Source organism: Triturus cristatus, chromosome 7, assembly GCF_964204655.1.
Source record: "Triturus cristatus chromosome 7, aTriCri1.1, whole genome shotgun sequence".
Classification (NCBI taxonomy): Eukaryota; Metazoa; Chordata; class Amphibia; order Caudata; family Salamandridae; genus Triturus; species Triturus cristatus.
This window is the reverse complement of record NC_140590.1, coordinates 1503490842-1504644274: the sequence shown is the minus strand read 5'-3', so window position 1 is coordinate 1504644274 and position 1153433 is coordinate 1503490842. Positions and strand designations below refer to the sequence as shown.

General features: G+C 44.6%; 1 protein-coding gene across 1 annotated transcript; it reads left to right on the top strand.

Annotated features, from left to right (window-relative positions):
• Window positions 1-504230: 504230 nt before the first annotated feature.
• On the top strand, window positions 504231-1141787 carry LOC146812254 (formin-H-like). Its single transcript, XM_085614569.1, has 16 exons — window positions 504231-504393; window positions 716370-716453; window positions 729900-730073; window positions 734539-734702; window positions 860358-860531; window positions 862909-863332; window positions 910048-910216; window positions 999583-999694; window positions 1061206-1061296; window positions 1080842-1080928; window positions 1081721-1081873; window positions 1106259-1106388; window positions 1106494-1106526; window positions 1125619-1125713; window positions 1130201-1130284; window positions 1141518-1141787. The coding sequence occupies exons 1-16, from the start codon at window positions 504364-504366 to the stop codon at window positions 1141632-1141634; spliced, it is 2121 nt and encodes a 706-aa protein (XP_085470695.1). The 5' UTR covers window positions 504231-504363; the 3' UTR covers window positions 1141635-1141787.
• The last annotated feature ends 11646 nt before the right edge of the window (window positions 1141788-1153433 follow it).

Genomic DNA, 1153433 nt, shown 5'->3' with positions numbered 1-1153433 from the left:
AGTGGGTCAGATAAGGACACGCCCTGGTTTTCGAGACTTCTTAGGCCGAGAGTGGCCAGAGCAATAATGCTCTTCTCCATCTCGAGTAGATTGTTTTCTATCCTAGACAATCTTAAGTCGAGTGGTGAAAGAAGTTTTTTTAATGTTTCCCAGACTTGATCTATAAATTCCTTATCATTCCTTCCCTGGTCTTGTACCTGCGCCCCCTCGTCTACTGGGGTGGTGTTGGCTGGACCCTCTCCCATACTTTGGCATACTGATTGTGTGCTCAAGGAACCCTCAGGTAAAGCATTACATGCCTGAGTGTTGGTCATTGTGAGCTGGTGGGAGACTGCGACCTTTGCCTTTTTACGAGAGTAGGCTGAGCGTAATTGGCGTTTTCTTTTGGGTTGTGCACCACTAACACGGGAAGTAGTTGGGAATGCTTGGGAAAGGGGATTAAGGGTGGGGGTCTGGGCGTGAGAAGGTGCAGCGAAACTTAGCTCTTCTGTAATGCGTGATTGTTCTAAGGGCGGAGTGAGGGTGGAAGTAATCGGGGGCTGGTGTAAATCAACCTGGGCGGTAATACTATTTGGGCGGGCAGGGCGTGCTGGAGTGACAGCAGAGGCTATATGTCCTAGGGATGATTTTTTCGAGAGGGCAATTACCTCGGACAGCCTACGTGCAGCTACCAATTCTAGGGATACCCGGGTTTGAAGTTTAGATATTTCTTCATCGATGGCTATATTTGTGCGGGTGATGAAGTCGTCCATAGGGCCACAGATTTGTGAACCACCTTTGGAGGCTTTGCTACGTGTCATCCTAGTACTCATGGTGCTTACGATGAGATCAGGGTCGTCATTCGACTTACTAACTAGGGAGCTTCAGTTTAAGCTAACCTGTCTCAGCACGATGATACAATAACAAGCAAGGTTAGGAGCAATAAGGGGGGTGGGCCTGGGCCGTCCTCTGCCGTCCTCGAACGGCCTCAAACGGCCCGCTCTTAGCCCGGTCTTCGCCCCGGCCGTTGCCCCGCGCGCGTCCCGCGTGCGCGTTGTCTACACAAGCTATGAAGGAAAAACAAGAGGAAGGGGCGGGAAGAGGACCAGCTGCGGCCGATCCACGCCGCTAGGAATGCTGGTCCTCGCAGTCCCGCCTCTACCCCTGTTGACCAGATGACAGCTTGCAAGGGGCGCGTTGGTGCTCAAAGCACGTGAAGGGAGGCAAAAAGGATGTCCCCAGAGAGAGTCTAAGCCTACGAGCGGCTCCCGCGAAGCGGGGGGCGCGAGGCGTGGCGAAGTGGCCAGACAGCAACAACACAGGAGCAGCGCTTCTTTGCAGGAAGGGTCCCAAGGCTCACTCACTCCACACAGATTTTAAAGAGGAGGAGGAGGGGGCGGGAAGAGGACCAGCTGCGGCCGATCCACGCCGCTAGGAATGCTGGTCCTCGCAGTCCCGCCTCTACCCCTGTTGACCAGATGACAGCTTGCAAGGGGCGCGTTGGTGCTCAAAGCACGTGAAGGGAGGCAAAAAGGATGTCCCCAGAGAGAGTCTAAGTCTACGAGCGGCTCCCGCGAAGCGGGGGCCGCGAGGCGTGGCGAAGTGGCCAGACAGCAACAACACAGGAGCAGCGCTTCTTTGCAGGAAGGGTCCCAAGGCTCACTCACTCCACACAGATTTTAAAGAGGAGGAGGAGGGGGCGGGAAGAGGACCAGCTGCGGCCGATCCACGCCGCTAGGAATGCTGGTCCTCGCAGTCCCGCCTCTACCCCTGTTGACCAGATGACAGCTTGCAAGGGGCGCGTTGGTGCTCAAAGCACGTGAAGGGAGGCAAAAAGGATGTCCCCAGAGAGAGTCTAAGCCTACGAGCGGCTCCCGCGAAGCGGGGGCCGCGAGGCGTGGCGAAGTGGCCAGACAGCAACAACACAGGAGCAGCGCTTCTTTGCAGGAAGGGTCCCAAGGCTCACTCACTCCACACAGATTTTAAAGAGGAGGAGGAGGGGGCGGGAAGAGGACCAGCTGCGGCCGATCCACGCCGCTAGGAATGCTGGTCCTCGCAGTCCCGCCTCTACCCCTGTTGACCAGATGACAGCTTGCAAGGGGCGCGTTGGTGCTCAAAGCACGTGAAGGGAGGCAAAAAGGATGTCCCCAGAGAGAGTCTAAGCCTACGAGCGGCTCCCGCGAAGCGGGGGCCGCGAGGCGTGGCGAAGTGGCCAGACAGCAACAACACAGGAGCAGCGCTTCTTTGCAGGAAGGGTCCCAAGGCTCACTCACTCCACACAGATTTTAAAGAGGAGGAGGAGGGGGCGGGAAGAGGACCAGCTGCGGCCGATCCACGCCGCTAGGAATGCTGGTCCTCGCAGTCCCGCCTCTACCCCTGTTGACCAGATGACAGCTTGCAAGGGGCGCGTTGGTGCTCAAAGCACGTGAAGGGAGGCAAAAAGGATGTCCCCAGAGAGAGTCTAAGCCTACGAGCGGCTCCCGCGAAGCGGGGGCCGCGAGGCGTGGCGAAGTGGCCAGACAGCAACAACACAGGAGCAGCGCTTCTTTGCAGGAAGGGTCCCAAGGCTCACTCACTCCACACAGATTTTAAAGAGGAGGAGGAGGGGGCGGGAAGAGGACCAGCTGCGGCCGATCCACGCCGCTAGGAATGCTGGTCCTCGCAGTCCCGCCTCTACCCCTGTTGACCAGATGACAGCTTGCAAGGGGCGCGTTGGTGCTCAAAGCACGTGAAGGGAGGCAAAAAGGATGTCCCCAGAGAGAGTCTAAGCCTACGAGCGGCTCCCGCGAAGCGGGGGCCGCGAGGCGTGGCGAAGTGGCCAGACAGCAACAACACAGGAGCAGCGCTTCTTTGCAGGAAGGGTCCCCTTACTCATAGTGATACTAACATATACTTATTCTCTTATACAATCACTGATACAAGTACACACTCATCCATACAGCACTCTCACAATCACTGACTCTCACGCATAGTCATTTATATACTCCAACTCTCTCATCCACTGCATTTTACATACGTAGTTACTTAGACATGTAGCACTGAGATATCCATTCACTCACCAACACACCCATACACACACTCACCCACCCATACAACTGTTTCCACATGCAGTCTTAAACCCATGCACCCAGTGAATAAAGAACTCATACATTTATGTGCAAAGTCACACACCTCCCACCCACCCACACAAACACTCAGGCACCCATACAAATACTCAGACAACCAATCACTGACCCATATAGACACTCATGTAGCTACTCATCAACCAATGCAGCAGCTTACACAGCAATAGACAGACTGATACAGACATTCCCACAGTTTTGTCACTAACCCATGAATTCAGTAAGACACATTTATTCACTCACTTATACAGTCAATCACGCACCTAAAAAATCCTCCATCCACACACTTATACACCCACTCATTCTTCAATATACCTTGGCCAATATATTTATAAGTATGTAGAAAACACAGGAGAGAGAAAGGGATTTTGCAAGTTGTAAGGGAATACTCCTGGTCCCCTTTAAGGTAAAGTACACAAACAACTGGAGGAGTACACCCAAGAGACAATGCAATGTCTCCGCAGTGTTGGGAGTGATGCACAAGAAGGGAAATTTTCCTTAAGAAGACCCCTCACTCACCAACCTAGTTGGTGACATGCTTCATCATTGGGGTCCCACCCGAATGGCCTAATGCCATCCAGGTGTGCTTTGACACCTGATTACAGTGAAGCAGGTTAATTCTTATTGTGCAAGCGAGTGAAAGGTGGTTTAAACATGGGCCAGATATAACTCACTAAAAATGCTTTATTCTGGAGCAACTGGACAATACTAAAAATGTTGGTGAGATGCCATTCTTGGTTAAATTGACCGTCGGTATTCTTAAAGTGAAAAAATGTGCAGAAAAAGTGCAGAAAAAGGTCTACATGTTTCAACCTGAAAGTTGATAGTACCAGGTTTTCATCAGGACCAGTGAACGTGACCCGGGCGGTATACACTCGCTAGGGTGTACCCTGCCCTTGATCACTGTAACCTAACCGAGTATTCACGGTCAGGCATCCTTAAGTCTGATTTGTTGAAAAGAGAAAATCTGTAAAGACAAACATATAATGACAAACAAACCCAATAAGTAGCTGTTATGTAGTCTCTAGATTGTAAAGTGCTCCTTCAGTTCCCAATTGTGTGTATACAGAACGTGCAAAATACACATATCACAACATGTGCCTCATAATGTACGAGGGGGTAGAATTCACACAATTACTTGAGTGACAATATCAGTCTAACCCTGGGCGTAGTTTGCGAAGTAGCACTACGCGAAGCTACGCAAAGTGCACTTCGCACTACATGAGCTACGCGTAGCACTTCGCGACCTGCGTAGTACCCTGTTCGCACTGTGCAAGATGCCGTTTTCAATGATTGCACAGTGCGGACAAGCATCCGGCACTGTGCAATCATTGAAAACGACATCTTGCACAGTGCGAGCTGTAGTTTTCTGCCGCTCGAGTAGATTTTTACTCGAACTGCAGCTTTCTCAACGCGGACTGGTATTTTCTCATCGCGAGCGGTCGCGCGCATACGCGATCACTCGCAATGAAAAACCTGACCTCCTCGCGTTGAGAATCTCGCTAGGATGTTTATTTTCCACGCTCGCGATCGGCAACTTGATGTTGCTGATCGCGAACAAGGAAAAAGTCTCGCCGGGATGTCATTTTGCTTGCTCGCGGTCGCCAATTTGATGTTGAGGACCACGAGCAAGCAAAAAATGACCGCTGCACTACGCTACGCTACACTACGCATGTTTGCAGTGTGCTACGTGCAATTCGCGTAGTGCGAAGTAGCGCAAACTTCGCAAACTACGCAAGCGTAGTGTAGTGCTTTGCCCAGGCTTATATCAGTCATCAAGGAATAAAGAACAAACACCCACTGCTGGCATTCAATATGGTGGGTGTCTATGCACTCCGTGACATTTTCAAGTGCATATGCATCGATGCATTAAATGAGTATAACAATCGGGCCCGTAGGTCAGTATTACAGCACCACTTATATCATTCTTTTAGGTGGGTCTCTACGCTCTCATTCCGTTGGTGAGGGCACCAACTTAAATTCATGCGCGCCCGGAAAGAAACGTTGTGCTCATGATGCCTCGGGTCATAGGGTGGAGGAAAAATGGGTTGCTTACTAAAAACGCGGTGTTGCATGCCTCATGGGAGTCAAGGCTGTGGTGCTTGCTTGGTTACATGATCTAAATAGAACAAGCAAAACGAGTAAAAGGAATGCAAAACTTGCTTGGCGATTATTATCAAAAGGGATATACTGTGGAGCCTATCCGCGTCATGTTTAGATACTCACTGTGTGGAGCCAGACACCGGCTGCTGCGCCTACCCTCAGGACCCGCCGTAGCTCCCCGAGGATCACCGCCGTGGAGTGACCTCGCTGGTATAATGCAAGTCGCTTCCAGGTGTGAGATTACGGGGCATAGTGACGTTGTCACATGACCTACGTCGGTGACTAAGAGGGGCGTGGTGTATGTGTTCCAAAACATGGAAACAAACTGTGGGTATCACTAAATGTCCGTCTCAGGGGAATATGAGGAAAATAAAGATATGGACAATAAAGATATGTGATGCAAGGGCCCCCTTCAAACAAGGCAAAGTGCATATCTGATGCCTAGGGGAAGGATTGCATAGGACTGGGGAGCGCCGGTCCCTGTGAGTAGACTGATCACCATTGAATGGAATTGCACAGAATCTTCGTAAATAATGAGCAGTTAACATAAAGAATATGCAACCAAAATTAAAAACCAATTACGTTCCATCATTTTACGCGCTGACAGCTTACTCGCCATGAGTCATTGTGGTGCGTTGTATATAATAAAGTTTGGATTGTCTAAGGAGTCGATGGATAATACAGATATGTGTTATAAGCACCCCTACAGTATTATATGTGCTGACAAAAAACTTGCCATGATTATTTGGAGTGTGATGTATATAGTAAAAATAGACATAGTTATTGTACAGCCCCTTATTATGTGAATAATAAGCAACGACTCAAGGGGTCAACAGACCAAGTGGGATGAACTCTATAGGCTGCGATATTACTCTTGAAGATAGATATAGGGTTGTGCTATTCTCTATAGTGTATTCATAGTTATCTCTATGCCAATATCTAGTAGACCAGGTGCGATTCAGGGGGTTGTCTGGCCGACTGTCACTTCATTTCAGTAGCACTGAGTTCCACGGGATATTTTCATTCAACCCCTCTTTGTGGGTGGATAGCCTATAAATCCACCGTTGTTCCTTCTCAAAAAGGCGTTGTTGAATCTTTGCTCCTGTTCTTATCTGTTCTTATCTGTTCGATGATGGTCCATCTCATGTCATTGGTTGTGTGTTTTTTTTGGGAGAAAATGCTCAGTGAGTTTAGTTGTAGATCTTTTACACCAGATTGTGCTGCAGTGCTCACATATTCTCTGTTTAATTTTTCTGCAGGTCATACCCACATATTGTAGGTTGCAGGGCACTTTATTAAGTTGGTGCTGTTACAGTTTGTATGAGCTTATTGGCTCCACACTTTCCCTGGTTCAAGTGGTAATGTTTTTGTGTTGCTGGTCAAATGGCAAACACTACAGTTGCCACACTGATAGTGTCCTACGATGTTAGGTAGACCCCATGCGTTCAGTACAGTTGCTTTTGTTCCTTGTCTGGGTTCTTTGGGGCATGTATTCACTAGGGAGTCCTTCAAGCTCCTTGATTTATTGAAGGAGAACAATGGTTTCTCCCAATGTAGACTGCCTGTATTGATAATGGAACAGTGTTTGTTGATGGATCTTGTCATTTGATTGGAGGCAATACTGTATGTTGCTACACATGTAAGTGGAATTTCCTCATCCTTCTGTATTTTGTTCTCCAGAAGGGCCTCCTTAGGTTGGTTTTGTGCTCTTTTTTGGCATTTGTTGAGGATTCTTTTGGGATAACCTCTGTTTGAAAGCTTTTTGGTGAGGTCCGTCGCTTGGCTGCGATAGTCTGTGGTTTTACTACAATTTCGACGCAATCTCAAGTATTGTCCATAGGGCAAGTTCCCCCTGAGAGGTCTGAGGTGAAAGCTATCGAATCTGAGTAGGTTGTTCTTTGCACTGGGTTTTTGGTGTGTTTTTGTCTCTAGATAGCCATTTTCTTTGGTGAATACCACATCCAGAAATATCATATTGTCAGGGTCCATAGTATGAGTGAACCTCAAGTTTTGATCACAGGTGTTGAACCAGCCAACGAAGTCTGCCAAGGTCTCGATCGGTCCCTGCCAGATAGCAAGGACTTCGTCGATGTACCTTTTCCAGAACATAATGTTGGAGGGGAATGAGTTCTGTTTGTTCAGCATGAACCTTTTTTCAAAGTCAAAGACATATTATCCTGCCACACTAGGGGTGAATGTGCTCCCCATCAAAGTGCCCCCTGTCTGGAGATAGATGGCTCCCTCGAATTCAAAGTAATTTCTCTTTAAGGCCAGTCTGGCACATTCTAGAATGAAGCCCTTAGGTGTCCTATGGGTCCAGGGTGTTTCGTTCAGGGCTTTCTTCAGTACTTCCAGGGTATCATCTTGTGGGATGCTGGTGTAGAGGCTTTCTATGTCAAGGCTTACCAGAATTGTGCTTTCATCCACTACGATGTCCTTGAGTAGTTTCAGGAGATATTTAGTATTCTGTAAGTAGGTGGTAGTGTTTTGTACCAGAGTTTTTGGGAAGAAGTCACAGAAATGTGACAAAGGTTCGAGTAGAGAACCTATACCCGACACAATGGGTCTGCCTGGTGGGGGAATCTTGTTCTTATGTATTTTGGGCAAGTTATAAAAATATGGAATTTTGCACTCACTGTTGCAAAGAAAATCCTCTTCCTGTATTGAAATGTGCCCCAACGAGTCTGCATGTTCCACAAGGGATCTGATTCCTTCTTTGATTTCATTTGTGGGGTCAGTTTGTAATAGCTGGTAATTTCTATCATCTGACAGAAGCCTCTGACATTCTGCTTGGTATGCATCTCTGTCCTGCACTACCACACCACCCCCTTTGTCCGCTTGCTTTATTACAATGGTGTCACATGTTTTTAGGCTTTTCAGGGCAAGGTTCTCCTCTTTGCTCATGTTCTGGAACTGTTGTTTGAGATGTAGTTGTTCAATGTCTTTAAAGACCGCTTGTTCGAATGTTGCTATCTCTACCGGGGTGGTATGTGTTGGAGGAGTGAAGGTGGATTTAATTTGCAGTCCAATTTCATTAGGATCTTCTGTGGGTGTTGTCTCACACAGTTTTTCAAAGAAAGCTTTGAGTCTCAGTTTCCAAAAAAACAGCTAATTCGCAATGAAGTTGTAATCTATCAAGACGTGCAGTCGGCATGAATTCTAAACCTTTATTTAGGACTCTTCCTTCCACAATTGACAGGGGTCTTGTAGCAAGGTTGGTGTCTAAGCCCTGCTGTTGCTTGCCCCTGCCTGGGGTTCCCGTGCCTTGCTCCGTTTATGACTGCCTACCAGATCTTCCTCTTCCCAGTACACTTGATTTGTGCCCTTCCTTCTTCCTCTTCCTCTCCTGCCCCTGCCTAAAAAAGGCAGCCTTAAAGTGTTGGGAGGGAATAGTGGTTGAGGGATCGGTGGTTGCCACCAATACATCGGATAAGGTTATTGTGGATTGTTTGGACCTTGAAATCCCGGTGGTAAGTGTGTGTTGTAGGTGGGCCAGTTGTTCTGGGCTTTAATTCTTCCTCTTAGTCTCTGTCTCCTACTCCCTGTACTGGAGCTACTACTCCCAGTGGAGTCAGTACTGGAGGCATCCGAATCACGATCAGATTTTGGTGGTGGTTTGTATTCAGGATCAGAGTAGGGATAGGTCTTCACGTAAGAGAAGCGTTTGAGGTCTTTTTGGAATTTCTGTACCTTCTGTTGCGATTGATTGTCCTTATATAAATATATCTTCTTGTTAAGTTTGTCAAGTCTTTTTCTGTATCCAGTGATAGTTGTTTTTATATGGCTTTCCGATAATTGAATTTCAACTAACATTGCCTGAGGCGTAGGGCAGTCTTGATGATCAGCACAATCCAGCCGCGTGTGCAGTGCCACGCGATCTGGGCCCAGTCCTTTCTGAAAACTGGATCCTCTTAGATAATCTGTGGGGCATTCGAGACCAAAAGACCCTTGGGTGCCATGTTATTTCTCAGATACTCTTTCAAGATTGTCCCATGCAATATTGTTCTAATTCGGTTTCTTTTCATTCCAGTAAGTTTTTCCCAGTCAGTGGACGGATCACCCAGAATTGCATCCAGTTTCTCGCTGGAGTAAGATAACCCTTGATTTTCCCCCACGGTCCTAAAGCCACCAGAAAAGCGTTCTATACAAGAAATTGCTCCCACAGCTGTCCACTGCCAAGGTATGTAGAAAACACAGGAAAGAGAAAGGAATTTTGCAAGTTGTAAGGGAATACTCCTGGTCCCCTTTAAGGTACACAAACAACTGGAGGAGTACACTCAAAAGACAACGCAAAGTCTCCGCAGTGTTGGGAGTGGTGCACAAGAAGGGAAATTTTCCTTTCTTAAGAAGACCCCTCACTCACCATGCCTCGTACATTATGAGGCACATGTCGTGATATGTATATTTTCCACGTTCTGTATACACACAATTGGGAGCTGAAGGAGCACTTTACAATCTAGAGACTACATAACAGCTACTTATTGTGTTTGTTTGTCATTATATGTTTGTCTTTACTGATTTTCTCTTTTCAACAAATCAAACTAAAGGATGCCTGACCGTGAGTACTCGGTTAGGTTACAGTGATCAAGGGCAGGGTACACCCTAGCGAGTGTATACCGCCCAGGTCACGTTCACTGGTCCTGACGAAAACCTGGTGCTATCAACTTTCAGGTTGAAACATGTAGACCTTTTTCTGCACTTTTTCTGAAAATGTTTTCACTTTAAAGATAGCGACGGTCAATTTAACCAAGAACAGCATCTCACCAACATTTTTAATATTGTCTAGTTGCTCCAGAATAAAGCATTTTTAGTGAGTTATAACTGGCCAATTTTTAAACCACCTTTCACTCACTTGCACAACAAGAATTACCCTGCTCCACTGTAATCAGGTGTCGAAGCACACCCGGATGACATTCGGCCATTCGGATAGGACCCCAATGATGAAGCATGTCACCAACTAGGTTGGTGAGTGAGGGGTCTTCTTAAGAAAGGAACATTTTCCTTCTTGTGCAGCACTCCCAACACTGCGGAGACATTGCGTTGTCTCTTGGGTGTACTCCTCCAGTTGTTTGTGTGCAATATATTTATAAAACATATTTAAACTTTCAGAAACACACAGTCACTGGATGATGTCACCAGTGATGTCATCAGTGATGTCATTTGAGATGTCATCAGTGATGTCATCAGTGATGTCACTGACCTTGTCATGAATGATGTAATATGTGACGTCATCAACAGTGCATTGCGGGGGCGTGAGTTATAGTTAGCTCAACTAACTATAACGGCCGAATTTCTATGGTTTTGTATGAGCAAAATGTGCAACTAACTATAACGTCCCTGAAACCTATGTTTTTTTCAGTGAATATCTAAATACATATATATGAATGTTTGTATGTATTTATAGAAATATATATATCACCTACTGGCGGTCGCCAGAAGGAAGTTTAGGGCCCGAATATGAAGCCAGACAGAAAAGGCTTCCGTCCGCCGTGCTCTTTGCAAAAATCCACCCGCATTACCCATGGCATCTCCGTCGGTCAAATTATGATGCAATACATTGAAAATCCTACCACTGCGGACGAGACTCACAAATGACCGTCTGCCATGCTCAGAAAAATTGCAAATCTGACCGCGGTAGATGGGGAAAGCAGGTCAAGGGACTGAAAAGGCGCTCCTGCCGCAGAATGACTGTGCGGCCAATTACGATTAGGGCTCCCGGTTTTATGGTATTTATTTTTTTGTCATTTCCGTCTGTATTTATCCATATTTATTTTTTGTCATCTTTATCTGTATTTATCCATATTTATTATGGGTTTTGAGAAAAAAAAGCTGAAACTGGTATATTTCCACATTTATTTAACCAATAAATATGCAGTCATGCTTGAATGCCTGCCAGATTTCAGTGATATGACCACTCGCAGAAGATAAATCAATGCACTTATATGAAAATATGCACATTTCAGTATCAGCCTTGTGCATAGCTACTGCTGTTTAAGCCTCTTTACTAAAATTGCTTTCTTTTTAACCCCCTTACCTATCAATCAACACAATTATTGGCCTGGCAGTCATGGCAAATTGTGCTTAGAATCACTCAAAAAGCACCCTATTTCCATTTGTATCCATATTTAAAAATAAATACAGACAGGAAAATAAATTGTTTTCTGTCTGTATTTATCTGTAGAAATCAGTAAAAACGTAAAACAGGGAGCCTTAATTACGATGAAACTGCGGAGCTGGCGGATGGAGCATTGCGATCCGATTCTCTTGCTCTCGCATATGCCAAATTAGTGGCGGTAGTAGCAAACTGAACAGCGATGAAAAAAAGTGTGCCTGCCCTCTACGCTGCCCACAATCACATCACACACTCCACAATGATACATCACAAATGTCCATTGGCAATGTAAGCCATGCCCAGCATGGAAGAAACACCTGGAGGACATCACTCATGTGGACACACCCACATAAAACCAACCCCTTCATGGACCAACATCCTTTGCACACCAGAAGCTGACACAGAGAGACAGGACACCATTATTCACACAGCACAACATCACATACACCCATCTCCACACAACAGCACTTCCCAACCACACACCTGACACACTCCACACAACTCCACCTCCCCTTGCACCCTGCACTCTCTTACCTGTGCACCATAGGCAAATAGAAAATGCCCAAATTCACAGACACAGAGTTGAAAGTGATGGTAGATGAGATAATAAGGGTAGAACAATGTTTGTATGGGAACCTGGTCCAACAGACCCCAATTGTGTGCAAAAACCAGATGTGGACAAGGATCTACAACAAAGTCAATGCTGTAGTGACCACCCTATGCACACTGCGTGACATCAAAAGGCGGTGGGTCGACCTCAAGGCCCGGGTCAAGCATCGGGCCCAGAGGCACCACGAGGCGGCCCAAAGAACTGGTAGCAGCCCTCCCATTCCACCACTAACCTTCACTGAATAGGAGGAGAAGGTGCTTGACATACTGCATCCTGAGAGTCTCACAAAAATTGAGGGGGGAGTCGAGGCTGTAAAGTACAAATATAATGATCACATCCCATTGTAATGTACTGTTGTGCACAAGAGAGCCTTGATTGCCAGACCAAATCAAACTCTTCTTGAATGCACGCTTTCAATATGAATGTCTCACAAAGCTAGCATTTCCTCACACTGACTCACCAAACAGGTAGGTAGTCAGCTCATGCACCCTGGCATCCCTACCAAACAGAATGGAGCACACTCCCCACCCCACAGCCATGTGGCAGCCATCAACATTCACTGCTAACAGGTAGTTAGCCATCTCACTGTGGAGGGGTTTGTCGAAACCTGACAGCAAGACCACAACTCCCACAAGGCCCTCTGTCTCCCCTCCCAAACAGCATGGAGCACCCTCCCCTCCCCCCAACCATGTTGCAGCCATCACCCTCCTCTGCTTCACTTACCAGGTAGGTAGCAATCTTAATGGGGCGTTGTTGGGACCTGACAGTAAGACCACTACTCCCACAAGGCCCTCTGTCTTCCCTCTCAAACAGCAGGGAGCCATCTGACCACCACATCCGGCACTTGTGAGCCAACTCCGTCAAGCTGCATAAGTTGCAGCCAGTGCACACACAGATAAGACCATTGAGAGTTCACATGAATCACAGTATCATTAATGAAGTCACATGTAACTGCTAAGCAAAACACAAGAACGCAGTGGACAAAATCCAATGTGCAAGTACCATTATCCCAAAGCATAAAAGCTCACATCAACACAACATCTGCATGTAGACTCATTCATCACAAACTACACGAGGAAAGTACAAAAAGCACAACCAAAATCAGGAAGTTGTGGCATAGTAGACAAACTTTCATATAAAAGTCACAAATATCCTAGCATTAACAGAAGTGGATGAGCAAAAAGTTGGTACCAGAGGAGATGCACTTGGAAATATAATAAACGTATATATGAAATTGTTGCTACAGCCATGTTACATCGCTAATGAGCAATGTATTTACCTCTACATCATGTTCCACTACTGACAAACTGTTGTGAATGACAAGTAATGCCAAGGTGAAAAGTCATGTCGTCTCAATCGAAATGTATCAAACAGGACCATCAAAGTAGTGCTGTGTACTGAACATGCTCACAATCCAACCTTTGTTCAACAGGTGACTCGCCAACAACAGCAGGCGCCTGTGCCATGGACGAGCCCTGCCAGTCTCCCACCCAAAAGCGGAACCCTCGGAGGCAGACTCCCTGGGTTTTTACAGATGAGGAAGACTGACCTTGCCCCTCAGGCGGGCCCAGGCAAGCTCAGTCTCCGGCCCTCACTGTTCCCACCACCACCACTCCCACAACAGCTGAAACAACAACGTTGACCCCTGCAGCACTGACTTGTGTGGCAGCCACCTCCACCTCCACCATCACCACCGCTGCCTCCAACACTGTCCCTGTGCCAGTTGTAGCCAATACTACCAGGCAGCCTCGGGATGCTGGGGGCAGTGTGCTGCGGCAGCACCAGGTGCTGCATCAGGGCAGGTGGGAGGCCATATGGGGGACAGTCACAGGAGGACAATGCGACTGAGGCTCAGGCCACCATGCAAACTGTCCTTGGGGCATACCAGCAGAAACAGGGACAGATGGGCCATGTCCTTGATGAACTGCGTGAACTCCTGCTGCAGAGGTCCATGGACACACGTTTGGGACAAGTAGTGGAGTACATGGGCCAGCTTGTGGGTGTTCTGAGGGAAATGCATGCAGCACAAATAGCTTCCTACCCCCTCGTGGCCAGCCGGATGATAGTCACAACACCTCAGCAGCGGCCACAGGGAGGGGTGAGTCTCATCTCAGCGAATTCTTAGACACCTTTGAAGCATGCAGCAGGTCCCGCCGGCAAACAGCAGAGAGGGCATATGAAAAAGAACCCAGGGAGGATTACGTGGCAAATCACCATGCCGTACCAGTTTTCGGAGCCACCATTGATGTCACCAGTGTCACACCGAACATTGACCTTGTTGTAAATCAACACACAGCGCAGATCAATGAATCACACAAGAGCCAGCATCAAAACACATCCTGTCATGCGGCCAAATGTGGCATTGTCACATTCACAAACTCAATAACAGTTACACAGGGCTTTTCATGGGTCATGTCCAGTCTTTTTGCATTCGTTCCCACATGAACAACAGTCCCTGATGACATACCCATGCCAAATATCCTTCTCCACTGAAGTTATCTTATCCTGAATGCCCACAACTGCTGCGGTTTACGGGCAGGCGTCCCGTAAATAGGAACACTTGCAGTATGTGTTCCTTGCTGTAGCAATGTTCTCTTTACTCCGCCATATGTGCTTGTAGATAGCCAGTTGTAGCCGCACATTCCCACAAGGAAAGTCGATTTCAATTAGTGATGCCGGATCAATGGGCTTTTGTTTTAACAAGTAGTTGCTCTCACATCAGGCGGTGAGACCTTCGGATACCAGGTGCCTTGACCCTCCTGTACGATTCAGTGTCAATCAATCAATCAATCAATCACATAATTTGTAAAGCGCAGTACATACCCGGTGGGGTTTCAAGGCTCCGGGGGGGGGGAGGGGAGGGGGGTGCTGTTACTGGTAGAAGAGCCAGGTCTTGAATTGTCTACTGAAGGTCAGCAGGTCTTCGGTTTGTCGGGGGCGTGATGGGAGAAGGACCTGCCTCCGGAAGTGGTTCTCCGGATGCATGGGACTGTGGCCAGGGCGTGGTCAGCGGAGCGGAGATTCCTGTAGGAGAGTCGACTGTTGAGATAGGCTGAGCCGGTTTTGTGGAGTGCTTTGTGTGCGTGGATCAGGAGATTGAAGGAGATTCTTTTGTCGACGGGGAGCCAGTGCAGGTTCCTCAGGTGGGGGGTGATGTGGTCGCGGCGCGGGATGTCGAGAATCAGGCGTGCGGAGGCATCGTCTGTGAGACACGACTCTCCCACTTTTTTTTGGCTACTGACACACCAAATATTATTTGCGTCTGAGACTGAAGACCTTGTACATTTCTTCTACTTGTAGGCTCTGGCCTTGTCACTTCGTTGCACACTATTTTTGGAGCCCTACCCGGTGTCACTCCTCCTATTTAGCAACTGCATTGGGCGGTTTCACATCAACCCTTTGCCAGTACAGCAGATTGCCGGTTTTCCAACTCCTCTCACGCAATGGCAGCCCGTCCTGTGGTCCAGGCCAACCCCGGTCACTTGCAACTGTACCGTGAACAGATGCAGCTCGTGTTTGGATGTATACCATTGGCTGTGCTCCGCATCAGTTATAGGCTGACCTTCCGCTATGCCTATTTCACCTGCATGCAACCTGTGTTCTACTGTCGCGGATGCCCCTTTCAATGGGACATGGATGACTGCCTTTCAAACACATCCCTTGCTGATCCTGATTATGACCTGTGTGTGAGACCTTTGTTGCCCACAACCAGGACTGTTTTGGGGATAGCCGTTTACGTGATGTCTTTCAAACGTGTCAGACAGGCAGCCTGCTGCACTTGTGCGTTTTCACCATGCCTATAACTATCCACTCCCAGGTTGCCTTGAAATGCTCCGTTCGTCCTCGTGGCGAGAGGAGCACATCTGTCCCTTCATGCTAATGTATTGGATGGCGGTACGTTTTGCTGAAGCTGATTTGGACCATCTTTTGGAATTGGTTGCCTTTGAAGCTGCATGTGCCTTCTTGGATCCATAACTACTTACCAGCATCCGGAACTGTTGAGAACTAATTCAATATTTTCTTAACATTTCTCACCTTCTTCTGACAAAGATTGTCAGTCATCTCTGACTTTGGCCACATCTGCATTAGCTTTGACTTCGCTGACCTTTGCGGTGTGTATTGCTTGGTACCACAGAACTGAGGAGGGGGAGGCTGTCATAAATCCGTCGGGGTCATAATCGCATAGTATGAGCCCGGCTTCCATCATGCAGCTGATGCACACGTAAATCCCTGACTTTGTAGTTTTGCAAGTAGCTTCGTTTATGTCTGTCAGATGGGAACTGTCCGCAGGGCTTGATCGCTCCGTGCTCCTGGAGTACTGGCTGCACATTCTGCCCGTGGTCGAGGAACAATATCCCTTGTCATTATGTTCCCATCAGGCCCTATCACCACGAGTCAACAACGTCTCGCAGCTGCGAGTGACCATGGGTGCCCTCTTAGATATCAGGGTGCAGCAGGTTAAGTGCACCACAATTGGGGAGGTGACTATCCAGAGAGAAGAGCGACACAGTACATGTGATGAACATTTCACCATATATGGGCTGAGGAGTGGGTTCTGCTGACAAAGCCCATAGTTTAGGGACATTTGATTAGGCCTGGGCCAAAATTCCGTTGCGGAAATTGCGATAATTTGGCATTTTTGTGTTCCACAGAAAGCGCGAAAATGTCAAAATTGCCGCAATCCGCAGCTTAGTGATAATTTGTTTCTTGCTCGCGCTGTAAAAAAATACATTCTCTCGTGCGCGCGATCGCCTTACCTGAATCCCCACGCACGCTGACAAGTTTTCCCGACCTGGTCGCGTTCTCCACGAGATATTGGATTGTTGGTAGCCATTTTGCGCTGTCTCACAACAGTTCGTGCTCGCATTATTGTCACTTGTCGCGCGATAACGTCATTTGTCGCGCGATCACGTCATTCTTCTCGCGATCATGCACCGCGCGAGTATGAGAAGATTGAGATCTCGAACACGTCATTCTCCACCGTGAGCGAAAGAGTGAGGACGCGGGCATGTCTAATCGAACTCGAAAAGTTGAAAGAGACCCCGAACACGTCATATCCAACGCGACAGGGAGCGAGAGAACGCGATCAACTCATTTTGGACACGCCATCGACATCCGGCGGAAGTATTGTGAAGCTCGAGAAATCGAACATGTAAAATTTTCAATTTGGAGAAGAATATCAGCTCTAGCAGCATGAAACCTTCTGCAAATGATGATTTTGGTTGAAAACAACTCCTCAGTTTGACATTTGGCTGTCATTTTTTGTGCAAGGAGTCCTTTTTTAAAAAGGTGGGGAGAGGGAGGAAGTGACACAGAATCTCCAACTTCCTGTTCCTGTCCAGCAGGCTCCTCCCAGTGCTTTGTCCATCACCTGCTCATTCTGCCTTTGGATTTTGAGCTGGAAAGAGCACTCTTTTTGTCTGCTGCATCATTGCAATTCGATTTGAGGATTTTTTGATTTGAATATTTTACAAGTAAGTGGTTGTTGTGTCTGTTTGATTGTGGGCATTGCAGTTGTTGTAACTACAATTTATTTTTGGTAACTATCATCATTCCTTTTTTTGTTAAATGTTGTGGGTAGTAGTAGTCAGTAGTAGGCCCGAGCTAGTCATGGGCATGGCCTCATGGGTGTGTGCATGATGAAGTAACTGTTCCTTTGGTGTTTTTTTAATGTATTTCATTTTCAAGCATCATTTAGGGCATGGATGGCATTGGATGGAGTTGGGGAAGTGTGTTTTTTTGGGGTGGGCTTTCTGATATTGTTGGGCCTGGCCTTGTGGCTGGTGGCAATTTTGAAGCCTAGGCCTGCAAGCTTGCCTGGCCTTGTCTACCAACAGGCCTGCTTTTTCATCCACTAGGATCAGAGCAGGTAGCCACAGCTTTATTAATCAAGTGTTTTCTGTGTGGTCTGTTGAATTTAGACATCATTTATGGCATGCATGGAGTGCTTTGTGTGCGTGGATCAGGAGATTGAAGGAGATTCTTTTGTCGACGGGGAGCCAGTGCAGGTTCCTCAGGTGGGGGGTGATGTGGTCGCGGCGCGGGATGTCGAGAATCAGGCGTGCGGAGGCATCGTCTGTGAGACACGACTCTCCCACTTTTTTTTGGCTACTGGCACACCAAATATTATTTGCGTCTGAGACTGAAGACCTTGTACATTTCTTCTACTTGTAGGCTCTGGCCTTGTCACTTCGTTGCACACTATTTTTGGAGCCCTACCCGGTGTCACTCCTCCTATTTAGCAACTGCATTGGGCGGTTTCACATCAACCCTTTGCCAGTACAGCAGATTGCCGGTTTTCCAACTCCTCTCACGCAATGGCAGCCCGTCCTGTGGTCCAGGCCAACCCCGGTCACTTGCAACTGTACCGTGAACAGATGCAGCTCGTGTTTGGATGTATACCATTGGCTGTGCTCCGCATCAGTTATAGGCTGACCTTCCGCTATGCCTATTTCACCTGCATGCAACCTGTGTTCTACTGTCGCGGATGCCCCTTTCAATGGGACATGGATGACTGCCTTTCAAACACATCCCTTGCTGATCCTGATTATGACCTGTGTGTGAGACCTTTGTTGCCCACAACCAGGACTGTTTTGGGGATAGCCGTTTACGTGATGTCTTTCAAACGTGTCAGACAGGCAGCCTGCTGCACTTGTGCGTTTTCACCATGCCTACAACTATCCACTCCCAGGTTGCCTTGAAATGCTCCGTTCGTCCTCGTGGCGAGAGGAGCACATCTGTTCCTTCATGCTAATGTATTGGATGGCGGTACGTTTTGCTGAAGCTGATTTGGACCATCTTTTGGAATTGGTTGCCTTTGAAGCTGCATGTGCCTTCTTGGATCCATAACTACTTACCAGCATCCGGAACTGTTGAGAACTAATTCAATATTTTCTTAACATTTCTCACCTTCTTCTGACAAAGATTGTCAGTCATCTCTGACTTTGGCCACATCTGCATTAGCTTTGACTTCGCTGACCTCTGCGGTCTGTATTGCTTGGTACCACAGAACTGAGGAGGGGGAGGCTGTCATAAATCCGTCGGGGTCATAATCGCATAGTATGAGCCCGGCTTCCATCATGCAGCTGATGCACACGTAAATCCCTGACTTTGTAGTTTTGCAAGTAGCTTCGTTTATGTCTGTCAGATGGGAACTGTCCGCAGGGCTTGATCGCTCCGTGCTCCTGGAGTACTGGCTGCACATTCTGCCCGTGGTCGAGGAACAATATCCCTTGTCATTATGCTCCCATCAGGCCCTATCACCACGAGTCAACAACGTCTCGCAGCTGCGAGTGACCATGGGTGCCCTCTTAGATATCAGGGTGCAGCAGGTTAAGTGCACCACAATTGGGGAGGTGACTATCCAGAGAGAAGAGCGACACAGTACATGTGATGAACATTTCACCATATATGGGCTGAGGAGTGGGTTCTGCTGACAAAGCCCATAGTTTAGGGACATTTGATTAGGCCTGGGCCAAAATTCCGTTGCGGAAATTGCGATAATTTGGCATTTTTGCGTTCCACAGAAAGCGCGAAAATGTCAAAATTGCCGCAATCCGCAGCTTAGTGATAATTTGTTTCTTGCTCGCGCTGTAAAAAAATACATTCTCTCGTGCGCGCGATCGCCTTACCTGAATCCCCACGCACGCTGACAAGTTTTCCCGACCTGGTCGCGTTCTCCACGAGATATTGGATTGTTGGTAGCCATTTTGCGCTGTCTCGCAACAGTTCGTGCTCGCATTATTGTCACTTGTCGCGCGATAACGTCATTTGTCGCGCGATCACGTCATTCTTCTCGCAATCATGCACCGCGCGAGTATGAGAAGATTGAGATCTCGAACACGTCATTCTCCACCGTGAGCGAAAGAGTGAGGACGCGGGCATGTCTAATCGAACGCGAAAAGTTGAAAGAGACCCCGAACACGTCATATCCAACGCGACAGGGAGCGAGAGAACGCGATCAACTCATTTTGGACACGCCATCGACATCCGGCGGAAGTATTGTGAAGCTCGAGAAATCGAACATGTAAAATTTTCAATTTGGAGAAGAATATCAGCTCTAGCAGCATGAAACCTTCTGCAAATGATGATTTTGGTTGAAAACAACTCCTCAGATTGACATTTGGCTGTCATTTTTTGTGCAAGGAGTCCTTTTTTAAAAAGGTGGGGAGAGGGAGGAAGTGACACAGAATCTCCAACTTCCTGTTCCTGTCCAGCAGGCTCCTCCCAGTGCTTTGTCCATCTCCTGCTCATTCTGCCTTTGGATTTTGAGCTGGAAAGAGCACTCTTTTTGTCTGCTGCATCATTGCAATTCGATTTGAGGATTTTTTGATTTGAATATTTTACAAGTAAGTGGTTGTTGTGTCTGTTTGATTGTGGGCATTGCAGTTGTTGTAACTACAATTTATTTTTGGTAACTATCATCATTCCTTTTTTTGTTAAATGTTGTGGGTAGTAGTAGTCAGTAGTAGGCCCGAGCTAGTCATGGGCATGGCCTCATGGGTGTGTGCATGATGAAGTAACTGTTCCTTTGGTGTTTTTTGAATGTATTTCATTTTCAAGCATCATTTAGGGCATGGATGGCATTGGATGGAGTTGGGGAAGTGTGTTTTTTTGGGGTGGGCTTTCTGATATTGTTGGGCCTGGCCTTGTGGCTGGTGGCAATTTTGAAGCCTAGGCCTGCAAGCTTGCCTGGCCTTGTCTGCCAACAGGCCTGCTTTTTCATCCACTAGGATCAGAGCAGGTAGCCACAGCTTTATTAATCAAGTGTTTTCTGTGTGGTCTGTTGAATTTAGACATCATTTATGGCATGCATGGCATTGGATTGAGTTGGGGAAGTGTGTTGTTTTGGGGTGGGGTTTCTGATGTTGTTGGGCCTGGCCATGTGGCTGGTGGCCATTTTGAATCCTAGGCCTGCAAGCTTGCCTGGCCTTGTCTGCCAACAGGCCTGCTTTTTCATCCACTAGGATCAGAGCAGGTAGCCACAGTTTTATGAATCAAGTGTTTTCTGTGTGGTCTGTTGAATTTAGACATCATTTAGGGCAAGGATGGCATTGGATTGAATTGGGGAAGTGTGTTTTTTTGGGGTGGGCTTTCTGATGTTGTTGGGCCTGGCCATGTGGCTGGTGGCCATTTTGAAGCCTAGGCCTGCAAGCTTGCCTGGCCTTGTCTGCCAACAGGCCTGCTTTTTCATCCACTAGGATCAGAGCAGGTAGCCACAGATTTATTAATCAAGGGTTTTCTGTGTGGTCTGTTGAATTTAGACATCATTTATGGCATGGATGGCATTGGATTGAGTTGGGGAAGTGTGTTTTTTGGGGTGGGCTTTCTGATGTTGTTGGGCCTGGCTATGTGGCTGCTGGCCATTTTGAAGCCTAGGCCTGCAAGCTTGCCTGGCCTTGTCTGCCAACAGGCCTACTTTTTCATCCACTAGGATCAGAGAAGGTAGCCACAGCTTTATTAATCAAGTGTTTTCTGTGTGGTCTGTTGAATTTAGACATCTTTTAGGGCATGGATGGCATTGGATTGAGTTGGGGAAGTGTGTTTTTTTGGGGTGGGCTCTCTGATGTTGTTGGGCCTGGCCATGAGGCTGGTGGCCATTTTGAAGCCTAGGCCTGCAAGCTTGCCTGGCCTTGTCTGCCAACAGGCCTGCTTTTTCATCCACTAGGATCAGAGCAGGTTGCCACAGCTTTATTAATCAAGTGTTTTATGTGTGGTCTGTTGAATTTAGACATCATTTAGGGCATGGATGGCATTGGATTGAGTTGGGGAAGTATGTTTTTTTAGTGTGGGCTTTCTGATGTTGTTGGGCCTGGCCATGTGGCTGGTGGCCATTTTGAAGCCTAGGCCTGCAAGCTTGCCTGGCCTTGTCTGCCAACAGGCCTGCTTTCATCCACTAGGATCAGAGCAGGTAGCCACAGCTTTATTAATCAAGTGTTTTCTGTGTGTTCTGTTGAATTTAGACATCATTTATGGCATGGATGGCATTGGATTGAGTTGGGGAAGTGTGTTTTTTTTGGGGTGGGCTTTCTGATGTTGTTGGGCCTGGCCATGTGGCTGGTGGCCATTTTGAAGCCTAGGCCTGCAAGCTTGCCTGTCCTTGTCTGCCAACAGGCCTGCTTTCATCCACTAGGATCAGAGCAGGTAGCCACAGCTTTATTAATCAAGTGTTTTCTGTGTGATCTGTTGAATTTAGACATAATTTATGGCATGGATGGCATTGGATTGAGTTGGGGAAGTGTGTTTTTTTTGGGGTGGGCTTTCTGATGTTGTTGGGCCTGGCCATGTGGCTGGTGGCCATTTTGAAGCCTAGGCCTGCAAGCTTGCCTGGCCTTGTCTGCCAACAGGCCTGCTTTTTTATCCACTAGGATCAGAGCAGGTAGCCACAGCTTTATTAATCAAGTGTTTTCTGTGTGGTCTGTTGAATTTAGACATCATTTATGGCATGGATGGCATTGGATTCAGTTGGGGAAGTGTGTTTTTTTTGGGGTGGGCTTTCTGATGTTGTTGGGCCTGGCCATGTGGCTGGTGGCCATTTTGAAGCCTAGGACTGCAAGCTTGCCTGGCGTTGTCTGCCAACAGGCCTGCTTTTTCATCCACTAGGATCAGAGCAGGTAGCCACAGCTTTGTTAATCAAGTGTTTTCTGTGTGGTCTGTTGAATTTAGACATCATTTAGGGCATGGATGGCATTGGATTGAGTTGAGAAGTGTGTTTTTTTGGGGTGGGCTTTCTGATGTTGTTTGGCCTGGCCATGTGGCTGGTGGCCATTTTGAAGCCTAGGCCTGCAAGCTTGCCTGTCCTTGTCTGCCAACAGGCCTGCTTTCATCCACTAGGATCAGAGCAGGTAGCCACAGCTTTATTAATCAAGTGTTTTCTGTGTGGTCTGTTGAATTTAGACATCATTTATGGCATGGATGGCATTGGATTGAGTTGGGGAAGTGTGTTTTTTTTGGGGTGGGCTTTCTGATGTTGTTGGGCCTGGCCATGTGGCTGGTGGCCATTTTGAAGCCTAGGCCTGCAAGCTTGCCTGGCTTTGTCTGCCAACAGGCCTGCTTTTTCATCCACTAGGATCAGAGCAGGTAGCCACAGCTTTATTAATCAAGTGTTTTCTGTGTGGTCTGTTGAATTTAGACATCATTTATGGCATGGATGGCATTGGATTGAGTTGGGGAAGTGTGTTTTTTTGGGGTGGGCTTTCTGATGTTGTTGGACCTGGCCATGTGGCTGGTGGACATTTTGAAGCCTAGGCCTGCAAGCTTGCCTGGCCTTGTCTGCCAACAGGCCTACTTTTTCATCCACTAGGATCAGAGAAGGTAGCCACAGCTTTATTAATCAAGTGTTTTCTGTGTGGTCTGGTGAATTTAGACATCATTTAGGGCATGGATGGCATTGGATTGAGTTGGGGAAGTGTGTTTTTGTGGGGTGGGCTCTCTGATGTTGTTGGGCCTGGCCATGTGGCTGGTGGCCATTTTGAAGCCTAGGCCTGCCAGCTTGCCTGGCCTTGTCTGCCAACAGGCCTGCTTTTTCATCCACTAGGATCAGAGCAGGTAGCCACAGCTTTATAAATCAAGTGTTTTATGTGTGGTCTGTTGAATTTAGATATCATTTAGGGCATGGATGGCATTGGATTGAGTTGGGGAAGTATGTTTTTTTGGGGTGGGCTTTCTGATGTTGTTGGGCCTGGCCATGTGGCTGGTGGCCATTTTGAAGCCTAGGCCTGCAAGCTTGCCTGGTCTTGTCTGCCAACAGGCCTGCTTTCATCCACTAGGATCAGAGCAGGTAGCCACAGCTTTATTAATCAAGTGTTTTCTGTGTGTTCTGTTGAATTTAGACATCATTTATGGCATGGATGGCATTGGATTGAGTTGGGGAAGTGTGTTTTTTTTGGGGTGGGCTTTCTGATGTTGTTGGGCCTGGCCATGTGGCTGGTGGCCATTTTGAAGCCTAGGCCTGCAAGCTTGCCTGTCCTTGTCTGCCAACAGGCCTGCTTTCATCCACTAGGATCAGAGCAGGTAGCCACAGCTTTATTAATCAAGTGTTTTCTGTGTGGTCTGTTGAATTTAGACATCATTTATGGCATGGATGGCATTGGATTGAGTTGGGGAAGTGTGTTTTTTTGGGGTGGGCTTTCTGATGTTGTTCGGCCTGGCCATGTGGCTGGTGGCCATTTTGAAGCCTAGGCCTGCAAGCTTGCCTGGCCTTGTCTGCCAACAGGCCTGCTTTTTCATCCACTAGGATCAGAGCAGGTAGCCACAGCTTTATTAATCAAGTGTTTTCTGTGTGGTCTGTTGAATTTAGACATCATTTATCGCATGGATGGCATTGGATTGAGTTGGGGAAGTGTGTTTTTTTTGGGGTGGGCTTTCTGATGTTGTCGGGCCTGGCCATGTGGCTGGTGGCCATTTTGAAGCCTAGGCCTGCAAGCTTGCCTGGCCTTGTCTGCCAACAGGCCTGCTTTTTCATCCACTAGGATCAGAGCAGGTAGCCACAGCTTTGTTAATCAAGTGTTTTCTGTGTGGTCTGTTGAATTTAGACATCATTTAGGGCATGGATGGCATTGGATTGAGTTGGGAAGTGTGTTTTTTTGGGGTGGGCTTTCTGATGTTGTTGGACCTGGCCATGTGGCTGGTGGCCATTTTGAAGCCTAGGCCTGCAAGCTTGCCTGGCCTTGTCTGCCAACAGGCCTGCTTTCATCCACTGGGATCAGAGCAGGTAGCCACAGCTTTATTAATCAAGTGTTTTCGGTGTGATCTGTTGAATTTAGACATCATTTATGGCATGGATGGCATTGGATTGAGTTGGGGAAGTGTGTTTTTTTGGGGTGGGCTTTCTGATGTTGTTGGGCCTGGCCATGTGGCTGGTGGCCATTTTGAAGCCTAGGCCTGCAAGCTTGCCTGGCCTTGTCTGCCAACAGGCCTGCTTTCATCCACTAGGATCAGAGCAGGTAGCCACAGCTTTATTAATCAAGTGTTCTCTGTGTGGTCTGTTGAATTTAGACATCATTTATGGCATGGATGGCATTGGATTGAGTTGGGGAAGTGTGTTTTTTTGGGGGTGGGCTTTCTGATGTTGTTGGGCCTGGCCATGTGGCTGGTGGCCATTTTGAAACCTAGGCCTGCAAGCTTGCCTGGCCTTGTCTGCCAACAGGCCTGCTTTTTCATCCACTAGGATCAGAGCAGGTAGCCACAGCTTTGTTAATCAAGTGTTTTCTGTGTGGTCTGTTGAATTTAGACATCATTTAGGGCATGGATGGCATTGGATTGAGTTGGGAAGTGTGTTTTTTTGGGGTGGGCTTTCTGATGTTGTTGGACCTGGCCATGTGGCTGGTGGCCATTTTGAAGCCTAGGCCTGCAAGCTTGCCTGGCCTTGTCTGCCAACAGGCCTGCTTTCATCCACTGGGATCAGAGCAGGTAGCCACAGCTTTATTAATCAAGTGTTTTCTGTGTGGTCTGGTGAATTTAGACATCATTTAGGGCATGGATGGCATTGGATTGAGTTGGGGAAGTGTGTTTTTGTGGGGTGGGCTCTCTGATGTTGTTGGGCCTGGCCATGTGGCTGGTGGCCATTTTGAAGCCTAGGCCTGCCAGCTTGCCTGGCCTTGTCTGCCAACAGGCCTGCTTTTTCATCCACTAGGATCAGAGCAGGTAGCCACAGCTTTATAAATCAAGTGTTTTATGTGTGGTCTGTTGAATTTAGATATCATTTAGGGCATGGATGGCATTGGATTGAGTTGGGGAAGTATGTTTTTTTGGGGTGGGCTTTCTGATGTTGTTGGGCCTGGCCATGTGGCTGGTGGCCATTTTGAAGCCTAGGCCTGCAAGCTTGCCTGGTCTTGTCTGCCAACAGGCCTGCTTTCATCCACTAGGATCAGAGCAGGTAGCCACAGCTTTATTAATCAAGTGTTTTCTGTGTGTTCTGTTGAATTTAGACATCATTTATGGCATGGATGGCATTGGATTGAGTTGGGGAAGTGTGTTTTTTTTGGGGTGGGCTTTCTGATGTTGTTGGGCCTGGCCATGTGGCTGGTGGCCATTTTGAAGCCTAGGCCTGCAAGCTTGCCTGTCCTTGTCTGCCAACAGGCCTGCTTTCATCCACTAGGATCAGAGCAGGTAGCCACAGCTTTATTAATCAAGTGTTTTCTGTGTGGTCTGTTGAATTTAGACATCATTTATGGCATGGATGGCATTGGATTGAGTTGGGGAAGTGTGTTTTTTTGGGGTGGGCTTTCTGATGTTGTTCGGCCTGGCCATGTGGCTGGTGGCCATTTTGAAGCCTAGGCCTGCAAGCTTGCCTGGCCTTGTCTGCCAACAGGCCTGCTTTTTCATCCACTAGGATCAGAGCAGGTAGCCACAGCTTTATTAATCAAGTGTTTTCTGTGTGGTCTGTTGAATTTAGACATCATTTATCGCATGGATGGCATTGGATTGAGTTGGGGAAGTGTGTTTTTTTTGGGGTGGGCTTTCTGATGTTGTCGGGCCTGGCCATGTGGCTGGTGGCCATTTTGAAGCCTAGGCCTGCAAGCTTGCCTGGCCTTGTCTGCCAACAGGCCTGCTTTTTCATCCACTAGGATCAGAGCAGGTAGCCACAGCTTTGTTAATCAAGTGTTTTCTGTGTGGTCTGTTGAATTTAGACATCATTTAGGGCATGGATGGCATTGGATTGAGTTGGGAAGTGTGTTTTTTTGGGGTGGGCTTTCTGATGTTGTTGGACCTGGCCATGTGGCTGGTGGCCATTTTGAAGACTAGGCCTGCAAGCTTGCCTGGCCTTGTCTGCCAACAGGCCTGCTTTCATCCACTGGGATCAGAGCAGGTAGCCACAGCTTTATTAATCAAGTGTTTTCGGTGTGATCTGTTGAATTTAGACATCATTTATGGCATGGATGGCATTGGATTGAGTTGGGGAAGTGTGTTTTTTTGGGGTGGGCTTTCTGATGTTGTTGGGCCTGGCCATGTGGCTGGTGGCCATTTTGAAGCCTAGGCCTGCAAGCTTGCCTGGCCTTGTCTGCCAACAGGCCTGCTTTCATCCACTAGGATCAGAGCAGGTAGCCACAGCTTTATTAATCAAGTGTTCTCTGTGTGGTCTGTTGAATTTAGACATCATTTATGGCATGGATGGCATTGGATTGAGTTGGGGAAGTGTGTTTTTTTGGGGATGGGCTTTCTGATGTTGTTGGGCCTGGCCATGTGGCTGGTGGCCATTTTGAAACCTAGGCCTGCAAGCTTGCCTGGCCTTGTCTGCCAACAGGCCTGCTTTTTCATCCACTAGGATCAGAGCAGGTAGCCACTGCTTTATTAATCAAGTGTTTTCTGCGTGGTCTATTGAATTTAGACATCATTTAGGGCATAGATGGCATTGGATTGAGTTTGGGAAGTGTGTTTTTTTGGGGAGGCCTTTCTGATGTTGGTTGTCTAAAGACATGCTTTTCTTGTATGTGTCTGGTGTGCACTGTGTTGGTGTGCAATGCATGCACCCTGCAGGCCTTTTTGTAGCCTGTGAATGTTCGTATTTCCATTTTGTTGCATTAAAAAGGCAGAGCAGTGTGCTTTAGCATGCATCCTTTACCTGGCTTTTATAGTCCTTTTGTTAGCTCCTGGTGTTTCCCAGGCCCCCTGCTTGTTTGTGATTTGTGAGTGTCCATGTGGCTGGTGGCCTTATTTTTTTTGTGTTTGGACTGGGAGTTATTAGTGTCCTGCTTTTGCCATAGGCCTGCATGGTTTTCCTATTGGCTATTTGGCTTACTGCTTCCATCCATCCACCCCCTTTGCCAGCAGCAGCTCCATGGATGCTGAGATGCTCAAATAATTTAATGGCAAATAGGGTCCACCCCACTTCCATTACATTTTTATTTTGGTGGTTATTATTAACTTTCCTATCCTTCCTGACAGTGTAGTGTGTGACTGTACACAGTAGTATAACATAGCCCTTGTTAAAAAAAAAGTCATAAATGGCTAGACTATACCTTTTGTTTGCACTAGTACAGTACTAAGTAACAACCACAACAACCAATGCAACATTTCACTGATGTTCTTCTCCTGGCTTATTTGCTTTTAGGTGCGCAAAAGACAGAGGAGGAGGTGTTATCAGCATCACCCGGCTACCCGTTGTACTGCCAGCCAGACAGAAGTCCTGCTGCGCATCACGTCCACGTGTGACCAGAACTTGTCGTGCATCTGCATCCTGCCTGACATCTGAAGAAGATGGCCCCAAAGAAAGGTACCAGGTCCAGTACCAAGAAAGTTGCCGGTGAGAAGAAGGAACAGAAAAAGGAAGTGCAATTAACCACGACTGGTGGTGTGCCGGCCAATGTTCTTTTTGGCACCAAAAAAGTTACGCCTGCAGCAGCATTGTCCGGGAACCAAGCTGGGAGCAGCACAGCGGTCCAACCCCACCAACCTAGGCCCAAGGGCTTTAGTGTCGCAGAGGTAGCCAGTCTACTAACGAGCAGCGCTGTTGAAGAAATGTCATTACCGCAAAGGAGTACACAATCAAGTTCAACGCAGGCGCAAACTCAGCAGATAAGTGTGCAGCCACAACAAGAACAGCAGCAGTCGCAACAAGAACAGCAGCAGCCGCAACAAGAACAGCAGCAGCCACAACAAGAACAGCAGCGGCTGCAACAAGAACAGCAGCGGCCGCAACAAGAACAGCAGCGGCCGCAACAGCCCACCATATTAGTTGTTGCTCCTGACGTAGGGGCATTTCAGGAAATCGAGCTTCCTGCAGACAAAGTGGAGCAAAGTCAAACCACTGTTTCAGAAGATCTATTGTCTTCCAGACCACCAGCAAGGAAAAGGGGCTTAGTCCATCATCTTCTTCTTCAAGCCCCACTTCTGATGATCGTGATGCCACTTGGCTCCCACCAGCTCAGTCTGAGAGTGATATACGCCACAAGATAATGCTTCTGAAAAGGAAGGTCCCAGAAAAACTTAGAGTTATGGAGGGAGATGTAGAAGAGGGGGGTGATGATGTTGATGAAGACAAGCCAGTCATCACGCATATTACTCCCGCCCCAAAGGGATTGGATACCAACATTCTCACCCTATCCAGAAAGGCTGCTACTGAGCGGGATGTAGCACGGATATCACTAACACAGGTTACACCACCACTACCTCCAGCTGCCATATTTCCCAGGGCCGGCAGGGACCTACATCCAGATAAACCATCTCATTAGGTAGTGGTAGTAAAAGTCACAGTCTATGTGCACAGGGTCACATTTCAAGCACAGTCTCCAGTTCATCTGGTATTGAAAGTGGTACATCCAGCAGTGCCAGAAAGTTCTCCTCCCCAGTTTGGGACTTCTTTTCTGTTAGCACCAAGGAGGAGAACGTTGCTATATGCTCAATTTGTCGTCAAGGTGTTCGGTGTGGTAAGCTTGGTACAAACTATGGTACCGGAGGACAAGCAAGTCATCTCAGAAAACACCACACTATCGTCTGGGAGAATCACCTACTTCAGTTAAAAGAAAGTAGAAAAACTCAACCCATTGAAGTTGGTCAGGAAGAATCAGGGAGCGATATTATTGCGGTGGAAGGTGAAGAAGAGGAAGGCATTTCTAGCCCTGTCCCCAGTAGTGCAGTGGTACTGCCCACATCCTCCTCAGTAACATCAGAGTGGCACCGCAGTAAGAGCCATACTCAGAGTCAGGCTGAGACACCAAGGCGACTGAGTACCGCAATGAGGCAAACTGTGTGGTTGAGCCTAAGTGGGTTAATGAAAACAGCACCACAAAGGAAAGAAATCCAGCCTACCATTGAGAGCATGTTTAGGTTGGAGGGGCAGTTCCAACGCAACCACCCAACGGCACGATTGTACAATGCGAAGCTGGCTAAAATGTTAGCGCTGGACCTTCTTCCTTTTTCATTTGTGAAAGGGGTGGGTTTCCTTGAATTTGTGTCTGCCATCTGCCCTAAATGGAAGGTTCCCAGCCGGTCCTATTTCGCAAGAATTGCTGTTCCGGCACTACAACATGATGTGCTGGAATTGGTTGGACAAGCTTTGCAGCAGAGTGCTGTTCACAATATCCACCTGACAACAGACATGTGGACCAGTTGCCAAGCCACAGATTACATGTGCATCACTGCACACTGGATCTCTTTTGTGGGGGTTAGAGATGAGCTATCTGCACGAGGTGCTGTTGACACAGCTGCGATTTTTGAAGGTACTCGGAAACATGCAACTGTAGCCATGTTCGCCATGGAGAAATCTCATACGGCTGAAAACATTTTACACGGGTTTCGCAGCAAGGTTTTGGAATGGCTGCGGCCAAGAGGGCTTGGTATTGGTTTTGTTGCCACAGACAATGGCAGTAATGTACTTAAGGCCATGGAACTTGGTTCCTATTTCAGGGTTCCGTGTTTGGCGCACTGCATAAACATTATAGTTCAAGACTTTCTGAAAAAAGAACCCATAGTCAGCAATTTACTGGCCATCTGAAGAAGAATATGCACTAATTTCAGCCATTCTTTTAAAGCTCGGAAGCAGCTGAGAATCATCCAACGTGAACATAGGATGCCAGTAAAGGCACTCATAAAGGAGGTGGCAACACGTTGGAACTCAACGTATTACATGCTTGATCGTCTGTATGAGCAGTACAGGTCACTCCATGAATATGTCTGGAAAAGAAGAGGGGATGCTACTGTTAAAGGCATGAACCTTGACATGGAGCAATGGATCCTAATTAAATGCCTGACTGAGATGATTTGTCCTTTTGAGGTCTTCACACGTGAAGTCAGCAAGGAGGACTGTACAATGGGCCAAGCTATCCCATTATTGCAAATGCTAGAGCATCAGCTGAATAATGTGTCTGAATCATACAAAGGTGTAGAGGACAAAAGGCAAGCCCATGACTTGGTGGAGAGCTTATCCCGTCGCTTAGCTGAAAATGTAAGGATAGAAAATAAAATTTTGTCACAAGAACATTACATTTGTGCCACAATTCTGGATCCACGTGCAAAATTTGGACTGAAGACATTCTTTGCTTTTTCCGAGATTGATGTTAACGGCTACAAAACTTGTATAGCTGAAGCAGCCAGTAAGTTGGAAAACGAACAGCTTCTAAATAAAAGCCCGCAAGATCAACCCACAAGAAGTACTGCAGCAGGCCATGCAGGATCAAGTGCAACTTCGTCGGCTGAGGGCAGTGCGTTTGGATCACAACACTCACCATCACTATTGACCACAGAAATAATACCTGGATCATTAGGCCGAGAACAATCATTACACGATTGGTATGTAAAGTTAGGCATTAATAAGCACAGTGCTGATGCACAGAAAAAAGAGCACGAAAGCTTACCAGCAGCAACCCTGAACATTGAGCGGATGGTCCAGGCCTATCTGGACGACCCAACAGAGGTGTACATTGATCAAAACCCATTGCAGTATTGGTATAGGAAAAGGTCTGAATGGCCACAGCTCAGCAGGCTGGCGATAAGCTATCTGGCTTGCCTTGTCGCAAGTGTCTCTTCCGAACGTGTTTTCAGTGCTGCTGGTTCCATTGTAACATTGAGAAGGACCAGTCTCTCGCCCAAAAACGTGGAGAGGTTTACAATGATCAAAGTGAATCAGCACTTCATACCACCGAATTATACAATACATGAAGCAATGGAGGAAGATGAGGACAGCGGCTCAGGTGACTGAAGTAGTGTGTCACATGATGATTACCTACTACTGGCTGACCCCCCAGAGTTTGAGGACGAGCTATTCTTCCCTGACAATTAGGCTTGCACTTACTGTCTTCCTCCCTTTTTTCCCACCGTTATTTGTGTGTCTGTCGTTCCGGTTACAAACTTGTGAATCACAACAAATCCATTACCACCGTCTTCTACTCTTCTTATTTAATATACAATTTTCAGGTGTCTGCAATTTGACAGTACAGTCCTCCGAATCCAGCTCCTCCGCTCCTTCATACTGAATCTCCAGCCCAAATCCATTGCCCTCATGAATGATGATTGGATGATGGTAAAATACTACAAGAAAACATTCAAACTTTCCTAGTCCTGCCAAAAGAAGTGGAGCATGAATCAGATGACTGCTATAGCTATCCTCCTTTCAGAGCCGAGAGAGACTGGCCATTAACTGAAAATAAGATGGAACAGGTAATGATTGATGCCATGCATTGGACGCAGAGTCGCAGACTGAATGATTTTGTTGTGTTTGTTGTGCATGAATTTATGTAATTGTGCACTGCCACTAATCAACTTTCTACAGAACACACTAAACTTAACTCAAGGTGAATTCAATTTTCCCCTTCTTGCAAATAAGAAATTTGTACTTCTCCTGCAGCTTGGTGATACATTGATTTTAATTCAATACAGGAAGGGGACTCACTCTATCTGCGCAATGAGTATGATTGACCCAACAGCACCGTCCATCATGATGGCGAAATAGACGGCCCGTTAACTTAAAATGAGAAGGAACATGTAATGACAATTAATGGCATGCATTGGACACCTGACTCTGAGCGATTGGTCTTTGTGTTTTCGTTGTTTGTTTGTTGTGCACAAAGTGAAGTCAAAGTGTACTAGTAATCTATCTTTCTGTGCACACTAAAGACTGACTCAAGTCAATAATATTTCTACTCTTGTTGTGTAATAACAATTTTACTTCAACTGCAGGCCGATCTTCACAGTCAGTCAGTAAAAGTATCGGAGATGATGATGAAGTCAGGAGGATGTTTCATGAGTGGCATAAACTTAAAAACCTAAAGGTAAACACGTCAACAACAACCACAGCAGACCCAAATGTCTGTAGAAGTGGAATAGAGTGTAGCGGTGGGATGACTGCGGTGCATTGATTTACTAACTTAAACTATAAAATGCTATGTTTGGAATGGATAATGTGCTTTGCCTTTGTACTCTAAAGTCTTAACGTAGGATGTGCTACTGCTAAGCACTGTGGGCCTGCTCTCTCCTGTTATTGTTGAAGGTCAATGCTGGAAACAGACTAGAGTAGAGATGATGCATACATGCCACCTCGGAAGGTGTTCTTGTTGCACTACACCATAACTTGTGCATTTGTTTCAACTTTGTTTCTCAATATCCCCTTTGGTTTTCCATCTACAATTACAGGCCGGGCCTTGCCCTATACTTTGGAAAACATTACAATGCACACTTACCTTACCAATAAATCATCATTTTTTTCCAGCCGGGCAGTGGCGAGGCGACCCACCCAAGATTGATGGAAGAGAGGAGGACCAAGAGGAATTCCGAGATGCAAATCCAGTCCACATTTTTTACCAGAATAACACAGTAACAGTATCCACTTTTATCTTCTTTTAAATAATTTGATTAATATTTTGTATACAATCTTTACAACAGTGTGTTCTTGGAGTTGTTATTATCATCATTAGGTTTGCTCTCTGTTTACGATTCTTCCCTACCAATATTTAAAATTTCTATTTGCTATCTGTAAAAGTATTAAGGCCGGAACAACAGAACAAGAACTAGAAGTGTATGTAATCCGGGTCTCTCATCATCATGCATGCATATTCTTTTTCTCCCTTAACATATGGATACGGTAGTCTTCAATGATTGTCGTATGTTTGTACATGCATACTGTTTTTCTATGTCAAACCTTTCCCAAAAACTCCCTTCCCATCCATTCAACAAATCCTAACCCTCTTCCCCCGGGCTGTGTGACTTATTGTCGAGGTGTGACTAAATTAAATGTACACCAATACTTAATCACACACTTGCTGGGGCGGATGTGGCGAAAGCAACAGTACTTCAATTTCATGGCAGAGCGATGATCTTCTTCTGCTTGCGCACCCATGAGTAGGATATTTTAGAGGTTATTTTATATAACAAAGGAACATCTACCTCAGCATTAATTGCCGGCATTGATTGGATTTGTTTGTTGTCATTCCTCATATACAGCACTAACTGTTAGGCTGTAGGCCTAGTCAAGTGACTCGACACAACTGTAGTTTGTAACTCTGTCTAGTAGGCTATCCCAACCACCATTATGTTTTGTTGTAAAATATTTTAGTATATTATTGTTGCTCGGTAAGTTCTGTACTGTACTTCATTCTAATACTCCTCTAACAGTCTCTCAAAGGCGATTGACTGTCTCCTTTTCTTTTTTGCAAATGCTTCCGCCCTGCCAGTGTCTACTACTACTACTATACTACCACCACCACCACCCCAATCATGGCATGTTAGAAAAAGGAAACCATCTTCACCATGTAGCCATTGCTGTGCCAAAGTTAAACATAAACATCAAGCACAGGTAAGAGAGAAGTTTGGGGGAGGCAGAATTAATAATGGACATGTTGTCAATGATTTCAATTTCACACACCAGTCCAGATAAAGAATGCATAGACTAGAGGACAGACTGAAAGTACTAGAAGGACAAGTCAATCAGTGAGGTGTGTTGCATCTATCTGTTTGTGTCTTACACAGTCAGCCAATTATTTAAATCAAACACAGGCTATGGGCGGCCCTGCACCAGCAAGGAAACAGTGTGATGTAAAACAGTTACCCCACCTATAAAACATTAACAACATTGCATGTAACATAGAAAAATATATTTAATTTACTCTAACAAAAATAAACTAAACCCACAAAAGCTGACCCACCCCCCTCCCTAACCTCAACCAATGTCCATAGGAAAGTCCAGGAGAAAAAGTCCGTAAAGCAAAAACCCAAACCCAACGCCCAAACCAGTTCCCACCCACCCGAACAAGAATTAAAAAAGGGGCAGAACTTGATGACAGGGACTACGGTGTGGGGCGGGACTCAAGGAGGACACGCATCTGCTCCTCTAAACGGGCGACGTGGCGTGTGAGGGCGTGGCAGTTGCAGCCACAGTGGGGGGGGCATGAGAGATGGCACTAAGGTGGCAGCGGGCAGCCGCCAGACGGTGGCGCCGCACCGCTGGAGGGCGGTGGCTGGGGCTCAGGGCACTGGAGGAGGCTTCAATTGCTGCCGCAGTCTCCTCCTCCTCCTCTGCTAAGACCACCAGCCGCCAGTATTCCCGCTGGATTGCCTCCAGCTTCCGGCGCCGTGCCTTGGCGGCCAACTCCTTTCGGTTGAGTTTAGGAGTAGCTCTGTATCAAAAAGAAAAAAACAAGACAATTGTAAAATATACTCTTAGAAAAACAGTAAGACAAGTTAATTATTTACACACATAGTGGCATGGTAGAGTAGCACTATAAAGCACAGTAGTACATAACATTTTAACTCTCGCCCGTCCTTCTTCCTTCCAACCGTCTTTCCCTTTTTAGTTGAACAGTGCACCAGGTGCCCTTCTCCATAAAACTTTCAAAGCGGAGTTGAAATCAGATAGATGAGGCCATTGGTTACTCAACACTCCCGCTCCTATGCCAATTAAAGGGATTCTAGTCTTCTAGTTCACTCTTCAAACGTTCCCAACAACTCATACTTACTTATGACTTCAGATGGCGGGCAGACTTTGTCCACCCGCCATCCTCATGCTAAAAAGGGTGGGGGTCCCATGGGGACAATTAATTAGCATGATGCGCCCGGCACAGTGGCAGGCGCATCCTGTTTTTTTTACATTTTGGTTGGCGGTGCCGAAAGCAGTGCTAAAAATACATGTTGCGCTGCTTTTCCAAGCACAACATGACGGGCCCCGCACGGAACCTGTCACGTTTTGCTTTGAAAGGCAGGGGGGTACCATAGCATAGGTAGGTAGTACCCTCCATGGGGGCCCTCAAGCATACTCTGCAATGTCTGCATGCCTTTCCGTGGCGGACGACAATGCCGCCACGCAAAGGCATTCCAAAATGCAGATTATATGGCTGGCGGTGTGTTCAGAGAGACATCACCGCCATATTGAACCCTTTTCCGCCTGGTCGACATGTGGGGGTCTGACTCTTTTCTACAGGGATGGCAGGAGGTTTGCCCCTGCGGTGTCGGCGGGGCCCTAAGTCTCAACAGTACAGTATACATATACATACAGTACACCCTTGCAGTGAGTGTACTGTCAAGTTTAACAATAGTTAAGGATTATGAATCTAACTTACCACTGCCCGCCACTGGTGCTGCCACTCCCCCTACCGCTCCGTTGGTATCTGCTGCAACTGCCGCATCTTCTCCCTCCACGTCGCCTTCGCTGGCCCCGGCACTGGTGGTCGGTAGTGCGCCTAGAAAACATTACACATTTATTAGGCGTCATATACACCTCCCCCCTATTGATCAGTAGCAAGGTTGAAAAATGAGTTAATACTAACATACATCACTAGTACAAACCAGGTAGTAATAGAGTAGACACTATTAGTTATATATGGTCATTCTAGCCTTTGCTTAGTTAGCCCAAGCCATGAAACCCTTTTACCTTTGTCTCTTTTATTTTTGCACATGTGACGTTACCTTGCAGCTTTTTGTATAAGACACCTTTGAGCCCACATGACCTGCCTCACACTGCTACTGTCTAGTCTACGCGCTGCGTACAAGCGGTCAACAAAAACATTAACAAGCCACTTTTTTTAGGAAGTACTGGTGTACTGTTAGTCTATATTGCTTACAAATAAATGCTACACTTTATGGCACGGCTGAGAAATGCTTGCAAGTTGCAATATACTAACGCGCACCATTTCATTTTTCGCATTACAGACGGATGATTCCCTTCTACGAACCAGAGCTTTGCAGAGCTTCTGAATGATGCAACAACTACCAGTACTAGGTTCTTCTAAGGTGAGGGGTCCCTTCACTCACATCTTCATTTATAAATTTATATAAACTAAATTCCTAGGGGATGGTGGTGCTGCCTTCCACCACTGTTCAGTTATCATGATTTAATTCCCAACTGTAAGTAAGTGTAACAATGTTTATTGTTTTAATGTTATTGATTTTCCGGTTGATGCTGCATTTTATAATAGAACAATGTACAGAGCTTCTCAATTCAAAATAAACATTTTGAACGTACATAGACTTGGTGGTATTTGGTGTGGAGTAACTTACACGAGTGAACAAATTAAAGTAAGGGTGTGTATGTGCATTGCTTCCACGATTGAGAGGTTGGGTGTGTTATGTTCTGGTTTGTGTACTTGTTGGGTATATTGGGGGGAGGGTTTGGAGACCTAATAGTTATGACAAGACAGTACTATAGTCGAGCAGGGGATTGTGGTGGGTTCTGAATTTCTGATTGAGGTGTGTGAGGAAGGTCCAACCTACCATCACCAACATCCTATTTTCTTGTGCAAAGGTCTGTGTTTGTGCAAGTTCCCTACAAAAGTAGTAGTATGTCCTATAGGCTATCCTATCAAAATAGTAATAAATCTGGTTGGGCTTTTGTTGCTGTCAATTTTCAAAGCCTCAAGATTAACAAAGACTCAAGATCAATAAGACTAGAAGTAGTACAAGCGGACAACCCAAAGGCTTGGACTCAGTGGCTAGAGCTACTGGTGAATATGAGTTTTATATTACAACCTTTCACATAAAGAGTGGCACTGGCCAACTGGGCAAGCTTAACTACTACAGTACAGACAGACTGATAGTAGTAGTAGTACTGAGAGTCATCATAGCAGAGGCAGGGATAAGATTTTTGAAACCGTACAGATCGAAGGATAATTGTTGGTAAAAAAATAGCATTTGGAAACAAACAATAGTTTGTGAAAAATATGGTGCAGTAAAAGTTATGAAATAAGAAATATTTTTAAAAACAAGAAGACTTACTGGGGCCAGCAGAGGAGCCCTCATTGGTGTCCTCCTGGTGGTGCTGTTCGGACTGTTGTCCTGCCGACTCTCCACTCCCTGTCTGTCTGCCCCTGGGTGCTGATGAACAGGAAAGATATAATAAAGAGACAAACATTGATGGATGGTGTCAAACAAATACAATATTTTTCAACAACGGTCAAAAAACACTTATGTAAACAACAATTGCAATAACTAAATTGACCGATCTCATCTGGTCAACAAGTAGTATCGGGGGATTCGCGGATCGACTACTTAAGTTACTATTTATCAACAGTAATCCAGTCTTCCATTCTGATTCCACAATACTAAGTTACAAGCAACTAAGCCTAAGTACGACGTAGCCCACCTATTCCAGGCATGCCAATTGTACATTAAGTATGCATTTCCACTTCTTTTATTCCTCAACAATGCATATGGTCAAATGGAGGACACATAACTACATTTTTTGTATACACCAAATTCTGGGTTGATTGATTGATGCTGATGTTCTGCTAGTGCTAAGCCAATTACCACCACTCATTGAACAAATTAGAAAAGGTTCTAATAAAGACTGCCGTACTAGCAGCACGTCACGTAACTGAGGGGGCATCACGCAGACCACTAACAAATTAGAAACTCATACAAAGTACCTAAACCTAAGTATCAATCCGCCCCTATCTATTAGTGACAGGACAAAGTAAGGAGTGGACTAGAGTCACTGTAGCATTACGTAACTTAATTTCTCTAAAATAAACTCGTACAGAATGAATCACGCTAAGCGAGCGCAAACGCAAAGTTGCAAACAAGTAAGATTAGTAGTAGCGCAGAAGAGCACCTGTGTCATAATCACAGAAGACTTTTAAACGTAATTAACCTGGAATGTAAGCAGCAACATTCTAGCTGGTTGGAAGAAAAAAAAGATATTCGCAATATATAACACAGAGCAGAAGAACAGACAAAAAGTAGTAATAATTAAATAGTTACTCACCAAGCCCCGGGACCTCCACTCCTAGCAGGTCCAGCAGGTCCTGCTCACGGTCCAGGATGTCGGACCACCGGTGCGTCATCTGCGCCTGGGTGCGCCGGACCCCAGAGAAGCGTGACACTGCCCGGCGCACCTTCCCCCACCGCTGCCGACGCTCCCGGAGGCCGTACCCGGACCCATGCCTGCCACCTGCTGCCAGGGTTGACGGGAGGTGGCGCTGCACAAAGAAAATCAGTGCAGCCAACTCCACCTCCCCAAATAAGGTCCGTGCCTGCACCCCTTGTGGGCGCCGCCTTCCACAAGGAAGGCGGTCGCTGCTCTGGCTGCGACGGCGACCAGCCCTACCCTTAGACATGGTTCTGGGGTAAGAAAAGGTAATAAAATTAAAGAAGTAAAGGAAATAAATAATAGCAGGCAATAGAAAGAGAAAAAGTAGCTAAAAAACAAAAAAAAAGGAGACAAAAAACAAAAATATAAAAGCAGGAAAATAGTTAGAGAAATCATAAATAAGAAAGATAAAAAAAAGTGGGTTTAAACAAAGGATTGAAAAGATGTAGGGAGGATTCAAAATAGGGCCCCAGAACCATGCAATAGAGTTACAAACAAGATGGCCGCGCGCATTGCGACCACGTGCGCAAGTTCGCGTGATATTTTCTCCCCGAGCAAGCAAAAAGCAACGCGATCAAGTAAAAGCAGTCGCGAACAGGAAATATCTACCGCGAACGGGCACGAACATGCATTGCGCAACCCGGAACAGGAAGTAAGCATCTCGAGAGGGCGGGACAAGTGAAAACAAGATGGCCGCGCCCGTGAGCAACCGCATGGGTAAGATGGCGACCCGCGATCATGCAAAAATTACTGCGAACAGGCGGGAATAAAACTTCCGTGCCTTCGCGATATTTCCGTCGTGTTTGTGGAGATTTTTAGCATTTTTGCGATAATTTGCCAAAGTTAATTTCGCAAATTCCACCCACCCCTACATTTGATACAGGTTCTTCCAGCAGGGGTAGGGGGATTCAGCCAGAGGGCTTATTGATATGCTGTCTTACTTACTGCTATGTGGACATGTTGCTCTGCTAAATGTTTTTGTGCAAAAGGCATTTCTCAAAACTTTTGTGATGTATACTGCATGTTCTTACACAGTAGTTAAAATAAAACTTATGAACCGTTTCTTGTCTTCAAATGAACCCATTGGGGCCATGTATAAGAGTCAGAATGACAGGGTGTGTCTTCTTAACTCTATTCCTGAGAGATCTGAGAGTGTTGTTTCCTGGGGTGCCTGTGTGCTTGTATCACTGACAGTGAGTAAGAGAGCTAGTGAGGCACTATGGCTTTTGGGTCCAGTGCTTCAGTGTGCTCAGGTGGTAGGATGACTCGGTCCCGGCTGCACAAGTCCTCTTATCCTGCATATACTTCTTTGTGTGGACAGAATCCCTGCAACAATCCTCAAAGTTTGGGAAACAACAGCATAGCACACAGACATAGCCATAGTCGCTAATTGTTAACTTACACTCAATGGAAGCAGTTGGCGATGAGATGTTGATGCACATCAAAGCCTACTTCCTCACCACTGTCATTGTCGCTAGGTATGTGTGGGTTTGGAGCAGGGGGCTGCTTGCTGGTCATCATCGTCCAGAATCAGGGAGATCTTCTTGCGCAAGGCCAGGTTGTGTAGCATGCAGCAGATGACTACAATCTGGCACACCTTCTGTGGGAAGTAGAGTAGTGCACCACCACTCTTGTCTAGACACCTAAATCTAGACTTGAGCAGTCACAAAGTGCGTTCCACCACATGACGTGTCCTCCCATGGGCATCGTTGCAGTGGACTTCCCCGGGCGTGGTCAGATTCCTCAGTGGGGGTCATCAACCACGGACGATTGGGATACCTTGAGTCACCTACTTGTGAGGAACACAGACAAACATTGCAATCAGAATATGTGAGGAGAGCAGCATGTCACACATACACCACAGTCATTGACACAGCCCACTCATCTACACATACACACATTGTTGTAAATGACGGTGAGGTCATCCAGGAGATGATCTTTTGTTACACATGTGCAGTCCTTGACATGTGTGAGACATTTTCAGGCAATGGCAGCTAGGTGTTGCAGAGAATGGACACCTCGAATTGTCAGCCTACATCACTGGCCCTTCAGAGGACGGCCCATGGCCAAGGATTTGCTAAGCACATAGCAAAACATATACAGGCTGTGTTAACAGGTTGTGTGTTTCATTACATAACATTGGTACAGTGCGAGAGGCCTTTGGTCTTCTTGACTCCTTGACTCATTTAAGGCCATGCTGGCCACGAGACATGACAAATAATGTATTTTCACTCTCCTTTTCTTGGACAAGCCATGTGTGTGCAGACTTGAATCAAAGGTCACACTCTAAGATACCTTCACTGGGTGCACAAATCACTTTAGGCTGATGTTTTGGGGTGTGTGATGCAATTTGCAAGGCAACAATGCAAATGCATGATGTTTTTACAGGAACGGTAGCTGGCGTCCACAGCGAAAACATGCATTGGCCCCAAATGAGTGATGTAGGATTGAGGACGGCGCTTCCTGGGGAACTCGGTGTGGCACCACCTATGCGAATGCGCAATCTGCCAACTGGAGCCGCCAGTGGATTACATTTTTGAATGTCACGTGGTGTGTGCTCTGCATCTGTGGGGCACGGCATTGGCCCAACTTGCCTTCAGGAGCCCTGAGGGTGTCACTCATGTGAATTGGGTGGGCCTCGCACATTGCAGTTGGCAGGTTTCCACATACTTTGTGGGGCTGGCCTGGCCTGCACGCTTGCTGAGATTTGTAGTTGTACAGGGGTTGCAAGCGTGGAGTTGTTTTAGATGTACCTCTGCTGTAGAGCGCAGTGACGTCTTATCTGCCGGAGGTGCACCAGGTAGAGCAGCAGAAAGGCCTGTAGCATAGGATCCATGGCGGCTTAGCTGGTCTGGATGTGTTCTGGGTCGGCTTTTCCTTTCTGGAGTTGTGCTTCCGCCATCCATGATGAGGTGTTTTTTAAGCCACGGTGGGATGGGTTGTTTGTTGCATCATAATCTGGTTGGTGGGCGGAACGTGATTCCGAGAAAACGTGCGGAGCTGGAAAAACCGTGTCGGAAGGAAAATGGCCTCTGTTGGACCATTGTAATATGGTGGTCCCAATATCCGCATCAGTGGCCGATTTAAAGACCTTTTCCGCCACCGCCAGCACTGCGGATGAGCTTCAGTCCGGCATCGTAATGAACCCCTTAGGACCTAGTTTCCACAGGAAAAGCGTTTTTTGACTTGCTTATCATTTTGGGGCCGTTTGACATATCTAAATGATATTTTACTAAAAAATGTCTTCCTGATTCTTGTTGTGCATGGAAATTTCAGGGTGATCCATCAAGTGGGGGCCGAGAAAAAGTGGGGGGTCAAAAAAAGTGCGTTTTCCATTTTAATTCTCACGGAGATTTTAGACACGACAACAGCCCGAACCGCTGAACAGAATCAAACCAAATTTGTCAGAAAGCTAGCTCTTGGATACAGAAAGAGCCGTTTTAGGTGTAAATCCATTCAGTAGTTTCAGAGATATTAAAGTAAAACTAAACATGTCTATATGGGTGGAGCCTAAGCTCAGATCTCATTGTGGGAACTGATTGGCTGCCAACCCTTCAACCAGAAAGTGTTGGCAGCCATCTTGGGACCAATATACATGATAGCACACCATTGAAATGCATTGTGGTGAACGGCAAGTTTTAAGGATCACAAAAAGGAGAACATCTAAAGGTAACAGATTTTATTTACAATATAAAACATTTGTGATGTCTCATACTAGTTTTAGCAATTGTGGTGTGTACTAAGGTGATTTTACCCTGTGAAAAAGCCTTCGGCTGTGATTTCATGAATCATGTTTGAGATAAAACTGTTTTCTCATGATTTTTCCAGAAAGGTTATGGAAGGGGCTCCAGTAGGGCTGCAGAAGTTAAAATGAGAACATATTTTCTGTGAATTAACACTATCATTCTCAGCCATATGAGAATGATGTCTGACAAGTCTGAAAATGTTCAGCCTCTCATTATTGGGGAAAATAAGATCATGAGAATGCTCATGCGTATGCCCAAAAATACCCCGATGATCCCTCTTACATATGACATTGGGATAAAAAGAATAGGGTTTTTTGCTGTATGGAGGTTATTGGCCTTTTGGATTAGAATTTGGACTAGGGAGGAATTAGAGACTTACAGGCAGACCCTGAGGGAGCTACTGCATTTGGATACATGTGTCACTCTTCCCTGGATTGCCCACATCCGCAAATGGCTCTCCGATTTAGGTCGTAGCCGATACTGGGCAACCCCGAGTTTGCTGACCCCTGATTCAAAGAGAGAGATCAAATCTATATATTGGGAATTTATAACGCACAAAGTCATTTTAAATCCTGAGTTGGGGAGATTGACTACTCAATTCTTGTCTTTTAATCTGACTCCGAGCTTTGAGCCCTTTTTAGATGAGATTGAACCACAACTGGCAAAGTCCCTCTATATAAAATTCAGGTATGAGACACTACAAGTTAATGCTTTTACAGCTAAATGGGAAAAAGTTCAACTGAGGGCTAGTGATCCTAAATGCTCACTGTGTACATCAGGTGCTAATGAGTATATTGCGCATGTTTTATTCTTTTGTGTTGTATATGCTATACCCAGACAAAAGTGGACCAAGCCCCTGTGCAGAAGTCTGAATATCAGGAGCTACTTAGAGTCCCTTAAAATTTTAAAAACTGACAGTGCCCAACTTATTGTATTTGGCATTAGTAAATATTTGTTAGCTGTCAGCCATATAAGATATAGGAAAGGGCTTAAATTTAAAAAAGTTAAAAAAAAAATGCATTTCAAAATTTTTGTATGCATTTTAATTGCTTAAAGGTTTTAGTCGGAATCATCTGTAAATTTTAGTAGCAGTAGAGCCCAACTGGGTCCGCTCGTGCCAATTGAATTGTTATCCTTGGACTGTATCGTGAATACATTTTAATCAAATCAAGCGTAAGAGGGGTCAAGACCAAAAGGATAAATCTTAACAGTATATAACCTTGCTACTTAGGCTCTTGTAAATATAATCCGTGTTTATGTTTAGATGAATGTAAACTATAACATGTATGAAAAGTTGTTTTATAAGCTTTGATGATTCTTTGAATCGAATAAAGATTTTAATGATGATGAAATCTGACATTCTCAGCACACCATTTACTTCCAACAGGAGCAGCCTTTCGGTTGATTCCCTTGTGTTCTACTGCAGCCTCCCAGAGTGTTCTAAAGAACAACTAGAAAGATAGCAGTCTTACTTATGACAAATGTATGGCACACTTAAAGCCAACTTAATTCAATCAAACTGGTAAAACGTAAGAAATTTAATTCAGAAAGTAACAAAACGAGGGGTTGAGTTTGTCATAGAAATGATGGTTAGTGCTTTAGAAAGAAAAATTAGGACACATTTTAAGTGAGTTCTCAAATATCATCCTCTTCTTTTTCAATAAAACATTCTGGAATGCAGACTGAAACATGCACTTTCAACACCAGCAGCAGACTGACAGTTAACTCCCTGGTGATCATCAGCTTTACTACAGTGTTATCATGAGTAACTAGAGTGCTAACATACTGAATGTGTGCCAAAAGTGTGGCACATCTGAACACCATCTTGATGGAGCCAAAGTGTAAATCTAAAATCATTTTCTACAGAGGATACTGCAGTAAATGAGGAAATTAGGGAGATTCATGACAAATAAGTCTCTCAAGATGGCCACCTGAGAAAAAAGAGCCCAAAAGTAGCGCAAAAATAGTCACCTAAAATAGTTGCCTAAATGTAGACTGAGTATAGACCAATGACAGAAGTGTGCAAAGCACTTAGGGTCTCATTTATGAGGTTTTGCTGTAGGGCAGTGCCACAGGCCTTCCCGCTGTCTTGCCCTACGACAAAAGAAAAGGGCAGGAATGCGCCCTATCTATCAGATACTGCTCATTCCTGTCCCTTTCCTCGGCGCACAATGGACTGCTGTGCACCAGTGCAGGCAACCTTTGCACTATGGTGCATTGTGCAGCACACATAGAAAGTGGAAGAAGCCTCTTATGATTGTTTTTGTGCAGGAAATGTCCCTGTGTCCCTGTGAGTAATGTCCTTTAGCTGCTATACCTGACCATCTTTCCATTGATTATTATTTTTGCATTTGTCACCCCGAGTGGTATGGGGATGCCCAGATGTGGATCCCATACTCTCTATGCCACTACAGTCAAGCTAGCCGGCTGGTGAGGGTTGAAACCCAGAAACTGGTCCCAGGAATTCCTGTTCCAGTCCGGGAAAGACCTGGCCTGGCAGTTCGGGCTGGACTGTTCCCATGGGGAACAGGGTTAAGACTGATATGGCTAGGTTTAAACTGGAATAACATGGGAAGCAAGAAAACAATGGATTTAGGCCCAGATCTCTGTAGTGGGGTGAATGTTTGACATTGCTCAGCATTCAGTCTATCAATTGTTCTTTTCGCATTTGTCATCACAAGTAGAACGTGATGCCCAGGCATGTGTCCTTTGCTCTCCATGCCACTTGAGTCAAGCTAACCTGGCTAATGAGGCGTGAAACCCTGAAACCGGTCCCATGATGCTTGTTCCAGTCCAGGCAGTTCAGGCTGGACTGTTGCAATGGGGAAAAGGGTCAAGATTGATTTGCATATGGCTGGGTTTAAACTGGAATTGCATGGGGAGCATGAAAACAATGGATTTAGGCCCAGATTGCTGTTCTGGCGTGAATGTTTGACATTGGTCAGCATTCTGTCCAGCAATTGTTCTTTTTGCATTTACCATAACTGACTGCACAATCGCATAGGTAGACTTCGAAGCTCAGATTTACTAACAGTTCATGGAACTCGATGCAGCAAGGTAAGTTGCTGGACTGAGTTGCGTGACTGAGAAAGAGCTGAATTGTGCTATATTTACAGTGATACAGTGATGCACTCTCTTTCTGTGCCTGCACACGTGTGGCTTTGTACCACCAAAGCAGACAGCCTTGCATGATGGTGTAAGGATGTCTGCATTGTGGGTAAGATAGCTTTTGTGCAGGAAGGAGTACCATCCTGCACAAAACCTATCCTTAGGGGCATATACCTCTTTGTATGTGTGCTACTGATTGCATCACACATGCAGACTGAAAATAACAAGGAAAAATAAAGCCTTGGGTAGGCTCATAATTTTAGTGCAAACCAAGGTTTACAGACTTTATTAAATAAGAGTTTGTGTCACAATCTATGGATAAATGGATAAATGCATAGGAATAGTCAAGCTCCACAACTCCACCAATCTTATGCCTTCTTGAAGCAGGGTAACGCAAGGCATAGCTATATGCTGCACAGCCGCGGTCCGTGCAGGTAACAGTGGTGGGGGTGAATTCGAGGGACGATGCCAAGGGAAAATTAAATATTTAATTATTTTTCCCTCAGCATCGTTCCTTAAAATCCGCCCTCACATGGCCCCACCACCCCACCACTGTTACCTGCACGGACCGTGGCTGATGCTGCGTTGCGCTACTTTTTTTTGTAACAAAGTCACACAATATTATACAAATCGGGCTTTGCGTGGCTTTGTAAATACCAAAATTGATTTTGCATTTGGGCTGCACCAAAAAAGTGATGCATCCCTGATGCTACATCCTAGGAATCTGACCTTAAATATTAAAGGCCTCATTTATGAGGCCCCTTTCACCGCCAGAACATCACTTTTTGTGACATTCTGTGGCGCAGGAGCCTGCTCCATATTTACGAGGCAGCACTAAGCCACTTTTTGGGCTTACTGCTGCCTTGTAAGTATCATTCCCTTTAACACTGTTTTATGCGTTGAGCAAGCGTGCAATGGGTGTTGCTGGGGGGGGGGGGGGGTGTTTCCCAGCAACATTCATGGCTTATTGGCACTGCCCCAGATTTACGAGGAATCGTAACTCTGAGGCAGTGCCACAAATGTAAACCTTCACAGGGAAGGAGAAAGGGAGGCACATAGAAAAATGAAAAAGCTTCTTGTAATTGTTTTTGTGCAGGAAGTTTTTCCTTCCTGCACAAAAATAATCATCCTTGCAGCGCAGGCACCCTTGCATCATGGTGCATAGGTGCCTGCGTTGGCGCAGGGCAGCCAGTTGTGCACCAGCGCATAGGAAAAGGACAAGAATGCGCCATATCAGATGGATACAGGCCATTCCTGCCCTTTTCCTTTGGCGTAGGGCAACGCAGCTAGAAGGCCTGCGGCACTGCCCTATGGCAAAAGCTGATAAATGAGGCCCTAAGGGCCTTATTTGTGAGGCCTTACGCCTCCGTTGCTTCATTTTTTGTTGACACTGTGGTGGCTCAAACAATGCGCAGCCTTGTGCCATATTTACAAAGTGACGCATCTAGGCAGATGCCTCACTTTGTGAACCCCTGCGCTACATTATACCTGGATCAGGTATAATTTATGCAGGGTGGGCATTCCCGCATAAAAAAGGCTTGGAAAAGTTGCGCAGTGAAATCTATGATATTTCACTGCACCACTTGTACAAGTTCACTGCGTCAAATCCTTATGCCTGCTTCACCACAGGCTTAAGGACTGATGCAAGCTCTTTTACATGGGACTCGCCCATGTGTAATGACACACTGCTGGAGTTGCGTCAGTTTTCCAACACACTCCAGCAATGCGTCAATACTGCACCACCGGATACATCAGGATTCCTGACCTATCTGGTCAATCCTTGTGACATGGGACGCCCTATTGGAAATACAGTGCATACAAGGTGTCGCAAGGAGAGCACAATGAAAAGTGTTGCATTGCTGTTTTCAACCAGTGATGCAACACTTTTTAATAATGAGGCCCTAAGTGTTATATCACCTATAACAGGAAAGCCTAAATGTAAATTCTAGTCTGTCGTATCCTCTATTGGCATTGGGATTGCTTCAAATAATTTAAGACACTAATTTAAAGTAGATGTATTTTCTTGCTAGTTGTAATTATTTTTGTTATTGGGGGCCCCTTGCCTGATTATTTTCCAATCATGACCACTGAGTCACACTGGCAGATTAAGACAAGGTGGAACCCAACAATCATTGATGAAAATGTCTGAAAGATGTATGATCTCTGTTGATGTTTAAAGCAAAACTGGTAAAGACATTACATGTTGCTTAACCAACTGACAATGCATCTGGTCCAGGGGAAGTTGGCTGCCCTTTGTAGTTTTGCCAAGGGCTGCATGGTTGTGTATCTGTGTGTCTTCTGGTTTGGAAAAGATGCCTGTAAAACCTATGGCTTTTCCAAAATGTTTTAGAAAAATTATCCATAAAAAGCAATTTTTGGCCCTTTTGAGTGGTGAACCTTCAGCCATATCCCCGCCCAGAATCTTCTTTATCACATATGGAAGTATTTAACTATTTTTACAAGTGCTTTTCCGGAGGGCCTCCATCCAGAAGCAATCAAATAGGACTTTGGGCTTGTCTACGCCTGTTCACTTGGTACAATTTTGTCACCTACTTACGCTTCAGCAGTTTTAAAGTTTACCAGCTACAGCTGTTCTGAACAAGAATCTTTCCACCCCACTGCTATGGTCTTTTGTATGCTGAAATGCTTTTGTGATAGTTACAAATGCATTCACCTTGGGGTGCTGAAGAGACTCATGACACACAGGCCTTGAAAAAGGGCCCCCTTTGAAACACTGAGTGGTGATGACAGTACAGGACACCGCAGAGTTAGAAGCTCCAGGAAAGCACCACACACCAACAATTTCACATTAAAACTGCTGCTGAAAGCAAAATAAATCCCCTGGTGAAATATTGGGTATGGAATCAGGTACCAGGGAAATTCAAACTCATAAATCCTCATTTCTGAGGCCCCCTGATGTTGCTGCTCCATGCAGAATCTGTAACTGGAAGGGTGAGGGGGCAGAGATACCCAGTGCTACATTAGGAAACTCAAAACGAGTCCCAGATGCTTAATCTTTGGTACAGACAATATTTACCATACAGCACTAAGAATGCTCTGGGTCTCTTCTTACAATTCAACTCTGGTCGACCTTTGTAGTAGCATGAGAGGAAGAGGGGTTAACAACAACTTAAATCTTAAAGTATAGTGTGATCATGAAAACCACAAAATGAAAGTCTGCATCAATAACTTTTTGTTAAAAGGTTTATTACAAACTCATAGCCCAGAACGATATAAATCAATCTCAAAAACATAGTATAAAAGTATAGAATAACCAAAGGGAGAGCAAAGCATCTGACAATATTGGTCCTCAACAGTAAACAACATATAAGTATCTTAGTCACCGCGATACAGAAAATAAGAAAAAGAATTTAGTGACTCGTCAAATGGTTTCGATCCTTCTTTCAATATATGGACAAGATTTGCAGCATCTATTAAACCCTTCACTAACCTGAGGATAGGGAAAATCCTATTGAAGCAAGGTAGCGATAAAGGTGTCTGCATCAAAACCTCTGTAGAAGTTCTATAAGTCAATCAATCAATCAATCAGGGGTTGGTGAATCGTGCAACTCACCCGTGAGGGTCTTAAGGCACTGGGGGAGGGGTAGGTCTAGCAGCTCCGATCAGTTGAAAAGCCAGCTCTTGATTGCCCGTCTGAAGGTGAGTAGGGTAGTCGAGCGTCTTATTTCAACAGGGAGAGCGTTCCATGCTGTGGCGGCAGTTTAGGAGAAGGCTCTCCCTCCGGCTCTGCTTCGGTGGATGCGGGGGACCTCTTGGGTTTGTGGAACCTCATTCGGTCGTTGAGGTATATGGGTCCGATGTTGTTCAGGGATTTGTACGCGTGCGTGAGTAGTTTGTAGGTGACCCTCTACTCAATGGGGAGCCAGTGGAGCTCTCATAGGTGCAGCATCATGTGTTCCCGGCGTGGTAGTCCTAGGACGAGCCTGGCGGCGGCATAAGTAAAGAACCATGTATAGAATAAAGTCTCAAAATCAGAATTGTCAAGAAATGTCTTTACCTCTACAAGTGTCAAAGCAATCTGACTAAACCTAAGGTGGTTCACTAATTAAAATGCACAAAGAACATTCTAGAAAAGTTGATTTCATGCACATCATAATATGTTTTCCAGTTCCCAGTTGGCAGATGGTGCCTTGAACACTACTCCCATATTCCAGTCTCCACTTCCAAAGCTCCCTCCATCTGATAGTACTAACTGGTAACACTTTCTGTGTTCTTCATTAAAATCGTTTGACCTTGCCTGCTCTTCCTTTACTCTCTACCTCTGAAATAAAATGTGCTGTTTGCTAACTAACGAATGCCTATGGTTTGCACCTGTCTCGACTGTAAGCTTTAGTCTCACAATCATGCTAACTTAACATTTCCCTTTCAAATCTATCAGTCCTACAATCTACATATAACCTAATAAATGAAATCATTAATAAGGAATCAAGTTACATCGTGCAGTAGTCTTATATGTGACACAAAACCAATACATGTAATTTTAAGCAAAAAAGTATAACAGGTCACAATTTATATAGAAAGATTAACACACATATGATTCATTCTCACTAATCCCTAGTGAATACACTGCATTAAATGCATTTTAGCTCACCGCCTTACAATCTAAACCTACAAAAGTTTAATATCAGCAGTCCAGATGTTTCTGAAAAGTAAAACGCTAATATGAACACATATATATATATATCAAAACACACAATCGAGGCAATTCTATACCTTCAGTGCACCATATCTCTTTAGTATGTGATACACGAGTACATAAGGCCAAGTGTAAATACATATATATGTGGCTTAGACAAATGTAGAAGGATGGAGCCAAAAGTATGCTACTTAAATCCCCCCACTGATGACTATCCAGCCATCAAAGATTGCAATAATATCATTATCGGATCGGACACCTCAAAAACTAGTGGTCTTGAGCATCTTATGTCTAGACTCCTCTAGATGCTTCCTATTATTATTATATCTGCTCTGACCTCCTTCTAATTCTACATCTGCTCTCTTTCTCTTCACTCCTGTCTCACTTGTGCATGCTGATATCCCTTAAAGATTAAATATAGCAATATCGAGCAAAGGGAGATTATCAAAAGGGGTTTCAAAATGGCGCCCAAAATTTCACTTCCCAAGTTTCCAAACCATCTGACTATTGAAGCAAACCCATTACCAATAGCGTCCCAAGCACCTGTCACTTACAGCTCCTACAAATCATTTGTCAACCTGGATATCGTCTTAATATATTTCTCCAGGTCCTTACTTTCCTCCTGAATATAAGTACACCTTTGATGAACTTCAATGTCTGGCTGACAACACCTTCTTTTTCAAGCAAGGTCTAGATCAAGTCAGTTCTGCAAGACCAAAAACCGTATTGCAACCATCTCAGTATTTACAAGTTAAAAAAGAATTTACCTTACTAATAGCCACTTTGTCCACTATTCTAGATATCTTTCTATTTTCAACCTGTTCAGAATCACTCTCACAGACAGGATTATGGCACCAAAAATATCTCCTAGCACTTCTGCTGCACTAACACCTCATTTATTTCTGGATTAATCTTCCCATACAGGTTCATCAAAATGTTTTACATGATAAATCGTTGGGAAACCTATGCCAAGATAACAAGTACTGTGTCATCCATGTGGCAATTTGAAATATGCATTTTGTCCAGAAATGAAATGGACTCTAAGAATCGCAGGAATGTGTCCCTCCAGGAAACAAGAATTTCTCCCTCTTGCTTCAAAAGTGTGTTCACATTCGCTCTCCCCTAGAAACAACAAAGCTATATAACTCTAATCACTATGCATACACAATTTTCCTTTGTGTTTCCAATCTAATACTAAGGCAGGTAAATTTCCTTTTTCCTCATGTTCAATTTTTTCCCTACTCCACTTGTGATTTTTTGAAATCCTTATCAGTTTCAGTTTAAGATTTTAGGTCTCTCCATCTATCCTCCACCAAATCCAAAAATGTATTTTCCACATCTGACATCAAACAAGCCAAACAAGCCAAATTATGTTTGCGTGCATAGTGGGTAACTGAGTACAACCATATTAACTTCTAACATTCATCATGTCTATATACTCATAAAGCAATCTACATTAAACATTTGAGGTATAATCCCCTCTTACTACATCTGTGTGTAATTTCTTAACCCCTGACAAATGTATGTTACTATCAGAAGAATGAGGAGTGGTAGGGAAAAAAGTAGACTTAGATTATACAGAGCTATCTGTAGATGAATATAACCCTATAAGTACTATCACAAACTGCTACAACTAAAGCCCTTAGTGTGCCTACTATGATGTATCTAAGCCTACTGATATTTTGGATCTGCATCCATTACTTCATTGAAATCTAAACTTGGGTGAAAGTAGCAGCTGCAGAGACTTCTCTTTGGTTTCCACCTGTGAAAGCAGCAAAACCAAATTTGAATGATTGAGCAACTATACTATTCACAAAGTGTTTAGGAATATTCTTTTGCCGCTACAAAATCTATGAAATGTCTTAGATAATAAACAGTTCTAACTCATTCACTATTAGTCTAAATATGAAAAGCTTCAGTTCATCAACTAGCAGAAGACAATCGCTTGCATCCTAAAAGTAAAATTCAGCCATTTCTAAAGAAAGATGTCACAAGTCACTTAGGGGTCCATTAGGATGTAGAGCGGTAGAACCACCGCGGCGCTGGCGGTGCGGAAAATATGCCTTTTTCCACCCGCCAGCAGCGGACATCACACCCGCCATATTAGTATGGTCAAACATAGACCATTTTCTAACCACCGTGGTGCGACGCACACCACCATCAAAGTGTGCCTGCCACAGCAGCGGTGGGAGCCAATGGAGACCCTCCGCCGTGCAGAATGACGTCTGTCCCACTCCACACATTAGGATGACTCATGCAAGCAGACGCACCGCAGCGGAGACACCGCTCAACCAGAGATGGCAGAAGCTCGACAGCGGAGCGTGAAACCAGAGTCCCGGTCACAACCGCCATGGACCCAGCTCTACATGTCTTTCCGGTGCAGTATCTGCTACATCACCAGGAACTCATGGACCGCCGCGGATGCCGTCGCAGGTATGCAATAACATAACACACAACACACAACCCAAGGCCTGACATAGGGTCCAAATCCACATCAGACACCCTAGGGGGGACAGGGACACATCCACAAGGGCACCCACATATCACCTACCTGCCACAAAGTCACCCCGCTGCATCCTGGACACACAGCTAACGCCACCATGAAGCAATGTCCCGGTCACGTCACCGCAGCGGCGAACACAAGCAAATACATGCACACAATGCAGAAGGCAGGGACAGTGCCAGGCATGGGCAGGGCACAAAGACCACAGGGCCACACCCACTCCCACCACACACCAACACACCCCATGAAGGCACATGCCATGTGCCCCCCCAGTGCGCCCCATGCACAACAACAAGCCAGGGCAATGCATACGCTGCACCACACAACAAACAATCATGGAGACACACAATGCAGGAGTGGCTGCACAGGAACACACAACACACAGCACATTAGCACAGGGCCAGGGAAACACACACAACACCACACTCAGGAAAAAAAAAAGAGGACAAGTAACAAATGAACAAACACAAGGAATCAACATCCAAATGGACACACAGCCTGCACACATACATATCACAGACTGACACACACACACACCCCACATGCCAACAGCAATTGAGCACAACAAATAGGGAAACCAAAGTGGGCTGCACACAAATGGAAGGCCATGGAGACATAGAACAAGCATGTGTGCGTCATATCAACACAAGGAACAGAGCACAACACCCTCACACCATCAAAGCACACATGGCTGGAACAGTCAGTAAAATCAAACCACAGACAGCTCAGTGCAACAACACAGGGAGACAGCAAGGCAAACCATGTATAGGCACAAGGATGAAAGGATGAAAGGAAGGCCCTGAAGTCAAACTAGGAACAGCCACACATCCATACAACTACTTCACAGGAGTACACCAGCAGTACTACACACAGGGACCATCTACACACCTCAGGACTGACAAACACCAGTAAGAATCTACACACATACCCCCTTCACACCAGCAGCACACAACACCAGTCCCAAACACACTAAAGGCTAGCAATACTTAACAGGCAATATACACACAAACAACCACACACCCTGGGCTCAGCCACAAACATCACACACACACACACACAGGGTTGCCACCACAAATGTGGAAACTAATACAACAGACAAACACATAACCCAACAGAAACACACACAGAGTCACAACAACAGACATGCCCTGTGCAGCTAAACTGGGGAAAGGTAATGGGAGCACAGACACAACAGGAGTGCACAACCTCATCACTCAGGAACAATGCACAGACAACATACCACAACGCACACAAGAAGTGCACCATCACAGAACAACACAGCCACAGCAAACAAACAACAGATGCACAGGCAGAACAATCACATAGCAAACATAGCATGACATCAGTGCACACCAGGCAATCGCAAGGCAACATACACACAGCACTACATGCACAACAAGCTGTGTGTGCACACCAAGCATACCAGACACACACAGACATCAGTGACAGAACAGCAACCCACACAACACCATACTGCACAGCATAAAGACAACAGCACACCCAGGAAGTGAAGCAATAACACAAACAACACACATACACCCAACACAACACCCAATAGATGCACAAGTCTGGGACACAAAGGTGGAAACAACTTGACCACAGAACTGGGCGGCAGCACACACAGTTGAACTGCATATCAGCAACCATGACTGACAAACAGCACCAGAACATCACACATGACCCATTGGGGAAATGCACTGAGTGACACATTGACCCTGGACAAAGAACTGCACCACAAAGCACAGTGGCACAAATGAAGTCATGGGGAGGCACACACACATAAAACCAAGGGGACACCTCACACCAAAGTGAAGTGTACTGCATGTCAGGAGTGTACCATAAACAAAGAGAGGGAGTGCAGACCCACAATGGGTAGGAAGCTGAAGCACAGATAGGGGATGGCATGACAACACACACAACATGCCACACTGGAGGCAAGAAGGCACCATCGGACAGCAAGGCATGTGAAAACACAACCACAATGGCAGTGTGGAGCAGCAGGTCTGCACAGACCCCACAAACAGCCACCAGACACATGGATGTGCAACAAAACACAACACTGGATTGCCAGTAACACCCTCTGCATACTCACAAGTGACAAAAACAACAAGTAGGAGTCAGACGGAACTGCAAGGACACACCAACACACTGCACAATGCACAACATACAACTCACACATGGGCATACAACTACATCCACAGGGATGAACAATCAAAACAACAGACACACAACTCCTGGGTGACACATGTGTGTAGTTGACATTGCATAGGCATGCACACATCAACTCACCCCTTCACACTGCACACTACCTGGCCATCCAAGAGCACAAATGGAATGTAAGCCATGGGACTAGGATGACTGCTATTATAAGATGACCACACACATACACCAATGGGCACACATATAGGAAGAACACACACAAGATGACCCTGGACAGCCTGCCTGCAATACTGTGTGCAGAAACACACCCTGTGCTGGCAGTGCCCCCCAACCTGGAATGTGTACAATAGAGCCAACATGAACTAATCAAGTAAATGACTACTGCTAACCATTTGAATTTGACACCATCGCCACCACAAGTATCTGGGCAAAGAAGAACTGAAGACCCTGTCACCCCTGAAAAAAAGAGAGCAAGTGAGCCCAAACATTGGCCATGTGGAAGTGCCACACAGACCATGTGGCACAGTAAACCATTTACACACAGCAAAAGAGCTTTATTCAGTAAGGACACTGACAAAATAGACAACTGGAGCAACTGTCTTTATTCACACATTGCACAGATAGGCACCATGAGAAGAGAAGAGTAAGGCACAAAATGCAGAGTATGTCCATGCGAAGCTGCACAGGCAAGGGCAAAGCAACAAGGCCAGTGGCCAGGGCAGAGTGCAGAGTATGTCCATGAGAAGCTGCACAGGCAAGGGCAAAACAGCAGTGAACAACAAGGCCAGTGGCCAGGGCAGAGTGCAGAGTATGTCCATGAGAAGCTGCACAGGCAAGGGAAAAACAACAAGGCCAGTGGCCAGGCCAGAGTGCAGAGTATGTCCATGAGAAGCTGCACAGGCAAGGGCAAAACAGCAGTCAACAACAAGGCCAGTGGCCAGGGCAGAGTGCAGAGTATGTCCATGAGAAGCTGCACAGGCAAGGGCAAAACAGCAGTGAACAACAAGGCCAGTGGCCAGGGCAGAGTGCAGAGTATGTCCATGAGAAGCTGCACAGGCAAGGGCAAAAGAACAAGGCCAGTGGCCAGGGCAGAGTGCAGAGTATGTCCATGAGAAGCTGCACAGGCAAGGGCAGAACAACAAGGCCAGTGGCCAGGGCAGAGTGCAGAGTATTTACATGAGAAGCTGCACAGGCAAGGGCAAAACAGCAGTGGACAACAAGGCCAGTGGCCAGGGCAGAGTGCAGAGTATGTCCATGAGAAGCTGCACAGGCAAGGGCAAAACAGCAGTGAACAACAAGGCCAGTGGCCAGGGCCGAGTGCAGAGTATGTCCATGAGAAGCTGCACAGGCAAGGGCATAACAGCAGTGAACGACAAGGCCAGTGGGCATGACAAACTGCAGACTGAGTCCATGAGAAGCTGCACAGGGAATGTGTGTGACTGTACCTTTCCATGGTCAGCAACACAGTCAGGGGGCAACAATGTGCAGTACAGGCCAACCCGTGTGAGACACAGGTGTGTGAGGGTGACTACCACTCAGACTTGGCTGTCAGGCAGACTGGGAGCTGGCTGTGTCTCGGGGACTGTCGGGGCACTTGACGGGGGAGAGAGTGGAACAGCTTAGGTAGAGCTATCAGTGGCTTGGCAAGCTGGAGGGCTGTTTGGACCAGGTGATGTAGTGGCACGTGGCGGTGCAGTCATGCAGACGGGAGTCACGGTGTGGCTGGGAGATTGTGGAGGGGTGCACATTCACTTCTTGGGGATCCTAAATGGCTTGACTGACTGTGGATCAATGGGAAGTGGTGTGGGCACAACAGGCACACTCACCACCACTGCTGCAGCAGGTGCAGGCGCTGGCAGCCCCTCTGGTGATGTGCTGGACCCAGCAGAACGCTTTTCCTTGCTTTGCCTCTGTCCCCCTTTCCCCTGTTTACTAGGTGTTACCACTACAGTGCCCTCCAGCCCCTGCTTCACTGGGCTTGGAAGGGGAGTCGAGGTGGTTGGTGATACTGCCTTTGAGCCCTTCCTAGGTGTACCTTGGTGGGCACAGACACTGTACAATTATCTTTGCACGATGCTTTAGGGGCAGGAGAGTCCTTGGATGGGGATGCCACGGAGGCATGTGTGCCTGAGGTCTGCTGCTTTGCTAATTGTCCTCTAGTGTTGCCTGATGGGCTTTTCTCCCTGCGCTCTGGGGTGCCTTTGGACTTCTGTGGGGATGATGTCTGCACCCAGGACCGCTTGGGTTGCTGCTGCTGTGTGCTCCGTGTGCTGTATCATGACTTTGATGTATGTGGACCGTGGTCACTATCGTCAGACGTGGCCACTGCCCAGGGGGTGGACAAAGGGACTGGAGATGGACGGTCAGAATGTGCCTGTTGCAGGGCAGACGTCACAGTTGATGACAAAGCCTGGACGGTCACCTACCCACTTCGGAATGTATGCCCTCCATGAAAGCAACCAACTGGGCCAATTTCTTGTTGTGGTCAATGAAGGCATTGAGGAGAGCTGTCTGGCCTACACACAGCTGGCGCAACAGGTCCACAGACTCAGCACTGATGGCAGCAGGGGGGAAAGGGGCAGGGGCAGCGGTGCCAGGGGTGAAGGACACTCTTCCCCTCTTACTGAGGCGGACACGGGCAGCACCAGAGGAAGTGGCTATGAGGGTGGGCAATGGCCGCTGTGTGGTGGAAGTCGATGCAGAGTCCCCGTTCCCTGTGCCCTCCAACATGGATGCATCCCCACTGGCATTGGACGATATGGTGCTTTGCGTCTCAGGCTGGGACTCCTCCAGCAGACTTCTGTCCCCGTCTGAGGCGCTGGTGACATCTGTGTCACTGGGCTCCTGGGCAGCTGTGGTGCTAGTTTCATCCCCACTGGTGTCCGTCTTCTGTCCCTCCGTAACCACGGTTGATGCTGCATGGGAGAGAGAGATGTAGGGTCAGGTCAGTAGCAAAAACAGAACAAACATATGCAAGCAATGCATGACAAAAGTTGAGCAAATCTACATGTTGCACACCACCCTGTGCAATCACATCGTGCCAACTCACTACATAGACTCAAGCTGTGCGTGGAAACTGGAAACTCAGGCATGAGTGAGCCATGTGATGGCCACACAGCACAACTGCTTGTGGCTCCGTTCAAACTGATACACAACTAGTTCTGAGCACACCTAGGGACATGATGGGGGCACACTACTTGTTGCCAATGAGAGAACTGGATGGAACAGGAGGGGACAACACAGATCCAGACTACAACATGACAGTCCACAATGGACATTAGCCCATGCCACCCACCATGTCGTACCTTGGGGACAATAGAATGCTGCACATTGCTGTAAGATGTCTAGCCCTCCCCAATATGGGTGCATGCAATGGACGCATTGATGTACGCACAGTCAGATTGGGCACACTGCCATTCCCTCCCATGGGATTCCCAAGACTACACCAATGCAGAAGAAACCTGCAGAATACAACTCAGAATGTAATGTGGCACAGCATCGAAATCACCTTTGTAAGTACAGGTAGTGCAAATGCATGCCACAGGAACCCAGGCCAGCAGCCACTTACATGCCACAGCATCACACTACAAACATCACATAGGCCAGTTCTGGCACAGGCTCTGTACACATGCAGCCACTCCCAGCCAAAGTCAGACTCCCCAAATGCTCACCCCTGGCTTGCTGCTGATGCTCCTTCAAACGTGCATCCAGCTCAGGCTGTGTCACCACCAAGATGCGCCGTACCAGACGCCCAGTGTGAGGAAGCAGCCCCAGGGTCATCTCTGCCACATTCTTTGCCAGCCGGCTGATGTCATCCCATCTCTTCTGGCAGTGGGTGGGCCGTCGGTTTGAGACCCCCAGGGCTCGAACCTTCGCTGCAATGACCCTCCACACGGCCTTACACTGGTGTACCTTGAGCTGCAGGCATGGGAGACAACAGGGAGAAATGATCAAGGACACAGTTTCATGTACCGACATCTATCAGTATATCAGCAAGATACAAAATCATCACATATCCAACGATAGGTCAATCAGAGACTATAGTACAGCCCACATGAGACCCCTGCATGGGAAAAGCTGATGTTAAAGCATACAGGTGTGAGGGGGATCACAGTCCCTGCACATCTCACAGACATGCAGGATGCCAGCACTGAAACACCCATATAGCCTGCCCACATCTCTAGTCCATTGTTGGCTTGAGCAACATATACATCATATGTCAATCGGTGTTTGGGGGTGGACTCGCTGTGTCCAAGACTGCCCAGCCATCAATGTCCCTGTCCTGTGCATATTTTTATGTGTCATGGTGGTCACATGGATGGACATGATATCACAAATACAAAATGCCAATCGCAAGAGCAGTTGTGTGCAAACCACAGTGCTGAGATGGACCATAGCTGGAGTGCAATGTGACAAGACTGATGTCATACTCTGTAAGTTCAGTGAGTTGTCCTTGTCTTTGTAGGCGGGGACTGTGCAGGCCAGCTGGGCCACACTGAGATGGACTACAGGGGCACACACAGCCATCCAGCCAAGCAATCACTGTCCTGACTACAACATGAACCACCTTATGTGTCACTGTAGGGCTGACAACACAACACAGGTCACTCATACATACATGTGCAGGGAGGGGAAGCTGTGGCATTGGGTACACACACCCTCCCACTAGAGACAGCATGTCAGGCAGTGCATGACACTACCCCACACTCCCAGGCACATACTGCATCAGTCCAACTACATGTGTGGCTCCCCTGCCCTACCCCACCACTGTTGAAGACTTATCATGACATTTGGGGCACCATATAGCCTTGGGTACAGTGTGAGCACCTCGTCCACCAGGACCTCCAGCTCCTCACTTGTGAAGGGACTGGCACGGATCTTCTCTGTCCTTGCCATCACTGTGGACGTGAGACAACAGCAGGGGATTTTGGTGGTGAGGGGTCTCAGGCAGCAGTCCCTGGAGGCAGCAGAAGGTGAGGGGTCTCAGGCAGCAGTCCCTGGAGGCAGCAGCAGGTGAGGGATCCCAGGCAGCAGTCCCTGGAGGCAGCAGCAAGTGAGGGATCCCAGGCAGCAGTCCCTGGAGGCAGCAGCAGGTGAGGGGTCTCAGGCAGCAGTCCTTGGAGTCAGCAGCAGGTGAAGGATCCCAGGCAGCAGTCCCTGGAGGCAGCAGTAGGCGAGGGATCCCAGGCAGCAGTCCCTGCAGGTGAGGGGTCTCAGGCAGCAGTCCCTGGAGGCAGCAGCAGGCGAGAGGTCTCAGGCAGCGGTCCCTGGAGGCAGCAGCAGGCAAGGGGTCTCAGGTAGTGGTCCCTGGAGGTAGCAGCAGGTGAGGGGTCTCAGGCAGCAGGTCCTGGAGGCAGCAGCAGGTGAGGGGTCTCAGGCAGCAGTCTTCTCTGTCCTTGCCATCACTGTGGACGTGAGACAACAGCAGGGGATTTTGGTGGTGAGGGGTCTCAGGCAGCAGTCCCTGGAGGCAGCAGCAGGTGAGGGATCCCAGGCAGCAGTCCCTGGAGGCAGCAGCAGGTGAGGGGTCTCAGGCAGCAGTCCCTGGAGGCAGCAGCAGGTGATGGGTCTCAGGCAACAGTCCCTGGAGGCAGTAGCAGGCGAGGGATCCCAGGCAGCAGCCCCTGGAGTCAGCATCAGGTGAGGGATCCCAGGCAGCAGTCCCTGGAGGCAGCAGCAGGTGAGGGGTCTCAGGCAGCAGTCCCTGGAGGCAGCTGCAGTTGAGGGGTTTCAGGCAGCAGTCCCTGGAGGCAGCAGCAGGTGAGGGGTCTCAGGCAGCAGTCCCTGGAGGAAGCAACAGGTGAGGGGCCACAGGCAGCAGTCCCTGGAGGCAGCAGCAGGTTAGGGGTCTCAGGCAGCAGTCCCTGGAGGCAGCTGCAGTTGAGGGGTTCAGGCAGCAGGCTCTGTGAGCAGTGGCAATGTGAGGCTCACTCCCACATATATATCCTCCTGGAGTCGTTTCATAGGTGGCAAGCTGCAGCAATTGATGGTCCAGGTCTGCCTCTTTCAAATGCATCCAATGACCGCCTCCGCGGTGGCAGAGCACGCCTACCGCAATCTTCAAAATTGCATCATGTCACCACAATCATGGCTCCCATTAGCTGTAAGGGCATGCTCCATGGTGGTGATACAACACTGGTCACAATCAAGCGAAGGAAATAAAACCGGGTGGGCTATGTTTAACGAGGTCCAGCATACAAGCCCTGAGGTAATTATGAAAGAAGGGTATACCGTTCCTCCTAGTCAGGGGAGTTAGTGTGAAATGTACACTTGCCCCGAGGTTGAGACAAAGTGGGGGATAATGTCTAGACAGCCTGGAAACTAATAGCATGTGATGGGTGGGGGAACCCACACTGGTGGAACTAAAACCCTCACACACCCAGCAAGCTAGGTGTCATGCTTCATCATCTGGGTTTTGCTCCTCGTCGGGTCGGCGCTGCAATTCCCAACGGGCACCCAAAGATGGGACTCTTTAACGGAGATCTTTTGTTCCTTGCCGAAGGTTGAGTGCAGGTGAGGGCCAGGTAAGTGTAGACGTTGGTGAGTGTATTCTAAAACAGGGTCGGTTAGTCTGAATAATGAGTTTATTGGGTCAGTAAACCACCCTATTAAAAACAAGATGAGTGGCGGTAGTCTGGACACAATGAGTCAAGGACTAACTCCGCTCTACTCAGATGGTCAACATGTTTCTCGCCTCATGGTCAGGAGGATCCAGCGGCAATTCATCAGGACCAGTGAAAAGTGAACTATCTACAAAATGTGAGGGTGTAAAACAGGATATTAAAATATTGTGTTAGTGCCTGGATAAAACTACCCTAAGGAAGTGTATAGAAAACTTAACACTTCCGCATTGGATTGGCCTAAAGGAAAAGGAGAGAAGAAGCATAACAGGCCAACACAGAACATTAAAATACACATTGTCGTTTATATACACAGTAATCTGGAGCCAAGGACTCCTCGTCTGCATGTCCAATACACGAAGCAATTGCGCTCGAAAGGAGTGATCATGCATAAGTGGATGCAGTGTGAAAAAACGTGTCAAGTGATCCAAAAATCTAATACAATCTGAATTAACGTCACGAGGTCTGACAATGCTCACCTAAGGTTTGAACTAGTGCCGCTCCAATCGGTGCCTGGCGAGCCTCTTGGGATGGCGTGATAGCCTACTATAGATAGTATTATAAAACAAGAGACTCAACCAGGTAGGTGTATACATATAATACACCTGCTTAGTGCTAGGGGTTGTCAAAAGGAACTGGTATGCAAGGTCCCCCGGTACCCCGGTCACCGGGAACCACCGCTCGAGGAGCGACCCAACCCCAAGCCAGGAGTACCGCCCAAGGAGGAACCGGCACAAGACAGCGTAGGGGTCGGCCAGCCACAACAGCAGTGGTCAGCCGTCCACCGGCGTCTAGGGAATCCCAGACCATTCGATCTTAGTGATGCTAACCGGGTGGTAATTACTTACGGTTCTGTTGCCCAAGGGTGGTTTGCAGACCTACCCCGCTCCGCCGAAACCGGGAAGTGTGATTCACTTTCCAATGTTCCAATAAGAACTGGTCCGGTCAAGTGTAGGCGAGCTCTAATTGGGCGTCTACAATCTGACGACTGGTGTCGGAAGCCCCGCCCAAGCAGAGTAACTACGGGCGCCATCTTGGAATGGGGTGCTAATGCAGCATCAGGTCGTGATTAGTGTATCTCAGTGGCCAGAAAAGGTCCCCAGGAGGAGTAATGATCTCCATTATGCCCTAGTCCTATGTTATGTAGTTAATCGGGTCAATGTCTGCTTGAGAGACTATAAGACTGAGTTGTATGCATCGTGCACAGGACCAGGTAATGCGGGTTGAACCAGGCTACCCACGGGGTTACTGTTGTGTTAGTCACGTGTCAGTGGTGTCCAGATAATGGTGTAAGATATTAGGGGATCGCTGTCGTATCAGTAAGTAACTAAGTCCGCCCCTTGTCTCCCAGGGGTGGTAAGGTTATTGACCATAATGGGGAGGGTATAGGGATATCAGTGTGTTAAAGTACCCCACGGTATATCGTCATTTAAACCTCTCGTGTCAGATGACAGTCTGTGCACCCATCTTTGTTCGAGTCTAAACAGAGCTTGTGTTGTAATTCTTGGATGTGACTCCAAAACGACCCATCTCAGGGAGTCTGGTGTATGGTGAAGACTCTTAAAGTGAGAATATAGTTTTGTGGTCTCTTTCAAGCATCTTATGTTACTTTTATGCTCCGTGATGCGTGTTTTTATGGCCCGTGTCGTCATCCCTATGTAGTTTAATGTACAAGGGCACTGTAATAGATAAATGCAGTTGGTGGAATTGCAATTAGTATGGCGTGCCAGTGACCAAGTTAGGGTGTCAGACAAAATCACCTCCTTGGTAGTAATCGTCTGTTTACAGGACGTGCAATTACCACAGGGAAAATGTCCAATAACTGGTGGGAGCCCCCATAGTGTACCCTGGGGGTTCTGTGTTTCTTTTCTGGCAGGTCTGGTATGGATCAAAATATCTTTCAGATTCTGAGTCCTTTTAAAGGCGAATCTGGGTTGAGGAAAAGAGAGGTTACCGGCAGCTAGGATACCCCAATGTTTTTTTATCACTTTTTTCATTGTATTTGAAGAGGGGGTGAACGAGGTAACACAGGTCAGGATATCAGTTTGTTCCCTGGTCCTGGTCTCGAGTAATGCCTCTCTGGGGTTATTCCTAGCACGTTTCATAGCTTTTGTAATAGTGTTGGTCGGATACCCTCTTTCTTTTAGATTGTTTGCTAGGATATCGGCCTCTTTTTTGTAGTCCATCACTGAGCTACAATTTCTCCTCACACGGAGAAACTGACCGAAAGGTAAGTTATCCCTCAATGCATTGGGATGGTGACTACTGTACAGCAAGAGGCTATTCCTGTCGGTTGGTTTTTTGTAAAGGCTGGTTGTCAAAGCCCCAGAAGCCAATCTAATGTCTAGGTCCAGGAAAGCTATGTGTGACGGAGAGATGTGATTGGTAAATTTCAAATAAGGGTTCTGTGCATTAATCCATTGACAGAACTCTTCACATCTACTCCACGATCCTTTCCAAAGGATGAGGACATCATCTATAAAGCGTCTCCACATGATCAGATTATCGCCAAAGGGATTGGTGGGGCTCTGGATGATCTCTTCCTCAAAAGCTGCCATGTAAAGACAGGCCAGACTAGGGGCAAAAGTACTGCCCATAGAAGTCCCTTGGCATTGGTGGAACAGTTCATTCCGGAATTCTAAGAAATTCTCCGTTAATGCCAGGGACGCTAGGTCCATGATGAAAGACACAGGTGTAGGTGATGTCCAATCCTCATTGCGAAGGGCCACTTCGATCACTGTGAGGGTTGCTTGTTGTGGGATATTAGTGTACAACGCCTCCACATCTAAAGTGACCAGTAGGGTAATCTCCCCATTCGGTTCAAACCCTTCAATAGTTCTTAGGATGTCACTGGTGTCTTTGATGTAGGACGGTATTCTTTGGACCAAGGGTTGTAAAAAGTGATCTACAAATCTGGACAACGGCTCAAGAACAGAGCCAATCCCGGACACGATGGGCCTGCCTGGGGTTGGTGAAGTTCCTTTATGGACTTTGGGCAACGTGTAAAAATATGGTATTACAGGATCACGCACATTAAGATAATCTGCTTCTTTCTTGGTGATCCAACCATTAGTCTCTGCCTCAAGGGTGAGACTGTTGATGGCGTTCTTCAATCTTGGCGTGGGATCTATTGTGATAGGTGTATAATATTTCCGATCACATAGTTGCCGTCGACATTCTCTCTCATAGTCAAAGGTGGACTGGATGACTGTAGCACCACCTTTGTCTGCTTGTTTGATTGTGATCGAGTGGTCGTCAGCCAGAGCCCTGGCTGCATTCATTTCCTCTTTAGAGAGGTTGTAAAAAGTTGACCTATCTTGTGCCGCGGCTAGATCTTTGAGAATGGCCTTTTCAAAAGTCAAGACCTCAGGGGGAACCATGCCCGCACTGGGGGTGAAGGTGGAAGGTCTATGTAGCCCAGTGTCTGTATTGTCTGCATCCGTAGAAGATTCATTATGAAAAAAGGCTTTTAGGCGAATCTTTCTAAAGAAACTGTGAAGTTCGCATGCTTCCCTGAATTTGTCTACCCTGGGGGTGGGTACAAAACCCAGTCCTTTGCGAATCACTCGTAGCTCAACGCTATTGAGTGGTCTATCCGACAGATTGATGACTAAGGGCCTCATGTAGGTAGCATTCCAGTTACCACTTCTAAAATACCGAACGATACCGAATCGGTATTTTAGAAGTGGTAACTCGTATGTAGGTAATGAGTCGGTATTTTTTACCGATTCGTTACAAGTCGGTAATTACCGAATCGGTATTTACCGATTCGGTAATGAGGCATACCTTCCCATTGATGGGAAGGTATGCCTCATTACCGAATCGGTAAATACCGATTCGGTAATGGGGGGAACACATGAAAGGGTGGCAGGGTGTCACATTGACACCCTGTTGCACCCCTGAGTCGGCCATGTGTGCACATGTGGCACACATACATGCCCTAAGGGCATGTATGTATGCCACATTGCACACTGCTACGCGCGTAAAAATGCTTAAACACACACATTAATTATTTACCACCAACTATAAGTTGGTGGTAAATACCGACTCTAAAACACACCCACACACTCCCCCTACATCTCGATTTTGGCTTCGGAATTTACCGAATCGGTAAAATTACCGATTCGGAATAGTTACCGATTCGGTAACATTACCGATTCGGTATTATTACCGAATCGGTAATTTTACCGATTCGGTAAATTCCGAAGCCAAAACTTGTCCCCCTACATACCAATAGCCAAAATACCGGTCGGTAACGGTATAATTACCGAAAATCGGCCGTTACCGACCGGTATTTGGCTACCTACATGAGGCCCTAAGTCCTCTTGCCCCTGCGTTGGCTCCGGGTCTCCATCGGGGGCTGGGCTTGGTCCTGCCACTGGACATGCTGTGTTCCTCGTCTTCGCCCTCTTCCTCTGCCCCAGCCTCTGCCTAAAAAAGGTTGGGGGTTAGCCCCTGGGTAGAATTGGGGAGGGCACGGTGGAAACAATTGATATTGCCAAAACTGGGGTTGTGGTGGGCCAGGGAACATTGATTCCCCTCGATTGTAGAAAGTCCGGTTGTTCTTTCTTCTCTGGTTAGGGATGTCCCAACTACCAGAGCTCGAGTTGCTATTGTTGGAGTCCCTCCTGCTGTTGTTACTCGATTCATCATCACTGGAGTAGTTGCTCCTACTAGGTGCGAAATCAGGTTTCAGGTAGGGGAAGATTTTTTCTTTATCGAACCTCGAGATATCTTTCTGCAGTTTGGCAATCTTTTGTTTTAGAAGGTACTCTCTATTCTCTGCTATTTCTGAGTTAATCTCTGCCAACTTGGTTTTAAAGGTACTATTAGGTACTGTAGATTTCATGGTTGACTCAGCGGCTTGTATACGTATTAACAGGGCATCAGCAAGTCTCTTGGCAGTATTGATTATCAGGACCAGGAGATCCCGGGTACACTTCCAAGAAACTGAGGACCAATCCTTCTTAAATGGGGGATCCTCCAGAAAAAATCTGGGGAAAATATTGACAATCAGGCCATTAGGGGCGATGTTAGCCCTGAGGTATTCAGTCATTACTGCTCCATGCATTGTTATTCTGAGCCATTCTTTCTTGAGGGAGACTAAGTTGGACCAGTCATCCGAATAGGACACGCTTGCTGTATTCCCGTCTGCTCCTAGGAGTGACGGTGTTCTGAGAATATCACTGACTGCATCTTCGCCATAACTAATCCCTAATTCCCCATCCATTATGTGGAGTATAGGGAAAATGGCCACTAATCCAAAGTTTAGTGATTAGTGTGTATAGGAGTGGGCCTACCAGCGTCAATTGATACTGTAGGTAACCTCAATACGTTCCTGCGGTTGTCAGCCGCGCTATAAATCACAATCAAGCGAAGGAAATAAAACCGGGTGGGCTATGTTTAACGAGGTCCAGCATACAAGCCCTGAGGTAATTATGAAAGAAGGGTATACCGTTCCTCCTAGTCAGGGGAGTTAGTGTGAAATGTACACTTGCCCCCGAGGTTGAGACAAAGTGGGGGATAATGTCTAGACAGCCTGGAAACTAATAGCATGTGATGGGTGGGGGAACCCACACTGGTGGAACTAAAACCCTCACACACCCAGCAAGCTAGGTGTCATGCTTCATCATCTGGGTTTTGCTCCTCGTCGGGTCGGCGCTGCAATTCCCAACGGGCACCCAAAGATGGGGCTCTTTAACGGAGATCTTTTGTTCCTTGCCGAAGGTTGAGTGCAGGTGAGGGCCAGGTAAGTGTAGACGTTGGTGAGTGTATTCTAAAACAGGGTCGGTTAGTCTGAATAATGAGTTTATTGGGTCAGTAAACCACCCTATTAAAAACAAGATGAGTGGCGGTAGTCTGGACACAATGAGTCAAGGACTAACTCCGCTCTACTCAGATGGTCAACATGTTTCTCGCCTCATGGTCAGGAGGATCCAGCGGCAATTCATCAGGACCAGTGAAAAGTGAACTATCTACAAAATGTGAGGGTGTAAAACAGGATATTAAAATATTGTGTTAGTGCCTGGATAAAACTACCCTAAGGAAGTGTATAGAAAACTTAACACTTCCGCATTGGATTGGCCTAAAGGAAAAGGAGAGAAGAAGCATAACAGGCCAACACAGAACATTAAAATACACATTGTCGTTTATATACACAGTAATCTGGAGCCAAGGACTCCTCGTCTGCATGTCCAATACACGAAGCAATTGCGCTCGAAAGGAGTGATCATGCATAAGTGGATGCAGTGTGAAAAAACGTGTCAAGTGATCCAAAAATCCAATACAATCTGAATTAACGTCAGGAGGTCTGACAATGCTCACCTAAGGTTTGAACTAGTGCCGCTCCAATCGGTGCCTGGCGAGCCTCTTGGGATGGCGTGATAGCCTACTATAGATAGTATTATAAAACAAGAGACTCAACCAGGTAGGTGTATACATATAATACACCTGCTTAGTGCTAGGTGTTGTCAAAAGGAACTGGTATGCAAGGTCCCCCGGTACCCCGGTCACCGGGAACCACCGCTCGAGGAGCGACCCAACCCCAAGCCAGGAGTACCGCCCAAGGAGGAACCGGCACAAGACAGCGTAGGGGTCGGCCAGCCACAACAGCAGTGGTCAGCCGTCCACCGGCGTCTAGGGAATCCCAGACCGTTCGATCTTAGTGATGCTAACCGGGTGGTAATTACTTACGGTTCTGTTGCCCAAGGGTGGTTTGCAGACCTACCCCGCTCCGCCGAAACCGGGAAGTGTGATTCACTTTCCAATGTTCCAATAAGAACTGGTCCGGTCAAGTGTAGGCGAGCTCTAATTGGGCGTCTACAATCTGACGACTGGTGTCGGAAGCCCCGCCCAAGCAGAGTAACTACGGGCGCCATCTTGGAATGGGGTGCTAATGCAGCATCAGGTCGTGATTAGTGTATCTCAGTGGCCAGAAAAGGTCCCCAGGAGGAGTAATGATCTCCATTATGCCCTAGTCCTATGTTATGTAGTTAATCGGGTCAATGTCTGCTTGAGAGACTATAAGACTGAGTTGTATGCATCGTGCACAGGACCAGGTAATGCGGGTTGAACCAGGCTACCCACGGGGTTACTGTTGTGTTAGTCACGTGTCAGTGGTGTCCAGATAATGGTGTAAGATATTAGGGGATCGCTGTCGTATCAGTAAGTAACTAAGTCCGCCCCTTGTCTCCCAGGGGTGGTAAGGTTATTGATAATAATGGGGAGGGTATAGGGATATCAGTGTGTTAAAGTACCCCACGGTATATCGTCATTTAAACCTCTCGTGTCAGATGACAGTCTGTGCACCCATCTTTGTTCGAGTCTAAACAGAGCTTGTGTTGTAATTCTTGGATGTGACTCCAAAACGACCCATCTCAGGGAGTCTGGTGTATGGTGAAGACTCTTAAAGTGAGAATATAGTTTTGTGGTCTCTTTCAAGCATCTTATGTTACTTTTATGCTCCGTGATGCTTGTTTTTATGGCCCGTGTCGTCATCCCTATGTAGTTTAATGTACAAGGGCACTGTAATAGATAAATGCAGTTGGTGGAATTGCAATTAGTATGGCGTGCCAGTGACCAAGTTAGGGTGTCAGACAAAATCACCTCCTTGGTAGTAATCGTCTGTTTACAGGACGTGCAATTACCACAGGGAAAAAGTCCGATAACTGGTGGGAGCCCCCATAGAGTACCCTGGGGGTTCTGTGTTTCTTTTCTGGCAGGTCTGGTATGGATCAAAATATCTTTCAGATTCTGAGTCCTTTTAAAGGCGAATCTGGGTTGAGGAAAAGAGAGGTTACCGGCAGCTAGGATACCCCAATGTTTTTTGATCACTTTTTTCATTGTATTTGAAGAGGGGGTGAACGAGGTAACACAGGTCAGGATATCAGTTTGTTCCCTGGTCCTGGTCTCGAGTAATGCCTCTCTGGGGTTATTCCTAGCACGTTTCATAGCTTTTGTAATAGTGTTGGTCGGATACCCTCTTTCTTTTAGATTGTTTGCTAGGATATCGGCCTCTTTTTTGTAGTCCATCACTGAGCTACAATTTCTCCTCACACGGAGAAACTGACCGAAAGGTAAGTTATCCCTCAATGCCTTGGGATGGTGACTACTGTACAGCAAGAGGCTATTCCTGTCGGTTGGTTTTTTGTAAAGGCTGGTTGTCAAAGCCCCAGAAGCCAATCTAATGTCTAGGTCCAGGAAAGCTATGTGTGACGGAGAGATGTGATTGGTAAATTTCAAATAAGGGTTCTGTGCATTAATCCATTGACAGAACTCTTCACATCTACTCCACGATCCTTTCCAAAGGATGAGGACATCATCTATAAAGCGTCTCCACATGATCAGATTATCGCCAAAGGGATTGGTGGGGCTCTGGATGATCTCTTCCTCAAAAGCTGCCATGTAAAGACAGGCCAGACTAGGGGCAAAAGTACTGCCCATAGAAGTCCCTTGGCATTGGTGGAACAGTTCATTCCGGAATTCGAAGAAATTCTCTGTTAATGCCAGGGACGCTAGGTCCATGATGAAAGACACAGGTGTAGGTGATGTCCAATCCTCATTGCGAAGCGCCACTTCGATCACTGTGAGGGTTGCTTGTTGTGGGATATTAGTGTACAACGCCTCCACATCTAAAGTGACCAGTAGGGTAATCTCCCCATTCGGTTCAAACCCTTCAATAGTTCTTAGGATGTCACTGGTGTCTTTGATGTAGGACGGTATTCTTTGGACCAAGGGTTGTAAAAAGTGATCTACAAATCTGGACAACGGCTCAAGAACAGAGCCAATCCCGGACACGATGGGCCTGCCTGGGGTTGGTGAAGTTCCTTTATGGACTTTGGGCAATGTGTAAAAATATGGTATTACAGGATCACGCACATTAAGATAATCTGCTTCTTTCTTGGTGATCCAACCATTAGTCTCTGCCTCAAGGGTGAGACTGTTGATGGCGTTCTTCAATCTTGGCGTGGGATCTATTGTGATAGGTGTATAATATTTCCGATCACATAGTTGCCGTCGACATTCTCTCTCGTAGTCAAAGGTGGACTGGATGACTGTAGCACCACCTTTGTCTGCTTGTTTGATTGTGATCGAGTGGTCGTCAGCCAGAGCCCTGGCTGCATTCATTTCCTCTTTAGAGAGGTTGTAAAAAGTTGACCTATCTTGTGCCGCGGCTAGATCTTTGAGAATGGCCTTTTCAAAAGTCAAGACCTCAGGGGGAACCATGCCCGCACTGGGGGTGAAGGTGGAAGGTCTATGTAGCCCAGTGTCTGTATTGTCTGCATCCGTAGAAGATTCATTATGAAAAAAGGCTTTTAGGCGAATCTTTCTAAAGAAACTGTGAAGTTCGCATGCTTCCCTGAATTTGTCTACCCTGGGGGTGGGTACAAAACCCAGTCCTTTGCGAATCACTCGTAGCTCAACGCTATTGAGTGGTCTATCCGACAGATTGATGACTAAGTCCTCTTGCCCCTGCGTTGGCTCCGGGTCTCCATCGGGGGCTGGGCTTGGTCCTGCCACTGGACATGCTGTGTTCCTCGTCTTCGCCCTCTTCCTCTGCCCCAGCCTCTGCCTAAAAAAGGTTGGGGGTTAGCCCCTGGGTAGAATTGGGGAGGGCACGGTGGAAACAATGGATATTGCCAAAACTGGGGTTGTGGTGGGCCAGGGAACATTGATTCCCCTCGATTGTAGAAAGTCCGGTTGTTCTTTCTTCTCTGGTTAGGGATGTCCCAACTACCAGAGCTCGAGTTGCTATTGTTGGAGTCCCTCCTGCTGTTGTTACTCGATTCCTCATCACTGGAGTAGTTGCTCCTACTAGGTGCGAAATCAGGTTTCAGGTAGGGGAAGATTTTTTCTTTATCGAACCTCGAGATATCTTTCTGCAGTTTGGCAATCTTTTGTTTTAGAAGGTACTCTCTATTCTCTGCTATTTCTAAGTTAATCTCTGCCAACTTGGTTTTAAAGGTACTATTAGGTACTGTAGATTTCATGGTTGACTCAGCGGCTTGTATACGTATTAACAGGGCATCAGCAAGTCTCTTGGCAGTATTGATTATCAGGACCAGGAGATCCCGGGTACACTTCCAAGAAACTGAGGACCAATCCTTCTTAAATGGGGGATCCTCCAGAAATAATCTGTGGAAAATATTGACAATCAGGCCATTAGGGGCGATGTTAGCCCTGAGGTATTCAGTCATTACTGCTCCATGCATTGTTATTCTGAGCCATTCTTTCTTGAGGGAGACTAAATTGGACCAGTCATCCGAATAGGACACGCTTGCTGTATTCCCGTCTGCTCCTAGGAGTGACGGTGTTCTGAGAATATCACTGACTGCATCTTCGCCATAACTAATCCCTAATTCCCCATCCATTATGTGGAGTATAGGGAAGCATGACACCTAGCTTGCTGGGTGTGTGAGGGTTTTAGTTCCACCAGTGTGGGTTCCCCCACCCATCACATGCTATTAGTTTCCAGGCTGTCTAGACATTATCCCCCACTTTGTCTCAACCTCGGGGGCAAGTGTACATTTCACACTAACTCCCCTGACTAGGAGGAACGGTATACCCTTCTTTCATAGATACAACACTGGTGCCCGGGGTGCGCTAAAGCGATGGTGCATCTTTCAAATCCAGCTAATGTATGCCTCCATGGTGGCGGAGCACCCCTACCGCCATCTTCAAAATTGCATCATGTCACCACAATCATGGCTCCCATTGGCTGTAAGGGCATGCTCCATGGCAGTGATACAACACTGGCGCCCGGGGTGCGCTATCGCGATGGTGCATCTTTCAAATCCAGCCAAGTCCGCCTACGCGGTGGTGGAGCGCACCGCTATCGAGCTTTGCATTGGCTCTAGGGTGGGCTCCATGGCGGTGAAACACCGCAGGGGCCCGGTGTGCGCTACCACGATTTTAGTGGCAGAACATGCCAACCGCCATTTCTACATGTCTCCATGCCTATGACTACCGCACTTGTGTGAATGGGGGTGCTGGTGACACACCGCCGGGACCAGGCGGTAGCTACCGCGATATGTGTGCCATGCATTGACACGAGGCACCATCATTCAGGCGGCGGAGCATGCCAACCGCCATATGGGCATGTCTCCATGCCTATGACTACCGCACTTGTGTGAATGGGGGTGCTGGTGACACACCGCTGTGGCCAGGCGGTAGCTACTGCGATATGTGTGCCATGCATTGACACGAGGTACCGTCATTCAGGCAGCAGAGCATGCCAACCGCCATATGGGCATGTCTCCATGCCTATGACTACCGCACTTGTGTGAATGGGGGTGCTGGTGACACACCGCCAGGGCCAGGCGGTAGCTACCGCGATATGTGTGCCATGCATTGACACGAGGCACCACCATTCAGGCAGCGGAGCATGCCAACCGCCATATGGGCATGTCTCCATGCCTATGACTACCGCACTTGTGTGAATGGGGGTGCTGGTGACACACCGCCGGGGTCAGGCGGTAGATACCGCAATCTGGGTGCCATACAATGGCGATGGCCATCTGTCAAACATCACCAGTGCATAGTGCCAACATGTTCAATGGCACATCATTGTGCACATGATGCCAATGTTCAATTTACTCCACTGATGGCTACACATGCCATGTTTGTGTGTGTGTAATGTAAATTTGCCCCTACCCACTCACATGTCACTTAAGGATTTGATGTTGGTTTAGGCAGGACAGTGTAGTCCTGGACTGTACAATGTGTACACATGTCAATGTGTTGAGGTCCAGTGACAATCACAGCAATGCTCGTCTCGATGAATGATGATGTATTTAGCATTGCCTCTCATGTCTGCTCATGAACAAATTCGTCATTCCAGCGCCGACTGGTCATTGTGTGGTAGATGTGTGCCAGCTTGTAACGACGCATTAAGGTGTGACTGGTACAGCAGCTAGGTATGAGACAGTGGTTTTGATTAGTTACACATATGCTGGATGCTAGACTCCCAGGCATGCACGTGTACTGTGGCCATATCCCTATGTGCATTCATATTGCCCAAGTTGGTGTTTGAGGTACTTGTCTTGTGTAAGTTGACACGTGTGCCCTTTGTGTAGCTGAAGGTGTCTCTCCATGTAAGCTGGTCTGTTAGTCACTATAGATGTCAGTCATTGTTGTTGTGTCATCCGGAACGTGATATGCTGTGCACATCTCATGATGTATTGCATTGACATGTGTCCACTATCATCTCCAAAAGGAGGAGGCCAAATTTGACTCGTCACTTGACGGTGCTGGAGGATATGTAGGATGTTGCGATCATACAGAAATGCCGCCTGGACAGAGCCACCCTGAAAACCCTTTGTGATCTGTTGGAGCCCCACCTGCAACACGCAGGACATATCCAACAGCTTTCACCCCTACTTATAAGGTGATGGCAGTCCTGCATTTTTTTGCCACTGGATCGTTCCAGGAGACTGTGGCCAGCACTGGTGGGCTTTCACAACCGATGTTCAGCATGGTGCTGCATGATGTACTGTCTGCCATGATGCTATACAAGGACAGATACATCCATTTCCCCAGGGGTGCTGAATTGCCAGCTGTGAAGGGAGACTTCTATCCCCTTGGACACATCCCCAATGTTGTTGGGGCCATTGATTGCACCCATGTCGGTCTTGTGCCACCACAGGCAAGTGAGCACATTTACCGCAATTGCAAACATTACCACTCCATCAATGTGCAGGTGGTGTGCCTGGCAGATATGACCATCTCGCAGGTGTGTGCCAAATTCCCAGGGTCAGCCCACAACTCCTACATCCTGCGGAACAGCATAGTGCCCCAGCTGATGGCTAATCTTCTTCTCAAGCGTGCATGGATTGTGGATGAGTAAGCCTAGTCATGCGGGGTGCTGTGTGTGTGACCTGCTGCCCTGAGCCTCTGCGACGTTGCAATGTCTATTTGTGTTTGTCATATCTAGGTGACTCTGTATATCCCAACCAGGTCCCTGGCTGAAGTCCGCTACAATGAGGCCCATGGGACTACACGTCGTGTGGTGGAGCGTACGTTTTGGCCTGCTCAAGTCACATTTAGGGTGCCTGGACAAGACCGGAGGTGCACTGGCATACTCGCCCAGGAAGGTGTGTCAGATTGTTGTAGCATGCTGCATGCTCCACAACCTAGCCATTTGCAAGGAGATTCCCCTGCTCCTGGATGATGGTGAGGACCCAAGGGCCCAGCCTGCAAACCAAGCCGTATCCAGTGATGAGGACAGTGGAGAGGAGGAAGGTATTGACCTGCGTGACCAGCTCATCACTCGCTACTTCACTTGACGGTGGGTGTCAATGTGCAACATACCCATTGTCTGATGATATTGCTGTTGTCGTGAAGGGGCATGTGAGAACTGTAGCATCAGCCAGTTGTAGACTTAGTGGTGATTGAAATGTTTCTAGGACATGTCATTTGGGAACATCAACAGAACATGTATGTTGACACTTGGTGACCATTGTGACATGTGCATGTTGGGTTATCCAGGTGTTAGGGCTTGTGTGATGTCTGTGATGCCACACCTAGACCAGTGACAGTTGTTCTGTTGTGTTTCTCTAGGTGCCTTCGACTTCTCGTTGTCTACATACAGCCCATGCTCCTGGTACATTGTGATCATGTTGAAGACTGTACACCCTGCAATAAGGACGGAGCAGACACAACAACATGTATGTGAGGATGTTTTATTTACTATGGTGATATGCGAGGGGGGTGCATATTTCCATTGGCTGGTGGGGTGGAGCAGTGAGTTGACAGTCATGGTAGATGAGATAGTCGAGTAGTCACCACATTGCTGTGGTGACCCAGTCCAACAGACAGATGCCATTCACAAGGTGTGGGGAAGGACAGTCCAAAGAGTCAATGCAGTGGTTGAGATGGTTGCCATCATGGCTGGCTCCGTGACTGGCGTCTGGCAGGTGCTTAGCCTCCAGATACTCCCAGGGTCTTCTTGGGATGGCCCCTTCATCGTTTGGCAGGGGGGGCCCTGCTGCAGGGACAGTGGGGTCTGAGGACTCACCCCTCTCTGTGGGCACAGGGGAGGATGGTGAACTGTCATTGTGCAGCCCACCAGAGGGAGGTGGAGGTGTTGTCTGTGGCGCATGCCTGTCCCTCAGTCCCGCCGCTTGCTGGCCCAAGAGGTCCTACCTGCCCTTCTGCCACGGACCGCATCCTCTCCCTGCCCTCCTCCATCGGTGGTGTGTGATGGGCATCCTCTGGGACAGGGAGGGTGTTGCAGGCAGCACTGGTGGTGGTGGTGGTAGCCGCACAGGCCATGACAGCAGGGGTCAGCTGTGGAGTTGTTGTTGCCGTAGATGTGGTGGGGGGGACGATGGGGTCCTGGAACCTGTTGCACACCAGATGGGCCGGCCTCAAGTTCATGAAATCCTGGGAGTCAAAATCCGAGAGTCCTTGTACCGGGGGTGGAGACTGGCTCTACAGGTTGCTGGTGTTGTCCTCGGCAGTGAGTACTTGGTCACCTGTGGGTCAGATGTGAAATGGTTGTTGGAGTGCACCCGGCAAGCTTTGTGTTAGCTGTGCGTCATTCACTTTTTGTACACTGCACAATTGACATATCATCACATTGTTGACTATGTGCACTACTGTGCTTCCTGACATGATGCAGTGGTACAAGCATTACTTGTCTATGGTGTGAGGTGTCAAGGCATACCATGCGAACCGTGCACAATTGAGGTTTACATGAATTTGTTGCCATCTACGGCCTGGCACAACATGTGTTTAATTGAGGAATCATAATTAATTTGTCTGACCTAGCAGACGTCACATCTGGCCAAGGACTGGCCATTGTGATCTCCTGCATCCTTTTGTCCTGTCATGTGCATATTTTGATTTGTGCCACCACACATGCTTTCATATTTTTCGAATGGTCCTTGTTGCACTTGCCCCATGGTGATGCACATGTAACTAGTTGCTGTGCATGATTGTGCCCTGACTTTCTTCTACCTGTGCATTGTTGTGTCACACTTTGGTGGTTGTGACAGTTTCCTTAGCTTACCTGTGTGCACACTGTGCTTGGCAATGGGGTAGGTATGCCTCTTTGTGCAATGAAAGGGCTGGTTTTGTCATATGGCACCATTTAATTTGTGAAAAATGAGTGGGTGCACGTACTGGCTACCTACCTGTATGTTTGTTTGGTGTACTGCAATGGCTTCCAACAGCTCCTAGATGGGGTGGGGGAGGGCTCCATCCTGCTGAGGTGTGGAACAGAGGGAATATTGGGAGTAGTAGTGCAGACCTCCCACCCCCAAACACCCTCCCAGGGAAGATGGCTATCTACCTGTAAGTTTGATAAGGGTTGTGTAATGGCTGACCCATGCTTCTGGGTGGGGTGGTGGGAGGGATCCATCTTGCTAGGCTGTGGGACTGGGGGAATGGTGGGAGTAGTGGTGCAGGCCCCCCGCCCCCAGACACCCTCATTGTGAAGATGCCTACCTACCTGTAAGTTTGTTTGGTGTACTGCAATGGCTTCCAACTGCTCCTGGGTGGGGTGGGGAGGGCTCCATTCTGCTGAGGTGTGGGGCAGAGGAAATGTTGGGAGTAGTAGTGCAGGCCTCCCACCCCCAAACACCCTTCGAGGGAAGATGGCTACCTACCTGTAAGTTTGATGAGGGTTGTGTAATGGCTGACACATGCTTCAGGGTGGGGTGGTGGGGGGGATCCATCTTGCTAGGCTGTGGGACAGGGGGCATGGAGGGAGTAGTGGTGCAGGCCCCCCACCCCAGACAACCTTATTGTGAAGATGGCTACCTACCTGTAAGTTTGCTTGGTGTACTGCAATGGCTTCCAACTGCTCCTGGGTGGGGTGGGGGAGGGTTCCATCCTGCTCAGGTGTGGGAAAGGGAGCATGGTGGGAGTGGTGGTTCAAGCCCCCCACCCCCAGACACCCTCATTGTGAAGATGGCTACCTACCTGTACGTTTGATGAGGGTTGTGTAATGGCTGACACATGCTTCTGGGTGGGGTGGTGGGAGGGATACATCTTGCTAGGCTATGGGCTAGGGGGTCTGGTGTGAGTTGTAGTGCTGTCTGCCTGTACACATGCCCCCATGGTTATGTTGTTAGCTATATTTGGGGAGAATGGGAGTGGGTGAATGTTGGATCTGTGAGCCATGTTTTTGTGATTGTGTGGTGCAGATGGATGGTATGTGTCCTAGGTGGTGTAGCTTTGTAGTTGTTTGAGGCAGTACATTGCAGAGTGGCAGTAGTCATTTGTTTGTACTTACCAGCCTCCACTCCACTGGCTACTCATGTGAGACTCTCTGGATGCAGTATGGCAAGCACCTTCTCCTCTTTTTGGGGGAATGGGAGGGCCACCGCCAGTCCTCTGAGCCAGCTCACGGTTCTTGCTCCTCCTCTCCTTGACCACCCTCTTCAGATCATGCCAACGCTTCATGATCTCCTTTTTGGATCTTGGGGTGGTCCCTACTACATTGACCCTTTGGACTATCCTAGCCCACATTTGTGTCCTTGTGGCTAATGGTGTCTGTTGGACCAGGGTACCAAAAAGCTGTGGTTCCACTCTGACTATCTCATCTACCATGACCTTCAACTCACTCTCAGTGAATTTGGGCATTTTCTGTGTGGCCATGGTGTGTGGTGTGCAAAGTGATTGTGGGTGCAGGAGTGTGAGTGGTGGTTGTGCTGTGTATGGTGTGTGTTGTGCAGGGGGGTTAGTTGTGCTGGTGTGGAGGTAGTGGTGGTGCTGTGTGTGGTGTGGCTAGAGATGTTGTGTCCTTTGCCTCTCCTGTCAGCTGGGGTATGTGTCCCTTCTCTCCTGGATTTTTGCAAGGGATTGTGGTCAGGGAAGGGGCTAGTTGTATACTCAGCTATGTGGGTGTGTCCAATTGGGTTGTTGCTGACATGTGTGTTGTCCTGGGATTTGTATTTTTCATTTTGCCATGTGGTTGTGTCATTGGGGTGTGTTTTGTGTATTTGGGAGACATGGCTAGTTTTCTGTGTGCAATTTTTGGCCTTCGTGTGGGGTTTTGGCTTCGTCTGCAGTATTTTTGACGGTTCGTCCGCCGCGGTGGCTGTGCTTCAGCTCTTCCACTGGCTCTCCCATTCATCCCATTGTGCGACCCTGGCGGTCGGAGACAGCGGTACGTACCGCGGGACGGTCGGGGATATACTAATTTCCGGTGTGGTGTCTCCACTATACTTGCGGGGGGTTGTTGTTTTTCCGCCGCTATTCCGACCACCGTGGGCGGATTTTGGCCATCTCCGCCCGCTACGGGCGGTTTTTCTTGGCCTCGCACCGCCACGGTCGGATTTTTTTGGGTGGTTAATCCTAATTTGGCCGCCAGTTTTCACACAGTACAGGTGGGCAGTTGTTTTCCGCTTCCATGGCGATCGGGGTTCTTTTCGGCCCGCCATCCTAATGGACCTCTTAGTCTTCTCAACAAAGGAAGTTCAAAGGTGAGATCAAACCTAAGATCAAATTCCCAAAGTTTCATTCAAACTTTTACATTCATCCCAAAACTCCCAGAACTCGTTCTTCCAGTTATTTACAGCAATGTTTATCTAGGGGATGAGTACCTTTGACAGGGCACTCTCACTCACTTTGCCTCCTGAGTGTTGTCTCTTCTCTTCCTTCACTCAGGTCTGTATCCTCTATATCCTCTGGGATATCTGGAAGATGACTTTCTGCCTGCCGGGCTCGTCTCCCTTTCTCTTGTGTTCTCGGCCAACATTCCTCTGCTGCCTCTCGTGGTTCTCTAGCACTAGGCCCTTTGTCAGGGTCCGAGTCTATCTCTGTTACGATCAGTAGATTAGTCTCTCCTTTACCAGTTTTCATCATTCAACTCTCCGGAACCCTCCTCAGTCGGATCAAGTACTATTTCAGTTTCTGACTGTTCCACTACAGCTTGAATAACCTGCTCCCATGATCTCTCGACCAGCACTGGCTCTTCTGAGAGAGGTGTTGTTATTTCATCAAGAGGATATGGAACTCTGCAAGTATGGACAGCATGGATCCAATTGAGCAGACTTCTATACTTCACAGAAGTGTAGTTACCAGTATGATTTGGTATGGCCCATGCCAATGAGGCTCCAGGCACTGCATCCATACATGCTTCTTCACCACCACCTAGTCTCTGGGACTTAGGCCGTGGCACTGCTCCTGATGGGGCAGGGCTGTAGCAGCTTCCACCAAATGAGACACAGACTGCACCGCATCAGCCTATCCTTTGCAATGATCTAGCATCAGACCATCAGTTATATTCACCAGGGTATTTAAGGTATGTCTGGCAGTATCATTGTCCTTCCCATGATGATCTCATGGGGAGACAGTTCTGTCCTACAATCGGGTGTGCTGCGCAGACTCATCAACACCAACAGCAAAGCATTCAGCCATTTCAAAGACTTAGCAGCAAGTCTTGATTTCAGCATCCCATTGACTTGCTCCACCAGACATGAACTCTCAGGCTGGTAACTACAATGCAGTCTATGTTCAACCTACAAGCCAGCACACAGAATCCTCAGCGCTTTGTTATTGAATTGTGTGCCTCAAGCCAATTCCAAAGAAGCTGGGAAACCAAACCTTGGTATTTCTTCCTCAACAGCAACTTTGCTACTGTGAGACTATCATTTCTTCTTGTGGGATATGCCTAAACCCATTGTGAAAAGATGCACACAACAACCAATACAAATTTGACTCATTTGCACACTGGCATCTCAATAAAGTACATCTGTACCTGTTGTCAGGACGTCCTGACCTCCCTATGTGGCTTAATGTCACTGCAGTTCTTTTCCCTACATTATTCTGTTGGCACACAACACATCTGTGGCTTAACACTTCTGCCATCAATCTGGACTCTGGAATAAACCATGGGGCTTATTTACAAGTTCCTTGCGATGCCAGTGCATCACTTTTTGTCAGCCATTGTCAGAGCATGGCAGCTAATTACGCACCAGTGCAGGGGAGAGCAAAGGGACCCATCACATCATTGTAGATATGATGCATCCCTTTGCTTCAGAAACTAAAGCAGCGTGGTGTAGCCAAATGGCTTGCGGCACCGTGCTGTGTTAATTCTTTTTACATAAGGGCCCATGTGTGACAAAACAATCTGACAATGGTACCACTCCCTACATGAGTCAGACAATGGTAGTGTCTAGACATTGGTGGCAACTAACTATTTGGCAAAACAGGTCTCCCATCTGCTGAAACCCATTTGTCATCCTCATCTCTTTTAACACATCCTGCTTTTCCACATCTTTGCTGTTTTGCTTCTGACACCTCTTACTGTAACCTCTGAACTTCCTCCCAAGTATCAGCTACTGTGAAGAAAAGGTTGTAATTGGTCTCATCTGTTCCTTTGTTTACATACTCTCCATTAAATGTACAAGCATTGCAATCACAGTACCTTGCAACTTCATCAACATATCTATTACCAACTGTCACATAGTCACCTCCCTTGCAATGTGCAGAACATTTTACGACTGCAACTTTTGAAGGGAATTGCACGGCCACTAATAGTTTTTTCACCAGCTTATAGTTATGTATAGGGGAACCTGATGATCATAATTCCCCTCTGGTACCATAACTGTCCGAAGTTGTGCACCACACTGAAGCCACACTGATTGTAAATATAGTCACCTGCAACGATCTGAAGCATGGCATGCTTGGGTAAGAGCAATCAATTCAGCCACATATACGGAGGCTACTCCTTGAAGCCATGCAGCTTCCAGTAATCCTGAAATGTTACAGACTGCATAAGCAGCTCTCAAATTTCCTTTGTGATCTCATAAACACAAGCCATCCACAAACAATACCTAATTCGATTGAAGAAGTGGTTCATCTTGTATATCTGGTCACGTCTTGTTGAATTGTTCAGTAACATCGAGATAGTCATGCCCCACTTCACCATCATCATTGTCATTATCAGGAATGGGTCGCAAAGTGGCAGGATTCCAAACAGAACATCTTTTTAGGAACAAGTTTGCAGCCGCCAGTATGATCTGCTCATACCAGGTCAAGCGACTGTTCGTAAGGTGCTGTAGTTAACAAAATCTCAACAGAATGAGGAACGATCACAGTCAAAGGATGACCCTTTACAATACTTTGACAACTTTCAAAGCTGACACCTGTTGCCACCACTGCTTTAAGTCATCCAGACAGATCGGCGGGAATTGGATCTAGCGTGGCTGAGAAGTAAGTAACTGGTCTTCAGGCTCTGGTGTGATTTTGTGTTAGCAATGAAAGAGCGCAGCCCTTTCACTGCAGAAAAGCGAAAACGCTTTGCTGTAATCAGGCATTCCTAGTGCTGGGTCGTGGCAGAGACTTTCTTTCAATTCTAGGAAAGCAACCAAACAGCCATTGTCCAAGGCACCAGATCCGACACATCCTTATATGTCAGCATTTGTAAACGGCTTGGCCGCAAGGGAAAAGTTAGAAATCCACTGACGACAGTAGCCCGCTATTTCCAAAAACATCCTGACTTCTTTCTGTGGTGTTTGCGAGTTCATTTGCATGATCACCAAAATTCTCTGTGGTGGCAACCTTCTTGCACCGTTCTCAAAGGGATGACCAAGATATATAAATTCCCAGACAATACTGCAACTTATTAGAGGATACCTGTTAGAGATGGGGGGTCTCTAGTTGGCAAGGGTTTGCACCTTTTTCCAAGTAGGGACCATTCATTTTAGTCAGGATAATGGAGATACACTCCTAAAATAACCCCTGCTCACTCCCTTGGAAGCTTGGCACAAGCAGTCAGGCTAATCTTAGAGGCAGTGTGTAAAGCATTTGCACATAACCAACATTAATACAGTGTAAGCACTACAAAAGAACACTCGGTCTACACCAGTTTAGAAAAATATCCAATATTTTTATATACTTAAGACGAGACCAAAACAATAACAATCCACAATACAGTACTTAGAAATCTTCAGTTATCAAAATAAACTTTAAATAAAGTTCCTTGATGTCGATAGCTCCATCCGGAGCTATCACGGTGTCTTGAACAACAAATCCAAACAGTTCTGGCTGACCGCAGCATTGCGGGTCAGCTACGGTGTCAGGAAGACCCGCAGAAAAGTACCTTTAGAAATGCAGGGCATTGGCGACCTCTAGTTGAGCTCCATAAGCATGGCGTCCGAAGGCGTCGGTTGCGGAGGTCAGTGTAGGAGTCGTCGGGTCCTTTAAGTCACAGGGGTTGCAGATCGAACTCCTCACGGTTGAAGTCAGGATCGCCGGGTTTGGCAGGCATCAGGTGCTGTGGTGCGAAGTGCAGCAGTGCGGCATGCGGTGCCCTCATTTTGCGGTGCAGGCAGCGACTCAGTGATGGTCATCTAGCTGTGTCAATGAGACCAGGGCTGTGGTTCGAAGTGATATGATGCTCATTGAGGAAATCCGATTTTCGATCACGATCGCATTGAGCCGCCATTTTGTGCTCTGCCGCCATTTTGTGTTGCCCTCACTCAGGCAGCACGACGAACGAAGTCTTTTCTGCTTTTCCTGCAATATAGTGTCAAAATAGCCTTGTGCCTCTGTTTGCGAAGCTGGGGCTAGAGAGCACACTAATCCCTGTCTGGTTCCTCTAATCCCTGTCTTAACTATCTGTTGGTTCACATTATTCTCTCCTGACTTTATCTTATCTTCTGGCCTTCGCTGTCCTCCGCTCGTATTCTCTTGTTTCACAACTGTCCTCCAAAACACACAAACGTATCTCGCCACCTGCAAACCAGTTACAAACATGTTAATACCTTAAACTGTGGGAGGGATAGCAAACACCGTTGGAGGAGAGGCTTCTTCGAGTTACTCGATATCTTTGTTTTTCAACCTTTTCTATTGGACATGTTCTGTCTTTAACCCTACCTTATTGGTCCTCCATGTATGTTTTAGGTGTGTTCTGTGTTAATGTATATGTTATCTATGTACTATATAAGACTGTGCGCCACGGAGTGAAGTGGCAGTCTCCTGAGAACATACCGTGTGTACTTCTAGGACAACTGTACTAGCTGCAGCTAATAAAATCTGATCTTTTACGCCGACAGAGTGTTCCCGTGTCTCTGTTAGCTGAAGCAGGAGAACCCAGGAGATTAAGGCGTACCCTGCGCGACCAGGTCCAAAAAGGTTCTGGTTCTTCAACTGGCGCCCAAAGTGGGGCGGCTTCAGAGGTAGTGGTTCTGCCTGAAGGTCGTGAGGAGCCCTGCAAGAAAATTCTGGAGGAATCGCGAGCCACGTCAAGCGACCCCTGTATGTCAAAAGTGGTCCGAAGGTCTTTTGCAGCGCGGTTACTCCTTCCTGACGGCTACTGACGACTGCTGCCCTGACTGCTGCCCTGCCTTGGCCCTCTTTTCGATGATGTATGGTAAAGCGAGACGATAGACGGAGCCTCTGTTGGTGTAAGAAGACATCTTAGTTAATTATTGGTGGGTTGCTCCCACATTTGGTTCTTTGGTTCTTTGGTTCTTTGGTTCTTTGGTTCTTAGGTTCTTAGGTTCTTTGATTCGGGTATTGCAATAACCGAAGCCGAGTGGTAAGTACATTTGTGCTGTGTTAATTGAGTTTACCCCCTTGATGTTTGTGAACAGTCCAGTGAAATAACGATGTCTGGTATGACTAAGTTTGAGAAACTTTGTTGTTTTGGTTGTAATAGGGATTCCCGGCTGGAGGACTCTTGTCCGATTCCTTTGGTTGGAACTCCCACTTATGAGCTCTATTCTAAACATGGTGTTGGCCCCATTGCCTTTAACGAGGCATGGATCCGATACACGAAGAATGATGGTGTTTTAAAATGGCCAGAAAATGGTAGCTTTGAGCTCGACATACTAGATAATTTGGAAACTATTTTATTTAAAAGAAAAGCCCGGCCGGCAATGTTTGACTCTTTCCGCCTTTGGCGTAAGGAAGCCAAACAGAGAAAAATTAAGCAAGAAAAACAAGATAAGAAAGCACAGGGTATGACAATCATACAGGCTGCTCGGCAATTTAAAGATGATGAAGTTGCTAATACGAAGGAAATTTCAGAGAGACAGCATCGTATGGCGATAGATAAATGCTATCCGATGTTGGCAGCTTCCCCCTCTGAAAAAAGAAAGGATTTAGAAGAAGACTCCTTGATGTCTCACCTATTGAGATTGCCTCCGCCCTATGTACAAGGTGCTAATGCACCCCCATTGTTACAGCCTGTTCAGCCGCCAGTTGTGCCTCCGCCTGCTCCGGCTCTTCCACATTTGCCCCCTCAAGTATTGCCGCCTTTGCCAGCTTTGCCTTCGACTCCTTTACCTTCATCTTCTTCGCCTTCCGCTCCTTCATTGGTAATTACTGATTTCCCTTCCGTTAGTTCGCCTAATACCTTGTCCCCTATTCTTATGTCCAATTCTCCGTCTATGCGTAAACGACTCACAGATACGGTCTCTGGTCTTTTATCACCTTTCTTTGAGGCGTTAAATGTGTCTCCGGCTTTTTTTCTAAGACAGTCTCGTAGTCAGTTCCCAGCTTCCGAAGAACGAGAAAAGTTGGACTCTCTCGCACGCAAATGGATTGAGAAGGGTCCTCGGTATAGTGTACCCGACATTTTGCCTACCTTCTCACAGTGGAATGCGCCTACGCAGAGATATGTTTTCAATGCTATGTGTGATACTCTTATTAAAGGATGGGAGGATATGGACTTGGGTTTCGGTTCCTCACGGTCTGTTAGATATTCAGGCTGATTTTGATAAGGGACTCATTGTGGGTTCTAAGGTTGAGGACGCTGTAAAGACACTTGTTTCCTTTAGAACCTTATTTACCTCACAGACTTTTCTAGATTCCGATCCCTCAGTTAGGTTGACACTGAAAAATTATCCAATGAGAGAGGTTCCTCCGGTATGGAGAGAAGAGGTTCCAGGAGCATGTGGTAATCCACCTATTCCTGCTCACTTCCAGCAAATATGGGTACATGTCCCCTGGAAAAGGTCTGAAGTTTTAGCCCTTAAACAGTCTCTACCGGATCCACGTAAAAACCCTGCAGGACATTATAAAGTATTGTCACAGACTGTTGAAGCCTGCATCATGAATTTAGTAGATATTGATATGTTGATGGGGAATGTAGTTCCACAGGCATTATGGGCTAGGATTCGTAAAGTGAATCATGCCCAAGAATTAGGTGGAGACTGGGATGCTATAATTGCTGCAGATAGAAACCAAGTGGGTGGTGTGAAGCCTGAGGCTTTGATTTCAGAACTCCCTGGTAGGATTATTACACTAATGAAAACGATGATGCCTGCCTTGAGAGTTAACTGGCATAAACTAGCCGCATGTAAACAGAAGAAAGATGAGAGTGTCTCTGATTTCTTCACTCGTTTTGAGGAGACATTCATTGATCACAGTGGTCAGGATATGACTACGGAGGGTGGACAGCGGTTATTTGTAGATAAATTCGTATTTAATTTACTTCCCGAGCTGTTGCATAAGTTAAAATACTCCAAAAGTTCATGGGCTGTTTCTTCTTCAGCCCAGATATTGGCTACTGCTCAATATTATGAAAATAGAGATAAAGAAGAAAAAGATAAGCAAGAGAAAAAGACTAAAGAATTGAAAACTAAGGTTCTCTTGCAACAGGCTTATCCACCTCGTTATGCTCAGCCCCAGTTTCAACAGCCTCCACAGTCTCAGAAGGTGTATCAAAAGCCTGAGCCATATATTCCGCGACCTTTGCTGGGTCCTAATCAATGTGCCTATTGTAGAGAGGAAGGTCATTTTAAGAATAGTTGTCCGGTTTTATTGCAGCGCAATGGTACACTATCTGCTCCACGAGGTCGTGCTGGCCTCCAGTCAGCAAACAAAGGTAGAGGTCGAGGTATATTGACCCAAGAACAGCGTTCCCTTCCTCCCTCTAGTTCTGTGAACTACTTTGATCAGCAAAACGCTCGGTCAACACAGTATTACAATGAGGATTGTTATATTGAAGACGGGAATGAAAGTCTTCATGCTAACTAGGACAGCCATGGACAAAGTAAGGGAGTTGTGTCGATTCCAGTAGATCAGAATGGACCTTATGTTAATGTCACTACAATGGGTGTTTCAGAGCCATTTCTTTTAGATACTGGTGCGATGAGAAGTTCTATCATGCATTCAAAACTCCCTGGGGCACCTTTGTCTGGCTTAACAAATGTATCTGTAGGTTTTTCTGGCGCTCCAGTTCGTAATCCGGTTTCTTGCCCTTTGCCTATTTCAATTGGCCCTTATGATTTAGAAGTTCCGCTTCTCTTAACGAATGGTTGCGGCGATAATCTACTGGGCTTGGATCTATTGAAAAGATTGCATGCAACAATATATTGTTCTCCTTCTGGTGTATATCTCACTTTAGGACAGAAACTGACTTCTCCAATGTACTTGTCTAAAGATCAATTTCCTCCTGAATTGCTCTCTCTTCTTACAACGCTTTGGGCTACGGGTCCACATGATGTTGGTTGTCTTGAAATTCCATCATATGTTGTCACTCTCAAGTCCAATGCTGAATTGCCACGTGTTCCTCAATATAGAATTTCCACTGAAGGTGAAAGAGCGCTTATGAAAATCATTCATGACTTGATTCAGAAAGATGTGGTTGAGGAAACGAGAGGTAACATATGTAATAGCCCTATTCTTCCTGTTCTTAAACGCACTGATCCTTCTCAGCCTCCTGTTTATCATTTTGTAATTGATCTTCGGGAGGTAAACAAAATTGTTGTACCACAGTTTCCTGTTGTCCCAGATATCACTGCGCTGTTGACGATGATACCTTCTACAGCGGTTTGGTTTTCTGTTATTGATCTGAAAAATGCTTTCTTTAGTATTCCCATTGCCGAAGAAAGTAGGGATATTTTTGGCTTCTCTCTTGGAGGCCGAAGCTTCCGGTTTAAGCGCGCACCTCAAGGCTATTGTGAAAGTCCCTCTATTTACAGTCAAGCTTTGAAATGTCATCTTGATGCTTTCTCTTTGCCGTCTGATGCTGCTCTCATTCAGTACATGAACGATTTGCTAATAGCTGCTGATTCAGAGGATATATGTAAGAATGTGACAGTTGCATTGTTGCGACACTTATCCGATCTTAATCATAACGTTTCACCTTCTAAGCTACAATATGTTCGCCGAGAGGTTACCTACTTGGGTCATCTCTTATCAAAGGAGGGAAGACGATTAACCCCAGAACGTATCCAAGCTATTGCGCAAATGTCTGTGCCATCCACACAAAGAGAGGTACGTGCCTTTCTGGGCATTACTTCCTATTGTAGGCAGTGGATCCGTAACTTCTCTCTGTTGGACAAAATTTTGTTGGCACTCACTTTGAAAGATACGCCTCAGCCCCTTCCATGGACTGACGAGTGTCAGAGGAGTTTTACTGACTTACGTGCTGCTCTGTGTTCCGCTCCTGCACTAGGTACTCCTGATTACAGTAAGCCTTTTACGCTCTATGTTCATGAAAGAGAAGGTTGTGCGTTGTCAGTTTTAACGCAGCGATTTGGAGATAAACAGCGGCCATGTGCCTATTTCTCGGCTACGTTAGATCCAGTAGCTAAAGCATTGCCAAGTTGTCTTAAAGCGACAGCAGCAGCAGCAATTTCTATTCGACAGTCTGCTGGAGTGGTGCTAGATAATACTCTCATTGTTATGGTGCCACATGCAGTGGATACTTTGCTAAACAGAACAAAAACACAGCATTTTATGAGACTCGTTTGACTGGATACGATCTGACGCTTTTGGCTAGTCACGTGCACATCAAACGATGTAATACTTTAAATCCAGCTACTTTGTTGCCTCTACCAGAAGAGAAAGGTGTTCAGGAGCAACATGATTGTTTCTTTCATACTGGGGAAGAGACAAAGGGTAGAATTGACTTAACAGATACGCCATTAGTGAATCCGTATAGAACGCTATGGGTAGATGGTTCTAGTTTTAAGCTTCCTAATGGAGAAGCAACTTCAGCCTATGCTGTTACTACCTTCCATACAGTCGTGGAAACAGCACGCATCAGACATAACTCAGCTCAGGCAGCTGAACTGATAGCCTTAACCCTAACGTGTGTGTTATCCAAAGGAAAAAGAGTGAACGTGTACACCGACAGTCAGTATGCTTTTGGTGTAGCGTTCAATTTTGGACGTTTGTGGAAAGAACGGGGATTCCTTACTTCCCACGGCACTAAGATACAACATGGTCAGTTGGTGACTGATCTTCTTGAGTCACTTGTTTTGCCTACCCAAATAGCAATTGTGAAGTGTAGTGCGCACAGGAAGATTACTGACGATGTTCGTCGCGGGAATGTATTTGCGGATGAGGTAGCGAAAAAGACTGCTAGAGATGCTACAAGGCACATGTATGTTGCAGGCCCTGCAAATTGGGTCAGAGAAAGAGGAATGTATGAGGATACAGTAGAAAGTGTGAAATCAATTCAAGAAGAGGCTACAGAGAAAGAATTGAGTAGGTGGACAGAAAGTACAGGAATGTTAGATGAGATGGGATGTTGGGTGGAATTGTCCGAGCACCAACGTTGGCTGTCACCAAATGCCTATGTACTACCTGTAGTTACTATGGCGCATGGTCCAGCCCACCTAAGTGCGAAAGGAATATGCAAGCTTCTGGCTCCAGTATGGCAAAACGAAGGAATACCGAAGTGTGCAGACAATGTAGTGAAACATAGCATTGTTTGCTTAATGTAAAATCCGGGAAAGGGAACCCCAACTCCAGCAGGTCACTTTGCTCCTCCGACCTATCCATTTGAGGTGTTGCAAATTGATTACATTCACATGGAACGATGCAACAATCTCAAATATGTTCTAGTGGTGGTATATGCCTTTTCCCGATGGATAGAGGCTTACCCCCTGAAAGACAATACTGCTTTATCTACAGCCAAAGTACTTCTAAAAGAGTTTTTCCCTATATTTGGTTTGCCGCGCATTGTCTGGAGTGACAATGGGAGAGAATTTGTGGGCCAAGTCATGCAAAATGTTTGTGCAGGTCTTGGTATAAGACAAAAATTCCATGCGGCAAACCATCCACAATCAGCGGGTCTAGTGGAGTGCTATAATGGCACCCTCAAACTCAAGCTTGCTAAAGTACAGGCTAGTACAGGCCTTAGTTGGCCCGATGCACTACCTTTGGCTCTTTTATCTACCAGAACGGCTGTGCATTCTCGTTTGGGACTTAGCCCTTATGAAGTAGTTTTTGGACGCCCATCTAATATATGGGGAGTCCCTCACCCTAAAAAGTATTCAGACTTGCCATACCCAATGTTGATTGATTACTTGCATGACTTCACAACTAAATTCCGTGTTCTCCATCAACAGGTTCAGGGCGCTTTGCCAGAGGCCTCCACAGACTCAGGTCATTCCATCCGACCAGGTGACTGGGTTTGTGTGAAGAATTTTCAAAGGACGAAGAATTTGGAGCCTCAACCCGTACAGCAGTGAAGGTTGAAGGAAAGAAAAACTGGATTCACGGCGTGCACTGCAAAAAGGTTCCTTTGCCTTTGCCCTTTGATCAGTGGGTCCGTAACGCTATAAGTGACTCTGAGAGTGAGAAGGTTCCCCGATTTGTACCCTTTAGTGATGCACGTTTGACTGGACCATTGTCGGAAAAAGAAAACAACAACTTTGGGCCAAATCCCAACCTGGACAGAGTAGCAAACACATATGGCCATTCTATACTGCTATCAAATGCCATTGTGGCATCCAGGGCCATCTTTGCTGATTGGGGTGATCTCGGCCCGCATCCAGGTATAGAACGCCATGTAGCCTAGGTAAGTTGAGTCGAGTACTTCTGTGTGGCATAAAGCCAGACTGGTCCACGTGGATGACCGAGGCCAGAAAAGGGCGAGACAAAGCACTAATATCTTGGCCAGAACCTTTGCTTTGACATTGAGAAGGGATATTGGCATGTAGGAGCTATATTCTTCTGGGAGGTTTGCCTGTTTTGTGGATCACCACAATTGTGGCAGTGCGTAGATCCTTGGGCAGACAGCTGGTCTCATTAGCCATCCAAAACATATGCAGAATCGGTGGGGCTAGTTTGCTTGACATGCTTTTAAAAAGCTCCACAAGGAGTCCATTAGGCCCCATTGCTTTCCCGGATTGCAGAGCTCTCAAAGCTGACCCTATTTCCTCTATTGTACTCCAGATTATTCTTAAGAATTTGGTTGAAAATGAAAGGGCTCTCCATATACCCTTATGGGACTCGGCACCATGCCAAAACATGGTTCCCGCATCTAAATACAAAGAGGCTGTAGTCATGCAAGGGAATGGAAATGAACGCCTTACACAAATCAATGACGGTTAACCACTTAGCCTCACACAGAATCTGAAACAAAATCACAGAAGAATTCAATACCACGCAGCAGTAAGGGACCACAATATCATTGATCTTTTGCAAATCCTGAATTAAGCAGTATTTTCCGCTAGGCTTCTGCGTTCCCATAATTGGGGAATTACATGGACTCCCCATGGTTTCCATCAGTATACCTTGTTGAATCATTGTTTTGATCACCGGATTGATTCCAGCAATCGTTTTAGGAGTCAAATTATATTGCAGTGTTGAGTGATAATCTGCATTCGGCTTTATCTGCATACGGACAGGCCAACTCCTATAATGAGTCCAATGTCCTTCCTGAAAAATCCCAAGCTTCTAGGCTCACTGAATCTGTGAGATCTAAAGGCAAGTCTATAGTCATCATCATTGGACACATTCCGATAATTGGATTCTGATTTGTCAATTTAAAAGCAGTGTCCTCTTCATGAGTTTGTAGCTCTAATTCTTTCTGGGTACACTTTATGGTGAACTTTAGTTTGCACAACAAATTGTGTCCTATAAACTCACAGGACTTGAAACACAAGCTACAAATTGATGATTATCCTAAAAACTCCCTATCTTCACAGGGATATCCTCAGTTATGGGAATTTTCATTTGTTGATTAGCAACTCCAACGACTTGGATAGTTTTTCCCAGGATGGGTAGGTTTGGATCTTCCACTGATCTCACCAGTATCAACCAAAAATGATACATCATATCCATTTACCTCAGCATCCATAAACGGGCAACTCTGGACTACCTCCAAGACTGTGCCAAGCATGCAATCTTTCTTCCCCCTCAGGCTCAGTTGAGAGGATTGATAGATGCCAAGATTTTCACTTGTCTCAAACATAAGAAACTGTTGGTAAGAATTAGTATTTTAGAAAGCATTCTGCTTCAAATTTGACACCTGGTTTGAAGAAAATCTGGGTACACTTGCATCTTGTGTTCAGCATCACAAGTGCCCAGCATCACTGGGGCTTGTGGCACATTAAAATTCTGAGATCTAGGTCTTGGTACATTCTGTTGCCGCATGAAATTATTGTTCCGAGGTGGTACAAACCCTGGATTTTGACCCTGATTTGTGGAATTAAAACAACATTCTTGCTTCCGAAGTCCCAGCCTGCTTCAGTAGTGGCATGCATTAGACTTTTTCAATGTCACTATATAAATTCAAGTACTTGGATCAATAGGGACACCCGACATCTACCCTGTGACTTTTAAATCTACCTCCACCCTGCTTCGCCGAAGCTCCCTGTTGATACACTCCCTGCATTGGAGGGGCATTCCCTACAAATGGTGCATTTAGAATTGCTGTCTGAACAGCCTTCATTTGTACCACCATTCGTTTTTCCTTTTGCCAACTTATTCTGCCAACAAATCCGATGCTGTTGAATCTTCATACTAATCGCAGGCCTCAATCTTGTCAAAAACCTGGACACATAATGTACCATATCTTTAGGCTCCAATGCTTTCATTTCACTATACTATTTCAATGCCTGTAACAATCTCTCATGATATGCATGAATCGGTTCTTGGGTTGTTCAATCACTCTTGACCCAGTCAATGTCTTGGGGTGGAAACATGGCCTTCAACCACATCATTACTTGATCTTACTTCCTCCTCACTATAGCTGAAAGGCAATTAGTCAAAGGATCTCTTGTCGGCTCTCTCTCAGGCCACTCTATGGCTATTTTGCACAATTTCCACAAATAACTTGGGACCACAATGTCAAACAAGGTATTCAGATCAGTCCACAAAACCTTTGAAATTTTCACAAACCGCTCAACGTGTTTGTAACACTTCACAGGCTTATCTCTTAATTTAGGGAATTCATTTGCAAATGACGCAAAATCATTCCTACTCCAATGTACATATATATAACCTCCAATAGGTACCTCCTGTAAAGGAAAGCTTGTAGCCGCTCCCCGACCCCCAGGAAGAAGCTTCTCTCCTGTGGTTTTCTTGGGAGTCATTCTTTTTGTACATTTATCTTCCCATTTCTTGAATTCACTACAGAATTTGGATGCTATGGATTAATTCCAGAATTTCGATCTTCATCTCTGGTATTCTCATATGTTCAATGTTCTGATCTCTAAAAGCGAGTTTGTGGCTGTTCTGTAAAGCTTTGTCCACTCCAGACCTACCTTATATTTGTGGGCTAATTCTGATCATTTGTCATGGGCTTGTCTCACTTTCCTAGTAACATCCTTACTCATGAGCAAAAGTTCACTCTGCTGATAAGTTTTGATTTGATCCAATGAAAGACAACCACTTATCATTTCATCCAATTCCAACTTCAATTTTCCCACATCCGCCAAGTTTACTTTCAAAGATTCCTGACTCATTTCCGTACTCTAAATCTCATTCGATGTGTCACTAAGGGCTTTCAACAATTCTTCTAATTTCTGGACATTAAGACCAGGATGTTCCTTAGAAGCTTTGGATATTGTCTTTACTTCACCTGCTTTGCATATTTAAATGTGGTTCCCAAGTAAGTAAGCCAGGATCTGGTAACCCTGGTAATGACATTAAAGGTCTAAATCTAGTTTTATGCACAGATGGGTTTGCACTTCCACCGCAAGGAGAACTTGCATTAATCAGACTTAAAGGAACAAATTCTCTTACCCTTTGACTCATAGTATAATTTCTGATGCGTATTGTTGAGGTGGAACAGCTGAGTTTTCAATCCTGTTTTTCCCAGAACCAGGTTTATATATAGAAACCACTTGTCCAATGGTAACAGGAACTTTTAGTGCATCTGGGACTGTACATCCAGTAGAGGTCCCAGGAATGCAAGTCCATGAATTTCCTCCTATCATGTTATGTTTCACTGTAATAGTCCCCATCGTGCTCTGGTCCTTCTGCACAGGAGAATTCCCTGTTATACCAGGACTTATATTTACTGGTACAGTACACAATACAGTTTTCCCACCTGCAGCCACGCTCCCATCTCCCTCCATTCGAATCTCATTAGACGGAGGTGGCCGCCCAGACATTAATACATCTAAAAGGCTATCACTAGTATCAGTATCACTATTTTCATCTTTCTCTCCAGATTCTTTCTCTTTTTGGCCCATCTTTCCACATCTCCAGTTTGCAATATTGGGTATAATTTCTCCCCCTCTATCATGACAGTTCTCCACCTCTTCTTTTCCGCATCCCACCTCATATCTGCAAAAGTATGCACTGCCTTTTTCATTGGGCCCTCATACCTCTCTTTCTCTCATGCATAAGCCGCATGCTCCCAAGTGTTCAGCACTTTGAATTATCTAGGTTGTGGTTTCATCTCATATAAATTCCTCCTCAAATTCTTAATATTTATCAAATTAAAAGTACCATAACATGGATATGCCAGTGCACCTTCTTTCTCAGGGATCTTGTGCCATTGTTCTAGCCAAATACATTTGAGTAACCCGTTCATTTATTGCCATATAATGACCTGCAGTTTCTTCAGGTGCGGCTTCTCTCCCTCCAAGAGGTATCTGAGAATCTCCTCTAAACAAATCTCATACAACTTTAAAACATTCAATTTTCCCCTAAAATGTGTTCATTTTGACACAAAAATCTATATTTTGCTTAAAATCTCATTCCAGATCATCAACCAATAACAGTGCGGCACACGTGACGTAGACAGCCAATAGCACTGCAGCTTCACACCAACCGACCTATCGCAGCGCAGCAGGCTGTAATGACAATTTCACTCCTCACAGCAGCTCACCCCCTTACAGTTTTCACCCATGCACTTTTTTCAACAACATGCTTGCAGCTAAATACGAAGCAATAACAAAAAATAACAATTGTCTGCTTCACTAAAGGATCAACAGAAATCAATTATACATAGTAACATAAACACACATTAAAATTAAAACTCATCCTGCAGGGAATCACTCTGGTCAGTACGGCTTTCCTCTGCGCAAGTGGTAAGCCACACTAATCATACTTCACTTTCACAAAACAAATAAATGTCCCTAACTCGATTGGACTGTTGAAGACTACTCATGACAAACCTCACAAATCCTCTACACTTTTTATTATCATCTCAGGATCTTCGGCTGTGTCAGGCCCGATAACAACTTCTCCACAATAAGCGCTGCCCTCACACAATCATCTAAAATGTTACAACATCATATCAAACAATCTCTGCTAGACACTACACAATTGCCACAAACACCACAATCTAGACAAGACGTAATCTCTGGTCATTAGGGACTGAGATTGGATCTAGACATATCTAAAGTAACAGTTTTCTAATCCCTTTACTTCAGGTACAAACCATCCTCGGTATGCTACCACCTGAGAACACTCTGGGCTGCTTCTTCCAATTCAACTCTTGTTTATCTTTGTAGTAGCATGAGATGAATAGGGTTTTAAGACAACTTTAATCTTAAAGTACAGTGTGATCATTAGGACCACACAATGAAAGTCTGAGTCAATAACTTTTCGTTAAAAAGTTTATTACAAACTCAAAGCCCAGAATAATATAAATCAATCTCAAAAGCATAGTGTAAAAGTACAGAATAACCACAGGGAGACCAACGAGTCTTATAATATTGGTCCTCAACAGTAAAATAAGACAAATAATTTGGTGGCTTATCAAATGGTTTTGATCCTTCTCCCATACATGAAAAAGATTTGCAGCATACATTAAACCCTAAACTATCCTAATGAAGGACAAAGCCTACTGAAGCAAAGTAGCAAGAAAGTTGTCAGCATCAGAACATCTGTAGAAGTTCTATAAGTAAAGAATCGTGTATAGCATAAAGCCACACAATCAGAAATGTCAAGAGAGGTCTGTACTTATCCAAGTCTCATGGGAATCTGACTAAACCCATGGTGGGTTCGCTAATTAAAATGCACAAAGAACATGACCTCATACACATCCAAACATGTTTTCCAGTTCCCAGAAAATACCTTGGTACCTTGAACACTACTCCTAAATCCCAGTCTCCACTTCCAAGCGCTTCCATTTGCCTGCTAGTACCAACTGGTAATACTCCCTTTGTTCTTTGTTAAACTCATTTGACCTTGTCAGCTCTTCCTCACCTCTATGTCTGAAATACAATTACATTTTCATTAACTAACAAATGCCTTTGGTCTGCACCTGCAAAGGAATAAAACATGCTGAAAAACAACCTTCACGTTAGTATTAACTGTCTCGACTGTAACCTTAAGGTCCACAATCACACTAACTCTTCAAAACATATTAGTTCCACAACCTACACATAATCCAATAAATGCAATCTTTAATAATGAATCAAACTGTATCATGCAGTACTCTTATATGTTGCACAATAACCAATATTTGTAAATTTAAGCAAACAATGACAACGGGTCACAATTTTAAAGAAAACATTAACAAACATGTGATTCATTCTCACTAATCCCTGACAAATGCACTGCATTAAATGCATTTTAGAGCACCACCTTACAATCTAAACCTATAAAAGACTAATATCAGCAATCTAGATGTTTCTGAAAAGGAAAACGATGATATGCGCACACACACACATAAATATTAAAACACACAATAGATGCACTTCTATACCTTTAGTGCGCCATATCTCTTTAGTATTATTATGACCTGAAACTGGATTTACCCCCAGGCATCTCAAAACTGTCTTATGTTTAGTGCATTCAAGAATAAACTTTGAGACCACTGACCTGTCTAGAAATACTTTCAGCGCAGTGATTACAATGATCTGCTTGTCCTCGATAGATAATCTACTATTCCATTCTCAGCTTTGTTTATTTTTCCAATAAAATATGTCATAAGCTTCAAGTATAAAAGACTTTCCTGGTATGAGCATGTGAAAACAGGTATTTCATCACCTAGAGTAGAAGGAGTTAATTTGTTGTATTAAGAAATATATGATGAAAATGGTTGTTCAAACATAGCAGTCTCTTTTTTAGATTTAGTTCCCTTTAATTTGAAGGCACTGATTTAGAGTACAGTGGAAAGGATATTCCATTGCAAAGGTGAGAGAGTATCCTTTTGCCATAATGAGGGCCCGCACACGTCATTTAGAGTTCTGTAGACCTCCAGTATATCAGGTACCAAGACCTCTCTGTCACTGACATATTCCTCTGACAGCATCAGAAGTTTTGCCATTTATCAGTCCGACCTATTTAGAATGGGTGAGCAAATATGGCATGTTTTTACTTATCACCATCCTAATCATAGTGGTAAGTTTTAATGACCCCCCATGCCTTTGGAGAAAACTTCCATGGGGAAGGGGGTCATCGCTAGTTTTACACTCAAAAAGTAAATCCCGTATTGAGATTTTCTTTTTGAAAATAAAAAAAGAAATTTAAAGTGTGGCATACTGCGCAGTCATTTTGGTAGAGCTGTATGCCACACATTTTTAATGCATTGACAGGAACTGCTGTGACAGTGGTTTCTGACAATTTAAGAGGTGTCTGTTAGGCTGGAATACATCTCTAAATTTGGAGTGAAGTTACTCCATCAATTTGATGATGTAAAATACTCCGTGGCCCTGATGGATTAACCACCTGTAAATCGCCCTGAGGCATCATCTAATACACTACGAGGGCTCTTAAAGCAATAGATGATTTATCATTCGTGGAGTCATAGAGACTGGCAGAATCAGACACAAGCTAGGCCACGTGTTTCTGTCAAAAACATGACAATTAGACTTCTACTGATGTCTTAAGCATCTCAGTATCAATACAACTAAACCGTGGAAGGTCAAATTGCATTATTCTAACATCAGTTTGACGTAAGGGATCATTTTTATCCAGATGTATATGCCCACAAGTGAAACTGCCAAACTACTCCCCAAGTTGAATTTTAGAAAAAAATTGATTTTGCACTGCTGATCGAGCTCAATACACCCACAGGCCCATCTTTGAAAACCATGCAGGCGTTGTTTAGAAAAGCATTAAGAGCAAAATCTATTTATAATACAGGCTGCTCGAAACCTTTCAAGCACTCCAGTTCTCTTCTAGAGGCAAAGGATTGCTGTGAATCATTTCGAAAGTTTATGAAATAGACCCACCAAAATAATTAGGGCCTCATTTATGAAGTTTTGACGTGGACAGCGTCACAAGGAATCTTGCTGCGCTGTCCTACGTGGAACACAAAAGGGCAGGAATGAGCCATATCTATGTAATACAGCGCTTTCCTGTCCTTTTCGCCAGCGCCGTCTCACAATGGGCTGCTATGCGTCAACGCAGGCACCCTTGCATCATGGTTCAAGGGTGCCTGCGTTGCGGGGCTGATGGATTTTGTGCAGGAAGAGACACCTTCCTGCACAAAATCCATCACAAGAGGCGATTTCCTTTTTCTATGTGTGCTACAGAATACAGCACACATAGAAAAAGGAAATCAAGAGGAGAAATAAAAACATTGCTCTTTGTTGCGCCTCCCTAACGCCCGGTTCTTACGTATTCCCAGGTTTACGATTTCTAGTAAATCTGGCAATGTGTCAGCTTGCATGGGTGTTGCATGTGATTACCCACAGCAAAAGCCATGGACCGCCCCTTTCATGCAGCATTCTGCGTGAAAGGGGCACATATTTATAAGGCCATAAAAAAAGCCATGTGAAGTGGCTTTATGTGGCCTTATAAATATGCTGTGTCCAAATTGCGCCACTGGAACGCCAAAAAAGTGACATTCCTAGTGGCGCAAAAGTGCCGGTCGGGCCTAATAAATGAGACCCCTTAGTCTGGTGATGAATAGCAGGAAAACCGCTCCTCTCAACAGGTCAAGGGGTTTTAAGACTCCTTTGTCAAATGTCTTGAGATGGAAAAAAGTTCCAAACTGATTACGTTTACCATGACCAAGGGGGCATTGCTTGTACACCTTTTCAATTTACAAGCAACAGGAAGTAGGTAGCTCGAGCCACCAAACTCTGATATGAATTTTGATATGTAAAACAAATAAATATCAGATTTGTTAGCTTGTGACTTCTATTTTCTTAAAATGTAGATATGATTGACTTTAAATTCTGCTGAACAAGAAGACATTGCTTCAGTAAAATGTCAAATGCTAATGCAAATAGGTGCTAGGTGAATCTGGTTTAACTTTTAAACCAATAGGGTCTAAGTTCCCACTGTCTTATATGAGAGAAATGGAAAAAAAAGCGGTTGTCCCTTTCGCTTTGAAGAGGAATAGAGAAGATGGTGGCAGGAGGGGTTCAAACGTTTTCTACTCATGAAGGTTTGAAACATAGAGAATTGTACAGCATTACTTTTACAGAAGTTGGCTAAAAAGTCATGTCTGAGGATAGTTCTGAACAAAAACTCTGGAAATATCCTTGCAAGGCGAAATGTAGGAAAAAAAGGGGAAACTGTGTATTTCTAATATGATTATCTTAAAAACGGATAAAGGACCTAGGCCAATATTTATCAATTTTTCACGCAGTGCAAGGCAGCAAGCTACCTAGCTGCACTGCGCTGCGTGAAAGGGAAAGGGCATGTATGTGCCGTATTTAACATTATACGACAAATTCCTGTCCTTTTGGCTCCCTAGCACCGACGCAGGCACCCGTGAGTCGTGGTGCAAGGGGGACTGCGTTATAGGCAGGATTGTGTTTGTGCAGGAAGGGACACCTTCCTGCACAAAAACAGGTTTCAGAGGCATTTTCCACTTTCTACCTGTGCTGCAGAAAGCAGCACACGTATAAAGAGGAACAAACAAGGAGAAATAATGATATTTTTCGTCCGTATACCTCACCAGGGAGGCATAGCGTTTAGAGCATTCCTAGATCTACCACTAATTGTAAATCTGGGTAGGCACCAAAATCCATGGTTGGGTGGGTGGGAAAACTCATGCTCCACCCATGAAACGCCTCCCTGGGTCAGAGTAATCCAAGGCAGCGATTTGATCTGCCTTGCATTACACCAGATTTATCAAGCAATGCCAGGCAAGGTGGCCTTGCAGGGCCTAATTAATCTCACTTAGGTTTTGTGTCGCCCTTGGGCCCCTTCCATGGTGCAAGGGTGTGACAAAGGTGATGCAACTTGATGCAAAATCTTTTTTACCTACTTACTTCAGTCAGTCAGACAAATTCACTTCATTCGGTTAATTAAAACCATAAAAGCATACTGCAAAAAACACATAAAATATTACAACTACACAACACCAACAAGATACAGAGAAAATATGTTGTGATCATATTAAAGACAAGTCATGATAGAAAAGTTAAAATTTATCAACGTTAAAATGATCTAATTCATAGTAATCCTTCTTTTTTTCTTTATTCTGACCACTGCTGTCAGAAAACTAGCAATGTTAAAAATTTCCCACACATTAGTCAACATCTGTAGATACATAAAGGCAGGTCTAGCCTGTAAAAATCCTTTGCCCCTTAAAATAGGTAAAATGAATTGCTTCCGAATATGGATAAAATGTTCACAAAATAAAGTAAAGTGCATTGAGTCCTGGGTTGTAAAATTATAACAGGAACAAGCACTCAGGTCCTCAATCTTTTTCCATCCCTTCGGTTCAACAAGAAGTAGATGTAGTTGATTGAATCTAAATCTCACTAAAAGGAAACGATGATGCTGATTTGTTACTAAATTTAAATAGGGTTCCATGGTGCTTGAAGTGGACAATAATTGATGTGTCCGCACCAATGGGTTTTTAATTTCCCTGGCCACCCTATCCATCTGTGCAACCTGCAAAAACATATTTTTAGCTCAATTCAAATCCGCTTTAATCAGGTTCTCTGGGGAATGAAACATTTCTGGCCTTCCTAGATTGGTAGCGAGCTTTTTTACGTGGCTCAGCCAAGGAATACTGCTTGCATAGTCAAGAGCTGAACAATCACAAATAATTTCACGATTCTTCCCTAGCTCTGGGCTTGTGCAAATGCCTATCCACTTTAATAAGGGTGCAATGCTGATTAGGTCAGATATAAAACCTGACTCAGTTTCTTGATGGATTATAAAAGAGGATGTTGACTGTGGGACAGACAACACATTTCTAAGAAATGTATTTTCGACTATTTGGATGTCCCTCGATTCCCTGTATCCCCATATGTCAGTTCCATAACATGCTATGGTAATACATTTGGCCCTATAGATGTTTAACATTGCTTGCATAGGTTTTGCCCCCAATCTGCGGGCAAAGTCAAGAACAGCTAAGGTGAATCTTGCCATAACATTTCTTTTAGCTTTCGTCAAATAAAAGTCCCTAAATAAGTAAACAAATTAACCCGTGACATCACATCGTTTCCACAAACAAGAGTCTTTAGTTTCCTTGGATTACGCTCTAAAATCATTGTGTGTGATTTAGAAATTTTAAAATCCAGGTCTAATGACTTCATAAAATCGGCAAAGGAAACTAAAAGGTGCTGGAGGCCAATTGCAGTTCTAGCTATCAAGGCGGCATCATCCGGGTATAGGAGAGCCGGAATTAACCGCTCTCCCACACGTGGGATGTCCTTGCTTGCTCCCATTAAAACCAAATCCAAATTATTAATATATAAAGTGAATAGGAGTGGTGCTCAAATGCATCCCTGTCTCACACCTTTAACAATACGGATGCTACTAGTAAGGTGGCCTTTTTGGTCATATCTAACTGTGGCAGTTAGGTCTTTGTGTAAATCGGCCAGAAAATTTACAATGTTCTTATCTAGGCCAAGTTTTAATAACAAATGCCAAAGTTTTGATCTATTTACTGTATCGAAGGCAGAACAAAGGTCCATAAAGGCCAGATAAAGTGAACCTTTCTTCGCAATCGTATATTTCCCGGCCAGTAAAAATAAATTTAAACACTGGTCCATGGTTCCTCTCCCTTTCCTAAACCCATACTGTAGGTTTGAGAGGATATTAGAATCATTTAACCAATCAGTGAGTTTACCAAGGACAACTCTACCTAAAACTTTCACAGCAGAGTCTATCAGTGAGATAGGCCTATAACATTGAGGGTCTCCTCTATTTCCCTTTTTAAAGACCGGGACTATAATTGACCTAGACCAAGATTGTGGCAGGCCAAACTTACAGGCCGCGGAAAAAACATTTGCAAGTATATTAGACCATAATGGAACATTGGTTTTAAAAAGATCCACAGGGACACCATCCGGGCCAGGTGCTTTATTACTTAACATCTGGTCAATGGCCGCAACTACTTCCTCAGCAGTAAACACTAGGGTATAGTTCTCCACGACATATGATGTAGTTTGGGGCCCCTGATCCCCTTGATCCCCGTAAATATGTTTAAAATGGTTGAGCCACTCCTCTTCTGGGATGTTGCAATCCAAGAGGCCGTTGTTATTATTTGAAAAGAACGGTTTTTTGACAACATGCCAGAACTTGGCACTATTTTTAATTGCATCAATGGAAAGTAACTCGTTCCAAGCTTCCTCTTTAATTTCTTTTTTATGAATATGTACCGCTAATTTATAATTTTTCCTGAGGTTGGCTATAAGGGGTTTGTAATGTGGTGTTTGTTTCAGAGCAACCATCAGCTTTTGCTGAGCGTTAGTGCACTTGTGGTCAAACCATTTTTGACCTCTATTTGGGTATTCCTTACAGGCAAATGTTAAAGCACCAGCCACTTGGTTGCATATTTCAACATAGGCCATGAGGGTCTTACTATCCAAAGTCCGAGAGTCACGGCAGGGCTGTAAGTCCGATCCCACTTTAGCAACTAGCTCATTACAAAACTCTTCAGGGATATTTGACTCTAGATTAAGCCCTATTCCTCCAGCAAAAATCAAATGCAACCTAGTCACTTGTTTAGCGCTGGAAAATCTGTTGAAAGAAATGAGAGGCAATGCATAGCGCCACTTTGCTTTGCTTTACTTAGCACCAAGGATGCTTACCACGGGCATTCCCATGCAACCACCCAAGCTTTCTGACTCTAAGCCCTATTTACTTGTAGACAGGGTTTAGCATCAGAAAATGACACCCATTTCAAGTAGGTGCTATGAAGGAGAAATGCTTTCATTTCTCCTTCCTTTTTTGACATTGTATGTGTGCTGCACTGTACAGCACATCAACAAAGTGGAAAATGGATTACGGTTAGTCTGAGCACAGTATTTTGTTCTGGAAGGCTTACCTTCCAGTACAAAATCTATGCTAGACTCACACAGACACCCTTGATCTATGGTGCAAAGGTGTGGGCATAGCTCACGAGAGCTAATTTCAGCGCCGGCCCCAGGGAGAGGGGAGGACAGTGCCATATTTCTGTAAATATGGCTCTCTCCTTCTCTCTTCTCGCACAACGCAGAACTGCTTTTTTGTCTGTTGCACTACGTTGCGTCAGATTTTAGTAATTTGGCCCCAAGTCTCGGTTTGCAATTTGACATGGTCGTGTTTCATTTTCAAAAATGTGCATAGCACATTTCCTAACTTTACTTCCAGAGGTCTTTTTATTTTTCCATTCAGTCACTGTTGATTATCTGGCATATAATTTTACTGAGAAGCTGCTTGGGCGGTAGAGGAACAAAAACGGAAAATTAGACAAATGTAACAGATTCAGACTGTAGACAGATGAGTTATCCTTTCTGTTAGAAATAACTTATAGGCTCAGGAAGTAGAGCATTTTTTCAGGTTGTAGCGACCAACAGCTTCAGTCAAAGCTCTCAGAAACAAGCATTTGCAATGCAATCGGTCTCGCTTTTTGGACCTTCTATGTATTTAGCTAAGCAGCACATTAGCCTGGGTGCTGAAATATCTACTGTTCTTTAACATGGAGGGAAAGTAAGCACGAAACTGAGGAACACGCCAGGTATGGGAACACATATGTTTTGAGATCATCATGACTCATGATGAGTAAGCAACAATTGAGTCAATATTCACTGCAGTTTTGCCCCTTTACAGAAACCAAATTTGAGTTCAGATTACTACATAACATTAGATCACAGCAATGGTGTTAAGATCAATTGTTTAAGTATTCTCTGAAATTGGAAACTGCTTTTGCTTTCAGTTGGGGAGGGATACATGGGTCAATTAGGTCCATCTCTCATAGAACCTGCATCTTTGGAATGAGTAGACATTAAACAGGGGTGACTTTGTTAACTCAGAGGTTGGTCACTGGAACTTGTGAGTCATAACCCATTGGGGCAGCTGCATTTGCCTCTAACATTGCATACATTGAGTAGCTTCTGTATACTATTATTGGTGAAATTTGCCGCATATCAGCTGTTGAAGCTTGTTGGCCAATAAAAACATGTGATGTAGGCAGCCTGTTGCAAACGTAATTTCCAACACAGGCAATGATTTTTGTGCAATCAAATTTAAGAGTATCTGATCACTGCAGGCAGATTTCAAATCAATTGCATCCTACCACTGTGGAAATTTAGCTTGCAAACTGAACATTATCTGCGCCATCTTGCCTCTCCCCAGCGCCACGCATAGCAAATGTACGGTCGCCATTTTAGGCACCCCACTCTCTCTCCCCGCTCACTCTCGATCGCCAGCGCTTTCCCCCGGCGCTGCGAGCATCCCCCCGCGCGCCGGCCACCCCCGCTCTCTCATACAGGCCATAAACCCTCTCCTTCTGCGCGACCCTGCTACGGAACCACTTCCGACCAACAACCCATACATGGTCATGCCTCTCCTTTGATAATCCCCCTTCCTCTGCGCCCCCTTGTCCGAACTGGTCCCAGGCCTTCACCTAGCCCTGCGGATGCAGTTTATTGCCCCTACTGTAAGGGAAACACCCCACATCAAAGGGATTACAGTAGATCAAAGCCCCTACCCCCTGAGACCCGGCCGGTTGCACACACCCCCGGGAATTAGCGGAATTCCCTGCTGCGCGATAGCCATCTCCTACTGTGGATGGGGTGGGAACCTCTACTGTAACCATGTGTGGGATCGGATCTGAGCCGGGGCTTCAGGGGATATTTCCCCGCACATCAAGGGAATCTCAAGAATGTACTATGTATAATAAAGCAATAAACCAGTGTATAAGAGACCAGGTCTCAGAGATGCAGTTAGAGCACCTCGTGACGATACCTTGCTGTCTGATCTGATGTGTTCTGCTCCGACGGAATAAAACCTTGTTTCCTGCCTTCCAGTCTCCGGCGCCTGCCTCTTTTATTGGTAAATTATCGAGTGGTATGAGAGGCGATTACCGCCGGGCAAATACTTGAAAGGATACCGACTGAAACTGCCGCTACCATTTAACAATTGGCGTCCCAAACGTGGGGCCCATCAGCGACACGTGGATCCAGTGGGAGAGGTCCCGACGACAGAGTGAACGACTGCAACGATCGGGAGAGCTCCTGCCCAATAGACCCTCGTCTGGCAGCCGATCATCCGAACTTCACTGGTTCCGAGCAGACCTCTCTCGAGTGATCTACGGTCCTGACTGGGAACCATCAGGAGTGCCGCGGCAAATACGGAGAGTAGAGGACGATCGGGCGCTGGAGGCGGAAGACAAGAAACTGTCCACACGGTCCGGGTAAGGTCGTGATACACGACAAATTGAGAAATAATTGATTGATTGTTTGACGCTTTTGAAATACTAGTATTGCTCATTGATTGTGCTCATTGATTGTTCTCTTTGAGATATTCGCTGTCTACAAACGGGGAGGAGTAGAAATACTCTCTCTCTCTCCCTTTGTAGATAGTGAAGGGTAGGTAACGCAGACTTTTGTCCCCGTTGAAACCCGTCGTGCCTATCTTTATCTCCCCATTGATTGATTGTCCGAACATTGATTGTTTTGGAGAATAGTGCTTTTTGAGATATTCTCTGTTTGCAAATAACGTAGAATAGGAATATTCTGTCTAGTCTTTGCAAATAGTGAAGGGTAGGTAATGCTGACTTTTGTCCCCGTTGAAACCCGTCATGCCTATTTTTATCTCCCATTGATTGATTGATTGATTGATTGTCCGAACACTAGTTGTTCGATATTGGTTCTTTGGAGGTATTCTCTGCTTGCAAATAACGAAGAATAGAGATATTCTGTCTAGTCTTTGCAAGCAGTGAAAAGATAGGTAGTGCTGACTTTTGTCCCCGTTGAAACCCGTCATGCCTATCTTCTCCCCACTGATTGGTAGTTGGTTCTGCCCGGACCGCTTATTAGAGGTGAACCATCCGGCTCCACTGGAGGGCACCCCTAATAAGGACATGTTCACTAAATATGGACTAGTCGCCGTAGCTTATACCAAGCTATGGCATAAATATACAAAGAAGGACCCCGAGAGTCAGTGGCCACTGATGGGATCCTTCGACGACCATAAGATAGAAGCGCTAGAAATAGCTCTGCGTAGCAATAAGACGACGCCTACTATGCTTGACAGTATCGGCATGTGGCGCAAAGAAGCAACGCAACGGAAAAAGAGGGAAGAAGTAAAAGCAGAAAAGGAATTACGAAAGGCAGCTCACCTTGCCGCTAGAAAGTTAGAAGAAGACATAAAAGAGAGAAGGGAAACTAAACTAAGACAGGAGCCCGAAACCTCAGGCCAGTACGCTGTTAGGACCCCTTCTCTGCTCTACCCTGAGTTGTCCTCCAAGCAGCGAACGAATGACGAATTACTGTTAGGTCCTCCGATCATTTACATGCCCCCTCCGTATGCACCCTCCCAATCAATAGTGCAACACCCACAACCCCCGAACACGAGCGAAAGCAGTACAGGGGCCTCGGCCCTCACGGCCTCCGCGCCGGCTGAGCCTCTTGTGCCGAACCCAACGTCGACTACAACGCTAGACGACCATGAGATAGGAAAGAAAGAGTCCACCAGAATGAATCGATTAACTAAGGATGAACGAACAGGAATCGACAAGATAGTAAAGGCACTGGTAGGATCCTTTTTGACCTTACAAAAACTAAAATAACGCTAGGAGTTAGCCCTTTGTGGGACATATGAAACCAAGGGAAGGAGTCAAGCTCACGGTCGAGACGACCGCGAGGTAGCCCGACTCCATTACTCTCGCTACCTAAACATGTCTGCCCTACTGCCCACCCCGCCCAATAAGCATGACAAAATCCCACACAAACGGAAGCCTGCTGACACCCACCATCGACGTCACCAAACTAGGGCTAGATCGCGCACAATTGGGCTATGTTATTTTTTCCGATTGCACAGTAACCTCCTTGTGCTCGTCATCAGACTGCAAATATGTACAAACACTCCAACGAAGTAATGTAGTTATAACATTTTAATAACTTATAGGATATAACAAACACACCAACAGGGTAAACAGGTTAAAACACGTTTTAAAACAACTATTTACATGACAGTCTGCTGCAACCTCCATCCCAAAGCCTTAACGTCCACGTGACACCGTCCTCGCCTCTCCTTCCTCGAAATCGCAACATTGGCCTGTTTTGGGCGGTCCCTCTTAGTTGACTTTGGGCTATAAAAGCCATGCAAAATTCCCTTGACATCAGTGGCGGGCGATTGTGCGAATAGGCCGGAGGCTATACGAAGCGCCGAAAGTTCTGGCAACACCAAGGCGGAGCCCGCCACGCTGTGCGGGCCTTTCCGCCTTCTCTTCTTCTTTCTTTAATGAGGGCTGGTGCCCTGGCGGGGGGAGGCGACGCGGACGGGCCTTCCCACCTCCCCGGGTGGAGGCTCGCCGGGCACCCCAACCGTCTTTGACTCACCGGCCAGCTAAGCTGCACCCCAACCGTCTTTAATTCGCCGGCCAGCTAAGCTGCACCCAACCGTCTTTAACTCGCCGACCAGCTAAGCTGCACCCAGCCATCTTTTTCATCGGCCTGCTGAATTTCACCCTGGCACGCTGTGCGGATCTTCCCAGTCACTTCTTCCTTCAATAACGGAGGGTGCCCTGGCGGGGGGAGGCGACGCGGACGGGCCTCCCCCACCTCCCCAGGTGGAGGCTCGCCAGCAGATGAGGGCACCCCAAACCGCATCTTTCACACGTCAGCCAGCTGAGTTGCGCCCTGCCACTTCATTCGCCGTTCGGCTGAGCCGGCACCCCTGCACGCGGCCGCCAGGCAACCACCCAAGCACCGGGTTCACCAGGACTGCCGCTAGCACCCGACGTGAGGAGTGGGCCCCCGCAGCAAGGTAATCGGGGACCCACCCCGGTGGTGATACTATCCAAACTGCTGTCGTCTCTGCTACTGGAATCACCCCGGTGGCAGTACCATCCGGACTGCCGCTGTTACTGCTGCTGGCTCCTCTCCGGTGACTGTACCGAAGAGCTGCTGCTACTGCTGCCCTTGAACTCCGGCGGTTGACCCCTCCGGTTCCAGGCCTGTCCCACCGTGAGACTATTCTGGACTCGAAAGCTTGTTTGCTAGGGCATGGGCCCCACCCTTGACAGAACGCTCCCCTCAGCCTTGCAGAATTGGTTGGAGTCATTTGACATTCGACTCCTGCGGACTTCCGATAAGGACAAAACCACCACCATTGCTCTTTTTGCCCCCGGGCGGCAGCCACCTTGCCTCCGCTTGGTGCAGTGAGACAGTAAAGCGTCGGCGGAAGAACCCGCCTGCTGCCCCGCCCTAAGAACAAACCGTGGCATTGCTACAGGGTTGCAGTGACGCCATGCTGACGCAAAGTTGACGCTAACGAAAGTTCTCGAACTACCAAAAGGAATTCTGGTTCAACAGCTAATTCATGGAAAGACTTAGACTGTGCACTGGCCCGACCCCGCCCCAAGATGGCGTTGATGTAGGAGTGGCCTACAACTCCTTGTGGCGTTCCAGCCACGTGACATTTGTGTTAAAAAGAGATATATAAATATATGTATGCGATGCTTTCACACATGATGGTGGGGGAGAGGGGGGGGGGAACCGATTTTTATGTTAATCTAGTGTTGCTCATGTTGCTCGACGCCTCTCGCACCGTGGCCGGCCTATAGCGGCTGTAGGCCCGTATTTCTACACTGACATTGTTTTAAATAAAGGGCTTCTTAAAAAGGAATTAAGGAATCAGTGTCATGACTAATCATCTGGGTTGTTGAAGGTTTCTCTTTTAAATAAAAGATTGTCACTCCTAAGCGAAAGCATACAGATAATACGGACTCAATTTGCCTAAAATATTTTTGTTTAACGGAATTTGTACCCATCACGCCTGCCCCCCTTTTTCCAAGAATTGTCAAATCAATAATGAACTATAACTTAAGGTATATGTCGCACGCAAGGTATGGTATCCTGCACCATAATACACGACCAATTGAGAAATACATGCACGACCAGGGAACCCGAATTGAGGAGATGAATGAACTAGAGCATCTTTGCCTCGAACTAAAGAATAATAGGTCCGTGGTATTACCCACCCCTGCGGCTAGCCTGGTACATGGTAGGTAGAACCTTTCGTGTCTGCGCGCGCTGGGGTATTTTGAATACTGCACCTCCCCTCCCCACTTATTTTCCCCTCTATAGGTCACGACGAAGTTCCGACTGAAAAGTGGAGTGGACACGGACCGCACCAAGTTCAATATCAGGGAAAACATAGACAAATGTTGCGAGATAGTGCGAAAAATTACAGACCATCATTGGGAACATGAAAAACTGTATGATATGATTGTGCGTGTGTACTACGATTATACGATATGAATGTGTATGCATTTCATGTTTGGGTCACTTGAAGAGAGCGTCATTGTATGATTGAAGTGCTCGTCCACCGATCAAAGGGAGGAGAATAAAGGGTCAGACAACCCATAAGATAAACTACAAAATACTAAAGGTACGCAGCATTGCATAGGAATAGAGGACAGGAAAGGAGAGATCCCCGTGCTCAACGCAGCCCTGAGTCCCCGTCTTGATGCATGTACTGTCACACCCTATCCGGCATTTGTGTGTGCGTGACCACCGAATTTATGTCTTTTCCCCGCTTGTGTTTTCTTACATGGAACAGACCCATGCTACTCCATGTTGTATGTGCACCAAGTGGCCTATTATCTTACCCATCTCTCTCTCTCTCTCTCGCTCTCTCTCTCTCTCTCTCTCTCTCTCTCACTCTCTCCCCCCCTCCCTCGCAAAAGGCTCTTTCTTGTCCTCTTTCATCTTGAATAAATTAACGACATACACCTCTTTGGTAAGTGTATAATTGGCCCGAACACGGTGGTGTTCGAACAAAATTGACAGAAACAAAAACGACCATACTTTACCACGTTACTACCTCTCCTTTCTGCGAACGTTAAGCCTAATCGGCTGAGAAGGAAAGGACAGGTAAGACGACTGATGTCTCCCAATCTGACCCTCAACACGGGGACTATATGTCAGTGGTTTTTGTTCTTAAAGGACACCATCTCCACCACCCAGAATTACCCCTGACCAATTAGCCCGAAATAGAATGTCTAAAGCACCCTGTTCTCCCAGAGATAACTCCAGCCCTATACTAGCCGTCTCAGAGTATCCCGAACGAAACAGCTGATGGCCCTGTTTTAAACTGATAAAGGGTCACCTACTGTATGAAAAGGATACTCATGAACACATGACAGTAGCACCTCGCACTTACGGGTATTACCAAACCTTGTATTATAAGGCGCAGAAACCGACACCTAGAAGGCCAGACGATGGACAGGGACACCCACAGAACCCTGCACCACAGCAGTAATTAATAGATTAGTAACACGCACATTAACATCAGAGTTAATAGGCACCAATCATGTAGTAACAGATAAGAGCATTTCCGCAACTACTCAGTGGTTGGGAGAGAGAATGAAGTATGTAAATGTCTTCCCTGCCAAGATCTCTAAGACTTTCGTTTCGTATAACCTATTCAAGGATAACCTGCAGCCATCGGAAGAGAGGGGTCGGACGTGACGCACAGTCTGGCTGCGGATCATAAAGCATCTATGACATCGACCAAGGGGGAAGCGACGAAGCAACAAGGGTGTGAGACGAGACACCATTATCAGAACAATGATCGCGAAGGGCTACATCGAGGCCCCTGCTCACTGACCAGCGTGCCTGAAGTCTCAACCCATCGGGCCCGATTGATGGGCTCAGTGCTGAAAAGATTCTGCTCTCCTTGGTCCGCATTTTTGATCCGATCCCATGCCACCCCATTCTCTCTTCCTCTTTCATTTGGACTATGACTTTGACCTACTACCGAGGAACAAAAGGCCGGCACCCTGTCTCAAAGTGCCTGTGGTGAACTGTGTTAAGGAACAGGACTGTGATCAAAGAACAGTGAGTGATCACACCCTGCCACGTGAGAAATCGGATTTGAGCTGGACCTTAGCTCCACCGCCGGTGCTCAACAGTGCCAACAAAAGAAGACCAACAATGAGAGCTTACCAGTGATAGCTCTTTATAAAACAAGGACACTGGAAAGAAGGACCCATGTCAAAGTTGAAAATCCTCTCCCAACCACCTTATTATATTAACTATCTTCTTCATGATGTTGCATCGATCACTTCCGACTGTACACTGAGAAGTTAAGAAAATGTAATTTTGTATAGTAACATTCATACAACACCAGCCATGTACACGACTATACTGCAACTTTGAATGTACTTCCTCCTCGCCTACTTTATCAAACTGTATGAGACAATGTACAAATGTGTCAGATTACTCCTGCCTACCCTTAAGACTCTGTATCTTTAAATGTATGACGAACATTGACGATACTGTAACTGAAAGGCTAACAAAGGTGAATATTGGCCGGACAAGCTGGCGAGATATGTTAAAAGGGAGGACTGTGGAAATTTAGCTTGCAAACTGAACATTATCTGCGCCATCTTGCCTCTCCCCAGCGCCACGCATAGCAAATGTACGGTCGCCATTTTAGGCACCCCACTCTCTCTCCCCGCTCACTCTCGATCGCCAGCGCTTTCCCCCGGCGCTGCGAGCATCCCCCCGCGCGTCGGCCACCCCCGCTCTCTCATACAGGCCATAAACCCTCTCCTTCTGCGCGACCCTGCTACGGAACCACTTCCGACCAACAACCCATACATGGTCATGCCTCTCCTTTGATAACCCCCCTTCCTCTGCACCCCCTTGTCCGAACTGGTCCCAGGCCTTCACCTAGCCCTGCGGATGCAGTTTATTGCCCCTACTGTAAGGGAAACACCCCACATCAAAGGGATTACAGTAGATCAAAGCCCCTACCCCCTGAGACCCGGCCGGTTGCACACACCCCCGGGAATTAGCGGAATTCCCTGCTGCGCGATAGCCATCTCCTACTGTGGATGGGGTGGGAACCTCTACTGTAACCATGTGTGGGATCGGATCTGAGCCGGGGCTTCAGGGGATATTTCCCCGCACATCAAGGGAATCTCAAGAATGTACTATGTATAATAAAGCAATAAACCAGTGTATAAGAGACCAGGTCTCAGAGATGCAGTTAGAGCACCTCGTGACGATACCTTGCTGTCTGATCTGATGTGTTCTGCTCCGACGGAATAAAACCTTGTTTCCTGCCTTCCAGTCTCCGGCGCCTGCCTCTTTTATTGGTAAATTATCGAGTGGTATGAGAGGCGATTACCGCCGGGCAAATACTTGAAAGGATACCGACTGAAACTGCCGCTACCATTTAACACCACCACATGCTTGCCTCGAATGGAGAATACTGCTTGGTAGGATCAGCAATGCAGAAACAGTGGGCATCTTGACTGACAGCAGTATCTCTCTGCTGAACAATCATGGCTGTCAAAAGGGTGAACTGTAGGGAGAAAAACAATAATATGGTGCAGCCATGTCTGACTTTGATATGATGAGCTCCTGATCTATGTATTCAGCTACAGGTGGATCTCTAAAACAGTGAAGGATCAGGAGGAAATGTGGGGTGCCAAATAGCATATTCCCTAAAAGTGCTGTGGTTATTAGGTATATAAAACAATGTTCCTAGACTAATTGCCTTAGGAAGGTATTCATTAAGTCAAAATCTATGAACATGATACACATAGATCTCAAGTTACATCATAAGTGTAACCCAGTAGTTACTCAATTCAATCAGGTATATCCTCAAAAAGACACACAAGCACCATAAACAGCTTCAATAGTGACTGTTTAATCTCACAGTTACTATAACAGATGACTGAAGGGAACATTTCAAAACAGAAAAGAGGGTTGCTCCAGGGGGAGTGTGGGAACAGGAGTGTGCTCATGAGGATAGAACAGATGTATAGGGAGGGAAATCAGAGAGTAGTTAAAACAATCAATTACACATAGTAATGTCCTTAGTAAAGTGGTCGTGGTTTACAGTAGCACCAGTTTTACAATGGGGCCTGTCTCTCATGGATTAGAAAGTACTTTTCTGGTTCTTGATGTTGTACAGAGTATAATCTTCTGTAAAGAGGTAGGGATGGAGTGAAGTAGGGTACAGGCCCACTAGGTGAAAATGTCGACGTTTCGACCCTGGCGTATACAGGGTGGTTTGTATCCTCTGCAGGCGGGTCTTCCTCAGGACGGGGATGGGGGGGAACAACCTGTATCAAGGCAAAGTCAGGGTTACAGCCCCTCAGGTGGTGGTCCACATAATTGTAGCAATGAATTATAATAGGTATTGAAATACAATGTGTAATTTTTAGGACAGCAGTGTCGATTGGATCCTAACACTGGTGGATTAAGGCATCTTAGTAAGCCTCCATAGCGCAGTCCCGGTGATCAGCGCTGTACTCCTCCAGTCAAGCGAAACTTCAATGATTGGGATCTGCAGTGTGTTGCACAGCCATATCTCAAGACTGCTGTAATCCTAAAGCAGCATTGGTTCTTGTCTCTTGATACAAGGGAGCCCAGCATTTCCACCAGATTTCCCTTCTCTTTTTGAAACGCAGGAGCAGCAAAATTGCGGTGTCACCAGGGCTTTAAGTGGCAGCTTTTTCAATAATATATACAACAAGCCATAGTTACTGCTTATTTATCTTATGCAACTACCAAACACTGACAAAGCCAATAGTCCTGACTTGTTGTAAGGATGATGTTACTTGTTGTATCTGGATACAATGACAGAAACAGCAAAGTAGAAGTCGGGCAGCACACCATGCTAAGCGCCGATTTTTAGCTTAGGTGTTTTTAAGCCACACCTTTAATTACATCGGCCACGCCGCTTTGAGAGACCCCCCAGTTTTTTCATCCCACTTAAAGCCCTGGAAAATGGTAAAGGGTGCCAGCCCTCCCGTTTTACCCTGTACCCCACCTCCTTTAACCATCTCTGTTTATGCCAAGGTAACGCTCTAAGAAGCTATTTGCACGCTGCCGTTCCATGCACAAAGCAACTTTACATACACAATAAACAACATGTAAAAGCTAAACTGCAAGCGGCTGAAATCACACTACACACCTGCAGCCTTCCCAGTACAACCACTACAGTTGGTCATACACAGCAGCGTCAACGAGCTGACACAGACGTGCCTTCTGGAAGGGCACCCGTGTATGTAGGATGGGGAGTAGTAAAGTAGGGCGAGGCGTAACGTGTGTGGTGTTCTGTTGGAGAGACAGTGTGCAGTAACAATTCCTTCAATATCCAGACATGCAACATGGCAGACAAAAGAACAGGGCTAGGATCAAAACACAGAAAACCAATATACACAAAGAAACACGCATTGTAAAGAAGAATGTAAAACCCTATCAGAAACGTGATCCTGGCAATTTTCACTCCTACATATCCATGTATACAACTGAATCAATTTCACACATACTGGCACCCCTCCATCTCTTGTCAGTGTGATGTGGGCTCATTCATTGGTTTCATGTTGCCATAGGAAGTAGGCAGCATGGTGACATGTTAGCCAAGCTGCAGGGTTCTCGCACTATCTGGTGAACAAATGTCTCTATTTTACACGGTGCCCCAGAGTATGCTTTTATGTACACAGCTGTTTTTAAGCCAGTGCTCTGCAGGTACAGCAACATTCAATAAGAAAATAAAATTAAAAAAAACCTCCACTCATGAAGATTCTACGGGTGCTGTGGACATATATCAAGAACAAGCATTGGCAAGGTCATCAAGTCATGCGAGTGCCTGTTGAAATATTAAGCATGGCACCCGTGTTGCTGCTAATGTTGAAAGTTGAGTGTGCACCCAGGGGGTAGGATGGCATAGAGGCGCAAGCTGCATTGCTGTTAAAAAAAAGAAAACAGCGGAAGGTGTGCGGCCGCTAAAATGAAAGCGCGCCGTGCCTGTTAGAAAAATAAAATAAATACGTAAAAATTGAAAGAAGCAAGTTTCAAGGAAAATAAAGGTGCGAAACAGCTATAAGGAGCAAGCTGCTACGCTGCCTACAAAAAAACAAGCATTTTTAATGCAATGGGACTCGCATTTACGCAAATGGAACAGCCAGTATGTCTGCCGTTATCTTGCCAAAGTTTAAAAGTTCAACAGTAATCCAATGTCCTTGAGTTATGTTTCAAGATGCATGCACTCAGAATAGAGGTAAAAAGGACACACATCTCAGAGAGGAGGAGGAAGAAGAAAAACATTTTCTGGTTCAATTCTAACCTTGTAAAGTCTCGAGAATCAGTACAGGATAAGTAGGGTTGTCTAATTTATCAAGAGAGTACCCGCAGCACTCAAGGCCCGCATCTCATCTCCACCGAGATTTTTTTGCCATTGACGTTAACCCATTATTCAGACACTGCAGCACTATATGTGGGTGTATTTGAAAGTGGGATGCAATGATGAAAAGATAATGTGTGTGTTGGGGTCAGAGAACCATGCGCTTCTGCTGTAAGTATGTGTCCTTTGTGTGATTATATATATATATGTATATATATATATATTATCTACTGGCGGTCACCAGTAGATAGTTATAGTTAGGACCGTGTTTCCATAGGAAATCTCAAAATTCTATTTTGAATAACTTTGGCGCCGGTTGACGAATCTTCGCGAACTTTTCAAAACTAATGGGACACTCCGCTCAGCTCCTACCCTGAAAGTCTCAGGGTGATTCGTCAAGCGGGGGCCGAGAAAAAAGGGGGTCCCAAAACGCGTTTTCCCCATGCATTTTTTCATAGGACCTTTAGTCGAAGGTACAGCCCGAACGGCTGAACAGAATTACTTGAAATTTGGCAGAGAGGTAGTCCTCAGGTCAGGGAAGTGCCTTTTGCATGTCTGGTGTCAATCTGTTCAGTATTTCCTGAGAAAATAGTATTTAAAAGCATATAAATATCTATACGCGCGCACCGTGCGCGCACTGTGCGTGCACGGTGTGCGCACGTGCGCACACGGTGCCGTGTGCGAGCGAAATTCTGATTGGTTGTTAGATGTCAGTCAACATTCGAATCGGTCGAAATCAGGAAGTGTCGGCCGCCATTTTGTCTCTCGCACTGAAAAGGAAAGGGGAAAAAAGGTGGAAAACGTGAAAAGGGGGCAGGGAAGAGAGTTCCTGACCCCCTAGCCTTTGTCAGGGGGTCACAGAAGGACCCCCATGGGTGAAATAAACCTTTTTTTTTTTTTTATAAAAATCGCGGGGTGCGCGGACGGTGCACGGTGCATCCAACGCGTGCGCACAGTGCGCGAAGAGCATCGTGCGCCCAAAGCGCGCGCACGGTGCGCGCACGGTGAAAAACCTTAAAAAAGATATATATATTAATAAATACATAACTTAGCATTTAAAAAACCGTACAAATTCACTTAAAAAACCATAGGTTTCACACACGTTATAGTTAGGAATTAGCATTTAAAAAACCTTGCAAATTCACTTAAAAAACCATAGGTTTCACACAGGTTACAGTTAGGTGGACATTTCACTCGTAAAAAACCAATGAAATTCCCCCGTTATAGTTAGTTCAGATAACTATAACTCGCGCGACCGCCACTCTATCACAAGGATGATGTCATCAGTGATGTCATGAGTGATGCCACTGACCATGTCATGAGTGATGTAATATGTGACGTCATGAGCAGTGGATGGCGGCCGCGCGAGTTATAGTTATCTGAACTAACTATAACGAGGGAATTTCATTGGTTTTTTACGAGTGAAATGTCCACCTAATTATAACCTGTGTGAAACCTATGGTTTTTTAAGTGAATTTGCAAGGTTTTTTAAATGCTAATTCCTAACTATAACGTGTGTGAAACCTATGGTTTTTTAAGTGAATATATATATATATATATATATATATATATATATATATATATATATATATATATATAATCTACTGGCGGTTGCCAGTAGATAGTTATAGTTAGGACCACGTTTCCATAGGAAAAACATTTTTTCCTGTGCTTATAACTTTGGCGTCGTTTGAGGGATTTTAAGAAATTTTCCAAAATGTTTCTCTTTTTTGATCAGCTCCTCTCTTGGGGGTTTGGGGGTGATTGGTCAAGGGGGGGCTGAGAAAAAAGGGGGGTCGCAAAGCATGTTTTCTAAATGCATTTTCCACAGGAATCTTTAGACAAGGCTTCAGGTCAAACTGCTGAACGGAATTACGCCAAATTTGGCAGGGAGAAAAGTCTTGATCCAGAAAGCACGCTTTTGTTGAAATGGTGTAAATCCGTTCAGTAGTGTTTGAGAAATGTCAAATTTTACAGATATCGATATTTGGGAATTTTAACATCTGTTTGGCTGAGGGGTTACGAGCACAAGCTTGCGGCTGAATGGCTTTGAACAGTTGAAACGAGGAAGTGTTGGCAGCCATTTTGTGGTTCAGTCTGTCAGCTCGCATCTCTCTGTCTACAAGCCATCGGGTCCGTAGTTCTACCTCTGTGAGACAACACTGAAAATATACCGCAGCTTTGTCTCTGCGAGATACCCCTTTCACGTTCCCTCTCCCCACATCACAGGTTCGCTCCCCACATCACCGGCTCGCGGCTATGCCTTTAGAAGCCAGTGCGTCAGCTCACAGCTCTGCATCTGCGAGCTGTCGGGCCCACAGCTCTACATCTGCGAGCCACCCCGTTAGGTTGTAGGTGTGTCTGTGCTAGCAGGCCCGTCGGACCGTTACTCTCCCACTGCGAGTCAGGTCGCAGCTCGGACTCGCAGCAGTACGTCTGCGATCCAGCCTGTTAGCGCGTAAAGGTGTCTCTGCTAGCAGGCCTGTTGGCCCGTTCGTCTCCCTGTGTGAGTGAGACCACAGGTCTCCCTCTGCGAGCCAGTACGCTGCTGTGCTTTTGTGAGCCGATGGCCTGTAGCTCTCCCTCTGCGAGCCGAGCCCACGGGCCGCAGGTCTCCCTCTGCTAGCCACAGCTGTCACTCTGTGAGCCGATATTGGGAATAAAAGGCGGCTCTAAAAAGAGGCCTTGTGTTTATTAGTTGGAGCTACATGTAAGTGCATATGCACAGCTTCAGCTTAATCAATAAAACTCAGTTTCCCTCATTTGTGAAGTGTACTCTAGCACTTCTGTAGATATCAGTCATATCAAAACGTATGTTTTTCTTGTAGATCGACTACATATATATATATATATATATATATATATATATATATATATAGTCACTGAAAAAAACATAGGTTTTACAGACGTTATAGTTAGAAATTAGCATTTAAAAAACCTTTGAAGTTCACTAAAAAACCATAGGTTTCATGCATGTTATAGTTAGAAATTAGCATTTAAAAAAACCTTTGAAATTCATTGAAAAAACCATAGGTTTTTGGGACGTTATAGTTAGCTGGACATTTCACTCATACAAAACCAGAGAAATTCCAACGTTATAGTTAGTTCAGCTAAGTTCTCCTTACTGCAGCGCAGGGGAGGTGATGTATTGGTTCCTTACCGGACAGGAGGTGATGCGTCGTTTTCTTAATGCGTGGGGAGTTGATACATCCGTTACTTACTGCGTCCCCCAACGATGCGGAAGTCTTGGCGCCTTGATGCGATGTGTCGATCCGGTATGATGCGTGGCTTCGCGCTGCCGATTAGAGTTAATGGGGCGACCCTGTGTCCCCCAGCACCTGGGTATTAGTGATATAGAAAACAGTTGGTCCTGTTGGGTAATACAATTACTGTGATTTGTGTATTAAATACAAAAGCAACGATGCATCTCAATTTGTTATCAATGAATGAAAAACAATGTTTGGATAAGAACACACCAGGAGAAGGAGAACAGACAAAAACAGAGTTGCTTTACTCTTTTGTTATTTCAAAAAGATAACAAATATAAATATGGCTCTCACAAACACAGATGTATTGCGGCGATACATAGGTGACTGTCGTGAAGAAGTGGCATGTGGTGACAAGTGAAATTAGTTGTGCACTATGTACATTACATACATTGGTAGCATGGATAAGTACAATTAAGAAACCCAGTCCTGCCCTCTGATTTTTAACATGAATGCAAGAACCAATGGTGATTTTAGCCGGTTTAGATCAAGCACACTGTATGGACATGTATGACAATAACGTCGATGTTTCGACCCTAGAAACAGCGTAGAGTGATGTGCGTCAAAAACGGGTCTTATCTTCATGACTGTAAAGAGGCGGAGTGGACAGCCACGAGGCCGATAATCCAATGAATGCAATTAGAGGAAGTCTGTGATCCAATCAGTGAACTTAGCGCAAAGCTGTGATCCTAATAAAAGATCAAAAAGTCAGGACATTGTGGGGATCCAGTAAAGGTATCCACGGTAATAAAGCTGATCAATTCAAAAAGAAGGAGACATTCGCAATCCCATCAAATTCTTATTGTGAAAACAACATACTAGGAGCGTTGGAGATCTCCACCAGCAGGTTGGAGTCTTAAATGTGGGTAGTGGCTCATATACTTGACTCCCACCTGCCGATTTGAGTCACATGCAGCCGAATTAGCTTGTTAAATAATGCCGCCAAAAAAGGTCAGGTACTTTAGGGGTCACGCAGTCATCCGTCGTCTGACTCGAACTCTCAAGTGCAATGCGTTGATCCGGTGCGATGTGTGGCTTCGTGCAGCCGCACAGCAGGCTTGCGTCGGGATCGGTGCGGTGATCACGGACTTTGGAGATCGTTGCACCCGATGCGTCGTGCGGGGATTTCTCAAGCCGTGGCAGGCGCTGTGACGGTTTCTTCGGCAATGTGTTGGAAACAGGTGCGGATGCAACACTCTTCTTTGAGGTTGCGTCGATTTTCCAGCTCCCAGTGAAAAACAGTCTCTAGAGGTCCTAAACAGCAGCAGGCACCTCTTTGAAGGCTGGAATTCCCAGCAAGGAAATTCAGGGGAGCTGGTGGGGAAGTCTTTGTGTCCCTGAGACATCAGAACAGGAGGCAAGCTCAGTTTCAAGCCCTTGGAGATCTTTTCTTCAAACAGGTGACAAAGCAAACAGCAAAGTCCTTTTTCTCCTTAGCTCGGCAGCAAGCAGCCACTGCAGGCCAACCCCAGACAGCAAACACCACAGGTGCAGTATTCCTCCTCAGCTTATCCAGCTCTTCTCCTTGGCAAAGGTTCCTCTTGATTTCCCAGAATTGATCTAAAAGTCTGGGGTCTGGGACCCTCTTTTTATACACCAAAATCCATTGTTCTCTGAAGGCACAGAGTGTCTGTACCCAGCCAAAACCAGTTCGGTTTGGCACTTTGCAAGTGCACAACAACCTCCACTGTCATTTTGAGCCCTGGCAACGGACATACCACATGGGGGCAGAGCCGTCATTGTGGAAGGCAGGCACAGCCCTTTTCAGGTGAAGGTGCTACTCCTCTTACAACTCCAAATGCAGACCAGGCCTAGTCTGCCCAGCCCTGACTCATCTGACTTCTGGAGCCACTGCCCTTCTCCAGCCCCTGTCATCCAAAAGCCATACGTGCAATACACAAACCTAGCAGAGGCACAGTGGATGGTTAGGCTAGAAAATACCTACTTTCTAAAAGTGGTATTTTCAAACACAGAATGTAAAATTCACCCTCACTAAAAGATGCATCTTAACATTCTGAGTTCAGGCATACTAAACTTTATTTTCCCATCTTGTTCCCAGGGTCAGTTATGTTTATAAGATGTTATAAACAAACTCCCCATTCTGGCCAATGGGAACAGATAGCCTTGCAGTAGTGAAAAATGCAATTGGCAGTATTTTACTATCAGGACATGTCACACACATCAGGGCATGCCCTACCTTTCACATGCAATGCACCTTGCCCACAGGGGTACCTTGGGCCTACCTTGGGGTGACTAACATGTAGAAAAGGGAAGGTTTAGGGACTGGCAAGTGTGTGCACTTACCAAGTCGACATGGCAGTCCCAGACTACACACAGGCTCTGCAATGGTAGGGCAGAGTCACATTTTACAAGCTGCTTCTGTGGGTGGCACAATCGGTGCTGCAAGTCTACCAGCAGCATTTGATTTACAGGCCCTGGGCACCCATAGTGCACTGTACTAGGGTCTGACAAGTAAATCAAACATGCCAATCATGGAATCACTAATCCATAACAATACTTTACAAAGGGAGCGCTTGCACTTTGACACTGAACAGCAGTGGCAAAGTGCCCAAAGCATTTAGACCAGCAAAAATGGAGTCCGATACACAGCGAAACACAGGAAGTAGAGGTAAAAAATCGAAGGGAGACCCACGCCAATGGTGCCAGGTCTAATACCCAAGCATTCAGTAAGGCATGTTTTATCACTCACTTATATAGCCAGTCATGTACCTACTAAATCATCCATTCAGGCACTCATGCACTCACTCATTCTTTAAAAAACCTTGACCTATATATATAAAACATATTTAAACTTTACAGAAAGGCCAAGTCCCTGGATGATGTCATCAGTTATGTCATTTGAGATGTCATCAGTGATGTCATCAGTGATATCACTGACCATGCCATAATGTGCGAATTTCTCTGGTTTTGTATGAGTGAAATGTCCAACTAAATCTAATGTCCCTGAAACCTGTGTTTTTTTCAGTGAATTTCAATGGTTTTTTAAATGCTAATTTCTAACTATAACGTCCCTAAAACCCATGTTTTTTTCAGTGAACTTCAAAGGTTTTTTAAATGATAATTTCTAACTATAAAGTCCCGGAAACCTATGTTTTTTTCAATGAATTTCAAAGATTTTTAAATGCTAATTTCTATCTATAACGTCCCTAAAAGCTAAGTTTTTTTCAGTGAATTTCTATGGTTTTGTAAATGCTGATTCCTAACTATAACATCCCTAAAACCTATGTTTTTTTCAGTGAATTTCAAAGGTTTTTTAAATGCTAATTCCTGACTATAAAGTCCTTGAAACCTATGTTTTTTTCAGTGAATTTCTAATGTTTTTTTAGATGCTAATTTCTAACTATGCCTACAGACGTAGGACATGTGCATAAAGATAAAGAAAAGCACAGAAAGAGGCAAGAAAATGCAGAAACAGGCAACAACAGGCCAGAAAAATGGAGAAAGGTGCAGAAAGAAATATGCAGAAAGAACCAACAGAGGAGCAGAAAGAGGCCTTGTTGCAAAGTCATACTGTGCCCCCAACTTTTTGCTGACTTTTACTGGTGGTAACTGACTCTGACTAACCAGGCCCGGAGCTACACTATGGGTAGGGGTACCACTGTGATTTGCATGACCTCCCCTGTAAGGCCCTATTACATAATAGGGCAGGAGGATTAAAGCTACCTCTAAGTCAGAAGTGCATAAAGAGGCAAGAGAAGTGCAGAAAGAAGCAACAGAGGTGCCAAAACAGGCAAAAGAGGTGCAGAAAGAAGCAAGTGAAGTGCAGAAAGAGGTAAGAGAGATGTACAAAGAGGCAAGAGAGGTGCTGAAAGAGTCACGAAGGGTGCAGAAAGAAGCAAGAGTAGTGCAGATAGAAGCAACAGAGATACAGAAAGAGTGGTGTAGAAAAAGGGAAGAGAAGTGTAGAAAGAAGCAAGAGAGTTGCACAAAGAGGGAAGAGGGGTGCAGAAACAGGTAAGAGGGGTGCAGAAGGAAGCAAGTGAGGTGCAGAAAGAGGCAAGAGATGTGCAGAAAGAGGCAAGTGATGTGCAGAAAAAAGCAAGAGAGGTGCAGAAACAGGCAAGAGAAGTGTAGAAATCTGCAAGAGATATTTCAGAAAGAACCAACTGAGGTGCAGAAAGAGGCAAGAGGGGTGCAGAAGTGTGCACAAGAGTAGAAGATAGCAGCTAGAGAAGTGAGGAAAGAACCAACAGAGGTGCATAAAGAGGCAAGAGGGATGCATAAAGAGGCAAGAGAAGTGCAGAAAAAAGCAAAAGAGGAGCAAAAATTTGCAGATTAGGGAGCAGATGATGGATTATGTGGCTAATGCAGAAAATATATAATTGTACAAAGGTCGGTGCAGCCAAACAGTCACATAATTCCGGTGGCCCTGCTCATACCTCTGACTAGGTCCACAAGTGCTCCTCAGTGATTCCTTCTTGTTTTTGTCTCACTGAGCTCATAGTTGAGCGTCTATGGAAACGAGCAAGACTAAACCTGAGGTTACCTCTCCACAACACAGACTACCATACCACATAATTACTCTCCATAACACATAATACCACTCTACATAATTCCTATACATAAATACCACATACTTTGTATCCACATAACTTCACTGAACAACATACCACATAATTCCACTACACACAACGTACATCCACGCCACTCCAAAAAAACAGTAGTAAAAAACATTTACATTTAAAACGCCAATAGCTCTAACTCTCACGAATGCAAAGCCTATTACATTGCAAATGCGCCTTTAACTAGTAGTTGTATTTTGCAGAGTGGTGGAGAAAGGGTGGTGTGACTCCAACCAGCATTCAGAAATTCCGCTGGATAAAACTTACAGGAGGTACCAGGAGGGCGTCTTGGCACCCAAAGTCCCTCAGGAGTAAAGTTGACTTTATTCCCATCCCGTAGTCTGCGAGGAGGTGTGTTTGCCGAGTGGTGGAGAAAGGGGGTGTGGCCTCCAAATACATCTTTGCAATCCCACTGTTTGGGACTTACTGGAGGTAACAAGAGGGGTAGTTGGCCCCTAGGGGCATCTTTGGGGGCCAACTACCCCTCCTATTACCTCCAGTAGGTCCCACACAGCAGGATTGCTAAGTGCTCATAGGAGGCCACGCCCCCTTTGCCCACCACTCTGCAAACGCTCTCCCTGGCATGCTATTGGATGTAGACTGAAGTCCCCTTTGCTGCTGGGGTCCTTAGGGGCCAACTAGCCTACCTCTTAACTCCAGTAAGCCCGACACAGTGGGATTGCTGAGAGGTGGACAAAGGCCATGCCCCCTTTCTCCACCACTCTGCAAATGCACCTCCTGGCATGCTCTTGGTTGGGGAAGGAAGTCCCCTTGCCTCTTGAAGGTCCCTGGGGGCCAACTAGCCCTCCTGTTATCTCTAGTTAGCCCCACATAGCTGGATTTCTGAGAGGTGGTCCAAGGCCATACCCCCTTTTTACACCACTCTGCAAACGTGCCTCCTGGTGCACTGCTGCTCGGGGAATGAGGTCCTCAGGACACAAGAGGACCTCATCGCCCCACCAGCAGTATGCCAAGAGGTGCGTTTGCAGAGTGGTGTAAAAAGGGGCATGGCTTCGGACCACCTCTCAGCAATCCCACTGTGTGGGGCTTACTGGAGGTACCTGGTGGGCTAGTTGGCCCCTAGGGATCCTCAGGATTCAAGGGGACTTAATCCCCCAACTTAGAACGCGCCAGGAGGTGCTGGAAAGGGGCAGGATGCTGGCTTTTATTTTTTTTGTTTTGTTAGAATGGGGGCGTGTGGCCCCCTTTCTTTCACAATTTTTGTGGCCATAGGGACCCCATACTCAGGGCCTGGCCAGCTTTTTGGGGAGAGGAAGGGGGCCGCGCGGACCTCCTCCTGAGGCCTTTATTGGCCTTGGGAATACCATCCACTGGGGCAGTGCTTCATTTAAAAAATAATAATAATGAAGGAAGCCCCGGGGAGGTGGTGGTCCCCGGTGCTTGGGTGGCCTCTGAGGCCCCCCGCCTCTAATAAATTAAAGTCCTGGGGAGGTGGCGGCTCCAGGGCACCCTGGGGGGGTTGGAGCCCCCTACATATTTTTTTCAAGCCCCGGGGAGGTGGCGGTCCCATGGGCTGCATATAGTTTCATCATTGCCCCCGGACCTGGCCCACCCGGGGGCTCAAAGAAACGAAGCGCAGGAGCCGGTGCTTTATTTTAAAAAAAATTCTCTGCAGGATTCGCGCACCCATCGCAAATTCTGCTGATAAAAATTTTGTGTAATGCTTTTTTTAGTCCTGTGGGTCCCTGTGGGACCCCCTGAACAGGCCTAGGGGGTCAGGGTGTTTCTACCCTTCCCCCTTTTCTTGTTTTTAATCTTTTTTTTAACTGTTTTCTTGTGACTCAGTTACCAAGTCACAAGCTGGCTGCCAACACTTTCTGGTTTGGAGTGTTGGCAGCCAATCAAAATAAAGCTTGTGCTTGGGAGAATTCGTGGCTCCTTCTCGGTGCTCAGATATCAATATTTTTTTATTTTCTCAGGTACTACTGAATAGATTTACACCATTTTAAAAAGGTTGCTTTCTGAACAAGAGCTAACATTTTGCCAAATTTGGTGTAGTTCTGTTTAGCAGGTTGGGCTGTAGACTATTCCGAAAATTCCTATGGAAATTAACATGGGTAAAATGCATTTTGGGACCCCCCTTATCCTTGGCACCGTCTTGACGAATCATTCCGGAACTTTCAAGACACGAGCTGACCTGAGCGCCCCATAAGATTTGAAAATTTCGCGAAGATATATATATAGTTTCCACATCTGTCCAAAAAGAAGACGCACTCCACAACACAAAACTCTTCCAGAATTCATTATTTGCAGAGCAAAACATGAATATGTGTTCAGACGTTCATTCTGCCTAACATGTTTAGGGCCCTTGTTCACAGGCTAAGATGAAAACTCCACACAGCATGCTGTGGCAAATTTTTTCTTTCCCACACGCTGAATATCTTTGTTACCCTTCAGTGGGGCCTCTCAGGAGAGTAAACTTTTATTACTGACGAGCACCGCGTCTCGGGACCAGAGAGGAAGGCGGGCAGCCACGCGTACCAACTGCAGTTACCAGAGAGGCGCCGCAGGCAATAGATCCCAACCAAGGTCTGGAAAGGAAGCGTCGATCGACTGGGCCACCATGGCGGCAAAGCCAGGCCTCCACAGAGATGCAGCGAACTAGCGACCGGCAGATACGCAGGAGCTCGCTAGGAGGTGAAGGAAGAAAGGAGAGCCAGCGGAGTGAAGACAAGCACTGTGCCCGATGTCCAGCCGAGGTAATAAACCAGAGCCCATCTCCTTAATAGCTGTCGGGCAGCACCACCAGACATCGGGCATGTTGTTCAGGATCCGCCGCCAGTTGCATCAATCACAATTCCATGGGAGGTCTCAAGTCCAAGAGAGGAAGACCATGGAGGCGAGAACCGCCGCACAAGACCCCAGGTAAGCAGGGAGGGTCGATGGAGGGAGGATTTCAGGGGAACTGCCATCACATCTTCTTTCCAATTCCAGTTATTTAGTTGCAGACCAAAACGTGCATTTGTGTTCAGACGATGGTTCTGCCTAACTCGTTCTGGGCATCCTGGCCCTTGTTCACAGGCTTAGATGAAAACACCACACAGCATACTGCGGCAATATTTTTTCTTTCCCACACGCTTATTACCTTTATTGCCCTTCAGTGGGGCCTCTCAGGTGAGTACACTTCACTGCATAAATTCTGGAACTTATAGTGTCTCTATGCGATTCATACCCTCCAGAGGGTGTGCTTTGTTTTCCTCTAAAGCATGAAGTAGGAAGTTTGATTTAACATCGGTTGTTTCCGCAACGGGGTTGTGAGCACTTCTGTGCCCCTGAGGCTCCACTATTTTCTATGGCGGTGCAGTCTTCACTGCAGGACTGCCATCACATCTTGTTTCAATTTCTGTCCAAAAGGAAGACGCACTCTACAACAAATAACTCTTCTAGAGTTCTTTATTTGCAGAGTAAAACATGGATTTGTGTTCAGATGCTCTTTCTGCCTAACGCGTTTCGGGCCTCCTGGCCCTTGTTCACAGGCTTAGGTGAACACTCCACACAGCATACTGCGGCAATATTTTTCTCCCACATGCCGATTGCCATTATTGCCCTTTGGTGGAGCCTCCCAGGTGAGTAAACTTCACCGCGTGAATTCTGGGACTTGAAGTGTCTCCATGTGATTCATACCCTCCAGTGGGTGTGCTTTGTTTTTCTCTAAATTATAATTTTAGGTTAGTGCCCTCCAGTGGGCCTCTGAGCACGAAGTAGCAAGTTTGATTTAACATCTGTTGTTTCTGTGACGGGCTGTGAGCAGTTCTGTGCCCCTGCGGCTCCACTAATTTCCATGGTTGTGCATTCTTGACAGCACTACTGCCATCACATCTTTTTTCCAATTCCAGTTATTTATTTGCAGAGCAAAACGTGCATTTGTGTTCAGACGATCGTTCTGCCTAACACGTTTTGGGCCTCCCGGCCCTTGTTCACAGGCTTAGATGAAAACTCCACACAGCCTACTGCGGCACATTTTTTTCTTTCCCACATGCTTATTACCTTTATTGCCCTTCAGTGGGGCCTCTCAGGTGAGTACACTTCACTGCATGAGTTCTGGGACTTGTAGTGTCTCTATGCGATTCATAACCTCCAGTGGGTGTGCTTTGTTTTCCTCTAAATTAAATGTTTTATTTAATTCCCTCCAGTGGGCCTCCGAGCATGAAGTAGCAAGTTTGATTTAACATCTGTTGTTTCCGTGGCAGGGCTGTGAGCAGTTCTGTGCCCCTGGGGCTCCACTAATTTCCATGGTGGTGCTGTCTTCACGGCAGACAGTGTTGTTCCAATGGAACAGCCAGCAAGTTGACTGTTATCTTGCAAAGTTTAAATGTTGAGCAGCATTTTCTTTCAGTGTAATCCAATGTCCTTAGGTTGTTTTTCAAGATGCATGCACTCAGAATAAAGGTAAAAAGGACAGACACATCTCAGAGAGGAGGACAAGGAAAAAAGGCATTTGCTGGTTCAATGCTCAACCCATTATTCAGACATTGCAGCACTATATGTGGGTGTATTTGTTTAGCAAAGTGGGATGAAATGCGATAATATGTGTGTTGGGGTCCGAGAACCATGCACTTCTGCTGTAAGTATGTGTCCTTTCTGTGAGTGTATATATATATATATATATATATATATATATATATATATATATATTCACTTAAAAAACCATAGGTTTCACACATGTTATAGTTAGCTGGACATTTCACTCGTAAAAAAACCAATGAAATTCCCCCGTTATAGTTAGTGCAGGCAACTATAACTCACGCGACCGCAATCCTCTGCTGATGACATCAGATATTACATCACTGATGACGTATGTGTCTTTATGAAAAATAAATATTTGTAATATATGTATAGCTAAAGATTAATGGAAGAAGACATGGGTAAATAAGTGTCTAAATACAGTGATGTAATATCTGACGTCATCAGCAGAGGATTGCGGTCGCGTGAGTTATAGTTGCCTGCACTAATTATAACGGGGGAATTTCATTGTTTTTTTACGAGTGAAATGTCCAGCTAACTATAACATGTGTGAAACCTATGGTTTTTTAAGTGAATATATATATACATATATATATTCACAGAAAAAACCATAGGTTTCAGGCACGTTATAGTTAGGAATTAGCATTTAAAAAACCTCAGAAATTCACTGAAAAAACCATAGGTTTCAGGGGTGTTATAGTTAGCTGGACTTTTCACTTGTACAAAACCATTGAAATTCCCCCGTTATAGTTAGTTCAGCTAACTATAACTCGCGCGCCCGCAATGCACTGCTGACGACGTCACATATTACATCACTCATGACATGGTCAGTGACATCACTGATGACATCACTGATGACATCTCAAATGACATCACTGATGACATCATCCAGTGAATGTGTGTTTTTCTGAAAATTAAATATGTTTTATATATGTATATCTCAAGGTCGATGGAAGAATAAATGGGTATATAAGTGTCTAAATGGATGATTTGTTTTTGAAAAATTGATTGTGTAACTGACTGATTAAGTGTATCATAGTGAATACATGGCTTAGTGAGTAATGTTTAAATATGTAAATATCTGTATCAGTCTCTCACATTGTGTATAAGTGGCTGCATGGGTTGGTGAGTAGCTACATGGGTGTCTATATAGGTTATTAGTTGGTTTTTTGAGTATCAGTCTGAGTGTCTGCATGGTTCGGTGGGGGTATTACGTAGTGCATAGGTGCATGAATGAGTGACTCACTCTTTGTATGTGTTGAAGACAGCATGTGTGCAGGACTGTATGGGTGGATGAGTGTGTGTATGGGTGTGTTAGTGAGTGAATGACTGTCTCAATAGTGTCTTTATGAGTAACTACATATGTTTTAAACTAGTATATGTGACTATTGGTGTATATATGTGAGTATATGTGAGAGTGAGAGATTGAAAGAGTTCCTGTATGAATAAGTATGTGTTTCTATAAGTGATTGTTTAAAAGACTAAGTATGTGTAAGTTTCCGTAGAAGTAAGTGTGGTGGTGTGTGTATAACTGTATATGCAAGTAAATGTATGTTTGATTCTTTATTAGCATGAGTGACTATGTGTGTGAGTAACTCTATGGATGAGTGGCATTGTGTAACAGGATGTATAGGTGTATGAGTACATATGATGAGTGAGTACATGTATGAGTGACTGTATAGGACTGTTGGTGAATGAGTGGATGTGTATGTGGATCTTAGAATTACTGAAGAGGTTGTTGTAACTGGTATTGGTATGTCCATTGTTTTGAAAATTTTTGTCTCTATTTTTAAATGTGTGTATCAAAGGTTATATTAGGGTGAGAGGAGGTCTGCCACTCTATCACAAGGATGATGTCATCAGTGATGTCATGAGTGATGTCATGAGTGATGTCACTGACCATGTCATGAGTGATGTAATATGTGACGTCATCAGCAGTGCATTGCGGGCGCGCGAGTTATAGTTAGCTGAACTAACTATAACGGGGGAATTTCAATGGTTTTGTACAAGTGAAAAGTCCAGCTAACTATAACACCCCTGAAACCTCTGGTTTTTTCAGTGAATTTCTGAGGTTTTTTAAATGCTAATTCCTAACTATAACGTGCCTGAAACCTATGGTTTTTTCTGTGAATTTCAAAGGTTTTTTAAATGCTAATTTCTAACTAACGCTACAGAGATAGGACATGTGAAGAAAGAAGAAAAAATGCACAGAAAGAAACAAAAGAAGTGCAGAAAGAAGCAACAGAAGTCCTCAAATACGAAGATAAGTGCAGGAAGAAGGATAACGTGCAGAAAGAACAAAAAGAAGAGCAGAAAGAAGCCTTGTTGCAAAATCATCCTGTACCCTCAACTTTTTCAGACGGATACTGGTGGTAACTGAGTCTGACTAACCAGTCCTAGAGCCAGTGCTATATTAAAAGACACTTAGAATACAGTGAAAACACCTACATACACTAGGGAACATTATGCATTGGGGTCCCCCTGTGATTAGCATGACCTCCTCTGTAAGCCCCTAGTATATAATAGGGCATGGGGATTAAAACTACCTCTTAAAACAGGCCACAGGGCGTTTTTGCACACGTTAACTCAGGCCCCGTCCCCTCCCTTCACCACTGTGTAAACACGCCCTGTGTCCATTTTTAGTTGGGAGATTAAGTTCATTTGAATCCTGAGGGTCCCTAGGGTCCAACTAGCCCACTAGGTACCTCCAGTAAGTGCCACAGAGCTGCGTTGCAGAGAGGTGTAAAAAGTGGCACGGCCTGGACCACCTCTCTGCAATGCAGCTCAGTGGCGCTTACTGGAAGCACTTGGTGGGCTAGTTAGCCCCCAGGGGCCCTCAGTATTGAAGGGAAATTATATCCCCAATTTAAAACGTGCCATAGTGCGTGTTTGCACACGTCACCTCAGGCCCCGTCCCCTCCCTTCACCACTGTGTAAACGCGCCCTGTGGCTGTTCTAAGTTGAGAGATTAAGTCCCCTTGAATCCTAAGGGTCCCTAGGGTCAAACTAGACCACTAGGTACCTCCAGTAAGCGCCACAGAGCTGCGTTGCAGAGAGGTGTAAAAAGGGGCTTGGCCTCAGAACACCTGTCTGCAGCGCAGCTCCCTGGCGCATACTGGAGATGCCTGTTGGGGGCGCGTTTGCAGAGTGCTGCACGGAGGGGGCATGGCCTCCGGCACGATGCCAGTCTTTTATTTATTTTAATTTTTTAAGAAGGGGGGCTGTGTGGTTCCCCTTCTTATTCTAATTTATTGGCCCTGATGACCCCATCCCCAGGGCCTGTCTCCTAATTATATATTTTTGACCCCAATCCCCAGGGCCGGCCACTGTTTTTTATTATTTTAAAAAAAAATATATTTATAGACACACCTAGGACATGCTGGACAAACCGTACGTACCTATCACCATGACGATTTGCGTGATATTGATTAAAAGGCGACTATGCATGCAATGAATCCATGTGGAATGTATTTACACCACTAGTGAAGCTCTGACATGTCTGATGCCCTACCGTGCCTAATCCCGGTAGACACCCTTGTCGTTTATTTATACAAACATGGGTAGCTATTGACGGGCACATTTAATACACATGCACACCAAGCCATTCAAAGGGGATTCGACAAAAATTCGACCAAAACTATGCAAGAAACCCCCCTCACGGTTAATAAAACACACATCCACTGCCGGATGTGTAATACTTTTTATTTTACTCTCTGGAAAGGGGACGAACATCACTTGAGAGTCACAGCGCGCTCCTGACAGAGCCCAATGCTGTGTTACACCCACCATTGCCTGCCGAGTGCCACACTCCTCTGTGTTGTATTCCACTAGCTTGTGCATATGCTATGACACTCTTTAGCCCATGTGCACTGTAACACCACCCCGTGAATATGTCATGCCACACTTGTCTTCGCACGGATTATATTGCTCCATCTAACGTGCCTTCCTCGATGCCTATGTTATAACGCACAGTGCTATGCCATACATATTACAATCTGGGATCCATATCTTTGTCACAGTGCATATGCAACGTTACACTCCCCAGCACATATTTTATATTACAACTTTAGAGACTAGTTAGGTTACACAACACTGCCCTGTGCATATTACACTCCAAGGCGCATATCGCATAGCACGCGCTAGTGCCTGTGCTATCTCGCGCTCTCCAATCAATCTGTCATTGTGCACAATGTATTGCATATTATATTTCACGCCCGGTTCATCTTATATCACACTTTTTGGTGCATAGTTTATACCATACACTATATCTAGTTTTCATTTTCAATCGTGCTCTCAGGACTATGTTCTATATAACACTGTGTTCACCTACCCTTTTCACGGGCATTACATTTTGCGATAGGGGGTGGAGGGTCAGTGGGTGTTTCTGCCAAGTGAGCCCGGAGTCACAGTCACAAACGTCCTCTTCTTGTTCATATTTTAAGTAGTTCGCACAGACACAATGTTTTAAAAACAATAAAGTTCCTAATACCCGCCTTCTCTGAACAGTTAGCTTGCTGCCCCATCCCCCTCCTCCCTATCCTCTGTTGTGTGAATCCATGGACTAGCCTCCTCCCTCCTGCCATGCATGGTCTGATGTGCTGCCACTGCCCTCAATTTAGTATGATGTACCAGTCCACTCCTCCTGCCCTCCATTGCCCAATTCTATGCCCCATCATTGACCTCCTGCTTAAACTCTGTGCTTAGCTTGCTGCCCCTATTCTCCTTCCCCCTGCCCTCCGATGTCTTTGTGCATGCCCCTACTCCATCCTTTTTGCCCACCATGTCCCATGGACCTGCCACTCCTATCTACTCTGAGTGTTCTGTTGAGATGCCACTCCGCTCTCACCTGCCTAGCATTGTCAGATGACTGTAACCTGTCCCTGCCACCTCCACCCTGCCTGTCCATATGCCATGCCCCTATCCTCTTCCTCCTGTCCTACATGGTCCATTGTACTGCCACACCCTTCTGCCCTTCCTGGTCTGTTGTGCTGCAACTGCTCCTCCTGCCTGCCCAGTGGTGTCTGTTGTGAGGTCCCTTCTCCTGAACTTTCTTGTCTGTGCACAGGTCCTGACCCTCCCTTCTATCCTCCATCGTCCTTTGTGCATGCCCCTGCACCCTCCTTCTAGCCCATCATAGCCATTGTGCTGCCACTAACCCTCCCACTTGCCATGCATGGTCTTCTGTGCTGCCATGGCCCCTCCCACCTTCCCTGTGTGGTCAGTTAGCTGCCCCTGACCCCCTCCCACCTTCCCTCCATGGTCTGTGTCTATGCCATCATAGTCTCACTGTTGTTCTTCATGGTGTGTCTTGCTTCTAGTGCCCATCCTGCCTGACCTCCATGGCTATCTTGCTGCTCCTGCCCTGCCCCCTTGCCCCCAGCCCTCTGTTTACATGTGCAGACCCCTACTCCCTCCCTCCTGGCTTGTCTGTTCCATTGTAATGCCCCTGATCCGTCCCTCCTGCCTTTTATGGTCTGTTATGCTGCAGCTTTCTCTCCTGTCTGTCCATTATGGTCAGCTGGCTACCATTGCCTCTTGCCCCTCTGTTCTCTGTTGTCCATGTGCATGGTCCTGTCCCCTCCCTCTTGCTTTCTATGGATTGTTGTGCTGCACTCCCGTCCTGCATGCCCTGTGTGGTGTATTGTGCTGCTGCAAACCCTGATGCCTGCCCTGCAGGGTCAGTTTGGTGCACCTCTCCATGTCCCTCCTGTCCTCTGTTATCCAAGTCCATGTCCCTATCCCATTTCCTTCCATGATCCAATGTACCATACTTGCGAACATTTTGAACTTGGTAAGAGGGAGATTTTGAAAAAAAACTGGGGTATTGATTTTCCCCTTTGAGTTACATTGAAAAAGAGGATATTGTAGACATGAGACAGTCAAATAAAGCCCATTTGAGCTTAAAAACATTGGACGTTTCCTGGCTGAATCGGGTCTGTTGGCATGTATGGTTGTACTACCATTGCCTCTTCCTTCTGCCCACAATGGTCTATTACATTGCTACAGCCTTGAAGGAGAGTAGATTTTGTATCACAGGGGGCCCCTGGCCCGTTCTGTCCACAACTGAAGTATGAGACCCTTGTCCTTGCCCTGCCAGCCGCATTTGTAGGCCGTATTAAATTGACCAGCGGGTCCTGTGTTGCTATATAATTATCCTGAGACATCCTTACCACTCAGCCAGCATAAAACCCCTGTGTAGGCCCTTCTGTTCAATATGTAGGCCTCTTTGTTAGATTGACCATAGCTCTGCAATTTTAGCGTATAGCAGTCTGAAGGCAGGTCTGCGAGGCCTTCTGCTCCAAACTAGTAGCCCCCACCCTACCCGAGTGCTCCGTGCTCGGTATCAAAGTTCAACATCCCCCTGAAGCTGTCGACATACAGTAGGCTGCATCCTGGACTGGTACTTGCTTCCTGGGCAGGTTTCCCGCTTTTAAGGAAGTGGCAACCGCAGAGCGTCAAGTTAGGAGAACTGAGGAGATTTTATACATGAATATATTGAATTCCCGTACAATACCCATTATTTTCTGCTTTCTCTATGGAACTTACGATAAGCGATTGGCCTGAGAGACTGACCTTTTCACCCAGTCCATTGTCAGCATTAAGTGGGTAAATGACGAAATGTCTGGTAAAATCTAAAGACAAAGCTTTTGGGTAGCATACGTAGGTAGATGTAGCGTGCAAAGGAGCCCACAAAATGATATAAAAAGTGAGCACCCACAGATATCGACGGACTACCTCGCCGTCTGTATGTAGGTTAACAGGCTGTGCAGGTTTTCCCCAAGAGCTGGGAGCTCTTGTCTTCCTTTGCTTAAAATGTCTTGCTCTGCTTTGCTTGAAGTATCTTATTCTATTTTACCTATATGAAATGTCATGTTATGTTTAACCATTGTTCTCTTTACTTTTGCATTTAAAAGATTTTGTATTGTAATTGCAGGAATGCTTGCTCTAAGAGTAAACGTGAGAGTTCCTAGGTAACATTTTCCTTTGTGTAACTTGTTTCTCATGATGCATTTATAGATGTGTTTTCTCTCTCTCTCTCTGTCAGTACATTAATTGAGATACAGAGAATATCATGACAGCTGTATGATTATCTGGATTCTGTATTTTGTACTTTATGTCTCTATTCTGCGGTTTCTTTGAAGTTGCATCTTCTCATTAAACTGCCATTGTATTCTGCCTCCAATTCCATGTCTCATATGTCTGTTTTCTTCATTTTTGGAGCAAGCGTTCCTAGGCACCCCGGCTCAAATTAAGGTGCCCCTTTTGTCCCTGACTCACTCTCCTGCTCAATTCTGTGGTGGCTCTCGGGGCTCTGGGGACCGCCCCTAGCTTCCTTGACCCGTAATAGATCTTCCCTCCAACAGCCTCTCTTGCAAGTCCTGTATTGTTGGTTTGTTGCCCCTGCCCCCCTTTCCACTGCCCTCCATAGTCTGTTGTGCTTCCACGGCCCTTCCTGCCTGGTCAGTGTGGTTAAATTGTTGCCTTTGCACCCTCCTACCTGCCTTCAATTTTCAGAGTCCGTGCCCCTGGCCTCTGCCTCTCAACAGTATCCTAATGAACAACTAGATTGCTAACATTCTATATTTATTACAAAAGTGTGGAACGCCTGACATCATCTTGATGTAATCAAAACTGTAATACCTAGAGCATTTCCTTTAGAAATTACATACATGAGAGGGTCTTATTGGCATCAAAATTATGGTTAGTGCTCTAAAAGACTAAAATAAGGACATATTTTCTGAGTTTTCAAATAGCGACAAAGCACTTTTAAATTATTTGTTATCTTTATGTTTTTTTATCCAGTTGACCACTTGATTAAATGTTGCACTTAGGGGAGAGGATGTGGTGTTACTTCCAGAACTGCAGACTTTGCAACTGGGGAACCAGGCTGAAGTTTCTGCTTCAGCTCGACATTCTGTGATTCTGGTCAAATCACTTAGTCTCCCCATGTCTACAACCAAAATGAATTTGTTCTTGTGTGATGTAACCAATGCTCATGTAAAGCACTCCAATACCTGACAAGTCTGCACTATATAACACTGCAAAAACACAAAATAATAAGTGTTTTGCACACTTCTGTCATTGGGCTATATTTAGGCTACATCTGGGTGATTTTGGGCTACATTTGGGCTCTTTTGTCTCCGGTGGCCATCTTGGGAGATTTATTTGTTATGAAGTTTCCTAATTTCCTCATGTACTGCAGTCTCCTCAGTAGGAAATGCTTTCAGTTTTTTACTTTGATTCCATCATGAAGGTATTCAGATATGTCACACATTTGCCATAAATTCTGAATGTTAGCACTCTAGTTGCTCATTAGATCACTGTAGTAAAACTACTGTTCACCATGGAAGTCTGCTCCTGGTATTAAAAGTGCATGTTTCAGTCTGCATGTCAGAATTATTTAATGAAATAGAAGAGGATTTGAGAAGTCACTCAAAATGTGCCCTCATTTTCTTTCTTCAGCATTAATCATAATTTCTATGGCAAAATGAACCCCCTCATTGTGTTCCTTTTTAAATTAAATGTTTTAAGTGTTACCAGTTTATTCCAATCAAGAGGGCTTCAGGTGTGCCCTACTTTTGTCATAATGAAGACAGTAAGCGCTCTAGTTGTTTTTAAGAACATTCTGGGACATTCTGTCATTGGGCTATACTTGGGCTACATCTGGGTGATATTTGGGCTACATTTGGGCTATTTTGTCTCTGGTGGCCATCTTGGGAGACTTATTTGTTATGAAGTTTCCTAATTTCCTCATTTACTGCAGTCTCCTCAGTAGGAAATACTTTCAGTTTTTTACTTTGATTCCATCAAGAAGGCATTCAGATGTGTCACACATTTGCCATAAATTCAGAATGTTAGCACTCTTTTTGCTCATTAGATCACTGTAGTAAAGCTACTGCTCACCAGGGAAAACTGCTGCTGGTATTGAAGTGCATGTTTCAGTCTGCATGTCAGAATGTTTTAATGAAATAGAAGAGGATTTGAGAAGTCACTCAAAATGTGCCCTAATTTTTCTTTCTGCAGCACTAATCATACTTTTTATGGAAAAATGAACCCCCTCATTTTGTTCCTTTTTAAATTAAATGTTTTAAGAGTTACCACTTATATCCAAGCAAGATGGCTTCAGGTGTGCCATACGTTTATCATAAGTAGGACTGTTAGCGCTCTAGTAGTTCTTTGGAACACTCTGGGAAGCTGCAGTAGAACACAAAGGAATCAACTGACAGTCTCTGCCCTTGTTGGATGTACATGTTTTACTGAGAATGTCAGACTTCATTCTCACATGACTGAGAAAGATAATGTGAATTTACAGAAAATAAGCTCTCAGTTTAGCTTATAGATCACCTTCCAAACCTCTGTGGTAAAAGCATGAGAAAATATTTTTCTCTCAATCATGATATCCCAGCAGAAGGCTTTTTCACATGGTGAAATCACCTTAGAACATACCACAATTCCTAAAATAAGTATGGTACCATCAACAAATGATTTATAATGTAACTAAAGTCTTAAAACCTTCTATTAACTGCAATGCTTTTTAATGAGGTGCTATCATGTATATTGGTCCCAAGATGGCTGCCAACACTTCTTGGATGAAGTGCTGACAGCCAATCAGATCTCAGGATGAGATGTGTGGTTAGGCTCCGCCCACATATATATATGCTTTTAAATGCTATTTTCTCAGGAAATACTGAACAGATTTACACCAGACCTGCAAAAGGCACTTCCTTGACCTTATGGCTACCTCTCTGCCACATTTCAAGTAATTCTGTTCAGCCGTTCAGGCTGTAGCTGTGTCTAAAGGTCCTATGGAAAAATGCATGGGGAAAACGTGTTTTGGGACCCCCCTTTTTTCTCGGCCCCTGCTTGACGAATCACCCCGAGACTTTCAGGATAGGAGCTGAACGGAGCGCCCCATTAGTTTTGAAAATTTCGCGAGGATTCGTCAACCGGCGCCAAAGTTATTCAAAATAGAATTTTGAGATTTCCTATGGAAACTAGGTTGTAACTATAACTACCTACTGGCGACCGCCAGTAGGTAATATATATATATATATATATATATATATATATATATATATATATATATTCACTGAAAAAATCATAGGTTTCAGGCATATTATAGTTAGAAATTAGCATTTAAAAAACCTTAGAAATTCAGTGATGTCATCAGTGATGTCACTGACCATGTCATGAGTGATGTAATGTGTGACGTCATCAGCAGTGCATTGGGGGTTGTGCGAGTTGTAGTTAGCTGAAATAACTGTAACGGGGGAATTTCTCTGGTTTTCTACAAGTGAAATGTCCAACTTACTATAACTTTCCCTAAAACCTATGGTTTTTTAAGTGAATTTCAAAGGTTTTTTAAATGCTAGTTGCTAACTATGCCTTCAGAGGTAGGATATGTGAAGAAAGAAGACAAAACGCACAGAAAGAAGCAAATGAAATGCAGAAAGAAGCAACACAAGTCCACAAAGAGGAAGAAAAGTGCAGGAAGAAGCAAGACATGTGCAGAAAGAACCAACAGAGGAGCAAAAAGAGGTCTTGTTGCAAAATCATCCTGTGCCCACAACTTTTTCCAACGGGTGCTGGTGGTAACTGACTCTGACTAACCAGGCCTAGAGCCAGTGCTATGCGAAAAGACACTTAGAATACAGTGAAAACACTAACATACACTAGGGAACACTATGCGTTGGAGTACCCCTGTGTTTAGCATGACCTACTCTGTAAGGCCCTAGTACATAATAGGGCAGGGGGGTTAAAACTACCTCTAAGTCAGAGGTGCAGAAATATGCTACTTTAACTAGTAGTTGTGTTTGCAGAGTGGTGGAGAAAGGGTGCTGGGCGTGCAACCAACACTCAGGAATTCCGCTGCATAGGACTTACAGGAGGTACCAGGAGGGATTCTCGGCCCCCAAACTCCCTCAGGACTAAATTGGACTTCATCCCCCATCCCGTAGTCTGCCATGAGACACGTTTGCAGTGTGGAAGAGAAAGAGGGCCATGGCCTCCAAAGACGTCTTAGCAATCCCACTGTGTGGGACTTACTAGAGGTAACAAGAGGGGTAGTTGGCCCCCATGGACATCCTTGGGGGCCAACTTCCCAAACTATTACCTCCATTCAGTCCACACAGCAGCACTTGTAAGTACTTGTACCAGGCCATGCCCACTTTGCCCACCACTCTACAAACGCTAACCCTGAGCGTAGTTCGCGTAGTCGGGCTTCGCAAAGCTACATGAAGATGTACTTGCACTACGCGAGCTACGCGTAGCTTCGCGAGCCTGCGTAGTTGCTTGGGGCTCCCGTTCGCGATGGCTTTTTCTTGTTCGGGAGCGCGGTGAGCGTGTTCGGGCAGCTGTTTGCATGCTCGGGGGATAATATCTCGCGATCTTACCCATGCGGTCGCCAATGGGCACAGCCATCTTGTTTTTCAATTGTCCCGTCCGCTCGCGATGCCTTATTTCCTGTTCCGGGTCGTGGATAGCGTGCTCGCGATGCGCATTGTTGTGTTCGGGAGTGCATTTTACTTGTTCGCGATGAATAGTGCATGGTCGCGAGAAATATCGCGCAAACTTACCCACGCGGTCGCGAGTGGGCGCGGCCATCTTGTTTTTCACTCTATGCTATGGTTCTGGGCCTACTTTTCTATCCTCCCTGAATCTTTGTAATCCTTTGTATTTAAAACATTTTTTCTGACTTTTTTTAGTTATCAACTATCTCTCTCTTTCCCTAAGTTTATATTTTGCATTTTATTTCTACTTTTACTGTGTTTTTTTTACTTTTATAAAGTTCTTTCTTTCTTCTTCCCCCTAACTTTTTTTATCCCTTCTAATTTTTCTTTTACGCCTCCCACCCACCCCAGAACCATGGATAAGGGCACACCTAGTGCCAAGGACAAGGGACCTGCAGGAGCAGACAAGGGCCACCTGCCTTGCGGCAGAATGCGTCCTGCAGGGGTGCAGACCCGGCAACCTTTTGGGGAGGCGGAGGTGGCCACCCTTGTTTTTTTCATTCAGCGCCACCTCCCCTTGACCTTGGCAGCAGGCAGCAGGCCCGGCTCCAGGTACGCTACCCAGGAGCGTCACCGTTGTTGGGCGAAGGTGCGCCGGGCAGTGTTCCGGTGCTCTGGGTTCCGGCGCACCCATAATCAGCTGTTCCACCGGTGGTCCGACTTCCTGGACCGGGAGCAGGACCTGTTGGACCTGCTAGGTGTCGAGGTCGTCGGGCTTGGTGAGTAACTTATTGTGTATAATTAAATTTGACGAATAACAAGATTACTGCTGCGTGCTATGCGTTGCTGGTAAATTACATTCCAAAAACCAAAATCTTCTGTGATTGTAGGACCCCGGTGCTCGGTGGTACTCCTACTTGTTTGCAACTTAGTTTGCGCTAGCTTGTGCTGATTATGTAAGAGTTTATTTGAGAGAACTGAAGTTAGGTAATGCAATTTGCTAGAGAGACTCTAGTCCTTCTATTGTCTTACTGTGAAATAGTGGTGGATGGATATTGGATACTAGGTTTAGTTTGTTAGTATTACTTAATATTTGTTTTATGCGGTCTGCGTGACACCTCCTCTGTCACTGAGTGCTGCTTCTTACCCCAGTCCTCCATAGAACCTTTTGTACTTTGTTTAGTGAGTGGTAGGCTTAGCATGGTCAGTCAGTAGCAGAACTAGATCAGAATCATGCAACCATCCCACAATTTGTTGTATGTATGCACAAATTTATGCATGTGTCTTCCATCTCATCTATGCATTTGATGGCTGAAAAAAGTGGAGACTTAGTGAACAATTGGCCCGTCTGGAATAGGTGGTATAGGTCAGGTGGTACTTACTAGGCTTCGTTAGTATTTGTAATCAGAATGATTATGGAACACTGGAGTGTTCATAAATCAGTAGACGATCCGTGAATGCAGGAAGCAGCCAGTAGTCGATTCATCTGATTATATAGGTCAATTTTATTGCAATTGTTGTTTCCTAAAATGTTGTTTGACTTATTTTTCCAAATGATTTATTATTATTTGTTTCACAGCACTCCTTAATGTTTGTCTCTTTCTTTATTATATTTTACATGATCATCAGCACCACCCAGGGGCAAGAAGACGGGGTCGGAGTTGGCAGGGGAACCACAGGACCGCTCCTCTACCGAGGCTCCTGCTGCTGGCCCCAGTAAGTCCTCCAGTGGTTATATTGACAGTTATATTTCCCTAACTTTTTACTGCATCTTTTTTTCCCGAACTATAAATTATGGTTCCACTTTCTAATTCTATTTTTCACAAAAGCTTCTTTGACCTTGACTATCTGTTTCCAAATTCTGTTTATCCCTGCCTCTAACTAAGTTCCTTCTAACTGCCACTGCTATGACTCTCTGTACTACTACTATTATTATGTCTGTAGCGAAGCTTGCACAGTTGCCAACTCATTGTTGAAGGTTTTCTTTGGAATAATAAAACCCTGATTGACCAATAGCTCTAGCCACTGTGTCCTGTCCTTTGGGTTGTCCTTTTATAGTCTTCTTAATGTTGAGGCATTGACAATTACCACAAACAAAATGGCCACCCAGATATTTGACTAGTATTTGGATCGGATAGTACATGATACTACTATTGTTGTAGTGATTCTGCAGAGCCACATACAGAACTATGCACAAAAAAATAGGATGTTGGTGATGGGAGGTTGGACCTTATTGATCACACCTCAGTACGAAGAACCCACGATCCCCTGATGGGCTAGCTATAGTGTCTCACATTAGGGTCCCACTCCCGACCCCCCCCCCCACGAAGAAGATACACAATGTTGATGATGACTGAGACAGACAACCCAGAACATAACACCATTTTGCTCAATCACTTGTGTAAGTCCACCCCACCACACCAAATACCACAGAGTCTATGTGTAAGTTCAAAAGGTTTATTTGAAACAAGTTCTGTACGTCGCTATATGAAATTTAATTTACTACAGCCATCGTCAATAAGCCAGCAAGAAAAATGCATAAGATTAAAACAGTAAACTTTTACAAGTGCATGACAACAAGAACAAGAGACAAGAGACAAGATCTTTTCAATTCTGGAAGACCCCTCACCGTAGAACGTAGAAATACTGGTTACATCATGCATCATAAGCTCTGTAAATCTCTGGTTTGTAGAATGGAATCTTCCGCCTATTATATGAGAAAAATGCTGCTCGATAGCCATTGGATAGTATACTGGTGAATGCAAGTATTTTGCAGTCATGGCAAAAAGTGTAACATGTATGTGATGGCTAAGCAATACGGACTAACCAAACTCAATAACAAAGTGCATTAGTTGTTTTTCAACCTCTTCACTTGTACGCAACAATCATGTGGCCTCAAAGGCGTCTACTGCACATGTCAATAGGCTGCCAGGTATAATTAAATATGCGTCAAAGAGTATTAGTCGACATGATGAATCTAAAAGGGTTACACATGGCTTAGGTTAACTTTCAAAAGAGTAGAGTAGGACTAGATGACCCTAGGAACCATATCACTACTAGTGTCTGTCTACTGACTGTACTTACTACTCTATTGCTGATGTATGTTGTATTAACTTTTTTTTCAATGTTCCAATTGAACACTAATAAAATAGAGGGAGGTTTCCAGGAATCTAAAAATGTGTAATGTTTTTTCTAGGCACACTACCAACCACCAGTGCCGGCGGGGCCAGCGGCGATGGCGATGCGGCCATCCCGGAGGGAGCGGGAGAACTTGCGGCACCTGCAGTAGCGACAGGGGGGGAGCCAGCAGCAGTAGCCAGCGGTGGTAAGTTATCTTCATTACTTCTTGACATTACTACTAGATGTAAGTGTGTTCACTTCTTCACTGTACTGTGCAACTTATTAAGTTGTGGTGAACATTATACAATGTTTGAAGAAGACACCCTTTACTTAGCATTAGCAGCGTGAGTTAAGTAACCAATGGCCTCTTCTATTTGACTCCAAAATCAGCTGTGAAGGTTTTATGGAGAAGACAAACTCAGATCAGATGACCTTGATGGATGTGTTGAACAAAGAGGGAAAGAAGGGTGGAAGGACGGGCGAGATAAATAATATGACTGACTGGCAGAGAAGGATATATTGGAAGCATGCATAGGTGGCTGATAGTAATCAGATCAGATGCATGGGTTGTTGAAGGATGGGTGGAAGGTGAAAGAGAATGCCTGCCTGGGTGGACGAAACAGTATGGGTGGATAGTACTAGATAGCAAGAAGCAGCGGTGTTTGGTTCAAACTCAAAGCCAAGTCAAGCAAGGAAGGAGCGGAAGCATGGGTGGTTGTTGGTGAAACCAACTAAGGTTTGTTATGAGATATATAAAAAAAGAAGGATAAACGTTTACTTTAATGGATGTATGCCTGGATGTACTCTCATCAATAGACAGGATAGGTGGAAAGTGTCACTGGAGAGTCTTACTTTGAAGAAAATGTAAAAGAAACTGCGCCATAGTAGCAAAGCGTAGGGGAATATAGGTATTATTATCACAGAATACAGTTGACTTGCAGTAGTTTGCAAGCACGTCATATTAATATATATATATATATATATATATCCACTCGATACCGCTGCGTCTCACTTTCCCCTCACGGGACGAAAGAACACTGGAGCCGAGGCCACAATAGAATGCGTGTTTATTAACACCAGGTCCGACGCGTTTCGGAGTTACAAATCACTCCTTTCTCACGGGCAACAGACTGTGTTATTTTTTTGTATTTAAAACGCAAGTGCCGGTCACGTGCCATAGACATAGATAACATACTTAAATTCATCATCATTCATTGCGTTTTTCAAAATTACAATTATAATCATATGGCAATTGATTCAAGCGATATTTCATCACCAGACAAATAATTATATGCACGGAACTTAAAGCAACTTCATCCTTTGCATAAAGTAATTCAACATACAAAAAACTTTATCAAGGCGCAAGTGCGCACGCGAACAAAATGGGAAGCTTAAACCTTCATAGTGCCGTATCATTGCAAACAATAATTTTAGACATATTACCGCCCTCGTGGGCATAGATTCCAAATAACATCAAGGAACCAAATTGGTCCCCAATACGCACCAGGTGAGTACTCACTGTTAGATTCACAATAATACTCAATGGGTTACGTAAATCAAGTACCCTAAACCAATGTCAATCTCTATACTATCGGTACTATCCATTCTAACAGTGCGTTGCAGAGAGGTGTAAAAAGTGGCACGGCCTGGACCACCGCTCTGCAACGCAGCTCAGTGGCGCTTACTGGAAGCACCTGGTGGCCTAGTTAGCCCCCAGGGACCCTCAGGATTGAAGGGGAATTATTTCCCCAACTTAAAACGCGCCATAGGGCGTGTTTGCACACGTCACCTCAGGCCCCATCCACTCCCTTCCCCACTGTGTAAATACGCCCTGTGGCAGTTTTTTAAGTTGGGAGATTAAGTCCCCTTGAATCCTGAGAGTCCCTAGGGGCAAAATAGCCCACTAGGTACGTCCAGCAAGCGCCATTACAGAGAGGTGTAAAAAGGGGCACGGCCTGCACCACCTGTCTGCAACGCAGAGCAGTGGCGCTTACTGGAAGCACCTGGTGGGCTAGTTGGCCCCCAGGGTCCCTCAGGATTGAAAGGGAATTATTTCCCCAACTTAAAATGCGCCACAGGGTGTGTTTGCACACGTCACCTCAGGCCCCGTCCCCTCCCTTCACCACTGTGTAAACGCGCCCTGTGGCTGTTCTAAGTTGAGAGATTAAGTCCCCTTGAATCCTAAGGGTTCCTAGGGTCAAACTAGCCCACTAGGTACATCCAGTAAGCGCCACAAAGCTGCGTTGCATAGAGGTGTAAAAAGGGGCGTGGCCTCAGAACACCGGTCTTCAACGCAGCTCCCTGGTGCATACTGGAGATACCTGTTGGGCTAGTTGACCCTCAGGGACCCTCAGGGACCCTCAGTATTGAAGGGGAATTAATTCCACAACTTACAACTGGCCAGGGGGCACGTTTGCAGAGTGCTGCAAGGAGGGGGCGTGGCCTCCGGCGCGATGCCGGTCTTTTATTTATTTTATTTTTTAAGAAGGAGGGCTGTGTGGTCCCCCTTCTTTTTCTAATTCATTGGCCCTGGGGATCCCATCCCTTAGGGCCTGCTCCCTAATTTGTTTTTGTTGAAAAAAAATTAATTTGGCCCTCCCAAGGTCTTAAACGGCCCCGGGGACCCCAACCCCCGGCTCATGGGCTTTTCTTTTTTTTATTCTTTAGGAGGGGGGCTACGTTGCCCCCTCCTCAGGCCACTTATGGTCCCGGGGACACCATTCCCCGGGGCCGGCCTTTGTTATTTTTGTTTTTTTTAAAAAATATATTTATAGAAACACCTAGGACATGCTGGACAAACCGTATGTACCTATCACCATGACGATTTGCATGATATTCATTTAAAGTCGACTATGCATACAATGAATCCAAGTGGAATGTATTTACACTGCTAGTGAAGCTCTGACGTGTCTGACGCCCTACCGTGCATAATCCCGGCACCCCCGTCGGTGGGTACTCTCCAAGTAGACATCCTTATCGTTTATTTATACAAACATGGGTAGCTATTGGCGGGCACATTTAATACACACGCACACCAAGCCATTCAAAGGGGATTCGACAAAAATTCGACCAACTATGTAATAAACCCCCTCGCGGTTAATAAAACACACATCCACCGCCGGATGTGTAATACTTTTTATTTTATTCTCTGGAAATGAGACGAACCTCACTTGAGAGTCACAGCGTGCTCCTGGCTGAGCCCAATGCTGTGTTACACCCACCAGTGCCAGCCGAGTGCCACACACCTCTGTGTTGTATTCCACCAGCTAGTGCTTATGCTATGACACTCTCTAGCCCATGTGCACTGTAACACCACCCCGTGAATATGTCATGCCACACTTGCCTTCGCACGGGTTATATTGCCCCATCTAACGTGCCTTTCTCGATGCCTATGTTATAACGCACAGCGCTATGCCATACATATTACAATCTGGGATCCATATCTTTGTCACAGTGCATATGCAACGTTACACTCCCCAGCACATATTTTATATTACAACTTTAGAGACTAGTTAGGTTACACAACACTGCCCTGTGCATATTACACTCCAAGGCGCATATCGCATAGCACGCGCTAGTGCTATCTCGCGCTCTCCAATGAATCTGTCATTGTGCACAATGTATTGCATATTATATTTCAGCCCCGGTTCATCTTATATCACACTTTTTGGTGCATAGTTTATACCATATACTATATCTAGTTTTCATTTTCAATCGTGCTCTCAGGACTATGTTCTATATAACACTGTGTCCACCTATCCTTTTCACGGGCATTATATTTTGCGATGGGAGGTGGAGGGTCAGGGGGTGTTTCTGCCAAGTGAGCTCACAGTCACAGTCACAAACGTTCTCTTCTTCCGGAATAAAAGTGAGATTATGCTGCATACTTGTTCATATTTTAGGTAGTTCGCACAGACACACATTTTAAAAACAATAACGTTCCTAATACCCACCGTCTCTGAATAGTTAGCTTGCTGCCCCATCCATCTCCTCCCTATCCTCTGTTGTCTGAACCCATGGACTAGCCTCCTCCCTCCTGCCATGAATGGTCTGATGTGCTGCCACTGCCCTCCATTTAGCATGATGTACCAGTCCACTCCTCCTGCCCTCCATTGCCCAATTCTATGGCCCATCATTGACCTCCTGCTTAACCTCTGTGCTTAGCTTGCTGCCCCTATTCTCCTTCCCCCTGCCCTCCGATGTCTTTGTGCATGCCCCTGCTCCATCCTTTTTGACCACCATGTTCCATGGACCTGCCACTCCTATCTACTCTGAGTGTTCTGTTGAGCTGCCACTCCCCTCCCACCTGCCTAGCATTGTCAGATGACTGTAACCTGTCCCTGCCACCTCCAACCTGCCTGTCCACCTTCTATGCCCCTATCCCCTTCCTCCTGTCCTCCATGGTCCATTTTACTGCCACACCCTTCTGCCCTCCCTGGTCCTTTGTGCATGCCCTGCACCCTCCTTCTTGCCCATCATAGCCATTGTGCTGCCACTAACCCTCCCGCTTGCCATGCATGGTCTTCTGTGCTGCCACAGCCCCTCCCACCTTCCCTGTGTGGTCAGCTAGCTGCCCCTGACCCCCTCCCACCTTCCCTCTATGGTCAGTGTGTATGTCATCATAGTCTCATTGTTGCTCTCCATGGTGTGTCTTTTTTCTAGTGCCCATCCTGCCTGACCTCCATGGTCATCTTGCTGCTCCTGCCCTGCCCCTTGCCCCCAGCCCTCTGTTTCCATGTGCAGACCCCTATTCCCTCCCTCCTGGCTTGTCTGTTCCATTGCAATGCCCCTGATCCGTCCCTCCTGCCCTTTATGGTCTGTTATGCTGCAGCTTTCTCTCATGTCTGTCCATTATGGTCAGCTTGCCTCTTTCCCCTCTGTTCTCTGTAGTCCATGTGCACGGTCCTGTCCCCTCCCTATTGCTTTATATGGATTGTTGTGCTGCACTCCTGTCCCGCATGCCCTGTGTGGTGTATTGTGCTGTTGCAAACCCTAATGCCTGCCCTGTAGGGTCAGTTTGGTGCACCTCTCCATGTCCCTCCTGTCCTCTGTTATCCGAGTCCATGTCCCTACCTCAATTCCTCCTGCCTACCATGATCCATTGTACCATACTTGCGAACATTTTGAACATGGTAAGAGGGAGATTTTGAAAAAAAGCTGGGGTATTGATTTTCCACTTTGAGTTACATTGAAAAAGAGGAGATTGTAGACAGGAGACAGATCAAATAAAGCCCATTTGAGTTTAAAAACATTGGACGTTTCCTGGCTGAAACGGGTCTGTTGGCATGTATGGTTGTACTACCACTGCCTCTTCCTTCTACCCACAATAGTCTATTATATTGCCACAGCCTCTCTTGACAGTCCTGTATTGTTGGTTTGTTGCCTCTGCCCCCCTTTCCACTGCCCTCCATAGTCTGCTGCGCTGCCACTGCCCTTCCTGCCTGCCCAGTGTGGTCAAATTGTTGCCTCTGCACTCTCCTACCTGCCTTCAATTTTCAGAGTCCGTGCTCCTGGCCTCTGCCTCTCAACAGTATCCCAATGAACAACCAGATTGCTAACATTCTATATTTATTAGAAAAGTGTGGAACGCCTGACGTCATCTTGATGTAATCAAAACTGTAATACTGTCAGGGCTCACGGGAGGATTCCTCCTCGCAGCCCGGTTGTGGCTAGTTCCTCCACTTCCTTCTCCCAGCAGTCTTGTCCAAAGATTGGTCTTGCCCGGAGTTGGACAGTGTGCTGGCGGCGTTGGACATCCAAGATGGCCACCAGCACTAGTTGTTTAGCAGTCTAGTTCTTTCCTCGTGCTTCTAAGGAGCTCAGGTGAAGCGCGCGCCAACGTTCCAAGGCGCACTTCACCGAGAGCTTCACCCGAGTTAGACCTACCTTGTTCTCGTCGGAATTTAGTTTAGTCAGGGAGCGTTGCAGAGGCCGTCGGTCAACCTGCATCGGTTCCGTTTGTGGAAGTCTTCAGGTTAGTGTTCTACCGTGCATGTCTTAGAAATAAAGTAGGCAGAAATAGTTAAAAGTGACGTGACTAGAAATTCATGAGGGGCAAGCTGCGCATGATCTAAGAGGTTGTGTTAGTAAAGGCGCAGAGCGAGAAGATTAGTGTCTGACCCTGTCTAGTGGTAACGTTATAGGACAAGCACGCAAAAAGAAAGTAATCTCCTCAGAAGCATTAAATTAGCCTTAGTGTGAGTCTAAGAGAAGCGCTTCAGTTAATTCCCCGCTTCTCGAATAAGCAAGCAGTAAAGGCTGGTTAAGCTTGAAATTAAAAGGCTAAGAATAATTACGCAAGCAATACAATAGAATTCCCCCCCGTACTCATACCTACAGAACTCGCCTGACTAGGAAAGGTCCGAAAAAAGGTTGGGCAAATCGTTGTAGAGTAGAGTGGGCAGGGATACAGAAAGAGAGAAAAAAAAAAACTTCTCCACGACATAATTAATGAGACCTAATTACCCGGAATTGAATTCAATCATTAAGAGCCAGAGAGTCCTAAAATAAAACATAACAAGTAAGTTAGCAAGAAGGGAACACCAAAAAACTCTTAAGTTAATTCATATAGTATGTGCACTTACCTTTGACCTCTCTCCCGGAGAAACAGAATCACGACAACCAGTACAGCCTGATAAAAGAAACAAGAAAAATCATTCTACCAATCAACATACATAACAGAAGAGAGGCAAGCCCTTAGAAGACATATGGTAAGATAAAACTTCCTTAATAAGTTGTGCATTAAAAAACTTGAGTGAAGAAAAAGATCTAGGTTGGTAAACAATTGTATTTAGTAAAGTTTTTACTTGCAGCCAACAAGAAGAAAGAAGATTGAGGCAGAGGCACAGATCTCAAGAAGAAAGCAGGGCAGTCTCTTCTTTATCCAACTCCCCTCTTCCCCCTTGGTACTTACCTGCGAAGGATTGTGAAAGAACCTGGCGGGAACGTATTGAGGGGAGAGTTGGGAATAGGCTTCATTCTGCTCCTGTGTGGTTACGAGAGAATTGAGTCCTGACAGAGTGAAGTGCCCAAGTAGGCATCAGCACCCGAGCAGAATGACTGAAGAATTTGACTCAAAAAATTTAGGAGACATTCTGGGAAATATCCAAAGAAGCTTAGACGCAGTTAGAGAAGAAAACCAGATTCTTAGACAGGAAGTAATTAACCTTAAATTGGGAGAAACAGGTCCAAGAACTAGCGAAAAACCTTTCACATTCGAGAATCCCAGCCCAAACATCACTTCCTCAACCTTGACTCCCACACAAGTGATTCATTCATTGTCTCCTGTCATTCCTCTAGCCCCACCAGAACAATTTCATGGGGACCCACAAAAGGCGCAAACCTTTTTGACTCAGTGTTCCTTGCACTTCATGTGTAGACCAACAATTTGTCCCAATGCACAGACTCGTGTCGCATTCATACTGTCATATCTAAGCGGAGATGCGGCCTCCTGGTCCATGCCCTTAATCACCACCGACGATCCAATTCTATACAATCTAGAAGATTTCAAAAAAGAATTTCTACGGATATTCGACAGAAGAAGAGCTTCGCAGGCCACAGATAACGAACTATTAGAATTAAAGCAAGGGAATCGAGAATTAGTTACCTATCTTGCCCAGTTCAATAAGTTAGTGGTGGAGACAAACTGCCCGGAGAACAAAAGAGCGGCAGTATTTTATAGAGGTCTACGTGATGAGTTAAAGGATGCCCTATCACAGATCCCAAATCGTCCCGCGGAAATATCTGCATTAGTGGACTTAGTGCTAGAAATAGATTTCCGACAGAATAAACGAAAAGGTGAAAGAAAGAGAGAGTTCAGACCAAGTGTCCCACGATTTGATAGAATCAAAACGGAAGCGGCAAGAGTTGCTGAAGGATCGGCGGGGGTGGAACCCATGCAAATTGGTGCAGTACGTGGCCCTTTGTCTAAAGAAGAGAAAGAAAAGAGACGACAGAATAAACTCTGTATGTATTGTGGTGGGAGCGGACATTATGTTAAAAATTGTCAAAAGAGACCGAAGACTCCAATTAAGGAGAAGGAAAACTTGCAGCACCACCAGTAATGGGAGTTGGGCTGGTGGATGCAAATAATAAGACAACTCCAGTGAATCATCAATTAGCTAACACTTTGCAAGTCTCCTCGCCACATCTTACCTTATCAGTAACATTAAAGTTCAGAAATGTGGTGATAACAGAAGTTATGATAATGGTGGATTCTGGGGCGACTGGCAACTTCTGTGACCTGAAATTTGCCACACACATCGGATAACTAGCAATCAAGAAAGACAAAATTGAAAGAGTACGAGCAGTGGATGGTACGGAGCTAACTTCGGGTCCAATCACTAATCATACTGAACCGGTATGTTTAAGAACTTTGGATGGACACCAAGAGATCTTGCAATTCAATCTCATAGATGCTCCGCAATTTCAGTTAATCCTTGGATTGCCCTGGCTAACTGAACACAATCCGTTAATAGATTGGGCCGCCAGAACGATTCAGCTGAATTCAGAATATTGTATTGAGCATTGTTTTGAAGAAAAAGCATCCCAATCCGAGCCCAACGTGGCTTCTCAACTTTGTGAAGATGGAGTCTCAGTTTGCTTAATTCAGACGAATGAGTTGCCAGAAGAATTACAAGATTTCGCAGATGTATTTGACGAGGTTCAAGCAGAAAAATTACCTCCACACAGATCGTACGATTGTCGAATAGATCTGGAACCAGGGGTGAATCTGCCGTATAGCAGAGTTTATGCTTTGACTGAAAAAGAAAACTTACATCTAAAAGAATATATTAAGAAAAATTTGGAGAATGGTTTCATTAGGCCATCGCAGTCCCCAGTGTCGTCTCCACTTTTCTTTGTTCCTAAGAAGAGTGGAGATCTCAGGACATGTATAGATTACAGATGAATCAACAAAATGACGGTTTGAAACCGTTACCCATTGCCTCTTCTTTCAGTGCTCATCGACCAAGTCAAAGAAGCCGAGGTCTACACCCGATTGGATTTACATGGGGCTTACCACCTAGTTCGTCTCAGAGAAGGTGACGAATGGAAAACCGCATTTAGAACTAGGTACGGGTTGTATGAATATTTAGTGATGCCTTATGGGCTGTGCAATGCCCCAGCTGCGTTCCAATACTTTATTAATGATGTGCTGAATGATTTCATCGACCAATGTGTAATAGTATACATTGATGACATCTTGATCTATTCCAACAACGAAGAAGAACATTTAACGCAGGTTCGAGCTGTCTTGCAACGTTTAAGAGAGAATTCCCTCTATGTAAAATTGGAGAAATGCCTGTTCAAGACAGACACAGTAGAGTTCCTTGGGTTTGTCCTATCGCCTGCTGGAATCAAAATGGATCGACAGAAAGTACAAGCAGTGATGGATTGGAAATCTCCCACAACCATAAAAGAGGTGCAAAGTTTCATTGGGTTTTCCAATTTCTATCGACGGTTTATTCATGATTTTTCTCAGAAAATCCTCCCCCTCACACGACTATTGAAAAAAGGAGTATCATTCAACTGGTCGGAAGAAGCTGAGGCAGCATTCAAATTACTCAAGAAGAGCTTCACCTCTGCTCCAGTTTTGTTACATGCAGATCCTACTGAACCGTTTTATGTTGAAACTGATGCTTCGGACTCAGCTATTGGCGGTATTCTATCCCAACGACACAAGGATACTGGACAATTACATCCAGTAGCCTATAGATCACGCAAATTGAACCCAGCTGAATGTAATTACACCATCACCGAAAAAGAGCTTTTGGCTATCAAGGATGCTTTTAAAGATTGGCGTCACTACCTGATGGGTGCTAAACATACTGTGACAGTTTTCACGGACCATCGCAATTTAAAATTTTTACGCTCAGCTCGCACCCTCACTCCACGTCAATTGCGTTGGTCGCTTTACTTTGCAGACTTCGATTTTGTTATCACCTTTCGCCCGGGTGCAAAGAATGGAAAAGCGGATACCCTCTCCAGATTGGATACAGACAACCACAGAGTGATCATTGATAATCAACCCATAATTCCCCAAGAGAAATTCGTTTGAGCCATTACCCAAAATTCCTTTGAAGCTCAAATTCGAAAGAGTATGACTACCACTGAAATGGAAACTTGGGCTGCAGAAAACTCACAACATACCATTCAGGATGGCTTGCCGTATCAAGATTCCGCCCTGTTTTTGCCTACTAATGATCTTCAAGTACTGGCGATGAAAGAATGTCATGACCATCTGATGGCAGGTCATAAAGGAATATTGAAGACCGAAGAATTACTCAAGTGCCGGTTTTGGTGGCCCAACATGTGTCGAGACATTCGTCAGTACATTTTGGGGTGCGAGATCTGTGCACAGGGAAAATCCGATAGGCAGACTCCTAAGGGGCTTTTACAACCCTTGCCAACACCCCCATACCCTTGGCACACAGTGTCCTTAGACCTCATAGTGGACCTGCCCTCCTCTCAGGGATTTGATACTATCTTGGTGTGTGTGGACACCTTTAGCAAAATGACACATTTCTTACCCCATAAGGGTACACCTACAGCAAAACAACTTTCCCAGCTTTTTAATCATAACATTATTCGCCTCCATGGTATTCCCAAAGTTTTGATTACCGATAGGGGTTCGCAATTCCTGTCTCATTTCTGGAAAGCCTACACTAAAGGTCTGGGTATCGACCATCGCTATTCCACTAGTTTCCATCCTCAAACCGATGGTCAAACTGAGAGAACCAACCAAGAGTTGGAGCAATACCTCAGACTTTATCTTCTGGATGAAGAAGGTGATTGGCCTGATTTCCTTTGGACGGCTGAGTACGCTCACAATAATGCCCAAAATGTGTCCACTGGTTATTCGCCTTTCTTTATGAATTATGGTAGACATCCCAATTCTCAGATAGATTTTGGAAACGTGAACGTTTCAGCAGTTCAGGACCTCGCCCAACACCTAACTAGAATTCATCACACAGCAACACAAAATTTGACCTTAGCTAAACATAAGTACAAACACTTTGCAGATTTAAAACGTAGACAACACCCGGACCTCAAAGTGGGGGATAAAGTCTGGCTCTGTACGAGACATTTACGACTGAAAGGTACTCGCAAATTCCAACCATGTTTTATTGGTCCATATCCCATAGCAGAGATTATTAATCCAGTTACCTTTCGGTTACTCCTCCCAAACACTGCCAAATTCCACCCAGTTTTCCACATCTCTTTACTGAAAAAGGTCCATCCGAACCTACGACAGACAAACCCACCTCCTCCTCTGGTTCTTGATGGTGGAATTGAATACGAAGTCAAAGGAATCTTAGACTCTAAAAAGATTCACAAAGATCTCTTTTATCTCATTGATTGGAAAGGTTATGGTCCTGAAGAACGCTCTTGGGAACTCAGTTCTAATGTTCATGCCCCCCGGTTGATCAAAGCCTTCCATGCTAAATTTCCTTCTAAACCACAATTGGAGGAAACCCCGTTGGGAGGGGGTACTGTCAGGGCTCACGGGAGGTTTCCTCCTCGCAGCCCGGTTGTGGCTAGTTCCTCCACTTCCTTCTCCCAGCAGTCTTGTCCAAAGATTGGTTGTGCCCGGAGTTGGACAGTGTGCTGGCGGCGTTGGACATCCAAGATGGCCGCCAGCACTAGTTGTTTAGCAGTCTAGTTCTTTCCTCGTGCTTCTAAGGAGCTCAGGTGAAGCGCGCGCCAACGTTCCAAGGCGCACTTCACCGAGAGCTTCACCCGAGTTAGACCTACCTTGTTCTCGTCGGAATTTAGTTTAGTCAGGGAGCGTTGCGGAGGCCGTCGGTCAACCTGCGTCGGTTCCGTTTGTGGAAGTCTTCAGGTTAGTGTTCTACCGCGCATGTCTTAGAACTAAAGTAGGCGGAAATAGTTAAAAGTGACGTGACTAGAAATTCATGAGGGGCAATCTGCGCATGATCTAAGAGGTTGTGTTAGTAAAGGCGCAGAGCGAAAAGATTAGTGTCTGACCCTGTCTAGTGGTAACGTTATAGGACAAGCACGCAAAAAGAAAGTAATCTCCTCAGAAGCATTAAATTAGCCTTATTGTGAGTCTAAGAGAAGCGCTTCAGTTAAATCCCCGCTTCTTGAATCAGCAAGCAGTAAAGGCTGGTTAAGCTTGAAATTAAAAGGCTAAGAATAATTACGCAAGCAATACAATAGAATTCCCCCCCGTACTCATACCTACAGAACTCGCCTGACTAGGAAAGGTCCGAAAAGAGGTTGGGCAAATCGTTGTAGAGTAGAGTGGGCAGGGATACAGTAAGAGAGAAAAAAAAAAAACTTCTTCACGACATAATTAATGAGACCTAATTACCCGGAATTGAATTCAATCATTAAGAGCCAGAGAGTCCTAAAATAAAACATGTTTATGTTTATGTTTATGTTTGTGCAATTTTTAAAGCGCGCAACTACCCAAAGGTGTCTCGGCGCTCAAGGGACGGAAATGGTGCTAACAGCAAGTAAATCAAGGTGAAAAAAGCCAGGTTTTCAGTTTCTTCCTAAAACTCAAGAGGGTGGGAGCAGTTTTGACATGACTAGGCAGTGTGTTCCAAATTTTTGCTGTGGAGACCGTCTGTCACCCCATCTGTCACCCCAATTGACCTTCCTGGTTCGTGCCACTTTGAGTAGGTGAGCTGAAGAGGAACGGAGTGTTCTGGAGTGTTCAAGAGGGCGAAAAGCACTTCTGAGAAACTGTGGGCCAACGTTATTAACTGCTTTGTACGCGATGCATAGTGCCTTAAACTTTGTCCGGCTTCTGACTGGGAGCCAGTGTAGTTGTCTGATGTGTGGTGTAATAGATTTAAACTTCGGGATTCCCAGTAAAATTCGGGCTGACGCATTTTGAACTAATTGTAGTCTGTTTAGGACCTTTTCTTGGCATTCATCAAGAGGGCGTTGCAGTAATCCGTTTTCGAAAAAACCAAGATACTGATTAAAGTTTTGCCAGCTGAAGGTGGGAGGTATGGCAATAACTTTTTGATCATTTTTAAAATGAAGAAGGATGAGGAAACCACAGAGTTGACGTGGTGGACAAACGTCAGTTTGTTGTCAAAAATAACCCCAAGGTTGCGAACCCTAGTAACTGGTTCAGGGGGGGCTCCCATCTCCGGTGGCCACCATTGAGGGGACCAGACAGGCTGCAGTTTCCCGAATGTCATCACCTCTGTTTTATCAGAATTTAATTTGAGAGAGTTTGATGACATCCAGGAACTGATGGCCCGCATACCCTCTTGAAAATTTGCAGCAACCGCTTGGCCGTCGTTATGTATCAACAACACGAGTTGAGTGTCGTCCGCGTATGTGGTAAGGGCGATTCCGTAAGATTTTATTACCCTCGCCAAGTCCGAAACATAAATGTTAAATAGTGTCGGACTTAGCGATGATCCTTGTGGAACACCACATGGGAGGGTGAAGGAGTGGGAGATGAAATGGCCCATTTTTACTTTTTGCGAACGATCGGCAAGAAAAGCTGTAAGAAGTTGTTTAGCTTTATTTTGAATTCCAAAGGCTGAGACACGGTCAATCAAAATTGCATGATTGACCGTGTCAAAAGCTGCAGAAAGATCCAATAGAATTAGTACAGCCGCTCCTCCAGTGTCAAGTATCATCCTAATTTCATCTGCAGCTTTTAATAATGCAGTCTCTGTACCATGACCCTGTCGAAACCCAAATTGGGTGTCGTCCAGTAGGTTGTTGTTATCAATGAATTTTGATAGTTGAGTGTTCATGATATTTTCAAAAATTTTTGCAGGGAATGGAAGACATGCAATGGGTTGGTAGCTAGCAGGAAGGAGGGGATCAAGGGTGGGCTTTTTAAGTAGCGGTTTGATAATGGCCTTTTTCCAGACTGACGGATAGATGCCCGTCGTAAACATAGCGTTACAGATGTTTGTCAAGGCAGGCGAAACAGCTTCCGGGATTAAATTGAGGATAGCAGGGGGGCAGGGATCTAGGGGTGATCCTGATTTGGTAGCCAAGACAAGTCGATGGACTTGTTCCTCCGTAACAGCTTCAAAAACCGGGAAGCTAGGTGTATGGATATTTGAGGGTGAACTCATGGTGGTTGTGGAAGAAGCGTGAGTGAAGGCTGAAAAGATGGCCATAACTTTGTCTGTGAAAAAATTAGCAAGGGAATCACAAAGTGATTGGGTTCCTTCGAAGTGAGAGGCAGAAGGGTTGGAGAGGTGGGTAACTACCTGAAACAGTTTTTTTGATGAATTTTTGGCTAGGTTGATTTGAGAAGTGAAATAGAGCGTTTTTTCGGCAGCTATCAGCTCTTTGTAATTGGAGAGGGCGCATTTGTACACTAATTTGTCAGTAAGGTTGTAATGACGGCGCCAGTGCCTTTCCAAATTTCTGCAGTGTTGTCTCTGCAATCGCAGAGATTCCGTAAACCAGGGAGCCGAGGGGCATTTTCTGTTACGGTTAAAGGTTTTTAGAGGAGCTGCGTTGTGACAAGCCGTATTTAGACTGTTGAGATAATTGATGGAGGCTAGTGAGGGATCATTGTCAGTGATGATGATATTATCAGACAGTGAAGCCGCGAGAAGGGAAGGGTTGACATTTTTCCAGTTTCGGTAAGTGATAGGAGAAAAAGAAGTGGACGAGGATGGAGGGGAAGTTAATTTTATAGAAAAAATGACAGCCGCGTGGTCAGTCCATATAAGCGGAATCACTTTGGAAACAGAAATATGGGGGTTGCTGGTAAATAACCCATCTAGAGTGTGTCCCGCTTTGTGAGTTGGCTGATTAACTATTTGATGAAGGCCGGCCGCTGCTAGGTCGTTAATTAGTGCCAGGGTATCGGGGTCAGAGATGGATTCCAGATGGAAATTGAAGTCGCCCAGTATGATAAAGTGAGGGGCTCCTGCTGAGGCTTCAATTAGGTTGTTTAAGTTATTGAGGAATTTGGGTCTGGACCCTGGGGGGCGGTAGAGTAGAATACCTGTAAGTGATTGTTTAACTGATAGACTAATGGTGAAGGAAAATGCCTCGCACTCGGTGTGATTGGCGTCTGTTGCTTTAACTTTGTAAAGATTTTTGTAGATAATGGCTATTCCACCACCCTTTTTATTAGTTCTGTCAAGCTTATAGACGCAATAGTTTTCCGGGGTGGCTGCTTTGAAGTCTGGGCCTGAAGAGTCGTCACCCCAGGTTTCAGTGATGAATAACAGATCTAAATTGTGAGTCTCTATAAGTTCTAGGATTTCGAATTTGTGCTTGGAAACTGAACGCACGTTGGTAAGTGCTGCTAGAACATGAGGAGAGGAAATAATAGGGAGGGTAGTAGCGGTGCAAAGAGAACATTTGTGAGGACCGATACTAGGGTTAGAGTATAATAAATGAGGTACACAATGAGGTGCATCTGTAGACATATTTCTTGCACAGAGTTGGTTGCCAGTATATTTGCATGTGCTTACGTTTTGGGCGGTAGCTGGCCTCTCCGGGGCCGGGGGAATGAGCCTCGCCCCGGTCTCGACGCAATCGGCGCGCCCGCTGCGCTCGTCCGCTGCGCTTCCGGTAGTGAAGCATGTTATATCCTGGGTGATGGGGGGGGCGTGGCCAGCGCGAGTGGGTGTGTCCCACCACAACCAGCGGCAGCGAGTGTCAGCTGAGCTGGAGGTCGCTGTGTCATGTCAGGCCATGGGTGAGTGCAGATTTAAAATAAACAATAAGCAATCAGTCACACCAAATTTTTAAAAATTGCTGTAAGCTCCCGGCTTCCGCCTCAGGAGGAGTTCGAAGAACGCGGGGCAAAGACAGCGCGCATTTAAGTAAGGGAGGGGGGGGCGTGGCCAGCGCGAGTGGGCGTGTCCCACCACAACCAGCGGCAGCGAGTGTCAGCTGAGCTGGAGGTCGCTGTGTCCACGTCAGGCCGTGGGTGAGTGCAGATTTAAAATAAACAATAAGCAATCAGTCACACCAAATTTTTAAAAATTGCTGTAAGCTCCCGGCTTCCGCCTCAGGAGGAGTTCGAAGATAACAAGTAAGTTAGAAAGAAGGGAACACCAAAAAACTCTTAGGTTAATTCATATAGTATGTGCACTTACCTTTGACCTCTCTAACGGAGAAACAGAATCACGACAACCAGTACAGCCTGATAAAAGAAACAAGAAAAATCATTCTACCAATCAACATACATAACAGAAGAGAGGCAAGCCCTTAGAAGACGTATGGTAAGATAAAACTTCCTTAATAAGTTGTGCATTAAAAAACTTGAGTGAAGAAAAAGATCTAGGTTGGTAAACAATTGTATTTAGTAAAGTTTTTACTTGCAGCCAACAAGAAGAAAGAAGATTGAGGCAGAGGCACAGATCTCAAGAAGAAAGCAGGGCAGTCTCTTCTTTATCCAACTCCCCTTTCCCCCCTTGGTACTTAGCTGCGAAGGATTGTGAAAGAACCTGGCGGGAACGTATTGAGGGGAGAGTTGGGAATAGGCTTCATTCTGCTCTTGTGTGGTTACGAGAGAATTGAGTCCTGACAAATACCTAGAGCATTTCCTTTAGAAATTACATATATGAGAGGGTCTTATTTGCATCAAAATTATGGTTAGTGCTCTAAAAACTAAAATGAGGACACATTTTCTGAGTTTTCAAATAGCTTTTTAAATTATTTGTAATCTTTATGTTTTTTTATCCAGTTGACCACTTGATTAAATGTTGCACCTAGGGGAGAGGATGTGGTGTTACTTCCAGAGCTGCAGACTTTGCAACTGGGGAACCAGGTTGGAGTTTCTGCTTCAGCTCAACATTCTGTGATTCTGGTCAAATCACTTATTCTCCCCATGTCTACAACCAAAATGAATTTGATCTTGTGTGATGTAACCAATGCTCATGTAAAGCACTCCAATACCTGACAGGTCTGCACTATATAAAACTGCAAATACACTAAAAATACGAGTTTTGCACACTTCTGTCATTGGGCTACATATGAGCTACATCTGGGTGATATTTGTGCTGCATTTGGGCTCTTATGTCTCTGGTGGCCATCTTGGGAGATTTATTTGTTATGAAGTTTCCTAAATTCCTCATTTACTGCAGTCTCCTTAGTAGGAAATGCTTTCAGTTTTTAACTTTTGTCCCATCAAGACGGTATTCAGATGTGTCACACATTTGCCTTAAATTCAGAATGTTAGCACTCTAGTTGCTCATTAGATCACTGTAGTAAAGCTACTGCTCACCACGGAAGTCTGCTGCTGGTATTAAAAGTGCATGTTTCAGTCTGCATGTCAGATTTTTTTAATGAAATAGAAGAGGATTTGAGAAGTCAAAATGTGCCCTAATTTTTCTTTCTGCAGCACTAATCATAATTTCTATGGCAAAATGAACCCCCTCATTTTGATCCTTTGTAAATTAAATGTTTTAAGTGTTACCACTTTATTCCAATCAAGATGGCTTCGGGTGTGCCATACTTTTGTCATAAGTCAGACTGTTAGCGCTCTAGTTGTTCGTTAGAACACTCTGGGCCATTCTGTCATTGGGCTATACTTGGGCTACATCTGGGTGATATTTGGGCTACTTTTGGGCTCTTTTGTCTCTGGTGGCCATTTTGGGAGACTTATTTGTTATGAAGTTTCCTAATTTCCTCATTTACTACAGTCTCCTCAGTAGGAAATACTTTTAGTTTTTTACTTTGATTCCATCAAGAAGGCATTCAGATGTGTCACACATTTGCCATAAATTCATATTGTTAGCACTCTAGTTGTGTAAAGCTACTGCTCAACAGGGAAGTCTGCTGCTGGTATTGAAAGTGCATGTTTCTGTCTGCATGTCAGAATTTTTTTATGAAATAGAAGAGGATTTGAGAACTCACTCAAAATGTGCCCTAATTTTTCTTTCTGCAGCACTAATCATACTTTCTATGGCAAAATGAACACCCTCATGTTGTTCCTTTTTAAATTAAATGTTTCAAGAGTTACCACTTTATTCCAATCAAGATGGCTTCAGGTGTGCAGTACGTTTGTCATAAGTAGGACTGTTAGCGCTCTAGTTGTTCTTTAGAACACTCTGGGAAGCTGCAGTAGAACACAAAAGATCAACTGACAGTCTCTGCCCTTGATGGATGGAACCCCTTTTTTCTCGGCCCCCCCTTGACGAATCACCGTGAAATTTGCAGGATAGGAGCGGACCGGAGCTGGCCAAAAGTTTCGAAAATTTCGCAAAGATTCGTCAATCGGCGCCAACGTTATTCCAAATAGAATGTTGCGGATTTCCTATGGAAAATAGGTCCTAACTATAACTACCTACTGGCAACTGCCAGTAGGTAATATATATATATATATATATATATATATATATATATATATATATATATATATATATATATATATATATATATATATATTCACAGAAAAAAACATAGGTTTCAGGCACGTTATTGTTAGGAATTAGCATTTAAAAAACCTCAGAAATTCACTGAAAAAACCATAGGTTTCAGGGGTGTTATAGTTAGCTGGACTTTTCACTTGTACAAAACCATCGAAATTCCCCCGTTATAGTTAGTTCAGCTAACTACAACTCGCGCGCCCGCAATGCACTGCTGATGACGTCACATATTACATCACTCATGACATGGTCAGTGACATCACTCATGACATCACTGATGACATCTCAAATGACATCACTGATGACATCATCCAGTGAATGTGTGTTTTTCTGAAAATTAAATATGTTTTATATATGTATATCTCAAGGTCGATGGAAGAATAAATGGGTATATAAGTGTCTAAATGGATGATTTGTTTTTGAAAAATTGATTGTGTAACTGACTGATTAAGTGTATCATAGTGAATACATGGCTTAGTGAGTAATGTTTAAATATGTAAATATCTGTATCAGTCTCTCACTTTGTGTATAAGTGGCTGCATGGGTTGGTGAGTAGCTACATGGGTGTCTATATAGGTTATTAGTTGGTTTTTTGAGTATCAGTCTGAGTGTCTGCATGGTTCGGTGGGGGGTATTACGTAGTGCATAGGTGCATGAATGAGTGACTCACTCTTTGTATGTGTTGAAGACAGCATGTGTGCAGGACTGTATGGGTGGATGAGTGTGTGTATGGGTGTGTTAGTGAGTGAATGACTGTCTCAATAGTGTCTTTATGAGTGACTACATATGTTTTAAACTAGTATATGTGACTATTGGTGTATATAAGTGAGTATATGTGAGAGTGAGAGATTGAAAGAGTTCCTGTATGAATAAGTGTGTGTTTCTATAAGTGATTGTTTAAAAGACTAAGTATGTGTAAGTTTCCGTAGAAGTAAGTGTGGTGGTGTGTGTATAACTGTATATGCAAATAAATGTATGTTTGATTCTTTATTAGCATGAGTGACTATGTGTGTGAGTAACTCTATGGATGAGTGGCATTGTGTAACAGGATGTATAGGTGTATGAGTACATATGATGAGTGAATACATGTATGAGTGACTGTATAGGACTGTTGGTGAATAAGTGGATGCGTATGTGGATCTTAGAATTACTGAAGAGGTTGTTGTAACTGGTATTGGTATGTCCATTGTTTTGAAAAGTTTAGTCTCTATTTTTGAATGTGTGTATCAAAGGTTATATTAGGGTGAGAGGAGGTCTGCCACTCTATCACACGGATGATGTCATCAGTGATGTCATCAGTGATGTCATTTGAGATGTCATGAGTGATGTCATGAGTGATGTCACTGACCATGTCATGAGTGATGTAATATGTGACGTCATCAGCAGTGCATTGCGGGCGCGCGAGTTATAGTTAGCTGAACTAACTATAACGGGGGAATTTCGATGGTTTTGTACAACTGAAAAGTCCAGCTAACTATAACACCCCTGAAACCTATGTTTTTTTCAGTGAATTTCTGAGGTTTTTTAAATGCTAATTCCTAACTATAACGTGCCTGAAACCTATGGTTTTTTCTGTGAATTTCAAAGGTTTTTTAAATGCTAAATTCTAACTATGCCTACAGAGATAGGACATGTGAAGAAAGAAGAAAAAATGCACAGAAAGAAAAAAAAGAAGTGCAGAAAGAAGCAACAGAAGTCCTCAAAGACGAAGAAAAGTGCAAGAAGAAGGATAACGTGCAGAAAGAACAAAAAGAAGAGCAGAAAGAAGCCTTGTTGCAAAATCATCCTGTACCCTCAACTTTTTCAGACGGATACTGGTGGTAACTGAGTCTGACTAACCAGTCCTAGAGCCAGTGCTATGTTAAAAGACACTTAGAATACAGTGAAAACACCTACATACACTAGGGAACATTATGCATTGGGGTCCCCCTGTGATTAGCATGACCTCCTCTGTAAGCCCCTAGTATATAATAGGGCAGGGGGATTAAAACTACCTCTTAAAACAGGCCACAGGGCATTTTTGCACACGTTAACTCAGGCCCCGTCCCCTCCCTTCACCACTGTGTAAACACGCCCTGTGTCCGTTTTTAGTTGGGAGATTAAGTTCATTTGAATCCTGAGGGTCCCTAGGGTCCAACTAGCCCACTAGGTACCTCCAGTAAGTGCCACAGAGCTGTGTTGCAGAGAGGTGTAAAAAGTGGCACGGCCTGGACCACCTCTCTGCAATGCAGCTCAGTGGCGCTAACTGGAAGCACTTGGTGGGCTAGTTAGCCCCCAGGGGCCCTCAGTATTGAAGGAAAATGATATCCCCAATTTAAAACGTGCCATAGTGCGTGTTTGCACACGTCACCTCAGGCCCCGTCCCCTCCCTTCACCACTGTGTAAACGCGCCCTGTGGCTGTTCTAAGTTGAGAGATTAAGACCCCTTGAATCCTAAGGGTCCCTAGGGTCAAACTAGACCACTAGGTACCTCCAGTAAGCGCCACAGAGCTGCGTTGCAGAGAGGTGTAAAAAGGGGCTTGGCCTCAGAACACCTGTCTGCAGCGCAGCTCCCTGGTGCATACTGGAGATGCCTGTTGGGCTAGTTGGCCCTCAGGGACCCTCAGTATTGAAGAGAAATTAATTCCCCAAATTACAACTCGCCAGGGGCGCGTTTGCAGAGTGCAGCAAGGAGGGGGCGTGGCCTGCGGCACGATGCCAGTCTTTTATTTATTTTAATTTTTTAAGAAGGGGGGCTGTGTGGTTCCCCTTCTTATTCTAATTTATTGGCCCTGATGAACCCATCCCCCAGGGCCTGTCTCCTAATTATATTTTTTTACCCCAATCCCCAGGGCCGGCCACTGTTTTTTATTATTTTTAAAAAATATATATTTATAGACACACCTAGGACATGCTGGACAAACCGTACGTACCTATCACCATGACGATTTGCGTGATATTCATTAAAAGGCGACTATGCATACAATGAATCCACGTGGAATGTATTTACACCACTAGTGAAGCTCTGACATGTCTGATGCCCTACCGTGCCTAATCCCGGTAGACACCCTCCACTGCCGGATGTGTAATACTTTTTATTTTACTCTCTGGAAAGGGGACGAACATCACTTGAGAGTCACAGCGCGCTCCTGGCAGAGCCCAATGCTGTGTTACACACATTTCCTGAGGCTTGAGCCGGGAGATCGAGACTGCCGCGCTGTGCAAGTTGTACTGTATTCGGTCATTGTGATTTTTGAGGGCTTTTAACTGTTTTTAATTGCTCATACTTTTTAACCTGTTCTCATCTGCCTTTTTATGTTTTGAGTTTTATGCTGAATATATCATATTTAAACCAATTTTAGCACTCTGCACTTTTTGGGCGACTCTTACCCTTTAAGCCTGCTTACGTTACCGATTCCGCGTTTGGGATCGGCATCTCCCGCCTGGCTGCCCGCCATCTTGGGGGTATACGAGAAGCAGTCTAGCGTCTGCTCCTCGCACACTATTTAGGGGGCCATGGCGCAAGCGCGCAGTGTCGACATCTCCTCAGGCTTGAGCCGGGAGATCGAGACTGCCGCGCTGTGCAAGTTGTACTGTATTCGGTCATTGTGATTTTTGAGGGCTTTTAACTGTTTTTAATTGCTCATACTTTTTAACCTGTTCTCATCTGCCTTTTTATGTTTTGAGTTTTATGCTGAATATATCAAATTTAAACCAATTTTAGCACTCTGCACTTTTTGGGCGACTCTTACCCTTTAAGCCTGCTTACGTTACCGATTCCGCGTTTGGGATCGGCATCTCCCGCCTGGCTGCCCGCCATCTTGGGGGTATACGAGGAGCAGTCTAGCGTCTGCTCCTCGCACACTATTTAGGAGGCCATGGCGCAAGCGCGCAGCGGGCGCGCCGGCGGCGCGCCGGCGGCGCGCCAAAGGCAAGCCCGTCTGCGCCCGTCCGCGCCAGGACGAAGCCTGGTGCCACGGACCCTGTTTTGGTGATAGACAACCCTAGTAAGTGCTTATTAACATATAGTGGCGCCGCTCTGAGATCTATTTGGGATAGGTCAAAGGGAACTAGTTTGTCCTGCCATAACACGATACCATATTCTCTTGAAGGACCCTTCTCTTGTATTCACTGTAGATTTCAGAGCAGTTGGGCAGCAGAGACTCCCATAGATACTCTTCTAGGACTTTTCCCTAGGCAGCACCATACCAGGCCTCCAGTGTCCCCTGCTATAAACACGATCAGTAATTGTTGCAGTTCACCCCTGAACAATTCACGGCTCAACCACTGGAAGGGTTTCCTCAGTAACGTGAGATTGCTCCCTAAACATTCATCTGAGATTTGGGATCTAATCACGACTGACATGCCTGATGTGGGGTTCTTGACTGAAACCTGGCTGAAACCCACCAGTGGTCCGGACATTAAGCTTGCTATTCCGGATGGTTATAGGTTTTTGCGCCTTGATAGGCTGTTAAAAACGGGGGGGGGGGGTTGCAATTCTTCACAATGATCGTGTAAAACTTTCTATCTTGGATCAATACTCCAATGCACAAACTGAGGTCTTGATCTTTAAGATGGAAATGGTCACTCATGACTCCTGGAGGGGGGCATTGGTCTATCGCCCCCCGGGTCCCATAAAGGACTTTTCCACTAAATTAATGGAATTGATCGCCCCTCATATGATCGCGACGGAAAATTTCCTATTACTAGGCGACTTCAACATACATAGTGAGAACCTTTTGTTGCCTGAAACAGCAACCTTCTCTTCTGATATGGCTTCCCTGCACCTTATTAAAAAGAACGAGGGTCCCACACATACGGCCGGACATACCATTGATATTATTTTCTCTAATTCAGATCGGCTTATCTGCAATACCCCTCGCCCTCTGTGCTGGACCGACCATGCCCTCATTAATTTTCAAGTGCAGTACCCCTCTACATCTTTGAAGACGGCTGCACATATTCAATTCCCTTATAGACAATGGGCGAAAATAAATCCTGAGTCTTTTGCATCAGCCTTTATACCTCCTAAGTTTCCTCCGAGTAATAATATAGAAGACAATCTCACTCTTTTTAATACTACTGTTTCATCAGCCATTAACTTAATCGCCCCCGAAAAGATTTGCTCCAAAGCCCCTAGGAAAAATTTGGCGGTGTGGTTTACCCCTGAATTGCGAATAATGAAAAGTAAATGTAAACATCTTGAAAGAAAGTGGCGACGGACTAACTTAGACACTGAGAAAGGAAATTTTAGAGCAGTGCTTTTGCTCTATCACAAAGAAATTAAACAAGCACGTAGACTATACAAAGCTGCTCAACTGAGATCAGCAGGTAATGCGCCGAAAATCCTGCATCAAATCCTGAAGGATTTTACTTGCCCTAAAGCCTGCGAGTTGGACAACCTGCACTCTCAATCCCTGTGTAATAAAATTAGCTCTTTCCTTGTTCAAAAAATTGACATTATCTATGATAAATTTCCTAATATCCGCCACCCCTCAATGTCGAATGACACTGTTAAATCTTCCATTGTTAATCCAGCACCATTGATGTCCTTTCCCCCTATCCTTCGAGAGGAGACTATTACATTATTACATAATGTTACCTCTGGCTCTCCTGTTGATGTTATGCCGGCAAAATTAGGAGCATCTCTGGCACACGCACTTGCGGATTCTGTTTCCACGCTGTTTAACGCGTCCTTAAGTACGGGCTTAGTTCCCCTCTCTTGGAAAGCTGCTCAGGTTATACCTCTACGAAAAAATAATAAGCTTCCCATGGAGGATCTTACGAACCTTCGACCCATCTCCCTCCTTCCTGATTTGAGCAAGGTCCTAGAGAAATATGTGAAGAAACATATCTCTAACCACATTGAATCCACCGGCTATCTGGATCCGTCACAATCAGGATTCCATGCTAACTATAGCACTGAGACGGCCTTGGTTGCAGTAACCGACTGTATCAGAAGGACGTTAGATCGGGGACAGTCTGCTATCTTGGTCCTTTTAGATCTCTCTGCCGCATTTGATACGGTAGACCATCGGACCTTGCTCGAAAGATTAAATGGGGCAGGACTTGGAGGTACGGCGTTTAGCTGGGTAGCCAGCTTTCTCACTGACCATACTCAAACGCTGAACTTTGGCCCTTTTCGTTCGCCTATCGAGTGTCTGTCCAAGGGTGTCCCACAGGGCTCATGCTTGAGCCCTACACTGTTTAATATTTATGTGGCTCCCCTTGCCTCTCTTCTAAGATCTCTTGGGTTCATCCCCATTTCTTATGCGGATGATACTCAACTAATTTTTCCATTTGACAAATTCTCATCTTCTGCTCAAACCCGTTTCTCACATGGTATGCTTGCCATCTCTGAGTGGATGTGCAGTAATTTTTTACAGCTCAACACCAGTAAAACAGAAATTATTCTCTTTGGAGACGCTACCATTTCGTGGTCTCCCACCTGGTGGCCTACTGAGTTGGGGCCTGTTCCATTACCTAAGCAGACAGCAAAAAATCTGGGCATCCGTCTGGATCAGGCCATGTCTATGAAGGAGCATGTTTCTCATACCGTCAGCACATGTTTCTTCACCTTGCGCCTTCTGAAGAAAGCCTTGCCATTTCTTCCAGACCCTTTTCGTAGGACTCTGGTCCAGGCCTTGGTATTGAACAGGCTGGATTATTGTAATGCATTAATGGTTGCTGCCAATGAATCTGCTTTTAACCGTCTGCAAGTGGTGCAAAACACCGCTGCACGACTGGTTATGAAAGCTCCTAGCAGATCTGCTTCTATTCCGCTACTCCGGCAACTGCATTGGCTGCCAGTGAGGAAGCGTGTGAAGTTCAAACTTTGCTGCTTGACCCACAAAGCACTGTGGGGTCCCGGCCCTCCCTACCTGACTGACAGGCTCCATAGGTATATTCCAAACCTTGATTTGAGGTCTGGATCCAAAGCGCTGCTTCTTGTTCCGAGGATTAAGAGAATACGTTTGGGAGGAAGATCTTTTTCCTACCAAGCTCCTTTGGTATGGAATCAATTGCCTCTCCCACTCAGACAATGTCTCGATTATCTCGGTTTCAGAAAGGCTCTTAAGACCACTCTCTTCTCAGAATGACCATACTTTACCACTTTTTGCACTCGGTGGCCAGCGCTGAGAGACCCCTGCGGGGGTGAGTCACGCACTTTATAAACCATAAACTAAACTAAACTAAACTAAACTAAACTAAACTAAACCACCACTTCGGAAGGTCTTTGCCCCTGGTGAAGGGATGATGTCTTGAAGTGCTAAAAGTTCCAACAAACGTAAAAGTTTCTTCTTTGAGATTTGATTCTCTCTCTATGATGAGGGCAGTTTTTTAGGGGTAGGGGAACAGGGAGGGAGAACACGTTTTTGGTAGTGTGCGTCTTGTTACGTGCATAGAAAGCCTTTTATTGAAGTCTCAACTGAGTGGGAGTGATTTGGCGGGCCCTGTTACACTGGCAAGTGGGAGTTCGACTTCTGTGCTTTTGATTGTAGGTGACTGTGAAGTTAAGTTCGAGTATGTTGCCATGTGTGGGTGATAGTTTGTTGTCATTCACAACTTAGGGGGGGCGGGGGCGGGGGTGGGGGGGTTTCCAGAGTGCGCTAGGTATGTTGGTGTGTTGTTTGTTTGAGGCATTTTGGTAGGAGATGTGGTGCTTGCTTTCTGGTTCCTCCACAGTACGTGACTGTATTGTTAATTCAGAGATTTGTGGTGTTTAGTGTTCTGCGTCCTGTGGATGTTAAGGTGATTTGCATTTTCTGTGAGTCTCCTTGATCAAGTGCGGAGTATGTGACGAAAATTTAATCTACCTGGAGTAGTCCACTGTGTAGGATTGGGACGGAGCAGAGGGAACTTGTTGTGGGTCAAGGTGGAGTGCTGTGGGGACCCTGGTATAGGGACAATTTGGGAGGATGTGGGTTAGAGAGAGACAGGGAAGATGACATGCACCACCTGAGACTTGTACTCATTCAGCGGGGGAGATTAACAGACTGAGCAGAACAGAAGTTGGGGGTAGACGTGGGGTTGTGGTGAGGCCAACTTCTACGTGTCGATTGGATGAGAACATAGAAAAAGCATTGGCCGCGCAGCTGTAAAAGTAATGGCCGTGAAACCGAAAGTGATCGCGATCACGGTGAAAGCGAAAGAGATCGTGAGGACATGCTCTGTGGTAAGCAAGCAAGTGGTGCTCGCGAAGCAGTGATCATGCTGGAAGGGAGGCAGATGGCGGCTGCGCGCGTGCATGCACGCATGAACGTAAGCTTTAGGCCAGGGAGGTCTGGCAGCACTTTAAAAACCCCAATACTAAATGTCTAGCAGGGCAGCGCATGTGCTGGCTCAGGCTAGACCTAAAAATGACATTTTGTAACTTTCATGTGTGCTGCATTAAGCAGCACACATTGAAGTGACAGAATGCCATTTCTGGATTGTTTATGTGCAGGAAAGGAGACCTTCCTCTACATGAACAATCTTCCCTTGTATGCAGACACCCTTGAACTATGGTGCGAGGGTGCCTGCAATCTTATTTTAATACTGCACGAGAAGAGGATTGACGGTGGATCTAGGACACGCTAAGAAAACTACTGCTATAAACTATTTTTTATTGTTAGAGAGAGGAATCTAGGCTGAGCGATTGGATTACTTACCACTCCCAAAATGTAATTAATTTGAATAATCTGCGATGATTTAAGTTTCCTGTGGAAACGGATCTTTTCATGTATTTTATGTCATTCTAAACTTACGATATTCTGTTTTGGATATACTTGGACATCAACTTCCTTTGAGTCAACTTACTTAGAGGACTTTTAAAAAAAATCTAAATTTCCATAGTGATTGGTGGGCCTTATCCATGGTCAAAACAATTTTTCTACCCAGGACACGCATTCACTAATCCTAACCTTTGGATAAGAATGTTGGTGATATAATCTACATCTATGATCTATAGCACCCCATGTTTACAACGTTTGGGTTGACAAATGCTATTGACGAAGCTTCGATTAATATTTTAATTTGAACCTTTGAGTATATTAAAATCAGTTATTATGAAGTATTGATTCTTTATACCATCAGGGCCCTGAGGAAGGACGGCTCATTGGATTCCGAAACGGGCGTCGGCGCAATTGTCTTTTTTTTTTCTGTTTACTGTTTTTTAATTATATTATTGTTATATGTATTTTGCACAATAACTGGTTTTGTCTTGTTCTGATTAATTGTCCATATATTTATTTTTTGTATGTCAATTGTTGTTGAATCATGTCTTTTGGATTTACTTTGTTACTTTGTCTTGTTTTGAGATATTCTGTATTTGAATTAAAAGTATAGCGATATGTATTTATTGATTTAGTGATGTATATTTTTGTATGAAAAAGAAATATCGTTTTTGAAAATAAAATATGAATTTGTGAGAATATTGTTTAGCTTCTTTGTGGGACAGTTTTTCGCCATTACTGAAGGGGGTTTGTGTTGTTTATTTGATTGTATTTCCCTGGTTCTCTCCCCTTCCTTATGGATTTTACAGGGACCCTCTGATGTATAATTAGTGCCTGCATTGGTGATACACTGCTTGGTGGCAATATATCAGCGTGAACACTGCGTAGTTTGAGGATTTGAAAGCAAGAGAAGTTTAGGAACAGAAGAATCCAAAGGCTCCCACACTGAATCTCCAGAAAGGTCCTCCGTCCACTGTTTAGAAAAGGGTCTGCCCCCAGAGCATGAGCCAATACTAGGATGTACCCAAGAAAATGGACACCATGCTTTTACGCAAAGAAAGGCTACGCCTATTAAAAATGGAAAATGTGTCCTTTTAATTATCAGACCTGAAGAAGACCTTCCCTCCAACACCTTTACATGCCCACCCCAAAAGGTCGAAATGTGTCGGCGCAAACACCACTAAGGTCAAGAGCGAGCATAGGTTGAAGCATCTAGTGCACAATGGCAGTCCACCGTGCACGACGTAATTTGCGACTCCACTCTGATACATCATTTCTGCTCTGACGCCATTAGGGCCAACCAGTAGTGAAATACACTACCATTAGGGAGGAACCTAACCCTGCGTGGTTAACTATGCTACGCTCATGGAGTTTGCAGAGTTTTGGCAACTTCGCAGTTCACGTAGAATGCGTAGTTGCCGAACACTACGCAATCTGCAACATAGCGTAGTTGTTTTTCTTGTTCACGGGCTCAATATGCGTTCTCGCATTCGTGGACATGATTTCCTATACGTTCACGTGCGTCACGAGATTTGATATCTGGCCGCACGATCCCGCGAGAGTGTGCGAATGCGAACACGTCATTCAGACGTGCCATCTGACTTCTGGCAGCAGTGTTGGTAAGATCGTGATCTCGAACATGAAGAAATTGCAATCTGGCAAAGAATATCTCTCGAGCATCATAAAACCTTCTTGAAAATGAACATTTTGCTCAAAAAAACTCCTCAGATTGTGATTTGGCTGTCGTTTTTTGTGCAAGGAGTCCTTTTTCTTTTATTACTTTTTTTGTCAAGAGAAAAGAAGTACCCCTTATTCTCCACCTTCCTGTTCCTGTCCAGCAGGCTCCTCCCAGTGCTTTGTCCATGTGCAGTTCACTTTCATTAGGATTTGGAGCTGGAAGGATCACTTTTTGTGTCTGTCTTCTGCATCATATCATTGGATTGAATTTGAGGACTATTGGATTTGAGATTTTAAAAGTAAGTTGGAGAATTGGTGTACTTGTTTGTTAGATGTGGGCATTGTTTTGGATTTTCATCGTTTTTAAATTATATTGTTTTGGGTGGCTTGTAGTTTCATTAGGGGCCTAGTTGTTTTTCTTTGATTGTAATTTCAGCTAGTAGGCCCAGAGGTAATCATGGGTGCATGTTTCTGTGGTGTATGTTAAATTTAAACATCATTTAGGGCATGGATGGCATTGGATTGAATTGCTGAATGTGGTTTTTGGGGTGTGTGTTAATAAATAAATACCTTTGATGGATGTGTGTGTGTGCTTGTTGTGTAACTTTCCAACCTTTCTTAGCCCTGTGGATTTTCGTTTTTGCATTTTTGTAGTAAAGATGTGTTGTTTAGCACGCCTCCTTTGTCTGGCCATATATAGGCCTGCTTGAGTTCATTGTTTTCCATGGCCTGTTGTGAATGTGAGTGACCATGTGGCTTGGGGCCATTTTGTGGTGGCAGTTAATTAGTGTGCTGCTTTTTCCATATAGGCCTGCATGTCTTTCCTTTGTTCCCTTTGGCTTATGCTTCTTGATGTTGTGGCCTGGCCATGTGGGTGGTGGCCATTTTGTGAAGGCAGGCTGTGTGCTTTTGCCATAGGCTTGCATTGTCTGTCTTCAGTTTCTTTTTGTTGTGCGTGGCAAGCGGCCATTTTGTGGAGCCATCCAGGCAGTGTGCTTTTGCTATAGGCCTGCATTGTCTGTCTTCACTTTCTTGTAATTGTGGGTGGCCTGGCCATGAGGGTGGCAGCCATTTTGTGGAGCAAGGCAGTGTGCTTTTACCATAGGCTTCCAAGCTTGTGGCCTAGTCTGCCAGCAGGCTCAGAGGTACTCATCATGGGTGCATGAAAAAACAGTTTCTGTGTTGTCTGTTGAATTTAAACATCATTGAGGGCATGGATGGCATTGGATTGAATTGCAAAATGTGGTTTTTGTGGTGGTATTTCAGTTTGTTGGTGTGTGTTAAATAAATAGGTCTTTTCAGCCAGTAGGTAACCCTGGTCGTTTAGCTCGTGGAGTTTTGGCAACTCCGCACTGCGCGACAACACGAACGTACACTTTTTGTTCTTCTTCGTGCGCTCAATATGCGTTTTCGCTCGCGCGGTAACGATTTTTTGTGAAGATCGTGATGCCGATCACGCAGAATTTCAATCTGGCAAAGAATATCTCTCGAGCAGCATAAAACCTTCTAGAAAATGATGATTTTGGTCATTTTGCTCAAAAAACTCCTTAGGTTGTCATTTGGCTGTAGTTTTTTGAGCAAAGAGTAATTTTTCTTTTTTTACAATATTTTTAAAGAGGAAGGAAGTTCCCCAGATTCTCCAACTTCCTGGTCTTCTCCTTTGTCTTCTCTTTCTTGTTAATGTGGGTGGCCTGGCCATGTGGGTGGTGGCCATTTTGTGAAGCCAGGCATTGTGCTTTTGCCATAGGCCTGCATTGTCTGTCTTGTCTTCCTTTTCTTGTTGTTGTGGGTGGCCTGGCCATGTAGTGGTAGCCATTTTGTGGGGCCAGCCACTGTGCTTTTGCTATAGGCCTCCAAGCTTGTGGCCTAGTCTGCCAGTAGGCCCAGAGGTACTCATCATGGGTGCATGAAACAACTGTTTCTGTGTTGTCTGTTGAATTTAAACATCATTTTGGGCAGGGATGGCATTGGATTGAATTGTAAAATGTGGTTTTTGGGGAGGGTTCAGTTTTTGGGTGTATGCTAGGCCTTTCAGCCAGTAGGCCCAGAGGAACTCATGGGTGCATGAAACAACTGTTTCTGTGGTGTCTGTTGAATTTAAACATCATTTAGGGCATAGAAGGCATTCGATTGAATGGCAAAATGTGGTTTTTGGGGTGTATTTCACGTTTTGGGTGTGTGTTAAATAAATGCCTTTGTTGCATGTGTATGTGTTGTTGTTGTGGTTTTTGTGTAACTTTCCAACCTTTTTAGCCATGTGGATTTTCGTTTATGCATTAAAGCTGTGTTGTTTATCAGGCATCCTTTGTCTGGCCATATAGGCCTGCTTGAGTTCATTGTTTTCTTTGCCTTGTGTTTGTGAGTGACCATGTGGCTGGGGCCCATTTTGTGGTGGTAGTTAGTAGTGTGCTGTTTTTGCCACATAGGCCTGGTGTCTTTCCATTGTTCCTCTTGGCTTACTGCTTCCATCCCCATTGCCAGCTGCAGCTCCTGATGCTGACTCCATCCCACGTGATGCACAAATTAAGGCCAGACACATTCCACTACATTTGTATTTTTGTTTTTGTTCTTTGCTATTCTTATTCTTCATGATTGTACACAGTAAACCAGGAACGCCCTTGTTGTCAAAGTCTCATAAATGGCTACACTGTTGTTGTTCACTGAGTTACTAACATTTAATAATTGTGACTACCACACACTAAGTTATATATTATATATTATATTTGTTTGATTTTACTATTAGTAATTTAAGCACAACAAATTCCATGTTTGACTGATTTTCTTCTGTCTTTTTTGCTTTTAGGTGCACAAATGACTGAGGAGGAGGTGTCATCATCGCCCGTTGTACTGCCAGACAGACGTCCTGCTGCTGTACACGACGTGTGACCTGACCAGACATCTCTGCAACTTGTTCAACTGAGTGCTGCTGACATCTGAAGAAGATGGCCCCAAAGAAAGCAGGTTCCAGGTCCTCCAGTACCAAGAAAGTTGCTATTGAGAAGAAGGAACAGAAGAAGGAAGAGACACTTAAGTCTGGTGTCCCGCCCAAAACCTTTTTTGGGAAACCAAAAATTACACCTGCAGCAGCGGTGTCCAGGGGCAAGCTGCGGGCAGCACCTCTGCATCAGTGGGTCCAACCCACCAACCCAGGCCCAAGCACATGAGTGTGGAAGAGGTAGCCAGTCTAATGGAGGAAACACAGTAGATAAGTGGTCAACAACAGCCGCAACCACCACCCACAATAGTAGTTGTTCCTCTCGAAGTAGGGGCAGTTCAGTAAATTGAGCCTCATGCAGAGGAAGAAGAAGAGGAAGCCACTCATTCAGAAGATCCATTGTCTGCCACATCCCGAGCAAGGAAAAGGAGGGTTAGTCCATCGAGTTCTTCGCCAAGCACCCCTTCTTATGATCTAGATGCCACTTGGGAGCCACAAAATGAGTCTGAGAGGGAGACACATCCCAAGACCAGGCTAGGGAAAAGGAAAGTTCCAGAAAGCCTTACAATTATGGAGGTCTATGTAGAACAGCAGGATGATGATGAGCCAGTCATCATGGACATTACTCCCACCCCAGTGGAGACCGACATTACCACATCCCAAATTTCTGTGAGGGATGTGGCACGGATAACACCAACACAGGTAACACCAACACCACCTATAGCTTCCATATTTGCATTAGCAAAGGCCCGGCAGTGACCTACATCCAGCAAAACCACCACCTCAGTAGAAGTAGGTAGTGGTACTGCACAGAGTCAAATTCAACGCACACCTTCCAGTTCATCCGGCATTGGAAGTGGCCCTTCCAGCAGGAGAAAAAAGTTAAGCTCCCCAGTTTGGGACTTGTTTACGGTTAGCCAAAGGAGGAGAACATTGCTATATGCTCCAGTTGTAATACCTCCGTTAGTCGGGGTAAGCTTGATACAAACTATAGTACCGGAGGCCAAATAACCCATCCGAAAAAACACCACTTGATCGACTGGGAGGACCACCTTCGCGGCATAAAAAGTGCAACCATTGCTGTTGGTGGGGATAAATGAGTAGAAGATTCGATCTCGGTGGAAGAGGAAGGAAAGGGATGCATTCTCTCTGGTAGTGGTACACAAAGTCTCCAGAAGTGCAGTGGTATCGCCCACATCCTCAGCAACATCTCAGTGGCACAAGAGTAAGAGTCAGCCTGAGAAAGCAAGGAGTACCGCAATTAAAAAAAGTGCGTCGTTGAGCCTAGCAGAAAGGAAAACCATGCAGCCTACCATTATCAGCATGTTTAGGGTGGAGAGGCAGTACGAACGCAACCACCCAATAGCACATTTATACAATGCGAAGCTGGCTAAAATGTTAGCACTGGACCTTCTCCCTTCTTCTTTTGTTGAAGTGGTGGGTTTTCTGGAATTTGTGACAGCCATCTGCCCAAAATGGCATGGTTCGCAGCCGCTACTACTTCGCCAGAGTTGCTGTTCCAGCACTACATCACGACGTGCTGGAATTTCTTGGAAAAGCCTTGAAGCAGAGTTTTGTTCAGAGTATCCACCTGACAACAGACATGTGGACCAGTTGTCAAGCCACTGAGTACAAGTGCATCACTGCACACTGGATCTCTTTTGTGGGGGTTAGAGAAAAGATATCTGCTGGTGTTGACGCTGCTGAGATTTTTCATGCCACTCGCAAACACGCAACTGTAGCCATGTTTGCCATGGAGAATTCTCATACTGCTACAAACATTTTGGATGAGTTTAACAGCAAGGTCTTTGAGTGGCTGCGCCCAAGAGGGCTTAACATTGGTTTTGTTGCCATGGACAATGGCAGTAATGTAGTTAGGGCCATGAAAGATGGTGGCTATTTCAGGGTCCCGTTTTGACACACTGCATCAAAGACCGGAAGCAGCTGAGGGTCATTCAACGTGAGCATAAAATACCAGTCAAAGCACTCATCCAGGAGGTGCCAACACATTGAAACTCAACTTATTACATGCTTGATCGTCTGTTTGAGCAGTACATACCACTCAATGCTTATGTCATGCAAAGATTATGGGATCCTACTGTGAGAGGCATGACCATTGAGATGGGCCAATGGGACCTCGTTAAATGCCTGACCAAGATGTTACTTCCTTTTGAGGTCTTCACACGTGAAGTCAGCAGGGAGGACTATACTATGGGCCAAGATATCCCATTGTTGCACATGCTAGAGTAACAGCTGAAGGAGGTGTCTGAAACGTACGCAGGTGTGGATGACAAACAAGACGCATATTATTTGGCGGACTCCTTAGCCGTTCGCTTATCTGAAAATACGAGGATTCAAAATAACATTGTGTCACATCAACATTACATTACTGCCACAATTTTTGATCCACGGTACAAAGTATCTCTGAACAGTAAGGCAGTAGTTCCTTTTTCAGAAGGGGATGTTGCCAAGTACAAAACTGTGATAGCTGAGGAAGCCACTGACTTCAAAAACGAACGACTGGTAATTAGAGTCCCACCGCCCCAGGGCAGAACAAGTACTACAGGACATCCAGAGTCCAGTTCTACTTCAGAGCCTGAGGGCAGTGTGTTTGCCTCCCAGCAGTCACCAACACTACCAATAACATCAACAACAGCAAGAACAGGATCATCAGCCACAGTACAATCGGCAACTGATTGGTTTCTATGGCATGGGTATGGTAAGTCCAGTGCTGATGCAAAGGCAAAAGAGGCCGAGCACATCCGAGTACCCCTGAGCATGGAGCGGACGGTCCAGGCCTATCTGGATGACCCAATAGAGGTCTTTATGGATCGAAAACCATTGGTGTATTTGGTATGGGAAAAGAAGCCAATGGACAGTGCTCAGCAGGTTGGTGATAAAGTATCTGGCTTCCCCTGTCGCAAGTGTCTCTTCTGAGTGTGTTTTCAGTGCTGCTGGTGCCATTGTAACTGTGAAAAGGACCAGTCTCTCACCCAACAGCGTGGAGAGGTTAACCATGATCAAAATGAATCAGCACTTTATACCACCAGAGTACAAAATACCTGAATGACAGCAGGAAGAGGAGAGCGACTTAGGTGACAGAAGTAGTGTGTTAGATGACCTACTTCTGATCGAACCACCAGAGTTTGAGGACAAGCTCCTCTTCCCTGACAACTAGGCTTTCAAATTGTTATTTCTTCCTTCCTTTATTACTGTGTCTCTGTCTTTCTGGATCGAATCACAACAAATCCATCACCACCATCTTCTCTTTTTATTTCCATAATGGAGATGCACCTCTATGCATTTAACTGTTCACTCCTCAGAGTCCTACTCCATCTTCCTGACTCGCCCTAAATACTTTTCCCTCAGGCCAGACATTGGATGGAGAATACTACAAGAAATGTTGCCTCTAACAGTCCCTCCAGAAGAAGTGGAACATGAATATAGCTATCCTCCTTTTGTTTCTGAGCCAAAACTTATCACTGTCAGAAGGCTACATCCTCTGCAGGCATCCAAAACTCATCCCTGTCAGAAGGCTACAGCCTCGGCAGGTATCAAAAGCTCATCAATGTCAGAACAGAAGGTACTTGGAAGAGAAGACAAGACTCTTCGAAGAAACTTGCTGACGTGTCACATTTCTGCAAACTCAATTGACAAATGACCACTACCCAGGCCGCGGCCCATCTCACAAACCGACCATGTGAACCAACTTCAACTGCGACAAAGTGCCACAGATGAATAAGGAAACCGAAACAGCGACTAACACTCAAAATGAATGTGGAGTAATAATGAGGCCACTGCCTCGGTAAAAAAACACACACCTGTCAGAACTAGGCATGATCTGACAGCCAAAGAGAAGAGCAAGACAGGTAATGATGGCATGCGTTGGATGTTGACTGTTTTTTGTGTTGATGACGTTGTGCATGAAGTCGAACTGTACTAGTGATTAATCTACCAACTAAAAGTGACTCAAGTGACAGTCAATGTTTCCCTTCTTGTTGTTTAATAAACAAACGGTACTAATGCAGGCCAATATCCGTTGCATTTTTTAATATGGACTTACTCATAGTCGGTACACTACAGACTGACTTGGAGTTGGACCACACGTACAACACCATGATGATGATGACCATACTATCTTCGCAGTCAGTCAGTTGGATCGGAGATGATTGATGGAATAACTCGGGAAGTTTCAAATCAAGTGGCATAAAAGGTAAATAAGTCAACAACCGCAGCAGACCTACATGTCTGAGTAGTGGTGGAGTCGAGTAGTCACAAGTGTAGTAGTGGAGGTATGACTGGAAGCCGTGTGTCGATTTAGTCACTTTATTTTGAAATTGCTAGGTTGATGTATATGTGCTTTGTCTGGCTCTGTCAAAATTTAAGATAAATGGAGGTTTGTGCTATACTTGTTAAAACAATGCACACTTACCTTACCAATCAATCTACATCTGCCAGGCAGGCAGGGCGTCACCCAAGATTGATGGACGGAGCATCCATGGAAGGGAGGACCAAGAGGAATACCGAGAGGCAACTCCCCATTTTGACCAGGATAACACAGTAACAGTATCAACTTTAATCATCTTTTAAATAATTTGATTCATTTTTTGTCTTCAATCATTACTACCGTTTGTTGTTGTAATTATTATTAATTATGTTTGCTCTCCGCTTATAATTCATCCCTACAGCTATTTTTGAATTATATTTGCAATCTTTAAAAGTAAGCCCGGTACAATAGAACACAAACTGTATGTAATCCGGGTCTCTATGAGGGCAGACAGGCAAGGCAAATTGCATAATATTAATATACTGCTGAACTGTACTGTCTAATTGTCTAGCAGTAGTTAATATGTACTACTTATCATTAACCATCATCTTGCATGAATTTCCTTTTTCTCCCTTAACAGATTTATGGATATGGTAGTCTACAAAGATTATGTTTTGTTGTTTGTCAATGCGTACTGTTTGTATGAAGTTGGCCTGATATATGCTGTCCATGAGTTCTAGTGGGTACCTTGTATCAGTCCAGACAACCCCTTATTGGTTATAGGTTAAAGACAACTTTTATTGAAAGGAAAGCTATCCTAGTGGTAGCTATGGAGAGCAGCCTGAAGGCTAAGTCTTGAAGGAATGTAAAGCAGCTTGTTTTACCAGTCTATAATCACTTGAGTCACTAAATGAAAGATATTCGCACCAGGTATATATATAAAATATGTGTATTTATTACTAAACACACCCTCCTAGTCTCTTTATGAGACTAGGGGTCAAAACACATAAGTTAAACTTCAATAATTACAGTAAAATAGCACAAATACACGTCAGGCCCTAGGGGCGAGCCAAACCATATACTAAAATAGTGGTATAAGAACCACGACTTAACTAGACACAAGGCCTAGAGCCTGTAGAATCGTTGGGACCCCACGGAACCACCCAAGGTAGTGACACAGGGGACCCACGGGGGTCATGTGCAGTGTGTGAACATAGCCGCGAGGTCCCGTTAGCTTCTATGGGGAAAGTCGCGGTTATATTTTTAAAGATTAGTGACACTTAGAAATGAGTCATGGCCAAATCCTTTTGGACTTACGAAGTTCTAGGGCTAGCACCCACGAGAGCACTGGAGTACTCATGTTACCTCACCCAGGGAAGCCGGGTGCATAGGTGTCTTTTGGTTTCGGGTCGCGTCATCGATTTCAATAGGAGCTGGCGAAGAAGTGCTGCTGCCGTGAAGATGCGAAGTGTCCGAAGAGATCCAAGCCTGGATCGAAGATGAGAAGAACCTGAAAGCAGAGGGGACAGAGTCTGGGTCACTTGCCAGTGACCAGGAAGGCGATGAGCAGATGCCCACCGATGTCAGGTGATTTCAAGTAAAAGAGGTGAAGCTTGACTCTTCAGCCACGAGGTCCGGCAGGTGTCAAGGACAACCAGGAGCTGGATTGGAGCTGTACCGCAAAGGATGTCGAGTGCTACAGTGTCGGTGCCTGGATTGGACACAACAAGCCTTGGCAACAGCAACCCACGCAGAAATGAGAAAGATGCTTTGGTGCAGACCAGCAAGGTCTGTGGGACTAACCAATTGGTTGGGAGTCAGGGCACATTTGGAGCAACCAGGAAAGGCCAAGGAAATGCAAAGTTACCCCCTCAGAGACCCACCAGTCAACGGACCAGGGATCGCGAACAGACCTCAAGACGAAACACAAAATGGCGGCCCATGGATCACTCAGAATGACCAGGCTGACAATCTTTGGTGGACTAAATGCTCGAGGTAGGGGCTACAAGTCAGCCCAAGCATGACTTCAAGAGATGTTGAGAAGTCAATGCACTTGCAGAAATGCATGGTGACCAGGAGTTCTGGTTCCACGCTACTCACAAGGGTTGCGGGTCTCAGCTTTGCTGGGGACTCGGGTTGGCCTCTGAGATGTCTGGAAATCCTCTTCCTGGGCTGCAAATGCTTCAGAATCCAGCGGGAGCTTTAGAGATGCAGACCGGCAAATTGCTTCGTTGGTGCCTGCCAAGCAGGAGAGTCACTCCTTGACCCCAAGGGAGATTTCTTCAGTCCTCTCGTATTCAGAAGAGCATCAAATGTCCAGGATTCAGCCTCAGAGTTTCATCCAGGGTAATCTAAAGTCCTAAGGACAGGGGTCCCATACTTATACTAAGGTAGGGGGTTGGACATACTCTGGGGACCCACCTATGGGAGGGTTTGGAAAGAGGGGTGGCTACACCCATTTCCTTTGTCCAGTTTCATGCCACAGCAGGGGCTGGATGCCCCCCTGAACCAGTTTGAGCTGGACTATGCACAGGGACACCTAATGTGCCCCCAGTGCAGGACTTCAAAGCACTCAGAAAGTGTTCTAACCCAGCCCCAATACACATCAGCCTGTCTGGGAGGTGGTTAGACCTCCCTGTGACAGGAAACCTATTGTCCAGGCCTCCCCTACCGGAGTTTCAATCAGCAGCAGGAGGCCAGACCCGTGTCTGTGGCTGCAGCATCCATTTTGTGATGCCAGGGCTCTATTAAGTTTCTAGGGGGTATACCAGTGCTGTCATGTCTCCCCCTTTAGAAGGGTGGGATCATACTCCCACACCAGTTACTGGTGTGGGGGTATGATTCCAAGGTGTTTGACACAAAACACGACATGTTTCCGTGCAGCCAGTCCAAAGTTAGCATTTACTGTTTGGTTACAATGCACTTAAGAGTATATGGTCAGGCTGCACTACCAACAGCATCAGAGAAGGGTCTCCGAACGCTGCAGAGGGGCTCTGCTCATGCAGGGGCACCCTCTCAAATAGGAACCAAGCACTCTGCCTTCAGGATCGATAAGGCCTGCCTTAGGAGTGACTTATAGGTTTATATGTGGGTATATGGTGAGATATAGTGAACCTATATCTCAGTAAGGGGTGCATGCACCACCTTACCCAGGCTGCAGTAGCAGACCTGTGGTGTCATTTTGGGTGGCTTTCCAGGGGTGGCATAATACATGCTTCAGCCCATGGTAGGCCTCTGTGGTACCTATGCCCTGGGTACATAGTATACCATATACTAGGGACTTATAAGGGCACCTCAGATCCAATCTGAACTGTACCTAACGTACATGGAATCATTTTAGAGTGGAAGCAGCTAGGCTGGGGCCCTGATTAGCAGAGTCCCAGCCAGACTAAAGTCAAAAAACAGTTAAACATCAGTCAAAAAGTGGGGGTAAACATGTGAAGCAGATCCTACTCTCCCACACAACCCCCCCAAATGCAGGAACATTAAAGTAACCTTGACCAGTTGAGTCTTCATGTTCTAAGTGGAAATATCTGGAGAGTCCATCTGGCTGGCATGGTTACTGCCAGGTCTATGTTCCACTGTATAGTCCATCCCCTGTAGGGAAATGGACCAACTGAGCAATTTGGGATTTTCACCCTTCATCTGTTTTAGCCATAAGAGGGGCTTATGGTCTGTCTGAACAATGAAGTGAGTACCAAATAAGTATGGCCTCAACGTCTTCAGAGCCCAAACCACAGCAAAGGCCTCCCTCTCAATGGCTGACCAACGTTTCTCTCTGGGGGTCAACCTTCTGCTTATGAAAGCTACTGGTTGATCCTGACCTTCATCATTTAACTGTGACAATACAGCCCCTACCCCCAACTCATATGCATCTGTTTGGACAATGAACTTTTTGGAGTAATCAGGACTTTGCAGAATGGGAGCAATGCACATGGTCTGCTTCAGGTCATCAACTGCCTTTTGATAGCTAGCTGTCCACTGAACCTTTTTGGGCATTTTCCTAGAGGTTAAGTCATTCAGGGATGTCACTATTGATCCATACCCTTTGTCAAATCTCCTATAGTACCCAGTCAGGCCTAAGAAGGCTCTCACCTGAGTCTGGGTAGTTGGAACAATCCAGTCCATTATGGTCTGGATCTTGCTCTGTAATGGTTGAACCTACAAGGTGGCCCAGGTACACAACCTGACTCTGCCCTATCTGGCACTTAGTAGCCTTGATAGTTAGGCCTGCGTTTTGCAGGGCCTCCAAAATATTCCTCAGGTGGACCAGGTGATCCTCCCAGGTGGAGCTAAAGACAGCAATATCATCTAGATATGCTGCACTATAGTTTTCCAGGCCTGTAAGGACTTGATTCACCAACCTTTGGAAAGTGTCAGGTGCATTCTTCAAACCAAAGGGCATTACCACAAATTGAGAGTGCCCACTAGGGGTAGAAAATGCTGTCTTTGGCTTTGCATCATCAGCTAGTCTGATCTGCCAGTAGCCAGCTGTCAGGTCAAATGTGCTTAGAAACTTGGCTGAGGCCAAAGTATCTATTAGCTCATCTGCCCTGGGGATGGGATGGGAATAGTCCTAGTGACTGCATTGAGACCCCTGTAGTCTACACAAAACCTAATTTCTCTCTTGCCATCTGTGGTGTGAGGTTTAGGTACCAGGACTACTAGACTAGCCCAAGGGCTAACTGAGGGTTCAATCACTCCCGAATCCAACATCTTTTGGACTTCTGTCCTTATACAGTCCCTGACATGGTCAGGTTGCCTGTAGATCTTATTCTTCAAAGGCAGACTGTCCCCAGTGTCCACTTCATGAGTGCACCAGGTGGTCTAACTTGGAAGTCAGAGAAAACAGATGTCTGAACTGGCTGAGAAGTTTTCTGCAGTCAGTTTGCTGCTGGGCAGTGAGGCTGCCTGCTAAGGCTACACCATCAACTGACCCATCATCAGGGTACTGAGAAAGCAGGTCAGGAAGTGGGTCACTCTCTTCCTCCTGTCCTTCATCAGTAGCCATGAGCAAGCCCATGTCTGCCCTGTCAACATATGGTTTTAGTCTGTTGACATGAAGTACCCTGTGGGGACTCCTAGGGGTTCCAAGGTCTACGAAGTAGGTGACCTCCCCTTTCTGCTCAACAATTGTATGGGGGCCACTCCATTCATCCTGGATGGCTGCTGGGGCCACAGGCTCCAACACCCACACTTTCTGTCCTGGCTGGTAGACAGTCAGTACAGCCTTTTGGTCATGCCAGGCTTTTTGTAATTCCTGGCTAGCCTCAAGATTTTTGGTTGCCTTTTTCATGTATTCAGCCATCCTGGAGGGGAGACCAAGTACATAGTCCACTATGTCCTGTTTGGGGGGCTTGAGAGGTAACTCCCATCCTTCCTTAACCAGACACAATGGACCCCTGACAGGGTACCCAAACAAAAGTTCAAAAGGGCTGTAACCAACCCCCTTTTGAGGCACCTCCCTGTATGCAAATAAAAGGCAGGGCAAGTGTATGTCCCATCTTCGCCTAAGCTTTTCTGGGAGTCCTTTAATCATGCCCTTTAAGGTTTTCTTGAACCTTTCAACTAAACCATTGCATTGTGGGTGATAGGGTGTGGTGAACTTGTAGTTCACTCTACACTCCTTCCACATAGCAGTCAAGTAACTAGACATGAAGTTTGTATCCCTGTCAGATACTACCGCCTTAGGAAATCCTACTCTTGAGAATACACCCAAGAGAGCTCTTGCCACCATAGGTGCTGTAGTGGTCCTTAGGGGAATTGCTTCTGGGTACCTGGTGGCATGATCTACCACCACCAGTATAAACCTGTGCCCAGATGCTGACTGAGTATCCATGGGACCAACAATGTCAATCCCCACCCTCTCAAAGGGAACCCCCACCACAGGTAGTGGTATCAAGGGGGCCTTTGTGGTTCCACCTGCCTTGCCACTGGCTTGGCAGATAACACAGGAGCAATAAAACTCCTTAGTGTCTTCAGACATGTGGGGCCAGTGAAAGTGAGGGACAATTCTGTCCCAAGTCTTGTTCTGGCCCAGGTGTCCTGCTATGGGAATATCATGGGCTAGTGTCAATAGGAAGCCTCAAAACTTCAGGTGTATAACCAACCTCCTGAATGCACCAGGCTTTTGGTCTCTACACTCTGAATAAAGGAGTCCATCATCCCAATAAACTTTATGGGTGCCACTAGCATTCCCAGCAGCCTCATCAGAAATTTGCTTTCTGAGGGGTTCAAGAGAGGGGCAGGTTTTCTGCTCCTGGCTCAGATCAGACCTGGAAGGGCCCCCTGTCCCCAAGAACTCAACCTGGTCAGGTTCAAGCTTCTCTGGGATAGTTCCTTCTTCAGGCTCAAGGTCATCTCCCTGAGGAGACTGATCAGCATTCCGAGTCAGGGGGGAAGGCACTGCCTTAACCCTACTACTGCTCCTCCTCTTGGGAGGCACCTGGTCCATTATTCCAGAATCCAGGGCCTGTCCAGCTTTAGACATTTTAGCCTGTGACCTAGTCACAGCAAAGAAATGAGCAGGGATCCCTAACATTTCTGCATATGTCCTGAGCTCCACTTCAGCCCATGCTGAAGTTTCTAGATCATTGCCAAGCAAGCACTGTACTGGTAGGTCTGCACTTACCAAAACCTTCTCAAGGCCAGTAACCCCTCGTCAGGAGAAGTTAACAACTGCCAGAGAATGGTCTGTTCTGACATTGCTGGCATTGGTCACTTGGTACATTTTACCAAGTATAATCTGCCCAGGATCCGCACGATCTTTTGTCACCATTGTGACACTTGCTCCTGTGTCCCTGAATGCCCAAGTCTCTACTCCATTTATTAAAGGCTGTTTTCTGTATTTGCCCAGATTACTGGGACTCACAAAGGGGGTCCATCTCAGAACCCAGGGTGAACCCTACTACACCCTTATTCTGGACATTGCCACCACCTATTGTAGCTGTACTACGGGGAACAGTTGCCTTAGGGGAAATGGTGGCTGGAGTAGACTCTTTGGACTTGGTGCAGTCACTGGTCCAGTGAGTTTTCTGTTTACAGATTTTGCACCAAGGTTTCTTTTGGCCTTTTCCCTTGTTAGACTGTGAATCCCCACCTGAAGAAGATTTTTGGGGGCCTTGTGAAGACTTCTGGTCTTTACCCTTATCCTCACCCTTATCAGAGTTTTTAGGATCTTGCTTCTTGGGTTCACCACCTTGGTTCTGTACCTTCTGCCTCACCCTGGTTCTGACCCACTTGTCTGCCTTTTTTCCCAATTCTTGGGGAGAGGTCAGATCTGAGTCTACCAGGTACTGGTGCAACAGCTGATTCTGACAATTATTAAGGATGTGTTCCCTCATAATCAAATTGTACAATCCTTGATAGTCATGCACTTTACTGTCAAGTAACCAACCTTCCAGAGCCTTAGTAGCACAATCTACAAAGTCTACCCAGTCCTGAGTCTGTGCCTTTTGGGTATCCCTGAACTTCAACCTGTATTGCTCAGTGGTTAGGGCAAATCCATCAATTTAGGCACTCTTCAGACTGTTGTAATCATCTGACTCCTCTTCTCTAACAGTGAGGAGTTTATCTCTACCTTTATCTTCAAAGGAGAGCCATAAGATTGCTGCCCACTGCTCCTGGGGGACCCTTTGTACTTTACAGGCCCTTTCCAATGCAGTTATCCATTTTATGGATGTCACCCCCACTCTGGTAGGGAGGGACAATCTTATTCAGGTTTCTATGGTCATGAGACCTCTCCCTATCTCTAGGGATGTTGCTGCCACCATGGGACTCTAGTCCCAACTTTTTTCTAGCTCTGTAAAGCTCTAGGGCCTCCTTATCTAGGGCTACCTGTTTTCTTCTCATTTCAAGCTGAGCTTCCGCATACTTGAGCAGTATTTCCCTTCTCTCCTGAGAGGTTCCCCTCCTATGAGAGAGATTGAGGTCCCTATAGATGAGTTATAATGGTTAGACTCCACTGAGGGAGATCTTGACCTTCTTGGCCCACCACCAACTCTCTCAGGAGGGACAAAGAGGGGTCCATTTTGGTCCTCTCCATCACTGTCTAGGGGAACTGGATTTTCCAGGTCCAGATCATTGTTATCTGCCGGGCCAGCCTCAGAAGTCAGGTCATGGGGAATTTCACCCCTAGGCCTTTCCTTAGGTGCTGTCCCACACACTCTACCTAGCCCTTCAGATCCTAAAGATCTGATAAGGTCATCCAGCCTGAGTACCTCTATGAGATGCTGGGTGGTTTTCAGTTAGTTACCCAATTGAGATTATCTGGTAAAACAATAGCAAGCTGGAATCCCACTCGCTGCTCACCAATGTGAGAAGTTGGCCTAAGATATGATGTCCACTAGTTCTAGTGGGCACCTTGTACCTGTCCAAACAACCCCTTATTGGTTATAGGTTAAAGACAACCTCTATTGAAAGCTATCCTAGGGGTAGCTATGGAGAGCAGCCTCAAGGATAAGTCTTGAAGGAATGTAAAGCAGCTTGTTTTACCAGTCTATAATCTCTTGAGTCACTAAATGAAAGATATCCACACCAGGTATATATATAAAATATATGTATTTATTACTAAACACACCCTCCTAGTCTCTTTATGAGACTAGAGGTCAAAACACATAAGTTACACTTTAATAATCACAGTAAACTAGCGCAAATACACGTCAGGCCCTAGGGGCGAGCCAAACCATATACTAAAATAGTGGTATAAGAACCACGACTTAACTAGACACAAGGCCTAGAGCCTGTAGAATCGCTGGGACCCCAAGTAACCACCCAAGGTTGTGACAAAGGGGACCCACGGGGGCCGTGTGCAGTGTGTGAACACAGCCGCGAGCTCCCATTAGCTTCTATGGGGAAAGTCGCAGTTATATTTTTAAAGATTAGGGACACTTAGAAATGAGTCAGGACCAAACCCTTTTGGACTTAGGAAGTTATAGGGCTAGCACCCACGGGCGCACCGGAGTACTTGTGTTACCTCACCCAGGGAAGCTGGGTGCATAGGTGTCTTTTGGTGTCGGGTTGCGTCATAGATTTCAATGGGAGCTGGCGAAGAAGTGCTGCTGCCGTGAAGATGCGAAATGTCCAAAGAGATCCAAGCCTGTATCAAAGATGAGAAGGACCTGAAAGTAGAGGGGACGGAGTTTGGGTCCCTTTCCAGTGACCAGGAAGGCGATGAGCAGATGCCCAGCGATGTCGGGTGATTTCAGGTGAAGGAGATGAAGGTTGACTCTTCAGCCATGAGGTCCAGGAGGCTTCGAGGACAACCAGGCGCTGGATTCGAGTTGTCCCACAAAGGATGTCGAGTGCTGCAGTGTTGGTGCCCAGATTGAACACAACAAGCCTTGGCAACAGCAACCCACGCAGAAAAAGGTGCTTCGATGCAGACCCGCAAGGTCTGTGGGACTCATCACTTGGTTGGGAGTCAGGGCATGTCTGGAGCAATCAGGAAAGCCCAATGAAACGCAACGTTACCCTCTCAGGGACCCACCAGTCAACGGACCAGGGATTGCAAAGGGACCTCAAGACGAAACACAAAATGGTGGCCCATGGGTCACTCGGAATGATCAGGCCAACAATCTTTGGTGGATTATGTGCGCGAGGTAGGGGCTACAAGTCAGCCCAAGCACGACTTCAAGAGATGTTGAGAAGTCAATGCACTTGCAGAAATGCATGGTGAGCAGGAGTTCCAATTACACGCTACTCACGAGGGCTGCGGGTCTCAGCTTTGCTGGGGACTCGGGCCACCCTCTGAGATGTCTGGAAATCTTCTTCCTGGGCTGCAAATACTTCGGAGTCCGGCGGGAGCTTCTGAGATGGAGACCGGCAAATTGCTTCGTTGGTGCCTGCCAAGCAGGGGAGTCACTCCTTGACCCCAAGGGAGATTTCTTCAGTCCTGTGGTCTTGAGCAGAGCATCGAAGGTCCAGGATCCAGCTTCAGAGTTTTGTCCAGGGTAATCTAAAGTCCTAAGGACACAGGTCCCAAAGTTATACTAAGGTACGGGGTTGGACGCACTCAGGGGACCCACCAATGGGAGGGTTTGGAAAGAGGGGTGGCTAAACCCACTCACATAGGAACCAAGCACTCTGCCTTCAGGATTGATAAGGCCTGCCATAGGAGTGACTTATAGGTTTATCGGTTTATCTGTGGGTATATGGTGAGATATAGTGAACCTGTATCTCAGTAAGGGGTGCATGCACCACCTTACCCAGGCTGCAGTAGCAGAACTGTGGTGTCATTTTGGGTGGCTTTCCAGGGGTGGCATAATACATGCTTCAGCCCCTGGTAGGCCTCTGGGGTACCTATGTCCTGGGTACATTGTATACCATATACTAGGGACTTATAAGGGCTCCTCAGATCCAATCTGAACTGTACCTAAAGTACATGGAATAATTTTAGAGAGGAAGCAGCTAGGCTGGGGCCTTGATAAGCAGGGTCCCAGCCAGACTAAAGTCATGAAACACCAGCAAAAAGTGGGGGTAAACATGTGAAGCAGATCCTACTCTCCTACACTGTTTTTCTTTGTCAAACCTTTCCCCAAACCCCCCTTCCCAACCATTCATCAAACCCTAAACCTCTTCCCCAGGGCTGTGTGATTTATTGAGGTGTGACTAAATAAAATGTACACCAATAATTGATCACACGCTTGTTGGGGCGGATGTGGCGAAAGCAACACTAATTCAATTTCAAGGCAGGGCTTGGATCTTCTTCTGCTTGCCCACCCATGATCAGTATATTTGTGAGATAACTTTTTTACCAAAGGAACCTAATCCATCATCATTAATTGCCAGCATTGATTGGATTTGTCATCCTATTACACACAGCACTAAAGGTTACGCTTGTGTCGAGTGTAAGCCTAGTTGAGTGACTCGACACAACTACAGTTTGTAACTTGTTGTACTAGGCTATCCCCTCCACCATTATGTTTTATTTACTTTGCTCTACTACTCCTCCCAGAGTCTCATTTTCTTTTTTAGTAAATGCTACTGCCAGTGTCAACTACTACCACCACAACCATGGCATCTCCATTCTCTTTGGAAACCCAACCTGCATCGTCATGCAGCCATCGCTGTGCCTAACTTAAACATCAGTCACAGGTAAGAAAAGATGTTTGGGGGAGGTATAATAATGTACTAGGAGGAGAGACTGACAGAACTAGTAGGACAAGTCACTCAGTGAGGGGTACCGCATCTATCTGTTTGTTTCTTACAAAGTCAGGCAATTATTTAAATCAAACACTGGCTTTGGCCCTGCAGCAGCAAGGAAACATATGTAAAGTATAAATGTATAATTTAATCCCCTAACAAAAATAAACTGTGTAAAAAATCCCACAACAACACCTAACCCACCCCTCTCCCTAACCCCAACCAATGTCCGAAACGAAAAAGTCCCAAAAATTAAACGTCCAATTGTCCATAAATAAAGTGCAAACCCCAACGCCCGTTTCCCACCCACCAAAAGAAGCTATAAAAAAGGGGCAATCAAACAGGGTCTTTAGTGGCGGGCTCTTCGGATGTTGATCTCCAGGACTTTGACCCTCTTCTTAAACTCTTCTACCTCCTCCTCCAGTCGCGCAGATGCCCTGCAGTGGTATCCACAGGGGGGCAGCAGTGCTGGATGTTGCTGGTGTGCATCGGCGGGTGGCTGCCTGACTGTGGTGCCGTGGCACTGGAGGAGCGTGGCTGTGGCCCAAGGCATTGGGGGAGGCTGCGGCTGCTGCCACCTCCTACCCCTCTGCCAGAACCACCAGCCGCCGGTACTCTTTACATAGTGGCATAGTAGCACTAGCAAGTACAGTACATAACATTTGTGGTATGTATCTGTCCTCCCACTTCCTCGGCCTCTAAAATTTGTGGGTGTTTCAGGCCTTATACTAGCACAATGGACTCCAGTATACAGTACACCAGCCTTCTTCTTATCTCTAGTTTAGCGAAATTACATAACCTTGTTGTAGCCGGCATGCCAGCTCAGTCAGCTTGCGCCCAAGACAAACATACTCGACTCATGACGCATACTAACGTTAGTTTTATTTACTAATGTCTGCAGGTGAGGAAGCTTGTATTTTTCTATTGGGGTGACACTGGCCATACTCTCTCTGTTACATCAAGGGCAATTGATTAATTTCACTTTCACCCTGCCCTAACTACTACAAAAAGGCAGATTACATATCTGATCCAATGATCATTGCTTCTATATGGGATAACATGAGGTACTTTGTTTTGATTGATTGTGTAACCAACAGATAGGCCACCCTTTGCAGGCTGGCTGACACAGTCGAAAAAAATTAACATAGGTAGGGAATGGTCCTCGGAGTCGGAGGAAGGTGCTTGATAACTACATACATACACAATATATATATATGATGTACTTGCAAACTACTGTGAGTCAAGGGGGTATTCTGAAAATACAACTTATATTGCCCTCGGATTTGCTACTCTGGCGCGGTTTCATTTACATTCTCTTCAAACTAAGATTCTCCATCCAGTGACAGTCTCCACCTATGCTATCTATGATGAATACATCCAGGCACCCATCCATTCAAGGTAAACATCTATCATTCTTCTTGATCTCTCAACAAACCTTAGTTTGTTTCACCAACAACCACCTATGTGTCCTTCCTTGCTTGCCTTGGCTTTGAGTTTGACCCAAACACCGCTGACGATTCTTGCTATCCTATCCACCCATACTGTGTCGCCCACCCAGGCAGGCATGTTTTCTTTCACCTTCCACCCATCCTTCAACAACCCAGGCAACTGATTCCTATCAGCCACCTATGCATGCTTCCAATGTATCCTTCTCTGACAGTCATATTGCATCTCGCCCGTTCTTCCTCCTTCCACCCTTCTTTCCCTTTTTGTTCAACACATCCATCAAGGTCATCTGATCTGACTTTTAGTCTTCTCCATAAAACTTTCACAGCTGAGTTGTAGTCAGATAGAAGAGGCCATTGGTTACTCAACTCATGCTGCTAATGCTATTGCCAATGCTAAGTAAAGGGGGTCTTCTTCAACCGTTGTATAATGATCACTACAACTTCATACATACTAAGGGCCAGATTTATGAAAAGTGACGCATTGCTGCCGCACCGCAGCGATGCGTCGGAAATCCTGCGTCGCCACCTGTACAACGCAAGTCACAGGTGATGCGCCATATTAACAAGGCGTCGGAGCCTGGCGCAACGCGGCAACCTGCGTCAGAAAAACTGACGCAGGTGCCACAAAAGTGCCGAAAGTCAATCTGACGCAACCACCTGAAAAGTCACGCAAGACTGATTTACGGCACGCAACGCCATTCCAAAGACTCTGCGTGAACTCACACTGCATGAAGCGTCAAGAATAAACCGGGAAAGCGACGCAAATAGGCAGAAACACATTTTTGATAATAGAGGAGCCCAAAATGGAACCTGAAGGTCACACCAGCACCCAGGACCCACAGGCAAACACCGCCAGCAGAAGTCCTGATGCCCAGGCTGAACCTGTGGCCAAACGAAAGCGTAAGTCAAACTTCAGCCATGAGGAAAACGAAATCCTGGTGACGGAGGCCACCAACCACCAGCACCAGCTGTTTGTCAATTCAAAGCTGCCCATATCCAAAAAAGAGGCAATATGGCAGCGAATTGTCATGAAGATCAACAGCTTGGGCCAGGCCAAGCGGACTCTGCTTGACTGCAAAAAAAGGTGGCATGACTGCAAGCGTCGCACTAAAGAAAAACTTACAGCAAACCGCAAGGCTGCCTTACAAACTGGAGGAGGCAGCCCAGCACATCAAGAGGTCCTTGATGACTTGGAGGAGCGGGTGGCACGAGTCATCCCCGAGGAAATAGTGACCGGAATCTCCGGACAGGACAGTGCCGCAAGAGAAACTGAAGAGCAGACAACGGGTAAGTAACAATAAATGCACAAATGTCATGAAGGGGTCATGTTGGGCATAGCAGCTTGAAATTTCACTGTGCCGTAGTCTGACATGTGCATATTGTTGTCCTGATATTTGTCCACAATTACAAAACTCCACAATGTAAGTCCAACACATATGTCAATCACACATTTAAAATGTCAGAAAAGCACCACGATGTCCATATCTGATTGAGCAGTCATACCGGACATCATTTATGTAGGGACTTGCACCACCGGTACCTCACCTTTCACAATGTCCAAAGTGAAGATCTGTCAGTGCAAGGAGTACATAAAAGATGTGCACAAGGTCATGCATATGCATACTTGCGTAATGTAGTCAATAAGGTGCAAACTGGTGCTACATCTTGCCTGTATGTCCTTGAGGTGTGCCAGGAGGTTTGGGCAGGTTATGAACAGTGGGTGGAGGACGTGTGCAGCGGGGCCATACAGTGTAAGTGTAGGCGTAGTGCTGTGGCCAAGGGACTCCATGATAACCGATCAGATGTCCATAAGACCTTTGGGATGTGTATCAATGATGGTGGTGCTGTATGGTGGGCATGGTGAATATGTGACACACACAATGAGGGTTGGTCCATGTCAATATGGTGGTGTGGCTGAAGTTCAATCTGTCCACTGTGGAGGAGATGTGCCTGTCAATGTCTCCAGCAATGTGGCTTGGTGTTGCCAATAGCTCTCTCAGTCTGATGCCAGAAATTTCACCAAGGAGGCAATGGTGTCCTGGTCACGGGTGTTGTGCATGTGGAACCAGAGTCCCTGAAGTAGGAAAGGGGGGTGAGCCTGGTGTGTAATGATGTCTACAATGGCATTGTTGAATGGGTGTACATGTCCCGGGTGGCCTGCAAATGAAGGGGGCAATGTGGATGTTGCCTTGCCAGGTCTGGCCGTGTTAGGTTGATTAGTACCATGGTTAATGCTGGGTCATTTAAGTGTATGTAAATATTTATGGTCCACCTTCCTTGTAGGATATGGCAATGCATCATCCTTGATGGACGTGGTGGACCTTGGGGGGGGAATGAAGTAGCTGTCGCTGATGTTGATGGTGATTTCAAGTCTAGAATGAAGGTTGGTGCATGTGTATGTGAAGCATGTGACCTATGAAGAGTCATCAGCAAGGTTGTGTGACATCTTCGTAGTGGGCATGTGTAGTACCAGCAGTTTAAGGAGGATGTATTTGAGCTGGTTGTGTGTAGTGTTGTGTTGCTGGCTGGCAGAAGGCACTGGTGTCCTGATGTGTAAGAAGGTCTGTCCTGAGAGTAGACTTGCGCAGGGGGCAAGATAAGCATACTGTAATGCAAGATGGCAGGTGTGGTTGTGTACAGGGTAAATGTCGAGGCGGGTGCCTGTGTTGCAGCTGAGGAGTGTAGAAGAGGAATTTTCCGAGCTGGTGTGTGTGCTCCTGGGGCAAATGACTGCATATGGTTTTAGCCATGGCTTCCCTCCATCATGCTAGTTGTACATTACAACACAGTCATCACATTTGAATGTCAATTCCAAGTAACCACAGGCCTGCAGTTGCCTGCTCATGTCATGTTAAATCAATGCATTGGGATGCGACTAATGGAGTTCCATCCATCAAAGCCGAGTAAAAGTTTTCCGTTATGACATAGCAATGTATGCATATTATTCTTGAGAAACATTCATCAATATTGGTAGTCTTGTTGAGAAATAAGGGACAATAGCCCCTTCTCTGTGTGGTCAAAAGAAAAACAGCATGCCTTTACTGGACATACAAATTATACCAGTGTGTTTTCTAGGGTCAAACATTGCAATTTGTGTTTTGAATGTGGGCTAAATTTGAATATAGGGGGTCTATGGTGTACAGAATATGAACATAGGGTGCCACTTGGGGGCAAGACATTTACAAATGGCATTATTTGTGGTTAAAAATATAAAACTGGGTGACATATGGGGGCAATGCATGAAAAAAATGTGTCTTTTGGGCACAATCCATAACAATAGGGTGCTGTATGCACCAAATGTGCTATCTACTGTTGGTAGGGTGGGTCTGAGATGGATCTCAGGTATCTTGTGTTATGTGTAACAAGTGTCCCTTTGAGGGTTGAAATCACTTTAGTAGTAACTGTAATTCACAAGGCTATCCTAGCCAGCTCTCACCACACTGTTGTAACATGAGACCCATTGCTATGCATCATATCTGTAAGAAATGGAATAGTATGCCTTGCAACAAAAGATATCTTTTGTTAGTTCACAACAGGTCTGCATGATGCACAGGGCTGCACAGCATGTGGCAGTGAGAAATTATGTAGGGGGCACTGGACATCTGCCTGGAGAAATAATGTTTAAAATACACTGGAGGGTGCATGGATGTGGGGGTGGGTGTAAGTGTGGGCCTTACATCACATTAAAAATGAAAATGTGTAACAAGGCCTGGGCATGTGTAATCTGTGCACCTGGGCCTATGTGTCTGCCTCAAGGGACAGTAACCAGCCATGCTCCCTCACCCAAGTCAATCACAGGGCTGCAATGTGGTTTTGTGATTGCTCATGCATGCAGGGACATTGCGTTCTGACAGGGGCTTGATGGGTGGGCATGTACTTAATGCACACTGTAATGCTGTCTGCATTGTGAACATGGAAGTGCACATGAATGTTTGTGCCGGACTGAGAGGACAAATGACCAGACATTGTGCACTTCAGTAGGCATACTACTTAGTGATGGGCCTAAATCTGAGTCGAGCAGCCCTAATCCCCCTCACACCCATAAAGGAAATGTAGCAGCAGTACAACGATAAATGACCATCATGGTATTTGCTTCACTGTTTAGCACTGCTCAAATTCATGGGCCCAAATCTCAAGCCCCATAAAGGATTTTCCACCATTGGGTGTCCGGCACCCACAGGCATTATCCCTGCGCACTACCATATCATGTCCATCCCACACTACACATCACACCTTGGACTAACTTGGACATCCACACAGTGGTGATATCTGAAGCACATTCATAACGTCGGTGAATCAGCCAGCAGGATCCTCTGCTAAGTGGACTTACACAGGCCTGGGTATAGCATTCCTGCAAATACAGCTGTCCAAGGACATGATGAAGGGGATGCTACATGCATCCCTCATGTGTGTAACTTGAGTGCCAATGCTTCTTACATTAGATCCAGCTCAGGGTCAAAAGCCTCCACAGCGTCTGGACATTGACCCATCCTGTGGCCTAGGGTGCAGATATGCATTGAACACCATTGGCAATATACCTTGTGTAGCTCAGTGCACTGTTGTGGCATGGTATGCAATGTGTCCCTCCACTGGTAGTTACCCCTGAGAACAGGTAACATTCACAAATACATGGGGGTACTGTATTTGCACACAAGTCTGCTGCATGCAACCATGCTGGCTCCAACACCAGGTACAGGTGATCACCAATGCCTCAGTTACCAACAACAGAGCCCAGCAATTAGACTGCACATACGTATCCCAGGTTGACTCACTAATAGCAGGCCAGAAATGGCACAATGAGCCATTGTTAGAATCTGGGTTCTCTGGTTGGCACAGGTAGTTACTTGTGACAAGCAGGGAACCTTTCCTCTAGTCAGGGTAAGGGGTTACACTACTAAAATAACCCCTGCTCACCCTCTAGGTAGCTTGGCGCGAGCAGACAAGACTTATCTCAGAGCCTTATAGGTTAAGCATTTGTGAACACATACAGTAACCAAGTGACAACACTACAAATGGACACCACACAGGTAGTTATATTAAAAATAAGGATTCTTTATATAGGATTATCACAAGACCATTAAACGATTAAAAATACACAACACGGTTGCTTAGTTGGTAGAAGATTGCTTAGATTCTCTTAAGTTCTTAAATGCGACACTTTAAGTCAATGTACTTTAGATGCGACACGCAGGGCAACAAAAGTGTTGCAGCGATGCAGATGCGTTGAAGTTCTTGGTGCAAAAGAAATAAATACGGGACCTTCTAGATGCGTTCCGCTTCTCTGATGTTGCGAGAAGGCTCGACTCGATGCGTCAGCTACAGCGGCGTCACCCTTGACGAGATGAGACGACAGCGGCCTTGGCAGCGGCACTCTTCTCCGACGTTGCGAGACGCTTCCGCTCGATGCGATGCTGCAGCGGCGACACCCCTTCTGCGAGATGCGACGATAGCGGCTCAGACGGCGGCACGCTTCTCCGTGGATGCGAGGCGCTATTCTGGTTGTGGTGCAATGCGACAACTACGATGGCTGCGATGGCGACACGCTTCCTCCTCGATGCGAGACTCTTCTCTCGATGCAGTGCAATGCGACAGCTACGATGGCTGCGATGACGACACGCTTCTTCGGCGTTGCGAGACACTTCTGGAATGATGCGAGATGCTTCCGTTCGATGCGATGCTGCAGCGGCGACACTCTCTGCGAGATGCGACGGCAACAGCTCCGACGGCGGCACGCTTCTCTTCCTTGCGTCGCGCTTCCAGCTTCTTGCGAAACGCAGTCCCTCAGAAGGCCCAACAACAGCAGCAGGCACTTCCAAAAGACTCTGGGGAGCTGGGGGTGAAGTCCACTGGTCCTGGGACTTCGTTCAGGGAGCAAGCTCAGTTCAAGCCCTTGGAGATCTTTTCAAAGCACAAGTTGAAGCAAAGTCTTTAGTAGTTTTTCTCCTCTCCTTCAGCAGCAAGGCAACCACTGCAGGCCAATCCCCCAGGTCAGGGACAGTTACTCCTCCTACAGCTTACCCAGTTCCTTCTCTTCTGGCAGAGGTTCTTCTTGTTTCAGCAGGATCTAATTTCTTGGGAGCAGGGTCCCAATACTTATACCCCTAATTCCTTTGTTCCTCTGGGGTTGAGGGGCCTTTGCCCAGTCCAAACCAGTTCTTAAGCACTCTGTTGACATGACTCTGCCTTTCTATTCAGGGTGCAGGGCAGAGACATCAGCCGCTCCGCAGGAGGTGGAGCCAGCATTGTGGTAGCAGAGCACAACCCTATTCAGAGCCCAGGTGTACTCCTCCCACCCATCTGACTCCCAAGGCTACCTAGCCCTGCCCCTCTGGGTTTCCCCAGCCCTGTTACTCACACAACCAGACAGGCAGATACACATCATAGCAGAGGCGGGCTGAAATGGTCAAGCAAGCAAATACCAACTTTCTAAAAGTGGTATTTGCAAACACAGAATATTAAAATAAACTTTACTAAAAGATGTATTTTATTATTCTGCGTTCAGGCATACTAAACTCGAATTTCTACCATGTTCCCTGGGTCTGTTAGGATCATAGAATGTAACAATTCTAACAGCCCATTCTGGCCTATGGAGAACAGGTAGACTTACAATAGTGAAAAACGAAAATGGCTGTAATTCACTATTAGGACATGCCACACACGTCAGGGCTTGTCCTACCTTATGCTTACAATGCACCCTGCCCTTGGGCCTACCATAGGGGTGACTGATATCAAGTTAAGGGAAGGTTTAGGGACTGTCAAGTGTGTGCACTTACCCAGTCAGCATGACAGTACCAGACTGCACGCAGGCTCTGCAATGGCAGACCTTAGATACATTTTACCAGGCTGCTTCTGTAGGTGGCACAACCAGTGCTGCAAGCCCACCAGCAGCATTTGTATTTATAAGCCCTGGGCACTCCTGGTGCACTTTACTGGGGTCTGACAGTAAACCAAATAAGCCAATCATGGAATCCAACCAACATACACATTTTAAATAGGGAGCACTTGCACTGTGGCACTGGTTGGCAGTGGCACAGTGCTCTGAGCAGCTAACACCAGCAAAACACATGAGGCACAGCAACAAAAAAGTGGAAGGGAGACTCACGCCAAGGTGCCAGGTCTAACACGTGTCCCCTCCAGCTGAAAAGTGGGGAGAACTACCCTAACCCAGGGAGTTCTTCATCACTAAGGCGGAAAAATCTGGACAGACCGTCAGCATTAGCGTGATCTGTACCAGGGCGATGTTCCACCGTGAAATCCATACCCTGAAGGGAAATGGACCACCTCAACAGCTTTGGATTCTCACCCCTCATATGCATCAACCATCTGAGGGGCCTGTGGTCTGTCTGAACCTGGAAGTGAGACCCAAACAGGTAGGGTCTTAGCTTCTTCAGCGCCCAGACCACAGCAAATGCCTCACGCTCAATAGCCCTCCATCTCTGTTTCCGTGGAAGTAACCTCCTGCTAATAAAGGCTACAGGTTGATCTAGGCCCTCTTCATTAATCTGTGAAAGAACAGCCCACACACCATGCTCTGAAGCGTCTGTCTGAACGATAAACTCTTTGGAGAAGTTGGGAGCCAAAAGCACGGGCGCCGTGCACATAGCAGCTTTCAGGGCCTCAAAAGATTTCTGACAGGTGTCAGTCCAGATCACATTTCTGGGCTGCTTCCTTGAAGTCAGCACTGTCAAGGGGGCAACAATGTTGCCATACCCCTTGACAAACCTCCTGTAGTACCCGGTGAGACCTAGGAAGGCTCTCACCTCCGTCTGGGTTTTGGGCGACTCCCAATTCAGGATGGTTTCTATCTTGGTTTGAAGGGATGCCACCTGGCCACTCCCAACTTGGTGCCCCAAGTACACCACTGAACCCTGCCCGATCTGGCACTTACTCGCCGTGCTCGTGAGGCCTGCCCTCCGCAGCGCCATCAACACTTCCCAGAGGTGGCGCAGGTGTTCCTCCCACGTGGAGCTGAACACTGCGATGTCATCCAGGTAAGCTGCACTGAACGAATCCAGCCCAACCAACACCTGGTTGACCAACCTCTGGAAGGTGGCAGGGGCATTTTTCATCCCAAAGGGAATAACCCGGAACTGGTAATGCCCATCAAGGGTGGAAAATGCTGACCTCTCTTTGGCCCCATCGGTCAAGGCCATCTACCAATACCCAGACGTTAAATCAAACGTGCTGAGGTAGTTGGCAGCCCCTAGCCGATCTATGAGCTCATCAGCTCTGGGGATGGGGTGTGCGTCAGTCCTGATGACCGAATTGAGTCCTCTGTAGTCCACACAGAACCGGAGTTCGGGTGTGTCTCCCGGCGCTGCAGCCTTTGGGACCAAGACCACTGGGCTGGCCCAAGGACTGCTTGAGGACTCAATACCCCAAGGGCAAACATCTTGGAGACCTCCTCCTTGATGCAGGCCCTTACCCTGTCAGTCACCCTGTAGGCCTTGTGCCTCACAGGTGTACTATCCCCAGTGTCCACATCATGGACGCACCAATCAGTGACACCGGGAACCAGGGAAAACAGGTCAGAAAATTGTCCCAGCAGCTGGCGACAATCATTCTGTTGCTCAGGGGTCAGGGTGGAAGAGAGGATGACACCATCCACTGACCCATCTTGCTCCTTGACCGACAGGAGGTCAGGAAGATGCTCGGTCTCCTCCTCCATCCCAGCATCTGTCTCTAAGAGCATGCCCACTTGGGACCTCTCCAAGTGGGGCTTGAGGCGGTTGACATGTAGGACCCTTAAGGGGTTCCTAGGAGACTTCAGGTCCACCAAGTAGGTAACCGGACTCTTGCGCTCCACCACCTCAAAGGGACCGGTCCACTTATCCGGGAGCACACAGGGCTCCACGGGGGCCAAGACACATACCTTCTGTCCAGGCTGAAGCTCTAACAGAGTGGCATTCTGGTCGTACCACCGCTTCATCTCCTCCTGGCTGGCTTCCAGGTTTGCCTCAGCAAGTTCCCTGAAACGCCTAGTCTGGTTTCTGAAGGCCAGCATGTAACTATATACATTCTGGGGAGGTTTCCTGGGACATTGCTCCCAGCCTTCCTTGACCAGACTTAGAGGTCCTCTCACTGGGTGTCCGTACAGAAGCTCAAAGGGACTGAACCCTAGAGACTTCTGTGGCACCTCTCTGTAAGCAAAGAGGAAGCATGGTAAGAGGACGTCCCACTTACGCCTCATGGGTCCTTCCAGGCCCATTATCATGCCTTTGAGGGTTCGGTTGAATCTCTCAACCAGCCCGTTTCCTTGGGGGTGGTAAGGTGTGGTGAACTTGTAGGTTACACCACACTCTTGCCAAAGGGATTTCATATATTTAGATATGAAATTGGTACCTCGGTCAGACACCACCTCTAGAGGGGATCCCACTCGGGAGAAAATTCCCATCAGCGCACCTCCCACCACGGGGGCCGTCACTGTCCTCAGAGGGATGGCTTCCGGGTACCGGGTGGCATGGTCCACCAGGACCAGGATTAACCTATTACCCATCGCTGTCCTGGGGTCCAGTGGCCCTACAATGTCAATCCCCACTCGCTGGAATGGGGTACCGACCACCGGGAATGGTTGGAGTGGAGTCTTCTGCTTCCTTCCACTCTTTCCACTTGCCTGGCAAGTTTGGCATGTTCTGCAGTGAGTATCTGAACTACTGCTCATTTGGGGCAAAAAGAAGTGGATGACAAGCCTTTCAAAGGTCTTGTCCTGCCCCAAATGTCCTGCTAAGGGTACATCGTGAGCCAGCCCCAGTAGGAAGGCTCTGAAGCGCTGGGGTACCACAAGCACACGGGCTGACCCAGACTCAGCAACCTTAGGCTCAGAATACAGGAGGTCGTTCTCCCAGTAAATGAAATGTGTTCCGGACTGATCACCGTTGGCCTGGTCTGCAGCCTGCTGCCGCATACCCACAAGAGAAGGGCATTCTTTCTGCTCCCTGCAGAACTCTTCCCTGGAGGGTCCTCCTTCCTGCTGCCAATGGGTCAGCTCAGGCAGGTCCCCCAGTTCAGCTATCTGTTCCCCTGTAGGTTCCAGGGCATCCCCCTCAAGGTCTGCTCCCTCCTGGACCGTGGGAACTTCAGGGGCCGGTTTCCCGCACTCCCTGCTCCTTCTCTTTAAGGCCGGTCCCTGGACCTCCCTCTCAGGCTCCAGGACCTCTTGAGTACCTCTACTCGCTGCCATGGACCGTGTGGTGACACACGCCCAATCCGGCATACCCAGCATCTCCAGGTGAGCACTCCGCTCCACCTTAGCCCAAGGTGAGCTCTCCAAGTCGTTCCCTAACAGACAGTCTCCAGGCATGGCGGGCCTCACAGCTACCTGAAGAGTACCAGAGACCCCCCCCCCTCTGAAAGGGAACCTGAGCCACTGGGCAGTGACTCTCGGTGTTGTCGGCGGCAGCAACCGGATAGAATGCTCCTGGGACAACCTGCTCCTGAGACACCAGGTGGCGCTTGACAGCCATCACACTGGCTCATGTGTCTCTGAGAGCTTCAACCCTATGGCCATTTATGGTCACCCACTGCCTGTATTTTTTAGTGTTCTCAGGCAGCTGGGTTTGGGGGACCACTTCACGGTCTCCTAATGAGACCAGGGACATCTCTGTGGGATCCCACCCACCTTGGACACCCATCTCCTCCCCCAGGGCTACACTAGTCACCTGCCGGGATGGAGCACCAGTGGGTGCTGGTTTACCAAATAATGGACACTTCACATCAGAGGCAAAATGCCCCAGGTTACCATACTTGTAACATCTGATGGGCCCCTTCTGAACAGGTGTACCTGTCGGGGCCACGGTCGGTTTCTGTGGTGGGGGAGGCTGAGAACCTTTCCCTTGGGGATTACTTTGGGGCCTCTTCTGGAACTCCCTCTGTTTACCCTTGTCCCCCCACTCTTCTGCTGGGGACCCTGCCCACCTTTGGCGGAATCTCCCACTTGACCCTTATGGACCCTGGTACTGACCCAGCGGTCCGCCTCCTCAGCAAGCTTCCTAGGGTTAGTCAGCCTACTATCAATCAGGTGCTGGCGTAGCTCAGGAAAACGATTACTAGACAAGTGCTCCCATGCCATTAAATCCAGAAGCCCTTCAAAATCATTCACTTTGCTACCCTTCACCCAACCATCCAGTGCTCTGCAAAAAAAAGTCACATACTCAACATACGTACTGTTTGGAATCTTGGTACAACCCCTGAACCTTTGCCTATACAACTCAGGGGTCAACCCATACCTAGACATCAAAGCAGCCTTCATATGGGGATAGGAATTATAATCATCTGAAGGCAAATCCAGCAGTGTATCCCGCCCCTCACTAAGGAACCGTCCCCACAACCCCGCTCCCCAATCTTTCTTAGGGACCCGGTGGGAAGACATGGCTACCTCATAGGCCTTAAACCACTGCCCTATGTCATCATTCTTGAAGAATTCCTTAACCACATCCTTGGGTATGTACACCCTTGATTCTGTCTGCACTGACGGTGTGCTGCAACCAGAGGGAGTATATTCTAAACTCTTTGGGGCCGATTCACAGAACTAACTTAAGACAAAATCCTAAACTTACTACTTTTGGTATTCACAGAAGTTAGGATTTTGTCTTAAGTTTGTCTTAAGACAAACTTAAGACAGACTTAAGACAGTCTTAAGACAGACTTAAGACAGTCTTAAGACAGACTTAAGACAAACTTAAGACAAACTTAAGACAGACTTAAGACAGACTTAAGACAAACTTAAGACAAAATCCTAACTTAAGTCTATCTTAAGTCTGTCTTAAGTCTGTCTTAAGTTTGTCTTAAGACTGTCTTAAGTCTGTCTTAAGACTGTCTTAAGTTTGTCTTAAGTTTATCTTAAGACAAACTTAAGACAAAATCCTAACTTCTGTGAATACCAAAAGTAGTAAGTTTAGGATTTTGTCTTAAGTTAGTTCTGTGAATCGGGCCCTTAGCTTTCAGATCTAATTCCCTCAACTTTGTTTCATGCTCCATTTGTATTCTTCTCTCTTCCAGAGCCAGCTTTTTGCTCTCTAGCTCCATCTGCCCATTCAATTTGAGTTTTGCTATTTCCATTTCGTGCATCCTACTCTCTCTTCTATCTGCCAGCTCCGCTGGAGATATACTCTTACTGGACACACTGCTACCAGCAGAGGAAGGGCTTCTCCTTCCTCTTGAGCCCACTGGCCCATCCAGTTGTTCATCTGCATTATCATCATCAGTAGCCTTCCTTGCGTCTACCCAGGCCCTCAGCGCCTTGTAGAGCTGTGTTTTGTTTGTACATCCAGTTGTAGAAACTTTAAACTTCTGGCAAAAGAACTTTAGCTGCTTTGCAGTGTAACTATCCATTTCCTCTTCTTTCCATTCCAATTCAGTATCAACAGAGACTATGGATGCTGCTTTCTCCACCATGGTAAAGCTTGGCAGTGCTCAAAAGTAGACAGTCTCAAAAAGAAATCTACCAACAAGTATTGGTTGCGTTTAAAGTCTGCACTCACTAAGTAGTGTTCACCAATCACTGTACATGAGTCACAAATGCAAGTCCAGAATCCTCACCGCTGCCCACCAATGTTAGAATCCGGGTTCTCTGGTTGGCACAGGTAGGTACTTGTGACAAGCAGGGAACCTTTCCTCTAGTCAGGGTAAGGGGTTACACTACTAAAATAAGCCCTGCTCACCCTCTGGGTAGCTTGGCGCGAGCAGACAAGGCTTATCTCAGAGCGTTATAGGTTAAGCATTTGTGAACACATACAGTAACCAAGTGACAACACTTCAAATGGACACCACACAGGTAGTTATATTAAAAATAAGGATTCTTTATATAGGATTATCACAAGACCATTAAACGATTAAAAATACACAATACGGTTGCTTAGTTGGTAGAAGATTGCTTAGATTCTCTTAAGTTTTTAAATGCGACACTTTAAGTCAATGTACCTTAGATGCGACACGCAGGGCAACGAAAGTGTTGCAGCGATGCAGATGCGTTGAAGTTCTTGGTGCAAAAGAAATAAAGACGGGATCTTCCAGATGCGTTACGCTTCTCCGATGTTGCGAGAAGGCTCGACTCGATGTGTCAGCTACAGCGGCGTCCCCCTTGACGAGATGCGACGACAGCGGCCTTGGCAGCGGCACTCTTCTCCGACGTTGCGAGACGCTTCCGCTCGATGCGATGCTGCAGCGGCGACACCCCTTCTGCGAGATGCGACGACAGCGGCTCTGACAGCGGCACGCTTCTCCGTGGATGCGAGGCGCTTTTCTGGTTGCGGTGCAATGCGACAACTACGATGGCTGCGATGGCGACACGTGTCCTCCTCGATGCGAGACTCTTCTCTCGATGCGGTGCAATGCGACAGCTATGATGGCGACACGCTTCTTCGGCGTTGCGAGACACTTCCGGAATGGTGCGAGACGCTTCCGCTCGATGCGATGCTGCAGTGGGGACGCTCTCTGCGAGATGCGACGGCAACAGCTCCGACGGCGGCACGCTTCTCTTCCTTGCGTCGCACTTCCAGCTCCTTGCGACACGCAGTCCCTCAGAAGGCCCAACAACAGCAGTAGGCACTTCCAAAAGACTCTGGAGAGCTGGGGGTGAAGTCCACTGGTCCTGGGACTTCGTTCAGGGGGCAAGCTCTGTTCAAGCCCTTGGAGATCTTTTCAAAGCACAAGTTGAAGCAAAGTCTTTAGTAGTCTTTCTCCTCTCCTTCAGCAGCAAGGCAACCACTGCAGGCCAATCCCCCAGGTCAGGGACAGTTACTCCTCCTACAGCTTTCCCAGTTCCTTCTCTCCTGGCAGAGGTTCTTCTTGTTTCAGCAGGATCTAATTTCTTGGGAGCAGGGTCCCAATACTTATACTCCTAATTCCGTTGTTCCTCTGGGGTTGAGGGGCCTTTGCCCAGTCCAAACCAGTTCTTGAGCACTCTGTTGACATGACTCTGCCTTTCTATTCAGGGTGCAGGGCAGAGACATCAGCCGCTCCGCAGGAGGTGGAGCCAGCATTGTGGTAGCAGAGCACAACCCTATTCAGAGCCAGGTGTACTCCTCCCACCCATCTGACTCCCAAGGCTACCTAGCCCTGCCCCTCTGGGTTTCCCCAGCCCTGTCACTCACACAACCAGACAGGCAGATACACATCATAGCAGAGGCGGGCTGAAATGGTCAAGCAAGCAAATACCAACTTTCTAAAAGTGGTATTTGCAAACGCAGAATATTAAAATAAACTTTACTAAAAGATGTATTTTATTATTCTGAGTTCAGGCATACTAAACTCGAATTTCTACCATGTTCCCTGGGTCTGTTAAGATCATAGAATGTAACAATTCTAACAGCCCATTCTGGCCTATGGAGAACAGGTAGCCTTACAATAGTGAAAAACAAAAATGCCTGTAATTCACTATTAGGACATGCCACACACATCAGGGCTTGTCCTACCTTATGCTTACAATGCACCATGCCCTTGGGCCTACCATAGGGGTGACTGATATGAAGTTAAGGGAAGGTTTAGGGACTGGCAAGTGTGTGCACTTACCCAGTCAGCATGACAGTACCAGACTGCACGCAGGCTCTGCAATGGCAGACCTTAGATACATTTTACCAGGCCGCTTCTGTGGGTGGCACAACCAGTGCTGCAAGCCCACCAGCAGCATTTGTATTTACAAGCCCTGGGCACTCCTGGTGCACTTTACTGGGGTCTGACAGTAAACCAAATAAGCCAATCATGGAATCCAACCAACATATACATTTTGAATAGGGAGCACTTGCACTGTGGCACTGGTTGGCAGTGGCACAGTGCTCTGAGCAACTAACACCAGCAAAACACATGGGGCACAGCGACAAAAAAGTGGAAGGGAGACTCACGCCAAGGTGCCAGGTCTAACAGCCATGAACTCATTGTTGCCTACATGGGTTTGTATGCCATTGTGTAGTAGGATTGCCCAATGAGATGTGATGCACACTGGTTGTGCCCATCAAACTGCATGTACTCAGTGGTGTACCTCAGACTTCGACATTTTCCTTGCTTCATGGATTGCCATGGCATTTGGCGGGGTGTAGGAGAGTAGGATCTGCTTCACATGGGTACCCCCACTTTTTGCTGGTGTTTCACTGTTTTTCAAGCCTTAGTCTGGCTGTGTCCCTGAGAATCCGAACCAATGCTTAGTTGCTTCCTCTATCCCCTAGTATATGGTATACTATGTACCTGGGGCATAGGTACCTCATAGGCCTACCAAGGGCTGAAGCATGTATCATGACTCCCCTGGGAAGCACTCACAAATGGCCCCACATGTAGGCTAATGCAGCCTGGCTAAGGGTGTGCTTGCACCTCTTACTGTGGTATAGGCTACCTATATCAATACTATCATACAGACGCATATAAACCTATAAGCCTTTCCTATGACAGGACTTGACAATCCAGAAGGTAGATGGCTTGGTTTTATGTGAGAGGGTGCACAAGCGTGAGCTGAGCCCCTCGGCAGCTTTGTGAAATACTTCCTTACGGCTGTTATGTGATACAGCCATACCATATACACTTAAGTGCATTATTACCTTGCGGGAAATGCTAACTTTGGAATGTCTGCCTCAAAACATGTTGGGTTTTGTGTCCTGGACATCTAACAGTTATTTGGTCAAGCTGTTTATGCACTGTTTTTGGAGTGACACCAAGACAGTGCTCAAATAAATTTGTTTGTGTCTTGGTATTCATTTTTATTAGCACTTTTTTACTCACTATCACCAGCACTGCAACCATCACCCTTTAAATAGTCACCATACTTTGTATGAGATAAGAAGTATACTGGTACTCACTTCTGGGACCACTGTCCAACCACCACATTCATTCCTCAATAGGTGAGTGGTGTAATGTTAGTTCACATTGTTCACAGATGATGAAGCAAGCCACCTTTGGTGGGTGATGGGAACTTATTTTCTTTTCTGTAGTCTAGACCCCATTACTTTCTAGTTTTGCATTTCTGTTGCGTCAGTGCCTGAGCCATATAGAAGGTTAGACCGACAGTATTTTTTGTATATTATATGTTGATTGGTGGATTATATACTGTCTAGGTCTTTAAATGTATCCCTCGTACCCCCCTTCAGTAAAAGATTTGTGAGCGGTGGGGGTAGCATTCCACCATTCGAGAGGGAGAGACATGTTTACCCTGGCATCACAAAATGGATTTCTCTGCCACAGACACGGGTCTGGCCTCCTCCTGCTGACCAAAAGTCCTGCAGGAGATGGCTGGACAATAGCTCTCCTTTTGAGGGGAGGTGTGTCCACCTCCCCAGACAGGCAGGTGTGTATTGGTTCTGAGCGGGGACCACTCTCTGGTGCTTTGAAGTCCTGGTCTGGGTGCATGTTTGCTGTCCATGTGCATAGCCCAATTCAAAACGGTTGCAGGGGTTACCTGCCCCTGCTCTTGCATGAAACAGGACAAAGGAAATGGGTGTAACCACCTCTCTCTCAAAGACCAACCATAGGTGGGTCCTTACAGTTAGTCCATCCCCTAAAATCATTATAAGTATAGGAATCTGGTCCCTAGGACTTTAGATTACCCTTGATGAAACTCTGCTATATATATATATTGGACCTTCGAATTTCTATCACAACTAGAATACGGAAGAAATCTCCCTTGGGGTCAAGGAGTGACTCCCCAGCTTGTCACGCACCCAAAAAGCAAATGAACGGTCTGCTTCGCTGAAGCTCCCGCCAGACGCCAAAGTCTTTGCATCACCAGAGGTGGATTTCCAGACTTCCCACAGGCTACCCAGAGTCCACAGCAAAGCTGAGGCCCGTGGGTGATGTGAAACTGTGACCCCTGGACCCCATTATCTTTTGCAGCAACAGCAACTTCCTGATCCTCCTCGAAGATGTGCTTTGGTCTCCCAGTAGCCCCAGCCTTGAGCACCTCCTGCACCGAAGATTGCTGGCCTCCACTTCACGAGGGACCAATGTCCCAGCTTAAAGTGCACCTGGTTGATGCTCCTTCGCAAACACTAGCCTGTTGGCTAGCAGGTGCCCACAAAGGCAAATCCTCTTCTACTTGTGCTTTCCTGGTTGCTCCAGATGTGCCCTGACTCACCCTTGCTGGGTGAGTCCCTCAGATGTTGCAGGTCTGCACCACAGTCCCTCCTCTAAATTACATTGACTTGCCGTTGCCAAGGCTTGTTGGGTCCTTTCTGACCACCAAAAATGCAGCACCCGACAGACTTTGTGGGACAGCTCGAATCTGGCTCGTGGACTTCTTCAACACATCCAGGACATCGTGGATGAAGAGTCAAGACACACATCAACTCACATGAAGCACACCACATCTGTGGGCATTGTTCCATCTTGCCCTAGGTCACTGGCAAGTGACCCAGACTCTGTCCCCTCTGCTTTCCGGTTCCTTACATCATAGAACCAGGTTTGGATCTCTCCAGACACTTCTCCTCTTCACGGCAGATGAAGTTCTTTGCTGGCTCCAATTGAAATGGATGAACCGACACAACACCAAAAGACACCTATGCACCCGGATTCCCTGGGTGACTAAACTCAAGTACCCTGGTACTCATGTGTGTGCTAGCCCCAGAACTTCTTAAGTCCAAAAGGCTTAGGTCCTGACTTGATGAGAAGCTCCCCTAATCTTCAAATTTACAAGCACGACATCGCCCATAGAAGATTATGGGAACCTGTGGTTGTGTTCTCACACTGCATACAGTCCCCGTGTGTCCCATGTGTCACTACCTTGGGTGGTCCCTTGGGGTCCCAGAGATTATACAGGCTATAGGCCTTGTGTCTAGTTCATTTGTGGTTGAAATATCACTGTATTGGTATATGTTTTGGTACTCCCCTAGGGCCCAAACGTGTATTTGTGCTATCACTGATGATTGTTATCTTGTAACTTAAGTACTTTCAACTGCAGGCCCATAAATAGACTAGAGGGGTGTGTGTTAACCTAAATACATATATATAAAATATATACCTGGTGCGGTTGTCCTTCCATGTGATCATTCCAGACATCATACACTGGTTAAAAAATCGGCTTTACAGTCCTTCTAAAATTTGCATGAAGTCTACTCTCCATACCTACCACTAGGATAGCTTTCAATAAAGGCTGTCTTTATACTTTCATCAGAAGGTGTTGTTTGGACTGGTACAAGGTGCACAGTTCAACTAGTGGACAGAATATATCAGGCCACCGTCTCACAGGGGGCCTTGGGGATTTGATGCCCTGTGAGGTACAGGGGCCAGGCTAATACATTTTGCATTATAACCAATGTTAGCTTAATATCCCACATTGTAGGTTGACTCATAGGCTAAGTTACACACAGTTGATGCAAGAATACTTCTCGCTGAATACATTTTTCACATTTTTCTAGAATCTTTATTCTTGTTCACTTATTGCTTGCCAATGGTTTGATTAGTAATGCTTTCGTAGCAGTATTCCTGGCAGTCTTTATTGAGGACAACTGCAAATTTTGCCACGTCACACTGTATTGTAAGAACTTGAGGAACAGTGTGTTCTTAGTGGGTGAAAGGCTGACACAAAACCAACTCATGCTAACTAGTGTGTGTTGTAGATGGCACCCATGGTCCGTAATGTTGCAGAAATGTGCAGTTTATGAAGGAGGACAACACACTTGAATCACACACAAATGTACACTTGCAGTGTTGCCCTGCAATGTTAACTACCACTAAGAGCAACATGACCATTGTGGTGTAAGTACACAGGTCAGCATCAATGCATACCTGTTGAAAACTAAAACAGCGATATGATTAAGCATTCACTAAAGACATTAACTCTCCTGCCTTAGAAAATGTCTGTTGTCTTATGTTGACTAATGTCTGGACTCCATTTTGTATTGTCATGTCTCCACGTGCTGTGCACGAGAAGAGTCCTTCCTTCTCGCTAGTTGCTTTTGTAATCTGCCTAGTAACAGTCTATAAATAGCTCCTTTGTCCGTCTGGCGCATGCCCAGACTTGACCACATCTGTTATCAGTTAGTCCTTGCTTGACCATGTTTTCGCGGGCTCAGGAAATTGGTTACTCCACCCACATATTGGTTCTGTATCGAAAATGTCCTTAAAAGGTAAAGAACTTTGCCTCATGATGTATCCACCCACTTATGAGCCCCTCTGTTGTGTATAAAAGGGGACCGTGTACGCAAGTTCTTTGTACTACTCTGTGCAATGCTGAAGAGTGTTGTATAGGTTGTAGGACCACCCTTAAGGGTTAATAAACTTTGTCTTTGTATTTGCAGCTTCCGTGCCAACTTCCTTCTAACCTTTGTTACAGGAGAGCGAACCCTTGTATTCTGCGGGCCTAGCTGGGGCTTGTATTCTTCAATTGGCGCCCGTCACGTGGGGCTCATCGGCGACTCGGATGCTCGAAGGATTGGTCGTGGTGAAGGTGAGGAATTTGACCGGGGATGTGATCACTGCCAGCGGCGTCTTTTAGCCCTGGCATCCCGAGGTTTTTCTTCCTCCCCTTCCGAACTGACCTTCTAGGTGGCGCCGGTCCTCGACTGAGACCTCTTCTGTCGGTTTGCTGTGATAGCCGTTTGGGCGAATTTTGGAACTTGGCAGTTGGAATCTGGACACTCTTGATTGGTAAGAACCGTTGAACGGTACTTGCTCCGAGTTTTGAAGCCTGAGTTGGCTATTTGAGTTTGATTTGTGATGATCGGTCATATTTTGTATTGATTACTGTGAGAATATATGCGTTGCAACACATATAGGCAGGTAATGTGGAGATATTTCTCCGGAACTGTGACAATTTGAGCGGCACAAAGTTTAAGTGCCATTTTTTTCGATAATACTGCATATTCTGCATTATTTTTGAGCATGCCTGCTTTCAGCGCACTCCGTAAGTGGTGCTGCTGTTTTGGAAACCGGTTAAATCTCGAGGAATCTGCTCCAGCCCCCCCAGAGGGGACTCCTAATAGGGATATGTATGTGAAGCATGGTCTTTCCTCTATAATGTACAGCACAGTGTGGAGGAAATACACCAAAAAGGATCCTGAGTTACGATGGCCTTTGTATGGATCGTTTGATATGCGTAAGATTGAGTATGTGGAACAGTGTATGTGTAAACGGCGTGCTCGGCAAGACATGTTTGAATGTGTACGGTTATGGGTGAAGGAAGTGCGTGAACGAGAGAAACGTGAGAAAGCGCTGTTTGATAAAGAGCAACGGAAAAATGATCATGTGAGAGTACAGGAAGCGAAGCGTCGGGAGGAAAGGGAACTGGCGGAGAGACAAGAGAAAGAGCGTAGGTTGCAAGTCTCAGGTCAATATGCTGTCCGCCAGCCACTTTATCCTGTCCTTACTAATCTTGAAGATGATTTTTATTTATTAGATCGTTCTCCGCCTCCTTATGCTGGCGCGTCCGCCCCGAGATCGCAGGATTCTGGAGTGGTTTCGGATAAGGTAGACACGCGGTCCATGTTATCAATTGAGCGTATGGGTGAGCTTCGGAAAATTTCTCTTCGTGCATTTAAGGGCAAGGTATCCCTTGCTGAGTTATTGACTTCTTTGGAACAGTGGCAGGACAGGGAGAAGTTGTATTTTTTGGGTGCCTTTTCTGATGAAGTGATTTCTGCCTTTCGGAAATATTCAGCAGTTTTTGAGCCTGATGATGTAGTATTAGATGCTAAGGCATTGCGTAACGGTGTTTTTTCTCCCTCTAAGGCACCTGATGCGGTTCGACGGCTGTTTGCATTACGGGACGCTGCGAATGACCTTAAAGAGAGAGCGCGCCTAGAGGCAGGGGAACAGGAGCAGTCGAATCCACGTATCGGCGATGACCAGTCATCTACCTCCCACTCAGATAAGAGCGAAATAGTGCATGCTAAACCGATGCGAGAGGCAGCACCTTTGTATGTTCCTCCTAAAGGAGCGGGAACTAGTTCGGATATTACTTCTGCCGATGCTAAGGGATATTTTGTGTATAATTGGGTCTATACTCCCTGGCATAGGGCTGATGTCATGGCATTAAAGAATGCATTGTCTGACCCCCGCAAGAACCCAGCGGCCTTCTATAAAGAGGTCGAAGGGGCCTTGAATTCTTGTACTATGACTTTAGCAGATATAGATTTGTTCTTTGGACTCATATTACCACCTGATATGTGGCGATCTGTGCGAAAGGTGGATGATGTTCCCACTTTTCAGGCTAGGTGGTCTGAGATTGAGGATGAGGATAGGGAACGAAAACCCGCGCAAAAACCACCGCGGATTATTTTAGATCTTCCTGCTGCTATCTTGACTAAGTTGAAAACGATTATTCCCCCTAAAAAGATTGACTGGAATATGTTAGCGTCGTGTAAACAGAAGGTGGATGAATCAGTCTCAGATTTCTTTACGCGTTTTGAGGAGACATTTCATGATTTCAGTGGTCAGTCACTTACCGATGATACGGGTCGCCATCTTTTTGTGGATAAATATGTGGCAAATTTATTACCGGGAATAGCAGCTCGTTTAAAGGTGAGTGAAAGTTCTTGGTCCACCTCGTCTCCGGCATCCCTCTTGACTATGGCTCAGTATTATGAGCGTCAGGAACAAGAAGCGAAGGGGCAGGAGGAGAAGAAATCGAAAGATTTGAAAACAAAGGTGATGTTAGCACAATTGTATGGTCCGCCTCGTCGGGGTGTCGACAGAGGTAGGGGAGGATTTTATGGTCCCCCTTCGGGTCGGTCAGATGTAAATAGGAATCAATGTGCGTATTGTAAACAGTCGGGCCATTGGGCCAGAGATTGTCCGGCGTTGTATGCATCTCGTCAGGGGCGTGGTCAGGGACCACCGAGAGGTAGAGGGGGCTTTTCGAACTTCAGGGGGCATTCCAGTGATCGTGCTCGGTTTGAGCCTAGCGTGCAGCAACGGGATAGACCTAACGTATTTGATCGGCAAAACCAGTATCAGATGACTGGGAATGACCGCCCTGGGTACTATGATTCACAGCATGCATAGGATTGCGTTGGATGGGGGTTGGAATCAGCTGAAGTACCGATTGATCAGCAGGGTCCTTATGTTTCAGCAAGTGTTTTGGGGTCTACTGATCGGTTCCTAGTTGATACCGGAGCTACTCGTAGTGCACTATCTAAACAATTGGTTCCGAGGGCTCCCCCATCTGGCTTAATGGTTACATCGGTAGGGTTTGATGGTACACTCTCTCGAAGCCCTCTTTCTCGACCCCTTCCCTTCCATGTTGATCACTTTTCTGCACCCTGTCCGTTTTTGCTCGCCCCGAACACACCTGATAACATTATGGGTCTCGATATGCTTAAGCACTTCAGAGCTACGATCCGCTGCTCCCCTACTGGAGTACGAGTGATCTTGAACCATAATCACCCCCTGACAGACCGGATGTGTGTGGTTGTGGAGGACACTGCATTAGCCTCTCTTCCCCATTCTTTGTGGGCCGTTTCAGATACTGATGTGGGACGGATGGTGAACCCGCCTGTCCACGTCCGTGTCCAGGAGGGTGCGGTATTACCGCACCTTCCTCAGTATCGTATTTCCCAAGAGGGGGAGGAGGCACTCATACAGATTGTGCAGGATTTGATTAAGGTGGGAGTAGTGGAGGAAGTTCCCTATACTGTCTGCAACAGTCCTATTTTGCCCATTTTGAAGAAAGATACTGACTCCAGGGTTTATCGTTTTATCATTGATTTAAGAGAGGTGAATAAGATAGTGATACCTCAGTATCCAGTGGTTTCTGATATCACGACATTACTCACTTTGGTCCCGCCAACGGCGACTGTGTTTTCAGTCATTGATTTGAAAAATGCCTTCTTTTCGATCCCTATTCACCCTGATAGCCGATATCTCTTCGGTTTCACTTTGAATAATAGGTCTTATAGGTTTTGCAGAGTCCCCCAGGGCTACACAGAAAGCCCTAGCATTTACAGTCAAGCATTGAAAAGGCAATTGGATTCCTTTGTTCTGCCCGAGGGTGTCGCCCTCATACAATATGTCGATGACATCTTGTTGGCGGCTGACACTTCTGAGCTGTCTGAGCAGACTACGTTATCCTTGCTTTCCTTTTTGGCATCTCACAATCACAAAGTGTCGAGGAAGAAATTGCAATTCTGTAGACCAAAGGTGACTTATTTGGGTCACCTTTTGTCTAAGGAGGGGCGTGCACTTACACCAGATCGTATTCAAGCAATTTTGGACACACCAGCACCTTCCACACAGAAGGATGTGCGTGCATTTTTGGGTTTGGCCTCTTTCTGTAGGCAATGGATATTGGGGTTCTCACACATAGCTAAGCCATTGTTAGCACTTTTGACAAAAGACACTCCGATTCCTCTTCCCTGGTCGAATGAGTGTGAAATTGCCTTTCAGCAATTACTGCAAGCCCTTTGTTCAGCACCAGTGTTAGGTACCCCTGATTATACGAAGCCTTTTTCACTGTATGTGCATGAGAAAGATGGATGTGCATTATCAGTTCTATTACAGATGCACGGCGACAAGCAGCGCCCGTGTGCGTATTTTTCGGCTGTACTTGATCCTGTTGCCTGAGCATTACCTGGGTGTTTTCGCTCGGTTGCGGCGGCAGCTGTGTCAATACACCAAACCAAAGGAATTGTGTTATCTCACAAGCTGCTGGTATTATTTCCCCATGCTGTGGATGCCCTGCTTAATCAGACAAAGACGCAGCATCTGACCAGTGCCCGTTTAACGGGATATGAGTTGACGCTTTTGGCTCCTCATATTACGTTAAAGAGGTGTGTAACGTTAAACCCAGCCACATTGTTGCCATTTCCGGAAACTCAGCCTGAAGCACGAGAAACACATGACTGTATTCTTGTGACTGAGGAACAGACAAAGGGTCGTATTGATCTCCAGGATACGCCCTTTACAGATGTAGATGGAGAACTGTGGGTGGACGGATCATGCCTGAAGCTACCAGATGGTACGACTTCAGCAGCGTATGCAATTACCACATTAAAACAATAGTGGAGACAGCACGCATACCGCAGAAATCAGCTCAAGCAGCGGAACTGATAGCATTAACACGAGCGTGTGAGCTCAGTGCAGGATTGCGTGTGAATGTTTATACAGATAGCCGCTATGCCTTCGGAGTAGCGCACGATTTCGGCTTACTCTGGAAGGAGAGAGGGTTTCTAACGTCACATGGAACCCAGATAATGTATGGGGAGTTAGTTCACAACCTCTTGACTGCACTAACATATCCAAAGAAGATTGCTATAGTTAAATGCAGTGCCCACAAGAAGGTGGTTGATAAAGTTGGAGAAGGGAATGCTTTAGCAGACCGGGTGGCGCGAGAGACTGCAATGCAGCCTGGTGCTACTGCAATGTATGTTGTGGAGTCACAGACAGAAAGATGGCACAATGCCAGGAGAGAAGTGCTGGAGATACAGAGGACCGCTTCCGATAAGGAACGGGAACAATGGTCCAATGATGGAGAATTAGATGATGAAGGGTGTTGGAGAAGTAAGCAGATGGATAAATGGAAGTTACCCACTGCTTTCGTCCAACCTATGGTCCAGATGGCACATGGACTAGCGCATGTCGGAGCTTCCGCAATTGTCAAATTACTCACACGAGTTTGGGAGCATCCGGAGATCGCTAGTACGGCAAAAAGGGTAGTGCAGACCTGTATGATTTGCCTGAGGTATAACCCAGGAAAGGGTACACGAACTCCAGCAGGAGGGTTTGCGACACCCACTGCACCCTTTGAGGTTCTGCAGATGGATTACATTCAGCTTGAACGCTGTAACAATCTGAAGTATGTTCTAGTAGTGGTTTGTGCCTTCAGTAAATGGGTGGAGGCCTACCCTACGAAAGACAATACTGCAATGACTACAGCAAAGATGCTATTGAAGGAATTTTTCCCTCGATATGGGGTTTGCAGATTGCTGTGGAGTGATAACGGGCCCCATTTTGTAGCAGATGTCATTAAGTATGTCCTGAAAGGACTAGGCATAACGCAGAAGTTCCATGCGGTGTTTCACCCGCAGTCTGCGGGACTGGTTGAGAAATATAACGGTACACTGAAGCTAAAAATTGCTAAGATTCAAGCTTCAACTTCTTTGACTTGGCCAGATGCTTTACCGCTGGCATTATTGTCAATCAGATCGATACCGCATTCTCGGACCGGTCTCACGCCCTATGAGACTGTGTTTGGGCGCCCAATGAATATTTGGGGCCCACCAAAACCACAGTCAATGTATGATGTACCTTGTGTAATGATGAGTGATTACCTGGCACAGTTAACAGATAATTTGGTTTCTATTCATCAAAAGGTTCGAGAAGCGCTCCCTGATCGGTCCACAGGTGAAGGCCATAACCTCCGACCCGGTGACTTGGTGATGGTGAAAGCTTTCCAAAGGACGAACAGTCTGGAGCCAAGATGGGTCGGCCCTGAGCAAGTTCTGCTCGCAACAAGGACAGCTGTGCGAGTTTCCAATCGGAAGAACTGGATCCACTCCTTGCACTGTCGTAAAGTGCCGTCTGGAATGGTGGATCCTGCTGTTGACCGACCATCGAGAAATCCTGACTGCGGAGAAAGGCCGTGCCGTGGAACCAAACGACGCTGCGGAGCTCTTCCCAGACCAAGTGATCCCCGGAGGAGGGAGATATCATCTTCGACCGAGGAAGTGATTTTTCTTTTCTGTATCCAGATACGTTGTCAGAACGGCCCTTAGGTTAGTGAAACGGAGAGCCAATGAGGCAAGGGGAGGGGATCAGCCCTGCATTAGTGTAGCGACACCCGTCTTGGCCCGCTGGTGAAGAAATCAACCGCTGCCTAAGGGGAAGAGTTCTGACAACCTTTTAGTTTCAGGAAGATATTGACTTTTTACTCTAAGATGGAAAAGAAGAAGATTCTTTGCGCAACAGGCTTTATTATTACAGTAGCTATTGTTGGTATAGCTACATGGTTTGTTGAGGATGTGACTCCTGCCCGGGAGTTGCTTGTTTTGACTACTCCAGTGCCTGAGGAGCATTACTTTTATACACTTCCGTATCAAGAACTGAAGCATCGTCAGTCTTATTTGAATAACACTTTCATTCAGATGTTGCATCATACCCACGTTGCCACGAATGCTACGAACTGTTGGATATGTGGTATGATGCCAGCTCATCAGAAGAAAGGAGGAATGCCATTCATACCTCTCCCTTTTTCTCATAATGGCTCCTGTAGAGCATGGTACACTTTGCTTTTTGCCACACGGAAACCTACAGTGGGACGATTACTTTTCAGACTTAATAAGGAATGTCATCAAGATAAGGATGGCTATCCACAAGCGAATGGGACAATATGGGAATGGGAAGAATATCGACCGGACAATGAATCGATTCCCTACATCTTCACGAACACCAGAGACACTACAGGACAAGAGCGCTTTGTGATTCAAGTGGCGCAAGCTCAAGCGGACCTGTGTGTCCAGAGTGTGGGTCATATTCCTGTCGGTGTTAGTGACTGTATCATCATCCTGAATATTGATGGATTGAATAACAGTACTTTCTTTGCATCCCATAACACATACTTTGTATGTGGGAATAAAGGTTATTATTGCTTACCGGCCGGTTGGTCCGGAGTATGTTATGTAGCGTTTTTATTACCTCCTGTATTCTTAGCACCTGCATCTTATCATAAGGATTTAAAGCTGATGAACAATGTAACTGTAAATAGGTATAAACGCACTCTATCTATTGATGATGTTGATCAAACTGATACGAGTTTGCAACAGTATATTGATTTTAACTTAGGATTGTTTTTCTTTGTTGGAGCTGCCCTAAATAGTAGGAAGGTTCGAAGATTGACAAGAGTCGTAGAAGCTGTGACGAATCAGACCGCTGCTGCTCTTGGGAATCTTACGGAAGAATTGCAAATTACTAGAATTGTCGCATTACAGAATCGCATGGTATTAGATGTTATGTTAGCTGATAGAGGTGGAGCATGTAAAATTATCGGAAGTAGTTGTTGTGTGTTTATTCCTGATCATACGCCATCAGTTTTTAGCGCTATTAATAAACTACATAAAATCGCGGCTGAGATCCATACAGAAAATGGCACTTGGTCCTTTTCCGGATGGTTTTGGGCATTGATTACTACATGGGGATGGAAGGTTTTAACTGGTCTCTGTATTATTGTAGCAGTTCTGTTTTCCTGTTGCATCTGTGTCCAATGTGGTCCTTTACTCTGTTCTTTATGTGTGTCATTTTGTATTCCTGATAAGAAAACTATCGCCAATGTCACCCATCAGAAACATTTAACCAAAGAGGTGGAAGAGATGATGAAAATTGACATATTTGATGATTATCCTAATATGCCGAATGTCTTCAGTAAATGCTGAAAGGGTCGTCTGTTGAAAACTAAAACAGCGATATGATTAAGCATTCACTAAAGACATTAACTCTCCTGCCTTAGAAAATGTCTGTTGTCTTATGTTGACTAATGTCTGGACTCCATTTTGTATTGTCATGTCTCCACGTGCTGTGCACGAGAAGAGTCCTTCCTTCTCGCTAGTTGCTTTTGTAATCTGCCTAGTAACAGTCTATAAATAGCTCCTTTGTCCGTCTGGCGCATGCCCAGACTTGACCACATCTGTTATCAGTTAGTCCTTGCTTGACCATGTTTTCGCGGGCTCAGGAAATTGGTTACTCCGCCCACATATTGGTTCTGTATAGAAAATGTCCTTAAAAGGTAAAGAACTTTGCCTCATGATGTATCCACCCACTTATGAGCCCCTCTGTTGTGTATAAAAGGGGACCGTGTACGCAAGTTCTTTGTACTACTCTGTGCAATGCTGAAGAGTGTTGTATAGGTTGTAGGACCACCCTTAAGGGTTAATAAACTTTGTCTTTGTATTTGCAGCTTCCGTGCCAACTTCCTTCTAACCTTTGTTACAGGAGAGCGAACCCTTGTATTCTGCGGGCCTAGCTGGGGCTTGTATTCTTCATACCGATTAACAGAAAGACTAATATAACAATAAGTGGTGCTTAGTCCATTCAAGTGGCTCTGAGTCTAAAGTATCAGTCTGCCTAAGGATATAGATCGCTTGAATGTGCCAAAAAGATCACCTTTAAAAAGACACATGTGATGCCTCTCACAAAACATCGATACTATTGAGCACGCAAACCCTACTAACAGATTTGCATCTTACTTTTACAGAGAATGCTGCTTCCACATCTCAACAGGTGGATGACAGCAATCTGTTGGATGATCTGGATGACAACCCTCCCTCCATTGACAATGGCACACTTGAGGAGCTAATAGCAACTCTCCGGTCACCTACACCACCTCCAGAGCGTGACAACCGTGGGATTGCTGATCAAGCGGAACCCCCAGCCCCTGCCCCACCAGAATCGGGACCCACAAACATGAGCACAGATTGGGAGAACACACAGCGCGAGTTCCAAAGAACAGCTGTATCTCTACCGCGGGAGCTCCTCAACGAGGTACATGTTGCAGTGGTGAGTATGGGTGGCACAATGCAAGCCATCCTACAAAGCCTAAATCCTGATTTGGCGAACATCAGCCCTGAGCAAGCCAGCTCAACCCAAACACCGGGGATAGCTCAATCACTGGCAAACATTTCTAATATTATGAGTCTGAGGCATGTGCAAATGCCACCACAAAGTGCCACCAGGGATATAGCCCAGCACCTACAAAGCATTGATAACTGAATGAGAGACATGCAGCAACGTCAAGAACACTACATGTCAACATTCACAGCCTTTCATGGTGAGTTGATGACTGTGATCAAAAATCAGCAACTGATGCTGAATGCTCTGATGGTTAAATTTATCTCACCTGAACATGTGTTCCCACACACATCCTCTGCCACAGTTGGTGGTAGCAGTGGGACAACATGCCCTGCAGATAACCAAGACAACAAGCCACACTCTGAAGACTCCGACGATGAATTTGCTACCCACGTACAGAGGAAGACTGGAAAATAAATGACAGTACGTTACAGGTGTCGTATGACAACCCCCAACCAGTCACTGCTATGAGAACAATGTCCTTCACACAAGAGTCTCCCGAAAAATTGTAAAACCGTGCCACCCTACATATTTTCGTTGTTCTAAAAATGAAGTAAAATACATTGTGACTTAAACAATGTATCAATAAACAATCTCCGTTAAAAATAAAAGATCTTGTTCCCAACACTCTCAAACATGTCAACGAGTGCTGTTTCTTCACTTGATTGTCAAGGACAATGTGCCCTTGTGTCCGGTTTGTACCATTCAACATTACCAGTGTGTATAATGTATGATGTCAAATACAGACACACATGGAATAGTGGCTAAGTACAAGCTAAAGACTTGTAAGTATGAATAATTAAATGTGAAAATACATGCTGTCACATGGAGCAATTAATGAATGTTACTCATGAATGTGCTGCAGCGCATCACCACAAGCCCCTCCCGAACACAGAAATGCCACACATATTCAATGTAAAATCTGCATTCCTGTGCTTTCCCCTGTGCTGGTGCTGAAACCTCTGCCATGTGCCGGTGTATGCACCCTAGCAGCATGCCTGCGTCATGTTTGGGTGATTTATTGGGCATGAATGTGCACCTCTACACACACAAATTATCTCTAATGGCTCATTTGTGAAATTAATGCATGCTGTACACTGCACCAAAACTTCTACATCACTAAAACGTGGATAAAGTCAAAGCATGGGCATCAATGTGCCACTATCTGCCACACCTAGTGAGGTGTAGCATGCGGATGCATTAGCAGGAATAGGATTCCTTGTAAAGCTTGAATGCCGTCTCCTTCCACTGTTTTGAGGTGTGAACACCCACAGTAACCCACATGGGAGACAACTTTCACAAATACAGCTTAGCAAAAAATGGATGGAGTGAAAAGTGCAGCATTGGATGATGTACGTATTTTGGCACTGGTCCCATGTGATCTTTGTGCTGCTTTTGACAGGGTGTCCAAACAGATCTCACTGCAAAGGTTGTAGTAGGCAGCCAAAGGGTCCATTACAATGGACTGGTTCACCTCTTGACCTTCGGAGAGGAGCTTCCATGTAATGGAACCCCCTAACATCTCCATGCCTCACACTATTAAAGAGGGTGCTCCGACCCCAACACTTCTTGAGCCATTCTCCAACCATTAACTGCGCTGTCCATGTTGTGAGAGTTCACAGCAGTAGCACATGCTGATGATATGCACTTGAAAGTTACACTTTCCAATAACTGGGTGCCGGATGTTCCCAATTTCGGGATTACATTTGCAGATGTTGCTGGGTGGATGACTGCCAAGTGCCTCTAGCTTCATGCCAGCAAGTCAGAGGTGTTGCTGGTGAGTAAAGATCATAAGCTGTGGAGTGAATGCTGGTGGCATTCAAGCTTTTTTGTGCACTCACACATAAGCAGGTGCTGAAAGACCTGTGTGTCTGGGTTGACTCTGCTCGCATCCTCCAGGCCTAGACTAACAAAGTGGATGGAACGTGTCTTGGTATATTAAGGGGGTTCACACTGCTGTTGTTAGTTATTTTTGTCAAGCCATACATCACTCAGGTTATTGTCCAGGAATCTATTTTTCCCGAAAAAGTATTACTGCACCTTTCTCCAGCTGGGGGCAAACAATTCTGAGATTGTGAGACTGGTGAGGGTCACAAACACAGCTGCCAGGACTCCACTTGGTCCCTATAGACCCTGCTCCAACACCAGCACCAGTTGTTTGCTTCACTGGCTGGCGGTAGCCAGAGTAGTGAGTACAAGCCTCTCTGAATTGCGTCTAACGTTTTTAAATCATCCTCTCCTGCCATCTTGCCCTACATGCTGTCACAATACACCACCACTCGCCAAATCAGAGCAATAGGTCAACAGCTAATGGTTGTCGCACGGGTAAGGAGTGTGTGAGCTGTTGTGTGCTCCTTCTTCACAATAGCAGCTCAAGTCTTGAACTTATTTACTACACACATTTGCAGCATGGAGTATTCTCTGTGCTTTTGTGAGGTTATCAAGATTCACCTCTTCACTTAAAATTCGGCCTCCTTCTGTCACCGGTCACCTGTTGTGTTTGCTACCAGTGCTGGGAGGGACCTTTGCTGGGGAAGCTGTGCGCAACATGAGACGTCTACACAGAACAGAACATAACGTAACAAAGTCTCCACATGGTGGATGGTTGAATCTCTGTAAAAATGGGGCTGAGAAAAGCTCTGCCAGTGTGTCACAAAAAGTCACTTCCTGGCTGCACAAGATGATTTGGATTCAGCACATACACCATTGATGACGTTGTGTCTAAAAATATTATTGTCATGCCTCAACAATATGGGCTGGATTTTTAACCTGGTTACTTCATACACCATCCATAAAATGTAAATACGTCTGTATTCAGACACTGTGTCGTACAGTCATATGAACTAGCCACTTGTAACACAATGACTACTTGTACATTAACATGGTGTAGCTATTACAACAAAGAGGGATAAGATGTGTGGTACGTACATTCTGTACATCTGTGTAAGAGACAAGCACTATTTTACTTACATATATCAACATCGTACCCAGCAGAGACTGAATATTTATAGATACACATGCAGAGGTTGGCAGAAAACTCATGATTAGAATCCAAAACGTATGTATGTGTCAGACCACTATTGGCTACCAAAAAAGCAAAGCACAGATGTTGCATTAACATGTACTTCCAGTCAGACATGTAGCACAAACCTACCAGAATCATCTAATATGATGCACTCAAACAGGAACCGGTGGTCACAGTCCATGTGCCCACTAACTCACACATACAACATTTTAAATGCGGAATATTAAAGAATATAGTCCAATGTATGTAATTAAAGTTTTTATATATAAAAAAAGGGTGACTACAAATTCACATAACTACCACACAATCTAAAATACCTTAACAACTAATCTAATATCCTACACCTATCTAAACTAACTATCTTACACTACCTAACTTAACTTAACGTACCTAAGCTAAACTATGATCACACAGACAAGTAAACATCACCCCCCACCTCCCTTAAAACATCAATGCACAATAGACATACACATACTTAACCTACACATAAATTAACTATAATAGTATAGAAAAACAAATATATATTTTTGTGTTTGTTTTATTTTTTTATAAACTATTAACACACATAACATGACCCCCCACCCCTAAAAGTTATTAAAATCCCCTATGATAAAAAAGAATTTAAAACTAATACTAAATCTACATCTAACAAACCTAACTAATCTAACATATACTAACTATACAAACACAATAAATGTAACAATCTATTTACAGTAGCCCTTAGATGAGGCTTATTAAATGTTCAAGACTCTTCTGGACCGTATCCAATTTTCTTTCTAAATTTTCCATTTTCTGATCCATAGAATCAAGTCTGGCCATCAGTGTGTCCATGTCTTTATTATTAATGCCCTGTCCGCCTGACGGTCCAGATGTTGGGGGTGTGGGGCCAACAGATGCAGTAGATGTTGCTTGGTCCATGGGAGTCAGAGGATGCTGCTGTGGCTGCATGCCATCCTTTGCGGCGGGGTTGGTGACCCATTTATTGGCAGCCCGCTGCTTTTCATACTGGCGGGAGGTCCACCGGAAGCCCTTTGCCACGGACAAAATGTGGTTGTATCGGACCTTCCTTATGCGGAAAGCCCGTTCTTCTTCCGCATTCATGTTATCTGTATGGAAAGGGGGACATGTGTCAGTTCACCAGAACAAGCCGGACATATATTCATAGGAAATGCATGCTATCATGTGTCATGTAACCAACATTTGGGCAAATCATCTTGTAAAATTGTGGCCCACACACACCAATACAGAACTACTGATTTTGCTCGGCACATACTGTGCAGTCAACTGAATGTCATGGTTGCACGTTAATCATTGCCACACTTGACATAGTAACTAATTAATGAGGAGACATATGAATGTAAGAACCAGTCAACAGGCATCATGGCATTTGATCATTTTCACACAAAAATTACATCTGGCTAGCCTTGTATAAGTCATGAAGTCATGTGGACATTAATCTGCAATGGATGCTAAGTTCTGACAGTGTCACAGTTTGTCATGGATGAAGAACTTCTTCCCTAGAATATTTACCACTAGCCCGTTCATTTCACACTCTAACAGAGGAATGCACTGTAGTGGCAATTTCCTTTTGGAACACAGAGATATGCTTGCTGTCTCAACACCAAGGAGACTCATAATTGATTACAATACTAAAGTTGGATGGCATGCAGCATGCCACGTCGTACTAGCAGGGTGAAATTAACGTCTGGTTGGTTTTTACAGCATACATGCAACGAGCACTAAAATGTAGACTATAGTTTTAGTGTGTATTGTCTAATCTCCAACACACAAAAACAGATCTACTATAGCTTGCAGCTACTTGGTCATCATGACATAGGATCAAGGATGCGTCACAGCATCATGACATAAGTCTTATGTTGTCATGAATGTGAATCTAAATTTTTAATTCAGGATGTGCCACACTAGTGTGTTGACATACTTTCATAGTGTCACCTACCGTATGCACCAAAGCACATCACAGCAATGTCAACATCATCCCTCATCTGTCCCATGGGGTAAAAGGGACAATCAAGTTGTACAGTTCCAAGGATCACATCTGAAGGACCCATGCCTAGCTGTCGAAGTGTTTGGACTGCAGAAATGCGCACCTGCAGTCCATGCATTAATTGTGAACGCAACAATGCTGTCCAGGGTCATCATGGCAATCGGGCATCTGATTGATTGTTCCATACACATCCAATAATCTGTGGGAACCCCATTGTAAGTCCAGTACCAACCTAAATTGTGAAAGTGGGTCTGTGATATGTCTAGACATAAGATGAGGCTGTCAGCCAAATAATCAACTAGGAGGGTGATTCCTGTCTCACAAACAAATGGCTCTGGACATTGAAATTCAAAAAGCCAGCATATTCTTGAAAGAAGCCTTGTGGAATTCCATGAGGACGAACCGAGCATGGGCTGCCATCTGCTGTGTTACATGTAGGAAAAGTCTATGCATGGACACTACACCAGCTGTGGTACACATATATTAACATCATCCTGGAAACTGAGCGGATTGTTTAAGCCATTTTTTCTACATTATGAAAGACATGCATACTAGTCACATTGCTTTGCTGTTATTCAGTGCATATGGTACATAGTGTCATCTATACTCCGTTGTAGGAATATTGGATACCTATCCAAGGTGGGCGGGTCTTCTAGTACAATGGAACCACATGATAAATGTGATGAGCGACAGATTGAATGCCAACTACGTGACTCACAGACATATTTATGTGCAGATCGCAAGGCATATCCACTGGACTGTTCTATACATTACAAAATGACACTTTCATTGACCCAGCACAAGGATTACCGCTATCAAATACACAATATGCTATACACAGTACGCAAACACACCATCCAACTCGTGGACCCAATCCACACATCTTCCACGGACGTTGCCTTCCTGAGGGAGACATGTTTGAACGCCTCCTTTGTGCCCAACATTGCCCTAGCCATCCTGGACGGCTACAAGATCACTGGCAGGGACCACAACAACGGAGTAGGAGGTGGACTTGCCATCGTCATCGTCAACAATAACACCCTCCGGGGCTCAAACATCAATGACCACACCCTCAGCACCGTCGTACTCCTGCACTTCAATATCCACACATACCACAACACCATTCTCAGAGGAACCCTCGTCTACAAAACCCCTGGACCCTGGCCTCAATTCTGTGACACCATCGCCAATTTGGTCAGCACGCATGCCATGGCCTCCATTGACTACATCCTCCTCGTAGACCTGAACCTCCACCTCAAGAACAACAAAGACAGCAACTCCGCCACCCTGATAGACAGCCTTGGACTCAGTCAGCTCGTCAGAACGCCCACCCACTCTGCCAGCCACACGCTTGACCCCAGATCCTCGGCTACCTACCATGTCACTTTCAGCCACACCACCAAACTGGACTGGCCATTGGTGCATCAACTTCACCTTCAAGAAACCCACCACACCCCACCACACTCAACAGATCACATGCCGCAGCCGGATCTAAGTCAACGATGAACAGCTTAACAACACCCTTGCTCAGAGCCCCCACGCCAACCCAAACAACACTGACTCTGCCACATGCAACCGCAGGCTATGGATCAATGACTGCACCAACACTCTCACCCCGATCAAAAGACTCTCCAACAGATACATTGACAAGAATGCTGGCTGGTTCACTGTGGACATACGGGCCTCTATACAAACATGCCAGAAGGTAAATAAAAAATGGCACCACAATCAGACACCAGACAGTATGTGGGCCACAAGAACGCCATCCTCAGACACCATCACCTCATCTGAACTGTTAAAAGGGCCACCTCCAAGGACCGCATAGACAACAGCGCCCCCAAAAACAAAGAGCTCTTCAATATCGTGAAGGTACTCTCCAACCCCGGCTCCAACACCAATGACATCCCACCATCGCCAGACCTGTGAGATTCCCTTGCCACACTCTTCCATTGCAAGATCGCAGACAGCTTCAACAACCCGAACACCTTGACAGCCACCGACAACTCGGACACCCCGGCCACCATCCACACTGACCCCCCTGCTCACCTGGATCAATGTGAATGACGACGACAACATCAAAATCATGAACACCATCCACTCCGTCTCTCCGTCTGACCCATGGCCGCACCACATGTGCAACAAAGCTAGCCCCACCATCGCAACCCATCTCCTCAAGCTCATCAACATCTCTTTCGAGAGTGCGACCTTCCCAGCGATTTTGAAGCACGCTGAGATCAACGCCTCACTCCTGAAATCCAAGGTGGATGCAAGAGCCCTCAAGAACTTCCAGACCATCTCCCTGCTCACATTCCTGGCAAAGGGCATGCAGAAGATTGCCAACAAACTACTGACCGGCTACCTCGAGGAGTACAACATCCTGGACCTGTCACAGTCTGATATCTGCAGTAATCACAGTATTGCTAATGGCCTCATTGCCGCCACCAATGGCATCCGGACCCTGATGTTCAACGGCGAAAAGTCGGCACCCATCCTCCAGGACCTCTCAACCGCCTTCAACAATGTCTGTCAACGCACCCTACGCACATGCCTCAACAACGCAGAAATCCAAGACAAGGCTCTGGAATGGACCACCTCCTTCCTCTCCGGCACAACCCAGAGCGTCCACCTACCCTCATTCCACTCCCAAGCCTCCAAGACCATCAGCGGCATAACACAAAGATCATCCCTCCGCACAACATTGTTAAACATCTCCATGGCACCGCTTGCACACGTTGCACAACTGCACAACCTCCACATCATCTCCTACGCTGAAAACACACAGCTGATCCTATCCCTCACCAAGGACAACCTCAACATCAAAACCAACAGCCACAAAGGAATGAATGCCGTTGCCGAGTGGATGAAGAACAGCTGACTGAAGCTGAACTCCGCCAAGACGGAGGTCCTCTTCTTCGGATCCACCCCCTCAGCCAGGGATGGCTCCTGGTGGACTACTACACTGAGAGCAGCACCGCCAGCCACCAACCATGCAAGCAACCTCGGTGTCAGCACTCACCATCACCAAGCAGGTCAACGCTGTCTCATACTCCTGCTACAACACCTTCCGCATGCTCAGCAAGATCTACAGGTGGATCCCCACCGAAACAAAAAGAAGCTTCACCCTGGCACTCGTCAGCATCAGGCTGCACCATTGACACGGCGGCAATGCGGGAGCCACTGCAAATATCCTGAAACGTCCGCAACACATACAGAACGCTTCTGCATGCCTTGTCTTTGACATCTCTTGCCACAGCCACATCACACCCCATCTGGGATCCCTGCATTGGCTCACCGTCAACAAGAGGATCGCTTGCAAGCTTCTCACCCATGCACACAAAGCACTCCCCCACACCGGTCAAACATACCTCAACAGAATACTCTCCTTCTACAACCCGAATTGCCAGGGCCCTTTCAACGAACTCGCCCTTGACACCGTCCCCCTCATCCAAAGAACTACCAGCGGCGGTAGATTGTTCTCCCAACATGCTGCAAAGACCTGGAACACCCTCCTACAGCTGACACTGGACCTCCTTACCTTCATGAGGGTACTCAAGACCAGGCTGTTCGAGCAATAGCAGCACACCTCCCCCGCACCTTGAGACCCTCACGTGTGAGTAGAGCACTTTACAAAAGTAATGATTGATTGATTAATAAGTCCGACTGCCATTCCTATGGCTCATCTATATACAAATGATTTGGGGCTAGGCATGTTGATGGTAATTGCACTGACAATGTATTCCTAGCATGATTACATTGTCTAATTTATGCAAGGATGACATTAAACTCTCACTACAATATACTTGATCTTGTCTAAATTGTTCACTGACGTGAAGGATCAAATGTAAATTTTGGGGATGAGCGCAGACTTATATGATATGACACATAAATCAGTGCTTTGCGGTACGCATGCACTGTTGCAAATGTGCCAGCGGGGCATGTATGTTGTAAGTATGGAGTGGCCTAGACCGTGAAAGTTGACTAGGAGTGCAACCTGCTGATAGGATGAGTGAATTGTATCCTTTGACCTATTAGGTTACGTGTGCGTATTTTCAGAATCAGGGCTGGCTTGGAATTTTTGCAAATGACGAAGATATTATCAATGCATCAACGTAAGCATAGCAATACTTCTTGCCACGTAGTGTGTGAAAGAATGTAATCATTGTACATTTGGCCATGTATGTGTTAGCATAAGATGTTGCTCCCAGGAAACCCATGGAAGTTCCGTTTAACTGTATGTAAACATTCTCATTCCAGTTAAAATTGCTATTGTGTAAATAGAATTAAAAGTGTTGTGGAATGAAACATTTAGATGCATTCAAATGTTCTTTTTAAAAACAAAGCCCATTCCACTGCTTCAAGTCCATTGGCATGTGGTATTTAAGCCTAAAGTACCCACACATCAATGGTGCACAAAATCCAAATCTCAGTAAATTCATCATTGACTGTCTTCAGGCTTCATAAGACATCCGTTGTATCTTCAACGTAAGTTCTCAAAGATCTCTAGATCATTCAGTGGTTCTGGTGTGCCACAGATTGCTTCCATAGCATTAGGTCTATTTCCATAGTGCTTGGAACTATTGGAATGTAGATTTTAATCCTCGTGAAACTCATGGATTTGTTTTCACTTTCATTTGTTTCAATCACCGTGGTGAGGGGAGCACGGTGTATTCACATACCATACTAGTGTTCAACACCATATCTGATCACAGGTGTGCTTCCTTTGAAATAGGAATTCTTTTCTTAACACAGAATACCCCTGACGAAGGGACCCAGCCTCACAAATTTGCATTGGGTGTCACAATAATCTCGTTTTGAACATAAAATATGTAATTTGGATAAGCTCGGCTTGTTAATGGAAACAATAGTAAAGCATGAAATTGCATGAATATTGAAATGTATATGTTGTCTATCTTTCCTTGGAAATTATTAGATTTTAAAAATTGATTAACACGTAAGAGCATTCATTTTCTGTGCAGGTTTAAGTCCTAGTCACCTTTCAGGCTCTAGGGCAATCAGTACACTGACGTGAAGAGCCATAAGACAATCATGGACACTGAGCATGGGCAGTTATTGCCTGGTTGTTCTCTGTGTCACCACATGGAATCAATATTGAAAGACATATCAAGCCATGTACATCCATAGACCAGATGACTCTGACCTTGCACCCCCACTGCAACCCTGGAATCACGCCCTGTACAACGATTGGTGACAACACCACTCCCAAAATATAGTGAGCACTGTGTCCAGCATGCTCTCCTCTCCTTATGGCAGAGTTCTGATGCTGTTGTCTCAACTTGGCTTCGGCTACTCCAGTCCTAGTGGCACTGGCCACTCCATTTTGCCTTGTGGATAGTGGCAAGGCCTGTCTGACAGTGTTGTGGCGTTTGATCTGTCCACACATGTCTACACGTAGTACAACGGTCACAACATGTTACATCATGGTCTTTGGAAATTTAATGCGAAAGCAAAGTTCAGACTGCAGCAGGAAGTTGTGATTGTACCATAGTTGCCCACATACAGAGTCTAGCTTCCATCCTCACACATCAAATTATATGAACAAAGATACTCACTGGTGGCGTTGGGGTCTTCAAAACTGTCGACCTCCCCCTGTGTATATGGCAGTGGGCCACCTAAAAGAAGAGTAACAGATGTACAATTCGGTATGGAATCACATCATATGTACATGCAATTATTACTAAAAATTCTTTAGCGTGACACATGCATGGAATTAACAGGACGTGTCACTACTTTTACATTGAGTGCAGCCATATTTGTCCTAACACACCTGGACACTGTAAACACTTGATTAATTCTACATCAATGTTCACTGAGTGTGGAACACACATGTGTGGCATCCCTGTGATTTGGCACGTGCATCAACAGATTCATCATACATGCCCTTATGCAGACACTGTTGCTGACTGCTGTAAGGATGTGTGTTTCAAAAATGTGTATGCACATGCACATGTGTACGCATTTATTAGCCTCAGACACTGACAACACTTCTTCGACTCTCAACATTCCCGCAGCATGTAACACTCTATCTTGTTCTCAGATTGCACACTGATATGAGCTTGCAGATGAATGTTGCATTGTGGCTCACACATGACTAGGGTTACATTTGGCTGCATGCTTCACACTCCGTTCGGGATGCTTATTCACCTGAAGTGCATCCACCCTGACGAATACAGAGTTCAAGGTGTACATCCATGATACATTCAAAAGAACATGTAGTTTGATGCATGTACACACTGCAGATGCACAGTATCAGCCCATCAGCCAAATCCATCTTTACCCAGCAACAAGCCAAACTCAATCATTGGACATGCATATACACAGTCCATCAGCTCAAACTTGGATCACTTTGTATGGACTGTATCAGTGGCAAATCTATACGATACACATATTACACACCCAGAAACCCCCATGGACAGTAATACAGACTACAATGCACCCTGGCGTTCACCACCAAGTACACGCACACTACGTACACACAAAACTACACCAACTCTGGATCATGAAATGCATCGCCCTCAAAGTGTCCACCCTTTGAAGAATAGCCATGGAGATCTGTATCATCCGCAAAAACACTAGCAACAGATGGAGCGTTACTCACACAATCATGAAAAACACTACCTTTCCATCCCAAATTAGCAGATGCCTCACCAATTAATCATCCCATTTCATGAATAGTCTGCAACAACTGTCTGGTATGTGGACATGCCATTGCACTCTATAGGTACCTCAAAATCACAAAGTTAAGCTCAAGCCATAGCACGCTCAACAGCAAACAACTAAGTGCACAGATCCAGGTCAGAACAAGGACAACACCCCTGTGGGAACCTCGTCCAAATACCTTCATGCCCCTGAGGTGTGTACACAACCTACATCACATACATCATTGCCCAACATGCAATCGCATACATGTACCACAGACTTGTGACATAGCTCAAATCACATCTTGACTACAGCCATGCCAACAGATTTGCAAAATGCATTGACAAGCTTGTAGAGATCAGACAGTAACAACTTCTCACAAGCCACAGCCACAAGGATGGTGCCAACATCAACATATCCACCACACCAAGACCACATACCCCCATGGACTGACCTGTCTGACCTACACCTCCATGTCAACTAAACAGCTGCATCCATATGAAACAATTAGCACCCCACACAGGAAATTACAGAATATTGACATGTCAACACTATAATGAGCCACAAACCAAAATGCCAACAACACCTTGCATTACACAAGCTTGGTTCTCAATGGACCACACAGATGGTTATCATAATGTGTAGATGATTTTGCACCAGTCTCCAACACCGACACACAGCAGCACAGGAAGTCCACACGGTTCACAAGCAGACCAAATCATTTGTGGGACACATGCAGACACCATTTTGCAAAGATGAATGACGGCGAGGCTGAGACACAGGAAATCCCCTTAAGAAGGATCCAAAGCAAGAACACCATATCAACAATCCACCCACACATCATATTTTTTAATGGGCAAATGAATCACCCAATCAATCCTCACCAACTCCGGAAATGCAAAGGTAATAATCCACTTCACGAGTTACATTGGCAGAACTTGCATTGTGCATGCGGACATCTCCCCCTCACAGGTACACTACAACAAGCTCTGCTCATACTTCCACACAGATGTCATGTGCCTCCAGGATCATTGACATTTTCAGACATAGGTCAATGGAAACAAATATCTTTATGCAAACCCTGCTACCCCTCCATCTCATCTTTGACAACATTAAGCACCACAGACAACGCATCTACCATGAGACTCATCTTTTGATGATCACAAATGTACCTCTGTCACCAACCTCTCCTACCAATCTGCCACACACGTCACTCCAGCATTCAGCGTTTACAATGAAGCCGGGTGTGTAATAGTGAGATTTGGCACCTTAAGTGGACCAGCGCCTACTTACGACCCACATTCAATGAGCTGACAACAATCATCCTGCGCAGACCACACCATGCACCTCTCCTTTTCAAATGTATGTAACAGACTCTGCAACTGCAGCTGGATTGCGACCCTCACATGTGAGTAGGCTAATAATGATGATGATGCCTGCTTGATTCATCTATTGATGCCTCATGCTTACATACACAACCAGAGTCATGTATATCTTGAAATATGCACAGGGTATGGACTGAAATACAAGAGTGTGCAGCAATGATGCAACACCAGACCTTTGTCTGCACCACACTGTTTAACTTTCCAAGCAATGGAATATAACATGGACATTTTCAAGATTCCTTGTGCCAGCAGTACTTCACTATATTCTACATCCTTGTGGTGCTGGTTCATGCTCTACATTGACAATGACCTGCAAATCCAGGCAGCGTGTCTTACCATGCCCTTGTGATCATGCAACATTTCACTCATTTGTTTGCAAGCTAGCTATGTTGCATGTTGGTAGCTGTGGATGTTCACACACAACACCCATAGCCACTGATGCATTGACAGACTTACAAAGGAGCAATAAACTGTGAAAGCATCAGGATGGCACTCCACCCTAGGGCTGGCCTACTGTGTCACAAAAAAGGGATTATTTATTCTTTTCCTTTTCCATTGCTCAATGCATGCTGCATTTGACTACACACATTGGAGGAGATAATCATATCTATTGTAACCTTAGGGTGCATGAAGGTGCCCCTTCCTGAACAGACACTAGTGCCCCATGACGCAGGCAGCCATGTACCTGTTTGCAAGTTTGCCTGCACCTGCACATGGTGGCAGGTTGTGTGCCAGCACAGGGCTTGGCACAGAGATTACACATGATGTGTAAAAGATGTTTGAGGCGTGCAACTTGAAGGGAATTCTGCTTTGTATAGTCAAATGTCTTGCAGCACCGCGCAGACTTTGTATCCTAATAATCCTCCCCCTTGTTTAAAGCATCACAATAATAGTCCAATTTTTGGCACTGGTGCCTGTGTGTGTGAATAGCGACAATTTCTATGTCCACATCATATATATTGTTTACAACATATGTGTCTGTGACCATACAACATTCCCTTTTATTGAATGAGGTCATATGTAAATCATAACAGACCATTGCAACGCTAATTGATCGGTCATACGATTTGTACAGAGGGAGATATGGCATAGCTTGGCCCCTCTGAAGAGAACAATATGAGTAACAACAAACATTTACTTACCAACTGGACCACCGACCTCCAGGCCAAGATGGTCTAGCAGGTCAGCCTCCCTGGTGATCACGTCGTGCCAGCGGTGCTTGATCTGGTGGGGTGTCCGGTGAATGTCAAAGAGACGCCCCAGATGTTGCTGCACCATGGTCCACCACCATGAGCCATATCAATCCACCAAACTCATGATTGCTCAAATATCTTGACCTTCCCGACATGATGTGTGTGTTTTGTATTTTGGAAAGGAAACTTACAAGAAATAACAAAGGAAACTTATTCAAAATATTAACCGATATATAGATAAAATTACCCCACCCGTATATGAAATCTAAAACTAACTACCCCAAAATACAAATCTTACAGACACACACAAGACTGACAAATGACTAAAGACAGACAAACACACTTCAAAAGACACAGGGGACAGACAAAAAACACTTGCAAAGACAAATCAGAACAGCATAGACTCTAACAAACTCCTCCACCAAGCACACACCTAGAGCTAATGAGTGGAATTGAAAGTAACTGTGCACTTCCTGGTTTGGGAGGTTCTGGAATCATTGCATCATTTCCTGCTTCGAAGCGTCACGTTTTGACGTGTTGCGTCACGCTTCCGTCGATGCGTAGATTTCCACGTCTTGCTGTGCAGCTCACGTATGCATGCGTGGCGCTTCTTTGTTTAGCGTGTTGCATCTTGCATTAATTATTAAAAAGCGTGACGTATTTCACAGTGCGTCACGTGTTATTGAGATGCTACCCGTTTTTGTGATGTAGCGAGACTTTACGGGTAGATGCGACATGTTTCAGGGGGGATGAGTAGAAAATGCAAGACTTTACATGGGATGCGACACTTTTCATGGGGCTTATTGATGCAGAATGTAAAAAGATCCACGATTGGCTAATTGCGTCACTTTACATTGAGATGCAACACTCATCTGTAGTGTGAGTGACTCAATCCTGATTTGTCACTATATAGATGTGTATGTGTGGGGGAAGAACTACCAGGAAGTGTTGCATCATAGCATCATAGCACCGTGTGCATTTGGCCTGCGCAATGCTGCGGCACTCCTGAATGCACAGGTATGCCACGTATTCACAGAAATATGTTGCATCTCCATGCTTCACCCTGCACTGGTGCAATAACTTCAGGCATGCAGTGGCCCAGGACCCTTGAACCCTGGTGCATGGATGCGTGCGTCATGGGATATTATCTGTGTGCATGAAGAGTCACCTTCCTGACCATGAACAATCAATACAGGCATTATCCCCATGAAATGAGTGCTGTTGACTGCAGCACAGATATGAAGCCGGAGAAGGCAAGCCGTAAATACGAAGATGCAAATTTACAATCCCATTACGCCATATTAGCAGCACCATTGCATCACTTTTGTGAGGCAGTGGTGGTGCAAAGACAGCGCCATGCTTTTGGCTATTTACAACGTGACACATCTAGTGAGATGTGTCACGTTGTAAAGCCCTGCGCAACATGTTGGTGTTCCTGGCCGGGAGGAGGGGGGGAGGGGGGGGCCTTCCGGTGCAGGAACGCCTCAGAAAAGTGGCTGAGTGAAATGTACAAGATTCCACTCAGTCACTTTTACGTCCATGCTGCGTCAAAAGCCTGCGCCTTCTTGAAGCATGCATAAGGATTGTTGCAGCATGTTAGGGATAGGGGCAACACCAGCCTTACTCGAGCTACGTTTCACTTGCAACGCAACTCCAGCAATGCACCGCATTTCCTCTGGGGCATGCGACACGCATCTGCACATCTGTGCGCCACGGTGCGCAACATTGTCAATGCGGCACATCTGTGTTTGCGCACGGGTGGGCAGATGCATCGAAACTCTTAAGGTGCATCCCTGTTGATTAACAGAGATGCGCCAGAAGTCCGAAATCTGGCCCAGGATGTCTCCTTTTTGCAAATCATTACGCCACCTCTAGAGTGGTTTAGTATTCAGATGCATCTCCAGGCTTTCAATCGTTTGGTCAATCTTGATATGTATCTTGTTACATGTGTGATGTGTGTGAACTACCACAGCAACGTACATGGAACTCTACTTCTACGCTAAGTTCTGCGTGTAAAGGGGATGTATTTAGAAGGAGATGTAAAGTCACACAGGGTGGGTTTTCCTCTCCCTGTACATATGGATGGTCCCCATGCACCCCCAGTCCGTCAGACAAAGTGATGTTCTGGTGGCACAGGGGGCTTGTCATTCTACCCAGAGTTGTTGTGCAAGGGATGTATCACGTATGGTACATGTGTGTATTCTGTCTCAACATGTTGCCTTATTGAATGTTGACTTGTGTGGTTTCTTCTCACCAACATTTCCATCTATAAAGTAATATGCGTCTATATTCAGAGTGAATTATGATTGGTCTGTGAGTGGTACTTCCAACTTGCACTTGCACAGCAGGTGACTAACATTACATCACACATTTTTGGCACTGCCTGCATGTCATTGCTTAACCTGTGACTCTGCGCAGACATGTTGCTTTTTTTCTACTCCACGGCAGAACTGCTGCATCACTTTTCACATGTCCATACGTGACACATCAGCATCCAAAGGAGGTTTTGCTTTAGCACATGTTTTTCATGCGTGATATTCGGGGCCACTTTCAGCAGCTATGCTTGTCAGGCCCACCACACACACATCATTAACTCATGGTGCAAGTGTGCATGATTCACTGCATGTCATCTATTTGTGCAAAATGGGGTTGCACACGACAATGAAACATGTTTTGGAGAGGATGTTGCATTCCTGTGCTACTCCAGTGCCACAGCTTGTCACAACCAAGGTGCTTGGACTGGCATACAGCGACAGTTTCATGTACATCTGCACATGTATATATCTATCATATGAACTTGAAAGTTAATGGACACAAAGTTGATGATGCAACTTTAAATTGTGAAATTTAATTTATTGAACATTGTAACTAACTTAAATTTTCAAAATCATGTGAAGAATTGTGTCACTATGTGTGTGCGTCGTCGTAACCCTGCTGCCGTGTGGTGGATGTCTTGGACTTCGGGTTGCACATGATCAACATCCTCCACATGTCCAGGCTGCTGTTCCTCCTCCTCCCAGGGCACATTTGTTTTGACACAGATGTTGTGTAGTATTGCACATGTCAGAATAATTTTGCAGACAGTTTCCGGGGAATAAAGTAGTCTTCCGCCTGATACATCGAGGCAACGGAACCTTGACTTCAGAATTCCAAAGCTTCGTTCGATGATGTTCCTTGTCCAGCAATGGGCATGGTTGTATGTAGGCCTGGGCCAAAATTCCGTTCCGTTAGCGGAAATTGCGATATTTTGGCATTTTCGCGTTCCGCGGAAAGCGCGAAAATGTCAAAATTTCCGCATTCCGCAGCTTAGCGATAATTTGTTTCTTGGTCGCGCTGTAAAAAACATACATTCTTGCGTTCGCGCGATCGCCTTACCTGAAACCCCGCGTTCGCCGACAAGTTTTCTTGACCCTGTCGCGTTCTCCACGAGATGTTGGATTTTGGTAGCCATTTTGCGCTGTCTCGCGAAAGTTCGCGGCCGCATTAACGTCATTTGTCATGCGATCACGTCATTTGTCGCGCGATCACGTCTTTCTTCTCGCGATCATGCACCGCGCGAGTATGAGAAGATTGAGATCTCGAACATGTCATTCTACATCGCGAGCCAGAGGATGAGGACACGGGCACGTGTAATCGAACGCGAACAGGAGAAAGAGACCCCGAACACGTCATATCCAACGCGACAGGGACAAAGAAGAGAACGCGATCATGTCGTTTTCGACACGCCGGCGGAAGTAATGTGAAGCTCGAGAACTCAACAACGTAAAATTTTCAATTTGGAGAGGAATATCGGCTCTAGCAGCATGAAACCATCTGCAAATGCTGATTTTGGATGAAAAGAACTCCTTACATTGACATTTGGCTTTCCTTTTTTGTGCAAGGAGTCATTTTTTTAAAAGGTGGAGAGAGGGAGGAAGTGACACTGAATCTACAACTTCCTGTTCCTGTCCAGCAGGCTCCTCCCAGTGCTTTGTCCATCTCCTGCTCATTCTGCCTTTGGATTTGGAGCTGGAAAGATCACTCTTTTTGTCTGCTGCATCATTGAAATTGGATTTCAGGATTTTTGGAATAGGATATTTTACAAGTAAGTGGTTGTTGTGTTTGTTTGATTGTGGGCATTGCAGTTGTTGTAACTACAATTTATTTTTGATAATTAATTATCATCATTCCTTTTTTTATTTTTTTATTTTGTGGGTAGTAGTAGTAGGCCCGAGCTAGCCATGGGCATGGCCTCATGGGTGTGTGTGTGCATGATGAAGCAAATGTTCCTTTTGTTGTTTTTTGAATGTATTTCATTTTCAAGCACATTTAGGGCATGGATGGCATTGGATTGAGTTGGGGAAGTGTGTTTTTTGGGGGTGGCCTTTGTGATGTTGCTGGGCCTGGCCATGTGGCTGGTGGCCATTTTGAGGCCTAGGCCTGCAAGCTTGCCTGGCCTTGTCTGCCAACAGGCCTGCTTTTTCATCCACTAGGATCAGAGCAGGTAGCCACAGCTTTATTAATCAAGTGTTTTCTGTGTGATCTGTTGAATTTAGACATCATTTAGGGCATGGATGGCATTGGATTGAGTTGGGGAAGTGTGTTTTTTGGGGGTGGCCTTTGTGATGTTGTTGGGCCTGGCCATGTGGCTGGTGGCCATTTTGAGGCCTAGGCCTGCAAGCTTGCCTGGCCTTGTCTGCCAACAGGCCTGCTTTTTCATCCACTAGGATCAGAGCAGGTAGCCACAGCTTTATTAATCATGTGTTTTCTGTGTGATCTGCTGAATTTAGACATCATTTAGGGCATGGATGGCATTGGATTGAGTTGGGGAAGTGTGTTTTTTGGGGGTGGCCTTTGTGATGTTGTTGGGCCTGGCCATGTGGCTGGTGGCCATTTTGAGGCCTAGGCCTGCAAGCTTGCCTGGCCTTGTCTGCCAACATGCCTGCTTTTTCATCCACTAGGATCAGAGCAGGTAGCCACAGCTTTATTGATCAAGTGTTTTCTGTGTGATCTGCTGAATTTAGACATCATTTAGGGCATGGATGGCATTGGATTGAGTTGGGGAAGTGTGTTTTTTGGGGTGGCCTTTGTGATGTTGTTGGGCCTGGCCATGTGGCTGGTGGCCATTTTGAGGCCTAGGCCTGCAAGCTTGCCTGGCCTTGTCTGCCAACAGGCCTGCTTTTTCATCCACTAGGATCAGAGCAGGTAGCCACAGCTTTATTAATCAAGCGTTTTCTGTGTGATCTGCTGAATTTAGACATCATTTAGGGCATGGATGGCATTGGATTGAGTTGGGGAAGTGTGTTTTTTTGGGGGTGGCCTTTGTGATGTTGTTGGGCCTGGCCATGTGGCTGGTGGCCATTTTGAGGCCTAGGCCTGCAAGCTTGCCTGGCCTTGTCTGCCAACAGGCCTGCTATTTCATCCACCAGGATCAGAGCAGGTAGCCACAGCTTTATTAATCAAGTGTTTTCTGTGTGATCTGCTGAATTTAGACATCATTTAGGGCATGGATGGCATTGGATTGAGTTGGGGGAGTGTGTTTTTTGGGGGTGGCCTTTGTGATGTTGTTGGGCCTGGCCATGTGGCTGGTGGCCATTTTGAGGCCTAGGCCTGCAAGCTTGCCTGGCCTTGTCTGCCAACAGGCCTGCTTTTTCATCCACTATGATCAGAGCAGGTAGCCACAGCTTTATTAATCAAGTGTTTTCTGTGTGATCTGCTGAATTTAGACATCATTTAGGGCATGGATGGCATTGGATTGAGTTGGGGAAGTGTGTTTTTTGGGGTGGCCTTTCTGATGTTGGTTGTCTTAAAGGCATGCTTTTGTTGTATGTGTCTGGTGTGTTGGTGTGCAATGCATGCACCCTGCAGAGCTTTTTGGGGCCTGTGAATGTTCCTATTTACATTTTGTTGCATTAAAAAGGCAGAGCAGTGTGCTTTAGCAGGCATCTTTTACCTGGCTTTTATAGGCCTTTTGTCAGCTCCTGGTGTTTCCCAGGCCCCCGGCTTGTTTGTGATTTGTGTGTGTCCATGTGGGTGGTGGCCTTTTTTGGTGTTTTGACTGTGAGTTATTAGTGTCCTGCTTTTGCAATAGGCCTGCATGATTTTCCTATTGGCTCTTTGGCTTACTGCTTCCATCCATCCACCCCCTTTGCCAGCAGCAGCTCCATGGATGCTGAGATGCTCAAATAATGCAATGGTCCACCCCACTTCCATTACATTTTTATTTTGTTGTTTATTATTAACTTTCCTATCCTTCCTGAGAGTGTAGTGTGTGGCTGTACACAGTACTAGTAGTATAACATAGCTCTAGTTAAAAAAAAAAGTCATAAATGGCTAGACTATCTTTTGTTTGCACTAGTACAGTACTAAGTAACTGAACCACAACAACAAATGCAACATTTCACTGATGTTCTTCTCCTGTCTTATTTGCTTTTAGGTTCACAAAAGACAGAGTAGGAGGTGTCATCAGCATCACCCGGCTACCCGTTGTACTGCCAGCCAGACAGAAGTCCTGCTGCGCATCACATCCACGTGAGACCAGAACTTGTTGTGCATCTGCATCCTGCCTGACATCTGAAGAAGATGGCCCCAAAGAAAGGTACCAGGTCCAGTACCAAGAAAGTTGCCGGTGAGAAGAAGGAACAGAAAAAGCAAGTGCCATTAACCACGACTGGTGGTGTGCCGGCCAATGTTTTTTTTGGCACCAAAGCGTTGTCCGGGAACCAAGCTGGGAGCAGCACAGCGGTCCAACCCCACCAACCTAGGCCCAAGGGCTTTAGTGTCGCAGAGATAGCCAGTCTACTAACGAGCAGCGATGTTGAAGAAATGTCATTACCGCAAAGTAGTACACAATCAAGTTCAACGCAGGCGCAAACTCAGCAGATCAGTGTGCAGCCACCGCAACAAGAACAGCAGCAGCCGCCGCAACAAGAACAGCAGCAGCCGCCGCAACAAGAACAGCAGCAGCCGCCGCCGCAACAAGAACAGCAGCTGCAGCCGCCGCAACAAGAACAGCAGCAGCAGCCGCCGCAACAGCCCACCATAGTAGTTGTTGCTCCTGACGTAGGGGCATTTCAGGAAATCAAGCTTCCTGCAGACAAAGTGGAGCAAAGTCAAACCACTGTTTCAGAAGATCTATTGTCTTCCAGACCACCAGCAAGGAAAAGGAGGCTTAGTCCATCATCTTCTTCTTCAAGCCCCGCTTCTGATGATCGTGATGACACTTGGGTCCCACCAGCTCGGTCTGAGAGTGATATACGCCACAAGACAATGCTTCTGAAAAGGAAGGTCCCAGAAAAACTTAGAGTTATGGAGGTAGATGTAGAAGAGGGGGGTGATGATGTTGATGAAGACGAGCCAGTCATCACGCATATTACTCCCGCCCCAAAGGGATTGGAGACCGACATTCTCACCCTATCCAGAAAGGCTGCTACTGAGCGGGATGTAGCACGGATCTCACCAACACAGGTTACACCACCATTACCTCCAGCTGCCATATTTTCCAAGGCCCGGCAGGGACCTACATCCAGCTCAACCATCTCAGTAGGAAGTGGTAGTAAAAGTCACAGTGTAGGTGGACAGAGTCACATATTTTCAAGCACCCCCTCAAGTTCATCTGGTGTTGAAAGTGGCACATCCAGCAGTGCCATAAAGTTCTCCTCCCCAGTTTGGGACTTCTTTTCTGTTAGCGCCAAGGAGGAGAACGTTGCTATATGCTCAATTTGTCGGCAAGGTGTAGGGTGTGGTAAGCTTGGTACAAACTATGGTACCGGAGGACAAGCAAGTCATCTCAGAATACACCACACTATCGTGTGGGAGGATCACCTACTTAAGTTAAAAGAAAGTAGAAAAACTAAACCCATTGAAGTTGCTCAGGATTCAGAATCAGGGAGCGATATTATTGTGGTGGCAGGTGAAGAACAGGAAGGCATTTCTAGCCCTGTCTCCAGTAGTGCAGTCACTGCAGTGGTAACGCACACATCCTCCTCAGTAACATCAGAGTGGCACCGCAGTAAGAGCCATACTCAGAGTGTGGGTGAGACACCAAGGCGACCGGCGAGCACCTCAATGAGACAATCTGTGTCGTTGAGCCTTAGTGGGTTAATGAAAACAGCACCACTAAGGAAAGTAAGCCAGCCTACCATTGACAGCATGTTTAGGTTGGCAACCACCCAACGGCACGATTGTACAATGCGAAGCTGGCTAAAATGTTAGCGCTGGACCTTCTTCCTTTTTCATTTGTGGAAGGGGTGGGTTTCCTTCAATTTGTGTATGCCATCTGCCTGAAATGGAAAGTTCCCAGCCGGTCCTATTTCGCAAGAATTGCTGTTCCGGCACTACATCATGATGTGCTGGAATTGGTTGGACAAGCTTTGGAGAAGAGTGCTGTGCACAATATCCACCTGAAAACAGACATGTGGAGCAGTTGCCAAGCCACAGATTACATGTGCATCACTGCACACTGGATCGCTTTTGTGGGGGTTAGAGATAAACTATCTGCAAGAGGTGTTGTTGACACAGCTGCGATTTTTGAAGGTACTCGGAAACATGCAACTGTAGCCATGTTTGCCATGGAGAAATCTCATACGGCTGAAAACATTTTAGAAGAGTTTCGCACCAAGGTTTTGGAATGGCTGCGGCCCAGAGGGCTTGGTATTGGTTTTGTTGCCACAGACAATGGCAGTAATGTACTTAAGGCCATGGAACTTGGTTCCTATTTCAGGGTTCCGTGTTTGGCACACTGCATACACATTATAGTGCAAGACTTTCTGAAAAAAGAACCCATAGTCAGCAATTTACTGGCCATCTGCCGAAGAATATGCACTAATTTCAGCCATTCTTTTAAAGCTCGGAAGCAGCTGAGGATCATCCAACGTGAATTTAGGATGCCAGTCAAGGCACTCATCCAGGAGGTGGCAACACGTTGGAACTCAACGTATTACATGCTTGATCATCTGTACGAACAGCACAGGTCCCTCCATGAATATGTCTGGCACAGAAGCAGTGATGCTAGTGTTAAAGGCATGACCCTTCAGAGGGAGCAATGGAGCCTAATTAAATGCCTGACTGAGATGCTGTCTCCTTTTGAGGTCTTCACACGTGAAGTCAGCAAGGAGGACTGTACAATGGGCCAAGCTATCCCATTGTTGCAAATGCTAGAGCATGAGCTGAATAATGTGTCTGAATCCTACAAAGGTGTAGAGGACAGAAGGCAAGCCCATGACTTGGTGGAGAGCTTATCCAGGCGCTTATCTGAAAATGTAAGGATACAAAATAAAATTTTGTCACAAGAACATTACATTTGTGCAACAATTCTGGATCCACGTGCAAAATTAGGACTATTCCTTGCTTTTTCCGACAATGATGTTGCCCGCTACAAAAGTTGTATAGCTGAAGCAGCCATTAAGTTTGAAAACGAAGGGCTGCTAATTAAAAGCCAGCCACATCAACCCACAACAAGTACTGATACTGAAGCAGGCCATGCAGAATCAAGTGCAACTTCGTCGGCTGAGGGCAGTGCGGTTGGCTCACAATCACAACACTCACCATCACTATCGACTACAGAAACAAAAACTGGATCATTAGGCCGAGTACAATCATCATCATTACAGGATTGGTATGTAAAGATGGGCTATTGTAAGCACAGTGCTGATGCACAGAAAAAACAGCACAAAAGCTTACCATCAGCAACCCTGAACATTGAGCGGATGGTCCAGGCCTATCTGGACGACCCAACAGAGGTGTACGTTGATCAAAACCCATTGCAGTATTGGTATAGGAAAAGGTCTGAATGGCCACAGCTCAGCAGGCTGGCGATAAGCTATCTGGCTTGCCCTGTCGCAAGTGTCTCTTCCGAACGTGTTTTCAGTGCTGCTGGTTCCATTGTAACATTGAGAAGGACCAGTCTATCTCCAAAAAACGTGGAGAGGTTAACAATGATCAAAATGAATCAGCACTTCATACCACCAAATTACACAATGCATGAATCAACAGAGGAAGATGAGGACAGCGGCTCAGGTGACGGAAATATTGTGTCAGATGATTACCTACTACTGGAAGAACCCCCAGAGTTTGAGGACGAGCTATACTTCCCTGACAATTAGGCTCGCACTTACTGTCTTCCTCCCTTTTTTCCCCCTTTGTTTATGTGTCTGTCGTTCCGGTTATAAACTTGTGAATCACCACAAATCCATTATCACCGTCTTCTACTCTTCTAATTTAATATACAAGTTTCAGGTGTCTGCCATTTGACAGTACAGTCCCCTGAATCCAGCTCCTCCGCTCGATCATTCTGAATCTCCTGCTCAATTCCATTTCCCTCATGAATGATGATTGGATGATGGTAACAACAAATTCAAAGTTTCCTCGTCCTTCCAAAACAAGTGGACCATGAATCAGATGACTACTATAGCTATCCTCCTTTCAGAGCCGAGAGAGACTGGCCATGAACTGAAAATAAGATGGAACAGGTAATGATTGATGCCATGCATTGGACGCAGAGTGCAGACTGAATGATTTAGATTTTGTTGTGTTTGTTGCGCATGAATTTATGTAATTGTGCACTGCCACTAATCAACTTTCTACAGAACACACTAATTTTCCCCTTCTTGCAAATAAGAAATGTGTACTTCTCCTGCATCTTGGTGATACATTGCTTTTAATTCAATACAGGAAGGGGACTCACTCAATCTGCGCAATGCAAATGACTGTGACACAACAGCACCGTCCATGATGATGATGGCGAAATAGACGGCCCGTTAACAAGGTGAGATGGAACAGGTAATGATTGATGCCATGCATTGGCCGCAGAATCGCAGACTGAATGATGTAGATTTTGTTGTGTTTGTTGTGCATGAATTTATCTAATTGTGCACTGCCACTAATCAACTTTCTACAGAACACACTAATTTTCCCCTTCTTGCAAATAAGAAATGTGTACTTCTCCTGCATCTTGGTGATACATTGCTTTTAATTCAATACAGGAAGGGGACTCACTCAATCTGTGCAATGCAAATGACTGTGACACAACAGCACCGTCCATGATGATGATGGCGGAATAGACGGCCCGTTAACAAGATGAGATGGAACAGGTAATGATTGATGCCATGCATTGGCCGCAGAATCGCAGACTGAATGATGTAGATTTTGTTGTGTTTGTTGCGCATGAATTTATGTAATTGTGCACTGCCACTAATCAACTTTCTACAGAACACACTAATTTTCCCCTTCTTGCAAATAAGAAATGTGTACTTCTCCTGCATCTTGGTGATACATTGCTTTTAATTCAATACAGGAAGGGACTCACTCAATCTGCGCAATGCAAATGACTGTGACACAACAGCACCGTCCATGATGATGATGGCGGAATAGTCGGCCCGTTAACAAGATGAGATGGAACAGGTAATGATTAATGCCATGCATTGGCCGCAGAATCGCAGACTGAATGATGTAGATTTTGTTGTGTTTGTTGCGCATGAATTTATGTAATTGTGCACTGCCACTAATCAACTTTCTACAGAACACACTAATTTTCCCCTTCTTGCAAATAAGAAATGTGTACTTCTCCTGCATCTTGGTGATACATTGCTTATAATTCAATACAGGAAGGGGACTCACTCAATCTGCGCAATGCAAATGACTGTGACACAACAGCACCGTCCATGATGATGATGGCGAAATAGATGGCCCGTTAACAAGATGAGATGGAACAGGTAATGATTGATGCCATGCATTGGCCGCAGAATCGCAGACTGAATGATGTAGATTTTGTTGTGTTTGTTGCGCATGAATTTATGTAATTGTGCACTGCCACTAATCAACTTTCTACAGAACACACTAATTTTCCCCTTCTTGCAAATAAGAAATGTGTACTTCTCCTGCATCTTGGTGATACATTGCTTTTAATTCAATACAGGAAGGGGACTCACTCAATCTGCGCAATGCAAATGACTGTGACACAACAGCACCGTCCATCATGATGATGGCGAAAGAGATGGCCCGTTAACTTAAGATGAGAAGGAACAGGTAATGAATGATGACAATTATTGGCATGCATTGGACACCTGACTCTGAGCTATTGGTCTTTGTGTTTGCGTTGTTTGTTGTGCACAAAGTGATGTCAAAGTGTACTAGTAGTAATCTATCTTTCTGTACACAATAAAGAATGACTCAAGTCAGTAATATTTATATTTCTACTCTTGTTGTGTCATAAAAATTATACTTATACTGCAGGCCGATCTTCAGTCAGTCAGTAAAAGTATCAGAGATGATGATGAAGTCAGGAGGATGTTTCAGGAGTGGCATAAAACGGAAAAGCCTAAAGGTAAACACGTCAACAACAACCACAGCAGACCCAAATGTCTGTGTAGAAGTTGAATAGAGTGTAGCGGTGGGATGACTGCTGCGCATTGATTTTACTAACTTAAACTGTAAAATGCTATGTTTGGAATGGATAATGTGCTTTGCGTTTGTCCAACTCTTTGAGAGAAAAAAAAAGGACTCTAAAGTGTTAACGTAGGATGTGCTAATGCTAAGCACTGTGGCCCTGCTCTCTCCTGTTACTGTTGAAGGTCAATCCTTGGAAAAAAACTAGAGTAGAGATGATGCATATGCATACATGCCACCTTGGAAAGTGTTCTTGTTGCACTACACCATCACTTGTGCATTTGTTTTCACTTTCTTTCTAAATATACCCTTTGCTTTTCCATCTAAAATTACAGGCCGGGCCTTGCCCAAAACTTTGTAAAACATTACAATGCATATTAATTACCTTACCAATCAATCACCTTTTTTTTTCCAGCCGGGCAGTGGAGAGTGGTGAGGCGACACACCCAAGATCGATGGACGAGACGAGAGGAGCAAGAGGACTGCCGAGATGCAAAATTCCAGTCCACATTTTTGACCAGGATAAGACAGTAACAGTATCCACTTTTAACTTCTTTTAAATAATTTGATTAATATCTTGTATACAATCTTTACATCAGTGTGTTCTTGGAGTTGTTATTATCAATCATCATTATGTTTGCTCTGTGTTTACGATTCTTCCCTACCAATATTTAAAATTTCTATTTGCTATCTGTTAAAGTCTTAAGGCCGGAACAACAGAACGAGAACTAGAGGTGTATGTAATCCGGGTCTCTCATCATCATGCATGCATTGCCTTTTTCTCCCTTAACATATGGATATGGAAGTCTTCAATGATTGTCGTTTGTTTGTCTATGTATGCATACTGTTTTTCTATGTCAAACCTTTCCCAAAAACCCCCTTCCCATCCATTCAACAAACCCTAACCCTCTTCCCCCGGGCTGTGTGACTTATTGTCGAGGTGTAACTAAATTAAATGTACACCAATACTTAATCACACACTTGCTGGGGCGGATGTGGTGAAAGCAACACTACTTCAATTTGAAGGCAGAGCGATGATCTTCTTCTGCTTGGCCACCCATGAGTAGGATATTTCAGAGGTTATTTTATTTAACAAAGGAACATATACCTCAGCATGAATTGCCGGCATTGATTGGATTTGTTTGTTGTCATTCCTCATATACAGCACTAACTGTTAGACTGTAGGCATAGTCAAGTGACTCGACACAACTATAGTTTGTAACTCTGTCTAGTAGGCTATCCTCCTAACCGCCATTCAGTTTTTTTGTCAAATATTTGAGCATATTATTGTTGCTCGATAAGTTCTGTACTGTACTTCATTCAACTACTCCTCTAACAGTCTCTCAAAGGCGATTGACTGTCTCCTTTTCTTCTTTTGGAAATGCTGCCGCCCTGCCAGTGTCTACTACTACTACTATACTACCACCACCACCACCACCACCACCCCAATCATGGCATGTATGAAAAAGGAAACCATCTTCACCATGCAGCCAGTGCTGTGCCACAGTTGGACATAAACATCAAGCACCGGTAAGAGAGAAGTTTGGGGGAGGCAGAATTAATAATGGACATGTTGTCAATGATTTCATTTTCACACACCACTCCAAAGAATGCATAGACTAGAGGACAGACTGAAAGTACTAGAAGGACCAGTCAATGAGTGAGGTGTGTCGCATCTATCTGTTTGTGTCTTATACAGTCAGCAAATTATTGAAATCAAACACAGGCTATGGGCGGCCATGCACCAGCAAGGAAACAGTGTGATGTAAAACAGTTACCCCACCTACAAAACATTAACAACATTGCATGTAACATAGAAAAATATATTTAATTTACCCTAACAAAAATAAACTAAACCCACAAAAGCTGACCCACCCCCCTCCCTAACCCCAACCACTGTCTATAGTAGAAAAAAGTCTGTAACGCCCAAACGAGTTAAGAACAAGAATTAAAAAAGGGGCAGTGACAGGGACTAACTGGTGGGGCGGGACTGGAGGAGGACACGCATCTGGCGCATCTCGTCCTCTAAACGGGCGACGCGGCGTCTAAGGCCGCGGCAGTTGCAGCCACAGTGGGGGGGGCACCGGAGATGGCACGGTGGCGGCGGGCAGCCGCCAGACGGTGGCGCCGTACCGCTGGAGGGCGGTGGCTGGGGCCCGGGGCACTGGAGGAGGCTTGAACAATTGCTGCCGCAGTCTCCTCCTCCTCCTCGGCTAGGACCACCAGCCGCCGGTATTCCCGCTGGATTGCCTCCAGCTTCCGGCGCCGTGCCTTGGCGGCCAACTCCTTCCGGTTGAGTTTCGGAGTAGCTGTGTATCAAAAAGAAAAAAACAAGACAATTGTAAAATATAGTCTTAATAAAACAGTAGGACAAGGTAATTATTTATACACATAGTGGCATGGTAGAGTAGCACTATAAAATAAAGCACAGTAGTACATAACATTTTAAATGTCGCCCGTCCTTCTTCCTTCCACCTGTCTTACACTTTTTAGTTGAACAGTGCACCAGGTGCTCTTCCCCATAAAACTTTCAAAGCGGAGTTGAAATCAGATAGATGAGGCCATTGGTTACTCAATACTCCGGCTCCTAGTCCTATAACCAATTAAAGGGAATTCTAGTCTTCTAGTTCACTCTTCAAACGTCCCCAACAACTCATACTTACTTACGACATCGGATAGCGGGCGGGCTTTGTCCGCCCGCCATCTAACTGCTAAAAAGGGTGGGGGTCCCATGGGGACAATTAATTAGGATGATGGCGGGCGCACCCTGTTTTTTTTTTTTATATTCTGGTTGGCTTTGCTGAAAGCAATGCTAAAATGTTGTGCTGCTTTGTCAAGCACAACATGAAGGGCCCCGCACGGAGCCTGTCACGTTTTGCTTTGAAAGGCGGGGGAGTACCATAGCATAGGTAGGTACCCTCCATGGGGGCCCCCAAGCATACTCTGCAATGTCTGCATGCCTTTCCGTGGCGGACGGCAATGCCGCCATGCAAAGGCATTCCAAAATGCAGATTATATGGCTGGCGGTGTGGTGAGAGAGACACCACCGCCATATTGAACCCTTTTCCGCCTGGTCGACATGTCTGAATATTTTCTACAGGGATGGCGGGAGGTTTGCCCCTGTGGTGTCGGCAGTGAATTCCAGCCGGCCCGGCGGGGGCAATACGTGTCGCCCACCATCCTAATGGGGCCATAAGTCACAACTGTACAGTATACATATATGCATATAGTACACCCTTGCAGTGAGTGTGCTGTCAAGTTCAACAATAGTTAAGGATTATGAATCTAACTTACCACCGCCTGCCACTGGTGCTGCCACTCCCCCTACCACTCCATCGTCGGTATCGGCAGCAACTGCCGCATCCTCTCCCTCCGCGTCGCCTTGTTCACTGGCCCCGGCACTGGTGGTCGGTAGTGCGCCTAGAAAACATTACACATTTATTAGGCGTCATATACACCTCCCCCCTATTGATCAGTTGCAAGGTTGAAAAATGAGTTAATACTAATATACATCACTACTAATACAAATCAGGTAGTAGTAGAGTAGACACTAATAGTTATATATGGTCATTGTAGCCTTTGCTTAATTAGCCCTAGCCATGCTACCATTTTACCTTTGTGGCTTTTATTTTTGCACATGTGACGTTACCTTTACCTTGCAGCTTCTTAAGACACCTTTGAGCCCACATGACCTGCCTCACACTGCTACTGTCTAGTCTACGCGCTGCGTACAAGCGGTCCACAAACATTAACAAGCCACTTTTTTAGGAAGTACTGGTGTACTACTGTTACTGTTAGTCCATATTGCTTATCCATAGATGCTACACTTTTTGGCACGGCTGAGAAATGCTTGCGAGTTGCAATATACTAACACACACCATTTCTTTTTTCGCATTACAGACGCAAGATTCCCTTCTACGAACCAGAGCTTCTGAATGATGCAACAACTACCAGTACTAGGTTCTTCTAAGGTGAGGGGTGCCTTCACTCACATCTTCTTTTATAAATTTATATAAACTAAATTGCTATGGGATGGTGGTGCTGCCTTCCACCACTGTTCAGTTATCATGATTTAATTCCCAACTGTATAAGTGTAACAACAATGTATATTGTTTTAATTTTATTGATTTTCCGGTTGGTGCTGTAAGAAAACAGTGTACAGACCTTCTCAAATTGAAATAAACATTTTGAACTTACATAGACTTGGTGGTATTTTGGTGTGGACTAACTTACACGAGTGAGCAAATTAAAGTAAGGGTGTGCATGTGGATTGATTCCATGACTGAGAGGTTGGGTGTGTTATGTTCTGGTTTGTCTACTTGTTGGGTATCTTGGGGGGAGGGTTCCGAGACCTAATAGTTATGACAAGACAGTACTATAGTCAAGCAGTGGAATTGTGGTGGGTGCGGAATTTCTGATTGAGGTGTGCAAGGAAGGTCCAACCTACCATCACCAACATCCTATTTTCTGGTGCAAATGTATGTGCAAGATCCCTACAACAGTAGTATGTTCTATAGGGTATCATATCAAAATAGTAATAAATTTGGTAGGGCTGTTGTTGCTGTCAATTTTCAAAGCCTCAAGATCAATAAGAGTAAAAGTAGTACAAGACGACGACCCAACGGATTGGACTCAATGGCTCGAGCAACTGGTGAATATGAGTTTTATATCACAACCTTTCACAAAGAGTGGCACTGGCCAACTGGGCAAGACTAGCTACTACAGTACAGACAGACTGATAGTATGTAGTAGTAGTAGTCATCATAGCGGAGGCAGGGATAAGATTTTTGAAACCGTACAGATCGAAGGATAATTGGTGGTAAAAAAATAGCATTTGGAAACCAACAATAGTTCAGGAAAAATATGGGGCAGTAAAAGTTATGGAATAAGAAATATTATTAAAAACAAGAAGACTTACTGGGGCCAGCAGAGGAGCCCTCAGCGGTGTCCTCCTGGTGGTGTTGTCCCTGTCCCGCCGACTGCCCAGTCCCTGTCGGTCTGCCCCTGGGTGCTGATGAACAGGAAAGATATAAGAAAGAGACAAACATTGATGGATGGTGTCAAACAAATACAATATTTTTCAACAACGGTCAAAAAACACTTATGTAAACAACAATTGCAATAACTACATTGACCGATCTCATCTGGTCAACATGTAATATCGGGGGATTCGCAGTTCGACTACTTAAGTTACTATTTATCAACAGTAATCCAGTCTTCCATTCTGATTCCAGAAAACTAAGTTACAACTAAGCCTAAGTACAACGTACCACCCAACCTAGCCCACCTATTCCAGGCATGCCAATTGTACATTAAGTATGCATTTCCACTGTATTCCTCAACAATGCATATGGTCAAATCATGGAGGACACATGAACATGACTACATTTTTTGTATACACCAAATTTTGGTTTGATTGATGCTGGTCTGCTACTGCTAAGTAACTGCTAAGCCTACCACCACTCATTGAACAAACTAGAAAAGGTTCTAAAGACTGCCGTACTAGCAGCACGTCACGTAACTGAGTGAGGGGGCATCACGCATACAACTAACAAATTAGAAGCTCATACAAAGTAGTGTACCTAAACATCAATCCACCCCTATCTATTAGTGACGGTCACGGGACAAAGTAAGGGGTGGACTAGAGTCACTGTAGCATTACGTAACTTAATTTCTCTAAAATAAACTCGTAAAGAATCACGCTAAGCAAGCGCAAACGCAAAGCTGCAAACAAGTAAGATTAGTAGTAGCGCAGAAGAGCACCATAATCACAGAAGAATTTTAAACGTTATTAACCTGGAATGTATTGATTTGTAAGCAGCAACATTCTAGCTGGTTGGAAGGGAAAAAAATATTCGCAATATATAACACAGAGCAGAAGAACAGACACAAATTGTAGTAATTAAATATGTACTCACCAAGCCCCGGGACCTCCACTCCTAGCAGGTCCAGCAGGTCCTGCTCACGGTCCAGGATGTCGGACCACCGGTGCGTCAGCTGTGCCTGGGTGCGCCGGACCCCAGAGATGCGCGACACTGCCCAGCGCACCTTCCCCCACTGCTGCCGACGCTCCCAGAGGCCGTACCCGGACCCAGGCCTGCCACCTGCTGCCAGGGTTGAGGGGAGGTGGCGCTGCACAAAGAAAATTAGTGCAGCCAACTCCTCCTCCCCAAATAAGGCCCGTGCCTGCATCCCTTGTGGGCGCCGCCTTCCGCAAGGAAGGCGGTCGCGGCTCTGGCTGCGCCGGCGGACAGCCCTACCCTTGGACATGGTTCTGGGGACGGGGCGGGAAAGAAAAGGTAAAATAAATAAAGGAGTAAAGGAAATAAATAGCAGGCAATAGAAAGAGGAAAAAGTAGCTAAAAAACAAAAAGAAAAATAGACAAAAACCAAAAATATAGAAGCAGGAAAATAGTTAGAGAAATAATAAGTAATAAAGATCCAAAAAAAGTGGCTATAAACAAAGGATTGAAAGGATTTTGGGAGGATTAAAAATCAGGCCCCAGAACCATGCAATAGAGTGAAAAACAAGATGGCCGCGGCCATTGCGACCACGTGCGCAAGTTCGCGCGATATTTTCTCCCCGAGCAAGCAAAAAGCAACGCGATCAAGTAAAAGCGGTCGCGAACAGGAAATTTCGACCGCGATCGGGCGCGAACATGCATTGCGCGACCCGGAACAGGAAGTAAGCATCGCGAGAGGGCGGGACAAGTGAAAACAAGATGGCCGCGCCCTTGAGCAACCGCATGGGTAAGTTGGCGACCCGCAGGAAAAAAACTTCTGCGTCTTCGCGATATTTCCGGCGTGTTTGCGGAGATTTTTTGCATTTTCACGATAATTTGCGAAAGTTAATTTTGCAAATTCCGCCCACCCCTAGTTGTATGCCTTCTGTTGTTCAGTGGTTGGATTGCCAAATGGTGTCATCGCCCACATCTGTACTCCATATCCTTGATCAGCTGTAACTGGAAGGTAATAGATACGTGTTAATTTAGGCTGACATCAGTATACATGGCATGTGTCCTATGTCTACTATGGCTACCTGCGCTAACTTTGAAACTACTCAAGTCCATGTTTATAGTATTCCTGTGTGGGGTGGGTGCTCTGATGTGTGCACACTAAGCGAGGGTATGGGCAGTTGCTTATTTGAACTCATGTCATCTAGCAGCCCAATTTAAAGGGTTCATGCAGAACATGGGTGATTGTTTGCCGGACACTGTGGAACAGGGGGAGAGGGCCGTGGAGTTCAAAAACTCTCTGAAATTGTACTGTACCTCCATATTCCAACAGTCAGCCTCCCAGGGGAACTCAAAACAGCATGGTGTGTTTGAATGGGGAGCTTGACAGGGGCAAACATTGATGTCCCATATGCACGTGACATTGCATTATCCATGTGTGAGGTATCAGTTCACTGTGGGACCAGGGGCGACTGTCTGCTTTGCAGACAAACGGTATGACTGATATTGTGGATCGGTATGAGGATGGCGTGCTCCTTCCCTTTGCTGACCTACATGAGCAATCTGGGCGATCATGGGGCAACTTTTAGTTGCACACAACACTTGCTATGGCTCTTTGTCAACACTGGGAGGAGGGCCTCATGGCAGACTAAACAGGCCTGGGATGTCAATACATAGTAACAGTGTTGTGAACCTTCCATGCGGTTACATGCCGATTCTGCCACATGGCTCAAGATATGCTGTTGCCCCGAACAGAACTGCGGCACAAATGGCAACTAGCCAGGGGTGAGGATATAACGGATGTAACATGCGACAATATTGTCGGGTGGTCATGGAAAGGCACTAGGGACACACACTTTCATTGGGTACACTTTGGCATCTTGCATTGGGCTTACCTCACACCAGCAAGACGACATAAATAATATTTTACATGCCGGCTCAGCATCCACGTTGCTGGGGGGAGGGAGCAGAATTGTGCCTCATTGACAGGGTCTTCCCAAAATTGACTGCATTTAGGATGGCAATATTGACCTAAATTGGACATACTTAATGTATGAGACTTGGCGTTGGATAAGGGACCTTGCATATTACATTGGTTCCCCCACACAGCTCAGAATGAAATCACTAGTACATTTATTGATATGGTTCTCCTGTTGGCTGAGGCAAAAATCACTTTACATTGAAATGCAACAAGGTGCCCCACCACAAGTAGATGTGAGCCAGAATTCATCATATGTGCTGAATGTAAGTGGGTGGTTACTTTGCAATAGGCAAGGTGAGTGGGAACTGAGAATGCGGTAGATGTGTCTAAGCATGGGACACATTAGTGTTGCTCTTGAATGTTCCGGACAGTGATAGCGATGAGTATCCCGTAGGTAATGCTCCAAGTGGGGATGACTAGGCACACTCTACCAGGAACTGCAACAGTGCAAAGTGAACAGGGCCTATGAGCAGTGTAAACTCACAGCCATGGTGAGGTTCCCATTGCATTGTTCTCAATGCCTGATTTGCAAAGCTTCAGCACTAGTAACTCACACTGTGACACTTCATAAGAGCTGAGAGTGACATGTCTGGGTGATGGGATGGTAGGGGAGTAGTTGTGGGGGATTACATTAGAATTGATTGCTGAGTATAGTTGGAACAGATGCTTGTGTATTGCAACACACTATCAGACTTTGCTTTATCTGTGCTACTCATTTATGATTTCGTGAGGAATGGATTTAGAAAGTGCAGGATGCTTATCACCCAATGGTTTTCAAGTGTTTCCACTGTTCCTTCTGTACTATGTTGGTATGCAGGCAATATTACACAGATGTATGTATTTGCAATTGTTCAATTCAATCTATTATGTCTGTAATTAATAAGGATTAAAATGAGGGAGGTTGCTGTTGGTGTTCTCACACGACACACATGGCACAAGACACAATTTCAAATTTGGTGTGATTCGTGAATATGACAATGCGTCTGAATGCTACAACACCATAGCACTGGAGTAGCGTGGCGCAACAAGGGGAAATTTTTGTGGTCTCCTTGTAATTTATCTTTCAATGCATGCTGCATTCTACAGTACACATTTGAAGAAGCTAATGCCTGTGAAGATTAAATTGGGTGCAGCATTGTTCCACTTTGTAGACATTGCCAATCTCACCATGACACAGGCATCTGTTTTTGCACATGCACAGGGGAGAGCACAGGCATGCTACATGTCATTGTAAATATGTGGCATTCCTGCGCTTTGGTAGTGCGACAACATGCCAATGCTTAAAGGCTTGCATTGCTGCGCTGCAGCACTTCCTTGTGACTCTTCCCCATTATGTTTTGCTATATTGCACACTTTCAAACGTTGTGCATTGCACATCTGGGCACTTTACAATGTGTGGGTACAGATGACGTTTAGTCTGTGCAATGGAGAGTCAGTAGCCTGGCATTGTGGTCCCACACATTTTTTTGATACACAGTTTTGATGTTTTTGGGCCTGCATTGTCACTCATTATGCTTGACATGCCCCTGAACAGGTTAGTTTATCAGATGGTGCACCAATACATGCTTACGGGGTCTAATTGCTATGTGTACTTGTATACACATTGTTGGCCATTCTAATAGTATTATTTTGCTATTTACATGCATTTCTTACTGCACCTTATAGTTAATTTGAGTTAGATGCCATGTGGGCATATGTCGTCAGTGTGACTTGGTGATCAACAAAGTTTTATGTGTCATATTTCCATGCATTCCTATCTGGTGTCCCTTGAGACTTTAAGTTATGCTGCTATTTGTGTATGCAGGTTTGTCCGGTATGTTATGTGATTATAGTGTATATGTGGCAATGCATTTTCTCATTGATGTATTGCATCATTTGGACCTAAGGGCATGTAATGTGGCTGTAATGTGGCATAGTAGAAGCTACTGTTACAGAATATACTTGTATATACATTAATTTGTGCTTACCTACAAGAAGCCCGTTGCCATATTGTCCATTTTCGAAACGTTCCTTGATGATGCTGTTTCTGAAGATATAGGAGTCATGCACACTGCCAGGGTATTTTGCAAGGACGTTGACAAATTGTCCCTGATGGTCCACAATGGCCTGGACATTGATGGAGTGTGTGTGCTTTCGGTTGCGGTAATTATGTTCCGTAGCTGCAGGTGGTACAAGCTGCACATGCGTGCAGTCCATTGCTCCAAGCACATGGAGGAATCCAGCAATGGCATAGAAGCCTTGTTTAACGTCCATCTGCTGCTGGTGTGTGTTGGGAAAATGTATGTACTGTGTTGTGAGATGAAGAATGGCATCCAAGAACGAAGGGAGGAAGCTCGAGAAAGATGACTGTGGCACCCCTGCCACTTGTGCAGCTGTTATTTGGAAGGATCCAGAGGCCAACATATGTAATACCGCCAGGAGCTTTGTCAGGGGTGGGATATTGTTGCCCCTTTCAGTTGGAGCCTGGAGCTGTGGTGTGATCTGTCGCTACAGACTCAGAATGGACGCTTTCCTGATCCGATACAGTTTTATGACTTGTTCGTCCCGGAGTCCTTTGAGGGTGGTCCTTGGACGGAAGATGCGCTCCTTTCTCTTGCGCTGCCTTTGTGGTAATGGTGGAGGGTGAGGTAGTGGGATTGGTTGTGGTGGTGGTTGTTGTCTTCTTTGTGCAACTCCCAGCTGCAGGATCAACAGGTCCATGTTGCTTGCTGTGCTTCCAAAATGCTCTGCGGCACTTAAATCAAGTTCTGGTGTACTTGCGTCATTTCTTGCGCGTGGGTTTATGAGGCGCAGGTTTTCTGACGCATTATCTTATTTGCGTGATGCATTGCATAGATACGTCGATGCGGGGAAATGACATAAATATGCCTGAGTTGTAAATGCGTCGCTTTTTGGTTGGGAACGCCTACCTTGCATATATTAAAAATTACGCGACGCAGCCGATTCTCACGCAGCTGACTTCCGTCGTATCTTCGATTACGTGATGCATCTCCATAGATGCGTCACCTTACAAATTTTGCGTAAAAAAAACCCCGCCGCTGCGTCACAAAAGTGACGCAACGGCGGCGTAATAGTGGCGCACGTCCAACATAAATCTGCCCCTAAGTCTCAACAGTACAGTGAGTGTACACCCTTCCAGCTAGTGTCAATAGGTAAGGAATATAACTTACCACCACTGCTGCTGGCTTACTCCCTGTAGCTCCTGAAGGTGCCGCATCTCTTGCTCCCTCCGAAATGACCTCATCGCCATCACCGCTGGCCCTGGCAGTGATGGTCAGTAGTACGCCTAGAAAAAACATTACACATTTTTAGATGCCATATATACACCTCCCCCTAATAATTCTTTTTCACTAGCAAGATTGAAAAAAAAGTTAATACATACATATTCAACATACATCACTAGTCCAAATCGGGTACTAGAGTAGAGTAGACACTAGCAGTGTTATGGTCCTTAGGGTCATTCTAGTCTACTCTGCTCTTTGCAAAGTTAGCCTGAGCCATGCAACCATTTTAGCTTCATGTCTTTTGCGCACATTACCTCGCAGCTTGTTTTGTAAGATGCCTTTGAGCCACATGAGCTCATACAGCTACTGTCTGAGCATTGCATACAAGAGGTCAGTGCGTATTGCTTAGCCATAGCATGCTACACTTTTTGGCATGACTGAGAAATGCTTGCATTATACTATCTAACGCGCACCATTTTTCTCATAACAGGCGGAAGATTCCCTTCTACGAACCAGAGCTTTGCAGAGCTTATGATGTAACCAGTACTTCTACGTTCTAAGGTGAGGGGTCCCCCAGAAAGATCTTTTGTCTTCTATGGATTTGTATCAATGTTTATTGTTTTAATCTTATGCATTTTGTTGTTAAAGCTGGCTCGTATAGTATACTGAATTGTAGATCAATGAACAGAGCTTGTTAGTTGAAAATAAACCTTTTGAACTTACACATAGACTCTGTGGTATTTGGTGTGGTCGACTTACACGAGTGAGTGAGCGAAAGGGTGTTATGTTCTGGGTTGTCTAATCATTGAGTATCTTTGGGGGGTTCGGGGTGGGCGGAATTTGCGAAAATCACTTTTGCAAACTATCACGACAGTGTTAAAAATCTCCGCAAACACGTGGATATATCGCGAAGACGCGGAAGTCTTTTTCCCGCCAGTTCGCGGTATCTTCTGCGTGATCGTGGCTCGCCAACTTATCCATGCGGTTGCTCACGGGCGCGAGATCTCAATCATCTCATACTCTCGCGGTGCATGATCACGAGAAGAAAGACGTGATTGCGCGACGAATTACGTGATCGCGCGACAAATGACGTTAATGCGGGCGCGAACTGTCGCGAGACAGCGCAAATGGCTACCAACAATCCAACATCTCATGGAGAACGCGACCGGATCGGGAAAACTTGTCGGCGAACGCGGGGATTCAGGTAAAGCAATCGCGCACACACGAGAATGTATTTTTTTACAGCGCGACCAAGAAAAAAATTTCCGGTAAGATGCGGATTGCGGAAATTTTGACATTTTCGCGCTCTCCGCGGAACGCAAAAATGTCAAATTATCGCAATTTCCGCGAGCGTAACAGAATTTTGGCCCAGGCCTAGGTTCGGGGACCTAATGAGACACTATAGCTAGTCGGTCAGGGGATTGTGGGTTCTGACTGAGGTGTGAGGAAGGTCCAACCTCCCATCACCCACATCCTTTTTTTCTTGTGCATAGTTATGTATGTGGCTGTGCAGAATCCCCACAATAGTAGTATCATGTACTATATCCTATCAAAAATAGTCAAATATCTGGTTGGGCATTTTGTTGGTGGGAATTGTCGAAAAGCCTCAAGAGTAAGAAGACTTAAAGAGGACAACCCAAAAGACTGGACTTATTGGCTAGAGCTATTGGTCAATCTGAGTTTTATTTAAAACCTTGTAAATAAAGAGTGGCCAACTGGGCAAGCTTATCTACAGACAGACTAATAGTAGTAGTACAGAGAGTTATAGCAGAGGCAGTTAGAGGCAGGGACTTTAGAAACAGATAGTCAAGATAAGGTGCAGTAAAAGTTAGGGAAATATAATTATTAATATTAACCACTGGAGGCCTCAGTAGAGGAGTGGTCCTGGCCCTGGGAGGCATCTTGTTCTTGATCTTGTCCCGCCAACTCTGAACCCGTCTTCTTGCCCCTGGGTGCTGATCATGTAAGATATAATAAAGAAAGAGACAAACATTAATGACTGGTGTGAAACAAATAAAATATTTTAGAAAACGCTCAAAAAACATTTTAGGAAACAACAATTGCAATAAAATTGACCTATGTAATCAGATCGACTAGTAGTATTAATTAACCCTGGGCGTAGTTTGCGTAGTAGCGCTACGCGTAGCTACGCGAAGTGCACTTCGCAGTACGCACGCTACGTGTAGCTACGCGAACTGCGTAGTGCAGTAGGGAAATGCTGTTCGCACTGATTGCACAGTGCCGGATGCATGTACGCACTGTGCAATCATTGTAAACGGCATCTTGCACAGGGCAAGCAGTTGTTTTCTGACGCTCAAATAGATTTGTACTCGAGCTGCAGCTTTCTCAATGCGGACTGGTAGTTTCTCATTGCGAGCATACTCGACCACTTGCAATTAGAAACCTAACCTCCCCGCGTTGAGAATCTCGCCGGGAGGTTATTTTCCACGCTCGTGATCGGCAACTTGATGTTGCTGATCGCGAGCGAGGAAAAAGTCTCACCGCGATGTTGATTTTGCTCGCTCGCGGTTGCCAACTTGACATTGAGGACCGCGAGCAAGCAAAAAATGCCCGCTATGCTACGCTACACGTTTTTGCTCTATGCTACGTGTAATTCATGTAGTGCGTAGTAGCGCAAACTACGCATGCTCCGCGAGCATAGCGTAGTACTACGCCCAGGGTTAGTATTATTGCAGGATTCACGGACCGTCTACTTATTATTTATGAACACTAATCCAATGTTCCGTTCTGATTCCAGAATGCTAAATAAGCCTAAGTACCACCTGACCTAGCCCACCTATTCCGATGGGCCAATTGTTCACTAAGCCTATATTTCCATTTATTTTAGCCCTCAAAAATGCATAGATGTAGGACACATGCATACATTTGTGCAAACACCAAATTGTTGGTTGGTTGTGTCTGATGTTCTGCTACTGACACTGCTAAGCCTTACCACTCACTAAACAAACTACAAAAGATTCTACTAAGGACTGGGGGTAAGCAGCACTCAGTGACAGAGGATGCGTCACGCAGACCGCTAAAAAATTACCAACTAATACTAACTAAACCTATCAATCCATCCACCACTATCTCTTCTTAGTGACAGGAGGACAATGGAATGACTAGAGTCTCTCTAGCAATAGCAATACCTAACTTAAGTTCTGTAAAGTAAACTCCTACAAAATCAGCCCAAGCGTTCGCAAAGTTGCAAACTAGTAAGAGTAGCACCGAGCACCTGTGTCCTACAATCACAGAAGATTTTGAAATGTAACTTACCTGCAATGTAAGCAGCAGTATTCTTGGTATTCGGAAAACAATTATACACAAAACTTATACTACTAGTATATTAGCTATTCACCAATCCCCACGACCTCGACACCTAGCAGGTCCAGCTGGTCCTGCCCCCGGTCCGAGATGTCTGACCACCGGTGGGCCAGCTGGTTATGGGTGCGCCGGACCCCTGAGCAGTGAAACACTGCCCGGCGCACCTTCGCCCACCACCGGTGATGCTCCTGGGTAGGGTACCTGGAGACAGGCCTGCCGCCTGCTGCCAAGGTCAAGGGGAGGTGGCGCTGCACAAAAAAAACAAGGGCGGCCACCTCCACCTCGCAGAAAAGCTCCCGGGCCTGTACCCCTGCAGGGCGCAGTCTGCCGCAAGGCAAGCGGCTCTTGGGCGCAGGCGCCTTGCCCTTGGAGCCGGTAGTGGTACCCTTAGCCATGGTTCTGGGGTTTGCGGGAGGAAGAAAAGAAAATTTAGAAGGAAAAAATAAAGTTAAGGGAAGAAGTAGGAGCTTAAAGAAGGAAGTAATATAAAACAGTAGAAATGTGAAAAAAACGCAGTAAAAGTTGAAATAAAATGCAAAATATAGACTTAGGGGCAGAGTGGGATAGATAATAAATTTAAAAAATCAGGAAAACAGCGTTAAAACCTAGGGATTGCAAAGATAGAGGAAGGATAGAAAAGCAGGACCAGAATCATAGCATAGAGTGAAAAACAAGATGGCCGCGCCCATCGCGACCGCGTGGGTAAGTTCACGCAATATTTCCCCCGAGCACGCAAAAAACATCGCAAACACGTAAAATGGGTTCTCGAACATAAAATGCGCATCACGAACATGCCAGTCATGACCCGGAACAGGAAATAAGGCATCGCTAATGGGCGGGACAAGTTAAAAACAAGATGGCCGCGCCCATAGGCGACTGCATGGGCAAGTTCGCAAGATACTATCCCCCGAGCACACAAACAGCGTCCTGAACACGCAATATGCGTTACCGAACAAGAAAAACACATCGCGAACGGGCAGGACAAGCAACTGTGCACGCTTGCATTGCTAAGCGTAGCTCGCGTAGTGCTTTTACAACTTCACGTAGCCTAGCGTAGCGCGACTACGTGAACTACGCCCAGGGTTAGAGGAACTAAGTAGCCAAGGTCCCCACAAAAACAAACTTTAGGACACTCTTTTGGCTAAGTGATCCCATTTATGTCTTTTTTGATTTATTCTGAAACGAGATGAGGAAGCAACATTTGTGTGAAAAGTTGTTTTGTATGCACTGAAGAATTGTTGTAATGTCAGTCCTCTTAGTTTTACCAAATCTTTTACATGTGTTTGTGTAATGTTGTCATGTAATGTTTTCATGTGAGACATATTTACGCATTGTTTCTGTCTTTATGTTTTCAATTGTACAAAATATTGTGAACAACAACAAAAACATTTTTTCTCAAAAAACTGTTTGTACTAATTAACAAGTAAAAAGCATAAAGTTGCAATTGATACTAAAACCCATGTGAAATTCTTTCAAATATATAAGAATAATGTCCGGGGGTGCACGCCATAATTGAAATTGATGAAAGAAAGGCAAGTCAATTTATAGACTGTACGAGGAACAATACTAAGGTTCCATTTTTGTCCAAATCACTTTTAATTTATGGTCTGGTAGGCATTTGCATTGTTTGTAGTTCATTCTTGATTCCAACTTCCACAGCCCCAATTGAATCAATCCCCATCCTAGGAGATACGCTGCTAAGTGTAGCGCCAGCGCATAGAGAAACCAAATGGTGCACCATATCCTTGTAAATATGGTACAGCCTTGCATTTCTGAAGTGGCAAAGTGAGACGTTAAGCCATGATGGCTAACGCACCACTCCGCCACTTCTTTGTAAATATCCCCCTATGTTTGTTGTAGTCTTCTAGAAAATAACGTGTTTTGTATTGATGTAGTCTCTTCATTTTTCTGAATATGTAGTCCCCATTGCGTTTCATATGTTTCATATATTGATATATTTAAGTATTGTATTGTAATTGCATTTATATAGAGCTTACTACCCCTGATGAGTGTTGAATCACATTTTCGGCGAGTAGCACGCTACTCTGGAACCCATAAAGGGATAGTTGTGAATTAGTATAGTGAAATATGAAAGTAATTTGAGTGGTAGAAATGTTAGCCAGTTATTTGGATTGAGAACACTAGTGGAGAGATAGTAGAGGGAAAAATGTTTTGCATTTATATAGCGCTTGCTACACCTGATGGGGTGTTCAAGCGCTTTTTTTGGTGCAAGTAGTACGCAACTCCGGACCCCATATAGGATTAGTGGTGAATTATATGAAAGTAATTTGAGTGGTGGATATGTTAGTCAGTTATTTGGATTGAAAAGGATAGTGGAGGGTAGAAGTGCATATTTCTTCTTCATGAATGCATGTTACTTTTAGATTTGTTTGCACTTGTATTCCGTATAACATTTACTTTGTGTATTTTGATAATTCAGCAATAGTTCATATATGTAATTATATGCTTTTAATGCTTTATAATTTAGAGTAAAGGTGAAACAGAATTAATATGCATATGTTTACGTTTCATATGATTTGATGTGAGGCAAGAGTGGAAGACGTGTATTTAAGGTGGGTACAGACAAGAAGAAGACAGAGAGAAAATCTTCAACTTCCTGCGAGAGTCTGAGATGGAGCAATCAGAAGCTGTAAACATTTCTCATGATGGCCTCAGGCAGGTATCTTGGAGCCAGTCCAACATTATTTGCCTGCTGGGACACCATAGCTACCAAGCAGCGACAACACTTTTATTGTTTCATTAAGATATGCGGGCGGGAGCCACCTAGGAATGAACAAAAGCCCTTTGGAGCTAAGACAGCTTAGCCAGAGCCAAGAAGGGAGGGGTTGGAGGATAGAGAGAGAGCCTCCATTTTTTCATGCACAAAATTTGTGAACCATCATTACGATGTAGTACTTCGTGGTAACATAATGTTTATTAATCATTTTCATTGCACCCATTTTGTTCAATATTGTAGTTACAGCCATACATATTGTATGCACCAAGATAGGACATAGAATTTAATACATTCATAGAACATGTCTTTATTGTGCATTCTTAAATGTGGCTGTTCATGGAGAAAAGAGATGTGATGTATTACAGGTATCAATGACATAATATCGACTACCAAAATATAGACCTACAAAAATATCGATGCCAAAATATCGACTACAAAAATATCGACTTCCTATCTACAAACAGGTAAGTACAAAAATATCGAGTCTAAAATATCGTTGTAAAAAATATAATCAGTCAAAATATCGTTTTTTTTTAAATGTATTAAAAGTAAAGTAAAAGTAATTAAATAATAAATATAATTAACTAAAACATATTTAAAAATACTTAAATAACCTTAAAAATAATAAATAATTAATGTAACTTCAAAAAAATAAACTTAAATTTTTATTTCTTAACAGATATATATAAACGTAATATTAATACAAAATAATCAATATTTGTACCGTAGGATAGCGGCTGGGTAAAACAGTAGGGAAAGCGTCAGATAGCGTGGGGGTAAAAATTACTATTCCCATTCCAAAGAGTGCAACAGTCGGGAAAGCGTTGGATAGCGGGAGGGTAAAATTTACTATTCCCACTCCAGTGAGTGCAACAATAGGGAAAGTGTCAGATAGCGTAGGGGTAAAAATTACTATACCCACTCCAAAGAGTGCAACAGTAGGGAAAACGTTGGATAGCGTAGGGGTAAAAATTACTATTCCCACTCCAAAGAGTGCAGTAGTAGGGAAAATAATAATTTCATATTTTTATTAAAATAATTTAATTATTAACACCAATACACAAATTATTAAAATTAATTACCAATCACAAAATATTTCATAATCAAATAATTATAAATACCAATATATATTGTTTATTTAATTAATTACCTATTAATAAGTAATTAACAAACAATTAATTTTCAATACCACAAATGATTAAATACAAATAATATCAATTAGTAATTAATTAATAGTAAATTAATTATCAATATACAAAATTAATTTCAATAATTAATTATTTAAAATTAAATTACTTCTCACCATATTCCCCTATAAACCCACAACCCACTACAAATAATAAATTAAAACAATTAACATAATTATCAATTAAACAATTAATACAAATGAATTACCAGTTAATAAAAATTAATTACCAATTAATAATTAATCAACAACCAATTACCAATTAATACAAATTAATTACCAATTAATAATTAATCAACAACCAATTAATTTTAAATACCAAAAATTGATAAATAATCAAAAATGCAAATTAATAATTAATTAACAGTAAATTAATTATCTATACCAATAAATAAAAATAAATATTTACTTAATTATTATTAAATTACTTCCCACCCTATTCCCCTATAAACCCACAACCCGCTACGGAATTAAATTACGCAAAAATGTAATAACATAAAATTCATTACTTTAAAAAAATTAAACATACATTCCAAAAAATAATATACACTTTTAACACATATACTAACGTGCAAAAAACTTTAAAAAATCGATATTAATAAATATTCGATATTTTTTCATGCCTATATTATGACATTCGATATTACTTACCTGCAATTCGATATTTTTAACGACTATATTATGTCCATTCGATATTGTGTCCATTCTATATTTTAGACTCGATATTATGTCCATTCGATATTTTTTTTTCGATGTTATGTCTAGTTACCGTATTACAGGACTGATCAATATCCAGGCCCTCGTATACGGGGGTTTGGCATAGGGCAGTGCAGCAAGTCAGCTTGCTGTGCTGCACTACGCTAATACACAATATTTATGCAATACAGTCCATTTCAGCAGCCTAGCGCCAATACAGCCAACCATGCGTCATGGTGCAAGGGTGTCTGTAATTTCGACAGGATTGTTTTTGTGCAGGAAAGGGTACCTTTCTGCACAGAAACAAAGTAAGAGGTGTTTTGCAGCACACATAGAAAGAGGAAACAACAAAGAAAAATAAACATGGGGCATATTATCAAGAAACGGTGTTAAAATTATCGCCGCTTTAGCGGCAGTTTTAGGGCTTGTTAATATGCCCGTGAGAATTTCCTGCGGCATATTATCAAGCCCATTGTTGCCGCTTTATCGGCAGTTTTCTGCCGCTAAAGCGGCGATAATTTTAACGCCGTGCTTGATAATTTGCCGCAAACATATTTCTCCTCGTTACGCCTCACCTCAGGAGGCGTAAGGATTCCCAAGGTTTACATGCTATTGTATATCTGGAGCTGCGTCAAAATCCATGGGTGTTGCGTGGGAAAACCCACCGCAATGTCCATGTAGTGCATCCCGAGCGCAGAGTAAGGCAACACAGCGATTGGCACCGCCTTGCCTTTCTCCATATCTATGAGGCCATTCAAAGCCATGCTTAGTGGCTTTGTGTGGCCTCACAGATATTAATGTGTCATTTGCGCCACCAGAGCGTCTAAAAATGTGACGCTGGGCTCGTAAATGTGTCCCTCAATGTGGAATTTAAAAAAAGCACATCACAATACATTGCTCTAGTGCTATACCTTTGGTATATCAAATGCTCAAAAAATGAATTTTCTCTTTTTTTTTGTGCTTCACATTGTAATGCTGTTATGCTCTATATTTTGTTATGTCTCTCTGAATATTCTTTCTTGCGAAAATGGCCCCATCAGCCTTAAGTTGAGAGCCACATGCGTATAGTCAGAATTGGTGAAGAGCGAGTTAGGAAAATATATATTTACCTTCTGAAACGTTCGACAATTAGATTAGCCATTATGTGGTGTCTGGTACCATCTGCTGTTTACTTTAGTGTATGACAGGCAGAGCAGTCTTAGTAAAAATCGTAGTTAATTGTAATTTATCAGTCACGAAAGATTTAGCATGATGTTTTTCCTGATATAAAATAATTATTTGCTTAAGTAGTGATAATATAGATTCGATTCCTCTCTAAGACTAAATTTGTACTTTAAATCTAATTTCTAAGTGCTTATTTTTTTGCATATTGCTATTTCTAAAATTAAGTTTACTGTTATTAGATATGAGAAGCTGGTGCGAAAGGATGACAATTGCAAACTATTTTCTAGTCAACCAAGAATTTTGACAACTAGAGGAGTATAGAGCCAATAATATTTTCGATGTACATACTTGCAAAGCATATTCAGTGTCGTATAGCATGTCATTTGCAATAGTAAAACTTTGATAACTTTATAAACACATTGGTGTAGATTTACAAACATTTCACACAACGCAGCATGGCAAAGACACTTGCTGAGCCAGGATTGCATGAAAGGGAGACATCAGAAATGTTCCATATTTACAAAGAGATGGCGCATTTCTGCCGCCTCTTTGGGCTTTCGCACCGTGACCGCATAGTGCCAAGCAGACTCCCTTGCACCATAAGATATCATCTTGCACAAAAACACTCCTTAAAGGCATTTTCCTTTTACTATGTGTGTTGTGGAATGGACTATACACATAGAAAAAGGAAGTAGCAAGGAAAAATTAAGATATTTCGCCTGGGTCTGGAAGGCATAACATTAGGACGCATTTCCTGGTTGACAACTCTTTTTAAATCTGGGATTGAGCCAAAATCCATGGGTGGATGTGCGGGAACTCCCACACTCCACCCACAGAACGCCCCCCTGCCACAAGGTGAGACAAGGCAGAGAAATCCACTGCCTTACGTTACCATGGATTACCTGCCGGTTTCACAGTAGACCAACAGTATCTCACTAGAATTAATTACTCCTCGTCAGAATTTGCATAACAGTCCCTCCCTCCATAGAGCTCATGCCCCTTATGATACTGCCTGTTGCAGGTCCTTCACAATACTTCTGGACGTTATGGTAGCTTGTGCACAGTAGAGATTCCAATGTTCACAGGAAGGGTTAAAAGATAAGAGTAATCCTATCTGGATTACAGATACCCTTGGTAACCACCAATCTGCCCCATCTCCTTCTGCCAAACTTCCTGTTCCCCCGGGTTTGGATGGGTTCATCCTTAATGTTAGGTCTCTATGTAAACATACGATGGAACTTTGGGATTTGCTCTCTTCAAGACTTCCAGAAGTAGGCTTCCTCACTGAAACCTGGTTTGACCCCAGCTTCCTCCTCAGCTATAATAATGGCCCTCCCAACAAAGTATTCCATGTTTAGGTTGGATAGGAAGCCCATGATAGGGTGAGGTATTGCGATTATTTTAAAAAAACTCAATTAAAATGTCTATTATAGATGCTAACCCGGTAGTTTGGGCAGAAATGTGTATATTCAAACTAAAACTTTCACCCAGAGATCACTGGAGAGGTGCCTTAGTATATTGACCGCCAGGGCCTAAAAAGGAGTTTACTCAGCACCTAATTGAATATATCACTCCCCATGACCAGGCTGCAAAACAATTTCTTTTATTAGAAGACTTTAATTATTACGCGGAAGACCTTGACAATGAGGAGGTGAGCCAGTTCATTGCTGACTTGGCCACTCTTGGACTGCATCAAAGAGTAATCAGGCCCACTCATGCCACAGGGCACACATTAGAGCTAGCCTTCACTAACTCTATTCCTCTGGGGCGTGAACAGCCACAACCTTTACTTTGGACAGACCACTCCTTGATCAGCTTTAATATTCCCATGATAAGAGGAACACATATATGATTTAAAGTAGGTAAAAACCCATTTAGACACTGGTGCAAAATGACTCCAGTCCTTTCTGAAGTATTTAATCATTCCATCCCAGCTGGTGCCCGAGATGTGGGCCAAACTCTTTCAGAATATCAAAATGCTCTGTACTACCCCTGTATCTCCCTCCCACGCTGGCCACATGGCACTAAACCCTCTCATAAGAGCGCCTTGGTGGTGCGCCCCGAATCCCATGACCCCCGAGTTCCCACCTGCACCCCCCACCCCCTAATTAAAATATACGAGTACCCATCTAGACAAATCAAAACATATTCCAACTTTAGCCTAACCCTGAGCCAGCTTATCAAGCATCTCCCGAGCCTCATCAACATCTGTAAACAAATAGAATTTGCCCTTGATCAAAACTTTTAACTTTGATTGCTGTGCAATCGATGCTTGAGCTCCTTTGTCCTTAAATAACTGAAGAATCTTTACAAAGTCCTTTCTCCGTCTAGCAGCAGCAGCCGACATATCGGAAAAAATCCGGCACTTAGTGGTAGGATTAACCTGAAATTGTCTTTGCTTAAAGGCCTGGGATAGGATTATTTCTTTAACCCGAACATCGGCAAAGTTAACAATGATAGTCCGAGGAAACGGAGAGTTAGGGAATGGACGAGCTGGTACTCGATGCGCCCTGGTAATTGTTAAGTCTCCCTTAAACTCAGGGATGACCTCTTGAGAAAAAAAGGAAGTGATCCATTTTATCATGTCCGATCCCTCGATATTTTCAGGTACACCTACTATTCGAAGGTTTGACCTTCTATTATAATTCTCTAACTCATCCAGTTTAGATTCGAAGGCCTTTGAAAATTTAGAACCAGTGATGATCTCTTTCTGTGCGGTGATAAGAGAGATACAGGGGTAATACAGGGCCACGGGACTAGGGTTAGGGGGGGGGAGCACTTGGGTAGAGGGAAGAGCACTTGGGTGGAGGGGGATGCGGGGTAAAAATGGAAAAATGAAATTCTTGTGGTTCACGATGCAAAATTTTGTTGGCAAGAAGTTATTCTTAACAATTAGGTGCCGATCACGATCCTGCAAAAACCGGGTACGAACCGTCGGACGGAGCACAATCTCCGCCCGACGCGTACCCGGTCTCCAATTTTCACAAACAAGGAATTACGATTCGCACGGGTACACCATTACCGTACGAATCGTAAAAAAGCCCGACCGAACAAAAAAACACCTACCAATGCGATCCGGGAAAGCGCCGACCTGACGTCGGGACGCTCGCAGCCAGCCATTCACGACCCAGGAATCACGATTCGCACCGACGTCACCCCGCACGGTGAATATTTTGCGGCAGCCAAAAACTGCCGGGAAATCAGGACGACGCGAACAAGGACCACCAGTACGCGACGGACAGACGACGACGCGAACAAGGAGGACCAGTACGTGACGGACACACAGGACGACGCCACCAAGGAGGACCCGTACGCGACAGGACGACGCGATCAAGGAGGACCCGTACGCGACAGGACGACGCGAGCAAGGAGTACCAGTACGCGACGGACAGACATGGACCCGAACCTACGAGTCATCCCTGCCCTCATAGCAGTACACCTCCTCTACAGGTTACGACGCAGACGCCGCAGAAGGTCAGAATAACTAAGGGAGGGGGGAAAGTGGGGTGGGGTGGGGGTGGCACGACCAGGGCAGGCCACAAAACAACCACATAAGTCACACACCACACATGGCCTGGACATACCTGACTCCCATGCCCTGGTCACCACGAGGGGGTGGGGGCGTGTCCTGATAAGCCAGCGACCGCCACAACGGAAGTCCGTCACCACGCGGACCGGCAACACAACCAGACAGGTACGTCCCGTACCCACGCCTGAAGAGCGTGGGTACGAGTCGGACCACGCCCACACACGTCACCCCAACAATGGCGGGACGGATCGCACCCACGTGGCAAAGGCCTGGGTACGGGCCGCACAAACATCACATAGCGTGGGGACGGATATGTACGGACCCTACCCCCACCCCGTATGCAAGGAGCGTACCCCCCAGCCCAACAGTGCAAGTACGACCCGTACCCCCACCCGCGTATGCATGGAGCGTACCCCCCATGCCAACAGTGCAAGTACGACGCGAACCCTCACCCGCGTATGCAAGGAGCGTACCCCCCAGCCCAACAGTGTAAGTACGACCCGTACCCCCACCCGCGCATGCAAGGAGCGTACCCCCCATGCCAACAGTGTTAGTACGACCCGTAACCCCACCCGCGGACGTACGGACCGTACCCCCACCCCAACAGTGTAAGTTCGACCCGTACCCTCACCCGCGTATGCATGGAGCGTACCCCCCATGCCAACAGTGTAAGTACGACTCGAACCCCCACCCGCTGACTCACGGACCGTACCCCCACCCCAACAGTGTAAGTTCGACCCGTACCCTCACCCGCGTATGCATGGAGCGTACCCCCCATGCCAACAGTGTAAGTACGACTCGAACCCCCACCCGCGGACTCACGGACCGTACCCCCACCCCAACAGTGTAAGTACGACCCGTACCCCCACCCGCGAATGCAAGGAGCGTACCCCCCAGCCCAACAGTGTAAGTACGACCCGTACCCCCACCCGCGAATGCAAGGAGCGTACCCCCCAGCCCAACAGCGTAAGTACGACCCATACCCCCACCCGCGAATGCAAGGAGCGTACCCCCCAGCCCAACAGTGTAAGTACGACCCGTACCCCCACCCGCGTATGCAAGGAGCGTACCCCCCATGCCAACAGTGTAAGTACGACCCGTACCCCCACCCGCGAATGCAAGGAGCGTACCCCCCAGCCCAACAGTGTAAGTACGACCCGTACCCCCACCCGCGTATGCAAGGAGCGTACCCCCCATGCCAACAGTGTAAGTACGACCCGTACCCCCACCCGCGAATGCAAGGAGCGTACCCCCCAGCCCAACAGTGTAAGTATGACCCGTACCCCCACCCGCGTATGCAAGGAGCGTACCCCCATGCCAACAGTGTAAGTACGACCCGTACCCCCACCCGCGGACGTACGGAGCGTACCCCCACCCCAACAGTGTAAGTTCGACCCGTACCCTCACTCGCATATGCATGGAGCGTACCCCCACCACACCAGTGTAAGTAGACTCGTACCCTCACCTCGAATGCATTGAGCGTACCCCCACCGTGTATGTGCCAAGCGTACATATCCTGAAATCGGAGGTGTGTGTGCAGAGTCCACCCAGCAGTGCCCTGAGACAGGAGGGGTGGTTGCCTATCACTCCCAGCAGTGCCCTGAGACAGGAGGGGTGGGTACCTATCACTCCCAGCAGTGCCCTGAGACAGGAGGGGTGTGTGCAGAGTCCTCCCAGCAGTGCCCTGCGACAGGAGGGGTGTGTGCAGAGTCCTCCCAGCAGTGCCCTGCGACAGGAGGGGTGGGTGCCTATCACTCCCAGCAGTGCCCTGAGACAGGAGGGGTGTGTGTAGAGTCCTCCCAGCAGTGCCCTGAGACAGGAGGGGTGGGGGCCTATCACTCCCAGCAGTGCCCTGAGACAGGAGGGGTGGGTGTGGAGTCCTCCCAGCAGTGCCCTGCGACAGGAGGGGTGTGTGCAGAGTCCTCTCAACAGTGCCCTGAGACAGGAGGGGTGGGTGCCTATCACTCCCAGCAGTGCCCTGAGACAGGAGGGGTGTGTGTAGAGTCCTCCCAGCAGTGCCCTGAGACAGGAGGGGTGGGGGTCTATCACTCCCAGCAGTGCCCTGAGACAGGAGGGGTGGGTGTGGAGTCCTCCCAGCTGTGCCCAGAGACAGGAGGGGTGGGTGCAGAGTCCTCCCAGCAGTGCCCTGAGACAGGAGGGGTGGGTGCCTATCACTCCCAGCAGTGCCCTGAGACAGGAGGGGTGTGTGCAGAGTCCTCCCAGCAGTGCCCTGAGACAGGAGGGGTGGGTGCCTATCACTCCCAGCAGTGCCCTGAGACAGGAGGGGTGGGTGTGGAGTCCTCCCAGCAGTGCCCTGAGACAGGAGGGGTGGGGGCCTATCACTCCCAGCACTGCCCTGAGACAGGAGGGGTGGGTGTGGAGTCCTCCCAGCAGTGCCCTGAGACAGGAGGGGTGGGGGCCTATCACTCCCAGCAGTGCCATGAGACAGGAGGGGTGGGTGTGGAGTCCTCCCAGCTGTGCCCTGAGACAGGAGGGGTGTAACACATGTGTGTGAGGCCATAATTATCCACATGCATACTGGCTACAAGGGAACATGTCCCCATGAACTCATGTCAACAGACTCCACACACAAGTACAGTGATCATCAAGGATGCCACGATTGTTGCAGGTGGAGACATGGCCCTGCATGCATGGCCAAAGTAGAAGGGCTCCGTCACACACAGCTCATGTAGACACAGCTCTGCGCTAAACATTGGGAACACCCTGCAGGGAAGAAAGCTGGGTACACAGAGGAAGGAATACACCCTGGGACAAGTGCACCATGCAGTAACGGCTTACATGAACAAAGAAAGTTAGCCAACACCTTGTGATGGCACACAGATCCCAGGGTCCCACCAATGAGCAGTACACTACTACATATCCCACACACCCAAACCCTTACACACCACCCAAAACCATGTAGCAGCCCCACCAACACCAATACCAGCATAGCAGTAGTGTGATAATGAAAACAAAATTAAGCTTTATTCAGCATGAGCACAATGTCCGTGGATCGCAGGCAGTTCAATCTTCACAAAGCCCATAGGGCAGTCAATGATTCTCAGCTGGATGGGGGACACAGTGGGATGCGTGTCCCCTACCTTGCCTGCACAGTCAAATGGCATCGTCTTCCACACTGGTGAGGGCATCAGGGGGGGGGAAGCAACAGGCACCGCAGGGACATCAGGGCAAAGGGGCGGCGTTGTGGGTGCAGGGATGGAGGACTCCACCACAGGGGGTGGGTCAGTGCCAAAGGCGGAGGCCAGGATGGCACTACACACCTTTGCAAGGTCCTCCAGGGAGTCCCCTGCACCCGAAGGGACCTCAGGCCCCAAGGAGGGGGGGGGGTCAGAGGGATGGGTTGCAGCGCCACCGGGGGAGGGTGGAGACAGGGGGGGAGACTCAACCACCCTGACCGGGGACCTCCTTGACCGCTTGCGTGGTGGTGTAACTGTGGGGCTCAGGGACAGAGCGGCCATGAAGGAGTCCTTGGGGGAGATGTGGCCAGGAGAGCTGAGGGGAGGGGATTTGGAGGGAGTGGACTGGGTGGAATGCGGACTCCCACTATGGCTGCGTGTCACACGTTTGCCCCCTGACCCAGTGGGTGTGCCTACCTCACCCTGTGTGTGCGTGTCAGGAGGAGTGCGGTGGACCTTCCCTGCTGGTGTGGTGCCCGTGTCCGTTGATGTGGGTGCATGCCGACGTCTGGGTGTACGTGGGACAGGCATGTGAGTGGGAAGTGTGGATGGGGCAGGGGTAGGTGGGGGGAGGTCGCGCTGCAGGAGACCCACTGCTGCAGTCAGTGTGGAGTCGATGGACCTCAGCAAGTTGCGTTGATCAGCCTGCGATGAATGAATGCCCTCCAAGAAAGCCTTGATGTTGGTGAGGGTTTTGCCGTGGGCATGGAGGACATTAAGGATCGTAGCCTGACCAACCTGCAGTTGCCGCTGGATGTCCACAGACTCTGCATTGGCGGCAGCAGTGGAGACAGGGGCAGGGGGTGCGGTGCCTGGCAGGAAGGAGACATGCTGTGACCGGGCACACTGGGAAGGGACACGAGCAAGTGGGAGGCGGCTGGTGGGAACTGAGGGGGCGGTGCGAGGTGTTGTTCCGCTCTCAGCTGCTGGTGCAGCCACCGCCCACTCGGAGACATCCTCCTCGGACCTGTCAGCTTCGTATTCTGACGTGCCAGTCGACAGGTCCTCGGCCGCACTATCCTCCACCTCTGTCCCACTCGATGTGCCAGCCCCGATGTCACGGCTGGCACTGGTGCTCGGTCCCTCCGCCTTGCCTGTGTCCATGTCTCCCTCTGTGTCCCCCGACGATGCTGTGGGCAGGGTGGAGAGACATAAATTAATCAGACAGCTGTACACATCAGTCACATGAGTACAATCGACATAGGTAACACTGCATAGCCTTAAAAGGAAGATCCCTAACATCTACTAAACAAGGTACCGATGTAGGGCATGAAACACACAGTTGGTTGAGCCACCATGCCACTGAAATACCATGGAGAGCATGAGACAATAGCTAAACACAGGAAACGGAGTCTGACAGAGCACCCAGGCCCTGGGGACAATCCAGCACTGCATCTGCACCACACAGCGTTGGCGAAAATACCGATGACCAGGGACCATATCCATGAACTTGAGACACATGCTGCATAGGTAATGCTGAAAACATGCCCAACATGACACGGTCACTGCACATTGCGTGTGTGTCCAGACACATCACACACTGCCCAGACCCAGCAAGTAGAAATCAGGATTTGACACATAGGCATTGCCCGCACCAACAAGACCCTACACGAGGCAAATTGTTGAGACACAGGTGGCACCAACATCTCATAGTCTGGCTGATACACACAGGGGCAGGCAAAAAGCAAGAGTGTACGCCAAACAGCCAAGGTGCGCCTGTACCAATAATGAGGTACCAGTGCCCATCCTCAGATGAGTATAACAAGACACACAGGCACTGGCAACTGTGAGTATGAAGAAGGACAATCAGGTCAGGCTGCACAGTGGACACCTGTACAAAATAGCACGTCTATATACATGGTGACAGGGGACAATGGCACAGAGCACAACCTACGCTGTAGACACTGAGATTGTCCACGTTTATGATGACACATACACCACTGAGGAAAAGGTGCCCCAGGGGACAGTAGTGGGCACGCAACTACATGCTACTGAATGTTAATGACTGCAACACACGTCACCATCCCTGCACTATGTGTATCGCACACTCATGCACATCATGTCAAAGGCCACTACATAGGACATGCGCGCTGTAAGGCATGACACATGAGAGACCAACTCCCATGTCTGGAGTCAGCATCAGTGCCAACTGACATGGAACCCACATGCAGTGAACTTGACAGTGCACAGGCAAGGTCCCACAACCTGTTACACACCACCCCCACACATGATGCTACAGTCATTGTTCTCGTGGACAAAGCGCCAGCCTACATCACCTTGTGAAGGAGTGACTACACACAGACCAGGGAACACATTGCAAGGAGGGGAAGGGTGGCAGGGGCACAGCGCTATACTGGGGCAAACAGGATCAGCACAGCACCTTTAAACCCTGCCAGTGAATTCATGCTACTGTGCCCTTACAAATGCCGGTGACACACAACAAACACACATGTACCTACCCCCTTCCGGCTGCTGCATCGCCTGTAAGCGCCTCTCCAGGTCTGGAAAGACCACCGGCAGCACACGCCTGTGGAGGTGGCTCAGACGGCGGCGGCCGCGGTTCTTGTGGCTCTCAGGTGAGTCCCCCAGCAGGAGCCGTGCAATCCTCCGCGTCCAGCACCGGATATCCTGCCAGCGTTTTCTCACCTGGGGCAGGCTCCGCCTCCGACCATCCACACCCCTCACGGCACAGACGGCGGTCAGCCAGATCTGCTCCTTGGCAGTGGCGCATACCTGTGAGGAGGAACAAGTGACACCACATCAATACACCAGCCACATGTCACAGAGAGACATATGGGTACAAATTAGCTGGTTACAACAAGGCATGTCATGCAGCCAACGCATTGCACCTTTGTCATAGGGACATCATCCCCTGGTGAGGGAAAAAGCTGTACGTGCCACAGTGGGTACACAGGTGGAATGATGGCAATGTCACAATCAATGATCAAGGCTCACACTGTGCATCACACCCACCCCTCCTGTCTCAGGGCACTGCTGTGAGTGATAGGCCCCCACCCCTCCTGTCTCAGGGCACTGCTGTGAGTGATAGGCCCCCACCCCTCCTGTCTCAGGGCACTGCTGTGAGTGATAGGCCCCCACCCCTCCTGTCTCAGGGCACTGCTGTGAGTGATAGGCCCCCACCCCTCCTGTCTCAGGGCACTGCTGTGAGTGATAGGCCCCCACCCCTCCGGTCTCAGGGCACTGCTGTGAGTGATAGGCCCCCACCCCTCCTGTCTCAGGGCACTGCTGTGAGTGATAGGCCCCCACCCCTCCTGTCTCAGGGCACTGCTGTGAGTGATAGGCCCCCACCCCTCCTGTCACAGGGCACTGCTGGGAGTGATAGGCCCCCACCCCTCCTGTCTCAGGGCACTGCTGGGAGTGATAGGCCCCCACCCCTCCTGTCTCAGGGCACTGCTGGGAGTGATAGGCCCCCACCCCTCCTGTCTCAGGGCACTGCTGGGAGACATCAGGCACCCCCCCCCTGGGACCCCCCCGACAGTACATGGCATGCGTGTTACACCTGGACGCAATGGCAGAAGTCACAGTCACAACATAGGGACAGTCTGTGGCAGTGGCCTATGCACTCACCTGATACCCTGGTCGCCCATACAGCATGGAGTACTGTGGGAGGATCACATCCAGCAGAGCCATGTTCTCCTCCAGGGTGAATGGCTGTGTCCTCTCCACAGCCCTTGACATGGTTCCAGGGAATCAGTAGCAGCAGCTGGGTCGACGAATGCAAAGATGTGCAGGCAAGTGCTCCCTCATGGGACCTGGCTGCCTTATATGTGCCCTTCTGCCCAGTCTCATGCACAGGAGTAGAGAGTGATTGGTCACTCACATTTGCATCCTATGTTTCCACCAATCCCTTCAAACCTAGCAGTCTGTGGGTTCTCTATCGGTTTCATTCTCCTGCATGATGTCAGCCCCACAAACACATTGCAACAAAGTAGAAGAATTCCAACTGACTTCTGCTGTGCACCTTCCAGAACAATTTCGAATTTTGAACTTGGTCTCCATGACAACCAGCATGCATGTAGGCCTTAATACTTGTCCCCTATGTAATTTGGAGCATCACACACAGGTACGGTGCGTTTCGGGGCCCTAGGGCACCCCAAATGCATGGCAACGGCCCGTACATGCATGCCTACGCTCTCCATCACTATGGGTCTGCACGCGTATGCGTACTCGTAGTGGTACGGGCCGTACACTCGCATGTACGCTCACTATCACTACGAGTACGCATACGCGTGCAGACCCATAGTGATAGTGAGCGTACATGCGTGTGTACGGTCCGTACCACTACGGGTACGCATACGCGTGCAGACCCATAGTGATAGTGAGCGTACATGCGTGTGTACGGTCCGTACCACTACGGGTACGCATACGCGTGCAGACCCATAGTGATAGTGAGCGTACATGCGAGTGTACGGTCCGTACCACTATGGGTACGCATACGCATGCAGACCCATAGTGATAGGGCCGTACACACGCATCTACGCTCACTATCACTATGGGTCTGCACGCGTATGCGTACCCGTAGTGGTACGGACCGTACACACGCATCTACGCTCTCTATCACTATGGGTCTGCACGCGTATGCGTACCCGTAGTGTTACGGACCGTACACACGCATGTACGCTCTCTATCACTATGGGTCTGCACGCGTATGCGTACCCGTAGTGTTACGGACCGTACACACGCATGTACGCTCTATATCACTATGGGTCTGCACGCGTATGCGTACCCGTAGTGTTACGGACCGTACACACGCATGTACGCTCTCTATCACTATGGGTCTGCACGCGTATGCGTACCCGTAGTGTTACGGACCGTACACACGCATGTACGCTCTATATCACTATGGGTCTGCACGCGTATGCGTACTCCTAGTGATAGTGAGCGTACATGCGAGTGTACGGTCCGTACCACTACGGGTACGCATACGCGTGCAGACCCATAGTGATAGTGAGCGTACATGCGAGTGTACGGTCCGTACCACTACGGGTACGCATACGCGTGCAGACCCATAGTGATAGGGCCGTACACACGCATCTACGCTCACTATCACTATGGGTCTGCACGCGTATGCGTACCCGTAGTGGTACGGACCGTACACACGCATCTACGCTCTCTATCACTATGGGTCTGCACGCGTATGCGTACCCGTAGTGCTACGGACCGTACAAATGCCTGTACGCTCGCCATCACGATGGGTACACATACGGCAGCACTCCCACAGTGATTTGGGAACATGCACAGGCCCTCTCAGCAGCAGTACGGCGGTTTTTACACATCACTGTGGTGATAGGCGACACACATGTAGGAATAGGGCGGACATACTTGTCCATGGATGGACATACTTGTCCAGGAATGGACATCAAGGCATCGTCTGTGCATTACTACATGTGTGGGGCACAGGTGTCACAGGCTGTGATGTGGAACATGCCTCCTGAGTGGAGAAGGCACCAGATGTATGATGAGATGTGTACATGTGTACTGTGTGAGGGTGCAATGTGTGCCAGGCATGCCCTTGACTCCTTTGACATGTGTGCATGTGGGACTGCGCACTTGGGGTGAGCGTCACTGGCATGGCACGGACACCAACACACGGAAGTGTCCCATGATGCCCGGTACAGGGGTCATGACACATGACTTGTCACTACCCACAGTGCACAATGTGACTATGTCATATATGTGTCCGGGATTTACATCAGGTTTATGTTGTAGCACCCTCAAAAGCTGCAGCCGTTGCAGCAACCAACATGTGGCTGTGTGTAGATTGTCATTGCACACTGTTCCCAACACCATGCCACATGTGTTATCGGATGTGAGGTGCACATGTATGCATGGGACACGGAGTAGCGTGACAAGGCCATGTCAGCAAACTCACAAGGAATGTGTGGTGAGTCATGACATGTGCACCTTCATGGCAAGGTGTGTGGGCTGGACTAGTGTAATGTCATGTGACCTGTGGCTCCAGTGTTCCGCTACCAGTCTCTGCAATCGGCATCACACTTCTGCTGATGTGTGGGTGTATGTCACTCCTGTCTTGCGTCGGGCAGTGCACTTGCACTGGGACACAGCTATTTCCATGGCGTGGCATGGGGAGGTTCTCAATCACCGTGTGTAGCTGGGTCTTGGAAGGAGTGTCACCTTGCATCCATACGTGTCCTGGGCATGTGGCACATGCCTGACTCCCTATGTGGCATGTGTGTATTGCCAGATTTACATGTGCTCAGTAGACATGAGTTGTTCTCGTAGTGCACTCACTCTTCCTTGTCACTTCCAAATTACTGCAGAGCGCCTCCTGTTGCCCGAAGAATTCCAGACTTGGCTACCATGCAGGAGAATGACAGGATCCGGCTCTACCGCTTCACCCAACCGTTGATTCTGGAGCTGACGGCGAGACTGGAACCACACCTGCAACCGCAGCACAGGTATCCTACGGCACTGACACCCCAGCTGAAGGTAATGGCTGCCCTACATTTTCTGGCCACGGGTACCTTCCAAAATACCATAGCTCATGTTGGTGGCATGTCCCAGAGCATGTTCAGCGGTGTGCTGCATGATTTCTTGGAGGCCATGTTGATTCACCTGGATGACTTCATCAAGTTCCCAACCCCTGAACAGATGACTGAGGTCAAGCGTGGATTCTATGCCCTGGGAGGGATGCCCCATGTCATTGGGTCCATAGATGGGACACATGTAGGTTTGGTACCACCACATGCACGGGAGGTGGCGTACCGCAATCGGAAGCACTACCACTCCATCAATGCCCTTGTGGTGTGTCTGTCCAATATGGTGATTTCACATGTCAGTGCTCGTTTCCCAGGATCAGCACACGATGCCTACATCATGAGGCGTAGCGGGATGCCTGATATGATGATGCAGCTGCGCAACGAACGGGCGGGCATGTGTTGTTGGTGGGTACAGTCTGTCTGTCCTGTATTCTGTATAGCCGACCAGCACGACCGCTACACCAGTTCTAATGATGTCCATGTGCTTCCCATGTAGGGGACGCTGGCTATCCCAACATGCCTTGGCTGCTGACACCTCTCCGCAACCCCATCACGCCGGCCCAGCTCCGCTATAACACCGCCCATGGCCGGACAAGGCGAGTGATAGAGAGGACGTTTGGCATGCTGAAGAGCCGATTCCGGTGCCTCCGGTGCCTCCACAAGACCGGCGGTGCACTCCCTTATGCCCCGGCGAAGGTCTGCAAGATCTTCATGGTCTGCTGCATGCTGCACAACATGGCAGTTGAAAGAGCTGTGCCACTCATTCCCTTGGCGGGAAACAAGTTTAGATTCACACGAGACTTCGAATACAAACACGGAAGCTCATTCCCTCCGAGTTTGAAGCATGAGAAGAAACGAAAAAAGTGATTTGATCGCGACGCATGACAATTGACGAAAGCAATAGATTTTTGCCTACAACCCGGAGATTCAAGATTAATTCTGTCCCATCATCTATACACATTTTACACGGCAAAAGATCTGGTGGACACACCATCCACAGCTCCCAGGTCCTGATGAGAGCCCCAGCACTAGAAGGGGCTTGAAACGCGTCGACCTCTATCTTTTGGCCTAATGAATTCAAAGAATCTTTTGGAACCCTCAATATTGTTCCCTACAGAATACATCATTCTCTATGGCCAAATTGTAAATTGTGTCTTTAAAGAGAATTCAGATTGTCTGTTTATACATAGTATGTTTGGTTCTGGACTGTCCAGTGTGGTATGGGAATGAATGTTGATATGACTGTGGTTGAATGTGTCTATCTATGTACAGTAAATATTTTGTGTTATTAGTTCAATGTTAATTGTGGAAATACACAAAAAAAGTTTTTGTGGAATTCAAAACAAAACGCATAAATAGATTGATTAAATCGACTAAACAAAAGGTCCCCCGTTCATTTTGTTTTCTTTCGAAATGTTCCCACATAAGAAAGTGGAGTCAAAAAGTCCATCAGTACTGGCATTGTTATTGTTACTTCACTCATCCTGAATCAACATGACGAGGACCATCCACCCGTGGAGGACGAAGGGCTTGGCAATGGGGCTAGTGATGTGGAGGATGTGGAGCCGCAAGAGGACATCCGGACTCGGCTCATACGCGACTTCTTTGCTTAGTGGTGAGTACCAGGGTCTGAGTGTGCACGCATTGGTCCCCGTGTGGCATGCGTTGTGATGTGTGTCTCCACCTGCATGTATGGCACGTGGGTCAGAGGTGTGTGTGGGTGTGTCACTGGAGTGATGGTGGCAGTGATGGTAGTATTTCCCCAGTCATAATTGTGACCTAGCATGTTGTCATCCATACATGTGTCGAGTAACTGCACATGCAAGTGGCTGTGCTTTTTGTGGCTGACTTCTTGTGTGTCTCTCTTCCCCAGGTACCTGCGCATGCCGTTTGCTGGTTGCATTGTTGTGGCACTGCTATTCCTCATGGACATGACATCGTGGGCTGACTCAGCGTTACAGGCACGGACACGTTTGGAAGTCTCCATGGGGTAAGGGATGCATCTGGGGTGTATTGGGTGTGGCAGTTGTTCACGATGTGTGCACACTGCCCCGGTCGGGGTTTGGTTCCTCTGCAGACATGTGGCATCCCCATGGGACACGACATGCAGCTGGGTACACCTGAATAGATGGGCTGCCTGGTTGTCAGTCATCAGTGATGGGATAGTGGATTGTGATGATGGCATCAATGTGTGTGACACTGCCCTCGGACACATACGGTTAACATTGTCTTGACATGGCGTGGGACTTCCACATCAGCGGATGTATGGTGTATGGCAGGCTCTCCGTGAGCAGCTGTGGGTGTTTAGCTGTTAGCCGACGCTTGTGTGCCAGTTCCATGGCTATCACGCATTTGTGCTGCAGAAGGGGGGGTGCCAGTGTTGGAGCCACATGTTACTCCACATGATGTGTTCATGTGTACTTCAAGTTGCCTCTGCAATCCCAAAAACATGACTAATAAAGGTGTCCCTATGCCTCCAAGGTGCCTCTTCTCAGTCAATGCTGGTGTGTTGGCACGGTGCATCCTGCATGTCTGGCATGGTATTCCCTGATTGTGGCTCTGTGTCAATGTGTCGAGTGGCAAGATGCAAGCTGTGTGTGTGTGCTGAGACTGTGTATTGGGCATGATGTCCATGACTGTGTGGGTATTGTGACATGTGCCATCCCCATGCATCCAACGTTGTCCATGACCCCATTCTCTGCATCCACCGGACTCAAGCTTGCAGGACATGGTTCTGCCACCTGTCTACACATACCTGGGTGCCCCCCAGGACACGGGCCAGGATCCCTGACCTCTGCACATGACTGTTGCTGTACTCAATGTGTCTGTCAGCACGGTTGTTCGGCCACCCCCTCAGCTGGTTGTGCCCATCACGGGTGTGTATGGTGCTCCATGTCTGTCTTGCCTAATAAACTGTGACCCATGTGTCCTGTGCCAGACTCAGGCCCCAGGGTGTGGATGGTTGAAGTGAACAGATGACTCAGGCATGTTTAGACTGTACAAGACACATGTTAGGTAATAATGCTACCAGCAGGCATCTACTCTTAATAGTGTGATTTATTATTGGGGGGGGGGGACAAAGTGAGGGGCTTTCCGGGATTAGGGAATCCAAAGTTCAGTAGGGGAGTTGGTGTCCTTGCCATTGGAAATCCTCAGAGTCCATGCCACAGTCTTTGTCAACATTGGTCAGCCAGTGACCAGCAGGGCCATGTGGCAGAGAATGTCTCTTGATGCTGTGATGCTGTTGCTCCAGTGGGCCAGGTGCCAGGCCAGGTGTCCTGGGAGATGTTGATGTAGCAGCCACCCTCACGGTCCTTTCCGTGGACGACCCGGCTTCCTGCGGGGAACCTCAGCAGCAGGCCGTGACGACGTCTGGGATGCTCCGTCGGATGTTTCCTCCTCCTCCTCATGATCCCTCCCTGTGGGTGGTGATGTTCTCCGCCTTCTGGCACAGGGAGGGTCGGCCATGGTGTCGGCCATCTGACGGAGTTCAGCGTGAATCCCCTGGGACGCCGTCACTTGCTCAGCCTGTCTGTCCTCCATCCTCCGTTGGTGTACCTGTAGACAGGCTATTAGCTCCGCATGTTGCTGGGCCTGCTGGACCTTGATCCCCTCGAGGACGGACACAACCTGGGCCATGCCCGTGGTGTCCTGCCGGTATGAGTCCAGGATGTTACGGACATGGGAAAATACCGGATCCCCAGCCAACTGGTCAGGCTCGCGCCTCCGCCGTCCTCCTTTCCCACCACCCCTGCCCACTTGCGTCTGGCCTGCACTTGTGGGAACATCGGGTCTCTGGGACCCCTGAGGGGTGGCATTGTCGTTGTCGCCTGCCTCCTCCTGGGTGCCCGGGACACCGTGTCCCTCCTGGCGAGCCTGGCTGCATTGTGGTGTTGGGGCAGGGATCCTGGGTGTCTCCTGGGATGTGGCAGGAGTGGGGGTGGTGGTTGGCACGGTTGTACCTGACGCAGGTGCTGCAGGTGGTTGGACACCAGAGGGGCCAGGTCGGTCGGGGTCGTCCGCAGAGTGGTGAGAGTGGTCGCTGCCGGTGGGATCGGTCTCCTGCAGATCCGGGTCCTGTGAGTGTTCCCCCCCAGTGTTGGGGGGTGCAGCACGACGTTGACCTGTGTGTGAGAGAGAAAATGTTAATTTTGGTCCATGCAACATCCATGTTTCATCCGTTACAAAGTTGGCACATTTCCTCTTGGAATTAGGATCTGTCTTGCATTCCACTCACAGTGCACTTGTGCATGGGTGTGTCCCTTGGGCACCAATTTGGCCCCTTTACCTATGTGTGGCACAGTCTTACTTGCTGCGTCAAGTGTGACTGCAGTCAGCAGTGGAGTGTGCATGTGTGGCGAGCCATGCATTTGCGCCTTCCTTGTAGCACTGTACATGTGCACATGGAGTGGATCCACACACTTATATGATGCAGGTGGCTGTCCTTGTGCTCGTGTACAGGTTGTGACATGGCCCTGATGAAGAGGGGGGGTTCTGGCACTGGCCACCCTTGTCTACATGCACGCAGTCCACCTGCTGACGAGCAGACATTCCCACACACCAAAGGACTGATTTGCTCTCCCTGTGTCTCCCTCCTTCTCTGTCCCCCTCTCCCTCCCTCTCTGTCCCCCTCTCCCTCCCTCTGTGTGTCAGCCTCCTCCCTCTGTCCATCATCCTGTGTCTCCCTCCCTCTCTGTCCCCCTCTCCCTCCCTCTCTGTCCCCCTCTCCCTCCATCTCTGTCCCCCTCTCCCTCCCTCTCAGTCCCCCTCTCCCTCCCTCTGTGTCCCCCTCTCCCTACCTCTCTGTCCCCCTCTCCCTCCCTCTCTGTCCCCCTCTCCCTCCATCTCTGTCCCCCTCTCCCTCCCTCTGTCCCCCTCTCCCTCCCTCTCTGTCCCCCTCTCCCTCCCTCCGTGTGTCACCCTCTGTCACCTTGGCCCAGCTTCCTGGGCACACACTGTTGGCAGATCTTTGAGTGGCCCTTGGCCTGTTGATGTGAGTTTGTTTCTGATCTCCAGGCACCCATTTTGTCAGCTGTGTGTCTGTGCGCTGCTGCTGTGGTGGTGTGTGCTGCCACTCTTTCACAATGTTGGCTGTTCATTAGCTGCTGTCATGTGCAAAACAGTGCCTTCACCCCCATGTGTTGATGCAAGGCGTCCGCCATTTGCTTGCAAGTCATTCCTGTGTTGGGACACAGTGTTTGTCTGGCTGTGACCTAGGCCATATGGGCAGAGGGCATTGTTGTCTGCTTTGGAGTCGCACTATGTGATTTTTGGTGCCCAGCCTCCCGCCATCCGGGTTACCGTGTCATGTGTTGTTGTCTTCTGTGGCCTGTGACTTGACATTGTCCAGCTGGGTGCATGGGGCATGGTGGCAGCAGTGGCATGTGCCTGCTCATGGAGTGTGGTTGAGTCATGCTATGGCTTGTGGTGGTTGCGTGCCTGTTAGTAATTTTGGTTGTGGTTGCAGTTCCCCCCATGTGAGGTGCGTTGTTTGTGTACTCACCCGGGTCTCGGAGTCCTTCTACTCCTTCAACTGCCTCCACCCGCAGTATGGCCATCACCCTCTCCTCCCAGGGATGGTACTGTACGGGTCTGCGGGAGGGCCCTCCTCCGGTGGCGTTGGCCTGGTCGTGTTCCTCCTGCCTCTTGGCTCTGACCCTCCTCCACAGATCGTACCACCTGTTCTGGCAATCCTGCTTGGTCCTCCTGGTGTCCGCAACGGCATTCACAGCATCGACGATGGTCTGCCACATGGCTGTTTTGGCTGCCTGGCTGGTGCTTCTGACCAATGTTCCAAAGATCTGTGGCTCAACTCTGAGGATTTGATCAACAAGGACCTCCAACTCTCGGTGACTGAACTTTGGATTCTTGGTAGTGGGCATGGTGAGGGGTGTGGGTGGGGATGGTGTGGGTGTGGGGGGTGTGTGGATGTTGGGGGGGGGTGTGGATGGTTGTGTGTGTGTGTGAATGTGATGAGAGGGTGTTTGTGAGGGTGGTCGTGTGAAGGTGTGCAAGTGTAAGGTGTGGTGTAGCTTGTAGTCTGGTTCTGTGGTGTCTGGCAGCAGTGAGTCTGTTGCAAAGGCTCATGGTTTGTGTGTGTGGGCCCTTTTTATTGGTCCATGGGTGGGTGTGGCAGTGTTTGAATTTTGGGTGGGTGTGTTATAAGGAGTGGTGGTGTATTGGGCCTCTGTTTGTTTTTGACAGTTGCAGGTCAGTGATTGTGTTATTTTAGTGGTTGTTGGCCATGTTTAGTGGCTGTGTGCCTTTCGAATGGTGTATTCTTGTGTTGTGTTGTTTTGTTTTGTCCTTGTTGTGTACGTGCGTTTTGAGCGTGTGTACGGTGTGTACATGGGCCATTTGGTTGTACGATTATGTCCTTGTGTGTGGCTTTGTACGACTCGTACATGCGGTTGTGATGTTGGGGCATGGGGTGCGCTCCGTACTTAGGAGGTTGTGTTGGGGGTGCGCCAGGAACGTACTGGGGTGTAGGTACACGGGGGGTATGACACGTACTGGGGTGGGGGTGTGGCTCGAACGTACTGGGGTGTAGGTACACGGGGGGTATGACACGTACTGGGGTGGGGGTGTGGCTCGAACGTACTGGGGTGTAGGTTCATGGTGGTACGACACGTACTGGGGTGGGGGTACGACTCGAACGTACTGGGGTGTAGGTTCACGGTGGTACGACACGTCCAGGGGTGGGGGTACGACTGGAACATACTGGGGTGTGGGTAGACGGGGCTATGACACGTACTGGGGTGGGGGTGGGGCTCGAACGTACTGGGGTGTAGGTTCACGGTGGTACGACACGTACTGGGGTGGGGGTACGACTGGAACGTACTGGGGTGTACATAGACGGTGGTACGACACGTACAGGGGTGGGGGGGTGTACATTGACGGTGGTACGACACGTACTGGGGTGGGGGTACGACTGGAACGTACTGGGGTGTACATAGACGGGTGGGGGTATACATATACGGTGGGTACGTGTCGGACGTACGGGGGCTGGGGGGAGTGTTGGGCGCGTATGCGGGCACATGTCTCCATGGTTGCTGTAGGAGTTCGGTGCGGACGGTGTTTTTTCCATACGGTTGTAACCTCGGACGCACGGGATGGATCGTGATTCCTCGGTCGGACTTGGCTTTTCACGTTTGTAAGGTAAATCGTCCGAGGACGTGTCGGACACATTTTCCGACCCGAGGACGTGTGGGGAATGATTCCCAGTGCGGTTCGTATGGACTTTTTACCATGCGAATCGTGATTGCCAGTTCGTACGGCACTTGTACGATTCGTACGGTAAAAAGACCCGATACGAGTCGCACGGGGGAATTTTTTACCGGATCGTGATCGGCACCTTAATGTCTATTGGAGGGGTTAGAGTTGTCTCTTTCAATGTCAATGGATTGAATAATAAAAAAAAAATGCGTCCTATTGAGCTCTGGATTAAAACAGAGCGGCCAGCAGTTGTGATGCTGCAAGAAACCCATATTTCTGTGGAGAAAATTAACTCTTTTTCAATGTTTAAAAATTGGTCTTCATATCGTGGGTTTTCATGTGCTCAACAATCTCAAAGGGGAGTCGCGCTGTTTATTAATCGTAATTTAGATGCAGAAATTATTCAGTTTGAAGATGGAGGAGCAGGGCGGTGGTGTTGGGCTACTTGTGTAATTAAAAACAGGAATAGGCCAATTACCTTTGTTAGTTATTATGCCCCTGTGGAAGATAGTGCCGCCATTTATGAGGAGTTATTTCAATCATTACTATTGGTCAGAGGAGATATAGTTATAGGCGGGGATTTTAATATCCTTATCGATATAAAACTTGATTCCACGGGTCTTTTGAAGAAACAATCTAAACCAAAGTCATTAAGGTCCATTATGAAGCACTCCGCATTACTTGATCTGTGTGACCCATGGCGATTAAAATTTCCTCATAAACAAGAATTTACTTATTGGTCGGGAAGACATAGATCCTCCTCTCGTATTGATTTTTTTTTGGCCTCTAATTCATTAGAATTTTCATATCAGAAATTTTTGCATAATGGCTTTTCAGACCACGCAATGTTGGTAATTGAGTTTAAAGTAGGGGAAGAAATTAAGTCCCCTAAGAGATGGATATTTAATAAAATGTACCTACAAGATAGCAATTGGGTTTCCTTTTTAAAATCCGAAATTGTTGACTTCATTGCTCGTAATTCACACACGGCCCCATTACATATTATCTGGGACTCACTAAAAGCCTTTGTTCGTGGTATTATTATCGCCAAAGACGCAGAAGAATGGCGTACTATTAAACAGACTAGGACCTTACTCTATCAAAGAATCTGTTCTCTGACTCAGCTTCGACAATCTAATTTCTCTAGTCTTGCGCAAAAAAAATTAAACGAGGCCAAACGTGAATTAAGTACGCTTTTTGCTACACAGAGTGAACAGCAATTCCTTATACAATCTCAAAGGAGTTATGAGGAGAGTAATTTTTCTGGCAAACTCCTTGCTTGGCAGGCTAAGGAGCAAGCCGCTGCAAATTCAATTCATACTTTGAAGTCTCCTATCACTCTGTTAGACACATCACAGTCTGATGTTATTGGTACTATAATGCTTTCTCACTATAAACAGATATATAGCCATCATCAGGAAATAGACCATTCTAGGCTTTTAAATTTCTTAGCAAGATATGATATGCCTTCTCTATCTCAGGCAGATAGTGGAGCTATGATGAGTTTATTTTCAAAGTCAGAGCTGGAATTAGTGGTAAAGAACCTCCCAATTGGTAAGGCCTGCGGCCCGGATGGCCTCCCCGCTGAATTTTTTAAGGTTTTCTTCTGCGCCTTTTCGGATTTGCTGCTACAATTAGTTAATTATATGTTAATGGGTGGGCAAGTTCCAGATTCTTTTGGGGAGGGCACAGTTGTGAGTTTTCCTAAAAAAGGCAAAGATCCCAAAGATCCCAATTCATATAGGCCTATTACATTACTTAACACTGATTATAAGATCCTTACCAAATTATTATCAATACGTTTTAATCATATTGCTAAGGATCTTATTCACCCGGATCAGAATGGCTTTGTGGCAGGTCGACAATTAGCCACAAATACACATTTTCTCGTTGAGGCTTTAGATTATTTTCAGACAAATAAAATTTCCGCTTTAATTTTATTATTAGACGCGGAAAAAGCTTTTGACTTAGTGGTATGGACAACTTTATTTGTTATTTTAAATCACTTTGGAATTCCTCCACAGATTATTAGCTTGATTCAAAATTTGTACACGGGTGCCAAAGCCAATATAATCATTAATTCAGTTATGGTTGGTAAAGTATCGGTTCAGCGGGGCACCAGGCAAGGCTGCCCCTTGTCCCCTATTCTTTTTGCTTTTTTTATTGAACCATTAGCCACAGCTATTCGGGAATCCGTAAATATCTCTCCTCCTATTCCCTCCATGGCAAAAATCAAACTATATGCCGACGATATTTTATTACTGATTAAGTCGGATATTCAATCTCAAACTGCCGTTCTTCAGCTTTTTGAGGAATTCGAACATCTGGGTGGTTATCGAATTAATAAAAAAAAAACTGAAATACTAGTCTGTGGTGGGGGTGAGGTTGAGCTACACACTGATTTATCCGGTTGTATTAATCCTAGACCGAAGAGGTATTTAGGAGTTATGTACTCTGTTTTGGTTTCCGATTTAGTTATGTTAAATTTTGATCCTCTTCTACGCAAGGTTCAATCTTTATTTAAGAGATGGGAATCGTTGCCATTTTCCATCCTAGGGCGAGTGGCACTTATAAAAATGTCTATTCTTCCGCTATTTAATTTTTTAATTTCTGCCATTCCCTGTTTTTTGCCCAGTAGTTTTTTCTCAAAAGTACAATCACTATTCACAGGGTTTATATGGGCAAAAAAAAGTCCCAGGATCGCAATGCGGATCCTTTACGCCGATACAGAATTGGGAGGTTTAGCCGTACCCAATATTAAAGATTACTATAGCGCATATTTTGCCCAATATTTAGAGCGGTTTAAATCCGGAACGCAGACCCCAACTGTGTTTATTAATTTCTTTATTAATAGAATTTGTCATGAGGTTCAGATTCCTTCTCCGTTACATATTTCTAAATTACCGAAACTTACTCGTTATAAGACGATGCTTTGGTTTTTTAAGCGTCAGGATGTCTTTCTTAAAAGATATTCTCTCCCGCAATTTAATCTTAGAACTCCCTTAAGGAATGCTCTCCTTTTTTTAGGAATAAAAATTGGAGTTGACACTGTACTACAATGGGCACTTTTGGGATTTCACTCTTTGTTAGATTTCTTGAGGGAAGGGACATGGTTGTTACCTGGAGAGATGCAGCTTATTATTCCTGGGAACTTTATGTTACTTGGTTCGTATGCTTTTATTTTTAAAACGTTGGTACAAGTTGAACCAATTAGCATTGGTTCCTCCACTCAACTATGGGACGATTTGTTTACGACTTGTAGGACGAGGAAGCCAGGGGTATGGAAACGTGTTCTAGCAGAATATACTGCGGATGATCTTAGCCAAAAAGCAATGAAAAAATGGCAAGAACAGGAGAATCATGTACTTACTATTAATACTTGGAAAATGATAAATAAACTGAATTTCAGTGTTCTTCGAGGATCTAATTGGAGAAGAATGCTGTTTTTCAGTAAATGGCTTCTGTACCGTACCCCTGCTGCCATTGCTAAAATGTTTCCCAATACTACCGCCACCTGTTTTAGATGCCAGCAATATACTCCTGCAAACTGGTCCCACACTATAGCTAACTGTGTTAAAATAATGCCTTTTTGGAACGAGATATTCGAATATTTGCAAAAGTATTGTGGGATTCTGATTACTTATAATGTTAAATTAATATTGTATGGTTACGATTCCGATCTTGGTTTGACAGAACAGAGGGTTAAACTATTATTTATTGCAATGGCAGTTGCAAGGTCATTAGTCCTGCAGAACTGGAAGTCAGTTCATGTCCCTCTCTTTAGTGCCTGGCTGCAAAAAATTAGGAATGTTAGAAAGTCTGAAATGCGATATGCACAGCGAATCGGCGGGATTATGAAGTTTGATAGAATTTGGAATCTTTACTTTGTGTAATGGTTGATTTCCGTATTGTGTAAATTATTTTCTTCATGTAATTCTGTATTTTTTCTTTCTGCTTGCCAATTTATATTTTTTCTCTGTGTGCCAACTTATGGTAGTATCAATTGTATTTCTGACACAAGATTTTCAATAAAAGAAAAAAAAGAAAAAAAAAAAAAAAAAGAATATCAAAATGCTCTAAACAGGGCCTGTGATAAGATCACCCCTTTTCAAAGGAATCATAACTTCACTCATGGAACCCACGCCCCTTGGTGTACATTGGCTATTAGAACGAAATATCAATATGTAAAAAATTAGAAAGACAGTGGAGGTGTTCTAAAAATACTTATGACAGGGAGCTGTATAGAGCAATACTTACATGATACTATTGTAATATAAAGATAGCTCGTAAACCATACATCTCATTTCAAAATTTCTCAGTTGAAAAACTCTTCAAAAATGTTATTTAAAGTCCTAAATGATTTTGTAAATCCTAGAGCGTGTTCTCCTGTCGTCCAACCATCCCAGTCCCTTTGTGATTCTTTGGTTAATCATTTTGAGGAAAAAGTAAACATTAGCTATCAAAATTTCCCCAGACACCCAGAGGAGACTAGATGTTCCTTACCTCTCCCAGCCTATGGTGTCCCCAACTTGTGAAAGTTCAAAGAATTCTCCTTGGAGGAAATCCAGATGGCTCCTCTGGATATTTGTCCCATCAAGATCACCTTTGCTCTCGCCTATCACTTGGCTTCTGCCATACATTTGATATTCAATCTTATGGTTAGCTCTGAAAACATCCCTGCCATTTGGAAGGTGGCCCAGGTTAGTCTGATTCAAAAAAGGCTAATCTAGCACCTTCTGACCTCTCTAATTATTGTCCAATCTCATTGCTTCCTTTCTTGGGTAAGCTCTTGGAAGGACTAATTAACAACAACGTTTCGAGTACCTTGAGCTTAATCACATCTTAGACCCATCACATTCGTGTTTCAGACCATCTCAGAGCATTGAGACTGCCTTGGTAGTGGTGACTGACCATACTAAAAGTTTTTTAGATGCCAATATACCATCTATGCTAGCATTGCTTGACTTACTGACCGCGTTCGATACAGTGTCCCATTCCAAACTAAAATAGGCTACAAGAGAGTGGCATTCATGGGATAGCATTAAACTGGCTTGGTGATTTTCTGTCCAACAGAACCCAAACCATTATTTTTGGCTCTTTTAAATCTCGCACCATATTACTGAACAAAGGGGTACCCCAGGGCTCTGCTCTTCAACATATATATGGCACCACTTGTGAAGTTTGTAAGAGCCTTCGGTTTCGAGATCATTAAGTATGCAGATGATACACAGCTAATTATCGACTTTGAGAAAGACCTAAACAAAAACTAAACAATGTTTTTTAGATGGCTTGATAGCAATTGCCACATGGATGACAGAAAACTGTCTCCAGCTGAATGCGGAAAAAACTGATATTATGCTGTTTGGCAAGGTGCAACAAATATGGACTGCTGACTGGTGGCCAGCGAACATATGACGTTACAACGCATGCAATTCGAACGCATGCTTTTACAACACAGTCTTTACATCACAACTACCATTACATTGCATGATTTTACAACGCATGCCATTACAACGCATTTTTAAAAACTACCATTACAATGCATTCCATTACAACGCATACCAATACAATGCATACCATTACAATGCATAATACTTTTAGGGCAACAGTAGGGTGTTGGATAGTATAGGGGTAAAAAGTACTATTCCCACTCCAGTGAGTGCAACAATAGGGTAAGTGTTGGATAGTGTAGGGGTAAAAAATACTATTCCCACTCCAGTAAGTGCAACCGTAGAGAAAGTGTTTGATGGTGTAGGGGCAAAAATTACTATTCCCATGTACCCCAAAACCCAAACCCACCCTTATACTAAAATAATCTCCATTACTTACCTTATAATGCATTGTAATGGCATGCGTTTTACTGGTATGCGTTGTAATGGCATGCGTTGTAGTGACAAGCGTTGTAATGACACGCATTGTAATGGCATGCAATGTAAATGCAGTTGCTTTGTAACAGTTGCGTTTTAAAGGTAGGTCGTTGTAATAACTGCGTTGTAATGGATGTTTCCGTGGCCAGCAGAACATGGTATTCCTCCCACACCTGGTCGGAGTCACTGCTCTACCCCCACGCAGCTCCACCATTAAAGCACTGCCCTTAGCGCCAACTTGAGCTTCTGGTAAGTGTTCGAGGCCCTCCTTTACCCGCAGGCTCCTGCCTGCACCTCATCCCTGGTGGTCTAGTGGAAGAACCTGCTCCTCTGCTAGTCCGCTCTGTGCGTCATCTTTTTCTGTTTTGCCTTTTCTGTTTTCCCTTTTTCTGTTCTGCCTTTCTCTGTCTTGCCTTTTTTTGTTTTGCCTTTTATCTATTTTCCCTTTTCTGGTTGTCTTTTCTCTTTTCCCCGCCGCTGCTGCCCCGTGCCCCCACAACGTGTTCCCACTCCCACCTCAAAGCTGCTCACCCTCCTCCCAACCCCTACTTAATGGCGGCTGCTGCGCACCAAGGAGAGAAGACCTTTGACCTCCTGGTCAGAGTCATTGCTCTCCTCTGCGCAGCTCCACCATTATGGCACTGCCGTTAGTGTCAACTTGAGCTTCAGATAGGTTGTTCAAGGCCCTCCTCCACACGTAGGCTCCTGCCTGCACCTCATCCCCGGTGGTCTATTGGAAGAGCCTGCTCTTCTGCAAGTCCGCTGTGTGTGTGTCATCATTTCCTGTTTTGCCTTTTCTGTTTTGTCTTTTGCTGTTCTGCTTTTTGCTGTCTTGCCTTTTTTTGTTTTGCCTTTTTTCTGATTGCCCTTTTCTGTTGCATTTTCAGTTTTACCCACCGCTGCTGCCCCTGCAGCGCCTCCCCCAGCGCAATCCTGCTCCCACCTCCTGCCTTCCAGCTCTACGGAAACCTCACCTACAGACCTCCAGGGCCCTGTATCCCCTTCACCAACATCATCACAGACCACATTACTCTCCACATCCTTGCCTCCATGGACTACATACTACTCAGAGACCAGAACTTCCACCTAGACAACCACAGTGATCCCAACACCACCGTCCTCCTGGAGAACCTCAACAACATAGGACTGAAGCAACTTATCTCCACCCCCACTTACACAGCAGGACAGACACAAGACCCCGTCTTCGCCAGAGGAAACAACATTCATTTCAGCCACAACACATAACAGTTCTGGACAGACCACCACTGATTCCATTTCTCTTTCTCGATATCCACTGCACACAAGCTCATGACCCACCCCCAGGCAGAACCTCGAACAAAGTCTCTAAAGAACACCTCACCTCTGCCCTCAACTGCACTCCTCCCCCAAATTCGACAGAGGTCAACATAGCAGCGACCAACCTTCACTAATGGATCCCCAACTGCACCAATACTCTCGCCCCCCCCCCTAGAACACCACAAGACAACACAACAAGAAAGACAACTAGTTCACATTGGACCTCCAAGAATCCAAGCGCTCTTGCCAACGACTGGAGAAGATGTGGAGAAACAGCAAAACCCCAGAAGCACGCTCCGCCTACAAGGCAGCCACCACGGCACACCATCAACTCATCAAATCAACAAAGAGAAACTTAATCCAAGACAGAATCCTCTCCAAGTTCCACAATTCCAAGGAACTCTTTGCCATCATACAAGAAATTGGCAGATCCAACAGCCAAACAACCAACTTCCCTCCCTCCCAAGACCTCTGCAACAAACTCAGCTCCTTCCTCCACCTCAAGATCAAGACAACTTTGATGACACAGACCTCACCACTGCCTCAACTCCCACCATTAATGATGGCAACCAACAGACCCTCCTCAACTGAACCCCACTCACGACAGAACACACCATAAAGACAATGAAAAGCATCCACTCCGGAGCACCTACTGACCCCTGCCCGCCACACATCTTCCACAGGGCAGCCACTGCCATCTCACCTGAACTACACAGAACTATCATCTGCTCCCTCAACACCGCCACATTACCTGATGCCTGGAAACATACCAAAGATAACCCCCTCCTAAAAAAGCCCTCTGTAGACTCGACAGATCTCAAGAACTTCAGGCCCATTTCACTGCTCCCTTTTGCCACAAAAGTCATTGAAAAAGCCATTCACTCCCAGCTAGCACACTTCATAGAAACCAACAACATTCTTGACACCTCACAAACTGGATTCCGCAGCAACCACAGCACCGAGACCCCCCTCAAAGCCGCCTCCGACAACATCCGCACCCTCCTCAACCAAGGTCACACAGCAGCCCTCATCCTCCTGGACATTTCAGCAGCCTTCGACACCATCTGCCACCGCACACCAGCCTCCAGTCTCCACGACAGAGGCATCCAAGGAACAGCCTGAAACTGGATTTGATCTTTCCTCTCAGGCTGAACACAAAAATAAAACTCCCGCCCTTTCTCTCCAAACCAACAGAGAACAGATGCGGAGTACCCGAAGGATCCTCCCTCAGACCCACACTCTTCAACATCTACATGGCCATCACAACCATCATCAGAAACCACAGACTCAAGATAGTTGAACATGCCAACAACACCCAGCTCATCCTCACCCTCGCCAAGGAACTCAACATCACCCGGCGCGATTTCGAAGAAGGGATGAAAGACTTCACAACCTGGATGAGCAACAGTTGACTGAAGCTTACATCAGAGAAAACAGAAGTCCTCATCCTCGGCTCCACCTTCTCCACATGGAACGACACCTGCTGGCCCCCTGCCCTTGGAATCCCACCCACCCCAACGGACCACGCCCTCAACCTCGGCATCATACTTGACTCTTCATTCACCATGAACTGCCAGATCAATGCTGTGTCCTCCACTTGCTTCAACACCCTCCCCATACTTCGCAAGACCTTCAAATGGCTCCCCCCTACTCACGGAAGTCCGTCTCCCACGTACTCTACACCAGCAGACTGGACTACGGAAACCCTCTCTATGCCGGAATCCACAAAAAACTCCTCTGCGAACTCCAGACCATCCAGAACACTGCAGTGAGACTCATCCTCGACATTCCACGACACGACCACATCACCCAACACCTCCGGAACCTCCACTGGCTCCCTGTTAAAAGAAGAATAACTTTAGAACTGCTCACACATGCATACAAAGCCCTCCATAACACCAGACCCCAGTACCAGAATCCTCCGCTCTGCTGACCTCATCCTAGCCACGGTACTGCACATCCATAGGGCAGAGCAGGTGGCAGATCCTTCTCCTACCTCGCAGCCAAGACCTGGGACGAACTCCCCCCTCGTATCCAATGAAGCCAGAAACTGCACCAGTTCAGAAAGGACCTCAAGACCTTGCTCTTTGAATGACACAACGGAGCTGCTCACAACACCCCCAGCACCTTGAGACCCTCATGCATGAGTAGTGCACTCTAAAACCCCTGAATCATTGATTGATTGTTTGATTGATTGACTCAAGCAGGTGGTTTAGAACTTGAGAGTTCACCTTGACAAACCCCTTACTAGGAAAGAGCAGGCAATGTCTACTTCATGTTCCTGTTTCCATATCATAAGCTTGTTGAGAAGAGCCCTAACCTTCCTTCCACTTTCAGCAAGGAAAACAGTGGTCCAGGCCCTTGTGATTAGTCGCTTGGATTACTGCAACGTGTTGCTGGCTTCGGCAAATGAGACGTTGCTATCAAAATTGCAGGTGGTTCAGAACACCGTAGGTCACCTCATTTGCAATTTGCCAACTGGACCCGCCTCAGCCCCCCTTCTGCAGACCTTGCATTGGCTCCCAATTCAGAAGAAAATTGTTTGTAAAATGTGTTGTCTTACACATAAAGCCTCAACTGGTACAGGCCCTGCTTACTTGGGTATCAAACTTAGACACTACTGCCAGCTAAGAGGCTCATTAGGATGGCGGGCGGATTTGATCTGCCTGCCACAGTAGCGATGATTGGGTCCGACCCATATGCGTGCGCGGTCCCGCCCATCCAATTATGATGGGACCACTGCGGTCAGCTTCCGCATCTTTAACATTGCGGCAGTGGCTGCTGACAGCACCACCGCCGTGATGTTGAAAGGAGTATGTTGTGCATTTCACTGCACTACGTGGAAGACACTACACTGTGCCTGCCACTTGGTGCTAATAAATGTAGAGGGGTACCATGGGTACTCCCTAGTGCACCCACACCTCCCCCAACACAAGTGGGGCCCGTAAAGGGCCCCAGAAAACATTCTCTGCCAGCCTTTCAATGGCGGTTCAACCACCACGGAAAGTCTGGCTTCCGCCGGCATCATGATTGTGCCGGAGGAGCCGCTAGGCTCCACCGCCATTGTGAGCATGCTGATCGCTCTCCCGGGCAATCGTGACAATTGCTACTGGCAGAAAAGCGGCGGATGTACTTTCCCTCTGCCGCGATACCCACCGCCATCCTAATTAGGTGGTGGGGAACTCCTGTGCGGCAGCGGTGGTGGTCCTTCCACCATCCTGATCGACCCCTAAGACTTTTGAGATCGAGTAACAAAGCCCTGTTAATCATTCCTCATCTCACGAGGGCCCGTTCAGGTGGCAGGTCTGTCAGGTACTTAAGACAATTTTGTTCTTAGCTAGCTACGCTTGTGCCCTGCTGCCTGGTTGCACCGAGTTACCCTTCTGGGTGATTTGTGCGTGTTATAAATTATAGTAACATAACATCTTCTAAACCATGCAGAGCCATGCAAGGTGGCTTTGCCTAAACTGGAAAATATCAGTTAAGGACTTGCATTGCCTTGCATCACCGTGCGTGACGCAGGGGAAAGATAAGCCTTTAGTAAATCTGGCCCATTGTACCTGGATTTGACCTATCCACCACCCCCCAGGCCTCCCTGAGAATGTGATGGAGATTGTGCATTGGAAATCAGAGTTTGCCAGTAAAAATGGCTTTATATTTCAAAAAGAAAGAGGTTGGTTGGTTCAGCCGGCAAAAATATCAGTCAAATCTAACATAGGACATACTGGTTCTTATCCCGTGATCTTATCTCAAGAATAACGGCAAATTGACCCGAATGGGCTTGCACCAGTGGCACCAAGGCAGCATTTGCAGCTTAATGGCACCAGCCCCTTAACCCACATCATGTCAATCTCACACGTGGATCTTATTACTGTTTCCTACTCCCAGATGCTACTTGCAATTCTCCTCTCTTTTGCGCATTTCAACTTTCACAACATTATCTATCTGCAACCCATGTCCCGGCAACATTTTCTTTCTCTCATCATCCTATCTCTCATATCCTCTTTTACCCTAGGCTCAAGTTTCTCCCAATCTGAGCTTTTCCTGTCAAAGGTGAAGGCCTCAGCCAGATCCTAAGGGCCTCATTTACAAGGAATTAACGCAATTTGGCTGCGCTGCATTAATTCCGGAGCACTGGGATGCTTCATGTCTACAATGATATGACGGATCTCTTTGCTCTCCCGTGCGCTGGTGCACAATTTGCTGCCATGCGCCGACGCAGGCACCCTTGCTCCATAGTGCAAGGGTGCCTGCGTTGAGGGGTATTATTGTTTATGTGCAGGAAGGTGTCACTTCCTGCACATAAACAATCTAAAATGGTGTTTTGAAACTTAATGCAGCAATTAATTTAATTTTTTCAGTGATTGTTTATGTGCTGGAAGGGACACCTTCCTCCTCATAAACAATCACAAGATGTGGTTTCCTCGTTCTATGTGTGCTGCAGAATGCAGCACGCATAGAAAGCAGAAAAAACGATGAAAAATTAAAACATTTCTCTTTGTTGCGCCTCCCTACGCCTCTCCTGACGCATTTCCAGGTTTACGATTTCTTGTAAATCTGGAAATGTGGCAGAAACCATGGATGTTGCATCAGAACACCCCCAGCAACACCCAGGGCACGCCCCTTTCATGCAAAGTGTTGCGTGTCAAGGGGCCATATTTATAAGGACACGAAACTCCACGCAGGTTGGTTTTACGTGTCCTTGTAAATATGGGGCAGCAGGTGGCGCCGCCAGTGCATCACAAAAAGAGACGCACCAGTGGTGCGAGGGGTTTGTAAATAAGCCTCTAAATTAAAAAAGTAATGCAAACCCAATGTAAAGTGTTAGTAAATCTTGACCTTGGTTTGGGGGGTTTATCTGTCTGATTTCTTTACTTTAATGCTTTTTTGGTGCTACAAAAATAATTCAAACTATTTTATTTGAGGGTAACCTTCTACCCTAAACCACACCTACCTGGAGTAAGCAAATGGGCCCAAATTTACTAACACTTTGCAACAAAGCATTGTGGTGGGATTTAATGTCAAACACATATCAGAATTTGCATTGTAAAAGTTTCCTAAGTCACATAAAGTAGTACTCTGAGCAAATGGACTCTACTTTATATGTAAGGGGCATTCAAAGAGTGGTACACGGACATTCCCATGCACCCAGAATGGATTTGAACACAATCCCTATTTACAAACAATTGTAGATAAGGGTTTTCACTGAATCGTTACCCCCTCCTCTAAACAAGTGTAAAAGAGAGGAAATGTATTTTTTCCATACTTTTTAAACTTTGCTTGTGCACTGCATTTTACAGGCCACAATAGAAAGTAAGTAAAGTATTAAAGAAAAGTATATGTACCAGAAGGCACCCCTTTTACTGCAAAATATATGAGTGACAGAACACACACACACTGGCACTATGGACAAGGATGTGTGAGTTGGCACAGGCAACCTACAGAGCACCAGCTCTGAAGGAGAGATAAACAGCGCAGCATCTTAATGCAACTTTGGTTGCTATGCTGGCATTGTGCCACATCTTAGTAGATTTCCCCTAGGATTACTTTATTGTAGCTCATACATTGATCTCCTCTTTAGTTAATAACCCTCTCACACCTCAGCAGCTAAATAATTGGGAGTTGATAAAGTTGTAACAATATAAAAAACGATTTTTGAAGTGCACGCTAAGATTGTAGCCGTTTATATTGTGTATTGGACATTTAATGGAGACAATCCCTTGTTGCTGTTGATGGCGGTGTTCTCCAATGAAAATGCTCAAAAAGCGCAATTTAAATCAAAGGGAATTGTGGTGCAACTGCAGCTGAGCACTGAAGAAGGCATCACGCCGAAATGCATTTGCTCATTAAAATTAATAGTGTCCCGTGAGTTCTCCGTGCATGAGCCTTTATGCATACATATATTATCTACTGGCGGTCGCCAGTAGATAGTTATAGTTAGGACCGTGTTTCCATAGGAAATCTCAAAATTCAATTTTGAATAACTTTGGCGCCGGTTGACGAATCCTCGCGAAATTTTCAAAACTAATGGGGCGCTCCGCTCCTACCCTGGAAGTCTCGGGGGGATTCGTCAAGCGGGGACCGAGAAAAAAGGGGGTCCCAAAACGCGTTTTCCCCATGCATTTTCCCATAGGACCTTTAGTCGAAGGTACAGCCCGAACGGCTGAACAGAATTACTTGAAATTTGGCAAAGAGGTAGTCCTCAGGTCAGGGATGTGCCTTTTGCATATATGGAGTCAATCTGTTCAGTAGTTCCTGAGAAAATTGCAGTTAAAGTACATAAATATCTATAGCCGCGCACCGTGCGCGCACCGTGCGTGCACCCTAACGTGCGCAAGCGTAATTCTGATTGATGGTTACATGTCAGTCAACGTTCGAATCGGTCGAAATCAGGAAGTGTCGGCCCGCCATTTTGTTTGTTTTGAGTGCGAGAGTGAAAAAGGAAGGTGGCGAACGTGAAAAGGGGGCAGGGTAGAGAGTTCCTGACCCCCTAGCCTTTGTCAGGGGGTCCCTGAAGGACCACGAAGGCAGAAAAAAACATTTAATTTTTATTTTTTTTAAATCGCACGGTGAAAAACCATAAAAAAAAAAAGTTTAATACATAGTTTATTGTAAAATAAATATATAAAAAATATAATAATAAATACATAACTTAGCATTTAAAAAAACGTACAAATTCACTTAAAAACCATAGGTTTCACACATGTTATAGTTAGGTGGACATTTCACTCGTAAAAAACCAATGAAATTCCCCCGTTATAGTTAGTTCAGATAACTATAACTCGCGCGACCGCTACTCTATCAAAAGGATGATGTCATCAGTGATGTCATGAGTGATGCCACTGACCATGTCATGAGTGATGTAATATGTGACGTCATGAGCAGTGGATTGCGGGCGCGCAAGTTATAGTTATCTGAACTCACTATAACGGGGGAATTTCATTGGTTTTTTACAAGTGAAATGTCCACCTAACTATAACATGTGTGAAACCTATGGTTTTTTAAGTGAATATATATATATATATATATATATATATTCACTGAAAAAAACATAGGTTTCAGAGACGTTATAGTTGGAGATTTGACTCATATAAAACCAGAGATATTCACCTGTTATAGTTAGTTGAGCTAACTATAACTCACACGCTCACAATGCACTGCTGATGACGTCACATATTACATCACTCATGACATGGTCAGTGACATCACTCATGACATCACTGATGACATCTCAAATGACATCACTGATGACATCACTGATGACATCATCCAGTGAATGTGTTTTTCTGTACACTGCAAATATTTTTTTTGTTATATATCTATGCCAAGGTCTATTGAAGAATGAGTCAATGTATAAGTGCCTGAATGGATTATTTAGTAGATGCATGACTGACTCTATAAGTCACTGATTGAACGTATGGTACTGAATGCATGGATTAGTGACTTAACTGTGTGAATGTCTCTATTAGTCTCTCGGTCGGTGTGTAAGCAGGTGCATGGGTTGGTGAGTAGCTACATCAGTGTCTATATGGGTTATTGATTGTTTGTATGAGTATCTGTATGGGTGTCTGAGTGTCTATCTGAGTGGGTGGGGGGTGTCTGACTCTGTGCATACATGTCTGAATAGCTGTTTCACTGGTTCTATACATTCAAAACTGCATCTCAGAAGGGCTGTATGGGTAGCTAACTGTGTATACAGGTGTGTTGATTAGTGAATTGATGTCTCAGTTGTATGTATGTGAGTAACTCTATATGTGTTTTCAGACAGTATATGTGAGTGTAGGGGTGTATAATTGACTATATGTGAGAGAGAGTGATTGCAAGAGTGTCTACATACATGAATGTGTACTTGTATTAGTGATTGTATAAGAGAGTAAGTATGTGATAGTATCTATATAAATAAGGGAAGTGGTGTGTGTATAAATAAGTCAGATGGTGTGTATATATCTGCATAGGTGAGTACATGGGTGTGTGATTGATTTTTGGCATGACTGAGTAGATGTGTGAGTAACTCTATAGATCAGTAGCACTTTGTGAATGTATGTATAGGTGTATGAGTGGATATTATACTGATGTAATGATGAGTGACAGCATGTATGAGTGACTGTATCAGTGTATGTCCGGCTCACAATATATAGATAGGAATCAGTGGATAAGTATCTGGTATTGGTGTGTCTATGGTTTCGAAAATGGTAGTCTGTATTTTAGAGTGGGTGTGTTAAAGGTTATATTAGAGTGTGAAGAGGTGTGTCAGACTATCACATGGATGATGTCATTTGAGATGTCATCAGTGATGTCATGAGTGATGTCACTGACCATGTCATGAGTGATGTAATATGTAACGTCATCAGCAGTGCATTGCGGGCGCGCGAGTTATAGTTAGCTCAACTAACTATAACAGGCGACTTTCTCTGGTTTTATATGAGTCAAATGTCCAACTAACTATAACGTCTCTGAAAAATATGGTTTATTCAGTGAATTTCTAAGGTTTTTTAAATGCAAATTTCTAACTATAACGTCTGTAAAACGTATGTTTTTTTTAGTGAATTTCTAAGGTTTTTTAAATACAAATTTCTAACTATAACGTCTGTAAAACCTATGTTTTTTCAGTGAATTTCAAAGGTTTTTTAAATATCGAACTACTATTGTGCTATTTATCATTACTACTGTTTTTTCTAACTTTTCAACTACATAAAATAAACTGCAAAACAACTATGTAATTAATATATTTCACAAATTACAGTGAGTTTTTAAATAATACAAAATAATTTAACATTCAGATCACAATTTTTCTCCCTTTTTTTGCTGTCATCAGCTACTACTTAACTTCTACTTTAACTTCACTATTAACAGTGATGTCAGAGTAGTTTCATCATAAACAGCAGGGTAAAAAAAAAACAATCAACTAGATTGTTAAAAAACAAATCCCTAATTCTCACAAATATAATACACAATCAACACAAATAACACATCCAAAACTATTTCCAATCTTCAAATCTTACCTTTACTTCATAGTTTCTGTGAACATTTTCTCAATACACCAAATAATGTATCAAAAAGTTTGCTTTGAAAGCATCCAGTATGAATTCCTTAAAGTATCTTTACACCTTCCCACAAAGCCGAATGGTGTATCTAAAATCTTTGTTTCAGAAATATCAAGTATGAGTTGGGTAATTCATAAGGCAATCTCGGTTTGTATCGCTGCAGTGACTCCAACCATTATTACACTTTAAAAAAACTGTATAATGTCCACTTGTGGTAGTACTTCCAGCATGGAAAACAATAGCAACTGTTTCAAAAGTTCTTCCAGAAATAGATACTTGACTAGCTACAACATTTAAATTGTGGTTTCCACTTTTCTTCCATTTGGTCTACAGCGTTGTAGCATTATTATCAAATATTTTCCATATCTTTGTAGGCATAATGTAGATAGCATTGTTGATTTACAATGAGAACAGATCTCGTTATCTGCTTCTTTTAGTAATTTGGAAAACGGTACAGATTTGCAGTCAGGTATTGTCAAATATAGAAATCGTTCTCTGTCAACTATAGTGCTTGAAGTTAATGAACACTGTTTACATTTATGTTCCCATTTGTAACTGAGTCCAAATAAACTCTCAATCTGAATTCCTTCATCTTCTAGTACTCCAAGCATAACCATCAGAAATTCTTGTGCATCTTGTTGTATATTAGCACTGAACGTTAAAGATCCAGTACATGTATCCAACAGTTGGCGAATATAATCTTTTTTCCTGACTTTTCATAATTTCGCCATAATCATCTTCAAGATAAAATATAATGTTTAGAATAACATTACCATAGCAGTTGACACCAGAAGCATTTTCTAATTGGAATCCGACAACATCATCACTTGTTTGTATTTTCCGCTTCTTTACATCTTTTCTTTTCTCTTGATTTTATTTCTGCTTTCCAACCATAGTTGATTCTTCACCATGTTTGTGTTTTGAACACACAACACGCTTCTCATAAATAGGATATTCACCTAAACTTGGAGCATAAAGCCTCTTCAAACAATTATATTCTCTTACACAATTAACATCAGCACTAACCTTTTTCTCATCAAAATCAATTAAATATAAACCAGACAATGTTCTCACTCGAGATAATGCACCATATACCATTCCTTCTTTAAATACAGTTCTTCCTACATTTATCAAAGCATTATCTACACTTAAACCTTGGGATTTATGAATAGTTATTGCATATGCTAAACAGAAGGGAAATAGTTTTCTACGAACATACAAGTCTTTTACAAGCAAAAAACATACAGCACAACACACAATCTGTCTTACCTCTGTAATTTGATCAAATTTAACTTTCAAGAATTCAATTCCATTTCTATTTTGATATTTCACAAAATCAACAACTTTCCCCATTGCTCCATTCACTAAACGATAAAATCGATAAAGAAGATAAAAAGAATTGACACGCAAATGCTGAGTGTATCAGCGTTGAGATTCGAGATAGTAGCAATGGTTCAGTAAAAGAAAATATTGAAGCGTGAGAAATGTGTTCCAGCCGTGCGTTCCACGAAAGTACTACGTGTGACGATTAGCGCCGAACGTTCCAACTGCGTCTAACGTCACTGAAGCTGAACAACTTCCGAAGAATTCTCCCGTTGATGTATTGTCTGCCGTGGAGTGACGACGAGCATCAACGTCACAATAAACACAGCGCACACGGAATGCCAGGCTCGTGAAAGAAAAGGCGCGCACCAAGTCTCGAGAGGTGAGAGAAATATTACGCTCAAGCAAGTTTGCCGGTTACTTGCAGACACAACAAATCAAGTTTTTCGTTAAAAATCTTTGGCAACTTTGAAATTACGAATCTTCCTTCTGTTCCATTACATTTCTGATACGCAGTTTTAATTAAAAGTAATACGCTTTCCTTCTAGTCATTTGTCACGCGTTAGCCAATAAACTATGCGTAGTGAATCACACGGGTACGGCTCTCTTATCTTATTACTTTTAGGATATTGCTTCGACGAGACGCTTTATTAATCCAATAATGAATGAAAAACGTACTCCCAGTGATGTTGGCTGAGAAGTTGGTAGTGAGACTTGAAAATACCTTCGATCCAATTTCCCCCCAAAAAAATTGTGGTCACGCAATGTCACCAGACTATATCGGATCCCATCTCCTGTCGCCAATGAAAAGATGGTGACACGCAGCTTGGATTTCTTCAATGAAGTTTATTTAACAGTAAAGAGAGCCGTCCCAAAAGCGGACCAGGGCGAAGTCAAAAGTAACTGTCACTCGTTCATACAGTCAGAACAAAACCATAGCTGACATATGACATAGAGTAATTCCACTAAATCCACTAACTGTATGACATCACCAGACCTTTTTCCACATTGATATTATGCCTCAAAATTACCCAACAGTTTAAACATACATCTACATTTTTTTCTAAGCCAGCAGTTTTTGATACAGACTTTTCCAAAGAATCCAATTTAGTCTGTAGTTTTTTCTGAAAGAAGAATTGTTATTCCTTGATGCTCGAATTTATCTATAGCTCCAATGTGAACTATTTCTTCATTTTCCAATTTCATAAGCTCTCTATTAAATGTATAACACGCTTCCACTGTAGGCATTAAGCAAACTATAGACTTTTTTTCTTTCATTTTCTTGTACATTACTTCTGCTGGTGTAAACAAGTTCTTTAGTAGACGACTTTGAAAAGCTTCTTTACCATGTTTGCTTAGAACACCAATTCTTACATCTTTTAGAATATTTCCATAATCTTCATCTCTTGCTTGTCGCATATTCTGAGTGAGTTCTTTATATTCAAAATGTAACCACAGATTCACATTTCCAACACTTCCCAGAGATTTATTTGTGTCTTCATGTAGAATAGTTTTAAACATCGGTTCTCCTTTTATAGGTGTTAGTTGTAGCAGATCTCCAAATACAATTAAATGTTTTCCTCCAAAGAGAATGTCATAATCTGTTTTTAAAACCTGCTGCAATCTTAAGTGTACAAAAGCAAGCATTAAGTTTGAGACCAAGCTCACCTCTTTATTAATTAATAGTTTCATTTTCTTCAGCACTCTTGACAGTTCATGAGAAGCTTCTCCAGACAACTTTTGATATTGTAATTTACTATCATGCTCAAATGGTAACATCAGTAATCTATGCACAGTAATTCCTTTAACATTGTGTGCAGCTAATCCAGTTGGAGCTGTTACGACAGAACATAAATGTGAACCAGTAGTTTTTTGAAGATAACTGGACAAAACTTTAATTAAAAAACATTTACCTGTCCCAGCTTGACCACAGATGTACATCAGAAGATGTTTAAAACATGAACACACACATTCTTTTTTTTCATGCAACAAACCATGTTCTATCTGTTCTCTCACTTGTACATATATTTCTTTCTGTTCAACATTTAGTTGTTCTTCTAACTTTTCCAATGTAATATTCTCCTTGTGTGCTTGTTGCATTGCAATTTCGACTTCATGCATAGGAATCGCTGCTTCATTTTCCAGTATTGGTTGTCCAAGAGGATCTTGACTACATTGACCCCTACTTTGACTATCTTGAGAACTTTCATTAGCTATTTCAGCTGTAATAGTCTTTTCCTGTTTAACTTCATCATTCAACATTTTTAAATATGTAGGGAAAATTGTACATGCAATGCTATCTTTACATGCATTAAAAGAATCTTCGTAGCAGTCAAAGTCTCCAAGTAATTCACTTTCGCTAAGCCATGGTTTAAAGAGTTGGAGAAGTGCTAAATAGTAAAATTCTCGCTTATCTGGAGTTTCACAAATGAGTTTCTTGTGGTTTATAAGATTACCCTTTGCATGTTTTACTAAACAACCATGACATCCATTTCAACATTTTTAATATTGGAATTCACTTCTCTTAGAAACTCAAGCAATTCTTCCCATGTATACTCTGCACAGCTAAATGTGACAAACCATGTTGGTGAACCTAAGTTCCGTAACATACACTTGAGTTCTCTATGACGACGATACCAATACTCATTTGTTCTACGTTGACATGCCATCAAATTGATTAACTGTGCTTCTAAATTTTCATCTGTTTTTTCAACTTTCTCCACAAATTCTTTCGCAGACAGAAGTGACCGATGAACTCCAGTTTTAAGTATGTGGCTCACTGCATACGACAGAGAAGATAAATCACTTTCAAACAAAAGGTGAAATATGTATGGAATGCACTGTCGAAATCTAGGATCTTCAGAATATAATCTTTTTGACCGATATTCTGAAGCTGGAATATGTACAGGTCGGTCATCATATCGTCCACCTTCTCCAGTAGGAAACAGCTGTGGAAAACAACGAGCTTCCAAGCTCTTCTCCCATACACTCATTGGAGTTCCCGGTGCTTTTTTCATTTGAAATAACTCAATGCTGCTTCCTATTAATTCTTTTGAATGCAAAGGACATATTGTCTAATGTTCATAAATCTCTTCAGTCCTTGACTTGTCCACTTTCTCTATTTGACCACTTGAAATTTCACATTCATCTTCTAAACTTATTACCTGTTCATCCACATTTACAGTTTTGTAATAAATATTGTTCTCTATAAGATATAAGGTAGCATTTTCAACTTTTTTAAGATCCACAAATTCTTGCCATATTTTCCGACTCTTTGTTGGTACACCATTTACTAGAATGACTACTGCCTCATTTTCCTCTATCTCTCCAGCAATAATTTCAATATTTTTCTTAAAATCCAAAGGAAGGTACACCACTCTTCCTTTCAGCCCTCTTTGCAAGTCTGTTGGTGGCAGTTTACCTGTTTTAGGCTCCATACGAATTATAGTTTGAAAAGGATGAACAGTTTGAATTAGAACCGACTCATATGTATTCAATTCTGCCAGTTCCTCCGGAATAGCTACTAATTCTAAGTTATTATGTACTGCTCTAGAAGGCATTTTGTTCTCTTCTAATTTGTTGTAACAATATTTACATATACGTTGATCACTACCTAACTCAAATCGACCTTCTACCAACAAGTAAGTTGCAAATTCTTCCCACTTACTCTTGTTCTCCTTTTCACTTTTCAAATACAAATCAACATTCCTAGTTTGACTTTTATAATGACTACGTCGACAACAAACACAAACATAGTTTGGTATTTCAGAGCACACTACATTAAACCTTCCAATTTATTCTTCAAACTGATCAGTGCTAATCACTTTCCCATCTCCTTCAACATCTGTAATTGTCAAACTTTCACTTTCTATTGACTGCTCTTCTGAACCAAAATATTTCATTTCAATATCATCACACTTTTTTTGAACATCTGAGAAAGAACCATATAAAAGAGCTGTATTCAGTTCACTTAAACATAATGCAGGACTTTTTACATAGTACAGTTTCCTTACAAACTTCCGCATTTCTGAATGGGGTACTGCTAACATCCTGAAGTGATGAAAAACACTTTTACACACTTTTCTTGAAAGACAAGCCAGAGAATGCCTATGTTTCTCAGTATATTTTCTTACATTACATGGATCTAGTCCTTGCAACAACTTAATCTTCTGTTTAATACTTTTCTGTGTATATTCTCGTAGCAAATGTTGCATTATATCAATAGATTCCTGTTGAATACTACAAATACTGCTACAACCCCACTTATACACAGGAGCTTGTGTACCTTTCCCTTGCACTTCTTCAACTATTAACTCTTCTGCACTTTTACCAACCAATTCCTCTTTTGGAAGGGGACATCCGTTCTGAACTTCGTAGCAACAACCACCAGTATCAACTGCACATGGTAAACTATTTTCCTGGAAGTAACATTCCTCATTAAAAAAAGGCTCACTACTAGAAGTATGTTTCCAATGTCCACTAAAGATTTTGCAAAAGTTGGTTCTGCTCACAAGCCTTTTTCTTCTACTTTTCTCTTTCAACACTTTGATTACTTTATCTAATACTTTGATCCTCTTCAAAATCACAATGAATAACTTCTGTTTTAAAGTAAAAGCAGTATCCACTATACTTTCGATACGCTGCTTCTGTTTGAATTGCAGCACTTTCTTTTTTTATTTGCAGCATGTTCTCATTAAATTCTGAATCACTCTAGTTCGAAAAAGTCTCTGACAAATTTCTTGAAATTGTTTTTGTCTCCGGATAACAGATACTGTTTCTTTATCATGTTTTCTTTTCCTTGTATTTGAAATTGAAGTCTCCTTCTCCTTACTTGAAAAATTCTTCTTTTTCCTTTGTGTGATGTTATTTTTATTAAATATTCGTAATATTTTTTCAAAAATTGTCTAGTGTTTTTACCAGAAGAAACTGTTTGTGTAGGGCTCTCATTTATTTGTAATTCAAAATCTTTTCTTTTCTGCAAATATAAATGCTTCTTTTCTTGTCTTTTTTTCTCAGTTCTTCTAGGCATTTTCAAATTTTTATCCAAACGAAATAATATTCTGAAATAAAATAAAAAATAGATTCAATAATTTTTTACATCAGTTCAATATATTACAATAATAACATACAATTACATAAATTCTACTGACGGCTTCCAGAGGCAGTGCTGCAACGTGATGGAGCACGGCAGGGGAGCAATAGGATAACGGGTAGTGCCCTAGAATATAAGGCAAGTATTTATTTAATTATTTACATACACCATTACAATTTACATGTAACTGCACTACCTTGTACTTTTCACCTCTCCACCGCACCCCACCACCCTACACACTCCCTCTGCAACCCACCGCAGACAACTTTATAGATAATATTTTAAAAATGTTTAATCTATATACTTAGGATGATATTACCAACCAAACGGCACACAGAAAAATGATCCTTATTAGCCTAACAATTTTATCTACAACTTCGCAAACATAACACTGCACCCAAAGTTTTAATTGTAGGGGATGGAGTCTGAGCACTGGCAGTTTATTTTTGGGGGCCTCAAAACGGATCTCTATGGGGCTCTATTTTCGGGTCTTGCAAAGGTAGTCCGTTGTTTTTTTTTTATTGGACTGTAGTGAGACAGTGAGACCATGCACATTGCTCACTACTAAAAAGTGGAGACATCATGCCAGGTGAGTCGCGTTGTAGAAGAAAAGAAATCCTTTAAAGAGAGCCATTTTCTCTCATGATTTCCCTTCTCTTTTTGCAGTGCAGGAGCAACATCATCGTGGCGTGATTAGCAGAGAGACCACCAGGTGCACAACGTCCATTGCCCCGGACTCCCTGAGACAGCTTCCCAATAGCACACACAGAGCCACACCGAGTACTTCACAGGTCTTCAAAAGACCATTTGCTTGTAAATGATGCTCTATTTTTTTTCACCCCTTTTTAGAGCCCCTACATCCCCACTCTGCCTATTGCTGAAAGAACTAGCCTCCCCCGAAATTTCGCTCTGGTTGCACCTTTGGAGACGACCACATGCAGCCAACTCCAACACAACCCTGCTCTCACCTTTCACAGGGTGTTGTTGTAGAGCTACGAAAACACACGCTTTGCCTGGCTCACTTAGGGGCATATTATCAAGAACAGCGTTAAAATTATGGCTGATTCAGTGGCAGGAAACTGCAGCTAAAGCTGCTATAATGAGCCTGATAATATGCCCTTGTGAATTTCCATAGCAGCCCAGCTTCACACCACAACCTGGCCAGCTATAGGAATTGTCAAGGGCATATTATCAAGCCCATTATCGCTGCCTTAGCGACAGTTTCCTGCCGCTAAAGCGGTAATAATTTTAACGCCGTTCTTGATAATATGCCTCGTTATCTTTCTAAATTAACATCTTACACTGAAAAACTGCTTTACATTTCTTTCCCTACACCAACCTTTGTTTAAACCACCAGTGAAGGGTGGTGAACTCTGGTCCACAAAGAGCAACTGAAAGCTTTCTTGTTCTTTATCAGAAACTTCATCTGCCTCTCAATGACTATCGCCAGCCTTTTTGGCCCCTTAAGAGGCTGGGGGGATGAGTATAATATGCAGTATTTAGGATCGACAGCGGAGAGTGCACAAAAATAAGGACGGATAGTTGAATAAAGGGTGACTGGATGGATGGCCAGATGGATGAATGGATAGCTAGATGGATGGATGGATGGATATATGGATGAATGGAAGGATAAATGGATGCATGGACCAGTACTTAGGACACATGGGTGGGCTGATAGACATGTAGGATTGGTTCTGGGACAGATGTATGTATGAATATATGGGCGCATAACTGGATGGATGGCACAGTGTTTACCATAGGCGAGTGGGCTTAGATACTTAGAATAACTGCAGGGACAGATGTATGTATGTATGTAGGTAGGAATGTCTGAATGAATTGAAAGATGGTTGGATGGCACAGTGCTTAGGATGAATGGATGCAGGGCTTTAAGTTGGCCGGCTCCGAGCACCGGCAGTTATTTTGAGAAAAACTCGAAACAGGTCTCTATCGGGCTCTATTTTCGGCCCTCGCAAACGTAGTAAAGTTTTCTTTTTTTTATTGCACTGCAGTCAGAGCATGCACATCAATGTGCGCATGCTCATTTTGCTCACTACTGAGAAGTGGAGACATCATGCTGTGTGAGCCACGTTGTAGGAGGAAGAGCCATCCTTTATAGAGCATGTTTCCCAAACGTAGGATAATTTGAGGGGATTTTCTTAAGCACACAATGCTAGTTATCTTCATGTAGACCACGCCTCTACTTGGAAATCCCACACCCCTTTAACAGGTTTGCCCCGCCCCTTTTAGTGCACCCACAGTTTTTTTCCCACTTAAAACCCTCACTGCACCATAGTAACAAAGAAATTATCCAAGCTTCCATTTAAATGTACAATGGCACCAAGTTTCATAATTTGCCATCAACGCTGGCAGCCTTCTACCACAGTGCAAGAGTGTCTATCAGCACGAAGATTTGTTATCCACAGAAATGTTGTGTGATTTGCGTAGCTGTCTGATGCAACACTCATCACCAAAAAGTATTAGAACATGCAAATTTGCGAGAAAAACGTATACAATACCATAAACCGCTTCATAAATGGGCCCAGTGCCCATTCAAAGAAAAACCCAAGAAAACCTGGTAGAGCCACTATAGCAATACAGGGACTTAATTTGAACAAGTCTCTGCCGGAACGCCCAGCAACAAAAAGTATTAAAACATGCAACTTTCTGGATAAAACATGTACCATGCCATAGCGCGCTTAATAAATTGACCCAGTGTCACTACATCACCTCTACAAGCGACATATATGCACGTTACAAATGTCCATGTTATAATCAGCAACATATCCACCTCTCCTACCCCCACCCCTTCCCTTGCTTAACCTTACGAAATCACAACAACAAGCCCCAGCACTCCTGTTAGCGCCACTATAGACATACATAGCCTCAATTTCAACAAGTGTCTGCCGGAACGCTCATCAGCAAAAGGTATTGAAACCTGCAACTTTCAAAGTAAAGCATACACCATACCATAAGGCGGTGTATAAATAGTCACAGTACCACTACACAACCCCCACACCCGCCTTTGCTTAACTTTACGCAATAAAGCAAAGAGCCCCAGCAAACCTGGAAGTGCCACTATAGCCATACAGAGGCTTAATTTCAACAGATATCTCCCGAAACACTCATCAGCAAAACGAATTAAAACATGCAAATTTGCGGGTAAAACATATACCATGCCATTGGGCGCTTTATAAATGGTCCCAGTGGTACTACATCACCTTAGGTAGCTAGACATCTGCACGTTACTAAAGTCTGTGTTTTAATCACCAACATACCCACCTCCCCCACCCCACCCCCGCCATTGCTTAACCGTACGAAATCAAAGAGAAACTGCCACCATTTCTAGTAGCGGCACTATACCCATACTCAGGCTTCATTTTTAAAGGTGTCTTCCGTAATGCTTATCATCCAAAAGTATTAAAACATGCAAATTGGCGGGTAAAACATAAACCATCCCATAGCACGGTTTATAAATGGGCCCAGTGGCACTACACCACCTCTACTAGCTATACATCTGTATGTTAATAAAGTTGTTTAAACACTCTGTAGAGTGTATAGCAGAGGATGGGGAAAGTAAACAAAGTTGTAATTCCGAAACTTTTGATATATCGTCCCTTTACTGTATGTATATTAAGGACATTAAATTGAATGAAAAAATTGACGAGTGTCTCAAAAGAGATAGTAAAACTGAGCACCGGTTAAACCCGGATCACTTAAACACCTACGTATATTCAGCACAGAAACACAGCCTGACAATTACTATCACTTGTAATGACATGTACTTTACTAATGTCAAGAAAGTCATTCAGATAATATACCGAACATTTTCATTTCTTTTTTATCTCTCACATATTTATAAAACATCTCTTCTAAAGAAACACCCCCCAACCACTTCTCTTTCATAAGAACAGACAATAATTAATACGTTTACTACCATATATTTTAGTATATCTACCTTTTTATTATTCACTAGTCACAAACTACTAAAACTATTAACTATACCCAAATGCAAACCAGAAACCATGTTCATATTATATCTCAACCGATATTCAAATGATTCAAACTATGCGTACATATAAAAGGAACGTATCACTTTTACTATCTCCATCTTCCCTCCATGTAATCTCCAAACACTGTAGACGGCCTCACAGTACAACAACCTACCTACACTTATATTCAAATCTACCTCTCACTGTCAAAAATGAGACCACAACCTGTCCACATAACATTTCTGGCTTTGGTTTTATCGCTTTTAACTTAATAACACATACATCTCCTACCACCCCCCCCTTCCCCACTACTTCCACAAAAAGTATAATTTGCAAACGTGGGACATTTTGTTTATCTCGCCTGAATACATTAACAAACCCAAATTAATGTTGTACCTCATTTTCAAAACCATACAGTCCTTTAAAGATGAAAAACTACATTTCTTCTTTGTGAAAAATTCCTAAACATATATAAAGTACTTATATAACAACAGGTCAAACTTTATGCATGTTTTATAACCAATATGAAACACCACACTTTACTAACAGGATATTATTTTGAAATAAAAAATACTTTCAAACTTAAAAATATCACCTCAAATACTTAATCACTACTACAGAACACATTACATACCTTGTTCATTTCTACCTCACCTTTGTAGTTGGTATGCAAATCTCAAATGTCACACATGCATGCAATTCTTTCTTTGTCACACAGAATATGTAATGCACCGCTTTCATCAAGAATGGATCCAGTAATGGCACACTTTCTCTGCTGCTCCTCATATAAATACATGTAAAGAACAAATCAGAATACTTTATTCCTTCATCGACATTCCAAAACTTATCTCCATTGGTTATTTTTGAATTTTCCATCTGAAAAGCTACTTAATATTTCGCGCCACATACAGGTCAGAAGTTTAATCTATTTTATCACCACACTTTCTGGAACATTCTACGACACATGCAGGTTAAAAGTTCCCGATTTATTTTAATGCAACGTTTTTTTTTTCAGCATATTCTCGAACATTTAACAGCAACTACGGGTTAAAAGTTCACCATTGTTTTAAGTTCCAAATGTACGTTCCAAATGCAAGTAGCACGTCTGGTTGAGCTTTGCACATTTCATCCTATCGAATGTACTCCACGTTTAGACTGCTCTTTATTAACCAATGACAAACATGCTTTTTCACGCAACTAATATGCACCCTAGTTTTTAGTACCCAATGCTTCTTATCTTCCAATCCGTCATCGTTTTCTGTGTAGTTTGCACTTTACAAATACCGTATTGATTTACCTTTGCACTCCCTGTATAACACCACCTAAGCACCATATACAAATTACCGTGTTCCAAACAAAACTTCCTCCTACTACGTATAAAATATTACTGACACTACTTAGACAGGTGTTGGACAGCGGCCAGGGCACATGACTTCACACCATAAGACACACAGTTTAGGATCACGCTTTCATCCCCGACTCCCACACCAGCTCAACTTAGCAGCATCAGACTCTATGTAATACCTCACTTAATTTCTGTACCCAGCACTTTCAGATGAGTAGTTTGCTTCGCACCCCCTCTATAGCACACTCTAAACACCCCCACAAAGGTTACAGTGCTCCTACCATCTACTTTCCTACTTTTTCTCCCTTTTTTCGCCTTACTCGCTTCGACGGAATCACAAAATGGGGGCCATCACTTCCTAGTTGCAACCGCTCGCAGCATTCCCAACCAATAAGCAGCAAGCTTGTGCTCATAACGCCTCAGCCAATCAGATGGCAGAATTCCCAAATATCGATATCTGTAAATTTCGATATTTCTCAAAAACTACTAAATGGATTTACACCAAATAAACAAAAGCGTGCTTTCTAGACCAAGACCCTTCTCCCTGCCAAATTTGGGGTAATTCCGTTCACCCGTTCGACCTGTAGCCTTGTCTAAAGTTTGATATGGAAATTAACATGGAGAAAACAAGTTTTGGGACCCCGTTTTTGTCTCGGCCCCCCCTTGACGAATCACCCCCAAACTTCCCACATAGGAGCTGATGATATGAACAAAGAATCAGTTTGGAACATTTCATGAAGATTCATCAAACGACGCCAAAGTTATAAGCAAAACAAAAATGCTCTTCCTATGGAAACTTGGTAACTTGGTCCTAACTATAACTACCTACCGGCGACCGCCAGTAGGTAATATATATATATATATATATATATGCATTTGTGTATATATATATATATATATATATTCACTGAAAAAACCATAGTTTTCACACACGTTATAGTTACGAATTAGTATTTAAGAAACCTTGCAAATTCACTTTAAAAACCCTAGGTTTCACACATGTTATAGTTAGCTGGACATTTCACTCGTAAAAAACCAATGAAATTCCCCCGTTATAGTTAGTGCAGGCAACTATAACTCACGCGACCGCAATCCTCTGCTGATGACGTCAGATATTACATCACTGTATTTAGACACTTATTTACCCATGTCTTCTTCCATTAATCTTTAGCTATACATATATTACAAATATTTATTTTTCATAAAGACACATATGTCATCAGTGATGTAATATCTGACGTCATCAGCAGAGGATTGCGGTCGCGTGAGTTATAGTTGCCTGCACTAACTATAACGGGGGAATTTCATTGGTTTTTTACGAGTGAAATGTCCAGCTAACTATAACATGTGTGAAACCTATGGTTTTTTAAGTGAATTTGCAAGGTTTTTTAAATGCAAATTCGTAACTATAACGTGTGTGAAACCTATGGTTTTTTCAGTGAATTTGTACGGTTTTTTAAATGCTAAGTTACGTATTTATAAATTTATTTTTTTTCAGGTTTTTCACCATGCGCGCACTGTGGGCACTCGGTGTGCATCGCGCACCGAGCACCCACGGTTCGGCGTGCGCGCTCCGTGCGCGCACCTCGCGATTTAAAAAAAAAAACCAATTTTTTTTTTTCCCTTGGGGGTCCTTCTGTTACCCCCTGACCAAGGCTAGGGGGTCGGGAACTGTCCACTCTGCCCCCTTTTCACGTTCTCCACCTTTGTTTTTTCACCCCCTCAGACTGCGAGAGACGAAATGGCGGCCGACACTTCCTGGTTTCGACCGATTTGAATGTTTACCGACATCTAACAACCAATCAGAATTGCGCTCGCGCACGGCAGGGTGCGCGCGTATAGATATTGATATGCTTTTAAATGCTATTTTCTCAGGAAATACTGAACAGATTTACACCAGACCTGCAAAAGGCACTTCCTTGACCTTATGGCTACCTCTCTGCCAAATTTCAAGTAATTCTGTTCAGCCGTTCGGGCTGTAGCTGTCTAAAGGTCCTATGGAAAAATGCATGGGGAAAACGCGTTTTGGGACCCCCCCTTTTTCTCGGCCCCCGCTGACGAATCACCCCGAGACTTTCAGGGTAGGAGCTGAACGGAGCGCCCCATTGGTTTTGAAAATTTCGCGAGGATTCGTCAACCGGCGCCAAAGTTATTCAAAATAGAATTTTGAGATTTCCTATGGAAACTAGGTTGTAACTATAACTATCTACTAACTATCGACCGCCAGTAGATTATATATATATATATATATATATATATATATATATATATATATATATATATATATATATATATATATATATATATATATATATATATATATAAGATTACGGGTTACTCTGTTGGAAAACAGGATACATCCACAAACGGACACGGACCCAGGTTCAGTGCAAAACGATTTTTATTCCTCTATCTTTGCCATTACGCGTTTTGGCTCATCCGAGCCTTGATCACATGACAATGGTGAGTTGAAAATGTGCAATATTTAAAGTGACAGTGCTTGATTACCCCTAGTATCACGTGATTTCATCTTCATGAACATAGACAAAATACATATAATTTTAAAATATGTCGACCTTTCACAAATGATCTAATATTGTCTAAATGTTGTAACTTAAATTCATTTGCATATGATAGTATTGTTAATCTCATTTAACATTTATCTCTCTCAACAATGCCTGTAAAATACATTATACTGTTAAACTATCGAGTTTGCAATCTTTTCAACAATTTTTCAAAATTCAGGGATCAATCCTCAATATTATTCTTTTTAATCATGAGTTCATGTAGTTTGATTTTTTAAACCATTAACACGTGGTACATCACCCCAAGGTTATCAATACTTTCCATTTTTTGCCACAATTTGAAGAATCCTATACCATAACACATTGACAATTCAATTTAATTCAAGGGGTAGAAATGTTGTGCAAAATTATGCTGATGTGTATAAATACATGATATGTTCAAACAGATAAAAATAGCTATTAAAACCATTAAACATTCGTTAATAAATATGTGAAATAAATATATAAATACATCCATACAAATTCCTAATTGTTTTACCCTTGTATAAAAATTATCTAAAATTGCCATAGAATAAATAGATTAATAAAAATTGTATATCAAAGAATTAAAACTTTAGATAGCTGTATATTATTTCCTTCTTGTCCATAGATCTGTAATACATTGTTTTATGTTAGGCATGTGTGCAAATCCTCTGTGGCATTCAGTCCCCCAGGATGTTTGGAATCTAGCTGTAATATATACCTAGTTTCCAGCTTTCTTAATTTGTTCTCTCTATTACCCCCTCTCCTACTCGGGGGGACTGTGTCTATTACATAATACTTTAGGTGCAAAATGTTGGATTCTTGTTTTTCCTAAAAGTGACGTTGCACAGGATAAGTATTGTCCTGGTTTGTGATGGCTCTAAGATGTTGCAACACTCGCTAGTGTACCGGCAATTTTGTGCTGCCTATGTACTGCAGACCACATGGACACAACAGCACATAGACAGCAAACTCCGTTTTGCATGTTAACAGTTGAGACATTTTACAGACCTTATCACTGAACAGTGTATTATATGTACGTTTATTGATGCCATGAGAACATGCTTTGCAGGTTTTGCATCTGTAGAACCCTTTGTTTGATTGTATCCAGCTGCTGTTGTCTATGACCTCCGGGCTAGTTTTTACTAAAATGTCCCTTATTGATGGCGCTTTACTGTAGGTGATGGACACCCTCTGCGGTAGCAGGGGTGCTATTACCGGGTCATTTCGTACCAGAGGCCAAGTTTGCTGGATAATTCTATTCAATGACTTTTGCTAAAATCTTCACTGCCTTTATCTCTTGTGTTGCCATTACTGTTGGTATCTGCATTTGAGTCTTTAGTTCTCTCTTGTAATGCTTTCTCTCTTGTCATTGACATCAATTTAGCAATGGCCTTCTCAATTACTTTAACTGAGTAGCCTCTCTGTTCAAATCGTCTTTTACTCTTCTGTTGAGCTACCCTCAAATCATCACTGTTGCTACATATGCATCATAGGCGAAGCATTTCCCCATAGGGGATGCTGTTGATGAGGTGTTTGGGGTGCGAACTACTCGCATGGAGAGTAGAATTGCCTGCCGTTTTCTTCCTGAATAAACGGGTTTCAATTTTATTATTGTTAATGTAAATCTGAGTATATTAAAACTCAACACTGATTTGGCTAATTGTGGCAGTGAAATTCAGATTGATACTGTTGTCATTGATGCTATCGACATGTTGGCCTGTTCTGGGGTTCCTTGCCATACCACAAACAAGTCATCTATGTAGCGTAGCCACATTTTGAGATTGTTATTCATGCTTTGGGAATGTTTTTCCATGAGGACCAGCTCCTCCCACATACCCATATGTAGGCAGGCATAACTGGGTGAGAAGCTGACCCCCATGGCTACACCTCTGGTTTGCTGATATAATTGACTATTAAACATAAAGATGTTGTTGAATAAAAAAAATCTAATCATCTCAATAAGCATATTACTGTGCTCCTTGTATTGTACAGACCTACGAGACAAATAATATTCAATTGCTGAGATTCCGTCAGTATGTTCAATACTCGTGTACAATTCAGTTACATCCAAAGCAATAAAAACATATCGTCCTGCCAAACAAACTCGGATATCTTTTTTAAAAAGTCACTAGTATCCTTGACATATGATTTAAGGTCCTGGACAAAACTTTGCAAAAAATATTCAATATATTTTGTAGTATGCTCTAATAATCCATCCCTGGCCGAGATAATAGGTCGCCCTGGACGGTTTATGGCATCCTTATGGACTTTTGGGATAAAATACATAGTCGGTGTAGTAGGATTGTCATTTCTCAAAAATGTATACTCATCAATGCTTATTAAATTTGCACTTTTCCATCTGGACAGTTTGGTATAGAACACTTTATACATGATTTTCAAATTGGCTGTATTGGTGCGATTGTAGCATGATTTATCATTTAACTGGTTGAAGGCTTCTTTGTTGTAATCTGTCAGTGGCCAAATCACTATGTGTCCACTCTTGTCACCGTTGCGTATGGTAATATTTTTATCTTTTGCAATTTAGTGACCAAATTCCTGTATTGCTGATTTGTTTTGTTAAAGTTTTTGTCTTTCATTTGTACAGTTTTGTTCAACGTTTTAATTTGCGAGATTATTGTCTCATGAAAAATGTCAATAGCGTCCCGCACAGCGATAGGATAATATGAGGACCTAGGTTTAAATGGAGTTGGTTGTCTTGGATTCTGCATATCATTGGACATATCGTTGTTAACTGCCATATTGTTTCGACTAGTTTGACCATCATTTTCATCACACAAATCTTGCATTACTCGTAATAAAGCTATATCCGATTGTGACAGGTCTAAGCCAATAGCCCCCACTGACGTTGTTGTTTGGCTTTGAATTTGGTCTTTTGGTGCTTTGTTGAGTAAAAAATGCTTTTTCAATTTTAATTTACGCACTCCTTTATACACATCTAATCTGGTTGATGCGTAATCAAAATCAGTTTGTGAGGCATATGATAATCCAAGGCTTAATATATTTACCTTCTGTTTGGTTAGTTTTATGTTGGTTAAATTGACAATTGTTTTATTTGTTTCATCTTTATTTCCTATTTGTTCTACCAATATCCCCGTCCTCTTTTTCTGTTCTGATTTGGCTCACCTGGCATTTGCCTTGCGCCTCTACCGCCACTTGTGGTTTGTACTTCTAGTTTTCTCGGGGGCCTTGGCCTTAATGTTTGGCGTCTTTCGCATCATAAAAAATTAAGATCCTCTCCAGGCGATGTTTTCGGTTTTTGTCCGCTTGTGGCTATACTTTGCATCTCTGATTCAGATTCACTGCCTCCTCCTGAACTAGCATCAGATTGAGAGGTATTGGATGTTCCACCAGACTGACTTGTAGATGCAGCTAGTGTTGCTGTTAACCCCTCCACAGGGTGGAATTTAGATTTCCTTATAGCATCATAACATTTCGCAAACGTAAAAATCTGCCCCAGTTCATAATTGTTCTTGTCCCTCTGGAACTTGAATGCCTTACATGCTTTAATTTTGTCTTCTTCTTTTTTAAGACGAACCATCATGTCATTACGCAATTTCGTCTGTTCCTCTTTTCGATTTAATGACTCAAGCTCTTCATTCATCTATTTCTTTTAACAATTTTGCCCTGTCAATATCAGCATATTTTATTAGGATGAGTGTTAATCTTCTGTATGATTCAAGGATACACTCAGCCCATTCTTTCATTAACGCCGGATTTGGATCGTCATAACTTGGCGCTGTTAAGATTCTCAAACCTCTAGGAATCCTTTCTACATCAATGTAGCACTGTAATGACCTAGACTCCCACCATTTATTTTGTTCCAATCTCATCTTCTTTCATTTTTTAAATAAATCTTTGATTGAGTTATTAATTTGTGGACTTTCCTTAGTTTGTTCTCTAGTTCCACTAGTCAAAAGGAGGGTATCAGAGAACATCTCCATGACTGCCGCCTCCCGCACTCTCACCACGTCGGCCGACATGAGGAAATTCGGATAAATGATGTTGCACATCGCATCACAATTTAATAAATCGCTGTGCAAATCCTAGCACACCTCCTCACCCTGTGTCCCTTGGCTTACTCCTACCTGCTTCGCTCTGTTTTCACCGAACCCTCCGGTTCGGTGTCCGTAGGCTCCCACAGGTTTCAATCGGCTTCTCCGGGTTGCAGGGGGTCAGACACTGAGTATCCTCGACAGATCGGAATGCTTCCTGGTTTCTCCGGAAGTGGCATCTCACTGACAGCGTTGACCTGGATGAGGAGGGGGTCCGTGAATGACCGCGTGAAACAAGCCGGTCAATTACATTACAGGTTACTGTGTTGGAAAACAGGATACATCCATAAACGGACACGGACCCAGGTTCAGTGCAAAACTTTTTTTATTTCTCTGTCTTTGCCATTACGCATTTCGGCTCGTCCGAGCCTTGATCACATGACAATGGTGAGTTGAAAAGGTGCAATATTTAAAGTGACAGTGCTTGATTACCCCTACTATCACGTGATTTCATCTTCATGAACATAGACAAAATACATATAATTTTAAAATATGCCGACCTTTCACAAGTGATCTAATATTGTCTAAATGTTGTAACTTAAATTCATTTGCATTTGAAAGTATTGTTAATCTCATTTAACATTTATCTCGCTCAACAAAGCCTGTAAAATATATCATACTGTCAAACTACTGAGTATGCAATCTTTTCAACAATTTTTCAAAATTCAGGGATCAATCCTCAATATTATTCTTTTTAATCATGAGTTCATGTAGTTTGATTTTTTAAACCATTAACACATGGTACATCCCCCTAAAGTGCTTAGTGCTATAAAGTGCATGTCAATTATGTGCAAAAAAGACCTCTGATAAGATTGATGTGCTGTTACAAATATTTTATACATATTTTAAATGGTGGCTTGGAATGTCTTGGTTTAATTTCATAAGGTAGAGGCAGAAGTCCTCCAGACTTAAATCACATATTGATTAAAGATGCTATGACAAACTATCAAGGTTATCAATACTTTCTATGTTTTGCCACAATTTGAAGAATCCTATACCATAGCAAACTGACAATTCAATTTAATTCAATGGGTAGGAATATTGTGCATAAGTATGCTGTTATATATATAAAAAAAAATCCCTGGGGCCTAGTGGGCTTTCTATGCTCCCCCCCGGGGGGGCAGATCAGGGGCTATTGCCCCATCTGTCTCTTTCCCCATCTGCCTCTTGGGGAGGCAGAGAGTCTCATTGCTTCTTTGGGGGTTGGGTGGGGCATTGGCATGCCCATTCTGGGAAGCCCCCACCCCTGGCCTATAAAAAGAAAATCCCTGCCGTCTAGGGTGCTTTCTGCCCCCTGGGGGGCAGATTGGTGGCTACTGCCCCCATCTGCCCTGGCAGAAAGGCCGCCAGGTAAAATTGTATGGGGGAGCAAAGATCCTTGCCCAAGCGGCCTCTCCCCCTCCTTGGTGGCTAGTGGGTGGATCCCTGCTTGGGGATCACCTGGGGCACTCCCCAAGCATGGATCCACTAGGGTACCATTGGAGATTCTCTCCTTTCCAACGATCTCTCTCCCATGTTTTTTGGTGCTCGGGGGGCTGAGATAGCTCCACAAGCACTGAAACTGTGAAACTAAAACTTTGTTTCAGTTTTGTTTTCATTGTAATGATGACAGTGTGCCATGCGCTCGATCGACATTGCAATGAAAACCCTAACCATACTTTGGGAGGTTGGGGAAGCTCTTCCCCATCTCTCAAACCCCCTAAAAAAATGGGAAATCCCTCTGCTGTTTACAGCAGAGGAAGTTTATGAAACTGTGCTCATGACGGAAAGGTTCCTTCACAAGCACACTGGAACTTGTGCTCATGACGGAACCATTCCTTCATGAGAATGGAAGGGGTTAAATATGTTTACTGCATTTGTCAGCACTGGCTCCATTACACGTTAACCTGTTCAGGAACTAAGCTAAGATTTACTAAACATTCATTCAGCGAACTTGCTGCATTTTTTGAGAGGAAGACGGCCGAAATGCAACATAATGACTTACATATAGTGCACTTCTGCTCTCTTAGGGCTGGTGCACTTGTGGCAGGCTAGCCCCAATTCGGGAACCCTTGCGCCATTACACAAGGGTGCCTGCATTCTGGTCAGAGTAGTTTGATGCAGGAAAGGATACCTTCCTGCACAAGAACTATCTTTAGAGCTGTAGTCCTCATTGTATGTGTTCTACAGAATTAATGAATAGAGAATGTAGAAAGGAGAAATGAAGATATTTCTCCTTGTTACGCCAACCTCATGTAGATGCACCATTTTGGTGGAAACCCAGGGTTACATTCTTTACTAAATCTGGGTTTGTGGCAAAATACATGGGTGTATGCAGGGGTATGCCCATGTCCACACATGTTACACCTTACCGACACAGGGTAACATAAGCCAATACTATGCACAAATCTGGCTGTGCAAAGCTTTTTAAATACCAAAAAAAGGCTTTGTGCCAGTGCTGTGCCAATAAAGTGCCAGTTCTAGATCATGTAGATAAGAGATGAGAACTATTTTCATTTGCATTTACACAGTGCGGTTTAGAAAAGTTTCTAAAACTGCTTTGTCAAGTAGTCCGGATCCCACTTCGGTACTCAGTGAGCTATATTTCTTTCTTTCAAATCTGTATTCCTCACAGACAGATGATATAGAAACAAGGCATAGTGATCTGTGAGGTGCGACTGAAATGAGTCTTCCGTTAGATTTTGGCTATGTTTTACCCTGGTAGATACAGTCCTTCTAAAAGGTGATCATAATGCAGCAAAAGGTATCCTTTCCTTCCCAAAAACTATTCAGACCACAGTGTATTCGGTATGACCAGTCAGCTTGTTGGGTAATTCTAAATTAGGCATAATCAGGAGGGTAGTAAATGTGGGATCATTGTAATTCTGATTCAGGTTTATACTTCTATTGTCACTCAAATCAGGACTGAAAGCTTAATGCTTGTTTATATACATTCAGCCATATGCACTTGTGAACATTGTGGTGGTTTACAAACCAGGAGAAATATTTTTGTGGACATGGCTTTTAATGCTCAAATATTCGTTTGATTTCCTCTGCCCTACAATCATCAACATTAAATAATAACCCTGATAATTAGTATATAACAACATTTACATTTTTCAAAATATGTTGTAATTCATAAACTAACTTTGAATGTATTCATTTTTTATCATAGAGAAAATATTGGCCGGAGTTAGGCACTGGTTACTATGGCACCAGATAGGAAATGTCTCAAACAACACTAAGGGCAAATTTACCTAGAGATTCATTCAGGGGACATGCCAATTGTTTAAAAAAAATGCATTCTGATATGAGATGTAGAGATAGCAACTCATTTAGAGTTCTGACGACCCATTTCAGTACAAAATATTTTGATATTGTAGCAAATCCACCTTTTCTGCACGGTTGTTCACTACAGAGTTTTCACCTGTTTCAGGTTACAATTTTGGCTGGATTTAGGACTCTTTGGGCTTTACCACTGCATATATACTTCTGATTGGCCCTTTACCGTTTCGTGATGCTTTTAGCATGAAAACCTTAGAAATCGTATCGCCAGTTCCTCATAACCTATCTTGATGATGCTGGGGCTTTTGTTGATTAAATATTTATGGAATTTCTAAATTGGTTTAGGAATTTTATTGAATTGTATTCTTTTTTTTAAATGTTGTGGTACTGCTTAAACTAATCACTCAGGGCCTCATTTATAAGGCTACTACGCCATAGGTGCATCAGTGTTTTTTGATGCACCGGCAGCGCAGTGTGCATGGCCATGTTTACAAGGCCATGGAAGTCAACCTGCATGACCTTTCATGGCTTTGTAAGTATGGTCCCCTTTTACACGTTACTCTGTGTGAAAGGGGCATTCCATGAGTATTGCTGTGGGTGTTCCCACACAACATCCATGGAACCTGACATATTCCCAGATTTACAAAGTTTTGTAAAGCTGGGAATGTGTCAGAATCCTATGCCTCCCCAGTAGAGGTATAGGAGTGGCGCGAGGAGAAGTACGTTATTTTTCCTTGCTTTTTCCTCTTTTCATGCGTGCTGAATTCTTTAGCTTACATAGATGAAAATGCTATCAGTTATTGTTTTTGTGCAGGAAGGTGTCCTTTCCTACACATAAACAATTGTCTCCGCAACACAGGCACCGTTTCAAAATGAAGCAAGGGTGCCTGTTCTGGCAAAAGGCAGCCAATTGTGCACCAGCACAGGGGAAAGTACACAGATGCATCATATTGTTGTTAATACGATGCATCCTTGTGCCTTTCAAATGATTCAGCTTGGTGCAGAAAAAAGGCTTGCGGTGCTGTGCTGAGTCATTTTATTTGTAAATCAGGCCCTTACTTCTTTAAGGATTGCCTTCTGCTTGTTCCACAGCTATCAGATGTTGAGCAGAGATTCAGTAAAAACTGTAGTTTGACCTCACCCTAGTAAGTTTGTTGAGTTGTTAAGCGTAAACCCATTTTAAACTAAAAGCCCTATTTCCTTGTGCAGAGACTAGAGACTAGACAGTGAGCGGGGTGATCTGCCACACTGTTGGAAAGTGCCCATTTTTGTATGATCACCCCCATTTTTTTGCTCCAAATGCTGATCGATATGTCTCTGATAGTGCACTGGAGTCTGTGGCCCTGACCCCAGTGCCGGTGCTCTCTCCCAAAACTGTTATTTTCAACTTGGTAATCCCAAATTGGTGAATACTTTGCCCCCTGCTAAGTCACTAGTATATGGAACCAGGAGTACCAAGGACATAGTGGGTAAAGGGGTCCCCAGGGCTGTGTCATGGTTTTGTAACACCATGGATGACCCAAGCAAACTGACAGCAGGCCTGCCATAGTAGGCTGCAGAAGCAGTGCAAACTGCTTAAACTTGACTGTGTAACCTCACCCTGTGGTGCACAGTCAAATTCACTACCCCTGAGGTAGTCCTGCTCAGCCCAGGAGGCAGGGTGCATTATATTAAAGGTGAGGAAATTTAAGTGCAAGCCTATATGTCCCAATATTGACGTTCCCCATTGGAAACTACTATAAGGGTTATCAGTGCATAGGCTATCATGGGCTGCCACCTGGGCATTCTCAAGGTTGACAGTACCATTATGGTACTTCCGAAATATGTCATGTTTGGTATCAAACAATGTACCTTCTTACCCCTGAAATAAATTTAGTGCCCTGGATGACGTGGCGTGCACCCAGGTAGTGACCTTAGAGGTTGCGCACCTGGGGGCAGATTTATGTTTCCTGGCGCATCCCTGCAAATCAGCAGGGATGCGCCAGGAAAGATGCGTCACGCAAGTTTACCCTTGCGCCACCACAGATGCGCTGCATTTACAATGCAGCGCATCATGGCACAAGGATAAACAGATGCATGACGCATCTGATGGCATAAGGGCGGCGCATTGCTGGAGTCGTGTCGCAAGCACGACGCAACTCCAGCAATGCTCAGGGGCTGCCCATACCGAACATGCTGCGTCATGCCTTATGACTGCTTCAAGCAGGCGCAGGGTTTTTACGCAGCAGCGTCGGAAAAGTGACTCAGTGAAATCTTGTAGATTTCACTGCGTCACTTTTCCGAGGCTTTTTCTGACGGAACGCCCACCCTGCATACATTAAACCTGACGCAGGTTTAATGTAGCGCAGGGCTTTACAACGTGACACATCTCCCTAGATGCGTCACGTTGTAAATAAGGCGCATCATGGCGCATGGTTTACGCCGCTGCTGCGTCACAGAAGTGACGCAACGGCGGCGTAAATGTCTCACAAGGGGCTTGTAAATCTGCCCCCTGGTTTCTCTAGCTTCACTGTGCTGTGGCTGACCAGGCTGCGCTTTCCTGTGCCTGTTGCTGCCAAGACAGGATTCTGACCTCCTGCCAGGAAGTCTGTACTCCTAGGAGTCAGGAACAAAGGCTTGTGCAGTATGTAGGTCACACCTCCCTCCTCCCAAGCAGGCTAGTGAAGTGGCACATCAAGGATGTGAGCTTCAAAGAGTCCACAGCATTCTGATATGCATTAGGGCTGACTCCCAGTGGAGGAAACAGCTTTCCTCCTGCCTCAGACAGTTTTACCTGGGCAATCAGAAAATTAGCTATGAAGGGAGATGTACACCCCCAGAAGGTTAGCCACACCTCCAGGGTGAGCAACCTGAGCTCTACACCATAACTTGATTTCTGCCATTTAAGAAGTGGCAGAATAGAGGGCTACTGGGTAGAAAAGGTTATATACACTGTCGGATTGGGTCCCCTCAGGGGCAGACTATCTGCCGGGACAAGCTCCCCATTGGCCACTTCCTCCCACACTCCTTACTCCCCTACTTTTAGGATTTAAGGGAACCCCTGTTACTAGAACCTCAGATCTGAACAACGTGTATCAAGGAAGGACCGACCCGAGTTGCTGACAACAGGACTTTGCCCACAGCACCAAAGCAAAAGAGAGATTCTTTGTCCCTGTGGAAACAGACTTGGAATTGAGTGAACGGCCCATATTGTTAGCTAAAACTTGGCACCCCTGAATATAAGGACCCCTTTGGAAGCCAGAAGCACCTTCAAACTTCCCTGGACTAGTGGCACTTGTCCCCTGCAAACTGCAAGTGAAAACATTCACTGGAATCAAAGAATCACTGGCCATCGAACCATCCGTGGGATCAGCCAAATGAAGGTGGTGCAGTTCATTGTGGGAGTTGTAGTCTCACCTGCCCAGAAATTTCATTCAGCTACCTCGGTCCCTCAGACCCAGTGAAGTTCTAGTACCTTTTTGATGTGTTTACTGCTGCCAAGGCTTGTTGGTCACCAATCCAGTAACTGACCCTCACATTCGACACTGCATCTACAGGGAACACCATGCAACTTTCATGCGACATCAGCAGGTGTGTGTCTGTTCTGTTTTTGCACTGTTTCTTGCAGCACCGTGTAAGCGGTAAAATCAGCACCCTCGCATCTCCCGGTCAGCACCAAGGACAGCCAGGACAACTCCGCACCCAGACTCCACAGGCTAGGTAAAATTGATCTGACTATTGTGGGCTGATCTGAGACCCACATAACTTCAACCGTGTAAGGGTTCCACATAACTCAACCTGTAAGTGACCGATTGTCGCTCTTGGTTTTTCCCATTACCACAATGTAATCCTATTTTAGGTCTCGCTGAGTCAGCGCGCATGCACTGCTCGGAGAGACATTTAGTAGATAGGTTTTCAAAGTGCTGCTGGCTGGCCTAGCGCTTGCGTTCGGCCGCCAGCAGTCTTTCACGGGTCATTAGAACCGTGATGACTTTCACTTTCTCAAAAGTAAAGAAATAGAAAAAAACATCTATTTCGTTACTTTTGGTATAATCGCGGCACCCGCGCTTTACTTTTAATGTTCAAGGTAAAGCGCCGGTGCCGCAATGCTTGTTCTCGCGCGCGTGGCCAATGCTTGTTTTATTAAGGATCACGTGGCTGACCATCTGGATAGACAGGGACCAATTAGCTTTAGTTAGTACTGATACTGGCACACTAGATCCGAACAAACAAGGGCAATCTAGAAAATAAGCAAAAATGCAACCTTGTGAAATAAATACGTTGTATGCTGTATCGCTGGGGTTTGCAGAAGCATTTGTCAAAGCCTAGCACAAAGCGTACCTTTTTAACATGGCTGCAGAAAAGTGCGAATCATTGATTCTGCAAATTGATTGTCTGCTGTTCGAAAGGGAGGCAAAGCCGACTGACTACTCGGCCTTCTTTGGCGCATTGAGTGATACAGTTGAGTTTTATACAAGTCTTTTTGTTTCCAAGCTTTTTAACCTCCTTTAAATTGATTTAGAGATTGGCGTGAGAAGGAAAGCATTAGTACTCACTGGTGCCGCAACATTGAGCATTAAAACGCATGTGTACAGTTCGGCGACCTGGTACTAAGGGATTTGGCCACACTTGGGAAATAGGTCGGCAAGTGTCACATAAGGGTAACGTGGATGGCAGCTGGTCGATGCACACAGGCCACTAACAACTTGCACACAACGCGAACAAACCAGAAGCGGAAATGCCTGAGAGCGCGCGCCAAGTGAGACATCCGGTGAAGCACGATGACAACAAACAAATCTTGAGAGCGCAACGGGCGCTGCTTCCTTCAATGCTGTGGGCATTCAGTCCTCCATTAAGGGCCATTTAACTTGTGCCGTACATGAAAAGGGTGATTACACAACTGACTAAGGTTCAAGCGCGAGCCCCAACCCTGATTAACCACAGAACAGCGGACAAAAAGCGCAGCCTGCTACAAAGCCAAGCTGGAAACCGCTTGAACGACTGACAGGCAAACAGTTGGACTTCGCTGTAAACTTACTTCATATAGGTTGTTACAAGACTCCCCATTGACTTTCTTACCTCTGTTTTGGATGGCTTCTCAGTGAGGTGGTCCTTGTGGGAACAGTTTTTCCTAATATCACTTAACACACACTAACTGTGTAACTGTTCCACCCCAACCCCTCACTCCTCGATTTCTTTCTCGCTAACTATTCCCAAGGGCCACTGAAATTATGTGTCAGGAGAAGGGCAAATTATCCGGCAGGGTTGCGCAAATTATGCGGCAAGAAAAGACACATTAAGCCGCATAATGCGGCCCATTTTGTAATAGTATTACTTCATCATGTCGTCATTTTCAAACTTGGTGACCCTGTCTGGGTATTGGTTACACCTTAGTAGTACCCGTTTAGCGCCCAGATATAGCTGTAAACAACAGAAAGGTAGCCAGTCCAGCTTTGATAAAGGGCCTTCTACTGTGCGGCAACATGTGTTGCTGCATTTTTTTAACTTTTGAACCGCTGGAGCTAGAAACAATTTTTTTAAAGTCTGCAGATTATACGGCAAATGATGGAAATTGTGGCAAATGCATCAAATCTGTAATAATGTGAAAATTTCCATGGCCACTCAATCACATATTTCCAGTGGTCCTGACTACTCCATTTGAGTCTTTTACTCTCTTGCATCTTATTCTTTCTCTGTCCTCAGTTCTCTTGCCTGTGCTGCTCTCTTTCTAATCCCTCCATCTAATGTTCTCCTCTCTTACATTCTGTCTCTTCTGTCTTTCTTTGTCCCGTCATCCTGTGCACCTAAATATCTGTATTTCTCAGTTTGTCCTTTCTTGCTTTTCTCTTCAATTCTATTTCCTCATATTTGGTACTTTTCTCACCCGTTCTCTGCTTTCCCTACTCTGTTTTTCTTCCCCCTCCACCCACCCCTACTTCTGTTTTGTCTTCCTTTACAGCACCTCTGTGTTCTTTATGTCTCCCCACACTCCTTTCCTTCTTTGCTTTTCGACCCTTCTCCTTTCTTTGTCACCCTTTTCTCTCATCTACCTTATCCTGCCAACCCCTATGCATTTCCTCTCTTTTTGTCGAATTCTCCTCTCTCTTTCTTCGGCTCATTCTTCTTACTCTTCCCTCTCCGTCTCCATCCCTTGTCCCCGTCGCATCTCTTCCTTCCACTCCCCACCCCCATGAAGGGTAGCAGGTGCCTTATCCCCTTTTCAATACGTGAGTCGGAAGCTGTGAGAGGACTCCGGGCTCCCCAAGCAGATATGACCCTGGCCTAAGCTGTAAGAACGGGGATGCCCCCATTTGCCCCCACACACATCTGTGTGAGGCAGTAATCAGTGCTTTGTGATTGAAAATCGAATGTTTGTTCAGACGTCAGGGGGTTGGTTTGTCAGACCAGTGGGGTCTCTTCTCCTTTATCAGAGTTACGAAGTCCTCCTCCCTACCCTGCGTGAACCGCCAAGCTCCCCACAGTCTGCTCACCTCCATAATCGCATCCCTAATCCATTCTAGGAGAACGTGGTGGCAAAGGGGAGGGAAACTGCTCCCTGGGTGTAATGTGGTAATTGATGTCTGTTGCATGTTGGAAGGGACTTGGTACTGAGTGTGAGCCCTTGCTGGGTGGAAGGGCCTAGTCCACTGGTTGGACTCGCGGTACTTCTAATGGTCAATAATACATACAGGGCTACTACTTAGACTGCTGGACCTGCAATAAGCAGAATGTATAGGAGGTGGCGCCTTGCATAGTTGTCTGCTTTCAGTTGGGCTCTCAAGAGTATCAGCGGTTAGTGGACGCTGAAAAGGCTAGCATATTATTCTAACGCCACACGATGAAAATATTAGGAAAGAGCAACTTTCCTCACGATATGCCAGGTGACTTATTTACTATTTTAAATCAATTCCTGGAATATTTTAAGAGAAGATAAAATTCCTCATATATTTTTTAATGGTTCAATTTTTGTAATTTAGCAAATGATGGCGGCGTGCCCTGAGAGCTCAGCTGAAGGTAATAAGCATTTACAAAGTCAATAGCTCTCGCCTTTGTGGAGTTTTAGCTTTTGCTGTGCAGCATGGCTAAAGTAAAAAAAACAATAAAGCCTTTGAAGCCCGCTTAATGATGTAGATGTGCCTACAAAATTACACTATGCTTTTCTAGGTTTCGCCTGCACAGGGCTTGCGCCGTGCTTGTGAAATCTCTTGTATTTAATACATCTTAAAAGAGGGCAGTTATCAGTTCCCATAGCTGAATTACTGTGTTCATTCGCTTTTGTGTGGATTTTTTTTGTTAACTTCCCCAGGCTGCTCTCATATACAAAACTTCTACTTAACCTGTTTAAGCCCCATTCACTGTCAAAATAAGATCTCTTCTCGTTGATAAGGCAGACAGATTCTAACAGTATGCTGAAGTGCTTGCTTTTTATTACTTAGTTATGTAAAGCAGATGCCTTAGCCTTAGGATTACCGGTTTGATTTTGTCAACCTCATCTATTTGGTCATTATGATCAAATTCTAAATGTTGTAATAAACATTGCACGTTAAAATATAGTTAATATATAAGAGCTATGCTATATCTTACTACTAAACAGGCAGCCACCACAAGTGCAGTTCCCTTGTAGACAACAGGTCATGATTTGAATGATGCAGCAGGTGCAGTAGCATTGGGCCAAAAAGTTGTCAGAATTCCTCTAAACACACACTATTGCCATATATACCCTACTAAACAGGCAGTCACAATTCCAGTTGCCTTGCAGTTAAAAGGGACTTGATGCAGCGGCACCGGGGCCAAAAGCTCTAGGGACCCCACTAAACCCAGATTATTGCTAAAATGTAAAACTAAACAGGCAGTCACAAGTGCAGTTCCCTTGCAGACAACAGGGTCATGATTTGAATGGTGTAGCAGGTGCAGTGGCACAGAGCCCAAAAGTTGTCGGAACTCCTCTAAACACCTAACATTGCTATACTTTACATCTATACAAGCAGACACAATTGCAGTTACCTTGCAGTTAAAAGAGGCTTGATTTATTTAAATGGTGCATCAGGTGCAGTGGCACCAGGGCCAAAAGTTGTCATAACTCCACTACACAGCACATATTTGTATATCTTACTACTAAACAGGCAGTCACAAGTACAGTTATCTTGCAGGCAACGGGGTTATTATTTGAATGGTGCAGCAAGTGCAGTGGCACAAGGCCCAAAATGTGTCAGAACTCATCTAAACACCTAATATTGCTATATTTTACAACTCAACAGGCAGCCAAAAGTGTAGTTATCTAGCAAGCGCAAGGGTCTTGATTTCAATAGTGCAGTAGGTGCAGTGGCACCAGGACCAATAGCTCCAGGCACCCCACTAAACACCTCATTTTGCAATATTTTATTCCTAAACAGGCAAACACAAGTGCAGTTACCTTGCAGACAACAGGGTCATCATTTGACTGGTGCAGCAGATGCAGTAGCACCGGGCCCAAAAGTTGTCAGAACTCCTCTAAACACATAATATTTCTATATTTGACAACTAAACAGACAGTCACAATTGCAGTTACCTTTCAGTTAAAGGGACTTGATTTGAATGGTGCAGTAGGTGCAGTGGCACTGGGGCCAAACGCTTTAGGGACCCCTCTACACCCAGATTATTGCAAAATGTTACTACTAAACACGACAGTCTCAAGTGCATTTATCTACCAGGCAATGGGGTCATGATTTGAATGGTGCAGCAGGTGCAGTAGCACCAGGACCAAAATCTCTAGACACCCCAATAAACACCTAATACTGCTATTTTTTACTACCAAACAGGCAGTCACAAGTGCAGTTACCTTGCAGACAACAGAGTCATGATTTGAATGGGGCAGCAGGTGCCGTGGCACCGGGACCAAAAGTTGTCAGAACTCATTTAAACACCTACTATTTCTATATTTTACTACTATACATGTAGACACAATTGCAGATATCGTTCAGTTTAAAGGGGCATGATTTGAATGGTGCAGCAGGTGCAGTGGCACCGGTGCAAAAAGCACTAGGGACCACACTAAATGCAGAATATTGCTAAATTTTACTACTTAACAGGCAGTCACAGGTACAGTTATCTAGCAGGCATCTGGGCCATGAATCAATAGTGCTGGAAGTGCAATGGCACCAGGGCAAAAAGTTGTCAGAACTCCTCTAAACACCAAATATTGCTATATTTAACTACTAAATAAGCAGCCAATAGTGCAGTTATCTTGCAGGCACCAGGGACATAATTTCAAGGTTGCAGCAGGTGCAATGGCACCAGGCCCAAACGTTGTCAGAACTCCCATAAAGACATTATATTACTATTGCATCAATTAATTCAATGTTTTCCCTCTTTTGTTTAATTTTTTTAATTGTTGCTATTACCTACCCACACTACACCACTAGTAACAGCACAATATATTGCCTTTTTGTACATAAACACGTAATAACACTCTAACTGACTTTCTGTAACTTATATTGTACAACTACTCAGCAAGCTGCAACTTACAACAAAAACAGCTTATCATTAATCACATAGGCGAAACCTAATGCATATACTAATGCTTGTTTTCTTTTAGTTACTGATCCAATTTGAATTGGTGACTAAAAAGAAAAGAAAACATTTTTTGTTAAAGGAGGCGGTGGGTAGAGTGGAAGCAACATGGGGGAGTGTATGGGGAACAGTGAAGCAACACTGCGAAGAGTAGGTAGAGAACACTGAAGCAACAGGGGGAGGTGGAAGTGACGAAACATGGGATTCGCAAAAACTACACGGAACTATAAGAAGAAGCATATGGATGAGTGCAAGGGAGCGAGGAGGGCGTGGACAAGCAGTTGGGCAACAGAGAGCAGCACGTAGTACAGTGGGAGAGGAGTACAGGAGGGTAACCGTTCGAAAACGCACGCCCTCTAATGCATGGAGTATTTCACACAAAATTAAAAAGTACTGCTTGAAATGCAAGCAATAGAAGCAGTGATGCCAGCCAATCAAAACGGTTAAAAAGAGGCAATGCTGCATGGGAGGGATAAACACAAGATTTGCAATCTGGGACACAAAAAAGATACAGGCAAATGAGAGTGAGAAAGAAAACCAACCAATGGTAAGAGATGGCTGGGCTCCAAGTCCTTTTATCTTCTTGGGAAGCTGCAAAATGCTTTGCAACAGATGCCCAGGCTCAGTCTTGTAGGCTAAATTGAGCAAGCATTGGCATAGCCAATAGGTCTCGCCTTTGGGACCTTATAAGTATTTAGTTATGCAGCACAATATCCTTACTGCAACATTAACTGTTGCATGGCTAAACACTTATAAGGTCCCAAAGGCGTGACCTATTGGCTATGCCAATGCTTATTTATGTATTATTATGTCTGATTTAATATTGCTTTAAATATCTATAACCATGGTTATATGTTTGCTATGCCATTTGTTTTGATGTCTACATTAAGATAAAAATACATATAAATTGTACATTACTTATCGTCCATGTTGGTACTCTGAAATGCTTAACACATGCTTCTCTAGTAAAGCCTGATTGCTCTTTGCCACTCTACCAGGACTGAGCTAAGGATTTATTAGTGTGAATCCAAGGACCATCTTTGGGGTACTGTGATAGTATGACATGATGAGGTCTAACCCCCACACCACATAATACTTCACTTTCCTACACACACCCACTAGACACTCTTTTTTATTCCAAGGAAAAGACAAACTGTTTAACTGAGTTGCATACTTAAAACAGCGAGAACATGTGAGCTAACTACACTGGTGTTTACTCCTACTAAGCCCACAGAGGGTAATAGCACGAATCATGGGCTTAGCAAAAAAGAGTATGACTAAGGAAGGGAAGGAGTTGCATCACCCCACTGCTAGAGTTTAGCACTCTGCAACCCTTTATATGATATTCATTGAATTGTGCAGTATTCAGTTTTGATGTGAGATTAGAAAGACTTTCTTGTTCAAAAAGATAAGCACGGAACTGGACATTACCTTATTGTATCTTTTGGACAATTGTTGGGTCCTGAGCTCTTGCCTACCACACTAACTCCCTGAGAAGCCTGTGACTGCTCACCCTCGCTACCCTGAGTGAAGTGTGAAAAGCATTGTACTAGACCTGGCTTGCAGAGTCATAGACCAAGGACACCAGTGGCAAATGGTCCACAAACACCACTGCGAGTCCCTAACTGGGGTCTGAAAGGCCTCATTTCAGCTCTCAGAACTACTGTCCTTGATTAGCATGAAAAATTCAGGAGAGAAAACTGTTTTATCTCAAAGAATCATAAGGGATCAACATTTTAAAGTCTCCTTAACTGCAGAAAAAATCCTTCAGATAAGTGTGACACCACCCATAAAATTTTTGAATTTTGACAAAAATGTGTTACACCCTTTTCATGGGCTTATTTGTGCTGAGTGTCAAAGTAGGCATTCAGTCCAGATCCTTTCAACACCAAGCTCATGGTGAGCCTATTAAAAACAAATTCTTCATTTATATCCGGTGTACCTATGAAGTATAAAATAACCCTCCCAGGTAGGTATTGACAGTGGTGGAGCCAGAGCATCCAAAGCTCATTGCCCATGTCTCAATTGCATCCTAATTTCTCTAAACTGTGATTTTTATTCACATAGCACGATTAATACAATCTGATCCTAGTGATCTTGGCCTCTCTCATATTATCTGTCATGTGCTCACAAAGGAGAGCATGCATTTCTTGCTCACAATGTGATAAATACTATACTCCTCTTCCTAAAAACACCTAATAGCATCGAACTTAGGGGCATGTTTATGAGCCCCTTGCGCTGCTGGAGAGTCACTCTTTGAGATGCTTAGGTGCTGCAAACTACAAAATCATTTTTATGAGATTACACAAAGGTACTTTGCATGATTACTTTCAATGGCCTCATAGATATGGAGTAAAGCAGGGCAGCGCAAATTACTGTGTTGCCTTACTCTGCTCTGGGGAGCTATTCCATGGGCGTTGCGGTGGGTGTTACCACACAACACCCATGGATTTTGATGCTTCCTCAGATTTACAAAACCATGTAAATCTGGGGATGCCCAAAACCTAACGCCTCCGCAGGGGGGGCGCAATGAGGAGAAATAACTTTATTTCTCGTAATATGTTCTGCTTTCCATGTACGCTGCATTCTACAGAACACATAGAAAGATTAAAGAATAAAAATGCTTTCCAGGATTGTTTTTGTGCTGGAAGATGCCCCTTCCTGCACAAAAACAATCCTGCCGACAACACTGGCACCTTTGCACCGTGGTGTCTGTTCATGCTTGTTTCAGTTACTTTTTGGACAATCACTTTCAGTTTGCCACTCTTCCTTCTAATTCATGAGGCACAAGTATTCTGATATGGGGTCTGCCCCATATTCCTAATTGTTGACTAGCTTGTTCCATTGCTTTTAAACCTAAGTGGAACATCTAGCATTAATTTAAATATTTGTTTTTTGGTGAGACCAATAGACCTGCACAGACATGGCCAACAGCTATATGTAAATGATCCAGCAGTGGATCCTGACTATAACACTACTCAATGAAAAACACAACAAATGGAGAGGAGAAGGGTATGAAACCAGACAATCCTTCACGGATTCAAACCAATGACAAACAAGAGTATGGTACAATTGGAAAAAGGAAAGTAGTGTACTTTATACCAGAACTATGGTCCAGTACAAGAATCCAGATTATGGAAGTAACTCGAATGATGTCTCCTTTTTAGGAAAAGTCATCCTTCATGGAAGAGGAAACTCACACACATAATAGTGTTGTGCTTCATCATCGGTATCCTCTCCTCACCCTGGTAGGACAATGCCACCAGGAGCAACTCAACCTCCTCAAAAACTGTCCCGGATGGAGGTCGTTGTTAGAACAAAGCAAAAAAAGAAGGATCCAGACTGAATTAAAAATCCCTTAGTGTTCCTAGCTTATTACTATTATTCAGCAGGACACTAGGTATGAGGAAAAGTCAAACATGGTGGGTATGTTGAGTGTAATGGCTCGATCCCATCTAATATCTGCCAACATGCTTCTGCCAAGATCCATTAGCCTAAAGGTTCTAGGACATTCTTCAGGGCCTATGGATCCCTAAGACAAGATATTGTGCCTCTATTGTTCACTAACATGGTATAAAGTGTGAGCTACCTTTTTAACCCAGGTGAATCCTACCTGGAACTGGACATGGGTAAACTTGATTCCTATTGGAAATATAATAACAAGTGATTGCACTTAAAAACATATACTAAACAGAGGCAATTTTAATTCTAAAATTCATGGATAGATGAGGGAGACATCAAAACATAAGATTTGTTGTGGTAGTAAAGCTCTGGCCATGCAAGCGCTTTTCCTCTGCAGTCTCCTACCTGTGAAGAAACACATTAAAAGTATAGTGATGGGGCAATAGAGCCCTAATGAGCCTATCAATAGACCATAGCATTTGAACCTCTGATGAATTCTCATTCATCATGACAAAACCCAAACTGCTTCTTACTCACAATTTTAGGGGATATCGGCATCCTGGTCACGGAGGGAGTGGTGTCCTCTGTTGAAAAGGTGATACCACATTAATACTGTCATGAGGTATGGTGTGCATTTTTGTCCTTTATTCATGCTGCCCTCTTTAGGGCCAAAGATACCTTTAAGTAGGAACTTGTGATGGTCTAGACACACTTTTTAGCATTGTGTTTTAGTGACTAATAGAGTCACAATATCTAATCTTATAGATCCATAAACCCTGAAGAATGATGCAGACCGTTTAGACTAATAGAAATGGGCAGAAACATATTGGCAGATATTAGCTGGGTTTGAGCCATTACTCTCAACATACCCATCCACCTTTGGTTTTCATTCATACCTTGTGTCCTGCTGAATAAATGTAATAACCTAGAAACACAATGGTATTTTTAATGTAATCTTGATCACTCTTTCTTTGCTTTGTCCAGTAGTATTTATCTAAGCACTCTCTCCTTCTGGTACAGTCTTCGAGGAGGTTGAGGCTGCCCAGGTGGCTTTGCCCTACCAGGGTGGGGAGAGGATACCCAAGGTGAAGCATGACAATATTATGTGTGTGAGGTTTCCTCTTCCATAAAGGATAACATTTCCTCTCTAGGAGACAACAGTTAGGTTACTTCCATAATCTGGATTCTTGTATTGGACCATAGTTCTGGTATACAGTATAACACTTGTTTTTCCCTTTGCCACCATACTCTTGCTTGTGATTGATTTATAACACTAGTCAAGACAACCTTGAATGGTGATGGTGGGTAACAGTGAGGTAAACAGGAGATCCTCTTGGCTAGCTGACGTAGAATAGGTGCCAATCCTTACACTATGGTTCAAAGCAATGAGTTTAAGGATGGATACTGAGCTCTAAGACAGAGGAATTTGCAGTCCCTTCCTGTTTGTTTTCTAGATTAGGCAATCAAAGATTCTCACTTTGTTCTCCGTCATCGTGGAATATATTAGCCTTATCATCATCTCTTGTTTCATGGCTCGATTAAGGCAATTCTCTTAATTTGGGCTTGGCAAAATCATTACACAATCCACGTGCTGACAAATGCCTTGTTCCTCACGCCAAGAAAGGGTAGTCACTGTGTAGTATCCTGCATTTGGTAATGTTATGTATTTTACTCCTCCTGCTCTGCCAGTGTCTGTGCAGTAGGCCCAATAGAACGTTGGTGTCATGATGTGCCTCAGAATGTTGGGACACTGAGAGGTAACGCGACAGTTATACATGGGCTGAGCAGCATACAGGCTGCTCCTGGTGGAGCTCTGATTCACGACTTACTTATTTGATGTTCTGGTCTTTACTACTTGTTAACTACTTGAATAAAACATCCTGAATTACAACCTCCTGTGTGGACCTTCATCACTACACACTGTTTCTCAGTGCCCGCACCCACATTATGGAAGTGCAGCCATTAGCACAGTACTGCAATGTGCAGCTACGCATGCCAACTTTTGCAAATGACCGGAAGCATGGATGCATACAGCTCAGAATGCCTAAAGTTTAAGTCTTCTTCTTCTACCATTTCAGCACTAAGAAATGCATGTTTTTTTAATTTGCAGCTTAATTATATCACGTTGTGTTATGCCTGGCATCCTTCGCTTGGTTTCCCCAGACTTTTTGTCTTCTGATCTGTTTTACTAACTTTATTTTTGCTGGCTTGAGGATTCTGGGCACTTAACCACTACTAACCACAGCATATGCTCTGTACTCAAAACATGGTGACATTGATTTATCCACGATTGGCATACTTAATTTACTTACAAGTCCCCAGTAAAGCACACTATATGTGCCTAGCACCTATAAATTAAATAATACTAGTGGGCCTGCAGCACTGTTTGTGCCACCCACTTTAGTAGTACTTTAAACATGGCTCAGGTCTGTCATTGCAGAGCCTGTGTGTGCAGTTTAAACTCCCATTTCGACCTGGCAAGTTTACCTACTTCAAAAAAGGAACAAAATGGGGAGTAGAGAGGTACCACTCAACATGAGTAGTGGAGGTGGATACATCCTCCCAAGCTTAAGTCAATAAACATAGTGATCCACCCACAAGTATGTATGTATATCAGGTCCTCCCAGAATAGGTATGTATCCCCACAATGGTGGAAAGAACACACTAGTTGTTAAAATACCCCTCACACACCAAAAGGGCCTTTGGTGTCATGCTACATCATAGGGGTCTTCCCGCCCCTCTACGGGACGGCGTGCTGCGACCTACGTTTGCGTGGGATCACTGTTGTTGTGAGACAACTATGTGTTGTGTAGGGGTGTGAGAGGAAGGGTCAGGGGTCTGATGCCATCATTTTTAATCATTTTTTATTGCGCTCTTTGCACATGTAATCGATGAATTTAGAATCTGGGACACTCTGAGTAGTTTTACCTTTCCGTTGCTGGAGCTTCCTCCTCACTTCCGGTGTGCCAGAGCAAGGCGCCATTTTGTTTTGAAGGCGTTATAGACTCCTGGCCACCGTCATTACTTAAATGCACGCTGCGCGTTCGCAGGTGCTTGGAGGCTGACACATTTTAACCTGATTTGTGCATTTTAATCGCTGTTCTCCTGCTGCTATACCGCTTATGTATTGTGTCTGATACCATAATTTTTAATCATTTTTTATTGCGCTCTTTGCACATGTAATCGATGAATTTAGAATCTGGGACACTCTGAATAGTTTTACCTTTCCGGCGCTGGAGCTTCCTCCTCACTTCCGGTGTGCCAGAGCGAGGTGCCATTTTGTTCTGAAGGCGTTCTAGACTCCTGGCCACCGTCATTACTTAAATGCACGCTGCGCGTTCGCAGGTGCTTGGGGGCTGACACATTTTAACCTGCTTTGTACATTTCAATCGCTGTTCTCCTGCTGCTATACCGCTTATGTATTGTGTCTGATACCATCATTTGTAATCATTTTTTATTGCGCTCTTTGCACATGTAATCGATGAATTTAGAATCTGGGACACTCTGAGTAATTTTACCTTTCCGTTGCTGGAGCTTCCTTCTCACTTCCGGTGTGCCAGAGCGAGGCGCCATTTTGTTTTGAAGGCGTTCTAGACTCCTGGCCACCGTCATTACTTAAATGCACGCTGCGCGTTCGCAGGTGCTTTGGGGGCTGACACATTTTAACCTGCTTTGTGCATTTTAATCGCTGTTCTCCTGCTGCTATACCGCTTATGTATTGTGTCTGATACCATCATTTTTAATCATTTTTTATTGCGCTCTTTGTACATGTAATCGATGAATTTAGAATCTGGGACACTCTGAGTAGTTTTACCTTTTTGTTGCTGGAGCTTCCTCCTCACTTCCGGTGTGCCAGAGCTAGGCGCCATTTTGTTTTGAAGGCGTTCTAGACTCCTGGCCACCGTCATTACTTAATTGCACGGTGCGCGTTCGCGCCACTGGCGAGCTGAAGGCGCGCCTAACGCAAGCCAGTCTGCGCCCGTCCGCGGCTTGTCGGTGGCCGGGGCCAGTCATGCTGCTCCCCTTAGGACAGAGAGACCAGGTCTTCGATCCTTCACGAGTGAGTCGCTGAAACAGTTACGAGGATTCTGTTGTAACTCCCAGACCTTCCCCAACTTAAGGGGGACGCAAGACTTTGTGTGTGGGGCTTGTGGTTTTCCTCTTGGTCAGGGGGCTACTGTTTCGAATAAGTCCCCTAGTGCTCCTTCTATTTTAGCGGCACTGCTTAACGTGCGCTCTTTGAAGAAGCATCATTTGGAGGTGTTCCAGCTATTGGATGACAATTTTCTGGACTTCTTATTTATCACTGAGACCTGGTTGGACAGCTCTTCTGACCCGATAGTGTCAATGGCCATTCCTGCGGGCTACAAAATTAGCAGGTTAGACCGGACTACAGGGAGAGGCGGGGGGGTGGCTGTCAAAGAGAAATGGGAGTTTGTTAAGTGCATTCTTAGCAATTGGGGTGGATGTGAAGTCCTGGATTTCAGTATTCACTTCTCTGCCCATTTCTCCCTTTGCGGGTCCTTGATTTATCGCCTGCCGGGAGCGGCTCAAGCTAGCCTTCAGGCCGTTGTGGATGCGGTTTCCATTAGGGCTCTGCGGTTCTCCCACTATTTGATTCTTGGCGACCTTAATATCCACCTAGACCAAAAAGACTCAAGGAACACACTAGAGCTCCTTGATATTTGTCAATTAGCACAGCTCTCCCAATGGGTCGGTCAGGCGACCCATCAAGGGGGTCACATTCTTGATTCCATTCTTTCGAACTTTCCCATTAAAACTAAAACTAAGGTTCCTCTTCCTGTTCTGTGGTCAGATCACTATTTAATCTGCTTCTCATGGGAAGTGTCCTCTCCCAGTGTTAGACCTACGGTTTGTCACAAACCGGCGTTTAAGAAGATTGATCCCACCGAATTTGCCACGGTATTGGAGGACAATAGGCCGTCCTTGCCGCAGGATTTGGACAAGAGCCTTGCTGCCTTTTACAATTGGTTGCAGCGTTCCATGGCTGCCATTGCTACGCCAACCTCTTTTAGGCGGACGAGGGATTCGCCCTCTAAACCGTGGTTTACAGCGGAGCTGCTACATTTAAAACAGGACTGTAAGAAATTGGAGCGTTCTTGGCGCCTTAGCAATTATTGTCAGGCGGTTAAGGCTCGTCTCAGGCAGGTACAGAAAATTTACTATAAGGCTATCTCCTTAGCAAAAAGGGTGTTCTTTGCCACTCGGATTGATCAGGCTCAGATAACTCAAAGGAGATTTTCGCCATCGTTCAGAGCTTTATGTCCCCCTTAGCTCAGAGCAGCATTTTGCCAGCAACGGTAGACTGGTGCGAGACGCTAGCCAAATTCTTTTGGGATAAAATTCTAAAGATACAAGGTAGCTTCTCATGCTCTGCTGACCTAGATGGCTCGTTAGTATTGCTGGGGTCACCTGCTTCCGTTCCCGTGGCAATTTCTTCCAATCACTCCTTGGTTAATTTTGCCGCGGTTGATTTGTCTTGCACGTTGAGAATTTTGCAGGGTCTGAAGTCCGGGTTGCCGGATGACCCGTGCTCAGCAAGATTATTGGCCTCAGTGGCAGAGACTGTGAATGCTGAAGTCAACTACATTATTAATCTGTCTTTGCATGATGCTAGGGTTCCCAGTGTTTGGAAGCAGGCCAAAATTCTCCCTCTCTTGAAGAAACCTACTCTCGATCCCTCGATTCCGGAGAATTATAGGCCTATCTCTCTCCTCCCTAGCCTCTCTAAAGTCTGTGAGAAGATAGTAAACAGACAGTTGTCGAATTATGTTGAGAGTGCGGGGCTTTTACACCCAGCTCAGTCGGGCTTCCACCCTTCCTTTAGTACGGAAGGAGCTCTTTTGGAAGTGTCAGAAGCAATTTGGGAGTGTCTTGACGCCGGCGGGAGAGCAGCCTTAGTGCTGTTCGACTTGTCGGCTGCCTTCGACACGGTCCCTCACTCATTATTGTTAGATAGACTGACTGAGATTGGGGTGGCTGGCTCTGCTTGGGGATGGATTAAGTCCTTTCTGGAAGGCCGGGTTCAGCAAGTATGGCTACCCCCGGCGGCCTCTTCACCCCAACGGGCTGGCACGGGGGTTCCCCAGGGTTCTTCCCTTAGCCCCTTCTTCTTCAATATTTATCTTACCCCTTTAGTTTTTCTAGCGGAAAGTTTGGGGGCTAAGGTGATTGCCTATGCTGACAACACGCAGCTATTGTTTAGCTGGGCTAAGCATGTGACTACGGTGGCCCTCGTGCAAACGTGTCTTTCCTCGGTCTTCAAGTGGCTGGCGACGGCCCAATTAAAATGTAACGAGGACAAATCTGAGGTCTTGCTGTTTGGTGACTTTCCGACTGGGTTCAGAGACACGTTCTGGCCAGCTGAGTTTCCTCCGCCAGTGTCTAATAGTCAGACCGTGATGAATCTGGGAATTTATTTTGACGGTAACCTTTCTTTTTCCAGCCAAGTAAAGCGACTGGCTTGGCAATGCCATACACAGGTGCAGCCCCTTGCTTTTCACGCCACTGTAATTAAGGTGGAAGCTCTAATTAGGGACTATACCTAAACTGAACCTCGTACCAGACTCAGTTAACCAACGGAGCCAATCGGGGAGGTTATACTTAGCAGGGCAGTGCACCCGGGAGTCGTAAGTACGGCATAGCCGATAGAAGTTTTACTTTTTACCAGGTTGATTCCATGGACTTCTGATCAACCTTTTCTGGTGAAAATTTGTTTTTCCTCTTCTAGATAGCCTATCAGGCACTCCCACCACCTGTTCAAAGGCTCATGAAGCTTTAATCTTACAAATTTCAAGTAGGTTGATTTCTGATGTCCTGCCATAAACTAAAGCTACAATATAGATTCTTGGATTCTATGGACTTACAAACTGAAGTCCGTTTTACATAGAGTGTGTGCTTTATGTTTTGTGTGTGTTTTGTCTTTTGTTATTGTCCTTCACTTACTTTCCTCATGCCAGGACACGTTATTGCGTAAAATTAATGATAATGGAATTTATCACTTTTTTACAGGTCACCGAATGCTCACGATGGATTAAGCATCTAGCAACAAATATACGTTCTTCTCTCCCTTCGTTTTTTACAGGTGTATTGACTACAAAGACCTATTGAGGCATTACAATTTCATGCAGCCATTTCTCCTGCATAACAACATTTTTCTTCTACACAATAAATTTATCACAATATAACACATCACTGTGAGTATAGGAAGGGATCCTTAAGGTCCTGAAGAAGAAGCCTGGGGAGCTTCGAAACATGTCAGCAGACAGAGGAGGCGTAGTTCATTGAAGCATACACACCTCCTCCCCCCACCTTTTACTAAGACCAACGAGCCAGGTATTTTTTATCTCACTCTCCTATTCACCCCTGACCCTTCCTCTCACACCCCTACACAACACATAGTTGTGTCACTACAACAGTGCTCCCACGCAAACGTAGGTCGCAGCACGCCCGTCCCGTAGAGGGGTGGGAAGACCCCTATGATGAAGCATGACACCAAGGGCCCTTTTGGTGTGTGAGGGGTATTTTAACAACTAGTGTGTACTTTCCACCATTGTTATGTTATGTTATGTTATTGAGTTTTATATAGCACTGAAATTACCCGGAGGTGTCCTGGCGCTGTCTAGAAAGACCTGAGGGACCTCAGTCAGGGGCAATATATGGATGAATGGACCGTGATTAATCATTACGGAACAGCCAGGTCTTGAGCTCCTTTCTGAATAACAGAAGATCCGTCATGGTCCTAAGATACGGAGGAAGTTCATTCCAAGCTTTGGCGGCCCCGTAGATAAAGCTCCTGCCTCCCCAGCGAGCTTTCCTAATGCGTGGGACCTGAGCCAGATTGGTATCTTTTGATCGAAGGCTCCTACCCGTTACATACCAATGCAAACTGTCCTTTAGAAATTCTGGGCCTAAGCCATGCAGTGCCTTGAAGGTCATGGTCAACGCCTTGAACCGGATTCGGCTATTGACAGGGAGCCAATGCAAGGCTTTTCTTCCCAAGGACGCGGAAGCGAATCTAGAAGCGCCCGTAAGAAGACGGACTGCGGCATTCTGCAGAATCTGGAGTTTACCCAGTGCCCTGCATTGTGCATTTAAGCACAGCCCATTGCAATAATCCAGTCTAGCAAGTACCAACCCCCTGACCACCATGTGTCTGCTGTCCTGGGGCAGCAGGGGTAGCACTTTCCTCAGCATCCTAATGGTGTACATGATTTTGGATGTCACCTCCTTGATGTGATAATCTAAAGTCAGTCTATCATCCAGGATTATGCCGAGATTTTTAGCTTTTACAACCGGAACTGGAAGCGTGCCCATAGAGTCAGGCCAGCAGGCCGGGGTCCAGAAATTAGAGATATTTCCAAACAAAATGACCTCTGTTTTGTCTGAATTCAATTTAAGGCAGTTCTTGGCCATCCAGCTCCCTACTGCTAACATACACTCCCGCAGATGGTTTTCCGTGTCACTCTCCCCCCCTGGAGTCAGAGAGTCAGAGAGACCACGATTTGAGTATCGTCTGCGTAAGAAGTGATACCAAATCCATAGGCGCTAATAACCGGTGCCAGTACGCTCACTTAAATATTAAAAAGGGTGCAGCTAAGTGATGACCCCTGAGGGACACCACAAGGTGTGGAGTAAGGTATAGACTGGAATTCCCCCAAGGTAACCACTTGTCTCCTGTCTGTAAGAAAGGATCTGATAAGGTCCCAGGCTTTACCGCCAATACCACACGTTTTTAGGCGATTCAGAAGTATGGAGTGATGGACCGTATCGAATGCTGCCGACAGGTCGAGCAGGATCAGCGCTGCTTTCCCTCCCTGATCCACTGCCTCTCTGATTTCTTCCATGGCTTTAATCAAGGCAGACTCCGTACTGTGACCTGGCCTAAAGCCATATTGCATGGGGTCAAATGCTTGGGTATCGGCCAGGAAGAGGCTAAGTTGCTTATTATGAATTTTTCGACCAACTTAGCAGGAATTGTGGGGATGCATACCTATTCTGGGAGGACCTGATATACATACATACTTGTGGGTGAAGTTTACCTACTTGCCAGGCCCTAATGTTTTCTCTTATTACATGATATAAGACACCTCTAAGGTAGGCCCTAGGCAGCCGTATGGGTAGGGTGCAGTATATTTAAAAGGTAGGACATGAACTTTAGAGTTTCACATATCTTGGTAGTGAAAACCTGTTAAATTCATTTTTACTAATGCTAGGCCTATCCCTCCCATAGGTGAACATTGAGATTGTGTTAAAACATCTTCTAAGTGTAATTTCCAATTGAGTAGAGATAGAAATTTGGAGTTTGGTGTCTTTAAAGTCACAATTTAAAATCACAACTTATTGTGAAGTCGGAGTTTAAATTGCAAGTCTAAAAATGCCACATTTACAAAGTTACATACACGAAATAACATCAGGTGGTTGTGAGATTTATACACATCTTTACTTATGCATGAGGTACATTTTACTCAATAATCATGACCTTTGGACCTTTTATACGTTCCAGCACTAAGAGCACTTTCTGTGAATGTAATGTTCTGGTCTAGTAAAATCTTGGATTGGTGAAGATGCAAACTTAGCCTAGTTCATGTATAAATTTTGGGTTATCACAATGTATATTTGATTTATCTTTCCAAATTTCACATGTTTTTCAAATATTTTTCACTGTATGCCCATCACGTTGAATGTGGATTTTCCTTTCTTTTATCTCACCAAATGTGAAAGTTTAAAAAACTATGTGTTCAATCATTACTAAAATAAATTTGAGGTCATAATTATTGAGTAAAATGTACCTCATGCATAAGTAAAGATGTGTTTAAATCTCACAACCACTTGATGTTGTTTTGTGTATACAAATGTCTAAGGCCCATGGTGGTTGTAGGTAAGGGCCAAAGCCCCCATTCACACACTTTTACAAAGTTGGCATTTTCTTAGTTAACCATTCTGTGCCTCTGCCTGTCTCTGAATACAGGTCTGGGTTGGGTGACAACTGTGCTTTTCCTTCAGACAGGCACACAAAGGGAGCAGAGGTGTTACATTTGCATTCTGATGGCCCATCACCAGGCGGATGGGCCTTCCTAAGGTAGATTGGGAAGGAGGAGCTGACACTTGAACATGAATAGAGATGTGCCTGTCCCTACCCAAAAGAGTTGAATACCCACCTGTAATGAGTCTAGAGCCAGGGCAGGAAAAGCAGCAACCTTGTGATCTTCAAACAGCTCTTTGAAGACTCCCCCACTTGAAAGGCACAACTGGGCATGAGTATTGGACCCCTGACACCACCAGATCAAAAGTTTGCTGGATCCAAGGAAATTTTGCCAGGAAGAAGAGCTTCTGTGCTACAGGAGGGACTACCCCTTTGTATAACTGCTTTGCTGTGTTAGCCAGCTGCCTGCTTATTGCTGTCCTGTAAGAGGGACTGACACTTTGCTACCTGCTCTGCTGTGTTGGCCTGCTGCCTGCTGCGTCTTACCTGGGAGTGAAAAGGACTGGACCTGCTCTCTATGTTCCTGCAGCCAGGTTCTCCAAGGGCTTGCTACCTTGCCTCCTGTTCTTGAAGTCTCAGGGCCATCAAAGACTTCTTTCAACTCTGCTTCAGCTGCTGGACTATGCCAACTGTAAGTACTGCTCTGCCAAGAGGTGCCAATCCAGTCCTGGGCCTTGAAAGTGGGTTCTGGAGATGTGTTCCTGCAAAAAGCGATGCAGCAACAACTTTGCGTCAATCAGAGCGGACGCACTGCCGAACCAAAGACAATTCTAAGATATTCCTGAATGACTCATCGATGACAAAGGACCCGATCATGAGGTTTGATGATGATGCAGCCCCGATCTGAAGTCCTGACTGCGAGGCTTGACAACAGCATAGCGTCTGCATCATAAAGGGTTCTGACGTGGGACCTGAATGCAAGGCTCAACTTTGACACATCGACCAGACTGCGTGAATCGAAACTGACACATCAAGCCTTCAATGCAGATGCTTGCTCCATCCAAGGTACTTTTTCAGCAAGCCCTGTGTGGGTCCTGTAGCCAGCCATTATGCTTCTGTAATTTAAGTGTTACACAAATACTTTACCCATTGACTCTTAAGTTAAGCCTGACTGCTCTGTGCCAAGCCTCCAGACGGTGAGCACAGGTTAATTTAGGTTGTGTATCTAACTTACCCGGACTAGGATTGTGGTCCCTACATAGACAGGGTGCAAACTTCTGCCAACTAGGGACCCAGAGGCATATTTACAAGAAAATGGTGCTGCGTGGTGCTGCAATCTATTTTTCCATTAGATTTAATGGGGTAACCCAGTAACCCTCAGAACCTGGGTACGTATATGAAAAGGAAAAATTGGTTCTATCTATTTTTCTGCACCTAGCTGAGTCTTTTCCCAAAGTATAGCAAAACGCTGTATTTATAACAGTACGGTGCATTCCTGTGCTCACACCTGCGCTGGTGCAACAAAAAACAGCCCAGCGCCAGAGCAGGCACTCTTAAACCATGGTGCAAGGGTGTTTGCTTTCCAAGGATGATTGTTGTTGTGCAGGAAGGGGTACCTTCCTGCACAAAAACAACCATCAAAGGCATTTTGCTCCTTCTATGTGTGCTGCAGATTGCGGCACTTATCCCAAGAGCAAAAAACGAGAAGAAATATAAGTATTCCTCCTTGTTGCACCACTCTTATGGCTCCCCTCTGAAGGTGTAAGTTTTTGGCACTGCCTCAGATTTTTTGTAAATCTGGAGCAGTGTCAAAAAGCAATGAGTGTTGTGTGGGAAAGCCCACAACATCAACCATGGCACGCCCCTTTGTCACAGAAAACTGCATCAAGGATCACCATATTTACAAGGCAGTTTTAAGCCAGGCAAAGTGGCTTAGCACCACCTTGTAAATATGAGCAGGGCACAGCACCACCAGAGCATCACAAAAAGTGATGCTCAGCAATGCAATGCCCTGGTAAATATGCCCTGTAATTTCTAACACATCTAATTCCTTTTTCATCCTCCTTTCTTATTAATACCAGGATTGACTATGATTATCTGTTTCTTTCTACACTTGGGACCTCATGTAGGTAGCCAAATACCGGTCGGTAACGGCCGATTTTCGGTAATTATACCGTTACCGACCGGTATTTTGGCCATTGGTATGTAGGGGTACAAATTTTGCTTTCGGAATTTACCGAATCGATAAAATTACCGATTCGGTAAAAATACCGAATCGGTAATGTTACCGAATCGGTAACTTTTCCGAATCGGTAATTTTACCGATTCGGTAAATTCCGAAAGCAAAATCGAGATGTAGGGGGAGTGTGTGTGTGTGTTTAGGAGTCGGTATTTACCACCAACTTATAGTTGGTGGTAAATAATGAATGTATGTGTAAATGCATTTTTACGCGCGTAGCAGTGTGCAATGTGGCATACATACATGCCCTTAGGGCATGTATGTGTGCCACATGTGCACACATGGCCGAATCAGGGGTGCAACAGGGTGTCAATGTGACACCCTGCCACCCTTGTATGTGTTCCCCCCATTACCGAATCGGTATTTACCGATTCGGTAATGAGGCATACCTTCCCCTCAATGGGAAGGTATGCCTCATTACCGAATCGGTAAATACCGATTCGGTAATTACCGACTAGTAACGATTCGGTAAAAAATACCGACTCATTACCTACATACCAGTTACCACTTCTAAAATACCGATTCGGTATGGTTCGGTATTTTAGAAGTGGTAACTGGTATGCTACCTACATGAGGCCCTTGGTCTTTTGTTCAGACTTTCTAATAATCTTTTGTTGGCATTAGGTTCAAGAGTTATTGCTGTATGAAGGCATCCCAGAGTGACTGATGTATGATGCTATCCCTCTGGTCTCATTCCCTTGTATTGTATTGATTTCTCTAGCCGCCTCCGCAGGGCTGTCTCCTGAATTCAGTCTGGTTCAAGCTCAATATCCTTTCCTCATGCATATCTGTCTATCTCCTATGTCTGAGCTCTGCATCACATTCAACTCGGATTCAGTTGCTCAACAGTTCCTGGTATTCTGTATGCTTTGTGCTGTTACAGCAGAATGGTAAACATACCTCATCATTTATCACTCAGTTACTTATTGTTATTTGTAAATATTTATGAATAGATTATCATTATCAGTTTTTAATTAAAGTAGTCATGTCATACCTAATTGCATGTTCATATAACCTAAATGTATTTCATTCTGTTATTAATGTTACGAAGAATACCATTTTATGCAAGTATGTTTTGTTATATGTACGCATGAGTGTATGTATGTATGCATTCATGTATGTATGTGTGTATGTATATATGTATTATTATTATTATTGTTATTATTATCATTATTATTACTATTCCTGTTGCTCTTTTTCCCCAGTGCTGAACCCTTTTTGGATATGACGTTTGGGAGAAATAGAAGCTCAGCTTTTTTGATTTTTTCCACAAATGATATCGATGAAAAACGTGTGTTCTTTTTTCCCATATGTTGGAAATTGTAAAGATACTGAGGGTTTGTGATTTACAATGGAGGGGCTGAGAAAGTATCATAAATATAGCGATGCTTTAGAAAAATGACAAAAACTTTCTGTGCAAAAAAGTTTTTTTAAAAAGAAAAAAAAAGGTCCCATAAAACGTTTTTTGTGCTTTGACTGTCTTCTTCCCATAATGTCAGAAAAAGGCATAGAGGAAGAAACTTTGTTTTCACCACTGTCTTTGTACATTACCAAAGGATGGTCAAATTTCCCTATCGTTGTGCTTTTTATCCACTTGCAATTTGTGGGAGAAATAGGTGTAAAACCCATAAGTGAATACAGAAAACTATATACTTTTGAATTGAGGAAATAGTCAATTGTATAGATTGCTCAAGATTTTACCAAAGAAAAGTATCTTTGAAAGGAAATATAAGTGGCAAAATAAAATTTGTGACAATGCTTGCATCTGTAGTCTTTTGCTTTGAATGTTGATACACAAACCTAATTTACTGTTACATCTATCAGACTCTGCCATTTGCAAAGATGTGTGTTTGCAGATTTCCCGAACACAGGGAATACCCAGACCTAAAAGCTGAGCAGCGACCTACAATTACTGTTCATTGTGCAACAACTATGCATCAGTTGATAATGAAAAATCAAATGAATTTTAAATTGTTTGACGATATGCATTGTTTAAACTTACCCAAAGAGGCACTACCTCCATGATTATGCATTATTGTGAGGGCTGCGGGGAGATGCAGCAGCCACCCCAGAAATGTTTTGCAAATCTACCCTACCTTTGAGGAAAGTTTTAATTCATGACCCAGTGAGACTTGTTCATTCATTAAAGTATTCCCAACGCTGGAGCTTTTGATCTTTAGCCCTGGAGTTCAAGGACTCCTAATGGTTACTTCTAGAGCTATCTTATGTGGCATAAGAAGTGTAAAAAAAACTTTAGCACATATGTTTGTCTTTGTTTTTAACAACAATGATTTATTGGTGGAGTACTGACAAACACCGCAATGCACACATTTTTAATGATTAAGTGGAGTATTGTTTGTGTTGTGTTTAATAGTGCTCTTATGGTTGTGCATTGTTAAATTATGCGAAACTACCATTAAAATATGGTTGTAACAACGTGTTACTATTACAACACAGTTGTCACAACGTGAATGCTTTTACATCGCATGGCCATTACATCACAATTTTTTACAACGCATATGCCTTGACAACTAATTTACTTGTAAAGACATGAGTGGTAAATGCATATGCGTTTCAAATGTTAGTATTGGGTAAGTATGGGTTTTTAGGGTTTAGGGTGGGTATGGATTTTGCGGTGTCAGGGGTAATTTTAGGGTTCAGGGTGGCTTTGGGGTTTGGGGTATTGGTAATTTTGGGGTTCAGGGTGGGCATGGGTTTTGGGGTGCCAGGGGTAATTTTAGGATTTAGGGTAGGTTTGGATTTTGGAGTGCCAAGGGAAATTTTAGAGTTCAGTGGGTCCCAGGGGTAATTTTAGGGTTCAGGGTGGGTTTAGGTTTTGGGTTGCTAGGGGTAATTTTAGGGTTAAGGGTGGGTTTGGGTTTTGGGAGTACCAAGGGTAATTTTAGGGTTCGTGGTGGGTATGGGGTTTAGGGTGTCAGGGGTAATTTTGGGGTTCAGGGTGGGTTTGGGTTTTGGGGTGCTAGTATTATTTTGGTGTTCAGGGTGGGTATATATGTTGGGGTGCTATGGGTAATTTTAGGGTTCAGAGTGTGTAAGGGGTTTTGGGTTGCCAGGGGTACATTTAGGGTTTAGGGTGTGTTTGGTTTTTGGGGTGCCAGTGTTATTTTTGGGGTTAAGGTTGGTTATGGATTTTAGGGTGTCAGGGTTAATTTTGGGATTCAGGGTCGTTTTGGGGTATCAGGGGTAATTTTAGGGTTCAGGGTGGGTTTGGATTTTGGGGTACCAGGGGTCATTTAAGGGTTCAGGGTGGGTTTGGGTGTTGGGGTGCCAAGGGTAATTTTACGATTAAGGGTAGGTATGGGTTTTTTTGGTGCCAGGGGTTATTTTAGGGTTCAGGGTGCAGTTGGGTTTTGGGTTTTGGGGTGCCAGGGGTAATTTTAGGGTTCAGGGTGTGTTTGGATTTTGGGGTGCCAGGGTTGTTTTTGGGGTTTAGGGTGGGTATGGGTTTTGGGGTGGCAGGATAATTTTAGGATTTAGGGGGAATGGGTATTGAGGTAGTAATGATAGTTTAAGGGTTTTTGTGGGGTATAAAAAAATATATATATATATACTTGTGACACTTGAACAGGAGGGGTAGGCAGAATAAGAAAACATGAAATGTGTATATACAGTTAAAATCTATAAAAAGACCGCATTGCAGCAGGATCTTTAACAAAAAGCTCACCCATGTCTTCACCCTGCCGCACAGTAACTTTGAATGTGACGAGCCCCGATTGAGCGGTCTGTATTTAAATGTAAACGATGTAATTGTTTACGGATTGCATCTGAGAATGTTTACCCAGTGAGAGAAAAATGTATACTCTTTAGACAATTGTCAGTGAAACACTGCGGAAGGGCTTGGTTGTAGGAGTAATAAAGTTCATTGAATAGAAAAAATACTTAGAAAAAAAGCAAGGAGAGCGATTTTATATGCTAAAGTATATCGAATGAAATATCTCACGGGAAAAAGCAATATCACTATTGGATGCATTAATATACTCTTGCTTGTTTTATTTGAAGAATTGATTTTTAGCAATGAGCTTTTAAGTCTGTGTTTAGTGTTTTGTCTATGTTTTTTGGACCACGTGTCGGTAGCAAAATATTTAAATTTATGTTGGGAGTTTGGATTTACATGTGATCAAGGATCCTGCCGATATATATAGATAGCTAGATAGATAGATAGATAGATAGATAGATAGATAGATAGATAGATAGATAGATAGATAGATAGATAGATAGATAGATAGATAGATAGATAGATAGATAGATATGTATATATGTACATTTATTTACCTTAACAACTTTTACCAAGAATATGCCTTTATCACGCATGCATTTGCGTTGTAATTGCATGCGTTGTAAAGGTATATGTGTGGTAGAACTTTGCCTTGTAATGGCAATGCATTGCAACATCACTTGCGTTGTAACAACCGCATTGTAATGCCATGCGATGTAATATATTTCGATCTGGTGACTTCTTGACAAAGCAATAGGCCAGTCTTATAACTGATGACATCCCCTAAAACAGTAATGTTGTATCTGGTATGAGTAGGGCATTGTGCTGTTGAGGTTGAGGACCCACTAAGTGTGTAATGTGACATGAAGGTGTCACCAAAGCTATTTCCATCGACCTACATTTGCAATTAAATGTCTAATATATATTAGTGTGTGCATAATAAATGTAATTTCTTATTTAAAAGAAAAAGCCTTGACTTGACAATCATTTAATGACGGTTGGGATTGCTAACTCAGCCCACCTCCCCTGAGTAAGCTTAGACTGCTCTGCTTCAGTGCCCTGCAAAAGCCAAGTCCTACAATGGAGAACTTAGTTCCCACTAAAAAGACAATTGCAGAATTATTACTTGTGCAGGATTCATATTGCTCACAACTAATAACAGTTTCTTACAGAAAACATAAAGGAGTAAGAGAAATAGTAAAGAGAAGAAGATCAATAAGAAGAAATCTTAAGTGTGGAATGAGAGCAGAGAGAACAAAGTTTAACGGAGGAAACTAAAACTGTTCAGTGTTCAGTTTTTGTTTTCCGGAAAATTATTAGGAACTCTGCAAGTGTGATGTCAACTGGTAGGGCATTCAATAGACAATTATGCAGTCTCCTCAAGATTTTGTTGGTGTCTGCATCTTTCATGGCAAAACACAGAGATTCTGGTTTGTGCCGGTGTAAAGGTTTCTAAGTAATGTATGTCAATTTAAACTTTATTTTCTTCTCCAAATGAAACCAGCAAATATCTTGGAACATCAAGGCAATGCTCTCATATTCATTAGAGCTGGAAATAAATGTTGCTGCTGAATGAATAATTGCATTGATGGGTGTTATGGCAAATGCAGGAGGTCAGTTAAGACAAAGTTGCAGCAGTCAGTTTTGGAGAGTACCTTGGCCTCAACAAGAAGATCAATGTGAACAGTCGTGAAATTAATTGAACAAATCAGCATCCCTAGGGATTTAAACTCATTAGCCAGTAAAGGAATTCATTAAGCTAATCCCCATATGGTTTTGACCAGTGTGGACTCATAATCTGTTTTACAGATTCTGTTTTAATAAGCTTGCAGCCTTCAGTTTTCAGATGAAGGAGGAGCTTTTTAAAGTATAATGTCTTTTATGGAGAATATCCATCATGAGCTTCACTTTCTCTAATAGGTCTGTTCTGCTGTGGCTCCTTTCCTCAAAACTTGGCCTGCAAAAAAGTCAACTGTAGTCGAATACTGTTTATCTGCTGTGCTTCTGCTTGTTACATGTCAGTAGAGAGGAAAGCAACTGAGTGAACTGTGACATCTAAGTTATCAGTGTTCTGATCATAGGTCCACATGGCAATGTTGCATTTGACCTCTCCCTAATCCTCAGCCATCCAATGTCTTCAACATCGCCAGACGTTCTAGGTGGCATTCCAGTGCACCTGTCCTTGAAAGTCACAGTAGACTAGGAATCTATAAATGTTACTCAGCATTTGCCATCAGCTCCTTAAATCTTTTCTTCAATTAATGGAGCATGACAGGTGGCATAGTAGTCATTAATACCTTTGATTATGAACATAAAATGTCTACTATGCTTAATGACAATAAGTTTTACTCTAAAATACTGTCTAATCCTTCAACTTTGGTATCTAAAAAAATCCAAACTCTAATTCATCAAGCTTTAGTCGCTGGTGAAATTACTAATAAAGAATACGATTTTCTAAATTTTAACAAGAATAAAACAGCATGAATCTATGGGTTGCCAAAAATCCATAAGAACACCAAAGATCCTCCTTATAGACCAATAGTTTCTACAATTGGAACGATTACTGAACCTCTATCTAAATTTGTTGATTTTAAACTACGTCCTTATATTCCAAGAATCATTTCCTATATCAAAGATACTGGGGAAATGATTAATAAAATAGAAAACATTCGATTCAACCCTCAAAAGGACATCTTAGTGACTCTTGACATAGAGTCACTATATAGCAATATTCCTTTAGATGGAGCATTGAAAGCCACAGACTGGTTCATTGATGAATTTAACATACCTTGTCCTAAAACATTTATACTTGCATGTCTTGACATAGTACTCAGGGAAAACATTTTTGAATTTGGTGACACCCTATTTAGACAAGTGAAAGGCGTAAGTATGGGTGCTTCAGTCGCACCATCTATAGCCAATATTTATATGGCTGCCTTCGAGACTAAAAATATACATAATGAAATCGCACCATTTTTTGAGTCTATCTCCGTCTGGTCCAGATATATAGATGATATCTTTTTTATCTGGACCGATGGAGAAGACTCATTGTCTGAATTTTTGATATGGCTTAACGCTGCAGATAAAAATCTAAAATTCACAGCCCAGAAAAGTATTGATAAAGTGGAATTTTTGGATATTGTAATAAGACACGCACAAGGTAAGTTAGAAGTAGACCTTTTTATAAAACCAACAGCAAGAAATACTTTGCTACACTTTAAAAGTTTTCATCCTCGAAACCAAAAGCAAAGTATTCCTTTTTCGCAATTCCTGCGAGTTCGTAGAAACTGTACTAACTTGAGTGATTTTGATATACAGGCAGCTGACATGAGGAAAAAATTCCTAGATAGAGGATATCCCCATCGTTTAGTAAGGGATTCTTACAAACGAGCTAGATTTTATGACCGTGACCATCTCCTCAAATCAAAAGATACCATTGAAAAAACACAACTGGTATGTATCACGAGACACTCTACCCTGGACTATAAAGTAAAACAAATCATCAATGCTAATTGGCATATTCTTAATAGTAATCCTGAACAGCAAAAATTAGTAAAACCTCTGTTTGCTCATAGACGCAATAAAAATATTAAAGACCTTATTGTCCATTCTAGGTTTGATAAAAAAATATTAAACCCTGCGTTTATTCAGAAATCTATTGATGGTAATCTGCCAATTAAAGGAACAGTTAAATGTTCCTCGTGCAAATCTTGTGATTCGATTCTAAGTGGAGAAATATTTACCCATAATGGGTTTACCATACAAGCATCAGAAATGTGGAATTGTAGAACTCAAAATATAATATATTTTATTCTCTGTCCATGTCAACTAGGATATGTTGGCGAAACATCTCGAGCCATTCATACCAGGATTACTGAACATCGTTCTGCCATTAGGACTGCTAAACTCATTGCGCCTTTAGTTAAGCATTTCATTGAAATGAATCACAAACCGGAAGATCTCCGTTGGAGAATTCTGGCAAAAATCAGAACCCCCAACAATAAAGGTGGTGAGAAAATATGAAAAAAACGCGAGGTCTTTTGGATTTTTTCACTTAACACTTTTAAAAAGGGATTAAACAATGAAATACCGTGGGAAAATGCTATTGTATGACGGATTCAGCAATTACCTTGTATGTTATAATTCAAGGTATAAATATCTTGTTTTATCTTTATTCCTCTCCGTAATTATAAAAATTCATGTATGGACTTCTAAATTGAATTGATCTTGAGGTTAAGGCTTTTTACGAGCTCTACCATTATTCGTATGTACCAATAAAGTTGAGTCAATACGGACGCATTGAGTCGAAGAGTCCGTTTTTGCTTTTGCCTGCTTTTTTGTACCACAACAAAGCAACGAACTATATGTGACCCGTCACTTGATTTGGTTACTAATAAAGTAGGGATAGACATAAAAGGAAAAAAAGAAAAAAACAGATGTCACATGACTCGTCACATGATCAACCAACGAGTATTTAGTAGTGTGGTTAGTTTGTATTTCTCGCTATCTCATTTTCTTCTGTGAGCACGCGAGACGCCGGAGGCCATTCTCAGCCCCGCGAAAACAAAATTAAGGTAAATTTAGCCCTCCTGAATTGCTCTTTATATTAGATCGAGCGAATATAAATAGTAGATTGATTCTATACTTGAAATATGTTTTCTTCCAGAAAAATCATTCGTGGAACTTACCCTTTAAATAGATGACATCGCGATGTGTGCGTAGGTTAGTCAAGTATTCCTTCTGGCTAATTGTTATTCACATGAAGGTTTACTAGTTTGCCTCTTTTGGATAACTCCTCTGTTTTTTCTTTAGAACCCGTTTTTATATCAACTCTATTTAGGCAATTAAACCACGTGAATCTGCAGATTACTGCTCAGTTGGGACTAATAATTTCCTCTTAAACCAGAAGAGAAATAAAAGGTAGTTTTTCTACGCATACTTCAATGATTTGTATTATCACTATAATTATGATTGATATGAAATTAAAATATGGTGTTTCCATTTTAGATTCTGTATCAAAGCCTATATAAAAATAAGATTTATCCTTAGACGTACTTGTCAATCCTCTTACCTGTTGAAAGTAAGTTACATCGGATTAATACAGAATAATATTTAAATTCTTGAATACAATATGGAACATTCTGTTCCATTTATGCTAACATTAGGTGAATCTATACACGGTTATATATAACATGTTGCATTTTGTGATTGGTTTATTGTCAGCAATCCTCCATACCAGATAGACAACATTGGTTAATGCAAATTTTACTCCATAAAAGATCGATTTTTGATATTTTAAGTAAGTCTATTTTCACTATATAGTTTGTCTTGTTCTATCTTTCTGTTTTTCATCTTTCTCTCTTGGCTATGTACATTTCATAATAGAGAAGAAAACTGCTCTAAATATGTGTAAATTAGTTTGTTCTAGCATTCTATTATCACAGTACTTATATCAGAATATTAATTTTACTGTTTAGGTTGGGAACTTGAGAATGTATTCACAATAATGATTTAGAAAAAATATTGATGTAAATATAAACATTAGTCTGTTTTCTGATTATACGTTTTTTATTATTGTAGATACTTTTGTGGCTACTCCTGATGAAGGCGTTGTGAACGCCGAAACGCGCGTCGATAACGATTATTCATTACAAGCTGCCACTTATTTTATATTGTATTGTACTGTATATTTTTTATTGTTGTTGATCTATTTTTTAATTTATATCGTATGTATTAGATGATATGAAATTCCTTTTTCTTTTTGAAAAAATGAAAAAATGAATAAGACGAAGAAATAACATTTATTATCCTTGAAAATAAATTGATGTTTTTATCATTTCTCGCGTTTCCCAACAACAATCTTGATAGATGGTCTTTTTATTACATAGAGACTGCCTAGGAGTTTATTTTTACTATACGTATATTACCCTGTCCTAGGAGTAGAACTATTTACTGTTCAGGGGGTCCTTGTTTTCTTCATCTATATTAGTGCCAGTCTATCACTAATGAGATATGTTCTAAGAGGGCTCTGGGGATATTTCCAAATGCACTCAAATGGCTCCTGATGCTGCATGTCCTAAGCTGCTGGAAGTGTTAAAAAGTATATGTAAATTTAATTTCTGGGAGCAATCCCTGAGGTGCTCATAAATGGAAGCGACTAAATGCTTCTCCGCCCTCTCTGGCCGGTGTCAGGCTGCTGTGTGTTGTGTTACTGATTTTGTTCACAATCAATCAATCTATCAATCAGGGGGTTTATAAAGCTCACTATTCACCTGTGAGGGTCTCAAGGTGCTCGGGTGGGGGGGTTGCAGCTCCGGATCAGTTGAAGAGCCAGGTCTTGAGTTCCTTCCTGAATGTTTGCAGGGTAGGGGAGCATCGGATGTTCACCGGGAGCTCGTTCCATGTCTTGGCCGCGATGTCGGAGAAGGCTCTCCTGCCTGCTCTGTTTCTGCGAATGCAGGGGCCATCTGCCAAGGCGAGGTCGGTGGAGTGGAGGTTCCTCTTGGGTACGTGGAAGGAAACTCTCTTGTTGAGGTATTTGGGTTCGATTTTGTTGAGGGATTTGTAGGCGTGGGTGAGGAGTTTGAAGGTGACCCTCTTCTCGAAGGGGAGCCGATTTCATTTAGTCCGGCCGAGCCATATAACTAGAGAGGACAAGGCTTTCCATGAGCAGCAGCTTTATGGAACAGTTTGTAGATGGTAAAAAGCACCCAAAAATCCTGAGCACAAAAAACTCTGGCACAAAAATCTCCACATAGTCTACATGATGCAATGAGGTGGCGATGGCGCAGTATAAGAAGTCACATATTTCTATACTGCACTGTACAAAGATGCGTTATGTGTGCTATCTGGTTATTGCAGTGTTGACCTTGTTGGTGCTTCTGAGAGCTCAGGACACAGGGCCTTATTTACAATGAGGCTGCGCAACTGGAGCGTCACTTTTTACGACGCTCCGGTGGCGCTGGGACCTGCTCCTTATTTACCAGGCAACACTAAGCCACTTTGCGTGGCTTAATGCAGCCTTGTAAGTATTGTTCCCTTTAATGAAGTTTTCTGCATTAAAGGGGTGTGCAATGGGTGTTGCTGGGGATGTTCCCAGCAACACCCATGGCTTTTTGACACTGCCCCAGATTTGCAAGGAATTGTAACCCTTAGGCAGTGCCAAAGGCGCAATGTGGAGAAATACCTTTATTTCTCCTTGTTTTCCCTTTTGCTACGTGTGCTGCATTCTGCATATAGAAAGAGGAAAAAGCCTCTTGAGATTGCTTTTGTGCAGGAAGGTGTTCAATCTACCCCAAGAACAGCAATCCTTGCTATGCAGGCACCCTTGCCCCATGGTGCAAAGGTGCCTGAATTGGAGCATGGTAGCCCATTGTTCACCAGCGCAGGGAAAAAGACAGAAATGCACTGTATCTCATAGATATGACGCATTTCTATCCTTTTCTTTTGCCTTAGGGTAGCGCAGCAGGCAGTCTTAGCACTGCCATATGGCAAAATCTTGTAAATATGCCCCAAAGTGAGTTAGCTCCCACCTCAACTAGAGCAGGTGTTGTAGTTGGTAATCAAGGTGTGTCTGTTCATTTGTCTCTTTAAGCTCTGTGTCACTGTAGTTGGACTAATTTTCTGTGGTGCAATTGCAGACCCCTGAGAACGTTCACTTAAGATCACAAAGGAAAAAAAGTTGTGGTTTTCTAGGTGTCAACACTGTAAAAACTAACTCTAAAGACTGAAAGTGATGGAAGATGCAATCAAAATACAAGCTGGTGAGATAGTGACAGACACTGCACTCCATGCAAGCTGACAATTCTCGCTGTTCCTCAATGCTCCTAAGAGCTCTACGTCTGAGACACATCTGTTGCTTGTCCACTTTCTGTGAACTGTCTACTTTGAATCTGAACAGAGATACCTTTAGAACTAGAATAGGTGCCGTGCTCTTCAGAGACACAGAATGAGATGAACATTTTCTCTTGTGCTGGGGGCGAAGTAATGGCAGGTGCGCTTTCTGATGACAGTGAAGTTCCATTGTAGATGGTGCTAAACACTGCAACATGTGTTTTGGTGTTTAAAGCGCTCATAGCAGTGGTGAAAATCCGATTTTAGGTTGCTCCAGATCAAATACTTTGCATCTTATGCTATGTTATGTTAATCGGATTTATGTGCGTATGGTTCCTGTGAAGGGGCATACTAGCAGAGATTTGAAGAACTAGTTTTCTTGAACTTACGGAGACGTTCCAAGGAGGCGACCGCTCGAAGAGAAATCCACTTTCCATCTATTACCTGCACAGTCTAAAACATCTACTTCTTTCTAAACCTCTCCGTTTTCAGACTCAGGATTTTGGGATTCTTTTTATCTCCCCAACGTCTGTGGTTTGTCCCTCACCTACCATCAGATCCTGCTGCCATCTGCTTTTCTCTGAATCTCTGTGGGTGCACAGTCTGTGCAACCAACAATGGGAGGTAACTCCAGCCATGGGTGTGAGGCCCTTTACCAGTTACCCACAGTAAAGATCCACAAAAGCAACCCCACACCTGGCAATTTTTGTATTCTTTGTTCCTTGATCTCTTTGTCCCTGCCTTCTATTGAGCTGGAAATATTATCCATCCATAGGCATTTAAGATAGAATTATTCGGAGAGCCTCCTGCTTCAAAGGTACCATTATGACCAGATATGATACTGGAAAATATCAGACACCATTCTATGCTCAGATTCAGAGGTGGTCAGCACAGATGTTGCTCTCCTAATGTCTTGTTGCTGAACTTAATTTTTTGATGCCTCATTCCCTCCCTACATGTGTGAATGTTACACTTGTGGAATGCACAACTATGGGCCGATTACAATATTGTGCAGAAACCTTTCGCCCGACACTACCTCGGATTCGGGACCCACCAACTTGTTGTCGGCAGTTCTGCTCGACTGATTCCGATACAACCAAGCACTGTTCGGTCGGAGTCTCAACCGGCTGTAACACAGGCTCCTATGGGGAAGTGCCATTCACACAGTGCAGGGTTTTACAGGGGGGTCCCTTTGGTACCCTCTCAGCCCCCAACTGGAGGCAGCAGGATGAAGGGGACCTTCTAGTGGCCCACATGTCGGTCAGGCTGACTCAGAAAGGCTGTTGGACATCGGCATCGTAATTGCGAGGTTGAGAACACTGTCCATAGAGGTGTACGGTGCAGTTCCGACCAACACAAATTCTCAAAGATCCAGTCGGAACCGATTTTGAATGACAGTGCGCTTTACCTTCCGACCGCAAACATTGTAATCAGTCGGGTGGATTTTAAACTGACCACGTCGATCGGATGGGTTCCGACACTGTCGAGGAGATTCTCACTGTCGGGAGGAGGCTTTCCGCCCGACATCGTAATCGGCCCCCATGTGTTTCACATTGAAGAAATCCCGAATTTGCAAACTATAGGCCATATTTATCGGCAAGTCACACAGTGCATCACAATAAGTCACCTTCCTGTGCTGCACTGAGTGACAGTGAAAGGGCAGGAATGAGATTAGACATGGCATCTTTTGTCATGTTTCCACTGTCTTTTTGCTTTCTGAACTCCTCTTTTTGATCGTGTGCTGACTTTGTTTTTGCTGGTTTAGTGTCTCTGTGCACCCCTGCACTGCTGTTCAGTGCTAAAGTGCAAGCTCTCCTACTTTAAATTGTGTTATGCTTGGTCTTCCATGATTGGCATACTTGGTTTACTAGTAAGTCCCTAGTACAGTGCACTGTGTGTGCCCAGGGCCTGTAAATCAAATACTACTAGTTGACCTGCAGCACTAGTTGTGCCACCCAAACAAGTAACCTTTCAAAGGTGTCTCAGACCTGCCACTTCAGTGCCTGTGTGCAGTTTTAACTGTCATGTCGACCTGGCAAGTGCACCCACTGACTTTCCATCTTACTACATGTAAGGCAAACTTACGGTAGGCCCAAGGTACCCCCCTGGCCAGGGTGCAGTGTATGTGAAAGGTACGACATGCAGTTGTTTGTTTTAAATGTCCTGATAGTGAAATACAACCAATTTAGTTTTTCACCATTGAAAGGCTGTTTTTCCCATAGGTGATTATTGGAGCTGCCTTGTAACATTTTATAACTATAACTTTCAATTGGGAGAGGATAGATAAATGGAACTTAGGCTCCCTGAGCTCAGAATTTAATAAAACATATTTTGGTAAAGGTGGTTTTTAAATTGTGTGTTCTAGAAAGTGGGCATTTTCTTGTTTAGTCATCCTTTGTGCCTCTGCCTGTTTGTGTATTCACCGTCTGGTTTTGGAGGTACAGGAGCTGGGGATGTGCATTCACACTAGCCAGTCACAAGGGGGGTTGAGGCGTGTCCTGCCTTTCCTGCGTGACTCATAGCCAGTCTGAATAGACCTTTCTGCATTTAGAGTGGTGGGAGGCATTTTCACTAGCACCTGAATAGGCTGTGGCTGCTCTGCACAATGATGACTCCACCTCCTGTGGCGAAGCTGGACTAGAGAGTACAGAACTGGTTTCTACTGAGCAATCGGAGCTTGCTGCCTAAAACTTCAACGGGAAGCGTAGTATAAATATTGGGGCCCTGACCCCAGAACTTTAGAACACTTTTGGGCTAAGGATCCTGCCAAGAAGAGGACCTGGAAGAGCTGAAAGGAGTACTGCCCCTTTGCTGGTTATTGCTTAGTTGGGTTGGCCTGCAGTTGCTGCTTCTGTCTTGGGCAGTTAAAGCACTGGACTGCACTTTCTTGCATCCTTCTGATAAAGTTTCTCCAAAGGTTTGAATTAGAGCTTGCCTCCTGTTGGAAGTCTCAGGCACACCAAAGACTTCACCATCCTCTGGGAACTTGTATCTGGAACTGCGTGTTTCAGCTGTCATAAAGGAAAAAGCTACCCAACGCTGTTGCTGGCTTCATGACCCATTGGCACCGCAGAGTGTACTGCCCTGCTACACACTGCAACCCCGGTTTCACCGAAGAGGCCACCCAATGCTGCCACTGAGCTGCTCCTTGCACCGTGACCTGAGGGCACTCCACTTTCACCGCTGAGCATTGCCGCCCTGGTATCCCTGATGATACGCCTCCATGCCAACATTGATGCCGCTGCCTGCACCGTTGCCTGGGGGCACCACTCATAAGTTACTCAAGGCTCCGCCCCATCCCTCTCCACAGCTTTGGCCCAGCGATGCCAGCGCCTTTGACTCTAGATCATCTACCAATGACAGCGCTTCAGCAATGGCAATGACATTGCTTGCACTATGACCTGCCAGCACCGGGACAAGCACTGCCCCACTTTGCACTGCAACCCTGTTCTCACCGATGCCACTGGAAGCTGTCACCAAGCAGCTGCCTATACTGCAAACTGAAGGCACCACACACCACACTGCTCCTCTTCACACTACAGCCCCGATGCCTGCAGATGCTGGTGCTCCTGACTTCAACTTCACACAGTTCGATCTGCAACGTATGTGACTTCAAGGGCCCGATGACTCCTGCACCAAACTCCTGGACCAACACCTGCCAATGCTGCCTCTTCTAAGCTCATCACAAGGTCCACGATGCCCTGCATTTCCAAGGCACTGTTTCTTCACGACTCCGTGATAGCCCCGACAGAGCTATCGACTTCAAGGAACTGTATTCTAAGTCTATTTTTGCAATAGTCATATCTTGATCACTGTATGTTGGATTTTTTTAGTTTTGGTCTTGTTTTACACAGATAAATATATTTCCTATTTTTCCATAACTAGTATGGTGTCCTTTTGTAGTGTTTTCACTTTATTACGGTGTGTTATGTGCAAATGCTTTACACATTGCCTCTGAGATAAGCCTGACTTATCTTGCCAAGCTACCAAGGGAGTTAGCATGGAGCATACTCCTCCTTACCCAGACTAAAAGGAAGGGTCCCCACTTCGACAGGGTAAAATCCTGCCATCCAGAGACCCCAATTTCCGTATTTAAAGCAATATGGCACATTTTTGTAATTTTCTCTGCGCTGGTGCACAACGGGCTGCATAGCGCCAACGCAGGCACCGTTGCACGAATAGGACACGTTACAATGAAAACCTTTACAACGCATGCCTTTACAACATGGTTTTTACATCGCAACATCCAATACAATGCATGATTTTACAACGCATGCCATCGCAACGCATTTTTTGAAACTACACTTACAATGCATTCAATTACAATGCATACCATTAAAACGCATACCATTACAACGCATAATACTTTTAGGGCAACAGTAGTGTAAGTGTTGGACAGTGTAGGGGCTATACATTACTATTCCCACTCCAGTGAGTGCAACAGTAGGGTAAGTGTTGGACAGTGTAGGGGTAAATATTACTATTCCCACTCCAGTGAGTGCAACAGTAGGGTAAGTGTTGGATAGTGTAGGGGTAAAACTTACTATTCCCACTCCAGTGAGTGCAACAGTAGTGTAAGTGTTGGATAGTGTAGGGGTAAAAATTACTGTTTCCCATTACTTACCTTATAATGCATTGTAATGCCATGCTTTGTAGTGGCATGCGTTGTAATGGCATGCGTTGTGGAGACATGCGTTGTAATGCCTGCATTGTAATGGCATGCGATGTAAAGGATGTTGCGTTATAATGACTGCATTGTAAAGGTAGTGCGTTGTAATGACTGTGTTGTAATGGTTGTTACCATGGTGCAAGGGTGCCTGCATTGCATGCAGGGTTGTTTTCTTGTAGGATGGGGGCACCTTTCCGCATAAAAACAACCATGAGAGGCTTTTTCCTCTTTCTATGTGTGCTGAAGAATGCAGCACACATAGAATGAGGAAAACATGAGGTGAAATAAATACATTTCTCCTTGTTGCACCTCTCTAGGAGAGGTGTATCATTTTGTCCCATTCCCATTATTACTTGTCCTTGTAAATCTTGGAATGTATCACTGTCCATGTATGTTGATTGGGTACACCCACACAAGATCCTTGGAAATACCTCCCTGACGCAGAGTAATGCAACACAGCGATTTGCGCTGCATTACATTACTCAAGATTTATGAAGCCACAAAGGGCCACACAGTGTGGCCTTGCTCGGCTTCATAAATGCCCCATTTGTGTTGCTCTTGCACCACGTTGCATGGTGCAAGAGTGACGCAAACGTGCTCATAAATGCCCCATAATTTGGCCATGCCAGTGACACAGATTTATTACTATATCAAAAAAGGGGGGGGGACCAGGAGCTAGATGATGGTCCAGTGCCTATGCTCCAAAAATTTTTAAATCTTGTAATCACAAAAGAGGCACTGTTCCAAGGGGAATCAGGTCAAGAAGCGACCGTCATCCGCAAATAGAGGTGAGAGAAAAGAAGAAGAGGATTGGGTCAGGGTTTAGGTACTGTGGGTGACAGGGGAGACACGTTATTGTCTCTTGTTGCCCTCACACACCCCGAAGGATGTCATGCTTCATCATCGGGCGTTTGCTCCTCGTCGGGCCGGCGGTGCAATGCCCTACGGGTCCCCCGAAGGGTCTCTTTGGCGGAGATCTTTTAGAGAACTGCCGATGGATGCATGCGGGTATGTGGAAGGGAAGTACCAAAGTGAGCAGTGCAAAGAGTGTGTGCTATGTGAATTTAAAAATGCCTAAGGATACCAAACAGGTTATCATTTAATAAAGAGATATCCTTGGTATAGTAAAAAACCCGTAGGTTAGGAGTTATCTGTCGGGACGTTATGTGTCTGGATAACTTAGATGATGGTCGACATGTTTCACGCCTTGGGTGGTCACAGTGATCCTTGGCGTTTCATCAGGACCCGTGGTGGTGGTGAGATGTGAATAGTGCACAGACTAAGAAATGCGGGTAGGGTGATATTAGCCCTCTCGCTATTAAAGGGAAGGGGGGAAAATTACGGTTTTGATTACCTCCATAGGTAGTGTATGTAAAAACCAGTATGTTATGCCCCCTTTGGAACTGACCTAAAAGAGGAGTAAGTGTTTCTCCATGAGTCTACGGCGTAGGATGCCCACACCATCTAGGGGGGTTACTCAGGTGACGGCACTGGAAACCTGCCCAGTCCAGGCGCCAGTCTTAGTCTGTGCACTATTCACATCTCACCACCACCACGGGTCCTGATGAAACGCCAAGGATCACTGTGACCACCCAAGGCGTGAAACATGTCGACCATCATCTAAGTTATCCAGACACATAACGTCCCGACAGATAACTCCTAACCTACGGGTTTTTTACTATACCAAGGATATCTCTTTATTAAATGATAACCTGTTTGGTATCCTTAGGCATTTTTAAATTCACATAGCACACACTCTTTGCACTGCTCACTTTGGTACTTCCCTTCCACATACCCGCATGCATCCATTGGCAGTTCTCTAAAAGATCTCCGCCAAAGAGACCCTTCGGGGGACCCGTAGGGCATTGCACCGCCGGCCCGACGAGGAGCAAACGCCCGATGATGAAGCATGACATCCTTCGGGGTGTGTGAGGGCAACAAGAGACAATAACGTGTCTCCCCTGTCACCCACAGTACCTAAACCCTGACCCAATCCTCTTCTTCTTTTCTCTCACCTCTATTTGCGGATGACGGTCGCTTCTTGACCTGATTCCCCTTGGAACAGTGCCTCTTTTGTGATTAACAGATTTATTACTGCCATTAATTACCAAATTGGACAAATCTATTCAATTTGTTTCACAATTGAACAGTAAGAGATTCCACAGAATTGGCAATAGTCATTGAAGAGCATATTTATGGGGATTGGGCTCAGGGCAGCGTAGCAAGTCACCTTGCAGCACTGCCCTGCGTTAAAGTGAAAGGACAGGAATGCACCGCATCTATGGCACATAGAACATTCTTGTCCTTTCCTCCTTTGCTGGCCCCATTTCTGCAGCCAGGGGGTTAGCAGGGAGTATAATCCTCCTTACCCAGACTAAAAGGAAGGGTCCCCACTTGGACAGGGTAAAATCCTGCCATCCAGAGACCCCAATTTCCGTATTTAAAGCAATATGGCACATTTTTGTAATTTTCTCTGCGCTGGTGCACAACGGGCTGCATAGCGCCAACGCAGGCACCGTTGCACGAATAGGACACGTTACAACACAAACTTTTACAACGCATGCCTTTACAACATGGTTTTTACATCGCAACATCCATTACAATGTATGATTTTACAACGCATGCCATCACAACACATTTTTTGAAACTACACTTACAACGCATTCTATTACAATGCATACCATTAAAAAACATACCATTACAACGCATAATACTTTTAGGGCAACAGTAGTGTAAGTGTTGGACAGTGTAGGGGTAAAAATTACTATTCCCACTCCAATGAGTGCAACAGTAGGGTAAGTGTTGGACAGTGTAGGGGTAAATATTACTATTCCCACTCCAGTGAGTGCAACAGTAGGGTAAGTGTTGGATAGTGTAGGGGTAAAACTTAATATTCCCACTCCAATGAGTGCAACAGTAGGGTAAGTGCTGTATAGTGTAGGGGTAGAAATTACTGTTTCCCATTACTTACCTTATAATGCATTATAATGCCATGCGTTGTAGTGGCATGCGTTGTAATGGCATGCGTTGTAGTGACATGTGTTGTAATGCCTGCATTGTAATGGCATGAGAGGTAAAGGATGTTGCGTTGTAATGACTTCATTGTAAAGGTAGTGCGTTGTAATGACTGTGTAGTAATGGTTGTTACCATGGTGCAAGGGTGCCTGCATTGCATGCAGGGTTGTTTTCTTGTAGGATGGGGGCACCTTTCCGCATAAAAACAACCATGAGAGGCTTTTTCCTCTTTCTATGTGTGCTGCATTCTGCAGCACACATAGAAAGAGGAAAACATGAGGTGAAATAAATACATTTCTCCTTGTTGCACCTCTCTAGGAGAGGTGTATCATTTTGTCCCATTCCCATTATTACTTGTCCTTGTAAATCTTGGAATGTATCAAACTCCATGGATGTTGATTGGGCACCCACACAAGATCCTTAGAAATGCCTCCCTGACGCAGAGTAATGCAACACAGCGATTTGCGCTGCATTACATTACTCAAGATTTATGAAGCCACAAAGGGCCACACAGTGTGGCCTTGCTCGGTTTCATAAATGCCCCCTTTGTGTTGCTCTTGCACCACGTTGCATGGTGCAAGAGTGACGCAAACGTGCTCATAAATGCCCCATAATTTGGCCATGCCAGTGACACAGATTTATTACTGCCATTAATTACCAAATTATACAAATCTATTCAATTTGTTTCACAATTGAACGGTAAGAGATTCCACAGAATTGGCAATAGTCATTGAAGGGCATATTTATGGGGATTTGGCTCCGGGCAGCATAGCAAGTCACCTTGCAGCACTGTCCTGCGTTAAAGTGAAAGGACAGGAATGCACCGCATCTATGGCACATAGAACATTCTTGTCCTTTCCTCCTTTGCTGGCCCCATTTCTGCAGCCTAGCGCCAATGCAGGCACCTTGCACCATGGGACAAGGGTGCCTGCATTGCAAGCATGATTGTTTTTGTGTCGGAAGAGACATGTTTCTGCACAAAGACAATCCTGGGAGGCGTTTTCCACTTTCTATGTCTGCTGGAAAATGCACCACACATAGAAAGAGAAATCAACTAGGAGAAATAACGTTATTTCTCCTCATTTCACCTCCTCTGGGAGGCCTAATGTTTTGGTGCATCCTCAGGTTTACATGGTCTTGTAAATCTAGGGATGCGTCAAATCCATGGGTGTTGCACAGAAACACCCATCGTAACACCCATAGAACGCCTCCCTAGTGCAGAGTAAGGCAACACAACGATTTGTGCTGCCTTGCCTTACTCCCTACCTATGAGGCATTCAAAGCCACACAAAGTGTCTTTGCATGGTCTCATAATTATGATTTGGTGGTTTGCGCCACCATTGTATCACAATAAAGTGACGCAGCAGCGGTACAAGTGGCTCATAAATATGCCCCTAAGAGCAGTATATTAAAGGAAATGAGAACATATCGTGAAGTGATATAGTAGTCAAACGGATGTGAGTCCCAAAAGACAAGGGAGCATATTTACAGGCCCCGATCGCCACCACAGCTTCACTTTTAATCACCTTGTGGTGGCCATAGGGACTTTGAATTATTTACAAAGCAGCGTCAATCTACTTAACATGCCTTAACACTGCCTTGTAAATAAGGCACCCTTTCACGCTGTACTTAGCGTGAAAGGGTAGGGCAATGGGTGTTGTGCTGGGCATTCCACCGCAACACCCATTGATTTTGATGCTGACTCCTATTTACAAGGTTGGCTTAAACCTGGTCTTAAACAGGCAAAACGAGGAGAAATGCTTTATTTCTCCTCGTTTTTGCTGTTTCCATGTGTGCTGCATTGTGCAGCACACATAAAAACAGCAAATTACGATTGTTATTTATGTAGAGGAAGGTGGCCCTTCCTGCACAAGAACAATTTTTTTTAAATTACGTTTTGCAACTTCTTTGTGTTCTGCATTAGGCAGCACACATACAGGTTACAAAATGCCATTTAAAGATTGTTTATGGGCAGGAAGGGAGACCTTCCTGCACATAAACAATCTTCCCCTCACGTCGCTCTCCACCACTTCGTTGTAAATATGCTCCAATGAGTCTTGAGAAATGAAGAAATGTAAATAGGAAGCCATCAATAAATTTGTTATCTTTTACCAAAAGGTTATAAGTGACTTTGAATAGAGAGCAAGAGCATAGCTCATGTTATCTATCATGTAATTTGATACTCTGAAGTGGAAAGCTCTACATTATTGAGATACACGCACCTATGATTTTAGTCTATGTTTGCACCCACCGGGGCACCATCAGAGGAGCGAGCACAAGCGCGAGAGCCTGCCATCAAGCAGGTCATTGAGCCTGCCGGTCACCCCAAGGAAGCCATACGCTGGCACTATTCAGTTACAGGTACCACTGACGGGTGACTCAGAAGAAGGGTGAGTTAATTACCTACCCTTGAAGGGTTCTTACCTAATTAGCAACCTAATAATTCTTACTAGGTCCTGAAGAAAGCCCTCCGACCCCTCCTGGGCAATAAAATGGGGCTGAAACATGTCGACCTGACCTTTCACTTGTACTCCACGGTGCTATAGAATAGTAGCATTTCTATATACGTACCACCATTTTTTTTAACCTTGCCACCTCTTCTTCTGAATAAAGTGTGTTTAGGAGGGAGAGCGAAGCAATTTTAACTCACTTCATTTTCTATTTTTTCACCTAATCTCTGATCACTACTGTCAAAACCAGTGGGTCAACCTCCAGGTGGAGGGAAGCATTTTACCAAAAAAACCCGATGATGATGCTTTCACGTTCTAAGAGAAGCAGAGAATCAAGATATACCATTCTGAAGGCTCCTGTACGTGAATGAGGGTTTTTAAAGTTGGTTATCATATCTGACCCTGGGATTACAGGTACAAGTGATCCATTCCCGCATTAATTATCTATGTATGCACCCAAACATCTTCCCTCTGCCCCCGATCCTATTATTGTGCTGCACGGGGAAAGGAGAATCATATGGAAGTTATCCACAGCATGTCCTCTCCTCCTTCCAACCCTTCCTCCTAAATGAAAGGCCGAGCAGACCTATAGGGCAATCAAGCAGTGCCCCACGGCCTAGTCTGACAGGTCAGTGTGTGGGTGACTTTTTGGCTGTTTGTCCACCTGTTTGATAGTCTTCTGGGCCTGTTTCTACTGTTGATTTATTTCCCTGATATTAAAAAATTGCCTGCAGCAAGCTTAAATCACTGCAGTCTTCCATATTGTGCAAACCACTTATAAAACATTTTTTTACAAGTTCAAAGCTATCTCTTTTTCCAAAAATGGTCCACTTTTTTAGATTAGTATTTCTCTAATAGGGCCACCTTTATTTTGGTGCCTGGGCCTACTTTCAGTCCCAGTCCGACCCTGTCTAACTGCACCTTAACAAAACATTTCAATGTTATCTTGTCATATATTCTCATCACCATCATTAGGGGTCATCCCCTCCCCAAATACACGGAGTAAATCTGGACACCAAAGAGAGGCAGATGTGACAGTATATCCCGACTCAGCATTTCACTACCTTCCTCAGGTCTCTGGAGATGCAGGGAAGGTTCAGCTGAGAATCTGCCTGAACATGTGTTTCAGTGCTAAGTTTATCTTTCCTCTGACATCAGAGTAGTCAATTTACTGGGGGTAAATGTACTGTTATTCAATGCAGCACAGCAATTAAATTGGAGTGCTGCATTACTTGAGAAGAAAATAGAAAGCAGGACAGCATCCTATCTACTAGGAAACAGTGCTCCTACTCTCTTCCCAAACTCTGTCACATAATTGTGCTGCCATGGACCATTAATACCACTTTGCATCATATTTAAAAGGCATGTGCATGAGTTTAGCATAGGTTTTGTAGTGTAAGAGCCCAATACAAGACACTATGCTTAGACTTACTTTAAAGCTTTTCTCACTTTGTGTGTGTGCAGCATGCATGCAATCTGGGAAAGAAAATGTTTGGAGAAAAAAGGTTTCTCCTACTTTGCATATTCCTCAAGTAGGCATATTTTCATGCAAAGCCTTGTCTGCAAATGTTAGTAGATAAGGCTTTGCATCCAAAAACATAAGTGATAGCATGGGAATGCCCATGTCCCGACAAATATGCCTAGTGAGCTCTCCCAGGCAATTTCGGTGTCTGGTAGTCCAAGTCTTAGTCTGCCAGAGTTATGGGATATTCCTTTCAGTAGCCATGTTACTGCTGACATTAGTGAGTGCCAATCAGGAAAGTGCCCTCGAAATGGAGCCCCAAGGATGAAAAATCCACAAGACAAACATGCTCCAGGAGATGCTGGAGGTCCCAGGTTTGTATCAATGTGCAAGGTAGAGTAGACTGTAGGACTGGAAACAAAGGAAACTGGAGCAGGAAACATGGAGAAAACGATGGGTTAAGATGAAAGGGCTGGGGCTGGAACTTAGAGGAGCTTGGAAAACAAAGTGCTCCAAATCCCCCCTGAACCAGTTGCATCTGGTTCACCCAAATGCTACACTACAGACAATGGACTGTGGAGTATACGTATAGGGGCTGTGACCCCATGTGTTCTATTTTGTGCTTGTGTGCTTGTTCCTGACCTTTGCTGGGGTGTGCTGCTGCCGGGGCCCAGGAGGAATCACCATGAGGGCTTGCCCCCATGGGCCAAGCCTTGCCCCCTTGATCTCTCAGGACTTTTGCTAGTGGAGCTAGGGCTCCTATCACCTCAAGAGCGCTATATTTTGATTTCCCAAAGAGAGGGGGGTTGGCTTCGCAGCGCAGAGCTGCAGCCCTTATGGAGGGAATCTCAAAATGGTGATTCCCCCGCATTTTGTGGATCCAAGCGGGAGCCCACCCCGCTTTATGCATTCCTGATGGCGGGTGCCCACCCCGCATTTGGTGCTGATGGCGAGTGCCCACTCCGCATGTGGTGTTACATTTATTTATGGCGGGTGCCCACCTTGAGGTTGCCAAAGAGAGTCACCACTGCGGCCTGAGCCGCCGAGAGGAGAGCGTGAGAAACAGGAAGTCAGTCACCCGCGCTTGACTGTGGGCGGAGTCAGCTGAAGGAAGTGCGGCCGGAAGCCAGGGGAAGCTTGGCTGCGCGCGACAGGATGGGAGCCTACCCCTTCTCCACAAGCTCTGAGGAGAAGTCCCGACCCCAGGAGAGGGACTGGGTGAAGAGGGACGAGTGCGTCTGCCCAGAAAAAACCTGGAGAAATGATGCTTCTGGGCCCGACCGGAAGCAGAGAGGTGCGGCTGTGGTTGGCGGGGCTCCCGGAAGAACGAGGAGAGCCCGCTTGTGCCAGCCAGCAGGAGAGTGTGGGCCCAGCGGGAGCCCACACCGCCTTTGTGGTCCTGTCCCACGGGCCTCCTGTAGAAGTCCCAGGTCCCAGGAGGGGGCCCGGGTGAATTCAGGAGAGCCTCCCCCAAACAGCCCGGTGAATGGGGGGGCTGCAGAGGGCACATGGGGGAACCGAGTGAAGGTCCCAGGAGGAGCCCAGTGAAGGGGGCTCCTCAGGCACTATGAGTGCCAGCGTGAAGTTCGTTTTGGACCACATCTGTCTTAGGGCCGCAGTGGGGGTCCAGAGGTCGCCGAGGTGCCCGTGCTTGTCTTGTGGAGTCACAGCTGCACCACCGTAGCGGGCACCTGAAACATTGGCCGCATTTTTGGGTGATAAGAAGCCCCTGAGTGGGACAAGAGAGGCACAGTGGTGCCAGGCCTCTTTGGTTTTTTTCCCAGCTGCACCGCACCAGAGCGGGCAGCTGCGACGATGGTGCATATTGTTCAAGAGAGTCCTAGTGGGGACCCACCCAGAGGGCCCTGTGAGTGTCCAGGTCTACAATTCATCACAGCACAGCAATTAGAGGCAGCTGCAACGTTTAGGCCATCATTTCCCTGGGGGCATTGTGGATGAGATAGGAGTGAGATACTCTCCTGTGTTCAGCGCAATTGTGCGCATTAGGATTGTGATGCATTGGCAGCCACCCTGACATTTGGGGACATAGGGCATTTGAGCCCTCTGAGAAGGCCAGTTGGCCAGGGGGATTGTGAGGTTTGTGGGGCACCAGGCTGTAATGTGATTTATGTAGTGCTAGGATATGTGATTGATGCACTGTGATTTATGCCTCTAGTATTTAAGTTTAGGAGGTTATTCCCTAATATGAGATTTATGCTTATGAGGTTACTGCATAATGTATTTATGCTGGTGAGGTTTATTGCATAATGTGTTTATACTTGTGGGGTTATGGTCTAATGTGTTTAGGCTTATGCGGTTGGCGCAGAATGTATTTCACGCCTAATGTGATGCTGATTGCATAATATGATTTATGTTGCAGGAAATAATGCTGAGTACAGTGTTTGGCCAGTAATCACTGGTTGTGTTCCACATTTAATATTTGTGCTTGTGATAGGTTCTGCCAGTCGCCCAATTGGCCCTGTCAGGTGTATATAATCCCATGTAAATATTGTCTAGTGCCAGTTGGCACAGTGTATATGGAGTGATTACTTTTCAAATGTGTTTATGATAATACAAAGGCTATTTTTATATATAACCTTGTGTGGAGTTCCTTTTGTGGTGTGCCTAGTATGTTGCTGCTGTGTGTGTTGCGCAAACGCTTTACACATTGCCTCCAGGATAAGCCTGACTGGTCGTGCCAAGATACCAAAGGGTTGAGCAGGGGTTATCTTCGGAATGTAGCTCCCTTGCCTTGCCCTGACCGGATTGGTGGTTTCTGCCTGGCTTTGGCGCAAGACTTAGCCTACCAGAAATCCCATTTCTAACAAAGGTCTTTTCCAATTTGTACCCAAAACCTGACATCCCATGCCAGCCCTTCTGGACTTCTCCAGCCTTTGCCTGCTCCTCCTGAGCCATAGCATATTATTTCCACAGACTTCATCATGGAATTACCTCCTTCATAAGGTCACAAAGAATGCATGGTTCCTGTTGATTCTTTTCCTAAGATAACTCATTGTACAGCTTTAAAATCGCTACCCTCAGCCAAGACCTTAGGAGATATCTTCTTGCAGGAAATGTTTTGCTTACATAGTTTACCATAATTTATTATTTCAGATTGTGGCCTTCAATATATTTCTCGCTTATGGAAATCTTTTTGTGAATCTCTTCAGATTTAGGTTGTCTTATATTCTGGCTTCCATCCCCAGATCAACCACCAAACTGAGACGCTTAGTGAAGGCCTTGAGCAATCTCTGCAATGTTTCTATAATGCCACCGAAAGTGATTGGGTTTCTTTAATGGCCTTAGCTGCATTCTCCTATAATAATGCAGTCCATAGTGTCAACCAAAGATCTAAATTCTTCTGCCTTCAAGGTTTTCATCCCAGGATCTTACTTCCCGCATCCCCTTCACCAGCCGAGGTGCCTGTCATTGCCAGTTTTCTCTGACAACTGCACTCTGTTAGACGAAAAATCTCCTCCATCCTCCAAGATTCAAAATGGAGGATGGAATATTCTGCTAATGGTCATTGGAACCCTCCACCCAATTTTAAGATGGCAAAACGTTTTGGAATTTTTCTAAGTTTTTACCTTTTCATCTTTCTGTCAGGTGGGGGCTAGGTGATCAGACACACCACAGGGGGCGAAGCCAGCATTGTACAAGCTGGGCACAGTCCTATTCAGAGGCACAGGATTACTCCTCTCATTACTCCCAACGCAGATGTCCCATTCAGCCTAGTGCTGACTCACCCTGCCCCTCCTAGAGCTATACACACCTCTCAACCCCTGTCATTCAAAAGCCAGACATGCAATTCACGTCAGGCAGGCAGACACATAGCACACAGAAATGTCAACTTTTAAAAGTGTCATTTCTCAAATAGTCATAATAAATCCGCGCACACCATTGCGCACACCATTGCGCAACATTTATTCTTACAATTTCGTACATACTAAACTCGACCACGCTGCTCCTATCATACCAGGAATTACCACTGACACACTGATCAGGGAATCCCCAATGCATTCCTATGGGAGGGCAGGCTAACCTTACCAAATGTAACACAGAGAGCGCATGCACTTTACACAGAGGCCTAAAACCACCAACACCATATCAGAATTAAGGCAGGGAGAAAGGCAAAAAGTTTAGGGATGAACCTGCCAAAAGGGCCAAGTCCAACAAGTTTACATAGAGTCCTGAATCATGCTAAACAGAAGGACACTAAAAGGATTGACTAAGTAGCTCATGACACATCCCCTAGTGTTTGCCACATTTTTAGTACATCAATCCTCAGTTCTTCTCTAGGGATATGCAAAGCTTTACACGTAAGGAATAAAGCTCCTTGTTTCTGAATGATTCTTTGCAGCCTTTTTGGCATATCCGGATTGTAACTTATCCAAAAAGACTGCACTACTCCAATATTCATTTGAGAGGAAAGTACTGTCTGATCATTAGTCATTGGGGTTTTGGCTATCCACGAGAGAGAGAGACAGAGAGACCATCAGCAAGGACTTTCTGCGAACCTGACTTGCCAGCTGTTTTTACACTGCAACTTTCTGAGACACTGTAAATTCCTGTTGGTAATTTGAATCTCAAACGACTGTCAGGCACCATTCAGCAGATGTCTCCATTCAAAACATGCTAATTTCATGGTGTGAAGATCTCTTTCCAGAACTGATTAGTACCTCTCAGAGTCTAATAAGGTGTGGGAGAGATAGAAGACTGGATTTTCTAATCCATCATCTTGTTGTAGTTGCAGTAGAACAGAGCCTATACCTGTATCTGAGGCAGCAAATTCAACAATGAACTTCTGGGCTGGATGCTGAAAAATTGAGTTTTGGTAAATGCTTGTTTTAATTTCCTAAAGGCGTTTGTCGGCCTGAGCATCCCAATAAAACCCTTGACGCAGCACATCCTTCCACAGGATCCTTGTGATGTTACTGGTGAGTAGGGCATAATTATCATTCAATTGGCAATAAAAGTTGGCCAAACCAAGAAATTGTTGGGTCTCCTTGCAGCTGGAAGCTGTAGGCCAATCTAATAGTACAGTTACTTTTTTAAGATCCATTGATATTCTTTGACTATTCAATTGAAATCGATATTACATTTCAGGGAGACTGAATTTAGATTTTTCAGGATTACAGAACAATGATTCCAGCAAAATCTGTCAGGTACTTGACATATATAAAATTAATGAATAATAGGATCATTGGCATACTCAAAAATGTCATCCAAGTAAATGACAAATTGGTTTCGAATATTAGAAACAATTAATCGCTGAAACATTGCTGGGGTGTTTCTCAACACAAAGAGCATGACCAGGTATTCAAAGTGACCTAGTGGTTCCCTGAAGGGGGTCTACCATTCATAAACCTTTCTAATATGTAAGAGATTATAGTCTTCACACAGGTTAAATTGGCAAATATTTTAGATCCTTTTACAGACTCTTACATGTCTTTAATTAAAAGGAGATGATAACAACACTTGATGCTCATTTTATTAAGCCCTCAGTAGTCAATACAGAGTCTTAGTTCATGACCATGCAAGCCGCCCATGCACCACATACAGGACGGTCTTTTGATGCAAAGTAGTGTACTGCACTACTTGCATTATTTTTAGGCAAGGTTCCAGCACCCTTGTGCTGGAAAGTAATTCTCGAATCAACTCTTGGACCCTAGTTACATCACTTTTAGTGAATTTGCACTGGTGCAAAATGTTGATAAATCTAGTCTTCTGTTTTGAGATGGTTGTTGTATTTCATGGCTTGACGTATTATGCAACTCTACTTTATATATAATTATTATCCTGTTGCCTCTGGCAGCTCTTGGTTACAAGAACATTTCACAGTATTATGAAATCATGTCTTGGATGATAAAGATTGTATTGTCTGTCATGCAGAATTCTATAATTAAAGATATACCAGTTTTTACTGTCTAACATCATTAACGTGCCCCAATGCTTCAGACAATACAGTATATTAATCAATGTACTTCCAACGAATGGAAGGATATAGGAATCACCAAGGTACTGGTCCCTGGAACAACAAATGTATACTGTTTAATGGATTCATATTTGATACACATGATCATAGAGACAGATATCTGATAATTGAAGAATTCATATGGTCATAAATACAGATTTTGTGTCAGCCTTTATCTTGCCCATCCTACTTCCCTTCATCTCTTGCCTAATTCAAAGGAAGCAAAAAAACGTGGGCCCGAATCTCTAAGTTATTTACCTGTGAGTTTCACTTGTGTGTACATAGCTTAATCATCAAACCCAGTTTTATGCACGAGTTTGACTTACTGGTGAAATGTACTTTTCACGACTACAAATCCAGTTGTGGCATTCCTTAGTTATTTTCAACTATGAAGGAATATTGCATATGTGTACTTTTACTCCTGGGCACGGAACTGGGCATTATATGGATGGGATGGGATGGAAAGTAGGGTAAAGTCCACAAACTCATGAGTTTTTGTGTATATATATGTTACAGACAGATTAACACTCAGAAAACTGACAGTGAGCCTCTCCCGATGAGAACCAGACCTAACTCCTTTCAAAGCTTGGAATTACCAGTGTACACCACCAAAATTGTTTTGCATTGGAAAGAGTTTCCGCAAAGGGAAAATATTTTCCATGAAGAAAAAAAGTGCAATTTCACACATAAATTGGTGTTTTCACATTAGATTCCCTATATACATGTGTGCATGGTGAAATTCCTCGGCATGAACATAACTAGGAATTCAGAAAACTTTCCTCTTGAATTTTCCACCGGTAATCAGGGACATTTTATGAATTCCTATAATTCAGATATGTAGTAAACCTTCTGAGTTTATATTTTCAAATTTACTTGTGATTCAGGCTCCTTGGGTCCTCCATTCTAGTATGCAGTTAACAGTTAACTAATGCTCCCAATTATAGTCAAAAAATATTCTCTCACTGTGAGGCCTATGTACAGGGGAAGTGGCGGAGCATGTTGTTAGCCTCCTTGGCTTAATGACATGCTCCGCCACTTCTGAAATGCAGAGCACCACCATATTTACAAGAATATGGTGCAGCCCAGCTGCGGCCGCTGCAGGTAAGAGCGGTGGGGTGGTGGGCCAGCTGGGGGGGGTGGGTGAGATTTCGGGAGATGATTAAAAGGGAAAATTTTAAAAATAAATCATTTTCCCTTGTGGTCGTCTCTCGAAGTCAACCTCCAGCTGGCCCCACTGCCACACCACTCTTACCTGCAGCAGCAGGTGCAGCCCTGCATTTCCCCCGGTGCTGGCACTAAGTTTAGCATCTTAGCACTAAGCTGCTAAGTTTAGCAGCTTAGCACCATAGTGCAAGGGTGTCTGGGTGCAGGGGTAGATTGTTTATGCAGAGGAAGGTCCCCCTTCCTGCACATAGACCATCTTAAAATGCAGTTTTGTAACTCCTTTGTGTGCTGCTTAATGCAGCACACAAAGAAGTTGTAAAACGGCATTTTAAAAAAATTATTGTTTATGTGCAGGGAGTGGGACCTTCCTGTACATAAAAAATCACTGGCCTTTTGCTATTTTCATGTGTGCTGCACAACGCAGCACACATGAAAACAGCAAAATCGAGGAGAAATTAAACATTTCTCCTCGCTTCGCCAGGATAAGACCAGGTTTTCCCTGCTCTTAATTCTGGTGCTGCCTCCTATTTATGCCTCCCTCATAAATAGGAGGCAGCATCAGAATCAATGGGTGTTGCTGTGGAATGCCCACCGCATCACCCATTGCCCTCCCCTTTCACGTTAAGTATAGCGTGAAAGGGGGCCTTATTTACAAGGCAGCGTTAAGCCACATTAAGTGACTTAATCCTGCCTTGTAAATAAGGCGAAGCCCCTATCGCCATAGGAACGTTACAAAAAGGGACGTTCCTGTGGCGATAGGGGCTTGTACATATGCGCCTGTATTTGATGTGAAAATAGGAGGAAGAAGCTTCTGAACAAGGGATTGCTTTCTTCTACTTGCACTGCTCTTTTTAACATGCTAAGGGACAGATTCAATCAAGGCTTTTTACTAGTGAAAAATCATGCAAAGTGACGCACACAAACAGGTGTAAAGACTTGATAAAGTGGTTACTTTACTGTGTTAAAATATTGTCCTGAAAGGATCGCAAATTGAGATTTCCTCCCCTTTGTGGTCCTTTGTTTCCAGAGAGGCATCCCATGAATGGCACATGGGCATTATCATGCTACCACCCATGGTTTTGATAAAAAACCCTCTCTACTAAAATTGTTAGACCAAAAATAATGCCTCCTTGAACCAAACATTAACACTGAGAAATGTTTTCATTTCCCCTATATTTTTTACAAATTGGATGTGTACTGCACTGTACAGCATGCATCCAATGTTTGAAAATGTTTAAAGTTAGTCTAAGCATTGCATTTTGTACTGCAACAGTATCCTTCCTGCCTTCCTTTCCAATGCTAACACACTTGAGGCAAAGTTGTATTAACCCCTTCCATGCTCAGGACGGCTCCCGGCCGTCATGAGTCACAGTAGTCGTGTGCTCATGACGGCCGGGAGCCGTCCGACCGTTGCCGCTCCACCCACGCGCGGCAAATTCCCCGCCTGTGCGGGCGAATTAATTAGTGGGCGGAGTTCACTAATTAATTCGCCCGCACAGGCGGGGAATTTGCCGCGCGTGGGCGGAGCGGCAACGGTCGGACGGCTCCCGGCCGTCATGAGCACACGCCCACCGTGATTTATGACGGCCGGGAGCCGTCCTGAGCACCTGAGTGCCACGCCCAGCCCCGCCCCCCCTCGCACCATGGCGGAATTTGCCCCGCATGGAAGGGGTTAACTAACAATAGTAAACAAGGCACTAAAACAAAACAAAAATCCTTCTTTAGGCAGGTGCAAAACTGGAGAAAAGTTTTTTTCTCAAAACTTTTCAAAGTTTTCATCTGTGCTGCACTGTATAGAACACATACAAAGTGGGAGACGTTTTAAAGAAATGTCTGAGACTAGTTGTTTGTACTGGAAGGATACCATTGCTGTGCAACGCTTGTTTCAGACATCATACGCACACACACCGTTGGACTATGGTGCAAAGATTTGTGCGTAGCACTTAGTAGCCTGAAAGTGCACAAACACTTGCGCAGAGAGCAGCAGCACCATCATTTAGTAGGTGTTGCTCTTCCCCGTTCTCTCGTGCGACACATTGCAGCTACTTTTGCTGCTGAGCTACGTGAAATATTAGGAAATCTGCCCCTTTATTTTTGTTACCTGATTTTGCAAATCAAACTGTGCCACAGAAGTGCCATGAGATATGGGGAACTTTTCAAATCCGTCCAATTATTTTCCCAATGTGTGCAAAGGAAAATTCATCAATTTCGCACCAGCTAACGAAAATGTCTCATTATTATGAACAGTTACGTAAAAAATTATGTTTGTTACAAGGTTAACGTGCAGATTTTGTTTTAAATTTGTAATGAGATAATCAGGATATGACATCTGACAGAAATCGATACAACTGCTTAGTTAACACGTCCTAAAGAGAACATACTGGTGTGATAATTTGCCAAAAATATGTTTGTTTCTTAATTCCACTTCTTGAACATAGCAGAATAATGGATAAAGGCAGTATTCTTTTGATCACCCACTGGGTGGCAGTGTTGATTTTTTCTAAATTCTGCCTGAACTGAGCTTCTGGTGATGCTCCGCATGTGGTAAACTACTTGGAATAAAGGATAGAAGAAAACCTAAGCAGTTAGGTGCGAAGGTATAGCTACCCTAATTTTAGTGAACCAGTTTTGTGGCTACAACTGGTATGAAACGTGTCTGTTCCTCCCATCTCTAGTATCTCTTTCTCGCTCGCGCTCTCAACACAATATTTATTTAAAAAACATGGGCAGAATGGGGGCTCAAATCTGCCATGTATGCAAAATGTTATTTAGGGCACCTTCAACAATAATAGGGTCGGGTGGGGGTCAGGAGGTCGGTCGGAGAAATTACCGTTTTTTGTGCAGCCCTATCTGTAATAAGGATTAGGCAGGCACACATTCTTCACTCATGCAATCCCATGAGGCATTTCCTCATTTGCATAGGGACGCCTTTGTGCTTATTGAAAGTGTGCTTGAGGGGAACATTGGCATATGCTGGATTAGTGTAATCCGGTCTCCGATTGTGCGTGGAATCTTCCAAAGTGCGCATGACCAACCATTACTGCAATCGGGTACACATTGTGTACCCAATAATTGTAGAATGCGCACTAACGCAGATTGACAGGAGAGCAATGTTGGTACTTGAGGCCTATCATGATTTGTATGATAGTTTAGAACAATTGACTGGCATGAATACCTTGGGGCAGATTTATGTTTCCTGGCGCATCCCTGCAAATCAGCAGGGATGCGCCAGGAATGATGCGTCACGAAAGTTTACCCTTGCGCCATCACCAATGCGCCGCATTTACAATGCTGCGCATCGTGGCGCAAGGATGAACAGATGCGTGACGCATCTGATGGCATAAGGGCGGCGCATTGCTGGAGTTGTGTCGCAAGCACGACGCAACTCCAGCAATGCTCAGGTGCTGCCCATACCTAACATGCTGCGTCATGCCTTACGCCTGCTTCAAGCAGGCGCAGGGTTTTGACGCAGCAGCGTCGGAAAAGTGACTCAGTGAAATCTTGTAGATTTCACTGCATCACTTTTCCGAGGCTTTTTCTGATGGAACGCCCACCCTGCATACATTAAACCTGACGCAGGTTTAATGTAGCGCAGGGCTTTACAACGTGACGCATCTCCCTAGATGCGTCACGTTGTAAATAAGGCGCAACATGGCGCATGGTTTACGCCGCCGCTGCGTCACAGAAGTGATGCAACGGCGGCGTAAATGTCTCGCAAGGGGCTTGTAAATCTGCCCGATGTTTTCTGCTTGCCACCAATGGCGCAACATTCAGTGCCAAGAATGAAAGACAAATTATTAATATGTGATGCAAAACAGGAAAACGAGATAGCCATCTAGTGGCTAACTTCCAGGGCTGGCTTTAGGGCAGTGTGACCGGTGTCAACACAGCTTGTGAAGAGAGATGTTTAGAAACATCCTATGGATCTAAGAGCACCTGCTTCAGAGTTCGTTGTTTGTCCAACAATTTCAGGCAACAACAAAAATGTTGAGATAACTTTGGTGATTAATGTACCAGTGCAGAGGTCTGACATGCCTGCTGCAAAGCATGTGTACCATGCAGATCACATAATTGCATTTTATGTAGAAAGTCCAATGAGTTACTGCTTTAGTCAAAGATTCTTTTGTTTCTTGCAGTTCATAAGATACAATCCTAATATAGCACAGCAAGTTATGAACTATCATCAAAGAGCTGCAAGAAAACTGCAAGGTATAGGTTAGAAGTTGTGTTTTCCCCAAGATTTTAATTATCCTAATGTTGCTAAAAAGAGTTCGTTTTGGTAGAAATGAATTCTTTTTTAGTAATGCCAACCTCAACCATTGTGTTATGTTTTAAATCTTGTGTTCATGCTCCTCCGGATCAAGCATTCAGGGGTGTACTTCAGGCCCCTGTAGCCATTGCGGTGCAAAGGGGCTACCAACCCTTTTTATCCCCAGACCCTTTAATGGCCTCATTCAGCTCAAAGCCAATGGATAACTGTCAGATATGGGAGTCTCAGGGCCCCTATTCACAGGTGCGGGGGTCCCCATTATTTGGTTTTATGAAACTGCAAGCACTATATACTGCCTACCAGTATTAAGGGTGGGCGTAGTGGGCGTAGTGTGGCTACGTGAAGCAGCGCGTAGTGTGCCCAAATCTACGCACACTACGCACTCCGCGTAGCCCCACTACGTGCCACCTGCCTCCCGCCCGCCCTCCTTTTAAATCATACCCGCATGTAAAATAAATACAAATTAAAGAGACTTACCTGAAGCGCGGCGTCTCCGGCGCTCCCTCTTCCTCATTTCCAACTTCTTCTGACAAATGCGCATGCGCGGACGCCCGCGCATGCGCATTTCTTGCAGTTTTTAGGTCTCGGCTACAGACAGCTTTAATGTTAGCTGTGCGAAGGAAGACCTATTGTTTCCATTGCATAACATATACTTAGATGGGCTTTGGGTCTGTCCCTTGCACACAGTGGTCAAAGTGTATTTAAAACAAGCATTTGCAATGCAATAGGTCTCGCAGTTATACGAGTTTGAGCTATTGGCATTATAAATGATAGTGCCTTTTATTTATGTTTTAAAAAAAACAAACTTAAATAAAAAGCATTGTCATTTACAATGCCAATAGCTCAAACTCCTATAAATGCGAGACCTATTGCATTGCAAATGCTTGTTTCTTATATAACATTTCCTATGCACTGATTTACACCTGTATGATTCATTGTCTCTGCATAATGAATGTGTGGTGTGAAGTGCTCTGAAAGTAGTGCTATAAATCAAATGGAATATATATGGAAAAGAGGGGCTAAGGTGAGATGAGGGGCACCATTGAAGGGTGGTAGCAAGGGGAATTCATGGAGGACAAGGCCACTGGGGGTGGGCCCAAAAATAGATTCTCGCACTGGGTGCCACCAGCGCTGAAATTGGCTCTGCTGACTTTCGCAAAGTAAAACAAGAAAACCATTGATCAATCCCGGCTTCCCTGCTTGAGCAAATTGTGGGATCCTAGCCACATATTTGATTTCACTGAAACCCTTTTTTCATTGCCACATAAGAGAGCCATTAAAAAAGCAGGTGATTTTAGGATGTGTGCTTTACAAAAACGTCTTGCAATTGATTTAATAATCTATAATGTTGCCACAGCACTTAAACGAATCTAGGTCGAATGTAGGGCACTAATAACAACAAACTTATCTATGAGCTTTCTAATAGCATTGTCATCAGGGTATGGAAGGCTTTATTAATGTCTCTAAGTTCATGTTTAAAAACTGTTGTTTTTAACATGCAGTAGCATCACATTTATTACACTGACAACAAATGCATCTCAATATAGTGATATAAACTGATGTACTAGGGGGAAATGCTCACATGTTAAGGTCCTAAAACGCTTTTGTGTGAACACTTAGGGCCAAGCCAGACCTCCTGCACCCTTCAAATGTAGTACCTCAGAAACAGTTACAGCACAGGATTTGGGGTTCATTTTTGACAGTGTGCAAAGGTGACATGTGCACCAGATGCCATCCCAAATAAGCAAGCCACACAAGTGTAATTCCTACCATGAGTCCAAGGGAAAGAAAAGCACTCTGTGAGGCAACTTTAACCCTTTGCTGCAGTAACTAAAAAAACAGGAGCAGTCATCGCACAATGTGCAGGATTTGGAAAGCCCATCTTTGGATAGCAGAATATGAGGAAACACTTTTCAAAGAGGGAATGCGTGCCACCCGAATATCAAAGCCTAATGCTCATGCACCATACGATTGCATTTCATTTCTGTATACATGATTAACATAAGATTTGATATTCTAGTGACATGCATTTCAACTTATCGTCTTCGTTTTTAGTAGCCTGCCTGTAATTCGTTCTCCATCTACTTCACTGTGCATGATGTCTGTGTGTCCAATCTACTCAGAGGTGGAATTTTGACGTCAGGTCACATGCTCGCTCTCATTCCCTTCAGAGGCTGCAAGCAACACCCATTTCCAACTCGTCACAAGGGGTCCTGCTTGCAGCCTTTGAAGTGATTGACATTCCTAGGAATACAGAGCTTAAGCCCTGGATGCCCGGCTTGCCTGAAAATATGATGCTGCTGCTGAACTGGAGGTCTCTTCGACCCCCCCGTAAATTGCAGGACAGGGCTGTTGCTAGGTCAGCCCTTAGCGTGCTTAGGAATAAAAACTGAAAAGAAAAGAAATTCTGGATGTTTGGCACATGATCTAGTGAGCATGTGTCCCTCTCGAGAGCGCCTGGCTTCCTGACTCATCTCTGCAAGGACAAAGAGAGGCAACCAGGCATTAAGGGCAGCACCCAGCATGGGCTTAAAGCCCTTATTTGATTAAAAAGCAACTTATGGCTAGGGGTGGGTGGAATTTGTGTAGTCGCATTACGCAAAGTTCTGCGAAACGGTAAAAAATCTCAGCGAGCTATGCTGAATTCTGTGAGCACGCAGAATTGCTTGTTCCACCCGTTCGCGATGTGTTTTTCCTGTTCAGGGGACGCTGTTTGTGTGCTCGCAGAGAAATATCTCTCAAACTTGCCCATGCGGTCTCTAATGGGCACGGCCATCTTGTCTTTCACTTGTCCCGCCTGTTCGTGATGCTTATTTCCTGTTGCGGGTCACGCATTGTGTGCTCCCGCCCATTCGCAATGAGTATTTCCTTTTCAGGAACGCATATTACGTGTTCGCGCAAACTTGCCCATGCGGTCGCAATGGGCGCGGCCTGCTTGTTTTTTACTCTATTGCTATGTTTCTGGGCCTGCTTTTTTATACTCGCTCTATTTTTGCAATCCTTTCTTTCAGTACACCTTTTTTTATTCTTTTTTATTTATTATCTATCTCTCTATTTTTCTGATTCTAGATTTTGAGTTTTTTCTACTTTCTGTATAACTTGCCTTTTTTCATTTCTTTTACTTACTTTTCTAATTCCTCCCTTTTCTTTTCCTCCCCCCCGAGTCCTAGAACCATGGCCAAGGGAGAGGGCAAGGGTAAGGGAAAGTGCAAGGCTACCCGTAGCCGCAGTCGCAACCGCCTTCCCTGCTGAAGGCGGAGCCCACATGGGGTGCAGGCTAGGGACATCTTTAGCGAGTCGGAGGTGGCCACACTTGTTTGTTTTGTGCAGCGCCACCTCCCCTTAACCCGAGCAGCAGGCGGCAGGCCTGGGTCCGGGTACGGGCTCCAGGAGCTTCACCAGCGGTGGGGAAAGGTGCGCCGGGCAGTGTTTCGCTGCTCTGGTGTCCGGCGCACCGATACCCAGCTGACGCACCGGTGGTCCGATAGCCTGGACCGGCAGCCGGACCTGCTGGAACTGCTAGGAGTGGAGGTCCCAGGGCTTGGTGAGAAGCTATTTAATATTACTACTTTGTGTTCTTCTGCTCTGTGTTATATATTGAGAATATATATTTTTCCGGACAGCAAGAATGCTGCTGCTTACATTGCATGTAAATAGCGTTTAAAAATCTTCTGTGATTGTTATTACACAGGTGCTCGGCGCTACAAATCTTATTTGTTTGCAACTTTGAGCTCACTTGGCCTGATTATGTAAGAGTTTACTTTAGAAAACTTAAGTTAGGTAATGCTAGAGAGACTCTTGTCCTTCCTTTGTCCTCCTGCCACTAAGAAGAGATAGTTGTGGATTGATAGGTTTAGTTACTTATTAGTATTAGTTGGTAATTTTTTAGTGGTCTGCGTGACGCATCCTCTGTCACGTCACGTGCTGCTGAGTGCTGCTTACCCCAGTCCTTAGTAGAACCTTTTGTAGTTTGTTTAGTGATTGGTAATAGGCTTATCACTAGCAGAACATCAGCAGCAACCACCCAACAATCTGGTGTATGCAAAAATGAATGCATGTGTCCTCCATCTATGCATTTTTGAGGACTAAAATAAATGGAAATGCAGACTTAGTAAACAATTGGCCCATCTGGAATAGGTGGGCTAGGTCAGGTAATACTTAGGCTTAGTTAGTATTCTGGAATCAGAATGGAACACTGGATTAGTGTTCATAAATAATAACTAGACGTTCTGTGAATCCCGCAATACTAGTCGACCAGATTAGATAGGTCAATTTTATTGCAATTGTTGTTTCCATAAATATTTTTTTGAGCGTTTTTAAAAATATTTTATTTGTTTCACACCAATCATCCATGTTTGTCTATTTCTTTCTTACATCTTTCATGATCAACACCCAGGGGCAAGAAGACGGGGTCGGCGGGGGCAGCTGATGGCCAGGACCGCTCCTCTACCGAGGGCTCTGCTGCTGGCCCTAGTAAATCTTCCTGTTGTTAAAATTAATAATTATATTTGCCTAACTTTTACTGCACCTTATCTTTTCCGAACTATTATTTTGGTTTCCTAATTCTATTTTTTACAAAATCTTCTTCGATCTAGACTATCTGATTCTAAATGTTTGTTATCCCTGCTTCTAACTGCCTCTGCTATGACTCTCTGTACTACTACTATTAGTGTGTCTGTAGCTAAGCTTGCACAGTTGGCCACTCTTTATTTAAAAGGTTTTAAATAAAACTCAGATTCACCAATAGCTCTAGCCACTGCGTCCAGTCCTTTGGGTTGTCCTCTTCTAGTCTTCTTAATCTTGAGGCTTTTCGACAATTCCCACCAACAAAATGGCCAACCAGATATTTTACTATTTTTGATAGGATAGGACATACTACTACTGTTGTAGGGATTATGCAGATACAGAACTATGCACAAGAAAATAGGACACTGGTGATAGGAGGTTGTACCTTCCTCACACCTCAGAACCCACAATCCCCTGACCGACTAGCTATAGTGTATCCCGACCTCTCAGAGTTGCAGAAGCAATGCACACCCTTTCGCTCACTCACTCGTGTAAGTCCACACCAAATACCACAGAGTCTATGTAAGTTCAAAAGGTTTATTTTATAATGCAGTATACGAGCCAGCACCAACAGCAAAATGCATAAGATTAAAACAATAAACATTGTTACAGCTACAAGTCCATAGAAGACAAAAGGGGAAATCATGATAACTGAATAGTGGTGGAAGAACCACCCTCCCCTTGGTAGGAATATAGTTTATGTAAATGAAGATCTCTGAGCGAATTCTGGGGGATCGCTCACCTTAGAACCTAGACGTACTGGGTACATCATAAACTCTGCAAAGGTTTGGTTCGTAGAAGGGAATCTTCTGTCTGTTATGAGAATAATGGAGCATGTTAGTATAATGCAAGCATTTCTCAGTCGTGCCAAAAAGTGTAGCATGTTATGGCTAAGCAATACGGACTGACCAGAACTCCATAACAATGTGGCTTGTTTTTCAACCTTGTACGCAGCGCTCAGATAGTAGCAGTATGAGCTCATGTGTGCTCAAAGGCGTCTTACACAACAAGCTGTGCGGTAACGTGCGCAAAAATAAAAGACACGAAGCTAAACTGGTTGCATGGCTCAGGCTAACTTAGCAAAGACTAGAATGACCCTAGGGACCATATAACACTATTAGTGTCTACTCTACTCTAGTACCCAATTTGTACTAGTGATGTATATGTATGTATTAACTTTTTTTTCAATCTTGCTAGTGAAAAAGAATAAATAGGGGGAGGTGTATATGGCATCTAAAAAATGTGTAATGTTTTTTCTAGGCGTACTACTGACCACCAGTGCCGGGGCCAGCAGCAATGGCGACGCGGCCACTTCGGAGCCTCAGGTAGCAGGAGATGCAGTAGTTGCAGGAGCTGCAGGGGGTGAGCCAGCAGCAGTGGTGGGCGGTGGTAAGTTATATTCCTTGCTTATTGACATTACACTCGCTGCAAGTGTGTACACTGTACTGTTGACTTGAGACTTAGTAATTAAGAAGTTGTTGTGAACAACAGTTGAAGACACCCTTTACTTAGCATTCGCAATAGCATTAGCAGCGGGAGTGTTGTGGAGTAACCAATGGCCCTTTCTATCTGACTTAAACTCAGCTGTGAAAGTTTATGGAGAAGACTAAAAGTTTGATCAGATTACCTTAATAGACGAGTTGAACGAAAAGGGAAAGAAGGGTGGAAGGAGGAAGGATGGGCGAGATGTAATATTTATGACTGGTAGAGAAGGATACGTGGGATGCATGCATAGGTGGCTGATAGGAATCAGGTGCATGGGTGGTTGAATGCCTAAAACTCCCATAAATATTAGAGGTCTAGGGATTGGGAGGATAGATATATACTACAAATGTTATGTACTGTGATTGCTAGTGCTACTGTGCCACTATGTGTAGAATTAATTTGTCTTACTGTTTTGCTAAGAGCATATTGTTCCAATAGTCTTTTTTCTTCTTGATATAGCTACTACTTCGAAAGGGAAACCAAACAGGAAGAAGTCCTACTAGTACTGTCAGTCTCTCCTCCTAGTCTATGCATTCTGCAACTGGAATCAAGGGGTATGTGAATTAATGAATTATTTTCCATTATTAATTATGCCTCCCCCAAACTTCTTCTCTTACCTCTGCTTGATGTTTAACTTAGGCACAGCGATGGCTGCATGGTGATGATGGTTTGGTTTCCCAATATGCCATAGTTGTGGTGGTAGTAGTAGACACTGGCAGTAGCATTTGCAGAAAAAGAAAATGAGACAGTCAGTCGCCTGAGAGAGACTGTGGGTGGAGTAGTAGAACGAAGTACAGTACAGTACACAAGAAGACTTCCAAACCATATTAATAATAATAGCCTAGTACAACAAGTTACAAACTGTAGTTGTGTCGAGTCACTCGACTAGGCCTACACTCGACACAAGCATAACCTTTAGTGCTGTGTAGGAGGATGACAAATCCAATCGATGCCGGCAATTAATGATGATGGAATAGGTTCCTTTGGTAAAAAAAATTACCTTGCAAATACACTGATCATGGGTGGGCAAGCAAAAGAAGATCCTCAGCCTGCCTTGAAATTGAATTAGTGTTGCTTTTGCCACATCCGCCCTAGCAAGCGTGTGATCATTATTGGTGAACATTTAATTTAGTCACACCTCAATAAATCACACAGCCCGGGGAAGAGGGTTAGGGTTTGATAAATGGTTGGGAAGGGGGGTTTGGGGAAAGGTTTGACAAAGAAAAACACTACGCATGGACACACAACAAAACACAATCTTTACAGACCACCATCATATCCATAAATCTGTTAAGGTAGAAAAAGGAAATGCATGCATGATGATGATGACTTGATGGTTAATCAGAAGTAGTACTTACTAACTAGACTAGTAGACAGTACAGGGCAGCAGTATATTATTAATTATTATGCAATTTGCCTTGCCTGTCTGCCCTCAGAGAGACCAAATTACATACATTCTGATCTTCTGTTGTACTGGGGTTACTTTTTAAAGCTAGCAAAGAAAATTAAAAAATAGTTGTAGGGATCAATTATAAGCAGAGAGCAAACAACAAGAACACACTGTCGCATCCACAAGAATTCCTCAGGATCTGGGCGATGCTCAAAGGGGTCCACCTTCTGACACCCTCAACTCTGACTGAAACAAACCGAGAGTATTGAGGTGATCAAGCGAGGGATAGGGATTAGGGTAGGTGCAGCGGGGGAAAAGGGAGACCTGTAGCAAAATAAACACACTATTAGTAAAATATGCAATCCTGACTACTCTCAATATATCTCACTAGTGAACCTCCAATACCTGTCATGAATCTCCTCTGGGCCCGGTAAGATACCTTCTCTCACCACCGGAGAAATAAACACCTATTTTCAAAACACAACCCAATTAGAAACCTGAAATCTTTTTCTACTCTGAAAAGACAGAAGCATCTAGAACACATGCATACCCTTTCGCATAATCCCATAAAGCAAGAAGAAAACCAAAGGACATCCAGAAGACAGATAAATAACCCTGGGCGTAGTTTGCGCTACGCAAAGCTATGCGAAGATGTTCTTGCACCACGCGAGCATGCGTAGTTGCTTGGGGTGCCTGTTCACGATGCGATTTTCTTGTTCGGGAGCGCGTTGTGCGTGTTCGGGGCGCTGTTTGCGTGCTCGGGGGATAATATCTCACAAACTTACCCATGCGGTCGCCTATGGGCACGGCCATCTTGTTTTTCAATTGTCCCGCCTGCTTGAGATGCCTTATTTCCTGTCCGAGTCGCATATAGCGTGTTCGCGATGCGCATGTCATGTTCGGGAGCGCATTTTACTTGTTTGCGACAATTATTGCGTGTTCGCGAGAAATATCACGCAAACTTACCCATGCGGCCATCTTGTTTTTCACTCTATGCTATGGTTCTGGGCCTACTTTTCTATCCTCCCTTAATCTTTGGAATCCTTAGTTTTTTACACAGTTTTTCTGACTTTTTATATTTATCATCTATCTCTCTCTGTCCCTAAGTTTATATTTTGCATTTTATTTCTACTTTTACTGTGTTTTTTTACTTTTTATTACTTCTTTCTTTAAGCTACTACTTCTTCCCCCTTACTTTCTTTTTTCCCTTCTAACTTTTCTTTTCCACCTCCCACCCACCCCAGAACCATGGCCAAGGGCACTGCCACTAACGGCTCAAAGGGCAAGGCTCCTGCGCCCAAGAGCCGCCTGCCTTGTGGCAGAATGCGCCCTGCAGGGGTGCAGGCCTGGCAGCCTTTTGGCGGGGAGGAGGTGTCCGCCCTTGTTTTTTTTTATCCATCGCCACCTCCCCTTGACCTTTGCAGCAGGCGGCAGGCCCGGCTCCGGGTACCCTACCCAGGAGCGTCACCGTCGGTGGGCGAAGGTATGCCGGGCAGTGTTTCGGTGCTCAGGGGTCCGGCGCATCCATAACCAGCTGGCCCACCGGTGGTCTGACATCCTGGACCGGGAGCAGGACCTGTTGGACCTGCTAGGTGTCGAGGTCGTTGGGCTTAGTGAGTAACTAATATATAGTAGTATAAGTATTGTTGTGTATACATTTTTGACAAATAACAAGATTACTGCTGCTAACGTTGCTGGTAAATTACGTTTCAAAATCTTCTGTGATTGTAGGACCCAGGTGCTCGGCGCTACTCTTACTTGTTTGCAACTTTGCGCTAGCTTGGGCTGATTAATGTAAGAGTTTATTTTAGAGAACTGAAGTTAGGTAATGCTATTGCTAGAGAGACTCTACTCCTTCCATTGTCCTCCTGTGAAATAGTGGTGGATGGATACTAGGTTTATTTAGTATTAGTTCATAATCTTTTTACGGTCTGCATGACACCTCCTCTGTCTCTGAGTGCTGCTTACCCCAGTCCTCCGTAGAACCTTTTGTAGTTTGTTTAGTGAGTGGTAGGGTTAGCAGGGTCAGTCAGTAGCAGAACAAGATCAGATGCAACCAACCCACAATTTGGTGTATGCATGTGTCCTCTATCTCATCTATACATTTTTGATGGCTTAAAAAAATGGAGATGCAGACTTAGTGAACAATTGGCCCATCTGGAATAGGTGGTCTAGGTCAGGTGGTACTTAGGCTTGGTTAGTATTTGGAATCAGAATGATTATGGAACACTGGAGTGTTCATAAATAAGTAGACGATCCGTGAATCCAGCAAGCAGCCCAGTAGTCGATCCATCTGATTAGATAGGTCAATTTTATTGCAATTGTTGTTTCCTAAAATGTTTTTTGACTTTTTAAAAAATTATTTATTTGTTTCACAGCACTCCTTAATGTTTGTCTCTTTCTTTATTATATCTTACATGAACATTAGCACCACCCAGGGGCAAGAAGACGGGGTCCGAGTCGGCGGGACAACAACCAGAGGACCGCTCCTCTACCGAGGCTCCTGCTGCTGGCCCCAGTAAGTCCTCCAGTGGTTAATATTAACAATTATATTTCCCTAACTTTTACTGCATCTTTTTTTTCCGAACTAATTATGGTTCCACTTTCTAATTCTATTTTTCACAAAAGCTTCTTTGACCTTGACTATCTGTTTCCAAATTCTGGTTATCCCTGCCTCTAAGTTCCTTCTAACTGCCTCTGCTATGACTCTCTGTACAACTACTACTATTAGTCTGTCTGTAGCTAAGCTTGCCCAGTTGGCCACTCTTTATTGAAGGTTTTCTTTGGAATAAAACTCCGATTGACCAATAGCTCTAGCCACTGTGTCCTGTCCTTTGGCTTGTCCTCTTCTAGTCTTCTTAATCTTGAGGCTTTGACAATTCCCACCAACAAAATGCCCAACCAGATATTTGACTAGTATTTTGGATAGGATAGTGCATACTACTACTGTTGTAGGGATTCTGCAGAGCCACATACAGAACTATGCACAAGAAAATAGGATGTTGGTGATGGGAGGTTGGACCTTACTCACACCTCAGTCAGAACAACCTGCAATCGCCTGACCGACTAGCTATAGTGTCTCGTTAGATCCCAACCCCCACACGAAGATACACAATGATGATGAGACAACCCAGAACATAACACCCTTTTGCTCACTCACTTGTGTAAGTCCACCCCACCACACCAAATACCACAGAGTCTATGTGTAAGTTCAAAGTGTTTATTTTCAAATAAGTAACAAGCTCTGTACGTCGTTCTATGAAATTATTACTACAGCCAGCTTCAAAAGCAAAAAGCATAAGATTAAAAGATACAAGTGCATGATACAAGACAAAAGATCTGTGTGAATTCTGGAAGACCCCTCACCGTAAAACGTAGAAATACTGGTTACATCATGCATCATAAGCTCTGCAAATCTCTGGTTTGTAGAAGGGAATCTTCCGCCTATTATGAGAAAAATGGTGCACGTTAGATAGTTTACTGCAATAATGCAAGCATTTCGCAGTCATGGCAAAAAGTGTAACATGTACATGTGATGGCTAAGCAATACGGACTAACCGAACTCCATAGCAAAGTGGCATGTTTTTCGACCTCTACACTTGTACGCAACCGTCATGTGGCCTCAAAGGCGTCTCCTGCACAACAAGGTGCAAGGTATAATATGCACAGAAAGTGTAGTAGACATGATAAATCTAAAAGGGTTACATGGCTCAGGCTAACTTTCCAAAGAGTAGAGTAGGACTACATGACCCTAGGGACCATATAACACTATTAGTGCCTGTCTACTGACTCTACTCTAGTACCCGATTTGGACTAGTGATGATGTATGTTGTATTAAGTTTTTTTCTTCAATCTTCCAAGTGAAAACTAATAAATTAGGGGGAGGTGTACAGGCATCTAAAAATGTGTAATGTTTTTTCTAGGCATACTACCAACCACCAGTGCCGGCGGGGCCAGCAGTGATGGCGGTGCGGCCATTCCAGAGGGGGCGGGAGACCAGGCGACACCTGCAGGAGCTACAGGGGGGAGCCAGCAACAGTGGCGGGCGGTGGTAAGTTATATTCATTACTTCTTGACATTACTACTAGATGGAAGTGTGTTCACTTCACTCACTGTACTGTGAGACTTATTAAGTTGTAGTGAACATTATACAACGGTTGAAGAAGACACCCTTTACTTAGCATTAGCAATAGCATTAGCAGCGTGAGTTGAGTAAGCAATGGCCTCTTCTATCTGACTCCAACTCAGCTGTGAAGGTTTTATGGAGAAGACTAAAACTCAGATCAGATGACCTTGATGAATGTGTTGAACAAAGAGGGAAAGAAGGGTGGAAGGAGGAAGGACAGGCGAGATGTAATATGACTGGCAGAGAAGGATTTGTTGGAAGCATGCATAGGTGGCTGATAGGAATCAGATTAGATGCATGGGTTGTTGAAGGATGGGTGGAAGGTGAAAGAGGATGCCTGCCTGGGTGGGCGACACAGTATGGGTGGATACTAGATAGCAAGAATCATCAGCGGTGTTTGGTTCAAACTCAAAGCCAAGGAAAACAAGGAAGGAGCAGACGCATGGCTGATTGTTGGTGAAACCAACTAAGGTTTGTTAAGAGATATATAAAAAAGAATGATAGACATTTACTTTAATGGATGTATGCCTGGATGTACTATCATCAATAGGTGGAGACTGTCACTGGAGTGTCTTACTTTGTAGAGAATGTAAAAGAAACTGCGCCAGAGTAGCAAAGCGGAGGGGATTATAAGTAGTATTTTCAGAATACAGTTGACTCACAGTAGTTTGCAAGCACATCTTATATATATATTATCAAACGCCTTCCTCCGACTCCGAGGACCACTCCCTACCTATGTTAATGTATTTTCGATTGTGTCAGCCAGCCTGCAAAGGGTGGCGTATCTGTTGGTTACACAATCAATGAAAACAAAGTACCCTATGCAGTAGCGGTCGGTAGTGGGAGTGCTGGCGGGCGGTGACATGGGGGGGCAGGGTGGGGGGGTAGTAAACTATGTATTACAGCCAAATACAGGTAAGTAAATATAAAAATAAATAAAACGATTTTCATTGTGCGCACTGCACCGCCAAATGCGATGCAGTGCGTGCAACGAAATGTGTTTTATTTATTTATATGAATTGTATACTTACCTGTGATTGTCCGTAATCCATAGTTTACTACCCCCACCCTGCCCCTCCCCACGTCACCGCCTGGAAGCACTCCCACCACCGACCGCTACTGACCTGATGTTGTGTTCCCATCTATAATATAAGCAATGAACATTGGATCCGATAAATAATCTGCCTTTTTGTAGTACCCAGGGCAGGGTGAAAGTGAAATTGAGCAATTGCCCTCATGTAACAGAGAGAGTATGGCCAGTGCCACCCGTAATACAAAAATATGAGCTTCCCCACCTGCAGACAGTAGTAGTAAATAAAACTAACGTGAGTCTGCATCATGTGACTCGTATCTGTTTCTCTTGGGTGCAAGCTTAGCTGACTGAGCTGGCATGCCGGCTACAACAAGGTTATGTAATTTCGCTAAACTAGAGATAAGAACAAGATGCCTGGTGTGTACTGGAGTACATAGTGCTAGTATAATGCCTGAAACTCCCACAAATGTTAGAGTCTGAGGAAGTAGGAGGATAGATACTTAACACAAATGGTATGTACTGTGCTTGCTAGTGATACTGTGCCACTATGTGTTGAATGAATTTTGTGTTACTGTTTTGCTAAGAGTATCGGTTACAACAATGTTCTTTTTCTTTCTTGATATAGATCCTCCTTCCCAACCAAAACCTACGCGGAAGGAGTTGGCAGCCAGGGCCCGCGCCGTAAACTGGAGGCCATTTGTGAGGAATACCAGCGGCTGGTGGCTCAGGCGGAGGAGGAGGAGGAGGCGGCTGCAGCCTCCTCCAATGCCCCGGGCCCCAGTCAGGCCCGCCTCTAGTTTTATGGCACCGTGGTCAGGCAGCCGCCCGCCGCCGTGCTTCAATATCAAGCACTGCTGCCCCTCACCCTGGATGTAACTGCAGGGCATTTTGCCACCAGATGCTCCTCCGGATGGTACGCTCGGAGGAGCACCTAGAGGAGCAGGTGAAGATCCTGGTAGACAAACATCTGAAAGCCCGCCGAATTTAGGACCTTGTTGAACTGCCCCTTTTTTTATTCCTTTTGTTGGTGGGTGGGCTTTGGGGTTCTTTCTGGACATTTGGGATTTTTGGACATTGGTTGGGGTTAGGGAGGGGGGTGGGTCAGGTCAGAGTGGGATAGTTTATTTTTGTTAGGGTAATAAATTATATATTATTTACTTAAACATACGATGTTAATGTTTTGTGGGTGGGTTACTGTTTTATGAATTTACATCACATGGTTGGTTTCCTTGTTGCTGCAGGCCAGCAGCCAGTGTTTGATTTAAAAGATCTGCCGATTTTGTAACACACAAACAGATAGATGCGGTACCCCTCACTGAGTTATTTTATTGGTCCTACTAGTACTGTCAGTCTCTCCTCCTAGTCCATTATAACACCCACCAAACCTATCTTACCTGTGATTGATGATGATGAGGTTCTGCACAGTGATGGCTGCATGGTTGGTTTCCCAAGTGAATGGAGAAGATGCCATGGTTGTGGTGGTAGTAGTAGACACTGGCACTAGCATTTGTAAAAAAAAAAAAAGAGACAGTCACTTGCCTGAGAGAGACTGTGGGAGGAGTAGTAGAACGAAGTAAAGTACAGCATGGGTGGGTAAGCAGAAGAAGATCCTTGCCCTGCCTTGAAATTCAATTAGTGTTGCTTTCACCACATCCTTCCCCAGCAAACGTGTGATCAATTGTTGGTGTACATTTAATGTAGTCACATCACACCTATAAATCGCACAGCCCGGGGGAAGAGGGTTAGGGATTGATGAATAGATGTGAAGGGGTGTTTGGGGAAAGGTTTGACAAAGAAAAACAGACAGTATGTATGGACACAACAAAAGTAAAACACAATCTTGGAAGACGACCATGATCCATTATCCAAGAAATCTATAAAGGGAGAAAAAGGAAATGCATGCATGATGATGAAGAGAACTTGATGGTTAATGAGTTGTACTTACTAACTACTACTACACAATTAGACAGTATAGGGCAGAAATTATTAATATGAAATTTGCCTTGCCTGTCTGCCCTCAGAGCAAACCAAATCACATGCTTTACCGGGCTTACTTTTATTTTTAAAGCTAGCAAAGAAAATGAAAAAATAGTTGTAGGGATCAATTACCAAACAAACCACCACACACAGTCGTAATAATTGAAGAGAAAAAACGGAATCAAATAAATGAAAGACAAATGATGAATGATACTAAAGTTACTGTATTATCCTGGTCCAATTGTGGAGTTGCATCATTCTCGTCATTCATCTTGGCCCTCCCTTCCATGGACACTCCGCACATCAATCTTGGGTACCACTGCCTGCCTGATGCGGATTGGTAAGGTAAGTGTGAGTTGTTTCTCCCACTATAGCACAGGGTAAAGGCCGGCCTGTAAGTTTAGATGGAAAAACAAAAGGGGCATTGAATAATAACTGAATAAAAAAAATTAAAAAACTCAATTACAGTGGAGTGCAAGAAGAGAAGACAAGACTCTTGAGAGAAAACTTTCAGACTGAGGTGGCTTAGATACATCGTGTCTACTCTACAGCATTAAGCTACAACAACAACAGGGCAGGAGCCAGCACAGAACAGGCCCACCACGGCACAGGCCCGGCCCGGCACCCAACCTCCATTTACCTTAAATTTTGACAGAGCCAGACAAACGGCATATGCAGCAACCTAGCATTTTCCAAATCAAGTGACAAAATCAATGTGCCACTGTCACTCATACCACTACACTCTACTCCAGTCCACACCACTACACGGACATGTAGCCCAGGTCTGCTGTGGTTCTTGTTGAATTTTTGTGTTTACCTTTTATGCCAGTCCATGAAACGCGGTTATTCCATCAATTATCTCCGATCCAACTGACTGACTGTGTGCAAAGATAGTATGGTCATCATCATGACCGTGTGGTACGTGTTCTCCAACACCAACTCAGTCTGTAGTGACTCCGATTAAGTTTATAATATATTCCATATTACAAAATTGCAACGGATATTGGCCTGCACCTGCAGTAGTAGGAGTACAATGTGGTTATTAAACAACAAGGAAACATTGACTGTCACTTGAGTCACTTTTACTTTGTAGATAAACTAGTATAGTTCGACTTCATGCACATTCACTCGTAGTCAGCAAGCAACCAATGCAATGCATGCCATCATTCATAATAATCATTACCTGTCTTGCTCTTCTCTTTGGCTGTCAGATCAGATGAATAGCCTTCTGACAGTGATGAGTTTCGGCTCGGAAACAAAACGGAAGATAGCTGTAGTCACGTTTCACTTCTTATGGAGGGACTGTTAGAGGCAACATATATTGTACTATTCAGGACTTTGAGGAGTGGAGTGGACAGTTATGCACAGACGTGCAACTCCAATAGGGAAATAAAAAGAGGAGACGGTGTTGATGGATTTGTTGTGATTAGATTTGAACCAGAAAAACAGATACAGACACAAATAAAGGAAAGAAGAACAATTGGAAAGCCTAGTTGTCAGGGAAGAGGAGCTCGTCCTCAAACTCTGGCGGTTCGGACAGAAGTACGTCATGTAACCCACTACTTATGTCATCGAAGTCGCTCTCCTCTTCCTGCTGTGATTCACGTATTTTGTACTCCGGTGGTATAAAGTGCTGATTCATTTTGATCATGGTTAACCTCTCCACGCTTTTGGGCGAGAGACTGGTCCTTTTCACAGTAACAATGGCACCAGCAGCACTGAAAACATGCTCAGATGAGACACTTGCAACAGGGCAAGCCACATACTTTATTGCTAGCCTACTGAGCACTGGCCATTGGCTTCTTTTCCCATACCAATACATCAATGGGCTTTGCTCCATGAAGACCTCTGTTGTGTCATCCAGATAGGCCTGGACCATCTGCTCAATGTTCAGGGGTGCTCCGATTTGCTTGGCCTCTTATGCCTTTGCATCAGCAAGGGATGTACAAAACCCTTTCCGTAGAAACCAATCACTTGCCGTTTTTTTAAATGTGGCTGATGATCCTGTTCTCAGGCTCAGAGTAGAACTTGACTCTGGGTGCCCTGTAGTACTTTTTCTGGCCTGGGGTGGCGGGTCTCTAATTGAGAGCCGTTCATTTTCAAAGTCAGTGGCTTCCTCAGCTATCAAAGTTTTGTACTTGGCAACATCCACTTCTGAAAAAGGAATTACTCCATTACTGCTCAGCAATAATTTGTAACGTGGATCCAAAATTGAGGCAATAATGTAATGTTGATGTGACACAATGTTATTTTGAATCATTGTATTTTCAGATAAGCGAACGGCTAAGGTGTACACCAAATAATATGCATCTACTTTGTCATCCACACCGGCGTACGTTTCAGACACCTCCTTCAGCTCTTACTCTAGCATGTACAACAATGGGATAGCTTGGCCCATAGTACAGTCCTCCCTGCTGACTTCACGTGTGAAGACCTCAAAAGGAAGTAGCATCTCTGTCAGGCATTTAACAAGCTCTCAACGGTCATTCCTTTCACAGTAGGATCTCCTGACCTTTTCATGACATAAGCATTGAGTGGTATGTACTGCTCAAACAGATGCTCAAGCATGTAATAAGTTGAGTTCCAATGTGTTGGCACCTCCTGGATGAGTGCTTTGACTGGCATTTTATGCTCACGTTGAATGACCCTCAGCTGCTTCCGGGCTTTAAAAGAATGGTTGAAAGGTGTGCATATTCTTCTGCAGGTGGTCAGTAAGTTGCTGACTTTGCTTTCATTTTTCAGAAAGTCTTAAACAACAATGTTAATGCAGTGTGCCAAACACGGGACCCTGAAATAGCCACCATCTTTCATGGCCCTAACTACATTACTACCATTGTCACTGGCAACAAAACCAATGTTAAGCCCTCTTGGTCGTAGCCACTCAAACACCTTGCTGTTAAACTCATCCAAAATGTTTGCAGCAGTATGAGATTTCTCCACAGCATACATGGCTACAGTTGCATGTTTGTGAGTGTCATTAAAAATCTCAGCAGTGTCAACAACACCTGCAGATATCTTGGCTTGGCAACTGGCCCACATGTCTGTTGTCAGGTGGATACTCTGAACAGCACTCTGTTTTAAGGTTTTTCCAAGCAATTCCAGCACGTCGTGATGTAGTGCTGGAACAGCAACTCTGGCAAAATAGTAGCGGCTGGGAACCTTCCATTTTGGGCAGATGGTTGTCACAAATTCCAGAAAACCCACCCCTTCAACAAAAGAAAAAGGGAGAAGGTCCAGTGCTAACATGTTAGCCAGCTTCGCATTGTACAAAAGTGCTATTGGGTGGTTGCGTTCGTACTGCCCCTCTGGCCTAGTAAGCATGCTAAGAATGGTAGGCTGCGTGGTATTCCTTCCTGTTATGCTCAACGTCGCACTTTTTTTAAAAGCAGTACTCCTTGGTGTCTCAGACTGACTCTTACTCTTGTGCCACTGAGATGTTGCTGAGGATGTGGGCGTTACCACTGCAGTGCTGGGGACAGGGCTACTTTGTGTACCACTACCACAGAGAATTTCTCCCTCTGCTTCTTCTTCCTGTTCCACCGTGAGCGGACCTTCTACTCGTTTATCCCCACCAACAGCAATGGTTCCAGTTTTTATGCAACGAAGGTGCTCCTCCCACTGGATTGCGTGGTGTTTTTCCAGATGGGTCATTTGGGCTCTGGTACCATAGTTTGTACCAAGCTTACCACGACTAACAGAGGTATGACAAATGGATAATATAGCAATGTTCTCCTTCTTTTCGCTAACCGTAAAGAAGTCCCACACTGGGAGCTTAACTTCTGTCTCCTGCTGGAGGTGCCACTTCCAAAGCCGGATGAACTGGAGGGTGTGCGTTGAATTTGACTCTGTGCAGTACCACTACCTACTTCTGCTGAGGTGATGCTTGTGCTTGATGTAGGACGCTGCCGGCCCTTTGCTAATGTAAATATGGAAGCTGGAGGTCATGTTGGTGTTACCTGTGTTGGAGATATGCGTGCTACATCCCTCGCAGCCATTTTGGATAGGGTAAAAATGTTGGTCTCCATCTCCTCTGGGCCGGGAGTGATGTTCATGATGACTGGCTCATCATCATCATCATCATCAGCATCCTGCTCTTCTACATCAACCTCCATAAGTGTAAGGCTTTCAGGAAACTTCCTTTTCCCCTGCCTGACCTTGGGACGTGTCTCCCTCTCAGACTCAGTTTGTGGCTTCCAAGTGGCATCTAGATCATCAGAAGGAGGGCTTGGCGAAGAACTTGATGGACTAACCCTTTTCCTTGCTGGGGATTTGGAAGACAATGGAACTTCTGAAAGAGTGGCTTCCTCTTCTTCCTCTGCATGAGGCTCAATTTCCTGAACTGCCCCTACTTCGGGAGGAACAACAACTACTATTGCGGGCGGTGGTTGCGGCTGTTGTTGTTGACCACTTATCTGCTGTGTTCCCTCCTGCGTTGATTGTGTACTACTTTGAGATAGCGATAAGTTTACTTCAGGCTCAGCATCACTGCTTTCCACCATTATGCTGGCTACTCATCTGCTTGGGCCTAGGTTGGTGGGTTGGGCCCACTGATGCGGAGGTGCTGCCCCCAGCTTTGCCCCCGGACACCACTGTTGCAGGCGTCATTTTTGGTGTCCCAAAAAAGTTTTTGGGTGGCACACCAGACTTAAGTGACACTTCCTTCTTCTTCTGTTCCTTATTCTCAAATGCAACTTTCTTGGTACTGGAGGACCTGCTACCTGCTTTCTTAGGGGGCATCTTCTTCAGATGTCAACAGTACTCAGTTGCACAAGTTGCAGAGATGGCTGGTCAGGTCACTCACATGTCACGTCATATACAGCAGCAGGACGTCGGTCTGGCACCACAACGGGCGATGATGACACACCTCCTCCTTAGTCTTTTGTGCACCTAAAAGCAAAGAAGCCAGAGGAACATCAGTCAAAAGATAGTACAATCAAACTAATATAATATATAACTTCTTAGTGTGTGGTGGGTGGTCATAATTATTAAATTTTATTAAGTCAATGAACAACAACAGTGTAGTCATTTATGAGACTTTGACAACAAGGCCAGAGCTCCTGGTGTACTACTGTACTGTGTATAGCAAAGAACAAAAACATAAATGTAGTGTAGCCTGTTTGCCCTAAATAAATATGTGTGCATCACATGGAATGGATGCAGCATCAGGGAGCAACAACATCAAACACATACACATAATAAGGCATTTATTTACAACACCCAAAAAGTGAAATATACCCCAGAAAAAAAGTAAAACCCACATTTTGCAATTCAATCCAAAGCCATCCATGCCATACATGATGTTGAAATTCAACACACAACACAAAAACAGTTGTTTAACTTCCATGCACCCGTGAAGATTGATGAGTAGTACCCCTGGGCCTACTGGCAGACTAGGCCACAAGCTTGGAGGCCTATGGAAAAAGCACAGTGGCTGGTCCCCCATAATGGCCACCACCACATGGCCAGGCCACTCACAAAAACAAGACAAGGTCAGGAATACAAGACAGACAATGCAGGCCTATGGCAAAAGCACAATGCCTGGCTTAAAAAAAGTGCCGCCACACACATGGTCAGGCCACCCACCACGATAATAACAAAAAAGTGAATACAAAGGACAGGAACAGGAAGTTGGAGTCTCTGTGGAACTTACTTCCTCTTTTAAAAAAAAAAAAAAAAAAAAAAAAAGTGACTCCGTGCTCCAAACTACAGCCAAATGACAACCTGAGGAGTTTTTTTAGCAAAATGCACAAAATCATCGTTTTAAAAAAGGTTTTATGTTGCTCGCGAGATATTGTTTGCCAGATTGCAAATTTGCGTGTTCGGCATCGGGAACTGTACAAAAAGTTGTTATCGCGTGCGCGAACACGCATATTGAGAGCGCGAAAAAGGCAAAAACTGTAAGTCCGCGCTGTCGCGCTGTGCAGAGTTGCCAAAGTACACGAGCTGAATTCCTAGGGTTACCTATTGGCTGAAATCCCTATTTATTTAACACACATCCAAAAACTGCAATTCCACCTCAAAAACCACCTTTTGCAATTCAATCCAAAGCCATCCATGCCATACATGATGGTGAAATTCAACACACAACAAAAAAAACAGCTGTTTAACTTCCATGCACCCGTGATGATTGATGAGTAGTACCCCTGGGCCTACTGGCAGACAGGGCCACAAGCTTGGAGGCCTATGGAAAAAGCACAGTGGCTGGTCCCACAAAATGGCAGCCACCACATGGACAGGCCACTCACAAAAACAAGAAAAGGTCAGGAATACAAGACAGACAATGCAGGCCTATGGCAAAAACACAATGTCTAGCTTCACAAAATGGCCGCCACACACATGGTCAGGCCACCCACCACAATATTAACAAAAAAGTGAATACAAAGGACAGGAACAGGAAGTTGGAGTCTCTGTGGAACTTACTTCCTCTTTTAAATTAAAAACAAAAAAAAAAGTGACTTTGTGCTCTAAACTACAGCCAAATGACAACCTGAGGAGTTTTTTTAGAAAAATGCACAAAATCATCGTTTTCGAGAAGGTTTTATGTTGCTCGCGTGATATTGTTTGTCAGATTGCAAATTCTGCGTGTTCTGCAGCGCAAACTGTACAAAAAGTCGTTATCGCGTGCGCGAACACGCATATTGAGAGTGCGAAAAAGACAAAAACTGTAAGTCCACGTTGTCGCACTGTGCAGAGTTGCCAAAAGTACGCAAGCTGAATTCCGAGGGTTACCTACTGGCTGAAAGCCCTATTTATTTTACACACATCCAAAAACTGCAATTCCACCCCAAAAACCACCTTTTGCAATTCAATCCAAAGCCATCCATGCCATACATGATGTTGAAATTCAACACACAACACAAAAACAATTGTTTAACTTCCATGCACCCATGATGATTGATGAGTAGTACCCCTGGGCCTACTGGCAGACTAGGCCACAAGCTTGGAGGCCTATGGAAAAAGCACAGTGGCTGGTCCAACAAAATGGCCGCCACCATATGGCCAGGCCACTCACAAAAACAAGAAAAGGTCAGGAATACAAGACAGACAATGCAGGCCTATGACAAAAGCACAATGTCTAGCTTCACAAAATGGCCGCCACACACATGGTCAGGCCACCCACCACAATATTAACAAAAAAGTGAATACAAAGGACAGGAACAGGAAGTTGGAGTCTCTGTGGAACTTACTTCCTCTTTTAAATTAAAAACAAAAAAAAAAGTGACTTTGTGCTCTAAACTACAGCCAAATGACAAACTGAGGAGTTTTTTTAGCAAAATGCACAAAATCATCGTTTTCGAGAAGGTTTTATGTTGCTCGTGAGATATTGTTTGCCAGAGTGCAAATTCTGTGTGTTCGGCATCCCGAACTGTACAAAAAGTCGTTATCGCGTGCGTGAACACGCATATTGAGAGCGCGGAAAAGACAAAAACTGTAAGTCCGCGTTGTCGCGCTGTGCAGAGTTGCCAAAAGTACGCGAGCTGAATTCCTAGGTTTACCTACTGGCTGAAAGCCCTATTTATTTAACACACCCAAAAACTGCAATTCCACCTCAAAAACCACCTTTTGCAATCCAATTCAAAGCCATCCATGCCATACATGATATTGAAATTCAACACACAACACAAAAACAGTTGTTTAACTTCCATACACCTGTGATGATTGATGAGCAGTACCCCTGGGCCTACTGGCAGACTAAGCCACAAGCTTGGAGGCCTATGGAAAAAGCACAGTGGCTGGTCCCACAAAATGGCCGCCACCACATGGCCAGGCCACTCACAAAAACAAGAAAAGGTCAGAAACACAAGACAGACAATGCAGGCCTATGGCAAAAGCACAATGCCTGGTTTCACAAAATAGCCGCCACCCACATGGTCAGGTCACCCATCACAATAATAACAAAAAAGTGAATACAAAGGACAGGAACAGGAAGTTGGAGTCTCTGTGGAACTTACTTCCTCTTTTAACATTTTTAAAAAAAAATAAAAGTGACTCCATGCTCCAAACTACAGCAAAATGACAACCTGAGGAGTTTTTTTTAGCAAAATGCACAAAATAATAGTTTTCGAGAAGGTTTTATGTTGCTCGTGAGATATTGTTTGCCAGATTGCAAATTCTGCAGGTTCGGCATCGCGAACTGTAAAGTCGTTTTCGCGTGCGCGAAGACGCATATTGAGAGCGCGAAAAAGACAAAAACTGTAAGTCTGCGTTGTCGCGCTGTGCAGAGTTGCCAAAAGTACGCGAGCTGAATTCCTAGGGTCACCTACTGGCTGAAAATGTCCTATCTCATTAACACACACCCAAAAACTGAAATTCCACTTCAAAAACCACATTTTGCAATTCAATCCAATGCCATCCATGATGTTAAAATTCAACAGACAACACAAACAGTTTTTATGCACCCATGATTTGATGATGACTACCTCTGGGCCTACTGGCAGACTAGGCCGCAAGCTTGGAACAGAATGGCAAAAGCAAACACACTGCCTGGATGGCTCCACAAAATGGCCGCTAGCCACCCACAACAACAAGAAATAGAAGACAGACAATGTAAGCCTATGCCAAAAGCACACTACCTGTCTTCACAAAATGGCCACCACACACATGGCCAGGACACAACAACAACAAGCATAAGCCAAGGGGAACAAAGAAAAGACATGCAGGCCTATGTGGAAAAAGAAGCACACTACTAAACTACCACCACAAAATTGCCACAAGCCACATGGGCACTCACAGTCACAACAGGCCATGGAAAACAATGAACTGATGCAGGCCTATATATGACCAGACAAAGGAGGCCTGCTAAACAACACAGCATTAATACAAAAATGAAAATCAACAGGGCTATGAAAGGATTGGAAAGAGGTTACACATCAAGCACACATCCAACAAAGGTATTTAACACACACACCCAAACAGTGAAATACACCACAACCACATTTAGCAATTCAATCCTATGCCATCCATGCCCTACATGATGTTTAAATTCAACAGACACCACAGAAACATGGACCCATGGGTACCCTACTGGATGAAATTGCAAAGAAAAGCAACTAGGCCCCTATTGAAAGTACAGGCCACCCACAACAATATTTTTTCAAAACAATGAAAATCCCAGAAAAATGTAGGTACAAACAAGCCCCAATGAAACAAACATGTACACCAATTCTCCAACTTACTTGTAAAATTAAATCTCAAATCAAAAAGTCCTCAAATAAATCCAATCCAATGATATGATGCGGCAGACAGACACAAAAAGTGATCCTTCCAGATCCAAATCCAAATGAAAGTGAACAGCACATGGACAAAGTACTGGGAGGAGTCTGCTGGACAGGAACAGGAAGTTGGAGACTCAGTGGCACATCCTTCCTCTTGAAAAAAAGAGTAAAAAAAAAAGGACTCCTTAAGATGTTACCGCTTGCGCAAGAATGCATATTGAGCGCGCAAGGAAGCAAAACAACTACGCTACGCTGTAGATTGCATAGCAATCAGCAACTTCGCGCTCTACGCGAATCGCGAAGTTACCTAGACTTTGCAAACTCCGCGAGCGGAGCGTAGTTCACCGCCCAGGCTTACAGATAAGGAGAAATGTCAAGGTTCTGAGAAATGGATATCAGTTGCAAATTCCTGCTTCCTTTTCTCCTCCGTGAAATGGGTTGCAGAGTACACAAAACCAAAGAAAACACAAAGGCCAAGCTAAAAGAAAGTTCCCCACGGTCACAGTACACATGTCTCTGTTAAATGCGATACCTCATACTCCATCACGAGGTTCCTCAAATCTGGGGAGGATAACAACAGCCTGTAAGACTGCACTTTAATGCGGTAGTGAAAACCCTTTGAACTTCTCCCGCCGCAGCTGCGAAGCGGGGACAAAATCCAAGCGTTCACGCTCGTCTGAGCGGAATGGAATTAGCGCCGATTCGAAACTCCCCCTCAGCGATCTCAGTCCCAGGAGGTAAGGAGAAGCCCACAACTCGGGTGGCGTGTGCCAAGACCTACGCTACCAAGAACAGCAACAATAGCGAGTGCAGAGCAGCCGTTCTGCACCTGGAACGTCCGGGTAACTGTGAATCACGTACAGCGCTCCGTGCGCTGTACGTGACTAAAAGAGAGGTGTTCCCTCCCAGAAGGACGGCCTTCTGGGAGGTGTAGTTCGGTGGAACTACTCCCTATGCTACACATGTGGTAGGCGCAGCCTGCTGAAACCTGACACACACAGTATTAATGATTGAAGAGAAAAAATGAATAAAATTATTTAAAAGATGATGAATGTGGATACTAAAGTGTTACTGTATGTTATCCTGGTCAAAGTGGGAAGTTGCAACTCGGCGTTCCTCTTGGTAATCCTATCCACGCTGCGGCCGTCAATCTTGGGTGCCACTGCCTGCCTAGCGGATGTGGATTCGTAGGTGAGTGTGAGTTATTTTTCCCAGTATAGCACAGGGTAAAGGCCGCTTGTAAGTATAGATGGAAAAACAAAAGGGATATTTAAAGATCAAGGAGAAAAAAAAGCATGAATTACGGAGGAGTACAAACACTTTCAGAGTGGCATGGCTAAATCATGTCCAATCTGTTGTCTGTTTCCAGCATTTTCCTACAACAGCAACAGGACAGAATAGGCCCACGACACCCACCCAACCTCCACTTAGCTTAGATTTTGACTGAGCCAGACAGAGCACACATGTCACATATAGAGCAAAATAGCATTTTCCAAAGTAGGTAACTAAATCAATGGCATGCACAGCTGTCAGAAATACCACCACTACTACACTCGTGACTCGACTCCACCACTACATAGACATATAGGTCTGCTGTGGTTGTTGTTGACTTGTTTACCTTTTATGCCACTCATGAAACGCCCTGAGTTATTCCATCAATAATCTCCGATCCTACTGAGTGACTGAAAAGGTATTATGTCACCGTGGTCATCATGGTGTTGTTGTCCAACTCAGTGTGCAGTGTACATAGTGAGTCCAGATTCCATATTAAAAAATGCAATGGATCGGCCTGCAGTAGAAATACAATTTTGTTATTAAACAACAAGAAGGGAAACATTGACCTGAGTTACTTTTAGTGTGTAGATTGAATAATAATAGTACACAATGAATTCTCCTCATGCACAACAAACAACAACAACACAAACACCAATCACTCTCAGAGTCAGTGTCCAAAGCATGCCATCATTCATTACCTGTTCCTTCTCGTCTTGAGTTAAGGGGCAGCCTCTCTCGGCTCGGAAAGTAGGATGGCTATAGTAATCATCATGTTCCACCTCTTTTGGAGGGACTCGACGAGGCAACATTTTCTTGCTTGTACTATTATTATTCTACATCCAATCATCATCGGGCTTGAGGGAAATGGATTTAGGGTGAGTCAGGAGGATGGAGGAGCAGGACTTCGAGTAGTGGACTTCAGTTAAATGCAGACAGCTGCACCTCCAATATGGCAATTAAAAGACTAGAAGACGGTGGTGATGGATTTGTTGTGATTAAAAGTTTCGAACCAGAAAGACAAACACACACAAATAAAAGTAAAGAAGGAAGGAAGAAAGTAAGAAGTTCAAGCCTAGTTGTCAGGGAAGAATAGCTCGTCCTCAAACTCTGGGGGTTCAACCAGAAGTAGGTAATCATCATCTAACACACTACTTTCGTCACCTAAGGCGCTGTCCTCTTCTTCCTGCATTGATTCATGTATTGTCTAATTCGGTGGTATAAAGTGCTGATTCATTTGGATCATAGTTAACCTCTCCATGTTTTTCGGCGAGAGACTGGTCCTTTTCACTGTTACAGTGGCACCAGCAGCACTGAAAACACGCTCAGAAGAGATACATGCAACAGGGCAAGCCAGATAGTTTATCGCCAGCCTGCTGAGCACTGGCCATTGCCCCCTTTTCCCATACCAATACTGCAATGGGTTTTGATCAATGTAGACCTCTGTTGGGTCATTTTGATTGGCCCGGACCGTCCGCTCAATGTTCAGGGGTGCTACACTTTGCTTGTCCTCTTTTGTCTTTGCATCAGCACTGGACCTAGCAAGCCCTTGCTGTAAATACCAATCCTGTGCCGATTTAACTGGGGCTGATGATCCAGTTCTTACTGTTGTCAATAGTGTTGGTGACCGCTCTGAGCCAAACGCACTGCCCTCAGACTCTGAAGTGGAACTTCACTAGGGGTGGGCGGAATTTGCGGAATTAACCTTCGCAAATTATCGCGAGAATGTTTAAAATTATCGCAAACAAGCAGAAATATCGCGAAGATGCGGAAGTTTTTTTCCGGCATGTTCGCGAGATTTTCTGCATGGTTGCGGGTCGCCAACTTACCCATGTGGTTGCTTGCGGGCGCGGCCATCTTGTTTTGAGTTGTTCTCGCGGTGCATGATCGCGAGAAGAAAGACGTGATCGCGCGACGCATGACGTCACTGCGGGCGCGAACTGTCGCGAGACAGCGCAAATGGCTAAAAACAATACAACATCTCATGGAGAACGCGACCAGATCAAGAAAACTTGTCGGCGAACGCAGGGATTCAGGTAAGGCGATCGCGCGCGCGTGAGAATGTATTATTTTACAGCGCGAGCAAGAAACAAATTATCGCCAAGCTGCGGAAACCGGAATTTTTGACATTTTCGCGCTCTCCGCGGAACGCAAAAATGTCAAATTATCGCAATTTCCGCGAACGGAACAAAATTTTTGCCCAGGCCTAAACTTCACGCCGGATGCCCTGCTGCAGTACTTGCTGTGGGTTTGAGTAGCGGGCCTTTAATTACCAGTTGTTCATTTTCAAAATCACTGGCTGCCTCAGCTATTCAAGTTTTGTACCGGGCAACATCCAGTTCTGAAAAAGGAATTAATGTCTTACTGTTCAGTGCCGATTTGTACCGTGGATCCAGAATTGTGGCACAAATGTAATTCTTTTCTGAAACAATGCGAGTTTGTACCCTAGTATTTTGAGATAAGAGACTGGATAAGCTCTCCACCAACTCAAATGCTTCATTTCTTTCCTCCACACTTCTGTACGCTTCAGGCACCTCCTTCAACTGGTGCTCTAGCATGTGCAACAATGGTATAGCTTGGCCCATACTACAGTCCTCCTTGCTGACTTCACATGTGAAGACCTCGAAAGGAAGAAGCATCTCTGTCAGGCATTTAACTAGGCACCATTGGTCCATCTGAAGGGTCCTGCCTTTCACAGTAGTATCCCCTCTTTGGCATGACATATTCATTGATTGGTCTGTACTGCTCAAACAGACGGTCAAGCATGTAATAAGCTGAGTTCCAACGTGTTGCCACCTCCTGGATGAGTGCTTTGACTGGCATTCTATACTCACGTTGAGTGATCCTTAGCTGCTTACGAGATTTAAAAGAATGGCTGAAATGTGTGCATATTCTTCTGCAGGTGGTCAGTAAGTTGCTGACTATGGCTTCTTTTCTCAGAAAGTCTTGAACAATAATGTTATTGCAGTGCGCCAAACACGGGACCCTGAAATAGGCACCATCCTCCATGGCCTTAAGTACATTACTGCCATTATCCGTGGCAACAAAACCAATTTTAAGCCCTCTTGGGCACAGCCATTCAAAGACCTTGCTGTTAAACTCTTCCAAAATGTTTGCAGCAGTATGAGATTTCTCCATGGCGAACATGGCTACAGTTGCATGTTTCCAAGTAGCATTAAAAATCTCAGCAGTGTCAACAATACCTGCTTCAGATATATTTTCTCTAACCCCCACAAAAGCGATCCAGTGGGCAGTGATGCACATGTAATCAGTGGCTTGGCAACTGGTCCACATGTCTATTGTCAGATGGATAGTGTGAACAGCACTCTGCTGCAAAGCTTGTCCAAGCAATTCCAGTACATTGTGATGTAGTGCTGGAACAGCAACTCTGGCAAAATAGGACCGGCTGGGAACCTTCCATTTAGGGCAGATGGCTGACACAAATTCAAAGAAACCCACCCCTCCCACAAAAGAAAAAGGGAGAAGGTCCAGCGCTAACATTTTAGCCAGCTTCGCATTGTACAAACATGCCGTTGGGTGGTTGCGTTCGTACTGCCCCACCAACCTAAGCATGCTGTCAATGGTAGGCTGGATTATTTTCCTTTGTGGTGCAGCTGATGCAGGTGGCTTCTTGAACCCAGTTAGGTGCAATAACGCACTTTTTTTCATTGCAGTACTCTGTTGCTTTGGTGTCTCAGTCTGACTATTAGTCTTCTTACTACGGTGCCACTGAGATGTTGCTGAGGATTTGGGTGGTACCACTACACTGCTGGGGACAGGGCTAGAAATGTCTCCCTCTTGTTCACCTTCCAACATGATCATATCTTCTTCTACTTCTTCATCCTCACCAACAGGAATGGGTGCAGTTTTACTTTTTTGTACGCTAAGTAGGTGCGCCTCACAATAGATCATGTGGTGTTTTTTGAGATTACTTGTTTGGCCTCCGGTACCATAGTTTGTACCAAGCTTACCCCGACTAGCAGCGTGTCAACAAATTGAGCATATAGCAACGTTTTCCTCCTTACTGCTAACCGAAAAGAAGTCCCAAACTGGGGAGGTGTACTTTCTGGCGCTGCTGGAGGTGCCACTTTCAAAGCCAGATAAACTGGAGGGTGGGCGTGGAATTTGATTCCGTGCACTTACAGTACTACTACCTACTGAGGTGGTGGTTGAGCTGGATGTAGGACCCTGCGGGCCTTAGCAAATGCAAATATGGAAGCTGATGGTCGTGTTGGTGTTACCTGTGTTGGTGGTATCCGTGCCACATCCCTCACAGCAATTTGGAATGGGGTGATAATAATGTCAGTCTCCATCTCCACTGGGGAGGGAGTAATCTTCATGATGACTGGCTCGTCATCATCCTCCTCTTCTACATCTTCCTCCATAACTCTAAGGCTTTCTGGAACCTTCCTTTTCCTCAGCCTTGTCACATGGCATGCCTCTCAGGCTGAGCTGGTGGGTTCCAAGTGGTATCTAGATCATCAGAAGGGGGGCTTGAAGAAGAAGTTGATGGACTAACCCTCCTTTTCCCTGCTGGGAATCTGGAAGACAATGGATCTTCTGTAAGAGTGGCTTGCTCTTCTTCCTCAGCATGAAGCTCAAGTTCCTGAACTGCCCCTACTTCGGGTGGAAAAACTACTATTATGGGCTGTTCTTGTGGCTGTTGTTGTGGCTGTTGTTGAGGCTGTTGTTCCGGCTGTTGTTCCGGCTGTTCTGGCTGTTGTTGCCCACTTATCTGCTGAGTTTCCACCTGCGTCGATTGGGTACTACTTTGCGATAATGATATTTCAACATCACTGCTCGTTGGCATTTGCGCAAGTAGACTGGCTACCTCTGCGACACTCATGGGCTTGGGCCTAGGTTGGTGGGGTGGGCCCACTGATGTGGAGGTGCTGCTCCTAGCTTGGTCCCAGGACACTGCTGATGCAGGCGTAATTTTTGTTTTCCCAAAAAACATCGTGGGTGGCACACCAGTCTTGGTAAGTGCCTTCTTCTGTTCTTTCTTCTCACTGGCAACTTTGTTGGTACTGGAGGACCTGGTGACTTTCTTTGGGCCCATCTTCTTCAGATGTCAGCAGGACACAGTTGTACAAGTTACAGAGATGTCTGTGGCCACACGTCACATGACTTTGTGCACAGCAGGACTTGTGTCTGGCAGTACAAAGGGTGATGATAATGACATTGACACCTCTTCCTCAGTCTTTTGTGCACCTAAAAGAAAAAAAGCCAGAGGAATATCAGTGAAATGTTGCATTTGTTGTTGTGGTCCAATTAATGGGAGTACAAATAAAAAATGTTTTTAACTCAGTTTGTTATTCATTTTTTTAACAGTGTAGTCATTTGTGAGACTTTGACAACAAGGGCTTTCATGGTATACTGTTTACAGTCAGGAAGGATAGGAAAGAAGAACAAAAACAAAAATACAAATGGAATGGAAGTGGAACCTGTTTGGCATTAATTTGCGCATCACGTCATTCAGGGAGCTGCAGCTGGCAAAGGGGATGGAAGCAGTAAGCCAAGAGGAACAAAGGAACAAAGGAAACACATGCAGGCCTATATGGCAAAAGCAGCACACTTATAACGACCATGCCACCAGCCACATGAACACTCACAGTCACAAGCACCAAGCAGGAGGCCTGGAAAATAATGAACTGAAACAGGCCTATAATAGCCAGGCAAAGGAGGCATGCTAAACAGCACAGCTTTAATGCAATAAAATGCAAAAACGAAAATCCACAGGGCTAAACAAGGTGTGCAAGTTACACAGCAACCACACACACACAACAAAGGCATTTATTTAACACACACCCAAAGAGTGAAAAACTCCAAAAAAACACATTTAGCAATTCAATCCAATGCCATCCATGCCCTAAATGATGTTTATCATCAGACCGCAGAGAAACAGTTGTTTCATCATGCACCCATGACTACCTCTTGGCCTACTGGATGAAAGGCCTATTGGCAGACTAGGCCACAAGCTTGCAGGCCTATGGCAAATGCACACTGCCTGGCTTCAAAATGGCCGAAATCCACATGGCTAGGCCCACGACGACAAGAAAAGGAAGACAGACAATGAAGGCCTATGGCAAAAGCACACTGGCTGGCTTCAAAATGGCCGCCAGCCACATGGCCAGGCCCACAACAACAACAAGCCTGGAAAACAATGAACTGAAACAGGCTTATAATAGCCAGGCAAAAGATGCATGCTAAAGAACACAGCTTTAATGCAATAAAAAGCAAAACAAAAATCCACAGTGCTAAACAAGGTGTACAAGTTACACAACAACCACACCTCACAGACACACACAACAAAGGCATTTATTTAACACACACCAAAAAAGTTAAATACTCCCAAAAAACTAATTTTGCAATTTAATCCAATGCCATCCATGCCATAAATGATGTTTATCAACAGACCCCTCAGAAACAGTTGTTTCATCATGCACCCATGACTAGCTCTTGGCCTACTGGAGGAAAGGCCTATTGGCAGACTAGGCCTCAAGCTTGCAGGCCTATGGCAAACGCACACTGCCTGGCTTCAAAATGGCCACCAGCCACATGGCCAGGCCCAAAACAACAAGAAGCCTGGAAAACAATGAACTGAAACAGGCCTATAATAGCCAGGCAAAGGAGGCATGCTAAACAACACAGCTTTCATGCAATAAAATGCAAAAACGAAAATCCACAGTGCTAAACAAGGTGTGCAAGTTACACAACAAACAAACCACACACACACAACAAAGACATTTATTTAACACACACCCAAAACTGATATACCCCCAAAAATACACATTTTGCAATTCAATCCAATGCCATCCATGCCCTAAATGATGTTTAAAATAAATTCAACACCCACCAAAGGAACAGTTGTTTCATCATGCACCCATGACTAGCTCTGGGCCTACTGGCTACCGACAATATATATATATATTTTTTAAATGATGAATAGTACAAAATTGTAGCTGCAGCAACTGCAATGCCCCAATCAAACAAACAAAACCAACTTACTTGTAAAATCTCTAATCCAAAAGTCCTCAAATCCAAAAGTCCTCAAATCCAAAAGTCCTCAAATCCAAAAGTCCTCAAATCCAATGATATATGATGCAGCAGACACAAATAGTGATCCTTCCAGCTCCAAATCCAAATGAAAGTGAACAGGACAGGGACAAAGCACTGGGAGGAGCCTGCTGGACAGAAACAAGAAGTTGGAGACTCTGGGGCACTTCCTTCCTCTCCAAAAAAAGGTTTTAAAAAAGACTCCTTGCACAAAAAAGTACAGCCAAATGTCAATCTGAGGAGCTTTTTTCATCCAAATCATCATTTTCGAGAAGGTTTTATGCTGCTCGAGATATTCTTCTTCTCCAGATTGCAAATTTTGCGTGTTCGGCATTGCGAGCCTCATCAAACTTCCGCCGGATGGCCGATGGCACGTCCGAATGATGTGTTCGCGATCGCACACTCTCGCGGGATCGCGAGGCCGCTACCACAATCTCGTGGCGCACGCGAACGGATAGGAAAACTCATTGGCGAACGCAGGGATCCCGGTAAGTCACTACCGCATGCGTGAAAATGCATTTTTAAAGCGCGAACAAGGAGAAAATTCCACTACGCCATGGATCGCGGAATTTCCAGTCATTCCGTGTTCTCCGCGGAACGTGGAATTTCCAAACATCCGCAAATTTCGCGTGCGGAGCGGATTTTACCGCCCAGGCCTACTTATGGCAGGCCTGCTTTCAGTAGGTTATGGGGTTACCCAGTGTTGCACAAAACCAAGCTGAAGCACTGGGGACCCCTTTGCCACCTATGCCCTGGGTACCCCTGATACCATAAGCTAAAGACCTATAAGGGGGTAAAGTCTCTCTCGATTAAGATTGCCAATTCACCTATAACAGTTTTAGGGAAAGAGCACTGGCACTGGAGTCTGGTTACCAGGCTTCAGAGCACTGTCAGAGTCAAAAGTCAGCATCTAGTAGTCCACATGGGGGCCAAAAGTGGGAGTACAACTGCAAAAAGCTCAGTTTTTGTACACTTGGGATCATAATTTTCATGCTATATTCCTTTCACCTATATTACCCCCCTTGTAGTACTTCTGTTTCATCCTGAGAAGCGCATTTTCAGCTTGCTTGTGCCTAATACCTTTAGCTGAGTGTGTGCAGCCTGTAGTGTCTGTGATGTTTTAGCTGCCTCCATATGATGGAGTTTCCTTTAAAGTGTGCTTGCTAGGTCTTCAGCTCTATCTTTGTTAATGGGCCCTGCAATTGAAATCATTTTGCCTGATATACTAACTTTAAGAGTTTCCCAAAGTGATTGAGGCTCTCCCACTCTGTACTGATCTCTTTGAAGAATAATGAGATACCAGTCCTTATTGAGTCAATCATTGTTGAGTCTGGTATCCCTCAGGTGCCAAGAGCTGAACTGCTAGCTTGCTGGATTATTAAGGAAACCTAGATCTGTGCATGGTCATACAGAGCCAGCACCTCTACCAATCTCAGCTATCTCAATCTGGATTGAGAATTGTAGAGGACACTAGGAAGTGATATAGCCATGCATACATTTTATTCAGCAGCCGAGCAGTGTGTGTAGTCGCACTCTGAGGGGTGGAGATGTTGCCACACATCCTGCAACCTGACTCATCACAGCCAGTACCTCCCATCTTGAAGAAATTACCCCAGCTGCCCCACCCTATGGGCCTATCTATCCATCTCATTATTCATAACAATATTAAAGTCACCTCCAACCAGCACATAATTCTCAGGTGAGTCTAAAATGTGACTGATTGCTGTTCTAAGGAATTGCTTCTGACCTGAATTGGGGGCGTAAACTGAAGCAACTGCAAATGAGTTGTCCCCTAATGTCAACTCTTTGCCAGTGCCCTCCCACTAATGTGAGTTAGTTACAAAACAATGGGTATGACCTAGAAGCGTCACTAGGACCTGGGTGAAATATGGTAGAAGAAGGGCTGGTCCCAGTGGAGGCAGAATTCTTTTGGGGACCGGGAGCCAATGGAGTTTATTCAAGGCGGCGGAAGCTGAGGACTTTCTGGGGAGTTTAAGTACCAGGCGGGCTGCAGCATGTTGTACCACCTGAAACTTCTTTAAGACTGATCTATTAACTCCAGCCAGTAGCCCATTACAATAGTCCATACGAGAGAGTATCAGGGCCACTGCTACGGATTTTCTAGCAGACAGAGGGAGAAACCTAAAGAATTTTTTTAGGGTTTTGATTAAACCGAAACACATTCCTGCGACCGCTTTGGTATGGGGAAGAAAAGAGAGGGAGTTATCAAATTGGACTCCTAGGTTCCTGGCTACCTTCACAACCTCAGGAGGTGGGGTTGCTCCATCGGGCCACCAATTAGACGTGTGGAAAGAAGTGTCCATCCCTATGGGAAGAATCTCTGTTTTGTCCGTATTACACTTCAAATGATTAGTCGACATCCATTGAAGGACCGCAGTCAAACAAACTTTAAAATTCATTTCAGCTTGCGTAGAGTCGTTCTCCAAAGAGATAATCATTTGAGTGTCATCTGCATATGACAGAACCTCAATCCCGAAGGAACTAATCAGGGTAATGAGGGGAGCCATATAGACATTGAAAAGTAGTGGACTTAGGGAAGATCCCTGAGGGACTCCTGCTGTAATGGGTCGTTCGGAAGAGAGGAAGGGACCCAGGGTAACAGCCTGTCTCCGAGAGACCAGGGAGGATTTAATCCATCTCAACACCATACCTGAAATGCCGCTGCATTCGAGACGCCTCAAAAGAATGTCATGAGAGATCGTGTCGAATGCAGCTGACAAATCCAACAGAATCAAAACCCCCTTCCTGCCTCTATCTGCAATCATTTTCAGGGAATCGGAAACTTCAATAAGGGCTGACTCTGTAGAATGTTTAGGCCGGAATCCAGCTTGGCATGGATGAAGAATATGTTGCTCTTCAAGAAATTTTGTGAGCTCCTTTAAAACAAAGGTTTCTGTGATTTTACCCAAAATTGGAAGAAGTGAGATAGGGCGAAGATTTGAGAGCACTGCCGAATCAATATGTTGTTTTTTTTTAAGTGGTTTAACCAGTGCCAACTTCCAGTCAGCTGGGACAACGCCCGTACTGAGAGACGAATTGACAATCTGATTAATCATGGGATTTGCTACCTCTGACAGTTTGTGAAGGACTGATGGAGGACAGGCATCCAATGGAGACCCTGATTTACATTTTTCCATGGCCATAAGAGTCATATCTAGCGATACAGGTGCAAATATAGAAATTGAGTCTAAGCTACTTGTCAGAGGGGGATCGGGGTGGAATTGCCGCCTGGAAAGTCTTTCTGAATTTTGAGGATTTTTTCTTTGAAGAACAGGGAGATCTGATCACATAATGACTGAGAGGCAGGAAGCTCTCTTTGTTCCGCCATCGGTGTAGTAAAAGACTTCACAATTTGAAAAATCAACTTCTGATTGTCTTTAGCTGTGTTGATTTTTTTTGTAAATAATTCCTTTTTTGCCAGTTGAATCTGGGAAAAATATGCTTTCCTACCTTCCCTAAATATTTTTTTTTGTTTCTCCATATATCCCTTTCTCCACTGCCGCTCCAGTTGCCTGCAATGCAGCCATGCTTGAGCCAATTGGGGCGTAAACCAGGGAGTATTTCGATTTTTAGGTTTTAACGTCTTGCTCTTTATGTCCAAGGGCATAATAGCCTTGCCGATATTGGTAAGCCAGGACTGAAAAAGGCGAGAGTCTATCTCTGTTTTGCCTGTTAAAATAGGGGCAAGATTTTTGGCCACCATCAATAAATTAGGATTTTTAGCAATCTGTGTCCATGACGGCCCCTGCTGAGGTTTATTAAAAAGTTTCACAATCTATGTCATCGGGGGCATTGTAATTCTGAGGGGAATAAAAGAGTGGTCAGACCAGATTAAGGGGACGGGGGTGTCTGCGGCAAGCCAAGGCAAATTCGAGCAGACCCCATCAAGGGTATGACCTGCCAGATGGGTAGGGCCATTCACTATTTGCTGTAGTGAAAATAAGTCTAGGATTTGAGAAAAATTATCTGTTCCAGGTTCAGAGTTATCCTCTAAGTGAAAATTAAAATCACCTAAAAGCGTAAAATTGGCATATTTGAGCATGAGGTAACTTAAGGAGTCATTAAGTGAATTAATACATTTAGTACTTTGACCAGGAGGCCGGTAGATAAGTGCACCTGAAAAGCATGAGGTGGCATTCAAAGAAAGACAGAAACCTAAACTTTCCACTTCTAACATCGCATCCAGTTAAAAAAAAGTGCAAACAAATGAGTCGCGTAAAATGATGGCCAGCCCTCCACCCCTACCCACCGGTTGGTCCTTCCTATGTATAAGATAACTTGGTGGGACGGCGTCCGCAATATCCGGGCTGCTCCAGTCCTTAAGCCAGGTCTCTGTTACGAATAGAATATCTAGTTGAGAGTCTAAAATGAGGTCTCTGATGTCTTGACTATGTTTGCCCATGGATCGTGCATTAATAAGACCTCCAATAAGTAGACCCCCGTTCTTAACATTGCCAGACCTGGGATATACATTCTGATTAGAAACTCCAGTTGAAAGTACAAACGGGAGGTCTGACAGGCATCTACAACAAGAGCAGGCTCCATAAGTAAAATCAGGGGATATAAAATGTTGGCAAGAAGAGTTCGAATTTAGACTCTTTAAGACCTCAACCTGGTAGGTTCTCCCACCAGGTAGAGCAGTACGTCCCGTCTTTGTCACATCCTTGGCGCGGATGGGCGCAGACGGGCTTGCCTTTGGCGCACCTTCGGCGCGCCCACTGCGCGCGTCCGCTGCGCGCGTCCGGCCCAGCTTGGATTAAAATAGCTGGCCGGCGCGTAAATCCACCGTCTCCGCCCTTCCTGGAGGGGCGAACTACAAAGACACTGGTTGGCTAAGGCGTGGGAGGGAATATATGCTTCCCTCCAATCAAACGGCCGCAAGGCCGGCGTTGGACCGGGGAAGCGGAGGCAAGGTAAACTAAGCGGTGATTAGTAGCAGATTCGTCAATTCATTAACATCAAAACATTTAAAAGTAGTTAAAAATGATAACAATCCGATTAAAAACAGCAGCTGTATGAGGTTTTTGATCAAGAAAAGTGCAAATGTGCAAGTGCAAATGAACAGCCCAATAAGTGCAAACAGCAAAACGAACAGTATTTCCTCAAAAAATTGTTCCCCCCTGATCGGCAACAAATAGCAAGCACAGTATTCAATTTTAAAACAAGATGAGGGGTTTCCTCACCGTATACAACGCACATGTTAGCATGTTCAAAACACAACACATGTGTTATAATGAAGACAAAGCATAGGAATGTAGAGAACTCTCCTTTATTCGTCTTCACACCACCACAGGTTCCAGTCAGCTGGAGGGCACTGTGGAATGTTGGCAAACAGTGACAGGAGGGAACCAACTAGGACCGAGATGAGGGGGGTCCAGAATGTACCATGAGATGGAGATTACAACACACGTCCTTGCATAGGGTGGAGAAAGGAAAAAAAAGATAATGAGAGAGAGAGAAAGAGGCAGAACCCCAACGAGGGGAGACAGCAGAGGAAAGAACAGCGGGAGAAAGAGAGAGCGAGCGAAAAACTGAACGGGGGAAAAGGTAGAGAATAAAGATACAATGCATGAACAATACAAATGCAAGAACAATCACTTTACACAATAGTCTCTAACCCACACAGGAGTGGACTTGGCTCTCAGAAATCTCCTTGGCTTGTGTAACTCTGACACGCTGTCTAGATTAGAACTGTGATCATTGTCACCCCCTTGATAGTGAGGAATGATTCAGGTTTGTCCATTCTCTAGTTGGACAACATTTTTCCCCACACTGGATATTCTGCAAGGCTCAGAGAACCTGGACGCTTCTCTTCTGTGTGGTTTGGGCAGGTCCACGCGGACCCATTCTCCTTCTTTGAACACTTGGGATTTGACGTGCTTGGTTTGGTCATATCTGTCTTTGTATTTGATCTGGTGTTCGTCCACCCTTCTGGAAATTTCACTGCGGTTGACAACACATGTATTATTCCTTTTCAAACCTGGAGGAGAAAGTCTTGTTTTAGGAACCCTTCCTTTGAGGGAGCTGAATGGGGAAATTCCTGTTACACTATTGGGGGTGGAGCGATAAGCCCAAGGTGTCTCCATTAAGACAGAATCGGCCGGTGTCCCCATAACTTCTGCCTTCTGAAGGCATTCTTTGAACATACGGTTGATACGCTCCACTAGTCCATTGGCACGGGGATAATACAAAGCTGTCTTGTGATGATTGATGCCCCTGTAAGACAGAAACTCTTTCATATTTTCAGGGGTGAATTGCACCCCATTGTCTGTAACCAGGATGTCAGGCATACCCTTATCACAAAAAACACGTTCCAAGAACTGTGTGAGAACGTTTGTGTCGATTTGATGGACACATATATATACCACCCAATGAGTGTGGTAGTCCACTAATACTAAGATGAAGTGTTCTTTTCAACTTTTTAGGTTGAGGGGACCTATAATGTCAGGGACCAACTCGGACCATGGCCAGTCCGGAACCTCTACTGGAGACAGTGGAGGTTTGCGGGTTTCGTGAATCTTGTCACTGCGGCTACAATCCAAACAATTTTTCACAATGTTCTCAGTCATAGCATGCATGTCTGGCAACCAGTAGTCCAAGCGGAATTTGTTCTTGGTGAGACTGCGCCCTAAATGTCCCATGTGAGCCAGCTCAAGGGTTTTCTCTCTTAGATTCTCAGGTGGGACCACTTTCTCCCCCCGGCAAACAATACCTTCTTGTATATTTAATTCTAGTCTTACATCCTAGTATTTACACAGGGTTGCCGGAACGTCACTTTTAGTAGCAGGCCACCCATTTCTGATTAATTCTTTGATAGAACACATTTCAGCATCAGCTTGCACAGAATTGTCCCATTCCTCCTTGTTCAAACAAGTAAGTTGGAGTATGACATCATCACAATCACAAGAAACAGTTTTACATTTGTCCACCGGTGGGGAACAGGATAAGAAATCGGCAACAATGTTTTGAGAAACTGGCACATACTTAACACTGAAATTGTACCCCTCAAGCCCTAGGATCCATCTGGCAATCCTGGGGATGGTTCTAATTGACCATTTTATGGTAAATGCAAACAAGAGGGGTTTGTGGTCAGTCTTTACTTTACATGGAATGCCATATAGAAAGAACCAGAAGTGTTTGATCGCCCAAAAGCAGGCAAGTGCCTCTTTTTCCACTACTGAGTAGTTAAATTCTGCGCCCTTAAGGGCACGAGAGGCAAACGTGACGATCTGTTCCTTACCGTCAGCAATTTGGGTGAGACTAGCTCCCAGGCCTTTGTTGCTGGCATCGGTGCAAAGGATCGTAGGTTTGGTGGGGCTGAACCTACCCAGGGATGGGGCAGAAATGATATATTCTTTTACCGTTACAAAGGCATCATGACAGCTGTCAGACCAGGCGAAGGGAGTTCTGGATTTGAGCAAACTCCGTAGGGGTTCAACTATGGAGGCATAATTGTTTACGAACTTAGAGTAATATTCGGACAGGCCCAAGAATGATTTGAGATCTTGAACGCAAGTGGGGGCAGCAGTGTTACGAATAGCCTCCACTAGGTCCAATTTGGGTCTGATGCCATCCTGAGAAATGGTGTGCCCAAGATACTCAATCGATCCCACGCCAATGCAACATTTTTCCTTTTTGAGAGTGAGACCAGCTTTTCCCATGTTGGTTAACACCATTCTGAGGGTGGAATTGTGTTCCTCCAGATCCTTCCCATAGATGAGCATGTCATCCTGGAAGCAAAGGGTTCTGGGAAGCTCTTTTAGAACATGTTGCATGATTCTCTGGAAGGCAGAAGTCGCAGAGTCCAAACCAAATGGCATTCGTAGGAATTGGAATGCCCCCAGAGGAGTAACAAAAGAGGTGATGTGACTTGAGTTTGGGTGCAGCTCTACCTGATGGTAGGCTGAGGACAAGTCCAGGATGCTGAAACAGCTGGAGCCTTTGATAAGGGTGAGGACCTTGTGTATTTGGGAAAAGGGGTGCCTGTCCACCCAGATGTTATCATTGAGGTCCCTGAGGTCCACTTACAGCCTGATGTCTTTACTGAATGCTTTGGTGGTGAGAACAATGGGGGCCAGCCACTGTGAGCATTCGATGGGCTCAATTACGCCTAAGGACAATAATCTGTTGAGTTGACTACGAAGGGGGGCTTGCATCATGTGTGGTATGGGTCTGACCTTGTGTGCCACAGGCTTGGTGTTAGATTTTAACTTAATGGAGTGTTGGTAACCCTTGAGTAAACCCAGCTCATCGGAAAAGACTTTGGGGAAATCGTTGCATACCTCCATCCCACCAACTGAGGTATCCACCAATAAAACCTGATCAGAACTGTTGGGATCTAGTTTGATGCCCAGTTCCCTTTGGTGTTTCCACCCTAACAAGTTAGATCCCTTCTGGGTGATGTAAATCCTTCCCACCGTATTCCCGCCCTTAAACCCAATCTCCATGGTGGTCATGCCCAGTAAGGTTATGGGATCCCCATTGTAACCCCCCGGTTGGATGTCAGGGGGCAGTATGGCCTCTTGCCAGGAGGGAAAAAAGTTGGGAGAATACCTTAGCATCAACTAGGGTGTATGAGGAAATGAAATCTGCGAAAAAAGTTACAGGTTTATTGTCTAGGGTGATATTGCAAGAAGGAAATTTGGCAGTATCATCAGTATCTTTAAGTTGAAAGATTAACTTAGTCTCAGGGGACGATTCCTGCTCAATTGACAACACAGATTTAGAGCGCTGATCTCTACAAACCCTGGTTAAATTTCCCCATTTTCCACATTTATGGCAAATGACAGAACGGTCTTGGAATATAGGATTGTTAGCAAGATGGCTCAGGCTTCCGCACCTATAACACTTGAGTTTGGTTCCCGGAGGTAAAGTATTAGCAGACTTACTTTTAGTATCTTTACCTGTATCATGTTTGCTTATGGCATTAACCTCTGTGGATGTATCCCCCTATCCTTTCATAGCAACCATGCAATCTGCTGTATGCTCATCCCCACAGCTATGTCAACGGCCTCCTTGAGATCTGGGTTAGCAGCAAAGTCTTTCCTGAATCTTAGGATTGTTTGTGCACCTAACCAACTGATCCCTAATTAGAGACTCTTGAAGAGATTCAAACTTGCATGTGTTCGCTAGGCCCTTTAAAGCAGCATTGAACGGTTTACATTTTTAATTTTTCCCTTGTGTCCTTGAAAAGAACTTATGCCTCTCTAACACCACATTTATTTTGTTGCTGAAGTGTTTTTCTACTTTGTTGACTGCTACCACATACATATTTTCATCATCATCACTATCACTTTCCCCATCAGCTGAAACAGAGATATCATCATAAACATAAGGGGCAGATTTACAAGCCCCTTGCGCCACTTTTGCGTCACTTTTAACATGGGAAAAGTGACGCAAAAGTGGCGCAAGGGGCTTGTAAATCTGCCCCTATGGCCCTCAATACCTAAGTTGTGCAGTAGGGTATGCAGTTTGCATAGAGGAGAACATTTCTCCCCACCAAAGACTCTAATAATCCAAACCATTGCTTCCATGGCAGCAAAGGTTCTCTCCCCTCGTTACGGAAAGGTGGAGGTTGTGACATGTTAGCCGCTGCCATGTTAGACCCTAACAAAATAAAAGCACTTAAGGAAGCTGAGAGTTAACAAAGTGATGAACAGCAAATATACTTCTTTAAAAAATACAATTGTCCCATAGAAGTGAAAGGTACCCCAGTCTTGAATCAGATCAAGATTAGTAAGCTGTACCCGTCAGCATGAAGTACCAGGCAAAGCGCACAAGTAAGGTACCTAGAACATAGAATTCAGGTTCCCTCACGCTGGGTATGAAGTGAATAGCTGTGCCCACCAGTGTAAGGCAGGCAAGATAGAGGAATTCTGTGAGGATAAGGTTGAGTAGTGCGGAGCAAAGAGAAGGCTTAGAAGAAGCTGTGCCTGTCAGCGTGAAGTGACACGTAGGGCAACTGTGCGAGTGAACCGGTGGAGTAACCTCCCACATCGGCTTGTGTGCTGCAAATAGCTGTGCCCCTTAGGGTTAAAAATAATTGAGAAGGATAGAGGACTCCTCCAGCAGAGTCAGGTTCTTACGTGGTGAAGATAAATTAAGAGAAGCTGTGCTCGTCAGCCTGAGGAGACAAGCCGGGGATAGACGGGAACCCAGGAAAGGGTTAACTTATTCACAACCACAATGGAGGAGTGGTTGAGAGCCAGCAAGCAACGCCTTTTTCCACTGTGGAAGGAGCCCCACCCGGGGAGATGGGGCCGGAGACGTCCATTCATGAAGCAGCTCTGCCGAATGGAAAGCAGGAGCTGAGGACAGCAGTAGTCTGTGGACGAAGGAGATATGCCAGCCAGAGTTCCGACAACCAGGCGCTCAAAGATGGTGAGGCGGGCAGAGATAGCAGACGCTCGCTGAAGGGCCAAAGGTGAAAACTCCTGCAGAGCTGACGAGTGCAGTGGTCACATCAGAGGATGAAGAGAAATTCGATGAATGTATGGCACTCTACCAGCAGTTCTAGGAGCAAAGTCTTTCAAAAGGTGGCACAACCGCACTGCATTGTGAAGGAACGTAGCATCTGGATCAAGAGGCTTGTAATGAAGTGAGTACTCACTTTAAGTTTCTTAGGATCATGACAGCTGACCTGTAGTATGCGTTGGGGGTGGTGGTGAACCGTCCCCACCTGGTGAATCATCGCCAGTGTTATAATGAAAACAAAGCGTAGGTATGTAGAGAACTCTTCTTTATTCGTCTTCACACCACCACAGGTTTCAGTCAGCTGGAGGGCACTGTGGAATGTTGGCAAACAGTGACAGGAGGGAACCAACTGGGACAGAGAGGAGGGCGGTCCAGAATGTACCATGAGATGGAGATTACAACAACATGTCTCAGTAAAATTGTGCAGAGGTGCCTCAGATAAGGGAAGGGAGGGATTAATGCGCAATGTGCGAAAGTGAGGATAAGTGAGGAAGGGAGGGCAGTGGCCAATATCTACATCAAAACATGAATGGCCTGTCCAGCCTTAATCAAGGCTTAAAAACTATTTACAAACCCATAATGTTAGATTTGACTCAGTGTAACTATCACTGTCTTCCACATTTGGCGCACAGAGTGGAGCGGTTGATGTTTCGACCAAATGGTAGTGTAGGAAAATATAATCCTTACAGGAGGGTCTTCACCAGGACTGTGTGGGGCACCTAAGAGCAATTAAAATCACCTTTCGTGTACTCAGGCAATTGATAAAGAACAGTTAAAACATCAATTGCTACAAGATAATGGGTATGCAAAATGACCCTGTTCCCACCAATGTCTGCGGTGAAAAAATGGCTACACAAGGCCCGTGGGCTCCAGAGACATAGAGGGATTCTTAATGGCAGTCTGAAACAAGCATTTGCAATGCAATCGGTCTGACCTTTGGGACCTTATATGTATTTAGCTATGCAGCACGTTAGCCTGGGTGCTGAAACATCTACTGTTCTTTAACATGGAGGGAAAGTAAGTACCAAACTGTGTGACACACCAGATATGGGAACACATGGAGAGAAATATTGCCTTTCAGCTGGAAATGGTATAGCCCAAAGCTCTGTTTTTAATATAAAATCAGGACCTTTAGTGGTCATATCACTGAAAATACAGGATTTGAAAAAAACATTATTGTCTTCAGGTGCTCGTAGAAGACAATTTCTATGGACTGGACTCTAGAGAATGCTAAAGTGATTCTGGTATTTTACTGATCTCTGCTGGTCGTTTTCTATTAGGAAACTTAAATAGAGGCAGTTGACAGAATTTTTTATTTTTTAAAGTCCCTCAGCACGAAAGCAATTCTGGTATTTCACTAAATTCTGCTGGTCATTTTCTATCAAGACATGTAAATAGAGGCAGTTTAACAGAAAAAAAGTCCCTAAGCGGAAGCAGACAAGTCCTAGTGTTGATTTCCAGAGCCCACGAAGTGCATACACATCTAAGTATATACTAAAGTATATACAAGACGTCTCAAATGCTCAACCTAAAAATTAATATCAAGCCATCAGTAATAAGGAAAAATAGGGTGTGTAATTTAGACTCTTGTCATCAATAACGTCCCCAGTTAAAGTGAAAAAACACTTACTCATCTTATAGGCTTATTTACATTCCTATAGTGGTTAGGACATAGTTAAATCAAGATGCTCCATGTATCTATTAATAAAAGTAAATTTGGAGAATAATTAGCCTCTCCACCAATATAGAAATAGACTGAAGTCTGATGGTAAATGTTGTGTCTAAGAGCGGGGAGAAAAAAACACATACCTCCAAGTGAACAGCACCTCTGTTTGCTGGTTTTCAGATGGGGCATTGAGCACATTCAGACTAAATACTGGCTGTCAAGGCCGGAAATGTGCATGTGCTACGTTCGGCAGACAGCACTAAGTGCTGTCTCGCCTGGCTAGGCATGATAAGGTACTCACTGGGGGAGCCGAGTGCTTTCCCGATTACGGGGACCGCCACTATCACCACAATGGGATGATATCCCTCCATGCCCAATGCGAACCCACTTAGAGGCTTTGTATATATGTACTTTCTGTCAGGAGTTATTCTTTATATTTTCTCTCTCAAATGTTCACATGTAGAATTATTGACGTACTGATACTAATTCACGGCCGAACAGCACTCGACAGGCGTTTTTTCTTTATCGGGAGAGGCTAATTATTCTCCAATTTTACTTTTATTATTAGATACATGGGGTATCTTGATTTAACTATGCCCTAACCATAAAGGAATGTAAATAAGCCTATCACACCAGCCCATAGGCACCCATTGCCCTGGTTCTCTCTGTTTCAGAGCTTAGTCTTGGTCTCTGGGGACAGGCTGCCAGTAAGTTGTGCAAGGCGCAGTCTGAAAGAGCTGCATGTGTATACTGCTTAGAAACCAGTGCTCTCCAATGATCCTGTGTATTGTTTTTCTGGATACGTTCCTGGGTCATGGTGTCCTAAGGGAACCGCCCTATGCATGGTCTACAGCCTAATTTCCACAGGGTCCCACTAGAGAGCAAAAAATCCACTAATAGGTCACCCCTGCATGCCCAGCTCGTTGCACAGCTTGTGCTGTAAATGAGGGAGGTGCACACCAGGGTCCCTCACCAGTTGGAGTGCCATCCCATTGGCTCCCAGGACCCATGACCACAGGATTTGTTAAGCCCACCACGTCGCCGACCCTCCTCTTTGAGCAGGTTGTTGGGGAGATGTTCAGGTTCACGCGTGCAGCACTCAGTAACCACAAGCCTCCCAAGCAGGCCAATAGTTAATTCCACAGAAGACTATCTGTGAGACTCTCCAGGCTCCCTTTGAATCGTTCCTGCCTGTGTAGCTTTGGGGCCAATCTTGTGTGCTGGGTGGTGTGGCAGGTAGACATCTACTCTCTACTAGCTCAACAGCTAACTTGGACCTGAGTCCACCATCTGCGCTCCCAGCCTGGTCTACTTAATTCGCTTGCAGGGGCTCTACATGCAAGGCAGTTCTCTGTGCTTCCCAGCACATTTCCCAGGGTTATCAGCAATTCAGATGATAAGAAACCAAGCCTGGGGCTGAAGCAGCGATGTGTAGAAACAAATCCTACCTCGCTGCCATTTTGACTACACCCCTGAAAAAGAATTTAGAATTATATAGGTAATTCATGTGTAATAGGTGGAGATTGAAAAACCTTGTCAAAATTAAGTCTGGCCAGAGTTCATGTAGCGGCACTATGTGGAACCCCGGAAAGTTACAAAAAGACTCTGCGGAGTTCTGCGAGAGCGCGGAGTTGCTTGTCCTGCCTGTTCATGTGACGTTTTCCGCAGCACGTGAATGCGGATTGCGTGTTCAGGTGGAAATATTGCACAAACTGCACCACGTGGTTGCACATAGGCATGGCCATCTTGTTTCTTACTCTGTTTGTGGTGCTGGGCCTGCTACTTGCAAAAAAGAGCTTTGATGCCTCGTCAGGGTTAGTAAGCGCTATATAAATGCAATTACTACACAATACTTTTTCATCCTTCCTTAATCTCTGTAATCCTTGGCTTTTAAAACATAATCTCTGTAATCCTTGGCTTTTAAGGCCTTGGCTTTTGGCTTTTAAAAGCCTTGGCTTTTGACTTTTAAAAGGTTTTTTCCCATCATTTTTATTTATTATCTTACCCTTTGTCTTTCTACGTGTGTATTTGTGTTTTTTTTCTACTTTACTGTGTGTTTTTGGTGAGTTTTGTACTTTATTTTTTAGGTTTCCTACTTCCTTATTACTATCCAGTCCTTCCTTTTTTTCCTCATTTCTTTTTCTCTGCTTCCCCCAGCCCCATTGCAGATAGTGGAGCACCAAGGCATGGCCGCCTTCCTTGTGGAAGGCGGCGCAAGGCAGGGGTGCAGCCCCGTGCCGTTTTCCAAGGTGGAGGTGGCAGCACTGTTTTTTTATATACAGCGCCACCTCCCCTCCACCCTGGCAGCAGGCGGCAGGCCTGGGTCTGGGTATGGGATGTGGGAGTGCCAGCAGAGCTGGGCAAGGGTGTGCAGGGCAGTTTACCGCTGCTCTGGGGTCTGGTGCACCCAGTAGCACTTGGCACACCACTGGTCCGGCATCCTGGACCGAGAGCAGGACCTGCTGGACCTGCTAGTAGGTGAGGTTGCGGGGCTAGGTGAGTAATTATTAACATTATACATTTTTATTATAACCTGTGTTCTATGCTATATCTAATATTTGTTTCCCATATAATCGCAAGCATGCTGCTTACATGCAGGGAAATTAAGTTTTCAAATATTATGTAATAATCTGTTATTTTAGACAGGTGCTTAGCTTAATTGGTGCTACCCACCTAACCTAGTTATTGAATCGTACTTGATGCCACTCTCTTGGGCTGATGTGATTAGTGATGATTATTTTAGATGTTCCGTGATTAGTTATTTGTAATGTCGTAACAGCATGGTAGACCAATCGCAATGGACCGCACTCCGCTAGCCCCTCCTCCGGGTCGCCCCTGGGGAAGCTGGTACATGAAGTTCTTGAGTGGTTCACCCCAATGGGTGCAAGTAAGTACTTGTTGAACTGATTTCTTGAGTGGTTCACCCCAGTGGGTGCAAGTAAGTACTTGTTGAACTAATAATCTCTAGACCCGATAAATGTCCCGGGTTTTGGAATATCGCCCGAGACATGGCTCGGGTTTCGGGATAACTTCCCTCCTCAGTAGAGAAAATAGTTAGGGGTGGAGAAGAGGGCCGCCAAACAACCGTCAAAGGCCTCGTTGCCCGCACAGGCACGCACGTAACAGCATGGTGCATGCCAATGCCACACGGACGGTGCAGGGATGTTTGTGAACAACAACATCCATTTTTCAATGGAAGCTTGTGCTGCAGGCCTTTTTCGCCTACCACACAAGCTTCCATTGACAAATGGAGGTTTGGGACCGCCCTATGGCCTATGTGCGATCTCATCGATTTGTAGTAGACTAGTGCGGTCGTAGTGACCGCGGTGCCGAGCTAAGGCTGGGCGGTCCAGAACTGCAATGACGTCTGCCCAACATCAATGTAATCATTATAAGGCCCTTAGTGATTAGTACTTTGGTCCGTCAAAGGGAGTTGCATTGAGACTGAGAGATTGTGAATCAGATTTCAGAAGAAGCAAACATCATGATTTGTTGCAATTTATTATTAGTAATTCCAAAATGCAGTTTACTAAATTTGGAATAGGAGTGGACTATGTAGGTAGGTTTTGTAAATGTTGAACACGATAGGATGGTCCGCGATGTACTACTACTAGTTGATCTGATTTAGAAAAGTACAATGTTTTTGCGATTGCCTTTACCTGTCAAATATATTTTTGGGGAGATATTATTTATTATACCACTAATCTTTTTTTGTCTTTATGTTTTACATCAGCATCCAGGGGCAAGAAGAAGGCTGAAGCGGGTGAGAGTCCGGGAGCTAGAGCTGGAGGTGCGTCCCAGAGTTCCTCTGCTGAAGGGTCTGCTGGCCCTAGTAAGTCCTCCTGCTGTTAACATTAATATATTTATTCCCCTCATTCTCCTGCTCCTTTTTAGGTCTCACCTACGCAGCAGGCATGCGCTGCATAGGCAAAAAGACCTTTAGCTATCGCTACTACTTTTCAGCCAAAAACGTGCATGCGTTCCATTGCCTTCAATGGCAACGTGTGCACATCTGGCGATTGCCTTGTGGGAGTGAGCTTGACACCATATGTTTGTAATTAACTTACAGACACATGGTGCCCCTGGCTTGCTCCCGCAAGGGAAACGCTTTGTGTGCTCTTGCACTCCCCCCACCCCTCCCACTTTTAGCGCGAGGCACGCGCGCACTTGTTTTATCTTCAGTTTAGGCGTCGTACTTACTTGCGGTTTGCAGTTATATGCTGGCAGCGTGTGTTCATGGCTCCCGCTATTATAAGATTAGTTTTTTAGACATTTGTGTTTTTATCCATGATTATTTTTTATCTCATACATCAACATTGATACATAGTTATTCACAGTACTGATATAAAATCGAGTTGCAACAAATATACTTCAAATATTTAAATAATTTACACTCGAGTCCTAGATATGTGTAGTGCTATTATCAACTTTATATCTTTTAACTTTATCTGAAAACATTATTGTGGTGTTAACGTGCCCATTTTCAGAAATGTATGCTTCTGAAAGGAAAATAATTTTAACTCCTCATGCTGAGTCTGTAATGAGATTGTTTTTGCAGTTATGATTTACATATTAAAATGTAGGCAAGACCTAATAGCTTTTATTCTAGCAGTAGTAGTTAAAGGAGAAATGCCTGAATTCTGGCTGTATTTCTACGTAAAAATCAGCCAAAGTGAAAAATTGGTGCACTTTGTTTTGTCTCTTGAACATGCTGCAGTTTTGAATTTGAGAAGTGGCGCATGGGGGGGGGAGGTTGTCTTGGTTGTTTTTCAGCCTTTCATCTCTTTAACCAGATGTGCATTGTCTAGGGTTTTTCCTATCCTTCCGACCGGCTAGGTGTAGCCCACTCGTATAGCAAACCATATTCCACATTAGAAACCATTAAGATACTGTTATCGCTGCAAGCATCTCTACAAATTCTTCGTCAGCTTTCATTTTCTAACGCTAAGCTGTCAACTGTCTCTTCTGACTTGTGAGTTGTCACTTTAGACCTACTTCACTATACAGCAGCACTCTGTCACTTGCCATACTTTACACATGATAGATTGCGCAGTTTCAACCTGGCATTTCTTAAGTCCACTAACTAACCATTGCTTTTTCATGCACCTTACAGCTTTGATACCCAGGCTTTGAGAGCTCTACTCCTGCACAGGAACCTAGACTTGTGACCACTGAGAGTGTAAAACTGCTTCTCGTTTTTCAAGGCTGTGTGTGTAGGCGTGCTCATAAGTGGGTTTGTGTTAGGGATAGGGGTTTGTGGATATTCCGGGATTGGGGCATAGTAATGCAGGCATCTTTTGACCGTTAACCTGGCGGTTTCTCCAACGGAAGAGGCAGTTCAAAAGTGTTCTAGAAGTCGAATCTTTCTTTAACATTCTTATCAGTGTCTTTTCCAAACCACGCTGGGGAGGAGCACTGTCCTTGCTTGCTACCAAAAATGGACCAGCGGCCCGAGACTATTTATGATATCTTGTTAAAAATAGGAGTCATCAGTTATTCCACTCAGGTTGCCAGGACAGAACTGTTAGCAGCAGTGTTAAATTCTTGGTGCAAAATAGATCTGGTAGGTATTTATATATGTCAACTGGGACTCCATCTGGTACTGCTACTTTCCCACTTGAACTTTCCTCTATAGCCCTTGTGAGAGATGATTAGTGAGGGGTTCCCACTATGGGATGCATTTGTTTGACTTAGGGCCTTGTCTGAGTGGGCTGGTTTAGATGATAGGCTGAATATATTAGAAGCAAGATCAACTCAAGTTTGTACCAGTACATGTGAAGCTAGATCGGGAGCTGTGCTGTTCTTCAGAAAGGGAGAATTGATTGACTGCGAGAATAAAACAATTATTTGTCAACGCAGTTTCTTTGAGCTTTGACCAGGCCTCCCCTTGTACTTCCTTTTTCCCGGCAGCCAGTGCCTTCTTGTATTGCCTCCTAAGTAGTGCATCCAGGGAATCATCTCTTGGAGATGTGTTTAAGGCATGTCGTAGCTTTCATCAGCCAAATCCCTCCTTCTGGAAGAGCCAAATCAAGCAGGGGTGGGAGGGGTTGCAGCGACCAAACCACAGCATAATTCCTCCACTCAGTCCAAAGCTCAGGTCCCTAGTAATTTGTCAGGTGGTATTATTCCCAATGGGGCCCCACCGGTGAAGTGAAAAAGGCATGCTTTACTTCCAAATGTAAAATCTACAGCACCCACCAATTCTCTTTCTTACCCATGTGTCCAACACAATGCTGTACCTCCAACGGCCTTGCAAGGCCCGAGTGCAATGACACATTCTCTGCCAAGCATATAGATAAAATAGTGGATAGGCTCAATGAGACTGTGAAGTCACTTCTGTCGCCAGTCCTCAAACGCTTAGGAACTATAGAGCTGAGGTTTTCTTCCTACAAGGAAGGTACCCACCCTTCAACTGCACCGCACTCGGGCCACCTGGCCACTCATCCACTGCTAGCAATTCGGTAGAAGAGTCAGGTGGAGCAAGACCCTCTAACTCTGCCGCCAGGACAGCAATAGGCACAAGGTCTTTGGGTTGCTCCACACTGTCAAATCATACCACCCTTAAAACCATCCAGCGGCCACGTGGTTGGGGTGAGCAGCAGGAGGGACACGGACTGTGGTGCCAGGACTTTCACCGCTTATCCCGGCATATGAGTTGTTCCTAGGGGAAGGAGAGGTGGGCACATAGATACTGTCAGGGATTCTGACCCTCACTATGTTACACTAAAATCCCCCCAGCTGCTGGCCCATATGTGGTGGTCATGGTGAATGCCCAATCCCTTTCCATAAATATCAACAAATCCTATGGCCAACTGAAAAACAAGGTAATTCACTGGCTAAACTATAAAATGTACTTTTCCCTCTCCAGAGCCGATAACATTCTAATGGGTTGCAGGGTAAAATGGGTTGGCCCGTCCAAAAAGAACTTTGAAGGCGACTGTGTGGTAATTATCTTTAGTTACGAAAGTCTGGTCAATGATCTATTATCCAAATAGTAACATGATATGTGCTCCTCAGAGCTCCATCAAGCTACTTCGACTTTACTTTTTTTTACAAGTGCCTATAGAGCAACATCAGATTTGTTAGTCAATTCCCATGCCCAAATCACTTTTTCATCCTAATTTTTGCCCCTATTTACACGACGCAGTTTTGTCTGACCTTCCAGAAAACGACTAACAATACTCAACCCAATCCATCTTCACCACACCTAGCTCTTATATCTGTGACACTCCACCCGGATGGCGAGTCTCGAAAACTAGGTGTGCTCAAATGAACTTGTCATGACTCCTCGGAGTAGCTCCTTTTTTGGCAAGGTTGATATTGGCCTTGACCCAAAACTCACAAACACTATGGACTATCTGGTCATATTAACGCAGACTCATAATTTGCCATTGGTCTCTGCTACTATTGTCACAGGTTTAGAAGAATTTTCAGGTTGGTCAGATCCCCCTTTGCTTGATTCCATCAACCAATACTAAATGTCCACTGCGCCTTCTTGTCATAAATGCTCTGAAGCAGGAAATATCAGAGCTCAGGGTCGTAATAATCACCCACACAGGGCTAACCATATTCAAATTATTTCATGGAATGTGGCGGGCCTCCAGAGCAGGTGAACATCCCTTGATTAGCAAACCTTAGTGACATCTGCTTAGATCATTTTCACGCAAGAAACGTGGGTTATGGACGAAGCTACCATTGCGGGGTTTGTTATAGTGGCCACAGCAGCAACACCTTCTAGTTCTGGGAGGCCTAAAGGAGGTTATCAAGACCATTCCTGGATCTCCTCACTACCAATTTTTGCTCATTTATGTTAAAAATAATTGTCCTCTACTTATTGTTGATTTTCATAGCAACATCTTTGAATCTGCATGTTGTGCAGTATTCACTAAAATGGAAAAAGACTTGATTTTATTTATTCCTATTTATATACCCAACACACTCTTTTGGGTTAGCGATTTTAATATTTCTAAGTGTTCCCTGCCGTCCAAGGGAGTGTGTGGTGTTACAGATGCCCTTGGTGCGGCACAGTTACAATATCCTCATAAAACATATGGGAACGCCTTCAATAGCATTTTATTTAAATTTAATGGATCTCTTTTGGAAGGCGAAGACAACCCCAAGTCTGGTCATTATCACAGGTTTATTGGCAGGGGAGCAATCACCAATATTGTTTATACTATACTATCAACAAATGGAATTATAAATCTGGTCAATCTTGCAATCAAACCTAACACTGTTAATGATCATATTCCGCTGGTCCTTACAATGCGGTTTCAAAACAATAAGCATGTTGACTATAACGTCATACATAACATTTGGAGTAGTAAGACAAAATGAGCCACACCTTATGTGGACCGGCATTGTACCAAGCCAGTTCACTAAAAGTACCAATGATACTATTAAGTAGTACTTTGAACCCTGTGTTTCCGAAGTAGCCATCTATAGGGACATTCAAACGGCATGTGAGAGGATTAATTACTCTATTAATGACCTTCTAACACTGAATGCCCGGACCCGTAAGACAGGCTGGTGGGGTTAGTTCGATCACTCTTGCTCACTCGCATGAAATCTATTAATACAATATTGCGAACTGATCACAAAAAGTCAATGTGCAAATTTCAACCACTATTTACATCCTGTCTGTACATATACCTGGCCCTTAATTAGAATAACAAGGAAACGTTTTGCACTCTGATTTCCTCACTTTACTCTTTGGCACTACTAGTTCCCTTTTTCTATCATTCAATGAGATAAACATGACTGTCTCAACCAGTGCAATAAAAGATTGCATAAGATGGGCTATGCTCTCGATACAAGTGAATTCAATTAAACTCTTCTTCTAGATAAGCCACTGAATCCCTTTGATTTGTTGTGGTAACATGCATGTTTTTATTTACGATCTGCGCCTATGACGACTACACAGTAATGTGGCCCAATTCAGAGATGGGCACTATTTCACAATGACAACAGAGTCTGGCAGACTGCCAGGTTTTGCCAATGGAGTAAAATCCACTCTTGTTAGGAACAATAAACATTTCTTCAAAGTTTGGTGTATACGTTGGTCATTGGTGACCAACACTTACACCAAACATTTAAAAAAAAAACAATGGTGGATGGAATCCAAACTTTTAAATGGCTTTGTATAAACCGCTGTGAAGTCAGTTCATAAAAACTCAGAGTTCAGTGCATGGCTGGCAGTGAATTCTAAATGTGGTAGGTAGAGTAAAGGCAGTAAAGGCAGAATGGCGGACTTAAAGTCCTCAGTCACCCTCAATGCCTTTACTCCATTGCCAAACTCTATATCAGCCCCTTAGTCTTTGCTTCCCTAGATTATGTTTCCATCTCTATTGTCTGTGTATGCAATACTTTAAAATGAATTACTAAATTGGAGGGTGTTTTTGGTACTGCCCCAGAGATGTACCGACATACACCCAAAACTAACCTTGCAATAATCTCTATTTATATTTCAAATTAATGGGGGGGATGTTAATTCCATCCAATTAAGGTATTTTTTTTATGTTTGTAATTTTTAGACAACTGTCTAGCTGTCCTCAGTCCACTTCTTTTTGCAAGCTGGAAGAAACTGTGTATGATTTGCCCCTGTAACTTTGACCTTCAGACTACATTTGCCCAGTACTTTGGAAATATTGGCACTTGCATAATGAATAGGTGCTTAAGCAATTGATAAACAATAGTTTGCCTTGCCTTTACAAAATACTGTATCAATTGAATAGATTTTTGTATTCTCACTTGGAACATTGCCACATCTGTGATTATACATAGATATATTTAATTCATAAAAAGCATTTTGAGTCGGCACACTGCTTCCTTTCTGGGGGAGCATTTACTGTGCTACTTTGAAGTTGTTAACTAGAGTTGGCTAATTGAATCTCTCTACTCCATGTTCCAAACACTTTACTTCAATATATCTTCTCTTATCATAGACATCCTAATAGATTATTATTTGGATGTTTTTATGACTGCATTAAAGATAACCCTGTGTATATGGCGAACACTTTTAAGGTGCAATTGTTCTGTATGTATACTACTGAGAAACCCTACTACATAGTGAGCCTTTTGAAGGTCATATAGGTGTAATATGCACTTTTTTACTTACATATACCATGATACAACCTAGATCATTGCCTCATTTCATGTGTGTGTTGTGGTTCGGCTACAGATCATATGTATATGATTAGTAATTAGATCAAGCCTTCAAAACATTTTTGCTCTGAGCTCGACCCCCCCTTGTAAAAGTTATGGCAAGGATTGGGAAGGACAGACGTTCAGGGGGTGGGGCTTATGAGATTATGTCAGGGTACTTTTTCTATAGCTCACAATCCATATAAAATGTGAGACTTATGAAAGAGAAAATGTATTAAACCAAAACAGAAACTGGTTAACATACACCGCTCCCCATAACTGAGATAATGTAACCCACCCTTACACTCCTGGGTCTAAATGCAACTGCACCAGCTGCACTAATAAGCAGCAGCTCTGAGTAGCAGAGCAGGCTGTGTCTTGTGCCTCTTTCACCCTTTCACCACCATGCCTGATCAACACTTTTATCTTGAAACAGGCTCACTTTTCCTTTTCAGAAAAAAATGATCTCCCACATGCCACCCTCCTATGTGCAGCAAGGATGGCCTCAGCCCTAATGCTAGAAAGGAAAATGAATGTGCTGTGAAGCTGAGTGGGACAGAGAGCTAAAGAAACAGGCCTTCTCACCCAGTGCCTGCTACCTGAAAGCAATGTAAATGTGTGCAACTGGTTAATAAACATCCAAAGGCTGCTGGGAAGTCTGTATAGTCCTTAATTGATGGAGTCACTTAAAGTTTCAAGGTGACAAATATTTATGAATTTTGAGAGGTAATGTAAATGGACCATCAGCTATGTTCTGCAATGCATTGTTTTAATAGAAATGTATAAAACAAGCATTGGCATAGCCAATAGGTCTCGCCTTTTGGACCTTATAAGTGTTTAGTTATGCAGCACAATGTCCTTGGTGCAACAACATCAACTGTTGCATGGCCAAACACTTATAAGGTCCCAAATGCGAGACCTATTGGCTATGCCAATGCTTGTTTAAGATTCTGATGTCTACCCATTTTTGTTTTTCCAAATCCTCTTCTATGTATCCATTTCTAAATTCTTGTTATCCCTGCATTATCTTATTTACTTATTTTCTATATTTCAAGTTTCTCTACTTTACGTCATACTGTCTCTAGTTAGTATTCTGTCTGTAGCTTCCTTTCCTCTGCTTTTTCAGTCAGCCTTTCCTCTACCCTTTTGTGAACTGCTTAGTGGTGGTACTCTAAGACTCAGAGAACCCATTGGTGACATAGTACTACCACTCCTCTGCCATGCAGATTGCATGCCCATTGCCCAAGTAAGGTATTCCACACATGTAATAGATGACACGGCTTATAATCACTAAAACAAGAGAGTGGCAAAGGTCACGTTAGACACTCCAAAGTTGTGTCTTCTTATTAGCTAGGCCTAGTATTATTATCAGCAGTTGGTGAACTGAAGACTGTGCACCATGTGTGGGAGGAAGTACGAGGAAGAAAGCCCCATTGCATTAGCCAACCATGGCCATATGGCTATTTGTTTCTCAAACCGCAGATTCATCAATCAATAGCTCCAGTCACTCCTTAACAGCCTGTCTCTTGACTTGACTTCATGCTGTTTTTAAACTTTCCAACAACAAAATGCCCATACTGATATTTTTTGTAAAAGATACTGTCTGTAATGTATTCAAATAGTAGTGAATGATGTGTTTGCTGTTTTTTTTATTTTGCTATAAAACAATTAATAGGGGGAGGTTTATCTGGCATCTAAGCAATGTGTAAACTTTTTTTTCTAGCCACACCGACCACCAGTGCTGGGGCCTGCACAGATGGCTCTAGCCAGACTACAGATGCGCCAGCAGAAGGGAGTGAGCCAGCGGCAGTGGCGGGCTGTGGTATGTCACATTGCTTGCTTATCATTGGCAAGTAATTATAATTATAAGCTCACTGTAAAGGTGTTGACTTGTGAACAACAGGTGAAAACAGCAGGAGTTGAAGTTGAGCTGAGTGACTAATGGCCACTCCTATCTTCAACTCAGCAGAAAACGTTTCATGAACAAGACCTTGAACTATGGGTTGCTGGAAAAGGGAAGGATAGAACGAGAAAGGTTGGATGAAATATATTATATATGACTGAAAGCGAAGGATGCGTGGGTGAAAGAAAGTGGCGGATGCATAAATAGTACCACAGGTGGCTGATAGCTAGGATGCATGGGTGGGTGAAGGATGGATAAAAGGTTGGTATACGAGTAGGAACAAAGCTTGCCTGGGTGGGTGAAAATATATGCGTGAAAGGATGCCTGCCGGGGTAGGTGATTAGAATCCTGTGGTGGTTTATTTTGATTGAAATAAACTTAAGGACACATGGGTGGGTAAATGTCAAATGACAAATGTATGTTGCTGAAAGGTTTGTACTTAGGATCATAAGACTAGAGTGGGACACAGAGCCATTTTTGGAACTTTATGTAAAAAAACTTAAATGGTGGTGAGTAGCAAAGCTGAGGGTGAAGAATAAAAAATAAAATACTCGAAGAACAATGCAATGATAAATTTAAAAATCCTTGGGAAGGAGAATAAGGAACGATGGTGATCCTCTGGAGCGGTGTTTGCCTCACCTTCGCTTGCCTGGAATGTTTTTTCAAGGGTTTTTTATTCAAATGGTTGAGGAGGTGGTATTTCAAACTCCTCCCTGGACTCACAGTAGTTTTCAAGTGCAACATTATGTATCCTTCCTACCCACCCATTATCAATCACCTCCCTTCATTCCCATGGCATAATTTTCTATGTCTTTTGCTAAGAGCAATGTTTACAATTTGACTTTTTTGTTTCTTGAAATGTAGCTACTCCTGCTGCGGAAAATGGAGGCCATCAGAGCTGAGTTCCAGGGGCTGGTGGCCAAGGAGGATGAGGCAGAAGGTGCTGCAGATGCCCCGGCACCCAGCCAGGACCCAACAACCACCCAATCACCGCACAGTCGCCACGGTCTAATGGGTACCCATCAGCGCTGCCACCATTCCACCAGCACTGCTGCTCCCCCTTATTTCAGTCATTATGAGTGCCGCATCAAACAAAGGCTGGCGGATATTGAAGTCAGGCAGGAGCGGGTGGACAGGCACCTCCTGAAGCTCCTAATCCACCATTAGTGCTCTCTTCAGCCCCTTTTTTAATCTGTTTTTAGGTGGGTGGGTGGAAGTTGGGGGATTGTTGGGTTTGTTTTTATTTATGGACATTCATTGAACACTACATGGACATTGGCTGGGGTTAGGGAGAGGGGTGGGCCAGTTCTGGGTTTTGTATTTTGTTTAGGGAATAATAAACTTTTCATACTTTTACATTTTATGATTATGAATGATTTTAAAAAAAATGTGGTGGGGTTATTGATTGTTTGTTTTACTTCTCAGTGATGCCTTTGCGGCAGCCAGTTTTAGAAGTCTTCTGATATTGTAAACAAAAAAGTGATGGGTACCCTGCCTTGTCCTACTACTCTCTCCTCCTAGTCTCTGCATTCTACTCTGCTACTACTATATGATATTATTAACCCCTAAGCACTCGGAGGGGGAGGGGGGAATTACCATTGTATAGAATGATTGCCGTTCAACAATGATCAATCAACCACAGTTCACTTCTCCTACCTGATTAGATGAAGCGAGGGCTCCATGATGGGGGTAGTAGCAGTAGCATGCATTGCTAGCATTTCTTTTGATATTGAAGGCAAACTCATAAGAACTGAAGTGAGGTTCCACTAACTCCTAAGTGAACTAGAACTGTAGGATAAGGACTTGGAGAAGGGAGGCTATTCATCGAACGGGAAGTTAAAAAAATGAAAATAAAAAAACTAGGTTAATGTCGTTATTATCATATGCAAGCTTAATGACAGTCACCAAAGACTAGACTACTAGAACAGACTTAGTCTCATACACAAGAAGAGAGTATGATAAGCAGTGAAAAACTGAATTAATCAAAACAATGTTGAGCTACTACGAACTATACAAAGTGGACAAGCTTAACCGGCTTAGACACAAATTAATACAGTGACTGAATGATTATACTGGCAATGAGATGTTCCTCTGGAAAAAGATGCAACAGACTGTGCTGACAGGGGTGGATATTGTATAATATATACTGCCAGTGTGTGCTATATGAGCTTAGTTAGGAATAAGATCCTCCTTACCCTGAGTTGTTGTGTTGGTTTCACCACATCTGCCCCACCAAGTGTGTGAGCAATTAATGGTCTAAAAACTGTTAAGTCACACCTCAATAAATTACACAGCCTGTGGGAAGAGGATTAGGGGTTTGATGAATGGTTAGGGGGGGATTGAAGGAAAGGTTTGAAAAGGCAAACACTATACATGGACAACACTCATCTTGGCAGCCAACCATCCTACATCTGTTATGGGAAGAAAAGGAAATGCACACGTGATGATGAGTGGTACTAGACAAGTACAGGGAAGTATATTAATTATGCAATTACCTGTCTGCCCCCAGAGAGACCCAAGTTACATACATTATATTTACGTTCTGTTGTACCGGGCTTAGAAAGATAGCAAATATAATTAAATGATCTGTAGGAGTAAAAAGCAAACATAAACACAACACACACAGTCGTATTGATTGAAGAGAAAAAAAATATATTGTATAAATTGGGAGTTGCATCTCCGCATTCCTATTGGACTGTCTGCCCGTTAATCTTGGGTGCCAGGCGGATGCTGTTTGGTATGGTAAGTGTGAGTTGTTTTTCTAGTATGGCTCAGAATAAAGGGCCTGAAGATGGAAAAACAAAAAAAAGTTTAAAAATCAAGGATAAAACAAAAAGTTAAACTGAATAAGGAGGAGTGCGACAAGAAGACTCTCAGAGGCAGCATGGCTAAATCAGACTCTGTTTATGGCAGTTACCTCCAACAACAGGCCACCCCCACCCAAACTCCACTTAGCTTCAGATTTGAGCCAGACAGCACTGAGTACACATGCATAATATACGCACAGCAACATAGCATTTTCCAAATGAAGTAAAAAATCAATGCACCACTGTCAGTCACACCACAATCACCTCCCACCACCACTACACAGACATGTAGGTCTGATCTCTGTTGTTGTTTACATTTAGGCCACTTCAAAGTCATCATCAATCATCCAAATCGGTTGGTTTCGGTTAATGTGAAAAAATCCATCTTCTTCTGTTGGCACGCCCTGAGTTATTCCATCAGTGATCTCTGATCCTCCTGACCTGACCTGACTCTGACTGCGAGTACGGTGGTCATAGTGTCCAACTCCGAATCTGCACCAGCAGTGTCCGATTCTCGAGTGAGTCCTCCAGACTCGTCCACTCCCGACTCAAAAAATGCAAGGGATCAGCCTGTAGTAGTACAATTTAGTTATTGAACAACAAGAAGGGAAATATTTACTTGTGTCACTTTGTAGAATAGACATTCACAACAAACAACAATCACTCATTGTGCAATGCATGCCATCATTTACCTGTTCTTCCGTGGCAGTACCTCTAGGTTAGGAAAGGATTGATAGATAGTCAGGCCCAGGGTTGGAGGTAGGCACACATTTGTTTGAATTTTCTATCCAATGTCTGGCTTTAGAAAAATCGTTTTTGGGTGAGTCAGGAGTGGACTTTACTTCTTCATTGACTGCACACAGTTGCAACTCTGATCCGGCAATAAAAAGAGCAAGACGGTGGGGATGGATTTGTGAACCAGAAAGACAGTCACACACACAAAAAATATTAAAGTAAATAATGTTCCTTAGCTATATCTTTTTTGGGGGGGTATCAAAGAAAGAAAGAAAGTAACTGGAAATTGAAAGAGCCTAGTTGTCAGGGAAGTAGAGCTAATCCTCAAACTTTGGTGGCTCACCCAGAAGTAGGTCACCTAACACACTACTTTCATGGCCTGAGTCGCCGTCATCATCTTCCTGCTGTGCTACTTCAGGTATGATGCAATCCGATGGTATGATTTATGGTTAACCTCTCAACGTTTTGGGGCAAGAGACTGGTCCTTCTCACCGCCAGAATGGCACCAGGAGCATTGAAAACACACTCAAAAGAGACATTTGCGATAGAGCAAGCCAGATAGTTTATTGCCAGCCTGCTGAGCAGTGGCCATTGGTGCTTTTTCCTATACCAATACAGCAATGGGTTTTGATCAATGTAGACCTCTGTTGGGTCATCCAGGTAGGCCTGGACCATCTGCTCAATGCTCAGGGGTGCTCCACTTTGCACTTTTGCCTTTGCCTCAGCACTGGACCTACCAAGCCCTTGCTGTAGAAACCATTCATGTGCCAATTTTGGGGCTGATGCTCCTGTTCTTGTTGATGTTGTTCTTGGTGTTGTTGGTGGTTTTGGCTGCTGTGAGCCAACCACACTGCCCTCAGGCTCTGAAGTTGAACTTGAAGCCGGCTGCCCTGCAGTACTTGTTGTGCCCTGGAGTAGCGGGCCTCTAATTCCCAGCCGTTCTTTTTCTAAGTGACTGGCTTCCACAGCTATCTAAGTTTTGTAGTTGGCAACATCCCCTTCTGAAAAAGGAATGAAAGTGTGTAGTAATGGTTTGTAATGTGGATCCAGAATTGTGGCACAAATGTAATGATGGATGACATATTGCCTCTTTGCACCATTTTATTTTCAGATAAGCGAAGAGTTAACCTCTTAACCAACTCATATGCTTCTTATTTTCCCTACACACCTGCGTGCATTGCAGCCACCCGATTCAGCTGTTCCTGTACCATGTGCAACAATGGGAAAGCTTGGCCCATGGTATAGTCCTCCTTGCTGACTTCACGTGTGAAGAGCTTAAAAGGAAGTAGCATCTCTGTCAGGCATTAAACTAGGCCCCATTGGTCCATCTTAATGATCATGCCTTTCACGGTAGCATCCCCTCTTTGCATGACATATTCATTGATTGGTCTGTGCTGCTCATACAGACGTTCAAGCATGTAATAAGTTGAGTTCCAATGTGTTGGCACCTCCTGTATGAGTGCTTTAACTGGCATTCTATTACCATGTTGAATGATCCTCAGCTGCTTCTGGGCTTTAAAAGAATGGCTGAAATGTGTGCAGCTTCTTCTGCAGGTGGTCAGTAAGTTGCTGGCTCAGTCTTCTTGTTTCAAAAAGTCTTGAACAATACTGTTAATGCAGAGTGCCAAACATAGGACCCTGAAAAAGCCAACATCGACTATGGCCTTAACAATATTACTGCATTGTCCGTGGCAACAAAACCAATGGTAAGCCCTTTTGGTTGCAGCCATTCAAAGACCTTGCTGTCAAAGTCCTCCGAAGTGCTTGCAGCAGTATGAGATTTCTCCATGGCGAATATGGCTACAGTTGCATGTTTCCGAGTGGCATTAAAAATCTCAGCAGTATAAACAACACCTGCTGCAGATATCTTTTCTCTAACCCCCACGAAAGAGATCCTGTGTGCAGTGATGCACATGTAATCAGTGGCTTGGCAACTGGTCCACACGTCTGTTGTCAGGTGGATAGTGTCAACAGCACTCTGCTGCAAAGCTTGTCCAACAATTCCAGCAAGTTGTGATGTAGTGCTAGAACAGCACTGGCAAACTAGTACCGGCTGGGAACCTTCCATTTTGGGCAGATGGCTGTCACAAAGTCAAGAAAACCCACCCCTTCCACAAAAGAAAAGGGGAGGAGGTCCAGTGCTAACATTTTAGCCAGCTTTACGTTGTACAAATGTGCCGTTGGGTGGTTTCGTTCGTACTGCCCCTCTGACCTAAACAGGCTGAGAATGGTAGATTGGATTTTTTTTCTTTTCCGGTGCCACCAATGCAGGTGACTTCTTGACACCATATGTTGTTAGGCTCAACACATGTTTTTTCGTTGCGGTACTCTCTTGCCTGGGACCCCTTGGTGTCTCAGCCTGACTCTTGTGCCACTGCGATGTTCCTGATGAGGATGTGAGTGGTACCACTGCACTGCTGGAGACATGGCTACTTTGTATACCAGATAAAATGTCTCCCTCTTGTTCACCTTCCACCGTGATCGGATCTTCTACTTCTTCATCCCCACCTACAACAATGGGTGCAGTTTTTTGGCCTCTAAGGTAAGCCTCCCACCGGATTACGTGGTGTTTTTTCAGATGGGTTATTTGGCCTCCGATATCATAGTTTGTCCCAAGTTTACCCCGACTAACACCTTGTCCGCAAATGGAGCATATAGCAATGTTCACCTCCTTCCTGCTAACCAAAAAGAAGTCCCAAACTGGGGAAGTCAACTTTCTAGCAATGCTGGTGCCATTTGCAATGCTGGATGAACTGGTAAGTGGGCGTGAAGTTTGACTCTCTGCAGTACCTACTTCTACTGAGGTGGTTGTGGTGAATGTAGATCGCTGCCGGAGAAATATGGAAGTTGGAGGTGGTGCTGGTGGTATCATCTGTGTTGGTTGTATCAGTGCCACATCCCTCACAGCAATTTGGGGCGGGACTAATGTCCATAATGACTGGCTTGTCATCATCATCCTCCTCTTCTACATCTACCTCCATAACTCTAAGGCTTTCTGGAACCTTCCATTTCCCTAGCCTTGTCTCGTGGATGAGGCGTGTCTCCAACTGAGACGGAGGCGGGATCCAAGTGGTGTCTAGATTACCAGAAGGGGAAGAAGTTGATGGACTAAACCACCTTTTCCTTGCTGGGGATCGGAAAGACAATGAATCCTATGAAAGAGTGGCTTGCTCTTCTTCATCCCCTGCAGGAAGCTCGATCTCCTGAACTGCCCCTACTTCGGGAGGAACAACTACTATTGGGGGTGGTTGCAGCTTTTGTTACCTACCTGCATTAATTGAGTACTACTTTGCGATAACGAAGTCAATTTCAACATCACTGTTTGTTGGACTCGTGATTAGACTGGCTGCCTCTGCAACAGACATGGGCTTGGACCCAGATTGGTGGGGTGAGTCCACTGATGCAGGAGTGCAGCTCCAAGCTTGCTCCCTGGACACTGCTGCTGCAGGCGCAATTTTTGGTTTCCCAAAAAAGGACTTGGGTGACATACTGGTCTTAGTAAGTGGCAGTGCCTTCTTCTCACTGACAACTCTCTTGGTACTGGACCTGGTGCCTTTCTTTGGGGCCATTTTGAAGGTGTCAGCAGCATGCAGTGGCACAAGTTGCAGAGATGTGTGTGGTCATACGTCACATGACGTCATGCACAGCAGGAATTCTGTCCAGCAGTTCAATGGGTGATGACGTCTCCTCCTCTTTTGTGCACCTAAAAGCAAAGAAGTAACAAGAACATCAGTGAAACATTGCATTCATTGTTGTGGTTCAATTACTACTAGTACAAACAAACAAATATAATATATAACTTTGTGTGTGGTGACACTTGTTAGTGTTACTAATATTATTAAATGTATTACATCAGTTATGAAAAAAACATAACAATACAGAGTAGACATTTGTGAGACTTTGACAAAAACAAGGGCTTTCAAGGTTAGTGTACTAGTATACAGTACACTCAGGAAGGATAGGAAAGAAGAAGAAAAACAGCAAAAATACAAATGGAGCAGACCCAGTTTGGCATTGTGCATCACGTGGGATTCAGCATTCAGGGAGCTGCAGCTTAAAATGGATAGAAGCAATAAGTCAAGCGGAACAAAGGAAAGATATGCAGGCCTAATGCAGAGGCACACTGACTGCCTTCACAAAATGGCCACCAGTAACATGGCCAGGCTACCACAACAAGAAGCAATAAGCCAAAAGCCAAGAGGAAAAAAGGAAAGAAGACATGCAGGTCTATGGCAAAAGCACTACCACCACCACAAAATGGCCACCAGCCACATGGTCAGTCATTCACAACAACAACAAGCAGAAGGTCTGGAAAACAATGAACTTAAGCAGGCCTATATGGACACAGACTTTACAAAATGGCTCCTGGCCACACAGGGAGGCTCAGCCAAGGCAAATGCTGGCCCTCTAGTAAAAACACACTCACACACTGGCCAGACAATGGAGGCATGCTAAACAACACAGCTTTATTACAACAATGTCAAAAAGGTTTGCAAGTTACACAACAACCACACACATCCAACAAAGGCATTTATTTAACACACATGAAAAAAGTGAACTACCCAAATAAAAACATATTTTGCATTTTAATCCAATGCCATCCATGCCCTAAATGATGTTTAAATTCAACAGACACCACAGACACAGTTGTTTCATGCACCCATGAGTAGCTCTGGGCCTACTGGCTGAAAGGCCTATTGGCAGACTACTGGCCGGCTAGTGAATTAAATAAATATTGCAAATTGATTTCAAAAGTTGTAGTGAACTGTGCACCATGTTTCCTTTATAAAAGAAGAACAATTAATTACAAACAAACAACTAGGCCCCAAGTGAAACTACAGGCCACCTACCACAATAACTTTTTAAAAAACAATGAAATGTACTACAAACTGGAGGGTTCAATGCCGCGATCAAACAAACAACACCAATTTTCAAACTTACTTGTGAAATCTCAAATTCAAAAGTCCTCAAATCCAATGATATATGATGCAGTAGGCACAAAGAGGGATCCTTCCAGCTCCAAATCCAAATGAAAAGTGAACAGGAGATGGACATACCACTGGAAGGAGCCTGCTGGACAGGAACAGGAAGTTGGAGACTCAGGGGCACTTCCTTCCTCTTCAAAAAAAAGTAAAAAAAACAAAAAAGGAGTACTTTCACAAAAAAGTACAGCCAAATGTCAATCTGAGGAGTCTTTTAAATCCAAGTCATCATTTCGAGAAGGTTTTGATGCTGCTCGAGAGAAATTCTTCTCCAGATTGCAAATTCTGCGTGTTCGGGATCGCAATCGTCACAAAACGTCCTCTGGAAGTCCGATGGCGCGCCCGAATGATGTGTTGTTGATCTCAAACTCTCGCGGGACCATGCGGCCACCTGATAAATCTTGTGGCACTTGCAAACGGATGGGAAACCTTGTCAGCGATCGCAGGCGCTCCCACGTGCACAAAAACACATTTTGGGTGCGCAAACACAAAAATAACTCTGATCCAGTGTAGAGCGTGGAGTTTGCGGCAACTCCGTGTACTACGTGGAACACGGAGTTGCCAAAAATCTGCAAACTCCACAAGCGCAACTGAGTTTTACGCCTAGGGTTAGTCAAAATAGCCTTTAAATGTAACTTCTATTTACCTCTTTTCTTCCTCTAGTGTCCAGTACTATAAACACTATGGGGCCTATTACGAGGCTGGTGGTCCGAGGACTGCCAGACTCAGGTTGGCACAGCGCTGGGAGATCTGGCTACCACTGCACTGGAGGTCCGACCACCCGATTATGACTTGGGCAGTCGGACCACCCTTGTACCGCCGGTTCTGCCAGGGAACCGCCATTCCCTGGAGTAGGAGCGGCAGTCAGATGCCGCAATATGCTTGGCTGGACTGCAATGGTCCTGCCAAGCATATTACGAGTTTCCTCTTCGCCAGGGTTTTCATGGCGGTTCCACCACCATGAAAAGCCTGGCAGAGAGGAAACAAATGAGGCCCTACAGGCCCCCCCTGTGCCTCAAACATATGTGGATACACACGGGGGGATAACATGTGCCCCCCAGTGTGCATGCACATAGGTTTCTGCATGGCATGGACTTTCAAGCCCATGCTGTGCAGGAACCTTGCAGTGCCTTTTGTAATGGCACCACCGCCTTGAAAAGAGGCACTCCCATGGGACCACCACACAGCCCGCCTGCCAGACTACAAAAAAGTCTTAATCTAGGGGACTGGTGGTGCTCGCTTTGGCGGAGCAGTGGCATGGCAGTTTGTGCCACTGCTCGGCCAAAAACCCGTAATCAGGGCCTAAGTGTGCCTTCCAGTTAATCACTCCAGAACCCCTGCAAAACTTCCACATGTACTAAAACTACATGGTTTAATTGCCTCAGTTCCCAGCCATAGGCCCCTCTAGTCGCCTGGCATTAAAGTTGTGCTTTAGGATACATTAACCTATATTGGTTAAGTGCCTGTGAAAGTATATGGGAATAATATATTTAGGCCTGGTAAGAGGCAAGAACATATTAAGGCGGTAAGTATTTTAAAAAAAAATCATTATCACAGTCATTAGTCATTTGGGGGATGTTCTGATGGGAATTGACTGTTCGATTTTAAAATATATAAGCATGTGGCTAATAGATTCTTTCATTAGTATAAGATTAACTAAATGGGATGAATCTCATTATTCGTGAACATATCTTGATGAAACGACTCCAAAGTGCTGCAACATATATCTTCAATGGGAGCGTAAGCAGTCTTACTCATGAACTCCTGGCAGGTGCTTTACTTGACACAATTGCCCGCAACAAAGATATTATTTTTGCCCATGCACCCCAATCTGTGATGGATTTCATTTAAATTAATGTTTTTCTTTTGTTTTTATTATTTGTATTTGACACAAAGGACGAAGAGTTTTGTTGGGCAATGCACTTTATGAGATATAATATTATATGATTAGTAACACTTTTGAGTGGTTTACTATAGCGGAAAATTGGCATCCAACATATAAAACCTTGTATTATTCCTTGTAAATTGCCGTTTAAGTTTTGAAGTTACCTTCAAGCGTGTTCCTAATGATCTGTCACTTCTTTGTAAACACTTGCGATTTCAGTAATGACATTTTATCAAGTTCCTGCCTATTTTGGGATATGTTTATTTCTTCTTTCCTAATGGAATATAAAGAAGAAGGAAGTCCCTAACTCAATTTTCAGCTATTATAACCACCATTTATTTTCAGCCTCTCAGTTACCCCTGCAATGTCCTCTTTTTTCTAGGTTGAGAGCCTCTTAATCCCAAAGCACACCAAAGTAAGGTATTCAAATGTTCTTTGGAAACACTTAGATGTACCATAGGAAAGAGAAGACCTTAAACTTGTCACCCCAAATCACGTTTTCGATGGGGTAGATTTATCAGGGTTATAGAAGTTGACAGTCTTTGTGTACTAATGTTGTGCGGTGGCTGACACCTGTGAGGGTGCCCGTTGTCCAACCAGAGTCAATTATGTCAAGGGAACTGTTGTAAATGGTGTGTGTACCTTTGTGTGTGTTTTTTTTTTTTTTTAAATGGATGGGAACGTTAACAAACATTATGCTGATTTCATTGGTGAAAAGGATTGTGAGCAGTAGAACTGGTGTGATTGCAACATGGTCACCCTAAAAAATTGATTTTAGAAATCTTAATATTTAAAGGTTTTGATTGGAAGTGGGCTACTTCCCAATAGAAAGGACCAAGCATAAAAACTATCTCCCACCTCCAGAAAACCACCTGTATCCTGAATCACAGATCCCGGAAACAGTGCAAGAGGGTTCATGCAAGACTGTGATGAGATCTGTCCTCATGCATGAGGGTCCACAGCAGATTTTCTGATGATCTCCATCATCACACAGTCTTGCATGGACCCTTGTACACTGCTTCAGGTATCCGTGAAGCTGCACAAGTTTTCCATGTTAAAAGTGACGCAAGAGTGGTGCAAGGGGCTTGTACATCTGCCCCTACATGTTTCTCCTAGGGATCATTTAGCCTGATTCTGTGGTGAACTTCTGATAACCTTCCCATCTACTCCTGAAGACGCTGCTGTGTCAAAGAGCTTGGCAAGCCCAAGAGTCCAAAGACATGGGCATTGAGCACTCTATCGAGAGACTGGAGGAGGGATGACCACAGCCCTGATCTACATACAAGTGAGTTAACTGATCATTCTGCACACTAATCCCCTTGATCAATATTTGTTTTATGTATTCAGTTTAGTGGTAACTCTCACTCACTTGCCATTTCCCTCCCAATCACTTCCACACAAAGCGCTCCTACGGAATAGTGTGCTACCCGCCTCACTGCACTTCGGCTTCCCATCAAAAGAGTGATACATAAATGCAACTACAAACAATACAATATGTAAATTTGAGGTAATGCAAAGGGTGACTTTGTTCTAGATATCAGAGAACTCTCACCCATATTTTCTATTCTGTACACTAGATCAGAACTGTAATATAGGCTGTCATACATGAGTGAAAGACTGATGGACCAATGATGCGTTTCTCTGTCTTTCTTAAACACTTACCCTTTCAACTTTGGTGTAATTAGGAATGCTCAAAATGTAACCTGCAGCAGGAAACACATGAAATTCAGTTCATGGTAACTATGGTGACACCACAATGCAGGCTACTGCTTGCTACTTGTGTCCCTCCACGAGCAGGGGCGTAACACAAGCCCCCGCATCCCCCACAGTGCGGGGGCCCCCAAGCTCCAGGGGGCCCCCACTGCACTGGACTTCGGCCGGGGAGCTCCTGATAGAGTTTGCAGGGGGCCCCTTCACATACCTTGCAGGGGGGCCCCCTCAATTATCGTTACGCCACTGCAGCAGTCACTAAACCAGCTTCTTTGCGAGCTGCCTCTGAACCACTACTTTTTTTTCGACCTTTTTTTGATTTTTTCCTATAGGTAAGAGTGTGAGCCCAGCCGGGGTCATTGCACAGATTGTTTAAATAAGTCCTTTCATGCCTTTACATCATCTCCCTCTGTCTAATCAGCTGAACGTTTTCAGATAATTCTTTTTCACGTGGCCACTTTTACTCACATTTCTTGCATGTATTTTTTTTAAATGTATATAAAGAATACCCCTTGATATCACCGGTAAATTTAATTAATGAGCACGAGGCTCGAATATGTTGTACCTTTGCTAATCATTAAGTGTACTGCAGTAGGAGTGTGCCCTTTGGTTTAGCAGGTGTCAAGGCACCTTATATGGCCTTTTGGAATGTGCAGCGTCAGCTCAGAACCGTTCACAAGCGTGTCACCAGGCAACGGAGGGGAGGGGGCATCGGGGAGATGTTTTCCTTCCTTTAAATTGCTACTAATTATCACTTCTGTCAACATGACATATTGGACTGCAGCGTGATGCGCCATATGTTTTTCAAGCTGAGAAGTCAAATTTGTGAGCTTGCGAGATTTGCGCGAGAATAATGAAGGGTTTACAAGCTTCATATAAGAAAGTTTAAGAGTTTGGCAGACTGGATTTCATATACTATGGGGGCTTATTTACAATCCAATTGCGCGGCCTGTGCATCACTTTTATTGGCAGCACAATGGGCTTTCTCATATTTACAAGGCCATGAAAAGTCACCCTGCTTGACTTTTCATGACCCTGTAAATATGTTTCCCTTGCACGCATAACTCTGTGTGAAAGGGGCGTTCTGTGGGTATTGCTGTGGGTGTTCTCACACAACATCCATTTAACTTGACGCATTTCCAGATTTACATCATTTTGTAAACCTAGGAATGTGTCAAAATCCTACGCCTCCTCACGTAGAGGCACAAGGAGGCACAAAAAGGAGAAATACTTTTATTTCTCCTCATTTTTCCTCTTTCTATGCGTGCTGCATTCAGTAGTGGTTGCTATGGGGAAGTAGCAGTGGAGCTGCGGAGAGGGGGTTAAAAACCAAATAAAAAAAATAAAAGGAAAATAAAAAAATAAACGTACCTGCCAGCAGTCGCATCTCCTCTGTCCTCTTCTTCTTTCGTTGACGCAGGAAGCACCCAGGCTACCAGACTCCCCTAGCCAATCATGACACTGCTGATAGCAGTGTCATGATTGGTCTGAGCGCCGTGGTTGGTTGCTCAGGTGGGGACTGGGAGCCTGGGAATGTTCTCCACCTAGGCTGTGCAACACAGCCCAGTTGGAGAACATGCCAAGTGCGCATGACGATTTGGTTGGCCCAAGACGGCCGGCAAAACCGACATGCGCACTTAGAGAGTGCCCACCGCTCCTTCCCCTGCTCTGTGGACAGTGCAGCCTGCCCCACCCCAAAAGTACCAAAAAAATAAAATGATAATACTATGCTGTTATTGTCATTTTATTTTTCCTGTAGGGCGACGCTCCTCTGGCTTGGTGAAGGAGCCGTCCCGGCTGCATTCTGCAGCACGCATAGAAAGAGGAAAATGCATTTAATGATTATTTTTGTGCAGGAAGGTACCCCTGTACTCCTGTACAAAAACAATCATCCCCTCAGAGCAGGCACCCTTGCAAAATGATGCAAGGGTGTCTGTGCTGTCACACAGCTTCTGGTTGTGCACCAGCGCAGGATCGAAGGACAGGAATGCACTGTATCTTGTAGATACAGCACATTCCTTCCCTCCTATTTTGATGCATGCTGTGCATCAAAATATTGTAAATGAGGCACCAAATCTACAGTTTCGCTACATCCTTCAAGTGCATTCTGGGACATTAAGTTCTATGCAGAACAAAGTAACGTCAGAAGGATGTTTATTTACATCACCTTTTTCTCTGCTGCCCCAGTTGCTTCAGAGTGTCATTAGATGAATGGTCGCTTTCACCTAAATTCTGATGGTTAGGTGCAGCTACCTTGTGGTTGGTATTTTAAAAAGTTGTTTTTTATTTTTTTGCTCATTTCAGCATTCTTTACAAGGGCTCTCCAGTCAATGCTTAAAGGACACATCGTGTACTAAAAACTAAAAATGCATTGCATAACAGAACCTTTTGTCAGTTATGCAAACAGCTCCTGAAGGAAGAGATCTATGCGAAAAATGTAAACACGCCTTGGTGTTTAAGAAGTGGCTGCTGTTAAAAGAGAGGCGAAGACACTTGTCTTACATGAGAGCCACTCTCAGATTATTGGATGCCTTGGAAAGTAGGCACGGATATGAGGAAACAATGGCCGCTTTGTATGGGACGGATAAACTGACAAATCTGGTTTGGTTTATCAGCTTTGCTCGATTTGTGAATCTCTTTAGAGTAACGGTTCTTAGCATTGTTTGTATGGCCGCATCTGCTCAGCACTTCATAACCACGAGTAGGAGGGAAAGTGCCCGCTTTTTATCTGGCACCTGGGCATCTTTTCAGTACGTATTTGGTTCAAAGGGTGTTGGTTGTAGTATGTCCTATGCGGCAAGTGTAGAATTCAGAAACCTTTCATGGTGACCCTGTTTGCCCAACTCTGCCTGTAGGTAAAATGGCAATGTCCTGTGAATGAGCATTAAGGGCATTTTGAAATGGGACTTTTCAGTGAGTCAACCCTCTTTGTCTATCATTGTAGCACGCGTGCACTGTTTTCCAGTGGGATACTCTTTGCTCGCACCCCTTGACTGTGACTGGGACTGCACAGTCTAGACTTTTTTTCTGGTATTGGAGGTGAGAGGAAGGAGAGCACTTCCTGTGCACAGTGCTGCATAAAGTGCCAGCCCTCCGCGCATCATGGGACACATTGGTTGGAGTCCTTGACTCTAACTGTGATTCGCACTCCACGGTCTAAAGTTCTTTGCTGGTGGTGGAGCTGGGATGAAGTAGACCCCTTCCCATGCACATTGCTGCATAAAGTGCGTGCTCTGCTCATGGCGTGGGACATGCCCAGGCCATGCTGGAACCAAGCCGGGTCAAGGGTGGGCCTGTCTAGGACTGTCATGTGGCTGAGAGAAGCTGGGGTGGGCCCCTTCTTTTTCATTTGACCTAATTTCTACAACCTGCCTTTCCAACAAATGTCCTGCTGTACCCCTTTTCGGTGTTGGGTACTGGGAAGAAGCAAAGATCTTCATTACTGCACAATCTTTTGGCAAAAACAGTTGCGACCCTTAACCTCTTCAGTGCCCCGCCCTTTCCCCCTTCTGTGCCGGGCATTGTATTAGCGGGCGGGGTCCATGACGAGATAGTCTCGTCATGGGCACAGCGCAACCGCGCTCCATGACGAGACTATCTCGTCATGGGCATAGAAGAGGTTAATGTTGTGCTAGCCAGCCTTTAGCAGCTCTTATGTGTATCTGCCATTACTCCCAAAGTTCTTACCTCACCACAAGATATTTCGGTAGTAGAAGCAGATATGCATAATGACGGTAGCGTTAACCCTGTCTCAGATTGCCATTCTGTCCCAGTGCCTAAGAGTGACAAGGAAGGTGTGCACGAGATTCAATCCCTAGAAGCCAACAGTAGTTGCCTCTTTAACCACCCCCCACCCCTTCTACATTGACTCTTTGGAGGATAAACTGCATGGAAGTTTGGAAAAGTTGTTAATTAGGACCTTAGACCTAGTGAAAGTAGACTACCATCTATCAAACTTAAGAGTCAAACGAGTGCGTCCATATTACCGATCATCCATTATCCTTCCGCAAGCAGCTCCTAATGTTTTGGTATTAAAAAATGTCCCTCCCCTGAGAACAAGCCAAATGGAGGATGCATCACAGCTCAAGAATAAAACTATATACTGGTGTCATAACAATTTTGGTAGCATCCCTTAGGTGTTTGAGGATGTTTCTTGTGACCAGGCAAGTGTTTTGGTTGAATGTGAAAGTGATTGTGCTATCATTAATTTTAAAAACGTAATCTCATGACAAAACTGTCTGCATCTACATGCACTGTGTCAAAATGTGAGTTGTTCTACTGGGGTATATCTATAAGCCATCTGTGTATATCACTTTGCAAGCGGTATCCCATATCAATTGTCAGAGCACCAAATTTTTAGTACTCACACCAAACAGATTTTCACCTTCAAATGATCTGGAGTGCAATGACTGGCTTTCACCAGAAATCACAGGCAATCACCATTGGCCCTACTCTAGAATGTCAATCAGCCTAAACCAAGCCAAGCAGCCGAGTCAGCCTAAGACTTTATCCATAGCGCCTGCTGTTGGACCTGGCCCTTTTTGCAGGGTCATCCCAAAATGTTTGCCTTCCTCCTGTATTTTTTCTGACCTGTTTTTGTTGGTTTTATGATTCTGAGCATTTCACCACTGCTGATCAGTGCTAAAGTGCACGTGCTCTCTCCTGCAAACTCGAAATGATTGGTCTACACCTTTTTGGCATGTTTCATTTACCTGTAAGTCCCTTGTACAGTGGTATACCAAATACACAGGGCTTGTAAATGAAATTCTACTAGTAGGCCTGAAGTGCTGCTTGCGTCACCCACCAAAGTAGCCTTTCAAACCTGTCTCGGGCCTTTGCCGATGCAGGGCCTGCACACGCAGTTTACTGCTCAAATACATGGCATTCAAAGTGGTTGCCACGTCCGAAACTCCCCTTTTTAGGTCTCACCTGATCCAGCGCATGCGCTGATCTGGCGAGACTTTTTGTGAGGGCTCAAAAAAATGCTACCATGGCCAGCCTAGAGCTACAGTGCATGTGCGGGGGCGCGCGCTTAGGAGCAGAGGCTGGCAAACCTCGTCATGCTCATTAAGCGCCCGCGATCACTTTCACTTTCGCTTTCACTTCTATGGTACTGACTCCAGGGCACCTGCCGCGCCGTGAATCTAAATCGAATGCAGAATTTATCCTGCCAGCTTCTCTTCTGTTCCAGCAATGTTTGACCAAATGCTTAGTTTGTTTACTGTCTTTATTTTCTGCACCTGAACGCGCGAGGCAACATTTTGAAGGTGCAGAAAATGAATGAATTACACAGAACCGATATTTTAAATCTAAAGTGACAGAAAGGTGAGGGACTTGGAGGGAAAAAGAAGCACTGGTGTGTATTAGTGTTGTTCTATTTCACTGTAGCGCCTAACTTATAACTACAGCTACTCAAATGCATTTAACTTGTTGGGATTTTTAAGATTAGCTATATAATTTAAAAAGCGACATTAAAAATCGCAGATTTAGTGATGCGAAGACGCGGAGTGGCGACCTTCCGGCAATTCTCGCGAGGAGTTCGCTTACTAACCATAAGCTGCAAAGTTCTAGTCACTTCTGTTTTCATGTGAAAATTGGAACTTATTGTTAGAAAAGGACATGAGTGACAGATACTGTAACACAGACCACGGATAAATGGACACAGACAGGGCTTGCAACAAAAAACAATACATTCCCGAGGTGCCACTCTCATCAGTAGTCGCACTCTTTGGGTGCTGGTGTCCAATCAATGTAGTAAACCATTGATACCTTGCATTGCGGCTCTTGAAAGAGGAGGGGGCGCCCTTTCACGCCCCTCTTTTCCCAAATCTCGAGGAATCGCAGTGCTCCCAACATTTATTCATTTATTCAAATATTTATTTAAGCACGCATTTTTATGTAGCGCAAAGTTACCCAAAGGTGCCAGAGCGCTTTACAGTAGATATGTGTTGTTACATTAATAGGTACAAAGGGTTTAAGAATTATCACTTATTACCAAATTAACAGCCTCATGCATCAAGCCAAAATCCAGTCGGTAAAATACCGAATCGCTAATAACACCCGTTAGCGAGTAAATAAAACCTAATCCCAATGCATCAACCCAAATACAAAAATCGCTATTTAAGGAATCCTTAAATAGCGATTCCTTAAATTGCGATTGCATTTAAGGAATCCCAAATTGAGATTCCTTAAATGCAATGCATGAAAGTTAAAAAATTAGCGATTTCGCTAATAGGGGGAGCAAATTACCATGAAGTTGAACTGCATGGTAATTTGCTAAAAGTTTGAAAAATGCACTTTTGTGCATTTTTCAAAGTTTCATGTTGCGCACACACATGCCCTTAGAGCATGTGTGTGTGCAACATATGTGCACATATCAATTTCAGGGGTGCAAATTGTGTCATTTTGACACCCTTGCACCCTTGAAATTGCATGAGCAATTTGCGAGAACCTACTGGTACTCGCAATTTGCTCATGCAATCTCCAATCCATTCCTATGGGCCTGGAGGCCCATAGGAATGATTGGGACGGCATTCCTTAATTGCTACTCGCAATTTGCTAGTCGCAATTAAGGAAAGTTAAGGAATCGCTATTTGAATAGCGATTCCTACATGCATAGCCTTTTGCTATTCCTTATTAGCGATTCCTTATTTTTCTCTAATAAGGAATCGCAAATGGCATTGTTGATGCATGTGCCCCATAGTTATATAAGCCCTAGAATTACAAAAATTGTAAATTATTTTAAAAAAGGAATCAAGTTATACAATAGACATATAAAGTGATGAAAAATTCGTAAGCACCTGATGAAGTAGAGGTATTGTAGTTCTGTGCTAGGAGGCGAGACAACATGTTCTCAGTGGAAAGCATTAGCTGCAATGACTTACCTAAAGTATTGTGTAAGGTGGAGGGCTTTCAGTTCCGTTTAGAAGGTGAGCAAACGTTCTCCATGGAGAGGATTGGCTGCCATGGCTTAGCTAAAGTATCGCTGAAGGAGGAGGGCTCGAGGGTTTTCAGCTCCACTATGAAGGTCGTCATCGAGGCGGTAGGGCGAAGGTTTGGAGGTAGTGAGGTCCAAATTCTGGGTGCACTACCTGAGAAGGATTGTGCCAGTAGTCGTTCCTTCTTAATTGTCCGGGGTTCTGGCAGCAATGCTGCAGTATTTTGCGATGGCCCATAACCTCCTCGAAGCTTGAGTTTGCCTGCCAAGTAATGGGAAGTGGTTGTGTGTAGGGCGTTACGGGTTATGCAAGCAGTCTATTATACAGTCCTGGCTTCCATGGGCAACCAGTGGAGAGAAAACAGTTTAGGTGTGATGTGGCCATTCACTTTGGCCCTGTAAACAAAGCTGCTGCAGAGCAACTAAGTAGCCAGAAAATTAAAATACCCCACACTTTAAGCCAAAGCTCTGATGGAAGAAAGGGGCAGGGTGGGGGGTAGTAAACTCCGGCATATGGCGAAACGGAGTTAAGTAAATAAATAAATAAATAAAATAAATTACATTGCGCGCGCTGCAACGCTAAATGGCGATGCAGCGCACGCAATGTATTTTGTTTTATTTATTTATTTATTTACTTAACCACTTGCATGCGGCGCACCTTTCTATGCGTGCACAAATCGGATGGCCCCCGGCCGTCCGATGCACACGCCCACTGTGATGTCAGACGGCCAGGGGCCATCCGACACATGGAAGAGGTTAACTCCGTTCGGCCATATGCCAGAGTTTACTACCCCACTCCCTGCCCCTCCCCTGCCCCACCGTCCTGCAGCACTCCCTTGAGGAGCCCCCACTGCACCCAAGCATCCTTTCACCCATTAACCCACCAACACATCCTTTCACATATTGCTTCACCTCTACATCCTTTCATCCACCCATGCATTCTTTGACCCATCCACCTTTTCACCCATCCTTTCACCCATCCACCCTTTCACCAATACTTTCACTCACCCATACATCTCTTCACCCATCCACTCTTTCACCAATCTTTTCACCCACCCACGCATCCTTTCAGCCATCCACCCATTATTTCATCCACCCATGAATCCTTTCTCCCATCCACCCTTTCACTCACTCATCCTTTCTCCCATCCTTTAATGCATCCACCCTTTCACTCATGTTTTCACTCACCCATGCATCCTTTCACCCATCTTTTCACTCACCCATCCACCCTTTCACCCATTCTTACACCCCTGCATCCTTTCACCAATACATCCACCCATGCATCTTTTCACCCATTCACCCATGCATCCTTTCACCCATTCACCTACCCTTGCATCCTTCCACTCACCCATGCATCCTTTAACCTATCCACCATTTCACCCATCCTTTCACCCACGCATCCTTTCACCCAGCCACCCTTTCATCAATCCTTTCATTCACCCACACATCCCTTCACCCATTCACTCTCTGACCAATCCTTTCAGCTATCCACCCATCATTTCACCCATGACTTAACCTACCCAAACATTGTTTCTCCCATCTACCCTTTCACTCACGCATCTTTTCACTCATGCATCATTTCACTCTTGCATCCTTTCACCCATCCACCCTTTCACCCATGCTTTCTTGCATTCACCCTTACACCCATGTTTTTACTCACCCATGCATCCTTTCACTCACCCAACCTGTACTTTTTCCCAATCACAGATCCTTTCACCATCCACCCATTCTTTCGCCCACTCATGCATCCTTCTATCCATCCACCCTTACACCCACTCATGCAACCTTTCATCCTACCTCGCTTTCACCTACCCATGCATCCTTTTACCCATCTACGCATCCCCCATCCTTTCACCTACAAATGCATTGTTTCATCCTTTTAATCATCTACCCTTTCACCCATGCATCCTTTCATCCATTCACCCTTACAACCATCCTTTCGTACATCCACCCTTTCATCCATCCTTTCACTCACTGATCTACCCATTCACCCATCCACCCTTTCACCCATCCTTTCTCCCATGTACAAATCCATTCCCACATCCTTTCACCCACCCATGCATCCTTTCAACCATCAACCCATGCACCCCCTCATGCATCCTTTTATCCACCACCCTTTCAACCGTTATTTCACTTCACTCACAAATCCTTTCACCCCTCCACTCTTTTGCATATCCTTTCACTCACCCACATATCCATTCACCCAACCACCCTTTCACCTATGCTTTCCCCCACACCTGCATCATTTCGGTCATCCTTTTTCCCATGGTTTCACCCACCCATTTATACTTTCACTCACCCTTCCTTTCAACCTTTCATCCTACTTTCCCTTTTCTATCAACCCATCTTTCTTTGGTTAATTATGAGCTTTTGTTTGCCATTTGCAGAAAGGAGAAGCCCATAGCAAGCATAAAGGTCTCGCCTTTGGGACCTTAGAAGTGTTTAGGTATCCAGCACAATAACCTTGGTGCCACAACATCAAGTGTTGCATGGCTAAACACTTCTAAGGTAACAAAGGCGAGACCTATTGGCGAATAGGTCTCGCCTTTCATTAAGTTAAAGCCATTTGCTTCGCTATACAATACCATTAGCAAAGCAAATGGCTTTAACTTAATCAAAGACGAGACGTAATGCATTTTCAATGCTTGTTACTACATGTAAGTCACACCTAAGGGAGGCCCTAGCTAGTCCTATGGGCAGGGTGCTGTGTAGGTAAAAGGTAGGACATGTGCCTTAACTGGGTGGCATGTCCTGGTAGTAACAAACAGCCTATTTGGTTTCTCACTGCAGTGAGGCTAACCTCTCATAGGTTTGCATTGGGAATTCCCTGATATGTACTTCAGTAGTAATTTCTGTAATGAAAGGGGTAGTGTGGCCATGTTTGGTATGTTTGGAATAGTAGTAATAAATCCTGACTATTTGTGAAAGCGGGTTTGTTATTACTATTTTAGAAATGCCACTTTTAGAAGTGGGCATTTCTGTGTGCTTACGACTCTTTGTGGCCTGCCTGGTTGTGTATTCACTGTCTGGTTTAGACTGGCAAGAGAAAGGAATGTGCATTCACTCTAGACAGTCACAAGGGGGATTGAGGTGTGTCCTGCCTTTTCTGGGTAACTCAGCCCTGGGATGAATAGACCTTGGCTGCATTTAGAGTGGTGGAAGGAGTTTCCCTAGCACCTGAATAGGCGTGGTCTGAATTTAGAGTGGTGGAGGAGTTGCACCTGAACCTGAATAGGGCTGTACCTGACTTTCACAATGCTGTCTCCACCCCCTGTAGTGTGTCTGGAACCAGGGCTTGGGTTTGAATGGGGGTGTCGGGCACTTCTAAGGTTGCTTGAAGTGCCCCCAGAACAAAGACTTTTGGACTATAAGTACAAGGGATGTGGCCATGGATTTTAGACACTGCATGGATATGTAACCAGACACTGCTGGCTCTACAAACTACACCTGGCCAGAAGGAACTGTTATGCTGTCATGAGGAACCGCTATTGAATTCCCATGTCTGTTGTGCTGACCTGTGCCCTGCTGAGCTACAGGAAGGACTGCCTGTTTCCCTAAAAGGACTCCATGTGTGGGACTGCTGCACCCATTCCTGCTCAGTGCCCCCAGTGATCTCCCAGGGCTTCGCGGCTTGTTCTTTGTGATTTGAAACTGCGGGTGTTGAGCGATGTGTTCTTCACCCTGTTTATCTTGAAGCATGTATGGAGCACTGTTCAGGGTCGGGGAAGTGCTTTCTCCTTAAGTAACCGTTTGCAAGGAGGTAGGCACATGGTAAGCGCTTTGGTTTCTGGCGCCCGAGAGGTTCGCCGCGGAATTCGAACAAGCCGCTCGTCAGCTGAGCCAGAGCCGCAGGAGCACCAGGAGTGGTCCTGAGAGGCAACCGGAAGAGAAACCGCTAATCAACGCGGCCCACCCCAAGCGCAATGCCGCATCGAGTGCCCCAGCGCCTTTTCATCAAATGCCGAACTGCAAAGTAGAGTGGGGACACTCCCGACGAAAAGGGGGGCCGGAACCTCGCAGCCGACCTGGGTCAGCGTGCTGCAGACCCGCGTAAGGGGAGTCCCCCATGCAGCGGGAGAGGCCAGGCTGCAAATTGCCAGTTGACCACGTGAGGTATTGCTTGTTCCCTCTCCCCTGGGAAGCCTTGGGTGCTTCTTTGTACAGTTAGTCGAGCTGGTTAGAATACTCAACGGAGGTCCCGCTCTTCCCCTTTTAATTTTTGCCCACCTCTCCGTGCTCACTGCACATGCGGGAAGTGGCCTGGCAGCTGCCCTTTCCATTCTGGGACACATGGGTGACCCAGTGAGGTATCCCAGCAGGAATTGGCATTGTGCGCCCCCGTGTAGGTGCATTCTTGGGGGGGGGGCACTTGGTTGCCATGTTGGAGGCAGCACCGGATTTTGGGAGTAAGGACGGGGTGAGACCTCGACGGAGGCCCCTGATTTCTGAATTGGAAGGAATTCCCGGAAAATGACCGCATTCCCTGTTGTAGGTGGGCAGGTGGCCCAACGCCTACCAGGAAGAGAACAGAGTTACCGTATAACCTATAATAAGAGCGCAGGTGCCGCTCTTGGTGTTGTTTGTTGTTATACATGGTAATGTGAAAATACTGGGAGAAATTCTTATGTGTTATGCCCCACTGTTGGACTTGGCCCTTTTTGCATGGTCATCCCTGAACTTTTTGCCTTCCTCCTATATTTTTTCTGACCTGTTGTTGGCTGTTTTATGACTCTGGGCACTTTACCACTGCTGATCAGTGCTAAAGTGCATATGCTCTCCCTATTGTAAATTATTGTACGAATTAGTGATTCCATGATTGGTTGGTTTGGTTTACCTGTCAGACCCTAGTACAGTGCACCAGGAGTGCCCAGGGCTTGTAAATTCAAATGCTGCTGGTGGGCTTGCAGCACTGGTTGTGTCACCCACAGAAGCTGCCTGTAAAAATGTTTCTAAGGTCTGCCATTGCAGAGCCTGCGTGCAGTCTGGTACTGTCATGCTGACTGGGCAAGTGCACCCACTTGCCAGTCCCTAAACCTTCCCTTTTCTTCATATTAGACACCCCTATGGTAGGTCCAAGGGCAGGGTTCATTGTAAGGATAAGGTAGGACATGCCCTGGTGTGTGTGGCATGTTCTAATAGTGAATTACAGCCATTTTCGTTTTTCACAATTGCAAGGCTACCTGCTCTCCATAGGCCAGAATGGGCAGTTTGGTTATCACCTCTTATAATCCTAACTGACTCGGAGTACACGGTATAAATTCGAATTTAGTATGCCTGAACTCAGAATGATAAAATACATCTTTTAGTGAAGTTGGTTTTAACATTCTGTGTTTGAAAATACCACTTTTAAAAAGTAGGTATTTTCTTGTCTAACCATTCAAACCTGCCTCTGCTAGGCTGTGTATTCCCTGTCTGGAGTTTGAGTGACAGGGCTGGGGAATTCCAGGAGACAGGGTGAGTCCGCCCAGTGGTGAATAGAGAGATCTGCATCTAGATGGAAGGTAGGAGTTGCACCTAGGACCTGAATAGGACAGTGCCTGCCCCCCACAGTGCTGGCTCCACCCCCTGTGGTGCGTCTGATGTCTCTGCCCTGCACTGTGAAAGAAGAGAAGGAATCCTGTCAACAAAGTGCTCCAGGGCTGTACTTGCCTTCCACAATGCTGGCTCCACCTCCTGTGGGGCGTCTGATGTTTCTGCCCTGCACTGTGAAAGGAAAGAAGGAGTAATGTAAACAGAGTGCTCCAGAACTGGTTTGGACTGGGCAAAGGCCCCTCTGCCCTCAGAGGACAAAGGATTTTGTGGTATAACTATTGGGACCCTGATCCCAAGAAATTAGATCACTTTGGGAAAACAAGAAGAACCTCTGCTGAGGGAGGAAGAAGAAGCTGAGGAGGAAACTATCCCTGAACCTGGGGGATTAGCCTGCAGTGGTTGCCTTACAGCCAAAGAGAGGAGAAAGGAACTTTGTGTGTACTTTTGCTCAACTTGTGAAGATCTCCAAGGATTTGGAAAAAAGCTTGCCTCCTGCTGAAGTCTCAGGATCAACAGACTTCACCCCCCAGCTCCCCAGAGTTCTTTGGAAGTGCCTGCTGCTGTTGTTGGGCATTCTGAGGGACTGCGTGTCGCAAGGAGCTGGAAGCGCGACTCAAGAAGGAGAAGCGTGCCGCCGTCGGAGCTGTTGTCGTCGCATCTCATAAAGTGAGTCGCCGCTGCAGCATCGCATTGAGTGGAAGTGTCTTGCATCATCCAGGAAGTTTCTCACTACGCCGAAGAAGCGTGTCGCAAATGTCGGAGAAGAGTGCCGCTGCCAAGGCCTCTGTCGTCGCATCGCGTAAAGTGTGGTGCCACTACAGCTGAAGTATCGAGTCGAGACTTCTCGCAACATCAGAGAAGCGCGCCGCATCTGGAAGATCTTCACGTCTTTATTTCTTTGCACCAAAAACTTCATCGCATCAACATCGTTGCAACAATTTCGTTGCCCTGCGTGTCGTATCTAAAAGGTACATTGACTTAAAGTGTCGCATTTAAAAGCTTAAGAGAACTAAGCAAAATTCTACCATCTAAAGTAACAGTATTGTGTGTTTTTGTCGTTTAATGGTCTTGTGGTAAATCTATATAAAGAATACTTATTTTTTATATAAAACCTGTGTGGTGTCCATCTGTAGTGTTGTCACTTGATTACTGTATGTGTTCACAAATGCTTTACACACTGCCTCCGAGATAAGCCTGTCTGCTCGTGCCAAGCTACCAAGGGGGTGAGCAGGGGTTATTTTAGGAGTGTACCCCCTTACCCTGACTAGAGGGGAGGGTCACTATTTGTCACAAGTGCATACCTGTGCCAACTAGAGACCCCCAAGTCTAACACCCATTCTAACTGCTTTATATTCCTGCCTGATGTGTTATGTTTTGCTTATGCCTTACAGTATCAGGATACAGATTAGAATTTCAGAAAGTAGCCTTTAGATGCCCAGTGGTAATTTTTTTATGAAGTGCGCAACTCATAGGGAATTACTGGATTGCACTAACTTGTAATGTTATGACAATTCCCTAGTTGGCAAAGTGATTTATGATCTATGTGACCTCAAGACAAGTGCCAAGTGGCACTGTGATTTATGTGATTGTGGTCTAATATGTTTTATGAACAATACAAAGGGTATTTTTTTATAAGCTTGTGTGGAGTCTCTTTTTGTGTTGTGCCTAGTGTTTCACTACTGTGTGTGTGTGTTTTGTGGAAACCCTTTACACATTGCCTCTGGGACAAGCTTGACTGCTCGGCCAAGCTACCAAGGGGGTGAGCAGGTGTTATCTTGGGTGTGTACCTTAGGTACATACCCTAGCCAACCAGAAACCCAATTTATTGTTCATGATCACCTGCATATTCTATGAGACTAATTACCTGGAACGTAGCCAGTATTGCGCACTCTTGAAAAATCAAGAGTGGTGACATTTTATCATGGATCTTGACATCACGGGCCATTAACCCACCTCATATGGATGGTTGTTTCGCACTTGCTAGTTGTGCAACATAAAAATGCCACCCCCTGCCGAATATGAAGAGTGGCTCCTGATTCTCCCATATTTCAAAAATATGAATTGGTCTGGGGCGGAATGAGGCTCCTCTGATGGCATTGGGCCCCCTGAAGGGTGCCTCCCCCCCCCCCCCCCCCCCCCACCACCACCACATCCACCACTGTGGCACATAGGCTGCAGGAGCCTGTGTTATGCCCTCTGTCTTCCAGGGGAGGAGCGTGAGGAGGGGTAATTATCTGGAGATCCCTATTTTAGAAACGTCATATCCTGGATTTGCCCAGAGAAATGGCCAACATACAAGCTGTCAAGCTATCGTTTGCAAATTATCCTTTTTAAAAACATGCATAGCGATTAATTCAACAGCACAGATTTCTCTGATATCATTGCGTGGTCGAAAGCAATTAAAACCAAAAAATCCGCACGTTTCACTCAGGAGTCCTTCCTGTTAGTGGCAGGCGATTTCAACATTAAGTTGAGGTCTATGATTTTTAATTCTGCTCATGGGGAAGCACCATATATAAGAAGACACTTATCATACTGGAAACAAATACGGCCAGGGTTTTTTGGGATTTTTGACTGAAAATAACCTGTAACGACTGTAACATTTTCCCAAAGTCAGACTATATTCCAATTTGGATGCGAAGGGAAAGCAGAGAACAAGTTATTACTTTTCTCATTTTGTCAATATGCAGGATCGTTTGAAGTTGTTCAACCTTGATTGGTCAATTTACTGATCCAATAACCTTTTGCACCTGACTTTAATAGGCCCCAGAAACTGAATCAACAGGGCTGACAGTGTGTTTTGCAGGGACACAGCTATTGAAAACAGGAGAAGATGAAACGGGCTTTGATTAATCCTGACAATTTATTATGGGAAGGTACTTTGTGGAGATATGCAGCATCCCACTATAATGCATGCTGCATTATTTTTTTGCAAGACAGCATCTGGGATTACAGTACAGAAACTCTGCATTGGTGAAAAGCAGATTGATGGTGTTTGCACCATTTAACCTGCTTGTGTAATGCGGAGTGGGGAAAATATGTGGTGCTCCTTTCCAAAATACAGACATATTTTTCATCGTGGCAAAAATAGACGTAGAAAATGTGAAGACAATTGTAACACATCTGTTGTTTATTGGTAGTGTAGTAGTTATGAGTATTCGTTTAAAAAAAACTACACTTATTTTGCACCGTTTTGCCACTTGTTTTATAATAAATCGAGCAAACCGATTTTGCCTCAAACATAGTCCCATATTTCATGTTTGAACGAGTAGTAAATTCGCTTTGTACGCTTATTAGTAAATAAACGGGAATGTCAAAAACGTTTTGCTATGTATCTATGCCATGGTCCAAATAGTGTTTGTTCAGTCTGGCAATACATAAGCAACACAAATGGTGCACATTTATTTTTTGTCAGTTTTTTCAACATTGCACATTTTCTGCAGTGTGCTCTCCATTAACTATCATGGGCAGAGTACCTCATTCGAAGCTGTGATTTATAATCCTGATTTGTATATGATTTGGTGCAATTGTACTGTCCTATGGTGTGCTGCAAACGAAAACATTTTTTATACGAGTTGCATGTATTCATTGTGCACGTTGTTGTCTGCACTGTATGAATCCGCATGCACTCCATTGCTTTTCTTCCTCCGGCCCCACCCACCCATTGTTTGTTTTTTCCCCAGCCCCTCCTGCCTGCTCTTTATTATCCGTCTGCTTCCCAAGCCATTCCGACCCAACCCTCTATTGTCCTGTGTTTCCTCACATTCTCTCACCTCACCTGCATCCTTCTTTCCCACCGCATCTCCCTCTGTGATGTCTCATTCACTACCCATTCCACCATTTTTTTTTTTTATTTGAAAAAGTGCTTTAGTACTGGTTGGGTCATGGAATTTTTATGTTTAAAACTATGTTTTGCCATGTGCAGCATGGCAAAAAAAATCATTGCCAAAGCCAATATCTCCCATAGTGATACCTATTGACTTTGCCTATGCTTGTTAGTACTTTGATGAATGAAGATACACAAATGTGGAAACAATAGTAGGAATCAGAATAGTGGAAAGCAGAGCTAAGAGCTGATATGTTAATAGGCCATTTCTAGGCGAGAATTGAATAATGCCGCCCCTCCCTTTTTCTCAAAATTTGCTCAATTTTTTCGCTGTTTGATTTCAAATAAAAAAAATGTCCCCCTTTTTGCCACCTTCGGCAGCCGCCTAGTCTTGCCTAATGGTAGAAACGGCCCTGGTCAGAACAAGCCTGTATGGCCTCTATATCCTGTCTGGTTAGGGATCATACTGTTTTCTGGTGATGGAGGTGCTTGTGCTTTGAAGCGTGCACACTTCTACAGGTGTGCCCTCAGCATAGTGAAGTTTGGTGTCAAGGTTCTGAGTCCCCTGCTTTCCTTCTGTGCTGAGGAGTTTCCTGTTTTACCATGTGCAGACTTTGGTGTGTGGCACCCGTGGTCCGTAGAGGGAGTTCCGTGGGGCAGAAAGGCGGGGCGGGGGAGGGGCAGGGTGGGGGGAACTAAGCACCGGAATATGGATAATTGGAGGTAAGTAAACAATTAAATAAATACAACGAATTTCGTAGAGTGCGCGGCATCACAAAATGGTCTTTCGTCGCAGCTCCGTCCTACTTCTAGGAGAAGCTGGGCCGATGAATGACGACATGAGATACGTTGCAATTGGTGGCCTGAAATATCAAACAAAGAATTGAAACTGCAGCAGTCAGCAGAAAATTGGGAGAAAGGGCCTCTGATGCTTCAGAAGCTGCTGGGTTGACTTAGCCTATGCATCCCATTAGCACCAGTGATCTAGTAATAGGCAGGGACACTGGAATTATGCGGCAGGGGAGGCCCAAATTATGTGGCAGGATTGAGTGAATTATGTGTCAAGAAAACGTAAAATCATGCAGCGTAATGAGGCACATTTTTGATAGTATTAATTCGTTATTTAGTACGTTTTACTCTTGTTACCAGTATCTGGGCATTGGGCATACCTCCTTAGTACCAGTTTAGCACCCAAATAAAGCAATAAGCAACAGAAAGCTAACCAGTCAAGCTTTGCAAAGGGCCTCCATCCTGCGGCAACACATGTCCCTGCGTTTTTAGCAACTTTTGAACCGTTTGTGCTAGAAACAATTATTTGTGTTAAAATCTGTTGATTAAACAACAGATGATGAATCATGTGGCAAATCTATAATTATGCGAAAATCGCCACGCACTCGTATAATTCCAGTGGACCTGTTAATAAGAATGAAGCAAGACATTTTTCCTAGCAGTGACGCTCCTTGCTTTATTACACTGACCACCCTCATTCAACCTATCAGAAATACTTTCTGCTGGTATTTTGCATGACGTTTACTATGTGCTTATGCCTTGAAAGTGCTTACATCGTGTTTATATGTAATAGAGGTATAGGGAAGCCTAAAAATCCTCACAGAAAGGTAAATAATTGGAATTATCTTCCAGATTACTGGGTATAGATGTATAATCAGAGATAGCAGGAGGGAATTCATAAGGGTATTTGAAGGAGCAGTGAAAAGAGTGCTGCTATAGTATTCAGGGTATTTCTAAAATATTAGAATATTGGATAGCATATACGGACTCCACAGGTGCCATGCTGTTCACTCCCATTTCTATCCACCAGAACCCTGTTACACAGCTGATGTAGCAAATTTACCCTGGCCAATGTCAAGCACCTGCAGACAGTTCTAACAATCCTTGAGAGAAGTCAATGAAGGAGAAGGAGACTGGAAACTGAAAGGGAAAGGAAGAGGGAGAGGACAGGAGCCCTGGATATGATGACCTCTGCCCTTAACTCAAGGCCCTTGACACATTCAGTGCGAAAATTCAAAAATGCAGCTCCACGTTCTCAAAATGTATTTTGTATAGTTACAATATACCAATTGCATTAATAGGAAACCAATGTTTGTGTAATCATCAACATGTGAGAACTATTTAAATCACATTTATCATTATTCTTTGAGTACCATTACATGTATTAATTTTATTTAGAAAGAAACAATCTTGTACATAAATCATGAAATGAACAAACAAAAACACAGCCAACACATGTTTTGCAACACCATCACCTTTTTAAGGTCATGATGAAAAAGGGCAAGAATTAAAATATGTAATTTCACTAAAGTTCGTTTATCACCAAAAGGAAATACTAAACTAACATCAAAGTAATCAGACCCAACAAAACACCAATATTCATTACGGAAATACAAAAATAACTTTTCAGAGTTCTAAAATAGACTATTTAGAATGTTAATTACAATTCCTTTGTTAAGTAGACAGTATTTATGCATTGATTACATCATAACAAAATCAGAATCTGGGTCTGAAGCCGGGCACAAAGTCCATCAAGAATCAGATTCTGCAGTTCGACCAGCAGCCATTTCCTCAAGCCCACTTCTTAGCCAGAGATGAAGTCTGCACCAACAACAACAGTAGCAGTAATCAGTCCCAATGGAGGAGCTAGTCCTCAAAATAAACCCACATCTAAGTTTGAAACGCCATTGGTGCACAAACCTGTAAATATCTGCCAATCTTGGAGTACAATCAAAGTAAAGACATGCTTACGGGTTTTAAGGCTAATAGCAAACAAGAATTTCAGGACAAATTGCATAAACTAAATAGATATTACTCGATAGTCAACATTACAGATTACAAATAGAACAAAATCACTAGGAGAGTCAGCATCCAGGACAACGACTCTTTTCACGCATCTTCGGTATGGCCCAAAAATCCTATTACTTTATCGCAATCAGCAATGGTCCATACTTCCTTGTCCGTTCTATATCCAGCTCAGCAAAATACTGGACGTCTGAAAGCTAGTAAGACACTGAACAAGTCACTGAATGCTTTGGTTTCATTCTTGCAACCCATGCCAAAGATAACTCTGAAACCCTTATGTAATTTGAAAGGACTAAACTGATGAAAGCAAATGAATAACTCAGGGTTCAAATCACGATAAATGTAATATTATCATTACCAATATTCTAATATCCTTTGAGGAAGACCCTTGTTAGACACTCCAAAATTAAGTTCTGGCATGGTTTAGGGAAAAACCTGGACCAAATATAGCCTGGCATTAGAACTTGAAGAGCTTTCACTAGTTCAGTACTGGAATGCCCCCAAAATTACAGCATCGTTTGCGGTTGTGGAACAGGGTATTTACCTGAAAATGTAAGGAGAAGTAGACATTTTTAATAAGGCCTTCAATCTTAAAACGCATTGTAGGACATATTTCTTGTTTTCCTCAAGTCATCCACAATTATAATTAAACAATTACATCACATACAGACAAGATAAGAAGTTTATTCTGTTTACAATTCACTTTTTTCTTTGATTGAACGTTACCCAGCTTGCACGTTCTGCTATAACATATGTTTCACTTGTATGTCTTGCTCCATCACCTATTAAGAGACTGTGTTTGGCAAAATCACTATGAAAGCTTTTAGACGAGGAATAGACCTTGTCGTATTTTTGTGGTAAGACTACCCGATAGTATGGCTGTCTGATAACAAAATACCTATTGCAATCACACAGTGCGCTTGAAGCTCACCATTGCTTATCATTGGTTGGCATTACTGTCACTCTTATTCACTTGCTTCTTATTTGATGGCTTGCCATGCCATCTTGTTTCTGTCCCTACCCTGGAGCATAGTTCCTTTATTTGGGTACTTCCACTGCTCACTTTTAGAGAACTACCTGGATTTGTTGTGCTTAAGTACTACATGATAGTGAATATGTTATGCAAGTCCTTTGTGTGCTTCTCTACCCACACCCATGCTCATGATGTACTCTCATGCACATGCGTGCCTCTACCCCATGTTGTTCTTTGTCACTCTTATGCTTGTTGCCCACCATCTCCAAAATATTTTCTTTCACCTGTGTGCTCATCCCCACTTCCATTTTGCTTCCCCACTCTCTGTTGCTTTCACCCCTGCCATTATTGTTGCTACCCCACCGGCAGTCTCTGTATTGTTTCCTCTCACCTGCACCCTCCATGTTGTTTCCGGCTTCCTCTGTGTTGCTTCTCCACCCTTTTGTTGAAAAAACATGCTTTTGCACTATTTTTGTATTTACTGGTCCAAGTTAAAAAGTTGTCTGCATAATTTTGTATGTGCATGCGTATGTGGTGATATATGCACTCGGCTACAAAATGACGCAGCCAGAGTGTCTGTATTATATTTACTTTTTTTCTCTCTAGCTATGAAGGAGACCATTATGGATGCTGTACAGCATTGGTAAAAAACATTAGCAAAGCCAAGCCAATCTATCCCTAGTGAGACCTTGTTTTGCATTTCTTCACTTCCACCTCAGCAGTTGTGCCAATGGCTCAATATAAATGTTAAACAAGAGAGGGGACAAGGGGACCCCTTTGAATTGTAAAACTCCTGATCAAAGAGCCGTTGAAGAGAACTCTAGCTGGTGAGTGTTCATACAGAATCCGAAGTATGGAGATACAATCTGGACTGAATCCCATTAAATCCAGGACCATGCATAGGTAAGCCCAACATAATTGATCAAATGCCTTAGCAGCATCAATTGTGACCATGGCCATTGCAATCGAACGAGCGGTGGTGAGATTGATAGTTCCTATTAGTAGCTGCATAAGTTCTTGAATTTGCCTCTGGCAAAAATCCTTTCTGATCCGGATGCAACAACTGGGAGGGTAGCTTGGCCAATCTCCCTGCCAAAATACTAGTAAAGATTTTATAGTCTGCGTTTAACAAGGAGATTCGACAGTAGGAATCTGCCTTTCGAGGGTCCTTGGATGGTTTTAAAACCAATATAATTGTTGCATCTTTCCATGAATTTGGGATCCGTCCCCAGCAAGTAAATTGAAATAATAATAGTTCCCAATCTGAAATGGTTTCTCTCATTAGGATGTTATAGAGCTCGGAAGGTATTGCATTGGGACCGGCAGCCTTTCTGTTCTTTGTTCGTAGGAAGTGCGTCCTAATTTACCCCTCGCTTATTGGGGCGTCCAAGCATTTCCTACCTTTCCTTGTGAGCCCTTTAAACCCTACACTTTCTAGACACGCTCTAAGCCTCTCCAGGTCAGGATGGACCTCTATCATGTACAACTCAGTAAACAGGGATACCAAGAGGCCATGCATTTCCATTTCCACAAGCTTGTTCGTAACATCTCCCTGCGAATTGAGAACCAATTCCTTAATGAAGTTCCCAGCCCTCTCAACCCTAGACTTCCATGCTAGCAGCGCCCCGGCTTTCTCCCCATATTCAAATTGTTTCATATATCACATTTGCCAATGCTCTCTTCACTTTGCTTCCAATTTGATCTTATAAATTAACCTAGCCTCATCCAGCTGGCTTGATAGTCCCTCCCTGTCACTATTGGAATTTGCATTTTGCTGCTTCATCTCGGCTTCCAATGTCCTCACTCTTTCCTCCAATCTTCTAAGTTCAACTCTTTCAGCCCAATTTTTACCATATGCCAATCTTTTCAACACCACTCTAATGTAAGCTTTAACAGTATCCCAGATTATATCCAATGGGGCAGATCCAGCATTGTCTAAAAAGAAATCAGCACTAGCTTTTTTCAGAGTTTCCACTACCCCCCCGTATCCAGGAGGATTGCCCTTTTTAATGTCTACTTTGCATTACTTTGACCTCCAAAACACTTAAACATCATGCTGAATGCTGCATGATCTAAGATATGCCCTGGCAGCAGATTGTCTTATTTTATTTTCCCGGCTATATCTTTATCCACAAAAATATAGTCCAGTAAGGAGAAGGTGCCATACTTGTTGCTATTTCTTTAACTATCGCCATGTATCTACTAAGCGTATGTCCTGCGACATATTTTAAAGGGCTTGTCTCGCCCAAGTGCGTGGCCATAGTACTTCCTGGTAGATCTATCTAAAAGAGGGTCCAGGAGGGTATTAAAATCTCCCCCTATAATTAGCGGGATTGTGACCTCCAGTGAGTTCCACTCAAGATTTCTTATATATTGGGGGTGGTCGAGGTTCATCCCATGAAAACCAACACACATAAACTCAGAGTCATCACATCTCAGGGTTGCCAGGAACCACCTACCAGAGCCGTCAGTTTTTGAAGACATCACCTCGACCTACCTCCCCTCCTTGTCAAGCTAGCAACCCTCTTACAATGCACTGTCTGAAATGAAACAACATAAGTTTCTATCCATCTAAATTTAGAGAAGATGGCTCTGCTCTCACTGGCCATTAAATGGGTCTCTTGTAATATAATGATGTGGGCCAAGCTGTCTTCTAAACATCTCATTGCCAGTCTCTGCTAACTTTTAGTTCTGCGGTCATTTACATTCCACGTTAAAACTGATAGCTCTCTGCTATTCCCCATCATCTTCTGAGAATACGAGCCCCTTGTTTAAATACATTATCCTTGGCCGAGCGGCTAACCAGATTTTACTAGATGACATCGAGGATGTAGTTTTTTCCTTTTCTCCACTGCTCCCCACCCTGAAGACTTATCTTGGAGGGGTGTTTGTGATATCTTGTCTCATAAGACCTACCTCCTCTTCTAATGCTCCGGTCCGAGCAGCTACTTCTTTTAGCTATAGAGCGAGGGCAGCAGAGGAGGCTTGGATGTCTGCCTGATTGGACTCAGATATCTTGAACCTGTTCTTCATCTCCTCCTTTAATACTAAGAGGATAGAATCCAATGGCTTGTCCGGTTGCTCCATGCTTGTCTCCCCACCCTCGGTCGCCTCTTGGCGATCCCCTGCCTCTAATCTTAACTCATTTGGTGCTGCGAGTGCCTCAAACCTATTATGCCTAGAGATCTGGACTGTGCTTCTTAGGTCTTCCCGGGAGCCACAGCCACTTCAGTGATCATGTTTTTGTTTTTAGGGGTGTCCTCGCCAGTCACAGGCACTTTACAGGCAACATTCATGTTCGCTGTCCTCTGGGTTACCCCCCTTCCACTTCTCTCTCTTTGTTTTGTGAGTTTGGTAGAGTCAGAACCTTATAAAAGGATTCAAGGGAAGGGGTCACCTTAATCTGGAGGGGCTGGACACTTTTACTCCTTCCACGCGGGCTCTTCCCTGTCAGTTTTGCAGACTTTCCCAGTATCCCAGGTATTGCCAAATAAACTCAATTTCCGCTGTCTTACTGGGTAAAATAATTCTGCCCCCTCCCAAACTCCTTAGCACCAGGGGCAACATAGACTGAGGGACATTCAAGCCCAGGACTTACTCTTGATACTGCCTTTACTGCTCTATTGCGCAGAGAGTACCTTGAGACCTTACCATTGAGCTTAATTGCCTTCTCTGAGGGCCAGCTGCTCCTCTCTGTAGGTGCGGGGCATTGCGCCCACTGGACTTCTATTGCTGTGTGCAAAATACTCCTCCAGTTCTTTTGCTGGAGCTGCAGACTGCCAAGTGCCTCCAAGAACACTGCTGCAGCCTGTGGAAAGTTTTCCTGCCCTTCCTGTCGGCTTGTGCTCTCTCTGGCGCTAATGACCCGGGTCTGCACCCTGGCTGCCTGGCACCACTGCAGCTCCCTCGCAGCTGCTTCCCAGCATGTGATTTCCCCAACCTTGCTACTGACTTTGGATGAAGATGTGCTGGGGCCGCAGGAGCAGGCACATCGAACATGGAGGGCAGGACGTGGTATCCAGGTAAGTTTTGGGGAGGGAGAGGGGGGTAACAGACCACAGCATGGAAAGAGACACTTTCCTCCTGGGAGCACGTGGCAGTTTAGCTAGCGGCCGCCATGTTCCCCTGCCAAAACCCCAGGATACCTTTTGTAACGCGGGCCATGCACCAAACAGGGAAAGTGTGTCCTGTCAGTAATATGCCCCCGGGTATCCAAGTATTAATATAGATCAATTGGTTATATACTTGTAGAAATGTACTAGCTACATCTTCATTATTTCATAAGCAACACATTACATATAGATAAATATGGATAAAAATGTGCTAAAAATAAATATGTGTAACTAGAGATGGAAATATCAAACCAATGCCATAAAAACGTCATAGAACTAAGATTTCTAATGAGATCTCAATGAAGGTTTAGTGTGTGTGTATCATGGGCTGCCTTTTTGTCTTTGTGCTCTATGCTTCATTGGTTGCTGGCCATGCAGCAACAGCCATTTTGTAGAGCTAATATGTGTATATCATAGACAGCCATGATACTGCTGAAAAAGACCACTTGGGACAAAAGATGTATTTGTTGGTGTTTCATGCTAGAATGCAGAACTGCGAATAGAGTATCCAGCAGTGTGCACCCATTCTTTCTGGGACAAGGACCTTTGAGAAATCTATCTATCTATCTATCTATCTATCTATCTATCTATCTATCTATCTATCTATCTATCTATCTATCTATCTATCTATCTATCTATCTATCTATCTATCTATCTATCTATCTATCTATCTATCTATCTATCTATCTATCTATCTATCTATCTATCTATCTATCTATCTATCTATCTATCTATCTATCTATCTATCTATCTATCTATCTATCTATCTATTGTATTCACTAAAAAAACAAAGGTTAAGGTAATGTTATAGTTAGGCATAGCAAACTATAACTTGTGCCCCCACCATGCACTGCTTATGACCTCACATATTGCATCATTCATGACATGTTCTATGACATCATTTATGACATCACTCATGATATCTCTAATGACATAATTGATAACAACACTGATGACATCATACAAGCTTCTTTTGTACACATTGCGCTAAAATGTGTATGGCATTAGAGCTATGAAATTACATGCAAAATATCACAGAATAATATAAAGCATCAATTATACTATAATACAAACAAACCCTATAGGCGAAGCAAGCTTCTGTTATGTGCAACATTGCTCCTATACCATAGACTTCAGGGGTAGCCGAGTTTATGTTGACTAACAACCACAGATAAAAGGGTAACCCCTACTGCACATGGTGTTCAATCTGTATACAACAGTTCAGAGAAACTCAAGTTCCTCTAGATACTGAGGCGCTGTTACATAGCGAATTCCATACCATGGACAGTCTTTAACTGTATCAAAACCCCTCACAGTCACTGAACCTACAGTGAGAAATAAAGTGCCTATCATCAGAAACCTGGGTACTGTGAACAGTGTTCACACTATGGAGACAGTTTACTCTGTACCATCCTGTTTGAAGACAGTGAAACTCTCATATAACAAATACACCAACGAGTATCAAAAAGTATCTACTAAGAACAGTGTACACTCTATTCAAACATGTCCAAAGAGACACTATTCACTTAAAATACATTCTCACGGTTCTAAAGACCATACTCCTTGCAGCCTTGCATGCTCTGGTAAAAGTTTAGAGATAGCCCATCTTTTGAAGCAAAACAAACACATGTACAGAGATTACTACATGGTGCTCACAGTCTTCTATGTTATGTAGAAATTGTCATGCTGAGACACTTTTCTCTAACAACTCAAGTCTGCTTAAAATAATTAGGATGTAGTGCGTGGAATCTTTACCCTGTTGGAAACTTTTTCTGTAAACGAAAAAAATGTAAGAGGAAAATGCTGTTACCTTCACAAAGAGTTGCTATTCAATACAAAGATTTATAACATGTTCAATACTTCAACACACCTATGAACACATACACCCATTAGCTGAACACAGGCTGTACAAAATTAGGTAGAAAAGTAATATGGTAGTTACCCACCACTATGTAAACTAGAAAAATAAACTAACACACTCATTGGATGATGCAATCATTTACTTCATCAATGATGTCATAAAACAAGTAATGCGTTATATAATATGTGAGTTCATAAGCAGTGCATGGGATGAGAAAGTTATAGTTAGCACTGCTGACTATAACTGGTGTATTTCTGAACTTTTTTAAGTTCAAAGCATTAAAGTTGATACTGACATATTCACCTAACTGTAATGTCACTCTAAACTTTGTTTCTTTCAGTGAATTTCTTAAATATTTTCATACAAAAACAAATCTTTTAAGCATACCTAACTATAAGGTTACTTTAACCTTTGTTTCTTAAGTGATTTCTATGTTTTTGTTAACGTAAAATAATATTTTATTACCATACATAAAACCAATCCGCCATCACACATGGCATTTGTCAATGTGTGGTAGGGGATTTGGCCACAAATTCTGGCAGCGGCAACCCCCCATAGACAGCCGACCCCATGCTGCGTGCTGTCTTTGACCATGAAGAGCAGGGAATTTACTATCAGGCTTGGGTTGCCACCAGGACCTGTAGCCAAACCCCCAAGAAGCTTCTAATTCCAGGCTGTGCACAGCCTTTAGCATGTGCCATTTAGGGTTTGCCTTTGGGTCCTGGAACACCATCCCCTGGGGCCAAAGCATACATATTAGGTAGAGGGGGCATGCAGCCCACTCCCTGAGCTTTAAGTAGCCCCAGGAACCCAACTCCTTAGGGGCCAGTTGCAATAAAAAGGGGAGTGGGCTGTGCTACCCCCCAGGCCTTCAAAGGCCCCAAGAACTCATCCCCCAAAGCCAAATACAATATAACATCACAGGGGAGCACACAGTCTCATCCTTGAGCCTTCTTGGGCCCTGGAGACCCAACCCTGTTGCTCAAATCTAGGGGGAGGAGGGCGTGCAGTTCCTCTCCCGAGCCATAATGGAACCCAGGGCCAAATACAGTAAAAAAGGGCAGGAGCTTTGCTACTCCCTCTCTGAACCTTCTTAAGGCACCCTCATCAACAGGGGCCAAAGTGAATAAAAAAGAGGAGGGGGCCCTTATCGGAGCCTTTTTTGGCCCTAGGAACCCATCACCTGAGCCTTAATAGACCCCAGGGACCCCAACCTCATGGCCAAATACAATAAAAACAATAAAGCAGGCTGTACAGCCTACCTCCCTGAGACTTATTAGGCCCCAGGGAGACCCTTTCCCAAGGCCAAATATAATAGCAAAGGGAAGGGAGACCCACATTAAATTATAAGTGAGAGAAGGGGCATGAGGCCCCCTCCCGAGCCTTAGTAGGACCAAGAGATACCATCCTCCGGGGCCAAATTACTTTATAGAGGGTAGGTGGACTGTGTGGCCAAATCTCCCACCAGCTTGTAGCAAACTTAGTTTTTTCTCCCGTCTTGTGGGAGAGTTAAAAATGCTCCTGCCAGACAGGAGCAAACACGTTACCCTACCCGTGATAGTTTGGGCAGTACTGGGCCTCTGAGGTAGTTTCCTGGGATGGGTTTCCCAGGGCCTTTTTAAGGCAGCCGCCCCCCTCCTTTTAACAAATACATTAGGCCCTAGGGGATGGGGTCCCCGGGGCTGAAAATGGTTCAGGGAGTAAGACTGCACACCTCTCCTATCAATAATAAATTGGACCCTGGGCATGGAGTCCCCGGGGCCAGAAATGTGTCAGTGTGAGGAGCCATGTGCACACACCATTTCAAAAATAGATCTGGCCCCGGGAGATGGGGCCCCTGGGGCACTAAATTTCTGGGAAGGGGGCTTTTACAAAATGGCACCCAAGGAAGCATGGCCAGGCTCCAGGGGATGGGTTCCCCATGGCCAAAATCAGCCCAATGAGGAGGGTTACGTGGCCCCCTCCCCTATTCAATGAAGGCACAGCCCCAGAGACTGGGGTCCTCAATACTAAAATTGGCCTGTGGAGGGGGCCACGTGACCCCCTCCTCTTTTGGCATCAAACATATTAAAGCCAGGCACTGGGGGAGTGGGTCACTGGGGCCAAAATCAGCCCACAGAGGGGGGCTACACGGACTCCTCCTTCATTTAATTAAGGCAAAAAATAGGGCAGAAACACAAGCAGAAAAGGTAAAAACAGAGGAGAGAAAAAGAAGCAGAAAAGGCAAAAGAGAGGGTAGAAAAAGAAGCAGAAAAGGCAAAACAGAGCAGAAGAGGGCATGGCAAAGAGCACATAGAAACATGCACATCCGCTCACAGACCCATTCGGGGAATCATGTACCCACTCACAGAGCTACCTTGATACACCAGCACCCACTCAGAAATCCAGTCAAAGACTGATGCACCCTCTCACAGACCCACTCAGAGACTCATGCATTCACAGACCCACTTAGAGACTCATGCACTCACTCATAGACCCACTGAGAAACTCATGCACCCACTCACACACACACTTTGAAACACATGCAGTTACACACAGATCTACTTAGACACTCACACACCCACTCAGAGACTCACTTAGACTCATGCACTCACTCACAGACTCACTAAGAGATGCAAACACAGACCCACTAAGAGACTCATGTACTCACTCACAGACCCACTCAAAAACATGTACCGACTCAGACTCATGCACCCACTCTCAGACCAACTCAGAGACTCATGCACTCACAGACCCACTCAGAGACTCATGCACTCACTCACAGACCCACTCAGAGACTCATGCACTTACACACAGACACACTCACAGACTCATATTCTCACTCACTCACACACCCACTCAGACTCACACACCCAAAAACCAGAGAGCCAACAGAAAGTAACCCACCTACTCAAACACCCACTCAGAGAATCATGCACCCACCACAGAACCACCCTGACACTTATGCACCAATTAACAGATTTAGTCAGAGACTCATGCACCCACTCACAGACCCACTCGGACACTCATGCACTCATTCATATACCTACTCAGACACTCAGACACTCACTCACAGACCCACTCAGACACTCAGAGACCCACCTACTCACAGACCCGCTTATACTCTTACACACTCACTCACAGGCCTACTCAGACACTATTGCATCGACTCCCATACCCACTCAGATACTCACACACCCACAGACACACTGAGACACTTATGCACTCACTCACAGACTGAATAAGACACTCATGCGCTCACTCACAGACCCATCCAGACATTGACATACCCACTTATAGACCCACTCACTCACACACCCACTCACAGATCCACTGAGACACTTATGTACCCACTCACAGACCCAGTCAGACACTCACACACACCCACTCACTGATCCACTGAGACTCTCATGCACCCACTCACAGACCCACTCAGACACTCACACACCCACTCACTGACCCCCACACACACTCACACATCCATTCAGACACTGACACATCCACTCACAGACCCACTGAGAGACTCATACACACACACTCATAGACCCACTCAGATACTCGCACACACTTGTAGACTCACTTAGATACAAGCACCTTCTTGCATACCCACTGAGATACTCACACACCCACTCATAGATCCACTCAGGCACTCATGCACCCACTCACAGAACCACTCAGACTTTTACATACCCACTCAGAGACCCACACAGGTACTGGAACACCCAATCACAGTCCCACTGAGACACTGATACACCCATTCACAGACCCACTGAGACACTCATGCACCGACTCACTCACCCACTCAGAAACTGATGAACTTACTCTGAGATACACTCTGACACTCAGGCAGCTAATCACAGATCCACTCAGACATCTACACTCCCACTCACAGACCCAGACACTCATGCACCCACTCACTCATCCAGTCAGAGACTCATGCATCCTCTGACAGACCAACTCAGATGCTCACAAACCCACTCGGAGATCTACTCAGACACTCATGCACATACTCACAGACCCACTCAAACACTTATACACCCACACATTGATACTCTCATACACACAAACACCTACACACATACCTACTAAGACACACACCCACTTACAGACCCACTCAGATACTCACTCACTCACTCAAAGAGTTACTCAGAAACTAACATACCCACTCACAAACCCACACAGACACTCCCACTGATTAACTCACTCAGACACTGATGTACCTACTCACAGACTCACTCATACACCTACTCAAAAATCCACTCAGATACTCACTCACTTACTAAGAGATCTACTCTGACAGACATGCAGCCACTCACAGATCTACTCAGATGTACACCCACTCACAGACCCACTCAGACACTCATGCATACACTCACTCATCCACTCAGCAACTCATGCATTCCCTCATACAACCATTCAGACACTCATGTACCCACTGAGAGACCCAATCATTCATACACCCATTCACAGATCCAATCATGCACTCAAGCACCCACTTACAGACCCACTGAGGCAATCACATACCCACATGCAGACTCACTGAGACACTCATGTACACACTGACAACTCCAATGAGAGACACACTCTCCCACTCACAAAGCCACACAGATATGTATGCACCCACTCACAAACTCAGACACTCATGAACCCACTTATAGACCCATTCAGACACTGAAACACCCACTGAGAGACCCAATCAGTCACTCATGCACCCATTCACAGACCCACTCATACACTCAAGCACCCACTCACAGACCTACTCGGACACTCACACACCCGCTCACATATCTACTCACAGACCCACTGAGGCTCTCACATACCAACTCACAGACCCTCTCACACACTTAGGCACCCATTCACAGATCCTCACAGACACTCATGCACCCAGTAACTCACCCACTCAGAGACACATACATACACTCATAGACACATTCAGGCACTGATGCCCCAGTCAGATGCACTGACAGCCTTTTATAGTTTAAGTTTAAAATGTGCTGGTGTCTACTGAATGCCTGCTTTCGTTTTACATATTTGCAACCTAATGGCAAACGTCAAAACAGCCTTTTTGCTTAGTGTGTGTAGATGATAACTACACATGAAACAGGATACAGCGTTTCAAGTCGTTGAGGAACACCCTGTTGCCTTTCTCTATGAAATTAACGCCATCGCTTCTATAGAAACCATCCATGTCAAAGCACAAGTTGTTGTTGTAAATAGAGCCCATGTTATGGTCTTTGAGGACTGCAGAAACAGTTTTATTGACATATTTCATCGTGTTGTCTATCTGTGGACAGTATTTATTTGAGCACTCCAATTTCTGCCTTTGGCATATGTTGAAGAATACCAAGGCAGTCTGAGGTAAAAGTACTATTGACTGAGCAAAGGTATCTTTCATTAGGTTTTCCATTCGTACCCCAGTAAGTGTCCCAAGTTAATTGCCACCACAGTGCACAATCATGAGGTCTGGATGTTGGCAATCCATAATGCTTGCAACCAAAGGTAGCAATTGATTATTGGTGGATGGCAAACTCTACTCCACCAGCAGGGTTTACAGAGTTTTGTTATTCCACACTTTGCTTTGATAATGGAGTTCAGCAAAGATTCCACCCTCTGCCACGTGGAGGAGTTTACCAAAGCAAATTGGCTGTACTTTAATGCAGTGTCATAAGCAATGCAAAACTGCATACCCGAGTATCTGCATTCCTCTCAAATGGAACCTTGGTGCTTGTGAATTCATCCTTTCTCTATGTCTATCGACATGGTTGCTGAGCTCCGAAGTAGCAGTCCTAAATTCCAACTTCCTACATGAGCAGCATGTGGAGTAGCCCTTCCTTTGTGGCTATGGAGGTACCACAGTTCCAGGGGATTTGCAGCCGGGGCCTGAGGTGAATGAAGTTCCCAGGTAATTAATGGAGGCTAAGCCCGGGAGAAGCCGCTCATGGCCAGGTACAGCTACTCCACTACCTCCCTTGGCTTGGGGGCAGAGCTGCTCCTGAATGTGTTTCCGTGAAATACCATAATAATGTCAGTGTCTGCTGGAAGAACCCACATTAAACATTAGCCTCTGCAGGGTACTAAACTGCTCTTCGCAGATTACTTTCTGTGATGCCACATGTGTCTGCAAATTAAACATTGATACTGTGCTCCGTATCCCTTTAAATAGATCTCTCCCCATCTTAGAACACACTAAGCCATGTGATCAACTGGATAGTCCTCTTACTGATAGGTGCACGTGCCAATATTTATATTTAATACAAATTGTTTCAAAGCGTGCACACTACAGGCCCAATGGTGCACTGAACTCTTTGATCCATCTGCATTACCTTATTTGGCATGCAAACCACACATTTATTGTCCCCCTTGCACCATAAGTCCTTGAGCTAAGCATCTGCATCTCCCTTGACTCCTGGCAGTCTCTGCAGCTCATGGGCAGGCACTGGCTCCTCTCCAAGAGACACTAGTTGAAGGTCGCCCTCTCTTCCCTAGAAGGTTCACCATTCTCCTGACAGTCATCCAGATCCATCTCTTGCAGCCTGTGAACACAAGGCGCTATGGGCTCACTTCAACCGTGAGTGACAGGAGCAAAGCTTTGTAAAGGTGAAGGGACAACACAGAGTCTTCCCTACTTAGCTAGAACAGGGCGTATGAAGTGGAGCAGCAACCTCAGCTGCCAACGTCCCACCACAACCGTGGAAGGTCACCTTCGTGGACTCCACGGGGATTGTATCCGTGAGGCCACTGTCAAGAACATTCAGTAATTCATATCATAACACATGGACATCAAACCACTGAGCTATCTTGTCCCTTGTGTGGGCTGCAAACAGCACAAGCACATGTAATTTCCAAGAGGCAGCGACACAATCAATAATTTGTTTTATGTTAAATATGGTAGGATTAGGTGACAAGATCTTAATCACACTTACTGTAAGGACACAGTTGAAACAAGAATAAAATGCAGCACTTAGTGGATTAGGCATTGGTATTGGTGACACTGAAAGAGGGCACCTTTCAAAAGAAAGATTGTGGTGCATTTACCAACCAAAAATGTATTGCCAGACATGGAGTCAGCGAATACCAACGTAAATCAGAAGCACCTCATTATCAATAAAGTACATTAATACAAAAGCTTTTTTGTACCAAGAGCAACTGGAATTGTGAGAATCCCTTCACAGGAGTCAGTTTTATGTGTGTCATAATAACAGAGCACTGCTTCTTTCAGCAAACACTTTTATAAGAGGCTGACTTCAGAAAAGTGTTTATTACACCTTTGTCCGCCAGCTTGCTGACCTCTGCGGAATTTCACAGATTTTTCGACAACTCAGCTGAATTTCGCGAATTGAAACTCCATGAGCTCCACCCAGGTCAACAATTAATCCCACTTTAACCTTCTCTGGCCAACCCAAGTATTGTCCCCACTAGGCAGGCCCAAATCCCTGTCAATGCAACTCTTTCTAGCACACTCTCTTTACCAAGAAAATGCAAAGGTTACAAGGACATTATAGTTATGTTATGTTATGTTATGTTAGTTAGGTATTTATAAAATGCACGGCTACTCCCAAGAGTGTCCCGGTGCTGAGCAAAGAACCACATAACGGTCATAGTGTGAGGAACGAGAAGACAGTAAACGGAAAAAAAAATGGATTAGAGTTGGAAAACCCATGTCTTGAGCCTTTTCCTGAAGGTAAGGAGATCCTGAACCTGTTTAAGGTCCAAGTGAAGGCCGTTCCATAGACGGGAGGCAATTACCTGTAAGGAGCGACCACCGATCCTGGCAAATGAGACCTTAGGAACAGGGATCAGAAGTTGAGTTGAAGATCTCAGAGTACGTTGGGTAATGTAGCGGGGAAATCTTAGGCTAAGGTTGAAGAACCAGAACCTTTTGGACCTGGTGGCGCAGGGTACGCCTTAATCTCCTGGGTTCTCCTGCTTAGCTACACAGAGACACGAGGACACTCTGTCGGCGTAAAAGATCAGATTTATTAGCTGCAGCTAGTACAGTTGTCCCAGAAGTACACAAGGTAGGTTCTCAGGAGACTGCCACTTCACTCCGTGGCGCACAATCTTTTATAGCACACATGAAAAATATACATTAACCAAATACACACCCAGAACACATAAGAAAGAGCCAATAAGGAAAGTTGGAAAACAGGATAGAACCAATAGGAAAGGTTTAAAAACAAAGTATCAGATGACTCGAAGAAGCCTTTCCTTCAACAGCAGCTTTGCAAATGGAGGCAGAAGGTTAAATTTGACACAAAGCTGCAGAAAAAGCAGAAAAAGACTTCGATCGTCGTGCTGCCTGAGTGAGGGCAACACAAGATGGCGGCGGAGCACAAAATGGCAGGTTGATACGATCATAATCGAAAATCGAAGTTCCTCAGACCCTCCTTTTGCCAGAACTCAGGCAAGATACTCAGGCTTATATTAATCTGAGTCAATGTTGATGGCCATAAGGTCATTGAGCTGTTGCTGTAGCATCATTCTGATATTCTCTGTTCTTTGCACATAGTAGCACAGAGGTCGCAGATGGCGGGGCCGCAGTGCATACAAAAGCAACAAGAGAATATGAAGGCTAAAACTACTCCAAGGAACGTCAATATTTTCCAACCCCGTTTGGACAGTGGTCCCCAAAACCACTCCAATAATGACCAATCTCCTTCGTCCTGATGAATCGACTCAGGGATCATGTGTAACTTAGAGATAGCTTGGTATACTGTCGGAGCGTCATTTAGTATGAAAATACAGCAACTTGACCCGATCAATTTGCATACTCCACCACGGTCTGCAAGAACAAAGTCTAAGGCAACTCGGTTTTGTAAAGTCATGAGACGATCTGCCTGTAGTTCTGCCGTGATATTACCTAAGGCTCCTACAGTGATGTCTATGGTGGTTTCTACGACACGAACCAATTGCCTTATATTTCTGCTGTTGGCCATTGGACCCCAAAAAGGAAGAAATCCTTTGAGGAAATCTCCTCCCTCTTGTCCTGCTGTGTCCTTGGAATTAATAATCCCTCTGCCATATCTGTTTCGATGATGATTTGCAGAAGCGGTGTATGTAGGGGGAAGAAGGAAAGCTATATAGCAAGTACCAGAGAAACCTGTTGGCAACCACGTGTAAGCCCTATTATAACAAATGAAATATGTGCCTTGAGACGGCACTAGAGGAGGCGAGTTTTGAGAGGAGTAGACATATGTGTGGGAACAGCTATTTCTTTGTATAGTGTCAGCAGACTGACCATTTATCTGTAAACAGAAATTGCCCTGATGTGGTATAGTCCAAATCGGTGAAGACTTTCCTTTTTTAACTTTATCACTAAGGCTAGTGACATAATGGGTGACGTTCCAGTTAGTGTACGCTTTTCTTTCGTCAATGGAGATCTTCCTATTTTCCATGATTTTAGCCATAGCTACCATTCCCTTTATCAACGAACTATGACTAAAATCCGGATCACTAATACGTGAACTAACGGATCGTCTGAATTTGCTTTGATAGGCATTGGAGAAGATAACAAAATAAGCCCAAGCAGAACCTTCATAGGAGAACGGGAGAACTAAATACGGCATTCCTTTTTCTACGGTATGTGGCATGAGTCCACACACCCAACAGTCAGTTGTATTGATCACTAATTGATGTTGATGTAACATCTGGACAAAGGAATTGTTGTAATATTCAGTTCTTCTAATGAGTTCATGTTGAAGAAGGGTATGAAATAGATGTGGAGAGACAGTAGAAGAAGACGAAGAGGTAGAAGGAGAGACAGCTTTTTGCTGCAGGGTAATAACAATCCAATTTATACATGCCAAAAGAATACACAATAATATAATAATACATAAAGCAATACCACAACGACTATACATTTCTTTGCAATGTCTCTTTTTATCTTTACTTTCTCTTTTGCCTAATGTAGTCCCCATCTTTCTAAGTGGATGCTCACAGCAATCTTCCTCAATCACTTAGTCACGATTGTCTGCCGTCCTATGACACTGCAAGTCCTGCAGGCCTATTGCCACTACTCAGGTCGCAACTAAGACTCCTACCGTGACCTTGCAACCAGGACAGAATACTACATAGGAGAGAGAAATCTTAAGAGTTCTTTGGTCTGGGTCTCAAATTATAATGTTCTTTATCAGGTGTAATTTGGTCTTGGAACAATGTTCGTGGATTGGTCGTATTCAAGCGACGATGTGATGGTATTGCTTCCTGAAGAATGTCGTCGTCCTCTTTCTCAGACAATGTTCCATTCAGGTGTGCATCACTAAAAGGTACGAATCGTGGAACTTTTTCACTTTCTGAGTCACCAACACCCCTACGAACCCACTGATCGAAGGGTAGAGGCAAAGGCACTTTCTTACAATGCACACCGTGAATCCAATTTTTCTTTCCTTCAACTTTGACTGCTGTTCTCGTTGTCAAAAGTACTAAGCGAGGCTCCTTCCACCTGGGCTCCAAATTTTTCGTCCTTTGGAAATTCATTGTACAGACCCAGTCACCTGGTCGGATGGAATGACCTGGGTCTGTGGAAACCTCCGGCAAAGCACTCTGAACCTGTTGATGGAGAACACGCAATTTAGTCGTAAGGTCATGCAAGTAGTCAATCAACATTGGATATGGCAAGTCTGAGTATTTCTTAGGGCGAGGGACTCCCCATACGTTAGCCAGGCATCCAAAAACCACTTCGTAAGGGCTAAGTCCCAAACGAGAGTGTACTGCAGTTCTGGTGGACAGAAGAGCTAATGGTAAAGCATCGGGCCAATTGAGTCCTGTACTAGCCTTAACTTTTGCTAGTTTTAACTTTAAGGTTCCGTTGTAGCATTCTACTAAACCCGCTGACTGTGGATGATTTGCCGCATGGAACTTTTGCTTGATACCAAGACCCGCACAAACTTTTTGCATGACTTGGCCCACAAATTCGCTCCCATTGTCCCTCCAGACAATGCGCGGCAAACCAAACCTAGGGAAAAATTCTTTTAGTAGAACTTTAGCTGTGGATAAGGCTGTGTTGTCTTTTAGAGGGTATGCTTCTATCCATCTTGGAAAGGCGCATACTACCACCAGAACATATTTTGAGGTTGTTGCATCACTCCATATGAATATAATCGATCTGCAACACCTCAAATGGATATGTCGGAGGAGCAAAGTGACCTGCTGGAGTTGGGGTTCCTTTTCCCGGATTGTACATCAAACAAACAATACAATGTTTCACTACATTGTCTGCACACTTCGGGATTCCTTCATTTTGCCACACTGGAGCTAGAAGCTTGCATTTACCTTTAGCACTTAGGTGAGCTGGACCATGCGCCATAGTGACTACTGGGAGTACATAGGCATCTGGTAACAGCCAACGTTGGTGCTCAGATAATTCCACCCAACATTCCATCTCATCCAACATTCCTGTACTTTCTTTCCACTTGCTCAACTCTTTCTCTGTAGCCTCTTTCTGAATCGCTCTTACACTTTCCACTGTATCCTCGTATATTCCTCTCTCTATTTTTTTTCTATTTCTAGGTTTGGTAAAGCGCAACAGCTACCCCAGCAATGGGGTGTCCCGGCGCTAGCAACAAGCAAGCTCCTACTGAACGGGGGAGGGAAGGCCAAGAACACTAGAGAGCGGGGAAGAGGTGGGTCTTGATAGCTTTGCGAAAGACTGGGAGACAGTCTATGGAGCGGATGCTGGGGGGGAGATCGTTCCATAGTTTGGGCCCTAGGACACTAAAGGAGCGGCCACCAATGCCACTAAGTCTGACTCTGGGGACTGTCAGAAGAAGTTGATTAGAGGAGCGAAGGTCACGGCCAGGGACATAGAGTCGGGCCAGCTTTCGCAACAGTGGGGGATTTCCCTGTTTGACGATCTTGAAGATCGTGATAAGAGCTTTGAATTTCACTCTCTGTTCTACGGGCAGCCAGTGCAGTTTGCGGATGGTGGCTCTGGCTGAGCATCTACGTGGGAGACCGACCAGAGTTCTGGCCGCCGTGTTCTGGATACGTTGGAACCTGGCCGTTTCAGCTTTATTTGCTCCCAATAGAAGGACGTTGGCATAGTCCAGGCGAGACAAGATGGTTGCCTGGATAATTAGCTGGCGAGCTTTAGAGTCAAATAGCCCGAGTATAGGCCGGAGGTTTCTTAGGAGCCCTATGCAGGTGGCTGCCACCTTTTTAGTATGTGACTGGAAGCTGAGGTTGGCATCCATCCAAACTCCCAAATTTTTTACACAGTTTTTAGGGGATGGAATGGTGCCAAGGGATGACGGCCACCAAGGTCCCGCCACATACATTCGACTTGTAGCGTCTCTCGCTGTCTCTTTCGCTACTTCATCTGCAAATGCATTTCCTCGACCGACATCATCTGTAATCTTTTTGTGTGCACTACACTTCACTATTGCTATTTGGGCAGGCAAAGAAAGTGACTCAAGAAGATCAGTCACTAATTGACCATGTTGTATTTTAGTGCCATGAGAAGTAAAGAAACCCCTTTCTTTCCAAAGACGCCCAAAATTAAACGCTACACCAAAGGCATACTGACTGTCGGTGTACACGTTTACTCTCTTTCCTTTTGACAACACACATGCTCTCGTTAAAGCTATCAATTCTGCTGCTTGAGCTGAATTGTGTCTGATACGTGCGGTTTCCACAACTGTATATAAAGTAGTAACAGCATAGGCTGAAACTGTATCTCCATTAGGAAGCTTAAAACAAGAACCATCCACCCATAGAATTCCATCCGGATTCTCTAGCGGCGTATCTTTCAGATCAATTCTTCCTTTTGTCTCTTCCTCGGTACGGAGGAAACAATCATGTTGTTCTTGGTCATCTTTGTCTACTGGAGGAGCAAACAAAGTAGCTGGATTTAAAGTATTACATCGTTTGATGTGCACATGACTAGCCAAAAGCGTCAACTCATATCCAGACATACGAGCACTCGTAAGATGCTGCGTTTTTGTTCGGTTTAGTAAAGTGTCCACTGGATGCGGCACCATAACAATAAGTGTGTTATCTAACACTATTCCAGCAGACTGTCTAATAGAAATCGCTGCTGCTGCTGTTGCTTTGAGACAACTAGGCAATGCTTTAGCTACTGGGTCTAACGTAGCCGAAAAATATGCACATGGTCGTTGTTTGTCTCCAAATCGCTGCGTTAAAACTGACAACGCACAACCCTCTTTTTCATAAGCGTAGAGCGTGAAGGGCTTACTGTAATCGAGAGTACCCAATACAGGAGCGGAACATAGAGCAGTATGTAAGTCAGTAAAACTTCTCTGACATTCGTCAGTCCATGGAAGGGGCTGGGGCGTATCTTTCAAAGTGAGTGCCAACAAAGGCTTGGCCAAAGGAGAGAAGCTAGGGATCCACTGCCTACAATAAGAAGTAATACCCAGAAATGCACGTACCTCCCTTTGTGTGGATGGCACAGACATTTGCGCAATTGCCTGAATTCGTTCTGGGGTTAATCGTCGTCCCTCCTTTGATAGGAGATGACCCAAATAGGTAACCTCTCTACGAATGTATTGTAATTTTGAAGGTGAAACCTTATGATTTAGATCAAACAGATGGCGTAACAATGCAACAGTCACATCTTTGCAAATATCTTCTGAATCAGCAGCAATCAACAAGTCATCCATGTATTCGATCAGAGCAGCACCAGACGGTAAATGAAAAGCATCAAGATGACTTTTTAAAGCTTGACTGTAAATAGAGGGACTTTCACTATAGCCCTGAGGTGCGCGCTTAAACCGGAAGCTTCGGCCTCCAAGAGAGAAGCCAAAAATACCCCTACTCTCTTCAGCAATGGGAATACTAAAGAAGGCATTCTTTAGATCGATAACAGAAAACCAAGTCGCTGTGGAAGGTATCATTGTCAACAAAGCAGTGATATCTGGGACTACGGGAAATTGTGGTACAACAATTTTATTTACCTCCCGGAGATCAATCACGAAACGATATACAGGAGGCTGAGAAGGATCAGTACGTTTAAGAACAGGAAGAATAGGACTATTGCATATGTTACCTCTCGTTTCCTCAACCACACCCTTCTGAATCAAATCATGAATGATTTCCAAAAGCGCTTTTTCACCTTCAGTAGAAATTCTATACTGCGGAATACGTGGCAATTCAACATTAGGCTTAAGAGTGACAACATAAGGTGGAATCTCAAGACAACCCACATCGTTCGGACCTGTGGCCCAAAGCGTTGCTGGAAGAGAAAGCAATTCAGGTGGAAACTGATCTTTGGACAAATACATTGGAGAGATCAGTTTATGTCCTAAAGTAAGATGTACACCAGAAGGAGAACAATATATCATAGCATGCATTCTTTTCAATAAGTCCAGACCCAACAGATTCTCACCGCAACCATTCGTCAAGAGAAGTGGAGCTTCCAAATCATAAGGGACAATTGAAATAGGCAAAGGGCAAGAAACTGGGTTACGAACAGGGGCGCCAGAAAATCCTACAGATACATTCGTTAAGCCAGACAAAGGTGCCCCAGGGAGTTTGGAATGAATGATAGAACTTCTCATCACACCAGTATCTAGGAGAAATGGCTCTAAAACACCCATTGTAGTGACGTTAACATAAGGTCCATTCTGGTCTACTGGAACCGACACAACTCCCTTACTTTGTCCATGGCTGTCCTAGTTAGTGTGAAGATTTTCATTCTCGCTTTCAACATAACAATCCTCATTATAATACTGCGTAGACCTAACATTTTTCTGATCAAAATAGTTCACAGAATTGGGAGGAAGAAGGGAACGTTGTTCTTGAGTTGACATACCTCGACCTCTACCTCTGTTTGCTGACTGGAGGCCAGCACGAACTCGTGGAGCAGATGATGCTCCATTGCGTTGCAATAAAACCGGACAACTACTTTTAAAATGACCTTCTTCTCTACAATAGGCACATTGATTAGGACCTAACAAAGGTCGCGAAGTATATGGCTCAGGTTTTTGATACAACCTCTGAAACTCAGGAGGCTGTTGAAACTGAGGCTGAACATAGCGAGGAGGATAAGCTTGTTGCAAAAGAACCTTTGTTTTCAGTTCTTTCGTCTTTTTCTCTTGCTTTTCTTTTTCTTCTTTATCTCTGTTTTCATAATATTGTGCAGTAGCCAATATCTGGGCAGAAGAAGAAACAGCCCATGAACTTTCAGAATCTTTCAATTTGTGTGATAACTCGGGAAGCAAATTAAATACAAATTTGTCCACAAATAAACGCTGACCACCCTCTGTAGCCATATCTTGACCACTGTGATCAATAAATGTCTCCTCGAAACGAGTGAAGAAATCAGAGACACTCTCATCTTTCTTCTGTTTGCATGCTGCTAATTTATCCGAGTTAACTCTCAATGCAGGCATCATCGTTTTCATTAATGTAATAATCCTACCAGGGAATTCCGAAATAAAAGTGTCAGGCTTTGCACCACCCACTTGGTCTCTATCTGTGGCAGTTATAACATCCCAATTAGCACCTAATTCCTGTGCGTGATTCTCTTTACGAATCTTAGCCCATATTGTCTGTGGGACTACATTTCCCATCAACATATCGATATCAGCTAGATTAATTGATGCAATCATCAACTGTCTGTGATAATTCTTTATAATAACCTGCAGGGTTCTTACGAGGATCCGGTAGAGTCTGCTTAAGAGCCAAAACTTCAGATCGTTTCCATGGAACATGTACCCATATACGTTGAAAGTTAGCAGGAATAGCTGGAATATTACCTACTGCTGCAACTTCCTCCTTCCATACTGGAGGGACCTCTCTCATGGGATAGTTTTTCAATGTCAGTCTAACCGACGGATCGGAATCAAGGAAAACCTGAGAGGACAATAAGGATCTATAAGAAATAAGTGTCCTTACAGCTTTCTCAACCTTAGAACCCACAACAAGTCCTTTATCAAAATCAGCCTGAACATCTAACAGATCTTGTGGGATCGGACTCGAATTCACATCTTCCCATTCTTTAATGAGAGTATCACACATTGCATTAAAAACATATCTTTGCGTAGGCGCATTCCATTGTGAGAAAGTAGGCATAATATCAGGCATACTATACTGAGGACCCTTCTTGATCCATTTACCTGCGAGAGAGTCCAACCTTTCTCGTTCTTCGAAATCTGGGAACTGACTGCGAGATTGTCTTCGAGCAAAAGCCGGTGACACATTTAAAGCTTCAAAGAAAGGAGATAGAATACCAGTGACAGTGTCCGTAAGACGCTTACGCACAGACGGAGAATTAGACATAAGAATAGGGGACAAGGTATTAGGCGAACTAGTGGAAGGAGAACCGATAATTGCAGGAGGAGCAGAAGGCAAAGGAGATCGAAGATCAGAAGATGAGGGCAAAGAAGTTGAAGTTAAAGGCAAAACTGGCAGAGGCGGTAATATTGGAGGAGGCAAATGCGGAAGAGCCGGAACAGGCAGAGGTACCACTGGCAGCTGAACAGGCTGTAACAACTGGGGTGCATTAGTACCTTGTACATAGGGCGGAGGCAACCTCAATAAATGGGACATTAGGGGATCTTCTTCTAAATCTTTCTTGTTATCGGAAGGGGAAACAGGCAATACCGGATAACATTTATCTATCGCCATACGATGCTGTCTTTCTGAAATTTCCATCGCTTTATTAATTTCATCATCTTTGAATTGTTGGGCAGCCTGTATAATTGTCATACCCTGTGCTTTCCTATCTCGTTTTGCTTGCTTAATTTCTCTCTGTTTGGCTTCCTTATGCCAAAAGCGGAAAGAGTCAAACATTGCCGGCCGGGCTTTTCTTTTGAATAGAACTGCTTCCAAATTATCTAGCACGCCAGAATCGAAATTACCATTTTCTGGCCATTTTAAAACACCATCTTTCTTCGTGTATCGGGTCCATGCCTCGTTAAAGGCAATGGGGCCAACACCATGTTCTGAATAGAGCTCATATGTGGGAGTTCCAACCGAAGGAATCGGACAAGAGTCCTCAAGTCAGGAATCCCTATTACAACCAAAGCAACAAATTTTCCAAACTTAGTCAGACCAGGCATCTCGTGATTTCACCTGACTGTTCACAAACTTCTAGGGGGTAAAACTCAGTTTACGCAGCACAAATGCACTTACCCTCGGCTTCGGCTATTGCAATAGTAAGGACCAGAGGTACTAAGAAGCAAAGGACAAAAATTGTGGGCGCGACCCACGAAATACTTAACTAAGGACGTCTTCTTACACCAACAGAGACCCGTCTATCATCTCGCCTTACCATACATCACCAAAGGAAGGGCCAAGGCAGGGTGGCAGTCAGGGCAGCAGTCGTTAGTAGCCGTCAGGAAGGAGTAACCGCGCTGCAAAAGACCTTCGGACCACTTTCGACATACAGGAGTCGCTTGATGTGGCTCGCGATTCCTCCACAATTTTCTTGAGGGGTTCCTCACAACCTTCGGGCAGAACCGGTACCACTGAAGCCGCCCTACGTTGGGCGCCAGTTGAAGAACCAGAACCTTTTGGACCTGGCGGCGCAGGGTACGCCTTAATCTCCTGGGTTCTCCTGCTTAGCTACACAGAGACACGGGGACACTCTGTCGGCGTAAAAGATCAGATTTATTAGCTGCAGCTAGTACAGTTGTCCTAGAAGTACACAAGGTAGGTTCTCAGGAGACTGCCACTTCACTCCGTGGCACACAATCTTTTATAGCACACATGAAAAATATACATTAACCAAATACACACCCAGAACACATAAGAAAGAGATAATAAGGAAAGTTGGAAAACAGGACAGAACCAATAGGAAAGGTTTAAAAACAAAGTATCAGATGACTCGAAGAAGCCTTTCCTTCAACTGTGTTTGTCACCCCTCCTTTAAACTAATTCATTAACAGATCCACAACTAACTTGCAGGTGGCGAGATACGTTTGTGTGTATTGGAGGACAGTTGTGAAACGAGAGAATGCTAGCAGAGGACAGCGAAGGCCAGACGATAAGATAAAGTCAGAGGAGAATAGCGTGAACCAACAGATAGTTGAGACAGGGATTAGAAAAACCAGACAGGGATTAGTGTACTCGGCCAAACCTAACACCAGCTTTGCAAATAGAGGCAGAAGGTTAATTTTGACACAAAGCTGCAGAAAAAGCAGAAAAAGACTTCGATCGTCGTGCTGCCTGAGTGAGGGCAACACAAGATGGCGGCGGAGCACAATATGGCGGGTTCGAAAATTGAAGTTCCTCCAGGTAAGGCGCTCCAATCTGATTAAAAGCCTTAAAAACCAGAGTCAAAGCTTTACATTGAATTCTCCTCTGAAAAGGAAGCCAATGTAGGGAAGACAGCAGAGGGAAAACATGAGTCCTGGGGGCTGCCAGAAAGATCGCCCTGGCCGCCGTATTTTGAATCACCTGCAGGCGAGCAATTAAGTAGCTGGGAAGTCCCAGGTACAAAGAATTGGCATAGTCCAGACGCGAGGTAACCAAGGCTTGGACAATGGTTTTTCTGTGAGGGACAGATAGCAGGGGCAAAAAGTTACGTACCATTCTTAAAATCACGAAACAAGTCCCAGCTACTGATTGAATCTGGGATTTCATAGAAAGTGTAGCATCAAGTCTGACTCCGAGGTTCTTAACCGTAGTCATGGAAGAACTAGGGGGCGGACAGATTCTGCGGCCACCAGCTGTTCCATGTCTCACAGGGGCGGTGGCCAAAAAAGATTATCTCGGACTTAACAGGATTACATTTCATTTGATTGTTTTTTAGCCATGAGAAGACCTCTGAGAGACAAGCATTAATCGCATGACCATCAAACTTAGGAAATAACATTAAAAATCTGTAGAAATTCTTGGAAAAATCCAAAGGTTAAAGGGATATTAAAGTTAGGAAACAGAATTAAACAAACCTTAGCAGTTCACTGAAAAAAACAAAAGGTTACAAGGATGGTATAGTTAGGAAAAAAATTTTTTTAAACTGTAGAAATTCACTGGAAAAAAACAAAGGTTACAGGGACATTATAGTTAGGAAATAGAATTGAAAAAATCCTTAGAAATTTACTGAAAAAACAAAGGTTACTGGGACATTATAGTTAGGCACAGATTTCACTCGTACAAAACTATCGAAATTCAGCACTTATTGTTCTCTTTTCTAACAATAATTTATGCACCAGCAGTGCACAGCTTATGACCTCACATATGACATCACTCATGACATGATCAGTGACATCAAGACATCACCGATGTCATCTCAAAAGACATCTCAAATGACATTACTGATTTGCCCATAAAGCCACTGACACAGCCACTCACTCAGCCATAAAATCACTCACACTGCCATACAACCACTTATATAACCATTCACACACCCATACAGCTACTCACACACCCAATAACTTACCTATACACACACTCAGCTACTAACTCACCCTTACCGCCACTCATACAGACAATCAGTCACCCATACAGACACTTGCACACCCAATCAAACACTTATGCAGCCACTCACACAGCCACTGACTCACACATACGTCCACTCACTCTCCAATACAGCCACTCGCTCACCCATACAGCTACTCACACACCCACTAAGACATCCATACAGCCACTAACACACCCACAAAGCTGCTCAGATCAGATATATTAGAAATAGTATGACTAATTACTAGTACAGTAACAATACTAATTTTATATACACAGTTGCTTAGGATATATCTTCAAGCCTCAAAAGCATTCATGAAACACTAACACTCACTGGATGCTGTCATCAGAGATGTAATTTGAGATGTCATCATTGATGCCATGAGTGATGTCACTGGCCATGTCATGAGTGATGTAATATCTTCATCTTCACAATTAAGTGCTGGGTCTCCTTCAACTCCATTATCCACAGATAAATTGGACTCTAATCACATCGCTACTTCCATTGATATCCATACGGCTCCATTGCCAAGTAAAATCCCATCGCCCTCTTCTGCATCCAAGAGATGAAGCAAGATCCTCCTTCATCTGAAAAAGCTATGTCTCCTATTTCTTTCGAATTGTTGTTGGAGGAAATTCCGGCACTACACTCTTTTGTGGAAGAGACTAATAACCGGAAACTTCATTTAGATGATAAATTGCCAGCAATTATTGTCTTTCTGTGGTGGAGCAGCAGCTTGTACACTTGCATGAAGAGACTAATAACATTTCTTGTCTGGAAAAAGAAGTCTTTGGACTTTAACAGCACACACAGTATTTAGAAAATAGGTCGCAATAATCTATGACTTTATGGTGTTCCGGAGTCATTGGAAGGGAATTATCCTCTTTCCTTTTTCACCTCCTTCCTTTAAAATTCCTTGACATGCCATTCTCAATCTCGCTGAATATTCAGAGAGCTCATATGCTTGGCCCTCGTTCTACTTTGTCTACAGCTCCTGTCAAACCCAGAGGAGTCATCACTCTTTTTTTTAAATGTTCCAACCTACTGTACTTTCTGGGGCGAAGGCAAAACAGCAAGTTACTAGGATGGGTCAATGAATTTTCTTGTCTCGTGATTTCTCCAATGCTTCTGCAGTCAGAAGGAAGGAGTTCCTTAATCTTTGAGCTCCTCTGCGCTCTTTGGGTGCCAGATATGGTCTTTTTCATCCCTGCCTCTTTAAAGTGACCTTGCAGAATAATACTACCACTTTCAAAGACCCGGCTGAGCTAAAAAAGTTTATTCAATCACATATGTTGGTCAACATGGTCACAGCTGGTCTACTGGTTGATTCTCCTTTCTTTTTCCTGGAGTTTTTCACATAGTTCACAGGGATTGTCTTGCATTGTTTAATATAGCCTTTCGGCCATCATTGGTAATGTTTTAATATGATATTTTATTTGTTGTTTCTCCTTACAGATCCTTCTTGTATGTTTCCATTGTGCGGTTCTTCCTCCTGAGTGTATTTGGCCAGGATGTGCGGTGGATAACATCCCTATCCAGTGTGTCATTGTTTCATGTATCTTCTTCACCCCAAATATCTTTTTTTGTGACTTATTCAGGAATGTTTTTGCAGTTGTCCTTCTTGGATATGTACTATCTCTTCTTTTTGTTTTTCATCTTTCTTTTCCCCTTTTTTCTCCTTATATATCTCTACTTCTTTCTCCTTGGTCTTCATCTTGCCTTTTCCTATTTATTTCAATGTTATAAAGAAATATATTTCTGATTTCTCATATATAATTTCGGGTAATATCTTAGAACATTAAAGGATCTATTAATCTGGTGAAATGACAGAGAATTTTATCGTAAGTTGGCAAATCTAGTCCAGATCTAGTTCTCCTTCTTGAAACTCACTTCTCTGAATTGAAAGATTTAAAGTTTAAAAGAACCTGGGTGAGAAATGTGTTTGTTTCTCCTTCACTGAAAAAAAAGAATGGGGTTGTTATATTGTCTAACAAATCACCTAATGTTACTCTGACCTCAGAGGAAATAGATGATATGGATTCTTGTTCACCTTCTCATTGATAATGTACCACTTACTGTGTTAAACGTATATGCTCTTGCATGCCACAATCATCATTTTAGGACCATTATAGCCAGGAAATGTACACAATATCAAAATTCACATTTTATTTTGGGTGGTGATTGCAATAAAATCATAGATCCTTATTTAGATAGATGCACTTCTATCCGATTTTTGTCCTAGTTAATGCATAGACAATTCTTTTCTACACTTAATAATAGTGCCCTAGTGGACTCATGGCGACTTTGTAACTCTACACCAGGGAATATTACTTGCAATACGTCCTCTAATGGTCCACTTTCACAATTAGACCACGTTTTCCTTTCAAAATCTCTTTCCCAACATCTTATACAATTTTATATTTATCCTATTATGATTTCTGATCCTGCTACAATGTTTGCGGACTTGGATTTTGTTCCTCCCTGTTCCTCTTCTCATAGATGGAGGTTTAATAACTCTGTTCTACAAAATGTTCAATTTTCTAGTTCCTTTATTTTTTTTACTTCTGAACATTTTTCTTTTAATTATGAACCTACTATTTCTTCTTCTTCACTTTGGGATACTTTTAAAGCATCGGCAAGGGACTTTAATTCAAATTATGTTTCGCAGTTGAAAAACAGTTGTGCTAAGGAGCATACTGCTTTGCTTTCGCCCATTAAATCCTTAGACAAAATTTTTCTTCTGAATTGCCTTCTGATCTTCATAATTTAGTACAAACAAAACAAAAATGTAACTCTATTTCTACTAATGAAGCTGCTTCTTAACTTCTTTGGAAGAAGTACAAGGTATTACGGGCAGGAGGGATAAAGCAGTTAAATTATTAGCGAATTATCTCAAAATTCGAAAAGAGAGATGAGTTATTGAATCTGTGCTGAATGCGCAGGGTAGTTCACTTACTAGTCATAAGGATATTTTAGAGTAATTTGTTAACTTCTATCAATCCTTATATACATCTGAGCTGTCGGCTCAATCTTCTACTGTTTCAGACTACCTAAGCCAAATTTCTCATCATATTTCAACTCATTTTGATTTTCTTTCCTTAGAGAAAGATCTTACTTTAGATGAAGTTTCTTAAACATTCAGAGTATTGAAATTGGGGAAAACTCTTGGAACCTGAGGATTTTATAGTGGAGTTTTATCTCCACTTTTCTACTACTCTTATTCTCTATTTATTTAGCTTTTTCAATCATTTTGCCAATTTCTCTTCTACAGCCGGAACCTTCCAGGAGGATATAATATGTCTCATTCACAAGGATGGTCTAGAGATCCCCATGATTGCAAAAACTATAGGCCTATTTATTTGTTTAGCATACATTATAAGATTATTGCTAAGCTCCTTGCTCTACGTTTAGAATCACTCCTCATCTATCTTATAGTGGGAACAATTTTGTTTCATTAAGAGTAGGCTGATATCAGATAATTCTTGTTTATTAATTAATGTTCTTAGTAAAGCCTCTTTATTTGTATCCTTGCTTGTGGCTGTCACAATAGATGCATAAAGAGCATTTTATAGGATTAGTTGGGAATGTGTGCTTCAGTTATTAAATTGGCATGGTTTTGGACGTACTGTTATAGCTAATGTTTCTCTCTTGAATCAAGCTCCTCGAGCGGCGATCTTAGTAAATAGAACGTTTCTTCCTATTTTCCTCTAGTCTATATAGAAGTGTGAGGCAGGGCTGTCTGTTATTTCCTTCATTGTTTGTTTTGGCACTTGAACCCTTTCTTTCCTGGATTCATCTTAACCCTTCTATTTCTGGTTTCATTTCTGAGGATCATCACTTAAAATTCACTGCATATGTGAATGATATTCTTTTGTTTATTTCCTCTCCGGAAAGATCTTTACCTGCTCTTTTGGAAGAATTTTCTTTACTTTCAGAGGTCTCTGGATATAAAATTAATAAAAGCAAAACAGAAATTCTTCCTCTTACTTAATACACCTTTAGTCAGCCCTACTTTATTACAGGTTTTCAATAGTTTGCCTCTGTTAAAATTAAATATTTAGATAATTGGGTTACAAATTCTATTTTCAGACACTATACGACTTAATTTCAAAGAATTAACAATGAAAGTTAACAATATTTTGTCCTCTTGGAATCCTTTATTATTTATTGTTTTGGGGTCGTTTAGATGCTATTAAAATAATGATCTCTCCTATCTTTTTATTTCTTCCTTCTATGTTACCAATTCATACCCCCAAGTCCTTTTTTAAACAGTTTAACTCATTACTACAAAAGTTTTTATGGAATCATAAAAAAACACAAATTGCTCTGACTACTTTGCAATGTCCTAAAACGGCTGGTGGAGTTAATTTTCCAGATTTCTTTTCTTATCATAGAGCTTTTATTTTGCGGCACCCTGGTCATTTGACTTCTCAAGGGATTCCCCTTTTTCTCTATTATGATTGGAACTTGAACAAACTTTCCTTCTGCCCTTTACTTATAATTCAGTCTTGTCCCTTTCTTCTTTAAAGTAATTTTTTCATTCTCCCATCTTAAAGCATACAGTTTATTAGATTAGGTCCACTTTTCTTCTTATTCAATTGTCTACCTCCATATTTCTTCACATGCCGCTATGGTACAATTTTTTTATCCAAATTAACAATAGACCTATTTTTGGGCATGCTTGCATTAATAAAGGCCTTATGCTCATGTATCAATTCTTTCAGGATAATGCTCCTCTTTCTTTTCCTCAATTATGTCATATTTCTCATTGTCCAAAGTCTTTCTACTCTCGTTTTAGTTTATTGATGAATGTGATCTTGGACCAGAATTTCTCCATTGAATCCTCTCCATCTCGGTTAGGACCTTTCTCCTTTCTTCTCTTTACTGAGCTCCTTAGTTCAGGCCCTAGAGCATATGTTATTTATATATATATTTTGAAGCCTGACCCCTCTAGAACCAAATCCAAGGTCAAACTTTAATGAGAGAAAGGCCTAAGGGTCTGTTGGGATGTTTTTGGGGGGATAAAATATGGGCACATATTTCTAAAAATGTCTAGATCAGCTAGTGTTACTTAATCCTCATTCTTAATTTATCACAGATGTTACTTCACTCCTGTACAATGTTTTAAGTTCTCCGCTGATGGTTCTGCTTAAATGTTGGTTGTATGATTTTATTCAGGCAGATTTTATGCATATGTTATTTCAGTGTTTTAAGACACTTTCATTTTGGCATAGGCTTTGGTCCCAAATTTAACGAATTTTTAATATACAACCTTCTTTCAAAATCCTTTATTTATTTGTGGTACTTTACTTCAGTCCCTTGTTCTTTTGTTTCCCAGTGATAAGTTGTTAGACATTTTATTGACACTTGCATTTCAGAAAATTGTTCTAAATCGGAAATCATCAGACTAATTATCATACAAAATGTGGTGGGATTCTGTATGTTTACATCATAAAATGGATACTTGTTAAGGTTACCTCTTGCTCTTTTTCTTAATCTAGTTAGTGGTACTGTGTGCGACACTACTTCTATATTAACTGAGAATTTTTATCCTGCAAAATTATTTTATTCTCTGTCTTCTATTGCACTTAAATGTATTTTTATATCTATTAAAGCTAATTGTTTTATAGTTTTCTCCTATGTTGTGAAGTAGATGAGGACATGTTAATATGGCGTGGTTATACTTATTTATATTTTATATCTCAGAATTGTTCTTTCCCTCTCCCCTCTCCTATTCCCCCCTATTTAAATATATAAATACTTTGAAGTTTTAATGTTTCATGCATTTAGCAAATACTGGTTTCTTCTTATATTTTTTCCTTTTCATGTGTTGATGTATACTATAGTGCTAAATAAAGTCTATCGAACAGCAAAAGCACAGGGGTACGAAAAGGAGACATAAAAGTTTTTAAAAAGTTGAAAAGAGGGGAAGGATAGGCAGGAATGGGATGGATGGAGTTGGTTTAATGAGAACACAAGTGGAACACAGCTAGTAAGTAGCATGCTAGAGTGCCACTTTCTGATCAGATTTGGCACACACGTCATGCCATTTCGAATTACTTTTTAATGCTAAATGTGTCTTCCTATTATTGTTTGAGCAAGTAGTCACATTTCATGTAATTCACTGACATTTCGTGTTATAATGTTAGCAGTAATTATGCAAATTTCGCACACCCCCAATGTCAAGTCAGAAAAAAGAAAAATGCCACAAAACTCTCTGACTCCTGTAAACCTTTAATGGTATTTTTCCTGTGATTGGTTACCATCATCATTGAAGGTACTACTCATTGAAGGTATGCGTGCCCTCTCCTCGCCAGGTAAGAGCCCTTTTCCTCGCTTTTAATCATTTTCAAAGTGTACTCGGAGAGAGAGAGACGTTAGGGAAGTGAACTGGAAGCCAAAACTAGGCGCGCCCCGGGATAAACCAAGAGAAAACATACCGTGTACCAGACATACCTGCCTCTCCTGCTCCCCCCACTTTGCTTTGTTACTCGTGTTTATGAAGGCAGTTTCAGATTTCTATTCTGCCGCCGCGTATGAGGAAGTGACCGTTGTTTTTTTTTTTTTTCATCTACAACCTCTGCTGTCCCTTGCGCTACGAACGTGCACGGTTTAATGAAACAGGTGTGGCTGCATAACACTCGTAAAAATAACTACAGAGACATCCTGAAGAAAAATAGTTGATGAATAGTTCGTACATTTTTCCCTCATGGACATCACAGGAAGTTCCATTTGCCAGGTAAGGTGCGGTGCTACTTTCTGCTTTTACTCACGCCCGTCCTATTTCAACTAGTTTCATATCTCGGAAAGTGCAGAGCTCAGAGCGGGCTGCTGACGGAAGACAGTTACGTTGTCCTCTTTAACGTTATCCTCTTTAATGAATAATATATACCACGTGTTGGAAAACAAACCACGATTTTGAATGTTAGTATTGTTAACCACGTGCCCGTCTAAAAGAGTTCATTATTTGCAAGTAATACTTGTTGAGTCGTTTTTTTTTTTAATGTGCACTGTGAAGGTAAATGTGGTTAAAGGTAGGACGATTCTGCGCACTGCCTTCCGTAAGCTGGTGGTCTCAATTGCCACGTTTTATGGCTTAGGTAGCTTGTATTTAATGTGTCCAAATGTGCCATCTTTGATTTTGGTTTTGAATTTTTACTTTGGTTCATCGATTTATTTTTCTACTAAATGATGCGATGGTTACATTTTCTAGCAGAATATTACCGATGCATAAATGTGATATAATTGTGTAAAGTGCCACAGTGTATGTTAATGCATTGGATGCAATGCATGGGTTATATGCCTGGCGCATTAATATGTTGTGCATCATCTAAACGATGGAGCCGCAGGAGCACTGGCGTTCTGCAGGGTTTTACGCAGGATGAAAAAACTGGGGGCTCTAAAAGGGGCGTGACAAACATGTTAAAGAGGAGTGGCCAATCCAATTAGGGGTGTGGCCAAAACGTGGGTACTAGCACTATGTGCTTAAGAAAATCATGAGGTCTCACTCTGCAAAGGATAATAAAATAGCGGAAAATTATCTTTATTAATCATACGAAATTATAACAAACACTTTAGAAAAACATATACAAATGATTTACATTAATTAGAAATCTATTGCAAGGTTTCCAAAAACCCTTGAAGATAACCATTGTAGCTATTTTGCTGGGGTTTCTCACAGCAGTTGAGGAGATGAAATAAGCAAAACTAGGGAGAAGAATGGTGAGGGCATGTGAAGCAGAGAAAAAGGCCAAAGGGAGAAGAGGCGAGGCTGAAGAAGATTGGATGTGATGAAAGGAGTGAAGCGGGGCTTTAAGTGGGAAGAAAAAACTGGGGGTCTCTCTAAGGGGCGTGGCCAATTGTAATTAAGGGAGTGGCTTATAAACACCTAAGCTAAAAATCTGTGCCACCAAACTTGTATTTTGCTGTTTCTGTCATTGCATCCAGATATATCATTCAACAAGTAACATCATACCTACAAGTCAGGACTATAGGCTTTTTCAATCGCTAGTTGTATAAGATAAATAAGCAGCAACTATGGCTTGTATATAGTATTGAAAAAGCTTCCACTTAAAGCCCTGGTGACACCACAACGATATTGCTGCTCATTAGTTTAAAAAAGGGAAGGGAAATCCAGAGAGAAAGTTACTCTCTTTAAAGGATTTCCCGTCCCCTACACCGCTCACCTGGCATGACCGCATGCCGTAACTTCTCCACTAGTGAGAAGTGAGCAGTGTGAGCACACGCACATCGATGTGCCTGCTGTCACTGCATTCCTGAAAATAACTGACCGCCTGTGCCCAGGGCACAAAAAGGAGCCAGATAGAGACCTGTTTTGAGGCCCTCTTTAAACAAGCATTTGCAATGCAATAGGTCTCGCAGTTACAGGAGTTAAAGCTATTTGCATTGTAAATGACAATGTCAATAGGCATTGTCATTTGCAATGTCAATAGCTCAAACTCGCGTAAATGCGAGACCTAATGCATTGCAAATGCTTGTTCTTCTTTGCTGTGTGCAAAAACTCATTTGTTGAAATGCATCCAATATAACGAGCGGCAACTGTCAACTTGAATTCCCACCAAGGACTACGGACACTTGGGCGAACTGTCACTCCGTGCTCGCGATTGCGCAATATCAACTCTGCCTTTCGACATTTCTGCGGTCTCGCAAATGGGTGTCGTTATGTAATGGGGACATCCGTGACATACAGCGCTTTGAAGCACAGGCCATGTGGCAGGAAGCACAATATTAGGCTCCATTCTCGGGTCATGCTGAGATAGCGTGGGGGCGGCGCGGTAGGGTGCCCTTTTTGGGCCGCTCAGATTTGCGGTGCTTGGGCATGTGTCCAACCTTTGACCTCACCCCCCCAGGACAGGAAAGAACCTTTCAAACATGTGCCACCCGCCGGCTCAGTGGTTTCCAATGTTACAGGGAGGTCAGGTCAGCCGAGGGCACTTCCCCCTCCCCTGCCCAGCGCCTTGGGGTGGATTTGCAAAATCTAGCTCCCCAAAGCCACACTGAGCCCCTCACTCCTACCAGCACAGTGTGAACTCACAGATCTGTGTGTGTGGGGCGAGGGAGGCTGTATTCCTAATGCTGTGATTTCTAGCTCATTTCATCCGAATGAAGCCGTTTTATGGGCCTCATTTAACTCTGTAAAACCTGACACCATCTGCGGGCGCAGCTGCAACGCATCCTGGGGGGTGAGTTAAAGGCAAGATCACACCACCACCTACCTACCAACCAAGTGAAATGAAGAGAAACTAACGCTCGGCCCTACCAAAAACGCAACTGGAGGGCGGGGGTCAAATCGTGCAATACGTTCTGCAACAAATAATTGGGTGTTTCATATTTTTTAACTGAGAGAGCTGTTGTTGGAGGGTTGGTGTTTTTTATGTTTCAGAAATAGTTCCCCTATACAAAATCAGACCTGTTATACCAGGCGTGCAGAAAATGGAATCAATCCCGGCTGCGCCACTAACGCTCTGTGAGCCTGAGTACATTGTCTTCCGGTAATGTCCCAGCCTTCGAGCGCCTCTTTGCCTGCCAAATGATACGTGATCTTACAAAACGAGTGGGGCTCTAGCACATTAAGGGGGAACACTTGAAGCATCCTTAAGTGTTAACCAACACCCCCTTTAATGTGGGGGGGCATTGCGGAATCTCTTAAGTAGCGGGAAGTTCAGCAAGGGAAAAGGCCAACAGCTATAATTACTGGTTTCAATTAGAAAAGTATAAACAACTGGCACTATTGGAACAGTTTCACCCTTGCAGGGGCGAGCATCCGTTGGTGCAGGTGGTGCAGTGGCACCAAGAGATAGAGGCCTGAAGGTTAGCGGCCTTTTGGTGCATCTGGGTTCACCAGTTATGCCCCGTTTTACATGCTGGACTTGTTGCTAGAACTCCACGCGTTTTGTAAGATCACATATCATTGGCAAGCAAAGCGGTGCTCGAAGGCTGGGAAATTACCGGAAGGTAATGTGCTCAGACTCACAGTGCGTTTGTGGCGCAGCCTGAAAACTCGGGGGGCTTATTTACAGGGAAGCCTGGCATATGGTGAGCACTATTGCGGCCCCTTTGATATTCTCAGTGGCTGCGCTGCTCACTGAGAACATCAAAGCGGCCGCGAAAGTGATTAGCAGGCTGACAAATGGTGCGCGCGCCCGGCACACATGCACTGTAGTTGGTGGCCTCAAAAGCACTAGTTTGCACTTCCAAATATCGCTTTCTATAGCTCTCGCCAGAGCAGCACTAAAGCGCTGGCTCAGGCGAGACCTAAAACTGCAGGTGCACAGCATCGGTGAGACCTGGCCCACTTAAAGCAATGGAGTGAAGGTAGAAGAGTCAGGGTTGAGGAGAAGGGGAGAGATGTGCTGAAAGGGGAAGAAGGAAGGCTGAAGAGGAGTGAAGGAGAAGCTAAGACTGAAGAATGGAGAATGCTGGAATGAAAGGAATGAGGGTAAAAGAAGGAGCAAGGGCAGTGAGGAAGAGGTATCCAGTGAAGAGGAATGAGGTAGAAGAGAAAGAATGTTGGACATTGTAGGGTGAGGAACTTGGGGAGGGTGGGGAGTTTAGCAATACCTACCTCTTGTTAGGAGTACTGCGTCAAGGTATATTTTCCACATGACCCAACACTTTCATATATATATATAGCACAATAATATGTTTCATTGGAAATTTAATTATGGCATATGTGGTGACATTTAAGGCAACACATGCATTTTGATGAATTATCTGTTATCTTATGTATCCTCTCCTATGGAACCTTGAGGTTACTACTGGGTGGCTAGTAACATTTAATCAATTCGCCAAATAAATACTTTCAAAAGCTGAATTTCTTTTTAGCTAAGGTGACTGAATGCAATTACAGCGTCTAGACTTTTCCTAAGGGAATTCCACTTGTCAACAAGCAAACATCACCTTGTAACTATGGACTTAGGAGTAGGACAGAAATACAATTTCGCAGGGACATAATTAGAAGTAATATGCGAAATTCAGTACAAAGTGATACCACAGAATGGTATCCGTGTTTTAAAAGCACAGGTATGTCAATTCAAAACTGCATAAATGTTATACAGTAGTTGGTAAATTGCTAAATGCTAAAGGATGAGCGTTGCATGTTCATGGTCCAATAATGGTTCTGTACAGCCATGGAACATTTTATGAGGAAAAGTTAGTGCTGGCAATTAGAGAAAGAAAACAAACGTCCGGCGGCTGCAGTGCTGCGCTTTCATGTTTGGTTTTGCAATCACGTTTCGTAAAAGGTGGTGGTTTTTGCACTTAAACCTTTCGATCATTTTATACGGCCCTGAGGTGGGAGGACTTTGCATCTTAAAAAAGATTTACAGAGAGGCCTTAGACACACAATTCCGCTATTATTATACTGTAGGGGTAGTATCTATGTGGTGCAAAGATGATGGGGAAAAAGCATCCTATTTCCCAAATTAGTGAATAAAAGCTACGTCTTAAAGATTTAAAAAAGAATAAAGGATTTGTAAATGTAACAACATGTCTACATGAAACTTGTTATGATTATTTGGAATGGGAAAGACGAATGTCATTACTTAACTCGAATCTTTTGAATATAGAGTGTGCTGATCACCCTGTTGTGATTGGACTTTGCATCTTGTTTGGAACTTGACTGAGAGCACTTTTACCCTGGTGGTGCTCTGCACTTACTTGTGATACAGTACATGGCCTCCTGTCTTTACTCTGCTACTCTTTCACTCAGAATGTCTCGCCTGTCTGCCAGCCCCTCCCTCTCCGGCAGTCTTCTCAACCTCCGTTAATCCATCTGTATGCTGCTTTTTACTGTCTCTATTACTCCCTCGCTGTCTCTTCTAGCCATCCCACCCACGCCTTCTCTATGCTCTTGTGGTTAATCCTCTCGATTTCTAGTCCCCTCTGTGACTCTCCGTATGTTTATGTTAGCCCCTCTCGTTGTTGTTTACTTCCCTGTTGCTATCCGGGTGCTCTGTCGCTCTGCCTGTCTCCTTCAGTCTCTCGGGTTCTCCCTGTGATGGTACTGTTTTTGCTACTCCCCTACTATCTCTGCATGTACTCCTATCTCTGTTACTCAGTCTCACTTTTTTGCTCCCTCTCACAGCACCCCATCTGCTTCTCAATAGGGGTCGAACCTTCCCCCTTGTTCTCTTCCCACCATCCATCGACAGCATTCGCCTGGGACCTCTCATTCCTTTGTAGGTGGCTGACCACAGGGCCGGCTTTAGGGCGGTGTGACGGATGCCACCGCACCAGGTGCTGACTTCCTGGGGGCACCGTGTTTGAAAGTTTATTATGCTTTTGAAGCACCTGCTGCAGCGTTTCTTTCCGCCTGCAATTACCAGGCCTCACATAAATGTCAAGAAAACTCGTGTGATTAATTATCTTCCTGGAGAGAGATCAGTGTTTTGTATAGTTGAGTTTTTGACTTAGGTGAAGTTAGTGCAGAGGGTTAATATGCCTGATGCAAAGAACTTGTATCAAGTAGATTACAGAGTGCATATGATGTAAACAGGTCAGCAGATTACTGCTTTCAAAAGAGACATCCTTTTGTTACTTGCAACTTATAACTTAAAGTCCTAATAAACAACAGTGAGCTATTAACTTTCATCCCAGAACTGCATACACACTGCAAGTATACATTATTAGAACATTCATTAATGTTGCAAAAAGGGTTAATTTGGCTAGAAATCGATTCTTATTATTAAAGAAAACTCCCAACTATGCTGTTTCTTTTTCGACTCTGCGTATGTGCTTCTCCACACCGAGCACTCTTAAACTATACTGCCTACCAGTATGGATGACATGTGACTCCTACACTTTCAGTCCTTTGGCTTAAGTAACATTTCCTATACACTGATTTACACTCGTATGATTGATTGTCTCTGTGTAATGTGTGTGTGATGCAAAGTGCTCGGACACCCTACACTGGTATGAGTGGCGCTATATAACTAATTCAATGCATCTGAGAGAGTGTGGTTATGGTGACTTGGTCACTGTTAAAGGGTGATAGTGAGAGAATCCGTGGTGGAGGTGGTCATTGGGGGGCGCCAACAAACATTGTCGCACAGGGCGCCACCAGCACTAAAGCCGGCCCTGACTGGCGATTTGTTTGTTCCATCACACGCCTCTCCATTCATCCTGATGTCTGACGTAGAGAGGTCTGTGTCTTTTACTTTCATCCTTTGCCTTTTTATTTACTTAGGAGCCAGAGCAGCAAACGTCCCCGAAAAAGGCCAGGACGGCTGCTTCAGGGATCATTACACTGTGGAGTCTACAGTGTAGACTGATCCCCTAAAGCCCTGCAGGGCTGAAGCAGAGAAACTCTCGTCAGGCCTGTCTCGCTAAAAAGACCAGTATAGAAGGGATCTCAGACTTCATGTCAGTCCCATCTTTTAGCACTCTCCATTTGATTAAGAAGTGAGCATAAGCACATCTGTTTACACAATAGTGCAGCATGCTCACTCCAACGCTACAGTTTGTGTTAAAACCAGAGCATCCGTGCCGGGGCATGAAAAGAGAGCTCGATAAGGACCGGGCTCGACGTCCCCTTTTTAAAAACTGTCGGTACTCAGCACCGGCAGGACCCGACCCACTTAAAGCCCTGGCACTACGGAACGGGCCTGATCATCATGGTGCTGTTTCCTGCACTGTGCCAGTTCAGAAAGGATTGGTGCACTTTTTTTTGCATCTTGTTAATGCGTGTTTTTCTTGAAGCAGAGTTCAGAAACAAAAAGATGAATTTAACCCACGCCTGGCATTTTACTGGTTGTAAGGATTAGGAACAGCATTGGTCCTTCATATGGGGTCCTTGAGAACACTTGACAGAAAGATCAACAGAGACTCAGTGACTGACCTTGTTGCAAAATCCTTTTTTTCAGTTGTATTGTATTGCAGCATTTATGTAGCACTTACTACCCCTATGTTGGTCACTGAAGAACCAATCTACATGTGTAGTAAGCTATGCCATGTAGGTTGTGGGGTTAAAAGTTGCTGCGTTTGTTTTGTGATCTTATGTGGGAAGTGTTTCCATGTTGTGAGTGAGAACCACTGAAGTGCAGTTCTCATTGTATGAGATGCAGCACGTCACAGTGGGGTGGATGATGAAGTGTGAGCGACAGATGCGCTGTTTTATGGTTTTCAGTATGCTGGCAGCTATCAACATTTCTGCAGGTCCTTTTGTGGTGTTTCTTATGATTATAGTCTGCCCAGCTATTTACTGCACTGGGTTGTCCTAGCTGAGATTTTGTGTACAATTGTGGTCCTGTGCTGGCATAATTGGAGGGAGAGAAAAGGGGAGAGATCTGGTGGGATGGGCATTTTTACTATCATCCTGTATCCGAGTGTCACTATGAGATGCGAAGAAGCGGTCAGAGTGTATAGGTATTTTGTACCTGCAGTGGTGACTTGATTAAAGTCCTCTGAATTGTCAAACATGATATGGGGCTCTTGGACGTATGGGCAAATATGAGAAACATTAGTACTCTAACCAAGGGGCAGATTAAGCGGAAGGTTTTAAAACGTAAAGAAAAGCTAGAAACGAAAAATTCCTTTGATATGATATCAGTTCAACAGTATTTAGATGTTTCTAAGCACACTGGTATGGAGCCTTACCATTGGTGGATTGAAACCCCTCAGCATAGATTTTATCTGTCATGTTTTCATATGAATATGATTCACTATTTAGTGGCTTTTCCACCCACAGGCTCTTGGTTTGCCTCTCTGCCCCCTTGTTTTTGGCAGAGGATTTCCGATCACCTACTAAGCATTCTATATTATTCTGTCCACTCTATGCAGCTTATAGATATCAATTTATGCACCCCAACTCTTAAACAGAGGTCTTTTAACTAACACCTTGAAGGGCTGGGTTTTTTGCAGTGCCTAGAGTCCCCATCGATTTGCTACGCAGTTTTACATTTTATTATTCAGGCACTGAGTTTGAGAAAAAGGTATGCACAATGAACTAAATTAGGCAATGTTGAATTTGCATGATTTGTTTTTACTTGATATTTAATGGCTTTTTCGTGTCTCTCTATGATATATTGCTCAGTTGGTGAATTAGGTATGTATAATGAATTTAAATGGGCAATGTGGGTTTTAAGATTTTATACGATATTTAAATTGTTACTTTTATGCTTTTTATATTCTTGATGTTTGTTAAATGTATCTCTTCTATGAGTTTTTATGGTCGTATATCTGACCGAATAAAGATTTATTTGATTTGATTTGATCACTTCAGTTATTCAGTGCCTGGTAATTTGATGTTTTCTGTTGTTATGTCTGTACAGCACTGGAAATGGACAACCTCAATGAAGATATATCTCATGTGAATGTAAGAGGTGTAACTTACAATTGCCATTGGCACTTACCACTGACAATTATGGTCAAAGTAATTTTGTGGGCCTTAAATGTTATATTTGATATTAGATAAGTATATAATGCCCTTGCAAATCATATGTCAGCCCTTCTGAGCTTACCTGCTTATAGAAAGCAGTTTCCTGGTTGGATAGTTTCTAATCTTTGGGATGTAAGCTGAAGATAGCATCTGAGGGTGTGGCTGTCTTTTAGGGCTCTTTCGCCAGGATGTGAGTTATCTTGGAAATAGCCATGTTCTCAATTGTCTTTGGAAGTATGCATGCTCCTGGGTGATTCTACTTCTTGCTAATACTGAGTTCCAGAGCTTGGCAGATTGTACCAAGAATGCAGTGCCTGGTACATATTTCTTATGGTAAGGTGGTATGATGATAAGTGGTGCAAGCTTGGAGAGCAAAGTTCTATTTTGTTTATATTGCTTGAATTTAACTTGTAGGTATAGTGTCCTGTTTGTTGGAGGCTCTGTGGGTAATGTAGAGTGCTTTGAATAATGCCCTTGTAGCTATATGTAGCCATTGGAGTAGTTGCAGGACTGGGGACATGTTTTCTCTTGGGAGAAGATGCAAAAGAAGCATTGTAGCAGCATTTCATATACATTGTGTTTTGTGTATGATGAACGTGGGTGGTCCAAGGTAAAGGCAGTTGGCATAGACAAGCTTTGAGATTACGAGTGTGAGGATGGATTTCAGTTTATTTTGGTATGCAAGTATGCAAGGTATGGGAAAACGTAATGTAGTGTTTTCATTGCATAGAAGGTACTCTTTTTGACGTTGTTTAATGTGGTATAAAGGATAGGTTTGACTCCATGCTTGCCTGCTGGTTTTTAACTTCTTTTGATGTTGTTGGAGGGACCTCAAGTTCTCTAGGCCGTATGCCGGCAGGCTGGTATTTTTTCCATTGTCTTTCTCTGTCTTTGCAGTATTGAGCATTCAATGGTTATTCATGATTAATATTTTTATGGGCTGAAGGCAGTATTACGTTTTAAATCAGTAGAGGTTTTCTGTGCTATCTATTTTTTAAATGATTTAGGGGTCATCTGCATATATGGAAGAGTTGAGGTTAAAGGATTTAATCCGGTTTGATAAGAGGGTTAGGTAGATATTGAATAGTAGAGGAGATATGATGAACTCCTGAGGGACACCACAGTGTTGTGTGTGAAGAGCAGATGTGAAAGGTGATAGGTAAACTACACTCTGTCTGTGAGAGATGAATCAACCCATTTTAGAGCATTTTCACAGATGTCGAGATAGTGGAGTTCTTGTAGCAGCATGTGGTGGTGAAAAGTGTCAAATGCAGCCAATAAATCCAGAGACAACAAGACAGCTACTCTATTCACATTCAATATGATGTTTCAGATCATTGCAGATGGATATGATGGCTGACTCTGTGCCACTGCCTGCTCTGAAGCTGGACTGTTGGTCTGACATTAAGTCATTATGTTCTGTAAAGATTGAGAGTTGAGAAACAATGCACTCTCAAAACATTTTCATAGGAATGGTGCATTTGTTGTGAGCTTGTAGTTTACTGGATTGGAAGATTAAGGTTTGAAGCTTAGATGGGACTTAACCCAGGTGCAGAGACTGTTTGAGTAGGAATCTGACTACTTTCTCTGCACAAGTTGTGCAAAGTATATCTTTAAAGACTTTGTAGGTACTGGATCTGAAGGTGATCCTCATGGTCTGGCTGCAATGATAATAGTGAGGAAATCTTTTATGATATGATATTGAAAGCATACATCAATGTATGATTATTGTTGTCTCTTTCTATGGTGGTTAGGTAATGTGTTGTTGAGGTGCCGTCCGTGTTCTCCTTAAGGTAATTTTCAATCTTTTTAATTCTTGTGATCAGTTAATTGGAGATTTATCGAAGAAGTCCTGTGATTGTGGCATTTCTGTGTTTTGGCACTCTGGAGTTCTCAATTCTGTTAGAAATTTATGTAAACCTTTAGAAGGGTAGCCGGCTTTTGCTATGCATGTGGCGTAGTGGTGTCTTTTTGTGGTTCTGATGGCTCTATGGTAGGATCTGTTACAGGGCCGGCTTTAGTGCTGGTGGCGCCCTGTGCGGCAATGTTTGTTGGCGCCCCCCCAATGACCACCTCCACCACGGATTCTTTCACTAGCACCCTTTAACAGTGACCAAGTCCCCATAACCACGCTCTCTCAGATGCATTGAATTAGTTATATAGAGCCACTCATACCAGTGTAGGGTGTCCGAGCACTTTGCATCACACACACATTACACAGAGACAATCAATCATATGTGTGTAAATAAGTGTATAGGAAATGTTACACAAGCCAAAGGACTAAGGGCCCGATTCACAGAATTAACTTACGACTAAATCCTAAACTTACTACTTTGTGGTATTCACAGAATGCACTTACTACTTTTGGTATTCACAGACTACACTTACTACTTTTGGTATTCACAGTATGGATTTACGACTACTAACTTTACTTCCGCACTCGGGCCGGAAATTCCGGCCCGGAGGCGGAGCTTCCGGCCTGGAGGCGGAGCTTCCGGCCCAGAGGCGGACCTTCCGGGCCGGAGGCGGGGCTTCCGGGCCGGAGGCGGAGCTTCCGGGCCGGAGGTGGGGATTCCGGCCAGTGGCGGAGATTTAGTCATGGCCAAAATCTCCACCTCCGGGCCGGAAGCTCCGCCTCCGGGCCAGAAGCCCCGCCGCCGGGCCAGAAGCCCCGCCTTCGGGCCGGAATTTCCGGCCCGAGTGCGGACGTAAAGTTAGTAGTCGTAAATCCATTCTGTGAATACCAAAAGTAGTAAGTGCAGTCTGTGAATACCAAAAGTAGTAAGTGCATTCTGTGAATACCACAAAGTAGTAAGTTTAGGATTTAGTCTTAAGTTAATTCTGTGAATCGGGCCCCAAAAGTGTAGGAGTCACATGTCATCCATACTGTTAGGCAGTATAGATTAAGAGTGCTTGGTGTGGAGAAGCACAAACTCAGAGTCGAAAAAGAAACAGCATAGTTGGGAGTTTTCTTTAATAAGAAGAATCGATTTCTAGCCAAATTAACCCTTCTTGCAACATTAATCAATGTTCTAATAATGTATACTTTGCAGTGTGTATGCAGTTCTAGGATGAAAGTTAATCGCTCACTATTCTATATTAGGACTTTAAATTATAAATTGCAAGTAACAAAAGGATGTCTCTTTTGAAAGCAGTAAACTGCTGATCTGTTTACATCATACGCACTCTGTAATCTACTTGGTACACGTTCTTTGCAGCAGGCCCTCTGCACTAACTTCACCTAAGTCAAAACCTCAACTATACAAAATGCCGATCTCTCTCCAGGAAGATAATTAATCACACGAGTTATCTTGACATTTATGTGAGGCCTGGTAATTGCCGGGGGAAAGAAACGCTGCAGCAGGTACTTCAAAAGCATAATAAACTTTCAAACACGGCGCCCCCAGGAAGCCAGCACCCGGTGCGGTGGCACCGGTCGCACTGCCCTAAAGCCGGCCCTGATCTGTTATAGTGGCGTACGGTGCTTTTGTCTATTTCATCTCTTGATTTTTTTCCACTTGTGTTGCAGTATGTTGAGATACATTTTCATTCTTTTGATGTTGTCATTAACCATGTGTTATGTTTTTTTGTGGTAAACCCGGAATGTCTTTTTTATTGATAACTTTTTTTTAATGGCAGTGGACATTTAGTTGTAGAAGGTGTGTATATGTCTTTTGGCCTCATTTTTATTAGTGTTCTTTCAAGATAGGTCTTGAGTTGCTGAATGTCTAGTTTTTATATTGTCTGTACGAGCGCTTGTTGTTGTTGGTTTTTGATGTATTTCGAGTGTTGCTCCTGATACGTGCATTGATCTTGAAAGTGATGATGTTGTGGTTGTTCCAGTTTATGGGGAGTTCCCTGTAACTGTTGCTTGTCCTGAGGGTGCACATATGACATCTAGAGTATGTCCTACACAGTGAGTTGGTCCAGAAAGGATTTGTTGGCAGTTAAGTGTTTCAAGATTGGTTGGATACCTTTGGTTAAAGTACGATTCTTCATACCAAGCCATATATCAATGTCTTCTAGAATGTATATGTTTGGGTGGTCCAGACGGGTGTTGGTCACTGTATTTAGTAAAACATCTTTAAAGTTGGCATTACTGCATGATGGTCTATATATTAAGAAAAAATAATAGGTTATAGTTGGTGTGACATCTTATCATCAAGGATTCAGACACAACCATGGTGAGGTTTTCAATTAACATTACATGTAGGGGATGGCTTGGTGGCATGTAAGTGTGGGTGCAAAATCTTCACTGGGTCATTTTTCTGCTATGAAGGTGAGGTCTCGTGATTTTTTCTGAGAGAAGGCCAAAGATGTTAAAGTACTTTTTGTTCATGGAGCTTGCATTGAAGAGCAGGCATTTGGGTTTTTTGGGTTCTTTCTTCCTCATTTCCTGGTGGTTTGAGGATGAAGTGTAGTGCAGTATGATTGGAGGTGCAGGGGCATAGGGAATTTTGGTATGGCTGGTGTGAGAGGTATTGTGGCTTTTGGCGGAGGTAGAAGAGACATTGTTTGGTTAGAGAAATGATAAGTTTGAGATATGTTTCTATGTTTGTGTTTTTTTTTGGTGGAAAGTGTTGTTGCAACTGATGTGTTGTCTGGTGATTTGAGTAGAGAATGGGGGTTGTGGTGAGAAGGTACGATTTGGAAACTTTGTGAACATACATTTGTGCCTTCCCTTGATTTTTAGTTTCCTTCTGGCATGAGACAATGTGTTTGTAAGTTCTTTGGGCAGTGGTTTTTTAATTCTTGTATTTTTTGTGATAGGTTGTGTGGTGTTGATGTTGTGGTTGTTTTTAGCAGTTAAAACGCTTAGATCGTTATTTGATGGTTTATTAGTAGTTAACATCACTCAATGAATGTATATGGGGTGTTGGTGGATTTTAGGGATTACTAACAGATAAAGATTTTGTATGTGAGAGGTTGCTCAGCTGAAATTCTTATGCTTGGGATGCAGAGTTTTTGCACTAGGCCATTTCCAGGTCCTAACAGGTCCATACAGGCAACTCCCTTAACCTGTCACCCATGCTGGATGCCCTGAGACCTAGGTTTTATTAGCCCTTGTTATTAGGTGACTGTAGGCCAATAGGAGCCCTAGCCCTAACCATAACCAATCGGAACATTATGGTTCCCATGATTAGAGCCTATAGGATCTTTAGAGGAGTCAAACATAACCCTTGCCCTATCAAACATTCAAAATCTAACTTAGCCCTAGCCATAGGAGCCAACCAGAACCTTAGACCTATCAACCAATTAGAACCCAAGCGCTAAGACCTAGGTCCTATGGTAACCATGGCCCTAGGAGCCAATCAGAACCCTAGGCCTATCAACCAATTAGAACCAAAGCCCTAAACCCTTTGTCCATTAGTGACCTTAGCCCTAGGTACAAATCAGAACCCTAGTCCTCTCACCCAATCGGAACCCAAGCCCTGAACTTTAGATCTAATAGTAACCATAGCCCCAGGAGCTAGTCAGAACCCTAGTCCAATCAACCATTAAGAACTTAAGCCCTATGCCCTAGATTCAACAGTAACCCTAGCCCTAGAAGTCAATCAGAACCCAAACTCTATCAACTTACCAGAACCCAACCCCTAAGCCCCGTGTCAAATGGAAACCATAGCCCTTCGGCAGCAATTAGAATGCAGGGACAAACGTGAATAAACAACTGTTACTAACAGCATGTGAACCTAAATTTGAAGAGCTGTGCAAGGTGTGAGGGGAGGAGGAAGGCCTGCTCAGGGTACGCTGGCCCCAGGCTCAATAACCTAGTCTGAAACCGGAGTGCAGAGGGGGGTGGAGGCTTCTGCTAAGCTCATAATCTCCTTAGTTGCAGATTGACCCAATACTCAGCAGTTTTGTTCCAACCCTGCATGTGAAGCCGGATTTAAAATCACTAAATAATGCTTTTCATGCACTTAAAAACCTGCTCCTACCACCCCAAAAACAAATGGTAAACCCACTCCCAAACACAATCTAAATCACAGAAAATAGATTAAGCAGTCTACACACTCAAGCCACATTTGGATCTTGTTTTTAGGCTTCTTTGATTTAGATTATTTTAGGGCTGGGTGAGGTGGGTGATTTGGGCTTTAGTAACCTTAGCATTTCCAGTTGATGGCATATGCTTTTTTTGGCATCTGCCAAATGTCTTTGGAGAAAAGTCTGCTTCATTCCAGTTCCAATTTATAAATGGCAATTGGCATATTCAGTAGTTACTATTATGTATTCTGTGAGGTATCCATTGTTCCACTGTACTTAGTAAAATATTTGCCTCAACTAGATCCAAAAAGAAATCCTTTGCATCTGATCAATCTCAATTAAAAATAAACTAAGCCTATCACAGGACGGCTGGTAATCCCAATTCAGCCAGTAAAATAATTTACTAGCCAAACTTGGACTTTGAGTCCAACTGGAGAGTCGTAGGTCAGGAGTTTTCATCCTGGCATTTTGCCTGCTAAATTCCTCGTCCATAATGGAGAATAACATGCAGGAGTTGGCACAGAATCATTAAGTTATGACCATGCCCATGTTTCTAGGCCTAATGACTACTCTGTCTCACTGTGAAAGATCCCCTTGTGAGCTCACAATTGTAACCTCCTCCCTTTGACTGGGACACAGAGAAGCAGAGAAAACCTCTACTCAACTACTCAATTTCTCCTGTTCACCACAGACACAAAGTATCCAATGCCAATGTTCCCAACAGCTCTAATTCGGCCAGTAACAGATATCACAGTCCCATCAGGATTATGAGATGAATAAGAATGCATTACGTACTGAATTCACTTCATTCGGATACTTCAGTTAGTATTTAGCAAAGATACTCTCTTGGTGAAAGACCATAGAGACATGAGAAATAACAAGCAAAATTGGGTGCCATCAGTGGCGGCTGGTGAAATTTGAAAGTGGTAGCCATAAACGTTCGGGATGAGTGGCTTGTGGTGAGCGAGCATGGCGAGCAAGCCCAACTGTCATCATTTGTTTTATAGTATTCCTAAACGCATTAAACCGAAAGGTATCAAAGCGCTATAAACAGAGGAAAAACAGAAAGACCAGTGGTAGCTCTGAAGAAGATACCGCAAGGTCCTCCTCCCTTAACAAATCCTAATCTGTGAAAAGCCAAATTTTGTGTTGCGTACGAAACAGAAGGTGCGGGCTCAGGCTCCTCATCTGTTCAGGAAGGGAGTTCCACAGCCTGCCCACTGCTGCTGCCACTGTGAAATCACGTTCCCCCCACCTAGCTTTCTTACATCGTGGGACAACTGCCGGATGGCACCCTGCTGATCGTGAAAATCTCCTTGGAGCATACCAATTCAGGCCAGTCATAAGGTAGCTTGGTTCCTGAGAGTAAAGGGCTTTGTGTGTCAAGCACAGTGGAAACCCGTTTTTTACAGGTAGCAAATGAAGACCTTTTAATCCTTCCTTTACTGATACATGTTTGGGTACACCTAATAACAGGTGTGGGGCCACATTTAGAATGATTTGAAGTCTATTTAACAAACATTTATTGATATTTAAATACAGGTCATTGCAGTAGTCTAAATAGGAGATGATGAGACCAATAACAACTGAAACCCAAAGTTCTTCCGGAACAAAAGGCATGATTTTCTTCAAAATTCTAATCATCTAAAAGCAGGAACTTACCATTCTGTTAACCTGGGTGTCAAAAGTTAAGGTGATATCAAACATAATACCCAGGTTTTCAGCCCCCTCTACTGGAATAGGCAGAGTACCACAAGCATCTGGCCACCAACTCTCACCAACGAAATAGAGCTGTCAACTCCAAACACCACTATCTCGGTTTTCTCCCCATTCATCTTCGGCCAGTTCTTCTCATTTGTCAATCTCATGATTACGAGCCCCTAACCTGTCCGCTACATCTTCCCAGTCATGAGAGATGGAGACGATGATCTGGTTATCATCTGCATAGGATGATATTTGGAAACTGAAAAAGTGAGCTACTTTTGCCAGGGGAGAGACATACAGAGACTGAAAAGGGGTTGATCTGAAGTCACCATAGCTGACAGTATTAGTTCTATCATACATAAAGGACTCCAGAAACTTAAGGGCCACATCTTTCAGCCTGGTCTGCCCCAGTCTTTGCACCAACAACACAGGTGCTATGGTATCAAAGGCTGCTGACAGGTCTAGCAGAACCAGGTTAGCAGCTCCTCCCTGATCCACTTAGCTGTGAATTGCATCCGCAGTAGTGATGAGTGCTGATTCAGTGCTATGAAACTTCCTGAACCATTCTACAAAAGGTCTAGTAGCTCTTGATCTAGGAGATACTTAGCTGGTTTCTGGTTTATATGCTTCTCTAAAATCTTTGCCGGGGCAGCCAACAACAAAATATGGCACACATTCTCAAATCACTGGAGTCACCATCAGGTTTCTTCTTCATAGGGATAACAACTGCCTCCTTTCAGGCATCAGGATACACCCGGTTCTCCAGGACCTCATAATAGTTCATATACATAGCTTCAGCCATGAGATTCGGCACTAGCTGAAGAACGCTAACCGGACAAGAAGTATCTGGGGAACCTAGCAAGGTCTTGATCTTCCATGTGAGAAGGGGAGAGAACCTGGCTAAACTCCTGCGTTGGGTTGTTCTATGGACACCATGTCCTCACCATAGCCTGACTGTGACCCAGAATCTCTGGACTCATTGCCAAGGTTCGGAAAATCTGCTTGGGGATCTTCTTCATTTTCTTTTTAATGGACTCCGCTAGCTTATTACAAAAGATTTGTGAGTTCTCCGATTACTGAGACACCGGAGGTGTCATAAGTGTACAAACTGTTTTAAAGAGTTCCTTCGGGACATTGATAGCTGAAATATTCACATGGGAACAATAATTTCCTTTTGCTTCTTTAATTGCCATTTTATATTTGAGAATGGACTCCCTGAGCTTGATTTTCTCTCCCAGCTCAGGGGTCAGTTTCCATTTCCACACCTGTCTCCTACACTGCCTATAAATCTACTTGAGCTCCTCCGAAAACCATGGGGCAGAAGGTTTCTTCTTGACCTTTGAACGTCCTCTTTTCATGGAGGCCACCTCGTCTATTGCCGACGCTACCCAGTTATTCAAATCTTCAGCAGGAGAATCAGGGCCCAGAAGGACCTTCTCCTTGAATTTGTCCAGGACTTAGGCAAAATCAGCTGCTTCAATCTTGCCCCAATTTCTAATGCACTTGGTGGTGCTCCACATACGTAGCCCTACACATGCCATCTGAAGCTTTAATGGAATCATACTGCTATCAGTCCAGTCTAAATGCATACATTCACTAGTGATCAGGTCCTCATGACTGGAAAAGATCCCATCTAATTTATGCCTTGCTTTATGGTTGAATGTTTGACCCATTGAGGCAGGCAAAAGCTCATTATAAAATCAAGAAAAACTCTAGAGTCCCGATCTAGTTTTACATCTAAGTGAAGATTAAAATCCCCCAAAATAGTGAGGTTGTTGCAAGAGATGAAGGACTCTAACACATTGTGCCAATTAGAGATGAATTGCTTCACAAGGGGGATTCGGGGCAGGGGTTCTCCCCTAGGAACATTTTTGAAAAGAAGAGTGAGCAAAAGGTGCATTTTCAAGAACATTTTTGAAAACAAGAAAATTATTAAGCAAGTGTGAAAGTGTAGTTATGCCATCAGTAAAGATATTGCATATGATGATGAAGTTGGTAGCTGCTTGTTCAGTACTTGCAGCACTAGCAGATCTAAAAATAGAATGTCATTTGTTGCAACTAGCACTGCACAGGAATGAACAGCAGTGATTGTGCAATGCGTTACTGTAATATTTATAGCTTAAGGCTCTAGATGTTGCTGAAACTTCAAGTAACAATCCAATTCTGCAGCTTAACATACCTGCTAACTCCCTGCAGTGTCCTTTTCTCAAGAGCACAGTGCATCAAAGGTAAGTGGGGCCTCCTGGGATTTCCTGTCTCAGAGATTACACTAGAATAGAGTCCAGCCCAAGGCAACAGTCAGTGCCATCCCATGGAATCTGTTACCACATCCTGTGTTTTTGTTTATGACCTGACAAATGGTTTCAATGTTATTGCTTGCATTCCAAAGCGCCTGCTTTCAGCAAACCAGTTTATGTAGGCTGAAAGCCATCTGTCAGGCCATAAACACAGCACATAGGGCTCAAAAAGGAGTCAGACCGGCTGTAAACTAGGACTCTGACCTGGTACTGCATACAATTGATACCGGTAATAGAGGGCTGAAGACACAGTACCAGGCAGAGAAGTTTAACGTGCCCAATAAGAGAGATTAGATTATGTAGCAGTGCACTGTCACTCAATATCTCGAGGGCAGGTAGAAACTGACATGTGGCACAGATTGCGCTCAAAACCGTACTGCTGCGAGAGATGTAGTGACAGTGCGGCTAGCGAGGGAAGCCAAAGAACACACCCGCTCTACAGCGGATGGCAGCACTGTGGGGGCACATAAGGTTTGGAAGTGCACAGTGCTTTATTATTAAGGCTCCCGGTTTTCCGTTTTTACGTATTTTTACAGATAAATACAGACAGAAAACAATGTGTTTTCTGACTGCTTTTATTTTTGAAAAGTAGATAAATACAGAAAATTGGGCTTATTTTAAGGGACTCTGGGCCATATGTATGAAAATGCCCATTTGCGTTTCTCAAATAGCGATCTTTTGCGAATCGCTATTTGAGAATCGCAAAACCCTATGTATGTAGGATTTGCAATAAATTTTGCGAATCCTACATATTCCTTAATTGCGAATCGCAAATTGCGATTTGCAATTAAGGAATACCTCCCCATTCATTCCTATGGGCCTAGAGGCCCATAGGGATGAATGGGAAGACATTCTCAATTTGCGATTCCCCATTAGAAAATCGCAAATTGGGAATGCAATTTCAAGGGTGCCAGGGTGTCAAAAGGACACCCTGTTGCACCCCTGAAATGAGCATGGGTGCAGATGTGGCGCATGTATGCGAGTCACATGGCACTTGGAAAAATGCATAAAAGTGCATTTTTAAAAGTAATCGCAAATTACCACCAACTTGAAGTTGGTGGTAATTTGCGATTCCTTAAGTCCAACTTGCACTTTTTGTATGCATTTTACATTGCATTTAAGGAATCGCAATTTGTGATTCCTTAAATGCAATCGCAAAATAGGGAATTGCAAAATTTGCGATTCCTTATTTTGCATGGGGTGGTTTGTGTCATACATATGACACTGCTGTTTTGCGATCGCAAACGCCGAAATTCTGCGAATTTCGGCATTTGCAATCGCAAAACTGCCTTCATACATAAGGCCCTTATGGCTGTCTTTCTTGAATTATCGGCCAACACCTGAGCAGATGGACAGCACGGGAAATTAAAAAAAAAACACAGGTTGCAATTTCATTAAATAATGCCATGTGTCAACTTACATTTGTGGCATAATACTAATATTTACCAGTGGATGTTTTGTTATATGATATTTGGCAGCTGAAATAGCTAAAACAGACAGACATCAAAGTATGAGTGCACGTCTATCAGTTAAATACATATGGGAATGTACAGTTTTACAACTACATTTATCCGCAAAACACAAAATAAATATGGATAAGTACAGATAAAGTGGGCAAAAAAAAAAATATGGATAAATACAGACAGAAATGCTAAAGAAATAAATACCATAAAAACGGGGGCCCTATTTATGATTAGAAGAAACACAGACCTTAATAGTGCAGACTCCAATCTTACATAGGTTTACGTAGAAACGCTGCCCGTCCCTAGACAGTAGAGTTTCATGTGCACAATGAGGCACTGCGCAGCTGTGCCGCCTTATATTTTGAGGCGAAAAAAGATGTGACACTGACTACTCATGACAAAAGCTTTAGTGCTGCTTCGGGGGTCACAGTGAGAAGGCCCCAAACTCCCATCTAGCAACAGGGAGCTGAAACTCACTAACCTGACGCTCACAAAAATAGGCAAAGCAAGCAAACAACATGCAGACAAAACTTTCTTTTGACAAAAGTCAATCTACTAGTGATCAGGAAGAGGAAGGCGCCACTGCCACAGGACAGGCAATCCCAGGTCACAAGACTAGAGTGTCAGCGTAATAGGCAAGGCTCTGATGCAACGCTATAGAAAATAAATATATAGAAAATATATATTGCAGCTTAAATGCAGTGTTGGCCACGCATGCTTTAATAACGTTCCCTCCAGGCATTGCTTTCTATTGAGGTCTTCCTCTCACCCTCATTGTTCCCTTCGCACACTCTCTCCCTCCCTGGTATTGTAGTAACAGTTTTGGGGCAAGGGCTGTGAATTTGGCGAGTGCTCTTTGCTTTACAGCTAACAGCCAGCAGTTTACACGCTGTCTTGTAAACGTTTTGGAAACATCTGCGGTGAAATTAAAGGGACTAGCAAGTGGTAAGAAAAACAGGAGTGAAGATGAACGTACAGTTACTGATTGAAAGGCTGTGCCTATCATGTACAGCTATAGGACCAGTGTGGATTTATATCCAATAATTTGTAAAAAAAAAAAAAAAAAAAAAAAAAACTATCGTCAAGATCTTGTTTTGTCAACAGTGGGCTTAATTAACAGTTTTTTAAGGTACTGTTATAATGACAGTCCCCACTATTATTTGTTTAACTTGTGTTTAATATCTGTCTTACTTCAATCTGTCCATGTTTTTGGTGTGTGTACGATTGTAATGATTTTATGTAATAAACACAGCCAATCTAATAGTATTATTAGTACGTTCTATTACGATTTTAACTAGCTTTCTCTCTCACTGTCTGATGGTACTGCCCTCTTGCTCTCTGTATTCTGTTAGGGCTACTATGGCTCCATGTCATCAGGAAAACTATAGGACAGTCAAGGATTTCCTATGACAGGCTGTTGCATCTTGGGAATTGTAGTCTTGATTCATTTAAAAAGAAAAAAGAATGGACTAACACGCCTAAAAAAACACAATAATTTGTAAAGAAAAACTCTGTGTCCATGAAGGCTTATGGTCATCTAGTAACTCTACACTCTATAAAGGCCAATGAATTAATCAAATTCACTTTATTCAATCAGTATTCATGCCAATGATAAAAGTTCACTATACAGCATTAAATACACATTCTAAAAATACTCAATTAAAAGGAAGAAAGCTTTTTAAAAAGAAAAATAATCAGCATAAAAAGACGCAATAAATTATTTTAGCCAATGTACAATTTTCTGTTTTTTGGGAACGACATAAAAAACACGCAACACAGTAACAGACCAGGTGGTCAGACAACATTCTTAGAAAGAACAAACATAGGTGACATTGTTTAAATTTATGCTTGCGCATAATTGGAAGTACAAATATTTTATGATGATCACTGTAAAATTTACGAAAGAAAAAAATGTGCAAGTCAGATTGGGGAGACACAAGGATAGCATGATAGGTCTTGAGGGGGAAAAGTATCTGATGGAAAACCCAGCATACATGGGATAAGCTTTAATAGAATCCTTGTTAAAATAAATCTGTGACAGGGATTTTTCACCATCCACCGTCGGTTGTCCCACTGAGAGCCACTGTCCATCAAGATAAACCTGGACCGTATATTTACTACTATTATTTTTTAGCCTTATTTCACCCATGAGGAATGGAAAGTGAGTTTTTATAGTTTTTCTTGATATACTTGGTGTTCCAAATAAAATTCCCAACCCCAGGGCAATAAAAATATTTTTATATACATAATCCAAGGAATCCTCTGTACATGTTCTAATGTGAGGCAATCTGTGATAAACTGTTTTGTTAAATTAACGGATTTACTTCCCCATAAGGATTGCCACAAAAGGATTGGTGCCATACCTATCTGATCAGATATATAGGGGACATCAAATTCAAGATGGCAACTAAAATTTGAACAACTATAGGGGAGACCCACCCTTTTTGGCCAGAAGGTATCTTCTATTATTTGTATTGCCAACGAATGACATGGCCCCAGACTCAAGCACCATACGAGGCTACTGAAGCGATTTTGCCTGGTATTCTTTTTTTTACAATATCTATCTGTTTTGATCATAGTATTTTTTGTAAAAGAGAGTATAGCATTATTAAATTTTTCCAACATCAACCCTCTGTTGTTCACCATTGGAGACCACGTGGCCATCCTATCAAATGGTACCCCAAGATAGGAGAACGTGTCCGTCTGTGTGATTTTTCGCCATACAATATGGAAAGCTAGGGGTTTCTTAACTTTGTGACCAGTCACTAGGATAAGGGACTTAGCCTCATTTGTTTTAAGGTCCAATTTTTACATAAAATAGACATATGACTCTATCAGGTTCTGTAGTGCTCTACCCGTTCGTGCAATTAAAACCGCATCATCTGCGTAGAGCAGAGGTCTTCAAACTTTTGTAGGTTGAGCCTCCACAGCTGAATTTATTTAGATGTCGGGGCCCCTCCGCACCTGACAGAAATTTCTGGAATCTGGTTCACTACATAATCGACCGCCACCCGCATATCCCGGGCCATATCCGGCAAATAATGTTCAACACAATAAGAGTGTTTAGTAAACTGCAGGTTTGTGAGTGGGTGTGGTTAAATGACAGAGGCTTTTTACACAGCTCAAAAACAATTTTCCAAGATAAAATGTGCGCAAATTGTTTTTACTAGGATGCTTTATTTTACACAAGTCATAGATTGATAATAACACCACCAGCATTAATGTGACAGGACTGCCTATTTTTCGCCACAGAGACGGTCAATCTGTGAATGGATTTTTGCTACTGCCATCCTCAGGCTGTGCTCCACATCCACTAATTTTACAGCTAATAATATCTATGAAATTCTCCAATTTCTCATATGTGAGGGCCCGTTTTGATCTAAAAAAACTTTTTTATGGTTGTTGTATGAAACAAACGCATTTCTCTGCAAATAGTAATAGACTCTCCCACATCAATCAACATTCAAAAGAAATGAAAAAAAACGGTATTCACAAGAATCTGTTTAGGAATTATTCCTGGCCATCAGGGCAAAAACAGAGCTGTCTCTATCAAGGAACCATCATACACAAAAAAGGACCTGTTCACATAGTGATTCTGATACTCAAATCCCTTCACGTCCGTTATGAATCATTCAGAACAATCTATTGGACCAGCGGTTACATCTACACCGTCTGTATTATTGGGATCTGGATCACTTTTATTAGGACTCTTAAAAACTGTCAGTTGCGTTTGTTCTAACCAGTGTCTTCCACAGTTAAGCCCATCTTCTCATGTGATGTGACCTGCTCAATAGAGCAAAAAATTACAGAAAATAAGTGAAAAATGTAAAGGAGCATTAGCGGTGCCTCACGGAAGTAACACCAAGGGAGAGAGCAGGATGGTACTCGCCTGCTTCCTCAGGTTCTCATCATCAGCACCACTAATCCTTAACAAAAAACGTGATTAGGTGAAAATAAAAAATATATATTTATATATGAGCAAGGTGCCAGAGTGTGGTCAATAACTGCCTGTACACCAGATAATATCTCTCACTGTGCGGCAGAGTCAACCCAAATAAAATTAGAACAACGGAGACCAAACTATTACTCCATTCATCCCAAATATAGAACCGAGCTAGATCACACTAGCTTTTTCCCAAAAACTTTATTCAATGCTGTGTGTCTGCTCATTAAAAGCCGACATGTTTCATTGCCTAGGGAAACTCACTGCAATTTCTTCAGGGCGTGGGTCAATCACTTCAACCTGCACCAATGCTTCACTATTTTAATATGCCTGTGGGAGACACAAATCAGAACACAACCGCAACATGATCAACAGGCACATGAACATTCATTCTAAAATTATCACCTTGTGAAACCCCCCTTCATATCGTCACAGTAATTACCGGGGTAGTGTCCCCTTTGGGCATACCTATACCCTCATGCGCTTGCGAGTGTGTACGCGTCGCACTGTCTCACTGGCTCTCGCAGTCACTGCCCCACGTCACTCTGCAAAACATAGTCAACTCAACTTTAAAAAAAGGATATAAATGTAGGCTATAAATGTGGATATAAATATCAAATGTTCGATTTTATTCTTCCACTGATTATACTGCTAGTGTTGTCAATCCGGAGGTGTATTATTATCCTCACTTCATTTACACCCCGTATCCATAGTCAGGTTTAAGCTTACAAAACCCTTCGTTGTAAATAAAAGATGCCGCTTTGCATCATCAAACTCGCTCTACCCCTGTTTCGCTTTTTGCCTCATGGGATCCCGCTTACCGTGTCAGTGTCTGGCATTACCTCAGCACCACGTTGGTCCGGTCCAAGCTTGAAGTTTTTACCGAGTCGGACGCGTCACGTCACTTCATGCGCCACCGACCCCGCCTTCCCACTTCCAGTCAATGTCTGCTACCAATATGGGGAAACCGCCGGCGCCATATTGAAATGGGTCCGTTGTGCTATTTTCCAAACTAATTTAGTGCTCCATATTACGCTCCCTTCATATATAGATAGGTATTACACGTGAAAAGTATCACCAATCCTACTCTTTCATAATTATTTAAAATCCTACTCTAGTTTTTATTAATATGTCTACTGATGTCATGACATATATCACTGGGGTTGCTGATATGGGTAATATCAGTCCCGAGATGCTCACACCATGTAGAGATGATAAAATCATCCTGTATCAATTCATTCAAAAGTTTCAACTCGTTTGCTTGTAAGATCATCATTTTATTGATCGTTTGTACAAATTGTGAAACCGGTGATCTCCAATATTCAAATGCATGTATTATGCTCAATCGCCTTTGATACAGCATGTTAGGATCCCAGTTTCTTAGAAATACAAGATGTTTAACCCAATGCATTTCGGGCACCTTCTGCCCTTCGTCAGGGGTTTGTATCTGTGAAGTTAAGAATCACATAAATGCTGTTACAATAGTGTATTACTTTTCACCAAACTTTTGAATGAATTGATACAGGATGATTTTATCATCTCTACATGGTGTGAGCATCTCGGGACTGATATTACCCATATCAGCAACCCCAGTGATATATGTCATGACATCAGTAGACATATTAATAAAAACTAGAGTAGGATTTTAAATAATTATGAAAGAGTAGGATTGGTGATACTTTTTACGTGTAATACCTATCTATATATGAAGGGAGCGTAATATTACTTCGGCGCTACCAGGATGAAGCGCACTCCGAGATAGCTCCCCTTAATGGAATACTTCACGATAAACTTGATCTAAAGCGGTGTGCGGGACATACAAACATACAATGACATATATCACCACATTTCATAATTAGCATCACTAGGTTGTTCACTACATGTGTCACACTAGCGCTCCTATTAAGGTTATATAGTCAATCAACACGTAGGGAACAAAGGCCATTATGTGTGTACTATTTTTTGATTTAAATAACTTTATTGACAATAAGTAAGATGTGTACAGCTTCGCCACTATTCCACCGCTAATGTTGAATTATGGCAACAATCACTTGAATTATGGCAACAATCACAATAAGTAAGATGTGTACAGCTTCGCCACTATTCCACCGCTAATGTTGAATTATGGCAACAATCACTTGATGTATACAGGCAGAATACATTTCTACTTATCCCTATATTGGGAACGAGTGTGCAACAGATATATATTTAAATGGTATTACCTGCTGTTCAAAAGATGGAATGTCATCAAAAGAGGACCTTATATATTTTGCTGTGTCCGTTGAGTGCCAGTGCTGGAACATCCCAGGGATGTCAAAAAGAGGGGGGGGGTTTAAAAAGACCACGAAAGGTAAATGAGTCATTACACACGGACCTTATTCCATTCAATAAGGTCATTTAATCCAGTCTGGTCCACCCCTTCCTGATAGATCCAGCGTGCCTCTCTGGTGCTAAGTCTTCTTTCCAAATTATAATGGTCACCCATTACACTTTCTAGCACAACCCACCGGACATCCTTTGGTGCGTGTTTGAGTGCCTGAAAGTGTTGTACCAGTTTGGTTGTTAATTTTCCTGCACGCAGTGTACTCAGGTGTTCTTGAATCCTGATTTTGACTCTCCGTGTCGTGAGACACCCTTAGGGCCTTTTGTAGGTGGGCTGGCATTTACCACTTCATAAATACCGAATCGGTATTTATGAAGTGGTAAATGCAATGTAGGTAATGAGTCGGTAAATATTACCGACTCGGAAAAATTCGGTAATTACCGAATCGGTATTTACCGAATCGGTAATGAGGCATACCTTCCCATTGATGGGAAGGTATGCCTCATTACCGAATCGGTAAATACCGATTCGGTAATGGGGGAGCACATGCAAGGGTGGCAGAGTGTCACATTGACACCCTGTTGCACCCCTGATTCGGCCATGTGTGCACATGTGGCGCACATACATGCCCTAAGGGCATGTATGTCTGCCGCATTGCACACTTAAACGTGCACAAAAATGCTTTTTTACACATATTCGTCATTTACCACCAACCTTTAGTTGGTGGTAAATAACGAATCCCCACACCCACCACACACTCCCCCTACATCTCATTTCATGATTCGGTATTTACCGAATCGGTAATATTACCGAATCGGTAATTTTACCGATTCGGTAATTTTACCGATTCGGTAAATACCGAATCATGAAATTCTCCCCCTACATCTCAAAAGCCAAAATACCGGTCGGTAACGGTATAATTACCGAAAATCGGCCGTTACCGACCGGTATTTGGCTTCCTACATGAGGCCCTTGGTGTTACTTCCGTGAGGCACCGCTAATCCTCCTTCACATTTTTCACTTATTTTCTGTAATTTTTTGCTCTATTGAGCAGGTCTCATCACATGACAGGATGGGCTTAACTGTGGAAGACATTGGTTAGAACAAACGCAACTGACAGTTTTTAAGTGTCCTAATAAAAGTGATACAGATCCCAATAATACAGACGGTGTAGATGTAACCGCTGGTCCAATAGATTGTTCGGAATGATTCATAACGGACGTGAAGGGATTTGAGTATCAGAATCACTATGTGAACAGGTCCTTTTTTGTGTATGATTATAAGAGTGGGGGGGGACCTGTTCTCTACCCCTAAGCTCCTTATTGTATATGGTTTATCAAGGGGCCCCCTGAAAGGCTGGATTGCAGTGCATGCAAATGTGTACTTTTGTACTTTAGGACGAAAACTTGATGAGGCACAACATGCCCATACTTGTGTACAGGGGCCCAACTAGACCCGAACTTCGGGGGGGCTAACACTCCCAGACAGGGCTGGCCATAGCACTGGTCGCACACAGTGCAACAGTATTTTTGGCACTCCCTCCCCCCTTTCCTCCTTCTCCATGAATTCTCTCACTACCGCTCACCTACAGTGCACCTCATTCTCCATAGCACCTTTCTGACAAACATTTAATTTTTTTATAGCACTACTCATAGTTTACTCAGACTCAGTTCTTTGACCTGCATTGTACACGTTCTTTGTAACAGGCACATTATCCCTCTGCGCTGTATGGGTGGACAGTGCCCATGTGAGTGTACAGTGAGCGATGTATCAGTGTGAGAGTGAGGAGAGAGGAGTGACAGGGTAAGTGAGGTGACCATATGAATTTGGGTGCGGATGTAAGTGCAGAGTGGGACAGATGAATGTATGGTTAGTGACGGGCTTATTTGAGTGAGATTGCAGATTGAGCAGTGAGGGGGACAGGTGAGCGAAGTGTCACATGAGTACAGGTTGAGTAGTATGCTCGTGTGTCTGCAGGGTGAGGTATAGAGTGAACAGCGCAAGTGCATGGGGATCTGTGTGAGGGCATTGTGATCGCTGTGAGTGAAAGGTGAGCATGAAAGTGAAGGGCGAGAATGAGGAGAGAGTTGTCTGAATGCAGGGTGCTGTCCCAGGCACTTGAGGTAACTCAGCATGTTATTGATAGCGGTGTAGGTTTTCAGATATGTTAAACTATTGCTATTATGGTATTAACCAGGGATTGAGGGTGGAGGAAATAAATAATGTGCTGATCTTGCAACAAACTTCCAGTTTTATGATTAGGGTTGCCAGCTCATAATATTGATGCCCCATGCGGTACACAAATAAGCAGTCACCTAAAGCTGTATTTTCAGTACTTATCTGTGCGTACTATGAACAGCAAATATAAATAGAGAGCACTTTTAATTTTGTTCTAGGGCTGCCTGAATTATCCTTAACTGATAATTAAAGGGAACAACAACAGAAAAGTCACATTACAAATGAATACAAACTTCTTTATTTATAATCTCTATTTAGTGTCAAGACAAGCAACTTGCAGGCTCTTTAAACCACACATGGCTGGCATTTTCCTTTGGCAACTTGAAGCCATTTTAGTCCTGTGTAATTTTAAAAGAAACGTGGTCTCCTTTCTGGAAAGAGGACGGGGTTAAATTCCAAGGGCTGAAATGATTCAGCTGCAGTGGGAGGCAAAGAGTCTTCTCTGCTATGAAACCAAACACAAAGTGGACTGACTGTCTGTTTGTTCGCTTTTGGTTTTTAGCAGAGGAGACTCCTTGCCTCCTTGCCTCCCCCTGTAGCTAAAGCATTTCAACTGTAGGAATTAGCGAGCTCATTGGAAAAGAGATTATGGCAGTTTGAGCAAGGGCTCTGTTCTGGGAGGTTATTTCTCCTTCTGTGACTTTGATAGTTTTATCAGAATCAAGGTTTGCTGTGCTTAGAGAAAAACAGAGGCACCTCCTGCAATTGTCTTTTTTTATGAATTTCAAAAATTCTTCCTGCATGCTGTCGACAAATTGTTCTGCTGTGCTCAGCCAGTGATAAGTTGCTGCTGTTTTTATTTGTTCTCCAGAAAAAAAAGATCTCTAAAGCTCGTGTCTCATTGCAGATTACTATGCAGAGGCAATATATCGGAATGTATATCAGTTACACATATCTGGTGTTTGAAATTACTTATGGGTGTACAATTAGTGCTGTGATTGCTTTTGTTGTGCCCCCATGTTTTGAAGGTTTACAACGTTACTTTGCTAGTCTAAGTAATAAGATCTGAAAAATGAGTAGACTGCTCTAGGACGGTTAGCTCATGAAATTAAAAAGAATGAGCATGTTGTGCCCCATCGATTTCCCCTCCCTCCCCCTCCCTCCAACCCTACATTACTGCCGAACACCCGGCCAATTCCTCCCCAATCCGCCCCCACCCCCTCTTACCTGTTGTAGATTTCATTTCAGCAAAGTCCTTCATAGCCAGGTGACGGTAAAACCCAGGAAACAAAGAAGAAAAGGCAGCAAGCAGTGGAATGCAGGAACTTTATGCACACACATTTTGCGGCACTTCCTGCAATCTCTGCTGCTGTCCCATCATTGGTGGAACGTTAGTGGTGACGTTCCTACCTGCTGATTAGCTGCTGCTGCTCCAGAGTTGTCCTGTCAAAAATCCCTATTTGAAATGAGTGACAACTTGCGATCGGAGCATAGTACAAGTTAAACAAAGGTAAGATTTTACAGTGCAGTGTGTGCTCCCCCTGGGATGGTGTCGTGCCCCCCCAGGGGGGCGTGCCCCACAGATTGAAGAACTCTGGCGTAGAGTAATATTGATATGAGGGCTGTATCCATAGATGGAAGGTCCAGGGTCGAAACCATAAGGGGAGCCTCTCCTCCATTTGTGTATAAGTAAAACAGAAAAAGAGCGAGGACACACCCCTGACGCACCCCTCTAGTGATGGGAAACCATTGTGTACACTCTCCCTGGTTCCCATACCGGATGCAAGCCACAGCCCTTGAATATAGTTGTCTGATGAAGGAGACGATTGCTTCGTCAACGTCCAACTTCTTCATAATGCTCCATAGATGGCAGTGAGCGACACTATCGAAGGCTGCCAATAGTTCCATAAAGGCTAGGAAGAGCTTGCCTTTTTTTACTCGGGTATATTTAGCAACTAACAGGCTCAGATTTAAACATTGGTCCTGGGTGCCCTCACCCTTCCTGAAGCTATATTGAGACAGAATCAAGACCTTATTTGCAGATGCCCATTCCTCCAGTCTGTTCAGTAGAACTCTGCACGTAAGTTTCACATTTTCTAAATAGGTATTAAAATAGACTTCTGCCATGACTCCGGTGAGCCAGTAATACCTATCGAATTAAAAATGTTAGTAAAAACTGGGCCCCATTGTTCAGGCCTTTCGATAAAGAAGTCTATCAGGGTTCCATCCGGTCCCGGTGCCTTATTACTAGTGCACTGGGAGAGAATGTCTTTGATCTCAGTTGGGTTAAAAGTAAGAGTGGGATAGGTAGTTAGTACCATATCTTTTGACTCTCTTCCATTCAAATATTTTTGAAAAATGAGCCACCCATGATTCCTCATCCACATGACTGTCCAAATTGGGATCTGTTGGTGACTTGAGGAAAGGGGCACTAATTACTGCCTAAAAATCCCTAGAGTTTCATGTGTTTCCTCATCATGCATGCCCCCTCTCTTTACTTTTTTCTTGCACTCTCTTTGCTGTTGATATCCTGTCCTCTACCTCGCTATCATCTCATCCTTCACATTCTGTTGGCTCATCCCTCTAGTCCCTGTCGCTTCTCACAAATTCACACAGCAACCACATGCTCTCTGTGCCTTCCTCTTCCATGGTGGCTGATAGTGTTATCTCCCCGAATCAGGAATGCGGCCATTGTCGTCCTGCGGGGTAATTACCCCAATAGCACTTCTCCCAATGAGAGTTCATGCCGAATATTTCCAGAAGTACTGCAAATCAATTAAAACTATCATGCTACTTTAGGAGATGGCATGATTCTTACCTCAACATTTCTTGCTCGGAACTCACGAAGAGCTGCCCCTGGGCATGCATAATGAAACCTTGCGACCATGCATTTGTTGAAAAGCTCTGCCCTCCAGTCCCTCCCCTACATCTCCTTACTCTGAGACAATCTAGACCTTTCTCTCATGCTTTATATGATAATAAACAGCATGAGACCAGCACAAGGATTGGCTCAGTCAGGTGAACCCAGCGCTCCAGACTAGGATTGGGGGCTTCTAACATTGCGCAGATAGGACAGGGTCAAAGTACGCATGTCAGGCGGGGCACAGCAAGGCACCTGTCCAAATCAACATGCGCACTTCATATCAAGTCCCAGTTGTCACTCTGAACTTGTGTCAGTTAAGCCCCACCCACATCCGCCCTCACTCTTGCTGAAAGACAAACTCACCAGTGCGCAATAAAAAAAAGCAGTGCACTGCGGCAGCTAGGGAAAAAGATATTGAATCAAAACATCTTGGGGCCCAAGGGTAACAAAATAAACAGGGAGACAAAGTGCCCATGCCCAAATAAATAATCTGCGCCCAGAGTGGGGTACTCCCAATTCCCTCAGTGAACCGTAAGGCATCATGTGAGTGCCACTCATAATGCCTGATAATTCCTTCTCTGTATTTTCGATCTCCCAGTATCAGTAACACTGGGGCAGGATTGGAGTTACCCGAGATAACTCTGGGGCTCTCATTATGAGGCCACGCATGTTCCTTCTACAACATCAACCTGTGCCTGCCGCAAAAACTACCAAACGATGGTCACAGAAAAACATTTTTCCTTGTATTTGTTTACGGCTCAGATTGGGTATTCTGACTTACTATGTAAAATAATTTATATGCATCTCCTACATAAAGTGCTTTTGTAGAATGAAGTCTCGTGCCCTAATGCCCCATTGAGCGTTGATCTCTGCAGCAGAAAAAAATAGCAGGATATTTACATAATGATATTCCATACGTTTATGATGGAAACAGCTCATCCTTAAGTATCCATTGTGTAGCAAAGAGGCTTCCCTGTGTGAACGGGGTCAGCCTGTTCTCAGTGCATTTGTCCCGTTTCTTGGCACCGACACAGAGGACATTGTATACAATGCTGACGCCATTTTGTGAGCAGATCCTTTTTCTGCTCTTGACGCACTCTTTGATTGAACTGTACCAATTAGAGGACCTTGAGTCTCTTTAAAAATGCACAAGGGAACAGAAGTCACACAGTTTCCTTCGAAATGTAATCACGGTATAAGCTGCTTTCTGATACAGAGATAAGTCCCTTACAGACCTCAGTTACCTTTTAGAAAATGTGCAAGGATTTCTAACGATTCTTAAATTGATTAACTGCGAGCCCCGAGGGGAGCCATCGCGTTTATTAATATATAATTATATTCCACCGAGAGGTGCATAATTTCAGTGGTTGGTGTGTCGTGAGATGTGACAGACTTTTTCTTCAACACGCCTCGCTGAATACTAGAAGGCACGGAAGAATTGCCTGTTGGCTGCACAGATTTGCAAGGCCTGGGAAGTTTGCCAAGAACTGTGATTCTGGTTTTTAATCTAGTAAATATTTGACTAGCTGGTAATTGCATTCAAGAGGAGGAATGCAATAATAATGGAGCTAAATGAGTGGGAAAAAACATCACAGGACCTGGCTCTACCCTTAATCGGGGATATTTTATAAACGACTCAATAATTGAAGCTGCTGAGGAAATCGCAACCTATTATTACCAGCAAATAATAATTTTAAATCCAGGGCTCTTTTAACTACTTTTTAATGTTTATCTAATAATGCCATTTATATGAGGCAAAAATGAAGAGTAGAAAGATTAGGGGAGAGATGTACGACCCTTGTAAATTGCACCTCACAATTTGCGCTTAATTGCGAGTTGCAAATTGCGAGGCACAATTTATAATGTACTACAGTGTCAGAGACACTGATTGCGATTCCCAATTGGGACGCAAAATGAGAGGCTCATGAATATGAATGAGCCACTCGCAATTTGCAACCCCATTGGGAATGGCTGGACCACCCATGGAGGTGGCCTGCTGGGCTCAGCAGACAGCCATGTCTGGGACTGCTTTTCAATGAAGCATTCTTTTTTATATGCAGAAATGCAGCCCATTTTCCTTAACGGAAAATGGGATGCCTTTAAAAAAAAAAAATGAAACATTAGCGTTTCATTTTTTAAGTGTAGGCAGTGGTCTCTGGGACAACTGCCTGCCCCTAAAAAATCTTTTCCCCTGCATTTGCAATTACTATTCCCATTCCAGTGAGTGCAACAGCAGGGAAAGTGTTGGATAGCGGAGGGGTAAAAATTACTATTCCCAGTCCAATTAATGCAACAGTAGGGAAAGTGCTAAATAGCCGAGGGGTAAAAATCAATATTCCCACTCCAGTGAGTGCAACAGCAGGGAAAGTGTTGGATAGTGGAGGGGAAAAAATTACTATTCCCACTCCAGCGAGTGCAACAGCAGGGAAAGTGTTGGATAGCGGAGGGGCTAAAAATAACAACAGCAGGGAAAGTGTTGGATAGCAGAGGAGTAAAAATTACTATTCCCGCTCCAGTGAGTGCAACAGCAGGGAAAGTGTTGGATAGATGAGGGGTAAAAATTACTATTCCCACTCCAGTGAATGTAATAGTGGGGAAAGTGCTGGATACCACACCAATCAAAAAAAGACATCAACATTTGTATTACATTTTATTTCCATAATTAACATAATTAATATTGAATTTAAATATATTCTTATTAAAAAATATAATAAACATTCATTAATTACACATTCTTTAACACTATAATATCCACAACACACACCTAAAACTAATTACACAATTACAATTAATAATTAATAATTCATTAATTTAAATTAATTAACAAATAATTAATAATTCACCAATAAAAAATAAATTACTTCCCACCCTTCCCACCATGTAAACCTGTAAACACCACAACACACACCTAAAATTAATTAAACAATTACCATAATGAATTATTAATTAATTAATTTAAATTAATTAACAACTAATTATCAAACAATTATTAATACATTAATTTATACATTTAACTCTATAACATCATAATTATACAAATATTAATGAATATAAATTATTCAATGCATTTCATATAATTAAATTACTTCCTACCCTATTCCCCTATAAATCCACAACCCGCTACAGAACTAAAAACAAAAATTCAATTTAAGTAAAATTATTAACTACTATAAATAATAAATACAATTTATATACTTCAATTACTTCCCACCCTATTCCCTTATAAACCCACAACCCACTATGGAACTAAATACGCAAAATTCAATAAAAAAAAATATTAACTCCTAAAATTTTAACACATATAATAAAAAGACAAACAAAAAAACAAAGAGCACACACATAGAAAATATATTCAAAAATACACAACATTAATAAAAAATCGATATTTTTAACAACTATATTTTTACAAACGATATTTAACACTTCGATATTTTTTCAGTCGGTATTATTTACCTAAAAATCGATATTCTTGACCACGATATTTTTTCTGTCGATATTTCTGACACAATATTTTTACCTCGATATTTGTGCAAATCCAACTCCTGGAATATGCAGGCAGCCACATATTTCCTACCACCCAGCATTACCTTAAGTCTCCAGAGAAAAATGGTGCCCCACTTTTGTGGGTACGCCAAGTGCCTGCGACACGAAAGATCACCAAACACTATTTAGACACATCACATTTTTCCACTAAAAAACAATGTGCTTTTTGCAATGTGGGGAGCTGTGGATTTTGGGCCCAAGCTCAGATGACACTTAGGGAATCTTATCGACCCAGCATATTTTTAAAAACTAGACACCTTTCATAGGCTCACAAGAGTGACAGCAATCATACTGGCTGGCGGCTGATGGAGTGTGTCGACTGGCATTTGTCTGACAATGTGTGTGTAGTGACCAGCAGCAAGTCACTACACAGACACTGCCTGTCAAATGCCAGCTCACACACACTACCAGCAAAGTGCCAGTCTATGCACTCCACCAGCCATATGCCAGTCCATGTACACCGCCTGCCAAGCAACAGTCCACGCACACCACCAGTCAAGTGCTATCCATGCACACTGCCAGCCAAGCCCCAGTCCACGCACTTCGGCAGACAAGTTCCAGTCCACACACTCCATCAGCCAAGCACCGGTCCATGTATACCACCAGACAAGCACCAACCATGCACAGAGCCAGCCAAGTACCATCCACAATCAGCACCAGCCAAGCACCAATCCACACACCCCCCCAGCCAAGTGCCAGTCCACACACACTGCCAGCCAAGCGCCAGTCCATGCACACCCCCAGCCATGTTCCAGTTCACACACTCCGCCAGCCAAGCCCCAGTCCATGCATACCACCAAACAAGCGGCATCCATGCACAGCACCAGTCAAGCACCATCTACGCACAGCATCAGCCAAGCACCAGTCCACACACACTGCCAGCCAAGCGCCAGTCCACACACAGTGCCAGCCAAGCACCAGTCCATTCACACCGCCAGCCAAGTTCCAGTCCACACACACTGCCAGCAAAGCTCCAGTCCACACACACTGCCAGCCAGGAACCAGTTGACACACACCGCCAGCCAGGAACCAGTTCGCACATTCAGCCAACACATTTTTTAAACAAAAACACACAAACCAATCTGAAGGAGATGAAAAACCAACTATGACCTCAAACAAAACAGGTCTAACTAAAATATATCAAACTGCAGCCAACTGTGAAACTGAACAAAAAACTATAAAATGATACAGACAGTTCACTTTTTCGCTCACGGTTGCTCCCTATAATTCCATTGCTTATGGTGCAACTTAAAACATGCTGGCATACATAGCCCTGACTTAGGGGCCAATTCCGATCCGGGTCGGAAGGGCACCAAACCCGATCCGGTCGCACAGCTGTACGAGCGAGCCAGTACGATGTGAGCTACATGAAAATCATCGACGAGTCGTTTCCGGGGTTGACCCGCTCCGTACGTCTCGGTCGTAAGCTAACCGTGGCGTGCAATGGATGCGATTCACGACCGAGCCAGTACGATGCACGCGTCAGACAGCCTGTGCGAGACGGAGTGTCTGGCTCGTAAAAAAGCCCCCGGAGTCGGACTTCGGGGGTCCGCGTCGGACCCCCTGATACCCGCAGCTGTACGACTCGCACACAGGGGGAGACACATGGGACTCCCCCACACAGGCATGTATGGTGCGGATGGCACCAATGCGTACCCACTGTAGGGGGCGCACTTGTTCGAGACGTACCCATTCAGCCAATGGGAGCGCATGTACGCGTCGTACAACTGGCTCCCATTGACTTCTATGGGAGTCCGTCCGAACCGAGTCAGACAACATACGTGCGCATCGCACTCGCTCGGTCGGACTGTAGGGGTCCGGCTCGGTCAGAAAACACTCCGGATCCGACTCGGTCGGAGTGCTTTCCGACCCGGAACGGAATCGGCCCCTTAGTAGGACATTCGGGGCAGTTGAGATGAATCCTTCCGCACACCTCTTCGGACGCAGACTCTACATCTCCTATAGGTAAAGTGTTTTTGGGCATGGGAGGAATACAATCAGGAAGGAGGCAATCTTTCAATTCAGCCACATCCTCCACCACTCAAAATCTATGAACACATGCCTGCTAAACTACAACAAGTATGCCTATCACAGCCTGCTGAAACTAAACAAAAGTAATTTTTGAATCTGGAGAACAATCCTTGATTACAGCAAAAGCATTGAAGGTTTGTAAATGAAACAGATGGACAGCGATCTTCTTATACCAAATGTATTAGTTACAAACAGCACTGTAAGGCTTCAACCTGTAATCTACTCTATCTACACCACCAATGTGCTTATTGTAGTCTAACATGCACAAAGGATTGCGCACTTCAGCAACCTGACCCCAAACAGTCACAAGTAAAGTACTTTCCTCGTGAATGGTAGTCAGCATGTATACATCTCTCCTGTTTAGGGTAACCTTTACAGTTAGAGCAGATTGTGCCACATGTAACAGTGTTCACTTTGAACAAATCCTTGAACAATTGCATACCATTGTAGAAGTTATATATGTACAAATAGCACCCTTTTTAAAATGTCCTCTACCAAGTTCCCACACAATTTTCTCACTGAATCCAAAAGTGAATGGACAACCAGGGCGGTCAATAGTGGATTCCCTACCAACAATGTAAACTCTGAAATTATAGACATATCCAGTACTAGTCTCAGACGGCATATACATCTTAATTCCATAACGTGCCCTGTTGCTAAGAATGTACTGCCTGAAAACCAAACGGCCCTTGAACAGGACCAAAGATTCATCCACAGCTATTTCTTTACCTGGAACATAGATCTCTGCAAAGCACTCTACAAAATGATCAAGCACAGGCCGAATCTTGAAGAAACGGTAACATTCAATGTGATCCCATGGCGATCCTGAGGTATTATCAACAAAATGCAGCATCCAAAGCAGAAGCAAATATCGATCATGACTCATGGTTGCAGGAAGGGACTAGTAGACTAATAAGAAGCAAGTGATGGCTTCCTTATCAATTCCTTCAAAAAAGTGAAACCCCAGAACTTCTTCATCTCAACCAGATTCGTGGGATTTCACCGGGTAGCTTTAGAGTGAAGCTGCCTGGCACTGTTGTCCCTCACATGCTATTCTGCATACAAATGAGTCTGTTAAACAATCTCAGACTCAGACTTCCTCCTCTGTCACTGATGCACAATCAGTATCAGAACCATGGCCAGAAGAAGATTCAAAAAGCAAGCTAACAACCTGCTGAGCGGTAATCTTGTGACCAGTCATAATCCTTACTAATAAAAGTAACACAACAAATAAGTAAAAAATAACCAACATTGTGTAAAATCTGTTAATGTGGGCCATATGTACAAAATATTTTGTATTTCATAAATAGCGAATCCTAAGTAATCGCTATTTAGGAAATGCAAAATGGAATGTACTAACATTGCAACTTTCTCTAATAGCGATTTCTATAGGGTCGCAATCACCATTAGGAAATCGCAAATTTCGTACTGCAAAAGCAATCGTACCTGTGGGCCCAGGCCCTCCCTACATCTTAAAAAAAAGAAAGTGGTTCATGTGTAAAGGGCTCCAATGCCCTTAGGGCAATTGCTCATGCATGGCACTTCAAAAAGTGCATTTTGGGTGCCTTTTTCAATTTTGCACATGGTTACCATTGAATTGGATTCAATGGTAATAACATTTTCTAAATGCTCATTTCGCATTCAGGAAATGCTTTGTACATGTGATTAGAAATCGCAAATTGGAAATCCTATTTGCAATCTCCTATTTTGGTAATCGCAAAATGCGATTTCTACTGCATAGAAAGTGCAATTTGCAAGCACGATTCTGATTTTGTACACATGGAAAGCTCATATAGCATTTCTTAATGGTCTGAAATAGCGATCAGTCTGTTAAGCAATGCTAAATGGCTTTGCAAATATGGGCTATTCAAATTGTGACCTTATCAAACAGAAAGTAAAACTACTGGCATACAGTAATCTGGAAGGAATAGTCAATCAATACCCATATACTCAAAACTATACTACTCACTTGCCAGGTACAGCTAGACTGAAGATCACCTGCACCTACTCTGCACAGACACAGCAAGCACTAAAAATATCCCACTAGAAAGGAAACACAAAAGAAAATTACACAGAAGATAACACAATACAAGTCTTGCACAAATCCAAGAAGAATTTAACACCCTTAAAAACAGAACATAAATATGCTGCTATTATTACACCATTTACAAAAAAACACATTCCTGCTGGGCCATGATACTCATTTGGAGTAAACAGTATGAATATGTTTTTCTTACCATGCACATGCAACTACACAAACTGATGATCTACCAGTGCTGAAACCGCAAGCAGGAGTCTCAGCAAAGGAAATCAAAAGCTTTGCACTAGAATAAAAAGGAGTAATAAAACTTTACGATCACAAATGCAAATTATGAAATGAAATAAAATGCTTAACAGTAGAAAACACTATGAAGTCTGACCATCTCCATCCAAATGTCAGCAACACACATTGCCAGCTAAAAGCCAGTCAACATACACCGTCAGCTAGAAGCCATACACCACCAGCAAAATCCCCACTTCAAACACACCATCTGCCAAATACCCTGGTATCTTAGTGGTTTTTGCCTACAAATATCACCGATCTGCCCCAAAAGAGGGCCAAAAACAGCCAAAGTATGTGCCTAAAATAAAGAGTAGGCCCTGAATTGAGCTAGTATCCCTGGTGTCTAGCGGGTTTCTGCAAATCAACCTATAAATATGGCCGTCTGCCACCAAGGGGGGCAGAAATGGCCAAAATATGTGCCCAAAATAAAGGGGAGCGAACCTTGCCTAAGGTTCTGCTTCCCAATTTTTGCAAACTGTGTGCTATCCCTGGTGTCTAGTAAGTTCTGCCCCCCCCCCCCCCCAAGAGGGCAGAACTGCCTAAAACAGCTGATCTGCCCTCTGGGGGAGGGCGAAATACAAAAGGAAAATGCCCCCAAGGGGAGCGACCCTTGCCCAAGCGGTCGCTCCCCCAACAACAAAACAAGCACTGGTGGTCTAGTGGGCTTCTATCATCCAAGGGGCAGATCGGCCTAAAAATAGCTGATCTTCCCTTAGGGTGGAATACAAAGAAAATGGCCCCCAAGGGGAGCAACCCTTGCCCAAGGGGTCACTCCTCCAACAACAAAACAAGCCCTGGTGGTCTGGTGGGCTTCCACCTCCCCTAGAGGACACATCAGGATAAAAACAGCCGATCTGCCCTCTGGGTGGGGTGGAATTTCCCAAAACATTCTCCCCCAAGGAGAGCAATCCTTGGCCAAGTGGTCGCTCCCTGTAATCAATGTCAAAATAGAAAATCCCTGGTGATCTAGTGGGTTTCACCCCCCTCCCCGGGGGGGCAGATCAGCTGAAAAAACGGACCAATCTACCCCTCTAGGGGGTTGAAACATGGATAAATGTGTTTCCCCATGGGGAGGGACCCTTGCCCAAGGGGTCACTCCCCCAACCCCAAAGAAACCCCTAGTGGTCCAGTGGTAGGATTCCTGCTCAACGATCATGGCCCTCACCGCAATCGTGGAACAGGAATCCACTTCAAACAGTCCTTTCCCCCTGAGTCTGTTTTCCCCACAGGAAGGACTCACCAGAAAGAGGTCCTCTTTCTTGGTGCGCTGGAAGCAAATGGCTTCCAGCGTATCGCTGGTTGTATTTGATGATGTCGATGCAGCACACCAACATCATCAGATCATCAAAAGGAGGATTGGGGTTGGCAGCAGAAGCGCTTCCGCTGCCATCCCTGGTGGGAGGGGCTTTAGAGGGTAGGCATATGGGGGAGCGCCAGCACTTCCTCAGCACATGCCTACCATGTACATGGATGTCTCCAAGCCGTCCTCAGCACATGAGGGATTAAAAAGGTCACTGACTTTTTGTGCTGTTTTTCATCACCCTCTTTGCAACCTTTCTGTGCTCTTTCTTTCATCCTTTTGTGACCTTTTGTGCTATTATTCATCTCACTCTCTCTTCTGTTGTGACCTTTTACACCATTTTCTCTCACTCTATCTCTCTTTTGTGACCTTTTTTGCCACTTCTTTCTCACCCTTTGTATCCTGTCAGCACTCTGCTCCTCTACATTTGTTGTTGGTGTCCGCTCTATCTGTCTCTGTGTTACCCCTCCTGTGCTCCTTTCCCACCCTCTCTGAACTACCACCTCCTCCCCTGCTCTTTACCTGTGTCTCATGCCTCTCGATCCTTCCCGCTCGCCTGCAGACTGCGTTTCTTCTCAGCCATTTCCACCATCCCCTGCACTCTTTCCCCGTTCCAGGACCTACTTAATGGTGGTCATAGTCAAGATGAGCTGCTGGCCCACCAAAGGCATGCCATAGGCAAACCCATCTGTGTCCATCCATGCCTGAACCGCACCCAGTAACACAAACAGTGGTCTGACTGATCATAAGCAATACTCAGCAGCACGCCTCCTTGTGCTCTCCTAGCAAATATGCACTGCAAGACACACTGACATGCATGCTTCTCAACACCCGTTCACTCAACAAGTAAAACACAGACATCTGGGACTTACTTGACAGCGATGCCCGAGACCTCTTCTTCCTTTCAGAGACAGAGCTGACCTCAGCTTTGGCTCCTGACATCACCATGACAATCCCAGCCTTATGCAAAATCACAAAACAAGACCTTCAACACAAACCCAGTGGAGGAGTTGCCATAATTTTCAAGGAAACTATCAACTCCTCACAACTGCAGAGATTGGAACACCCACAGGGAGCACCTGCACTTCAAACTACATCTCTGCAAATTTCATCCTGAACTGACCCTTAGTCTAACACCCACCTAGTCCTAGAGCAATCTTCACCAACAACACAATACATTTTGTCGCTCCTCTCACTATCGATTACAAAGGTAACATCCTTCTGAGAGACCTCAACTATCCTGGAAGATAGGACAGACTTCAACTCAGCCCTACTCCTCCGACAGCCTAGGGAACCTCAGATTGACACATCATGTCCCCTGACCTACGCATACCACCGGACACACCCTTGACCCCATTTTTTACTTTGTTCAATGGCATCAAGGTCAGCACAGCCATGCCACTCACCTGGACTGACCACATCATTGTTCACTTCCAGATCAAGACCCCACACAACAAATAAGAACTGGCCCCACAGGTCAGGTCTGCCAAAGCTTGAAGAACATCATGGAAACAGACTGGCCACATAGACTGTGAATTAACCTCCCCAAACATGCCGGAGACCTAGCCAGAGATATCATCCACTGCAACAAATGATTGTAAGACTCTGCAGATGCACTACAAACCGCTAACAAAAATAACAGGCTAGAACTTAAAAGTAGGCTAACTGATACACAGAGCACCTCCAAATAATACAGAGGTACTGCAAATAACTAGAATGAAAATGGAGAGAAAAACAAATCACTTACAAATCACACACAAAGACACTACCACCAACAAATCAGAGGAACCAAGAAGGGCCCAGTCGAACACATAAAGCTCAGCTCCAGCAGCTGCAAGAAGGTCTTTGCAATCATCAAGAACTTCACCTTTTCAACAACCATGCCAACATGACCCCCTCTCAAGGTCTATTCAACAACCTATCCGACTTCTTCAGAAACTAAATTGCATCTATCAACAACAATTCTTACCCTCAGGAGAACCCCAGCAGCCTTACCACCAACTCACAGGTGGAAGACACAGGAAATGCCATGAACACATGGAAACCAATTGCCACAAAAGACACAGCTACCATAATGAGAACCATACACTCCAGGGCCTCGGTGGACCCATGCCCCTACCCCATGTACAACATGGCGCTCTTTCAGGATTTATTGAAACATGCTGTGGTCACTGCACTCCTAATGAAGCAACCAGCAGACTACCTTGATGAACACCAGCTTTTAGACAACTTACAAGTAGGATTCATATCCAAACACAGCACAGAGACGCCCCTCATTGCAGCAACAGATGACATCAGGATAAACCTCGACCAAGGGGAAACAGTTGGCTTCCTCATCCTCAACCTCTCAGCAGCTTTTGATGTGATCTCCCCCTCCATCCTGATTGGAAGACTGCACAATACCAGCATCCAAGGACCTGCCCTCACCTGGATTTGCCCCTTCCTTATCGGAAGAACTCAGACATTCCTCATTCAACCTTACACTTTGGATGCCATGGACCTCATCTGTGGAGATCCCAAGTCTGGCACTTTTTAACACCTACATGGCACCACTGGTCAACATAATCAGAACGCATGGCATCAACGTACTCACTCATCTATTCAGCCTACACACAACTAATACTGTCCCTCAAGGACAAGGCGCTCAGTACGAGAATCAACTTCTCCGCCTGCATTACCACAGTGGCCACCTTGATAAAGTCCAACTGCCTCAAACTCAACGCGGACAAGACAGAAGGAGTGATTTTTCATAAAGAAAACCTGGCCATGGGATTCCACCTGTTGGCGGACATCGAGTCAGCGGTCCTACCCAGCCTATTATGATCAAACCGCCATGCAGGCGGTCAGAAAGTGCTTTTTCCTACTGCGGCTTGTGCCCCAGTAGCAAAAGGCACTTGTGCACATCCATGCACTGTGTGCCAGACACCATGTAGTGCCTGGCACATGGTGCATGGATGTGTGGGGGGCACTACATGTTCCCCTAGGGCCACTAAGCAGCCGCCCATGGGGGCACGGTTTGGGGCCCCCCTAAGGTCCATTTTTGTCTGCCTTTTCATGGCAGTCGGACCACCATTAAAAGCCAGTCAGAAAGGGACATTGTAAGCCCTACGGCGGTGCCTGTCACTGCCTCCATTGTAGGAATAGCAGTCTGACAGCCACCTCAATGGGATTTTGGATCCTGTTGGAGGCGGCGGTCCTACCCCTGACCTCTGCGGTCCGACCAGATGCATCAAAATGTGGCAGTTGGACCACTGTGTCAATGTGTCAAGCGGACTGCCACCAACAGCCTGTCGGTGGCTGTCCGCCCGCCATCATAATTGGGGCCTAAGTGTGAATATTTCATTATGGGCCATATTAAAATGCATTCAGTGACTATCTAGGGTTTTTTGTGCCCACCTAAAAATGTCATCTATTTAGGGATGCTCTTTTAATTAAATTATATCTACACTATATTTTAACACATTAACTATAACTGAAATGGCCATGTCAATTACATAGATGCCAGTTAGGGTTCAGGCTGAATAAGCAGTTCAAAATGAGGGCATAGTCAAACAAAATTGCTGGAAGTTAGACCATACAGGTGGGGCTTTTCATAGTGATATCAGAACAGTCAGACCATAACAATCAATGAAACCACTGAGTATGAAATTTCAGTTTAAAAAGAATAAAAAAAAAAAGCCTGATGTATAGAGCTTGAACACCTTGTGATGCCAACCAGGTGTACCATTACACCCCTTCATAAGTGACAGCCTCAAGGGCCTTACTTTCTCGTGTACACATGACTTGAGAAAATGTTGCTCTAAAAAATAAAACTCAGAATAATATTGTGATGTCAGAAAATGGATAAAAATGTTTTTTTTTCTGTCTTTTATATCTTTTTTAAAAGGTATTGGTACATAATATTGTTTTTCAATTATTAGAGTTTTAGTAGTTTGTGTGTTATAAGTTGTTTTTATGTTAACATTAAGGGGCCGATTGCAATGTCATTAGGAAATTCTCCGGATGGGATTCGGTATTGCAGAATCTGATTCAGAACCCATGTTTCCTCCCAAATCATACAGATTTCCCAACGACTGATGATGATGCCTGGAAACCATTTGCGCGAACCGAATCAGTTCCAAAAGGCATCCAGACAGCCGATTCGTACAGCTCTATGGACATGGTTTCTGGACGAGCGATGACCGATTCGGACAGCTGTACAGATTCAGTTTGCCAGAGGTGGAACGGCTGATGGAATCTGTCTTTGCGGGCTCCCCCTTCATACTGAGACTTACGTACCAATGGGGTGCCCGCCACAGGGTGCAAGGTTTTCTCCAACCACCCCTTTTTTCGATGGGAGCCTGTGTTCTCATTCGGAACACAGGTTCAAATTGAAGTCAATGCGAGTCCAACCGAACGATGTTGGGAAGAATCGTAATCGGTCGTCCGGACTCACAGGACCCGATTTGTTTCAAAACTATTCCGGAACTGATTGTTGTTGATTATTCAATTATTTTTACTCATTTGTATAGTAATTAATTATATTATGTTTACGTTTTCAGGTTAACAATTTTTGGTTTTTTGCTTTATTATATTTGTACATAACATGTATTGCCATTGTTTCTGTTACCAACTCAATGGTTATTTTTGGTTGTTGCAATTTCAGGGTAATGGGGTGGGAATTATTTTAAATCTATTTTTTGTGTTTTTAAATTGATGACATCTTTAACTTCTTCTTAATTCTTTATTTAGGTTTGTGAACCATTAAAGAACATACACAGATAAGTACAAACTTTACGAGAACAGTTAAAAAGGCTAAAAATCAAGATAAAAACAATGAAGGGTTAAAAATATTATAAAAGTTAAAACAATGAGAAGATCACTCACAGGGCCCAATCCATGGTTATACTTTAAGATAATTAATCCGTGCCCACCACATAGAGCTTAAAAATTGGGATACCGCATAAACAATTGGAAGTTCAGTATTATATTTAAGGAGCCTAAATTCTTCTTTACAGTGACTTGTGCCGAGATTCCTACACAGTTGGATCAACTATCTGTGTCTGATATTGTGGTAACCTGGGCAAAATACGTGGAGTTCAGACACCTCACCCGAGTTGCACGCCTGACACCCCAAAGTAATACCACTTGACCATTTGTTGGTGAAGGCACGCAGGGGAAGAGAGCCATGTTGAAACTGCACATAGTTTCCTGGCTGATGCTGGTCGAATTTCATCTAGGCATGGCTCTAAATTATATGTATCCTTCACAACCAAAAAGTTTGATGTAAGAGAGTTTATCAAGTTTGCCTGCCCTACACCTGGTAACTTTGGGGTCGATTAGGATGTAGGGCGGATCACCACCGCCCGCATGGCGGTGGCGATCCGCCCTACATCCTTCCTCGCCCACCACCCATTTCCCCCCGCCATATTAGTATGGCGGGGGGCCCGGCAGACTGAAAGACTGTCCGCCGGTTTTCCGCCGGTCGACCAGTCGACCTGGCGGAAAAGGGGCTGTATATGGTGGCGGTGTCTGCTAGACACCGCCATCCATATTAGCATGGGCAGCGGAGCATGGCTTTCCATGGCGGAGACGCCGCCATGGAAAGCCATGCGGAGTCTGCTTTTGGGGGCCTGTTGTGTGCCCCCAGGGTATTGGGGGGTGGGGGGTGCACATCGGGGTACCTATGGTACCCCCCTGCATTGTCATGGACATGGTGGCAGGCACCTCGCGGTTCCTGTCACCTTGTGCATGACAATGCACACAGTGCATTCACAGCACCGCCCACCACAATGCTGGGAATGGAGGATGCCGCCACCACGGTGGCGGTGGCATCCTAATTGCAGGTGCGGGACTGCTGCACCACTGGCGGCCGGTCCCAGCACCGATAGTGTGGCGGGCGGACTGAAGTCCGCCGCCATCCTAATTGGCCCCTAGTTGTTTATGCGGAAATACCAAACAGGCTGAATCTGGATTATACCATAAATTGTCTCTGCCAATGGAGCGGAGACCTTCCCTGATATGTGCAAACCAGGGCAGCTTGCCTATGCCAGGGAGTCTCAGAAGTTCTAGGAGCTCGGCCCTGTATTCAACCAGTTTGGGTGTCACCCAGAGGTGCCGCCAAAAGAATAGAGGTCTGCAGCCAATTTCCTCTGCGATGGGTCTCACCCCTAGATCCAAACGCAGTGGAGAAGTCACCGGTAGGCCGAATAACTGCCTAAGAAAATTATTCTCTGTTTTGACCATGGAGCTGGGGTGGCAGTACCTCCAGAGTTCGACCCCATACAAGACAGCGCTCCTGAGCTGAGTTTTATAAATCTCAATGACTGGATTTACAGGCTTATGAAAAGAGGATCTATAAAACTCTGCTAGGCCACCAGCGGTCTGGGCCAGTTTAAGATTTGACTTGACTATTTGAGATGCCCAGGCCATGTTTTCAGTTATGGTAAGGTCCAGATAGTCAAATACTGACACCCGCTCCAAGGGAATACCATTCATACATGGGTTGGGGCGGGTTAATCTAGTAGGGTTGAAGATCATAAATGTTTTTTTTAAAATATTATTCTCCAGCCCCCTAAGCCTACAGAACTCACAAAACCCGTCTAAAATTCTCTGTATGCCCATGAGAGATTTAGAAAGGAGTAAGGTATTGTCCGCAAACATCATAGCCGGAATAGGCTTATGCTCTAATTTGGGGGCGTCTATATCCTTTAATGCACTCAGCGCACTTATCAGTCCATTTATATAAATGCAGAAAAGGGTTGGGGCAAACACGCAGCCCTGTCTAACTCCCCTATTAATGGAGATGGGCGACGTGAGTTCCCCTTTCTTCCCATACCTGATTTGGGCATAGTTGTCAGTGTGTAACCTTCTCAGTATATTTAAAAGATAGTAGGGCATTCCTAATGCACTCAGCACCCTCCACAAAGCTTCTCTGGGAACCAGGTCAAATGCGCTCTTGAGATCCACAAAGACCAGATACAAGCTACCTCCTTCTAGATATACTGATTTCCAATAAAGAAGTTGGAGCCTAAAGATCTGATCTGCCATTGATGTTTTTTCTCTAAAAACGGCTTGCAAAGGGCTCATGATATTGTGTTCCTCCAGCCAGGATTGCAAGTGGTCTAGTAGAATCCTGGCAAAGACCTTTTGAGACACATCGATCAGACTGATCGGTCTATAATTTGTTGATAATAGAGGCGATCCCTTTTTATATCCCCTGTAGAATAGCGTTATACACCATCCATAGATAAGGGCCCCAAATAATGAGTTCAGCACGGAAGAGATCCCCTGGTATCTTGTCCAAGCCTGCCACTTTCCCTGGAACTATTCTACTTAGGGATTTAGTAACTTCTGCCAGAGTGATCTCGGGGATATTTAACTATTGCATATGTTTTAATACATTTACATGTTCATTTGTTCAGTTTATAATAATGTATGTCAATTTTACAATGCTAAATTTCCTTTTTAAATTTGTTCATGGAAATTTATTTTGTGCTTTTTTATTTTATATATGTGTAATATATTTGGTATTATTTGGGATAGGGAAAATTAAATCTGAGATTTCTAAGGTTTATTTTTTTCATAGTTAATGGTGGAGAAGGAATCATAAATTCGATCCCTCCAAATTCCAACATTTTTATTACTGCTGTTCAGGATGTATGGAGAATAGTAGATACTAACCCTCCAAAGACCAACACGTTCTCTACTGTTGCTCATGCTGAAGTGGGAATAGTAACTATGACCCCTACAAAGTCAAACCCTTTCCCAACTTTAGCTTAGGTTGGAATGGGAATTGTAAATCTGACTCATCTGATCTCAATATTTTCCAACTGTTATTCAGGTTGTAGTGGGAGTAGTGAATTGTACCACTCTAAGACTATTTTTTAATCTGACCTTTTTACAGTTATTTAAAAATATTTGTTTTTCTTTAATTGTAATAAGTAGCTTACTGCACTTTTTGCTGTTATTTTTTTGTAGTAATTGTACTATAAATTTTTTAATTATTAGATTGAATACACTAAAAAGTTCAATATCGAGTGTTTATTATAATTAATTCTTATACGTATTTTAATATGTTTAAATAATACTGTTATTTTCTAAATATATTGTTTATCGTTTAAAGTATAGTTGTTCATTTTATGTTTGTAAGTGATGATTTGTAAATATATTGCATAATGGCGAAAATTCTATATATCCACCCATTTGTTGACAACATTGTGGTGTTTTATATTTTTATTTTCAGTGTTTTAGACTTCACATACAAGTATGTAAAGTCAATATTTATGTTCATGATATCTTTTTGGGAATATTTTTGTGGCCAATATTTTTGTAGGAACTTTTTTTGTCAGAAAACTGACCCTGGGCCCAACCCCTGCTGCGTGCCACCTAGGTACTCTCTTGGCCAAGCTCAGCCTCATACCTCTGAGGACTTCCATTCACATGTTGAACTATTCTATATGTAATTTAATTAGCTGTTAAAGTAAACCTTTATTATAAGAAGCCACTATGGAATAGTTGTTACTATTTTTCAATGTGGTGGTATCTTTATTTAATTTTGCACCTGTAATATTTATATGCTCACTGGTTAATAACTTCTTTCACATATCAGAGTACTCTTCATGTAGACCTTAGTGGGACCGCCCCAAAAATTTGCAGGTAGATTATTAAATACAATATTTACATTTAAGCATGAGCTGAGTATACTCTTCTTTTGGAATTACCTTTTTAGCACACCCTGGTGATTAACACAAAATGGCAACATTTACATCATGCAAATACTTCGTACAATACTTACTTCTACCATTAAAAAAGCTATTTGATGAATGTTTACTATGTTTCCCTGTATTGAAATAATTTTTGGACACCATATTTTATGCATTATGTTTGCCTCATCCCTCCTGTTGTGAGGTAGGATCCTTGATAAGCATGAAAACTGCTTTTCCAAACCATGTGAACATTTCAAAATGTATAAGTATGTATGTCTTAATCCAATTTGCATTGCATGTCTCTGCATACTACTCACTAAGTCCCCCAGGAGCAGCTACTTTTGCATACCAAATTGGAAATCATGGGCATGGAAGCTGTGTATATGCTTAGTAAATTATCCTCACATTTATGCATGCTCAGGATATCTTATTGAATTCCCTGCACTAGTCACTTTCTTTTTTTAATGACTTTTTGGGAACTACTTTGGGGTGCAACTGCTGAGGTGTATGGAGGACCTGGAGAAAAGGATCCAAGCAGAGTCCACTGGGGAGAAGGGGACTCGGCTGAGTATTTACCTATTTTCCATAGTTTCTGATAACTCGAGGCAGACGGTCCGACCACCACAATCGGGTCATCGGAAATCCACATTGTAATCTGGACGACTGTCAGATATCCCTTTACTGCTCTATGCCTGCTGTTCCTCTTTGACAGCCAACTCAGAGGTTGGAGGAAGGCTGTCAGCGGTTGGTCAGAGTACAGGCTGGATGCATCGTAATCCGGAGGTCGGACTGACCGCTTCTGACTAAACCTTTGTCGGTTCAACCGCATCTGACAGGGCAGCAGAATGCGGTATACCAGCATCGTAATCAGGCCCTCAGCCACACTTACAGCTGGAACAAAGCTTTATAAATCAGTTTGTCTGTTTGTATTTCCTATGCTGGTTGGCAATATACCTCTTTCCTATATTCAAAGATAAGCCTTGAGCTCAGACAAGCTACCTGACAGAGTCAAGGGTACATTTGGTGCTTACCTTCTTTTGATAATAGCTGATTTAAAGCTAATAAAGCTCTCACACTAATCTCAGGGAGATCAGTGGAGAAGGCTTACATAGTACAAACTTAGCCACAAGAACAGGAAAGGAACGAGCTTCACACCTAGCTCGCGTTCAGCGGAGCAAGCAGCTGAAGAGCGGACGGCCACTAGCTGAAGTGCACATGGAGCAGTAACCAGTATCTACAGGAGGCTCCAGCAGAGGGTCCGGCAAGGAGCTGGCATAGCAAATTGAGGGGGCTCGGTGAGAAGGCATTCCTGGGCGTGTTAGAACACCTGTGTTACTAGTTGAGGATGGTTAGACCCTCTCAAGCAGAAGTCACAAATCTTCTCAGGATGAAGTCGCAAGCAATTCTTAAATTAACCTGTGCTCAACACTCGGGTAGCTTGGCAGAGAGCAATCAGGCTTAACTCAGAGGCAATGTGTAAAGGATTTGTACAACACTATAAACAGTAACGCAGTGAAAAAACCACAACAAAAGAATCACACCAATTTAGAACAATAGAGTACATTTTTATAAATAAAACAAGACCAAAATTATAAAACTCCAGTCAGTGGAACCGAATAAATTCAGTGTTAAAGGGTTTAGCAAAAATAGCCCTAAAAAGCAAAAGCTCCAACTGTGGATATCTGGTACCGCTGGACCAAGACAAAGTCATAGCTTCAGGCTGACGGTGATTAAATGTTGGCTAGCTGCAGAGACCAAGTTAGGCCCGCTGAACAGAGTATCTTAATCCTGGTTCGCGGAGAGATGCATAGGTTCCAAGATGCTGCGGTGCAAGGTCCTCCTATTCTTAGATCAAACAAATATGTTAAGCTTGAATGGCAAGTCATTAAAACAATCAAAATGTGAAGCTTCAGCTTAACCTTCAGCCAGCTATTATCCATTGTAATTTTTGTAAATTTTTGATTTTTTTTATAGTAAAAACTCTAGGTAAGGATACTAAAAGATTTCTGATCCCAGTAGATGAAAGTTCTTGGTGCTCCTATTTTAGTGCGTTGTATGCATCAACTTCCATCAATCCTTGCAAATCGTGCTTGTTACTTCAAACCGTAAATTCTGGCCATCTTGATTTTTCCCTTGATGAAATAGCTAATGTTATTCTAGAACTTGATGATAGTCAAGCACAGGGACCAGATGGTGTAGCAGCCTGCCTTGCCTTTTTTTATAGGCCAGAATTTTGCAGCCATTATTTGATTATTGTTTGAAGGCAGATGTAATTCCCAAGTTTTGGCAAGAGTGTTATATCATCCTTTATCAAAAAGAGGATCATAATCTCCTGAAACATTATTGCAAAATTGCCCTTTTTAGATGTCTCGTGAAAATGTTGGCTAAATATTTATTAAAATGTTTAGCTTCTTAGGAGGATGCTATCCAGCTCTTGCGAATGAACAGTCAGGCTTTTGCAATGCTTGCTTCACAATAGTTAATATTGTGTGCTTGCATATGCTGAGCAAGACGTATGTGAAAACTTGGAAAATTAAGATATATCTGGCATATGTGTATTTCAGTAGTGCCTCTGATTCCGTAGATAGACTAATACTTTGGCATAAAATTATTATATTTGGTATTCCGTATGAGTTATTGCGCCTACTGATTTATCTTCTTTTGGATAGTTGGCTGAAAGTACTTTTCGGTACCAGGAATTAATCATCCGATAAACTTTCTGTAAACAATGGCCTGAAACAGGGCTGCATCAATATGCAGCCCCTATGTTATTTTCCTTGTATTTGTCTGATTTTCCATCTCTTTTAAGATACGGTGTTACAGATTCCCCCAAAATTAGGATCTAGGGAAATCTCAACTTTGTTGTATGTTGACGACCTGGTTTTGATGTCACTCACTCCGATCAGTCTGCAGAAACAACAAGACATCATAGCCTCTTTTGCACTTGCTTATAATCTTTCAGTTAATGGGAGGACAACTAAAATTATGATAATGGGTGGAAGAGGTATTACATTCCCCAAGTCATGTTTTTTTAATGAGGGAAAATTAGAGGTGGTAAAACAGCATATGTACCTGGTAGTGTTAATTTCCAATAATATGTCATGGATCCAACAAAACACAGCACAACTCTCTAAAATGAAGTCTATTAGAACTGGTACTTTTAATTTCTTCAACGCACAGGGTAGAAGAGATGTGTAATCGCTTTTAAAGGTGTATATTGCAAACATACCACTTGTTACATTGTACGGTATAAAGGCAAGGTCGATGTCTTCGCTTAAAAATAATTTTCATATTTAATCAGTTTTGTGGAAATAATATAATACCTTGGTATCAGTTTCGCTGGTTCAATGGAAAGTATTTGTCTTGAGCTGGGTTTGACTGGAATAAACTGTCAATCTTACTAGTTGCTTATTCGCTACTTATTTCAATTGTTTTTTAGCCCATTAAATACATTGAAAGATATTTGGTGGTAACTTTTGAGGGATAGTAAAGGGTTTTACACATTTGGTAATGTTTATTCCTACAGTCTTAGACAGATGGATTTGAATTGTGAGGAGATCCTATCAAGTAAGAGCAGTGGTGTCTTAAAGTTTTGTTTCAAAAAAGCTCCTAAGAAAAGAAGTTTAAATTAAGATTTGTAACACTGTTTTCAAATAAAAAGACTGCATTTGAGTGGTGTCCTTGTAAGGTGTGATGAGATGCAATTTTATTTAAAGGCCAATTTAAGTACCGCTGTAGGAAGATTCTTTATGAAATCTAGGTTCAGTCAAACGGTGAAAATATATAGGTTAAAAAAAGGGGACCTCTTACGCTATCTGTTAATACTGTGGTGTCAGAAACAGGCTATGAATCACATTTTATTCTTTTGGCGGGGTCTTTTACATCTTCAGAGAAAAGTTATTAATCTGGGTATATCTAAAAGGTTTATGGTAACGCATAGAAAGCACTTTATTTACTGTTGAATCAATCCTGGGAGAAAGTTTGTTATCGTCTGATGAAGCTTTTTGTGTTTTTCTTGTATTACAATGATTTTTTAAATGTATTATCTGTATTTTATTTATTGTATTTATGTCTTTTTATCTATATGTGATTTTAAGTGTATACTGTGGAAGCACTTTAAGGAATAAAATATAGTAGTAAATAAAAGTATATTTTCATGTCGTGACTGCTTAAACAGCAGTGGCGGCTCCTCCGCTAAGGCGAAGAGTGTCGCCCTTCTGCTTTTAGAGCAGTGAAAGAGGGAAAAAAAATGATAATAACTGAAAGTTATTATCATTTTATTTTGGGTTGTTGTGGGGCTGGGTTAGGGTGGTGCGTGGCTGGTGGCTCAGGGAGGAGGAGTGGACTATGCACACTAAGGGCCTCATTACGATGTAGGTCGGAAACTAAACCGCCCAACTCCTTGTCGGATTCAGTTCCAACCAACTTGCAGTCGGCGGATCTGCCAGACCACTTATGATGCTTCCGCACACCGTTCGGAAGGACTATCACCAACTTAAATGGGAGCCTGTGTTCCACCTGACAACACGGGTTCCTATGGGGCAAATGGGTGTCTGTGGAAAACCTGCCACCCTGTCATGGGCACCCCATGGTGCCTGCCACACTCTGTATGGTTTCACAGTGTGGTCCCTTGGGTTCCCCTCGACTCCAAACTGGAGAACTCAGGATGAATGGGGGCCTGCTACGGGCCCCAAAAGTCCGTTTCCGACAGCCTTTTCTTGTCGGACAGACCGAGTTGGAAAGACTGTTGAAATCCAACATCGCATTTGGTCGGTCGGAAACGGTGTCCGTTGAGCTATACGAATCGGCTCCGACTGACTCAGAGTCTAAGAATGCTGGTTGGAACCGATTCAGAATGAATGGTTCCCCTTCCGACCGCAAGCATCATAATCAGTTGGTCAGAATTGTTTCCGACCCAGTCGGGCGGATGGGTTCCAACACGGTCCAGGGAAATCCGACTGTCGGTCAGAGGCTATCCGCCCGACATCTTAATCAGGCCCTAAGTGTGCATACTGCTTGGCCGGCCGTTTTGGCTGGCCAAGCAGTCATGCGCACTTTGCATATTCCCCACCAGTCTGTAATGGACAGCCTGTTGGGAAAATGCACAGGCTCCCTGTACCAATCTGACCACCGATCCACGGTGCTCAGACCAATCACAACGCAGCATTGGAGCATTGTGCTTGGCTCAGGGGAGCCTGTGTGCCCAGGTGCTTCCTTCAGCTTCTTCTGGACGGGAGTCAGGAAGAGCAGAGAAGCAGATATGCGGCCGGCGGGAAAGGTAAGTGCGTTTTTAATTTTAATATATTTTCAACTCCTCAGCCCCATTCCCTACTAGCCGCCATTGTTAGACAGAGAACATTCACTGCTTCCCTTCTCTTTCCCTTCTGAGACTGTAGGCACCAAGCCCACGATATTGATAATACACTTCTTGAACAAAGAGTCAGGATGAGATTGATTCCAGGCAATTCTGTCCTGTACAATTCACTAGCACTAGCTCACTGAATTTAAAAATGAATACATCTAAGAATAGACTAAATGTGTTAAACATGCTTCCGACACTACCTAAACTAAAAGGAAACATTTTGCCTGATAATCTATTAAATATGTGACTCTCAGCATCAAACATTTTAACACATTTGCAAGATATTTTAATAAACGTGCATTTTTAGCACCACCTAAATATGCAGGAGTCAAATTGAGGCCAGAAGGAAGTGAGCTGCACAAATGTTTGTAAACTTTTCTCAGCTTCTGTGTGCGTGTATACAGGCATGTTTCTTGGTGGGTTCATGAAATATACAGGGCACAAGTCAAGGGTACACACAGGTGGTGGGAGATAACCCACTTTTTTGAGAGGGTGGGCATTGTTTCCCCTGCCAAGAAACTAAGTCCCACAGAAATACCCTGAGCTCATCCCAGTGTAATTTCCAGACACCAGGACACATTCAGCAGCACCTGCACTTTGTCTGCTTTGATTCTGAGTAGCAACGTGCTGGGGGTGAGGGGGCTTTCATGTTGCAGACTCCAGGTGAGCCTGTAGTGAAGAGTGAAGTTAAGCGGCAATCAGGCCTTCTTTTCAGTGACTATCCTGGCTGGGAGCAATCTGGAGCTTTGCACCAACCTGCAAATGCAATGGAGGGGAAACAAAGGCTCCCAGTTTGTTATTAGTGCACCGTTAATTAAGAGAGGCATGTTCTTGACTTTGTTCAAGCCCTGTATTTAAGACAAATGCATGCACTGCAAGAATGTCAGCTGTTTTAGCCTGTCCCAGTATTTCCGCAAATAATTGAAATACCACTATTTTGCTGTATTTCTTTTATAGTGCTACTCATTCCAATACAGGGAGTCAGAGCTCTTAACATCCCATATACACATTATACATTGACAATAAATCTTATGTGTGTAAATCCATGTACAGAAGGTGTTACATAAGACAGTGAGGGTTACAAGGTGCAGGAGTCAAATGTCCTTCATAGCTGACTGTGCAACATTAGAAGGACTAAAATTTAGTAACTGCAAGTAAAAAAAGATTTCTGGGTTAAAAGCAGTAACCCACTTACCAATCAACGTAAAATAGACATCTGTCATCTGCGTGTCAAATTATGTGCTTTGCAGAAGACATACTAACTATTTATGCAGCTTTAATTCAAAACTAGGACTAGACAAAACACAGATCTCTCCAGCAAGTGCAATAGCCTCCAGAATTATCTTACCATTATTATTATTCCCTGAGATTTACTGAGCACACTAAGATCTATGTAGTAGCTGCCATAACACTATTAAACATTTTAAAATCAAGACTTTGCAACCAATTAAGCAGAACAGATTTACTTACTGTCGTGTTTTTCCTTGTTGCCAATTTCTTTGTGAGAGTTTTAAAAACCAAGGGGCTGATTACGATTCAACCCCCATCATCGGTTTCAATTCGGACCAGCTGATTATGTATTGGCCAGTTGGAATTGAAACCGGACGGTCGTTCTGGCTGGATTTCGACGGGCTCCTTGAGTCCAGTCAGAACCGGCTCATAATCCTAAAGGGTTTCCGCCCTTGGGATTATAATGCACGGTTTCCGGCATGGTTACTTTGCCGTCCTGTCCGACATGGTTGTCCGACATGGAAACCATGACGAAAAGTGTGTTTGGGGGCACCCAGCATGGCCCCCTTGTGTGAGCGGCCTCCGGTTGCGGGCCGAGTGGGCCTGTTGATCCCTGCACCTCGGGCAGGCACCTTGAGGTGCCTTCCACTCGGTGCAGGGATGAACAGCACCTCTCATTTCCCTATGGGAGCATGTACTACAGCCGGTTTACTGCTGTCATGCATGCTCCCCTAGGGAAATGTAGGAACAGTGTTCGGTTGCATCCTAATTAGGCGTTTCTGACGACCGACCCAAGGTTGGTCGGTCCCAAGACTGAGACGGTGTTGGTCAGACTTATGTCCGCCCTAATTCATAATTAGGCCCCAAATGTATATGTTGAGGCCCAGAATTTACATTGAAGTTGTGTCACTTTTTTGTCACAACCTCGAAGCAAAATCCCATTTGGTAAATATTGTAGCCTCCTCAAACGTACTGCTAAACATATGTGTGAGGTCTTACGATCTGATGTCACTTCTTGTGTTGTCACTGTTAGTGAGGTCATGGGTTGTGATGTCACTTTCTGTGATGACGCACAATGGCTTGCTCAGCGATATCACACGGTTTGATATAACGCGCCATGATGTCACTTGCATACTGCCTAACTTGATTAGTCCCCTCCACTTCTGTTTCTTACGACTTGTGCCCTGGAAATATATCTTACAACAATATGTACTGTTTTGTTATAATTTATGTAGCTGGGATGGAATTATACCAACAAGAATGAATACACGTATACATGGACGTCATTTCGCCAAAATGCCTGGGGTAGCAGAAGGGACATTACATGCACTTTGACCTTCGCTTTCACTCACACACACCCATATTCACAGATACACACATTCAGCTTACGTATACACACACATTCACTAATACATAGTCCGGCAAGCATGCACACAATATACATTGAAAATCATATTTTTAACTTGCCTCATCTGTCAGGAAAAGTAATCTTCCAGCTTTTTGTACATTTTTATAACCCTAAAGATTAACAGAAAACAAGGAAGGCTGGGCCCCAACCGGTGTCCATAAGGACAAGCTGGCCCTGTATTCCTGACGCTGATTTCACCACCTCTGGAGCTAGGGGTCGCAAAGGCAGTGCCAGTGGTAACAATGGGCAAATCAGGAATCACAGGAGTGACCCCTAAATGATGTCCATTCACGTATATTTTTGGAAAAATGTTCATTTAATCTGCCAGGATAATTTTTAATACTAATGTAGGAAAGTGGAATATTATGTGGTATGTCTGGGTGGCCTTACTATGTAATATTATCTCAATACCCCAGAGAGGGTCCTTGGATTCACACTGATAAATCTTTAGCTCAGTCTTGGTTTATTAGAGGAACAGGTGTTAAGCATTTCAGATTACCAACATGCATGATAAGTAATTGGCACAACTCAAGAGAAATCCAACACCAACTTATAAAAATAGAGTGTATTTTTATATTATTTTAGACACCAAAACAAATGGGATATCATACATAGAACAAGAGTTATTGTTTTTTTGAAGCAATATCAAATCAGTGCAGTAAAATACATAGGGCCTAATTGTGACTGTGGGGCTGTGGCAGCGGGCCGTCATGCCAGCATCCTGCTGCCACAACGCCAAAGCCATAATGAGACCATCTGTTGGATTCCAACAGTAGGTGCAACAGTAAGTAGAGAAAGCATTGAACTCAGGAAAGGTTGAATTAACTACTCCCACACCAGTCGTTGCAACAGTAGGGAAAGCGTTGGACTAAGGAGGGGTTAAATTTACTATTCCCACTCAAGTCAGTGCAACAATAGAGAAGGTGATGGATTCAGAAAGGGTCAAATTTACGATTCTCATTCCAGTCAGTGCAACAGTATGGAAAATGCTTGACTCAGGAGGGGTAACATTTGTTATTCCCACTCCAGTTGGTGCAACAGTAGGGAAAGCATTAGACTTAGAAAGGGGAAAATTAACTATTCTTACAACATTACTACATTCACTGGTACAGTACAGAGAGAGTACTTCACTTCAAAGAAATAACATATTTTAACAACTCTATTAAATACCCCAAAATATAAAATTGTAAATATAAAAATAAAATGTCTTCATTTTAACAACTACAAAATAACATAAACATTACAATTTTTAACACTTATTATCAATTAACGCAAACAGTATTAAGAGAAGTAAAAAACACTCTATATTCCCACAAACATAACATCCAACAATTAAAATGTGATAGAAATAAGCAAAGTATAACACAATTAACATATTAAATAAAAAAATTGAAATAAATTCAATGTGTTTTATTTATGATTACTTAAATAACTTCTCCCATTCTTCTACAAACTAAACAACACACACCTAAAATATAACCTAACAAACATAAATTCACAATTAATATAATTATCAATTGGATAATTAATAGTAAAGTAATGACTAATTAGCAATAAAACATTTCTTAATTAACTTCCCACCCTGTAACACAAACAATACAACAACCTGCACCTGACATATAATTTTAAAAATATCTTAATTACACAATTTATATAATTAATTATCAATTAAATAATTAATACTTAAAAATTAATTATTAATTAATTAAAATGTAGTAACTTCCCACCCTGTATTTTTACAGACCCTACAACCTACACCTTAAACATAACTTACAAAATAAAGATAAACGATGGTCTTTGTATAAAGCAGCTGCACTTTAACCCAGGGTTTGCGTAACATACAAGGGAAGAACAGTAATTACTCTGAGCAAAAGATCCAAAGGACGTCTAATGAAAATTATTGTTGTAAGAGTGGTTAAACAAAAGAACAAAGACAACTCACTTTAAACCCCGGGACAACGTGAAGGAAACATTCAAATTAAAATGTACCTCAGCACAATAGCACTTTAAACATTGACTCTTGCACTTTAAATAATGGGACCACACAAAGATATGAGGAAAATGGTTATGTTCCGATTAGCAAGCTTTTAAGGAACAATCATTCAAGTAAAGGCTTCATAAGAACTGCATTAATTATATTTTTATATTCGTTTTAACTTGGAGTTTATAGGTCAGTTTTTAAACACTTGTTAGGAACCTATGCATAAATCAATTTTGATGAAATGTAAGGAATGAAAGATTGTGTAATGGTTTTTATTGACTTAATACATGAATAAATAAATACAAAAATAACTTAAAACATACATTAATTACACTATTCCCATAATTTATCGTAAATTAATTATAATAATAATAATAATTAAAAATGAATTCTAATTACATTTCTACCCACCCCAAAGCCCTACAAAACCCACAATACACTACAACACTAAAAATTACAACAAACAATTTAATTAAAAAACAAATTAAATGTACAACTATATTACAAAAATGAACTATAATTATAATAGCAATTAATAACATATACAATTAATACATGTACTAAAATACATAAAAATAATTCACAAACTATACTATTAACAAAAAATGCTATTAACTACTTAGATATTTTTGACATAGATATTACTTACCTTAGAAAATCAATATGCTTGTCAATGATATTCCTGCTTTATGATATGTGTTCATCACAATATTAAAAACTCAAAATTTCTGCATCTCAATATTTTTCACTCAATATTTTGTCCAAAACAGTTTCTTGTTTTAGAACGTTATTAGATCCTTGGCTCTCAGTCATCGACCTGTTCCTAAGCACATTCTCAGGGTGATAGTACCTTGGTGGAGCAAATCTGCCTCTTTTCTGTGCCTGAGTATAAATAAAGGCCTAATTGTTTACATTGTAGATAGGTGATTGATGGTTGCCATGGTATAGAATCGTCTTTCTGAAAGTAGCCTCTCTCTTTAGCGACAAATGTTTACTGGTGGTAAAAAATACTCTACAACCCTGCTCCTCTCTATTTGTTTGGTATGGCTCATGACACATACAAAATGACTTAGTTTGTTGGCTATAATCAGAGTCTTTGCTGATGTTGTCCAGAAACTCAAATGCATTTGCTGGCCAAAGGGTGCACCAAAGGAATTTCCAAAGACATAGATTAGGGTGGCTACTGTCCCATCAAACCAATGTATGAGAATGTTATTGTTTGCTATGTTTGGATTATGAAACCTGCATGCTGCTGACCCCTGTGCCTAAAATCCGTGACTCCATAAGTGTCTGAATGTTCTGGGCTAGGCAGTATGCACTCCTATGTTGACAAGTCAATATCTCCCTTTTTATAATGGATTTCATCTGGTGATTGGGAGACCAGGCCTTAAGTGTTTTTTAGCCTCTTCATGGAAACAACAAACTATCTATTTGGTGTTGGCCTTCTGGCCTGACCTGTAGACGCATAGAGAGGAAGTTCACAAAGTGGCATTTAGATTTTATAAACTGTAGTGTTTAGCAAGTAAACCCAAAGTAGGATGAATATTAGTGTAACTCATATGTCTGAGGAACTTTAGGAACAATATCTTCTGCACGAGAGACATTTGCGAAGAATAAGTATCTGCAAGTTGCTGTATCTCTTAATGATTGTGACAGTACCAAAGTTAGGACTCTATAAGATGTACCACTGTTGCAGCGTCCTCTTGAAAAAGAAGAAATTTGACTGGCCAGAATGGAAAGCAGCTACCCCACCAACAAATAGGAAAAAGAGCAAGGCTCCAGACTGAATCCTAAATGGTGGCTGGCTTGAGGACATGAGCTATCCAGGGCTGTGAGTGGGGTGACCCTCCTCACCCCTCCCTGTGTTTGACTTTGTAGGAGCCTGTGTCATCCTATTTCAGTTCAATGGAGAATTTTCTTCTTAATCCTAGGTCTTTGATTAGTGTACCTTTGCTGAGGTCAGGCACCATTACTCTGTTACCATCTGAAGCATCGTTGTGGCCCTAACATTACTGGACCTATCATAGCTTAAAGCAGTGATTGAACACTAACTATATATCCCAGTGTCACAGGAACAACTAGAAAACTGTTGTGGCCAGTAGGTGCCCTAGGGCCTTGTGGGTGTTTCCACCTCATGAAGACCACCTTTGGTGTTTTTTAGATACTTGCCTGGGAAGTTTACCTCCCCAGGAGATATACTCCGATTGACAGAAAAACTCCTGCATCAGTAATCTTTCTTCCTAAAACACTGACTGAGTTGCTTTTAGGGATCTTCCTTGAATTGTGTCCTGTGACGTCAGAGACAGTCTGATGGGACTCATGCCCTGGTAGGCAGACATAAAGGTATTGGAAGTCAGTCAAATAGTGTTTAACATCCACCCCATTGACATTGGTGGGATCCACTGGTCGTTTTGGGTGACTTATGGAATTTCAATTTTAGGGGCACTTGGGAGATGGTCAACCAGAAAGGTCTCAAACCCAGTAGACTGTTTTGCCTTGCAGCTAGGCATGATTAAAAACTTTTGTAAAGGCCAGGACACAGCAGATTTGATACAGAATTGGTGTAGAACTGTAGCATTCTGTCTTGTAGTTTTTAGAAGTGTACAATATTTTTATTACCCAAGTAAAGTTGTTCTAATATACTGTTTGTAGTCGTAACTATCCTTTGAGGGTATTCTGTACTCCCCACTTTTACACTCACTTTTGCTTTGTCTCCGAAATGGCCATATTTCCTTGCCAGTGCAAAGTGGTGCTTAAAATAGATGTGGTATTTCCTTGTGAGTTAACTTTACAATTGTTTTTCTTATTACTATGAAACCAGATGGAAGTTAGTAATCTTTTTTCGGTCAATGACTTAAAAGTGCTTGAAAGCGCATGCAATGACCTCAAACTTAGCAACCTACAGATAAAAAGTGTACTATTCACATGCCTTAAGGAAAGTTTGCAATAGATAACAGTTTGTACAGTCATAGTTTTTTTGCCCTACTGACAAGAACTTATCAACACTCTTGTGGAAGAGGACCTGTAAGAGACCTGTGTTACAAGGATATCTAATAGTAGCTGAGTATGTACGAACATTACCCCGAAGGGTTAAATTAGCCTATTGACCCCAAGATATGGGTACTTTAACACTCTAGCACGCAAATGCTCTCATTATGCTTAGAGTTGGAGCAGCATAATTATGATTCCATCCTAAAATACTGTAGGAGTGCATTACAATCACGTGTTGTCAGCACTCAAATATATTCTGTGTGATTAACGTTATAAATGGAACTTCATGTGAAAACTCATGAGAAAAACAAACTGTGTGCTTAGAAATGTGATTACTAGAGTTTTCTGCAATACTTATATACTAATATTTTAAGAGAAAATTAGCTTTGTAACGTGTCGCATTGTGAAGTTAATAGTATAATATGTATGTGCAGACTAATGTTTAAAGTCTATGCATGTAACAAGAAAATATATTCATGTTGTTGTATTTTGAAATGGCATCTTTTATGTAGTAATTTGCAATTTATTCATTAGTTACGGAACTGCATTTGCTAAATGTTTAGAAATGTGCACATATTTGTAACCCTGTGCACCATTAACTTGACATGATTTTGCGGCCTTTGGCATAGTTTCAGTAAAAGCTCACATTTAAGGCTAAAATTTAAGGGCCAATTACGATGTCGGCCGGAAAGCCTCCATCCGACACCATCTCGGGCTCTGGACCGATCGACTTGTGGTCGGTGGTTCTGACCGCCAGATTACGATACGACCGAACACTGATTGATCGGATTCCCATTGTTTCCTAGGGAGCCACCAAAGTCACTTTCTGACAGCCTTTCCATTTCGGAAAGATGAGCACGGAACGGCTGTTGGAAACCGACATCGTAATCCCGACAGCGGAAATGGCATCCATAGGGGATTATGGTGAGGTTGTGACTGACAAGAATACTTCAGGAATTGGTCGGATCTGAGTTGGAATGACCAGCCGTTTACGTTCCAACCACGAGCAATCATAATCGGGCAGTCAGACTGTAAACCGTCGGAAGGGCCCTGACACGTTCAGAGAGCTTCCGACTGTCGGGTGGAGGCTTCATGAGGTACTCGACAGTACCTCATGAAGTCGGAAGGACTTCATGAGGTACAGACCTCTTCTGCTTTGTGTGGCTTCATGCTACTTGACCCTTGGTTGATGTTTCTTCTACTAAAGACTCTGAAAGCAGACACCTTTCTTTTTTTCCATTTCACTTATGCTTCTTACTTTAGGGTTGTCCCTTATAAGGATGTGTAGGGAGAGATAGCGTGCTCACGCTTACGTTTAAAAATAATTTTATGCAATTTAATATTAATATTGTTTTCCTTATTACTTGCATCTACATAACCAAATTAGTCACATGCTTTTTGTTATATAGGGTAAATCTCTATTCTGTTTGTCCTTTATTTCTACACTGTGATGCTGATATTGATTAATATCGATCTATTTTTGAATTGATAATTAAACCTTACTAATCTCAGATTTAGTTGTCAAGTGGGTTATTGTGTGAAGTAGTTGATTATACTGTATTGAAATTTAAATTGTGACGCTTACCTCCGTCTTACCTCAAAAGCAGCTAAAAAGACCATTTGGTTAAGTAGACATGTTTCAGTGGTCTGTATTTATGTCTTATCTTATTTTAAATGTCCTACTTATTTTATAAAATGAGCCATACTGTTTATAGGGCAGCTCTGATTATGAGAAATTCATGAACCGTGCTGCGCTGCACTGCATGACAGGGAAGGGGCAGGAATGCACCATATTTAAGGCAATATGGAGCATTCCTGTCCTTTCCCTTGTGCTGGCTCCCTTTTGGCAGGATGATCATGTGCTTGTGTTGCATGCAGGATTGTTTTTATGCTGGAAGGGGCACCTACCTGCACAATAACAATCCTGAGATGCATATTTCACTTTCTATGGGTGCTGCAGAATTCAGCACACATAGAAAGCGGAAGAAACAAGGAGAAATAGAGACATTTCTAACTGTTACACCTCCCCTGGGAAAGTGTATGATTTTGGTGCATTGCCAGGTTTACAGGTCCTTGTAAATCTGGGGATGCATCAGGAATCCATGAGAGTTGTGTGTGAACACTCATGCAATGCCCATGGTATGCCTAGCCAGGGCAGAGTAAAGCAACGCAGCGATCTGCACTGCACGGTGTTACTCCAGATTTTTTAAGTGACTCAGAGCCACACAAAGTGCCTTCGTGTGGCTTCAAAATTCTGATGTAGAGGTTTGTATTAGTCATTAACCATGTTGTGTGGCACAAGCATGGCACAACCCTCTAGTAAATAAGCCTCTGAGTTTATTGAGAAATGGCTCAGACTGCCCCAGGACATGGGAAAAGGAATTAAAATCACAGAATATTACTGACAAAAAGAGTTAGAAAAGATGAGATGTTAGCTTGCAATTCTTGTAAAGCAGTGCTGTGACCTTTTGCACTCATTAATATGCACTATAAAATAAAGTGGCTGATCATCTCTATGTTTAAATAAATAGAAACTCCTGTGTCACCTGAGATGAATTAGCTTTCACTTCTGAATTTATTCTATCAGTTTTGACCTTTTCAGTGAATACAAGGCATCACTGAAAAGAAAGAGACTTAACAATACAATGTGAGTCTAAACGACAAAGGTTATGCACAGAAATATGTTTATATTTATAAACAAATATTATTGTTTTACTTCCAGTTAACCAGTACAGGCAAAAAATGAAGCCTTAAATTGCTATTCAAATTATTCCATACATCATGCAGTTATAATCTCTTTTCTTCCATTAATATATCTTGCTGATTCTCCACTTAATGTACCTCTATTTTATTGCCTGCTTATGGCCTAACTTTGAAATCAATAACTGCTGAGGTCTCCCTGGGGAAGGGGTGAGGAGACTTTTCAGTCTCAGTATATTGATTTTGTTCATTCACCCTTTTGCTGTAACATTTTTAGTTTCTTGGATTGATTGTCATGCTTCTTGTTATCGCTTAGCAATGATTTTTCCCTAGAGCTCTATTTGCTTTTTGTGCCTTCCCTGCTCTTTCCTCACCACTGTATATCTCTTCTGCATCTGTCCCAGCAAGCGTATCATTTAATATGTCCCGTGCTTTTGCCGTAGTTGATTATGCTCATACCTCTTCTAACTGCCATGTACAAATGTGCTGTCATTTTCTGACAATCTAATTAGTTCCCTTGTCAGCTGGGATCGCAAACCAGCCATGGCAATTACGTCCGAACCGGTCTCCGGTGGGGGAGGGGGTGAGGAGGAAGGGGGGGGGGGGGTGGTCTGAGAAGAACACTGCTGCGCTTTTGTCACAAGGGACTGATTTTGCAAAACCGGCCCCCAGCAACAAAAACGGCCCCCACCGGTACAAGACCAGCCCCCACCCTTCCGGCCCACCAGAGAATCACCCGGTGCCCGCTACTGCCAGTCCGGCACTCATGTTGAATTCCAATTCATCACTATTATTTATGCTGGGTCCGACAATTTACTAATTACCTTATTTCTTTTAGGGCAAGTAAACACATAGGGTTTGCTCCTGGTGCTGTGGTCTTCTATTTCTATTCGTCATATTTTTAATGGTCTAGCACCTCTGACATTTTGCTTGTGGCCAATGAAAATACCTGCTTATCTTTTTAGGTGTGAGATATTCCCAATGCATTTTATTAAACTATATCAGTTTACAATTTAGAATTCCTTGTTATTATAGGGAATTCGCTAAAAATCGTGTCCGCTTGTCCTTCAGGTTATCAAGTTGACCCCTGGATTAATCTAGCAGGATAAGGTATATCAAGGTTACTGCTTTAAAACTCCCATTTATCAAGCTCAGCACTTAAGAGACAGGACTCACTCCAGCAGAGGCCGCCGACAAGGTTCAGTCTATGTCCAGTTTATACTGGTCAACATGTCACTTCAGGAACAAGGTCTTTTGTAGCTTGCTGTGTCCTTGTAGACACACAGGAGTTCTGTCAATTATCTCTTGAGTCCATTTCTTTGTCCTGCGTACAAGAAAAAGCGAGTCACATCCTTTAGGTCTCCTTTCATGCTATGGCAAGCAAGGTAAATTCCTATTCCGATCTACAGTTCCAGAAATTGTTCTGAGGAGAGTTCCTTTGGGGGCTACATTTATGTGAGTGGGGTGACCCCTGGATACTCCCTAACCAATGCACAAAAAGTTCCGGGGGAAATCCTAATCACTTTTTCAGCAGTTCCTGTTTGCCCTACTGCAAACAATCCCCCAGTGTCCATTACTCCTAGAATTCAAGATGTGGAAAACATTTCTCCTTTGGACAGGGCTCCTTTGTCTGCCTAGACGTGGGGTCAGGAAAATTAGAAGTCCAATCCCCTATATCTACTCTAAACTAGCTTGGGTTGTTTTATTTTCACTGAGTTTGGAGTTAGCTTGGCTAGTGTGAACCTTGGGGGCAAAGGATTTTCTTCTTCTTCAGGCCTCTCCTTACACTAAACTATGAACTGTCAGATTTCACCTCAGTCCCTTTCAAGTTAATGAACTTCCTGGTCCCAACAGAACTGTCATTCCTCACCTGCTAGGAATTAAATGTCTGATACCCATGCCATTCATGTCACTCGGCCTACATTGTTTTGCTCTGGGAGTTTTACACCTCTTTAAGGTCAAGCAGTTGTTGGTCAACTGTTGGAGAGCAAATTAGCAGGAAAAAATATACTTTTCAAAAGGTTATCATTCTTAAGTATTTATAAAAAAATCCAACTTCACCATTGAATCAGACGTTTAATCAATATGAAAACTAGTCTTTGAATGACAGTTTTAGCTGCTTCCTGTCAAATGTTACAGATTCAAGATTATAATCTGTGTTCTGCCATTTTCTAGAATCTGGCTACAGCTCCACCAGTGAAAATAGCTTTTATTGTTTAGTCACTGGAGGAACATTCCTACGTTTCAGAATTGTTCTGCTTTTCAATATCAGACACCCTACCTTGTGGGAAAGAAGATATAGTGCGGGTAACTTAATATGTAAAAGGAGGGTTTCCTGCCAAAAAAAAGGGTTACTTTGACAGTTTTGACAGCAGGTTTATAGGGTGCTGCAGTCAAGCTACATATGGTAGGAGTTTAAGTTTTAAGTTTATTTATTTATCATCTTGGTACTCCGAAGAGATTCACATAAACTGAAAGGTCAACAACATTTAAAAACATTTGTGCAGCACAGTTTCTACAATCATAAGCAATAGCTGACAATAAAAAAACTCCAAACACAAAACAGAATATTTTATACAATAGAAAATAATTAAAATATCCTTTGTGCCCTTAATACTGTATAACATCAGGTTAAAGCCAAAGTTAATATTTGCTTCCTTCATAAAATGAGCATTAATACAAATTTAAAAAACACTTTAAAAAGTAAAAAAATCCTATCACAAAACATTTAATTTGGTGGCTCATAAATAGAATCAATTAGTGCAGAGGCCGAGAGAATAGATAATTGTAGACAAATTGGTCTCATCCATTTATGCCAACACAATAATAAAGCGGGGCAAATAAATAACATACGAGTAATGTCCTGGATGGAGTTATTACACAAATTACAAATCGGGGAACAACCATACCCTTTAGACAGTACATTATTTAAAGGGAGCATAACCTGCCTCAATAATAGCCAAAAGCGGTGCACTCCATGGGGCAAGTTCCAGGAAATATAAACCTGTGCTTTATTTATCATTCAGGAGTCTATGGCTGGGTGGATACCCCTCTTTAGAATGCGAGCTTCCCTGTCCCTAGTGAAACTTAATTTCCAAGTGGCCTGTTTCAACATGGCCCTTAATTGATATGGCGATAGAGTGAAGAGCAAAGACTCATCCAGGTGTAGCAAGTCAACCGCAATCCTAAAATCTTTAAGAATTAATGACTGCTAAACTTTCTAATATTTCTTACTGAATTAAAAATCTTAATGTGCCAGGATCACCTTTTACCAAGCTTACAACCCATCACACTATCCCCGCAAGAACCTGTACCCAACTACTTCTTAAACCAAATTCTAACCTTAGAGCAGCCATGGGGCAGGCCGAGTTGACTGAGGCTTGGCTCCTTAAAATTTTGCCTTCTGTTGTATTTTAAAAAAAAACATTTCTCTACATCAAGCAATGCAATGCCATACAACAGCGAAGCAGGGATTTTTGCATGAAAAACCTCTAATAAGAGTGCAAAGTTTCTTTTTCCAGGAGATCTATAGAGGGAGCCCAAGCTTTTCCCCTGTGTAGTAGCTTTACTGATGTTATTTTCTATATGGGCGTTGTCCCTTAGGTTGCCACACACTATTTTTCCCAAGAAAACATAAGATTTTACAAGTTCCAATATTTGGCCACCCACAGACCATACGAAATTCCCATACTGCAATTTTTTTCTTCCATGCATGCACATGATTTTACTTTTGGGCATATTAATCTTCAAATAGTGGGCCTCTGCATATTTATGTAGTACCTGCAGATGACTATTTAATCCCCTAGGCGTTAGATCCAATATTATTATGTCATCTGCATAAAGTAAACATGCAATCGGTTTTCCCCTCAGTAACGGGGCAATACCCTCACTTTGAGCCAAATTCTGAGGAAAATCAGAGATATATAGGGAGAAAAGTAGGGGAGCCAGTAAACATTCTTGTTTTAGGCCATTTGCAGTAGGGATGGTTTGGGAAAGACCTCTTTCCCCTCCCATGAGGACTCTACACCAAGTGTCCGTATGAAGAGCACAAACTAACTCCAAAAGGATGGACGGCATACCCAGGTCCGACAGTTTTCTCCACAGCAGAAGACGATCTACTTTATCAAATGCTGTGGAGAAGTCTATAAAGGCTGTATACACCATTCCTTCTCTAACTTTAACATATTTTTGATTTATTACCTGTAGTACAGTTAGGTTGTCAATTGTTCCATGCTTTGTCCTAAACCCGGTTTGCTCCAATGGTAAAATGTGAACCGCATCCACCCAGTCATTAATTTGGGTCAAGAGCCATTTAGCAAAAACTTTACCCACTGCATCAAGAAGTGTAATTTGACGATAGTTGTGTGGAGCATCTCGGTCTCCTTTCTTAAACAGAGGGACGATTATACTCCCCTTCCAAGATGGCGGTAACCATTAGGTTTGCATAGCAATACTTGAACACCGGATAAAGAATTTTACTCCACAGTATACTATTTTGGTTTAAAACTGTGATTGGTAATTCATCGGGGCCCATCGCTCCAGAGGAGCGCATCCCACTGATCGTCATTTCTATTTCTTTTTCAGGTGGCGATCCATACGATGAGGGGTCTTCCTTTTGTGCGATATACTTAATTGCCACTCCATTATCTGCATGTAACTCCTGAATAAAGCTAACCCATTTATGCTCTGCAATGGCCACAGGGAGTGGTCGAGATCCAGCTCCACATCCCTCCCCGATAAGAGACCAAAAGGTTCTAACTTGGCCTTTAAAGGCTGCTTCTCTCAGTTTAATCCAGATGTTATCTTCTCTCTTTTCTTAACTTAAACTTTACCCGAGTCCTCCTCATTTTTAATAATATTCTATAATATCTTTCCGATGAGTAATTCAAGTACTGTTCCCTAACTAGATTATTTATTTTGAGGTTTAATGGCAGGAAGGGTCTGGGGACTACTTTAGTGTTTTTTTTTATTCGTCTTCTTTGCAATTTCTACCGCTTGATTCATAAATGTATTAAAACTAGCAATTTCTGTTCCATTCCAACTAAGCAAGTTGTCTACAGGGACCTCTAAGATACTGTCAAGGCCCAAGATGGCTTTGTTATCCCAAATACATCTCCCTGTTTTCTTAGCGAAACTAACAGTTTCACCATTTAATGCCCATGGTTCATGCGAAAACAAATTTAAATTTACGATAAGACTAAGTACTTTATGGACACTGCAGGAAGAATTAGAGACCTTTAGGTCTTTGTTAGACCTGGCACCTTGGCGTGAGTTTCCCTTCCACTTTTTTGATGGTGTGCCTCGATTGTTTTGCTGGTGTTGTCCGCTCAGGGCACTGCGCCACGGCTAATCCGTGCCGCAGTGCAAGTGCTCCCTAGGTAAAGTGTACCTGTAATTGATGTCCATGATTGGTTGATTGGATTCACTGTCAGTCCCCAGTAGAGTGCACCAGGGGTGCCAGGGCTTGTGAATGCCAATGCTGCTGGTGGGCTTGCAGCGCTGGTTGCGCCACCCACGGAAGCGGCCTTGTAAAGTGTGTCTAGGGTCTGCCACCGCAGACCCTGTGCGCGGTCTGGGACCGTCGCGCTGACTGCGCAAGTGCCCCCACTTGCCAGTCCCCAAACCTTCCCTTACCTACATATTAGCCACCCCTCTGGTAGGCCCAAGGGCAGGGTGCATTGTAGGCATAAGGTAGGACATGCCCTGATGTGTGTGGCATGTCTTAGTAGTGAATTACAGCCTTTCGTTCTTCACTATTGAAGGCTACCTGCTCTCCATAGGCCAGAATGGGCTGCCGGGATCACGCCAACGCTGTGACCCCAGTGGACTCAGAGAGCATGGTAGAAGTGTCAAGTTTAGTATGCCTGAGCTCAGGATGATAAAATACTTCTTGTAGTCAAGTTTATTTTAATATCCTGGGTTTGTAAATACTACTTTTAGAAAGTTAGTATTTACTGACCTGACCATCTCAGTCCGCCTCTGCTGTGTGTATGTGTTCTGCCTGGCAACAGTAAGGAGCAGGGTTGGGGAATCCCCAGAGACAGGTTGGCTGCCAGGTGGTGGGTAGAGAGATTACACCTGGATGGGTGGGAGGAGTACACCTTGACTCTTGAATAGACCTGTGCTCTACCACCACAAAGCCGGCGCCACCCCCTGTGGGGCGGCTGATGTCTCTGCCCTGCTGCTGAAAGGAAAGAGCAGAGTCAGCATAACGAAGTGCTCCAGAACTGGACTGAGCCAGGCCTAGGCCCCCTGGCGCTAAAGAACAAAAGAATCATGGTATAAAAGTAGGAGCCTGGCTCCTAAGAAATCAGAATCCTGTTTACCACAAAGAACCTCTGCCCGACTAGAAGGAGAAGAAGACGCTGGAGGAGCTGGCCTGCTGCTTGCCTTGCTGAGAAAGGAGAGGAAGAGACTTACTGAAAAGACTTTGCTACTTTGTGCTTGAACATTCTCCAAGGGCTTGATCTGAGCTTGCCCCCTGAACTGAACCCCAGGAACAGTGGGTTCTCTGTGCTTCTTGCTCATCCTCCAATCCGAGCCGTGTGGGCATCCCGCTGGAAAAGAGACTGCGCCCCTCATCGCCCCTCCTAGGGCCGTGACACTCAGGAGCTCGCCTGCCGCAATCCCGTGAGAGCCCCGCTCCGTCCGGAGCCGCTCTCTGTCCCCGGGCCAGGCCGCCTGCGCCCCTGTCACCGCCTGCCATTGGAGTGCGCTGAACGCGCTATCACCCCTCCTGCCGGAAGCCGTCCGATGACTGTGATCTACGCCGGGTCATCCAGCTGCACTGACTGTGCCCTGTGACCCCGCTTCGCTATCCCCGGACACCTCAGGCCGCGCCGCCCCCGCTGTGGAGACCCTCCTGCACCGCCGTGCTAAAGGGTCGCTGGCCGCGCCTGCCTACGTGCCCACACCTGCTGATTGAGGACCCAAGAACACGTCTGAAGCCGAGAGTCGCACCGACCTGTGCCGACTCTCCACATCACTAAGGAAGTTCCAGCATCGGGCTCGGGGCCCGCAACGCCTTATTTCCCCGTTCGCAGGAGTCGATCTCTGTGAGTACTGGAACCACAAGTAACATTTGCAAGAGAACTACAAAGTATCCATTTGAAGCTACGAACAAGAACATTTACCTGCTGTATAACCTGGTGGCATCGCGAAAACGTTATTGGTCTTGTGATAAGTCTGCTGAGATATATATCCTTATTTTGACATAAAGAAGCGTATTTTTATATATATCCAAGTCTGGTGTCCGTTTCTGGGGGGATTGATGTATTTACTGTGTGTATGATTGTAAGTGCTTAACCAACAACGCCTGAGGAATCGCCTTGGCTGCTCACGCCACGCACCTAGAGGGTGAGCAAGGGTCATTCGCGAGGGGTTATCCTGCGCCCTGACGTGGAGGAGAGGGTTCCTGCTTGACACAATGGCAACCTTGCGCCAACCAGAGATCCCCGACTCTAACAGTCTTTTAATAAAAAGAAGGAGGAACTTCCCACTACCGCATAGTCTAAGATAGAGTCTCCACTATACGTTTTACAAGTAAAGGTTGCCAGTGTATCCAAAGGAAATCTTCCATTTACTATAATGCCATCAATCTTCATTAATTCTTCAATAAGCATTTTCCCTCTCTTATTAGTTCTAATATTTTGTGGAAAGAGCGCTTGTCAGATCAGCATAGATTCTTCTTTTTCTTTATTTCGGAATTTATCCAAAGTAGAATTAGAGATTTTACAATTCAGATCCCCTACCAGAACTATATGATGTGGAAGTTCTACATCATTAACTTTTTTCATGTAGGAAAAAAACGCCTTTAAGAGAGCATCATGGGAGGCATCTGGTGGAATATAGGCATTTATCCACATCAGTGGTCAACTTTTTGCATTATTATCAAGATTATACAGCATAATTGCCAAAAAAAGATTACTAGGATCTTTATAGTTATCGTATTTGCATTTTATCTTATTTGACAGTAAGCAGACCACCCCTCCCTTTGAATGTCCCCTCCTGGACGGGGTTGCTTTGCAGTCTAAAATGAAATAATCCTTACATAACAGTTCCTCTGTACACCAGGTCTCCTGAAGACAAATCAAGTTTGCATCTAACGCACTTAAATATTGTAACTTCTCCCTACTATTCTTTATTCCTGCAACATTCCAAGATATTATTTTTAGTTCGTTGTAGATGTTTACTGTTAGATCTGCTCGATAGTACATTGGGTAACCAATTCCATTTTGGGCTCTCTTCTTTAAAATTCCATTTAAAGGAAAGGGGTGGCATTCTTTAAGTTTCACTTGTCTACCATTTTTAGTAATACAAATTTTTATTTCCTCTGTTTCATACAAGCAATCTCTACTATCTGAAAGTAAGTGAGTTGCTAGAGACCTATTTTAGATGGCTCTATTTCGGGGTATCTCAAAGAATGGAATGGCAGCAATCTCAATGCTTTGTAGGCCTTCTGACCATTGTAATATACGATTTGCAATAATTTTAGAATTAAACCTCACCCTCGACTTATAACCAACTTCTGTATTTAAGATGGAGACTACTTTGTATAAGTTTCAAGCTTTCGATCTCCAAGAGACATTTAAGAAGCAAAGTCCCAAATATTATTAAATCTGTATCAAACAGAGCAATAACATCTAACTGGAGTGTGTCCATACTTTCCCAGAGGGGTTCGACACCAGTAATCTCTGTTTTACCTTTTATTTTTACAGTGTCAGGGAAGGGGACAGCCAGGGGGTTAAGTACTGATGAGAGAAGGTTAACTGGCCTTGACTGCTCCACTGGCATAGGTAATGGAAGCCCCTCTATTACGATATTAGCACAATCTCCTGTGGAATGCGCAATATTCGAGGGGGAGGCCTCATAGACCATCATCGACTCTGTTGTTAGATCTTTATTTTGAGGGTGCACAAAATCAATTTCATCTTCCAACTTCATATCTCGTGATGTATTATACAGGGGCTGGGAGGAAGTCTCCGTACTAACTGAAACCTCGATGTTTTCTTGAAAACAAATTCTCCTTTGCTTCTTTTTGAGAACCTTTGTGTTGATTTCATCTTTTTCCCTCTATTCTTTTCCTTTTTCCCATTTCTCCCATTATTTTACAGGTGCGAGGCTACTAAGACATTGTCTTTCTCACCACCTAACTGAGTTTTAAAAATAGGGAATACTTCCTGGTCTATCCTTCTAGGTGAGCCCACCGAGCCTTTTACTTTTTGCGCTGAATCAGAGATAACCTGTATGGGTTCCGGTGAAGGTTCAGGGGTCTTCTCTAGCATCACGGCTTTATTCATTATCTTATCAATTTGGTTGCTTGACTACTAGCACCATCAAGTATATTCTCTAGAACCTCTTCCACCTTTACTTCCGCTTCTACTTGTTCAGTATGTACACTTGAACTAGTCTACCTCACCCGATCACTTTTTAACAATACCTTTAATATTTGAGTTACAGTTTCCAACACACAGTCGGAACCTCCTACAAATTTTTCGAGTAGCATTGGGTTAGAGGATAATACATTTTCTAAGGATACTAATGAATCCAAGACTATTATATCCTTCCTTAGAGTTTTACTGGGTTGGATATCACTGATATTTATATCAGGGGTCAAAGAGGGGTGTGATTGCATTAGAGAATAATTACATTTATTAGAGGGGGTACTACTGAATAATTTTAGTCCTATAGGAACTGCTATTGCTGGAGTATTTACTAGTTCCGTAATCTTGCTAATATCATGAGAAATATACCTCCTGCAAAGCTCTAAATCCAAATCGGGGAGAGTAAAATCTTTATTTTGGACATCCTCTGCTAAATAGGGACCAAGGGGCTCTTCTATGATTACGTGTGGCGTGTGTGGTGTTTTATGCGGGATTACATCTGCTGTCTTAGGAGAGTAGATCCTAAGGATACCAGGACTGGAGAGCGGGTCAGGTCCCCAGGGCACCGTACTGGATGCCTCTGGGAGTCTAGGAGCTCCCCTCCTCCATGCTTACTATCAGTAGTATGAGATGCTATGACCTCAACCATATCAGCCATATCAGTGACAGTGACAGTATTAACAGTATTAACAATATTAACCATTACTCCATCATATGGTAGGACTGATGCCACGTTTTCAAGCAAGCCTGGCTGAAGACGGCTGAAATGCCAGAAACCAGTCCTAGGAAGCTTGTTTCCGGCCCAGGGAAGGCATGGCTTGGCAGTTCGGGCTGGACTGTTCCCATGAGGCACAGGGTCAGACTGATTTGCATATGGCCATGTCTGAACTGGGGTGGCAGAGTGGGCTAAAGAACGGTGATGGATCAAACCCAGATCTGTTGACTGGGTGTGAGTGTTTGATTGGTTCTGATGCTCCGTCCATCACCACCCCCTTTTGTACCGCTATGTTTTACAGGCCAACCTAATGGATGACATTGTAGGTGCTGCAGCCAACTGATGGCATTTAACTTCCATGTACTTGGTGTATTTCATACACCATATACTATGGACGTATAGACAAGTCAATCAGTTGTGAGATGGATAGGCAAGTCAATCAGTTGTAAGCCAACTGTACCATGTTTAAAGGGGGTACATAGTCACTTTACCCCTGTTTAGCAAGGGTAAAGTTCACCAAGTTTAAAACCCAGACAAATTTGGAGTAAAAAACAAGGAGAGCAGATAAGGCAGATTGGCTACATACTGTAGGGATGCTTCTTTCCAAAATTAGGTTCAATAAAATGATATCTAATTCCTGGAAGATTTCCTTTGGGATTCTAAGCAGTAATATGAATCCAGAGTAGGTTCACTATTTTTAAAAGCTCTTTCGTCCCTATCATTGAGACTGCTAATGTCCCCAAAAATGTTGTTATCACTCTAGATGCTGCTACGGCTGGCCAAATGTTTCATTCCACCAAGTCAGTCTTGTTGCAGCAAGTCTGTATGCCCAGGTACCATAAAGTGTTTGTTTCTCACCTCAGCCTGTTAAAGGCAGCTTTTTTCAGTGTTCTAGGGTTTGGTGGAAAGGGAATACACTTAACTTATTCCTGTTAATCTTAATGCCAGAGATCTCTCCTAATATTTCAAGGCTGTCCAAGTCCTTTTCCCTGTTGTCAGGAATCCTGCAAGTATAATATCATATCGGAAGCATACAGTGATATGCAATGTGATTTGCACCTGATGGTCATGGGCTGAAATACTGCCCCTTTTCTATTGTGCTTGCCAATGGTCCTGCCATAATGGCAAAAATAAAAGGGTCAATGACCCCCTTTTCTAGTCGCTCTGCCCAATTCACGTGCTTCTGAGATCACTTGTCCTGATCGTGTTATCACTGTGGGATTAGTAATCAAGAATGTGGTCTATTTTGTAAAGGTTTCTCCTAAGTCCATATGCTTCATTTCTGCATTTAAGTATTTCCATTTCAATGAGTCATTTGCCTGTGCCAGTGTTCTAGGGTGATTGCCATTGCTATCTTCAATTAACTTCATTATTCTTCATTTTAAAATACTCTATTATGTCCCTATTATGTCCCTATATTAATCTGTTTGTATTAAATGACGACATAGGGGCATAATTCTGGTTGCTAACATTTTGCTTAAAATTATATAGTTGACATAGAGCATGGAAAGTGGGGTGTATAATGCTGGAATTGTTTGTCCAGCTTTTGGCAAGGTTTCTGCATTGGCTTCCTTAAATCAGAGCTCATCTGACCCAAGGGTTTTTCTCCTTTAGACTGTTCCAATTGTTCTAATACTTTATTTTGGTATAACTGTATTTATTAACTGTTTCAGGTGAAACAGGAACATCTGTTGAGGTTTTACAGCTTTTAGAACGATAATCCACCATAGGAAGCCTGGAAACAATGGTTACAGAGAGCACATTAATCCAGCGATTTAGAGTCCTTGTCATGTCACATCAAATCTTCCTCCCTATACTCACCCTTTAGAGTGCCGAATTACCAAATATGCAGAGCAAGCACCGGCCTACGGGACCCACTCCTTTTATGGGCCTCGCCACAATGGATCAAAATAGTATTGATTTGATCTTGAAACCAAATTACAATCAAGCTTTCTAAAATATTGTTTCCAAAACATAGAAAAAATGAATTAACCCAAAGAAATGAAATTTTTACATTAAAGACTCTATAGAAAAAATACTGTATTAATGTAATGTACCCATTAACAACTTAAAGTACATAAACCAGAGACATAAGATTCATATAAAAGTTTGTCTCTCAAAAGGTCATCTTCTGTCAGTTATCAGTTAGTAAAAAACAAAACAGTACACTGGGTATTAGGAAATAATTTGCTAGGAGGGGGGCCCCGAAAATTCAACTGTCTAGGTGCCTCCATAAGGTTTAATCCAGCACTGACCCCTTATCTCCCCTTACTTCTGATAATCCCAACTGCAGAAGGTGAACAATTCCCTAATGTCCACCCTGAAAAACAAAGCCAGAACATAGTCAAGGAACATCACAACTGACCATATCAGATCTTTCTCAATAGTATTATCAATTACAGTCTTGATTTCCTGCTAAATTATATCTTCCTCTTTGGGCTTAATGCCCTCACTAGAAAATGCTACTAGGCCATTTTTCCCAAGCATTCAGGTATTTGCCAATCCTAAATCCATACCTTCTCTGTGTACAAAAATGTTAATACACTGTGAATGTTCTGTTTATGTCTATTTGCATGAGTAATATCTCTCTTTGTATAGTTTGTACCTCCAATACTGGTGATCCTTTCTTTTCCAGGTGTGCTAATAAAGCTAGTAATCGTTCCGCTTTGTTGCATTTGTGATCTATTTTAGTCATACTTGTCTTGTAGTCAAAACACCTCAGTCTCTCAACTGAGTGTGCAGATTCTCCCTTTATTTTGTCAATATGTTATGTATGTCTGGGTTTTCAGGTCTTTATTGTTCAATCTTTCTCGCCTTCTTCTCTTGTTTCTCTGTGTCATCTATCAGTTGTGTTTTAACCCTCACTGTATTCTTAATGTGATGTCCTTTAATGCATACCATTATTGCATACCATTCTGTCAGTAATGATGATGATGTCAACCAGTTTTTTCTAAACTAATTGTGTATTTCTTTCTCTATTGTGTGTTTGAAGTCTTGATCTTTCAATTACTCTACTTTTAGCATCCATGTTAGAATTCCTTCTTTTGTCTCCGCCACAGTATGGGGGAGACAGAAGCACCTGTTTCAGATCACCTGGCTGTGATCTGATAGAATTATTGTTAATGAATCCATCCATTCAAAGGTTGGTTCTATTTCAACAGTGCAGGCTACCTTATCTAGCCGTGCATGACCGAATGAGGGGGAGTAGTGTAATGTTCTCCAGGAATCTACCAATTTCCACAATGTCGGCCAAAGGTGGAGAATCTCGCTGTACTCTAACTGTATTTATTGTTGTTGAAGTAAGCAATAGGGGTAAGACCTGTCTCAGTCCACAATTGCGACTCAGTCTCCCCATGTATCAATGGGTAGTTTGATAGTTCTGCCAGTATTTTTTAAACATATGTTGAAATATAGTGTTTGGTTGTGGTTTGGGGCATATATGTTTACTGAGATTGTTTCTCTCCCATTCAACATACCAAATGCTATGCGCCCCTTTATCAGCAGTTGTCGTGTGCACTTCAAATTGTACCACAGGACACTTCAATATCAGCACTCATCTAGTATCTGTTGAATATTGTGAGGAGTAAATGTGTCTCCTCTGTAATGCCAGAGCCTCCTCATGAGTGAGGGGCATCGCTGAGAGAAATGCTATCTGTGCTCCTCATTTTCTAATTTGGGACAACATTTAAAATCATTTTGTTGCATTATTTAAGCCACTTGTATTCCAGCTAACTATCCTAATTTTGAGCTGTTCACTCATATTCCTCTGTGTGTTATGTTGTTCTTATGCTGTTTTGCTTTTTCAACTTGAGGTATGCTTCACTATATTTGTTAGAAATTGGGTTATTGGTTGACTGGGGTCAAGCAATAACTACAATCCTAGTTGGGATACGAGGCAGGTAAACCATAAATGTACCTGTGCACACCCTCTGGTAGCTTGGAACAGAGCAGTCAGGCATTTAGAGGCAATGTGTAAAGTACTTTTGCAACACTTCAAACGGTCAAACAGTGAAAATACCATGCAAAAATATACCAAACTAAGTTAGAAAAATAGTTCCGACTTTATTGAATAAAACAAGACCAAAATCCAATAAAGAGAAACTTGAGATATTGAATTTCAAAATTTGTCAGTAAAAAATAGTGCCTAGAAGCAGAAAGCACTATTTGAATATCTGGGCACGCCAGACCAGGATAATGTCAAAAGTTTAGGCCGACCGCAATCGAGCATGTGCCAGACACAGAAACCCAGTGAGGACCTTAGATACCTTAATCCTGGGTATGTTGACATCTAGGATGCATGGTACTGTCGAAGCGATGCGTTGGTGCCAATCTATGCAGCGACGATGATGCACTGGTCAAGATCTGCATAGCAGTGGAGATGCGTGAGCTTCGTTGAACAGTGAGCTGCGATGTGGGGGCTTCGCCGTCGTCATCAAGGCTGCTGTTAGTGGAAATGTGAGGACCTTGCATTGGGAAGTGCAGTGGTGGTTCCGAAGAAGATGCATCGGGTCCGATCCACCCAGCAGCAGTGATGCACGGGCTCTGATGCGCTGTGATATGGAGGTCTTGGCATCATTGTCGAGACTGCGGTCAACAGAGATGCGAGGACCTTTCTTTGGGAAGCACGTCCCGCAATTGTGGTTCTGAAGATGAGGCGTCGGGTCAGATCCACACAATAGCAGCAATGCATCGGTGCAACTACAACTATCCTGTCACCTACATTCTTGTCCCCCATTAAATAAATACAAGGCCTTCTGAAGTAGATGCTGTGAACCAAAATATAGTGAAAAAACATAACATCCACCACGTGAAACAGGACTTGTCCCCACATAAAAACTAAGAACCAAACTAAACCACTTCTAAATATCTAACAACAAATAATTTCCCAATAAAACACATATAGGGTGTGTTGAAAATGAAGCCGTGCATGAAACAAACATGCGTGCAGACATGCTCCCTGAACAACTAGCGTGAGGAAAACTAATAACCGTGCAACGACAAGTACATGTGATAACACACTTACGATGTCTACGCCATGGAAACAGAAATCTCCTGGCGCCTTGTGCATTGTATTAATGGGGGCCAATAATGTATTGCATTTTTTTGTATTGTATTGTAATTGCATTTATATAGCCCTTACTACCCCTGGCGAGACATCAAAGTGCTTTTTTGGCAAGTAGCACGCTACTCCGAAACCCATAAAGAATTAGTGTGAATTAGTATAGTGAAATAGGAAAGTAATTTGAGTGGTGGATATGTTAGTCAGTTCTTTGGATTCAGTAGGATAGTGGAGGGATAGAAGAGGGAAAAAGGTTTGCATTTATATAGCGATTGTTACCCATGGTTGGGTGTTGAAGCACTTTTTTGTCGAGTAGCACGTTACTCCGAAACCCATAAAGGATTAGTGGTTAATTAGTATAGTGAAATATGAAAGTAATTTGAGTGGTGGACATTTTAGTCTGTTATTTGGATTGAGAAGGATAGCGGAGGGACACAAGAGGGAAAAAAGGTTTGCATTTATATAGTGCTTGCTACCCTTGATGGGGTCTTGAAGCGCTTTTTCGGCAAGTAGCACACTACTCCAGAACCCATAAAGGATTAGTGTAGGTGACGGGACGGCTGTAGTTGCATTGCAACTGCGCAGTATTGAATTAGGCATTATTGAGTCATTGAGAGTTAATTAAACATGGGCAACACGTCATCCAATGTTCATTCAGAGAGGACTCATTCTTAAATGTCACTTTTTAGCTACCCCTGATGAAGGGATCACTCCCGAAAATCATTGAGTGTAAAGGATATTGGATGGAATCTGGAATGTTAAAAACAGAGGAATTCAACTTTGTTCATCTTTCATTGTGTAATTCTTATTTTGGAACCATCATGCTACCAATAATAATACAAAACCTGGATATCAATGTTTCATTTTGTTCAAGACTAGTTTAATACAGTTAAAATAGGATAAATGAGTAGTATGAGACAGTCGCTGGAGTTATATTGGCCGAGGCCTACACACGAGCAGTGCACCTTGGGACTGTTGAACCATCTGGTCATCAGCAGATTTAGCCAGTTTTGGGCAGAGTTCTTCCCTGAGAGTGTTTGATAAAAAGTTTAAGATCGATAAATGAGGGTGTTAATCCTATCCTTGTTTTTGTCACTTATGAGATTCTGCTACATAGTGGCTGTTTGTCTAATTGAGAGATTAGCTCAGCAACAATATCCATTAAAAATGACTGATACCCTCCACCAGCGCTTATTTTTTAGCGGTGTGGGGTGCCGGCACTTATTTTTGGGTGACAGGCACTTCCTTTTTCCTGAATCAGAGACTTACGGAGTCCAAGATAGTGAAAAACACCCAGATTGGAAAAGAAAGAGGAAGAATAAGACAGCAAAACGTCACATACAGTGGCGTAGCGGGGGCAGTCCACCGTGGGGCGCGGGTTTTGGGTGCGGTGCCCCCCCTCTTACCTTGAGTCTCGGGGCGGCAATCTCCCCCCCCCACCTCCACCTCCATAAAAGGGCTAGCTATTCCACTGCCTACAGAAAGCAAGTGCGAGAAAAGGGGGAAGAGCATGTTTGGTAGTGGATTAAGACCATCGGCCTTGGCTTTAGTGCCCTGGAATAGTCTTAAAATTTGGACTTGTAGGAGTTTGAGGATTAGTAGTTGTGTTGGTGCTGTCATTGGTAGCGCTGCAGAGGTAAAGGGTTGTGCAAACTGTAGTGGCTTCCTGCAAAGGGCCCTGACGCCTATGGGTTACAAATTAAGCACTTACACCTGCCACTTATTATTCGCCTATTCATTTAGATGTTAAGAAATCTTATTCTTTGAGTTGTCAAATTCCTCAGAGACGTGCAGTTTCACACTCGAGCCAGAATTAAAGTGTGGAAAAAGGCATTACTGCTAAGACCAGCAGAGACAAAGCACAGAGACATTCCGGCAGTTGAGTGGATTGTTTTGCCCCTCCCTGAGAGAATAAAAAATCCGTCCACAACATTTTCTTTTCGCTGAAAATGTAAGGCCCTTGTTGTTTGCTTCCTCGGAAAAGTAAAGTTCCCGAAGCACCACATGAAATTTAAAACTTCCTGGCTTGAAAGAGCATTACTGTTTTCCTCCAGACGGAGATCTTTTCTTTCTAAAATGTTCTGTTTGTTGGCTCGAGGGAGTTCAAAAGAGCCGGAAGCTATTTTATTTAAATGTTTGCATGAAATGTTAAAGCGCAGACACTTAAACATAAAACTGAGAATTCCTCCATCTAGACACGACTCCCGAGGTAATACGCTCTTGGAATATATTAATTGCTCCTCGTTTGCAAAACATTGAATTTTGTAAAAATATTCCACTCAGATATCTGTACATTTTCATAGAACTCTGTTTGGTTGGTGGTTTACAGACAATGCTTGCTTATCAGGGCAAATATTGCTTCCTTGAGAAGGGGTCGAGCCAAGTAGGTCAGCCATGTCAAAGGGCAAAGCTATTTATCTTCGATGACAGGCAAAGCAAACATCAAATATTGAAGTTATAAAACAGAATTCCATTTCCTGAAATCGGATTCAGCTCCATCGTGGTGATCTGAATATAAATTATTTCCTTGTCTGTCAAGTTATGTGTGACATATGTATATTTAAACATTGATTTACAAAGTGTTAATTGCTTATTTTAAAAATGAATTTAAATAATGCTCTGAAGTTTTGTGCACGACATTACCAAAAAATCCAGAAATGGACATAATAAACAAATATATAGATTTTCAGATGTTTTCAAGAAAAACAAAGGACATTTACATCTTCATATACCAAGCTATGAACGAATCGTTGTCATAGCAATAGTCTCCAGTAGATGCAAAGATAAATACTATAGTCGCAAACATACACCCTGCAGCAAAGTTCTAGGTCTTTGTGTACAACCAACCACCCAGCAGAGTGCCGTGGCTCCCAAATGTCGAGAAATAATACTCCCCCAACCCCTATTACATCAATACTCCACGCCCCCCCCTGAGACGGGAAGATGTGTTTAAGGCTAGCCTCCGGAACGCGCCATAGTGCAGCCATTTGTACAAGACAGGGAGCTAGTAGGATGCGGTTTTAGGAAGGAGTCCCAGGTTAGATTAAAAACAAGACATTTGTTTACTCATTTTATAGATATCGCTCTCTCGAAGACAACAACCTTTGCAAATTGTGCTAGCCACTCTTTGTGAATTGGTTCATTGGGTTTCCTCCAGTGATAAGCGGGGACCACACTTGCATGTAATGGAGCGCAGCCCGACAGTTCGATGGAGTTATCATGTCATCCATGGAAGACTGCATTGACTACCTGTCCACCAACTATGACTTAAAGCTGGTACAGTCCCATAGAATAGTGATCGATTAACAATTATCCTGTTCACATTGCCAGCATTTGAAGTGATGTTAATTACCGATCATGGTGATTTAAATAAGGATGGGGCATCTAGACTGCAATCACTGCTCAGTGTCATACTGTCCACGGCTGCCACAGGGGGAAGATCTGGTATTGTTTAATCGAGGTAGATTAGTTCAGAGAGCAGTATCCCAAGTAGCGCAGGCCCTTCCAGACCCATTTCTTTGCAAAGCCACTAATACTTGCTCTGGTATCGGAATTGGAGTTTGGCATCACTTTGTATTTTCTCCCAGTTTATTTTATTGTCTAAGAATTGTGAAAAGTAATCAATCAGGGAGATGAGAGCAGTCAATGGTGTGTGGGGATTGCTAATTGTCATGAATTAGTTATTTACATAAGGGTAGTGTTTCAGTCTCTTTATTGGGAGGGGTCACCCTTAATTCGGTTTGACGACTAGATAGTGGTCATCAGGGGCTCTAAGGCAAAAAGAAGAGGGGATCAGGAGCAACTCTGTCTCAAGCCTTGATTTATTGATTAAGAATGAGATAAAACTCCCCTGCAATTTATAAACGCCATAGCTCAATGATGTGGCACCTGACCCTAGTGATCATATCCTGGCCAAAAACAAACCAATCCATCATTCATAAAAGGTACCTTCATTTCACTCCATCAAACACTATTTTAGCTTTGAGGGAGATATCAAGCATATCCCCCTCAAAGAAGATGACCGAAGGGCCTTTGATGGTTCCTGGAAGACCAACCTTGGACAAAGCTCCCTTGCAAGTGATGGATTTGAGAAGGGATGATCTTACACAACCTGAAATACAGGCCATTGGTCATAACTTATTATCTAAAATAATGTGAGAGATGAACACATAGCTCTCACACTCTTTCCATTCTTGAGGGATGCGCATTATGTTTCCTTGTTAGAGAAGGCCCATAAGGGTCCAGAACTCTATGTCTCTAAAGACCTGATATAACATGAGGCCAGCTAAGCTTTCCAGGTTTTAACAAATTAGCTGGGCAGCCATCTTTTCCTGGATACCTACAGAATGTTTTCCTATTATACTTTGCTAATATAATCAAGAGTAATCCCACCTTTTAGGAGGGCCTGTCCCTCTTCACTGAATTCAAATAGGGTAAAGCATTCAAGAATCTCTTCTCTGAGGGCAATGCCAAACATCCTACCTGCCTTTACTCTCCTCATATGCCCACACACACTAAAACTACAAGGCAGGTTGGCACAAAAGTAGTGTAAAGTGTTAGGGTGGGATTTAATGTCCAATACAAATCAAGAATTGCATTGAGTAGCATCTGAAAGTAATGAAAGTTGAGCATGAGTTCCTTTGCTTTACTGTGTATCAAATAGGCATTCATTGGATGGTATATGGGCATTCAAGTTCAACCACCCAAGCATTTTGGCACAAATCCCTATCTGCAAACACTAGTAGTCAGGGATTTGTGCCAAAATCATAAACCTCCATGAGCCAGGCATAACAAGAAGAATTATTTTTGTTTCTCCTTACAGTTCCAAATTGGCATGCGTGCTGCATTGTACATCACACATTCAAATGAAGAAAATGTGAGAAAGTGGTTTGCTATATGGTGTGGTTGTGACACCTCAGCATGTAATAAAGTCAAAATTCTGTTTGAGGTCCAGTCGGATTTGTTTCTAAAACCTTAGCTCAGTCCTGGGTAGCTGTGGTTAAGAGCAGCCAGGCTTTATCAAAGGAAGGAGTGTGAAGCATTAATAAATACCAGAACAGCTGAATAAGAAGAACACAAAACACAATAAAATCCAACACAAATTAATAAAAATAGGCTATGACACCGCAACAACAAATACCCACTGTAGGTATCCAGGGTGTACGAAATTGGGCTATTGGTTGAAGGGTGTTACTACAAGTGTCACTAAATCTACCTGTGCTTGACCTTCTGGTAGCTTGAAACAAAAGCAGCCAGGCTTAATGTTGAGGCAATGTATAAAGTATTTATGCAGCACAGGAACAGTAGGTGAGGATTTGGGTGTACTATGTGATATGGCTGTTGGGCCTTATCATAGAGTACACTCACGAATACTGTCCTGGGTCTAGTCAGTGCATTTACTTAACCCTGTGTAGCTGTGGCTGCGAGCAGTAAGGCTTGACAAAGGAACTTAGCGCAAACCATTTAACAGCACCAATCAACAGAATAAGAACGTCATACACCAATAAAAAGACCCAACAACAATTTATAGAAATAGAGCCTATTGTTATGAATTTTTAGAGACCTTGTTCATCACAATCCACAATAAGGTTCCGGAGATACAGATTTTAGTAGCGGTAATCACTTTTAAATGCAACTGCAAACATTGGTCATTAAAAAGTCTGTAAACTTTTCAAAAGTTTGAAAGAGTTAGTGCGAGTTTCAACCTGGGTTGGATGACCAAAGCCAGCAGGGAAAAGGTCTAGGGGGCAAGAGTGAATGCTTTGGACAGCTGCCTGGCAACCAGAACATTTTTTAAAGAAGTTGCAATCTTTATAGGAAGACCACCATAGACATCAATGGAGCGGTCCGGATGCTGAGGATACAGGCAAAAGATGCTCAACGGATGCTCCGGTTGTGATGTGGTCTGTGATGGATCCTCAGTCCACGGGTGAAGTGGGACAACTTTGGCCATGGAGCTCGAGGTCCCACGAAGTCTTCTACGTTGCAGTAATTGAACAGTCGATGTTGCACTACTGGTCTCGTTGCACTGCAGTTGAATGCAAAATCTTAGGTGGGGATGGCGTCCCTATTGTAAGTTGAATACAAAACTTGATGGCACTTCCTGGTTCAGCAGACACGGGTGAATATTTTGGCTATCTTGGATTTCTCCTTTGGTGTGACTGGTAAAGTTGTGCAGTGGCTATCAACTTATCGGTTTGTGCTCCTTCAGCTCTTGTCTCCCTGGACCTTGTTCAAGGGGATCAGCTGACTGATCCTTGGAGGTACTTCTGTGGTTGAAAGTGGGAAGCTGACTTTTTTTTACTAGTCAGTAGTCTCAGGCACAGTCCCAATCTCACAAGCCCAAAAGTGCAGCAGGTGCAGTCCTCTCGATGGTGTAACCTTGCTTTGTGCGGGTTAAGGGCAGCAAGGCAGTCTTTTTTTGGTCCTCTCTTTGATTCTAGTGTGATCTGAGGTTCAAGGTGCCAGGGGTGGCCATTTTAACCCAGGAAAGTGCCCCTAGGCGACAACGCTGTCACTAGCCAATGGGCTAGGAGGTCCCTTCCTCTTTGATGAAAATTTCTGGTGATGTGTGGCATTTGGCTTTCTGAGAGTGCAATATTCTTGCCACTCTCAAGATGTCTGAGCCTTCTCTCGACTGTCAGGAGCTTGGTAGCCCACCCCAGGGTACCCGAGGGCTACACACCTCCGGGAAAACCGGTTTGGGATGGATTTTCCCTCTCTGGCCCTGTCTCCAACATGTCAGCAGGAACGAAAGGCAGCCTGCTAGGGAGTATTGTCACAAAGGCGGCTTCCCCTTTAAAACTTGCATTTTGGGCTAGCATCCCTTTCAGCCTTCCTGGAAGAGGAGGTCTCTTCGACCTAGCATCCTTTTTGTGGTTTACTCCTATCATTTTGCCTCTGCCTCCTGTATTTTTGCTGTGTGCTGGATTTCGATTTTGCTGGTCTTTTAACATTGTCCAATACTTTCAATAATAAAATGAAATAAAATTTATACAAACTAGAGTATTGAGCCAATTTTAAATCGTACCTCACCTGAGCACTTTTCACTCACAATCACAACCACACCCCAAAACACAACCAGCTCCGCTGTAATCAGGCATCGTAGCACACCCTGGGAACATTCGGTGACCAGGGTGGGAACCCAATGAAGAAGCATGTCACCTACTAGGTAGGTGAGTGAGAGTTCTTTTTCAAAACCTGATGGTTTTCCAGGCAGTACATAGTCCAGGTACATCTTCCATAATCTAGGTAAATGTTTGCCTTCTGAGTAACCCGTTCTTGTTGTTTAGAGATTTTACTTGGGAAGTGAAATGGGTTTCCAGACATCTCATTTCTCTTAATTGGTTAAGTCCCTATTTTCTTGCTTAGCCATCCTGTGTGCCTCTGCTGGTTTGTGGACTGACTGTCAGGCTTTGCCGTGACAGAGGCTGGGGGTGTGCATTCAATATAGACAGCCACTGGAGGGGTTGAGGTGTGTCCTGCCTTTCCTGGGTGAGTCAGGGGTGGGCTGAATATACCTGGTCTGCATTTAGAGTAGTGGGAGGAGATTTCCTTGCACCTGAATGGGCCTGGTCTGCCTTACACAATGCTGTCTCCACCTCCTGCCAGGAAGCTGGACCTGGGAGGACAGAACTGGTTTTGACTGAGCACAGAGCCTCTCTGCTCTCTGCTACAAGAGAACACAGAGAAATTGAGTATAAATATTGGGGCCCAGACCCCAGAAATTTAAAATACTGGTGGACTCAAGCGGAACCTCTGCCAAGGAGAAGAGCTGGGAAAGCTGAAGGAGAAGTACTGCCCCTTTGCTGTTTGCTGTCTATGGTTGGCCTGCAGTGGCTTTTTCTGCCAAGGAGAGGACAAAGACTTTTCTGTGTGCTGTAAATTCTACTTGAAGGAGATCTCCAAGGGCTTGAAGTAGAGCGTGCCTCCTGTTCTGAAGTCTCAGGGACACAAAGACTTCAGCACTAGCTCCCCTGAACTCCCTTGCTCGGAGTTCTGACCTGCCAAGAGGTGCCAGTTACTGTGTTGGGCCTCTGGAGGTTGTTCCTGCTGCTGGGAGCTGAGAAAAGAAAAGCAACTAATGAAGCGTGATGCATCCACACTAGTTTCTGATGCAACACTGCTGTGCTTGAAAAATGTTTAGGCATTGTCACCGTACTGCTGAAGAAACCGATGGAGTGTTTGGCCACGACTGTAGAAAACGCAGCACGCCGAGTCTCGTGCACTGCTCTCAAAAGTCCAAGATCACCGCACCAACTGGTTGGAGAGATTGATGCTGCCGCATTGAGAGTTGATGCCTCGCCAAATCCCCACACATTGCACTGGGCGCCAAGTCTACAGCAATGCCGGGGACGTCGTAAGAAACCAACACATCACCTCCCCTCACAGTAAGAAACCGACTCATCCCCTCCTCTTCAGTACGAAAGCGACGCATCACCTCCCCAGTGTGGCAGTAAGGAACTGACGCATCACCTCCCCTAGAGCAAAGAACCGACCCATCACCTTCCCTGTGCGTATGAAACCGACGCATCACATTCTCTGCAGCTGTTTTTGCTTATGATTTTGATGCATCCAAGGTACTTTGTGTTGAAAGTGTTGCCTTGATAGTTTGCTATGGACAGAACTGTTTTCCCTTTTAAAAGTCATATCATGATTTATCTTATGCTGGATTTTTGTCATTTTGGTCTTGTTTGGTTTAGATAAAGATTACTTATATTTCTAAACTGGTGTGGTGTCTATTTGTAGTGTCTTCACTGTATTACTGTATGTGTGCACAAATACTTCACACACTTCCTCTGACATAAGCCTGTCTGCTCGTGGTGAGCAGGTGTTGTCTAAGGGCTTAACTACCTTACCATGATTAGAAACAAGTGTCCTTCCTTGGACAAAGGTGCAAACCATTGACAACGAGAGACCCCCTTTTCTAACAAGGTCACACCTTACTCTGCGTCAACTGCCTTTGTTCTTGAGCTAGTAGTCTTTCACATTTCTCCCAAGGCGGGCAGAAAGCTGTCTGTTGGCCAGCACCTTTGCAAAGCTATTAGACCGGCTGGGTCACAGAGTGGCAAATTTCTCAAAGTTACTTAGCTTTCAAAGTGACAAAAAACGCGCCATCAAGTTAGATTTAATGCCACAATTAATTTGATACCTTACAGTACCCAGTTAAGTAGTTCCATTTAGAAGTTAGCCAGACTGGGATGCCAGCCGGTAACCCTGTGTTAGTCAATGGGGCTTAGCACTAACCTTTCCCCAGCAAAACAACAATTTAGAAGTGTTGCTGTTAAGGCATAATCAAAAAGTATGTTCTACTTAAAAAAATGTATCTCCCTGCCATAGGCCTTCCTTAGGTGAGACATACATATACTATTAAGGGAAGTAGGGTCTTTGCCATTAATAGTAATGGCAAAGTTGAACTAGCAGTGCACACACTGCTCTTTCAGTCTGCGTGGCAGGCTGGTGACAATTTCATCATTTGTTGCACTCAGGGTGGCACAAACTGTGCTCCAGCCCTTGGTGGACAGTCTGCCTTACCCTGGTACCCTGGGCACCTTAAACCTAGGCACTTATAAGTGAATCAGTACTTTCCAATTGGTGACATCCAATTCAACATACCTTTTTGGAATGGGTCAAAACACTGGCCCTGAGGTCTGGTTAGCAGGCCTTAGTGCATTTTCAGGGACCAATTCACAGAACTAACAAGACAAAATCCTAAACTTACTACTTTTGGTATTCACAGAAGTTAGGATTTTGTCTTAAGTTTTTCTTAAGACAAACTTAAGACAGTCTTAAGACAGACTTAAGTTAGGATTTTGTCTTAAGTCTGTCTTAAGTCTGGTTTAAGTTTGTCTTAAGACAAACTTAAGACAAAATCCTAACTTCTGTGAATACCAAAAGTAGTAAGTTTAGGATTTTGTCTTAAGTTAGTTCTGTGAATCAGCCCCTCAGAGTCAAACAACCAGCAGCTAATAGTCCAAATGGGGCAAAAAGTAGGGGGAAACCTGCACAAAAACCTGTTTCCTTACACAGTAATAAAGTGAAAACACAAGAAAAATCCCAAACTAATTTAGAAGAATAGAGAACATTTGAATGAATATAATGACCAAAACAACAACAAAAATCCAATCAGTAAAACCAGAGATATGCCCATTCAAGGTTTTAGAAAAGTAAACCGCCTAAAAGTACAAAGTGCCACTCGCAGTCATCTGGTTGTGCTGGACAACCAGAAAGTCACAATTCACGCCAGCAGTGAGGCCAAGTTATTTCCTCTGAAAACGTTTCCTTCTCAAAGTCTGGCAGGAAGAGCTACTTTTTCAGTGGAGCAGGCTGCGAGGAACAGAGACAGCGTCGCAGATTGTTGCCGCTGTAGTGCAAAGAGCAGGGCAGGCATTGCGTGCTGTTGCCACTGTTGCACAGAGTGCTGGTTGGGTGTCACAGGTGGTCATTGCTGGAGTTTTGCATTGGCGGCCATCCTGGGCTTTCGTTGCTGTAGCACAATGTGCAGATCTCATGTTGCTGGGCATCGTGGGTGGTTGTTGTAGTGTGACGAGTTGGGTTTACTAGAGCTTTACTTTGGCAGTCATTGTGGGTGGCAGAGTATTGATGTTACAGGGCTCATTCACAGTCACAAAGAGCCCAAAACTTCAGGATTTCACCTTTCTTCACAGAAGGAGCAAAACGGATGCCAGCTTAGGGTATATATCCTGGGGAGAACCTCTTGGGGATCAGGAACTCACTCCAGCAGGGGCCAGCAGAGTTCAGGCATCTCTAGTTGCAGGGCCAGGCAGGTCCAGTGCAGCAGGTTGGCTTAGCAAACGCAAGGAGGCCTCTGGAGCTTGTTGTGTTCCTGTTCCTCAGACAGTATGCCAGCAGAGGGCACCTCACCACATGTTCATCCCTCTGATGACTGAGCCAACCTTCGACCGGTACTGCACAGCCCCAGCACTGATGATCCGACCGTGTTGCAAGGAGAGAGGGTGGCCTCTGATGACTGTCTGAAGCACGCTTAGTGTTCTCAGGACCACAACGGCCATATGGCACAAGCACAGCGTACAATACTGGCTGGTACGCAGCAGTCACACAATGCTGGGGGCGGCGGGATGACGCCCGCTCGTCACCAGTGTTGTGTTGAGTCCTAGGAATACAGGCCTGGTGCCGGAACCAGGTGATGGGGTTGCAGAATGCTCAAAGGCACTACGGCCTGATAATAAATGACGCAGAGTCATGGTGTAAGGTGTATTTAGCCCTGGCCCTGGTTTTCTCTCTGACCACTCCTGGCTGGGGTAGCCTTCATTTCTCACACACCACGTGGTGCAGACCAAACCAAACAATGCTATGCCTGCAGTGACACACACACACACACCCACGCACACACACACACACACACACTCACATCCCTGACCTCGGGCATTGTGTAACAATCCCAGTCACTCCAATTGCGTCACTGGAGTGACACTACAATGGCCTCTTTAAGATTTTTTGCTCATATTAAAACTCCTAACTTCACATAAGCATTGTCATGAAGAGCAGATGTTATGTCATCTAATTTTATATTTGTATAGCAAACGTCTTACATTTGCATTGTTTCTGTACGCTGGAAATAAGGCTCCACCCTGCTTCTGGGATTCCATGTGACCCAAAGTCCGCTTAGAGGTTATGACTTACTACTCTACCACCCTATATAGGTTTTCTATTATTGAAGAAGCCTGTTCACAAAATGCACTTTGTGGTAGGTTTAGTAGTAAAACAATTATACTACTCATGTATGAAAAAATGCATATCGCAAAGGGCTATGGGCTGATGATTCACAAGGGTTTGAACCCCTTCTGTGCTTTTGAAAATATATTTTAACATTTGTTTATTTATCATTTTGCTACTATTTACATAGGTTCTGGTACGTTGGAGCATTTAGTATCTATTTTGAACAAATATATTATTTGTTGAAAAACACTCTAGTTGCATCACGTAAATGGCTTTGGAACATTGATTGGCATTTTCCTGTTGTGATACTGACGTAGCTAAACAGTTAAGCGTAATGGCACATGTACATTTATGGAAGTTATTGACACACCTAAGTTCGAGACGTCAGTTACTTTTGAAGTGTGTAGGTTTGAACTCCATTGCTCTGAATTTCTCTTTATTTGAACAATTTGCATAGGTCTTGGTATGCTGAATGATTTACTCGTGTTGTGATATGCATCCGGGTTTGAACCCTAGAAGTGGCTTAAAAATGCACTTGACTGTTGGTTGTTATTCTTATATAGGTTCTGGATGGTTGGAGCACCGAGTAATTTTGTTGTAGTTAAAATATTTTATGTGTATGTTGTATAAGGCTTTTGAATATTTACTGACAGTCTTAAGTTGTGATATTGACAAAGCGAAATAGCTAACCCAATATGTATGAGTAGATCATATGAAGAAGCTGAGGTAGCAAGGTTCAAGACTTTAGCTAGCTTAACACTGCGTAATTTAGTAGAGTGTAGCTCAGCTTGTTATTTTTTGTAACCAGCACAGGTTGAGGTATGCTTAAGATATTATATTGCAATATAATTTTTTTAACTGATATCATAGAGGCATATGCTTGCTGTATCAAGATTCCAAGGCTTCAGTTTATTTTGAACTGTGGAAATTTTATATTTATTATTATCTCTTTGCTTTGTTGGTATTCTATTCAAACCAATTGGATCACTTACGGATTATCCATACATGTTCAGCTTGAGTTTAAGGGCCTGATTGCGAGTTTGGCGGTCCTCCTGTTGACCTTCCACTGCCGCGCCAACAGGATGACCACCAAGCCCTTCATGCACCCCTTCTGCTGGATTTTGACTTAAATACATGGCGGTGCAGGCGGTGCTGCTGTGGTCTCATGGTGACAGCAGTTTAAGGCTCATAGGAGAGCTTTAACAGAAGACTGCTGCCCTGACAGTGCCTGCAGCACGTTCTTACATGGTGTGGCATGCACCATGTCGTACATGCCATACCGTGCAGGAACAACAAGTGAACCCTGCATGCATCCCCAGGCCCTGAAGTGGCCTTACTTCCTTGTCCGCTACCCTTTCCAAGGAGGGCTCACTGCCATGAAAAGGGCAGAGGAAATGAAAGTCAGAGTATGCTTGGTGGTGCCACAGCGGCACCACCAGCACATTCCTGTCCCTTTCTGCTGCGCCACCACCGCAGTATCCTGGATCCCGGTGGAGGCTGCGGTCCTGTGGCGGTGTGACAACCACACACAGAATACTGCGGGTAGACCCGCAGTGGTGGCATTGCCCGGGTCACCACCACAAACATGGAGGTCCTGTGGACCACCAGACTTGTAATAAGACCCTAAGTTCCATATGAAAAACCTCTTTAGGAATAGATCCACCCGTAATAGAGCAAGTGGATACTTAATTGGTTCATTAAAAAAATGTAGGCAAAATTTCGACAGCCAATAAGGTGCGAATGAGGGTGATTGCTGCAGCTTTATAAAGATTTAACATAGCTCTAGGACTATTCAACTATTGTAGCCAGTGTTGAAAACATTGTTGTAGGTATGTAAGGATGCGATTTTGAGACTTTGTAGCAGTTTATTTGTGTACACTTTCAGTTTTCCTAATGAATAATCGACTAACAAGAGTTGACTACTTTGTAGCGAATTCATTTGGAAGCAAATTGGCAGGAGCATAAACTGAAAAGCAACTGTGGAAACATCTAGTGAGATGAGACAGATATTTCGTAGCATATATATATTTGCAAACAACCGGGCAAGAACATGTGTGAAAACTTTTGGTGAGTATATTAGATGAAGGGGCCGATACTAAACAAGTAAACTTACCAAGGCCGGACTGGCCAGCCGGGCAAGCGGTCAATTCCCCGGGAGGCTGGAGCCCCAGGAGGCCGGTATTGACACTTGGAGGCCGGTTTCAGCCTCTAGGAATGATCGTGCTCATTACCACTCGCAGCCGCAACTTGAAAGAGTTGCTCTTGTTGTAGTGCACATTAGCACGTCTTCCCATGCGGGCTGAAATGTAAATTTTTGCCAGGGCTGTTTTAAGTTTCCAGTCCGGCCCTGAAACTTACTAGGGAGCAGTCGGGCATTTTTAACCCTGCGGTGTGAGGGCGGCAGTGTTTAATCATTCTGAAATTGATATCGGTGCTCACTCTGGTTGCATAGGGTGTATGACGATGTAACACATTGTAGGTGGATTTTATTTTACCAATATCATCACTCTTTAGATCGTCTTTATTTAATTGGTACGGGTGTTTTTTTTTGTTTTAGTTGAATTTGACAAAACTTTGGAAAGTGAATGAAAACTTATTTTTTAACTTGCAACAAATGACCTGAGTGGAACATTAGTTTTGTTTAATGTTTAGCATGCAGTAAACATGAATTATGGCAATAAGGTTTGGGCCTATATAGGAATTCTTTAATTTTCATTACAATGTCTATTTGTTTTTTAAAATAATTCTCCATCTATTTTGTTGTTCTATTTCATGGTTGTCTCCTGCTTCTTTAGTTTACAGAATATTATGAAGATATGGAACTTATTTTCACGTAGTATATGTCTAACTTAGAACGTCTCACGCAAATATTTAGTTAGTTATATCAAAGTAGCTCATGGTGAGTTTTTATAAATGTGACATGCACAGTTATTCCATTTAGAATTATTTGTGTAATTCACAACACCTTGACTCAGTCGTTTTGAAATATTTTGAATATTAAATATATTAGTTATATCAGCTACCCCGATTCTCTACTCTCTTTCTTTTCTCTCATCTCTACTTTTCTTTATCTTTTTCGTTTTTTCCTTTCTACGCTTATTTGTTTTCATTTCAACTCTAGTCTTTTGTTTTTCTTTCACTTTTATTTTATTTAGGGTTTCCGATGGCCATTGAGCGCGTATTTTTTACCAATTTTCCCTCTTCCCTCTTAATAACAAGTTTCAAGCATTAGTATTTGGCCGTGGACGTTGTGTTACGTTCTTCTTAGATGTTTTACTAATATCTGCTAAGTAAGTAGTAAATTGCATTATTATACTAATGTCTGCTAAGTAAGTAGTACATTGCATTATTATATTCCCTGCAGCCCTGAAGAAGCGGAATGTAACTGTGAAAAATGTATAGGCGTCCTCAGTGTCTATGTATAACATTTTTGTAGTGTTAATACTTGATGTGCTGTGGTATTATTTCTTCTTTTTGACATGGCATGCGATATTTTAAAACATAATGTAGCTATTGATCCTGAAAGATGTTTGAAATTAATTTACCAATGTAAGTGATTCAAGCTAATAAAAAAAGAACAAAATCTGCAGTACTGATGGTTTGTGTTTTGATTGTGATTTTCTTCTCCCCACTACCACCCAGTGTTAATTTATTGTGTATGTCAGATGGATATCTGACTTTGTGGATGAGTTCACAGGGCCATCTCTTTGGATTATCTATTATTCCTTGTGCACATTCAGGCTGCTTATTCCCAATTACAGCCTTTGCATCATGATGCAGATGTGTGTGTGTGTGTGTGTGATATCTAGCATCCAGTTTGTACTGGGAGCATACCCCTCCAGTACAAATTACTACACCTTGTCAATTTCGGTAAGAATGTACACATTTGATGTGCACTTTATAGTGCAGCATACATGAAATGTGTGCAAAATTTCAGAGAAATGAAATCATTTCTCCAATTTTGTGTCTGTCTCAATTAAGCATTATTTTTTATGGAAAGCATGGTCTGACTACCTTAGTTGATTGGACTTTATTTTGAAAACAATGGTTGTTTGCAGTGATTTTCCCAAGTATAGCCCATGTAATTCCCCCTTGATGCAAAGCAGTACAAAGCTCAATTTGTGTCAAAAATAAGCCACCTTCCTTTGCGCAATACTTTTTTCTGGACTTCGCAAGACTTTGCTCCATCGCAAAGTCCAGGTAAATCTGCCCCATAGGTTTTATTTAAAAGCTATTTTTGCGAGCCTGGACCATCATAATGAATAGATAGTAGTGAAATTCCACAGAAAGTAAGCAATTTAGAAAAATAAGAATCAAAGGCCCATTTGATTTTTATTAACTGTAACCCAAAAAGGCTTTTGTAAGGATGTCACATTCATGCCTAAACATTTGGCCACTCTGAAAAGATGGCTTAACCCCTTCCCTTGATCTGGTCTTCCTGAGCCTCAAGGATATTGCTGTATTTCACACCTTGTAAGTAAATGCCTCTTTTTGCATGTTCACCTCTACATTTCTTGACTGATGCTGCTGTTTTTTTCCTTTCTGAGAGTGCACTGAGGCCTGCTAACCAGACCTCAGTGTCAGTGTTCTAACCCCTTACAAAATGTATGTCGAATTGGCAACCCCCAATTGTCATAGACTGACTTACTTATAAGCCCCTAGTATATGATACCTAGGGTACCTATGGCATGTAAGGCAGAGTGTCACCCAGGGCTGCAGCACTGATTGTGCCACCCTGTGTGTGAACTGGTTCAAAATGGCACCCAGCCTGCCACTACAGACTGGAAAGGCAGTGGTAACACTGCTAGTTCGACCTTGCCCTTTAAACCAATCGCAGAGGTGCCACTTCCCTTCACAATGTATGCCAGTCTCCCCTAAGGAAGACCTTTCGAGCCCTAAGGCAAGAAGCTGTATATTATCAAGTTGAACACCTATTCATGTCGTGGCAGCCACACTTCCAAATTGCCGTTCTGCTGTGGTAGAGTTAGTAGCCCCGCTGACTACTCTGGCTGGCTAGCTTCTGATTGGCACTGCTGGGATAGTCACTGTAAGGTATCAAATTAATTGTGCCATTAAACCCAAATTGATGCTCATGGCAAATTTAATGTCACTCTTAAAAATGTAACTTTTAGAAAGTTGCCATCTTGTGACCAAGTTCGTTCAGTGGTCTCACATGACCACTGACAGTTAGACCTGTGATCCTCAGGGTGGTCTTTCCCCCAAAGTTTTGCCTTTTGCTTCTCATTTTTGCCAATTCGTTTTGTTGACCTTAGGACTCTGGACACTTTACCACTGCTAACCATTACTAAAGTGCATGTGCTTCTCCCCTAAACTGTTGACATTGGTGTATACCTGTTTGACATATTTGTTGTATTATTAACTCCCTTGTAAAGTGGTTTACCATATTCACAGGGCCTGTACTGCAAATTCTGCTAGTGGGCTGCAGCACTGAGTGTGCAATCGGCGAAAGTAGCCCTTCAAGCCTGTTTCAGGTCTGCCACTGCACTGCCTGTGTGTGCAGGTTACTGCCTCTTCGACTTTGCATTTAAAACTACTTGCCAAGCCTTAAACTCCCCTTTTAATAAATCTAAGACACCCCTAACATAGGCTCCAAGTAACCCTAAGGGCAGGGTGATACTTACATAACAGGAAGGACATGAGCCATTATGTTTTGCATGCCCTGGTAGTGACAAACAGCCTATTTAGTTTTCTCTACTGTGAGATCTACCCATCCCATAGGCAAGCCCTGGGAATTTCTTAAAACATTTGTAAGCTGTAATTCTTTATCAGAAAGGAGTAGCTTTATCATGTTTGTTATGTTTGGAATGGTAATGATAAATCCTACCTACTGGTAAAGTTGGATTTAACATTACTGTTTTAGAAATGCCACTTTTAGAAAGTATGCCAAAAGGCACGTGTTTTGCGCGCCACCCCTTTGCACAGCTTGAAATGCGGGATTGTCCCCAAATCTTTTATCCAGTTTATCATTCTTCGTGTTAAACTATTAGTACTCCAGTGTATTGTCCATTATTAATCCAAACCTTTAATATGGTCACTCAAAACATTCAAAACCACTGCGAGGACAGTGTATTTCTCAAAGGTCTTTTATTATATAATCTGCAACTGCATTTAGCGTGCCCATCCGGGCTTCAACTAAAGCATTTAGAGATAAATGGTTCATACTCCAGAACCGCATGAAATTTCACCCAATGCTTTTCGGTCTCTCCTAAGACCTTCCTCAGGGGTTAACTGAAAAAAGACAGAAACAGACATCTAAACCTGTGGTTGAAAACCGAATAAACAAAAATGCAAATAAACCCCTCTATACTTATACCTTAAAATTGTCCCAAATTCAATCATTACACGCCTCCCAGTCTCTACGAAAACATACCCATTTATACTTGCTCTTGTGTGCGTTTGCTAAAAGGTGCAGAAACTCATAATTACGAAATGAAAAATGTGTCCATTAAAACATCAGATGAATGCAAAAACATTTCCTTGTAAGTGTGCAAAAGCATTACCTGTACCCGGTACTCACGCATCTACTTTGAGACAAATAAAAATTGGAAATCAAATTAAAGGGAAGGAGTGCATCTTGCTCCAATACACTTTTAGAAAGTGGCAATTTCTCTGTATTTACTGCTCTTTGTGCCTAACAGCCTGTCTCAAAAATAAACATCTGGGTTGAGTGACAGCTACACTTTGTGCTTTTCCGCTAGACAGCCACAAACACAGGACGGTGAGGCTCGTCTACATTCTGAGCGCTCATCTGCATTCTGATGGGTCTTTCTGGCCAGGGAGGAATGGGAGAGGCGGACACACTTCAATAAGTAGTGTCCTGTTCACACGCAAATCACTGATTGACCACCCACATGTAGCCTGGCAGACAGGATTGGGTTGAAAAGGATCCTTGTGCACTTCAGAGAGTTCCTTTGAAGTCACCCCCTACATCAGAGGCACTTTTGGGTATCAGTAATGCGTCTCTGACCCCTTAAACCCCTAAAATCAGACCATTCCTAATCTTGAACTGAACCTCTGTCAGATGAACTGCTATATTGCTTAAAGGACACAGCTGGACTGCTTCTCTTCTTGTTGCCCTTCTGCATGCTGCTCCCTGACTCGGCCTTCATCCAAGTCATCTCCAAGGGCTTGCTGGCTTGCCTCCTGTTTTTTCAAAGTCTCAGGGACAGTGGTTCCATAGCCTGTGTGGCTCGACGAAGATGCTCTGCGCAGCTCAATGACGATGTATTGCATTCACTTCAACAGAGTGCGATGATGATGCGGACCCAGTTTGTGCGGCTTAACACTCTGATGAGTAGACTCTCGATGTCAACAAACGGTCCATCCAAGGTAGTTTTTCAGTAGGACGTGTCAGTGTCTAGTAGCCAGATCGCGGTTGGCCTGAACCTTGGATTTGCACCAGTACCTCATGACCTCAAGTAACCTTTGGACCAATAGTTACTTCTAAGCACTATTTTTTCATGTTATCTTTAAGAATTAATATCTCAACTTCTACTGATCAGAATTTTGTTGTTTTGGTCTTATTGTGCTCAGATAAATATTCTCTATTTTTCTAAAACCTGTTTGTGGTGTATTCATTGTGTTACTTTGTATGTGTTGCACAAAATAATGCTGATACGCCTGACTGCTCTGTGCCAAGCTACCAGAGGGTGAGGACAGTTTATCTTATTGTGTATCTAGCTTAGCCTGACAAGAGTTGATGTTCCTGTCTGACCTAGGGGCATACCTCTGCCAACCAGGAATCCCATTTCTAACATTGGTGATCAGCGGTCAGGCATGGGCCTGTGTTTGTGCAATACAATATAGTAACACATCATTCACTACAGCTCTCTACTGAGACAAATTTGAGCCTTTTTCAACTTTCCATGTACTAACATCTTTTGATTTTTTCAAAGTCCTTTCCCAAGTCTCATTTTCTTTCCAACATCTCTGGTCGTACCTAACAAGATGGAATTTGAGCTGGCTAACCTGGTAGGATACATAGTGGCTCAGTTCAAGTGGTTCTGCAAGGAGAAAGGGGTTTTAACACAAGGGATGTGCCAAGAAGGCAGAGCTTCAGATAGCCTTGAGAGCATGGGCAGAGGCCCACTCAGAAGGAGAAGTGGATGAGGAGGGCTCTTTGTCAGATGAAGGATCAGAGCGGGACCCAACAGAGGCTCTTGACATGCAACCTATGGAGGAAGGGCTCAATATCCCCCCAGGACTGACAGTCCACTCACGAGCAGGCAGCAGTGTGTCTTCAAAAAGCCTGTCCTCGGAGCAGCTGCCTGACAGGAGGAAGGAGAGAAAAATAAGGTTAGAGCATTGATACTCAAAGTATGGCCACGGGGGCAACATGCAGCCCCCTCGTCAATAGAAGCACTGCGCTGCTGTTTACTCCATTCAGAACTAACATAAATGGTTAATTGATGTTAAAGAAAAGAAGTAAGAGAGTCCTCTACCACTTAACTTTAGGAACACCTTCATTTAAACAGACATCTTTTAGCAAAAGTATAAAAATATGACAAAGTCTCTTCAAAAACTTAAAAAATAATTATTTAATTAACATGCAGAACTACCTTTTCAATTAGTGCATCACATTATAGCAGTGCAGTGAGAAGTGTTAATTTAAAATTGTTCGTTTTCAAACATACATTTAGAAACATGAATTCTTCCCCTTCACACTGACAACAATGCCAATAGTGAACTTAAGAGGCAACTCCGTTGTTATGTGCACTCTTTGGGTGGCCTGGGCTCCTAACATACATTAACAACATTAACGTGTATTAAGTCAAACAAAGGATGTGGTTTAGTAGAGCCATATCCTGAAGTTATGTAGTACGAGATCCTTTTATGTGTGATTATGAAAAAAAAGGAGGAGGAATGAAATAAAACAATTGCCTGGGATCACATAGTTTAGTAAAGTGGAAAAGCTGGGATTAATCCAATGTTTCTTTGTTTCACATTGTTCAATTCAGCCAGTAGATGTATATGCTTCGCTTGACCTACATCCAACTTACTACCGATCCCCCTCGAACACGCCTCACCCGATCACCACCCCGCTGGCATCAATGCATCCCATCGTCACATCTCAGACCAAACTTTATGGCCCCTGGAAAAATGTTTGTGAGTATCTATGGGCTAGAGCTTGCTAAAATGGAGAAGGACAAGGAGCAGAACCTTGCCCTTACTAAGCTTGAGAAGGAGCAAACTCTTGGGGAGATGAGGCTAGCCATGGATGAAAGGAAAATATCCCATGAGCTAGACCTCAGAGAGCTGGATATTAGAGCCCTCAAAGTGGGGTCTAGCAACAGCAATATAGGTGGCAGCATACCTGCAGAGTTCAGATTCCATAATCAAAAACATTTACAATGTGGGGGATGAAATAGATAAATGATTGGCAGCCTACAAAGTGGCCTTGAAAGTGCACAGGGTCCCAGAGGAGCTCTGAAAGCGTAGTCTTTGGTGGTACATGCACACGGCGGGGAGGGACACACTCCTTACACTGGAGGTGGGGGATCAAAACAACTACACTGCAATGAAGACAATTTTAGTATAGAAGTTTGGGCTAACACCTGAGAAGTAAAGGCAACAGTTCAGGGTTAGTTAGAAACTCACCATACAACCATGGGCAGATTTTCTGGATTATGCTGGGGTGGATTTTATGGTTTATGCTGGTAAGGGTCTGAAGGGCTGGGTGATCGGCAGCAAAATTAATGATTATGAAGTGTTGTACAACTTTTGTTTGTATCGTAAATCTTTATTAAATTTTCAAACATATGCAAGAGGGAGATGAATATTCACATAACAGTAGGTTTCAGTCACCTGAGCGTTATCTCCAATCTACATCAGTGAGGGGGCCTCAGGAGATTGCTAACTGGCTCATATAAACAGCAAACAGTGCTAACCTGATGTGGTGGGAGGGCAAAGGGAGAGAGGGTGGTACGGGAGGGGCATTAGTATGCCTGAGGGGATATGCACAGGGTGCCGTTGTACCTTCCATGCAGCGTTGTAAAAATCCTGCACCCTTGGGGCTAATCTTTGCAGGTGGGGGATCACATGTCGGCGTCTTTGGGTGCTTTCTGGCGCCTAAGGGGTCATGGCATCAAATCAGGCAGAGTGATTGCGCATGTCCTGTCCAGACTGCTAGTGTTCTGTCAGGATCTGAGGAGAGAGGGGGCGACACCCCAATAGGGGTGAGTATCGGGAGGATCCTGCCGGAGCATGGTGCCTTAAAACATTACTGGGGCGGTTATGCTAAAATCTAGGGTTTTGCTGACACAGAAAAGGCTTGATGCCACGGTACTGACCTGAGTCAGGTATCACCCACAGCGATAAAGGGTAATCGGAGTGGGGGTGATGGAGGGGAGAGCGTGGCATCTGTTTCTACCACTGATCCCCTGTCATCCCTAGGTGTACACGTCCACCGTAGCGCCATAGTAATCACTCTACTCTCAGCAGTCTTCCCTAATTGTCTAGAGACAAATGAAAATCATTTGGTCATCATCCAAAGTGGAAGAACTGTGAATGGGGATGGGGCAAGAGCCCTTGAGGCCCTGATGATGTGCCGGGGGTCAGAGGGAGGGCATAATGAAGGCAGGGTTGTGGTTGGGGAGGGGCGCGAGAGGGCGGGGGTGGGAAAAGGGAGGAGAAAGAGGGGAGGGAGGAAAAGGGGGGAAAATAATAAAGAGTTGGGAAATGGTGGCTGAAATTGTTATGTCACATTGTGTCACCGGTTATTGTGCAGGGATGGTATTGGTACGTGTCAAGGAGTTGCATGGTCAATAATCGAGGGGGGTGAGGAATATGTAGTGGAGAGGGTGTGGGGTTGTGGGCCATGAGTCCACATCTGTGCTGAGATATTGTGGTTTAGCGTGTGGGGAAGCACAAAGGGCAGAGGAACTGCAGCTGAAAAGGTACTCAGATAATTGGGGTACTACAGGTACCACATTGCTGGTGGTGACTATAGAAGACGGCTATGGTGTAAACCCTGGGCCTGGAGTGAAGGCAGGCTCTGGTCCCCTTGTTTGGTGTGGAGGGTCTTTGTCCATCACCTCTGTGTGCAAGAAAGGAGTCCACGTAAGCAGGAATAGGTCAGATTGGTCCTGCAGATTGTAGATGACCCGTTCGTAGGAGGCGGTTTGGATCATAGCTACCAGCGATGACTTCCTGTGTTGGAGGATCCAGAGCCCTCCATTGGCGCAATATGTAGAGTTTGGCCATGCCCATTGCCGTATGGAAGAGGCGGTGTTGAGGTCTCAATAAGTCTGTCGACTACCGTAGATCATGCAGGAGGATCTCAGGGGGGTGAGCAGCGAGCGAAGAGGCATGGAGCCGCTCAAGTTCCGACTCACATACTTTCAGAAGGGCTGCACTGAGGGGCATTCACATATGATATGTGTCGTATCGCAGAGGGTGTTTGTGCATCTCCAGCAGTTGGGGTGAGGAAGGAGACTCTCTCTGTGGAGTTTCGTGGGTGTCCAGTACCAGTCCTGTAGGACTTTGAAAAAGCAAAATGTCATCCCCGCCTCTCTTACGCTCTTGTCTAGGGCTTCCAAATTTTCTGCCCATTCATATTCCTCACACCAGACCTACCGCTGTGGTTGCCACCTGGTGCATAGCGTTTGTCACAGAGGATTCGAGAAGAGATGTGACGAGAGTGCCCCGTACAGGCCAGACATTACCCCCTTGTCCTTCACCCACATTGAGAGATATGTTACCACCTGGGATGTGGGCAGAGACCACTGGTGGGGCCCCAGGCATTGTCTCAGGCAGTGTTGCAGTTGGGTGTGTTTCTAGTACTGCGTCGCAGGGAGACCAAACTCCTCTCCCAGTTGTGCCAGAATGTTCAGGGAGCCATTGCTGATAAGCTGATGGAGTGTATGGCTGCCCGCTGCCTGCCATGTGGGCCACAGTAGATCCCTTCTGCTTATGTGCATGGCGGCATTCCCCCATAGAGAAGGTTTCTCGTGCAGTCGGGGGTGCGAGCCCAGTAGTCTGTGTGCTCGATGCCAGGCCTTGCGCTAAGCGGTTATTATCGGGTGATTGGTACATCGTGTCTGGGGCCCTGTCAAGTATAGGGTGGATAACCCTGTCTCGGCTAAAGCAAGTGGCGCTCCAATGGCACCCATTGTGGCGTGTCCGGAGACTCTGGCAGAAAGTATGCTAGCTGGGAGAGATACAGGGCCAGGGCAAAGAGTTGTACCGGGGGGAGACTCAGTCCCCCATTGGTGTGACAAGCCTGCAGCTTGGACGCAGCTATGCAGGGTTTTGAGGAGCTCCATACAAATAGTCTAATTCAGGAGCCTATCTGCCACAGGGTGTAAGGGGTATCTGCATAGGGTGCATCCCCAGTGTGTAGTTAAAATGTGGGAGCGTTACCATGTGGACTGCCTGCACTCTGCCCTACATAGAGAGTCCCAATGTCTTCCATTTCTCAAAATCACTTTCCATCTGAATAATCAGTGAGTTGAGGTTGTCCTGGACCATTCCTGCTAGGCCTTTATTCACTAGAATGCCCAAATATTTGAGGTGCGAGTTTTGCTAATAGAATGGAAAGCCATGGATGACACCCTTCGTAGTCCCATCTGAAATGAGAAGTGCTTTACTCTTACCCCAATTGATTTTATACCCAGAGAGAGAAGAGAAATTATCAATGATCTGAAGCAGAGATAGTAGTGAACGGTGCAGGTATATGAGGGTTAGCAGGATATCGTCTGCGTAGAGGTACAGTTTGGATTCACCAACCGGAAGGCGTACTGCTGTGATGTTGGCCGAGTTACGCATAGTGGCAGCCAGGGCCTCCATGGACGGAAGAAAGAAGAGTGGCGAGAGCGGGAAACCCTGGCACGTTCCTCTACGAATTGGAAAAGAGTCGGAACCCCCCGCAGTTCACCTATGCAGTGGGATTACCATATAAGAGGGGCACTTTGGCTATAAATTGATCACCGAAGACCGAAGTGTCCCATCACTCTTAACAGGTAATCCCCCTCAATACGGTCGAACTTTTTTGTGCATCAAGCGAAAGGGTGAGAGCATCTAAAGGGAGATCTTTGGCTGCCCAGAGTGTGCGTGCGAGAGTAGGTAAATGGTACCTAGAGGATCGGCCTGGTACGAAACCTACTTGTGAGGCATGTACCAATGATGACAGAACTTTGCGGAGGCCGGATGCCAGGATGCTGGCCAATATTTTAATGTTGCAATTTAACAGTGAGATAGGCCGGTAACTCCCGCACTCCAGGGGGTCCTTCCCGTGTTTAGGCAGGACAGATTTTACAGCGCGATTGGAAAGGAGGCCGAGAAAGGCAGTCTGTTCTGCCCCACAAAATGGCTGCCTGCAGTGTATTAACTACCTCCTCCCCCGCCCAGCGATAGAATTCTGTGGGGAAGCCTTCCTCACCAGGGGCTTTATGATAGGGTAGTTTAGCTATCGCTGAAGTTATCTCTCCTTTGCTGAACTCCTTGTCTAGTAACTCTCTACCTCTCTTTATCTGAGAGGCAGGGGAGTTTCGCCTCCTGTAGGAAGGAGTCCAGTTTGTCTGCCTCTTCAGGCTGCCCGGGGGTATATAAAGCCTTATAGAATGAAGTAAATTAATCTGTAATGTCCTGGGTGTGGGTGAGGGTCTCGCCCGACACTGACTTTATGGCCGATATGGCTATGGCCGCTTCACGCTGGCAAAGATGTGCTGCTAGCAGCATCCCTGCCTTTCCCCCCTGCTCTTAATGTCTCCCCTTTATCCTCTGCAAGGCGTAGACTGCCTTGGTTGTGAAGAATCTATTTAAAGTCATCTTGGCCTGCTCGAGTGATTTGCAGTGTTGTGAGGGATGCACGGATTATAAACGAGTATGAGTCCTAATGCCAGCTTTCAGCATTTTTTGCTTAGCTATATTTTGCATGTTAGATTGTGCCATATCTGGCATAAGTTGGCCACGTAGAGTAGCCTTTGCGGCAGCCCATAGGGTCCTAATAGATTCAATGGAGCCACGGTTATCGGAGAGATATTCATTGATTTGTGTCTGCAAGTGGGAATTGCCAGTAGAGGCCTGATAACGCTGGATATTCATCTGCCAGGGCTTGCAACCAGGACTGGTCAGCCCCAGTTCCAGGGAAAGGAGGACCGGGGAGTGATCAGAGAGTGCCGCCTCCTCGATTTGGGATTCCTGAGTGAGCTGCACCACCCTGTGGGAAATGAAGAAGTAATTCAACCGAGAGAGCGTGCTGTGTGTCAGGGAGGTAAAGGTGTAATCTGTATCTGTAGGGTGGCTCAGACGCCAATAGTCCACCAGGCCATTATCTTGCATCACATCCTACATCAGCATCCTGCCTGTTTCCTTGTTCCTGTCAAGTGGTCCCATATTGTCCAGAACTGGATCCCTTGCTAGGTTCCAGTCCACTCCTGTGAGGAGTTGTGAGGCCCCTATTTCCATCAGAACCCTGTTGAGCTGCAGTAAAAACGTTTTTTTCGCTCTCGTCGGAGTATAGACTGACCCCACACATATATGATGGTCATCTACTTTTAGTTTTACAAAGACATAGCATCCGTCAGGGTCTGTCCAGGTTTTAGTCACTATCACCGGGAGAGATTTCCGGAGGAGGACTGCTACTCCACATTTACGTGTAGATCTCGCGTCTCCCCGTTCTGTACGCTGTGCATCACCCTTCCCACCCAGTCCCTGTGCAGCTTGTCCAACTCTGCGGCATTGAGGTGGGTTTCCTGCAGCCGTGCCACATCTGCACGTTTAGATTGCAGATAGGCCATGATTTTCTTCTGTTTTATGTATTGTGTGAGGCCATGAATGTTCCACCATATCATGCACAGTGGGTGCGAAGGGTTCATGATAAGCGGTGGCAGCAAATGAGGGGAGGGGGTCTGGTGATGTGTAGTGAGAGTCCTTGCGGGGAGATGGTGTAGTGTTGAGGTCTGGAGGGAGACCCCAATCTTAAGAAAGGGTTGCGGAGATGACTATGTCAGGGCCAGTGGCGTGGGTATACAAGAGATAGAGGATAAGCTACCCTGATAGATAGGGTGTGAAAGTTGACGGGGATAAAGGGAAAGGGAGAATATAAAGAACCTAAGCCGGGAGGGCGAATATGGGAGGTTAAGGGCACGGGGGTCAGGGAAAGGGAGTAGGCGTGGGGTCTTGGAAGAAGAATACACGGGGGAGAGGGTACTAGCTACGGGGTACCCCCTGGCACTTCCTGGGTGGGGTAGATCTCGACTAGGTCGGTGGGCCCTCTGGTGGGCAGTGGGGGGCCTTGTGATGGAGAAGGTGCTGTGTGGCCAAATTGGGCAGTGGTAAGGAGCGGGGTAAGGGAACTGGTTCGTCGCAGTGGAAATGCGCGGTGTTCAAGCAAGATAGGTTGTGGGGGGGGGTTCGGGGTGGGGAAAGAACCAATATGACACGGGATGTGGGAAAGGCCTTCAAGGCGCTGAATAGCGCAGGAAATGCTAAGCTTTCTGCCACTGGTCTTAACTCAGCGGTACCGCCCTGAGGGTGGGTCTAGCCTACTGAAGTGAGTAGCAGGTGTCACATTAGATGAAAATAGCAATTGGGAGAAGGGTCGAGGCGGCCCAGAGAGTGAAGAATAGACAGCGGTGCGCGGGGGAATAGAGCATGGTGCATAGGTGCACCCTGCTGGGCTCGTATATATATGATGATGCACGGTGTGTCCTCTATAATAAAAGCATCAGTGCCAGGTGCAAAGCCGGCAGCACTGTCGGACTGTAGGAGGAGGGGGGATAGGGCAGGTGTATGTGGGTATTACAACAGGTCTCTACTATCAGACAGGCAATAAAACAGGTAACATTTTTGTAGCAATACGAAGAACACCAAAAAGTGATGTATACAACATATGTAGATTAGAATTTGTATAACACTCTAATAGGCACTACACAATACAATACAGTGTAGAATATGCTCAGCTGGCCGCTGTCCGATTGACGTCCCTCTGGTCATGCAGGCACATGTACAACTTTATGGGAAGGCCATCAACCTGAACCATCTCCTCCAGACCCCTTCCGCCCCTGTTCAGCCTCCGTTGTGGGCTTCAGGTGTGAACTGGATTTGTCTCTCTGCTGGTGATTTATGAAAGCGGCCGCAGTTTGGAGGGCTGAGACTTTATCATCGAGGGTGCAAGTTATGCTGTCCTGGTCCCTGCCTCGGTGCCATGTACCGCCGGAGGTCCATCACCTGCCATCCGGAGCTTGACAGGGTCCGGGTGGATGGAAAAGTTCAGGGTTCCCTCGTTGGACATCCATTTCCTGCTGCCCTATGGTATCCAAGAATTGGCACTGGTCCTCTGGGTCATAAAATTCACTAGAAATGCCGTCCTTAGCTATGCAGAGCCTTGCAGGTTCTAAGTGGCCGTATTTGACGTTTAGCTGACGAAGTCTGGGCCTGAGGGAGAGGAAGGGCTTACTGAGCTCATTAGCCTCTTTAGAGAAGCCCGCGGCCATCAAAATGCTGTGGCCATCATGGTTGAAACCAAAACTTGAGGGTGGAGGCTGATCAAGTCCGCACACAACAAATTAATATTGTGTCTAATTATTAAATAGTGCACGAAACCAGAGAGTACTCCCCTCTTTACTCTCTAAAAAGTAGGAACAAGTCCTACAAGAACATTCAATGCAAAAGGTTTCAGCACTATGTACATTTATATTGACATGACATATTAATATTCAACGACAGTAGCTCAATAACGAAGACATCTAACTCAAGATGTATGTTTCATAGAGAAATGTTCTTCTTTATTTTTCACAGGTAGAAGTTCTTTACATTTCAGATTTTATGTCCTCATAGCCAACGCATTTCGTCTCCAATGAGACTTCTTCAGGGCTATTAGAGAAATACACATAAATATAATTCTTTAATATTTTCTATACAAATCTCCTAAATCTTAATTTAAAAAACATTTTTATATTTTTTTGTATTATATATATGAATAAATGAGCCTAAACTCAAAAAATATATAAAAAACATACATATTTAAGTTTTTATAAGCACATGTACAAATATTTCCAAAATATATACAAGTGTTTATTGCCAACTATAGCCTGTTCACATGGTTCATTAACTGTAAAACAGTCAAGAGACTTGATTTCATATAACACAATCATAGAATCAGTGTTTGTCTCTAAACATATTCCATTCATATCTTAGATGGCTAATGACAGCTATCGAAAAACAGTAGCATGATAAGGTAAAACATAAAAAAAACAGAAACAGGAAAAAGGGACTCTTTATAATTATTACCATAACAGTAAAAAACATCTCATACCTTTCACGCATGGCATACAGAGTTTTTCTTAAAAGTTCATATGGTACGAATTCGTAATATCAACTTTTTCTATAAGTCACCCAGTCTTCTACAAAAAATATGTAAACATGAGCGATATCAAACAAAATATCCCATCTCATTGTGTGCCATAGTACGTTATATAAACATTTTTATTTGGCACACCTCAAAGTTGTCTATGTTTGGTTATTATTTAAACCATTCTGTCTGCCTGTGCAATACTACATGCATTTCTTAAATCTCTGATTTACGTCTGACTCAAAGAGGTAATTTCTAAAAGATACTTTTATCTCCAATGCCATATTGGAAATCATATTCCTGGTAAAAAAGCAGAAAACCAGGAGAATCAATGCCCAATAAGGTATATTATATTTCCAAAATGATTAATAAATGCTTTATGATACATACAAAATAAAATCAATAAGAATGCATAGGTATATATTATCTTTGAAATCCAAGCATCTCAATAATATAAAAACAATGTATTTACCTGAACCAACTGTACAGAACACGAGAGTATGAATAAACTGTTATGCATCATTAATTTAAAAAGACAACATGCACATAGTCCGAGTATATTATTTAGATTATGAACACATGGTTATACATACATATTATTTAACTTCACTAGTCTTAATTCGAATATTTTTATCCCAAATATTTGTCTATAGATATTTTATTATTTTTTGGACTCATCACTCGATTATGATCATCGCATATCTTATACTTCTTACAAATGGTACTTAAGTACGTTCGTTTGATTGAATATGGTAGTGAATGGAGGACCAAAATATCCCCTCAGAGAGTTATAATTACAAGAGCTAAAGTTGCCGCAAAATCAGATGTTCACATCAGCGGCCATCTTTGTCCACATAAGCTCCCATAGAACCTGTGCTCTATACGCATGCGCTGAATCGCAAACGAACAGCGCTGCCATATTGGAACTGTTCCGCATTCATGATACGATCATACTCCATATCCCCTATTCTTGATTATCTCTGTAATTTATTGTTGCAGAGTCAACCCGATTATCTATTTGTCAATATTCCGATTCAGCAAAACAAGCCCAATATTCATGTATCATAATCCATCTCAACTTTCGATATATATATATATACAGACTCAAGCAAAACTAAAATTACGGCGGCATTATATGTTTTCAAAAGCTTTAGTGAAACTCGATCTAGCAACCTCGAGCTTATTTGATGCATGTTATAAGATGCCTATTCACACTGGCGCTTGCCAGTAACAGTATGATAACCAGCCGCATACGTAATCTCCATCCAATTTTGGCAGAGCCATATGTTCGTAAATCACGTTTTTAAACTCCCTACCCAGAGATGAGGTTATCATGTGACCACGGTCACTCTATGTACATGCTTTAATTCCAAACGAAAGGCACTGCCATATTGGAGCTGTTCGCAATTCATAATACGATCATACTCCATATCCCCTATTTATAATTATCTCTATAATCTATAGGTACAGGGACAACCTAATTATATATTTGTCAATAACCCGATTCAGTAAAACAAACCCAATTTTCATAATCATAGTTTGTCTCAAATTTAAATATGTATATACAGCTCTAAATAAAGCTAAAATTGTGGCGGCATTACGTGTTTTTGAAAAAGCTTTAATAAAGCTCGATTTAACAACCTCGAACCTATATAGTACATGTTATAAAGTAACTATTCACTCTACAACTTACCAGTAGTGGTTTGATAGCCAGCCACATACGTAATCAATATCCAATTTTAGCGTAACCATATGTCCGTAAATCACGCGTTTTTATACTCCCCACCCGGAAATAAAGTTATCATGTGACCAAGGTCACTCTATGCACATGCGCTAATTGCCAAACGAAAAGCGCTGCCATATTGGAATTAATCATGATTCATAACACGATCATGCTTTATATCCCCTATTCTTGATTATCACTATGATCTATGAATAAAGGGACTATCCGATTGTCTATTAACCAATGACCCATTTCGACACAACACACCCACTATTCACATATCATATTATATGTAGCCCTAAACAAGGCTAAAAATAATGGCGGCCATATTGAAATGGTCAATTATCACGTATTATATCTTATGTTGCTCATGGATATAGATAGGTAGTGATCTATAACGGCAGTATTTATTAATATATGAATACTTAATATAGTGGATTATTATGCATTTAGTTTGCAGTTATAATTATAATCATAATCAGTAAAATGAGCGCTACCAAATCTTGCGTACATTCACAGTTTATATGGTACCATAAAGCCATGTTGTAAGATCCTGCAGACAAGTATTTCTTTTTCTTATTGTTAGGGCTCAGCAGCCATATTAGATAGATCATTTTATTACACGTTCTACCTCTCATGCCCCTTATATATAAGGCCATTTTATAATTTCATATCAACAACGTGTGATAATATATAATGGATTATTATGTGTTCAGTTCGCAATCAAAATTATAATCTCAATTAATACAATAAGCACTATCAAGCCCTTTCTCCATGCGCAGTTTCATTTGGTACCATTAACATTTTTTATAGGATTTTAAGAAAAAATATATTTCTTTATATTAGTGCTCAGCAGCCATATTCAATAGATCATTTGTTACTTATTCTACCTCTCACATCCCTTATTTTTATTGCCATTTTATAATTTTATGTCGATAAAAATGCTAATATATATGGTACATTATTCATTCAGAGCACTCCATTCCATGTCATTTGTCCATGTTGGCTAACGCATATCAAAACCTATAATGAATCCTCATTACAGATTAGGTATATTGTGAGATCTAATCGAAGAGGTATTATGCGCTATATAATTAGCATTTTCCAGGACTATATCATGTAACCACATGCAAAGTAATTCCAAACCCCTTTACTAACTAGTTCGCATTGAGACACCGATGTTCATATGTGTAGATTAATGATATGTCTCAAGAAGCTTTCTAATGGTTTTGAAAATTAACATGTCATTGGACATATATATAAGTACAATACCCTTAAACGTTTTACAATAAAGGGAAAAGAAAAAAACAGTTATTCTTCCTGCAGATCCACATATCTATCGTCCCTGGACATATTACAAGAAGTGATGCATCTCATCATTGATATTAAGCCCAAATTTCACAGTCCCGAGACGACATATCCATGATGCCTCCCGTTGCCTCAGAAGCAATTCCCTGTCACCTCCACGTTCTGGCATCCTCACATGATCAATGCCATAAAATTTAAAGTTCTTGTCATCTGGATGCTCACATTGTATGTGTATGGAAACTGGATATTTGTCATTACCAGTCCTGATGGCTCTAGCATGCTCTTGTATACGCAGTTTAAGTCTGCGTGTACTGCTCCCAATGTATTTTTTCTGACAAGCACATACAATCATATATACTGTAAACATCGTATTACAGTTGATAAAACAGTTTATTGTGAACTCCCTAGACGTGTTGTTACTAAATTTACTGTTATTATTTAAACCAAATTTGCATATACAGCAATTACCACAAATATGGAAACCCAAAGGTTTATCAGGTAACCACATTGGCATGGAGGTGGGAGTATCATGGTTGAACGACCCATGGGTGCGGGCTACAGCCAGAATTTGCCTCGTCTATTCATGGCACAGAAAGCAGGCAATGAGTGGGCGTGGGTGTGTGTTAGAGTCCTTACGAAGAGTACCTATACGATGAGCACGCTGTATTTCTAGAGGGGGGTCGAAGGCGGCCCCAATGAGTTTCAGGAGGGTGTCTTTCAGGAATATGCCAGCGTTAAGGCCCTCGATGGACTCAGGGAATTCAGAAAAGCGTATGTTGTCCATACGGCTGTGGTCCTCTAAATCGACAAGTTCACTGCGGAGGAAGAGAAGTTCCTTATCCCTATCGTGCACTGCGTTCAGGCGATCCTCTATTACCGTCAGCCTCTGGTCCAGCTTCTCAGTTCGAGCATGGGACCCAGCTATGTCTGCTCGGATTGATTTGGCTTTATTGCGCCAGCGTAGATATGTTGGAGTCCATCCCTTCCAGTCTTCAGCTGACTGAGGAGAAATCTTCGGAGTATGTAGTCCATGGTCACGGCTGGTGTTGGAACCGTTGAGGCTGCTAGGGGGCGCTCACCGAGGCCTCATCAATTTTTGCAGCCATGGTGCGTGGTTGCTTAAGCGTCTCTGTGAAGAGAAGCTGTCTGTAAGACTTACTACCTTTGCAGTGGACATTCGAGCCGTGTTACAATGCTGGACCGAGTGCTGTTACGTAGATGCGCACACTAACCTTGGGATGGGGCAAAGGATGGGCCAGTGCACAGTAGAGGGGATATCCCTGTAGTTCAGTAAGGAGAGCAACGTATGTTACTCCCTATGCTGCTCGGCAGTGGACCCTTTAGCAGCTTCCCCAGTTCGAATAGTAAAAATTGAATAGTGGTTCCTCTGGCGTTGGCACCCCTACGGTAATCATCACCGTCTGTCTTTCAGGAAAGGGTGTTCAATGGTAATGTTACTGCACTCGCTCACCGCCATAGTGATGTTGTCATGCACCAGGATCATGGTGCAGGAGCTTTGCTGTGTCTGTGTCCTGCCGTCATGGTGATTAAAGCAGGTGGCCTATAGTCCCTTGATACCTGGCAGGGTCCATACCCCAGTCCTCCACTGTGTTGCCTGGATACTTGGTGTAAACCTCCCGGTGCCTGAGGGGACTCCATGTGAGGCAATCAGCAGCCCCGTGGCAGCTAGGGTTCCAGAAACCATAACACCGGCGCGTGTATCTCGCCAAGGGCCCCCGGGGAGGGGTTGTCCTCTTCCATGCACAAGTGCCTATCTCAAGTGCATGGCAAGTGCCCAGCAGGGCACGGAGGCTTAGACTGGTTCAGCTGGGCAGCAACTCAGCAGTAATGAGGGGACCGGGCAGGGCCGGACAGCAATGCAAGGATGAGGTTTCTAGGACACCTCAAGGCCCAGCATTCACCCCTCATCCAATCCTCCCTGCTTGACAGTCTACAGCCGCGATTCGGGGACCGTAGCCCATCGGTGTGGTCCCTTGTCTGGGGTCGATCCTCGCTGCTCTCAGATTGCCACAACCCCTACTCAGAGGCTCCCCCCAGCCCGTGACAACTGGGAGTTCAGATACTGCAACACACCGGCGTGGGCATCTAACGATAGGCCCCGGGAAGGGCGGGCACTCTCTTATGCGCCCAGGGGGTTTGCCCCGGAGCGTGTGTGACCAGTGCTCAGCAGGGCGCAGAGATCAAAATCGGCCCGGCAGGACCTCAGCTCATTAAGGGAGGGCAGGGCCGAACAGCTACGCGAGGCCGAGGCTTCCGTTATGCCTCAAGGCCCAGCGTCCATCCCTCGATCGGTCTCCCCCGCATGACAGTTATCATCCACGACTAATGAACCAGAGCCATTCAGTGTGCTCCCTCACCAAGGACCACTGTGGTACAGGTCAAATCCCGCCTCCAATACGACGCAGCCCCCACTCGGAGACTCCCTCTAAGCGGGGGTCTCCGTCTAGGTAGTCATCTTCAGTCGTGACCAGACCACGCCCTTCAACTTGTTTTTGAAGGAGCACATTCCTGATACTTGTTTTCCAGCACTTCACCAACACCTGGTTGATAGCAAGCTTACTGATGCCAGGAAGCTTAATGAGGAGGCTGACCTCTGGGTCAGCACCATAGTATCCAAAATGGTATCTCAGGGGACTTCCAAAGGGGTGGTCAGGAACTCAACTAGAAGAAGGAGGGGAGGTAAAAAGAGTGAGTCCTCTAAAGATCCCCAAAACAACTAACAGGGGAAAGGGTATGGTTCACATTCTCAATCTGGCCACCAGAAGAAAACTTACCCTGACAAAGGTCATTAACCCAAGCCCATCAAGTGCTACAAAGGGGAATCTCAAGGGTCCACAAAGAGCACCACCTCCCACTGGAGAAAAGATTCCAGGGGTGGCTAGTATAGTGCTGGGGGAGGAGATTACATCCCAGTTAATGGGGAGGGAGGTTAAACAGGTTACTCTAATGTCCCTAGGTGACAGTGTGATGGTTCCTAAGATCCATATGCCCTCAAATAGTACAAGGCAATGGGTCACCATCAATGGGCAAGGTGTTGAGCTCCTGATGGATACAGGAGCCAGTATAACTGTTGTAAGGAGTCAGTTGCTAACAAGTAAGACATACACCTAGGGCATGTAACTGAAATGCTCCTCCGTGGCCAGCAGCACTGGTTGTGCCACCCATGGAGGTAGCTCTTTAAACGTGCCATAGGCTTTCCATGATGGGGCCCGTATGTGCAGGTTACTGTTACTCGGCTTGGCATTTAAAAAGCTACCTGCCCAGGTTCTGCATGTCTCTCGCTATATTGGAGTACTCCCTGGGGACAGGGTGTGGTGTTCGAAACAGGTAGGGCATGTGTGTGTATGTGTTATATGCACTGGTAGCGAATAGAACTGGATGGTGTTTTCAGTACGGTATGGCCTGCTTCTTGCATTGGATTGGCATAAGGGATCTGTGGAAAGGATATTGAACTGTATTTCCTACATGCAGTAGAGTTGCAGTATAGTGTTTGATATTGATAAGTAATGACGCATCCGCTCCAGTGGTGCAAGTAGATTCAACATTACTACGGCGGAAATACCACTTTGGGAAACTGGGCATTTCTGTGCCTGTCAGCCTGTCTGCCTGTCTCCAATCCACAGCTGGGTGCTGGAGGGACAGCTGCATCATGCCTTTTTTATAAGACAGCCTTGAACTAGGGGCTCAAGGAAAATCTCAGACGTCTGACTATGAGAGGCCTTCCTGGGATGGTTACGAGGGGTGGAATTGGCACCTGCTTTCCAAGTGGCAGGGTCTTGGCCCCACTAAAGCTATTGATCAAGCTTCCTGGGGTTGGATGGCAGACAGGACAAAATTTGGAGAGAGCCTGTGCATTTCAAAGGTGGCCTTTTGAACTGATCTCATCTTCAAAGGTAATTTTGGGTATATCTGCTGGGGCTCTTCCCTTAGGAGTTTGAGAAACTTTGGAAAATGGAATCATATTACCCTGATTCAATGCTGGGACATCGACAAGAGGATCTAATGGGGCAGTAAGGACTGCAACTGGATTATCCGCTGACTTGTGGTGGCATGGGGCTTGTCGGTCTCTAAGAAGGGGACTACCACTTGTGGATTTTGCCTGGATGTTGCTGGCCTGCAGCTAATTGTCAACTGTCATTGCCCGGGACCCTAAGCATTCTCCAAGGGCTGATTGGCTGGCCTCTTGTCCACGAGGTCCCAGGGACAGAAAGTATCACCCCATTTCCACAAGATCACAAGGACCGCACAGGGTGCGGCAGAAATGGGTGCAAGTGATTGTCGGTTGGGTATAGTTATCACACTGTGCCGAGGAGTGTGATCATAATGATCAGCAGCTCACCTGTGGGTGCCATAGCGTGAGGAGTTCAAGGAGTGTGGGGGAAGGCTGCTGTGTCCGAGGGACCCGAGCTTACAACAGGAAACCTGTGCTAGCTCACACTCTGTGGTGTGTAGTGTCTGAGGGTTGTTGGGGAAGTTTGCCAAGTCTGCGCGACCCAAGCTGTCAGCCTACACTCTCTCCGACCTTCAGATTGGGAGGGAGACAATGCCTGACATCCTGGGCGCAGTCCGAGGTCACCGGCTTCCTCTCCCCAGACACATACCACAAGGTACTCTATTGGGAGAATACTGTGACTGTACCCGAGGAGTCTCATTGTGCCTTGTGTGCACCCAAGGCTGATTGCTTGGAGCAATTGCAGCTCTCACCTCCGCCGAAGTGAGGAAACCTTTCTCCAAAATAGAAGTGCGCCAACTTCCGGTGTCACTGTCTTGCCTATGTTAGGGATAGAGATCCTGCACCCATAAAGGTGCAACATGGTGCCAGAGGATATAATCCGGATGGACGAGAACACATAACTGTTTACTTCCTGTTAGAACTGGCACCATTGGCATGGGTCTCCCTTCTATTTTATTTGTCACTTTTTGTCTCCTTCATGGTTGCTGGCGTTAGACGCTCTGGGCGCTATGCCACTGCCAATCAGTGACACAGCACGAATGCTCCTTATAATAAATTAACTGTATCAACTAGTATAGTCTCAATATTGCCAAGGAACATGTTAGGAGAGTCAAACTTGGTATGCTTGAGCTTCAAATATTAACGTGTATCTGGTAGTGGTGATTGTCTTTTTATTCTGAGTGTGCAACTACCGCTTTTGGAAAGCAGGTATCTTTTTGTCTAAACCTTCCTGTGTGTTTTCTTGGTATGTGTATTGGCCGTCTGGTTTAGAGGGCCAGGGCAGGCTGAGACCGACCTGGGTCGAATGGAGGAATCTGCCGTTGAAGTGTGGGGAGGGGTGACCCCTTTGATGTAAGCAGGGCTGTGCCTGGCAAGGTGAATGATGGCTCCACCTCCCACTGGGCGTCTGATGGTGGGCCCCCTCTCCCTGAAAGGGAGGATGTCGCCGCGTAAATAAAGTGACCCAAGTCGACACCAAACTGGTTTTGGCTGGGTCAAGTGATTTGTGACTTTCTCAAGAACAAAGAATTTTAGGGTATAAAGATCTGAGCTGAAACCCCTCCGAGGTGTGTAACTTTGGGATGCCAAGACAAAGCTCTGTCCGCATAACAAGAGGAAAAGGACTTTGAAACTATCATCCATCTACTGAAGCAACTACCCAAGGGCCTGATTTGAGCTTGCCTCCTGTCGAAGTCTCAGGGACATTAGACTTCATTTGTCAGCAGCCCGGATTCCTCTTGAAGGGAATCCTACTCGCAGGTGAGGCCTCTGTCGAGAAATCCAGTGTCTCTAGTTCTACTGTGGGGAACGCCCCAATTGTCTTGCCAGGGAAACTATTGCTATCGCCATTGTGGGCCGCTGCAGCTGAGGAGCTGTGCCGCTGAGTGCCCGCATCTGACTTGCTACGGAAACTATTGCTATCGCCATTGGGGGCCGCTGCAGCTGAGGAGCTGTGCTGCTGAGTAACCCGCATCTGACTTGCTACGGAAACTATTGCTATCGCCATTGTGGGCCGCTGCAGCTGAGGAGCTGTGCCGTTGAGTGCCCGCGTCTGACTTGCTACGGAAACTATTGCTATCGCCATTGTGGGCCGCTGCAGCTGAGGAGCTGTGCAGCTGAGTGCCCATGTCGGACTTGCTACGGAAACTATTGCTATTGCCATTGTGGGCCACTGCAGCTGAAGAGCTGTGCCGCCGAGTGCCTGCATTGGTCCGACCACGAGGAGATACTACGAGAATCAGTGCTATTGCTATTGTGGGCTGCTGCAGCTGAGGAGCTATGCAACGAGTGCCAACCCTTGTTTTGCTACAGAAACCATCGCTATCGGGGGCTGCTGCAGCTGGAGAGCTGCGCTGCTGAGTGCCCACGCTAGCCCCTACGTCACGAACCTTGCCGTCTTCTGTGTGTGCCGCTGGGCACCACCTTCCAACCCCGTCCCAGGATTAGTGTGAGTGCACACCGCGGACCGCTGCAGCTGAGGAGCTAATGGCTGCTGTGAGTCCGCTTGTCATCCCGCCCCTTCCCCGCGGAGCTGTGCGCTGTTCCCCCTTTATATCCCCAGTACGTTGTGCATCATCGGGCCGCCTAGGCCCCAATCTCGAACTAAGCTCGTTCCATCCGCACGTACGAGTGCTTCCATCGCCCTGAATTAATCTGTAATTATGTGCATTGTGGTTCTTTTAGCATTTCTCCGTTTCATGCCTAACCTATATAAAGATAACTATTTTTCTATAATTGTTTGTGGTGGCCGTTTTTTAGCGTATTTCCAGTGTTATTGTGTATGATCACAAATGCTTCACACACTGCCTCTGAGAAAGGCCTGTCTGCTCGTGCTACGTTACCACAGGCTTGAGCAGGGGTTATCAAAGGGTGTAGCCCCCTTACTCTGACTTAGGAAGAAGGGTCACTATTTGACACCGGCGCCAGCCACTGCCAACTGGAGGCCCCCATTTCTAACACTTCCTCTTTAGGTGGTCCTATCAATCTAATCGAAGTGTCAACGGAGGGTACAACGTGTATCGTTGGCTGGTGTGGTTTGAGTGACTGAGGAGCTGGGTCACAAGGTGGAGTCAGAACCTGTGATTTCTTTTTTTTTTTTTTAAAACCGTTTATTACAAAATTCAAAAAATATACAGAGATGGGCCTACAACCTTCAGGCCGGCCGCTAGCAAGCAAGAGGAGCATGTGATACAAACAATAGCGCGCATGCCGCGGCAAAGGGAAATGCACAGGAGTTAGAAGCGGTGGTAGCCACACCATCCGGGCACACATAACGGTTTCATTTTAATATATATAACAACAAAAGAACAAATCCACAAGGCAACCCACAATCGAAAACAGCAGCATGTGCTCCCCTAGCGGGGGGGACCCTACCAATCCATAGGAGTAGCAAGGGGGGGAAAAAGGTCAAGACTGGGATTAGGTGGACTCAGTGTCGGGGACCGGGGAGATAAACTGGCTAAGGGGATGGGGCCGGTGACGAATCGGGCAATAACGGCGGGGTACAGATTCCCCCGCGGTAGGCGTTCCAGGGGCCCCATACGTTCACCCATGTCCCAGGCTTACCTCTCGCAACATACACCACCTTTTCCCGAAACATGCACCAATCCATGTTATCCTTCCATGCCGAGACAGTCGGCGACCTCTGGGAACCCCACAGTTGAGCAATGTCGCGTTTGGCCACCATATATCCCAGAGTCACCCACCGCGTCTGCGGCACCGAGTAGTCGGTTGGCTCCCACACATTCAACAGGCATCTCCTCGCTTCGGGCAGCAGCGACACACGCGTAACCACCCGCAGGACCTCATGCACACCACGCCAGAATCGCTCCACCTCCGGGCATTCCCACAAAATATGGAAAAAGGTCCCCAAAGAACCACACCCACGCTTACACAACCCGTCTACAGCATATCCCATACGCAGTAGCCTTGGCCCCGTGACATAGACCCTATGGAGTACCTTGAGCTGGACGAAGCGAAGGCGGGCCGGTATGGCCACCTCTTTCGGGGAGGCCACCGCCGATACCCAGTCCTCGTCATCCAGCTCCAATCCATCGGCCACCCATGCCTCACGAAGGTTAGTCAGCAGTCCCGAGCGGTCATTGATAAGTTTTTTATAGATCAATGAAATCGTGCTGTCCGGTACATGTCCATCTAGCACTCTATCCTCCAGAGGGGAATACTCCGGGATGGAGGCAACGTCCGGGAATACGGAGCATAGCGCATGATGGATCTGCATATACCGAAAGTACTCCCTGTCCTGTAACTGGAATTCTGTCCGTAGCATCTCGAACGTTTTGAATCCCCCCCTAGTCCAGAGATCACCCACCCTGCTGATGCCTATCATGTCCCACTTTTCAAAGCCCTTCGAGGTCCACAGGGAGCCCAACTGCTCAGATGCGTATAGTGGCGACGCCCGGGTCAAACGACCTTTCCACCCCATCGCTGCATTAGCCGCGTGCCACACTCGTACCATGACACGCGTGGGGCCCGTCAGACGTGCGTCAAGCGAGCCGGAGTACAGCGCTCGGTTATAATCACCACCCGGCAGTAAAATCTTATCCATTTCAAAGGCCGGGTTTAGAGCGGGCCCGTACAGGCCGTGATTAATCGCAGCCAGCTGGGAGGCCCAATAATACCGTTTGATATCCGGGAGGGCGATCCCCCCGTCATACCACGGGAGCGTCAGCTTCGCCAGGGCGATACGCGGTCTACCCTCCCAGAACAGTCGGCGCTGCAAACTCTCCACCTCGCGAAAGTAGCGCGCCGGGACGACGTCCATTGTGTTCTGCAGAGCGTACAGGAAACGCGGCAGCGACATCATCTTAAACAATGCCGCCCGGCCGAGCGGCGAGTGCGGCAAGCGCCTCCAACGCGCAACATCCTCCTTCAGGCGCTGGAGGGGGGGAAGCAAGTTCTGACTATATCGGGCCTCCGCGTCCAGGGTAATGAAGACACCCAGGTACCGGAATCCCCGCGGGGCGATCTGGATAGGACAGCCCCGCGGAAGGACAGGGTCCTCCCCAGAGAGAACTTAGACGCACGATTTAGCCCAGTTGATGACAAGGCCGGAGTTAAGACCAAATGAATGCAATACATCAACCAGCACTATCAGTGATTTACGTGGGGAAGCCAGGTACAGGAGAATATCGTCAGCGTATAGAGATACGCGGTCCTCATACTCGGGGGTCCAGCGGAGACCACGAATAGAAGGTTCCCACCGCAGCCACTCCACCAGGGGCTCCAAAGCGAGCGCGAAAAGGAGCGGCAATAACGGGCAGCCCTGCCGCGTACCCCTGCCCAGCTCGAACGAAGCCGACACTCTACCGTTCACCACGACCTGCGCCAGCGGGGCAGAGTACAGCAATTTTACCCAACTGATGAATCCTGGGCCAAACCCAAACTTCGCGAGCGTCGCCCAAATATAAGGCCATTCAAGCGTGTCGAACGCCATAGTGGCGTCCAAGGACGCCAAAATGGCCGGCTCTCGTATGAACGGAACACGTGCGAGCACCCCATGCAAACGCCGCAGGTTAAGCGCTGTATTGCGATGAGGGATGAAGCCGGACTGATCCTGGTGAATCAAGTCACACACTACGCCGACCAGCCGATTGGCCAACACCTTGGCGAGGATTTTGGGCTCTGCATTCAATAACGAAATAGGCCAATAGGATGTGACCCGGTCCCGTGGCCTCCCCTCCTTATGGATAACCACGATAGTAGCTAGACGCTGGTCTAGCGGGAGGGAACCCGCCGAGTGGGCCGCGAGGAACATAGCACGGAGATGTGGTGCCAGCGTATCCGGTCGCAATTTATACAACTCGATGGGAAGACCATTAGGGCCCATGGCCTTGCCGGAAGCGACCGATCGTATGGCGAGGGCAATTTCTTCGGAAGTTGGAGCAGCGTCCAACGACACTCTGTCCTCCTCCGAAAGGGAAGGCAGCGCGATATCCCTGAGCAGGGCGTGGGAATCCTCTTCAGAGCGGGAGGACACCGGGGAATACACCCCACGGAAATAGTCTGCAAAGCAGGAGACAATTTCTTCTGGTTCAGTGACACACACACCATTCTGTTTCTCAATCAACGGGACAACTCGACTCGCTCTCTCCTTTTTGTCCAACCATGCAATCAATTTACCAGCCTTATCACCCACATCATACAGTCTCCCCTGTTGCTCTCTACTGAGGCCCCTGGCCGCCTCCGTGACGAGGGCCTTATAAGCCGATTGCTTGAGTCGGAGAACATGTAATTTGTCATCCGTCACCCCACATTCTAGATCACCCTCCAACTCGGTTATCTCCGCTTCAACACGAGTCACCTCCTCCCGCTCGCGCCTCCGGGAATGGGAAATAAGGGACAAGGCCTCTCCCCTGAGTACCGTCTTGAACGCCTCCCACAATGAGATCGCCGATGACACAGACCCCACATTCTCGTCAAAGTAGCGCTTAAGGGATTTAACCAGCTCTGCGCGAATGGTGGGGTCACGCAGGTACCAGGGATTAATCGGGACCACCCTACCCTCTCCCCTCGGAAGAATATCAAAGTGCAACAAGAGTGGAGAGTGGTCCGAAATACCCCGTGCCAAATGGCGCACCTCCCCTATCCTCCCAACATGCGCCGCCGGAACCAGGACATAATCTAGCCGTGAGAGACTACCATGAGCCCCTGAATGGAAGGTGTACTGCAGCTGCGTGGGATGTTTCAAACGCCAACAATCCACCAGCCCCAAGGTATCCAAGAGGCCAGACAACCATGCCTGGGCACGGGGGAGATCCCTAGGGGGGTGACGATCCACAGTTCCGGAAACCACAGCATTAAAATCCCCCCCACCACTAGAATCCCCTCCGGAAGGCCAAGGAGGAGGCGCCCCAGATCCACAAAGGTGGTCGTCTGCAGCCCCGGCGGGACATAGACAGACACAAAAACGACCAGTCTGCCCTCCATTCTACCCACCAAAACCGTGTAACGTCCCCTGTCGTCATGGTGCACCTCATCAATCTCCAACGGGAGCGAGTTCTTAACCATAATGCCCACACCCCTTGAACCAGACGTGAAGCCCGAATGGGCCACAAGGCGGTAGCCCCGTCTATTCATGGCACAAAAGGAGTTGCCAATGAGGTGTGTCTCCTGCAGAAAAACTATATCGGGCGAAATTCGCTTCAAGAACTGCAGGACCACACCTCGTTTTATCCTGTCCCCCAATCCATTAACATTCCAGGACAACAAACTCAGTCCCCTACCCCCCATCATAAACAGAAGCCATCACTCGTCCCCCTGAGAGCACTTTAGAAATGATACAACAATGCTTTTGCCTTGTGGTAGAAACGAACAACACCCCACCCCAACCCACCCACCCCAACAAAACTCCCCCCTCCCTGCACCCCTGCATGAGCCCAGACAGCCCCCCCAACTTGCAGTGTGCCTGTCACCCCTATATAGTGAAACTAGCTAGACCCCCTAGAGGAGGAAAGAGTACCCCTTCTAGACCCCACACAACCTCCAAGGGAGGGGAAAGAACAAAGACAGAAGCTTTAGTCGAAAGTGGCATCATAGTCGTCCAGAGTGAGGTCCAATATCAACCCCTCAGTCCCGATCCAGTGGGCCGTCTCCTCCCGCCGCCCCCCCCCCACCATCTCGAGCACTACCCCCAGACAGAGTGTCCAGCCAGTCCCCGGCCGCTTCGGGACGATCAAAAAAGTGCGTGCGACCATCCACCTCTACCCGCAGCTTGGCCGGGAAGAGCATGGCGTATTTTAAGTTCATGTCCCGGAGCCGGCGCTTAACACCCAGGAAACTCAGTCTCTAACCTGTGATTTCTTGACCATTACAACTGTACGGGGCATGCGATACAGGGAATGTTGTGTTTTATGCTAATGTGTCAGCAGGAAAGTGAAATACATCTGAGCAGTCTGCATATATGTTTCTGTAGATTTGATGCAGAAAGGATTGCTTGGCTCATGAACACCTCGGGGTAGTACGCAAATGGGTAGGTTGCTTATGAGGTTGAGGGGATAACGGATCATGTGAATACCGATGACTAGTAAATGTATGTTCATGCTGTTCTACTGCTAATGGAAGAGTTTGACAATTGCATATAATTGTTAAGTATATATCCAAGGTGTATGTCATTTATTTTCAATATGTGTGTAGTGCAAATACCAGTGTTTTATACATAAAGTATGGAGTGTTTTTGTAGCGTACACAGTGTTTTGCGAGGGTTGGGGTTGCGCGAATACGCTTTGACCCAGTGGATAGGCCTGACTGCTCTGTGCAAGCTACCCAAGGCTGAGCATAGATTATTGGACAAGTGTATTATGTTCACCATATCTAGGAGAGTGAATTCAGCCAGCCAGGAACCGCTGGATCTAACATTTGGTGATCAGCAGTGAGGATAAGACTTGTGTTGGCACAAGCCCTAGCAACACAGTGTTTCACTTCAGTGTGTAATATTGTTTTCTTGCCTTGTGATTCCCCATTCTAGTTTGGAAACTTTTTTGTGTTCACAATAGTCATGCCTAAGTCATGAGAGCCAGAGGCGATACCTGCAGTAGTGGAGTCTGAGCAGGATAAGTTAAAAACCTATATGGTAGACCAGCTCAAAGGGTTCTGCAGAGACCTGAAATGTTCTTTTAAAGACCTCAGTAGAAAGGAAGATCTGCAAAAGGGATGGAGGGCCTTGCTGGTGGCCAGAGGTACAGCTGAGGATTCTGGGGAGGGTGAGGTAGTGGATGCTGAGGAGCAGGAGCTTCAGGAGGGGAGCGTAGTACCTTCCAAGTCAGATAGTAGTAGTGCCTCGAGGGGTCTGTCCCCAGAAGAGCTGGAGGAGAGGTCGGTAGGAAATGAAACTCAAGTGGGAGCTGGCCTAACTTGAGTAGGACAGGGAGAAGCCAAAGATGGTGATAGATGAAAGAAAATGATGTTGGCTCAAAAGTTGAACATGAGAGAGCTGGACTTAAGAGCCAGCACAGATGGTGGCAGCATTTCATCTGTGTCTTCAGACAAAAGAGTCTAATTACCTAAGGATCTGGTGCCTGATTATGGAGTAGGGAATGACATAGACCAGTGGTTTGGTGTCTATGCAATAGCTTTACAAATGCACAGGAACCCTGAGGGGGTTGAGGGGTGAGTTTGTGGAAGCATGTTCCACTGGATGGGAGGGACTCATTGTTGGCCCTTTAGGAGGGCGACCTGGTGAAGTATTCTGCCGTGAAGGAGGCCCTTTTCAAGAAATATGATTAATCCCTGGGAAGTACAAGCAGAAGTTTTGAAAAATGTGTGAAACTGACACCCCAGACCTGGGTAGATTTTGAAGATTCATTTTACAAGGCATATGATGGTTGGGTAAAGGGCAGTAAGGTGGTGGACTACAAGGGGTTGTATAATTTGATTGTGTGGGAGCACTTGCTTAGCCTTTGTTCTCCCAAGCTGTGCTAGAACCTGATTGATAAGAAGCTCTCTGATCCCAGAGCTTGCTGAGGAGGGGGAACACTGGGTTAACACCAGGGTCTACCTGAGGATGTCTGGGAGAGATCCCGCCAAGTGTGGGCTGGTTTCCCCTCAGAAAAAGGAGGAGTGACAGAAATAAAAGTAAAGAGGTCTCCTAAGGGCCCTGGGGAAGGATTCCCAACCTCCTGGTGACAAGAAAAAATGGTTCCCTACAGGTAAGCATGCATGGAAAGGGACCCCCCTGGGTGTTATGCTTGTAAAGAAGAAGGGCCCTATCGTGGTATCCCAAGTGTCCTAAGAGGGCACTGTCCCTCAATAGTGGGCAGCCACTGGAGGCAGCAGGGTTTGTGCTTGGGGAGGAATTGATCCTAGTTGATGGTGGGGAGCCATCTGGGATAACCCTAATGTCTCAGGGTTATGGTGAAGTGGTACAGAGAACCCTCATGTCTGATAATACTAGGAAGTACAGGCAGTGAGTGATCATTAATGAGAATAGGGTGTAGGCTCCGCAAGATACAGGGGCTAGTAGGACAACAGCCAAGTATCATCTGGTGTCTGCAGAGCAGGTCCTTCCTAACATGGTTCACCAAGTGATTGCAGAAGACAAATGTGAGAGCCACTGTCTAATGGCACAGGTTCCCTTTGAATGGGGGTCTCAGGTTCCTTGAGGGTAGATGTGAGTCCATCTATGCCTGTGGATTGTCTGCTCGGCAATGACCTGGAACCTACCTCCTGGAGGGAACTGGAGCTCCAGTCGTACTTGGAGATGTTGGGACTGCCTTAGTGGGTGTGGTGAGTATGACCACACAGTCAAGGGCGGCATGGGAGGGTAGTCAGAGGCACCCTAAACCTGAAACAGTAACCCATGTCCCTTCCAGGAAGAGAAAGGGCAAGGGGCGTGGTAACTTCCCCCCTGAGACTCCCACGGTCCTGGAGGAGGTCCCGGAGGAGGTTGACCCTGAGGGAGAGGCTCTGGTACCTACAGGAGATGTGGCTGAACTGGGGAACCTGCCGGAGCTGTCCAGTTGCGGGAGGGTGGAGGTCCCTCCAGATCGGAGTTCTGCATGGCACGGAATGAGTGCCCTACTCTTGTGGGCCTTCGGCAGCAGGCTGAAGTCCAGGCAAATGGTGACGCCTCTCGAATTCACTGGATTTATTGGGAGAATGGTCTTCTGTATAGTGAGCCTAAGGGTTGGCCCGAGTCCTGGTGGTACCTCCGTGTTTCCGAGGCTTTCTATTGGGTGTTGGCTCATGATGTGGCGCTTGCAGGTCATTTGGGGCAGGGCAAGACCTTTAACAGGCTTGTTGACCACTTTTACTGGCCTCAAATGAGGAAGATTCTATTGGTCTTGTCCTACCTGCCAGGCAAGCGGCAAGACTGAGGGGAGGTGTAAGGCCTCCTGCAACAACTGTTCCCTGTCATGGGCAACCCTTTTGAGTGGGGGGGCATTGTCATTGTGGGGCATCTGGATCCCAAGACTGCCATGGGCAGCAGCTTTATCCTAGTCTTAGTAGAACATGCCACCCAGAACCCCTAAGCAATCTCCCTGAGGACGGTGACAGTGCCTGCTGTGGCCTGGAAACTGTTGGGGATTTTTACCCTCGTGGGTTTTCTTAAATAGTTGATCCTCGACTAATGATTTGTTTGAGAGATTCAACTGTACCCTTAAGGGCATGATTATGGGTCTTTCAGACCCCATGAGGTGTAAGTGGGATGTCCTCATGCCTACAGGGGGTCACACAGAAAGGGGTTGGCTTCAGCCCATTTGAGCATTTTTATGGGCACCTTGTGAGGGGTTCTCTCAGTTTGGTGAAGGAGGGTTGGGAGCAGGCTCTTCTGAAGCCACCCCAGGATGTATACAGTTATATCCTGGCCTTTGGTAACCAAACAGCCCACTTCAGAAAGCTTCCACAGGCAAACCTGGAAGGTAGCCAGGAGGATATGAAACATTGGTATGACCAGAACGCCACTTTGTGTGAGTTTCAGCCTGGCCAGAAAATGTTTTGAGAGGACCATGCTTTTAGTCACATATGATACAGTGGAAGCGGACACTGAACCTCTCTCCAACGTCCTGTCTTCCTTGGAGCAGGATGGGTCAGTAGAAGGGGGTCTCTCCCCTACTGTGACCCGGGAGTAACAAGGAGACTGTTGCCACTTGTTGGCGGAGTTTGCGCCCCTGTTCTCGCTAACCCCCGGGGTCACCCATTGGTGCACTCATGATGTCGATACGGAGGTAGCCTACCTCTTAAGCATAAATCTTACAGGTTGTTGGACAAGGTAAGGATTAGCACCCGGGAAGAGGTTTCCAAGTTGCTAGTCCTTGGAGTGATTGAGCCTTCTAACAGCCCTTGGTCAAGTCCTATGGCATTGGTGCCCAAGGCTACTCCCCATAGCGTAGCACATGAAGTTCAGTTCTGTGTGGACTACCTTCGGCTCAACACCATCATTCGGACTGACACGCACCCCATCCCCTGTGTGGATAAACGTATCAATTGGCTAAGGGCAGCCAAGTACCTTAGTACGTTTAATCTTACGTCGGAGTACTGGCAGATTGTCTTGATCGATGGGGCGCAAGAGAGGTCAGCCTTCTCGATGCTGGAGGGGCACTTCCAATTCCAGGTTATATCCTTTGGGGTTGCAGTTCCAGTAACCTAATCAGAGTGTCGCCAGCAGGGGCAATGTGTACTGTTGGCTGGTGCTGTTTGAGTACCTGTGGGGCAGAGTCATGAGGCATAGTCAAAACCTCTAATTTCTTGACCATTAAAACTGTATGGGGTATGCAACATTGGCAATGTCATATTTTAGGCATATCTCTAAATAGTACATTTTTGTTGATGCTGTTCTGCTGCTAATGGGAGGGTTTTACAATTGCATATGACATTGAAGTATATATCCAATGTATCTGCTGTGCTGATCCCACTGTGTCTGTAATACAAAGATCAGTCTTATAAACATACAACGTGGAGTCTCTTTTTGTAGTGTATGCAGTGTGTTGCAAGGGTGGTGTTGTGTCAACAGTTTACACTTTGACACTGAGGATAAGCCTGACTGCACGGTGACAAGCTACCCAAGGGTGAGTAAAGATTGCCAGACAAGTGTACTGTACTCATTCTATCTAAATTGGTTGGATTCTGCCTGTCTTCGATGCACCCCATCCAGCAAGAAACCACTTGGTCTACCACCCCCTAAACCCAGATGTCAGAGCATTCTTGGCCTACATGGGTTATGTAGGAGATTTGCCAAGGGATATGACACCATTGTTGCCCCCCTCTCTGAGTTGACCTCAAAGAAGCAGCCCAGAAATGTAATTTGGACAGAGGCCTGCTAAATTACATTTGACTCCATGAAGCAAGCCATGTGCACAGCTCCTGTGCTCAAGGCCCCTGATTTCTCACAGGAGTTTATCGTTCAGACAGATGCCTCAGAGCATGGCACAGAGGCAGTACTTTCCCAACTTAATGAGGAGGGTCTAGACCAACTTGTAACCTTTATCTCCAGGAGGTTACTCCCCAGGGAACAGAGGTGGAGTGCAATTGAAAGAGAAGCTTTTGCTGGGGTATGGGCATTGAATACGTTTAGGCTATATTTGTTTGGCACTCACTTCCAGATTCGTCGAGACCACAGGCCCCTCCAGTGGCTCATGCAAATGAGGAGTGAGAATACCAAAACTGTTGAGGTGGTCCATTTCCCTACAGGGTACGGACTTCAGGATGGAACACAGACCAGGAGCAGACCACGTTAATGCTGACGGTCTTTCCAGGTTTTTCTGCCTTAGTGATGAGAACTTGCATAGAGGTTGAGTAGCTCTCCCCACTTTAAGTTGGGAGAGACACGTGTTATATCTGTCATCCTTAGGGTGATCTTTCACCCAACCTTTTGCCTTTTGCCTCTCATTTTTGCTGATTCATTTTGTTGGCCTTAGGACTCTGAGCACTTTACCACTGTTAACTAGTGCGAACGTGCTTGTGCTTGACCCAAAACATTGCTGTGTCCCGGATTGGCATATTTGTGGTCTGGTAAGTCCCTTGAAAAGTGGTATATCATATACCCAGGGCCTGTACTGAGAATACTACTAGAGGGCTGCAGCACTGATTGTGCCACCCACAGAAGTAGCCTTTCAAACCTGTCTCAGACCTGCCACTGCAGTGCCTGTGTGTGTAGTTTACTGCCACTTCGACGTGGCAGTTAAAACTACTTGCCAACCTTAAGCTTACATATAAGTCAATCCTAAGGTAGGCCCTCAGTAACCCTAAGGTCAGGGTGCTATGTATGTAAAAAGTAGGACATGTACCTTTTATGTTTTGCATGTCCTGGTAGTGACAAACAGCCTATTTCAGTTTTCTCTACAGTGAGGCATACCCCTCTCAAAGGCCAGCCTTGGTAATTCCTTAATACACATTTATGCTTTCAATCCTGATCAGAGAGGAGCAACTTGTTCATGTGTTATAAGGTTACTGTTTTAGAAATGCCACTTTTAGAAAGTAAAAGACACAATTGATTTAGGCCCAGATCTCTGTACTGGGGTGAATGTATCACATTGTTTCTGCATTCTGTCCATTAACTGTTATTTTTGCATTTGTCACCCCGAGTGGGATGAGTATGCCCAGACGTGGGTCCCATGCTCTCCATGCCACTGGAATCAAGCTATCCGGGCTAAAGAGGGGTGAAACACCAAAACCTATCCTAGGATGCTTGTTTCCAGTCCAAGGAGGACCTGGCTTGGCAGTTTGGGCTGGACTGTTCCCATGAGGCACAGGGTCAAGACTGATTTGCATATGGCTAGGTTCAAACTGGAATTGCATGGTGAGCAAAAAAACTATGGATTTTAGCCCAGATCGCTGTACTGAGGTGAATGTATGACATTGTTCTGCATTCTGTCCATCAACTGTTGTTTTTGCATTTGTCACCCCGAGTGGGACGGGTATGCCCAGACAAGGGTCCCGTGCTTTCCATGCCACTGGAATCAAGCTATGCTGGTTGAAGAGGGGTGAAACCCTGAAACCGGTCCTAGGATGCTTGTTTACAGTCCAGGGAGGACCTAGCTTGGCAGTTCGGGCTGGACTGTTCCCATGAGGCACAGGGTCAAGAATGGCATGGTGAGCAAAAAAACGATGTATGATTTAGGCCCAGATCTCAGTACTGGGGTAAATGTATGACATTGTTCTTCATTTTGTCCATCAACTGTTGTTTTTGCACTTTTAGAAAGTAGACATTTCTCTGTACTTACTGCTCTTCATGCCTAACAGCCTGTCTTCAATACATGTCAAGGTTGGGTAACAGCTACACTTTGTGCATGTCCTCTAGACAATCACAATCACAGAAAGGTGGGACTCATCTGCATTCTGAGTACTCATCGGCATTCATCTGCATTCTGATGGGTCTTCGTGGACAGGGGGAAAAGGGAGAGGCTGACACTTACACTTCAATAGGTAGCGTACGGTCCACACACAAAGCACTGATTCACCCCACACAGGTAGCTGGGGGTGATTGTCTGAATAGTTTCAGCGCTTCGTCCATCATCTCTTTGTGTTTGCTTTGTTTGCCCTAAGTTGGCATGGTATGCCCAGACGTGGGTCTCTTGCTCATTTTGCTACTGAATTTCAACTAGCATGGCTGATGAAGGGTGTTACTCTGAAACCGGTCCCAGGATGCTTGTTTCCCGTCCAGGGATGACATGGCTTGACAGTTTGGGCTGGACTGTTCCCATAAGGAACAGGGTCAAGACTGATTTGCATAAGGCTGGGTCTGAACTCGGGTGGCAAAGTGAGCTAAAGAACAATGATGGATTCAACCTAGATCTGTGACTGCTGGTGAGTGCCTGAAAAGTTTGAGTGCTCTGTTCATCATGTCCTTTTGTTGGCATTGCTAGATGACACACATAGCTGGAAAGTTGTCAACAAAAGGGATGGGACCAGTTAGCCCACTGTCTAATGATTGATTCATCCCCCCAGAGCACATTCTGGGAATAAATATGACTCCCCTAAAACCCTGAGTCTCATATCACGCCGGAACCTGAATATGGCCCAAAGAAGGACTGCCCTCCTTTCCCCTGGACTTGGAAAAGAGAGGCTACACCGCCCGCTGGACTGCACCAGCCACACCTTGGGCTAGCAAAGAAAGAACTGTGCCTGTGGATTCTTCCTTGGGAAAAGTCATTCCCAAGCACCAGACCAAAAAAGTGACTCCAAGGGCAGTTGAGGGACCCACTGAAACCAGCACCAGGGCCATCAAAACTGAAGTAGCCCAACTCACCAAGTCAGTAGCCGCTTCAGGAGAATCACCACCGGCTGCCACTGTGTGCCTCAAGATGCACATCCTCTAGAGCCAAAAGCTGCACCCGAGTCAGCCGGACCCGGGAGTGTGATTTTAGTCCAGATTGGACACCCAAGCTGAACTCCAGCCTCCACCAAAGGATATTGCTCGGACCGCTGTGTACGGTGACTGGTAGCCCAGCCGCAGCTGGCATTTGACTGTTTTAAAGAGGACTTCGAGGGACTCTGACCTCGGTGGCCTAAATCTCTTCACCTGACCAGTGGACGGAGGAATAACCACAAAGGCACCCCTTTCAACTGCACAGCACCCAGAGCATCGTCGATCATCTTCCATCTCCTGCATCCATAGTATCAGGACCACTCCATTGAAGTCTTTGACAGTCATGCTGTACAGTTTAGAACTGGACTGGAAAACACTATGGTGGCCTGAACACTGTCCAAATACTCCTTATCGTCCCCCCCAAAACACTTCCTTGATGGATTTGGTCCCCAACCTTCCCGAAGTAATCAAACTCATTCATACAAACTCTTCAAAAGTTTACAAACTTTACAGTTTCCAGTACTTGTTTGTGGTTAAATCTGAAATTTACGTTTTCTTTAAAAATCTATATATCCAGAACCTTCTGCTGGATTTTGCTCTTCTTGGATTCTAAAAATTCATAAAAATATAATACATTTTTATAAATTGGCGTCTGATTTCTCTTGTGTTGAGTGACTTTCCTGTTTTGTTGTTTAGTACTGTTAAATGATGTACACTAGTTCATTTGTTTAAGCCTTGCTGCTCGAAGTCAGATCTACCCAAGGTTGAGCTTAAAGTTTTACAAATGAGCCTGATCGGACTAAAGACTGTTTCTGCAAGTGTATTACATGTTAAGGCCTCCCAGCCATACCATATAATACAACCAAATCCTCACACAAGCCATATCCTGGGGGCATATTTCAAAGCAATACATTGAAATAAGACTTTCTGTCCCTCCAAGCTACTTCCCATGTAATATCTCCCTGTCATAGATTCTACAACACCCCTTTCCATTGGCAAATCTATATTAACCTCTGGCTACTGTTGATGAGAGCAGATGTCCTGCAAAGTGGTGTAATGATGTTTTTGTTTGAAGCGGGCTGACATTGAAAGAATTTGAGAGAGACAGAAGGACAAAACCAAGAAAAGCCTACCTTGACATTTTGAAAAATGCATCACAAGGACTTGTGAGCTTGTTTTGGTAGTGCTGCAGCTCTTAGGGACAGGTGCTGGAACACAATGCAATCCACGTTTTGTAGGTGAGTTCCTGAACTTCAGATTGATCCACTTTATTGATTTTGCCAATCACAACTGAGCTGAACACATAATAACTGATGCAGCCACTCTCATAGATGAGAGATGATGAACAAGATTGGAGACAGAGAAGGCCACCTACTTGGAAGTATCTACATCTAAATGTTTAAGGACTGTGAAAAGTTTAGCTCAGATATCTGAATCTGGACCGAGGGTTATCTAGACTTTCCTGAGGATAAAATAGGTGAGGTCTGTCTAATAATGTAATCTTACTGCTGAGGTTATGAGAATGTGGAAGTTCCAAGAAACTGAAGCTGCTGTGTCTGTCTGTTATAAAAATTAATAAACCAGTATTAACTAGACATTTAGATTTAGAATGATATGAGAAGTCTTTCCACATTATATACCATAGCCGTGTATCACAAAAGACTTCTCTGAACCTTTGGGGAATTTCGGCACACCTATGTAGAAGTTTCAGAAACTTTGCCTAAACTTGTTGGAAGTCCCTGTAGCTGAAATTCATTTACTGATATCCGAAGAAGTCCTGCTGATCTAGATATTTTTTCTATTTTCTAAATTTGCAAATAAGAACATTTTCTCATGCAAATGATCAACTGCTACTGTGGAATACAAGTACCTTTAAAATAATTTTTTAACATGTTTGCTATGGGGGTGTTATTTTATTTTGAGTAAAAAAAACGAAAGGCACTGCAAATCCAGTTTTCATTTTTGAGAATCACTGGAAGTGCAGCTTTCTATTTAAATATACTTACAAAGATTGTCTTTTAATTAAAATACAAAATCTCAGTTCATTCTTTTATTTATTTCTTACCCCACTCCAGATAACTTAATTTTTATTGTTCTTGATCACTAAATTAGTTTTGCAATTTTTATTTCAGTTGTTTCTTAACTGTAATATTGTGTTGATGTTGCTGCCCATGTACCATACATTGTTTTAACTTTGTGGGAGTTCAGCCACAACTCACAGCATGCTTACTGACCATCTTCCAATTGCTAACAATCTGTTTTCCTACTTTAATTTTATGTCTTTACATCATCATATGGACATGTATAGATCTTCTTTTGTTCTCACTGGGACAGGATGCACTTGTATAGTTGTAATGTTTATGAATTATTGCACTAGGCTATGGGTTCAAGGAAAAAAACACCTTCCAATAAGTATGTTATTAACAGGTACTTGCTTTAATGTTGCCTTGTGACAAAGAAATTAAATACTTGTGTGGAATGAGTCTGGTAATTAGTAACAAATATCATGGCAATTTGTGTGATAGTCATCCCTGATAATATCTGACTGCACCAAATCAGAATTCACCGGTGTGATGAATAGCATCCAATTACATGCTTTTGGAAATAACATGCAGATTGTAGTGCTTATTGCACCACAATCTACATGGTCAGATAGATACCTGGGGCCAGTTTTATCAATCTTTCATGCAACGCAATACAACGCAGCAGGGCAACTTGCTGTGCTACATGAAAAGGGGGATTCAGGAATGTGCCATTCACCAATACTTGATGAATTCATGCTCTCTGCCTGTGCTGCTGCACAATCAGCTGCCTAGAGACAAAGCAGGCACCCTTGATCACAGTGCAAGGGTGCCTGAGATGCAGGCAGGATTGTTTTTGTGCAAGAAGGAAAACCTTCCTGCACAACAACAATACTTAGAGGCTTTTTCCTCTTTCTAAGTGTGTTGCAGAGTGCATCACATTTAGAAAGAGGAAACAACGATGAGAAAAAGATATTTCTCATTTTTGCACCTTCCTTGGGAAGCCATAGTATTTTGACACATTCCCAGGTTTACCAGTCTTGGTAAATCTGCTAATGTGCCAAAATCCATGGTTGGATGCTTGGAAACACCCACAATCCAGAAATGGAATACTTTCCAGGCATTGCCATTGGAACACCATGCGGGACGCAAGAGCAAAGCAATACCATGGTAAATCTGGCCCTGGGTATTATCCTCGGAAACATATTGGCAAACCTCAATATGTGCTGAAATAGCACAGTAGTGGTTGCTGCCACTTAAAATTGGTGGGGCAGCATGGGGGCGTAATAAAAAAAAATAAAAGAACGTACCTGCCAATGCCAGATGCTGCCTCGGTGCTCTTCTGCTCCTGCTGCCTCAGTGCTCCTCTGCTCCCCTCCCTGCGCAATCCAGACACTGCTCTCATGCTATTACCCAGCATGAGAGATGCACAGAGATTGTCTGAGTGGGCTGGAATGGCATTCAGTTAGGGACAGGGAGCCAGTGCCTCTTCTCTCCACAAAAGCTGGGCTGGAGAAATGTAAGTGCGCATGTTGGGTTGGCAATCCATACACGGCCGTCCAAACTGGCATGCTCTCCTACAGTTCACCTACTACCATTCCTTCCTGGCTGCTGCTGAGGGAGAGGATGGCCCTACTCTAGACTTGGTGGACTCGGTAAGGGGAAACTAAAATGTTATTAAAATAGTTTTATTATCATTTTATTTTTCATTTCTTTCAACAGTGGGGAGGAGGCGCCCTTGAAATAGCCGTTACTAGACATATTGCAAGTGACCAGGATGCTCGTAATGAGGACCCTGGACTTTTAGGCCTGGCAGAAAGGATAGATAATGAAAATCAACTGTTGTCTGTCGGATTGTGCACAGAGCATCCAACACCATACATGTACAAAAAACAAATATAGTGCTTATAGGTGCTGGTTCCAGTGACTGCTACTGGGGATAAGGTTAGCTGGATTTAAATTCCATCTCAACCCTGGAGAGCTAAGAAATAGGATGCAAACAAAGTGCAACTCCAAAGAATGGTCCATGGCACAGGTGGTGAGGAACTGCCCCCATCTGTCTCAGTCGCCATGTTCTTGGAGAGGTCACACACAGCCTTCAGAATACAATATTGAACGAGGGGAAGTGAGGTACTCAACTTATGAGGAACTAAATGAATTTTCTTAGAGCCTACAGGCTGCTCCCGCGGAGGTCTATATAATCTAAGTCAATCCCAGCAATCACCACTCCCCCTAAAGACTGGTAAAGAGTTGCCACTCTACTTGAGAAAGGGTAGGAGTATACTGTCAATGTACTCACTGTCCAGCAATGTCTAGCTTTCTATCGATAAGCAAAAAAAAAACTTGAATCAGTTCCCAGTGATCTCAGGATGCAGGAACGTTAGATAAATATGCACTGCACGATTCAGAAATAGAAAAAATGCTGGTTATAAAAGCTACCAGCAAAGCTCTGTAACATTTACCCATACAGAAACCAATATTCTTCTTTGTGTGCAATGATAAACACTTGTGCAGACACATGCCTGTCTTCACCCTGAATGATGGTCTAGAACAACAATGGAACTGAACAAAGATTACATGACTGCTCATGCTGGAAATAGTAATTACCATCGTATTTTCTGGGACATTCTGTTTTTCAAGCACATAAATAGTGAACTGCATTTTCTCTCTCTGTTGATGCATTTATTCAAAAATCACGGATACAAACTAACATAAAAGCCTTGAACCTGCTTTACAACATAAAATCCAGAATTTGAATTAGAGATACTTGTATTACACATGCAGCTATCCTGTCATTGCTGGAATTCCATATTCCTCCTATTACTTGATGTAGTTATAAAGTGATTAGGTAAACATGATTGTTGATATTTGGCCAAAAACATATTTGATTAGGAAACTAATCCCAAAATTCTTGGCCCAAAAAGAACCAGTGCCACTCCACTTCCCCTGCTAAATAAGTCATTTTTGCTTAAGGGGTAGGTTGCTTAAATCATAAGAAACCCCCTTTTTGTACCCTCCTGTGTACTGCATTCACCAGCTTCCCCTTACCCTATTGCATGTCAGGTGACAATGCTTTCAAACTGCAGTGCGAGATCCCTCCCATTCACAACTGCTGCTTTCTATTACAATGTGCCATGTTTATGGTTCTGTCTTATAATAATACCCCCTCTGGCCCAGATCAGGCCACTGGACAGTTACTACTGAAAATCTACTCTTTCCCTTTCTGACATACACAAATTACAGCAGAGGCAAAACCGTTAGTGGTGAGTATTTTGTTCCTACAATTTTAAACAAATGATCAGGTACCAACCAACAGGAACTCACAGATAGAGGACGTTTTGGGGGAATTGTGACTCCTCATTCATTGAAATGAGCTTGTTTTGCATGGTGTAACCCCAGATTTTTGCCTTGTCTGTTTTTGCTGGATGTAGAAATCTGTGCATTTTACTCCTGCTTACTTTCCTTACAGTGAAAATGCCCCAAACGCTATTTTCACTTAAGCAAGGGTGGATGATTGACAGGAAAACACTGAGATACCATATTGAATTTACTAATATTTTTCTCAATAGAAAACAGACAAATAAATGAATCCTTCAAATTTTTGAAATATTTATTTCAAGCCCAATTTACTGGGAAAATCTGATTTGTGAGAAGTATTTTGGAAAATGAACTTTTAGAAAGTTAGTTTTCCCTTCCTTAAACCTTGGAGGCAAATTTGTATGGGTACCAACTGAAACTTGATTGTTGAATGGCCACCTTGATGAGATGTAAATTTGCTCCCAGAGCAGGAGCAAAGGGCCTTATGTGTGGAGTGGTGATACTAAACCCTTCAGAGGATTGCCACATTGCCACTGGGCTGTGACCAGGATCTAGTTCAACTTGAAAGAAGCCTACCCCATCACAGGCAAATGTTAGCTGACACCTGGCCTAGCCTTTCCTTTAATTCTCCAGTCAGGCAGGCACCAATCCCAATGGGAGGGGATATGCACAAGGGTAGAATGGTTTCACCATTATGGAATTAGGCAGCGGGGGACACAGTAGGATTGTTTGCAGTAGGGCACACAGGAACTGCTGCAACATTTGGTAGGGTTACCCTGGGAACATTTACCCAGCCCAGTGTGGGTTAGGAAGGAGCCAAGAGTCACCTCACCCACCCCAACCCACAGGTTGATGCCAGGCATACAGGTGTCACCAACTGAACTCTCCTCAGAACATAAATGGACCTGAGGAGGAACAAAAGAGCACTAGGCCTGCTGTTTGTGATTTGAAAAGAGCCAGGAGGACTGGAACTGTATTCCTTTTTGTACTCAGAACAAAGAAGTGAACTCCAAGAGTCATAAGGCTAACTTTCTGTTGAAGCTACAGGGAAAAAACAAGCTACAACAGGCGTTTCCTGCAACAGTACAGCTGACCAGTTCCAAATGGACATGCCCTTGACCCTGCAGCTGGCCTGGAGAGAGTCGTGACCCCCAAGTGCTGTCCCCAGGATCCTATGCTGTCCCCATGATCCTGGGCCCTTGGCTGGTGACCCAGTGAACTCCTCCTAACATATCCTATAACCTTTTTGGCTTCAAGAATCACTGGAACACGGACCAACCTGCCAAGCAGATCTGACGAAGGTGCATGTCGCTTTGCCAAAGATTGAGGGTGCTCCCCCTCTGACCTTTTCCACAGCAGAAAACATGATTGAGACAGACCTCGTTGAGAAGGTATCTGGCCTTGTGGATCCCTCTTGGAAGAATCTTTGATTCCTTAAAAAGTCCAAAGATAGAAGTCCTCACTAGGCAAAAGTGCCTAATATATGTGCTTGTAAGGGACTTTCCTTGGGCGCGAAATTCAAAGTATTCCCACTTAGAGCTTTCCTGTAAAAAAAGTCAATGGCTTTGCTTGGACCTCTTTCAGAAGCTAGTCGATGTTGTGGAGCCCTCTTCATCCATAGCCTGCTACCTTGCTGTGCTAAGGAGTTTTGACTTATATTTCAGACACTGAGACCCTGATTTAGAGTGCAGCAGATGGGTTACTCTGGTACAAACATGATAGATATCTTGTTTGCCTTATTATAAGTGCATTACATCCTACAGCACTTGCACTAAGGTGGACTGGATATCCATCACTTTTATGACGGAGTAACCCATCCTCCAAACTCTAAAAAACAGTCCTAAGTTGTAGTGTAATGCTTCGAGCTTGGTTGAATATGGTTTCTGTACCGGAATTGCATTCCTTTGCGATTGGTCTTAACTTTTGCCTGGGTACCGGAGTACCAGTCAAGGGCAACCAGATAAATACAGTTCATAACTCTGGTTTCCCTTATTGAATTCTTGCCATTTCGGTGCCAATTTATTTATTAAAATGTACTCTATTTGTCTAAATTAGTTTGGCATTTTTCTTGTGTTGTGTTTCGATTTTATGACTGTTTTAGTGCTGCATACATATTTTGCACATAACCTCCGAGGTAAGCCTGTGTGCTGTGTACCATAGCTACCAATGGATTGAGCTCCAGTTTATTTAGTGACATTAGTGGTGCACCCTGACAAGTGCTATGTTTATTACTTTATGTTGGTACTCCCTCAACTAACTCCTCAATTTCTTACACGTATCCTCAGTTAAAAGTGGATGATGTTTCTTCTGGAGCAAACAATTTTCTTAAATTTGTGGTAACTTCCCTGGTTTGATCACTTGAACCTCATGTGTGTGTATTTAATCAACTTGAAGGTCCTTAAATGTTCATATTAATTACCTGCAGCTTGACCAACAAGAGATGGCAAGTAGGTTTAGATGAAGTTCCTCTGAACTGAATGCAGTTTTTGGAGATGTACATCAAACATGACATTCTACCCATTATAAAATGGAAAAATACTGCCTGGAAGCAAAATCAGCCACATGGCTACTGCCAGCAGAGCCAATTACACAGTGCATGAGGTAATTTCATCACTGATGGAGTTATCTATTACACATGTGAATTTTGTGACTCTTAAGGGCAGAAATTGGACTAGCACATAGCTTGTCTTGAGGGACATCACATCTAGCGGTCAACAATTGGAGTAGCTATGGACATCAAATTCTCAAGTAATGATATATAATAGTTTGAGATCAAGTTTTGGTGTCAGTCACTGAAAGTAAGGAATGGAGGTATGTTTATATTCTGTGATAAATTGAGCTCATTTCCAAATTTTCAAAACACATAGTTAAATAGCTGGACATTATGCAAACAGTATGAAATGTTGTGATCCGCTTGCTCCAAATACAGAAAACAAATACAGCTCACCATATTGTGTTACATTTACATTGATACAATAATGCCACACCACTGTCAGAAATGATCAGTTTGTTGCGCCATATGTTACAAAACTAAGGCAACCAAGTTCTTTATGTTTACAATGATCAACTCTTCATGTTAGGTCTGGTTACAGACAGCTAACGGTCTTGAAAGCCTCATGTCATCTGCTGTATATTAAGTACAATAAGATGTACAGAAAAAGGGATTTGGGTCAGTCCGATACAGCTATTGACGTTCATGTGTTTTAATTATGGTTTAGCTTTGGTCAGATGGACTGTCTGTCAAGACATGGAGTTTCTTGGATATATATATTATCCCATGTGATTTTTCATTAGGATTTGGGGATTGGGCTTTAAGTAGTCCCTTTGTTAGATAGCAGATGCAACGTGATGTTTAGCTTGTAATGGACAGCCAGTTCTTGAATTTATTGTGCAACCTTTTCTCCTATTCTGCTCTCCTATTCGCCACCCCACTCCCGCCTCCCAGCTTCTCCTCCCTCCCACCTTCCCTCATATGGAGGTTGTGCAGCGGGCGTGCAGTGGGCCTGCGCAGCGGGCGCGCCGCTGGTGTGCCGAAGGCGTGCCTAAGGCAAGCCCGTCTGCGCCCATCCGTGCCTGGACCGTGCCCGCTCGCAGGTATGTTGCTCCCCACGCTGCTGCACTGCTAGGTTAGCACTGTCTCTTGCACCTGTTACTGGATTGCTTCTGCTTGTTTTTCCCTCGCTGTATTTCACTGTATTTCCTTGCTGTTACTGGATTGCTTCTGCCTCTGCTCTTTTTCCCCTTGCTGTATTTCGCTCTATTTCCTTTACTGTAATCTGTTGTGTTCTCTCACTGACCATTAATCCTTTTTCTCCCTCATGCCTTATTTCGTTGTTTTCCCCTTGCTGTGCCCTGTTTTTTGTTCCCCCTGCCATTCGCCCGCTCTTTGCCGCTGCTATGTCCGTGCGGCCCGCCCCCCTGCTCTCCTATTCGCCACCCCACTCCCGCCTCCCAGCTGCTCCTCCCTCCCACCTTCCCTCATATGGAGTCCGTGCAGCGGTGAAAGGAGCGACCTTTGACCCTGCTCACAGGCAGGTTGCTCCCCACGCTGTGCACTGCTAGGTTAGCACTGTCTCTTGCACCTGTTACTGGATTGCTTCTGCTTGTTTTTCCCTCGCTGTATTTCTCTGTATTTCCTTGCTGTTACTGGATTGCTTCTGCCTCTGCTCGTTTTTCCATTGCTGTATTTCGCTGTATTTCCTTTACTGTAATCTGTTGTGTTCTCTCACTGCCCATTAATCCCATTTCTCCCTCCTGCCTTATTTCGTTGTTTTCCCCCTGCCCTCTTGCTGTGCCCTGTTTTTTGTTCCCCCTGCCATTCGCCTGCTCTTTTACGCCGCTGCGTCCCTGCGGCCCTGATCCCTGCTCTCCTATTTGCCACCCTGCTCCCGCCTCCCAGCTGCTCCTCCCTCCCACCTTCCCTCATACGGAGGCCACGCATCGGCCGTGCGCAGGAGGCGCGCCGTCTGCACCCTCCCGCGCCCGTCCGCGCCTGGACCGCGTCCAGCGCCAGAACCCCAGGCCCGCTGTCGTACTTTAGAATTTGGGACCGCGTAGGAGGCAGGGCCCTACCCCTGTCTATCCCGGTATTAGTGAACCGCGAATGGTTAATGCGGTATGTACAAGTGCTTTGTGTAAACGTTTTAGCTATGAATGCACTGTGTATACGCTATTATACATCACTACGTGGGTTCCATTTTAGAGCGGTGACCATCTTATGGTTGCCCTCACATAGGCTACATAGCATGAAGCAAATACGGGCCTTTTAGAGCACATGTGCCTTTCTTTGACTTTTCTGTGACCTGGACAGCTTGGCTCCGCTGTCCCAGGTCAGTCCGGTCTCACGAGTTCCCCGTCCTCTGGCCACCTGTGATTAGCATCAGGGCTTGACACACCATAAAGCCTTTACATTAAACACGAGCCTCCAGCTAATCTCTTTCTCACCTGACTGTTCCTGCTTTATGGCTTGTTTTCCAAACAGGAGATGCTCATGTTTATTGGGGCCTATCGATATCTGATGTGGGATCTGAGCCTTGCTGGGTAAATAATTGCGGGCTGGCTTAACTGGAATGTGGGATGGTCATCATGATGACTCTGCCTTTTCGTTTGAAATGTATACATCCAAATGACCATGCCATAAAACTAGGAATGTATGCCTGAAGCAGGATATTTTGTATTTAAGGAGAAGCCCGTTTCTGTGATTTTTTAGCAGTCTCCTGAGAACATACACGCTGTTGTACTTCTAGGACGCCTGTAATTGGTCTGCAGCCAATAAACTGATCTTTGACTTCACCCAGAAGACTCTGTGTTTCTGTAGGTCTGAAACAGGAAGAACCCCGAAGTCATAGGGTGTGTTCCCCTGCACCGCTGGGCTTAAAATACCCAGTACTTCAGTTGGCGCCCAACTCGGCGCGATTTCAGCGGTACCGGTCCAAGCCAGAGGTTCGTGAGGAGCTTCGTGTGGAAATTCTGGAGGAAGGCCGCCACTTCATCGACCCCTGCATGTCGACGTGGTCCGAAAGTCTTTTCTGCGAGGTTCTCCGCGTCCCGACGGCTACGAAGGACTGCTGCCCTGATTAATCGCCCTGTTTTGGACCCTTGACGATTTTGGTAGAGCGAAACAATCGAGAGAGTCTTCTGGTGACGCCATTGATCATCGATATTCAGTTAAGTATAAGTGGAGCGTCTCCCAATTTGTTTGGTATCCTTCGGGATAATTTTGGTTTATTTGGAGTTTGCAAACCCCAAAAGCCAGAGGACTCGTGTATTCATGAGATTATCGTAATCGATAATCCTTTGAAGTTGGGAACTAGACTAGTGAGCGAAGATGCCTGGTGCTAGTGTATTTGGTAATTGGTTTTGTTTGGGTTGTGGAAGGGATTTCCAGTTGGAGGATTCATGTCCGGTTCCTCCAATTGGAACTCCAACTTATGAGCTTTATGTAAAACATGGCGTGGGCCCAATTGCATATAATGAAGTATGGATCCGATACACCAGAAAGGACGGTGTTTTAAAATGGCCCCAAAATGGTAGTTTCGATACAGATATCTTAGATAATTTGGAAGTGAAATTGTTTAAAAAGAAAGCCCGGCCGGCGATGTTTGATTCTTTCCGCCTATGGCGAAAGGAAGCCAAACAGAAGGAAATTAAGCTAGCAAAAAAGAATAAGAAAGAAAGAGGTATGTCAATGATGCAAGCAGCTGTGCAATTTAAAGATAATGAGGAGGAACAAATGAATGAGCAATTACATAGACAGCGCAAACTAGGGATTGATAAATGTTACCCTGTTTTGTCACCCCTTGTGCAAGATGAGACAAAAGAGAAAGAGAAAGATTCCCTAATGTCCCATTTGCTAAGTTCGCCACCCCTGTATGCGCAAAATGCCACCGCACCTCCACAGCTTGTAAATGCGCAGCCTCCAGTAAATATGCCGCAAGCCTTCCCACAACCGCCAGCTCCTCCTCAGCTGGCTCCTATTCCTGCAGTGCAGCCCTCTCAAGGGCCGCCAGTTTTGTTACCTGTTACCCCCGCGCTTCCTGCGACTTTGCCTAGCACGCCATCGGCTTCCCCTGGCGCTCCTTCTTACACTACCCAGGTACCTGTATCTGAATCTGTTTTTCTTCCCTCTGTCTATCCCCCCGTTGTCGCTTCAACCTCTCCTTCAGCACGACAACGACTAGCTAATGTAGTTACCAGTTTAATGTCGCCTCTCTTTGGGTCATCTAGTGCGACCCCTGGTTTACAACGTAAGCAATTGCGCAGTCAGCTGCCTGATCCTGAAGAGAAAAAGGTATTAGATCATCTGGCGCGTAGGTGGATTGGTTTCCCTTCACTCTATGATGTGCAATCAGTTGTTAACGTTTTTCACCAATGGGATGCCCCAAAGCAGAGGTATGTCTTTGATAAGATGTGTGAATTCCTCTGTGAGGAATTGGAGGATAATGGTGCAAACCCAAACCCACAGGAATTGTGTCGAGTGCGATTTGATTTTGAAAAAGGTACAATTGTGGGCCCCAATGTAGATAAAGCAGTTGCAACATTACTGTCCCTCAGAAATGGTGATTGTCAACAATCATTGATCGAACAGGAATTCCCTGTGGGGAAGAAGGGAAAAGCGCGACAATACCCTATGAGAGAAGTCCTTCCGGTATGGAAAGAAGCCGTTGTGGCTAATGCCGCTCAAGGTATTGCTGCTGCTCCAGCACATTTTCAGCGTGTTTGGGTGCATGTCCCTTGGAAACGATCTGAAGTGTTAGCGCTTAGACAGACATTGCCTGACCCTCGTAAAAACCCTACCGGTTATTATAAGGAGTTATCACAAACTGCAGAATCATGTGTAATGAATTTGGCTGACATAGATATGCTGTTTGGGAATGTTGTTCCACAGCCTTTATGGGGATCCATTCGTAATGTAGGTCACACGGCAGAATTGGGTAGCACATGGGCTAATATCATTGCTGCAGATGCTGGCCAAGTTGGTGGCGCGAAACCTGATCCTTTGGTAGCAGAACTCCCTGGTCGAATTATTACCTACATGAAAACTATAATGCCTGCGATGCGCGTAAATTGGGATAAACTATCCGCATGTAAGCAGAAGAAAGATGAGACAGTGTCCGATTTCTTCACCAGGTTTGAAGAAACGTTTATCGACCACAGTGGTCAAGACATGAGCACTGAAGGTGGCCAACGGTTATTTGTTGATAAATTTGTGCAGAATCTACTTCCCGAGTTGTGTAAAAAATTAAAAGACTCAGAAAGTTATTGGGCTGTTTCCTCTTCAGCGCAAATACTGGCTACTGCACAGTATTATGAGAATAGAGACAAAGATGAGAAGGATAGAACAGATAAGAAAACGAAAGAACTAAAAACAAAGGTCCTCTTACAGCAGGCCTATCCACCACGTGGAGGACAGAATAATTATAGGCAAACACAAGGTGTCTATCAGCAGCCCCAACAATTTCAGAATAGTCAGCAAATGAATGGGTATTATCAACCACGTATCCCTATAGGTCCCAACCAATGTTCATATTGAAAAGAGAAAGGTCATTTTAAATACAGTTGCCCTAAATTAATGCAGCTTAACAGTAATGTGTATGGCGCAAGAGGTAGAGGTGGTCAGCAAGCTCCTAGAGGTAGGGGGCGTGGAAATGTTCCCCAGAACGCGCGTCCTCTTCTGCCTCAAAATACCATAAATAGCTTTGATCAGCAAGCCAATGCGACTGGTAATACAGCTCAGTACTACAATAATGATTATTATGCAGAAGATGACAATGTAGAAGATAATGATTACTAGGACAGCCGTAGACAGAGAGAGGGAGTTGTTTCAGTGCCAGTGGATCAGAGCGGACCTTATGTTAAAGTAACTACAGCAAATGTAACGGAGCCCTTTCTGCTAGACACCGGTGCTGCAAAGAGTTCAATCATGCATTCAAAACTCCCTGGCGCGCCTTTGTCTGGCGAAATGAATGTTTCAGTAGGTTTTTCTGGCGCCCCAGTTAGGAACCCGATTTCTAGTCCTATGTCAGTTTCTGTTGGACAGTGTGAGCTAAAAGCACCCCACATCCTAACGACAGGTTGTGGTGAAAATTTGCTAGGCTTAGATTTGCTAAAAAGATTGCATGCAACACTATATTGTTCTCCCTCAGGAGTACAACTTACATTAGGTAAGAAAGTGATTTCCCCAATGTATTTGTCTAAAAATGCAATGCCACCTGAATTGTCATCCCTTCCGGATGTCCTTTGGGCTACTGGTCCCAATGATGTGGGTCTCTTGGAAATACCGCCATATGTGGTAACTTTAAAGGCCAATGTCAGATTGCCACGTATTCCCCAGTATAAGATCTCCAATGAAGGTCAGAAAGCGTTGTTAGAAATTGTCAGCGATTTGATTAAAAAGGGTGTGATTGAAGAGACAAGAGGCAACGTTTGCAATAGTCCGGTTTTACCTGTCTTAAAAAGAACGGACCCTTCACAGCCACCTGTTTACAGATTTGTGATTGATCTTAGAGAGGTTAATAAGATTGTTGTGCCACAGTTTCCAGTTGTCCCTGATATAACTGCCTTGTTAACTATGATTCCAGCCTCCGCTGCATGGTTCTCAGTGATCGATTTAAAGAATGCCTTCTTTAGCATCCCAATTGCAGAGGAGAGCAGAGACATTTTTGGCTTTAGTTTAGGAGGTCGCAGCTTCCGCTTTAAACGCGCTCCTCAGGGCTACTGTGAAAGCCTATCAATATACAGCCAAGCTTTGAAAGCGCAGCTTGATGCACTTGTTTTACCGAGTGGCGCTATCCTTATTCAGTACGTTGACGATTTGCTAATCGCCGCGGATACTGAAAAGTTTGCAAAGAAGCTACATTGTCATTGTTGCGTCATTTGTCTGCCTTTCATCACAAAGTGTCTCTCTCAAAATTGCAATATTGTCGACAAGAAGTGACCTACTTAGGTCATCTCTTATCGAAGGAGGGAAGGAAACTGACCCCAGAAAGAATTCAAGCCATTGCACAGTTGAGTGTGCCAAGAACACAGAGAGAAGTGAGTGCTTTCTTGGGCATACTGTAGGCATTGGATTCCTAATTTTTCCTTGTTGGCAAAACCTTTGTTAGCATTAACATGCAAAGACACACTGAATCCTATCCCATGGTCTGAAGAGTGTCAGAAAAGTTTTTGGGAATTGCGTAATGCATTGTGTTCAGCTCCTGTGTTGGGTACCCCTGACTACAGCAAGCCTTTTACATTGTATGTTCACGAGAAAGATGGTTGCGCGTTATCAGTGTTAACACAGCCTTTTGGCGACAGACCGCGTCCATGCGCATATTTTTCATCAACCTTGGACCCTGTAGCGAGGGCATTGCCAAGTTGTCTGAGAGCCACAGCTGCCGCAGCTATGTCTATTCGACAATCTGCTGGACTAGTAATGGATAATACATTGATTGTTATGGTTCCACATGCTGTGGACACATTGTTAAACAGGACCAAGACGCAGCACTTAACTAGTGCGCGATTATCTGGATATGAGCTGACACTGTTAGCAAATCACATACACATAAAGAGATGCAACACGTTGAATCCAGCTACATTATTGCCAATTCCAGCAGATCTAGATGAGATTGAGCAACATGATTGTCTGTTCAGAACAGAAGAAGAGACGAAAGGGAGAGTAGATCTCAAAGATACTCCCCTGACTGAGTGTGATGGTACCTTATGGGTGGATGGTTCGTGTTTCAAGCTCCCGAATGGTGATACGACTGCTGCATATGCTATCACTACTTTGCACACGATTGTGGAAACTGCACGTGTGCCACAAAATTCGGCTCAAGCAGCAGAATTGATTGCCCTTACAAGAGCATGCGTGTTGTCTGAAGGAATGAGAGTGAACATATATACGGATAGCCAGTACGCCTTTGGCGTGGCTCATAGTTTTGGGCGATTGTGGAAAGAACGTGGGTTCCTGACTTCGCATGGAGCTAAGATTCAGAATGGCAAGTTGGTGAATGATCTCCTTGAGTCGCTGACCCTACCGTTACAAGTTGCGATTATGAAATGCAGTGCGCACAAGAAAATCACTGATGATGTTGGTCGTGGTAATGCGTTTGCTGATGAAGTCGCGAAAGAAACAGCAAAAGATGTGAAGACTCGAATGTATGTTGCAGGCCCTGCAAGATGGATTAGTGATGTTGGAATGTGTGAAAACACAATAGAAAGTGTAAAGTCCCTTCAAGCTGAAGCCACAGAGAAAGAGTTGAGCAAGTGGAGAGAAAGTATGGGTAAGTTGGATGAGAATGGTGGTTGGGTCGATCTGTCATAACATAGGCGATGGTTGTTACCTGATGCATATGTGCTTCCAGTAGTTACTATGGCACATGGAATGGCGCATATCAGTACGAAAGGAATTTGTAAGTTGTTGGCTCCAGTATGGCAGAATGCTGGAATTCCCAAGTGTGCAGAGAATGTGGTCAAGAATTGTATGGTATGTTTGAAGTACAACCCTGGTAGGGGAACCCCAACTCCAGCTGGTCATTTTGCGCCTCCATCATATCCATTTGAAGTTTTGCAGCTAGATTTTATTCACATGGAAAGGTGCAACAACTTGAAATATGTATTGGTGGTTGTTAGCGCTTTTTCAAAATGGATAGAGGCCTATCCCCTAAAAGATAATACTGCTCTATCCACAGCCAAAGCCATTGTGAAAGAATTTCTCCCCAGGTTTGGAATGCCAAGAATGGTGTGGAGTGATAATGGAAGTGAGTTTGTGGGTAAGGTGATGAAGAATGTGTGTGAGGGACTAGGTTTAAAGCAAAAGTTTCACGCTGCAAATCACCCCCAATCAGCTGGATTAGTAGAGCGCTACAACGGCACTCTAAAACTTAAATTGGCCAAAATCCAGGCGAGCACCGGTCTTAAATAGCACTCCTATCCACAAGAATGACCATACACTCACGAGTGGGACTTAGTCCTTATGAGGTCGTTTTTGGCCGCCCGGCCTATGTATGGGGTGTGCCAAGACCTACAAAATTCAGTGAAATCGAGCATCCAGTACTGCTTGATTACTTGTATGATTTGACGGTTAAACTGCGTGTTTTACACCAACAGGTGCATGATACTCTCCCCCCGGCCTCTGAGGCTCCAGGACACCCCATTGACCCTGGCACGTGGGTGCTCATCAAAAACTTCCAGCGGAAAAGCAACGATGAGCCCCGCTGGATTGGCCCTCACCTCGTACTACTGTCTACAAGATCAACTGTTCGAGTAAAAGTGAAGAAGAACTGGATTCACGGCGCCCACGTGAAAAGGATCCCTTTGCCTCTGCCGTATGACCAGTGGGTCCAGGAGGGTATCGCAGACTCTGAAACTAACACTGTACCTCGTTTTGTGCCGTTCAGTGATGCACGCGTGAAAGGCACCACTTCAGCACAACAGAGTGACGATATTTTGCAAGAAGCTGTGCCACCGTCAATTCGATTGGACACCACAGAGCCTGAACTCTTGTTCCAAGATCAGACAGTACCTGGCCGTCTCCACTACAATCTGAGACCAAGGCCTATGGACAAATAAATATTCTTTTCCTCACCTTTTTGTTTTTGATACCATAGCTCTCCCATCTAAAGGACTTTCTTGATTTTTGTTTTTCGAACCACCATCCGGGTTCAGCCGCAGGGTCGCGGTGCCAAGACCTTGGGGTACAGGCCGAAGACGTTAGGTCAACGGTTCTGGTTGGTCTAGGGCGTTCCCTAGACTGACAGGCGTACTCCTTAGCAGAAGATACTCACCCGCCGCGAGCGGCACGATTAGAGGATGGAGTTTTCAAGATGGAGAGACCCGCTGAGGAAATGAACTTTAAAGCAAGAATGTGTAAAATAATAAAGAGCAAATGTTTTGTATTTTTATGCCTGTTTGTATTATGTAGTATGGTAGTGTTTACTGTAGGATTTGTATTCTTCTCCTCTCAAGAGCCCATTGCACCCACTGTACAGCCTATACCTCCTCCTACTGTCTCCTCACACTCTTTTCACCCTCTGCCTGAACACGAACAAGCTAGACGATCAGAGTTTGTGAATAACTCGTTTATTCAGCTCCTGCACCAGCACCAACTAGTCATGAATACAACCAATTGCTGGGTGTGTGGTTTAATGCCACATACCATTAATAAGGGTATTCCTTATCTAGTGCTGCCGTTTAGTTACAATGGATCGTCATGGGCATTCCAGACCATGTTTCTCTTTGCACTAGATGTGTACTCCCCGCGACAACCGCGTTCCATCAGACCTAGCATCAATAACAAAGCTTTAATGAAAGGAGTTGCCGATATGAGCAGAGATATCGACGCATAATCATCTATTCCCAAAGAAGAGTTGAGAGCTTATGTAGGGTGGAACGCGACGGGGTATAGTATTAGTCTGGGTGAAAGACAGCGAAAAATCTCATCCCCAATCTGGGTCGTACCCCACATAGGTCGGTTCTGTTTACAAGGTAATGGTCAGAATCCTAGAGCTCAACTGGGAAGAAGTGACTGTACTGAAACATACACTTTTCCGTCACAGTTTTCCCCTGCGTTTTTGGCTGCCAAGGGTACGTATTTTATCTGAAATGACCGAGCATATACATGGTTGCCCCCTGATTTCTCGGGCACATGTTATATTGCAAATCTGCTACCGCCAACATTTACTGCCGCCTCTGACTATCACAAGACCAGAGTTGTGAGACTTCTTTTTGGGTTTCCTGCCGTTTTGGGGACCTATGGTCAATAGTAGGAACCTGAGACAGCTGACTCGTGTGGTTGAATCCACTGTTAATGTTACGGCTGGTGCCCTTGGTAATTTGACAGCTGAGCTCCAAGCGGATCGCCTCATGACTTTGCAGAACCGCATGGTTCTAGACGTCATACTTGCAGACCGCGGTGGGGTATGTAAGGTTATCCAATCTAGTTGTTGCATTTTCATACCAGTCAACGCTCCAACAGTTTATCAAGCCATCTCCAAACTACATAAAATATCTGAGTCCATACACGTGGATAAAGGAGATTGGTCACTGGTGGGGTGGTTCTGGGAACTGATATCTGCCTGGGGTTGGAAAGTTCTGATGGTCATTGGAATGATCTTAGCCATCCTTTTCCTGTTCTGTCTGTGCATACAGTGTGCTCCTGCGATATGTGGCCTCTGTGCTACATTATGTGTAAGGAAACCTGTATCGAGGGACGAGCTAAGTAATAGGATGATGCTACAGCAACATCTTCATGACTTCGTGAATATTGACCTAGACTCGGATTGAAATGAGTATAGTTATTGCCTATGTAAGGGCAAAAGGAGGGTCTGTCGTACTTTAGAATTTGGGACCGCGTAGGAGGCAGGGCCCTACCCCTGTCTATCCTGGTATTAGTGAACCGCGAATGGTTAATGCGGTATGTACAAGTGCTTTGTGTAAACGTTTTAGCTATGAATGCACTGTGTATACGCTATTATACATCACTACGTGGGTTCCATTTTAGAGCGGTGGCCATCTTATGGTTGCCCTCACATAGGCTACATAGCATGAAGCAAATACGGGCCTTTTAGAGCACATGTGCCTTTCTTTGACTTTTCTGTGACCTGGGCAGCTTGGCTCCGCTGCCCCAGGTCAGTCCGGTCTCACGAGTTCCCCGTCCTCTGGCCACCTGTGATTAGCATCAGGGCTTGACACACCATAAAGCCTTTACATTAAACACGAGCCTCCAGCTAATCCCTTTCTCACCTGACTGTTCCTGCTTTATGGCTTGTTTTCCAAACAGGAGATGCTCATGTTTATTGGGGCCTATCGATATTTGATGTGGGATCTGAGCCTTGCTGGGTAAATAATTGCGGGCTGGCTTAACTGGAATGTGGGATGGTCATCATGACTCTGCCTTTTCGTTTGAAATGTATACATCCAAATGACCATGCCATAAAACTAGGAATGTATGCCTGAAGCAGGATATTTTGTATTTAAGGAGAAGCCCGTTTCTGTGATTTTTTAGCAGTCTCCTGAGAACATACACGCTGTTGTACTTCTAGGACGCCTGTAATTGGTCTGCAGCCAATAAACTGATCTTTGACTTCACCCAGAAGACTCTGTGTTTCTGTAGGTCTGAAACAGGAAGAACCCCGAAGTCATAGGGTGTGTTCCCCTGCACCGCTGGGCTTAAAATACCCAGTACTTCACCGCACTAACACCACGACGCCCATCTCCGATTCGACTCCAGCACCCTCCACGCACTCAACGCCAGACGATCACGCCTGCCTTACCACCCCGAAGCGCAATCAAGGACCCTTCTCTTGCCAGAAGTGCAGCTTCACCAGCACCCAGCCCGCCAACCCACCTACCAAAGAACCCAACCACCTCAGATGCATCCTTCTCAACACCGCTCTGCCTGCAAACACACCATTGAACTCTGGGACATACTCGACTCAACCTCCCCAGATGTCGCCTTCCTGACGGACACCTGGCTGAACCCCTCCTCAGCACCCGACATCGCCATAGCCATCCCGGAAAGCTACAAGATCACCCTCAAGGACCGCACCAACGGAGTAGGAGGAGGAATTGCCATCGTCCACAGGAACACTCTCAGAATCTCGACCAACACCGACGACACCCTCAGCACCGCCGAACATATGCACTTCCAGATCCACACCGACCCCAACACCACCCTCAGAGGAACCCTTGTCTACAGACCCTGACCACAGTTCAGCGACTCCATCCCCGACTTCGTGAGCTCACACGCCTTCGCCTCCACGGACTACATCCTTCTCGGGGATTTAAACTTTTACCTCAAGAACAACAACGACTCCAAATCTTCCACCCTGATTGACAACCTCGCCAACCTCGGACTCAGACAACTCGTCACAACACCCACCCTCTCCGCCGGCAACACGCTGGACCCCATCTTCTCAGCAAGCTCCCACATCTTCTTCAACCACACCACCGAACCCCACTGGACAGACCACCGCTGCATCCACTCCACCTTCCGGAAACCCACCACACACCACCGCACCCAGCAGATGCCTCGCCACCGCTGGAGCAAAGTCACCGAAGACCAGCTAACCACCACCCTCGCCCTTAGCCCACCCGCAGACCTGACCGACCCCGACACCGCAGACCGCAACCTCAGACATCGGATTGACGACTGCGCCAACACCCTTGCCCTGCTCAAGAAACCCTCCAACAGCCACACCAGAAAGAAATCGAGCTGGTTCTCCAAAGAGCTCCAGGCCTCCAAGCAAACCTGCCGTAAGTTAGAGAAGAACTGGACCCGTAAACGAACACCAGGAAGCTACACAGCTCACACCGCCACCCCATCAGATCCACCAAAAGGACCTCCTTCAAAGACCGCCTAGACAACGACGCACACAACAGCAAAGAGCTCTTCAACGTTGTGAGAAGTTGGCCTGGCATATGCTGTCTCCTAGTTATAGGGGACACCTTGCACCAGTCCAATTCGACTCTTATTGATGATAGGTTTAAGACAACCTTTAAAGAAAGCTATCCTAGTGGTAGCTGTGGAGAGCAGCCTTCAGGCTAAGTCTTGAAGGAGTGTTAAGCTTATTGTTTTACCATAGATAACCTCTTGAATGACCAAATGAAAGAGTAGCCCACACAGGTATATATATGAAATGTATGTATTTATTCTAAACAGAATCCCACAAGTCTCTTTATGAGGCTGAGGCAAAGTTACAATTCAAACAAGCATTGATAGATACAATGAATAGCACTGGAATCATAGGGCGCTAGGGGGGGACCAAACCATATATTAAAAAAGTGGTATAAGAACCACGACAATTCTACAGACAATGCCTAGGGCATTTAGCATTTCGCTGGCCCCTTAAGAATCCACCCCAGGTTATGAGGAAGGGGACCCACGGGAGGCGCGTGCAGTGGAAATAGCTGCTATCGGGATCTCTATTAAAGCCTATGGAGAATGTCGCGGTTTGATTTAAACAGATTAAAGTCACTTCTAGCAGGAGTAGAAAGTTAAAACTTTAGAGTTAAGGTTTTGAGGAGCCCACTACCACGAGAGTACCGAGGTACCATTGTTACCTGCCCCAGGGAAGCCGGGTGCATAGGTCGTTTTCGATGTCGGGTCGCGGGCTGATTTTTAATGGGAAAATGTTCAAAACCGCTGCTAGCCAAAAGCGTCGATGATGCCGTGAAGATTGAAGTTGTAGGTCTTGTAGAGAAGAACCTGAAAGCAGAGGGGACAGAGTCTGGGTCACGGCACAGTGACCAGGGAGCTCAAAGGAAAGAGCCCTTCAATGTCGGGTACTTCAAGTGGAAAGAGGTGTAGCTTGGATCTGCAGCCACGGGCTCCGAGAGGCTTCAAGGAAGGCCAGCTTTAGGAGAGCGACTGTCCCACATCGGATGAGGGTTGCTGCGGTGTTAGTGTCCGGATTGGATCCACTAAGCCTTGGCAACCGCAACCCACGCAAGATGAACAAATCAGCTACTGGTGCAGACCCACGAGGTCTGTGAGAGGTCTCCTTTGGAGAGACTGTAGAGCAGGCCTGGAGCAACCAGGGGTACTCTTAAATGTTGAGATTGTCCTCCGCTCAGGCCCACAAGTTGAGAGACAAGGGACCACAGAAGGCAGCAAAATGGAGTGCGTAAAAGGGAGCCCACGGGCCACCGGAGGGGGCTAGGGCACTGATCTTTGGCACAAATACTGCTTTGTGATTGGCTCAAAAATGGGCTGAAGCACAACTTCCCCACTAGTCGGGGTTGTGTGCTATACAAGAGGTGGCCGGTGTCTTGGGGTATTGGGAATCTCGGCACCCACGTGGTCCATGGTGCTCAGATTTGCTGTGTACGCTCACTGGCCTCTGCGATGCTTAGGAAACTCACCTTTAGGTTGCTGGAAGTCGACGAAGTTCATAAGAGCAGCAAAGTTCCAACCGGGTCACTTGCAGTGTTTCAGGTGCCTGCCATGCAGGGGGGTAACTCCTTTACCCCAAGGGAGATTTCTTCAGTCAGCTGGGCAGCAGCTCGTCAAAGGTCAAGTCTGTGAAGTCCAAGATTAATCTGAGGCTCTGGGGCCACGTTATTCACCTTTATCCCCAAGATTAGGGGAGTGTCCAGAGTAGTGTCCACCAATGAGAGGTGAGGTAGGAAAGGGTGGCTACACCCTCTCCCCTTTGTGTGTTTCCCGCCTGGGCGATGGGCAGGATACCCCTGAACCGGTTTCAGGTGGTGTATGCAGAATGTAAGCACTGTAGCTGCCTACGTGCAACTCTGAAAGGCAACATATGGTGCACCCACCCTGTTCCAATCCACATATCCTGTCTGGGGAGATGCTAGCACCTCCCTGCCACAGGAGCCCTATTGTCCAGCTGGCGAGGCTGGGATTTTCCCCAGCAACAGCCAGCCAGAGTCGTGTGGGTGGCGAGTAGTAGCCATTTTGTACTACGTGTGCACTTTTAAATTGGTGTCCGAATTCTGCCGCTTTTCCCATATCGCCCCTCTAGCAGGGGGGAATCGTGCCCGCTTGCCCATGGCTGGACTGGGGGTAGGATTCCTACATGTTTGTCACCAAACACGATATGGTTCTGTGTAGCCATTCTCAAGATATCACGCTATCGCGATAGACTTATAATGCGGTTAAGAGTATATGGTATGGCTACACTACAAACAACCCAGCAATGATTTTATGAAGGTTGCAGAGAGGCCCTACTCCGGTCGGGGTCCCCCCTCACACATACCTCAGCACCCTGCCCTGTAGGATGAGCAAGGCCTGCTATAGGGGTGACCTATGAGAGTATATGTGTTGTAATGGGGTGGGATATAGGGTACCTATATCCCTGTAAGGGGTGCTAGCACCACCTTACCCAGACTAAAGTAGTGGTCTGGTGGTGTCAGTTTGTATGGCTGTCCCAGGGTGGCACAATAAGTGCTGCAGCCCTGGTAGGCCTACTGAGGGACCCATGCCCTGGGTACCTAGGGTACCATCTACAAGGGACTGTCAGGGCATCCTCAGCATTCAATTGGGTTTGTACCTAGGGTACTCACATCAGTTTTAAGGAGAAAGCAGATAGGCTGGGGTCCTGGATAGCAGGATCCGAGCCAGACTAGTCAAAAACCACTCAAATACCAGGCAAAAAGTTGGGGGCAACCATTAGTCAGATTCCACCTTCCTACAAACGTCATGAAGGAACTCTCCAACCCCAGCTCCAACACCAACGACATCCCACCCACGCAAGACCTGTGTGACCCGCTGGCCACCTTCTTCCACAGCAAGATCGCAGACATCCACGACAACTTCAACACCGTGACGGTCCCAGGAACCAACGAGGCCTCCACCCCCACGACCACCACCCACACCAACCGCCTGATCTCCTGGACCAACATCAACAACGATGACACCATCAAGATCATGAACTCCGTCCACTCCGGATCCCCTTCAGACCCATGCCCACACCACATCTTCAACAAAGCCAGCACCACCATCGCACCTCATCTCCAGAAAGCCATCAACATCTCCTTTGAGACAGCAGCCTTCCCGGAGAGCTGGAAGCACGCCGAGATCAACGCCTTACTCAAGAAACCCAAGGCGGACCCCAAGGACCTCATGAACTTCCGACCCATCTCCCTGCTCCCGTTCCTGGCTAAAGTAATCGAGAAGGCCGTCAACAAACAACTGACCAGATTCCTCGAGGAGAACAGCATCCTGGACCTGTCCCAGTCCGGGTTCCGCAGCAACCACAGCACCAAAACTGCCCTCATCGCCGCAAAAGACGACATCAGGATCCTGCTAGACAATGGAGAAACCGCAGCCCTCATCCTCCTGGACCTGTCAGCCGCCTTTGACACGGTCTGCCACCGCACACTACGAACACGCCTCCACGACGCCAGGATCCGAGAGAAGGCCCTGGACTGGACCACCTCCTTCCTCTCCGGCAGAACACAGAGTGTCCGCCTCCCCCTTCCGCTCCGAAGCCACCAAGATCATCTGCGGCATACCCCAGGGCTCATCCCTCAGCCCAACGCTGATCAACATCTACATGACACCGCTCACCCACGTCGCCTGACTGCACGACCTGAACATCATCTCTTACGCCGATGACACCCAGCTGATCCGCTCCCTCACCAAAGACCCCCACACCACCAAAACCAACTTCCACGAGGGAATGAAGGCCTTCGCCGACAGGATGAGAAACAGCCAACTGAAGCTGAACTCGGACAAGACGGAGGTCCTCATCCTCGGATACACCCCCTCGGCCTGGGATGACTCCTGGTGGCCGACCGCACTAGGAACAGCTCCTACGTCCACCGACCACACATGCAACCTAGGGGTCATCCTCGACTCCACCTTCTCCATGACGAAGCAGGTCAACGGCGTCTCTTCCTCCTGCTTCAACACCCTCCGCATGCTCCGCAGGATCTACAAGTGGATCCCCACCGAAACGAGAAGGACGGTGACCCAGGCGCTCGTCAGCAGCAGACTGGACTACGGAAACGCCCTCTACGCAGGAGCCTCGGCCAAACTCCTGAAACGGCTCCAACGCATCCAGAACGCTTCTGCATGCCTGATCCTCGACATCCCTTGCCGCAGCCACATCACACCCCACCTGAGAGACCTGCACTGGCTCCCCGTCAACAAGAGGATAACCTTCAAACTCCTCACCCACGCACACAAAGCACTCCACAACACCGGACCAACATACCTCAACAGACGACTCAGCTTCTACACCCCCAGCCGCCAGCTCCGATCCGCCAATCACACGCTCCCCACTGTCCCCCGCTTCCGAAGAGTGACCGCCGGCAGTAGATCATTCTCCCACCTCGCCGCCATGACATGGAACACCCTCCCCATCCGCCCCTTAGCGCCTTGAGACCCTCACGGGTAAGTAGTGCGCTCTACAAATGCCTGATTGATTGATTGATTGAATCTTTTGATGTTATTTTACAACACATGTTGCTAAGTGGCGTTTTCTTGCCGAAAAGACCCATAATTGTAATTTTAAAATGTGATTCAAAATAATCTTTTTGATTCTAGTTAGTGTGACTTGTAAAAACCAATTCTGTATTGTTTTAATGCTAAGGAAGGTATTCTTAGAGGGCAGTTTAAGGATATGTGATTTTCTATAGATTCAATTTGAAGTGGCATAACATTTTAAACCCTAGATCAGAGGTCTTCAATCTGTGGGGCACGACCCCCAGGGGGGCCGTGGAGTCCTGGAAAGGGGGTCGCGCAATTCCAGGCCTCAATTTTGCCTGGAATCTATAACATGTGCTCTTCCTTTTGAAAACTGGGGTGCTTCATTCCGGTTGTTAAAACGCTTCAGCTGAAGTTAATTGACTCTCCTGTGCTGTGAAATGAAGAGGCTGGGGAGACAACAATCCTTTGTGCCAGGGTGCCTGCTTACCTGAATGAAATGCAAATATGTGTTTTGAATTAATCTCCAAATGGAAATGGTGCTTGGGAGTGGGTCTGGCTTCAAGTGCTTTGTGATGACACTGATTTTTTTCTTTTTGTGTTAGTAAGAAGAGTTAACAACTGGGCTGTGAAGTGCTTGCTTTTTTTCGCTTTGTTCCTCTGTGGAGGTGTTAAAGGAACAGTTATGAAAAAAAAATGCATTACTTATGTTCTGGTATTACTAAAATATACATTTTGGAAGCTCCATTATATCCTAAAACTATTTGCACAGTTTGCAGCAGTATACCTTATAATGTGTGTAATGCAAGAATAAAATAATTACTTACACTTTCACAGTGCTTTCTGTCACAGGCTGTGACCTCGAAGCACTAAAAATCCACAAGTCACAATTCCTCACTGCACCAACCAAATTTAATTATGTTGCTATCTGGTTACACACAGACCTCTGCAGTGCATTAACTAATAGAGGTTTCCAAATGCACTACAGTGCATTTCCCACTGAGTAACAACTTTTTTAAATTAATTTTTCATTTGAGCTACCCATTATTTTACATGTACGTACCTGATGGTGAAAGACCTCAAACAACTAGCAAAATATTTTGGGACTGATTTATGAGAGGCTTGAGCCACCGGAGCATCTTTTTTTTAAAGCTCCGGCAGCACAAGGGTTGCAATCAAATCTATGAGGCGAACCAAAATCACCCTGCGTGGCTATGAGTGGCCCCATACATATGGAGTAAGACAAAGCAGGGCAAGTTGCTGCCTTGTCTTAGTCTGTCAAGTAGGAGTTCCATGGGCATTGCGGTGGGTGCTACCATGCAACACCCATGGATTTTGACACTGCCCCAGTTTACAAAACCATGTACACCTGGGGCAGCTCCAAAACCTTAGCCTCCCACAGCAGGTGGAATGAGGAGAAATAATTTCATGTCTCCTTGGGGAACCTTTCTGCACAAAAACAATTCTGTCTACATTGGTGCTAGGCAGCAATTTGTGCTCCAACACAGTGGGAAGGACATGAATGTACCATATTTGATAAATAAGGTGCATTCCTACCCTTTCACAATGGCATAGGGCAGCACAGCAAGAAGACTTGCAGCACTACCCTAGGCCAATTCCTCATAAATGAGGCCTTTTGTTTTTAGCCACACCATTGACCACGCCCCCACGCTGACTGATCTTTCATTTGATAAACACTGTTTAATATTATTTCCCCACTGTAAAAATGATTTGCTGTGGGAATTGGGGGCATTTATGGTTGCCGATAGTTGTCAATGATGAGGAGTACCAAGTTCTAGAAATGCTTGTCAGGAGGGGGTCCTTACGCCTAAAACATGTTGACTGCGGTGTCTCGGCATTAAAATGTTTGAAGACCTCTGCTCTAGATCCAAGAAGAGAGATGGCACATCAACCAATCATGTTCTTCTTAAAATTGCCAATGATCAATGCTATTTCTTAACGAAGATGATAAAAATCTGTGCTAACTTAACTGAAAATATGAAGGCCTCAGGAGTGCTCAGCATCGATTATTATACAAAGTCATTTGGAAATATTGACTGAATGGTAGCACAGACCCCATTTCTTGGGACAGTATATGGGCACTTTAGACAGAAAGAATCACCAACCAACAAGATCCATGCTTTCCTGCGGTTCTCTTACCAGTTATAATTCCCCGTTGATTAATCTATTTCCACCAGACAAGATGTGAGTGAGCAATAATTATAATTTTACTCTGCCAAATCATCATTACTGAATTTTCGGCATATCTTTTTCCTGTGATTTGCTACCAGACAGACCCGTTGATGTGTATGTGGGAGAATTATTTTTTATCACGGTTTACCTTACGAACTTTTGCTGTATCTTTGGACAAGGGCCCATGCTGAATACTCAAATACTTTTAAAATGGAGGAGTGAAATGTTAATTTCTCTCAATCGGCATCTAACTGCCTTTGTACTCTACGTTGCCAACACATGTGACACACTGATACCAATGTGCCTGATAAATATATGTATGGATTAAACTGATATATTTATGATTTTCATTATGGCAGCACTGAAATTCACAAAAATGTAGTTTTGCTTAGACACGAGTTCCAAAACTATTACATTGTTTCTGTCTTTACCAAGCATTTCTATACTTCAAATGCACAGTGTGCAGCCAATGTAGGGTTGAATGCAAATATTAAAATGCTAAAATAAATAAAATGAAGAATAATGTCAGGTAGCTGTGAAAATAACTTGATATGAGGATTCAAGAAGCTTTGGTGATCACGCCTTGTAGCCAAAAAATTGACTGCTCTATCGTACCACATACCTAATTGTGGCTAAAGCCCACTACAATGGACCGCAGTGAGCATGTGTTTTTGTTTCTGACTTTTTTAACCATTTATCTAAGGATAACATTGATCTTCCTGAATATTCCTTTTAACGCTCAATACCAGAAGATGACATTAAAACCCTAAACGTAGTTGGTAATTATAGTGATTTTCTTTCAAGAATCGTGTTTTTGTTTAGCAGATAATAATTTCATTTTTATTAATTTGATTTGAACCTACCATTTCTCCCTTTGCATTGCTTGTTTGAGGTATTGATCTTTGCACACTTTCCACCATAGACATTCAGATCAGTCTTGAGTGAGTCTCTTGTTAACCAAGGATGAGGCAGAAATAGTTTAAGGATTTTTTTATCTGCCTTTGTTAGGTCTTCTTATTAAGGTAATTGAAAGAGCATAGCCACATCAGGTCTACAGGTCTGTTGCCACTTTCCAAGATCAGGCAGCCTATTCTGACAGTGTTTAATAGATAAACAAAAATCTGCCTGTACCTAAACAGTTTTGGTAATATACAGGCACATGCATCAAAGGAAAAACCGGTCGCAAACGGGCAGATTCTCAGATTCTGCCCCTTTGCGACCGGTATTTTTGCATTTGGGATGCATCATCCCAAATGCAAAAATCGCAATTTAAGGAATCTCTAAAATGCGATTACTTAAATTGCGATTGCATCTAAGGAATCCCAAATTGAGATTCCTTAAATGCAATGCATTAAAGTAAAAAAATTAGCGATTTCGCTAATAGGGGGAGCAAATTACCATGAAGTTGAACTTCATGGTAATTTGCAAAAACTTTGAAAAATGCACTTTTATGCATTTTTCAAAGTTTCATGTTGCGCACACACATGCCCTTAGGGCATGTGTGTGTGCAACATATGTGCACAGATCAATTTCAGGAATGCAAAAGGGTGTCATTTTGACACCATTGCACCCTTGAAATTGCATGAGCAATTTGCGACTACCTACTGGTACTCGCAAATTGCTCATGCAATCTCCAATTCATTCCTATGGGCCTGTAGGCCCATAGGAATGAATGGGACGGCATTCCTTAATTGCGACTCGCAATTTGCAAGTTGCAATTAAGGAATGTGTAGGAATCGCTATTTTTATAGCGATTCCTACATGCATAGGCTTTTGCGATTCCTTAATTGTGATTCCTTAATAATCGCAATTAAGGAATCGCAAAAGCCTACGTTGATGCATGTGCCAGATAGATCGGATTGGGGGTACAATATTTATAAAAATATTTATAACTAAGACAATGATAGAACCAATTGCTAAAACATTTTCCTTCTAATGTTGGATTTTAAGCAGTGATGAAGGATCTAAATATTATGTATGCTTAGGAGGCGCCCTGCGCATTACATTTTTTGGTAGTTCTGAAACCATACTATTGATCAAAAGTGCTGTCCTGTAAGACAACTTTGTTACCTTAAATCATTTGTACTCTAAACCTAGGCTGAAATCTAACGTGCCAAACTATTCTTTTAAGATAGGTTGTTTCCTTATTTTGCCCTTGATTGTATCATGGAACAGTATGGCTATATCAAAGGTATTGCAAAACGGCCACAGAACTAAATAATTCTGCTTATTAATACATTTTAACAGCTTTAGCTTCCACACACAATCTCACTTGCTACTTTATGCTTTGTAGAAAGAACCAGACCTTTTACACTTATCGAGTAAAAGTGCGCAAAAGATTGACACCTATAATAAGAGAATGGACTCACAAAATCCTGTACTAAAAACAGTTTATCGATAACACTACATAATGCCATGGTTTGTTTATGTACAGGAAGGTGTTCCTTACTGTACATAAACAAACCTTTTACAAAAATGCAATTTGTTCACTTTCATGTGTGCTGCATGAAGCAGCACACTTGAAAGTTACAAAATGGCATTTTAGGATTGTTTATGTGCAGGAAGGGACACCTTCCTACACATAACCAACCATCCCCTGCACACAGACACCCTTGCACTCTGCTGCAAGGGTGCCTGCATTGGCGCTAAGTTGCTAAACTTAGCGCTATCTCAGGGGAAAGCGTAAGGCTGCACCACATTCTTGTATATCTGGTGCAGCCTTGCATTTCAGAAGTGGCATAGCGTGTCATTAAGCCAAGGAGGCTAAGGACACGCTCCGCCACTTCCTTGTACATATCCCCTACAGTTTCAGAGGAGGAGGTGTGTGCACCATAATTGAGTCCTAGCAATCACCCTGTTGCTGGGATAGTACCTGGAACACTCGTAATAAGCAAATGAACTGAAGATGGTGACCAATCGACAGAGTAGAATCGAAAAGTTTATTTATACCCGTCTCAGACAAAAAAATGTCTACTTTAATGGTAAATCAGAGCTTGGTGGAAGCCCTCAATTTCAAAATTTAGAAGTAATGTAACAAAAAAAACTCATTTTCATTTGTACTCCACGTTAATGGGCATGCCATTCAGATTGTGTTACATGAGACTGCTTTGTGGTCAGGGTGAGGGCATAGTGGTCATGTATTTATCACTACTTTCAAGAAATGCTCAGTTTTACCATCAGTTTTAGCTTGAATATAGCACTTTAATTTTTTCAAAAGGAAACCGTTCGAACTATATAATTATCCATACATGCCTACGAATGCCCATGTAGTTTCATGGGTCCAGATTAAAAGATGAGCAAAGACTGCAAAAACTGTGAAACTGCAGAAATGATGCTATGATTCAGCAGTGTTTGCAATGGAGCACTAGGTCTAGAAGGTGCAGTCTGGACAAGGAATGTCTAAGTGAGCAAAGCGTGTTAGTGTATTTCCAGCGTTCATTTGCCAAATTGCATGGAGCATAATAAATCCTGACACAAAACTTGGACATTTAAGGTGCAGGATCAGTGCTTAACACGCTAAATTCCATGGGCCTTTTTTATGTGGCCTTGCAACACTTTTACGCCGCCATTGCTTCCCTTTTTGGGATGCACCGGTGGCGTAAAAAATGCGCCACTGTGCGCCCTATTTACAAAGTGACGCATCTAAGCAGATGCGTCACTTTGTAAAGCCCTACACTACACTATACCTGCGCCAGGTATAATGTATGCAGGGTGGCCGTTCCCCCATAAAAAGCCTTGTAGAAGTGGTGCAGTGAAATCGGTGAGATTTTTACTGTGCCACTTATAGGACGCTACTGCGTCGATATCTTACACCATCCTCACAGCAGGCGTAAGACTGACGCAGTCCCTTTCACATGGGGCTTGCCCCATGTAAAAAGGCACATTGCTGGAGTTGTGTCTGTTTTCAGACACACCCCAGCACTGCGTCACTTTTGCACCGAACAGATACATCAGTAATACTGACGTAGCTGTCATTGCTTGTGACTTGATGTGTCATACAGTAAATATGACGCATCCATCATGTCGTAAGGAGTGCCCAGTGTTGCATCGCTGTTTTCACGCAGTGATGCAACAGTTTTCATAAATGAGGCCCCCCATGTGTGGGTTTTTAAGGGGCCCTTTTACCCCATAATATTTTGTCGGTGTGACCTACCAATGGCTGCCAAGCAAAACCACATCGGTGTGGTATTTATAGCACAGCACAGAATTCCGATACCCAACTTCGGTTTGCACGTGCCCCGGTATTTAACTCCCAGGTTGTAGTCAGGGCCTTAGCAATGAAGCCCTCAACATGTGGCTCGTGAAGCCACTGCGCCAACCCATGTGTAGCTCTTTGAAGGCAGGGGATTGCAGACGTTAACTTTTTAAGAGTGCCCGGTGAGATCTGTGCTGCATTATAGGTAGCAATCACACCAACATAAGGCCCTAGTTTAAGTAATACTGGCATGCAAGCATTCTGCAACAGGCACAAACTCATACTTGCACACAGTATTATACACAGTTCCCTTTCTCAGTAATTAGTTACCTTCCCCAGACAATCAGTGACTGCATGACAGTGCATGACTGTTTCATGTTGACATATGTAGAAACATAGAAACACGTGCTGCTCAGAACAAGCATTCATCAAATAAAACTTAGCACTGGTGCCTGGGCTAGAATGCAAGCAGGGGAAATTTAGTGGCAGTAAAAAACAGCAATGATTGGGGTGTGGTTGTCCCCCTACTCCCTTGGGTCCTGCTGCCACTGAACCTGCTGCACTATTGGTAGCTTTGCAGCTGGGTGTTGGGGTATTTTCAGTGATCACGATTAAGCTTCTGTTTCCGATGAAACCTGAGAACATACAACAATATCACCGGATGTAACACGGTAGCATGGTTTTTTGCAGCCTGAAAAATATGTATTAAATTCATCTTAAGAAGGTGTCTCTGGCTTGAGTGTTGCCTATGACTACTCACGCACATCACTGAATGCTCTGCTTAACCCGCAGAATCATCTGGAAAACTAGGCATGAGTGTGCCACGTAAAACACCGCAAGAACTCCGATAACAGCCATCAAAACGGCAGCAGGATGGATCAGAAAAAGCTTCCAGGAGAATCACCTCAGGCGGCCTCTGGAGGTGACAGCTTCTGATCTCTAGAGAAAAGCTGTCTTTGACTCGGTGCTTGTGAAAAGCACTTGCAGCAAATTTGAGAGATTAATGCTGAACATTCTCCAAACATGTTTGTCTGTCACGATTCTTGAAATACTCAAAAGAAAACTCAACTAGCAGACCCTAACCCTTCCACAGACCTGTAGCAGTATGTGATGAATGCAAGGACAGGGGAAGCTGAGCCTGACATACAACTGTCCATTCCCTATCAGCCTTTCAGAGGCACTCGCCTGTCAGCTGTGCTCCAGATTTCCCTATTGGCCAGTCTACCTCTGGTAGGCTGAACACCATGAGGTGATTGGTCTGACAGCTGTCGGCTCTCCAAGGATCTTCCTCTGTGCTAAAACGTGCTGAGATAGGAGCCCATGTGTTGATCCAGACGCGCTGAGGACGTCGACAGCTGTTGCCGCTGTCATACGTGATGAGCGCGGAATGGCAAGCGCCACGGATGCCTGCCGCCGATCTGAACCCTGAAGTGTGAAACGTACAAGTCTGCTGATCATCCTGCCACACCACTGTGGCTATTGATCTTCATGCATTATTAAAGCTGAAAATTGACAAATGATGCCTCTCAGTTTCGCCTTGTTCCTGAAGTCAGCAAACGTGGGCTTCAATTGAGTTAGATGTCAATGCTCAGCAACTCTGCATCATGCAGAATTCTGTAGTGGCGCGTGTGATGGGTCAGGCCGCAGATAGCGGGTGCGCATCACTTGTATGTCGGTTGTCCTTAGGAGCTGCATGGTTCCTAATGGCTGACAAATCCCGACTGGGGAATGGTCTTGATTTTATTCTGCTGTTCTCAGAAGAAGATAGAGACTTTTTCCAATGTTCTCATCTGCTGTCCTTGGAAAGTCTTTTGTTAAGCAGCAGTCACAGTCACTCCCATATCTACAGAGGACTTTCCAGTGTGACATGTCTCTTATAAACTACCTCTCTCATTGGTGCATCTGATGATAGAAGTGAGCTGATTTATATCCAACCTTTGGCATAGGACTGCAAGCAGAGTAACCGTGGAGCTTGAAGGCTCCTTGATCATTTATTTTCATAAAGCTGATTATAACCTATCACGGTTGAAAACGCACCTAATATAAATAAAGGAAAACACCAGATAAATTTGGCTTAAAAATGGATTGAACTCCAATTGTCTGTCTCAAAGTGGAGCTTGAAGTTTTAAAGATTTCTTTTTTGTAGCTTTGTCGAAAGCTGTTGAAAATTTAGAAATGTTTATTTTACAAACAGTTTTGCTCCAGGGCCTCGTTTGGGCTTCGTGAAGATTACAACTATCTTTGTTACCATTAAAAATGTGTTTATTTGTCAATTAAAACCATAAACTTCGACAGAAGGACTTACACAATAAAAACAGCTAAATACAGAATCTAAAAAACGGATATCAGCCATGAACACATTTATTCCTATTTGGAGAGCAGTCATTAATTCAGAATTTGCTGCACATACTGTGGTCAGTTCCACATAAGGTGCAAATGTGCATAATGCTCAAAAAGCTAGCAAAGCTTATGTGGTGTGCACATTTATGCAGAAGGTACTGATATTTAGCCACTGGAAATGAGGAGTAATACAAGCTCTGTTGTTTGATTTACTGGACTTGGAGACCGCAAAGCTTATGGCACCTAGCAACCTGTTAAAACAAATACATTTGTGAAAATTTGTGCTAAAAGTGCATCTGTGTAATTGTGCAAATTTATGCAAAAAGTGCAGACAATCAAGGGCCCGAGAAGGTGATGTTGAACTTATACTTAGCCTAATGGGATAGGAAGCAACTGTTGTTCATTTTCCCTAGCAGCCCGCCAGTGCGTGGTACACAGATCTTATCGGGGGCCTTCTTTACCGCTCCCTCTGCCTCACCTATGTCTGTGCATGTGTTTTGACAAGAGTTTTAAAGATGTCCAGGAACTGTACCAGTCTAATGTTCAACATTATATTCCTTGGATCCGATGACTCCATTAGTACAGATCTACAGGTCCTGACACTTAGATTGTTGAACACTTCTTAGCAGACCTCTTCGCTGTGTGGCTATGGCAGGGCAAATACATATAACTTGCTGCAGGGATTCATCTGCCTGGTGGCACAGATGGCAGTTCTTTTCCCCTACTTGCTCATCTCCCTCCATTTTGGAAGGAAATCTAACTTGGGGATATCACCAAGTATTAGTGCTAATAAGCTCTGTTTTATCTTCCAATGTTAGGTTGCTTCCAGAAGGGGGAATTCTCTCAGAGTAGCATAAGATTTCAGGACCAGCCACCCATGTGACCACTCAGGCGGCTTTTCTTCATCAATTGTCCAACTTTGTAATTTCGTAGAAGTGTTTACAGCTTTCCTGAAAGCTTGCCCTGATATACTCGTGTTCCATAGTTTGCTTATTTCGTGCTTCTCAATGCTACTTTCAAGATATTTTTTGCTTTCGCCATTTCCCCTTCGGAGATTTATTTCGGACCAGACTTGATGAGCCAGTGTGTCATCTGCAGTGGATCGCAGTTTGTGGCAGCATTTAATGTATGCTGCGGGCCTGGCGAGTGTCTGTTTTGTTAATGAAAACTCCAATCTAATTTGAGTGGGCGATGCCGATCTGGGTAACTGTAAGTTTTGTTTATATGATCTTATCAGTATTTTATCTAAAAGTTGGGCCTCAGCGCCTAACATTATTTCTGATACATACGCAAGAGTTGGTAACAGTTGTTTTCAGGTTATGGCCTCAGATGGATCTTGCCAATGTTGAAAAAGCATGACTAAGCGCCTGCACTTTCCCTTTAGTCACCTCTCTATGGGGTGCAAACTTGCCTCTTGCATCTATTTTGACTCCTAGATACTGGTAGGTCAGTGCTTTATCGATTGCTTTTCCACTGAGATGCCATGTACGCTTATTTAAAAGGCGACGATTGAATGTAATTACTTTTGTTTAATTATGGTTAATTTCCAACTTGTTTTTATCTGCATTTGTGCCTAGGCAATTAAGTAATCTCTCTAGGCCTATTCTTATGTTCATTAGAAGTAGCAGATCATTGGCATACAGGATATTTGACACTTGCTGGCCATCCAGGCTTGGGGCGTGGGATATCCGCAGGTCCAGTTCTGGGGAGAGGTATGCAATATGTACATTGAATAGAAGTGGTGCCAAGACGCAGTCTTGTTTTAAGCCAGATGAAGATTTGACTTCCCTTGACAGGTGGGTCCCATCTCCGATCTTGATCTGGACCCACATATCTGTGTATAGCAGCCTGATTGCTCACAGGATATTGGGCGGAATTCCCTATTTTTGATGCTTGGCCCATAGCCTGTTACATGGAACACAGTCGAAGGCTGCCTTGAAGTTGACAAAACACATATATGCAGGTGTACCTGTAGCCTTTGTTCTGCTGAGTATCAGGCCCACAGCCATGAGGTTAGTTAGTGTCCCATGACTACTTATGCATCCGGTTTGATTGAATGGGAGTCTCCCGTTATTTAGTGTCCATATCTCCAGATCTTGAAGCAGTAGTGTGGAAAAAAACTTAAGATCCACATCCAAAAGTGCAATTAAACGATAGTTGCTGGGCGGGGATGCCAATCCACCTTTAAAGGTGGGGTGAATTATTGACCCTTTCCAACTTTCTGCATAACTCTGTTTGCCAGGATATGGTTGAACTTTGTTTTCAGGAATGTTTTTCATCTTGCTGTTGAGTGTTTGAAGAGCACTTGCATACGTCCTTGTTGGCACAACTAGACTGGGAACAGAAACCAGCCCTGGAAATATACCTCAACGGGCCCTCGGGGGTGGGGGGAAGTGATAGTATCAAGTACCAACGCCGCTATTCTTTTTTTGCTTCAAAACCGGCCCCCAGTGACAAAACTGTCCCCCACAGTTCCAAAACCAGCCCCACCCTTCCGGCACTCTTACGTGCATCTCAGAATTGCTTGAGGCACAAACTCAGAAATAGTCCCATCCAGTTTCACCTTCAAGAAAAAAGTTAAACTCTTTCTATTGAACAAACCCCGCTCATACTGAGGACTCACCCTATCCTCCCAAGATTGATCCCTCCTTCCTATTTACCTGCTCCCTCTTTTCCTGCGGTTGCTCAAGAACAACATAAACTGTGAGAACAGGAGCAGCTGTTGCTTTTTGCTCTTGTTTTTTGGGCCAATTGTTTAGTCCAAAATGAGTAATTGGGGCATATTTAAAAGCCCCATTTGCCACCAGGCCTTCACTTTTTTTGACGCTTCTGTGGCATAGCACCATTTCCCATATTTACAAGGTGGTTCTAAGTCACTTAACTTGACTTAACTCCACCTTGTAAATATGCCCTTTTCCACCGCAGTCCTCTGCAACAAAGGGGCATGCAATGGGTGTTGCAGTGTGTGTTCTACTGCAACACCCAATGTTTTTTGACGCTGCCCCAGATTTACGAGGCTGAGGCAGGGCCAAAAACAAATGCCAGGGAATACCTGGTCTTAGCATGGCGATCCGAGGAGACATTATACATTTCTCCTTGTTTTTTGCTCTTTCTATGTTAGCTGTATTCTGCAGCACACATAAAAAGAGCAAGTCGCCATTTTTGATTGTTTATGTGCAGGAAGGTGCCCCTTCCTGCACATAAACAATTGCCCCTGCAATAAGGCACTCTTGCAACAGGCGGCACGGTGCCTTCGCTGTTGCTAGGCAACTTTTTTTGCACCGGTGCTAGGGGAAACTCAGGGGGGCGCTGTATTCTTGTAACTACGGCGCATCCCTGCGTTTAACAAATGTCGGAGCTAAATATGCCCCATAATTGAGTCAAAAAGTGATGCATAGTTGCATTTTGTGCTAAATTATGGATTTCATTTTTGGTTAATTGCACGTTATTTTGCTTAATTACATGAAAGCAGATTACGCACATTTCTCACACCACTAGATTTAAGACTTTCTTGATCACTTTAATTCTTTTGTACTTCACAGAAACGTTCACATTACAAACATTGGGGCCATATTTATGAGAAGTGTGGCATCGCTGCGACAAAGCAGTGATGCAACACTTCTCAGTGTACCCTCCTTGCGACACCATCAGTGCATTATATTTACTGTATCATGCAACAAGTCGCAAGGAATCACACATACGTCAATATTACTGACGTATCTGTTAGTGCAAAACTGACCCATTGGTGGAGTTGTGTCGGAAACGTGATGCAACTCCAGCAATGCAGGGGGGAAGGCTATGCTTATAGCACTACATCACCCTTACGCCTGCTATGAGGCAGGCGTAAGGATTTGACGCAGTGGCGTACTGACATAGGTATAATGTAGCGCAAGGCTTAACAAAGTGACACATCTGCCTAGATGCGTCACTTCGTAAATATGGAGCTACGTGGTGCATTATTTACACCGCAGCAGCGTCACAAAAATTGACGAAACGGCGGTGTAAATGTGACGCTGAGAATATTAATTTTGACCTTGGTGCCCTTTTACAAAGCCATATAAAGTGCAATTGGTCTGATTTATGAGTGCTCATTCATCTTTTGTATTTCCCCCAAAAAGTACATCCCTAAATATTTTTACTCTCACTTCAAATTTCCACAGTCAGGTGGCAGACATCTTTCTCCACAAGTCCTAAAGTTTTTGTCTCTGTGTCCTTAAGCAGAACTTGGCAGAGCTAGAGTTCAGTGTGCCTGTGATGCTACTCCATTGGGCGATACAAATGTGAACAGTAAATATATAATTACCTCCCCACGCACACTTTGTTAGAGGCAGATTCTGGTAACCATTTCTGCCCCATGGAGAAGTTTGATGCCGGGCGGGCGCTAGCAAGGTAGGGCAGAAGGTTAGTGGCCTGTTATATTGATGCACATGTACAAAGCAAATCAAAGACGTGCTGCATCAGGGTTTCATCCTTCAGTGTTGCAACCATGAATACGTAAATCAAGACTCACTTTCTGGTGTGTGCTGTGTAAAGGGGTCAACACAGTGTAAGCATGATGCATCTTGGGATTCATTGTTATGCAAATGACAGGTTGGAGCAAATCATTCAGGTAATGTTGACACAGATACACTGACTGATGTTTTATGAGGTTAATAACCAAGGGAATTATGGTTACCCGATATTCCAGCTTGCTTCAGAATTCAGATTGTGGTGTCTGACAATAGGTAACATTAGCGTTAAAGCACATTTCATACTTCCTTGCAATCCTTGCATAGTCACAGAACTCTTTGGTGACTTGCAGAATCTGTATAATGTACGGCAGGGTGTACTTTATCCCACATATGACACCTGTGCATTGAAACTCACCTTCAAGTAAATGCTTCATATATTGCACCTTTTAACAATATGGATTACTGATATTATAATGCTTCCTGTACATGAAAATAAAGTATGTCTAGTAGAGGGTATACCCTCTGTTGCTTCTCCACCTTCACAGATCTCAAAATGACTGCTGAGACTTTCTTGAAGTGTGCCTAAATTTGCACTCTGGAAAAAATCTAGGACTCCAGAGTTCTACATTCACGAACATTCTCAAGGGAACTGCCGTGTTCCCTTAGCTCCCGAAAGGACTTAAGGTGCACTCCCTGCCTGACATCTCCCACCCTGGAGAGCCGAATTTTATCCCACCCACCAAACACTTCTAAGGTGGAGACCTGATGCAACCACCAGCCTATCCACAGGGGGGCTGTAAGTGTAATTTGTTGATCCTAACCAGTCCACCATAGTTCCATACGCCAGTTCCCAAGATCCACCCCTGTGGGCTCTGGGAGATAAGATGGAATAGGAGTTCCATACAGCAGACTTTGGATTCAGTCCAGTCCCATCCTGGCCACTTCCATCCAAAACGCAAGGGCCCCACACCCCCTACTCAGCCCCTCATTGATCACCAGCAGCTGTGCCGCCCAATAGTGAAGTTGCACGTCCGCCTCCCATCCACACATCCCATGTGGATTGAGTGCATTTCCCATATGCTATGCAAGAAGGTCGGTTGAGCCACCAAAAGGTCTGAATCTTGGTCTGCAGCTGGCATCACCAAAGCTGCGGCAATAGCAAGGGATAGATCTGTAATGTATAGTGTAAGCGGGGTAGGGCAACCATCTTAAACAGAGCTGTCCGGCCCAAGATGTTAAGGGGCAGCTTAGCCCATTGGGGAAGGTCCGTCACTAAGCGGACAAAAAGGGATGGATATTGCGGCTTCAAGTTAGACCTGGCTCCTTTGCTACATACATTCACAGGTATCAAAAGCTCAGTCTGCACACTGTAAGCCGTGACCACCATTCCGCAGCAATCAGCGGCCCCTTCAGGGGGATCTAGACAGATTTAGGCCATATATGCCTAAATCCTCCCTGCATAGACCAAGGGTTTGCATCACCTGAAGAATTGTGAGCCACAAACGTGAAATATATAAAAGAACATAATCCGCATAGATTGCTATGCAGTCTTCCGTTGTTACCTCCCAGTCAAGTCCCCAAACCAGAGCATCACAACAAATCCACACTGCCAGCGGTTTGATTGTCAGAGGAATCAAAAGTGGTGACATGGGGCATTCATGGCGGGTGCCCTCACCAATCTTCAAGGGGACTGATAAGGTGCCATTGACCCACATCCGGGCCTTGTGGTCTGAATAGATTACCCCACAAAAGCCCGCAATCGAGGCCCCAGTCTAACCCTGATCAATACATCCTCTGGAAAGGCTAAACTAACTGAATCAAATGCCTTCTCAATATCCAAAAGAGCCGCTGAATCACCCAGGAGGGAAAGATGTGCATGTGCCATGTGGACCCTGAGAATTCAGTGCCTAGTATGCCTAAGAGGCATGAACCGACACTGATCAGGGTAGACCAGCTGTGAAAAGACCATGATCAGTCTGTTCACCAGCATTTTCGTGAAGATTTTCACCTCAGAGTTAATGAGCGAAATGGTGTGATACGACACCCACTGATCTACAGGTTGGCAGGGTCAAAGTAGGACCACAACGGTCGCCAGGTCAAGCTGGGGGGAACCGTTCCCTGCAAACTGCCTTCCAATATAGATCAAGAAGGTGAGACATCAGGTGGCCCTACAAGACTTTATAGTACTCCATGGGAAACTCATCCAGGTCAGAGTTTTCCTTAAGATCATGTCCTAGAAGGCCAGAGAGATCCTCTCCGCTTCAAGTGGGTGGTCCAAATCCACCCTGTCACCCACAGACACCTCAGGCATCGGGATGTCAAACACTAAGGAGTGGGCCGCCTCCCTCTGAGGCCTCTTCCTGGGGTGTATAGGTCTCTGTAATACACTGCAAACACACCAGCTATATATTTATCTTTGTCCACTACCACACCTACTTCTAGAAAGATTAGAGAGGACAAACCGGATGTCCAGTTTGTGCGTCATCAACCAATACAAGAGCTTAACCAACTTGTCTTTCCACTTATAGACCCTACATGTTGAGGCCCTCCAGCATTTGTAAACCTCCTCAAGCATCAGACACTGGAGCAACTTACGCTTCAGAGCTAGTCTATGTAAATCTAAGCCATCCATATTAGCATAGCCCTTGCCTTGCAACCCAAGGATACTGGGTTCCAGTTTGGTGATCTGTTGCCACTGAGCAGTATCCTGTTCCCTCAGGTATGACCTCACAGCCCCTCTCAAAACTGCCTTAACAGCCAGCCTTGATGTTTCCGTAGAGTTCTGGGTGCCACGGTTCAGGTCAATGTAACTCTCTACCTTTTGAACGAGGAAGTCCACAAATTCGTGCTGTTGCAGAAACCACGCATTAATTTTCCATATTAGGTGGGGCCCCACAGGTGGTTTGCCAAAAGAAAGAGTCACAGGGGTGTGGTCCGAGATACCTTGGGGCAGAACATGGAAGTCAGAGGTGCCAGGAAAATCCATCACTGGAAGAAGGATTAGATCAATACAAGATAAGGATTTATGAGCAGCGGAGTGAAAGCCAAAGACCCAGGGTGCCATACTATCCAGGCGTTACAGACACTCAGACCCTCGAACCAACTGTGTGATGTCCTACTCTCCCTCCCACTAGCCATTCCCTACCCACCCGGACAATAATATCAATAAATTCTTCCTAATGAAGATCATCCCATCAGAGAGCCAGAGAATCTGCGACCACACTTCCTTGATGGTACTGTGTACCAGGATGAGAGGGCCATGTACACTTATGAAGCGATATATGCACCTGTGTAGTATACCCACTACCATGCGATCCAAACTGACCTGAGAGACTACAAATGGGAATGACTTGTGGATAAGCACCACAGAACCCCTGGATCCCTAGTGTGCCCAGTGTAACAGACCCTATCAAACCCATATCACGGCAAGAAGGAGCAGTTAGTTCCAAGTCGGTGGATTTTCTGCAGGAACAAGACCACACAGCCATGCCGCTTCTCAAAACAGAGGACTGCTGCTCCTTTAATACAATCGTAAAGACTGCTGACATTCCACGTCATCAATAGGTAGGGGGCCATCACCTAGGGAGGAACCCATCACAGCGAGTTTTTACTCAAGTTGGTGTGTGTGCAAGTAGTGATTACCGAGCCCCGGTAAGAGTGATTTATAAATGGAGTGTGCTTGTGGTACCCCCTTTATTTTCAAACAAAGAATAACCAACCTGAAACAAGAACAACAAAACAAATATTGCTCACCCCACACTCCCCCCCCAGAAGCATCAGTCACCCACCCCACCAAACATGAACCTTAGGCAAAAGTCTGGGGCCCTCATTTCTGAAAAGTGATGCATCGCTGCGAGAAAACAGCGATGCATCACTTTTCATTGTGCCCTTCTTGCAACACCAATGATGCGTCATATTTACAGTATGACACATCATGTCGCAAGGAGCTACAGATACGTCAGTATTTCTGATGTATCTGTAGGCTCAAAAATGACACATTGCTGGAGGGTGTCACAAAAGTGACGCAACTCCAGCAATGGGTCATCACACATGGGCAAGTCCCATGTTAAATGTGCCTGCATCAGTCTTACGTCTGCCATGAGACAGACGTAAAATATTGATGCATTTGCGTCCTAGAAGTGGCGCAGTGAAATCTCATAGATTTCACTGCGTCACTTCGATGACCCTTTCTTGGGTCGGAATGTACCCCCTGCATACATTATACCTGGCGCAGATGCGTCACTTTGTAAATATGACTCAACGGGGTGCATTTTTTACACCGCTAGTGCGTCACAAAAAGTGACACACCGGCGGCACAAAAGTGACGCAAGGTCCCATAAATAGGTCCCTCGAAGTTTGCTTTAGATACAGTCCAAAGGAACAAAAAACAGGAGTTCACCCGTTTTCCCAGCAGAGACCGGGCAATGGTTATGATAAAACAACAACGTCTCAGCTGGATATCATTTGGAAAAGAACAAATATTTTAGTGATATAAATCACAGAGGGGGGAGGGGGGAAAGAGAAAGGGAGACCAAGGAAATTAGAAAGGAATTGTATATTGTAGGTAGTTTTTACAGCACTACAGTACAATAAAAGTACAAATTACCAAAAACCCACATAAGTGAGCACTGGGCGTGCGAGTGATAGTGAACGGCGCAGTGACACAATGAGTGAAAAAAACAGCGTGAACGGCGCAAATTAAGAAAATAACAATGTGGTCAAACGGAATGATTATTTACAATCTGCTATGAACATATTTTTCTTCAATGACCACAAATAAGCCAAAAAGTTCTTTGCTGGATTTAGTCGACGGCGTTTCAGCCTGGTTGATTTCAGGCCATCATCAGGACAATGGTCATAGTTTTAACGTGTGCTGTAAGGGCAAAAGGGGAAATAAGGTGTAAATGATCCTTAAGGCGAGAACCAAAGTGAGAAAGGTGACCCCAAAAGTAAGAGAAATACCTGGGCGTAGTACAACTAAAGTACAGGGAATCCTTAGAGATTGGTGAAATTTGGAAATAAATCAGCGTGTGATCTAAAGTGAAAGGGAGAAGAGCGAAAAAAACGCGGTTAGTGAATGGCCCTAAGACTGAAGAAAGTGGCCAGAAGGGGAAAGAAATACGTATTTACCAGTAGTTCAGGCACTTAGGGCACAACATCCAAGGTTGGGAACGTGGCCAGGAGCAATAAAAGTCCGGGACTCGAAGAGAAGGGATCAAATCTGTCCAGGGAAAAAAAGGGGGGGAGTTAGGGTAAAAGGGAAGGGAAGGAGCGGAGTAGGAAAAATCCCGTCCTACGTTACAGAAGTCTTACATCGTAAGAAGTTCGAGGAGGCAGGAACCAAAAATGGTAATCAGGAAGACGGGAAGTAAATCCAACAATAAAGGGCGCCAGGACGAGTAAAGCGTCTGTGCCGGTAGCGGCGTGTGTGTAGAAACGCCATTAATCAGGAGAGGGCTAAGTCACGTGAGCCGGGCCGAATGGGAAAACAACTGGAGTAAGAAAATGAAGTAGTTGGAAGGTGCCCCGGGGGAACAAGTGAGATGGGAAGGAGGGAGGAAAGCGGAAAAATAAAACCCAAACAAATTGTGCAAGAATGAATGGTTCGAGACTGGTGTAGGACACCAGAATATACATATGTAGTATTGGCAGTAAATACTATACACATGTGAGTTAAATTACATTACATTGATATGCATAATTGACATAAATAATAAATACTGTGAACATATAAATTATAATAAAAAAAGCAACAAAATTGACAAGAGGCAAGAGACAATTTGAAGGAAGGGAAGGATGGGAGGGTGGAGGGCACGCCGGGGTGGGGGGAGAAGGGAGGGATGAAGGAGTGGGGAGTGGGTGGAGAAGGAAACAAGAAGATTACGATTGACACCACAAGCATTGATTGCAAAAATTAAGACGATATACAGAGGACAAAAAATAGCGTTTTCAGGGGTTAACTCAAAACCAGTTATTGTATATATAGAATTGACATATAGTATAGAACTTAATAGTTAAAAACGATAAAACATACAATTGTATAAATAATGTATCCAATATAAAGGACAGACTTATGCACAGAAAAAAAGGTTTACATCATTAGGTAAAGGTATAAGAACCATAGAGCAAGTATGTCCATTAGGTACATATATCTGAATTCAAAAGGAAAGACGAAGGGAATGCAGCGAGGGGGGGGGGCGGGGGAAGGAGGGGGTGAAAAAAGGGGGGAAGAAGAGGGCGGGAGAGGGATCAGGAGGCACAAGTTGAGTAAGCATTCAATGTAAAACAGTCTATGAAGCGCTGAAAGGAGATAGTGGGAGAAACGAGATTACCCCGTATTGGTAACCGTATTCCATTCATCCAGAGTATTCAACCCACAATTAACTGAGTCGCAGCGTGCGATCCAGCGGCATTCACATTTGTTTAACAGAAGTTGAAGATTACCCCCTCGTGGTGGGAGTACTGGGCGGTCAATTACTTGCCAGATCAAATCGTTTTCAGAATGATTTTTGTCCTTGTAATGCGCAACCAGAGGTGCAGTTTCTACATTGCATCTTATGCGGCTTTGATGTTGGAAAATCCGTTGTTTCACCATCTGGGTTGTCTGTCCGATGTAGAGAAGATTGCAAGGACACTTGATGGCATAAATGACATTATTTGTGCGACAATTTGAAAAGGTTTTCAATGAGTATGTTTGATCTGGTGTAACAAATTCCTTGGTGTTACGGGTGAAAGCACAGGCCGCACAAGTTTGGCATTTGTAGTGTCCCACGATCGGGGGGAGGCCCCAGAGGGTGGTCAAAGATTGAGGCTTTTCTTTATTAGGCCATGTAATGGCGTGGACCAATTTGTCGGCCAAGTTAGTACCCCTTTTGTATGAAAAAAGTGGGGGCTCTTTGAATTGCGCATGAGTGCGAAGAATTGCCCAATTTCTTTTAATCATTTTATTGATCAAATTGCTAGAGGGGCTGTAAGTAGAGACAAAGGGAATGCGTAAATTAGTTTTTTTCACAGTGGGTGCAAGGAGAATCTCTCTATGGCAATACCAGGCTCGTTTTTGGGCGCGGGATACAATACGTTTTGGGTACCCTCTCGAGATCAGCTTGTCTGATAGGATAGCTGCCTCCCTAAAATAGTCTTTTCGCCATTTGCAATTTCTACGAATGCGAATGAACTGGCCGTAGGGGAGGCCATCTCTTAGGCCTCTGGGATGGTAGCTGGAATACATCAAAAGAGTATTGCGTTCTGTAGGTTTTCGAAAGAGATTAGTACCAATGGTACCATCTTCAGCATGTAGCATTAGGTCAAGAAAGGGAAGATCATTAGTTCTGACAACACTAGTGAATGTGAGATGGGTCTGTGAACTATTTAGCCAGGTCAAAAAAGACAACAGATGTTCTTGTGTGCCATGCCATAGTAAAAGGATGTCGTCTATGTAACGACGCCATAGGTTAATCCTATTGAGGAAGGGATTCATGGGGGTGAGAAAAATAGTGGTTTCCAAATGATGGACATACAGTATAGCAAAATTTGGAGCAAAACAAGCCCCCATGGCTACACCTTTGATTTGTAGGAAGAAAGTTTCTTTATAGAGAAAGTAATTATTGGTGAGGGCAATATGTAGTAAATCCATGAGGAAATCTGATGGAATGCGGGTGGGTCTGGGGCGGGTATCTAGAAGTGATTTTATGACAGTGAGGCCTTCCGCATGGGGTATGTTGGTATATAAAGACTCAATGTCTAAGCCCACCATCAGGTCATTGTCGTTATCAAAGGCAGTGTTTTCAATGATGTTAATTAAATGTGTGCTGTCTTTAACAAAGGTATCTGTCAAAGTGATTACCGAGCCCCGGTAAGAGTGATTTATAAATGGAGTGTGCTTGTGGTACCCCCTTTATTTTCAAACAAAGAATAACCAACCTGAAACAAGAACAACAAAACAAATATTGCTCACCCCACACTCCCCCCCCAGAAGCATCAGTCACCCACCCCACCAAACATGAACCTTAGGCAAAAGTCTGGGGCCCTCATTTCTGAAAAGTGATGCATCGCTGCGAGAAAACAGCGATGCATCACTTTTCATTGTGCCCTTCTTGCAACACCAATGATGCGTCATATTTACAGTATGACACATCATGTCGCAAGGAGCTACAGATACGTCAGTATTTCTGATGTATCTGTAGGCTCAAAAATGACACATTGCTGGAGTGTGTCACAAAAGTGACGCAACTCCAGCAATGGGTCATCACACATGGGCAAGTCCCATGTTAAATGTGCCTGCATCAGTCTTACGTCTGCCATGAGACAGACGTAAAATATTGATGCATTTGCGTCCTAGAAGTGGCGCAGTGAAATCTCATAGATTTCACCGCGTCACTTCGATGACCCTTTCTTGGGTCGGAATGTACCCCCTGCATACATTATACCTGGCGCAGATGCGTCACTTTGTAAATATGACTCAACGGGGTGCATTTTTTACACCGCTAGTGCGTCACAAAAAGTGACACACCGGCGGCACAAAAGTGACGCAAGGTCCCATAAATAGGTCCCTCGAAGTTTGCTTTAGATACAGTCCAGCATCATCCCACTATAACTAAGGAGACATTGGTGCTAACACAGGCATGACAAAAAGTGTTGTGAAGGCCCTAGGCTCGGTCTATCGAGTCTGCTGAAAATTCACAGGCCAATATCTGGGTGGGCTGTTATTGTGAAGATACCAGTCCTTGGGAGCCTTGTAGTCCTGCCCTCGGGCCACATTCTCCCACCTCAGAGTTAGAGTCTGCCCCGGAACCTGAGCAGCCTTGGCTCCTTAGCTTCCAGCAGTGAGCCTTGAGCACTCCCTCCCAGCTCCAGAGGGCCCTGGCACAGGCAAGTCCCCCCATTCCGGCACCGGATTCAGTGTCAAGGCCCACTGTTCCATCGCCCACTCACAGGCCGCCTCCAGTGTATCAAAGAAAACAGTTTTTATAGTTGTGAACTACCCACAGATGTGCAGGGAACATCAGTATGGATTTCAAGTTTAAGGAGTGGAGCTTCACCTAGACCTTATCATAAGATTTCTAGCCAAGTTGCGTCTGGCAAGTACAGTCACGAAGAATCATGATCCGGTGTGCACAGTGAACCAGGTTCCAAAGCCTAGCAGGCCTCCTGCAGAATATTGTACCAGTCTTTATAATTGAGTAGTTTGGCAACAATCGGAAGAGGCGGGCCTCTGGGGGCCGCTTGGGCACCAAGGACCTATGTACCAGTTTAATCATGAAACTGGAGGACAGTTAGTGAGATGGTACCAAGGATGAGATCCATTCCTCAAGAAAGTGCTCCAGTGTCATGCCCTCTGCATAGGCCATGAAACTAAATTACAGCACCAAGCATGATTCTCTGCATCCTCAGCCCTTTCCTCTAGGTATTGTGTTGCGCCCATCAACCTCGAGACCATGGACTGAAGCTCACCCAACGTGTCCTCCACCACTGAGATACGGCCTTCTGTTTCCGTCACTCTGTCCGCCCCCCCCCGGTAGATCATGTTGCAAGAGGTAGTCCTCCACCCGATCTCACCAATCCTAGACTCCAATGTCAGCCAAGAAGCTTGATTAGCCAACATAAGGTCCCCAGAGTCTTCCACCGGGGAGGGGGCGCCTGCTGGGTCCAGGGACTCACGTGTGCCAGATGAGGCGGCAGTGAAGCGGTACATTTTGGATTGGTTCTGGGCCCTCACAGGTCTGTCACGCCCCATGGCAAAAGTAGCTCCTCCAGGCCTCAGAATAATGAACTATTCCACCAATGCAGGAGACCGGAGCAAGGGGCGACCACAGATCCATGGCCTGATTGCACTGGTGGGGAGCATGTGCAGCCAGAGCATACCTTCATCACCCCATATCAGTGCAGTGCCCAGACTGGGCCAGTTCTCCTCCAGGCCGCAAGCGTTGGAGAGGGGAGACCCTACTAGTCAACAGTGGACACCCCAAAAATCCAAGATAGGAGGAGGGCTCCTGCTTAGAGAGGCCCCTCACCTTACCAGAACCATGCAGGGCCTCCCACTATCACCCCCACACTAAATTGTGCCTGCCCTCAGTGCCCTCCATTCACCTGCTGGGCCCCGATGGGCCATGCCCTGACCACTAGTTGCAGAGCGGGAGGGGTGCAGGAAAATAAGGAAAAGGAGGCACCCCACAGCCTGGGCCGGACTGGCCATAGGGGGCACCGGGCGTTTCCCCGGTAGGCCGCTAGGGTGGGGGCCAGTTTTGGGACCCTGGGGGGCCGTTTTTGTTACTGAGGGTCTGCAATATCGGCCCCCTGTAACAAAATCGGCCGAAACCGGCACTCGCAAACTGCTCGGCAGCACTCCCCCTCACCCCAGGGGGGAGCGGCTGAGCAGTTTGCCAGGGCTGGTTTCTGTTCCCAGTCCGGCCCTGCCCACAGCCCTGCAGACTGTTCTCGTCTCGCAGGGCTTTTCTGGGAGTCGAGGTTCGTCTTGCAGCTAGCATGGCCCGTATCAAGCCACACACCCTGCTCTGTTGTTTTTATATACTGGTCTGCCTTATTTGTGAGGTGCATTTTTCAATTTGAGGTTTGGATTCACGGTAGCAGTTGTGTTATGTTCTGTTTAGACTGTTTTGTTTTGATGTGCCCTTCAATGTTTTAAATATGTTGTTATGGTGCTTTGTGTGTATTAGTGTGCTATGTTCTGCTGTTTACTTTAGCAGCACATTACTTTTAAGTTCCCATGGCAAGCAACTATTTACCACTGGATATGGTCGTAAAACAGCACTGCTCCCGCTCTTTAACTACGTAAGACACCAATCGGTCTAAAACTGGCAAATTCTAAACATAGCTTTCACAGTGCTCGCTTTATGTGATGTGGGCTCTGGCTTTGGGTCTAGAAAGATTCTTGAAAACTTAGAGCCCGACAGTGGCGACATATCGCTAGTGTGGTGACTTGGGCTGGGAGCTGACAGTAACACACTGTGAGCTGTCAGTAACTTTGATGCATGGTTTAGCGTGGGTTTTGCCCAAGTCAAGGGGACAATTATTTGCTGCATCTGGCTTGAACAACTCTTAGGGCCATATGTATGAAAATACATTTTTGCGATTCTCAAATAGCGATTTGTTGCGAATTGCTATTTGAGAATCGCAAAATGCTATGTATGTAGGATTTGCAAATAATTTTGCGAATCCTACATATTCCTTAATTGCGAATTGCAAATTGCGATTCGCAATTAAGGAATACCTCCCCATTCATTCCTATGGGCCTAGAGGCCCATAGGAATGAATAGGAAGACATTCTCAATTTGCGATTCTCAATTAGAGAATCGCAAATTGATAATGCAATTTCAAGGGTGTCAAAAGGACAACCTGTTGCACTCCTGAAATGTGCATGTGTGCACATGTGGCACACTACATGCCATAAGTATGTGCGCCACATGGCACTTTCAAAAATGCAAAAAAGTGAATTTTTCGGAGAAATCGCAAATTACCACCAACTTGAAGTTGGTGGTAATTTGCGATTCCTTAAGGCCAAATTGCACTTTTTCTGTGCTTCTTATATTGCATTTAAGGAATAGCAATTTGCGATTCCTTAAATGCATTCGCAAAATAAGGAATCGCAAAATAATTTGCGAGTCAGTTTATACATACCATTAAGCCTAATTGCGATCGCAAACGCTGAAATTCTGCGAATTTCGGCATTTGTGATCGCAATTTTACATGATACATATGGCCCCTAGTCACTCTGTCTCTTCTACTTTGGAGCTGCAGCTTACAATGCAATATCTCTGCTGCAGTGTGAGATGCCTGTCGGTGGCAGTCACATAAAGTCACGCTCTTATACGTCTCACACAAGCCTGCTGTGCTCCGGTTTAGTGCCTCTGAACTCGTAATGACTTCAGTTGTGCTGCTTTGCAGTAGTATGTCTGTCGTGTCACTCATCCAATTAGAAAGCAGCACAGGCCATGGCGTATATCGGTTGGGCAGCCCCCCACTTATACAAATTCTCGACCATTTAACATATTCCCCTTGCATTTCGGGAACTGGTCACACTGCCATTAACCATAACAAAGTCTGGGCATCAGGCAAGCATGCAAAATAAAAATATTCAGTCGGTTGCCCTCCAACTAACTTCAGATGTTGTAGGACTGGCTCAGGGGTCTCTAACCTTTTCTGTAATAGGAGCAGCTTATGTTCAATGACATTTTTCCCGACCTACTAATATTATTTGTGCTGTAATAGTGACCACATCAGACAAGATTAAATTAGTGGCCACAAATTGCTAGATTACCATCAATGGCCATCACAGTGCATCAGTCACTTGCCAGTAAAAAACAGGTTTGTCAATATATAACGCCTTTAGGTAAAAGCCATATTTTCAGAGCCCCTTGCCCCAAAGTAATAGTAATAATAACTCTCAGCAACTCCTTATGATTTATGCCTTAAATATCAGTTTTAAATACTTTTTAGAAATAAAACTATTTTTATTCAAACATCAGTATATGAGTTCCGGCAAGACATATTTTTTCTTTAATGCGCACTTGTCAATTTTGGTATACATATGTTAATTCAACTAAGTAAAAGCTTCTACTTTAAAAAAAAGGCTGGGCTTCCCATAGGTTACAGGTTGCTGGAGAGCTACCAGTTGCTCACAAGCTACTCGTTGGAGAAGCCTGGACTGGCTGGACTCCCCTGTGTCCGTGCCCTGGTGCACTGCCACTGTACCACTGACATTTGAATATCTGCTTTCAGGGTGAGTTAATAGAACAAAAAAGGAGGTAGAAATATAATTTACACGCGAAGCTACACTTTTATTGCATCTAAAATATCTGTTGGATTACAACTCAAATGACAAGTTAATCAGTTTATTTTAAAATGATGTTCTAGAGTTAACATATTTTTATCCAGGTCATTGAGAATAGCACACAAACTCCCTCCGCAAAAAGTACATAATGAAGTGAAACACGATGAAATAAATCACCAAAAATCCAATTTCTAACTTAGATCAAAGTAGACAGAATTATATTGATACCTCGCCGAGGCAATCAATCTTCCACTATCACTGATGAATAGACGGTGCTAGTTATGATTTATTTCTATATGTGTTCATATTGTTATGGTGTAATGTAAAGCTTTCATTTTGTTTATTTAAGGAATCATCGAAACACTTGAGTAATGCGCTGTTGTACACAAAGCCTGATCTAAAAATGTGTTCATGTTGATGCATTCTTAACAAAAATGCAGTTATTTCAAACTTATTTTTCAAACAAATGCATTGTGATTCCATCCATCCATCCATCCATCCATCCATCCATCCATCCATCCATCCATCCATCCATCCATCCATCCATCCATCCATCCATCCATCCATCCATCTATCTATCTATCTATCTATCTATCTATCTATCTATCTATCTATCTATCTATCTATCTATCTATCTATCTATCTATCTATCTATCTATCTATTTATCTGCAGAGTGTACTGTACAATGTATTTCCATTATTAAGTGTACGGAGGAAAAATACTGCAATAGGATGTGTCAGATACTTTCGCTTTTTTAATTTAGATAAAATTGCTGCATAGTTTATAAAACGTGGTGAAATATTCCAAGTGGCACAGATAATGGGTTTTTGTACATATATATTATATTCATAGTGAATATATACTTTATTACATTTTTCTATGAAATAATGAGGAATTGGTATTTTGAAATGAATTGTGATTCAATATTGGTACCTAGTAACATCATGGATTCTCAATATCTGCATAAAATTTACGATCCCTGTTCAGCTGACTTATAATAAATGTTTCTCTGCACCTATGTTTTACACTTATTGCATCTTAGAGCATTTGTTTTATATGCACTACTTTGACCAGAATCACTTGAGATAAAAAAAAAGAGGTGGGCTACATATATCCAGCTGGGATAGGAAAAGAGTGGTATGTGATTCACACACCAGTTGAAAAGCTTTGTATAATTTTGTGTTACATTAATTATTTAATAAATACTGTGTATTTGAAGATTTGTTTTGGGATGCTGTCCCCCTCTCCCGTACAAATATCTTTTGGCCCAAGGAATGGGTTCCCTATGGCCACAATAGGATCGGGTGGCGTTGTGCACCATCCTCCACCTAAATTTAATGTGGCCCCGGGGGATGAGTAAAAAGCGCTGAAGAATGTTCTTAGATTTGTCTTAGTTACATAAAAAATATTTTATCATATCTCAAAAATGATTAAAAACATACACTCATCGGCACAACTCCTTCCACCGGGCCAACAACAGGACAGTACACAGTTATCTTTATACATTACTCTCTTGCTGTTTAATCAATGTACCAAAATGGGATCTGCCCATGTATTCCACTTGGATTTTTTGCTTTTTAATCCCTTGGCTTTTGGTCTTTTTACTGTTGGTGAGCCTCATAGCTGGTGACTCACCCATGGTAAACACACAGTAAATGGACTCTGCTTGTTATCGCCAGTGTTCGCCTATTAAGATAAGGCTACTGGGATTAAGAATGGGTAAGGGGCAGTTGACTGGTTACACGTGAACATGTGTGCACATGTGTGTGCTTAAGTGTTAGGGATGCATGTGGGAGACTACTGCTGTGTGTAGTCCAGTAATGCTATGATTACTTACCGGTAATCCCCATTACTCTTAGTCCTACTCGTCCTCGACCCAGTTATAACTAATGAGGTATTCCACTTGACAGGAAACAAAACAGGAAACGCTTTTAGGCTCCACCCACCCTCCTGTCAGGGGCTATAATTACACAGCCAACAGAAAGCACATCCTGACATACCAAGCAACAAAGGCCTGAACAAGGAGGGCGGGTGGGAAGTATGACTGGGTCAAGGACGAGTAGGACTTAGAGTAATGGGGATTACCGGTAAGTAATCATAGCATTACCTCTACGTCCCTCATCCTCGACCCAGTCATAACTAATGAGGCATACCAAAGCAACCCCACAAGCAGGCCTTTGGCGAACCACACAGAGAACAGAGACCGAACACAAAAAATGGAGTGCAGCAAGTGAAAAACTTTAATAAACAAACAGAATCGGGGGGAACAACCCCCACAGCACGCAACACACCACAACCAAAATGAGTCCGGTCAGACAGAGAACAATTCAGACGATAGTGCCGTACAAAAGTAGAATCAGATGCCCAAGTACCAGCCCGACAGATCTCATCAAGGGAAACCCCATGAAAGGCAGCCCAGGAAGCAGAAACACCCCTAGTGGATGGACCTGAACCCCAGAAGGGCAAGGCAAACCAGAGCCCTGATAAGCCAGAGAAATGACAGCCTTGATCCAGTGACCCAGAGTAAGACGGGAGGCAGCCTTACCCCGACCAGCCAGACCAAAGGTCACAAAGAGAGAGTACGAAGAGCGAAACCCCACAGAGCGGGCAACATAAATGGAGAACGCACGTCTCACATCCAGGGAGTGAAGCAACAACTCAGCAGGCGAGGAAGGAGAAGGACAGAAAGAAGGAAGAATCAACTCCTGAGAGTAATGTAAACAAAAATGAATCTTCGGAACAACCCAGGATCCAAGAAACGCAAAAAGGGAGGAGAACAACGCAAGGCAGTGAGCTCACCCGACCGCCGAGCAGAAGTAACAGCAACCAAAAAAGCCACCTTAAAAGAGAGGAATTTAAGGTCTACAGTCTCCAAGGGCTCAAAAGGAGAGGACTGCAGAGCACCCAGGACCAAAGAAAGATCCCAAGGAGGAACCGGAGAACGAGTAGAAGGAGAGGACAGAGAGAAACTCAGGAACAACCGGGAAACCAACAACCCATCCGAAGACAGGAGCGAAGCCGGACCCCGGAAAGCCCGAACAGCAGCCCACTGCCCCTTCAGAGTAGACAAGGCATACTTCTTCTGAAACCCATCCAAGAAAAACTGAAGGATAGAAGCGATAGGACAAGAGACAGGAGAGAGACCAAGCCCCGAACACCAGGAGGAGAAAGAAGCCCAATGCTTAGAGTAGGAACAAAGTGGAACTCCTACGAGACCCTTGTATCACAGTGATGAGGTGATCAGGCAAACCCTGGACTCCAAGAGACAACCTATCAACCTCCAGACCGCCAGGGTGAGAGGGACCAGGAGGGTGGGAGAGGGAGACCTCAGGGGAGACGGGTAGCGGGGAAGAATCCAAGGTGGGCCCACTGCTCAACAACAACGGGAACCAGGACCTCCACGGCCAGTGAGGCAAGACCACCACCACCCGGGCACCCACCCGCTGGACCTTCAGCAAGAAGGCAGGAATCAGGGGGAAGGGGGGGAAGGTGTACAGCAACCAAGGGTGCCACTGAAGAGACAACGCCTCCACCCCCCAAGCACCCAACTCTGGAGTCCGAGAACAAAAGAGGGGGAGCTGGGCATCGGCCCGGGAGGCAAACAAGTCCAGCTGGGGAGTCCCGAACCTCCGACAGATCAACCGGAAAAGCCTGTGGGAGAGACACAGGGTCAGAGAAGATGGAAACCTGCGCCACCACATTGTCTACACCCCGGATATGCTGAGCAGAGATGGCCAGAAGATGACACTCTGCCCAACCCACAATTGCACAGGCCACCAAATTCAACGAAGGACTGCGAGTACTGCCCTGGTGGTTGATGTAAGCCACAGTCACTGAGTTGTCGGACCTCACCAGGACATTGCACCCCAGCAGACGAGCCTGGAAGAAACTAAGAGCATGGTCCACAGCAGACAGTTCCCTCCAATTGGACGATCGCCGGGACTCCACCCGGAGCCAACGAGCCTGAACAGACCACTGACCCAGAGTAGCCCCCCAACCGGACACGCTGGCATCCGTCGTCAACACCAATGGAGGTGGCAGGCGAATCCACATCCCCCTGGAGAGATTGGAGGAATCCAGCCACCACCGGAGAGCGGACACCACCTCCAGAGACACCAGCACAGAGAGAGCATAGTCCCAAACCGGAAATGGCAGCCAACGCTGAAGATGCCACAGCAGAGGCTGAAGATGAACCCTGGCCCAGGGCACCGTGAACACAGTAGCAGCCATATGACCCTGAACCGCGAGCCACTGAAGGAGGGGAGCCGCAGCCCAGGACAACAAGCTCTGCAACAGGCACTGAAGACACTGAATCCGGGAATCCGGCAGTAACACCTTGCCCAGGACTGAATCGAAGACGGCCTCTATGAAAGTCTGCCGTGTAGCAGGAAGGAGCTGGCATTTTGGAAAGTTCACAAGAAACCCATGCTGTTCTAGCGTAAGGAAGGTCAAGGACAGGTGCTGAAATAGGACATCCGGGGAAGGAGCCTGGAGCAGCCAATCGTCTAGGTAGGGGAACACCGACACTCTCCGGAGGTGAAGATGGGCCACCAAGGGAGCAACCACCGTGGTGAACACTTGGGGAGCGGACCGGAGGCCAAACAGAAGGACACAGAACTGCCAATGATGACCCAGCAGGCAGAAGCGCAGGAACATCTGATCCTCCAGAGCCACAGGCGCATGAAGATAAGCGTCCTGGAGATCCAGAGTAGCAAACATCCAGCTGGCCTGAATCAAAGGAACAACTCTCTGCAAGATCTCCATCTTGAAAGGGATATTCTGCACAAACAAGTTCAGACTCCGGAGATTGATGACAATCCGAAACCCTCCTGTGACCTTTGGAACCAGAAAAACAATCGAATAGGTCCCCAGATCCCACTCCAACCAGGGAACGGGCACAATCGCCTTCTTCAAGAACAGAGCGCGAACACCGTCCACCAAGGACTGACGACGGGACTGGCACAAGGGAGTCGGAGTCCGCACCATGCCCGAGGGAGGAGAAAGGGACTGAAACTCGATCCGATACCCCCGTTCCAGGACATCCAGCACCCACTGATCAGAGGTCGTCAGACGCCAAGCGGGAAGGAACAACCGCAACCTCCCACCAACCTCGGGCACCACACCAGCGGGACCCACGACCGGATCAGCATAGTCAGGAACGCTGTGGCCCTGGTCCAGCATCATGGGGAGGCTTCTTCTGGAACTTCCAAGGGAAACCCCTACCAGCACCCCTCGGGCCTTTAAAGGAGGACTGTTGAAACCTGGAAGGCTGATGAAGTCTTGGCATGAGAAAAAGGAAAAATCCTTATGAGAAGGCTGCCGACGGAAGGAAAAAGAATGTTTACGCTCCTTGAACACCTTATGCAGCCTATTCTCAAGAGTGTCCCCAAAGAGACGAGGGCCAGTAAAGGGCAAACGCAAAGCCATGGACCTCTGGGCGGCATCCGTATTCCAACCCTTCAGCAACAGATTGCGACGAGCAGCGATAGAGGAACCACAGGACAAGGCAGAAGCGTGCACAGAATTGAAGGCAATGTCCGAGAGGAATTCAGCCTGACGGTCCATGGATTCCAGCAAGTCCGGGCAAGAGCCGCCCTCCTGCATCGTGGAAAACAATGTCTTAAAGACATAAGCCCCATAGACACTAGAACGGATGGCGAGGTGAGAACCAGCATAAGACTTCCGCAATGCAGAGTCAATCTTCTTATCCACACCATCACGAAGAATGTTATCATCCGCCATTGAAGGACGACCAACCAAACTCGCGACAATGGAATCCGCATGCACAGACTCAGGAAAGGACTCCTCCATGTCCTGCAACGGATAAAGCTTTGACATGAAGCGCGGCATCATAATGTGATCCGGGTCTTTCCACTCATTCAAGAGGACATCCATCACAAAGGGATGAATAGGAAGAGAAGTAGCAACAGGCTTCCGAAATTGCGGCAAAACAGCGGAAGTACTGGCCACAGCATCATCAGGAAAACCCATGTTCTCACGCACATGAGAAAGTAAGTCAGGCAACAATTCTTTGGAAACATATTTGCCCTTCAGATCCACTGCCCCCAAGGAAGCGTCACCAGAAGAATCGGAAGAAGAAATGTCCAAATAGAGGGCAACGCCCCCACCAGAACGACTCCCAGTAGACTTCTTGGAGGACTTCAGATCAGACAAAGTCTCCATAATCAGGCGCTTCAATCTGCCGTCAGCCAACTTGGCGCGCTTCCCCGCTGGGGCAGAATCCCCACTGTCCGCAAGGGAAGAGGAAGAGGAAACAGGAGACACATGCTTCCGCTATCTGTGATGCTTCCCCATCAGGAACAAACAGCAAATGAAGCAACACCAAAGCCAGGAACCCAACAAGCCAATCAAAGGCAGAACAGAACTGAAGGCGACACCCCCCTCCCTTTAAACAAAAGAAGCAGGAAACCGCCCCCAACAAACACAGCTGTGAAGAAACCTAAAGCGAGGTGGGAGGGGGCGTGGCCAGGACCCCAAACATAAAATGACACAGTGCGCGGCCGCCGAAGGCACCAAACGACACATGAAAGCAGGAAGAACAACGAAATGAAAGCACAACCGGAGCCCACCCTGGCGCATCAATGGCAGCGGTACCCAGGCAAAGGAAAGCGTAGCAATCGGAACCCAACCCGAGTGCTCCCGAGACACCGCCCCACACGGAGCGCCCGGACCCCACCCGAGCCCTCCACAACAAAGGCCCCGCCCAGAGCAGCTCGAACCGCGGAGCACTCGGGGCAAACCCGAGCACTCCCAAAGAAGAATGCACACGGAGCGCCCGGACCCCAACCCGGGTGCCCCGCAACAAAAGGCTTCCAGAACACCAACGCGGAGCACTCGGTGCAACCCGAGTGCTCCCCGGGAGACACACAGCACGGAGTGCCCGGATCCAACCCAGGCGCTCCGAATTGGCAAAATCTGGTCCCAGCTCAGGCAGCCCGCATATGGAGCGCCCGGACCCCACCCCGGGCGCTCCTGAAAAGCCGGTGACCGGGCAGGAAAAAATAGACGCCAAGGAAGGAAACAAATTTCCCAACCTCACTGAAGGAAAACCATTTGCCTACACATCAGACCGAGCAAACAGTGAAAATGAAAGGCCAGGGATATAGAGTGACACTTTCTGAAAAAGTGGCGGGCCCCAGAGCAGGGAAGGAGCAGGATCCCAGGAAGCCAGCGCAGCCCAGCAGAACCGGCATCCAGGAGCCTGAAAGAGTCCAGGAAGTCCAGCAGCCCGACTCGAGGAACTCCCACGAAGGTCCATGAGCGCCCCCAGAGCCCAGCAGAGGAGGAAACCACAGGACAACACGAAGCAGGTAAGTGCCCAGCACCTACCCCAGCGCTCCCATCAGGTCCACTAACAGGAAACAAAACAGGAAGTGCTTTCTGTTGGCTGTGTAATTATAGCCCCTGACGGGAGGGAGGGTGGGTGGAGCCTAAAAGCGTTTCCTGTTCTGTTTCCTGTCAAGTGGAATACCTCATTAGTTATGACTGGGTCGAGGACGAGGGACGTAGAGGTAATGTAGCCTGGTGTAGAGGGTTCTGCAGAGTTAGATTTGACCTAGGGTAGGCCTTATAATATTAGTGAACACTCATAGGGAAAGTCAGTGTGGTTGACTGTTTTGTCTGCAGTGCCACTTTACTTTACATCTATGGGGGAATCTGCCTTAGAGTGCAGTTTTACTTCCCTTTGGCCTACAAAGTCCAAGTTCCAAAAAGATTTCTGTACAGTGATGGGCAATGCAGAATTGTCCTATTTCTCTGGCTCAGCTCAGGATCAAAGCCCACACCTTTTGTCACCCTGCTGGGCCAAGGTAATTGCATTGCTCACCAGCAGGAAGAGCAAAGGCCTCTCCACACAAAGGGATCAATTAACAGTGCTTTAATCAGCTCCTGAGTAGGAGGGGTGGGAAGGAAAATCTGCATCTATCAATTACCTGTCACATTGTACCAGGGATGGGACAGCTCAGGCCCAGTCAAGGAAGGAGGCACCCAGGCCGCTGGAGCCAACACAGGAGGAGGCTCCTCTTTGAAGTTTTGGTGAAAAAGACCCTAGTAGTGATGTCAGAAAGGGGCACAGCTGAGGTCCCTAGAGGTGATGTGACCAGTGCCTCCTGGATGATGACATCGGGAATGGTCCCAGCATGCTGTGCAGGAGGGTTGGGACAGGGACAGAGAAGTGATGTAGCACTCTAGGATTGACATGGGGTGCCTGGTTTCTAAAACTTTTCTTCCCCACTTAAAAAGGCTTGCACAAGGGGCAAGGGTGATTTTTTTGGGAGTTGGAGTGGGACTGGATGAGGTACAATTGATCTCAGCACCAGTGGGTATCTCCCCAGGATCAGGGAAGCTAGACCCCTTGTTGCCCACATAGGGGAAGAACTGGACTTCTAAACTCAGGAGGAAAAGAATCACACGAGGTGATACAGTAGAAAGGCTGGCACAGGGAACCAATGGAACCATCCCCCTGTAAAGTGTACCATCTTAGAAGACAGGAGGCTTAAGGGGAATAGGCTCCAGGTGACTATGGCTCATCACCAGAAGAAAAATGATCCCAAGATTTTGCAAAATGGCACAATGGAGCCCAAGTTATGCTAAAATATTTGAAACCCTAGCTGAGGATCAGAGCTGGTATTTAGAGCTTTAATGATTGTTTTCCTGTTGCTTGTGGGGAGCTATTTGAAGATTCTTTGGAGCGTGCGGAGGGTGTGGAAGCAGTCTGAGGAGCCTGTGTTGATCTGTCGTTTCATGATGAGTATTATGTCCAATCAGTGGCGGCTCACCGAGGGAGTGCTGTTGGGCGGTGGGGCAGGGTGGGTGCGGGGCAGGGTGAGGGGTAGTGGAGCCCTACATACGACGGACAAGAGTAAGGTAAGTAATTAAATAAATACAACTTTTTACCTTGCGCGCACTGCATCGCCACGTTGGCGATGCAGTGCGCGCAAGGTAAATAGTTGTATTTATTTAATTACTTACCTTACTCCTGTCCGTCGTATGTCTGACTCCACTAACGCCCCCACACTGCCCCTCTCCCGCCTACCACCCCGCAGCACTCCCTCGGTGTGCCTGCACTGTGTCCAATATGATCTCTAAGTTGCGGAAGTTGTGTTTTGGTGTGGGTCCAAGTTCAGTGGGCCACCAGGTGTCATTCCAGAGGGGAGTATGGTTGCAAAAGATCAGCATGTCGATCTTTTCCATTTTGAGCTTCAAACAGTTTTCCTTCATCCATGCTGCGACGTTCTTAATGCAATTGAGGAAGTTGGTCTTCATTGTGGTGGGGTGAGCTCAGAGCAAGAGGATAAGCTAGGTGTCGTCGGCCAAGCATATGATGTTGATATCATGGGTGATGACGATGTCGGTTTAAAAAGTTGTGTACATGTTGAAGAGGGTGGGGCTGAGGGATGAACCTTGGGGGACGTGGCATGTGGTGATCATGGGTTCTGAGGTGAAGGGGGGAGACAGATTGTCTTTGTGCATCCTGTGAGGAATGATGCAATCCATCTGAGTGCATCTCCTTTTAATTCCAATCTGGTGCAGTCTCTTGATGAGTGTGTGATGGGAAACGGTGTTGAAGAATGCAGAGAGGTTGAGAAGGATCAGGTCAGCTGATTCTCCTCTGTTGAGTAGGGTGCATATGTCATCCGTGGCAGCGATTAAGGTGGCCTTGATGTTGTAGTTGGCTCGGAAACCGGATTAGAAGGTGTCCAGCAAGGTTCTTTCTCTCTAGGTGTTGAGTCAGCTGATGATTGATGGCCTTTTCAAGGACTATGGCAGGAAAGGGGAGTAGTGAGACTGGTCAGTAGATCTGGAGATCTCTGGAGTCTGCAGAGGGTTTCTTGAGAGGTCTGACCTCTGCATGTTTCCATGCATCGGGAAAGGTGGCTGTGGTGATGGATGCATTGAGGATGGTAGTGAGTTGGTGGCTGATCTCGTTGCTTCCTAGGTTGAAGAGGCTCTGGGGGTAGGGGTTGGTGGGTGCTCCTGAGTAAATAGACTTCATTATGGCTTTGGTATCTGGTGTGGTAAATTGTTCCCATACAGTGAAATGTTAGTCGGGGGAGGCTTCTGTAGGAGTGGGGAGGCTGAGGAGGTCAGTAGGTTGGGGCTCAATGTTCTGGTAGAGGGTGGATATCTTGTAGTGGAAGTGATTTGCTAGGGCGTTGCAGAGATCCTGAGAGGGAGGGATTGTGTTCTCAGTGTCTGTTGAGTAGGAGAACTCCCTGACGATGGTGAAGAGTTTCTTGTTGTGGTTTGCGCTTATCTCATGCGGTCTGCCAGGGCTTCCTTTTTTACGTCTTTCTGTTGTTGGTGGTATTTGTTGAGGGCTGACTTGAAGGTGGCTAGGTCTGTATCATCTCTGCTAGTGTGCCATCTTCTCTCTTGTTGTTTGCAGCTGCATTTCATTGTGCTGAGTTCTAGAATTTACTAGCTGACTTGTTTGGTGGATCTGCAAGATTTGGCTGATTTGATGGGGGCAACTCGGTGATTTGCGCTGGTGAGCCAGGTGTTGAAGTTCTCGACTGCCTGTTTCAGGTTGGTTAGAGTGTTGGGCTGGGTGATATTGAGGGTGTCTATCCATTGGTTCTGTGTCACTTTGCTCCAGCTGCGGAAGGAGGTACTGGGCTGATTGGGGGTGGTGTTAGGTGTCCCTGCGATGGTGAAGTGAAGGATGGAGTGATTGGTCCAGGTGAGTTCTGTGATAGGGCTGTATTTGACTCTGTTGCAGGATGTGAAGCTAGTGTCCAGCTCTGTGTGTGGGGGATGTGACCAACTGGGTGAGTCCGACGTTGTACATTCATTCCCAGAGGTTGGCTGAGTTCATATCTGTGGGGTCTTCCAGGTGAAAGTTGAGATCTCTGAGGAAAATGCAGTGCTTGGATTCGATGATGAGTGGGGCGATGAAGTCTGTGATGGTGTCGCAGAGGCCAGTCTGTGGTCCTGAGGGTGCCTTTGAGCTTTGACTGTAGTTTTGTCATTGGAGTGGAGTTAGAAATTCAGGTGTTTCATGGTCAATGTAGTTTCATTGTTGGTGGGGGTGCAGAGGATTGATTATTTGTGGATGATAGCAATTCCACCTCCGTGTTTGTTGGTGAGTCCTGGTGTTTCATCTGTAGCTGTTGGGTGTCAGGGTGGCAATGTCAGGGGGCGAAGAGGGATCAAGCCATGTCTCTGTGATGAAAGTCACATCAAGGGTGGAGATGGTGTCCCAGACTTCGGTGGTGTGTTTGAAGAGCAAGCTTATGTTGATCAGGAGACACCGGTGTGGTTCTGGGGTGGTGTTGACTGATGTGGTGGAGGCGGCATGGGTTTCTGTGTGGGCGGGTAGTTCTAGTTTGCAGGTGAAGAGACATCAGTGGCAGGTGAATGGTCCCACTGTGGAGTGTGGAGATGCAAGGCAGCAGTTGTTGAGTTGTCCAGGGTCCAGGGCCTGAAGATCTGCAAAAGAATACCTGTGGGTAGCTAGAGGGCCAGTGTTCCTGTGCTGGGCATGGTGCAGGCTCAGACGGGCGCAGATGAGCCTGCCTTTGGTGCTGTGGCCTCCTTTAAGTAGGTCCTGGGAGGGGCGCTGGGGAAGCGGGAAGAGGGAAGCAGGAAAAAGTGTTGGCATGCTGGCCTAGGATAGGGCGCAAAAGAAATGAGCACTAAGCCAGAAGGCTGGGACCCAAGGGCAGAGGACGATCCTCAGGCTGGGCCAAATGGAAGAAGGCACCTGACAGCCAGCAAGGGGAGCTAGAGAGGACCTGCTCCTGAGGAAGAGCATGTGGGAGAGCTATAAGAGTGCAGCAGATCCCCCTAGGAAATTTATAAAAAAGTACAAACTTTTCTTTTTGCTTCCAGTACTCACAAGGCTGGGAAATTTGCTCTACAGCTGGGAGAGAGGTGGCCTCTATGTGCTGACTCTGTGGTTATATTTAATTTGGCCAGAAGATTGTTAAAAAAACATACAGATGCATACTTTATGTTCTAATAATGCTTTATTTTTAAGTATTTTTCTCAATGGTTTAAACAATGCTTTGTTTAAAGTATCATTCACAATGTTTTAAGTTATGCTTCATTCAAAGATGTTATTTAGAATGCTTCATTTAAAAGTGTTGTTATTGGTGAGAGTAACACTTATTCCAAAAAGGCTGCAATGCTTTTATAAGGACAATGTGAGCATGAGATTGCAATGCTTGATTACTCATAATAAGTTCAGATGGATTATCGTTACTGAAGTCCGTTCAAAATTAGGTATTCTAACATTCGATTCTGGTCTTCAATTGTGGTAACATTTGCCTGACGTAAAGTGCCACCTCCCTCTATATGTGCTTTACTGTACATGGGGGGATACTGTGAATTTTGAGGTTATGGCACTTTAGGGGTCAAATGTAATGTTGCCAAAGGTATATCCACCAGCCTTATGTATATTTTTAAATTGCTGCATAGTATCAATCAAAACCACCTTTATTTGACACTTAAAGAAAATCATACAAGTGTACATTGAAAACAAAAGTCAGTTAAATCGAGCAATTTTATAGTCAAAGCTGTCAAGTCGTCGACCAGAATATATACAAACATCAATTACATTGGTACATTAGGTTTGTACAAACAAAAATCCTGCATATAAATCTAGGAAAATTACAGTGCTAGCGAGATGCACTTAGGGCCCCGGATGGAAAATGACAAACAAAAACACATAGTTTGGAAATGGCTAAAAGTTGCAGATATAAATAGGCTGGTCTAATTTGCCTGTATTCCCATGCAACTAGGATGGGTCTTAAAATTTGCGACGCAGAGTAGAGAACTTAGGACACAACAGATCTAAGTGCATAGAGGTGCAAGTGGAAACAGGGTCACATGGACAAGGAGGTAGGGTAAATTGAGAGAACCAAACACCCTTGGGGATTAACAGCTGATGGAAGGTGTTCAGTCTCAGGAACATTAAGATGCATCAATGATGGTTGGACATGTCCAGGGAGATGTAAGGCTCTATTCCTGGGACTGATGTATCCAAGACAAAGGCTTGAAATTACTGTTTGGCTAAGGCAAAGTATTCCCTCTCAGCTGCCACTTTCTGGATACATTCCTGCTTCACCTATATTAGGTCCTTTTTCACAGTACTCTGGGGGTCAAGGAACAAGTCTGTGTGGCCCAATTTGAAAAAAGACTTTCTTATTGTATGAAATCCATGTGTTCCGAGCAGACCCATCCAGGATCAAACAATCCTTAAGGACATGTCTGTTCAGGTGGAGATCCTCTTTCTGTCAAACAGAGCACCAAAGGAGCAAGGACAAATGCGTATAAGATCTGAGATAAAAACCAGAGCCAATTCCTCATGGACGATCTTGGCTGGGGTGCTCTAGCTGACAGCCAAGAGTATTAATAGGTTTGTGTGTAATAAATGTACTTTGTCTTTTCTAAAGAAAAAGCAAAGATTGAACATTTATTTACTGAGGGTTATTATTTTGTCAGCCAATGGTGATTACTACCCCATACCTCCTTCCTTGAGTAGGCCTTGGACAGCTCTGCTTTGCAAGCCTGAGAGACTCAAGTGCTACAATGCTGTATTTGTTTCCCAGTGAAGAGGTGAATGTGGACCCTTTACTTGTGAAGGCCATACAACGAATGGCCTGTTTCCTTACAGTTAGCAACTGACTAGCAGCTTCATATATATAAGAGTCACAAATGCACTGCCTTTATTCAACATTAAGTTCCAAAATGAGTCTGTATGTGGTCACAATAACATTTCTGAAATCTCAACCAAATTTGTGCTATATTGCACCAGTTACAGTTGTTTGTTAAATTTTTATTACATTTCTCTTTATTGAAACTTCAGACAGAGATACAAAGTACAGTATTAAAATCCATGCCAAAATAGTATCCAAACCAGTACCAGAGAGCTTACTCAGATCACAGGTTCAGTCAGTAGCATTGCAATCTCCGTATCTCTCTCCAACATAACCAATAGGGAAAAGGAAAAAGTTAGAACTGGGGGAAACAGCCACCCAGCAAGGCAGGTACGAATGGAAATCATTTAGTAGAGATCCTACTGTAATCCTCATGAGAACATGACGTGGGCGCAGCCAGCATTGAGCAAACACAGGCTCCTCTCATGTGAACTCGGTATGTGTCAGGGTGGATCATCATATAGTCAGCTTCCCCTGTGTCTGGAGCAGCAGCTTCCGCCCACACCTCATGACATGCACTTACAAACAACTCCAAAGACAACCAGATATCTTTAAGATGAGACCTTGCAGGCATCATCTCCCAGTAGGTGCTCAGTTGTTCCTGACAGCAAGCTACATCCTGTAGCCATCCGGCCTGGTGCGACTCTGGGCAGCGGCCCCACTGCATTGCCACATGCCACTTAGTAAGCAAAAGTAAGAGCCCTGTCAATCTTCGCACTTCTAGGGGAACCATCTTTACAGATCCTGGCAGCACTTCAGGGTGTGGCCTATAATCTCTTCAATGGTATCAAAGACAGTGAGCCAGAAGTGCACCAACCCCATGCAATTCCATTCCAAGTGTAGGAAATCAGCACAGGGCACTGAACAGCACACATAGTGTGCATTCTCATGAAGGCACAACTTATGCAGCTGTACGCAGTGCGGTATAGCCTTTGGAGATACTTAAAATGAACAAAATGCAGCCTGTAGTTGGGCAAGAGCACTCAGGACTGAGTGCAACAGACTCTCCATTGGTCCTTTGTAATGGTAGTCACAAGAGCGTAAGCCCACCCCTGCCTAGCACCAAGGATCAGAACTGGCGCCATCTCCTGCATACCAGTATATAGCCTAGTGATAAGCTTGCAATGTAGGGACACATGAGGGTGGCCTCAAGGACCTGAAATGAGGGGGGCCTCAGGAAAGGAATCATGGACCGCACAAACAGCCGCAAGCAGCTGGTAGTATGTAACTATGTCCAGCATAGTGTTGTCGGGACCCTGCAAGGCTTGTTGTGGTGTAATGAAGGTTCCACTCGGATAAACTGCACCCGTAGTGGACAGCTGTAAATGGCACAATCTGCTGCAGGTACCAGCATCAAACCCAATGGGAAGGGAGGGATGCCCAAGGAGCTGGACCGAAGGGGAAAAAAGATTGTCCAACCGGGCCTGGTGCCACAGTTCACACCACTACCACACTGTGCAGCCAACTGTATCAACCATTGTTTTTGGATGACTAGGGGTCTGGTATAGTGCCACCTGTAGGGGGCACGGAGTGACATGATCGTGCTCAGGTGCAGTATGATCCTGGAATTGTGTAGGAAATAGCCAGTAATAAACAAGTTGCACCTGGACTCTGTAGTAATATAAATCCATGTCCGGTGCTCCTGGTTTACCCTGCTCAAAAAGGAGCGTTAATATCTCCCATGCAATCCTGAGTTGTTTCCTATTTGACGCAAATGCCACCAAACAAGACCGGAGCTGTCGCCGAACAACAAAATGGCAACGGGAGTGAAAGGTTAAGGAATAGGTAGAGGAATTTGGGGAGAACTACCATTTTAGCTATGGCCAACCTTCCAGTTATTGTTATCAGGAGCTTCATCCAACTCTCCACCTTCAACCAGGTCAATAATTGACCGCAATTGGCCCTCCAGAACTCATATGGATCTCAACTCAGCCAGACTACCCCAAAAATGTATTAAATATTAGGATAAATGTGAAGCACAATTCCGAAAAAATGTGCACTCACGATCTAGAATATCAAAGTAACATTGAGCTTACCTCCATACAATGAAAGGTATTTTTACATTTACTGTTACACATGCCCAAATTAAGCTTACTCCATTTGACTCTACGCCATTTCACTCTACCTATTCCAATCTATGCTATTCCACTCTATGCCACTCCACTCTACGCTTATCTACTCCACAACATGCCACTACACTCTACGCTATTCTACTCTTTGCCACACCTTTTTACGCAACTCTATTGTATGCCACTCTACTCTACACTCCTCTACTGTATGGTATTTCACTGTACACCACTCGACTCTGCTATTCCCCTCTAAGCTACATGACTCTACACCACTGTATTCCCCTCCATCCAAACTCATCCACTCTACGCAATTGTAGTCCACCCCAATCCACTTTTAACCACTCTATTCTACGTCATTCTACTTTATTCCCATCTACATCACTTCACTGTATACCACTTCACTACACAACACTGTCCTCCAGTATACTATATGACACTGCACTTAACAATACTCCACTTGACGACACTTCACTCTATGATTTAAAAAAAAAATTATACAAAATTTAGAAACATTCAAATTCTGTGAAAAAAAACAAAGGTTAAAACTTAGTTATAGTTAGGGCAACTTTATTTAGTCATTCTATACAAACCAAACTTAAACTACACAATCATTAGAAATTCTAAAGTTGTAGTTATACCATACATTTATAATTAATGCACCACCTTCGAATTACTATATTTGTATTTACTCTTTCTATACAAACCAAACTTAAACTGAACAAACATTAGAAATTCTAAAGTTATAGTTATACCTTAAATTTATAATGTATGCACCACCTTCGAAATAGTATAATTCAGGCAGCTCAGTTCATAGTGTTGCCAACTTGCTAGCCAAAGTACATTTGCTATAACTCATGCCTTTGCAATGCACTGCTTATTCCATTTCATATTATATCACTTATTCCATATAAAATCAAAGCAATTTTAACAGCACTTATGACATCACAAATGAAATCATTTGAGAGAACACTGTGCATGGTAGAGTGTCGAATTATAGTTAATGTATTGTGGCTAACAAGTTTGCAACACTGTGCATTGAGGTACTAATTTGAAACTGGTTCATGAATGATAAATTTAAGGTATAACTACAACTTTAGAATGTCTAAAATTTGTGTAGTTTAAGTTTGGTTTGTATCAAAAACTTGAATAGCATTTTCCTAAGAATGTAATCAGTTCAATCTAATCATTGCAATTGAATGTTTATGGATACATCTTGACAAATTTAAACCACCTTTAACTTTTTGCCCGGTGATGCTGAGAGATGGGATTGATATCTACTCTGACATAGTAACACAGGACATTAAGGAACTCTATTCTAAAATAGGGCACAAAAAGAAAAGTCTAATATAAACTCAGAAGACATATAAGGATATAATATGTAAATTTTAAAAAATGTTGTTCTGATAAGTGGGGCAGATAAAAGAGGAAATATTCTGGCACATGCATCAAAAATGTCATTTGCGATTCCTTATTAGTGAAAAATAAGGATTCGCTAATAAGGAATCGCAAATGCAAATGCATGTAGGAATCCCTAATAAAATAGAGATTCCTAAACATTCCTTAATTGCGACTCGCAAATTGCGAGACACAATTAAGGAATTGCTACCCATTCATTACTATGGGCCTAGAGGCTCATAGGAATCAATAGAAATTTCATGTGCAATTTGCGAGTACCCAATAGGTACTCGTAAATTGCGCATGCAATTGCAAGGGTGCAAAGGTGCCAAAAGGACACCCTGTTGCACCCCTGAAATTAATATGTGAACACATGTTGCGCACACACATGCCCCAAGGGCATGTGTGTGTGTAACCTGGAACTTGGAAAAATGCACTTTAGTGCATTTTTTAAAGGTTTTTGCTCATTACCAGCAGGTATAATTTTTCGGTAATTAGCGGACCCCAATATCCAAATCGCTATTTTAAATGGCATCTTGCACTGCATTCAAGGAATCACAATTAGCGATTCCTTAAATGCAATCGCAAATTGCGATTTTTGCATTTGGGATGATGCATCCCAAATTCTAAAATACCGGTCGCAAAGGGGCAGATTCTGAGAATCTGCCTGTTTGCGACCGGTTTTTCCCTTGATGAATGTGGCCCATAGTGCTGTGCTCCCTTACAATATACATGGAGCAGGCATACAGGCAGTTAAATGTTGTAACATGTTAAACAGTCAAACAATGAGTGAAGCAAAGATCAAGTTTCACAAGGAGATGGTGGAATGGTGAAATATGGGCTTGTAATCACCCTGTATTCTTCCTTACACCAAAAAATACATACAAATTCAAACAGACCACCATATTGGCTATTGATGGGATTTTAAAAAACTATATCAAGATACGTAGATTGTTTTCTGCAGGATTATGTAAAATCATTGCCGTCATAAATAACACACTGGTGACTTTCTGAAATGTATTTATGATATAACATGGGAAGATGATTTTATATTAATGAAATTAGATGTATCATCTTTTTATACAAGCATATGTCATGATGATGGATCGAGAGCTGTTTTAAGCACTTTCTTCATGCAAGACTGTTAAATGTATTCCAACATACACAGATGTTGCTCAACATGATATGGTGGTGTTTAACAAATAACTTTTTCTTATTGAATAAGGAATTGCTCCAACAACTGACTGGTACGGTGATGGGTACCTGCTTCACATCAGCTATGCTAATTTGCATATGGGATGGTGGGAGGAGCAGGTGCTCCAAAACGAATTTTATGAGGAATAGTAACAACATGTAATGCTCTGGGTATGCTGCATAGAGGACTTTTTTTAATCTGGAGGGGGTTTATGGAGAGTGCCCAAAACTTTGCGGTGAAGCTAAATGACAATGAGTTGAACCTAAGATTTACAAGCAAAATAAATGATGTAGAAGTAGACCTTTTGGATATGACAATCTATATAAACGATAACAAATTACATTCCAAGGTGTTTAGGAAGCCAACAGCAGGTAATACGATTCTGCATGCAAGTAGTTTCCATCCAGACAGTTTGAAAAGAAAGATACCTTATGGAAAAAACTTCAGATTGAGAAGAAACTATAGTGAACTGTAGGAGCAAAATCAAGCACAATCAGAATTGGCAAACTCATTTTTACAGAAAGGTTACTCACAAGAAATAGTTGAAGCTGCTAGATAAAGGGTCAATCAAAAAAAAAGGGAAGATATTCTGTTCAGTAGACATAAAAAGAGAGACATAATTCCAGGGAGTAGGTTTATTACCATATACTGCACAGAATGGAAAAAAATACAGAGAATAACGAGTAAAACTTGGCATCTAATCAGAAATGATCCAATAATTGGGAAACTAGTACCTAAAAAACTGACTATAACATGTAAAAGAGTAAATTCTATGAGAGACAAATTAGCGAAATCTACTCCTGAGTAGTAAAACTCACTGGTTAGAGAAAAGCTGAGGGTTTATCAACTGTAAGAAATGCAAGGCTTGCCAATATGGTATGAGTAAGATTGAGTTTTCTTTTCCATTTTGAAGCACACCGGTGAAGGTATTGAGTGCCTATAATTGCAGAACAGATTTTAACGTACCCGTGCTCCCTCATTTATGTGGGAAGCACTAAACACCATGGGGCCTATTAGGATGGCAGGTGGTCTTTCGTCCGCCCGCCACCCTAGCGGTGCTGGGACCGGCCGCCGGTGGTGCGGCGGTCCCGCACCAGCAATTAAGATACCACCACCACCGTTGCGGTGGCATCCTCTATTTCCATCATTGTGAACACCGCCCGCCACAATGCACAAGGTGACAGGCACTGCACAGTGCCTGCCACCTTGTCCGTGACAATGTAGGGGGGTACCATAGGTACCCCCCATGTGCACCTCCCACTCCCCCAATACCCTGGTGACGTGCAACGGGCCCCCGAAAGCAAACTCCGCCTGGCTTTCCATGGCGGGGTCTCCATCATGGAAAGCCCTGCACTGCTACCCATGCTAATAGGGATGGCGGTGTCTAGCAGACACCGCCACCATATGCAGCCCCTTTTCCGCCAGGTCGACTGGTCGACCAGCGGAAAATCGGCGGACGGTCTTTCCTTCCGCCGGGGTCCCCCCACCATACTAATATGGTGGGGGAAAATGGGTGGCGGGGGAAATGGGTGGCGGGCGGGGTATGATGTAGGGCAGATCGCCACCACCATGCGGGCGGTGGTGATACGCCCTACATCATAATAGACCCCCATGTTTCGAAGTGTATTCTTCTACATGTAAGGGCTATTAAAAACAAAGACAAAACATACCCTATGAGATGTCATTTTGATGAAGTACATGCAGGTAAGAAAATAGTTCAACAATACCTTGTGATTGATTGTATAACCAGAAAATACAGAGTATGGAATAGAGAAAAACATACTGAGGCAACTTGAATTGAAATACATCTTAGAGCTTAAGTAAGACCCCAGGAGGGCTTAACATAGAAGAGAATTTGTACACCTATCTATAAGGTTTTTGATACCTTCAGATGGGAATTAAGATGTAAATTGGATACTTTTAGTGGGAAGCAACACTTTAGGCTTCATATCTGGGCATACCTGATAAAACAGAAGACAATTACCTGAAGTTTTCCCACTTGGGAGAGATATGGAAATAGTAAAGTTGTGTATTAATTGGTTGATCTGCAAGCAAAATTAGCATTTTTTTTTTTTTTTTTTGCTTTTTTCTGTATGTGATGGGTATACATAAACAAGTTTGAAACGTATATATCATATATGGCATAAATTTGCTTTTCGAAAATTATGTTTAAATTGATGCATTATATATTTTATCGGATGGATAAAATTAGGCATCATTTAAGATGTTCAGGTTTTGATCATTTTTACACAAACAGTTACTTTTTGTTGGAGAAGAGAAGGCGCCTTAAGTTTACAAATTTCCAATGTTACTCAGCAATGTTATACAAAGTGATATATTTAGTTGTTTTAGGTTGTATATATTTAAGCACTGTGCAGTTTAATTAGTAAGTGAAATGCGAAAATATATAAGATGTTCTCTCGGTCTATGATTTTTAAAATCACATGAATGTTTATAAAGTAAAGAAAAATTGGTGTCTCTATGTGTGAGCAAGGCCGTTAGAGTGGCTGAAACGCATTATGGTAGCCAGTCAATACAGAAAATAAAGACTTTGAGCAGGAAGCCTCTGGAAGTGTGGGCCCCTGTTTTTTGAAGTGGGATAAAAGTGAATTTTACAGAATGAGCCGCCTCACTTTCTGCCGATACTCCCCAGCTATATGGAGAAGGACAAGATATAGTGACAATATATATATATATATATATTCACTGAAAAAACCATAGGTTTCACACATGTTATAGTTAGCGGAAATTTTACTGATAAAAAACCAATGAAATTCCCCCGTTATAGTTAGTGCAGGCAACTATAACTCACGCGACCGCAATCCTCTGCTGATGCTAATACTGTATTTAGACACTTATTTGCCCATGTCTTCTTCCATACATTTTTAGCTATACATATATTACAAATATTTTTTTTTCATAAAGACACATATGTCATCAGCAGAAGATTGCGGTCGCGTGAGTTATAGTTGCCTGCACTAACTATAACGGGGGAATTTCATTGGTTTTTTATCAGTAAAATTTCCGCTAACTATAACATGTGTGAAACCTATGGTTTTTTCAGTGAATTTGTACGGTTTTTTAAATGCTAAGTTACTTTACGCCATTCGTGGCGTGCGCGCCCACTTAACGCAGTTCGTTCCGTGCGCGCACGGTGCGCTTCGCGCACCGTGCGCGCACAGTGAGCACGCGGTGCGCTTCGCGCACCGCGCGCCCACTTTACGCAGTTAGTGCCGTGCACGCACGGTGGGCACGCGGTGCGCTACGCGCACCGCGTGCCCACGTTACGCTAGATGGGCCATGTACGCACGATGCGCTTCGCGCACCGTGCGCACATGGAGGACATATGATGCACTTCGTTTTGAAAGGTAATATTTTAATTTTTCGTATATGTTATAAGCCATGCACAAATGGTGCCCTTCGGGCACCTTTTGCTCACGGGGTGGAGAGAGTGTGGATAATTTTTTTTTAATTTTTTTTTTTTTTAAATATTTTAGTTTAACTTATCGTTAATAAGCCATGCACAATTGGTGACCTTCGGGCACCAATTGCACACGGGGTGGGGAGAGTGTGGATAATTTTTTTATTTTTAAAATTTTTTACCGTACGCGTACGGTAAGCGTAATCGGCGAAATTAGCGAAAAAATAAAAATTCCGTTTTTGGCCTTGGGGGATCTTTGGGGACTCCCTCAACATTGCTATGTGTGTGGGAGCTGTCTAAACAGCCCCTTTACATGTTTTTGTGCTTTATATTTTAAACATCACTCTCAGTGCGAGAGAGAAAATGGCGGCCGCCGCTTCCTGGTTTCGGCCGATTCGAATGTTTACTAAGATCTAAGAGCCAATCAGAATCGCGCTCGCGCACGCCACCGTACGCGTACGGTAAGCGTACCGTAAGCGCACCGTAAGCTGGCTCAGATATATATATTGATTTAAAGGCTATTTTCTCAGAATCTACTGAACAGATTTACACCAAACCTACAAAAGGCACTTCCTTGACCTGAGGACTACCTCTCTGCCAAATTTCTAGTAATTCTGTTCAGCCGTTCGGGCTGTAGCCCTGTCTAAAGGTCCTATGGAAAAATGCATGGGAAAAATGCGTTTTGGGACCCCCCTTTTATCTCAGCCCCCGCTTGACGAATCCCCCCGAGACTTTCAGGGTAGGAGCGGAGCGTAGCGCCCCACCTATTTTGAAAAATTCGCGAGGATTCGTCGACCGGCGCCAAAGTTATTCAAAATAGAATGTTGCGGATTTCCTATGGAAACGTGGTCCTAACTATAACTACCTACTGGCGACCGCCAGTAGGTAATATATATATGTGTGTATTTATATAGCTTTTTAAATAAATTTTACATTTAATATAGTTTAATATATTTTTTTTTAATAACACAGAGGTGGTCACCACAATGTCATTAGGTTCCATAGGAAGAGCATTTATTGTTCACTTTGCACCGATCTCTCTAGAATGGGGTCCAAGAAAAATTGGGGATCCAAAAAGTATGATTTCCCATGTTAATTTTCATAGGATGCTTAGCTCTCAAATACAGAAATAAATGTTGAATGGAAATGCGCCAAATATGGTAAAAAGTTGGATGTTTACTCACAAAGCATGCTTTTTGTGAGTTGGTGTAAATCCATACAGCTGTTTTCGAAAAATTAGCATTTAAAAAGGTGTTCAGGATGGTGATAAAGGAGTTAACACTTGTTAAAAAGTGAGAGATTCCTAAACCATTGGTGTTCAGATATATTCTCATTAGCACATTGAAATTGAATGGTCAAATCCTTATTGCCTGGTCACAACATGGATCATATATTGTGGCACCTATTACAGGGCTCCTGAAAAAAAATGAAAAGCTACATAACTGTGCAGGGTTGGCACACCCTGACCAATAAGCCCATGTGGCGGTCAAAAGCCTAAAGAGACCTTGATGGGTGGCTAGAGTGGGCAACAAGGAATCACAAGACACTGGACGCCGAGAAAATGCCAAAAGAACCAAAGTCCCACACGGACACTGCCGAAGAATGGGCGCATTAGCGCTCCACTCCTGAAGCTTATTGGAACCCGGGGGCAACCCCCCCAGGGGTGGTGCAAAGATAGTCAAAAAATATGGAGGTTGAAAGGGGGCATGTGTGCTGTCCCCTCCCCTAATGGTTTCCTCTCTCGAGACAAATCTCCCAGAGAGCCATTAGTCAACAAAATAAGCACCACTGAGCACTTTTCATGTTTGGCCTTGTGTGCCCCATCTTCCCGGGGGGCCACAAGTTTTGCAGAGGTAAGCCTGCGCACTCCTTCTGCCTCCCCGTGCCATGTCTGAGGGGGCAAGTGACACTTGTGTCTAGTCTCCTACCTGTGGATTGTTGCTGCTCCTGCCTGTAGTCAGCAGGTGGGGGCTGGTAGGGGCCATGGGGGCTTCGTGGCTTACCACACAGCACACAATCACAATATTAATGCTGTGTGTGCCCTTAGGGGAACCAGATCACCCATCTACAGCAGCTTTTCCCGCTTGTGTCCCCATCAACAGGCTACCACAGGAGTCCAATCAGAGGGAACCTGGAGCACACTATGTATGTATGTATGTGTCTTGTAAAGCGCACTGCTGCCCTGAGGCGTCCTGGCGCTGTAGACCGCTGGGGAACCCGTCCTGGCTATCCCTGTGAGATGGTCCCTCCAGGGTATCTCCAAGGTGAAACCAGGCATCCCCAGCGAATGTGGGGGGCCGTTGTGGAGATGAGGCAAGCTAATGCCCAGAGTTGCCGAGTGTGTTCCTGGTTAGAGTAGGTACCGAGGCGAGAATTATCGAGTCCGTTTTTGACACTGGTCCACGACCCTGCCGCGTCGGGAATTGAACCCTGGTCCCTGGCCGATTCTCTGCTTACGGATCTGCCGCCTCTAACCAGTGAGCCACACCTCTCCACTAATAAACCCTACTGAGGGCTATGTCTAATTTGCATATTCCAATTGTGGTCCCCAGAGCGGGTGAGACACCACATGCATGTTCTTAATTGTTTGTGGAGATGCTAGGAGTGCAGCAGCCCCCATAAGAGCCACTCTAAAGCTCTTTACAAATACACATTAAATATCCTGCGTTAAATTGATGACCCTAGGGGAGTTTCCACACAGCTCTAAGTACTCTTATAGGTTGTGCTCTTGCTCAGAGGTTCTAGAGAGTGGGAAACTTTGTTGGTGAGTTCTAAGGCTATTATTAAAGCCTGGTGAAAGTAAAAAAACGCTCATGTTCATAGAATATTGAAATCATAATGTTTTATTGATTGAAAAGTTGTCAATGGTGGTTTTATAGGTTTTAAGGAAGATTGGCAAAATGTTTTATTGATATCATCAGATTAAAAGTGATTGATTACCTGTTGTAATGTGAATGGCACGGTAAGTAGGTTTAGCAAAATTGACACAATTCGCGGAATTTCACTTCCTCGTATTACACAAAATTCCCATCATTATGCCAAACTTTTATTGCGGACAATCAGCGCGATTATGTAAGTGAAAAGGAAGGAAATTACGTGTGATACGCACTGCCCAAAAACCTGGATTCACAGCATGCATTTGAATAAATAATATGCACAGTTGTTATTGGCATAGAACTAGAATGCTAGGTAATGACTTTTTCACTGTGATTATTTAACCCACTCATTCATCAACTCGCACCGTAGTCAATGCAAACAAAGAAATGATAATGTGTCATACCTCCTTTGAATGTGAAAAGTAATGTTAGATAGATGCAACTTCCTAACAACTTTTGTGAGAAGGTAGTGTGAACTATGCTAAATTTAGTGAGTGTGGGAGGTTATCTGAAATGTAAAAGGCCAGATCTGATGTATTAGGCTGAAGAAAGGTGGTTTAAAATGTGCACTTAGTTTAAAACACAGCAGAAATCTTGCATGGCCCCCAACCAGAGACTGTGATACGTGCTTAAACAACATCTGCTTTTAGGAAGTAAAAGGAGTAGAAACGTGATTTGAGATTTAGATAAGAGGTGGTTTGGGGTACCATGAAGTCTATAAAGTTTAAGTGCATTTCCCTGTACAGAATGCAGATTGCACTCACATAAAATGGTGTGCAATGTTTGAATGAAAAGCGAACCAAATATATTATGAGCTGGGATCTAGATGAATAAAAAAAGCAGACCTTGCATAAAGACTTTGACTCTGTGCCACAGCAATATTCATTAATTTACACATTTAGCTATTCACGCTTTTAATAAGAAAACATATGAGATGCACAGATTTTCACCTACATTCCCTATTCGGAAATCGGTAAGTGAAAATGGTTGCAATTTTCAATACAACTAATGTAGCAATCAATCAGGTTTCAAAATATATACTCATCGGAGTTCTCGAAATCTACTTTCTCATGAATATTAATAAGGCAGGAGGAGGCATTTCGTAACCCCCCACCCGCGGATTGACGGTGAATGCAGAGATGGAAGTCTGTGAAGGACAAGAGACCCTCATCACTGTCTTTTATTTCCCCACCTGGAAAATTTGACTGAAAGGGCTAAATATTGGTTTAAATATAAAAATGGGTTAGAAAGACACCACGGGGACCATGCAATTGCCCCTAAGACCCCTGTCTGCACCCCCTGAGACAACCCACAACAATTCCAAAAACTGTCTCGTAGGCACAGTTTCCCTTAGGCAATCATTTGCCACCTCAAGTCAGATGTTGGTAACTGATGTTAAATTTGTAGCAGCCTTGGATACGCACCTTTACAAAAAACAGGAGGAGGGTGCCACTTTCATGTCCCTTCCTATTTGTGATTCTGAAAGTGTTGCAAAAGCCTTTTTTCGAGCCTGAAAAAACGTTTGTTCAAGTGCCTTTTGTGCGTTGCACAAAGCTTATTTGTGGTCTTGAAGCCTGTAGTTTTGTAAACCACACACTTTGTGACTTTAAAATACCTTTGTTCGTGTAACCCATAGCACCCTCAGGCATATTCATAAGGTAAGTGGTGAAGCAAGCCAAGCGTGTCTTTAAGCCAAGAAGGCTAACACCCACTCAGTTACTTTAGAAACACGGGGCTGCACCGTATTTACAAGAATAGGGTGCAGCCCTACTTTCGCCCTGCGCTGGCACTAAATTTAGCTGCCTAGTGCAAATGCAGGCACCCTTGCACCATAGTGCAAGGATGTCTGCATTGAGGGGAGTGAATTTTTATGTGCAGCAAGGTGTCTCTCCTAGAATGGCGATTTGAAACTTCTATGCGTGCTGCTTACTGCAGCACACATAGAAGTTGCAAATCGTCATTTTTTAAAAATGATTGTTTATGTGCAGGAAGGGTCACCTTCCTGCACATAAACAATTAAAGGCGTTTTGCTGTTTCCACGTGTGCTGCACATGGCAGCACACATTGAAACAGCAAAAATGGGGCGAAATTAAACATTTCTCCTTGTTTCGCTAGGGTAAGACTAGGTATTTCATAGTCTTCATTTTGGCGCACCCCATATTTACGCCACCCTTGTAAATATGGGGCAGCGTCAAAAACAATGGGTGTTGCGGTGGAATGCCCACAGCATCACCCAATGCCCTCCCCTTTCATGCTAAGTATAGTGTGAAAGGGTGCCTTATCTACAAGGCACCATTAAGCCACATTAAGTGGCTTACCACTGCCTTGTAAATAAGGCAAAGCCCATATCGCCACCACAATGTCTTTAAAAGTGACGCTGTGGTGGCGATCTGGGCTTGTAAATATGCCCCCATGTTTAATTTTATTTTTGCTCACATTATAATAAATAAAATGGACAAAAGAGGCGAAGCATAGGGCAACAGGCTCGGGAAAAGGACGAAAGTGTAAAGCAAAAAGAAAAATGTAATAGGTAGAAGATAGGAGTTATCCCAAGGTTTGATGGAGAGAAGAATAAAGGAATTGTGGGTGGCTTGAAGATTGCTTAATATGGACAAAAGTTCATGTCTAAGGAACTTCCTCGTTGTCGCACCTCACATTTTCGCTCTGTGAGAATTTCAACGAACAAAAATCAATGTATCAATGGTATCTTTTGGCAATGTGCAGAAAAAAGTTATTCTGAGAACACGTTAAAATATTCTTAATTTCCCTTTTATCTTCCACTCTAAATAAACACAGGAGCCTATATTATCAATGCAACAGCCATGAAATATTCTTTATAAGCACTCTGTATTTACTTAACTTTCTCTATTTTCACAAGATGCTGATGCAGTCTCTTTGCCTGGGATAAAGACCAAAATATGTGTTTTGAATTATTTAGGGGCATATCAACAACAACCGGCGATAATTATCTCTAAGCGCACTTAGCGCTAGGATAATTATCGCCGGCTAGCGTGAATTTTTATCGCTGAGATAGCGTGCTATTAGCAACACTTATCTCAATAGCGATAAAAATCCTCACGCTAACAGGCTAACGTGAGATTATCACTGGAAACCCAGCGATAATCTCACGTTACCTTGTTGATAGGGACAGGCAAACTTAGCCATGATATCCTCCTTCCATAGGATATCATGGCTAAGTCAGAAAAATACCAGACGTAAAAAAGCAGCGTTAACCGCGGTTAGCGCTGCTTTTTTTGTCTCTAACAGGGTTAGCGACATTCTTGATAATAGGAGAAATGTCGCTTAGCGACATTTCTCCTATTATTTTACTCTGGAACGCCCCCTTTGCATCTCATTAGAGATGCAAGGGGAAGCGTAGAGTAAAAGGGTGCTAACATGCAAATTTGCATGTTAGCACCCTGTTGTTGATAGGGCGCTAGTTTTATCTCTGCTTTTTTGGCTTTTAAAGCCAAAAAAGCAGAGATAAAGCCCTTGTTGATATGCCCCTAAGTCTTTCGGATTAAAGTTGAGTTTTCAAAGTGCTAAATACTTTAAACAAATGAGAGCTCATGAATTGAGCCCTGTCTGTATATCATTTCTCTCTCGTTAAGACCCTGGCAGACAATAGATGCTTGGACTAATCGCGTTCCCTTTTTGTAATTCGCAAACTATTTACCACTCTGTACTCATTAATAAATAATTCTTCATTACAGGGACGTGATGTTTTATAGCTTCTTCATTTTCTATTCTTAGGATTCAGCAGATTCCTTTCCTGGGAAAATTCAAAATTTCACCATCTACAAATTTAGGTACAGGTGGCAGAAACGGATACTGCAGGTAAGAGAGTGCAATGTATAGCTTCAGGTTCTCAATATAGGCATTTTACAATCTTTGAAGCAGACTAGAATTGTATCCTATTCATTAAAACTTAAGTGTGGATTTTCGGTGTCATGGGTGAAAAGGTGAATGGCTCCTGTTAAGGGGGTGTATGAAAACATAATAATAGATATGGAAATGTGATAGTTTAACCAACAGAATAGAAACACTATGCGACCCTGTATAGGCCTCATTACAACTTTCCCCTAATTTGGTTTAGGTGAAATGGTAGGCTGAACTCTTTGATTCCAGCAGGTAAGACCATAGCAAATAACAGGCACTTCAAGTTATTGATACTGCAATGGGGAATAACATACCGACCTGGTTTTAGTTCAGTTCCCGTCAAACCTGATTCTTGGTAAAATATTTTGTCATGTCAATAAGTCTGAGGAGGGGGTATTATTGCACTTGTGCATGCTGTAGCCGTCTGGAATTTGTATAAGCTTAACTCTGATAAAAACCGAAGTACTCATCCCGGCGTTACTTGAGATGCAAATGTAAACCGAAAGACAGTTTACAGCTGCTGGAATATCCATGTTTTAAATTTCTTCTTGAACTAAGTGCAGTTAGTCGCCTGACAGGAAGTGGAAAATTATTTCAGTTTTTGGTTGCTATGTAGAAGAAAGAGCGACAACCTATAAAATATCACTAGAATCCGGGACAGTGGCTAAAATCAAGCCAAAGAAAATGAAATCATGGGTTGAGCAGTGGCTATAGAAATCAAGGGTTGAGCTGAGGCCACAGAGCTTCCTTTTTCAGGTACAATGGACTGTTTCCATTGGAGCAGGGTCAAGACTGATTTGCATGTGGCTTGGTCCAAACTGAGGTGGCATATTGTGCAAAATAATGATTTATTGGGATGCGTCCCGAGTAATGACCAATAATTACAAAACCCCAAATAATCAGTAAGAGCCTCAGCAAGATTTGTGGCATTCACTGTGGGGAGAGGGCCGAAGTGGTCCTTAGGTTGTTTTCAAGATAAAGCCCCACCCCACCAAGGCCCTACCCAATCCTCAAACTGCGAAAAAAAAATTAAGTTGCCACATCTGTATTTGAACTCATTGGCCTGTACAATTTAGATGTATAAATAATTCACCGAACTGCTAATTATTTTTATTTTTTTAAATGTCAGTAGAGAACTAAAGCAAGAAGAGTAACCTCCTACCGGTAATAATAAAGGCAATGCACCCTAATTTGTTTACTCCTGGTCCCTCTGTCAACAAATGGTCACCTAATGGTAATTTTTAAAAAATTATAAAATAAGTAAGATATACATTTTAGAATGACTCAAAGATCAGGAGAGCTGTCCCATTTACAGGCTGCATGATACCAGGGACATGGAGTACTGAGGCTGGATTTATCATTTGCTCCTTGCTCCGGGGGAGTTGATGCGTCGGTTCCTTACCGGAAAGGAAGTGATGCATCGATTTCTTATTGCGTGGGGAGGTGATGCATCGGTTTCTTACTGCGTCCCCAACGATGTGGCAGACTTGGTACCTTGATGCGATGCGACGATCCAGGATGATGCGTAAACTCGTGCAGCTGCACAGCAGGCCTTGCGTCGAACTCGGTGCAATGATCTTGGACTTCGGGAATCGGTGTACTCGATGCAGTGATTTCTCAAGCCGCGGCAGATGCTGCGATGTTTTCTTCGACGATGCATCAGAAACAGGTGCGGATGCGCCTTGCTTCTTCGAAGTTGCGTGGTTTTTCCAGCTTCCAGTGGAAAAACAGTCTCTAGAGGTCCAGAACAGCAGCAGGCACCTCTTTGCAGGTCAGAATTCCCAGCAAGGAAATGCAGGGGAGCTGGTGGTGACGTCTTTGTGTCCCTGAAACTTCAGAACAGGAGGCAAGCTCACTTTCAAGCCCTTGGAGATCTTCTTTCAAGCAGGTGACAAAACAAACAGAAAAGTCATTTTTTCCTTTCCTTGGTAGCAAGCTGCCACTGCAGGCCAATCCCAGACAGCAAACAGCACAGGGGCAGTATTCCTCCTCAGCTTCTCCGGTTCTTCTCCTTGGCAAAGGTTCCTCTTGATTTCCCAGAAGTGATCTTAAAGTCTGGGGTCTGCCCTCTCTTTTTATACACAACAATCCTTTGTTCTCTGAAGGCAGAGAGTGTCTGTACCCAGCCAAAACCAGTTCTGTCCTCACTGATGCAGTTTCCTGGCAGGAGGTGGAGAGAGCATTGTTGAAGGCAGACCAGGCCCATTCAGATGAAAGGCAATCTCCTCCCCTACTCTAAATGCAGCTCAGGTCGATTTTGCCCCGCCCTGACTCATCAGACATCAGGAGCCACTGCCCCGCTCCAGCCCCTGCCACCCAAAAGCCAGACATACAGTACACAAACCTAGCAGAGGCACACTGGATGGTTAGCCAAGAAAATACCTACTTTCTAAAAGTGATATTTTTAATCACAGAATGTAAAAATCAACCTCACTAAAAGATGCACTTTAGCATTCTGAGTTCAGGCATACTAAACTTTATTTTTCTACCTTAGCTCCCAGGGCCAGTTATGTTTATAAGATGTTATAAACAAACTCCCCATTCTGTTCTATGGGAACAGGTAGCCTTGCAATAGTGAAAAATGAAATTGGCAGTAACTTACTATCAGGACATGCCACATACACCAGGGCATGTCCTACCTTTCAAATGCACTGCACCCTGTACCTTGGGCCTACCTTAGGGATGTCCGACATGTAAGAAAAGGGAAGGTTATGGACGGGCAAGTGGGTACCCTTGCCAAGTCGACATGGCAGTACCACACTGCACACAGGCTTTGCAATGGCCGGTCAGAGTTACATTTACAGGCTGCTTGTGTGGGTGGCACAATCAGTGCTGCAAGCCCACTAGCAGCATTTGATTTACAGGCCCCGGCACACACGGTGCACTGTACTAGGGACCTGACTAGTAAATCAAATAGCCAATCATGGAAACACCGATCCATAACAGTAATTTACAAAGGGAGCACTTGCACTTTGGGACTGAACAGCAGTGGTAAAGTGCCCAAATCATCTAGACCAGCAAAACGGAGTCCAACATACAGCAACAACGCAGGAGGCAAAAGCAAAAAATGCAGGGGAGACCCACGATAATGGTGCCAAGTCTAACAGTTAGCATTTGTGGAATTTAAGCCCTGCTCCAGCCTATATATGGCCCTCTAAGAAATTGAAGGCCCTGCAGACGAGATACTGCGCCACAGCCTAACACAGAGCCATCATCGATACAAAGCAAATGCTACAGGCAGTGACAACTAGGAGCAACATAAAGGCACCAACAGCCAGGTACAAACAGTGAAATTTACTCACCAGCCTGACGGCCTCAAAAGTGAGCAAGGTGACTCTAAAGCGAAAACTGGCTTTGCGCTCGCAAGGTTGTTTGTACCCGTAGAAGTTGCCAAAGACAGGGGAAGTCGGCAGCCAGTGGCCTTCAGCACAACTTAAATGGTCTTCAAGATAGGAAAGACTCCCAATAGCTGCCGCATGAGACACTGAGTACAGTGCTGCTGTCTTTTTGAAGCCTCTGCCACCATTTGATACCGCCAAACGACAGAATGTTGGTGCCATATGGACCACATGGATCAAGACCTTTGATGACTTCATAGATGCCCTGGAAGAAGTAAATGGTGAGAAAATCATTAAATATTTAAAGAATCTTGCTGGTGATTGAGTGAAAGAAGTGAGAAATAAAATCTTTCAGACTGACACGATCGTGCACGTCAAAATCAAAGAAGCATTAATTCAATCGGATGCCAAATGTTAACTATGAAATGCAAATTTTCAATCAAGCGAGACAGCAAGTTGGCGAAACAATGGATGAGTTTGTTGAGAGACTTGGTGTGCTTATCAAACATTGTAAATGTAGTGAATTTAACGATGGAAAAGCCTTGGGTCTAAGAGTCAATAATGGATGTCTATCAGACTCGTTCAAAAGACACATGTTGATGGAGACACGTAGTTTGCAATAAGTACTAATGGCTGCAAGAGCTGAGAAAGGAGCAGACCGGCAAGCCGCTGACAAGGAAGCTGGGACAGCAAATAGTGAATCAGCACTATACATGAAGAGCAAATACAAGCACAAAATAGATGCACTTAAGTCAACATCCTAAAAGAAAGGAAAGCTGTGTTTCTGATGTGAATTTTCATTTCCACCTGAAAACAAATGTCCAGCCGTGAGCTAGACATACAAAGGTTGCAGGAAAGAAAACCATTTCATAATGGTCTGCAAAGCAAAACAGGAACTACGTGCATCAAGGCAAGATGGGGAAAATGGATGCCAGAAAGTTCCAGAAGCATTCTCGGCACGCCTACAAAGGCAAAAAGCAACTTTAAGTTTGACAGATGAAAACTAAAAGGAAGTCAATCATCATCAAGTTCATTCAACAAACGTTCTCGGACATCACAATCAAGCGACAGTGATGAGGGTAAAAGTGCAATGATAATATATGCCAAAAACCTACATGCATACATGGGTCTTGCTGCCTGCAAAGATGATGAACAACGAAAAACGAGTGAGTCAATGAAACAAAAGAATTCATATGGACACCGCCCCAAGATCACACTAAAGATTAACGGTTGCCCCATAACTTTTGTTATTGACAGTGGGGTATGAATCAACATCATGCCAGTCAAAGAGTTTAACAATTTGTCACCTGTACGGCTACTCATCGTATCAAACACAAAGGAGTACACATGGGTTGCTTTGACACCGTTGAGGAGTCAAGGATCATTCATAGTGAGTTTACGACATAAAAAGATGTCTTTGCAAGCCCAAATTCACGTTTTCCAAGTTACTTAGTTTTGCAACTGCTGCTGACATGGGACTAATATCTATCAATTATACCATACATACGCAATCTGAAATTGTGAGTCAGTTCCCGTCATCATTTCACAGCCTAGAAAAACTGAACACAATGAAGGTGCAACTTCACATCAATGAAGACATCCGGCGACAACCGCAGAATAACATTTCACCTGCAAGAAGCAATCAAAAAGTATCTAGAAATGCTGTTGAAGCACAACATTATTGAGCGCTTTTCTGATACCAAACCATGGATCACTCATAGTGGTAGTGCCAAAAAAGGAGAATAGAGGTGCAGTATGTATTTCCGTGGATATGCACCAGGCCAACAAAGCAATTAAGAGAGAAAGACATCCGGGTCTGCACATTGTAGACATGAACATGCAGCTGAACTGAGCCAAAGTTTTCTCCCATCTTGACCTGAACAAAGACCACTTGTTTGAGTCATGTTGGGTTTTAGAGAGTCATCTGCTGTAGAAATATTCCAAGTTCTCATATGTAGAATAATTCAACATGTTACGCTAGCTTTCAATCACAATGATGGCACACGGGTATTTGAGACAATAATAATAATAATAATAATATAATGATTTATAAAGCGCATGGTTATTCCATGCTGAGTGTCCCTGCGCTACTCCCAGTACGACTAAAAACATCAGAACAGGCCCTAACTAAAAGGTTAAACCAATCTATGGGTGTGTAAAAAGCCAACTCTTTTGTTTCTTCCGGAAGACTGCTTCAGACCTCTCCTGTCTCAAATATAAAGGCATGCTATTCCACAGTTTAGAGGCAAGCAGGCAAAAAAATATGCCGCCCAAATGAACTTTTATGACTCTGGGCATAGCAGTAAGCAAGATCCAAACAAATCTCAGTCTTCTATTAGGGTAATAGAAATTTATCAGGGGATGTAAGTAATCGGGTCCCTTCCCGTACATTATTTTATGGCAGATACACATTGCTTCAAAAGACACTCTCTTCCTCACTGGAAGCCAATGTAACTTGACAAGAGCTGTCCCAATGGATGTCCTCGGGATATTGAGCAGCAGACAGGCCGACTGGTTCTGAACTCTCTGAAGTTTTGTCAATCTACCCTGTGAGATTCTAGATGTAACACATTACAGTAATACAGCCTGGACATGACTAGCACCTGGACTAGTGATTTCCAGGCCGCCTCTGGGAGAAAGCTCAGAACTTTGCTCAGCTTTTTTAGGATACTGAAACACCTCCCCACTAGGCATTGGTCTGAGTATATCCGGCCACCATGCGGAGGTCCAAATAGATGATTGCTTTTCTGCTAGGAGTACCTCCATTTTTCCAGCATTCATTTTGAGGCAGCTCTGATTCCTCCACTCTGCCAGATCAACCAGACAGGAGTTTAATCTGGCTGCAGATTCTCCTTCATCTTGGTAGAGGGTGATAATCAGTTTTGTGTCATCGGCGTAGGATACAATGTTTAAGCCATGACGCTCAATGGCATTTGCATGGGGCACTTCTAAATGATGAACAAAGTGGGGCTGAAAGCTGCAATAAAACAGAGTTTGACCGGAAATGTTGTTGTACCACCCATAAAGTGCAATTATGAAGAAAGGAGGCCAGCCAGCGTAGGGCCATCTCACAAACACCGCAATTCCATAAACGTTCCAACAAAAGGCTCTAGGATAGAGTGTCAAATGCTGCACTGAGGTCTAACATTATCAGTGCAGCAGATTTCCCCCCATATGCTATCTGTCTCAGGGATTCAGATTTCATCAAGAGCGCTAATTCCATGCTGAACTCCGGGCGAAAATCCGTTTGAGTTTCATGTAATATGTCATGGACCTCCTCAAACCTCATCAGCTGGTCATTTACCATTTTCTCAGCCACCTTGGCAAAAAAATGAAGTAGTGAAATGGGTCTAAGATTTTCAGGTTTTGCGGGGTTTAAAGTATTTTTTTTTTCACTAATGAGACAACCATAGACTGCTTCCACTTCAGTGGGACTTGCCCTGATGGAAGAGATTTATTGAGCAACTCACATATTGCTGGTAGAATAGCCTCCTTCCGCAGTCGAAGATCATGGGCAATGCAAGATCATTAGGGGAACCTGATTTCACCCTGCCTATCAAAACACACACATCTGCTGGAGTTAGGGAGTCAAACCTTTACATTTAGGGGTTCAAACCAGGTTTCAAGGCATGGGGTAGCTCGAGTCTCTTTAGGGAAGGAGTCACAGCTATTTGAAAAAATTTCCCAGAAGAATTCAGCAATCCCATTGCATCTCTCAAACGAGGGGTCCATCATCACAGAGACCGGATCCAAAGAGGATACCTCTTTTGCAACTGTAAATAGTTCTCTTGAGGAGTTCTGTGCTCCCTTGATTTTATCATCATAGAACTGACTATGCGTAGTTCTAATATGTTTGTGATACTCTTTCAGTGCCTTTCGATACAGAACTTCCTCCTGAGTGTTAAAATTACAACACCATCATTGTTCAAGATGTTAGCAGGTCTTTTTCAGCTTCCAGAGCTTCTCGTTAAACCACTCAGCAGAGGGTCTGAGGTGCTCTGCTGTGTGGTTCACTATTGGTGCTATCTGATCTAGGGCCTTCGTAATCCAATTTTCCATTCGAAGATTAGCTACTTCAACCCCCTCACGTAAATTTGGACGGGTAACAGCCAGAGGTTCTGTAAAAGTGGCTTGAGTAATCCTCATCCATTTACATGATCTGTCTATGCTAACAGTGGATGTCTGGGACGGCAAGAAGATCTGAACAGATATGGCAGGCAACACAGAAGGAGCATGCTGAGGCTCTCAAACAAGTGTGGCAGTTACTTACAAATGCAGGTCTCACTCTAAATGCAAAAAAGTGTGACTTTCACAAAAACAAACTCAAGTTCTTTGGGCACATATTCTCTGATGAGTGAATGACTCCTGATCCAGGTCGAGAACAAGCTCTGTCAGCCACCCAACCCTCACAAGATGTTTCTGTGCTATGATCCTTCTTGGGCATGGCCAACTATTGTTCAAGGTACATTCTTGACTTTGCCACAGTGAGTGCCCCATTGAGAGACCTGAATAAACTAAATACCCAGATCCGATGGTCCTCTGAATGTGACCAAACCCTCAAAAAGATAACGCATGCCATTGACAATGCCACTGTGATGGCTTACTTTGATCCTAAATTACATACTGTTGATGCAAGCCCAGTGGGGCTGTGGGCAATCCTTCCTCAGTATAATGGACATCCATATGCTCAAAGACACATTGTGGCATATGCTAGCTGAAGTCTGTCTGACACAGAGCGTGCCTATTCCCACCAGAGAAGGAGAGTCTGGCTGTAGTGTGTGCCTGTGAACACTTTCATGTGTTTCTTTATGGAAAGCACTTCACGATTGTTATACACCACCAGGCACTGCTCACCCTATGCAGAAACCCAAAAGCTAAGATTCCCCCTTGCATTGAGACGTGGGGTTTGCATTAAGAGGAGTATGACTATACAATTGTGCATAAGCCAGGCAAGAACCAAACTCTGCAGATTACTTCTCACGGGTACCATCACATCAGCATGGCTCGACATCAAAAATAGCTGAAGAGTACATCAACTTCATTGTAAGGCCCAGTACGCGAGTGACCTTTTTCATCAACCAGATCATTGCAGCTATAAATGCAAATAAAGACATGCTTGCTATAAAGACTTCATCTTGGCGCATACATGGAGAAAGAGTGTTCGACCTCTAAGGAACGATGTTTAATTTCAAAAGTTCAAGAATGGACAGGATGAACTGTCACGAAGGCATTGTGTTGAGAGGCTCATGGATCATTATACCCGAGAGTCTCTGACAGCAAGTCATTGAACTCGCTCACAAAGAACATTGTGGCATTGTCGCCAACTAACGAGCCCTGAGAGATGGAGTGTAGTTCCCATACTTGGACAAGAGAGTTGAGTGGCAATTACAGCAGTGCCACTTATGTAATTGCCTTTTCCCTAAAGTAACACAGCATCCACTAACCATGTCTGATCTTCCTGCACGTGTGTGGGAAAGAGGGGATGTTTATTTCTTTTGGCACCTAGTGAATGGTCATCATATCATCGTACTCATTGACTGGTGGAGGAAATGTTATCAACAATACATGACAAGGTCACTGAGCAGGTAAATGGTTTCTTTGAAGCATGGGGCATCCCACACATCCTTAAAGCTGACAATGGTCTTCCGTTCAATACCAAGAAGTTCAAGGAGTTTCTAACTAAACACTGTGTCAAGCACCAACAGAGTACACCCTTGTGGACTCAAGCAAACGGTGTCATTGAATGACTTATGAGCAAAGAGCGTGTTCCAATGTGCTTCGATGGAGGGATTCGAACTGAGTCAAGCTTTACGTCAAGCCCTCCGTGCCTATTGTGCAAATCCTCACAACACCAATGGTGAGAATCCTGCCACCTTGCTGTTTGGAGAGCTGGAAGAACCAATCTACCCCAGTGGAACACCTGAACAAACTCAGACTGCTGACAAGGGACATGCCACTGACACTGCTCGAAAACATCAAATGAAGCCCTATTTCAGTCAAACTGAGAGCTCAGGAAATAGTCTTCAACAAAGGTGACTGGGTTCTTGTCAAACAAAACTAGATGAGGAAAGCAGATCCTCGTCTGTTTTCAAAAAAAGAAAACCACTAACGTGGCACTCGCCGCATCGCCGACTGGCGATGCAGCAAGCACAAGGTAAGTGTTTTTCTTTTTTTTAAATTTCTTTTCCCTAGCCGTCGTCTGTCAACTCCCCCCCCACCCCACTATCCCACTGCTCTTACCTGCACCGGCCATTACTGCTGTGCTGGGAATGTTGTGCTGCCCTTGGAAAGCATTGGCACTGTTGTGATGTGTTGATGCTATCCAGCAGCCCTTCTGAGAAATCTTAGCCTCATCATTCATTCAAATATCTTTATTTCGGCACTAGGCCATAAAGGAACATAAAGCAACATAAAGCAGACAAAAATCTAAAACATTTTAAATAGATAATAAAATCCAAGTATAAAAAAAGTCTGCCCAGTCATACATAATCAAATTCTATACATCGCCACAGCCAGGCTTGAATTGATTCAGTCATAGTTATAGGGCGATACATAGTAAGTAATCTTAACTCTGTAGATATCATACGAAGACAATAAAACAGCATAACGTAAAAGCAAGGCATTATTCCCTTAGGATTTAATACACAAAAAATAGAATGATGACTTTAATCATTCGTTTGATGAATAGAGAGATCAGTGGTCCCTATTCCTGAGATGTCTTGGTTATCACTTACCTTGCTCTCAATCTCCACATTACCAGCAAGTAACAGGTAAGTGAATACACCAGTGGTTTAATTGTGTCAGTCTTCAAAATCCTGAAGACAAATTTATAGTTCCTAACACCCAGGTTCATACATATCGAGATTAACTATTGGCTTCTATTTGGCCTATAGATTGATAAAAACATAAAACATGCTCAGTAGTCTCGATGTGGTCACCGCAAGCCGGACATCTTTTATCGTTAGCACTCGGTGCACATGACCATTTAGCAGTGAAGTGGCAGGGATCCATATTGGAACTGCAATAAAAGACATTTGGCCAGTGGTGGCTCAATTTCATCAAGGAAATCCTCCTTCTCCTAGAAATCCCAAGCCAAAAGAAAGGTGTCTGTTAAAATGCCATGACTCACCTGCTAGCCTTATCTAATGAAGAGTGTAAGATGAACTGACACTACCCATTGATTTTTGGCAGTCTTACTAGGAAGTTTTGTAATGTATAAAAAAGTATGCAAGCTTCGTCCTCTTGAAGGAAGTAACCCATTTAGGGCCACCCGGGTCACTAATGACCTCTCAGCCTTCTGTACTAAATGAAGAGTCGGTCAGACAGTAGAGAATTCAAACAAATGACTGTTTATTCATATACACTCAGAGCGGAGCCCCATCTGCCCAGTCACTAGGAGTGCTGCAGAGGGAACTGAAATTGACAAGCATAAAGATACACTATGTATGTTTCGTAACTGGGCGAACACACGCCCACAATGGAATTTTTCAGGCAGGTGCAGTTAAGCAGCGAAATAAAGGAAAAAAGGTTTCAGCACTCATATATTACACAAAGTAATATAGACCAAGGTCATTCCATCCGGAGCCCACCACAAGACAAGGCCTCTATCTTGTGAGAAAGCTATGTGATAACATGAACGGTATGCTTATTACTAAAACAGGACAGAAGAGAAGAAACGAAACTCACAGGGGAGCATTTCTCGGAATTGAACTAGATCAGTTTTGAACAGCCTAAAAGGGAGCCCAAACAGTAAATGGTGCAGCGAATGCTAACTTACATAGAGCACCGCGTAAGCATGAACAATTTCTATTTTAACAGTCTTAGTGGAAGCACTTCTGAGGAATAACTGTACTCTCCCAATAAATCCAAAATAGCCCCTAGAGAAGTGCACGTGCTGTTACCGAAATGGATCAAAAGCCACATAGATGATGGATGGAATGCAGAGCAAATCAAACATTAAGCCCAGTCAAGAGATCTGGGTTAAATCCATTGTTCTTTTGCTCACCATGCCACCCCAGTTTAGACCCAGCCATATACAAATCAGCCTTGACCCTGTGCCTCATGGGAACAGTCCAGCCCGAATTGACAAGCCAGGTTCTCTCTGGACCGGAAACAAGCATCCTGGGACCGGTTTCTGGGCATCACCCCTCATCTTCCAGGCTAGCGTGAATCCAGTGGCAAAGTGAGCTCGAGACCCATGTCTGGGCATACCTGACGCACTTAGACCGAGAAAGCAAAAGACGCACTGATGATGGATTTAAGCCTAGATCTCTGTACTGGGGTGAATGTTTGACATTGTGCATCATTCTGTCCATCAATTGTTCTTTTTGCATTTGTCACCCCGAGTGGGACTCGTGCTCTCAATGCCTCTGGAATCAAGCTAGCCTGGCTGATGAGGGGTGATGCCCCGAAACCAATACAGGATGCTTGTTTCCAGTCCAGGGAGGACCTGGCCTGGCAGTTCGGGCTGGACTATTCCCATGGGGGCAGGTTCAAGACTGATTTGCATATGGCTGGGTCTTAACTGGAATGTCACGGGGAGCAAACACATGTGGATTTAGTCCCAGATCTCTGTGCTGGAGTGAATGTTTGACATTGTGTAGAATTCTGTCCATCAATTGTTCTTTTTACGTTACATAAATGGATAGCATAGCTGTGAGGTATATTCAATCTCCTGAAAAATCTCCTAAAAAAGGTATGATGGAACTTCTGAGGAGTAACTGCCCTACCTAACAAATGCAAAGCAGCCCCCCTGAGAAGTGCCAGTGCTGATATTTTAAAATATAGAATGCCAATGATATCTTCATACTCCCATTAAAGGTTTGATAGCACTTCTTAATATTGTTGGTGGTATTTGAAATGTAAAGCAGCATTGATTAAAAGTGTTGGACTAATCTCAATAAACATTTTGGTGTAATTATTGAATAATGTAATTACTAGCCTGGTGGACCCATGCACAATGGGTTTCTGAACTACGAAATTTAACAGCTGCAAAATAACAGAAAGTGTCAAACTGTTCTATTTCCAGCACCGGGTTGAAATGTACTGTGATTAAAATGCACCATTTTTATTACATTTCCCCAAGCATCCTCTGTGAAAGAGCCCTCTTCTCCCCCCTAACTCCATTACAAACTTGTCATTAGATGTCTCCCTGTTTTGTACCACTGTTGCATGTCCCAAAATACACAATATTCCCTTCGGTTTTCCCAAATATCTTTGAGCGAGAGGCCCATGTTCCCCTTACAAACCTGTATTAACGTCTTTGCAGCTATAATTAATTATACTGGCCTAAAGTGTTCAAAAAGCTGTGATTTGCCGCACACATCCCAAAAATTCACGAGTAGCACCGTCTGTAAAATTAAGTCCATTGTTGACTAATGTTCCTAGCAGAATATGCTTTAAATGATACAACAATGTTACATTTTAGACACACACATTTTTAGGTATAGCCTAATAATTGTGATAAAATACAATAAAATGTATTGTATCCTTTATAGTCTGAAAACAGTCTTACTTTTTGTATCAAAAATCCTCAAGAAACGCCAATTCATCCCTCCCCAAATTCTTTCTCGTTGTCATCACCAGGGTCCATGTCCCTAAATCCTTTAGTCCTGGCTACTGGGCCTGCCTCTGGGGACCAGCCTCGCCTCTCCCTTTGAAGACGGCTCCTATTCTTTGAATACAAAGAGCTTTCACAGCATAAAGCAATCTCGGTCGAACTGTGAATCTGATAAGGGACATTTTCTATGTATGAGATGACTTCCAGGCGTATCCTGATATATAGGACATATTTGTAACAAGTGCTTTTCAATCAATTGTAGAAATACTGATGTTTCTTTTTACTACAATTGCGAGATATATTATATTTTTATAGATTGACAGTTGAAAAAAAGTACAATTGCACTGAATTGCCAACTTTAATGAAAAAGAGTGAACAGATAAAATATGTTTATATATTCAAAAAATTTCCTGTATGGGTATATAAATGCTGTCATCGATACTCAGAAAAGGATGACTGCTACAATTCAGGATTGCTTTCAAATATTGATCACAACTTCTTTTTCAGATTGATTTTGTATCCAAGACAATTTTCAACATTGAAAAAGGGACCCTTAAGAAAAAGTTTCAATTTTCACAAGTGAAGTCGGTGGAAGATGCCGATGGGGAACGCTTCACCATCACATTTCATGGTCACCAGGACTACGAGCTGGAAGCATCTTCACGAGACGACAAAACACGTGTGGGTACTTTCAAACACGACTGCAGACACAGGAAGCATGATTTGGTCACATTTTATTTTATTGCAGCATTTGACTGGTCCCTCCTCCTCTTGATGAGGCCCCAAATCCCTTTGGGGTGCACTAATAAAAGGCTACTCGGGTTCATTTTGCCTGGCTGTGGGTGTACTCTGATGTCAGAGCACAGCTGTAATAACCAAAGGATGCACCAAGCTGCTAGTAATAAGTCATTACAAGTGACTTGTGACATGACAGTGCTCCAGGGACATGGCAGCTTTACCTCTGCGGGAAAGAAGTTGGTTCGTGGGAGTCCAAACACCTTGTTTGCTAGTAGCATCTTGTTATTAAAAAAATTAAAGCTGTCACTCGATAATGCTCAGAGCGACAGTATTTAGTGGCACGGTTCAGCTTTCCTCTTCTCTGGAACACAGCTTGCGTGAAGGAGAAGCAGAAAAAGCTTGTCTATGAAATCAAAATTACTTTTTGATGAGGAAGGATAGAGGAGTGAATCAAGAGGCATGTTGGTTAACTTTTTAACCTTTAACCTGTGAAATATTATTTTTCTGAATAGACCAGCAACGCTGTTTCCCACAGGCTACCTAAAAGTAGTTGCCAAGTGGCTTCACGTTATCTGTGCCACCTTCAGCAATATGTTCCTTGTTTTTATCCTGTAGTATTTTGCATTGTGGGACATGCAGCTTTGCTTCAACCTTAAAAATCGAAAGCATGCACAGTGTTGTTACCTAATAAGGTGGGACTAGGTGGAAGTGTCACACATGATATTGTGTCACCTTTCAGCTGGGTAATTTATTTAGACAGTTTTGGGGGAAAGGCCCACATATTACATTATGAAGTATATTTCAAGTCATCTCGTAGTTCCATGACCAATAAAGGTACGCAGCCTGTAGCATTGCGTCTCTGTATGGTCACCTTGGTGACTTTCAAATTCCTAGTAATGTGCAAGGCGGCACTTTATCCAATATATATTATACATATTTATACCCCATTGTGGGGTGCTGAAGTACATTTTCAGATGGGTACCATGCTATATGGTTGAAGAATGAGTGGTTGGAGGAGAGCTGTATTTATTGTGATCAAATGTGGGATAAGCCTGGGCAAAGCACTACGCTACGCTCGCGTAGTTTGCGAAGTTCGCGCTACTTCGCACTACGCGAATTGCACGTAGCACTGTGCGAACACGCGTAGCGTAGTGTTGCATAGTGCTGCGGTCATTTTTTGCTTGCTCGCGGTCCTCAACGTCAAGTTGGTGACCGCGAGCAAGCAAAATGACATCCTGGCGAGACTTTTTCCTTGTTCGCGATCAGCAACATCAAGTTGGCGATCGCAAGCATGGAAAATAAACCTCCCCGCGAGATTCCCAACGCGAGGAGGTCAGGTTTCTCATTGCGAGTGGTCGCGTATGCTCGCGACCGCTCGCGATGAGAAACTACCAGTTTGCGTTGAGAAAGCTGCCGCTCGAGTAAAAATCTACTCGAGCAGCAGAAAACTACAGCTCGCACTGTGCAAGATGCCATTTTCAATGATTGCACAGTGCCGGTTGCTTGTCCGCACTGTGCAATCATTGAAAACGACATCTGGCACAGTGCGAACAAGGTACTACGCAGTTCGCGAAGTGCTACGCGTAGCTCGCGTAGTGCTAACTGCACTTTGCGTAGCTTCGCGAAGTGCTACTTCGCGAACTACGCCCAGGGTTAATGAGGGATGCAATGTATTTGTTGTGCATGAGCGATTAGAGAGGTGCTCAGTGAAAGGGAGGAGGAGGTGTGAGAGATAGGTTTGTAAAATGAATTTGGAACTATTTGCCATTCATGTCTTACTCTTCAGGTTCTCTGTTTTGTCTCAGGATTTCTGTTACAGATGGTCCAGTTGGGCGACTTATAGACAGACAGACAGACAGACAGATAGACAGACAGACAGACAGACAGACAGAGAGAGAGAGAGAGATAGATAGATTGATCAACGGATAGACTGTTCTGAGAGACAGAAATAGCTGTGGGTATGGTCAAGTCCGAGTTTCCATTGAAAAGGCATATGTTTTTTTCCTAATAACTTTGACACCATTTGACAAATCCACACAAACTTTCCAGAAAACAGTACATCCACTTATGATTCTTCATGATATGTTTCTTACAGACCTGTCAATTGGGGAACTAAATGTAGGGGCAGTTCTCGAACTGACATTTCAACTCCCAGATAACTTTTAGCTACTTGATAAAACAAAAAAGTTAATGGAATTACATCAATCCTGGCACGTAAATAGAACATTACTCAAGAAAGTGCCTTTGCATGGTTTTGTGTAAAATCAATTAGTAGTTTTTAAGCAATTAGTCTTTAAAAAGTAATAGCTGGACCCTCAATATCTGGCTCTTCTGTGGATTTGCAATTCCATGAATGAGTCATAAATCAAATAAAAGTTTACTAGTGGACAATAGAGTTTTTTCTTCCTTTGATCATTGTGAATTTGTAAATCGGGCAGTGGGTTTGCAACCTATGATGTGAACGGTTGCTGCTGTGCACAGCTAAAGGCCACAGGATACTGGCTACATGCTACGAGTTTCATACCCGACCAGTCTACCTGCAGAAAGCTACCTCTACACATGTCCAGAGTTTGTGTGCCATAGCCAGTGCAGAACCTTCTCAGGAGAACTCCTGAGAAGGTTCTGCACTGGCTATGGCCGAAGGCCAAGCATTGTGGCCAATTGGGCTATGTGTGGGCTAAGGCCATATATGGGTGTGGGTGGCTGGAACATGTGCAGGGCTTGGGCACAGGTCAGGTGCTATGGCCATGTGCTGATGTGACTGTCTGCTCTTCTTTGGATGGGTGCAAGGAACAAGTGCATGGGGTGTAGGATAAAAAACACATTCACTAAAAATTCAAAGTTTAAAGTAAAGTAATGGCTCTATTTATACCACATCAACATGTTTTAAAAAAAAATTACCTCTCCACTTATAAACGCACAGTGAAAGTTCAGCTAGGGTTATGAATTAAAACTGAAGAATATTTGCAAGTTATTGTTAGGACTAGATCAATCGCTTCCTCAACAGCCATGCTAGCAATAACTAGCATATTGAATATAATGTTAATCACCTCACAATATTTATACCTATAAATAACAACACCTAAAATCAAAAAGGAATTGGTCAGTAACACACACTGAGACCAATAAGTTATACTACATTCATAGTTGTTTCTGTCAAAGTGGTGTGTAGAGTAAAGAGGTTTGGGATCTTCTCTATAAGGTAATTTACAACATTTGTGATATAATCTGTTTAATTCAGGGTGGTATCATGATCTTATCATCTAACACTCTTTTAGGATAAGTTGGGGCTCTGCCTAGGCCTCGTGTTGCTCTCAAAAGTAAGTTCTTCCTGTCACTATGAGCAGGACATTATCTCTTTTATCTTTCCTAGTGCAAGATCAATGTACGTTTTTTTTTTTGCCACATTTGAATAATACTAGAAAAATGCACATTTTCTCTACTGTTTGGCTGCAGGACATCCTGCTCATAAACTTTATTTTAGCAATTTATCATCTGGGGTTATAAAGTTCTACCTTCAGTGGGGGTTCAAAAGCAGTCATTTATAATTTAAATGAGAATGTAGAATTGGTCCTGCAGGGTTACACCAAGAGTAGAGTTTGGTAAAGCATGATCTCTTCAAGTTGGAGACTGTTGGTCATCTTTATTTGACATTTGTAGTTCGACCAGGTAAGGTACACCTCGAAGTCTGTACCCTGCTGCCAACTGGAGATTTGTGATGTGTGGGTGGAGGGGAGGCATTGGAGGTTAAACATAAGCCAGACCTGAGATACCTTTCCATTGTGGTGTGACATAGTTCTGTTCAAGATCTAGGAATGGGCAGATACATGCCTCTTAGGGCATATTTAAGAAGATGTAAGGACCAGCACAAGGAACAATATATCTGGAAAATTCTTGATGAGCCGAGATCATTCAATAGTTATGGGTACTGGGACAAGTAAAGAACAATAATAGGAGTTTATGTGCTCTTGTCCCACACCAAGAACAACACAACACATACCACTACTTTATCTATTGGGATTTGTATCATGGGTTAATTTTGTCTGATTTATTTTCAGCTCGACTATTATTAGGATTTTCTATTTCATCTATTTCAATCTGTATATTAAAAATGCACCCTTCTTTTCACACCCTACCAAAATGACCTCTGCATTCCAAATAGTCAATCTGGCAAGCAGTGTTCGTGGCTATGCAGTGGATATGATGTTTTCTTGAATGCATATTCATGCTAAAGCTTCCAATCCTCATTTCACATGAATATTATTGCACTTGATAACTCACCATTGAATTTGGTAGTCACCAATGATGGAAAAAAGAATCACATTTAATAAAATAGACCAGATTATTTTTTCTTTCTGCTGTTTTTTTAGACACAACTTCATTACAATTATCTTGTTTTTTAATTTAGATTATGCAACTTCTGAACATAATTATACAAGGAAATCGAAAGTCCAGCTCCGAAACATGTTATCTACCCAAACCCTGTGCAAGAAGAACTTCACAAGTGGACGTGCTTCATGAAGGCCTATTGGAATTACAGAAACGTGGCCCTATTTCAGAAAAATGGGTGAAGTATGAAATCTGCCAATCAAGCAATTTTTACTGTTTTAACGTGCCAATCAATGAAGCAATCAATCAGGGTTCTTTAAGGGTGTGCTAATCACCCGTTAGGGTTTCAAGGTTTGGTGGAGGGGGGGCGGGTTCTGTATGTTTAGTCAAAGAGCCAGGGCTTGAGATCCTTCCTGAATTGAGGCAGTGAAGGTGATTGCCTGTGATATAGAGGTAGAGAGTTCCAGCTCTCTGCAGCGAGGTAGGAGAAGGATCTTACTCCGGCTGAGGTCTTGCAGGTCAGTGGGATAGTGGCTAGTGCCAGCTGGGCAAAGCGGAGATGTCTGGTGGGTGTGTAGAAGAAGAGGCGGTGGTTGAGGGATACAAGTCCGGTGGAGGTTTAGGAGCTTGAAGGTGATTCTTTTGTTGTCCGGGAGCCAGTAAAGATCTATCAGGTGACTAGAGATGTGGCTGCAGCAGGGTATGTCCAGGATAAGTTTGATGAAGGTGTTCTGGATGCTCTGCAATTTCATTTGGAGTTTTTGGGTGGCTCTGGCATAGAGTGTGTTGCCGTTGTCGAGCTTGCTGCTGACGAGCAGCTGAGTGAGCGTTCTCCTAAACTCAGTGGAGATCCACTTAAAGATATTTCAAAGCAGGTGGAGCATGTGGAAACAGGAGGATGAGACAGTGTTGATTTGGCGGTTCATTGAGAGTGAGGAGTCAGGGATGATGCTGAGGTTGCGTGTGTGGTTAGTGGGTTTGGCGGGGTTCCGAGCACTGCAGGCCACAAGGAGTCATCACAGGCAGAGGGAGTGGTGCCTAGGATGAGGACTTTGGTTTTGTTTTTGTTGAGTTTGAGGCAGCTGTCCTTCATCCAGACGGCAAAAGCCTTCACCCCGGTGTGAAAATTGCTTTTAGCAGCTGCAGGTTCGTCATTGAGGGAGAGAATCAGCTGGGTGTCATCGACATAGGAGACAATGTTGAGTCTGTGGTTTCAGACGATGGCTGCAAGCAGGGCCATGTAGATGTTAAAGAGGGTGGGGCTCAGAAAGGAGCCATGAGGAACTCTGCAGCTGATCTCTATAGGTTCTGAGAAGAATGGTGGGAGCTTGACTCTGAGGAAGTAGAGGAATCACTCTAAGTCTTTGAAGTGGTTGCCGATGCTGTGTAGTCTTGTGCAGAGGGTGTGGTGGCAGAGAGTATCGAAGAAATACTTTGCAATGCATTGATATACTTTGGTTTACTAACGTGAACCGTTTCTTCATATTTATGAAACACTTTGGGATTTTTGTTGATCACATTTTTACACATTTGTTGCAAGTTGTCTTTATTGCTTGACCATTTATTTAACATATTTCTGAATGTTAGTGCTCTCTAAAGTGAAGAGCAGCTCAGTGCTGCTGTTTACAAGTGGGCACATGTAAAGGTCAGGAGGGCTGCAAGCTGCCCCCGGGCCGTATTATGAGTGTCATTGGAATGGGGCATGGACATGGGCAAGATACTGTGAGTAGTGAACATGGTATTTCAGTACAGCAACTAAAGAAATGAACAGGAATAACAGTTTTTACGAGTTATCAAATTTGTTTGGTAACATCAGAAAGGGATCCACCTAATTCTGGGCAGTTTCTGGTATACTTTTAAATGCAACATCAAGGAACTGTGGCTATTGAAGTTGTAATATATACTGGTGACAAATATGTGCCTTACATGCATTGCACATTGACTTAGAACGATGCTCAATGACGGACTCAGTGTTGTTCATCAACACTACTTAATCATCTGTATAAAAGTAAGTCAATGGCACTTAATGGTCTGACAGACTTTTCATAGTTTAGAGGGTGTGCATACCTTTGTGATCATTGGCTCCTTGAACTTTTAGTGGAGGTCCATAGACCTGCTGGCATAAACAGACCCTTGTGCAAGTGGGTTGTGAACCCCCGCATTAGCAACTACAGTGCATGTGGGGTTCTTTATGGGTATCATCTGTCCACGACCTGGCAGTCAGAAGCTCTTAATTCACACTATAAGGAAGAAAGAAACATGGGTTGATAGAAAAGGGAAAGAAGGATGGGATGTTGAAAGAAAGGAAGGGTGAAAGTAAAGATGGGATGAAAGAAAGGTAGGAAGAGTGATAGGACTGATGAGTGGGTAGATAAATGAGTGGGTAGATGGATGGGTGAATGTATAACTGGATGGACGAGTGAAGGATGGCAGAGTAAATTGAAATCTAAGTGGATGAATAGATGACAAAAAGGATAAATTGAAGAATGATGGATTAAAGACTTTATTCGTGGATTGAATGAGGAATGAAAGAATCAATCAAACAGGATTTATAAAACTCTGCTAATCTCCAGCGAAGGTATCCAGACACTGAGAGCCGAGCTGCTCGGGTGAGATCAGTTGAACAACTAGGTCGTGAGTCCCTTTCTGAATTTCTGAAGAGAGGGTGAGGTCCATAGGTGGCAACGGAGGCTAGTCCAGCACTTTGCATCAAGGTAGGAGAGGGAGTGTCCTCCACTGTTGCTTTGGCAGACGGGGGAGGTGTGAGTGAGGAAATGGGATGAGTTGCATCTGTGTCTAGAGGGTTGGTAGAAGTTCAGGCGGTGGTTGATATATGCCTGTCCTTGATTGTGCAGTGCATCATTTTGAATGGACATCTCTTGTGAACAGGGAGCCAGAGGAGCTTCTTGAGGTGTGGGATGATATGGGTCCACTTGGGGAGATCGAGGATGAGCTTGGCTGCTGAGTTCTGTATGATCTGCAGTCTCTTCAGGAGGTGAGTGGTAATTGCTTCGTAGAGTGTGTTGCTGTAGTCCAAGCAGCTAGTGACAAGAGCTTGAGTGCTGATACAGACTGGGAGCAATTGAAGATCTTTCAGAGCATATGAAGAGTGAGAAAGAAGATGGAGGAGATAGTGTTGATCCGGTTTTTCATGATGAGTTTGCTGTCCTGGATGATGCCAAGGTTGCAGGTGTGGTCTGTAGGAGTGGGTCCTATTTAAGCAGGCCCCCAGGAGTTATTCCACAGGGAGGTGTTGTTCCCAAAGATCAGTACTTCTGTTTTCTCAGTGTTGAGTTTGAGGCAGTTGTTTTGCGTCCAATAGGCGATGCTGGTCATACAACGAAAGAAGTAGGCCCTTGTGGTGGATGGGTCTTCTGAAAGACAGAGGATGAGCTGGGAGTCATCTGCGTAAGATATGATGTTCAGTCCATGGGTTCTGACGATGTTGGCCAGGGGGTCATGTAGGCATTGAACAGAGTGGGGCTGAGAGATGAGCCTTGCAGGATACCTCAGATGATGTTCTTGAGTTCTGAGGAGAAAGGTGGTAAGAGATTCTCCGGGTGATTCCGGTGAGGAAGGATGCGATCCAGTCAAGGGCATTCTCTTGGATTTTGATCTGATAGTACCTCTTGATAAGGGTGTGGTGGGAAACAGGGCCAAAGGCTGCAGGAGGTCGAAAAGGATCAAGGCGGCCATTTCTCCCAGGCCTAGGAGAGTTTTGCCGTCGTCGGTGGCTGCGAATCTGCGAGCAGGGTGGTTTTGGTGCTGTAGTTCATGTGGAATCCAGATTGGGATGGGCCCAAAAAGTTGTTGTTCTCCAGGTGTTCCATGAGTTGGGGATTGATACCCTTTTCAAGAGCTTTGCTGGGAAATGGGAGCAGAATGATGGGCCGGTAGTTCTTGAGCTTGTTGGGATGGGTGGATGGTTTCTTTGGAAGGGTTTTGACTTCAGCATGTTTCCATTCTTCTGGGGAGGTGGCTAAGGTGACACCAGTGTTGAAGATGGCGGTAAGTTCATTGCTGATAGTCCTGTTTCCAAGGTTTAGACTTGGTGGGAAGAGGGGTCCATGTTTGCTCCTGACTGGACGGAGTGCATGATGGCAGTGGTGCTCTGTGTGGTGATCTCGTTCCAAGCAGGGATCGGGTGCTCAGAGTTAATATCTGTGTTAGTGAGGAGGCTGAGGATGTCGGAGATGATGGCTTGGGGATTGAAGCATTTGTAGATGGTGGAGATCATGTCCTGGAAGAAGTCTCGGGGAGGGGCGCCATCTCGCCCCAAACCAATCGCACAGCTCCGTTGCGCCATGTTGTCACTCATTTTTCCTTAATAATCAAAATTGTATTTCATGTATTCATCATCTTTTCTTTGCTTTTTAACATCTTTTTCATTATTTGTCCACACGTGGAACTGTATTTGCCATTTTCCAAATTTCTAATGTTCAAGATGTGGCACTCCGGATCTCTTTACATGAACACGACTGAAGCAAAGTTCGTCCAATAGGCAGTGTTTATTCAATAAAAACCCAATGCATTTCGGGCTGAAAAATGCCCTTCATCAGGCGTCACTGCAAACAACAATAAAACAGTCATCAGTTTATGTTTCATAATTATTCTTTTAAACATTTCATCCTTGCTAAGTTCATGTTTGAATTAATCACAATGCCACTTTCCATAGCGTTTGGCTCATAAATCCCCTCATTTGAAACCTTCTGTCTTTGGGCCTTAGTATCCACAGAGAAAAAACCTGTAAATAGTCATCCTGTTTTCACTGAGAGGACCGTTGTTTTCCTTTTCCTTTACCCCTCACATTTCCTTATCTACCAAACAATCATCTTTCTCTGTTAGTTGTTAACATTTCTCGCTGTTGTTATCCTTTAGTCTATTCCATCCTCCCACATTTTACCCAAACCAACTTTCTACCACCCTTACCCTCCATACAAACATTCTTCCCACTACCAACTTGTTCTCACTCGCTCGCTTTATCACTAACCCGTTCCATCCTACCGCATCTCGCACAAACCAGCTGTCTCCCACAATCTCACTTCAAACAATCACCCTTCCTTGTAACTACCATCATTTCCCTCTCCCATTGCCATTTACCCCATCCCTTCCCTTTCCCCTCCGTCCTCCTCCTCCCTCATTTCCAGCCACATTCAAACCAACCATCTTTTGCACGCTGACTATCACACTACCTAACTCCTTAACATTTTTACATGCTTTTATTTTCACACAATCATTAAGTCGCCAGCTGCTCCTCTACTGATATCACCCTCGTATCTCACTAATTACCTGCCTCGAGCGTTTAAAAGCAACCATACGCATCACCATTCCAGCAAGAAATCTTTCACTACATATCCCCTCTCTTATTTACCCTAATTGTCCCACCCTAATTCCTCCCAATTGGCCCTTTCCTATTTCACTTTCCTGCCGTTGATGCCACTTCATCTTTAAAATGCAAAATACTACATTTCCCATAATGCAGTTTCATGAGCTGATCGGAACACAAACTCATCGTTCATAATCATATGCACAGTAACTCTAAATCTAAGAATGTCACCATAATACACCAAATGTCATCTTCATTGTTTTGAAATTCCTTCCCAGAGAAAATTTAACACCAGCTTTGTAAACGAACCCAGGTCTTTCACCATCCGTGTGGACACATCACACTTTCTCTATTCCTTCTTGTTTTTTCTTTTAGTCTGATCGATGCTATCCCAAACAAAGGGCAGTATACATCAACATAAATTTTTGGGGATGGGATGCACACCATGTTTTTTTAGTTATCAAACTGGTCACGTGTTCTCTTTGACTTGCGTGCTAATTGGTAAGGTGCCAGTCTGTATGACACCCGAACTTAAACAACATCTTGGGGAGGGGCGCCATCTCGCCCCAAACCAATCGCACAGCTCCGTTGCGCCATGTTGCCATTCATTTTTCCTTAATAATCAACATTATATTTCATGTATTCATCATCTTTTCTTTGCTTTTTATCATCTTTTTCATTATTTGTCCACACGTGGAACTGTATTTACAATTTTCCAAATTTCTAATGTTCAAGATGTGTTACTCCTGACCTCTTTACATTAACACGACTGAAGCAAAGTTTGTCCAAAAGGCAGTCTTTTGCAAGCTGAATACCACACTACCTAACTCCTTAACATTTTTACATGCTTTTATTTTCACACAATCATTAAGTCGCCAGCTGCTCCTCTACTGATATCAACCTCATATCTCACTACATACCTGCCTCAAGCGTTTAAAAACAACCATACGCATCACCATTCCAGCAAGAAATCATTTACTACATATCCCCTCTCTTATTTAACCTAATTGTCCCACCATAATTCCTCCCAATTGGCCCTTTCCTATTTCACCTTCCCGCCATTGATGCCACTTCACTTTAAAATGCAAAATACTACATTTCCCATAATGCAGTTACATGAGCTGATGGGAACACAAACTCATCGTTCATAATCATATTCACAGTAACTCTAAAACTAAGAATGTCACCATAATACACCAAATGTCATCTTCATTGTTTTGAAATTCCTTCCCAGAGAAAATTTAACACCAGCTTTGTAAACAAAACCAGGTCTTTCACCGTCCGTGTGGACACATCACACTTTCTCTATTCCTTCAACATAAATTTTTGGGGATGGCATCGTGAATAATTTGCACATTAGCTTAGCAAGGATGAAATGTTTAAAAGAATAATTAAGAAACATAAACTGATGACTGTTTTATTCTTGTTTACAGTGTCCCCTGATGAAGGACGATTTTTAGTCTGAAATGCATTGGGTTTTTATTGAATAAACACTGCCTTTTGGACGAACTTTGCTTCAGTCGTGTTCATGTAAAGAGGTCCGGAGGAACACATCTTGAACATAAGAAATTTGGAAAATGGCAAATACAGTTCCACGTGTGGACAAATAATGAAAAAGATGTTAAAAAGCAAAGAAAAGGTGATGAATACATGAAATACAATGCTGATTATTAAGTAAAAATGAATGCCAACATGGCACAACGGAGCTGTGGGATTGGTTTGGGGCGAGATGGCGCCCCTCCCCAAGATGTTGTTTAAGTTTGGGGGTCATACGGGCTGGCACCTTACCAAACTGCACGCAAGTCAAGGAGAACATGTGACAAGATTGATAACTAGAAAAACATGGTGTGCATCCCATCCCCAAAAATTGATCTGGAAGAAGTCTGCCAGGATGTTGCAGTGTTCTTGGGAAGGGGATATGATGTTTTTAGTTGCTGAGGGGTTGAAAACCTCCTTGATGATGTTGAAGAGTTATTTGCTGTGGTTGGAGCTGGTTTCGATGTGGTCAGCTAAGGTGTTCTTTTTTGTCTCTTTCAGGAGTTGGTGGTAGTGGTTGAGCGATGTCTTGAAGGTAGTTCAGTCTGTGGATTCCTTGCTGGTGTGCCATTTTCTTTTTAGTTGCTTGCATTCATGTTTCATGGTTCTCAGTTCTGAGGTGTATCAACTGGCCTGTTTCATTGTTTTCTTGGGTTTGGTGGGTTTGATTGGGGTGCTTGTGTTGTAGGAGTTGGTGTTCCAGGTGGTGACATTTTTGATAACATGTTCAAGGTTGGTAGCAGTGTCAGGGTAAAGGTTTTAAGGCTGTTGGTCCTTTGGCTTTCAGATACTTTATTCGAGCTGCAGTGTGTGGTGTTGGGTGCCTTGGTGGTGGTGTTGGGAACTCCTGTAATGGTGAAGTGGATGATGGAGTGGTCAGTCCAGGTGAGTTTGGTGACATGGCTGTACTTAACTCTGTCGCTGGCTGTGAAAATAGCGTCAAGTGTGTGTCCTGTGCTGTGAGTGGGGTCAGTGACTAGTTTGGTGAGGCCGATGTTGTTCATGCTTTTGAGGAGATTGGCTGCGATGGCGTTGTTGGGTTTGTTAAAGCGAAAGTTGAGGTCTCCGAGGTAGATGCAGTGTTTAGTATTGATGGCTTGTGAAGTAATGAATTCAGGGATGCTGTCACAGAAGCCTGGGAGAGGTCCTGGGCATCTGCAGGTGAGGGTGACTCTTTTGGTATTTTTGCTATCTGTTTTTAGCTGAAAGTCGAGGTGCTACATGATTTGGGTGGTGTCATCTGTGGCAGTGGTGCAGTGGATGGTTTCCTCGTGGATAATGGTGATCCCTCCTCCATGTCTGTTAATGCGGACCAGGTGAGCTATTTTATAGCACCTGGTCATGACCGGGGCGATATCGGGCGCAGAACAGAGGCTGTGCGTCTGTTGGGGCGTTGGGGCGTAGCCCCCCCGCCCGCAGCTGCCCGCAGCTTCCTCGGCGTCTGAATTTAAGTAAACTCTCAGTTTACTTAAATTCAGAGACGGCGAGGGAGAACAACTGACAATTATGTCAGTCAGCATGACGTCAGACCACCCGTGGGCGGTCCGGCGTCATGTTGACTGACATGCAGTCAGACCGTCACCAGGGGCATGGAGCAGCACAATGCACAAGTGCGCATGAGTGGGGACGGAGGGCAAATTTTCGCACCGTGCCCAGTCATGCGCACTTGTGTTTGCAGTTCTGGCGCATGCCCATTAGGAGATCGAGTGTTGAGCAAAGGCTCAAACCTCGGTCTCCTAATCGGCAGGCGGGCGGAGTGTAAAACGTGCCCCCAGCCAATCCAGGATTGGCTGAGAGGGCTTTGCACGCCCACTTGCAAGCAGTCAGTGATGTGTGCGTGGCTGTTCCCGAGTGTAGGCGGCTAGGCACCAATGCGCCAACGGACCCGAGGCAGTGGACCTGCTCAGGTAGGATTTTTTAATTTTATTTCAAAACTCCCCCCCCCACCTCCGCGATACACCCCCCCCCCCGCGACACCCCACACCCCGCGGGCCGCAACTGTTCGGACCCTAGACCTCTTCGGCGGGGCCATGGAAACAGTAAACAAAATGGACTGATGCAAGAGCAACCTTACACGTGCCTGCGAGGGGTCTCACGCCATGCATGAGACCTCCATCCCATCCTGGCTTGTTATACCACTTTAGTTTGCATGCTGGATTTTTTAGCCCATACCTTTGATGTTAAACGTGAAAATACAAGTCCCAGAATGCAAGATTCCTGTGGCTAAAAGGGCATGGCTGTCATAAGATGTTGCACATTGTATAGGCCCACTTGGCGCACTGTGACAGTTTTGATGTTGCTTTGCTAGACTAAAGAACGGATACATCAATTTGCCTTGCTGTGTAACTTGTGTTAAATGTTGGTAACCCGTATCTCTCGTCTGCTTTGTGCAATCATTTGCGGTGCTGCAAATCCTCCTTGCCTCTGTAGATACCGCATCAGTACTATAGACATGCCCAGAGCTGTCTGCTTGCTATCACAGTCAGGTCATAGTATAGATTTATTTTACCGGTTTATTTTATCTGTAAGATTGCTAAGTGAGTTGTTGCATGTGTTCAGAGATGCATGTATAACCGGCAGATCACGCGTTACAAAAGTGTTAAAGTAGCTGTATGAGGTATTCACCCACTGCAAAACCTGTAAGGCAACTGAAACTTGTATTATTTTAGGGTTGGTTAAAGTGGTTATTTTTGACAAGTATCAATCCTTATTATAAAGTGCCAAAAACCAATTCAGTGTGCACTGGTACAATGAATGACTCAGTGAGTTGAACACTTGCCGATTGAACCTTCCGTACCTTATAGCTCACGAGTGCCAATCTGAGCCTTCAAACTTCCCCAGGGAAAAAAATTGAATACCATTAAATTAGACAAAAGGTGCACGCGTTATTACAGAAGAGGCGTATAGAGAAGTTATTGTGTTCTATATATGGTTATTATTAAAATAATGACACACCTATAGAGACATTTCTAAAGCACTTGCGTAAATCTTCATATGAGAACTTGATAAAGTAAAAAAAACACTTTCAAATGTCATTTTATTTCTTCGCACTTTATGAAGTAACAAGCTGACAACGCTTCACTGAGTACAGACCGGGAAGGAGCACGTTGCGGTTCTCGCGGCCACACTTCCCTAATAGGTGATGCCGGCTTCGGGAAGAAGGCAGCTCCACATTTCACCAAACATAGAAAACAAGCACACGCTGCATGAACTTCCTCAGACATCTGTTGCCATTGGCTGCTCTCATTGGAAGGCATCACCAGGGGCTTCCGCAGTGTAATTCAAGGCGACAGCCAGGAAGTGTCACCAAGAGGTCTGGGAAACACGCCGGTGCCTTGGCTGGTGGGAGCATGAGTCCAGGGAGGAGATATGAGAGATATGTAATTTGACTCACAGGCGCTTCTCTCAGGCGCAGGAAGGGAGGGAGGTGGAGCAAGGCAAAGAAGCAAAGCACATTTCAAAGGGGGTTGGGTGACGAGGTATTTTGTGCATCTGATTTTTGCCCACCCTTGTGTTGCGTAATTATTCCACACACTTCAGTTGACAATTGGCTGAGTTGCTATAGATGATGTTTTGAACGCCTTCACAATTGCTTTATTGACCTTCCTGCTTTCTCAAATTTGCTTGAAAATGCACCATTTGTCCACTCTTTTTTCTGCGTAGGTTGTTCCGGCTCGCTCGCTACGCTCGCTCGTTGCAGTGCATTAGGACAATTTTTTTACGCCCCACCACTTTCAAATGTCACCAGCCGCGTCTGGCGCAGAAGCTGGATTGAGCCAGGTCTCTCTGAGGAAGGCAACATCGGGGTGAGGGAGGTGATGTCCAGATCTCGGTGGCATGTTTGCAGAGTGATCGGGCATTGAGCAGGAGGCAGTGGAGTTGTCTGAGTGAGGGTTTGGTTGGCATGGTGGTTGCAGTTGCAAGTGCTCCTGTGCTACAGGAGAAGAGACAGTGGTGGCATGTGAAGTGTCCTGCTGTTGAGTGTGGAGAGGTATGGCATAAGTTGTTGTCACAGAGTCCGGGGTCCAAGGCCCTGAGCTCGGCACTGATGTAGCTGCAAGCAATGAAGATCCAGGGTTCCTGGCGCCGGCACAGTCCTGCACAGACGAGCTTGCCTTTGGCATGCCTTTTGTACATCCTCTGCACGGCAATTCTGCAGCCTCCAAAAAGTAGGTCCTGGGAGGTGCACTGGGTGGGGTTCCCAGAGGCAGGAAGTGGGAAGGAGAGAAAAGGACAGTAACGGCGGTAGAACTCAAGTGATCGATGGGGCTGAAAATGAAACAGCAGAATGGTAAACAGAGAAAAAGAAGTACCAGAAAAGAAACACAGGTCACAACAACAGCAGGAGGGGCACAATAATGAGAAACAGTGACAGAGTAAACGCAGAAAGATCAATTCATGATATGAAAAGCAAGGGTGAGAACAAGAGCAGAAAGATCAGGCACAGAATGGAAAGCTGTGAGAGAACATAGCAGAAAGATCACTGGGAGCAGGCGCTCAGTCAAGGGAGCTCAAGCACAGGGACGGTGCGCAGGGACGGTGAGGAGCTCGCACGGAGGACCTGCTCAATTGGGTCAAGCTGCGGCCTCCATTAAGTAGTTCCTGGAAGGTGCACTGGGCAGGATTCACAGAGGCGGGAAGCATAAGGGAAAACAAAATGGTGGCAACAGTGGGGAAACACGAGCATGTGCTGGGGCCAAAAACAAAATAGCAGAATGGTGATCAGAATAAAAGAAACAACAGAAAAGAAACACAGGTCTCAACAACAGCAGGACAGGCACAATAATGGAAAGCAATGATAGAGCGAAGGCAGAGAAATCAAGGCACGATATGTGAAGCAAGAATGAGAACATAACAACAACAGAACAGGCACAATAATAGGAAGCAGTGAGAGAGAGAATGCAGAAAGATCAAAGCACGATATGGAAAGCAAGTGTGAGAACAGGAGCAGAAAGATCAGGCACAGAATGGAAAGCGGGGAGAGAACACATCAGAAAGATCACTGGGAGCAGGAGCTCAAGCCAGGGAGCACAAGTGGCAGAGGCAGTGGGGAGCTGGCATGGGGAGAATGAATCAATGGCAGAATGTAAAAGGGAAATTGTGGATATCTGTGAGTGAATGGAACAGTGAAAAGATGAATGGATAGATTTTTGGATGTACAAGACAAGAAGGTCTGGTTCACATGGTTCACTTGCTTTCTGGCTACTCTCTTTCCCTTGTGCATCTATCCCCCTTAGGACTTCTGACCCCTCAGTTGGTCTACAATGCCAGGCAGCTACGAGCTTTTTCTGCATCCATACTTCCAAACCACGCCTTTCCCACACTAAGTCCCATATTTGAAAATGAGTCCAGATCTAGGAAACATACACATATGTGATGCGTAAATTGCTCGTCGTACTTTCATAAACCTAACCTCAAATTGCAAAGGTTCAGAACCATGGAGATAAGAGCCATCCTTTGAAAATGTATATATTTCATATTGCATATAATATCGAGGTTAGCCTGTAAACATTCAAATCGCAAATGTAAATCTGTATTATATTTGCTCAACTACTGATAGCTGATATGAAATTGAAATAACAATGAAATAAATTTGTAATTCTTTGGCTGCAACAAAGTGCATTTTTTAACACAATTATTCAGTTGAATTTCTGATCTGAAAAACAGCAAAACTTAAATAAGGGTTAAGAATTTAGAACTGCATGAGTCGTGTTATTTCATTTTATACAAATATGGAATAAATACATAAAACTGACCTAAAATGAACATAACCTATAATTTAAAAAATGAAAAGTATAGTTAACAGGGGAGCAGATGGGAGGAGTATAATTCGACTTTGAAGGGATTTTAGTGGTTTGGTGAATTCCTCCCGGAAATAAAGAGGTCGGCGAGTTGGAAATCTAGCCAGTAGATTTCGTTTCATCTTTTTAAAGCTGTCCTTCCGACCTGGGGACTTGATAAGGGTGGAAGACGCTGCTTTCCGTGCTGACTTGTCAAACCACAAACACAATCGGAGCTTCGCGTAAATTAATTATTTACTCGTTTGCATCGTGCGCGGGTCTTTTTCTGGGGACGCTCTAAATAATTAAGGACAGAGCCGATGCTAATCTTGTTTATGATACTGTTCTGATTGAGTGCCTAAATTGCTTAGTGCGGTGTGTTAAGTCACTGACTTTAGCCTGTCAGTTAAATCAGCTCAGGTACATAGATTTTTTTCTAAATACTGGCAAATCAATTACAAAATATTAAGAAATATAAAGGGTCTATATCACTTTAAGGGGAAGAAAGAAGCTAGGCGTTCCTCATTTGAGAAATGTATTTGACTTTGATTTGCATGTTTTATAAGAGTTTCTGTTGTAATAATATACATTGAGCACTTCCTTTCCATTCGCTCAATTAGTACGCTAGAAATGTCACCTGGTATTATCTGCTCCACAGTTTAACCAGCATATACTCTAATCCGATGTCAGTAGCCCCCAAATGTCACGCTCCTCCGGCAGTGTCCTCTTTTAAGGAGCCAGGAACAGCACCGCAGCTAATGAAATCTCCTTTAAATAAGTTATTCTAGATATCATGCTGTGCTTAATTTGAGCCGGTGGTTGCTGGTGGAGGCTATCAGCTCTAATTTTTGGGAATCACATTTATTTTTCCTCTTCAGATATTGTCCGGGAGTAAGACAGGGAAAAATACAAGAATGGTGAAAAGACAGAGATAGAGGAAGCGAAAGATGGAATAACCGGCACAAAAGGAGAAAGCAGGGGCCAGAATGAGAGAGATAAAGGGGAGAAGTGTCTGACAGTAGATTAAAGATACCTGACATGAATTCAAGATTAGACAGCCTTGGTATTCGGCAGATTTGTTTTTAATAGCACCGCAGGAGCAGAGATTTGGGCACCGGCACTCGTTCGTTTACAAATTACACACTGTAAACATGTACCAGCACAAAGCCTGCTTCTCCTACCTCTCCTACCTATACGAAATCTTGGAGAGGCAAGGTGTCTGCTAAGTCCAAGGCTTCATTGAAATGCATAAGTTGCTCAGTACCCAGGGCCGGCTTTAGGGCAGTGCGACTGGTGCAGACGCACTGGGCGCTGACCTGTGGAGGGGGTGCCGACCTCAGGGTTGCGCGCTGTGTTTAGCAAAAATGTATGATTGGAGAGATGAGGGGCACTTATGCCCGGTCGTAGTGAGAGATTCCGAGGAGGAGTTCATGTGGTGTGGGGGCGCCAAAAATAATTCTCGCACTGGGCACCACCAGCACTAAAGCCGGCCCTGTCAGTACCTGCAGATCAGGGGCTAATTTACGAGGTCCTAGCGGCACTTTTGTGGTGCCGGAGCAGAACTTTTTTGATGCTCCGGTGGCGCAATGTGTCTCAGCATATTTACAAGGCCACGCAAAGCCACTTTGCGTGGCTTTTCATTGCCTTGTAACTATGTGCTCCTTTCCCACAGAACACTGCGTGAAAGAGACGTTCCATGGGTGTTGCTGTGGGTGTTCCAACGCAACACCATGCATTCCAAATGTGTGTAGTAGACCGCCTATCTTCACTCAGCTCCACTGATGTACTCAGAACCTTCAAAGAGAAAGGCCAACAACACTTTTGAACAATCCTTTCCCTTCAACACGAAATGTGGGACTTAGTTTCAGGTACAATTTTTGAACGATGCTCGTCGAAGCTGGTGTCAACTGGGCAAGGGTTGCACCAGACCTTATAGGGCGATATATTGCCTCATGCCAGTTGAGTCCCATTCTGATCATGCTGATTCACATGAGATATCTGGATGCTCAAGTGCCTTGAGTGACCAAAGTCATCCATCAAGGTTTAGTTATATTTCGGAAGTGAGTATCGTTGGAAATAAATAGAGAGGTCAAAGTGTATACTTTTGGTCATTGACATCCCCGAAGTCCGCAGTTGCTGGGCAGAGGGGGCTTCTCTCTTCTACCGGAAGTACTGATCTACATTTTAGGATTCATGTATGACCCCCTCTGCCATACCCCTATGACACAAGCCTACATGGGCGTGTTCGTTGCTTTTAGGGAATAATTGTAAACATTGTCAAATGGAGTGAAAATAACGGAGAAATTCGATCCAAATGTAATGGCTTCAATCTCCTGCCGCACCACACGGCCTTCAGTCCCCACATTCTATTAAGTGCATCCTATTACATCTGTTCCAATCTTGATTCCTTCTTCTAACTCAGGAAGGAAGGTCGTCCAATTCATTCATTTATGTTCATGCTTCGAGGTGGATTATGGTACCAGGCAAAATGACTCTGATAATGGGCCCTGAATAAGCCTCCAGGTTGGAAAACCTACTCAAGCCTCTTTAGAAGTCTCGTTTCTAATTCATCCAAATTATAACTTACTAAGGAAGGAGCTCTGCATAGAAAGATCTTGAATCTGCTTCCGGTTTAGACCAAGGATATGATTGGCTTTCTTTTTTTAGTTTTATGCCTATAGAATAATTATTAAAGGTTCCCTTCACCTACACAACAAAGTCGTCTGATATCTGATATAGGGGCTAATTCTTTAGCCAAACTTCTCAAATGAAACTGGATGGGATGCATTATGGGTGTGGCGTACAATGCATAATTGCACCAGATAAAGTACAAATCAGAATGACCGTGGAACACTTAAAGCGTGTCCAAGTCACTATGAGTGGCTCTCGCCCAAGGCTGGAGCAAAATCAGTGTCAGAGATGACCTTGAGCAGTGCCGGCTGACATCCCCAGGCCCACGGACGAATCTGAAGATGCAAATAGGTAATTGGGAAGGACCACCCCACCTTCCCAGTCTTTTTAGAGAATCTAAGAGTCCTAGGAGGGGGTTGCATTCATAGGAAACATGTAATCTCTGACTGCACATCTCAGCATAGAGGTCACCAGGCACTGGTGCAATGGCCACACTTACATACCAGCAGCCTGATATCTCACAACATGTGTTTTGTTAGTGGTAACATCTGTCTTCCTTTGGCAGGGCAGAAGCTCTAACTGAGTCAGGGTAGAGGCTCTAGCTGTGTTCTTAGTTGATGGATACCTGCATAGCTCATTTGACACACTTGCTAATATTTTAAAGAGAGTTTAATTCTCTACTATATGTTGTGTGAAGTGTGATGATAACAGCTTGAGGCAGAGCTCTGATAAATAAAAGTTATAAAATACATACATGTAACAACATATATGTGCATTTTATGGTGTGTAAGTGGAATTTGCCAGCTTTTCTGGGACCTACGTACAGTGTGCCCCACTATTCTGTCGTAAAAAGAGTGTCTACAAGGTGTCTTCACCCAGCCGCTTTACGTATGTGTTGACATGTGTAAGTTGAATGGATGAGAATATGTTATCCAGACTTTCAATATAAGGAACCAGTAAAATAAGAGCATGAACTACATAGTCAGCTGTAATTTGGTTGCTCTATAAAAACATTTCTGTTCATCTAATCTCGCTGGCTGGCCCATATGGAAACCCTTCATGTCAATATTACAGCTCTACAAAAATGATACCTCCAGTAATGCACAGTGCACAGCACAAGAATAGAACACATACCAGAATGTATACCACATCTCAAAACCATTACGGGACAAGGCAGACTCAATATACCTTGATAGAAAACAAATGAGATACAGAATGAATACATAACTTAGTGAATGATGTCAATTTCATATGCTAAATTGAATAACACATATACTAGAGTATGTGTCAACCATACTGAACTGAATATGACTGTCACTGAAACAAAATATAGCAAGCACTGAAATAAATAATTTGCATCAAAAATATGGCATTCACTCAAGTGATTGACATGTTAAGAGGAACATCATACATGCGAAATTGAAAATATGATGCACTGGAATGAATGTCTCCTTCATTGAAATGAATAAGACACGTCAACATAAATATATTCTATGACTCATTTTGAAATGAATATACCACACTTTAAATTGACTATAACACACATAAACATTATTATTAAACATGTTGAAAGGAATATATAATACGTTGAAACAAATGTGAGACATGCTCAAATCAATAGGACATTTGCTGACAACAGGTGTTAAACTGATTGTGACCTAACCCACTATCATTTAAAATCTTGTGGCACACAAACATTCAATTTTCCTCCAATTCTAAAACACAGGGCATGAACACCATGCAATCAAATTGCACAGGTTTACCCTCACCTGTGGGCTTTATGCCTCTCTGACTATCTATTCATCTGACATTGGCACATCAGCTTCCTTCTACTCCTCTCTTCCTTTATGATGGCCTCAGCTGGAGGTTGTGGAATGGGAACAAGTGGGGTTATGGCACATGGGACTGCAGTTGTACCCTCGTAGTAGTAAATGTATTTTATGACAGTGACATGGTGGTCCACAGCAGGGCACACAAGTCGTTAAGTACTATGTACCTTTTGCATTTTGGAACAGTGCTTGCAGACACAGTTTCAGGCAGTTTGGCTGTAGTTTGGTTAGTTGTTGAGGGGGTTGCAGGTGGAGTGGGTGGGAATGCAGAGCTGGAAATTACAGTGACAGTGAGTGTTTAATGGCAAGACACTAGCATCTTAAGGCATGCAATGACTGTAATAGAATGTCCTGAGTGATGACTGACTATAAGATACTAATCAAGGGGGGTGGAGAATGGACCACTTGTCCTGTGTAACCAGGGTCTTTCAATAGTGTCCGTCATAAAAAACCCTCATAACTGTACACAGGCCGGTGGCAGTATATCTTGATTCTCCGCCTTTGTGTACTGTTTCAGCATCATCATTGGGTCTTTTTCTTTGTAAAAATGCTGAACTCCACCTGGAGGAAGACCTGCTGGTACTGTCAGTAGTGGTCAGGAATAAGGGTAAAAAGGTGCTCGTGCTCTCGTGAAATGTTTAAAATCCCTATATCACTTGTGTCCTCAATGATTTATTAGGGAGTCAGTGATGTGGGAGGTTAAAATTAGAATTGTGCGTTTCTAAGACCGAGTTACTGATCTAGCGCACTGTTAGGGTCAACATGTTTCAGCTCTCTGCGAACTTTAGGGGCTTTCGTCAGGACCGAAGTTGAGTATGCGGGGCCCCTTTGGGCTCTGCAGAGAGAGGTGTTCTCACCACTCTTGTGTCGTAAGGTCAGACCAATAGTATCTGTACCTTATGAGCGTTAGTCACCGGTGGGCCTCAGAATACCGATTCGGTTCTTACACAGTAATTCACTTGTGCTGGCTCTGTACACGGTGCTAGGCGACTATAAGATACATCTGAACAATGTTGACTTAGCTGCCACCTAGAGATGCAATGCCTAATAATACAAGAACAGTCACTTACAGGCCATGCCTCCCCTTTTTGTCATGGGTGATATCTTCCCCAGCACTACACTGTTGGCATACATTCTCATCTCTTATATCTGAAAGTAAAATCGCATATCAAATTTAGTATAATGTTTGTAATATGTGGGCTAAACAGTGAGGAATAAGAAATGAAGATTAGTGGGTGATAGTTGAGGAGGGAGGGATGAGGAGTGAGAGAAGAGAGGTGTAGAGAAGTGAGGGATAAAAAGTGGGGAATGAGGGCCAATGAGTGAAGGATAAGGAGATAGGGATGATCAGTGAGGGAGCAGGGGTGGGAAATGAGAGGTGAGCAATAAAGTAATAGGAAGTGAGAAGTGAGCAATAGTGATGTCCTAAAAAGAAGATTTACAAAGAGACTGTAAAACCCATTTTCTATGAAACAGTGTGCTACAAAAATGCATCCAGTGGTCCAATTTGTATCAAAGGTTTTATCGAGGGGAGTGAATTTACCCATTTTCCCTCTTAAAGCAGGCCTTTGCACCTCAGTGTGAGTGCCCGGATATGTTCACTTTAATACACACTCAGAAGTAACCATTACTGGGGTAATGACGATTAAAGGTAGAACTCTGAGATTCTTTTGAGAAATAATTACTTACAGAGGAAATAATTAATTCCAGGTCTGATTCCCCTGGTACTTCCCCATTTTCTCCTCTAGAATTGACCTCAAGTATCTGAGCTGCTATCAGCAGCCAGGGTTCCCTGGTGAAATTCACCAGACCTGCGGATTTACCTCTGAACTTTCATTAGTGGCCCCTTGAAATTACAGTCAAAAGTATGAACATTAGAGCCACTGCCCAACTCCAGTGGCCACTGCAATGGTAGCACAACACTTCGAACCCTGAGCAGGACATGCTGGGCTTTGATTTCAGGGGCACCCCACTGCAAGAGTGGTCCTGAAACCCCTCCTTCCGTACCATACTCAACGTGCTACTGAAGGTGGCAGTTTGGTGCTAGAGATGATACATACATGGAGGCAAGAGGGGAATGACATATGCACAGAGTCCTCTGGTATGGGCACCCCTACTCTGTGAGTGTTTGACAGCGACCAGATAGAGGCGTGACTACAGTGGGGTGTACGAAATGGAGGATGTGGCGGTGGTGGGGAGGCTGTGCACATTCAAGGATTTGATGTCGGCAGGTACCCTGTACCCAGGACAATTCTTACTGCATTCAGATCTCCATGGGGTAGAGGGGAGGATGTGAGGCCTTGGGGCCTTGATGGGGACTTACCACTGGTGAGTGGTCCAATGGAAATGATACTAACTTTGGCACGCACGAGGCTGGTGATGTGCAGCATCTTTGGAGCTTTGATTTGAGACTCTGCTAGAGCATGTATTCTGACTCTGAAGGGTTGGGCAGAGGAAGGACTGGGGATAGAACTATCGGACTCTGCCTGATGGAGATGTATAGGTTCTGTCAAGATGATCGAAAGGAATGCCCAATTCCACTTAATGCAGTTCAGTTACCTGCACCATAGATACCTTTCACCAGGCAGGATGGATAGGGAGGATGTATCCAGGCACCAGGGCCCTATGTCCCAGATGTCAGCATGTTGATGCCGGCTTTTTCAATATGGGATTGATATGCCTGGTAATAGTGGACTTTCGGCAAAAGGTGAACTCATGCAGATCAAAGGTTACAGCCTGTGTCCTGCCACAACACCTCGACCACTGTATTCTCAATACTGGAGTAGTGACTAAGCTGATGCAACAGCTGATTGGATTTCAGGGCCCGGTACTGGTACTTGCGAAGAGCGGCCTCGCCCTGTCCTGGAAGGCGCCGGCGTCTCCTCCGATCCTCTTGTGGCAAAAAGATGTTGTGCCTCAGTAGAGCTTTCAGTGTGGGCAGATGCCAGGGCCAGGGATGAGAGATGCAACCTCATAGACTAGTGGGTTGACTATTTGACTCGATTGAGAGGTATACTCACTCCAGTTACTCAGCTATCGATGGCTAATAGAAGTACGCTACATAGATATTATGCACGTAAAATAAAAATCCGTATTTGTAAAGCGCGAACTACTCAACCTTACAGGTCTCATGGCACTGGGGGCTGTCGTGGAAATTAAGTGAGCTATTGCCCAGAGTCACATGATGCTGAGCTGAGCTGCCTCTAGAGCCGGGGATCAAACCGTGAACACTGTGTTCCGAAGTCTGCTGCCCTGGCCACTGCACCACACCTTTCCACACCAGTATGAGTAGGGGTCTATCTGAAGGGAGACATAATGTACACATAATTCAAAGTGTGGAGGGGAGGTGGTGTGGGGAAGGGAGATGAGCTGAACTGGTTCTGTTGTGTTGATTAGACGCCGGCCTATAAATATGTGCCTTTCTCTTCTTTAGGGGGCGAGGGTACAGCTGTCCACATGACAATGTTTTACTTCCTTTCTACATGCACTTATGTATTGTTGTGTTAGGTATTTGTCTACCCACTGCTTGTTCTGTATCTCAATGTTCAAGGCAACTATTATCTTTAAATCAATATAAACGATTACAAAAATAGTATGGACATTAGAGAAATACTGAAATATAGCGCACCTTGAATTGGCTCTAAATACCAGTGGAGTGAACAAAAACATCTTGAAACAAATATGAATATGAGTAAAATGAATGGACATGAAGCACACTGAGGTGAATAGAATAATCTTTGAAGTGAATAAGAATGTGAACAAAATGAATGGATATGAATCACATAGAGGTGCATAACACACTCCCGGAAATGGAGAAGATGCTGAATGAAATGGCCATGGATATGGAGAATTGCATGTATAACAGAAGCTGTAAAGCCCATGGCCCTGCATTACAGTGCAGTTCAATGGAGCTGCAGAGAACGCATTTGAAACTGACTAAAATTTGAGCTTGCCACTGATCAGAAAGAATCTTCAGTATAAGTAGTATTTTGAGAAAATGTGGGCGCAAAATGAAACTCGCAAAATGAAACACAAACTACATTAAACATGCCTGACTCATTTTTTCCAGACTGTTGCAACTAACACATATTTTTTAACCAAAGTGTGAAAGACACCCTTACATTACAGTGTGTGTAATATACATCTGCAGAATTCCCCTTAAATATGCTCATATAAAAGTGGAACAACAAACAAATGATGGACGGAATGCTGACAATGCAGACATTCTCCCCCAGTCAAGAGATCTGGGTTAAATCCATCGTTCTTTTGCCCACTACACCACCCCAGTTTAGACATGGCCATATGCAAATCAGTCTTGACCCTGTGCCTCATGGGAACAGTTCAGCCCGAACTGCCAAGCCATGTCTTCACTGGACCGGAATCAAGCATCCTAGGACCGGTTTCTGGCTATCAGCCGTCATCAGCCAGGATAGCTTGACTCCAGTGGCGTAGTCAGCACGGGTCCCACGTCTGGGAATACCCATCCCACTTAGGGCGAAAAGCGTTACAACAAACAAATGATGGACGGAATGCTGACAATGCAGACATTCTCCCCCAGTCAAGAGATCTGGGTTAAATCCATCGTTCTTTTGCCCACTACACCACCCCAGTTTAGACATGGCCATATGCAAATCAGTCTTGACCCTGTGCCTCATGGGAACAGTCCAGCCCGAACTGCCAAGCCATGTCTTCACTGGACCGGAATCAAGCATCCTAGGACCGGTTTCTGGCTATCAGCCATCATCAGCCAGGATAGCTTGACTCCAGTGGCGTAGTGAGCACGGGTCCCACGTCTGGGAATACCCATCCCACTTAGGGCGAAAAGCGTTACAACAAACAAATGATGGACGGAATGCTGACAATGCAGACATTCTCCCCCAGTCAAGAGATCTGGGTTAAATCCATCGTTCTTTTGCCCACTACACCACCCCAGTTTAGACATGGCCATATGCAAATCAGTCTTGACCCTGTGCCTCATGGGAACAGTCCAGCCCGAACTGCCAAGCCATGTCTTCACTGGACCGGAATCAAGCATCCTTTTCGCCCTAAGTGGGATGGGTATTCCCAGACGTGGGACCCGTGCTCACTACGCCACTGGAGTCAAGCTATCCTGGCTGATGACGGCTGATAGCCAGAAACCGGTCCTAGGATGCTTGATTCCGGTCCAGGGAAGACATGGCTTGGCAGTTTGGGCTGGACTGTTCCCATGAGGCACAGGGTCAAGACTGATTTGCATATGGCCATGTCTAAACTGGGGTGGTGTAGTGGGCAAAAGAACGATGGATTTAACCCAGATCTCTTGACTGGGGGAGAATGTATGCATTGTCAGAATTCCGTCCATCATTTGTTTGTTGTAACGCTTTTCGCCCTAAGTGGGATGGGTATTCCCAGACGTGGGACCCGTGCTCACTACGCCACTGGAGTCAAGCTATCCTGGCTGATGACGGCTGATAGCCAGAAACCGGTCCTAGGATGCTTGATTCCGGTCCAGGGAAGACATGGCTTGGCAGTTAGGGCTGGACTGTTCCCATGAGGCACAGGGTCAAGACTGATTTGCATATGGCCATGTCTAAACTGGGGTGGTGTAGTGGGCAAAAGAACGATGGATTTAACCCAGATCTCTTGACTGGGGGAGAATGTCTGCATTGTCAGCATTCCGTCCATCATTTGTTTGTTGTAACGCTTTTCGCCCTAAGTGGGATGGGTATTCCCAGACGTGGGACCCGTGCTCACTACGCCACTGGAGTCAAGCTATCCTGGCTGATGACGGCTGATAGCCAGAAACCGCTCCTAGGATGCTTGATCCCGGTCCAGGGAAGACATGGCTTGGCAGTTCGGGCTGGACTGTTCCCATGAGGCACAGGGTCAAGACTGATTTGCATATGGCCATGTCTAAACTGGGGTGGTGTAGTGGGCAAAAGAACGATGGATTTAACCCAGATCTCTTGACTGGGGAAGAATGTATGCATTGTCATCATTCCGTCCATCATTTGTTTGTTGTAACGCATATAAAAGTGGAGACATTCATTATGTTTATGTTTTCATATTACTATATACCTGCCATGTGTCTGGCTGCCCATCATTGATTTATAATTTCTGTTCCAAATGTTATTGTTTTACCTCGTAAAATGCCATTACTTTCATTATTCCAAAGGGATAGATTAAGGAGTTTACCTCATGTCGGTCTCCAATATCTTTCACGAAAAGTAGGAAAGGTTTGCTGGCATGCACATATTTTGTAGCTTGTAATTTAGAATTTCATACACTTTGCCAGGTATTTTTTAAATGTAATGATTTTTTTTTTACTTTTGACGTCAAAATATCTTTATATCCTAAACATTACCCGCATGGCTGAGACTTATGTATATAGCAGCTCTGACTGAAGCATGTCGGTGCCTTATCCTGCATCAGTGCACTGAAATACATAGGTCATGCAAATCATCTTCCTTTTTTGGATTCTTTTTGTAGCTCTGATCGCCTAATGCTTGAGGCACTCTAGAACTGCTGTGTAATACTCAGTGTGAGCTCTGCTGTGCTGCTGTCAGCCTACAGTACTGCTGGATTCCCAGACAGTCTGAGATCCCTTGTTGGAGGCGAGGTTCCCATGGGACAGCTGGGCTTGTATTAGTATCTCTCTTGTGGATAGCGCCTCTGCTATGATTGTGCCACACACAATTCTAGGAATCAGGCTATGTGTCAGCGCAGCCTGCCTTTTCTGTGCACTGAAAATTCAAAACAAGTGGGCTGGGACCCGGGGATATAGGCCACTAAATTATAAAACAAAAGAAGTGATCGCTAGATTAAACAGCAGCTTTTCTTGGAGGGGTGTTTTCAGCTCTAACAAGGTCAGTCAAGAGCACAATAATTAGTTGGCATAATTCTTATGGGAGATAAAGCAGGTATTGGAATCAGCCCCATCCCTTTTGAAAGTTTGTCAGTCAAGCTGCGAGATAGAACACTGTCTCGTGCTGATCATAAATGTAAGAAAACAGGCCTCTTTCCACCCCCCCACTGTTTGACCCCATTTGGACTACTAGAAGCTGATTTTGGACTCTGACAGTGCACTGCAGCCTGCTAACCAGGCCCCAGTGTTAATGCTATCTCCCTAACTGATAAGTGTGACTTGGTAGATCGCAGTGATCTTGCTGAATTATACCCTGGAAAGTTATGCCTCAGGCACTCCGGGCCAGTTCCACGGAGCTCTTTAAAGGTGTTGCTCAGAGCCTTGAAGATAATGCACTTTATGTTAGGTAGCTGTGCAAGTAGTTCAGTGCAGAAGAGACAGATTCGTCCTTAGGGATGCCTAAAAATAGTTGAGAAGCAGCGTTTTGCCCAATTTGAATTTTAATCAAGTATTTTTTACTGATGTTAACGAACAGGGCATTACAATAGTCAACCTTTGAAAGAAATGAGGGCCGAAGTTACCATTTTTTTTAGATGTTGAGTTATAAAGGGAAACATCTTTTTAAGGAGTATCAGCATACAAAAGGAGGCAGAAGTGATGTATTAACATGGCCCTCAAACAAGAGTTGACTATCAAAGGTAACTCTCCGATTCTTCATCTTACTTACGGGTTTGGGAAGGGATCCTTGTGCCTGTGGCCACCATGTTGGGGACCAGAAAGAGATATTGTTTCCTACGAGTAAGACCTCTGTTTTGTTGGTTCTAAGCTTTAAACAGTTTGAGGCTATCCAATTCCTGATCCGAAGCAGGCAGTTATGGAAGCGCGTGGCTGTATCAGTGAGGTTACTCACCACGGATATCACAATTTGGGTGTCATCGGCATAAGATACAATGGAGAACCCAAAGGATTGAATACATTTTGCCAATGGTGCTACATGGACATTAAAAAGAGTAGGGCTCAATGAAGAGCCCTGGGGACTCCCACAAGGGAGTGTGAAAGTTGGTGAAACAAAATGCTCCACAGCAACAAATTGTTCCCTATCACTGAGAAAGGACTTCAGAACTGATAGTGCATGTCCTTTGATGCCAATCGAAATGAGAAGATCTAGCAGAGTGTTATGACTGACAGTAGCAAATGCTGCAAAGAGATCCAAAAGCACTCCAGCGTCTACTGTCTGTCTTACCTGCTCTGAAGCTGCGATCACAGCAAGTTCGGTGCTGTGATGGCTTCTGAACTCAAACTGGGTCGGGTCAAGATGTCTATGGGTCTCTATGAAGGTGGTAATTTTCATATTCATTGCCTTTTCCACCATTTTGGTGGGGAAAGGCAATCTGGATATGGGCCTGTAGTTGTTAGGTACTGTATTATCTAAGTTTGTGTTTTTTCAGCAGCGGAAGGACTGATGCCAGTTTCCAGTTAGTCGAGAAGCTGCCTGTGTCGAACATTGGGTTAAAGATAGGTGCATTGCTGTGGTTTTGGTGCCAGATTGAATACCTTAGGAGAACTGGGATCAAGCAGAGAATCCAATTTTTTTGGGTGAAGCAGGTTCGTGACTTAGGCTAGGGTAAGAGGTGAAAAATATGGTAGACTGGGAGAGTCAGTTGAGATATTTGCCAGGTCAGTAGTGTACCCTAACAGAGCATTTGTGGAGCCTGTGCTTGACTGTACGGAAGAGTGATTATTTGAAAAATTGTTATAAACTGCCTTGATCTTATCCTGAAAAAAATTTGCAAGGGAGTCGCAATCAGTTTGACTGACATTGGTACTTGTGTTTTCAGGAGGTCTGGTGAGATTTTTCACCATATCAAAAAGTTCTTTAGTTGAATCTTTTGCCACTTCAATGGCATTTTGTATAATAATATGTTTTCTCAGCACGGTATAAGGCTTTGTCGGTGACTAGGGATTGATTATAGGAATCCCCATTAATGGAGTCATAGTGAAGTCTCCATTCTTTTTCTAATTGATGACAAAGTTGCTTCTGGATCCTGAGTTTCTCTGAGAACCAGGGTTCTGAGTGCTTGATTCCCAGATTTTTATAATGTTTGAAAGGCGCTGTCATATCCAGGGGTGTAGTGATCCATTAATTAAAAAATGTTTCTGCTCTATTTGGGTCATTACTGTTGATGAATAATTGTGGGATAGAGATAATCTAAAAGCAACAGTAGTGAGGAGCGGCAAAGACTGATCGTTTGGTGTGAGTTAAGTTGCGAGGGGTTAAGTAAATTGCGGTGGGGTTGAGGGTGAATATGACCGCTAGATGGTCCAACCTGATCAACAGGAGAGATGGTAGGGTTTGAAGGGAGGCATTATTAGAAAAAATACCATCTAGCACGTGGCCTGCTGAGTGGGTAGCTCCCTTAACATATTGGGAAAGGCCTAAACTATCCATTACATCCGTTAAACAGGTGGCATCCTTGTCATGCGTGTCTTCAAAAATGAAGAATAAAATTGGCCAAGATAAAAAATTCAGAGGACTGGACTGCTATGTTCAGAAGCTAATTTAATGCAATCATGGATGCTGCCCTTGGTCCTGGTGGGCCATAAACAAGCAAACCATTAAAAGAATCATGATTTTCTATTTGAATTTTAAATGATAGTTTTTCAAGTTCCTTTGGGTTATTTAAGTTAGTAATAACTACTTCAAATGAACTTCCATAAATGACGGCAAGACCCTCACCTCTTTTGTTTGGATGGTCTTGTCTAAATACGTGGAAACCAGGCGGGACTGCAATGGGAAGTTCTGGCTCGGACGCCGCATCCACCCATGACTCTGTGATAAAAGCAATGTCTATGGCTTGTGTGGTGAGAAAGTCCGCAAACTTGAATGCGTGCTTAATGAGTGAGCGTACATTAATTAGGGTGCATGGAGCTGGCTTTGTGACGTGTGCTGGTTTCGTAGGTATAGTAGTTTTGTCGATGACCGCGAAACTGACTTTAATAACAAGTCTGTTAAAGAACTGGGGTCAAATCCAGGGTCCAGTCATTCTGCAAACCTCCACAGGCTCCCCTGTGAAAGGAATGATACTGGAAAATTAAATTAATGCAATTAAATGGTGTGGAATTTGAAAAATACAATGACTACAATAGAGGAACAAGCCCTTTTGAAATTGTGCCCATTTATGACAGAGAGCCAAGCAACTCCGAACCCTGAGCTGAGTATCTATTGCACCTGGTTCCTACAAGGAAACCAACAGAATGGCTTTGAGCAGTGGTATCAGTTTTGCTCATCATAGTATATGCTATGTCACCCCTGAGGAAGCCCTCCTAAGCCCAGGGCGCAGTTTGTATTATATTAAAGGTGTGGACATGTAATTGCAAACTTATATGTCCCTATACTAGTCTTACCATAGGATAACATGGGCTGGCATCTGGGTAAACCCAAGGTTGGCAGCTTCTTTATGCTACCACCTAAATATGTCATGCTTGATATCAAACAATGTGCCTCATCACCCCTGACATGAATCTCTTGTCGGGATGTGTGGCATGCAGCCAGGTGGCTACCTTAGAAGTTGCCCACCTTCGGTTGACCCAGCCCTTCCTGTGCTCTGACTGCCAGCCTGCAGCTGCTGCCACCAAGACAGGAATACGACCCCCTGCCAATAGGTGTGGACTCTCCTAAGAGTCAGAAACAGTGGCCTGGACGGGAGGTAGGTCACACCTCCCTCCCTGATAGGATGGCTAGTTAAGTGGCACATCAACACTTTGAGCTTCAAAGGCTGTACCGCTTGTGATTTGCACCTAGGGTGCCTCCCAAACAAGGAACCAGCCCTCCTGCTGCCCTTGGCACATTTGAATCAGGGCAGGTGGGAAAATTAGGTATTTAGAAGGTGTACACCCCCAGAAGGCTAGCCACACCTCTATGGTGGGCTACCTGGTCGGTACAGCTAAAAAAGAGCTTCTGTCATTTTTAACAGTAGTAGAATAGAGGGTGTTGGGTAGAAAAAGTGACCCACACCCCTTGTGTGGTCACATCAAGGGTGGATTAGCTGTGGGGTTATTAGCCCTTTGGCCACTTGCACCCACACCCTGAAATGCTCCTAAATCTGAGATTTAAGGGCTACAAGTGAATTGCCCATGTCCTTAAACTTTGCGTCCCTTAGATTGTTCTGTATTTAGAGGTCCCAATATTTGCCAAAATGATGGGGAACACCATTAGGCCATTATACAATAATACTATGACAATACAAGCCTCACTTATTAGGCATGTGTATGTTTATGTGTGCACAAGTGCTACCCAGGCATCTCGGCCCCTGGGGGTGAAATACGCGTTGGCTGTTCCTCAATCTATATCGCATACCAAACCATCTACCTTCTAATAAAGGATGGAAGTTACAAATGGATACAACCTTGATTCATTATCTCATGGGAATACACCCCTCCCTTATCCTGAACTTTATGTTATCCTTGTTGCCTGGTGTAGGGTGAAGACATTAAGCTGCCTTTCATGAGCTGAAAGAATCCCGAATGTTTTAGGTGTTTTTTCCTGAAGAATTCTGTACATTTTTTAAGCTTGATGATCTTGAAAAGATATACATGTATTGTGTCTATAAAGTTTGGAAGGTTGGGTTTAAAAAAGCTCAATTTCGGTTAATGGCCACCTTGAGGTTGAGGAAGTCACAGAACTCTTCATTGGGGAGGAAGAAACACCCAAAACCAACCTTAAAACTTACGGCAAATGGCCCGTATCTTCCCTTAAACCAGTTCTTGACCCTCCCTCCGACCACTATTGTACCCTTATATGCAAATTTGCAACCAAACTAAAAATTTCACTCATCATTGCACAATGCAAATGTTAACTGATACACATTTTCTTCTGGACCCTTTACAAACTCTTCAAACTAAGGGCCTGATTTAGATCTTGGCGGAAGGGATATTCCATCACAAACATGACAGATATCCAGCCCACCGTATAACGGAGTATCCCATGTGCAAGGATCTAAATCAGGCCCTGTGTTTGAAGAGTTTAGACAAATGTTGGAACTATTTTAATAAAACAGGAGACCCCGAAACACATGTTTTTCTGCTGTACTGTTCTCCACTCCTTTTGGAAAGAAATCAAGAAAACCATCAACAATATCTTGCAATGTAACATAAACCTAAACCCAGTCTTTGTACTCTGGGCCTGTGGATCAATACCTCCCAACTTCCACCAAATAACATGGAGCTCCTATTACTATACATACTACTTACACTTGGTGCCAAAATGATACTCTGTGATTGTAAGGATTTCAAATGTATATCTTACCACTCCTGGTGAATCCGGGCATGTTTCCTCAGAAGCTCAGACAACATCATCCTAAACAAGAATCATAGTCATAATGTCTCTAGACAATTATGGTCACACTTAGACGTATATTTCCAGAGATCAAACTCCCCCATATATTTTGCTAAGTGACACATACACAACACAGCCCTTGCCCACCTACCTCCCTTTGTTCACCTTGGGACACCTGCCAAACTTGGTGATTCATCTATCTCACACCCAATACCATATTTCAGCCTCACCCTCCCTCTCTCTTCCTCACCCTCACCCTCTGCCTCTTTTCTTTCCTTTTCCCTTCTTTTACCGCACCCACAATTTTTTACTTTTAGCCTCTTCACTTTTTCACTTTCACACAGCAGAGCTTAGTTATATATGTGGCTTGCAAACTCACCGGGGTGACTCAATCCCACAACAAATGTTTTGTAAACAAATGTCAAACCATTTTGTGTGGAGGGACACAGTTTTGTAATCACTCGATGCTCCTTCACAACAGAATTTATAACCCTTAAAGGAAATACATATTTGCTCACACACTGCCCTTGTGCTGTACTTTATTGTTGGACAATTTTCTCAATAAAACGCTCTGGATTAAAAAAAAGAATCCAGAACATTTTGTGTGTGAATGAGTTCTTTAAATGCAATGTGTTCACCATTGGTAAAGTATTGTCATCCAGTGAATGATGTAGCAATCCATCTAGAAACCAAATCTGACATCATCAAACAATGGTGGCTATTGTTAACGATGCCGAGCTGAGTAAAGATAACACCATTTATCTTCACTTGTTTCAAGTTTAAGCTAATTTGAGTTGATCATTCTTAGCAGATGAGTAACTTCAAAACTGTTTACAATACAATAATACTATTATAATTCTAATAGTTCATAGTTACAAACTTAGCAACATATACATTCAAACACTTTCACACAAGAATACTGAGAAAATGTAGAATGAGGCCGGGGGAAGGGGTCTGTTAAAAAGCAAAACTGGTGAAATCTTCTCCATTTTTAGGTCGAGCCTGGACTGCGCATACACCTCTCTGCAAGCCATGCTGTATTGGAGAAGGGACTCTCTGACCATACTTGTCATTGGCTTGTGAAATTGTCCTTCGTAAATGCTGGCTTCAGGTTCGTTAATAGGCTTGTTAGTCCCTCCTTAGTACTACCTTGTCTTCACTTCTAACCTCCAATGAGGACTGGCCCTTTTATTTATGTTGTTATATGGTATGTCTTTTTTACTCTGTACTATTTTCTTTAATGGTTTCTCCTACTGCAAGCACTACATGCTTTCCAGCAACATTCAGCGCACCATGCACGCTTTCACAGAGCACTTTTACAAATAAAAGCATTTGTTTGTCAACTTGACAAACAAATGCTTTTTTGGTAAAAGCGCCCCATAACACGCTTTCACTTTAAAAGAGGCCATGGACATTTCTTTAGACACGGCAATTCTCAAGAAAGTGGCATGGCCTCTATTAATGTGAGGCAAACTCAAGGTTGATGGACAGAGTGCTGAAACATTTCAAACACTCACCCCCAGTCACAGATCTGGGTTGAATCCATCATCATTCTTTAGCTCACTTTGCCACCCCAGTTCAGACACAGCTATATGCAAACCAGTCTTGACCCTGTGCCTCATGGGAACAGTCCAGCCCAAACTGCCAAGCCATATCTTCCCTGGACCGGATACAAGCATCCTGGGACCTGGCCTGGCCATTCTGGCTGGACTGTTGCAATTGGGCGCAGGGTCAAGACTGATGTGCATATGGCTGGGTCCAAACTGGAATGGCATGGTGAGCAAAAAAAATGAAGAATTTAGGCACAGATCTCTGTACTGGGGTGAATGTATGACATTGTTCTGCATTCTGTCCATCAATTGTTCTTTTTGCATTTGTCACCCCTAGTGGGACAGGTATGCCCAGACGTGGGTCTCGTTCTCTCCATGCCACTGAAATCAAGCTATCATGGCTGATGAGGGATGACAGCCCAAAACCAGTCCTAGGATGCTGGTTTCCAGTCCAGGGAGGACTTGGCCTGGCAGTTCGGGCTGGACTGTTCCCATTGGGCGCAGGGACAAAACTGATTTACATATGGCTGGGTCCAAACTGGAATGGCATGGTGAGCAAAAGAAGATTGATTTAGGCCCAGATCTCTGTACTAGGGTGAATGTATGACACTGTTCTGCATTCTGTCCATCAATCGTTCTTATTGCATTTGTCACCCCGAGTGGGAAGGGTATGCCCCGACGTGGGTCCCGTGCTCTCCATGCCACTAGAATCAAGCTATCCTGGCTGATGAGGGCTGAAAGTCCGAAACCGGTCCTAGGATGCTTGTTTCCAGTACTGGGAGGATCTGGCCCGGCAGTTAGGGCTGAACTGGTCCCATTGAGCGCAGGGCCAAGACTGATTTGCATATGGCTGGGTCCAAACTGGAATGGCATGATGAGCAAAAAAACAATGGATTTAGGCCCAGATCTCTGTACTGGGGTGAATGTATGACATTGTTCTGCATTCTGTCCATCAATCGTTTTTTTTGCGTTTGTCACCCCGAGTTGGACGGTTATGCCCAGACGTGAGTCCCGTGCTCTCCATGTCACTGGAATCAAGCTATCCTGACTGATGAGGGCTGAAAGCCCGAAACCGGTCCTAGGATGCTTGTTTCCAGTCCAGGAAGGACCTGGCCTGGCAGTTCGGGCTGGACTGTTCCCATTGGGCACGGGGTCAAGACTGATTTGCATATGGCTGGATCCAAACTGGAATTGCATGGTGAGCAAAAAAACGATGGATTTAGGCCCAGATCTTTGAACTGGGGTGAATGAATGACTGTGTTCTGCATTCTATCCATCAAATGTGCTTTTTGCATTTGTCCCCCTGAGTGGGACGGGTATGCCCAGACATGAGTCTCGTGCTCTCCATGCCACTGGAATCAAGCTATCCTGGCTGATGAGGGCTGAAAGCCCAAAACCAGTCCTAGGATGCTTGTTTCCAGTCCAGGGAGGACCTGGCCTGGCAGTTCAGGCTGTACTGTTCCCATTGGGCGCAGGGACAAAACTGATTTGCATATGGCTGGGTCCAAACTGGAATGGCATGGTGAGCAAAAAAAGATTGATTTAGGCTCAGATCTCTGTACTGGGGGGAATGTATGACATTGTTCTGCATTCTGTTCATCAATCGTTTTTTTTGCGTTTGTCACCCCGAGTGGGACAAGCATGCCCAGACGTGGGTCCCGTGCTCTCCATGCCACTGGAATCAAGCTATCCTGACTGATGAGGGCTAAAAGCCCGAAACCAGTCTAGGATGCTTGTTTCCAGTCCAGGGAGGACCTGGCCTGGCAGGGCAGTTTGGACTGGACTGTTTCCATTGGGCCCAGGGTCAAGACTGATTTGCATATGGCTGGGTCCAACCTGAAATGGCATGATGATCAAAAAAACGATGGATTTAGGCCCAGATCTCTGTACTGGGGCGAATGTATGACATTGTTCTGCATTCTGTCCATCAATTGTTCTTTTTGCATTTGACACCCCGAGTTGGACGGGTATGCCCAGACATGAGTCTTGTGCTCTCCATGCCAGTGGAATCAAGCTATCCTGGTGGATGAGGGCTGAAAGCCCGAAGCCGGTCCTAGGATGCTTGTTTCCAGCCCAGGGAGGACCTGGCCTGGCAGTTCAGGCTGGACTGTTCCCATTGGGCGCAGGGCCAAAACTGATTTGCATATGGCTGGGTCCAAACTGGAATGGCATGGTGAGCAAAAAAGCTATGGATTTAGGCCCAGATCGCTGAACTGGGGGGAATGTATGACATTGTTCTGCATTATGTCCATTAATTGTTCCTTTTGCATTTTGTCACCCCGAGTGGGACGGTATGCCCAGACGTGGGTCCCGTGCTCTCCATGCCACTGGAATCAAGCTATCCTGACTGATGAGGGCTGAAAGCCTGAAACCAGTCCTAGGATGCTTGTTTCCAGTCCAGGAAGAACCTGGGCAGGCAGTTCGGGCTGGACTGTTCCCATTGGGCACAGGGTCAAGACTGATTTGCATATGGCTGGGTCCAAACTGGAATGGCATGGTGAGCAAAAAATCAATGGATTTAGGCCCAGATCTCTGTACTGGGGTAAATGTATGAGACCGTTCTGCATTCTGTCCATCAATCGTTCTTATTGCATTTGTCACCCCGAAAGGGATGGGTATGCCCAGACGTGGGTCCCGTGCTCTCCATGCCACTGTAAGCAAGCTAGCCTGGCTGATGAGGGCTGAAAGCCCAAAACCGGTCCTAGGATGCTTGTTTCCAGTCCAGGAAGAACCTGGGCTGGCAGTTCGGGCTGGACTGTTCTCATTGGGCACAGGGTCAAGACTGATTTGCATATGGCTGGGTCCAAACTGGAATGGCATGGGGAGCAAAAGAACGATGGATTTAGGCCCAGATCTCTGTACTGGGGTGAATGTATATCTTTGTTCTGCATTCTGTCCATTAATTGTTCCTTTTGCATTTTGTCACCCTGAGTGGGACGGGTATGCCCAGACGTCGGTCTCGTGCTCTCAATGCCACTCGAATCAAGCTTTCCTGGTTGATGAGTGCTGAAAGCCCGAAACCGGTCCTAGGATGCTTGTTTCTAGTCCAGGGAGGACCTAGCCTGGCAGTTTGTGCTGGCCTGTTACCATTGGGCGCAGTGTCAACACTGATTTGCATATGGCTGGGTCCAAACTGGAATGGCATGGTGAGCAAAAAAGCTATGGATTTAGGCCCAGATCGCTGAACTGGGGTGAATGAATGACTTTGTTCTGCATTCTGTCCATCAATTGTTCTTTATGCATTTGTCGCCCCGAGTGGGACGGGTATGTCCAGACATGAGTCTCGTGCTCTCCATGCCACTGGAATTAAGCTATCCTGCCTGATGAGGGCTGAAAAGCCCAAAACCGGTCCTAAGATGCTTGTTTCCAGTCCAGGAAGAACCTGGGCTGGCAGTTGGGGCTGGACTGTTCCCATTGGGCACAGGGTCAAGACTGATTTGCATATGGCTGGGTCCAAACTGGAATGGCATGGTGAGCAAAAAATCAATGGATTTAGGCCCAGATCTCTGTACTGGGGTAAATGTATGAGACCGTTCTGCATTCTGTCCATCAATCGTTCTTATTGCATTTGTCACCCCGAAAGGGATGGGTATGCCCAGACGTGGGTCCCGTGCTCTCCATGCCACTGTAAGCAAGCTAGCCTGGCTGATGAGGGCTGAAAGCCCAAAACCGGTCCTAGGATGCTTGTTTCCAGTCCAGTGAGGACCTGGCCCTGCAGTTGGGGCTGGACTGGTCCCATTAAGCGGAGGGTCAAGACTGATTTGGATATGGCTGGGTCCAAACTGGAATGGCATGATGAGCAAAAAAACAATGGGTTTAGGCCCAGATCTCTGTACTGGGGTGAATGTATGACACTGTTCTGCATTCTGTCCATCAATCGTTTTTTTTTAATTTGTCACCCCAAGTGGGACGGGTATGCCCAGACGTGGGTCCCGTGCTCTCCATGCCACTGGAATCAAGCTATCCTGACTGATGAGGGCTAAAAGCCCGAAACCAGTCCTAGGATGCTTGTTTCCAGTCCAGGAAGAACCTGGGCTGGCAGTTCGGGCTGGACTGTTCTCATTGGGCACAGGGTCAAGACTGATTTGCATATGGCTGGGTCCAAACTGGAATGGCATGGGGAGCAAAAGAATGATGGATTTAGGCCCAGATCTCTGTACTGGGGTGAATGTATAGCTTTGTTCTGCATTCTGTCCATTAATTGTTCCTTTTGCATTTTGTCACCCCGAGTGGGACGGGTATGTCCAGACATGAGTCTCGTGCTCTCCATGCCACTGGAATTAAGCTATCCTGCCTGATGAGGGCTGAAAAGCCCGAAACCGGTCCTAGGATGCTTATTTCCAGTCCAGGGAGGACCTGGCCTGGCAGTTCAGGCTGGACTGTTACCATTGGGCGCAGTGTCAAAACTGAATTGCATATGGCTGGGTCCAAACTGGAATGGCATGGTGAGCAAAAAAATGATGGATTTAGGCCCAGATCTCTGTACTGGGGTGAATGAATGACTTTGTTCTGCATTCTGTCCATCAATTGTTGTTTTTTGCATTTGTCACCCCGAGTGAGACGGTATGCCCAGACGTGGGTCCCGTGCTCTCCATGCCACTGAAATCAAGCTATCCTGACTGATGAGGGCTGAAAGCCTGAAACCAGTCCTAGGATGCTTGTTTCCAGTCCAGGAAGAACCTGGGCTGGCAGTTCGGGCTGGACTGTTCCCATTGGGCACAGGGTCAAGACTGATTTGCATATGGCTGGGTCCAAACTGGAATGGCATGGTGAGCAAAAGAACGATGGATTTAGGCCCAGATCTCTGTACTGGGGTGAATGTATATCTTTGTTCTGCATTCTGTCCATTAATTGTTCTTTTTGCATTTTGTCACCCTGAGTGGGACGGGTATGCCCAGACGTGGGTCTCGTGCTCTCAATGCCACTGGAATCAAGCTTTCTTGGTTGATAAGTGCTGAAAGCCCGAAACCAGTCCTAGGATGCTTGTTTCTAGTCCAGGGAGGACCTGGCCTGGCAGTTTGGGCTGGACTGTTCCCATTGGGCGCAGGATCAAGCCTGATTTGCATATGGCTGGGTCCAACCTGGAATGGCAAGGTGAGCAACAAAACAATGGATTTAGGCCCAGATCTCTGTACTGGGGCGAATGCATGACATTGTTCTGCATTCTGTCCATCAATCGTTCTTTTTGCATTTGGCACCCCGAGTAAGTCGGGCATGCTCAGACGTGGGTCCAGTGCTCTCCATGCCACTGGAATCAAGCTATCCTGGCTGATGAGGGCTGAAAAGCCCGAAACCGGTCCTAGGATGCTTGTTTCCAGTCCAGGGAGGACCTGGCCTGGCAGTTCGTGCTGGCCTGTTACCATTGGGCGCAGTGTCAAAACTGATTTGCATATGGCTTGGTCCAAACTGGAATGGCATGGTGAGCAAAAAAACTATGGATTTAGGCCCAGATCGCTGAACTGGGGTGAATGAATGACTTTGTTCTGCATTCTGTCCATCAATTGTTCTTCATGCATTTGTCACCCCGAGTGGGACGGGTATGCCCAGACATGAGTCTCGTGCTCTCCATGCCACTGGAATCAAGCTATCCTGGCTGATGAGGGCTGAAAAGCCTGAAACCGGTCCTAGAATGCTTGTTTCCAGTCCATGGAGGACCTGGCCTGGCAGTTCGGGTTGGACTCTTCCCATTGGGCGCAGGGTCAAGACTGATTTGCATATGGCTGGGTCCAAACTGGAATGGCATGATGAGCAAAAAAACGATGGATTTAGGCCCAGATCTCTGTACTGGGGTGAATGTATGACACTGTTCTGCATTCTGTCCATCAATCGTTCTTATTGCATTTTTCACCCCGGGTGGGACGGGTATGCCCAGACGTGAGTCCCGTGCTCTCCATGCCACTGTAATCAAGCTAGCCTGGCTGATGAGGGCTGAAAGCCCAAAACCGGTCCTAGGATGCTTGTTTCCAGTCCAGGGAGGACCTGGCCCTGCAGTTCAGGCTGGACTGGTCCCATTAAGCGCAGGGTCAAGACTAATTTGGATATGGCTGGGTCCAAACTGGTATGGCATGATGAGCAAAAAAACTATGGATTTAGGCCCAGATCTCTGTACTGGGGTGAATGTATGACATTGTTCTGCATTCTGTCCATCAATCGTTTTTTTTAAATTTGTCACCCCGAGTGGGACGGGTATGCCCAGACGTGGGTCCCGTGCTCTCCATGTCACTGGAATCAAGCTATCTTGGTTGATGATTGCTGAAAGCCCAAAACCGGTCCTAGGATGCTTGTCTCCAGTCCAGGGAGGACCTGGCCTGGCAGTTTGGGCTGGACTGTTCCCATTAGGCACAGGGTCAAGACTGATTTGCATATGGCTGGGTCCAACCTGGATTGTCATGGTGAGCAAAAAACTATGGATTTAGGCCCAGATCTCTGTACTGGGGCCAATGTATGACATTGTTCTACATTCTGTCCATCAATCGTTCTTTTTGCATTTGTCACCCCGAGTAAGTCGGGCATGCCCAGACGTGGGTCCCATGCTCTCCATGCCACTGGAATCAAGTTATCCTGGCTAATGAGGGCTGAAAAGCCTGAAACCGGTCCTAGGATGCCTGAATCCAGTCCAGGGAGGACCTGGCCTGGCAGTTCGGGCTGGACTGTTACCACTGGGCACAGGGTCAAGACTGATTTGCATATGGCTGGGTCCAAACTGGAATGGCACGGTGAGCAAAAAGACGATGGATTTAGGCCCAGATCTGTGTACTAGGGTGAATGTATGACACCGTTCTGCATTCTGTCCATCAACTGTTCTTTTTCTATTAATGTGAAAGCGCAGCATGGGGCGTTTGTGAACAAGTATTTGCAATCCAATAGGACTTACATTTTATAAACCTTTACCTAATGGTATTGTAAATGACAATGCCTTTAATTATTGCAGGTTTTTTAAACACAATAAACGGCATAGTCATTTACAATGCCAATAGCTCAAAATCTATTGCAAGACCAATTACATTGCAAATGCTTGTTTAATTTTCCATGCCTGCTAAACAAAATTGAATTACCAAAGAGCCACATCCCAGCCTGCAAGCAGTTTCGAAAAAAAGGTGGATTTCGTGCCAAAATACAGAAATATGAATTTGTTTGGGTGTGGTACCTGTACTTACCTGGACTGCAAAATGCAGTTGAAGGAGGAAAGCGCTAATCATAGTGATTCTAAATAGCTATTAAACACCAACAAGAATAGTGCACACAGAGGAATATAATCTTATTAGTTGAAAAGGTATTCAATTGGATTAATGTCCTTGCAGCAATGTATTGGCCACTTTTTTCAACCGATGGAAATATGGCCATGTGTTAGGCCCATTCTTATTGGCTAATGGTGGGCAATCTACAGAGCCCTTCCATGAACTGCCCTCAGTTCTCATGTGGGATGATCGTCTTGCAGGGGTCGGCGGACCACGCAAAATCAGTGGATAGTTTTCATTTTTTAAATACATGGTATGCTGAAGAGGATTGTCTAAAAGTAGTTGACAGGCACCAGAATTCGATTATTCTTGTGACGAAAAAATGACTTTGCCCTGCCTTAGGATACATTGTTGTCTCTGTTGGAACAAACTGATTCTCTCGTGGTAGAGTTTAGGAGGGAATTACTAGAAGCAGCCTGAAAAGTCTGTATTATTTTACTCAGTATACAATAGTTCCATGATATAATATGTGGAGTGTATTGTTTAAACTATTTTAATGTACAGCTTCAAATATTTGTCTCTAGGTGACTCATGTAGCCTTATTTAATGTTCTCCTGATATTCATCAGAATAATTCCTCGTTTAGAGCTCACCATCTGAATAAGATTTCAGACAAATAGGTATCTAATACTAAGGATTGGCAAGAAATCACGTTTTTAAATTTTGATAAAAAAAAAAAACTGAAGGTACACATCGAGAATCTTAAGGTGCGGACTGAGCATTAATTTTGCAAGGAAAAGAGAGCTGAAGAAGTCAGCAAATTAAAGGAAGCTGCACAAGAAGACCAGCTAATCCCTGGAGCGGTGCAATGCACTCAATTACCTTTCCGTGCACATACACGAGACATGCAAATGTCAAGGGGATTTCCACATTGCTTTACTTGGCTGAGGTCCATGTTTCTTCTGACCTAATGATGAGCCTCTGCTGGATAGCAAGGCAAAGTAAACATACGGCCGATGCTAAGCAGGGCTGTGATAGAAAGTCCTGTCCAACCTCTCGCGGGAGTATACTTGGCCCACACATTAACATATATTCCTCCTTGAAAAGACACTGGTTATAAACAATTGCAGAATTACAGCGAATATAGGTAGAGCAAAAGTGATTGCCAACCATTAATCCTCTTTTTAGGCCCTCAATATGAGTGCACTGGATTTCCGAATCAGACTGTATCAGAAGTTACTGACTGAATTCAGAATTGCAAGGGATATGGTAAAACCACAATCCCGAGTTTTCCCTCCTTCGACAACTCAGCAGCCAGAGGTTGTCAAAATGCCCAGGTTGGAACTCGCCGTAAAATAGAGAACTATGGTAGAGTCTGATGTGGAATCGGTGACCCCCCCAAAAATCCACTTTCTCATTGGATGCTGTGGGCCAAACTCAGAATATCATGGTACTCCTAAATTACCTCTCTACTGCACCTTCTTAAAATACCTTTTGTTTTCCCCACCTACTTTTCCGATTTTTCGCACATACCTGTGCCTCCTTTTTTTGCAAAACTTCTGAAGAGTTTGTTTCACAATCAGCACACTCAGTTCAGTTCTTGATAACTCAAATGCCGGTCGACTACAAGTGACTCAAGTGGGATGAAAACAGGTGGGGGGGGGGGGTCTATAAAAGTGGTGTGGTCAAAGAAGTGTAACCATTCCTGGGCTATGTAATTGATGGTATGACCTAGAACATGTGAAATAAATTCCTTTGCTTCACACAGAATGCCACGTGACCAGCGTATGAGTACCACTATTAGTTTGCTGCATTGCTTCTGGACATATCAAACAGTGATAAACAAAAGCATCAAACTAGCCCGTTCTATTGGCTTTGCCAATGCTTGTTAGCAGCTTCATATAAATGAGTAACAACAATCATTTTGTGGTGAATAATTAGTATTGAAAATGTGAGACTTATTTAAACGTTACTAAGGGTGTGGGAAGGATAGTGGTCTTGACAGTGTCTTATTGTGCATATCTAACAAGTCTTCATCACTTTCATTTCATTCCGTCCATTTCCATATTTTTCCTTGCATCACCTTCTCTTCACCCTACCCTCTCTCTCTCAAAAATACACCACCATACTCTATGCTCACCTGTGAAGACAGCATTTTTGTTTCCTTTGGCGCTGTCAATATATCAACAGCTATGCACACCTCCTACATATAATGGGAACCATAATTGGCACAAAAGTGACCATTGCGCTGTGTGCTCTGGAGAGAGGCCCAGGATTGGATGAGCAAGCAGTCTGATCATCTGACTGACCCACTGACATAAACTCAGGACACCTTCCTCCTCAACTCCAGAGATTTTAATTGTGTTCAATCATAAAAACCCACCCAACCCACTACCTAAACTTACCCTAACACCCTGAAGTGGCAGAGCTGACAGCATACACTATGTAAGAGTCCAGCATCTCCTGAAAAAAACTACAGAAACACAACATCTGGAAAAAAAAATATTCTTAGAGAATGGAAGATTAGTTAAGACATGTGAAATGTAAGCAGAACCTGCATCACTTGCTTGGAAGACCTTAAGGGGGGTTTATATTCATTGATAAGGAATCAATCAGCATTTTAGATTGTACTGTTCAGGACGTGCAAATAGGACCCTATAGGGACCTCTTTTAATGTCAGTTTTTACTTGCTGCTGGGACTGTGACCTAGCAGAGACAAGTCAAAGCCATATAAATCCCTGCTGGGCACTTTAATAAAGGAGTTCTAACCTCTGCAACTCTCCATTTGTTTGATTTTTAATGCCCATATAGATGACACGCAATTATCATTTGCATGAAGGATTACGAAATGCAACCAAAGAAATATATAAGTTCAAAAGCTGCCTTTTAGCTACTGCCTCTTGGATGCAGAGCAACTAAGTACAATTCATTAAAATTCAGGTAAAACAGAAGTGCTCATATTTGGTAAATATCTCTCCTTTGATGACCCCTTCACTGGCCCTATGAGCTGAGCATTATCACCTTGCTTTCCAACTCTGAACACAATGTAGGGCTCCTTATTTATAATAAGCTGACCTTCCAGATACATATCACTAAAGTAGTGTCCATCATTTCCATTTTACTCACATTTGTGAGAATGGTTCTTGCCTCCTAGATTCTATGTGACTACTGCAATCCTCTTATACCTCAGTATCTTCTGGTTAGACTCCAGTTCTGGGATTTTGCTAGGTTATACGTAGCGGTGTAACTTACAAAAGGTGATGGGAGGACACATGAAAGGTGATTGGAAGATACTTGCAACCAGCCTAACCACTGGCAATCACTCAAAGTAGCATTATAAACCCTTATTCTTTGACCCACCATGTCACCTAAGATTTAGCACAGCTAAATGCAAATCAGTCATGGTCTTACTCCAATTGGTCCAGCCAGAACTGCCAAGCCATGTCCTCTCTGAACAACAACACAAGTAATCCAAGACAAGTTTCGTTCTTATTGTGGCTATTCAGATCGATGGCAGTTGGGTCCAGTAGTATGAGGTGCCCCTCTCAGATCCACCATTGGGCCTTGGGGACGATGTCTTTAAAAAAGGGGAGGGTAGAGCCCCCCTCCACGACCCATCCCCCAGGGCCAAATTACTTACAGAAGGGAAAGGGGGGTCGCTTGTCCGCATTCTCCAAGCTGGTATCCACCCATAGATCACCATCTCCTAGAGTGGGACACTTAACAGTGTACTGGGGGAGCCTACCCCTGGGGCGCTGTGGTTCTCTGCCCCAGATAGTGAAGGGATACACTTCCCACACTTTCCCAGGCAGGGAACTCCACTTTGCTCCCGCTGGGCAGGAGAAGTAGAGAAATGCTGCTGCCGCCTGGGCGGAAGTAAAGGAATTCTGCAAGTCTCTGCCAGCACCCAGTGCAATGCTGTCTGAAGAGCTGACTATGGCCCTGGGAGCCTTGGGGCTCCCTCTGTGGCTCCTAACAGTTTTGTGGGAGCCCTGGGTGGCCATCAAGGCACTCACCAGAGGCTCCAGGGGATGGGGTTTCTGGGGCCCAAAGTGGTCGGTGAGGGGGGAGGATGAACACCATCCTCACCTTAAAAAAAGAAAGAAAAAAGGGGCCCAGGGATGGGGACCCCGGAGCCTAAAATGGCTTATTAGAAAAAAAAGCCTGACACAGTGGGTCCTTGAGGCCCAAAAGGGCTCTGGGAAGGAGGCTGCACATATGCTCCCCTTAAAAAATAAGAAAGGCTGCTGTGGAATGTGGTCCCTGAGGCAAAAAATGCTCAGAGAAGGGGGCTGTGCCCTCCAATTAAATTGTTTTAAAAGGGTGTTACGGGTGGGCACCAGGACAACAAAATGAATAATAAATGAGTGCCAGGAGCTGCTCATTTACTATTCATTGCTCTTACTATGAGTGCCGCAAAATACCTTGTATCAGCTTTTTTGATTATTACTTTTTAAGCTTGGCGGTGTCCCTAGATTAGGAAGGGCCATCACCAAGCCTTTTTTTTAATGTTGTGGGGGACTACACAGCCCCCCAGCAACATTAAAAAAAATAGTCTCCTGAGTCATTAAAGCCATGATCCCAGGAGAACCTACCATATTTTTATTAATTTACTACTAGCTGGAGGTCCATGCTCTACAACTAGAGTGCAAGGCCTCTTTTGGTTGTTTCTGTCATTGCATTTTGTGGGCTGAAAAATGTAAAAATATGCAAGTTATTTTTCTTCTTATTAATTATTATTATTAATGAAGTAAAGAGGTACAGAATAAATATACTAAGTGAGCAAAAACACAAATAAGGGGCATTAGAAAAGTAGGAACAATGTTGAAAAGCCCAGGAAGACATGCATAAAGAAATGTTTTAGGTCAAGTAAAAAATATAACCCACAAAGAAAATTCGAACATTCACATTGTTCAGCTCATTGTTAAGAACTTAAATAAATGTGACTTATTTTAGTTTGAAATTCAATGCAAAGCCCAGCTTTGAATCCTCAGCTCTTTGGTAATAGTGTCTGATGTTTCCTTCAGCTGTCAACATCATCCCAGGATTACTATCTCTAAACTGGCTTTGGCACACCATGCAGTGACCCTGAGAAACTTCCGAAGACAAAGAAACAAAATACTAGTGTCATAAATAGCATATCCTATTCATATCGCCTGGGGAAGAGTGAGAGTGTAAGAATATCAAATGACAAATAGAAGATGCTTATAGTGATGTTTCTTTCTTGGCTTCCTTTTCTCCCTGCATGGTGCCTACCTTGTTTCTTGTATGCATTCAACTTCTCATAATGCAATACATTTGGTGCTGTACACTATGGTAAACAGACATGTGTATGTTTACTCGTATATATTTAATTTGACACATAGGTGTGGCTCTACACTATTTATGCATTCCACCATTTCTGAATAAAGATTTACACTGAGGTGTAGAGTTACGTGTCTTCTCCTTCAGTGAGTGGTTGGGGTCACTACAATGATATTTACAAACATAAACTTACTACAAGTAGCTTTACAACCATGCTTTGTTTTTCTCCCTCCTAGCAAAGACCTCTGCCTCGGAGATGGAGATTCCATTATGGGGGAGTAGAAGGAAATGTATTAAAGTTTACTATATAAAATAAATGAATAAATAATATACAATGTAAATGATTATTTTAACATTATTATTCTTATATTGCTGGAATGAATACAATACAATTTCGAAATACGTTAATCTCTCAAATTAAATGTGGATTAAATAATACAATTAAATATATTATTTAAATGTATAAATACTACACTTTTAAACATTTAAAAACATTCTCACTCTCAGGAACATTTTTGTTTAAAATGTAGTAAATGTGTTTAAAAGTAAGTGTGGGCATAATGTGCATAAGGGACATACGCGGAGAGGCACGGAGATGAAACCAATCTCCGCACTCTCCACATAGTTCCCTTATGCACATCCCGCCTCCCGCCTGCGTCCCACCCACCTCCCGCCCACAGTCTTAAATACATTACAGAAGCAATTGTTAAGTTACCTTACCTTATCGGCGGCGTCCCCGGGCTTCGATCCTTCTCCAGCGCGTCTTCTTCTTGGAAATGCGCATGCGCGGGAGTCCGTGCATGTGCATTCCTGCTGAGGAAGGTAAGGTTACTTAACAATTGTTTTTGTAATGTATTTAAGACGGGCGGGAGGCGGGCGGCCAACTGCCGTTATGCCCCGAGTGTGCGGAGATTTGCCCTGTTTCTCTGCCTATTATCGCGGAAGGCGGAAGGTCAAACCTCCGCACATTCCGTGGGGGAAACGGAGTTGTCCGCCCACCCTTATTTATAAGTTAAATATTTAATTAATTTAAAAACATATTAACTGGTAAATAAACTTAAAATTCTAATTTAAATTTATTAAATTGAGTTTATTATTACATGGTAAAAATATTTTTTATGACAGTAAATCACTTTCCACAAATTATGCATTCAATGCTCCACCACAGCCAGCAGGAAATCACCGTTTACTGGTGGTGTTGCAGCTCACTTTGACACACACACACACCCACCCACTCGAGACAGATCCACTCAGACACTCATGTACCCACTCATAGACCTACACTTTCACTCACACACTCACTGACAGACCCACTCAGACACTCTCACACCCACTCACATACCTACTGAGACACTCATGCATTCACTCACACACTCGCTATCAAATGTTAGTGGTTATAGTTAGGAAATAAAATTTAAAACCTTAGAAATTTACTGATAAAAACAAAGATTACAGGGACATTAAAGTTAGGAAATAGAATAAAAAACATAGCAAATCACTGAATAAAACAAAGGTTACAGGGAAGTTATAGTTAGGCTCAGATTTCAATTGTACTAAACCATAGAAATTCAGAAGTTATAGTTACCTCAGCTAACTATTACTTATGCCCCTGCAATGCACTGCTTATGACCTCAAATATTACATCACTCATGTTGGCATCTCAAATGATATCACTGATGACACCACTGATGACATTATTCACAGAACCACTCAAACACTAACTCACACACCATAGAACCTCTCATACACCCACTCACACACAGCTCCTCATATACCCATTCACAGACCTATTCCAGTATTCATACTACCAATCACTCATCCATAGAGCCGAGGCACTCACATATCCACTTACTCAAAAAGCCAATCACACACCCACTAAATCACCCATACAGCCACAAATTCACACATTCACTCACCAATACAGCCACTCACACATCCAGTCATATAGACATAGAGGTACATACACACCCACTCATACAGCCTTACACCCACTCATACACCCACTCAATCACCCACACAGCCACTCACTCACCCCTACAAGTACTCACAAACCCACACATTCACCCATACTGCCAAACACAACTGCTCACTTACCTATACAGCTACTCACACACCCACTCACTAACCCATACAGCCACTGGCACAGCCACTCACTCACCCATCCAACCACTCAAACACCCACTCACAGACCCATAGAACTACTTACATTCCCATTGACATATCCACTCACACACTCAGTCACTCACCCATACAACCACTCACATAGACATTCACTCTCCAATACAGCAATTCACAACCACTCACTTACCTATACACACACTCAAACAGCTATTCACTCAGCCATACAGCTAGTAACACATCCACTCACTTACCCATACAGCCACTCAGTCACCCATACAGCCACTCCCACTCACACACCTATGCAGCCACTCACACATCCACTAACTCACTTATACAGCCGCTCAAACACTTACTCACACACCTATGCAGCCACTCAAATACCCACTCACACAGTGAGAAAGTGTATATATATATATATATATATATATATATATATATATACATATTATCTACTGGCGGTCGCCAGTAGATAGTTATAGTTAGGACCGTGTTTCCATAGGAAATACGCAACATTCTATTTGGAATAACTTTGGCGCCGATTGACGAATCCTGGCGAAATTTTCAAAATAGGTGGGGCGCTCCGCTCCGCTCCTATCCTGAAAGTCTTGGGGGGACTTGTCAAGCGGGGGCTGAGAAAAAGGGGGGGTCCCAAAACGTGTTTTCCCTATGCATTTTTCCATAGGACCTTTAGTCCAAGCTACAGCCCGAACGGCTGAACAGAATTACTTGAAATTTGGCAGAGAGGTAGTCCTCAGGTCAGGGATGTGCCTTTTGTAGGTCTGGTGTAAATGTGTTCAGTATTTGTTGAGAAAATAGCATTTAAATCAATATATATATATCTATAGGCGCGCTCCGAGCGCATACAGTAAGCTTACCGTTCGCGCACGGTGCAGTGCGCAAGCTTATTTCTGATTGGTGGTTACATGACTGTAAACATTCGAATCGGTCGAAATCAGGAAGTGTCGGCTGCCATTTTGTGTGTCTCACACTGATAAACAAAGGTGGAGAACGTGAAAAGGGGGCAACGAAGAGAGTTGCAGACCCCCTAGCGTTTGTCAGGGGGTCCAAGAAGGTCACAAAAGTATGAAAAATACATTTAAATTTTTTTTTTTTAAATCGCGGGGTGCGCGTACGGTAAGCTTAACGTACGCGTACGGCAGAAAAAAACCGATAAAAAAAATAGAAGTAAAAATCAAATGTAAGTGTTTAGATATTAGGGGGCTCTAAAAAGAGCCGTTGTGTTTATGAAGTGTTTTTTTGTGGTACTTACAAGTAAGTACCGATGCAGAGTCTGAAGTTCAAGAGGAAGACTCTGTTGCCTTCATCAGTGAAATGTACACCGTCTCCTCTATAAATGCCTTGCATGTTGTAACGCAAGTTGTTGTGGTATATAGAACCCATACCATAGTCTCTGAGGAAAGCAGAAATAGATTTGTTGACGTGCTTTCTTGCTTTGTCAATCTGCGGACAAAATTGGTTGGACCAGTTCCACTTTTGCCTTTGGCATATGTTAGAATATACAAAGGCAGATTGAGGAAAAAGCAACATCAATTGCACAAAGGTGTCCTTAATAAGCATTTCCAGACCTACCCCAGTTAAAGTGCCTAGGTCATTTCCACCACAGTGCACAATAATAAGGTTAGGCTGTGGGAGATGTCGAAAGGTTTTCACCAAAGGCATTAATTGGTGCCACTTTAACCCTCTCTGACCAATCCATTTAATGTCTACATTTGGCAAAGCAAGGTCTCTCACCATACCTCTTTTTTCTGCATACTTTCACTCCAGAAGACATAGCTGTGACGTACAATCCACACTGTGAACATCTTTCAAGGAGATCTGGATGCACTCAGGAGGTGTCTTTCAGTAGAATGGCAATCTGAAATGAAAGACAGTTGTAAAATGGAGGCATACATTTTTTTTTTAATAAAAAGAACTCATTGGCTGATTCAAATCATTTTACAGTTAAAACTAGGCTGTATGTGTACATTTTTAGAAGCATGTTTTGTATTGGTTCAGAAAATTGTGTTCCCACAGAAGATTAATTTGGATTTGCTGTTAGGTTTCACAAGTGAAGCACTCTTGCTGTTTGGAATAGAAACATTGTGTGCTGAACTTCTGACCTCTCTGCTCACACCAGTGTTCCATGAGCTGTTGCTGTGGTAGCAGGCAGAAGCCAAGTTGGGGGAATGGTTCATTTGGAAAAAGGTTGAAGTTTTCAACCAATAGAAATGTGTGATTTCATTTGAAAAAATGTTGGAAGCACTGAGATTTGTAATTAACATGTATATGTGTGAAAAAAGTGAGGGAAACATTGCCATTTACTGGTTCTGGTGGGAGGAGAGAGGTGTACAGCTCTGAGATTCTGACTCTGATAATCTGCTGTTTGAGTGCCACATTTCTTTCTCAACTAACTAATTTTAAAGGTGAGATATGAGTTTGAGAGGGGATGTATGTGGTGATTTTTGATATAAATATTAGAATTGTGATTCTTCTTTAAAAGTTGTGTATTACATTTTGTGGTTTGGGAGATATTTAACTGTCTTGAACTTGTAAAATATTATGGAGTATGTTTTCACCATAAGTTAAGGTGTACTGGTATCACTGAGGAATAATGTTTTGTGCCTAGAATCAAACCATGAGTCTGTGTGCACACAGGAATTGTTGTCAGAGATTTTATTTGTGTTGGTCCGGTTCTGTAAGAATGGCATTTGTAGGAAAGGGTCAGCTTTTTTTTATAAATATGATGGTTTTAATAATAAATATTTTATTTTGTTGGTCAGGTAAGTGTGAAATTTCTGTATTTATCACACATTTAGTTTCATGCTCCCTTTTTTTCACTTCTCCTCTATCTGCTTTTCTCATTTACGTTGTACTCCCTCAAGGACCTTGTAGGGTGTAAAAAAATTTTTTTTATTTATAAAACAAAAAATGCGCGTACCTTACGCGTACTGTCAACAAATAATTAAAAAAAATATTTAAAAAATTTACAAGAAAGATGTGAGGTAAGGTTGGCTCTTAAAAGAGCTGTTGTGTTAATACAGGGACAGAGGAAAGAAAGAATGGGAATATTAACAAGGACCACAGATGTGCTGGTCTATCTTATTGTTTATTAGGGAAATACTAGTCTCCCCATGAACAATTAGACCATAACATCTGGTGCACCTCATTAGTACCCTCTGAAATCGAGGGTTCGTTTCCAGGGGAGCAGAAGAAGGTGATGCTCCCACCGCAGAGGAAGGGCTCGGCTGAGCTGCCGAAGATGTACTCGGCTGAGCTTCTGCGGATGTGCTCGGGTGACTTACTGAAGGGTTTGCTTCAGTATGTCGAGCAAAAGTCCTTGAATGAACATCCCTAAGGTGTCTCAACATAGTGTGATTACCAAAGGAATACTTCTTCCTAGGATTACCTCTAGATAACACACTCTCACAAAGTGAGCAGGTAACTAAAGGAGCATTTACCTTTTTCTGCCCCTCAGGAAATGTAAAATACTCCCGAATAAAAGAACTCTTCTGTTTCCTCCTTCTCTGTCTGATGATGCTGCTGCCCTGCTCACTCTCAGAAGAGGTCTGCTGCTCTGCCATTGTATCCCAAAGACAATTCAGCTCCTTCTCCTAGGGAATCACAAGCAGTAATGAGGGGAATGGGTGTGGTGTAGGAAGATTCTCGAACTGAAAGTCAAGTCAAGTCAAGTCAAAAAGTGCTTTATTCGAGTATTACTCATAAAAGCAAACATACAAACATATAATAAAAAACAATTAAATCTGAAATGTCATATTGATATACGCACTTTTCTAAAAAAGGAACAAATTCAAAAAAGAACTATACATAATCACAGGTGTATAATTCATTGGTATTGATAATGCATTTAATTACAATTTATAAGATCTTATTACTAAAAAAAGAACCATTTAAAATTTCATTTCACAGGTGTAAAGTTCATTGATGTTGATGATACAATTAAGTATGATTTATAAAATCTTTATACTAAAAAAGAATCATTTAAAATTTCTTTTCCAGATGTCACGATAATTTACACTATACAGAGAATAGACAGTAGACTGTCTATTCTCTGTATAGTGTAAATTATCGTGACATCTGGAAAAGAAATTTTAAATGATTCTTTTTTAGTATAAAGATTTTATAAATCATACTTAATTGTATCATTTCACAGGTGTAAAGTTCATTGATGTTGATGATACAATTAAGTATGATTTATAAAATCTTTATACTAAAAAAGAATCATTTAAAATTTATTTTCCAGATGTCACGATAATTTACACTATACAGAGAATAGACAGTACTCTAGCAGTCTCTGAGCGTCGAGGCAGAGAGTAGTCACCGAACTAGCAATCTCTGCCTTATTATCCATGCCCACCCCAAATACTTAGTGGTGGCAATTGTAATCCAAGTTAAAGTAGTCGATCTAACAATGCGCAAAGCCACCATACTACTTTTAGTACCCAGGTTCCTACACATAGGTGCCAACCAAACACGCCTTGGAGTAGAGTATGGTTTACAGGAGAACAAAAAATGTCCAAGTGTTTCATTACCTTCCCCACAAACTGGGCATGTAGCAGGGCCTCCTTCACTCCACTTAGATGTTAGGTTACGAAGAGGAAGTGAGCCCGCCCTTAGTTGAAAAAACAGTTTCCTATCCAAAGGTTTGGATACATAATTCCAATACAGTTCATACATGGGGTACAATTTAACCTCAAGAAAACTAGCAGTCATGGACCCACAGTTGATGCTGAGCAAACTCTTATTAGCAACATTTTGCCAAAAAATATTTTTTAAGGTTGTCTTATTGGGAAATGATGCCCCAGCTGGGTCGGACCATAATGCATTTAGACCTAGTTCAGATAGTGCAAGTTTTAGTGATTTGAACCATCTAATTCTATTAAAGCAATCTGCTTTAATAACGTCAGTGAACCCGGCCGCATAATGAGAGAGCTCAGGTGTGGTCCACAACCTACGCCAATATAAAATCGGTCGAAGTTTGCCCATTTTCGAGATTTCTTTCCTGCCAAGCTCGTATCTCAAAGGCAATAACGGACTACTCTGTGGAGTACCCGTTAGTTTCCTAAAAAAATTGTTCTCAGAGGTTTGTAACTCCTGTAGATTTTCATGCCCCCATAACTCAGCCCCATATAATGCTGACCCAATTGCTTTTGCCTCATATATAATCAGGGGTGGTTTGATCGGTTTGGTCAATGATTTCCTATGCTCCTTTATAATGGTGCTAGTTCCACCTATTATCATTAGAAATAAGGATCCCCAGGTATGTGAATGATGATACAACCTCAAGAGTGCGTCCACTCATGGTAATGTTAGGTTTACAATTTCGATACGGATTAAAAACCATGAGTTTTGTTTTAGACGCATTCACCTCCAGTCCGTGATCCCCACAAAACTTATCAAAAATGGCCAATGCTTTTTGCAGTCCACTTGGAGTTTTGGATAAAATTAACGTGTCATCGGCGAACATTAAAATCAGAACTTTTACACTTGCAAGAGAGGGAGCATCCACTGCCTGTGATTGAATGCGGGGGACAATGCCATTAATAAAAAGGGTGAACAAAGTTGGTGCCATTGAGCACCCTTGCCGAACCCCACGCTCAACAGGAAATTCGGCTGTGTCTTTACCGTATCCACCCCACTGGATTTTAGCATAGGTGCCTTCGTGTAATCTCATGATCAGAGTCAGCAAGACTCCTGGGACCCCTAGGGCTGCAAGTACTTCCCACAGTTTCGCCCTTGGGACCAGGTCGAAGGCAGCCCGCAAATCGACAAAAGCCGCATAAAGGCTGCCCCCACCTAGCACCACAGTCCTCCACTGGATCAGCTGGAACCGAAAAACTTGATCCACAGTACTAGTGGCCCTGCGAAACCCAGCCTGAAAGGGAGATAGAATATTAAATTCTACCGCCCAATCGAGCAATCGATTAACAATCACTCGCCCAACAATTTTTTGCACTGTATCAATTAGACTAATTGGGCGGTAGTTACAAGGCTGGGTACGATCACCCTTTTTGTACACAGGGATAATAACAGCACCCCGCCATGATACCGGGATAGCTGCACCCTTAGCAATGTGGTTTATTAACAAGTGAATATATTTACACCACCTTCCAGTGTCGTTTAAGAAGACGTCCGCTGGGACCCCATCAATACCAGGAGCACGTCCACTGTGTACGGTTCTAAGGGCCAACAGAATTTCACCCTTCGTGAAGACATTGTCCTCAGAAAATGTATAAATAGGGCAGGTACTATTTACAATCTGATCCCTGATAGCATACTGGTCACTAAAAAAATTTATCCAGGCGTCCTGCGGGACATAGTTATTACAAGCCTCTTCAGACCTTTCTTGTCCCCATTTGACAATATGCCAAAATAATCTGGAATCTTTTCGATCACTAGCACACTTCAACTTGTCCCAATGGGCTTCGTCCCGATCTTTTTTCGCCTTGGCAATACAAATTTTGTAAAACTTTCTGGCAGAGCGGATGGCCCCCAGGTTTTTGCTCTTGATTGCTACTCCCAAAGAAATTCGTGCCACCTTGCAGGCATGGTTATACCATTTAGCTGCTCTATAAACACGTGTCATCTTAGAATTTACTGGTTTCAGAAAGTAGCTTTTAATTTCTTAAAATAGAGAATCATGCACTTTAATAGTATTGACTTGACCTGTATTGATCCCTGGTTCACATTCTAGGGCCGTAATAGCCTTATCGGTCGCAACTCCAATTTTGTCTATAGCTTGCTGGTCCGTCCTAACACTTGTCCATCTTAACCTATGCATATCATTTGATGGTACAATTAGCGGGGGTAGGGGATCATCCAGAGGAATAGAAGCATTGGATTCAGACGACCACCATTTGTGAGTAACACATAGCGGATTATGGTCACTCTCTAATATTTCTGTTACAACCATATCACTAACAGTTGACCAAAGGGAAAGGCTACAAATAATATAGTCGATACGACTTTTGCTTCTCCCATTATTAAAGGTCATAGCTGGTACTCTATCTGACTTTGTCCTTCCATTCAGAGCTCTTAACCCTTGTTCGATGCACATTGCATTTAAACCCAGAATATCCTCTGTCCAACGAGTTACTGGAATAGTATCTAGTAAGGGGATGTCCCATTGTTTGTCTTCCTCTGCACCTAAGAAGGCTTCGCCTGTATCTAGAGGTTCAAACGTACGGTTTAAATCCCCTGCAATTATTATGTTTTTCCTGCTAGAATGTGTCTCAAGGAGATTATACAGGGTAAGAAGAACCTCAGATTTTCCTACATTTCCACCTCTGGCATATATATTATAAATATCAATGGATAAAGATAAGTTACTCATAAGTCTAATGAGCTGAATGTCTTTTTGACCAATCTCCACACTTTTTACAACAACCTTTAAAGATTGTTTGACCCATATAGTAAGGCCCCCCATCGGACGCCCTTTGGGGCCCTTAGAAGCTGGTACATGAAAATGTAGGTACCCCAAAGCAAAAACGGGGTCACAGGCCCATGTTTCCTGGAAAATACAAACATCGAACTTGTTAACAAACCTAAACAAATCACCACAATCCAACTTGGAACATAGCCCAGCCACATTCCAAGATAATAAATTCCCAATATCCTGTGCCATTACAGGTTTGGGGCTGGAGACAAGCCCATTCGTCACAATATCGTTTATACCGTTGTATTTTACGCTTTCGATAATTAAACCAGCTATGGCCTCCATATTAACAATCTCAAGTCGAGTACCTGCTCGTTGACCTAGCTCATCAGTAGAGCGTAAATCAAATGAATGGTGAGATGGTTGTCAATCACAAGCATCCAGGTTTGACAGGGCAGAAAATCTATTTTTCACACATAGACCCCATTCGCGAAATCCAGCATCATTACTACCCCTATTGGTCACAACATTCCATTTAGTTCTTAGAATACTAGGATTCGGACCTCTTCCTTTCCGAGGATAAAAAAAGTCCAGGGTCAATGGTACAATAGAAGTTGACCTTCGCTGTGGAGGCAAGATGTTAGGCAAGATGTTTGATAGAACCTCGGGGTCAGTGAAGTTAAGGACAACACAATCCCCTCTGAACCTCTTAACGCTGTTACCAATCCACTCAACCCTTCTAGCATTAACAAGTTCTACAGATAATTGTTGCTTCCCCCAGGGGGATATTACCATGTTGTTTGTAAGCCACGATAAGGATTTATTTAATAAAGAAGGGGCAGATTCGACCTCCCCAGAAACCAAAGGGGGGACATTTGCAAGGACAAGAACTAATGGAGAGGCTTCAACTACAAGCTCGAAAGACCCTTTCCCCATGTTAGAATTATTAATGGCAGAGATAGGGGGTATATCTACAAGGGCACCACTAGGTACATTAGACAGTGGTACAGGATTAGAGTCAGATCCACTGTTCTCAACAAGTAATGTTTTACTCGTTACTGGCTCTACCCTAGATGCAGCAACTTCAGTAATATTTCCTGTCTTCACCAAAGTTTTCTCTAGTAAACCACCCAATCTATTAACCTCAGCGGTTAATTTGTCAATTTTACTAACCAGAGGTTTAACTATGCCTTTAATTTTTGTGTCCATCATGCTCCAAAGTTTAGTAAATTGAGCATTAGAAAGGGTTACGTGAGCTTCACTGAACAAATCATCCTCCTCCTTCTCGTCCTCAGATATTTTCCTCGGAGGGGTTGCAATTTTATTTCTGCCAGATCTTAGACCCCCTCGTTTTGGGATAGCCTTGCTTTTACCCCTAGTAACCCTCGGAGCTGGAACAGGGGTAGTAGAAAAGGGGGACTCAATATTAGTGGATGTCACTGACACCCCTTCACTATCACTGTTGGCTTCAGTAAGAACAACTACGCCACTAGGCAAAATGGGGTTTGTATCGTGAAGAGGGTCATGAGCCACACAAGATGTACTACTATTATGTAACGCCAAGGAATCCCCATACACTTTATCAGCCATAAGGAATTGGTTGGATGAATCTAATCCCAGTGAGGATCTCCTGTCGCTGTTAATTTTAGCCACAACTTGGATAAGATAATTATCCATAGTATTGTTAGCTGGGGTTTGTTTTTTTCCGGGCATGAGTAAGGTAAGTAAGGTGGCTAAGGTAAACAATACACTTGGAACACAAAATTCAAATAGATGTTGTAATTACCCTAATTAGACTCATATGTTCAAGAATAGTAAAAGTAAATTTTCAGGCAGGGTCCCTGGCCCAACCCAACCTAGTCCGACCTCGGACGGCCTCAGACGGCCCGCCCTCTGCCCGGGCTCAGCCCGGCGCCGCCTGCGCGCGTCCCGCGACGCGGAGGGAGGGTCGCGCTTTTCTACGCCTCCTGGCGCGACGGCGGGCGGAAGTGTCCCGTTAGCGCTTAGGAGGCTGGGAAGTGTAGTCTCAGGGTCCCGCAATGCCGTCGATTTCAGCCGGCAGCAACAAGGCTGACAGCGTGGGTGAAAAGAAACGCTGCCAGCAGGTCCCAGGTAGGTGCTTTCTCCGCCGCCTCTCACTGCTCACTCGCTCGCTGAGTCCCCCGCTCCACCGAGGGAGGGTCGCGCTTTTCTACGCCTCCTAGCGCGACGGCGGGCGGAAGTGCCCCGTTAGCGCTTAGGAGGCTGGGAATTGTAGTCTCAGGGTCCCGCAATGCCGTCGATTTCAGCCGGCAGCAACAAGGCTGACAGCGTGGGTGAAAAGAAACGCTGCCAGCAGGTCCCAGGTAGGTGCTTTCTCCGCCGCCTCTCACTGCTCACTCGCTCGCTGAGTCCCCCGCACCACCGAGGGAGGGTCGCGCTTTTCTACGCCTCCTGGCGCGACGGCGGGCGTAAGTGCCCCGTTAGCGCTTAGGAGGCTGGGATGTGTAGTCTCAGGGTCCCGCAATGCCGTCGATTTCAGCCGGCAGCAACAAGGCTGACAGCGTGGGTGAAAAGAAACGCTGCCAGCAGGTCCCAGGTAGGTGCTTTCTCCGCCGCCTCTCACTGCTCACTCGCTCGCTGAGTCCCCCGCTCCACCGAGGGAGGGTCGCGCTTTTCTACGCCTCCTGGCGTGACGGCGGGCGGAAGTGCCCCGTTAGCGCTTAGGAGGCTGGGAAGTGTAGTCTCAGGGTCCCGCAATGCCGTCGATTTCAGCCGGCAGCAACAAGGCTGACAGCGTGGGTGAAAAGAAACGCTGCCAGCAGGTCCCAGGTAGGTGCTTTCTCCGCCGCCTCTCACTGCTCACTGCGAATTGAAAGTAGTTTAAACCAATCAAAAGTGTTGTTTCTTGATCACATGACCAACCGTACGCGCACGTTAAGCTTACCGAGCGCATACGGTAAAAGTACGCATGCGCGTACGAAAGACACACGCACGTGCGCATGCGCATTACAGGCACACTCGTACACTTCGGCGTAACGTGCGCGCGCGTGTGAGCGTGTGCGCGTATAAGGCATGCGCTTACGCGTCGCGTAGAAAGTACGGACGCGTCCGCAAATTGCGTAAGCATGCGCACACGGAGTATAAATATTACGTACGCTTATCGTACATAAAGCGAAGTGTGCGCTTACGGTAAGCTTACCGTACGTGCACGGAAAAAAAAAAAAAGATAAAGGTTTGTTGAAGATATTAACTATGTTATACAACTATATCTAACCATTTATTTGAAAAAGGTGAATCTTTCTATATTGAAGAATGTATTAAAACCATGAATATATACATAGGTAGCATAGTGTTTAAAGGAAAAAATAAAAATAAAAAAAATGATGTAAAAAACCAAGCAAATTCAATGAAAAAACCATAGGTTTCACACACATTATAGTTAAGAATTAGAATTCAAAAAACCATGCAAATTCACAGAAAAAAACATAGGTTTGACATCTCAAATGACATCACTGATGACATCACTGATGACGTCATCCAGTGAATGTGTGATTTTCTTAAAATTTTCAATATCTTTTATATATATAGGGGAACGCCTGTAAAAGAATGAGTGGGTGTACAAGTGTGTAAAGGGATGATTTTCTGTGTTGCGTAACTGACTCGATAACTTTCAAGACAGGAGCTGACCTGAGTTGCAGCGCGCGCAACGAAATTCGTTTTATTTATTTAAATGTGTACTTACCTCCGTTCATTCATATTCCGGTGTTTACATTTCCCTGACCTGCCCCTCCCCCGCCCCGCCTCACCACCCCACGGAACTCCCACCACGGACCGCTGCTGGTGAGTGACTAGTTGTGGGAGTCGCTCTACGGGTGTGTGAGTGTCTGTATGAGTGTATGAGTGGATATATTAGTAGCTGTATTGGTGAGTGACTGAGTGTATGAGTGGCTGTATAGGTGAGTTGATGTGTGTGTAGACCTATGAATCAGTGAGTGGATATGTACTTCCTTGTATTGGTGTGTCTATGGTTTTGAGAAGAGTAGTCTGAAATTTGGAGTGGGTGAATGAAAAGTTATATTAGGGTGTGAGTAGGTGCATCAAAGATTATGTGGATGATGTTATCAGTGATGTCATTTGAGATGTCTTCAGTGATGTCATGAGTGATGTCATTGACCATGTCATGAGTGATACATTATGTGACGTCATCAGCTTTGCATTGCGGGGGCGCAAGTTATGGTTAGCTCAGCTAACTCTAACGGCTGAATTGTACAAGGGAAATGTCAGCCTAACAATAATATTCCTGCAACGTGAATTTCTAAGGTTTTTTTATATGCTAATTCCTAACTATAATGTTCCTGAAGCCTGTGGTTTTTGGAATGAATTTCTAAGGTTTTTCAAATGCTTATTCCTAAATATAATGTCCCTGTAACCTTTGGTTTTTTCAGTGAATTTCCAACGTTTTTTAAATGCTAATTCCTCACCATAACATCCCTGAATCCTTTGTGTTTTTTCAGTGAATTTCTATGGTGTTTGAACTAGCAATCACATTTGCAGAGTGGTGAAGAAAATGGGTTGGGTCTCCGACCAGCTCTTAGGAATTCCACTGCGTAGAACTTACAGGAGCTACCAGGAGGGCTTCTTGGCCCCCAAGGTCCCTCTTGAGTACAGTGGACTTCATCCCCCAACTAGTAGTGTGCCAGGAGGCGTGTTTGCAGAGTGGTGGAGAAAGGGGGGCGTGGCCTCCAAAGATCTCTTAGCAATCCCACTATGTGGGACTTACTGGAGGTAACAAGAGGGGTAGTTGGCCCCAAGGACATCCTTGTGGGCCAACTACCCCTCCTGTTACTTCCAGTAAGTCCCACACAGCAGGATTGCTGAGTTCTGATAGCAGGTCATACCCCCTTTCTCCACCACTCTGCAAACGCACCTCCCGTGTGCTTTTGGTTGGGGGATGAAGTCCCCTTGCCTCTTGAGGATCCCTGGGGGCCAACTAGCCCTCCTGTTAACTCTTGTAACCCCCCCACAGCTGGATTTCTAAGAGGTGGTCAGAGGCCACTCCCTCTTTCTCCACAACTCTGCAAAGTGTCTCCTGGCGCTCTGCTGCTTGGCTTAATGCTGCCTTGTAAATAAGGCACTCTTTCATGCTACACTTAACATGAAAGGCGAGGGCAATGGGTGTTGCAGTGGACGTTTCATCGCAACACCCATTGATTTTGACACTGCCCCATATTTACAAGCAGCACACATAGAAACAGCAAAAGGCCATTGATTGTTTATGTGCAGGAAGGTGACTCTTCCGGCACATAAACAATCAATTAAAAAAAATTATGTTTTGCAACTTCTGTGTGTGCTGCATTAGGCAGCACACATAGAAGTTTCAAAAAGTCATTTCAGATTGTTTATGTGCATGAAGGGACACCTTCCTGCACATAAACAATCTTCCCCTATAACGCAGGCACCCTTGCACTATGCTGCAAGGGTGCCTGTATTGGTGCTAGTCAGCTACAATTAGCACTAGCACAGGGGGAAACACTGGGCTGCACTGTATCCATGTAAATGCGGTGCAGCCCTGCATTTTGGAAGTGCCTTAGTGCAGCGGTAAGCCATGGTGGCCCACTTCCTAGTAAATATGCCCATCAGTTCATAAACTAAAACAGGAAAGAAACAAGGCATTTGCTAAGGGCTGCGCAGGTGCTTGTGTATCAACTGCAAATTGACGTAATGTGTTGTGTCACATGAGTGCATGTGCAAAACCATAGTAAGTACCCCAGTAGTCTAGTTGCAGGAAATCAAGGTCGTATTTACAAGCCCCTTGCTCTGCCGGTGAGCACTTTTTATATGGGAAAAAGTGACATACCTGCGGCGTAAGGGACTTGTAAATAGGCCCCTCAGTCATCAGATTTATAAATGCTCAGCCTTGTTTTAGCTCAAATTCCTTTTTTTGACAAACTCAGGTATGGCTGGGAAACCAGTGAAAGCCTATTCACCACAATGGAATATGAAAATTAGGAGTACCAGGCCCCGAAACTAGAACAGCATTCCACCTGTTCTGTGTGTGGCTGCATAGGCAGAAGCAGTTCAAGTTCTAAATGTATATCATTTACAAAAAATCACTAAAATCCAAAATAAGCTGTTATGACGCACATGCTGGACCTTGGAAACAAACTAAAAAACTAAAATAAATTTAGCCAAAGGCTGGCAAACAGAAAATCTGTTTAAAATATTGGTAGGAGTTGAAAAGGCACGTTAATCAGGTCACAATTACTTAAAAATGAGCACATTCATTTTTGTGGTAAATCTATTAAACGTCCGTGGACAGGCGTCATTAAAAACACATTAGAATTGTGCAAGACAGGAGCAAATCCAATGTTTAATAAATATATGTTTTAAAAGCACAGAACCTACAATTTAGGCAATGCCTCGTCATTCACCATTGGCCGTATCATGACATGGGCTGATCTGGCTCAGCACTTATCCAACCACCCTTTTTTTGTTCTACAGTGTTTAAAGTGAATTAATTAAACCCGATATTGCTCAGAATTATGGGCGCATATTTATGACTTCTGTGGCATGGCGCAAGGCAGTGTAGCAAATCACCCTGCTGCGCTGCCCAGCCCCACAGAGAGAGGGCAAGAAGTGCCATATTTATCCAATAAGATGCAATCCGGTCCTTTTCCCTTTTGCTGGTGCCATTTTGGCCGCCTAGTACCAACGCAGGCACTCTTGCACTATGGTGCAAGGGTACCTATGGTGTAGGCAGGATTGTTTTTGTGCAGGAAGGGGTATCTTCCTGCACAAAAGCAATCCTGAGAGGCTTTTTCCTCTTTCTATGTGTACTGCATGCAGCAGCAGTGAGGAGATCAAAGAAAGCTAGAGTACCCTGTTAGGGGTTCTCATCACCTGAATGGTCATATTTGGCAGCCAATTTCTATGAGATAAATTTTGGACATTTTGCTATAACAATTCACCTATAACTGAGCTTCCTTGAATTGAACTCTGAGGCTGAACTGAGCTTTGAAATCACATTGTCACTAAATGTATACAGGCTGTGATCATTAGTGATTTGAACTGTGCATTTATTAGAAAGAACGTAATCGATTTTTCCCCAAACGACTGTGAAGAGTACCAAGACCTGAGTCTGCTGAAGGAGCATAAGGTTGTCATTTAGAACACAGAGTAGGGCTAAGGAAGCCTTACGAAGATTCTTTATACCTATTTTGCTGAAAAAGACACTTAAACTTTGTTTTGCTGTCTGCACAGGTAGAAACCGACCAAGAGGACTGTGCTGCTATCTTCCACACAAACGGTCTGGCCTCAGAGAAATCATGGAGCCTAGTAGTAATACTGGTAGACATAGATACTTATGTGCAGGAGTATTTGTTGTTGTAACATTGGCATTAATTGCTTTGCTTGTAATGTTGACCTTACCCACACTTTCTCATGTAGAGGAGTTTAGGTCTACAAGTGGTTCTCAAATACCATTTGTAAACTGACATTTGTTTAACATCAATAGATGAAAACAATTTACATATAGATGCATCTAGAGGAGACTATTTATTGCATTTGTATTCCAAATTGCTTTATGAATATGTTGATACAATGGATGCTAGGGACTGCTAGGTTTGCATGCAAATGCCTGCCTGTACAGCAGAGGGTATTACATATCATCATATTCCCATGACTTATAGTGTGTCTCGTAGTTTATTGATGAGTCTTTTCAATGGAAATGGACATCTCCAATATTACTATTCAAAGTATGACTTAGTATTGTAAGAAATTCCTGTGCTGAAATATTTGAATCGCCAATCTTTCTATTAAAACACTGAATATAGTTGAACATTTCTTTAAACCCACCATAACATTAGAAACTACTCATGCTCATAGATACAATTTGACTTGTATACTAACAGAAATGTATAGACTTAGTAGAAGATAGGTGAAGAATTATTATGGCTAGTGTAGCCAATAACACGAGTGCACCAACATGAGCCAAAGAAGGGCTTGAGCATAAGGTAGCTGAGAATGTAGTCAGATTAGTATTAGATTGGCAAAATCATGGGAAACTGTGTGTATATACCAGAAGATCAAATTTAGATATTTATTTTGTAATCAAGGGTGAATGTGATCATACTTTCAAACCTGTGGAAATTGTGGATTATATTTAGATGGAGAAGAGCCTGTTATTCCAGGAGGCTGCTACTTTTATGGGAAGAATGCTTATTACAGGTTACCCAGGAGATGGTATGGAACATGTTACATGGGGATAGTTTTTCCAAAAATCTATCATGTGGGGCATCTTGATGATCCAAGAGGGAAGAACAAGTGAGAACTAAGAGAGGTGCCAGTGCTAGTGAAATTATTGGAGGCATCCTTGGTGCCATGATACAATCTGTAGGAGTGATGCTTAATTTGCATACGATTAGAAAGCTTTCCCCTGTAGTTGCTAAATTGTCTACTAGTACAGCTGGAGGATTTTAGTTATACTTACTGAGATGGTTGCTATTAGATCTATTGATTTGCAGAATAGACTTGTGTTAGACATTCTCCTTGTCAAGGAGGGCAGAGTCTTTCTGTGTTAAAAGTTCAACAATGTTGTACTTACATTCCAGACAAGAGAAATGACATAAAGGAATAGATGAAGAACATTACTGACTTAAAGAGAAATTTTAAAGGGTTGGAGGCAACTTGTGCATGGGAAGCAACAGGAATTAATTTTTTGCTTTAGGCAGATGGTTTGGAAACTTAGGGTATGGAATTGTTGGAAGCATCCTAAAATCCTTATTTATAACCGCTCTTTGTGGATTATTCCTGTTTGTAATCTTTAAGGGATACAAACATGCACAAGTGAAAAGGGAATGAAGAAAAAGAGATCAGACATAGAATTAGAAGATGGAAAAATCAAATACTATGATGACATGAAGTTTCTGGAGGAATCCAGCTGAAAGAGGATTAAGACAACTAGACTCTGATTCGTTCATCTGCTAAAAGATACTTGTGATGCTTTGTTTTGCCATCAGAGGGGCAATGGAGCAGTGTAATTTTGGTTCCACTCTTAATTGTCACAAATACCCAATTTATATGTGCACTTAGCACATCTAATCTGGGTGTCCTAACAATAATAATTTGAAATGTTGCACTTGACATCACTATTGAAGTGCATTTACTGTAGGATTGGGGAATTCATAAAAACTGTGTGCCCTAATTTTATTAATATTATATACTCATTAGAGACTGGATGAAAAACATTCTTACATGATTAAAATGTATTCACTTTAGAAATTAAAAGGATATATGTAATGTGTGCACTAATATTTCATATTTGCATTTATAATGTAGTTCTTAGTCACATTTATACACATGTACTGAAGTTATTTTATCTGTATGTAAAGTGTAATGTAAAACTAAGGTGCTGACATTTTACATTCATTTGTGTTTGGATGTGCACACACATGTTGAATGTGTGGGAGACATCCATTACAACGCGGTCTTTACACCGTGATACATTTACAACGTGGCCATTACAACACAAGTCGTTACAACAACTTGCGCTGGATGGCTCTATACACTAAGGAATAGTATGATTTACTATTTCAACACCTTCCCTACTGTTACGTAGGCTGGAGTTGGAATAGTAAATCATACTATTCCTAAGCCCAGCGCCTCTAGCGCAAGTCGTTGTAACGACTTGCGTTGTAATGACTGCGTTGTAAACGTATCACTGTGTAAAGACCACGTTGTAACGTCATACATTCTAAATGTTAACGTGGTGATGTTGAATTGAATAGGCCATATTTCTTTCTGCATAAAATACAGTTTTTCCATTTTCTGCTTACATGTCTTTTCATTTGAGGTACATTCACATGGTTTGTTAGTTTGTGAATAGATGAAACACTGTACTCTTGATAGAGAGAGCCTGAGAAAAGGACATTGACAACATGGAGAACCATAGCACCAACTGAAAGTCTCCATTTATTAATGGTGCAAGATCCAGTATAAGACAATATTGTTCCAGGGTTCGGCCTGGGAATTTTTGTAAATGTTGCAGCTCACAAGTGAAAATGGAAAGGACAACCGAGCCCCAGATGATGTGAACAGAGGGGTGTTACTTTGGAGACTATTATGGTAATAACTGGTGTTCACACTGTCTGAGGTTAGACCACTAATGTTCTGGACTTTGACAAATGCAGACCTCTATGCTTTGCCTTTGGATTCTTTATCTTTAATTTAGATAATGTTGGACTTCACTCATGTATAGAAAAGAGGATCAGAAACTCTTCTCTGAGCTTTAAATTCTGTTGTTGATCTTTTGTATTGCTATGATGGAACCTCTTATCTGCTTTATTCTGGTACCCTGAACTTCTTTAGGAGGTTGGGTCATTCAGTTGTTATTCTGTATCTTTAAAGCATGATATTGAAATTTGTCTACCCAAACTTGACTGATAACTTGTAATAAACCTTCTTAACTATAGTCACTGAGTCCTAGTTTGTGTTGTGTAGACAAATGGGCTGAACTGTTAATTAAATTGACTGATTAAATGCTAACTCCCTTTACCTCTCAGTGGGTGAAAAAGGCCTATCAGATAACCAATAGTAATATGGTGGACCCAGCGCTGGGCAAAACAAGCATTGGCATAGCCAATAGGTCTCGCCTTTCGGACCTTATAAGTGTTTAGCCATGCAACACTTGATGTTGCACCAAGGATATTGTGCTGGATAACTAAACACTTATAAGGTCCCAAAGGCAAGACCTATTGGCTATGCCAATGCTTGTTACCTTGGTGACTGACTGACTAAGGATCAGTGGAGGAGCTTGGTCAGCGAGGAGCTTCCAGTGTCGCATTCATTGCTGAAGAGCAGTAGTTCTGTTTTTGAACCATTCTGCGATTGCATGGACAGGGCATCTGATCATACCCAATTTCTCCTTTCTGAAGCAGAATATATGACTCCAGACTAAAGTTCATGGTATTATGCCTGCATATTAGAATTATCTTTTAAGGCAACTTTGCAGAGCCAAAATCAACCTATCCTGCACAACCCAGACCTGCATTCCAGTACGCATCTTTGCAACTGCTTGTCTAATACTTTCAATAAATCAGGGACTTTTAAAGTGTGCTACTCACCTGTGAGGGTCTCAAGGCGCTGGCGAGGGTGCAGCTCCGGGTTATCCAAAAAGCCAGGTCTTGAGGCTCTTCCTGAAGGTGTGCAGAGTGGGGGCGCATCTGATGTTGACTGGGAGGTTGTTCCAGGACTTGGCATCGATGTAGGAGAAGGCTCTTCCACCTGCTCTGGTTCTGCAGATGCGCAGGATTTCTGCCAGGGCGAGGTCAGCTGAGCGGAGGTTTCTTTTGGGTATGTGTAAAGAGACTTTTTGTTGAGGTATTCGGTCCGATGTAGTGATTTGTAGGCGTGGGTGAGTAGCTTGAAGGTTACTCTCTTCACGACGGGGACCCAGTGGAGGTCTGGCAGGTGTTGGGTCATGTGTTCATGTCATGGGGTGCAGAGGGTGAGTCTGGCTGCACTGTTTTGGATGGTCTGGAGTTTGTGTAGCAGGGATTTATTGATTCCACCATAGAGGGTGTTTCTGTAGTCCAGTTTGCTGGTTATGAGTGCATGGGTGACAGTCTTTCTGGCTTCGGGTGGGATCCACTTGAAGGTCTTGCGGAGGATGCAGAGGGAGTTAAAGCAGGTGGAGGCGACGGAATTGATCTGGCGAGTCAAGGTGAGGGAGGAGTCGAGGATGATGCAGAGGTTCTGGGCATGGTCAGTAGGGGCAGGTGGGCTACCGAGGGCAGGGGGCCATCAGGTGATGTCCCAAGCAGTGGGTGAGGGTCTGAGGACGAGGACCTCTGTCTTCTCCGAGTTGAGCTCTAGGCAGCTGCTGCTCATCCAGGATGCAACGTCTTTTGGCACTTGAACTTAGCTGATGGGAATAGACTTCTGAATAATCCCCGTTGTGTTTATTTGTGGTGATGGTGCCCTTTTGCATTTTGACACTCTATTGGTCTTTTGGGACTCACAGTGGAATTTGACTTTCTCCTTTGTGATTTTAATGTAATGGTGACATGAGTAAATTATGTATCGAATGATTCATTATGCTCTGTTTGTCCCTACAGACTTGTGTGTATATATCATACGGAGCCTTCAAATGTCTCAGCATATAACCACACATAATATGTTAGACAGACTGTTTTTCTGATTTTCAAGCATTGTATGAATTCATCGCCTTGATTAAGGATGGTACATGGTATTTCCGAAATGCGCGTTGGCGCAATAGTGTTGGTTGTGTACTATATATTTGAAATATGTTTTTTGATTTATAATTGCGTCCTTAGTTGGAGTGTATTGTTATTCTGTTAGTCATTGTAATATTGTTAGTTTTGAGTATATGTTTTTTTCTTTTCTTTTTTTGCCTGTTGATGTTCTTTGTGGAGACATGTACTGAAATTATGTGTTTCTCTCCGTATTAGATTGGGGCTCCTTTCTATGAGATGAATTTCAAAGAATATTGTATATGTTGAATCCATTATATGTGATGTATAATACATTTATATAGAAAATGTAAAGAAAAGAGAGATATTTTTTTTACATTTTGATAACAGAAAATTAAAAAATTAACTGCTCCTCTGTGGGACATTTTCTATGAATGAATGTGGGATGTTAATATTTGGTAAGGGGTTGAGTGTTGTATATTTTGTGGTTTTTTGCCTGGTTTTCCCCTTACGTGTTCGTTTTACAGGGACCCTCTTTTGTATATTGGGTGATTCCCAGGAATATACACCAGTTCAATTTACAGGAAACACCTCAAGGGTCACTTGTTGCCATAAAATATAAACAGAACCGGGCAGGGCCACTTAGAAAGCCTGTTGTTGCTTTAGCCACATATTAAGACGCAAAACATAACGTATGAAAGTCAGCATCACAGGAGCCATCCACATACATCTAACTGAAGATCCCTCTTTTGTCACCTCAGTGGTTGATAGTGCCCCATAGAGAAAGTCCATGTCATGTTCAACTTCCCTTTAGCTGAACCTTTTTGCTTGGCATGTTAGTACAGCTGTCTGCTGACCTAATTTGACCTATTTCTCAAAATATAATCAATGTGAGCTCTGGCTCTAACCACAGTACTATTCTCTGTCGCCTCGTATTGGCTGTTTGGTGTACCATTCCGCTTCCTGTATAGTGTTTGCGTTGCAATGCATAGGGGTCGATTTGACACCTCAGAACTACGCTGCATTCTTTACCTCATAAATGCCCAAATCTCTTTCACCGCTCCTTTGACATGCTAAACTCGGGTATTGCGCAGTCAGCCTCCAGCCACTACTGGACTACACCCAGGGCACAAGTCCTAAACAAGTGGGAGGGGTGGAGGGAGTGCGGCCGAGAGCACACACAGCGTTTCCCTTGCGAGAGCGAGCAGGGGCACCATATGTTTGGAAGCTAATTAGAAACATATGTTGCCAAAGCTCGCTCCCTCAAGGAAATCGCCAAACGTGCACGCATTGTCATTGAAAGCAATGCAATGCGTGCACGTTTTTGCGTAGGCGAGACCTAAAAATTCATTCAGAGGTTACAATGTGGGAAAACTATTTTCATCTGCTATTATCTCAATCATTATTAAGAGAGGGCTCTGTTAGTGCATTCTGTGGTTTGACTATTTTGGCCAGCTGGAGCATTAATTCTCCCTCAGACGTGCCTAATAGTAATACATATTTTTGTGACGTTTGCTCTTCCTTATAGAGTCACTGAGGAAAGCGAGGAATTCCGGATACAGGATATAGAAAACACATTGTAATTTGTGAACTAAAGCAGAGTTCAGGAGTTTTATCAGAAGTGATTTGTACTTTGCCAGCAGTATAACCATAAACATGTCTTGTGAGGGTAATCAGTATATCAAATGTTACCCCTGTAGCTGAACTCGTTCACCAAACTCATGACAATTAAGCACGATAACGTTGAAACAGTTGAAAAGGACCCTGATGTGTACATGCCACATCTTCTTTCAATAAGAGAATTTGAGATAGGGGGGCCGTAGCATTGTGGCTGTGTTGCCTGCATGCTGAGCCAGTCGCCTGTCTTTATGCGCCTGCAGGGTATAAAGTCAATTCACTTAACCAGGCAGGACTGGAGGAACCAAAAGCAGCCCTGGGAAAAATGTTCAAACATGTCCACTTCCTTCGTCTTCCTGCAATATCGCTCTCTCTCCATCCATTCTCTCTGCCTCTCCTCCTCTCTTCTCCCTCTGCTCCATCTCTGATGTTTTTGTCTCTGTCTTCCCCTTTTTTCCCTTCTGTCTCTGTTGAAGCCTCCCAGTGCTTGCAGCAATTAACCTCAGAGAGCTGGGGAAAGTGGCAGAGGCACCAGGCGTAGCCCAGGCTTTCAAACCTGACCTCCAAGGGCCCCAGCCCACCAGAGAAATTTCCAGTGGAATGAAAGGCTTGTCTGGCCCTGGACTCAACTATATATTTCTCAGAGTTTGAGCTTTCAGTTTCAGACAGTACAGCTCAGAAACAGCTTGCTTTTTTCTGAGGTGTGCTGCCTAAAATAATGCACTGAAGGGCATATTTATTCCCTACTTTGAGTCGCTCATGCACTAAATGTGGCACAAAACAAATGTTAAATACAATTTATGAAGCCACATAAGATCACTTTGCGTGGCCCTGCGTGACTTCATGGATCTCGAGTAATGTAGCGCAGCGCAAATGGCTGTGTTCTATTACTCTGCACCAGGGGTGCTATTCCATGGGTGATGTGGGGGTGTTCCCACATAACATCTAAAGGTTTTTGAAGCATTCCCAAATTTACAAGAACAGGTAAACCTGGGAATGCGTCAAAAAGATAAGCATCCCAAGTAGAGGTGTAACAAGAAGACATATCTTTATTTCTCCATGTTCTTTTCTCTTTCTAAGTGTGGCACTTCCTCATCAGTTTCACTGATCCTTCAATATCTTCTGGGATAGTGTATGGCACATGCACTTCAGACAAACCGTGTCTATCTATCTAATTCTAGTTTCAGCCTAGCCACATCTACTATCTTCCTCCTCACTGGGGTTTGAGTATTCCTTCCACTTGGTCTAGGATGACCACTACTAGTCAGGGTATCTATACCTTTAGACCAATCATCTAGTTCTCGGGTCGTGAGACCTTGTGATTCTGCTGGGGTATTAAGGATTAAGGGTGGGCATAATGTGCGTAAGGGACCTGCGTGGAGAGGCACAGAGATGGAACCAATCTCCGCACTCTCCGCATAGTTCCGTTACGCACATCCCGCCTCCCGCCCACCTCCTGGCCGCAGTATTAAATACATAAAAAAATAAAATTTTAAATAACCTTACCTTATCGGCGGCGTCCCCGGGCTTCAATCCACTTCCAATGCGTCTTCTTCTGAGAACTACGCATGCGCAGCAGCCCGCGCATGCGCTTTCCTGCCGAGGAATGCGCATGTGCGGGCTCCTGCGCATGCGCAGTTCCCAGAAGAAGACGCGCTGGAGGAGGATGGAAGCCCGAGGACGCCGTCGATAAGGTAAGGTTATTTAGAAATTAATTTTTGGATGTATTTAATACTGCAGGCGGCCAACTTCCGTTATGCCCCGAGTGTGCAGAGATTTGCCCTGTTTCTCCACCTATTATCGCAAAAGGTGGAAGGGCAAATCTCCGCACATTCCGTGGGCGAAACGGAGTTGTCCGCCCACCCTTATTAAAGATTATCTCTCCCCTAAAAAAGAACCACGATTTGCATTAGCTGATGAGTTCATAAGAAACATGTCAGAACCTGGCTAACCCATAGGCATTGCGGTATTAGGGGTGCTGCAATTAACACTTGCAAGCACATTCCTTTTGGGCATGAAAAAGGGTGGTGATCTTTGGGACACCCTTCTAGCTGGGTCACATCCTGCCTGATTTAATGTATGGTCTGCACTTGCAGCACATGGGGTATTCCCTTGTGTCAGAATCAAAGAAATCTGAGGAATTGGTTTCATTGTCGTGCCCACCGGATTCCTTCCTGAAGTATCAATTGCAGTAGGAACAGCCAATGTATGTGTAGTGTTTCCTGACAATCCAGGTTTATACAAAGGAGCTACAGGACCAATTGTGACAGGGACAGTCAGTGCATCTGGAGCATTTAGAGCAAGTGAATTTGGAGGGATTGTTATCTCTGAACTCCCTTCCATTGAATTAAATTTACATTAACTGGAGCCATAGGCACATCAAAATTCGCATTAGTATATGAATTACTCACTCCTCCGGCTTGGGTCAGATTTTATGGAATTGGATGGTTTAGCAGTAATTTGTTTATGAAGTCCTCATTTGAATCACTTGCACTGTCCTCAGCTACATTCTCTGTATCATCTGTCTCTTTGTTCTTTTTCTCGCCCTTTCGTTTGCCTTTCCCTTCTGCCTCACTTGTTAATACAGGGTACAGTCTAGCTCCCTCAATAATTTCAGTTGTCCACGTTTTCTGTTCTCCCTCCCATCTAGCATATGCACAAATGCGTATGACTTTTTGACTCTTTCTTGAAATCTCTCTCTGCCTAAGGTGAGCTGTGTGTTCCTAGGCATCAAGAGCCACATGTATCATTATTAGACATAGCAATTACCTAATTGTGATTCTCTGCGAAACGCAATCAGATAATTGCTATTTGAATGTAGGAAACTTCATGAGTTTCATTTTGTGTTTCCTAATGGGCTTCAAATCCACCTACCTCATTAATATTCATGAGGTTGGTCACAATTTGCGACCCATTAGGAAACACAAACATCAAAATAAAGCAGTTTTTAAAATAAATACAACCCACTATCCTTAAAGGAAAATAGGATGCATTTAAAAAAAGAAAAATGAAAAGTATTCTTTTCATGTTTTAAGAGTAAGCAGTGGTACATAGGACCAGTGTCTGCTCTGAAATTTGCTACCATTCACAAAGGGGATCCTTGGGGACCTCTTCCCATTTCTGAATGGGCTTCAACCTACTTGAAGTTGGTGATAAAATGCAAATGTTTTGTGACCATATTTCGGTCACAAAAAATTCCTATATACCGCTACGATTTGGAACGCCCTGAAGACGCCCCTTCCTAATACCAAATCGATATGCAATTTGGTAACATGTTACTGAATGGTTTTTGCAGACACAAACAGACTGATTGGGCCGTTTGTGACCACAAAAATGCATGATACACATGGCCCTAGGTGTTTCATATTGTGTAGGTCTAGAAGGTAGTTTCATGACATAGAAATTCCTCCTCAAATGCTCAATGAATCCCAAATTAAATATGCCATATCAGGGAAACCTCAAATGACCATCCTTCTCAGTGAGCTTATGCCATTTTTTAAGCCAAATACAGGTATGAAGACCCACGTCAATTGCCATATAATGACATGGTGTACCTTCGGGTGGTGCCTCTTAACCTTTCTTACAGATACAGTCAAATCTGTAGTGTTTTAAAGAATTTCATTTCCGAACAAAAATATTAAAAATTCACAAAGAACTTTTTTTAAAATTAGAAAGTGATTCTTCACTCACAATTCTCTGTTCCGTGTTCACAGCCAAGACCAGCATGGCTCTCTCTGACATATCCAACCAATAGCAGAGCGGCTCTACACCAACTGGCCAATATCAGCATGGCACTCTGTGACATCACTCTCACTCCTTGATGTTGCTCACCCTTCCTTCACAATTTCCACATACATGTTCTCTCAGCAATGAAAGCACAGAACAAAATGCAAGCAATTGCTACAACTAACTTTGTCTGGTCCTCTAAGGAAATTAGAGATATTCAGCAACTCAAGAAACGGTCCAGCATTAGACTTCCAGACCTACCGTGACTTTCACTTCAAATGAAACCTCGACCAGCATGTCTCACTCAGATTGATACAGTTCCTCCCTGTGCACTGAGATTCCCTGTACCGACAACACCTCATAATCATGCAAAGATAAAGTCCCTATCTCAATAGTGGTGTGTGTGATGTCTCATGACCAGCACCACAACATAACAGACAAAAAGACCCAGTGTCTTCAACACTGATAACTTATCTGTTTATCCCAGAATCTTAGGCCACGTCGGACCCAATAACGACTTCAAATTCTATGCATTAAGAGCTACATTCACACAATTTGAAATATCTCCCAGAACACCACAAAAACATTGCAAAACACTGCAAGCTAAGCATAAGCAATTGCAACATGCAACCTTGTGAATAATCACACCTCCGTAGCTACAGCTCGTTCTTGAACTTCTGGAACTCCATCAATCCTTCTAGCAAACCATGGGCTTTTTACAATTTTTGGCTAGGTCTCGGCAATTTCTGAACAAGACACCTGAAATTCCTCACTTCAGTGATGAACCATCTGATGAGCTACCAGTTGATCCAATTGTGGGTCAAACCCTTTTACCATTACTTATTCTATAGACTTTTTTCGCCGACTGAGAGGTGTAGGCAGGGCCCGACTGTGAGCCCGGTGCCCTCTACCGCCAGTCCGGCCCTGGGTGAAGGGAGTTAGCATTTAGTAAATCAATATAATTAACAATGCAACCCATTTTGCTGCACAATAAGGACCAGGAATCGCCAACTGAGAGTTAAAGGCAGTGCCGGACTGAGAGCCGAAATCAGCCCTGGCAAACTGCTCGGCTGCCCCCCCCCCCATTAGGCGGGGGGGGTACGGCTGAGCTGTTTGCAAGTCCAATATTGCCGGCCCCTGGTAACAAAAATGGCCCCCCAGGGGACCAAAATCAGCCCCCACCCTGTCGGCCCATTGGGGAAACACCCGGTGTCTGCTACCACCAGTCCGTCCCTGGTAAAGGGAGTTAGCATTTAGTAAATCAATATAATTAATAAACGCAACCCATTTTGCTGCACAATAAGGACCAGGAATCAGTGAATGTAGTTAAGAAGGTGTATTAAGTTAGCGGTCAAGTTAATGTAAACAGATCTCAATACCATGCTGTAAACATACAGAATAACAACTGGATAACCCAACCTCCTAAAGTAGTTCAGGCATACCAGAATAAGATAAACAGGTTCAGTAACAGCAATACAAAAGAGCAGTAACAGGATTTGATGTCAGAGAAGAATTTCTTATTCTCTCTTTTGTACATGAGTGAAAGTGAATGTTATATACATTAACGTACAAACTGAGGAGGATGATCTAGAACCTAAAGGATCTAAAAAATCAAGGAAATGTAGGAAAATAGGAAAAATTCAGTGAAGTGCGGCAAGGTGTCAGAATTTCAGAAGCTCGGTCAAGAGTCTTCGTGGTATAGAGATAGAAGTGTTAGCCCAAGCCACACTGAGCAAAGAATCCAAAGGGACAGCATGGAGGTTTACACCTCTCAAAATCCAGAAGAATGGTGGCATAAACTCAGACAGTGTGAACACCAGTTATCACCGCAAGAGTCTCCAAAGTAACACCCATCTGTTTGCATCATTAGTGGCTCCATTGTACTTTCCAGTCTCACATTGTGAGCTGCAACATTTACTACAAATCCCAGGCCGAACATGGGAATGATGTTGTTCTTGATTACCTGTGGATCCATGCAACATTAATAAATTGGGACTTTCAGTTGACGCTCTGGCTCTCTATATGCCTTGTCAATGTCCTTTTCTAAAGCTTTCTCTCTATCACTAGTACAGTGCTGCATCTATTCTCAAACTAACAAACCATGTGAATGTACCTGCAAGGAAAAGATATGCAAGCAGAAAATGGAAAATCAGTATTTTATGCAGAAAGAAATACGGTCTACTCAAGTCAACATAACCACATTAACTCAATGGTGCGCATTTAATATGCATGTGCACACTCAAGCACACATGATTGTAAAATGTCAGTACATTAGTTTCATGTCACACGTTACATACAGATAAAATAACTTGAGTACATGTGTATAAATGTGACTGAGAACTAAATTAGAAATGCAAATATGTAACATTAGTGAAAACATTACGTAATTCCTTTTTGTTTCTAAAGTGAATACATTTTAATAGTGTAAGGATGTTTTTCATCAAATCTCTAGGGAGTATATCATTTTAATAATGCTAGAGCACACAGTTTATATGAGTTCTCTATTCTTGCAGTAAATGCACTTCCATAGTGATGTCAAATGCAACACTTCACAATAATATCTTTAGTACACACAGAGTACATGTGCAAAGTGCATGCATATACTGCGTATTTGTGAAGTGCAAGAATGGAGCCAAAATAACGCTGCTCCACTAACCTTTGATTTTATTTTTGACAGGTACATTTTACAGGTAGGAGTATTTTAATAATAAGATATTAATGCATAATACAGATGTGCTTAAGTTGACAGGACTAGGCGTCAGCCAGTTTGTATTGTCATCCATTCATATTAGCAGAAACAAATGTGCACTTGTATTTTACATGAACAGCTTTCATTGCCAAGTGCTTGTTACTATCGGCTTTTATACTACAGAAATTTGAGCAATAGAAGCTCTTTTCGGTGTCTGTCTGATGTTAGAATACAATTTTATTAATTTGCCTCCTCACAAGGAAGGTATGTCCAAGTTGTTCCTGTATGTTGCAATAGCCAATGCCCTTTGCTTAGGCATGAACGAGAATGCCATTCATGCCCTGAAGATGTTATTGTTTATTAAGTTATATAAAAGCGCAGATATCCCCTGCACTTATTATGCACGCAAACCATATTTTGTTTTCTAGATGTAACTTATTGATGTATCTTGTGTATTCGAACAGTCATTGTTTAAATCAAATGCATCACTGTAAATCTAGCCCTATTTAGTCATTTCACACCATATCAAAGTGTGCGTTTTTTCTGCCTAAAGCTTGGGGCGGGCATAACTCATGAAATTTACTATTGCATAATTGCATAAAATTACAGCAAAAGGATGTCCAATTATGCAGGATTGCTTGAGGAATGTAATCCAGCATTTAAGGCTATTTTCTTAGGGCAAAATTGATGTGTGCATCAAACATGTACCAGAGTATGCCTTTTATATGCTAAGAAAATCAAACAAAGGCAACAGAACACTTGCTACATTCATTGTTGCCGTGCTCATATGGCAGGATATGTGTGACAAATTGCTCATAATTATGCAAACCGGCCCTATTTTCATAATTGTAAAATTTTCCAGTAATTTTGCATCAAAAGAGTAACACGAAATTACAGAAATTACATTGATTGTTCCTGCAAAATTAAATTATTGCCCACCCAAAACCCTGTAAAAGATGATTTGGAATATGTGCCAGACTTTCTTTGATTCTTTATTGAGGCATACTCTATGTCAGTCGTCTTGCATGACTATACTTTGGTTCTGACTGATTCTTGCTGTAGAGGTTACCTTATGTTGAGCTTCATATATTATTCCATTTCGGCTTATTATAAATGCTAATTTCCCACTGATTTGACTAACTTTCTCCCATCTGTAGTAACCCTAATTTTGAACAAGCCTCTATGGTTTTGACTCAAATTCTTGTCTTGTGAAAGTTTTACTTAATTTGCACCAGGACTTAGTCTCACAAAGACATACTTGGTATTACAGAAACATTGATCGTCCCAATACTATGCATTGCCCCTCGTAATTAGTTAACTAGAGCATCGGCACAAGGATATTCCTTTTCACGTGACAAATAAAGTGATGCAAAAATAATGCAATGTCAAGATCCAACTGCACGTCTTTTTATACACAGGCAAGTGTTTTTAATATTAGTTTTGATTATTGTCAGTCACAGTATTCAATAAGAATCAATGTCTTAAGTACCCATTTGTGTCAATGTTGGCAGTATGTTTGCCTTCCATTACTATGTGCTTTTCACAGTGGTCTAGCAAGTGTGCATTAGACTCAAACGCAAGAAAGAAAATTAGGCTTCTGATACCCTGGTCTGATAGTTTAAAAAAAAGCCTGTAATAAGAATGTCGTGGAGCCTCATAACCCTGGGTCCTGGTGCCACTGCACCTGCTGCACAATTGACAGTCCACCCCTGGTTCATCAGTGGTGATATACTGATAATGATCGGTAAGAGTGTTTATAAACTGTAAGTAGTGTAAACGATCCCAGGCAAAGCCAATAACTCTGGCTTTAATGTGCTGACACATGTAAACTCAGACATTTTCTAATGCTGCCTACCATGTTATACCTAGCAATTTGTCTTTGCTAATTGTTGGGATTGGAGTGTCCACTGCATGGAAAGCCAGCATGTATCCCTGCCCCAAGTGGTCGATTACATATGCTGTACAGTGATTAGGATGTAGATAGGGCTTCCTATAGACATTTCAGTAAGTGCTTATTAGCAAAGGACTTATAAGTTCTTCCTCACTACTCCAGTTTTTGTTGTTCAAGGTAAAGATATTTCTAGACATGCCTGATGTTTTGTCTGTTGCTGATTACTAGTACATAAACTCTAATAACAACCAGGTGCAGAGAACTCACACATCATTGTACCTATTTTTTTGGGTAATCTTGCTTGGGGGCAGTCTCATTGCCACCTACTATGAGAGATATCACTTGCACAATAGCTGTTTCTCAACAAAAGCCTGGAAATTATATTTAAAGCAAAACCTACACAGATCAGTTCTGAAGTCCCAGACAGTGGATTCCTATCTTCTGTCTAGAAAGTGTGTAGAAAAGTGGGTTTCAATCACTCCCTTTGTTCCTGTACAAATTTCCTCTTGACCAAGGAAGGGAGAACTCCAGAGAATACTTGAAGAGGATGCAATATAGCCAATGCTGATGTTTGCCTGACAGCCATTCACCTAGAGGTGGAGGAACATCTCTGAAGTCAACACTTTCTGATGGTGAGTGTAAAGAGCCTAGATTCCGGCCTGTATGCTTAGATAATTAGGAAGTGTGCCCCACAGTGCTGGAGGCACTAGTGAAAAAGCCCAGAAGATCTCTTACTGTGAAGCACCCCCCTCACCTTTTCTTTCTGCACAGTTCTTATGTGAACTATACCAACATTATCCCAGAATGTGTGGTCTTGTATCACCTGGCAGCTTGATGCTGTTTTGAGTGACAGGTAAAGTGGGGAGTTCTGATCAATCCGGAGGCCACAATTGCCCATTGGCATGACTGTGAGAAATTCAGCCAAGAAGCTGCAACTGCCATTGTTAAGTGCCTGACTGCACCTGAACAAAAGTGTCACTGGTGCCAAAATTGAGTGCTGCAACACAAGCATGCATCCTCAAGTCAAGCCTGTGAACCTAGTTTCAAGTATGGCTACCACCGCAGCCCCTGCAAAAAGAGGTTCAATGCCATAAAAGCAGGAGTGTATCCCGTGAATGCCTCACAGCCCGGACTGATGCTAACAGATATGTAAACCAGGGCGCTTAGCCTGCATAATGGGATGAGAAACTGAGGCACACAAGTACATCTTCCACACATGCTTGAGACATTGCTTTGCAAAAGTAACTGTAAGAACCTTGAACTGAATTGAGCATTGAATCAGTGAGAAAATTAGAGAAATCCTTGCCTGACTCCCTATTGGGTTGCATATTGTAATAATGGGATTGTGACCATAGTGGCAGGAAGTGCAGGTATTGGGAAAGAAGACAGTGTAATGCCTTGCAGTTAGGATGCAACAGATACTGCCCTGTGTGCCGTTCCTTTTGGAATGTGTGTTATTTAGTTCTGTTGCGAGATTAAAATACTTGTTTCATAGAAGGTAATAACTGTGCTGAACATTAGGCTAATGTGTCTGTTGGTTGACTCTTGAGTTCTGAGCTCTTGCTCCCAACACTTTCTCCCAGAGAAGCCTGTCACTACTCACCCTCACCACCATGAGAGTCAAGTGCAGAAAGTACTTGGTTCAAATTGCTGAGCCATAGTAGGACAGGCCCAGGAGACCATTCTAAACTACCTCAAGCACCACATTTGGAGTCAGCAGCCCCTATCTGCCTGGTGACCACCCTGTATGAAGTCTGACATCTGTGCTTTGGAAAAAGTTAGATACATTAAAATATTGCTTTCTGCAATGAATGATTATAGGAGATAACAATTGAATGTGGCATACAGTGTGATGATGAAGTGATCTTTTCAGATGTAATGAGGTCCCTATACTATTCTAATGGAAGGACTTGTTTGACGATTGAATGATAAACCAACTACGACAACATCACATGAGAGAAAAGTACTATGCTGGGTGAAGCCAAAGCCCACTCTATGTGGAGTTTAAATAACTGGTAACAATAGGTCTCGGAGGCAGCTGCACCTTCAAGACAGACCTAATAATGAGATTAACCCTTTGTAAGGAAGCAAAAAAAGGGATGAAAGTTTGAGAGGTCTACAAATAAAATAAGTTGTTGGAAGTATCCTACCCAACAAACATGTTTCTAACAGATTCTGTATCTGAAAATGTGTGTAGAAAATGAAAGGACCAAGGTTCAAAGCCTTAAAACAGATGATTGATAGAAGTTATTTAAATGCCTAAAGGGCATGCAGTTGATGAGATGTCAATGGTTCATTGGAGGTTTGACTCTCGGTCACAAGATCAATAACAGCACGGACTCATGGGAGCGGTATTTGTGAGGATTGCCTAATCCTATTTACTTAAGGGGAAATTAATGCTTAAAACAGGACTTCAGCTAGAGTAATTGTTGTGCAACAAGTTAAATAATTCATATGTTTATATGATAGGCATAGCCAACAGAAAGAACCTATGGGTTTGATGACATAGCGAGAAAGTCATTGGGTTACAAGAAAGGGAATGTTTAATAAACTATATCTGAACAGACTCAGGAACTACATAGTACTAAATCGAAAATAAACAAAGTTTCAACAGGAACAATATGGCTAACAACAGGCTGATGTGAAGCACCAGTGTAATTACAATTTAGGAGAAAACAGAAGGTTTTGACCAAATTAGGATTATAAATTGAGTCCCACCACAGACCCTGTAGTTTTCTCTGTTTACATTTCACCAGGAAAAACCTTCTGGGAAGTAAGCAAAACATGCAGGGGTAGGTGCATAAAACAGGAAATCCCTATGATATGCCTCCATTTGAGGGGCGAAATACTTTACTGCTTTGGTAATAGTACACCCCATGGTATCAGTAAACTTGGTGCAATATTACTGCGTCATTTCACCAGGAAATTCAGAATGAGCTCCTTAGAGGATTGGCTGAGTTTGAGCATGCAAGAGTAGATGGCGGAGCCAAATCTCCGCATGAAATCCTCCAAAAAGCGTTTTGAGAAATAATGAAATTTGACAAATGACTTGACTATATGACTACATATCTACTTGAATAAAAGAATCACTAATACTCAAATTAACGTATTCTGTTTACATATGGAAGCCTTTACTTACAAGAAATGTTTTAAAATATTAATTGACCCGTACGTCTATAGTATATCAAGGGTACAGGAATGATTGTGCTTTGAGGGATTTACGCTTGTAGCAATGAAGTCTGCTTCTTTGTCCTACGTTGGCCTCCTGGTTAGTCGTGGGTCTGAAGGAAAAAACCTTTGTGCAGTAGTTTGGTGCTGAAGTATTTTCATTGTCCTCATATCGGCTTAGCTGGTGCTCAGAGTCCTGGTTCCTGAATATGCAGGAATACTAGAAAGGTGGTGAAGAATGTAATTGAAGAGAATGTAAAAATATAAGATAATATTAGTGATTGCTCACAATCAGTTACTTTAAGAGAGTAAGGTCCACTGACTTTATGCTGGTCCAGGAACGCACAAAGACTTTCATTCAGCAAACTTCTGCCCTTCATTTTGACTTGGACTCTAGGATGAATCTGTTTTCTCATTCTAAGTCCTAAACATTCATAATAATATTTCATATATAGATGACGTGCAATTAAACATCATAATGTCTTTTACGATCTCCATGAGAGAGGCTGTCCTTATTTTTGATTTTCTTGAACATATTGTGATCTGGGTTTTGCAAGACATTGGAACAAAAATGGCTACTTCACGCCACATCAAGATATGGCTTCTATTGTGAGGGCACACAGCTTCCAGAAAAGAGACAATGTTACTTACAGCCTATAGTCCTGAAAGTATGCAAGCCAGTGATGGTTATGTTATGTTATGTTCTGTTATTGTAGCTTATAGAGCGCACTTTCACCATACGGTCTCTTTGTGCTAAGTAACTAAATTAGCACGGCTCAGGATATTTATTGATAGGCTTGCTTAAAGAGCGAGGTCTTCAGTAATTGTCTGAATTTTGCATAATTGGAAGTGGTCCTAAGTTTCAGAGGCAACAGATTCCAATCTCGGGGAGCAGTAACTGAGAACATGATTGTTGGACTTGGCCCTTTTTGCAGGGTCATCCCTAAACGTTTTGCCTTCCTCCTGTATTTTTTCTGACCTGGTGTTGGCTGGTTTATGACTCTGGGCACCTTACCACTGCTGACCAGTGCTAAGGTGCATATGCTCTCCCTATGTTGATGTTCATTGGATTCCATGTTTGGCTTATTTGGTTTACTATCAGTCCCTAGTAGAGTGCACCAGGGGTGCCAAGGGCTTGTATATCCAAATGCTGCTAGTGGGCTTGCAGCACTGGTTGTGCCACCCACAGAAGCAGCCTGGTAAAATGTATCTAAGGTCTGCCATTGCAGAACCTGCATGCAGTCTGGTACTGCCATGCTGACTGGGCAAGTGTCCCCACTTGCCGGTCCCTAAACCTTCCCTTACCTTCAAATTAGTCACCTCTATGGTAGGCCCTAGGGCAGGGTGCATTGTAAGGATAAGGTAGGACATGCCCTGAAGTGTGTGGCATGTCCTAATAGTGAATTACAGCCATTTTCGTTTTTCACTATTGTAAGGCTACCTGCTCTCCATAGGCCAGAATGGGCTGCTAGATTATAACACTCTATAATCCAGCAGGTTCAGGAAGCATGGTAGAAATTCATGTTTAGTATGCCTGAACTCAGAATAATAAAATACATCTTTTAGTAAAGGTTATTTTAATATCCTGGGTTTGCAAATGCTACTTTTAGAAAGTTAGCCTTTGCGTGCCTAACCATTTCAGTCCGCCTCTGGAGGGGAGGGCTATCTTCTTTGTGTGTAGTTTGAGTGACAGGGCTGGTAAGTTCCAGGAGACAGGCTGGGGCTACCAGGTGGTGAATAGAGAGATTACACCAGGATGGGTGGGAGGAGTGCACCTTGACTCTGAATAGGGCAGTGCTCTGCCACCACAATGCTGACTCCACCCCCTCGGGAGCGTCCGATGTCTCTGCCCTGCCTGCTGAAAGAAGAAGCCAGAGTCCCAACAACAAAGTGCTCCTCACTGAAAAGAACTGGACTGGGATTATGCAAAGGCCCCCCTGGCCTGTAAAGACAAAAGAAACTTGGTATAAATGTAGGAGCCCTGCTCCTAAGAGATCAGATCCTGTTTGAACCAAGAAGGAACTCTGCCTGACTAGAAGGACCTGGAAGAAGCTGAAGGAGGAGTAACTTTCCCTGACCTGGGGGATTGGCCTGCAGTTGGTGCCTTGCTGAGAAAGGAGAGGAAAAGACTGAAAGAGACTTTGCACTTTGTTTTTCAACCATCTCCAAGGGCTTGGAAGAAGAGCTTTCCCCCTGAACTGAGTGCCAGGACCATTGGACTCATCTGCCTTCCAAAATTGAGTTGCCTGGACGATTTGTGCTTGTTTCCCGCTGGATTTGGCCCCAGTACACCTCGTACCACATCCGCCACGAAGCCGTGTCTTTGCCTCCCGGCACCGTGCGTCTACGCTGATCCAAAAGCGTTAGTACGTGCCGTATCCCTCCCGGCCGCATTGCACCTAACCTTCCCCACCGATTCGAGACGTACAACACTGGCTGCCGAACCCTGTACGCCGGACCCAAGCTCCATCGTCCCGCAGGTACGGTCCGTACGCTGCTAACATACTGCACCGTGCCGTACTCAGAGCCGAGAAGCCGCAGTACGCTGATCCTCCCCGTACGCTGTACGGCGCTGAGAAGTGTCGCCTTCTATCTGCACCGAAGGTACGGCTCGAACGCCGAACGCCACAGACTCTGCAAGCTGATCCGGGCCATCCGCACGTATCCCTGAAGGTCCCGTACCAACGCCTCGTCCCGACGCCGCAACCCGACCTGCATCTGAATACGCTGCAGAACTACGACCCGGACCCATCAACTTGTCCCGCTCTTTCCGTCGCGGACCCCACGAACTTAAGGTACTTTGTTCTGTTCGCACCGCAGCGTGCGCGTCAGGGACCCCGGAGTCCGCACCGATTGTTTGACTCGTACTTTCCTTGTTTTTAATGCGGACGAGTCGCACACCCAGGTACGAACCATTCAAAGCCAGAATTGAGTAAAAGAAGCCTATTTTTGCATTTTAAGCCTTTTTACAAGAACATTGAACTTCAAAATAATACTGTGGTCATTTTATTCGTTATTCTGGTCTTGTGCTAAGCCTTATATAAAAAAACCTATTTTTGATATAACCTTGACTGGTTTCCATTTGTGGTGTGTCATTGTATTACTGTATGTATTCACAAATGCTTAACCTATGACGCCCTGAGAATAGTCTTGACTGCTTGCGCCACACTACCTAAAGGGTGAGCAGGGGTTATTTGAAAGGGTGAGCCCCTTATCCTGACTTAGAATTGAGAGTCCCTGCTTGGCGCAAGTGCATACCTGTGCCAACTAGAGATTCCCAGTTCTAACATTGGTGGTCAGCGGTGAGGATTTGAATTTGCATTTGTGATTCATGTACAGTGATTGAGTGTACGCCACGTAGTGAGTTCAGAACGATAACGCAGCCACACAGTATTGATTTTTGTTTTTGCTGAAGAATCTCCACTTTAAGAAACCATGCCTAGCTCAGTCAATGGAGGCAGGACGGCCTCTATATTCTCTGGAGCTGATGACATAGATTGGGAGGAGAGGGCACTGCTGAAGTGCACAAATAAAGTCTTGAAAGGATACCTCTCCAAGTACAGAATTAACCAAACTGGATTGAAAAACAAGGAGCAGTATACAAAGGCGCTGAGGGCCTGGTACGAATCCAAGTTCCCAGAGAATGTGCTGGAGGTGATACCCCCAGAAGGTGCTTCTAAGCCTGGCAGAGGCCTGTCGCCAGAGGAGATGGCCGACAGGATTGCTGCAAGAGCACATGAAGTGGAGATGGCAAAACAGCAAATGGAAATGGAAAGACAAAGGCTGGCCATGGAACATGAGGTAAAAATGAGGGAGTTGGATCTCGAGGCCAAGAGTTTAAACCGCTCTCCCTCTGGTGGCAGCAATATTGAGTTTTATAGTGCTGAGAGAGTAGTACGCACACCCAGAGATGTGGCGCCTGACTTGAAGGAGGGGGTTAACATACACCAGGAGGTTCAAGGGCATGAGGTAGCTCCAGTAGTGCGCAGTATCCCTGAAGGGAATAGGGTAACTGGCGCAGGGGTTCATAGTCCTAGTGGAGGGAGGGACACTCTACTGACTCTAGCTGAGAGGTACAGGGAGAGGGGTTCCCCCAAAATTGAAGTCCTGGTGGGTGAGTGTGAAGACCGCCCAGAAGAGTGTGGGTTGTGTGACAGAGACAGTCAGATACTGTCTTGCCAGTCTCAGGAGAGTGGTGTGGAGTACGTGTGTGAGGCACTGGATGGTAAGGTGAAGGATAGTTTGGTTAACCCTGCTAGGGGGCTGTGTGATCCAATTGTGGGAGAGCATATTGTAAGTCCCTGTTTTCCAGAGCTATGCCAACACCTGTGTGAGGGTGAGTTCTCTGACCGCAGAGAGCCCACATTGGAGGCAGACCTTTTGGTGGATTCCAGAGGGTCTGGAGAGGCATTGGGGAGTGACCCCGTGGGGAGTGGCTCAGGTATCTTCCAACCCAGAGTGGTGGAAGTGGTGCAGAGTAGCCCAGCTAGGTCCTGTGGTAGTGGGAGGGGTGTAGGGGCTCACGTCCTGTCTCAGTGGAGAAGGAGTGAGTGTGGGGCTGCGTGCCCCCAGGTGCCCGAAACCCAGTCTCAGAGCCTGGATGGTTCTTTAAGGGAACACCAGGCGGGGAGCCCAGGCTGTCCTGATGGTCCGCCCGTTGAGGGGGATTCCCAAGTGTCTAGTGGACGGGGAGTGTCTGTAAGCAGGCCTCCCTCGGTTCTGGTGTCTGGCAGTACCGCTCCAGTTGGGAGGGTGCAGAAGTCCAGAGTGAGGGGTGAGAGGGGGAAAGAGTCCCCAGTGGAAGAACCAGTGGGTCAGGGGCCAGCCAGAAGGGCTGCATCACCAGTGAATGACCATGGTGACACCACTTCTGTCCTGGGGGATCTTCAGGCACTGTCAGATGGACAGGGGTCGGGAGATCAGCGCCAGGCAGACTGTCACACGACACATGAGTTATGTGTCACCCTCAGGGGGGGCATGCGTGCTCCCCGGGAAGTCCTGGTGTGCCAGGCGGGCGTTCAACCGCATGGGTTGGACCCAGGGTTGGGAAGCCAGGTTCAGGTGTTGTCTGATCTGGAGGGTGGGACCACTGTAAGCAGTGTCCTGACCCATGTTGCTTCTAGGGGTACCACGCCAGTTGGGAGTGGGCAGTACTCTGGAAGGGGGTGCAGAGGGAGGGAGTCCTCGCCTCTGACCCCGGCTCAACTGCAGGGTTTAGACCCTAGGTTGGAGGGCCAGGTTCAGGTTGTCCCCCCTGACCTGGACGCCCAGTTGCAGGATAGAACCCCTGAACTGGTGGGCGAATTGCGCAGGACACCTGCCCCAGGTGCCCTGGCAATTCTGGAAGGGGGTACCACTCCAGGTGGGAGGGTACAGAGCCCCAAGAGGGAGGACCAGGTGTGGGAGAGGCCACCCCAGTCTTTAGTCCAGCCGCCAGGTACAGTCCAGGGGCTGGTGGGTCAGTGCCAGGATGTCATACCTGACCTGACAGGAGGGAGAATGGACAAAGGGTTCCAAGCACCTGGGGCTACTGCCCCCCGCTCCCTGGCGCCACAGAGGTTTGAGAGCCCTGAGAGGCATACGGCCTGGGTCTCATCCCTGACAACTGTCAGTGGCCACTGTAGCATTTTAATGTCTGTCTGTTGGGACACACCTGTGGGCCAGTTAAGGTTAGGTGTTGCACAGGTGGTGTCCACAGGTGAGGAGAAGGGTTCCCCATGGATTGGCTTGGTGGGCACTGAGAGTATGGACAGAGGGAGTCCAATAGGTTCAGATTGGCGTAGAACGGGAGTCTGCCCCTGCAGTTGCGGGCCAGGTCCTTGTTCTATCACCCCAAGCATGGAAGACCATCACGGTGGTGATTGGTCTACCCTGTGTTTTGGCTGGAAGGGGGTTGTGTTGGACTTGGACCTTTTTGCAGGGTCATCCCTAAACTTTTTGCCTTCCTCCTGTATTTTTTCTGACCTGGTGTTGGCTGTTTTATGACTCTGGGCACCTTACCACTGCTGACCAGTGCTAAGGTGTATATGCTCTCCCTATGGTAAAATGTTGATGTTCATTGGATTCCATGTTTGGCTTATTTGGTTTACTATCAGTCCCTAGTAGAATGCACCAGGGGTGCCAAGGGCTTGTATATCTAAATGCTGCTAGTGGGCTTGCAGCACTGGTTGTGCCACCCACAGAAGCAGCCTGGTAAAATGTATCTAAGTTCTGCCATTGCAGAACCTGCATGCAGTCTGGTACTGTCATGCTGACTGGGTTTATATTAGTCACCCCTATGGTAGGCCCTAGGGCAGGGTGCATTGTAAGGATAAGGTAGGACATGCCCTGAAGTGTGTGGCATGTCCTAATAGTGAATTACAGCCATTTTCGTTTTTCACTATTGTAAGGCTACCTGCTCTCTATAGGCCAGAATGGGCTGCTAGATTATAACACTCTATAATCCTAGCAGGCTCAGGAAGCATGGTAGAAATTCATGTTTAGTATGCCTGAACTCAGAATAATAAAATACATCTTTTAGTAAAGGTTATTTTAATATCCTGGGTTTGCAAATGCTACTTTTAGAAAGTTAGCCTTTGCGTGCCTAACCATTTCAGTCCGCCTCTGGAGGGGAGGGCTATCTTCTTTGTGTGTAGCTTGAGTGACAGGGCTGGTAAGTTCCAGGAGACAGGCTGGGGCTACCAGGTGGTGAATAGAGAGATTACACCAGGATGGATGGGAGGAGTGCATCTTGACTCTGAATAGGGCAGTGCTCTGCCACCACAATGCCGGCTCCACCCCCTGGGGAGCGTCTGATGTATCTGCCCTGCCTGCTGAAAGAAGAAGCCAGAGTCCCAACAACAATGTGCTCCTCACTGAAAAGAACTGGACTGGGATTATGCAAAGGCCCCCCTGGCCTGTAAAGACAAAAGAAACTTGGTATACATGTAGGAGCCCTGCTCCTAAGAGATCAGATCCTGATTGAACCACAAAGGAACTCTGCCTGACTAGAAGGACCTGGAAGAAGCTGAAGGAGGAGTAACTTTCCCTGACCTGGGGGATTGGCCTGCAGTTGGTGCCTTGCTGAGAAAGGAGAGGAAAAGACTGAAAGAGACTTTGCACTTTGTTTTTCAACTATCTCCAAGGGCTTGCAAGAAGAGCTTGCCCCCTGAACTGAGTCCCAGGACCATTGGACTCATCTGCCTTCCAAAATTGAGTTGCCTGGACGATTTGTGCTTGTTTCCCACTGGATTGGCCCCATTATGCCTCGTACCACATCCGCCGCGAAGCCGTGTCTTTGCCGCCCGGCACCGTGCGTCTACGCTGATCCAAAAGCGTTAGTACGCGCCGTATCCCTCCCGGCCGCATTGCACCTAACCTTCCCCGCCGATTCGAGACGTACAACACTGGCTGCCGAACCCTGTACGCCGGACCCAAGCTCCATCGTCCCGTGGGAACATCCGTATGCTGCTAACGTACTGCACCGTGCCGTATTCAGAGCCGAGAAGCTGCAGTACGCTGATCCTCCCCGTACGCTGTACGGCGCCGAGAAGTGTCGCCGCCTATCCGCACCGAAGGTACGGCTCGAACGCCGAACGCCACGGACTCTGCAAGCTGATCCGGGCCATCCGCACGTATCCCTGAAGGTCCCGTACCAACGCCGCGTCCCGACGCCGCGACCCGACCTGCATCTGAATACGCTGCCGAACTACGACCCGGACCCATCAACTTGTCCCGCACTGTCCGTTGCGGACCCCACGAACTTAAGGTACTTTGTTCTGTTCGCACCGCAGCGTGCGCGTCAGGGACCCCGGAGTCCGCACCGATTGTTTGACTCGTACTTTCCTTGTTTTTAATGCGGACGAGTCGCACACCCAGGTATGAACCATTCAAAGCCAGAATTGAGTAAAAAGAAGCCTATTTTTGCATTTTAAGCCTTTTTACAAGAACATTGAACTTCAAAATAATACTGTGGTCATTTTATTCGTTATTCTGGTCTTGTGCTAAGCCTGATATAAAGAAACCTATTTTTGATATAACCTTGACTGGTTTCCATTTGTGGTGTGTCATTGTATTACTGTATGTATTCACAAATGCTTAACCTATGACGCCCTGAGAATAGTCTTGACTGCTTGCGCCACACTACCTAAAGGGTGAGCAGGGGTTATTTGAAAGAGTGATCCCCTTATGCTGACTTAGAGTTGCGAGTCCCTGCTTGGCGCAAGTGCATACCTGTGCCAACTAGAGATTCCCAGTTCTAACAATGATGCAACCTGTCCTGTTCCTCTTACATTGAAGGATGGGTAACTAGTGTAGATGAGTGGATCTTAGGCCTCTAGTAGGGGAATATTTAACGATCTGAGATTTGAATAAAGGCTGAACTGTCCGTATGCAGGGCCTCAAAGATGGTACAACATACTTTGAACGTGGATCTCTGTGTGACTAGGAGCCATTGGAGATCTTTTGTCACCTGAGAAATGTGACAATGTTTCAGTAGTTGATAACTCAGCCGAGCTGCCTGGTTTCGAATCAACTGACGCCTATGCATTAGGAATTTAGGGAGGCACAAATAGAGGGAATTGACAATCAATTTTTTAAATGACAGAGGCCAATATGACTTGGATCAAGGCATCTGTTGTAAGAAATGTCTTCATCTTCTTAATCCAACGCAGGTGGAAGAAACTAGAGGAGTTTACCGTGCCAATCTGCTGCTTCAGAGCTAGTTCCTCATCAATGATAAAGCCAAGGCTTTTTAATGACTTCTTAGGAGAGGGAGGAGGCTATTTCCTTAGGCCAGAGAAAGGAGTTCCAGAGGACGATTCTATTTTTAGTAATTACTATCTCCATTTTATCAGAGTTAAGCTTCAGATGGTTGTCTTTTCATCCAAACCCAGATGAACAGCATGGTTTTTGGAAAATGCAATCAGGAGTTTGGGATATCATTGATTGTAAAGAGAAGTTGCATGTCATCAGCATAGTTAAAGATATTTACTTTCCTGTTTTTGAGAGAGTGAAATAAAAAGGTTGAATGTAGATATTGAAAAGATCGGAGAGAGGGAAGAGCCCTGTGGCACCCCACAATTTAATTGGACCTCCGGAGAGTTAAAAGTGAAAAGTCTAACTGATTGAGATCTACACTGAGAAATGAGACAATCCAGTTGAGAGCTGCATCCTGCAACCACACGGCCTGGAAATACTTGGTCAAAAGAGTGTAGTCCACTGTGCAAAGGCGGCAGACTGATCAAAGAGCACCAGACCTTGAGTGCTGCCACTATCCATTTCCTTCTGCATGTCATCCACTACCCAGAGTATTCGTGGAGTGCGCCGGGCGGAATCCCGCTTGGCAAGGGTCAAGGTAGTATAAATGTAAATGCCAGCATTTGTAAAGCACACAGCTACCTCCAGAGAGGTGTCCCAGCGCTGGGGGCTGTCAGGAAGATTAAGCAAGCTATTGATCAGAGTCACATCGTGCCAGGGTAACCTGCTTCCGGAGCTGGGGATTGAACCATGAGGTCCAGAGGCAGGCACCCTGGCCGCTGCGTCACACCTCTTCCACTGAGTCCTCTTCCATTGAGGCCTCAATAAACGAACAGAGATGACAGGCTACATGTGCCTCAAGTAATTTTGTCAGTTAGAGGAGGAGGGAAATAGGCCAGTAGTTTTTCATGTTGAGGGGATCCCCACCTATTTTCTTTTGTAGTGGGACTACAATTGCCTTTTCGATACATCTGCGGATTGTACCTGAGTTGAGAGACTGATTGAGAAATGATAATATCAGATCTGAGAAGAGTAGGGGCACAAGTGTCATTAGGTGACCCTGATTTTACTTTTGTCAGTAGGTTTGCAAGGTCCTCTTGGCTTAACAGGGGGAAGGATAAGAGGGTGTGTGTATTCATATCACCGAGAGACAGACTATTGTGCAGGGGGCAGGGAGGAATGCTCTTTTTGATTAGCTCGTGCCTTTTAACAAAGAAGGAATTGAGTGAGTCGCATAGGCTTTGTGACCGCATGATAGCTAAGGTAGCTCTGTCTGGATTTAAGAGTTCTGTGACACACTTGAATATCTCTTTAGACTTATTGGGGGCATTCAAGATTTTACAGGTGAAATAGTTGGCTTTGGCTTGCCTGATCAAATGTTCATACCCTTTAAGTTGTTGTAGATAGGGCATTCTAAGGTCAGGAGAATAAGTAGAGTGTCATTTCTGTTCCGAGCATCTCAGATTCAATTTTGCAACTTTTAGATCGTCTGAGAACCACTTGTTTGCTTCATGGTGGCTTAACTGTTTAGTTCTACAGAGGGGGTCATTAATATTGCTGGCCTCCATAAGCCAGCCTGTAATGAGTTTTTCGAAGGCATCTATATCATCCTTTGAGGATGGCATGAATTTTTCCAACTCGTTTAAGAAGGATGTCAGGTTGGCTCGAGACCAGTTCCCGGATACGATGGCCAGGGCCGGTTGGGGGTTTATGAAAGTTAAGGACTTGTAGAGAGAAGAAGATCAGATAGTGGTCTGACCACCCCCACGGGGTAATGTTCAAATTCTTCAAAGGGAATTTAGTGGTCCAGATCTGATTCAAAATGTGGCCTTTAATGTGCATGGGCTGGTTTACCTGCTTTTCCAAGTTTAAATTACTGAGGGGGTCAGTGAGGGCAGCTGCTTGCTGTCCACCTTTTTCCTCATTAGCCCAGTATTTCAAGTCCCCAATTAATAGTACGTTGGCTTGATCAATAATTAAGGGGGAGATTGATTTCGCTAAGGTATGAGGAAAGTTATGCATGTAGTTAGGGGATCTATACATGACGACGTATGTCCGAGACAAGGTGAAAGATTCCAGATGAATTACCAGATTTTCCACTGAGGGAAGGTTTAATGAAGACAGCTTAGTGAATTGATACTTTTTCTTAATTATTTTCGCAACGCCACCACCTTTCTTCCCTGTTGGGTTGTAAAATGCTGTCATCATTCGGGAGAGCGGATAAAATGTCTGGAGTGACTCATCTGTGAGCCAAGTTTCTGTCAATAATAGTAAGTCAGGAGTCTCTGACTCTTATAGGTAGAAAATGTCATCCTGGTGTCTAGCCAGGGAGCGTGTGTTCAGATAGATCACTCAAATGTTGGTGTAATATTGCTTCTTTAAGGTGGTAGTGGAAATATTTCACTTTCTGGGTGGCGCAGCTTTGAAGTGGCTGCCGGCAGAGTGAATAATGTCATGGGGATTTAAAAAGCCTAACTTGCTTAGGTGCATTGTGGGTGAAGGAGATATGTTTAGACTTAGTGGATTGAGGTCTTGTAGTTCCTCCGAAAAGTAGGTGGTGGTTTTAGGCATAGTGACCGTCCCCTAGCGCCCATCTGACGTGGAAGGGCGAAGACAGGCTAGCCTAAGGCATGACTTCAGCTCCTCATTGGTGCACCCACTGCACGCATACGCTCCGTACTTCTCATTAAATAGGCGTGGATACAGCTGAGTGCCTGCGTCCAAACAAAGCTTCTGATTGGTTCCCCCTCTGGCCAATCAGATTCCAACTAAGCCCTTAGTAGTGTGATTCTACTATTTACCAATGTGATTCCGCATTGAGTAAACACGGTTTTTAAAAACAACAATTTCCCTTCGTATTAGTGCAGTTTAAAACAGAGTAACACTTGCCCCTTCTTATTAGTGCAATTTTAAAAACAAAGTAAAATGCAAGATTTTAAGCAAGCTATTAACAGAGCTACACAGGTTTTTGACACTCCAAGCGTGCTGTTCAGTGAATCAAATTACTTGCTTCAGGACTTAAAGAGCTTGTAGAAATATATTTCAGTGATAACTTTTATTATTGTCTCAAACACCTGATCCAGTGGTGAACCAGCAACAGGTACTCCAATACCATATACTCACCAGAGCCCATAAACACACTTACACACAGTCCAGTAAACCGCTGGAGTCAAAGTTTATGACTTCAAGATTAGTTTCCTTTCATTCCTAACTTATCTTTTCACTGATCAAAAAGGTATTTTCTCTGGTCGATGGACCATTAATTAAACTAGTTGATGGTGAAATGACATTAATAACTTCTCTTAATACTATGAAATAACCACAGACTCGGGAAGGAATTTTTAAAATTTTATCTAAATTAATTGCAAGTGAACCACCTCAAGTACAGTACAGTCTCTGTCATTCATAGGAAGGAAAATTCAATTAATCAATCACCAACCATACTTTATACTTTGCAATGACTGTGTTCTGAAATGAGAGGAGAGAGAGAAAAGAACATTTGCACATTCATGGAAATAATAATTACCTAGGATGGTGTGAAAACCAACCCCCTGGCCAAGGAGCTGGAAGGGTCCCCCAGGAAAGATCAGGCGACAAAGGCTTCAGGACAGGAATCAGGAAAGGATAGATGACCTCTCTAACACCGACGCTTGCGTAGCGCCGCTCTCTGACACTCTCTTCATCCTCGAGATTCTCCAGCGATCTTCTTCTAAATTAATTAGGTTTAGATAGATGGTTCTGCATTCGATTCTTCATCAGCATCACTCGTCACTCCGACAGCATCCCTAGCTCTGTGGCATTCAGCAAATATCCGTCTCCGTCTGACTAACTAACTAAGACTACCTCAATTATACCTTTCTATATTCATGTACCTCCCATTAATGTTTCAATATTGTAAGAAATACTAACTCTGATTGGACAGGCAGGGGGGAAGATCATCACACCATGCTGATATGTCATCTTAGTCTATGACTCTATTGTTTACAAATCCAACCCCTTAGTTTTTGTTCCAAAATGTTATTCCCATCCGTATTCACATCTTATTAGAAACAATTGTTTAATTTTGTCGTGAACATCTATTCATCCAGAGGTCTTCAGTGCTTGTTCCCAGGGTATGTAACTTTTGTGTCCTTGGATCGCATTCAAGAATATCGTCACTCTTCTGGCTCAGTCTCACCAGGCATGCGCGGAGAACACGTGATCAACAGACTCTGGATTCATATGAGATGTTCAAATTACACACTAATAGGAGAGTCAGAAAACAAATGTTAATTCCAAAAATAAATGGTTTCACTGTATACCACCTATCTCTTATCTAACCCCCTTTAATCAATAATACTTTCCCCACGTTAGCATTAGTAAAATAACTAGGTTTAGTTTCAGCAAAGCAGATGCTAAGCCTGTGAGTTTTCAAGCGGCCATTTTAATAGCGTCTGCTCATGCGCAAGAAATTCCCTCCAAGCAACAGTTCATCATACTGCGTAGATGCAGTTGACGCATGTGCAATAAAGATTTCCCATTAGCAGCCATTTTAGATTTTTGGTCGAGTAACTTATTTGTAAACACATGCGCAAGTTTCTCTGTCTCTTTATGTTCAATGTGATGCGTATTAGTTTTATACAATACGTGGTTAATACAATGTTAAAAGTTAAATGAGAGGATTGCTTCCGAGCAAGTCTCTTTTCTACGAGTCCTTGCTCCATCAATCTCCTCTCTGATGGCATTTTTGAGCCATTACAAATCACCCATCCCAATCAGATGCCAACTTTAGCACATCTCAATTTCTTTGCCTCTCATTTCATTCTTGTCCTCATCTTTGTTTTTCAAATCTTTCATTCTTTCGTATAGCTTCCCTTTCATTTCTTCTAGCTAAATCTCTTCATATTTTCTCTTCTTTCCCTTTCCATTTATTTCATATTTCCTTCCTTTTCTTTTGTTGCTACAACATTTACATGATTGTTAAACCTATTACTGTTATACCAGCTAATGGAAAGATTATTTGACCTATAATACCTTTCCCAAGATTAGTAAACCAAGTCCCGATTGAAGAAATATTCTTTGTTAGTCTTTCACATACACTGTCAACCTCCAGTGGTTTCAATTCTTGAAGTTTTGTAATATTCTTAATATATCCTCTGATTTATTTGCTTTTATCTGGTATATAAGTGCAACAATGTTGCACTTTCAACATTTTACAGAGTCCGTCTTCCTTTGCCAATAATATGTCAAGCGCAAGTCGATTTTGTAAAACCATAGACCCAATTGCAACCATTTCTGTATTGATCATCAAGAAACCCCCAGGAGTATCAGTCAAAAGACGATCAACTACTGTTGACAATTGACAGATTCTTCGTGAATTTAAAATGACTCCCACTGAAGGTATCAATGCACTAAAAGTTTTACCTATTATTTCTGAGAAACTAGCTCTCTTTCTCCGTGTTAGTTCATTAGTGTTTTCATTGCTTCCAGTGATTGTTTTTACATGATATATCTTCGGAAATACTATTCCGAAGAAGCAACTCCCATACCACAGTGCAGGCAGCTTATAGTAAGCATTAATCCCACACACGTAGTATACCCCAGGAAATACTGGATCCGTTCCCCCTTTTAGTCCCCAACCTCCCAGAATTAGGAAGTTATGTTCACATTCACTGGAACCAAAAAATACATTGTTATAGTCTGTCTTTAATCTATGGCCACCTCTTTCACCCCGAGCGTGCATTGTCCTATGTGAAACGCACATATAGCCGATCCCTAGAGCAGCTTGCAGCAGGGAGCTAACTCACTCAGCTCGATCTGGACAACAAACGTAACACTCACTCTGCAACATCCCGGCGTGGCAGATTCAAATTCACTAGCATCGACGTGACAATCAATTAAGCAGCCTAATATGATGGCCTAACGTCATTTATCAGTCATCCACGCAAAGACCACCCACTCAGCTGTCCATCTCCTAAGCATAGCACATCCACCATTGCGACTTATCAGAATGGAGACTGCCCCCTCTGCCGCCCCCGCAGAAATGTCGGAATCTGTGCTGGCCATACAATAAAACTCATCTGTGGGAGGGCTCCATCTGGACCATCTGGTGTTCACCTAAAGATGACTGTTTAATATCTTGACAGAAGGCGCCAGGGCACTCCAGACACAATTGTTCATGGGGCGTGCAAACACGCGCACATTCAGCCTTTTAGTGCCCCCTCAAATACAGATATCCGTGTGCCAGGTAGGCCGTAAGAAACAGGGTCGCCTGGCAGACCAGGCGCACAACACCCTTAGGTCTCAAAGGTCTACGTCTCCCCCCCTCCCCACCACCACCACCTCCCCCGTCGTGTGTGTCAGCCCGGGCTGAGACAGCTTCCCGGGCACATACACACAGACAGTTTTTTAGCTGCCAGTCACACCAGAGTACTTCACAGGTCTTTAAAAGACCATTAACTTTTTAACGAGGCTTTGTCTCACCCCTTCTTAGAGCCCCTACATCTCCACTATGCATATTGCTGGAAGAATTAGCCCCCCCCCCAAAAAAAATTTTAATCGCTTCCCCCTCCCCAAAGTTTGGCTCTAGTTGCGTCTCTGCCTGTCACATTACAGTGTAAAGCAGTGTACTTGCGCTGCAGAAAAGCACACAACAGCAAGTGAGCATGCCACTGACTGGGATCATGTCATGTGGACTCCCTAGCCAGTACTGGCTTTTTAAGTAACCTAACAGCGCTTTGAAAGTGCATACCATTGACTGAACCCACACATGCAACGTTAATAGTGAAACTGCAACTCCCTGACTGTAGTTTTCAAACAACTTCTTCTCTCGACCTGGCTTTCCCCTTTCTGACCTGTCTTATCTCTGACTCTCACGCTCCTCAGCCAGCACTTAATTCATTCAACCGTTGTTTATTGCTCTGTTTTGTGCCTTTCCTGGCTTTTTTCCTTTCTTTTTTCCTGCTTTTCTTCTTTTTTTGTTCATTCTATCCCTCCATTTCTCTTTTGTCCCGTTCCCCTCCTACTCTGCACGTCTTTTTTGTGGTACATTTCAGAACGTGCCTTGGTGGCCTCTTGGGAAGGGGTCAAAGATAATTTCAACGCCTATCTAAATGGGCAGCACTGGGCTGTGATTGGAGGTTTTGACTTAAAACTACTGAACCTTGAGATAACGGCGTAAGACCTTTTAAGCAAACATCTGATGGAAAATGTCAAAAACACATGGAGTCCAGTGGCTCAGACTGGTTTGTGTGTCAGGAACGGCAGTCAGAGCGGGTGAGGACTGTTCGGAAGGGCTTTCACTGTCAGTTATGGGGACGGTCAGATGTGGAGATATTTTACGGGGTTTCATGAAATATAAGAGCAGGTAAGCGGCGAGGAAACAATATATAGATGTTTACTCTGGTAGGAGCCAGAGTGCTAGAGAACCCTATAGCTAGGATGTTCACTTTGCATATGTAAAAGTAGCTGAGCTGTCCCAGTGACTTATGTTATTTTAGATTTTATTATGTTTATACATGACTTAAGAGGGAACAGCAAGAATCTGTAAAAAATGTAATATTCTCTCTCCTCGGACATGCCGACACTCCAAATGCAGACATCTGCCAGTGGAGACACCTGCTCTGCCATCATGAAGCTGTTATCCCATAGCCAGGGCCACACTTGTAGTCCCAGTCAGATGTATACACAAACCCATATAAAAGAACACAAGAGTACAAACAGAGACAACACCTTGTTGTTGGAGAAACATTGGCATCATTATATTTAAACTTAGGCACAAGTAATGTGTTATCTTGCCAGCAATTCAAGGGTAGCTGGTGATGGTAGGATCTAAGCTGCTTGCCCGCCTTATTATCCACTGAGCTCCAGACTTATCCTTCATCGTGTGCTTTGACCTTCTGAGTCAGCTTAGCTGCAGTGGTCCAAAGAGGTGTAAAATCATGTAGGATGTGAGTAGGTTTTGCAAGTTCTTAGAGTTCTTGTTGCTCAATGTGTGTAATTTCTGATATTTATATGTTTCTAGTGTCTTCATTGCTTGATTTTTGCTCACGAGGAAGTTGAATGTCACTCATAATTACACTGAAATTGTGAAAATTACACACAAAAGTAATCTGAAACCTTGGCAGCTATGGAGATGGTTTGCATCGCCGGGAGTGGCAGGGCAAACATTGAAGTTCATTAACAGGGAAACTTATTTATTTGTTAACTGCTTTTCAGTGAGGACGTGCCAGGGGGGCAAGTCGACTGCTTAATGTGACAAGACACAGTGAGCATGCACCATGGAGCATTGACATCAACAGCCCCCCAGTGCACCACCCCCTTACCTCGGGTCAGTTCAAAGCAGAACAAAAGCAAGCACATAGCTGTTTATTTATTGGCGCTTACTTGTCTTGAAGTTCCAGCTTAGTCGGGGAGACCGAGGGCGGCAACAATACAGAGTCCAGAGTCAGACTGTCAGCATTGTGAGTGCAGCGATTTCTGGCTCCTCAACTGCTCCCAGCCTCGCTCACTGCCCACAATCGCCATTTCAGATCCTGGCTCCACCCCTTCTTCTCCTCCTCAACCCAGCTCCTCTGCTTTCCTCGAAGGCCCAGGTGGTGTATAGTGCACGCGCTCAGGATAGGAAAGAAATGGAAAGTGGTTCACGTTGACTTTGTGCCAATGTGAACCTAACCAATCCTCAGCATGAGAGAAGCCCCAGGATTGGTTAGAGCAGGCTAACCTAGTGCTCCTTTTGAGCCTAGGTCCCTGTGCCTGCAATACCCGTCAGGTTAACACCAGCTGTGCATTGTGCAGTGTGAAGTGCGCATGTCTAGTTGGCCGTCGCAAGATGGCCGGCCATTCCGACATGCGCACTGGGCAGCCAGCTTCAAAAATCACCACGCTCCTGCTGCTGCCAGTCTGGCCACTCTAAAACTCTGACACTCGCCACTAGAACAGTGCGCACATGCCTGACTGCCTGTGATAATTATAAAGTAGTAACAATGGTATGGTCTAGAGGGTGGGGGAGAGTCACCGCAGGTGGGGCGACGCTCCTCTGCCCTTTAAAAGGAACAAACCGGGGGTCATATTATATACAGTGCCCTGGGGGCCCAACTGGCGCGTGTGCACATTTTCTTCACACAGCGCCATATCATTTTAGGCCAAGTGCCTGTTTGTTTTTAGTTCGAGCCTGGGCAGCGCATGTGCTGCTCTGCAAGGCATGCTATATTTAGATATGGCATAGAAGCTCTGCCCATTTCCCACCCATCTTTTTAATTGGCTCTTGTTACTGTCCTTTCAAAATCGTTGCTTTTCATTTGTGAATAGGCTTAGTAGTCCCTCCTTGGTAACGCCTTGTCTGCATTTGTATCATCTCATAACAACTTGACTTTTGACTTGTGTTGTTACATGGTCTGCTTTATCTAGTGGGTGAGCACTGTTTTCTTTAATGATCTTCCCTATTCCACCCACGATGTCGCAGCACGCCGCCACCTTTTATATCATGTCATTTACTCATGTATTTTTTTATTTCCAGCGCAGTCCACTTTAACTACCGTGGCCACACTTATTTATTTAATTTACGGTGTGGTCCGCTTTCACTTGAGCAGCTGAGATTATTTATTTATTTAATTTACAGCACAACCGCTTTCACTTTAGTGGCTGTGCTACAAAAGCTTTCTTTCTTTCTTTTTATTACACTTTGGGTATTTACGGTGTGGTCCGCTTTTACTTGAGCAGCTGAGCTTATTTATTTATTTAATTTACAGCACAACCGCTTTCACTTTAGTGGCTGTGCTACAAAAGCTTTCTTTCTTTCTTTTTCTTACACTTTGTGTAAAAGCGCCCCATAGACAATTTCACTTTAATGTTGGCTGCGCCCCTTTCTATAGACACTGCACCCACACACGCGGTCTGGTTCCTGGTGCACATAACATTGGCTGCAGCGCACAAAGACCTAACACTGCCGCACACAGAGGAAAAAAAATAGAGGGAACATTGGCTGTGGCACAATCTGATTTTCCTCTTCTTCAGAGTCACTCTCTGTCTGTCCTCGTTCAGGTCTTGTTATTATGGCTTCATCTGCCAGAACTTGTTCTTCTTCCTCTATCTGTTCCTGTTCGGGTCTTCTTCCAAACTGTTCCTTTTCCCCCCAAACTTGTTCTTCTTCTCCTAACTGGTCCTGTTCAGTTCTTACTACAATAGGTTCTCCTTCTGCCTGAACGTGTCCTTCTATACCTGTCTGTCCCTGCTCAGGTTTTTTGATTGATCCACTTGCCTGAGTATGTTCTTCTTTCCCTGTATGGTCCTGCTCAGGGTCTCCAGCAGCTTTGTTCACCTTTTCATGAGCTTGTTATTCTACACCTATATGGTCCTCTCTAGTTTCTTGTCTTTCTAATCTGGTTCTGCTTCTTGTTTGAATAATCACCTCAGGAATGTTAACCACTGGTATCCAGTCCTCCTGACTTCTGATCGGTTGTTCCTTGTTAGTCTCTTTAGGATCTGTCACTCTAAATTCCTCGTCTGCACAAACTTCAGCAATCTCAACTGTTTCAGTCAGTTGCGGTCTCTTTTCAGCAGGGGCTGGAACCCTTTTTGTGTGACTGGTATGGATCCAATTGGGCAAACCAGCACACTTGACTGCTGTAGTAGTGACTAGTATGACTTGCCGTGGATCATCCCACCTGGGTGCTAGGCACGACTTTCTGGTGTGCTTCTTCACTACCACCCAGTCTCCAGGATTCAAATCATGTGCCTGAGCCGGCTGCCTGGCAACTGTGTCTCCAACCTGGTGATAGACAGAACGCACTAGGTCAGTCAATCCTTTGCAATAATCCTACACCAGATCATCAGATAAATTCAGCAATTTATGTGCTGGTATACATGCTTGTCTAATTGCCCTTCCCATGAGAATCTCATGAGGACTCAATCCCGTGTTTTGATCAGGAATACTTCTGAGTCCCATTAATACAAGAGGCAATTCATCTGGCCAACTCAGGGATGTGGATGCACACAACTTTGCCAGTCTTGACTTGATTGTGCCATTCAATTGCTCTACCACTCCAGAAGCCTCTGGGCGGTATGCACAGTGCAGTTTCTGTTCAAATTTGAATGCTTCACAGATTAATCGAATTATTTCATTATTAAAATGAGGTCCTCTATCTGATTCCAAAGTTACTGGAAAACCAAAGTGTGGAATTAACTCTCTCAACAACAATTTGGAACCTGATATACTGTCATTTCTTTTAGCAGGGTATGCCTCCACCCATCGTGAAAACAAACACACTATGACAAGGATGTACCTCATTCCCCTGCATGGTGGTAACTCTATAAAATCAAGTTGTAGTCTTATAAATGGTCCTTCTGCCTTTCTGATTTTTACCCAACTGACCACTGTCTTCCTGCCTGGATTTATTTGTTGACAAACTAAACATCTGTGGCAAAGATTCGCTGCGACTACTCTAAACCTTGGGTTATACCAATCTTGCCTAAATTGTCTGATCATAACGTCCCTGCCTACATGAGTTTCTCCATGATACATTCTTGCCATTTGAGAGAGCAAACTCTGGCATGACTGGTCGGCCATCAGGGTACACCCACACGTCATCTTCTGCCCTCCTTTCACATCCTGATTTTATCCACTTTTCTTTTTCACTTACTTCTACCTCATGCTGCAACTGTCTCACCTCATCCCATGTTTCGAAAGCTGAGAATAGCATAAGTTGGCAGCTGATTCCACTTGTTTCAATTTTCTTGTTTATTGCCATTTTATTTCTCTTGCAATATTGGGCAATCTGGTCCGCATATCGATTACCAGCCGCTATATAGTCATTTCCTGACTGGTGAACAGCACACTTGACCACTGCTATTTCTTTTGGCAATTGTATTGCTTCCAACAGTTATTTCACAAATTTCCCATTCCGTATGGGGGATCCTGAAGAAGTCAGAAATCCCCGCTGCATCCAGAGCTGGCCAAAGTCATGCACAACCCTGTAACCATATTGGCTGTCAGTAAATATGGTCACTTTCCAATTTTTCTCAATTTTGCATGCTTTTATTAAAGCTAATAATTCGGCTACTTGTGCAGACTTGACTCCGGGTAAGCAGGATGCTTCAATGACCCTAGATATTTTGCAAACAGCAAAAGCTGCACTCAGTCCTCCTCCTTCAAGCCTTAAACAAGAGCCCTCAACAAATAATTCATGGTCCGACTCTTTCAGAGGCTCTTCCTGTATATCAGGGCGGGGCTTAGTACACATTTCAGTCATATCTAAACAATCATGATCTTCTTCATCTTTTACTTCTTCACAACAAGAATCTGGCAACAACATAGCAGGGTTCACCATTGTTCACCTAATTACTGTCACATTTTCTGCTCCCAAAATTATTCTTTCATACTTAGTCATCCGACTAGGAGTAAGATGCTGTGTTCGAGTTCTGGTTAAAAGAATCTCAACTGAATGTGGAACATAGACTTTTACTGGGTGTCCCATCACAATTGACTCACTTTGTTCTAGGCTCATACAGGTAGCAGATACTGCTTTTAAGCAGCCAGGTAATGCTGAAGCCACATGATCTAAAGTAGCAGAAAAATATGCGACTGGACGTTGACTTAATCCATGTCTCTGGGTTAGGACTGAAAGCACACAACCCTCTCTGTCACAACAAAACAATGCACATTATTTTGTATAATCTGGCATACCCAGAGCAGGGGCATCGCATAGACAATTCCTCAATCTTACAAATGCTTCTACTCTTTCATCATCCCAAACTATTGGATCTTTCACTCTCTTTCATGTCATTTGAATCAGTGGCTTTGCTAGTAAGGAAAAACCTACAATCCACTGCCGACAGTACCCTATCACTCCAAGAAACATTCTGATCTCGCTCTGTGTCTGCGGTAACTGCATTTGCTTGATTATTTTCATCCTCTCAGGGGTCAATTTCCTCACTCCCCTTTCTATCTGGTGACCCAAGTATTTAACTCCTGTTCGGCAAAATTGTGATTTCTCTGGTGACACTTTGTGTACTCCCTCAGCCAAATGATTCAGCAAAGAAATCGAATCAGTCACACAATCTTCTCGGGATTTCGATGCCACAAGCAAGTCATCAATATGTTGCACTAAAACTGATTTTCTGGGCATAACTAACTTCTCTCGACACTTCTTCAATATTTGATTAAAAATTGAGGGACGTTTTGTATACCCCTGAGGAACTTGATTCCATGCCAAGATACGATCTTCAAATTTAAAAGAAAAGATATACTGGCTGTCTGAATGTAAAGGAAAGGAGAAAAAGGCTTGCCACAAAACAATTACTGTAAACCATCCTGCATTCCAGGGTATCTGATAAAGAATCACTGCTGGATTTGGGACTACAGGACAACAAGGCACTACAATTTTAATAATCTTTCCTAAATCCTGTACTATCCTGTATTTTCCTCTAGGCTTTTAAAGACCTATTATAGGTGAATTACAAGGACTGCTCATTATCTCCTTTAGGATACCCTGTTTAATCATTTGGTCAATCTCTGAAACTACTCCTGCTTTCACTTCTAGACTGGTTTTGTATTGTCGGGTGTTGGTATAGACTGCACCTTCTTTCACAGTCACCTTCACTGGGTCTACATTTGCCAATAACCCTATTTCTTTTCCGGTGAAATCCCATACCTTTGGATTCACAGTGGTTTTCAGTTCTTCTGGTAAGTCATCTTTCGTCATTAAAGAATACATCCCATCTACCTCTGTGCCTTGTTTAGCAAGCATTATTTTGTGTACAATGTCTTCATCAGGGGTTTGGAAAACAACACCATCCGATGTGCAATAAATTGTGCAATTCATTTTGCACAGCAGATCTCTTCCTAATAAATTTACTGAACTGGAATCGCAAACTACGAATCTATGCATGACTTTCCGATATGCACCTCCATAGGTTCTGTAATTGGGGTTCTAATCTGTTGATTCAAGACTCTGACTACTTGGATCGTTTCTCCAGAGAGGGGTATGTTTGGATGTCTGCTGTTCTCACTGTAGAACGGGTAGCACCAGTATCCAACAGAAAAGTGATATCATTGCCTTCCACTTTTTCATCAATAAGTGGACCTGACTCATCTACCGGCAAGGATGCCCCAAGTACGCACTCCTCTTCCTCCCCCCTCAGGCAGCATCATTGCTCATATTCACTTTCAGCGTTATTCTGTAAAAGGTATTGTGAAATCACTGAGTTTTTCTTACCACTTCCTCCTTGAAATCCGGTGTCTGCACTTTACTTTGGCTGATTCACAAAATTTGGCATAGGGGCAGGTGGCACCTGACACTGCTGATTAACTACCTGCTGCGGCTGATTCAGAAGCACCTCATCAGCGTCAGTGGATTTAAATTTTGGTTTGGGCCATTATTATTCTGAATATTCTTACACTCATTTTTCCAATGTCCTAGCTTTCCGCACCCATGACAAGGAAACTTTTTCTGTGCATCCTCTCTATTCATTCGTCCCCTTGATTTTCCACCATTCGCTGCATTATTTTTCTGGTTCTGTTCTTTCACCTGGCCATCAGTTTGACTATTTAATTTAAGTTCCTGTTGTTCTGCCAATTTCACTTGTGCCCACATCATTTTCTCTTTCAGCTTTTTATGCCTTGCCTCAATATCATCCCCACAATATTTTGCGTACTTTAAAATGTCGTAGATGGGCTTTCCCTGCCAACACAACATATGTTGTTGGATCATCTGACTGATTTCTGGTCTCAAACCGTACACAAAACGATACACAATATGATTCATATCCTTTTCTCCAATGTTCTCAAACCCACTATACTGTTTAAACACCTGCAACAATCGTTCATAATACGCATGATCAGATTCATTTGGCTCATGGGTTGTTCTATCTATTTTTACCCAATCTGTTTCTTTAGGAGGAATTTTCCCTTTCAAGAAAGTAGTAACTTGTTGATATTTCTTCATCACATCATCTGAGGGTGCTCCTGTTTTCGAATCTCTTGGATACTCTTCACATGGCCGATCAACTGTGATCTTACATTCCGTCCATAAATCAGCAGGTACCACTATGTCAAACAGACCATCCAAGTCTTTCAACAAAACCTTTGAAACTTTCACTAACCTTTCAACCTGTTTGTACCATTCAACTGGTTTTTCTCTCAATTTAGGGAAGTCGGTTGTGAATGACAAAATATTTTGTCGACTCCATGGTACATGAACATATCCACCACCAGGTACCTCTCTCATAGGACACAATCTTTCTAATTTTCCTGACTCTTTTAACATATATGCAGTAGACGCTTCTTTCTCCTGTCCTTCCTCCTTCTTACTTGTCCACCTTGTCCTCCACTTGTCAATGTCTCCCCATTTTTGCAAGCTATTCATCAACTCCTTTACTTGTAATTTCTTACTAGACACATTCATATTTTCAAGTTCTTTGTCCGTAAATTCCACTCGATATGGTTTCTGTAGTACTTTAGATCTCCCTATGTCTATCCCCATCTCTGAAGCAAGCTCTGTTAATTTCTCATGAAACAATCCCGCATTCCTTGTAATACTCCTACATATAAACAACAACTCTTCTTCATTATAGGTGTTTAATATTTCTATTCCTACATTTCCAACTATCATCTCTTCCAATTCTACTTTCAGTTTGTAAATATCTAAAATCTTTGGGGGTGAGCTTTGTTTTTCTCTTCCCTGTGCCCATCTCTCCAGATCTTCTGGCGTTACCGCTGCTGAACTTCTGGCTCCTGAGGATACCACTGACCTTCCTTTGAACTACGGGGTGTAACTCTTTTCGGGGTTTCATTTACCGATTCCCTTATCGGCAAATCCATTAATGAAATTACTGAATCGCACTCACTGGCTTGGTCATCAGTTATTACAATTTCTTTTCTAGGATTATTCAAATGAGTTGTTACAGCTTGTGGCTTTGGACAATTTACTTTGTCTCCATACAAAGGAACCTATAGTTACGGGTATTGTCAATGCTTCAGGGTTTAAATTTAATTGGCTTATTTTTTGTATTAATTCCTCTCTGTTTTTATTCAACGCTTCTTTATATTTATCTTGAAGTACCCTATTAACTGATGGATCATGTAAAATCAAGGGTGTTCCCAGGACTGGTGTACTCGGGGTGATTCTACTGGGTCCTTCCTGATACTGCGTAGGGTTTCTTAGTTAAAATGTCCTACATAAATTCATCATCTGATTCACCATAACCTGTCGCTTTCATGTGTTTAGTTTTCTCCTTACATTTGCCCCCTGACTGTTCCTCAGCCATTAACACTGAATGTAAACATTCCAATACCTTTGCTCTTCTCCATTGTTTCATCTGACCCTCACGTGACTCACGCAAATACCTAGGAAAATGACCCATGTCTCTTTTCTACGAGTCCTTGCTCCAGTACACCTTTCTTGCCTTCTTAACTAGATGCACTTCATATTTAAATAAAATACAAATGCTTCTCTCCGTGTGTTTTTTCGGTACATGCAGCAGCCATAATGGACCCAGGACTGCCGGTAGGTCAACCAGCTCTGGGAAGAAGCAGGGCATGTCCAGGAGAACATATAAGCCTGTTCCATTCTATTCTATGATGACTCGTAAAGCGCATCGCTACTCACAAAGGGCCTCCCGGCTTCTCGATAGGTAGGGGCTATAAAAGCTCATAAATTCAATTATCAAACAACCAAGTCTTAAGAGATTTAAAAAATGAGTTCATCAGGGAAATTCTGGATGGTAAATGGAAGAAAGTTCCATAATTTAAAAGCAAGAAGGAGTATTAGATTGGACCAGATGACTCAGCAGACTCGAGCCCTTTTTGTAAAAGGTTCGGAAAATGAAACAATAGGTTTTGGAGTAAATCTTTTTTTTAATATGAGCCCTCTGCAGTTTTACCAGAGAGGTAGACGCAGACTGTTGTCGGGGCACCCTCAGCAAGAGAGGAGCTGCCGCATTTTGAATAATCGGCAGACTTCTCAGTGCCAGTTGATAGAGGCCCAGGTATAGAACATTTCTATAGTCCAGGTAGGATGTAATCAAGGCCTGGTCTACACTTATCTGAGCCAAACAAGGCAGAATTCCAAGAACCTTTCTTAAGGTTCCTCAAATGCCGAAACAACCTGCCACCAGTTTCCTCAACTGAGCTTCAAATGGCATCTTGTCATCAAACCAGATTCCTAAATTTTGATGACTTATTTATTCTGATTCTGAGACCCAAAACTGTCTGGGCTTCGCTCAGAAGTCCGACAATTTGTTGTTTGTTACCTATTATCATGGCCTCTGTTTTTCCACCATTGAGCAAAAAACAGCAATTGACCATCTACTTGGCAACACCTGAAAGGCATGGATTCAACTGAGCTACTTTCAAATGCTTTTCTGGAACTAAGATAATGGTCAACTGGGTGTCATCTGAATAGGATACCAAGGTAAGACCAAAGGAATGATCAATATCCGCTAAGGGACGGAAATAGATATTCAATAAGGTAGGACTCAGAGAAGATCCCTGAGAGACCCCACACTTCAAAGGCAGGGAATATGCGTTGAAGGGCTTATCACAAACCTGAAGGAAGGAGGCAAACCATTTCCAAGCCAAATGAGTCACCCCAGAGTTGCATAGCCTCTCAAGCAGAATTTATGGGAAACCATGTCAAAGGCAGCTCCTAGATACAACAGGATTAAGGCTGCTGTGCTGTCTCGATCCAGCGTACATTTGGGGTCCTCGGCAAAGCCAAGAGCACCAACTCAGTGGTGTGACCTAGATGAAATCCCATTTGAGAAGGATGAAGGCAGCTGTTGCGCTCTAGACATTCAGACTGCTGTTTATTGATATGATACTCTAGAACCTTCCCAATGAAGGGAGGAAGTGAGATTGGTCTCTAACTTTCCAATTGGAGGGTATCCAAATAAGTGTTTTTTAGCAGAGGTTAAATTATAGCATGTTTCCTCTAGCTTCTGTGAAGACTTCAGGTCGCCTGGAAATTTCACTTGGGGTGGAATCATTTCCTTGACCAGACAAGGACACATAGATGTCTGATATTTTCCTGGAGAAAAATCTGTCTAAGTCATTGCAGAGGGCTGCTGAAGGCATCATTACTGGATATTTTGTAGCTGAATTGGTAATAGATGTCACTATTGTAAACACTTATTTCACTGATTTTTTTTTTGTTTAAAATATTTTTATTGCAGGAATCCGTAAATCGTTACATAATCGGCCAACAGTATATATCACACCCGATCAGTGAGATGCAACCCTCCGTTCCCCCACCGTAAGTTATTTACACAGCCATTCAGCCCACAACCCTAGGGTCGGGCGGCGAAATTCAATGGGGGCTCAGGAGGATGTCGAAGCTGGCCCGGAGAACCCGCTGTCCGTCATCTGCTTTTCCAAACAAGCCCATAAACCCAAAAGAACACCCCACTCTTAAAACACCCCGAACCCAGGTAACCCCTCCCCCCCCCGCCATCAGCGCGCGGCATCCACCGCTACAGGATCTCCAAAAGGACCCACGGGGAAAGCAATAGATCTGAAAAGTGTAATCGTCTATCGGGACTCAGGGCGAGCCTCTTCCTCAAGCTCAGGGTCGCTGGGGGCGCAATAATCCCTAAGGGCCTGTACTAACATCTCCCATTCCAGCGCTGCCTCCTGCTCCTTCTCATTGCGCTGCCTCCAAGCTAGCTGGTATCTGAGCGTACTCTACCCCGCCGCCCACTTCAAAAATTCGCTGTGCCACCGGCTTCCCGTCGGACCAGCTCGTGCCTTCCAATTCCTGGTCACCTCCCGTTTAGCAAGGAGCAACCCCAGATCAATGAACTTGCTAGAAATTTTATTTTTGGGGGTATGAGGGAACCAGTGCAGGAGACCCACCGCCGCGTCAAGCGATAAGGATCTCCCCGTCGTCTCCTCCAAGGTCTTCCCCACTTCCTCCCAATAGGATAACAATCCCGGGCAGGCCCACAGCATATGGAGGAGGTCCGCCTCCTGGGCCGGGCACCTGGGGCATTCCGCCGAAGTCGTATCAAAATATCGCCTGATTTTCACCGGGGTCAAATAGGCTCTATGGAGCACGTAGTAGTGGACCAATTGAAAGCGGGCGTGGCGTGTGCCCTTCCAGGCCCTCCGCACTAGCTGGGCCCAGGTCGTCTCCGGGATCTCCCTGCCAATGTCCACCTCCCAGCGGTTCCTCAAAGTGGTGAGGGGAGCCATCCCCTCATTGATCAGTCTGCCGTAAAGGCAAGTGACCGCCTTCACCGTGCCCGCAGACATCATCACGTATTGGCATACCGGGGATAAAGGAGGTTCCTCCTGCCCGCGTCTCCAGTGCGCCTGGATCGCTCGAACAAGGGCCGAGTGCAGCAAAAAGTCACCACGGGGAATCCCGAAGCGCTCGATGAGCTCCTGGAAGGGCAAGAGCGACCCGTCCTCGTATAGATCCCCGATTAGCTGTAGACCGGCGTCCTCCCAGGTCGCTAGCCGCGACCAATCACCCCCATGGGGCAGAGCCGTTAGCATCCCCAGCGGTATTTCGGGCGCGTACGGTGTTCGCAGGTGGCCCCGGGCGTGAGCTCGGTTCCAACACAGGCGGATAGTCCGCTCCTCCATTGACAAGTCCTGCAAGGCCAACCGTTGTCTCATCGCTATGAAGGAGAGAACATGCCTGGCCATGCCCGTTCCCCTCCTTTCTTCAGGGCCCCGGAACTCCCAGGCGATCTCCTGGGTGAAGGCCTGGAGCTGCGCCGCTAAGTAATACTTTTCGAAGTCCGGCACCGCAAGCCCACCCTCCTCCTTCGGCCTCAGTAGGGTCTTGAGGGCCACCCGCCGGCGGCCCGAACCCCAAAGGAATCCGACAATCATGGAACGTAAAAGTCGAAACGTGGTCGGTGGGACCCAGATCGGGAGTGTCCGGAAATAATATAGCAACCGGGGGAGCGCCACCATTTTAAGCAAAGCAATCCTCCCCGCCACCGAGAGCGGTAGCGTGGCCCAAAAGCCCATACTGCCTCGAAGTGCTCGAATGCCCCGGGCAATGTTCCCATCCAGGAGGCCAGAAGGTTCATGATAGACATACACCCCTAGATACTTAAAGCAGTCGGGTTCCCATCTAAACTCCCTACTCAGAGTAGGGGTAGGGGTGCCCCTGCGGACCGGGAAAAGACAGGTCTTAGTCCAATTCACTCGGAGGCCCGAGACCTCCCCAAACTCCGTGAGCGCCGTCGCAGCCCTATGTAGGGCATCGAGCGGGTCTTCTAGGAAGAGCAACAGGTCGTCTGCATACAGTGAGATGTAATGCGGGCCCGAAGGAGTCCACAGGCCCGTGTAATGGGCTCCCGACCGGAGATGCAGCGCAAGAGGTTCCACCGCCAGCGCAAATAGCAGTGGGGATAACGAGCATCCCTGCCTCGTGCCTCGTTCCACCGGATATTGTGAGGAAATCAGCGGTCCCGCCCGAACCCTAGCCGACGCCGAGGCGTACAGAACCCTGGTCCACCTGATGAAGCCCTCCCCGAGGCCAAACCTCCGCAACACCGCACCAAGGTAGTCCCATTCCAGGCTATCGAAAGCCTTCTCTAAATCCACTGATAGGACAACCGGGCACGGGGCGTCCACAAGCGGTTCCCCTAGCAAGCGGAACAACCGACGAATGTTCATGGTCGTGTTACGCCTGGGGATAAAGCCAGCCTGGTCCTCATGTACCAAGGAGCTCATGTGGCCGAGCAGCCTCGAGGCCAGGATGCTGCTCAGTATTTTATAATCCACCGTCAGCATCGATAAGGGACGGTACGACCCCGGATCGGAGGAATCCCTTCCAGGCTTGAGGAGCGGGACCACCAATGCCTCACACATCGAGCCCGGGAGACGCCCAAGCCTCTTCGCCTCCCTGTATACTACCAACAATCTAGGGGCTAGGAGATCGGCATAGGCCGCATAGAACTCCACCGGAAGACCGTCCAGGCCCGGAGTCTTATTTCTCGCCATCTTTTTGATGGCGCTACGGATCTCTCCCAATTCTATGTCGGACCCCAAGGCTTTCGCCACGTCCCGCTCCATTGTTCGGACCTCTAGAGGCCGCAAATAGTTATCGAGCAGGTCAGGGTCGCGGACCGAGCGACTGCGGTATAAGCGCTCGTAGTATTGCCGGTAGCAGCTCAGAATCGCAGGCTGGGTGTACACCTGGGTTCCCTCTGCCCTGCGCATGGACGTCGTCATTGAGGACTGCCGCGTAGGGTTGGCCAGCCATGCCAACAGCGCGCTCGACCTATCCCCCTCTGCGATGGACCGAACCGTATAGGCCTTATAGTCAAAACAGCGGAGCCGTTCGACCTCCGCCGCCACCGCCTCCTTCGCCTCCGCCGTGCGCGCCTGCAATTCGGGGCGCCCGGGGCGGCGTAACTCCAACTCGCGGAGTTTTCGATCCGCTGCCTCTAGGTCGGCGAGGATACTTCGCCTCACGCCGACCTGTTTAGAAATGCAGTACCCCCTCACCACCACCTTAAAAGCGTCCCACTCTAGCGCTCTCGAGCTCGCGGTGCCACGGTTGGACGCAAAGTACTCTGAAATCGTATCACCTAGGTCCGCCTTGAAGACACTGTCCTCAAGGATCTCGGGCCGCAATTTCCAGGTGGGCACCGTCGGCACCCCGGGAAACTAGCCAAGGTCCAACAGGAGGGGGTTATGGTCAGAAATGGTCCTGGTCAAATATTCAGACCGGACCGCTGCTGAAACCAGTTCGGGCGAGCCAAGAAATCCGTCCAGTCGAACGTGCAATTCGTGGAGGCTCGAGAAGTAGGAGTAGTCCCTGGTTGTGGGGTGTTGCGCCCTCCAAATATCCGTTAACCCCCAGTGAGTCTGCCAGTCCCGACGATCCCTAGCCAAGCGACGAACCGGAGAATCGGGGAGGGGTGGATGCGAGCGGTCAATATCTACATCCACTACTGAGTTGAAATCTCCACCGAGCAGGAGGGGTCCGGAGAGGCAATGGGCCAACGAGCCCGATAACCTGGAAAGGAAGGCAGTCTGGTCTACATTAGGAGCATACACACAGCAAACGTTTAGGTCTCTCCCTCCCAAAGTCCCTGAAATAGCCACATAACGCCCCTCTGGATCTATCACTGTGTTCGTGACCTGGAAGGGAACCCCAGCCCTAACCCAGATCAGCGCCCCTCTGGCATACGCCGAGTACGAAGTGTAAAAGACCTGCCCCCTCCACCTACGCTGTAAGGCCGCCCCTTCCGCCTTGTTCAGATGAGTCTCCTGCAGCAGCGCCATTTGTATTCCCCTACGCACTAAGTAAGCGTGGACCTTGTGACGCCTGGACATAGTGTGAAGCCCCCGTACGTTCCAAGTAACACATTTCAGATTAGCAACCTCAGCCATTGTCCCATATTGTTCTCGCAAAGTCTCCCCATCTGGGTCCCAACAATAGCAGGACATCGATCCTCACAGCACTGATGGCGGCCATTTTCCCCAACCATAACTTAGCAACCCAAATATGAATCAACTCCCCAACCACGCTCCCCAGAACAGGACCCAAATAACACCATCTAGTTCCCATCCAAACCATATTCTCCAACTATACCCTACTAATCCTGCAGTCGCCACCGCAGGAAGGCCTTAAGGGCCAGGTGCAGGCCGGGCGGAGGCAGTGGGCCCTCGACGCTCAGGCCACCAGGACTAACCGAAGCCCAAAACAGTGTCACAAATAAACCCCCTCGGGGCAAATCCAGGGCACCCCACCCTCCCTACCCCGGTAGTCAGCATCTCTTATCGACCCCCGCCACCCCCTCGCCGGGCCCCCACCCAAAGTGAAGAAGCTCACCCCGTTACCCCTGTCCATCCAGAAGGTCCTCCGCCGATTGCGGTGTGATCACCGGCGTATGGTCACTGTCAGGCACGGATTCCTCGGAGTCCGTTGGACCCTCCTCGTCCTCAGGGACCGCTTCCTCCGTAATGGCAGCGTCCCGTGAACCAGACAGCGCTGATAACACCTCTAGTACTCCCTTCCGCTCCGTCGATGTCTCTACAGTTGAGGGACCCCCCGAGCGGCCACGGCGACCCCGAATCCTCCTGGATCTCCGTCTCTGCTCCGGCTCCGCCACCTGTCGAGGCGAAGAGCCGGATCCACCTTTCCCCGCTCTATATAGTTCGAGCCAGTGACAAACGTCCTCTGGGGTATCGAAGAACTGAGTTTTGTCATCGACGATTATGCGGAGCCTCGCAGGATAGAAGAGCGAGTATTGGATACCTTCGCTCCGGAGCTCGCGCTTGACCGCCAGGAAGGAAAACCGTCTGCGTTGAGTTTCATAGGTGTAATCCGGGAAGATGTTCACCTGGCTGTTTGCCACTTTAAATGGCCCATTATGTCTGGCGACATTGAGGATGAGGTCTCTGTCCCTGAAGTGCAGTAATCGCGCCACCACCGGTCGTGGGGCACGTCCCTGCTGCGGTGGCCTCGCCGGGACCCTATGTGCCCGCTCCAGGGTGTAGAAGGAGGATAGACCCTCCGGGGCCACCGTGTCTCGGAGCCAGGCCTCCAGATATGCCACCATGTCGCCATCCTCAATCTTTTCTGGCAGGCCCACCACGCGGATGTTGTTCCTCCTCTTACGGCCTTCCGCGTCCTCCGCTCTCTGCTCCAGGACCGTAATCCGGGATAAGGCATCCTTCATATCCGCAGCCAAGGTCCGCTGTGCCGGCTCCAAGGTTTTCACCGAGCCCTCCACTTCCTTGACCCGGTCCGAAAGTTTGCCATGGTCCGCTCTGAGGAGACCCAGGCTCGTCGCTACCTGGGCAATGTCCTGCTGGAGGGCCGAGCGCGTGGTCGCTATTGCCTCTGGACTCGGTCAAATTGCTGCTGCAGTGGGGCACCGCCGGCATCCTCCGGGCCCCCGCGTTCCTCCTTGTCCTGGGTCTCCGAGTCCGAGACAACCGGGGCAGTCCCCTTGGCTCCTCTAGGTTTCCCCATGTCGCCGGCCGCTCTCCGTGCAGGTCTCGGAGCAGGCGCCTCCGAGTTCAGGCCCCGGCTATGACTCCCTCGGGTGCCAGGCCTTAGGTCGAATGCCGGATATCCCCGTCTCCAGGGCCCGTTGGATCGTCTCAACCTTGGCTCACGCCGCCAACACGGCGTCCGAGGGCACCGAGGAGGAGGCGGAGACAACCGTCGCCGGGTCGGGCTGGCCCGCACGGCCGACAAAGTCCCGGAGTGGATGTCACCAGCTCCACCGGACGATTCGCGGCTCCAAAAGGTTGCGCCTCCCATGGAAGTGGGTCGGCCAGGAGAAAGAGGCCAAGTGCGGTGTAGGGAGTGGGGCCACCGACGGGGCCTCCTGACGTCCCCGCGTGGGATCCGCTAGGGTGTGGGCCTCCGTTCAGCCGAGTGCAATCCCCGTTAAAGGAGACCGCTCTGACCGATGTCCAGCTCCGACCCCCACCGGGAGCCGGCAGAGCAGGGGATGCACCGCCGCCAACGACGTTCCTCCAGTCTAATGGGTCCGGCCATGGGGACAAAGAAGTCCGGGCGCCATGTTGGGTCGCACTGCGTGGTACCCCGGACTGCGATTTTCGCCGGGTCACCGCTCGTGCCGATCACGCCAGGGGCCCCGGCAGGTTTCCGTCGGGCCGGTCCGCAAAATGCAGGGGCTGGGGTGCCCCGCAGCCGCCGAATTACAGGATAATCACGGGCTCAGTCCCGGAGCCGAGCTCTCAGGCGACCATCACCATCGGCGCCCAAGCCACGCCCCTGCACTTATTTCACTGATTTAGCAGCGTAATAATTTTTCTTGTTTCAGCAAAAATATTTGCCGCATGTCTTCTCATAGCATAGTGATGGTTTTTGCTTGCCTTACTGTAATTTCATTTTCTGAGGGTGTATTAGAACATTGGATTGTTGGGAGCTCCATTGGAGACAATGGAGTGCTCTGGTCTTCTAATGGCTGGCATAAGCCCGGAGCTCCAACATTCCAATGTTGCTCTGTTCACAACTCTGGCTGTGAACAAAGGCTTCAGGGAGCCTGAGGGGATTTTAATCCCCTTGTGCTCCCTGAAGGCTTTGTTTTATTTGTTAGAACATTCTGCCCTCTAGTGGCAGAATGTTCTAATAGTCTTATAGCCCTTCATAGTAGAGCTATACCGGCTATTAGAACATTGGAATGTTGGAAGCTCCATTGAAAACAATGGAGTGTTCCGGGCTTATAATGGCTGGTAAAAGCCCGGAGCTCCAACATTCCAATGTTTCTTTGTTCACAGCTCTGGCTGTGAACAAAGGCTGCAGGGAGCCTGAGGGGATTTGAATCCCCTTGCGCTCCCTGAAGGCTTCGTTTTATTTGTTAGAACATTCTGCCCTCTAGTGGCAGAATGTTCTAATAGCCTTATAGCCCCTCTGCTTTGTTAAAGTACCTCGCCTTCGGCTCGGGCTGCAGCAGGCCTTTAACAGTCGGTATAGCCCGCTACGGCAGGCTATTAGGCTATAATATATGCAGATGTTTCCCCTGCACATTTGCTTGAGTTTTTCTATTCACAATAGCAAATGTCCACATAATTTTTCATGAAGGTAGAAACATTACCATAAATGTTTTCTAAAGTTGCAAATAACTTTGTAATGTTGCACACCTCTTCCATGACCACAAATTTGTATTCACTGATTGATTTATTGTGTTCACTGTTTTAAGGCCTTGTTTGCAAGTTGCTTGTAACTGTGTTCCCTAAAAATACCTGATCTGGAATCACCAATGTCAGACTGTAATTATACTACTATTGCGCTCTACAATTACAAAGTTTGAAGCCCCCCATCCTTGAGTAGTCTAGATTCTCAGTTCATTTCTGTGTGTAAACACAGAGCTTGAGTCCGGGTGCAAGTGCACACATGGTGAACTCACAATCGATTGGGGCATGATCCTCCTTAGGGATACCACTTATTCCCAGTTTGCGATGCTGGCCTAAAAGTTGTAACAAACGCACTGGATGGAAATTCTCATCTTTGTACACAAGTGAAGGGTATTTAGAACTTCACCGAAAAATTAGGCTGCTAATCCTTTTAGAAAACTGTTGACTGACCAATGACATGTAAGGCAGGATATATATGCAATTGGATATTACATACAAAACAGAACTGATTGTATGCTAACATGATCAACGTTTGTGTGTTTTAAATGTCGGGTTGCTTGTTGAGTGTAAGGCTTGAAAAGCAGACTAACAACTTCTTTTAAATTGTGTAACTGACGAAGTGTGTCTGAACTTGCCATGTTGTCCCAATAACAGACCAGAGAAGGAAAAATTCAATTTTATGAAAGTCTTCCTGAACAGGCAGTTGAAGTTTAGCAACAGGGAGGGATGACCTTGCAAAAGGTGTGCCTGTAAAATATGATAGTAAAGAATCATGAAGCTTCTATACGCTTGCATCTCGAACCAGAATTTTTCTGCTCTGCCCATGCGGCAAACAAGGATCCAAGCATGAGCTGAGCCCCTCCTTTCCCATACAACACCATGCATAAGAACGTTATATAAGATACTGGTGTAGGGACTGGCTTTATTACACATTAAGGTACATGGAGTGGTTTCTATGTGACTTGTCATACAGTGTTTAGCTAGTTTACCCCATCCTGGTAGACAGCTGTACATACAAGAGTTGTTTGAGGCTAATAGGGCAGGTATATGTGATGACAAATAGTTTGGGCTTATGTATCCTTTGCCCTCATTTCAATAATTGTTACTGAGCTGCATGTACTATTCACAGTCATTGTGATGCACATGATTTGCAGGCAAATAGGATGTACATACTGGTTTCGGGGTGTATGGTAGTCACTTTAATATACCCATATCGGAGATCCTTTTACCGGTTTGACTGAATCCTAAAAACTCCCACCTACCAGAGCAGAACTCATTTTGAGAGAGAGACACCTGACAGTTATTCTTTTCTCAAAAAATGCCATATTTTCTTTTTGGGGTTTAGGAAATCTACCAGGCGTGTCCCCAATAACTAACAACATGATTTGAAACACTTGGTTTAAGGTGTGTTTTGCAAACCCTTTCTCCTTACATAAATGCGAGGAGCCTACCTTTTTTTTTTACTTTACTGGTAGTGGAAAAATTAAGGAAGCAATGCACTATTCATTAATTATAAATCAATATTTATTTTGTAGTTTGAGTAGAAAAAAAAAGTTACAAGGGCTTTTAGTTATCCACTCCTGTGGTACCAAAGTAAACGAAAGGTGTGTTTGCTTGAATACAATCAGGTTAAACTCATGAGACAAACTCGTTGGAGCCTTTGCTTGAAAGAACAAGTTGCCCTTAAGGTTTCCAGCAAAGTAAACAGCAGAACAATGACGATGATAGTTTATGTGCCAAAACTTCATTGAAAATCAAAGTGTAGGTGGATTTGTAATCAATTGTGTGCATGCACCAATAGATGATGGGTCTTGTGACTCCATTTTAATCTCTTATAGTATTTCATGGAGAATAGATGTCTCCATTGTTTTTTAAAAACAAAAAAGTAAATTGCATGTTAAAAAACAGCAAATATATATTTGTGATTGAATTTTTCTTGAAGTCTGTTTTTAATGCATGGTGCCATACTGATAAATGTTGCATTACGTTGTTTTAAAGGAATTGTTTTATTTTTGCTTTTTACAAATAATTAATACGTGAGTCATGGCATCTCCCCTCCCTCAACAATGGCAATAACTAGCATTTTTAATTTTACTCATCTGCATATATGGTTTGTGTCATTTTTAGGTCTCGCCTAGCGCTGGAGCGCGCATGCGCTTCTTGCTCTGCAGGCTTATTTTAATCGAGCAGATTTCCGAAGTGGAGTGGAAGCACCGCCCATGATTCTCATTGGCTGCCGTCATCCTTTATGCTGAACTCTAGCCTCTGATTAAAAATGAGGCTTATTTGTTCCCGGCCTGTGTCCTTTTGCCCCCGCCCATCCCGACTGGATTGTGTGCTTGAGGCGTTAGACTGTGGACTTTAATTACTGGGTAAGCTTCCCCTTCCCTCTGTCTCTCTCCCTGAGCAGATGGAGATCTGCAGAGACACAGCTGCTTGTTTTATTGGCAGGCGCATGTTTATTTTTGCATCGTGCTTTTACTTAAAGTGAAAGCGTGATGCAAATATAAACAAGCGGCTGCGTTGGCGTAATGGTGACAGCTTGTTTTATTTTAAATGGCGCCATCGTCTCCGCAGTGCAGCCACAGTGCCCCACTTCCGCTGTCATGCTGGCATGTCTCATGGGAGAATTGTTCAGCCAATCACGGGCTTTGGCCAGCAATAGGTTCTGGTGTGCTCCTCCCCCACAGTAGATTCCAAAAGGAGGAGTAAATAGATCATAGGAGCCTAAAATGGCGGAACCACCAACCCCATCCATACAGCGCTGGCCAGACCGCCCACCGCCACCTTAGCAGTAGTAGAGAAGATTGCGCCGGTCAGTATAACCAGGTTTTTTTTTTCATGGCATGTGATTTATTTTACAACTTGGCAGGGAATGTTTGCATCTGTACACTGCTTAAATCACATGTAATACTTTTTTGCTGATATGAGCAATTGAAATTCGCATGCGGTTATAGAGTGTTATTTTTGTTTGAAAAGTAGGGTACATATTTTTCTTTCTTTGATTGTGCATGGCAAAAACGCAGCTTTTCCCTCATTGAAATTTGCGTGGAATGGCCCACATGTTCTACTCACAGCTATATAAGTCAGTCAAACACGAACGCTGAGCACACCAACAAGAAAACAATGTATTGTAACACTGGAATGTTTGTTGAGCAGATGATTTTCCTTCATAAATTGTCATATGCAAAACCACGAGGTAACACAACTATATAACTTAATAGGAAAACTATGACTCAGATTTCAAACTCATTTGTTCCTTTTGCCAGGGGTGTAGCTTGGTCCGTAAAAATTGGGGAGAGGAGGAAGGATCAGCTTCACATTTTCAAACAATCACATTGGCATATCTTGCTCCTTATTGCTGTTACGCGCCATTATTTTCCTTGCAACTTGCTTCTTTAAATTTTTTGTGTATTTTTCGTTTTTATAGAAATGGCACGCTTTAATTTTAGTGGCCGCGCACCTTCCATTTCTTTTTTCTTTTTTTCCCAGCATTGCAGCTTGCTCCTCATTGTGTCCAATGTCAGTCTGCTCCAGCATCCATGCTTGTGGTTCCCTGATATTTTGTGTGTCTCACTGTTTCTTGGGCCCCTTTATATCACTGTTCCAGCATTGATGCTCTCTCCCTCCCCCCCTCTCTGTTGGTGTCTCCCTGTCTCAGTCTTGGTGTTTCCTTGATTCTGTGTGTCTGTGTCTTAGTGTATGTGTCTCCCTCTGTCAATGTCTCCCTGTCTCACTAATCGTGTCTCAGTATTAGTGTCTCTTACTCCATGTTGATGTCGCCTACTCTGTGTTTCCCTATCTTGGTGTGTCCCTATCTTCGTTTCAGTGTCTCCCTCTCTTATTACAGTTGGTGTCTCCCTATCTTAGTGTGTCCCTGTCTTCCTGCCTCAGTGTCTATATGTCCGGGTCTGTGTCTCCCTGCTCCACTGTGCGTATCTCCCTCTCTGAGTTGTTTTCTCCCTGTCTGCATCTCAGTATCTCATCGTCTCAGAGTCTGTATCTTCCTCTCACTTCGCCAGTGTCTACTTATCTCAATTTGTAACTGTCTCTGTGTTGTTTTCTCCGTCTCAATGTTTTTCCCTATATCAATGTTGGTGTCTCCCTCTCTGTGCCGTTTTTTCCCTGTCTCAGTGTTCGTGTCTCCCTGTCTCAATGTTGGTGTCTCCCTCTCTGTGTGTCAGCATCTCTCTGTCTCAGTGTCAATGTCACCCTCAGTGTCTGTCTCCTTCGCTCTGTCAGTGTCTCTCTCTCTGTTTTCCCTTTGTGTTATTTTCTCCCTCTCTTTCTCAATGTCTCCCTGTTTCAGTGTTTGTGTCTCAGTGTCTGTGTCTTCCTGGCTCAATGCTGGTGTCTCCCTCTCTCTGTGTTAGTGTCACTCTCTCTCTCTCGCTGTCTGTTTTCGCTCTGTAAATGTAATTTGCTCCCTCTCTGTCTGAACGTCTCCCTGTTTCTGTGTTAGTGTCACCCTGCCTCATTCTGTGTGTCTCTCTGTCTGTGTTGGTGACTCCCACTCAGTGTCTTACTCTCTAGTGTTGTTTCCAATCTTGGTATCTCCCTCTCTCAGTCTTGCTGTTCACTGTTTCAATGTCTCACTCTCTCGGTGTGTCGCTCTCTCGGTTTCTCACTCTCTCGGTATCTCACTCTCACTGAGTCTCACTCTCTCGATGTCTCCCGATCTTGGTACCTCCCTGTCTCTGCCAAGTAGTGTTGCAGCCTTTATTGGTGTTGCCTTTTGGCTGCTATCGTCAGATTTTTTCCTATATTTCCTAATATAATTGGCCAGCCCTGTTGCATTAATAACGCACCGAGAGCTGCAGGTTTGAACTGATGGGGTTGGAAATTTGACCAGTTGTTCATTTTTATAGGCCAAATTATATGCACAAAATTGCTCTTACCTTTCCTCTGTTAACAGACCTCAACAAAGATTAAAACAATGAAAGAAACACCCAGTGCTGCAGTCTTAATAGGCCACAGTCTATGATATTAATTTTAACAAAGAATCAAGGAAAGGGAAAAGAAAAGATTTTCTTTTCTGGAACACAGGTGGTAATAATATTCTCTGCCATCTTCGACCCTCAGCCCAAGTTGAGAATAGTCCATGAGATTGAGCAGGACATGGCATAGAATGGTGGGTAGTGTGTGCAATTGTGTGCGCAAACAAATTATTCCTTGCCACAACCTAGGGATAAGGAAATGTACCTTCCGTAAAACAGTTAAAGTTGAACAGGATTGGGGTTGGTGAATTAGTTACATTCTTATCCCTCAATGTGTTCTACACTTTTCTGTTCCTTGCTGACATCATTTACTTATTTACTCTTTCTCAACCCATGACGTCCCCATGATTAATGCTCAACCCATGACGTCCCCATGATTAATACTCAACCCATGACGTCCCCATGATGAATGGTAAAACTCTCCCCGTGCTATTATACGCAGATGATGAGGTCCTTATAGGCCGCACGCCGAACTCCCTGCATAATTTAGTTCAGACTTTTGTTGAGTACATGGATAGCTTGGACCTATGTGTCAATTTTAATGAGTAATTTTTAATGTCCTGTGGTCCTGGGAAGCGACAGTTAAGTTCTATTGTAGTGGGTAGTCAGAAATTGACAAGTACACGTACATTTTCCTATCTTGGTTTGGTCTTTGCTGCGAACGGCTCCTGGACTGAGCATCTTGCTCACTCTAGGAGCAAGTTCTCAAAGGCCACCAACTCAATCCTTAGTCTTCCCCATCCAAAGACCACTGATGCTATACCGGCCATTTTAAACATTTTTAAAGTACAGTGCATCCCTGTGGCCACCTATGGGGCTGAGATTTGGGGCATTGCAAATTGTTCCTGAATCGAGCAGGAAGAAAATAGATTCTGCAGGAAACTTTTGGGCATCCCAATCTCTACCCCACAATATATTTGCCACAGAGAACTCAATCTTAATTTTATATAGGATTTTATACGCGCCCGTCGTGCCCTTTTTTGGCTATCGGTATGGAAGAACCATGCTGCCTCCCTCACTAGAGAGATTATTAATGACTGCCTTATGTGTGAGAAAGGGATGGAAATTCCTTGGCTGAGTGGAGTACATCAAAGCCTGTGCAGCGTTAATAAAGAAAGTATTTTCAAAAATCCAAATATAGCTGACACCGTGCTAAAAAAGGAGCTTAGAGATGCCCTTTACTTTTTATATAACACAGAAAGGATTGGCCTGGAATCCAAGAAATCTTCTGTTCGTAGTTACATGTCTGTAGAACAGCATTATAATTCTCTACCTATATATCTCACCCTACGCATGGCTATTGGGAAAGGAGCCTATTATTCCGCCTTAGAGCAGGAACTGTCTGATTTGCTTTGTGTTTTCCTCTCGGTTATCATCATAATCTTGATCATGTACCATGCCCTTGTGACGGAGTAAGTGGCCAATCAATTTTACATTTTTTTTATTTTTTTGTAAGTATTACACAAAATATACTAAGTGGTTTTTAAATCCAGTTTTCAAAAAGAGAAGACCTATTAGTTTGGATAATGCTTACACATGTTTAGTTTCCCTGGCTGATGAAGAGCTGATCCTTTGCATAAGCACCTTTTTGAGAATTGCCACCAGAGTACGTAAGACTATGCCCGATCCCTGAGTTTTTAACCGATTGGCTATCTCTGTGTAATTGCTAGCTGATATAATGTTTTATTAACAGTAAATTATTTATTTATTACCAATGAAGTTCTTTTTTTTCATTTGTCTTCAAACTTATCAAATGCTATAGTTATATTATTACAAATGTTTGATTATCGTGTACTGTCAATCCTTCATTTTGCTATTTATTTTTTGTTTTGATGTTGTGCTTTTATGGGTATTAAGTTACCCAAATAAAGTTTATGAACTGAACTGAACTACTCTTTCAGTCTGTAAGCGTTGTAATAAGTCTGGATCCTAAGATGCAGAAATTAAATTTAAATGCTGCAGCAAGTTTCAAAAAAACCCATCTGTTTGTCACCTCAACAAACGGATGCTTTTTTTGTAAATGCGCCCCATGCCGCGGTTTCACTTTAATGTCGGCCACGGCCCTTTCTTTAGATGCGGCTTGTCTGAAGAAAGGGGCGCCGCCTTCATGAATGTGAAAGCGCCACATGGGCGCTAGTAATTTGCAATGCAATAGGTCTCGCATTTGCAAGAGTTCAAGCTATTACATTGCCAATAGCTCAAACTTTCGTAAACGCGACTCAAGAAGGCTCTTAATTGCAATAGGTCTCTCATTTCAGAGAGTTTAAGATATTACTATTGTAAATGCCAATGTCTTTTATTTATGTTTTAAAACCCAAAGAATAAATGAAAAGAATTATCATTTACAATGCCAATAGCTCAAACAAGCATGAATGTGAGACCTATTGCATTGCTAATGCTTGTTTTCATATACATTTGTTCCAGCAAAAGTTACTTAACAAAACCAGAATGCAAGGGTTTACACTGGTGCAGCAAGGTAAAATCTCACAGAATCTGGCAGTGCCTGATGGTCTGGTCCGACAAGTCAGTGTGTGTGCCAGTTTTCTGGCTGCTGATGGACCAGTTTTTAAGGCTAGGTGGGCCGTTTTCTTACTGCTCATTTCCCTGATATTAGCACCAGCAGTGCTCAACTTGAGCCAGTGGTTCCCGGCACTTAATTGGTTTCCGGTGTTTGGCACCACTTAATGGTCAATCCCACACTTAGGACAGTCTACAACATGGTGGCGCTGCTAATCCCATTTAGAGAGGAGAAGAACAACGGTTGTTTATGAATACAATATATATATAAATGTACTAATACCTGCCTCCACAGCCATTATTTTAGCTTCGTGGACCTGGAATCATCTTGACTGTCTCACTTGCAGGTTAAAGATATGGTTAGTAGTTGTTCTGGTACCGCCATTGGCAGCAATGTCAGGAATGTCAGGAGCAATGGGTGATGCAGGCTGCTGTGACCTCCTGGTCAGGGCCCTGGCACTTATTATTTTACAAATTAAGCACTGACCACAAGCATTCCCTGCAGCAAACACAAATGCATGCAGCCTCCCAGCCCTAGAAAAATACCCATACAGCATGTCTTTACAAGTTAGAAAATGGCCTAATGTGGATCACTTTTTTAGATCTGGATCACTAATGGGAGACATTTTTAGTTTGAGGCCCTGGCCTATTATGTATCCCAGTTCAAATCTGGGAGGATTGTTTCCACAGTGATCCAGAAAATTCCTACCATCCAGTGTTCCTCCACATGTCCCAATAAAAATGCTACCCCACTTGTGGGAATGCGCTATGTGCCTGGAACAAGAATGGATCACACTGGGGTCAATGGTAGGCCTTTCAAGGGACTCCCATCATCCTTGGTTAATCTGTTTCTTGCGCTGGCACTAAGTCCAGCCACACAGGTGTGGTAGCCTTTTTATTGGGATTAGTGGGGTATCTCTGGGTGGTAAGAATATGGTGGATGCCTATGGCTTCTGGAAGATTCCATCACAGAAATGTAAGGAAAATATGTGATTTTAGGTAAAGTTTGAGGTTTGCAATTCATTGTGAGTAAGAATACCTTGTGGGATCCACACAATATACACCATCCTGGAATCCCTTGGTGTCTAGTTTAAAAAACAATTGCAGGTTTGCTATGTTTCCCTAGGTGCTGGCTAAGCAGTGACCCCAAATCCATAGCTACCCACGTTTCCAAAAATGGGTCCGTTTTTAGTGGAAAAATGTGATGGGTCCATCCCACACAACTGAGGTCCATTTTTATCAAGAGGCTTGAGGGAATGCTTGTTGATAGGAAATTTGTGAAGCCCTGCTGATTCCAGGTTTCCTCACAGAAACATGAGGGAAATGTGCCTTATTTGTCTAGTTCGAGGTCTGCAAGGACTTCTGGGTATGAAAACCTGGTGAGAGTCACACAAGTCACCCCACCTTAGATTCACATTAGTGACTAGTTTAAAAAAAAAATGTGCAGGTGTGCTAGGCTTACCAAAATCCACAGCACCAACACTGCGAAAAAGAGTCCGTTTTTTGTGGAAACTGCGACGTTTACATGTTGCAATTTGGGGCCTTTCCTCTCATGGGTACCAGGCCTAGTTTAAAAAACAATTGCAGGTTTGCTATGTTTCCCTAGGTGCTGGCTAAGCAGTGACCCCAAATCCATAGCTTCCCACGTTTCCAAAAATGGGTCCGTTTTTAGTGGAAAAATGTGATGGGTCCATCCCACACAACTGAGGTCCATTTTTATCAAGAGGCTTGAGGGAATGCTTGTTGATAGGAAATTTGTGAAGCCCTGCTGATTCCAGGTTTCCTCACAGAAACATGAGGGAAATGTGCCTTATTTGTCTAGTTCGAGGTCTGCAAGGACTTCTGGGTATGAAAACCTGGTGAGAGTCACACAAGTCACCCCACCTTAGATTCACATTAGTGACTAGTTTAAAAAAAAATGTGCAGGTGTGCTAGGCTTACCAAAATCCACAGCACCAACACTGCGAAAAAGAGCCAGTTTTTTGTGGAAACTGCGACGTTTACATGTTGCAATTTGAGGCCTTTCCTCTCATGGGTACCAGGCCTACCCACACAAGTAAGGTACTGTCTTTATTGGGAGACATTTGGAAACACAGAATAGTGGAACATTTGTTATTACTAATTGGATTTCTCTGCATTTGTGCCTTCCAAATGTAAGCCAGTGTGTAAGATAGAAGGCATTTTGAAAAATGCCATTCTGAATCACATGCTAATGTGGGTGCCTACAAATTCAGAGCTATACAGATAACCACTGTTCCAAAACTCAGTATCTGGTGTACATTTCCTAAATATATAGGTTTCCTTAATACCCATTTTTCACTCTATATATATATTTTAACATATGAATTTCTCTATATTCGATACACAATGAAAAAGCATTGTAAGGGGCATCATAGTTTTTGGGCTCTGGATACCTTGGGTTCTTGAAAAATCTACAATTCCTATTATCGCTGCAACCAGAAGAGTCTAGCAGATATAAGGGTATATTATTTTTGTCAATCGGCCATTCTAACAAGAAGCTACAGATACAAACGTTGTCACAAATGGCCATTATTTCACACTCATTTTTTATACTTATTTTTTTCATCAAGAAGAGCATAAATCAAATACAAACAACAATAAAAATAGTTCATTATTTTTTTTTCTCAAACTGTCTTTATTAGTTTCTTGGGCATATTAAGTAAGCATTACAACATGACATCTCAGAAAACTACAGTCAAAGAGCATTGCCATAATGTAGATCAGTGTCATACATAGCAGTTACGTACATCGATAATTATGGCGAGTTTCCTTCAAACAACTTTGTCTTGCGGTATATTACAAAAGGACTATGATAGAGCATAATGTAACCTCCCCCAACTTGACTGAAACAGGGAGGGAACTTAAAATGTAAAAAAACAACAACCTTGCATGTACAGAGCAATAAGTGTATTGACTACTATGTGGTATATAGTAGTAGGGGCCATGAACTGTCTTCGCTGGACATCCCAAAAAGCTGGAGTGGAGGGGGAGGGACTCAAGTCTCAAACAAGTGGAGTGCCTTTCTGCATGTGGGGTAGGAGAATGGGGGAGACCTACAGAAAGATACCTCACTAGAGGCCCCCATATGTAGTCAAAGCCTTTTCAGGAGTCTGTGAGTTTGTCCTGCAGGTGTTCCATGGTAAGGCTTTGCCAAAGGTGAGCATGCTACTGGGACATGAAAGGGGCTGTCAGCGCCTTTCAGGCAGCTGCCAGGGCCATCTCGGCTGCCTCTAAACAGTGCCATATCATGGGTCTATACCCAACTGTTTGGTGTTTAAGAGAAGGGTCACACAGCCCTAGAAGAAATAAGTCGATTTAAATGCGTGACTTTGCATATTAGTGCGGTGATGAGGATCACCACACTAATAGGAGTTCGTCTAAGGCCTGATGCGTGGTACTTGGCAGGGCTGGTTAGCCCCCCAACTGATTTCCAAATCTTTAGTCAATTAGCCTAAGCTCTCTAAATACTACTTGGTCTTAATTTCTGAAGTAAAGACATGTCTTGTGTTTCTAAACTATATTGAGTCCCTCAGGATTCAATAAATACACCTCTGCCCCTTTCTCCTGACATGGTTTTATGAGTTGCCTACGGTTCCAGATTCTCTCCACAGTCATGTGACAAAAGTCTTGTCTAGTGAAGAAAGACAATCCATCTGTGTTCTGTTTGGAGTCTGAGTGTGCTTTCTCAAAGGCAGCATGTCTTAAAATGAAAGTTGTCAAAATACACAATGCTAGCCCTGGGCTTTATTGACCTGGCCCCATTTGCCTGATCTGCTCTCTTCATTATTGACAGAACCGATGGGCCCTCTGGATTTCTAGGTATGAATTCCAGTCCTCCAGGGCACCCTTAAAAAATTTAATTACAACAGATCTAACATCGTTGCCCTCGGGCTATCCTTCATGAAGTCCTCTAGCTTCCATTGAATGTCAAGAAGCTGAGATTCCTGTGTCGAGGACTGATCCTTCATCACCGCCATGTCTGTTACCAATCTCATCGCCCAGCTCTCCACTGCTGCAATCCTCTCTCCTATCTCTGAGCAGGTTTTTGAAATTCTAACCGCTCCAAGGAGTCTCTTGGTTGCCATCCTAGCTTTCCGACTCTCAGTTCGGGTGTCCTCTCAATGCTACATGAGACTACAATAAATCAGATCAAGTGAGGGTGGCTCAATCAGCATCTCCTGTGGTCACACTAGGTTCTGCTGAGGGTGAACAAGGTCCTCAAACATATACTGAGTAGTGATATAATCCAATTTCTGAACAGCAGTGGCTAGGTTATCATGAACCTTGTCCCTTGTCTTTCGTCCTTTTGTCCGCTTATGCGTTCTTGCCACACCAGCTGTCACCAAGTTGGTTGTCTCAACTGACAAAGCACTTAAACTGCTACCAGAGATTGCCCCATGTAAGTCATCCTCATCGCTAGAGAGCTCTGGCCCTCCCATCGGGGAAAATAAGTGATCCCTATCCTCCATAATCTCCGCATTCTGCACCATATAAGCCTTATAGCTGCCCTCATTGTTATTTTTACTTTTTATATTCTTGCCTTGTATTTTGTTGTCTCGATGCTCTTGCCTCAGTCCAGGAGTATACTGGTGACTTGCATCTCTGTTGCCTTGTTTTCTAAGAGTACTAGCAGTGCTGCTAGTGCTAGCCACAGTCTGTTGTCTATTATCAGCTGCCTCTCTTGTGAACTTTGTTGCTCCAATGTCCCTGCCAGGTATGGATATTGGCACACGTACTGCGAGTGAAAGCTGAGTGCATGGATGAGATACCCCTGCTGCCAATGCTGTTTCCTCATGCTGCTCGGGGAAAGAAGTAGTAAACAGACTAATGCCATTATTGGGATCTGCCCCCAAACTGAGACACAGAGAACTTGGGACCGCCACAGTTGAGCAGACATAGCCCCCTCCTCCCCCGTTACAGAGCCTGTGACCTCATCGACACTGACCTGATATCTAACCTCTGCAGTGGTCTTCCTGGAGTGTTGACCCTCTACACCAACTGCTGTTAGTTTGATGGACTGGGTGAGGGACTCTGTAGACAAATGCCGGTAGCTCCGGCCTCATCATCCCTATTCAAATGCCATGGCATATCCAGTATCTCTGGCTCACCACTTTTACTTGTCTCCGTCTCCTCTGCCGGTGAAGCTGATGCTAATAATCCTGTGGCTCTGCTTGTTTGTTGAACCTGTCCTGTTGGCAGCCCCTTCACAGCACCAGCCGCCTTTAGCATTTCCGCTATTGAGAGCCGAGCCCCTGCCATACTGACCGCTGAGCCATTCACCTCACCAGTCACCTTGCCAGCAGTCCTAAGCAGCTGAGTTCACCTCTGCTTCATTGTTGCGAGCCTCCAGTTTCAGTTTGCCTCCAGCTCCATCAAAGAGCCTCAGCGGGAGGCTTGTGTTCTCCTCATTAAAGCCTGTATCACCATCGTGGGTCCGCAGCACTCTGCATTCAGTTCGTGTCTGCATCTATGGCTCCATGTGAGTACGCAGGAGGCTTTCCGACCGACATCATAATAGGCCCCAAAATGTTAATGGTTTCATCCTTTTAATGTTGGTTTCTGTTTGTTCCTCTATTCTGAAAAAAATTCATTTTTCATCTAGCTCTCACAGAGCTGCCAAGTTTTCCACATCATATATAAAAACTCAGCCAGTCATCGATTTTCAGAAAACACCTTGTTGCCTTCTGGGACTTGTACTTTCACTTTCAGCATTATAAGTATGGGTTCCAAATTACCACAATTCAAAGTGCTCTTTCTGAAAAATCCAGCATTGGCTGAAGGTGTCCATATGGTATGAGTAAGCCAGGTGGCTACTCTAACATGGTAGCCCTTTACGTTTTGAGTCATTATATAAATCTTATTCGCCATATAAGACAATTTTTCTTGCCATATGTCATACAGTTTTCAAAAAGTTGAAATGCCTGTCTTCTGAAAGGTTGATGCCCCATTCATCTCTTTAAGGTACTTGGTGAAGCTAAGGGAAGACGTGCTGGTACTATACTTCATTGGACAAAGAGAAAAGGATGACTCAGAGCCAGCAGAACAGACTATACATTTGACCAACGGGATTGTTAACACCAGTTCCCATAGTGGGTTCCCGACATTCACCCTACAGGTCAAGAATACACATTACATGTAAGTATTATTCATCAATATGTAACCCTATAAACAGAGGTAAAGTGAGCACAGCTAAAGGAAACTTAACTAAACTGTTTTCATTTTTCCTAAGAAAAATATACATTTTAATTTTAACTGTTAGATGGTTCAACAGCTGACTATAAAACATTTACAGATAGGGTTTTTTTTCAGATGAATTATATCTGTTTTTATTTTTTGATTGTACTTACACTGTATTCAGATGCCCAACCAATTGCTTACTGTTTCGCTCAATCTTGTCTAATTCCTTCATAGATCCTAACTTGATCTGCTCGAATGTTTTTGCCGATTCATGAAGGCATGTAAGAGTATGTAAAATAGTACCGCAAGCATAATATTTTACATACTAAAAAACAGCACTGTGAGTAGGCCCTATGGTGCTTTTGTTGTATTTTGACCAGAATATAAATTAATCAATTGGAAAGAAATTTAAAAAATATGTTTTGCGGTGAAATGTTTAACAAGGAATTGGAAGTTTGCAGAACATACTCATTGTCTATTCTATTAATGTATATTGTTTCATCAAAAGTGAAAGCATTTTATTTGACCCGCACTTTTTCTACCTATGTATAATTAACTGAATCTCATACTCCAATGCATTCATATATTTACCAGGGACCAGGTTTTGACATTAACCAAGTGCATGCATATACTTATAATAACAAATTTAACAAACAATCACTTTAAAACACTGAAACACATAAAACCGCCCTGGTCCTAAAACAATTTTTTGGGATTCAGCATTTACCAACTCTATGTGAACCAGTTCCGGCCTCACAATGTTTGTTATGCATGTGTACACACAAGCACGCATAACACACAAGTGCACCTAATGAGTTTGCTCACCATTTCCAGTATAAATCAGTTGACAAAAACAAGTACAAAAAGTTTAGTAAAGGGAATTTGGAAAGGAAATAACGCTGCAAAGTATATATTTCACATTGCTGAGGTTTTTTTTTTTAGTAAAAAATTAAAGGTATGACTTGGTGGCAAAAAGAATCATTCCAGCTCGACATATATCTGAAATGAAAATGAGTAATCGCACATCTACGTAAGAGGGTGTATTCCATTGTTTTTACAAGTAAATAAATCAATTATGCCAGTAATGCCACATAAGCTTTTGGACTGTACAAGTATTTCGTCACCTCCTGGGTTTCCCAGTTGAGTGGTGTAAAGATTTGAATGCTTTCTGGATGCCCACCTGGGCTATCTCTTCCTCCAAAGACAGCACCTGAGACAACTACCCCACCATGTAATGTACATCTTAAGAGAAATTTCCAAAACAAAGAAGGTATAAATGATTGTACTAACAGCCATCTCAGGAACGAGTGCACAGGTGCGGAATGGATTCCGTACACCCTTTGTTTTTTTAAATAATGGTGGCGTCTACAGCATATAAGGACCCAGAAGTACAAAGAGTTTGCGTTGGGTTTGCATTACGTTATAACACAACCAGATGCAAAATCTTCTGCTGGGATTTAACAAACCAAAGCAAATTACAATTTGCTTTGGTTTGAAGCTCAAAGTAAAGCAAAGCAGAGCTGTGCACTTAATTGCACAACTTTACACTAAATGGGCATTCCATAGTTGGTGCATGGGCGTTCCGATACAACCACACATGGGTTTTGACCTCAGTTACACCCTTGTCTTTTTAATGATGCTTGACCTTCCTTAGTTGCGTACAGCGGAAACGCAGATCCATGGCATATTTTTAACCACAGACAAAATATATTACTTTCAATTAGAGTCATTCCAAGTGCATTTACAGGGTATGGGTAGATCCTGAAAATGTGGCATGAATTGAGACCTGTGAATCTACATAAGAAAACCCTTGTCTAATTCATAGGGGGTGATGGCAAATTTTAATGGCTAGTATTGTACACTTATTACATTTCAATCTTCAATAATAATTATTAGCTACTGATATAGTGCGGGGCTAGTTTATGATTACGATTTATACCCTTCATTTACCAATAATCTTCATGTGGAGCCTTGTTGATGAAAAAACCTTCTTTAATGAAAGGGTGAAGCTATTGCAGTGCCTGACATGTATTCTAAAATGGGCAAATCAAAGTAAACTGAAAATCACTTTCTGAAATCCTAAATATGCCTAAATTGTCTCAAACTTCAGAGGGAGATATTGTAAGATCAGTGGCATAAACAACTACACGTATTTTAAATTTTATCAGCATAGAATGTATATTATCTCCTAAATGTGTCATTATAATGTTGTTCTTTAGGCAATAAAACTGTGTAATCACTTGTTTTACATTTCGAGTCATGCATTCGATTGGAGAAATCAATTATTTACCATCTCATCAAACTGTTGAAATTGATGTGTATGTTTTCATTTCAGTTTTCGAATATCAGTGCCTGAGCATACCAAGGCTATTGTGGACTTAAAGAAAATGAGAGATGGATGGGTGGATCTTCTAAGCAGTTTCTGTACCCACCTTCAATCAAAACCCGAGAACCAAGATATATACGCCTGCATTCAAGCAGTGACCAAATCATCCTGCCAAGTAGCTCTTGAACAAGCTGATCCGGTCAGAAAGTATACAGAAGATGGCCCCTTACCCAACAGCAGCCCATATGAAGAAATATCAGCGGTTCCCAATATTCCACCAAGTCAAAAATCTCATCCACTGCCTCCTGTACCTCCAAACAGAGCTGTTTTACATGACATCTCCCCTTTACCTCCACCACCTCTAATTGGTTCTACAGCACTGTCCTCAAGAAAAACAAAGGCTTTACATTGGGATCAAGTTCCTCAGGAAAAGGTAAGAAAAATGTTGCTTACATAACACATATTTTTGCTATTATACTTACTACAATAATAGGATGATAGACAAATATTTAACTATGCTTTTATAACCTTTCGCCTAGCTCACCACTTTCATGAGAAAATAATCAAAAACAGAAGGGAAAAGCCACACCTGAAAGCAGCATAACTGTATCCAGACTACAAATGAAGGATAAGATTCTTTTTGTAGGAAGTAAAGGCTGTGGCATCGGATTGTTCAAAGTTGATACAATAGGGTAGCAGGTGATTTAAATAGTGCCTCCTGGATCATATCTAGTTTGCTCCGAAATTGTGTCAATATAACTCCCACCTGGAATTTATAAATATGTTCATCGACAAAGGATGGTTTTGTTAATACCTCTCAACAGGCTGTTAATCTATGCACAAATTTTATTTATTTTGTATTACCCAAAGAGGAGCACATAATCGATATATATCATGCAAACAGTCATGAATGCATACAAGTAATAAGTGAATATTGAGCATGATTAAAAAGAAAAGCTTAGCCAGTAGATTTAATCAATATTCACATTATATTATAGCGTGTTCCTTGAAAGCCTGAGTGGGCACCACCTGGTTTAAACAAATAGAGATTATGAAACATACAAGTTAAAGTGAGAGGGGTACTTCCAGGATATTCTAGCTACATGTTAATGAGTTAGTTCAAATGAGCAACTGTACTACATACCAGGGGTGGGTAGGTCTGTTAGACAACTTTAACTGTTCAGCCCGAGTGACATTGGGGACCAAATGTTCTGCCCCAGCTTCCTAGCCTGCCATAAGGAGTGCAAATTCTTGATTGTATATACCCATCAATCGGGCAAGCTAGGCCTGAAACGAGGGGGGCTCTTAGTCGTTCCATCTGGCTGCGAGTAGCAATCTAGCAACTGTGACTGATATATAAAAACAAAGAAGGTCTGGGGTGTGTCTAGTCTGTTACTATTGTCATGGCCTGGGATCATCACGGAGAGACTAAGGCAGATCCTTTGTCTGAACAGTCTCACCCAGAATGAATCCAGGTCACTCTACAGAGGAGATAGCCTGTCACAGCTATAGAATATATGGACCAGTGCAGACAGACCTTCCCTGCACCTGGGACATTTACATCTATCCTAAGAAAGATTTTATCCAGGAGTGCAACCACCCTACGATCATTAAAAAATTCCTTTATCTGTACATATGTACATATTTAAAATATGAGCTGTCGGGGATACCAATCACTTGCTGTAGATGTATAAAGGGGCAGATTTAGCCTAAGGCATAGCTAGCCCTTATTTTTGTGAGGCAGTGCTGGTCCCATTGTCTTCCCATAATATCATAGAATAAAGGTGGGAAGAGAGAAGATCGCTACAGATGTGTATATCTGCAGTATTGTTGCCCCTACCAATTATTGATAAATGTAGCACATTCAGATGCCTTAGATCAGTAGAGATCTTTCTAACCAAGGGATCAAAATTAATTTGGCTAATGATGTCTACCTTGGAGTTGATTATAATACCCCAATACTTGGCTGTATTCACATGCCATATATCAGAGTAGGCGATGTTATCCATACAAATAATGTGCATTTTACCTTTATTCAATGTATATAAGGAACCCTGTCCATACGCCCCAGTGATGAACTCGATCTACCTGATTGGCCCTTCAGGATCAGTGGTTACTACAGCAATGTCATCGGTGAATGCTAACACCTTGGTTTCATCGCGTTACAAATAACTGGTATTATTTTCTGAATGAATAGAATTTTCTCAATGAGAGGATTTATATAGAGGGCAAACAAAATAGGGGAGCAGGGGGAACCCTGCCTTGTTCCTCTACCACATTTATGATTTCCGACTCTTCATCCATTAATTGGAGCCGAGCATGCGTATCTAGATTAGGCCTGGGCGGTAAATTCCGTTCCGTTCGCGGAATTTGCGGAATTTGGGTAATTTCACGTTCCGCGGAGGACGCGAAATTGCCCAAAAATCTGCGTTCCGCAACTTCGCGAAATTTTTTGCTTGTTCGCGTTCTCAATATGCGTGTTCGCGAGCTATTTCACCCCGAGCACGCAAGCAGCGATCGCGAACAGGAAAAAAGTATCGCGAACAAGCAATTCCGCGTGTTCGCGGAATTTCTGCATGTTCGCGGAGATTTTTTACCGTTTCGCGGAGATTTGCGTAACGCGATTCCGCAAATTCCGCCCACCCCTAATCTAGATACATGGCCTTAAGTTTGTAATCATTCGGGGGCCAAAGCCCTGTGATTCTAATACATTACACAAAAAATTCCAAGCCACCCCGTCAAAAGCCTTTTTGGCATCAAGGAGGACCAAAGCCATCTGTCTCTGCCGTAACATCAAAAAGCATTATAGCCCGCCTCATATGTTCAGTTGTTTCTCTGCCAGGTATAAAACCATTCTGCCAGGGTGCCACCAGACGAGCTGTGACCCTGCCCAGCCGACCCACCAGGATTTTAGAGTATATCTTGGCATCCGTGTTTATCAATGATATTGGTCGGTACAAAGTAGGTCTATCCAGGGGCTTGTCTTTTTTAGGAAAGATTGTGATATCCATGCCTTTCCATGATTCCAGCATTAGCCCAATATGTTGAACTCCCAGAAACAAGTCTAATAGAAGAGGGGCTAGGTCTAATTGAAGTCCTTTATAGAACTCAAGTGGAATTTTATCTAGACCGTCTGCTTTCCCTGAGGGTAACTCATGCAACGCCGTTAAAACCTCTTTGAGTGAGACATCAGCTTCTAGTTCATTCCTTGTGGCTTGGTCTAGACTTGACCCAGGGTTTGGTCCGGACACTACATGAAAGGCATTCCCGAGCACGCAGTTGTCTTCTGTATGTAAATCCTGGTAGAATTCTTGGAACACGTGAACTATGTCCTTAACCTCTGAAAAAATGGACCTGTTTTTTTTAATTGTGGCTATCCTATTTCTTGTTGCTTTTTGTCTCATGTGTAGGGCGAGTAGTTTCTTCTCAGATTCACCATTCCAGTAGGTCTCGTTCTTGTGTGTCTGATACTCTCCAGCTATTCTCTGAGTATAGTATTTATTTAGCTCTGCTTTGAGCTTTAGAATTCTAAACTGGGGTTGCACTACTGCTAGCACCTGGGTAATCCTAGTCACATGCTCTTGTTCTACTTTGGCTAGTTTCCCCAGCAACTTTTGTTTTTAGCTTTGTGCTGCATCCTATTGTAATACCAAAGGGGATGATGGACGGAGCACTTGACCAAATCAAACACTCACCCCCAGTCAACTGATCTGGGTTTAATCCATCATCATTATTTAGCTCACTCCACTACCCCAGTTCAGACATGGCCATATGCAAATCAGTTTGACCCTGTGCCTCATGGGAACAGTCCAGCCCGAACTGCCAAGCCATGTCTTCCCTGGACCAGAAACAAGCATCCTGGGACCGGTTTCGGGTTCATAACCCTCATTAGCCAGGCTATCTTTAATCCAGTGGCAAAGTGAGGAAGGGACCCACGTCTGAGCATACCCTGCCAACTAAGGGCGAACAAAGCGATACCAAAGGGGATGATGGATGGAGCACTTAAGCAAATCTAACACTCACCTCCAGTCAACTGATCTGGGTTTAATCCATCATCATTCTTTAGCTCACACCACCACCCCAGTTCAGACATGGCTATATGCAAATCAGTCTGACCCTGTGCCTCATGGGAACAGTCCAGCCCGAACTGCCAAGCCATGTCTTCCCTGGACCGGAAACAAGCATCCTGGGACCGGTTTCGGGTTCATAACCCTCATCAGCCAGGCTATCTTGAATCCAGTGGCAAAGTGAGCAAGGGACCCACGTCTGGGCATACCCTGCCAACTAAGGGCGAACAAAGCGATACCAAAGGGGATGATGGACGGAGCGCTTGAGCAAATCAAACACTCACCCCCAGTCAACTGATATGGGTTTAATCCATCATCAATCTGTAGCTCACTCCACCACCGGTCCAGGGAGGACCTGGCTTGGCAGTTCGGGCTGGACTGTTCCCATGAGTCACAGGGTCCAGACTGATTTGCATATGGCTAGGTCTAAACTGGGGTGGCATGGTGAGCAAAAGAATGATGGATTTAACCCAGATCTCTTGAATGGGGGAGAATGTTTTGATTTGTTCTGCATTCCATCCATCAATTGTGTGTCTTTTGCTTTCTCGCCCTAAGTGTGCCAGGCAGGTATGCCTAGATGTAGGTCCCGATCTCACTTTGCCACTGGATTCAAGCTATCCTGCCTGAAGAGGGGTGAAACCCCAAAACCGGTCCTAGGATGCTTGTTTCCGTTCCAGGGAGGACCTGGCTTGGCAGTTCGGGCTGGACTGTTCCCATGAGGCAAAGGGTCAAGACTGATTTGCATATGGCTAGGTCTAAACTGGGGTGGCATGGTAAGCAAAAGAATGATGGATTTAACCCAGATCTCTTGACTGGGGGAGAATGTTTTGATTTGTTCTGCATTCCGTCCATCAATTGTGTGTCTTTTGCATCCTATTGTAAGCAGCAAAGCTAATAATCTCTCCCCTCAAGCTTGCTTTAAAAGCTATATCTGTTAGTGTTAAAATAACCAAGTGTCCAGTTTGTTATATGTTCACAAAGGTTGTGTCCACCAATAGTTTCCTATCAAAGGTCCATTTATACAGTTGCGTTAAGTTCCCATGAAGTGCTACCTCTAAAACCAAGGGGCTGTGATCTGATATTATCCTTGGGAGCTTCCTGATCCCCGCTTTATCTAACGGGCCCCCTGATATTAAGAAATAGTCCAGCCGGACATACTCCTTGTGCGGGCATGAGAAATGGGTATAGCCCGGATTCGTGGGGTGTTATACATTCCAGATGTCTGCTAGGCCATTATTAGCCACGAGTGAAGACAGGGCCCAATATACTCAAGGTTTTTCCCCTGGTATTTCAAACCTAAAGTGCTCCCAGCAGCTTGATGTACATTCAAGTATCCGTAACAAAACAGCGGGCAGGGCCAAGATGCTAGCTCCACCTCAAGATCTTCCAACACTTTAGGATCATCTGGATTTGACCCATAAATGGGACATACGATTAGTCCTACCTCCTGATCAACCAGTGCCCACCTTCCTAAGTTGTCCACCAAATTACCCCTTATCGACCCCATTTTAGGCTCAGCTAAAATGGTGCCTCCCCGGATTTTAGAACTATGGAAGGAGCAGATCAACCAACTATACCCTCTAAATGATAGCAGCTCCATCCTCCCCCATGGAATATGTGTCTCCTGCAAACATACTCTATCAGGGGCAGCGGCCCTCAAAAACTCGACTACCCTTAATCATTTTGTTTTATCTTTCAGCTCTCCCACATTAACTGAACATATAATTATTTTACCCATCTAAAAGTAGTTGAAATATCATACCAGTCATGCTCTCAGCTTTATTAAGTAAAAATTCGATATAGTCCTCATTACATTTCTGGGTAGAATTTTTGTGCTTTCTCCCCCACTACCCATAATCAAACCCTCTTCCACCATCCAACTCTTCCATCAGTTTGTGCCCTTCCGCCCCAACCCCCCATGAACCCCCTTCCCTCCTCCCACCCCTGTAACCCCCCTACCCTTAGAAGCAGCCAGACCTAGCAGCAGTCTGTGAAGAGTTGGAAGCTGTGACCCCTGACCCGTGCGAGTTAATACAAACAGTTCATGTTCCAGTACAAAGTACAACGCCCTAAATCTAAAAGAAAATCCCAGCACGATCGGGAACTAAAAAAGTCTCCAATTCCCCTTATAAAGACCTTTCATAGAGCACATCTAAGAAAGAGAACAGAAAGAGAAGAGAGAATGAGAAAAAAAAGGAGCCAAATAATAGTGTAAGCAAAGATTAATCTGGTGATAAACCATGTTCTTATAGTTTGATATCAACTAGAAATTCCTTTGCCTTAATTTCGACTACAAAAAATCAAGTTTGCCCCCCCATCACTTTCAGGCATGCAGCATTAATCAAATTTGCCTATGCGTTTTTGTCCTGACAAGGCTTGATAAGCTACAGCAGCTGCCACCATCATTAGACAATAATGTGGCAAAAGTTAGGTCGGACAAAGTATGAGACATCGCCATGGGATCCCTTCGCTTCAGGCCTTGCCATCTCGAAGATTGAGTGCCACAAGAGAAAGTTTCAAAAATACACCATAATACCCTGTGGCTCAGAGTCTCCTCTAATCGGTTGTCTAAAGACGAAGGGTACTCTATGGGGCCCTCTTGTGACCAGTTTCATCCAGTTAGCTCAGGGAAGGCAGTTTGTAGTAGTTCCACCACTCTAATACTGAGTGGATTGCACGATTCAATTAGTTAGCCGTCGGCATAGCCCATCTCAAGGTTGAGTTCCAAAACCTACCAGCAATCACCAAAGAACTCCTAATCTCACACAGACCCACCAGTGCTACTGTGAATCTTATCAGTCACCAAACTAGAAAATACATCACTAAGAATTCACTCACGGAAGACACCAGGCAGAGTAGGATCCCTCTCCCCAACGACGTATCTCGTCCGAGAAGGGCAACGGCTGAACTATCCGACAACGATACTGAGATCCTCCTCCTGTCCTATGCCAGCTCGACTAACAACAGCAAATGCCGATGTGACATTATCCAGTCCATCCAAACCAACCCCTTCAGAGAACCCACTCACAATTACAGATCCATTAATAGAGAAAACCTCACAAATATCAACATAGTGCAGACAACTCTCCCCCACTCGACTAGCAAGATGAAGTGTGCACTCATCAACAGCAGATCCCCTATCAAACATGCTCCTGACATTTACGACATCATCCTATGGAATGACATAGACATTATCGTCCTTACCAAAACATGGCTCAATAGTACCTCCTCACCCATCCTAGACATTTTGGTACCTCCTAGTCACGACTTAATCCGCCTAGACAGAAACTTAAAACTCGGCGGTGGACTAGCCTGCATTTATCGAAGCACAATCTCAGTCAAGCAAGCAGATTCCATCGCTTTATCCTCCTGCGAATATCTCAGTATCAACATCACTAATGACAAGCGCATCGCCAGCAAACTTCACATAATTTACCACCCTCCTGATGATAACCTGACGTTCATTGATGAGTTAATGGAAATCATCACATCCAACGATAACTTACAAGTACCACAGATCTTCCTGGGAGACTTCAATCTCCACTGGAACAACTCAAATGATCATGGTGTTAGCTGCCTTAAATCCTTTCTGTCTGATCAGGATCTGTTCCAATTCTGTGACAGCCCAACACACAACAAGGGTGAGACATTAGACCTTATCATAGCGAAATTGAACATTACATCTCTAGATTCCATCACTCCATGTGACTGGACAGACCATTACCGCATTTTCTTCTCCATCAATGTTGAAGTAGCTACAAAAAGAGGCCAACCCACAAAAACAAAACAATGGAAAAGGAATATAAAAAATATTAACCCCACCGCCCTGGTAAACCGTTGCAATACCGCCCAAATCCCCACGTCAGACATGGTGGACGTCAAAGACCTCACAGCCTTTTACAATTCCACTATGCTCGAAATTCCACAGCGCCCCTCCAAGAAAAAAAGGTTTCCTCCAAAATCTCCAAACCATGGTTCAATGAGAACCTGAACTCTGATCGGTGCAAGCTAAGATCAGCGGAGCGACTTTGGAATTCAGCACCCTCCATCAACCATCTACGCCACCTGAGAATGCTAAGGAACTCATACAAAAGGAAGATCCTTAAGGCCAAGGCAGACTTTTTCAAAACCCAGCTGAATCAAGCCATTAACCGCTCCAAAAAACTATTCAAAATCGTCAAACAACAAACGCGCAACACGCCTAAACCTATGGAACCTAATGATTCGGATACACCAAATAGCGATGAGCGTGCCAATTTCTTCCTAGAAAAGACAAAATCCATTGAACTCGACATCCAATCTAGGAAGGCCCTCCCACAACCTATTGCTCATGATACTAAGTTTTACTCTCAGATCAAGGTCCATTTCAGTACTCCGACGGAAACCTCAAAGAACAATGCCTCTTGGCACACCTTCTCGCCCATCCCTGAACAAGAAATCTATAACACTCTGATAGCGATTAATCCCTCCAATCACTTCTCTGACCCCCTACCGCTTTCTCTATTAAAAACCTCTATTCTACCCCTATGGTCAAAGATCATAAATGCCTCTCTGAGAAAAGGCTCCATACCGGACTGTCTTAAATTAGGACAGGTCACTCCTATACTAAAGAAACCTGACTCCCCCTCCTCTGATCTCAACAACTGCCGACCAATATACAACATAGCCACTTTGGCGAAATTTCTTGAAAAATGTGCACAAATACAACTTTGCATCCACATTGAGAACTACAACCTCCTAGACAAACACCAGTCCGGCTTCCGTTAAGGTCACAGCACGGAATCTGCTCTCACCCACATAATGGATGACATACTAAAAATGTTGGACCAGAACGAATCATGGCTATAGATACTTCTTGACTTATCCTCTGCATTCGTTACAGTTAGGCATGACAACCTACTGTCCCTACTGGAACGAAGGATGGCTCTTACTGGCCCTGTGTTACAATGGTTCACCTCCTTCCTAAACAACAGAACTCAAAGAATCAAGATGAAACCCATTATTTTTCATCTACTCATGGAGCCCTTGGCAAACCCATTGAACTCTGTGAACATTCTTTATCACCTATATGCGGATGACACCCAAATGTATATGAAAATCTCCTTACCAGAAGACTTCATCTCCCTCAACGCTATCCTGCAGAATACTCAAAGCTGGCTCACTGACAACCACCTCATGCTTAACACCAAAAAAACTGAATTCCTCCTCATCTCCCCACCCAATCACACACCCAAGATCGGCGTATGATTGAATCAGCTAACTTCCTTTAACTGTGCTCCCCTCATCATTGACTCCACGAAATCCCTGGGAGTCACCATAGAGAAACAGCTGAACATGTAGGTGCAAATCTCTAAAGCCACCATGGGAGCCAATCACCAGTTGAGTTTACTAAGGAAACTTAAACCCTTCCTCCCACAGACCGACCTAAAAATGGCGGTACAAGCTCTAGTGTTACCAAGACTGGACTATGGAAGTACCACTCTATGAGGTCTCCCTAGATACATGCTGGCACCGCTGAGGGCATTTCTTAACGCTGCGGCCAGATTGGTCTCAGGATCTGAAAGAAATAGCCACTTTTCCCCAACCTTGAAAGCTCTGAACTGGCTGCCCTACGAGGCAAGAATACACCTAAAGATCGCTTGCATGACCCATAAATCCCTGCACAGCAATACCCTCGGTTACTTAGCACTAAAGCTAGAACGATCGGGAGGATGCAGACAATTGCGGAGTGCGAGCTCACTACTACTGAAACCACAGTCCTACCATAAAACGAGTACCGGACGCAGAGCTTTCTCAGGGATCGCACCGAAGTTTTGGAACTCCCTACCTCCAGCTGTATGTGGAACCCCTTCCTTTACCTCCTTCAAAAACGAAATGAGAATGCTTCTAATGAACAAGTTCACATCCTAAGGCATCATACTTTACGCTGACTTCTAGTAACCATGCTATCCATTTATTACCAGCTACCTCTTTTGTATTGAACTGCGAATACCAAATGTATGCATACTTCCTCATCCTGCTAAGGTTGAATAACTGTGTATTGTGATGCGCTCCGATTCCCTCGTGGATCACTCACCGCCGACTACTAGGCACCTATGCTATACATATATATTATTATCTACTTTTTTTGTGTTGAATTGCAAATACCAATTGTACCTTTACTACCTTAGCCTCCGAAAGCTGAAAAACTGTGTAACGTGAATTGCTCCGATTCCCTCGTGGATCATTCTTTGTTGACTATTAGTCACCTTTTTATTATTATTATTATTATTTGTTTTTTCTAAAGCGCGTAGTCACCCAGAAGGTATCCCAGCGCTGAACCTCTTACTCCTCTTACTCCTCTTACACCTAAGCTATCTATTTACTATTGCCTACCTCCATTGTATTATGGCGAGCACCGAATGTATGTACACCACTTCAACCATCAAATGTTCAATTATATTATATTATAAAATGCTCTGATACCCTTGTGGGTCATGTTTGCGCTATATAAAACTTCATAAATAAATAAGGCTGAGTGTCTTTGCCTTCGATTCCTTTCTGTGAACCCTAGCAAGTGGAGGTTGTTGCGCCTCTGGCGGTTCTCCTGTTCTTCAAGCTTCCATTGTATGTCAGTAAGCTGAGATTCATATGCATCTGACTATACACGGGTGACTGCCAGGTCTGTTTCTACCGCAGTGGTTCTTGTTTTGAGATCCATCAATCACTCCCCAATGGTATTGCATACCTTAGCCAGTTTTCTAACCACATCCTGAACTTTCTTCTGTGTGGTTTGGGCCTTGTGGCTGTCTTGACATGTCTCCCGCTCGGTTCAATAATATAGACTGACAAATAGCATCCAGTGTGGGAAGATCAGAGCCAGCAGGATCCTGTGTGGGCATGAGGAGATATCCAATTTGACGTTCGGTGGGGGAATAGTCCCATTCTAGATTTTTACCCTCTGTTGTATGCCGACCTGGTTTCTTAACCACATTACGTGCTGTCATAGCACAGGCCCCTCTCCCCCCTCACCATTATCGCTAGTTTCAGCAGGGGTACCTGACTCATCCACTGACCACTCACCCCCATCTGATAACGAAAAGAAGCAGTCACATGGCACTTTTTCCAGATCGTTTTTTCCAGTCTCTGTCCCCCACCCCTCCCCCCGCCCCCCCCCCCCCCCCGGCTGCGTCGTTGGTTGCTGAGTGCAGTTTGTGAATTTAACATTGCTTGCATAAACGGACTCTGGCAATTCAGGTTTAATTATGTTGTGTGCACCGGAGAGGGAACAGTTTAAAGGAGGGCAGCTCAAGGGTACATTGTTTAACCTAGTGATTCCCCCTGACTGATCAAGAACCTCCTTGTCCCTTTGGGAACCATTCCCCAAGCTTGATACAACATTGTCGATATTTAATGTATTCTCAATACCTACATCAGCACATTCCCCCACTTCCTTGACAAGGCCAGGAGGATGAAGAAGGGAAAGGGCCAACGTACCTTCGTCCGGAATGGAAAGGATCCCACACTCCGATAGCACCTCACTATCCAGCTTTCCGTTTAGCTGCAGTTATCGCTATCAAAACTTAGGTGGCTGCAGCATCCGTCCGTCTGTCCGGCCTGGTTCAGACTCACCGGGTGCCCCCTGGAGTTGTTGATCCCCTTCCTTACCAGCCGGGCCTTTCAACAGCTCCAGCACCGTCAGGCCAGCCAGACGTTGGTTGTTAGCTGCCCTGCCTCTCCCCTTCCTTGCCGGAGGAAGTTCCACCTTCAGGACTGAAGAAGACCATCTTCTGCCTTTCTGCGATTCTGGCCCCCTGCAGCATCATTCCCCTGCTCCAACGGTACCGGTGTCGTAGTCATCATCGGCTGCGCAGCTTTCCACTTCTGTGCCGCTCCTGCTGCCTTGGGGCCAATACTTGCTACCGCAGACACGGGATGGCACAAGGTGCAGTCAGAGTGGTTTAGGGCTGCAGCAGTGAGACAGCTAAATGCAAATAGGCTTCCCTAAATCAGCACCACTCTAGAGCAGCCTCTGGGAGCTGGATGAGCGTCTGTGAAAGCATCAAGGGTCATGAGTGCATTTGGGTACCTTTCATTTTCTTATTTCCATCCAAGGGTAAGGGTACTGCACCGACCACCTCAAGTGGCTGCCATTTTGCTTCTCCACAAATATTATCTTAGGCCAAATCTGTTAACCAGTCACACGGAACTTCGTAAGCAAAGGTGCTTTTATATCACAGTGAACTAAATACAGAGTAAAGTTAATCAGATTGTTCAACTATTGGGGAGAGAGCTCTCAGTCATGACATGAGCTGTGAATGTGTTCCAGAAAGTATCAAAGAATCTACCAAAGGGACATAAACTGTTTTCTGTGATGAATCCCTGGCTCACCCTGGATAGCAAATAGGATAGCATATAGGAAAACAAAGGATCATGACATTCAGCATTATTTTAAATTATAAGCAGTGTTAAAGTATAATCCAATTGGTTGAATGTGACCAAATTACATTTTAATTCTTGAGTAACTGTATCCGAGTATAATCAGATGGTTGGTCCCACTGAAAATGTTTAGTTTTGGATGTTAAGCAGGTCCAGCCTCAAAGCTGCAGTCAACCAGTTTTACATCGCACTACATAAACGCCAAACCAAAACAAAAGAGACCGCAGTCCATCAAGCCAACAAGGATTGCAGAGAACACAGGTAATGGATAGTAATAATAATCAGCCAATATTGCCATCCAGTCCAAGGTGAGACCACCACCCATCTCAAATCTTCTTGTATTTATGAGGACAACCTCGGGCCTCATAGATGGGCCTCTCCTGTTGAGCACACCAGCCCAACCCCATTTGCCACTCCCCAACATAGGAGGAGTCAAGAACCTCCCTTTGTGGGCAATGTCTCACTTAGCCACCAATGTCACCACCCCAATGAAAATGCGCTCTATTCTGGGGCCACCCACATACTGCAACAACCCCAAAAATGCCACCCTGGGAGTAACACCAAGGCTTTGGCCCAGAATCACTGAAAAATCTCTTCCATTCCCTTCCCAGAAGGGACCAGCCCCTGGCAGTACCAGACCACATGTAAGAAGTCCCTGGCTCACCCTGGATAGCAAAACTGAACAGCAAGCCATTTTTCAAAGAAAGAAAATTCATTTGGTAGATCCTCACAGCAGCCTGAGAGAGTTTAGCTTTCTTTTAGGCCCATCTTAGTTAAGAAAGGTTTCCCACTATCACCCAACTTTGAGGACAACGTTTAAATGTCACCCATCCATAATAGAAATTAAGATTGTCATATAGGAAAACAAAGGATCATGACATTCAGCATTATTTTAAATTATAAGCAGTGTTAAAGTATAATCCAATTGGTTGAATGTGACCAAATTACATTTTAATTCTTGAGTAACTGTATCCGAGTATAATCAGATGGTTGGTCCCACTGAAAATGTTTAGTTTTGGATGTTAAGCAGGTCCAGCCTCAAAGCTGCAGTCAACCAGGGCTCAGCAATGTTGAATTCATTAATTGAACTGTCCTGCTCTTGCCTTAAACTTCTTGCTAGTATTCCTTGGGTAAACAACATGCTAAGATGTAGAAGCAGAGGTTGCATTGTTTTCAAACAGGACTGGTATCTTGGTTCCTTCTTTCTCCCAAGGATGTAAAGTTCTTAAAGGGATTTTGCAGAGAAAAAAACATGGTTCTCTGTTTGCCAGTCCTGCATCACTAACAATCACCAGCAATGGGCATTCGAGAATGTTGCTTGTTTGGAGATATCTGCTTGGGACTTGGGATCTCTTGCGATATCATTCACCAGATGACCCTTTTAAGTAATTCCTTTGACGGAAAGGTTAGGCTAGCACCACCACCTCAAAAATAAGTTTTAACTCTACGGAACTAGTTCATGAAGCCCAGTTCCATGGTTTCCCATTGCGGCGAGGTTCCCACAACTCTAGATACTGGGCCCCAAGGAAATATTCTTTTCGTAATGGCCCACTAACATTCTTCATAGAGAAAACTGATTTCTCTGTTGTTTTTTATTTAACCAATTTTCTTGAGTTTTACATCGCACTACATAAACGCCAAACCAAAACAAAAGAGACCGCAGTCTATCAAGCCAACAAGGATTGCAGAGAACACAGGTAATGGATAGTAATAATAATCAGCCAATATTGCCATCCAGTCCAAGGTGAGACCACCACCCATCTCAAATCTTCTTGTATTTATGAGGACACCCTCGGGCCTCATAGATGGGCCTCTCCTGTTGAGCACACCAGCCCAACCCCATTTGCCACTCCCCAACATAGGAGGAGTCAAGAACCTCCCTTTGTGGGCAATGTCTCACTTAGCCACCAATGTCACCACCCCAATGAAAATGCGCTCTATTCTGGGGCCACCCACATCCTGCAACAACCCCAAAAATGCCACCCTGGGAGTAACACCAAGGCTTTGGCCCAGAATCACTGAAAAATCTCTTCCATTCCCTTCCCAGAAGGGACCAGCCCCTGGCAGTACCAGACCACATGTAAGAAGTCCACTGCTGGCAAGGAGCATCAAGCACAGACTACCTGGGAAACCCTACCTGCCGCATGGGGCCATGTAAGTCACATGAAGTTAAGTTGCACCAATCATAGGCATGTGGAAATCAACTCCGGGGGGGCCATACTAGCCTCACACCAGTCTGCATTCTTGAGCTCTCCCACCCAAGCCACCCACCCTGATGCAATCTGGGGAAGCAATATGGAGCATTAACAACCAAGAAGCAATATATTATTGATATAGCCACAGACTGCACCTTCCCCATCAGTAGTTTGGCCTCGAGGGGACTGAACTTTTGTAGTTGTGTGTCGGTGGAACATTGGTTGCCTGGACATGCCACAGTTGCAGTTACTTATGAAATTGGGTGATAGAAAGCCAATAGTGCTACTGTAGCTCCTTAAATGGCAACACATGCTTGTCCACTCAGACATCCCCAAGGTAAGTGATACCAATCCAGTCCCATTGCTCAAAGCCCTCCAAACCTGTGGTATGCTGCAGCAACGTCCCTTGCCACAGGGGGGTCAGCCCAGTCAATCGATCATTATAACCCACAAAACGAAGTGCGGCTCTCCAGCACAGTAATATCATCTTGGTGCAATTCGGGAGCAAGAGAGGAGTTGGGGCCCCATAGAGCAGGATCAGCGGCATGTCCAATCCAAATGAAGTCAGTTTTAGATGGTAAGTTGGGTCATCCCACTCCCCACTAAACCAGTTGTTGATCACGACCAGCTACGAGGCCAAATAGTAGCATTAATGATCCACCATGCCCATCCCATCATCTAAGGGGGATTGCTGGCAATGCACGAGAGCCATCTGGATGCAGCTGCTGGCCCAGAGAAAGCTATGGTTCACCCAGGCCTGGGACTGGAACCATCGCTGGAGGACTGGATACGGAAAGTTTGAAAAGACAGTCAAAAAATTGGCCAAAACCCTAATTTTTTTAAGTTTTACCCTCCCCATGGTGTGCAATGGCAGACGGCACCATCTCTGCAAGTCCCACTTCATTTTAGAAGCTAGAAGGTTAAGAATAAGGCTCCAGACCAGGTCTGGAAGGACCAAAACATAGATGCCAGCTATTTAAAGGACAAGTAATGTAGAGTGATCACACATTGCCATGAACAAGTGGTAGCATTAGCAGAAATGGAGACCAATAAGGATTTAGCCTCATTAACCCTGAGGCCAGATACCTCCCCATATATCATCAGAAACTCCAGACACCTCAGGCCCAAAACCTGGGGGTTCACAAGGAACACTAAAATGTCATCTGCATAGAGCACAATACGCTCCTCTGGGCCACCAACACTAAGACCACCTCTGAATATGAGCATCACAACAAATTAAGCGTGCCAAGGACTTAATCATCAAGGAAAATAAATGAGGGGGAAAAGACAGCCCCGCCAGGGAAACCAACAAATAGTGAAGGAAGGAGACACGGTCCCCCTAACGTGAACTCGAGCAGCAGGGCAAGCGTACAGCAGATCCCCAAAAGCCAGAAAACGGAGGTCCAGCCCAGCTCGCTCCAACACAGCTCTCAGGAAGGACCAGTCCACAGTGTCAAGGGCCTTCTGAAAATCCACTAAAAACAAAGCTGAGGGGCAGCAAAGGTGATGGGCCTGAGTGAAAGCCACCTGAACACTGCAGATGCAATGTCTTGTGCCATGGGCAGTCATAAAGCCACAGTCTGGGTGGACAAGATCAGGATCAACACAATCATGGCCTCATCTAACCCTATGAGGAACACCCGGCAACCCGACGCCTTCTTATGAATTACAAGAAGGAGAGGGAGCAGAAGGCTCAAAAACCTCAGATAGTAGTTTAAGTTTGCCAATTTATTTAGAGCGTCTTATGCCCCGTGAGGGTATCCAGATGCTGTCCATGGGCATGGGAAGATTAAGATTTGCCCAGAATTACAGGATTTTGTGCCAACGTCAAGACTGAAACCTAGATCCCAAGCTCCTGAGTTGGCAGCTCTGGCCCCTGCACCACATCCCCAATAGTACTCAACTTGAACCCCATTGGGCCTGGAGTTTTCGGTGAAGACAACTCGGAGAGCGCCTCCCCAATCTCCTCCACCGTAAATAACTGGTCGAGGTCTTTGGTCAATTACGGGGCAGTAGAGGGCATCAGCATATCCTGCAACACCGGGTGCAAAACTTAATTGGTGGGTCGAGGCCCACTCGCATATAACATACCATAATAATTAGCAAAGACCTGTGCGAGTTCAGAGACCTCTCCACACACGCCTCCCTCAGCATCCCTATTTGAGGGCACCACTTGAGAGACTTCTGTGGTCAGCCAATAAATGAGTCTACAGGACTTGTCCCCATGTTCTTAAACCCTCTGGGGCAGATTTACAAGCACCTTGCGTGACTTTTGCACTGCAGTTGCGTCACTTTTTTGACGCAACAGCGGCGCAAACAATGCGGCCTATCTACAACGTGACGCATCTAGGAAGATGCGTTACGTTGTAAAGCCATGCATCACATTATACCTGCATCAGGAATAATGTATGCAGGGTGGGCGTTCCCAGGAAGGCCTCGTAAAAGTGACTCCGTTAAATCTACAAGATTTCACTGCGCCACTTTTAGGACGCCACTGCGTCAAAACCTTACGCCTGCTTCAAGCAGGCATAAGTAGTGACGCAGTGTAGTGGGAATAGGCCTCAACGCACATTGCTGGAGTTGCGCCGTGCTTGCGGCACGACTCCACTAATGCGTGACTTTTCCGCCAACAGATGCGTCAGAATTTCTGACAGATCTGTCAATCCTTGCGCCATAGTGGTAGCGCAAGGGTTTCTAAGGGTGGCACAGGGAAAGTGACGCATCTGTACAGATGGTTCACTTTCTTGTAAATCTGCCCCTCTGAGTGGAGAACCTCCAGCATTATTTCACTTCTTCTAGAGAGATTTGATGCAGGCGGGTCTGCACAACCATCAAACAATGATCAATCTCAGTAGAAGGCCACCACAGCGCCTGTCGCTCCAGAGAAAGGATCTGTGCCTCCTAGGCTGTTGTCTGAGCTAGCTTTAATTCCTGTCCTCGGACATACCCTGTAAACAAGCCTCTTAAGGCAGGTTTACTGGCCTCCCACATCCACCAACTCCACCCTACCTCCATTTATTCTGAAGTAGGAGCGAACCTGCTCCTCAATAAAGTCGCAGCATGTGGGATCTGCATGATACCAGGCATTAATATGCTGCATGGGTCACATCACAGCAGTGGCAAGGGCATGATCTGAAATAACCCTGCAGAGGACCTCTATTTCTGAGAGCTGGAGGACGTCTACTAAAGGGAGCCAAACCAGTTAAATATGGGACAATGCTTTGTGTGCAGCAAAGTATGAGTGAAGGCAGAGTGATGAGTAGGTCACATCTGCCACACGTCATAGAGCCCCAAGGAAACCACCCAAGACAAGAGCTGCCGACAGTGAGCCCGGCATCCTGGCAGCATGAGAACTGTGTTAAAGTCATCCCCCACCACAGTGACACCATGTGGAAGGGTAAAGAGAAGGGCTCCTAGGGTCTGTATCATGCTCTGCAGCTGATGCTGAGGACCATAGACCGACAACAAATTGCAGTGCTGGCCTTCCAGCTAGCCATCTATTCCCACGTATCTTAATTGGGGACCCATGTAACTTGCAGACACCACCAGTGGGAATCCTTTGTATAACAAGATGGCCACCCCCGAGAGTCCCGCTAGAAACCCCTCATGGTAGATCCTATCATATCCAAAGCAACCTAAATATGAATAGTGTGCACCCAGCAAGTGAGCCTCCAGAAACAAAAGAACCTCCAGTTGGAATCGCAAAACATAACGAAAGACCACAGGACTATTTTTGCAATCTAGAAGGCCATTCAAGTTCCAAGACAGCACCCTAACCACCACCATCATCACAGAAAGGCAGCCAGGACAAGCCCAAAGACAAGGGCATTTAAGGGCTCAGAGAGTGCAGAGCCCCCGGCAAGGCATTGGTGAGGGGTGGGCTGAATTTGCGTTACGCAAAGTTACGCAAAACGGTAAAAAATCTCTGTGAGCTACGCGGAATTCCACAAGCACATGGAATTGCTTGTTTCACCCGTTTGCAATGTGTTTTTACTGTTCCGGCATGCTGTTTGCGTGCTTGGGGGGAAATATCTCGCGAATTTGCCCATGCGGTCGCCGATTGGCACGGCCATCTTGTTTCACTTGTCCCGCTTGCTCGCGATGCGTGGTTCCTGTTCGCGACTGCGAATGTCCGATGGCGTGTCCGAATGATGTATTCGCCATCACACACTCTCGCGGGATCGCGCGTCCGGCTAGGAAAACTCGTCGGCGAATGCAGGGATCCCGGTAGGTTGCTACCGCGCGCGCGAATATGCATTTTGAAAGCGCGAATAAGGAAAAAATTCTGCTACACCGCGGATTGCAGAATTTTCAGCAATTCCGCGTTCTCCGCGGAACACAGAATTGCCAACATTCCACAAATTCTGCAAGCGGAGCCAAATTTACCGCCCAGGCCTATTACTGACAGATGTAATGCATGGCTGGAAATGCTGAGGTCTGGCTAAAAATGGAGTGTTCAAACTCTGAAATATAAAAAGACCACCCAAACCCATCAGCTTTCCCCACCCTATACTTCTACCCCAGAAGCATTGGTCCCCCTCAACCCCACACCCAATGGTAGCAGTCAGGCCGAAGGCCATTCAGCCCCACTAACCCTAGAAGAACTCCAAGTCAGTAGGATACTGGTGCTGGCATCAATCTAAAGCGCAGTTTCACCTGAAACCTACAAAGGAAATGTCAGCAAATAACTAGTGCAGAACCTGAAACACCTGAACAGCACCCCAGGAAAAACATGCCCATACTTCCCGCCCTCCCAAGCCACCCACAGGGCCGGGAGAAGACAAATCATCCACTCAGGGTCCCAGAAAGAAACACTGGAATCCTCATCCTCTCTGTTCCAAAAAAGCTCTGGTGTGCCCCCTAAAGTATTGTCTTCGACAAGGAGTCGGCAATCCTGCTGCCCTTATTACAATGCAACTGCCTTGACGGCGGTCGCAAAGTGTATATTTCTATTGCAGCTTGTGCTGTGGGCTGCAGCACATGCCACAAAAGAACATGTTCACTTTAAAAACATCCCTGCACCGTGTGGCAGGCACCATGCGGTGGAAAGATGCATTGTAATCCCTATGACTGCCTGAACAAGCACTGTCCATACTTTGTGGATTACTGACCTTCAGACTGTCTGACGGAAAGTGTTGTACTGAAGAACCAGAACCTTTTGGGTCTGGCGGCGCAGGGTACGCCTTAATCTCCTGGGTTCTCCTGCATCAGCTAACAGAGACACGGGGACACTCTGTCGGCGTAAAAGATCAGATTTTATTAGCTGCAGCTAGTACAGTTGTCCTAGAAGTACACACACGGTATGTTCTCAGGAGACTGCCACTTCACTCCGTGGCGTACAATCTTATATTGGTATAGAAGACATATACATTAACCAGAAAACACACTTCTTACACACATCGAGAGCCAATAAGGAAAGTTTGAGATAGGATAGAGCCAATGGAGAAGATTGGAAAACAAGGTATCGTGGAACTCGAAGAACCCTCTCCTTCAACTGTGTTTGCCACCCCTCCCGACAGGTTAAGGTATTAACGTGTCTGTAACTGACTTGCAGGTGGCGAGATACGTTTGTGTGTTTTGAAGGACAGTTGTGAAATGAGAGAATACGAGCAGAAGACAGTGAAGGCCAGAAGATAAGATAAAGTCAGGAGAGAATAGTGTGAACCAACAGATAGTTGAGACAGGGATTTGAAAAACCAGACATGGATTAGTGTACTCGGCCAGTCTCTAACACCAGCTTCGTAAACAGAGGCAGAAGGCTATTTTGACACAATATTGCAGGAAAAGCAGAAAAGACTTTGTCTGTCGTGCTGCCTGAGTGAGGGCAACACAAAATGGCGGCGGTTTACAAAATGGCGGGTCAATACGATCGAGATCGAAAATCGAATTTCCTCAGACCCTCCTTTTGCCAGAACTCAGGCAATAGTATACGGACTCATGTTAATCTGAGTCAATGTCAATGGTCATGAGGTCATCAAGCTGTTGTTGCAACATCATTTTGATATTCTCTGTTCTCTGTGACTTGGGGTTTGGGATGCATATAGTAGCACAAAGGTCACAAATGCCTGGACCACAGTGCATACAGAGACAACAAGAGAAAATGATAGCCAAAACCATTCCAAGGAATGTTAATACCTTCCAACCCCACTTGGACAGTAGTCCCCAAAACCACCCCAATAATGACAAATCTCCTTCGTCCTGATGAATCGACTCGGAGATTATGTGTAATTTAGAGATGGCCTGGTATACTGTCGGAGCGTCATCAGGTATATAAATACAGCAACTTGATTTAATCAATTTACAGACTCCACCACGATCTGCAAGAATAATATCCAAGGCAACCCGATTCTGTAATGTCATAAGACGATCCGCCTGTAGTTCCACTGTAATGTTACTTAAAGGTCCTACAGTGATGTCTATGGTAGTCTCTACGACACGAACCAGTTGCCTCATATTCCTTCTATTTGCCATAGGACCCCAAAAAGGAAGAAATCCTTTGAGGAAGTCTCCTCCCTCTTGTCCTGCTGTGTCTTTGGAATCAATAATCCCTCTGCCATACCTGTTTCTATGAAAATTTGAAGAAGCAGTATATGTAGGGGGAAGAAGGAAAGCTATATAGCAGGTTCCAGAAAAACCAGTCGGCAACCACGTATAGGCTCTATCATGAGAGATGAAATACGTGCCCTGAGATGGCACTAACGGCGGCGAATTCTGAGAGGAGTGAATGTAAGTATGGGAACAAGAGTTTCTTATTTGTTCGGGGTCAGTAGTTTGGCCATTTATTTGCAAACAGAAATTGCCTTGATGAGGTACAGTCCAAATCGGTGTAGATTTGCCTTGTAACTTTATCATTAAGACTAGTGGTATAATGGGTGACGTTCCAATTAGTGTATGCTTTTCTCTCATCGATAGAAATTTTACTATTTTCCATGATTTTAGCCATAGCTACCATTCCCTTTATCAATGAACTATGACTGAAATCTGGTCCACCAATATAAGAACTGACAGGTCGTTTGAATCGGCTTTGATAGGTGTTAGAGAAAATTACAAAATAAGCCCAAGCAGAACCTTCATGAGAGAATGGAACGACTAAATATGGCATCCCTTTTTCTGCGGTATGAGGCATTAATCCACACACCCAACAATCGGTTGTATTAATTACTAATTGGTGTTGGAGTAATAATTGAATAAACAAATTATTGTAGTATTCGATTCTTCTTACGAGTTCATGTTGAGGAAGTGTATGAAAGAGATGCGGAGAGATAGTAGAATAAGAAGGCACAGTAATAGAAGAAAGGACAACTTTTTGCTGCATAGCATAAACAATCCAACCTATACACGCCAATAGAATACACAATAATATGAAAACACATAAAGTTATACTACAACGACTGTATATTATTTTACAATGATTGTTCTTCATTTTGTTCCTTTTCTCACTTTCGCCTTATGTAGTTTCCATCTTCTAAATGGATGCTCACGGCAATCTTCCTTAATCACTTGGTCACGATTGTCTGCCGTCCTATGACACTGCAAGTCCTGCAGGCCTATTGCCACTACTCAGGTCACTACCAAGACTCCTACCGTGACCCTGCAACCGGGATAGAAACTACATGAAAGAGAGAATTTCAAGTTTTCTTCTTCGGTCTAGGTCTCAGATTATAACGAGCCTTATCAGGTACAGTTTGATCCTGAAACAATGTTCGTGGATCTGTGGTATTCAGACGAAGGTGCGATGGTACAGCTTCCTGGAGAATGTTGTCGCTTTCTTTCTCTGACAATGTTCCATTCAAGTGTGCATCACTACAGGGTACAAAACGAGGAACCTTCTCGCTTTCAGAGTCTCTTATACCCTTGCGGACCCACTGATCAAAAGGCAAAGGCAAAAGGACCTTCTTGCAGTGCGCACCGTGAATCCAGTTTTTCTTTCCTTCAACTTTCACTGCTGTACGAGTTGTTAGCAACACCTGACGAGGTTTCCTCCAGCGAGGCTCCAAATTCTTCGTCCTTTGGAAATTCTTCACGCAGACCCAGTCACCTGGTTGAATGGAATGACCTGAGTCTGTGGAGGCCTCGGGCAAAGCGCTCTGAACCTGTTGATGAAGAATACGCAATTTAGTTGTGAGGTCGTGCAAGTAATCAATCATCATTGGGTATGGCAAGTCTGAATACTTTTTAGGACGAGGGACTCCCCATATATTAGCTGGGCGTCCAAAAACTACCTCATAAGGGCTAAGTCCCAAACGAGAATGCACAGCCGTTCTGGTGGATAAGAGAGCCAAAGGTAGGGCATCGGGCTTGTATTTTAGCCAGTTTAAGCTTTAGAGTGCCATTATAGCACTCTACTAGACCCGCTGACTGTGGATGGTTTGCCGCATGGAATTTTTGCTTGATGCCAAGACCTGCACAAACTTTTTGCATGACTTGGCCCACAAATTCACTCCCATTGTCACTCCAGACAATGCGCGGCAATCCAAATCTAGGGAAAAACTCCTTTAAAAGTATTTTGGCTGTGGATAGAGCAGTATTGTTTTTCAGGGGATATGCCTCTATCCATCTGGAAAAGGCACATACCACCACTAGAACATGTATGAGATTGTTGCATCGTTCCATGTGAATGTAAAGTGACCTGCTGGAGTTGGGGTTCCCTTTCCCGGATTGTACATTAAGCAAATGATACAATGTTTCACTACATTTTCTGCACACTTCGGTATTCCCTCATTCTGCCATACTGGAGCCAAAAGCTTGCATATTCCTTTCGCACTTAGGTGGGCTGGACCATGCGCCATAGTAACTACAGGTAGTACATAGGCGTCTGGTAACAGCCAACGTTGGTGCTCTGACAATTCCACCCAACATCCCATCTCATCTAACATTCCTGTACTTTCTTTCCACTTACTCAATTCTTTCTCTGTAGCCTCTTCTGGAATTGATTTTACACTTTCTACTGTATCCTCATACATTCCTCTTTCTCTGACCCAATTTGCAGGGCCTGCAACATATATGTGACTTGTAGCATCTCTGGCTGTCTTTTTTGCTACCTCATCCGCAAATGCATTCCCACGACCAACTCGTCAGTAATCTTCCTGTGTGCACTACACTTCACAATTTCTATTTGGGTAGGCAAAGCAAGTGACTCAAGAAGATCAGTCACCAACTGTCCATGTTGTATCTTAGTGCCGTGGGAAGTAAGGAATCCCCTTTCTTTCGACAAACGTCCAAAATTGAACACCACACCAAAAGCATACTGACTGTCGGTGTACACGTTCACTCTTTTTCCTTTGGATAACACACACGCTCTGGTTAAGGCTATCAGTTCAGCTGCCTGGGCTGAGTTATGTCTGATGCGTGCTGTTTCCACGACTGTATGTAAGGTGGTAACCGAATAAGCTGAAGTTGTCTCTCCATTAGGAAGCTTAAAACAAGAACCATCTACCCATAGCGTTCCATCCGGATTCACTAATAGCGTATCTGTCAGGTCAATTCTACGCTTTGTCTCTTCCTCTGTACGGAGGAAACAATCATGGTGTTCTTGAACACCTTTCTCTTCTGGAAGAGGCAACAAAGTAGCTGGATTTAAAGTGTTACATCGTTTGATGTGTACGTGACTAGCCAAATGCGTCAGCTCATATCCAGTCAAACGAGCCCTCGTAAGATGCTGCGTTTTTGTTCTGTTTAGCAAAGTATCCACTGCATGTGGCACCATAACAATGAGAGTATTATCTAGCACCACTCCAGCAGACTGTCGAATAGAAATAGCTGCTGCTGCTGTCGCTTTAAGACAACTGGGCAATGCTTTAGCTACTGGATCTAACGTAGCCGAAAAATAGGCACATGGCCGCTGTTTGTCTCCAAATCGCTGCGTTAAGACTGACAATGCACAACCTTCTTGCAGAACACAGAGCAGCACGTAAGTCAGCAAAACTCCTCTGACATTCGTCAGTCCACGGAAGGGGCTGAGGCGTATCTTTCAAAGTAAGTGCCAACAAAGGTTTGGCCAACAGAGAGAAGTTAGGGATCCACTGCCTACAATAGGAAGTAATGCCCAGGAAGCCACGTACCTCTCTTTGTGTAGATGGCACAGACATTTGCGCAATTGCTTGGATACGTTCTGGGGTTAATCGTCTTCCCTCCTTTGACAAGATATGACCCAAGTAGGTAACCTCTCGACGAACATATTGTAGCTTGGAAGGTGAAACCTTATGATTAAGATCGGACAAGTGTCGCAACAATGCAACCGTCACATTCTTACATATGTCCTTTGAATCAGCAGCTATCAACAAGTCGTCCATGTACTGAATAAGAGCAGCACCAGACGGCAAAGAAAAAGCATCAAGATGACATTTCAAAGCTTGACTATAAATAGAAGGAGTTTCACAATAGCCTTGAGGTGCGCGCTTGAACCGGAAGCTTCGGCCTCCAAGAGAGAAGCTAAAAACATCTCTACTTTCTTCAGCAATGGGAATACTAAAGAAAGCATTTTTCAGATCGATAACAGAAAACCAAACCGCTGTGGAAGGTATCATTGTCAACAGCGCAGTGATATCTGGGACAACAGGAAACTGTGGTACAACAATTTTGTTTACCTCCCGAAGATCAATCACAAAACGATAAACAGGGGGCTGAGAGGGATCAGTGCGTTTAAGAACAGGAAGAATAGGGCTATTACATATGTTTCCTCTTGTTTCCTCAACCACTCCCTTCTGAATCAAATCATGAATGATTTCCAAAAGCGCTTTTTCACCTTCAGTGGAAATTCTATATTGCGGAACGCGTGGCAACTCAACATTGGGCTTAAGAGTAACAACATACGGTGGAATTTCAAGACAACCAACATCATTTGGACCCGTAGCCCAAAGCGTCACAGGAAGAGAGAGCAATTCAGGTGGGAACTGGTCTCTAGACAAATACATTGGAGAAGTCAATCCTTGTCTCAGAGTAAGATATACACCAGAAGGAGAACAAGATATTGTTGCGTGTAATCTTTTCAATAGATCCAAGCCCAATAGATTCTCGCCGCAACCATTCGTTAAGAGAAGCGGAGCTTCCAAATCATAAGGGCCAATTGAAATAGACAAAGGGCCAGAGACCGGATTACGAACTGGGGTGCCAGAAAAACCTACAGATACATTTGTTAAGCCAGACAAAGGTGCCCCAGGGAGTTTTGAATGAATTATAGAACTTCTCATCACACCAGTATCTAAAAGAAATGGCTCTGAAACACCCATTGTAGTGACATTAACATAAGGTCCATTCTGATCTACTGGAATCGACACAACTCCCTTACTTTGTCCATGGCTGTCCTAGTTAGCATAAAGACCTTCATTCCCGTCTTCAATATAATAATCCTCATTGTAGTACTGTGTAGACCGAACGTTTTGCTGATCAACGTAGTTCACGGAACTAGAGGGAGGAAGGGAACGCTGTTGTTGGGTCAGTATACCTCGACCTCTACCTCTGTTTACTGACTGGAGGCCACCACAGATGGTGTGCCATTACGCTGCAATAAAGCTGGACAACTATTCTTAAAATGACCTTCCTCTCTACAATATATGGCTCAGGCTTTTGATACACCCTCTGAAACTGCAGAGGCTGTTGAAACTGGGGCTGAGCATAACGAGGTGGATAAGCCTGTTGCAAGAGAACCTTAGTTTTTAATTCTTTAGTCTTTTTATCTTGCTTATCTTTTTCTTCTTTATCTCTATTTTCATAATACTGAGCAGTAGTCAATATCTGGGCTGAGGAAGAAACAGCCCATGAACTCTCGGAGTCTTTCAACTTGTGTGACAGTTCGGGAAGCAAATTAAATACGAACTTATCCACAAATAATCGCTGTCCACACTTCGTAGTCATATCCTGACCACTGTGATCAATGAATGTCTCCTCGAAACGAGTGAAGAAATCGGAGACACTCTCATCTTTCTTTTGTTTACACGCGGTTAGTTTATCCCAGTTAACTCTCAAGGCAGGCATCATCGTTTTCATTAATGTAATAATCCTACCAGGGAGTTCTGAAATCAAAGCGTCAGGCTTCGCACCACCCACTTGGTTTCTATCTGTAGCAGTTATAGCATCCCAATTTCCACCTAATTCTTGGGCATGATTCTCTTTACTAGTTTTAGCCCATAATGCTTGTGGGACTTCATTCCCCATCAGCATGTCAATGTCTGCTAAATTCATGATACAGGCATCAACGGTTTGTGACAATTCTTTATAATAACCTGCAGGGTTCTTACGAGGAACCGGTAAAGACTGTTTAAGAGCCAAAACCTCAGATCTTTTCCGGGGAACATGTACCCATATACGCTGGAAGTGAGCAGGAATAGCTGGAATATTACCTACTCCCGCAACCTCTTCTCTCCATACTGGGGGAACCTCTCTCATTGGGTAATTTTTCAGTGTCAACCTAATTGAGGGATCGGAGTCAAGAAAAGTCTGGGAGGTAAATAAGGTTCTAAAGGTAACAAGTCGCTTTACGGCGTCCTCAACCTTGGAACCCGCAATGAGACCCTTATCAAAATCAGCCTGAATATCTAACAGACCCTGAGGAACCGAACCCAAATCCATATCCTCCCATTCTTTAACGAGAGTATCACACATGACATTGAAGACATATCTCTGCATAGGCGCATTCCACTGTCAAAAGGTAGGCATAATGTCGAGCACACTATACTGGGGACCCTTTTCAATCCATTTATGAGCGAGAGAGTTTAACCTTTCTCGTTCTTCGGAAGCGGGGAACTGACTACGAGACTGTCTTCGAGAAAAAGCCGGAGACACATTTAAGGCCTCAAAGAAAGGAGATAAAAGACCAGAAACCGTTTCTGTAAGTCGTTTGCGCATAGACGGAGAATTGGACATAAGGATAGGGGTCAAAGTATTAGGCGAATTAACGGAAGGGAAATCAGTAATTACCGGGGGAGCAGAGGGCAAACAAGATGAAGGCAAAGGAGTCGAAGGCAAAGGCGGCAGAGGCGGCAATACTTGAGGAGGCAAATGTGGAAGAGCCGGAGCAAGCGGAGGCGCAGCTGGCGGCTAAGCAGGCTGAAACAACGGGGGTGCATTAGCACCTTGTACATAGGGCGGAGGCAATCTCAATAGGTGAGACATCAAGGGATCTTCCTCTGAATCCTTTCTTTTATCAGAGGGGGAAACTGGCAACATCGGATAGCATTTATCTATCGCCATATAATGATGTCTTTCTGAAATTTCCTTCGCATTATCAACTTCATCATCTTTAAATTGTTGAGCAGCCTGTATAATTGTCATACCCTGTGCTTTCTTATCTCGTTTTTCTTGCTTAATTTTTCTCTGTTTGGCTTCCTTACGCCAAAGGCGGGAAGAGTCAAACATTGCCGGCCGGGCTTTTCTTTTAAATAAAATAGCTTCCAAATTATCTAATATGTCAGGCTCAAAGCTACCATTTTCTGGCCATTTTAAAACACCATCATTCTTCGTGTATCGGATCAATGCCTCGTTAAAGGCAATGGGGCCAACACCATGTTTAGAATAGAGCTCATAAGTGGGAGTTCCAACCGAAGGAATCGGACAAGAGTCCTCCAGCCGGGAAACCCTATTACAACCAAAACAAGAAAGTTTCTCAAACTTAGTCAAACCAGGCATCGTTATTTCACTGGACTGTTCACAAACATCAAGGGGGTTAAAATCAATATTAACACAGCACAAATGTACTTACCCCTCGGCTTCGGTTATTGCAATACCCGAATCAATGAACCTAAGAACCTAAGAACCAAAGAACCAAAGGACCAAAGAACCAAAGAACCAATGTGGGTGCGACCCACCAATACTTAACTAAGATGTCTTCTTACACCAACAGAGGCCCCGTCAATCGTCTCGCCTTACCATACATCATCAAAAAGAGGGCCAAGGCAGGGCGGTAGTCAGGGCAGCAGTCGTCAGTAGCCGTCAGGAAGGAGTAACCACACTGCAAAAGACCTTCGGACCACTTTCGACATACAGGGGTCGCTTGACGTGGCTCGCGATTCCTCCAGAATTTTCTTGCGGGGTTCCTCACGACCTTCAGGCAGAACCACTACCTCTGAAACCGCCCCACGTTGGGTGCCAGTTGAAGAACCAGAACCTTTTGGGTCTGGCGGCGCAGGGTACGCCTTAATCTCCTGGGTTCTCCTGCTTCAGCTAACAGAGACACGGGGACACTCTGTCGGCGTAAAAGATCAGATTTTATTAGCTGCAGCTAGTACAGTTGTCCTAGAAGTACACAAACGGTATGTTCTCAGGAGACTGCCACTTCATTCCGTGGCGTACAATCGGTATAGAAGACATATACATTAACCAGAAAACACACCTCTTACACACATCGAGAGCCAATAAGGAAAGTTTGAGATAGGATAGAGCCAATAGAGACGATTGGAAAACAAGGTATCGTGTAACTCGAAGAAGCCTCTCCTTCAACTGTGTTTGCCACCCCTCCCCACAGGTTAAGGTATTAACGTGTCTGAAACTGACTTGCAGGTGGCGAGATACGTTTGTGTGTTTTGGAGGACAGTTGTGAAACGAGAGAATACGAGCAGAAGACAGCGAAGGCCAGAAGATAAGATAAAGTCAGGAGAGAATAGTGTGAACCAACAGATAGTTGAGACAGGGATTAGAAAAACCAGACAGGGATTAGTGTACTCGGCCAGTCTCTAACACCAGCTTCGTAAACAGAGGCAGAAGGCTATTTTGACACAATATTGCAGGAAAAGCAGAAAAGACTTCGTCTGTCGTGCTGCCTGAGCGAAGTCAACACAAAATGGCGGCGATTTACAAAATGGTGGGTCAATACGATCGAGATCGAAAATCGAATTTCCTCAGTACTGTCCCTCCGCCTTCTGCCTCTGACCCAACACATTGTAATACGTCGGTCGGACCGCAGCAACAGATGGCATTCGGATCGCAACCAATGAGCCATCGGGCACGGTACGACCACCATCAGAATAACCCCCTAAGTGTCACAGTTGAAGATCACTTTTATCCACGCCAGGAAGAGGCGCATGTACTGCAAGTTGAGGGCCCACAGTTCCTGCTTGACCTCTTCAAAAGAATGTAGGGGCAGCTAGACTGCATGAGTATATCCCGGGAAGACCATCATCTCCTGGTTATGAGAGAGAAGGTTGGAGTGTGCCCTTACATCCTGGAGGCTAGCATCTCTGTCATGGTGGTTGAGAATGCTCACTATCTGCATTTGGGCTAGGGTCCTTGGAGGAGGCTTGTGGTCCAAGAACCCTTGCACCCTTTCCACCATGAACCATGCTGATAAACTGTTGGCCTGGACCAGTCCTCCAGGAACCGTTCAACATCAGACGGCTCTGCATACTCTCGAAATCCAACAAACCAGAGATTGTTCTGTCTCAAATGGTTTTCAGCGTCCTCCACTGGATCCTTGAGCACCGCCGTCACCTAGAGCAGTTTATAGACCTGGAGTTTCAGGGTGGCTACCTCATCCTGAACTGTTGATATGCTGGTGTCCTCCTCCGTCAGCTGTGTTCTGGAAATCTTGGTGAAATAAGGAATCATTGACTTTCAACTCACCTACCTTAGGATCAACTACCTCTCTGGAGTCCTCATTCACCTGAGGAATAGTGGCTTAGTCAGAATGCACTGCCAGTGGTCCAAATGGGCCAGGCACCGGCTTAGTAAACTGCTCAATCCTAGTCTAGGCCAGGGCCGAGGGCTGAATTAACATGACCCATCTCTGCCAGGATGTAGGCTTTATTTTGATGCTTGTGGCCTACATGAGCAGTCAGGGCAACAACAACTTAATGAAAGCACCAGGTGTCCCCCAGCAGGAGTGCTCGATGGATCAGGTAGGTCTGTTGCAAGGCCGGTGTCCCAAAGTGTCAATAGTGGCACAGTCATGAGGCCAACTCTGACGGGGAGAGACCCTAGGAGTCCTCAGCAAAGTGTCTCATTGAAGGGGGGTTGGAGTGAGACTCCCCTGTGGCTGAGACCCAGCAGGGGCACAACCAAGTGAGGGCCTCCAATACAAAAGTCTGACTCTCTACTAGTCCACCATGGCCGTTGGCCTCAGCCATCATGCCTCGCATAACGACCTCCTCCGTTGCATGCCAAAGTACCACAATATGTTGGTGGATGAGGGACCTAAGGACCCGGGACCCCCAGCCTCCAAACACTGTTCCAGTCACTCCCCCACTGCTGGAGCATAGTACCCCCTATAGTGAGCACTCCCCACAGAAGGTAGTCTGGACCCTGGGATTCCCTCCAACTCCGAAACTGCTGACAGCCATCATAGGAATGACATAGCCTCAATGGAAATCGAAGGGGCTCCACCAGCATCCAAAAGTCTAAAGGTCAAAGGGACCACCCTTCCTTGGTGGAGGAATGCTGTTGCTTTCCATGGCCGATGGCTCCCCTGCCTCCAGGCTGGGTCTCAGCTGCTCCTCTGCAAAACAGGCCACTGAGGTTCTGTCTGCAGCTCTGGCGCACTCAGCGTGATCCCCATGCAGTCTCCAAGTCAAGCGCTGTCCTCTCAATCGAGAGCACTGCAAGGCTGTCATCTGGGCCGGTGGCTCCCATGGCACCTGCCTCCCACTGCCATAGTCTCCTGCAGCCCCCACACACAAGGGGGGAAGAAAAGCACTTCCAGGCATATTGGCCTCAGATAGTGGAGGGGTCTCGGGAGCAACCCTAACTCGCCGCATTCATCTTGGCTGCCCTGGCCACACCTCTCCTGATATCTCTGTTTTTAGGACATTCTGCAGATTCCAGTCTCAGGAGGAAGGTTACACATAGAGGCAAAGGGAGAAAAGTCAAATTGTAAACGGTTTAGGCAGGTAGTGTACTTACACTGACCCAGGACCTTCTGCATCCTCCAGCCATATGAAGGTTATTTCACAGGCAGAAGCAGAGTTGACAGACAAAAGTTGTCTCTCTTTAGCCTTGTGTGTCATCAGAGGGTAGGTACAATTTATGAAAGAGAGAAATGCAGACGTTGCGCTGGGAACAGTTTTCTCTACCACTCAGACAGAGAGGACACATCTCATGCAAGAGCTGACAGGTAGGTCTTCTCTTTTGTTTAGCTGCAGGCAGATGATCTCTTTGGAGTTGCTTAAGTAAATTAAAGACATTATGTTTTAAGTATAGATGAGAAAAACATCTCCTTCTCCCCTATCCCCATGGCTGTATCTAGCACAATGGCTGAAAATCACTGCACTTCAGGTGACAACAGACAACAGTAGGAGTCACAGCATTGCATATAATATCTGAGGCACTGTGTTTTTGTGTGTGTGTTTGTGTGTGTGTGTGGATGTGTGTGTGTGTGTGCGTCTGTGTGTGTATATATATACATATATATATGAATCAAGAAATGCACGAAAGCTGTAAGAGGGCACACAACAGCTCGCCCGCCCTCCGGCGTAATTCACTCCAACTCGCACCCAATTCTGGCAATTTAAATCACTGACGCGTTTCAAGGCTTGACACCTCTTCTTCCTGGGCTTTGATCACAATTACCAGCACGAACTCGCTTATTAACATTTCCGGCTCTTTTATTTGCTCTATGGCCCCCTAGTGGGCCTCACTCGTAGCATGTAACTTCACAAGGCATTCTGGTTTATACAGTCTTTAAAGCAAGCATAATATCTCCCCTGAGTGGGTGTGCTGCACAATTGTCCATTTTTAAACACATTTTAATACCTTTTGTAAGGTCCAGAATCACGGGGCAAGTTCAATAAAATGATGGCACACTGTGCTGTTTGCCGGTTGGAAACAGTTCCATCCACAGCCTCACATTTCCTTTTATGATGAGATGGTGCTGCTCTCTCACGGCAGGGTGGCCGTGCAACGTACGAATCAACAAATGCCCGAAAGCTGTAAGAGGGCACACAACAGCTCGCCCGCCCTCCGGCGTAATTCACTCCAACTCGCACCCAATTTTGGCAATTTAAATCGCCGATGCGTTTCAAGGCTTGACACCTCTTCTTCCTGGGCTTTGATCACAATTACCAGCACGAACTCGCTTATTAACATTTCCGGCTCTTTTATTTGCTCTATGGCCCCCTAGTTGGCCTCACTCGCAGCATGTAACTTCACAAGGCATTCTGGTTTATATAGACCTTAAAGCAAGCATAATATCTCCCCTGAGTGGGTGTGCTGCACAATTGTCAATTTTTTATCACATTTTAGTACCTTTTGTAAGGTCCAGAATCACGGGGCAAGTTCAATAAAATGATGGCTCACTGTGCTGTTTGCCGGTTGGAAACAGTTCCATCCACAGCCTCTTATTTCCTTTTATGATGAGATGGTGCTCCTCTCTCACGGCAGGGTGGCCGTGCAACGTATGAATCAACAAATGCCTAAAAGCTGTAAGAGGGCACACAACAGCTCGCCGGCCCTCCGGCGTAATTCACTCCAACTCGCACCCAATTCTGGCAATTTAAATCGCCAACGCATTTCAAGGCTTGACACCTCTTCTTCCTGGGCTTTGATCACAATTACACACGGTGTTTAAAACTATCTTCCTCTGTTACATACAATTAGGACCATATCAAGGTGGTCCAACATGAGTATTCATGAGATACATTTATGTAAGCTCCTGATCATCAAACATTCAGACTATTTCTGAAAGCTTTTGTATCTACACTAAGGCCTGATTACAAGTTTGGCGGTGCCAGGTCCGCCCTGCCGCCACCCAGCCAAACCCATGGTCAGTCCTCCAGCCAGGTTACAAGCATTTCTCGTATCTGACAGGCTATTTTTTACGTTCCCATGGCTTGCCCAGAAAATAGGCCCCGCAATGGGAATGGCAAAAACGGTACCTGCACGGTATGAACTGTAAAGTCCATGCCGTGCAGAAACTGTGGTGCATGCACACAGGGGTACATGTTGTGACTCCCTGCACGCACCCCAGGGTGCAGAGGCACAAGGGGGGCCCTACACGTTTCCTCTTTCATGGAGGACAAACCGCCATGAAAACTGTGGTTGAGAGGAAACTTGTAATATGCTTGGCAGGCCTGCAGTGGTCCCGCCAAGCATATTGCGGACTCCTGACTGCCACAGCACCGGCGGTATCCTGGCGGCTGTGGTGGGGCAACACTTCCCCAAGAGGCTGGCGGTCCGTGGACTGCCAGGCTCGTGATAGAGCCCTCAGTATCAACCAAGAAATATACAATCATAACCACATCATCTTCAGTGCTCACACAGCTGACAGCTGGCCTGAAAAACTGGAACTTCCCTTGCTCTGCTATGACTTTGAGTCCTTACTTTTCCATTGAAATGTATACTAACTAGACTGCTCTCACAATTATTCTTAGTATCTCCTGACCCTCTCCTAAATTCCACCCACTAACCCTGCCACCAGAAACCATATTAAACGAATTCTTATACAAAAGACCATCAAACACTGTTGCAGACTGTTTGAACCATTCATCCACTAAACAGGCAATAAACTGGTTCTCCCCTCTAGAGTTTGCGTTTGCCACTCTTTCTTGTTCAAATACTCATATTCATCTGACTGTTCTCAACAACCTCATCTGATCTCTAATTGCTTAAAATGACATTTGCTGAGCCCTTCTCCCTTTGAAATTATTATACTGTTTCTCAGTGTTCGGTGATACTAGGCACTCAATTCAATTCAAATAGACTTTATTCGGATTTCAAAAACCATCCATAAAAGCACAAAATAATTTTTAAAATACACATATAATACTACAGTTTTGGGCCACAACTTATCATTTACAAATATAATTTATAAAAACAACAATGAAAACTCAAATGACCTTTATACCATACAGTGCACAAAACCACCTTAGATACAATATGTGGCAATATATAGAAAAAGGATAACTATGGGTATTATGAAAACAAGACAAATGCGTTACATTACATTGGGTTAGTGCAAATCGTGTATTAAAGTGCAAAGTGCATATCTCAATATGAGATTAATCAATTCTCAAAGACCTGCGTGAGCGTACGATAGCATTAAGAAAATTACTGACTCTAAAAATTAATTCATCTGATCCCAACATTAAAAAGTGTCTATAAGCATAATTGTGATCGGTCAAGTCGTGCTTTCTACAGTAGGGGATTAAATAATGCCTTGTAAATTTCTTGTAGAAACCACAGCCAAAAATAAAATGTAGCATACTCTGGGTTCCACCATGGTCACAAGGACAATTTAATTTTTCCAGATTTTTAATGTAACCCAGTGGAAAGCAGATAAGATTTACAATACTCCGGTCCCTAAATCTGAATAGTAAGGTCCTGTTCCACCTGCCCAGTTTTTTACGTAAATAGGGCTGTGGTAACATCGGGAATTCGGGGGATGGTTCCTGGATTTGTAAGTAATTGGTTGTAGATTGTTTCGCAAAATCTACTCTTTCCCTCTCTTTGTGGAAATGCTGATAGAGTGCCCTTCTCACCAAATTTTTGTGGGAGCCATCGATCTGATCGGGGTGTGTGAAAAGATGACCATAGTTGACACTCACGAGGCTCTTTTCTACCGCATTAATCCATGGAATTAAGCCGACATTCTCACTATTCAGACAGTCCATAATAATCTCACGGGACAAGGAAGCTGCCGGGTTTTTCCAGACCCTTAACCAGAACAATGCGGGTCTGGCTCTTATAAAATCCTCAACATAGTGTAGTTTTAATTCGTTATGGCATACGGTGGTTGGTGCACTAATGACTCCCCCCAAGATTTTCCGACAAAATCTATTCTCTTCTCTCTGTAATTCGGAACAGTTCGAGAACCCCCAGACTTCAGCACCGTATGTACCAGTTGGGAGGTAAATTTGTAATAAACTGGAAACCACGTCCTCCTGGCGCGGTTGACGGAGGGAGGTAACAGAGTTAATCGATTTGGAGAGTTTATTTCTCCCCATTGCAACGTGGGGTTGCCACGAGCCGCTATTGGAAAATAGCAGACCCAAATATGGGAAAGTGCAAGTGCTTTTTAAAGAATTTTGACCTATCACAATCTTTGGGATTTTATAATTTTTAGGGCCGCAGGTCATTATAAAGGATTTACTAAAATTAGTGCACAAACCTAAGTCAGACATGTAATCAACAAATCCCGATATTAAAATACGCAGGGCATTCGGAGTGCGGCCCATGAGTACCGCATCATCCGCGTAGAGTAACGCCGGGATTGGTTTCTTATTAATGATAGGGACGTCTTTTGTCAAGTTACATAAAGAAGGGGTTAATTCATTGATGTATAATATAAAAAGCAAGGGGGCCAGAACGCAGCCCTGTCTCACCCCCTTGCCTATTAAAATTTCGTTTGAGACCTCGCCTTCATTATTTATTCGGACGCGGGCCTTCAGGTTGCGATGGAGGTTGGCCAAAAAGTGGACTAGTGGTCCGTCTAAACCGTAGTTTAAAAGAATGGACCATAAGCGAGAACGGTTAACAAAATCAAATGCTGAGCTTAGGTCCATAAACCCAAAATACAGAGGGGATTGTTTGGCTCTTGTGTATTTAGCCATTATAAGGTTGAGGTTCAGACATTGTTCCACCGTGCCAAGTTTGCTCCTAAAGCCTAGCTGGCAACGGTGGATAATAGAATTATCATCTGCCCATGTGCTAATTCTATCAAATAGGACCCTACCAAGGACCTTCAGGGTATTATCGATCAATGATATTGGTCGATAACACCCCGGGTCCAACCTATTTCCCTTTTTGAAAATAGGTACGATGGTACTACTGGACCATGTCGAGGGGATAGATTTCTTACTCAGATTGTTAAAAAGGTTACAGAGTAAGGGGGCCCAGAAGCTTGTATTGGATTTAATCTGGTCAATAGACAAGCCATCCGGGCCTGGTGCCTTGTTACCGGCACTATTTGCAATAGCTTCCTCTACCTCCTCTGATGTTATGACTATGGTACTGTCGGGGAAATTATCCTCGGTGTGATCTCCAACTTCCGCATAAAGTTTTGAGAAGTGGGTGACCCATTAGTCTCCTGTGATGTTGCAATTGATCGGGGTGATGTTACTTCCCAGGGCTCTCAAGTTCTTTACATCTCTCCAAAACCCAGTTGAATCTTTTAAGGCTGCGGATTTCGTGAGATTATCCCAGTGACTTATTAAAAGCTCCTCAGTTCTAACTTTTAGTGCATGTTTGTATTTAGAGCGTAGTGAACTGACAAGGGACACATCTCGGGGTTTAACTGCCAAGGCCTTTCTAAGTTCTCTATTGGCCCTCGAACAATTAGTGTCAAACCATCTTTGGTTGGTTACGTTATGTTCTTTTGACGGTCTGGATATTGCCCTTTTTATAACTATGCATAAATCACAGAAAGACTTAATTATATCGGGGCCACCAAATGCTAAACATTTAGAGATCAACAGAGGATTATTCCTAATCACAGTAGATAGGATCTCTTGGTTGTCGATCCCTCTCCAGACAATCCTGAGCCCGTCTGTGGAGACAGTAATATTTTGGGCTCCTGTCTCATGTGGGCCTATAGGTTTTTTAATAGATTTAAGTTGGATTACTATGGGCAGATGATCGCTATATGAGCTACTAACAACCTCGGAACTAAGTAACACTTCGCTAAGGAGGGAAGAGGTAAACATATAATCAATCGTAGTTGAACTACCACGGCCAATATAAGTAGGGGCCGGCTCAATTCCCTCAGGGGTTCCACAGTAGCTCATTACATCGTCTAAATCCCTGCTATGTAATAAATCCAATAATTCAGCACCTCGTCTACAAGGCGGGGATGTATAATGAATGTGGGCATTAAAATCTCCGCCGACACAAATGCCATCAAATTGGCCAAACTTTTCTCCATTCGCAACTTCATCAATAAAATTGAACAATTCTAAGAAGATAGGATTTGGATGGTTAATAAAATTATTATTATAAAAGTTTATAAGACAAATTTTTAACCTTGCAACATATTTCACGGCTATCAGATATTTACTGACCACATGTAAAGGTTCAATTTTCACGTCCTTAAAGATTTTTGCCCAGATGGATAGACCACCACTTGGTCGCCCCGAAACAGAGGGCAAGGCAGTAAGATTATGACAGAAAAAACCCTCCAATAATTGGGCGCATGTGCACCACGTTTCCTGCAACATTACCACATCAAAGTTACTTATCCAGGTAACCCATTCTTTAATTTTCATCTTACTTGAAAGCCCAGCAATATTCCAACTAATGACACTAAGAGTATCAGTTAGTGGAATAGTGGTGGGAGAAGGAAGGGCAATGGAAGAGTCGGGGCGTGCTACATAGGGTGGAATTAATCCATCTGGACAGGACTTATGAGTATTTATAGGTTTTGCCATTTCCAAAGGCATTGTGCTAATAACCTTGTCAAGTGTAATAGTAGATGTTAATAGTGGTCAATCTAGGCTTCCTAATTCGGATAGAGCAGAAAATCTGTTGGATAAAGGTATTAGAGGCCGTTTGAAATATTCTGTGTGGGGGCCTGTAAAAGTGGCCCAATGGGTGAAGAGTTATGGCAGTAGATGTGCTGGCATAGGTGTTATGTGTGTCTAAAAAGAATCTTACAGAGCTCGGGTGTCGGAAGTTGATCACTATACAGTCCCCACTAATATTTTTGTGTTGTGGGCCCACCCAACTTACCCGACGGGTTGATATAATCTCATTTGATATGTTCCATCTTGCCCCTTTATGTTTAGTCAGCCAATCAATGCATTTGTTATGCAATTGTGGCCATGACTCGCTTTGGTTTTCATTAAGGGCTGGTACGCCTGCTAACACTAGAACATATGGGCAGGCTTCTGGGGGTAAGTGAAGTGATGGCCCTAAATTATTAGTGGTACTATTTCTTACTAACGCACCTCTGCTTGTGCTTACACTATCCGATATGTTGCCTGTCCTATCTTTTAGGGTTACTGATGGAGTAATAGTGGGATTAGCATCCAAGCTCACAATATTAGTAGTAGCTCTTCCTGCTACTCCAGATGAGTCATGATTTGGGCCCATGGTCAGTGCGGGTGGGGTATTAGCTAAAGTGCTGCTAGATGAGACAGCTTTAACAGCTGTTAAGCTATGGCCAGAATCATCAGCAGTGGCCAAACCCCCCTCCCTCAGACCATTACATAATGATTCTAACTTATTCATAATTTTTTCACCCCGGGCTACATCCACACTAATAATACCTTTCCTTTTAATTTCCTCTTTTTTAACAAGGTTTTCAATTTTGTCCAGTCTCTTAAAAACAACATTAAATTGTTTAGCTATTTGAATTTCAACTTGCTTAAAAATGGTATCAACGATAGTTTCAATCAGATTGCCATTGACTTTGGGTTGAATATTTCGGTCAATGGGCTCAGTCTGGGTACTGACCGAATTGTCAGTACTCTCATCACATGATATAGGGACCCCACAAGTACCTTTATCCAGGGCTGAAGACTCTGGTCTACAAATAGAGACAGTGAGTCTTCCCGTTCCTTCATCCAATGGTGAAAGTTGCGATGATAAGTCCTCAGTGGTACCTGATATCACTATTTCACAGTCATTTCCTTTGTTTTTGTTCCATAAACTTTGTGGGGTAGGTTGGTTTCTACAGTGTCTTGATTGTTTCCTTTTGTTTATGGTACATTTCACTGGGCCTCTCTTACGTTTCTCCCTTGTTGTTGTGTTGGGACATGGTGTTTTATCTAGTGCGGATTCCACTAGTCGGTCAGTTACAGGTACAGTCACCAGACTGGTTGTGTCAGTAATGGGAGTTACAGTGTCAGCTTGGGCTGATGGTTTGATGACCGTTACTGTAGGGGAGAGAGGGAGACCCAAAGTAGGTAAAACATTAGGAGACTGGGAACATGGCAGGGTAGTAGTAGGAAATCCAAAGGACATCCTGCGTTCGGTATCGGCAATCTCGTTGGTAACCATAGTAAGGGCATTAGCCAATAATGTATCAATCGATGTGGACTGTTCAATAGGGATAGCAGTAGTGGCAGATGTGGGCTTCATCGTACGTTTCCCCATGGTTTGTATAAATACCTGTACAGCCTGGCGATGCAAGGGGGGTGGCCCAGCCCTGCCTCTGTCTGCCCCTGACGGCCACAGACGGCCCGCCCTCTGCTCGGGCTCAGCCCGGCGCCGCCCGGGAGTGTCCTCGCGTTGATATCGCCTCCAGGTGTCGATGGGCGTGATCTCCGGCCCCAGGTACCCCAGGTGGTACTGGGAGACGTAGTCCCCGTTCAATACGCGGCCGCAAAGCTGATGAACGCGGCGGCGTGTGGGGGATAAGCGGTGTAGGGGCAAATGCCAGGAGCCCTCGGTGCAGCAGCCAGGTCAAGCAGTGTCCTCCGGCAGGCTAGCGGACACAGGAAACTTCCCCCGCTCTGCCGAGAGTGTCCTCGCGTTGATATCGCCTCCAGGTGTCGATGGGCGTGATCTCCGGCCCCAGGTACCCCAGGTGGTACTGGGAGACGTAGTCCCCGTTCAATACGCGGCCGCAAAGCTGATGAACGCGGCGGCGTGTGGGGGATAAGCGGTGTAGGGGCAAATGCCAGGAGCCCTCGGTGCAGGAGCCAGGTCAAGCAGTGTCCTCCGGCAGGCTAGCGGACACAGGAAACTTCCCCCGCCACTCTTCTGTTTGGGTCTTTGTGCTTCATTTCATGGCAACTGCCCCAGCTCATTTGAAGAATTTTAACATTTCACCGCACCACACAGTCTATTGCGTATTTTTCACAACTCAATGGTGAAGACAGCACCAAAAGAAAAAACAAGAATCTTACACAATCACTAACAAGGTGAATATAATGTTGTCCCATGACTGGACCATATAGGACTGCAAGAAGTAGTTCCATGATCTACAGGGAAGGGTGAGAGACCTTCTCTCAAAACACTTAAAAAAGAGAGCTTGACCACTGGAGGGCAGCTATGCTGTTTGAGATGACTGGTTGCTGCAGTTTTTGGAATATACCAGTGAAGGTAGTTCTTGTGCTATAAGGGTTAGCATTGCTCGGTGTAATAGCACATGGAAGGTGCACATCTCTACAACTTTTATCTTGCATGCGCTGAGATTCTGGTTGAGACAGATTGCAATAAATATGGCTGACAAATTATGTACTACAAATGTGTGTCACAGGTCCAACACACTGGCAGAGTGTACCTGCACTTTCACTTTCATTGTTCGAATAATGTCCTGATTAGTCCAAAATTTCAAAAATTCTTGGGATGATTGAATTATTTCATAATTCTCAACATCTGTTTTTTCTGCATATTAAGCTAGGGGAAGGCAAGGCTCTTTCTAGTGATTTAATTGATCTCTGTGTACCACACTCAAGAAGACTGAGCAGTGGTGGCCCACATCAATGACTCTGTGCAGGATCAACCCAGAAATCCTGGCTCTCACTGTAAGGGTCTTCCGATGTGTGACGTTGACTTCTGGATATGGTGCCAGAAAACTTCAAGTCCTTGGGGCAAATGAACAGCCACAGGAGAGCGACAGTGAGTTCACCAGAGAACTGGGGCTGAAACTGTAGCCCTCAAATCTCCACCAGATGTTTATAGTCTTCGTCTCAAAGGACAGCAAGCCACTGGCAGGGCCCGGTACTCACACTCTTAGTGTCAATGACAATGTGGACCTTATAAATGGTCCCTCACCCTTCATGACGTTTGCATGAGCCACAGAATGAGTTCCAGAAGTGGACAAAACAGGTAAATAAACAAGACCTCAAGTGCAGGAGACAGCGCTGTGTGGGGTTTGTGTGCATGTGCTTGTATGTGGGTGCGCATGCATGTCTGTATATGTTTGTGTTAATCTGCCTTTGCATGCATGACTGTGTTTGTGTGTGTAAGTGGGAAACAAAGAGAGAGAGAGAGAGAGAGAGAGAGAGAGAGAGAATGTTCATTTAATGTTATTCACCTGGTCTGGCAGTTTCTCTGTTGGATGGGCACCTAACGCATGGCACCTCGGGCAATCTGTACTATCCAGTTGCCATCTAGAATATGATTGCTACTTTGGAAACAGCGCAGCCCATCCCTGGTGCTCAGCGGCCATCATGACCTATTTTGGAATCCTCTCTCAACTTGGTGGTGTCCTCCTCTGACATAATGCTCTTTTTTATAATTTGGGCACACTGCCATTACTTTTAAAACATATTGAAAGGTGTTTGCTGAAGATAAAACAAAATAAGTGACTTCTCTCATAAATAGAAAAAATGTTTCTTCAGTCAAAAGTGTCATTCACCCTATTACGTTTTTGTGGAGCATTATGGTTCCATGCCTGCAATAATGAAGGTGTTGGTATGACTGTGCGCTTTCTCAGAATATTCAATTTACAAATAGGGGTGAAGAGGCATCCACGATCCATTTTGGCAGATGTTTTACATCCTCCAAACTCCAAATGGCCCCCTTACTTTGAAGGAGAATTAACCCTCTAAAATATGGAAGAGGGGAAAAAAATACTTGATTGTAAGCATGATCAAAGCGGGTAACTCTACAGACCTTATGCAGTGTACAATTCACTTCATGTGGGCAAAGCAAGTTCACACCACTGATAATGACAGAGACATTAAAACATAAAAATGATATACACCTTCCAAAGATCAGCAGAACACTAAAGTACATTAGCATCATCAATACTCATTATTGATCCCTCCAAACCTGCTCCACTCCCCCCCCCCCCAATTCTTTGTAAGGTCCCCAATCTCTCCTTCTCCACCTCCTCCCCATCCACCCTTCCAGATACGCACGGAGCCCCCAAGCATCGCGGTAAACCACATAACTCATGTACATTGGGCATTGGAAAACATAAGGAATAAAGCACACACCGCATAATGTTGGAGCAGGTTTTTGGGATAGCACAATAAAATGGAGGGAAAAATAGCCGTAATGCATGTGGTGATATGTGGATGTATTGTAAGAGTTCCAGGAGGCAGGGCAAATTATTATGTGTTATTTAAGTAAAGTTGGCTATAGTCAAAATCTGAACGTTAAGATACTACACCAACTACTGATACACTGAATCTGTAAAAGGCGATAACGACTGAATTGTCTAACGCCATATTTGCATTGTTGATACAAAGTTAAAGTGTAATTTGAATTGAATTACAGATGTGATGGATGTATTGAAAGTTACACAAAAAATAAACACAAATCAATACTCATTATTGATATAAAACTATTGTATACTACTTTCAGTGACAATGTAACTGATGTATAAGATGCCAAGGATTTTCTTTTTAGACAGCTTCAATATTGTTTTCCCTTTCCATGCAAATCAATTTCTCCTAAATAACTAAATGTAAAATCGGTCAATTCTGTGTCGAGCAGCATTCCCAAAAAGTATTTACAGAATAGCTGTATTTGGAATTGATTCTATTCTTTTCTAGTTGCAGACAAGCTTTACAAATATGATGCGACGTTTGCGCTGTTGCTGATAGATAGACCTCTTCTCCTGTGCTTACAAGACGGTTTATATCAGCATGTGAGCACACTAATTCGGATGCTATTTATGCATTAAAGGTCATAAACCAGCTGTTACATTTCACTAGTTTTGCAGGCAGGCATGCCGTGTTTTCTATTTGTCTATTTAAGGAGATTAGTTCTATCTTCTCGCTGTTAGTGCCAAATATAATTTACATACTTCTAGTTTTCTTTTTTTTTAAAAACCTTTTGCATTTTTCATGCATTAAATAGGTGACTCAGTAAATGTGCATAATTGACTTGAGTAAACTTTTAAATGATTCAACAATCACTAAGGGTTTAGACTCAACACACGACGAAATAACTCCTGTCGTGCCAGATGTACCCCCATTTCTTGAATGCTTAGTGTCACTTCGGGCATAAAACATGCTTTTTCTTCCTGCTGAAAACGTTCGTGTTTGATTGTAACTAAGAATACTTTGGAACTGTGGTTCAGAATTAGCAAAGGAAATGATTTCTGGGTAAAACCAGAGATAGAAAAAACATAGGAGCACACTTTTAATTTAACAGGCAGCCCACCAACCCACGAGTGTGGTAGGAACCTATTTCTACCAGCAAATCCGAGAATCTTCCATTATATTTCGAATTGCCCATTAGCATGCCCTGAATGTTTTGTTGGCAAAGGTGTTCTCCTCTGAACCTTTGGCAGTGCTTGTCGGCTGCTATTTCATAGCAGTCCGTTTAAAGTTTTCTATTTTTCAGAATAAACCAACTCTACATCCTCCAAAGCAGGCATTGCTTGTAAAATAAACAAATGTCCCTTATACACAGGGGGCTGATTCCCATTGGAAACTTACACTTTTGAACAAATTACATTTTTGAGAACGTTTGCTCCACTTTTTGGCCAATTAGAAATCTGAGTATAAAGTTTCTCAAAAAAGTAAAATGTACATGTCTACGCCCCCTGAAAAAGGGAGTGGAGCCAAATTACTATTGCCAAAGTAGTTGTAAGTTCAGCACCACGCTTGGCCAACCACTGCTACTGCAACACCATCCTTCATTTAAAAAAGTGGATAAAATATGGGCTTTGGATACAGCCTTGTTTAACTTCTTGAGACCAATACACATGAAGTCATCTACTAAGGTCATAGTTGGAGCTGAGGATGAACGCACAGAACCTCTTAACTCATGAAGGGGTGTTCTACATGGATGTGTTATGTCCCCAATCACCCTTATCTTGCATACTTGAGTCGTGGTCAGGATAATCCAGTGAAAGGTTACCACCCTATTCCAGCTCTGACTTATGCTGGGCGATGCTGTACTTAGAGTTCATTCTGAATTGTTTAAAATTTTGCAGGATTCCTTTAAATTGTTAACTGACCAATTAGATTTAAGTACTAACTTTCCTAAAACATTTATTATGATGACTGCCCTAAATTTACAAAGTCCAGGCTTTTCAAGATCAATGATAAAATATAAGGAACACTCTTTCCCATAGCTTGGTGTCCCGTTTGAAAATTCTGGTAGATGGCATAATTTATTCGCCATCCTTTAGCAGGAATATACTACTATGTATAGGAGCTCTGTTCAACTTTGCATCTTAATTAAAATCCGGATTAGTAAAGCATATGCTCGATATTTTGAAATGTAAATGTATATCCATTGCTAGACATGGAGTGAGTATATGCAGATGTGGTAAACCCTCTAATGAGGAAAGATAGGCTTTGTAGATGATTGATTTCTTCCCCCTCCCCCACCCCCTTCCCCAGCAACCCTACTTATATTTGTTATGAAGAACTTGGTCAGCCTTATCTAGTAAATGCAATTAAACCCTGGCAAATGTTCCTCTGGAGCATAGTTTCGGCTAAGTCTGATATTCAATTTAAAAGAGCAGCCATTTCTAATTGTTCTTAGACGGATCCCTGAGGATCCTATTTTTCAAAAACATTATTATACTCCGAACTTGGATGACAAGATTTGTTCTCTAACCCTAAATCTATTTCTATTTTAAAGCAAGATATGTTTTGGGCCAAATCTGCATTTTATATTCATTGGCAGACATTTAGGGAGATAGTGAAATTCATCTTTTCTTTTAAAGACTTTTCCCATGGGCTGGTCCCCCCTAATCCATTGTTACCATGCCCCTGTGATTTTGTCCAAGTCCAGTATACAATGCACCCTGGTTTGTCATATTTTTCTTTCTATCCATAAGCATTATTTGGTTTCGGTTTTAAATTACTGAACTTTGCTGGCTGCAGTCCAGCCCTACTCTGTGTCCTAATGCTGCGGGACAAGACAATCGGTTTGGCCATGCTTAGGCATCATAATTTTACACCTAAACAAAGAAGTAACTTAGAGTTATAATGTATGCAAATATATTGTTATTTCATTGTCCAAATTGTGACTTAATAAGGTTTCTACAATTCATGCTAAGCTAACAGTTTAGAACACCAGACTCAGTTTGACTCTGCAGGTTTTAGGAAATGTACTTCTCTAGTGCGATGTACTTTTCGTTTAAGTTCAAGATTTTCTTAAATTATGAAATATGTTTTGTTAAGGTTTTTTTTTGCTGTGTATTAATTAAACCGAATAAATGGCTCATTATGACTTTCAAAGCTTTTCGGGGACATGTCCCTGTATACCTGAGAGCCAGACTTAAACACTATCAACAAAGTCGGACTCTCAGATCCAACCATCTTCTTCTCCTTGTTACCCCTGTTTTCGCAGGACCAGAATGGGTGGCTGAGCATTTGCGGTCATTACCTCCAGAATCTGGAACGCCCTCCCAGTCTCTCTCTCCTCTTCTGAGTCAGAACCCATCTTTCGGAGTGCCTTAAAGACCTGGGGGCCGATTCACAGAACTAACTTAAGACAAAATCCTAAACTTACTACTTTTGGTATTCACAGAAGTTAGGATTTTGTCTTAAGTTTGTCTTAAGACAAACTTAGGACAGACTTAAGACAGTCTTAAGATAGACTTAAGACAGTCTTAAGACAGACTTAAGACAAACTTAAGACAGACTTAAGACAAACTTAAGACAGACTTAAGACAGACTTAAGACAGACTTAAGACAAACTTAAGACAAAATCCTAACTTAAGTCTGTCTTAAGTTTGTCTTAAGTCTGTCTTAAGACTGTCTTAAGTCTGTCTTAAGACTGTCTTAAGTCTGTCTTAAGTTTGTCTTAAGACAAACTTAAGACAAAATCCTAACTTCTGTGAATACCAAAAGTAGTAAGTTTAGGATTTTGTCTTAAGTTAGTTCTGTGAATCGGGCCCCTGGATGTTTACCAACCCCTAGTTCTTCTCTCTGCACCTTTCATCTGCCATCTGTATTTGCGCCCGGACACCCCCGTTGAGGGTAGCTGTGCGCTTTATAAACTTCCCAAAAAATAAATAAATAAAGTTATATTGCTTGATTTACTGATTGATTGGGATACCTCCAAATTACTAAGCCTAGCCAAACTCACTTTCAACCTACTCTAAGTGTGGATCAATCAGGGTTTTCAGTATATGCTTTTGCATGCTACTGCATTTACTCTGTTACTTGACACGGTACTCGGATGGACATTTTATAATTTCTGGAAAGGTCAAATATACTGAAAGTGGTTTTGTGCCTTTTATTTCACACACAGTGTATTGTTGGGTTCATGTAACTGTACACCAATTTACACTACAATGAATGAAGTCAGGTGTGCGTCTATATAATCCAAATTGTTGGTGCCATACGTCTACTAGTTGTCACATCAATAAAGGAGTGCACTGTAGCTCCAGGTAGCAAACACTGCTTTCTCATGTCACTTCGTCCATCCTTTTACCAGAACATCTATCTCTCATTTTAACAATTTTTGTTTAATTCCTAATGTTTGGCTTGAAAAATGAAATAAGGATAGCTTTCAGACTAAAGTTTGTGTCAATTATTCCAATGAATATAGGCTCACATGATTATGTGTAATTAAAATTGATAAATTATCATTGAGGCAAAATTGAATGTTTTTGAAAATGATCTAGACATTACAGTTCACAACTACATTTTTTTTGGTCTTTGTTTCAAATATATTTTGTTCATGCCCAACATAACTGCTGGTTTCAGCGGAAGAACAACTGATAGACATTTTATGTGTTATAGATCAATACATCCTTTTGGGCTTCATGCAAACTGGGGACAAAGAAGATTGATCTGCCTAAGATCTTGGATCAGTTCAGTGCAGCGGGCAGAACAACTTCTACAGACAACCCTTCAGATTCCCTTTCAAGTCAGAAAATTCTCTTAAATCATAAAATTGCCCATAATTTTAGTAAGTATGCATTTTAGATGGTTATTGGCTATTCTTAATGTTATGTATTGCTAAGTTAAACTGTATTGGATGGGGAGTCTAAGCTGTCATTACCAAGTAAGCTCCTGTAAGTACCAACATAATGTAGCTGACTACAAGATATGTGCTGTAGTAATGAGCTTATAGAAGCCAGACTGGCAACAGACATGCTGATAAATAATTCCTGCGTTTTAGGTCTTACTCATTTTCTCTCCATGTTATTGGACGAGGATTCAAGACTTTTTCAGGAAACAGGACGAAAGTCCTGCTACAATTACATTTTATTTTGTATTTTGGTACTACCACATAAAATTAATTGTGTGGCTAACTGAAATGTTGTACTGGAATTGTACTATAAAATCTTTACCTTGCAAGAACAGCAGCCTCTCCTATATCTTCTGGACATAAGTATATTATTTAATAGTGAATGTGTGCAGGGCCCAGGAGAGTGCTTGGAAAATGGGTAGTACTTACTCCTAATGGGGTGGGGTAATAAGACATTTTTAGTGATGTCAGTGACCATGTCATGAGTGATGTAATAGGTGAGGTCATAAGCAGTGCATTGCGGGGGCAAGAGTTATAGTGCCCGGGTAACTATAACTGCTGAATTTCTCTGGTTTTGTGCAAGTGAAATGTCAGCCTAACTATCATGTTCCCGTAACCTTTGGCTTTTCAGTGAATATATAAAACCTACTGGTGGTCTCCCGTAGCTAGTTATGGTTAGGACTTGACAGAAATACATCAAATTTAGCAGAGAGGTAGCTCTTTGTTCAGAGTGCATGCTTTGCTTTAAATGGTGTAAGTCCGTTCAGTAGTTTCTGAGAAATTAGAAAATAAAAGTAATTATATATCTGGTGACCATGGTGGAACCGAGAACCCTCCCGTTCACGAGCTTGTCTCTGATTGGCTGCCAACACTTCAAACCAGGAAGTGTTGGCAGCCATCTTGTGACTCAGTTGAACCGAGTCACAAGAAAAAAGGTGAAAAAAATGCTAAAATATAAGAAAGGGGGCAGGGTACAAACACCCTGATCCCCTAGGCCTACTCAGGGGTCCCACAGGGACCCCTAAGGTAAACAAAAAACCATTTTTATAATATTTTTGGCGGTATTCAAGCTGGTTGCGCTATTCGAACAGAATCTTTTTTGAAAAAAAGAAGAAGTGCAGTCTCACGTTCTTTGTTTAAATAAACCCCCGGGTGGGCCAATTCCTGGGGCAATGAATAATTATCTGGTGGGGGACCGTGGGGGCCCCCGCAGTCCCGGGGACTGCCACCTCCCTGGGGCTTCGTTATTATTATGTGGGGCACGCGCCCCCCCCCGCAGCCCCAGGGACCACCACCTCCCTGGGGCTTTTCATAAAAAATGCATGGGGGGCACCTCCCAGGGGCATTACTGTAATTATGTGCGGGGAGCCTCGCTGGCCCACCCTAAGCCCTGGGGACCACTACCTCCCCGGGGCTTCAATTGAAATAAATAGGTGTGGGGGGCTCATGTCCCCCCATGCTGCCCGGGACCGCCAACTCCCTGGGTCACACTGAAATTATGGCAGAGGCCTCATGGGCCCCCCCAAGCCCCAGGGACCACCACCTCAATAGGGCTCCAATACAATTAAAGAAGGGTGGGGGGCTCCTGCCCCCCCACACTGCCATGAGGACCACCACCTCCCCGGGGCACATTGAAATTAAGGGTGGGGGCCTCACGGGCCCCCAAGTCCCGGCGAACACCACCTCCCCGGGGCTCCAATACAATTAAAGAAGTGTAGGGGGGCTCCTGCCCCTCCCCACACTGCCCCAGGCACCACCACCTCCCCGGGGCACAAATTATGTATGCAATATCCGTTGCGGACCCCTGGGGACCAAAACTCCCCAGGGCTACATACATTTTGGGAGGGGGGCCGTGCGGCCCCCCTCCTGGAGCCCTGCATGGCCCTGGGGACTGCCCCCCCTAGGGCGCGCTCCAGCAGTGTCCCGGGGTGCCCACCCCCAGGACATTGCAGTTTGCAATGACAGGGCGGGAGACTGCTCCCGCCCTGCCATTTCAAACTTGTGCTTTGCTTCATGGAAGCGAATCGAATTGCTTTTGGACAAGGGTTGCTGCATGTTTGCAGCTCCCCTTGTCCAAAAGTAATGCCGGCTCCAGCAGGAGGTGGGAAGCCGGCTGGGACCATGGGGGCATTGGGGCTCCCCCCACGGTCCCCAATGTGAGGCCAAGCCCTGGGGGATGGGGTCCCCGGAGCCAAATGTGTCCAATGGAAAGGGGGCCATGTGGCCCCCTGTAATACATAAAAAAAATTAAATGGTAAAGAGACAAAGCCCTGGGGGATGGTGTCCCCGCGGCTGAAAAAGGCCTTACCGAGGGGGGTCACATGGCCCCCCTTCCTTCAAATGTTTTTTTTTTAAACAAGTGCCCATGTCTGGGGCGTGGGGTCCCCGAGGCCGAAATCGACCTCAGGAGTGGGGCCGTGCAGCCCCCTTCCTGTTTTCTTTATTATTTTAATAAAAAATGGGTCAGGCCTTGGGGCATGGGGTCCACAGGGCCCAAAAACTATTAAGAGAAGGGGGGACACACAGCGCCCCTTCTAAAAAAAATAAAGAAAGGAGAAGCCGGCATCTCGCTGGAGGCCCCGCCCCCTCCCTGTATCACTGCGCAATCGCACTCTCTGGTGCGTTCAGGGTTGGGGGATTAAGTCCCCTTGAATCCTAAGGGTCCTTAAGGGCTAACTAGCCCACCAGGTACCTCCAGTAAGCCCCACACAGTGGGATTGCTGAGAGGGGGTTGGAGGCCATGCCCCTTTTTACACCGCACTGCTGGCGGGGCACCAATTTCCTGAGGACCTCAGGACTAAAGTGGACTTCATCCCCAAGCAGCAGCACACCATTAGGCGCGTTTGCTGAGTGGTGTAAAAAGGGGCGTGGCCGTGGACCACCTCTCAGCAATACAGCTGTGTGGGGCTTACTAAAGGTAAAAGGAGGGCTAGTTGGCCCCCAGGGACCCTCAGGAGGCAAGGGACTAAATCACCCAACCAAGAGTTCTCCAGGAGGCACGTTTGCAGAGTGGTGGAGAAAGGGGGCATGGCCTGTGTCCGCCTCTCAGCAATCCTACTATCTGGGGCTTACTGGAGGTATAAGGTAGGCTAGTTGGCCCCTAAGGAACCCCAGCAGCGAAGGGGACTTTAATTCCCATCCAAGAGCACACCAGGAGGCGCCTTTGCAGAGTGGTGGGCAAAGGGGGAATGGCCTGCTATGAGAGCTTAGCAATCCTGCTGTGTGTAGGACTTACTGGAGGTAATAGGAGGGGTAGTTGGCCCCCAAAGATGTCCTTGGGGGGCAACTACCACCCCTGTTACCTCCAGTAAGACTCACACAGTAGGATTGCTAAGAGGTCTTCGGAGGCCCCCCTTTCACTACCACTCTGTAAACACACCTCCTGGCACACCACGGGTTGGGGGATGAAGTCCAATTTACTCCAGGTACCTCCTGTAAGTCCTTCGCTGTGGAATTCCTGAGCACTGGTCGGAGGCCCAGCACCCTTTCTCCACCACTCTGCAAACGTGACTACTAGTTAAAGAAGCATTTGCAATGTAATAGGTTTCACATTAGCGAGAGTTAGAGCTATTGGAGGAAACGTTTTTTGCTAATGTTTTTCGGAGTGGAGTGGATGTACGTTGTGTGTAGTGGAATTATGTGGTATGTTGTGCAGTGAAATGATGTGGATAGAAAGTATATGGTATTTAGTGTACAGGAATTATGTAGAGTGGGATTATGTGTTATGGAGAGTAATTATCTGGTATGGTAGTCTGTGTTGTGAAGTGGTAACCTCAGGTTTAGTCTTCATCGTTTCCATATAAGCTATACTATGAACTCAATGAGACAGAAAGAAGGAACCACTGAGGAGCACTCCTGGTCCTAGTCAGAGGTCGGAACAGGGCCACTGAAACTATGCAACTGTTTGGCTTCAGCGACATTCGCACAATTATACGTTTTCTGCATTTGCCACATAATCTATCATCTGCTGCATAATATTTGAACAAAAAAAACCTTGTTTCCCATTCAAATGGCTCAAACGTTATCAGAAATGCAGCGACAAGTGTTACAGCATGGTGGAAGGCCCTTTGCAAACCTAAAATGGTCACCTGTTACTCATTGCTAAATGCGGGTGTTAAATTGGTACTAATGGTGTGCAATCCACTCTGCGCCTCACTTGCCTCTTTCTGCATTTCTGTTGCTTCTTTCGCACCTTTCTTTCTTTTTCTGCACTTCTCTTTCTGCACATCTCTTTAACTTTCTGCACCTCTCTTGCCTCTTTCTGTAATTTTGTTGACTCTTTCTGCACCTCACTTGAGCCTTTCTGTACCCCTCTTGCCTCTTTCTGCACCCTTCTTCCCTCTATCTGCACCTCTCGCATCTTTCTGCACCTCTCTTGCCTCGTTATGCACTTCTCTTGCCTCTTTCTGCATCTCTGTTGCTTCTTTCTGCACTTTATCTTGCCTCTTTCTGCACCCCTCTTGCCTCTTCCTGCACCTCTTTTGCCACCTTCTGTACCTCTGTTGGTTCTTTCTGCACTGCTCTTGCTTCTTTCTGCACCTATTTTGTCTGTTTCTGCAACTCTCTTGTCTCTTTCTGCACTACTCTTGCCTCCTTCTGCACCCCTGTTGCTTCTTTCTGCAATTCTCTTGCCTCTTTCTGTACCCCTTGTGCCTCTTTCTGCACCCTTCTTCTCTCTTTCTGCACCCTTCTGCCCTCTTTCTACACCCCCTTGCCTCTTTCTGCACCCCTGTTCCCCTTTTCTGCACCTCTCTTGCCTCTTTCTCCAACTCTCTTGCCTCTTTCTGCAGTTCTCTTGCCTCTTTCTGCACCTCTGATGCTTCTTTCTGCACTTCTCCTGCCTCTTTCTGCACCCCTCCCGTCTGTTTCTGCACCTCTGTTGGTTCTTTCTGCACTGCTCTTGCTTCTTTCTATACCTATCTTGCAAATTTCTGCACCCCTCTTGACTCTTTATGCACCCCTCTTGTCTCCTTCTGCACCTCTGTTGGTTCTTTCTGTACTACTCTTGCTTCTTTATGCACCTCTTGTGCCTGTTTCTGCAACTCTCTAGTCTCTTTCTGCAGCCTTCTTCCCTCTTTCTGCACCCTTTTGCCCTCTTTCTGCACATCTCTTGCTACTTTCTGCACCTCTCTTCCTCCTTTCTGCACCCCTCTTGCCACTTTGTACACCTCTGTTCCTTCTTTTTGTACTTTTTTTGGTTTCTTTCTGCACCTCTCTTGCTTCTTTCTGCACCCCTCATGCCTCTTTCTGCATCCCTCTTCCCTCTTTCTGCACCTCTCCTGCCTCTTTCTGCAACTCTGTTCCTTCTTTGTGCACTTCTTTTGTTTCTTTCTCCACCTATCTTGCTTCTTTTTCACCCCTCTTGTCTCTTTCTCCATCCTTCTTCCACCTTTCTGTATCTCTGCACTTTATCTTGACTCTTTCTGCACCCCTCTTTCCCCTTTGTGCACCTCTGTTGTTTCTTTTTGCACTACTCTTGCTTTTTTCTGTACCCCTCTTACCTCTTTCGGCAACCCTCTTGCCTCCTTCTGCACCTATATTGGTTCTTTCTGCACAGATATTGCTTCTTTCTGCACCTCTTTTACCTGTTTCTGCAACTCTCTTGTCTCTTTCTGCACTTCTCTTGCCTCCTTCTATACCTCTGTTGCTTTTTTCTGCACTTCTGTTGCCTCTTTCTACACACCTCTTGCTTTTTTCTGCACCTCTCTTTCTTATCTCTGCACACCTCTTGCCTCTTTCTGCACCCTTCGTTCCTCTTTCTGAACCCTTCTTTCTTCTTTCTGTACCTCTCTTGCCTCTTTCTGCACCCCTGTTCCCTTTTTCTGCACCTCTCTTGCCTGTTTCTGCAACTCTCTTGCCTCTTTCTGAAGTTCTCTTGTCTCCTTTTGCAACTCTAATGCTTTTTCTGCACTTCTCTTGCCTCTTTCTGCACCCCTACTATCTGGTTCTGCACCCCTGTTGGTCCTTTCTGCACTGCTCTTGATTCTTTCTGGACCTCTCTTGTAATTTTCTGCACCCCTCTTGCCTTTTTCTGCACCCCTCATACCTCCTTCTGCGCCTCTGTTGGTTCTTTCTACACTGCTCTTGCTTCTTTCTGCACCTCTTTTGCCTGTTTCTGCAAATCTCTTGCCTCTGTCTGGAGCTCTCTTGCATCTTTCTGCAACTCTCTTGCTTCTTTCTGCACCCCTTTTGCCTCTTTCTGTACCCTTTTCCCCTCTTTCTGGAGCTCTGTTGCCTCTTTCTGCACCCCAGTTCCCTTTTTCTGCACCTCTCTTGCCTGTTTCTGTAACTCTCTTGTATCTTTTTGCAGTACTCTTGCATCCTTTTGCACCTCTGTTGCTTCTTCCTTCAGTTACCTTGCCTCTTTCTGCATTCCTCTTGTCCATTTCCGCACCTCGTGTTGGTTCTTTCTGCACTGCTCTTGCTTCTTTCTGCACCTCTCCACTTCTTTCTGAACTTCTCTCGCCTCTGTCTGTACTGAAATGTCAAGTGCAAGTTGTCAAGTTTAAAGGACTGCGTGCTCTTGTGACAGAGGTATATGTCTGCAGTGATGTCATCAGTGATGTCACTGACCATGTCATGAGTGATGCAATATGTGACATCATCAGCAGTGCATTGCAGGCGCGCAAGTTATAGTTAGCTCAGCTAACTTTAACGGCCACATTTCTCTGGTATTGTATGAGTGAAATATTAGCCTAACTATAACATCCCTGAAACCGGTGTCTTTTTCAGTGAATTTCTAAGGATTTTTAAATGCTAATTTCTAACTATAATGTCCCCGAAACCTATGTTTTTTTCAGTGAATATATATACATATATCCAGTGGTATTGTGGAAATGTGGATTTTCCTGGTCAGTTATGTCCCCTATCTTGGACCCCAACGGTTCTATATGCATGTTACCAGTACATGTATGTTCCCTCCAGTTCCAGTTTCTAAGACGCAAACATATGTGTGTCTACCGTCGACATGTTCTCTGTCAGATCCGCCATCGATGGGCTGGATATTCGATTCCTAGGTATGAAAGGTCACCGACTTTATATGGCTAAGTTACTCCATTTTTACAGTTCAGGCAAGTAGGCCCGATTCTGTCCTCAAAGCCTTTCCCTGCTCTCAGCCTCTGACAGCTTCAGCTTGAGCTCGCATCTGTATCCATGAACTTTGTCCTACTCCCTGTGCAGCTAACGGTGCCTGCCTCGGCCAGTTTTCGCCTGCCTGCCAAGAAGCTGTATTTCACCTTCGAATTATCTATTTTGCTCTTCAGCCGATGCATTCCTGTCTAGTGATTTAGGTAAACATTTCCTTTAGCTCACAAGCAAAGGACTCAGCCTTTCCGTCCTCCTGCAAGTGATTCATAGCCCTGCTGCCATGGAAAGTTTTCTGCCCCTCGCATCTCATATAGACACTCAGACGCTTGTACACGCACACACAGTTAGTATAGAATAGATTCTGTCCGAGAGTCCTTCCTTGTGGATAACATAGTTCTTTAAACATAGGATGTTAGATATGATTTGGGATTAGGTTGACTTGACCCCTCAGACTTCTCGTCTCCACATGTAGAGCTAAATGTCAAGTCCCCTTCACCCCCTAGTTGCACGTCAATTACACGTCATACTGCTGCGCGCGCATCTATGCCAAGTATTATCTTATAGATCCACCTATGTCTGATAATGCAAACCAATCATGTTTCTTTTATTCCTTATTACGCCTAGTTTCGATTACGTACCTGTTTTGTCACTTTCCTTATCAAATGTTACGCCTTCTACATACGTTTCATTGTAATGCACTTATTATAAAAATACATGTCTGTCAATAAAGTATTGTACTTCACTTCCTGAACCTTCGTGGTGACGGAACCTGAAGGCCGCGACTCGAGTCGGCCATTTTGAATGGAATAAAGCCCATTTAGAAAACCTCTTATACCACGGATTCTGCCTCTTGTTATTTTGAGCTATTTACTTTATTTTAAGATTCCGTATGAAATTCAGTCCGGTATTTTATTTACCACATAATGGCGCCCGAATAGGGACACTTTCTCATCTCACGCGCCGGCGGTGCGTTGCAGGCCCGGTCTCCTGCCACAGCTGGACGGACCATAAACGCGTACCAGCAGGATTTCCTGTAAGCTCCCTCCGGTCAAGCGGGGGCGACTGAGGCTGCGATCAACCCAGACGAGGCGGTGAGAAGTGCGAAGTATCCCGACCAGAGCCTAGCTGAGAGAGCAAGATCCGAGGTATACTGAGGCCCACCAGGTTTTCCGAAATCCCGATGTCCAGAGGGTCCGCTGTCCGCAGTCATCGAGTCCTGTCCATTCTCTGAGGCCTTCCGTTTCAAGGAGCTACTCGGTGAGTACCATCGCCGGGGAGGCGTGTTGACGCGCACATAGGTTGTGCCGGTCAAAACGGATTTGGGTACACAAATCCGGTCTGCACTGTTTAGCAGTGTATATGTACTGTTTAGCAGTATATCAAGTATTCCGAAGTATTCAGTTATTGTCAAGAATTCAGCGTGGTGATTAGTTAGGCAGACTGTCATCATTGTCGGTCGTTGTTAAAATGTTTAATGTTTAATGTTTAAAGTGTTCTAATATTGTGGTATGAATGAGTGTTCATTGTTCACTGTTCATTATTGTGTTTTTTTCGTATTAAGAAAATTCAAGAGTAAGTATCAGATCAGTTGTCAATATGCCGCTCTTCTCGAAGTTAAGACAGATTACTACCAGAAAAGGGGTGCTTGAAGAAGCAGTTCCTATTCCTCCTAGGGACACTCCAGGGCATTTTATGTACCATAAACATGGCTTAGATGCCATATTGTTTCTTGATCTATGGGTAGATTATACCAAGGGATTACCGGAAAGTCAAAGGTGGCCCATAGCGGGAACCTGGGATGCAGAGTGCATCATGAAAGTGGAGGAAGAGTTATGGAAAAGAAAGGTCAGACAGTCACAGAAAGACGCTGTTGAGTTATGGCGTAAAGAATCTCATAGACGAACAGAAAAAGCACGTAGACAAGAAGAGAGGAGTAAAGAAAGTTCAAATAAAGTTCAAGAAAATCTATTAATTGAGGAAGGTATCCGAGTGAAATCAGAACAAGTAAATAGACAAAGAAATGCTCTTATGAATGGTATGTATCCCCTTCTAGCCGAAGGACTACCTAAGGCTGCTCCAGAGATGCCAAAAGACTTGCCACCCCCATTATTTCCAATTAAGGTACATCCAAAAGGGCATCCCAGAACCGCAGAAGATGTTTTTCTTTCCTCATATCTAGACGATGCAGCCCCCGAGTATGCTAACGCCACACCACATAGACCGTCTGGCGGAGGGGTTCAACGTCAGGATCAGGTATCTGTCCCCGTGCAACAGCAAGTTCCGACACAAGCGTCGGCAAGCACATCTGTTTCCGCATCTGTCTCCGCAGTCGACTCTACAGAGGTATCGACACCCATAGTTGCTGTGTCACGTTCGACGAACCCATTCACACCCGACGCCCCAGATGGGGCCACGGGAGGTGCTAGCAGTACCTTTACACCACCCAGAATAAATAAACTTGTTTTTCAAGAGTCAGCGCATTCACGTACACCTAAATTCGTAAATGAACGTACGCTTAAGGAACTCCTTGTTAATTGTAGATATGACCCCGTGGTCGGTAAAGAGGACGAAATGGTCCTGGCATCATTACGTATCAGACGAGCCGCAGAGTATTTAGCAAGGTTACCAGGAATGACTACGCATCTGGATAACATATATCATTTTGTTCAAACAGGACGAGATCCAGGATGTATTAACAGAGCTATGGAATTCCAGAAAGTAGAAATACAGGGGGAACTGTTACGTTTCCTCATAAACTGTATGATCAGAAATCAAGATCGTCCGGGGGTAGACCCGAATGCAATGCTTATTCTTACAAGATGGAGTCAGAATATATCGGAAGGGAGACACGATAAACAAAATTGTATAATAGCCATGTGTCGAAAAATCCGTAAAGAAATAGAGCGTATTCATGAAGAAAGATTGGGAACAGACGAGTTTGAGCAAGATGAAGTGTCCGAATCAGGGAACTCTGCAAGACAGTCAGAGACCATAGCCTATGTAGGCAGAGGAAGATCCTGTGAAAATACTAGATGTTTTTCTGATCCAATACACTCTGTATACCCAAATAATAGCAGAACGTATCCGACGCCTGTAATAAATCTGAAATCTCCTGAACATTTGTTTCAAGCCGCAGACAAGATACTACGAGAACGAAGAGGTTACCACCTCCTCGATTCCATGGATGAGCAAGAATTAGCCAGATCAGCCGTTCACTGGATTGTTAGTCCTGAAAAATACGGTGATGAGACCGTAGCACACACGTTTCTCAACCTCAGTACAGATGAACAACGTTTAGCTGGAATCTATATGATTCAGCAACTCCTCATATTATATAAGAGCCAACATGCTGACCCTGGTCCTTTACCTGATATATTAACGGAACTACTCACAAACAGATGGAGAGGTTCTAGTAACAAGCTAATTAAAGAGATATTAGTGTCACGTAAGCAGTATGTCCTTTTTGTAAATCCAGATTCTCTCTCCCTGCCCCGCAGAGAAAGAGCACCGTACTATATGGATAGACAAAATCCTTTACGAGAAGTGCACCCAATAAAAGGCGAAGACAATGAGTTTCACCGTGTATTTGTTTACACACCCATATCAAAAATGGAATTATTAGAAATGAAGAAAGTAGTACCTAGTCATGACAAAGACCCAGCGGGTTTCCACCGAGAAATTAAAGACATGTTACTGATGGGAGAGTACACCTTTCCTGATATTATGACGATATTAAAGGTGCTTTTGCCTGCTGGCATTTATGAAAAACTGAAAGAAAAAGAGTGGGAAGTAGGAGACCAAAAGATAGACTGGACAGCATTAGCAGAGGAAGAAAGGAGCCGAACTGCAGGTTCGGGGCTCGGGGATAAAGTTAAACTGTTACCAGGTTTACTAGTACAGGTACTGCCACGTTTATTAACTACAAAAAAGGAAGATTGGGGTGCAATCACAGCCTGTAAACAAAAGCAAGATGAAGACACAAGCGATTATTATGCTCGATTTGAAAAATGTTTTGGTATAAATAGTGGTATAAAAGCAAGTAGTGACTCATATCCACATCTATTTGTGACAAAATTAGTGGAAAATGCATTGCCCCCAGTGAAGAATAGAATATTGAAATTCGAGAGTACCTGGCAAAGTAACACTCCGTCGCAAATGCTACAAATGTTACAGTATCATCACAATAGAATTAGGGATGAACAAGAACACGAGCATAGACGCATGAAGGATACAAAAATGAAAATGCTAGTTTCTCAGACAGTACCAGCAGATGGTCACAAAAAGGGTGTGACACATTCTGGTGATTCTGCAGTTCCTGTAAAAGGAACCTGCAATTACTGTAAACAACTAGGCCATTATGTACATGATTGTCCAGTCCTGAAACGTAATATAGCTACAGGTATTGCAAAAGAGAGACCACGATTAGTTAGACAAGATCAGAATGAACAAGGAGCTATGCAGCATGGACAGTCCATGCCAGTTCAGCAACAGTCCATGCCAGCCTCACAGCAACCCACACAGTTTGTGCCAGCTGCACCACCGTTGCCTGCTACTGCCACACAAACAACAACACGACAAATGTATCAGACTGCACAGTATGAATACCCTGAATATCAGCATTACGCATGAACCAGCCTAGAGAGGGAAGTTGACTTACCGCTCATCGAGATTCCTGTAGATCAAGAAGGACCTTATGTACATAGTGAATTATTAGGTAAAAATAGAAAATTCTTACTCGATACAGGGGCAAGTCGAACAACCATAAAACGTAGTGAAGTTCCAGGGGCACCCCTCTCAGGCTCTCAAAATGTTTCCCTTGGTTTTTCGGGAAAACCTATTGTTAATGAAGTATCACAGCCTCTACCACTTACGATAGGACCTTTGACACGAACTACAGATTTATTGCTTACTAAATCATGCCCAGAAAATCTGTTAGGAATTAAAACTCTGAAAGCACTAGGAGCCATAATATGTTGTTCTCCGGAAGGAGTAAGGTTGTTTTTGCGGGATTTTAAAGGTCACTATGTGTCTAGAGACATGGATCCCCGACTACAGACTTTACCAGTACATCTATGGGCACAAGGCCCTACGGATGTTGGCTGCATGAACATTACACCCTATCGAGTCACACTAAAAACAGGAGTGGTACTACCACGAATGCGACAATACAAGTTACCGCATGATGCTGTAGTGGCTTTGTTGAAAATCATTGATGAGCTGATTGCCCAGGGAGTAGTTATAGAAACAGACTCCAATGTATGTAATTCACCGATAATTCCGATTCTTAAACGAACTGATCCTACTGCCCCACCAGTGTACCGATTGGTTATTGATTTGCGTGAACTAAACAAGTGCATTGTACCACAATTCCCTGTGGTCCCTGATATATCATCATTGTTGACAGCAATTGATTCCGAAGCAACATTTTTTACTGTAATTGATCTCAAGAATGCCTTTTTCAGCGTCCCAATAGATCCGGAAAGCCAATACTTGTTCGGATTCAGTTTAAATGGGCGCAGCTTTAAATTCTCACGCGCTCCCCAAGGATTCACAGAAAGCCCCAGCATCTACAGCCAAGCATTGAAACGAGAACTTGACAGTATCCACATGCCAGTCAATACTGCACTGCTTCAATATGTCGATGATCTGCTGATCACCGCGAGAAGCGAGTCAGAATGTGAAAAAGCTTCTCTGACAGTTTTACATTTCCTAGCCGACAAGGGGCACAAGGTGTCCCCTTCTAAGCTGCAATTCTGTGTTCAGCGAGTTATTTATCTTGGGAGGGTCCCATAGGTAGGGAGTCCCTTGCGGGTTCTAGTGCCCAGAGTAGTGCCCAATCCCCTTCATGGTCCCCAGAGGAGTTGGACAAACAGAGGGAGAGGGAGAAGCAGCTGCAATTAGAGAGGCTCCAAATGAAGATTGCCCAGCTGGAGGCACACTTAGCGCAGATAGCAGTAAAGGAAAAGTTAGCTCTGGAGGGTAGGTTATCCCCTGTGCGCAGTGTTAATTGTCTGGATTCACCAGTGAGGGTGGGGTCCAGTGGTGGCAGCAAAGTTGAGTTATGTAGTGATGACAATGTAGTACAACCACCCAGAGATGTGGCACCTGACTCGAAGAAGAAGGTTGATCTACATCAGGGGATTCAAGGATATGAGGTAGCTCCATTGGTGTGCAGTGTCCCTGAGGTGGATTGGGGAACTAGCGCTGGGGCCCATAGTCCTAGTGAGGGGAAGGACACCCTACCGACTCTAGATATGAGGTGCAGGGAGAAGGGTTCTCCCGTGGTTAAAATCTTGGTGTATGAGTGTGAGAATCGTCCAGAAGAGTGTGGGTTGAGTGATAGAGACAGTCATGTAATGTCTTGCCCATTTCAGGAGAGTGGTGTGGGGTACGTATGTGAGGCACTGGATTGTGAGGTGAAGGTTAGCACCTGTGTGGAACTGTGTAATCCAATTTTGGGAGAGCATATTGTCAGTTCCTGTTTTCCAGAGCTAAACCAACACCTCTTAGAGCGCGAGTTCTCTGATCATAGGGAGCTTGCACAGGAGGCAGACCTATGGGTGAGTACCAGAGGCTCTGTAGAGGCATTAGGGAATGACCCTAATAGGAGGGGTTCAGAGGTCTTCCAACCCAGAGTGGTGGGAGAGGTCTGGAGTGATGCAGCTAGGTCCCCTTGTGGTGAGGAGGTTGTAGGGCCTCACATCCTGTCTCGTGGGAGCATGAGTGAGACTTGGATAGGTCCCGAAGTGCCCCCACCTCAGTCTCCAGTACTAGATGGTTCCACGAGGGAACACCAGGTAGGGAATCTAGTCTGTTCGGATGGACCGTCAGTTGTGGGGAGTCACCCCGTGTTAGGTGAGCTGGGAGTGTCTGTAGTCAGGCCTCCATTAGTTCTTGTGTCTGGCAGTGCCACTCCTAGGGGGAGGGTGCAGAAGTCCAGCTTGAGGGGTGAGATGGGGAAAGAGCCCCCAGTGGGAGAACCAGTGGGTCAGGGGCCAGTCAGGAGGGCTGAGTCCCAGAGTAGTGACCATGGTGATACCACTTCTGATCTGGGAGATCTTCGCGCCCTGTCAGGTAGACAGGGACCGGGAGATCCGCACCAGGCAGACTGTCATGCAACACAGGAGTCCTGTGTTACTCTCGGGGAGGGTGGTTGGACTCTCCAGGAAGTCCTGGTTCGCCGGGCAATTGCTCAACCGCAGGGGATGGTCCTTGGGTTGGGAGGCCAGGTACAGGCGATTCCTGACTTGGAAGGAAGGACATCGATGGGTGGTGTGCTGCCCGTGGGGTTAATGTTGCGTGCACCCCTTGAAGTCCTGGTTGGCCAGGCTGCTGTTCCGCCGCAGGGGTTGGTCCCTGGGTTGGCAAGTCAGGTCCAGGTGTTGTCTGACCTGGAGGGAGGGACAACTGTAAGCAGTGTCCCAACCATTTTTTTTTTCTAAGAGCACCACTCCAGGTGGGAGGGTGCAGTATGCTGGAAGGGGGTGCAGAGGGAGGGAGTCCTTGCCTCTGACCCCGGTGCCACCTGAGGGGTTTTCCAGGTTGGTAGATCGGTTGCAGGGTCAAGGCTCTGATCTGGTGGAAGGGTATGTTTCCCTCAAGGGGGGCCTGTGTGCTCCCCAGGAAGTCCTGGTGTGCCAGGCAGACTGATGCACAACTCTAGAGGAGTGTGTTTTCCTTGGCGGGAATTGGTGTACTCCCCCAGAAGTCCTGGGTTGCCAGGCACAGGCCCAGCCTAAGGGTACAGACCCTGGGTTGGAGGGCCAGGTTCAGGTTGTCCCTCCTGACATGGAGGAAGGGACCACTGCTAACAGTGCCCCTACCGGTTTATGTTATGGGGGCACCTCTCCATGTGGGAGGGTGCCGGGCCCCAGTAAGGGGGGCGGGGAGAGGGCAGCCTCACCCCTGACCTCCGCCCAGTCTAAGGGTACAGATCCTAGGCTGGGATGCCAGTTGCAGGATAGAACCCCTGAACTGGTGGGCGAACTGTGCAGGACACCTGCCACAGGTGCCCTGACAATTCTGCAAGGGGGTACCGCTCCAGGTGGGAGGGTACCGAGCCCCAAGAAGGAGGACCGGGTGTTGGAAAGCCCACCACAGTCTCTCGCCAAGCCGCTGGGTACAGGCCCAGGGCTGTCTTGCCTGACCTGGTGAGAGGGAGAGTGGACAAAAGGTGCCAGGCACCTGGGGTTACTGCCCCCCACTCTCTGATGCTGCAGAGGTTTGAGAACCCTGAGAGGCATAAGGCCTGGGTCTCATCGCTGACTACTGTCAGTGGCCACTGTGGCTTGTTGTCTGACTGGTGGGACACACCTGTGAGCCAATTAAGGTTAGGTGCTGCACAGGTGGTGTCCACAGGTGAGGAGGAGGACCGGGTGTGGGAAAGCCCACCCCAGTCTCCGGTCCAGCTGCTGGATACAGGCCCAGGGCTGGTGGGTCAGAGTCAGGGTGGCGTGCCTGACCTGACAGAAGGGAGAGTGGACAAAAGGTGCTGGGCACCTGGGGCTACTGCCCCCCACTCTCTGACGCCACAGAGGTTGGAGAGCCCTGCGAGGTATAGGGCCTGGGTCTCATCGCCGACTACTGTTCGTGGAAACTATGGCTTGCTGTCTCTCTGTTGGGACACACCTGTGAGCAAGCTAGGGTTAGGTGCAGCACAGGGGGTGTCCACAGGTGAGGGGAAGAGTTCCCCATTGGTTGCCTTAGTGTGCCCTGAGGGTGTGGACAGAGGGATCCACCAGGGTTCAGATTGGCGTAGAACTGGAATATGCCCCTGCAGTCGCAGGCCAGTTCTGTGTTCTATCGCCCAAAGCAGGGAATCCCATAGAGGTGGTGATTGGTCTCCCCAGCGTTTTGGCTGCAAGGGGGTTGTGTTGGAAATGGCCCTTTTTGCAGGGTCATCCCTAAGCTTTTTGACCTTCCTCCTGGATTTTCCCTAACCTGTTTTTGTTGGCTTTATGACTCTGGGCACTTTACCACTGCTGATCAGTGCTACAGTGCATATGCTCTCCCTGTGTAAATATGACATGTGAATTGGTATATCCATGATTGGCTTATTTGGTTTACCTGTTAGTCCCTAGTAGCGTGGCCTGTGTGTGCCCAGGGCTGGTAAACCAAATGTTGCTGGTGGGCCTGCAGCGCTGGTTTGCACCACCCACAGAAGCAGCTTGTAAAGTGTGTCTCAGACCTGACACTGCAGTGTCTGTGTGCAGTCCAGAACTGCCATCTTGGCTGTGAAGTGCACCCACTTCCCAGCCCCTGAAACTTCCCTTGGCATCATGTGATTCACCTGTTGTAAATTGAAACAACGATGTGATTAAGCATTTACTAAAGACATTAGTTCCTCTGTTATAGATCGTGTTTTCTCTGTTATGTTGACCGAAGCTTGGACTCCATTTTGTATTGTCATGCCTCCAAGTGTTCCCCACGAGAAGAGTCCAACCTCTGTGTTAGTTGCTCTCGTAATCTGCCCAGTAACAGTCTATAAATAGCTCCTTTGTCCATCTGGCGCATGCCCAGACTTGACCACATCTGTTATCAGTTAGCCTTGCTTGACCATGTTTTCGCGGGCTCAAGGAGTGCGTTAGCTCCGCCCACATATTGATTCAGTATCGAAAATGACCATAAATGGTAATGTTCTTCGTCTTCATGTTGTATCCACCCACTTATGAGCCCCTCTACTGTGTATAAAAGGGGACCATGTACGAATGTTCTGTGTGCTACTCTATGCAATACTGAAGAGCGTTGTGTGGATTGTAGGACCACCCTTAAGGGTTAATAAATGCTGTCTTTGTACTTTGCAGTTTCCGTGCCAACTTCCTTATAGATTACATTACAGGAGAGCGAACCCTTGTGTCCTGCGGGCCTAGCTGGGGCCTGTATTCAACAATTGGCGCCCGTCACGTGGGGCTCATCGGCGACTCGGATGCTCGAAGGATTGGTCGCGACGAAGGTGAGGAATTGGGCCGGGGACGTGATCACTGCCAGTGGCGTCTTAGCCCTGGCATCCCAAGGTTTTTCTTCCTTCCCTTCCGAGCTGACCGTCTGGGTGGCGCCGGTCCTCGACTGAGACCTCTTCTGTCGGTCTTGCTGTGAAAGCCGTTTGGGCGATTGTGGAGCTTGACAGTTGGAATCTGGACTCTTGCTTGGTAAGAACCGGTGTACGGTACTTGCTCCGAGTTTTTGAAGCCTGATCTGGCTATTTGAGTTTGATTTGTGATGACTAGTCATATTTTGGGTTTGTCTTTGTGAATATATATGCGTTGCAACACATATAGGCAGGTAATGTGGAGAGATTTCTCCAGAGCTGTGTAACTTTGAACGGCGCAACGATTAAGTGCCATTTTTTATAATATTGCATATTTTGCATTATTTCTGAGCATGCCTGCTTTCAGCGCACTTCGTAAGTGGTGCTGCTGTTTCGGAAACCGGTTGAACCTCGAGGAATCTGCTCCGGCTCCCCCAGAGGGGACTCCTAATAGGGATATGTACGTGAAGCATGGTCTTTCTTCCATAATGTACAGCACAGTATGGAGGAAATACACAAAGAAGGATCCTGAGTTGCGATGGCCTTTGTATGGATCGTTTGATATACGTAAGATTGAGTATGTGGAACAGTGTATGTGTAAGCGGCGTGCTCGTCAGGATATGTTTGAGTGTGTGCGGTTGTGGGTGAAGGAGGTGCGTGAGCGAGAGAAGCGTGAGAAAGCGCTGTTTGATAAAGAACAACGGAAGAATGATCATGTGCGAGCACAGGAAGCGAAGCGCCGGGAGGACAGAGAGCAGACGGACAGGCAAGAGAAGGAGCGTAGGCTACAAGTTTCGGGTCAATACGTTGTTCGGCAGCCACTTTATCCTGTCCTTAATAATCTTGATGATGATTTTTCTTTACTAGATCGCCCTCCGCCCCCTTATGTCGGCGCATCTGCTCCGAGGCCGCAAGATTCTGGCCCGGGTCCGGGTAAGGTAGATACGCGGTCCATGCTATCAGCCGACCAAATGGCTGAGCTTCGGCAAATTTCCTTCCGTGCACTTAACGGCAAGATATCTATAGAGGAATTATTTCATACTTGGGGGTCGTGGCAGGAGAGAGAGAAATTGTATTTTCTGGGTCATTTCGCGGATGAAGTGATTGATGCTTTCCGGAAACGTTCTGGTGTTTTTGAGCCCGACGAAGTATCATCGGATGCTAAAGCATTGCGTAATGGTGTTTTCTCTTTCTCTAAGGCTCCAGATACGATTCGGCGGCTGTTCGCCTTGCGGGACGAGGTGCTGGCCTATAAAGAGAAAGCGCGCCAGCGAGCAGGGAAGGAGAAGCAGTCGGATTCGTGCACAGCAGAGGGCCACTCATCCACCTCCCAGTCAGATAAGGATGACATAGTGCATGTTAAACCAATGCGAGAGGCAGCGCCTTTGTATGTTCCTCCTAAAGGAGCAGGGACTAGCTCGGACATTACCTCCGCCGATGCTAAGGGATATTTCGTGAATAATTGGGTTTACACTCCGTGGCATAGGGCTGATGTTATGGCATTGAAGAATGCGCTGCCCGACCCCCGCAAGAATCCAGCGGCCTTCTATGAAGAAGTCGAGGGGGCCTTGAATTCTTGCGTTATGACTTTAGCAGATATAGACCTGTTCTTTGGCCTTATTTTACCACCGGATATGTGGCGATCTGTACGGAAGGTAGATGATATAGTTGCCTTTAAGGCCCGGTGGTCTGATCTTGAGGATGAGGATAGGGAGCGGAAGCCCGCGCAGAAACCGCCGCAGAGTATTTTAGATCTCCCTGCTGCTATTGTGACTAAATTGAAGACAATTATCCCCCCTAAAAAGATTGACTGGAATATGTTAGCTGCATGTAAACAGAAAGTTGACGAGTCAGTTGCGGACTTCTTAACGCGCTTTGAGGAGACGTTTCATGATTTTAGTGGACAGTCGCTTACCGACGATACGGGGCGCCACCTTTTTGCGGATAAATATGTAGCTAATCTGCTGCCGGCAGTCGCGGCCCGTCTAAAAGCGAGTGAAAGTTCTTGGTCCTCCGCTACGCCGACGGCCCTCCTGACTATCGCCCAGTATTATGAGCGTCAGGAGCAAGAAGCAAAGGGCCAGGAGGAAAAGAAATCGAAAGATTTGAAAACAAAGGTGATGTTGGCGCAAGTCTATGGCCCGCCTCGACGAGGTGGTAATAGAGGTAGGGGAGGATCTTATGGTCCCCCCTCGGGCCGATCTGATTTGAATAGGAACCAGTGTGCGTATTGTAAGCAATCGGGCCATTGGGCCAGGGATTGCCCAGTGTTGCGTGCTTCGCGTCAGGGGCATACTCCGGGTGGCCCGAGAGGTAGAGGGGGTTTCTCGAGTCCTAGAGGGAATTCTAACAATAATGTCCGTTTTGACACTGCTGGGCAGCACCGAGATAGATCAAATGTTTTCGATCGCCAGCATCAGTATCACGTGTCGGAGATTGACCGATCGGGATATCATGATTCTCAGCATGCATAGGAATGCGTTGGATGGGGGTACGAATCAGTTGAGGTGCCGGTCGATCAGACGGGTCCTTATGTATCGGCTGAGGTTTTAGGCTCTACTGATCAGTTCCTAGTGGACACAGGAGCGACACGTAGTGCATTGTCTAGGCACTTGGTTCCGGGGGCTCCCCCATCCGGCTTAATGGTTACATCGGTAGGGTTTGACGGTACACTCTCCCGAAGCCCTCTTTCACAGCCCCTTACATTTAAGGTTGATTCTTTTTCTGCACCCTGTCCGTTTCTGCTTGCCCCGTACACACCGGACAATATTATGGGTCTTGATATGTTAAAGCACTTTCGGGCTACTATCCGCTGCTCCCCTGCTGGTGTGCGAGTAATATTGAATGACAATTACCCTCGATCTGAACGGATGTGTACGATGTCCGAGGATGCGCTGTTAGCTACCCTCCCTCATGTTTTGTGGGCAACTTCGGATACTGACGTGGGACAAATGGTGATTCCGCCGGTCCACATTAGCGTCCAGGAGGGGGCGGTGCTACCACGCCTCCCACAGTACCGTATTTCCCAGGAGGGGGAGGAGGCTCTTATACAGATAGTGCAGGATTTGATAGCGGTAGGGGTAGTGGAGGAAGTCCCCTACAATATTTGTAACAGTCCGATTCTTCCCATACTGAAAAAGGATACGGATGCCAGAGTTTATCGGTTTATAATTGATTTAAGAGAAGTGAACAAGATCGTGATACCTCAATACCCAGTGGTTTCCGATATCACGACGTTGCTTACCTTGGTCCCGCCAACGGCGACCATGTTCTCAGTGATTGATTTGAAGAATGCCTTCTTTTCCATTCCCATTCACCCTGATAGCCGATATCTTTTTGGGTTCACTTTAAATAATAGATCTTATCGTTTTTGTAGGATTCCCCAGGGCTATACAGAAAGCCCTAGTATTTACAGTCAGGCTTTGAAACGACAGTTGGATTCTTTTGTTCTGCTCGAGGGGGTCGCCCTCATTCAATATGTCGATGACATCTTGCTGGCGGCTGACACCCTGGAGTTGTGTGAGAAAAGCACGTTATCCTTACTTTCCTTTTTAGCATCCCACAATCATAAGGTATCTAGGAAGAAATTGCAATTCTGTAGACCAAAGGTGACGTATTTGGGTCACCTTTTGTCTAAGGAGGGGCGTGCACTCACACCGGATCGTATTCAAGTAATTTTGGACACACCGAGACCATCCACACAGAAGGATGTGCGTGCATTTTTGGGCCTTGTTTCTTTTTGTAGACAGTGGATATTGGGGTTTTCTCACATAGCTAAGCCATTGCTAGCTCTCTTGACAAAAGACACGCCTATCCCAATCCCTTGGTCAGATGAGTGTGATGCTGCTTTTCAGCAACTGCGACAGGCCCTTTGTTCAGCACCAGTGTTAGGGACCCCTGATTATGCAAAACCCTTTTCGCTGTATGTGCATGAGAAAGATGGATGTGCATTATCAGTTTTAGTGCAGATGCATGGCGATAAGCAACGCCCTTGTGCATACTTTTCGGCTGTACTTGATCCTGTCGCCCGAGCATTACCAGGGTGTTTTCGCTCGGTTGCGGCGACAGCTGTGTCAATACGCCAAAGCGAGGGAATTGTGTTATCCCATAAGCTGTTGTTATTAGTCCCCCATGCTGTTGACGCCCTGCTTAATCAAACAAAGACACAGCATTTGACCAGTGCCCGTTTAACGGGATATGAGTTGACGCTCTTGGCTCCTCATATTACGTTGAAAAGGTGCGTAACGTTAAACCCGGCCACATTATTGCCATACCCCGAGACCCAGCCTGAGGCGCGGAAAGCGCATGATTGTATTCTTGTGACTGAGGAACAAACAAAGGGTCGTATTGATCTCCAGGATACGCCCTTTCCAGATGTAGATGGAGAACTGTGGGTAGACGGATCATGCCTGAAGCTACCAGATGGTACGACTTCAGCGGCGTATGCAATAACCACGTTGCAAACGATAGTGGAGACAGCACGCATACCACAGAAGTCAGCTCAAGCAGCGGAACTGATAGCATTAACACGAGCATGTGAGCTCAGTACAGGATTGTGTGTGAATGTTTACACAGATAGCCGCTATGCCTTCGGAGTAGCGCACGACTTCGGCCTACTCTGGAAGGAGAGAGGGTTTTTAACGTCACATGGAGTACAGATAATGCATGGAGAGTTAGTTCATAATCTTTTAACTGCATTGACGTACCCAAAGAAAATTGCCATTGTTAAGTGTAGCGCCCATAGGAAAGTGGTTGATAAAGTTGGAGAAGGGAATGCGTTAGCGGATCGAGTAGCACGGGAGACTGCGATGCAGCCCGGTACTACTGCCATGTATGTAGTGAAGTCACAGGTGGAGAGATGGCATGATGTGAAGGAGGAAGTGCGAGAAATGCAAAGGACCGCTTCTGACAAAGAGCGGGAACAATGGGCTAGCGAGGGAGAACTGGATGACGAAGGTTGCTGGAGAAATAAGCAGATGGATAGATGGAAATTACCCACGGCCTTTGTACAACCTATGGTTCAGATGGCACATGGGCTAGCACATGTTGGAGCTTCCGCAATTGTGAAATTGCTTACCCAAGTCTGGGAGCATCCAGAGATTGCTAGCACGGCAAAGAGGGTGGTGCAGACCTGTATGATCTGCCTGAGGTACAACCCAGGAAAGGGGACTCGAACTCCAGCAGGAGGGTTTGTGACACCCACTGCACCCTTTGAGGTTCTGCAGATGGATTATATCCAGCTTGAGCGCTGTAATAATCTGAAGTATGTTCTAGTAGTGGTCTGCGCTTTCAGCAAATGGGTTGAAGCGTACCCTACGAAAGACAATACTGCAATGACTACTGCGAAGCTGCTGCTGAAGGAGTTTTTCCCCCGATATGGCGTTTGTAGACTTCTGTGGAGTGATAATGGCCCTCACTTTGTAGCGGATGTTATAAAGTATGTCTTGAAGGGTCTAGGCATCACCCAGAAGTTCCACGCCGTGTTTCACCCTCAGTCTGCAGGCCTAGTTGAGAAGTATAATGGTACACTGAAGCTTAAGATCGCCAAAATTCAAGCTTCGACGTCTTTGACTTGGCCAGACGCCCTGCCACTGGCGTTACTGTCAATTAGATCAGTACCGCACTCCCGAACTGGCCTTACGCCATACGAAATCGTATTCGGACGCCCAATGAACATTTGGGGTCCACCAAGGCCTAAGGCTGTGTATGATGTACCTTGTGTAATGATGAGCGATTATCTGGCACAGTTAACGGATAACTTGGTTTCTATTCATCAACAGGTCCGAGAGGCGCTCCCTGATCGGTCTACCGGCGAAGGACATGGTCTCCGGCCTGGGGACCATGTCATGGTGAAAGTCTTCGACAGAACAAACAGCTTGGAACCGAGATGGGTGGGCCCTGAACAGGTCCTCCTCGCAACGAGGACGGCTGTGCGAGTCTCCAACCGAAAGAATTGGATCCACTCTCTGCACTGTAGGAAGGTGCCGCCCGGATTGGTGGAACCTGCCGTGCTGACCGATCAACAAGACATTTTGGCTGCAGAGACAGGTCGTGCTGCGGAGCCAAACGCCACTGAGGAGCTCTTTCCGGACCACGCGACTTCTGGAGGAAGGCGATATCATCTTCGACCACGGAAGTGAGTTTTCCAGTACCGGGACATGCTGTCAGAACGGCCCTTGGGTTAGTGAAACGGAGAGCCGATGAGGCAAGGGGGGGGGATCAGCCCTGCATTAGTGTAGTGACACCCGTCTTGGCCCGCTGGTGAAGAAATCAACCGCTGCCCAAGGGGAAGAGTTCTGACAGACCTATTAGTTTCAGGAAGATATCAGGGTATTGTTCTTTTTGACATGGAGAAGAAGAAAATCCTTTGTGCATCGGGGTTCATGCTGACAGTAGCTATTGTTGGGATAGCCACATGGTTTGTGGAGGAGGTAACTCCTGCTCGGAAGATTCTTGTGTTGACAACTCCGGTGCCTGAGGAGCACTATTTTTATACATTACCGTATCAAGAGTTGAAGCATCGACAATCCTACCTGAATAACACTTTCATCCAGATGCTGCATCATACCCACGTTGCTACGAATGCTACGAACTGTTGGATATGTGGGATGATGCCAGCCCATCAGAAGAAAGGAGGAACGCCATTCATACCACTTCCTTTCTCTCATAATGGCTCTTGTAGAGCATGGTACACTTTGCTTTTTGCCACTCGGAAACCGACAGTGGGACGATTGCTTTTTAGACTCAATAAAGAATGCCATCAAGATAAGAATGGGTATCCACAAGCGAATGGGACAATTTGGGAGTGGGAAGAGTACCGACCAGACAATGAATCCATTCCCTACATCTTTACGAACACAAGAGACACTGTGGGAAAAGATAAATTTGTAATTCAAGTAGCACAAGCTCAAGCGGACCTGTGTGTCCAGAGTGTGGGTTTCATCCCTGTTGGTGTCAGTGATTGCATTACTGTTTTGAACATTGATGGGTTGAACAACAGTACCTTTTTAGCCTCCCATAATACGTACTTTGTGTGTGGAAATAAAGGTTATTACCGTTTGCCGGCTGGGTGGTCTGGGGTATGCTATGTATCATTCCTATTACCTCCTGTATTCCTAGCACCCGCATCTTATCATAAAGATTTGAAATTATTGAATAATGTGACTGTAAATAGGTATAAACGTACTCTATCAATTGATGATGTAGATCAGACTGATACCAGTCTGCAACAGTATATTGATTTTAACTTAGGACTGTTTTTCTTTGTTGGAGCTGCCCTGAACAGTAGGAAGATCCGAAGATTAACAAGAGTGGTAGAAGCTGTGACAAATCAGACTGCTGCTGCTCTTGGAAATCTTACGGAGGAATTGCAGATCACAAGAATTGTTGCATTGCAGAATCGTATGGTATTAGACGTTATGCTAGCTGACAGAGGAGGAGCATGTAAGATTATTGGGAGTAGCTGCTGTGTGTTTATCCCTGATCATACGCCATCAGTTTATAATGCCATCAATAAACTGCATAAAATTGCAGCTGAGATCCATACAGAAAACGGCACTTGGTCTTTTTCTGGATGGTTTTGGGCGCTAATTACTGCCTGGGGATGGAAGGTTCTAACTGGTCTCTGTATTATTGTAGCGGTTCTTTTCTCATGCTGTATTTGTATTCAATGTGGTCCCTTACTTTGCTCATTATGTGTATCATTCTGTATCCCTGATAAGAAAGCTATTGCCGATGTTGCCCACCAAAAACGTTTAGCTAAAGAAGTTGAAGAAATGATGACAATTGATATATATGATGATTATCCTAACAAGCCGGATGTCTTCAGTAAATGCTGAAAGGGTCGTCTGTTGTAAATTGAAACAACGATGTGATTAAGCATTTACTAAAGACATTAGTTCCTCTGTTATAGATTGTGTTTTCTCTGTTATGTTGACCGAAGCTTGGACTCCATTTTGTATTGTCATGCCTCCACGTGTTCCCCACGAGAAGAGTCCAACCTCTGTGTTAGTTGCTCTCGTAATCTGCCCAGTAACAGTCTATAAATAGCTCCTTTGTCCATCTGGCGCATGCCCAGACTTGACCACATCTGTTATCAGTTAGCCTTGCTTGACCATGTTTTCGCGGGCTCAAGGAGTGCGTTAGCTCCGCCCACATATTGATTCAGTATCGAAAATGACCATAAATGGTAATGTTCTTCGTCTTCATGTTGTATCCACCCACTTATGAGCCCCTCTACTGTGTATAAAAGGGGACCATGTACGAATGTTCTGTGTGCTACTCTATGCAATACTGAAGAGTGTTGTGTGGATTGTAGGACCACCCTTAAGGGTTAATAAATGCTGTCTTTGTACTTTGCAGTTTCCGTGCCAACTTCCTTATAGATTACATTACAGGAGAGCGAACCCTTGTGTCCTGCGGGCCTAGCTGGGGCCTGTATTCAACACACCCCTATGGCAGGGTGCATTGTATGTGTAAGGTAGGACATGCCCTGATGTGTGTAGCATGTCCTGGTAGTGAATTACACCCAATTTCATGTTTTTTACTATTGTAAGTCTACCTGTTCTCCATAGGCCAGAATGGGCAGTTTGACTATTACACTCTATAGTCCTAACTGACCCAAAGAACATGGTAGAAAAACGAATGCCTGAGCTCAGAATATTAAAATACATCTTTTAGTGAAGTTTATTTTTATATTCTGTGTTTGAAAATACCACTTTTAGAAAGTAGGTATTTTCTTGCCTAAGCCTTCCAGTGTGCTCTGCTGTTATGTGTATTGGCTGTCTGGTTTTGGAGTGACAGGTCTGGGGAATTCCAGGAGACAGGGTGAGGTGTCCCAGTGGTGAATGGAGAGATCTGCATCTAGATGGGTGGGAGGAGTTACACCTGGGACCTGAATAGGGCTGTGCCTTCCCTCCACAATGCTGGCTCCACCTCCTGTGGTGCGTCTGATGTCTCTGCCCTGCACTCTGAAAGGAAAGAAGGAGTCAGGTAAACAAAGTGCTCCAGGACTAGGCAGAATTGGTTCTGGCTGGGTTCAGTGACTTGTAGCTTCTGAGAACAAAGACGTTTGGGGTATAAATATCTATGCTGAAACCCCTACAATTTGTATTGCTTCTGGACAACAAGAAGAACCTCTATCCGTGTAACTGAAGGAATCTGCAGGAGAGGACTGTCCTTGTGCTTGTGTGCTGTTTCTTGGACTGGCCTGCAGTGGTTACTACTGGACTTGGAAGAAGAGGAAAAGGACTTTGAAGGAACTTTTATTTTTGCTACAGCAATCACCCAAGGGCTAGAAGAGAGCTAGCCTCCTGCTGGAGTCTCAGGCACATCAGACTACACCACCAGCCTCCTGTTTCCTCCCAGCGAGGATTTCTATCTGCAGGTGAGGCTCCTGTGAGTTCCAGGGCCTCTAGTTCTACTGTGGATAAGAGAGTGCTGAAAATTGTCGCTAACGCTCGTTAGCGAGCCGCCGCAGCTGAAGAGCGTAAGGAAAATCTTCGCGCTGCTGCTGCTGAGTGCTCGCTACCGGAGATCATCACATCACCTGTTTGAGGGCTGCCAAAGGCTCTCTGACCTCAAGATTATCGCATCACCTGTTTGCGGGCTGCCAAAGGCTCTCTGACCTCAAGATTATAGCATCACCTGTTTGCAGGCTGCCAAAGGCTCGCTAACCAGAGATCATCGCATCGAGTTCATTGCTTCATGACATTGCAGCGCGGACGCCGAGCGTCCGCCATTTTCATCGCATCGCATCAGGATCGTCGCTCACTTGCGGAGCGCCATTTCTTTTCATCACAACAAGATCGCACACGCAACAGGCTCGGCGCATCATCCTCCCTTTGCGGCAAAGGTTTCAACGCATCGCCGGCTTAGCGTGGAGAAGTTGGTCACTTTGTCCTACACACAGATCAGCGCATCATCCTCCCTTGCGGCAAGGATTCAACGCATCACTGGTCACGCGTGAGGAAAATCATCGTTACAACTCCTTAGCGACATTTTGGTTGCTTTGAATCCAGGTATTTTGTGAGTAAAAGGGTCGCAGAGGCCACTGCCTTGAACTGAACTCCTGTTTGCACACTTTGAACAATTTTTGCAGCATTTTAAGAGTATCCCTATTTTTCTAGTATTGTGGATTTTTACTGTTATTGGTCTTGTGTTACGTCTATATATAAAGATACTTATTTTTATAACTCCTTGTGTGGTGTCCCTTTGTAGTGTTCCTCACTGTGTTACTGTGTATGGTCATAAATGCTTCACACACTGCCTCTAAGAAAAGCCTAGCTGCTCGTGCTACGTTACCACAGGGTTGAGCAGGGGTTATCAAAGGGTGTAGCCCGCTTACTCTGACTTAGGAAGAAGGGTCCCTACTTGGACAGTGGCCAGCCATTGCCAACTAGAGACCCCCATTTCTAACAGATTGGTGTCCAGACTGGTTCTAGACACCCCCACCATGTATGTTAGCCTGTATACCAGCTAGCTCACAGCTAGATACCCCTCCTACCAAGGAGAGAATAGTTCTTGGCAACTATGGAACATGACTTCTCTGTAACATCAGAGATCGTGGAAACCATGCTATGCATTTCGTTCAGTCACTCGTATACACAATAAACAGTGGGGAAGTTTTCCAATAAGCATTTATTGAACCAGCGTCATTCTAGTGTAAAATAGGTGTGCTGAAACAACCATTTGACAGAAACAGATATAAATGATTAGAAGCAGTAACAGAGTAAAAGGATGGTATATTTCTACAATTGTGCTAAAACAATGAATACAGGCAAGTATATAAAATACATGACAGCAGTAAATGCGTACTCCTATGATGGGACCCTAACTAGATGCACCTAAGTGTACCTAGCATGCATTTAGGTGTAAAGCCAAGAATTCCTCTTGGATAAAGTCAATACCATTACCTGAAGTGAGAGACTGTGGTGCCCCGTCTTGGTCTCGAGATGGACACCCTGCAAGGGTTGTCAGACCACTGAGAGCTGAGTGTCTGTGTCCAGGAACCTCAGCGTCTCACGTCAGAGTGTCAGCATGAAAGTCCTTTTCTCCTCACCCTGCCTCAGCAAAGATATGGTGTTTATATACCGTAAGTAGTCCCCTCAGGGGAAATACCTTGCTGTGCCATGTCGGACTTAGGATGCGGAAGGAATGACCCTTATACATAGTTATTATGCAGAAGATGGTAGTCCTGCTGAGTTTCCAAGAATCCTTATGCATAATGAATGAGACTAGTTTTCAGGAAAACCCCCACATCCTGTTAGCAGTACCTTAACTAGGTAAAAGGTCAGTCCCAAGAACCGTTATGTAGTGTAATTGCAGAGGAAATATAGATGAAAGGTAAGGTTGCTACCTGAGCCTATATTGGGGCACCCACTCCTCATCTGACTGGACGACATACTAAAAATGTTAATGTACTTCTATTCTGTATGCAAACAACTAAGTAGTCCATAAAATAGTGCGTAAAAAATGTAAACAATTTCAAAAATGCTTTTAAGCAGTAGAAGTCTTACTAAAATACGTTTGTATATATAGTTTGAACAACAATGTGTGTCTGAAACCCAAGCAGTTCAGCAAGAAAAAGTGTCTATTGTTTAAAAATTCCAAATTTGGTTGTTTTGAAAAAGGCTAAATTTTTCCAAGCACACGATGAGGCAAATGTTTATGTGTCCTGTCTGGGAGATGCATAATCACTGTTGCGTGCCATCGCAGATGACGGTCCCTACAACACCTCACAAATCAGGTAAATTGAGCACTGATGATCTTCTGCATTACCCACAGCCGATGCTGGAGAAGCCTGTGTGACATCCAAGGCCTGAGTATTTGTAGAGGAGTCAGTATCCATTCCAACAGGAGCTGAAGCATCCTGTGGTGGCTCTAAGAATGCAGCCATCAACATGGGAATACGCTGAGGACACAGCAGTAAATGGGCCGTTATCGGGTCCAGTAAAGCATCCACTTCTGGTGGCGCAACCAATGGAAGTGTTAGACAGAGATCCAACATGCATTCTTGTCCGCAGAACAGGCATCGAAGGACAGGCAGAATACAATCGATCTAGACTGGTCTAAACGATAGGAACCAAGATTCACTTAGTTCGCGAAGGAGAGGTGTGCCCAGATGGAGTACCATGCGATCACGGTATCTGCGCTCCAAGAGCGTTTTTACCATTTCCTTAGTGACTGGGAGGTCCATTGCGTAGCAGAAAATTGATAATCAGGATACATGGTATTATGGACAGAATCAGCGGAAGCACTCCAAAAATGTTTCTGAATACGGAGTGTATGAAGTTGGGAATAACTCTGAATATTCTTTGAAAGGTGCTTGACAGTCCAGAACCTATGGTCTTAAATAGGTGCACTATACTCATTTTATCAGACATTTTAAAGATACGTTGTACCATTTCTGTGAAATGGAAAGGGCAGTTTGTTTGTACTAGTGCCTGTATCGCAGCCGAGGACCTTGCAACCTGGAGATCATAAGTTTCTCGGGCGGAAGTTAAGGGCACGGTTTTCTGTAAAAGCATGGCTTTCATTCGGCTCCGAGTATCAAACCGTATGAGGGAAACATTCAACAAAGGCCCTAAGGACGCCTCCCTGACTGTATGGGACGGTGAAAACAATACTTGCATACAGCAAGATAGGTGATGCCCAGGAGCATCCCGCAACAACCTTGATCATTCAGCATCAAGTAACTCCCATTTGAAAGTAACTTGAACACTGGATTAATCATGGCAGCTGGGAACCCTTTCAAGTGACTGGATAAGTTAGCAACTGAACCATTACAGGCCTCGTGAAGCATGATATCCTGGCATTTGAGAGATCCACTTAAAACGTTCTTGCAGTTCATATCGCTTAGAAATACTTCCATGTCCCTACTCCTGCATCGAAATCTGTATGGTAATTCCCAAGATCCCTTGATGAATTCCCTAGCCGTCGCTTCATAAATGCCTTCCTGTTGTTGTTCTAAGCAATACTGGAACTGGAACATTGTGACAGGTAATCTTATATGGCCATGGATTATCCATTCTGTGATGGTGATTCTGCCAAAAGTGAAAGGTAACTGGTCCAGTTTTTCAATACGCAGCATTGTATATTTTTCTCCCCTTTGTGCCATTGTTATCTGCTTCTCAGTTAGATTGTATGCAGAAAATAGGGACGTACTATTGATAAATCGCCAAGGCACATAACCAGCGTGCAATGATTGCAGCGACCTGCTTAATAACATAATAGAACGTAGCTGAGATCCTGTTCTAGTATATCTATAGCAGAAGATACAATGTTGCCCAGTGAATAGATCCTGGGTGTAATGTAGTCATACCGTTATCGACTACAGCTAATGCCTTTTCTAGGTTAATTCTATCTATTTCACGTAGTCTCTCTGCGGCTTCTTGTTGAGAGATTTTCTATATCTCATTATAAACAGCGTATAAGAAACCTTTCTGATGTGGCTTTCGGGGACCTAATAAAAAATCACTTAGATCCACCTCATCTGAGAGTAAAGATAAGTGCTGTTTCACCTGGGACAGCGCCGTGGTTTTTAGCCAATCGAGGCACAAATTCCCAACACTGCATGATGTCACCACCTTCGGATGTTCTTTTTGTACATAGCGTTGGTCCGGCCTATGGATACTAAACCCTTCGGTTGTACCCCTGAAACTTGATTGACATCTGTTTGTGTCTGTGGGCCAAACTAACCATCCCTTCCAATTGGGGTCTGATGAACTGTACTGTATGATGTCATCTATTGTATCTCCTCCACGTGATGAAAGATTGCGATGCAGCGCGTGCAACGAAATTCGTTTTATTTATTTAAATGTGTACTTACCTCCGTTCATCCATATTCCGGTGTTTACATTTCCCCGCCTCACTGCCCCACCGGACTCCCTCCACGGACCGCTACTGAACCCCAGACTGATTTTATGTCTATTGTGTCATTCCATAGGTCGAAACCCTGTTCATACAGTTGGGTAATAAAGGATGCAGAATACATCTGATTGGTGTTAGTCAGCATATATTTCTGTGCAGGTGTAAGTGCAACCTTATAGTAAAATGAGGTCGGGTCAGAAATGTTAAAACCTGAAAAATAAGAAAGTTTCTGTTCAAATGTTTTTGAACAACATTTTGGTGGTGTTGGACAATGTTCCCATTGGTGGTATGTGAATAAATTATGTGGGATACTGGATTTGTGTAAAAAGTGAAGACCATAATGATGGTAACAGTACATAGTGTCAAAATCAGATGTGTCTCCTAACATTTCAGAACTTGAAAGTGCAACGGATTGTTTCAAATCAGACAACATATTATTTTGGTTCAAAATCCCAATCTTCAGAAAATGTACTGGAGGTAATGATATAATTTAGAGAAATGTTAAATAAATGTGGCATTTTCAAAAGTTCAGTGGGACAAAATACATCATAATCAACCTTGTCCCAAACTAGACCATCAGTAATTGGAACAGCTGTAATGTTAACGTAGGACAGGTCTCTTTGTTCAAGATGAGAAGATGTATGAGGTTCCAGGACCACGTTCAAATTTGATACTGCAGAGCGTCCTGGGAGATATTTTCCATTCATTAGTAAGCAAAAGACAGACATTAGGCCAATCCAGAACACAGAAAACAATATTCCAGTTATTATCCAGAGCTGGAGTCAAGGTGATACTAAGTAACTCTTTTTCAGAAAAATGTACAAATCACAAAATTGTTGTTTACGGGAAATTGGAGCTGGCGTTGCTTCAGGTTCACTGAGATCCAGAGTAAATGTATCAAAATCGATGACGTAGCCAGATGAAGTTCGATCTATTTTTGGTAGCTCAGCAGGTTTTGTTGAACTGGTAGGCTTCTTTTGTTGAGGCATATTGATGTGTTTGGAAGTTCTGTTTCAAGAGGAACGAATTCCATTTCATTGTTGGAAATTCCATCATTTTGTATTGGTGATTCTTCAAATGTTACGAGTCTTTCTGTCTGAGCTTCCTGTATGGTAGAGAGAGGAAAGCGCCAGCTACCTAGGAGCCCACGAGGCCTACTATTCAGTTTCGGGCAAATAGTGTGGTTTGATCAGATCAATGGAAACGATTCTCCCGGCATGAGGCGGAAGAAGTACTGTTCTTGTTCCTTTGACAGCCAAGACAGGGACTGGCTTTCTGTATGATGGTCCAAATACTTTCTTGTCCAAAATCTTTTCTCTGACCAGATCCCCGACCTTTGGGATCCCGGCAGGTCTTGCCGTGACTGACTTCACTTCCCCAGTGGCGGTGCGTTTTACTTGCACGTTGCTTTGTAGTTCCCTGAATTCATTGAGATCCTGTAAACAGCCAAAGGTTTATTGAGGTCAAATGCTTTTTCGTCCACCACTGTCCTTTCAAAATTGACATCAGGTACCCACATTCTTGTCCCAAAAAGGACTTTGTAAGGAGCGCCACCTTTTAGGGAACTTCTTGGCATATTATTAATGGCTCTTTGTACCCAGTATAAGTGATTGACCCAACCACCACCCAAACTTAATACCCTTGCTGTAAAGATTGCTTTAAGTCCCGGTTTTTCCTCTCCACAACCAAATTTACCTCGGGATGGTGTAGAGAAGAGTACCGCAGTGCAACACCCAGACTTCCCATGGCTTCCTTGTAAGCCCTAGAGCTAAATGCGGGGTCATGGTCAGAGTGTAATGTGCCAACTGTGTATGTCCTTATGAAGACTCACAAATCTTTTATAACAGTTTGAGCATCAGCCGAGTGCTGAGGCCATACCCATAGGAATCTAGAGCATGAATCCACGGCCACCAAGATATACTTGTAAGTCCCATCTGATTGTAGGGGGCCGCAGTGGCCCAAAAAGACACACGCGAGTGGTCTGTCTGATATTAGTATTGGTGTCTGTGCTGGACGTGCCACGGTAGAACCCTTCATCGGCTGACAGATGTCGTTCTTTAAGACAAAATTCTTGTCTGGTTAGTAAGTTCTGTCCACCTAAAGCACTGTTTCAGCGATGAAACTGTCGCTGTAACTCCTAATTGTGCAGAGCCCAGATCCTCGTGTGCAGCTAGTTTTAAACCCAATCTGCGATCCATGTTTGGTATTAGTCTATTCCCCACTCCTGGAATCTGAGCATATGGAATTTTATTTGCATCTAACTTGTAGGAGTACTTGAGTGTAAAACCTTTCGGTAAGGCTTTGCTGTTCTTGCTTGAAGCAATGACATCTAACATTATCTGTGCGTCTATTCTCGTTTTTGAATGAGTGATTGCAGCTACGGCAGAAGTACGTACTGCCCCTTTTGTGGCTTCTTCAGTCAATGATTTCCCTTCAATGTGAATGCTACACGTTGATTGTAGGAAATTAGGACCTGACTGCATGGTTACCCCCTGCATTTTGCCTGGTGTTTTGCTGGTTTTTGACTAGTCTGACTGGGATCCTGCTAATCAGGACCCCAGTCTATCTGCTTTCGCCCTTAAATTGCCATGCATGTACTTTGGGACACTCCAGATTAGATAATGGGATACCCTTATCAGTCCCTAGTATATGGTACCCAAGTACCCAGGGCATAGGTACCACCGAGGCCTCCCATGGACTGAAGCATGTATTATGCCACCCATGAGAGGCCATACAAAATGGATCTACAGGTCTGCTACTGCAACCTGTGTAAGCTGGTTCTTGCACCACTTACTTTAGATATAGGTTCACTATATCTATTTGTCACTACACTTAAAACGTATAAGTCGTCCCTATAGCAGGCCTTAAAAATCCTGAAAGCAGGGTGCTGGGTTGTTATGTGAGAGGGTGCCCCTGCATGAGCAGAGCCTCTCTGTAGCCTTCGGAGACCATTCTCCCGGGTTGTCTGTGACTCAGCCGGACATATAGGTAGAGGTGCATTATAACCTCGCGGTAAATGCTATCTCAAAAACGGCTGCATAGAAACAGATCGTGTTTGGTATCAAACACCTTGGAATCATACCTCCACACTGGTAACTGGTGTGGGAGGTATGATTCCACCCTTCAGAAGCGAGATTCATGGGGTCACCGGTCTATCCGGTGCCAGCCTTCTCGACCCAGACAGCACAAAATGGATGCTGCGACCAGAGAACATTTCTGCTCTCTTGCTGCTGAGCAAAGCTCAGGCAGGGTAAGGCAGCATAATAGGCTTCCTGTCACAGGAAGGTGTGACCACCTCCCAGACAGGATTTAGTGTATTGGGGCTGGGTGGGTGCACTCTGAGAATACCTGAAAGTCTGCACTGGGGGCACATTTGGTGTCTCTGTGCATAGGCCAGCTCAAACCAGTTCTGGGAGCCATTGGCTCCTGCTCTGGCGGGAAACTGGACAAAGGACATGGGTGTAACCACCCCTCTCTCCTGCCCCGAATCTGTCTAACCCTCTCCTGTGAGTACATAAGTGCTTACCTGGCTGTAAGACTGGGGATTTTACGTGGACAAGATTCCAAAAGAAGAAACCACTGACCTTGGACTGTCTGGACACTCTGGACTTCGACTGGATCCGACTTCATCTCTCTCTCCGTTCAAAGCTTTGTGTGTGCCCTTGCTCCATACAGGCTCCGCGCAGGACCTGTGGTGCACTAAGGACAACTGAAGAATCTCCCATGGAGTGAAGGAGTCACTCCCCTGCAACTGCAGGCACCATAATGCAACTGAGCGGTATGCTGCTTCTGAACTCCTGTGGACTCCAAAGATTTCAGCAACACAGGATGTGGGTTCCTGAAGTCCCCTAGGTCAATCTGCCCTCTCAGCAAGTTTGAGGCCAGCATCCCTTGTGGGGACTGCATAACTCGAACCCCTGTGCCACTGTGTCCATTTGCAGTTGCATTTGCTTGTTGGTAATTACCGAGCTTGTGCATTGGACATCATGTAATTCTGACCCTGCACAGTATTTGCACCAAAGAACTTTGGCCTCATTGCACCGAGTGCTCTGTGGGCTGGTACTTTGCAATCTTGCTTGAGGTCCCCTCGCGGCTTCTGGTCCTTTGGCCTGTGTGTCCCCCTGAGGGTTATCTTGATTTCTGTTGGGATTTCCTGGTTGCTGTAGATGTGCCCTGACTTCCCAGTGCTTGGTGAGTCTCCTGGACCTTGCTCGTCCACACCATAACCTGCTTGACCTTCCTGCGTGGGTTGCTTTTGCCAAGGCTTGTTAGTGCTCCAGCTGGATGCCAACACCTTAGCACTCGACATCCTTTGTGGGACAGCTCACATCCAGTTTCTGGTCATCTTCAACATCTCCTGGTCTTGTGGCTGCAGATTAAGGCATCCCTTCTTCACACCTGAAGCACCCGACATCGGTGGGCATTCGTCTACCGAGCCCCTGGTCACTCTGAAGTGACCCAGACTCTGTCCTCTCTGCTTTTAGGTTCCTTCCTTCCAGAATCCAGGCTTGGATTCCTCCGGACCCTTTTCACCATCACGGCAGCAGTACTTCTTCGCAGCCCTCCATTGAGAACGACGGCGATTTCCGACACCACCCCAGACCTATGCACCCGGCTTCTTTGGGATAGGTAACTCGGGTACTATGGTATCGACAGGTTGGGTGGCTCTTCAAACTCTTAAGTTCCAAAGGGTTTGCTCGAAGTCCTTCTAGAAGGGTCCTTAAACTTCAAAACTGTAACAGCGACTTTCCTATGGAATTGTACGGAGCCCGAGGTGTTAGCACACTGCACCCGTCCTCCGTGCGGTCCCTGTCTACTCACCTTGGGTGGTCGCTTGGGGTCCCAGCGATTCTATGTGCTCTAGACTGTGCCTTAACTCTAGTCGTGATTGTTATACCACTATTTTAGTATATGGTTTGGTGTTCCCCTGGAGCCCACTGTGTATTGTGCTACTTACAACTGTTCTAATGATCTCGTATTGTGTGCTTTGTGTTCTATCCTCATGTACAAGAAGGTAGAGAGTGTTATATTAATAAATACATATTTTTAAATACCTACTGTGTGATCTCCTTCATTTAGTCATTCAGGAGGTGATATTCTGGTAAAATAAGCTGCTTTACATTCCTTCAAGATTAAGCCTGAAGGCTGCTCTCCACAGCTACCACTAGGATAGCTTTCTAAAGGTTTTCTTTGACCTCATACATCATAAGGGTCGTTTGGACCGGTGCAAGGTGCCCATTTTAATTAGCGGACAGCATTTACCAGGCCAACTTGTCAATCTGGTGTGTAGCGGTTGGGATTCAAGCCTGCATTGTTTTACCAGATAAATCCCTTTGATTGGTTAACTGAAAACCACTAAAATATTAGGTGTATATAATACTTCAAGATTAAAATAAGTAAGTTCTACTGAACTTGGGGCTGGGTAAGTTAAGGGTCTACCACTAGGTTAGTTAGGTGTATACACCACACACCACTAGTATGTCTTCTAAAGGAGAAGCCAGTGGCTCTCTGCCTTCTAGATACAATGGTCTTGCATTTCAGGATTTAAAAGCCATGTGTGCTTCTAGGAAGCTGAAGACGGAGAAATGCCCACACCCAACGTCTCCTTGAGGTGTTACTCTTGGATGACCTTAGGAAGACCCCTGGGTCAGATGAGGTAGAAAGAGTGGGTGGGGCAGTGAATGAGTACAGGCCAGGAAGTGAAACCTTCTTTGACCTAGAATCAAACCCTGGCCAGGAGGATCAACATTATTCCCCCCTGGACAACATAGATCTTCCAGGAGGTGGGGAAGAAGGCCCCAGTGAGCCTCTCTTTACTCCTCCAGGAAGAGTGCTGAGTTTGCCCAGGAGATCTTCATCTCCCGCTGTAGATTCCAACCATTCAGGAACTTCTGTAGGGACCTAAATATCCGCTAAGAGAGACAGCTCTTATGATAGAGAGTGCCAATTTCTAGAGCTTGAGAAAGTCAAGCTTAGGCTCAGGCAAGAGCAATTGCCATTAGATAAGGAATCCCCAGAACTCCAGAAGGCTAGAAAGAAATTGGGACTAGAGTCCCATGGTGGCAGCAACAGTGTCCCTAGGATTAAGGAGTATACTTATGACCATAGGAACCTGAGCAAGATAGTCCCTCCCTACCATGGTGGGGATGACATCCACAAAAGGATAACTGCTTTAGAGAGGGCCTGTAAGTTACAGAAGGTCCCTCAAGAGCAATGGGCATCTATTTTGTGGCTGGCTCTCCTTTGCTGACCAAGGTAGAGATAAGCTCCTCACTGTTAGAGAAGAGGATGGTGACAATTATTCAGTCCCGAAGAGTGCTCTCATTTATGGGTTTGGCTTAACAATGGATCAGTACAGGATTAAGTTCAGAGACACACAGAAGACACAGACTCAGGACTGGGTAGACTTTGTAGATTGTGCTACTAAGGCTTTGGAAGGCTGGTTGCTTGGAAGCGGAGTGAATGATTTCACAGGATTGTACAATTTGATTATGAGGGAGCAGATCCTTAATAATTGTAAAAACTAGCGTTTGCACCAGTACCTGGTGGACTCAGATCTGTCTTCTTCCCAAGAATTGGGAAAGAAGGCAGATAAATGGGTCAGAACCAGGGTGGAACCAAAGGACCAGGGTGGTGACCAGAAGAAAGATTCTTCCAAGACCCAAGAGTAAGGGGGGGATAAATCAAAAGATAAGTCATCTGAAGGGCCCCAAAAAACCTCTTCTGGAGGTCAGTCCCAAACTCCTTATTGCTTTGTCTGTAAGAAGCCAGGCCACAAGAAAAATGATGCCATTTGCCACAAGTTCAGCAATCAGGAACATATATCTCCAAATACTACTTCTACACCTCCTGGTAGTAATTCCCCAGGGGGTGGCAGTGCATCCAAAAACTTAGTTGGGTTTTCTTGGGGAACTGAGGTGGTCCCTGGCCTAGCCAGGTCCCCCACACAGACCACTTTAGTCTGTGATGGTGGCATGGGGTTTGCCACTTTTACTGTCAGTCTCAATTCCTTAGGCAAGTATAGACAAGAGCCTCTGATCAATGGTCAGAAAGCTGTAGCCTATAGTGATACAGGGGCTAGTGTCACCATGGTGACAGGAACCCTGGTGCCCCCAGGTCAGCCTTTACCTGGGTTTAAGTACCAGGTGACCAATACTGATGGTGTGAGGACAGATCATCCCATGGTCATAATCAATCTCAGTTGGGGAGGGGTCACTGGTCCATAGAGAGTCACAGTGACTCCAAACTTACCTGTAGATTGCCTAATGGGTAATGATTTAAAAACTTCAGCCTGGGCTGAAGTAGAGCTGAAGGTCCATCTGCAGATGTTAGTCCACCCTGAGAGAGTTGGTGGGGCTCCTAGGGCCTCAGTCCAACCCCAGGGAACTTTTGGAGTAGTGGAGCCTGAAATAGTGGCCGACTCTGCTCCACCAGAGAGCACAAGGGTTGAAGAAAAGTCTTCTCCCCCCCAGACTATAGGTAAGGGTCAGCTTCCTTAGGGTACTCATCCTCCCCTGGTAAAGGAACTGCCCCAGAGATGGTCAGACCTGTCCTGGTAGAACCATTGAGGGTAGGGGATCCTTCCAAGGAAGTACCCAGTCTGGAGCAGGTATCCTGCCCCTTTCTACCTAGCCTCAGGCAGCCTAGGGCTGCAGAGGTCACGGATGTCAGTGGACCCCTAGGGGCCCACTGTCCAGAGTAACCCCCTCATCATCAGATTAGGGACACCCAGTCTAGTAGCACTAGCCAGGTGAACATTCCTCAACATTCTGCGGGATCCCTCTTATCCTTAGGTAGTGACATCCCCCAGATGGACTCTGATGGGCAAAGGAAAAACTGGGACAAAGCTGTCCCAAACCTCCCAAGGCCATCCATTGTTCCAACCAGAGGGACTCAACCCCCCGCTGCAGGCAGCCAGAGGCTGACCCCTAGGGCCAGATATAACTCAGTCATGGAAAGAAAGGCCTCTATGGTGACCAGTGCGCTGAGGAAGCTGAGACCAACACTATTAGGGACTCACCACCCTACTCAGGCACCCCGCCAGCCTATTTCTTGGCCAAAGCAAACTACAGGTAGTTATGCCAAATTTTGGAGAGAAACCAAAACCCTTCAGGGTAGGGACTCCTTAGTGGTCCATAAGACAGGGAGTATCCTTGCTAGTGCAGGACCTTCCTTATATGGCCACTTAGGAAATAAAGTCTCACTGGGCAAGGTTAGCCTTATCTCCTTTTGTTTGGGGGGGTTATGTAGGAAGGTAGGACCTGACTGCATGGTTGCCCCCACTTTTTGCCTGGTGTTTTGCTGGTTTTGACGAGTCTCACTGGGATCCTGCTAATCAGGACCCCAGTCTATCTGCTTTCTCCCTTAAATTGTCATGCATGGACTTTGATACACTCCAGATTGGATACTGGGGTACCCTTATCAGTCCCTAGTTTATGGTATTCATGTACCAAGGGCATAGGTACCCCAGAGGCCTCCCATGGAATGAAGCATGTATTATGCCACCCATGAGAGGCCATACAAAATGGATCTACAGGTCTGCTACATCAATCTGTGTAAGCTGGTGCTTGCACCACTTACTTTAGATATAATTTCACTATATCTATTTGTCACTACAGTTAAAACGTATAAGTCACCCCTATAGCAAGCCTTAACAATCCTGAAGGCAGGGTGCTGGGTTTGAAGTGAGAGGGTGCCCCTGCATGAGCAGAGCCTCTCTGCAGCCTTCAGAGACCATTCTCCCGAGTTGCCTGTGACTCAGCCGAACATAAAAGTAGAGTTGCATTATAACCTCATGGTAAATGCTATCTCGAAAACGGCTGCATAGAAAAATATTGTGTTTGGTATCAAACACTTTGGCATCATACCTCCACACTGCTAACTGATGTGGGAGGTATGATTCCACCCTTCAGAAGTGAACTTCGTGGGGTCACCGGTCTATCCGGTTCCAGCCTTCTCGACCTGGACAGCACAAAATGGATGCTGCCGACCAGAGACACATTTCTGCCCTCCTGCTGCTGAGCCAAGCTTGAGCAGGGGAAGGCAGCACAATAGGCATCCTGTCACAGGGAGGAGCGACCACCACCCAGACAGGATTTAGTGTACTGGGACTGGATGGGTGCACTCTGAGAGTGCCTGAAAGTCTGCACTGGGGGCATATTTGGTGTCCCTGTGCATTGTCCAGCTCATACCAGTGCTGGGAGCCATTGACTCTTGCTCTGGCACGAAACTAGAGAAAGTACATGGGTGTAACCACCCCTTTGTCCTGCCCCTCCCCAAGGAAGGTCTCCCGTGTCTGTCCAACCCTCTCCTGTGAGTACATAAGGCTTACCTGGCTGTAGGACTGAGGATTTTACGTGGACAAGATTCTACAACAAGAAACCCCTGACCTTCAACCGTCTGGACACTCTGGACTTCGCTGGACTTCAACTGGACCTGACTTTGTCTCCCTCTCCTTCCAAAGCTTTGTCTGTGCTCTTGCTCCATACAGGCTCCTTGCAGGACCTGTGGTGCACTATAGGCAACTAAAGAATCTCCCTTGGACTGAAGGAGTCACTCCCCTGCAACTGCAGTCACCATAATGCAACTGACCGGTCTGCTGCTCCTGAGCTCCTGTGGACTCTGAAGATTTCAGCAACACAGGAGGTGGGTTCCTTAAGGTCCCTGAGGTTGATCTGCCCTCTCAGCAGGTTTGAGGCCAGTATCCCTCGTGGGGACTGCTTATCCGGAACCCCTGCTGTCGTACTTTGGTATTTGGGACCACGTAGAAGACAGGGCCCTACCCCTGTTTATTCATGTATTAGCAAACCGCGATTGGTCAATGCGGTATTTACAAGCGCTTTGCATAACGTCCCATTGCCAAATGCACTATGTATACGTTATTCTACATTGACTCCGTGGGTTCCATCTTGGAGCGATGGCCATCTTAATAAGTTGCCCTCACATAGACAAACACATTATAAGCCTTTAGAATACATGTGCTTTCTGCTTGACTTCTCCATGACCTGGGCAGCTGGTCTCCGCTGCCCCAGGTCAGTCCGGTCTCACGAGCTCCCCTTCCTCCGGCCACCTGTGATTAGCATCAGGGCTTGACACACCATAAAGTCCTTTCATCGTGCACAAGCCTCCGGCTAATCACTTTCGCACCTGCTTGTTCCTGCTTATGGCCTGTTTCTCAAAACAGGAGATGCTCATGTTTATTGGGGTCAGATGTGGGATCTGAGCCTTGCTCGGTAAATAATTGCGGGCTGGCTGAACTGAAATGTGAGATTGCAATCATGACTCTGTTTGTTCTTTGAAGTAAAATATGTGAATGACCAACTGCAAGAGAAGGGCGGTGTTGCCCGGAGCATAATATGCATTATAAAAGAGAACACTGGTTTTCGTTCTGCAGACTGCCTCATTCAGTTGCTAAGGCTTCTGTGCGACGTAGTCTCACTCATTTGAGTTTAATAAAGATGTCTTTTCATATTTCAGCTTCTGTTGCCAAGTTCTTTGTGATATTATCAAGACATGCAGACTTTTATAATACCACATCAGGAAGTACTCGAAGTCATAGGGAGTCTCAAAAATTGGAGTACTTCAGTTGGCGCCCACCAGCTAGGGCCTCATCAAAGAAGTGACTTTCTGTGGGAGTGATCTGGTCAGGAGACTGAAATCTACTGGAAGGACAGAACGGGATTCTACCAAGAAGGTACTCTGTGCACAGGGATTCTGGAGATTCTTTGATTATGTAGTCCGGTATATTTCTGCTCTTCCTGATTTTGATCCTCCACATGATGTCACTCAAAAGGTGAGAAAAAGAACCCAATTGGTGTGAGTATTATAAAAGACGTTTGGGCATGTAGAACTTGACAATTAGAATTTGGATAACCTTTTGATTATTAAGAATAAGAATTAAGTATAAGTGGGTCGCTCCCAGTCAATTTGGTTCTTTGGGTCTTTAATTTGGTTATCGCAATTACCAAAGCCGAGGGGTTGGTTTCTTGGTTTCTGATTTGGTCATTGCAATTACCAAAACTGAGGGTCTCGCATATTTGCGAGTTTATTGGTAGAGATAAACCCTTGAAGTTTGAAGCTAGATTAGTGAGCTATAAGATGCCTGATCTTAGCAAATTTGGAAATGTAGCTTTGGAATTACGAAATTTGTGCTGGCCAGCTTTTGGTTTGTATAGGTTTGGATATGCGAATTGCAATTTGCGTAGGCAGGTAATGAGGAGATATTTCTCCATTTGGTTTTGATTATAATACTTGCGTTTTCAGCAGTATTTTTGGCATGCCTGTTTTGTAAGCTCACATGGAAATATGTGTTGCTTTTTGTTTTGAAAGATACCATAGTGTGGGAAATACCTAAATAGGTTAGATTTAGAAACATATTTCTTCCTTGGTGATTTTGTATCCCCAGGGAATTAAAATATGACATAATACAAAACAAGGATCCTTAGTTCTGCGCAGTTTCATGAATGAGGATATGCACAACGATTTTGTGTGGTGTTCTGCTAGGCAGAGCTAGTGAATTGAGCGCATTCGCTGCTTCTTGGACATGCATCTGTCTGTGGGGCTGTTTATGCAGCCTTTTGGAACACTATTGAAAAGCGTTGCTTGTAAATATGACCTACAACCAGTATTTGCAAATGGTTTGTTTCAAGTATAGTCTGTGAGCTGTTCTTTCTTTCTGTCATGCGTATTGATTTGTAAGTCAACTGTGTGTTTAAATGTCTGTGGTTTTTTTATCATTAGTGCAACTTCCGTAAGTAAATTGCGACGGCGCTATTTATGAAAAATGGCTAAAGCGCGCTGTATTGTCTGTTTAACCCTTTTCTGTTTATGTTTGAAATGAGCTCAATATGTGTTTGTGGGTCTTCTGATGTTTCCAGTCTGTTAAGTAGTTTGCTGGTTAATTAATATCAAGTAGAAACTTAAAACAAAAATCCAGAAATGTGATGTGATAAAATAGCTATGTGTTGCTCTTTAATTTATAGAATGAGCAATTGTGCCCATATACAAAACTGCCGCTAAATGCTTTAGGGATAAAATTAGAACCACATTCAATAGATATATATAAGGCCCCAAAAACGAAATTATCTATTTTTGCAAAAGTAAATAAATTTACAGCATTTTCCTTAGATGCATTGTATTAAATGTTCACAGGCAAACTTTTCAGCTGCAGTATATTTGATAGGAATGCTCCTTCAGCCAGCACTTTCCCAGTTAAACACGGGTGGAATTTGGCAGAACCGTCTTTTTAAATGAAAGTGGCGCAAAAATGTGGCGCGTTTCAAATTGGGCTTATGCGCTTAGGCTTGTGAGTTAAATGTGTCCAAAATGATAGGCAAGGGATGCAGCTTGCTTTTTATACATGGAATTATCACAAAAACGAATAATTGGGATTTTTAAAAAAGAAAATTATTAATCATGGGAAAAATTATTTTAAAAAATAAGTGCTTTTCAAAATCGTTTTTTGATATTTATAAAGCTTAATACTCATACTATGACCTCCTAGCATTAAAATTTGATTTAAGTTGTGTTGCATCACTAAAATGACAAGCATTCGCGCGTACAATTTTCCCTTGGCGCAGGCGCAAACAAGCTCATTTTTATACAGTATAAGTTATTATTTCCAATGCCTGACTCATGGGTTATGTAATAGACATTCTGGTAATGCATATTACGCCAGAAAATTGTAGGATATTCATTTTTTAATGCTTGAAATATCAAAGTCGAATTTGGGTAAAAAGGACTGTTTCAATTGCATTTTCTTTCATTCAGAGTGCTGTTTAAAGTGTCCCAGGCTTCAGTAAACGCATACGTTTAGGTTTTGATATATATTTACAGGTTGTGCCTTCTTATGATTCAATGAGTCAATGTGCCAGTACAAAGGCTTGTTTTAATATCAGGGTTGAAGGTTCTAACTTTAGCTGTGTCTGTCACGATACCACTGAACATGCTATGAAAAACAAGACCTTGTTAAAAACTTGGGGAAATTAAATAAAATATGGTGTCGCAACCCGCAACTATTTGATGTTAATAAAAAACGGCCTTAATGGAGCTAGCACCCACATAGAGAAAAAGAAATGGAGAATTGTTTTTTGATGAAGGAAAAAGGGGATGTTTGTGAGCAGGTACGTGATGAAGTAATGATAGAGGGGTGGAGAAATGTAGAACTACGGTTATAGGAACTGGGTAATGCGTAGGAAGGAGAGGAACGATTGGGAAAATACAATGCCGTGGAGGGAAGAGAGATGATGAAGGGGAGTAATAAAGACATGAAGAGTAGCATGAGGAAGGTTGTATTGACGAAGGGAATAAAGAGGAATATGGTACCGGTTTGAGTAAGTAGGAGAAGAAAGATGAGATTGCAGGTTCTAGCAGTAGGGGTGAAAATATTGTGATTACCTGGCGGGAGGCACTGAGTTTCATATGCTAATGCAAAAGGGACTAACAGAGCTCGAATAAAGGCAAATGACTAAATGATGAAGAAAATATCAAAACTCATTGTGAATACAATTCACTTAAGGTTGATGAAATGTATACCATTGCATAGGATTGCAACAAGCATTTATTCTAAAAACTGGTATGTGTGTTATTAAGTTTTGTGAATTATTCACAGTACATGTAGTTTAACAATCTGGGAATAGGGATAATTTTTTTAGCGCCTAAAAAGGAGAAATTATTTTTCAACATAGAGCGAATTATTGCAAATCATGAGGGATTAGGAAGGCCTTCTGGCTTTGACGAATTCAGAGTGTCAGAAGCTGGGGGTTGGGAGCTGCAGAGCAACTCGGTCAGGCTGCTGAGATGCTATCTTTAGTGTAAACAATGAGTAGGCTGCCACGTTGACTTTTATGACCTTTTAAATTAGGGCCTTGCCTCTGTGGAATGCAGAATGACCTTGCTACACGGGCCTCTAAAGGTGGGGTTTCTGGTTTCTCCATAGCATCACTAAAACTAAAGAACTTAATTCCACCGGGAAAAGGGGTTTTCTTTGAAAGTCCAAACATTATGTTAAATGCTTTGCTGATACATTGGTGCTCTAAAAACAAGGAAAATAGAATGATGCCTGCTATGGTTGCTCTTATTTAACAGAAAACGAAGTGTTCATTAAGTCTTAGACAGAAAACAAGATGCAGCCTTTTTCTAAAAATTTCTTTAAGGCTACATGCCTACGTGAGAATGCATTGCCAATTAAGACTTCTTTTTCACAGTGGAAATTGTAGGTGCCAAATTACTATGGAGTGTCAGTGTAACGATTTTTTATTTCTAGAAATGTAAAACTTACGTGGCTGGATGTTGAAAGGACTGACAAGAGGGTAACAGTTAAGTAATGCAATTTATTTTTGTGTATTTGGTTCTATCATGAATTGTTCTTGTTGGTCCTGTATGTTAGAAGAGAAACAGTAGAGTTATGTTTGACAGCAGATTTCCATTGCCTGGTGATCTACTGTCAAAAAGGAGGGTAAGTATTTTAAACCTGACAAATTAAACAGGCCCAAATATTGGGTTTTGGGTTGCAGTTTTACAGTGCATAAAGTACATGACATGGTGTTGTGTGTCACCGTTTTATTACATATGCTATTGTTTTGTCTATGCTTTTTTGTGCTTGATATACAGCAAGTATATCTGATGGCTTTACGTTTTGTTTACCTATATTGCATGGGGATAGTCATGACGATGCCCATCGCTATGCAATAGTTGGTTGAACTTGTTCTGGTTACTAAATTCCACAGCTAATGATATTTTCATGCTGTGAACATGAGAGGCAGCACTTTACCAGTGCATGTCTAAATTGGCTATAATGGTATTAAAGAAAACTAAAAGATCTACAGGATCAAAGTATGTCACCGGTCACCTGTCACGTTATACTGCCCTTCCCTTAAAGGAACAGGCAGCCCTACATTTATGTATCCTTGATTGGACCTAAGGATGAAATTATAGATCTGTGACTAAAGGTGGCCTAATTTCTATATGACATTAGGTAATGGTGTCCTGTCTCCTAAGTAGCATATGGCCTTTGCTTCTTGAAAGGAAACTAGGTTTTCATTTTTCCCTGCAGAAGGAACTGGAACATTACCTAAAGATTACCGTATATGGTGTAGTCGCCAGCGGTAGAGTTAAAACGTATGTGACTTTGGCCTTTTGTGTATCACCCGTACTCTTGGTGATGTCACATGCCTGACTACCACCCAAGTAAATTCTTGTCCTTCCTATAGATTTTTATTTTTTATTGCTTTTGTTTCTTCCCTGCCCAATGTCGCATTATGCTTAGTGATTGGGGATTTTAGTTGTGTCCTAGTTCCAATTCCATTTTCCGTATTCCTTTCATCAGTCAGCCCATTTATTATTGTAGGTGTATTGTTCAGGTACATACTTCCAGACTGCAGTGATGCACCAGGAACCCCCATATTATGTACAATTCCCTTTTGTATGACCAGACTGGTTTCCAAGAATTTTCCTTAGGCCTGCTTCAATGTTTTCCAGCCTGACTGTCAGGATAGCGATAGCCTGGCTAACTGACTCAATATTATAGTAAGACAAGTTTTCCATACCAATAGGGGATATCTTGCGTTTACCCTTTTGAACATGACGAATTTTCAATGTCTATTTTTAATGTGGTTTTTACCCTTTTTGTTCCTGCTGCTTTAATTTTTGGTGGGATCAGATGTGTTCTAATCATGCAAATATCAGGACCCTCTAGTTCTTGTCTTTTGTTTTTATATCTGACTATTAGCCTGTGTATTGCCTAGTGCACCTGATGTGAAAGGTTTCTACATGCCTATGATAATCTGTACCATGTGATTTCTCTATTGAAATGTCCTAGATAAGGAATTTAGAAACATTTATATGTAATCATTCAGGGAAAAAAAAATGTGTTTGCCCTATTAGACAATGCCACCATATGTGAAGACATCCATTTTAGATAGAATTCTCGTGTAGTTATCTACCCTTAGATGATGGAGGCTCTCACACGGAAACCCAATTGAAAAGCTTAGAGGCACTGTTTTGCCTACTGCCTTTTATTTGTGTTGCTTCCTGAGAAAGACAGTGTATTCTGGACCAAAATTGTCCCATGGCGTGTGGCCACTCCTTTGAAGGACCACAGGCCACCTGTTTACAGTCCCCTTGTTATACAACGAACTGGTTAAAGCATCACGCTTGCTTCGTCATAAGGCGTTCAACATCAGAAAAGATGGAGGAGCTGGTTTTGCCACAGAACCGGAATTTCGGTACAAAAGAGCGCCTGTCATGTGCTGGTAACCTCTGACAGTGTGCAGTCCCTTGAGCCCCTTGGCCTGAGTTTTTGGCCACACATACCCCCTCTGTTCCTTTGCTTTAATGGAAGTGCAGTGCACCGGCGGATCCAAGATTGACAGAAGGCACTACATTCCAGTGCCCATGAAAGAGCAGCCTGAGCGTCCTCTGATACCGAATGATGAGTGTTGGATCCTGAGAATGGTCCCGGGTCTGCACAAGATGATCTGTGCCCATGACCAATGAAGAGCATACTATTTGTAGTGTCTGCAGCAGAGGAAAGACACAGGTGCACTGCCTTGAAACATTGAGACCGTGAGCTGTGAGTGTTTGCCAGGAGGGCACTCCAATTGAGCAGTACTTTCTTTTTTTTCATGAAAGGCTTGAATGAAGAGGCCCATGCAAAAGAAAACAACAGAAGAAGATTTGATGGACAATAGAAGCCTGCCAGAGAGGCTTTTTGAACGGACTCTGGGCATAGGTGGTTTCACAAGAGGTTTCCGTGTGATTGTATAGACTGGGTGTTAGAAGACTGTTTGTTTTGCTGGCATTGTCTAGTATAAGCAGAATAAAATCCATTTTCTGTGGAAAGGTGCCCCCTTTTCACCTCAGAGCATTGATGAGGGTCACCACTGTTTCACCTGAACATAAAAATTATTGTTTCATTTGTAATAGTGGTCGCTACTTTCTCCCGTTGTCTAAATATTCTTAATAATGTGTTTTCTAGTGGGTTTTAAACATGACATTGTCATTTATGGGTGGGATTGTTTTTCTCTACCCAATTGACTTCTGCACCCGCTTCTCAACCTATGTCTTTTTTCCACTACTGTTTCTTTGCACTCTTTTTCTGAACATGAGCAGGTTAAAAGATTAGAATTCGTAAGCAACTCCTCTATACAGCTTCTGCATCGACACTAGTTAGTAGTAAACATCACTAACTGTTGGGGGTGTGATCTTATGCCACCTAGATAGAGGTATTCCTTATTTTGTCCTGCCATATGTGGCCTTTGTGTTACTACATGTGTCCCGTGAGAGTCGCTAAGTAATAGGATGATGCTACAGCAACATCTCCATGACTTCATGTCTATAGACCTGGACTAAGATCAGTATGAGTATAGTGATTGCCTATGTAAGGGCAAAAGGAGGGTCTGTCGTACTTTGGTATTTGGGACCACGTAGAAGACAGGGCCCTACCCCTGTTTATTCATGTATTAGCAAACCGCGATTGGTCAATGCGGTATTTACAAGCGCTTTGCATAACGTCCCATTGCCAAATGCACTATGTATACGTTATTCTACATTGACTCCGTGGGTTCCATCTTGGAGCGATGGCCATCTTAATAAGTTGCCCTCACATAGACAAACACATTATAAGCCTTTAGAATACATGTGCTTTCTGCTTGACTTCTCCATGACCTGGGCAGCTGGTCTCCGCTGCCCCAGGTCAGTCCGGTCTCACGAGCTCCCCTTCCTCCGGCCACCTGTGATTAGCATCAGGGCTTGACACACCATAAAGTCCTTTCATCGTGCACAAGCCTCCGGCTAATCACTTTCGCACCTGCTTGTTCCTGCTTATGGCCTGTTTCTCAAAACAGGAGATGCTCATGTTTATTGGGGTCAGATGTGGGATCTGAGCCTTGCTCGGTAAATAATTGCGGGCTGGCTGAACTGAAATGTGAGATTGCAATCATGACTCTGTTTGTTCTTTGAAGTAAAATATGTGAATGGCCAACTGCAAGAGAAGGGCGGTGTTGCCCGGAGCATAATATGCATTATAAAAGAGAACACTGGTTTTCGTTCTGCAGACTGCCTCATTCAGTTGCTAAGGCTTCTGTGCGACGTAGTCTCACTCATTTGAGTTTAATAAAGATGTCTTTTCATATTTCAGCTTCTGTTGCCAAGTTCTTTGTGATATTATCAAGACATGCAGACTTTTATAATACCACATCAGGAAGTACTCGAAGTCATAGGGAGTCTCAAAAATTGGAGTACTTCACTGCGCACTGCATCTATTTGCAGTTGCGTATGCTTGTTGGAAATTCCCAAGCTTGTGCATTGGACTCCGTGTGGTCCTTACCCTGAGCAGTATTTGCACCAAAGAACTCCAGCCTCCTTGCACTGAGTGCTCCATGGGCTGGTACTTTGCAATCTTGCTTGAGTTCCCCTCACGACTCCTGGTCCTTTGGCCTGTCGGTCCCCCTGAGGGTCATCCTAATTTCTGTTGGGCTTTCCTGGTTGCTCCAGATGTGCCCTGACTCCCCGTTGCTTGGTGAGTCTCCTGGACTTTGCTGGTCCACACCATAACCTGCTTGACCTTCCTGCGGGGGTTGCTTTTGCCATGGCTTGTTAGTACTCCAGCTGGACACCGACCCCTCAGCACTCGACATCCTTCATGGTACAGCTCACTTCCGGCTCCTGGTTGTCCTTGTCGTCTTCTGGTCCTCGTGGCTGCAGAGTCAAGCATCCCTTCTTTGCACCTGAAGCACCCAACATTGGTGGGCATTCGTCTTCGGAGCCCCTGGTCACTCTGAAGTGACCCAGACTCTGTCCCCTCTTCTGTAAGGTTCCTTCATTTTAGAATCCAGGCTTGGATTCCTCCGGACCCTTTTCACCTTCACAGCAGCAGTACTTCTTCACAGCCCTCCATTGAGAACGACAGAGGTTTCCGACACCACTCCAGACCTATGCATCCCACTCCTCTGGGATAGGTAACTCAGGTACTACATTATCCATGGGTGGGTTGGCTCTCCAAACTCTTAAGTTCCAAAGGGTTTGCTCAAAGTACTCCTAGAAGCATCCTTAAACTTCAAAACTGTAACTGCGACTTTCCCATATAATTGTACGGAGCCCACGGTCGTGTTAGCACACTGCAGCCGTCCTGCGTGGGGTCCCTGTCTACTCACCTTGGGTGGTTCCTTGGGGTCCCAGTGATTCTACATGCTCTAGACTGTGCTTTGACTCAAGTCGTAATTGTTATACCACTATTTTAGTATATGGTTTGGTCTCCCCCTGGAGCCCAATGTGTATTGTGCTACTCACAACTGTTCTGTTGATCTCGTATTATGTGCTTTGTGTTCTATCCTCGTGTACAGGATAGTAAAGAGTGTTATATTAATAAATACATATTTTTGTATAACTACTGTGGGGTTCTCCTTCATTTAGTTATTCAGGAGGTGATATTCTGGTAAAACAAGCTGCTTTACATTCCTTCAAGGTTAAGCCTGAAGGCTGCTCTCCACAGTTATCACTAGGGTAGCTTTCTGAAGGTTATCTTTTACCTCATACATCATAAGAGTCGCTTGGACTGATGCAAGGTGCCCTCTTTAATTAGTGGACAGCTTATACCAGGCCAACTTCTCACATTAATGACTCAGTGTGTGTATTACGTGAGCTCTCTGTAGTTCGTTTTTCAACTCAACTACCTGTTCCCATAGCATTTTCTGCTTAATTGTGCCACCTTTTGAGTCCTTAAACCCATTTTGAACCCAGTAGTGAAGATATTTATTGTATGGCTGGACATGGTAAAAGGAATCGCACACAATCAGTGAGGGGAATTTTCGATTCATGTTTATTAGTGCCAGTAGCATGGCTTTTAGTTCTGCCAGCTGAGCTGTGCGGTCTCCTAGAGACTGTCTTCTTACTGCTAGTATGGAACTTTCCGTCCTGCATGCGACCTTTACAATCGCACATGCAGCGCTGTATTAGTGTTTACCTCCTACAGCCGGAAGAGCAGATCCGTCAGTGTAAATAATGTATTCATACTGATCTAGAGGCATTATTTCATTTGGGAGAGGATATTTTTGTTCATATTGCAGGAACGCTGGTGTTTTAAGACAAGGGACATATTTGTATTCTACATCCGTCACACTGAGAGAATTAGCCCATTGTGTGGATGTAAGGCTTTAGCATTAGGAACACTTCCCTTTGTAGCAGCCTCTAAGGCTGGTACTGGAGTTATGACAATTATTTGTTTCCCCTGAGCCAGTGCTATTTCCCTCACTACAGTGGTTTGTACTGCTGTCAGAATTTTTTCTGTAGAAGCAAAATTCATTTCAGCTTTTGTGTACAAATGTGATTTGCATGCTATGGGTACTGTTTCGCCTTCATTGAAGGTTAGGTAAGTATATCCAGATTGACCTGCTATATCACGGATCACCATATTGGTGGTGTTTACACGTGTGTGTAAGTGTTTCATGTCAGCTTGTAGGGAACTAAGGATATCTGCGTGTTCCTGTGTCCAATGCCTAACTGAAAAATTAGGTCTTATTAGGTCGTAGAAAGGTTTTACTTTTTCTGCATATTCTAAAATGTAAGTTCTGCCACAATTTAAGAATCCCAATATGGATTGTAGATATTTCAGCAATTTAAGAGGTTGAAGCTGCACACACTTTTCTAAAAAGTTAGCTGCCTGGCTTTTCCCTTCACTTGAAAGCTCATATCCCACAAATAGGACATTGAGGTGGGCTATTTTTGATTTTTTCATGTTAAATTTGTAGCCCTCAGATGGGAACCCCAGAATTATGTTGCTCACCCTGGTCAAGTGATCCTTTAAATCATCATTCGTCAGATAAATATCATCTACATATAACAATGCGTCTTCATTCAAATTCTGAAGTAGCTCTGTTGCCCTAGCAGAAAACAACCCAGGGCTATTCTTTTACCCTTGGGGGAGTCAACAAAATTGATGCTGTGACCCCAGCGCTGTGAAGGCTGTCAAATACCTGCTCTCAGGCGCTATATTTTGACAGAAAAATCCATTTGACATATCTAGTGTTGTTTTGTAATTTTTTTCGCACAATGTTATTCATCAATGCGGCACTGTGTGCGTTTTGTACTGCAAATGTTTTTGTGCATGAGTTTAGATGTCTATAGTCTAAAAGTAGATGATATGAGTTATCGGGATTTATTACGGGAAACTAAGGATTATTCAGTGAAGAGGTGCAAGTTTCAATCCCACCCTGGAATTCAGGTTGATCTAAGATCTCCCTGATCTGTTTTTTCTGCTTCCTGTTTTATTGGATACTGTCTCTGTGGAGTTGGAGCAGATTTTAGTGGTATCATGTGGTGAGCTGACTCTTCATCCCACCCAACAAGGATGCAATATAGTGCAGGGGCAAGGGCTACTGCCCACCCCTTCGCATATGTGTGTTTTAAGGGGTTAGGAAGAGTTCCAAAAAGGCTAGAAAAATGACCCTTTCTCCCTTTGGGCAATCCATAACAATAGCAGGTGGCCAATCTCTTTCAGCTAAAATAATGTCATAGCCAAAAGTCACATTCTCCAAAAAGAGACCTTTAATTTTTCTGGGCTTATCCCCTTCTATTGGGAGTGTTATTTCATGTAACCTGTGTGGAAAGCTTACCCTAGTATCAGGCATTTCCACCGTTATATGTTCACTCAGCTCCGCTGTCACCAGAAATTCCAGCAGCTTCTGGCGAGCTATTGTTACTTCTGCTGCACTGTCTAGCACCTTCAGAGCCCATTCCCCATTTTGTAGTTGAGTCCTCAGAATTCTGGGCATGTCTGATCTTAAGACCTGCTACTTTCTTCTTTTTGAATTGAGGTTTTGGTTTAGGCTTTTCTTCTTTTTCGTGTGCATGGTCCGAAGTGTGTTGCGAGTCTCTGGACTTTGTACACTCTTCTTGTCTGTGTTCTGACTGTCTTTCCCTCTCAGGGTTTTTGACGAACCCTGAAAGGAACGAGAGGAACATCTATCAGTGTACTGATATCTGTCAGGTTTTTTTATGTTATCTCTATTCCTAAGGTTATGCCTCCTTTCGGAGGGCTCCTGTTGAGGATACCTCTGGATTGAGATCTATTCTTTTGTTGTTTGTCATTATCCCATTCCTTCTTTAAAGAAGCAGGTGTTTGCTTGGTGTGTTCTTTTCCTGGACCACCATTCAGCTCCCAAACTATCTCTACCTAATTCAGCATATGCGGTTTCAATAATTTTAGGTAATTCTGACTCCTGTTGTAAAGGAGGGAAATCCCTTAGGCGTATTGCCACTGCTGCTGTGTCCCCTTTAATGTTTGCTCATATTATAGCTGATACCTGGGCAAAGTTACCTAGTAACTTCATCCCTAAGTTAAGAGCAGGTTCTGCACCATACTCATTTTGTATTTGTCTTAATACATCTGGTGTTACTGCTAATGAAGGGATACCATGAGTCCTGGTACATATGGCAGCGAAGACTGTACCCCAAGTGGTACAATCCTCTATCTGGGGAGCTATTCCCATGGGCAAGCAAATTGTTAGCATTCTATGCTTCTCTTGTGGACCAATGTGTGGAAATACTGCCTCTAGCTGTATTCTTTTTTTAGCTATCCTAAATGGCATTGGTTCACGTTTAGTGGGCCTTTTACCCATCACTGCGTGTAACGTTTGTGGTGTAATTTTAGTAGTTGATGTTTGAATTGGACATGTTGGTATAACCGTTGCTGACTGAAGTATGAGTGTTCTCATCACAAACTGTGTCATATTCCTTTAAAGTCTTATTAGTTCTTTATGAAGTGTACGTTAGTTTATTGTAAATATGCCCCGAAAACTATTTATTAAAGACTCTATAGAGAAAATACTGTATTAATGTAATGTACCCATTAACAACCTAGAGAACATAAACCAGACATCAGATTCACATTACAGTTTGTCTCTTAAATACTCATCTTCAGTCAGCTGTCAGTTTGTAAAAAAATCTGGTGCGTTGGGTATCAGGAGATTATTTGCTGGGGGGTGGGGGGGGGACTTCGACTGCCTAGAGGCTTCCACAGGGTTTAATCCAACACTGCTGTTGGTCCCAGGAATTGGTGTCCAGGGCCCCTTACTGTTAATGGGTGGGCACATTTACAATTGACATTAGGCAAAAAGACGACTTGTGATGGGAGGCGCTGACTTCCCATCTCTGAATTGGACAGCAAGTTTCACAACTAGTTTAGAACTAGCAGGATGAAGGGCAAAGTGAAGGTGGGCAGACGAGGAGTCACTGCTACCCCATAAACGGGTGGATCCTCCCTCATCCTGCTTCTTATTCGAGTTGAAGTAGTGGCCCTGGAGGGGGCCCATGTTAGATGTGAAGGACATCTAACATGGGCTTCAATTGGAATTCCATAGAGCATATTATCAAGCCCATTATCGCCGTTTTAGCGGCCGTTTTCTGCCACTAAAGCGGCGATAATTTTTTCGCCTGGCTTGATAATATGCCCCTAAATTTATGGCAGTAGTTTTCAGAACTCAATTCCACAACGCCCGATCTTGTAGCGAAAGGACCTCATACATCACTAAATTTTGTTGCAATTGCTAAGCCTTTCTGTTAAGACTAATGCACATGTTAACAAGTGAACTATCCTCTTTAGCACTCTAATTCAAACATGTTCATTTTTCACCTTTGAAATCATTGTGCATAATACAACCTGAAAAATGATCACCGAAAAATTGTAGGGCATATTTATGAGGGGGTTTGCACCACGCAACGTACTACATGCTCGTCGCAAACCTCAAATGTGATTTATAAAGCCACGCAAGGCCACTTTGCATGACTCTGAGTTACTTCGTAAATCCTGAGTAATGCAATACAGCGCAAATTGCTGTGTTGCGTTACTCTGCCCTGGAAAGACATTCCACGGGAGTTGCATGGGTGCTCTCACACAACTCCCATGGATTTTGACACATTCCCAGATTTACCTGAACTGGTAAACCTGTGAATGTGCCAAAATGCTATGCCTTCTCAGGTGAGTCATAAGGAGGAGAAATATATTTACTTCTGCATGTTACTACCTCTTTCTATGTGTGCTGAATCTGCAGCACATGTAGAAAGAGGAAAATTCCTCAGGGGATTGTTTTTGTGCAGAAAGATTCCCCTTCCTGTGCAAAAACAGTCTTGCATGCAATGGAGGCATCATGGTGCAAGAGTGCCTGCATTGGTGCTAGGCTACTAAAATTGTCATTTTCTTGCTTGTTTGGAATTGCAAGTCAGGGACAATTCTGAAATCCATGGAGGAATATATTTCCAAAATGTTTCTACAAATAATTGTTGGCGGCTTAGTCAAACTGAAACAAATATCAGGAAATAAATCATGCAGGTATTCGTAATTGTGGTTGTTCTCTCCAAATACGGTAGGATGGATGGCTAGGAATTAGTCTATCAATCCGTTACGGTGAAGAAAAAAAAAACTCAAAATGGCATTAAGTTCCTCATCCTGGATACATTTTGTAACTTCCACTGGCACGCAGCTATCATTACCATCATCTCGTGTCACCTCGCATGCTATCCATTATTTTCACGTTCGCCTTTGTGGTAATTATCTCTAATTGAAATGTAATTCTCGCACGTGAGTAGCATTGCAAATCCCCATGCAAAGTCCTCTGCCTCGAGCCAAGCTTTATGGGGCGCAGAGATACGCCTGTGTTTATCCAGTGGTTTACAGCATGCGTGCAAGGCCACCCCTGGTATTGTAGGACATGCAAATTGATGCTGCGCGCGCTTTTGTGCGTGTGCGCGCGAGCATGATAGTCACACACTGACAACACACACATTTATTTACTTTACAGATTGCTGCAAATATTTTTTATTTAAATATTTGTGATTATTTACGTTGCGCACAAATTTAAATCCTGCTGTGCGTTTTATTGTACTGGAACATTGCCTCGGACGAATATGCTGCTGAGACATCGCCGCGGAACACAGATGAGTGATGTTAAGGCTGAGAGATAAAAGTGCAGGTGAATAATGAATGACACCAGCGGGAGGCCGAATACCAATCAAAGGCGATATTTCTGACCTTGAACACATACATTTATTTGGTCTGTGGTCCCTGGGTCTGTGACGCCGAGAGCTGTGATGCTGAGTGTCAGAGACAGGAAATAGGAGCTGCAGTGTAAAGTGAAGATTGGCAGCAGCACTGAGTTTGGGAAAATTTGAAAATAAATCAGCATGATTCGCATATTTGAAGCATCTAAGAAGCATGGATATCGATTAGGGTGCGACTCCTGACCTGCTATTGGTTTCCTTGGTCTGCCTGCTATTGGTTTCCTTGGTCACAGAGTGCATGCGATCAGCAGTGGCAGAAAGGAAACAAGTAAATCTGAGTGTAAAGTTTTGTTTTTTAAATATTTTTTTTATAATCTGCTCCCTTCCCTGCACAGCTCCACCAGGTAGCTGCTGCCCCGTTGCTGCTGCTGACCCTCTGGTACAGGAGTTTGAGGCCCTCCTCCACCCGTATGCTCCCACCTGCCCCTGATCCCTGGTGGTCTAGTGGTATAGTGTCACTGCTCTGCTGCTGGGCTGCCCACTGAGTCTGCTTTTTGTGTCTTATTTCTGCAATTTATCTCTGACTTTTTTCCTGTCCCTTCTGCACTTTTCTTTTTTTCTCTTTTTTCCTTTTTTGCCACTTTTGCCTCTTGCCCATGTGAGTCCCCGAGTCCCCGCCACCATCCAGTGACCCTTCCGGCTCTATGCATTTCCTGCTTTTTGTGTCTTATTTCTGCCATTTATCTCTGACTTTTTTCCTGTCACTTCTGTTCTTTTCTTTTTTTCAGCTTTTTTGCTTTTTGCCACTCTTGACGCTCACCTCTGTGAGCCCCTACAGCTCATGCCGTTCCAGTGACCCTCCCCGCTTCCCATGTTTCCCGCCTACCAGCTGTCCAGCCCCCGCACACTACTTAATTGTGGCTGCTGCACAGTGAAAGTGCAGACCACTGACCTTCTAGTGGTCTGCTCCCTTCCCTTCACCGCTCTGCCAGGTAGCTGCTGCCCCTTTTGCAGCTGCTGACTCACTGGTCACCAGTTCAAGGCCCTCCTCCACCTCCAGGCTCAAACCTACACTTCATCCCTGGTGGTCTAGTGGTAGAGTGTCACTGCTCTGCTGCTGGGCTGTCACCTTTCTCTCTGTGCCTGCTTTTGCAGCCTTATTTCTGCCTTTTGTCTCTGGTTTTTTTCCTGTGACTTCTGCACTTTTTTGTCTCCTTTTTCCTTTTTTGCCTCTCTTGCCTCTCACTCCTGCTAGCCCTCATGGTCCGCCCCCCTCCAGTGACCCATCCCCCTCCCCATGTATCCCGCCTTGCTGCTATCCAGCCTCCCTCATGCAGCTGTGCCGCTGGCAAGCCGCTGGCAAGCTCGACTGTGCCCGTCCGCACCTGGACCATGCCCAGCCCCATGGACCCTGGTTCTCAGGCTTCCCACTGATACGACGCCAGCATCCTCCTCACCCTCAACACCTAATGCCACTCACCCTGCAAACTTGCATTTCTGAAGGACACCCAAGGACCCATCTACTGCAGCAACTGCAGCTACACACTGACCCACCTCTGCACTTCAGCAACCCCGCCACCCAATCGACCAAAAGCAGACCTGACCAGATCAGCTGCATCCTCCTTAAAGTGCGCTCCCTCCACAAACAAGCCACCGAACTGTGGAACCTCCTAGACTCTGTCTCTCCTGATGTCACCTTCCTCACAGAAACCTGGATGAACCCCAGCTCTGGCTCGGACATTGCCACCGCCATCCTCGAAGGTTATAAAATCACCAGCAAAGACCACGCCAACCGACCTAGAGGCGGCATCACCATAGCCCACAAAAACACCCTTCGCCTGACCACCCACTCGGACTACCCAGCGACAACTATAGAACACCTCCACTTCCATATCCAGACCAAACCCAACCCCACCCTCCGTGGCACCGTCCTCTACAGACCACCTGACCCCTAACCGCCCTTCACTGAAGCCATCTTCGACATCATTGCCCCCCCAGGATCTTGCATCTACCAATTACATCCTACTCGGCGACCTCAACTTTCACCAGGACAACCCCAATGACCAGAACACCGCATCTCTTCTAGAGAACCTTGCCAAATAGGACTCAAGAAGCTAGTCACTACTCTAACCCTCGCAGCAGGACACATGCTCGACCCCATCTACTCCACCTGCTGACACGTCACCTACAGCCACACCACCGAACTCCTCTGGACTGACCATCACTGTGTGCACATTGCTTTCATCAAATACACCGTACACCAGCGCCCTCACTGCCCCCCACGGCCGCAGCTCGAACAAGGTCTCTGAACAACAGTTTGCTGCCTCCCTCAGCACTACCAAACCGCAGACAAATGCAAACACCAATACCGCAGCACGAAACCTCCACCACTGGATCTCCAACTGTGCTGACACCCCTCAAGAAGGCACCCGGCTTGCAACACTCCAAGAAATCCAGCTGGTTCACACCCATCCCTCCACGAGCCCAGACGCACCTGCAGATGACTAGAGAATATATTGAGGAACAACAAAACCCTGGGAATCCTCACAGCCTTCAAAGCCTGAATCACCACACAACACCTTCTTCTCAAAATCACCAAGAAAATTTGACATGTCCCTCCCGGAGAGCATAAACACCAACACACACAACAGTAAGAACTCTTCACCATCGTCAAGTAGTTCACTAGGTCCAACAGCGAGATCATGGATGTCCCACCCTCCCAAGACCTCTGTGACAAACTCAGCACCTGGCAAACATCCGGAAAAAGGCCAGAGCCACAAGTTCTGGAAGCCCGCAACCCGAACAACAACTTGCCCGAACAACAACTTTACATTAACCAGGCATGTGTGTGGTCAAAGCAAAGTCTGTCTAGTGTTCGGGATGGGCCCGGACAGAGGGGGGTCGGAAAGCGAACAGGATAGGTAAAAGGGTTTTGGAGTAGTTTTTAGGGGGTTGGTGGTTAGGGTAGTTTATAGGGGGTGGAGGGGTTCCTGGTAGTTTTTAGGGGTGGGGGGTTTTGGGGCAGATTTTAGGGGGTGGAGGGTTCGGGGTAGTTTTTAGTGGGTGGGGGTTTCGGTAGTTTATAGGGGTGGGGGTGGGGGTAGTTTTTAGGGGTTGGGGGTTTAGGGTAGTTTTTAGAGGGGGTTTGGGGTGTTCGGGTAATTTTTAGAGGGTGGGGGATCAGGGTAGTTTTTAGAGAGTAGGTGGAGTGGGGGGTGTATTTAGGGCTGAGGGGGAGAGGGTGGTGGGAGTAACATTAGCCACAGATAGCCATTTACCATGCATGCCTTCATCATGAAAATTTTTGGTAAAGGAATGTGTGGTAAAGCAATTTGTGGTTGAGACGCGGTCGTTGTAGAGACCGCATTGTAAAGGCGTTATAGAGGAACTCATTGTTCGGACATACAACCCAGCACCTTCTTCCACCTCAAGATCAGGCAAATCTACAACAGCTTTGACACCCAAGACCCTTCCACTAAGCCCGATACCACTGCACCGACCATCCCGGACCCCAACAGACCCTGCTCAAATGGACCCCGCTAACCACTGACAACACTCTCAAGGCCATGAAGAGCATCCACTCCGGAGCCCCCTTAGGCCCATGTCCGCACCACATCCTCCACTGAGCAGCCATCGCCCAAGCTCCCCCACACCATCAACAGCTCCATCGAGACCGCCACCTTCCCTGATTACTGGAAACACGCCAAGATAAGCCCTCTGTTAAAGAGACGATTCATCGACCAGACAGACCTCAAGAATCTCCCTGCTCCTCTTCCCAGCCAAGATCATCAAGAAGGCCATCAGGGCCCAACTCTCTGAGTTCATTGAAGCAAAAAACGTCCTGGACATCTCCCAATCCGGCTTCAGGAGCAACTACAGCACCAAGACCGCACTCCTCACCGCCACCAACAACATCCGCTCCCTCCTCGACTGAGGCAAAACTGCAGCCCTAATCTTCCTGGACCTCTCTGCCACCTTTGACACCGTCTCCCATAGCACCCTAATCAAGAGACTCCATGACGCCTGCATCCGTGACAAGACCATGAACAGGATCCACTCCTTCCTCACCGGGGGAACACAGGGAGTCAGACTACCTCCATTACTCTCACATGTAGGGGGGACCGTAAGACACCCTATGGGGTTGTACTGGTTGGTGGTATTTTGGGTGGGTGGAGGGTCACATGCACGTGCATCCACCCCTCTCGGGGGGAGGAAGGGAGCACAGATGATAGAAGACGATGATCACAATACACCAATCGGGGCAGAGAGTTTTCATTGGAGGATGTTTGGTAAGGCAAGGGAAGGAGTGACTGGGTACATTGAAGGAGGTCAGTGAGTAGGAGGAAGAATGAAGCAAGGCATGAGGGCTTTGAGATGAAAGCTGGTGTGAGACGTGAATGGTTCAGGGCAGAATGGGAGTGTTGTTTTATGAAGCATCGATGTTATTGTTAAATGTTAATAAAGTTAAATAAATGTTTGCAACCCTGTCCTAGTAAATGGCCATAGTACTGACATGGCTTGTGGTTGGTGCACCAAGGGACACAGGAGACTTTAACGGCCTGATTTAGAATGCAGCGGAGGGTAACTCAGTCACAAACAGGACAGATATCCCATGTTCTGTATTACAAGTACCATTGGATATAATGCACTTGCAATAAAACAGATGGGATTTCATTTGGCTTTGTGACTCTAAATCTGGCCCTACATTTCTTGAGATAGGGTGAGAGGAGGCAGGAACCGCTTTTGGGACTTTCGACTGAACCTATACCAATTGCCGTTAGTCTGCGAGCTGCAGATAAACCTATGCAATCACATAGTTTGGAAGTGAAGTAGAAAGGCTGAAATGTAGCAACAGTGTGCAGGTATGTGTTAACTACATTCTGCAAAGTAATTCGTTAAAATGTGAAAAAATACAGGTTTATGTTTATAAGAATTCATGGTGGCAAGGGTTTCAAAAGGCTTTAGCTTTCATATGTAGTGTAAGCAAGTGGGTAGTAAGACGGGTCAATTGGGCCTGAAAGCAGGCCGTGAACCAAGATAAAAGTGGTTCTCATCAGTGAATTAGATCGGTAAAAATGTGGTCCATCTTGGCAAGTTGGGGCATGTTTGAAGTTGTAAAGACATTAAATAAGTGTTTTGCAAGGTATGGAAGATTGCATGGATTTGAGCTTGCTTGAGGCAATGTTTGTTTTAATATCAAGAAATCAGCAGGAAAAACACAGCCTGGCAGACTATAAATCTGTCCCACAAGCAGTCGCAAAACGACGGCCCATACAGTGACCTGTCAGACCAGACCATCAGGGACTAGCTTATTGCCCTATAGGCCACTCCGACCATGATCATAAGAGCACTAAAGGTGGTTTTTAGGATGCAGGGGTGGGTGTGGCTAAGGGTTGTAAGAGATTTAAAACTGTTATTATGGTTTAGGGTTTGGTATTGGTAAGAGCTGGTAAAATGTTTTTAGATCTCGAAGGGCAGGTAGAGGTAAAAGGAGGTAAAGGGAGGTAGGGAGTGTTTAGGGTTTAGGAGTTGGTAGTGGTAAATGTGAGTAAGGGTTTTAGGCATCTGGGGCGAGTAGAGCTAAAGAGAGGAATGGACTTTTTGGATTCAAGGAACAGTAGAGGTAAAGGCTTCAAGGGCATGTAGAGATGAGGAGTTTTTAGCGTTCAGGTGTGGGTATAGGTAAAGAGCGATAAGGGTTTGAGGGTTCAGGTGAGGGCAGAGGTAAAGGGAGTAAGGGGAGGTAAGAGGATTCTAGGGTGCAGGCGTAGATATAGGTAAAGATAAGTAAGGGTTATTAGGGCTCAGGGGCACGCAGAAGTAAAGAGATGTGAGGGTTTATTTTAGGATTCAGGGGTGGCTAGAGGTAGAAGGAGGTAAGGGTTTTTTGGTTCAAGGGCTGGAAGAGGTAAAGGGAAATAAGAGGTTGTTTGAGTTCTGGGGCAGGGGCAGGTAGAAGTAAAGTGGTGGTAAAGCATTTTTAGGGTTCAGCGGCAGGTAGAGGTAAAAGGAAGTAAAGAGGTTTGAGGCTTTAGCAGTGGGTAGATGTAAAGGTAGGTAAGGGGTTTTTAGTGTTCACGGGTGGATAGAGATAAAGGGATTAAGCGTTTTCTAGTTTTCAGAGAAGGTATAGTTGAAGGGGGCAAGGGCTATTTAGGGGTTATCTGTGGGTATATATAAAAAGAGGTAAGGGATTGTAGAGTTCAGGGGAAGGAAGAGGTAAAGGGGTTCGGGGTTTATAATAAAACAGCATTTGGAGAAGTTATCACCGGACAGAAAAAAAAATGAAAAAAGGAACAATAGATGTTGGCAGGAAGCACTTAACTTGGTGTCCCATCTTGTCAGAGACAGGTGCTTTGGTCATTGCACTACAGGGCATTGATGCCTGATTCCGCATTGCATGTCTCACACCGCCTTTTTCAGAGCTCTTTTTTAATAAAATGAGGCTTGAGTTATTCATAAAGCTATCCCCAACATCTAGCCTGCTGTTCTGGACTAATGCATCCAATTTTCTCCTACAGACATGGACCACCAGGACTGCAGCTTCCTCATTACCCTGCAGGCACCAGTTAAATTAGCAGGTGGGATAGTGCTGAGAAGGAGCAAGGGTGTTAGATGATCCTGAGCCCAGCCGGTGGCACATGAAGGTCCCGGTCCTACTCACTAGCTGGGGGAAACATGCAGAAGGCAAACATAGGGTTCTCCTCCTCTCCCTTTGTCCTCACGGGTTGAGGCTGCAGGCAGCTGTAACAGGGCACTTTGTCTATGAATGTGCTCCGTAGGCAGCAAAGAAAGTCCAATTCTAGGAGCTTTTAATCCGAATAAAAGGGCAGAGAGCACAGGGAGTGGGTGGTCACTGTGACTATCTGATTGGTTACAAGTACTGGAGGCTGGTCAGCAGGTCAATAGCAGGGTAATTATAGGTAGAGCTTCGCACTCTAATCGACCTGCGAATGGTGGAGATGAATGGGAAAATTATTTTGTCCCCCTTTTCATCCCACTCTTGCCCCCCATATAATCCTCCACCCCAAAAATCTCGGGATATATCCCCACCCTCCTAAAACTTCCTATGCCCATGCTACGAGGTCTCTGTGGGGAAATTACATATGGCATAACTGATGCTAACCCTGTTATATTGCTATACATCTTTGCAAAGTAACTAGCAGAAAGGCATGTGATTTTTGGACTACTTTTAAGGTTCGCAGTTTTCACCCTAAAAGGAGACAACAAATAAAATATCTCAACTTTTTCAAGTTGGTCACAAATTAAATTAATAATTGCTTGCGCTGAGTGGAAACTGGAATTTTAGAACACTTAAATGCGTCATAAACATGTCAGGTTATTTTGATCATTTCGCTTAGATTGAAGCGAATGATTTGTTCTGAGTGAAAACACATATTTCATTTAACTCTAAGATTTCCCCTTGGCAGTGATAATGCAGACAACGTGCTACCAGATCAATGTTTTGTGAGTAATCATGACATTGAAAGAAGCATTCATATACGCTATATTGCAAATTGTCCTTTCTGCAGGGTTATCCCCAAATCTTTTCTTTCCTCCGCCTATTTTTTTACTTTCTTTTTGTTGGCTTCAGGACTCTGGGCACTTTACCACTGCTAATAAGCACAATAGTGCAAATGCTCTCTACTCTAAGCATAGTTTGGTTTACATCTGTTTGGCATATTTGATTTACTTATAAGCCCCTTATAAAGCCGTGGGCCTGTAAATTGAATGCTAATAGTGGACAGCAGCACTGATTGTGCCACCCACAGAAGTAGCCTTTCAAACCTGTCTCAGGCCTGTCACTGTAGAGCCTGTGTGCACCGTTTACTGCCATTTCAACTTGACATTTAAAACTATTTGCCAAGCCTTAAACTCCCCTTTACATATAGGTCACCCCTAAGGTAGGCCCACGGTAGCCCTATGGGCAGGGTGCTGTGTAAGTAAAAGGTAGGACATTTAATTTCATGTTTTGCATGTCGTGATAGTGATGCAAATTTTCATTTTTCAATTGGTGAGGCTAACTCCTCTCATAGGCTAGCATTGGGAACCCCCTTATACACTTTTAAGTGGTAATTCCTGTTAGATTTCACATTACTATTTTCGAAATACTACTTTTAGAAGTGGTTTTTTAATGTGCTTACAACTATTTGTGTTGTGCAGCCTGTCTCTAATACACATCGGGTCTGGGTGACAGCTACAAGTTGTGCATTCTCTCTAGACAGCAACATCACATGAAGAGCTGGGTGTGATAGGGGATACATCCACATTAATCTGCATACTGTTAGCTGTCCTGGGCAGGAAGGTGGAAAGGTGGCTCTCACTTAAATCTGAATAGGTTGTGTGCTGCCCTCACAAGAAAGGCCCCTACTGGTAGTCTGGAGCCAGGGCTGGGCTGAAAGGGATCCTCGTGCACTTCAGAGAGTTTCTTTGAAGCCACCCCTTACATCAAAGTCAAGCTGGGCATAAGTACTGGGGCTCTGATCCCATCTAATCAGACACTGCATGGGACTTGTAACCAGATGCTACTGGCTATACATCTTCACATTGGCAGAGGACTGCTGTGCTGCCAGGAGGGACCGCCATTTTGCTAACTGCTTTGTGTTGGCCTGCTGCCTGTTTACTGCTAGGCTGCAGGAGAGACTACCACTTTGCAACTTGCCTTAATGTGCTGGCCTGCTGCCTGCTACCTTCCTTTATGCCCCTCAGGAAGTGTTTCCAAGGGCTTGTTGGCTTGCTCCCTGTTCAAGAGGTCTCAGGATTAGCAAAGACCTCCATCCCTTTGTCCTGCTGTGGGACTTTGTGGGTCGCGTGTCCGGCTGCTAAGGTGACAAGGATCAGGACAGCTTCTTATCGCCAGTGCCAGTGCGAGGAGAACAGCGATTAACCCTGTTGCAGTTTAAAGCACTGTGTTTTGGCCAGAAGCTGCGATGACCGAGAGGAGAGACTGAGCACTGAGTCGGTATCCCAAATCAGAGCTTCCCCTCCTGCCTTGTGCTGCATTCCCTGCCTCGTGCTGCACCTCTGGTGCGCAATGCAGTGTGTGCAGATTTCGAATTCAGTTGTGAGAGAGAGCTGCCTCAATGCCTCTCAGCGCTGCCCTTCTAGAACGTGTTGCCCAGAAACCAGGACGGGCCAGGCACACCAGTTTCTGCAGCTCAGCTCTGCCCCTAGAGCAGCACTGTGTGCAACCAGCTCGAGAAGGCTGGAATTTTTGGAAGTTGACCCTGTTTCCAAGGCCCACCAACACTCCTGGAGCTGTCTTCCTCCAGCACCATTTGAGGGTGGCCGCCACGTGGAGTACTGGTGGCTCTAGTGAATCGTACAAGGTCCTGGAGGGCTGCAGAAACACCACACGATTGAAGGCATTTCTGGCCTGATATTTTAGGTCATTTCGACCTCCATGGCCACCACAGCTGTACTGGGTGTAGCGGGTGGCTGGACTTACCCTAAACTTGTTTACACCGCTGTTTTGGGCCATGAGACTGGCAGGAGGGACGGCCATCAGAGAATGATCCACAGTAGAGAGCTTGCCCAGGGTGAATTAGGAGACTCAGTGTACTGGGTACAAGTACTAAAAGGGCTGGAAAGGTACTCATGTGACTTTTGCTCTGCCAAACAAAGAGTATCATTGTAATATTTTCTCTAATCCTCCATTATTTGTAAAGTACTTATGTGATTCATGCCGTTTTGGTCTTGTGTTATTCAAATATAGCAATCTATTTTTATAACCCTGTGTGGACCCACTTTTTGTGGTGTATTCCTTGATTAACTGAGTGGGTGTGTTGCACAAATGATTTACATATTGCCTCTGTAGATAATCCTGCCTGCTCTGCACCAAGCTAGCAGAGGGTGAACACAGGTCGTCTTTGGTGTGTATCTGACTTACCCTGACTAGAAAGATGGGTTCTGCCTGGCTTGTGTGCATACCTTAGCTAACCTGAAACCCTATTCATAACATGCTGTAAGACAAACAATGGAATACAAAACAAATACATGAATAAAAATAAAATTAGAAGAGCATAGAATATTCTCTCTGTACAGGAACACCGCTGCAGAATATTGACTTATGCACCCCATCTTCTCCTGCTTGTCCTGCAGGCTACACTCAAAGTCACAGGTGAGGTAGTGCTGAAATGGAGCTGGGACACTAAATGACCCTTAGCAGTTTAGTGATCCTAAGAGGTGTGCTGGTTAATGCCATGCAATAGTCTTGATATTACAGCATGTAGGAGCCACTGGAGCCAGATGTTCATGACTTCCTTTCAAAATATACCCTAAGCAACTTTATTCGGATCACTTACCTCCTTTCCCTTCCTACTTTCAAGAAGTGTTGGACTATGGAGCCCCAGTTTTTTTTTAAAACATTGTACCTGCATCACACAACAGGAAAATATTCCACCTGAAAAGACTAAGAGCAATATAATATGTTTTTAGAAATTTCAAGCACCTAACATTATGGGTTTCTTGTTTCAAAATTCCCGGAAAACTAGAGTCCATGTTTTAACAGAGTCATCTGACTAGTATAAAGGTGTTTACGAAAGGAGAAGAGAAACAATAGTTTACTTTTCATTTATATTGAAATCCGAACATTTGAGGCCATCACTTTCTGGGTCATCCTTTAAAAAGGAAGAGTGTGTCTAAGTCGTACAACTCATCCAACATTGCCTATAACTTAGGTGTAAATGAAATATGCTTCTTTTTAGGTCTCGCCCTCATGAGCATTCAAGACTCTTGTGTTTAATAATGGGCTTGGGACCCGCCCATTGCTTACCATTAATTTCCATAATTGTCGCTCTTCTTTGCTGTCTTCTCATTGGGCTGCGCTTGCCATGCATCACTTCCTTTTATTGTCTAGGCACACGGACCAAATACAGATTAATCAGGTTTGATTAGTGACCCTCTTCTGGCCATCCACTGCTCAGGCTGTGATTTAGGTACTATTTCTGTGCTATGACACGGTCTACGGTGGCCGCTTTAGCACTTTTTTAAAGGTATTCCTTTCCTGTTTCTTCTCTAGAAATCCCTGTTTCTTCTGCCCGTCCAGACAGTAAGAAAGTGACCAGCACTGGTGGCTTTATAGAGCTTTTTGATCATACAATTATCTACAATTACCCACCCCCATAACCCACCCCTACCCATTGCCAAAGCCACTAACCCATCAATAGGCGAGACCTATTGACCTTGTCAATGCTTATTTTACCTCGTTATCACCATTTAAATATCAGATGCCCCAAAAGAGTCACAGGTCTGAGTATTAGTAGATGACTTTCTTCTCACCTTTTTAATTATTCCTGTATACTCCTGCTATCGGGAGGTGTCGTCAAACTTGAAAGATACTTGTAGCATCTCAACAGTAACCGGGCTACAGGCAGCTTATTGAGGCACAAATTAGTACAGTTTGGTTTATTTCTGTTTTTATTTCATCCTGACATTTTGATTTGGACGCAAGAATATAAACTAAAAATTAATGGTAGCAACAATATAGTTTTATCATAAGTAAGGATTCTCAGAAGATCACTTTTCCTTTTTTGCAAGACAATTTGTGAGTGAAGGTGACCTAATGGAAACCCTCAGTGGGTAGTAAAATTGTATGTTGCTCCTTGCTGTAAAGCTGTACTTTACTCTCACAGCAAAAGCACCGCAGCTAATAGAATGTATTTTTTCTAAATTAAGGTTCCAAAAGAATCATTTCTGTGTTCCAGAAATTCTATCTAAAGGAAAATTGTAACAATAGATATCTATCATTGGGCGGCCAAGTCACAAAAATACAACTCCAAACCATTTATTTCACAGCACCACTTGCGTTAAATGAGGACAAGTTCATTTTTTGCTAGGCACGGGGAGATTAAGCGGTTTGCCCAGAATCACAGGATGTTCAGCGTCATTGCCGAGACTTGAACCCAGTTCCCTAAATTCAAGGTCAACCGCCCTAGCCGTTAGGCCAACTCCTCTCCCTTTAAAATTGCTCTGCACGCTAGCACTGGAACATATGATAAATTCAAAACATTGAGTCATGCATGGCGCCTTTTGTTATCAGACCCCATACCTTGAACCAAAGTCAGAAAAAATATTTCATAAAGCCAGGACTGGACAGGTCTTTTTTTTTGTCCACCAGGCATTTGTCTGGTACACAGGAGCCCTTAGAGGCCGGTTTTGAACGCACAGGGCGGCAGCGCCTGGCATCTTTATATCGTCCCCCACTCCCCAAGGGTAATTGCAGCAGGCAAGGAAAGGTTTCAAGAGAGAGAGAGAGAGGGAAGGAGGACGGTGAAGAGAATGCTATTAGAGATGGAGAAGTGAGGAAAGGGGAGATTGAGAATGCATGGACAGAAATAGAGAGATTTTCAGAGGAGACATAAGGAGAGGGTTTGCTTTGGCATTTTTATTAGTGTTGTATTTGGCCCTGGACATAGCCATACCTTGACAAGCATCTATTCAAAGTGTAAATGCTAAAAAAGAGATGGGTACAGGTCTCCCATGTAGAGACGCCCATTTCTCTTGAGGGCTGTTGGTGGATTAAAAAGGGCATACCATACAGTGTAGGGGGGTGCCAAAACTTTGACCAGAGCAAGTCAAAGGATGACATCATCTTGTTAATAACATGTTCCTTTCTATTATGTAATGACCACGTAAGCTTATAGGGCATCATTTTCATTGAGAGAAGTGCGGCAATGGATATGTTACCACTATTGGCCTCAGCAGCAAATTCCATACATTGACAGCATGTAAATGTGAGGAGATAGCATACCTTAGCCAAAGTTTGATATTTCCAGAGCATTTTACATAATAATTATTGGTGTAATCCAAGTAAACTGTGCCTCCTTGGATTATAGTTTGTGAATTGCAGTTTGTAGCACATGACTAGTAGTACTACAGTACTATTTTATATACTATAAAATACATTTTTCCGAATCGGGCTGTGATAATACTTGAGAATCCTGCATCGGGGCAAGGCTGGAAACTATAGCTTCCTGTGCCCAACAAGACCAGTAACTATCACTGTAAGGTCCAGCCGAACCAGTTTCCAGCACAGCAAAAACTTGAAGTGAAACAAACCTGTTTTTCCTGGTTTAGGTTGCAACCATCCTGTGTTAGCCTCTTCCAGAGGTGGAAAAATGCCTAAGTTCTGTTTTTCTCAAACCGCTGGGAAAGTTCCTTCTGGTCCATCCTGTAGCCCATTGCTACTCAGTGCTGGCTTTCAGGTTTCTCTGTAGCTAGGTCTCCTGCAGTTTCTGGTTTTTAGTGGTCGGATGGAGTCAGGAGTACTTCTGACTTTCTGTGCCTGAAGCAGGCAAACAGGAGACCAACCACTTGACCCTTGGAGAGCAGTTCCAGAGGGCTGGCAGCATTCAGACGCCTTTCAATCCTTTAATATTAAAGTGAGTCTTCATATTCTAATATGAATCAGGAACCTTCTTACCAGCAGAATCTGAATGAATAAACATAATAATATGTAATGTAGTCTAGTTCTGGGGCTCTGTTTGCACTACACAAAACTAAGAAAAAAATAGAAAAAGTTCTCTCTGGCATCTCCAATTCAAATGAGGTAGTGCTAAAGCTTCCCTTCCTTCTGTCAACTGGTCCTATCCCCTTCCAGATAGCTAATCACAGCAAAGTGGTCAGCAATTAATACCCATCTGCGTCTCCCGTGCTCAGAAGTATGCTTTTAGCCACTGAGTCATTAACTCTCAGTCAACAATGTGTATTCTAGTTCTGCGAAGCCTGAGTGGCATAACCGGTTATAGGCTAGTTTTGTGTTAAGCAGCACAATGTACATTTCTATGAAGCTAATCTTCCACTTGACTTATCAGATATCTGATTTCACCATTACATTAAAATTTGAAAATTAAGTAAATATTTTTGAAGCATTGTGCCACGTTTTTACATTTTACAGGTGAAGATAGGAAATATGATTGCATTCCCATCTAGGCCTACTCAGAGAACAAGCCTAGCAAAGCCTGCACAATTAAATCACTTTTAGGTTTTATTTCACTGTGAGCACACACTAACCCCTAATATGTACTATGCCCTATTTAAATATATTAGCACACTGTACTGTGGGCTTGCAAGGTAAACATTATGGGTCTCTATTAATTATATACAGAAATGCTTTTCTTACATGATAAAGGCACTTTTCCTGTCATATGTCTCTGAAGTACTTTTAAGAAGCTACCCTGCCAGAGTCTAGTGGGGCTCCTGGCAGACATATTTTTGCATTTATGTGGGTGGTATAATTAAACCCTCCAGCCCACATATAACACTTTACCTTCCATGCCATAGATGCATTTTATTCACCTTTTAAAATGGACTTATTGGATAGTTAAATAAGCCAAACAATAAGTTCCAACATACAGCACATATTTTGGGGAGAAGCACGGGTACTTCACTACTGCTTAGAAGTGTTAAAGCTCTCAGAGACCTAAAGCCAGCAAAATCAGACCAGCAAAAATGGACGGAGCACAACAAAAATTAGATCATTTCTCACAACTAGCAATAGGTGTGTATTGTGTAAATTACTAAGTTATGTATTACCAAGTCACTCCAGTTCACAACCCCCTACATTAAAACAACACATTACGCACACAGGAGTGGCAATCTTGGTTCAGCTTTGAAATCTGATGGTGGGGAAGTGAAAATTAAAATTATCCTGTCTCTACTTTAGGCATGGTGCCAGGTCCTCTAGAGATTTCCCCCGCATTACACTTCAGCTTATTTAGTATGGACATGGCCCAAGCACTGACTTATTTGAGCACAAAATGTATGGGTCAACATTTAGCAGAGGAACAAGTGTGCAGAATTAATTTTACGTTGACTGCTGCACAGCTAGGCTGAGACTGAATATATGGTGGAAGCATCTAAAAGAAAAGCCAGTTGTCAACTTACAATGATTTAGGTGGGCTATTTTTGCACTCTTCCTTACTTTCCAACTACCCAACATTTCCTTTGAACTTGGCATGCAAATCAGCAGCATTGGGGCATATTATAAAGGGTATCAATTTAAATGTTTCAAAAGTTAAGAATGTTTTTTAGTCCTTAAATCTAGTAAGTGCCACATCTAGTACAACACAGAGAGACATTTTTCCAAGACACATTCAAAGTCTTTCTCCTGGTCCTGCATATGTTGAATTGACTTTGTAGGATAATTTGAAGAATTTAGCTTATAGAACCATCATTTTGTCCTTAAACCTCAATATTGACAATGTATACTAAAGCTGGCATGTGTTAAGAAAGTTGAATGATGCAACCACATTTCTTTAATGAAAAACAAAATAAACATTTGTTTACCCTCTGTGGATTCCAAGATTCCAAAATGTCAAAGTGTGTTACCTCCTTGGGATATCATTATGGAAAAAAACTATAAAGCAGGTACATATTAAATTTTAAAGATCCCAAACTATTGTTTGGAACACAGAGTAAATTTTTAGTACGCATCTATTGCAACATGAGCAGTTTTCAGCATGCGGTTTGCAGAGTCACACCATCTCTGTCTTTGTCTGCCAATCAGGAGCTAGCTGAGAGAGTGCTCTAAGCAAGTGGAACTTGAGGTTGTTGAATTTCTTCCCAATATTGCAGATATAATTTACCATTGAGATAAGCATCAATGATACGGTAGCAGATATAAGCAGTGACTGCACTGATGAGAAGGGGAGACTTGGATTTTCTGATCTAATTAATCACATTTGTAATTGTAATTGACCCAATTGTAAATTTATAAGTGAGCATAGATGAACCCTGTGGCATTTTGTGTTATGTGGTAGTTTGTGTTGTGGAGTGATGCTATGCTATGTTATGTCATGTTATATTATGCTATGCTATGGTATTGTGGCATGTTATGACGTTATTTCTGGCCTCAGATTTCATACATCACAATGATTGCTACAAAGTCCAGGCCCAACACAACTCTGTGTAGTTGATCACTTCATAATATGTGTTTCTGTAATATCGGAAGTTAATATTGAGCAAATTAGTAGAGATTGATTATTAAGTGGCAAAAACCCATGAAATGTGAGAGTTTTAATATTTTTCTAAAGCGTTGTCAATCTTGATCATATTAAATCTAAGTTGATCAGCTATATTGTGCCAGGAAACAGTCGATACACAAAGGATTAAATAACAGTTTTGAATGCTTTGGCTAATTCTTAAGAGTTATTACATAATGTATGATTTAAAATGTAGAGACTTCTTAGATAACAAACTTTATTCTAGTTTTTTTTAAACGTCAAATTGGTCTTGTCTTATTGCTTTATCTCTATCATTCATCTCAATCATCCATCATTTCAGCATTCCATACAGGGAAGCCCAACCGAATCTGAAATTCTTTAACCCATGGATGAGCTATCTCTGTGAGGCAGCCACGGAGGTTGTAGCTGCACCATGGCAGTCTCATACATCATTCATAAATAGAGAACAGATTGATGCCCTCCAAGGTAGCCGGTCCAAATCTGGTAACCTAATGATGGCAAAACCCAGTCAAATGGATGGCTTTGTGGACATATTGCTGAACGTTACAATCCTGTACAACATTGTGTACTTTCTGATGCATGAAGTGAATCTTGTACACTGTAAACCACTTAGTTGATAAACATTGAATTCTTGTTAGACAGTGCATGTAGTCAATATTTTTTTCAGGAAGGGTTCTATAGGCTATATCTATAAAGTCTGATGAAAGGACAACATAAGTAATGGGATATTGACCAGGCAAGATGACTCAACGTGAAGACAAGAGATGAAATTTCATTACGGTAGGCAAACAAAGTGGTTTTGTGAATCAAACAAAAGTTCACAGCCAACATAGCTAACAAGTGTTCAGATAGCTTTTTGTATTTTTTCTATGATTTCAGTGTGCATATGAGTGACATTCCACTGCCAAATGTGCAACTCTTCTATTCACACATTTTCATGACTAAATCAATTAAATAAATATCAGAAATTGCCCCTTTTGGCAAAGGAAGTTCTTGAAAAAACCCTTGAAGTTTCTGCAAAACCCATGAAATAGAAGTTGACTAACCCTTTTTTCCTTTCTAACCTGATTGTATTGTAGATAATTGTGGCAGAACGTATATGCAATTTTTACCTACACATTCACAATTGTGCATTTTTGGGGAAATACATCATATTACAAGATGGTATTTTTTTATTATGCCACAATTTAGATACCCCAGGGTCTGGACATAGTACCTCCACCCTCTTGATGCTGTTGGATGAATTCCAGGGCCAGGCCTGCCATAGCGGTAACCTGGCAGTTTCCTGGTGAGACGGAGGGTGGAGGTCAGTTTTTGACCCTTGGGGGACGGTTTTGTTAGTGGGGGCCGGTTTTGCAGCAGTGCTGCAATATCGGCCTCATTTCACAAAAGCGGCAGTGGTGCAGCAGTGCTTAACACCAGCACCCCCAACCCCTGGGGCCAGTCATGCAGAATTGCCAGAGATGGTTTCTGTTCCCAGTCTGGCTGTAATGAATACCTTTAAATAGAGTTACTTGAGAAGAAGATTAGACTGCAGTCACACTTAGTTGAAATTCTCTTAGATAACAAGGACATTATAGTCTCCAACAAAACCTTGGGTTCAGCCAGTAAAATATGCATGAGAGACCAGATGGTGAGTGAAGAAATTTTGTGATACCAAAACGTCTCTAGAATCTATCATTAGGGACATCACAGCCTGCTATAACAGTGCTCTTAATTCCACGTTCCAGACAGACAAGGCCCTATTCTGATTCAACAGGAGACATTATGATCATGAAAAAAGGAAGAAAAAACATTGGTGTTATAGCTGTGCAAATTGGAATCCCAATCTGCTAACCCAATGATCCTTTCTGATGATAGAGTGCATCTCATCCACCCGACACATATAGTTAAAGAATTCACTGCTGTTTTGGCCTAACTGTATGACCTAGATCATGCACAGCCTTTGAATTTGGAGGATCAATTTCTCTTGATGTTTCCAACTTGCTTGAGGGCATCATTTTGGTCGAAGAAATAATGAAAGTTGTTTATGATGTGTGTACCGGTAAAACCCCTGGGAAAGATGGATTCCCAATGAGGTCTTTTAAGATCAATAAAACCAGACTCTCACAGGTATTGTATCCACATTTAGGGTTTCAAAGCAAACTAAGAGCTTGTGTCTGGAATTTAATGATGCAATAATAACTCTCATTTAGAAACTTGGAAAAAGGTTCCCAAGCATGTGTGTGCTATAGGCTCATTTACATAATAAACATGGATATGAAAATCTTGGCAAGTTTTGGCCCCATTATCCCTGCTCTCACACACCCTTCCCAGGATGGCTTTGTGCCGGTTGGGCTTCAGGTGGCAATATAATTATTTTGACGTGGCAATTTCTCAATGACAGGTGATGAGAAGGTTTCCCCATCTTCAGATGCCAAGAGGACTTTTGAGCGGGTGGCAGGTAGTTAAATTGTCGAGACACTGTGGTGAACGGGAATGAGCACGACCTTCATCAACAAACAGGCCCAGTCAGCTCTAATATCTTGCAATGTCTTTCTCACTGAACTGTTTTCCATTACAGAGGAATCAGCCAAGCATGATCACTGTCCTCACCCATATTTATACTCTATCTTGAGCCTCATGAAGCCAAAATACATCAAGCACTCATTGTTCAGAGCTTAGCGGTCCTGTGGGCCCCCACAAGATCATGCTATAGGCTTGTGACATACTCTGACTTTCATATCTCTGGCTGATGATTACTGTTTCTTTTTGGATACTGCATTAACTGATCCAAGAGTGAGTCTCTCCTCATGTCCAAATATTTGGACAAAACAGTGGCATGCAACCGAGCTCAGCTAACATAGTATCCGAATGCTGTTGACATGTAGGGGAGGAGGCCATGAATGCTGAACCATGGATTAAGGAGACAGCTGTCAACATGATAAGTGAGGGCCAGAGTACAGGCTGATAATATAATTTAGTAGCCGGAATTTTGGCTTGATCAGTCCTTTTCTAGGACAGGGTGAAATTTAAATTACGTGACATATTTTCTGGAATTTCATACTATGTAAAATTCCTAAAATGATACCATTACATCAAATTTTGTAATTTACATGCCATTTGCGGAGAAAATTTACGATGAGCTGTCCAGAGCAAGGCAAAGGCAGAACATGAGCGGCTGTAGCTCTCATAAATTGTGTTTCTTGTGCTATTATTTTTATTTGGGAATCGCATACGCCCATCAAAAATTCCACAAGGATGCACTGCGTGCTAAAATAGTGCTAAATGATGGACTTTCATTTTGTGTAATTATGGCTATTTTGCATAACAAAAACAAATTATGCAAAAGTTGGACACTCCTAGACTGGGCCGGTATCAAAGGTGGTGTCATAGACTTCAATCTGATTGATTTTTATTATATATTATGTAGTCATGCCCAGTTATAATCATAATGTCTGCTTCCAGTTAAACAGTTAAAGTATGTTAGTTCTTTTCTTCTGGTGTTTTTAAAAGTATGAGAATGTAAGTCTAAGAATGCACAGATTAGAGACAAAATGTGTTTCGGAAAAGGCCCCTCTCTGAAGTGTCACCCCAAATTTTTTGCCTTCCTTCTTTTTTTCTCATCTTGCTTATATGGATTGTAGGGCTCCGGGCACTTTACATCTGCTGACTAGTGCTAAAGTACATGTGCTTTCTCCTCTAAACATGGAACAATTGGTTTACACCTGGTTGGCATATTTGATTTACTTGTCCTTTTTATAAAGTGGTATACCATTTACCCAGGGCTTGTAAATTAAATGTTTATAGTGGGCTGCTGCACTGATTGTGGCACATATAGAAGGAGCCTTTCAAGTCTGTCTCAGGCCTGACACTGCAGTGCCTGTGTGTGCAGTTTACTGCAACATCGACGTGACATTTAAAACTACTTCTCAAACCTTATACTCCTGTTTTCTGCCATATAAGCCACTCCCAAAGTAGGCCCTAGGTAGCCCTAAGGGCAGGGTTATATGTAAGTAAAAAATAGGACATGTACACTTATGTTTTGCATGTCCTGGTAGTGACAAACAGCTTATTTCAATTTTCACTGCTCTGAGGCTTACTCCTCTCGTAGGCTAGCATTGGAAATATTCTTAATACGCTTTTAAGCTTTGATTTCTGATCAGAGAAGTAGCTTTTTCATGTTTCATAGGTTTCGGATGGTAATGATAAATCCCCCTTACTAGTGAAGTTGGCTGACACATTACTATTGTAGAACTACCACTCTTAGAAATTGGACATTTCTTTGCACCTACTGCTCTGTTGGCCTGACAGCCTGTCGCCAATATATGTTTGTGGTGGGTGACAGCCAGGGCCAGACTGGCCATAGCGGACACCAGACAATCGCCCGGTGGGTCGCATGGGTGGGGGCCGGTTTTGGGCCCCTGGGGGCCGTTTTTGTTATAGGGCCGATTTACAGCCCTGTAACAAAATCGCCTGAAAACTGGCCCTGGCTGAGAGCTCGCCGGGGGGGGCTGGCCGAGCACTTTGCCAGGGCCGATTGTGGTTCCCAGTCCAGCTCTGGTGACAGCTACACGTTTTGTATTCTCTCTAAACAGCCACAACAGAGGAAGGATAGGTGTGTCTGATTACCCATCTACATACAACTGCACTCTGATGGCCTTGCCTGGATAGGATGGAAGGGAGGGGCTAGCACTTCACTTGAAAAGGCAGTGGCCTGCCCCCACGCAAAGGACTGAATCACCCCCCATAGATAGCCTGACAGACAGGACCGGACTGAAAAGGGGCCCTGTGCACTTCAGAGAGCTGCTTCGAAGTCACCCCCCAAATTACCACATCAAATTCACTTTTGGGTATAAGTACTGGGTCTCTGACCCCCTAAGAGCAGACACGTCAGGATCTTGAACTAAACCTCTGTCAGAAGGACTGCTGTGCTACTTAAAGGACTCTTTTTTGGACAGCAGACTTGTAAAGACTGCTTTTCTCTTGTGTTGCCCGGCTACCTGTTGCTCTCTGAGTCAGCTGATGGAGAGTTGGACCCTGCCTTTACTCCAAGTGATCTCAAAGGGCTTCTTAGCTCGCCTCCTGATGCTTGAGTTTCAGGGAGATTAAGTTCTCTGCCCCTGGTTCTGTGCCTGACTCACTGGAAGTGGCCAAGATTTTTGCAACATGAATTTAGACGCATCTCCTGTCTGTGTGTAGCAGAACCAGCATATGGACTCGGTTGCAGGAGTAAAAGCATTGCATTAAAACAGAACCAGCGCTTTGCCTCCCCCAGATTGATGCATCAGAGAGGGCATCACCGTCTCTGCAGCTTGCTGAGGTTGACGCATTTCCTCAATTATGTGGCAGAATCCAGTGCATCGCTCAATGCCTCTTGACTCTGCACCCATCTTAGGAACTGACTCATTGCCTTCACTGTGTGAAAATCGACACATCTCACAGTTTGTGATCAGGAAAGGTACTTTGTTTACTGTGGCCTGCGTCGGTCCTGTAGCCAGTCAGTGAATGAATGAAAAGCTTTATTCGGTAAGGAAATTGCATACCATAAAAACACATACAAATATACATATAAAATAATTGATCACAATTCCTTACAAATTTTTAAAACATTAAAAATGTAAAAATGTACAGACGGTGCTCGAAAAACAGAACCCCCCTGTTGCAGGTTTAGGGTGCAAGGGGGGCTAATCCCAGTTCATCGTAGGGTATAATTAAGTGATTCGAGGGGCCGTCTGGATGAAATTTCATTTAGAGATTTGCTCTGTGTCGCACGCAAAATTTTAGGAACTTCGCCATGTTAGTTGCCAACATTTCTGTTTCTAACATTTGAAGAGTCATGAAGGCTGGTCTACATTGGGTTAAGCCCAGATGCTTCAAAACAGGAATCAGGTATAGCTTTCTTGCCTCGATATAAAATCTACAAAACATAATTGTGTGCAGGGTCGACTGAACAGAGGAGTCGTCACAAGGGCATAGAGCCAATTGGGCTGACCAATCATTTGTCACAGGGAATGTAATTAAGCGGTGGAATATGTTCAAGCGCAATCTGGTCAATAAGAATTTCTCGTAGTAGGTTAAGACGGAGTTCAGATAAGGCTCTATTTGATCTGTTGTCTGGGTGTGAAGAAACGGTTGCACAGTAGTTTTGTTTAATTCAAGTGCCAGACGTAGGTCTGTTAGGTGGGTTGAGCATATGTCACGTATTTTCTTTCTGGAGATTTGTTTAGTATTTAGGGGATTGGTAAAAAAGTGTTCGAGTCCTAAGTCAGTAAGAAAGTTTTTGACATAGGTGAGCCAAGTAATGCGTGATCCGTATTCCAATTTCATACAATCTAAAATAAGTGACTGTGTAAATTTTAGTTCCGGTGTGGACCAGATGCGATGCCATAAGAGAATTGGCTGCATTCGTATTACGTCTGTGATAAATGGGAGGCCCAGTTCACTGTGAATGTTAAAAGTTGAAGTGGATCGCGGGGCTGCCAGCAAAAATTTCAGGAAGGAGTTCTCTGTTTTTTGAATTGAAGTGACTCGTGCGCTGCCCCAAATCCCTGCCCCGTAGATCGCCACACTAAGACATTTTGAGTTGTAAATGTCAAGCATTTCTTTGGATGCTCTTTTTCCCAGTCTCCAAGCAAACATTTTCAGTGCCGTTGTTGTTTTTAAGAATTGTAGATTTCTATTCTCTACGGCACTATTCCAGGTGGATTTGTTATCTATTATGACTCCCAGGTAGGGATAGGTAGTAGTGTATTCTATTTTAGAGTCATTTGAGTAGATGTTTTTCCTATTACGCAGTTGTTTACCTGAAGTCATTGTAAAGGTTTTCTTGGCGTTGATGTTTAAACCCAATGAGTGCATAAAATTTGTGTATCTGTCCAAGGTCCTTTGAAGTTCCAGAGGGGTGCGGGCTATTATAACTGCGTCGTCCGCATAAAGAAGGGCGGGGATTGGGCGCAGTTGAATATGTGGGTGGTCCTGGCTACCTTTTAGCAATGCTGCTTCTAAACCATTGGTGTAAATGTTAAAAAGAAAAGGCGCCAGGACACAGCCCTGCCTGACTCCCCGTTCAATGTCGAAAGATGAAGTAAGCTGGCCCCCTGTGCCAAATCTAACTCTTGTTGTGGTATTCGAGTAGATTTCTCTGATGTAATTGACTAGGTTTATATCAGTTCCCAAATTAGTCATTATGGCCCAGAGCTTGTTATGGTCTACGCAGTCGAAGGCTGCCGATAGGTCAACGTATGCCATGTAAAGGCTGCCACCCTTTGCATGGACATACTTCCCTCTCAGGAGAGTGAGGTTAAGAACCTGTTCTGTGGTGCCTCTTCCTGCTCTGAAACCAAACTGGATGTCGGATAAAATATTATTTGTCTCTGCCCAAGTTTGTAGTCGTACTAAAAGAATTCTACCTACTGCTTTACCAAAGGAGTCCAGTAGGGATATAGGTCTGTAGCACGTAGGGCAGTTCCTGTTTCCTTTTTTGAAAATAGGGACTAGAATCGAGTCTGACCAGGATGTTGGCAGTCCTACCTGTCCCAGAGCCACTAGAACGTTTAGTAGCAGGGGGGCCCATAAGTCGATGTTTGATTTGTAGAGGTCCATAGGAACCGAGTCTGGTCCTGGGGCCTTTCCTGATCTACTACCATTCAGTGCTTGCTCTACCTCGGCAAGATTGAAATTCATCGCTACAAGGTTAGTTTTGGCCGGTGGTAAAATTGACATCTGTGGGGATTGATCTGTTGGGGCTGAAAATATTTTTGAGAAGTGGGTGACCCATTCTTGTTCAGAGATGGTCGACTCAAGCGTTCCACTGCCTTTTGGGCCCGTCAGGAAGGGAGAATTTACAATCTCCCAGAAAGTAACCGAGTCTTTGCTTAGGCAGCTATTATGCAAAGCAGTCCAGTGTTCCTCTTTTAATTCCTTTTTTCTGGATGCTATTGTTTTATTGTAAGTTTGCCTGGCCATTTTGACCTCGAGCATGTTTCTGGGGATTTTTTTTAAAGATCTTTTAAGATGTTTATAAGCTTTGGAACATGCTGGGTTAAACCATCTGAACTTAGGTTTGTCCTTTGTCAGTTTTTGTCCCCTGGGGTGCACTATCAGGGCGTTTCTTACCGCTGAGATTATTTCTTCGTAGTTGGTCACTATCTCAGCGGGAGAAGAAGTTTCTGTTAGGCAGACTTCAAAAGCTGGGCGAGCTGTGGTGATGACAGTTTTTAAAATGTCTGCGGGGTCGATGTTTGACCATTTAAGTGCATAACCGTTTAAGCGGGACATGGAAATGAAATCATCATGAAGTATTGTTTGAGCATTTGCTCGCAATGTGGTAATTTGAATGGCAACAGATAGTGGGAAATGGTCACTAAAAACACAATCGTGTGTAGTAACATCAAGGATCTGCTTTGGGCGAATGTTTCCCACTAAAATGTAGTCAATGCAGGAAGATAGGCCTCTGCCATTGAAAGTTGGAGCAAAGGGAGTTAGAGGTACAGTATGTTCGTTTGCAAATGCTAATTGCAAAAGAATCATAGTCTCGTTCAGGATTGACCCCTTGTGGGAGTGCACGAAGTGGGGGATATGATTTTGTTGATGGTCCGTATAGCCACAGTTTCCGTTTAAGGTACTTTTACATTGTGTCAAGTTAAAATCCCCCCCCCAGATTATTATAGGGTCATTTCCTTTCCTTTCGGTGAGTTGTTTTTGTAAGAATTCACGAATTTCTTTAATAACCTCCATAAAGCTAGAGTCAGTGAGGTTATTATAGATGTTAACTATTAAAATTGGTGGCATTCTGTTTATGGTAACTCGTAGGATCTGATACTGTGATTCGTTTTTAAGGGGGTAAGCTTCCAGAGTGGGTGTTAAATTTGAGACGTAGATGGTTAGTCCTCCTTTTGCTCTACCGGATGTTTAGGGGAGTGCTGGACTAAAGAAAGTCTTGAAACCATTTATGTGGATAGGAGTGGTTACCCATGTCTCCTGAAGAGCAATTATTTCGGTTGCTTTCATAAATTTGATCCATTCTTCGTTCTGGATCTTTGAGAGAAGGCCCGAAATGTTCCAAAATGTTATAGTTAATACGGAGCTTTCTCCGTTACTTCTGTTAGGGGTCCTGGATGTAATTTGTTTGCCCACGAGAGTGTACTCTGTGGGAGTGGTGACGTCCACCCTGCAGGATCTAGCTGTTTGGAACGAGATGTTTTCAGGGACACTGGTATGATCGGGGTTTAAAAGGGTCCCTAGTTGAACTGTTGGTAGTGGGTAATTAAGGCGAGATATGATCGAGGTCTTATTTGTGTCAGGATGTAAACTAGGATGCTCGTTTGATGTGGGAGGGGACAAAATGGAAATTGAGGGAGTAGGGATATCCGATGGTATTAGTTGTCATTCCACCTCCTCTAACATGGAAAGTTGTTCGTACCTGTTTTGAGTGAGGATGCACCCGTTCCCTCTGGGGGGTTTCGTTTGCTCGATGCGATAGAATAGTGGTTTCATGTATTATTCCCCTATTGATCCTAAGAAGGGAGCGAACTAGACCTGGAGACCTAAAATTTATGACTATGCAGTCTCCAGGGTTTTGTTTATTAAGGTCCCCAATCCAGCCCACTCTTCTCACCATCAGGATCTGATTTATGTGCCTGGGGTGGAAATAGGTGTTGTTAGTGAGCCAGTTGGCAACCTTGTTCCTTAGTGAAACCCATGTTTCTTTAGAATCTTTTTGTAGGGGCGGAACGTTTGTTAGGACCAAAACATATGGTCGTGCGGCTGGCGGTAGATGTAAACTTTCTTTGTTTGGGTTTGTGGTGGTGGTCAAGTCTGCCCTGCTCTCATGATTTAAAATTGTGCAAGGTGTCACAGATTGTTCCATTGCTGTGTGTGGTGTAGAAATTCCCTGTGTGTGCTCTGTTTGCTCGGCGGTCTTGCTGTTGAGACAGTGGTGGAAGTCATTGAAGTGGGATTAATTTGGTGTTCTGTTGGTAGAGATGGATTTTGTGCTTGCTGGGGATTGGATTGACTTAATGCTGACGCGGTGTTTGAGAAGTGTGATTGTGTTCTGCCATCGAGTAAAGTTTTCGTAAGTTGGACAAATTTATCCTCAAAAACCGAGGAGAGTAAAGATATCATTTCACTCAGTTTTTCTTCTATATCATGGCTAACAGCTGTTTGAATTTCCTTCATACTATTTTGTGCTGTCATTTTAATCATTTCTTCGAGGGTATCTAGTCGAGCATGGGTAAGTGGAATTGGTTCATCTGTTTGAGTACCTATGTCGTGAGTAATTAAATGAGTTGGTGTCCTCCCAGGTTTAACAGATTGGCCCTTTCTGTGCGCCCCCCTCCCAATACTTGGTTTAATGTTAGCTTTCCCCCGAGTTAAGGGCCCTTTTGGTAGTGGAGAGGTGGCTTTCTGCTGTATTCCTTTTGAGCCCGGTGACGCAGAGGGGAGATGGACTAGGGGGTCCGTAGTGGCCATTGACCTGATGGGGGATCTAGTCGGTGAGGGTGGGCTGGAAGCGTCAGAGAGTCTGATTGATCTTAATGATGGTTCTATTGAAAGTCTTTTTTCGGTGGATTGTATTTCCTGAATGAGTAGGGATTCAGCTCTCAGTAGATACGCATCTAAAGTGCCCACTGTACTTTTACGTGGTTCCATATTAATGAGCTATGAAGAAAAGTTAAAGTGCACGATACCGTCTGATGTCTTCAGCTGGTCCGAGTAGGGCAGTCCGACAGTGAATAGTTTCCAATGACCAGTCAGGATGATTTTAACAGTACATCAGGGGGACGACGCAAGGGGGGTGACCCGACCCGGCCTCCTCTGGCCCCTGACGGCCACAGACGGCCCGCCCTCTGCCCGGGCTCAGCCCGGCGCCGCCCGCGCGCGTCCCGCGACGCGGAGGCAACGGCGCTCTTTTGAATCGCCTCGTGGCGCGAACACAGCGTCAGCGGGTCCGGTGGCGCACAGGATGCTGGGGAGTGTAGTCCGCCCCTGTCCCCACACTGCGGCCGCTGATGGAGATAGCGGCGGCGGGGGACTGCAGCACAACAAGGTAGGCGGCGCTGGCGTGGGCAGCAAGATGGTCCTTCAGGGAATGGCCAGCTGGACACGGGAACCCGCTCCGTCGAGGCAACGGCGCTCTTTTGAATCGCCTCGTGGCGCGAACACAGCGTCAGCGGGTCCGGTGGCGCACAGGATGCTGGGGAGTGTAGTCCGCCCCTGTCCCCACACTGCGGCCGCTGATGGAGATAGCGGCGGCGGGGGACTGCAGCACAACAAGGTAGGCGGCGCTGGCGTGGGCAGCAAGATGGTCCTTCAGGGAATGGCCAGCTGGACACAGGAACCCGCTCCGTCGAGGCAACGGCGCTCTTTTGAATCGCCTCGTGGCGCGAACACAGCGTCAGCGGGTCGGTGGCGCACAGGATGCTGGGGAGTGTAGTCCGCCCCTGTCCCCACACTGCGGCCGCTGATGGAGATAGCGGCGGCGGGGGACTGCAGCACAACAAGGTAGGCGGCGCTGGCGTGGGCAGCAAGATGGTCCTTCAGGGAATGGCCAGCTGGACACAGGAACCCGCTCCGTCGAGGCAACGGCGCTCTTTTGAATCGCCTCGTGGCGCGAACACAGCGTCAGCGGGTCCGGTGGCGCACAGGATGCTGGGGAGTGTAGTCCGCCCCTGTCCCCACACTGCGGCCGCTGATGGAGATAGCGGCGGCGGGGGACTGCAGCACAACAAGGTAGGCGGCGCTGGCGTGGGCAGCAAGATGGTCCTTCAGGGAATGGCCAGCTGGACACAGGAACCCGCTCCGTCGAGGCAACGGCGCTCTTTTGAATCGCCTCGTGGCGCGAACACAGCGTCAGCGGGTCCGGTGGCGCACAGGATGCTGGGGAGTGTAGTCCGCCCCTGTCCCCACACTGCGGCCGCTGATGGAGATAGCGGCGGCGGGGGACTGCAGCACAACAAGGTAGGCGGCGCTGGCGTGGGCAGCAAGATGGTCCTTCAGGGAATGGCCAGCTGGACACAGTCAGTGCTACATTGTGGTCAGCTCGGACTTTGACTTTGCCCCGGTCCAGTGTGGCCTAAAGTAACCTTTTTAGTGCTACTTGCTTCTAAGCACTTTTTTGCATTCTTCATTCAAAATCCCATATCACAACTTTTATACATTAATTTTTTTTTCTTGTTTTGTTTATAATATAATAATCTATTTTCATAAACCTGTACGGAGTCTATTTGTGGTGTATTCACCATGTTAGTGTGTGTGTTTCACAAATACTTTACACGTTGCCTCTTTAGATAAGTCTGACTGCTCTGTGCCAACCTACCAGAGAGTGAGCACAGGTTATCTTTTAGTGCGTATTTAGCTTACCCTGCCTTGGATTTTGTCTTCTGCTTCAACAGGGTGCATACCTTTGCCAACCAGAAACCCAATTTCTAACATTGGTGATCAGCAGTGAGGATAGGATGTGTGTTTGTGCAATACCATATAACTCCTCACTGTTTATTAGCACTCTATACTTAGACCATTTCAATTTTTTTCAATTCTCCTTGATTGGCCTTTTGGTTTTTCATACTGGATTATGTCTCATTCTGGAGAAACTACACCTGCACTTTCACCTGACGTTTTGGACTTTGATCTCTCCTGGTTAGAGCCTTGCACTGTGCCTCGAATGAAGAGATTTTGCAAAGATTTTCAGGTCTCCATGATAGGCTTCATGCAGAAGGTGAGGCTGAAGAATGCCTTGAGGGCCTGGGCTGACTCCCAGGTTTCAGGGGATGACAATCTGAATGAGGAGCAGGAAACTCCTGAGGAGCACAGTGAACTAATTTTGGAGTCTGAAATGGCTCTGGGACTGCAAGGAAGCAGTCAAATTTAAAGCTTGCCAAGTTGGAGCCGGCTCATAAGGAAATGAGTCTGGTCATAGAGGAGAGGAAACTTACCCATGAGCTCAACCGCAGAGGGCTGGATATCAGAGCCCTTTAAGTAGGGTACAGCAACAGTAATGGTGGCAGCATACCTGCAGCGTTTGCACGAGTCAAGGGTCAGAATACCCAAGGATTTGGTGCCTACTTATGTGGTGGGGGATGATCTGGACAAGTGCTTTGCAGCCTATGAAATGACTTTAAGAGTGCACAAGGTCCAAGAGGAGTCCTGAGGTGGTAGTAGCTATGGAGGTACATTCCCACATTGGGGAGGGACACTCTTGTTACACTAGAGGGGGGGAACCAGACATGCTACACTGGTATGAAGGCCATCTTGACCAGTAAGTTTCGGTTGACACCTGAGAAATACCGACAGAGGTTCAGGCCCATTCACAAGCTATCCACACAGAGCTGGGCTAACTGCATAGACTATGATGGTAAGGCAATGAACAGAAGGTTGCGGGGCAGCAAAGTACATTATTCAGGGCTGAGGAACTTAATTTTAAAGGAGCACAGGCTTGATATTTGATTTACAGAGCTGCGCCAACACCTTGTTAATAGTAAGTTTCCTGATCCCATGAATCATGCTGAGGAGGCGGACACCTGGAGCAGCACCAAGAAGCCCAAAAAAGCATCTGGGAGGGACTCCTAAGAGAGTAGTCAGGGTTCCCACCAGAAAAAGGAAGGAGGAGATAAAAAGAAAGAGTTCCCTTCAGGCTCCCAAATCAACTCACAGGGGAAAGGGTCTGGCTCTCATTCCCAATCTGATCACCAGAGGAAAAACTACTGTGACAAAAGTCAGCAGCCTAATCCCATTAAGTGCTATGAGTGCTGCGAGTATAGACACTACAAGGGGGACCCCACATGTACAAAAAGAGCAAAACTTCCTACTAGAGGAAAGATTCCAGGGATGGTGATTGTAGTGCTGGGGGAGGAGTTTGTCCCAGTTAATGTGGGAGACTTTAGTCAGGTTACCCTAGTGCCCCAGGGTGACAGTGAGATGGTTTCTAACATCCATGTGCTAGCAAATACTACACATTATAGGCAATGGGTCACCATTAATGGGCAAGGTGTGGTGGTTGTGAGGGATACAAGAGCCAGTATGACTATGGTAAGGAGTCAGCTGGTTTCCTCAGATCAGGTAATGCCAAATGCAATCCACCAGTTTGGGATAGCTGAGAACAGAAAGGGTCACTATCCTGTGGCTCTGGTTTCATCTGAGGGTGGGGAAGGTCAGGTCCTCTGAACGTTGCTGTGAGCCCTGCGATGCCTGTGGACTGTTTGCTAGGTAATGACCTGAGCACATTACCTTAAAGGAGGTGGAGCTCAAGGCTCAGGTGGAGATGTTAGGATAACCTGATGGGATCTGTACTATGGCAAGGTCCATGGCTGCGCAGGAGGGGAGTCAAAAAAGGCGGGAGTCTGGACTGATGGCCTAGCCAGCTGCTAAAAAGGGGTAAGTCAAGGGGTCTGGTAAACCAGCCACTGAATGCACCTCTAGTGAGATGGATGGAGCACCTGTGGTGGCCGCCCCAGAGTCCACAGGAGAGTACATTGCTCCCCTTGATAGCCTGCCTGTCATTGCTGGAAGGCATGTAGAAGGGGTCCTACCAAGGAGGAGTTCTGTAGAGCACAGAGAGGGTGTCCAACCATTGAGGGATTGAGACAATATGCTGAAGCCCAAGCAGCAAGTTATGCCTCTGTTAGTCCTCATATTTACTAGGAGGGCAACCTCCTTTACAGTGAGCCTAACGTTCCTGAGCATGGAACAACAAGGGCCCTGGTGGTCCCCCAATGCTACAGGGCATTTGTACTGGAGCTGACTCACCAAACTCCCCTGGCAGGAAACCTGGGCCAAGTCAAGACCTTTGCAAGGTTTGTTCAACACTCTTCTTTGGCCCAGGATCAAGACTTCCACAGCTACGTTCCGTAGGACTTGTGTGACCCACCAGGCTTGTTGGAAGACAGGAAAGAGGCTTAAAGCCCCCCTTAACCCACTGCCAGTTATTGCCACACCCTTTAAGAAGTTGTGCATTGACATTGTACGGCCTATGGTCCCCCAGACTGCTTAAGGCAACAGGTTCATCCTGGTTCTGGTGGATCATGTCACTCGGTACCCAAAGGCTATCCCTCTGCGTACTACTACTGTATTCACAGTGGAAAACGGCCCTAATGGAGATTTTAATCCGAGTCAGCTGTTTTGGTCTTGTATTTTTTGAATAATATAATAATCTGTTTTTAGAAACCTGTGTGGAGTCGTTTTGTGGTGTATTAATTGTGTTTCTGCGTGTGTGTCTGTTTCAGAAATACTTTACACATTGCCTTTTCATATAAGCCTAACTGCTCTGTGCCAAATTGCCAGAAGGTGAGCACAGGTTATCTTTTAGCGTGTATCTAGCTTACCGTGACTAGGATTGTGGCTTCTGCTTGGACAAGGTGCATGCCTTTGCCAACCAGAAACCCAGTTTCTAACAAGTGCTATAAGTTCCCTCATCTTGCTTAGTCTAATAGTGCTGGGTAGTTGTCTGGGCAATGGTCTCAGTTTGCAGGGTGCACCTCAAAAGCTGGCTCTCTGAGAGCTGCATACTGCTAAGAGTGCCAGCTGTGTATCTATGAAATACAGTGGTCGCCTAGTTGTCAATGTGAGCCATTGTAATATTTCTGGGGTCACACAAGACCATCCTGTCTGTCCACCACAGAGAATGGACATGACTTCCTTCAAAGCACCAGGAAACCCAACCTTAGCACAGAGAGACTGGATGCAAAGAAGTCACACATATAAATTGTACCAAGATGGGCCCAGAGTCGAATTCATTGCAGTAACGATCACCTTTTTTCTGAGACCATCTCTCACTGCCTGGTGTACAAGCTCAATCAGTAATGCCGTGCTGACAGCAAAACATGTCAAGCAAAGCAGAGGAGGTAAATATGTGTGACACTGCAAGCACAGAGAGACAACAAAAACCATTATACTTTCCTGCGATGCATGGTAAACTGCATATCTGAATGTGTTCATTTTTCCACGTTTAGATTTCCATTTTAAGTTAATAACCAGGGCCGGACTGGGAACACAAACCAGCTGTGGCAATTCAGCTGGACCGGCTGGGGCGGGGTCCGGGAGGGAGGGGCAGGAGTGTTGTTAGTGTGAAGCACTGCTGCCGCTTTTGTTACAGGGGGCCGATATTGCAGCACTGCTGCAAAACCAGCCCCCTGTCACAAAAGCAGCCCCACCACTACAAAAGGGGGGGGGCACCCTTATAGCCCACCGGGAAAATGCCCGGTTTCCACAGCAGCCAGTCCGGCCCTGTTAATAGCTGCCACAGCAGATAGATTTTTCTTAGATGAATTTGCAAAAAATGGAAATGCCATTTGCAAAATCTGCCTTCACATCAATAACTGTGTTATCTCAGTCGCTGAGCTGTTTTTTTTCTTGCACCTTCTCACATTTGGAGCTTATGTTTATGCAATGAACAGTGGATGCTGTTCTTGTGACCTTCCTTGTAATGTGCTCCATTGGCAGATACGTTTTAAAGGCGAAAACACAGTTTGGGAGTTTCAGAGGGGTGGTGTGACAAGCATTCATGATCACCTTCCTTTGTATGTTTCCAGACACTTTGCAGTTCACCCATTTTATGCAGTTTTAATGCGAATTGAGGATCTGGAGCTGGCTTGCAATCTGTAAACAAATGACTATTTTAAGATAAGATACTTAACATGTGAAAAATATTGCACTGTTTGCTTAATTGACCTAGAAAGGTGCTATGATGGCAGATGATCAAAACACACTAACTTAAAGACCTTCTCCAAGTAGGTCTTATGCATGGATTGTCTACTATCGTTAACTAGAAATATGTTCATATCCTAAAGGTGTGCATCAATATCACAACATGCAGGCTTGATATATGTCAGAATATGTTCTTAATTTGCAAACAAAATAGGTGCACTGGTCCAAAGCTTTACTGAGGTGCCTGTCACCCCCACTGTCAAAGGTCAGGTTTCCAACTACTAAGGATGCCTTGTCTTGAGTCCAACTCATACTTCTTTCTTTCACCACTTTGCACTTTCTAGCTTTTTATTTCACTCATGGAGGTTCTGTTACATCTATTCATGTGCCATTTCTAAGGGTCTTTCTATCATTTTCTTAACCTTCATTATCCCTTTTCGTCATTTGTCTCTCTTGCTCTGGGTCAAAGTCTGATAAAGAAAAATAAGTCTTGGTCCCAAAATATAAGTGCAGGTGACCGTCACTTCCAGCAACCCTCAGAAATTAAGCCTATTTCACATTATGATTTAATGATAAACAATATCAGCTGATATGAAAACATAAGACAAGTATTAATATACCCCTTAGTGGTAAGTGGTAGACAATGTCCACATAATGGTAAAATGTGTTAATTGGTGGAAGACGTGTCTGTTTTTGTATGACTGTTTATGTTTTCAACTATTGTGTGTTTGATTTTCCCACAGATATTGTACTAAAAAGTTTCCACATAGAGCCAAGTCAACTGAGAGATAAATTATTGATCATGTGCGAGCAAGATGGTGGACTTTCGAATGAGCAGATTACAACATTACGTAGGTAAGCATCAGTGGTGGCTGGTACGGAACGGAGGTGGCGGGTGAAAAATAAATTACACTTACCTATGCACGGCCGCCGTCTCTCCTCCGTCGTCTCTCCTCTGCTTCTCTTGCTGATTCCCAGAAGCAGGAAGCACACAAGCTCCCCGAAGCCAATCATGATGCTGCTGCCACCAGCATGCCAACAGCATCATGATTGGCCAGAGCAAGCTGATTCGGCGCTCACACAGGGAGTGAGAGCCTGTGCATGTTCTCCACCAAGTCTGTGCAATACAGCCAGGTGGAGAACATGGTATGTTCACATGACTATTTGACCGGCCCAAGATGAACGGCCAAACCATCCTGCCCACTTAAGTGCACATATTTCCTCCTCCCCTCTGCTCTGACAGCCCAGCACGCCCTAACCTGTTTTGCACAGAAAAACTAAATGATAATAACATTGTGTTATTATCCTTTTATTTTTCCATTTTTACACTGCTGAAACGCAGTGGGACGACGCTTCTCCACCTTAGCAGAGGAGCTGCTGCTGGTAAGCATATCACATGGAACCACTATTACGAGTCAGTAGAGGTGAAATATTTGAAGAGCAGGATGAACATTTGATCCTAGGTTTACTAAGTCTTTGTGCTGGTGCAAAAAGACTTTAAGGGTCATATTTATAATTTTCTCATGCAATGCAATGTAGCAAGACACCTCGCTGTGCAGCGCTGCATGGAAGGGGAGGAATGTGCCACATCTATCACGATATGACTCACTCCTGCTCCGTCCTTGCTCTGGCACACTTTTGGCTTTTTTGCGCCAACACAGGCACTCTTGCACATGGTGCAAGGGTGTCTGAGCGGCAGGCAGGATTGTTTATGTGACGGAAAGGACACATTCCTGAACAAAAACAATTATTTGATTAAAAAAAGAGGAGAAATAAAGATATTTCTTCTTGTTATGCCTCCCCAGGAAGGCATGCCGTTTTGATGCATTCCCATGTCTAGCACTCATGGTAACTCTAGGAATGCACCAAAGCAATGGGTAGATGCATGTGACTACTCATCTTATGAGCATGGAACACCTCTCTGGGGCAGAATAACCCAAGGCAGAGGCTTGCACTGCCTTCCATTACAGGGCAACTCAAGGTGGTCTTGCATGCCTTGATAAATCTCATTCTAGGTTTTGCATCGTCCTGCATCCCATTGGTGGCGCAAGGGCGACACAAAACCTTTCATAAATCTGGCTCTATGTCTTGAAAGATTGTGTACTATCCACTGCAAAAGATGCTTGTTTCGTCATGCAAAAATACCTCATTGCTGCTTTTTATCGCTAAAAACAATCTAGTAAGAAAGCCAGACCAAGCTTTGCATCAAAACTAAAGTCTCCTGGAAACAGGCAATAACATGGGGAAATGTGTTTTTTTGTAATAAAATATGCATTCCATGTGTGCAGCAGTGCGGGGAAGTGAGCCACACAGTGCAGCCTCTTCGTTAATCAGCAGAGGGGAAGATACCAGCAGGAGCATATCTTAGTGGATATGACTATGAGCAGTGTTTTCCCCTTTTGCAGTGCAGCTCAACATTTTTCCCTGCTACACTGCATTACATGAAACATTAGTAAATCTGGCCCTTTGCTGCAACTTTTCTTGATATTTTGTAGAATAAAACCGCAAAAATCCTTAATATTGTCCAACACTTTTGCAGCAGTATTTTTTGTTTTGTGGGCTCCAGGTGATGAAACTATAGCCCCAACGTTAGCTTCGCTAAAAAGTTGAAAGTAAAATCTAATATTTGGGGCATGGTTAAGTTAACCAATTGTTTGTTTACTTTTTATTCAACAAGTAAACCCATAGGTATGAATCACACTTGGCTGTGGGGCACTGTTTATAGTTGGATCAGAGAATAGTATGTACTAATGCAGTTGTTATGAAAAACCAGATTTTGACCTACTTCTTTAACATTTCAGCATCTGACTCTGCTCTTCATTGTCAGAGGTTCATACTGAAATATGGATTCAATATTTTTTGCAGTCTCTCCTCACAAAGATTTGTTGACAAAGTTTAACATTTAACATCATGTTAATAATATACTTCTGTAATTTTGAACAGTTCCCCATATATTATTTAAGGGTCTTACAAGGTCCAGCCAGTGTAGAAAAAAACTGTTCTCTTTGCCAAGCCCTGCATCTCTAACAATCTCTATAAAACTTGCATTCTAGCATATTTATTTGTTTTTTGATCCTAGCTGTGATTTTGATATTTGTTGTGACCTGATGGTTCCTTAAAATGCAGCATCAGATATGATTTTTCAATCAATTCAATTCAGTTCAATTTCAATTACTTTTATTCGGATAAAACATATCCATAAAAGAGCAGTTCACACTGAAATAAATAACATACGCAAATTCATATTGATCATGAAACCGTTTTATAAAACCAATCCAATTGAAATGTTATTTATACAGTGCACATCGTGTTATGTGCGCGAACAGCAGTTATCAAGAAGGCACCCACAAAATATTAATTCATCATCTTCCAAGTTCAAGAGAGTCCTCTATGTGGCTAAATCCAATCTCTGGCGACAATATTGCATAATAACAAAGTGGCATTTGCTTTGAATTACATTTGGTATTGTTAGCTTTACGGGATGCATATGGCTAATTTTCAGATATCTTGATGCAGTTACCCTAAAAGGTGAGAACATTGTCAATTATCATCTTAGAAACCATTGCTAAAACTAATCATGTTGCATCCCTTAAACCACTCAGGTAATCTTATTTTCAGTAGAGTAAAACCTACAAATAAATGATCTATTAACACCATGTGACTTGACCTTTAAACCATAGGTCTCCAGTCTTATTGTTAGGGGACACTGTCTGATTGACGCAAAGGTTGCTAGCATCTGAACTTCGATGACATCAATCAGTGGGGAAATAAAGAAAAGAGAATGAGTATATTGTAACCTAAATCAATATTTGTTTCATTCAATTACAATTAATCCTCCCTTATCCCCATTTCCTATTCCAGTTTGCCCCACACCCTATTAAGTGTTGGTACATTACATGAGAAATTTGATAATTTGACTCAGACTTAGACTTGGAGTGTCATGTTTGAAGGAAGTATTGATCATTAAATTCAGTTAATCTATAATCTTCAATCTATGAAGTTTGGTTTTAACACCAACAATAAAGATGGGATGAGCTGTGCTGGGGCACACCCCTGGTAGATATTCATGCCACTTTAAATTGACAAGAAAAGTAAGATCAGCGGTGGACATGAAGTATATCAGGTCATCTTTCCATCAGAAAGGTGGTGAAGTGCTGCCTGACATACATGTTACAGAGTAGAGGGGAGCCCATATTGCCAACCTGCTGGGAAGTGCTGTGGTGAAAAAGAAACCTGTGGACCCACTCCCTTATATTTGTTTAGTAGGTTTGAGGTCAGTCTGATAAACAAAGATGAGATTATATAGCTTTTGGCATTGAACGAAAGACACTGCCATTGCCTGATCCCGGGGGTCCTAAGACAGAGCCCAGCTCGATTCATTGCACTCCCAACACCTGAAGAACCATGACCAGGAACTATATCAGGGGCCTTGGAGGATTCAGAAAAGTTCCTGAGGCCACCACGAAGTGAGGTAGTGTTGACGGCAGAATAAATGGCAAAGAAGTTGCCATCGCAAAACCATAGTGATTCATTAGTAAGTTCTCCTTTGGGAGTTCTCACACAGGACCTGCTGTGAGCCACACTACACCACCCTCAAGGGGATCAGGATATACAATGAAATAATATGAATAAATATAAACTTATTGAAGGACTCTTATATCGCCAGACTTATTTGTGCAGTAAATATCTCGTAAAGAAATACTTGTTGCTTGAAACCAGCTCATGCTTCTATCTCACAAGATATGTTTATCCAAAGTGCACACTTGCATGAAAACGTCATGTGAGATACTGGCAAGCCACTTTTCACACTGAAAGCATAATCTCACATTTTTTAATGTAATTTCACATAACGTTGTGTGAAAGAATTAAGGTACTTTGCCCACCTTTAGCTCAAACATCTTGAGCACACTTCACCTTTCTCATACCCCACTCATCATGTTTCCAAAGTCTCATGATGCTAGCTATCAGCAATACAGAAGGTAGATTAGCAATGATTGTTCTAGGCACTTGCATACCGCAGACCTCTTACTCCAGCAAGTCCAATCTCTGGCGACATTATTGCATAATAACAAAGTGGCATTTGCTTTGAATTACAATCCGTATTGTTAGCTTTACGGAATGCAAATGGCTAATTTTCAGATAGCTTGATGCAGTTACCCTAAAAGGTGAGAACATTAATCTTGTCAATTATCATCTTAGAAATCATTGCTAAAACTAAGCATGTTGCATCCCTTAAACCACTCAGGTAATCTTATTTTCAGTAGAGTAAAACCTACAAATAAATGATCTATTAACACCATGTGACTTGACCTTTAAACCATAGGTCTCCAGTCTTATTGTTAGGGGACACTGTCTGATTGACGCAAAGGTTGCTAGCATCTGAACTTCGATGACATCAATCAGTGGGGAAATAAAGAACAGAGAATGAGTATATTGTAACCTAAATCAATATTTGCTTCATTCAATTACAATTAATCCTCCCTTATCCCCATTTCCTATTCCACTTTGCCCTACACCCTATTAAGTGTTGGTACATTACATGAGAAATTTGATAATTTGACTCAGACTTAGACTTGGAGTGTCATGTTTGAAGGAAGTATTGATCATTAAATTCAGTTAATCTGTAATCTTCAATCTATGAAGTTTGGTTTTAACACCAGCAATAAAAGTGGGATGAGCTGTGCTGGGGCACACCCCTGGTAGATATTCATGCCACTTTAAATTGACGAGAAAAGTAAGATCAGCGGTGGACATGAAGTATAGCAAGTCATCTTTCCATCAGAAAGGTGGTGAAGTGCTGTCTGACACACATGTTACAGAGTAGAGGGGAGCCGGTATTGCCAACCTGCTGGAAAGTGCTGTGGTGAAAGAGAAACCTGTGGACCCACTCTCTTATATTTTTTTAGCAGGTTTGAGGTCAGTCTGATAAACAAAAATGAGATTATATAGTTTTTGGCATTGAACGAAAGACACTGCCATTGCTTCCTGATCCCGGGGGTCCTAAGTCAGAGCCCAGCTCGATTCATTGCACTCCCAACACCTGAAGAACCATGACCAGGAACTATATCAGGGGCCTTGGAGGATTCAGAAAAGTTCCTGAGGCCACCATGAAGTGAGGTAGTGTTGACGGCAGAATGAATGGCAAAGAAGTTGCCATCGCAAAACCAAAGTGATTCAGTAGTAAGTTCTTCTTTGGGAGCTCTCACACAGGACCTGCTGTGAGCCACACTACACCACTCTCAAGGGGATCAGGATATGCAAAGAAATAAAATTAATAAATATAAACTTATTGAAGGACACTTATATCGCCAGTTATTAATAACAGTGTAGCTGAGGGGCTGTAGTGGCGACTGCTGTATTACTCAGGGTGGAAACAACACTTTCTAGCTGTTTCCTTATAGCCATTTCTCTTAGCCCATCCCCTACAGAAGCAGGGTGTGTTTTGGGGTGAGACTTAAGGAAGGAAATACCCCATGGACAAATTGGGGTTCCACCTGGACCTGTGAGCGGAGAATGCAGAATAACTAAGCCATTCTTCATTCTGTAAATGTAACTCTAGCAAGTTTTCGGGTGAGTGTAATTGCACGATTCAGATCCATTCAGAAACACTGGTATGAAATTAAATGTGTGTGTATAACAGTGCTAACCATTTGTAGGCTTTACAGAGCTACCTTTCATTGTTAATTTCGTACTGAGTAAATTCTAGCAAGCTGTCTGTGAGCATCATAGCCTGCTCCAGGTCTACATAGACAATCTTTGGCATTACAACTGTTGTCAGTCTGTACCAACCATAGTGGAAATTTTGCTGCTGCATGAGCATATGCAGAAGAATTTCCCAGTCAGCTTTGTGTCTTGGCAGCCTTCACAAAGTTTAACATTTAACAGTCATATTCAAGTACATTCTATAGGATGGCAGCAGAAAGCATGTCTCAACCTCCACGATTTTTTAATGTAATAGGGGATCACATTTTATCACTGGAGTGTGAAATTGTTTGAATCCTATCTGATATCAATAGGAATGGGAACATTTTCCCCACTGAGGAAACAAAAAATCCTGTTGTACAATTAAAAAATGCAGAAGTCTTTTAAAACTTGTCTGATCCTGAGCCATATATTGGGAAATATGTGAAAGTGCAAATAAATGTGTACCAACTAACTTATAGCAAATTGGAGGAACAGTTTGGACAAAAGGTCAATGTGGTTCTTGGGAGGCACTAATTCTTTAGTAGGGTGCAAGGAAAGAGTGAAAAAGTGACCAGGTATATTGCATTCCTAAGTGGTTTGTCCAACATCTGTGAGCTTGGAACGTTATGTGACTTATTGCTTCAAGATCAATTGGTTAGATAAACCAACAACCCAAATTATTAGCAACATGCCCCAATGTAAAGGATTACAACAAACAAATGATGGACGGAATGCTGACAATGCAGACATTCTCCCCTTGTCAAGAGATCTGGGTTAAATCCATCGTTCTTTTGCCCACTACGCCACCCCAGTTTAGACATGGCCATATGCAAATCAGTCTTGACCCTGTGCCTCATGGGAACAGTCCAGCCCGAACTGCCAAGCCATGTCTTCCCTGGACCAGAATCAAGCATCCTCGGACCGGTTTCTGGCTATCAGCCGTCATCAGCCAGGATAGCTTGACTCCAGAGGCGTAGTGAGCACGGGTCCCACGTCTGGGAATACCCATCCCACTTAGGGCGAAAAGCGTTACAACAAACAAATGATGGACGGAATGCTGACAATGCAGACATTCTCCCCCAGTCAAGAGATCTGGGTTAAATCCATCGTTCTTTTGCCCACTACGCCACCCCAGTTTAGACATGGCCATATGCAAATCAGTCTTGACCCTGTGCCTCATGGGAACAGTCCAGCCCGAACTGCCAAGCCATGTCTTCCCTGGACCAGAATCAAGCATCCTCGGACCGGTTTCTGGCTATCAGCCGTCATCAGCCAGGATAGCTTGACTCCAGAGGCGTAGTGAGCACGGGTCCCACGTCTGGGAATACCCATCCCACTTAGGGCGAAAAGCGTTACAACAAACAAATGATGGACGGAATGCTGACAATGCAGACATTCTCCCCCAGTCAAGAGATCTGGGTTAAATCCATCGTTCTTTTGCCCACTACGCCACCCCAGTTTAGACATGGCCATATGCAAATCAGTCTTGACCCTGTGCCTCATGGGAACAGTCCAGCCCGAACTGCCAAGCCATGTCTTCCCTGGACAAGAATCAAGCATCCTCGGACCGGTTTCTGGCTATCAGCCGTCATCAGCCAGGATAGCTTGACTCCAGAGGCGTAGTGAGCACGGGTCCCACGTCTGGGAATACCCATCCCACTTAGGGCGAAAAGCGTTACAACAAACAAATGATGGACGGAATGCTGACAATGCAGACATTCTCCCCCAGTCAAGAGATCTGGGTTAAATCCATCGTTCTTTTGCCCACTACGCCACCCCAGTTTAGACATGGCCATATGCAAATCAGTCTTGACCCTGTGCCTCATGGGAACAGTCCAGCCCGAACTGCCAAGCCATGTCTTCCCTGGACCAGAATCAAGCATCCTCGGACCGGTTTCTGGCTATCAGCCGTCATCAGCCAGGATAGCTTGACTCCAGAGGCGTAGTGAGCACGGGTCCCACGTCTGGGAATACCCATCCCACTTAAGGCGAAAAGCGTTACAACAAACAAATGATGGACGGAATGCTGACAATGCAGACATTCTCCCCCAGTCAAGAGATCTGGGTTAAATCCATCGTTCTTTTGCCCACTACGCCACCCCAGTTTAGACATGGCCATATGCAAATCAGTCTTGACCCTGTGCCTCATGGGAACAGTCCAGCCCGAACTGCCAAGCCATGTCTTCCCTGGACCAGAATCAAGCATCCTCGGACCGGTTTCTGGCTATCAGCCGTCATCAGCCAGGATAGCTTGACTCCAGAGGCGTAGTGAGCACGGGTCCCACGTCTGGGAATACCCATCCCACTTAAGGCGAAAAGCGTTACAACAAACAAATGATGGACGGAATGCTGACAATGCAGACATTCTCCCCCAGTCAAGAGATCTGGGTTAAATCCATCGTTCTTTTGCCCACTACGCCACCCCAGTTTAGACATGGCCATATGCAAATCAGTCTTGACCCTGTGCCTCATGGGAACAGTCCAGCCCGAACTGCCAAGCCATGTCTTCCCTGGACCAGAATCAAGCATCCTCGGACCGGTTTCTGGCTATCAGCCGTCATCAGCCAGGATAGATTGACTCCAGAGGCGTAGTGAGCACGGGTCCCACGTCTGGGAATACCCATCCCACTTAGGGCGAAAAGCGTTACAACAAACAAATGATGGACGGAATGCTGACAATGCAGACATTCTCCCCCAGTCAAGAGATCTGGGTTAAATCCATCGTTCTTTTGCCCACTACGCCACCCCAGTTTAGACATGGCCATATGCAAATCAGTCTTGACCCTGTGCCTCATGGGAACAGTCCAGCCCGAACTGCCAAGCCATGTCTTCCCTGGACCAGAATCAAGCATCCTCGGACCGGTTTCTGGCTATCAGCCGTCATCAGCCAGGATAGCTTGACTCCAGAGGCGTAGTGAGCACGGGTCCCACGTCTGGGAATACCCATCCCACTTAGGGCGAAAAGCGTTACAACAAACAAATGATGGACGGAATGCTGACAATGCAGACATTCTCCCCCAGTCAAGAGATCTGGGTTAAATCCATCGTTCTTTTGCCCACTACGCCACCCCAGTTTAGACATGGCCATATGCAAATCAGTCTTGACCCTGTGCCTCATGGGAACAGTCCAGCCCGAACTGCCAAGTCATGTCTTCCCTGGACCAGAATCAAGCATCCTCGGACCGGTTTCTGGCTATCAGCCGCCATCAGCCAGGATAGCTTGACTCCAGAGGCGTAGTGAGCACGGGTCCCACGTCTGGGAATACCCATCCCACTTAGGGCGAAAAGCGTTACAACAAACAAATGATGGACGGAATGCTGACAATGCAGACATTCTCCCCCAGTCAAGAGATCTGGGTTAAATCCATCGTTCTTTTGCCCACTACGCCACCCCAGTTTAGACATGGCCATATGCAAATCAGTCTTGACCCTGTGCCTCATGGGAACAGTCCAGCCCGAACTGCCAAGCCATGTCTTCCCTGGACCAGAATCAAGCATCCTCGGACCGGTTTCTGGCTATCAGCCGTCATCAGCCAGGATAGCTTGACTCCAGAGGCGTAGTGAGCACGGGTCCCACGTCTGGGAATACCCATCCCACTTTGGGCGAAAAGCGTTACAACAAACAAATGATGGACGGAATGCTGACAATGCAGACATTCTCCCCCAGTCAAGAGATCTGGGTTAAATCCATCGTTCTTTTGCCCACTACGCCACCCCAGTTTAGACATGGCCATATGCAAATCAGTCTTGACCCTGTGCCTCATGGGAACAGTCGAGCCCGAACTGCCAAGCCATGTCTTCCCTGGACCAGAATCAAGCATCCCCGGACCGGTTTCTGGCTATCAGCCGTCATCAGCCAGGATAGCTTGACTCCAGAGGCGTAGTGAGCACGGGTCCCACGTCTGGGAATACCCATCCCACTTAGGGCGAAAAGTTTGGAAAAAAAGGTCAATGTGGTTCTTGGGAGGCACTAATTCTTTAGTAGGGTGCAAGGAAAGAGTGAAAAAGTGACCAGGTATATTGCATTCCTAAGTGGTTTGTCCAACATCTGTGAGCTTGGAACGTTATGTGACTTATTGCTTCAAGATCAATTGGTTAGATAAACCAACAACCCAAAGAGAAATGATTAGCAACATGCCCCAATGTAAAGGAAGGAATTGATACAGCAGATTGCATCAAAGAAATTAAGCTGGGCAGGCCATCAGAATTGGTACACGTGGTTACGGACCAGAAAACGCAACAGGAACAGGGTAAAAGGAAAGAAGCTGAGCAACAAGTCTCTGATGTGCAGCACAGAAGAAAACAGGATAATGATGGGAAGGATTCTAAAAACAAGTGTTGCAGATGTGGGGAGCTCAACAACGTAGCAAACCGTCCCGAATGTCCAGATCACTTTGGTTTGTTTTCGAAAGGTAACAGGAGGGACCATTTTGCTAGGGTTTGTAGAATATCTCAATGGGAGTCTAAACACGTACATGTAGTAGAAAGTGATGATGCTACAAGACAATGTGTATTTCAGATGGATTCTAATGAAAGGGGTAATCAAAACAATTATCCCACATGTGAAATATTGCTAGATGGAGAGAAGTTTACATAATTAGCGAATCTATGTTCACCATATCTATTTATTGATCTAATACATTTCCAAGAAAAATTCAAGGATAAAGGTTATTTGTTACAATAAGCAGATGCCAAGCCCGGTGGGTATAATAAAGAACCTATTCCCCTGATGGGCATGCTAGTCATATGCGTGAACTTCAATGATCGGGCTAAAGAGGGAAACATATATGTGGCTAAACAGGTATCCAATCTGTTGGGATGGAGGCATCAAAAGAAATTGGGTATCAAACTATATCCCAATAACATTGTACAAGTGTTAGAGAAATCTTTTAATAGCAAAGAAGTGTGCAGAGAGCTCCCGGAATTGTTTGAGGAAATGTTAGGTTGTCTTGGAAATTTCCAGCACAAGATCAAATTAAAGGATAAAGCGGTGCTGGTAGTTCATGAAGCAAGACCCATTCCCCACTTAATGAAAAATGTCCTAAAGGAAGAGATCAACAAATTAGTCTTGCAAGGGATTATAGAACTAATTGAAAACTCATTATGGGTTGCCCCTATTGTGGTTACTAGTACTTCGGGAGAAAGAGGAACTCCCTTATGTGTTACACTTCAGAGATCTGAATAAAATATATGGGTCAATAGATTTTCCATACCCAGAATAAGTTAAATGATAAGTTTAATTGGGGATGTTATACTGATTCCAAGTCCCTCACTTCCTTCATTACTTCACTAGGGGCCATATGTAGGTAATTTCTAGTTACTGATTCCTAAATACCGAATTTTACCGATTCGGTATTTAAGAATCGGTAAATAGAATGTAGGTAAACAATCGGTAAATTTTACCGATTCGGTAATATTCGTTATTACCGATTCGGTATTTACTGAATCGTAAATAAGGTATACCTTCCCATTCATTCCTATGGGCCTGGAGGCCCATAGGTATGAATGGGAAGCCATTCACTATTACCGATTCAGTAAATACCGATTCGGTAATAAAGGGAGCATATTCAAGGGTGGCAGGGTGTCACATTGACACCCTGTTGCACCCCTGAATTGTGCATGTGTGCACATGTGGCGCACATACATGCCCTAAGGGCATATATGTCTGCCACATGGCACTTTTAACAAAGCACAAAATTGCTTTTGGAAAGTGATTCGGTATTTACCACCAACTTGTAGTTGGTGGTAAATAACGAATCCTTAAACCAAAAATGCACTCACTTGAGTGCACCCTACATAGGACTTAAGGATTTGATAATTTACAGATTCCTTAACCCCTTCAGTGCCCATGACGAGCTGGACTCGTCGTGGGCCGCGGTTGCGCTGTGCCCATGACGAGTCCAGCTCGTCATAGACCCCGCCCGCTAATGCAACAGCCGGCACAGGGCGGGGAAAGGGGCGGGCACTGAAGGGGTTAAAATAACGAATCGGTAAATTACCGAATCCTTAAATCCAGCCTCCTACATCGCAAAGGGCTAAATACTGGTCGGTAACGGGAAGTTTACCGATTTTCGGCGGTTACCGACCGGTATTAGCCCACCTACATATGGCCCTAGGTGCCTTCAGATTCTGTACAATGCCATTCGGCCTGGCCTCCATAGCAGCTGTTTTTCAAATACTATTGCAGCAAATCCTGGAAGTCCAAGAAAATGTATTATGTTTCCAGAATGACATACTTCTGTATGTAAACACAAGGAGATGATGGACGGAGAGCTGAAACTTTTCAGACACTCACCCCCAGTCACAGATCTGGGTTGAATCCATCATCATTCTTTAGCTCACTTCGCCACCCCAGTTCAGACACAGCTACATGCAAATCAGTCTTGACCCTGTGCCTCATGGGAACAGTCCAGCCTGAACTGCCAAGCCACGTCTTCCCTGGACCAGAAACAAGCATACTGGGACCGGTTTCGGGCTAATAGCTCTCATCAGCCAGGCTAGCTTAAATCCAGTGGCAAAGTGAGCAAGGGACCCACGTCTGTGCATACCCTGCCAACTTAGGGCGAACAAAGCAAACAAAAGGAGATGATGGACGGAGCACTGAAACTTTTCAGACACTCACCCCCAGTCACAGATCTGGGTTGAATCCATCATCCTTCTTTAGCTCACTTCGCCACCCCCATTTCAGACACAGGTATATGCAAATCAGTCTTGAACCTGTGCCTCATGGGAACAGTCCAGTCCGAACTGCCAAGCCAGTCTTCCCTGGACCGGAAACAAGCATCCTGGGACTGGTTTCAGGCTAACAGATCTCATCAGCCAGGCTAGCTTGAATCCAGTGGCAAAGTGAGCAAGGGACACACGTCTGGGCATACCCTTCAGTATGTGGCATCAGAGGAAATACACAATAGCTACATGAGAAATGTGTGTGCTGGTCTAAAAGAAGCAGGTTTGACATTAAGTTGTAGAAATGCCAAGTAGGTGTCTGGCCTGTGGAGTACACCATCTCCAAAAATGGTTTTAAACCCAAGTAGGACCTAATAGTAGTGGTCAAAGAAGCACCACCACCAACATCTAAGAAGGAACTGAAGTCCGTCCTAGGACTTTTGGAGTGCATGGCAAAATTTTTAAAATTAACTTTGCAGACCATACCTTACCTGTAAGGGTTTTACTAAAAAAAAAAGGGGGTCACTTTGATGGGACAGGAACTGTCAAAAACCATTTGATTTAATTAAGCGGACCATCATAAGGGTACCCTCTTTACAAAACTTTGATGCAAGATGTAAAACCATGCCAGTAAAAATGTATATGGGTGCCACCCTAGCACAAGCGGTAGATGGTATGGAAAAGACTGTGGCCTTTTCAACCAGGGCTGTAAATGACTCAGAATGCAATCGATCCACTATAGAAAGAGAGGCGTTGGCCTGTTACTGGGCCAGATTACATTTCCATTTTTGGGAGCTACCCTTCATTCTATACACTGACCACGAACCCCTCACATTCATCTCCTCAAAAAGGAAAGATCAGACCACCCGCACAAAAAGCCAAATGGGTATTGGTATTAGAAGGGTAAAACATAGAATAGAATGCATAACTGGTAACTGGAACTGGGCTGCAGACTGCTTATTCAGGCTACAGAGGAAGGGAGAAGAAAGAGAAGAGAGTAAGGTCAAGACATTGAGATTGGTGAAAGAAAATATTTCCCTGGGTTGGCCAGCAACATCTAATGAGTTGCAGGGGAAAAACAAAATGTTTTGGGAAGTACAACATGAATTGAGCATAAATGATGTTAATGTGATGAGAGGAGACAAAATAGTACCAACGAAGGACTATGATATATTATTTCTGATTTAGTCCATGAGGGTCACTTGGGGGGAAGCATCACGATATCCAAGGCTAGGGAAAACTATTGGTTCCTGAGTATGGACACATTCCTAGAAAACACAATTTGGGAATGTATGAAGTGTGCAATGAGTTATGAAATCAATAGAACCAGAATGGTACCTTTGTCCCTAGTACAGGTTCCCCATTAAAACAGTGATAAACTTGCTTTAGATATATTAGGTACCATCAAATACACTATCTGGGCAGGAAAATGTATGCTGGTCCTGGTGGATTACCACTCTCATTGGATAGTTAACAAAGCGGTGAGTCACATCACCATTCATGAGCTCATTGATTTCCTTTCAGACACATTTATGATGGAAGGCAGTATCATAATGAATAATTGGGTGCCGTTTACCTCAGAGGAAAAGCAGGAGTTCCTTGCTAAGTTGTTCATTCAACATCATACAACAGCCTGGTATTTTCCAAGGGCAAATGGGTTGGTGAAACATGTAAACAGAATGATCAAAGAGTGTCTTCAGCTTGCTCATATCTCAGATGATCCTGCAGATAAAGCCCTACTAAATATCCTATGGTCCTACCATACTGCTCCCAATGTCTTGGTTTTGTGCAACACAAAAAAATGATGGATAGTATGTTGAATATTGTCAAACATTCACCCCCAGTCACAAAACTGGGTTTAATCCATCGTTATTTTGCTCACCACGCCATTCCAGTTTGGACCCAGCCATATGCACATCAGCCTTGACCCTGTTTCCCATGAGAACAGTCCAACCTGAACTGCCTGGCCAGGTCCTCTCTGGACCAGAAAACAAGTATCCTGGGGCCAGTTTTGGGGCATCATCCCATATCAACCAGGCTAGCTTGAAACCAGTAGCATAGTGAGCACAGAACCCACATCTGGGCATACCCTTACCACTTAGGGTGAAAATGCAACACAAAAAGATGATGGATGGAATGTTGAACATTGTCAAACATTCACCCCCAGTCACGCATCTGGGTTTAATCCATCGTTATTTTGCTCACAACACCATTCCAGTTTGGGCCCAGCCATATGCAAATCAGCCTTCACCCTGTTTCCCATGTGAACAGTCTAGCCCGAACTGCCAGGCCAGGTCCTCCTTGGATGGGAAAACAAGCATCCTGGGACCGTTTTCGGGGCATTACCCCATATCAGCAAGGCTAGCTTGAAACCGGTGGCGTAGTGAGCACAGGACTCATGTCTGGGCATGCCCTTCTCACTTAGGGTGAAAATTCAACACAAAAAGATGATGGATGGAATGTTGAACATTGTCAAACATTGACCCCAGTAACAGATCTGGTTTAATCCATTGTTATTTTGCTCACCACGCCATTCCAGTGTGGACCCAGCCATATGCAAATCAGTCTTGACCCTGTCCCCCATGGAAACAGTCCAGCCCGAACTGCCAGGCCAGGTCTTCCTTACAGGTTTCGCCCTGGTGGTTGAATGGGGGTTAACCGAGGTGGGTAATGTGGTAACATTGAATGATGGAAGGACATGGAGCATGGACAAACTATCAATGTGTGAGACTTTTTCAGAATACAGCAGTCCTTGTGCTTGCATGAGGCTCCACAAGGGGTTAAACTGAGAGGAATATGCTGTACTCTAAGGAACATAAGAATGCCAGTATGGCACAGGGACTATGTGCTATCTTAAATTACTGGGAAGGAGATGTGTTGTAAACTTGATCAATATTCGTTTCATTTAATTACAATGAATCCTCCCTTATTCCCATTCTCAATTGCAGTTTCTCCTGCAGAGTATTATGTGTTGGTACATTCCATGAGAGTTTTGACTGTTGGACTCAAAGGAAAGAGTGAGTTCTGAAGTGGCTTTAAGTGTCATGTATAAAATAAACTCTTGATCATTAAATCCAGTTAGTCTTTAATCTATGAAGTTCGGCTTTAATGTAATAGAAGACTGATAGGATGATGTAACAGGTTTTTGCAACACTGTGTTAGTAGGAGACATAAATGCATCTTACTACCAAAAACCATGGCATGTACAGTCTACCCTCTAATTTCACTGAGGAGTACCCTAAGAAATAGAGAAAAGTCAGGTATAATCTAGCTCACAAATAATCAGAAACAGGATAAAATGAAATTCGAAATAATAGATGGCAAAGTCCATATTTACTTCCTTGTGAGGCATGGGTAACTATTACAAAAACCACCCAAAGTACCCTCTGTATTGTTGTGACAATTGCAATTTGTGTTGAGTATCTTTTGAAGAAAACCTAAGCAAGGTTTGCTCTCCTATACAGAATGTTCATGTGTTACTTGAGTTATCGTTTTCAGAGTACCCATGAAAAGATTCTAAGCCAGTCAGAGTCATGCACTAAAAAATTCCACACCACATTCTCATCTGGCCTACTTGAACTTCCTCCAAATGAGAAAATATTCTTTGGACTTTGAACATCTGAGCCGATGTCTCATCCAACATGTATAGCAAGAGCATTATTGAATTTACAGACACTCTCGGGATTTCCCATCTTGCAAAATATTGGGCACACTCATAAGCGCATTGCTATGACCTGCTGCTCTTCTGAACCCCACCTGGCTCTAACTCAACGTCACTGTTTTTCAAGAAATGTCCTAATAAGACTACAGTTTAGCCATTATCTTTATTAACAAACAAAAGTGTTCTGCTAAATGTCTAAACACTATGATGGCCTTGGGCAACACATATCATGTAGAAATTTAAGAAGATACTGTCTGAAGGAATCTTCTCTCTTAGCAAGTGACTGGAAAATCTCTGTACCTGCCACTTAGGCCCTTATTACGAAGTCGGGTGGCACCATTGCAAAACTGGGACCGACCGACCGACCTCTGGTTGGCAGTAACCATTACACTGCAACTGCACATAGTGCCGTCGCATGCTCCCATTTCTCTATGAGAGCTTGTCCTGCGACCGTAAACAGGCCATAGCACAAGCTCCCATGGAGAAATTGGAGAATCTGTTTATTCTTGCACCACGTGGCAGGCACTTCAGAGTGCCTGCCACACAGTGCAGAGATAAACAGGGGAGCCTTGTCAGGAAGCCTGATATAGAAAGCCTGTCGGAAACAAACATCTTAATCCCTATGACGGAAACGCCGTCCATAGGGATTATGGGGAGGCCTCCGACTGGCCAATGGTCTCCTTGAGCCCATCAGAATCCAGCTGGAATGACCGGCCGGTGTTACCTTCAACCACCTGCATCGTAATGCGGCGGTCAAAAGGGAAACCCACAATGAGACCCTTAGTCAGATATAACCTAACTAGTGGTATCTTTGTAACAATTAGGTCATTAACTGAGGTCTCACAGCACATTTACCACTAATCACTACATTAAGCCACACATACTGCTGAATAAGAGCATACATTAAACACTCTACTTTGCTATTATTCTTGTCCTAAAGACATCCATTCCTGACAATCTGTCCAATTACACAGCAGTTCATGACCTAGCCAGTTTCACTGACACTTGAAACTGTGATAGCCCTCAAAATTTTCCTGAAACTTGAAATCATATGAGCTGCGAAATGACTATTGTGACCCTCAAGACAATGCTAAAAATATCATGGGATAGCGACTTAGCACATCTGACAAGGGCAATTTGTTTATTTTAGTCAGATAAGACCCCTCAACTGTGTTTATGTCTACCGACAATCCGTTGTGACTTTAAAGGCTGCCATTATCAGTAGGCACAACTGGAATAGTTTTATCTAGCCTCGTCCCCTTTTTAAAACCCCATACCAACCAAAGCAAAATAGGCTTATTACTAATCTGATCTGCCAACATCATGTGTGAGGTTGTTCAAGGCCTGGCCTTTTCAACAGCACTTTTCATTTCTTACATGGCCCCACTTACCAACATTCAGGACACGTACAGAACTGACTGTCATATGAGTACAGCTGATTCTTAGAAGCATCTTGAGCTGGATGACTGCTAAGGGTCCTTCGAAAAGTGTTTCACTGACTATCATTAAATGTTGTAAATATGAACTAGCCTGAATGGGGAGGAAACAGAAATCCCACTCATGGGACCATCAAAACAACTCCTGTTTCTTTGACTTGGCCTAAAGTCTCTAGGCCCTCCCTCCACTCTTAGACCTTGTTAATGAGTCTAGCGGTCTACGGACGGCTAGACTCGCCGGGCGTGGCGGTTTTCCGACTGCCCTATTCTGACTGCCACAGTTCCACTGCAGCCGCCAAGGGACTGCCATTCCCTGGCAGTGTGGCTGCAGTCAGGGGGCCGCAATATGCTCGGCAGGACCGCCTCGGTCCGACCACGCATATTACGCATTTCCTCTCTGCCTGCGGTGTCATGGAGGTTCCTCGTCCATGAACACTGTGGTGGAGAGGAAACAAAGGGGGCCAGTGCCTGCTCCACATGGGGATGCATGCAGAGGGGCACAACATGTGTCAGTCCATGCTGTGCAGTAACTGTGTATGGCATTCCCATTGCGGTGCCCATTTTTAGAGACAGTGCAATGGGAACACCAAAAACTAGTTCGCTAGACAGGAGGAAACTCCTAATCTGAAGGGCAGTCTGATCATGGCTTTGGTGATGCAGTGGCGGGGCGGGCACTGCGCCGCACTGCCGAGGTCATAACTGGGCCCTTAGTTGAAACTGACTGGGATATAGAAGTGCTATTTGATAGAGACTTCATCTGACAATGTAAGTTATGTGTTCAAATGTGAGTTGTGTTCACATTATTCTCTATGAATGTGTCCCTCATACACAGACATTGACACAGAGACTTCACACAAAGCTGTGTAGAGTAGTTTTTACTCTGTGAAAAGCATTAAACTGATCCCCAATACACAAACAGGCTTCCAAGCTGGAATGGGCACCTTAACTAATATATCTGCTGTCATGCTTTTGGCCAACCAATCCATTGCCAACTCCAAAGTTCTGTACGCATGTTTTGTGGACCTCAAGGCAGCCTTTGACAAGGTTCCCAGGCGAGCCCTGTGGGCAAACATTGAATCCTGGGGAGTTCCTACAAACCTACTGAACGCGATAATTAATCTCTATTCAAAAACATGGGTTCAAATATAAATGGGAAACGGTCGAACTTTAACAAACAAAATCACCACCACCAATGGCTTAAAACAGGGGTGCGTTTTAGCCCCCTGTCTATTTAATATATATACAGCTGACTTAGATAATAACTTACGCTCGACCATAGGGGACCCACCAAAACTGGGGAATGTGTGAATAGTAAGTCTGCAATACACCAACGACATTGTGCTGCTATCTCAAACGCCCGCGGCCTCCAACGACTAATAAACCAACTAACAGAATACACAGTTTTAAATCAATTAGACATAAACTTCAATAAAACAAAGGTTATGTGTTTTTCGAGTCCACACAAAAAGATACCAAAATTCACTTGGACGATGAACAGCAACTGCCTGGAACAAGTGGGAACATATAAATATCTTTGGTAACTTTGGATCACCACCTCATTTACAAGCAATATCTAGAACAGCAGAAAACAAAAACAAAACAGTTATTATTTGCATTCAAAATCTTACAAAAAAAACTCAGTGACTGTTCGACGACCCATTTATTAAAGGTTGTGGCAGCAAAATATTTACCTTCAATCACGTACGGTTCAGAACTCTTAAACACAAAGGACGCAATAAGTCTGAACATCGCTCAAACCAGTCTCTTCAAAAATCAATTTAAAATTCCACATCTCTCAAGCCCGGATTAGATTAGAATTCGTATTAAAAAATCAGATCCCGTCAAGACGAGGAGCTCTGGTAAAATACTACTGGAGAATGCGGGCAGCAGAGGAAGAGTCTCTGGCACACTACTGCTGGCTGGAGGTTGAAAGACAATCCAGATTGAGTAACTCAGTTTATTCGTCTTTAAAGCAATCGAACGAAGCTTTAAAGTTAGAGGAAGCTACGCACACAATACCATCCTACACGGAGTTTAAACGAATAGTCAACATAACGATCAATTAAACATCTCAAGAAAAGGACAAAGCATCATTGACCACAAAAAACATTGCATGGATTGTGTTGCCAACATACAAAATGTTAAAGCCTCAATCATATCTGTCGGAATATTTTGCAATTCACATGAAGCAGCAACTGACATTATTGAGACTGGGAGTTTATTCAACTAAAGACCTAACCCCAAAATGGAAACAGACTTGGCCCTCAATGGACTGCCGCCTCTTTGGACAAGGAGACGAATCATTGCTCCACCTACTTTGTATTTGTCCAGCATTATCAACCATACGGAAAGAACTTTTGCGGCCAACAATGATAAGAGAGCAAATAAGGACCTGTAGATCCGCCGTAATAAAATGTTTGGGAGGCTTGACAGTACAACTGGCATGTAAAGCAATAAAGTTTCTGAGTCTAGCTGCAAACGAACTAGAAAAGAGAGAAAGAGAACTTGAACCGGTAAAGCATGTAAAGTGATAAAGTGTAGTCAATCTGCCTGCAGCTTATATAAGAACTATGTACCTTATAGCTTGACTCACTATTACAAGACTGAAGGAATCAATTGCACTATGTTTGAAAAGCTTTAATCACAAATTCTTTTATCACAAATTTTAAATAGAATTTATCAATGAACCTGTATCTTGCTTATAAATTTTATGTGTTTTAGCGGTTAAGCCGCTCTTTTAATGATTTAAATTAAATCAAATAAAGTAACTTCTCTGTGAAAAGCACACCTTTACAGCACAAAACACCCTTTGCTTTGGATAGTAACTAACATGCACTGTTTTGAATCATGCAAACGTCGGCGCAAACCCGTTGTAAATTCTGTACCATAGTCTATTGTTCCTTGCATTCGTTTGGTAATCTTTCCCAAAGGAGCCCTACATTGATCTTCAATTTTGAAATGCAGCTGTGAAATTACACCACGGGTTGCAAAAAGAAAATTGTTGACCCTTTAAAAAGCCATAGTTTTAATGTAAATCATTTGTCACATTGTGAATTGATTACAGAAAAAACAGTAACTCAATATTCCTGAGACCCTTGTGAGTGGATTTGGTTTCATATAACCTTAAACAGCCATTTGTAATTTAATTGAATTAAGGGACAGGTTCATCTTCTAAAAAATGTTTACGGTCCCGAAAAACAAATTCAGGGATGGTGGCTTCCATCCCTTCATTGGATGCTGCCCAGCTAATATTCATGAGAGTAGCCATTTGTGATCCCTTCCTAATGTGCAATTTACTATCTGACCTATTAGTAAATAGGTTGCATTGCAAATTGCATACCCATTGGCAAACCAGTCGGTACGCAAATTGCAAACCCTGGTTTGAAAATGCGTCTTAGTACGCCAGACTCTAAGACAGAAAAAAGTAATTTCAGCAGAGCCGAAAGTACATAGCTTATGATATTCTCAAAAAAAAATCTTAAAGCTGTTCATTTATTAGATCATCATACATTATACACATTCTAATGCGTTTAGAAAATCTGATCAAGATTTATTACTTGAGCTATGCACTAAAAGAACAGCAGCACAAAGTGTAATCTAAATAAAGAAAAGTATTAACAGGTGCACATTTTAGCTACATCAACTTGCCAGCAAAAGCTGTGGAAAATTTGCATCCCCAAAAAAGTGTTTGTGTTGGCATAAATACAATGCTTTGACTAGGCAAATCCCATCTGAGATAGGTTGGCAATATTCATGGTGTCAAAGCGTGACAGCGGTGTCCCACAGTCCACAATGCAGAGAGGAAACTTGACAGCCGGCTCTGGTGCCAACTGCTACCCTGAGTAAAAGCCAAGAAATTAGAATAATTGTTAAAAATGTTTATGCAGCTTGGCGAAGCAATTCAGGATTGCTGGGTGTGAGATAAGTCAGCAGAGGACTCCTGTTTCTACTTGTAGGCATGTGTGGTTAAACAAATGTAACTTAACAATATGTTGTCTTTGCCGTTACAACTCGTTCACAGCTAAATCCTTTTTCTATGCATGATTTTGTAATAATGTTTGGTCGAGGGCTGCACAATTCAAAGAAAATTGTTTCTGGTTTAAGCATTTGCGTGTTTAACTGACAAGTGTGTGAAAGTTCTAAAGGTATCTTCAGCTTACTTCGTGTTTTTTTTTAAACTTTCAACTTTTCCAATTCCAAAACAATGGCAAAGATTTTTTTTCTTTTTTTTTTTAAATATTCCGGTAGAGAATTAGGTTTTCCAGGTTAAGAACTCTGAAAAACCCAACTTTGTGAGGGTGTTTTTTCTTTGGTGAAGTAATAACAGGAAGATCCTTTTCACACCTCTCTGAATTTGCGATTTTTTTGATTGGCAGTTGTAAGTTAATAGCATTAAAAAAAAAGATATGATCATGAATAAAGGAGTTCCCATTGCTGCCACATTACAGGCATACAATAACAGCACAGTAAGTATTAAACATGAGTTAATACCCGGAATGGCTGTAGCATAGACATAATATCATATAAACAAAACGAACTGATGGGGTGGTCGGTTAAATGGCGTGGATCGAAGGGGGGGGTATAAGGGATAGAGGGTGCCCAGGGTATGCCCTAACCCTGAAGAAGAAGAGAGTGAAGCCAGGTACTCACTCGAGCCTCTCAGCAAGTCGATCGTGGGATCATCAGGTTCAGTGCGGAGTTGATAGGCTCGGAACTGTCCCCATATATTCTGTGGTTGGGATGTGTGTGATTGCAGAAGCTATGGATTTCAACCCAGTCCTTACAGACCGCATGTCTCGGTAGCCAGTCAGTGACAGTCAGGAATTTGTGTACAAAGTATGCCAAACCGGTTAGGATTAAAAGGTACTTTATTCCATTTCTTGCCTGGCGGTAAAAGGGCAAGCATGCACCTCTGTTCTCAGCTCATTCACTCTTCCTATTCTGGTCACCCGAGCCACGACCCCCCTGCATACCCAATGCCCTCAGGTTCCACACCTGGAACCTGATGACATTGCAATTCCATTACAACACATCCCACTTTTTATATACAAGCAGAAACTACATTTGCTATAAAAACTGTACCACATATTTATGACTGGAAAATACAAATGCAATAAACTGTAACTAATTACATGGTTATACCCTAAATGGTATAATCTTAAACATTACTATGCACATAATTGTGCAGTCATTTAGGTGGTTTCATGTTCCTTTTTACCACTACACTTCCATCAACTACTTATTCATTAGTAACTTCAACTCACTCACCACTCTCCTCCTCATTTTGCACTAACTCCATTACTCTTCAAATCTCAACCCCAGGTTCTTTAAAGACCTCTTGAATGCCGTAACACTCTTGGGCCTCACTTCCACATTCCTGTATATTGATATTCTCACCAACATTGTCATCCCTCCAACAGGATGCTGACACTTATGACTTACCACCAGATTCTGACACATTCTCTCACCACCTCCTTCCCTCCAAGCATCAAGCATCACAAAAACAAATAGCCACTGTTTTCAGATTCCAAAACTTGCCATCACTCAGTCTAACTGAGTCACACAAAACTTAAACAACTTCTTTAGGTTCATAAAATGTAGACTCCCCCTTAGGCACTAAACAAGCTTTGTTTATCCGGACCCAATAACATACTTTAATGTTAACTGGCTTAGCTTAGCCCCCTTTTTCATGTCATAGAATTCCTTGCTCCTCTCGTGGTTATACAATAAATTCCTTTGCACTTTTTCAACTGGCCACTGTTGCACTCCCCTATTAAATAACCATCCAGGGGTGAATTTAGTTCTGGGGTTCCACCTCTCATCATGACAAATGGTGATTCCCCAATAGTTTCATCTCTGGTGACCCGATAAGCCCAAACCATCTTGCCCAATTGAACTACCCAGCTCCCCTTGCCCTCCATAGCCAATTGAATACACCCTTGATTACACGGATGAGCCTTTCCACCATTTTGTTCCCAGCAGGATTATATAAAGAGTTTGTCTTGTGCTTCTCTCAAACAAGCTGAAAGTATGACTTAGCCTTAGGCACATTTTCCAGCCCACTTTCCAGACCATTTTCCAGCCCACCCAGCAATAAATCATTCGAGATGTAGTCACACACATAATACAGTTGAACAATGACACACAGCAATGTATAAACAGCAATGTATAAGCAGTTGCAGCAAACTAGTAAAGGCAAAAATGCAAGACAGTACTTAGGTAACTTAAATCCAGAAAATTGTATTCAGTGAACAATGGGAAGCAGAACACACAATAAAAAGTCCTTTTTTATTTACAGTTGAACCTGAAACACAGGGTGACAACACAAGCTGAGGAGGCAGCATAGACACAGGACCAGGCAGGGGGAGAGGACAGAGAGCAGACAGCACTGTCCCACGGAGACACTGTCACATTGTGCCTATACTCCCGGAGTTGGAGGGAGAACCAGAATCAATATAGGATGAGGCACAGCCAGAGCAGGAACAGCGTGCACATCAGCCCCATGATCAGCCCCAATGCACCGTAGGGATGAGAGTCGCATGTGACACAGGCCAAGGGCACAAAGCAGCGCAGACGCTGTAGAGGATCCTGGGGTATTTTCCAGCCTGGAAGGCACCATGGTGAAGGTCCAGCACCTGCATGCCAGAAGTATGAAATCAATACACAGGCAGCTGGTGTCTGTGAACCATAACCTTACAGGGCATCAGAGAGCTCAATCTGAAAATCGATGAGAGACATAAGACCTGTGCAGACAGCATCAGGGAAATGACAGCAGCAATAAAAGAACTCCGTGTCACAATAAAAAGAGAAAAGGCATCCAGATGCAGGGAAAAACAACGTCTGCTCACCCGTCTGGACACATATAGCAAGGCGGTCAACCACTTGTCAAATGCCACTTCGATCCTGTCACGCCGCACAGTGACCATGCAGGTCGAAATGGCACACTGCAGCCAGGATGTGGCCAAAGAGTTGGTGCAGGTCACAAATGCAGTTGACCAGCTGCAGACAGCTACCATAGGTGGCACAGGCCTCCTGGGCTCAGGGGACAGTGAGGAGCTCTCCAGTTGAAGCAGCATCACCCCACCAATTGCAGAACCCAGACGGCATAGTGGGAGGCAGGGAACACCATCAGATGCCTCAAGGGAGAGCAGTCAGCACCCTGAGCGTGCATCTGCAGGGCGTGCACACAAGAAATGAACTGTCACCACAGCAGAATGCTAATGGATGAAGTAACCCATGGCATATGGACATTTGTTAACCCATTACCCATGCACTGAGGACATGACATGTGCAACAGAATGTGCCACACATAAAGTGTGTGTTTGTAGGCTGTGTGACTGCTATTTACCTAAAGCTAAGGTACATTAATACACAGTCATTCTCAAATCATTATTTGCATTGTGTCATCATTACTCACCTAGAAATAGTTGTGTGTTATCTCATCACATCTCTGTCGGCCGGCAGCTGTCCCTACACCACCTGCTGGTCTGCAACGTGGACCTAGTACCTCATCCTCATCGGATTCTGTCTCTATGAGTTCCACTGGTATGCCTTTTCTAGTCAAGGCACAAGTAGCCACAGTCTTGCAGCAGGTCCCTGGGCTGTATTGTAGTGCTCCTCCACTTTTATACAGGCAGCGGAACCTGCTCTTCAGTATACCAAATGTCCACTCCATTACACAGTACGTTGACTTGTGTGCGTAATTGTATCTGTGCTCTCTTGGATTAGCCGGATTGAGGTACGGTGTGAGGATGAATTCGCAGACTGCATATGCACTGTCACCTACAGGATGAAAGACATAATGTTAATCACTGTTCTCTCACTTCAGCCCTTAACTGTATGTAAGTGTGCTTGAAATGCATTTACCTAGCAGTTATCCATTGCCAAATTCGCCCCCAGTAAGATGTGTGTATATCCCACTGTTTCTAAAAATGAAAGAATTGTGTGCACTGCCAGGGTATTTTGCCACTATATCAGTTATGATATATTTTGCATTGTCCATAACCTGTCTGTTGAGTGAATGGTATGATTTGCAGTTTTAGAAAATGTACTCATTGTTTGATGGTGGTGAAAGGGCTACATGGGTGCCATCTATGCTACCAATGACATGTGAAATTGGGCAATCTGGTAGAGGTCCAGTTTAGTTTGCTGCAGTGCCTGTTGTGTGGCGGGGAATGTGTGTGATGATGTTGCCTCTGTAACATTGCATCCAAGAATGCAAGAAGAAGCGCAACAGGCAACTCTGTGAGACCCCTCCTGCTGTCGCTATCACCTCCTGGAAGCTTCCTGATGCCAGTAAGTGCAGTGAACACAGGACCTGCACATGTGGTGGTATGGTTTCGTCCTGCAATTTGGGTGTTCAAGCATAGGTTTCAGCTCAGCAATCAAGTCCAGTATAGTAGCTGGGTCCAGCCTATACTTCTCATGTATCTCTTCCTCTGTCTGCTGGAACAGAGTGATGCGCACTCTGAAGACCCGTTTCTGTCACCTCCTTCTCTGTGCTGCTTCTTGAATCCGCATCCTCCTGGCTATCACATACAGCAATGCCATTGTGGAAAGCCCTGTGGCATTGTGGGCCTGTTTGAATAGGCTGCACCTGGTTACCACCTGCTTTGAGTTGGTGTTAATAATCAGGTGCAAATTTGCGAATTTCAATGATTCGCAATTTGCAAATTTTTTATACATATGTTTGCAAATTCGCAATTTGTGATAACGATTTTTGCAATTATTGCAAATAGTGTGTCGGTATTTGTGAAGTCGCAAAAATAATTCGTAGATTGTGTTCCTTGCAAAATAGGTATTAGCAATTTTTGCGAATACCTATTTTGCACTGCGAGACTCAGTTATACATGGGAGGAAGCTAGTTTGCGATCGCAAACACTGAAATAGCTTGATACATATGCCCCTAACTTCTCAAGTTCCATGGAAACCTCATCCCTTAACATGAAAGAAATGTTTTGTACCTGGGCCACTTTGGGAATCGCGTTGTCCTTTAGGACAATATTGTACCCGAACCCTTTCAATTTCCCAAATTTTCCCTCAAAAACCATAGGAAACTTTTTGGTCAACTCTTTTCCCATTTGTGCACCTTCAGCTATTACCAACACCTATTCCTGACTGTTAGAATCGAGGACTATGTGCAAATTAACCTTGTCAAACCACATACAATTTGCCTCTAGCATATCTCTTCTTACATTTGAAGGTAAACCATCAGAACCCAATAATATTGATACGTTCTCTGCTATAGCCTTCAGGGTTGATGTCTGATTTCAGAAGTTTGACCACCACTTTATCTACAAATTTGTCTTTCAAAAGATCCTCATTGATGATTGTTTTTAGGATCCAGAATCCACGTAGATTTTTTAACAACACCCCACCAAAAATCATCCAACATTTAGGTTTTGATTGCGCTTTTTTGTTGTTAATGTTCAGAACAAAATTACTGCTCAGACTGGTGACCTTGTTACAGCATTCTTCATCATCCTCTGAACTCTTGCCCTCTTCCTTAAATGCTGTTTTATTCACACACCTAATTAGTTTCTTCTTCCTTCAAGATATTTTTGCTAAGTGTCCTTCAATACCACATTTACTGCAGCATTGTTTGGTAGCTGGACAATTTTTGCTATACGCCAAATGCTCCTTACTGCCACACCTGTAAGACCTATTTTGCAACCTGGTTTTTGTGTCCTTATTCATGTATTTAGTCGTTTTGTTCTTACATTGGATTTTACTCACTATTTCATTCTCCTTCACTTCCTGCATTAATGTACCAGCACACCTACTGGATAGCTCAGCCTTGCGAACAAGAGCTAAGACATCACTCAGCTCGTAATCCCCATTAACCCATAAATGCTCTTGTATGGCAGGATTATTGATATACATATTTCTATTTCTATTTAGGGAGTTTTGTAAAGCGCTTGGTGACGCACAGCGGCGTGTCCCCGCGCTAAGGAGCGGCTGCTAACTGGAACCTACAGAAGTGGAATACTTTACTGTTCGAATAGTGTAGTTTTGAGCTTGGCTCTAAAGATTAGTTCAGACATAGCAACGTAATCCCTTATAAGGTCATCATGTAAAACTCCAAATTTACAATCTAAAGGCAATTTCTACAATTTAGCAACATAGTTATCCAATGTCTCTATCTTTGCCTGTTTTCTTTGAAAAAACATGTACCTGGTTATACCAATACAAACCTTTGGCGGATAATAATTATCCAAGTCCGAAACAGTTGTATCAAACACATTTACATCCCCCAACACTACCTTTCGAAGTACTTGAGAATACACCTTGAGCCCTAAAGGACCCAAAAAAAGCAATACAATTATCTTTTTCTGTTCTGCAAACATAGTATTCTTTTCATTGACTGCTGCAAGTTAGTTTAAAAAGTAATCCTTTCATTCCGGCAATTTCAAAAGTGGTTCACTTCCACATGTCCAAAAAGTGGCTGGTGGGCTGATAGTAAATTTCTGGGCAGCAACAGTGATATTGGAAGCTGTAGATTCTGGTGTGCTCACACTTGTAAAAAGAATTGTTCAGAAAATTCAAGGAATAGTGCAAAATTAGGTTTGCTAAAGTTGTAAATACCACAACAAGACCTAGTCCTTAAAGGTGTCTCAGTGTTGACTATCTACCAAACACTAATCAACTGTACCTTTCCTTGTGCACAGCAGCTTTGAGGAAATGCACTTTGCCCCCCCCAAAAAATGTAACCACAAAGTAATGAGCTGTGTGCCCCAGCGTTATAAGCACTGCTGGGCAAATTGGTTAGCTCCATACGTCAGTACTGTGACACAGTTGCCGACGCTCCGAATGTGTGCAGAGTGACTATTAACCGTTCTACTCTGATGCAGTATCAAAAGTAAGAACACATTGAAATATGACAACACAGTGCCCAAACGGCCCCAAAGTAATATGGCAGGGGTGATATCTGAAGTAATACCGCGACTCAGGAACAACCAAGGGGCATATTAACAAGGACCATATCGCTGCTTTCCCAGCACATAGCACCGGAAAAGCGGCAATTTACTCATCCCACAATCGTCAAGGCGGCGCTAACATGCATTAGCGCATGTTAGCTGCCGTTTACAAGGCACCTCGCATCTTAGCGATATACATCTCTAATCAGATGCAAAATAGGTGTTCCCTCAAAAACCAACACGAAAAAAGTCGCTAACAAAACACAGCGGTATTTACAACCCGACCCCAAACACGCAAAGCGATAATTAAAGCTGCGCTAACCGCGGTTTTTGCCGGATCCTACCTCTGAAAAAATCCTGACTTAGCTACAAGTTAAATGAGAGGTAGATTGCATGGCTAAGTCCACATCTCCCTATTTACAACATTCTCATTAGCGCTGTTCTTATTTCGCTGTATTGCGCCGCTATTGATGTGAATCGCCATCTATCGCCGGGTTTCATATCGCCTGTGAGCAAAGTGTTGCAAATACGCCGCTAACATGGCAATGTGAACCGGCGATAGACGGCGATAATGCAAATCGCACTATGATTACCGCAGCCCCTTGATAATATGCCCCCAATTGCCTATGTGCAAGGTCCATTCCGATACTGTGAACTTCCGGCCTTCATGTGTGAAGCAACCACGCATAATGTAACAGTCAATGGCTTATCATGGATGGCCCAAGCCTCTCCTCACTCAAGGACTGCACGGAATTCCAGCCGCAAGCCTTTTCTCATGTGAATTCACAAGATGCTGTTTCACAGATAAGCAATACCAACATGCAAAACTAGAACGCATGAGACACTCTTCCGTTAAAGGTCTCTAGTATGCAAACACTTCCAATGTAATTCTCACCATAGAAGTCCCAAAGCTGATAATGAGGCGGTATAACACAATCAATGCTCCAGTAGTTAAAACGCCACCTATTGACATGCTGTACAAGTCCTGTAAAGTTCTTTTACAAGTGAATCTACAGAAAGTCTCGTGTCTAAAATACTGCAGTCCGCTGTGGTTTTGCCTCCAGGCAACGCATCGCCACTTGTGCAAAGTAAGCCAAACCGGTCAGTATTAAAAGGTACTTTAATCTATTTCGTGCCTGGAGGTAAAACGGCATGCATGCACCTCTGTTTTCAGCCCATTCATCAGTGCTTAATTTGTAAAATATGAAGTGCCAGGGCTCTGGCCAGAAGGCCACTGCACCTTGCACACCCCATCGCCCTTGTCATCGCTGCCAAAAAACTACTAACCCTCTCTCGCATGTTAATGCGACAGTTCAGATTATTCCCGGTCCCAAAGCTAAAGGAATGGCTGGGGAGGCCGGTCTGAGCAATTTTTTAATGTACATTGTTTTCCTGAACAACTGTTATACTGCTCATCTCTAAATTACATGAGCAGCGCCACCTTGTGGCAGACTGCCCTAAGTGTGGTGTTGACAATAAGGTGCCTGTGCCGAGCACCGGAAATCAATTAAGGGCCGGTGCTCAGCACCGGAAAGCACCGGCTCAAATTAAGCACTGCTGTTCATTCTTCCAATTCTGGTCACCCAAGCCTGGAACCTGATGACAATTCCATTACAACACTTTGGCTTGCCCCCAGGTCAGTGCAACCCTTCATTTGTCCAGTAGGAGTCCAATTGCAGTGAGTTGTTGCACTCTGGATGGAACATCCTCAACATAAATAAGAAGGGTTATGAGCGGATCGGATTGCAAGGAAGGTTGTGTGATATTGGTTATCACAAAAAGGATCTCCTGCCAATACTTCTGAATGTGGAGACATTCCTAAGCAAGGTGAAGGAAGCCAGCATCATCATTCCTGCAGCGCCGACAGCCGTGGGGGGGACAAGAGGTCAATTCTGTACTGCCTCTGTGGGGTGACGTAGGCCTGGTGCAGGAATTTATAGTGTCATAACTTGTGCATGTAATTCATGGATATGTTCCCGGTTAGTGTACAGCCATATTTCCAACAGCCAGCAGGTATAGGTACTCCTGACTCCAACTCCCACGCCTCTCTAGCTGAATCAGTCTGGGCTGTCTGGAGCTTTGACCCTCAGCTATAATAGAGCTTCGAAACCCAAAAGACTGTATTGTCTGATTTAATAAATTGGGTTTATGTTAAAGATTCTGCAGGTTCCTGTGGGAATCCTGGAAGGTTCTTTTTCACCACATCACGCAGATGGTCATATATAAAAATATCAAGGATAATGTTAGTAGCCCAAGAACGGAACTGGTCCAGGGACATAAAAGTGCCATCAATGTATGAATGAACCATCTCTGACATTTCCATCTTGGACACTGTATTCTGCACCGAGCACTCGAGCAAGATTTAGGGAGGGATTAGGGAGCAATTTTATTGCTGGAGAGAATAAATAATCCCCACTAGCTCTATGATATAATATTCTCCAGATCCCAAAAGTGGTAGCAACGGTATAGATTTTGCTGTGTGGCTTAGGTAGTCCTGTAAATAGGAGAGAGGCCAACAGCATCCCGTTAGTCTGGGTGTGTTCCAGAACAAGGTAGGGAATATGTACATCGGGATGATACCAGGATATAGTGAAGTGACTTTGCATTACATAGTAATAGTTGGGGTCAGGAATCTCGAATACCCCAACCCCTGTTCATAGAGTAGGAACAACCTGTCTCAGGCAATCTAAGCAGGTTTATTCACCTAGAGGAGAATGATCAGAAGGGAGCGAAGCATAATTAAAAACTGTTTCTTAAGGGGATTAAGGGGTATACGAATGTTTGTAAAAAGGTATAATAATAATGTATCTGACCAGACAGTGAGGATGCCGCAACCACCGGTTTATCTGACACAAGAGGTCATCTATCACTGGGCCATAGTTAAACCAGACCACTTGCTCTGGTTTTCTGTAGAAAAAAATGCCTAGGAGTTTAACCGAGTCCATAGCCCAGCTAACAGAGTAGTCCAGGGAGATGGGTACAGTGTTATCGGTAATTAGGAAAAGTTCTGATATTGACCACTTGATGGAAATCCCTGAATTGTCACTGAATCTAATAATCTTGTGGATCAATGGGTTGAGGTTAGTCAGGGGGTCTTTCAAAAAAAGCAGCATATCATCAGTGTCAAAGGACCGCAACAGTGGCCCATGCTGAAAAGTAAGGCTTCTATGGCTATGTCTTTCCTGCAACTGCTTGACCACCAAGGGATCCATAGCCATTATTAACAGCAGGGAAGATATTGGAGAGACCTTCCATGTCGCTCAAGTTATTGTAAAGGTGTCTGATGTGAGACCATTGACAGAAACCCAGGCAACTAGGTACATGTATAAAAGTTGTATAAGAGATAAAATGTTATTAGGGGGCCATATGGTCAAAGGCCCTTCAAGGGAGTTGAATGCCTTTTTGGCATCCTAAAGTATGACAATGGCCTAGACTTCGGGCTGATTTGGTCAAGTACCACAAAGATTGTGCACAGATTGCCGTAGATCTGTGATGTACAAAGCCAGAATGCACAGGGGCAATCATACATTCAAGGAGTTGTGATTATCTTATAGTAAGGATTTTTGCTAGGATCTTGTTGTCACAATTAAGCAGTGAAAGAGGAAAATTGGATGCACAGTTATCCAGACTTTCCTGGGCTGGGTTTGGGGAGGAGAGAGCTGAGTGCCTCTCGAATATATGAGGGCAATTCCTCATCTTGTAAAGCCGCCGCATATACCTCAATGAGGTGGGGAGCCAGAATATGTTTGTAAGCTTTACAAAAGTCAGTGGTAAGCCCATCGATACCTAGGGCTTTGGAGCCGGCCAAAGCATCTTTGCCAACAATTACTTCCTCTAGAGATATTGGCTGGCGTGAGAATTTGTGATGGCCACCATCCAGCCACACCAACCCACCTAGATGAGCTAACAGGAGAGCTTCACCTTAGATTTGCCATTCGCCATGTTGTAAAGCTGAAAATATTAGTGAACAAACTCAGGGAGAATATCCTTGTCTATGGTCAGTGTCATCCCATTGTGGACCTCAAGATCGACTGTGTGATTTAGCTCTTTCCCACCTGAGAAGCCAGGCCAGTGTTCTATCAGGCCTGTCTCACACGCCATAGTGATTAGCCAGGAGATGTATCCTGAGGTGATGTATGTACCTCGCTATAGGCAAGGTCCCTAAATTGGTGGTGGTGGGGGGAGGTTTGATTCCTTTCTCTCAGGAATGCTTTGGAATGCGTGTTTTCTAGTCTCTAGTGTCTACGGTGCAGTTTCTAACCGAGCAAGGTAGCCTCATATACCTGCATGTTTTGATATTACTTGTCCACAAACATATAATTGAAAGACCTCCCGAAGAGTGGAGTGGCATACTGAGAGACAGAGCAAGTATGGATCTAAAAATATTCTAGGATTACACCCCACAGTTTATCCCTGAAAACCGGGTCTACGAACGAGAAAGCTGGGAAGTGCTAGTATGCACAGTGAAATTGGGAGCAGTGAAAGGACAGGACAAGCAGACAGGTAAGTGATCAGATAGCATATGCAGTAAGTGTTGGATATCTGTGACTGCAGTGAGAAGGTCAGAGGATGCAAACCAATAGTCCATTTTGGGAAAGGAGTTGTGTAGTGCAAAATGAAAGATAAAGTCTCTGGCCAGAAGATTTCAATGATGGCGCCCCAGGTCCAACAGCCAGAAAATTTCAATGATGTCGCCCAGGTTGCGTGCTGCAAGAGTGTGTTGAGAACGCTGTGACTCTTAGGAGTCCAGCATTGTGTTCAGGACTAGGTTGAAGATGCCCTCCAGATGACAATGTCACAAAGGGAGTTAGGTAATTGGTAGAGATTTCAATAAAAAACAGATGGTCATGAGTGCTTGGCATGTCTGTATTGACTAATGGAAGCGAAATGTTATAAAGTAGCCCTTCCAGGACTAGAAAACTACCTGCTGAGTCACTGTGTAAACGTTGCAGCTCATAAGGGACATGAGGACGTATAGGCTGTCTGCATAGTCTCGGTCCTCCAGGGTAGAGAATAAGGTCCATCTGATGCTTATGTACAGAATTTTGCTGGATTTCACCCGGATTTGACAGAAGGAAGTAATTCCACATCAGTTGTTACATTAGGTTAATGCTCACTTATTTAGAACCTTAATGATAATGCCTTGGTTTTACTCATCTTTCTTTTCCTACCAAATCATTGTAAACATTAGTTGGAGGATCGTGGCAAAGCTTTCTAGATCTGATTAGAATTTTTCTGCATTCTGGTTGTCTTGGCCAGGAATTTTTAAGCTCTTGAGAGATTGGATGGGAGTCACAATTTCTTCTTTCTGTGGTGGGGCACTGCTTATATCCAAGTCTGACTTTGCTTCTGGGATGTCTGCTTTGCTTCTTGGTACTGGTCTGTTCAAGTCTTCTTTGAAATGCTCGGTCCAGTGTGCTTCCTGCTCTTTGTCGTTTATCAGTATAATGGCACTGATCTACTTACTAATATTCAGGACATTGGCTTAATGTAACAACCTACTGTTAGACATCTGCCATTAAGTTTTGTCTCCGCTGGACAGATAACCACCAGATTCATATATCATCACTTTAGGCATACCCCTACCTCTCATTCTTATTCACAGGCAAACTGGATTTCCACCAAAAGTAGGTTTTCTCTCCAAGTTCCTGACAATGGTTTGCAAAGCTCTCAATGGCATATTATCCTCTGGATACCCCTCTAAAATCCTAACTTAAAACACAACCACCTGGAACTTACGATTTGTCAACGAGAACCATCTACATTCACCCAAGCTTCATTATAAAATATTCAAATTCTGCTACTTCCATGTCTAGAACCTTTAAAGTAGAACTCACTTCTAAACTCATGAGAGCTGGTCCCTACCTACAGAGATTAAGTGCTCTGGACAATCATCACATCATAAAATAAATCAACAAAAGTTAATAATCTCACATTGACTTAACCATGCAGTGGAAATGTGTGCATGATACTAATGCATATGTAAATGTGTAACTACTTTATTTGTGATCCTTGTTAAGTAATATAAAGTTTTGTATGCAATTCTGTTAATAGCATTCAACAACTTTTCTGTTTCTCACCACTTTCAACCACATTTGGTCTATGTACACAGGCAAATCCATTTAATTTCTAAGGTAAATAGTGTAGTCTTGCACAACATTTTTGAGCACCATATTCTCTCCTTTGATGCCACAAACAACAATGTGCCCTGTAAGAATTTTGTGTATGAAAAGATAGCTGTCAGATAGGAAAAGCTTTCAAAGGGCTCCTATCTCACACCACCTACATTCACTTAAATGTATCCTTCTCCTTATCCATCAAGAGAATCTATGCCCACCATCGTTATAATAATATAATTTACAACCTACACAGAGCATGCCCTTTTTGCTTACCTGCTTGACACGCAGGATTTGGGTGGATGTTGGCGGCTCCGCTTCAGGCTGCCCAGAATCAGAGTCTTCATGGCTCTAGGTCAGCTGTGAGGAGCTTGGGTAATTCACATTCATTTGGAGTTACATCTACATAGCCTACTTGCAATCTAACTTGGGTTAGGGTCATAGTAATAGATACAACAAAAGGTAAGTATAAAATACTTATGGGATGAGGTTCTACAATTCTAAAGATGTCATTGGACCTATGTTAGATTCTCCAAGGATAGATGACGAACTGATATTCTGTATTCTACATCTGGTTGGTGTTATAAATGCATTTTCTCTTTCTATCCTGAATCGGTATAAATTTGCATGTAAGGATATCATAAAAAATATATATAAAAAATACAGAATTTAAGGTAGTTAAACCCCAAAATGCTAGAGGATATTTGTCATGCAGACCATTGTTAACTTCACAGATATTTGTGAAGCAGTAGTAGTTTGTTACTTTTAGAATGTCTCCAAAAAGGGGTATGTGTGGCTCGCAGGAGGAATTGAAAGTCCAGATTCTTGGGGTTCTTCCAATAAATGTTTGGCCAATCTTTTGTATTCTGACCTGCCAATTCCAGGAGCAAGCTTTCTGCACCCACTAGTGTTCAGGACTCCCTTTAGGTTATCAGTTTCTGTGGAAGACATTTTGGGTTTTCAATTTGTATGGCTTTGTACCTTTTGGAGGCCATATTAAATGCACTCCTTGACTCCAATAGATTAACATTTAAGATTTCTACAGACTGGGGTGGTCAAATCACTTCTCTGAGACTATTCTAGATTTGGCGTGAAGGGTAACTTTAAGCAATGGAGGAAATGGTAGGAAAATATCTATAAATAAAGAAAATGACGTAAATGGCAAAAAAAGTATCATGATATGTAATGCCCATAATTTAAGATCCTCAACGTGCTCAGATTATAGGTAAGCAGAAAATAACCATGTTTCCAATTTGCGAGCCTTGTGAAAAAAGAAAAAAATTATGTATAAAATGGTGAGGTAGGGGAAGAGGTTTGCAAATGTAGAGAAGAAGAACAGAGAAATGTTGACCTCTGCATCATTGCCTTTTAAAATGAGAAACTCTGAGAAGTTGTGTTCTGTGTAGATTTAGATTCCGTATATAGGTTTCCCGATTTATGCCCTTATATAGGTACGATTCATATTGCCCTTATTTAGGCATAGAAAATCCAGCCCTTATTTAGGCATTGTCCATGCTAACCAAATACAGGCATGGTCTCCTACATCCGTCCATCCACGTCACAACGAGTTCTTGGAAAACCAGACTCTTAAGCCTTTAGGATTTCCCTTGCTTGGATATTGATTTCTCCAAGAACTCATTTAGTATGCATGAACATCTATTCCTTCGGGCTTCATTCATGACGTTCTGATGCATGACTTTTACGTCAATACAGGCATTCCTAAACACCTTCAAGGTATAAATATACCCTCACTTGCCGTGGCAAACCATGGTTCAGGTATGGTCCAGCTCGACTGCCTACCTGCGGTTCGCCACAGCAAGTTCGGAAGGAGATCAAGTCCCAGCCTGATGCACTGACCAGACGCTGTCATCCTTCTCGCAGAGAATCCAGCTCCAGTGTTTCTGACTCCCCTTGCGGGGTGTTAGATATCGAGTCCCGGAAAGAGATTCCAACCTCGCACATTCTAAGGTATGGAGCAGACTAGAACTTAGAGAAACTTTTGGCAACGCTTGGCAAAACTATAGCTATAGCTAGCTATACTTTAGACAACAGCACCTACTTCTTACCTCGTACTACACTTAGGTTAGGTACACTGGGGTAGAACTATATAGAAGCATCAGATGAGTATTCACATTTTTAGCCTGTGTTATTTATGTATGTATTTTATAAATATATGTCATAGCTGCAAACCATGCTATTGCAGTATTATTTTATCTTACTGCTAACTCTGTACATATTGTACTTCGCAGCATGACTTAAGCTTAAGAGAGCTCATGAGTTCGTGGGGCCTAGAAATTTGTGTCATTCCTGAAGATGACCCCAAGTAGTCAACTGGGTCCAGGGGCACCACCTGCGCGTATTGTTTGAAGTATGGTTTGTGTTCCCTTCACAGCTAAATGGATCGGTTCCTTGACTTGTGTGCCCGATTCATGTCCTGCTTGCACATCCCAGGAAATGGGAGATGGTTCAGGACCTGTGGACAATGATGTAACATGACTAAACCATTGTTCCGCTGAGACAGCATTCACTGTGCTGGTTGTTTTGTTGACAAGGCGGTTCACATATCCCTAGAGCTAGTTTGGGCTGGAGGCAAAACAAGACTACCTTTTTCTCTATATTGTTATAATTCTATGTACAGCTACCTCCCAGCCTCCATGTCAGTTACCTAATTTTCATTATGGGCAAAATGACACATCTCTTATCCAAATGCAACCTTTGAAACAGATGAGACAAACAAAAGGAATCAGGTGCAATTGAAAACTAAAGTTGTGCATGTATGTTGTAAACAAGGACACTTTTATGAATTATGAAATAATAATGACAATCTTTTTGCTGTACTTTGCAAAGACTTTATATTTCTGCTTTACAGACTCTCATATCTTGTACTACTAAAAATAAATCTCAATATTAGTCTCACTGATTGTTTATTGGACATGGGGGCGACCCAATCAAAGTACAAGTAAAAGTTCCCCCGATTACCTGAAAAACAATGAGGCTTAATTACAAGGCCCTTGCACCCCTGGTATGCCACCTTTTCCCATATTAAAAGTGACGAAATGTGAGAAGGTGGCTTGGTATATGCTGTCCACTAGTTAAAGTGGGCACCCTGTACCAATCCACATGACCCTTATGATGTATGAGGTCAAGGATAACCTTTATGAAAGCTATCCTAGTGGTAGCTATGGAGAGCACCCTTCAGGCTTAATCTTGAAGGAATGTAAAGCAGCTTGTTTTACCAGAATATCACCTCCTTAGTGACTAAATGAAGGAGAACCACACAGTAGTTATATAAAAATATGTATTTATTAATATAACACTCCCTACTATCCTCTACATGAGGATAGAACATAAAGCACACAATACTGGATCAATAGAACAGTAGTAAGTAGCACAATACACAGCGGGCTCCAGGGGGAGACCGAACTATATACTAAAATAGTGGTATAACAACCACGACTTGGCTAGACACAGTTCCTAGAACACGTAGAATCACTGGGACCCCAAGGAACCACCCCAGGTGATAACACATGAGACCCACGGAGGACGGGTGCAGTGAGGAAACACGACCGCGTGCTCTGTACAACTCTATGGAAAAGTCACGATTGCAAAGTTAAAGTTTAATGACCCTTCTAGGAGGACGTCCAGTAAACCCTTCAGAACTTAAGAGTTTAAAGAGTCACCCCACCTGTGGATACCATAGTACTAGAGTTACCTAACTCAGGGAAGCCGGGTGCATAGGTCTGAAGTGGGGTTGGAAACTCTTGTCGTTCTCTATGGAAGGGAGTGAAGAAGTACTGCTGCCGTGAAGGTGAAAAGGGTACAGTGGAATACAAGCCTGGATTCTGGATGGAAGGAACCTGAATGCAGAGGGCACAGAGTCTGGGTCACTTCAGAGTGGCCAGGGGCTTGGGAGAAAAATGCCCACCGATGTCGGGTGCTTCAGGTGCAAAGAAGGGATGCTTGACTCTGCAGCCACGAGGACCAGGAGATGTCGAGGATAACCAGGAGCCGGCGGTGAGCTGTCCCACAAAGGATGTTGAGTGCTGAGGGGTTAGTGTCCGGCAGGAGCACCAACAAGCCTTGGCAAAAGCAACCTATGCAGGAAGGTCAAACAGGTTACGGTGTGGACCAGCAAGGTCCAGGGGACTCTCCAAGCAATGGAGAGCCAGGGCACATCTGGAACAACCAGGAAAGCCCAAGAACAATCAAGATGACCCTCGGGGGACCCACAGGCCCAAGGACCATGAGTCGCGAGGGGACCTCAAGCAAGTCTGCAAAGTACCAGCCCACGGAGAACACGGTGTGAGGAGGCCGGAATTCTTTGGTGTAAATACTGCTCAGGGTCAGAACCACACGGGGTCCAATGCACAAGCTCAAGAATCGCCAACAAGCAATGCACTTGCAAATGGACTAGTGCACAGGGTTCAGGTTATGCAGCCCCTACAAGGGATACTGGCCTCAAACCCGATGAGAGGGCAGATCGACCTCAGCGACCTTCAGGGACCCACCTCCTGTGTAGCTGAAATCTTCAGAGTCTGTAGGAGCTCAGGAGCAGCTACCGGTCAGTTGTGCTTTATGTGCCTGCGAAGTAGGGGAGTGACTCATTCACTCCAAGGGAGATTCTTCAGTTGTCTTAATTGCCGCACAGGTCCTGCACGGAGCCACGGCACAAACTAAATCTCGGACGGAAAGGGGGACGAAGTCAGCCCAGTCAAGGTCCAGCGAAGTCCAAGTGTTCAGACAGTCAAAGGTCAGTGGTTTCTTCTTTGTAGAGTATTTTCCACGTTAAATCCAATATCCTGTAACCAGGTAGCCCATTTTATACCCACGGGAGAGGGTTGGACAGATTCAGGGGACCCTCCTAGGGGAGGGGCAGGACAGAGGGGTGGCTACACCCATGTCCTTTGTCCAGTTTTGTGCCAAAGCAGGAGCCAATGGCTCCCAGAACTGGTTTGAGCTGGACTATGCACAGGGACACCAAATGTGGCCCAAGTGCAGACTTTCAGGCACTCTCAGAGAGCACCCACCCAGCCCCAATACACTAAATCCTGTCTGGGAGGTGGTCACACTTCCCTGTGACAGGATGCCTATTGTGCTGCCACTTTTCTGCAGAAGGGCAGAAAAGTGTCTCTGGTCGGCAGCATCCATTTTGTGCTGTCCAGGTCGAGAAGGCTGGCACTGGTAAGACTAGTGACCCCAAGACGCTTGCTTCAGAAGGGTGGAATCATACCTCCCACACCAGTTACTGGTGTGGAGACATGATTCCAAGGTTTTTTACACCAAACTCGATTTCTGTGTAGGCATTTTCGAGATAGCATTTACCACGAAATTATAATGCACCTCTACCTATATGTCCGGCTGAGTCACGGACAAACTGGGAGCATGGTCTCCAAAGGCTGCAGAGAGGCTCTGCTCATGCAGAGGCACCCTCTCACATAACAGCACGCACCCTGCCTTCAGGATTGTTAAGGCCTGCTATAGGGATGACATACTTTTTAAGTGTAGTGACTATTAGATATAGTGAACCTATATCTAATGTAAGTGATGCAAGCATCATCTTACACAGGCTGCAGTAGCAGACCTAGAGTTCCTCTCCTGGGTGGCATAATACATGCTTCAGCCCATGGGAGGCCTCTGGGGTACCTATGCCCAGCGTACATGGTGTACCATATACTAGGGACTGATGAGGGTACCCCAGTATCCAATCTGGATTGTACCAAAGTACATGTATGTCAATTTAAGGAAGAAAGCAGATAGGCTGGTGTCCTGATTAGCAGGATCCCAGCCAGACTAGTCAAAAACAGTGAGACATCAAGCAAAAAATTCGAGGTAACCATAAGACGCAGGTCCTACTTTCCTACACGCACCAGTGGTGGAAGGGGCTCGTAAATAAGCCCCAAAGTTTTGTTTTAGAATGTTAATGGTTCACATTTTAACATTTGTCTAGATACTGGCTTTAGGAAAGTTTCTCCACCTGTGCAAAATGTCATGTGGCCAGCTGCTATAGTGATCATTTGCACTCTTGAAAGGTTTAGCGCCACAGGACTGATCATTTGTGAACTTTTCCAAGGCTTTTGATTGTATTACCTGGTCGAACCTGTAGGATAGGTGAAATAGTGGGCTCTGGGTGCCCTGTGTTTACCAACTGACTTATTAAGCAGTTTTACTGTTAACTCTTGTGTTAAAAATTACTTCATGGCTATCTGAAAAATGTACAGAAAAGTCCATGCTTATTATGGGTGCCCCAGTATATTAGGACTTGCACTAAATTGCTTTAATTTGAAAGCAAGTAATCTATACCAGTGATTCTTAGCCTGTGGTCCAGGCACACAACACATGGAGGTTCATGACGCCTAATTAGGGTGTCCATGATTACTTAGAAAATTAAGTAATATTAACAAATTAAGTGCATATGAATAAAGAAGCGAAATGTGAATTTGAAAATGTTTAAACTGAATGTATACATGGAGAAGTTTGAAATTGGAGGCTAAAAATGAAGTTAGTATCCTCAGATTGATTAATGGGAGCCCTGCAAGTGCATCAAACTGAATATAGTATGGATGATGAATGGCCTCAATTGAATTTAGAAAAGCTCCATTCTTCACATTAAAATTTAGTTTTTAATATATTTGTTTGGGAATTAAATTGGATAATTTATCATTTGTATATTTGTTAGATGAATGCTTGTTTTTATATTTTTCATGTATTGTTTTTCAGTTCAAATTATCGAAAATTTTAGGTTGTGGTCCCTAGCATCAATCAATCAATCAATCAATCAACCAATCAAACAATCAATCAATCAATCAATCAAATAATTTGTAAAGCTTACTACTTACCCGCAAGGGCTTCAATGCGCTGAGGGTGGGGAGTGGGGGGGGGGGTGCTGTTGCTACTGGTCGAACAGCCAGGTCTTGAGTCATCTCCTGAAGGTTAGAAGGTCTTCGTTTGTCGTAGGTTGAGGGGGAGGGTGTTCCAGGTCTTGGCAGCACGGTGGGAGAAGGATCTGCCTCCGGCTGTGGTTCTACGGATGTGTGGGACGGTAGCCAGGGAGAAGTCTGCGGAGCGGAGTTTCCTGTTGGGTACGTAGAAGGAGAGTTGACTCTTGAGATAGGCTGGGCCGGTCTTGTGGAGTGCTTTGTGTGCGTGGATCAGGAGCTTGAAGGAGATTCTTTTGTCGACGGGGAGCCAGTGCATTTTCCTCAGGTGGGGGGTGATGTGGTCACGGCACAGGACGTCGAGGATCAGGCATGCAGAGGCATTCTGGATTCTTTGCAGTCTGTTGATGAGGTTGGTCGGGGCTCCGGCGTAGAGGGCGTTTCAGTTGAGTCTGCTGATGACTAGGGCCTGGGTGACTGTTTTCCTTGTGTTAGTCGGGATTCATCTGTAGATCTTGCGGAGCATACGGAGGGTGTTGAAGCAGGTGGAGGAGACAGCATTGACTTGTCTGGTCATGGTGAGTTTCGAGTCGAGGATGACTCCCAGGTTGCGTGCGTGGTTGGTAGGTGCGGGGGGTGTCCCCAGCGATGCGGGCCACCAGGATTCATCCCATGCTGAGGGGTTGGGCCCGAGGATGAGGATCTCCGTCTTGTCTGTGTTCAGATTAAGGCGGCTATCCTCCATCCAGTCGGCGACGTCCTTCATTCCCTGGTGGAGGTTGGATTTGGCGGTGAGGGGGTCCTTGGTGAGGGAGAGGATCTGTTGCGTGTCATCGGCATAGGAGATTATGTTGAGGTCGTGATGTCGGGTGATGCGTGTGAGAGGCGCCATGTAGACGTTGAACAGCGTCGGGCTGAGGGAGGATCCCTGCGGGACGCCGCAGATGATCTCGGAGGCTTTGGATCGGAGCGAGGGAGGCGGACTCTCTGGGTTCTGCCGGAGAGGAAGGAGGAGGTCCAGTCCAGGGCCTTGTCTCGGATCTCTGTGTCGTGGAGTCGTGTGCGTAGTGTGCGGTGGTAGACGGTGTCGAAGGCGGCGGAGAGGTCCAGAAGGATAAGGGCCGCCGTCTCGCTGTTGTCCAGTAGGATCTTGATGTCATCTGTGGCGACGATGAGGGCGGTTTCGGTGCTGTGGTTTCTGCGGAATCCTGAATGGGAGGGGTCCAGGATGCTGTTGTCTTCGAGGTAGCGGGTGAGTTGGATGTTGACTATCTTCTCGATGACCTTAGCTGGGAACGGAAGCAGGGAGATGGGCCAGACTTTTTGTGGGTCACCGTATTCCAATAATGATTCAGTGAGGTTCCCCGGGTTCCAGTAATGATTAGGTGGAGGTCCACAGAAGTCAAATGTTAAGAACCACTGATTTAGACAATAACTTCAGTAACCATTCAATGTTGCCCCTACTCTAGTTTCACAAACAATTGGTGCATTTTGCTATGTGGATGATCTTCTGCTTTGGGGCAGCACACAGTGGCATAGCAAGGGGGCCAGTCCATCCTGGGTATAATCAGTTTTGGGGCAACGGCCTCCCCGCTCACTCTTACATGCATCACTGAAAAAGCTGGCACCATGCCTGCCGCTCTTACATGCGGCCGCTGGGCGGCAGACATAGGGACCACCACGGGCGGCACAGCGGCTAGCTTCGCCACTGGCTGCACAGATATTTGGTAGGAGAGCACCCTGTGTGCAGTTGAGCTAAATGTGCAAAAAGAAATTTTTAAAATATGTTTGAAACAAAGCACCAAGACATTCATATTTGCAAAAAAATGTAAGCTTAGAGGTAAATGTTAAGTTGAGCCCTCAACAAAAGGCTGTAATACTGCATTACTCGTAAGGAATCTCCTTATTAAACAAAAACACTAACTTAAATTTACCTTACAAGTGGTTTTCCTAGTGCTTTGGCTGAAGTGATGGGTTTGCTCTGTAAATGTTGCAAGTGCAGTAAAGGCAAAGGTACTGTCAAAATTATGGTAGAATATAAATTGTCGGGAAGGGTAAAGTGAGCCTAGTAAAGAAGTTCAGTGCTAAATATCTAAACCAAGGAAGGGCTCAATTTTCATAGAGCAGAGAAAAAAAGATTAAAAATGTGCTCAGCTCATGAAGGAATGCCAAATGCTTGTTTTGCACTACAAATGTTTAATAAAAACATTTGAAATAAAAAAAATGTGTTGTTGTAGAATTGCTGATACATTGATAGAAAATGTCTGAATTTCAATAGCTTTCAAAATTAAGGCACATCAAGGTATTTTAAAAGAGTTGTTGATATCTTTGTATTCTGAAAAGCATAATACGTGTTCATATGGCACTATGGTGTACAATTCTGAAGTGAGTGAATAGAACACAAGTGTACATTTCTACATCTCCTTGGTGAAACCACTACTAGTGCACCCTCCAATAATATGGCGCCGATCACGATCCTGTAAAAACCGGGTACGAACCGTCGGACGGAGCATATTCTCCGTCAGACGCGTACCCGGTCGTCAAAATATACCAACATTGAATTACGATTCGCACGGAGACACCATTTCCGTACGAATCGTACAAAACCCCGACCGACGAAAATAAACCTACAAATGCGATCCGGGAAAGCGCCGACCTGACGTCGGGACGCACGCAGCCTGCCATTCACGAACCAGGAATTACGATTCGCACCGACGTCATCCCGCACGGTGAATATTTTCCGGCAGCCAAAAACTGCCGGGAAATCAGGACGACGCGAACAAGGAGTACCAGTACGCAACGGACAGACATGGACCCGAACCTACGTGTCATCCCGGCCCTCATAGCAGTCGACCTCCTCTACAGGTTGCGACGCAGACGCCGCAGAAGGACAGAACAACAAAGGGAGGGGGGAAAGGGGGGGGGGCAGGACCAGGGGCAGGCCACAAAACCACCACCATAGTCACACAGCACACATGCCCTGGACATACCTGACCCTCAGGCCCTGGTCACTACGAGGGGGTGGGGGCGTGTCCAGCTAAGCCAGCGACCGCCACAACGAAGTTCTTGACGACGCGAACCGGCAACACAACCAGACAGGTACGTCCCGTACCCACGGCTGAAGAGCGTGGGTACGAGTCGTACCACGCCCACACCTACGTCACCCCAACAATGGCGGGACGGCCCGTACCCACGTGGCAAAGGCCTGGGGACGGGCCGCACAAGCATCACATAGCGTGGGGACGGATATGTACGACACATACCCCCACCCGCGTATGCATGGAGCGTACCCCCCACCCCAACAGTGTAAGTACGACACGTACCCCCACCCGCGTATGCAAGGAGCGTACGCCCCATGCCAACAGTGTAAGTACGACACGTACCCCCACCCGCGTATGCATGGAGCGTACCCCCCATGCCAACAGAGCAAGTACGACACGTACCCCCACCCGCGTATGCAAGGAGCGTACGCCCCATGCCAACAGTGTAAGTACGACACGTACCCCCACCCGCGTACGTATGGAGCGTACCCCTCACCCCAACAGTGTAAGTACGACACGTACCCCCACCCGCGTATGCATGGAGCGTACCCCCCATGCCAACAGAGCAAGTACGACACGTACCCCCACCCGCGTATGCAAGGAGCGTACGCCCCATGCCAACAGTATAAGTACGACACGTACCCCCACCCGCGTACGTATGGAGCGTACCCCCCACCCCAACAGTGAAAGTACGACACGTACCCCCACCTTCAATGCATGGAGCGTACCCACATCCGTGTATGTTATGAGCGTACATATTGTGAAATAGGAGAGGTGGGTGCAGAGTCCACCCAGCAGTGCCCAGACGCAGGAGGGGTTGGTGCAGAGTCCTCCCAGCAGTGCCCAGACATGAGAGGGGTGGGTGCAGAGTCCTCCCAGCAGTGCCCTGAGACAGGAGGGGTGGGTGCCTATCACTCCCAGCAGTGCCCTGAGAAAGGAGGGGTGGGTGCCTATCACTCCCAGCAGTGCCCTGAGACAGGAGGGGTGGGTGCAGAGTCCTCCCAGCAGTGCCCTGAGACAGGAGGGGTGGGTGCAGAGTCCTCCCAGCAGTGCCCTGAGACAGGAGGGGTGGGTGCCTATCACTCCCAGCAGTGCCCTGAGACAGGAGGGGTGGGTGCCTATCACTCCCAGCAGTGCCCTGAGACAGGAGGGGTGGGTGCAGAGTCCTCCCAGCAGTGCCCTGAGACAGGAGGGGTGGGTGCAGAGTCCTCCCAGCAGTGCCCTGAGACAGGAGGGGTGGGTGCCTATCATTCCCAGCAGTGCCCTGAGACAGGAGGGGTGGGTGCCTATCACTCCCAGCAGTGCCCTGAGACAGGAGGGGTGTGTGCAGAGTCCTCCCAGCAGTGCCCAGAGACAGAAGGGGTGGGTGCCTATCACTCCCAGCAGTGCCCTGAGACAGGAGGGGTGGGTGCAGAGTCCTCCCAGCAGTGCCCTGAGACAGGAGGGGTGGGGGCCTATCACTCCCAGCAGTGCCCTGAGACAGGAGGGGTGGGTGCAGAGTCCTCCCAGCAGTGCCCTGAGACAGGAGGGGTGGGTGCAGAGTCCTCCCAGCAGTGCCCTGAGACAGGAGGGGTGGGTGCCTATCACTCCCAGCAGTGCCCTGAGACAGGAGGGGTGGGTGCAGAGTCCTCCCAGCAGTGCCCTGAGACAGGAGGGGTGGGTGCAGAGTCCTCCCAGCAGTGCCCTGAGACAGGAGGGGTGGGTGCCTATCACTCCCAGCAGTGCCCTGAGACAGGAGGGGTGGGTGCCTATCACTCCCAGCAGTGCCCTGAGACAGGAGGGGTGGGTGCCTATCACTCCCAGCAGTGCCTTGAGACAGGTGGGGTGTGTGCAGAGTCTGCCCAGCAGTGCCCAGAGACAGGAGGGGTGGGTGCCTATCACTCCCAGCAGTGCCCTGAGACAGGAGGGGTGGGTGCAGAGTCCTCCCAGCAGTGCCCTGAGACAGGAGGGGTGGGTGCCTATCACTCCCAGCAGTGCCCTGAGACAGGAGGGGTGGGTGCAGAGTCCTCCCAGCAGTGCCCTGAGACAGGAGGGGTGGGTGCAGAGTCCTCCCAGCAGTGCCCTGAGACAGGAGGGGCGGGTGCAGAGTCCTCCCAGCAGTGCCCTGAGACAGGAGGGGTGGGTGCCTATCACTCCCAGCAGTGCCCTGAGACAGGAGGGGTGGGTGCCTATCACTCCCAGCAGTGCCCTGAGACAGGAGGGGTGGGTGCAGAGTCCTCCCAGCAGTGCCCAGAGACAGGAGGGGTGGGTGCAGAGTCCTCCCAGCAGTGCCCTGAGACAGGAGGGGTGGGTGCCTATCACTCCCAGCAGTGCCCTGAGACAGGAGGGGTGGGTGCAGAGTCCTCCCAGCAGTGCCCTGAGACAGGAGGGGTGGGTGCCTAACACCCCCAGCAGTGCCCATGGAACGCAAAGGGTGGAGTAGCCACAGATACCATGCCCACAAATGTCAGTCAGGTGCACAAAGACCCTGCAGTACATGTACCACATGTGTGCGAGGCTGGGAGTATACGCATGCATAGGGCCAAAAAGAAAACATGTCCACATGAAGTCATGTCAATAGTCCACATACACAAGTACAATGACTACCAAGGATGCCACAAATGATGCAGGTGGAGAATGGCTTAGCATGCATGTGCAAAGTTGAAGGACTCCGTCACACACCCAGCTAATGTACACACAGCTCTGCGCTAAAGTCAGGGGACACCCTGCAGGGAAGAAGTCAGGGTACACAGAGGAAGGAATACACCTTGGGACAATTGCACCATGCAGCAACTGCTTACATGAATGGAGAAAGCTAGCTAACACCGTGTGATGGCACACAGATCCCAGGGTCCCCCTATGAGCAGCACACTACTACATTTCCCACACACCCAACACATGAACACCACCCACAACCATGTAGCAGCCCCACCAACAGCAATACCAGCAAAGCAGGAGTGTTCCAAGGGCAAAAAATAAATAGCTTTATTCAGCATGATCCAAAAACTGGTATGTAGTAAGTTCAATATTTACAAAGCCCATAGGGCAGTCCAGGAGTCACAGCTGGATGGGGGACACAGTGGGATGCGTGTCCCCTAGCTTGTCTGCACAGTTACAAGCCGTTGTCTTCCACAGGGGTGAGGGCATCATGTGGGGGGGAAGGAACAGGCACCGCAGGGACAGGAGGGCGAAGGGTAGGCGACGTGGGTGCAGGGAGGGAGGACTCCACCACAGGGGGTGGGGCAGGGCCAAAGGTGGATTCTAGGAGCGCGCTGCACACCTCGGCAAGGTCCTCCAGGGACTCCCCTGCACCCGAAGGAACCACAGGCCCCAAGAAGGGGGGTGGGTCAGAGGGATGGGTCGCAGCGCCACTGGGGGAGGGTGTGGACAGGGGGGGACTCAAGCACCCTGACCGTGGACTTCCTTGACCGCTTGCGGGGTGGTGTCACTGTGGGGCTCAGGGACAGAGTGGCCATGAAGGAGTCTTTGGGGGAGATGTGGCCAGGAGAGCTGAGGGGAGGGGATTTGGAGGGAGTGGATTGGGTGGAATGCGGACTCCCACTCTGGCTGCATGTCACACATTTGCCCCCCGACCCAGTGGGTGTGCCTACTTCACCCTGTGTGTGCGTGTCAGGAGGTGTGCGGCGGACCTTCCCTGCTGGTGTGGTGCCTGTGTCTGTTGTGGTGGGTGCATGCTTACATCTGGGTGTATGTGGGACAGGCATGGGAGTGGGAAGTTTGGAAGGGGCAGGGGTAGGGGGTGGGACGTAGCGCTGCAGGAGACCCACTGCTGCAGTCAGTGTGAAGTCTATGGACCTCAGCAAGTTGCGTTGGTCAGCCTGCGATGAATGAATGCCCTCCAAGTATGCCTCCATGTTGTTGAGGACCTGGCTGTGGCCATGCAGGACATTAAGGATCGCATTCTGACCAATCTGCAACTGCCGCTGGATGTCCACAGACTCAGCATTGGCGGCAGCAGTGGAGACAGGGGCAGGGGGTGCGGTGCCTGGCAGGAAGGAGACATGTGGTGACCGGGCACGTTGGGAAGGGACACAAGCACGTGGGAGGCGGCTAATGCCAATGGAGGGGGCGGTGCGAGATGTAGGGCTGCTGTCAGATGGTGGTGCAGCCACCGCCCACTCGGAGAAATCATCCTCGGACCCGTCAGCTTCATACTCTGTTGTGCCAGTCGACAGGTCCCCGGGTTCACTCTCCTCCGCCTCAGTCCCACTCGATGTGCCAGGCACGATGTCACCGCTGGCACTGGTGCTCGGTCCCTCCGCGCCGTCTGTGTTCATTTCTCCCTCCGTGTCCCCCGACGATGCTGTGGGCAGGGTGAAGAGACAGAAATTAATCATACACCTGTATACATATGTCACATGAGTCCAATCTACTTAGGTTACAGTGCATAGCCTGAAACAAAGGAAGAGTTACAACTACAAAACAAGGTACATATGTAGGCCCTGCAAGACACAGTTGTGTGACCCACCATGCCATGGAAAAACTATGGAGAGCATGACACAATAGCAAATGAGATGACATGGAATTTTGACTGAGGAGCAAGGCCCTGGGGACAATCCAGCACTGCATCTGCACCACACAGCGTGGCAGGCAATAGGGATGAGCAGGGACCACATCCAGGAACTAGAGTCACATGCAGCATAGGTAATACTGATAACATGCCCACCCTGACTGGCACACTGCACCTTGAGTGTATGTCCAGACAAACATCACACACTGGCCAGTCCTAGCAAGGAGATTACAGGTCTTGACATGTAGGCCATGCCCTCACCACCCACCCCCTACATGAGACAAATCTGTGGAGACACAGGAAGCACTTACATCTCTTAGTCTGGGTGAAATACACATGGGATGCAAAAATTCAATATTGCACACAAAATACCCAAGGTGCGCCTGTCCAAATAATCATGTACAAATGGGCATCATCAGATGATTGCAACAAGACACACAGGCAATGGCCACCGTGAGTATGTACTTGGAAAATCAGGTCAGGCTGGACAGTGGAAACTTGTAATACATCTCACGTCAATATACATGGTGCCAGGGGACAATGGCACAGAGCACAACCTATGCTGTACACACAGAGATTGTCGACATTCTCGGATTACACACATGATACCTAGGAAAAGATGCCCCTGGGGACAGTAGTGGCCACACAACTCCATGCTCCTGAATGGGAATGACTGCAACACACGCTAACATCCCTGCACTATGCGTAACGCACACTCATGCACATCATGTCACAGGCCACCACATGGGACATGCCTGCTGGAAGGCCTCGCACTCGAGAGATCAACTCCCATGTCTGGAATCAGCATTAGTGCCAACTGACATGGAACCCACAAGTCCAGAACTGGTCAGGGCACAGGCAAGGTCACAAAACCTGTTACACACCACCCCCACACATGATGCTGCAGGCATTGTACACTTGGAGAAGGTGTCATGCTACATAACCTTGTGATGGAGTGACTACACACAGACCAGGGAACACATTGCAAGGAGGGGAAGGGAGGCAGGAGAGCACTGCAATACTGTGGGTAACAGGATCTGCACAGCACCATAAACCCTGGAAGTGTATCCATGGAACAGTGCACTTACAAATGCTGGTGAAACACAACAAACACACATGTACCTACCCCCTTCCGGCTGCTGCATCTCCTGTAGGCGCCTGTCGAAGTCTGGAAAGACCACCGCCAGCACACGTTTCTGGATGTGGGAGAGACGGCGGCGCCCGCGGTTCTTATATCTCTCAGGTGAGTCCCCCAGCAGGACCCGTGCGATCCTCCGCGTCCAGCACCAGATATCCTGCCAGCGTTTCCTCACCTGGGACAGGCGCCGCTTCCGACCATCCGCACTCCTCACGGCGCTGACGGCGTCCAGCCATATCTTCTCCTTGGCAGAGGCGTCTACCTGTGAGGATGAACAAGTGACACTACATCAATACACCTGGCACATGTCACAGGGACACACATTAGAACACATTTGCTGTTTACAACAAGGCATAGTATGCATCCAACGCATTGCACCTTTGTCATAGGGACATGATCCTCTGGGGGAAGGCCAAAAGCAGTACGTGCCATTGAAAGGACACAGGTGGAATGAGGGCAACTACACAATCAATGATCCAGGCTCACACTGTGCATCACACCCACCCCTCCTGTCTCTGGGCACTGCTGGGAGTGATAGGCACCCACCCCTCCTGTCTCAGGGCACTGCTGGGAGGACTCTGCACCCACCCCTCCTGTCTCAGGGCACTGCTGGGAGTGATAGGCACCCACCCCTCCTGTCTCAGGGCACTGCTGGGAGGACTCTGCACCCACCCCTCCTGTCTCAGGGCACTGCTGGGAGGACTCTGCACCCACCCCTCCTGTCTCAGGGCACTGCTGGGAGTGATAGGCACCCACTCCTCCTGTCTCTGGGCACTGCTGGGAGGACTCTGCACCCACCCCTCCTGTCTCAGGGCACTGCTGGGAGGACTCTGCACCCACCCCTCCTGTCTCAGGGCACTGCTGGGAGGACTCTACACCCACCCCTCCTGTCCCAGGGCACTGCTGGGAGTGATAGGCACCCACCCCTCCTGTCTCAGGGCACTGCTGGGAGGACTCTGCACCCACCCCTCCTGTCTCAGGGCACTGCTGGGAGTGATAGGCACCCACCCCTCCTGTCTCAGGGCACTGCTGGGAGGACTCTGCACCCACCCCTCCTGTCTCAGGGCACTGCTGGGAGTGATAGGCACCCACCCCTCCTGTCTCAGGGCACTGCTGGGAGACATCAGGCATTCCCCCCCCTGGGACCCCCCTACAGTACATAGCATGTGTGTCACACCTGGACACAATGGCAGAAGTCACAGTCACAAAAAAGGGACACAGTCTGTGCCAGTGGACACTGCACTCACCTGATAACCTGGTCGCCCATACAGCATGGGGTACCGTGGAAGGATCACATCCACCAAAGCCATGTTCTCCTCCAGGGTGAATGGCTGTGACCTCTCCACAGCCCTTGACATGGTTCCAGGGAATCAGTAGCAGCAGCTGGGTCGTGGAATACAGAGATGTGCAGGCAAGTGCTCCCTCATGGGACCTGGCTGCCTTATATCTGCCTTGCTGGCCCATCTCATGCACAGGAGTACAGAGTGATTGGTCACTCACATTTGCATCCTATGTTTCCTCCAATCCCTTCAAACCTAGCAGTCTGTGGGTTCTCAATCTGTTTTTTTCTCCTGCATGATGTCAGCCCCACAAACACATTGCAACAAAGTAGATTCATTCCAACTGACTTCTGCTGTGCACCTTCCTGAACAAATTCAAAATGTGAACTTGGTCTCCATGACAACCAGCATGCATGTAGGCCTTAATACTTGTCCCTCATGTGTCCCCTATGTAATTTGGAGCTTCACACACAGGTACGGTGCGTTCCGGGGCCCTAGGGCACCCGAAATGCATAGCAACGGCCCGTACATGCGTGCCTACGTTCACTATCACTATGGGTGTCCTCGCGTATACGTACACGTAGTGGTACGGACCGTACACGCGCCTGTACGCTCCCGATCACCATGGGTGTGCTCGCGTATGCGTACACGTAGTGGTACGGGCCGTACACGCGCCTGTACGCTCCCTATCACCATGGGTGCCCTCGCGTATGCGTACACGTAGTGGTACGGGCCGTACACGCGCCTGTACGCTCCCTATCACCATGGGTGTCCTCGCATATGCGTACACGTAGTGATAGGGAGCGTACAGGCGCGTGTACGGCCCGTACCACTACGTGTACGCATACGCGAGGACACCCATGGTGATAGGGAGTGTACAGGCGCATGTACGGCCCGTACCACTACGTGTACGCATACGCGAGGACACCCATGGTGATAGGGAGCGTACAGGCGCGTGTACGGCCCTACCACAATGGGTGTTCTTGCGTATGCGTACTCGTAGTGGTACGGACCGTACACATGCCTGTACGCTCACCATCACGATGGGTACACATACGGCAGCACTCCCATAGTGATATGGGAACGTACACAGGCCCTCTTAGCAGCAGTACGGCGGTTTTCACACATCACAGTGGTGACAGGCAGCACACAGGAAGGAAAAGGGCGGACATACTTGTCCATGGATGGACATCAAGGCATTGTCTGTTCATTACTACATGTGTGGGGCACAGGTGTGACAGGCTGTGATGTGGAACATTACTCCTGAGTCGAGAAGGCACCAGATGTATGATGAGATGTGTGCAGATGTGATGTGTGACGGTGCAATGTGTGCCAGGCATGCCCTTGACTCCTTGGACATGTGTGCATGTCGTACTGCACACTTGGGATGACCGACACTGGCATGGCACGGACACCAACACACGGAAGTGTCCCCTGATGCCCGGTACAGGGGTTACCACACCTGACTTGTCACTACCCACGGTGCACGATGTGACTATGTCATGTATGTGTGGGGGCTTCCCATTAGGTTGATGTTGGAGCACCCTCAAAAGCTGCAGCTGTTGCAGCAACCAACATGTGTCTGTGTGTAGATTGACATTGCACACTGTTCCGCACACCATGCCACATGTGGTATCGGATGTGAGGTGCGTATGTATGCATGGGACACGGAGTAGCGTAACAAGGACATGTCTGCATCCTCTCAATGAATGTGTGGTGAGTCATGACATGTGCACCTTCCTGGCAAGGTGTGTGGGCTGTCCTAGTGTAATGTCATGTGACCTGTGGCTCTAGTGTTCCGCTACCAGTCTCTGCAATCGGCATCCTACTTCTGCTGATGTGTGGGTGTATGTCACTCCTGTCTTGCGTCTGGCTGTTCACTTGCACTGGGACACAGCTAATCCCATTGCATGGCGTGTGGAGGTTCTCAATCTCCGTGTGTAGCTGGGTCTTGGTAGGAGTGTCACCTGGCAGCCATACGTGTCCAGGGCATGTGGCACATACCTGACTGCGTATGTAGCATATGTGTATAGACAGATTAACATGTGCTCAGTACAAATTATTTGTTGTTGTGGTGCACTCACTCTTCCTTGCCACTTCCAAATTACTGCAGAGCGCCGCCTCTTCCCCGAGCAATTCCGGACTTGGCTGCCATGCGGGAGAATGATCGTATCCGGTGCTACCGCTTCCCACAACGGTTGATTCTGGAGTTGACGGCGAGACTGGCACCACACCTGCAACCGCTGCACAGGTATCCTACGGCACTTACACCCAAGCTGAAGGTAATGGCAGCCCTACATTTTCTAGCCACGGGTACCTTTCAAAATACCATAGCTCATGTTGGTGGCATGTTCCAGAGCATGTTCTGCCGTGTGCTGCATGATTTCTTAGAGGCCATGTTGATTCACCTGGATGACTTCATCAAGTTCCCAACCCCTGAACAGTTGACTGGGGTCAAGCGTGGATTCTATGCCCTGGGAGGGATGCCCCATGTCATTGGGTCCATAGATGGGACACATGTTGCTTTGGTACCACCACACGCACAGGAGGTAGCGTACCGCAATCGGAAGCACTACCACTCCATCAATGCCCTTGTGGTGTGTCTGTCCAACATGGTGATTTCACATGTCTGTGCTCGTTTTCCAGGATCAGCACATGATGCCTACATCATGAGGCGTAGCAGCGTGCCTGAAATGATGACGCAGCTGCGCAACGAACGAGCATGTGTTGTTGGTGGGTACACTCTGTCTGTCCTGTATTTTGCGTAGCCTACCGGCACGACCACTTCTCCAGTTCTAACGATGTCCATGTGCTTCCCATGTAGGGGACGCTGGCTATCCCAACATGCCATGGCTGATCACACCTCTCCGCAACCCCATCACGCCGGCCCAGCTCCGCTACAACACCGCCCATGGCCGGACAAGGCGAGTGATAGAGAGGACGTTTGGCCTGCTGAAGAGCCGATTCAGGTGCCTACACAAGACCGGCAGCGCGCTCCCATATGCCCCTGCGAAGGTCTGCAAAATCTTCATGGTGTGCTGCATGGTGCACAACATGGCAGTTGAGAAAGCTGTGCCACTCATCCTGGATCAAGATGATGAGGACCATCCACCCGTGGAGGACGAAGGGCTTGGCAATGGGGCTAGTGATGTGGAGGATGTGGAGCCGCAAGAGGACATCCGGACTCGGCTCATACGCGACTTATTTGCTTAGTGGTGAGTACCAGTGTCTGAGTGTGCACACATTGCTCCACGTGTGGCATGTGTTGTGATGTGTGTCTCCACCTGCATGTATGGCACGTGAGTCAGAGGTGTGTGTGGGTGTGTCACTGGAGTGATGGTGGCAGTGATGGTAGTATTTCCCCAGTCATAATTGTGACCTGGCATGTTGTCATCCATACATGTGTCGAGTACATGCACATGCAAGTGGCTGTGCTTTTTGTGGCTGACTTCTTGTGTGTCTCTCTTCCCCAGGTACTTGCGCATGCCGTCTGCTGGTTGCATTGTTGTGGCACTGCTATTCCTCATGGACACGTCATCGTGTGCTGACTCAGCGTTACACGCACGGACAAGCTTGGAAGTCTCCTTAGGGTAAGGGATGCATCAGGGGTGTATTGGGTGTGGCAGTTGTTCACGATGTATGCACACTGCCCCTGTCGATGTTTGGTTCCTCTGCAGCCATGTAGCATCACCATGGGACACGACATGCAGCTGTGTACACCTGAATAGATGGTCTGACTTGTTGACAGTCATCAGTGATGGGATAGTGGATTGTGATGATGGCATCAATGTGTGTAACACTGCCCTCGGACACATACGGTTTGCATTGGCTTGACATGGTGTGGGACTTCTACATCAGCGGATCAATGGTGTATGGCAGTCTCTCCGTGAGCGGCTGTGGGTGTTTAGCTGTTAGCCGACAATTGTGTGCCAGTTCCATGGCTATCACGCATTTGTGCTGCAGAAGGGGGGTGCCAGTGTTGGACCCACATGTTACTCCACATGAAGTGTTCATGTGTACTTCAAGTTGCCTCTGCAATCCCGAAAACATGACTAATAAAGGTGTCCCTATGCCTCCAAGGTGCCTCTTCTCAGTCAATGCTGGTGTGTTGCCACGGTGCATCCAGCATGTCTGGCATGGTTTTCCCTGATAGTGGCTATGTGTCTATGTGTCGAGTAGCAAGATGCAAGCTGTGTGTGTGGGATGAGACTGTGTATTGTGCATGATGTCCATGACTGTGTGGGTATTGTGACATGTGCCATCCCCATGCATCCAACGTTGGCCAGGCCCCCATTCTCTGCATCCACCGGACTCAAACTTGCAGGACATGGTTCTGCCACCTGTCTACACATACCTGGGTGCCCCCCAGGACACTGGACTGGATCCCTGACCTCTGCGCATGACTGTTGCTGTACTCAATGTGTCTGTCAGCATGGTTGTGCAGCCACCCCCTCAGCTGGTTGGGCCCATCACGGGTGTGTATGGTGCTCCATGTCTGTCTTGCCTAATACACTGTGACCCGTGTGTCCTGTGCCAGACTCAGGCCCCAGGGTGTGGATGGTTGAAGTCAAAAGAGAAGTCAGGCATGTTTAGACTTTACAAGACACATGTAAGGTAATAATGCAACCAGCAGGCATCTTCTCTTCATGGTGTGAATATTTATTTTTGTGTGGGGGTGGGGGGGGGGGGTATGACGTGAGGGGCTTTCCGGGAGTTTGGAATCCAAAGTTCAGTAGGGGAGTTGGTGTCCTTGCCATTGGAAATCCTCAGAGTCCATGCCACAGTCTTTGTCAACATTGGTCAGACAGTGACCAGCAAGTCCATGTGGCAGAGAATGTCTCTTGATGCTGTGATGCTGTTGCTCCAGTGGGCCAGGTGCCAGGCCAGGTGTCCTGGGAGATGGTGATGTAGCGCCGACCCTCACGGTCCTTTCCGTGGACGACCCGGCCTCCTGCGGGGACCCTCAGAAGCAGGCCGTGATGATGTTTGGGATGCTCCATCGGATGTTTCCTCCTCCTCCTGATCCCTCCCTGTGGGTGGTGATGTTCTACGCCTTCTGGCACAGGGAGGGTTGCCCATGTTGTCGGCCATCCGACGGAGTGTATTGTGAATCCCCTGGAACACCGTCACGAGCTCAGCCTGTCTGTCCTCCATCCTCCATTGGTGTTGCAGTAGACAGGCATGTTGCTGGGCCTGCTGGGTCTTTATCTCATCGAGGGTCCCCTTCATCTCATTGAGGGTGGACACAACCTGGGCCATGCCCGTGGTGTCCTGCCGGTATGTGTCCAGGATGTTTCGGACATGGGCATATACCGGTTCCCCAGCCAACTGGTCAGGCTGGCGCCTCCGCTGTCCTCCACTCCCACCACCCCTGCCCACTTGCACCTGGCCTGCCCTTGTGGGCACATCGGGTCTCCAGGACCCCTGAGGGGTGGCATTGGCGTTGTCGCCTGCCTCCTCCTGGGTGCCCGGGACACCGTGTCCCTCCTGGCCAGCCTGGCTGCTTTGTGGTGGTGGGGCAGGGATCCTGGGTGTCTCCTGGGATGTGGCAAGAGTGGGGGTGGTGGTTGGCCCCGTTGTACCTGACGCAGGTGCTGCAGGTGGTTGGACACCAGAGGGGCCAGGTTGGTCGGGGTCGTCCACAGAGTGGTGAGAGTCGTCACTGCCGGTGGGATCGGCCTCCCGCAGAGCCGGGTCCTGTGAGTCTTCCCCCCAGTGTTGGGGGGGTGAACCACGAGGTTGACCTGTGTGTGAGAGAGACACTGTTAATTTTGGTCCATGCAACATCCATGTTTCATCAGTTTCAAAATTGGCACATTTCCTCTTGGAATTAGAATCTGTCTTGCATTCCACTCACAGTGCACTTGTGCATGGGTGTGTCCCTTGTGCACCACTTTGGCGCCTTTAACTATGTGTGGCACAGTCTTACTTGCTGCGTCAAGTGTGACTGCAGTCAGCAGTGGAGTGGGCAGGTGTGGCGAGCCATGCATTGGCGCCTTCCGTGTAGCACTGTACATGTGCACATGGAGTGGATCCACACACTTATATGATGCAGGTAGCTGTTGTTGTGCTTGTGCACAGGTTGTGACATGGCCCTGTGTTTTGCCATGGAGAAGAGGGGGGGGTTCTGGCACTGGCCACCCTTGGCTACATGCACGCAGTCCACCTGCTGACGTGCAGACATTCCCGCACACCACAAGGCTGATTTGCTCTCCCTGTGTCTCCCTCCCTCTCTGTCTCCCTCTCCCTCCCTCTCTGTCCCCCTCTCCCTCCCTCTCTGTCCCCCTTTCCCTCCCTCTGTGTGTCAGCCTCCTCCCTCTGTCCGTCTTCCTGTGTCTCCCTCCCTCTCTGTCCCCCACTCCCTCCCTCTCTGTCCCCCTTTCCCTCCCTCTGTGTGTCAGCCTCCTCCCTCTGTCCGTCTCCCTGTGTCTCCCTCCCTCTCTGTCCCCCTCTCCCTCCCTCTGTGTGTCAGCCTCCTCCCTCTGTCCGTCTTCCTGTGTCTCCCTCCCTCTCTGTCCCCCTCTCCCTCCCTCTCTGTCCCCCTTTCCCTCCCTCTGTGTGTCAGCCTCCTCCCTCTGTCTGTCTCCCTGTGTCTCCCTCCCTCTCTGTCCCCCTCTCCCTCCCTCTGTGTGTCAGCCTCCTCCCTCTGTCCGTCTCCCTGTGTCTCCCTCCCTCTCTGTTCCCCTCTCCCTCCCTCTGTGTGTCAGCCTCCTCCCTCTGTCCGTCTTCCTGTGTCTCCCTCCCTCTCTGTCCCCCTCTCCCTCCCTCTCTGTCCCCCTTTCCCTCCCTCTGTGTGTCAGCCTCCTCCCTCTGTCCGTCTCCCTGTGTCTCCCTCCCTCTCTGTCCCCCTCTCCCTCCCTCTGTGTGTCAGCCTCCTCCCTCTGTCCGTCTCCCTGTGTCTCCCTCCCTCTCTGTCCCCCTCTCCCTCCCTCTGTGTGTCAGCCTCCTCCCTCTGTCCGTCTCCCTGTGTCTTCCTCCCTCTCTGTCCCCCTCTCCCTCCCTCTGTGTGTCACCCTCTGTCACCTAAGGCCAGCTTCCTGGGCACACACTGTTAGCAGATCTTTGAATGGCCCTTGGCTTGTTGCTGTGAGTCTGTTTCTGATCTCCAGACACCCATTGGGTGTAGTGTGTGTGTCTAAGCTGCTGCTGTGGTGGTGTGTGCTGCCACTCTTTCACAGTGTTGGCTGTTCATTAGCTGCTGTCATGTGCAAAAACGTGCCTTCACCCCCATGTGTTAATGCAAGGCGTCCGCCATTTGCTGGCGAGTCTTTCCTGTGTGGGGACACAGTGTTAGTCTGGCTGTGACCTAGGCCATATGGGCAGAGGGCATTGTTGTCTGCTTCTGAGTTGCACTATGTGATTTTTGGGGCCCACCCTCCCGCCATCCGGCTTACCGTGTCATGTGTTGGTGTCTTCTGTGGCCTGTGACTTGACATTGTCCAGCTGGGTGCATGGGGCATGGTGGCGCCAGTGGCATGTGCGTGTTCATGGAGTGTGGTTGAGTCATGCGATAGCTTGGGGTGGTTGCGTGCCTGTTTGTGGGTTTGGTTGTGGATGACGTTCCCCCCATGTGAGGTGCGTTGTTTGTGTACTCACCCGGGTCTCGGAGTCCTCCTAATCCTTCGACTGCCTCCACCGGCAGTATGGCCATCACCCCCTCCTCCCAGGGATGGTAGTGTACGGGTCTGCGGGACGGCCCTCCTCCAGTGACGTTGGCCTGGTTGTGTTCATCCAGCATCTTGGCTCGGACCCTCCTCCGCAGATCGTACCACCTGACTTGGCATTCATGCCTGGTCCTTCTGGTGTCCGCAACAGCATTCACAGCATCGACGATGGTCTGCCACATGGCTGTTTTTTCTGCCTGACCAATGTTCCAAAGAGGTGTGGCTCGACTCTGAGGATTTCATCGACAAGGACCTCCAACTCTCGGTTACTGAACTTTGGATTCTTGTTAGTGGGCATGGTGAGGGGTGTGGGTGTGGATGGTGGGGGGTGTGTGTGGATGGTTGTGGGTGTGTGTGTGTGGTTGTGCAGGTGTGTGTGTGAATGTGATGAGGGGGTGTTTGTGAAGGTGGTTGTGTGAAGGTGTGCAAGTGTAAGGTGTGGTGAAGCTTGTAGTATGATGCTGTAGGTTGTCTGTGGGGTCTGGCAGCAGTGAGTCTGTTGCAAAGGCTCATGGTTTGTGTGTGTGGGCCCTTTTTATTGGTCCATTGGTGGGTGTGGCTGTGTTTGAAGTTTGGGTGGGTGTGTTATAAGGAGTGGTGGTGTTTTGGGCCTCTGTTTGTTTTTGGCAGTTGCAGGTCAGTGAATGTGTTGTTTTAGTGGTTGTTGGACATGTTTAGTGGCTTTGTGCCATTCGAATGGTGTATTCTTGTGTTGTTTTGGTTTGTCCTGGTTGTGTACGTGCGTTTTTAGCGTGTGTACGGTGTTTACATGGGCCTTTTGGTTGTACAGTGCTGTCCTTGTGTGTGGCTTGGTACGACTCGTACATGCCGTTGTGATGTTGGGGCCTGGGGTGCGCTCCATACTTAGGAGGTTGTGGTGGGGGTGCGACTCTGACGTACACGGGTGTACATACACGGGGGTAGGACACGTACACGGCTGGGGGTACGACTCGAACGTACAGGGGTGTACATACACGGGGGTACGACACGTACAGGGGTGGGGGTACGACTCGAACGTACAGGGGTGTACATACACGGGGGAGGACACGTACACGGCTGGGGGTCTGACTCGAACGTACAGGGGTGTACATACACGGGGGTACGACACGTACAGGGGTGGGGGTACGACTCGAACGTACAGGGGTGTACATACACGGGGGGAGGACACGTACACGGCTGGGGGTATGACTCGAACGTACAGGGGTGTACATACACGGGGGTACGACACGTACAGGGGTGGGGGTACGACTTGAACGTACAGGGGTGTACATACACGGGGGTACGACACGTACAGGGGTGGGGGTACGACTCCAACGTACAGGGGTGTACATACACGGGGGTAGGACACGTACACGGCTGGGGGTACGTCTCGGATGTACGTCGGCTGGGGGGAGTGTTGGGCGCGTATGCGGGCACATGTGTCCATGGTTGCTATGTGAGTTCGGTGCGGACGGTGTTTTTTCCATACGGTTGTAACATCGGACGCACGGGATGGGTCGTGATTCCTCGGTCGGACTTCACTTTTCACATTTGTACGGTAAATCGTCCGAGGACGTGTCGGACACATTTTCCGACCCGAGGACGTGTGGGGAATAATTCCCAATGCGATTCGTATGGACTTTTTCCCATGCGAATCGTAATTGGCAGTTTGTACGGCACTTGTACGATTCGTACGGTAAAAAGACCGGATACGAGTCGTACGGGCAATTTTTTTACCGGATCGTAATTGGCACCTATGTGTGTTCTCTTTCCCTACTTCCTCTCTGGAAACAATTGTACTAATGAGTTTGGCAGGAGTGCGCATCCGGGATGACAAAGATACACTTCAGGCTCGAGCAATTTAATCAATTTTTTACATTTATAAGTACCCCATGAAAATGCAAAATATCTTGTTTTGTTTGTTCTGTAAATCAAAGTTGAACATTTAAATTCATTAATTCCTGTAAATTCCATGTAGGAGAACAAAGTTATTTGATAATCAGGCTGTAAAATATTTTAAAAAAAGATTAAAAAAGGAAAGCCCTTGCTCATAATATAATTGTTTGCTTAGAATCACTTAATTTTCTTTGAATTCTTTTTCAAGGTTTAATAAACTGTGAGCCAGACAAATAATACTATATCAATTATTCACGTTAAAGAAAATAAGAGCAGAACGAATATGTTCCTCAATAAATTGATAGCTCCTCAATTTCATTGTGTGGGGGGATTCCACCGATAAATTAGCAATGCCTAATCAGAAAAAATATCCATGCAGTAACATAATTTTTACTGCTAGCAAAATCTCAGCTAGCCACTAAAGTTATGATTTTTTACAATGTTTTCCAATAAAGACTATTTGTTTGGACTATATAACACTCTCATTGATCATTTGTTCTGCAGGTATGTCCCAACAGAAAATGACATTAAAATGTACCAGTCATATAATGGCCAGATATCAGACCTACATATCGTAGACCACTTTATGTTTGAGGTAAGGATATTACCTACTTGATTCTTGATAGACATTCTGTTTCACGGTAAGATGGATGTTGTCTTTTAGTATTCAGAAAGAAAAAAATTAAACCTACATGGAAATGTTATTATTAATTGATTCACTCTTTCTCTTGTTTTAATTTTTTTCTGGCAGTCTTTGTAATAGGTCTTAATATAGAACTTCATTTTCTAAATGTGCCCTTTTTCCTGAACTAACATTTGTAACATTTTACATAAAACACCTCCAATTTTTCAGTATTAGTCCATCAATGTAAATACATTGGCATTGATAATCATTTTATGGTTTGAATATTTGAAAGCAATACAAACTCAGTACATTTGAATGTATTGAGTTACTGGCTTGAAGTAGTTTTCAAAAATATCTAACAGTCATTATTTTTCCCAAGTGAGGACAAATCCTTGAAAGGCCAGGCCTCTACAAGATGTCTAATTCCTAACCTATACCAGCACTGATTCTAACTGAAAGAACTTTTAAACCAAAAGATGAAAACCTTCATCAGACTAACACTAGGAAAATCTTGTTCAAATGGCAAAAAATTTAACTTAAAGGAAAAATCATGCTTCAGAGCCAGGCAGAGTTAAATTTATTCAGGGCTCTAAAAACCATCTGGCAAAATTCTAATACCATTAAAAAGGTTAGGTTTTTAAAAATAGAACGTTATGCATAATGTCAATATTTATTTATAAATACCGGCTTTTTTAGTTTTTTTTATTGAAGAAACAAAAAAATAAATCATAACATAAACTGGTATGTCATATAGTCAACAACATAGCAGGGTAGCAGAAAGGCAATACACAGAGTAATATTATAATAGAAAAGAGGAAAGATAGCTAGAAGGAGAAAAAAGAGAAGAAAGGAAAGATGAAAGTAAGAAGGATATCAAGCATATTGAGACAAAGTTACAATATAGGTAAAATCCAAGTGAAATATAATATGAATAATAACTCATAACATAGATGAAATTCATCAAAAAGATCGTTAGTCTTGTGAAGACATTGTAGCATTCGCAATAGCCCAATTTGGAAAATAATTGGTAATTGGTAACCACAGGTCGTCATGTTTAAATGCTAACTATAAGGAGTTCATAATAAAATGCTGTGACACACTAAATTCCACCAAGAGTTAATACAAATATTTTCTTTAGATTTCCAGTTATAAGTGGTGACCTGTAATATAATAAGAAATAAGAAATAGGAATAAATAATGTAGCTAATGAAAAAGTGAGGAAACATTGGTAATAACATAAACCATTTGCCAAACATGAGTCAGAAATTCAAAAACAACAGTGCATAGAAAAAATATATGAAAGTATGAACCAGCCAGTGCATCACAAGCCCAACAAGTATCTTGTTGAATGAGTTTAGTTTAAGAAAAACTGGAGTATATTATAACATTTTATAGAAAAAACAGAGGGGCATATTTACAAGAAAGTGTCAGAGTGCCGAGCTGTGCAAAATTTGGCTGTGCTGCGCTCCAACATTTTTAAGACGCAGGGATGTGCCATATTCACAAGAATACCGTGCATCCCAGTGTTTCCCCGAGCACAAAAAAAGCTGCTAGCGCAGGTACCCTGCCGCCATGTTGCAAGGGTGCCTGCGCCCCAGCGATGATTGTTTATGTACAGGAAGGGACACTTTCGCCCACATCAATAATGGTGATTTGCTTTTTCTATTGCAGCACACATGGAAAGAGCAGAAATGAGGAGAAATTAATAATTTCTCCTTGTATCGCCATTCTAATGCCTGGTTTTCCATGGCATTAGTTTTTGGCGCTACCTCAGCCTTGTAAATCTGGAGCAGCGTGAAAAAGCAATCGGTGTTGCAGTGGAACACCCGGAGCAATACGCATTGCCCGCCCCTGCTGTGAGCGGAAAAGGGCATATTTACAAGGTGGCATTAAGCCATGCTCAGTGGCTTAGTGCCACCTTATAAATATGGAAGATGGCGCTATGCCACTGGAGCATCAAAAAAAGTGACACTGGTGTTAATAGGAGCTTGCAAATATGCCCCAGAGTTTGTGTTAAAGTAGCGATGTGACCTGTAGAATGCAATTTGGCCCAGAGTTTGTCCAAAGTAGAAAATGGCCAAGTGCAATGCAGCTCCAACTCCCACAAAGCTTGTTACTGGCAGTTTTATGACGAGGGCCATTTAACACTTGGAGCTTGGCAGAAGAGCTATTTCAGCTGGTTCTTCATTAGCACCCAGGCAAGTTCTGGTACCGGTAGGTGGGGTCTCCTCCTCCAGTCGCCTATGCCTCTCAGCTTGCTGAGTGTGGATATAGACAACTTGAGTGCGATCTGAAGTGAGGTAGGTGGCGAATGAGGACTAAAAAAATAAAAATAGAAAAAAAAAGCTTTGTTAGGGAATTTAGGTCAGTCCATATTTGGTGTTTGGAGCAATTTGTACATGACATCAGATTTTGAGTGCAAGTTCTTAGAAATAGGACTATTTTGCACATGAGGAGCTGTAAAGCTAGAAGAGTTGAGTGACCCAAGTGCAATGTGGAGGAGACCTTAAATCTCATTATATATTGTGTAAATATATTATTTGAAAGATTGCATTTGGTGGATGGTTCTGAGAATAGAGTTATCCTTTATTAATTGTGAAGTGGTGAAAATGCCCATATCCGTCCACTTTATCCACAATATGGCTTTACCATTTATCTTAATCAATTCATTATACCATATGGGACTGCAAACAAACTGACTAAAAGATGATACATTTGAAACCATAAATGAATTCAATAAGGAACAAGAGTGTGAAACAGGAGACAGTGTCAAAAAATTAGGCGGATTAGTTATAAAAAAATATTTATGTGATGAAAAGGGAAAACCAAAGCCCTCTCTAGATAGAACAATGACATTCAAATGTTGCAGTCAGGATCCACTAAATGAGCCTGAATATGTTTAATACCAAATACCCTGTGATAAGAGGAGAAATTCAGAAAACTAACACCTCCAGACACAACATTCTAGGTATTGTCCCATTCCAAAGACACTTAGAGAATATGCTATCTAAGGTAGCAAAAAAAAACTATTAGAAATTTTAACCAGCATCAGTATAGAGAAAAGTTTACAGTTGGGAGATCATTATCTTGATTGTGCCAATGCTACACCACAAAGATAAAAATAAAGGAGACCATTTTTGTGTAAGGTTATGGACTTTTGTCTGTTTTGATTTTAGGAGTATCCATAATTGAATGACAACGCCAGATCCCCAAGAATTTGATCTTAGTCATATTCCAGGATAAACCAGCAGCAACACGTCTCTTTCATGCAATATTTGTTAAGAGACATAACCTCTGATTTATCCACATTTATACGTTTAAAGCCTGAAAGCTCGGAATAGAGTTTTAGTTCTGTGGAGAAAGTTGATATAGACAATTCCAGTTTTGACACAAACAAAAGAATATCCTCTGCATAAGCAGTAAATGTAATGGGTTGATCTTTAACTTTAAAGTCAGAAAAACTCTGACTGTTTTATTTGAAGGAGCAATGGTTCTAAAGCCAACTTAAAGAGTAATGGAGACAGAGAACATCCTGGTCTAGTAACCCTGTTTAGGGGAAAATATGGGGATTGAACTCCAATCACTATTACTAATGGCTTAGTAGAAGAATACAGTAGTGAAATAAGATTTTAAAACACTGCTTCCATAAGAAACGCCCAGTTAACTCTGTCAAAAGCTTTCTCTGTTTGGAGAGTAAGTGCAGATTGCATCAATAGGGACTGCCATTTTAGAAGCTTTGTTAATAATATTTAAACAATGCATGAGAATTATCGACTATGTTCCTATTTTTAACCAAACTAGACTGTTCCAGGCTGATTAAGTCATTTATGAAGTTAACTAGTCTAATTATTTTACAATCAATACTGACTTTTTTAATTCCCAAAAATAATTTGACACAATGATCCTGTTGTTTTAGGCCCATTATTGTGATAAATATATACTCCTAAAATGCTTGAATATGTGTTGAAAACATATGCATATCTAAAAAGAACTGATAACCAAGCAGTATCAGTATTTAAATTCAAACAGGCTTTTACAGGTCTACTGAAAAGGGTTCCACCCATTAAGTGAACTGAATTTATTTGCTTTTTGATCATCTATTTTTTTTACCTTTACTGTGGGTGAGTCTTACTTCTCAAGTATCACTCATAGTATTTACATGACAATTGAACTGCACATGTTTACCTCCTGTGTCCACCTTTTAAGATAAGGCATCTGCCATGCAGATAGGTTGAGGAGCACTGGGCTGGTTACACATGAACATGTGTATACAGACTTGTGGACACGTGTGTGTGCTTTGAGTGTCAGACTACCGTCATGCACAGCCTGGCAATTGCACACATGCATCCTGGCATAGAAGGGACTCTGCAAGGATAATTGTTGACCTGGGGTAGGTCTTATAATAAGAGTAGGCATTCATAGACAGGTCAGTAGGGTTTACTGGAGTATATGTAGTGTCACTGTATTACACAATCTGTTTTAAAGTGTAGTTTCACTCCACTTAGGCCTACACAGTTTCCAGTGAGGTGTCAAAATTCAGTGAACAATGCACAGAGTCTGGATATGCTGGTCCCATGAAACTATATGCACTGATTTCAGGCTTTCTGTCCCCCTGCTGGGCCAAGTTAATTAATCGGCTCTCCTGTAGAGGGAACAAAGGTCTTCCCACATAAAAGGAACACTTAGCAGTGCATGACTCAGTTTTCTTAAATGGAAGGGGTGGGAAGGAAATTCTTTGTCTGGAAATTCTTTGTCACACTGCACCTGGGGTTGGACAACCCAAGTCCACTAAACAAAGGAGGAGTCCCAGACATTTAGCAGCCAGCACAGGAGGGGCTCCCATTTCAAGTTTTGGTGGGAATGCATCTGGCAGTGATGTTAACTAAGTGGGAGCTGAAGCCCTCAGATGTGCTCTGCAATGAGAGAACCTAATGGAATCATATGGAATGTCCCAGAACCATGTGCAGCAGAATTGGGACAGAGGTGGAAGGATGATGAGACATCCTAGAAATGGTACAGGGCGCCAAGCATCTAGTTGTTTCCACCCATGCTTAAAACCCCTGCACAAGGGAGAGACAGTAAGCCAGACCCTGAACTTGGATGTTGATAACACCACGGACAGTTAAAAGAATAAGAAACATGATGCCCTAATGGACTAAGGACTCTGCAGCTGATCTCCAGGACTGAATGGATCTCTCCAGTGCTGGTGACACTGGCCACCCTACACCTACTGAGGACTTGTTGGGGAAGACCTGAACATCTGAGGACCGGCAGAAGGAGAGGAGCATCAAGAGCCAGGCAAAAGAGTAAGCTGGCAAGGGAGACAATAAAACTATAATCAAATACAGTGTGCTGTTACTATCCCAAACTAGGGTGACATAATTTGGTAGGTAAGCAGGCAGTGACAGTCTTTTGCTTATCGGAGAAGGGGCCCTCAACGGCCCAAAAGGGGGGCATGCTTCATCATAGTAAGAGCTCATTAGGCCAGCGTTGCAATACCCAATAGACCTCTAAAAAGTGCTCTTTGCAAGATATCCTTTTCTCACTTTGCCGTGAGTGGGAGTGTGCGTAATTCATGAGCTGATGCCAACTGAGTATGTAGACTGGTGAGGTTGAAGATAAAATTAATTAAGGTACCACACTGAAAGTACTTTATTATGGGGGTCCCTGTTACAGAATAAAAACAACTAGGAATATACTGGGAAATTATGTTCCTTTCTTTCCTCTTAATTGGTCATTGTTTCTTGCCCTTTTTAGCCTATACAGATCTATGGCAATTTATCAGGACCATAAAAATCTAATCTGCATGAGTTGGGACCCTATTTCAATTCCTAATGTGCTGCCCACAACAAAGATCCACCAAATATGTATTCTCAAAGGGTCACATCTCTCCCTCTTTGTGTGTAAAGAGACAATCCACTAAAACAGATCAACCCTCAATCAACTCAGGCCCTTTAGGACATGCGGGTTCCTAGCCCACTCAAACGTGTTCAATAAACTGCTTGTGAATATTGCCATCATCTTACCCCATCTCTTTCGGGACCAAAGTAAAATCAGCTCTCCGCAAAAATAACACCCCTGCTGAAACTGTCCATGGTGGCAAGAGCTTGCCACCAGGAGTAAAATAAGCCCAGAATTAAGTTAATCAGCCCAATGACTGATTAAAGCCCAGTGCTGCAGGGAGACTGGGCAGAGTACAAAGTGTGTGCAGGTTTGTAGTGATTTTTCAAGATAGCTCCAGTGTGGGCCAGTGTCCAGGGTTGGCACAAGCTCCATTAATTATTTATGCCCAGGGCCGCACTGGAAGGGCCTGTCCCCAGACTCCTACTGGTGCCAAGGTTACAAGGTCAGCGCAATCCAAAACAGGGCTTGAGACCCCGTTGTGGACCCTGAAAGAGCAAGACTGGGTCCAGGACCCCTTCCCTGGGACCTAGGAGAACCAAGATAACTACTGCCACAGGGTGGAGCCAGGAATAAATGCTCTTCCTGTCCAGAGGAGCAGAGGGAACTGCTGCTGGCTCTCGCATCAACAGTGGATGGTTCCCTGGGAGCCCGCTGGGAAGGGCGGGAGTGGGCGCCCCACTAATCACCAATGATAAGGATGGCTGTGAATACCGCTGGTGGAACCGGGACACCCAAACTAAAATTTAAGAACACCGAATGAAGGATAGTGGTGAGGTGGCTCAAATGAAAATGAAAGTGTCAGGGGCTGCTCAATTAAAATTCACTGCTCTAGCGAGGAGACACCCCGCAATGCCCTGCAAGGTCTTTTAGTTAATTATTTCTCTTTCGTGTGGTGCCCTAAGGAGGTGTAGGGGCACCTCAACATTTGTAAGGCAGTGCCTAGGGGCTGCAGGAGCGTAGCAGCCCCCTCTTGAATAACTTTAAAAAATCAACCCTATATCTCCCGGGTCAGAGGATTCATGACCTGTGGAGACGTTTTCATCATTTTCTACTCCTCTTGGATGGAGCCATTCCTGTACAACTTGAGAGAGGAGGAACTCCTAGTTACTCGTCCTATAGCTGCATTGTATGTGGCCTGAGAGTGTTAAAGTCTCAGACCCAAGTTATGAGGATTTTTAGTGTTTGTGCAGGCCTCATATCCTGCACCACTAATTACGCAATTTCTTAGAACAACATTTTGGCAAACAATAGCAGCTGTATCATTGTGCTATGTTTTAATAACATCCATGAACCTTAAGGGCTCATTTTTTTATTCCACAAGTGATGACTTATTCTTACACCCCACATTCAAAGGGTGTCAATACATTTTGTAATGGTAGCACTTGTATTTGAACAAATGATGAGGTAATTCTGTCATTCTAATTGGATTCATGCTAAGAATTACAAGTTGCATACATACTTCAGTACCGGTGGCCAAGCCATTCAAATATATATACCATTTGTTTTTCTGAGTGTAAAAGGTTACATATTTGTATCACAGCTTGCATCTAGAAAAACATGAATTAATTTCAGTTTTTCATCAAACTATGCAATTAACAGATTTTATCTTGTACACACATAATTAAACTTCTCAGACTCTGTCAACCATAATTTACCTAAATCCTCGTTCAGGTGTCATTTTCAATCTAAAAATTGCACTTTCTAACATTTATAGTGTTTTTTTCCTCACAGGAAGGCTTCCCTTTCAGATTATGGGGAGGTAGCGCATGCCATTAATAATTTCCCAAGTTTACATTCAAAATATATGATCACTATTTGACATTGTTCATTTTGTCATTACCTGCTAATATATGCCATCATATGGCCTTGAGTACATTTTAGATATTTTAATTACATACAGTTGTAAGTTAATTAACATATAGCATCTCAAGTCAAAGTCAAGTCAAAAAAAGTCTTTATTGCGAATATTTCATCATAAAAGACATACTAACATTTCATAATATGCAATTAATTAAAAATAATAAGAATATAGTTTAACACAATAAGCTTAATAAAACAAATAAATAAGTAACATACTAAAATCAGTAATAAGAAAATATTAAATATACAATTTTGCAAACGACTTGACAGTTGATAAAATTGGTTATAATATAAGAAATAGTAGAAATCCTCCTGCCTTGACCTTAAAATCAAGTAAAGCCTATACCACGTTTGTCTCAGCATTATTTAGGGGCCAGATAATTAGGAACTAATCCTCCGGTACCGTAGGAGCCAGGCCCAACTAATAAATTTAGCCACACCAATAACCACAAGTTTTGATGTATCAGACTTCAATATTCTGCTAGCTGCCTGCGCAGATCTAACGCCCAGTTCACGACATACAGGGCGTAACCACAACCGTCTTGGTTGGTGATACTCTGGGCAGACAAAGAGAAAATGATCGACTGTTTCGATCTTATCCTCACATAGGGGACATTTATCACTACCAGATGTATACCAGTTTTTTGTAAAACAACGTAGCGGTAGGGAGCCGAGTCTAAACTGGTCGTAAAGTTTTCGATCCTGCAGCTTTGTTATTATGGCACAGTACTCTTCAAGAAAGGAGTCATCCTTGACAGCCAGATATGTTATAGTCAAAGAACTACCAGTCAGGGATGCATGACGCTTAACTTTAATCCATTGCCAATAAGTGTCCCTAAAGATCTTTTTCGGGGGGGGAAACAGCCGTCTCGGGGTTGGTCAATAACTCACCCATCCCCATATCAATCAAGATGGTTTTAATTTCAGACAGCCAACTGATCCTATGAGAACCCCCTAGAGCTTTCACTTCTAGTAATGCCTTGGCATATAGGGACAGTTCTGGGGTAATCCACAGGCGCCGCCAAAACGCTAGCGGCCTATACCGCACCATGTCCTCAACAGGCTGACAACCTAGGTCATATAAGAGAGGTATGCGTGGGGAAGATTGTGGTAATCCTACTGCAGACCTAAGAAATTTGTTTTGTGCCACCCTCAGGGAATCCAAATTGCTAAACCCCCATAGTTCAGCACCATACATTACCGCTGGAAGAATTTTAGACCCATACATTTTAATCAGGGGGGCCATAGGTTTGGTTATGGAATGGCTATGTTCTTTGAGCAAGGCTCCACCTAGTTGTATATGCTTTAGGGTGGAGAGGTCAATCTGGGACTTCCAGCTTAGATTGTCACTAAAAGTGACCCCCAGATAGGTGAAAGTAGATGTCTGTTCCAGAGTGGCTCCTCCCATTTCAACCCTTGCTTTTTACTGGTCTAGCACCACGAAGGACCATAAACTTGGTCTTCCCCACGTTTACCTCAAGCTCATGTTCGCGGCAAAACAACTCAAAACGGGACAGTGATAACTGTAGCCCCTGTCGCGTCTTAGAAATTAAAAGAGTGTCATCCGCGAACATGAGCAAGGGGACTTTCATACCAGCTATGGAGGGTGCATCTGTCGGTAAGTTTAAAAAATAATTTATAACCCCGTTAATGAACAAGGAAAACAAGGTGTCTTACCCCTTTGGACACCTCAAATCTTGTTGTCACCTCCCCTGGTTTTCCCCAGCGAACCTGGGCGTATGTATGTTCATGCAGGTTACTCAACAGCCTCAACAGTTCTGGCGGCATAGCCATCTCCCGGAGGACTTCCCACAGTTTGGGCCTTGGCACAAAATCGAATGCAGACCTTAGGTCCACAAAAGCTGCAAAAAGCATGCCACCCCCAAGATATACTTCCTTCCAATATAAGAGAATGAACCTGAAAGCTTGGTCGAGGGTTCCGAAATGCGTCCGAAAACCCGCCTGTAAAGGCGTTAGTATATCAGTTTCGGACATCCAACTCTGAATACGACCCAATAGCAAACGAGCTATAATATTTTGAACTGCATCGATAAGGCTAATCGGGCGATAGTTGGCCGGGGCAGAGCGATCACCTTTCTTATAGATCGGCAATATCTCTGCCCCGAACCAAGAATCCGGAACCGATGCTCCACTGGCCAGCGGCCGATGCTCCATATAGCATCTCATTAATTTGCCAAACTAGAAGGAAGATGATGACTCTAAAGCCTTCACTGCAAGTTGGCTCCAGAGGTATCCGGAAGGGATACCATTCATGTTGATTGCTGGGTGGCTTGGTGCTCCAGCACCAGAATGTAAAGCATGCTGTAACCCCATAGCTGGTTTTATTTGGCGCATTTCTGTACAAGTGACTCCGCTTGCTGGTCTGTGGACATTTCTGACCTTGTTAGAGGGGGTAGGAAATGTATCTGGTAAAGTCCCTGGAATTAGTGAAGATTACGGTAAAGTATTCTCTAACTCCTGATCCTGCATGTTATTCCACATTCTGGTAAATGTAACTCTTTATGGTCAGTTTAAGAGGTTGAGACACTGACTGGAATCTTGAATTCTGGCCCTGGTATCCCCACGCTCCATGTCAGCCAACTCGTGATAAGGGATGAAGGGTCTTAAGCTGTGCATAGGAACTACTCGAACATTTGTAGTGAGTCAAAATGGAATGCTGAGCTACCGTTTCCAATTATGAGAGGAGCTCAGCAGGGCAGCTTACTAACTCCTCCACTTTCCTCAGTGAACTTTAACAATCTGCACAGGAGGTTTTGCTTTCTTTAAAGATTTTCCTTTAAATTGGGCTTCAAGGTATCAACATTGCTGTTCTCTGATGAGTCTTTTCTGATTTCCTTAACTCCAAAAGGATTGAAAACTCAGTTAACAGCATCATATATTGTGAGTCAAATGGCTAGAAGATTACCATGAAAAGGTCAAGGATAGGGGTTTTTGGATAACACCAACTTTGGACATTGAGGGGCATATTTATCAAAGGTTTTGCATTGCCCTTACACTGCTCAAGGTATTGCAATGGAGAGGCAAAACCTAGATGAGATTTACCAAGCAATGGAAAGCCACTTTGCATGGCCCTATGGTCCTTAATAAATCTGGTGTAATGAAAGGCAGTGCAAGTCTTCCCCAGGGAGGCATTCCATGAGTGGCGGAGGGATTTTCCCATGCATCCACCCATGGATTTTGGCGCATTCCCGGATTTACCATGAGTGGTAGACCTAGGAATGTGTCAAAATACTATGCCTTCCCTGGGGAGGTGTAACGAGGAGGAATATCTTTGCATGGCCCTGTTGTCCTTTGTAAATCCTGAGTAATGCAAGCCAGTGCAAGTCGTTACCTGGCGCTACTATGCATAAGGGAGGCATTCCATGGGAGGAGCATGGATTTTTCCATGCATCCACCCATGGAATTTGACGCATTGCCCGATGTGCCATGAGTGGTAGACCTAGGAATGCGTCTAAATGTTACATCTTCCCAGGAGAGGCGTAATGTGAAGCAATATCTTTATTTCTCCCTTTTTTCTTCCTTCTACGTGTGTTGCATTCTGCAGCACACACGTAGAAAGAGTAAACACCCTCAAAGGAGTTTGTAATACAGGAAGGTGACCCTTCCTGTATAAAAACAATCCTTGCTTCAATCCAGGCACCCTTGTGTCATGGTGCAATAGTGCCTTAGTTGGCGCTAGGCAGCCAAAAGTGCGCCAGCACAAGGAGAGAGCAGGAATGAGTCATATCTTGATGTCGCATTCCTGCCGCCTGCATTTCAGGCAGTGCAGCAAGTTGCATTGCTGTGTTGTGTTGCGTGTACGAATGATAAATATGGCCCTCAGTTTCTATTTAAGAGTTTTGAAACAGGAGAAAGTTTGCTTATTCCCATATCTGCACATAATATTGTCAAGACATTTGTGCTGGTAGGAGCAGGTCAGCAACCCTGTTAAAAAACTGAAGCAGTGGGGGCGTGGCCAGCAACCAACGAAGATGGCCGCGGCTTAGGAGAGCTCCGTGCCTGCACTCTGCCTGCCGCATAATCCTGGCACTAATCCGCTGAAATCTGAGAGTTCCTATGGCGGTGGCGCTCTAAGAGACCGAGGTGAAGATTTGGGAGAAGTTTGTGCCCCGGGCAGGCTTCCAGACGCGACGCAGCGAGACCTGCGGACTCCGGCCCGGTGGCCGCGTGGCAGCCAGGGCCTCGATTTCGCCTTTCCCGGCGGAGGCACCTTGCGGCGTGCGACGGGAGCCGCTGCAGCGCCCCGAGTGACCGGGCTGCACCGGAGAGACACGAGACCAGAGGTATGAGGTGGGGGGCGCAGTAGATCCCCCCGGCTGTCCGACTGAACGGAGGAGCGACAGCCCGGGATTAGCGGCGGCGAGTGGAAGTTGTCCTGGGCCCGTGGAGCCTGCACTCGCCAGTGTAGGAGGACGATTGCCTGTGGGGCCTGATACTCCCCCTGGAGAGGTGCGACGAAGGTGAGACGAGCCCCGGAGCGGGGGGTGAAGTGCCGCGCTGGGGCCTGACGCGCTGGGCCCGGCTGGGGGCCCATAGCGTTGCGGGAAGGCCGATCCCTGGGCCTGCTCTATAGACCGGGGCCGTGGCCTGAGACACCACCCGGAACGCCAGCAAAGGACTACGCGCATGGGCCCCGATAGATGCCGCTGAATACGTGGCACCCGGGAGAGCGTTGCCTGGGCCTGCGAAGGAGTAGACGCCTCCCGGGAGGCTCCAGGGTGCTCAGAACAGGCGCTACTCTGGGGACATACGAAGCGCCGGGGCGAAGCTTCGCAGTGCGTGGGCGCCAGAGTGACAACCCGTGCAATGGATGGGTGAGGCGAGCGGGCGCCCCAGGAAGGGACTGGCTACATACCTGGAGGCACGTGGCAGTTAGAGGGGGCTGGGGCGGTCTGACCCCCCACACAACTTGCTTACTGAGGACTGGTGAAACCGACAGGCCGTGCGTGGGAACACCCCCGTGGCAGGCAGCGGCAACAGCCAGGTCTCATCCATATTGGGGACTTTTGGAGGGGTTGGACCCCGCCCCCGCCTCTTGGATAAGATGGGGAGCAAGGGGCAGTATTCATCATCCCACAATAAGCTGGAAAAATACGCGTATCATAGAGGGCGCACCGAGACATCGCCTCCGCGAGACGCTTCGGGCCCGGGCCCGTCATCTGAGACGCCACCGGAGATTACCCTCAAAGACATGATGGCTGCACTAGCGCAGATGAATGGCACTATGGGGACGATCTCGACTGATGTGGGGCTGCTTCGTGCGGACATCTCCAAAATGAATGAGCGAGTCAAGGAGGTAGAAGCAACCACAGAGACTTTGACCAAGGACGCTGCAGTTTTCAAAAGCCAGATCCATGCACTGGAAAAGATGCAGAAACACTTGCTGGACAAGCTGGAGGATCAGGAGGGATGGTCGAGACGGAACAACATACGCCTTGTGGGTGTACCGGAGAGCGTCCGGGGCCCAGCCTTAGATCTCTTCGTCGAGAAGCTGATTTTGGATCAATTGCTGCCTCGTGGACTATCCAATTTCTTTTCCGTGGAACGGACGCACCGAGTACCTGGGGGCAGGCCCCGACCAGGCGCCCCGCCGCGGCCGATCCTGGCCAGAATATTTAACTTTCGAGACCGGGACGCCATCCTGCAGCAGGCACGCGCCGCCCCCCCACTAAGGCTGGATAACTGTACCATCACACTATACCCAGACTATACAGCGGCGGTGACCAAACAGCGAGCGACTTCCTGAACGTGAAAAAGGAACTACGCAGTTGTGAACTCAAATATGCAATGCTCTATCCCGCAAAATTACGTGTTGAAGCGGAGGGGAAGACGTGGTTCTTCAACACGCCCGAAGAGGCCTCTGACTGGTTGGAGGGCTGGCGACCCGCACATGATGTCCAGCGTGCAGGTCCGGCACGCGTGTTGCGGCCACAGACATCGTTGCCCGCAGGTGACAACAGTCCAGAAATAGAAGACGCGGCACTGACGGAGGAAATCCACGCGGCGGACTGATGGGGTACGGCTGGTGTGCGAGCACCGGCTACGGACGATGCCGCAACTGGACCGGTGTGTGGCTCAGCGTACGCTGGGCCGTGTCATACTCATGGATGTTTTTTGAACTCTCAGGCTCTTGCAACGAATCGTGCTACAACTCGGCGATGGCGGAGCGGCATGAAGTGACTCTTTCCCCCCTACGCAAGTATACAGTTATGGGAATCAAGCACTCTGCTGAGTTGGGGTGGCGGATAGTTCGAAATCCACCGGGCAGGGGAGCAGGGAGGGGGGTGGAGGGGAGGGCACAATTTCTAATAGTTACTATTGGTTTGCTTGGAAGTGTTGTTGTGACGCATAGGATTCTCACAGATTGCACTCACGGCGCTGCAGCGATGGGGGCGACAAACACCTTGGGTGGATTCGGGGCGGTGGGAGGCAGACAGGTTGCGAGTGTAGACCCCAATGGCTGACATGGGGGTAAATGTGCAGACTCCCCACGCGCCCGCCTCGCACCTCACAGTGCTGTCCTGGAATGTCAATGGGTTGGGCGATAAAATTAAGCGAGGACTAGTACTGCAATATATCAGGCGCAGAGGTCCGGCGGTTGCACTGCTCTAGGAATCGCATTTGACGGGCTTGACCTGTAAGGCCCTAGATAGATGGGGCTACAAAATGATGATACATTCCGATTTCACCTCGGGCTCGCGGGGAGTGGGGATATTGGTGAACAAGCGCTTCCCGCTGATAGTCACTGACTCCCGGAAAGACGACCAGTGATGTTTTGCGGCAGTAACCTGCCAATGGGAAGGGAAGATATACAACATAGTGGCAGTCTACATCCCTCCCACATTGCATCAAACCGCTCTACGGGCGCTGGGGGAGTTTCTCCTCTCCCTTCCGCATGGCGACTTAATAATAGGGGGAGACTTCAACGCTACCATGGACGTGTCCCTAGATAGGCAGCCCTCTAGGGGGCCCACTGCGGCCAGTCTTCAGTTGCTTGACTTCACGGAGGCTCTTGGGCTCATAGATGTATGGAGACTTTGATACCCTACTGAAAGACAGTATACATTCCATTCCGGGGCACACAACAGCCTTTCTAGACTGGACTATATTTTTACACTAGCGACCGGGACGAGGGGGGTTGCAGAGGTGACGCACCTCCGTAGAGGCATATCTGACCACTCTTCAGTCCTCATCATGTACACAGCAATGGCCCCTCGGAGACGTAGGGTCTTCCCACTGTCTCCCGGGTATCTCAAAGTCCCGAAAATCGCCAAGGGACTTCTCTTGACGATAAAACAATACTTTGCGGAAAATAAAAACACGTTTCCATCCCCGAAAACGTTGTGGGAGGCCTATAAAACAGTCCTTCGTGGGCAGGCTATCTCGCTTGTAGCAGATCACAAAGCGTCCCAGAAAAAGGAGGTTGAGGGGCTGGAAGAGAAGGTGTCCCGGGCAGAAGCAGCGCATGCGCTGCAGGTCGATGAGCACACGACACATCAGATGCAACTGGCACAGCAGGAATATAAATCGTATGCCTAGGGGATGGCGAACACTAAGATCACCGAAACACGGCACACTATATAAGAAGTGGGTGATAAAGCGGGTAAATTGTTAGCGTGGCTAGACCGCAGGGAACGAGCCAATAGATGGGTGGCACAGATCCAGCTAGATGATGGCACGTCTACGACGGAGCCGCAGCAGATTGCAGAGGCGTTTGCATTTCATTATCGCGGAATTTATACCCCGAAAGCCACGAATACCGTGGACGACAACTTAGCCTTCCTCCGAGACATGAATATGCCGGCCCTGGCCCCTTCGGCGGTGGATGCCCTCGAAAACGACCTGACTCCTGAGGAGCTCACGGCGGCGATAGCTGCACTACACACGGGGAAAGCACTGGGACCGAATGGCCTACCGGTCGAATTTTATAAAAAGGCGACGGCGCAGATTGTGCCTCACTTGTTGAATATGTACACAGACAGTCTGGAGAGGGGTGCCCTGCCTCGGGACCAGAGGTTGGCCACGATAGTGACTATCCACAAACCCCATAAACCACAGTGGGAGTGTGCCTCTTATAGACCGATCTCCCTGATCAATGCGGAGGCAAAGATTTTGGCAAAAGTGTTGGCCGCCAGGTTGCAGGCATATCTAGCCACCATAATACATCCGGACCAATCTGGCTTCATGCCTAACAGGAACACCGCCCTGAATCTACGGCGTCTCCATGGGGTCCTTGCACGTCAACCCACTATTGAGGAAGAGGCTGTTATCCTGTCCCTTGACGCCAAAATGGCATTTGACCTGGTGGAGTGGCCCTTTCTTTTTGCTGTTCTTCGGCATGTGGGGTTCGGTTCCAAGTTCTGTGCATGGGTCCAATTACTCTACACACGCCCCCTAGCCCAGGTGGTGGTGAACGGCCACGTATCGACCACTTTTCCGCTGAGACGTGGAACGCGGCCCCCTCTCGCCGCTTCTTTTCGCGCTGGTGCTGGAGCCGTTGGCGGCCTGGATTCACCAGGATCAGGTTATCCGGGGTCTCAAATGGGCAAGGGGATGGGAGGATCGCATATCCCTATATGCAGACGATATCCTGCTCTACCTGGCATCGCCGGCGAGCTCCATTAATTTTCTCCTGGACATTTGCACGTCCTATGGCCGGGTGTCCGGATATACCATTAATTGGGAGAAATCATGTCTCTTTGTCCTCCGGGACCCCCCACCCCGGCTTCCACGGGGCTGTGGGATGCAGATAACGGAGGAGGGTTTCAAATATCTGGGAATATATGTTACCACTGACAGGGTACAATTCATCGCAAAGAACCTTGCGCAGCCCCTTATGCGGCTTCACCGTGATGTCAAGCATTGGCGATCCTTGCCGCTGATGCTGCTGGGCAGAGCGGCCCTCTTCAAAATGATGGCTCTCCCCCGTTTCTTGTATGTACTACAAAACACGCCTTTTCCGGTCTCCCACACGTATTTTGCAACAATAAACGCTGAGGTTACCAGCTTGTTATGGGAGGGGAAGGCACCACGGATAGCGATGCGTAAATTGACAAAAGGCTGCTATGATGGCGGCATTGGCCTCCCTGACATAAAAATTTACTACTGGGCCTCGCAACTTGCGGTTGTCAACCAGTGGCTCCACGCACCAGGTAATGATCCAGCGTACCGCATGGACCGGCAGCTGCTGGGCGAGGGCGGCATCATGGGGCATTATATAACAAGAGTAAGAGGCACACTCTTACGGGCCCGACGGCACACACTGTGCAGGTGTGGCATGAGGCGCAGAAACACCTGGGTTGGGACGGAAAGATAACACAGGCTATGCCGCTGTGGGACGTGTCGAGGCTGGGTAGACTGCGTAATACTAAAGGATTTCGACAGTGGGACCTGATAGGGATCTCGCGGGTGGGAGACCTCTGGAGGAAGGGAGGGGTGATACCATTTGAGCAGTTGCAGACTGAATACAACATGGACGTTGCCGAGAGATTCCGATTCATTCAAGTCAGGCATGCGCTCATGGCACAGATTGCGCCAGGCACGCAGCTGGCCGAAGCCTCGCCATTGGAGGACAGACTCCACACGGATCACCTTACCAAACGAGCCATATCTGAGACATATCGTAAAATCATTAACAATCAGCCAGACCCTTTGATGGCCCTAAAAGCGAAGTGGGAGGGAGAGCTCGGTGACTTTGACGAGAAGGAATGGCAGGAGGGCATATCTTCCCCCAGGGAGGTAGCGATACCATCCAAACTCAAGCTCATACAGTTGAAAATACTACATCGCACATACTATACACGAACTCTCCTTTATAAACTCAAGCAGACGGACTCACCCCTCTGTCTTCGACAGTGTGGGCAGGAGGGGACCCTCTTTCATACCCTGTGGACATGCCCTATAGTGAGCCAATACTGGAGGGCGGTCATGCGTACACTTTCGCAGGCGACACACATCACAACGCTCCCGGAACCTAGGATTTGTCTCCTCAATATATGGGAACCCACCGACCTTAACCGCGCAATGCAAACATGGGTAACAATAGGCATGATGGTTGCAAAATGAAACATAGCTCAGAAGTGGGGGTCCAGACAGTCCCTTACCCTCCCCCAGTGGTGTAGAGACATGGACTCCATCATAGTTGCTGAAAAGGCAGTATATATCCATAGAAGGTGCCCCAAGAAATGGACACAGATATGGGGGACGTGGAACAGTTACCGAGGAGACATATGCGAGCCCCCGAGGGAGAACTCGGATCCAGAACTTAGTGAATAGGCATACCGAGGGACGGGCTGGGAGATGGGTGGGCGTTGCTGTGGTCCTGGCTAGAGTACTGCCACGTAAAGCAGAGATACTGAACTCGACGATGATTGTAATGCTGTTTTTGATGTGGAATGATAATACAGATACTGATGTAATGATTCTCAAGGTATGCAATGTCACAGATTGTTCTTTGTGTTATGAAAAAACCAATAAAAAGTTTGTTAAAATGCAATCCTTCAGTATACCTGTGAACATGGCATCAGATTTCCTCCAGAAAGCAAATGTAAATATTAAATTGTATCTCATGAGGTAAAAGTCTGGAGAATACTGCCAAGAAGATTTTCAATTATCTTCCAGGAGCTTCTATTCATTTATTGAACCGTACTGAAAAGATGTAGATTGGTGCCTTTAAAGCAGCAAACAAATAATTTGCAGTCCAATTCAAACTGACTAGTTTATAAGGCTTGGAAGAAGCACCTATGAATGTGCTTCCAGTGAAGATGTACACTTTCTTGGAAATCTGAATGTCTGCAGGAAAGGTTGTTTTTTTGTCTTCTCCTCTCCTGCTGGTCAACTTACCACACATTCACTGCTATCCTGAGTGCTGGTGTCTGCCAGGAATCCCTTCCTGGTATTAGGTGGGGTTTTTCTGAATTCCGCTATACTCTAAGCCTTTGAAGTTAGCAGTTAACCACAGTGCCTCTAAGAGATGGAAGTGGGAACATAAGGATTGAGGCATAAGGTGCTGCCAGTAAGTCAGAATTCACCCTTTTGTTATCAATGCACAACTCTATGCAATCTTTCTCCAATGACTACATCAAATGTATCCATTGTTATCAGATTTGTTTACCTATGATTACATATTTAGAGTTTGTGCCATTTCCTTCCAAAAATTGCCTTTAGGTCATTTTCTTTTTAATTAAGGACCTCTGCATCCTGTACACAAATTACATTTGAAACAAATGGTATTGTTTTAAAAGTAAGTGATGAAAATACCTAGTTTAAGCTCATATTTCAGTTTTGAACTTTGCACACTTGAACACAAGTTCTGTGCACTTCTGTGTGATGCAGAATGCATCACACAGAGAAAAAGAAAGTAGCCAGGAGAAGTAAAGATATTTCTCCTCATTATACCTGAGTCTGGGAGGAGTACCATTTTGAAGTATAACCAGGTTTACAACTATTTGCAAATCTGGGAATGCTCCAAAATCCATGGATGGATGTGTGCGAATGGCCACATTCCTCCCATGAGAACGCCTCCCTGCTGCAAGGTAATGCAAGTCAGCGATATGCACTGCCTTATGTTACCTTGGATTTACTAAACCATGCAGACTTATGCAATATGGCTTTGTGTGGCTACATAAATCCCAGTTAAGGCTTGCATTGCCCTAGGTGAGAGTGCCACAGAGTAATACATGGTGTTTGTTGGTGTATTCTGATTTCAGCAGCCTTCCTTTCTATTTGCAGATGTGTAAAATACCCCACTTAAGCATTTGGCTGGATCTTTTACTAAACGTAAGAGAGCTTCCGGTCTGCATGAAGGACCTCTATCCTGTAAGTAAAGGCAAATATGTTGATCTTGTCTTCAATGCCAACTTGATATAGTTTTCTAGAGACTCAGTTTACATAGAGGATTAGTGTCGATTACGATATGCTGTGCGGTGTTAAGCCCATTGCTGCCTATGAAATGATGTTGCTCGTTTTGAGAGTTAAGCAGCCGCGGCCTGTGCAGGTAACAGCGGTGGGGCCAAGTGGGGGGGGGGGAATTTGACGGATGATGCAGAGGGAAAAATATTTTGTTGTTCATCATCATTTGGTGGTCATCATCCGTTGAAATTCCCCCTCCCCACCTGGCCTCACCGCTCTTACCTGCATGGGCCGCGGCTGGAGTTAGGATGTTTACATCTACCAAGTGACAGTAAATTTAGAGGTATTTTGCTGTGAGACGGTACACACAGTGGACCCTATAGATAGTTTGCAAGAATGTTTTTTCATAACCTTTAAGACGTAGAGCACTACATTCAAACTGAACTTCAAAAAATGTACTTTTATTATTGATACAAACCATTACAGAGGATTGTGAAATAAAATGAATTCCCAATGTTGAGCAAACATTATAAACAGGAAACTTAAAAAAAAGAGCACACACTAGTCCTCAGTCACAGAAAATAAAATTTTTGCCCATAGAGGCATGCCATCGTAATGTGTAGAGTACAAAATTATGAAAGCAATTGTGGGTCAGTTTAATATAGCAGTTGTAAGGAGATTGCATGCCCATTTGTTTTGTTGGTCAGCAAAGGACTTTTTTTTTATGTAGATATTTTAATCTAAACATGTTTTTTTCAGTTAATATCTCAGATCGTGAAAGTCTGCCAGCAGCTTCTGGCAAGTCAATCATTTGTAGGAGTGCTGGGGTACATTCTGGCAATCGGGAACTATTTGAACGAGAATGCCGGAAAAGAAAAAGCAAAAGGATTTCGATTATCAACTTTGGGAAGGGTATGTCAAAACTTTCTTGATAGTGAAAGGAGGCCAATGCTTGCAGTTGATGAAATATTTCCAGTATCTTGTTCATAACATTTGCTTTTCTTTGTTGTTTTATTTGTACAGCCAAACTACACCAGTACCCTAACCTAATCTACAAAATTTAAACGTCTTGTAAATGTAAGAAATATTTGAGGGATAATCTGTCTAATATATCTGACTACAATGTGGCTCCAGGTGAAAGGAATGAGGAGAGGAGTGAAAGAGAATGAAGCGCTAGGGCTATTGGATACTCGAAATCTGAACAACTTATGTATAGACGTATATCTGAGCCACTCTGTAGTTGTAGTTAGGATTCCTAGAGATTTCTTTTAATTTTTGCTTAGTAATACATTTACACCATTGGAAAAATCTCCACAAAGTTTTGCAGACCAATTACTTTTTCTACATTTGTTGATGATGCAACGTTTTGTGGTGATTCGTTAATGAGGTGCATGGAAAAAACGGGGGCATGAAACACGTTTTATGCCATTACATTTTCTGTTCAGCCGTGTTTCTGTTATAAGGCACAACGACTTTGTAATGAGTTGGGTGGTAGTGTACTGTGGAAATACCATGGTATACAGCATACATGCCAATGACAAGGCAGTATATGATTGAACTAATTACTGCCTTTACAAAGGTAAAAGGCAGCCATGTATTTTAGCCCGCACTTAGGGCCTGATTACAAGTTTGGCGGTCTTGCAGCGGGCTTCCATGCAAGCTCCCTGTCGCAAGACTGCTAAACCCATAGTCAGACCGCCCACCGGATTCCGACTAGAATCCAGGTGGGCATTCTTTCTACGGAGGTCCCACGGCGGTGTGTATCTAAGACACATAGATGTGCCTTAGACATGCACTACCATGAGATTTCTGCAACCTGCTCCTGCACGGAAATAAATGCACAATGTTGTGCATTTCTTTCCATGCATGAACAGGGGGTTCAATACCACAGGAGGCACAACATGTGCCCCCCTTTATACACCCCTGTGCACAGAGGCAAAAGGAGACCCTCTTAGGGCACTCTGAGTTTCGTCACCACCACCCTTTTCATAGCGGGCTCACTGCCGTGAAAAGGATGGCAGTTAAGAAACTCGTAATCTGCTTGGCAGTGCCGCTGAGGCACTGCCAGCATATTGCAGCCACATACCACTGCACATCCGCTGTGGGATCAAGGATCCCAGCAGTTTCAGAGGTCTAGTGGCAGTTTAACCGCCGTACTCAAAATACGGCAGGTTTGCCGCCAGTCTGGCGGTCCACAGACTGCCACTGCAGACCACCTTAGTAGTAATTAGGCCCTTAGTCTGCTCTGTGGGTTAGAAGTAGAAATATAGTGTTATATTGGTTTAAAAGTGCATAGGAAGGATTGAGGTACTTTACATGTATGTATGGGTAGGGAAAATGAGTTTTATTACTTTATATATTTTAATAAAGTTTACAGAAGACAGTGATGCTACTTGGAAAGTACCACAGTAAATACTACACTATATTTCACAAATATACCTTACTGCAGTGTGTTTAGACATGTTTACATATTTAATTAAAAAAAAGGTTTATGTGTGGTCTAACCAACTCTATGCTACTCCACTCTATGCTATTACAGTGTACACCACTCCACTCCATGCCATTTCACTCTTCGCTATTCCACTCTACGTCACTCCGCTCTGTACCATTCAACTCCATGCCATTCGATTCTATGCCACTCTATGCCACTCCACTCTACACTTGTCCACTCTACACTACTCCAGTCTATGCCATGCAAACTCTGTCATTCCACTCTGTGCTATTTCACTCTATGCAGCTGCACTCTATGCCATGCCACTCTACATTACTCTACTCTATGCCACTTTACTCTATACTATCGCCACTCTCCTCTATGCTATTCCACTGTAAGCCACTCCACTCTACGATACTGCACCCTATGCCACACTATGCCACTCCACTTTATGCCACTTTACTCTATGCTATTCCACTCTATGCCACTCTACTCTACGCCGCTCCACTCTGTGCCACTTCACAATATGCCACTCCACTCTGTGCAACTCTACGCCACTCCATTCCATTCCACTCCATGTTATTCCACTCCGCGCCACTCCACTTTATGCCTCTCCACACTGCTCCAATTTTGGCACCTGACTCTATGTCACTCGACTATATGCTATTCCACTTTCAGCATTCAACTCTACTCAACTGTACCGTAGACCACTCCACTTTACACAACTATACTGTACGCTTTTCCACTGTATGCTATTGCACTCTAAGCCACTATACGCCACTCCACTGTACTCTATTCCACTCTATAGCACTCCACTCTGTAACACTCCACTCTCAGATATTTCACTCTACGCTGCTTCACTCTATACCACTCCACTATACAATATTCCACCCTACACGACTCCACATTAAGCAATTCCACTCTACGCCACTCCACTCTATGCTATTTCACTTTTTGCTACTCCCTTCTATGCCACTTTATTGGAAGTCAATCCTTGCTTTAATGCACAAAATGCATTGGTCCATGGTATACTGGGTAATACTATGGTATACTGCTGTACATGGATAAAAAGTCAGTAAATGATGGGCTAATAACTGCCTTTACAAAATTAAGTAATAAAACTAATTTTCCTCACTTTACAAACCGACCCAAACTGCTTAATTCCTTCCTATGAAGGAATTTATAACATGGTAGCACACTATATGTCCACTGAAAACTCAAAGTCCACCATGCTACCCCACTTTATACTACTCCACTGCAAGCCACTCCACTCTATGCCCCTCTAATATATGCTATTCAACTCTACAGCACTCTACACAATTCCACTCTATGCCACTTGACTCTAAGCTACTCTACTCTACACCTCTCCACAAAGACCACAAGTCCCCTGGAATTATGGGAATTAGGGGATTAAGAGTATGGGAGATCATTAAAAAGTCAGTAGCTTTGTCTACAACAAAAGCTTAGAAGGAAGCGTGGCAGGAGTTTATGGATGGTAGGGTGGCCAAGAGAGGCATCTCTGGCAAAACATTACAGTGAGGAAGGTTGATTTCCAATTTATCATGGCGCAAACTGAGAATTGGTTAACAACTGTGTAAATCAAGGTGGTGAAGTCTACATTGTATGGTAAGTCTTTTTGGGGTTATGAGCCATGGATAGGAGGTATACCAGCAGGTTCGGCCAGGGAAAGGGGCCGTGGTTTGGATAAATAGAGGCCAATTACAGAGTCCAAATTAGGGTGGATTTTAGCTGCAATTTCTTTTGCGGGATGGGAATTTTCTATGTTGACTGTGTGTATTGTCGCTGTTCTTTGACACCCTTCGAATGCCAGAGTTATTGGGATGGGGGGGTTTACGAGGTTTGAACAGGGCGGAGGTTCAGGAGAATTGGATCACTTGGGAAACGGGCAAAAGTTCATGCTGTTTGGGTCGGGTGATGGTCTGAGGTGCACCTATGCTATTTGGCATTGATATCTGTTTTTGAGAGGGGAACTTCATGGCAATGTCTTTTAGTGCCAGGTTCCATGCTTATGCAGTTTCAAGTGCTGTAAATTGTCCATGGAGCATTGTGTATTTTGAGTCTCCTGCCTTTACAATATGGGACACATTCCTTTCAGATTGGCACTGCATTGGAATCGTCATGATTGGGTTTCTCTGTTGAATGCTTGAGTAATATTGAGGTTACGCATGTAGTGATCAAGCTGTTGTGAGAGATACATAAGGGAGAAGGAAATCTTAGCCTGAGGTTTAGTAATCAGCGGGTTTTGTTTCAGCATGTGTGGTTGTTAGCGTCCTCTCATTTTATTTTGTCACCAGTGGTTGCATTATGTGGCCGTCATCTGGCTTGACAATGGTGTGGATTGTTTGTCACTGATTGATGAAATGGGTTGGAAAGCAAGTAAAAACAGGACCACTGTATGGGTGCTAATTTCATTGAAGGGTAGAAGTAGCATGCTTTGGGTCTGATTGCAACCATACTTGGTGAAATACTTTGTGTGGAGAGGGTACTCTGAGCTTTTGGTTGTTCAGCTAGGTGAGAACAATCTGGTCCTATTGTCCGGTATTTCATTGCTGAAGGACATGAGATTTTTGGCGACTATAACATGCTTGTGGTCTGGTACTCATATCATTTGGATGGAGTTTGTTCAGAAGCACCTGTAGAGGAAAACATGGAAACCAAGTGTGTTTGGGAAGGGGAGGTGAGAAGTCAAAAGGGAAATTAAGACTTTATGCAAGTCGCAGGGTACTGTTGTGTTGAAACAGGTTGCCTTGTACAGAAGGATCATATCATGTTTCATCAGGATGGTGTTCATTTATGACTTCTTGGAAATTAATTTTATCTCATGGAATTCAAATTTACCTTAGCAGTGGAATGTAAGGTGGGTGCAGGAACATTCCTTGCTAGGGTTTTCCTAAGTGACAGGAGGTTGCTTGAGGTAAGAGAAATGGAGGTTGGTTGCATTTCTTACAAGGGGCACATAAGTCCAGTCCAGATGTGGGCTTTCATCTACTGTCAGCTGTTAGGCGAATATGGTGTGAGGTGGAAAAAGGGACAGAGTGACAGAGAAGGCTTTATGGAAGGAAGATTGTGTTTCCATGGTTCAAGGATGTTTCTGGAGAGGTTTTAGGGTGGTGGAATTCTAGGGTTGTGTTGTATAAGTGAGTAGTTTTACTTAGTCTTTAAGGCTTACACCTAGGCTATGATGATTGTGTGTAGATCTCTTCTATTAAAGCAACCTTTTGCACTTTAAAATATGCCTGACAGAGTTTTTGCCACAAAGTCTCACCCAATGTACCACTGATCAGCTCTATGAATAATTGTGTATTGAGACCCTCATTTATTGCTAAGATCACCCGCTCTCTGCATATCCTCGTATACACTCCATTACGGTTGGCCAGTTGCAGTACCAGTAACAGAAATTTTAGATAACGAGTTGGCTCATCCATCCAAATTGGCAGATAAATGTATTTCAAATCTATTATATGCTGATGATGTTGTCTTGCAAAGTCAAACAAAGATAGGCTTACAGCGTCTTATAAATTAAATAACAAAATACTCAATTGAGAACAAGATGGTAATAAATGAAGCAAAAACAAAAGTAATGGAAGTTAATAAACAAGCATGAAAAACATAGTAAATACAATTGGTATTTGCAAAGTCGACAATTGGAAAAAGCGAAAACTTATAAATACCTAGGAGTACTGTTTGATGACAATGGCTCATTTTTACAACACAAAACAGAGCTGACAAAAAGAAGTAACTCCCTACTTATGGCTTTTGGATCATTGAATCGTTCTTTAGGTGGGCCTACCTATCTTCCACTACTAAAAGTAATAAAAGCAAAATTGCTGCCCTGTATCACCTACAGTAGCGAAGCACATTGTGGTAAGGACTCCGTACTCTTGCCAAAATTTTCAAGTATTTGTTTTGGCTACCTGTTAAAGCATCGCCTGCACAAAATAGATTAGAAATTGGAGTATGCAATCAGCAAATTGCAAGGATGGGTCAATATTTATATAAGTATGGAAACAAATAAAAACTAATACTTCTAATCCAATGAGTTGCTTCCTCCGGCAAGAAATACAGCTAAACCAAAGCTCACATTTTTTGAAATATCTGCAAACAGCACTAAAAGAGCTTTCGGCACATGATATTTGGGAAATGACTGTAACAATAATATCTTTTAAAAAGACAATTTTTGGAATCATATAATGTCTGTCACTCCTGAAAGATAAAGAGCAATTTACTAAACAAGCACATGCATGGATGATTGTGAATGAGTACAAGGTCCTTAAAGTCCAGCCCTATCTTGAAACACCTTGGACTGCGCAAATGAAAAAATATTTATTAAAGCGAGATTTGGCCATCTTCCAGGATTGGTGTAGGCATTGCCATGGTTGCGACCATATAAGTCGATCCCCTGCAGACTATGCAACCAATGGGAAGAAAACATTATTTATTTGATTTATATATGTACAGCAATGAAGGAAGAAAGAGGGATGTATTAAAAAAATTATTTTAATAAGCGAGGAGTACGATCATGTAGACAAGCTCTGGTAGTCTGTTTTAAACCAACGGATATATTCATGAATGCAAACTTTGCAAAGTTTCTTATTTTAACAAAAAAGAAACTAGAAGCCATTGACTTAAGTATAGTAAACTTGGTTGTAGAAAGTGTAACTTGCCTCTTTTTTATAATGAGTTATGAGTTGTTGACTTGTAATATGGAGGAATTTGATTTGCCAATACTTTGTGTTTCTTTCCCCAGAGTTGGTAATGTGTTTGCTTTCGGTTTTATGTGGTTCTTGGAATTGAGGACTGTTTTAATTTGGCTGCATAATTGATGAATTTCCATTGTATGATTTTAATAATCAAGCAATAAAGATTTAATATATACAGTACTAGTATTCCACTAATGTCAGTTCTCTGCCATACTAGTAAACAGGCAGAAGCAACAGTATACATTTAGTTTAAATGCATATAAGAGGCACCAGAAGCAAGGATATTTGTGACACAGCAAACATGATGACTATGCCATTATAACTTCTTGATCCGCCTTGTTTAATACCTCAGCAGGAACAGACTGCAGGTCCTGGCAGCTCGCAGAGAGAAAATCCATAGAACAAAAGAGCATTAAGAGCAGTTCATGGTGCTCTGACTCTGAGGAAGGACCTATATTGGGAACAGAATGACCTCTCACTTGTGCAGTTTCAGTGATAATATGGCAACTGGAGTAACTGGAAGGAACTGACAGAGGGGATTGTTGATAAATGTATGTGCTCCTGGCCTAGGGAACAGGGTGGGGGCTCTCATGAATAATTGCAGTATTAGAAGGTGGATTCGGATCTTCAGGTGACATACAGCAGAAGCCCATAGATAACTGAGACTGGCCTGGGTAAACCTGACCCGGAAAGCCTGCTAGTGGAGCACAGATTTAGGGATTAACTCTCCCCATAATCTGAGTGGCAGAGTTAAGCTCCTTTAATAGGTGCCACTGTTGACTCAGTTGCACCACTTGCAAAATTACAATGACAGAGAAGAAGGACAAATATGCAGGACTTTATTTAACCTCAGTTGAGGAAGGAGTTATCAGATGAGAACACTGGTGAGGGATCCAGTGCAAACAAGCTGAGAGGGCCCAAAGCAGTGATAAGAGAGGGTACAAGGAGAAGGTACAAGGAGCTGATGGGAGCCTTGGTGGCAATTACAAGAAAATTGAAGGAGGGGGCGAAACCTAAGGCAGCAGTGTAATGGCGCCTGGTGGAGCAGAGGGTGACAAGACAGAAGACAGCAGAAGAGGCAGTAAGGGTCCAGGCCCATGTTTCAGAGCTAGGACTGACTGCAGTAGGTGCAGAGATACATGATATGGTGACATTTAAACATAGTGATATTTAAGTCCAGTTGCTGCCTGGAAAGTTTCAGGGTGATCTGTCAAGCGGAGGCCGAGAAAACGGAGAGTCCCAAAACACGTTTTACCCATGTCAAATCCCATAGGAATTTTGAACTTGATTACAGCCTGAACAACAGGATGGAATTTCACCAAATGTGACAGAAAGCTAGCTTTTGGTCTAGAAAGAGGCCTTTTGTGATTTGGTGTAAATAAGTTCAGTAGTTTTAGAGATAATAACCAAAATCTAAATTTGTATATCTAGGGGCATGGACCTTCCGCGGATCCACTTGTGGTGGCTTTTTGGCCCCACTTGGCACAGCAGGGCCCTAATTGGCTTGCCACAACCTGACAGATCAGTTGCAGCCACCATTTTATGTGTCGTGAAATGGTCCCTGGGGCTGAAAAGAAGCATGTAAAACCGATGAAGGGGTCAGGGTTGAGGTCCCCTGATCCTATGGGTGCCTTAAAAAAGGGTTGAAAGCATCTTTCATGGGCAGTTACTACCCAAAAATGATTTTTGGGTCTCTCGCAAAATCTGCAGTGCTGCAGAGGGCTCAGCGCGGTCCACGTGTAAATCCATCAACCATGCTGTGAAGTTACACGGAAGATTCGTGGAAAAACCCAACCAAATTTGGCTTCTTCACAGGAAGCATAGAAAGGGTTAAAGAAATACTGACCATTTAGAAGTGGTTTAACAAAAAAGGAAAATAAAACGAATGCTTGATTTGTGAAATAGTGCAGCATAAGTAAGAGCACATGGGTAGGTGTAGCCACATAACCTGCTTTACCATTCAGAGAGGAGGTGGCTTGCAGGAGTTCTGACTGGAGATTTTTAATGAAAACAGATTTTATCAGACATAGAAATAAAACTGGGAGAATAGCTAAGAACTTTTACAGGTATGTTAATTAGGTTGTAGTATATAATAGTATGTATACATAAAACATTGTAAGTGTGTGTGAGCTGAAAAAAAAAATGTGTACCTTCTAGACCCTATACAAAAAGGATAATAGAATGGAGCTTCAAAGAGAACATTAACTAAAAATACAGTGAGTAGGAAAGGAGAAAGACAAATTGTTTTACTGAAAGTATAGTCATTTTGTTAAGCCAGAATGAATGAATGTGTTTGAAATTAGATTTGGGTGTTTACTTATAGTATGTATTTTAATAGTAATTTTCAACATGCTCCCACAGTCAGACAGGCACATACATATCCAGTTATACACCCACAAAAGCACTTATGTTCGCACTACTCTTATAGCCTGACAATGACTGTAACCTTGTCTTAAAACTGTACTAAACACAACGCATAGGTTTGCTTTGACCTGCCTAAGACTCAACATATTCCATCGACTAATTAGCTTTCCAAAAATGAATGCATGGTCCACAAATTTGGCTTATTGCCCCTTCACTGACGTGATGCCCCAGAACACTATGCATGCGGTTCTTTTCTATAGATTCTATAGTCAACTTAGGAAATGTTACATCCTACCGATAATTAGATCACTCTGTTTTGTACAATGTCTCCCTGCATATTTATATTTGCAATCACTTCCTACCGTGGAGATTTGTTGTATAATGTCATCTTTTATATGGGCTGTTTTTTATGCCAGGAAAAATATTCCATTAGCACTTGTTTAAAATAGGGCATAGGGTGCAAACACTCTATGGATCTAGGTAGTGGGATTTACGTGTTTAAACAAAATTGGTATTGAATTTATAATGCATTGCGTCTTTGTGCTCTTTTAATTGAACTAGATCTATGTACCTTAGAACCTGATAAGATGGAGGTCATGGCGGGCCCAAAATAAGGCTTTTGTCCTCCTCTCTTGCACTGGTTCTGCATACGCGTATGCCAACAGTGCCATAGGAATCTGTGCTGCTTTGTCTTCTTATTTCGAATACAAGATGAAATTGATTAATCCTATCTTGGTTTTTTTTCTTAATAGTTGTATATTAACTCCTGTATTACTGCTACTCAGTGAAATCTGTATTAGATTTTATATGTTTCTAACATTGATTGATGTAGACTGATTTTTTATTATTTGGGTAGGACACTATTCAAGCCTATGCACTCTGATATTTGTCAGCTTTATGATCTAATCATTTTACCTTGTTTTATATTGCATTTTCTTGTATGCATAACCTCTTGTGTTAGGGCATGAATTTCACATTGATGTTTGTTCCCTTTGTGCAATGCTGTTATGGATGTTTTATGCTTCTAAATAAAGTTATCAAAGAAAGAAAGAAAATAAGGCTGCAACACTCAGTCACACAACAATAAACCATTCACACACCAATTTACTCACCTATACATCCAAGTTTGAGTACTAGTTCATTCTTAGAGCCCTCAAGGACATGCACAGAATGCAATCTGCACCACTAGAAGAGTTTCAAGAGGATTACTTCAGCACTCTTGAAATGGAAGAACCCTGATTTTAGTTGGCCTCAGAATCACGGCCTCATATGGTAATTGGAGGGAGGGAGAGGAGTGGAAAAATGAGTGGGTAAAGTCTTCAGAGGAGAGAGGAGATCCCCCAGATAGAGAAGTCTCTACTGGATTTGGTGCAGGAAGTACTATTTCTGCTCATTTTTACAGTGACAAGCATGTTGCATTTCATGTACAGAGTAACCATGTCAGTTAATTCCTCACTGGCAGCTGGTATTTTAAGGAGTGCAGCTGAGGATGATCTCCCAAGACTGCTGTGGAGATTGTCTGTCCTGTTGCACCTGCTTTCTCTTGCATCATCTGGTTGTACACCCTCTTGTGAATTGTTATTAGGTGCTTCCACAAAACCTTGACCCATGCAAATATTTACTTGCAGTGCCTCTGGATGACTGCTTGCCACAAATTGTGTACTTGACATATTTTGCTGATACCTACTTTTCCCCAGAAGGTAGAGTAAAGTGCTTCCTCACATCACTTACTTTTCTGCAAGGTGGTGTGTCTTCTTCTTCATCCTCGAGAGGTTGTGGATCCTCATTCTGGACGGACGATGTAGATTCAGCTATTGTCTAAAAGCACAGCACTGCTGCTTCTCACTCCTCCCTCTAGGGACTTTACTGGAGATGTAACTGCCTTTAGATGTTGTTTTCCATGTGGAAGGTTGGGGTCCTCATGTATCCAATCAGAAGGCAAGGTTTGGGTGTGTTTTCACATGAATTAGCAAATTCGGTACGTAAATTTGCAGATTCGCAAAACTGGCAAAATGGGTACAGTTTTTTTAAAACAGATATAGGGTAGTTTATATATATCTGTAAATATGTTCGCACTGATGTTAATGACAAAGGAAGGGTGTGTATATGTGCAATGATCTATAAAAATTGAAAATGAATCCGCAGACACTTGGATTAGTTCTGATCAAGTGATTGGGAGTAAAAACCATAGTGTGGCAGCCTATCTATATTTAAAGACCTGCAAAGGAATCACGGTACCTCAAAAAAATAATTCAAAATACAATTTATTTAATTGCATTAAAAAAACTTCATGAGATTTTTAAATTGTAATACATATACAAGTTTATTTATAACAAAATACCTACAGTATAAAAACAAACCATAATTAATTAAAAGATTTGGAAATAATTGGTAATACGCTTAGTATTAAAAAGAAATCCCACAAATTAACTAAATTTTAACTAAAAAAGAAAAACATTAGAAAGACATAATATATTAGAAATGTCATCTGAAACACCTATGAAATTCACTAAAAAACAAAGATTACAGGGACAGTATAGTTAGGAAATAGTATTTAAAAATCCTTTGAAATTCACTGAAATAAATCAAAGCTACAGAGACATTATAGTTAAGAATAAAGAAAAACTTGACATTCAATGAAAATACTAAAGGTTACAGGGACGTTATGGTTAGGCTTAGATTTAACTTGTACAAAACCATAGAAATTCAGCAGTTAGAGTTATCTGAGCTAACTATAACTCACTCCCCCGCAATGCACTGCTTATGAACTCACATATTAGGTCCCTCATGGTATGGACAGTGACATCACTGATGACATCACCCACTTAACCACTCACACAACACACCCTGTCACACCCCCATACACCCTCTCATACACCCATTTACAAGCCCACACAAGCACTCACTTACGTATTTACAGACCCATAAAACTACTGAACAACACCCAGCCACTCACTCATACAGCCACTCACACCACCGCCCACTCACCCATACCGCCATTCACACTGCCACTGACTCACCCATACAGCTTCTAGCAGAGCTACTCACTCACCCATACAGCCACTCACATATCCATTCATTCATCCACAAAACTATTTACACATCCATTCACACATCAATACAAGCACTCACACAACCATCACTCACTTACACAGCCACTCAAGAAAATACTCACTGAGCAAAACAGTCACTCACACACCCACTCACTTACCCATACATCTACTCAGCCACTCATTTACCCATACAATCATTTGCACACCCGGTCACTCACCCATACAGCCATTCACACACCCACTCCCATATTGATAGTCACACAGCCACTCAGATGACAAATGTTAGAAACAGTATCACTCATTAGTTGTACAAAAGAATAGTAATTTATCTTATGCAGTAGCTTAGAATATATCTTTAAGTCTCAGAAAGGTTTACCAAACACTTACAAAAACTGGATGATGTCATCCGTGATGGCATCAGTGATGCCATTTGAGATTTTGTCAGTGATGTTATCAGTTATTTCACTGACCATATCATGTGTGATGTAATATGTGAGGTCATTAACAATGCAAGTCCAAGTGAACAGGGAAGACTTCTTAGGTATGTACAGGCACTGGTCATTACGTGTTTCCCACCTACATGAAGGCTTTACTGAAACCTATGGTGTTGTGTATCAAGCACCTTGTCTTAACATATCTTTAGTAGATTTATTGTGACATGCATCCAGAGGGCACCTTAGAGGTGCTCCCTCAATACTTACTAGTCTTTTATTGTGCTGGCTGAAACCTTCTAGTCTACCACCACAGACATATTTCTGATTCCCAGCAGGTGAGAGTCTATGCTCTCAGGAGGTCAGTAACAATGCCTGCTCTGGCAGGAGATAGTATCACCTCCTGGAGCAAGATGGCTAGTGCATCTGCATCTCAAGGCCAGAAGCTTCAAAGTCTCTGCCTCCTTTGATAGATGACCCCAGCTACCCCCAGAGTAGTCACATCCCTAAGGTGTGCTGTCTGAAGTGAACGCAAAAATTAGGATTCCACCATCTTGGGTTTAGTGGAATTTAGGACTCTTGAACACCCACTACCCACAGAAAGTGGTCATATAGGGGGTGTAGTGACCCCAAGGGTAAGTGGCCCTTTGGCTGCAACAATTCAATCCCCTTGAAGCCCCTAAATTCAATATTTAGGTGGCCCCCTGACATTAAAAACTCAGATTCACCTGGCATAAAAAGAGGAAGGACCAATAAAAGCCAAAGAAGGGAGAACTTCAGACTACTGGTGAACTTCGGTGACAAACCCTGCCTGCCTTCTCCTATCCCAACAATCACGACATCCTGGCTTGTCCTGCAGCTGTGCATCCTCCAAAAAGCCTTGGAGGGCCTCCAGCACTGACCAAGCCATCAGTATCACCCTTGAAGTTCAGGAGCCACTTCCCTGCCACCTGCAGGAACCGATTGCAACATCCAATTCTTGCTGACCACTGGGTTTACCAATGCAGCAGCCACCCAGGGGGAGGTCACAATGCTCCCAGGGGTCTTATCTGTATCCCCATCAAGTGTGAAGAGGCCAGGACCCCTTAGGAACCACCCTGTATTAATACCAGCAGTACCAAACCCCTTGCAGCAACCAATGCTTGTTTGAAGTACAATCTGGGCTCCCCTGCCGCAATGACTGGCCAGCCAACGAGGTACATCAGCACCATAGAGGGTACCACCAAGAGTGTCCCACCTGTACTGTTTGTCCCCCTTTGCAGGTCAGACCTTGATCCGTGAGTGCCTTTGACGCATGGGACTAGCAGATCAAAACCCCTGCACCCACGCTCCCTGTTTCAGGTCCACAACAACCGACTGTGCCTCCCTGCTCCCAAGACTCTCATGAACTGAGCCCCACATTTGGAGGTCATAGACTTGTCCCTAAGTCCCTCTCTGTGGCCTGTTTCTAGATGCACCCCCCTCCCCTCTTTGCCTACTGTGTGCTCCATGGCAGGTAAACCTAAAATGCTGGTGGTTCTTTGGACCTTCACCCCCTAGTTACTTAAGTTATAAATGGGACCCACGAAATAGGTTTGCAGGGACCTGTATGCAGTATATGTTTCCTTCTCCAATGAAACACATTTGTGTGATAGTTTTACATACCTGTAAGAAAGGGATAACTTGAAAACTACAAACCCAATTACAAAGTCATTTGTGTTTAAATATATACAAATTGGCCTGTTATTTTTCTAAATTTGCCTCGAGTTTCTTCTTGTGTGTGTGTCTCATTTATTGACTCTGTGTGTTTAACAAATGTTTCACACTCTCCTCTGATAAGCCTAAACTGCTTGCCCACACTACCACAAAACAGAGCATTTGGAATTATTAACTTAAGGGCCTTTATGTTTTTTTAAGTGTAGAAGGGCCATGTGGCCCCCCTCCACGCCCCTTATTTAGCCCTGGGAAACCCATCCCACAGGGCCTTATGATTAGGGGTGGGCGGAATTTGCGAAATTAACTTTCGCAAATTATCGTGAAAATGTTTAAAATTATCGCAAACAAGCGGAAATATCGCGAAGATGCGGAAGTTTTTTTCCGGCATGTTCGCGAGATTTTCTGCATGGTTGCGGGTTGCCAACTTACCCAAGTGGTTGCTTGCGGGCGCGGCCATCTTGTTTTGAGTTGTCTCGCGGTGCATGATCGCGAGAAGAAAGACGTGATCGCGCGACGCATGACGTCACTGCGGGCGCGAACTGTCGCGAGACAGCGCAAATGGCTAAAAACAATACAACATCTCATGGAGAACGCGACCGGATCAAGAAAACTTGTCGGCGAACGCAGGGATTCAGGTAAGGCGATCGCGCGCGCGCGAGAATGTATTATTTTACAGCGCGAGCAAGAAACAAATTATCGCCAAGCTGCGGAAACCGGAATTTTTGACATTTTCGCGCTCTCCGCGGAACGCGAAAATGTCAAATTATCGCAATTTCCGCGAACGGAACGAAATTTTCGCCCAGGCCTACTTATGATTTGTAAAGGAGCCCCACCTTTTGAGTTTTATTAAGCCCTGGGATCCCCATCTCCCAGAGCTGTTTTTTATAGGGAAGGAGGGCGACACACCCGCCCCTCCCAGAGCCTCATTGGGCCCTGGAGCCCCCAACCCCTTTGATTCTTTAAGGGGCGTGGGGTCAAGTGGCCCCTTCCTCCAAGCCTTATTAGGCCCTGGAAGCCCACCCACCAGGCTTTTTTTCAATGTGAAAGGAGGTCACAGGTCTTCCTCCCTAAGCCATGATAGGCCCTGGGGAGCTGATGCTCACGGTCAAAAGTTACAAAAAAGGGGAGGTGGGCAATGTGGCCCTCTCCTTAAGTCTCTGTTGATCCTGGGGACTCAATTCCCAGGGTCTTTTGTTTATTTAAAGAGTAGTGGAGCCACAAGGCCCCCCTTTTTGAGCCTTTTAGGCCCTGGGGCCACAACCCCCAGGGCAGGTTATTTTCTTTTAAGGGGAGGAGTGGCATATGGCTCCCCATGGCCCTGAAGACCCCATCCCCCAGGGCCTTTATTTTTTGAATGGGAGTGGGGCCACAGGGCCTCCTTCCTAACCCTGGGAGAAAAGCTTACACAAAAGGAGAGGGTCCTCCCCTACAGCACATACCCGTCACCCTGGAGAGTGGTATGTGCAGAGAAACCACACCTTTGCCATACCCTACAGTGCACGCCTATCACCCTGGAGTGTGGTCTGTGTGGAGAAACCACACTTTCACACTGTGAGAAGTTGACCTGGCACCTAGTTATAGTGAGTACCTTGCACCAGGCCAATTCGACTCTTATGGTAGATAGGTTTAAGACAACCTTTTAAAGAAAGCTATCCTAGTGGTAGCTGTGGAGAGCAGCCTTCGGGCTAAGTCTCAGATGAATGTAAAGTAAGCCTGGGCAAAGCACTACGCTACGCTCACGTAGTTTGTGAAGTTCGCGCTACTTCGCACTACGCAAATTGCACGTAGCACAATGCGAACACGCGTAGCGTAGTGTTGCGTAGTGCTACGGTCATTTTTTGCTTGCTCGCGGTCCTCAACATCAAGTTGCCGACCGCGAGCAAGCAAAATGACATCCCGGCGAGACTTTTTCCTTGTTCGCGATCAGCAACATCAAGTTGGCGATCGCAAGCATGGAAAATAAACCTCCCGGTGAGATTCCCAACGCGAGGAGGTCAGGTTTCTCATTGCAAGTGGTTGCGTATGCTCGCGATCGCTCGAGATGAGAAACTACCAGTTCGCGTTGAGAAAGCTGCCGCTCGAGTAAAAATCTACTCGAGCAGCAGAAAACTACAGCTCGCACTGTGCAAGATGCCATTTTCAATGATTGCACAGTGCCGTTTGCTTGTCCGCACTGTGCAATTATTGAAAACGACATCTGGCACAGTGCGAACAAGGTACTACGCAGTTCGCGAAGTGCTACGCGTAGCTCGCGTAGTGCGAAGTGCACTTTGCGTAGCTTCACGAAGTGCTACTTCGCGAACTACGCCCAGGGTTAATGTAAAGCAGCCTGTTTTACCTTATAATCTCTTGAATTACCAAATGAAAGGACACCACACAGGTATATATATCAAATATATATGTATTTATTTCTAGACACACTCTACTAATCTCTTTATGAGATTAGAAGTCAGGAACACATTCAAATATCAGCATTTCACAATAAGTTAGGCACAAATATGGCTGGGGCCCTAGGGGTGCACCAGACCATATACTAAAAAAGAGATTTAGGAAAGTCGACTTGCAAGGGGACAATGCCTAGGGCCTGTAGAATCGCTGGGGCTTCACTAATCCACCCAAGGCAGGTAAATAAAGAGAGACACGTGCAGTGTGAGTACACAGCCGCGGGTTCCCTATTGGTTTCAATGAAGCAAGTCGCGGTTGGAATTTTAAAGTTTTAGGGTACTTCGAGGAAGTCTACAAGCAAGCCACTTACAAGTTAAGTAATTCGAGGGCAAACACACACGAGGGCACCGGAGTGCAAGAGTTACCTCACCCAGGGAAGCCGGGTGCATAGGTATCTTTTGGTGTCGGGTCACGTCCCTGTTTTCTATAGAAGCCAAAGAAGATTTGCTGCTTGCGAAGACTGGAAAAGTGTCCGATGGAATCCAAGGCTGGATTCAAGATGAAGATGACCTGAAAGCAGAAGGGACAGTGTTCACAGTCACTTGCCAGTGACCCGGGGCCAGGAAGATGGACGCCCACGGAAGTCGGGAGATTTCAGGTGATCATGGGTGTTTCGACTCTTTGCCCACGAGGTCCAGAAGGCATCGACGATGACCAGCAGCTGGATTCGGAGTGTCCCATGACGTCTGCAGCTTACTGAGGTGTCGGCAACCAGATTGGAACCAACAAGCCTTGGTAACAGCAGGTCTTGTGGAAATCGAAGAAAGTCAGCGGTGCAGACCAGCAAGGTCTGAGGGACTCACCCAGCAAGGGTAAGTCAGGGCAGGCCTGGAGGAACCAGGGGAGCCCTTTGGTTTGATGAAGAAGTCTTCAGGGGACCCACAGGCCAGCAGGCAAGGGATCGCAAAGATGCCTCATGAGGAAATGCTTTACAGGAGCCTACGGTCACTCAGGATGGGGTAGGCCTCTGATTTTCGGAGCACAATCTACGGGAGGCTTGGGCCACAAATGGTCCAAGGCACAAGTTCGTGGAACTTCGTGAAGGGGTGGCACTTGACAATAGTGCCCGGTACCCAGGTATTGCGGTTCCTCGTCACTCGTGGGGTCCACTCGCCTCAGCTCTGCTGGGGACTCACAATGGCCATCGAGAAGTCAGGAAATCCATGTCTGGGGCTGCAGGGACTTTGGACTCTGGTGGGAGCGGGAAAGTTTGCGACTGTTGATTCAAGTTTTTGGTGCCTGCCAAGCAGGGAAGTCACTCCTTGACTCCAAGGGAGATTCTTCCATCTTCCAAAGGTAGTGGAACGTCGAAGGGCCAGGATTCTTCTCGTAGATCGTCGTCCAGGGATATCTGATTTGTAATGGCAAGGTTTACCTATCTTATAGTAAAAGAAAGGAAAGTACTAGCTCTATGACCACTCCTCTAGGAGGGTCAGGGGGGTGGGTGTTTACACCCACTTCCCTTTGTCCAGTTTTGTGCCAGAGCAGGGGCTGGTAGCCCCTGAACCAGTTTGAGCTGTCATATGCATAGAGGAGCCTACTGCTCCCCCAGTGCAGGACTTCAAAGCACTCTAAGAGTGCACCCACCCAGCTCCAATACAATAAATCCTGTCTGGAAGGTGGTGACAGCTCCCTGTGAAAGGATGCCTATTGTTGGGCCTCCTCCACTGTGAGTTTCAGTCAGCAGCAGGAGGACAGCCCAGTGTCTGTACTGGTGGCATCCATTTTGTGATGCCAGGGCTCTTTCAGATGTCGTCCCCTCTAGAAGTGTGGGATCATACTCCCACTCCAGTTACTGGTGTGGGGGTATGATTCCAAGTTGTTTGACACCAAAAACGACATGTTTTGATGCAGTCATTCCAAAGTTAGCATTTACCAGGAGGTTATAATGCACTTAAGAGTATATGGTTGAACCGCATCCACAAACAGACACAGGGAATAGACCTTGCCAGCTGCAGAGGGGCCCTGCTCAGGCAGAGGCACCCCCTCACATTGTAAACCAAGCACCCTGCCCTCAGGATTGATAGGACCTGCCTTAGGGGTGACTGGTAGGTTTATATGTGTGTGTATGGTGAGATATAGGAACCTTTACCTCTGTGAGGAGTGCTAACACTACCTCACCCAGGCTGCAGTAGCAGGCCTGTGGTGTCAGATTTAGTCTACTTCCCAGGGGTGGCCTAATACATGCTTCAGCCCCTGGTAGGTCTGTGAAGTACCTATGCCCTTGGTACCTAAGGTACCATATACTAGGGGCTCATAAGGTACCACAGTATCCAATCACTAGTGCATCTAATATGCACTCCAAGTCATTTTAAGGGAGTAAGCAGATAGGCTGGGGTCCTGGATAGCAGGATCCCAGCCAGACTAGTCAAAAACCATTCAAACAACAGGAAGAAATGTGGGGGCAACAATGAAGTCAGATTCCACCTTCCTACACCCACAAACTACAGTGCACACCCATCAGCCTCTGTAGTGTGGTCTGTGCAGAGAAACCACATACCCCATACCCTACAACACACGTCTGTTGCTCTGTGGAGTGGTCTGTGTGGACATATGGTAGTGTGTTAGTTTGTTTTATACTTTACATAGTGACAGGTAAGCATCAAGCTACTTGTACACCTAGGGTCAGATTTAATAACAAGCCACACACTGCAACGCAGCAAGACAATTTGCTGCGCTGCTTTGCATGACAGTAAAAAGGAAGGAATGTGCCATATCTATTTAGATTTGACTCATGTCTGCCCCCTCCCTGCTCTGGAGCACAGTATGCAGCCTAGTGCCAATGCAGGCCCCCTTGCGTCATGATCCAAGGGTGCTTCCATTACAGCCAGGATAATTTTATTGCAGGAAGGGATATATTTTTGCACAAAAGCAATCTTTTGAGGCGTTTTCATCTTTCTATGTGTGATGCAGAATACAGCACACTTAGAAAGAGAAAAAACGAGGAGAATTAAACATATCTCCTCTTGACCCCTCAGTTGGGAAGGCGTAGCATTTTGACGGATTCACAGGTTTACTAATCTTAGTAAATCTGGGAATGCACCAAAATCAATGGGTGGTTGCATGGTAACACCCATGCTTCACCCATGGAATGCCTTACCAGGGCAGTGTAATTCAAAGCAGTGATTTGCTCTGACTTGTGTTGCCCCAGATTTACTAAGTCATGCAGAACTACACAAGGTAAATCCTACTGAGGCACCACCTTGATTGACACCATGACAATGCAAGGGCTTCGTAAATGGGATCCCTAATTTTGTATAGCACCTTCCCATTAATGGATTTAAGGTTTATAACATATAACATTGTGTCCCGAATGTAGGCCCAAAGTAGTTTTGTTTTGGTAAAAGCTTTTCAACAGGGCAAAGTTTTAATGTAGTAGATACACAGGCCCACATTTTGTAAGGGCTTTCATTGTATCTGCATCACATAAGTTAATGCTAGCCAGCACATGCCCTTAAGTGACATTAACTAAGCCACAGAAAGCCAACATTGCATGGCTTGGTAAATCTGGAGTAATGCAAGGCAGCGCAAGTACAATATAATTATAATTCCTAAGTACAATGCCGCTCTAATTTTTGGTTTTTGTTAGTGAATTTCTGAATTTTTTATGCAAAGTAAGATATTTAAATTTGTAACTACAACATCACTTTAACTTTGTTTTTCCCAGTATTTACCGGAAGCGTATTGTTTTGAGTTATACTGGGTCCACCCGTGTGTCTAGACAAAGCTAAACCTTTTTGAAGAATTATAATGATAGCAAATCACGTGTCAGGAGTTGATAGTATTCATTCTACATTGGTTACAATGGTATTTTATCAATCCAATGATGTAATGCTGAGCCTGGAGTTGTAAAAGGCTTTTGTGATTTTACAGGTCGGCATGGATGGCACTGTGCTGTTCCTATGCTTAAAGATTTTTTTGTAGCAATTTCAAGAGGCTATGCCCCTTTCTAGCTCGGAGTGAATGGGACTGTGCTAATCCTATGCTTAAAAACATTACTAGAAAAGCAGATATTTGAGATGAGCACATTGAGAGCGTCGCTGGTGTTGTGAGGTGCTCTATACAGGAGCTGTCCTCCACCTAAATTTGGGAACTACTCAGAGTTCTCAGCTTCTGCTTTGCATAATTTATGCTGCACTCCAAGTCTTAAAGGGCATTATTTTCACTCATACTGGGTGCTCCCTTGTGCCTTGATAATGCTAATTCTCTGTGATGACCTATAATAGTGAAACACGTGTCAGGGATTCCTTTTATTCATTCTAGATTGGCTTGATGGTATGCTACCCATCCAAAGGTGTAACACTGTGCCTGAAATATCTTCCTATCCCCTGGCACTTCAAGAGGTTGTTACTCTTGATAAATCCAAACACCTTGCATTGCTTTCGAGCATAAAATCTTTGCAGGCTGACATTGGATTGCCAGAGACCGGGGATTACAGTTCCTCTGGCACCTTTCCTCTTAATCCTTGGTAAAAGTTTGATATTGGGAGTGGGCCAGCCGCGGCCCGCGGAGGGAGTTCAGTGGGGCGGTAAGGCGGGGCGGGGCGGGGGAGGGGCAGGGTGGGGGGTTCTAAAAACCGGAATATGGATAATTGCAGGTAAGTAAACAATTACATAAATAAAACGAATTTCGTAGCGCGCGCTGCATCGCAAAATGCGATGCAGCGCGCGCTACGAAATTCGTTTTATTTATGTAATTGTTTACTTACCTGCAATTATCCATATTCCGGTTTTTAGAGGATAATTGCAGGTAAGTAAACAATTACATAAATAAAACGAATTTCGTAGCGCGCGCTGCATCGCAAAATGCGATGCAGCGCGCGCTACGAAATTCGTTTTATTTATGTAATTGTTTACTTACCTGCAATTATCCATATTCCGGTTTTTAGAACCCCCAACCCTGCCCCTCCCCCGCCCCGCCTTACCGCCCCACGGAACTCCCTCCACGGGCCGCGGCTGGAGTGGGCCAGGCAACTTTAGTACAAATTGACGACAGGTGGTTGTCTGACAATTTAATTTTGGGATTTCAAATGTAAATGTAAATGTAAATGTAGTAGACTTGTAAAGCGCACAGCTGCCCCAGCAACGGGGCGTCCCGGCGCTGTAGACCGCTGGGGAACCCGTCCTGGCTATCCCTGTGAGATGGTCCCTTTCTGGGTATCTCCAAGGTGAAACCAGGCATCCCCAGCGTCTGTGGGGGGCCGTTGTAGAGATGAGGCAAGCTTAATGCCCAGAGTTGCCGAGTGTGTTCCTGGTTAGAGTAGGTACCGAGGCGAGAATTATCGAGTCCGTTTTGACCTTGGTCCACGACCCTGCCGCATCGGGAATTGAACCCTGGTCCCTGGCCGATTCTCTGCTTACGGGTCTGCCGCCTCTAACTAGTGAGCTACACCTCTCCAAATCTGACTCTGTATTTGAGGACTACCTTGATACCATTCTGGTCCCAAATGAAAGGATATTGTGTGTACAGTTCAGGTTGGGCACTCTTGCTCTCAATACGTTTGTAAGCAGATGGCCTAATTTTATCCCTGTATCTAATTGTTGCCCTTGTTGTGTGGTTATGAAAGAGACTGTTGCCCTTGGGATGTTTGCATGCCCAGCCTGCAGAATTCCTCTGAAAAAATGGCTAAAACCTGCCTGCAGGGGACTGGGCACACAGAACCATCAAGTTGCCCTAAGGATTTTGAGGTCTGATCCGTGCCCCTAGCATGCTTGTACTGTGGTTAAATTTCTGGGGCACGTGTGGGTATTAGGAGGAATTTCCTTGCAAATGAATGATTTAAACCTTGTAAAGATAATCCAATTTTAACTTGATAATTGTCTTTGTACTGGGTGAAATGCCCAAAATGTGCAGCAATTATAGTTTTATTTATTAGGTTGTCTGTAATTATGCATATTTGTTATCTGTTCTACATTTTTTATCTGTATTTATTTGGATGCTACAGTTTTGATAGCATGTGGTTGCCGAAACAAAGTTTACTACTACTACTACAGGAGCTGTCCACCACCCAACTAGGGAACTAACCAGTATTTTCTGCTTCTTTTTTGCATAATTTATGTAGCACTCTAAGCTCAAATGGGTATTGTTTTGACTTATACTGGGTGCTCCCTTGTGCCTGTACAAAGCTAAACCTCTTGGAACAGCTATAATGATAGTAAAATACATGCCAGAGGTTGTGTGTATTCATTCCAGGTTGGCTTGGATGGTGTTTTACCAATCCAAAGCTGTAATACTGTGTCTAGGGTGGTAATAGGCTTTTGTCATTTTACAGCTCACCGTGGAGGGCACTGTGTTAATCCTATGCTTAAAGACTTTGCTGTAGGAATGGCAAAAGACTTTGCAGCACATTTACTAAACTAACAACCAACTCACCGCAGCAGCCAAAAACACTGCAATGTGTTGTGTGAGCAGGAGAGCACCTTATCTGCAGAGATGTGGCATGCTCTTCCCCTCTCCCTAACGCTGGTGCAGAGTTTTGCTGCCATGCCCCACGCACACATCTTTACACCATTGTGCAAGGATGTGTTTTAGAGTCTATCATAGGTAAAGGTACCTAGCCATAGGCTTTGGAATTACATTTTGTAGTGTATGAATAGGACTACCATAGTACCACTTTACATGCTAGAAAATGCAGATTGTGAATCGGCCCAAAAGTATATTTATGGAAGTTACCAAACTTCCGTGATTACACCATATAATTTTGCGATTAACTCATTTATATAATTCACTTTGTAAATATAACATTTCACTGCATTGCTGTTATTTACATAACTGTTTGCTCCCTTAATTATTGTAACATATTCTCATGACGCAGGCATCTTTTCCAGTTTTTTCTCAACTTGTCTGTTTATTTTATTAAACCACTATGATTATCATATATATTATCTATCGATTACAGTTTTTGAAATAGCTCTCCTCCTCTCCACGTTGTGCTGAAAAGGACAATGACAGATCCAGCGATTGTCTAAGAATTCAGATTTATTTTACATATCAGTAGGCTAGAGTGGGCAGCGTTGAGCGGATCTTGGTTTGTAAGACTTCAAATTCCGGAAGTTATTTGGTCTGTCGGCAAGGCTGTGCAAATTAATTTTTGCAGTGCCTGCACAGGGCACTGTGCTTTGCTCTACATCACTGCTCGTATAGAGCTTCAATTTTCAGAATTGTGGCTGGTCACAATGGAATATATTTATTTGGACGATGGGCCCGATATTATAAGGGAAAGGGGCGGGTGCCTGCATTAAAACAAGTTTCCGGCAAAAATTTCACTGATTCTTTGTCGTTCACAGACTTTGGAGCATTCATTTCATTCTCTATATTTTTGTTAAAAGTACAATGACAGATTCTGAACATTTCCTACAATCAGACTTTGATTTAAATAGCTGTCAGAGCGCCCAGGCTTGATTGGTTCTCCCTTTTGCAATTCTTCAGTGTCCTGAAGGCAGTTTGACTGCGGATTCATCTGTGCACATTCATTTTTCCATACCTGTGCTGGCCATTGTGCTTTTGTGCACTTCACTGTACATATAAAGTATGAAACTGCAGAAATGAAAGTCCTGTGCCTGGCTGGAAGGTGTATGGTTTAATTGAAGCACTAAGACAAATATTACAACGAAAAATGTGTCTCCTGTCCTTAACTTTATAGCTATAAAAATAATAGATATATGAATGTGAACTTCCTTATCAGCATGATAAGACATGATGGTTGATTCACAAAAGTATTTACGAGTAAAGGAAGTTGCACTACAGGAGTATTCTTTGGCATACTCCAGCATGTCTGTGTCATTCGGCTTGAAACCTCCAACACCCAGGTGATAAAAGTGCAAAGAGAGCACAGTCCTCTCTATTTGTACTAAATCTATGTGAATATTTTCAGAATCCTATTTTGTTCCCCCTTTACATCTTTTTGGATCATTTTACCAAGGATTGTAAGCATATGTTAAACAATACTACAGGGATACTAATTTATGTAATCCCAAAGGCCATTTAAATAGCCCCCATATAGTATAAACATAATACATCATTCCTTTCATTGATTGAATACCAAAAGACATTTTGTTTGTCTCCCTGTTTCTAACAGGTTTTGTACATTAACCTCTCAGCTCTCAAGGTCATGCTTTTCGAGATTGTTTTTCTTAGCATCTCATTGTCTTCCTGTAGCTACCTCAGCTCTGGGGGAAGGAGAGGAAGTTCACCTTGCTCCATGCCCTTGCAGAACAGATCCTCTTACACGAGCCTGATCTGACACAATTTCCATTGGAGCTGACAGAATTTGAAGCTGTTCCTGGAGGTGTGTATATAAAAAAAATGCCAATGCATTTATAAGACAGATAACTCAACACACAGTCTCTCTCAATCATGCCTTTACTCTGTCTTGTATTCCCTTCCTTTCTAGCTTCCATTAAAGGCCTCAATGCTGAAGTGGACGGTATGTACAACTATTGAGTCCAATCACAGATTGATTGTTTTTATATTGACCTGAAAAGCATTGATTCAATTCATGGAGCGAAATAATGAATAGTTTTATTGATTAGAGTGAACGACCTGCACAAATGCATTTGTGAATATGTGTAAATTGAATTTACCACAATGAAAAAGCTGACTTTATTATAACTTGCACCTTCTCAATGCACTTGTTATAACCTTGCATATGACACCATTTATGACACCTTAATTGAGATGATTTCTTAGAAGACAGGGAATGGTAGAGTCACAAGTTATAATTAATGTAGTATAGCGAGTGAGGTGAGAACACAGTGTACAGAGGTGCATGACTTATAGTGATTTGAAGGTGGTCTGTTAAGTTAAACTGTAATTTATCAGTAACACTGTGTACGTATGTACGTGATTTATAGTAATTTTAAGGTGGTGTGTAAATTCTAAGTTTAATTTCTAATGATAACTTTAGAAATACTAATATTTATTTAGTTTAAGTATGATTTGCATGGAAAGAATAAATTAAGGTCTCCTAACTATATCTTCTCTAACCTCTGTTTTGAGAATATATGGATATATATATATATATATATATATATATATATATATATATATATATATATGTTCGCCAAAATTTTGCTTCTTACTGGATACCTAGGCCCATGGACAGCTGGTGCGTGATGCCGGCGAAGCCTCCGGCCGTATTAATCCCAAATTTGTAAAACAGATGACACGCACACTCAGGAGATAACGCTTGGCGTTATCTCCTGAGTGTGCGTGTCATCTGTTTTACGAATTTGGGATATATATATATATATATATATATATATATATATATATATATATATATATATATATATATATATATATATATATATATAATATATATATATGTAACCTACTAGAGGTTGCCAGTATGTAGTCATAGTGAGGACCTAGTTTCCACAGGAAAAGAGTGATTTTACTTGCCTATATCTTTGGCGTTGTTTGACGAATCTTCTCAAAATGTTACCAAAATTTAGATATGACTATAGCACGAACTGCTGGAAGGAATTACACCAAATTTGGGAGAAAGTTAGCTCTTGGTCCACAAAGAGTGCTTTTTGTTATTTGGTGTTAATTCGTTAAGTAGTTTTAGAGTTAATAAAACAAAACCAAAGTTGTAAACCTAGGTACGTACGCTAACCCTCCGCAAATCCTCACAATTTCATGCAGAGACCTGATTGGCTGCCAACACTTCAACCAGGAAGTTTTGGCAGCCATCTTGGGACTCGGACTCAGAGAGAGGGGCAGGGTAGGAATTCCCTGACCATTAGGCCTGGTGCTGGGGACCCCGAGGGACCCGACAGGGCCCAAACATTTTTAAAAAACATGTTGTGGCAAAAATCGCAACAGATTTACAAATTTATGGCAAAAATGTTTTTAAAAACAAGCACTGTCTCCCGTGCTTCTTTTCACTTTAGCCCCGTGTGGACCAGGTTCTGGGGCATGAGAATTTTTTATTTAAATAAAAAAAGGGGGCACACGGGCCCCACTCCTAGGGGTCTCTTTAGCCCTGGGACCACCACCTCCCGAGGCTTTAATTTAATATAGGAGGAGTGGCTACGCGAACCCCTCTATTCGGCTTATTAAGTGCCGGCGGACCACCATCTCCCCGGGGCATCATTTAATAAAGGAGAAGGGGCAATATGGATACCCCTCTTGGGTCTTTAATATGCCCTGGGGACCACCACCTCCCTGGAGGCTTAACTTATTTAATTTGGGCCTCAGGGAGCACCAGCTCCTCGGGGCTAGATACTGAACTAGGAGTGGCCAGCTCATGCAAAGTAAAGGAGGGGGGCTGCATAGATCCCTTCCTGGAGCCAATTATTGCACTCTGGACCATCACCCTCCAGGGCCACTCCCTATGTCTTGGGGTGCCCACCCCCAGGACATAGCTGTCTCCTTGTGCTTGGCAGGAGCTTTGACAGCTCCTGCCAAGTGTGAGCAAACACTGACTCCACTCCCAGCAAGTGGGAGCGGTCAAACTGATCCCGCTTTCTGGGAGCGGAGTTTTCATCTGTTTCCCTGCTTGATGTCATGTGGGAAGGGACACAGAGGAAAGGATTGTTCCCACTTGCAGGAGCAGCATTTTTGGCTGCTCCCTACGTATGGGACCATTGCCAGCTCCCACTGAAGGTGGGGAGCTGACAGGGACTGCAGGGGCATTAAGGCTTTACCTGCAGTCTCCAACAGTGGTCACTGGAGCACAAGCCCGCGCCCCAGGGGATGTTGTCCAGGGGCCAAAATCAGCCTGGGAGGGGGGCTGCGTGGCCCCCTCCCCCATAAACTATTGGCCAACCTCTGGCCTTTGGGGTCCCTGGGTCCAAAATCAGCCTCCCTCCCTATTAAAATGTGGCAGGCCGTTTTGGGCCTGATGCTCATATCACAAAATTAAACTTAAACGGGAAGCACTTACAAATATAAACATAGCAGGTGCCCCAGTTGACGCTCCACTTCTGTAAATGACAAATGATTTGGACCTCCTGGACTTGACGAAAGCAAAGCAAGTTTGTTTTCGAACAGCTCTGCCAAGTACCAGCATTAGAGCTTAGACTAACGTATTTCAGTGCTGGTGTATGCATTACCACACTGAAATGCTCAGCCATGCTCTATTAGTAGCTCCTAATAGCAACACTGAGATACTGCCAAAGCTCTATGGGATATTGGGCATTCAGCCAGAGTTCTTGCCCTGAGCTGCTGCTTCAGACAATAATAGAGGGGCCAAAGTTGTGTAGGGATGACCAGTTGCTGTGGTAATGTCCCAGGCCTAGCTATATTGTTTTTACAATTAATTATTTTACAAGGCTGCAGCCTTCGTGCTAAGCCTGCACTTCACTTGTAGCCATGAGATGTTATTGTCGCAGGGAAATTCATCATAAGCATAAACAGACAGTCTCCAGGCCCAGCCATGTGGAACCGGCACCTTTCCAAGACCACAAATGTTTGCAGAGCTGGGCTGCAGGCTATTCGAAAGGCTTTTTTTCTGCACAGCCACGCCAAGCCCAAATAGGGTGGCACTGGGTGCACCTTGGGGCCCATGCTGGACTCCGGTGGTCATTTATAAAGTGCAACTCAAAGCAGTGAACGGCTGCTGTGCATCCCAGCCTATATTTAATCATCAGCTGGCAAGCTCAAATAATTGAATTAAAGTATGACCTCTTGGGCTGGTCCCTTTTGGAGGACTTTGTTGTATTTGCGTCTTATGTATACTTTTTTTTTTTTTTCGTTTTCCTTTAATTGTAAATTCTCTTTTATTCTTATTGTACTGTATCTTTCATGATGTAACAATCGAATAAAGATTTGTTGAAGATGATGATGATGAATTAAAGTATGTCCTGTGCATTTGCCCAGGGTCCTGCAGATTTCCGGTCATGATCATTTTACTGATTGTTGATCAGTTGTTCACCTGCACAAGGGTCCCAATGACACTTGGTGACAGCAAAGTGAGATAAAGTGGTGGCCATTGCAGCCTTCCTCAGCACGGTGCTTAGGACACAGATGCAGCAGTCTCTCTCTCTTTCTTTGCCTGACCCAGACACTTTAAGAAGCTCTATAAGGTAGCTGCAATGGAACAGCGCTCAATCTGAGGCCAGCTCTGGCAGGCCAGGCCCAGCTTCTTCTTATGAAGTAATTAGGAGAGCATGGCTGATGGACCCCAGCCACATCTCAACTTGGTAGTGAGTCACAGGTGATCTGAACCCTCTGAATGTGAATGGGGTTAACAAGGATTGTGGGTGTGAATGAAGTTAGTTCTGATGGATATGTGGTGTTTGAATGAACTGGGTGGGGCTGGCTGGTCGAGACTGGGAATGCAGCTCTAGGGTACTGGGTAAAACCAGGCTGGTTCACATGTATGTTAATGGGGCTAAAATGCACTGGACAGGGCCATACTTGTTCTAGTGTAAACATTCTTCAACTGGCTGGGATGACTCTAAGTGATTTAAATGCAGTTAGAGTGTGTTCAGAAGAATTACATTTATATTTGACCGATATACATCAGGACTGAATACACTGGGCAGGGCTGAATGGTTCTGATAATGTGAATTAAGCTAGAATGGACTGGATTGGGTCAGGCTACTTATGGTGCCTGTTAATGGGTTAGAATAGACTATGTTGTGTCAGGCTCATTCTGCTCCTTGTGAATGGGGATTAAAGTACACCATGTAGAGTTAGGCTAGTGCATCTGATTGCTCCAAAACGTTAGAATTTCTGATATTTAGTCCTTTACATAGTCTTCATTGCTTGGTTTCACTTGTGTGAAAATGTTGTACAAAGTTCGCCAATTAGGTATTATAATGTCACTCATACATATACTAAAACCATGGAAATGACCCATATATGCAATCTAAAAGCTTGGCAGCTATTAACTTCTTATTGCTCAAAAAGGTGGATTGTCTGATATGTATCTCTTTCAGTAGACTTCATTGCTTAGTTTACTTGCAAGAAAGTGTCACTGTAAGTGACACACATTAGGCAGTTGAGTGTCACTCATAATTACACTGAAACCATGTAAATGTCACTCATATGTAATCTGAAAACTTGACAGCCATGGTTTTCTCAGAAATTCCACATTGAAAGATGTTCTGAAATGCTTTGTGGAGGTGAATGCATCATTGATCAATTCGAGCACAATCTGTAGTGACTGTCACAAGTGTGTTCTTTCTTGTCCTTAAATGGTGAGAGCAGAGTCCATGGTTCTCCCTTTAAATTACTACGCCCATTCAAATGTACATAATCACTTGGGAGGTTCATCCACGTGCCTCCGCCCACCTTGGAAGTATGCAAAGATCTTCCTACCTTTTCCCAGGATGCTGAACAGAAGCAGCACCTTGTGCGTTTTTCACCGACTTTAATAACACATTGTTGATGCCGAGGAAAATTATGACATTTTCACCAAAGAAAGAAGCACTTATTTCATATAGTTAGGAAGAAGGACCCTTGTTTAGTGGAGATTTACCTCTTTGTACTCGCATTGTCTCCTCTATAGGAAGATTCATGTTATCTAAATTTTTGGATAAAGATGAACGAGGAACTATCACATTGCTAAAATGCACACAAGGTCACTCGTGACATTTCCTTGTGATCCATTATGCAGCTGTAGTGTAGAATACGCACTGGGCATTTACACAAGAAGGTAGCAATTAGTAATTAACAAGTAGAAAGTACTCAACTTTGGTAGATATTTTTTGAAAAACTGTGGACTCTTTTTGAATAAAGGGGAAGGTGTGGTTCTGTTGTGGCACAGTTACTGATACAGTTACTGACACACTCACACAGACAGTTAGATATCCATTCACTCACTCAGGCTCTCACACACCCACTGACAGACCCACTCAGACACTGATGTACACACTCACTGACCCACTCAGCTACTCTCACATGCTCTCATAGACCCACTCAGGCACTCATGCCCCCACTCACAGACCCACTCAGACATGTACATCCACTCACAGACCAACTCAGACACTCATGCACTCACTTATAGAACCACTCATACTCTCTTATACCCTCTCAAAGAACTACTCAGTGACTTATGAACCGACTCACAGACCCACTCAGATACTCACACACCCACTCATAGATCCTCTCAGAGACTCACACACCCACTCCCAAACCCACTCAGGCACTCCCATACCCACTCACAAACCACTCAGGCACTCACTAAGGTACTCATGAACCCACATAGACACCAACACAGACACTCACTGACAGCGTGTCCCCCTACCCAAATAATATTTTTTTCAACACCAGGGGATGGGGTCCCTGGGATTAATAGTGACTGGGGAAGGAGGGCTGCACACACTTCACCTCCTTTTTAAAAACCTGGGTCCCGGGTCCCTGTAGCCAGTAGTTGTTTGGTGAAGGGTAATCATGACCCCCTTTCCCAGTGTTGAGTTGACAGTTTGTGGGGGAGTTAGACAAAGCCCTGGCCTAACCTCACACTGCACATTAGCAGAAGATTTGCATGGCAAGGGGTTTCTTAAGTGCGAGGAGCCAGCTGCAGGCCATGCAATGCAACCAACCCCCAGCCTCATGGCGTTTGGCTTTATATATTGTAATAAAATATTGTTGTTTGAGATGTCATCATTAATGCCATAAATGATGTCATTGAATATGTCACGAGTGATGCCATATGTTTGGTCATAAGCAGCGCATGACGGGGGGAAAGTAATAGTTAGCTGTGTTTTTTTTAGTTCAAAACTGTTTGAAATTTAGTTTCTGGGTGGCAGAGGTATGCACCCTTTCCAAGCAGGAACCACATTCCTAGTCAGAGTAAGTCAGAAACACACCCTTATTTGATATGTACTTACCCCCTGGTAGCTTGGCACAGAGCAGTCAGGCTTAACTTAAGAGGCAATGTGTAAAGTATTTGTGAAATACTTCAAACAGTAAGGCAGTAAAACAGCACACAAAAAGATACCACACCTGGTTCGAAAAATAAAGCTTAATTTGATAAACAAAACAAGCTTAAAACAACAAAAATTATAGACCATAAAAGTAACAATATACAGTACAGGTAAATAATTCAATATCAAAATTCAAGCTTTAAAACAAAACATTAAAAATCCACAATTTACACAACTACATCAATATCAACACAAATTGAAAACTATACAGTCATACTACACAGTTTCCTAACAAAAAGAGCAACATTAGGTACCCACTGTCAATGAGCAGGCCGACACCAGAGTTGGAAGGGAGAGAGATAGAATTTTGCGCCAGATAGACCAAATGCTCTCATGTTATTTGATGATTGAGAACAGTATAACTGAAGATATAGCAGCTGTACAAATTCCTAATGTTACCCTGTAACATCTGACACATAGAGAACGACATAAAGGGACTATACAGCACCTTCGCTGTTTACCATATTTCAGGCAAGAGAATAATAAATCTATCAATTTATCAGCTCCTCTACATATAGGACCAGATTTATTACCCTCATGATTATCTTTCCATTTTCCTGTGACTGTAGCTAATGGCAAAATCCTCATCCTAAACTTAATATATAATGTTTTAGCAAAGGGGAAATCAATTTTATCTAGATAGTTTTTTAAAAAAACAGGAATGGTTTGAATTTGATAAATAGTTCTGTTGGCTTCCCCAAATCTGACTGATGTAACAGTACAAGCTTCTTCTGTTCCTAGAAGGTAGCCTTCAGCTTTTTTATAGTGATTGGGGAGATAGTATGTAGATCCTGTCAGTGCTCTTGCAGACCAAGTGAATAGCAAGTCTGTTTTACAAAGTTTTGTCATGGTAATTTCCTCCCGCCCTGGACCCTAACCAGGAAAATTTTTAGTCCCTCGCTGTAAATGGCCAATTCTGGGGTTCACCAAATTCAAAACCAATGCAATATTGGTATCAGCTGAATTAAATTTGCTATAGACTGACTCCCTAAATCATTTAAAAAAAACTAGAGGGTAGCTTTGGGGAATTTAGATCATCCTCCTCAGGATATTATTCTCTACCACTTACAGAGTATCCTCTGTTGCCTCACAATTCTGAACAATAAGTAGCAGAAGCCACAGTTTGAGCCCTCCAAACCTCAAGTATTGGGGAAACTGGGTGAAGGGATGACATATTAGCACGTTTTAGTGTAGCTGCTGCTCAGTTTTTCAGTATTAAAGTGCTTTTAGTGACTTGATTTCTCCAAGAATTGGTGCTAGACAGTCGGACACCAAGGTAATAAAATTCATAAAATCTTTCAAGCTTCTCTCCTTCTAGGGATATAGTCCCTCTAAAACCCCTGTGAGGATGAATAGCCATAATTTTGTTTTTGCTTTCATTGATCGTAATGTCATGGTCCAAGCAAAATAAAGAAAATCTTTGCAAGAGCGTTTCAAGTCCTTGAAGAATCTTGGATATTAACAGCATGTCATCTGTGAACAACAATGCTGGTATTTTAATTCTCCCAAGAACAGGAGAGTCGGTGTCACAGGTCCCTAGCTAGTCAATACACCCATTAATAAACAACAGGAACAGCGTGGGGGCAAGTACGCAGCCTTGCTGTGTTCCTCTGACAACCCCAAAAGGGACAGTAGATCTTCCATTTTTACCCCAGCGAACTTGGGCAACATTTTCACAGTGAAGCCACACAATAATAGAAAGAAGAGGCTTGGCAGGCCCAGACTCCTAAGCGTGCACCACAATCTATCTCTTGGGACCATATCAAATGCTACTTTGAGATCTATAAATGTCGCATAGAGGTTACCCCTACCCAGGTCCACCTCTTTCCACCTCAAAAGTTGCAAACAAAAGACCTGGTCAACCATACTGGTCTCAGGGTGAAATCCTGCCTGAAATTGGGTCAAAACCTTATATTCTTCGGTCAATGAAAGCAACCAATATAGAATTGCCTCACATAATTTTGTTTAGGTCGAGTCAATTAAGCTAATAGGTTGGTAATTCGCCGGATCCAGTTTTGAGCCTTTTTTATGAATAGGGATAATCTCTGCTCCCTTCAATGACTTAGGTATATCCCCTCCAGCCTTCACGACATTAGCAATGCTAGTGAGATACAGTACTCAAATAGATGGTTCTGATATAAAAATAGTGGCTGGGGTTCGATCCAGGCCAGAGGCCTTTTTTGGTTTTTAGGATTCTGAAGTAGATTTTATTTCCAAGGGGCAGAAAAACCCATCAGCAAGTAGGGTGTCAGAAATAAAAGAGGACGGGCAGAGAGTTAGAGCAAAACTGAGACCAGACTTGTCCATAAGCTCACAATTAATATGATTGGGTAGGGAATGGTGTAGGGTTATAAAATGAGTCGCCCAAACTGGAGGAAAGATTCTGGCTTTGTATAACAGACTTAGCCCCCATGGGAAATTATGTGCAAAAAATATTTTTGGTTACCTGATCGCACAGCAGATAATAAATCCCTTGAGATGGCTGTAACCCAGCTAGATTTTGTTTTTTTTTAACAGATTTATAAGCAGCTGTCTTAACATCTTGAACAATCCCCCCCCATTAAGAAATCCCATAAGGAGACTTTTTGCCACCCTACAATCTTTATTGTACCATGAGGGATCTGATGTTGTGATGCAGTTCTGGTAGGAGGAAGGTTTAGTAAAAACTGCACCCAATATATGTTGTGAGTTAAATCTGGATCAGCCAAGAATGTGAGACTGGGGATCAAATCCTGATGTAAATTAGTGTGGAGGTCTTGATTTTCCACTAGATGCTCCCGCTTTGAAGGAGGGTACCCCACAAGCATAGAGTCTTGGGCCGTAGAGGCCCTGGGTCCCTACAGCTTCCCAGGAGCCCACCGTGCCCAGCTCATTCCAGTGCAGCATGGGGGGCCTCCCGTTGTGTTCCAGTGACAATTCCCGGTATGTTGATGCAGCATGGGCTCACAGTACTGCCTGTAACTGCCGCTCCATTGTAGTCCCTCGTGGCTCTTGGCCCTTCAGGCAGGATAGTTCACTGGTATGTAACAGTATATAAAAGCAATATGTTTTCCTAAGCTAGGGATGGACACTCCCAAAGAAGTCCAGACTTCTGGTTCTGCTTCTCAGCATGGGTTAGCAGTGGGCTCTCTTTAAGTGCAGGGAAGGGAACTGTTTGAGGCTGTGTCATCACAAAACCAAACGTTCTGCTCTTAATGAGACCAAGGATGTACAGGTCAGGCCATTGTCAAGAAATCCAATAAGTAGAACCCGAGTTCTGAATTTTTAAAAGATAACTGAAATGTAGTGATAAAAAACATAAAGAGCCAACCGGGGCTATCTGATCATGCTCGACTGTGTCAAATAAAAAAGTTCTGAACCTTGTTTGCATCGATTACAAGCAGTGCCTAATTTGAGCTGGTGGTTTCCGGTACTCGGCACCAGCACTTAATTGTCATTACTGGGGCTTGGGACAGTCTTCCACAAGATGGCTCTGGCTGGCTAATTTAGAGATGATCACAACAATAGTTAATTACGAATTCAATGTACATTAAAAATTACTAATGTTAGCCGCCCAGGTCATTCTTATAGCTTTGTGGCCCTGGAATAGTTTGAATTGTTAGTGGTTGTGTTGTTACTATCATTGGCAGTGCTGGGAAGGGCAATGTGTGGTGCAAGCTGGAGTGGCCTCCTGACTAGAGCCCTGGCACATATTTTTTTTACAAATCCAGTCCTGACTTCAAGGGAGATGCGAGGAGCAGAGGAAGCAATGTGTTGTCGATCCTTAGGATGGAAGCGATACGTCAGCTCCGAGCCTTGCAAAGTCAGAGATAACATCGGAGATGGATGTGATGTGCAGCTGGCGATGCAATGTACACGATCCCATAGTTTCCTATGTGTCATGGAGGTTCAGACTCAATGAACACCCTGGTGGAGAGGAAACAGGCTCCCTGTGCCTCCTTTGCATAGGGATGCATCCAGGGGGCACACTGTGTTCCCTTGTGTGCATGCACCTCAGTTCCTGCACAGCATGGACTTTTGAGTCCATGCCATGCAGGAACTGTTTTTGCCGTTTCCACTGCAGTGTCCATTTTCACCGTGAAAAATAAACATGCCAGATAGGAGGAAATTCCTAGTCTGGCGGGTGGTCTGACCACGACTTTGGCATTGTGGTGGCGGGGCAGTCCGAGCTCCCCAATGTCAAAGTCATAATCAGGCCTTTTGTGTGGAGACAGTACACAACCTGTTCAGGGGTAAGTCCTACTTCCCATGCTGCCCAGGATGGTCCAGCAGGATGTGGATGGCCCTTCAAGTCACACTTAATCTCCCTTTGTGTGTGGCTGTCTCGAGTGAATACACAAATCCCAGCTGTCACCAAACCTAGACATGCACTCAGAGACAGGCAGCAGGCACCATCTGGCTAAAGTAAGAAAATACCAACTTTACAAAAGTGGCATTTTCAGAATTACAATTTAAAATCTGACTTCACCATAAGGGTCCAATCTCTTCCTGTAAGATAACAGGGCTTTTTGCAGATGTCCCCCCACTTTTTGCCCCCCATTTGGACTACTAGATGCTGGTTTCCAACTTTGACAGTGCTCTGAAGCCTGTTAACCAGGCTCCAGTGCCAATGCACTTTCACTAAAACAGTTATCGGTGAATTGGCAATCCCAAATGGTATATACTTACCTCCCTTATAAGTCCCTAGTATATGGTACCAGGGGTGCCCAGTAAAGGGGTCTACAGAGAGGCAGCACAATGTTGTGCCACCCTGGATGACCCAATTAAACTACTGACAGCAGGCCTGCCATTGCAGACTGCAGGCACAGTGCAAACTGCTTAAACTTGTCTCTGCCCCCACTGTGTGTGGCAGAGTCAAATGCACTGCTTTTGGTATATGTCAGTACCCCCGAGAAGAGGCCTCCTGTACCCAGGAGGCAAAGTGTAGTATATTAAGAGAGTAGGTATGTACGTGCATGCTTATATGTCTCTATTTTGTCTTTACCAATAAAGTACATTATAAGTGATAGGCTGTCCTTAGGCTAACATGTGACTTGCACCCAGGCAGACCCGAGTTGCTAGCTTCATTATGGTACTCCTTAAATATGTTGAGTTTGGTGTCAAACAAAGTGCCTTCTCTCCACTGCCTTACATCTGGTGTCCAGGGAAGACTGGCATGCACCTAGGTGGAACCTTAGAGCTTGCACACATGGTTGCCCTATCTTCACTGTCCTCTGATTGGCCATCCCACATTTTCCCACACCTGCTGCCCCCAAGACAGGATTCTGACTTTCTGCCTGGCAGTGTCATTGCTCCTATAAGTCAGGAACAAAGGCTGGGCAGAAAGGAGGTAACACCTCCCTTCTCCCCAGCAGGCTAGTGAAGTGACACATCAGAGCAGTGAGCTTTAAAGGCAGCACTGTCTTTGATATGCTTTTGGGCTTTTCCCCTGAGGAGGACACAGCTCTCCTCTTGCCCCAGACACGTTTTCACCCGAGCAAAGTGGGAAATTGGGTATGCAGGAGGTGTACACCTCAGGAAGGCTGGCCACACCTCCAGCGTGAGCAGCATGATCTGTACAACTATAATAGAATTCTGCCATCTTAAGGAGGGCAGAAATAGTGGGTTCTGGGTATAGAAGATGGCCTACACCAACCAATGTGGTCACCTCAGGGTGGACTATCTGCATGGATTAGCTTCCCATTGGCTACTAGCTCACACACCCCTAACTTCCCTAAATCTAGATTTCAGTGACCCCCCTGACACCAGTACATAAGATCTGAACAACTATCTTAAAGGAAGGACCAAAAGGAGACCAGTGTCACTGACAACATGACTTTGCCCACTGCAAAAGGGGGATACAGTGTCTCTGAGGCAACAGACTTGTAACTGTGTGAACAACCGTTGTCCTTGGCTAAAACTTGGCACTCCCTGGCAGAGGGACCCCTATGGAAGCCAGACGCACCTTGGACTAGCCCCCTGCAAAGTGCTGGCAAAAACATTCACCAAATCACTGGCCATTGGCCCACTGTGGGATAGGCAAAATCTAGATGGCCCAGTGCACTGTGGGAGTTGTAGGCTCACCTGCCCCAAAGTTTCAGGCTGCTATGTCACTCCCCCAGACTCAGTGAAGTTCCAGAATCTTTTCACTGCGCTTACCACTACTGAGTCTTGTTGGTCACCAGCCAGGTAACTGACCCCTTAACTCGATGCTGCAATAAGAGGGAATTCCACAACACCTGCGACCATCGTCAGAAGGGACCCCACTCTTGTGATTTTGCATTTTCTTTTCACCAACACCATCCCAGTGTTAAAAGCAGCAGTACCGAGGACAGCCAGGACCACTCTGCACTCAGGCTCCATGGGCTAGGTAAAATTGATCGAACTGTTGGGTCCTGGGAGTCTCACCACCTTTACCCTGCAAGGGTACAAGGGAACTCAACCCCTACATGACCAATTGTCACTAGTAGTTTTTCTCATTGATTACAATCATAAAGGCTCACTGTATAACACTGCTTGATTTTATATTGCTTTGAAAATCCATAACCCAGGTTATATGTATGCTATTATGTTAATTTTGGTATCTAAATTAAGATACAAAAACACACTATTTTTATAAATTGGCGTTGGATATCCATTGAGTCAAGTCAATTACTTATGAACCATAAGGGTACTGTAAAATACTTTAAACATGTTCCTCTGATAAAGCCTGACTGCTCTTTACCACACTACCGGGACTGCGCTAAGAATTTATTAGGGTGAATCCAAGGACCATTGTTGAGTTATTGTGATAATATTACATGGTAAGGCTACCCAGCCATACCACATAATATTCCACTTTCCTACACTTTCCAATTGGAAATTACACTTATGTAACAAGGTAATCCTATGGGAGAGAGAGGCCTTGCAATAGTGAAAAACAAATGTAAGAGTTTTTTTACTACTAGGACATGTAAAACTTAAAGGTACATGTCCTACTTTTCAAATACACTACACCCTGCCCTTGGGCTCTTCTGGGCCTATCTTAGAGGTGATGTATATGTATTAAAAAGGAAGCTTTTAGCCTGGTATGGGGTTTATCTTATCAGGTCAACATGGCAGTTTAAAACTACACACACAGGCTCTGCAATGGCAGGCCTGAGATATGTTTGAATGGCTACTTAAGTGGGTTGTGCAATCACTGCTGCAGGCCCACTAGTAGCATTTACTTTACAGGCCCTGGGCACATGCAGTGCACTTTACTAGGGACTTGCTGGTAAATTTGATTTGCCAATTGTGAATAGGCCAGTGTTACCATGTTTTAAGCAGAGAGCACACGAACTTTAGCACTGGTTAGTGCCAGGAGTCGTAAAGCCAGCAAAACAAGAGGTCTGGAGGCAAAAAGTCAGGGGAAACCACACCAAGGGTGCCAGGTCTAACAAAAATGTTATGTTGAAACTGACTACAACATCACTTTAACCTTAGGTTTTCTCAATGATTTTCTAAGTTTTAAAAAATATATATTAACAATTCCTAACTATAACATCACTTTATCCTTTGTTTTTTTCAGTGATTTGTTTTTGCTTTTTTTACATGAAGTAATAAATTGTTACCATAGGTAAAGCCAACCCCTTATGCTCATGGCCTTTGGTCATATAAAGCATAGGGTTGTTTGTAACACACCCTAAAATAAGCCACCCCCATGCTGTACTTTACCTTTGGTTGTGTGCAGTGCGTGGTTAACCACAGGGCCTGGCCTGCAGTCAGGCCCTGTGCCCAAACACTCCACAAGCAGCCAATCCCTTCCCTGGTGCCAAAAGTAATGAAAATAGGAAGGGGGCCACATGGGCCCCTTCCTCGAGCCTTATTTAGCCCTTGGGACCCCATTCCCAGGTTCAAATTTGATATTTAAGGGAAGTGGCATGTAGCCTCCCCCTATGAGTCTTCATGGGGTCTGAGGGACACTATCACCATGGTCAAACCTTAATAAAAGGGGAGGGGATGCCACATGGCTCCCCTCCCTGATCCTTTAATAGGCCCCAGGGACCCCAATTCCTGGGGAAAAATTCCATTAATAAAGGGGAGGGAGTTTGTGGTCACCTCCCCAAGCCTACTTCGGCCCCCTGGGACCCCATCCCCCTGGGCCTCTCTAAATGATAGGTAGGGGCCCTGTTGGCTGCCCGGGACACCCATCAAGCAACACTCATATTAAAGGGAGGGGGTGTTCGGCCCCCACCCCGATCCTTACTAGGCCCTCAGGACCCCATCCCCAAGGGCCAAAGTACATAGTTAAGGGGGAGGGAGTGTGACCCCATCCCTATCCCTTTTGTTCCCCAGGGACCCCATTCACAGGTGGTTGCCCTGGTGCCAACCCAAGCGACCAACAATGCTCAAGTTGGGGGCTGCAAGGGGAGTTTCAGGGTCCCGATGGCCTCAGCCAGCTACCCACTCAGTGCAGGAGTCAGCATTGCTCCCTCCGGAGGGAGCAGCTAATTATACATGCTCTCTCCAGGCAGGAGGAATAGCTGCAGGAGTACGGTCATGGAAACCAAACAGGAGTCTTCTCCCAGCCGGAGGGAACAAGTTTAAATTTCCCGCTGGCTGCAAGTAGGCCTCAGGAGGGCAGGCAGGGAAGGCATGTTTGTTCCAGTTTGGCGAGAGATTTAAAAACGCTCCTGCCATGCGGGAGCAAACACACGTTTCCCTGCCCACGCTAGTTCAGTCAGGGAGACTACTAAGCCCCAAGGGTGGGCTCTCTGGAACACAGTAACTGAGCCAGCCCTGGGGGATTCGGGTCCCCTGACCCCATTAAGGATCAGGTATCTATTTAAACTAGCTTAGGTCCTGGGGCTTGGGTCCCTGGGAACTACAATGGCTCAGGAAGGGGAGCTACACGCACCACCCCCTTGTTTTACTTATCGGTACCTGCGGCCTTTAAATACTCAGGAGGGGAGCCACAGGACCTCCAACCCTTTAATAAAAAAGAAAATGGGCTCTCAGATGGTAGAGTCTCAAGTTCCTTAAAAGGCTTGGAAGGGAAGGCCGCACAGCACCCTCCCTTTTAAAAAAGAAAATCAACCATGGGGGTATGGGGTCACCTGGGCCTACAAATACTCACGGTGGGGTGCTGTCTGGCCCGCTCCCAATTTTCCTACATTTCAGGCCCGGGGGATGAGATCCCCAGGGCCAAAAATGGGCTCATGTAGTGAGGCCCACTCATACCCCCATCCCCAAAATATATATTTCTTTGCTGAAATCTCACTGGAGTCCCACAGCATCACCATAAAAATTGTTTTGGCCCTACGGGTGGTTTTTCTAGATCCCACCCACAGGTCTGAGGGTGCTTAGTATCCCTACCCTGCCCCCTTACATTTTTTTTTTTAGAACTTCAGGACAGGGCATTAAGTCTCAAAGTCTAAGACCAGCCAGCCACATTTTCTCATCTTGCTTGCAGCCAATTAGAGCCTATTTGCCCAATGTAAAAAAAAAGTTACTATGGACAAACAAAAGGCTGTTTTTTTTAAATAGGGTTTGATGAACTCTTAAGAGAATCCCTCAGACCCAACCATCCGGATATACAAATCGTTTTGTACGGTAGTTTCTCAAAAATTACTGAACTGATTTACACGAAATCACAAAAAGCACAATTTGCGGACCAAGCTCTAGCTTCCTGCCAAATTTGGTGCAAATCCGAGATAAGTCTGTGGAAAATGATTGGGAATTTTGCATTTTTTTACCCCCGTTTCTTCTTGGTCCCCCCGAAACTTTCTGTTCATAAGCACTTTTTTGAAAGTTCTGTGAAGAAACATCAAATGGTGCAAAAGTTCTAAGCAAAACAAAAAGGCATAGTTAGTTCTGTGTTTTTTAAAAGCATTTTTTGTTTTCCTAATAGTTTGGCTCGATTTGACAAATCTTCACAAAACTTCCCACAAAAAAGGTTCTTTCTCTTCAGCTCCTTCGTGGAAAGTTTCAGGGGGATCTGTTGCGCGGGGGTCTGAGAATAAGGAATTGGTCCCAAAACTTGTTTTCGCCATTCGTTTTTACATCAGAAAATTGAACAGCGATCCCACACCGCAGAATGGGTTTACACCAAATTTGACAGAAAGCAATATATTGGTCCATGAAGCGAGCTTTTGTGATTTGGTGTAAATCCGTTCAGTAGTTTCTGAGTATTTACGGCTCAAGACTTTGTATATTTCATGCCATGGAGGACCTGCAGAAACAACAGATCTCATGTTGAGATCTGATAGGCTGCTACCACATCAACAATGATGTGACGGTTGCTATCTTAACAGTTTGGACTCATTGTCGAGTCCTAAAAAAAGCTAAAAGAAGATATAAGGGGGCAGGGTAACTATAACTCGTGTTCTCGCTATTCACTGCTGATTACTACGGGTGGGCGTAACTTGCGTAATTGCCTCTAGCTTACTTTCACGTGGTTACTACAAAATTATGCGTAATTAAATGAGCAGTGCAATGTAGCATAAGGCACTATTTTTTTTTTCACAAAATAGCCCAGAGGATGCATTTTGGCCTAAGACAATGGAGCTAAATGCAACAGTACATAAATAGCAACACCCCGCAACAGGTAGTGCTCTCTAGGGGCCACATTTATGAAAAGTGTCCCATCGCTGGTTGAAAACAGCGAAGCAACACTTTCCATTCAGCCCTTGTTGCGACACCTTGGATTTGCCGTATGTACAGTATGGCATTCCATGTCGCAAGGATTAACCAGCTATGTCAGGAATCCTGTCGTATCTGGTGGCGCAGTAATGACAAACTGCTGGAGTGTGTCACAAAATAGACACAGCTCCAGCAAAGTGTCATTACACAAGGGTGAGTCCCATGTAAAAGGGCCTTGACGCAGTGAATCCTAGAAGTGGCACAGTAAAATCTCAGAGATTTCACTGTGCCGCTTCTACAAGCCTTATTTACGGGTAAACGTCCACGTAGGGGTTTACATCTGCCTAGATGCGTCACTTTGTAAATATGGTGCAATGTAGTGCTTCTTTATGCCGCTGAAGAGTCACAAAAAGTGACGCAACGGCGGCATAAGGCCTTCATAAATAAGGCCCTGTGGGCCTCATTTAGGAGTTTTTGCCATAGGGCAGACACACGCCGTATCTAGCTGATACAGTGCATTCCTGTCCTTTTCCCCTGCGCTGTCGCACAATGGTCTGCCGTCCGCCAACACAGGCACCTTTGCACCTTGGTGCAAGGGTGTCTGCGTTGCGGGGATGATTGTTTTTGTGCAGAAAGTGAAACCTTCCTGCATAAGCACAATCACAAGAGGCTTTTTACCCTTTCGAATGCAGCACACATGAAAAAAGGAAAAACTAGGAGAAATAAAGATATTTCTCTTCGTAGTGCCTCCCTATGCCTCCCCTGGGGAGACATAAGTTTTTGGCACTGCTTAATATTTAGGATTTCTCATAAATCAGGGGCAGAGTCAAAAAGCCATTGATGTTGCTGGGACTCCCCCAGCAACACCCATTGCATGGCGCTTTAACACAGAAAACTGCCTTAAAGGGAATAACTGTTTACAAGGCAGCATTCAGCCCACAAAAGTGGCTTATTGCTGCCTGGTTAATATGGGACAGGCTCCAGCGCCACCGGAGCAAAACAAACTGTGATGCACTGTCGGCTCAAGGGCTCAAGTTTGTTGTTTCTGTCCTCCTGCAGTAGGATCGTTTCCCCATATTACTCGAGCAGGCGTAATTTCGGTACATTGACATCCCAAGAGTAATACAGAATTACCAAAATTACTCTAATTACTGCGTCATAAATACAATTCCTCCCAGGCCTACTAATTACCCACATATTACATCACTCATGACATCTTGTATGACATCATTGATAATATCAATGCAGCATTTGCAACAAAAATAAAGAAATGATTTAAAATACCATATTAATAACTTGTAACACAAAAAACAATAAAACATTACAAATCAATATTATTCAGAACAATATTAAATAAAGCAACATTTCACCCTTGAGAATGTTTTTTTCTGCACCATTCTGCCCCACAATAATCTTCAAATCAAAATATCAGTTGTGCACCAATTTGCTGACAAAATTTAAACTGCCTTATTATATATAATGACCGCTTAAGGACACATCACGCGAAGAGAGAACAGGTAGTGCTAGTTTGCAATTGGTGTCTGCCTCTGTTTACTTCTGACTGGTGTCTTATGTGCAGCAGTGCTTTACCGCCTTAGTCAGTGGTAAGTGATTGTTTGACAAGGGATACAAGGCAAGTGACCCAGCCCTGGAAGAATGATGATCACTGGCCATTCCATTCTTCTAGGGAATAACAAACCCTCTTGTTGCTGCTTTGTAGATTATGTAGGTAGATTTTTATAAAATTGTAAGCATTTTTGTTCTTTAATATTAGAAAACAACTGAGGTATCCGAGCCTGTGATCATTCAGTAGAATTTATAAGCCTCCACATGATTCCTCACGTGCCAGTCCTCTTCCCTTTCCCATTCTGTCTTCAATGATTTCAGATAATCCTTAATTTGCCTGAGAAGGAGATGTAATGAGTTCGGTTCTGGAACCTGCTGCCAGAAAATTAGACCAAACATATTTTTCAAGATCATTAAATAATGATTGTTTGGGAGGTAAGTGCTATATGTTGATTGTTTTCTACAATTAAGCAACTTTTCTTAATTAGTTGTAGGGAAGCAGCTGGAAAAGCTTATTGAATACAGCAAACAGCTGAAAGATAAGACGCCTGCTCGAGAAGAACCATTCCACAAACAGCTAAAGGTAAACTTGGGCCATCAGCCTCTTCTTTTTAATTGGAAACCAAAAGTGTCAAGAGTCAAAATGCGCTTGTTCTTCACTAATCCAGCAGGGGCAGCTCATCCATGTGGGCAGAGGAGTGCCACCCCACTGCTTTCTCGCAGTGAGAGAAGCAGACACATAAAATGGTATAAATACCAGTTTATGTTTCTACTTCTCGCACTCCAAGAAAGCAGAAGAAAGGTTTGGTTGGGGACGGGCAGGTGGGCGGGTCGGAGAGGAGTGGCTAGCCCAATGTTTTGGGCGCTGACTGCTTGGTCCGCCCCAGGGCGACCAAACCAGTCATGGACACTCTCCCGTTTTCTCCATGTAGGCTGCATGCAGCCTGCATGGAGAAATCAGCCTCCCCATAGACGCCTGTGGGGTCAGAGTCCCAGCAAATCACAATGCTGCCATTGCAGTGTTGTGATTGGCTTAGGGGAGGGAAGGGAGGCTGCCTGCGGCTACTTCCTGCCAGAATAAAGTGACGCGGACCCGACTGCCAAAGGCAAGTTTTATTTTTGTATTTTTTATTAAAAATTAACCCCCCCCCCACTCCACACGCGACCTCTGCCCCCCACCCGCAAGTCATGCCAGCTGCGACTGTCTTCCAGGGAAAGTTACATGCCCAATTCCTCACATATTGACCACCTGTTGGAGCAGATAGCAAATAGGCAGACTTTTTTAGGGCTGAGGGGTCGGGTCATTGGACAGGGATGGTTAGAGGAGGTGAGAAGAGAGCATTTGCTACTCCCCATAACTGCTGTTACAGCTTGCAGGGGCCAGGTAGCTGCCTGCAGCCCTCAGCTCCACTCTAAAATCTGGGACACGTAATTCCAGGAAGGGACATGCCAGGAATATTAGAAAGGCTTGCACTGGTATTCCCAGACCAGTCATAATGGTGGATTATCAATTTTAAAATTGATTATTTCCAGTTTATATTTACTCTTATTCCTTGCTTAGCATTTACAATGGTGTTACAACGATGACACATACATTTTTCGAAGGGCCTTCAAACTGAAGAAATGCTCAGGTACTGGGCTTTATAAAAAACATAAAAGCTTTATTTATCAAGGGTTGTGCAGGCGTACATGTGGTACTGTTACATTTTGTGCTTTGACCTCAGGCTTTCATAATGGTAATGCTTTACTTCACTTTGAGTCACATGACCACCCATATGAAACATAAACAAAAAATCCTCTAGACATTTAAAAAATAATGGCTAAATGTAGAATTGTTGTCACACTAGGGGCCGTATTACAATAAGTGCACTGGGGGCACAATGGGCGTCTGCGCCCTCTTTACGCTCCCCCAGGCCACTTTGGTATTATAGAAGGGGGCGCAGACGCGTGTGCGTCCCCTTTTATAATATCGATAGCGCTGGTGCACTTAAAGCACTAGCGCAACCTTCAGAGGGTGTTCCCTCATTTGCATAGGGGCATGCCCTATGCAAATGTTGGACTTCCTTTGATTCTGCACCCGCGCCATATTACATACATGGGTGCAGAGTCAAAGAAGCCCTCAGGAGGCGCACAGACAGTGCGCCATTTAAAAGGTGGCACACTGTCATGGACCCCCCAGACATCCCCTTGCAGGCAGGTGCAGTCACTGACTGCACCCGCCTGCAAGAGGATCTCTATTACCCTGTAAAAGTGCAGGCGGGTGCCACCTGCACTGTGAAAACAGGGAGCAGCTGCTCTGTGTTTTCAGATGAATGCGCTGCCCCCAGGGGAGCGCGAGTTCGCGGCTGCCCTGGGGGCAGTGCATTCATCATAATTGGGCACATTGTGATTGTTTGCACCCGGCGCACTGGGCGCAAGCAATCACAATGCATGATACGGCCCTAGAAACACAATACATTTCTTGTGCTGGTCTCACAGACTTTTGTTCAAAACAGAACATTAGTCCCTAGCAGTCCAACATCCTAATGCAAAGTATCTAAAAAACGTCTGTGTGAATTTGGGGTGTAGGGCTTAGAGGTTTAGGATGTCAGTCTTTTGGACTGAAATTATCCTACAGATGACATAGTATCTATTACATTCTATGTCATGGCCTGATTCATAAGGAAAAGTGCACCGAGCTGAAAACAGGTTCAATCACGCCAAGCACGGAAGCCAACTGTACTATTGGGTTTGTCATGACTTTTTAAAGCTGAATATTCCCCTCGTTCACAATTCCATGCTGTGTGAAGGATATTCAAATGTGCAAAAGTACATTTAGTTTTCTACCCAAGGAAAACATTTGTGCCCATGAATAAAACCTTTCCCCAATGCAGCCACCAAATATTGTGGTAATCCTTTCTCCATTCAATATCCTAACAGCAGTTAAAACTCCGACCATTAGCAGTTTGGGAAAGTGTGGGATCTCTTTTTGCAAACACCCATAAACATACAAGTTTGTGGTCATTTGCAAACTTACAAGGCTAAACACCACTTGTTCTAGTGTGGCTCAATGATTCGAGCGGCAGACCCTGATGCAGTGGTCTAGCCCAGGACCAGGGTTCAATTCCCCGCCTCGGCGGTTCTTGGGCTCAATAAATTCCACGGACATGATAATTCTCGCCTCGGTGCCTATTCCAATCATGGAGTCCCACTCTGCAACTCTGGGCAATAGCTTGCTTAATCTCCACAATGGCCCCCACAACGCTAAGGATGCCTGGCCTCCACCTTGGGGGTGCCCAGGAGTGGACGCCTCACAGGGAAAGTCAGGATGGGTTCCACAGCGGTATTCGTACAAGCACCTTGAGACCCTTGCGGGTGAGTAGTGCGCTATACAAGTATCAATTTACATTTACATTTTTACATTTTACATGCTTTCCACCTCTTGCATGGGATTTATTGCTGCAGATTTTTTCGCACGTGTGGTGGAGACATTTGCAGTAGTATAACCGCATGCACCAGGATTGCAACAGTAGCGACTCGTGGAGGGAGTGCTGCGGGGGGACGAGGGAGGGGAAGGGTGGGGGGTAGTAAACTCCGGCTCATGGCCGACTGGAGTATTGTAAATAAATAAATAAATAAAACAAATTTTGTTGCGCGCGCTGAAATGCCAAATGGCGATGCAGCACGCGCAATGAAATTCTTTTTATTTATTTATTTACATTACTCCGGTCGGCCGTGAGCCAGAGTTTACTAGCCCCCACACTGCCCCTCCCCCGTCCCGTCCCGTCCTGCCCCGCCGCCCCGCAGTACTCCCTCCACTAGCCACTACTGTCCTGTTGTGAATTCCTGGAAGGGATTAATGAAGATATTTTCAGCCATACTCATTCATTTCCGTTCTAAAACACCTTTGTTTGACAATTGAGTCCCATGCCTAAGAGAGCAAGGATGTTAAAGGCTAAATTGTGTTTCCAAATTAAAAATAGAACTAATCTTACGCAGAAGACCCATTTCGGTAGAGCAGTACTGCTCAACTTAGGTCCATGAATGATAGAGCCAGCCCTGATTTTCAGACGGTGCATACCTTCAAACCATCATCAATGGAACTGATTTACATATCAGTGGTTATCCTAAAAAAATCTGGCATTGATTCTACCTATTTTGCCTTATGAAGCAAACCCACACTCTAGAGAACCCTTCTTATCTACTTGGTGCTGAATCCTAACCATGGTAATTATTAGAAGGATGATCAACACCTGCTTCTGGTCTAGAAACTTTATTCATACTTTCTCCGCTCCGTCACTAGCCACCAACTACCACCTTCCAATCCTCTTCTGAACCATGTGAACCATTAAAATGCACATCAATAGTGATTGGTACCCCATAGCTTCTTGTAAGCAAATCTCTGGACCAGTTGAGGAAGTGTAAGAAGCAATATTAATGTATTTTCTATGATACATATTTTTTGTTAGGTATCCTTAAGTTGACAAAGGAACCAGCATTTTTCAAGACCTCTCAGTTTATCTTCATGAAGATGTACACTCGCAATACATTTTCCTACATTGTGGAGTAGATAAGTTGATGGAACATGTGATTGTATGGGGGAACAACCTTTACAATGCAACTTTTACAACGCACTACCATTACAACGAAACTGTTACAACGCAAATGCATTGACAACGCATGCCATTACAACGCAAGTCTTTACATCGACTTGCACTAGATGGCGTGCTAACATTAAAAATAGTGTAGTTTACTATCCAAACACCTTCCCTACTGTTACGTGGACTGGAGTTAGAATAGTAAATTACACTTTTTTAATGTTAGCACGCCATCTAGTGCAAGTCGATGTAAAGACTTGCGTTGTAAAGACTTGCGTTGTCTCTGCATTTGCGTTGTAAAAATTTCGTTGTAACAGCATGCGTTGTAAAAGCATGCGTTGTAACATCATACATCCGATTGTATGACATTGATGCCTGAATACATTCTTAACCAGCCAACACCAATTAAGATAGACTTGGCTTTTAGCATTTGGGCTACTGCTTATTTTGTGCACAAGTATTTACTACTAACGGCATGAGTTTTATGTCACAGGATATCATCCAGAAATATGAAGAAAAATATGCACAGCTAGCAAAAAGATGTGAAGAGATGAAGAAACTGTACAATGATGTATTGGTAAGTATGGCAGTGTCTGTCTGTGAGGGTGTGTAAAGTACAGTGAATGCATTTACATCAGTCGGATTTCTATTAGCAATCATTTACTCTGTTTTTGTACACGTATCACTGAAAGGGATCTAAAATGGAACTCTATATTATTGCTTTTGAGCATGTGAAAGTTTCCTGCATGATCCAAGCATTTACTGAACTTTTCTGCAAAGGAGCCTTGCCTGTCGAAGTCATGAGCTGGAACTCTTGTAACCATCTTCTGATCATTATCTTTCCTTTTTCCAGGTAGGAACATCAAAGTGTATGTTTTCGCTCAGTCTTAAACTGTATATTTACAGTTAAGAGTTTGGAGTGTGGGGGTGTGAAGATGGAGGGGCTCTATGGAATGAACACAGGCTAATTATCAGAGAAAGGTCATCAACCCTGTTGCAGAGCGCAACATTTGTATTTGCACCTGGAAGAGTGCTAAAGATCTTCACCCTGATTTCTGTGTTTGGAGAGGTCATGATGTGCTTGGCCAGAGGTTGGTGAGCCAACATGTTAACAGAGAGAGCAGAGAGAACCCTTGGCTCGGCTCTGGGTTTGAGAGTCCATGCACCAGTCAGCCCATAAAAATATTTCGCATGGATGTATGATGTTATAACGCATACATTTATATCGCGGAACACTACATCGCGGTTTTGACAACGCAAGTCGTTACAACAACTTGCGTTAGATGGCGCTCTAGGACAAGGAATAGGACTTAGGAGTAGTATAATTTACTATTCCAACTCCAGTCTACGTACAGTAGGGAAGGTGTTGGATAGTAAATTATACTATTCCTTGTCCTAGAGCGCCATCTAGCGCAAGTCGTTGTAACGACTTGCGTTGTAAAAACCGCAATGTAATGGCATCGCGATGTAGTCCCCGCGTTGTAAACGATGTTTCCCATTTTGCATGCAATTCATTAAAAAAAAAGATCATGTTAGAATATGATATTATGTCTTCAGACTTCACAAAACTCCATTTCGTCTATACGCCCAAGCCCGCCGCAGCCACTGTAGCTAAAAGTGGTGAGGCGGTGGGGCCGTTGGGGTTGGGGGATTTTGACAGACAATGACGAGGGAAAATTCATTATTTGAGAAGTATGCATTAAATGTGAGTGTTTTTAAATATGAACTGAGATACTTTCTTGTTCCCGCCTGGATGGCAATGCTATCACTTGCCATGATTACTCTGCATTTGGCCTAGATTTTTATTCTAGATGGAGCAACATTACAGGCTATTAAACACGAAATGTTTTTGTAGAGGGCAATCTTGAGTATGCTTATTTGACGGTGCTCTTATAATAATGAACAAATAAAGGAAGCTCAGTGAAATAAAGTATTTCCTGAGAAGTAAACACTGTAGAATTCAGCCACTAGATGTGTATTTCTTTCTGACAGCCATTAGTTAATGCTTTGTCCTTAATTCTTGACGGATGAGATTAGAGCATGGGTGACAGGCAGAATCCACATTTTATTTTTAGCAGTTTTAAATAGCATGAACTTTGGTCTGGAGACATAAGAGTGTTTCACAACAGTCAAAGACTACATTACACTTTTTTTTCGAGCACACAGATATTTGTCGGTATTCACAGGATCCTGAACCAAGGTCGGAATTCAAACCCGGTCCCCTTTGTTACGTGGTCGGCTGCTGTAGCCCCTATGCCACAGGAAAATTTGTCTTGTTTGGGATCTATGTTCTCAGAGGACATCAAGTTAAGCCAGAGCCAGGCATCTGGCATGAGCATGGCATGAGCCTTCAGTGGCTCGTCCATTTCTATGTGTGGCTTGACGAATGAGATAGTGATTGATGGGCCTGAGTGCGGGATGGTGTAACTAGAGTAATAAGATGATCGGCATCTGTGTAGGAGTCATGACATGGCATGGTTCATGTGTGTACTAAGGAGTGGTGTGCTTGTCTGAATGAGATTGATGTGCTCTATGGTAGGGTTAATTATTGAGATGGCGAATTTATGTCTGTAGATTAAAACATCTTCATGTAATCGATTTATGAGGATAACTAATTCTGCGCACAATGACTGATGTGGTCTATTGATGTTGAATGTGTGTAATGGTTAGTAATGTAGTGTCCTCAAAAGAAGGAACACACAGTGAAGTAAAAATTTGTGTTGTGCATGTTTAACATTGCATATTAACAACTTATAAAAGATAATAAAGCATAAATTAGTCCACAAGGAACTTTAAGGTATGTTTCTGGGCACCAACTAGATTGTATGTCACAATTATTACAAGCACAGCTTGTTTAGTGAACTGTAGTTGTGTCAATTACTTGATCAACCTTTCTGTTCATGCATTACCGTTAGAGAAAGGGAGTTTAACAACACGTTAACCTCAAATGTGTTGCCAGATGTCTAGATGGAAACACAAATCCTGCTTACAGGAGATCCTGGTACCATGATAAAAGTTAAGAAAAAGGTTTTCAGCCACAGGGTGGTGACTGATAGAAGGTTTGATGATTTTATTATTTGGCTTCCCAATGGATTACACTAATCAACATTTACTTTCGTCCCACACAGTTTTTTTTTTTTAGAAAGCTCACTGCTCATGAAGTACTTCTTGTTGCTAGTATCAGTCCTATTCTTAGAGCAGAACCGATTAGTTTGAACCAACTTCCCTGTGACAAAGTGATAGATCCTCTGGTCTGTACCTTTATGAAATGGAACATTTCAGGTCTAAGGGCAAAAAAAGATGATGAACAATGGCTAGCGGTGATATAGGTGGGTCATATTATTGCACTTCAAGAAACCTGGGACACTTCTGACTCTTTTGTAATGGATGGGTTTGCCTCTTTTTCTAAATCTGCGTCCCCATCAACTGAAGGAAGAGCAAAGGGTGACTTGAATACCTCAATTTCGTTAACATTATCATGCAGCATTAAGGGTCTGCTTAGCCTCTCTCCACATTTATTAGCAGTAGAATTAATATTTCCAGGCAGTGTTACTTTGGTGATAGTAAACTTTTACAATTCATTTTGTAGGGATCACGAAAGTAAACACCTAACTGCTCTTGAAAGCTTTATAGAGGATTTTGCACAGGAGAGAGATGCTCCATATGACATAGTTAAAATTGGGGATTTTAATATACATCGTTGCAAATTAAAATGCTTGTCAGATGGAGAGTTCAATTAAGATTTACCACCTATGGCCCATTTTGAAGACTCTACCCAAGGCGCCTGGCTAGAAAGTTTATTAGCAATCACTAATCTACACTGTTTAGAGTCTGGAGAAGAAGCAGAGGTGATACCAGCTTTCTTTGGTAGAGGATGCAGTTCTATTATAGATTATGTTGTAATATCAGCCCCTTTATACCAATATGTGCGGGAAGTTAGGGCGGACAGAACCGGTTTCATCGATCATAATCCCATTATTGCAGAATCTGAAGGTCTTATGGTCTTTCGGGGTGCGGAGTTAAAAACCTTCGTTAATGGGGATTTTCGACCCTCGGACCAGGATCGGAAAATAAGATGGGAGAAAATTGTCCCCGAATTCTTTCTAGCAGAGCTATACACGGAGGGCAGAGAGAACATTGAGCAATGCCTTAATGAACATAGTGAGCCCACAGAAGTACTAGAGGACTATGATAAACTAAGCTAATTGGTAAAAAGTTAACCAGTAAAAAGATTTTGGCAGGCACTAAAGAGGTTAAGTGGTTTAACGCCAACTGCTCGAAAGCCCACAAAGCCCTTATGGTTGCATTAAAAAGCTCACAAGAGATCCCGACCTAACTAAAACCCGAAAGAAAGCATATGATTTAGCCTTAAAATTAAGGAAGGCTGCTTTAAGGGGTCAGGCATGGGAGGACCTTACACAGGCGAGAGCACAAACTGATAGTGCGAAATTCTGGAGGGTAGTAAATAGCTCCTTTCTTTTTAAAGATAATAACACTACTAGAATAGAGTGTGTAATTACAGCCGCCCGATGGGTTAGTCACTTTGAAGAAATTTATGCTGAGGTTGTTACTGAACAAACTGGTGCCCCATGGGAAACGAGTGCCTTTTCACTCGCTCTAAGGTTTGAGGTAAAAGAAGTTCAAAAAGCGATTGAGGGTATGTCTGCACGAAACGTCTCTGGGCCCGATGGAATACCTGCGGACCTCTACAAGTCAGACTCAGGCACATGGGCGAAACTTTTAACCGGGGTGTTCAATGCTGCTATAAGAATGGGCCAGCCCCACTCATGGTCAACGGCGGTAATTTTGCCAATTTACAAAAAAGGTGCTAGGGACAATCCGGACTGTTATCGTCCAATTTCTTTGTTGAAATCTGCAGTGAAAATAATGGGCAATGTAAGCATAGATCGCCTAAGCACCTGGTTGGAAAAAAAGGATGTATTGTCAGGAATACAATTTGGCTTTCGTAGGGGCAGAGGTACCGTGGAACAATGTATGAACCTACTCATGATTACTAGTAAATATACCCTAGCCAAAAAAAGACGTATGGTTTTGGCTTTTATGGATTTGACGTCCGCTTTTGACAGGGTAAATAGGACTAAGTTATGGCAACTGTTGCTGGAAATAGGGATGGATAGGAATCTAGTATGTTTCTTGCACTGGTCCCATCTTAATTTGTCAGCCTCTGTAAGGTATAACGAGAATGGCTCCCTAACCAATGCGTGGAAGGTAAAAAGAGGAGTGAGGCAGGGGTGTATTCTTGTACCGGTTTTATTTACACTATATATAAATAAGTTGGGATCAGTGCTATCTAATTACTGTTTAGACATCCCTAGAGTAGGTTCCAAATCGAGTCCAGCACTTTTATATGCAGATGATGCAGTTTTACTTGCCAGGACCCCGATCGCTTTGAAATCTCCAGTTAATTCTTTTATTGATTTTATGGTAGCTCTTGACCTTGCAGTTAATTTGACTAAATCTCACATAATGTCACTTGGTAACTTAAAACGACAGAAAAAAATCCCTTCCATGTAAAGGAGGAGTGCTAACCAATGTTTCAACATACCCGTATTTGGGTGTGTTATTTGATGAAAACGTCACTTGGGTAGCACAGCGTGTGCTAAAGAAAAACACTTTGGCAAGAGCAGCTGGAGCTTCACTGGATTTTGCCAGAAGATTAGGGAGTAAACCCATACAACCACTTCTGAAAATTTACAATGAGAAATGTGTCGCTATGACAGTGTACGATAGTGTGTTATGGGGTTACAAGGATTGTAATGAACTCCAAGGAGTGGAAAATAAACATCTAAGTAAACTCTTAGCTGCTCCTTCTAGCACTCCAGCTTTTATGGTACATGAGGAATTAAGGCAGGGCTACATAACAGATAAAATTGCTGTAGCACCCCTGATATGGTGACTAAAAATTTGGTCTAGAGATCAGCCAAACCTAAACCAAACTATTTTGGGGGACTGCATGATGTTAGACAGAGTTGCAGATATTCCCTGGTTAAAGTATGTCTCCAAGCAGCTTTCTGCTCTCAGGCAACGGGAGCTATTTATTCGACCAAGAAAGCTGCATCCTGAATCTGTAAAAACTATAAAAACACAATTTTTAATGAGGAGACAATTGGATAGGGAAACAAATGAACTGAAGAAACCTACATGTAGATATTTTATGATTATAAGTCCCGTAATTTTAACTCAACCTTTTTGGTCTTTTGTTAATAATCTGCATCATCGATTTCTTTTATCGAGATTTAGATTTAATTGTATCCACTGGCACCTAACTGTCCCTAATGGTTTTTCACAGCCAGGTACCCTGCAACCATGTGCATGTGATAATTTTTCTGATCAAGACCTGTTGCACTTTTTGGGGCAGATTTATGTTGCCTGGCGCATCCCTGCAAATCAGCAAGGATGCGCCAGGAATGATGCGTCACGCAAGTTTACCCTTGCGCCACACATGATGCGCCGCATTTATAATGCGGCGCATCATGGCGCAGGAATAAACAGATGCGTGACGCATCCAATGGCGTAAGGTTGGCGCAGTGCTTCAGTTGCGTCGCAAGCGCGACGCAACTCCAGCACTGTTCCAACCAACCCTATCCCTAACATGGTGCGTCAAGCCTTACGCCTGCTTCAAGCAGGCGCAGGGTTTTGGCGCATCAGCGTTGGGAAAGTGACTCAGTCAAATCTTATAGATTTGACTGAGTCACTTTTCAGGGGCGTTCCTGCGACGGAACGCCTCCCCCTATGTCGACACGCCCACGTGAAACCTGACGCAGGTTTTACGTGGCGCAGGGCTTTACATCGTGACGCATCTCCATAGATGCGTCACGATGTAAATATGGCGCAACGTGGCGCAGGGTTTACACCGCCGCTGCGTCACAAAAGTGACGCAACGGCGGCGTAAAAGTGGCGCATCTCCGACATAGATCTGCCCCTATGTTTTTTTGTGATTTTTATACTGAGTTGCGAGCTAAATACATCCTACCACTTTTAAGAGATTGCAATTTTGCACAGGTAAGACCAGCATTGACCTATTTACAAATGCTTTCTTCCCCACTTGTAAGTTATGGACTTGCAAGCGTTTTATCAGGGGCAATCCGTAAAATAAATAATCTGGTGTGCTAACTAAAATGTTTTTGGCTATTCAAATATGTTTCTTTTATTGTGAATGTATTTTAACTGAGCTTTTAAATTTATCTGTGGTGCAGTTTTAACCCAAAATATAAATGTGTCCTTTTTGTAAAATACTTTTATGGCCAGAACGTGGCCCAATAAAGTTTTAATTGACTTGACTTGTTTGACAACTGATCCAGGTTTCATTCTAGTTATCCCACCTTTTGAGAAGACTGTGTGTTCAAGACATCACTACTTGTACTGAGTTCCTCAGCTGTTACTTTTTTAATAATTGTGAGGAGTGTTTATTCACACCTTCAGACAGTGTTTTCCCCAAGACCAAAATCGCCCACATAAGAACAAATCACAGTTTACCTGCTACCTTTCCATTGACTGCCCTTCTATATCAAGGATGTTTGTTCAGGCAGCAAAAAAAAGAAGCTTGTTATACCTTAGACTATATAACTCACCCGGAGTCCCAGGGACTACAGACACTCATTTCAAGCTACCTAAACACAGACTCATTGGGGGCTGAGTAGACGGAGCATTACATGGAGTACAGGCAAATTTGTTATCCCATATGCTTCCATATCCTGTGTTTTTATTCATAGCTTCAAGTTCATGTCAGCTGAAGGAGTGGTTATCTTCATTTGAACCATTTAGAAAGTATTAATAAATTAAAAGTTTTATGATAAATGGGCCAACCACATTGGTCAAATCTTGGTTTCTCTCACCTGGCCTCTCTGCTGAAATACATATCCACCTCAATCCGAATAGCCCTATTTACCTGTCTCTTTAATTGCAACAGACTACCAATTACTCTAGGAAACGTTGTCATTTTCCTTCAATGCTAACCAACCCTTTTAAGAATTTAGGACTGTATTCCTAAAATAGACGTTTACACCTGCCCCTACTTTCCCAGGGGCTCGTTCACATAAATAAAGGGGTTGAAGGCATTTATGTTGCCCTTTTTTTAATTGGCATTCATGGATGTGAAGTTAGAGATATTCCCACATTCGAACGAATGGTATATGCCATATGCTATAAGGGTTTTTTGCCCACGTCCATGACTTACTAAGACATGCCTGTGCTGCTGAATTTGCATCAAACCATAGGTAGTGTTTATTTGACAGAGGAAAAAAGATTCACTATATTCCCCCAGGGATCATCCCCCACGGGGTTATTCAGTTACAGTCCATGCCCATTGGAGGCACACTAACCAATTAATACTATGGTTGCTCATGCATAGATACTGACCCGAAGGGACTGTGTTGTCAGTATCAGATCATGTGGACACTGCACATTGACAGTTAAGTGGGGGCCCGCTAGGCCCATATGAGTGTGAGGGTGATCTCTGACTGCAGTCACCTTTCCACAGACTTTTGAGGTGTCCCGAAGGGGACCAGAGCCACCATCTACAAAACATGAAAGTGAAGGTAAACCACTGCTCTCTGTTCCTGTGGAACAACTGTCCTAAAGATAAATATGGGTGCAGGGATCCTGCTGCAGGCAGGTAGAGTGAGTGACTGCATTCAACAGCGTGGATACAAAAGAGGGTATCCAGGACACCCAAAGGGGAGTGCATTACCTTTGGGCCACTTCGTAGGTAGCACACAGGTAGTGTACTTCTCACAAGACTGTTTGCACCTTCACCCACATTGGTGATATGACGCAGATGCAGGGGAAAATGCATTCACATGCATGCAACCACACCCCCATGCAAATGAAGAAACACTCATTTACCATTGCACGGAAGCAAAATGTGTTCCCACACATTTGCAAACACTAAACAGGCCTCCACATATGAGTGGCCCATTATTGCAATAAGGGAGTGCCCGGGGGTTGCAACAAATATACACACATGCCCAGTGTGCCCCAGGAATACTTCTGTAATATGTTCCCTGGGTTCTTGATTATTGTTATGTCACTTCAGTTTGTCATCTCCTAGGCCTGCTGACCAAGGCTATAGAACGTCCTGTAATGCCTGCTTCCAGTGTAGCTTCTCTAACAGGGGACTTTATTGTCTTAACCTGAGAGGCCAGCAATCATGCATTGAAAGATGCCAAATACTCACCTACATTATTATATACATTGTTCTGTGTGTAAATTGTGGCACACACTTCACGTGCTGGGGCTTAGTCTTGTTGTTCACATTTCCCAAATACACTCTTAAAAGCTGGCAACCTACAATGCATACCTGTGCAAACCCTGGCCACGTGCCCCAGGAAACATTATTGAAACAGGATAGCTTTTCCATCATTTATTTTGTTTGAATCTGTTTATTAAAGTTTTTACTTTCATGCATACATCACTTTACTAATACAAGTGGCAGGTATTACAGCAGACAGTTTGGATTGCAAAGGACATACAACGCCAGTAAAGCATTATGAATGACTTGCTATGCCTATATTACAAATCAGTCATAGTAGTAAATAGACCTCAATCACCTATACAGTAAAACAAGTACTAGGGTTTAGTGTCATAAGAAACAGACACCTATTCGGTATGCACCTATCTGCAAACTGGTCTTGACATCCGCCTGATGACTCCTATGATAAAGTAGCAGAATGGCGAAATATCAGACATAAACATAATTGACAATAGGAGCAGATTCATACATTATGTAAACCAGACAACAGGAAACTCGAACATTAAAAAGTGTGTGATAGCGTCTCCTTAAAAACAAAAGTACATATTACCTAAGTTTAATTTATGGAAGAATAAATACTTTGATGGTGTTCTGCAGTTGATGATGGATTTATATTAAAACGAATTAATAAAAACTGTTCTTCTACCAGCATTTAGCACTTTCTCTTTCTCTGTAATGAGGCCACTGCTCTCTGCCATGTGTTTCCTCCTATACCTTACTTTTGACCTATATATTACTATACATTGTTCTGGAAAGAGAATGATTTTTGATACCTTCTACTATTTCCTATCCATTGTTCAGAGCTCCAGTGCCCTTGGACCATGATCAATAAAACTAGAAAATAAAATCTATTATTTTAATGTCTTTTTCAAACTCCATTGCTTTCAACAATTTTGATACCCCCAATTTGTTTTCTAATATTTAGAAATCTTTGTTCTGGTGACGAACACTGACTACAGTTTTGAGGGTGGACCACTGACCACTCACAAACAACCTTTCCTTTACATTCACAATGTAAATTGATACTTGTATAGCACACTACTCACCCGCAAGGGTCTCAAGGCGCTTGTACAAATACCGCTGTGGAACCCATCCTGGCTTTCCCCTGTGAGGCATCCACTCCTGGGCACCCCCAAGGTGGAGGCCAGACATCTTTAGCGTTGTGAGGGCCGTTGTGGAGATTAAGCAAGCTATTGCCCAGAGTTGCAGAGTGGGACTCCATGATTGGAATGGCACCGATATGAGAATTATCAGGTCCATGGAATTTTTGAGCCCAAGACCCGCCGAGGCGGGGAATTGAACCCTGGTCCTGGGCTAGACCTCAGCATCAGGGTCTGCCGCTCTAATCATTGAGCCACACTTCTCCACAATGAAGCAGGTGTTCAAACGATCCCTTCAACTTTACTAAAGGGCTACGACCTTCTTTGATTAGGTAACCATAGATACATAGCATTCAGAATCGCAATTTGAATCCTTCGATGCTGGTCTAGACACATGAATTTGTACTGGAATAGTATGCTACTAGACAGCACGGGGCAGATTTACAAGTTCTGGCGCATCGCTGCAAATCAGCACGGATGCGCCAGAAAAGATGCGACATGCATCTATCTCCTTGCGCCACCGGGAATGCGTCGCATTTGGTGCAAGGATAGGGCGATGCGTGTCGCATCCTGTGGTGTTAGGGCAGCGCAATGCTGGAGTCGTGTCGCAAGAGCGACGTGGCTCCAGCAATGCACAGGGGCCACCCATACCTAACGTGGTGCGCCACTCCTTACGCCTGCCTCAAGCAGGCGTAAGGATTTGTCGCAGCGGCCTCGGGAAAGTGACTTTTACGAGGTGTTCCTGCGACGGAACGCCTACCTTGCGCAGGAACGCCCACATGAAACCTGACGCAGGTTTCATGTGGCGCAGGGCTTTACAATGTGACGCGTCTCCCTAGATGCTCACGTTGTAAATAAGGCACAACGTGGCTCATGGTTTACTCCGCCGCTGCGTCACAGAAGTGACGTAACGGTGGTGTAAATGTGGCGCATGGGGCTTGTAAATCTGTCCCCACATGCTCATCTCGGCGAGATAGTATGCGTCACGTAAGGCAGGCTTTAGGAGCGTCAGCACAGAGGAAGACAGCAAATTCAGGCCAATCTTAGCAAATATGGTTGTGCACTGAGTTTTCCCTTTTACTCAATACAGTGCAACAAAGTTGTTTGCTGCGCTTCTTCAAGTGCAAAATGTTTACATTTGTCCCGTATTGTTCATATTTGCGTTTAAATAAACAATATGACAGAATAGTGTGTTCAAACCAAAGAAAAAATAAAGTTCTTTAATCAAATATACCTTCTGATCCTCTGTTATGATTTTAGGATGAAATACTTTAAAAACTGTGGGAACATTTCTTGATTACAGATTATCACTAATTCAAGATGGTTAATAGCGTGTATCGATTCCAATGATGTTGTCTGGTTTATAGATAAAAGTTATATTCCAAGATGATGTAGGATACGCGGACATTGCTATAATCTTGTCCTTTGTATTTCTGCAGATAAAGTTTGGAGAATCAGAAGAGCAAGATTCGCAGGAATTGTTTGGCTGGATTTCTTCATTCGTGATTGGTTTTAACAAAGCTTTGTTAGATTTAGGAGTTTGTACGCCGAGGTGATTGGTTTCGACTGGTCAGGCTCAAAGTTCATGGAATCTCATTAAAGAATCGCTGGAGATCACATTGAATGACATTGCAGTGTGTAATATTAACTGTTAATTAACCATGTTTACTTGCTTTAATAAAAAATAAATAAATACATCTGATATTCAGTATTTCACCCTTCGTTGTTCTTGTTGCACCCCTCACTAATACCATCATCCAGCCTCCATCTGTATGTTGTTCGTAATCACCTAATTTCATATTTATTCGATCTCTTTCAAGAAGTTGGACAGTGGCGGCTGGCATCTACAGGGAGATGGGAGGTAGGCGCGCTCGCTCAAACATAAAATTACAAACTATAAAAATAACACTTAGCGAACGACAGGACCTACTCACTCCGGACCTCGACACAACTGCAAAGTAGGCCTACAAACTCCCTTGACCAATCCTGGTGCTGCCCACAGCATGAGACCAGCAGCCTGTCTCAGCGCTCCACAGTGCACTGGAGGCCTGCACTTACTCTCAACCCAGGTGTCTTACAACAGCTGGATTGAGAGGTTTAAAGTGTACATGTATGACTGGCCGTCGCAAGATGGCTGGTCAAAGAGAAATGCGTACTTGAAACAGTGTAAAGGCAGCCATACCTCATCCCTGCAGCCACTCAGCAGGCCCCGCCCCTTTCTGATGCTCGCCTCCAGATGGGAATTACCATTTTATTTTTCATCTCAGGCATTTAAGAGGGACAACGCTACTCTGCTCCAACAGAGAAGTCACCCCTAAAGTTGAATCATTCTAATCGTAAGCACTACAGAAGATCTGGTTATCCCAAAGAGTAAGAACTCCATGATAGGCAACATGTGCTTCTATGAATAAGCATAAAATACCCTTTTTGGCTCTATTTACCCCTCCATGCACTCATCATGAAATAATCCCACAAGAATGCTGAATTGAGAGCAAATTGATTTGCACCTTAATAAGCATTCAAACTGTACATACATTTTGACACCCACAGATGTTAAAATCCAGCAGAATTTGTGTTGGGGAAGAATGCAACATTCTGAGTTTTGCACCTCTGAACTGGTTGAGACATGCTCTTTTTGCATTAGTTACCATTCAGTGGTGCAGAACTTGAAATTATGCAGCAATACTGTACCAGGTGTAGGAAAGTGGAATATTATATGGTATGGTTGGGTAGCCTTACCAAGTAATATTATCAAAATACCGGAAAGATGGTCCTTGGATTCACACTATTAAATCCTTAGCTCAATCCTAGTAGAGTGGCAAAGAGCGGTCAGGCTTTACTAGCGAAACATGTGTTAAGGATTTCAGAGTACCAATATCGATGATGAGTATTCGACATGACTCGAAAGAAATCCAATGCCAATTTATAAAACTAGAGTGCATTTTCATCTTAATTTAGTCACCAAAATGAACAGAATAGCATACATATACCCGGAGTTATAGATTTTTTAAGTATTATTAAATGAGTGCAGTAAAATAAGTAGACAAAATAGCATTATGAATGTTGATATTGATAAAAACAGTGCTAATGCTTATGATTGTACACACTCATATAAGAAAAAAATCGCATTGCTATTGTCGAATTCGCCTGCCATGAACCCTCCATCAACTCCGACTTGAAAATACGTGGTCAAGCAGGTTCTGCAACCCAGGCCCATGGTAACTTATTGACAGGTCATAGGTGGGGTAGCACGTAGCCGACAGACAAACGCTCAAAAAGAAAACTCAGGTCCATCCCCCAGATAAGCGCAGTGCCCCACAATAGTCCAGGGAAATTTGCCCCAATAAAGCACATATCGTCATAACGGTACGCCCATTTCCAAAACACCATAAAGTCCGATGCCACATGGAGTTTGGAACACACAGCCAATCAGGACACAACACACACAGTAATGCATTGATCATATACCCCACATGCTGGACATGTGGACACGCTACCCACTGGCCCACATTGTGTCCATGGAAGGTCGATGCCCACCTACATTTGCTATCAGGGCCCTTTTATTTATGACTCCACAGACAAGGCCCACATTCCTTTACCAAACAAGGATCACCAGATGTACGTTTATTGTTCCAAAAACTGTATCAAATTTGCTCAGATTTATTGTACTTTGAGACAGTCCTCAGACCCGTTTCTGTAAACTGTACTCCCAGCTGCAGCATTTAGTTAAACCAACTGTTTTGCCAAACGCCTCTTATCTTTAGTTTTTTCAAGGTAAAATTCATATTTGAGCAACAGTGTCAATGGCAAAAACCACAAGTGACAATTGGTCACCTGCAGGTCGAGATACATAGAAACCTTATAGGGTTAAGGTCATGCAGGCCCCAGGACCAGGCCGCAACAGTCAGAAACATTTTACCAGCCCATGGAGTCTGGGTGCAAAGTTGTCCTAGCTGTCCTTGATGCTGAATGGGAGCTGCAGGTGGTGCTGTTTTTACTGCCTACATGGTGCTGCAAGAAACAAAATGTAAAAACACAGTAGGCACACAGCTGCCGACATGGATGATGGTCGCATGGTGTTCTCTGTAGATGCAGTGTCATGTGTGGGAGTCAGTTACGATTGGTGACAAACAAGCTTTGGCAGCGTTAATCAAAGCAAGAAGCTTCTGGAACTTCTCTGGGTCAGGGGGTGTAACGTAGCTGCCTGAAACTTTGGGGCAGGCAAGACTACAACTCCCTCAATTCACTGGACCAACTGGATTTGGGCAATCCCTCGGGGCCCAATGGCCAGCGATTATTTGGATCCAGTGTGTGTTTTTACCAGCAGTTTGCAGGAAACAATTTCCACTAGTCAAGGGGAGACTGAGGGTGCATTTGGCTTCCACAAGTGTCCCTCTCTTTGGGAATGTAGAGTTTTAGCTAAGGATTAGTGTCATTCACTCAGTTCCAAGTTTGTTGCCTCATGGAAAAAGTATTCCTCTTCTGCTTTGTGCTGTGGAGAAAGTCCTGTTGATGATGGCACAGGACTCCTCTTGGTTCTTTAACTAACTTGTTCAGATCTGAGGTTCTGTTGTCAGGGAGGTCCCTTAAATCCTAGATTTAAGGGGCTTAGAGTTATAGGAGCTAATAGCCAATGGGCAGCTGGTCCCTGCATGTAATTCACCCCTCAGGTGACCACATCCTGTGGTGTAGATCACCTTTTCTACCGAGAACCCATTATTTCTGCCCTCCTAAAGATAGTAGAATTTGATTTTAGGTGTACAGAACAGGCTACCCAAGCTAGAGGTGTGGCCAGCCTTCCTGGGGTGTACACCTCCTGCATATCTAATTTCCTGCCTTGCCCAGGTGCAAGCATGCCTGGGCAAGGAGAGGGCTGTATCCCCCTCAAGGAGACAGACCAAATGTGTATCAGCGGTGGTGCAGCCTTTGAAGCTGACCGCCTTGATGTGCCAATTCACAAGCCTGCTTGGGAGGAGGAAAGGGTGACCTCCTTCCTGCCCAAGCCTTTTTTCGTGACTCCTGGGAGTGCTCACACTGCCTGGCAGGAGGTCGGAATCCTGTCTTGGAGACAGCAGGTGTGTGAAAACACAGGCTAGTCAACCAGAACACAGTGAAGCTGAGGCAACCAGGTGGGCAACCTCTAAGGTGCCACTTGGGTGCATATCACGTCACCCAGGACACAAGAATTATGTCAGGAGTGAGAAGGCATGTTGTTTGATACCAAACATGACATATTTCAGCAGTATCATAATGGAGCTGCCAATCTCAAGAGTGCCTGGTTTGCAGCCCATGTTATCCTATAGACCTCTAACACTTATAGTAGTTTCCAATGGGGAACGCCACATTAGGGACATATAGGCTTTTAACTGTATCTGCACCTTTATAATAATGCACTCCTCCAATGGCTTAAGGAGGCCTTCCTTAGCGGTGCCTGACATATATTAAAGAAAGTGCTTTGACCATGCCACACATGGTGGGGGCACAGTAGGGTTTGAGCAGGTTACACTGCACCTGCAGTATGTAATGGCAGGCATACTTTCAACAGTTTGTCTGGGTCACCCAAGGTGGCACACAACCGTGCTGCAGCCCTGGGGACCCCTTTGCCATTTCTGCACTGGGTACCCTTGGTGCCATATACTAGGGATTTATAAAGGGATTAAGTATTTGATAATTTGGGATTATCAAATCAAACATAACAGTTTTGTAAGAGAGCACAGGCATTGGGGCCTGGGCAGCATAGAGTGGTGCACTGTCAGAGTCTTCATCCTCACCATGATCATCATCAAATCATCTTTATTCGGCCAAAGCCATAGAAGCACACCATCAGCGAGAAACTACAAAGAATTATCATTTCAGCAAAGGCATTGACTTTATCAATAGGAGATACAGAACTCATGTGTAGTTCATAGTGCATGCTTATCACAGGTTGTTACAATTCATATTGTTTTCATATTAAGCAAGGAAAGACAAATATTAACATTTCGCAAAGGCATAGACTCCATCAATAGGGGATAAAGTGCTCATGTACAGATCGTAGTGCATATATATCGCAGGTTGTTAAGATTCATCTTGTTTCCTAATCGTAGCAGCCACTTTCGTAAAATGTATCAATGCATAACAAATCTGGGGATCCTAGACACTGCAAAAAGTCAAGCCCATCCTCACCATGTCCTCAGTTTGTTTCCCCCAAAATGGGGGCCAAAAAGGAAAGCTTTGGAGCCAAGTATGAGGTGCAAAATAGTATAGATTGACTAATGCTGTGTGCAGAAACATTGTCACAACAGCATGGGGGAAAATCATGTTGCCAAATCCCTGACAAACAGAAAGCGAGTGTGCATTACCTAAAAAGTGTAACATAATGACGCTGAGTGGGGTTTATAATCCATTCTAGTTAGGGCTCCCTGCTCCTTGTTGATAACACTGTTGAATATTTAAATTCCGATTCCTTGGTCTGTGCTTTCTCTAGACATGATTTCATAAAATGTTCCAAGTAGTGTTGTTTAACCAGTTCTTTATATTCAGGTCAGGTTTTAAGAGGGTTTTTGTATAGTGCACTGTCAGAGTCATAACCATCATCATTTGGAGCCAAAACATTGGGTTGGCCATACAAAAAGAGTTTACCAGTTGTAGCCTTACTGGTCCTATGCATCATAAGATTTGTAGTGAGCCTCTATGTCATTTTTTTGTTTGTACTGTATGATAGAAATATCTTGATAACCATGAACATATACACTAGCGTGACCACTTCCCTCCAGCTCTTTACAGTCAGCCTAACACATTCTGGGGTTTGTACTCTTTTTTTTCTTCCATTGAAGTAATTGATCTAATATACCTGAAAACAATGATTTGTGGATGAACAATTCAGGACTGGGGACAGTGTCCATAATGACCTGGAGGAAGGTGGTCATCACAATATTCATTCATCCACAAAAGTACAAGTCGAAAACCAAATCTATGTGATGCTGTTTTATCTTAAAGCAGACCTGGCAACACCATTCCAACTCTAGAGAATGTTTGAATTCTAAAAAAACACCCATTTTTTTGATTGAAGATACATTTTGTGTGGGGAGAGTAGGGATTACCATTCCCTCAGCAGGTTTGCGCCAGTAGTCTGGCAATGGCTTATTGTAATCGCCACTCACTCTGGCTCGTGGAAGAGAAATTATAAATATCATTGCATCATGCCTGTTTCCAGGCAACAACACAAACAATTCTTCTCACTGACTTTTTTAGTCTGGGAATATGTCAAATGCTATGGGTGTTAGGTGGGAACACCCATAGTAACACCCGTGGCACGCCTCTCCATCGCATATGAGGCAAAGCAGCGACTTACGCTGTGTTGTCTCATACCATATCTATGAAGCCATGAAAAAACATGCAGGCTGGCTTTACGTGGCCTTATAGATGTGGCTCTGCAGTGTCTGCTGCCAGAAACTCATTAAAAGTGATGTTCCGGTGGCACATGTGGTTCATAAATGAGCCCCGCAATTTACAGCCATTCGCCATATTATTTAGTGTGTGATATATTCACAGGAGAAGCTCCTGACATTATTGCAGAAGGTGCACTGCACTTCCTAAGAGGTTTATTAATGAGAGCCCTGCATCACATTTGCACCACATAAAGTGGAACATGCGTGACACAGGACGCTCAGATTTGTGAAGCCATGCAAAGTCACCTTGCGCAGCTTTGAATGGTCTCATAAATCATGAGTAAAGCAGCGTAGCACAATTTGCTGCATTGCCTTACTCTGCACATAGGAGGAGTTCCATGGGCATTGTGGTGGGTTTTCCCACACAACACCCATGGATTTGACGCTGCCCCAGATTTTCAAAATCATGTAGACCTAGGGAAGCGTCAAATCCGTATGCCTCTGGAGGTGAGTCATAAAGATGATAAATATGTTTATTTCTCACTGTTTATTCCTCTTTCGATGTGTGCCACATTCTGCATGCCTCTTAAAATTGTTTTTGTGGAGGAAGGTACACCTTCTTGTACAAAAATAACCCTGCATGCAACGGAGACACTCTTGCACCATGGTGCAAGGATGCTATGTTGGCGCAAGGCTGCCAGCTCAGTGAGAAAGGTCAGAATGCACCGCATTGCTTAAATGCAGTGCATTCCTGCCCTTTCACTTTGGCATAGGGCAGCACAGCAAGGTGCCCTGCTGCACTGCTCTATGCCAACATTCCATAAATTAGGCCCTAAGGGCCATATGCATGAACACATTTTCCCATAGACACAGAATGGGCAAAGCCCTTTGATGCATCTGGTTCTAAGTGTGCACATGTTGCTCAAAGTACATGGCTAATAAGAGAAGTCAGAAGCATGGCCTGGCAGTTTCCCAGAATGTGTCTGAGTGCCATCTGCCATAAAGAGAAAGAAATCTCTGGAGGAGACCTCAGTAAAATATTTAAATCTTTTACTGCATTCACAGTGGAAGGCAGAGTACAAAATGTTCTTTGCGGCGTAAACAGAAAACTAATAGCCTGCGTTTTTCACCCCTTCCCCATGATGACCTTGGAAGGAAGGTCAAAATGTACAAAACACTCCTCAGGGGCATATTTATGATAGACTTGTGCCAACCTTGCACTACACATTGTGGTGCAAGAGCGATACAAGTCTTAAGTTGGATTTATCAAGCCATGCAAGGCCTCCTTGCGTGGCCTGACAAATCTAGAGTAACGCAAGGCAGCGCAAGTTGCTGTGTTGCTTTACTCTGCCGTAGGGATACCTTCAAAGGGTGAAGCATGGGTGTTCCCATGCATACACCCATGGATTTTGGTGAATTCCCCCTTTTACCGTTAGTGGTCAACCAGGAAATGCGACAAAATACTACGCCTCCCCAGATGAGGCATAACGTGGAGAAATACCTTTATTTCTCCTTGTTACTTCCTCTTTCTATGTATGCTGCATTCTGCAGCAAACTTACAAAGAGGAAACTGTCTCAGAGTATGGTTTTTGTGCAGAAAGGTATCCCTTCCTGTGCAAAACAATCCTGCTTACAACGCAGGCACACTTGCACTGAGGTTCAGGGGAACCTGAAGCACATTGTGCACCAGCACAGGGAAAAGACAGAAATGCGCCGTATAATGTTAGATATGGCACATTCCTGCCCTTTCCCTAACACGCAGCACAGTGCAGCAAGCTGACTTGCTGCGATGCAATGTGTGATTTCTTAATAATTATACCCTTCGGTGAACCTCAAGCTGCACCTTCAATAGGAACCTGTATACCTATGGAATCCTGTTCCACAGTTATATGGATGCCCTGGTTTCCTTTGGAGAGAAGATCTGAGCCAGCATATCTATAATTAATCATAATTTTCTGCTTAGTTTATTACATCTACTCATAAGTGTTTATTTGTACTTTGTCCGTTACATTATAGTTTCACAAAGTCAACTATTGGTTGTTTTGCACATATTTCTCAGACACAAAATTGTTTATTAGAGAAAATATGTGTCCACAAGGAAAATAAGATATGTTTATTTAATTCATTTGCAAAACAAGCATCTAACTTTGAATTTCTTATTCTTGAACTGACAAACTTAGAAGTTGGTAAAAGCATTTGGGAAGTACTGTGGGGGTCCACAGTATAAATGGTGGAGACATGTTAACAACACTCTCTCCTTTTTGTATAAGCACTTTCGTTTTGTCTATTGCCATATGACATGTATGCAGAATTACCCTTGGACCAGCTGCATATTTTAAAATGGATATTACTATAATAGCATGGAGGTATGCCCCGGACAAATCAAAGACTCCAAATGTATAATTGCACCCAGTAGTGTGTGTACACACAGCTGCGGGACTGGAGCTCTAACGGGAGAGAGATAGTTGAGCGGAGATAGGGAGCGTCTGGTGTCTGAGCCGTGGGTGACGGTAAGTACCGGGCACATCCTCTGGGCATACAACCTCTACAACCCTGACCACACAGCCTGGTAACTTTCCGTGATTCTGCGCCAATGCCATTTACACTAGCCATCAGTCTGCTTACTGACCATAAGCCTTGAAACACGCCCTGCGCACTGAACCTGTGCACGCTCTACCCATGCACACAGCCTGCACACACCCCTTGCACATGGAGCCCTTGCTGGCTTCTTGATGTGTGAGTCTGTGGACCTCCAAACTGTGGTTGTGCACAAGCAGGCTGCTCATTCATCTTGAACCTGTACACTCTAATGACGAAGCTGTCCTGTGAACCACCAAAACATTCCTGTTTACACATGTGCCCGTTGACCCCGGCATACAAACTGAGCTTGTGCTCGCACCCAACCAGTTCGCACAACCTTCACGCTGAGGAACTGCATAAATTATGCATACAGACTCCTTGCACACAATTTTGACACTGCCCCCTTGCAACCTGAGTCCATGAACATGGCCTGCTCTATAACCCCCTGCATACAGCCTGCAAAATGACCCTGAGGATGTCTACACAGTCACAACCAGTAAACGCAGTTGGCACTCTTTTCATAGTAACCCGGTATTTGTAAAGCGTGAACTAATTACCCCTAAGGCTCTCAAGGCACTGGGGGCCATTGGGAAGATTAAGCGAGCTATCGCCCAGCGTCACATGCTGCTGGGCTGGGCTGAGCTGCCGCAGGGATTGAACCATGAGCCTCGTGCTCTGGAGTCAGCCCCCTGACTGCTGTGCCTCACCTCCCCCTTCATGAGCTGAGTACAGAGCCAGTACACTGAGCATGATGACCCTGCTGCCCACTAGCTGCACAGTAATATCTGAGCACATTATGCTAAATCTGTGCATGCAAACACCTGATACTCCCATTATCATCTATTACCCACAGGTCCCTTATACAATCACATGCATATTACTTATAATTACATCATTCTATGTTTAACATGCATATAAGTGACTGAATAAATAAGTAAATCTTTTATCATAACTATCTATCTACAATTGCTTCACTATTGATATATAAAAAATATGTTTTTATTAAAAGTAGAGCAACAGTAGTATGAGTCTACATATATTACCTTCCTTATGCATATATACCATCCATGTACTCATGACATACCCTCCATGTACTTATGATATACCTTCCATGTACTTATCTATCTTTATATTTATTGCTTTGCTTCCAATTCACCATATCCAATACAGTACCCTATATCTCACACTATATCTCTCACAATATAGCCTCTACCTCCACTGTGACTCATCTCACACCTCATTCCACTACACTCTCCAATGCACTACCTATTTCTCACCCTATACCTCTCTCAATATAGCCTCTACCGCCACTCTCCCATTCATCCCAAACCCCATACCATCACTATGATCCCAAAATAACCCTTTCTAGACTCTTCCCTCCTCTACTCCTCCTTGCATAACCTTAAACCTCTTTTACTATTCATATCTCCCAAACAAACCTTTCTAAAACCTTCCCTTTCCACCTCCCCTTTATATACCCCAAAGCTCCAAAGAACTCCCCAAAAAAACCTTCCTATACCCTTCCTTCTATTACTCCCCTATTCCACTATTTGTACTTGAAGGGAACCAAGTGAATGAATGAAGTACAAAAACTTTCTTTTAATACTTTTCCCACTTTCTATTTGTGCTGTACTGTGCAGCAAACATGCAAAGTTAGAAAAATTTAGAGATTTTTAAAACTTTGATGATGCAAGCCCAGTGCAGTGTTAGTAAATCTTGGCCATAGTCCTCACATGTTTTCAGATGAAAATAACATTTTATATAGAGCACATAATATGTTCTTTTGACCCTTGATGACAAAATCAATGACTCAGATCATTGAGAAATACAGCTTGTCCGGTGCAAAAATACATCCACAAATAAGTTCATATGCATGATATTTCCTACTTCACAGTTGACTCGCTTGGTCATCAGGTGTCCCTTGAGAGAAGATGATATGGCCAGTGAACCCCATTGGACTGTAGGAGGGATTCTCATAGTGAAAATGCTACTACTTTTGGTGTCACATATTATATTGACCTGGCAGCCATATTAGATGATGGGATTGTCCTCATAAACCAAAGGGTTTTGCCAAGCAAGTCATCGTCATTGCTTGAATTTATGCATGATTTATCTCAACGACTCCAGCTTTGCAGATCTGTGGGCTTTTCATCTCATTTATTTTCTCCTTGAAGGCCTCTAAATTGTTGTGGGGCAGATTCAAATGGTACTCCAACAAAAGCAGTGGCAGAAATGGACTGACCAAAAGTTCGCAAGTTAAAGACTGACTAAAGAACCTACTCTTCTCAGTGTGCAAGAGTGCATAATGGCTAATTTATGTAGAGCAGAGTTCTTCAATCTGTGGGGCGCGCCCCCCTGGGGGGCCGCGACACCATCTCAGGGGGGACACGCACTCCACTCTAATCTTACCTTCGTTCCCTGCATCGGAGGGGAGGGGAAATCGATGGGGCACTACGTTGTGGTAAATATTTAATTTACCTGTACTATTTTTTATGCGGTAAAATTCAATAAGAATAACTCAGTAAAATAAGAGGCAGAATCCGTGGTATTCGAGGGTATAATAGGGTATTTATTCCTTACAAAGGAATGATGGTTCGAACCAGGCAATCGAGTTCCGTCACCACGAAGGTTCAGGAAGGGATCAGCAATAGATTATTGACAAGTAATAGTATATATAAGAAATGCATTACATTAAGACAGATGCAGGAGGCGTAACAGTTTGATAATACAGATAAGAATATACATACGTAATGAAAAAGGCGTAATAATAGGCGTGCATAGAGGCGTATACTAAAAACGTCATTATGATGGTGACACAAATGGGTGGATCCATAAGAGAATCCTGCAAAGTCAGCAAAAATACATGGCAGAGATGCGCGCGCAGCCGCATGACGTGTGATTGACGTGTAACTAGGGGGTGAAGGGAACTTGACATTTAGCCCTACATGAGGAGACAGAAGTCTGGGGTGTCAGGACAACCTAGTCCTAAATCATATCTAATATCTTGTGTTTAAGGAACTATATTATCTAGAAGGAAAGGTCTTCTCGGACAGATCCTATTCTATACTGACTGCTAGTGCGTGTACAAGCGTCTAAGTGTCTACATGAGATGCGAGGGGGCATGGGCCTACCATGGTAACGAGAGTCATGAATTACTTGCACGGGGACAGTAAGGCCGGGCCCTTTGCTCTGCAGCTAGAGGGATGTTTACCTAAACTACTAGACAGGAATGCATTGGATGAAGAGCGGAGCAGATAACTTGAAGGTGAAATACAGTTTTTGGCAGGCAACAGGCCGCGTCAGGCACCGTTAGCCGTGCAGGAAGTAAGACAAAGTTCATGGATACAGATGCAGGTCCAGGCTGGAGCATTCAGAGGCAGAAGCAAGAAAAAGCTCGATGGCAGC

Bases quoted from the DNA above. Each gene is read 5' to 3' on its own strand.
- LOC146812254 (XM_085614569.1), top strand. From the start codon at position 504,364: ATGGACATCACAGGAAGTTCCATTTGCCAG. The intron at 730,074-734,538 runs GTGGGTACTTTC...TTTTTAATTTAG, and splicing joins CACGAGACGACAAAACACGT to ATTATGCAACTTCTGAACAT. The intron at 1,125,714-1,130,200 runs GTAAACTTGGGC...TTTATGTCACAG, and splicing joins CATTCCACAAACAGCTAAAG to GATATCATCCAGAAATATGA.